The following is a 1,116,158-nucleotide window of genomic DNA, read 5'->3' as shown; positions in this document are numbered from 1 at the left end:
ATACCAGTGGAGCAACACACGCTATTCCTGCTTACATGGCATGAAATTCAACAATACTGTCCAGATACTTCCTGAGCACACAGCATTTTCCACTACGCTACGAGGAAGCTAAGTGAAAAGCAGTAATTCTCACATTTCATACCATACCGTTTCTGATGCCACACCTCCTTTTCCATTGCAAACCGCCCTGCCCTGCTCCCCCCACACCAAGCTTTCCCCAGCAAACAAGGCGGATGGGGCAGGCTGAACCAGCATGGCTGGAAGCCACGTCTGTCAGCAGCAGGCGTGGAAGGCATTAATTAGCAATTCTTGCATGCTCTCCACAAAATATTAATTAAATATAAATGTTAAAAAAGAATCATAAAAATAAATTCATACATAAACCTATGAATGAACACCCACTGAAAAGAACTGAAAAAAATTGAAGCAAAGACATTTTCCCTTGAAATAAATATGACTGTGTGCGTAATAGCTGACATCCAACAGCAAGTATGAGCTATGCTCATAATAATAGTGCAAGCAAGAAACACTAAAAATTAATGAAATTACTGTACTTTGTAATTATCTAACTGTATAATCTATGTAGAAGGCATCTGACTGCATGTGCACCATCCCTGTGAACAGTGGCATGAAGCCTCATCTTTATGAAACGTTAGTCCCTCCCACACCTGTATGATGCTGAAATAATCTTGAATCCCGACTGCCACATCCTTTTCACAGAGCGCTAACTGGCTCCATTTATTTTGGATATTGCCAGAAGAGAAGGGTGAATGTTAAAGCGAGCACTGGCAGAAAGGCAGGCCTTGTTAACCAGCACAAAGTAAATGCCTGGCCGGCACTTCTCAACTGAGGAAGCCTCACCCACCCTCCTCTGGAGCACTTTCTCAATGCCCTGCTGCCAGCACTGCCTTGGAAGGGGATTCACTGACAGGAGGCACTCAGGCACCTCGTGCAGCACATTCCAGGAGCCCGACCCAGAATCTGTCAGTTCCAGCAGTGCTCAGAGTAGACAGTGATGCAAGGCTAAGGGGAAATTGTTCAAAGTGAATGTTTATTCCCAGCTTTCCACACTAATAGGCTTTGAAATGCCAGCCATTTTTGTTTTATCCTGTTACGGAGAAACATAAACGCTAACTCCTAACACATATTAGGAAATTAGTATGGCTGAGAAAAAGGGTATAACACACACAACAATTTTCTTTTACAAAGTAAATTGCCCTGGTTTCCAAGTGCGAATTAAGCAGCTGCAGACCTCTGAAAGCAGCAGTGCCACGTGCACACCCTGCTCTGCACAGCCTGGCTGCATGCACCAACACAGGTGCTCGGCCAGAACTCACACCACAGCTCAGAGCAGGAACCAAAGCCTGCTCTTATCTCTCCAGACACCGCGCAGTTGCCTCAGGCTGCACAGCTCCCATCCCCTCCGCTAGGTTTGTGTTTTGTGAAGTACCAGGTGAGATGAGCGCATGGGGGAGTGGAAGGAGATGCTGGCTCCACACTTCCTGCACCGCAGCCTCACTGGAACTTGCTCAGAGCATGGCTGTCCTTCTCTTTACAGTTCTCATAGAGAACCACTGACTGGCAGCAGCTCCTGCCACTGTCAATTTATAAAGCTGAACAAGGAGCACTGCGGTATCAAGGAAGGCGTGCACACATCCTCTGAGGACCTGATGCAAACGCAGATCTGGGAGGTGCCACAAGATACCCCTTCTGGAGATCAGCTCCCACAGAGAAACAAAATCCAAGCATGGAACCAGAGCACCATTGCTGCTCCAGGGCATCTCCTAGAAAGTCACCCAGTCCTGAAGGCCTCATGCAATGGAGATTCCTCCCACACACGTGCACACTGCTTATGTGTTTACCTACCTGCACCACTTCGGAAGGAGGAAGAGCCATCAGATCCCTGCTGAGCTCCAACCGCAGGGCTTCTGCGTGGGGTTGCATGCCATGCAGCCATGACCAGGCTGAAGGACCACACTGCTCTGCAGCCCTTCTTCCAAGCTGGCAGGAAAGGCACCAGGTAACCAGGTCACCTCCAGCCCCCCCCAACCTCAGCCCACAGGGGGCTCTGCTGACCACCAACAGCTGCTGGACCACACAGCCCTCAGGACTCGAGGCGACCCACAGACAGGCCGCACAAGTTGAGGTACTTTCAGGCAGACAGGAGCTGATCAGTTGTACGACGCCAGCCGTGCGGCCTGGCAGCACAGCACAGCCCCTCGCAGGCCGCCCAGCACCACAGCAGCCCACTGCTCCTCACCCGCCGTCCTGCCTGCTTGCAGGGATGGGCGCTGTCACCTGGAAGAGAGGAATAAGGAAGCAGCACAACTGCAGAAGTAACTGCTGCTCTATTTCTGCCAGCAGCAAGCTGGGTTTGCTCCTCACGTGCGGCCCGGCAGGGCTGTGCAGCAGGATGGACGCCCTGCAGGGCTGCCCTCGGCCCCACACACCACGCTGGGCAGAGCAAGGCCGAGGCTGCCAACAAGGGACCGGTGTGCTGCCTTCCAGCCACAGCCCTCAGAGATCAAACTGAGCACGCTGCGATCCAAACGCCGCTGTTTACGTTAAAGCTTCCACAGGATGGTGAAGCACGGAGATACGCATCCCCTATTCTGCAGTGGTAATTGAAAGAAATTATTGTGCCCCATCCAGAGCCCTGCAGTCACCACTTTTCTGACTGAACCTTTCTCAAGAGTGGTAAATAACTCTTTCCTCTTCCTTGAGGGTAATTATTAAATTTAAAAATTAACATTCACCCTTGACAGAAAGCTACGACCGCTGCCGAGATTGACCTTGCTACCTGCTGCAACCCTCCCAAATGTAGGAAAACACTCCCTTTTTCAACACACCACGGGATCAACTCTTTCTGTTAATTCAATGCACAGCATAAGGGGTCATCGCAAAAGCCCTTAGAAACAAGCATGCTTTATCCTTCAAAAGGATTGATCAGAAATTGACCCAATTTCAAGCAAACAAAAACTGTAACATTTACAAACAAATTCCATTTGCACACCCTCACACCCAGCCCCTGGATTTCAGACAAACATTTCCAGCTTTCTCCAAAGAGCCCAGGGTGATGGAGACAATCTAAGGAACAACTCATTCTCTTCCCAAAGGTTCTGCAGCACAGCATAGTACTTACACCAAAGCAGCACAGAAGTCTTGCTTCCTGAAGTGCAGAACAGCAAGGCTTTTTATTATAGCATATATGTGTTTCCATACACGCGGACCACACGCCTCTGCAGTGACCCATGGACTCCAACACTGAGAGTTCATCTTTTTCTGAACGCAGAAAAGGCAAAAGGGTAGGAGGAAGAGGAAAGTTGAGGGCACCTTTGTTCTCCCTCCAATGCTGACATAGTTCAGGGGTTTATGTTGCTCCTGGCATCGGCCTTTAAAGGAAAAAGAAAAGCAACAGCTTTGCTTAACTTTACTCTTTGGCTAGAGCACAGAGCAGCTGCAGAGGAGTGTGCTTGGGGCACAGCCCAGCAGTCACAGCACAGCAGGCTCAGGGCTTTGGAGCCATCAGGCGTTGCTGCTCTCTTGGCTGCCGGCCGCTGCAACTTCAGCAGCCATCACAGACCACGCTGCTGGGACATTGATTAGTTAATGCATCGGTTCAGAACCGCTGCAGATTTCAGTCTGATGAACTACCACACAGAACTCACCTGGCAGGTCATTATCCTTTATGTAGGCAATGCATGGTGCTGAGCAACAAGTGTGCTTGAAGCTCGACGCACAGCCAGCACGCAATGCCTGCACCTGACCCAGGCATGCTCTGAGCAGCACTGCAAGCATCAGGGACAGGAGCAACCTGCAGGGAGTCTGAACAAGTCCTGGAAAACCACACAGACAATGCAGAAACAGCACGGTGGGAGGCTGCTGTTTGCTCTGGAGAGCATACCCCCAGCAGGACCCCTATCTGCAAAGGCCCAAGTACTTCTGACTGCTAGTACAAGCTTTCCCTCTTATCTCTGCCTCTTTTTTTCTCTTTTTTAAATAAGTTTTCAATAAAAGCAATTTTTACTGCTATAGTTGATGCATGCCATCAGCTGTGGACTCTGAAAATAAACCTTTGTGCTTATAAGCCTACCTCAACATCCTTTGGGCCATACAGGGTAAAGGGTTCTTCCATCATTTTTTCCCACAAGAAAAATGCTGTCAAACATACTAAAAAGAAGCTGGATTTGGCAGTCGGTATCCTATTCAGAACTGATGCCTTGAAGCTTTGCAACGAACAACCAGGATTGAGGAGAGGCCTCACCCTGTATACAGCTCAGCCCCCAGCCTGCCAGTGTGCAGCACCCCTGCACAGCACATTGGATGAGATAACACTGCAAGGACAAAAGGTTGCCTAACGGATGTGAATAACAGGCACAAACAAACCTCACTGGAGAATGTATTATAAATCCCAATAGAACAGAAAGAAACAACTGCACAAAATTTACTTTCTATCAACCTTTTGCCATTTTAAGTTGGCATTTCACAATTTATACTACTCTAGTATGACTTCAATTTGAGAAAAACCCACCAAGGTTTATAAAAAGCTGCATTTCAGACATCTGAAAATCCAGCTAAAGTCACAGGGGAAGGCATTCAATTAAGCCTCCTCAATAATGCATTTAATGCTCGTAGTAATGCTTACTATGAGCTCCCTGCGCCCCACACAAGGCTCTTTTCACTCCCTTCTTCCTTCCCAAGAGTAAAGGGGAGCAATAAAGAAATCCTCTTTGAAGCAGAGATCCAGGAGCAGCGAGACAAAAAAGAAACAGGCTCATTTGTGTGGGGGCAGTGCAAGCAGGAGGAGGCACAGCCACGTCCTCCCCATGGTGCGGCTGAAGGCGCTGCTGATGTCCTCACCGAGCAGGTGAGCACCGCTCCTTGTGGACAAAGAGCCTCAGTCAGATCTAAGAACCACAGAATAGTTACAATTGGAAAAGACCTGTAAGATCCCCAGGCCAGCATGCTTTCGCCCACGTCCCTCAGCACCCATCCCTGCCTTCCTGAGCGCATCCAAGTGCGGGGAGCCCAGCACTGCGGGCAGCCTATGCTCCTGCACCACTGCTCTGCCAGGGATCTCCTGCATCTTCTGAAATCTGCATGTTGAAAACATTTAGCTCATTTACTGGCAGAGGGACTTTATGTGCAATAAGAACCCAAAACTTTTTTAAAGGGTTACTGCTTAGGTTGTGGATGCCCCATCCCTGGAGGCATCCAAGGCCAGGCTGGATGCTCTAGGTGGTCCGTTCTGGTGATTGGCATTGATTAGCAACCCTGCACACAGCAGGGGGTTGAAACTAAATGATCGTTGTGGTCCTTTTCAATCCAGGCCATTCTGTGATTAGAGAACAGTGTTATTTTAACAACATATGTCAGGTTTTTTTTTTTTTTTTTTTTACAGTCTCTTTCTCAAACTGACCACACAATTTAGAACAAATTGGGCTTCAAAACCCTACAGAATTAGTTTGGATTCCTAACAGTGTCCATCAACAACACATCATTGAACTTCGTGACTGAAGTTACATTAGAAGTTCCACTGTAGACAGCTAGGGCACTGAACACATCGGTTTGGTCTGTTTACATCCTGGAATATTACAGTTTATGTCTTGGTATCAGTATGCACAAACATGCTTGCCAAATGAACTCCGGTTACCCATCAATTAATTTCTGTTAAATAAGTGCTGAAAACCCCTGAGTGACTGATACAGGAAGTCAGCATCTCACCAACACCTGAAACAAGCTATGACCAGTTGCACATTGAGCAATTCCAATTAATCATAAAGTCCCCAGGGAATTCAAGAATGCCCATCCTCGAACTCTTAGTGTTTCTGTCAAGGGAGGTTTGGTTTCAATTTACTTATCACGAGCAATAAGAAGTGAGACACGAGCTAGAAGGTTCATCCACAGACAGCACTGACCACAAACACTTCCAACTAGTTTAACTGGTTGCCACCCCTGCAGCTGCTGCAAGGCTGCACACACCGAACAACCACTGTGATTTTCTGGTTTTGGAATGCTGAAAATTAATTTGTGCCGGGCCAAAAATGCTAAAAAGGAACAAGACGACTCTGTTTTGTTGCTCCTAATTGGCTGTATAAATACATGCCTATATTTCTATGCTACTAGTCTAATATTCAGTGCTTGTAGGCATCTTATTCCTGGTTTTCTACACCCAGAGTAGAAAAATTTGGACATTTCCCAAACTGTGGATACCAGATACAACTTTGTATACATGCATAAATATTTATGCTTAGAAATCTGTGACTTTTGCTCAAGGGTTTTAGTAGAGTAGTTCTGTAAGTAAATAAATACCAAAGCACCTATGAGCACTCTAGTTCACTCCACCAGACTGACCTAGTTCTTTGGTAGATCAATTTTTTCAAGCTGTTTCTCTGCTGAAAGTCCCAGCCTTGGAAATACCTTAATATACAGTATTCTCTTTGTTGTTATGGCAAAAACATGTAAAGTGTAGGGCACGTATTGCTGGAATCTAGGCAGCTCATGCTGTACAGTAATTCCAATGCGAATCTCCTCTCTATTTTTTCCTTTGGTTTAAGGAAAAGGCAAAAGATCCAACAGCTAAAGAAAAAACAAAACCCATACTAAAGGAAACAATATTTGAAACGAGGAACCCAGCAGAAGAACAGCCAGTCTGGAATGCAGGTGAGTATTCAAGAGAGACTGGAAATCAAGATCTCAAGTATTGGAAACTTAATTACTCAAGTACTTCATTAGCATGCTTTCATCTTAATTCTGTTAATCATCAAGTAAACTTGGCAGGAAACTCCCAATACTGAATTGAGGTATGTAGTATCACCATAGTTCATTCACAGAATAAAACTATCACTAATATAATACTTAAATACACATGGCTCCCAACTGAGTCGCGCTGTAACCATCGTCAAGTCCTACACAGGTTAGCAGAGATTTTGGTGAGCTATAGAATACAGAAGCTAGGAAGACCTAATGTCACCTCATCCCTGGTGCATAACACCGACTGCACAAGCTTTCTTTGCAGTTTTGAATCCACTCAGCACCAATAAAATCCACAGCAGATGTTCACAAGACCTTATGAATTGCACGACATATATATCAGCTCTTAAAACAGCCCAATAGTCCCTCAGCACCTTTTTGAGATTTGGGCTAGGAAGAAGTATGATTTAGAAAAATAACTATTTGGCACATCACCAATTTGACATCTACTCACTTAAAATTGATGCTTTCACAAACTTGTGTAGTACAACAGACATGAGTACTGCTTGGTAACAATACACAGGGACATCAAATTGCCTTCCAAAGATCGTGCATATATAATCCAGAATTTCAGCCTTTACAAATGCATGTTTTGTGCCTAATAAGTTACAAGACATGAAATCAGAGGTCAGTCCAAGCTGCGCTGGTACAGCTGCATGCAGCCCAGAACAGGGAAGTACAGACTCACCCAGGAGGCAGGGAGGAAGAAGTAAATCCAAACGTTATGAGCTCCTCTGCCCATGACATACACAAACAGAAGGCTATTACTTTATGTATGAAACAGAAAATCTCAACCAGTTCTCTCCCAGAGCACCCCTGTGCCTCCTGCCCCCAGTCTCACACCACAAACCCAAGATCCCTGTCCTCCCCAGGCAGTGTGCTACGGGCCCAACATTGCTAGCCCTTGGTCACGTACACCTGCCTCACAGAAACGCACAGGAGGAGATTGTTCAGTGCACAGGATGTCATGGACACACACACAATAACCCTCAAACTTACTTTTGTTACGGGTCTGAAAGAAGCATACGTGCTCTTTCTGCTCACCCCCACGATTTCTGAAGAAACAGACCTCCCCAGCACACCAGCCATGACGTGCAGGGGCAGGAACCACAACCCAGTTGAGGAATTTAAACTGAAGTCACGTAAGTTTCTTAAAAACAATACACAAGAAGAAAAACCCAGAAAGATTCTGCTTTCACCCCCAGAATCCATCCATAGAATGCAGATACAGAAAGCACTTTCTGGACATCTACGCAAGACCTCTCTTGCATGCCAGCTCTCTGGACATGCAAAAGCAAACACAAAGCACGTGTACCAGGTGAAAATGGCAAAGATAATTCTCTGAAATCATCCAAGTGCTCTGCCTCCAACTCAAAGTGCTCTTAAGTGTCTCTTCTGAATTAAGCATAAGGCTTAATTAAACTAAGATTTCTGCTAGACGTTCACTGAAAAATTGGCTTCCAATGTTTACCTCTGTCTTAAAGGAAAAAGGTTACATCCTCTTGCAAGAAATGTTTCTGCAGCATCCTCACACTCTCTCCATCTTCTTTCTTTATTTCATTTGGTACTGCAATTCCAGACTGAAAATCTCAGGAGAAATCAGTGCACCTGCACCAAAAGTGATACTTTGACAAAACATGCAGTGCAAAAACGGAGGTGTGGAAAGCAGAACAGGTGTGCTACAAGTATACAGGAGTTCCACACCGAAGCGGGGAGCCAGAAGCAGTGCACAGCATACTACAAGGCTAGGGGGCACCTGACACAGCCAGCAGGTCAGGCCTCGCCCCTCCTCGTCACTGCTAACGGCACAGGTGCTGTAAGCTACCTGGAGACAGCAAGAAGGCTGAAGAACTGAAATGCTGGCTGTGAGCAGGGACGCGCCATCCCCCCATCCCAGCACACGCACCTCCTCCTGCCGCCTGCTCTCGCTCTGCAGAGCACAAGTGGGCGCACAGCTCACCGACAGCCGTTCCTCAGGAACACCTGCAGCACAGAACTTCTAATGGCAAAATTGAGACTTCTTTCCAAACACCCACGCTGGGGTCCATGCCTGCTAATCCTGCCTATTGATAACAGCAGGCCAAATGTAGGCATACACCTGCAGTGCTTACAGGTCTTACCTGTAACTAGCAAAATAATATGAATCTGTAGGTATTCACGCTAATTATTTAATTGGTTCAACAGTAGCACGGTAGAAACGAAGTATTACACTGATAAACCAGCGAGAATCTGGCAAAGGAATACCGATACAAATGCTGGCCTGCACCTTTTTCAATTCCCAATTCAAAGGAATAACACTTCTTTTGTGGGTCATTTTTCCCCTCAAAGCTGATTAACAACCATCCTCACAAATAACCTCAATCATCCCATTGCATCCTAGTGTCACAACACAAGAAGGCAACAACCCACCTGTATAATCAATGAATATACAGATGTTATAATTAAGAAATATACCCTTGTCCTGGGCTCACTGAGAAGCCTCCAAGAGGAGCAATCTCCAAAAGAGACCCTTCCCCAGTGGCAGTCAGCTCTTAAATGGGGTGTAGGAGAGGTGCAGCCAGGCACAGGAGAATTGCCTTCACCTGTGCTCCCAGGGCTGACTCATTGCTTACCTCAGGCAGTCAATCAGAGGTTCAGGCTGTGATTCAGCAGTTCAGGGGTTCCCATACACCACCAAAATCACAGTGTCACTGATCAGACTGTTTGCCACGGGATTTCTTGCAACAGAAACATCTGGCATTCGTTACCTGGACTTTAGATCTATTAATTAGGCACTTCTTATAATGCTCCCTTAAAACCAAAGAATTTTGTAGAAATAAAATGTTTTCTTAAATCACTAAAGCTAAAGTTACACATCTGACACTACCTCTCTAAAAACCTCCTTCTGCCCAGATTATCAAAACAAAGCTTTGGACTCCGGACCACTTAGCCTTGTCTGAGCCCAAACTTCCCAAACACCCAGATGCTGTGGAGATATTAAAGTTACTGCATAACAGCTGCTTCCAATCTTTTAAGACTTACTTGAACAGCTTACAAGTTCTTGTTAATTCACTTCTAATTTTACAGTGTTTTAGATAGGATCTAAGACATGTTAGATTTTGCAGATTAAGTATTTATCTATAGCGTTTGGTTTTTGCACAGTATGTCATCTACTTGAATCACCACTTGGCATCAACAATATTAAATCTGCACCCAATGTGCATTAGAGCACTCACACCCCCCAAAAAATAAGACTGCTACAGAGAAATTTTAATGTCAGTATCTCGACCAGTTCAGGTTTCACTGCGTGTTTCCTCCATGCAACAGTGACTGCATGCAGCACGGAGACCACAGAGGCTGAGGGCACTGGTGCTAAGGATGAGAGCTTTGACTCCAGCCACGTCAGAAGAAACACACACGCACACACAACCACTCTTCCCTGCGAAACACAGAGAGCTTCTCCATTACAGACTGGCACAGTGTGAGGTGTAGTTAAAGCCAAACCAAGTCGGCCCAGTGCCGCACGCCAGGTGGCTGTGCTCAGCTCATCGGGCACCTTTACCCATTCGAACCATCCTGCTATCCTGCTATTTCATCACTCTCATACGTATGCATATGTTTGTCAGAGTCCCTCACTTCCAAATAAAAGACTTTAGGAGTCAGGCAGATGCTGAATTCCTAAAAAATGAGATTTCAGACCATGATGTTACAGCAATATGGCAGAAGAACCTTTTTGACGTACACGTTTTGTACAAAGCTGTAAATGCTGCAGGAGGAGGCTCTGGGCTGTGAAGGCCATTACTGAGACTATCCCACCTTTGACAGAGCTCACACACACACTTGCTTCCAGAGCAGTCTCTCTTCAGCCCATGAATGGGCACTCATGGCAGCAGTCCTCCAGGGTACAGCAAAGATCTGCCACGAAGGCTCCCGGGCTGCCTGCTCTACTCATCTGTGAGTCACAGAGCTCCTAAAGGGACGCTGCTCCGAACGCTTCCCACGGCCGCCCAGGGGAGCTGCCCATTGCTCTGAATGGCAGAGGGTTCAAGGACACAAACACCGCTCCTTTTCACACAAAGCTCTTGGAGAAAATGGAAGTTCTTGCATTTTGTCACTCCTTGAGGAAACGCAATACTTAGCAACACCTGCGCACAAGGAAGATCCAGATGAAGAAGTCACAAAGAGCCAGCTGCCCTTTATTGAAAATAAATGCTCTTTGAGAAAGGCCCGCCACACATTCTTTTGAGAGCAGCAGAACCTCCAGGAATCCCACAGCCAGAGCACTGAGCATCGCCCTCAGAACTGCACACATCAACAGAGCCTGAGCACAGGGTTGGGAAGAACCACACTTGTATTTGCAACGAGGTCTGGAATATTACAATCACAGAGACTGGGATTTCAAAGGCATGCTTTCTGGCGATAGAACAAGCTTGGATTTTTAAAAATACCATCATTATGTACAGCAAAATATGTGGTCATAAGACCAGCCTTAAACCAAGGCCTTGTTTATACAATTTCTGCACTGTCAGGACGTATTCTGGCTGGGAATGTAATTTTTCTTCCAAATCAATTACACTTTTGCAATTCTCACTGTGAAAAGAACTATATACCACCTTTGTATTGACACTGGTATAACATATTCCCACAGGGAAAAGGAATAAAAGAGTACCTTTATATTGATACAACATTTTTTTTCTAGTGTAGAAGCAAATATAGCTTTCATTATTCAGTCAAGTTAAAGCAGTGTGATTTTGTTTCTACTTGATAGACAAGGCCTATGTTTAACAAGCACCAGAACACTTCAGAGGATTTGGAAGATCAAACACCGAGTTCTACTTTTGTGCTGTCCTCACCAAGTCACAGAGAACACTGCACACCTCGATACATTCACAACTCCGATCAGAGCCACGCCACGGTTTCTTTAATCCTTCGCCGTTTGACGAACACACCTTTTTGGCAAGAATTAAGAGTATAGCTACAAAGAAAACCCAGCACAGTCCAGAATTTCCTTAGTTGCCTTCAGCTGCTCTGCTGGGCTAAGGAACACGGGACGCTGTGTCCCACTGTATGCTACTTACACCCATTTGTACATCATTCCTCAATCACAACACAGGCAATAGGAAAACAGGAGGCACTACGAAACATGACAAATCTGCAGTCTGCTGCAGAGAACTGCTTTCACCAAGCTGAACGACTTGCTTTCGATACATGGATCTGGCACGAGGCTGGTTAGGTGCTGAACACTACACAGTCTCACTGAATTTAAGGCAAACGTTGACCATCGCAGTAGCTGAGATGTGAATTTATGGCAAATTTTCTTCCGTAAACTTCAGTGCAAGATATGCCTGCAGTCAAGCTTTCTTTCCAACGCATCATTTTTGTTAAAAGAAGCCCCTAATGCTCAGCATCCAATTGTTCAGTAGGTATTGGATGTTGCTAAAATCAATTGTAATTTTAATGTCATTCATCGGGGTGAATTTAACAAAAGCCACTTCTACCAGCGCTGAAGCAGAAAGCTTTCCTACTTAAAAGGAGAAACAATCAGATCTATGTTGGGCATCGAGGCAGTCAGATTGCACTGGCCTAACTAAAAGCCCTTCACGCAGCATTGCTCAATTTCTGCTTTCACGCAGTACGACAATTTCAAGTTTTCTTGGCACAGGGAAAAAGCTGCACTTCTTGTGTGCTAGCCTTTGAAAAGGAGCTAAGAGAGAAAGGTAAGGGAGATCAGCAAAGCCCAGGTGCCCCAGCTCACTGAAGGTACAGTCTCCTCCCACCCCGCTCCCTCTTCAAATCAGGAAACCACAATTTCAAGGCATTAAAATGCAAAGAGATGGAAAGCTGAGATGTCACAAATAACTTTCAGACTTTTGCTCTACCAAACCAGGCTGCCCATAGCGAAGAACAGGGTGCCAACCTTATGAGACATTGCTGTTACAACACGGGACCTTCCTACAGCTGCCGACTGAGCGCAGCGCTCGGCAGGGCTGCCTTCACACGGGATCAGGACCCAAACACAAATGAAAACCTGTGTTACTGTTCCACTGGCTGTTCAGTCATCTTGGGCTTCGGCATTTGGTCTTTTTGTTTAAACACCACCCTCAGCTAAATGAAGCCCCTCACGCCCTTCTTACTGTGACTACACTATGAACCAGGATTAACAGCCTACGTAATTAACGTTGAACGGTTAGCGTTTGTTCCACGTAATACATAAAAGCGCACAAAGTTGTTTTCTAAAAAACAGCATTTGTATTAAAATTCTTAAAATGGATAGACATCTCTTAACTGCAGGTCTGGAATCAAAAGACAGGTGTTAGAGTTTTCTTGGTACGTCGCAATGTTGAGATTTCTTCCGCTGCTGGCTGGAGGTTCACCCCACACAACAATCATCATAAAACACAAAGAAGGAGGCGGAAAAAAAACCCACCGCTCCAAGTCCCAAAAGGCTGAATTCTCACAAATTTGAAGTAAATGAAGGCCAAACTTGCAAGACGTGGAAATTACAGCTAAAAGGCTCGGGTGGAAATAAGAAATAAATCCCACCAACAATGGGCCCTTTTGTCCTGGCCTGTTCGGCACGATTACTGAGAGGGAACTGCGCGCGGGTTCGGAGTGGCAGAGAAGGGGATTCTGCGGCGCTCACAGGTTGGCACCGGCCGGCACGGGGTGCGGGGAAGGCACTGCGGGCACGGGGTGCGGGGGAGGAGGGGGGGCTGTGCCGCTCGGAGCGGGGCACTGCGGGGCAGCGCCGACCCAGACAGAGCCCGGGAAGGAAGGAACGCCCCTCTCACCCGCCGGAGGGGGGGGGATAAAATAACGAAATCACACACGCACGCACACCTAAACATTGTGCAGACTTGTAACGTTTTCACAGCTGATCGCAAAAAAAAAAAAAGAACCATTAAAAAATAACGCCCTGCCACTCTCCTGCAGACCCCCTGTGATACAGCAGGTAAACAAAATAGAGAATCCTTTCACAGGCGGTCGCGCCGCCCCGCGCTCCGTCCGGTCCCGGTCCGGGTGGACGCGCCGCTCCCCGCGCCGCGCTCCACCTTGCATAGCGTGTCGGGGCGCCCGGGCCGGCCCCGCTTCGCCGCGGCCCGGAGCGGGGCAGCGCGGCGTGGCGGGCGGGAGGCGGCGCCCCGTGCCCGGCCCGGGCGGTGCGGGGCCGGTCCGTCCCCGCGGGCGCTCAGAGGATGGCGCAGGCGGCGCAGCAGGGCTCGTCCCCGCCGGGCTGCGCGGCGTAGTTCATCTGGCGGACGATCTCGGCGAACAGCTCGTCCACCGAGGCTTTGTGCTTGGCCGAGGTCTCCATGAAGGGGCAGCTCCACTCCTCGGCCAGCGCCTTGCCCTCCCCGAAGGACACCTCCCGCTCGCCCTCCAGGTCCACCTTGTTGCCCACCAGGATCATGGGCACCCGCTCGTACCGCTTGACGCGGATGATCTGGTCCCGCATGGGCTTTATGTCCTGGAAGCTCTGCTGGTTCACCAGGCTGTACACCAGGATGAAGCCCTGCCCGTTCTTGATGTAGAGGTCCCGCATGGAGGCGAACTGCTCGGTGCCCGCCGTGTCCAGGATCTCCAGCACGGACGGCGAGGAGTCCACCTCGATCTCCTTGCGGTAGAAGTCCTCGATGGTGGGGTCGTACTTCTCGATGAACGAGCCGGTGACGAACTGCACGGTGAGGGCGGACTTGCCCACGCCGCCCGAGCCCAGCACCACCACCTTGTACTCCCGCATGGCTCCGGAGCGCCTCCCGCGCGGCGCCGCCGCTCTCCGCCCGCCCTCGCGGAGGGAAGGAGGGCCGCTCCCGCCGGCCGCTCTCCGGCGCCGGGGCGGAGAAGGGGCGGCCGCGCCTCGCGGAGCCGCGCCGGGCGAGCCCCGCCGGGCAGCGCCGCGCCCCGGGGAGGGGCGGGCAGCGGGGCCTGCGCGGAGAGGAGGGGAAGGGGCGGGGAGCGCCCCGCGGAGCGGCCCTCCGCCTGCGGCCGTCCTTCATTGGCGGCTTCGGAGCGCGGCTCCGCCCCGCCGCCGCGCTGCTCGGAGTGCGGGAATGGCGGCTCCTGCTGCCCGCCCCTTGTGGGCGGCACCGCCCGGCTACCGCCCCGCCAGCCCGCCGCCGCTATCGGCCCTGCGCGGGGCCGCGTGCTCCCGTTGCTCGTAGCGGGGGCCGCTCCTCGGGCACCGGCGCTCCTCAGGGCGGGTTGCGGTGCCCCGAGCCCCGTCAGATCCGCCCGGGCCCCGAGCGGCGCTGGGCTGCGGGCAGTCGCTCCCCGATGCCGGAGCGTCGTGCCGCGCTGTGCCGCGTCCCGAGGGCTGAACGCCGCTCACGGCGAGCCTTGTGTGTGCCTCCCCGTGTGCCTCCCCCGTGTGCCTCCCCGTGTGCCTCCCCGTGTGCCTCCCCGTGTGCCTCCCCCGTGTGCCTCCCCCGTGTGCCTCCCCCGTGTGCCTCCCCGTGTGCCTCCCCGTGTGCCTCCCCGTGTGCCTCCCCGCCGTGCCGCCCTGCAGCCCCGCACGCCCCCTCCGGCAGCGCCGCCCCGGCTGGGCGCGTTGAGTGGCGGGCGCTGCCTGTTCGTACCGGGCTTCCTTGCGCTTTCTGTCCAGAGGACGTTCCTTTCAAGGAAATACCGACGGTTATTTTGGCACCGCAAGGTTTTGTATTTACATCCCACCCGGTTCCTTACTGTTCTCAGCCTTTATCCAAGTGTTTGCAACGTGTGGCTCCTTCTGACCGCAGCCTGATAGCCGATGTCACTGGAGCACACCGGTGGGTGACACGGGCTATGGGAGGCAAAGTACCCAAAATAAACCATCATCACTGTCACTGAACAGTGCTGCGTCCATCTGTGGGTCAGTGCCACACCTCTAGCCAGAAGCTCACACCAACCCCCTCTGCTGTTGTTCATGTGGGTGTTTGTCAACCGCGAGCACAGAGCTGCATTCCCCCAGCCCTGCTGTGCCATCGGTGGCTGCTCAAACTGCTCCTGCTGCCAGCACCGCCCAGTGCTGTGCTGCGGCTGGAGATAAGGGATGTCGCATTCACCCAGGATAGAAGCAAAGTGTTGGGCTGCGGCCTTCTTCAGGAGGTTACACACCTGAAACCCAGCACTCTCCTCTCAATCTGTAGGAGAGGTCATGTCCCATGTCTGTCTACTGGGATCCCCCAGCACTGCCAGGCTGCTGCCTGGTTCCACAGGTGCGTGCTCACCTGCAAGCATGGGCTGCAGGTTGGTCCTAGGCTACACCTGCAGAGCTGTACAGAGCAAGCTGGAGATGGATGGAATATTTTAGAGTCATAGAATCACAGAATGGTTTGAGTTGGAAGGGACCTCTGAGGGCCGTCAGTCCAATGCAATATGGGGACACCCTCAGCTCTGTCAGGTTTCACAACCCGTCCAGTCTGCAGGGTGTCTGCAGGCTGCAACACAGAGACAAAATCATGTTCTGCTGACTCATTTTGCTGGCAGTGCTATGAAGTTTGGGGGACAAATGTGTTTGTTGACTTCCATCTTCTCTATAACAAACCCACACATAAGTTACTATACTTAATTTTCTAACATGGCAGGAACAGCTTTTATAAAGACCGGATAGTGATGATGTTGTATTGAATCAGCCCATTAAATCCCAATTTGCTGTTGAGGTGGGTTTTTTTTGTTTTTTTTTTTTTTTTGGTTGTTATTTTCCTTTTGTTTGTTTGTTTTTAGTGACAATAAAATTTCAGTATCTGTTTTTTTCATTCTACACAACACTATTGATTGTTGTTACTTCTGAAGAAGAAAATGCACTGTGTTCAGAGCAAAACCTGCTCCTTATGTGTCGACATCTCAGAAATGTCACATATAAATCAGCATAAAAACGCACAAACGTGGTTGGTTGGCAGTTTACCATACGATATTTACATGTACAGCCAGCTCTTGCAGTGTGGAATAACCCTGCTCGCTCGGTGAACCAGCAGACAGGTAATGCTTATTTCTCTGCATAACGTAGAAGATCCAGCCGTTCGCTTTTCTGTTTGTCCATACAAGTATCAGCGTCACACAGCTCCAAAGCAGTGCTGGTTGCTCTTTTTCAATTTCCCCCAAATCTATTTAATTATAGGTAAAGACTAAATCAGCAACTCATATGAAACTGTAAATTCCAGTACCACGAAGGTTCATCAGTCTCTGATGCCTTCAAGATGTGACACCCTGAGCACAGGTGCAGCTGTTCTGCTACAACCATCCGGCCAGCTCCCCTGAAAATATGCTCAGAATTCGGTGTGTGTAAATGTGGTTGTATCTGAAACTCCTTAAAGCTCACGTGGCAAGAGATGAGAGCCTTCGTTTAGGCTTTCTCTGGCTTCTGACAGTGCTGCTCACTTAAATCGTTTTTATTAATACACAGGAAATGCTTCTGACTGAATGAGTCCATCTGAGATCGGAGTGCTCTGCCACTGACTGGGTAGGTTTGGTGGCAATTGAACTGTAAAGCTACAAACAATACTAAGTATATTTTGATATTCAAGCTTAATGAGATAGTAGTGATTTTAGTAACAATTTTGTAACGTGTTTTCAGGTAATGGAAGAGGCAGCTCCGTACATATTTTTCTTCCTTTCCTCCGTGGCAATGTGACAAAATGACTTCATGCCCTTTTTTTGCCCTCAGTTACGCAGTAATAGCTTTTAGATCCATGGTGTAAACAGGCCCTACAACAACCATCAGTGATCTGTGGCAGGAATAAATCCTTCTGGTGTGGGTTTTGCTTAAATGCTTATGGGCCACTGGGGCCGAATACAAAGAACTGAAGAGGGAATTGGTACATTTTTAGCAGCGCCAGTGGGACTGAGGAATTAATTCAGCACTGCTGTTGATAAAACCTGATGGCAGTCCTGGTTGAGGAGCACTGCGCACAGAGCCGTCTCACTGCCTGGCACTGAACTGCTCCCTGGATATATCAGAGATCTGCTTCTTTTCACTTAGGTTGTGACTTAGAAGGCTCATAATCCAATATAGAACAGTTAAACTGAGAGGATTTGGAATCATTTGGGAAGAGCTGCTCTTCTCCCACTCCCATACAGCCAATATGTAAGACGAGTATTAGCAGCGTACCATAAGTAAAGGGAGAATACTGATTGAGGGAAGCTAAGAAGATGAAATAATCTCCAAGAGTTCAAAGTACAGAATTACACTAAGTGTTTTCTGGCATTGGACAAATCTGGAGAAAATGTTCAATGTTTATTCATTTTGAATACATGAATGTGAATGATCTGTGGGCCTGAACTAGTTTTCAATTCAGTGGCATACAGAAGTCTTCACTGGGATTCGCCGGCTGTTTGATTGTGCACTGCTTAGGGAGCTGAGGAAGGAGAAGATGACCTTCTGAGCACAAATATGTAAGTATTCATTTTAAAGTATTTGCCATTTTTCGTAATGATTTGGAAAATGCTACAATTTTTAAGATTTTGTCTGCTCACATGCTCAGTAATACCTCCCCTCAGCCCTTTATTAGCTGTGCGTGGCTTTGGTTGGTATTCAGTTACATCCGTCACAATAATGTCTAACACTATTAGTACTGACATTCAGTGTGTCTCCTTTGCTCTGGAACAACGTCTTCATTTCTCCTTATCGAAACTGGTTTGCTCCACTTGAACAGTGGTACTGCACTCAGCATTGTGCAACAGAGATGCTCAGCCCTTAAAACCTGCTGCCAAACTTTGACCAGAAGTCAGCAAGAAAGATTTACGCGGCTGGTATGAATTTGTTTTAGGAATAGCAGTGGAAGCTGCTGACTGCTTCTGAACGTGTGACCACATCCTGGCAATGGGTGATTGAAGATCTCTTTCATCCTATCTCTACTTCTCCAGCTTCATCCTTCCTCTTTCCAATAACAGGAAGTCAGAGTGCTGATCAGAAGGCAGTGCAACAGATTGCTGTAATAAAGCATGCTGCTCTCATGCTCTCCCCCCAGAAATGTGCAAAAAGTGGACATTTTGGTGTCCTAATTATGTGATTGTCAATAACATTGCACTTGTTTTCCCACAGAAGGTTCATATTTAAGAAAGAAAAGAACAGAAAAGAACTTTCAAATTCTTCACAAAAAAAAAAAATGAACTGGCATTTCAAGAGAATTTAAATTAGCAGTAGTTGACTTGTCTACACCTTGAGTTACTCCCAATAATTCTGAGTGTGAATAGGTATCTAAAACAAGGCTGCCTAATTTCTGTTTATCTTTATCCTGTGCTACAAACTATTCTTATTCTAAAGCGAGATGCCCGCATATGGAGCTAAATGAAGTAGTCAATTAGGGTAATTCCACGGGTAGAGTCATTTTATTGTAAGTGAAACCGTCCCATCTGTTCCACCCGGGTAATCAGAAAGAAACCGATAAGACGAATCGCACGGTGACTCTGGGCAAAGGTACTGCCTAATGCTGCAGCGTGAGCAGTGCAGCAGTGTCAGCTGCTTTCTCCCCTGACTCACCCAGCAGAACAGTTCCCCCCTGCCTGCTCCTCGCTGAGCAGGAAGGGCTTTGTGCCCTCATCCTGCTGCCTGCCTGCGTGAGCAGGGCCAGCACGCAGCTCTGGGAAACGTGGCCTGGCTGGGACTGCATGCTGCAAAAAGAGCTCTTACAAATGGGATACCCACGTCTCATTTTCACGAGACAGTAACAGCTATTAGTGAACGTGAAGAAATAGTAAATAAAGGGTGGTTAATTTGTAGAAAATAAAGGTTGTTTTCTCCAACAGAAGTCCTGCCAGAGATCACTGCTGTAAGTACAGCCCGTGCTGCCACAGCTCACGGCACGGGGTCTCATTAGAACTGATGTAATGATGCCAGCTTAGTTTGCTGTGTTCCGTTTCTTGTTTGTATCCCACTCATAGATACGATGTTTCTAGTAAAAGCATGCACGATACATCAAAGTTCAGGTCTATTTCTACAGATCTTCATCCCATATCAATTCTCTTTTGGGGCATTTACCTCCGAAGCATCTTAAATACGAGGTGGTGAGGATAGGGGTTTTAATGTGAAATCAAGAGGAGGCTGATCTGTCAGTGCGTGCAGCAGGCAGGCTGCAAGTAGGTGTGCTGAAACAGCTTGTGGAACCATGAGTGTAATCTTGATAGCACTTGTATGGAAACGGGGCTATTGTATGTTAATGGAAATGGTATCATCAGCATGAACCGAAACTGATGACTAATTTCAAAAATAAACTTCCTGTCTGCAGCAACTGCCCTTCTTGTTGAAAGATGCGTTTTCCTCGACCTCTGGCCTGGTACCACGCTGCAGTACGAACTCTGCTGCCAGTACACAGCAGCAAGTTAAAATGTGGAGTTTTCCCTCTTTAATCAATTGAATTTGTTTCTTCTTCCATCACCTGACCAGGAAGAAGGAGCTTCTCCCAACAGACACTTCTGGTCACATGGCAGTGAGGCACCAGCCCTGTTTCGTAAGAGAGGTGGGAATTTCCAGAAGTCCCGAGGAAGCAGGAGGCAGGCTGTGCAGCCGTGGTGTTCTGCCGAGAACTGCCGTCACAGCTTATCTTCTGCCTCACAATGGTGGTGTGAAATTATGGCTGTAATGATTGGGAGCTACTAAAGTCTGTGGATTTCTCACCACGGTAGCAGTGAGAAGAGCACACACTCGTTTGAAAAAATGAGCGTGTCTGTGGATGGAGGTGCAGCAAAAGCACATAAAAAGGTTTTCTTTTTGAGGGTTTTTATTGTTTATTGTTGGTTACAAAAGGAAAATGCCAAGTTAGGGACACTGATTGTGACAAACTGGATGGAGCTGTGGAAGAATTTCACGTATTCTACCTGCAGGAACATTGACATAAATTCACATCTGACCCAGTAGATCGATGCAGATCTGCCAACTGACTCATTGTTCTCTGTCCTGTGTTAGCATACCCCATCCTTTAGGCTCCTGAGCCAAATCAGATAGTACTGAAAATGCCTTAAAATAGCATTTCTCTGATGGCTGCTGAAGACAAGCTGCAGTTTGTCTCTCCAGGTTTAACAAGGATCATACAATAGTCAGCGAGCTGTCAAAGCTTTAAATCCATATAACTGTGCAGAGTACGCTTGCCTGCTTTTTAAAAAAATATATTTTTATTTTTTATTCATGGTCGGGAGAATCAGTGGTAAGAGCTGTGCAGGACGGAACGCTGACACAGAGCATGTTTTTCTCTCTGAATCTGTCTGCACACAATTTTATCAAGAGCAATATTACTAGACTTGCAGAAGCTCACAAAAAATGGCACCCATTTTTAGGCACTCGGTACAAACACGTCGAATATTTACAGCTTTACAGTACAGCCCTTTGGAAGCTGAGCGTCTCGAGCTCTCATGAAGACAGGGAAACCTTGGATCCCTCAGCCTTGCTCTGACTGAGTCCTGAAGACTGCAAGAGGAAAGAAACTAAGCTAAACAAGGGGACCTGCCTGCTCCATTGAGCTTTATTTTGCAGTGCACAGGCAGTCTGCAAGCTCAGCGAATCTCTGCAAGCTATGTGGCCATATGGGCAATGGCAGTTTATGAAACAACTGTGCCAAATTTGGCAGCCTTTCTAACGGCCACATGGCAGGTCAGTGAGAACCATTTCAGTGCCAGTTGCATAATTTCACTCTTCAGTCACCCGAGAGGAATACATAAGGCAAAATCTTAGAAAGGATGGCATTTGTTTCAGCACGGAAACCAGCACTGTTCTTTACAAAGCACACATACTTCCTTTGTAACCAGCAAAGTTCTTTGCTGCATCTTAGGTGATTGATAACATTTAAGTGTAGGTGTTGGTTACTACTTTTTACAAGTGTATAGCCTTGTACTTGAGTATTTCTAAGTAAACTTGGGTAAACATATCAACAATGGAGCATTTTTTTAGGAAAACCAAGGTACGTGACAGGTTCAGACTATCTATTTCAGCCTCAACAAACTTCAAATCTCTCAAAGTCCTCCTCAGCAACAAAACATTACTTTTCCTGCACGTTGTAAGAGGCTCGCTGCTTACAGCTGGGGCTGTTTCTGTGCGGTCAGGGTTGGAGGGCTGCTGACTGTGCCATCAGTGCACTCACCAAACACTCTTTCATCTTCCCAGGCTGTGGCTGCTGGGCCAGATTACCACAAATGTGGGAGCAAACCCAGTCTTGCGACACCTGGCCTCTGCAGATAACCCCACCCAGCCTGACTCCAGGCCGAGTCGCAGCGCATCAGCAGCCTCTGCTCTACTGACAGATGACCTCATGAGAAGGAACAGATAAGATGAAGTGATGTTGATTCTGCTTGATCTGTAAGCTGTGCTCGATGCTGTCTGTCCAGGCAGCCAGGAATGCTGATGTGAACACACACTTTAGGGAATGCATGTGAAAGCGGTGATGGTCACGCACTGCCAGCACCCCCTGAGCCCCCAGCTCTGTGTTCCTGGTGCCGCAGGACATCCTGCGTGCTACTGACTGCAACGGCAGCAATCAGTACAAAGTACCATCACACCCTGAATCGGGACATATCTATGTTTATGTGCACTTTGTCATCAGCAGGTTCAGCATGAAGGTACTGCTCTTCAGTGTTGCCAGTAAAACACACCGGGCCAGACCGGTGTCACGGAATTAACTAGATCAATTTACACCTGTGACAGGGGGCAGTTGGCCCCTGCCCCCCCACCTCCCCTGGCCCCACAAAATGGGAAGGAAGGAAGGGAGGAAAAAAGTACAGCGGCAACAATCTATGGAGGAAAACTTATTTCACTAACTATGATATCGGAACGCAAGATAACACAATATAATACAATCTAATTGAAGTTGAGACTAATAAATAAGATAGGAGAGAGAGTTCCCGAGACCGAGTCAAACCTGAAAAGCTTGGAACGGCTGGGAAAGCACCTCCAGCACCCACTGCCAGGCAGTAAGAGCCCGCCCCACCGGAAGGGTCAGATCCATGACTTCCGTAATGTATAGGGATGGGTACCTGGAATTGGAGCATTAACACTTTAATTCCAGTACATGATGTTTTGATGTGGAATACTGAAAGCCAAAAACATAAAACCATGACAACCGGTCACATGGGGAAGAGCACAGGGCTTGCCTAAGAAATGTGTGCGGATAAAAGTACAGTAACGTATCAGGAGCTGACCCATAGTAAACAGGAAATGTACATGAGTTACTTTATTTACAGGATGTGTATTCCCCAGGATAGAGCTGAATTCTGCTTGTTTATCCCACTCATAAACAGCAAACACAATATCTGGTCCCAGGATCTACCCCAAGCAGGTTTACTCATGCTTCTGCTCATTTGGGCTGGTTCTGGCTGTTCAGGAAGAGGTGAACTCTGAGGATCTCTCAGGATGAATGGAGCAGACGAGATGTTATCCCTCAAGCATAACAAAATGTAAAGATGGTCAGAGAGGCTCAGTTTTCAACCGCCCTCCACTTTTTGCTTCGGCATCACCCTACTAGTGAAGCCAGAAGGCTGCTGCACCCTGTGAGAAGATCCTCTTTGTGTAAGGGCAAATTAAAACTTACAACTAAATGCATCATTAAGTTTGACATGCCAGGCACAAAGGTTGGACAGCTATCCAATTTATCAAAGCCACTTAAAATTCTGATTCTCTTCTCTAGAGTGCTCATAATCATCGTGATAGCAGCAGCAAATTTTGCATTTGGACTTTTAGTGTTAAAACTATATTACAAAATTTTTTACATTTATATATATATTTATATATTTTTTTATATTTATATATATATTCATATTTTCCAGTTTTATGGCAGACAATTGATAACTACTCTGAATGCAATAAAAGAACGTCGCCATGGTTTTCTTACTAGAAGCAGAGGATGTGGGAAAAGCTTTTCTACAGTCCAGAACACATCACAGCCACTGGTTTCCATTTCTTCTAACAAAAGGAAGACTGAGTACACCGTGGTGTGGTTTGTTCATACCTAGATCAGGATTCATGTCCATTTCTTATCAGGTTATTATCTTCCTGATTCTTTCACAGACTGTTTAATGAAGCACTGTGTGCTGATGCTGGGGTGACTGACTAATGCAAACATATGCACAAGAGTCAGTTTTGGTTTCATTGTGGACTAATCTCTCAGTATCTGTCTTTGTACAGCAAACAACAAACATCACAGTTTAGATGGGATTGATTCCTTCTGCAAACAGATATAAGTAACTGCTCTTGTGAGAACAGGAGAGTAAACTCTGTGGAACCTTCGTGGCTGCACTGACAAATCAATTAGAAGCCTTTCAGTGTTTCATTTTTTCTGACAGGAGCACTCAGCACTGCAGGGCTTAGCACCTGAAGCAGGAGGACCGTGGGGCTGCATGGGCTGCAGCAGCACTGGGGGCAGGGCTTTGGGTCCACCACAGCAGGGACTGAGCAGCAGGGCCCGGTGACAGTGCTGGGGCACCTGGGGAGCGTGGTCCCTGGCATTTAAGAAGTGTGTGTCAAGTTTGCTTGCTCTCTGCCAGATCCACGGCTGGTGGGAAAGGTGCTGAGCTGACCCAGCCTGGCTGCAGCCGAGTCTTACAGTTTTCTGAACAAACTGGTAACACTGAGATAGAATCACAGAGTCACTCTTGTGTGAGGTCTCCAGCCTGCACTGGGCACTGCTGGGCACGGCAGGGCTCAGTCCTGCACCGCCCTGCCAGGAGTGTGGATGTGGAGGGGCAGCTCGGCGCTGGTCCTGGCCATGCCCAGCCCACAGGTCCCAACTGTTCAGCACACGGAGCCTCTTTAAGTGCATTGTCTCAGATTTAGGACATCTATTGCTTAATTAAAGTTTTGTGGCTGTTGGAATATACGAAGTGCTATATAAATGCTGAGTACGATTCAGCTGTCAGTAGCTGAACGTAACTTATACTTCACATGGACTCTGGGATAAGAAATTCCATAACATTTTGCAAAATGGCTTATGCATTCCCAGTAATTTTACATAAGCTCTATTCATGGTGTCCACTGACTGGAAACAATATATGTGATTCTTCTACTCAGACTACTTAATTCAGCAGATAACCGCTGCTGCTCTGTAGCTCGTGGATTAGAATTTAAGGGAGCAGCTGAGGCATATATTAGAATTCGATTAATGACAAAGGAACCGTTTCAGAAAACAGAGGGCGTGCTGTCCGCTCGGCTCAGCGCAGAGCACAAAGTCACAGTGACCACTTCCAGCCCAGTGGCAAAGAGGGAGCCGAGCACAGCTCTGGCACGGTGGCACGAGGATGGCTGGAGCAGCAGCAGAGCACAGGGCCTGGAGAAACGTGTCAGTGGTGCCTGCGAGGGGAGGAGGTGACACTGCTGCGCAGGGTGGCTGCGGAGTGCAGCTTAGCGCAGTGATTGCCGACATTTTCAAAGAAAATAAACCTGAATTCCGATAAAAGAATTGTCTAATATTGTCTGAAACCGACCCATCCAGACATGGAGTAACAGAACGGGTGCTCCTTGTTCATCGTTTTGGCCAAAATCCACAGACTACACTCAGAGCTGTGAAACCAGAGCCCGCGATTGATGGCACCGGTTACATCCTGATGTGCTTGCTCTCTTGCTTTCCTGTTTTTTGCTTGCTTGAGGTGGATCCAGTGCAGGCCTTTAAAGGCTACAGAGAAGCTGTGTTGGGTAGCCCTGCTGCTTCAGGGACTTGAACAGATACAGGGAACTCAGCAGGGATCTGCCAGGGGACAGCTCGGTCAGGGCTCAGTCTGCTGGAGGACCAGGTTGGAGCTGCTTGTGCTCCTCTGATGTCCTGGCTGTGAGCAAGAGCTGCCTGGGGCTGTGAGAGCACTTTGTGCCCCAGCACAGCAGCAGCATGGCGAGGGCATTCCAACACGCTGGGTCTTTCCAGCGAGTTTCATGAAACACAAACTACTTCACCAGCTCCTAGTGGACATGAATGACTCACAGGGTTGGGAACAGGATTAGGTCATTGGTTCAGAACCAGTTCAGGGCCCATATCCTGTAACCTGATACACGGCACTAAACTCTGTTTGCTTCAGGGCTTTGGGAGGCATGCTGGTTTGCTCCAGCAGATCTCCGTGCAGGAGGCAGAAGGACACAGACTGATAAGCACTGCCAGACTGATAAGCACTGCCACAAAATCGTTGGTTCTTGCTCATGTTCTCATTTCTGTTCTCAGCTCATGTTCTCATTGCTGGGTTGCATAACATCACTGAAACCCCCGCACAGAGGAGGAGCGCCCTGCTCTGCAGAGCCCCCAGCCCACAGTGGGTCTGAGAGCCCCACAGGGTCCCGCTGCAGTCAGCACCATCTGGAGCTGCCAAGGGCTGGTGGAAATGGAGAACCCCCGGGGTGGGGAGACACCTCAGTCAGATGACACCAAAGCTGTGTAATGGTTCAGGGTGAGGGGAGTGCCTGCATCACATGGAACCACAGCTAGTCTGAGCTGGGCAGAACGTGCCCAACCAAATACAATTTTAATGTTATTTTTAACATGCAGATAGTAGAGGAACCATATTAAATTGGAAACACGCATGACATGGATGTCTCCCAAGACGACTACAGGGACAATGACTGGATCCAAACAGAAGAGACAAACATAAAGCATTTAACTTGCATGTTAAAAATAATTTGTAATAAGCTTCAGCTGTCTGCTCTGTAAATCTCCAGCAGCAGTGCAGGGCTGGGGCTAACTACCATGTCAGCCACCGCTGGCTTTGGATGATTTGGAATTATGCACTCAACTATTCAGCCAACAAATAACTAACGTAGGGTAGTGATGCCAGCACTTTCCTCAGAGAGCAAGGAGAGCTCTTGCAAGCCCACGTCTTGATTCATGGACACTCTGCCACGGGGCAGCAGCACTTGGTCTTGCCTCTGTGAATGCAGATGCATACATTTCATCCATCCACAGTCTAAGTACAAAACCTCTTTCCCCACCTCTGGGGTTTTGTAGAGCTTGTCCGCGGTGTTCCTTAATTCTGACCTAGGAATGTCTGCGACAAGAGGAGTCCTTTCTGTATTTCCTGTCTCTGAATGGTTGGTGCAGCCATTCTGTCCCATTATCTAGCAGGACTTTATTACTTCTGAAACAGAAGGATAGTGTCTTCCCCTGCAGTGCAAGGAAGTCCTGCTGTGGATAAGAGGCCAAGCTTCCAAGTAGCCTGAGCTCAGACATTTCAGAAGATCGAGGTTCACATCTGCACAGGCTGGGATAAAAAGCATTCTAATTGTGTTTTGTGAGAGCATCGTTGTTTCACCATGTCTCTCTTTCAAAGAGCACATGGAAGGACAATACAAGATGTCACAGTTTGTCACCATGTTCATGTCACTGCCTCCTGCCTCCCCGTCCTGCTGACAGCACTGTTTCCGCCCAGCATGGGCAGCCGTCTCCTCCCAGAAGCCCTTTTCTCCCTTTCTTAGGCTTCACGTATCTGATAAAATTGCTATTCCAGCTTCCAGGTCTTCCTAAACTACTTGCAGAAATCAGTGACAGGTTGCAATTTCAAACCACGAAGCCCTTTTTATGGTGGATCCTGTTGGATGGGCTGCTCCTCCTCAAGTTGCTGTGGTTCCAGCTGAGTGAAGGGCATACTGATGGTGAGGACACAGCGAGGGGAGGGCTGCAGACACATCACCTCAACAGGAACAACAGCACTGGTGGCCAGGAGCTGGCCGTGAGGCAGTCTCACTGGTTTCATACCATGAACACATTTTGAAAAGCTGATGTGGTTTTACAAGTCATAATGGCCACAACTACTGCCATTGTGTTTAAGGACTATTTACCCCCACATCATCCAAATAATTGACACACACAGCACACGCTCCCTGACAATTATTATTTCAGAGGAGAAAGGAAATAATAAAATAACCTCCTCTTGCCTTGTAGCTGTTAACTTCCCATTTAATACAGCAAATGACAACCTGCTGATGCAGGCCAGATAAATGGGGGGTGGGCTCTGCACTCTATTAAGAAAATAACAGTTTGATTCATTATTAAAGAAGCAAATTGAAAAAGCATATCAGGAAAATAAAGTAGAGGTGATATTATTTCTCGAGCAGATAATAAATGCAGATGGTTTCCTCCTGATGCACGAAGCCGCAGAGGGGCTCATGATGCACAAGCTGCAGCTGAGCGGGGGGCTCTGAGGTTGTGTCTGAAGCTGGGGCAATGAGGAGATAAGGGCTCCAGAGAGCTTTGCCTCTCCCAGCATTGCCAAACTCCTCCTGCATGGACGTTCACTCATCACTTGCCCTTCGTATTTCATCTCTATGCAGACAGAGGGTCTGAAAAGCCTTCGTTCGTCCGAGGGATGGAGGAAGGAGTCTGCTGGGGGGTTGCTCACAGAGCCCAGTCGCTGCAGGCTGCACACGGGGCTGCAATACCCTCAGCCCGCAGCTGGGGGCGGCCATAAGCACCAGCTGAGTTGGGCATGGCAATGGGCTGGGAGTGCAGGTCGAGTCACAGACTGTACTTACTTTCAGATTTCTGGCTTTAGCACCACAGCCCACACGCTAGCAATCATCTGCCCTTGAAAAGCCTTTCCTTTTGTGTTGTCTTCTCTTTGCACTTCTGGCATTGCTCAATCATCTGGAGCTAAACTTTATTTTAGTGGAAGAGCCTCATTAGCTTCAGCAAATCGCTGTATAATCAGTGAATACACAGAACAAATATATCGACATTGCATATGGAATGCATACAATGAATATACAGTTATAATTAAGAAGTAACAGGAAAGTTAGGCTAAACAGCTTATCACACCAAGAAGAATGGATGGAAAGCTTACCTGTGTCCTGGGCTCACTGAGAAGACTCCAAGAAGTGTAATTTCCAGAAGAAATCCTTCCCCCCTGTAGTCAGCTCTTAAATGGGGTCTAGGAGAGGCGGAACCAGGCTCCACCCCTTCTGGTAGCACAGGAGAATTGCCTTCACCTGTGCTCCCAGGGCTGACTCATTGCTCACCTCAGGTGGTCAATCAGAGGTTCAGGCTGTGATTCAGCAGTTACCATACACCGCTCTACAAATCCAGTCCTTATTGCTGTTTGCTTGCACTGGGGCATTCTGTGCTGGGTGTGTGAGCGGCCACACGCAAAGGAGACGTTTGATGTTCAAATGGAGAACTTCTAGGAGCACGGGAACTTGGTGGGCATGGTGGGGAAATTTGGGGTTGGATGCGGTGATCCTAGAGCTCCGTGCCAACCTTCACCATTCTATGATTCTATGATAACCATCTGCCCAAGCAGGCTGTATATTTAGAGTAGCTACATGGAACTGTACAGCCAGTGTGCTGCAGTGCAGGACATGCAGCTCCATCGCACTGTGAGTGCCTTGGGCTGTGCTGTGGGAGCCGATGGGGTCAGCAGGAGCCACCTGTTTGGCCAGGCCAGGAACAGCCCAATGATGAGAGAGCACAAAGAATTCACGGATCTAAAGAGCAGCCTGGGAAGGCTGCTGCACTTCCACTGGCTTCCACTGAGCTGCCCCAGTGTATAAATGCTGAGTCCTGGGGAGTTTATGAGGACTGCAGCCTGGTGCCACCTCACTGCTACCTCTCGTGCTGGTTTGCAGGAGGTAGGCAGCACCAGGTAGACAGCAGTCCCAGACCAAGGCTCCGTGCTCAGCTCTGTTCCTGCTGCCCAGAGTCCCTCTGGCAGCTCTGGCTATTGGCCACAGCCACTGTGCAACATGCTCCTGCCCCGGGCTGTGAGCTGCAGGGTTTGTGTGCACACAGAGAGCTGGTATGAGAGCAGAGAGCACAGGACAGACCTCAGCTGGAGGCAGTGCAGCCACACCAGGCAGCCCGTGGCCAGCTGGTGTTCACCCATGGGCAACACCTGCCTCCTGTTGTGCCCGCAAGGGCCAGGTGTGCAGCTGCACTTTTCCTTCAGGGCACAGAGGGAGCAGCCGCCGCCTGTTCTGTGGCAGCCCCCAGCACCCCGACCCAGCACTGTGCCAAGGAGCTGTGGGATCGGATCCTTGCACGTGCTGCATGACAAATGTCTCCAAGGCAACACAGCACAGCCTGCAATGCTCAGCTGGCAGCGAGCCCCGAGCCCACGGGGTGCCCTCAGCATCATGAGCACACCTGGGGCTGAGTTATACCTTTCTGCCTTCCTCTCAGTGCGGTTTGGTCACTCCAATTTAAGAATGAAGACAACAGAATCCCCCCAAAACAGCCTCTGCCCCTCGCTCAGATATGGATTGAAGCCAAAGTTCGGATTCCAAGCAGAGCCCAGCACTAAGAGCTCTCTGGTCCAACAGAGGATTACTGTGGTTTGGTTACGGCCTCTGAATGCTGCGAGGAGGGATAAAGCACTGACCACCTCACAGATGGCTCCAAGCAGCACTGCTTTATCCAAACACAATAAATCATGTTCCTATCCAGGAACAGCTCTGCTCTGCCTGGGGAGAAGCAGCATGCCTGGGGAGGGGCAGCGGCTGGGACATCCTGCAGGTGGGCTGAGGGCTCCCCCAGGCAGGGAGCACGGGGTGCTGACATCGGATCAGCCATGAGCGTCCACCTGCTTGCTCCCTTTTCCCTTTTCCCCTTCTCCTCCTCCTCCTTGACCTTCTCCTTGTCTTTTCCCTCCCCCGGCCGTACCGCAGCCCCACGCCCGCCCCCTGGTGCATCGGACGCGCAGCGCAGCGGGTCGCGCACGGTAGCGGGACAGCTCTGCGTTCGGACGTTGCGGGTGTTCCGCAGCGCGGGGCGGCCCCGACCGGGCGGTAGCGGTGGATCTCCCAGTTACAGCAGTTACCGCAAAGCTGCGGTCCTTTAACTCCTTCAAGCTGCAGGTCGCAGAGCCGCAGAACATCCCGGGGTGCAAGGGACACAGGGATCACTCACAGCCAATCCCCGCCTCTGAGAGCGGTGTCCCAGTGCTCCCCGAGCCCTGGCACTCTGGGGCCATGACCGCTGCCCTGGGCTGCAGCTCCGTCCGGGTGCTGCAGAAGCACGCTGTGATCCTCACACTGCTGCTCGGTGCCGCTCGGCCCGACGTGTGCTCTGTCCCCCCAGGGGCTGTGGGCAGAGCAGCAGAACCTGCTGTGTGTGGAACGAAGGGAAGCAGACGGCCCTCCGCCTCCGCTCTTTCCACTGCGCTCCGAGTTGCAGTGGTGCCATACACCAGCTCATCCCCATTCTGTTGTTTTAGCTCTGGCTAAATTTGAGAGAGCACGTTCTCAGCTACAAAACATTATTTTTCAACACAGTCACCACCATTAGCTGTGCATTTTCACCAGCGATGATTAAGAGCTGCATGCCACACTCATCAAAATCCATGCCAGCAGAGATGACCGCTGTTGCTGTCACCTCAGCTGAACATTCTACAGTGCCTGGCTGTGGCTCTTCACCCCACGGCTTGCAGGGCAGCAGAAAGGCCGCTCACTGGGGGAAGCACATCAGTTTGTTCTGCCCCCTCTTCATGCTTTCCATGCAGCAGCAAACTCCACGTGCTGCAGCCGGGAGCTTTGGAGAGGGAGCCTTGTCGTGCACATGGCTGAAGGTGGGTGGAGTGTGGCAGAGAGAGTGGCTCTCTTGGCCAGCTGAGGGTGTTGTTGGGGCTGGCCCTGCCTGCACTGCCCCCATCTGAAGGCAGATCCTGAAGCTTTGCAATATGGAAAGAGGCCCATTAGAAAGCACCAAACCCAGCCCGTGCCAGGCAGCGCATGTGTGATGGGAAGAACCTCTGAGACACTGAGATATTGGGATCCAACGAGTGCATTACCATACCTAAAGGGAATAGAGAACTTCAGTGCTCAACAGTCTGGCACACTTCTAAATTGACCCACAATACATTATTTAGGAGCTCACATTAGAACCTCATCTCTCTTTTAGTGGGGTTGGGACACTATGGAGCTCAAGAGCAATATATCATCTCTCCAGAAATAAAACCCTTCCTGGTTTTAATGCGACTTCTTGCTACTGACCCATTTGAACGGACCTCAGTGCCTGAGCACTCTGTAAGCTGCCAGGGTGAGCAGACATCCTTTGCCTTGGTTCCACTCTACCACACCTCCATACTCAGGTCGCTGTTTTCCAAACATGCTGCCATAAAATTTGCATTTCACCAAAACACCATTGCTCTGCTCTGGGCCCCTTCCTGCCTTCCTCACTGCTGTGGCACCACATGCTGTGCTCAGTGCCATGCTGGCAGGGCTGGGGCTGCCTGCTGCAGGACCTGGGCACACAGAGATGCACCTGGCTCCTTGGCACAGGGTGCTGAAAGGAAGGGCAGGCTTCTGCTGGAAGGGTGATGGGCAGCAAACAGCTGCTTGCTGGTTCCAAGCACAAAATGACTTTCTAAATCAGCAGCAGTTTTCCCCCTCATTTACATTTCGAAGCCTTCTGAATTGCTCAGCCTGCTGTAAACAACATATGAAATGGAACCGCTCCCCCTGCCCGCATTGTGGTCACAGCCGGTGGAGCATGGGTGACATCGGGCCTCGTGCTGCCAGCATTGCCCCCACACTGCTGGAGCCAGAGGGGCCATCCTGCAGCCCCTGGGCCTGGGGCTGTGCACAGCGCTGTGTGCAGTGGGCAGCTGGGCTTCTGCAGCATCTCCCTGCAGCCGAGGGGAACGCACACAGCTGCAGCTTTGTTCTCCCCACAAAAGCAGTTTAAGGTTTGTTCCCCTCCCCGACAGCAGTTTAGATTTTGTTCCCCCCGGCTTCTTCTGCAGGCACTGGTGGGGGGACGGAGCTGAAGCTGCAGCAGTGCGTGGGCTGGTGGAGCCCAAAATGCTGTGCTATTGCAGGAAAAAGCAAACGTGGGTGCGCGGTATCCCTTGTATAACATTTCTGTTCCTGTCTGCTTTGCAATACTAAATGTTATCTGAAGTGCAGGCTGAGCCTGGAGTGTGGGCGCTGTGCTCAGAGGACACGCAAAGCACCGGCTGGGCCGGAGCAGAGCAAGGGCTTGGTGTGGTGTGCAGGATCCGGCCGGGGTGGGAACGCTGGGCAGCGGGAGCTGCTCCTGACCTGGGTGCCAGTGATCCTCACTCTCCTGCAGTGGCTCCTTTTGTTGTTTCCAGCTTTGGAAGATCTGGGCTGAAAGCACAGCTCACACAATCGCACGCGTAGGATGGGTGCTCCGGAGCGGGGCTTTGCTCCCTGTGGTGTCACAGCTCACGGGCAGTGGGTGTGGGGCTGCTGGTGTGCTCTGGGCATTGTCCACCCTGCTCAGGGATGGCACAGCTGCCCTCAGGCACTGCTGCAGGAAGCAGGGCCAGCTGCAGTGGAGTGCTGCGGTGCAGAGCCATGCACAGAGATGGACTCAGGAGCTCCAGGTGACACTGCGCTGCGCTCACAGAGGTGACACACAGTGTCTGTCTGTGACATGCTCTAACTTCAGCCCAGTGCTGCTGAGACATATTTTCCTGTGCATTTAACAAATGGAGTCTGAATGAAGCCCAGCACACTGGGAGACCGTATGGAGCAGTCAGAGAGTAGACTCCCGCAGCAAATCTCTCCTAATGATTCTGGGCTGCTGAGAAGAAGCATTTTACTCCTGAATGCATTTGGTAGAGAAGATTTGCTACAGTATAGAACTAAACCTCTTTCAGTTTTAATGGCACTAATCAGCTTAGCACAATGACAGGCACAGAGAGGCGTGGTGTGATGCAGGGAACCCCATCCCTGTGCTGTGCCCATGGTGGGCTGGGTACCCACACCACCCGCACTGTGCCCAGCACACGGCCAGCTCCCTGGCTCAGTTCAGTCCCGGTGCCATCAGTTCTCTGGTGACTTCAGCACAGGGCAGACCTGCAGGCTGCATGAGCACCAACAGGGGACACCGCAGCCCACGGCAGCCAGCTCGCTTCCGGAGGTGTGGAATCACATTTCCAGCAAGCAGCCAACATGCTCGGAGTGCCAGGAGAGCACAGCAGCAGGCAGTGCCCAGTGCTCTGTCCATGCTGAGGTTCACAGCACAGCAGTGTGTGCCCACACCGGCAGCGATGTGGGTGGGAGTGGTGGAGAGAGAGAGAAAATAACACAAAGCTTTCTGCTTCCCGAGGGGGTGTGCAACGTGGTGTTTAGGGGACGAAGATGCTGATTAACTTGAACAGGCAGACAAAGACCCTGACATCAATTAAATGCTGCTGATGAGGTGAGGTCAGTGGTAATTACAACCTGCTCCTACCTTTGTGCGCTGCAGCGTTGTTTAATCTTTGTGTTGAAAAGCTTTTTGTTGAAATGATGTGGTATGATAATTTCCTACTGTGTCCCGCTTCTAATTAAGAGGTTGGAAATGTGGTGGGCTGCACTTCATCACCTCAGCTTCACGTAAGGCCTTGCTAAAGAAATACCCTCAGTTTTAGCTCCGATTACTGCTAAACCATGGCTGTTTGGGCAGCGCAGGGCGCAGGGCTCACACTGCCCAGGGGTGCCACGGGGCCTGGGGGGAATGCTTTGTGTGGGGTGGAGCAGCGGGGCCGTGCTCATGCTGGAAGTGCTCCGGGTGCTGCTCAGCAATCAGTTGACCCAGGTGTGGCCGGTGGTGTTGGTCTGCCTGTACCATTGCTGTGCAGTGGTGCCACCGGCTGCTGCTCTCCACGTGTGCTGTGCTCACTGTGCATGTGGAGGGTGCTGCACGATGCAGGTGCCGCACAGTGTGGGCGCAGTGCTCGGGCTGTGCATGCAGCCGAGGTGGACGGACGCTCTCCAGCCACGTGCTGGGGCTCCCTGTGACCATGGGCCACCCCACAGCTCCCTGCATGACCGGGGTGCAGCAGGGCTGAAGGCTCTGCCTGCAGCTCACTCCACCTCCTGCCTCCAGCAGTGGGACACCAGGCTGAATGCCACAGCTGTACCACTGATGTCACTGCAGCAGCACGGACCCCACGGCTGGATCAGGAGGACAGAACCACAGCCAGTGCCAAGAGAGGCGTGAAAGGGAAAGAGCTGCATCCCACGCACTGCTCCCCTTGGAACAGGGTGGCTTTTTGCTCTGGGGGCATGGATAAATCCTGCAAGCACTGCCACTCCCAGGGCCACGGCCCTGCACAGAGCCTGCTGCTGTGCTGCTTGCCAGCCCCAGCCTGGTGGCCTCTCCCAGAGCTCAGCTTTACTTTGCTGGGAGTGCCCCTCTGCTCCGTGTGAGCACGTGGTGCAAGGCGGGCAGCTCTCAGCCATGCCCTGTCCTGCAGCTGCCTGTCTGCTGCTGCAGCCCTGACCCTTCTCGCACCAGAGCTGCCTATCACAAGGTTGCATCTACTTCTTTTTGCTTTAACATTTGCAAATGGCAAATTGCAGCCTGTGAGGAGAGCAGCAGGCTGGAGATCAGCTGACAGTTTGCAATCTGATGATGAAGGCATGCATGTATGAGGGAAGTAAGTGATGGCAGCCCCGAGGTGTGGTTGCTGTGCAGCAGGGAACAGGGGTGCATGGAACCTTTCTGTTTTTCTTTTGCTGCAGCTGACATTTCCTTAAATCCCAGCAGTGACATCAGTGCCAGCACAGGCATTCCAGTCTTTTTCTTTGCCACACTTGTTGGAGGGATGAGGCACAGTAACAGCTTCCTGGGTTTGGAGCCTATGAACACAGCGTCACATGCAAACCACTTCCAAAGCAGAGTCTGTGAAAACCCCCAGCAGCCCAACACCCTTCCCCATATGCTCTATAGAGCAGCTCTGTTTACAACATGAGCTGGCAAATATCATGTAATATAGCTAATAATTAGATGACACTGAGGGGTGACTCACTTGGAGTGGTCTCGTGCATATTTCTGCCCCAGGAAGCTCACAGGTTGGGGCGGGCAGAGGTGCACCAGCTCTGTGCCTGCCCCTGGGTGAGGGCTCTGGGCACAGCGCTGTGATGTGGTGCTGTGATGTGGTGCTGTGACACAGCGTGGACATTCCTGCAGCCGCAGCATCAGGTCCATGATTACAGGGAGCGGTGATGCCGCATGGGCTATCATGCAGGAATGGACCCTGGTCTGCTGCCGTTGGGCATAAGGAGGTCATGGGAGAAAGGCACAGACAGGCACACCTCACATTGTGCCCCGGAGCTTCCCTGCACCAACAGGCTGCAGAGTGACTTCTGGCATTTGCTGCAGACTGTGTCCGGATGTAATTGTTTTATTCTGAGGGGCAGAATATGACCTGGTGTCCTCAACAATTCATACTGGGCAAGCATGGCTGCTGGAGCACAGTGGTGCAAGGATGGATGTGGCTCCTGGACCTGGTGCTGCACCTGGGGCACAGCAGGATCCCATCTGCGCTGCACTCAGCCCCGTGCCATCTGCCTACCCCCACACTGAGCCACAGCGAGGCAGCAGAGAAACCCTGAAGCACCCATAGCAGTGGCTGCAGGGCCATGTAAGAACAGAGGGCTGCCTGGAACAGCACTGTGGCACTCTGGGTTCGGTGCTCATGGCCACAGAGTGCTGTTGACATTGTCTCTTTGACCATTTCCAAGCAGTGGTGATGGGAACTGAGACCAAAAGTGCACAGCATTTCTCCCTGTGTCACAGTGAGCAATGACCAATGGGGCACTGAAAGTGGAAAAGGAGCATAAATCATCACTGTTTCTTGGCGTTCTGTATATGTGCACATGCAGAGATTTATACACATGGATATATGTGTCCGTGTGCGTGTAGCTCATGGTATATTTTTAGGTACAGTGCAAACTGATCCTGTCCATAAGCACACTGCTTAGATTGAGAAAAATGACAGCTGAAGTCTTCTGTCCCTGTAACACCACAAAGAGCTGTGCTGGTCCAGAAGAGCAGCAGGAGTTGGCACAGCAGGACTGGTTGCAGCAGGATGCACGTGGCAGGACTTGTTGCAGCAGGCACACTCCTGCAGCCTGGACCAGCAGCGGGTTTTTGGAGCCAACTGCCACCACCTTCCCCTGCACACCTCAGCTTGCTGCTGGTGCCACACACAGCCCAGCACGCCCTGTGCTCTATTTTGGGTGCAGGGCACTATACTTAGGGGTGAGTCATCCCTCCCAGCATCGGCTGTAGGAGAGCTCCAAGCAGCAAAGCTCCGGGCAGCCTGGCCCTGGTGTAGGGCTGTGGGCTGGGGCAGTGTGGCCAGAATTGCAGCTGGGACACCGCCGACCAGCCCTTCAGGTGTGCCTCCCTGTGTGTGCTCTAAGGCAGCTGCTGACACAGCACCGCCTGGGCGCGGTGGCTGAGTGGCACTTTGCATCCTTCAGCTCTGGGCAGTGGCTGAGGAGCCCACAGCAGCCGTAGGAACCCGCCCGGGTGCTCATTTAGGAACACGCACGCTGCTGGCCGAGCAATGCAGATATCAGCAGGACGATACCGGCCCAACCGCACCGAGAAGCGTTCTTCTTTGCAGATTCATTCCCTGTGCAGAATGGAAGGCTGCAGAACATGTTCATTGAACGCCGTCCAAGCGCTCCGTCAGCCTCTCCCATCTGCTCACAGTGAGGGCTGTGCTGCGCTGCTCCCCGCTCTGTGTATCAGCATCGTGCTGCTCCGGGCAGCCCCGGTCCCTTCCTCTGATCCTCGCTGGGCTCAGTGCTGCTGGCTGTAGCTTTCTGCCCAGCAAAAGAGGGCTCAAGAACAGTAGGTCGTTTCGGTGATTCTCTGCCTGCAGGAGGAGCAGGCTCACAGAACAGGAGCTTCTGCTCTGAATTGAGTCCCCTAAGTAATATATGAATATTGGCATCGTTTTCTGAAAGCGTTTAACACCGGCAGCTTTATTTTTAGTGTGTAAATGTCAGCAGCAGCGTTGGATCACTCTCGTTCCCACTGCTGAGTCCCAGCTCACGCTGAGCTCTGATGGGGGCTGACACCCCCAGCTCCCACTGTGCCATGGAGGGGTCCTGGTGCAGGCCCCGGGGGCAGCCCCCTAGCTCTCACCTCCCCAAAGTGATTTTGTTTTAAGCAAGCAGCCTCCAGAAATGTAGGACAGGAGTAGCTCCTGCCAAAATTAGTCCTTGTGCGAGAGCGTGAGCAGGATGCTAATGGGCAGCCGGCCGTGTGCAGGGGGGAACAGGGCTGCTTTCCCTGCCCAGCACTGGTGTCAGCAAGGCCTGGAACAGCACACACACTCGTGAGCATTTTCTGCAGGAAGCATCGATGCCACAGCCCTGGGACATGCAGAATATCAAACAGCGTGCTTCTCCCTGTGCCCGACGTGCCCCAGCACATCTGGGGCGGAGGGGAGCAGCAGCTGGGAGGGAGTGCAGGCAGAGCTGTGCCGTGCTGCTGTCTGCCCGGTGGCTGCTGCTCACAGGGGTTGGTACAGGAGCCTCCCAGGCCTTTGTTCGGGTATTTGCACAAATGCAGAGCTTCCTCCCCTGAGAACAGTGCCTGTGCCGGGTGTGCCAGGGAGCGGTGAAGCCCATCCTGCACCTGGCAGAGCTGTGTCCTTCTTGGAGCAGCAGTGAGCACGGGCTAGGGTTTAAATGGGGATGGTCCCTGCCTTGTGCTGCCACCCTGAGCAGCTCCATGGAGGTAAGCACTCTGGCGATGGAATTAGTATAATAGAGAACAAGAAGTGTTGGTGGCAGGGAAGTACCTACCTGTGTGCACACACAGCCCCACTGTGCCCCTTCCTGCCATGGCTCAGGACCTCTCAGTGGGCTCCTGCTGCCCCCAGCACCTGCAGGGCTCACACACACTGAAGGGAATCTGACATTTCTTTTTAACTCTATCAGATGAACTGCATCAGGGCAGTCTCCTCCTACTAGCAAAGTGGTTGATTATTTCTGCTGGGATGTTTCAATCTCTGCCAGTGCTGGCTTCCTGCAGCACACTGCGGGTGCCTGGCAGCACAAAGGCAGGGTCACTAACTTAGAGCAGGAACAAAACCACAGCATTTCCTGCTGCCACTGGTGCTGTTGGGTGTCCTGGGCTGTCCCCGGGCTGCGACAAAATCTGTATTGCTTCGCTTTGAATTAATTCACAGTTTTGAGGGCCATGCTGTTCCAGAAGGGGCCTCTGCACTGGTGAGGCTTTTCTCAGTGCTCAAGAGTATTTCTCTGTGTGTGACCATGGCTATCTGCAGCACCACCAGCACTGCCTGCACGGGGCCACACTGTGCCGTGTGGCACGCGGTGTGGGGCAGAAAGAAGCTCTAGGTTCCCTTCAGCAGGAATGAGCCCTGGGCTCCCTGAGCCCACACTGCACAGCACGGCTGGGACATTCGTGTCAGAGCAGCAACAGCAGAGTGGCCCTGCACACGGCATTTGTGGCCACCACAGCACCAGCTTCAGGTGCCCACAGGATGGCTGTCAGGAGGCTTAGAAGGAGCAAAACCACATCTCATGAGGCCACTGCCATTCAGTGAGTGCGTCCCATAGCAAAGGGCCAGCGATATGGGACAAATGAATGCCTCCTTTACAGCACAGGGGGAACCTGCTTCCTGACACCACTCATCTGTGACCAACCACTGTGCACAAAAGGGAGCAGTGTGGTTCAGCACACACCCTGGGGAAGCAGGCACAGCCATGATGCTTCTCCACAACTGAGGTGCATGGAAGCGGCCCGGCTGACAGCCAGCAGCATGCTGGGAGCTGCCATCCATGCTCTAGAACAGGGCTGCTGCCTATGCTCCTCGGTGAGCTCAGTGCCAGTAGCACACTTACGCCAAGGGAGTTCAAAGTAAAGCAGGTACAAGTGAAATATGGATGCACTATATGCCGCAGGATCACAGTCAGAGCTCCACATCAGCACCAGCAGCTTCAGGGTCAAACGTCTCCAAAACCAGAAGCTGTCCCCCCAAAGCAGGGTCTGGGCCCCCAGGCACCACCCTACACAGCAGCAGCTCGCAGCTGTGCAGGGCTGGGGGAGGGCTGTGCTCACCTTGTCCTCATTAGGTGAATTAGCACTAAGAGGGAGCAGCTGGGAGGGTGCAGGCAGGGAGCTGGGGCTGCCTGGGCTGTGTGCTGGAGTCGGGAGAAGTCTGTCAGTCTCCTCAGAGCATCTCACAGCACACATCTTTTGCAAGCCTTCTATTATCTATTTTTAAGCACGTATTGCTGTCTGAGGATCTGCCCAGGAGTGTGAGCTAATGGCAGGAGCACAAAGGCAGGAGGAGCGCTGCTGCTGAGCCCTTCCCATGCAGGTTGCTAGGTGCAGAGCTGCGCGCTGCAGTGCTGGGCCACTAAAAATAGTCCCGGCTGCAGAGCCGTACCTGGCACTGAGCACGGCTGGGCTGGGCTAAAAGAACAGCTCCTGGTCACTATAATTATGCAAATCAGGATTTTTTCACTACTATTTAATGAAAGTAGTTGAGGAAGCCAAGGAGCTTCAAAGCTCAAGTACTGAGAGGTAATGCATCTCTGTGGGTGCTGCAAAGCCAGACCTCACTGGAGCCCCACAGAAATGGAACTCACAACATTAAATCATGGAGCAGTAGAAAACAAACACTTTCACAAACACCCTTGAACTCTGATGGCGTGGGGCTCTGATAGGGGACTTAGACCAATGCCGCAGTATGGGGTGGGAGAGCACCTGAGGTGCCCGGCGCTACCTGCTCACAGTCCTTGGCCAGCATCTCTGGGAACGACTGCATTCATTAAAAGATTCCCAAATAGAGGAAAAAAAAGTTAGAGGCATGTAACAATCAGAAGGACCAACACGATGGAATGGTGATACAGAATGGGTAATGACTAAGGGACAAGCGTGATAGAAAGCTGTTACAATGAAAAAAAGGAAAGTACTCACCCATCTCTGAAGATCTAGGCTTGCAGGGAAAACTCCATAGGAGAGGAATCTCCAACCAGAGACCCTTCCCCAGTGGCAGTCAGCCCTTCAGTGGGGTCCAAGAGAGGTGCAGCCAGGCTCCACCCTTCTGGTCCCACAGCTGAATTGCGTTCACCTGAGCTCCCAGGGCTGACCTGATCCTTTCCCCAGGTGCTTCATCAGTGGTTCAGGCCAGGACTCAGCAGTTCCCATACAGAGGTGTGACCTGGAATCCTGATGCACGGAACCCCATTTGTAGCTGGAGATGGATACAGAGCAGTGAGGGGAGATGGGCTCTCAGCCGGCACTGCAGTGAGAGGAGGGGTGAAGGCAGCACTGCCCGCTGCCATCAGTGCTTGCTAATTACTGGCTCCATGACCTGTCTGCTCTGGGTCGTTGCCCTGCAGGTGACAGCAGGGGCCGTGTCCTCGGGGGTCACAGCGGGGCAGGACGTGTGCTGAGAGCATTGTGTTGTGGACTGTGGGAGCTAAAAGGAGGAAAACGAGCTGTGTGAAATGCCCGAGGTCCTGCTGGAGCCAGGTGTGCCCTCGCTGCCCATTGGGAGCAGTGGTCTCAGCTCAGCAGAGTACCAGCATGGGCACGAGGCTCTGTGTGCTGCCCTGCCCGTCCACTCAGGATCTACTCACAGATGTGACTTAGAGGAACGTCGTGTTTCCAACTGACAGAAAAGAGAGAAACAGCCCCGGGAACTCAGGGCCGCAGACCCGGTTCTCACCCAGGGCAGCGGTTCGGAGCGCATCAGCCCAGCCGCACACTGCAGCACTCGCTCCTTGTGAACCACGGTCGTTCCCTGTTGGTGTGAACAGGCCGTGCTGTTTGGCAGTGTTTGTCAGCAGGGATCAATTAGCAATTGACCCCTGGTTGAGGTTCTTTTCCTCTGTGTGTTCTTCACCTTACGGTGCTAAATGAGATCGCAACATCACTTCAAGAAGCTGTGCTTCCTGAGCAGTGTTTAATTTATCAATGGGCAATCCATGAGCTTAATTTATCTCTGGGTTACATATAAGAGTGAAAATCAGGGTGGAATTGAGTTTATTATAAAGATGTTCTGTCAGAAGACATGGTATTACAGTGACTTAAACATGCTGCCAAATTTCCCACTAATGCCCAATTCTGGTATGAACACAGGACCACACTTTACAAACTCGACATTTAGTCTTCTAATAAATAAGTTCAATAAATAGGGATTCTGCAGGCTGAGCTGTGTGTCCGAGCAGAAGCTGCTGTGCACGGCTGTGACCAGGGCTGCTCCTGCTCCTTACTGACCGCTCGAGTCCATGAGCAACATAGAGCCGTCTCACTCACCATGAAGACCAGAGGAACGAAGATCTGCTGAAGTCCCCCCCAGCATCACACAGAACCCAACTCTGCACACCGAATCTATAACGTAAAGCATGCTTTCATACTGTTTTAGCACAATATTTTCAAACACGTTTCTTAAAAATATGAGAATGCATTCAGACCGCCCATGGAGGAGTTCAGCCGCGCTCCGACCGCTCTCGCGTTACACAACACTTGACTAATTTTAGATGACCTATTCCATGTTGGGAGAAGATACACACTGAGCAGTGGGTTTAGTCTGTGGTATATCGCAACGTCCTGTTAACGCAGTGATTTGTCACAAAACCGAGAAATCAGTTCCCTCTCAACCACTTAAATGCAGAACACAGTCCGTGTATACGTTTTCATTTTGATGACTGTTTTTTTGGGAAGCGACAGGCGCTGCCGAAGGGCTGCAGCACAGCGTTGTTCCCGCACCCAGCAGGACGCAGGCAGCTCAAGTACCGCAGCCCCGCTCGTCTGGGAGTTGTTTCCAGCACGCGCTCCTGGCGCTGCACCGTACGAACCGCAGGAAGAGCCCAGCAGCGCGGCCCGGCCCAGCACGGCACCGACGGCCGCACAGCACTGCGTGTGCCGGGCGCTGCCGCCCCGCCTGCAGAGCGACCCGTGCCCGCTGCCCCTCTGCCGCGCCCGCCCCCCCGGACCGTCCGACGTGCGCGGCGGTGGGCACCGCTCTGCAGCGCCGGCGTTCGGTGCCAGTGCTGCCAAAACGCCGGGCGATCACCGAGGCCGGGAAGGAGCGGCAGCGCTCAGCACGCAGAGCCGGCAGCCGCGCCGGGGCCGTGGGCTGCCACCAAAGGGGCAGCTGCGGGTGCCGTGCTGAGCTCCTCGTCTGCATTTCCTGTTTGCAAGGGAGGCCGGCGAAGATCCTTTTGGAGTGTGGGAGTCTGAGCCATTAAAACAGAAGCACTTTGATTGCTCTCTTCCTTTAGGGGATTTGATTCATTTTACTTCATCTGACACAAGCCAGAAAGAAATGAGAACACTGCAAGGAGAGCTGAATTCTGACATGTTATTCTCCACTAAGATTAAAATTCTTCCACTTACTGTGTTAAGCTTTTTCTAATCTTAGAAAAAGAGCCTTTATCTAAAATGAATGGGGATGGCAGATCATCCTGACACACGCGTGTGCAGCGCTGTCCGGCGGTGTCAGGATGCAGCGTTACTGCAAACCGTTCGCACACCTTTCACATCCGTTCACAAACTGGTGTCCCCGTTCTGCTTGTACTCTGTCAAAATATTGAGCGTCATCTCCTCACTCTTGGACTGCACATTGGGCTCGCTCCTCCGGGATGACTTGCGGGTGGCCCTGGAGAGCCGCCGGCGGAAGGTGTCCCCGGCCAGGAAGTAGAGGATGGGGTCGACGCAGCTGTTGAGGCTGGCCAGCCCCCGCGTCACCTGGTAGGTGGCATACACCTTGTCGTTGAAGGCACACATCTGCGGCGTCTGGAAATCCAGCCTGGCCCTCAGGTTCAGGGTCTTCATCACGTGGAAGGGGAGGTAGGAGACGGCGAAGACCGTCAACACGATGATGACCAGGTAGATGGACTTTCTCCGCAGAGGAGAGTTGTCCAGGTCCTTGTAGATCAGAGCTTTCACGATCAGCCCGTAGCAGCCGAGGATGACGATGAAGGGGATGCAGAACATGAACACCGTGGTGCACATGCTGTACACGAAGTAGCTCCGCAGGTACTCGTCGGCCGTGGTGTCGTAGCACGTGATGGTTTTGTTCCTCCTCACCCCCGTCCCCGAGTAGAAGAGGATGGGCGCGATGACGGCCACCACCAGGGCCCACACCAGTGAGCTGACGTACACAGCGTTCTTCTTCTTCAGCCTCCCCAGCGACTTCAGCGGGTGCACGACGCCCGTGTACCTGTGCACGCTTATGCACGTGAGGAACAGAATGCTGCCGTAGAGGTTCACATGGAAAATGAACCTCTGCAGTTTGCACATGACATCCCCGAAGATCCAGTCGGTTTTGTTGAAGTAGTAAAAGATGAGGGCGGGCAGCGTGAGGACATACAGGAAGTCAGCCAGCGCCAGGTTGAACATGTACACCGAGATGCCGCTCCATGGGCGCATGTGGAAGACGAACATCCAGATGGCCACGCTGTTGCCCAAGAACCCGGTGATGAAGACGAGGATGTAGACGGTGGGCAGGTAGTAGAACTGGAAGCCCGTTTTGGTCAGGGAGCACTTGGTGGTGGCGTTCCCCGTGGCCCAGCCGCCGGCCAGCAGCTCGGGCTGCGTCCCGTTCAGAGCAGCAGAGATGAGGGCTTCGGTCATGATCCTCCCGGCGCGCTCACGACGGCCTGGGGCGAAGCGGCGAAGGCTCTACGGGAACAGCAACGCATCTGGAAAAGGAGAACGAAGCAGGGGAGCAAAGCGCGCCGGGCGGGAAGGTGAGCGGAGCCGCGCAGCCCGACACACCGCGCCGCGGCCGGTCGTCCTCCGCGGAGCGCAGCGCGGGGTGGGAGCGGTGCGGGGCACCCGGCGGCGGATGGCCGCTCCGCCCGCGCCGCGCTCTTCTCCCCCCCCCGGCCCCGCGCCGCCCCACCTGCCTCCCTCGCCGCGCTCCGCTCCGCTCTCTCTCCTCCGCTCCCCGGCGGCGCGAAGCGGCGTCCAGCCCGCAGCTGTGCCCATGGCGCGGCCGCGGCTCCATCCACCGCCTCACGGCCCCGCGCCGCGGGAGGGAGGCAGCGCCCGAACCGGGCGGGGAGCGGAGCTGGGGGCGGCCCCGGGCAGCGCTCGGCCCAGGGGCGCGCCGCCCCGCACCGCCCCGCACCGCCCCGTCGGGAGGTGCTCCCGGCCCCGCGCCGCCCCGCCCGCGGCCCCCGGCCCCGCCGCGTGCCCGCCCCGCGGGATCGCTTCCCCCCGATGGGTCCGGCCGCCCCGAGCTCCCCCACGCGCCCCGCGGTGCGCGCCCGGCTCCGCGCGTCGGTGCTCCTCGTCGTGGCGACGCTCGTTCCGCCGCTCCGTGCCGCCTCTCCTCGTTCGCGTTGGAGTCAGAGGCGAGCCGGTCGGAGCGGCTCTGGGCTGAAAGCCGCGTCTCAGACGGAGCGTTATTAGTGCCTCATGCATATGGATTCATCCCTCAAACTTCGGAGTCTGGCTCAATTACAGGAGCGCTCCGTCGAGCCGAACCGGGCCACCCCCTGCGCCCGGCGCTGTGCGGGGGGATGGTCGTCCGCCCGGCGCTGCCACTTTGAAGCAACGTCTGGAATTCTGTCCTAATGAGAGCTTTCCATCTCGTCTACCCATTTTTCTGTAACCGCACGTTTGCTGCTTTGAAGATTCTTCTAAACTTTAATACGAAAGGAAGAGAAAGACCAGGCGCGGCGCGGCGCGGCGCGGGGCGGTGCGGGGCGGTGCCCTCAGCCGCAGCTTCAGATCGGGAGCCCCGGCCCCGCACTGTGCGAGCCGCGTTCTGCCGCGGGCAGTCGGGGTCTCTGCTGGAGACGAACGGGGGACTCGTGAAAGGACACTGAAACGCGAAGCACCGCTGCCGACACACAAGCCGCGCTCCGGGCACCTCCCGCTCCCCACGGCGTCACGGCAGCGTGGAGAGGTGGCCCTCGGTGTGACGCTCCGGTGGGGCCCACCTGCACAGTCGGGGATGGACGTGTAGACGTAAATAAGAGGAGTGCGGGAGCGCGGCCGGACCAATCGGGCGAGGTGCCGCTGGGCCGCCGCCGACGGCTCCGAGGGCTCTGAGGACCTCCGTCGCTGCGTGCTGGGCGGGGTTCTCGAGGTGTCCGTCTGCCCCCCGTGCCTCCAGTGCTCCCGTCTCGCTATTGCTTTTTGTAGAGCGGACGCGGCGCTGCGATGCTGCTGCCTGCACAGCGCCCTCGGGTGCTCCGCGCCCACCTCGCCCCGCTGCCCCGGGAGAAACGCAAAGCACTGCCAGACAACAGCTGCCACTGAGACGTTCCCTTTCACGCAGCGTTTAAGTCCCTTACACGCAGTGTTTATGTCCCCTTCGTGTAGAGTTTAGGTCCCTTTCATGCAGTGTTTAAGTCCCCAGTTCTTGACCCGTTCCTCCAGTGATCCCACGCTTTGCTTTAAAGTTTGCACGTTCCAGCTGCAGTACTGCAGCAGTTAAAGGCCCGGCGCTTCCACCAGAGAAGAATGAGGCATATTTTTTAGCAGCCATGCTGTTACATGACTTCATCTGCAGGCAGCGAATTAGCGTCTTCCTGCTTGTGCCACTGATCTGTTCTTATTTTGGAGCGCAACCATCCAACATGTTCCATTTGCACCTTTCCTCCGTGCTCTGCCATGTCCGCTGGGAGCTGCTTCCCACCACTGCGGTGAGGCTGAGCCCCTGCAGCTCTGCCTCCCAGCTCCCCTCCTGCACACGCTGGGCTTTATGACGCCGACTTCCATTAAAACGAACGTTTTGTTCTTTTAACAGCTGATTTAACTCCAAGGGATGATACATCCCTAATGAGAAATGAGTGCCCACTGGAGAGCACATGGAAATTCCCAGCCAGGCCAATGAGTGCTGCACTGCAGCGGTGTGCTGGTGTGTGGGGATGGCCTGGGATCGCTGCAGGGCTGCAGCCTGCGGGGGGAATGGTGCAGAGCCCTGTGTGTTGGGGTGCCAGGGTGACGAGTGGGCCTGAGCTCGTGCCTGGGATCTGGGTGTGAGCACAGCAACAGCTGCTGGTGGTGAAGGTGTGGGCACATCTCTGTGTATAGGAGTGTGTGTGTGCAGATATGTGCAGGCTCAGGAAAGTCTGGCTTAACGGATGTGCAAGAGAAGCAAGGCTCATTCGTATCTGTTCAAAAATGCTCCACAACAGGCTGTTAGCAATGGCTGTTCATTGCAGTTCTCATTATCTGCCAGCTTTGGTTTGCCTGCTGAGAATACCCAAGCTTGGCCCTGACTTGGGAGTGATGCATTTGGGAAGCATGAGTGCGAGCAGATAGGTGTGCAAAGGACGTGCAGTGAGCGAGTTCTGCCTGCTGGGTGCAGCCTGTGGGATGGGGATGAGCAGTGCCCCCCTGGGCAGGAAGCCAGGGATATTAGCGTGGGGCTGATAAGGGCTGTGGGATGTCTGCAGCAGATAGGGTCTGCACTGCTGCCAGGAAGCTGCCTGCCCACACACCGCAGCAGAGCGGAGCCCAGCAGTGTCCCCAGGGTTGGCTGCTGTGTCTGGCTGCATTTGGTGGGCTGGTGCCCCCAGGCTGGGGCACACCCTGTGCACTGCCATGCCTCATCCCATCTAGTGGGAGCAATGCTGCTGTGTGTGTGTTGTACCTGAGCTGACGTTTGGCTGTCAACAACACAAGCCATTGGTGGGCTGGGGCTGGTAGTGGCAGTTAGGGTATATAATACGATCCCATAATCTATAGATTACAATTTTATGGTCAGCAATGGGTAACAAGAGAACTCGGAGTGCATAGTTCATACTGCACAACACCCAGCACTCATTCCCATACAGACAAACTGTCTTTTCCTCTCCCTCTCTGATGAAAACTTCCTCATACCATAAACCAAAGGGTATCTGAGCTGCAGTTTGGAGTGCCTTCTGAATTTCAGAGCACATGAGTGGCTCCCGCTCTGTGCTGCTGCTGTGCTGCACAGTGGAAGTGGCTTCATGGTCCCAGCCGAGCAGCCGCACTTTGGGTTCTAAAGATAACAGTGAGTACTGGAGAACTGCTCTCATTTCAGCATGGGGCTCTCTGCCTCCTTCCCACACTACCATTTTAAATGGAATTACTGTTCTCCATAGATAAGGTATTTGGTTCAGTTTCTGGCAGAGCAAGACAATCCACCCAGGTTTCAGAGGATGTTCACATTTCCCAAACAGCCAGGAAGGCAGAAGAGCGGCACTGCGTAGTGAGGGAGCCAAGCCTTGGGAGCAGCTGCCTCGCACACCCTAAGTGGCCTGCAGAGCCAAGAGTGGGGGTGAGGGCCGTGCCAGGCAGAGCCTGAGCTGCTTGGACTGGGGGGCTCTTGGAGACCAACCTTTGCTTCCAGGGCTGGAGCCCCAGCAGTCTGGTGCAGAGTCTACTCTGAAAATATAGTGGAAAACACAATTGCAATTATCAAATCCTTTTGTAATCTCTAGAATTTATCTACAAGAAGTTAAAGAAGGAAAATTACCTCTGTTAATGTTCAGACATGAGCGGGTATGTTTGCTGTTACACAAACCTCTTAAAGTTATTAATGATTGATTTTAATGCCTTGTACTTAATGGGGGCAGATCTGGCTCAGCGCACAGCGGCTGGTGGGAGGGACACGCTGCCTCGGCCATGGGTTCCCCATCCAGTAATGTGGGGTGTGCAGAGGGGCTCCCCTGGCCCCAGAGCCCCCACCCCAATACTGGGACCCCCAGCAGTTGTGTCACTGCGTAATGCCACCCATCTTCACCGACTCCAGGTCAGCTAAACACAGGAACGCAAGAGGCCGGTTCCCCGTGGCCATATGGTTTACAGGAAGTGATTGGGATGTGGCAGAGCAGTAAATACAAATTGCTTTCATCTCGTGCCATGCTCTTAGTGCAATCCCATCCCAGTGCACAGCTCAGGAGAGCGGCTGTGATGCGCTGGTGGTGCTGGGGGGGAGTGCAGCTGTGCTGTGAGTGCAGCCCCAGGTAGCCGTAGTGCCACCCCTCGCCCGTCCCCTTGTGAGCCCTTTGCGGCGTCCCCACACCGTGTCCCCATGTCTGCAGCCCGTGCTGCATGGGCACTGCTAGGAGAGCTGTGCAGGCACTGAGCAGGATCAGGTTCAGAACAAACACAGCACGGTCAGTTCCATGGGTCTGGGGCTGGGTGCAGCATCCGAGGGGTGGGCAGTGAAGACAAAGACAACCGCTGATCCTCGGGGCTGCATGCTCCCCTCGCAGCGAACGCGTGAACCGTGGTGAGCTCACTGTCAGTTACTCTGTGTTTGAAACTGATGTTTGGCAACTACTGTGCTCCTCAGAACACCAAGCCTGGAATTAATAGAATGCACAAGAGACGAATGCTCAGTTCCCTGTGTGGGGGTTTCCATGCGGCCGGCGTGGGAGGGCAGGAGGACGTTCCTCACACAGCTCTGCAGCTGCTGCGGCTCACAGGGGTCACAGGGGGACATGCAGCGAGGGGCAGAGCGGTCAGGGCCCTGAGCGGTGCTGGTGGGACAGCAGCTGGGCAGTGGGACAGGAGAAGGGCTCTGCTCCCTCCACTGAGTGCGCGGTGCCTTTCCCCAGTGCCCCCCTGGACACGCCGTGGGCTGCGTTGCACTCACAGAGGTGCTGGCCCAGCATCAGCCCGCCCCCCTTCCCCCCACTTCAGGTTCCATTGCAGTACGTGCTCTCTGTGCAGTGCCTCTGTGTTTTCAGACCTTCCCCAAGTGCTGTTTCCCTCTGCACAGCTTCTGCTTCATTATTCTGATTGAATCAAGCTGTAGCTGAGGCAGAGGGCAGACTTTCTGGCTAATGGCAGACCGTGACTTGTTTGTACTTCTTGTTATAGATTTTTCCTAATTACCCGCACTTCTCGGAGCCAGCTGAAAAAGAAAACAGCAAGCAGGCAATGGGATGTGAACCCCACTGCATCTCCTGCAGCTGCAGAAAAAGCGCTACACTCACAGGGCTGCACACAGTGGAGGCAGAGGGGCCGGCTGCTCTCCAGCAGGCACCCATCACAACCCCTCCTGATCCCATCGCTGCCTGGGAAAGATGGGCTCTTCCACCCCACGGTCCCACTGGTTTGGGGTGAGCAGTGGGCTGTGTGGGACCAGGGCTGTGCTGGGTGCTCCTGTTTTTGCAGAGCAGCACAGGATGCGGAGCGCAGTGATGGGGCAGCACTGGTGGCATTCCCTGCAGCACACAGGTGCAGTGGGTGGCTGAGCGTTCTCGTCCATGACTCACTGCACAGCAAATGTAGAGTGTGACATGGGGGAAGGAGTGCAATGGCCCTCCAAGCACTGAGGGCATGCTGCTGGCTGTGGCTATTAGCCTGCTGCTCAGGCATGTTGGCATGTGCTGTTCTGTGCTGTGAGCCGTGCAGCCACACGCTTTGGTTTCCTCCCTGCAAACCACACTGGGGCCTCTGCTGCCAGCTCCTTCCTGCAGCAGTGTGGGCAGGATGGGCCCCATCCTGACCACAGCCTGTGGGAACCAGCACCACTGAGCAGAGCAGACAGCAGTGCACGTTATGCTGGGTGCTGCCACCCCACTGCAGTGCTGCTCACCTCCTCCTCTCCCAGATGAAGGAGTGCTGCAGAAGAAGGTCCTTCCAGGCAGCCCTGCGTCCCCATGGAGCCCCTGGGTGTGCACAGCTCTGTCTGCACATGGCTGCAGCCAGGGGGACTGAGCTCAGGTGGGCCTGCAGGGAAGGAAAGCAATTCTTCCTCTTGAGAAGTCCCAGTTAGTTCCCAAGGGATGACGAAAGGAGTCCATGATGGTCCCAACTTTTGAACCTTCAGCTGTTCCTGTACAGCCTTTGTTTACATTTAATAACTTTTAGTTTATTGATGTTCTTCCCATGCAGTTTTCTGCTCAGCAGATGCAGCTGTTGTGCACGAAGAGCCCTGCAAACAGCACAGTGGCCGCTGGGTGAGCTGAGCTTCTGATCCGGGCACACACACTGCAGTGTGAATGGTGCTTTCCTGCTGGGATCCCCTGCTGTGGGCAGGGATGGGGCAAAGGAGCAGCACCACCTGGGGCCCCACACAGCCCTGTGCCAGCACTGCTGTGCTGTGGGGAACGGCGACATTCTGAAATGAGTGGCAGATGTCTGGCGCTCACATTTGTCATTCTGTAGTTGGAGTCAAAATGTTCATGTTTTCACACTGAGTGGTGTTAAAACTGAGATGCCGGAATGCGGCAGCTCCTCAGGATGCTGACAGCATTTCTCTGTAAAACGCTCATGTGCATAGGGAAGAAAGCATGGATATACTACATGGATGTGACCCGAAGCTGTGACCCGAAGCCAGCAGGACCTGGCAGCCCCAGCACCCAGAGCTGAGTGCTGCATCGTGTGCCTCAGAACTGTCTCCAGAACTGTCCTGACTTAACAAGAGAGCAGTGTTAGCAGCGGCGGTGCTGCGGGGATGGGGCTGAGGAACAGAGCAGAGCTGCTCAGTGCAGGGCTGTGGCTTCTGTGCTTTGGCCGTGGGGCTGCAGTGGGGACCTGGCCCCCCAGTGAGGGCCCCCCAACCTGGTCCTCTTGGTGCTGAGCAGCTCACTGGGTCAGCAGCTCATTTTGCCATCAGCCCCACTCCTGCAGCCTCTGTATCCCAGCACGCACCTTATGAGGCAACACGCAATTAACACAAAGCCCCACGTGGTTTGCACACAGTCTGTCTTTAGTCACAGCCCCACAGCGTTGGGGCACACTGTCATTTTCACAAAGCCCACACAGAGGGTCAGAGCACGGCCTGCCCTGCTGGGACACAGCAGTGCCTGCACACAGCAGTGCTGAGGGGCCCCTAAAGCGCTGTGGGGCTTGGGCTCACAGCCCTGCACGGCGGAGCACAGCCCTGCACACAGCCCTGGTGCTGCCCGTGACACGTGTGCCCGCAGCACACAGCCCTGGCCCGGCACGCTGCTCCGACATGCAGAGACATGAAAGTGTTGACACATTTCTTTCTGTTCCCATCTCAAACCGAAGTGCGAGTGGTGCTGCTGGAAAATCATGCGCCTCATTTCACAGATTTCTTTGCAGAGCGAGTGCTCGCCTCAGAAGGGCAATGCATTGGGGATTGAAATTAGTAAATACTCTGATTGGTGAGAGGCTGTCACAGCACGCCTGAACCAGCTGCCAAATTCTTCATCGAGTCCTGCCCGTCAGCGCGGTCAGTCGGTGCCCCTCGGAAAGCAGGAGAGCTCAGCGCGGCTTACACAGCCACGGATGTCCGTGCTGCAGGGGGAGGACTGACAAAGAAACCGCAGCGCGGGGCCATTCACCCGGAGGGACCTCAGGCTGCAGCGCTGCGGAGCTCTGCTGGGACAGAGAGCAGAGAGCCGCGCCGTGCCCCGGGCCGGCGGGAGCCGCGGGCAGCGCTCTGCCTTCAAATCTGTGCCCAGGGCGCTGCCGTGCCCGTGTCTGCGGGCAGGAGAAGCGTGCGTGCACGGAGCGGCAGCGGGGCTGGGTTTGGCCCCGCTGAAGGCAGAGCGAGGGCCGGATTCCTGCAAAGGAAAACAGATTGGGAAACACAAGATTGCCCAACGCGCCCACCGGTGACTCACGGGGCTCAAAGCCTCACGCTCGCTCCCAGCGGCGCGCTGCTCCAGGCGCACTGCTGCCCATGTCCGGCTGCCGGGCCCGCGGCTCGCCCTGCACACACGGCCCTGCGCAGCGCCCGGCTCCGGGCGGGCCGGGGGGGAGCAGAGCTCAGGGTACGGGCAACGGGAGCGGGACAAAGCGGTGCAGCCACCGTGCCGAGCACCCGCCCTAAGACACCAAGACCGCCGCTGTGTTTATTGCCAAGCACTGGAGGCCAATGTCCTGTTTGCCAACCGCCCGCCTCCGTCTGCCGCGGCCCCTCCAAAGGACAACAACCGGGTCCTGAGTGCTGGGTGCGAAGGTCAGCCGCCGGCAGAGCATCACTGACCCGAGGGGGGGGCGGAGGGGAGGGATGGAAGCCTAGAAAATAACTTCAGGGCGATTGTGAAAGGGTTTTATTTACAGCTCAGAGTGCATTGTGCTTCTTCCGTGGAAATGAGGCCGCTGAGGCGTGGGAGGCTGGGGCTGGGGAGCGGGGAGCCAGGGCGGGGGGCAGGGGCCAAAAATCTTAAAGCCAAAAAGTGGAAGGCAGAAAAAAAAACAGGGGTCAAAAAAAGATGGAGAGGCTGAAAAGGATTGGGAAACTGGAACAAAAGTGGGGACTGAGAAAAGAAGTGAAGACCAAAAAATCAAAGGGTTGGCCAAGAGACCGCGAGCAGCAGCCAAGAGGGGCGGCCCGGTGCCACCTACAGAGAAATGGCAGAGCTGGGACCTGGAAAGCCTGAGCCCGTCTCTGAACCCACATCAGAGCTTGGAGTGCAATTAAAACCCCCTCCCACATAGCTGTGCCCAGAGCCCCAGGAGCCATGCACTGCAGCAAGCAGGCAATGGTACCGACAAGAAGCGTTTCTTTGGTTGGTGTTGCCACTGTCCCTAATGCACGGCCTCGCTGCCAAAGCAGTGCAGCACCACACTGTGGCCTCCTTCCAAGCAGGGTAAGTCAGTGTTAAAGCCAAGATCCAGAATTTCCTTGAGAAACAGACAGGATCAGGGCCGCTCCCCTCCAAACACCCAGTGCTCAGTGCACCCAGCAGGGGTCTGCATGGAATGGTGGGGGCTCTGGGACAGCAGCATCTCCCACCCGGCATTTGTGGGATGGGCATACAAAGGTGGCACTTTGAGTTTGGCATTTATGGACCAATTGCACTCCAAAAACAAAAACTCCCTGTTTACTGAGCCAGAGCTGCTCAATACATAATGTACCAATGCTCCTGGGGTTGGCAGCGCTCGGTACCCAGCCCAGCTCTCGGCTCTGGGGCTGCACCCAGAGAGCACCCCGAGGAGGAGCACTCTATGCAGGGCAGTGCACGCACCCACTGTGGGGACAGCACTGTGAGTGCAGGCACTGCACGGCTCCCGGCTGCTCTGCTGTAGGATGTGCTGCAACCGGGGGCAGTAAGGGCGGCAGGAATGCAGCAATTGAGCCACACGGGGATCTGCAAAGGAGTCCCATCTGCAGACACACAGCACTGCCCTTGCAGCACAGCCTCCTGAGGCCAGGCCCGCAGCTCCCCGCAGTGAGCACAGCAGCAGTGCCTGCTCAGCGCGATGCAGCGCGTGCAGCTCACATCTTGGGGATGCAGCGGCTCTCAGTGGCTGATGCTGGTTTTTATCCAGCACTGAGAGCTCAGTGTCTGAGAGCTCCGTTCTGAGCCAGGCCCTTCTAAATGCACAGCACAGCTCACCGCCACAGCAGCACTCAGCAGCAGTGCATATCAGGAGTGGGAGGCAGCCTGCAGGGCCTGGGGCTGGCACAGCTCTGCACTCCTCCACAGAGCTGCTGTGCAGGGGCACTGCAGCATTGGGACCCCATTGCACAGGACACAGCACCCATAATACCCAGGCTGCAGCACCGTGCCCCTGTGGACTGTCCCTGATGGAGCAGGGACAAGCAGAGCCCTGTGGGGGTGCCTGCGCTCTGCAGCACTGCACTGCAGAAAACAGGACCCCTTGGGCAGCTCCAGTGAGACTGTGGGATTCCAGGAGGGACTCCTCATCAGGTGAGCAAACAGATTTTCCTCTGCACAGATGGAAGCAAATGGTTCCTGATGCACGCTGAGCATGCCGCCGCAGGGCACAAAGCCCGGTGCTGACCTGAGCAAGGCACTCCCCTGGCACAGGTCGGCTCGCTGCAGCGTTCTGCCCTGGCACCGCACACTATTAACGCAATGAGGCACACAGCTCATTTTGCTTGAAGCCCTAAAGACAGCAGTGTTGGAAGGGAAGGTAGGAAGAGGTAACGCCCACTGCTGAGCCGCTCCTGGAGCAGAGAGGTGTGCTTTTAGAGGAGAAAACGGAGCTGTGAGTGGATGGGGCTGTCAGCAGCTGTGCTCACAGGGGGCTTTGGGGCGTGCAGCTCCCGTGGGACTCCAGGTTGGGAACCCCAGTTGTGTCCCAGCCCAGTGCCCGTGGCAGTGCAGCCTGTGGCTTGTGGGGCGCAGCCTATGTGTCCAAAGCTGCCATCTCTGCCCCACTGCTGCCACAGGAGCTCAGCCCTGCAGAGCCCACGGCTGCTGAGTGCTGGGAAGGAAACCGAAGCTCAGGGGCACCTCAGGCTTCTTCCCCTGCAGGTAAAGGATGTTCCCTCAGATGCACAACTACACGGACAAAGCTGCGTGTGAAAGAGAATGGTGCAATTTTTAACCTGGTATCAAAAAACATAATTAAGAAAGAGAACTTTTATTAGGGCAATTTCACTTTATTTTTCCATACAGCAAGGTCAACTATAGCAGTAAGAATAAAATAAGCATAAAAACAAATTGCAGCCCAGGACAGAGTACATAATTTGGAGCAACTACAAGCAAAAGTAAGTCTGTGATTACATAATAGTAAAACCAAGCACATCTGTCCTTTCAGCAGATGAAATTGCGGGGTTGCAAATAAGTGCAGCTTACCCCTCGTTGCGTCTGAGCACCGGAGGGAGGTAAGGAACGGCCCCACCGCCTTTTCTTTCCAGCTTTGGCATTGACAACCACGAGGTTTATTGAGTGCTTCCCATTAAAACTGTAAAATTTTGTATGTTTTTTTTTCTTTTTTTTTTTTTCACCTGCTAAAAGAACAGGACCACTACAGCAATAAAAAATAATCACGTAACAACTACAGCTACGGTGTGCTGTTTGGTTTGCCTGTTCATGATTCAACTCTTTTGTGAAAGTCAGTATCGGTTCTGAAGAATCTTTTTTTGTGAACAATAAACCACTGAAATGGTCAGAAACTGGTCTGAGTAGTATATACCTTTAATATAGCTTTGATACTTTAAACATGCAGTAGTTTCTGAGTAATGTACGGAATACTGGATCCATGGGTTCACCTTGATGGTTTGAAGTACCTGCTTTTTTTTTTTTTGCTTTTTTTTTTTTTTTTTTTGCTTTTTTTTTTTCCTTTTTTCATAATGGTTTTCAGGCAGATTTGAACCAGTGGAGCTTTTGTCAGTCATGAGATCTTGGAAGGATGGCATATCTTTCCAGCTGAAAAAATCCTGGCAAACTACAAGCTGTCCACATAAAGCAAAGCAACTTTTTCAAAGGGGTATGGAGTGCTAACTCTGTGCCACTTTTGCAAGCAATTTTGTTCAGCCTGTCATTTTATTAGCCTTAACAAAACTCCTTGTAATTATAGACATTTTTATTCAAAATAAGATCTTACTATTATACAGGTTTCTCTCTTTTTTGACTATATACAGAAGTGCAAAAAGTCAACCTTCTCCCGGTACGTTCCCACATGCTCAACTGCAGCATAATCAACCCTCACGAGTTTGCACACACACGCTATAATTCTCATTACGTAAACTTTGAGTATTTGGATTATCAACAAAAAGTCCCTTGATCTATCGATTATGCAGCTTATTTATAACAAGGCCTGATATTCAGGGATCTCAAAAAATATTTAAACAATATTTTAACATTTGAAATGGATACAGTAGAAAATAAATTTTATTCTAATATCTAGGAACTAGATTTTCTCATAATAACTAATTACAAACAAAATAAATCATCAAAATATTACTCAATTGTCTGCCAGGATCGTTGCCATAGCAACAACTTAACTCCTTACTTAGCAATGATTATATAATTATAAGATATCCATATAAAAGATCTTTGTTCTTTTAATGAGAACTAGACAAGAACTAACGATGACTGACATTCTTACATTGTCATATTAAATTGGCAAAATAGAAATCATTTTGTCAACAAGAATACGAATATTCGGATGACGCTACACGGAGATCCAAAACTGAGTTACGTGATGAAGAAAACTGCTCTCTATTTCAGAAAACTCATCGCTCAGCTCTAACAAAACACGACCCCAGGAGCTGAAACGGTACTCAGCTGGTAATAGAAAACGAAAACGACCTAATAAATGTAAGAAATAAAAACTACACTTTTAACGAGAAGAAAATAAGTAATATTCTATAATGTCGAGTAACTACGATAACATGTGAAGTCACCTATACTTTCTTAACACGATTGAAATTACATTGGTATGGGTTGTAACCCGTAATGTAATAATCTAAGGCTTTAATAGATGTACAGTACAATCAGTAAAATCAACACGTCATTCTTAGACTATAAAGCATCTCTCTCGAGCATAAAAACTCGCCGTAAACTCGGAAGTATGGAGGGTTCTAGAACCGAACCCGCGCTTCTTCCACCCGCTGTGCTGCCAGTGCCCTGGCCCCCACGTCAGCACTTTGCTGAACAGAGCAAAAATACCCTTTACGAGCTGCAACATCCAAACCACAAAGAGGAATTCCTTTGGATGAATCCGTTCTTAAAACTTGAATGCACATCTATCTTTTTTTTTTTTTATTATTATTATTTTGTAAAGGCTTTCTAAGGCTATAAGCAGTTAATCTGAACAAAAAAAATCACATATAAAACTCACCCGAGTATTTACCCCACCCGATTCCTACGCTAATTAACATCTCCGTTTTGCCACGTTTTGGTTTGTCGTGCATCTGACCCAGTGCTTCTGTCGCCTTAGTTTAGAGTCACCAGTTAAGGCGTGACTGTGCGAAGGGAAGGCGCAGCCCGTCTGCAGAGCGTTTAGAGTCCTTTGACTTCTGACAGAGGCTATACAGAGAAGCAGAAGAAGTTCCTCACACATTTGTCACCGCGTCTCAGAAATGGCTTTTCCCTTTCCGGCGCGCGGCAGCACAGCGAGCGCCATTTCTGAGACGGCTTTGGTTTGGAAACAGAACGGTGCCCTTTGACTGATCGGTACGAGCAAGGAAAGCGAAAACGTGGTTCTGAAAATAACACTGCAAAATAACACTCTGGTCTGATGTACAGTCTATGGCACTTCATGAGAATCCTTAACAACGTGGTACTTAAAGCCATCGACGTGCTTTAAAATAGACACGGTTGTGGTTTTGCTTGGCACATTCATCTCTGTCAGATACCTCTCTTACCGCTTCTTACAATCTATTACATTAAAAATATTACTCTTAAACAAAAATTACTGTGCATGCACGCTCTCATCTATAATGGCAATTTTAAATACAAGGTGCACCTTTGTTATTTGTAAACCTGGAAAGAAATAAACTTACTTTAAAAAATTATATCTTGGTCTACAGACGTACCAATACATAATAGATTTATGGTTACATCATAGTCTGTCTTTTCAAGGTGACGCACACGATTACGTAGGGAACAGACCGCATACGCCAATCCGAGCGCGTACGCACACTCCTGTGCTAGAAAAGATAGACAATGTTGTAGTTCTTAGACAAGAAGATCACCTCAGCACAAATATCAATTAAATGTACAAAGTATATAGGCAACAGTGTGCAGTGGATTTCCAAGTTCTCGTACGTCTCCTTAACATGCAATGTGTGGATGTCTTACTGCTGAGGGGGTTCTGAGTGTGGCTTGACGGTATATACATTATGGCTAATGAACTTGTCCTTCCTCAACCCAAACACACTGTCCTTTTCTCCTCAGTGATGATCTGGAAAGGAAAGAAGAGTGCTGTTATCCCCGCGGCCAGACAAGGGAGCAGCCAGAGAGCACATAGCACAGCAGGGCTGTCTGCTGGGTGCTCTGCCTGCTGCACTCATGGCCACAAGCACAGCACTGCAAGGCACCCCTGCTGCACTCATGGCCACAAACACAGCACTGCAAAGCACCCCTGCTGCACTCATGGCCATAAGCACAGTGTGGCACCGGCCAGCCGCCACCCAAAGCACTGCTCCGTTAGGACCATGCCCTTCAGTGGCAAACACTGCAGAAACAGAACATGGGAGGGAGAAGTATAACACAAACAGCAGGGTACCCAGAGGTGATGTGCTGCTGACAGTCTGAATTCACAGCATGCAAATTAACAACAGTTTGAAAACTACAATTGGCTCAGAGGAAGACACAGGAGGGGAGAACCTCACCGACTCAGGCACACTGACCTCAGGCCGTGCAGGAGGAAAAACAGTGCTGCCACACATTGCCTGTGGGCACAGCTCCAGCCACACAAGGTGAGCAGCACCAGGAGTGACATCCCTGCTGCACTGCCTGGCCAGAGCAGCACTGTGCAGCACACTGCTGCAACAAGCCCTGCCTGACAGCAATCAGGCTGCAGCTCGGTGACTAACCCTGCACTTGGTGACAAACCCTGCCTTTCCAAATGTGGAGATTTAAAATTGCTTCTTTCTAGCAAGAGCTTGGCATGACTCCTTCACCTAGAGCTGGCGTCATCATCCTTTATACATAGGAAGCAAACCTCTAATGACAGAGACTCTGATTTTGCTATTCAAAAGTATATCCGCACGCACAGAGTGCTCTCCCATGCACACTTGTCCTGATGCCAGGCCAGCACATGGGCTGGTGGGGCACTGCTAACTATAGGCTCTCCCTTCACAGAATGGCAGCAGTGGGAGCTCAGCCTCCTCCCTCATACCTCAGTAGTTTTCTTTGAAAGGAAATAAAAACATTGTCCCCCTGCAAATGACAAATTAAGCGCATGTAAGAAAACTGCAAGCAGCAACACACTGGAAACTTACTGTTTGATGACAAAATGTCTACATCTGTGTAACATACTTGTGGCTAGTCAGATGTTCGGCAGATATTATGGGTATCTATAGGTAAAAAAATGTAAACAATGAGTAACGCGTGCCATGAGCCAACCCGGAGACGCAGTATTTTGCTATAGAACACAACAGACTGGAAAAGTAAGCATCAGCTGTGAGTTGGTGGATTTTACATTGTAACTACAAGTTAAAGTCAACTGAAGTGCTACAATAGCAACTTAAAATGGGAAAACATTGTGTTAAGACTACTGACAAATACAAATAAGTATTATTGGTCATTGAGGAAATAACAGAAGTTAAAATCTACAAAAGTCATGCAGTGCGGTAATTGAAAATAGCCCTTTTTGTTGGCCTACACAAAATTCGGTGCTTTCAGTGCATCATTTAAAATGGCAAATCCCACCCTGGCCTTGTTTCAGCCCGATTTTGTGAAGTGCTCCTGCTTTCTGTGTCCCTGGGCCCAGCCCTGCAGCACCCCGGGCTGGGAAGAGCACAGCACAGGGCTCAGCTGGGAGTCCCCGGCAGCTGCTGGGCACCGCGGGCCTGGCTCCTGAGCTGGGACTGCCCCAAGCAGCAGAACGCTTCTCAAAATCTCCATTTGCACAGACAGAATTCACCACGTGGCTTCTTAAGTGTCCCACCAACTCATTTTCCTCTCTTCTTCAAAACAAAGTGAAGATGCCAGCAGGCTACAAGCAGTACGGCTGTGAGAACATATTGCCCCCAGCCGCGCTGCACAGCGCAGGGCCCCAGCACAGCTCCAGCCTCCGTGAGGAGCCCACTAATGCACACAGGACCAGAGGAACTGTGGCTGCACAGAGGAAAAGGAGGTCCTGCGGGATGGAGCAAATAGATTTGTTCAGGTGCAGGAGGGCGTGCTGGGGCACAGCGCACAGAACAGCTCCGTACAGCCACAAACAGCTGCTGCGCTTGAAGAGGCTCTTTCCTAATGGGCACGAACGTTGGTCTGTTAATGCAAGCACGGAAGGCAATGAAGGGGACTTCTCTTAACCAAACCAGCACTAGGTCTCGGTGCTGTTTTCTCCACCCTCTTCCCTCTCCTCCCCTACCAGCGTCACACAGCTCCACCGCACTGCTAACTTGCAGAGAAATGCCTCGAGGGTAAGGAATTGTCTCGTACCATTTTCCTACTGCTGCAGGCAGGCTGGCGCACCCAGCTGCGGAGAGCATCAGGGCGGTGCTGGCGGGACATGGCAGGGACCTCCAACACCAGTCAGTGAAGATGAAGGGCCAGATCTGAAGACTTTGGCATGCATGCACATTGCATTGTGTGGCAGTAAATAACTTCAGCATTGCTCACACGGTATATACATATATCCATAATATATGTATATATTGAGGTTTGGCTGCGGTACTTTACTAAGTGTGTTATGAGGCTCCAGGGAGGAGATGCATGAAATGATCCATTTCTACAACGGAAAGCTTCCCTCTGATCTGTCTGGGAAAACGCATGGCAATTTGGACAAAGAAAATTTGAAAACTGATGATGACTCTCTGCGGCTTCTTGACTTGTTCCCTTTGCTCTAACGGAGAACCCAAGGACAAATCCTTAAATTAACTGTGCAGCGCAGTCCATTGTGGCACTGAGATGCTTCGGTGACATGTAAGCAGAGGCAGCTGTAGCTCTAGGCTGGCCCTGCCAAACACCCAGCAGTTCTCGTGCTGGTTGGCACCCGGGACATTGGGCAAACATCTCCCCTCGCAAGGCAGAGTCACAGGAGCTCTGTTTGGGATGTACAACGCTAAGGCCTGGGCTGCCAGCCCTGTGCATCCTGCAGTAGAATCACCTCTGGAACGGCACCTCTGAGCCCTCGCTAAGTGGCCCCAGCACCACGGCACAGGCAGGGGCACTGCAGGGGGTAAGGGAGCCTACCTTACAAACTGCCTCCACCATCAGGATCAACACCCATACAGAGCCACACCTGCAAGACGTTACGGGCAGTGTTTCCTCTCCTCTTCTAAAAGGCACGTGTGTGATCCCTCACTCAGAGCAGAACTGAGGCTTAAGGACATATGGCAATTCTCATTTTCTAGTACAACTCACAAAATCTTTTGTTTTTCTAAGAGAAACAAGACTGTCATTTAAAAGCTTTTGCCGGTGCACCTTCAGCCACATACCTCATGGGACTGCCCTCCTACAGCCCAGCCATGCAGGTGCAGCCCTTGGGGCCACTCTGCTCCCCAGCCCTGGTGCTTGTCCCCACTGCAGGCTCTCTCCAAGGCTCTCCTGGCAGGATTTCCGATTGCTCATTCATTAAAACACTATTCTTTTTTCCAAAATGTATCCAACATGGGAACAACTGGGGTAACTATCTGGAAATAAAGTCAGGTCTTACTGGGCATTTTATTAACAAAAGTTTGTCTCGTGCAGAAAGTAATCAGCCTTTGCCTACCAGAATCCTAAGTGGAAAAAAAGGCTTAAATCCTACTTCTGCATGGCCCAGCCCCAAATGTCTTTGTTTTGCTTTTGGAAGAGCTGAAAAGAATCAGAAGACGGTCAGGCTGCTAAGCTCAGAGTTACAGTCCTGATCCTGCCATCTCTATGCACAAAAGTTGTACTGATCTTAGTGGAGTTCTGCACAAAGAGGAACTGTAGGCTTCACAGAAATAGAAATAAGTAATGGGTTCCTTGTATTATCCCTTTCTCTTTGCATCTCTGAGAGCAGAAATAAGCAGCACGGCCCATAAATGTTGAGACTGAGTCAGAAACTCCATTATCGATTATTTTTAGCATCAGAAATGGAACTGCAGCACCTTTGGAGCATGGATAAAGGCTTATTAAGCTGTGCCGCAGATCTTACAGAGAATGTGTAGGCCAACAAGAGGCATAATCAAAACCCCCATGCTCATTAAAGCACTGATTTCAAGATGTCTGTAAGGAACAAAGCTGTAAATTAGCAAACCTGGTTGGCTGTGGCTGTTGCAGCGAAGGGAACACTTGTGGCAGATGTTGTTGCTGCAGACACAGTGGCTGGCGTAGCACCGTGCACCATGGGAACTTTCGGAAGGAAAATCATATAAGCAAACATACAGAAGAGTGTAGCAGTATGGGAACCAGAGCGACATGTGGTAGGATCATTGAGCATGGTATTTATCACAGCAAAAAGCCCGAGACGTCATTGGCAGCGCGTGACATGCAACCACAGTGCAAAGCAGGACAACATGCCGGGGAGAGAGAGGGGAGGGAAATGAAAGAGAAAAAAAGGGGAAATGCTTGTTACCATCAAATTGAGAAATCGACACAAACAAGCTTCATCATTTCAGTACAAAAATCAACAGAAGAATTTTAAAATGCCCTTACACTTACATGTTTTTGTCTTTTAAAATTTCAACCCAAATATGTACTAAAAACAGAAATTAATCTTGTTGAAGGACAGTATACTTGTACGTCGCTATAGCAAGACACAGTCTTTATTAAAAACGAGATAGTTTCTAAACACTGGAACTCATAGTCCAATCAAAATCCACCAAGGAACAATGTGCAATTCAAACAAGTGCTATACGGGACTGACAACATCTACGTGTCTGTGTCAATTAAATAAAATGACTGCATTTAATTGACAGGTGTTAGTGCGGGAGGCTGAGGGGATGGATTGGCACAGGAGCTACGAGTTACAATCTAGCAGTGGATTTTGAGGGTCCGTGAGCTGCACCACAGGTTTAAGATAATCAAGAAACAAAGCTGGCACCTACCAACACTTGTAGCGGGTGTCATGCACAATATTGAGCCTGCCCATCATGCATTGCAACAGGAAGGTGGATTTGGAAAGGGAAAAGAATTAAAACAACCCATCACACGTGTCATTAGAAAATTCCATTGAACAAAGAAGAAAAATTGTTATTATGGGAACAGTGGCACGTAACCGTCAGCACAATCAAACCACACACAGCACAGTGATCCATCAGAACTGGCCTTCAGAAAGGGAGAAGAGGGCTGAGCCAGGGGTGGGGATGAACTGGGGGCTGAGGCTAAGCTGGGAAATGGGGCTGAGCTAGGTGTGGGGCTGAGCTGGCTGTGGGGCTGTGTTCGCCCCTGCGACTGGAGCACCAGCACTGCTACGTGGGCATCCTGCAGCTGAACCTCACTGCTGTCCTACATCTCTCTGCCTGTCGACACAAGTGTTGCAGTGTTCACTAACTGGATTTCCTCAGATACAACAAAGACTCAACTGCACCTGCCCGCAGTAGCCCAGGTCCATGCTGCGTGCAGCACTCCTGTGGCCCTGCTTTCCTTGGGCTGTGCAGAAATGCTAGGTGACAGCACCTGCTGGATCCTTCCCTTCAGCTACAGAGCCACAAGGAACTTCATGAACACAAAGTATCAGTTATAAAATGACAATATGCTGCTAACTGCTTATGTTACACAGCAAAACACCTTCCATCACTCAACTCAGGCTTCTCCATTTTTGATTCTATTTTGATCTGAATACTGATGTTTCAGAATAGCCATTAATCTATTAATAAATATTTAATTAAGCTTGATGCAGCAGAAACTAATCCCTGAAGTCCAGGAATTGCAATGGAGATGGAGCTGTTGGTGGTACAGTGCTGCTCTGGCAGAGCTGTGGGCACAGGGCACTGCTCTGCAGGGGACCTGGTGCTGTGCTGGGGCACACACGGCTTCAGAAGCATTTAAGCAAGCAGGAAAAGAGTCAGTCATCAACACTACTGCCAAGGACAAGGTGATTCCCTGTCAACACTGTGTCTGTAGGGCTACAAAGAAAAGGAAATAATTCTGTTTCCTCATTACTGATCTATTTCTGTGTAATGGAGAAGATGAAAAATATTCACACAGAAAGGTTAGAAGAAGGGTATATTTCCCGATTTCCCCCTGTGTGAATCATTGCTGATGTCAGTGGGACTGCTTATGAGATTAAGGAATGGAACAACATTTGGCCATGAAGTACAAACATGAGTAGAACTGTTTTCTCAGTCATGTTTCTGACAATCAGGTGTTAATGGGGATTTACAGAAGAACCTTTGGGTCCTGCCCCTCCAAAGAAGAGCCCTATTTATAAGGTAGTGCAGGCTTCATTATATCTGGAGCATTAGATCTTTCCATGCATAATTAGGCCTACATGCTAAAAACAGGTTAGATTTTTGTAATGACTCTCTGCAATGTCCCTGTGAAGCTTTTCAGCTCAAAATTGCAGTCTGAGTTATCATCATTAGTGTTCTAACCAGTGCACAAAGCTCTGGATGAATCGCAGCAGATGAACTTAAGGCAGAGACGAAAATCCTAACTAGAGTGCAGTGATGTGCAAATATGAAGACACAATGCTGTATGGCCCTCTTACCAGCAATAAAAACCATTTTTGCTGTGACCTTAATATTCATCTTGACTTCAGAAGCTCTGACTAATGAGAACACATGAATAATAGATGCCCAGTCGCAGACATTCCCGAGCTGCTCAGCACAAGGCAGAGAGTTAATGCAAGGATGTGCCAGTAACTAACAGTCGCCTCACTTCCCGACCATTTCAGCAGAGGAATCGAGCTAACTTGAATATTCTACGTTCACCTGTGGCTTAAGCAGTTTCTTCTCTTCTCCCTTCTTTCAGCCTATTATATTCAGTTCAGTCTAGAAAATCCCAATGGGACGTGTCACCTCACAGCACCAGCACTCCTGTCCGGGTGAGCGACTGCAGACACCCGGCACCTTCCTTCATCACACATGGAACTCTGTGCTTCCACAGCCCCTGGGATCCCCACAGGGCAGTGCTCAGCAGCTCCCATAGGGCAGCAGCAGTGCAGCCAGGATCAGCCGTACAGCCAGCTCAGCTCAGCTCACCTCGGAGAGCCAGCGCCATCAGCGCTCCCCTCCGTGCTGCAACACCTCCAGCCACTGGCCAGGATGGCGAGCTCCAGCAGCCCAGAGAGCAGGCCCTGTGACACCAGGCCCCCAGAGAGCAGGCCCTGTGACATCGGCTTCCTTGGGGCTGCACTGGCTCTGCCGATCCCTCACTGCCCTGACCTTACTCCTCTTGCTGGGCATCCCCTACACTTGAGTGGCCAAGACAGTTCAAGAGAAGCACCAAACTCCTACAGGTTCCAGAGTAGGTTAGCTAAGTAAGAAGGCAGGCTGTGCTGATAAGGTCTGGTGTACACAAACTATAACCTGAGTTTCTAAGTTTAAAGGTCATAATTCAGAGCAGTTTGAGTACTTCCAGAAACCAGCCAACCCCCCTTGACTTAATGGAAGTGGGAAACCTGTGCAGATAACTACATCAGCCACTCTTTACAAAGCAAACTTGTGAAATTGTTTAACATCAGCAGGATGGGCAGTGATTGCTTCTGCATTTGGTCTGTATTTTAGAACATGGTCTAGAGACCTGGCCTAATGTCTGCTCAGTCAAAGCCTTTCCATTGACCCCACGAAGCTTCTGCTAATACACACTAGTGGTTGCAATTAAATTTTGGAATCCAAGTAAGTTACTACAATTCACTACATCAAACAAATAATTTTTGTGCCATTTAAATCACTGTATGCCAAAATTCTACCAGTAAGAAAGAATGGTAAAAGGCATTGCACCAAATTCCCAGGAATGCACATGCTGAAAATGTTTGGGTAAAGACTCAACAGCTGCATTCTTCTTTCTCCCCTCCCTCAGCTAGCCTGAGTTACAAAGGGCTGTCCTCAGCCTCCTTTCAGTTTTGAGTATGTATCTGTCAGATGTCCCCAGCTTTCCATCACTTACCTCCTAGACTGACAGTGCTGCCCTACCATGGGGCTCATGTGGAAAAACCTGACTCGCCTGCATTAATACAGGCAGAAGCTCACAGAGTGGGCTAAAATATGCTTCTGCGTGAAGTGCTGTTTGCAGAACCACAGCTATATTCAAGCTTTACGTCTTGTTTACTTCAAAGGGATTTCTGCTTATGTGTGTAGCACAGACATCAATGCTTCAGCAGCTGCACTAGGACAAGTGTAACTGTGGTTGTGCTGGATTAAAACCAAGTACACCTCGCTTCTGCTTAGCTGAACTCAGCCCCGAGGCTCTGGCAGCAGAGGCGTGGATCCTGTTTGCTTGTGCTCACGGTCAGCTACCTGCAAAACTGCCTGGCCGGGCCTTATGACCGCTGCACCGAAACTGAAACAAAACCCTCCAGTTTTGACTCACATCTGCCTCTAAGCACAGCAAGGCTAAGGGGTCTCACAGCAAACAGAAACAAACACAGGAGCTGAAGAGATGTGTCATAAAGAAAAGTTAATTGAGGGAAAGAGGAACGAGAGAAAAGATTTCCAGTTCTGATTTGGGAGGACAGAGCACAGTGCTGATTTTTATGTTAGAGAGGAAAACACCCACCCAGCCTCCGAAAAGCACCGGGAGGGAAGCAGCCTCCTCGCCAGCATCCTCCGCTCAGCACGGCCGCACCGCACTGCACCGCACGGCGGCTGGTGCTGCCCCACAGCTCCCACCTTCCCACCCCGCCAGGCACGCGCTGGCACTTACCTGGTGGGAGAAAGGCTGTGTGCTGCTGCAGCTGCATGTTGGCAAGAGCTTGCTGGTATTGGAAAATACCAGTATTGAACACTGCGGTGGCACCATTGGTTTTTTCAAGCGCAGGCCTCTTTGGTAATGGGGGAAGTACAGCTTGAGGAATTCCCTGAATGGTGGATGGGCATAAAAATAAAGTCCAGTAAAAAAAAAAAAAACAGGGTGAGGGTGTGGGGTGTGGAAGATGGGAGGGAGACAAAAAGAGAAGAGAGAAAGGAGAAAAGAAAAATCAGTAGAAGGCAAAAAAAACAGGCAGCACCATGTTTATCCATGAGCAAGCAAGCAGCGTAGCAGACTTTTAACTACCAAATAAAAGGCGAGGTCAAAGCTTCACAAGGGAGCACTACTTCGGCCTACCATGGCAGCAGTACAGGGAGACGTGTCGGAGCCGCGCGTTGTAAGAACTGGAGTAACTATTACACTACGGTAAAGCTTCAGGGCTTGGGCGAGGAGCAAGGCTATCGGGCGGGGGGAAGCAGCGCTGAGAGCTCCATGAGGATCAACACGTAGAAGCGATGTTAATCGGCACGGCGCGGCGCTGCCGGCACTACCCCACTCCCGGCCCCAGCACCTGCCTGGCATGCAGAGCTCGCCGCATGCCGGCACCCCCGGCCGCCTCCACGCCGCAGCGCCGCCAAGCCATGCCAACGCACCCTGCACCGGGCCCGGCCCTCGCGGCTCCCAGGGATGGGACGGGGATGGGACTGGGATGGGACAGCAACAGGAAGGACAGGATGGGGATGGGAGGGGATGGGATGGGGACTGGAGGGAAGGGAAGGGGATGGGATGAGAGGGATGGGATGGGATAGAAATGGGGATGGGAGGGCAGGGCAGGGGGTGGCAGGGCCTGCACAGGCTAAGGTTGCCATGGGGCCTGGTTCCACTGCCCCCACGCCCATCAGGCAGGGAGGGAGGGATCCGGGAGCTTTTGGATTCTGCACATTAACCCCCAACTCGACTCTACAATACAGCTACATGCCAAGCTAAAAGGTGAAAGGTCATAGTACCAGGTCAAAGGTTGCCTCGAGGGGTCGCTTCAGTGATTTGACAGCCGACTGAGTCTTAATTAGCAGGCAGCGAGCACATGATGGCAATGGCCAGTGGGGTCAAGCGCATTAACATAAACAGCAAGCAGAGGTGCATCATGGGGGCAGCAGTGCATTTGGGTAGGTGAGAAAAAACAAATAAAAACAAATCACCGGATGCCGTGTACAACGGTAACAAGACTAGGCATGCACATCGGGCCCGGGGCAGTGGGGGGCGGTGGGACAGGGGGCTCTCAGAGCCAGGCCCCATGTGCCCCGCACCACACCCTGGCTCCCTGCACCCTCCCTGCACTCACACATATGGATGGCATGGCCAGGGCCTGGGTGGCCAGGGCCTCAGTACTGTCACGGCCTGTATGGCCATGGCTGGGGCCTGCATGTGGCCAGGGCCCCAGGGCCACCAGGGTCTGCTTGTGGCTGCGGACCCCACACCGCACTGGCCACTTGCCAGAGCCAGGCCCTGCACTGTGCCGGCTCCAGCAGCCCGCCCGTGCTGCCTGCCGCGGGTGCAGGGTGGCTGTGGCCTCAAGCTACTCTGCCATGCACACAGCCTGGTGGCAGCTCACCACCATGGGTCTGTCTGTGCCTCGACACAGGTATGCATCTACCCGCACACTGACATACAACAGACTCTATATACACGTATGCACACACACACACACATATGCACATGTATATGTACATGTACTCCATACACCAGCAGGCAGAATTAGTGACATACTGTAACGGTCTGAAACTCCGCAAGAGCCGCTCTGGCACCACGTGCTGGGGCAGCTCGCTGTGCCCCGTACCAGCCGGGACCCAAGCACATCCCAGTGACAGTAGCTAACACTGCTCGCTCCCTCTTGGCGCACTCATACCATCGGATGCGGCTTCCCAACTCACCATGGCAGCCGCCGTCGCTGCTGCCTGGGCAGCTGCAGCCTGGTTAACCTGGTACTGGGCAGCCTTGATCTTGGCTTGCAGATGTGCTGGAGGGTGGAAGTATTTGCACTTTTCCCGTGAGCATCTCCCTTTGATGTAATCCATGCAGACCGTAACGGTGTTATCGTTGGTGTCGATCATGGCGCTGTCGGCGGGGTGAGCGAACCGGCAGTCGTTCTCGCCCCGGTTGCAGTTCCCGCGCTGGTACTCCCGACACACCTGCAACACCGGGAGGAGAGCTCAGCCCGGCGGCCATCCCACCTGCCAGCACAGCACTGGGCACCAACAGGAGCGCTTGTGGTGCCAGGAAACGCCGGGAGCGGCGGTGCCAAGAGCCACACACACGGCAGGCCTTACTTCGGCCCCACCGAGCCCCACGCAGGGCGGTGCCCAGCAGCGCGGCTCTCTGCCGCACCCGGCCATGCACCAGTCAGCAGGGCCATGCTGGCAGGCCCCTGTGCTGTGCTGAGCATGCACGGCACTGCTGGCTCCCCATGCCTGTCATCAGAGAGCAACCTGGAGCGGCACCGCCACGTGGGGCTGTGGGGCTCAGCCCATGGAAGGGAGCAGCAGAGCAGCCACAGCCTGGCACAGCCACACCATGAGCAGAGCAGCAGAACCGTGCCGGGGGACCAGTGAGGCTGCAGACTGCAGCCGTGTCACTGCCACCACCACATGGTACCAGCTGGCACCACCACTGGCTGCATCCCAGTGCCAACAGTTCTGGCTCCACCTCAGACACCTTGGAAACATTCTCCTTAAGAAGACGGCACTGGTTCTATGGCCAGCTCTTCAGAAACCACAAACAAAACACATCTGTCATTTTAGGTTTCAAAAGTTGTGGGAAACAGAAAGATACAAAAGCAAGCAAGTTCATAAAAAATAAAACTGCTTTAGTAGGTGGGATTTCCTTTTAAAAGTGGGTGCCATGAGCCTGGATCAGCAGCACTTCCTCGAGACCCTTGGCTCCGATCCACACAACAAACCAGACTGGGCTGATTACTGCCTCTCCATCCCTGCCAGCACACTGGCTGCTTCCTAGCCGCTGTGCTGCTTCAGGCCCAGCTGCCCATCATCCACAGCTCGGGAACAACACCCCAAGGACAGGCACCCTGCCACGCATGGACCTGCTTGCAGGGAGCACCCTTTCTCCACGGTCATCCCTATTTATAGTCTTTTTTCCATACAGTGACAAAGGCTGTGGATGTATGTTTGGCAGCAAACACACTGACCCAAGTAAGCCAGCCAGGGCACCTCCCTTCCTCTTCCATCCCCACCGCCCCGCTGCTCGCAGCTCGATGCTCGCAGGGCTGTTGTTGAAGCACACATGGAACAGGCTGGGCACATTCCTCAGCTAGCAAACAACCACTTGCTTGCCGGATGACTTTTGGGCTGATTGGTTCCTGACCAGGCCCCAGTTCCCCTCCATTGCCTGTGAATGCCTTCTGGGCTGTAAATCAGTATCTTTTACCCAAACACAGGCCTCCTAAGTAGACAGGAGTGGATAATTTCGTTTGATTATTTGCTGGAAGTCTAGAAGTCTAGGAAAGCCTTTTGCTCTGAAGATAAAAGATGCAACAAACAAGAGCTGGCTGCCTCTGCTCATCTTCTGCACTGGTAATGCACAGAACCAAGGTCTCAGAACAACTCTGCATGTAAGCAGGAACTGCTCAATAAATAACCGAAGGATGACACACAGAATACACAGAAAAAGAGAGAGAAAGTAAACGAACATAAGGAAACTTAGCCCAGTTAAAAGCCAAAGGAAAATGACCAGAAGCCTGGAATAGCTGGGCAAGAGCCTTGGCATGCACAGCGCCAGCTTTCACAGAGCTGTTTCATGGTGGCCAACAGGACCATGCCCAGCTCACAGTGCTGCCTGCCCATCTTTGAGCTCAACTCACAGCACCAGACACAAGCCATGAAGCCACTGTGCCTTCTAACCAGGATGACCTGCATTGGCTTTTAAGCCACTACGATGCCAGCCAAGTGTTTCCAATTCTTGTTTACTTACAAGCAAACAATGAAAATGGTGTTACTTCTTGCCATAGGCACACAGTAATATATCACTCGTCTGCTAGAGCTCGGAGAAGCATGGAAGCACGAGATGCAGTCTAGCCTTTCAGATCTGGAGAGTGTTTATCTGTTTGTTTATTAGTAGCTCCGTAATTAGCATCATCATTTTCCACTTGGTAAGCTAAGAAGCACAAACAGAACCTAAGACGCTGGCAGGGAGCCGCAGGACTCCAGCTGCCAGCCAAGGGAACCGCATCTCACTTGGACGGCCGGTGCGAGCCCACCCCCTGGCAGCCTGTGCTTTCACCTCCTGCCCTGCACCCAACTTATCAGGAGGGCTGCACTGTCATCCAGCATGTCGTGAGTATGTGCAAGTCTCTGAGAACTTGTAAGCTGCTTTTATCCAGAAAAAAATGACATCTGTGAAGCATGCAGGAAACAGCAGCTTGACTGTGGCTGTTCTGATTCTCGAACACTTTGAACAGAAAATGATAGCAAAGGGAAACGTGTTTGTGAACAAACAGGGCGGTGAGCGGCTCCTTCCTCCCCCACCTCCCCTCCTTTGAGGACTCTCTTCTTGTTTACCAGAAGAGCCAACTTCTGTTCAGGATCTCTATGGCTGGGCAGGAACATGAGGGGAGCTGAAGGAAATTCTGAACCCAGGAAATTTCCACCCTGAGCCCAATGCCTTCAGTGAGTGGCTGATGACCACCTGCACAGCTGCTCACCGTCAGCATGGGCAGTGTGCCCCAAAAGCTTTGGAAGGAGACATGCTGCAGGAGCAGGCACCAGCCCAGCCCCACCAGCACCCACAGCTGCCCAGGACGACACTGAGCCCTGCTGCCTTCCTGAGCCCCGGGCATGTGTGCAAAGAGCTCTCTGCTGTGGGACAGTGTGATTCAGTAGCCCGGAGCACGTGTGCCAGCTGAATTAACAACCGAGTACATCAGTCTTGAAAATAAGTATTTAAAATTCTAACCAGAACAAATCATATTCCAAGATTAGATGCTAACATCACATGGTTATTTTTTCATGGGACAGCTCATTCCGAGAGAGAGCCAACCATATAAAGCTCTGCAGTCAGGAAGAACAAATGGCAGCATGGTGGCAGTGCAGGGAGCAGAAGCCACGCACTGCTTGCACTGTGCCAGATGCTAGGAGGTAAAAATCTTCCCAATCTGCTCTGCATTTTTCTAATCAATAAAATACATAACAATGATTTACTGTTCATAAAAGATATGTGTTAATTCGTCATTCGTACACTCATCTAGATAGCTCAGATTAAACAGCCACTACACTGGACGGCAATGCAACATTCCCTACATATTAAACTACTGAAACTGCATTTGCCAAGGGGAAAAAAAAGGAGGAGGAGGAGCAGCCCCAGCCCACAGCAGGCACTGCACGTGTGTAGGAGAGGCATGGAGCTGCAGAGTGGCTGCACTGAAGCTTCTTGTCACAGCAGAACCACACAGCTTGAGGAGAGCAGGAGGCTCAGGGAGCTGCATGGTGAGGCCATGGGAAGGCCTGCTAGGGAGGCAGGGGCTGGGGGAAGAAGGGGAGGGATGGCTCTCCCTCAGGGACAAAGGCAGCGCTGAGATGCACAGCCAGCTGAGGTAAATGCAATCACAGCAGAGAAGCTGCCAGGTGCTGGCAGGCTGGGATATCAGGAAATGAGAGGGAACTTGTCTGATTTCAGGTATTTTTGCAGATCTTTTTCTAATTGTGAGAGTAACACTCTCACAGCTCCCTGTTGCACGGAGAAGTATGGCCCAGCAGCTCAGAATGTGCTGCCAGTGGAGAGCTGGGCCTGCAGGCAGTGGCTCACCTGCTGCAGTCCCTTCCCCTGCACCCTTGGCTGCAGGCAGGGTGCTTGGAAATGCCCATCTTCAAGTTTTATTTCTGATCCCAATGTGGTTTATTTAGGAGTTTATCTGACAGCATTTTATTTTAATCCCTTTCCGATAAGTCTCCTCTGTGAAATAAAGAGCTGGCTGAGGAGAAATCTCTTACAGTGCTGGACATGCCTGCCCAGTGAAGCTGCCCCTCCTGCAACCTGAATGCGCTCCAAGGAGCTCTTTCCTTTGACACACCAACCCCATCGGGAAGTGCTGTGACCCTGCACGAGGGCGCCTGTGTGGATGTGACACCCGGGAACAGCAGTGCTGGGCAGCTTGCTGCCTCCTGTGCTCACAGCACGCACTCACAGCACGCTGCTTCTGAGGTGGCACCACTGAGCAAAAGGCGCTCATGGCCCCCATCAGCAGACACATGCCCCGTCACCGCAGATGCCTAGGCAGGTAGAAAGGCACTACCATTACAGCTGGCTGCACTCTAAAACAGATCACTGCCACTGCTCCCACCACACGCAGGGACGACCTCCACAACATCAGCTCACCCTGTGCCCCTGGACACCTGCGGCGCAAGGAGCCGGTGGGTGCTGCTTCACATCTGTGCTGGCCCCAAGGGCACCACACACTGCAGCACATAGCATCACACCGCCTGCTGGGATGTCACCCACCCGCACCACCCAGCACCACGACTGCATGGCACGGTGCTGCCTCCGAGCACGACGCCAATATGGTACCGAGGACACGGCCAAGACTTCCAGATCAGAGAGATTCAGGGCAAGGGGGAGCGAGAGCCAGCGAGGACCAGCGCTTGCCAGGGCCGCAGCGAAGGAGCACACAGAGGCGCCGGGCAATGCCAGCAGCACGTGCCCAGAGCAAGAACACGGCAGAGCTGGAAGCGGCTCCCAGCCGGCAGCTGCAGCAGGCCCTGTGCCCGTGCCCATTAGCAGCTGCTGCGCACACATTAATGCGGCCTCAGGACAGGCTCAGTGCTCCGCTTCCCTCTGGGCTGCAGGGCCAGGAGCAGAGCCACAAGCACGGCATGGGGCTGCGCGCTCTCCCTGCCCTCAGCCAAGGCAGGACACCATCAGCTGAAGTGACGCTTGCAGTTTGCTTTTGCCAGAGAACTACATTCTCCCTGGCACACACAGTGACTGGCACTGCAGGAGCAGCTACCGTTGGGCTCCTACCTCCAGCCTGTCCGTCCTCATCAGCTTCTGTGCAGCAGCAGCAGCGGCAGCAGGCACCGGGACACCAGGGTTGCCCGTCACCAGCATGGGCGCGGTGGGCAGGATCTCCGCCGGCACCAGCCCTGGGGACACAGGCCCCAGGTAGGGGTTGAAGGCAGCCGAGGCATTGGTGGCTAGGCTGGGCGCGACGGAGAACATGGGCTGCAAGCAGAACAGAGACACACGCGTAAGTACGGGCACCCGCCACGCTGCCACCCGGCGCTCGTGGGCACAGGACTGGTCTGCGGGTCTTGGAGGAACGCAGCCAAAGCACGTGCAGGTGTCTGGTGCTAGTGAGAAAGGACCTGCATGAGGGCTGCGGCACGCGGCAGCAAGCTGCAGGATCAAGCGCTGCAGCGAGGATCAGGACCCGCTGCCCAGTGAGTGCAGGGCACGGTGCTGGCACGGCCGGTCGGACTCTGCCCAGCTCTTTGTCTCCAGATCCAAATAAAGCAGTTGCTCAAGGCGTTTCCATTTTTCTTCCACATAAATTTTTAGAAGGAAAAACAATGGAGTTAATGCAACTTTTTTCCTCTGTTTCCTATCTATGTAGGCCAGCCAGCACAGAGCACCACATGGCTTTGAGTTCCTGAGGAAATGACCCAATTGTTTGCAAGCAAGGAGCAAGTCTGTCTGAAACACTGCACAAAAATATATGCAAAGGTTATTGGAGAAAGGAAGCCTGATATTTGCATAAACCAGAGGGCTCTCTTCGATGTATCTGCTTTTTCATACACAACAAGAAAGAAATACGTAAATTTCATAAGAAACAAAATAATATTAAATTTGCTATTAATTAACCATACTTTTCATTACTGTTATCGTCTATGCAATACTGAACCTATTAGTAGGACGATAGAGAAGAATCTTTTAAGCAATGGTTTTCACCACGCTGACTGTTCAGCTTCTTCATAGCCTCCTTCATAGTAAGAACATGTTGGCACCAGTGTGGCATCACTGTACTCCAGTGAGGAAAGAAAAACAAAGCTGTGGCATACTTCGCAGTTGAAAACTTATAGGGAGGCAGCTTTGGAGTTAACGCCCGTGCAGCAGCACAGTGTGGCCTCACTGGTGCTTGCACAGCAGCATGGACTCAGCTCACTCCCTCACTTTGGTGATGCGTACAGTTGTGTTGAAGGATGCTCAAAAGAGCATGGAGAATGCCCTGTCTTCCCACGCTGTGGTAACTGCAACCAAAGACAATTCACTGTGAAGATCCCTCCACAGAGTTTTCTGATCTTCCCAGCCACTTTTTCTTGAAATAGGTGAGGCATAAAGCTCTATGGGAGAATAGCAGTTGTATTAAATAAACCAAACAGACCACAGAGTCCGGGAAGGCTATTCTTTGCATCTGTCCCCCTGCTGCCAGCCCCATGGCTGCAGGCTGAGCTCCATGCAGGACTCGCACTTTGAGCTCTGCCCCGCAGCACGTGGCCAAACCAAAGCCCAGCACAGAGCACCCAGAGGGCTCCCCCACATGGGTGGAATACAGCCAGCAGGAATCTTCCCCAAAATTTCCCACAGCATATGAAATTGCAAAGGAAATAGCTGTCTACTAAAATCACACACACATCACTCGCATTCTTAAAATTAAGAAATATATTATAAAAAAGAGAATTAAATTAACAAGTGAAACAATGTAGTCTCAGGCAAGAAGGAATTGAGTAGCACAAAGACATGCAGCCCAGCACTGGATTTCCCCATTGGTTCCTGACGTCTCTAGGCTCCTACAGGCTCCCACCCCCCAGCACTCACTGCCCTGGCCCCAAGCACATACCACGGGCTGCAGCGGGGCTCCGGGCATCATGGCATTGGCAAGCTGCATCTGCTGGGCCAGCATGGCCATGTTCTTCTGCTGGATCAGGTTATTGCGGCCATTGATCTCCAGCTGCGTTTTTAAGTGCGGAGGCGGGTGAAGGTACTTGCAGTTCTCCCTCGAACATCGCCCCTGAGGAAGAGAAGGAGCACAAGAGACTTAGGCAGGCAGAAGCACATCTCCTGGGGAGCCCCCGTCAGCCCAACCCAGCCAACCCTGCAGCCCTAGCTCCTTCCAGGTCAGCCAGGTGTGGACAGAAGCGACCTCACAGCTCTGCTACCAGCTGCCTGCTTCACCTTTCTAAACCATGCATTTCTGCAGAGCAGTGCTAATAAAATGCTGCTGCTGCTGGAAACCAGGCAAGCAGCAATGGTTGTAAAGTAAAGCACATCCCTTACAGGGATGCATTTTCCCCCATGACAGCAGCAGACAGGGGCTGGAAGAGGCTCACCCAGTGCTGGCCCCACACTGAGCAGCTCTGAGCCTCTATACAGCACTGGGGTCACCGGGTGGCACTGAGGCCACTGCAGCCATCTCAGAGCCAGGACAGCGGGGTCACCTGCACCCGCTGAGCAGATACATTTCATGCACTTGCATGAAATACATTTCTTACAGGATGACAGAGCAGCCTCAGCTTTCACTGATGAGGAGATAATGCAGTAATAAAAAAAAAAAAGTCAAAAAGGAGAAGAGAATTGAATCCTCTTCTGGAAAAACAGATCCTTCAAATTACAGTTCTTTTCCTTTACTCATTCCTCTTTGAAACAAATCCAAGCAGGAACAGTGACAAGGCAAAAGACAGCCTTACATTCAGTAAAAAAGACATTTTCATCAGGAAACAGATCAATTCAATGCAGTTTGACCTTATCCTGCAATTCGGCTCAGAACTCTGTGCTCTTGTTGCAGCAGCTGCCAGCAGCCTGCACTGCTCTCTGCCCTGCAGCCTGGGCACCCAGCTCAGCCCCAGGCTCCTACAACACAATCTCATGGCTTGCCCACTGGCTCTGCCCGAGCCCTGCGCAGAAGATGCAGCTCATGCACAGGGCAGCAGCCCTGATGCTGACTCCCAGCAGTGAGGACACACACTGTGTTTCTGGGAAGGCAGATTCGGGACAGCACAGTGCTGAATGTCACATCTCCCCTTCCCACAGCGAGGCCTACATGAGCGCTTACTGACACTCAGCAGTCACTATGGTGGTATAATCAAACCACTCACCTCTGCACATTCAAGCCACCCTGAAACTGAGCGCAACAGCAGCAAATGAGGATGTGCACTGAGACACTGCAGACTGCCTCTGGCCCAGCCCCCAGCTCCCCCCCGGGGGATGGACAATGCCACTCTGCCCCCTGTGACCCACAGCCACCCCACTGTGGTGCTGGTTCCACCGCCTGGGCACAGGAGGAGCAGGAACAGCCCCGTTTTCCAGTGGTACCAGCCAGGTCTGCTGCTGGATGCTTGCGGGCAGTGCCTCAGGAGCTGTCCCTGTGACCCCATGGTCCTCACTCAGGCACATAACGCCCAACATTCTGAGAGTAAAAGGGACGTCCTTGTGTCTGGATAGAGAGAAGCAGATGCAAGGTGTCATGGATTTACAGTTATTTAGCACTCCAGACCCACACACTGCACCCGGCTGCCTGCTGCAGGCATGGAGCACAGCTCAGCACAGTGTGGTAACAAGTTGCTCTCCCTCCTGCTTAGTTCCCCTATTCTAGTGGCCACCAGCTGCAGGTCTGCTGGGTTCTGCTGAAGCTGCCCAACAGCTGCACTGCAGCAGCATTAACATCGAGTGTGATGTTCAGGGTCCCAACCTCCTGGTGCCACAGGACTGAACGCAGGCAGGTTGGCACACCTTGCACCCAATAACATGGTCCTTGCTCCGCAGAGCCTGGAAACAGTTCTGTGTTACCTAACTCCAAGTTAATGGAAAGGGACCACCACAAGAGAGATGGCATAACGGATAGCATCATACACTTGTTAAATAGCCAACAGATCTAAAAACTGCTCTCTGTCCTGGGAGGAGGGAGAGCAGCCCCTGCAGGCCATGAGCCTGCTGCTGTGTGTGGGACCCTGCAGCCCCAGCAGGATGGCCTCCTGCCTCCCCTTGGGCCTGCACTGCTTTCTTTCTCCACTTTGAAGCAGGCTGCATGCACTTATAGGTCTGAAAAAAGAGATGCAACTGCTTGCATATGTTTTAGTAGAGTGCTGGCATGGTGTGCGGCTGTGCTACCTGCGGGAGGCAGAGGGCAGGCAGGGCAGTAATTGGTGTTCCCACCATGGGTAAACACACTGGCACTCACCATTACAGACACTATATTTAAAACTGAATTGCTATTATACAAAAATAAAACCTTGCTTTTGTGATTTAGGAGCAGGCAGAGACAGTGCACAGCAGGACCCGGCGCATGGCTCTGCAGCACTTGTGCCGTGAGCAACACTGCACGGTTGCAGCTGCAAAGCACTGCGCTTCCCTCTGCACAGGAGCATCCGAAAGCAGCCCCATATACCCACTGCTCAACCAAGTCATCCTTTGCAAATATACAATGTATTTTCAGGGTGCTTCTCTAATTAGACAAGCGACCAACGGCCCTCCTCAAGCGTTGCATCTCATCCCAGCATGCCGAGCTGCACCCACCTGCTTTACCCACAGCCACCTGAGGGCAGTCCTTCAGGAAACACCACGCAGCTGCCCACATTCTCATTTCCCAGCACTGCAAAATGCCGAGGCCACTCCTTGCTGCAGTGCAGCTCTGCTGCAGGTCAGGTCATAGAATGGCCAGGGTTGAAAAGGCCCCCCCCTGTGCACAGGATCACCAACCTGGCTGCCCTGTTGATGTTCCTACAGATGTCCCTTCCCAGCCCTGGCAGCCCCAGCTCCGCATTGCCCCAGCTCCTCCTGCCCTCCGAGCAGCACCCAGCTTTGGTGCTCTTTGCAGTGGGGGAAAAACAGCAGTTACAAGTCGTGCTACTAAATGCAAAACCTTAGAGCACTCAAGGAGTTAAACACATAAGAGCATTTTTTACATGCAGAAATAATGCAGGAAACTGAGCAGAAGCCACTCAATTCTTAGCAATAAAACAGTACCTGGAGCTACCATGCGTTATGCCTCACCAAAACTGCTGAAACGTGTGCTTGTTTCTTAAGGCACAGAACTGCAGTGCACTGTAGAGCAAAGGGACTAATTCAAAACCCAAAGATAGACCCACAGGCTGGCAGCACCCAGCGGTGCAACGTGCCATACAGTTGGGATGCAGAATGTGAGCACAGCTGCTTACAGTGCAGCCACCAAGATGCTGCAAAGCGCCAGCAGGGGCCATGTCATTGCCTGGGGTATGGGGCAAAGAAGTGCCCCTCAGCAGAAGGGCTGAGGGCTGCTGGTTGTGGTGTGAAGCAGGGATAGCAGCAGTTCCTGCAGCACTCCAATACAAGCAGGCAGGAGTGCAGCTGTGCTGGCAGAGCCGTGATCTGAACAGCAGGCACAGAGGAGCGCTTTGCTTTACAGTCATAGCTCATCACCACAAGAACTATGGAACTTAATTGGGGATGTGTTCTTTACGGTGTAATTTATGAACAGGCAGAATTCAGCAGGCAAAAATTAAAACAATTGCAATTAGTACTTTTTACAGTGCTATGGTGCAGTCAAAAAAAAAAAAAAAAAAAAAAAAAAAAAAGCACAAACTCCTGCCCATGCCCAGCCAGGCCTGTATGCTGCAGATCACCAGGGCTTGCAATTTTGTGTGAGAAATTGCTTTACATTCCATATCATTCCAGACCAGCTGGGCACTACTGTTATCTACCAGCCTTATGTCTCTTAACTTTTAGAAAAAAGTTCTCTGAAGGAAAGCCAAGCTGTAGTCCTGCCCGCAGAGCACACCCTTCTGAGCACCCTGCAGCAGCCATGCAGCACCCGCTCCGCTTTCCAGCTCTGCAGGCCAGCAGTACCAACACTGCCACTTACAGAACCAGGGATCAGTGTCACATCAGCTAACTCAGGCCGACCTCCAGCAGCACGGAGTGCTTCAGACACCGCAGCACCCAGCAATGCACCGCACCTGGCCCAGCATCAGGAGGAGTGCCCCATGCTGTCACCAAGTCCAGGTGACACAGTGAGCCCAACGGGCAGAGCCAAGCAGGGCCGGCAGTCACTCACCATTGCCTCCAGTGCTCCTTTATGGCTCCTGCTGCCGTTTTTACACATGTGCTCACAGTGGCTCGCTGCCCTCCTGAGTGCAGGTGCAGAGCAGTGTGGCAGCACCCTCACACTGCATACAGCTGCCCCAAAGAGCGTCACCCTGAGCATGCTCAGCACCCAGGCCTTCATGCAGATCCCCAGGTGATCACCTGTTACTCAGAGGCTGCCTCTGAACTGCATCACTGCTCTAAGTGCTTTTCTACCAAAATCAGCGCTAGTGCCATCTGAAGCTCACACACAGCCCGCTGCTCCTGCACAGAGGCCAGGTGCACAGAACACCCAGAGAGAACCACCAGCCACGCTGGGCACTCATGGCAGAAGCAGTTCCGTGGGGCAATGTGTGCTGCAGGAGCACCCCCACAACAGCACCCCTGGCACTCCCTGCACCCCCGCAGCAGCCCCGGCAGTGCAAGGCATGCAGCCCACACGCAGCCTCAGAGCAGCTCAGGGCAGCAGCCTGAGCCCACACAACCCACGGGACACCACCCAGCCCGCAGAGCATCCTGCAGCCGTATGGAGCAGTGCTGGAGGCTCCAGAGCTACGTGCGTCCCATGCTGCAATGACATTTTGCGGAAGCTTCAGAAGTGGGGGGAAAGTTGAAACGAGGATCATATTGCCCCAGTGATGATCTTCTGCACTGAAAACACTGCTACCACATCGCAGCACTCACCAGTGAAGGAACAGCAGCATTAGATGTTGGTAAAGGGGTAATGCCAGAAAACCAGTTCAGTATTTGACTGCATAGCCTGCGGGGCATGCATACACAGCAGGAAGGAAAGGCAAGTTTAAATAATAATAGATTGAGAGGGAAAGCAATCACAGCAAGCCAAAACAAAGACAAGATAGGTTAATCGTTTTTTATGGCATAGGCAAACAAAGGAAGAAAAGGACATAATGAGCAAATGCTTAAACAGAAAGAAGTGAAAGGACTTGACCATAAACTTTATGATTTAAAAGCTACTGCAGTGAACGTCTCTGTGTAGTTTGGATTTCGGTGGCAAGCAGAGAACCAGTAACCTTGGTAGGTTTGATAATGCCAGGGAAAGGGGAGTCAGAAGCCTTTAAAAGAAGGAAGAGTTTAAGCAAATGAGAAGGAAGGTGAGGAACGAAGGCACACATATAGCAGGACTGCTTGGACCAGCAGGGCAGTGCTACGGCACAGCACAGAAACACAGAACCAGCCCTGGACAGCACTGGCTGTGCACAGCACTCTGCAGAGGAACCCACGGGGGAACCACAGTGTGTGTGGATGGGCCCAGCAACGAGCACTCGGTGCAGCCTGCAAACACTGAGCCCAGAGCAGAGAACGTGGGCACCAGGAGCCCAAAAAAGCTTGGGAAATGAATGGGCAGGAAGGAAACAAATAGCAGAAAGCACTGCTCGGCAGCTGGAAGGTCTTAGAGCACTTTGGGGCTTTGATGGAGTAAGGATGCGAGGATGGAGCTGTCCTCGCTGTTCTGCTCGAGCTGCTGAATGGAGCTCATGAATCAGTGGCAAACACAGCCGGCACGATTTATTTTTCTAAAGTCAAACCATCCCAAGATCTGCCAGAACAGCGCTCTGCAGCCAGAGCTCCCTCCGACTGTTTACTTTGACACCGGCACTGGCAGGCAGAGCAGGGCCTTCCCGGGAGGCAGTAGGGCTGCACCAAGCCCGGAATGATGGGCAGGGGCTGGCTGAGGGCACAGGGCTGCTGGGGAATGCCAGCACATGTTTTTTCTGGCAATATTTTAAGCTATCACGCAAGCCTGCACTGATATTACCTTGATAATGCCAGCAGGAAGGGGCAGATACAGTTGCCTTCAACGCACTGAAGAGTTGAGCTCACTCCAGAGCCTGGAGGCTCTGTTAAGCTGTGCCCGTAACCACTTCAGAACAGCCAAACACTTACCCAGGTGCACCTGTTCCGCAAAGCCCCTTTTTCCTTCCTGTTCAGTGCTGTCACAAAGGAAGGCTCAGGTGCTTGGTTCTGCCCTGCACAGCCCTGCCCAACACCAGCTGGATTTCCAAGAGCGACATGGGATGCTGCTGGGCTCACAGCACCACACAGTCCCAGCGAATACACCACCACCAGATGCGATCCTTCGGTCCTGGATGTGATTTATTTGTTGCTTCCAGCAAACTTAGGAGTGAACCCTGGCAACAGGGCTTCTGCATTCGGGAGAACTGAGAAACTCTGACTTGGGGTCAGCCTCAAAGGACAGAGGCCTGGCAGGCTGCTGCCGATCACAGGATGGCTCAGATTGGAGGGGACCTCGAAGATCCTCCAGTTCCAAGCCCTGCTGTGGGCAGGCTGCCAACCACTCCATCAGCGCCCAGGGCCCCGTCCAACCTGGCCCTGAATGCCTCCAGGCATGGGGCACCCACAGCTCTCCGGGCAGCTGTGCAGCGCCTCAGCGCCCTCTGAGTAAAACATTTCCTCCCAACATCTCACCTAACTTCTCCTCTTGCAGTGCAAAGCCATTCCCCTCGTCCTGTCACCATCAGACTGTGTAAAAAGCCGGTCCCCTCCTGCCTGCCAGCTGCCTTAAAGAACTGGAAGGCTGCGATGAGGTCTCCCTGCAGCCTTCTCTTCCCCACACTGAACGAGCCCAGCTCCCTCAGGCTTTCTGAAGGCTCATTTGCAGACTCAGGACAAATGACAGAGTCACTTTCACATGAGGTATTCTGCTTGTAGGCCTCCTTACGTTTTTCCCACAAATTACTTCAGAAATTTCCTCCTTATTTTGGCTGTGCATAGCAGAGCTCCTCGCCAAACACCTCAGAAGCCCGCCCAGCCGAGCAGCAGTGCTGGTGCCGTGCAGCCCACCACCCTTCCTTTGCCCCCTGAGCTGGAGCTGTCCTGCTGGCAGGCACACAGGCTGAAGAGGAGACAAATGTGCCCAGCTATGGTCGGTACGGCAAAGCGGAGCTGGCTGAGGAATCTGAGCACCATTCATACATTCAGACTTTTTTCCAAGGTTACTCTGTGAGCTGCATGCCCCTGAGCCCGGGCACACAGCTGGGTGCCATCTGTGCCATACCCGCCAGCACAGCCTCGCAGACACACAGGCACTGAGGCCTGCTGCCATGCTCTCCAACCAGGTGTCTGCATCTTTTTCCTGCCCTAATGAAAGACAAAATGATCCGCCATTCTCACATCATTGGTGAAATCAATTTACTGTAATTTTCTTTTCTTTCTATGTAAATAAGTAGGGTCCTGACCCCGCACTCTTCTGCACTCTAATGCAATAGGCAAGGAGAAGTCAAAAATGTACTGTTGCTTTCTGAAGCAGTGCCAAAGGAGGGAGATGCTAACAACATCTGTGAGGTGGCAGCAGTAGGGCGGTCACGGTGTCATCTGTGATAACAATATTGTTAAGTATTTCTAAGGCCTCTCTACAAAAAGTGAAATGTCACTATTAAAGAGTTCAGGAGTTTGGCTTCTGAGACGTGAGCCATTCCCCGACCAAACACTGACACCTGGCACAGCAGCAGCCAGACACAGGGCAAGGGAGCTGCCCGCTGCCACGACAGGACAGCCTGGAACTGTTCTGACAACTTTGAAAAGGCAGAGAAATGAGAATGTTTGAGACTTGTCCTCTGCCGCAGGAAGAGCACGGCCGAGCTCTCACATTGCACTGGGACATCCAACAAACACAAAGCAGCAGCCCTAGTGGCAGAAAGGTTAGGAGAACTGAAAGCAGCCGTGCCCGCAGTGTGCACCAGCTGTAAAACAGTGAATGAATCACACCAAATCCTTACACCAATGGGGCTCACATTAGCGAGAACCAAAGTGGTTTGGATGGAGGCGGCTCATACTCCATGGAATGGCCATCAGGAGTGGAGAAGCACCTGTTGACAGCAGTGCTGAACACAGCGGCCACAGCAAACACACTCTGAATCCAGGTCACTCCTTGTCCCATTGCCTTCCTCTGTGCTTTTAAATTTCCGAACTGCCTGGCTAGGAAAGGCAGCACAGCAGCACAGGAGGTGGCACACGGCTGCAGGCAGGTCCTGTGGCACGCAGCCGTCCCTCTGCACAGCATCCCCAGTGCTGCTCTCGGGGCGTCCAGAACTTCAGCAGTGAATCCTACTTGGGCAGATTTTTCCAGGAAAATATGAAAAAAAAATGTTGTAATATGATGCTTAAAAATCAGACTTCTGTTGCAAACCAGTTTCCTGACTTGGGACCTCAAGAGCATATTTTTGTTGTGGATAGTTCAACAGGCTTTGAGGCATCCAAATTTAGGAAGAAAATCTGATGGAATTTGAACAATGCAGAGCTAGAGCTGGAGCTGAGTCAGCCACTCCAGCACCCAACCGGAACGCTCGGCCTCAACCTTTTTGTCTTAAAGTGACCCCAAAGCCACCCAAGGGCTGGCAGCCCCCCACACACCCCTTGCCCGGGCTGCCATCTCATGTGCAGGTTTTATATTTTTCTTGCCCTCTTTTTTTATGTTTTATTAAAAAACTTAAGTAAATAGAAGAAGTTTTGTTACTCACATACACGATCTATATAATATACTTCATACATGGCCTGAGACAATTCCCCTTCCCCTGATGTGGCCCAGAGCAAGTCCAAAGGTTGGACACCCATGATCCACATTGAATGACTGAGGCAGTAGAAGTTACAATGTCCCAAACGAAAAACCTCTTTTTTGTAACCTACTCACTGAGCTCCCAGAGCCAAACAAACTTGGCAAAACACTTTCCTGAGTTGTTTTTGCATAACATCTTATGTTTGTGATACTGCAGCAAACATAACACAGTGACCAGAGCTTGTTTAGCTTAGCGCGTGCAGAAATCTGCAAAAATCTGAAACACAAACACAAGGAGTAACTGCTGGGACTGGACAGGGAGTTCAGTGCTGAGATATATTCTGTTTTCTCTTTGATAAAGACACTCTCCCACATTAGACAAGCTACTTAACTAAATAAAAAGAATGAAACAATACAGAGCCATTACTGCGGCCCAGCCCCAAGCCAGCAGCACGCCTTTACCATGAGCACGAGTAAGCACTCCTGTGAATCAGTGTATTTCTTACATATCTGGCTGGGAATCCTCCCTGGCTTACAACTCAATTAACCACACTGACTTCATGTAGGCAACAGAGCAGCCTTCTTAGACAGAACACCCTGAAGCAACACAACACCGTAACATCACCTACAGCCATTATCCAGGGCTTGCAGCTCCTGACAGAGCTGATAATTATCTCCTTCATTAAGGCACACACAGAGGAACTCTGCCGAGGGGCAGAGCAGCAGCAGTGCAGTGCCACTCAGAGCACCCAGCTGGGCGCATGGGCTGCACCACACACAACAGCACCCGGCACGGGCTTCTGCCATCAGTGACAAAGCGAGGACACCATGTGCAATAATTTATGTTGTTTTACAATTAAAGAAGCAACACAAACACGTTTCAGTTCCCATACACAGAGCAAGCTGGCGCAGTGAGGCTGGGCATTTTGGACTGAGGGACATTCTGAAGGCTCACCACATTTCCCCACCTGAGCCAGGTTTGAAGTTCAGATCCATCACTTTGCACAAGCCCACTACAGACCCTGCTGCTGCAGCTGCCCACTGCTCCTGGGGCTGGGGCTGAAGGGGAGAAAATTATGCAGACGGAAGAGACCAATATTTCCGCTTTCCAACTTTTGATTTTTATGTTTACGTTGAATTAAAATACCCATCCTGCAAACAGCGCTTTAAGTGCTAAGATAATTGAAGTTACCAAAAAAACAAGAGATGGAGCTGCAAATACATGTTCTCAGCACCTACTGCTGAAGCCACAGCCACAGCCAAGACACACAGAGCCCAGCTCAGGCCCAGCCCCAACACCAGCACCACACCGTCACCTCCCTGCACCCAGGGGCACCACGCACTGCTGGGCATCAGCCCTCCCCCACACCTGGATCTTGGTGGGAAACAGAAACTGACCGTGTGTCCCGAGCGTCAGCATAAGCACAGCATTCAGGGCACCCAAGGAACATGCTGGGGACAGCCCCAGCCTGCCTGCAGCCATGGTGGGAACCAATCACCATATTGCTTACGCGTCTGTGCTATTAAGAACAGCGAGTCCCTGCAGTGACTTAGCTGTTTCTGAACGAAATGCCCTCTACTCCATCTACACACAGAGCAATCTGGGGCCAGAGGACTCCTGGCTGCAGCCATGCCAGCTGACCCCAGCCCTGCGGGGTCCATTCTGTGCCGGTCCCTCTTTCCCTGGGCCCGGAGAAGGGCAGCAGCCCTCAATGCCAACAGCAGCACATCCCGTGCTGGTGGGCAGCCGCACTCCCTCGGGCTCCGGGTTCTCCACCACTGTAACAGCTTCTCCTTACCGCACACCCTTGGAAACAACGTAACGCTTACTCACTTTCAATGAATCGAAGCAGGCGATGACACGTCCGTTTTCCACCTGGCAGCTTTTCGACGGGTGTGCAAATTTACATTCCGTGTCCGGCCGTGAGCACGTCCCTCTCTGGAACTCCCGGCACACCTCCAGCGTGAGCCACTTGGTGTCGCGGATGGGCGTGACGCTGACGGCCATCGTTAGGTCCTACGGGGTCAATGTCCAACACAGCAGCGGGGCCGGGCAGAGCGGCTCCAGGCGGTTCCCGCTCCGCTAGGGGCACATGGGGCCGGGGCGCCGAGCGGCCACCGCACGGGGGAGGAGGGGAGGCGGCCGGGCTCAGCACCCCATGGCGGGGCCGGGGCCGTTCGGAGCGGCCGCTGGGGGGCACGGGCGGCTCGGAGCGGGCGGGGGCGGCTGGCTGCGCTCTGCCGGAAGGCTCCGGCTTTCCCGGCAAACTTTTACTGGGACGCGGAGGCGGCCCGGCTGCGTCTCTCGGTTACAGGTGGCGGCAGCTCCGGGCGCCGCTGCGGGCGGCACGAGCGGGGCGAAGCGGCGCGGCGTCGGGCGGGCCCTCAGGGCCGACCTGCGGAGAGAGAGGACAGCGGTGAGTGCGCCCGCCGCGCCACGTGACCCGCCGCGCGACGGAGAGGCGGCCAATCGCGCGCGGCGTTGCAGCGGCGCTCCGGGCGGCGAGCCAATGGCGTGGGCCGTCTTATGAAAGGTCGCGCCTGTCAGACGCTCGCCGCCGCCGCCGCGCCGGGCACAGCAGCGCGGGACGCGCCGGGCGCCGCCGCCTTCGCCCCCTCCCGCCGGGGCTCCGGGCCGGGTTGGTTCCCCCGTCCGTACCGCCGGGCCCGCAGCCGGCGCTTAAGCGGCACCCGTCCGGGGCGGCAGCGCGCGGCCCTCAGGCGCCGCCGTGCAGCGCCCTCCGCACGGCGCGCTCCGACGGGAGAGCGAACCCGCGAGGAGCCCCGAGCCGGGGCGCGGCGCAGCACGGCGGACCCGCACGGCGCCACAGCAACGGCGGGAAGCGACGCGGGACGTTGAGCCGCCCGAGCCGCGCCAAGCGCTCGGCTGCAGGGGGAGAAGCGCTGCGCGTCCTCTGCGCGCCAAAGCCGGAGCCGCTCAAAGCCGCGCCGAGCCGAGTTCACCGGCCAGGACAGAAGGATGCGCACGAAGGCAAGGCACGAAGGCAAGGCGACAGATCAGACGAGAACAGATGAGAGCCCCGCTCTGTGGCAGCAGCAAATCCGGTGACGCTCAGGAAGCGGCGCGATTCGCCCCCAGAGCTGCGGCTCGCGTTCTCGTTGCGGTGCCGCCTGCAGGGAATGCTGCCTTCCCGGGCCGGGACGCACCTGGGGCTGAGCTTCGCCCTGCGCTCCGCCGGCTCCAGGCAGGGCGGTTCGAGGAGCTGCGCCGCCCCGGAGGGAAGTCGTCTGAATGAGAAGAAATCTTGTCTTGAAGAAAAGACGATTTGTTGGAATTTGTTATCTACCCGAAAACAGCCAGAAATGACAGCCTTTAAAGCAGTCCTCCGGCAGGAAAAAAACCGCTCCGGGCCGGAGGCGTGTGCTCAGTTCTCCACTAAACAAACTGGAGGAAACCCTCGGCACACAACTACAACTTTTGATTTGCATACACTGTGCTCCTATTGCTTTGAAATTCTCCTGTGATATTCCAAGCCGACAAAGCAGTCACCCGGTGAGCCTCAAATCCTGAAGGATACCATCATCTCTGAGAAACCAGCAGGCGCGTAAGATGTCGCTTTGGAGATGCCTGCACTCAGCTGGGAAATGCTGCAACAAACCCAGAGGGCAGAACTGGCTGTGAGGGCAGACTGGATGCACATCTTTGTGATTTACCTACAGGCTGTCCTTACTGCAGGAGTACTTCACACACACGTGCTGTGTGAAACTGCCTCTTTTTTTTTTTTCCCCCAGATGTTTTGCCACTTGTCCTGGGACTGCCGAAGTATAACTTTGTATTCACTGGTTGTTGAGAATGCAAAGGAAACAAAAATAAATACAAGTGGGGAAAACAAAGTTTGAAACATCGAAAGCAAATAAAGAGGCTATTCTCAGGGCAGAAGCAGAAGTAGACTAAGTAACACTGAATAGTAATTTCTTAAGGGGGTAATGGAGATGATTCAGTTGTCTGCTGAGCTGGGTCGATGAAAATTATTAAGAACCAGCTTCAAAAATCAATGAAATTGTAATCTGAAAGTGCCCAAGAAAGTGAAACTAACAGAAAAAGGACCACATGGTTACAGTGTCTAAGTTCTGCTTAAATGGGTCCGATTTTTATTACTTCCCGTTGTTTCTATAAGGGCATGTTGTGCAGCGAGGTTAATGATACTCTCTTCCTCCTCGTTACAGTCCTTGACACAGCAGCAAGGCACTGGAAGTGGCTCTGCAGGAGCCATTGTTTTCACTCTTCCTGTAAGGGGATGGCTGGACATTCCTGTCTTCTCTATCACAGATCACACACATCTCTTAAAGAAAGAGGTACGAGGCTGGACAATCAAAAAGAGCAATGATAACACCACGGCAGTGACGGCTGCTATTTTTATGCTCACAGAAAGTGGAAGCTGCAAAAGGAGTCTCAATGACACGGGAACTGTCAGTGAGAGCAGATAATTACACAACACGGATCCATCCTCATGACAATGACTCTAATGAGATAGGAAATGGAATAAAATCAATATCCTATTTACACTGTCGGTACAATCTCAAAGCTTGGAATTCCCAAATAGCTGTCTTTTAAATAAAGAAATATACAAATTACCGACTGCCTTAGAGTATTTTCAAAACTCCTGTGCCAAATGCAAAGTTTACCAATAACATATCTCAGCATAAAATTTGGAAAAGATGCAGCAATTACTTCATGGCACAACTGAGGAATGTAATTATAGCACCATCATAAAATTAAGCCGAAACAATGAGCTAATTAACATCTTGGCCACCTAACAGTGAAGGATCGGTTAAAGAGAAACATTCTCTAGTCAACTCTGCTGCTGAACAAGCGACATGTGTATTGCACCCAGATCCACAAAACCACTCTTCCTACTGTCAGGGCAGCAGGCACAGCAAAAGGGATGCTGCTCCCTGGTGCTTCTGTGTTCACCCATTACAGCTGCAGAGCGGGAACCCAGCAGCCACGTGTCACTACTCGAGATGCATCTCAGAGCCCCTCGCCCGGCAGTGACTTACAGCCCTGTCAACTGCAGGCACATCAGCACTAAACTGCACAGCAAGTCCCACACCGAGATTGTGAGATACCAGCCAACATTACTGTAACATGACTGACAACCCAGATATTTTGCATAAGATACATATTTTGCTGGTTGTAGTGTTGGGAGCGGTGTTTTAAAGGCTACTTCCATGAGGGTCTAGCTCTGGCAGTAGCTTGGGAAGGCAGCACAACCCCAGAGCTCAGGGGGCCTCCAGGCAACCCTGCCTCTGATGCCTTTGTCCCATGTACAGTTTCAGCGCAACCACCTAAAAGCAGAATCACACCTGAACTTAATGCATCCAGCTTGGTTCAAGAAGCCTGGATAAATAATGAAGAGGTAACATCATAAAGTGCCCCCAGGAGTGCATCCATTACTGCCTCGTGCAGAAATAAGGTATTTTTCTGAAGCCAGTTCTCCAAGATGTATATCCCTCATCAAACTGCGACCTGATTCCTACCAGCACTCAGGGCCATTCCTGTATCAATGTACAAAGCCCATAGCCCAGCCTTGTCTTACTTTACAGTAATGCCATTTTCCAGCCAGAGAGTTGTACTGCAAAGTCCACAAATTTTGAAAAAAACTTTAAAAAGTCCCTTTTCCTCAAGGAGCAAATACATCAAGATAAAGAAATATGACTGTTGAAATTTTTTTTTTTTTTTGTATTCAGTTGTTTTGTATCAATCTCCTTTACAAAACTGGTAATAGTTCACATTATCTGAAAGCATTAGGTGGATGCATATTCATAAATGAAAACAGGAAAAGGTCAGGCTGCCTCTTGTCCAGCAGGAAGGACTGCTGTGTGTTCAATCCATTGCTATCGATTGATGTATTACAAAGCACTCACATGTCCAACATTAAAATTGCAAAAGTTGTTCCTGGTAGTAAAAGCTTACCCACGTGATTATTCCCTCACCATAGCATTTACACAGTGTATGTTACAAATAGGAAGTCCTGCACTTTCCTAGGATTTATGGGGGAATTTAAGCCATGCAATAAGCATGACGCTTCCCAAACAAGTCTAAAAACAAGCTTTGTATTAAAAAAATAACCTAGCGATCTACTTAAAATGCTGAGAACTATACCACCAATTGAAAAAAGCAGGAACCGTAATCACCAAAAGCTCTACTCCAAAACCAAAAATGATCAACAATTCTACGCGCTTCCAAAAGGCAAAACGTTACTTACAACCAGGCTCTTGCACATTCAGACATTCTATCTGACCGACTACAGATGTGCACAGGCCGACTGCACTGGGGAAGCAGGGATGGGCATGTTGGCCACCAAGGGTCTGGAGCACAATTCTGATGAGGAGCGGCTGAGGGAACGGCGATGGTTCTGTCTGGAGGAAGCGTGCGGCCCGGCTGCCCCAGTGCCCGCGGCTGTGGGACGCAGGGGCTGTGGGTGCAGGTGGTGAGGAAAGAGCTGTGGGTACTTCTGCTTTCAGCACAACTTCACCCGGACAGCCCAGAGACTTGTGCACGGCTGTGGGGAGCAGCGGTGACACTGCGGCCATCACACGCCTCTGCCAAAGCACGAGAAAGCACTGTGAACTGCTCCCATGTCTGCTGCCAGGCCCAGAAAGCCAACCAGTTCTCTTTCCCAAAGGATCTCACGTCCAAAATAGAGTGGTTTCTATTTTTTAATACATTGTGACCTTCCATTTGATTTATGTCAGGCATATCCTTCTGGTGTAGTAAAAACCTGTACATCAGTTAATACACTGAACCTAAAACGACATACTTGCATTACATACGTAAAAATAAAGGTTCCTTCCAACTCAAATAATTCTGTGACAAAAATCCAAACCCTATGGTTTGCCCCCACCCGAGGTGCCTGTGGCAGCTCTCGTGAGCCACACAAGAGCGGAGCGGTGTGGGTACAAGGCAGAGCCAGGCATAAAGGAGCCTTCCTTGACTTCACAGAGATGCCTACAGACGGTGCTCGGGGCACACACCCTGATGTAGTTCCCTCTGAACACCAGCCTCACACCAGCTCACAGCCTTGCCTCTGGATAGCAGGCAGAAGCTCTGATCAGTCAACAACATTAAGAAATGGCTATGCTTTATTCTGGGAAAGAAGTGAAACATCTTTAAGACCTTTTTAAAATCAATTTGCTAGAATTATCGTTACGTTTGCTCACCCTGAAGGATGACATTCCTGCACTGGCATCACCAACACCACCAGCTCACTAACAGCTCCGCACAGCGCGCCGCAGCACTGCCTTTACACCAACACAGGGTACCTGCAAACCTTCTGCACAGCTTGAAGGAAAACAAAGTAGTTTTGACACTTACCATGACAAAAGACAATGCTTACAAGTCATAGAGAACAAGAACACAAAAAGCCCACAGCAATAATTCTGTCACTCAGGCAAAAAATGAGTGAAAAAAGTTCAAGTCACTGTATGTGAGCTGCCACCATTGAAAGAAGGAACAGAGCTGCAGGCGCTTTCACAAAAAGCAGACTCGCAAAGAGTCCTTTAGGGAACACATCTGCAGATAACAAAGCACTGGTGGGTAGCCAGTGACTTCCCAGGGACCTCCTCCACACAGAGCCAGGCAGCAGAGCCCCACACCTGGAGAACACCGCACACGAAGAAGCACAGGGCCACGGTCCCACTCTGCCTGCACTGCTGCCTTCTGTTGTCACTGCTTGGGAAAGGAATCCCAAAGTCAACTTAGGTTCTGCCTCCGTACTGGGCACTGAAGGGCTCCCATACAGAACCCTACAGACAGGATTACCCTACAGACAGGCAATTATCCACAGACAGGAACGCTGTCTAGGCATTAATAAAGCTTCCAAACATGGGAAGAAGCTATTTTTTTTTTCTTTTTTTTCTTTTTTTTTTTTTCCCCCCCAGCTTCCGAGAGTCGCTGAAAAAAATACTATGGTTTATTTGTGCGAAGGAAGCTGCACTGTGTTTATCAGCCTGCGTGGCTGGCAGGAGCTCTGCCATGGAAACCAGCTGGCACGCTGTGCTGCAGCCGCAGGGCCGGGGCTGCCGGGCTCAGCAGGCAGGAGCTGGGCACATCGGAGTGTGTGCAGATAAGGGTCTGTATGGGGATGGGGGTTTGCCCTTTCTTTTCCTGCGGCGAATCCAGGCCTAATACTTCAGCCTCTCAACCTGTTTGGAAAACCTGACAGATCTGTCTGTGTCACTGAGCTCTCAAAGCCCGAAACCTCCACGGGAAGGGGATGTAGGAGCTTGCGGCCTGGGGGTTTGCCCAGACCCACAAATGCACTGAGCTCACTTCCCCTACAGCAGCCAGGTACTGAGAGAGGAGTGCTCCTCCGCAGCAAGGCATGCAGCAACAGTGAGCCCGTGCCACCGGGCACACACAGCCCACGCAGCCCCAGGACACGAGCACAGGAGCCTGTGGCCGTGCAGTGTGCTGTGGCCGTGCTGGCGTGCTGTGCCTGCGCTGCCTTTTTTAGCAGAGTGAATTCCCACTAAGTTCTCTGGAAGCAGGCTGGGCCTGGAGCCCAGACACGGCCTGGCTTCCTGAGCCCTTACTCACCCAGCACAGCCCCGTGCCCTCCCCCGGTGCAGCACGTGGGCAGCGGTGCCGTGCCCTGCGCCCAACTGTGGGCATGCTGCTTGGGGCCGCCTGCCCCGTGGCCACCACTGGGCTCCTCTGGCAAACACGAACTCCCAAAAGGCCACCCTAACTAACTAGCAGCTGGGGACTGTTAGTTATGTTTGCAGCATTTCACCTTTCCTTCCAAGAAATACCTGCTCTAAGTTCAGCCCAAGGCGCGCTGTGCTTTGCCTGATGCTCCATGACTGTCTCATGACTTATGACAGTGTTATCATCACTGAGCTTAACAAACAGGGAGGCTAAGTCTATTAATCTTCTGAAACACAACCGGTCCTCAACCGTAGAAACAAAACATCTTACTATGAGATACACAAAATGTGGCACAGTGAGATAAGGGGAAACGCAGTGTGCACTCCTCCGTTTTCTCCACGTGACTGCAAGCAAGGCTCTCTGTACAAACCAGCTCTAAACCTAACACTGATGACAAGTATGTAAGTGAAAAAAAGTTTCTTTTATAACAAGTATATATGTGAGAAATTTCCCCTTCCAACAAAAGCCCCCAGCCAGGCAGGCAGTGAGTTGTACCTCCAGCAGAAACACTCTGCACATACGAAGATTCCAGCCACCACCTGAAAGCTCAGAGAAAACTGACAGGCGAGGCACATGCAGCTGGGCTGGCAACCCAGTGCTATCTGAAACCTCACTTTCCCAAATGTCAAATGACATAAAATTCTGATTTTAGGCTGTCTGTGGCTGCAGAAAGCACACACAGCTCAGGGTTACCCTATCCCAGCTTCCCGTTTTCTGTGCAATCTGCAGATTCCAATGCAAATTCACTCTGAGTGCACTCAGCATCCCAGGGCCATCAGTATGGTTTTATCTTATAAGCTGCTCCTGCTTCTAATTGGTAACAAACAGCAATTCAAGCTGCATTAGTGGATGCTTAGACCCAGTGAGAAGAAATAGATAAGATCCACGGCAGACGTTTTGCTTTTACAGTACATTAAGAAGAGTTTCCAGTGCTATATAAATAAGGATATTTCGGATGAAGATACTCTTTTGTAACAATGCAACACGCACACATAACTCAAACCATGAGCAATTTCAGCACACGGCAGCTGACAGCACGCAGACATGCAAAAACCAATAGCACCCGAAGGGATGGCAGCTCTGCCCTGGGGCTGGGCTCACCTGGAGCCGGCCCACACCAAACCTCATGGAGTGCAGCCGGAGTTGCTGGGTGCCCAACTGAGCCCTGCCAGGATGCTCCCAGCTTCAGGCACCAGAAGCACACTGCACTATCTCATGAGCTGCTCAGGTCTCACAACTGTGGTGAGCTTCTGAGTGCCCTTCTCCTGCCCTGCTAAGTGCTCTCACTGACACCGATGGGAATTACAGCAGTGCACGCTCACTGCAGAGCGGGTAGCAATAAAAAAGCACTCAGATGTTTTTCTTTTGGTAAATAATTATGGGCCAGTAGGAAGGAAATGTTGTTTACTTTGCTGCATTAGTTGGGAAACTACGTTTACAATAGATAATTATTAATAAAAGGACGCCGCTCCCCAGGGGGTGGTGGGGACCACCACATGCAGCATGGAGCACTTCCTGCCCCTGCTATGCGTGTAGCACTGCAGCAGGAGGTGCCAGGGCTCATCGTCCTTACAGGCATCCCTGCATGGTTGCTACCTCTGCATTAAACCTGAGCAAGCAGAATAAAGTGAGTCCTTGAGGGAAACAAAAATAGAGAGGATGCCGTGATGCAAAGCAGCGCAGCTTGGACACTGTACAGAGGGCACAGAACAAGAGGTTTATCAGCTCTCTACAAATCTCTTGCAAGATGGACTGCAGTGCTTTGCATTGCATTACTGACCTCAGTAGCATCTTCTCTGCTTCAAAAGCACAGGGCAGCACATCTGCAGTGCTCCCTGGGCAGCACACCGAGTAAGCAGTACAGCCCTCCAGACAGGGCAGGCTTTAAAGGAAGTCAACAAAATCATTCACTGCCCTCAAACGGTTGCCAGGGTGTGATATTTGTCACCAGGGTGTCAGCTAATTCAACCCTTGGCCACTCCATAGGAAGTGGAATGAAGATGAACTCCTTAATTATTGCTGAGCATCACCGCAAATGACGAACAGTATCTTAGTCTTAACGAGGTGTTAGAGTGCCAGAATTTGAGAGATGGAAGGACAGAAAACAGAGCTAACCTTTCCCCAAAACTGAAAATGAAACTCCGAACTTCGGCTGGAGCAGCTCAGTTCACACCCACTTATTTTTACCTATCTTGCTTGGTTTTCCCAAAGCACAGTGAACCAGCTGCCTGACATTCCCAGCCTGACGAACATCAGCAGCAAACCCCGAGCCTTTCCCATGCAATCCCAGGGCCAGAGGAGGCTGTTGGCTGCCTCGTGTCCCACCGCACACCCACCCACTCACACCTTCTGCTCAGTACTGTGTCTCCCTGGCCCGGCCAACACGCGCTCACAGCACCGCACGCCGACTGCCGCCACACGGGAAGGAAACGTCCTCTGGCTGCATTTACCCATACAGCCTTTGCACGCAGCCTGTTCTGAGTGACTGCTAAGACTCCTTCAGCAGTTAGAGAATCGTATGGCAGAGAAATTTAACACTAAAACTCTCTGCTTCCACTAGCTAAAGGGATCTGTTAGTGCTCCTTAAGAGGGATCCTATCCGTGGCCCCGCGGCTCACAGGACCCAAAGCCCTGTGCTGCTGTGAGGGTGAGGAGCGCAGCCGCCCGCCAGGAGGTCCGGCCCCACTGTGCCTGCAGGAGGCTTCCAGGGCACCACGCTGAGCACACAGCCCAGCACACAGCCTGGTGCACCTCACAGCGCTGCGCAGGGAGCAAACTCAAAGGGGGATCTGCTGGGAAAAGAGGAAATGACAGCACTGCTGCACAGCAGCGAAACGCCAGCGCTGTGGGGTGGCATACGGACACGACCCCACCCGTGGCAGCTGATGGCGGCTCTCAGCCATTCCGTGCTGCTCTGTGGCTCAGGTGAGCGACAGACTGCCCGCACACCACCCTGCTTTGCCCATCCATCCACTGCCTCACTCCAAACCAGCACCTTTGGGCTCAGACCCTACCCTGCCCCTCAAAATACACTTAATCCAACGATGGCTTTAAGCAAATAACACAATAAATAATCCCCGTGACATTCTCTCTGATATCCCAGGCCAAAAAACACGTTGCCTGCACATCCTCCCTCAACAAGGAAACAGGGGTTGCACAGCCCTGTATTTTAGTTGGCATGTAAGCCAGGTAGATGTCACAGTTACCATAAATCTACACACACGACACACAAGGTGGCATGTTTTCAAAATGTTCTCAAGTCTAGAGACGACTTGGTTATAACGCTACAAATTGCCGCTTTTTGTCTTCATTAAGCCTAGCGAAGCAGCCCTGAGGCCCGGCAGCCCGGCCCTGGCACACGGGGAGCCCAGCATCACCTGGCAGCACACGGCCTTGCACCCCGTGCAGGGACCCGGGGCGCCTGGTGCCGCTGCTCTGCCAGCGCTGTGTGCCCCCAGCCTGCAGGATCAGCCCAGCACCGCCGTCGGTGCAGCGTTACACAGAGCGCTTCCTCCTCAGCGCCATGGGATGCAGCGCGATGGCAGAGACCCTGCTTAAATGTTGTACCCAATAAGCAGTCCGGCCGCTTAATGCATTATTAATTTTTACATCGCTCCTTCCCATCGCAGCTCCTCGTTAAAGCTGCTCTCACAGTTCCATTTCGTCTCCTTCTCTATTCGACACCTGCGTCCCGCTGCTGCCAAACGCTCCCTCGAAGCCGCAGCCCCACGTCTCCCTGAGCCGCTCACCCCTGAGCTGCCCACCCCGGCGCTTTCCTCTCCCGGCACACCGGTCCTTCAGCTCCCGGCCAGCCCCCAGCTGCAAAGCGGAGCTCCGAGTTCAGCCGCCCCCACCCCACCCCACCCCACCCCAAACACACAGAGAAAGAAAAAAAGGAAAAAAAAAAAAAAAAGGAACAGCCGAGAGGCTCCGTCCGGCCCAGCTGACACCGAACGCCCCGAAGCGCGGAGCGGCGCACCGAGCGCCACGTGCCCGGCGCCGACAGCCGCGCAGCCACCCGAGGCCGCTCGGAGCCCCGCAGCGCCCCGCGGCTCCGCGCCCGGGCAGGGCTCGGCCCGGCGGCCCCCGGCGCTGCGCGGCCCCCCGTTCCGGCCCTCCGCCGCCTCCCGCCGCCCTCCTCTCGCGGCCCCCCGTCCCCGCCCCGCACTAGGCCGCGGGCGAGGCGCCGTGCCGCGCCGTGCCGTTCCGTTCCGCACGGCGCTCACCTCTCGCCCGTCCCCGCGGCGGCCCGGCGCGGCCGAGCGCCCGCTGCATGGCGGCGGCGGCACGGGCTCCCCGCGCGGCCCCGGCCCCAGCGCCCGGCTTCCGCCGCCGCCCCCGCCCGCCCGGAAGCGCGGCCCGAGGGGGGCCCGGGCCCCGCCGTCTCCCCGCTCCGCTCCCCGGCCCGCCCCGCTCACCTCGGGCCTCGGGCGGCCCCCGGGCGCCGTGCGGGAGGCGGCGGCGCTGCTGGCGGCGGAGCGGCGCGGAGCGGCCTGCCTCATCCCCGGCGGGCCCGCGCGCCCCGGTGCCTCATGAGTCACGGTGCCGGAGCCGCCGAGCACACGTGCGCGGCCCCGCGCGGCCGCCTCCGGCTTCGGGAGGGGAAGGAGGAGGCGGGGGGGGGAGGGGGGCGGCGGTGGAAGCGGCTCCGCGCAGCGCCCGCCTCGGGCCGGGCCGGGCCCCGCGCTGCCGACCGGGCGGCGAACCGGGAGCGGCTCCGCGCCGTGCGCCGCTCGCGGGAACGAAGCGCCGCGCGCCCCTCGCTCTGCCCTCCATCCCGGCCGGGGCTCCTCTGCTCCTCTCGGGGCGGCACCGCGGGGTTCCGCTCCGCTCCGCGGGGAGCGCTGCTCGGCCCTGCCGGGAGCGGAACGGGGCCCCTCTGGAGACATCTGCTCCGGTAGCACGGAACCCAAACGGTGTTCGAGAGCCGAGGCGAGGTGGCTCTGTTGGACACGGCTTAGTGGGCACGGTGGGATGGGTTGGGGTTCACCTGGTGGTCTCTTTTCCAACCTTATCGCTCTGCTATAACATTCCTCAGAACGAGTCGCAGAACCACACGGTCAGGCACAACGTGAACGTGTCCCTTCACACGAGGCTCGTCTTCACACCCCAGTATCCATCACCATGAGCTGCCAAACAGCGCAGGGAACTGGAGGGCAGAGGCATCCCACGAGCACAGAGCAGCCCGCAGCACTGCAGCATGCGGCCCGATGCCACCAGCATGGCCCCCAGAGGAGCAGTGCGCAGGGAGAGCTGGAGTGGTTCTGCAAAGCCAGGGCTGGAAGGGCAGCAGCAATCTTGCAAGGTTTAAAGGAAGCACGAAGAGCAAGAGCCTTGTCTCTGTGGTGCAGAAAACAAGACATAAAAAAAAGCCTTAAACTGCTCTGAGAGAGAATCAGGCTGGACTTGGAGACAAAAGAGCCAAGGATACCAGGCCCAGGGTGAGGAGCAGCTCGGTATACTGGGTCCTGCTCTGGGCCAGGGGAGCCGAGTGACCCCTGTGGCCCCTCTAGCAGGTTCGCCCCTGACTCCACCAGGATTTGTGCTTTTGGAGCTGTCCTCATACACTGAGCAGCCTGCTCCAGTGCTGGGGCTTACAGCGTACCTCTGATGGCTTTCATTCACTGAGTTTTTTGTCCTTTTCCATAAAAGATTCACATCTCCGAAAATTGTGTTTTTTGGTTGCCTACTTTAGATTTTGCTATTTTAATAAAATCAGTGGCAGAATTCTCTTTGTCTTTTGATTTTCAAAACTTCACAACTATCTGTACCAATTCCAGCTGTTTACTTTAAGGTTTTGTATTCTATGGAACACTGATACACTGATAATACGAACTGCAGTTGGATGGATACATGCATACACTTTCCAAAACCTCACTTTCAGTTACGCGTTTGTCCTCAAGCCTCATCCTTCTGTTTTCTCCCAGAGGGAGCCACCAGCTCCCAGTAGTGCAGCTGTGGGGCAGCCAGCCCTGTCTGTGACCCCCCAGGCTGTGCTGTGCCGTGCTGCTGGCCATGCCGTGCTGCAGCCATGCTGGGCCATCCTCATTCTGCTCAGTGTTGGGCGCAGGCGCAGCTCGCCCAGCTGCCAGCATGGCCCCAGCCCCAGCAGGAACCAAGGTTTTGGCAGGAAGTTTCCACAGAAGCTGCAACTGCTTTTAGAAACAGAGAGCATTACAGGCGGCCACAGCTCCACCTCCACAGAGCTTCTCTTTTCAAAATTAGTTTGTCAAATAAGTGAATGTTTGCTGTAAGAGTCCTGTTCTGTGACAGCGTATTTCACACTATGCCAAAAACCCGGTGATGCCTGTGGAAAGGTGTATTTTTGAGGTCCCCTCCCCATTACACACCAGTCTGTGGCCCATGGGGTCTGCAGCACAGCAGCATACCGCAGCGTACCACGCACTGCAGAAACCAGCACCCCAAAGCTATGGAGGGCTCTGGCTTCCTCACCACTAGGTTTCTCTCAGGCACCAGGAGTGGGGCTTCTTCCTGCCCAGCCTCTCCAGCAGCAGACACCTTCTTCCAATCTTTTTCTTCCTACTGAACATACTGAGGTTTATGTGGCTGACAGAACTGCCTGTTCTCCCCTTCTCATGCTTATCTTTTCCCCCCAGGTCATGTAATGTGTATTTCTAATTTTGAACATCACTTGCTATCTAAACCTAATTGTTCCACAATGTTTATTTTTACTTTATGAATGGGAAAAAAAAAAAAAAAAAGAAAGAAAAAGAAAAAAAAAAGAGTACTGCAACTGAATTCTGTTTTATTCATTTATAGGTACTGAGCTCCTGTCAAGTTCTGAAGTTTCAAGTGATTCCTCAGAATTACATCCTTTAATCTGTAACAGAATTAGACAAACCACTTTGCTATTTGCTTTGACATTTGTTAGGCTTGGCGACTACAAGAAGGTAAATTTGCCTTTTCCCCCATCTGCACTGGAGCTGAACAAGCAAAGTCAGGTTTGTGAAAGGTGATAACATGCTTTGCAGCTTTCACACACAATTCCTTCACTCGGGGGGACAAATGATACCTCCTCAGAGATCTGAACTCCAGCTGTTTCCTTCTTAAGGTTTTTTGTTCAATTGTACAGCCTGGCATTAAGATAATTAACTTTGCTCTTCGCGCTCCAATCACAGCACACAGCAGACTGCAGCACTGCAGCCCCTCGGGGAAGGACGGCCGCCCTGAGCAGGGCAGGTTGGAAGCTGCCCACATATGGCACCCAAGGAAGCGGAGGCACTTTGCTGACGGGGCCTTCTGGCATTTCTCTTTGCCTGTTTGAGTTTTTCTCGTAAAAACTGAATGCTGAAAGGACGTAAAGGAACAATGATTTTCCTTTGAGGAAATTTGCATTTGTGTTTCAAAGAAGCTCAATGTGGATCGGTACGGATTCGGTGACAATTGGTCTCCCATGATATTTGTACCTTTCCCCGACTCACATCCCTCTGCCTGTCACCATATAAAGCGAGGGCACAGATGCAGCACGCAGATAACTTCAGCACTGATTGCACATGCCTTGGTAGTCCCTGGGAATGAGCACAGTAATGGGTCGTTTGTCCCTCTTCCTGTTTCTGTTCTATCACAAAGGAGTACGTGAGCCTGTTTCCGCTCTATGTGCTTACATCAGTACGCTGGGCATTTGCAGAGCCCTTGTTCCAGTCACAGAGTTTTCTGCATGAACTCTTTGTTGCCCAGATTTCTCTTCATTAACTGCAGTAGGTCAGTGCCTGTAAAAACTGTATTTTCCGCACACAGAGCTGGCTTTAACAAACAACCTGTGTGTAAGATGTGCGCCCTTGCATGGCCCCAGCACGAGGCAGTGCATGGCCAGTGAGGAGCTCGCAGCCAGCAGCTGGCATGGCCACCACAAAGCCCTGCTGTCCCCGTGCAGCCTCCTCCACTCCATCATTTCAAGGGCCTTGTCCCAAAGCCGTCACTTGGTTGCACTAACACTTCAGATTTACTTCAACTCCTGTCATTTTCCCATTTTCATGTAAGATGCACTGACCTGGCTGCTGGGTCAGCTCTGGGCTGCCTGGGACCTGCAGCCACCTCAGCTGGCCCGCCCCAGCCACCACTGGGACTGGAACCTGTCACCACCAGAATCCATCATCGCTGGAACCTGCCCAAAGCAACCTGCCGCTGCTGGCACCTCCCTGTGCTAGAGACTGAGCTCAGAGACACTCCTCCTTGATAAGGTACAACTCCAGTTTGCTTTATCATTAGTTTCATGCCTAATTTCTAAGCAATGTGCTCTCTCATCTTACAATGCATTCATGCTATTTACTATGGGTTTTATAGGTTGTAGCAGAGCAAACTCTCAAGTCCCAGCCCGAAGTATGAAGTACAAGCTCTGCAGTAACATGATGCCCAGGCAGGGCACTGGAAAGAGGAGATTGTAAGGAATTCTCAGGTTCAGATTATCATCTGGGATACCAAACAGAGTGGTGGGCTAATTACCTTCCAGGCAAACGTGGATAAAGAAATATTTCATCGTACACTCCAGCTTCACACGTCATTAGAAGAAAAAGCTATAAATTAGATGATTAGAAAAAGAGAAGCATATTGTGTAAACAGAAAAGACATTTCATGCTGTAGAGTCACCGTGCTTTGTTACAGCAGGAGCACAAAGGAGGAACCCCTCGGCACCAGGTCCGGCAGTGACTCTGGCAGTGAAGCAGGGCTCTGACACCTCGGGACTAAAGGAGCTCCCCAACGCCAGCAGCGCTGGTGGATGAGAAGGAGCCCAGAAAGCCATGCTCAGGCCCACAGACACTCTGTGCTGCACATCTGGAAGCAGGGCTGTGCCTGGCATAGCAGCGTTCTGCTGCACCCGAGGTACAGTGCACAGGGTATGGCTGCAGCACACGGCTGCTCAGCACCAAGCCCTCACCTCTCCTGCTGTAAACCAGAACACTGTGCCATGCTGCACACTCAAGGTATACCTGGTGCCTCCGCTTACACCATCACAAAACAAACCTCCTGCTCTAATTTTCCATCTTTTTGCTGGCCTTCATAAAAGGCAGATCACACATAGCTTCAATTGTAGACCCAACACGATAACAGCCGTGAGGAAGCTCTTCAGCTCCTTATGCTGTTTTTGTTCAGCACTGATAAGGCACACGTTCTCCAAAAGGGTCTGACATTAGGTTTCAGCCTTGGCAGTAAAGAAAGTGATTCTTACATCCCTTTTGTCACAGCGTAAGTTCTTCAGTGAAGAACTTCCGCCTCTGCTCTGCAGCAACATGGAGGCACGCAACTCGTGCTGCTGTGTTAGAAGGGGTTTTGTCTGCTGAGGCGATACACCGCCATGTGTACTTCAGTAAAGGCAGCAGGCACATTGCACATCCGCCATTTCTGCTGCACGGTACTTCCAACCAGAGCCTTGCGTGAATACTAAGCAATGCTACTTTTATGAAAAGTAGTGAAACATTTAGAAAAAACTTCTACAAGTCTTCAAGTGCACAAATGAGCAAATTCTGTGCTAATGATTTCACATCAAATAATTGCAACATACGGCGCGTGTTCTGCATAACGGTGACTTTACGGCCGTTTAACCAACAGCAGGGGCCCATTTCCACTCACCACAACCCCCACAGCGAGAGGCACTGCCGCCCGGCGCCTGTGGGCTCAGGGAGCCATAGGCACACAGTCTCAGCTTTCCTAGAGGAGCAGAACCCAACCCGGCAGAACACCGCTCCACAGAACCCAGGAAAAGCTGGAGAGGCTCTGAGGGCCCCATGTCTGCCTTTGGGGACATCATGTGTGCCACGTCCCACGGAGCCCATGGGGAAAGGTCTGCATGGCTGTGTCTTGGGGTCTAACCCCAAGAGACAGCTGTTGCCTTCACTGTGCCCAGTGAGCACAGAGAGCTTTATATAAAGTTCACCAAGCAAAATTTCCAAGTTTCTTTACCACGTTCCTTAAATTTATCTCACAAAATACATTCAGTAAGATGCAGCATAATAAAACAGCATTCCAGCTTACCACAACCTCCCAGAGCACTGCACATCCTTCTGCCGTGAGCGTGCAAAGGCGCAGCCAGGACAGCATGCAGCTCCAGCCGCCTGAGCGCCCGCCTGGCTTCCGCCTGCACACAGCTTCAGTGCCACTGCCGGCCCACAGTGCAGTACAGCTCACTGCGCACTGCTCACCGCACGCTGCTCACCGCGCACTGCTCACCGCACGCTGCTCACCGCACGCTGCTCACTGCGCGCTGCTCTGCAGCAGCAGGATGCTCCTGGCCTGGGAGGTGAATGCAGCGATTGCACCTTCTGAACTCTATGGGTCTGAGAACGTGGAATTAGCTATTCTGGGTAGCATAGAGCAGTTACCACGGCAACAGGCTGCGGTTGCATATATATTTTCTTACAGAAGCAAAATTACTGACAGCTAATAAAAAAAAGCCACGCTACGGGAAGTGCTTTGCATTGCCCGCTGGGCACAGCCGCGTGCTTCAAACTCCCCAATGGCGAGCGCCGGGCCCAGCCGCTAATCGGGTACTGCACCCGGTGTGACGAGGCCAGGCCCGGGGCTGAGGGCTGTGGGTGGTGCCTGGCCCCACGCTCCCTTCCTGCACCGGGCCTGCATGACACAGATAAGGGCTGCACGGCCCACAGCTGCAGCCCTGCACGAGGAGAATGGCTGGCGCTCCTGCCACAGCCACCACAGTGTTGGGGCCGCTCATAGAGGTGACCGCCAGCACCGTGGCTGCTGTGGCTGAGGCTGTGGAAACCTCTGGAAACACCCGGTGCTCAGCCTGGGGTGGAGACCATAGGAGGGATGCTTGCCAGCACTGGGCTGGGCACCAGGCAGTGCATGGGGAGGAGGAAATGTTGTGTGGGTCCCTCTGTGCTGTGTGGGGCCCTTTTGTTGTGTGATGGGTGAGCGGCTGCAGGCTGTGCTGTCTGTGCCAGCCTGCATCCCGCCAGGGTGTGCTCCTGGGCTGATGGGGGGCAGCTGCAGCCCGGGCAGGCAGCGTGCAGCCTGCAGGGAGCTGTGCTGCACTGCGGGGCTCCTGCCATGCAGCTATCAGGAGAAACGTGGTTACCTTCTCCAGCAAGAAGTACTGCTCTCCCCTCAGATGTAAGCCGCCTTTCCCAGGTGGGGCACTCAGAATTAAAGGCGGATCCAGAATGTGGCAAATGTTCCAAACCTTGTGCCCCAAATTCAGCTGCTGATCAATAATAAATTCTGCACAAACTGCAAAGTTTGAACGATAGGGTAATTGGTTGGCTATTGTCTGGGTTTACTACAGAGTTATCTTTATTTTACATTCTCTTAACACTCTCCTCCCATTTGTTCTTGTGCCAACACCACACTGCACAGGACTGCACTGCAAGCACTGGGAATTTTCAAAATAATTCTGTTTCTAAGCAAAAGTGTTTATATGAATGTTCATCAGTTTCTGAGAATTTCAGACCTGCGAGATCCATAGTATAAAATTAAGATCTATTTCATGAAATCTTGATTCAATTATTTCATGACTGTTTTTTTTTTTTTCAAAAGACTGCAAAGCCATTTAGGAATAGTCATCCTTCACTAGGCAGGTATGCTGCCTAAGGACACTCCAGAGAAAGCATTGCTTTCCTTTGTAGGAGGACTGGGAAAGCCCTGCAGTCCCGGGCAGGGAGCACGACACAGGGCTGGAGCTGAGCAGAGCATCGCCCCGACTGAGAGCTCCCATGGCTGCAGGGCTGCACCCATCGGGTCATGGAGGGATCTCCAGGGCTGTTTGGTGATGGGATCACAGGGAGACCATGCTGAAAGGCTGAGAAGTACTGTTTAGATACACAGCTGGGAAACATTCATGCTCTGATGAACGAGCAAAACACTAATTAACCACTAATTAAAGATGAACTTGTTGGCACCTTGTGCTTGGATCATGGTTTGCTTTTCTTTCATTTTCTACCCAGCTGAAGTGCCACCAGCGGCAGACTGCCTGGGTAGACTGATGGCCATGGGCCATGCTTTCAATCTTGTTTCTTTCCTTGCTGTTATTATTGCTTCCAAAGTGTTGTCCAAAGCCTGAAGACCTCCACGGGCCTTATTCATCTGTTACTGAAATACCAAGTTCCTGGGGAGGGGCTTTCTTCTCTCAGAGCCCAAATTATCTTCAGAGGGAATTCACCGGAAGGAGGGCAGACAAAAACCCAGGAAAAATGTCACTATCTGGCTTCTGCATCCACCCTGAAACCAAATCTTCATTGCTTGGCAGCTCATCAATGCTTGCTGCATGTTCCTCAGCTGAAGTCATAGTCCTCTGTTTGTGAGTTGTTGCTGTGGAGATGGAGGTGGCTGCACCACAACACGGAAATATTATTCCAGATAGCAAAACAGTATGCAAAAGCAGAAGAACTGAACAAAATGCCATTTTTTTTTTTTTTTTTTCCTGAACAAATGTCATTAGCAACTAATAACCCTCTTTAGAGAGAGCTCTGAGCGTTGTGTGCTGAGGGCTGTGCCTGCAGCCATGAGCACAGCTGTGTGGCAGACAGGTGCCTGTGCACGCACAGCACAGCCGTGCACAGCACAGCAGCACACTGCTCAGCCATGCACAGCACAGCACAGCACAGCAGCACATGCTCAGCCATGCACAACACGGCACACCAGCACACTGCTCAGCCATGCACAGCACAGCACAGCACAGCAGCACACTGCTCAGCCATGCACAACACGGCACACCAGCACACTGCTCAGCCATGCACAGCACAGCACAGCACAGCAGCACACTGCTCAGCCATGCACAGCACAGCACAGCAGCACACTGCTCAGCCATGCACAGCACAGCAGCACACTGCTCAGCCATGCACAGCACAGTAGCACACTGCTCAGCCATGCACAGCACAGCACAGCACAGCAGCACACGCTCAGCCATGCACAACACGGCACAGCAGCACACTGCTCAGCCATGCACAGCACAGCACAGCAGCACACTGCTCAGCCATGCACAACACGGCACACCAGCACACTGCTCAGCCATGCACAGCACAGCCATGCACAGCACAGCACAGCAGCACACTGCTCAGCACAGCCATGCACAGCACAGCACAGCAGCACACTGCTCAGCACAGCCATGCACTGCATGGGCAGCACCATGCAGCAAGCTCTGCATTGCGTGCTCGGCCCTCTGCACCCCACGCTCTGGCAGTTGGCTATGACTTGGTTTTTCCAGTCATTTTCCAAAATGCAAACACATTGAGATGTTCTACTCATAGTTCATTTGAAGAAGCCCTGAGGAGCATCTGAGATGGCACAGCGGCCCATCGGGACTAAAGGAGCACATGATGACATCACTTTGTAGAGTGGAGCAAATTGAGCAACCCAGAGTCGCCATGGGCAAACTGCAGTTTTCCTGTTAAAGACAGAGAATGCCTGTGGGTAGCAGCAGGCTTTGGGTGAAAGCCCTGACTTTGTGGAAGTAGACATTCAGCAGGTGCCCATGGAACAGCTGAGTGGTGACTGATGGCAAAAGCAGGGCATTCAATTGCTCCTGGTGTGCAAACAACCCTACATCACTTCATTTTTGAATCAATAATAGCATCAACACAACTGATCTCACTTGTGTACATGCTTCTGTAAACTGGGGGAAAAGGGTATTTTCCTGTGCTATTTTCTCTATCTGTGTGGAAGGTTTTGTGTTCTCAATCCATCAGTAGTTGCAATGCTTTCTTATTAGAGCTGACATTTCTTATTTCCATTATTTTTCTGAGCTTTGCTTAAGGCTTCAGCTCTGTGCAGAAAAGCGCTGATTCTACCAGGGGCCAAGAGCATTTTGTTTGAAATGAATAAGGACACTTTGATTAATTTGGAAGCAGTTATCTGATTCGGAGGAAATGTGGGAAACATATGGACAATCTCTGCTCCCCCCAGCTGGGAGATAAGTCTCCTCTCTGTCCGTTCTATCGCAGTGCTTGCAGATAACAGCTCTGCCTTCCTGCCATATATCTTGTCTAACAGATCCAGACTTGGGAACACCGTTCTCTTTCCTGATATGGGAGCTGGTAGCAGGAGCCCTTGTCTGTTTGTAAGAAGTAGCAGTCATTAATAATAATAAATTGGAGCTGCAGAAATCTCCCTCGTCCCTTCTTTAATTGCTTAGGAAAGTTTTCAGTTTTCCATTAGGAGCTGTATAGCTGAAATGCACATCTTCATGCACTGAATTGAGCATGAACCCCTGGACTCGTTTCCCATCTCTCCCATCTGCCTTTCGGATGAGGCTCCCAGGCAGCATGCAGTGCTGCAGTGCCAGCAGCTCCCAGTGCTGCCCATACCCACCCCACTGCCTTGGCCGCCACGCTGCAGCCCAGTTAATATCTGACCTGCTGCTGGACCAACGTTCCTCTCTCCAGATATCTCTGTTCCACACACAGCTTGCATTAACAGAGAGCTGCTAGGAGGCCCAGGTGATACATTTAACCCAGTGGATATACAGCTTACTGTCTGGTCATTCACTCCTTGCTGCACAAGACAGCAGCAGCGATGGGCCGTATGTAGAAGAGCATCGCTTGCTCTCCTGATCCCTTGTGGCTACAGTTATTTCACTTTTTTTTTTTTTTCTTTTTTTTCTTCCAGGAAAAATCCTCTTTTTGCCAGAATATGATAACAGTGCAACAACTTCCAGTTCTCACTTGTCTGGAGTGTTATGCTTCAAGTGTAGCAGTGCAGAGTGTGTATTTGGAACGAGGGAGGCTGGGTCCAGCAGAACCCTGGCAGCAGCTCTAATATGGTAAATTGCCCCAAAACCGGTGGGTGTTGGGTGGGAGATGGGTGGGCCATGGCCAGGTAATTGGTGGGCATTGTTCTGGGCCGGAGCTCTGAGCAAACGGTGCATCCCCTCTGCCAGCCACCAGGTGCTGCCCGGGCAGCTGCTGCAGCCAACTGCTGAGCGGTTGTTTAATGCTGAACGCAAAGCATGAGCTGCTGTGCTGACAGAAGCTGTGAGCGCCGGCCTGTTTGCAAACTCTGGCATTTTGGCACTCAATCAAAGTATTTGCTTCCTGAGAGCATTTGATACAGCTGTGATCCAAAGGATCACATTTTAAAAGTATTTTGTTGCAAAACTGTCAAGTTGCTCAAGTGGAAGTACATGGCAACTGCTCCTCCTCAAAGGACGTAGCGATTTCAGGAATGGGACAGTTTAAGAGATCCCAGCTGTCGAGCCAAAGCACAGCCATCACTTTTCCCCAGACCTGCCGCAGACACAGCATCTGATTAAGGGAGCTCGCCGGAGTGATACTGTCTGGCTTTGCGGCTGAAATACAGATAGCTGCTGAAAGCACCGGGTCACTGCAGCACCATCAGCAGCTGAGCAGCCACGGGAGAACTCACAGTGACGGCACATAGCTGTGCTGCAGTGCTGACACGACGGATGGCAGCGCGAGGTGGGGCACAGTGCCTGTCCTGCCGTGGGGAGAGGAACAGCCCTGCAGGGTCCGACTGCACACAGATGTGAGCATGGAGTCACAGCAGCCAGCTGTGCTGCAATAATCACTTATAACGAGCACAGCATGCGGGAACTGGTGCCCCACAATGCCTCACGCAGACAGGCAGAGTGCTGCTTTCTCCTTTCTTGCAGCTCGTCCAGCTGCATGCTGCCCTGCACACCGCTCTGCGTCGGTGGTTTGTTTCACACCCTCCTGTCAGCTCTGGTGAAAACAAATGTTGGTTCATTCCCAGCATTTCGGCACTGGGAGCCAACAAGGAAATGATATTCCTCTCCTTTTATGGCTTTCTGCTCTGGCCTGGCTGGAATGGGAGCATTTTGGTGATGGTGATGGATCTCTGTTGGACCATCTTGGGATAGCTGCAGGCAGAGCAGCCGGGGCTGCACACAGCACCTGCACAAACAGCAGCATACACACACACAGTGCATGCATGCACAGAGCAGAACTCCTCATGTACACCATGGGCTCCCAGGGCCCTCCTGGGTTCTGACTGCCCTGGAGCTGTGTTTAATGAATCTGGGAACAAACAGCCAGCCTGGCTGCCTCTGCCTGCACTCAGCAGGGCCGTGGGGTTCCCACAGCAGCACAGGGAGACAGGAGCACAGCTGCATGGAGCCAGCCAGGGGCATGGTGTGGCCGAGCATAGCCTCGTGCAGGGCACTGTGCTCCTTTTCTGTCTGCACTTGTTTAAAAAGCAAATTGCAATCCGTGCTATACAAAATGCTATGGTTTGGGAAGCTCTGGTGTCAGAGCATAGCCATAAATAGGCCAACAGAAGTGGATGTTAGTTGGTGCTCTGGGTTTGGTGCTTTTCAGGGGAAACACATGAGGGAAGAACAGTGCAGTGTAAGGTCCATAAAGGGTATTTGTCTTATATGTGCATTTGACCAGTGACATCATTTATTACAAGGAAAGGAAAAATGTGGCCAGTTTCCACTTCTGCACACTCCCTCTCAGGGGCTGAGGGGCAGCCCAGCACCTCCAGAAACATGCTTGAGTTCCACTGGTCCCATATCCCTGTACTGGTGCTGCTGAGGGGGTTGCTGCCAAAAACACCCCTGTGCAGGCTGCAGCAGGCAGCATAGAATCACAGAATCACCGAGGTTGGAAAAGACCTTCAAGATCATCCAGTCCAACCATCCACCTACCACCAATAGTACTCACTAAACCATGTCCCTCAACACAAAATCCAAATCCACGTTCCCACCCTGCGTATAAGGAGCAGAACTCACCCAGCAAAGCTCACACTCACAAGCTTGGAACATAATGAGGCATAGGGCGATAACTCCACGGCCCCGGGTTAATGATTATCTGACTCCTTAAATGCAAGCTAGAACTTCCAACTCCATGTTTACAGTTACGTTCCTTATAGCAGTGCTACTAGGATTAGTAGCTTCTGTAAGTGCTGAGCACAGAAGAGCGTTATAGGAACCTGACTTTGGGTAAATTATCACTAGTTATTTTGTGGGTTTTTTGTTTGTTTTATTTTCTTAGCGAAGGGAGCACTCTGCACTGGGGCACAGTGCTGGGGAGGCAGTGAGGAAAGAAGAAGAGAGAAAGGAGAAGCAAAAAAAGGAAGGTCAGGATCAACCGCTTTCACTGTAACTGAAAGCAGCATGTGGGGAAGGACACGTCTGGGGTCAGTGAGAAGGGTGCTGAGGAGCAGGAGAGAGCAGAGGTAATGGCAGTGGGAGGGCTGCGGGATGACAGAACGGCTCTGTGCTGCACAACAACGCGTTTCCTTCACTGTTCCACACTGCTTGCTTTTGTCCGAGCTACCTCTGCTCCCTGTAGGTCAGAAGCACCTGCAGAGCGCGTTGCAGGAGGTACCAGAGCACACATACGCTTCTGTTTCAGGAGAGAAAAAGATCCAGTGACAGAAAGATAAGGCGTACACCCAGACAGCAGGGCCGTCAAAGCGGATGCACAGATAGCTGCTGAAACCAAAAACCTGCCTTAAAACACAAGCGAGGCGTGAGCCCAGCACGGGGAATCAAGCACAATTATTGCATGCTATGAAGTATTGCTCAGAAAATGGTTATTTTCCCTTATAACAGCATATGGTATTACGCATCGAGTCATTACAATGAGATGCAGCAGTGCACAACCAAAGAAAGCTTTCCCTGAGCATTCCTAAAGGAAGCACACACCAGGCTGCTCCTGCTGCACAGACAGAGCCAGCGACACAGAACTCCTCAGGACACCACATTTCACAGGGAGCAGAGAAACTGCTGTAACAGCAGGGTAATTACAACCAAATGCATTCTCCTCCGTTTATTTCAGCACTGAAGGCAGCTCTGGTGCTGTCTCTTCCCTCAGCATGCTGTGACAGCACTGTGCCCAGGGCTATCACCCTCCATCCCGAGGAACACAGAGGAGATGCTGGACATTACAGTCCTGCAGAGCTCATTTCTGGCTCCTGAGGAACCCACAGGCCCACACTGGGAAATGATGAAGCAAAATAGAGGCACACAGAGCACCCGCACACATTGGGACTGCTGGGGCTGCTCTCGGCTGGGAGCCCAGACACACACAGCATTCATCCCCTCTGCACAGCTCAGCACAGCCCAGACATTTCCACCAAAGCCTTTCATGCACCACAGAGAGGTGCCACACACCCGCACAGCTCCGCACCAAGAGGTCCTGGGCACACACTAACCCCACACTGTTATTCAGCGTTGGGTTTAAGTTTCACCATTCCCAAACTTAGCTCATCAGAGGTCATGAAAAAAGTTCCCACTTCTGACCTCAGTGTCAACCAAGCCACCTGACACAGATCATGGGGTGGGACTGCAAGCACAGCGAACTGACCAAAAGAGTGTGCAGACCACACGTCCCCATGGACACCCGCTGACGCTGCACGGCAGCACTGCTGGCAGCCAGCAGAGTGGTGGCTCAGGGGCTCCGTCCAGTTGGGCCTCTGCCCACGGAGCTGAGCAGTGCAGGGCTGGGCTGAGAATCGCCCACACCGAGTGCTCCGAGTACCCTTGTGCTTCGTAGGACATATTATTTTTTAAAGAAATTACTCAGAATGAAAGAAAACCCATGGAAACCAAGGCCCCATCCCCTTCTGCCTCCATTCATCACAGCGTCCTCCCACGGAGCCGTGACACCATGACTGCCAGCGCTCCAGGGCAGTTCCTCACCATTTCCCAACACCTTTCCACAAGCCCACATGCCCACTCAACACAATGTGACTTTCAGCCTCACCGCCTGCAAAGAAGCTCCTCGTGGCTGCACATCCCCATGTGATGGCATCACAGCGTGAGTACTGAGACGAACGCCCTGCCATGTGCTGCAGTAAGCAGAACCAGCATCCTATGGACAAATCAGTGTGGCACGACTGAAAAAGGAAAAACAATAAACAAAGTGTTCTCATCCAACTTCAGACAAATCAAGAGAGGCACTGCACTGATGGCTCGGTGCTTAGTACTGATTTGTGTGTTTCGATCCCATGTTTGCATTTACAGCCGAAATCCTTCTGAGCTCAGATTTCCTCACTCCCGGATGCATTCCCTTGCACAGAACCACACACGGGTACGGCACTGCCGGCCCTCCCAGCACCTCCCACCATGGCCCGTGTTGTCCCAGCAGGAGTGGGGCTGCTGGTGGGGCTGCAGGAGTCGGAGTGCTGGCTCCATCAGGGGGGCACAGACAGCCCTTCTGACACCTTCCACAAGGAAGAAGCCTCTAAAATCTTACCTCTGTTAAACACTGCGTTAAACGTCAGAGGAAGAAGCAGCAGCATTCAGCACTGTGTTCTGCATAGGAAAAAAAGCTCCAGCTCTTCAAGTAGTATTCAAGTAATGCGTTCTTTTCTTCCCAAAAGGATACACTGAGGGCGACTTGAAACAAAAGCAGAGAAACCCAGCTCCATTCCCATGGGCAGAACCAGGACCAGCACGGAGAGGTGACGGAGCGGAGCCAGGCAGTTCTGTGCTCACAGCCCATGGCTGCCCCTGGGAAGCGCTCGTGGGTGGGCACAGCCCTGAACAGATGCATTCAGTGTGTAAGCCCGTGTGTGCTTTACAGCACGCTTCACACACTGTCTCTGGGCCTTGGGGTACCACGGAGGTGATAAAACACAAAGAGCGCTGGGCTGGTGGTGTACAGGCTTGCAAGGAGCAGAGCTCCTCCTGGGCCACAGGAACAGCGCTCAGATGAACCGGTGTTAGAAAGCAGGAACCAAACGGAGAGCAGCGGTGGTTAGGTGAGGGAACATCCCCACCTCCAACATCAAGGCTGAGCAGCAGAAAGCTGCCAGCAGTACAGCCCTGTTCCATTCTGTGTGTTATGGGATGTGAGGCAACAGCCCACAGACGTCCCTTCCAAAGCCTGTGCCCAGGTACACACAGGGAATGCATTTGGCTGCCACGACAAGACTGACTTTTTGTTTTGGGGCTGGTTTGGTTTTTTTTGTTTTTTGTGTTGTTTTTTTTTTTCCAGATTGTACCAGTAAGAACAGGTGAGATGTCCCTACAGGAGCACATCTCCATGCAGCTGCAATGTCCCCATCACTGCTCAGCCACCCCCCGCACATCTCCTCCCAGCGCAGGAGCAGCCGGGGAGCAGAGCTCTGTTTGTGAATGATCACTTTGCACCTGCACAGCTCTCAGGAGCAGCCCTGGTGGTGCCTCGGGAGCTGTGCACAAAGTTGGGGTCCCTCACTCAGACCCAACACTTCCCACACTCACTGCCCCGACCCCGCTGTGCCTGACAGATGGGCATAGAGCAGAGTGCTTCTTCCAACCCAATGCCGAGCACTGCGCTGCACTGGGCTCCTTGCTGGCACCCACTCTGCTCTCTGCAAGGAACATTTATTTTTAGGCTACTGACCGCCATTGAGACGTGCTTGGACTGCTTTCAGCCTGACTCACCGCGGAGCTGCTGTGCTCCTGTGGCCAACTTCTGTCCCCACCCAAACTGGAGGAAAACGGAACAAAATAAAACGCAAAGACATGGGCTGGGTCCAAGGCCTCGAGAGTGCCCCCTGCCCTGCTGCTCTGCTGTGCGGGGCACTGGGATCTGGCAGCATGGCTCTCACTGCTGGGACAGCAGCTTAGGGCAGGCAACAGCTGCAAGTGGGCACAGCTCTGAGTTATCTGGAAAGAGAGCAACAGTGGAACAGAATTTAAGTACTCAAACACTTGGAAGCTAAAGCTGCCTATCGGCCTCAGACCCATCAGAGCAGCAGGGCCACACCGCTGCCAAAGGGACTGCCTGGCTCTGGGCTGGTGCAGGGAGTCAGGATTTGGTGCTTTGCTTTCCCTGAGCAGCTCCCCTCACCAAGAGGCACAGGACTGTTCATCCTGCAGTACAGCAGCAGCACAGCACCCAGCTCCTCTCCATGGTCTTTAGCTCTGAGCCTACCGTGGTCTCCATGCTCCTGGCCAGCACCTCCCTGGCTCCATGGCCCCGTTCCTGTGGCTCTGCGGGAGCTGCAGAGCAGAGCTGCTGCCTTATGCCTCCCCTCTGTGGTGGTTTGCAGGGGGTGATCAGGCAGAGCCAGCTCCTTGTTGCTCTTCTCTTCCAGTGCTGTGAGCACAAGGGCCAGAAGGCCCATAACTGCATGTTCTGCTCTCAGAAATAATCACCTGAAGTTAAGCAAATCTTTACTTGCATCTTAAAGCTAGATTTGGCAAGAAGCAGCAAGAATAAGGAAATGCATCATTTTTGTATTTACTTGAAAATTTCCTCAGTGCATCACCGGTGTTCTGCAGCCAGGTCTGACGGCATAAGGAAAGCTGCCTGCACACAGTGCAGCTCATGGAAGGCCTGCCTGGCCCACTGCCCAGCCCTGCTCCCCGCTCCTCAGCCCAGCCCTGCTCCCTCCTCCTGGCCTCGGTCACAGCGGGAAGCAGCCACCCTCCCAGCCTTGCTGCCAGCTAAGTCTGTCCACCTCTTTGCATACCTCCTTTGGTGCACATCCTTGCTGCCAGCCCAAACAGGCGGGAGATGGAAATGGGCGCAGCTATTCATGCCAAAACGTAAACCCCCAGGAGCTGTAGTTCAGGCAAGGAAGTCACGTATGCAAAGGCGGCTCTGCATGGAGCCTGCAGCACCCAGCTCCAGCATGTTTCCCTCGGGCTCAGGTCTGGCCTGGCACCGACTGGCAGATCACTGATCACAGAAAATGTATGACAACAAAATTTCCTGCTGAGAAATGTCACAGCGATATTTTATTTGCAATCTCAACAGAGCACAGCATGCCCTATGCTGGGTGTGGTGTCAGGTTGCCCGCTGACCCTACCTCTGTCCTGCTGGAGACAAATCGGCAACAGGCACTTTCAGTGACACACGCAGCTCCTGTGTGTTCTGTTGCCTGAACAAAGCTATCTAAAGAGTAAAGCATTGCATGCTGCTAATGTTCTCCCACACAGCTTTCCCCCAGTTCCATTGCCAGAGCTCTCTCCAGCAGTTCATTTGTCCGCGCTTTTCAGCCTGCCCAAAACCTGCACTACTTTTGCCATCAGCATCTCTCGGAAGTTGTCCCCCATGAGGAAGTAGAACACAGGGTTGATGGCACTGTTGAGGAAGGCGATGGGCCGGGTGATGATGTAGGCAGTGTTGATGGCGCTCTGGGTGCACACGGGCACGTTGAGGGCTGGGATACGGGAGGCGAGGCGGACATTGCGCATCACATGGTATGGGGTGAAGAGCAGCGAGAAGGTGGTGACAGCCAGCACCACCAGGGTGAGTGGCCTCTCAAGAGCCAGGACAGAGCTGCTCATCTCCTTCCAGGTCTTCAGAAAAAGCAGCATCTTCACGTAGAAGAAGCACATTATGGCAAGGGGGATGAGGAACCCAAAGAGTGTCAGGAGCAGACTGTAGATGAGGCTTTTCTCCGGGTCCCCAGAACTCGCATAGTCGAGGCACGTGAAGTTATTGGCTGGTGACACCGTCTCCAGGAAGAAGGTCAGTGGCAACAGCTCCAGTATCACCAGGACCCAAACAGCAATGCACACAATGAAGGCTGTCTTCCTCTTCTGCAGTGCGTGATCTCTGAAAGGGTATCTCATGAGCATGTACCGGTCGATGCTGATAACAGTAAGGAAGAGGATGCTGGTGTAGAGGTTGACGTGCAGCAGGAACCTGTTGCTGTGGCACAGGATGCTCGAACTTATCCATCGGCCTTGGGAGTAGCTGCTCACCAGGACCGGTAAAGTGCACAGGAACAGCAAATCTGACAGTGACAAGTTAAACAGGTAAATATTGCCACTTTTCCACTCCTTCAGGCAGAAGATATAACCAAGCACAACAATGCTGTTCCCAATGGCACCCAAAGCGAACTCCAAGCTATACATGGTGGAGAGGTAGCCCTTCTCCAGGGCTCTTCCCACCTCCTGGCAGACGTCTGTCCCATTCACAGCCTGCAAAGGCAGAATGAAAAAGCAAAAGTCAGCATAATCTATCAATGCTATTGTAGTATTGTTGCTGTAATAGATCAACATGGCATGCTGCCTCCTTCCAACCCAGATAGCAAGTAGGTGCATGAAGATCACACCTTGTTTGCACAAGGTTTCTGCTCTCAGCTGCTGGCAGGGTCAGCGAGGAGCAAACAGCCAGGAGAGCACGCAGCCAGGAGCGCCCTGCATGTGGCCGGGCGCTGACACCCCGCAGGCAGCGGCCGCTCGCAGCCCTCAGCTGCCTTACACAACTTCCGCCGCGCTGCCCTCTCAGCACAGCATCAGTCCCTTTCCAGGAGGATGAGCTCAGCAGCATGGCTGCACTGACGCCATTTCTCAGAACTCTTTAAGAACTTACCAGACTGTGCTCACTGAATGGACGGAGCCAGTCGTGGCGCGTTCAAGTTTCCGCCGGCACGCCAGCAGCAGGATGGCACAGAAGTGGTGCAGGTGGAGCACATCCCCCCGCTCCTGCACATTCTGAGGTAGCAGTGCTGAGCATCCCTACAGGGGCAGAGGGCTGCCCCAGGGCTCTGCAGCGCGGAGGTGAGGAGCGAGCACTCCTGGGGAGCTACACCTCACAGGAGGTTGCCTGGGGATAAACCTTGCTTTTGTCCTGGGGGTTTGGATAAGTAAACGCTTTTGTTTCAACGAAATCAAGCAGAGGCACAGGTGCTCAGCCCTCTTCCTCAGGGAAACATCCACCTGCTGCTGAGCATTCCGGGGGGCACTGAGCGCCAGTGAGAGTGAAGTGGTCAGAGCACAGGGGAAGATTGAGTGTTAGAAAAGTAGAACGTGGGTTACAAATGACATCAGGTTAAGGTTCAGCTCTGAAAGGACATCAATGTGACTGCCACAAAGTCTGCAACAGGCTGGGTAAGGACACGATTTGCAGACACCACAACTTCTCAGAGCTGCTCTGGTGCCTGAAGCATGTTACTCTGAAAATGGGGACCTAGGAGCAAAGTGACACGCTATGCTCTGCAGTCAGCTCATGAAACAGAACAGGCACAGCACACACAGCTCCCCACAGCCACACACAGCAGTACCCACTCTTCCCTGCGTGCCCCAGAGTTCCTTAGAGCCCTCAGCACCTGGAAGTGTTGGGGCCGGAGCAGCACCAGGCACACCTGGGCCCTGGCTGCTGGGGACCTGCAGAGCAGCTGCAGAAGTGACCACACTGCTTCCAGCACTTCAAGTACAAATAACAACTAGCAAGCTTCTGCATTGGCAGACACGCTGATACAAGCAGCAGAAGCAGAGGGGCTGCTGGCTTGCAATGGATGAGGCCATGCAGGAGCTCCCCGAGGAGCAGGAAGGGGCACCACACACAGCTCCGCACACAGCTCCCCATGCAGGGGCACAGCGTGCAGCTTACCATGCTGGGGCTGCTCCCTCGATGAGTTCACACCAACCATCCCTCAGTGGAACTCCTCCGATTGCCAGAGCTCAGCGCACCGCAGATGCTTTATCCTCGTTTGCATGTGATGCAGACGTTGATGAGTCACGCAGAGGAGCGATCTGTGTGGCTGCACAGCACCAGGAAGGTGCCCCAAGTTTGTACAGGACCAGCAAGAGGCAGAGAAGAAGTCCGTCCCCCATGCTGTGGGCTGTCCTGGCAACCCAGCCAGAATAGCTCCAGCACAAGCGGAATTCACAGTGCTGCTGTGCAGCCAGCACCACCACCAAGTGATAGGGTGGGATGGATGGAGCCAGCTGCAAAGTGCATAGGGGTTCTATTTCACTCAGAATTTCTCTTCCAGGCCTGCTTATTTGCTGCACCAGCTAGTGGGGAGCTCAGGGGCAGTAACAGCCCTGAGCTGTTCGGCAATGCCTGCTCACACAGCCAGCAGCAATGCTCCATATCCACTCCATACCCAGAGTTGCCGGCTCCAGCTGTTGGGAGACAGCTGCCAACACCAGAGTAACATCTTTCCCTTTGCATCACTATCATGATATGGGCCATAAAAAATTCAAAACAGAATAGAAGGGGCAGCAAAGAAACCTATCACATGATGGGTCAACCTATCAGTGATGACTCACCAGTCATTGCTCATGGCCAATGGAGGCAGCCTGCAGCAGATGAGGTGCTGTGGGATGAGAGGAGGTATTACCACAGAAGCTGACCTTAAGGGAGCAGCCAACGTGAGACCCCTGCAGTAGTAATCCAGCAGGCAGATGTGCCCACCCAGCCGCTCTCTAGAACGAATCTCATAGATTTTGACGACAGTAGAAGGCCATTGCTTTTTCAGCCTATAGTAAATATGAATACATAAAGAATATTGACAGCTCAGAGGAAAGGGGGAAGCGGGGAGCGATGCACTTCCTTGACAGAGCTTTTCCCTTAGAATCATAGATTTGCTCAGGTTGTTAAAGCCCTTAAAGATCAAGTCCAGCTGCAACCTTACCATACTACCTTCTGGATCTGCCGATATATTGGCCACAAGAGGTTTAGAGCTCTTCAGAACATCGAGGACAACTTCCGCCAAAAAAAAAAAGCATCAGAAAAAATGAATACATCTGGAACGCACAGAATGCAGTGCCACTGCAGCCCCTGAAGGCACTGCTGAACGCCTCCCCCTGTGCTGGGCCAGCACCTGAAGAGAGCTGCAGTCTCTAAACACACCGGGAAATGATAGGCCAAAAGTGCTCTTTTTTCCCCAAAGTACTACACACATCCACCATCTGTGCGAGGTCACAGATGATTTGTATGGGAAGGGATCTTAGAGATCATCCAGTTCAGGGACACCTCCCAGTAGAGCAGGTTGCTCACAGCCCTGCCCAGCCTGATCTTGAATGCCTCCAGGGAGGGGGCACCACAGTGACTAAGTCTTGGATGGTTCGTTTATTTAGAATGTCACAAGTCTCTGATGCTCTTTTTCATCATACTAGGCCTTACGAAACACAGCCACTGGCCTCTTCATTCTGTGCTCTGCTGTAAGTTGAGGGATATTCTTATTTTATTAAGAAAAAATTGCATGAGACAACCAAGAAAGCATCCAAGGAAAACATCACCAGCATCTCTAGCACCTGGAAACAGCACCAGAGGGGCAAAGTGCCAGGTGTGCAGGGACATGCTTCCACTGCACTCAGACCCACATTTCTCTGACAGAGCTTCTAACATGGGCACTGAGGAAATTCAGTGACACAGCACTGCCACAAGGCTCGTTATCATGGGGTATCTGGGTAACTGGTAAGCTTTTCCTTTCCTCTGCTGAAAGGCAGGAGATTTATTTCTCCAAAGCCCTGTGCTCGGGAAAAATGCACTGAACTGAGCAGGCTGATACATGGCAGAGGTCAGACTTTTTTTTAGGCCAGCTGGTCACCCAGTCGGCAGCCTCCATACAAACCTTGTCATAGAGAAGCAACCCAGTGCCACCCCAGCAATTCAAACAGCAACCTGCCCCAATGAGCGCGGCACTGCGCTGTGTGGATGGATGTGTGCGGATGCATGCTGTCCTGCAGGCAAGCTGCTGGAGCGTTGCTTCCAAAAGCTTCACCATACTGCTCCCCATCAATTCAAAGCAAGTCTTCAAAGTCTGACGTGCCTTTGGCTGGAGCAGGCTCAGCCATCAGCCAGAGCTGCATTTTAAATTCCTGGGGTTCTTTAGCGTCCCGTTGGCTTTGAGGAAGACAGTCAGGCACATCTGTTGTCATTAAGGACCCTTTAGTTGGTGTATATTATATTGAGGCCTATCAAATGAGTCATGCATATTGGAGGGCTCGTTATGGATGCATTTGGCTCAGACACTGGGGTTAGCTGTGAGCAGAGCCCCCAGAGCAGGGGCGTTGGCCCGCACCAGATGCGCCCCAGTGAGCAACATGGAGCAGGGCTGAGGCCCTCAGGTAACAAATACCAGGAGAATGATCAGTGGGCACAGGGCTCATAGGAGAGAGCAGAGGGATGGCAGAGAGCAGCTGCACAGCAGCACATCCACAGAGCGCCTGTTGCTGTAAGGCACAGCAGCCCCACCTGCTCCTGCCTTTGCTGCAAAGAAAGCATTGGACAACACACATTTACCTTTCCTTTTTCAGCACCAGGTTTGCCTGTGTCCCAGGATAAGTGTGACTCATTCCTTCTCTGCCCTGATCCCCAGGCTGAGCTGAACAGAAGTGCAGATAAAACCCAAATCCCTCCACTCCCACTTTTCCCTATGTGCAATTCTGCTTTTATGAGAGGAGCACATGAACAAGCTTGAAGTGTTATGACTGCATGTGGAATGCTGTTTGCATAACGGGTTTCGATAATGCACATCCGGTACAACAGCCCCCGACTACTTTGCCATCTGTTATTTGGAATTGCACCAATTATGTCCAGGGTGCGAAAAAAAAGGGAAGTCGTGAAATTGTTTCAGCCATTCAACTTGACTTTGTTCCCTGCAGGAACAGATCTTAACAACGCACGCTTCAAGAACTCCGACACAGCCATCCTCCACGTCCCGCGCTGCACAACCCCTCTTTCCCACCTGCCCATCCAGGAAGGTTGGATCTATGTGCAAAAGCTATTTCCCCGGAGAGACGAGCACTCCTCCCACTGAGCAGCACCCAGCTGCAGGAGCGGGGCGGGAGCCACTGCCTTCTGCCATCAGCAAGGCTGGGGATGGATGCTCACTGCCAGCTGATGGCTCCGTAGGCACGAAGCACCTCAAAAACCATTCATTTTACCTTCCTTCATTCCTCAGTTCAGTGAGCACAGAGGAAGTGCAGGAAAGCACAAACATCTCAAAGAAATAGACATTTTAAAATTGTTAAGCAATTAAGATATTCACAATATAAGCTTAATGTTTTCAAACGTTTATCTCAGTTTAACGTGCCAGGAGTACTGCACAGACTCATCCCTTCTCAGCACATTTCTCATGACCCTGAATTTAGTCCTGGTTCTCTGTGGCAGTTACTGCGTGTAATGAAGTTCACCTTTCCATCACCCACAGATTCTGTTTATTGGAAAAGAATAACATTGCATTAGAATCAGAGAACTTTTCTGTATTCAACATAAGACAAAAATACAGCAACCCTGACATGATTCCATCTAAATGCCTGCATACACACATGGAAAAAAACAGCATTTGTGCAGTAGCTTTTGTGCAAAAGAAACAGGATGCTGCAAGTTTGTTGGTAGTGTTTTGCAACCTTCAGACCAACAGCCCACCAACGTGCACGCTCACCACTCAAGATTAGGGATTCGTATTTAATATAGAGAGCACTTCTACGTAGGATATTCATTCAAAACAATGCTGAACTCTTTCTTCTTCAAACCTATGATGTTGCCTAGTTTTATTCTTAAAAACTGTTTACCAGTGATAGCAATAACAAGAACATGACACTTATTTAGTAAGAACAACGTAATTGCAGAGCAGCGTTGTTCTAAAAGCAGGACCTTTGCACCCTTCCCTTATCTGATGGGCACCCAGTGCCGTTCAGTTACACTACTTCCTTCTATTACAGAGAATAATGGAGGTAATTACTGAGTAAGATGGGTGCACATTTTTAGTGTTTGCACCATCTCGCAGCCATCCCCTTCAGTCTTGTGGTGCTTACCTGGAGCTGTGCTGCAGGGCTGGCAGCAGGGATGCAGTGGGCAGGTTCCACTGCTGCCACTCACGCTGGGTCTGCCCACTGCTCCTCTGCTGCTTGCAGTGCACCCGGCACAAGGGGTAGGGAGTGAGCAGCCACCAAGCAGCAGTTGTGTGAAACGGTGATGGCCATGCTGACACAAGACCATCGCTGTGACACAGCACCGGGAAGGGATGAAAAGCTGCCCAGCTGAGCCCTACGCTCTGCCAGGCAGGCTGCAATGGGAGCACTGCCCACCAAGCCCAGGCAGCTGCACAGTGGGGACCAGGCACAGCCTGATGGGGGTCGGCCAGGAAAGGGGTTCCCAGGCAGTGCCCGGGTCCTAAGCTCAGAATGCAGCACCAGAAAAGCACACGTTGGATCAAGCTGGTTTTCCTGATGGAGTTGACAAGAAGTGCTGTATGCAGACACCTCAAGGCAGCACAGAATACAGCAATCACACCCAAAGCACGCAGACCCCATTCTCCTGCACACAGCTCAGCTGCACCCAGCTATGAGCCAGATGTGTTGCAGCACCCCTCTCTGGCTACAGGTGCTCCTCCAGCCACTGCAAGTAGCCACTCAGCAGCCTGTGCCCCACGGCCAAGTCACCCGGGCTGGTGACAAATATCAGCGCCCCGTGGAAGCCGTCCTCAGCGTGCTCGTGTGTGACAGGAACGCCCAGCGCCCTGAGGCGCGTGGCATACAAGAATCCATCATCCCGCAGCACATCGTGCTGGCAGGTGAGGATGTAGGTGGGGGGCAGCCCCTGCAGCTGTGCCTCTGTTGCCAGCAGTGGGGCTGCCCGCTGGTCCAGGAACCCAGGGTACTTCTCTGCCAGCGCGGGGCTCCCGAACACTGGGCCGGTGTAAACGTGGTCCTTCTTCAGCCTGTCGGGCAGCAAGGTGCTCCAGTTCACAAACTGAAACAAGTGTCCCCATTGGGCCGGGACGTGGCGGTTGGAGGTCATCGCTTCCCTGAGAGATGGATCGGAAGTAAAATATTCGCTCCAGAACCTGATCATGAGTGACTTGGACAGAATGGGCATGTTTGCATTTTGTTGGTAAGATGGCAGATTCAGATCAAGAGTTTGAAGCGCAGGATAAATCAAAGCTTGGGCCTTCAGCTTGTTTGTGACTTCAGAGTCCTCCAGCAGCTGTAGATAAAGGAAATAAGTGCAAAGACAGTGAAAAAGTGTTGGTTCTGTCATACCAACAGAAAACCTTAAATGTAAAGAATTAACTACTTCTCCTCATACTTCTTCCTCACGCTCCTTAGTGCGTGTGGTGGATTCATGACCTTCCCAGCCAAGCACAACCTGACCAGCTTCCCAGAGATAACAACTTCCTACTGCCTTAATTAACTCTCAGTAAGCACGAGAGGCACTTCAAGATTGATCAAAGGGCACTAACAATTAGTCTTGTTGCTTTTATTTTGCTGTCACTGAGAACGATGGGAATCAAATGGATGAAATTCCCTTTTCAAACACCTTCCCTGAAACAGTTAAATTTGCTTCAGGATGCTTCGATGCCTTTTGATGAAAAGGCTGAAGCAAACTTGCCTAACCAGAACACGAAGGACCTCCTGCAGGACAGCCTGCTCGCACCAACCACACAGGCAGAGGTGCGTTGTGCTCCTTGCAGCCTTTTCTAAAGGCAACAGCCCCATGTTGGAAAGCCATCCACGTACCTTCTGTGCCACAGCCGCTGCCAGGTTGCCGCCAGCGCTGTCTCCTGCGACGCAGACCCGCGTCGGGTCAACAGCGTACTGCGAGAGCACCCTGCTCTGCAGGAAGAACTTGGATGCTGAATACGCATCTTCAAACTGAACTGGAAAGTGGTACTTGGGTGCCAGCCTGTAACTGTCAGGGAGGAGCAGAGGGTGTTATTCAGTACTGCAGAGCTGAGGAGTGCCTTTCATCCCATCCTCATTCTTTTCCATGAAAATACACGCATGGATATGCAGAGTTGTGTTTTCTCTTCCTAGAATGTCCAAGATGTTCTTATCCCACAGTTCACTCCTTAAAACACTATATCTAATAAAAACAACAGCAATCTGCCTTTCTGCTTCTACACACTCTCTGTGCCTGCAGCAGTGGCAGGACTGTCCATCCAGGAGGCTCAGACATGGTGTCACCCACCCAGCACCACAAAGCAGAGCCTGAAATAAGCACCACTCAGCACCCACCACTGCTCCTTGACAGCTTTTGCTTATGAATACTTCAAACCAGAAAGAAAGTACATGACCCAAATAAAATACATTGCAAAATTAAACTGAAATCCACTCATTTATTTCAAATGCTCATTAATCTAGCAGGAAAATCTCTTACTTGACTGATACCACAACAGCATTTAATTGGCTTGAAGTCCTTCTTGCCAGAAAGTCATAGGCTTTCATGCCTGAAATGAAAGGAATCACTGAAAATCCATTTCAATACACATTTGAGAACAAATTCATCTACAGCTGCATGCTCCTCATGGCAGAAGCTTTCAGGTGACTGCAGCAGCACCATCAGGCTGTGTGCCCATGGGGTTATCTCAAAGCACAACTTGGGCAAGAGATCCAGCAGCCACCTGAATGCTATCAAAAAATTAAATACGATAAAAAATTACAGTGCTTTCCAAGCACTACAAAATGCAACATCCAGGAGGCTCAGCTGTCATAGCAGAGAGAAATGGAAACAAGCAGCACAGCAAGGTCAGCTCAAGCTCTCAGCATCACACATGCATTCACACTGAAATGAAAGAGTTTGCCTGAGAAAGAGAGCTTGGCTCGCCCTCCCCAGAAACAAGCAGCCAACCAGCGAGCTGAGCTATGGATTGGTTAGGGAGAACTTCAGCCACATCTACAGGACTTCGATGCCAGTCTGGGTGATGGCCAACAATGATTGTTTGCAACCTTTTATGTAAAGCACTGAAACTGAGCAAAGCGAAGCAAAGGACTTGCTGTAGGGGAGAGCGTGACTGGGCTTGAGAGGAAAATACGAACAGTTCCCACAGAATAATAATAGCAGAAGCATAGCAGCAATTAAACCATTTTAGAAAACCCTGCTGAGATCAACAAGGAAGAATACCAAGTGAGATGAACACTGACAGCACAGTAGTAACCAAAAATCAAAGAAACATGCTTACCTTCCTAGAAAGGCATCCACAAGAACGAAGGATGCAGTAATAAATGACTTCTGATACTGCAAAACTCCATAAAATCAACTCCAGGGATTAATAACTATGCCATGCTCTCCCTGGAGCAAGAGGTATGAGGAGCTTCCCCAAACCTCCACTCACCACATCCCCACTTGGTTTCTGTTTGTGGAATTTTTTCCCCCCCTCACTGAGCCACTCCTCAGTTCTGCTTCCTTCTGCAAGACCCCCCAACCCGCAGTGCAGATAGCGCCCCGTGACACAGCGCTGGCCACTGCAGCAGCCCTTCGTGCCGCTCCTCACGAAGTCCTGCTGAAATGCAGACCCTGATCCCCTGCTGTGACTCCTGATGGGACACTGAGACCTCCAACGCAAATGCTGGCACTGACAGGAGAGCTCACCTGCATCTCCAACACAAAATCCTCCGCCATGGAAGTAGAGCACCGCCCTCCGCAGCCCCTCTGTTGGCTTTTTGGGCAGGAAGAGGCGGACGGCAACGCCGCTGAACTCCGTGTCTGTCACAGTCACGTTCTCATCTGAGGTCGGTGCCATGTACTCAGCGGCCGAGAGGAGCATCAGGACATCCATGTAGTTCGCCAGCCCCAGCCGCTCAGCAGCCTCAGCCTAGAGCCCAGGAGCAGAAGTGATGTTTTACACACAGCTGTAGTGGCTCCCTGAGCTCACACTTCCACAATGCTGCACAGGGCTCCAAAGCTGCTGCTGAACTCAGTGGGCAGAACACTGCTGGCTCAGAGGGGTCCCCATCACCAACACATTTCATTACCAACAGAACTGATGTGTTAAATGTATTAAGTGTGGATTTTTCCCTGTTTCTTCGGCTTGACAGAAAAAAAAAACACAGATTGTCCCTATATGAGCAGCCTTACAGCAACCAATAGCTTCATATTTGAAAATGATATTGAAAGGGTACAAAATCATACACAAGAGGTAGTAGCTTTCAGGCATTCTATATACAAATACCTACTTAATCCAGCCCACACTTTGAGGAGTAATGAAGAATTCCTGCAATAGTAGCAGGAAATGGGGTAAGTGCAGAAACTCACGTGATGGAAGAAGCAGCAGCAGAACAGGACAGAACTCTCCAGTCCAGCTTTGGGATTACCACCACACTGCCAAGCCCAGCCCAGCACCCGTGCCAGTAGCGTGCAGGCTGCTCACAAACACTGGCCAAGCAAAACTGGAAGCCTGTCCTACAGCTCCTCAAAGACTCCCCCTCCTATTTATTTCTACAGCAGCTGTAGCCAAGCAGAAAGATGCCCTCAACACGCAGCTCCCCTCCTCCCCAGGCCTTTCATCTCAGACCTTGCTTTCAAACCCAGCCTACCTGTCTGCAGCCCTGCTGGGTGCTGAGCACAGCCAGGACTAGACCAGCACCAAGTGGTACATGCATTACAGGTGGGAACTGCAGCACCTACGTGTGCTGCATGGGCTCGAGAGTTACTCAGATGAAGTAGCTGCACTACGTGACCGAAACAAGGCAGAAGCTGAGAGCATAGCATGTTAAAACTAGCATGGAACAACACACTGACTGACAGCACAGTCCTTCTTGCTGAAGAACCATGGACAGGCTGCAATGCCACTTCCTCCCCAGACTGCAGCTTACAGCTCTGTGCTGCTCGGCTAGGTAGCACTTTTTGGTAGGCAAGATTGCAGGTAGTTCAGTATGAAAAAATGGTTTGAGTTCTTCATGCCATGCCATTGTCATCCCAACAGCCAGCACAGTTTGTTTTAGGCCTATGCTGTCAACAGATTTCCACAAAACCACAGAGGTAACAGCACTTCAGCAGTGCAGTTTTCCTCTCGCTGGCATACTCTGTAATGCTGCTTAGTACAGGGGCTCTGTGAGCCAGGAAAAGTTCGAGGAGCAGAGCACCTTCAGTGCTTGCACCTTCAGCTGCAAAGCATCAAAGAGCAAAACAAACGTGTTTGCACTTATCCATGTTCACACTACATATCACACTTCACATTAACCTCATGTTTTTCCATGACAGCACAATTAAACCTTTTCTACCAGTTTCTTTATGGTTACGGTTGCACTGAGTTCAGCACTCAATTCCAGATACTACTGCCCTTCACTAAGTGTATTGCCATATATTACCTGTAAGCATCGCACACAAATATTGCCATGTATCACCACAGAACACCACTACTCCCCCCCCCCCCCCCCCCCCACACACACCACACGCACCCAGGCCCAACACCATCACAGCACCAAACTCACCACATGCCCAAGTGTCCTGAACACCGCTGACATCAGCATCAGCTTCCAGGGCTGCTCAGTGTTCTCTGGGATGGGACTGTAGATGTAATACGCCACGAGGGTGAAGGCGACGCAGAAGCAGAGCAGTTTTGCTCCCATGTTTGCCACCAGCGTTTTGCTCAGGACCGATCACATAAGTGCTCTCACTGACTTTCAGCAGCTAGCAAAACAGATAGGGCAAAGTTAATCCCATGTTGTGTTTGGATCCCGCCCAAGGGGTGAGCTCTCCTCTGATCACTCTGCGCAGAGGTTACCCTGCCATGTCCCTGCTCTGAGCATTCAGGCACTTGGAGCATGCAGAGTCAGCACTTCAGCTCCTGACTGCACATCGTACACTGCAGTTGCCCACTTTTTGGCATTTGCAACGAGAACCAGCAGGAGGGCTGAAGGGGAGAGAGGCAGTTGAAATACAAGGAATGGGATGTGGCCTGGGAACCAGTGGCTGCTGCTAAGTGACAAACAAAAAAGCAGAGGAGCTCTGAACATTCAGGAACTATCAGTTTCCTCACTGTACATGTCCAAACAAATCCCAGCTTGCAGCAGAACCAAACATCAGACAAAAGCTGCACACGTGCACTGTCATTTTCAAACTCCACTCCCTGCACCAACACCCACTATTGTGGGATAACACACCAAATCCATTGTGCAATAACAGCTGTGCCAGCAAGCAGTTAGGCTTCTGGTTAATATTTGAAAGCCTGGATTTAATTGCTGCTCTTCTCAGTGTGAGGAGATTTCTGTCTATCTCCAGAGACAGCCACTTCTGCACAGAATGAACCAAGAAATAAAACAGGTCATAATTCAGGCAGTTGAGGAAGACGACTCATCCTGTGGGGCAGAAAGCAGGGGGAGAAAGCCCTGTCCCCATCATATGCCTCACCAGGAGCAGTATGAGCCCTCAGGACAGGGGGTCACTGCCCTAGAATTGGCAAATAACGTGGAGAAAGATACGGCCAGACTTGGCACCACAGAACTGCTCTTAGTGCTCTGTCACATTTCAGGAACACGCCTCCCATGCAGATTCCCACAGCTCAGCAGGATGTATGCTCAGGGCACAGAGGCACCATGTGCTGTCCTTACCCCGAGTTCACCTCTGGCTTACACCAGCACTCCCAACACTGAGCCTTTAGATGCCCTCATCTCCTACAAGCAGCTCTCCAGCAAACTGTAGCAGCTATCAGCCCCACCTTACAGCACTAAAGGGAACAGCATTGAATTCACTGTTTACCTAAGGCAATCTTGAAGCATCAATGTCAGCACTGAATCACCTATATCGCACCCATGTCAGCAGAGCCCTTGTAATGCAACAGAGCAGCTGAGGCAGCACAGGGCCCTCCATGTAGGGACACAGTGCAGGAGGAACACATGTGAACGCTGGGAGTGCAGCATCCCTGCTGACAAAGCCTGTGAGAAAGTCACCCAGGTGGGGATTTCTGGTCCAAAGCAGCCCGTTTTAGGAATAGACACAGCAGAACAGAACTCTCCAAAGCAGAACAGTGTTCACAAGGCAGTGTAACATCAGAGGGAAATACCTAGATGTGACTTGAGCCTCAGCAGTAATGTAGTCCAGGGTACACTGCTAAACAAACAATCAAAGCTCCGGCGTAATCCTCTCATGCACATGCTGCTGTCAGCACAGTCTGTATCAATGGGAGAGGAAGGAAAAAAAAAGGTAAGTTTGGTGAAGCTATGAAGGCATCCCTCTGTTACCTCGTTCGCTCCCGCAGACCCCGCGGCGGTGCGCAGCCCGGGGCCCGGCAGAGCTGCCCGCTGCAGGATGCGGCCACAGCGCGCACCGAAGCGCCGCTTCGCCCCGAGGCAGCACTGTAAGAAACTTCAAGGCCGCCGGGAGGCAGCGTGGCACTGCAAAAAGATTTCTTCCCGCTGCAGCCCGAGCGCTCGAGAGCTCCGAAGCGTGGCGAGAAACACCCGTGTGAGCCCCGAGCATCCCGAGATACAGAGAATGAACGGCACGGGCCTCGTACGGACTGCCCGTGCTGCCTTGGGCAGGACGAGTCACAGAATCGCTGTAAAAATGCAAAGCTTTCTTCCTCTGTCTTTCCCTCATCTGGCTGAGCTCCACTCAGCAGTGAACGTCATGAGACACAGCGAATACAAAGGTACCTTTTGGAAGGCAGCAGCTCCGCACTAAGTGAGCCCTTGTCCAACACACAGACAGCTACTTACGAACCTGCTCCAGGATGCAAATGTAAAAGCAACCCAAACCACCCCACGCCACAGGCAGACGTGCAGTTGCTCAAGCAGGAGATGTCCATGACTTGTCCAGCCATCCCACCTGGCTGCCGACTTTTCAGTCCTCAAGAAGCTCCACCACACAGTGGGCTTTTGGGCAGCTGGAAGCACGTGGCTGCTCCTCCCACCGAGCGCAAGAGCTTCCCGCTACCACGGTACTTCACACAGCACAAATCCCCTTCTAATCTTCTCTCGGTAAATAAAACAGCCTCTTTATTTACAGGCTGCTGTCCTCCACTGCAGGTGATTAAGACTTACTAGCAGCAGAAGTCAAATAGGATTTCATTGCCCACAGGTGAGAACAAATCCCCTGCATGCCAGAGCTCAGCATCTGTGGCATAGCAGTGAGCAGGGGCAGCAGCACGGGCTGCAAATCAGTGCTTCAGGACAAGCGACCCTGCAGGAGAAAGAAAAAAATAGAAAAAAAAAATCAAGAGAAGCAAGAACAAACTGGCTTACTCATTCCTAATGCATTTTTCCTGTCCAAACAAGGCCCATGTGTGCCTCCACACACCTCTTACAGAACAGCCTTGAAAAGGGCAGCAGCACTTTTCTCTTCTCTTCATTGTCATTGTCTCTACTTTTTAGTGCTGCTTATAGAAAGGATTTGGGCCTGTTTTGATAGAAGGAGATGGCACTCATGTGATGTTTAATACAAGGCAATTTGGACATTGTTCTTTTGGGTATTGTCCTCCCATCTGTTGTTTATTACTGAATTGTAAGTTGTATAAATGGAAACAAATGTTAGTATTGAGCACACATTCACACTCCAAACTAAAAAAAAAAACACAAGACCAAATCCACAGAAAGTAAAGCCAACCTTTAACACATGCAGTACTCCTGAATGCACAGCAAAGCAGCAACTCCAGGAACACAGCAGGGTCCTAACACTATTAAGGTATTGGGATCATTCTCCAAAGCATTCCAAAGAGCTCATTATCATCAGAATTTGAAAGCAGGGCATTTCAAGCAAATCAGTATTTTGTTCTGATGTTTTCAAAATGAAAGGTTGGACTCAAACATCACTTCTTACGAATGTGAGGATACACATGCACGGGCACACGAACATTTTGAAGGGCAATTTCTGACACAAATAAGCCACGGGTGCTGGAGAGCCTATGGGCACACTGGGATGATGAATGGGAGAGACAAGGCTCAGGGCAGAGGTCTGTACGTGTTCCTGTTGAGCTGCTGTGGAACATGAGGGGAATTAAAGTAACTGAAATCGGAGCCATTCCGAACAGTAATTCCAATAGCAGATGAGGCAGAGGCATAATGAAAACCAGAATTTCCTTAGTTTTGCTGTTTGTCTTCCAATTGAAGACTTGGAGAAATTTTTAAGCAAACAGCACGGAGTTCCTACAGCCACAATATAAGGGGAAATCTGATGTTCTGTGCAGCACAGCAGCAGCTCTTCATCACACCATGTCACCAAAGGCACGCGGGGAGGGGACTCAGAGCAGAGGCACATTGTTAGGCAGCTGCTCTCTGAACCACACAGCGCCTGGTGCTGCTCTGCAGCTAGTTTGTGTCAGATCTAGTACTCCTTGGAACAAATATGCAGATGAGCAGTAAGTGCACTGACAAGAAAACAAGCAATGGCATGAAACCTGGTGCACTTTGCCTGTACCTGCACAGTCCCATCAATCAGTGGCCCTCAAGGATATCACAGAGCAGAAACCATTCCGCTTGCTTCTCCAGTGGATTTTCTGCATGCTCACCCCTCCCAGGAACTGGTCAGCCCTTACAAGGCAGGTTGTCAGACTGCAAGAGATGGACGGCCTCAAATAACTAACTGCTAAAATATGTTCAACAAACAAAGATGCAAGTCTGCGGTTTTGACTCTGCAAATTGAAAGATGAAGAGCCATGGCTGCACAAGCAGTGGTCACAGCTTTAACTCACAGCTCCACAAACATCTTACAGTTCAAGCAGAGCTGAGAATATCCTCCACCTGCAGGACAGCACAGCAGCACTGTGGGGGCCCTGCGTTGTGTCTCCTTCAGACCAGGGAGATGGATAGAAACCAAATTCTGCACTGACACTCCCGCTAACAGAGTGCTGTCCGAAGTCAGCTCTGCTCTTTATGAGCTGTTCTGAAGGAATCCATACTCAAGCAGAGAAAACAAATCTTTTTTCTACTGCTCCAAATTCCTGAAAGCTCTGCTTTGGGTAACAGCTCCCAGAAGGAAAGCAGGGAAGGAGGACATGTTGATGTCAGAGCATATCCATGTATATACACCACTGCAGTTTGTCATCCTAAATTCCCCACAGCACCACCTGAGCAAGTTATTGTCCTTGTGGTTTCAGTATTCTCCCCGCTACGTAAACGCAGCCTCACTACCTGATGCCAGGACATCCCTCTGCACAGCTGTGCTCAAGTCTGACAGCTAAGATTAATCAAGGGAGCTGAACCACACTTGCAGTGGGTGGAAAAAAATAGGGCATCCAAACACAGGTACTTTCCAAAGCAAACAGCCTTGCTGTGATAGAGCTAAGACTGTCAACACAGATTAAACTAAAGGTACTATTACTTTCCTGGAACTTGTGAAAATACGGACAGCATACAGCCAAAAGAATAAAGTTTTCAGCTCCTAGACTCGCCTCTCTGCGTTGCAGGAAGCATCTGCAGAAATACAGATACTTTAAAATGCAGTACAACTTCCCTAAGTTAACAACTTCCATAACTGGCAGTATTTTGTTTATTATGCACAAACCCAGAGTGAACATCTCCTTTGGGCTGCTCATGCATTTCACCACGGCTGTAGGACACTCCGTGTCCTTCGGTCCCACTGACAAATCCCACCTCAGGAAGCTGTAGCGTGGCAGAGGCAGACAGCCTAGACTTCATTTTCCCCAAAGTAATACCTCATTTTGGTTTCCCACTTTATCCTTTCAGGAGTGTTTGCAGGCAGCCTCATGTTGTGCCTCAAACCTCACTGCAGCCTTTGTAGGCTCCATCAGAGCTCTGTCCATGCCCTGATTGTACCCAGCTGCTTTTGGAGTAAGTGCCACAAGACAATGAACTTAAATTGAAAATGATAATGAATGAACCGCTTTTAGGATACCTTCCAAAAGATGCTTTGCCAGACAGGATTTTTCAGTCTAAAATTCACTGTATTACTCACTCTGAATGAGTGCAGGGCCTTCGCAACAGTGCTGACCTCACAGGGAATAATTACTCTCAGTGCTGACACCAAGCTAAGCAGCTTATTCTGCACACAGGCTTTGGGTTATCTCCTCTCAACTTCCAGTTCCCTAACACCTGACTATCTGACCTGTGTGGGGTACCAGGCCATTCACTACTCACAGTGCTTCTGTTGTTCTGGCTGCAGATCAACAGTACCACACAGACCACCAGAGCTGTTTGAACTTAGCATTGCTTTAACAATGCAGCCAACATTTTGCTGAAACAAAACCTACTCTAACACATTCTCCAAGGACACGTACAAAAACCCTGATCACCACACACAAAAATTCTGAAGGTTATGAGCACTTTCTCCAATTGCCTTGGATGCATTAATGCATCTCACAATCAGTGCATATCTCACCACATATCTCTAGCTCCATCCCTACAGCATTTACCAACAGACAATCAAAGGACAAAAACAAAATTCCTGTTAACATCTGGGAAGGAAGCAGGCAAAGCCTGCACCAGCACTTTGTGCCCCACGTGCTGACAGGAACAGCCTCAGCATCCCACCAGCACAGCACCTGAGAAGGCAAAGTGCAGAGCAGGGTCTGCTGACAGCAGCTCCAACACTGCAACCATCCAAGCAATGTGAAGAGCTGGACATGGTAACAGTGCAGGAAGCACCAAGAGGCCTCAGGAACACACCTGTTTTCAATGGGAAACATATCAGATATTTCTGGTAATAATTAGGGGCATGAACTTACAATATCTGTGTTTATTAATTGAAAGCTCATTAACAGAAATTTATGTCTCTAAGCACCTCCACATCCAGCGGGTGCCAGTGCTGCAGCAGAACTTCTGGGAGGTCTTCTGTAAGAGCCTCCAGGCTCTCCAGCCCAGATTGGAGTGACCTCAGTGTGTTTGCAATTGCAGTCATGGCACTGAGTCTGCGAGCCCCATCACCTCTGTGGCTTCGGTTTCTCAGCAGCAGCAAAGCCAGCTCCAACACTTCTCACTGAACATTAGGAAGTGGAAATTCTCTATAACCATAATTCACTAAGACTTTTATAAAAGCACTTCTGACTAGTAACAGTGCAAGCTAAGCAAATAATTCTCCAACCGCTTCTGTAAATGCTAAGTAGGTTCCAGGAGTCTGCACTTTGCCATGGGAAAATGAAGAGCAGAGTAGAGATCTGCCTTCCTGCTCAGCCCAAACACTGCCAGGCAGCTCACATCCCACTGCCTCAGGCTGCTTTCAGCTCAGTCCATTGTAAGAACTTTGCAGAGTGCACCCTACATTTGTTTCCTATGTAAAAATGAACCAGCTGCAAGAGAACCCACAGCCACTGCCAGCAACTAAATACAGTTGTTCAGATACACCTAAATTTAAAAGACCTGTCCACAGCTTTGCTAACTCTAGTAAAACCCTATTTTACGAGAAAACAGTATTCTTCAAATTGTAAAATGAGTTACAGTTTGCTTCTGCAAAACAAGAGAAGAGAAGTCAGCCTCAGAAAGTGTCTCTCTTCAAATCACAAAGAGGTACATATAAAATTATCACAGTTTGCATAAGTGGAAACTCTGAGTTCCTGTGAAATTTCATCCCTTCTATAACCCTACCATAAGCAGGATCTTTTACTGTCATCCCTGCTGTAATCCTGCCTTAACCAGAAACTTTTACTGTTTTTCCATAGACTGCATTCTTTCTGGCTAGAAACATCAATTCTGGCTTCAGCTTCCCAAGCGGATTTATTCTGGAGGCAATCACAGAGCCAACTGTAGAGCAGAGAGCACAGCAGAGTACTTCGCCAGCAGCCACTTCCAGAAACAGCCCAGCCATTAGTTCCAGCTGCCTACAGCATGCCACAGCTCTGACTTCTCACACTGCACCTGGGAGGTGGCAAAAGCCCTAAGCAGGGCCGAGCTGGACTGCAGGGACAAAGGCTGTCCCCTTCCTCATTTCTGATGGCTGCTCTGAAACTGCAGCATCACCTCAAGCAGATCCCAAGGGCGAGCAGGTCGGATAAGACATTGTCCATTTCTTCTGCTGCTCAGCAGACAGGTCCTCAGCATCTCACCTGACCCACAGATGGCACAGCACCCTTCCTGCCCAGACTGCTGGCTGCAGCTCCACGGAAACCCTGAACCCTGTCAAGATCTGCTGCACAGCACTGTGCAGAACCAATAACCTACCTTAGGGGAAATTTACTACCCCTAACATTTTCTTTGTGCTGGTTTCCTGTAGATTAGGTGTTTTCTACATGTATTTTCTTCCCTACTTCAAAACCAAGCAGGAAGGCCTGCCAGTCAGCATTATACCAGGTTGGGATGTGCCCAGAGTGCTTCCTCAACCCCATGCCTTCCAGCCTCCTGGCAGTGCTCCCCACACACCTGCCCACTGCGGTGTTCAGCAAGAGCAGCACTTCCCTTGGTCAGGCTGTCAGGAGAAGTCACAGTAAGAACTAGATCCCGGTCAACCATTGAGGCCAAGAAAGCTACTATCTCTGAGAATGAGCTAACATGTGAGAAATGTCATTCAGCCTCCTTTGGCTTGTCTTGGTCTTGAAATAGTTAGAAAAGCTACGTCTGGAAACACAGCCTCCTGCTGATTCCTCACCAGGCCAGGCTCCTACCGACAACTCAAATGCAGTTCGGTTGTGCGAGTGGAGAACACCCTCTCCTTTTAGCACATTCTCATAAACTCCAGAGGAAAATTTCCATAGGAAGTTGTGGCAGCAGTGTCTGCCTGTGAAGGAAGAAGAGGAAGGCATGTGGGGAAGAACCCATGGGAGCCCCGGCTGGAGAACCCACTGTGCTGCTGCTGTCCCAGCTCAGTGCATGGCTGTTGCTCACTTGGACACATCAGTGCTGAGTTCCCCATCATTTTGTAGTCACAGATGAGGGATTTCATATTTTACCTCCACATCACATCCTCTGTCATTTCAGATTTATTTTAAGAGTTTTGAAGTCATCCAAAGAGTCAACATTTAGACACAGAGGGACCTTTCCACCCCTTGTGGGCCAGAGACTGCTCAATTCCATAAGTGCTATTTGAAGCCAAGAAGAACTCCAGGACTGTGTTCCAGGTAAAGTGCTCCCAGCTCCGAGCTCTGCTACTCCAGTGGCTCAACCACCTCAGTTCCTTCATATTAACAGAGAAGTTCCCCTGGGTCATATTTTCTCTCTAAAGGCACAGTATCTAGGCAACTTCTTGTAAACTGACAATGAAAAGCTTTTCAGTCCAGACAACTTGCTAAAACTCATGTTTTTGAAGTGGCTAATAAGGAGCAGAGAGAAGCTGTTTTCCAATATAAGCCATTCATCAGCCCCTAGATCTTACCAATGATTCAAGCTCTGCACAGAGCAGATGACTGAGTACCCTTGGCAGCAGCACAGAGCAGACTCCATCAGCCTCGCTCAGCCTACAAGAGCAAGGCAGCAGGAGAGGAGGGCACAGCCAGGAGGAACGTTGTCTTTGGTACTCAAAGTTGTCCTGATTTCAAAGCTCTGCTGTGAATAGCTCCAGTCTGTTCTACTGGATGTACTGCAGAAATGTTTTCCTCGACGAAGTAGAACACTGCTGGCATAGTGCCTTGGATTACAGATCATGTCTTTTCTTCCATTAGAGACAAATCTCTATTCCCTTAAAAATCACCAGCTATGTTTGCTATAGGGACAGCTTTTCTCAAATAGTGTACGTTCACAGCCAGAGCACACGAACACCAAAGCTTTTGTAATTTCAGCTCTGTAAAAATTCTGATGGACCCAAAAATGCTCTGCTGGAAAGTGAACTGAACTGCTGTTACTGAGAAGCAGTCGGGATGAGCCCAGCCAGCAGGGATCTGTGGATCTAAAGCATCTGTGGTCAAGACAGCACACTGGGAAGAGCATGAAGAACAGCACTACTGCCTACTATCCTACCTGACACCTCCATGGACTAATGAAAACACAGAGCATTGCACAGGCTGTCAGCTGCAGCCCGGCTGACCGAGATGTGCGTCTGGGAGCCGGGCTGCTGCCTGGAGCTGGCAGCTGCACCCCAGCACTGCTGTGCCTGCTGAGGGCAGCAGCTGCTGCAGGCGCCTGGCTGCCCCTTCCAGCCCTTAGGAACCTTTTGTCCTTCGTGAGATATTTGCAGCTCCTGCAAGGGGTCTGTGCTAAGAACAGAAAGCCACGGGCCTGGCAAGATCCCGATGTCTGTTTTCTTATTAACTTAAGAAGAGAAAATGCCAGCCAAGTCCACAGCCAAAGCAAACATTTTTCTGGATTACTGCTACATTTAGCATCCGAAAGACTGAGACATGAAAGAATGTACAGTGGTGGATAGAAGAGGAGAAAACAAGAGATAGTACATAAAGCACATTCTAAATTAGCTTCTTTGAAGTTTGACAGAGCTCTGTGACATTTGCAGCTTAAAAGGGTTATTTCTTCCACTTCCCCCTCCCCACATTAAAAAAAAAAAGAAACCAATAATCCAATCCAAACAAAAACCTGCAGAAGCAAGCAGAAGTACTGCTCCCAAGGAGGAGGGAAAGGGCCCTCACAGCCAAACCACACAACCCCACAGCTGTTTATTTCCAGAAAAAACACCTTCCTATGAAGACCAAAACCATCCTATCTGCTGAAGCTCAGTCCGTGTGCCAGGAACTTTCAGGAGGTCAGCACACATGAGGGCTCAGCAAGATTGAACAGCATGCATTCAGCAGAAGAAACACCATTTCAACAGGCAAAGGTTTCCTTGAGCTTAGATATTCATATCAAAAGTGTGATGAGAGCTGGTACTTATTAAAGACATATGCAGCATATTTTGTGGCATAAAGTGTTATGAAATCAGTATATTAATAGCCAAGCTTTCCAGAAATAGGAAATGTGCACAGTAGCTTCTAAGGTATATACTGCTGTAATGATTCCAGTGCAGAAACTGGAAAGTTGTCAGATTTCATAGAAATGTTTCCTCACACAGAGCTGTCAGAGGTCGTGCTGACTGACAGCACAAAGGAAGAAGCAGCAGGAAGGGAATTTATCCACATGACCAAATTCACTAAAGCAACAAGGAAAAGAGGCTGGTCCAAGCTGTAGGAGCTATGAAAGAGGGTAGAACGCTAGTTAGCCATTCTGCTCTCCTAGCACTCAGTCTGGCACAAAGTGTTGCTTCTGTCAGAAACAACTGGGGAAATTCACCCATTGTTATGAGCATCATTAGCCCTGGGTGCATGCTTAGTGCATTTTTCCTGCATTCATCCAAAGAGCTGTTTTACACAAGACACCAACAGTCATCCAGTAAGCACCTGGGAGGGGGGTTGGTCCTCAGCCAATAGAAATCACCAAAACAGTGAAAAATGTGAGGTATAGAAAAGTACTGTGCATACAAAATCAAACAGCCTGAGTGCCACAGAGCTGATGATGAAATCAGGATCTGGTACACGAAGAAAAGTGTTGTTTCTTAGGTACAACTGCTGTTTTATCCAACAACAAGGCTCAGCTGCCATGTGAGCTTTGATTAAAACAGCTGAATCCTGAGGCACCCCGACCTGAACAGCTGCAGGAATTCTGATACCTGCTGGTCATTCTCATTGCATTGCTCCTCCCCTCAGAGCACCACCCAGACCACCACAGCTACTTTCAGAGATCAAGACATTCAGGAGTCCAGAACTCAGCACACGGCCGTGACATGGACAATTTGAGCTGCATGCAGGCAGTGCAAGTTTCAACACAGCATGAGAGGATGTGATTTACACAACAGCTCCTGCACACGAAGTGTGAGCACTGACTGCCACGTGTGTGAGAGAAAGCACAGGAACGGTGGTGAAGGCACTGGAACTGGGGAAGACAGCACAGCAGAGCACTGTGTGTGGGGGAAGCAGAGTGGGGTAGCCACAAGAGAAGAGCCAGACTTAGTTAGAGCTACAGCCCAAGCTGTAGTAAAGTGTAAAAGGGTGGGAAGTTCAGCATTCTGAATCCCTGCTGGCTGTTGCTTTGCATAGCGTTTCAGGCTTAATACAAAATTGCAGCTCATAATACGGGTGAATACAAAAGTAACACAGAACAGCACATACGTGCAGAAAGATGGAAATTTCCACGTTCAGTAGTCAAGTCAGCTCAGAACAGAAGCAAAGGTGAAACATTCGCTCTGTACTGACGTCCCACAGCAGCGTTCAGGACTATGGAGCACACAGTGTGAGGAACTGAACTGCAAACATCCTGTGCAGAGCCCACTGTGCTTGTTGATCTGACCTGGGATTCCATGGGGGAGTGCACATGAAATGCAGCATTTACACATTCACACAGCTCCTCCCCAGCCAGCCCTCAGCTCGCTGTGTGAGCTGTGCTTTCCTCCCTGAGCAGCACTTAGTGTTGGATAATATACTTTTAGAAGTAGAATCTGATTCTACCTTATAAACCCACATTTTTGAGTAAACTGTCACATGTCCCACAGTCCCAGAGTGCTGGCTGGATGTCACAAATCTAACGGCAAGAAGGTCAAGTTTAATTGGGATAGAAGCCAACGACATTTTGCATTACCAAGTTGGATCTATCCTGCAGTCCAGGAATTTTAAGCATGAAAAAGAGTTGTTCCTCTTAGGAACCCAAGGAGATCTCCCACTGCTCTTCTTACAGAGAGTAAAATTGTAAGAAGTGTTGCAGCAAAGAATCCTGCCCACCACCCACACTGCAGGACCCCCAGGGCAGTGCTGCATCCCTGCAGCTACATGCTGCCTGTTACAGACACCTTCCACCAAGATTAGGTGCTTTTCCTCCTGCTACAAAAGTCATTTGCTCATATTAAATAACACCGGCAGAACATTTCTATTCACCATGAACTTAAATGCCTTGAAAAAGAATATCTAGATGCTATTCTGGATTCACCCGTGACACCACTTGCACCAAGTTCAATGGCACTGAGCCCTTCCCCACAGATGGAAAAGATAAGGAGACCTCAGCATGAAAGAAGGTGGCTTTGGGAACTGGCACAGCCTGCCTGCGTCTGCATGGGGAGCCAGGAGAGCAGAGCTGGCCACGTCAAGGCCAGGAGGCATTGCAAGGCTCCTCCAGCTGACTGGCTGATGGCAGTTCCCAGATGCAGTTACATTTGAATATGCCCTCACGTACGTCCAGATATTTTCACTCTCTCAACACGGAGAGCACTTATATAAACATCTTATCTTGGAGGACAAGATTGAGTGCTGGCAGACAGAGCCAGACGTGCTTGTGAGAGATGCTGGGATGTGCAGAATTACAGTCCTGGAGGCCAATTCAGAATGCTTGGAAACCAGTGGGAGTTCACCTACTGTCATCACCGGATCAGAATTCAGTGCTTTGCCCTGATGATAGAAATGCAATCCAGCCACAAACAACCAACAGGCATTTTCAGTACACACTGCCAAGGGGAAACCCTACAAGACCAGTGGAGGAGGCAGTGAGGCATTCTTACTCTGTTTTAGAAAACTTGAACAAAAATTATGGGGGGAAAGGGAAAAGCCAGCATTAGCAAAGCCCATCCATAAAGAACGGATCACAGAGCAGGGCTGAGGGGAAACACAATACAGTTCAATCACACAGAAAACTAAGCTCCATATTTTTTCATTATTTCCCAAAGCATCTGAATTTAAAAGATCTGGTCCATCTGGCCTCTCTGCCAGATGTTTCTTGTTCTTTTTGTAGCAGAAGTGGGTGAGAACAAGTAGAGCCCATCTCTGAGGTCAGAGCAGCCCACATAGGGATGATGGTATTCCCCTGCCTGCCTCCAAGGCAGACTGAGCTTTGCAGAGCTCAATGCAGAACAGAGCCAAAGCACTGACTGGTGCAGTTCTGCACAGCTTTCAATCTGTAAGTAAAAGAGTTCTGTGTCACACTGAATAACTAATTGTGCTCAGCTCCAAAGATTTGTTTTAAACAAAGCAAATTTCTAACCATGGTTCAGTGAAGAGCTCAGGAAAAGACTGCTCCAATTTTAGAAGCATTTGCCACAAAATCCAAGTAATCCACAAAATGAAAGTTTTGATAACAACTGTGCTGGGCAGTAGAGTCCTCATGTCTAAGACCAAACAGAAATCCTGTCTGCAATGCAAGATCATGCTACAAGGAAAGCCAGGCAGATCTACAGCAGGGTGCCTTGTGATGGAATGGAACCCTTCGTACGTCACTGAGATTTGAAACCACCAGGCGAGGTAATCCTGTGAGCTTTGAGACTATCAAAGTAAGCAAAACTCAGCCATGAGCTCCAGAAATAGTTTGTGGCTGCATGTAGTTGTGCATCCGTGCAATTGTGGAGACAAAGAGTGCTCCATCCTGTAGTGAACTCTGCCCAAACCCTTTCCACCTGCTACTCCCCAGCCACTCAGCACCCTGTGAAATATTTCCATGCATTTAACTGATTACCAGCTTCTCTGAGCATTCATTCTTCTCAGCTTTCCATCAGAAGCTGCCACCACCACCCCAGCTCTATCACAACTAACAGTTACACATAACTCAGTGCTGCAGAAAACCACACAGCCCTGGGGACAGCTGCCGCTGCTGTTGCTCAACTTGCATTCCCCAGGAGGCATTTTCCTCCTTAAAAAGCAGCACCAAAACTGCAATATTTCCCCAGCATCTGGCTGGATACCGAAACATCAGGCTGCCACAAATGAGCACAGCCACATGAGAGCAGAAGGAAGTTTAGAAGGAAATGGCCGCTGCCTCAGGACTGCTGCTCCGAGGGGAAGCTCATCTGTGTTCCTGGGGCAATTTGTCTCTGTGGATGAACCCTCACAAGAGTGAGATGCCCAGCAGCCCCACCACGCCATTGCCAGGTGGCCCACAGCACACAGCAACTGTGCTTTCCATGCTGGCACCCAAACCACAGCCCTCAGTGCTGCTGCTCTGGGTGAAGTCGGAGGTTTGACACCGCTCTGGAGCCAACACAGGAGCCAAATGAGAGCAACGTTCTTTTTTTTTTTGACTGTTCTTAATGCTCGCACTGGATGAGCACAGTACAGAAGTCTCCGGTTCAGTCTAACATGCACAACTTTGCTCACACAGCTGTCTAATATTGTTTCCATGAAGTCACTTTGGATTTCACATCACAAAAAAAACAGAGCAAAGCCAGAGGTTATCTGCTAAATACACAGCACATAAAGCATGCTAGAAGCCAAAAACATGTGAATTTACATCTAAGTACTTCCAGACCATGATTCCGGTCTTGCCTAATCTCTATGCTAGAAAATGAACCACTTTCTGACAAGTTCTATTTTGCAGGATTCAGAAGCACACTGGGTCTTTTTAAAAGCTGCCCAAAGTTATCGATGACTTCTTTTGCTGAAAAAAAAGTCTGAAAAAGTATTTTTGAGAAAAGGAAGGAGATGTGCCCTTGCCACAAGAAGGCTGATGGTGTCTCAGGCTGTGCTAAGAGCGCTGCCAGCAGCTCAAGGCGATCCTGTCCCTTTTGAAGCCACCCCTGGGGTGCTGAGCCCCCCAGTGTCCAAGGGATGTGGGCACTCTGGGGAGAGCCCAGCAAGGGGCCACTGAGGTGCTGCAGGGCCCGGAGCATCGCTGCGGTGAGGAGAGGCTGAGAGCAGGGGCTGCTCGGCCAGGGGGGATCCTAAGGATCCTAACATCCATAGGCACCCAGTGGGCACTGCTGGACCACAGGGACACAGAGATGCCTCCCATCCCAGCCAGCCTGGGCTTTTGTGGCAGTGAAAGATCACTGCAGTTCAAATGCAGGACAGCTGGTGGTTCTGGCAGGGCGCAGTCTGGTTATTCCGCCCGTTCTCAGCTTTCAGCCTTAAATGAGTAACTGATGCTTTCCATGGCAGCACTAAGGGACGTGGCCTCTGCTTGAGGAAGAAAAGGTAAGAAGTATCCCAAGGGTGCTGTAACTACACTGTCCTGGGTCACAGGAGGCAAAGTGCAGAAAAAAGAACAAAGTCCACATACTTGCTGTTTCTAATGAGTAACCAGGACCTCTGCCCAGTTAAAGTAACAAAAACTGTATAAAGCACTCCTGCATTAAGATGAAAGTCTTCTGTGACTAGATGTAGTATTTACTAAAAGTAAAGATGGAATATGCAGTTTCTTTTCTTCCCCCAAGTGCTTTGAACAGAAACAAGACTTTATAAATATACTGGGAAGTGTTTAAACTTCAGCCAGGGATAAATGCCTCATTTCATAAATTAACATTGGGTCGACAGGGGAATAGTTCAGCATGACAAAGGAGCATCATATGGGCCTTTTGATGAAGACCAGTTTACTGCAGTGAGCTTCCAGTTGATAATCTCCGTACAAGACCATGTTGTACATATCATGTTACAGAGAGCTAAGCTTGCTTTGGAAATAATTTGTTCAATTACATTATCCAAGTAACATCAGAAGTAGGACAGCACTGGGGGAAGGGGGGAAAAAAAAGACGTTTTCCCTTTGTATGAAAAATGTTGGAAAGCATGAAAATTAGAGGCAAATGTTGTTGTAGAAATAAGAGAAACGGTGCTCAGATTTCCGAGCAGAGCTGTCGAGTATGGGGGGTAGGAACTGCTGAAAGAATTAAGGGCACATTCCTTTCCACTTGAGTCAACAATTCTCTTCATACGAAAAATCACAGCTTACTGTTGTGGAAAATGAACATATTTACTAGCTTCTAATGGAGAGTTACTAGCTTTTAAGAGAAAACTGTCAGCCAGCACTCACTGTCCAGTGAAGTTCTACTAAAAAAAATACATTTGAATCATCACTGGCCCAACTATTTACAGTCACTTGTTCCAATTATCCAAGAAGAGCTATTGCTGACCTAAGCAAAAGGTTAATCCTGAGTGGCAAAGTATTTTACCATGTCTGAAAAGGAAGCTTGTGCTTCTGTAACACTTGCCCCATGTTGGCCCAGCAGTACCAGAAGATGACCCTGCAGGATGCTCACAATTCACAACAGCCCACAGCTCAGCAGCCTAAGGCAGACCGAGGTTCCCACCACGCTGTGTAGTGAGGAACAGAGCTTCCTGCAGAGGGAATGCTGCCAAAGCAGACCATTGCTACATGTCCATGTTAACAAACATCCCAGCCTGCAGGAAGGCCTTGGAACGCACCCAGCCTTGGGCAGAGCAGCCCTGAGCACAGCCGTGGGGAGCTGAGATCGGGAACATCCACTTCAGCATTTCTGGGAAAGCGGAATCAGCAGCTGAGCAAGCTGCTATTGCACTTCATTAATTGTTCTTCTTCCAACTCCCATTCCTGAAGACACAAGTTTGTCTGCTTCTTCCCTTACCCTGTCACCTTCAGAGCTCTTTAATCCGAAATTCAGCAATTCCTCCCCATGTCAGAAAAGCTTCTACACCCCACTGGAAGATGCAGATAGGATGGAGGCTCCCCCCCACTTCCCAGCCCTGCCCATGGCCTGCTGGTTCCCAAGGCTGTGCCCACCCCCTGCCCCCCTCACCCCTCCAACAAGCCAGGCACAGAGCTGCATGTTGGTATGTACATGACAAAAATCTGAAAGCATATCTGCTCAGCCAGCCACTGGTTTCCAGGCTATGTGGTGAGTGAAGACATGCTACATTACTTATCTGGAGTTTCAGCTTAGTAAATAAAGTTTAGCTACATTCTGAATGACAGATGTGTTAATTTTTCTCAGCAAAAAACATTTATGCTGTTCAGATTCACGTGCAATGTGAAGTACAGCCAGCTTTCCAGTCATTATTTCTTTTTAGTGTGATAATGAAGCTCTTCCTTTGTTTTTGAAGTATATTTACTTAAAGACTCAATAAGAGCTTTAGATCTTCATGCATCGCCATTTGATTTCTGAATGCCGGCCAAGGAACAAATAGAAAAGCACTTAAGTGGCTGCCAAGCTGCCTCCACACGCTCTCTGTTCCACATCTCCAACGGAGAACTAGTAAATAACAGCAGATTGTGCCGGGCTGAGCGCAGGGGGTGCTGAGACCTGCTGATCTCTGCCTGCCCCGGCCGCGCTGCAGCACAGCGCTGCCCACAGCTGCGCACCCACCGCCCCGCACCAGCACAGTCTGTCGCTGCTCCTTCCCCCTTCCAACAGGACGGGGCAGCAGGAGGCGCTGTGCAGCGGGGGGACGGAAGGGGCAGCGGGCAAATGAGCCACCTTGTGCTCTGACCTGTACGTTCATGTGCCTCCAACTTTAGCACAGCTGTGATGTTCTATAAGCAGCTTCTAATGGAAGAAAACTGCTTTGGAATAATTTGCAATGTTCATCCTTGGAGATCATTTTGCATTCAGTAACAGAAAGGTCAGCTGAACTGACTTATGGTTCTGACACAAACCAACAGAAACATACAGCTAAGTCAGAAATGTGCAGCATGTTTCCAAAACAAACGAAACATAATTGCAGTCACTTGGAAACAGTAAGAAAACTCCATCTTCCACCAGCCTGCTTTTGCCCTTCATACGCACAAATACGGAAATCTTCTGTTCCAACTCGCACTGCTCCACGGCTCCCCAGCTCCTTCATTTCTGCATTAAGCGAAGGATCAGCAAGACAACCAGGACAGCCTGAGTACCAACAGCATGTCCTCCTCTGCTTCCCTCATAGACACCCACAGACGTTAGCACTGGAGCCAGCGTGCATAGGAAGTGCCTCCAGCCAGCTGATGGAACAAAGCCCAACTCCAAATGTGTTTTAGAGAAAGCACTGCTTCAAACTACACCAAAAAATGGTTTTCCACAGTAAATATTCACTATTACAAATTGAAGTCCCCAAACATTTTTGGATGTACCAGATCAGACTTTCAATTCAAGAACTTGAACAAATGTTCTTCGGGTAAAAGCAATTTGTGATGGATTTCTGTGCCCCAGAAACCTACAGCTATGGACTTCCCTATAAATTCACAGCTCAGAGCTGAAATAAAGATCAAAGCAAAATGCCTTTAGTCATATAATCACCTTTAAAATCCACCTTCCCCCTTAGGCAATAAAGCAAAGGTGTTGTAATATGTAGTAAAGGCATTTGTCTGCTACTTGTACTGAAGGGACTGGGAATTACAGCAGTGACTCCATCAGCAGCTGTCCTCAAAGTCTCGTTTCACAGCCCAGTGTTGCACTGGCCTCATTTCTACACCTGAGCACACCTCAGACATCTGTACCAATACAGCTTAAAGAGTTGTTTTTAATTAGAGTTGCACCTAGTTTATGTAACAGTCTGTACATCTCTCTGTACTGGATTAGGCACAAGACAAGCAACTCTTTGTCTTACAGTATTATCAGTGCTACCACCCAAGTACAAAACACAGCCTCAAGAAGCCTCCTACTCAGATGTTTGCACAGCAAACTCTGGAAGAAGCCTTGGCTTTTCTCCCTGGGATGATCATTTTAAAACAGAACACAAACTTCTAAAACCTAATAATGAAAGTTGTGGTGGTTGTTTATTATTATATGTTGGTCTGCAACATTGAAAGCAAAGTTCACAACGGGCCATAGAAGACAGCTCTTGCAAGGACCTCAGAGCTCACACAGCCTTCTGCCCAGGACAGCGTTATGGAGATGGAGTCATAGAACGGAAGCTGCACACGGGACAGCAGCAATCACTGTTTAGCTACAGCTTCATAAACCTGATACGAAAATGGAAACTGAATGTTATTATGTGGGCTCTGAACTGAGATAAAGGCGAAAGTGACAGCTTCATTTTCCATTTCTTTAATCCATATTAATTTCACTGCCATCACTTTCCCAAATGAAATTTGGATGCCATTCATTCAACACAACTCAATTATGTCAGGCTGAAAGCTTCAAGAACTCGCACCAGATGTGTGTACATTTCAATTGGCTCAATGAGGTGAGCTCTCCATAAAACCAACATCAACATTTGTTTAACATACTTGGCCCCACAGTCTATGCTCACCAATCATTTGCTGGTACAGCTACAGCAGAAAAGCTTTATCATGCACGTTTAAAAGTGTACTTTCATGTGTTGGTCTATTTGATACAATCCACTACACAAATTCTGTGAGCAGAATAAGGAGTGCAAACTAAAGACATTCTTACTGTCTGTGATGAAACAAGAATATTCCAGTGGTGCTATCTCAGGTTTGTTCCTGTAGAACAGCCCTCTTCCCTCCTCCTCAGATTTCAACACAGAACCCCCCTGACTGCCTGCTGTTGTTCCTGTTTTACAGAGATCTGAGTAAGAACTCCATTTACCAGACACCTTACGCCCTGCTACAGCTCACCTTTACTTCTAAGTCCCAAAACAATATGATAGAACAGAGCACAGAATAACACGGGGCCCTGACCAAGCAAAGGGTCTCAGCCTGTGCTTATCTGAAAGTAGTCCTGGGAGGTTTCTGTGCTCAGGATGTCTAAATCATCTGATTCTAACATCTGAAAATAATGAATTCCTCTGGCTAATTAGAAACGCTGGCAAATAGCAGAATCTACCAGCTCTGCAGAAGAGAGGTCACAGTTGAGGACTGAAAACAAAGCATGACCTCAAATCATCCCACTTGTGAAGTTTTAATTTACTTTTAACCATGAAATAACACAGTTCAGAAATGCTCATCTGCAACTTTGAAACAAGCATGTCTCATTTCTTTGAGCTGAGAGGCACACGATGCCTGGGGAGATGGGGGGGGTGAGTGGGTTCTTTATTTTAGAGCCATTTAAAAGACAGGATGAGGACAGCCAGCAGGGCCATCCTCACAAGGAGATTACCAATTCCTACCACATAACAAGCAAAGACAACCCATGGCTTGCATCAGTACTCCAGGATTTTGGTTTGCATGTACATTTAAGAGCCTCATTAATCAACTGCCAGAAGTCTCCCATTAACCATCACTTTATGGCATCAGGTTATGTAGGCCTACAGACTTGTAAGTAATAACATACTGCTCTTTGGACTCGCTTTGTTTTGACTTAAGACAACAGCTAACCATACCTAGCAACTGTCACGTTCTTAAAGACAGTATTGCATTTCAGGAACTGTGATTGCATTTCATAAGTCAGTCTGTAGTGCCACTCTTACACCACGATGAGGTACAGCCTTGCCCAAAACATTATGACAAATAAAACAAGTACTAAAAATATTAAAGGAAGCTGATTAATTACTTTGCTATCTCCGGGAATGAGCATCTACTGCCCAGTAGGTGCTGAATGCCTCCTGGTGGTGAAGCACTCTCAGTTCAGTACCACATTTACAGGTAATGCTTCCAAACCACCACACGTGGCAGAGGAAGTCGGGCACTTTCAGCTCCGACCCAAAGCGCACCTTCAGGTCCGCAGGAGGCAGCAGACACAGCAAAGTGTCTTGGCAGCACTTCAGGGTAGGAAGCTATTCAGGCACAGAACTGGAGTGAGAAGGCTCATCTCTGAAAAGGCAGGACTGAATTGTGTCACGCCCAGCACGCTGTGCTCCCACGGAGCTGCAGAGCCCAGCACTTCTCAGACACGTTTGATGTGTTCTTTCTGCAAACGCTTTGGCCTCGGTGAGCCAAAAGACACGGGAGATGTGTGTGCTGGGAGAACAGAGCTTTGGCAACAGAAAGTCACCGTGCTCCAGGAGCCTGCAGAGGGATGGGGATGGTCCTGCAAGCTCACAGGACTCTCAGTCTGCAAACACACACTATGAACCACATAGCTCACATTCAGCAACAAAGAAAACCGAGACAAAGCTGCACGTGAGCTGGCATGCTTAAGGGAAAGCAGGTGAACTTCTCCAAATTCAAAGCTCAGTCACACTTCCTGTAAACTACAAAATACTTCTTTGCACCCAATAGATTAATCAAATGGTAAACATGGCAAAGTTGCTGGTAAAGCACAATAAGAAATACAAGCCTAACTGTAAACACGAATGGCAAATACCAGAACAAGGGGAGTGAAATCCCTTACTTAAAGGCACCTACTTATGGGCTTTGTGGCACAAAAGCTCCTGTGTACTCTTAGCATCACTGTTGTTTCTTTTCTCCTCAATTGCACAGTCGGGAGAGTATCAGCACATCTGATTTCATTCTCAGCCTGGTGAGTTGTTGATGCCGAAATCCTCCTTCCCAGAGCAAGTGGCCAAAACATCACAAGTGCTTTACTAAGTTAAAAAAATAAATGTTTCTATCGCTCCAACACTTTTAATAAAAATAAATGAACTGAAAAGGAAAGAAATCCTGTCTAATCACATGCACGTAAATGGATTAGGTATCCTCACAGCAGAGAATTACACATACAGGCCCCTCAGAAACTGGTTTCAATATTGTTTTTTAAATTAAAATAGTTAAAAACCACTCCCGGCTGATATTTGAGATTAGCACCCAGTCGGCACCTGCAGTATTACTTTAGCAGGAGTATCTGCATTTCAGTTCATCTTCTGTTTGAATGCATTTGCAGGTTAACATCTCTGCACTCAAGGTGGTCTAAAAGGAGATTGAAGATCTCATCACAGGTCACATTTAATTACACAGTTAGAGGATATGTTCCAGTAATGAGGATACCAGATTTTCTTAAGGCATGGGGAGTTCTAAACAAGCCTTTCCTGCTTAAAAGAAAAGTGATAGATGGTCTCTCTTTTTTATGTCCATCTCTAATAACCGTGCATGGGAAAGGTGCTACAGCTTCTCACGAGGCAAGAGACAGACCTCCCTCAGCACGGCCACACACAATTCCATGTGCCTGTACCAGAGGCACCAAGCAGCAGCTTTTGATGTGCCTCCAGCACCGTGGAGGATTGATTGGACTCTGTGTCAGCTGAGATAGCGGGAGTTCAAAAGCTGCAGTCAGTGGGTGCCCCTGGCTGCCCAGACCCAGCACAGATATCAGTAACAGCTCGTCCCAACCAGAAAGATTCATCACCTCTTGACTTCACGTGTGATGCTCTCAACAGGCAGAGGGGCACACAACAAGAAAGAAGAAAGCCCCTGTTTGTGCCAAGCAGATCACAGGCACAAAGCAATGCTCTGCTGCAACCTTCCTGGGCCAAAGTCGCTCGGAAGCTCAAGGCTGAGGCACAGAGCTGGGAGCTCCAGGCAGCTCCTCACACCACCACAGGGGGAGATCATCATGTAATTCATTAAGTCACATCTGAATCAACTGAAGTATTTCTGAAGGTTTAAGAATTATTCATCACTAATGAAATTTATTTACAACTCTTTTACATTGTGCATAATCAATGAAAATTGTATAAAGGAATATTATATAATTTAATAATATTAAGATGTTATGATAATGAAACAAGCAAGAGAGTTAGGCACAGCGAGACAAAGAGAATCAATAGGATACTTACCCATGTCGTGGGCTTGCTCAGGAAAGACCAGTGGAATGGATCTTCCAAAGAGAGAGAGATCCTTCCCCACTGGCAGTCAGCTCTTAAATGGGTCTAGGAGAGGTGCAGCCAGGCTCCACCCCTTCCTGCAGCACAGGTGAATTGCTTTCACCTGTGCTCCCAGGGCTGCCTCATTGCTCGCCTCAGGTGATTAATCAGAGGTTCAGGCCGTGACTCAGCACTTCCCATACACATTGAAAAAAGCAAACTTAACCCCAAATAGGGTCACCCTTCACAGAATCATAGAATAGCCAGGGTTGGAAGGGACCTCAAGGATGATGAATCTCCAACCCCCTGCCACATGCAGGGCCACCAACCTCCACATTTAATGCTAGACCAGGCTGCCCAGGGCCCCATCCAACCTGGCTTTGAACACCTCCAGGGATGGAGCATCTACAGCCTCTCTGGGCAGCTGTTCCAGCACCTCACCACTCTCTCTGTAAAGAATTTCCCCCTGACATGCAACCTAAATCTCCCCTCCCTCAACTTCAAACCATTTCCCCTCATCCTGCAGTTCTCAACCCTTTCAAAGAGTTGATTCCCCTCCCCTCTGTAGGCTCCCTTCTTTACATAACAAAGAAAACAATAACAGTAATAATCATCATCCAAAAAAGAACAAATAGCACCTTACCCTGAGAAGAACAACCACCATCTACAGAAGCCCTAAAGATTTCAAAACTCATCTTTTGAGGTGCTGGAGAGCCCTTCCTCCCTGCAAGACGCTCTGATCTCCAGAGCCTTTCCTCTCCAGGTCCAGCACACTGTGCTGCTCCTCTCTCCCTGCTTCTCCCTACTCACATGGGGCAGTGCTGGGCAAGCAGGACAGTGAGATTCAGCCACATCTCCAGCTCTCTGTGCACTCAGCCCTCCCCACCTCTCTGGGAACCTGTTTGCACTGCCTGCTCCATCACCTGTATTGACCAACTGCCTTTAGTTCTGATCAGTCCAAGGTCAGAATGAAATACTCTGAGGGCCGTTAAGCCCTGATTGGCAGTTCCATCTTAATTCTCAAATGCACACCATGTGCACTCATAAGTTTTTACTTTTTGATTTTATCATTAAAAAGGAAAAAAAAAAAAGATATCTATGCAACAAAAAAGCAAAACCATCTGATAGTTACGCTACTTCTCACACTGTAGATTCCACGGACGCTGCTCAGCTGTTGTCACACAGAGCTCCAGCAGCCACATCCAAGATTAGAGAGGGCCAAGCCTGCCTGGCTGCTGCTAAAATGTTGGTTTGTTGGTTAGTTGGTTTGTCAGCACCCAGCTGCACCCTGGAGCAGGGCAGCAAGCATGGAGTGGCCCTTCTGCTGCAGTTGCATGGGGAAAGGAATGTGAATATAACATTTTATGTTGATTAAGTTTTAGTTTTATGGTCATTTTACAGCCAGCACTGTTGGAACAGAAATGGGAATTAAAACAGCTAGATCTGATAGCATCCCCTGAGCCACTGAGATGTCAGTGCTGTTATGCCACAGAGAAGAAGCAGGAGTGGAAAGGGGACCGGTCAACCCGAGGTGCACTGTGAAGTCAGCCTGTGCTCCTGAGAGTTAACAAGGCTGTTAACTTCAATAGGAGTAAAAGTGAACTGTGACAGGATTATTGTCACAGGATTTTGCTCCTGGGAAATGGGAGTGGGATTTTTTTTCCCATGACCAGCTGCTTGCTCTCTCCACATTAATATAAACATTTATTTAAGCTTTAGCAGCATTCAGCATTCAGACAGCATACCTGAACGTGTTTACTCCATGAATGAGAAAAACCCAATCCTTGATACATGAATTCCTCGGACATCCTGCCTGGTTTCTCGCAGCCTGTATGAAGCTCAGCACTGCACAAAGCAGGCGTGACTTACAGTTCCCGTATTATTTGCACAAATACACCAGCAGTTTAAAAACACGGACTGTGTTTGCAGAATCAATGGATGCTTTGCTGGGAGCTAGTCCAGTTCATCACAATAAAACTGAAGTGCCTGAACATGGCCCCGAGCCACAGAGAATTGTACCTCTGTGTTATTTTGCAGACTCCCACCATGGCACTTTCGGAGCCACGCGATTCGTTTCAAGGCTGTCCAACAACCCACTGAGCCAGCCCTCACCAAAGCCTTGTGATGCTTCTGTTAGCTGCTCTGCTTGTAACCTCTGTTTCAGTCTAGAGAAAAAGCTTTAAAGCTTGCTTAAATAAACTGATTTAGAGCATAAGCTTCCATTGGATGCCAGAGTTCTCTGTGGTTCTGATCCTGGAGGTATTGTGGTCACGTCTCAAATCTGCAGTATTTGCTTTGGAAAATATGGTAGGGCGACCTAAAGTCTTGTGGAGAGTATATGCCCTTTGAGCCTAGCTGACCTTTCCCTTCATGTGTAAGAACTTGAATTCACCAAACATTCCATCCAAATTCTCTTCACGACCTTTCAAGCACACCTTACTCTGCTTCTTCAGCACTCAAGGAAGCGGAGATCTGCACTTATCTGCACAGCACAGCCAGCGTGCTGCACTGTGCAGAAGAGATGCTGATCCCAGAGATCTGATCCAGAGCACGTATGGTTAGGCTGAGGTAAGCTGAGAAACTAAAAACACCTTACAGAAAGCGCTGCACAATGTGGTGCTTACAGCCCTGCCCTGGGATGGGGACCCAGCTGGTTTCCTTACAGATGGAGTGTGTGCACACTCCTCAGAGCGGGCTGGGCAGGGACTCTCAGGCACAGCAGTGCGTACTGCTGCTGTTCTCTTATCACGGTGTTGTTGTTTCAGCCTTCAAAATCTCTGGCAGATGTGACAGGCCTTTCCACACACAAATTACAGCAGAAGCCATAACCTTTTCAGGGGAAAATCATTTCTGGTACAAGCAGAGGGCTCTGGGAGCGGCGGCTCAGCCCATTGCTGGCCATGTGTCAGCTGATGCTCTGGGCAGGTTCCCATTCCTCCTGCCTGACTGCCGTGGAAGAATGAGACAGTGGGCAGCCTTGTGCCCTGGGAAGACATTGCTCTGCAGCAGACTCAATTCTTGGGTAGATTTGGACACCATACCTTTCTGTAGGCTTTCCAACATGAGTTTAGAACAACGTATTCCTAAAGCAGCTGACATGCTGCTTTACCTTTTCTTTTGTTTTGCTTGGGATTACTTCCATATTTAAGTAAACGGTAAGACAGTCCAATTCTGGACAACAAGACACATGATCCGGAACCACACAGTGAACTGGCACAGAAGATAGTGGAAGAATTTGGCCAGCAACAGGCTGTGAAAAAAAAACAGAATGTGAAAACATTTTGCAAACAGCCTTCAAGGAGACCTGCACAACATGGAGAGATGGGACAGCAAAAGGAGTTGAGGCAATGTGGGAATGTTGTGGGATGGGAACATGTGGGGCAGTGGTCTTCACAACAGCTGATCAGTGAAGGGAAGATTCATTCATTCCATACATCATTTCCTTTTTGTGACATTGTTCCCCAAAACCTCAGTCATACTGGATTGGCTCATTCACTCTAACAAAGATGATAATGAACGTAAAAAAGTCAGAAGAAAAATTGAGAAGCAAAATAAGAGCATCAGGTGATGCACACTGTTGGAGGGTGGGTTCATGTGAGTGTTTGAAAAGTCTGTGCGCGTTTGACTCCATAGGACTGGCTTTCCCAAGGATGCAGAGCTGTCAGTAACGCTGACACGTAATAAACTGAGTAGTGTTTGGTTCCAGGGCCTTCTACTCGGCTTGAATCGTATCTCTCCTTGAAGAAGGTCTCCGAACCAAAATTCGGAGCAGAGATTTGAGACTAATGCATTGAACTACTGGTCAGGAGAGCTGGCTCATGCCCCGCACTATGGCAGATGTCCACATACCCTGCAGTGCTCACCCATCCCTGCAGCCTGCAGGCTCAGCTGTGCCTCCCACCGCCCCGCTGCATCAGTCTGCATCCCCAGCACTGCGAAGCACAGCTCCTCGTGGGCACGGCGGGGAGCACGGGGCACGAGGACAGAGCAGACATCACACCGATGGATGTGGCCTGACTGCCGTGTGTTACCTGTGCTTCAAGGAGGAGAAAACCCGTACAAACTGGAGTTGTAGAGTGCTGCCTTTCCTCCTTCCTCGTGCAAATTAAGTCATGTCATGTATAGTAGGATATGAACTGGGAGAGAGAAAAAAACAGCAACAACAACTGAAGTTGTATTCTACGTTTGGTTCGTGTAACTTGCTTTGAAAGCCCATCTCCAAAGCACTTTCTTCTTTCCTCTCCCCAGCGCTACTGTGTTTACACTCAACCACAATTTCTTGCCAAAATAGAGTTTCAGTTAACAAAAAGCTCCCTTGATTCTCCCCAGTAATGAATTCCATTTAAAGAAATGGATTTGCCAGCAAAACAGAAAGAGCAGCATGGGTTTGTAGAACCATTGTACTTTCTGCAAGGCAGCCCTGTTAAATCACAGCCACGTTACAATGGAAACTATTCCACATGTACTTCTGCAACTTTATGGAAGGAGAACTTTGTGGTTGTTGTAATCTAATACTGTGTTCCTCAGAAGCAGAGTAAGAGTTGGGCTCTAATTACAATGCACATAGTGTGTCCATCAATGAATACCCTTTTCTTGAAGTTTTTTAAAGTATGTCCTGTATTTTACATACGTGCATTCAATTTTAATGCAGTTTTTCAAATATGTGTTTTTGGATAACGCTCTCAGAAAAGACCTCAGTCCCTCTTCTGCCACAAACGATGGAGACATACCAATCATTCGTACATGTCTTCACATCATGTTTACACAAAGAACAGCATCAGAACGTGCTGCTCTGGAAGTCCTGATCTCAGTAATCCAGAAGAACAAAACAGCTCATGAAAGGAATTCAGCATTGCCCTTCAGAGTGGAATTAAGGTGTAGTGGGATGTTAATTGTAACCCTGCAACCCTTTCCTTATCAGTCAGAGATGCAGCATTCGGTGGATGGGGCAGTGTGGTCCCATGTTCCTCCTGGCCATGAAGGTAGCACCTAACAGTGTCAGCAGAGAACATAACAGCGGTGCTCAGCGGAGCTGTGCTGCCATTCTGGAGGTGCCGGGCAGCACGTGTAGCTCAGTGCATCCTGACCAGTGTTCCCATGCTGAATCACATGAGACCACCTGTGTGTTCCATGAGGGCCACGACTGCCATGATAACACAGGCTGCCATCACAGCACGGGGGGCTCTAAAGAGGTTCATGCCGACTTCACAGACAGGCTTTATTCACAGAATGTTGATGCATTTGGCAAAATTAGTATTTACCTGACACAAATACTAATTCCATGGAAAGAGCAGAAAGCTCTGTGGCAAACATTCTGGTCACCAGGGGCAGTCTGTTGGAGGGCCTTTTGGAAGCCAGGCGCCCACCCTCGGCTGCTCCTCACAGCCTGGCTGGCAGTGAGCAGCACCCAGCATCGCTCCATCACCGGGAGGCACTGCTTCCTTGTGCAGCCTCTCCGTGCCTCGAGAGCAGCCCTTGTCTGATCTGCTGAACTGACTGCAGAAAATCCGCACAGCACTGGTGAGACGTGATTAGGAGTCGCTTAGGCAGATCTATTCATGAACTTACATGGAGGACTGAACATTGATCTGCAAGGAGGCGGCAGCTGCCTGTAGTCAGTGGGAACCCATCTAGAGCGTTACTCTGTGACTTCTGGTGCAGGTAGCACAGATGTTACTTGGACAAATATTTTGGTAGAAGTTTAGCAACTGTATCAAACACAACTAGCAATAATCCTTTTTCAGGCAGATAACAGCAATGGTTCTGCAGGAGGTCTATGTGACATTGTTAAGGTACTTGTTTTCTGATTCTTCACTAATTTGGACAGAGTAACAAACGCATGATGCAGTGTCTGAGAGGTGGCTGAACCATCCACGTCTCACCCGGAGCACCAAAACTCAGCAGCTGTTTGCTCTGCAAAGGCAGAAATGATGTCGTGGCGGAGCAGATGAGACACCAGCTGCACTGACAGCCAGCAGTGTGATGCACGTCCCACCCACTGACCTCAGTGTAAAGGGACTGTAAAGCTGAACAGAGCCAAGGCGCCAAGGGGCTTTAGGCTGTAGTGGGGCAAACTGAGTGCTGGAAGAGAACCTCTGACCTGGTGGGTCTTGCTGGTAGAAGGGATGGTGTTGGCAGACACCAGCATTGACTAAGCTGAGAAGGGAGAAAGAGGCGACGGGCCCTGCAGTGCCACCCTGAGATGGGTTTCCTCAAAGGTCCCAGCTCTTAACTCTGTGCCAGAAACTTTCTTTGGATCAGAGGGCCCACATTTAACTTCACGTAACACTGACTGCATAAAGACATAATCATTTAGCAATAATTAAGGCACCTTTCAAAATGCAACTGTAAGGTCTCACAGCTCTTGAGCCATGCAGCGATGCCCTGACCTCCCCTAACAGCCTTTGCACAGAGCATGCCGCCGATTAAGTTCACCGGGGCTACAAACGCCATTCAGCAAAACATGAGGAGCTGAAGCAGCGGCGGAGGAACATCACTCCTCGAGGCAGCTGGGAGTTTGTAGTGTCACCGGCGGCTGCCGGGGGGAAAAGCACGAGAGAGCGTTCGCTCCCCGATGCCAAATCTCGGCGGTGCCGTTCCTTCCTCGCGTAGGTGGCTCCTCAGGGGAACGCTCCAGCCGAGCCGCGAGGGTCCGCGGGCCCCGGAGCGCCCAGCGCTGCGCAGAGCCGAGCCCGGAGCCACGACCCCCTCCTGCCAGCAGGAGGAGGAGGCAGCGGGCCGGGTCGGGCTGGGCTGTGCTGACGGCTGCCGGCCCGGCCCCGAGGCAGCGCCCGCCGGGGCTCCGCTGGCGCAGGTAGGGGCACAGGACAGGTGTGCCGGCTCCGCTCCCGGGCACGGCCGGGCGGGGGGAGGCGGGGGGCGGAGGGAAGGTGCGGCGGTGCCGCGAGGGGCTTTGAAATTAGTGACAGTCGTTTGGAGTAATTACTGGCACGAAAGGAGCTGACGTGTTCCCTCCCGAGGACAAATCGCTAGCAGATTTATAAGCGGCCGTGGGTTACCGGCGGCCACATGCACGGCTCCGACTTTTTCTCCGTCGCGACGTTACAAGTTACCTGCAAGCGACGGCGCGGGGTGCGCGTCTCCCTCAGACAAAGGGCGTGCGGCCGCTTCTTCAGAACGACGCGTTTTATTTCAGCGATCCGAAACCCGAGCGCAGAACCGAGAGCTTCGGCTCAGCCCGGCGGGCCGGCGTTCCTTTGAAGCTGCGAAGCTTCGTCACCGGGAGCGGCCCGGCACGTCCGGCGCTCCGAACGCGCGGCTTTGCTTCCCGTGCAGGAGGATCCCGTCCGCTGCCCGCGCCGTGACGGCCGCCCCGCAGCGGTTCCCGCACGATGGGCGCCCCGCGCCGCTGTTGGCTGCGGCCGCTGCTCGCCGCCTGCCTGGCCGCCCGCCTGGCCGCCCTGCCCGCCGCCTGCCCCCGCCTCTGCGCCTGCTACGGCCCCGCCGAGGTGCACTGCACCTTCCGCTACTTCACCGCCGTCCCTCCGCGCATCGCTCCGGACGTGGAGCGCATCAACCTGGGGTACGTTCGGGTCAGCGCCGCACTTCCGAGCGGGTATCTTTCAGCTCTTTGTTCTGCCATGTAATAACTGAGAGTTCCCAGCTGTGGGGCTAGAAACTAACCCGGGCGGGGAGTGAAACTTCGGTGAATGGTTTGCATTATTCAGAGGCGGCTGCAATGACACAATGAGAGCTAGAGAAGTGTAAGACCCTCAACACTGTGCGGAAGTTTGGCGGATGCGAGAACCTTAAAAAGTTTTGGATTTAAATGAGTTCTTTTATGTTATCTGAATATCTTGCATCTGTAACATTGAACTCTGAAGGGGTCTGAAACACGGACAATTCATTCTGGGAAAAGACAGCTCAGAGCTCCAGTGGAGCCAGAAACACAACACAAGCATTCAAATCTTCCAAGACTTCTGATGTGACTTCAGAATGTCATGTAATACTGTTTTCTACACTGTTATTTATCCAGCTTATGGGAAATAGCATTTATCTGAATATTTCAGCCACCATCCAGTTTAGGTGATCAGAAGGAGCAGGGAATAGATTACACACAGGCTTGACAGGTCAGTCAAAGGGCTTTCCTGCAAGTACCTTCTGCCCTGCAGCCCAAAGGCCATGCAGCAGCCAAGTCTGGCTGGCCCTGGTAGCACTCTGGATACACGTGGCCTTAAATTGTCCAGAGGTGTATGTGAAAAAGACAAAAGGAGGTTTCCATGGGAGCTTTCTCCTGCCCTGTTGCCGGGCAGCTCCCCTGGTCACAGCTCCCTTTTCCTTCTTTGGTTTGGCAGCATTTCCCAGGAGCGCGGTGTATGAAGGCCTACAGCTCAGCACCAGCACTTCTGGAGGGCTGTGGTTGCCCAGGGATGTGTTTGCAGCACTCATTGCTATGACAGACAGGCCAGCTATCTAACTGGGGAATTAATCTCTGCTCGTTACCACTGGGCACGGGAGTTGTGATGGCTGTGTGAGAAGCAGATCAGGCCGTGTCAGCAAGGTAGGATGTAGAGGAAGTGAAGGTCCAGAAGCACACCTGAAAAGAGCGGAGGTGACAGGAAGGCCAGCAGAGGGCAGTGAGACCCTGCAGGGCTGCAGCTCCGCGGTCAGGGGCAGCACTCAGTGTGGGTTGTTCTCACACTGCAAAGGAAGCCTTTCCAGGTCTTCTCCATGACAGTACAACGTAAAAAGGCAGTGCTGTATTGCAGCCCTCTGCCCTTACACGAACCCTTGCCCTGGTACCCTGCAGCCCCAAACTGGCATTCTTGTCTGCATGTTTTTGCAGTTATTTCCCATATCCACTTTGAATACAGCCTTCAGGAAGCTGCCCTGGACGAGTTAACAAACTCTGTGCTAAGAAGAACATATGACATACATAAAACTTCATCTTAGCTATCAGAAGCGCTGTCTCCCTTCACACATTTCAGAGACTTTTCTTTCAGTTTTGGTTAGTTTGCTTTAAAACAAGACGTGTGCTGTCTGACACAGCCAGGCCTGGGGTGCTGTTTGTTCCAGGTACAACAGCTTGCTCACACTGACTGACACGGACTTTGCCGGCCTGGAGAAACTGGAGTTACTGATGCTGCACAGCAATGAGATAAATGCAATCCCTGAGAAGGTGTTCAGGGATTTACGTTCACTACAGGTAAGGACGAAGTGTCGGGGATAACCCAGCCTTAGCTTCCATTATGACCTTTAAGCAAACAGACAGCAATACCAGCCTGGGGGAGCAGCACAGCCGCCTTCAGCCCCTGGGTTTCCTGTTCCTAATTGTATCCTTGTGAAAGGTAGAGACATCCAACAGCCACCACCCTCATGGGAAATAAATGCCTTTCCTTCCCAGGCGGGCATTCAGGTGTAGTGTAAGAGAATGATGAACACACTGGCAGATATCTGACATAATATCTTAACTGGCAGCTGCAATTGAGACTTTCTTCTACACAAGGAAGGCTGCAGAGCTCCAAGCACTGCATCTGCAGTCTTTAATTAATTTGTCACAGCCAGTACAACATCTATCTAGTATCTGTATTTGCCATCTAGGTAATCATACATGCAGAAGTAACTGAACAATTATTTATGACCAACCATTCCCAACCAATTCCATGTCAAGTTAACAGTTACTCTCCAGTTAAATTTCAATCCAGAGCTGTTGTTAATAATTACAGAGAAGTAAAACCATTGTAGCTGTGACCATCTGTGACCGTGGAAGGCCTGAAGTGCTCAGGAAACACACAGCAGTGACTCTATTGCTTTAGAGTATGAGAGGTGAGGAGGGAGAGACAGAAAGCAGCTAATGGGTGAGTGTGCACATCTCCAGGTTCCATTCACTCTCGTGAAAGCCATTCCTGTGCCTGAGAGCTCAGCTGTTACCTCCTCACAACCACAAATAATTCCTCCTATGCTTTTTTCCCTTCCATTTGCCCTGCTGGTCTGTTGCAATACTTCACAGAGTAACCACCAATCAGAATGGCCTGGGAACCTTACAGCAATATAATGTCGCTTTTTCGTCAACAGGTCTTAAAAATGAGCTACAACAAGGTCAGTGTTCTTCAGCAAGATGCTTTCTATGGTCTGAAGAGCTTGGTCCGGTTGCACATGGACCACAATGAAATTGAATTTGTAAATCCCAATGTGTTCTATGGCCTCACATCACTGAGGCTGGTCCACTTGGAAGGAAATCTCCTGAAGCAGCTCCATCCAGACACTTTTGTCACCTTGAGCTACCTCCAAGTATTTAAAGTATCCTCCATAAAGCACGTACACCTGTCTGACAACGCGCTGACCTCGCTACCACGAGAAATGTTTTCCTACATGTCCGAGCTGGAGAGCATTTACCTTCATGGGAACCCATGGTCCTGCGACTGCAATCTACAGTGGTTTGCAGAATGGGCAAAACAGAGGCCAGGTGAGCTGAAGGCTTTGCTTGTTCTTTTTAATCACCTTACGGCATCTTCTTCTTCCTGATAGCACCGTCCTTTATTTATTGACATACACTCCTAGGGAAGACTGGAAATGCAATGGCATCTGATATGTCTCTAATTGTTTGAATGCTGATGATCGACCTGCTCACACCACCTACATATCAGTCTTTCAGAGGTGTACTGGAGGTGTTATTATTTGTGCCACACCCCTAGAATATCTCAGCAAATTAATTGATGTAAAGCAGAAGCAGCTACATGAAACTCGTCACTCTTTTACAGTCTGCCAAAGACCCATTTGTGAACAGCAGGCCATTACAGCACGCCTGTGTCAATCCTTTTGCACTTCTATTATTTCTTATTTTTGTCCCCTCTACTTAAAACGTTACTCCCCAGCATCTGTTTTGGTTTTGTTTGTTTGTTTGTTTAACTCCTAAGAGTCCTGGTCCTAGTACTAAAAATTGTATCACAAATGCTAACTGTGTTTTTCTTTCCTTCAGATGTCGTAAAGTGCAAAAAAGACCGAAGTTCTGGTGCTCAGCAGTGCCCAGTCTGTGCCAGCCCCAGGAACTGCAAAGGGAAGAACTTTGTGGGTATTCCTCCTGCAGCTCTAACCTGCATGAAGCCAGTCATACATCACACCCTGAAACTCAAAAACCTCACAGTGCCAGAGGATGGGGATTTCAGCTCTGTATCTCCCGAAGACTTCCTAGCTCCCATAGGATCCGTGGTTTTGAACATGACTGACCAAGGAGGAAATCGAGGTAACTTGGTTTGCAACGTTCAGAAACCAAAAGAAGCGTCTCCCATCTCATTTGACAAAGAGGACAACGTCACAATCCTCAGAACATCATTCTCATCATTTCTCGTGTGCGACATCGCCTACGGACACATTCAGCAGCTGTGGAGCATACTGGCCCTGTACAGTAATTCTCCCCTCAGACTCGAAAGGAGTGCCCTCGCAACTGAAACACCTCTTATCACTTACCAGTATAAGCAAATCTACTCTGAAAAAGATGAACTGTTTACCAAAGTAGAGGCTGAACTCAGAGCCGAACCATCGTGGTTAATGCAAAACAAAGTGGCACTGCAGCTTGACAGGACAGCAACCACACTTAGCACACTGCACATCCGCTACTCTACTGATGCTGAGATAGTTTTGCCCACTGGTGACCAAAAGAAAGTGGGGAATAACTGGACAGTGATCTCCAGGGACAACAAAACGCAAACAGAGCACACTGTTCCAGTTGGGGGGACTGTACAACTGGACTGCCAAGCAATCGGGGAGCCAGCTCCTGCGATAGAGTGGATATTGGCTGACGGGAGCAAAGTCAGAGCGCCTTATGTCAGTGAGGATGGCAGGATTGTAGTAGTAAAATCTGGGACATTCGCGTTACGAACAGCTGATACGTTTGACACTGGGCTCTATCACTGCATAGGCACAAATTATAACGATGCAGATGTCCTCACGTTTAGAATCACTGTGGTTGATCCTTATGTGGAACACAGCAGTGTAAATGGGGCCCAATTTTTCACCACGGTTGGCAGCGTTCTGGACCTTCCCTGTACCTCTGCCGCTGTTCCGGATGCTGCCATTAGTTGGGTGTTACCTGAGCGAGTGGTTCTTCACCACTCTGTAAGAAACAAACATATTTTTGACAACGGTACCTTAAGAATACAGGGGGTAACAGAGCGAGACAGCGGCTACTTTAGATGTGTTGCAGCCAACCAGTACGGCGTTGATCTTTTGATTTTCCACGTGCTGGTTAGAGAGGACAAAAGCACCCCACGGAAAGCACCTGCGGCTGCAGGAGAGTGGGAAGAGAGCGATGGCTCTGGCGATGCAATGCTGCCCTCAGTTAGAGGAAAGCAGAATTCCTCAGCTGCCCTGCTGAGCTGGACGGGTCAGGAGCCCAGTGCCCCAGCACACAGACAGCAGGGCACACACAGCGCCCGCACAGGCAGCAGCCACAGGAGGACGACGACCCGGCAGCACAGGGACAAAGCTGGCAGGAGGCTCAGGGGGCACCGAAGGCGCTTTGGCTCCTCAGCCAAGAGAGTCAACCCCCAGCGCTGGGCGGCCTTTCTGGAAAAAGCAAAGAGGAACCCACCTGGGATAGAAAAACAAGAAGTGGAGACAAACCCGCCTGTTCAGGTCCGTGAGTTCTCAACGGTGCCTGCGGATGAAGAGGAAACGTCCGGTGCTGCCATCTCTCCAGAACAAGAGTTCATGATAGTGGTAACAGAGGGGACCACCACGTCTTCCCTGGGGAGCACAGCCGGAAGCACAACCCCTGCGGGGGCCGGGACCCCCCCACCCGCTCCCTTCCCACAGCCCAGCCCATCTGTCAGCCCCACACCAGCAGATCTAAACCCTACAACCACAACCTCAGACTTGTGGGAAAGACCCAACTTAAGCCAAGCATCGGCAAACGGTGGGAAGCAATCGATGGCAAGAGAGGGAGCGAGCAGAACATCCACACTCATCAGTGCTCAGCAAAGATCAGCATCTCCTGGAGAACGTAACAGTGGGCATTTAAAGGCTGTATCTGCGACAACCACGGGGAATGTTGCAGACAGCAGCACACCTGCAACTTCCCAAAATGCAGTGGGTGAGATGCATGGTTTTACAGAGTTTACTGATAAGATTTCCACCAAAACAGGTGGTCAGGCAATTGCAGCAACAATCAGCAAGCCAGACTCTGAGTTTGGTCACATTCACTTCCACAGTGCTCAGAAACCCGTAACTCCTGCACTACCACTGGGCCCAAATGTTATTAGTCATCAGCGCGTTCAAATCATTCAGGATGTGACAACTCACACACCTCGGGCCCAGCAACAATATGGGAGAAGGAGGAAGATGTCTGGTAGGAGAAAAATGGTCAGGCCAGGACGTCTTCTGAGTATGAGAGAGCACAGGCGCAATTCAGGGAAGCGAGGCTCTGCCGGAGGGAGAACAGCTACTGCTCCAGCTGTCCTGCTGAGTTCAACACACAGCCCTAACGTGCCTGCCTTGAACAACTCACACAGCAGCATCAACCCGCTCAGCCCAGAAGCGCCTCTGTCCTCCCCCTCTACTACAAATATGTCCTCAGAGCACCCAGCAGGCACAGCTCAGAGCACAGCATTCCTCATGGAAGAGAACAGTGCACCCACTGCAAGGCAAGGAGCCGCTTCCACAGCAGTGCCTGTCGTTACTCAAAGCACCAGAGATGCTGCCCAGCAGGAAGCAGAGAGCAGAGCTCCGTGTCACGGCAGCACTTACAGAGCCCTGCCAACATCTGCAACCCGCACAGCTCACACTGCACAAATCACACACATGATGAGCATGAGGACTGCTTCTGCTCCCCCATCGGTCTTCTCCAGATGCTCATCCAAAAACTCCCAGGGAGGAAAAATTACAAGAGCACTTCTCTTTGGAAATGACACACAAAAGGAAGTGCTGAGGACAGATGCGTTTCCAGCAACAGAGTTATCAGTCTCGCTTCCTAAAACTACAGCAGTGGCATCAAGACCCCATGTCTCTCCTTTGCCCTTCACGCCCATCTCAGCGGGCGTCGATCCCATCCCATCTCTAGGCAAACCCACTGACAGCAGCAGTACGTCAGAGAAGCCCCCTGACTGCAGCCCTGCAATGAGCACAGCTGGAGGAATGGGCAGAGAGAGTCCAAAGCCAACAGCTACAGCTTCTACGGCTCCTCAAAAAGTGTTCAGAACAGGAAGGAGGAGAGGCCAGAGGAGGAGGCGGCCCCCTAAAACAGCTCCTTCCCAAAGCCCAACCATGGGCGCCCGCACTACAGCAGACACAGCCTCAGCCTCTGCACTCGCAGTCAGCCCGCCGGCTGTGCCCACGAGGCACGCACCTGCAGCTGCAGGGTCTGACAGCGCACCTGCAGGCTGGGTCACAGCTCTATGGGCTCTCACCCCACCAGGCACAGCACGGCACGGGCCCACCACAGCCCCGCAGACAGCAGCGGCCCCCAGCGTGGGGGTGAGCACCCCGCCTGTGTCACTGCTGCCCCGCAGCCGTCGGCCACAAACCCCCACTGCAACCACCCCAACCCCACTGCTGCCCTCGGAGCCTCTCGGTGCCAAGCGAGCCCATCCTGCTGCAGCCAGTGCCGCGGCGCGCTCAGAATCTGCTCAGCACCTCAAAGCTTTCACCCCAGCGGCCGAGCGGCCACACCTGTGGACAGACAAGGAGGCCACACGAGGCAGCCCCGTGGCACAGCCCATGGACCGGGGCAGCACCGAGCTGAGCAGCAGAGCTCCAGGCACCACAGCTCCCCAAGCACAGCGTCCCACCCTGGCACTGCCCACGGGGGGGATCGGTGCTGGGCTGCCATCTGCAGAACGGGGAGGCAAAACCCTAACGGCTAACGCGCCGACCGTGCCGACGCCATGGCAGGAGGTCGTTCCACATGCACACCTGTGGGGCAGCTCTGCCAATGGCTGGTCTGACCAGAGACAGCATCACAAAACCACCACCAGCATCCCTCTGTCCTTGTTCTCTTTAAGCAGAAACTATTTCACAAAGCCCAGAATAATTGGAGGAAAACTAGCTGCCTTCACCGTGCTGGCCAACTCAGATGCTTTCATTCCGTGTGAAGCTACAGGCAACCCCCAGCCAACCATAAAATGGACCAAGATCTCCCCAGGTAAGCTCAGCAGCAGCTCCGGGTGCCGCGGTCTGGCAGGTGGTTGGCAGGCTGCAGTCAGTAGTGCTTGCCTAGAAGTACTGTGAAGGACCAGTTATGGCACAAACTAAGAAATAGTGAGAAAAATGACATCCCAGAATGTTTGCTGGAGTGCCTTAATACTGACTACGAAACAGTCACTAATGGAAATGTTAAATATGTGCATATGTAAACCATAACTCCGTGCTTACTGTGAGAAGATTAAAGCTCTTCTCACACGTTACCTGCTGCTTCAGAACAGACAAATGAACATCTGTCATAATGAACCATGACATCAAGTGATTGCAAGGGCAAAACATTTATGAATTTGCAACACCTGCACACAACTGAACCAAAGTACTTCTGGCTACACAAAGCCTTACCTGCTCTATCCAAGCCTTGTCTGTACCGAGGAACTTAGTTTTGGTTTTCTCTTGAAGCTTTTCCACTGCATATGCAGGATTTATTATTTCGCCCTTTCTTACCACCACTGTCTTGGGTATTTGGGCAGCCTAGACCAGGATAAGGAAAGCGTAGATGGGTACAGAGCAAAACAAGGCGGGATGGAGAGGTCTGATGCCGTGCTGTTGTCCCTCCCTCCCGCAGAGACCGATGCCCCAGCGAGTGGCAGCAGGTGGACGGTGCTGCCCAACGGCACACTCGCCATCACACGGGCAGCCCTGCAGGACAGCGGGCAGTACTGCTGCACCGCCACCAACGCTCTGGGCACAGCACGGCTCCTGGCCACGCTGGCCGTGGTGGCCTACCCACCCCGCATCGCCGGTGGCACGCGGCTCCTCACTGCCCATGCCGGGACGCCCGTGGCCGTGAGGTGTCCAGCTGAGGGCAGACCTCCTCCCTCCATCTCGTGGATTCTGGCCAATGAAACGCACATTTCCAGCTCTTCCCAGGGAAATCGGAAAGTTCTCGTGCGGCCGGATGGCACCCTAGTGATCAAGGACGTCACGGTTTATGACAGGGGCCTCTACACATGCACAGCCACAAACCCAGCAGGCACCGACACGCTGACTGTGAAGCTGCAGGTCATCGCAGCACCTCCCGTCATCCTGGAGGAAAAGAGACAGCAGATCACAGCTACAGCGGGGCAAGACCTGAACCTTCCTTGCACCGCAGAAGGAAATCCTCAGCCCCGCGTCCACTGGGTCCTCTCCGAAGGGACGGTGGTGAAGCCCCTGCAGTTTGTGAACACCAGGGTGCTGCTGCTTCCCAACGGCACCCTGCGGCTCAGCGGCATCGTGCCCACTGACAGCGGGATCTACGAGTGCATCGCCACGAGCTCGACGGGCTCGGAGCGCCGGGTGGTGACCCTCACTGTGCGGCACCGGGACACACTGCCAAGGATAGCTGCCGCCTCCCAGGGCATGACCCGGCTCAGTTTTGGGGATAAACTGCTGCTGAACTGCTCGGCCACAGGGGAGCCCCAGCCCAGGATAATTTGGAGGCTGCCATCCAAGGCGGTTGTAGACCAGTGGCACAGGTAGGAGCCTGTTTTCTTCCCCAGCTCTTGGAAAATTCACACACTAGCATCTCCAGTGCTGGTGTGAGGGAGTGGAACATCACTGGAACGATTCATTAAGAGCTAAATTCACTTCTGAACACAGCTCTGTAGTACCAACAGCAGCAATCTCATGGCTGAAACCATGGCAGAGCGATCGGCAGCACATTCCGGCACCAGTGATGTTCTCAGCCCCTGCTGCCTGCGGGCTCAAGCTGAATGCAGGCACAGGGGGAAAAGAGGTGCTTAAAGCAGAGGTGCATTAGCAAGGATGTAAAGAAATACCGTGCAAATCAGCTCTGACTCGCTGTAGGCATTTAGCGACACCTGAAGGACCCAACCCCATTATCTGTTTCTTTCACCCACTGCAGGCACCCAGATTTGATTTACCACCATTTACATCCCAACGTTGTGGGAAAAGAGCCTTGGTATTTTCAGTAAAGGAAAGAAGTCTAGGAAAACAGAAGGGCTGGAACATGAGCATAGTGCCTTTAAAAATGTGCTTAAATTGGTCAGGTATCTGATACAGAATATATATCATGAGGAATTTTTCATTTATGAAATATAACTTTGAATTAGGAAAACAACGAGAAAAGTTCACTCCATACTTAATGAGTTAATAGTGCAAGCCACTTCCAGCACTCAGTATTCACCTTCAGAACTTTGTTCCATAATTCTTTTCCTCTTTCTCCCCCCAACAACAGAATGGGAAGTCGAATCCATGTGTACCCCAATGGATCCCTGGTTATCGAGGCAGTTACTGAAAAGGATGCGGGGGACTATTTGTGTGTTGCAAGAAACAAAATTGGAGATGATCTGATACTGATGAAAGTCAGCATCACAATGAAACCAGCCAAGATTGACCAGAAACAGTATTTCAAGAAACTGGTGCCCTATGGAAAAGATTTCCAGGTGGACTGCAAGGCCTCTGGGTCACCTGCACCAGAAATATCCTGGAGTTTGCCGGACGGGACAGTGATCAACAACGCGATGCTGGCAGATGACAGCGGACACAGGTCTCGCAGATACATCCTCTTTGACAACGGAACGCTGTATCTCAACAGAGCTGGAGTAACAGAGGAGGGAGATTACACCTGCTATGCTCAGAACACTCTGGGGAGAGATGAAATGAAAATACACATCACAGTCGTCACGGCAGCCCCTCAGATAAAGCACAGTTACAAGATGTACATTAAAGTGAAAGCCGGGGATACGGCGCTGTTGGACTGTGAAGCTGCTGGGGAGCCTCCACCAAAAATATTCTGGTTGCTGCCTTCCAGTGACATGATCTCCTCTTCCACAGACAGGCACCTCCTGCACGCTAACGGCTCCCTGTCAGTCCGCCGTGCCAAGCTGCTGGATGCAGGGGAGTACATGTGTGTTGCTCGTAATGCTGGAGGGGATGATACAAAATTGTATAAACTGGATGTTGATGCGAAACCACCTATCATAAATGGTTTATACACGAACAAAACAATCATTAAAGTGACTGCAGTGAGGCACTCGAAGAAACAAATTGACTGCAGGGCAGAAGGGACGCCTCCCCCCCAGGTCATGTGGATCATGCCTGATAACATTTTCCTGACAGCTCCGTACTACGGCAGCAGGATTGTCGTACACAAAAATGGCACACTCGAAATCCGGAACCTAAGGCCTTCCGACACAGCAGATTTTATCTGCGTGGCACGGAACGACTGGGGAGAGAGCATGCTGGTGGTGCGGCTGGAGGTACTGGAAATGCTAAGGCGACCTATGTTTAAAAATCCATTCAATGAAAAAATAATAGCAAAACCCGGAAAAACAACCACACTGAACTGCTCTGTGGATGGAAACCCTCCACCTGAAGTAAGCTGGATGCTGCCCAACGGCACGTGGTTCTCCAAGGGGACCAGGATGTCCGAGTTCCTCCCAGGAAGCAATGGAACCCTTACCATCCGCAACCCCAGCAGGGACAAAGCCGGGAAGTATCGCTGCGCAGCCAAGAACCAGGTCGGCTACATCGAAAAGCTGATCGTCCTAGAAGTTGCTCAGAAGCCCACCATCCTCATTTACCCCCAGGGGCCAACGAGGGGCATCAGCGGAGAATCGTTATCGCTTCACTGCCTGTCCGACGGCAGCCCCAAACCCAGCACGGCGTGGACTCTGCCGGGCGGCCACGTGCTGGACCGACCTCAGATCAACAGCAGACACATTCTGCTGGAAAATGGCACGCTGGTGATACGAGCAGCTACTATTCATGACAGAGGGAATTACGTGTGTAAGGCCCATAACCCCGCCGGAGATTCGTCTGTAACCGTTCCTGTCACCATTGTAGCCTATCCTCCAAGGATTACAAACAGACCCCCGCGGACCATAAGTACCATGCCTGGTGCAGCAGTTCAGCTCAGCTGCACGGCGCTGGGAATACCAAAGCCAGAAATTACATGGGAATTACCAGACCACTCCATACTTTCTACAGGTAACCACGGTCGGGCGTCTGGCAGTGAACTGCTGCATCCCCAGGGGACGCTGCTCATCCAGAACCCCCGGCCCTCGGATTCTGGAATGTACAAGTGCACAGCAAAGAACCATCTTGGCAGTGATTTCACAGTAACATACATTCATGTCATTTGAAATAAGAAGTACAGAATGAATGATTGGTAGCAAAGTGTACAGCTGGACTGAGTTTATTCTTGGAATAGGTTTAATCAAAGGCAGCCAAAGGCACATAAGTGCTTAAATACATTTACAGGATTCAGTCTGCAATGATCACACCAAAAAGAAAAAGGAAATTAGATCTAGCATTACCATCCAGCATTGATTCAGTGATCGAAGGGACCTAAATAAAACTGAACTTGAGGCACTTTTGCCCTGCCAGCAAACTTGGAATATTAAATGAAATAACTTTCTAGAAATGTACCTAGAGAATTTCCGTACAGGATTGATGCTTTCAAACTAGATTAATAATGTTCACCTTGTGTGGCTATCAGAAGCATGGATCAGAAAGCAAGAATGTCCGAGGACCAAAAAGCAGATTTTATTGTGATGCAGATTACCTTCTTAACATGTTAGATTATTTGGTACTTTTTTTTTTTTTAATAAACATTCCCTGGTGAAACAAGCAGTGAAGACTGATTCACTGTCTTTTGTGCAGAACGCTGGGACGATGCATTCAGAACAATCTGGGCTTTAGTCCAGGTTGGCATCATTTTCCAATTGTCACAAAATTTCTTCTAGAGATTTCTCACTTAGAAAACAATTACATCAGTCTGCATGTCAACTGAGAATTTTGCTTTCTCAATGCACTGGGTAGGTCTAAGGAGAGATCTCTTGCCTTCAGAACAGAGGGAAACGGCTACACATGCATTCTGCACAACCGAATGGTGAACTGGACTGGTCAAGTAACTATCAATATCAGTAACCACAGCTCTGAGTGTCTCACTCACATTCTTCCTAAGAGCGTTAACACCAGGACAGAGGGGCCAGAAGAGCCTTTCCCCCTAAACACACCAACTGGGGACAAACATGTGTCATGGAGGGGACCACACTGCCCTTCAGCAGCTGTAGAGCAGGGACTGCTGTTGGTGAAAGCACTCCCTTATCACTACAGGAAGCCTGATAGACATGTGGGGAGCTCAGGGTCACCATCTCCCACCTCACCAAGTCTAGCTCTTCACATCCTTTAAAATAACAACAGAGAAGTTCAAGAACTGTAACGTACCTCTTCTGGGATAAAACATCCATCGCTCATAGGACAGTCTGCAATGAAACTCCTCAGTGCTACGCAGCATCCGAACCTCCCGCAGCAACATCCCTCGGAGCGGCTGGTTAGCACACACAGTTCTCATGAGTGAGAAAGTGCTCAAGTGCCAAGAGCTACATGCAGATTCTGTCATCTCATTTGACCACGTTATGATCGAGCTGGAGATTTATTTTACTTATTTGTTCATTTAAGAGTTCATACTCAGCTGGAGCAGCCTTTGTGCTGGCGTGACCATTTCTGAACATCAGCTGCACATGGTTTGCTGTGTGCTTCCTTCCACGGGTGGAGTGGCCACACAGGCTGGGTTACACCAGTCTCACCTGTCAGCATCTGTGACAACTTTATCTACTATGAAGAACAGTACACTTCCACGGGGGATAAGAAAATCCATGTAAAAAACAAACAAACAAACAAAAAACCTGAAATAATTTTTATGTAAGTTAGACTTATCACTTTAAAAGACAATTAGAATCCACAGAACGTTTAACTGCTTTACATGATTAAATCTTATAAATGAGGTAACGTAAGGCAAATATAACAGCTTACAGCTTGAACAACTCCTGCTGTTGCAGACAATACAGAACTTATGATTAGCACAAAGTTCTTAACTTCCTGGCCAACCTAGAAACATAAAGGAGAACATCACAGTGTTATTTATAGAGCTTCTGTGCAGAGCTCATTTCTGCAGTTAATCTTGATTCACACAGAACCAACATTACACCACTGAAGCTTGGCCAGAAATGAAGCATCCAACCCAGAATTTTGAACAGTTAACAAACAAAGTCAGCAAAGGACGCACAGATAAGAGGAACAGCCCGTGCAGGGGCAGCGCAGTGCGCGCGGGAGGCAGCTCCAGAAGTGGCAGAAAGGACTTTTTCACCCCCTCTTTGTGAAACCCACTGTGGGATTTCCTCCTGAACCACCCAGAGCCAAACAGACCCACCTTCCTGCCTGCCCCACAGCATCTGCCCAGCCCTCCTCTGCACCCGCTGCACTCCTCCAAGGATCAGCACCGGGCGGGATGTTACAAAGACCACATATGAAGAAATGCTGCTACTTTCAGTTGGTTTATTAACATTACATTGTGGCTTTTAATATAAACTTTAAGAAGTTCTAATACAAGCAATAAACCCACTTCAGCACCTTCTTACCACAATGAGAGCGAGAGAGAATTGGTACTTTAAACAAAGAACTCTATAAAGTGCGTATGAAAATTACAGTCAAATAAACACAATTCAAATCAATGCTCGTTCTACCATCAAACAAAGAGGCGAACATCTTTATGAACAAATCAACTGTTATGCCAGGGTCAGGAGTGCCTTTGAATTCAGCAGTTTGGTCCAGCAGTTCTTAAAAAAATAATAATAATAACAAAAGAATGTTTCCCACAAATAAATAAACAAACCCAGCATTCTTTGTCCTCTTTAAAAGGAACGGGACCTAAAAAGCACCAAACTCATAAAATCTGCAATAACATTCTTCAGATAGGTCCACAAGTCCTTACCTTTAAATCTAATTAAAAGCAAAGAAACTCAACCCCCCCCGAGAACCACCTCGTTACATACTCACATCAACTGCAGCACGAAAAATAATTATGAAAATAATAAGAGAAGGAAATGAAGGTTTCCTTTCTAGCAATAAGTAGTGCATTGGATTTCGAATGTTCTGTTCTTCAGTGCAAACGGAACGTTCTGCCTCCCTCCCACCTTTGGATTCAGAAGTGTGAAGGATGCCCATACTGGTTCACTCCCTGCGGTTGGTTACCTGGTGACAAAGCAAAGGGAACGTGCTGGACAGAATGCAGCACACCACGTTTAGGCAGCAAAGCACCGTCAGCTCCCACACAGCAGTGGGGCAGCAGTGCGGGGCAGCCAGCCCTCCTGCCACGGCCCTCTGTGACCCACAGAGCCCCAGTGTGTGCCGGCTGCAGCACCGTGCTGTGACACGGCTGCTGGGTGCAGGGCCTGCTAACAGCTCCCACGTTAGTGGGACACTACCTGCACATCCCCCCACAGACAGACAGACAGACACACAGAGCTGCACTCACTGGAGAGCTGCTTCTGCAGCTGCCGGACCAGCGCCGCCGTCTGCTGCTGCTGCTGCGTCTGCTGCAGGCCCTGCCTCGGGAACTGCTGCGGAAAGGACAGGTGGCAGAAATCACAGCATGAATGCACGCTGGGTAACACAGAAAGCAATGCTCCCATCCCAGCTGAGCCCACCGCTGGCTGCTGCAGCACGGATCTCCCAGGGACGGCTCCAGGCCCTGAGCTCAGCAGAAAGTGTGACCAGAGAGCAGCCGGCAGAGCAGGGAAGGATGGTGAGAGGCAGAGCTGCCCAGCAGCGGGTCCTGAGCACATGTTAACAGCAGAGTGAGGACACATGAAACATGCTCAGAACTCCCAGGACATGTTTTCTTCATGCCCTGACATTTCACATGTCTCCAATGCTACTACAGGTGTCACAGTGTGTGCTGTTGGTCTCCCCATCCTTTCCACCTCTGCAGAGCCCAGTGTTATCCTGCACATCACTTTCAGCAACTTTGCTCTCTGTCTTGCTCAAAGCCACGGATAACCAGAACTGCTCATCAAAACTAATGTCTTTTTGGCAGTTGTAAACACCCTTGTGTAGCTGAAGAAACTTCTAGAAAGGCGTTCCTCTCAGGACAACACCACTTCAAATGACACAAAGGATAAGCACAAAGAAGAGCAGTTCACGTGCTGCAGGGTCGTGGCTGCTGGTTCCACCACAGAGAGTGCTCAGCACGTGCCATTAGCAAACCTCACTCTGATCCGAGTGCAGTCCATGGGAGGAAGACAACCCTCCCAGAACACACTGTTATGTGTGATAGAATCAAACACTGAGAGCTTCCAAAGAAATCTGCTGCTAATGAACTAAAGCCTTCAATCATTTCGAAAGCACCCTTTGGTGTAAATTCACTTCCACAAATTTGCACGCTATCTATACTGCATCAAAGCAGAATTCAGCCTCTAACTGGTACACTTGACAGTATGTGTTATTCCCTAGCTGAACAGCCCATGCAACATATTTCTCTGTGACACCAGGCAGGAGAACAAGCACTGTTCTATTTTCAGTGCTTCTACCCATCAGCCAGAAGAAAATCACTATTAATAACTTAATAGGTCAGCTACCTGCAGGTCAGACTCACAGAATCATTAAGGTTCGAAGACCTCCAAGACCTTCACCAACCCATCACTGAAGTACATATCTGTCCAGTCAAGCTGCTAAATCACAATAGATAAATCTGGATGGTCAGACCATCTGAAGCTATGGTGCTGTTAGGATGGATCCCTTTGGAGTCAGAAGTGGTGCACAGCAGAGGTGTTTCCTCCCCCTGGAAGCACAGATGTCCCCTGCATGAAGTGAAACCTGAGTGCCAGATGCTTGGGGCTGCCGAGCACAGAAAGCTGATGGCACAGCTCTGACACCTCCCTGCTCCTGAGGGTCTGTGATGCATGAGGGGCTGCTATGCCGGCTGCTGAAGTCAAAACTGTCACCACTTACTGAACTACCTATTTACTGCAGGGCCTCTGAGTTCTCTTGGTCAGTTTTCAAAATCCCATTGCTTTCCTTCTCGTTAGATCTGATGAAAGAACACGTGCTTCTACTTGCGTGCTCTTTTTTCTTTTAAAAAAACATCTTTTAATTATTAAATTATTATTAATAATAATAATTTTTAACTTTTAATAATTAAATTATTATTAATAATAATTTAATGATTAAAAAAGCATTTCTTTTAAGCATCCACAGACTCTGCTTAACAACACACCCACCCAGGCCGACAGCCTGAAGTGCAGCACAGTGACACTTGGTGGCAGCACACACTGTGCAGAGTCCGCCCGTGTTTGTTTCAGTGAAACCTCAGCTAACCAAAGGGACTTTCAGGGCTTTAGTAAGACTTCAGCTTTTTTTTTTTCTCTTTCTGAAAACCAATCCTTTACTTAAAATACATTGTGTAATCCTCTGACTAGCAGCCTCTAGTAACTGCTGAGGTTAGTGAAACGTATTAACCACACACCAGGGCTTCCTGGGGATGTGAAACCCACATGGAGTGCTCTGCTGCTGGAAGAGAGGGTGCCTGGCAGAGCTCTGCCTCTGTGGCAACCCATCAGAGTCAGTCTGCTCAAGACAAGAATACTGAGAAAAGCTTAGAAATGGATGGAAATGATCTTTCAGTAGTGATCAGATAAAGACCCCTTGTTTATCACTCCTCCCACACCTGTATGCTGCCTTTTGGTTTCTCTTTGAATTGCATTAATGCCTTTGGACTTGGCAGCAGGCAAATTCAGTGTCGCTTGTATTTCCTCCATTTTTCCAGACCGAACTTGTTCTAATTATCTTCAACCAATTAAATACGTCCGGAAAAAATGGCCATGTCCAGGAAACACGGCATTGCGAATTCAATACAAGCTTCACCCACTCTGCCCCTGCCCGAAGCTAACCATCCATCCCACTTACCAGGGGCTGCTGCGGCTGCACGGGCTGGAGATCAAGAGTCTGCTGCTGCTGTCCCTGCTGCATCTGAAAGAAGATAGGCCCTGAGACAGCAGACAACTGCACACACACCGCCTTGGGGAGCGTCCCTAAGACAGCACCACAGGTGCTCATGGCCAGTGTATGGGCTGGGACCTGGGCTGGCACACAGGAGGTCCCAGGAAGTGTGGAGCCTGCTGGTGTTCCAGCTCTGCATCATCAGCTGCACTGAGCTGAGAACATTTGTAATAACCAAAATACATTCCAAAGCTGGTATGTTTAATTTATTACATCAAAACATCCAGATGAAATGCACAACGATTTGTCAGGAATGGGCACAGATATCCACTGCATTACAATGAAAACATGGAAATAATTCCAAAGGGCCAAGGAAGGATGCATGCATTCCCTGCAGAGAAGCACCTCCTGCCTTCAGGACAGTTGGGTTCCTCACCTGGAAGAGTCTCTGCTGTCGGATCTGCTGCTGCCTCTGTCGCATTTGCTCCTGGGGCAGCTGTGCTGAGCTCAGGCTTGCATGGGTACGTGTGGCTGATGCGCTGTCCAGGCCCGTCCCTATCAATGAGTTTGGCTGCAGAGGCTGATGGGTCAACCTGGTAGAAAAATAATACAATAAAAAGGCATTCTACTTCATTTAAAGACAGAGCAGAGATAGTCTAGGAGCACAACTAAAAGCTGTAACATCAGACTTCAACAGATTCAAAAGACTGCAAGTTTTACAGAATGACTATTGTTCCAAATAGGAATGCTTCTAGAAGTACCCAAACCAGAAGCTGCACCATCCTACCACCCTGCAGGTGATGCAGGCAGGACACCGTTTCACTCTTACTCTGATAGAAGGAGCAATGAGACTACATTTCAAGCAAGCACTCTAAATGAGCATTAAAATGTTCTCTGAGAAAAACATCCATGGTTAATTACATTTCCAGAGATTCTAAACCGATTATAAAGACTTCTTACTTCCGGAAATAATGGAAAAAACTACCAAGCATGAAACACTTTGGATCTCTAGATCAAAGTCATGGTTAAACCTTGCAAGGTTACAGCTCCGAGAAGGGCAGAAGCTCACCGCTGAGCGCCCGCCAGGGGCTGCATGTAGGCAGCTGCCTGCTGCTGAGCCACGCCGCCTGGCTGCCCCGGCCGCAGCCGCTCCATCAGCACGGGGCTGGAGTGGGCTGTGTATGCCCGGGGGGTGTAGCCAGGAGAGAGCACCACGCTGCTGGGCTGCTGCTGCTGCAAAGGCATCGGGGTGCTGTACATCGTGTACCCGTGGGGCATGCTCTGCATGGAAAGCAGACAGAGAGGAGCTTCACGTTAGAGTTACATAAATCAGCGTCATTGTAAAAGTGGTCACATTACAGATTTGGCACCGAAGTATGCTCGCCTTCTACCAGAACATCACTAGGGAAAAATGGGAAAGTTACAGCCATTTACAGCTGAGCATGCAGAGAGCAGCGAGCTCCCATGGCCGAGCATCACACCACCCTAGGGCACAGGCACGATCCCAGGCAGCCTCCAGCACGGCCGGCCAGCCTGGAGGGGAAGGGGCTCAGTTTCACCTGTTGCTGTGCACTCACTCTGCAGAGCATGCAGTACCTGTGCTTGCTGAAGCCCTGGGTACTGCGGTAGCTGCGGCGTGGGTCGGACTTGCGGAGTGAAAAGAGCAGCGGGGTCCATCGGCTGACCCTGCAAGACACACGTGGTCAGGCTGGCCCTGCTCCTGACATGACATCACCACTGTGCACAGCAAGAGCAGGGAGAGGATCCCCAGCTCCTCCAGAAGTGCCCGGCCCTGAGCTGCCTGTGGAGCAGGGGCAGGGCTGGCCCTGACCTCTGGCAGAGGCACTTCTCCACCACTGCAGCACTGCAGCCGTCTGCCAACAAGGCTGCTGCTGTTTAAAGGGCAGGCGCCCTTTAAAATGGAGTTTTGCAAAGAATTTCTCCTGTCTTAGGAGGATGAAAGTACACGTCGCAGAGACTGACATCATCTCTTTTCCCCAGGAATGACTGAGTCTTGTGAAACATTAGCACTGATCTCTAAGCAGCAGAGGGCCCAAAGCAGGGCTGCTCCCACTGCATGCCCTGCCCAGCACAGGGCTGCAACACCGGGCAAAATGGGAGAGCACAAGCCATGCTTGGATGGACGTGGTGTCAGGGAGTACTGAGACTACTGTGACCTCTCACAATGAGAAACACAACACCCTCTGAAGAGGAAAAGTACAGTGATGATGCAGTTATTGGGAATGTTTGTAACAAAAATATTTTGTGTGTGCAAGTATATTTACAGCCTTCTCCATGCAGCCACTGCACTGCTGAGCCATGAGGAGTGCCCAAAGCATATCATTCCCATTGAAAGCAGAGTGCAGCCTGGGTGCTGGAAGGAATGACTGTTTGTGCAAAAGAGAAAAGAAAGTTCACAATCCCCGAGCAGTTACCATTATGTTGTCAAAGCCATCCTGAAGGGGTACGGCAGAGCTACTGACATCCTGAAGAAAAAGGACAGGCAAGAAAATAGCAAACAATACACAGAATACACATTCCTAGGCTCAGAGTGCTGGTGGAGCAGCACAGCACCCTCACAGTGCCCACCTCACCTGCCTGCACCCACAGCACGTGGTGCTGGAAATGATGGCAGAGTCCTTCTGGGTGTTCCATGACACTAATAAGCCTCAGTATTTTTATAACATGAAACACAAAACATGGAAAGGACTCCCTGCCATCCGCAAGAGCCTATTAATGCTACACATAATATGCAACATTTTTTGGATAAAGCACGGTCTTTGCAAAACCTGCACACAGCCCTTCCTGTAAAAGAGCTTAGCACTGCAGATCGGGTTGGTACAAACTGGTGTCACAGAACCACCCTCTCCGTGGGCTCAGGCTGAGCAGGGAGTTCCATTCTCCAGCTGTAGAGATACAAAATACAAAGAAGCCTTTCCTACTGAAGCTCAGCCAAACAACCTATGTCACATAGTAGCAGTGGTCACAAGTTGTCTTGTTTCTCTATTTCCAAACACTCCGTACAGGCATACCTGCACACCTGCATAGCATTCCCTGCCCTGTCACCAGGCACTGCACCCCAGGATCCAGCTGTGCCTGGTGCAGGGCAGTGAGGCTGGACCTGGTGCATCTCCAGGTTGGATCTGGGCTTTGTGTGCATCACAGGAGAGAAACTGAAGAAGGGATGATAGTGATGATGAGGGAGCTCTAACGAAATGCACAGCTTGAGAGCAAAGATTGAAGGCAAGAACTTAGCATAAGGACAACACAATACAGATGACCGCAGAGATAGTAGGATTGGGTACAGAAGGACTTTAAAAGTGAGAAGTTACTGGTTGTACCACCAACTACTGTACACACACTGTTGTTTGTCTGCAATAGGAAAAGCAATTTTCGTCTCCTGACGCCATCAATTTAGCAGCAGCCTGGCTGTAACCATGTTCTAAAAACTAGCTCAGGCTCCGAAGGGAGCTGCACAGCAGGCATGTGTGGTTTGGCACATGGCAACATTACCCTGCAAAGCATTAGGAGAAAATATCAGCTGCTTCTGAGAACATGCACGCCCGTGTGCATGTGTATGGAAACAGCATCTGATGGAATTTTGGAATTCCAAGAATTTTCCCTGGAATTTTTGTACGTAAGGAGTACTTGCTGCCGACTGGCAGTGTGGTGGTACACAGCACCGCGCCATTCCATCAGGAAAGCCACTGTGAAACAACAGGAAACTGCTATAACATCAAATACCAGAAGCAAAATCTGATTTTAGGAAACAGAGTGAAAACAGAAGGGGCTATGAGACCCAAGGGCAGGAAGTATGAGCCCCCCTTAAGCAACACTTAAGAAGTTACTGTGACTGTAAATGTCAGCTGGCTCCCCACTCGGTAAGCCTAGGTAGGGCAAGCAGCCTTAGCAGAAGGTAAAAGCACTGTGCTGCTCATCAGCCCTGGGGCTTTGGACAAACCTGCTGGAGAGACCGTGCCTGTGCTTGGTGCCTGAGGAGCCGCTGCTGCTGCTCTTGCTGCAGGAGTTTCATCTGGAGCAACTGCTGCTGAGGTGTGACCGCGTGGAGGGAGGGGGGCTGCAGCACGGAGCGCCGCTGCAGCATGTTGGACAGGGCCTGCTTCGTGTTGGCTGGGACGAAGGAGCTCGTTGGATCCAGCCTGGAACCACCTGAAAGCCACCCAGAGCACAAACATACGGCTGTATTCTGTGCAAAAGCTGTCAGTACAGATCGCTGCTAATTCACCGGCTTCCACTTGGTTGGCTCTACCATAACGATGGTAAGCTCATCTCCGTAAAGGAAGGCAAGGAACTGGACTCAACCAGATTTCTGGATGGAAAAATTAAAAGGGCAAAAGAGCTTTGAAAGCTACCACTTGCAAATGAGAATGGAAAGTAAAAAGGCTATGGGCTGCATCCACTACATCACACGGAATGTTTGACTGCTACTGAAAAGCAAAATTTGCATGCCAGATCAAAAGCTCATCATGTCAAGCCATGTTATCATGAGATGGCAATGATTAATGCATTCTGTGCTACCTGATAGAAAAATATGGACCTGTGGGTCAACAGATTTACAAGGGTACATCTTATCCACTTTTTTCTTTCTGCTTTTTTAATGATCTTCTCTTAATTTCCTAGACACTGACTGGTATTTTCTGAAGACTTTTATGCATCTTAAATACAGGTCTAGATATATTTGGAGCTTTAGAAAAAAATATTCGACATTTATAACTGGAAGCAAACGTCTGCACTTCTGTGCATAATACCTGAGTAGAGCAGAACATCTATTTTTCAAAACATCTGCTACACACACCTCTAAAATACGTCGCTTAAATTGTCTACACCCTGCCTGGAAGAAACAAATGTACAAAAAAAAAAAAAAATCAGCTCAACACAAATGCTGGAAAAATAAAAAAAAGTCAACCTGCTGATTATTTATTCCATCTAGTAGATGTTAAATTAGCCACCGTGGTTCTCGGTCTGGATCAAATTAGAAATGAAATAGCCCCAAGGTCATTTGTTTCTTCTAATCATCTCTCCCTTATTTAACTCCTCACTGAACTTATACAGTTTTCTTAGAAGAAAAATCCATCAGTGTCACAAAAAAGCACCACAAACCCATCAGCAAGTCACTCCTGCTTCTCTACCAAATTAGTTCAACAGCTTAACATAGACAGACCTACTAATGGAGAGCTCTTCTGAAAAATGGCTAACTGCAGGAATAAAGCAAATGGCACTGGTATCACAGCCTGCCTCAGAGTCAGGAACAAAACCCGGCTGCACTAAGTCAAATTTACCACCCAGCAACAAGAAGAGAGGTGAACTCAAAGCTCAGACATACCTGGAGGGAGGGGCTGGTTCTGTGCGAAGAAGCCAGGCTGCTGCGGCTGCCCCATGATGGTGTAGCCCCACAAGGCAGACTGAGGATGCTGCATCATTTGTGAGGGAACGGGCGAGTAATTGGGAGGCACTCTGTATAAGCTGTTCGGTGGATATTCCTTAAAATATACAGTAAAAGCAAATGTTACTGACATTCATACCTTACTAACTCATAAATAATGCCAATTTTCCTACTAAATTATTAAAGGATAGAGACAGTTCCCATTGTCACTTGCAATGATGTAAAAAACAGATTAAGTCTCAGGCTGCCCACAGGTAATTAACACTAACAACTTCACAGAGACACCATCCATTTCTATCTTATTAGCAAGCACCTTCGGCAGCTACCATTAGGCACAGCACAAGCACGGTGCATCTGTACTGTATTTGAAAGGAAATAACAGGAGGATCTTAACTGAAATATCAAAAAGGCCAGAAAACGATGTCCAAGTTACACTTATTTAAGACGCCACACAATGACAAACGTATGCAGTTATGCAGGTGCTGCTGGACATGTCTTCCAAACCCTTACTCTATTGAGATTTTCACCCACACCTCAAAAAACATGAAAACCAACAGGGCCAACACAGCAAGCGGCTCAGAACAAACTATACAGTAAAAAGGTGTAGCTGTGTGGAAGAGCCTCCTTCTAATCATTCTCTGTTTGAACGGGACCCAGGTTTGAGCCAACATGTTTGCTCTCAGGACATAATTTGAGCAGGAGGAATTTCAGAAAGTGAGAAAGAATGTATCTGCTATAATTTTACACCAAATGCGGAAGCATGCATAGAACCTGAGCAATACTCAGTGAGCTAAGATCCAGCCTAGCACCGTTTACATAGCATGGAAGGTCCTTTGCACGGTACTCTCTTCTACATTGATTGTATTTGATAGAAACCCACCCTCCTGCTGACCATTTCCATTCACTCCCTTTAATGGAACCCCTCCAGGTAGGGCACAACTTATGAATGCAGCAAAGACAGCAAGGCGACGGGATGTTCCCAGCTCTGCACGGGGGCACCAACCGCTTACATCAGCCTTAGAGCTTGACTTTGACTTCCTCTTCCTGCCCTTTGTCTTCTTCTCGTCATCCGCGGCGTGTTTTCCCTGATCAGAAAGCTCTCCTGACTTCCTTTCTGGTTCCTGAGACACAGGGGTGGTGGGCTCTTCCTCCTCCTCCTCGGGAGGCAGAGGCAAGGGCTCGAGGTAGTAGCTCCGCGGCTTGGGTTTGGGGTGCGCGTGATACAGGAGCAGATGCTGCTGCTCCTCGTATTTGATCACCTTCCTGTCCACACGAACTGTACCAAACCATGCCCAGGAGAGAGGAGCGGGATTTTTATGACCTTCAAATAAGTCCCAAGGGGACACCTTTTGTTTTGCTGAAACCTGAAGACCCTGTATTAAAATAAAAGTGAAGGCAGCACTTTAGGGAAGCCGAACACCACAGCAAACTACTTGCTTTTGTACATCATGATTTGAGTCACAAAATCCAGTGAGGGTCCTTTCCCCCAACAGAACATACCAAGTGCACGCTGATGGGACTTCAGCCTCCACCCAAAGCTGCTGCTGGATAAAAGCTGTTATATTTTTATAGTAGCATTTGTTTGTAGCCATGCGAAAAATCTCAAGTTCCATCAATCATGTTTAGGAGGAAAAGAGATACTGTAGAATTACAATGTCTAGCTTTCTTCCTTACATAAATTCACCATAAAAAAATGCTGGCAAAAAGCCCTATCAGCACACTTTGTATTTTCCCTTTCTTTTCTCCGTGTTTTGTAAGCAGGAGCACCCCCTGCATTGTCCTCCCAGCATGTAACAGGACAAAAGGTTTCCAGGTCAATCAAGCTCTCACATGTAGGATTCTGATGAAAAAGCAAATACTGTTGTAAGAGTTTCTGCTCTTCAGCTACAAGAAGATATAATTTTCCTTTTCGGTCAGTCAAGATGCTGGACTGCAAAATCAACAAGCTTCTGTCAGCACTCATTACATGAGGAGTCACAAAATGGCCGTGTTCTGTGCATCACCCAGCTCTTGTTTGTACAGGCTTTGGTGACAGACTTATGGACAAATCAGAAGGTGATTTCTGTCTCACAAACCCCTGAGCTTGTATGGGTGGCATAAAGCTGTATCCATTCCAGGGGCACACAGATGAAGAGCTCTGACCTATCTATCTGTCAGCTTGGGCGAGTTGTCATCCTGCTGAAGCAGGATGGTGGCACTGCCACACGTCGCACCACAATGCTGGAATCTGAAAGGCCCTCTCCAAACCCACTCCTGGCTTCACACACTGCCCAAGAACCTTCATATGGATCATGCAAACAAACACCCTGCATGTGTATTGAAAACAGAATTACATTTGGTACCAAAACCCAGTCAGTCATTTACAACTGATCTGAACAGCGGGGTCCTGCAGACCTGGCACTGCACACTTCTGCATCATTGCTCGATTACAGGGACTGCACTGCTGAGGCTGAAGTTTAGTAATGACTGAATGCATTAGCAAGTTGTACTACAGCAGAAGTACAATACTTTTTGGACACTGGACATAAATGTGTGTATTATACAAGCTGTACATGTTTGCTTGAATTTCCCATGCATCAAAACATTACGAAAAAACAGAGATGAAGGTATACATTTACTCTTGCCTGTTTCTTATCAATGGAGTCAAACCCTGCAATTTTGTTGCCCTTGGTGTCGATCAAGGATCCCATTGGCTCACAAGTAATAATATCACATGTCTGCTTTGGCAAAGGGAGCAGCTGGCGAACCTTGTCAATGCTGTCCGACCGCTTGTCTCCCAGCTCCTTCTAAGGGATAAACAAAGTGCTCAGTCAAACAGGAAGGTGGAAAAAAAGGAAGAGAAACACTGCACGGCTTTCACTATTAGAAAATGTCCAGTTTGGGGATGAATCATTCTCCTGTGCTTTTACTAAATTTAAACAAGTCTCTTTGCAGGCCTGTTTAGCTTGGTTTTAAGAAAACAAGTTACCTTGTTGGAGTAGATCATACGACATATGTAACACAAAGTAAATGCAAGCTTAGTGCCTCAAACATGAACAAAGAGAAACAATTAAGTCTCTTTCAGGGTTCTGAATGCAATGTAACGATAAGAAGTATCTTAGTAGTTTGTCTCCCTCACATTCCTAATTTTTTATTTCCTCCTTTTCTTCCTTATTACTAATGCCACTTCATTCCCCCTTCTCTTTCCAAGGCACCAGAAATGACAAGATTCAAAAGAAATGCTGGAAATGATGAGACACAACACTTACTTTTAACTTTTTCACTAAATTCATGTAAGCCCTTTTGTTTTCCTCGGGTCCTCCTTGGGAAGCACTGGACAAGTCGGAGGCGAGCGTCCCGTTGATGAGGACGCCCAGCATATCCAGCACGGTTGTGAACAATTCGCTGAGAGCGAAATGACAAATGTCACTTTGAGGAACTGCCGCCTGGCGAGAGACCCAGGGACAGACATTCACAGCAAAGGCCACGCACGCAGCTCTTCACAAAAGCTGAACTCTGCGGTGCTTTCTGCAGGCACACATCTCAGCATGCACACATAGCCCCGTGTGTGGTGCTGGTGGATCTCCCAGGGTACACATAAATCTTAGCGTGCACCGCAGCACAGAGCTGCTATCAGATGGCCACCAGGAACCAGAGCTCTGCTATGGGAAAGCACCCAGGTAAGTGCTCATTAAGAAGCAATGTAAACAGTTGTTCCGGTGCTTTCCAGAACAGAAGTGCTCCCTAGCTGAGCCCAGCTCTGAGCATGTAAGTTGCACCCAAGCAATAACAGAATAATAAGAAGAAAAATACAGCGATAGCATACATGCAATCTAGACTGAACAACACATTAATTAGCTTGTTTGAGCAGCACATACTTGTTGGTCTGCATATCAACTGTTCCTGAAGTGATTATCTGGAGGAGCAGAAGTGCCCAGTCTGTGGTCCACTGGGTACTCCTCTGCACAGTATCGAACATGCCACCCACCTGCAAAATAACGCAGCAGATAGCAAAGCTCTGCATTTGTCTCACGGACGCACACTTCCATGACCACGTCTATTACTTATGAATAAAACTGCCAGTCAGCCCCACGTCTTCCTGTGTGCTGACTGCCATCCTGATGTGCTGACCTTAAGTAACTTTTCTCCCCACCCCACGCTCTCAGCAATGTTTCACTTAAGAAGGAACTGTGGAAAAGCATTACAGTGCTCTGTCAAGCTTCACATCTTCACCTGCATGGTTGATGCAACAAATTTTGAAGTGTGTGAACAGATTCTCAAAACTGAAAAGGTGCTGAAATAAAACTTCATAGTTACTGCCTTCCCTCTGTATGAAAAAAAACAAAAACAAACCGGTGCACAGAAAAGGATGCGAAGAACAAGACAGCACTGAATGAAAACTGCTAAATGATATGCTTTACCCCATGAACATTTTTTCCTAATTTTTACCAATACTGTATGTTAATGCAAAATACGCCTTTCCATCAGAACTAGTCTGAAACAAGAGAGGTGAGAAGGGCACAGACCTCCTTGCTTTGCTGTGTCAGGGCATGGGGGCACTGAGTCCCTGCTGCCACAGCCAGCTCCACTTGGGGCCACCACACCCGTCCCCATGTCCCCAGCCAAGGGCCTCAGCCCACCCTGCAGGGCTGTGTCTGAGCATCCCTTCACCTCCAGCTCTGACCCTGACCCCCCTCCTGTGCACTGACATCCCATCTCCATCCTGAGGGAGATGACAGATGCCCCTCAGATCCCAATGCTCAGGGAGTGCCAGCCCCCGCAGTGCCACAAGCAGCACTTCAGAGCAGCTGCTACAACACTTCATACCAACAGAAGATTTTCTTACCAAATTTAGACGAAGCTGTAAGGCTTCATGCATCATCTGTCTAGCTTTAACATCGCCCTGGTACCGTTCTTCCCTCCAGTTACTAAGGATCTAAGAGAAACCATTTGATTAAGGTTGTTTTCCACTTGCACAGGAATTTTCTCCCTATAAAATTTATGGTTTTGTGACTATTATCTTTAAGGAAAAAGGAAGCAGTATTAATCCTCATATACTCATACCCCTTCAAAGCTTAGAGCAGATTAAACAAACTAAAGAAATGTAAATATTTATAAAGAGCTGATGTTCTGCTATCAATTATATGACTAGATCTTCCTGATGCAACAAAAGGAAAATGAGCAGCTTGGTTGTGTTTAAGAACACAGTCTCAAACATTCCATTAAACTGGGTATGTAAATGGATCTCTTGCACGGGACGCAGCTTCCCAGCAAAAAATGTTGGGTGCACAGGACAAGAAATGAGCAGAATCTCAGGGAAACTGCACCTGCTGTGTTACAGGGGGAAGCCACACAGCAGAAGAAGAGTCCACATGGCAGTACTACCAGGAAAAAAAAAAAACATCAAAAGAAATACCAAGGGAAAAAAAAAGGTCAAAGGAATGAATTTAACCAGGATGTGGAAGTCAGGGCCTGGAGTTGCACTGAGAGGCAATATGAGCAAATAATGGCCCTACAAGTACTAATTTTCATTGTCACAGTAAGTTAGAGAAACTAGAGACAGAAAAAAAGAGACATCATTGCACCACACCATGCACTGCGTATGTTCACTTAAAGGACAGTCTGGAGGAGTTAATGAAGTTCATGCAGGTACAGCAGGAACCGGGTGGGAACAAGGAGGCAGAGCAGAATCAGCAGGGGGTGTGAACGAGCACTGGGGATTCAAACAAAGAGCAGTAGGGATGGTTTCTGTAGGCAATTTGCCAGTTAGAGACTAGCAGTATTTAAAAACACACACACACATATATATATGTTTTATAGTTTCAAGTTTCAAACCTATAAAAGTTTCAAACCTATAAAGTTTCAAACCTATAAAAACTTCTTAAGACCAAATGAGAGACTGAGAAGCTTCCTCTCAGGACAAGAACTGAGCCAGGAAAGAACTGAACCAGACTCACATTCATTAAATTTTGCTGTAACCATTTTAGAAAAAAAAAAAAAGATGATGATTTCTCTCTAACAAATGGATACAACTTTTCCCCATTTTTTTTTCACTGCTCCTTCCAGCAGACCACATGTCACAATTCTCCTGGTTTGAACCCCTCCTGTACACGTCGAACTGGTGACACAAACGTCCACTGAAGGTGCTCATGATTACATGCTCGTTTTACCTGATTGACTTGATTCTGCAGTGATGTTAGGAGCCCTTCCCGCTGCTCATCCTGTCCCTTAAGGCAAGTAAGTACCAAAGAAAGGAAAGGTTGCTGACTCAAGAGAGACATGCTTTAGGAGAGACAAACACAGAAGTCAATTAGTAATGTTATTTTGATAGTTCCCATCTCCACTCCCATCTTTGTTTTGTCTATTTTTTTTTTTTTTCTGGAAGTAGCATTGCCTACATTTATGTCTGTTTCTGTTTTTGTAAATGAAAGCCTCACCAGATGAATTAAAAGAACGTGCACCTAGAAGTAGGAAGATTAGCAGCCAGTTATTATACGTGTGAGTGCTGAGAACCCACCTAGCTCAGGGCACTGCATGGCCAAGAATTACATGGACACTTGCAGGTCTGACTCAGAACACGTTATTTTAATACTGCTTTCATTAACTAGGGATATAATTGTGGTGGAGACCAGACAGCTAAACCTTCTAATCCATTTAGTGGCCCGAAGTGAATCCCAAGTTTCCCCTCTGAGCACTGACTAAAATGAAAGCCAACTGAATCCCACTAAAATTTTACCATGGGTTTAGCATATGTAAATCCAGAGGTAGCTTTAGCTGGTTGCAGGAAGCATGCCATAACAGTGTAAGGGCATTCAGAATCCATATATATGTTCTTTAGAGTACTGTGTATCTGTTATGAACATAAATTCAGGCAAACTGAGAGAAACGTGCAGAGATAAATCTGGGAGTACAATAAGTGAAGGAGAAGAGACACTAAAAATGTGAGCAAAGGGCTGAGTAACAGTTCATGCAATGATTTTTACAGTTTTAGCTATGTAAACTCCTAGGAAATGACACACATCTTGAACACAATAAAACATACATCCATGCATACACATTTATTTCATATAGGCATTCATTTCAACACCTGCTTTCATTTGGCATTTAACTTGACTTTAGCAATTTCAGTGACAACCAGACTAAAGGGACAGCAAAATCTTTAGGCCCTGTAAGACAAACCAATTAGAAGGCCTACATTTTCAAAAATCATGTTAAATGGGGATTTTTCAGAGCTAAGCAACAACGTGGTAGGAGTACCTGTTAGCTTTTGCATTAATTGCCATAAGAAAAAAATGACAATTTGCAAGACAACCATTATTGCAATTGCAATCCTTGCTACACAAAGTGGTTTTAATTCTGTGCATAAAAGCCAAGACAGAGGAAGGGCTCAACAGTTTCTACAGCCATTTTATTTGAAAGAAGCTTGTTTTAGGTCTTCTACACAGGAGCTTTCCCATGGGAAAAGAAACAAAAGGCAGAGAGAGGTTCTATACTCCCCTCTACTGATGGATGCAGGACAGTCTCTGGATGATGTGTTACAGGGCTTTCACATTTTGTCTTCTGAGACCAATGGTATTTTTCAGACTAAATTAAACCTGAGCCCTGGGTGGAGTTGTAACTTACATGCTCCAAAGAAGTGAACCAAGGAGGTCTTGTGATTCAACAACACAGTGCCCAGTACAGCCCTCCTTCAAAAATACCTGTCAGCTCTGTTTACAGAGATCTCCCAAGGTCATACCTCTTTTGCTTCTGTCTATCTCTTTCCTTCTTAGAAGATGACCCCAAATGCTGACCTTTCTCCAGCTCCTCTCCTGCAGCTTTCAAGACCCTACCTTGAACTGAGGTAGGTAGTTTTGCAATCAAGGGAGCCACCAGCCACACTCCTCGCCACTCAGAGGAACTAGAAATAGAACAAGCTTATTTCAGCCAAAGTATCTGTGCAGTTTTGCAACCACTGCTAGCTGCTACAATACCAAACTGCTTTAACAAGGACACAACACATCTGCAGTAACTAGCGTGGGCAGAGCAATCATAATTTCTGGTTTCCGAAAATTCAAGAATAATTATCAAGAATAATTTATTGTTAAACTAAGGTACACAGCAGTAATCTTCAGGTAAGTCATTCCTGTTTCAAGAGCAAAAAGTCTAGGCAATCTATGCATAATTAAGCATCACGTTGGCTAAAATAATTAAAAAGGTACTACAGAAAATACCTTAGGAATGTCTTTTTACCATTCTGTCTTGTATTACTTGTGTCAGCATTTCCAACAGAGTTTGGATTGAAGAGGCCTATACCAGAGTTAGAAGAGTTATTGTTTAGATCAGCGGATTGCTGAAACACCTCTATTGTCGCCTTTGCAATATTATCCAACAAGCTGTTCATTTCAGCCACAGACCCAGAACCCTACAGTAAAACATAAGTAAACTAGCACATTCATGGTATGTTTGCTCATGGACTACGTTAAAATTTAACATACTTTTTTGCATTAAATATTTAGATAAGAAAGGCTGAAGGCAAATACTCACAGGCTCCTTCATGCACTGCTTGATCATTAGTTGCAGCTCCAACCAAGACTGCCGGAGAGTCCACTGGTCTAAGTTCTGGGTAGGAATCAGCATTACAAATACACGTGTCAACTTCAAAGGTTTGAGGGGGAAACAGTCTCATACTATGTGCAAAAACCTGAGCTTACAAGCAGACCATCACCATCAGCACTCTTTGAAAATCTGATGACATCTCGAGATACCAGACCTATCTGAGAACGTATGCTAACTGTCTACACTCATTACTCAACACCTTAAAGGTGTAACTTTTCTGAATAAAAACCATGCTCTCTGCAAAATCCGAGTCTAGTTAAATACAAGTACAGAAAACATAATTTGCCCTTTCATTAGCAATTACATTTAACCATGGTATTGCCATGCAAATAGATGTGGTATATTTGGTACAAGGTCATCCAGACACCACTAAATTAAATCCGGCAGCTGAAGTGATTTTTTTGCAGCACACCGATCCCTTTTACTTTTGTTCTGGACACCAGTGATTTGAACCTTCAAAGTTCTACTCAAAGAAACACAGTTCTGTTGTTTGAGAAATGAAATGCTCCTGAGCTAGCTGAATTTGAACAGATGATCGGAAGAGGATCATGCAAACACACCTGAGCCTTTTCCACGGAGCACAAATGTCTTTTAGCCCATTGCCATCACAGAGCTCTCCTGCAGAATGCCTCCCACCTCAGCCCCCAGAGCTGCTCCCTTCCAGCAGCTGCCCAGTGACTGACATGCAGCAGTAATGGTGCACACTTTGCACACTTGTTTTCTCCACAGTAGTGGAATCAGAAGCAATGGAACACCAGAAGTCACACTGCAAGATGGCTGTAGCAAAGACTGGGGATGATGAGCACACAGAACTTCTACAGAATTATGGCCTACTGTTAGATTGCACCAGGAACTGCTAAGCAGTTCTGCTGAGTGACAGCCTAAGAGTTACTACATCAGTGGTAATTTTTCCCCTTCCTTTTGTCCACTGCTTTACCTGAAGTATGCGTTTGATGTGCTGCCTCTGAGGGTTGTCCCCCTCGGAGCATTCTTTCACACCATGAGGATAACAGATAAGCTGAAGAAGTTTCTGCGCTTGCTTGTTTGAAAGAACGGGATCCAAAATTAGATCTTTATCCGTGCACAGCCTCTCAGGTTCTTTTAAACAGTGCTCTCCAACCCATTCCTGTAAGTAATCAGATAACAGATTCACAAAATAGCTTCAGTGTAATACTAACGTCTGGTAAACTAAACAGAAAAGGGATTTTCAGCATGCAAAACTTAAAAGGGAAATATTGTTCTTCCATCATTCATACCTGAAAGTGTTAGACCTAACTGGTTCCAAAAGTTTCTTTTATGCTTTGAAAGCAACTTTGCAATAGAACAAATATTACTGCAAAAGCACTTGGAACAGACAGCTGATAGACTGTTCTGCTCAAGAGCCAGGTAGGAAAAAGAAATCTGAGAGCACAGGTGGATGCTAGAAACTAACATATGCTTTTGTATATTTCTTTTTAGCCTTGATAACATCCTACTCAGTGTATTAAACAAGTGCAGGAAAACCAGTGAGAACTCATATACTGAAATATTGCAGCATTAATTCTGCACCAAAATACACATTATCCTTTTCAAATGAAATACCATTCTTTCTCTATGTGAAGAGTGCGGTTTTACACATTACCTGCTGGCAAATGCTTCTTAGCACATATCTAGCATACTCGCTTAAACTGGCAGTTTCTATGGAAACAGCTTTTCCACGTGATTTCAGAGCGTGAGAGGAAGCCCACATTTCATCCTCAGGGATCTCATCCAGCAAGCCTCTCACAGGCAGCTCCTCGTTCTTTACGGGGGTCACACTGCTGCTGCCGATCTCAGCATCACCTGCAGAGCAGGAGCACAGGGTGAGCACTACCCAAAGCCCAGTGCCTCCAGGCAGGGGCATCTCCCGAGGCACGGGAGCAAGGAAGGAGTGAAGCAGCTGCTTCCAAATAAAGGCAGCGCTGGGAGTCTGTCTGAAAAGCACTATGCTCAACGTATCGTCCACTTCCTTCCTTCTGTGTAACATCTTTCTGATGGATATTTCAGAATTTCAAAAAGTTTTATATGAACTCAACACAACTTAAAGCGCGGTGTGCTCTACAGGAAACAGCCCACTAGTGCATGGAATTGCTTTGGCAGATAAGGAAGAGTTGGGTTACTTGTTCTTCTCAGATGACTCTTTTTTTTTCCAAGTCTTCTCTCTACTCTGATTTATAAACACTTCACACATCAAGAGACAAGTTTGGGCTGATGGTTCCCTCAGCCTGTTTCACCACGGGCTTCCCCAGAGAAATGGACCTTTGTGGGAATGGAGAAAGGCAGCACATGCTGAGGGAGCTCTGCAGAGCACAGGAGCCCCTTCTCTCTGCAAGGCATCAGCTCAGCATGGCCACACCATCTGCCTAAAACAAGCAGGGCTGAGCAGATAGGACAAGATGCAAAAAATCAAACCTGTAGAAGTTTTAACATAACTGATGTTTAAGGCTTTAAAACCCTGGACAAGGAAGAAGATGCAGATACAGGTTGGAAGAGTGGAGAAATGAGCCCAAACAGCTGCACACAGTAACACCCTGTGAGGCCATACAGAAGTGTGCATGATGACAGCCTGCACGTGAAGCAGGCTAACACAGCCAAACATCTCAAGTCAGCAGAAATTTCTGTGGATCATACCTGTGGATTCACCATTATGACTGTCATCCTCTAGAAAACCCCTCATTTGCTATTAGCATCAACAACCAACATGGCACAACAAGTCTCATCATTAAGGACCACGGGGTTTTGAGACAGTTCTGAGATAGTGGCCAACAGAGAGCAAAACACCAGTACTCCATCTGGAGGTACATCTCTGTGGGCATGTGCACCTCTGGAACACCCTGCTTCTTTAACTGGACATTTACCTAGCTCCAAAAATACACATCATCATAACTCATAAAAGCTCAAACTGAACAGAAGCCAAAACAAAAATCTGAGGCAGTTATTTGTTTGGATAAATAATACCTCCTTGCTCATGGAGCATTGCATAGCAGTGATTCTTCTTCAAGTTCTTCAAGGACTGACATACACAAATTGGGGTGAAGAAAAGAAAAAGATGGGAAAAGAGATCTGAGAACTTATTTCCTCTGTGTACTTGATTGACTTGCCAGAGTTAGAAATGCACTGGAATTTGGTATGGGGAGGTCAAAGCACAAAAAGTCACATCTGCGTGGAGCCATCAGCTGGCACTGACTCACCAGAGAAACTCTGCCTCTTGACCTGAGAGGGAAATGCTGCTCACATGCTTCAGGAGCACAGACAGCATCTACATTTCAATTCTGTCACCAGGGCTTTCCTTTCCCACAAGCATTCCCAGGGATGTGAACTAGCACTACCAGGTTTTGACCCGAGCTCTAGAACAGAAGTGTTACATGTTACTCTGCATAATCTTACCAAGCATCAGAATTGCTTTTAAGACTGCAAACACAGCTCCCACTTCTATACTGTTGTGAGCAGCAGCCAAGAGGTGACGATCACAAGAAGAACGAATTCCAGGAAATAGCTTTCCTACGGAAAGAAGGATAAATCTTGTAGAAAATGATTACGCTTTACAACTTACAATAACTACAGAAGTACAGTAACTGAATGAAGAACTGAACATCCTAACTGAAGCTGAAGACCAATTAAGTCATGGATACATGGTGCTTTGGTTCTGAATGGCAGCTGAGCAGTGCTCACACAGCCACAGTGATTTTGCTTGTCACTGCCACGCCACGAGGATGCTGACGATGCACAGCCAGGGCAGACAACCCCAGCTGACCAAAGGGATTCTCCGTACCATGTGGCATCATGCTCAGCAACACAGGCTGGCAGAAAAGAAAAGGGGAAGCAGGGGATGTTCAGAGTGATGCTATTTGTCTTCCCAAGAAACCATTATGAGTAGTGGACACTCGCTTATTTTGCTTGAGTATGTAAGAGCAGCTCATTCATTTCTGTTCATAAAAGAAACTACTAATTTTAGACAGAAGAACTTGACATCATTTAATAGTTTAACATAATAACTGCTTTCAGTTTATTCCTCCCTTAGAAACAGCCTTGTCATCAAGTTTGCTGAAATATTTAGAAGTCAAAACACAGGTGATTTCAGTGGTTACTTCCTTTTAGCTGCCACCTACTTGTTCCTTGCCCCTTTCCTTCCTCTTTTGGTCTGTGGCAAAACACACAGGTCAGACCACAGAGCATTCCAATTAAGAAGGACAGACATGCTAATATAGTCTGAGGTCCAATTTCCTCACGTTTCTGCTGTTGGACTATAGGTGTTTTACTGTGCCCTATTTTAAAAGCTCATTTAATTTCTAATTACACACAAAGCTATCAAACTGCATTACGTTTATCCCTACTCACTTTATCTCCCTGCAGAAGGACCCCACTGACAGCCACCACTGCCCCAGCAAAGTCAGCACAACAGAGAGCGTGGCCGTGGTACTGCCAGCACACAGGGACATGGCTGCTGCAATGAAACTCACGGACAGCATGAGAGCTGTCAGAACAGAACTTCTAAAGCTCGTTCTCTGCTGAAGTCTACGTGGGTGCTGCTTTAAAACGTGATTCTTTTTCTTAAGATATGGAGTTAATATGGTGGAGCTTGCCAACAGTAAATACCTGAATGGCCAGCTCTTGCCAATGAACAAGTTTCAGTAAACGTACAGAGTTTCATAAACATACAGAACTCTATTTTACAAATAAAGAAGAATACTACACATTAACTTTTCACTTGTGACGAATTTTTTACTTTAAGCAAGCTGTCATTTCTAATTGTACCATGGATATTTTCACACATGCTATCTGAAGCCACTGCTCTGAAACAAAAGGACCACTCAGCAGGCAGCTTACCTGCTCCCTGGGGAAAGAGGCAGACCTGCGGTGTCCTGAAGAGGTGCAGGAGAAGCCGACAAGTCATCCTGGCCCCAGGCTCAGCATCTGGGTCCCCACAGGCTATGGAACATGGGACATGGACGTAGGGCATCTACCCAAGACCTCACAAGTCATGCTGTCAGGCCTGGAAAGGTTCTACTTCACAGCCCCATTTTAAATGCAAGTACAATAATTTCATCAACAGGAATCAGCATTTCTGGCCTTGAGCCATTCAAATGCAGGAAAGAACAGCATGATTTTTGTTAAGCCAGAGTCCTAACTAATGGCAGAAATGAATACATGATTAAACTGGCTTTTGAAAGTCAAAATAGAAATAAGAAACACAAATCTAGGCAGAAAGTGAAAAGGAACATGCAATGTGGCCAACAAAGAGGAACACAAGTTGCAGGCTGGATGCAAGGATGATATGTCAGAGAGAAAATGCCAACATCGGGCACTGATAGCAGAAGGAAATGAGAGACAAATGCTTGCTGTGGGCTGCAGAAGATAAAGGTGAGCTTCCAAGATGTGTCTAAGCACAACTTAAGTAGATCTGGTAGACATTCAAGCGTGTAGTGTAGAGCACAAAAGTCCTGAGCAGAAAGTGATGCTGCGTAACACAAGAAGACAGAGCACTGCCAGCAGCTCTGCCATCACTTGTCAGCCATTGGGAGCTCTGACATAACCCAGCATCACTCCTCTTGGGAACTACAGTGACATACATGCTGTATGTACAACAGGTGGCTTTTCCTACAGGAGAGCACTTCTCACTTCTTACTCAATCAAAGGAAACTCCCTAAAACATCTTAAGCTTTTCATTCTAAGTTTTTCTCTCAATGTTCTTACCAGCTGCAAGAAGGGAAGGCAGTGCTACGTGCTGAACGACATCTTCCAGAGAAAAGCACTGCCGGGCAATCAATATGGCAATGAAAGTGGCCAGGGAATCGTGGAATGACAGATCACTCACCTGGGAGGGAAAACATGGCAATGCTTCACATGACAGCGTGCACACTGCTGCCACGATTATTAAGGAACTAACTATGAGAACAAACAGTAAAATGTGTACATGTAAGCAACCATCTACGCATTTTAGTGTGTCCACAAACTTTTTGCGACAATATGATAGCTCTTAATTTTAAAATATATCTATTTCAGATAACACAAATTAATTCCAAACTAACAACCACTAGTCTCATACAAATCTGGGAAAATGTTATCACTCAATAAAAACTGGTAACACCAATAATCATTGCTTCTCTTCAGGACAAGAATATATCCCCAGCATTCACAGCTTCCTGAACTGAGGATCAATATATTGGATCAGATATTGAATACAGTTACTCATTATAATCTTGTTGACTTTAACAGGACTATGGCAACTTGTATCAGGGAGAAAAGAACAGAAAACACCTCTTCAATCTAAAAGCCAGTCATTAAAATAGAGATGGTTATTTACATATCCACCAGCATTTTAGAGAAAGTACATCTGTTCCTTTCCATAAGCACCTCCAAATCTTACATACTGTTCCATAACAAACAGAAAACTCTAAGCACTGCCCTCATTTAGCACTCAAACTGAAGATGTAGGAAAGAATAAAAATCAGAAATCTCAGTCCAAAGTCCAATGAAAAGCCTTGAAAACTTCAGCAGACAAATGACTGAACTGTGCAAAATTCAGCATTATATACTGAATGAAGACCCTACTGCAACAATACATGTTTCCCAGGTAAATAGGTTCAAGAGGTACTTCAGAAGGTAGTGTGAACTTACATCCACACTGCAGAGCAGATCATTGAAACCCCACACGTGATTGGAAGAGCAGCAAAGAGCTTTGACAACCCCCAGCCACTCTGAGCTCAGCACGGTGCAGCACGCCGTCAGCTCTGCACAAAGGTTTGCTATGTCATTAATCCTAGGAGAGAAGAACAAAACAAACAAATATTCAGGTCAAAGCAAATTCCTGCTTGGTAAAAGAAAGGGCGTTTCCCTACTCAAGGTGTTGGTAATGGCCAAATATGATTATGCTGCACATAATCTTATGCTATCCAGCTGTGGACAACCGCAGCACCCAGAAGAAACAATACGTGACTCGCAGCCCATGGCATGCATATATCTACCATGGGGCCTTTATTTTGTGCAAACCCTGCTGTATACCCCCATCAATACTGGCTTTCCTGCCCACTGGACACACTGCCTTTCCTCAGCACTGCTCTGCAAACAGCAGCAATGATCTCTTTCACACAAACATGCCACAAGAAAGCAGGACGTGCAGTGCTCCTCACCCCACCCCCTGGTCAGCTCGCCCTGTGCCAGGCAGCACTACTGCTTGGGAGCAGGGAGAGAGAAAATTAAACGGCATGAATGAGTTCTTCTGAGAGCCTGATGGAGCTGTAGATGTGCCAGTTCACTTCAGGGGAGCTGGACCACACGGCCCTTAAAGGCCGCTTCCAACTCAGGTGATTCTTGAATTTCTGATTCTATGAATTTCATTCCATGCAGTTTCAAAGTTGCATATTCAGCAATGTGTGATTCAGTGTATGACTCAGTTAAATGACATTTTTAAAAACAGAGCAGAACTGACTCAGCTCAGCACAAGTTATTTTTCCCCCGTTCCACAGTAAAACTTTTTTTGGACACATTTCCTCTTTGCTGGTGTACAGAATTGCTTTGTCTCAGCTGCTCCTCTCTGCCAAGGATGCCCCAAGTTCCCCAGGTGCCTTTAGAACATGAAAGGGGAGGAAGGCACTGGTATAGCACACACCCTGGGCAGGAGCCGATCCAAAGGAAAAATATTCCCCATTTCCTCAGGTTTTGTGATTTGCCAGCAGCCTTTACATTGATGGCTGGCTTCTGCTGCAACGAGGCCTAACTATCAGGACTATCTTCATACATATTGGAACACTACTGGAACAGCAAAGTCTGGTAATTTTCATTGTTTAATAGGAATGAAGGTGCTGGGGACAGGGATAAAGACTAGATCCCAAACTAGCACTCCTTTCATCCTATACCAGGGACTGCACAACTGGAAAACAGAGCAAGGCAGCTTTAGTGCCACAGTGCTGCTTTTGCACGAGAAGACAGAGGTGATGCACAGAGGAAGGAGTGATGTAAAATTCTACACCACCGTTAGTAATTTTACTGCAGCGGTTCTTCACTACACTTCTTCCATGTAGTGAGACCACCTAGAAAGCTCTAAGAGCTGTAAGGTCCAGCAGTGACACACAGGATCAGACCAAACTCCACTGTACTGCAACAAGAGCTGGATCCTGCTGGTGCTACAGGCAGACAGAGCTGGGCAACCTGCTGGGGTGCTGATGCCACCCTACACTCCGATGGCTGGAGCCCTGCTGGAGCCATGCTCTGTGAAGTCTAAGCTACTCTGAACATCCAACTGACAGTTGTTATAAATCTAGTTGCTTCTATCCAAGAAAAATTTTAAATACTTCTTACAAAATAGTTTTTGAAAAGTTACATATTAGCTACAAAGATGAATTTCATAAAGAATAAATTAACTTGCACACTTAATGAATTAAGCACAGATTGCATAATAAGGAAATGATCTAATGCAGAATCTTCCCTCATTTGCAGGCATCTAATGGGCGAAGGCTGCACTGAGCTGTCCTACCCAGAACAGCACATCTGCTGACATTACAGCTTCCAGCATACCCTACAGTGAGCAGCTCCTACTGGCTACTCCTTTCTGTTAAATTATGCAGGTTGATTTAATTAATGTCACTTCAAGGAAACTCACTAAATACATTTTCAGCAATCAGAAAGAGTAATGAATGAAAACTATTGCAACAGAGACACAAACCAAACAGGTGAAAAGAAATCTCATGTGTGCCATGTAAAGATGCATACAGTTCCAACTCCAGAAGGTTTCCCTTACCTTCCTGCATCTTGGTGCCCCATACACACATTCATTAGAGCATTGCAGACGAAGCTGTAGCGGTTGGCTGCGTTGTCACTCAGGATCTTGCCCAGCATTGAGTAGTTAATGCTGTGAGCAGAAGGGTTCTCAATAAAATCTAGCATGAACTCCGGGTCCCACAGCAGATTGGAATTTGAAGGCTGAACATTGCTGTATATTGTTTGCTTCACCTTAGAACAGGCACTACTGAGGACCAAAACAGAGAGAGTTGCCAAAAATAGAGGTACTCTGCACAAACGTTACTGGACACGGTGGGATCATCAAGTCCTAGCTTGATTACCACAAGCTTCAAAAGCCCTCTTTGGTAAGTAGCTTCTGTGCCATCCACTGAGACTGTGAGTGGCCAGGAAAGGAGCACACACGTATTCCTTATGGCAATGACTTACCAAACACCACAGGCTTTCCTTGTAAGTTGTCAAAAAGTGAATGAATCGTTTATTAAGGAAAGTTTAGTGAATGTGATTAAACACACTAACAATACCAAACTAAAACATGCAGATCACCAAGTAAAACCCAGCTGAGAAATACTGCAGAGGGAATCATAAGTCATCACCAGAGCACTGCAATGTCAGGAAGGTAAGTCTCAAAATTCGTACATTTATGAACCGTATTTTAATGCCCCTTCAAGCTGATGTAGAGAGAGAGAAACACAGGACTTACAGCATGCTAAAAAGCTGCTAAAGCAGTTACTGGTGCAGGTTAGTGGGTTTGGTTTTGTTTTAATAGCAGTAAGGAAACCAAGAAGAAAAGCAGTGATGCAACACCATCCGATATACAGCTGCTTAAGAAACATATGCATAAATTTTACTGCCAGTTTTCACAGAATTTCCGCTTACCTGAAAAGGGGGCTTTAAACTACATTACTGGGTGATCTTATATCCCAAATCTCTCTGGATTATTAGATGACATTTTGAATTTCTGTTGCAGGGTAGGATGTTTCTTGCATTAGCAAACTTCAGATTTTAGGTAGAAGAATGACCACACATCCAATACATTTCTGTAGTTCTTTAGTTTCATTTTCCTATTGTTTCTCAAACTAAATACTACTATTACCACATGTTCATAAACTCATTGAAAAGTTATTACTGAGAACTCTTTTCTTGCTCACCATGAAACAAAAACCACAAATCTGAAACACACAGCCCAAATCCAGGTGTATAACTTAGGAGGGGAAACAGTAACTCAGATGGTTTGTAACAAGACATACAGTTGCATATGAAAGGTTTTCCATCCCCCTTTAAAAAGTAAGAGCCAAAAACGCAGCATACAGCTATCTAAAATATTATTTTAATTAAAAAATCAAGGAACTGAACAATGGAGCACAAAACTTCACAAACTCAAACATGTTTGTGTCTCTCACCACATCAAAGAAATATTTAATAGAATGACAGAGCTGTGCCAACTGAGATTTTGTTATTTTCTGTCCAGCACTGTAAGTACTACAGCCAATCACTAAAGCATTACAGATTAGCATTACGCTGCAGCAAATCAGCTCCACTGAACCCTGAGAAGTGGAGGCATGGGAAGGCTCAAAGCTGTGCAGCACACTGCCCCCCGCCTTGCCCCACGCCTTCGCTGTGCTGCCGAGCAGAGCATGAGCAGGTCCCTGCCACTGCTCCTCCAGGGCAGCTGCAGCACCTACACCAGCACTGCTCGGGTCCCTGCACTGCACTGAGCGTGGGCAGCAGGACTGTAGCCATAAAGGTAAAGCTGCAAAGACGGCAGTGCATTTTCCATGGAAAGCAAACTGGAACGAAAGCCCAGGAGTCTGCAGCAGGCGAGGAACAATCCCAGTAGAACTCACCTGAAGAGGTCTCCAAACTTGCTTCGCAGGTGGCTGCAGGACACATACAGGTCATAGAGGTAGGCCAAAATACATCTTTCTGGGGAGGAACACTCCGAGGGATTAACAACATGCTTCACCACTCCACACAACCTGCAAAGATGAAACCGTTCTGAGTTCATTCCAACACATCTCATATCACTACATGTCACAAAACCTTTGCTGGCAGGGTGATGGCAAACCTTGCATGCACAGACTGATGGGGCCCATGTGAAGTCTGGTGTCACCTGTGAGCTCACATGGGTGCCAGAGGAGGGGACACAGAGAAACTGGGGAGCCCAGGGCACAACTGAGCAAGAGGGCAGCAAATCAAGACACAGCTCCCACCATCTGCCGTGCTGCCAAGGGTGAGGTCCCACTGGCTGGAGCAGGCTGCAGAGGTGAGCCACCTCACACCAGGCTGAGCATGGCTCTGAGCTGGCTTGCAGCCTTCCAGCAAGGGCTGCTGCTGCAGCTCGCAGCACCGTGCACTGCTCAGTCTCTCCACCTGAACCTAAACACATATTTTATTTAAAAATAACAACAGAAATACTTTCAGGAAAACGAGCTGCCACAAACCCTTCAAAGACTTGTGCAGTTTGCTCTGAGTTGAGAATGAGGCAGGCGTGGTAACGCCGCAGGACGGCAACGATGCACACACACAGCCCCGTGGTGTAGCTCCCTGCCAGGCTGGACGACTTCAGCAGCAGCTCTGCCTCCACCACACTCAGCTCATTCAGCAGCTGACAACATAGAGCAGAACAATCAACTGAGAACAACTTCCGACATGTAAAATAGGGACTAGAAAACACCAATTAAGGGAAAACTAAACAGCAAACCAAAATGGAATTCCTTGCTTGCCACAGAATGAGGGAAAGAGGCAGCCAAATAAACTGTGAAGTACAGAACGTGCTCCTCAGAACTGTTTTTCAGAAGCAAACAGCATTTCCGCCACGCAAATGCTTTGCTGTGTAACAAGATGCTTGAGCCTAAAACTGTGAAGCCCGTATGAAAATATTTTATGCTAAAATAATCCAGAGTTTTATTAATTACCAAAAAAAAATACAGCTAGCCTTTGCCTGTAACAGTCAAAGACAGGCAGGAGGGGAAGTATTTGGCACGCTGTTTCAGAGGTTAGGAAACTGAAATAGAGAAAAGCACACAGCAGCAAATCAGGAGAATGTGCTGTACAGCACTTTCTTCCTTCTGGTTTCACACTATGTGTTTCACAGCTGTGTCCCAATGTGTCCGTTCATAAAACAAACTCTTTGTACCTGTATTGCAAAGTCTATCAGTCCGTTGATATTCAGTGCTGGTTCCATGAGATCAAAGATCAGCTGTATGTGGTGAGCCAAGGGGAGGTGATAGGATGTTCCTGAGGCAAAACTAGTTATTTGTTCGAGAACATTGCTGGAGATCTGTGAAAATAAATGTTGAAAGGCTGTATGACATCCAAGGGCCTCTCAAACACACTAGTGCTCCAAAAATCCTGCTTTGTAACTGCTAATAGCAAGTGACAGCACTTTGTAGATAACAGCACTAACAAATAATGTCATCTGCACAACCACAGAGTCTATATGTTACTCTACTATTCTGCAAGTCAGTTATAATACTGCTATATTTTCTACAACGATCGTGCAGAAAATGCTGGCCTGCTGCTTTACAGCTGAGGGTCAAACTCCTCTTGACAAATACCTACTTTTAAAATGCAATTTTTGTTTCAAAGAGAGGACAAATCTTTTTTTTTCAACCTATGGAACTGTGATTTTTGTACAGTGATAACAACTCACACTTCACCCTGTGAACATAACGTGTAATAAATCCATTTAGAAGAAAAGCACTGAAGATGTGTTATAAATTAAATACCAGTCATTCACTGTTAGTCTTTTCCTAGGCTGGCCTTGGGATATCAGAAACACTTTGAAACAATACCAACGGGAAGTGAGGAAAGCCTGTGCCCAGATATTGGCACGTGAGTCCTGCCAGATGCCAGGAGCACCAAGCATGCCATCCCAGGGAACTTATTTCTGATCTCCATTCAGCTGCTAAGACAGCTTGTTAATAGCAAAGGCTGAGTACCAGTTTTAACAGCAAGGGACGAACAAACTGTATTATCCAGCTGTTTTCCACAGAAGTACTCAACACGTTGCACAAACATGCAGATGAGCTCAGCATCCTTCACACAAATGCAGGAACAGACCTTACACATATGCAAGAGATTGGCTGATAAGACCTAATTTACCAATGAGCCCTGACAAAGCTGTTAACTGAAACATAAAATTGACTTCCAAATTTTCAATTAAAAAAATCAGATCTATAAAAACCCCGAAAGCTTCTTGCAAACAAACAAACAAACACAGTAAAAGCAAACAAAAGCATCCCAACAAAACAAAGAAATACCCACAGAAGCAGTATTTTAAAATACCAACACAGCACTTTTTTCTCTTACCTTAAAAGAAGCAGTGGTACTCCTAGCATATATAAAACACTTCTTAAAAACCCAGATTTGTCCCCTAATTGATAACTCTACAGCAGAACACAACAAGCTACAATTTTATACAAGGCAAGTACCTGAGACGTCACCTGATGTTGGTCAAAATATGACAGCTGCTGTAGTTTTGTGAACACAGTCTCTAGAGTTGGAAATGCTTCTTGTTTGTTCTTCCTGGCTTTTTGCCCTTCATCCCCAACTTAACAAATAAAAGATTATTTTGGTCATTTTATATTTAATGGAGCCCTAGTAGCTATGCATTACTATCGCTTTATAAGACATTTAACAGAAAAAACATCACTTATGACTACATAAAATCCTTCTTCCCTCAGTTTTCCACATAACAATGTGAAAGCTACTTTAAGGTCATTAGTGCAAAAAATGTGATATTCAATAACAACTGAAAAACGGTCACACTGCTTTGCTAGGAAGGCAAGCAATGCGTATTACTGCCTGGCCAGAGCACCAAACTCCAGGCTTTATCCCCACTCTGGTGCAGACAGCCTGGCTGCCATAATGCTAAGCAGGGCAGGGCAGCAGGCTGCACCTCATGCTGGGGCTGCACAGCTCCCATCATCTCTGCTACGGGCAACCAGACAGCAGTGTGAAAGCATTTACCACCCGTTTCAGTAGTACTCTTCTTATTCAGAATCTTCAGGATGTCTTTGGTAATTTTCCTCAGCTGATGTCTTGCCTCATCACGCTCCTTGCCAACACCATAGAGGAGAATCATGCGCTGGTTACACTCATGACTTGAAGATTCATCCTGAAAAGAGCAGGAGTGAAGTCTCTTATCACTGTTCTGTCATCACTTGCAGAACCCAGACTGCAACAAGCAATAATGAACATTTCACTGCAAAAAGCATTTCCTGTGACCATCACAGGGGAGGAAACAGCACCAAGTGCAATCGCTGAACAGCCAGGTTCAGAACACAGAGGGAATACATGTCATCTGGTACTACACATCCCGTAGGGACCTACAAAGGCAGGGCCAGGAGATGCACACCATGTCCATCCCAGCCCCACGACAGGCAGCACTGAGCGCGCAGAGCACATGTCCAGCAGCTGCTCCTCACTTCTCTTTCTATGTACAACTCCACTAAAAAGCCATCCAACTCTTAAGACTGTATTTTGTAAATCCAAAAGAAAATGACGTGCGTGCAGTTTACTGAAACTCTAGTTACATTTAGTCTTCTACTACCATGTACCACACAGAGTTGATGCTTTAACTTTAAAACTGGAAGAACTGCTCAGCAAATTATAGAAGGTGTAAATATTTTAAAATTATAACATAAAATCACCTTCTCCAATCACTACTTCTCTTTACACAATGAGACCACTCAGTTTTCAAACAAGGAGGGCTGCGCACAAAAGTAATAACAAATACCTGCACACAAATCACAAGACACAGAGATGGGAGCACAACTCCACGCTCAGGAAAGTGGTGCCGGCTTATGAAATACACGATACAATCTCCCTTAAAAATAGCAGCTCTATTCGTAGGTCAAAAGCAGGAAGTAACCCTCTAATTATATAGAAAGTTCTATTTCTTTCTCCGTTCTGGAGGAAACAAAAGCAGAAGCACTGATGGCGTCACCTGGGATCAGCAGCTGTCCTCCCGGCTAAGGAGCCAGACCCTGCACGCCAGCAGCCCCGGCACAGCAGCAGCCCTGGGACCGCAGCAGCTGAGGCCCCCCAGCTCCAGGCACTCACAGAGAGCCGCTGCAGCACCAGGAACCGCAGCAACCCAGCGCAGCAGCGCTGCTCCGCAGCACACTACGGTAACCCCCTCTCTGATTTCTGCTTGTTTTCTGATCTTGCATGCCTGGCGATTCCTTGCTTTGTTAGGACTGGACGTGGCAGCCGGATCTGCCATGCACTTCAGGGCAAAAGCAGATTCTAATACTCCTCTCAAACCCTTATCGATAGAAAAGAAACTTGGCAGCTCAGTGAGGGCCGTGTCGGGATGCTCAGGTGCTGGCTGACCTTGCTTTCAAAGACAGAGCTCACCCCACTCAACTGCACTCACTACAATGGCATCACTGTGCACCCGAAAGCGGCCCCTTTGAGGACACACAGACCCACCCGCCTCTCACAGCAGGCAAAGCACGGCTGCCAGCTCCACGTGCTGATGGCACCTGCAATGCCACACAGCTCCACACCGTGGGTCGTCAGTGCTTTTTGCAGTACCACGTTGAATAGAACAGCTGGTTTAGAAAAGTGACAGGAAAAACCAGTTGTGGTGCTGTAAATTAATTCCTATACAAGTAAAGCTACAAAAGCCTTCACAGACCATGCTGGCAAACGTGCATCCGCCGCAGTAACACCCCGATGTCTGAGTGCTGACATCTCAGCTGCAGGGCACCCACCAGCCCCCTCTCTCAGACAGCCTGCAATGCCCGGCTGCCACAGCTGTCTCCTGACTCCAAACCCACACTGGGAACCTGCAAGCCATCCCTGCATCTGGGGGGTGTGTGGGGGAATGGTAGAGAGGGCCTTGAAGGTGTCCGACAGTAGGGCTGGGGCACAGACAGTCAGGGCAAGAGAAACAAGGGAATTACTTTTACATTGGCCTCTCTCTACCAAACGTGCACCCAAAAGGAGCTCTGCTGCCACCTCTTTCCCACATTAAGAAGGACGTGGAAAGCGATGTTTGCCCTTTCTCCTTGGGCTCAGAGGACACCATTCAGGTAGTCCCTGCCGCAGGCCCCACATGGCAGAGCAGGCGCAGCCAGGTGGAGCTGGCAGTCCCACAGCCCATCACAGCAGCAGACCTCTGCCCATCCTATCCCACACCTCCTCACAGCCCCTGCCAGGCAGGGACCCAACAGACCAGGACAGCAGCTCCCCTCAGCCCGGCCAGACCAGCCCCTGGCACGGCCATGCCCAGCACTGCCTGCTCCAACCTAGCATCCTCAGAGGAAAGCAGCACAGGTGGCAAAGTCCAACAGAAATACTCCCTGTATAAAAATGAAAAATAGACTAAGAAGACTGAAATCATAAAAGGCAAAATCTCCAGCTTCGCTATTTTTTACTTTTCTTCTTCTTTTGTTGTTTCTGTTTTTAGAAGGAGGGTGGAAAAGACGAAATGCAAACAAAAGCCACAAGCAACTTCAGCTACTCTATCAATGGCAGCAACTGCACCAGTGATAACAGAATCAGACAGGTCATCTTCCCTCTGCTTTATACTCTTCTCTTCCTGGTGGGTCTCACTATGAATGGCCTAGCAACGTGGATCTTCTTCAAAATATCAAGTAAATCCAATTTCATCATCTTCCTCAAGAATACTGTCATTTCTGACATCCTCATGATTCTGACTTTTCCATTTAAAATCCTCAGCGACGCACAGTTGGTACCGTGGGTGCTGAGAGGATTTGTGTGCCAGGTCAGCCAAGTCGTATTTTACTTCACCATGTACATCAGCATCTTGTTTCTCGGGCTGATAACCATCGATCGCTATCAGAAAGCCACCTCGCCATTCAGAACATCAACCACAAGGAGCCTTCTAGGTGCCAAGATCCTCTCCATGGCTATTTGGATATTGATGTTTACTCTTTCATTACCCAACATGATTCTAACAAACAAGAAAAAAACACCTAAGAACGTAAAAAAGTGTGCTCTCTTGAAATCTGAGTTTGGCTTAGTCTGGCATGAAACCGTAAACTACATCTGCCAGCTTATCTTCTGGATTAATTTACTAGTCATAGTTGTATGCTACATACTTATAAGCAAAGAATTGTATAAGTCCTATCAGAGGACAAGATGCACGGGAAGACCATCCAGAAAATCTGTAAATCTGAAGGTTTTTATCATAATCGCAGTGTTCTTTATTTGTTTTGTGCCATTCCACTTTACCAGAATTCCCTACACTTTGAGCCAAACAAGAAATGTTTTTGACTGTTCTGCAATGAACACCCTGTTTTACTTAAAGGAGAGCACGCTGTGGCTGACATCGCTAAATGCTTGCCTAGATCCATTCATTTACTTCTTCCTTTGCAAGTCGTTTCGAAAGTCCTTGCTAGGCATGCTGTGCAAGCACACCGCATCGCCAGAACTCGGAGCACAGATAGCGGGGCAGAATGAAAGAGATGACACTGACGATACCCCACTTTAGCACAAAGGACCACCCACGCCCCCTGCCTGGCCATGTACATTTCCCTGGGGGCAGGGGGAGCAGAAGAATCCTGCTAGGGCTAACTACAATTTCACCTGCACCTTCACAAACTGCCCTACAGATGAAACACAGATCCATGGAACCAACATCACCAGTTGCAGAAAGGACAAAAATTAGAACAACTGAATACAACAAGAGCACCATCTGCTCACAGGCTCCACGTATGACAGAGTTGCTGGGAAAAAGTTTGAATTTATAGTTGGAGCTGTAAGAAAATATTAAACCAGAGTCACAGAACACTACCGAACAGAAGACGAACTACAGAGATTTTGCAGAAACAGCTTAATTTGAGCCAGAGGAAAGTCTGTGACAACAAAGGAATGGATGTAAATAAACCCCATAACAAATGTAGCTTTTCAGTATGGGAAGTTGCCACTTAGCATGCAATCATCAGACAAACAGAAATGCAGCACATCTGTAAGTAAGCTATTTGCCTGTGCAGATGTCTGATAACAGCGTAACGTTTTGCTTATCTCAGTATATGCTTGCAATTCTTAATCCACTGACCAAAAATCAGTAGTTGTACATCACGGAAAATAACTACATAGTCAGGCTTATCTTAATGCAACTTCAATCTTCAAATATTTCACCTTCGTAGATAAAAAATAACTTTTATAGAGAAAGATACATTACATTTAAAAATGCACAAAGGCTTGATTTACAGAATATTTAGATCTCAGGGAAAAAAAGACTCAGTAAAATCTTTACTAATCATTAAGGACTGCTTTCTTGCACTAAACAACAATTTGAACCACTTCTCTTCATTTGGAAAAGCGAGAATAAGCAGGCTGGAATTGTCAGGAACAATCACCATACAAACCCAAGGCTGATGCAATGTATTAGGGCTCATTTATCATCACTGCAAAACAGCTCCCATTCAGAAACATGTGCCACCACCATGTAAGTGTGCAGACCAGCCACCCAATGTCCTGTCTACCCTTCTCTGACAGTTTCTGCCCCTTGGTGGGGCACAGGGAGTCTTCAGGACTGATATCCAACTTCCTAAAACATTAAAACACAGTTCACACATGTCAGCGCTCAGTCTTGGAGCTAATGCATCTCCTATAACCTGTCAGCACAAATCAAGGACTTCACAAAGCCTCCTGTGCACAGATTTCGCTGTTGTACACTCCAGCATCAAAAACACGGTGCTGTTATTTCCCTAGAACCAGCATGCAGCCACTTCACTGCATGCTTTCAGCACCTGCTTGGGGGCCAGGAGGGACATGCAAGATTCCCAACACACTGCCCACATTTCTTGCACCCACATGTGGAGAGAAAGTGGCAATTATCTGGCAGATGCCTCTCCTGATGAGCTGGAGTGTTCAAACAGTACTGCAGCTCTCTGTGTACCACACGGATGTCACTGACGCTGCACACAGGCACACAGTACCTGCCTCTTCAGTTGGGAGCAGCATCAAGATATAGGAGAAAACATGATGACTCTGCCTTGGAAATCAGCACCATGCAATGAACCACCTCAGCTTTATGTAGTCCTGGTGCATGACCAGAAGTCAGGGCAGGCAGCTAGGGACACATCAGGATGATGACAGTGAGAAAGGCCACCTTCACCTCTGCCATTCCGGGGGCTCTGCCCTCTCTGCCCAACATTACTGTTGACATCTGCACGCACATCTACAGCACAGTGTAGCCACTCCACACAAACAAAAATCCAGAAGGCATGCCTGTCTTCACAGATGTGGTAATTTTTCCTTTGTCAGTAGAGAAAGTAGTTCTTCCTGACAGAGAACAAAAGGAAGACAGAAAGGCAACAAAAAACATAATTAAGTAACTCAGGTGATACATGAAAATCGGGAAGGAAACGACACACCACTGCCAGCAGAAAAAGTCTCTTCTTTTTACACATTTCCTCGCTGTTAGAACTTTGCTCCAGGCTCCTGTCTACAAAGGAACCAGATAATCATAATCAGAGACCCTCCTGCTGCCAGCTGTGTCAGGTATCTGCACTCTCACAGTGTTCCCGTGGCGTGGTGGAACACTCAGGTGTCTTGTTTGCAGATGTGAGGCTGACAGCCAGCAGGTGCATCTTATTCTCAAAAATGTTAAAATCTGTGCTGATAAAGGAAGAATTGTGTGTGCTGGGTAAGAAATGCCAGAACTCGCTTTCCCAGAGGCACCTGGGGGGCTTTTTAACCACAACCACAAAATCTCTACTCCGTGTTAGAATACATTTCCGTGTAAAGACAAATGGTTCTCTGGACATTCTACTGTTATAACCTTTCAACTCTTCACTACTCTGCAAACAACCCTTGACAAAGTTTTACATTTAATGTTGGTCAGTTTGTTTAATGCACATTTGAGAGATTTTTTGTGCATTTGTATAAACCTGCTAATAATAATAATGAGGAATGTGTCATCCTGAATACAAACTGTCATACTTTACATCGTCTCTCCCCTTTTTATCCAAGTCTATTTTGAAAAATGGGGGACTTTGCAAACTGGAGTACCAGCAGTGACTCCAGCAGAGTCAGCACTGTGCCACCGCGACACCGCAGTCACCCACCTGGTCTTCCCAGTGCTCTACATGCTTGTCTGCTTGTCTTCCTGCTGGGACTCACACTGAACAGCCTGGCTATTTGGGCTTTCTTCCATATTCCAAGTACATCAACTTTCATTGTCTACCTGAAAAATAACTTAGTATCTGACCTTATAATGACTCTGATGCTTCCCCTGAAAATCCTGACACTGGCCTGGGACCATGGCAGCTGAAGGCCTTTGTCTGTTGCTTTTCTGCCATAATATTTTATGACACCATGTATATTAGCATAGTGCTCCACAGTCTCGTTGCTTCTGATAGGTTTCTCAAGATCACAAGAGCTTTCGGGAAGTTCTGGGTGCAACAAGTAAGTTCAGCAAAGATCCTCATAGGTCTGGTCTGGCTCTTCTTCCTGGTTCTCTCTGTGCCAAACATGATCCTACTGAACAAGAAAGCAACACCACAGCTGGTGAAGAAGCGTGCTTCACTGAAGAGCTACCTTGGACTCAAGCTGTTGATTACATCTGCCAGTTTGTCTTCTGGGCCGTCCTCATTCTTATGCTTCTATTTTATGTAATTATTGCCAAAAAGGTGTACAAGTCTTACTTGAAAACATGAAAGAAAGAAAGCAAAAAGAAACAAAGGGTCAAGGGGAAAGTATTCATCATTTTCACTGTGTTCTTCTGCTTTGCCCCCTTCCATTCCCTACATGCTGAGTCAAACGACAACCCAGATGGACTGCTGCCTGCAGAATCAGCTTTTTGTTGCTAAGGAGAGCACTCTTTGGCTAGCTGCCACAAACAGCTGCATGGAGCCTTTGATACACGTGTTCTTGTGCAAACCATTCCTAGCAAAAACGCTATGTGGGAAAGTAAACACACTTCAGAGAACAGTTCATACAAACCCAAGTACTGAACTGGACGCAGGAACCTTGGCCATTGAATCTTGATTCTGTAGCTTTGCACTCTGGAGTCTTTGTACATCCACGGAGAAATTAAGAAATTTGTTTCACTGCTGCTGTAGAAAACTGAAGGATGGTGGTGCTGTAATGCTTAATAAAAGGGCAGGCTGGATTTCCATATTTATGCTCACTCCTTACCACGACAGGTGGAAAGCTACCCCCCCAAACTGCCAGCTGATCTGACACAGGTCTTTCCCCAAGCTGTTCCCTTTCTCATTGACACCCCATCAGTAACCAAAGCTGGGGAAGCCCAGCAGTGTTTGAGATGTGCCCGCCTGGCCACAGTGCCACTGCACTCATATCACAGAGATGTGTATCGCTTCAGATCACTAACGACTTCACAGCTGTAACCACATCATTCTGAACTGCCCGCATCAGTGATGCATAACACTGATCAGCTTGTAGCCCCGCACCGCTGGTGCTGTGCAGGTAACAAGAGCAGAAGCTTTTCTGATTTGGTCGATAAATCACATCCACTCCACGTAGTACAAATGGTTGTCTATGAATTAGAGTACCTTCATATCACTTAAGAACAAGCTATGGCATAATTTTATTTGCTTCACACAAAACAAGCAAAAAACCAACATTTCTTATTAACACTTCACAGCTCAGTGGCTACAGCTGCTTCTAACAATTAAACTTTATTTGGAGTAAAACCCAGAAGATCTCACCCCGGCGCCAGGCTGGCTGGCAGGGCACGGAGTGGGGAGGAGAAACCACACTTGGCAGAGGGAAGGAGGCCAGGCTCCCTGTCCCTACCCACCTCTGACACAACTACCTTCCTGCCGCCTACCCATTTCCTCACCCTTCCTCTCCCCCCCCTAAGAGAAGTTAGCAGAGGGCACTGTGGCTCTGCAGCACCTCAGTCCCTGAGCAGCCGCCAAGGCTGGGCCAGCAGAGGCCCCAGGACTGCAAAGGGCAACTGCTCAGGCGACGTGGTGCTGCAGAAGCAGACACAGCAAAACACCACCACTTGTTCCCTTCCATCGGCCTTGCTGCTCGCTGTAACTCCCCTGACACCCCTACACCCCTACTGTTCAGTGTATCCCTGCCACCCCCCTACTGCTTCCTGTGCCCCCACCACCCTTCCTGCCCCATCACATCACAGTGCGGGCTCAAGGCACTCCCACCTGGTTACACCACAGGGAGCCCAGCACCATGCCCAGATGTCCCGGAGAGCCCAGTGCCGTGCTGAGACACACCAGCCCTATTGCAAACTACCCTTCTCAGGCTCTTTCCAGTCTGGTGCTCACCTCATATGCCAGATGCTATGATTACCACTCAATTGCTGGTTTTAGACTGCCTATTTACAGCAGCATAATGCACTCGCACAGGTTGCTCCATAGAGCTTGATTTTTTCAAAGTTGTCTTTAGATTATTGCATATAATTACGTGTGTCTGTAGGACTCCCTGTCTCTACCACACAGCTGGATGCATCACTCAGCAATTTCAGCTCATTGTATCTCCTCCACTAGGCACAGTGGTGCTTTCTTTAATGCAATACTCATTTACAACTGGAAACTGAACTAATCCCCAGCCAGCTTCCAATTGGTTCTGCACTGCTCTACAGATCAGTGTTTTCTCAAATAGTGCCTTCTCAGGATTAAATACTATTCAGGAATTAATTTCTCTCTCCCCCCCACCCACAGTGTTTAAGAGGATTAATTTGGCTACTTTAATTAAAGTGAATATACCAAATTCTCAGCTGTTAAAACACTCCCTGCTTTAGCAACTGCCTAAAGAAATGCATGTTTTACTGCTCGGAACACAGCACAGCACTCCTATTAATGCGTGCACACCGGCAGCCTGTGCCTATGGGTGGGCATAGCCACAAAATGGGCAGGGGTGCTCCTCGAGCAAGGGCTGTGCTGGAGGTTCCCGAGGAGCCTGAGTCATCTGCTCTGCTGCAGCCTCTCAGGATGGCAGTAAGCAGCCCGTTCCCAAGGTCTGCCGCAGGGAAATGCTCGCTGACTGGGAGGACAGGACATCGCGTTGATCTCATTGATCCGCTTCCAGGAGAAGCCCCCTGAATTCTAATAGTCTGACAGTTTTGACAGTTTTTAGATCCCTGCCGCCAGACAGAACTAAGAATACCTCAGCATTTCAATCTCTCCTTTTTTGAGGCTCAAAAAACCAGCGCAGTGCTGTTTTATCTCTCCCACAAGCAGAGGTGAGCCCTGAGCTCAGACCTGCCCCACGGCGAGCGGCCGGCAGCAGCACAGCAGCAGGGCCGCTGGTGGGGCTCTGCACGGCTCCTCAGTGCCATCTGGGAATCTGTCTCATTCCCACAGTGCTTACGGCATGCTCAGAACAACAGCTGCTATTTTTCCAAATCTGAATTTCCCCCAGCTTAACCCAGAAAGGAGCTACCGAGGTATGACAGCAGTTACACAGCACAGAGCAAAGCTGCACCATCCTGACCTGGCACACACAGCCCATCATCATCGTGATGCAGCACCGAGGCTTTTTCTTTTCACAGCCAAGTTTGCATTTGCTTGGCTCATCTACAGTCCAGATGAGAAGCCCCCACAGCCCAGAAGTGGGAAGGCTGGCAGCAGGCCTTGGACTTGTTTGGACAAATGAGCCTCCCAGGCTCTGGTTTCCCATGAAAACTACTGACACTCGTTCTAAAGGTTTCACAGGTTGCTGGGTTCCAGAAGGGGAACCACAGGGCACCAGGAAGACAAGTTTTGTAGGAAATGCATCTTCTTTGGGTGCACAAAGGCTAGTGGATGTTTCTTTTTATTTATTAGTTTACTTGCTTCTATGAAAAAGAGAAAGCCATTGCCAAAGACACCTACAATTTAGCCTTCCAGATTTTGAATCAGAGGGACAGTAAGCTCATTCCTGAACATCTCAGGACAAATTTTGCACTTCACACATGTCCTGACATGTAGTGGTGCCCAGCACCAATACAAACCCCTCCACCAGCACTTCTGTGACTCAGTTTTGAGAAAGCTCTCGTGATACATGGCATACTTCAGTTCACTTGGAATACAGAAAGAAAATTTGCATTGTGAATAAGAGCTGGGAAGCCAAGCCCAGCAGCCAGGATACTCCCCGTATGACTGTTCATGAGCAAGCAGGGCCAGCAGGTTGCATGTGAAGACTGCAGGCTCTCAAACTGACTTCTGGCCCCAGAAGGGATCATCAGCCAGAGTGTGCAGCTGGAGAGACCTACAGCACAGCACAAGGATGGAGAAAGAAACGAGCTTTCTGGAAGTGAGTTCTTAGCTCCTTTCTTAGCTCCCTGCCTTTCAGTGGCAGCCACCAAGCAGGGGCTGCATCAGACCTCCATAGGAAAGGAGGTGCTGGAGGCTCCCAAGACATTTCCAGAACTCAGCACCTCCTGCACACAGGAGCACGGCACACCAGGCGTCACACCAGTGCTGCAAGCTCTCAGAATTCCACCATTTTCTCTTTCTCAAAAAAGAAAAAGTGATTCTCATTATCCGGGTGGCTAATCTGCTTAAAAAGTAAGCCCACAGCTTGTACTGCCAATGCGATAGTAAAGGAATTTTACAGTAAAGCAACACAATAATTACTGTAATAAAGTTGTTCAGACTCTCATGTCATCCGAGAATTGCTCAGTAACCATTAGAACACAAGAAGGGACATCCAGCCTTTGAGCTATGACAGAGTTACAGGTCAGCCCTCGGCATCTCAGTGTACCACAGCCCCACATCTCGTTGGCGCTGCTTTTACGTAAGCTCCATCCACAGCATCTCCCTTCTGTGTGCAGACCTGCCTAGACCTGCTCCCACCTGAGAACCACCACGCAGCTTCTTCAATTTAACAGCCTCCTGGGGATGCTGCAGCAGAGCTTATTAATTCATTTGGCTTTACTAATATATCAAAACACAGAGATTTTAAAGAAAAGTTGATGTGCAATCACACCACACTCAAGAAACAAGAATATAGGACACCAAGTACTGAACACTTGGATCTCCTTAAAAAATTGCTTTTCTTTTCCCTTTTTTTCTCCTCCCTCTTCCCCACAGTACTTCCCACAGCGCTGTTTAAGGTCCCAAAGACATTCCCAGTACCGGAGATGCCTGAGGTCCCAAAGCAGACGCAGCAGCACGTGGCTGCCCACTGCTGTGGGCACAGGCACAGCAATGCTGGGAGCACGACCAACGCATCTGGTCAGTGCTGAGCTCAGCGGTCCTTAGAGCAGCACAGACTCCAGATACTGGAATTCAGGGTTTTCAAACATTCCAGAGAGTATCTGTTGTGAAAAAAAATGAATGGAAGAGGTAGATTTCTCTTGCCATATTGTTGCGTGCAAGCAACAAGGACCACCAGTTAATGTCGAAATACCCAGCTCCTGAGATCAGATCACATACTGCAGAAGTATAACTTGTGTTCCTGCTGGCTTCTTTTGCATTATCTGTTTTGCCTTGCAAAAGCTGGTCTTCAAAGATGAACCTTGTCAAAAGTCTCCTGTGATCAGGGACTGTATCTGATTAAGGTCCTGAGGCAAGTAGGAACCTTACAGATTGCCCAGGAGTGAGCAGAGAGCAGAAACGTGAAAACGATTGCAGGATTCCCCTGCACACGCAGCCAGAGGAAGCAGTGCACCACGGGTATGGCAGCTGGTGGGCCTGGCAATGGCTCAGCAAGGCTCCAGGCAGCTGCCAAAGGAACCTGTGCAGAAGGCTCTGATGTCAGAAAAGTAGGGCTGGGGGTTCCACCACCCACAGCTTGGGGGAAAAGAAAACAAAGTGTGCACGGAGAAGTCCAGGCGGAACAGACACAAAAATCAAGGAAATGTGATGTGGCAGCCCCTGCTCTGGAAGTGCAGTTTGGAAGATGAATTTTTCTCCTGAAGATTTAATGGAGGGAGGGTGCTGTCTGTATTTGTTTTCTATTTACGAAGGCTACAGAAATGGGAAATCAATCACTTCATCCTTGACTGACACACAGCAAAACTGTCCCTTCTGTAACTGTGTCAGGGCTCATTTCAGTGCTCCCAGGCACCACGTTCCCCTGCTCGGGACGCACACCAGGACTGGCAGCACCGCTCCGCAGGAGGCAGCGGGCCCAGGGTCCGCCTCAGAGAGCACGGTGACAGCAGGAAGCACGGAGCTGACAGGCAGTCCGGTCATTTTAGCTGAAATACTTAGTTACAGGCTTCACATTTCACTTTCATCCTACTTTTGGATGAGAGAATCTGTTCAAAGCACAACATTAAAGACGTTTAAATGCAGTCAAATTAATAACTGACATGATAATCTTGATTAGCAGGTATTTGCATCTACCCAGCACCAGAGTTTTCAGCCTCGCGTTCAGCTTGCGCTCACTGCACAGACAAACAGTCCTGGGAGGCACAGGCACGGCTGCACAGGTGGCAGCGCACAGCGCGCTGCCCGGGGCAGACAGCAGCCCACCCCTGGGTGAATCACAGCTGCGTCCCAGGCCTGGGCTGCTCCGGAGCCGGGCGCGAGCGCGCTGCCTACCCGGCATGTGAGTCATTCCTGGGAATGAGAGAGCCAGTTGCTCCAGTTGCTCCTGGCCAGGTGAATTCTGCCTCTCTGATCAGGTACCACAAAAAAAGGCGATTGGAAGCACAGAAGCTTACTTCCAGATATGGTTTATTTAACCACCTTAGCACAAGAAATACTCTCGTGACTGTTTTTAGTCTCAAGATGCATTTTGGAGGAGTCTGAGGCACTTCCGCGATGCAGCTCGGAGACAAACGGAGGGCGACAGCGGGGACAGGTAAGTGATTTCTGACCATCTGAAAAGCTTTGATAGGTTGCTCTGTACGTTTTCCCTTTCTTAGACACCCTTAACCGAAAAGAAAGTGGGAATTAAGACAAAGTTGCTGAAAAAAAATCAGACAGAGAAGCATAAACTGAGGATCAGTTAAATTAAAAGCAGGAGGAAGTCTCAAGTAGTGAAAACTTCCAATCTTGTATTAATTCAGTGGTGAATGTTACTCGTTATTTTTCTCCCAAGAGAAAAATACAGATTTCTACTAACTATTCCTCCTGAGATACTATTCAAAGCACAAGAGCGCTTGTGGTTTTAATGCCGTCCTTCCTGACACAGGTTAAGTCATATCGAGTAAGATCCAGTAACCAGAACATCTGAATCTCTGTCCGAGGTTTGCATTCGATCCTTTTGTCCTCGTTCAGTACAGGAAAGCGTACTTGAATTCTTTTAATTACTTTGTACAGAATAAAGGTTCTCTTCCTTCATGCTTCACTCCGATCATGTTAAAACTTGTCAGGTTCACTGGAAAAACCACATAGCTCTGAGCAGGCAATTCACACCGAGTGTCGGATCTGTCTCAACGCTCAGGATAGGCACTTTCACAGACCTCTCTCGTGTAACAAGTATTTCAGATTGAAGTGGTTATGCTCAGCGACAAATAACTGAGAACAGCAACGCAACTAAAGGTTTTATATTTTACAGAAATGGTTGCCATAGGCAAGCTATAGGGACGCAGAAAACTGTTTTCTCACTGGGCACGCTCGGTGTTACTCTCATAGGGTTTCACATATTGTCCGATCATCTAGAGAAGATTTTGCAATCTTCCTTCACAAACAGGGACGCATGGAGCATTGGCACTGGAGCCAGCAGCCACTCGGGCCCATCTGAGGGCCGCCGTGCAGCGAGCAGTGGAGGCAGAGCAGCCAAAGGGTGGGAGAGGTTTCAGGCAGAAAGCATCTGTTTGCACTCGGGGTGCGTGGGAAGCAAGCAGCCGCTCTCACAGCACTGCGCCGGTTCCTGCCTGCCGCCCGCGGCTTTCCCTCCCATCACGGCCCGCTGCCGTCTCACCCTCGTGCCCTCCCAGGCTGCCGGGGCATCCCCAGGGCAGGGCGGCAGCGGCAGGCAGACCAGCTCACCCGGTGCCCGCGGCCCAGCCTGTGCCGGCACGCAGCCCCGCAGCACGCAGCCTGCTGGGCAGGGCCGGGCTCTCCCAGCCCAGACGGCCGAGGCGGCCCTTTGCTCCTGCGCATGGCAGTGGGGGGACGCCCAGGCCGGCCATGAAGAACTCCAGGTGTGCTGCGTTTGTGAGAGTTCTGGGGCTAGGCGAAGATGCGCCCAACAGGAATTGAGGTCCGCAGCTACCTTGCTGCCATCACACCACGTCCCTGCCAGGGGACCAGGCCAGAGCTGCTCACCCAGAGCTGCCAAAGCAGCACAGCAGGATTTCAGCACTTCATTCCCACATCTCAGCTGTCTCAGCCCTTCCTGCCATTACACATCCCTGTATCTTCTTAAAAAATAAAACCACAGGACATGCGCTATGAGGAGCAGGCTTAAAGGTCTGATCAACCCTGAACCTGAAAGGACACCATCACAGCAGCACACTGCTTCTTGCTTTTCCTCGGGAAATGCTGCCGGCACACCCAGGTGAGAGCAGTGAGCGCAGCCCAGCCTGGCCCGCATCACCCTCACACAGCACCGCCGCCATGCGCACAGGGCCGGCAGCTCCTACAGGACACAGTGCTGCCATTCCCCACACGTACCTTTTTTTGGCTTTGTTGCGAAACGTGGTGAGCCCATGTTAGCAATGTGCATTGAAGCACAGAAAAACCCAGCTGACTGCAGCAGATGTGGGTTTCATCCTTTTGTAACGGGAACTAGCACTGCATATAAAAGAAATAGAAATTTTGATGCAAAGTAAAAAACAAAAAAAAAAGCCTGAAAGTGAGTCTAGAATGACTTCGAACGCCAGTTGGCATTGCCTACGTGTATGCATCAGCATTTTATTCAGACCTTCTTGCAGCATCCCCTGCAGCACCTGGGAGACATGGCCAGCACGCAGTGGCCAGAACTGTGCCACACAATCGCAAACCTTCATCTTTTTTTGACCTAGACAACATCTTGATTGTATTTAAAGTTCCGTTGCAAGTTTTTCAATCCTGTTTCCCATCACACAGAACCGACATCCACACTCACAACGCAGTACTATTCAGCAGAGGCTCCCATGCCCACTCGAGCAGACATCCCCCAACAAAGGGCCACCAGCCTTCGCTCTCTGCCAGATCAGTGTGTTTCTAACAGCTTCTTAACATGCAGAAGACTGACTCTGGGATAACAGCACACAGGAGGAACAGCTTATGGAACGACAGGAACCCTCTGACAGTCAGACAGCTGCTGCTACTCTGGGCAGGGAGCTGGATCAGACCATCTCCAGATATTTGTGCCTTCCGACCTCACCTAGCCTATGATTCTGGGAATGGGGCCCTCCTCTTGAAGGAGAGGGGGAAAGAAGAATATATATTTCTACAGTTATCAGCACAACAGCGGTGGGCACCCAGGAGGGGCAGCTGAAAGGCAAAGCAGACATACAAGCTTCCGGCAAGAAGGGAAAGGCATGGAACTGATCTCCAGCATCACCCACATCACTGCCATCCATCCTGCTGACATCACGTGGGAGATCAGAAACAATGTGTGGAGAGAGGAAGGAGCCAAGGCCAATAGCACAAGGATGAAGATGGTGAAGACTCAGGAAGGAGGGTGCTCTTCTAATTGCCATATGAGTGAGAGAAAGCAGTGGCAGGTGCAGGAGGAACAAGGGAGAGGGGAAACAGTGCATGCTGTGCCATGGCGAGGCCGGCAGCAGCCTGACTGCACCTCACATGGCAGCCCCTAACAGGGGCTCAGGGACAGCTACTTCAATGGGCTACAGCATGGCTTCTGCTATCAGCAGGTTCTGCACAAGCGAAACAACCCAGCAGCATCTTCTAGACAGAGACAAAAGAAACACTTCAGAGCTAATCCCTTCCCCCTGCTTAATTAGAGGCTGCCATTCCAAGAAACATTCATTATCCCAACTGTGTCAACCACTGCATTGTCCTCCCTTCGTTTTCAGGGAAAAAAAAAAATCAGAATTGCAACACCTCACTCCTCTGCCACCAACAGCCCTTTACCTGCAGCCCAGTGTGGGGCCTTTCTGCTGCCAATTCTCTCCTAAACCCTCATGTAAAAGCAACTGCAGCCTATAAGAGAGATGCCTGAGCACAACAATTCATACCACACTGCTTTAGAACTGGCAAAATGCTGGCCACCAAAGAACCAATGCCGAGGATCCTGTTGCTCTCCCTCCCATTTTCTGAGTTCAGCAGGCTGAAAATCTCAACAGAAAAGTTACTGATCTGGGTGCCCACAGTCCTTGAGGCACACGGCAGCCCACATTCAGCAGAGCTAAAAGTATCTGCTTCAGAAAGTTACCATTGAGCAAAACCAAAGAAAACAGCAATCAGTATTTGAGATGAGGATCTGCAAGGCTTAGAACTACTGAACTTCAGTTCTGCTTTGCCAGTCCATCCTGTGCTACAGACAATACACAGCCAACCACTATAGCCAGTCTGCCAGCTGCAAAGCACAGCACAACAGAGCAGGACCCATCCTCAACATGGCAGCTGTGACCCTGATTCCAGATCACAAAAGATGCATATTCTTCTTATTAATGCAACTGAAGATCTGAAAGCATTTCTTCAGCATCTCTTAGGAACCCTTATACATATTTAAGAGGAAAGAGAACTCAAGCATCTTTAGGTGCAGCAAATGAGTTGCCAAAATAGACAGCCTTACACCAAAGACTAACAACCTCTGCTAGGATTCGTAACCTGTGCATGGAAAATCTGACTCAAAGTAAGCAATGTTAATCCATGAACTTTTAATGATCTCAAAAGACAGAAAAATTAAGGACAAACTTGATAATTTGGGCAGCAACCCGAACAGGCTTCACATCAGACCCATCCCACATACTGGAAAATTAGGGTTCATAATCATTCACTTGAAATTAATATTAAAAAATCATTTGGACAAAATATTCCAAAATTGATGTTTAGAAAATAAGATATACATAGATACATATGTATTTTTAAACTAAAGAAATCACATTATGCTATAGGTATGGCCCTACCCCCTGCTGAACTTAATATTTGGTGGCAAGAGTGGCAAACGGAGAATTTCGCATATAAGCAGCATTACTTACTCCCACTGCAGCATCCTGCTGCACTGCTGCACCCACTGCAGGCCCCCCAGAAACCGTACAGCAGAACAGAGTTACAAGCACAAGCTGAATGTGACGTTAAGGAGTATCTGCAATAAAGCAATGCCAAAGGCTGCTGCAGAAAGCAGAAACGAGCAATGGAGCTGGATACTCAGATGCATATGCACTGTACTTTTACCTTTATGGCAAAGGATTAAGGAGGACTAACACAAGCTTGAGCAACTGACATGAGAAACTCTAATTTTCCCAGGAATAGCTTATGGAGGGTTTTTCCCACAGCCAGCTCCTGGGCCGAGTGCTGTGAGGACAGAAGGCCCTGTTAGCAATGGCAGGGACCACTCGCCCACAGCAGGTACGGCTCGCTGTGTGGTGCAGCCTTCACCAGGGCTGGCAGCAGGCTTCACTGAGGACAAGCGGATAGCAGAGGATAGGCTCTCAGCCAGGAGCTCTCCCGCTGGCAGCAATCTGTACCGCAGCTAGCCCAGAGACAGGGCTGCTGCTCACAGCTGCTGAAAGAAGCCTGGGATGGAGGGGAACTTCCAGGAGGAACCTAGAAACCAAGAAGTGGGTTTTGTATTAGACACTGAGGCAGACGTGAAGCTCTCTGAGCCGAGGCACTGGTTCCTGTTTCTGGGTATGACTAAGCTGCCAGGCACTGGAGCCCACAGCTGCAATCGTACCTTGCTCCTGTTTCTTAGCCTCTTGAAGTTCAGTCAGGGTGGCAATGTGTCTGCTTTACGCAGAGCTGCCTGCACGCCTCCTGGGAAGGCAGGAATGGGGAGCAGCAAGTGCAGAGCCCAGGGAGGGTGCTTTCAGTCTCCTCCCTGCCAGCACACATGGGAGCAGTTCCAGTCAGAGGCAGCCAACATGTACAGCTGGCTCGGCCTGAAATACAAGCAGTTGCATGACCTCACCAGCACTCAGCCCACAGCAGTGGGCACCCAATGCCAGGTGTGCTGAAATGATGCAGGGAGGGAATGGATGGAGGTAAAGAAGAGGGCGGGGATGCAGGCCCTGTACTACTGCTTGCCAGCTGGCTGCAGCAGTATGCACAAATGCTCTGCGGCCTGCGCTAATGCTTTTTCTTCTCCCTCACAAATCTTTACAATTAAACAAGTCAGTGATTTTGCTCTGATGGGAACAGAAAAGAACTTAAGTACAGTCAGTCAAGAGCAAATTTACCAAACTGCTTCGCGTTTTTTCTGCTTACATTAGTTTTGCCACTTACCAGACCTTATGCTGACATGCAGTGAGTGGCATACTGAGCAGCTGTGCTCAGGTAACCAAGCATCACTTAAAGCCCTGCAGCTCTATAAACCAAAATCTCTGCTCAACCTCACAAAGAAAGTTTTCTAACTTTTAAGGAGTTGTAAATAAGAGATGCAAGAAGATTAATTAGATGTGACGGTATTGAATTTCTTCAAATAGTGAGGCAACCCAAAGCCTTACTCATTAGAAAAACCATACAGTCATTCTCTACCCATCTGGCAGTGAAATCTACCGTGCAGACTACTACTACTTCACTTCTCATCTGAGGCCATCGCAGTCAGGCACGTAAACCAGTCTGTCAACAGTGGCAGCAGAACATTACCTCATCAGTGAAACAGCGTGTGCTTAACCTACATTTGCTGCAACTGACAGCCTTTAGGGGAAAGAAAGAAAAAAACAGCCAGCCAAGTGCACGAGCTACAGAGAAGAAGGTATGTACTTGGTTTAAAAATGTACATGAAATAAAGGAATAGCTTCCACTGCATCTTCAGAAGAACCCAGACAGAACGTGTTTCTATGGAAGCATCAGGCTGGAGGTTGGAGAAACACAGGATGAAATTGGTCAGAAGAGTATGAAGAACAGGACAAAGAGTTAAAAACCAACCTTGTCCAGCACAGAAATACCACATCCAATACCACAAGTAAAAAAGTCACTACCAGAGCACATTGCCAGAGTACAATCACAAAATGTCTTAAAATATTCTTTAACCTTCTTTGTACTCCTCAAGTCTGAAATGCAGTGGTATTTTCTGGAAAAGCCACAGCTTGCAGAGCCAAGGGATACAAGGAACGTGCTCTGTCTATCCCAGTACTTCTTAGTTTCCTGCTAAAGTCTATTAAGCTAGCTAAGCACCTTCAGATTTCTGAATCTAAGCAGGATCATTTTTGTGTATCCCAAAATTTGTCAGACAACCAATTCCATGCAGTGGGGACTACTGTGACTGCATCTGCTGCCCTCACCAACCTGTTTGTGATGTTAAAGTTACAGAATTACAACAGCATAAGGGAAAGCCTGCAACACATCACTGGGGCAGCCTTCGGCAGGTGTCATCTCCATCCTCCACCCCTTGCACGCATAGAGGCTGCTGCTGAGCTCAGCTGCGCCAGCAAGGCAGGACACAAAGCACTGCCAATGTGGGTCAGCAGTCACCGCTCTGTGACAGTATTTGTGAAGAGTTTCCTGCTTTCTTCTGCCAACCAACACTTTGCTGGGATTTTATTTTATTTCGGAACATGTTTTAGTATTAACAGCATTAGCAATAAGATAACAGAGAGAAATCCGTTCAGGTGCTCGATCTAATTGGCCTGCAGGAAGACAGAGCAGGGTCTGTCTTCCAGGGCGATTTTTATTTCCCTGGGCAGTTTGACTGCAGTCACACCTTCGGAGGCAAGGAAGATACATGTTGCAGGGTTCCCCCACAGCCAGTGCTGTGGGCAAGGATGAGCCAGACCCCATGGGTTCTGCTGGAAGAAGCGCTGACTTGAAAAGTGTGAAAGAAGGGATGCTTCTGCTCCCCTGCCCTGCTACACCTGGAAGGGACAGCAGAGCACAGTGAGCAATCAGCTGGACTTCTCCTGCACACATGGCTTTGCAGGCACTGGGACAATGAGCACCCAAGCACATGCATCACAGAGCAAGCATAGGAGCTGCTGACAGCATTGCACGCAACAGGCACAGCTAAGCTGGAGCTGCAGTCCGCTCCCCAGGGCAGTCAGGTATGTGCCTGTGCAGGGAGAGCCCTCTGTGACGGTGATTTCAACGTTTCTGGTCCAAGCAGCTGCAGTCCATCCTCTGCAGCAGTTTTCACCTACAAGGTAACAGCCTAAATCCCAGCACTCAGACCAGCAGCCCTGTGGCTCCAAATAACAGCGCCCACCAAAACAAACACCATCTACAGTGAGGAAAGGAACTGCACCCTGATGCACTCTGAGCAGGAGCCTGAAAGTCTCAGCTTGCCCCATCTCTGCTGACAGCAAGCCCCATGATGACAATGGGAACTGACTGGCACAAGCTGGGAGGAGAGGCCGGTGGCTGAGACCACCATGCAGCCAGGAACCCTTCTCATGTGTGTCAAAAAACATCGGTTCATTCTCTGCTGTGAGTCAAGAGATGGAACTTTCGGAGAGTGCAGGTGCTGCTCCTGCACAAAGATGCACTCACAGTCACTACATGTTGTCAGATCCATACAGCCCCTTTGTGACAATACTCGCTTGAAGGATGGAGGCAGAGGTGGAAAAGTTCATGAGCTTTTTGTAACAGGATTTACAGCAATTCCTTTCAGGACCTGGAGTAAGTGACAGCACACAAGAAGCACAGACCTGACCCAGTGCCATTGAACCCCACAGCATTCCCCAGTCACTGAATGGGCACGTGGCACCCACCAGTCCCTGCCTCACCCAGTGGGCGCTGGGACAGCAGGGAGCCTTCTGGGGACCGGGCAACAGGCAGGAAAGGAGCCCTGAGAAACAGGGAAAGAAGCGTCTTATTTGCCTAAGACAGAGATATGCATCTTTTTATAAAATCACTTGTCCTTTTGATCTCTGTGCCTCCTGGGCAAAAAAGAATAGCTGTGGATTATAAACAACAGTAACAGAGCAATAGGGACTTTTCTTACTCCCTAGGAAGACGACTACTGCTTCTCAGCAGAAGACAAAACAAAATACCTAAATTACTTTCGATGGTCTCATTAGGAGCCAGAATTTGTAAACAATGTCAGACAAAAAGCAGCTAAACTGAGAAAAAAGCTTAAAAATAGCAGAATTACATTTTTTTTTTTTTTAACCAGAGCTTTAAAACATAATGATTTGCTTTACTGCCACCTAGTGACAATTTGAAACTTACAGAGTCACAGAGAATCCTTAGAGTTGGAAGGGACCTTGAAAGAAAGAACTTGTTCCCTTCCTGTGTCAAGCTCAGATCTGCAAAAGGGCTCAGTAGTTTTGTCCATTGCTCATCCCCGTAGGAGAGGTAGTCAGGGCCAGTGGAACAGCTGAGACCTGAGCCATTTAGCTGCAGTCTTCTTATCAAAACTAACAAACAGAAAAGGAAGCATGGAAAAAAATACTGCACTTGCATGATACAAGAATCAATAATCTGCAGTGTTGCCTTACAAATTGGTATCACCAGATTTCTTTGAGCAATGCCAAACCATTATCATGCCTTCACAGCACACACTGGGTTCCACATTTTCAGCCTCACAGTACCTGGTGCCCGTGATTCCCTGGCACTGAAGGGCTGCCCCGGGGCTCCCTCTAACTTCTATTTTTCCCCCAGAATGTAACATTGGTGCTGCCCACACCAAGGCCTGGACCTGTGGCTGCCAGAGGGACTCCTGAGGCACCTCGGCCGACAACACACCACAAATAATGGGGTACAACCTGTCCTATGGACCGCCACCAGGTACAGTCAGGAACAGCAGCTCAGTGTCACCAACACTGCCTCCAACGTTCAGATGAGTCCTTTTGAAAGAGGCCTTCAGTATTCTGCCACATGCAGCCCCATGGGCTTCAGTCCTGGCTTACCAGCCAAGACAAGGTGCAAACATTTTGGGTAAAAAAAATATGTGAGATAATGTAGAAGAGCCTGCAGTTTGTTCACAAACACTTGTACACAAAATCTTAAAACCCCCAGAGAATGTGGTTTTTAATTACATTAAAAAGTAAATTAAAGTAAAGTAAGTTTCAAATTAGCATTTGAATAGGCTCAAAGATACCCTCCAGAGCCCTGTTTCTGGGTAACTGGATGGACAGAGCTCTGCTGCCCCTTTCCAGCAGGAAGCAGCACTGCTGTGCTCACACCATGTGCTGTAATGCACCGAGTTCAGCAGTGCTGATTTGACTCCTGCTTTTAGTGGCTGAGCAGCAGCCCGTGGGGCTGCCCAGGGAGGTGACATTCTAGAGTTCTTCATCCACCGGACACCACGAACACTCTAACGCTGCTCTCGCCCCACAGAGGAGCACCTGAGCACAGTTGCCAGCGCCGCCCCCAACCGCTCTGTGGGCCCCCCTGGGAACGCCACGCAGGATGAGTTCACCACCATCGTCCTTCCTGTGCTCTACCTGGTCATCTTCCTGGCAAGCATCCTGCTGAACGGCCTGGCGGTGTGGATTTTCTTCCACATCAGAAACAAAACGAGCTTTATATTTTACCTCAAGAACATTGTGGTCGCAGACCTTCTCATGACGCTGACGTTCCCATTCAAGATAATCCAGGACTCCCAGCTGGGACCGTGGCACTTCAACTCTTTCCTGTGCCGATACACAACAGTTCTGTTCTACGCCAACATGTACACCACCATTGTCTTCCTCGGGCTCATCAGCATCGACCGCTACCTGAAGGTTGTGAAGCCCTTTGGGGACTCCAGGATGTACAGCATCACCTTCACTAAGGTGCTCTCCGCCTGTGTCTGGGTGGTGATGGCCTTCCTCGCCCTGCCCAACCTCATCCTCACCAACGGCTACCCCACGAGGAGGAACATCGACGACTGCATCAAGCTGAAGTCTCCCTTGGGAGTCAAGTGGCACACAGCCGTTATTTACATCAACACCTGCACCTTCATGGTGGTGCTTATAGTGCTCATAGGGTGCTACATTGCCATATCCAGGTACATTTATAAATCGAGCAAACAGTTCATTAGCTCATCGAGCAGAAAGAGAAAGCATAACCAAAGCATCAGGGTTGTAGTAGCTGTGTTCTTCACCTGTTTCCTGCCGTACCACTTGTGCAGGATACCCTTCACATTCAGCCATCTGGATAAACTGCTGGATGACTCTGCACATAAAATCTTGTATTACTGTAAGGAAATGACACTGTTCCTGTCTGCATGTAATGTTTGTCTGGATCCAATCATTTACTTTTTCATGTGTAGATCGTTCTCACGAAGGCTGTTCAGGAAATCAAATATGAGAACCAGGAGTGAGAGCATCAGGTCTCTGCAGAGTGTCAGGAGGTCCGAAGTGCGCATCTACCACGAATACACTGACGTCTGAGCTCCCCGCGCACGGACTGGTGCTGATTGCTGAGGGTATTTGTACAGCATGTAAATAAAACCTGTCTTTGGGTATTGGACCACAGAAGTGCATTGAAAGTGTACAGACATGTACAGCTCTGCCACTGCAGCTCACTAACATCTATCTTAACTCAAAATTATAAATACACACACAGACTGGGTTCACTTCAGAGGCATTTGGGTACATTTGCTTTGTTGTTTTGTTTCTTAAGACCAGCAGAAGCCAAAGAAATCCCATATAAGTATCCTGTAACGTAAAGAATGTTCCCATTAACCAAGAGGAGTTGCTCTCCCCCAGCTCAAGGCCCAGTGACAACTCCAGCTCAGTAACCTTCCTTTGCGTTTCATTTCATTTTTAATTCATTTTTTACTCCTACTGATCTTCGATCAGTTCTTCCTTCCCACCTTCTTGCAGAGTTTAGACAGTAATGTTGATATTTTCACCCGGACTATTTACTGTGAGCACAAGCAACATTGCTTAACAACCAAAAAATGGATTGTACTGGTGGCAGCAGACAGAAGCCAGGTTAAAGGCAGCACCAGGAGGAGGAGGTGGCGGCAGCAGCGGCAGAGCAGAGCAGGTGCCTGAGGGCAGTGCCATGGCACCCAGAGCCATCGGCGGGTCTCCTGGTGAGCGCAGCGAGGTCAGGCAGCAGGAAGCCATGAACACCCACCTGGTGGCACTGCCAGCCGAGCTGCAGGCTGGGAGGGCTGCAGGACAATCCCTAATGCACGTCAGCCCAGCCACAGCACATCCCCACCAGACATCAGCACAAACCAAACGCCCTCCTGGTCCGTCTCTTCTCAAAGAAGAGCCCCAAATACCCCCATATTTCTTCACCCTTTGCTTCCCTCAGTGAGGGTACCAAAACACAGCTCTCAGCAGCCCTGCACAGGGCAGGGCCCAGCACTACCACCATGCCGACGGCGCACTTTCACAGCACTACGCCTGCTTAACACAGCATGAACAAGACAAGGGCTTTATTCTTTAAGTTATTTTAGCTTTATGTAGTATTTTATATATAGCTTAAAACTTCAGTGCGTTGTACATAATACAGATAGCACATACCATATATAATCATACATAGCATTTGGATTAAATCAATGGATTAATGCAAACACTACAAAACTGACACTGCTTGGGGGAAGGGGTCACTTCTGGAAAGGAAGGAAGAACACTCCCAATATTTACCCCATTTAAAACACAAATAGTACAGTTAGCCAAAATAACACAGAACAAACCCTACTTTAGCCCTATAGAAAAAACTACACTCACATACATAACACCAAAGGCAAGTTCTGGGGCTGCATTTGCCATTCTGTGCTCTTAAAGTCTGCACGTACATGAAGCACGTAAAGCCATATTAAGAGAACCATTTCTGTGACTGAGCTGCATGGTTTAAATTCTCTTCAGCTCCACATTAGATGGAACAGCACGCTGCTGGCTTGGCTCTGCGGAACAGCAAGGTCAGTGTGCACACCAACATTAGTAACCAAACACCTTCTTATCGTGTCCTATATGGTTAAAGTGACGCCCAACGCTTCTGGTCTCCTCTTTATGACACAAGTAACAGGGAAGCACGGCAGGCTGATGGCTCCTCAGACGCACCATTAATGCGCTACATTCTCCGCCCCTCCTGCTCTTCTCTCTCCACCTGTGCTTCCTTCCAGCACACTGCTCCTGCCCTCTGCATGCACACCGGCTGCTGTTTCTCACTACCTCACCTGTTTTTACCTTATGCATTCACATTAGCTTTCCTCCTAGAAGATGCAGAACTGCCATTCCCCAAGTAATGATTTCATACCAAAATGATCTGTTACCCAAAGCACTGCCACCAGGGGATGCCCTCTGATGAAAGCTTCACGACGCCCTTTCCAGAAGGCCAAACAGATGAAGCAGCAGTGCCTGGGGAAGGCAGAGGCCCAAGTCGCACTGCGGAGCGGTGTGCCCACCCTGCATTTGGAGGATGCATGGATAAGCAATGCGGGCACAGGGCGGCCAGGATGGCTCTGCTCCAGAGCCCAGCAACAGCAACACGGTCAGCACTGTTCCATAAAACTGCCTGTTTACTTTATCTTGACAGGGCGTATCTGTGATAAACATTTCTCACTAAAACTTACACTCGTGCTTATACAACAGTTCTACAGTTCTTGGAAGATGCTGCTTGGAAAATCTTTTCCCAGGACTAAAAATGAGTTATAAAAGAAAATCCTACTTTTAAAGTATCAGATAACTAACTATAATGTCTGCATTTTACAGGGAATTTGGTACTTAAGAGCCTTATCTTCCTGAGAAGAAATAGGCCTGATCACAGCACTGCTTCACCAATGCCCACTGCTGCAACAAGCTTTTTCTGGACTGTTGGTAGGAAGCTGCATCAGTCACCATTTGGTTTGCATGGCCTGAGGACTCACTTTCAGACATATCCTTCTTTTTCACTTCCCTGTTCTGAGCTACCATTCCTCTTTAGGCCTGTTATCTGCTTAGGTTATTTAAATTGCTGCATTTTTAACTAAGCCTCTGCTTCTGACCAAAACAAATTTCATAAGCAGTAAAGAGGTTAGTAGGATCAAACAATAACAATTTAGAAACTGTTTTTGTTGTTTTTCACCCAAATTGGTCTATTTTTGACACATGGATGTACTTCAGCACACACTACTCCTTATCCTGTGATGTAACTTCCAATGGCACAGCACTATTTCCCCTCGCAGCCCACACAGTGCTACACATGACTCATTCCCCACTCTTTCAGCCATAGCTCTGGTGTTCCTTATTCTCTGTACTGTGCCCAAGTTCTTCCTGAAACGAGCAGTTATAGGAACAGCATCAGATGCTGACCTAAGCTGTGCCCTTGGGAAGCAGGACAGGACAGGCACACACCTGAGTTTGGATCACGCAGATTGGGACTGCTGTGTTCTGCAGGACACCCCACAGAGAAGGTCTTCCAGGTGGAAGTATGACAGCAAACCAGACCCAAGAAAGCAAGGAGGACACTGTTAGTGAACACCAGTGAAAGTTTTCACTGAAGAAGTCCAGCATTGTGCTGTAATTGATAGTGCTGCCTGAACTGCTGTGGAAGGAATGTTTCTGGGGATGTACTTCAAGACAGCTCCAGAACACCATCTGTGCAAGACTCGTGGCACTGCATGCATTGTGTGCTTTGCTTTTGAGATTACTCTGGCAACCACCTTTACCATGACTTCCTACCACTGCAGCTTCCTGGGCTCCTTAAAAAAGCAAAGTGAAATTCCCAAATGTTCTGAAGATGTCTGTACTGACACACACCAGAGCCTTCTCAAGCAAGCCTAATGGTGCAACCACCGCAGCCCCTGGGCTTACTGAGATTCACAGCAGTCCCAGCACCCACCCCCCTGTGCCACGAGCACCAGGATGCTTCACCCCAAGCTACAGCCATCAGAGCACGGCCATAACCTGGCTGAATTGGAGACACATCCTTGTAAGGCCTCCCAAGGCTATTCTACAGTGATGCTGAGGCATTGAGCAGCCAGCATGGCAATGCTGGGCAGAAAATATTTGCTGGCACACTTTGATAGCTTAAAACATGCATTCATAAGTCCTGCAGTGCCTTCGTAATCAGCATGAGTTCTAGGGGGATTATTCTAGAAAAATATTTATCTTGTTCGTTCCACTTCAGTCTGTTCACAGCAACTGGATGTAAATACACACTGTCTATGCGGTTTCATGTTTGGTTGGATTCGAAGGGTTTGACAATGAGGCACAGACCTCTAATAAGATTAGGGTATATTGTGTATGTGTGGCAACGGTTTGGTGCAGTAAAGTACATTTAGAAAAGATCAGATCTCAGCCTGAGAGCCCCACTCCTGTTCCCAAGGGCAGCAGAGCTACCAGCCCAGCTTTAACTTCTGCCAGCAGCCACCAGCCCGAGGACCGCCTGGCCACCACCACAGCCAGCCCCTCTGTAACCAGCTGAGCTCCAACATCATGTCAGTTTTCTCCTGTTTCTGGCTATGAAAACACATTCTCTGGTTCTGATGTAGAAGCTGATCAGTAGGACTATAAATGCAGTTTCCTTTCATAGGCACTGAGCTCACAAACCTCCAAATTATTTTCTTAATAAAAGAAAATGACTAGACCAGGAGTTTTGGAGTTCAGGGGAAGAAAAAGACTTATATGGCTAAGGGTGAAATATATTATCTGTTGTTCTTAAGCCACCAAAAGCACGTGATATACAGAAGGAATCTTTCTGGCGATCATGCTTATCACCTTCTGACCCTTTGGAAATAACAGCTGTGTCTGCAGATCCTTATATATTAAAATTGGCTGGCATTTTGGAAAAATATCCATGTTTGCATAATGAAGTGACCCTTCAGTCTGCCCTGATGTCTGGAATCATTCCGATGGGGTGAAACTGCACACAGAGCTGAGGCTTCCCGCCCGCCCTAAGCTCTTAATCCTCTCCCCCTGAACAAATGATTGCTTCTCTCTGAAGCACGCAAAAAAATTATGTGTGCCGTAACATTTAATCCATCAGAGTGGCAGCCTGCACTTGAAAACACAGCATCCCTCCTTCCTCCGGGACCTCACATACTCATGCAGAGCTGCACACTTCAGTCTTTTACTGAAGGCAGAACTTCTTTGGTAGCTTTAATGTAAACATTCTGGCAAGCTTTAACCACAACAACATTGCAAACCAAGAAGTACAGCCATGCCATTAAGTAATCCTACAATGACATACTTCATAATACAGCATACAACACAAAGAAGTCATCTCCAAAGCTGTTCACCCTTGGTTTCTGTTACTTGTCAGCATATGATCATGTTTTAAAAGAACTTCATACAAATGGCTGCGAAGCTTGAACTGCCCTCTCTGCATCACGAGCCCTGCACAGCTTCAGAGAAACCAACCAGAATCCACACATTCCATTTGCCAACCGGTGTCTCTGAGTGCACTCAGCCTACTTAGCACTGCCTTCCTTTTCCAGTATTTGCTGCCTACTTGTGATCTTCAGAGAGGAAGGCCAACAATATTTCACTTCTGCTTCCCTGGCAAGTAGTTCTCTGCTTCTACTGTTCTACTTCTAACAATAAACAACGTGAAAAAATAATAAAGTAAAGCTGAAGTAAGAGGGAGAATCACTAATAGGCTGAAAACAGGATGGCTCTTTAAAGCCGCTGGAACAGCTCTGAACATTTAGCATGAAAAGGTCCTTTTCAAGGGTTGTTTTTAAGCATTTCCTCCTTTATCTCGGTACATTTAACTCACGCACAAGATTGTGTTCTTTACTCACTATGAAAGGCAAGCACTGTCACCAAACATTTCCTTTTGGGTAATAAAATCATGCTGCCCATTCAAAGAGTCTCCCTCAGCTTACTTCAAAATACGTAGGGTTCAACTGCCCAGAGATATTTGGCAAAGCACAGGAAAGAACCCGTGGCTTTGCAAGAACTAAGTGACAACACAGGATTTCAATCTAAAAAAATACAGATCTGTGTCCTTCTATGAAGAACGAAATTGAGATTCCATTCAAAGGCAGACTGCATTTAACACCATTTTCATAGTCTCCTTCTGAGGATTCAAACCAATGTATGTAAGCAGAGCCAAACAAGAACTGCTACAAATGCATGTTGTTGAGTTTGGGTGGGCAGTGCTGGGGAAGCGGTAGGACCAGCCCTCAGGGCTCACCTCTAAGTGTGCCTGCGTGCAGAACAAGCACATGGTATTCCTTGGAGTTCTGCTCTGCTCTTCACTAAGTCACAAATAAGCAAATGAGCTTTTCAAAAGCAAACCTGGATCTCCAATATTTCAACTGGTGAAAATCAACTGCAGTATCAGATTGCTCACATTGTTATTTTGAAATCTTTTGTCTAAATCAGCTGTTTAAGATAAATATGGTGCTTGCATTGTTTTCTTCAGAGAAATAGTCCCAACAAAACCACAATTTGTTAAACATTCACTCTCGCAACATCAATGCTGAAAGCACTCATTTCCAGATCTCTACTGTACGCAAAGTTGAGAAGTCAGTTCTGGCAGCGCTGCTCTGCTGCACACGTGTTGGTCAGCCCACCTTCTCAGCTAGGAAGCAGCAGCCATGCCTGCCACATCGCACATCAGAGCTTCCCTTTACTGTTAGTAAAGGCTGACAAGAACAAGAGGCTTCACGTTCTGTTTCAAAGCATTCTTTTTCTTTTCCTTTCAGAGGGTGGGACAGCAGCGGGAAAAGAGATAGGAAGACACCCAAACCACCATTTCACAGCATCAAAGCCCCACTTCTAGTCTGCAGGAGGGAAACCGGTGTGTCAAGTGAGATGCAAAGAAAGGAACCAAGTCCTAGAAAGTGCTGAGAACCCCTCTGCACACTTAGGATTTTTTCAAGTCAGACATCCCAATTCAAATTGAGCTCTTTGAGTGGAGAATAACCTGCAATCAAAACCCAAGTATACAGAACACTGCTATCAAAACTGTCCTAGAATTCACCTCACACTGGAGATCAGTGCCAGTTGATGCCAGATCAGCATCAATGCCACAGAGGCCTGCGCCCTCACATCTTTGCGTACTGTAGAACATTTCACCCACATGCTTTCATGAAAAGGCACAAGTCCTGTCCCACTGACAAATGAACCTCCTGACAGGTAACTCCATTCATAATTAGAGATGGCAACTGTGTTATCCTAATGTCCCTACTGCTTCAGCATGTGCAGGACTGGCATATCATTCAAGCAATTCCTGCATACAGCTTCGTAGTCCCAGAGCCTGTCCTTGATACCACTGCAGTGATTTCATGTATACCTATGCTCCTACCTGCACAAAGCCAGGAGTTAACCCACCACAGAAATCAGAAGGTTTCTCCATTAAGGATTCTTCCTTGGAAGAGTAGGACTCACCCCCACTGCCGTGGTTTTCCACTTCTGTGCATACTTAGAGGCTTAGGGCATCGGTTATCAGCATGTTAGGGCAGCTGGCAGGGAAGACAGCACTGCACTGCTGAGATGATTGCCAGATGTGATGTTTCCAGGAAACCTCTGGTTGATAAAGAGAATCACAGAATATCAGGAATGGGAAAGGACCCTGAAAAATCTTTGAGTCCAATCCCCCTGCCAGAGCAGGAACACCTCAATCAGGTCACACAGGAACACGTCCAGAATGTCTCCAGAGGAGACCCCACAACCTGATTAAATTAAACTTTAAGCATAGCAGACCAACCCCCTGCAGCAAGATATTTGATGGACAACAATTTTGAGAGATAGGGAATAACTTCATGGACTGATTAAGACATTGTAGAGCACAGAATCTGAGTTTGTGGATTTTATGACTCTATAAAGGGAATTCTTCAGGCAAAGCAGGCGAAAGTTTACTGTTCTGAATTTATAATAAAAGGACAACAGATTCCCACGATTTAAGGCTTCCAGAGCTCCTTTCATTGAAAGAGAAAAGACAGTATGCAGCTATGTACAGAACTCAACCGTGACTATTTCCTGATGTTCACTTGGTTATTACCTAAAGGAGTGCATCCCAGAGAAAACTAAGATTTTCTCCCTTTATATATCAAATTAAAGAGAAAGCATGAGGCATTTCTCCCTGTGACCAAAGCAGTGACACTGCTCAGATGAGCAGCTCAGGCTGAGGAAAAGGGCCCTGCAGACACTGCTGTCTGACACTGGTAACGTGTACGTGGAAGAAGAGACTTCTGTTCTTGCAGACATAAGAGTAACACCAATGAGTCTGTGGACGTTCTGCAATGGAAGAGCCATTCACAAGAAACCAGGTTCTCTGGCAGAGGGAATCCCAATTCCGTGCCACATAACAAAGCTTCTACCCAACACAGTGCACAGTTGCCTGTGCTACACGTGGAAAACACAGAGGTAGCTTGAGGCCTTTTGTGACTGCCTTTCAAAATCCCTTCTCTTGGCAGACCATGCTTTTCTACCCCCTCTGCAAGGATTTCATCTAGACAGAAATAGAAGAAGATCGCTTACTTCAGTTTTAGGTTTAGATGAGGAAGCTATCGGAAAAAGCTTGCTGTGAGTCACAATGTGAAAGTTGTCCCTGGTCCCAAAAGGGATATTGAGGCTACTGCTACTGGGAAAGAAGAAAATAAAATTTAAAAACAAGAAAGAAGAAAAACAAATAAAAGTCTCTATAGAATTAACTACAAAGCCTGCCTCAGAGGGCCACAGGCTTGTAAAGCCCTTCTATCCCACTTCTCACTTCCCAGCCCCAAAAATACACGACAATAGGGTAGAGGGAAAGAGATGAAAAACTGATTGCATGCCTCCTTGGAAGCATCTAAGAAGCCTGCTGTGCTTGGTCCTTAACTGGTGCAGAATATCCACCAGAGGAGGACAATTAGGGCAGCACACACCCCACCGCCCCGCAGCAAGGCTCCCTGCCCCAGCAGTGCAACTGAGGCATGGCTCAGGGCTGCCCAGACCCTGCAGCTCAGAGCAGCCCCACAGCTCAGGCAGTCCTGGCTTCTGGCAGCAGGGCCCTACAGCCCAGCATGCACCAGAGCATGGGCTGGGAGCTGCAGAGCTTCCCAATACTGCACCTGTGTTGGCCTTCACAAAACTGACAGCCTGGTCTACCACCAAGCCTGCACAACACACAGGATCTGCGTCACAGGACCGCAAACACAGGTGTAAAGATGGAAGAGTCTGTACTGCCACTAAGCTGCCCTGCTTACCACAGGAAGCCAGGCTCCAACCCAGGACACATGCAATGCCCCTCAAGTTCTATTTCTGCTTTCTGACCAATTAAAGATAATCTGAACTTTCCTGAAACACTCATTGGTTAAAGCAAGGAAACATCCCACAACTGCCAAAAGGAATTGCTTTCTCCTGGGCCCCACCTGGAAGCCTGGCACTCTAACGGCACGGCTTCGCCAAAGCAGCCGAGCCCCAGGGCTTCCACCCGCTGCTCACAGCCCGCCTGTGAGCTCCTTCCAGCCTAAGCAGAGGGGAGCAGCTGGCCCTGGGGACACATGTTAGCAATGTGGAAAAATATTGCTGTTTATATTCAAGTAAAATTTGTAAATGGTGTACAGCAGTGTTAACAAACGTTCAACAGAGCCACATCCATCACACAGGCAGCAGGAATAGAGCAAAGGGCCACGCTGAAGCTCTTCTACATGGCAGAGTGTCACTCAGCAGCCATGCAGACAGAAAGCCCTGCTGCAGGGCTGTCACCCAGACTGCATGAATCAGAGCAGGGCTAAAGCCTGCAACCCCTGGCACTCACCACTTCCTCCTCAGCTGCAGGCTGGAGCAAAAACGCAAAGCAATTTTGTTAAGGTCTCTGAAGATGTCACCGTACTTCACTGAGAAAGACTCAGTGACCTTCAGGGACTGTTAAGTCAGGTCAGCACGCCCTGGCTGTGTGCAGGATGGGTGCAGCTAAGCAGCAGAACCGCACAACTTCTGCAAGCATAGAAAAGAAAGTGTGCCAGGGCAACGTGTATTCGAGGGGGCTCTGGGTAGTGCACTGTAAGACAGAGATTAAGTCATCTGCTGAACGTTTGTTGACACTGCTGTACACCATTTACAAATTTTACTTGAATATAAACAGCAATATTTTTCCACATTCCTAATAAGAGATTATACTAGCTTCTTGTTTATCAAACATTTCAATGGATTTTGTGCTTGGTTTCAAATGCCTCTCAGTAAACATATGAGAAGAATAGGAAGAGAGGACAGCAAACAGGCAGACAGGTGATTAAGGTTAAAAAAAAAAAAAAAAAAAAGCAAAATAAGATAAAACTGCAGAAAGTAAAAAGAAAATGGCCACAAAGCAGAGATTTATCACCTGTCCCAAGAATAAATCTCTGGGTCTCAGAGCATGCCCAGAGCAAACGTGACACAACCCTGTGAACTCCAGCGCAGAACACTCCCATTAACAAAAACAGAAGCCATCGGGGCAGCCAGCCTTACAGAAGAGGTCACAGCCAGGCCTGGGAACTGCTTAAGAAAAGAAAACTTCAGCTCGCTGCTTTGCTAAATGCACAAATGTGTCTCTTTTGAACCCAGCTCAAAGCCGATCTCTGTGGAAGGACGACTGAGTGCACTAAAATAGCACTGCCCAGCTGCAGCACTGACATTTGGAGCACAGCAGGCAGAGCAGCAAGGCACGGTCAGCAGCTCCTCAGCTCTGCATGCTGAAGCACACACTGACAGCCACGGAGGACATCACCGCAGGAAGGAACACACCAATGAGCCCGGCAGGGCAGCGCAGGAGGCTTCGCTGTGAGCAGTAAGTAACGACCTGCTGTCATTAATGCAGTACTTATGGAGCTTTATGTTACAAGGAGATTGCAAAGGCTGTGTTCTGTACTTCCATTTAACTGCTGAAAAGCTGAAAAATATTCCCAGGTGGAAAATGCTTTTGTGACAGATTTCTGTACTTGATCAACACTCCTCAACTTTTTTGTTAAACTTCTAAACAAATATTACTTTTTTAATTGACAATGGAGAATCATCCAGGTGTAATACAAACCAGAAATAAATCAATCCCTTAAAACACAAAGGAACTGTAAATAAATACAAGAGATGAAGGCAGTCCCTGTCAGTGCAGGGCACTGCACCAAGTGGAGCTGCTGTGTGGGGAGGGACTGCGGGGCACCACTGGAGGAAGCAGCCACGTATCTCCTCAGCAACTGCTTCTATTTTTATTGAGCTGGTGTCTTTGGCCATAATAATAAAGCAATACATGTGAAATCTGAGGAAAACATCCCTGCACCTGATGAAATCCAAAGACATCAGCAGCCTGTGGCAGGGGGGTTGAAACTAAATGATCATTATGGTCCTTTTCAACCCAGGCCATTCTATGATTCTGTTGTGATCCCACAGCTTCTTGTGGAACAGAATCATTGAGGCAAACCAGGCTGCTCACACACCAAGCAAAGCTGGAATGGGAAGTTTTAGAACCAGCACTCACTGATTCCTTTGCTAAACTACTCTATTGGTCCTTAAACTAACATACTGATCCCTGCTGCTAAGCACACCAGCCTGTATCACCAGGCAGTAATGCAGGTGCTGATCTCTCAGTGCTAAAAGGTTGAATAGACAAAAGCAGAATGAAAATTTCAGCTTCTTCTTAGGAAAATGAGGCTGTCAGATTTCACACGGCACACCATAGCACAGGGTCCCTCAGACAAGAAGAAATGAAGCAGTTCCTGGTTCCACCCTTGAGGTGCCCTTGCCCTGGAACCAAAGGAGCTCACACAGCCCTCCAGAGAGCTTGCTATTTTAACGGCAAAGCAAACGAGCTTATCTACAACTGCTCCTCACACCCACTAGCTCTCCTCACAGGCTTTGTCCTTCAGAACACCAGAAATTAATCACAAACGCCAAGAAAGCATCGCACACAATCCAACTGCCTGCACCAATTTTGGTCAGGAGAATCTGGTGCACTGCGTGCACCAACCCACAGGGCACACCACCTCCCATGCACAGCAAAGGGCTGCAGGCAGACACAGCACATCCAGGCAGCACTGCCCACGGCAGGGCAGATCCCTGTGGTGCCTGCACTGCTGTTAGTGATGCTGAGCACGACAGCGGCAGGCTGCGCAGGGCCTGGTGTAAGATGCTCACGGGAGGGAATGGCGGGCAGCACCCAGGGCAGACAGGTCCAGGCCTTGGAACATCATCTTAAAAGAACCCCAAAGGGCTTTCTGAGCTGGAGGTGGTCCAGGTCCAACATTTGGTTTCATTCATCCTACGTTCAGGAAGTAAAGAGTTTGTGAGGAAAATTGAACAGCATGACAAAACACCTCCACCAATGACTGACTCTTACCTCCTCTCTAGAATATTCCAAGTCTTGCTTTTTTGGACCAAAAGAGAGAAGCACAGCTACAGTGGACAGAGTTGGATGCCTGCTCTTCCCATGCTGAGCTCAGCTGCTGGACAGACCCACTCTGTCTCGCACCAGCCTGCAGAGGTCCCAGAAGTGAGGAACGCACTGAGACCCTCTGAAAGCCACTGCCATGCTCAGGAGAGCACCTTTCTTTGAGCCAGATCCGAGAATACCACACAGGCTGTTATCTCTACTAGTTGCTTACTACCTTTTGCTACAGGAGCACCACTGAAGTTTCTGTCCCACTCCGTGCCAAGCGTTGCACTGAACACACGGCCAGGTTCTGCCCCCAGGGCCGCACACAGACCCTGTTGCAGAGCACACCTCCATCAGGGCTCTTCTATCAGCCCTGTCTCAAAACATCAGAGATAAGCTTGGCATGTTCTTTCTCACTGATAAATGCCATTTAGCAGTTCAGAAAAGAGTTCTGGAGAAAATGACCACCATCAATCATTTCTGACCCAGCAGCTGCATTACATATCTATCAAACAGCAGCATTAATCTCCATAAATAGCTGAAAATGTCCACTTAATACTGCAGAATACACTCAAAACAACAAAAACCTACTGCAGTATGAGTGAGGGCCTGTCAGAGAGAACTGGGTGCCCGACCAGGTGAGAAAAAGCACAGGTAACTTTTATCAGGAACGCCAACAGCATGATGTGAGCAGCAGAGCCTCAAGCCTCAAGTTGTATGCATACAGTGATGGTCCAGGACAAACACAGCTGCTCCCACCATGGTTCTGTTCCTGAGCAATGCTGAGGGCCTGCTGACAGATTAGAGGAGGTGCGCTGCCCTCTGCACAGAGCAGCACTGTGATGACAGCTCTAACAGCCGTGCTTTCCTGCCTAGCAGATCGCTCCACTGGAGGACAGGCCCTGTGCCATCGATGGAAGGCTCTCAAGACCCTTAGCACCTCACTAAACGCACCTCAGCAGTCTAATCCAGAAAGGTAAGGGCATGCCACAGGTATGGAAAGGTTTAGTGTCTGTCTCGGACTTTGGCCTCCTTCTCAGGCACAGACAGCTGATAAATCTGCTGCCATCAGAAGTGATATCTTCCATGTCTAGAGTTTCCTCCATGCTGCTAGAGACAGTACACAAAGTTATAACGGCCACATCTCTGAGCACTGACCACACACTCCTGAAATAATCCTTTGTAGCATGATATGTTAGCACGAGAACTACTTTGCAGACTTCCCAAGCCATTTAATACCTGCTGCTGCAGGTCCAAGCACCAAACCTCCCACATCTGTTATTTAACAAACCCAGCAGGTGAGGAACAACTTTCAAGCACACAGCATAGGGAGAGAAGGTCCTGCTCAGACAGCCTTGCAGGACGGACAGGACACACTCATAGCAGACAGCAGTGGGAAGAGAACAGCTTTCAGACAGTAGGTTACCACTCTAAATAAGAATGCCATTTGTTGGTGGTGCTCCCCCCCCAACTGAGGACACATGGAAGAAGCAGAGATCCTCCTCCTTCCAGCAGTATCACCCCAAGCCTGAAGATAGAAGAGCAGGCCTGCTTGTGGGAAGACAACAGGCAGAGATGAACTGCAGCTCAGGGTACATTGCAGACTTACCAAAGCAAGTTCCAAAACAGCCACAAAGTCTGTCAGCCTTTATAATGTCCTCCAGAGACACAAAGAAAACAATATACCAAGGGAAACTTTTACCTATGTGAAATAAAGTTTCCATTTCCAGTTACTTCTAGGTTGAATTAGGGTTCTATCTGCTACACAGAGGCACCAGCTATTGGCTCTGAATTGCAGCAGTAAGGAAATTATTCATCTTCCAGCAAACAGGATGTTTCTCTCCCCCTACTCTACAGCACACGATTTCCAGTTGCCCAGGTTTCCATCTGTCCACAGAGCAGCAATATATACCCCCTATCTGTTCAGGCTTCCCTACAGAGGGTAATTTACCCTGACAAACCTGCCAAGGAAAAGCAGACAGCAGATGTGATTTCGTGGAGCCCCTCTGGGGATCCTCTAAAATTTAAGCCTGAATGACTTGAGAGGGCGCTCTCACTTCTAATTCGTGCTAATATAGACACTCTCCTGTATGTTGTGTTACTAAAAGCTTAAAGCAAACTGCTAGCTGCACAGAAGGCTCTCTCTCAAGAGAGAATCAGAAAATACTGGCATCTATTAGTTATTCCCAGGCTTGACTAATAGAATTGCGTTTACAATGACCGTATACAAAACACTTTTACAAGGAACTTTTATGTCTCATCTGTTTCTAGGTAAATCAGTGCTAAAATACACACGAGTTGTTCAGGGTTAATGAGGTGCACTTACAGTCACTGAACACAGTGGCTTCCCAGGATGTAGGCTCACACACACTGAAAACCACAGGACAGGATTTGAGCAAAATAGATGGACCCAAATCTAGAAGAAATGACAGAAGCCCAAAACAGCAGCATGCCCCTAAATACCATCAACACTGAGATGGCACCACCTGGAAAGCATTTACTGTGCTGGAATTTACTGTGCTGGAAGCAATAACATGGTTTCTGAGAAGTACACCACGTTTACTTTGAAATAAGATTAGAAATCCTACACTAATAAATAGAAAGCACAGTACTGTTTTATCTTAGTGAGATAATATTTCTTCTGCTTCTAGGAACAAAGACATCGTAAGATGTTCAACTCCAGCACAAACTCCTCGGGAAGCAGCTGCAGTAACAGCACAGTAATAACAAAGACAGTCATTCCCCTGATCTACTGCTTGATTTTCGTGGTAGGATTGCTGCTGAATGGCGTGGCAGCATGGATCTTCCTGTGCATCTCCAGCGAGAAGAGTTTCATCGTCTATCTCAAAAACATCGTTGTTGCAGATCTTCTAATGAGTTTGACATTTCCTTTCAAAATTCTCGCTGATTCGGAAATTGCACCTCCACAGCTCAACATATTTGTGTGCAGATACTCTGCTGTTGTTTTTTATGCAAACATGTATATCGGAATAACATTTTTTGGCCTCATAGGTTTTGACAGGTACTACAAAATCGTGAAGCCTTTATTCACCTCCTTTGTTCACACGGTTCGCTACAGTAAGGTTATCTCTGTCATCATATGGCTATTGATTATGTTTATAACGCTTCCAAATATGATTTTAACTAACGAAATCCCTAAAGCAAATTATTCCAGAAAATGCATCGGTCTTAAAAGCGAGCTTGGCAAACAGTGGCACAAGGTGTCAAGTTATATTTGTACAGGGATTTTCTGGATTGTTTTCCTCCTACTCATCATTTTTTACACTTCAATCTCAAAAAAAATATACAGCTCCTACAAAAAGTTCAGACGGAACTCAGACTTCACTAAGAGAAAAACCAGCCGTAATATATTCACCATCATGTTCGTGTTTGTCCTCTGCTTTGTGCCGTACCACTTCTGCCGAATCCCGTACACCCTGAGCCAGACGAGCTCCCGGTTTGACTGCCGCTCACAGAGAGCTCTGTTCCACGCCAAGGAGTTCACTCTGCTATTGTCTGCTGCCAACGTGTGCCTCGATCCCATTATTTATTTTTTCCTCTGCCAACCTTTTAGAGAAAGGCTGTATCAAAAACTGCACCTCAAGCTGAAAACGTCAGGCAAGGCTGAAATTACCAAATCGAGGAGATCAAACACGCTTCAAGAAAGTGTGAACATTCTGTAAGTTCAGGTCTGTAGAATAACAGAGTCTTGAAAGTTACCCCAGAATGCAAATATTGACACTGCAGAAAGAAACTGAACAGATGATGACCAGCAATAAACCAAAAAATGTTTCAAGCACAAAATACCAAGCAATGTTTCTCTATATAGAAAGTCTATTGCATGCTGTCAGTGTATTTACTACGTGGTATTTCAGCTGATGCTACGATTGCACTGAGGTGCAATGTGACCTATCTGGATCTCAGAAAAGAGAAGAGTAACTGGAACAAAACATTCTGGAGTGCCAGGCCACAGTTCTGAATGAATTATCCAATATCCCAGCCACGAACTGCCCTCGTTTTTCATGAAGCCAGGCAGGACACCTCTGAGGAGCAGCAGGGCAGCCCAAAGGGCCTGGGAACAACGATCATCCCAGCTCAACCAGAGCAGACCCTGTAAAGCAACACAATAAGCTCAGCTGGGCTTCCCTGGCTCAGCCTCTACCACTGAGAGCACTCTGTGCATTCACCAACTCAGACAGTAAAGCCTTTAATGAAGTGCTCAAATGCTTTAATGAACTGCCAAAGAAAAGGCAGCCCTGTGTGTGTCTGTATATACATATACATATAAATAAATAAATAAATAAATAAATAAAGTGGTTTTGTATGTATATATATGTATATATGAGGTAGTGATCAAATCCTCAAAGATTTGCACAAAGCCTGAAAAAAAAAAAAAAAAAGTGAAACTTATAAAAATATTTTGACTTTCTTAAGCAAAGCGTTCTACAAGTTTAGGGAATTAACCAATGTGACTATTCGTCATCCTAAGGCATCAAGAAGCCAGAGAACTTCTAAGATGCAATGTTCAATATAAGGAAATGTTTGAAGAGGGATCCTTCCACAAGCTGGTAAGCGCTGTGCCGTATTGGTCAGGGCTTTCTGACAAAACACGGCGTACACCAAACTCACGCACACCCTCTCTGTTGCTGCAGGAGGTAAGAACAGTTCAGGAGCCGTGTAGGAACTGGGAGGTCATACACTGAAATCCAGAAGGAATGGTCTGATAGTTTTCCAATGCTTTTGGCACTATGGTAAAGCACCTAACTATGTACAGAAGTAACAGCTGAAACACCAACCTTCCACATGCAACTGTAATCTTCTTTTAGTGATATTGAAAAATATCAATGAAAATTGCAGCCTTTTTTTTTTTTTTCCCAATCATCATAAAGGGAAACTGTACCAGTGCATTAAGTATCCACAAAAGCTTTCTAGAAATGACTATGGAAGCTCTCATTTTGCATAACAAAGAAGTTACAGGAACAGAAATAACATCTATTACCTTTCTGCCACTGTATGTTACTTTAATCCAAACAGGTAATGTCTCAGGGTCAATACTTTGTTTAAATACACTGTCTTTGTAAGCGTTCCAAGGCTGTGGGCAACTTCTCTTGGTTATCCAATATCCCAGCCATGAACCGCCCTCATTTCTCATTAAGCCAGGCAGGTCACTGACATCACTGATCTGCAGTAACAGTACTCTACCAGCAGCCTCGACCATGAGCTCCCTGACTCATGTCAAAGCTTTGCGGGCTCTTCCTTTCAAGCAAGAGAAATAATGTGCAAGGGAAAGGTATCTTTTGATTTGTAGGTGACTTCTTGTAATTGATGGCGAAAACATTTGTTTCCTTATACGAGATGGATTTTATTTGCCTACATAAACCTAAGTAGTTGCGTATGTCAAAATACAGAGGCACAAAGTGATAAAATCTATGTCTGTGATTTGCATTTGTATAACTTTATTTTATTACTTTGCAAGCTTTGGGGAAAAAAAAGAAACAAAAACAACAACAACACTAGGCTACTGAAGAATTCTCTCTGTATCCTGACAGTTTACTGACACTACAATGACAAAAATCTACATATAGCACCTCAGGTGAAAGCATGCTGATGCCATACATTGTTTCCAGAGCAACACTGAATTCCAAGCTTCTGATGAGTTTCAATTAAAAAAAACCAAAGAACAAAACAACTCCCTCCAGTAACTTCGCTACTCAGAAAACATTTTGAGACCCTACAGCAATCCGGTACTCAGGGAGCCACAGCTCTCAAGTAACTCCATTATCCAGCCAAGCTTCTGCTCCACGTTCCCACGGTTGCTCTGCTGTATAAACCAGGACGGAAAGGTACGAGGCCGATCTCTTTCCTACACTGATAAGTTAATTGTGACACTCTTCCCAGCACACCACGTCTCAGATAACCCTGGCAAGCAATTCAGACACTCGCCAAGTCCTGTAGTTCCACTAGGAACCAGCTCGTGCCTTGCCCATCTACTTCCTTAAAGTTGTTGCAGTGAAATTTATGGGTAACCAAGGCTAAATCAGGTTCCCATTTGAGGGGTTATGCTTAGCAAACGGAAATCCTTCCTCCAAGCACTATTTTAGGAGAAAAAGTTCATTACGCAACCTTCTCGACATACAAAAATCCTGTTTGTGCTGAAACCAGCAACATGGCTTGTCGAGGTTAGTTGTGCAAGAAGCCATCTCCAAAAGTGATCGATCTCTATTGCAAACAAACTAGAACATCTCACCAAAGAGGAGTCTGATGCCACTTGTTGGTACATAGCAGATTTGTAGTCACAGCCAGCAGATGTAGCAAGGGCTACATGTTGTAGTTGCCAGCTGCAAGCCATGGCACAGCAGGGCAGGCCTAGTGTTCTGACAGAAGGCTCCGAGGGGCACAGGGAGCTGCTGGCTGTTTCACTGCCTGCACGGTGTGCCTGCGGTCTGCCAGCTGAGCTCTCCCACCATGCCCAGGCCCCGCTGGAGCTCAGACCACATCACAGCCAACAGCATGGGACCCCTCAGAAGGGGCCAGGGACGCACACGCTGCTGGGCACATCTCCTCTCCCTGTGTGTGTAAATAGAAATGCCAGCAACTCTTTTCCTCATCACAAATAGCTATTTCTGCACAGAACTCATAACAACCCCTGTGCCAAGTACACATACATTTTTCACTTACAATGCAGACCTATCCTAGTGGGATAAAACTTTTTAATCTGTTAATGAAAGCCACAAAAATCTTTAGCAGCACACGGTGGATTCGCTTGTTTGTACGTGTTTGGGCACAGGGCACATGAGTGGGGTACAGGATGCGCCAGACACAGCGCAGATCAGTCCCCAAGGATGTGCCCCAGCGCTCACCTCGCGGCCGTGCACAGGAAGAGAGGGAAAATCCCTCAGGACTGATTTGCATCATCTGCTCACCACTGTGCCTCAGAACGGCTCCAATTGCTTCTCTGAGTTGAAAAGCTGAAAGAAAACTGACTGTTTGCAAGTGACTGTTTGAGAGGGTTTTCTGCCTATCATCACATAAATGGCAGAAAATAACAAAACCAGGGTTTCCCCTGTATTGTGCCTGGCCATAAGTTCTGCAGCCAGCACACATCTGTCTGACTTATAGATCTGCAGGCACACAAAGCTCGCTGAAGACATCAGCAGAGAGGTGAACCCAAACCCTCAGCAGCACAGAGCGAGGCCTGGCCCAGCCTCACAAGCAACACAGGTCCGGCTGGACCCTCCCCCTGAGGAGCACACTGTAAACGAGCCCTGAGGCAGCCCGCGGAGAGGCAGAAAGCACAGGCAGCACTTCCCCAGGAGCCAACCCACAGATGGGCCAAAGGCATCACTCAGTGCAGTGCCCACAGACCCTCAGACCCAGGAACGGGCCGAGGGCCGTCACAGGGCGCAGTGTGTCAGACCTCAGCCATGCCTCACCACACAGCACTGCCCTCACACTGTGCCACCACCAGAGCCCCACAGCTCCAGAGCACACCAGCCCACTCCCACCCATGTCAGCCCACAGCCCTTCCCTCCCTCCAGCCTCTCTTCATCTCAGTCTGCACAATGGAGCTGGTCTGTGTGGGAGATGCACAGAAAAACTGACCGAATTCTGTATTTCAAGTTAAAAAGCAAGTGGAACCGTGCAGCTTAGCCTTGCACGATGAGCACAACAGCATAACATCAGCCCACATCTGCTCGATGCTGACCAAAGGAGCACTCCAGATCAAGAAGCTTTGCAAACATCTCAACAAATATGGTCTGAACTTTCAGCCTATGACTAAATCTAAAACCAGACATTCTTAACTTGGTTTTTCACATGGCACAATATGTAAATTCCTGAGGATTCTCAACTACCAGGGCACTAACAAGACAGATTTCAGTGCCAGTATTTTAGTAGTGCCTGGCAAACCTCTAAAAGTTTTAACTTCTATTAGAAGTACCCCCAGCAGGTCACATGGTGCTCCCCCAGTTTTCCCCCCTGGGCTCCCCATCCCTGTGCGTGCTCAGCATCTGTGCATGGTGCATCCCCTGCTTGCACTGTAGGACGGGAACAACCACAGCACCAGTGGGCAGCTCCACAGGAGCTCACATCCTGCTGTCACCTCCCTAGGTAACTTTCATGTGCCTTGGCTGCTTGAATGCTGGTTTTAATTGCGTCAGCCAGAGCATTTAAAAACCACAGACATGTTTAAAAAAAAAAAAAAAAAAAAAAGCAGCAAGGGGAAAACATTAACCTGCTCTTACACTATGAGAAAACATGCTGAGAGACACCGAATGCTAACAGACTGCTGCTCAGGACTCCTCCCAGGGCCCTAGGACAGGTATGTGCTTGTCACTCTTTGTCTGCTTCCCTCTGCCTACACCTAGGTAAACCCAGGGCTTGAAGTCCAGCCGTGCAGAGTGCAGGCACAGCAGGCCCAGGAGCCCAGCAGGGCAGCTGTCAGCAGCACCCAGCACAGCACAGCACGCACATGTCGGAGCCGGGCAGCACTGCCTGTGCACGGGGACACCAGCCCTGAGCCTGGGCTGGCAGCACTGCCTGTGCCCAAACCCACTGTGAAAGGGTACATCTTCAAGGTAGCAGAGGCCAACTAGAAAGGCAATGCCTTTCTAGGCATTTTAAACCACTCTATGAGTATCTGCAGTCAATTGTATTTACTGAAACACAAATTATGTTCATCTGGATATCTGATTTACAGCAGAAAGCAAACGTGAAAATGCAGCACTTCACTTGTGCATTAGCCAATTAGAATAATATAGTGCTATAAAAACTCATGCAGATTTAGGCTATTTAAGAAATCAAGGTGTATTTCATCCCAAGGAACTCTAGTGTACCTCCTTTGTGGCTGATACTGTGCTGCAGTCCGTCAGCATAGAAAACAAAGAAGTGTGGTTGTTGAATAGCAGATTTAGTTAAAATAGCACAATTTCTAATTTCTTCCCTCTAATTTCTAGTGAAGCCTAAAAACAAGGCAAACAAAATTATTTGATAGCTGCTTTTTCCAAAACATGCCTTTTTAAAAAAAAAAGCTTGATTTAAATCTGCAATTCATTTATCCTCTGTTCAGGTAGAAAGAGACAGCAAAAACGTAGAACTGAGAACTGCCTGGCCATCCAGCCAACACATCGCATATTGGCTTGACTGGGCATTAACCTCAAAACTTCCAATATACTTTCCTAAAGCAAGATTACTACAAAAATTACCCTTTATTTTTAAATGCAGCTTCACCTGTCCAAAAACTGCAAAGTTTTAGCATGACTGTCATTAACCAAATGCTTAACCTGAAGCAGTTTCATAGCTTTTCTGTTTTGTTTTTTTTTTCCTGAGCCTCACACGCAACCTGAAAGACTGCTCTTGTGGAAACACTTCTGAGAAGAAGTCTATATGCTTCCAAGAACAAATCCTATGCATTTAAAAAGCTCTCTCAAACATTTGTGAAGCAGCATGAGAAAAATGCATATTCTGTCCTGATTGCATCTCTTCGTGAAATCACACAAACAAAACTCTCAGAGAACAATGAATATTGCTCAGAAAAGTTGATGTCTTCTCGGCTATCTCTCGTAGGTTCTTGATCTCTCCAGCCAGCAAAGCAAAGTGCACAAGAAGTTCACAATGCCAAACAACGCTTCACAATGCTACATCAAAACAGAACTGGAACCTTTCACCTATTTTTACTACTTGATCTTTCTTACGGGTTTTCTGGGGAGCTGTTTTGCGCTGTGGGCATTCACACAAAAAGGTCAAAAGCAGAAATGTATGAGCATCTACTTAACCAACCTCCTAACTGCAGACTTCTTGCTGACTTTGGCGTTGCCAGTAAAGATCATAGTTGACCTAGGTGTCGCGCCCTGGAAACTGCAGATATTCCACTGCCAAGTGACAGCCTGTCTCATCTACCTGAACATGTATTTATCAATTATATTCCTGGGATTTGTAAGCATGGATCGTTACCTTCAGCTAATGCACAGCTCTAAGATCTATCGCATTCAAGAGCCTGGATTTGCCAAGGTTTTGTCTGCAGTTGTATGGGCAATGGTTCTCCTTATAACAGTGCCTAACATGGCTATTCCAATAAAAACCATTGAAGAAAGACCTAATGCAAGGTGCATCGATCTCAAAACAAAATTTGGGAGAGACTGGCACGTGTTTACTAACTTCGTGTGCACAGCAATATTCCTGAATTTTTCAGCTGTGATACTCATTTCCAATTTCCTTGTTGTCAGACAGCTCTACCAAAACAAATACAGTGAGAGTTACACAAACGTGAAGAAAGCCCTGGTGAGCATACTGCTGCTATCAGCAGCCTACCTGCTGTGCTTCCTTCCCTACCACGTCGTTCGTATCCCTTACACTCTGAGCCAGAGTGATACCATAACCAGCTGCTCTCTGAAGCAAACTCTCTTTCAAGCAAAAGAATCTACCTTGCTCTTTGCAGTATCAAACCTCTGTTTTGACCCAATTCTGTATTATCATCTTTCCAGTGTGTTCAGACTGAAAGTTAATGAGGCTTTCATGGCATCCAAACAGGCAAAGGTGTCCACAGATGAAGAGGTACAGCACCAAAGCGAGCAGTGGGTGCAAATGTACTGATTCTAAACTACGTGGAAAGGATGTGCAAATACATAACCTAAACAGTCGCTGTGCAACTGGAAACACAGCTACTACCATCGTATTACCACTGGATGGATGAGAAGACTCACACCTCCATACCAAACAAGCAAAGCACTTGGTGTTGCTTTTTGGAAATACTGCAGCGTATCAGTGACAGCCATGAACAATCAGCAATAATGTAAAATAAAGCTTGTTGAGACACACCCAAATATACATTCTTATTATTTATGGTAAATACTTTGGGCTCTCCCTAAGTAAAATATTGTATTCTTACTAGATTGAAGAGCTTGGTGGAATTAAGTAAAGATTTGTTTTCAAATGGCAGCTCACCTGCAAAGCTTCTCACAGACACAATTAATCCAAAAGCATTTTAAAGGGCACTACTTAATCTAGAATGCAATGTTAAGCTGCACTGATTAACAAACTATTGCATCTGCTTACATCTCACCCATAATTCCTATAAATAAACCTTCTGTTCTTGTCAAGTTCCACTGCCCTCCCATGATGCTACTGCACTGAACTTAAAAACCAGCAATATGTGAGTGCAGGAAATTCAAGTCAACTGTAAAATGAAAATAAAGAGTAAGCAGAAATACTCACTGTGTGGTCTTTGCTTGTATTTATTAAAATGTATAAAGCAGTAACTAAGAGCATTTTATACATATATTTTTTTTTATTTTATTTATTTTTTTTTTTACAAACACTTCCACAAATAATGCATTTATAGAATAGATGATAATCAGAGTGAAAAATCAATTTGCTTAGGCAAAGTCAAACTGCCTGGATTAACTCCATCTGACCAAAACTACTGCAGAAACAAAAACCAGCTAACTGACATGGTTCAAAATATAAATCAGACTTCAAGCAAGCATTCAAAACCAGCCTGAAAAGAAACAGCTCATTCAATATTCTCATAAAAACAAATCACCTGTAGCAACTCAAAATTAAAGCACGGAAGATGGGAGGTATCGCATCGCACACTCAGCTGACACCTCCTGTACTGGTAGGATTCAACACTGCTTAACAATTATCACTGTTGTTTCAAAACAAAACCAAAACAATTTGAGTAGACACACTCCACTTCCTGAGCACTCAGCGCTGGGGCCTCTGCCCAGCACTGCAGCAAACATGTAGTATCATTAAATAAATAAATACCTAAAAATCAACCAAATGAGGGTTTGGATCTGGAATGCTGCTCACGGAGTTCTCTGCAGTTCCCAAGAGGTCCCAGACCAACAGAATAACAGAAGCAGCCCAAAATCCATACTACAAACAAGAGGAAGTGGGAGGAAGGAAATAGCACCATTCCATCCATCACACTTCAGAACTATTTCTTTCAGATATTTCAGTATTCATCCATTTGTCCAACTACTAGATCAGGTTTTCTATTTAGCAAACTTTCACTGAACCTTGGAATATAGCATTTGCAATGTAGTACCATCTCCCTTCTCTGCTAAGCTAGCATAAATCATTACTGCTCAGGCACTTTCCCAGCCAGCACATTTTCCTTTGATAAGATGAAGCTGCCTGCACGTTGCACATCCTGCAGCACACAGCGGGCACCCACAGCAGGAGCAGCCTCATGAGAGCTGACTGGGAGCCCTCGAATAAAGCTGGCTCTGTTCCCTGCACACAGTGAACACTTGTCCTTTAAGTGCTTTTATTTGCCATCACAACAGCCAACACTGCTCCATGCCCAACCAGAATTCACTCACCAGAGGTATTGGGAAATGCGTCGCATACTGCAGATGACGAAGGAGGTCATAGTTGGATGGAAAAATCACTTCTCTGAGTCTTTCCCTCTTGACTGACTTCTCACTGGCAACTGAAATTCTTCTGTCTAAAGAAGAGTTCATGTTCTCACAGGATTCCCCGGCCATCGGAGAAAAAATCTAAGTCATGTAAAACAAATGTTTGAGATAAGTAACCTCTAACTTTTTAAATTCAACAATTCCAAAGACAAGATTACTTTATAAACATCTGAGTTTTTTTCAGAAATAGACAAAACAAGGGCACTGGTCATCTGTGCTGAAATGTAAGCAACTACATATACATGTTACGTTTCTATGTGAATCTCATTGTTATTACACAGGTTTTAAACTAGAAGTGTTCTGTGAGGGAAGAAAACAACCAAAACATTACAGTTCAGAGCAATTTCCACACATAAACAGTTGGGACACAGAAATTGCAATGAGATAATACAGAGGGAATACAATGAAAAGGGTGAAGTGGGAGGGGATGGAGGACAAAAGACACTGCAGCAGGCATGGCACGCATGAAACCGCCACTATGGCAGATGCCAAGCACACACAGAGTGTGTCCAGTATCCAGCAAGTGGGCAGAGGGAAGGGAAGGAACGTTAGTGTGCATCTGCATGTACATGCACAGCAAGGGGCTGCACAGAAAAGCCATGTGTTGTCACACAGTGCAGGTGCGCAGAACAGAGGCGACGCACTGGCAGAACACAGCAGGCACTGGGCCAACAGACACTGGCTCCTGGTGGAAGCAGCCAGGCAGCACGAGGGGCACAGAGATATTCCTGGTGACAAGAGCAGGCAGCAAACACAGGCACCAAAGGCATGCAGAAAGCCAAAAGTTAAACCTACTGGAAATTCCGAACCAAAATCTGCTTTAAAGTCACCCTTGTCTACATCATCAAAGATACTAGTGGGTCCTGAGTCAGTGCCCATGTGCTCCATAATACTATGATCCTAAGAATTGTCAGAGAGAAGAAAAAAAAAGCATCAGTCATGCTGTATTGATGACGTATTTAACTGGTCCCAGGTAAACCCAAGCATTTAACCTACTTAAGAAATAAGAAAACAGTAGCAATGGTTGGAAGCTTTCACATACTGACTTTTAATTCACAGAAGTGAATTAAATCTTCTCACTTCTCAAGCCTTAATCTATAAAACAGTAGAAGAGAGAAGGGGTTGAAGGAGAAACAAAGGGTTTACAGCACATCCCCACAAGTAGTTCTGCTCCCAGGGACACCTACAGAACAGGACTCCTGCACTTGCCGCAGGTTTACTTGGACAGCCCCAACACCCTAGGGCAAGTTTGGCCCCGAGCCCTATGTAAGAGATGTACAAAAGGAATGAAAAGTAAATGAGAGAAGCGTTAGCTGGCCACCAGCTCCACAGGCACTGAGAGCAGCACAGAGAGCTGAGTTTCATCATAAAAGTCCAAACGTAGCCCACAGTCTGGAGCTTAAATGTGCCTTCTTTTTTTACTTGTTTTAGTAAAGATAGAGAAATGCTCATCTGATGGAAGACTGAGGATTGCACATGAACTGTGCACGTTGGAGTCACGAGGACTTGCTTTATGACCTAAGTTTGTATGGACATCTGGGCTGTTCAGCACACAGTGAGCTCCTGACCCCTGCGAGCAGCTGAGCAGAGCGCTGCGGCTTCCTCCAGATTCCTCCTGTGAGAAACTCTCCTTCCTCCTCATTAGAGTTTACCTGCACATAAGTTTCTTCACCGCTAAATTCAGAAGCCAACATTATGCCTTTTTGTTTGTTCAGAGTTGTTTAGCTCAGTAGAGAACTGGCAGCTCAGTGTATTTGCACCAAAGCAGCAATACTTAAGTTACACACAAAAACACAGCCAAAGGATCACTTCCAGTCTTCTCAGAGATAGAAGGCCAGACAAAGAGAGATTAAAAATAAGTCAAAAAGAAAACTCATATCTGAAATACTATTACCTTGGTGAAAACCCACATTTTATGAAATCAAGTACTGAACATGGGAGAAACAACATGCAGCATTACCTCTATTTTAACGTCATTATCCTTAGAATAGTGTTCATCCACAGTTTCCCCATTAGGTGAACGTGGTCTTGTAGCTGCAGTAATTGACAAGTCTCCACGTGATATTAACGTGCACATGTAAGCATCATGAGAGAAAACATCGTGTCGAGTGAATTCAGAAAACAGCAGCACCAAATTCACAAACTCTGTCTTCTCATGGTCACTATTTGGGTCAGCTATCCAAAAACAAACAAACGGGACTGTAACTCCAACATAGAAATACCTGGTTCTTAGCCACCAACATGCAAATCCCAACAAGTTCGTGCGTTAAAGGTTGAGAGGCCTGATAAAAGTGGCTTGGGTGTCCTGGATGGATTTATCTTTGTCTCCACAGAACAAACCATTCCCCACCTACTGACACACAAGCAGCATCGTTTTGCTTTGCAGTCAGCTGGAGGCATGTGCCAGAGCTCCAACAGCAGCAGATGCCAGAGCATCCCACCCCATCCATGCCCACTGCAGCTGGCCATTTGTCAGCAGCTAAGAGCAAGGTGCCAACAGTTCGAAGACAAATTGAATGAATAAATAGATAAAAAGAGGGGGGGAAAAGAGGGTAAGGACATTCCTTGTGTGCAGAAAAATAAAGTTTGTTGTGAAGCTCTGGATTAGAACAGGCAACTCTCCTTTTACTCCAAAATTCTATTACAAAGGTAAATTTCACTGTCTTTTGACAATGCTTTTATATTTTTAAATAGAAAAGCTTTTAAAGTATTTTCAGGGAATTCATTCTGTGTACTTCAATTTATCCAGTAAGTGTTATCACAAACATCAGGAAAGAGCATATTAGAAACCGCCTGTTATTTTGCCCATTAAAAGCAAAATGCTATGTATTTTTTTTATTAAGTTCTCATTTGTCCTAGCTATATTTAATTTGACTTGTTCTGTAACAAAGGAAGGTTTGCAGCAATGCAGTTTAACAGAAAACAGCTGTATACCACAACTTTACCTGGCAACAAAACCTCCAGCTATTGAGCCACCAAATTCAAATCATCAGAAGACACTTAAAAGTCAGTTACACAGTACATGTTCAAACTAATTCAATATATAACACATTTTCTATTTAGAATCTTCATTCATTGTCTAGAAGGCAATTTACAGATAAGCAGTTAGAACTACTTTAATGTTTCCCCCACAGAAAACAGAGATGTTCTTTCAATTTTCACCCTAATGTGCTTTGTGCCCCTATTTTTGAAACTCCTGTTCCCCTGCAGTACAGAAGTTGTAATGCTTAGCCCACAAATATAGCAGTTCTAACCCAAACCTCCCCTGCCCTGAGCTGCACAGCAAGCTGCTGTGTGAACAGGCACAAAGACATCACAAAACCACATCTGCGCACTACGTGGTGAGCCCTCAGCCAAAATACAGCAGTCATGCTTTTCAGGCTTAGAGACACAGGTGCTCAAGCTCCGTAAAAACAGTATCCCTCAACAAAATTCGTTCTGTCATCAAAAATCCCAAGGAACATTTCAAGCAGATAAACCATTCCTCAGCGCTTCTCCCCGCCCTATCTCACAGAGATGCCCAAGTGGAGAAGGATAATACCACATTTGAAACGAGGAAACCAGAAACTCAAGTCTAAATAACACAAATAGTTTGCATGGTTCAGTAAGACTTAGGTCAGCACTGACATTGAAATAGAGCAACACTAATCTCCAAAGTTTGCAACAACTTCTTCAGGTGTTTCTCCTTTCTCAGATGTTGACAGTTCTCATCATCATGTTTCAAATCACTTAAAATCCACTTCAATGTAAGGGCACCAGAAAAAAAAAAAAAAAGCATTCATTTGTAGTATTAAAGATATGAGAAACGCAGGCTATAACAATATACAGTTTTATTAGACCAGTGCATTTCTTAGAGCAACCTACAACGGACAAAGACCCTTTATTCAGCCCACCTATCAGTCAGCCACCAGCTTATGACTTTGCTGCTTGTGCGCAACGCTCACTATGAATGTGCAGTAGTGTAACGCTATAACGGGAAGATAATAGCAAGTTGGCAAGGTCTTTGTCTACAGCAAATGAGAAAGAGTCCAAAGACAGCGGCCACAGATGCAGAAATAAAGGAAAATGAAAGCTCCTTACTTTTGGAAGTCCTCAGGTAGGCAGAGATCTCCAGTAAGAGATAGCCTGGCCTCCACTGCCAACACTTAAATGAGGTCTGGGAAGGGGTGGATCCTGGCTCCAGCCCTTCCAGTCACTCAGGTGTACTGCATGCACCTGAGCTCTCCTGGGCTGACCCTGCCTTCCCACCAGGTGCTCCATCACTGCTTCGGGCTGTGACTCAGCCTGACTTGTCAAAAATGTGAGCATTTGATGTTAGCTATGCATATAGGGCCAGTAATTTCCCCAGATCTTGTAAGGTCTAAACAGAAATAAGTATTGCTTCTTCCAATTTTCATTTTGTGAAAGAAAAAAGGGAAAGAAAAAAAAGATCATGAAAAGCTTACATCAAGGCAGGAAATTTTAAAAAGTAAGTGCATGAGAGAATGGAGCAGGTCATCACAGAAACCAAAACACCTGCCACAACCAAACGGTAACTCCAGCAGTCAGGAACACACCAGCTGTTTCTGACCTTCTTGGGATGAGTTAATACTCACACAGCGAGGGAGCCTGTGTGTCCAAAAACCTCAGCAGGACATTCTGGAAAACAGGAAGACTGGAGCTTGTCAAGGAGGCTGAAGACAGAGATTCCTTTTCATCTAGGACTTCAGATTCACCACATCTCTGCAGAGTTAAATAAATAAAAAAGCATGCATCTATGCGCAGACATGCAGAGTTCCAAAACTTACATGTGAAGCAACTATAGTGTGATTGTTTCCCATCTTTTCATAAAGCCCAGTCTTGATCTAGAATGATTTTTTTTTCCCATACTCAGTTTAGTTACTTCTGAAGTGTGTTGTTTTTTTTTTTTTATCACTTTGGATGGCTTACTGAGGCGCGCCTCTTACACGCACCTTCTGCAGTGATGTGCTCTCACATAAAAGCAAAAAAAATAAGATCCAGAACTTCCAGGACCAAAGCAAAGGCAAAAAGTATCTCCCCAAAATTGTGTACGTGACAGCACAGTACCAACCAGGTACAACCTCCTCCCGAAGCCCCTCCGGGGCGGCAGCAGCACAGTCATTGCTCTGCACACAGCATGGAGCTGAGTGCCATGGGGATGTGGCAGGGGAGGCGTTGGCTTCTGCAGGATGGAACGTGGTCATTTACCACAACAGACAGACAGAAGTTTTCATAACGATAGTGTTTTGCTCTCCAGTGCAACATTTTCACTTCTCCTAAAAAAGAAGGCAGTTCTACAGAATGTGAGATATAAGTCACACTGCAGTTAGGCCTCAAAATAAACCCTGAGTCTGGAGCCATCCCAGAGCTCCCCAAGTGGGAGCACGGATCCACCCTGCACCCCACAGAGCTCCCTCATGGCAGCATCCCAGCGTCTGGGCAAGCAGCTCATGGACACAAGGGGCTCACAAAGGGCTCACAGATGCCATCCAAACAAACAGGTACTAAGACTGCTCTCAGCTGGACTGTAAGTAGAAGACTTTTTCATTTTAAGTTTATGTAGGATATAAAAACTGTAAATCGATGAGAAAATCTCCAGTGTTCCAGGTATAATCAAATTTACTTTGTTTTGCAAAGGACAGAGATTAAGGCAATCTTTCCTTAGAAATATCCTTGCTTTTTTAGACATACTGTTTGTGCTATTCCAGATAGAGACAGGACTTACTTCTGCTTCAATTTCTGCTTGCCTTTTCTCCAGGAGTTTGGCCACCACCATGGCCCGGTGCTTCCCAGACCGTTTGCAGCTCACAGCCCACTCACACAGCAGCATCACCACGGCCTCATCGCTGGGGGCTGCCTGTGCAGAACAGAGACAGAATGGTATCTCACATATACGGCCAGCAGGCTTAATTCTGAGCAAGGGCTTTCTGATGGATGGAGAAAGAAAACAGGTTTTTTCCTTTACTACTAGTAGATGCACAGGGGTGTTTAATTCATAGTATTTTCTAATATGATCTAGAAGTAAAAGAGGAAAATCACTATTTACTCACTGCTGAGAATCAAATCTAAACTGTCTTGTAACATAATGTCACTTCACAAGAAAAGGGCAAAATAGGAAACCTATATCCACAGTCTCCCAACCACAGCTATCACACCGAGTTCATGGCTTCCTTACACTAATTATTTCAGGCCTCTCCTCCATTGGCTTCCAGATCATTACTTGTACCCCCACCTACACATACAAACACAAAAACAAACCCCAAAACACCACAACCACTGAAGGTGTGAGGATCAAACAAGCAAAGTCAGAAAGCTCCCAACCAAACTGCTCATCTTACCTTCCACCTGCACTTTCCTAACAGACGTTTTTAAGAACAGTATATATACACATTTAGACAATCCATATTTTGCAAGAGCTATGCTATACACCAGCTGTGCTTTGCCATGTTATCATGCTTTTGCATTTTTGAGGGGGAAGACTGGGACAGCTTCAGAGCAGTAACTTTCACACTTGAGAGGTCTGCAATGCCTGCTGGCTCTGGCAGAAGCACTTGTTTCCAGGGGAACCCATTGCTGTCAGATGGCTGTAAGTGGTCATTCACCTTCAGAATTACAGTGCGGATTCCCAAGTTCCATATGTACACAGAAAACATCGGAGTATTCGTCCAGCCAAGAGTTGCACCCACACAACTCATACACACTTAAAATTGGTGGGTTCGGTCCTTGGGAACTGGCACACACAGCAGTAAAGCCAGTTCTCAGCATACAGGTGATCACTGAAACCCTCTCATACAGACCTGTGTTGGGCAAGGCATCATCACCAGAACTCCACATACACCAAGCTCATGAAACAAGGGGCATGAGCAGCAGCTGAGAGGTTGAGGAAAGCGCAGCTGAAGCACCTAACCACACAGCACGGCTCTGCGCAGCGCTGGAAGCTCCAGTGCTGGCTGCATGCTGAGCACAGGCAGCGGTGTGCTGCTCTCAGGGCCGGGGAAGCAGCCACAGCAATGCTCAGAGCAGCATGGGAAGGCTGGGGCTGCCGCCCTGCTGCACCACTTCCTCCTCCCCAGGAAGCTCCCATGGCAGCACCTCATGATTTCCCCCTCTGATGCTGATAGCATTTATTTAATTAAGCATACCAAGAACACAAGTCAGCAGCGCCGCTTAAAATAATCAGGTTCTGGATTAATCTAACATGGGATTCTGCAGCTGCAGATGTTCCAGCACCTAGAGCAGACCACGTTTCAGAGGGCTCAAACTGCTGCCTGGAAGACCTGCACTAAGATCGTGTTTTCAGAGCATTTCAGGAGGATGTGGGATGGGTCCAAGCACTGCCCAGTGTCCACATTCTGCAGGGCAGATGCCAGGCAGAGCTTGAGCAGAGCTGGTCAGGGGAACACAGCTCCTTCTTTGCCTCCAAACCTCATATCCTGGTGAGAGGAAATGCTGCATCAGACGGGAGCTCAACACAGCTGGTGGCACCTCGTCCTACGAGGTTTCACCATTTCTGGGTACCTCACGCACAACCCACTGCCCAGGAGAGCTCTGCATGAAGGGGTTTGAAAATGACTCGTGCTCAACCCTCAGTGGCCTTAAACATCACTGCCTGGGAACCAAACCCACTGCTTTCAGGCACAGAAGCTGTGTGGTTGAAATCATCCCACTCAAACCCGTTGCTCATCCAATCTAGCTACGACAGAAAGTAGCTGTCACTTTCTGAAAGCCATCAGCCTTTCAGAGAAAACCAGAGGTGTCACATCACTGCCTGTAAGCAGAGCAGGTCCGTGAAGAAGAAAAGAGTTCTTGGGGTTTTTTCAGTCAAAAAAAAAGAAAGAAGCAGCAGCAGCAGAAGTAGTAATGCTCAATACTTTCCTTTCAGTACTCTCCTGTGTTACCATTCTGATATACTTGGAGATAGGAAGCCAAAAGTATTATTAAAACTGCTTTTTATAACTCAGAGCGCTTTTCCCACTGGTCCTCACTTTTATGATTAACTCAATGCTGCTACCAAGGAACAAGTCCAACTTCTACTCCAGCTAATGCCACTGCTGAACAGCAGGCTGCAAAACCTCTTTTTGGGACAGAGCAGGGAATGCCGGGCACAGTGCCCACTGACCAGCACAAACCTCTGCCCCAGGAGGTTCCCCCGCCTGCCCTCACTGCTTTCACACCTCTCAGGCACTGACATGCGCACGGCTCCCTGCCACAGGGCACACAGACGCTGTCCCAGCAGCAGCATTAGCCACTGCTCTGAAGCTGTCTAATGCAAAAGGAAAAAACAGCTCTGCCAGTTGTTTAAGTCACTGAATTTATGTTTCTGTCCAGAGAAATTTTGCACTGACTCCCTTAGGAGCCGAGGTGAGCAGGAAGGAAGATGCTGAATCTTCTGAAACCACAAAGGGTGACAATACCTGCCCAGCCGTGCTTCAGAACATAGAACCATTGAATCACAAAATTGGAAAGGACCTACAAGATCATCAAGTCCAACCATCCTCCCATTACCATTGCTACCACAAGCTACTAAACCAAATCTCATAGCTAACAGAGCAGTTCAAGCAGCTGAACTAATGCTACCCACATTATTTAAAATATTACAAGAATGCTCCAAATATTCTCTATTTTCTCAGCGTTTATGGAAATAGACTTTGTTTCCTCAGATAATTCACTGTACATCTCATTTCTCCTCCCGTCCTGAGTCCCAGCACACTCAGATTGGGGCCCTCAGGCAGCAACAGTCTGACTGCTGAATTCCTGCTGTCCCGAACCCAGCAGCACCACCAGCCCTCTGTTCCCACAGACACAGGGGGTGGATTTTTTGTTTCATTTCCAGCAAAGTGATCTCAGAAAGACAAATATTAACTCCCGGCATCTGTTACAAGCCCTGTCGTGAGAACCAAGTTTAAAAACATAATTTCACTCTAAAATAAAAAACAACTCTCAACATTCTAAGAATTCAGCTGGACTGCAAATATAACATGGGACATAAGCTCTGAACACATGTTGAGAGACCTGAACTTAGAAAATAATCCAAGTGCACAAATTTCCAGGGAGGTTCGAGATTTTCCATAGTGACGTCAAGAAATTCAACATCATTTCTTAAAAATCAAGTGCTTTCTCTATTCATCCAACAACAGCTAGAATATTCCACTATGGAATATCATTCACCAGTACCCCTCCCACTGCTTACGCGTGCTTAGGCTGTCCCTGCATTTTCCTGCACAAGCTGCTCACACAGCCCAGACAACCACTGCTGGCCAAGGATGCCCTGAGTGCAGTCGTGGTGGGGCTTCACCATCACGGCTTCTCACAGGACCTCTGTCACACACAGCACAACGCTCAGCCTGAGCTCTGCTCAGTGCCTGCAGTCTGCTATTCACTCACTGTCCAGCCACAGCTCAGCCCCTCGCTGCACTCTTTTCTCCATTTTGCTCTCCTGTCATCAGTGCCTCCAGGTCCTGTCCTCCCCATAACACCTCTGCACTGCCCACGGGAACAAAGCAGCCACGGCCTCGCAGCCAGCTTGCCCCCATCACCCTGCTGCCTCCCCCAGGCCTGCTCTTGCTGTGACACACAGAAGTCAGCAGGAGTCCAGAGAGGACATCTCATCCACAGAACAGCACTGTTTGCATGGGTCGCCATCTGATGGCAGCGCATCTGTGACCTCTGAAATTGTGACATTTTCTTCCTAGGAAAAACAGCCTAAATTCATGAAGTGGGAGGGAAGTAGGTTTAAGAAAAGAAAGGAAGCACAGCATTTCATGTGGGAATGTGCTCATTTCCAGCCTGCAGCACAGCCTGGCAGGAGGCCTTGCTCTGCCACCGGGAGCTCACCGCGCCGTGGGTAAGGGAACGGCTGCAGCAGGGAACCTGAACACAGCGTCCCAAGTGCAGGCACTGAAGTACAGCCTCTGTTCTGTAGGTCAGGTGCTCAGCAACACCAGGCAGCCTCTGGCAGCCAGATGTTAACCTCAGGACAGGCAACTCGAGCATTCCAGAGGGCATCCGAAGCTACAGGCAGTGTGGGTGCTTAATCTCATACCTGGGCCCAAACCAGTGAAGTACTACTGAAACATTCACAGTTTTCTTCTCTCAGAAAAAAAAAAAATATATATATATATATATGTATATGTATATATATATATATGTATATGTATGTATGTATTTCAAAAAACTTATCCGCTTTCCCTACAATCTCCTACAGCTCTTCTGCAAACACAGGGACATTACCAATTCTGTATGATCATGTTTTATTACAGCTCAGCATTCTCCACCTCAAAGTAAATGATTACGTCATTAGAAGACTGGCAGTAAATTAACCAGACAGATCTCATAAAGGTGTTTGGTACCAGAGCTTCAAGAGTGCTGCTCAGGAGCCACAGCAGGCGTGCTTTCAAGGCAACCCAACTTCAGGTCATAAAGTACCAGAAAAAAGGGGTAAAAATAGCCAACAACTGACAGCAAGAACAGAACAATCGCTGTACTTTCAGAACACACACTACCAATACTGTGCTTTGGAACATGAAGAAACATTCTGGAAATACAATTGCAGTTGAAGTTAGAAAAGCCTTCTGAAAAGCAGAAAGTGAGAAGGAACAAGACAAAAAGACAGAACAGATCTGACCATGGCATGAAATGACAAAGGGATTTAAAACTCGATACAGAAACCATACAAGTTATCCTTTCTTCCATGGACGTGTGAAAAAAAAACAGAATGGACCAGGATTTTCTTTCAGCGACACAATAAAAATTGCGATGATGAAATGTGTATTATAAAATCTATCAGAGAAGCTAACATTGCAACATAGACATACATGGTAATTTCAAAACTACATGACATGCAAAATGCTGCTGTGTACCATGTAATTCAGGGATTGTTATGGCTTTGAGTTAGACCGCAGGGGATTAAACTTGAAAAAATGTGGAACCTTCATGTCCAAGAAAGGCCTGGCCCAGAACAGATGACTCAAATTACTAACATTGCTGCTGCCATGAGATGGCTGTATTTTCTCTCTCACAATCTAACAGTGTGCCTGAAATACAAACACAGTCCTGCCTTGTCTTTCACTCCTACCTGCCAGTTCTGCTTCACAGGTGGATCTGTCCAGAACTATTTCCAAAGAGATCCTATCTCCCTGTCACCAACATACTTTGTTTATCTCAGCAGTCATTACAACACTGATTAATAATTATTACACAACGTTTCCGAGCAACACAGTCTCAAATTATGAATACCAATCACTAAGAACATACCATCACAAGCAAGAAAATGGGTATATTAAATAAAACACTTTGCCAAAAAGCTTTTGCAACATTAACATAAGCAGCTCTGACAGATCCACTAGTATTTTCCACCTTGAAATTTTACTTCATTAATGTGTTGTTAAAGCTGCTTCTTTTTCCCCAAACAATTTCCAAGTTAACTCAGAAATCCAATGTTACACGTAGACCCAGTGACACTGCCAGCTGCACTGTGCAGAGGGCAGTTAAAAATATTAAAGACTTCTGATAAGGATTTTTATGATCTGTGAACACAGTCCTGGAAGCACAGGGAAAAATAAAAGTACACAACTTTAAATAGATATTATCAATCACTAAAATATTCTGAAAGCTACTGATATACAACTTTCTGCAACAGATGTAAAAGGTGTGGATATTTTACCTAATTCAGGACAGTGTTCCAGAAACAATCCACTTAAGAATTACATTATAATAGCAAAGAGCTGCTTACTTCTAATAAATGAAATTTTGAATTGTAAATGAGAAAAACACGCTGTGAAAACACACAGTTGTATCAGTTTCACACACGTGCACATGCAGTTTTCACAAGTAAGAATAAAATCCACTGTCTACAGATTAGGCGGTGAGAAGAGAATATAGCCATTACCTCTTGGTTATCTTTATTCTGGTTTGCCCAGAAAATCTTATGATAAAGTGTCTCCATTGAATTGCTGGAATCTGATCTGTCAAAACAATGTCGATCCAACACTTCTAAGGTGTGCAGAACTCGGCTGATGGTCACCCCTAGATACAGGAGTCAGAGGGCAAAGAAAAAGTTTAAATAAGATGACACTGTGGGATTTGGGGCATTACTGGACACTACAGTTATCAGCATTGGGGGAGCAGAAGATCACATTTGATGTTTATTTCATTGTGAGGCAGCTACTCAGACCCTCAGTAGCCGGACTGCTACCTACTTATTTTTGTCATGGAAAAGAAAGTTCCAGTACTCACTCCAAAAAGTAACCGCATATTTTCTAACTTGTATGCTCTATATGCAAATTTCCAGCCAGTCTCTCTCCTACTTAGCCCTATCTAAGCTGAAAACAAACTATTTCTCATGCATTTCTCACCTAGGTAGCTAGCTATTCCAGGAGCCAGAGGTAACCAAGTCCAAACCTGAATTCTTAGCTTCTACCCAACATTTTCATGTTAATGTTATTTCACTAGTCCAAGAACTGAGGTGCAGGTGGAGAAATGCTCTATTACTACAATGAATCACGGTGCAACAGGTTTATACTCAAAGAAAAAGAACAGATGCTAACCCTAAGACTCCCAACACTTAATTCACTACGTCTTGCCTTACCTGCAGCTGATTCTTGGCACTTGTCAAAAGACCACCGCACCTCCACAGCACGACCTCTTTGTTTTATCTGCTGTTCTACTTCATAGATCTTTGCCCGAACCTGTAAATGAGGTAGTTACTAATTAGCTAGCAGTAAGAAGTCTCAATTTTCAGTTCAAGCTTGTAACAGGTTCCTCAGTAGAAGCAAGGTATCTTATGATGTTCTACAACATTCCCTGTACTTGGTGACAACAAACTAAAGCATGTTTGGTTCAAATGCTTTTATCTGTTAAGTATCTTCTGGTACAATAAAACTTCTTTTACTTAAGTTCAACCCAGCAGAAGTTTATTTCCAATCTGAGTTTAACTTCCAATGTGAAAAGTCACAGCTCACGATATGGTACAATGCACCTCCTCTTATTTGCCGCTCTACATCTTAAAGTAATTTCTGTTTAATAACTGAAAACATCTGAACATAAGTAAAGCTACTGATATCTTCTCAAAAATCAGTATCTGACTGACATACAAATAAGGTCATCAAAAACTTGCACAATGCTAATCTCAGAAGTTGAACTACATTAATAACTACACCTCCTGCTGTAATCATGAATGCGATCACTTCTTGGGATATAGAACAGATCTTATTTATCTGAGCGTTAAAAAAGCTTACCTGCTGATTAAATGTTGAATTTCCACCTGGCATAGGTAAACTAGATGGAGCAACTTGAAGTAAATCCAGGGGTGAGCCAGGATTAATGTTCTTATTTTCATTTGTGGAATAATTCCACACCAAGGCACTTGGGCAACAAATAGTTATAGTCTGCAAGCAATAGTACAAAACACAAGTAGTGTGTGATAGACAAGACCAACAATACCAATAATAAGAGAGCTAGAATCATTTTGGTCAATCACAGAGAAAGAAACAAAAGACAAGTCCACACACACATTGAAGAGATTAAATTGTTATGTTACTTTCCTCCCTCATTATTAAAAATTGTATTTGAATATATGCACTCTCAATTCCCATTTGCCTTTGTAATGCCACCAAAGAAATTCACCAAAAGTTAAGCCCAGACAGATCCTCTCCATGAAATGTGAATGAGTCTTAGAAAAAAGTAAGTCATTTTGGAATTCAGCTTTCAGAAAGAAGCTACATATGCAAAATTAAGAGACTGGAATGAATACTTCTGCCAAGTTCTAAAACACGAGAAATACACCAGAAACTTAACATTTACTTCAAAAGAGAGACATTGCATTGACAGACTTCAGGAGGGTCCTTCTGCAGTGGCTTACCACTGGATACCTATTAATCTGCAGTATCTAGAGCTGTGCAGAGCAAAAGCAGAAAGCTTTGGTGCTTTTGGGTCAGACCTTAAATAGACCTTCCATCTAAAGGGATGGAAGTTGATTCTTATAATTGACTTTTTATCTTTGAAGCTACTGCAAAATTTGTTTGGAAGTTCTGCCGGTCCAAATTTGGCCTTCAAAGCAGTAGCTTAGCAAAAAGATTGCCTAGAAAAACACTTTGTTAAAAAGCAGGAGAGCTTGTCTGCATCAGGGCCATCCTATGGATCTGCTTGGTAGTGCAAAAAAAAAAAGGGGTGGGAAGAAACACAAAGATCACACACACACAAGGAGGAAAAAAAATAAACAGTACAGGATGAACAGAAAGATTATCCTCTGTGCTGTTATCAGAGGAAAGCTGTAAAGCTGCTAAAGCTGTAAAGCTGTGTGAGACAGAAGCAGCCCACCATTGCAGGAAGGTGCCCAGAGATGTGGAGGAGATACTCAAAACCCAACTGGAGGTGGTCCTGGACAGTCTGCCCTGGCTGCCCCTGCCTAAGCAAGGGGAACAGCTACCTGATCTCAAAAGGTTCCACTGCACTGCCCACCCTGTGACTCTGTAGTCCCATGATCATCAGCACACTCCTGGCGTGCTCTTTACAAACCTGCCACCACCAATCAATAAGTGCCAGTAAATAGTTTCTTCTGATCCACAGTTCTGAAAACTGAGCAGGCTGTGAAGGCAATAAAACTTTCGTAACCCTGACGTAACCCTGAAAGTGTCCATAGTGGCACCAGGCACCCAGGACAACCTGGAGGAAGCAAGGAAACCGCCGAAGCCCAAGGTCTGCAGGAATCATTGAGGCGTTGTCTTCAGCCCAGCTGCTCCCAGCAAGGACAGATGGGGTCTGCCAGGAATGAGCAAGTTCACTGGTGATGAAAACACTGCACAGAGCATTACTGCAGCCAATAAGACTCCTTCAGAGGGATAGTTTGGCTGCTCCTGTGGCAGAGCTGCTCCCTCGTGTGGCAGTGCTGCAGACATACATATGAAGCAGCAGCACCCTCAGATGCTTCACAAGCACACCTCAGGCAATGGCTGAGATTCCTCCTCCTGCTACCTCCACGTCCACAGTCCTCTCATTTACCTGACGCAGCCGCATTTCAAACCACAACCAGTGCACCTTGTCAGACCCAGACATACAGTTTTCCAATACACTCAACAGTTGTGGCCGCAAAAACAAAGAGCAACAAACATCGGCCTACCTGCAGCATACAGCTCAGCCCATACACCAGCGGGCGGTGCTGTGGGCAGGAGAGGAAATCTGAGCAGGTGAGCTGCACGGGGCTCAGCACAGGACCGGGTGCAGTCGGACTCGGTGCTGCCAGAGGAGGGTTACTTGGTGCAATAATCACATGGGGAGAATGCGCAGCTGCAAGGCTGGGGCCGTCGCTCAGCAGTAACGACAGGCGCCTGGCACAGAAATAAGCGAGGCGGCGGGACAGGTAAGCTGACTGAACAAACTCTTCTGAATACTGAAATTAAAACAAAAAACAAAAACCACATTATTTACCAGACTGCCTCCTTCACATCTTCATTTTAATTAACAATCTAACATTCAATATGCACAAAGTAGAAGGGATCACAAAAGAGTATCTAAAATGCCAATCTATACTCTTGTCCCTTAAATATTCCATCTGTTTTGCAGGATCAGTGGCAGAACAGGAGTCTTCCTACCAATTTCAGTTAAGAAGGCATGAAATCTGTAATGACACCTATGCTTTTCAAACATAAATCGTGCAATATATTTCCCTAAATGTTCTGAATAAAAACGCTCACATTGATTTTAACACTACAACTATTAGAATCATTTAACATATATGAGTCATGCTTCCACTGATTGTGTCAATCACACAGCTTTAAAGCACACACATACCTGCAACACGAGCGGCAGCACCAGCTTAAGAATGTCATCATCAGCAGGTCTGATTTTTTCCAAAACATCCAAAATCCATGTCAAGTACTCATGTCTCTCAAGCATTCCTTCCTTAAAGGATTTTAAATAACACATCACTTGTTAGCTGGGAGCTCTAAGAAAAGCGTGTAACTACAACTTTTATTTCATTTCTGGTCTAACTCTCATTGCTCACAGCAGCTACCAGGACCCTCACACACCGCCCTACCGAACACCGTTACGGCAGCCCCATGGACAGACAGCTGTGACCAGGACTCAGCATTATTTCTATTCAAGGAGCAAAGCAGCACTCTTCCCTGGAGGCCTCAACCACCAGCACCACTGCTCGAGCTCAGACAACACTGAGTCAACAGTGTCCACCGGGACTTCTGCTTACACAAAGGCACAGTCTCTTCAGCTGAAGGCTGTGAGGCTGAGGATCCCAGGTGCAGTCCTGGCAGACTGCAAAGGTGAGTATGGGCTAAAACGTGGAGCTCAACAGCCAGATCATCACTCTAGCACCCAAGGCTTCGTGCTCCATTGTGACCAGGACCCGGCTCACAGGATGATACCGGAAGAAAGAGAATAATTGAGAACAGTATTGCAGTAACACTCAAGCACACTAAGCAAATCAAAGTTTTTTTCAGCTGGCAAATCCCTAAAATGAATTAGCACTTAAAATTTATTCTAGTTTTACAACACAAATTACCAGTAATATCTAAAATGCAACTTTCTAAAAATGGTGACATAAAAAAAAAATCCATTCATTTCCTGAAGTATTACCTGAAACATATAAAAGGACAATTTTTCATTATATTCCCACTGCTTCAAGGCCTGTTCCATCTCTTGAGGCATCACTACAGAGCTGTTGCCTTGGCTGGAAGTCACGTGATAAAACTCTGCAACCTTTGCCAGCTGCTCTCGAAGATATCTGGTTATAATTTGAGTCCATTCTGCAAAATGAGTTTACAATTAGAACATTCGGATGATAAAATGTTTCTGTCTCAGTGAGAATCATAACAAATTTATGTTGAAAAGTACTTATCCAAAATATTAACACACAGTCGCATAATGCATCACCCACTATGAATTAACAGGAGTTTTATGTGCCTCCCCTGGGCACTGCTCTCAAAGCACACATACTGTCAAGTGTGTAAGCAGCCTGCTAGCTCAGCGTGATGTACGAGCACGGAGACAAGCCATGCCTTTAGGGAATCACCTGTCTCTTTCATCAGAGTTCAGCCTTCAGCCTCTGAATAGCTTTGAAACAGATAAATATACTTCAGTACTTCCTTCTGGAATTTATTCCCCTCTTCCCTCTTCCTTCAAAACCAGCCAACAAAAAAAATGAGCAGGACTTAGCACAAGCACTGGGATATAACACTGCCCTCTCTACAGTCACTCTGAAACTGACAACTCCTCTGGATTTTGATTCTGATGAGAATGCACAAATTCAGAGGCAGCCTTTCAGGTCATCCTGATCAAGATAGTGCAGAGGTCTGCAAGTGCCACTCATTAGCTCTGCTTTGTGACAGATAAGTCAGTGGGTGCTGTTCATAAAACACACAAACCCACCAAAAGCTATCAGCTTTTCTCTACGCTTCAGAAGTGCTTTTGTACTTAGGATAACTGAGAGAAATTAGTGAGAAAAGCAAACTTGCTTGATGATATACATAAAGCTTTGGGAAAAAACAAAATGGTAAGGAAGACATTCTCTGAACAGTGCAACTGGAACAGACAGATATTTCTGCTAATATCTCCCAAACATCTGATGGAGTTGTATGTAGCTTGCATGCAGCATATTTTAGATGAGCTCTTTTATGAATGAATAATGCAATTACTTTGACAACCTGAACCTGCTCACTGTCAAAGTTATGGGAACTCTGACACAACTCAGACACAGCTCTGTTCACCAATTCATCCAGCTCAGATCTCAGCTACTGCCCTCCTTCTTCTATTCCCCTTTGAATTTGTAATTGGCAGTTCTGTCAATATATACAGAATACATATTAAATGCTTTTCTATCCAAATCTGAAATTGCTGTATGAAGTCAGTGGGTTTTAGTGTTTTCATACAGCTATTTAGCTACATTACTTCAAACATTCACTCATTTTTGGAGAAACAATTCTGAATCCACCACATCACACTTGTTTTCATGTCAAAGTATGAAAGAAAAATTCTCACAAAGCAATTACCACTATCTCTGTGCTGCTGAGTTAGAAACATCACAACACAACCACCTTTCTGCTCCCTAGAGCACAGATCTAAAGCTTTAGGGGGAATGTCAAAGAATACACAATAACACACATCGAATTACATCTCCAAGGACCCCAAATGACCTAAGCTGGCTCACAGGCCATGGTACAGGCTTACGCACAGAACCCCCAGGCCAAGTCCTTTACAAAGAGAAGCAGCACCTGCAGCTACTACCTGCCTGCCCCGCCACGCAGTCCTGCTCAGCTGCAGGCACACAGCCAGCAGGACCACGGAGGCTCACTGGCTCCCACTGACTCCTTCCTGTCCTACAACAGGGCACGGCCTAAGGCAAGTGCAGGACCAGGGAAGCCGTGCGGATGGATGTGCACAAGAAAGCCAGTCGGTGCTGCAGCCACCCCATACAACTGAGGAAGGGACGAACACGTTGTATTCAGCAGAAAACCACACCACAAGGACTCCACCTCTCCCATTTTTAAAGAAAGGAAGGGGAAGGAAAAGTCTGTTTCAGGATCTCTTGTTACAAAGCCCTGTGTGAAGGACAGAAGGCGAAGCTGAGAGTAGGAAAGATGGAGTCATGCTTTCCTGCTAGGTAGTTCCAAAATCACTGAGATACAATTCACCCCGTGTCAGCAGGAGCAGCAGCACAAGGGAGCTATGCTAATCCCCCACCAAACCTCACTGACCTCACTGCAGCACAGCAGCCTGCCATACCCATGGAGACCCAATCTGACATGACATCCTGGGCAGCTGTTCTGGTGCTGCGTGAGGCAACCACAGACTGCCTCCCCTCTTGCTCTCTGTCATCAGACTTTTTTTTTTACTATTATTATTATTAATTAAAACTATAACAAAGAATAAGCTGAAAATGCTTGCTAGAAGATGTTTTGGGGGCTTTATTTAGAAACTCAAAGTGAAAATGAGTGTTACAAGCCTAAAACCAAATTACAAAGCAAAGTGATAGAAACAACAGAATGAGTTGGTAGAAAGATTCAGACATCTCTCACAACAGTATGGAGATGCTGCAAAACAGCATCTGATCACAGATGCTTTAAGAACAAAAGAGGAAAAAGTTCATTCCAAGCAGTGGAAAAGCTGTAGGTAGTGTATAAGAACTATGTGAGCAGTTTGGTAATATTAGGGTATCTTCTGTCCCTTAGAGGTGTTCATTGTTGGGCCTGCTGTCCTGGTGTCAGACAGCACCATTTACCATCAGTACTTAAAATACATGCATTGTCACTTATGAAATTAGCATCTTGTTTCAGGCTTTCTAAATCAGCAGTTCAGATCACTCCTGGGTACCACTTAGCACAGCCTTTGCCACACATGCCCCCCCACCAGAGGCTGGGATCGGTGGTTAAGACACAGCACAGCCAACTCCTCAGACACCGTGCTTGCAGACTGAGGGAGAAATCAGCCAGGAGGAGAACAAGCCAGCAGGGCAGTAGTTGTGCTGCACGGCTCTTTGTACTCTTTGACACACAATTCTAAGCAAAACCGATTAAAAAGCATTTCTAACTGCACAGGCATTAAGTAGCACTGATGCAACGAACAAGAGTAGCAGGTCCTTTCAGCTATCACTACACATTTAGATATCAGAGCTGTTTATTTACCAGTATTTGGATCAGTGGCCTGGCGTTTCTTGATTTTAGCTTCAGAAATGGCAGCATAGTAGGCACATGTCATTTTGATCAGCCATGCTGCTCGCAGCAGTGGTACAGAGTATTTTGCTAAGTAAGCAAAAACATCTTCTTTTTTACTGAGAATTGGAACCTGAAATGAAACGGGAAGCAAGTTATAGCACAGTGCAAACAGCAGTAGCATCTGTAGGTTAGCCTTAGCCTCCCCTGCTAACTGCCAGGACAGCAGCAGACCTTTTCATCAACCAGGGAAGCCTCTAGACAAAACCCGCTGTCTAGACACACACAGACAGACTTGACAATACAAAAGAACCACCCCACGCTTTCCCAGGGTTACAACTAGTAACATCCTTTCCCAGCTTTGAAATGACTACAGGGCCACTAGCAAACCTCTCAATTCTGCTAAGGATATCCAAAGTGCAGAAAGAGTTCTGCAAGCTGATCCTCAGAACTTCTGGAAAATAAAGATAGATCAAGATTTTGGTTAAGAGTTCAGTTACACAGATGCTGTCTGTATCTTCAGAGCCTCTGGTTCAGAGCCTGTAACGATGGAGTGTGCCAGGGAAGCAAGCTGGCCAGCTGTGACACCTGCCCACATGCAGAACAGGGTTGGTCCCAAAGACTTCAGGATGAAAAGTCCCCCTGTGCTGTCACAGCAATCCTCAAGCCCTTCTGCACAAAGGTAGCATCATTTCCAAAGGCATTGTTAAAGCAGCACATATGAGAAAAAGACATTTCATAACCAGTGGAGACAGAAGGGAATGGAGGCACAAATGCTGCACTACCAAAATGCCTGGAGAAAAAAGGTGCATCAGTGCAGCAAACAAAGCACAGATCTTTTTCAGTAAGACTCCTCTGTGGTCAGCCTAGGGACTCTACCCAGTTAGTTTCACAGGGCTTTTAACATGTTTATACACCGTTGTTAAGATGCCCATAACTCCATTTTTGTTTTCGTTTTTGTTTTTTTAAAGCATAAACAATGAAAGAAATCTGTGTAGTGCTTCTATTCATAAAGTTAACATCTAACAAGGTTAAAGGAAAACTCTGGATTAGCAGTATGCTTGCCACAGAAAAGTGTGTTCTGCTGGAGATCCTACTAGTGGCAAAGCAGCTCATGTTCTTCATCAGCCAGTTACTTACACTCCACTGGTGGGATGAACACGTGCTCGGGACCTCTAGATTGAAACTAAATTGCTCAGTTTATTCTCCTCTTTGTTAAGGAACTGCAGAATAGTAAGACAAGGAATGAGATTTAAGAGCTCAGTGTTATCTTTGCTGGCAAAATCTCATTAGTTGCACATCACTCTTACCTCAGTAAAAAAAGGCACAAAGGGTACAAAATTATAAACTTACTTTTTTTTGAAAGCAGATATATCTTAAACTCTAAACCTTTTAACATATTTTATGAATACTGCCTTATCCTTATAGACCAGTTCAGTACAATTCAACATCCAAGAAATAGGAGCAGTACTCTTATACCTTTTTTGCTAAAATAGTCAGTGGTTTACTTCCTGCTAAATCTGTGAACCAGTTGTGAATTGCACTCTGAGAGCGAGCAGTAACCAGCCAGTAGTTGTCTTTGGCATTTACTTGTGGTTTCTTCTTTCCTGTGTCCTGGAACGTATTAAGTTTTAGCTTTTCTGCTAATATGCTGCTGAAGTAAGCGCCAATCTGGTGGGTAAAAAGAAAAATAAACAGACATATGACAAGGCAGTTAGCAAGCTTCTACTGTACATTAATGCACAGGGGACTTCCATCTCAGTGGATGCAGTCATCGCGCTAGTCCAGGCTATCAATCTAATCAGATTACATTTTAATTCCTTGCTGGCAGAAGACAGTGATTCCTGGCACTAAGTACCCCTGCAACACTTCTGCAATATCAGCAAAGAAGCTGAAGAACACCAAAACCAAAGCAAAGAAGACCAGGCCTCAAAGATACCGGAGACGCAGCTGCCCCTTACGACTGGGCTGCAAGTCCCCTGACATCACACCAGGAGCTGCACAGCTCAGATTGAGGACCTGGCTCAGTAGATCCTACGAGTGCCTCAGAGCATTCCTCTTTTCAGCATTCTAACACACCATAGGCTATATACCTGGTTTTCACTTCTAATAAGAACAAGTCTTACTGTCACAAGAACTGCATTCATTGTCTTTCCATCACCCGCTACAGCAGGCAAAAATGCCACGATTTGGATAAGCTGCTGAGTCCTGACTCCTACAACTCCGCCTCCACTACCACTTCATAGCTTCCAAATGAAAAATACCGTAAGATTGCCCTCCCCAGCAGTTTCAATCCCAAAGCAGCATGCAAAAAAAAAGAAAAGAAAAAAGAAAGGTTTAAATTGCTGTGCAAGATCATTTGCATATCAAGGTTACTGCAATAGACATTAATTTTCAGGCTTGCCAGTAAGAATAAGACATCCGATTTTCTAATAAGTATACTTGCAGATTCTGAACTTATTTTGATAATTCTTCCAAACAACTATAAGCAATTCCTTGTGAATTTTTATTTGACTTCTCAGCTACGCTCAATAGTCAAAACAAGATTAATTAAAATAGCAGACAGAAAGTACTTGCAGGTGGCAACTCCAGACAAACAAAACCAGAAGAATGTAACAGGAAACTCTTTATCATCCCAACAGTAACAATAACAACCTTGTAATTTACTAGTATCACTTCCCATTTCAGATTTACTCTCTGCTAAAATAAAAGAGCATCACTGTAGAAGTAAATTTGCATTTTTCAATAAGCCATGAAATGTTACATATTTTAAGAGTCAAATAGCAGAAAATTACTTTGTCAGAAAACATTTTTAGACGATTTTTGATAACTTGTGTGGCAGCTTTCCTCTGCAGACTGATAACAGCAGGTAGCAGAAACGCCACACAGTGTTCCTATATTCTTAATTAACTTTAACACGAAGACTTCCAACTAGAAAGCAAAGCAGTCAAGAACCAAGTCTTACCATCGTCAGCTAGGGAGCAAGTTAAGTGAACACATTCAGACTGAAAAGCCCTGTCCTACCTTAGAGGCGTTGATGACAACGTTTCTAGCAGAACCATGCTCATCTCCAGAGAAGGCGGGCTGATTACTGAAGCCTTGCTTTACGTTCACCGCAGTAAGTTCATCCTGCAAAGTGTCGCAAGGGTGAAAAATGAAATGACAGTTTAGGATGTCACATCATCCTGAGAAGCATGTTTTTAGAAGGAAGTTTTAAGTAATTGCCAGGCCCTCGCACCTGAACAATTCTTGAAACGTAGTGTTCACATGAATTTAGTGAGGAGAAACACCACGTTCTCCTGTTCCCATTTAGTGTTCTCCTAACTGCAGACTTCAAGGCCATAACACAATAAGGACGCAAGCTGTGTGGCTGGAAGAAAACAGCTGCCCTGGGGAAGGCAGCAGAAACCAAGGCCTGTTCTCCTCACTTGGGCTGTCTGCAGCTCATCCTCAGGCCCCGCTGTCAGGCAGCAAGGTCAGAGAGCAGGGGCTGCGGGGAGCTGGGGCAGCTGGGGAGCCTCCGGGCAGCACAGCCTGAGCACACACGGGGGAGCTCACGCTGGGCCCTTCTGAGGAGAAGGCAGAACCCCCCATCAGCACACCGACCAACCACCTGCCCCAAAGGTGCTTCACCAGCTCCGCAAGGTCAGGATAAAAGCAATCCCCGAGATGGGGTAACCTATGGAAACAAAGAGCATCTGCCATGCCACCAAGCAAACAAAACAGGACAAAATAAAATAAGAAGACAGCAACTTTATTGGATTTCATTACTTAGTTTTGGAAACATGCATCCCCCCCCCAAAAAAAAAAAAACAGAAGCTTCCATTCGTTTTACTTTCTTGTGCTTTGCAACACGCTTTGCTTTTCGGTACTTTCACAGAGTTTGGGAGCAACATAGAAGACAGCACTGTATTTAGAAGAAATTTCAGCTCTCTAGGGTTTAGGAAGTTAGCGAGCCTCATCTAAATTGTAAATGAAATCAACAAGAAGCGCTGGAACACTCCTCCACCCACACTATCCCCAAGACAGCCTTGAAAACAGATGAATGCAGAGATGAAAACCATCAAAAAGATGATAAGCAAATAAATAAAAGGTAAATGGCAAACAGATGGAGATCTGTGTTACTATTAGAGCCATATCCATAGATGACCCCAGTTCTGCTATCTTTAAACTCTTCCTTTTCTGAAAAAAGCTGTCTAGATATCACCATACTGGAAATAACCAAGAGCCGTATGTCCTACCGCTGTAACTACCGTTGCTGTGGGAGCAAGCTGGGATGGGCTGACAGCACAAACACAGCAACGTTTTGGTTTTTTTTCTTTTTACATTTGGCTCTGATTATTAGTACAACTTCTCCTGGCTTCAGCAGGGCTCAGAAATTTTAAAGATGGAACACAGGACAGTTGCAAATGCAAACACCAGCCAGCAAATAAACAGATAACGCCACCTGGGAACACAGCGCACGGAGTTCAGCTGAATGCTCACAGGAGCTCTCCTGATGTCTCACACTCACCCCATTAATGGCTCAGGGTCATTATTTTCCAGCGCAGCTGTCCCAATGGAAGGCAAAACTCCCTACACAGAGCAGCAGCACAGCTAGGTAAGGATCCTTCCCTTGGCTGGATCTGCAGGTCCCTTCACAAGGACGAGCACAGGAATGCCGCACGGCGCGGCCACTCGCTCTGCTGTGTGCACCACACAGCGTGCCAGAGCCCCCTGGCTCCCGCAGGGACAGCGAGCTTCTTCACAAACATCAAGAAGGGTCCAACCAAGACCAATCAAGGCTTAAAATGCTTCTGAAATTTAAATAGCCAAATAAACACGCAGACAGATGGTAAAAACCCAACAGCAACGTACAGAGCTCTATTATCAGTGTGGGACAGTCAAACTGAAGAACTTTTCCAATAGATGGTTGTCCCCCCAACCCCAAAACTTTCCTTCAGAGAGAAGCCTAAAAGTTCACATTAGACTCGTGAAAGGAGCGCAGCGGATCCGAACGCAGCCGTTCCCTTTAGATCCACTCACTGACCCCATCTCTGCCTCACGCCTTTCCCACACGCAGGCCCCGCTTCCAGCAGAGCCGCAGCCACTGCCGAGACCTCTGCCCCGCGAGGAGGGGCCGGGACCGCGCCCTGCGCCGCGGCCGCCGCCACGAAGCCCACCTGGGACGCTGGGTTTGCTCTGAGCAGTGACCCCCAGAAGGTATCCCACCAGTTAGACTGACGAGCAACCCGTGCTTACGAAGCACGGAGAAGAAATTATCACACCCAGAGGAGCGGTGCCACCCGGATCCCAGCCGGCGCCGCTGGAAGCAGCACGCAGCCCCGCGCCGAGGCTCCGTCCCAGCAGGCACGGCTCGGCCCGGAGCAGCCCGGTGCGCCTGGCCGGCATCACAGCAGAGACACGTCCTGCCAAAGTACTTCTAACCGCTCTAATCGCCAACTTTATTTCAGCACGGCAGGCGCGGCGGCGTAAGGATGAAAAGAGAAAGATGCCGGAGGGCAGAACGGGCAGAGATGCCCCGAGGGTTGGCAGAGAGCTGGAACGCGCACGTTTCACTGCGTTAGCCCAGGCCGCTGCCAACGCAGCCGGAGTGACGCCCGTCAGCCGCCAGCCTCCACCGCCCGCTTTCCGGAGGTCTCAAAGGCAGACAGGCCAAGAGGGCGGCGACGAACCCGCCCGGCCGGAGCGCAGCCCGCGGCGGGGAGCGGGTCGCGCGCAGCGGCCACGAAGGCTCCGAGATCCGCGCCGCCGCGCTCACGCGGCCCGACCCGAGGCCTCTCCCGCCCACCCGGAGGAACGGCGGACGGGAAGCGCCGAGCCGGGCGCTCTGCGGAGCGGAACGGCCGTCCGCCCCCGCTGCCCCCGGGTCCCCGCGGCCGGGCTGCGTCACCCAGCCGCCCTCGCGCCGGGCCGGGCCCCGCGGGCGCCGCGCCGCGTTTGGGAGCGCGGGCGAAGCTCCGCTCGGGGCCGCGGCCGCCTTCCCGCCGCGCTCACAGCCGCGGCCCGGCCCGGCCCCGCTCCGTCCCACCCCCGGCTCGCCGCAGAAAATGCAAGTCAGCGGCGGCTCCGCAGCGCCCGACGCCGCTCAAAAGTTTCGGGGGAGGCGCCGGGCCGGGAGCCGAGGGCGGCGGCCGGGAGCGGGGCGGGCCGGGCCGGGTGCAGCCGGCACGGCACGGTACTGCATGGCACGGCACTGCACGGCACGGCACGGCACGGCACGGCACGGCACTGCATGGCACGGCACGGCACGGCGCGACTCACCTCCTTCTGGCGCGGGTCCTGCGGATAGACGTCGGGCGGCCCCAGGCGCGGCCGCTTGAGCGGTCTCTGCTCATAGCTGAGGAGCCCGAAGGCGGCCATGATCGCTCATGTTCGCCGCGCAGCGGGCGGGCGCTGGAGCGGGCTCCGAGCGGCAGGGAGCAGCACTCGGCGCTCGCCCCCCGCCTCAGCCCCCGCCGCGCCGGGGGTTGGGCTGCGCGCCGCCGCCGAGGCCGGGCACGCCGCCCTGCGGAGCCGGCCGTGACGCCGCCCCGGCCTCCCGCGGCCCCGGCTGAGCGCTCCCGTGTACCGCGCGGAACCGCGTTCCCATTCGCAACACCGTTAATCTCAGAGAGCGAATGATTCGCCGAGGACGATCGATCGATCGATCGCGGCCCCGGCCGGCTCCCGGGCCGGCTGCGCCCGGCCCTGCGGCTCCCCGCGCTGCCCCGCGGACCCCGAAGGCGCGCGCGGCCCCGTCGCCTCCCCGTGAGGGGTTCGGGCCCCGCCCCCGGCCGGGCACCGCGGCGGCACCCGGCTGCAGCCCCGCCACGCGCTGCCCCGACCCGGCGCTGTGCTCCTGCGGGCGGAGCGGCTCGGCACCGTCCAGGGCTCGCGCAGCCCCGCTGGACGGTGAGAAGGATGCCGGCAGAGCCGCCGGTGCTGGTCAACGTGTCCAGAATAAAAGCAGCCGCAGCTTCAGCCTTGGGCTCCCTCCATACCCAGAGACGCTTACCTCCTCCCTGAAGCGGGACTGCGGCCTCTATCCCAGCTTGCAGCGTGTCCTGCAGCACAGGGGCATCCTCCTCTCCCAGCTCCGGGCCCATCTTCCAATCCGCTGCGCTGACAGCTGCTTTACTGCATCAGCATTATAAAAGTAAGCACGGAAACTATTTTTCCCCTTTCTATCCACTGCTTTTACCAGATCCTCTTCTCGTGCTGCATCCCCAGCACAGCATGCACACACACACACACAGACACACACACACACACACAATGTATTTTAGAAACACAGGGTCAAACAGTGAGTTGCAAACAGTTCTGAATGCACTTAATAACAGTACTCTACAAGTTAACTATGAGATTACTATTGCCAAAAGCAGGAAATAGAGGCAAACTACATTTCTTTGTCTCTAAGCAACTCTCTAATCAAACTCAAGATAAATTAAGAGATGAAGCTTAATTAGGCAGTAAATACCTTCAGACTTCCAGCTCTGGTTTGGAACACTTTCCCAACAGCTTTTCTGACCACACTTGGCCCAAAGTCACATCCCACAGTCCAGCAGCTCCTCAGTCCCACCAGCGGATAAATCCAGAACATCTCCTCAATGATGCTGGCATGCAGAATAGCAATACCAGTGCTGCGACCCCTAGCTTTGGCAAGGTTCACATCGTGCATATTTTAAGATTAGGTGTTTGACAAAGTCTCAGGAATAGAACATCTGGATGTATTTAAACACACGTCTCCATCTTCCAAAGGTTTAGGTGAAGCAGAATGTCCGACAGCTTCTTACTAGCACTCTTTGTTCTGTATCGATTCCCCTGTGCTTTACATGCTGTGAACTCTTGTCTTTTGAGCCTACAAACATCCTGGTCTGGAGCTTTTGTTTCTTCCTCCTCAAGAAGCACAGCTGGTGGACCCAGGTTTGGTGCGGCTGCCCTTTCAGAGAACTGGCTTCTTGCTCACGGGAGGCCTCCTCAGAGTAATGACCCTTGGGAAAGACCCCTGCAGTTATTGCTTTGGGGATTTTCTAGCATGTTCTGTGCCCTGTAACGCTCCTGCTGCAGAATACCTCCATTCATAAGAGCATGGAATTTTCAAAGGCATAAATTACTGCTGCGTTTGAAAACGCCGCCAGAAGGCCGAATCATGACACAAATTCATCAGCAACACGACTGCAGTGAGATTATACATTTCCCCCCATTAAATTCTTCCTACAAACCTGTTAGATATATACATATAGGCTCACGTCTTTGCTTTCACTGCTATTTTGTGGCTGATAATTGTGCCTAAATGTTACGGCCCCTCTTCAGGCAACAGTCACCGCGTTCTGACCATGTGTTCCCCATCAGCGTTCCCAGCCTCCTGCTCAGCACCGAGCACAGTGCCATCTCCCGGTTACTCGCAATGATCACAGCAAAAGGCGCAGCTTTGAGCTTAGCTTAAATAACCATTTACCCGCACACCGCCTTGCTCCATTTTAATTCTACGGAGTGCTCCTGCTGCAGTCAGGCATCCAGGTAACAAACCACTCCTGAATTGATCTCATCAGAGAACTGAAAGGGGGGAAAAAACCCAAAGCCCTGTGTTGGCTCCAAACCTGGGGCTGACCAGCTCCTGGAGGGGCAGCAGGGACAGGACAGGTGAGCACACACGCAGGTGCCGCTGGGTGCAGGTAGGGTCACCCGGCGCTGCCCTCCCTGCACTGGGGCAGCTGTCACAACGAGCAGAGCAGCTCGGCACTGCTGGCTCTGAGGGATTCCCAGCACACAGAGCCCTCTGAAAGCTTCCTTTCTGCACGGCCAATAACTCAGCGGGCAGCCAAGCCTGGCCCTGTCACAGCCTGCCCAATCAGACAGCCGGGAAGCGGAGCGCTCATTGAATTACACGTTCCCTTGTTACCTTACTCCTCCACTATCAAGTGACACCGAGGACGGACCGCATCGCTCTGCAGACCGTTCTATTTGCGACTGATAGAGGAGCTGCGGGAGGATGGGGAGGAGCGCGCCCTCCCGGCACCTCCCGGCGATGGGCACCACGGCAGCCCCCCGCTGAGAGCGCAGCCCCCCCGCACCGCCATGCCCGCCCCACAGAAGAAAATCCTCTTCTGCCTGGCTGGGGTGTTCAGCTTCGTGTGCGCCCTGGGGACCGCAGCAGCCATCGGCACCCAGCTGTGGGTGAAGGGAACCATCCTGTGCAAGACGGGCGCGCTGCTGGTCAACGCCAGCGGGCCGGAGCTGGAGAAGTTCATCGGGGAGATCCGGTACGGGCTCTTCCACGGCGAGCGAGTGAGGCAGTGCGGGCTCGGGGAGAGGCCCTTCCAGTTCTCGTGTGAGTAACAGAGGCACCGAAATGATTGAATGCTGCTCGGGGGCTGGGAGGTACCGACCCTGCACCTCACAGGGTGCAACAGGAGAAAAGTGCTCTAAAGCCAAATGCTGCTCTTCATCTTTTAGCTTTCAGCTTTAAATTACTTTTTTTCCCTGACACTAGCAAAGCTTGCTAACATTTTCTGCAATCTATGTTTCGATTACAGTCATTCACATTTGAAAAATATATATGCTATTACTTGAAATATTTTTGTTTTCCAATTAATCTTTGTCATCCTCCTGTGTGTTCTAATGCCACAGCCTCTTTTCTGTTATGAAAGACAAACTAAGCTAGAAGGAATTCCACAAAGGAGCTGAGGCATAGGTGCACATTGCTGCTGAAACAAAGCAGCCAGAAGTTTGCAGTCTGCAGTACGGATTGAAAACTGCTCACCTGTTACTGGCTGACATTCAGTCAACTGATGTGCAAATTGAGCTTGGTACCCAACATACCAAATTTTACCAAAGGCTGTTAGAAATGGCTTTACTTTACATGTGATACTCATAACCTCTCATCCCTAAGGATAAGATCCATGGAATGATGCAGGGAAGACAGTTTGCCTGTAGCAACACAGTCGCCTCCTACAACATACCTGCATGCCACCCACAGTTATTACAGAACACATTTTGGGAGCAATCTGCTAAAACAGCTTCAAGAAGTATTCCAGTGAAGTTCACCCTCACTGTAGCCGTGCACTTTTCATCTCTGCTCAGAAGTGTCATCTAACCAAAGTTTGCACCAAGCAGAATACACAAGAGGAGCACGCTGAAGTTGGTGCTGCACAGCGACGGCGCATTCTCACATGGCTGGTGCCTGCAGTGTGCTTCGTCTGCAGGCTGAGCTGCAGGAGCCCAGCAGGGCAGGCTGTGAGCTCTCACCAACTGGCCATGAAAATGTTGGCATTTTCATTCCCATTTGTTCTCTGATCATCTTTTGTTTAGATTAAAGAGCAAATACAACACTGCTACTCCAGTAGGGCTCAGAGCTCCATGTGCATCCCAGATGCAGCAGTGCCATGCATGGTGATGCTCATCAGTGTGTCTAAGAGAAATGGCGTATAAAATAGGCCAAGTGATTTAGTTCAGTGTTTATTCCACTAAACGCTCCCCCCTGACTACTACATCTCTTTTAATTGTGAAATGAATTTGCTCTGCCAGCAAGCTCTGCTCAGCCAGGGAAGGCCTTCTGCCTCATTTACTCCTGCTGCTTCTCATCAGTTTCTAGGTCAGCAGTTCATTTTCTAAAGGTCGCAGGCTTGCACACTAACACAGTATTTCATTCATTACTGGGCATGCTTTTCTTGCAAGATTGCATTGCTGCTGAAATTAATTTTTCCCTATGTCACAAAATTGTAGTGACAAAAACGATAAATGCAGGTACCAAGGGAAAGATCCAGCACAGTGCAGTAACTTCTCCTTAAAGAACAAAATCCCGCATCAATAAATCAAGTTGTTGTTCTCCATCTCCTTTCAGTTCATTACCTTGCTTTTTGGGCCTTCTGCTTCAGATATGATGCATTCCTTGAGCTTTTTAGTCACACAGGACAGGAACCCCATCTTCAGGGTGTCCACATCTCCCCTTGGCAGCAGCTCCTGATGGAGACTGCACAAAGCAGGGAGTTGAAACTAGATGGTCACTGTGGTCCTTTGCAACCCAGGCCATTCTATGATTCTATGACTCACCTTCAGGATGACTTTGGGAGCACAAAGCGAACTTTGGGGCTTCCTGTGCGCCCCTCCAGGAAGATCAGTACTGGGGGTGGAGGACAGATGCACTTGGGAAAGCATAGTTTGAAGCAATAAGCACAGATTAGCAGGAAAGCCTGGGCATGACTTCCAAATTAACTTTGTTTAATGTTCATAATATTTTCTAACTTCACTTTTAGTTTTTCCAGACTTGCTCAAGATTATCCCTGCGAGCATCCACGTCAGTGTCATTCTCTTCTGCACAGTGCTGATCATCTTCACGCTGGTGGGAATGGGCTTTTTCCTGTACAATGCCTTCGGCAGCCCCTACGAAACACTGCATGGCCCCATGGGGCTGTACCTGTGGAGCTTCATCGCCTGTGAGTACCCTCTGCAGGCTGCACATCCACTGCAGCGTGCAGCCAGGGCACGGGGACCAAACAGCATGAGGGGCAGGCAGGAGGGGCTGGTTTTGCTGCACGACTATGTGCACAGCAGAGCAGAGCACAGGGGACGGATGCTGCCCATGGTGTGTTGGCAGCAGGGTGGGTGGGAGCCAACCCCCAGCAGTGGGGCAGTTCCGGCAGCCCAAAGGCCCCGGGACACCGCGCTGTTCCTGCAGGAACCGCACTGATGGGCATCTTGCGCTCCTTCCAGGTTCCTGCGGCTGCCTCATCATGATCCTCTTCTCCTCCGAGGTGAAGATCCACCACCTCTCAGAGAAAATTGCTAACTTTAAGGAGAAAAGTTTCACATTTAAGACCCACAGTGAACAGTTTGCAGACTCCTTCTGGATCATCCTGGCCTGCTCCCTGGTGCAATTCCTCAACATGCTGCTGATACGCCTGGCCGGGTTCGAGTTCCCTTTCTCTAAACCCAAGGACTCAGAGGCAGCCACTGGTGCCGCAGACCTGATGTATTAGAGTGACACAGCATGAGGACTGAGGTGTTCATCACTGCTACCTTCAGCAGCCACCACCTGCACCAGCTTTTAAAGAAGTTAAAAACAAGAGAAGGTTTCAGATAACTGTTGGTGTGACACACGCAGTAAATAAAAGATAACGTGCTAGTTGATAAACCCAGATCAGAATACCCTTTCTCTCTTGGATTAAAGCCTTACTGAGACATCTGCTTCTCTTTCCTCCAGAGCTGATTTGAAAAGCGGCTGCTGTGAACAGAACTGAGAACTCAACAGCACAGAGCTGGAGCAGAGGCACAGCAAGGGGATTGCCATACAGCCACCTCCCATCACCAGCACATCTGCAGCCCACCTGCAGCTCTCAGGGAGCCACAGCACAACCCCTACAGCACTGGGCAGCAGGGAATGGGGCAGGGAGAAGAATGCCCGCTCTGCTTTTGGCACCAACCCTGCCACAGACTTGCAAGGGAAGACAACATGAGGGCAGGGGATGGCCCAGCCCCTGATTGCCCTGCTGACACCTCACACAGAGGCATCATTTCTATCCATAAAGAGTTCTGAGCTTTAAAAACCCAATCTTTAACTCCCCAGAGCTCCATTTTGTAGAGCAATCCACACAGCAAGAGCTTTGTGCCTCAGGATAAGGTGTTTTATGCAGAAATATAACACGCACTCACACTGCTGCACCCCAAGGTGAGGGGTGAACCCAGGGGCAGAGCAACGTGAGCTGAAACCCAGCAGCACCCACCAGGGCTATGAGGATCTCTGCCTAGCCAGCAGGCAGCAAGTTGTCAGCAAGAAGCGCAAATAAACATGGACAAAATGGGCTGAAATGCCATAGCCAGCACATGCATGCTGCAGCAGACCAGGCACTGACAAGGGAAGGCCTGAGAGTCTCCAACACAAGGGGTGATGAAACTCAGAGCAAATGGATATATTTGCCTCTGTGCCCTTACCTCCCAGTCAGGCAAGGTGCTCCAGCCTCTCACCAGGTGCACTGTACTCACCCCCCAACCACAGGTGCATGGAAGGGCTTCATCCTACCAACACTGCTGCACAGGGACACCACACAGAGCGCTCAGCCAAGGAGGATCCTGGGCGACCTGCCCAGCTCCCATTTGTCTGCAGAGGTCAGCTCCTGCACAGCTGTGTGCCATGAGCAATCCCCTCGCAGCACCATGCAGCAGCCCCAGCATGCAGGGCCTGGTTCAGGGAGCCCCAAGCTGCAGTGGTGTGCAGGCTGACCTTGCTAATACAGATACCCATTTTTATATTTCTACAATGAATGGCAAAGCATTCGGTGCTGGCTGCTGGCTCTGTCTGTGTGACATTTGGCACCCACAGCCCCGCTCCTCTGAGCCTCTTACAGAGCAGCTTCATCCTGGGCTGTGCGATACATGCCTTGTTCCTAACCATGTGCAACGGTGTCTGCAAGGTGCCATGACCACCTACAATTCATTTATAATTCTCTTCCTAAATAATATGCGTGCCTTTATTAATTAATGACAATGTGTCTTCTTGACACATAATTTCTACCATGTTTCACTGTATTATTTACTAAACCACAAGTAATGAGGAGTAATGTTCCACCCTCCCTGGTGTTCCACGGATTGTCCTCCTCTGCAGTACTGCTGCCCATTGGTGGGGGGATTGGGCTGCTCTCAGTTCTGTGTCCACCTCAGGTGCCCCTGCCTGCTCTGAAGGAGCGACATTTGTAAAATAAAGAACTGCACAGACCTGCCTCAGTGCTGAAGGGCAACGCAATCCTGTCACGTTTGTTGTGTGGTGGAGAAGGGCCCAGCTGCTGGGGAGCCCTTCACAAAGAGCACTCCCATCCCACCCCGTCTTATCCCCATCCTGACCCATCCCACCCTACCCACAACCATGAGACCAGCTGTTACTGCCATCCTTGCCCAGTTCCCAAGGCAAACAGAGCAGCTGATCAGCAAACCTGGGGCACTGTGTGTGTCTGAGCACCCAATGCAGCAGCGGCAGCACGTGTGGTGCTCCTGGATGAACGCCAGCAAACAGCAGCATTGCTGTGAATCCACGAGCATCAGCTACAGGTTTTCCCTGTGTCGTTTCTAGAATGGTAGTTTTCATGCTTAAAAAAAACAAACAGTGGGGGGAAATATCTAAATATATTTTGAATGTTTTCCTGAAAATTCAGATCTTTTATTAGCACAATAAAAAATAGTACACAGGTGTGTCTGTACATCTAAAGAGCATTATAAGTACGCACAGACTGGCTGGGGTGGGAGTCAGCCTCCTCCAGGGGTCGGGTTCTGAGCAGGGAGCACAGAGCGTGTCCGACGCTAATTAAAGTTTAATCACGATGTGACAGCAGCAGGCAGATGAGAGGACGAGGGCTGTGCAGTGGGCAACTGGCTCTGCTCCCCTCTGCTGCACACACGGAGGGTGGCAATGGGGGAGCGAGGGGCTGAGCACACCGAGCGTGCAGTGCACACTGCTCACACCTGAGCAGATGATGCACGCTGCACACACTGAGCACACGGTGCCCCAAGCTGCTCTGGATGAGATCTCCAGCAGAATTTCAAATCTAGACAAATGGAGAAAAATTTTCAGTTTCTGTGGGTAAGTTTTTTAGTCCGCTTCATTATTATCACATTCCAAATTCCAGAGTTCTAAGATGTTAATTTTAATATGATTGTGATGTGTTGATATTATTACTAATATTACGTTGTATATTATTATTAAAAGCAGCAGCTTTTACTCGCTTTCTCTCCTGCAGTTCTCTTCTGGCTGCCTCCCATTTCCAAATGCGTGAGCAACACCTCTATTTTCTTTTAATGTGCTTTTCCTTTCCCTTTGCAGCCGGGAAGGCAGTGAGACCAGCCCCCAGGTGGGTGTTTCTCTCTCGGGTTGTGCTGTGCTCTCATCCCCAGGCATTGCCCACACAGACATGCTCACACTCCTCTGGACCTGTGTGTGTACTTCATGTTTTCTAAAGGGCCGTTTTCCCAATCTGAACCAAAGCAGCAGGGCAGAACATAAATCAACCTTTCTGACCCTGCTTAACAGTTTTTGTGGCCAATTTAAGACAATGGGGGAAAAAAGCTATGAAATGAAGAACCACTCAATGTGTTCGGATCCTGCCCTGTGTTCAGGCTGACAAGCGCAGACATTCACATCCTGAAGTCCAAACATTCTTCCACACTGTAATCACTCACTTCTGGGGAGTTGTTTTTAACAGTGGGAACCAGTTGGAAGTGAGATGCACAAACATGTATTTACCCGACACAGATGTGCCTGAGCTGCACGCCCTCGTGGTTCATACGCAGTGCAATGTCTCAGGACTGTAACAGATATTTGGAAGTGAACGCCTCACACTTCTTAGAGCAACCATTTGTAAACAAAACCTGATCGAATTTGCCCTGTTAGAAGCAGGAATATCTGCAGTCGCGTTGGTTTGTTAGCACTCCAAAACACCCTGCAGGAGAGTTCAGCTGCTCAGCTTCATGCCCACAGGTGGCAGCGGCTGGTGAAGGGCAGTGAGGGCTGAGCACAGCACAGGGAGGGCAGGGAGTGAGCAGGAGCTGGGAGGAGAGAGCCTGGAGCAGAGAACCCCCAGCACCGGCTCTGTATCCCTGCAGGGACCTGCGGGCTGTGGGCATGGAGCACTGAGCACCAGCGGAGCCCTGGAGCCGCGTGTGACACCTGCAGAGCCACAGCATGCAGGGCAGCCCATTCCCATGGATATGGCAATGGTGAGCAGCACGGGCAGCATGGAACCTGACCCGGAGCTGGCAGTGCGTGAGGGCTGCGGGCTGCTGCTGTTGCTTACAGAGTTACCATCATTACTTGTGCATGAGGCTCCCAAAGAGCGTGGCTGTAACATATTCTCATAATTCTGGTTGCTGCCCTCCCAGGGCTTTCCTAGGTACCAGCTGTGAGAGGCAGGAGGCCCAGCAGCAGGAGAGCAGCACTTCTCTGCTCCCAAATACCAAACGGTTCTGAGACTGTCAGTGCTTGGTGCCTGGGCCCCAGAACCTGACCAATGTTCTATGGGCAATGGGTCCCAGCACCAGCCTTATGTCTGTGACCTCTGACACAACCCCACCACTGTGGTATAAATATAATAAAAAGCTCAGGGTGTGAAACTGGAGGTGAAACCTGTCAGGAAAGGTGGTGCAGACTACAGACAGGGAAGTCCCAGCCCGTAGAGAGGCAAACAGCCCTCGCTCATGGTCAGAGCCACAACTCCCCCAGCCCATAGCCAAGCACAGCCCCACAGCTCCCCATCCCCACAGCTCCCCCAGCCCCAGCCTATGGCCGAGCACAGCCCGCAGGATGCAACGCAGGCAGCGTGCAGGCAGGACCATGACATGCACTCTGCAGCACAGTGAGGTGCAGGCGCCCATCAGGGGCTGTAGCTGCTGTTTATCTGCAGGCACTGCGGACGCTGCTGCTCGGGAACGCATCGTGCACCTTCAGCCAGGACTGGACCCGGGCACACTTCAGGTTCCATGAGCCACACTCTGACCTGGCCTACGCTCTGGAGGCTGAGAAGGTAATGCTGCCATGTGACCCACAGCCGTGCTCCTGCAGCGCTCAGCAGGATGGATAGGCTTCGGTGCAGATGTTGGAGCAGCTCTGGGCGGAATGGCTGCTCTGTCACAGCAGCAGTGCAGATGTGAGCTGTAAACACCGTGGCATTGCACGCTTGCTCAGCCAGCTGCCAAGTGGCACAGACCTGCACTGCCCACCTCTCTTTGTGCAGCTCCTGCCTCTTGCTGCCCCACCTGGAACCCAAATGGTTGCAGCCACCACTCTGGGTATTATGGCCGCCCCTCAGAGACCCAGCCCACACAGCACAGCATTGGGGCCACACAGAGATTTCTTATTTTTAGGCACATCAGCTCTTTTTCAATTTACTTTCCCATTTACCTCAGGAGAAGTCATTGTCCCTCCTGAATTACTGGTGGAAAGCAGAACATCTCCCTGGGGCGCAGCCAACAGCATGGCTTGGAGCTGCGCTTTGTAGGGCTGCACCACGTGCCAGGTGAGCTCATGGCACTGCCAGCTGCTTTCTTTGTGTTTCCAGGGAGGAACGAGAGCCATTGTGATGGCTGTACAGGCAAACATCATTAAATACCTGCTCTTCATGAGGAACACAGAACACACTCACCTGGAGAGGTAAGCAAAACTATATCCTTGCATTGTTTGAACTAACAAAACCAGCACCAGCCTCTAAGTTGTACCAGATAGAATATAACCAGATTTGCAGCTGCAGATGGAGATCTGCACCTGCAGCAATGACATGCCTGGCTCCCAGGCAAGGTTTTACCTTCTTTGTTGATGCGGGAGTGAGGCTTGCTGCCTCAGTGCAATCTCTGGTGCCACGGTTGCAGCCCAGTGCCAGCCCCCACCTGGGGACTCTCAGCATCCTCAAGGATGTAGCCACAGCTGGTGGCTGTATGGGGCTGGGTGGGTGACGGGGACATGGGCACAGGGACACAGGGACACAGACCCCTGCTGCCCCTGCCCACACCTGTCTGGTGTGCTCTGCTCTGCTCTGCCCCGCACTGCAGACTGCGCAAAATCAGCCAGAAGGAGCAAGGAGAGGCCTTGGCCGCAGCGCTGGCGGACAGCCTGTGGGCAGCGGGGGACGGCCAGAGAGCCACTGTCTGCATCCTCACTGCAGCCGCCCACTGCTCCCCTCCTGCAGGCTACAAAGCCGACAGCTTCACTGAGCGGGTGGGTATGGAAATGCTTCCTGTAAATACGGCTCTTAAAAGACATTTGGTCTGAACTGTCTACAGACCGAAACAGCTCATTAGGAACTCGTAACCTCCTAACTTACAGTGCATAACCTAAGAACATTGGAGCCATGTCCAGGCGGAGCTTGGCAGGTGTTCCTGCTTCCTTGTGAAGGCATGACTTCCTTGTAGAGCTGATTTGTTAAACTCTGGTCTTCATTCTTTTGTTAGAAGAAGGAACAAGTTGACTTAAAGCCTTTCCTTAACTTCTATCCATTTTGTGTTGGCATAAAACTGAACTCTGCTGTTCAGGAAGGGTCAGCGTGGGTTCCTGTGTTTGCCTTTTGTTTGTCCAAAGGAAACACCGAACTGAAATTTCCATTTCTGGATGTACCGTCTCCTTTGTGGTTCCTCACCTCACACTCCTGTCCTACAGATCCACCTGTTCGAGTTCCCTGAGAAAGCAGCAACTCAGGAGTTCATCTTTGACCATATTGGCTGTGTATGTATGGAGTATCATCTCCATTCTGAGTTATTTTTTTGCTTGGCAAACAGGCAACTCTTTGTACTTGGTTTAAACAGGTTTCTTGTACCTTTAGCCCAAACCTGGAAAAACATACAAAAATAGGTCGGTCAAGAACTGGAAGTTTCTTTTATTTCATCTGATTTTAATCAGGAAAACTGTAGCAAAGCCTTCCCAGAGTAACACCCCGTTCACTCAGCTCAGTGTATTTACCCAGCATTGCAGTTAAGCAGAGGAATTGCTTTAATTAAGCATCACACAGCTACTGTAATTTCTTCTCTGATTACTTCTTTCTTTTTTCCAGTTCAGAGATGAAGGAAGTCATGGACTGATCCTGTTTTTATACAGTTTACTTTTCTCTAGGACATTGAAAAGGTATATTTCTTTCTAAAATTACTTTTGCCATTTTCCTCTGGTTACATCTGATGAAATGGTCCTTTCCTTCTGTTACTTAAATGCTCCGTCTTGGGCTAATGAGGAGCAGCTGGCTGTGTGTTGAGGAGAAAGGTGCTGCTGTCATACAGCATTACTGTGTGCGCTTGTGCTGATACCACTGGGAGCAGCAGGGAGGGAGCGGCAGAGAGAGGCGGGTGTGCAGCTCTGTGTGCAGCTCTGTGTGCTGTCCGATGTGGGACAGCAGTGCTCCGTTTGGCTGCGCAGGGTCCGGGAGGAGCTGGGTGGCACAACGCCGCAGCTGCTGGAACGCAGCTCTGGAAATGTCACCTGCACGCAGGTAGGATCAGCCCGATTTGCCAACATACCTATTATTGCTACTACCTCCGTTTGATTTAGGAAAGCACCCGCGCTTGTTCGTCAGATAAAGAGGGTGGGCTTTGCACGAGGGCCGCGGGGGCGGTGGGAAGCAGCGCAGCCCCGCGCTGACAGCGGCTCCTCCCGCAGGCAGCGCTCCTGCTCGTCCTGGCGGGCCGCACGCAGCCCGGGCGGCGCAGCGAGGTGGGCTTCCTGCGCTGGGGCGGTGAGGACGCCGAGCGCCGCCTGGCCCCGGTGAGCCCCGCCGACCCGGCCCCGCGTCCCATTCCCGGCCCCGCGTCCCACGGCAGGTGACGCAGTGGCGATTTCCCGCCTCGTGGCGCGCCTCCCCTCGCATCCGGAGCTGTGCCTCGGCTCCCAGCACCAACGCAGCCCTCGCACCCCTTTAGGCGAGGCTTTCCGCCGGCCCACGCCGTGCAGCTTTGCCTCCAGGCGGGCGGTGAGGCGGAGCTCCCTCCTCCATCCACCCGCCTGCCCTGACCCCATCTTGGCAGAGGCACCCGGGGCCGGGCACGGATCCCCCCAGGGCCACGGCACCCTCGGGGCTGCTGGCCCAGGACCCCCGGCCAGGGCTGCTGTGGCTCACTGTCTGCCACGCGTGACCACCACACAGATACAATAAGGGCAAATGGCCACGACGCACACCTGGCACAGCAGAGCCGACGCTCCTGGTAAGCACTGGCAGTGCTGAATGCTCACCGAGCGTTCTGCCCCTAGGTTGGCAGCATGCTGAAAACTCCCAAGTTCCCTATCTGGCTGTGCAGCATCAACGGGACTCACAGTGTCCTCTTCAGCACCAACCGGCTGCTCCTGTCCAACTGGAAGATGGAGCACATCTTTCACCTCTATTTCTACAATGGGCAGTGCAGGCAGATGAGAACAGCCCACCTGACCATAGGTGTGTGTCCCAGCTCACCCCCCCATGGGTGCTGCGCTGTGGGTGTCATGCACAGATGTGTGCAGGACTGCATGTGTGCACAGCTCTGCGTGTCCAGCCCCACACACAGCCCATGCTGCAGGGCACCCACACGCTGATGCATAATACGGCACACATTTGTATTTTTCCATCCAGGAGCAAAGAGCTCCCAGGCACCCACACTTCCCCAGAGCCCCACACACCTTCAGAACCATGTTTCACTTCCAGATACCCACTCACACCACTGGGAAGAGGGCCGCAGTGAGGCCACGAGCAGCCCAGGGAGGAGGGTTCCATCGCTGGAGATGGCCATCAGGACCAAGTGGCCGGAGGCGGAGGTCAGATGGAATGGCACACAGCCCTTCTTCTGAGCTGCCCCCCACCCCACCGCCACCACCAGCACCAGGAGCAGGGCCATTGCTGGCACCGCCACAGCCCTCAGCCGGAGCTGGCAGGGAAAAGGAAACAGCATGGCAACGTGGTCATTTCCCCCCAGGCAGAGATGTTCAAGAAATAAAAGTGTGTCGTGAAAGTGCTGACCACAGTGTAAGGTTAAATAATATTAAGCACTGACAAATGACTGTGGGCATCACAATCATTTGGCCTGCTGCCCACAGCAGGCACAGCCCCGACCCGCAGCATCCCACGGGCAGCCCCGTGCTGCTCCCACCATGCAGGCTGTGCACACCACCACGTTACAAACTGTTCTCTGCTTCCTTTTTTAGATCTCACCTGAAAAAGCTGTTAGTCATACCAAAAACGTGTGCTGTAATGACAGCTGTCTTGAGAATAAACTTTCCTGCGAGCAACCCACAGATTCAGACCCCTGGATGAAAAAAAGGTAAAAAAAGAGTGTGGTCAGAACCAGCCTGCCATGGTGCCGGATTGGGCCATGAGCAGGCGGGGCTCTGCACTGCTCCCTGCTCCCCTCCTGCAGTTTCTGCTCAGGTCGAAGCTCTGCCACCGCCCCAAGTGTGCCACATTTCTGCAGCAGAGCAGAGGGCACTGCAGCCCCTGGTGCCCGCAGTCCCCAGGGCCACCACCACCAGAGTGCAGCCTGCCCGGCACAGAGCTGCGGGGCCGGGACCCCAGGGCATCATGCAGAGGCATAAGGCAGGGCAAGCTGCAGCCTGGCGCCCACCAGCAGCCAGTGCCCACCAGCAGGTCACAGCCCGGTGCCCACCAGCAGGCTGTTCCTGCCAGGGCTGTGCAATGCTGGCTGTACCAGGACAGGCAGAGCTGGGGCAGGGCAGGCAGGGCTCCGGTGAGTCACGTCTGGTGTGCAGTGCTGCCATGCGTGGGGAGGAACCATACCACAGCCCAGGCAGCCCAGGGTGGTGTTTAAGGCAGGTCAGCTTATTCATACTTAAGAACACCTTGACAAGGTAAGGAAGTCAGTGTTCATGCTAAACAGAGCATACTTATTCTACCTGAGGAATACTGGCATGTGCTCACATAGTGGATTAATGAAGCACAAACAGAGCCATGAAATAAATGCCAATCAGACTTGACTAACCAGCACCGAGGGGCGCACTGCACGGCCAGGCATGCTGTGTGGTAGTGCCAACTAAATGGGTTCCCATGAAGGTTCAAAGGTGCTAAAGCACAGAGTTCAGAGCTGTGTTCCTGGTCAGTGCAGCAGCTGCCCGCTGGCACACCAGCAGTGGTCAGAGCACAGCTGGCAGCACTGGGCCCCAGTGCCACGTCCTGCACACACAGCTGCAATGAATGCACGCATGGTTTCTAAAGAAAGAATCAGGAACAGAAATGCGCTGCACCAAACTGCGGAAGCAGCCCCACTGCCTCCCCTGGGGCTTCACCCTTCCTCCCTCTGCCCCTCTGTCTGTTATAACCTCTGTGCAGTGCAAGGCTAAATTTAAGATTCAAGTTCCCCTCAGTGAGAAGGAAGCCTTTTCTGCAAGCTAACAGCACACTTACAGATGCTTTAAAAATAAGAAGCAATAACAGCAGTCTGGCTGTTGGTTAAACTTAGATGGAAAAAGCAAACAAACAAAACACAGAAGAGAGAGAGGAGAGCTCAGCAGCTCCTTGCAGAGCCTTGCATTCACAACAAAGCTCAGCTGCAGATTTTCCTTTCTAGCCCAGAAATCTCTTTGCAGAAGATGCACAGACCCGGCACAGCCCACACACAGGGGTGCTTGAGACACACAGGCATAGGTGGGGTGGGGGCTGCCTGAGAAACTGCCCTGAGCCTCAGTGAGGCACGTGGGAAACAAACCCAGACATGTGGGTGAAACTCATAGCACAGCATTGCACCTCATCTGAGTCAGCCCCAGAGACAGCGAGTATCGGAGCCTCACGGCAAGCTGCAGCACCACACCTGGGAGGAAGAGGGGCACCAAGAAAAGTGATTCCCTGACAGAAATGGCTTCCGAGCGCCCTGCAAGGCCTCCGGAGAGCTTTGCCCATACCTCCTGCAGGCAGCAAAAGTATGCCAGCACTGCTGCCGCTCCCCTTATAGCCCACCCTCCTCTCCCCACCCCCAGGAGCTTTGGAGAGTGGTGGGAGCACTGCCCAGCTTCAGGGTCCTGCCCACCCTCGGGGCCGTGCCCATACGTAGCACCTGTAAAGGTGCTATGTTTGTGGGACTCGGAGATCAGAATACAGCAGACTGTTATCAGATATTTATTGCTGCCCCTTGTAGTCTCAAAATGGCTTTACAAACTGCAAGGATCACTCTCCCTGATCCTCAGAGTACAAAACCAAATGTATCAGACAACAGCTGTATGTTTTTCTCCCTTTTTTAGTATGCTCTGAGCCTGACTGTATATGGAAGGCAGATTTTTTGAACCAAAATTAAAAAGCCAATGTCTGTACACAAAATGAGAACTGCACCATGTGTGCAGCAATGCCCCCACAGCAGTCCCAGCCCCTCCGAGGCTCTTTGCTCCACACTCCAGCTCTGCAGAGCACCTCTTTGCTGGAAGCACAAGTGCTGGGCAGGGTGCACGTAACCCAGGCATGCACCCGACAGCTTTGTGTGTGTTACTGCTGTACATTTAACTGCAGGCTCCGGAGTGCTAAAAAGAGTGGAATAGCCACATTCTAGCACACACACACACACACACATATATATATATAACAAAGTATTTTAAAATTATTCTGTGGAAAGTGCAGGAAAAGAAGAAACACCCTTTTCTGTGTGTGCAAACATCCACCCCGTTCCAGTCCGTTTGTGAAAAGGCCGCAGTGTTTGCTCTTTCCCATACTGCAGAATGCACAGCAATCACGAAACAAGCAGGATGATTTTTCCGTGGATAAAAACGAGAAACTTTCAGAAAGTCAGGGACTGGGGGAAGCTTAATGAACAGTGATCAGAACATCATGGCTGAAACACCAGTGTGTGCGCATGAGATCTTCTGCTTTGAAGCAAAAGGACACACACACACAGCCGTGCTGGGGACCCCACAGCCCCACACGGGTTCCTCCCAGGCCGGACAGGACAAGCACACATCACCACGTTCAGAAACTGCTGATTTCTGTCTGCCCCACTCCGCTGTTACGCTCCGTTTGTTTGGGGTGGGAGTCAGAAAAGGCCTCGGTACTCTGGGATGAAGAGGGAACCTTGGGGCTCCTTCATTCTCGAAGCTCCAAAGAGGCACTTCCATACCTACGGCAAAGACTCATGAGAGAGAACGACACACGGAAAGCTTCTGAAGTCTGAATGGCTCTGCAGCCCTTGTCAGCCATGTAACTCTAGAGGATGGAGCACGGCTGGAGCCGCCCCTTGCGCAGCTCACCCCACACTGCACATTTTGGCCTCATCACAGACACGACCTTCACTGTGTCTGAATGCACTGCGCATTGCTGAGTGGTTTATCGAAATACCAAAGGAAAAATAAAAACAGGACCGCAGACAAAGGACTGTTCTCTGGTACCTTGGGCTGCGTCATCTTGCAAGGCTCAGTGGTGTTTCACAAGCAAGAAAAAAAGGGGAATTCCGTTAACATTGCACCTTCTTTTAACGAGAGCACGGGCAGTGCCTTAGTGGAACTTCTCACAGGGCCCACAGCCACCAGTGAGTCAAACACAGCGCGCGTCGGAGGAGCGATAACAGCACCATTCTGGGAAGTGCTGCCACACCTCGGAGGAAAGCATTGCTCATTTAAGGACATGAAGAGTCAAGCCACAAGCAGAACTCTTAGGAAAATGCTGTATGTCATCTGCCCAGTTCGCTGACGGGAAATAACCTCGAACTACAGCCCTGCTCGTGGCCGCCCCGTCCCTGAGCTGCTCAGCGGCACCGCACAGCGCTTTTTGCGCCCGGAACCGCGTCCAACCCGCGCAAGAACAGCGTGCAAGCACAGCAGTCGGCGCGGCAGCACGCAGCCACGGCGCCGGCTCTGCCTTCTTCAGCCCTGCTGTCAAATGAAAGGGACGCGGGGACATTCCCATCCTCGGGCTGTCCTCACTTCACCGTTGCCAAAACAGAATTAAAGCGGTATTGTCAACGGTTTTTTTACGCGGGGGATGAAAACGGCCCCACTTCTTTTACCCGACCTCCACACCAAAGCGGCGCCGCAGCGCCGGGCGTTTCTCCCTCGCGTTCTCGCACAGACCCATCGCTCATCGCTCCGTCCCGGTTCGGGCTCCCCGCATCGCTCTCACGCACGCGTACGTCTGCGCGGGGAACCGCGCCGCTCCGCCGCTGCTCGCGCTCGGCACGGCGGCTCAGCGCTCCGCACGAGGGCCGGCGCGGGCGGGCCGGGTTCAGGCCCGCGGCCAGGAGGATAACGGCGCCCGTGGGCTTCCTCGGCCCCGCGGGGCGCCAGCGCCACCGGCGGCCCGCTCCTCCCGGCGCGTTCGGCTACCGCAGCCCCCCGGACGGTGCCCCCGCGCCGCGTTCCCGCCCGGCGGCGCGGGGTAACGGGAAGGGGGCGCGGCGCGGAGCCCCGGCACGGGCCGCCGCCGACCGCACCCGGGGCGCGCCCGCTCCGTCCCGGCACCGCGGCCGTGGGCGCGGCGCTCCGCAGCCCCCGCCGCCCCGCACCGCTCCCCGCCCGCGGAGCCGCCCCGCCCGCCGCCCGGAGCATGCTCGCTGCGGCGGGGCCGGGGCGGAGGCTGCGCGCGGCCGCCTCTTGCGTCAGCGGCGCGTTCCGGGCGGGCGCGTCGGGTCCCGAGGGCCGCGGCCCGATGGTGGCGGCCGCGCGGCGCCATGAGCCGCCCGTCCTCCGCCGGGCCCGGCGCTAGCAAACCCTGCGGCAAGCAGCCGCCGCCGCACGCCCCCGCCCCGGCCGCCGCCGCGCCCGCTCCCGCCGCCGCCACCATCGCCGCGTCCGGCGCCGGTTCCTCCGCGGTGCCCGCCGCCGCCGCCGTCCTCTCGGGGCCGGGCGGGCCGGTGTCCCCGCAGCACCACGAGCTGACCTCGCTGTTCGAGTGCCCCGTGTGCTTCGACTATGTGCTGCCGCCCATCCTGCAGTGCCAGGCCGGGCACCTGGTCTGCAAGCAATGCCGGCAGAAGCTGAGCCTCTGCCCCACCTGCCGGGGCTCGCTGACCCCCAGCATCAGGAACCTGGCCATGGAGAAGGTGGCCTCGGCTGTGCTCTTCCCCTGCAAGGTGAGCGCATGGGGTGTCGGGCCGGGGGGACCTCCTTTCTCCCTGCTCACAGCCCCGCTCCTGATTAAGACGTATCAAAAACAGCTCGTTGTTTTCTCTCGTCTTTTAAATAAGTGCAAGTGGTAAATGTGCTCTGCAGTTATGACGCTGACTTAATGCGGACGTAGGGTGGGAGGACGTGGGGCTTCATCTCTGGGGAAAAAACCTCGCTCTTTCCAGCTTCTGTGGGAGCAGCGATGCTCTGCGTCTCTAGAGCTGGGACAGGGTTAGGGATACCTCCCCTAAGGAGGGTCCTTCTTCTGAGATCCTTTAACGTAGTCACCTCTGCCTGGAGGTATTGCCTTGTTTCTGAATCTTCATGTGATTCTGATCCTTCTGAAGAAAAGGAAATCCAGTGAGAATTCATTTCATCGTACTCTATGTTTTGCTCTGAGGGCAAAATGTGAAAGTCTTCTGGCACCCCACAGCCAGTGGTAACATTTTGCTTTTCTAAACCGGTAGGCATAGTGAGACTGTGTATCCATTGAAAAGTCTCCAGTAGCATCAGACGGAGCGCTGCCCCCTTCAGACATGCGGCAGGGTGTAGGGAGAGGCACTCAGGCCTTGGACCACTGCTGCTGCTCGGTGATGCTGGGAGGGGAGAGCCTGCTGCCCACAGCAGGGCAGGGATTTGGACTCGGCGCTCCATTCCCAGTTCTGCTGTCGATTTCCCTTGCAGCTTCAGACGAGATGCTTTAATCCTACACACACCCTGTCTTCATTCACTGATTGAATGCCTTCAAGCCTAGCCAATGTTTTCAGAATGCTTTCGGGCACTCAGATAACCTGTAAAGGGAAGTCCAGGGTAACGTGAGTGAAGTGACATACATAGCAACAACACGGAATGCTAAGTCATTATGTGGTGATGGCTTCAGGGCTGCCTGCTTCCTCTTAGAACGGTGAATGTGGTGCAAAATAGTACTGTGAAAAAAAAATACTTTTAAAAGTGGAACGCCAGGAGTGGGAGAAAGGCAGTAAAAAAGCACAAGGCAGTCACCTCAACTCAGGCATTAGTAATGAACCAGCACTGCCTGTACCAGCCCTGCTCCCCTGCCTCAGGAAGGACACAGTAGGAGTGGAAAAGGTAGAGCTGTCAATGAGATGGGCAGTATCATATAACCTGCATGCAGGGAAAGACCGACAGACTCTTCGGTTTGAATGAGGGTATGGTAAATAGCAGTGACATGTGCCACACAGCATGAAGGCAGCAAGTTTCTCTGTTCCCAGAAGATCTGTAAGAGCCCCTTACAAACCCAAAGCACTCAGTGAATCTGTTCGCAATCTCCTGCTTCGGTGGGGCTCACCAAACAAAACTAGCTGCCATGTGTTCAGGAACAAACAAAAGGAGGTAGGTCACAGCGAAGGAAAAACCACAGCTATTTCCTCAGCACTCTTCCTTGTGTGCTCACCGGTCACCTTCTGATGTGGGCTGACACTCTATGCCGACATTTGGTTTTGCCCATCCGGTAGCTTACGTGTTCTTACTGCTTTTCTAACAAGGTTAGACTGAGAGCTGTTCTTCAGCACAGTGCAAAGTGACTGAAGTGCCAGCAGGGGTATGAAAGTGGGGCGAAAACAGCAGAACAGTGAGAGTGGAAGCGCTGAATCCAGTGGCAGGGAGCCATGCTGTGCATGGTGTATTTCTGCCTGCAGCAGGAGGAGCCCTCGTTGCACCGCAGCACACCTCAGCACTCCTGCTCACATGTGGATAAATCCTGTAGCAGAAGATTAAGCAGCACAGCACACGTTATGGCTTATAAAGCAAGCTCCTGTAGAAGCACAAGGTCTCATTTCTGTCCCAGCGGTTGTAGCGCTCTGTTGCAGTGTGGGTGATTTGCCTGCAGTAAAGAGGACTGTGGTGTTCTGCATCTTAGGCATTTCACTCTTTGAGCTGAAACTTCCTGTGCTTGCATTTAACTCCAAAATATGCTTTAAACTTTGGTGAATTTGGACTTTGTTTAGTTGAACTTTCAAAAAAAAAGTCTATCCATTGCATTTTGTTTTTTCCCAAAATATTTTTTTGTTACTTCAGACATTCTCTTTAGGGCAGCAAGCACATAGACCTCACCTTCAGTCCAGAGCAGAATGCCTGACCCAAAGAGGTGTCCTGCCTCCTGTAGGCAGCCACGCTCGGGCTGTGACAGTGAGACTGCATTAGCAGAGTTGCAGAAATCTCTACAGCTCTGCAGACGGGGGGAGCTGTGCTCTTGGCAAGAGCAAAAGACGTGTTTCTCCTTAGAGGTAGTGAGGAAGCAGTGTGTTCAGTGCAGGCAGCAACTCAGTGTAGAAAAGGAAAAGCATCCCTGTTTGTTTAAAGCAGATTAACCTTCAGAGGTGCCTGATGACATTAAGGCAGTCACATGGTGCTCACTTGTGATTAGCTCTGTGCTCAGTGAAAAATCACCATCTCTCTTTCTGCTCTTCACAACCACGGGGCTAAAACTTGGGATCGAGGGTTTGAGTTTAATGGAAATACGTCTGCTCTGTGATGATAATTACACGTATTTATTAAAAGCATGCTGCTGTAGCAGCTGTTTGCTGAAACTGGCATCCCGTGTTCTTTTTAAAGAAAAGAAATCCATACCAGGACCACTTCAGCTGATGTGGACTGACCAGGTCTAACTACAACAGCAGATGATCTACAACTCAGCCTTGTGGTCCATTTCACATAAGTGCTCGCATTTAAAAAGCAAACAAAAACCAACAGCTGCAAAGTACAGGAAGAACTTGTTTTTAAGAGGAAACAAAACTAAGCACAGCTCTGAATCCAGCACTAAATAGAGGCGTCTCACGTAAGATTTGGAGCGAAATGAGAGTTCTGGTTGGTTGCAGGTGGGAGCAGCGAGCACTTATGCTGGGTGCTTCCTGACGGATTGTGTTTGCTCTTTTCCCAGTATGCCACGACAGGCTGCTCGCTGACGCTCCACCACACAGAAAAGCCAGAACACGAAGACATCTGTGAGTATCGGCCCTACTCCTGCCCGTGCCCTGGTGCCTCCTGCAAGTGGCAGGGATCCCTGGAAGCCGTCATGTCCCACCTCATGCACGCCCACAAAAGCATCACCACCCTTCAGGGAGAAGACATCGTTTTTCTCGCCACGGACATTAACCTGCCGGGTGCTGTTGACTGGGTGATGATGCAGTCGTGCTTTGGTCACCACTTCATGCTGGTGCTGGAGAAACAAGAGAAGTACGAAGGTCACCAGCAGTTTTTTGCTATCGTGTTGCTCATCGGCACCCGTAAGCAAGCAGAGAACTTTGCATACAGACTGGAGCTGAACGGCAACCGGCGCAGACTGACCTGGGAGGCCACCCCACGCTCCATCCACGACGGGGTGAATGCTGCCATAGTCAACAGTGACTGCCTCGTTTTTGATACCGCTATAGCACACCTTTTTGCTGACAATGGGAACCTTGGAATTAACGTGACCATTTCCACGTGTTGTCCGTGATAGATTTGTGTAGTTAGCGAAACGTCGTCTGTCTGGGCACAGTGCTTTATGTTACTGAGCATTTTCTTTCTGTTCTGGGTTTTTTAGATGCTATTCTGCTATGTCTTTGTGTAAGTTAAGGTTCCTAACTAGCCAACGTTTATAAGTTTGGAGAGAAGAGGAACAAGTGTGTCCTGTAAGTAATATAAGCAAGGAGAGGTTTTTTAAATTCTTGGGTGCCTTAGGAAGATTTTCCCCACACACAGACACCTTTTTAAATGTAATTAATTTTTAAAAAAAGAGTGCTTCCATTGGACACGTGGCTTGAGAGGTGTGAAGGACTGCATTCCTGTTTAGAGCGCACCTAGAAACCCTTTCAAGCAGGAAAACAGACTTGTTCTCACCAGTGAACTTCGGGAGTCTTTAGTAGGTGGGAAAAGAAGAAAATCCAAGCAGCTTATCACAAGAGAAAAGGCTCAAAGCATATCAAGAGGTACTTCAGCATTGCTATTCCACTTCCTGCTGCCTTATTTAAAAGGATGGGCACTGGGTCATTTGCTGCCTTTTTAAAAGAAGAGGGAGAAGGGAGGACTGGAGGACTGGGGTGAAGCCCAGCAGGTCTCAGAGCATGGGAATTGCCGGCTGTGGTCTGGGTGAGGGAGCCCTGCACACAGCACAGCTGCTCCCAGCCAGGTCCTGGTGATGGCAGAGGGCACACAGCATAATATTCCCAGATAGCTAGAGCCAGTAATGCAGAAATATATTCAGGCTGTCCACATACAGCTTCCCTTGGAGACATACTTGGTCATTATAAAAGATTAGAATAATACAGCAAGAGCTTTATGGCCAGTGTCATGTCATTTGCTATTTAACTTTTGTTGCCATATTTACTTTTATTTTGTAATAAATATTTTGCAAAAATGACACCGTGCTGCATGCTGTCCTGCTGCGCGTGGCTGCTGCTGCCAGGCCCCACTGCCAGCCCTACTGCTGTGGAGCACATGGGGCTGCTGCTGGGAGACCCACACTGAAACCAGTGTGCCACGAGAGCTGGCGCTGCCTGCATGTCATGCGCTGCTAACAGGAGGCTTCTCTCAGAGTCACTCACAAGAACCACGAGCTCTGGATGTCTTGGCCGAGCAGTGAGGTGCCATTTAGAGCCACTGTGCTGTGAGGTGACACACAGCCGAGGCAGTAAGCCTCGCAGTGGTGGAAAACTACGTGTAAAAGGGCAGATGGAGCTTGGCGTGAATAAACGTAAAGAAATACCCAGGGAGGAACACTGCTCGCAGCCAGGTGTGTTCAGGGAAGAGGAGATGTCTGGAGTTACAAGACAAAGCCCCACGGTGCTGGGCAGCCGTCCACAGAAAAGCACAAGAGAAATACAAGGATAGCATGAGAGAAGGGAGGCTTGCTCTGTCCTTGAGAATTTGGAAGTAGTTGTGGAAAAAACCTCCCAAGGAATTACTCTAATCTTTTTGTATCCAGTTCCTATAAGATGCTACGTTGGATCTCATTTGCACTGTGCTGGCAGAACTCCAGCATCGGCTGGGTGAACTCATTTACTCCTGCTTAAGCAGGATCAAAGTCAGGCCCTGGCTCTGAGGGGAGCTAACACCTGTGCTTTTAGCGGGATGCATTAAGCACAAATTCCCAAGAGTTTAATTCATTTTCCCATATCTCAGCAGCATTTACAGTAGAAAACAATTTTTCTTACCAAAAATTTGTGTTGGGTCTTAACAGCTTTTTGTGTAAAAAAACACTCTGAAGCAAATCATTATTATAGCAGGATTCATGACATGGAATTAATTACCCCAACGCTGCCTGTAACCCACATCAGATAATTCATCATTATTTCACTGTGGTTTCCTCTACTGTTCAGTTCCTCTGATGAAACAGAAACTTGTATTATGTTTTACAAAAAACAAAACCAAGCAAGCAAAAACAAAACAAACATCAAACCAAACCAAAACAACAACAAAAAAACCCAAACCCCGCAACATGCAGTATCTTTCCTATAGCTGATAAAACTGAATTTAGGAGAAGGCGTACCTCAGTGGTACAGCCAAGAAGTGATGTGTTGCCCCATTAGCTCAGCAGATGTGCCAGAAGCATTGGTTCTGACACCCAGTCCAGGTGCTCCAGGCTCCCCTGCTGGCACCATCCAAGGCCCCGGGAGGCAGGCAGGTGCTGGCACCGGGCAGCCACACAGCTGTGGGGTTATGGAACTTTCTCACCATACACAAAAACATCACTGAGGCTGCCTCCAGTTTGTTTACAAAACTCCTGATGACAAACAAAGCCTTCTGACTTTGGAACAGACTGAAACACACCCAGGTAAAAATCTCCCCGTGGTGACCAGCAACACCAGAGCTGGTGGAGCTGCCCCAGGGCCGGCCGTGCCAGCAGGGAGACAGCTCTTGCATCACCAGCCATCCCCACGTCACGGCAGCACCAACATCGCCACGTCACGGCAGCACCAGTAGGCCTGGCACGCACCGTGGCAGCACCAGCGTCCATCCCAGCAGGGCCCCGGGCGGTACCCGCAGCAGGAGCGGTGCCCGGGAAGGGTTTTTCCGTTGACGCGACGTACCGTTGGCAGTTCTTCCCAAGAGCATCCTCCGCTCTGAACACAAACGCAGAAGCCGCGGGCGCCTCCGCTCCGCGCAGGAGCGCAGCACCGCCCCGTGCGTCCCCGCGGCCTCCCCGCACCACGCGCTGCGCCACCGCCCCGCGTCGCCACGGAGACCGCACGCGGCGCCGCAACGGCCGAGATCGAGCGGGACCGGGAGGACGGAGCGGCAGCTGCTCGGACGGCGGCAGGGCGGAGGAGGCGGGGAGCGGCGCGGGGCCGGGCAGCCGGCCACCCGGAGAGCTCCCCGCGCATCCACCCGCTCGGCAGCGAGCCGGGGCTGAGCCGCACCTCCGTGTGCACGCTGCCCGCGTTTCTGATCGCGTACGTCGGGAAAAGTTTGGCGTAATGCGATGCTCTTCTAAGGCGACTGCTTTGAAGTCGTCGCACGGGACTAACACGCGGGTTTCTGTCTCAGAGAACGGACATGGAAGTGCCAGATGGTGTCGGTGCCAGTGCCACACAAAAGCCACCGGGAAGGTCGCCGCCGCCGCAGCCAGAAGCGAGCCGGCTCCTGGACCGCGCCTGCAGAGAAGCACGTAAGAACAGCCGGCGGGCTGTGCCGGTGCTCCGCCCGCAGCTCCCTCCCGCACACCGGCAGCCCCGCTACGGCTGCGGGACAGCGCGCGGGGTGGGGGAACGCCCTGCCGGCCCGCGGCACAGCGCGACGGACCCCTGGGGGAGGCACAGCTCGAAATACAGCAGCCCTTCTCCTCCTCCTGCCCAGCTGAGGTGCGCAGCCTGGGATCAGCAGCCGGCCCCACTCGCTGGCCAAGGCAGCAGGAACACAGCAGTGCCAACTTCTGTCTGGTCCCTGATCCTCTGGGCATTCCCTTCAGTGCCAGGCCTCTGTGGGGACGGGCAGCTCCTCGGGGGCTCTGTGAGCGGTCATGCTCCATGGCACAGCATGCCTGCAGAGGATGGTAATTGCATCTCCCTGAAGTGCAGTTTCACCAGGTTCGCACAAGCCAGCAGCCAAGTCCATCAACCCTCTGACTGCCTACACAGCTCCACAGCACTGCATTCCACTCCCTGCCCTGGCTCGTTCCCCACAGCCCCAACAGCTCAGGCAGGCAGGAACATCACCCCATCCCATTCAAATACACATCCTAATTTGGTGCTATTTTCTGAAAAGAATGATTTAGAAGGGCAGTGGCAGATGCCCGACCACAAGACATTCCCTGCTGCCTCAGAGGCTGAAGCCCCTCCTTGCACACATGCAGCACGGGCCGCACCTAGAGATGCAGAAACCAGTGCCCTGCCTGCTCCTTCCCCTTGGTACCACGGGGCCAGGGAACGTTCCCCCAGGTGTAGTGATGCCAGACAGGCACTGCATCTCTGGCCTCAAGCAGCAGGCCTCCCCTGAGCTGCTGGGACCCAGCACAGTCCCCAGGCAGCCCCAGAGGGCCACAGAAGGCCTCAAGGAACACGGCTGTGCTGTGCAGCTGCTCTCAGCACTGCTCTTGCCTGCAGCTTCACCAGGAGAGCCCAGCAGACTGGACATCATGTGTGCCATGGAGGTAAAGACTATTCAGTTCCTACAGCAATGCATTTATGCCTAATGGTTTTTCCTTAAACAAAGCTATGACTCCACACTCTTTCCCTCTCCCAGTTCCTAGAGGACTTTGTGGAGCTGCTGGCACAGCCACTGCGCACACTGCCCTCCGTTGGCCCACCAGCTGTGCTGGCCTACAGACCTGAGGTGCTGCGGGGCCACCTGCATGCCGAGGTGGGTCCCTGCTGGGTGCTCTTTGGTTAATTCCTGGGAACAAATATCGTCCCAAGATATAACAGACACACGTCTAAGCACTGTTACACACTTCACAACATTGTGTTTTGAGCAGTGTTACTTCCCCAGGATAAAACAAGGATTTGTGTGCTGATACATTCTTTCTGTCATCCTGCCTCTACTTTAGGCAGAGGAGGACTGTGCTCCCAAGTGTGAGTACTGCGGAAGCCTGCTGAGGCCGTTCCCTTCCTTCGAGGACATTTGCCCTCCACCACAGGTTATGGAGCAGTGAGCAGGAGGAAGATGAGGGCTGGCCCTGGGGAGCCCTGCTGCAGTGACACTGTTCTCTGCCTTCCAGAAGTTCTGCTGCAAACGCAATCAAGACCTCTGCGAGTTCATTGTAAAGGAGAGGAAGAAACACGAAAGTGCTTGGAATGGCCCTATTTCTATAGACTCTCACGAGCCCCATGGCAGTGAAGCTGAAAGACATCTGGCAAAGGAGAGAGCATACCAGAGGTACCACGCCGGCTGTGGGGATAGCTGGGGATAGTTTGGATAGGGAACAGGCTACTCTGGAGGGAAAAGAAGTGCTAAGAAAATGAGACTACAGCAAGAGGTAATAAAGGAACTTTTTAAAAGCTAGGCAATACATGCTCATATTTCAATTGGGCCCCCTCAGCTTTTCTCTTACCAACCTAGACCCAGGTAGGGCCCAAAATGTAATTGCAGCTATGGCAGGGACAATATTTAGGTCTTGTTTTTGCCCCATTTGCCAAAGCAATACATGAATTTGTATTCCTCTATTTTGCTGCTCAAACTGTGGCACATTTGAATTCAAATCCACAGAAGTCAAACACTCAGTTCCCAAGACTTGCGCTGAGCTCTCTAGCAGGAGGCACAAAGTTCATACAGGCATTGTATCCTATGGCATAATGATACAGCACACCTGGAAGTAAACTGTTAGCTTCTCTGTAGGCAGTCCGATGGTGTGAGTACCTCACGTTACACGCAGAGCATCAACCAAAGCCGTTGTTGGACGTTGTCATGTTTATAAGGCAGGAAGAACAGTGAAAATACCCCTGGATGGTACCTCTCATTCAGCTAGTGGGCAGCACTGCTTTCACATAAGATCTCCATGTAAAGTCCATCACATTGTTCAGTGTAAGTGATACCATTGCAGTCACAGGGTGTTTTCACTGAAATCTCTGTGTGGGAGCAATTCATTTCTCCTGAGATAGTATTATACTGGTGATATGCCTTTGCTTCTAACAGTTATTTGCAATTATTGGAGTAGAGAGAAAAACAAGTTCAGAAACTTGGGTTTCTATTGCAAGTCTACCCAGTACCCAGTACCCACCAGTTTCTGAAGAGGAATATGAAATGCCTCTCATGAACACTTCTATTTCCAGGCAGCAGGAAAGACAAATGGCCAGACAGTTAGCCTTCCTGGCAGCTGAGCCAACAACTGTAGCTGAATGTGAGTTTGCGTTTCTTTTCAGTTTTTGTCTGTTACAACAGTGAATTTTATGCAATTGCTTGCCTCTAACACTCTCTAATTGAATGGGAGGAAGTACGCAGCAATGTGTTAGTTCACTGTCCAGTGTCCAATCCCATTAAATTAGATGCTACTATATTAAATAATCTCACACATGAAAAAACACGTATCAGTGCTCCTGGTTAACTGGAGAGGTCCCAGAGGATTGGAGACTCACTGATGTGACTCCCATCTTCAAGAAGGGCTGCAAGGAGGATCAGGGGAACTATAGGCCTGTTAGCCTGACCTCGGTACCAGGGAAAGTAATGGAGCAAATCATCTTGGGTGAAATCGCACGGCATGTGCATGGTGTCCAGGGGATCAGCCCAGCCACCACGGGTTCATGAAAGGCAGGTCGTGCTTGACCAACCTCATCTGCTTCTATGATTGGATGACCAGACTGGTAGATGAGGGAAAGGCTGTTGATGCAGCCTACCTAGACTTCAGCAAAGCCTTTGACACGGTCTCTCACAGGCTTCTTCTGGGGAAAGTGGCTTTCCGTGGCCTGGACAGGTACACATTGCTTTGGGTAAGGAACTGGCTGGAGGGCCGTGCTCAACGGGTGGTGGTTAATGGAGCAAAGTCCAGCTGGCGACCTGTTTCAAGTGGTGTCCCCCAGGGGTCGGTACTGGGGCCTATCTTGTTTAATATCTTTATTGATGACCTAGACAAGGGGATTGAGTGTACCCTCAGTAAGTTTGCAGATGACACCAAGCTGGGAGGTGGTGTGGATCTGCCTGAGGGTAGGGAGGCCCTTCAGAGGGATCTAGATAAGGTGGATCGCTGGGCTGAGGTGAATGATGAGGTTCAACAAGACCAAGTGCCGGGTCCTGCACTTTGGCCACAACAACCCCATGCAGCGCTATGGGTTTGGGGCTGAGTGGCTGGATGATTGTGAAGAGGAAAGGGACCTGGGGGTGTTGGTTGATGCTGGGCTGAACATGAGCCAGCAGTGTGCCCAGGAAGCCAAAAGGGCCAATGGCATCCTGGCCTGCGTTAGAAATAGTGTGGCCAGCAGGAGCAGGGAGGTGATCGTCCCCTGTACTCAGCACTGGTGAGGCCGCACCTCGAGTACTGTGTTCAGTTTTGGGCCCCTCACTACAGGAAAGACATTGAGGCCCTGGAGCGTGTCCAGAGAAGGGCAGCGAAACTGGTGAGGGGTCTGGAGCACAAGTCCTGTGAGGAGCGGCTGAGGGAGCTGGGATTGTTTAGTCTGGAGAAGAGGAGGCTCAGGGGAGACCTCATTGCACTCTACAACTTCCTGAAGGGAGGTTGTGGTGAGGAGGGGTTTGGCCTCTTCTCCCCAGCAACGAGCAGGACCTGGGGAAATGGCCGCAAGTTGTACCAGAGGAAGTTTAGGTTGGACATGAGAAAGAACTTTTTCTCTCAGAAAGTGGTCAGGCACTGGAACAGCTGCACAGGGTGGTGGTGGAGTTGCCATCCCTAGCAGTGTTCAAGAGGCATCTGGACGAGGAGCTGCGAGATCTGTTTTAGTGCTTGTGGTAGTAGTGGTAGTGTGAAGAAGGTTGGACTAGATGGTCTTATAGGTCGTTTCCAACCTTGTGATTCTATGATTCTATGAAAACCAAAAGCAGTTCCAGTGATTTTCATTACTTACACTCAAGCATTTCAGCTACACATAGAAACTGAACTTACAGAGTAATAAGTTGCTAAAGCCAAGGCTTGGGAGGTAGAAGCTGCCAGAATAGGGGTGATCTATGTTTTAACCAACAAAGTGAACATTCTGCAAATTCCCATCTCAGGCTGTGAGTGACTGAGCAGTTTTTCAGATCTACTGAATAAAACCAAATCATTTCGATCAAGAACAGACAAACTGGATTTCAATTATAGGTATTTGTTCACTAAGGATGTCAAGGCAATAAGACCGCAGAGCTGCCAGCCCTATTCAAACACACAAAGCCTCCCTTTGCTCCGCAGGTCCAGCACAGCTTGGCACCATTTCATACCTGCTTTCTCAGGAGCCACCATCTCTGACGGGCTGGACACTGATGCCTGAAGAGAGAGCAGCAGAGCTCGAGGAGGAGCCCATCTCCTACAGCATCACCTGCTGCGACTTCACTGTTATGGGTGGAAGGGCAAGTGGCTGCTGCCAGAGGAGACGGGCTGCACCTGGCTCATGTCATGCTGCAGGGCCCTTTGCTGCTGCCTTTAAAGGGAGGCTGGGTGCAGGGCTGCAGCTACTCATTTCATCATTTCTTTTCCAATCTTAGGTAGCGAAGAATGAATTGCTGGAGAAATACTACAATCACGGAGGAAAATTTCTTACCATGCTCCCAGATGGAACAGCACAGTTATTGTATCCTTTATGGGGCTCATTTGCCCACAACAGTCCAGAGCTGTAAACACAACAGTACACAACAGTAGCTTTCAGTACATTCTATAATGCTGCCTATAATGGGGTAGCTTGGCTTACCACTTCTAGAATCCAAAAAAAGCATCAGGAAAAGAGCTTACAGAGCCCTTGGAATCACATTCCTTCAGATCAGCCTGTAACTTCGAGGCAGAAAGGGCATCTGTGTGCTCAGTGCTCAGCTGAAGGAACACACCAGCCTGGCTGGAGACAGCTCTGCTCTGCCCTCCAGCTGCCTACATCCCAGGGCTGCTGCCATTTGTGGCTGTGGCAAATGACAAAGTGCCTCAAATGCATGCACTCCCAGCAGTGAGCCATGTTGGAGATGCAAGCTGTGAGGTGGAAAAGAACCACTGTTTCGATATGTTCATGTTAGTTCCAGGGGCCAAAGCCATTTTCTCCCTCTGGTTGTTCCTTCTTTTTTTCCTTTGCGAGAATGGGACCTGCCCCTGTTTTCTCAATAATCACTCATATTAAGCTCAATTCTTCCCTTTGCCAGGCTTGTGCTTTCAATCCTAAGATTCCATAAATGTGTCTTTAAGGCTTCTAAGCAATTTTGCTTGGAATGTTGCTTAAAAAACTGACAAAGTGCATTTTTTGTCAGTGTAGAGACAGAACAGAGAACATTTATGTAGGAAAGGACTTTGGTCCTTCCCCAGGCAGGACTGCAGCACACCACCGTTCTGCCTGCAGCACCATAACCCAGGCAATGCGTCAGTCTGTGCACTCCAAAGTAGCACTATGAGATACATGGTATGCAATTACCAATGAACCAGGCACACAAAGGAGTTGTGAACACCTTATCTGATGGTAGCTATCCATCTGGAAACCTGGCAGTCATCGTTGTACGAGAGAAAAAGCAGTTTGTTTGCATAGTGCAGGAAGACAAGGAAAGTAACACTGAGATACAGGCAGTATTTGCATCCAACGGCAGGAGCACCTGCTACCACCCGCACGGCACTGTGTGGTACGTTGGTGTCAGACAGCAGCTTTGTTCCCACTGCGCATTTTCAAAGATCATAAAAGGTATTTTTATCAGCACTCCAAAATTAAAAGGCAAACACACGACTGGGGAGATGTGATCTATAGGAAGAGGATGTGTGTTTTATAGACTCACCAATGCCATTGGGAAAAAGCAGAGACACAGCAGCACTGAGCTGATGCAGCATGCCCTTGTTGGTGGAAATTCTGTGAAGGCAGGACACGTTGGCTGGGAGTTGTTCACGACAAAATGAAGATTAATATTTTCTCTTTCCCTATTTCCTCTTCCCACAGTCAAAGGGCTGTGCCCCACTGTGTGCTGGGGTGTCAGGCTGAAACGTGTGCCAAAGCTTGGTGAACACTATGTGAGGTCCTGTCCCTGCTGGGCGCTGGCACCATGTCCTGTCCCCTGGGGTGTTGGGGACAGCAGAGACGCAAGGTGCACCCCTCGCTGTGGAATGTTGGTTTTTCTCTCTTTTAGGATAACGATGAACACTAAAGGAGGGCAGTGCCTGGACCGGGCAGGCAACAGGGTGAGGAGGTGGATGTGGCCAAGCAGTACAGCGTCATCAGGACCCTGTGCCCCACTGAGCCCCATCTTCCTCTCCCTGAACCTGCACGTGGGGATCAGGATCATGGGCCAGGATAAGATCACAGTTTCCTTCCTTGCCATGGGACAACAAGCAAAATTCAACGTGGGAACAAAAGTGCAGGTATTTCTTACATGCACAGCCAGCTGCAAGCAGGGCAGCCAGGGAATCTCCCTTACCCATGGAGGTGCCTCTGCATTGCCCCAGTCTTGGTCCTGCTTCCAAAGCAGCTCTGATGCCCTCTACTCCCTCAGGGCAGCCAGGCTGGCCAGCTGCATGCCCTCCCCACGCTGAATGAGGATGAGCTCCTGCTGCTAGCCTTGCGGGTGAGGATCCTGCGGCTCATCGATAAGCTGCGTAGCTGCCTGAACTTCCCTTCCAATGAGCAATGGGACAAAATGAAGCCACCAGTGTACCTTGTCACACAGACTTTAAAGATCTTGCACCTTTGCACGACTTCTGACATAAGCGAAGAGCTGTGCAGCTCAGTCAGGGCAATAGTAAATGCTCCAGTCTGAGCAGCATGTGTGGTGTGAAGGCAAAGTGAGTTGAGCTGGCCTAGACAGAGAATTCCGATGCCACAGTGCTGGCAGGCACTGATCCCGGTGCCCCACAGCCCTGCCTGCTGCGGGCCAAGGGCACTGCAGTTGTGGGGCCATCCTGCTGATGGAACAGCTCAGGGTGGGGTGCGGCCAGCAACAGGTCACGTTGTGTCAGCTTGTGGTGAGGAGCACCTTGGCTGGGAGGTTTTGTGCAGGGCACATTGACTGTGTGCGTGGTGTCAGAGCACTGCTTGTCAGCGTGCTCCCTTCTGTCTCCCAGCAGCAGCCAGCCTGGGCTGAGCACTCATTTCAGTCCATAAATTTGGCACAAAGATAAAAAGCAAACAGCTGAGGCACAGCCTGTGACAAGAGTAGGGGGAAGAAGTGTTTTGAGGCCACAGCATGGCACTGCTGCACTCAGCAGCACTCATAAAGGGTATCCATGTTCCCCTGCTGGGAGCACTGCAGTGTGTCTGGCCAGTTGCAGGCACAGCACAGCACACAGCAGTTCAGTTCAGCCCGCTGCAGGCACAGCACAGCACAGCATGCAGTAGTTCTCCCATTCACAGGGGATAAGAGGCCACAGTTTAACCAAAGCAACCAACAGCCTCAGCAGCATTTGCTCAGGTGCAGGGGCAGCGGGCAGCCCCTGGCATAACATGAGTGGCTGCTGTGGGGGGATCTGCTTGCAGTCACATCAAGCACTACTGTCCCACTGCAGACCCTGCAGTCATGAGGGTGATGGGATGCAGACCCCTCACAGCCCAGATGTCCTGGGCCAGCTCCCACCACTCACGGTGTGGATGCTGGAGGCCACGGGCTGCACTCGGCCCCTCTGCCTGCAGCCGAGCAGTTTGGCGAGGTGGCTGCGGATGTCTCTGCTGTGCAGGGCATAGATGAGAGGGTTGAGGAGGGAGTTGGTCTCGCCCAGGATGAACAGCGCGTCCTTGAGTGTGTCAGACAGGTCACAGGAGCGGCAGGCAGCCTGCACGGTGCCCCCCACCAGGTACGGGCCCCAGGAGAGCCCGAAGCCGACGAGGACAAAGAGCACCGTGCGCAGTGCCTTGAAGTGGCGCAGGCGGGCACGGAGGGGCCTGGGCTGGGCGCAGGAATGAGGCGATCGTGTGTGCTGAGCATAGGCAATGCTGCACACTGAGACGTGTAGGCACAGCAGCACTAGCAGGGATGGAGCAAAGACACCGAAGCAGAGGGTGTAGAGATACTCACTCGTGGCCACAGAGAGCAGCCCACAGTAGCCTGTGTAGTTGCTTTGCTGAAGGGAGGGAAAAATAAGAGGCAAGTGCCCAAGGAGGAATGCGAACATCCAGAGGAACATGAGGGAGAGGGCCACGGGTGCTTTCTTCAGAAGCGTGCGGTAGGAGAGTGGCAGCCTCACTGCCAAGTACCTGTCCAGGGAGATGAGCAGCAGGGTCAGGATGGAGCCAATGCACGGCGTCATGGTCAGTGAGATGCGCAGGAGGCAGAAGGACTTGCTGCGGTCAAAGTCCCCATCTAGAACATCATCCAAGGCCTCGGTGATGCACATTACACCCACCAGCAGGTCGGCAGTGGCTAGGTTGAGCACGTAGATGTAGCCAGAGCCTGGATGCTTCCTCAGCAGCTGGCAGACAGCCACAATCACCAGCAGGTTGGCAGGAGGGATGAGGCAGCTGAGCAGCGCATGCAGCACAGCGCACAGCACGCTGACCATGCTCCCTGCTGCAGCCCCAGCAGAGGAGCCCTGCAGCAAGATGTGTGGCTGTGCTGGTGAGAGGGGACAGAAGTGCCAGCCCCCCACAGTCGCACACTGGCCACAAACACCTACGTCAGTCCTCTAAAAGGCACTCTATCCATTCCAAAAGATCTCTGCAACCATCCCAGATTCTGCCTGTTGCCGGTGGCATTTTCAGCACTCCCAGCCTCACTACTTCCCATCAGATTTCACTCCACGCCCAGGGGGATGCACCCAGGGTGCCAGATGGCTGATGCTCCCACCCATGCTGGGCAGGGAGGAGCACTGTGGGCCGGGCTCCCGGCACTATGACACAGGGTGAGGAGTGGCTTCACCAAACAAAGCTGAGGCAGGCAGATGGCTGCTGTACAGGCACCTGTGGTCAGCATGGTCAGGAGCGTGGCGCAAGGCAGGCAGAGCCAGGGCAACAGAAACACTGTTCTTGTAGGCTGCACAAGCATTGCATGGCCACCAGCTGCATACAGCTTCTGGCATGGGAACAATGCACAGCCTCCACACCGCAGCCATGGGTGGGAGCACGTGGGAATGGGGCAATGGCAAAGGAAGCCAAGGACCTCTGGTGCCTCATCCATCACAATTGCTTCCTGATGGCCCTAAACCAAGCCTGCCATTTTGCAGAGTAGGACGTTAGACCCTAAGTATATGCTTCTGCTGAGGCATTTGCAAAAGAGAGAACAACAGAAGAGGCAGCCTTCTCGGGCTGCGGTGCTGCAGCAGTTCCTGTGCCTGTGCTGCAATCTTTCCTGCACCATGATTGAGCAGCAGCCATGGCCCCAGGGCAGCTCTGAGGCCATGGTAATCACGGGAACACCACAGACATTGAGAGCACGGCAATACACAGACGGTCCTTCACTGTCCCACAGTTCATCAGGTTCTCCTGGCTATGGGTCAGAAAACATGTTGTATCAAATCAATTCTTACTATACACAGCTGTAAATGGAGCACATTTATAAGTTGCACAGTAGATGAGTTAAAAAAAATAAATAAATCCAATCTATGTCAAATTAGGCTCTGGATGAAGATACTATACTCATTAAATTAGTGCTTATAACAGGTTTGGAAATCACAGAATCACAGAATCATAGAATCGTAGGGGTTGGAAGGGACCTCCAGAGATCATCGAGTCCAACCCCCCTGCCAAAGCAGGATCCCTACACCAGGTCGCACAGGTAGGCGTCCAGGCGGGTCTTGAATATCTCCAGAGAAGGAGACTCCACCACCTCCCTGGGCAGCCTGTTCCAGTGCTCCATCACCCTCACCGTAAAGAAGTTCTTGTGCACATTGGTGCGGAACTTCCTATGCTCCAATTTCTGGCCATTTCCCCTTGTCCTGTCTCCACACACTGCTGAAAACAGTCTGGCCTCGCCACTTTGCCCCCCACACCTCAGATATTTATAGACCTGGATCAGGTCCCCTCTCAGTCTTCTCTTCTCAAGGCTAAACAGACCCAGATCACTCAGCCTTTCCTCATAGGGGAGATGCTCCAGGCCCTTCACCATCTTTGTGGCTCTCCGCTGGACTCTTTCCAAGAGATCCCTGTCTTTTTTGTACTGGGGAGCCCAGAACTGGACACAGTACTCCAGATGAGGCCTTACCAGGGCAGAGTAGAGGGGGAGGATCACCTCCCTCGACCTGCTGGCCACGCTCCTTTTAATGCACCCCAGAATGCCACTGGCCTTTTTGGCCACAAGGGCACACTGCTGGCTCATGGCCAACCTGTCGTCCACCAGGACACCCAGGTCCCTCTCCGCAGAGCTCCTCTCCAGCAGGTCATCCCCCAACCTGTACCGGTGCATGCAATTATTCCTCCCTAGGTGCAAGACTCTACACTTGCTTTTGTTAAACCTCATCTGGTTTCTTACTGCCCAGCTCTCCAGCCTGTCCAGGTCTCGCTGAATGGCAGCACAGCCTTCGGGTGTGTCAGCCAATCCTCCCAACTTCGTATCATCAGCAAACTTGCTGAGGATGGCCACTACCCCCTCATCAAGGTCATTGATGAAGATGTTGAACAGGACCGGTCCCAGCACCGACCCCTGGGGAACACCGCTGGTTACAGGTCTCCAACCAGACTCTGCACCGCCAACGACAACCCTCTGTGCTCTGCCAGTCAGCCAGTTCTCAACCCACCTCACTGTCCACTCATCTATCCCGCACTTCCTCAGCTTCGTTATAAGGATGTCGTGAGAGACAGTATCAAATGCCTTGCTGAAATCAAGGTAGACTACATCCACTGCTCTCCCCCCATCCACCCAGCCAGTGACAACATCATAGAAGGCCACCAGGTTGGTCAAGCACGACCTCCCCCTGGTGAACCCGTGCTGACTACTCCTGATAACCTCCTTTTCTTCCAGTTGTCTGGAGATGGCATCCAGCACAATCTGTTCCATCACCTTTCCAGGGACAGAGGTGAGGCTGACTGGCCTGTAATTACCTGGATCTTCCTTCTTGCCCTTTTTGAAGACCGGAGTGACATTGGCTATCCTCCAGTCTTCAGGCACCTCCCCCATTCTCCAAGACCTCTCAAAGATGATAGAGAGCGGTTCAGCAATCACCTCTGCCAGCTCCCTCAGCACCCGTGGATGCACCCCATCGGGTCCCATGGATTTATGAACATTGGTGTTGCCTAGGCGCTCTCGGACCGCCTCTTCCCTGACTAAAGGGAAGTCTTCCATTCCCCAGACCTTCTCACTAACCACCAGGGCCTGGGATTCCTGAGGGGGAGCTTTTTCTCTGAAGACAGAAGCAAAGAAGGCGTTCAGTATCTCCGCCTTCTCAGCATACCCCGTTACCAGAACACCCCCCTCACTTAGTAGGGGACCTACATTCTCCCTAGTCTTCCTTTTACTGTTAACATACTTAAAAAAGCCTTTTTTATTATCCTTTACCACCTTTGCTAGATTCAATTCCAGGTGGGCTTTAGCCTTCCTCGTCGCATCCCTGCAGGCCCTGACAACATTTCTATATTCTTCCCGAGTGGTCAGACCCTTTTTCCACATTTCATGGACCTTCTTTTTCCCTTTGAGTTTGCGCATGAGCTCCTTGCTCATCCACACAGGTCTCCTGCCACCCTTTCCTGATTTCTTGCTCACAGGGACGCACCGATCCTGGGCTTGGAAGAAGAGCTGTTTAAATGCCAACCAGCTCTCACAGGCCCCCTTACCTTCTAACACCCTAGCCCACGGGATAGCTCCAAGTAGGTCCCGGAAGAGATCAAAGTTGGCTCTCCTAAAGTCCAGGGTAGCAATCCTACTTTTTGCTTTGCTCCTTCCACTCAAGATCATGAACTCCATGATGAATGAAGTTACCAGTCTAAGCCAGACATTGCCTGCAAGCTCCTCCTAATGAGCAGCATGATGGTTCTGCTAACAGCTCTGCAAACACTCAGCGGCCGCCGCCAGGCAGCCACACACCACACCCTGAGCCTCATCCCAGGGCAATGTAAGCTGCTCCTATTCTCTGTGTTTCCTAACTGTATTCAGCAGTGCAAAGGGTACTTCTGTCTTCCCCGACCCACACACAGGTCACAGCAGCTCCACCACCTGTATGCCACTTTCCTTTGTGTTTAACAAGCCAAGCTCAACAAGCTTGAATCAGCCTATCAGAATCATTATTTCATATCAATTTTGGACACGGTGAAATTGATCTCAAGGGCTCGAATATGGCTTATTTACATAAATGGGTCTTTACACCTTCATTTTAAAATCAATAAATAGCACTATCCAGGAGAGAAGAGCTTAAAGCTGTGAATTTAACACCAGGACATCCTGTTACCAGCCCACAGTGCTGCTCATGGGACCTTTCCCACACCACAAAGACACACTTGGCATGGTGATCCAAGGAAGAGAAATCTTTTCAGGATTACTGAGCACACAGAAAAGAATACAGAAAGCCCTGTGCTGGGTGTTTTTCGGAGTCTGGGAGGCTGGAAGGGGTGCATGTTGCTTGCTCACACTCAGTATGGATGCACACACTCCTTGGATGCTGTGGGAGGCTGTTAGCAGGCTTGGGATGCCTGCTGCCAGAAGCCAAGCACAAGGAAGCACTGAGTTCAGACTGAACCAGCCCTCCTGGTTAAACCACCCCAATATTACACTGTCAGCTGGTGTCTGGGCCCCAGAATGTATTGCTCCCTTTAGTGACTATCAAGGCTCTTTTCTTCCATTTCACTGTTCAGTTTTTCAGGAAGCAGTGACCAATGAATAGCATTCACGGACTGGTCTCTCCATTAAACCAAATCTACTCAGTGGACCCTGCAGCCCAGAGCAACTGCAGCAGAACTGGAACACAGATCAGCCTGTGTCCTCCACTGAGAAGCCAAGGCTGAGCTTCTGGCACATTTAACAAACATCAGCAAAGGTTCTCACATTCCTAACCCCAACACTTCATTATGTGATTTTGCTCAGATGAAAGGAAGAATACTGTGGGCAGCGAACAGATCGTGGGCATCACCACGGTGACAGGCAAACAGCTCATGGAAAATCACAGCCTAGCAACACATCTGTGCACGTATTTGCTTTGTGTGATCTGTCTTAGGTCTATAACCAATGAGAAACTAAAAACTCTATCCACACTAGAAATTTCAGCTTATCTATTTCAGAAGAGTTAAAAAAACAATTTCATCATAGAATCAGACAGGTTCTGAGGCCACTGCATGTTTAATGATTTAATGGTTGTGATTAGCAACACCTTTATTGCAACTGACATAGCGTATTCTTTCAGTTGGATGGACAGAGTGTTGGGGTTACTCAAAACCTTACTTAAATGCCTCCGTAAGTCCCGAAGTGGGTCAGACAGTACTTAAAAACAGTGACTGCTGTCCTCATTGGAGCTCATCTGATTTACTGCCCCAGCACACAGAAGCTCTCCCCCCTCCCCATCAAAAGGCAGTGTACAATAAGGAGGATCCAGGAAGCACAGAAGTAGCTTTACAAGGGGTGTGAAACTCTGTAGTTTGGAGCAAGGACAAAAAGCAGGAGGATGAGACATCTGTACCTCTGCAAGGTGAGACTGAGCATCCTGGGAGCTCAAAGTTTGACTGCCAGCAGCTCTGCAGTTTTCATAGAACCTCTAAGATCCCCAAGCCCAACCCAGTCCACCATGCCACCAACCATATCCCTCAGTGCCACATCTCCACAGTTCCTGAACAACTCCACCCCCTGTGCAGCAATGCCAGTTCCTGGCAGCTCTCACGGGGTAAGATGGCCATAAAAGGGGTGACAGGAACAGCCAGAAGCAGGACCTGCAGTTCCAGCAGCTCAGCCCTGGCAGAGAACCAAGTGCACCATGCCCAGGAGAGGCCTCAGCTCCATCCTGGGGAGTCTGGGCTAGAGTTGCAGCGACTACAGTTTAGTGGACATGGTGGCAGTGGGTTGATGATTGCACCAGATGATCTTAGTGGCCTTTCTCAACCTTAATGATTCTATGACTACAGCCCCAGAATGGCACCTGACACCGAGGGGCTTGCCTTGGAAACCACCCCACTCCACACACAGTGCAGCTCCTCACACTGAGCAGCGCTGTGCTGTGCCTGGCCATCAGGCTTTGGGTCTGCAGTCTCAGGCTGCACACAGCCCCTGTGGCCACACAGGCACCTGCTGCAGCCCAGCAGGAAAAGGCAGCACCCGGTGCTTCTGCAAACACTGCTGCATTTCCATGGAAAAACAGCTGGGCACCAAATCCTAACAGAGCAAGGCTGCAGAAAGGGGCTGATACGAAACAACCAACACACCACACCATTAACGGCTTTGGGAAGGGGACTTTTTATGCATTTTTCAGTTACAGTTCTAAGAATATCATCACCATCAGTGACTCACAAGGTACTTCACACAGTCAATGAGAACTCTTTATTTCAATTCCATTTCCTATTTCTGTTTTGGACAGTAGAAAGTCCCAGCTTTTAAACTCTTCAGAATGGCCATGGGAAAACCTCTCAAGCTGGCCAACACCACTTGAAAAGCAGCTGACTAATTTTTACTGAATTCACAAAACGATGCAATTACTCTGAATATAATTTCGTTCACATAATTTAGTATACAAAGCACTGTTCAACTCTGCCATATATTTTGAAAAATATACAAACCTGCTTTTACCACATCAGAGATATTTGACAGGCGGCTGTCGATTACTTAACAGTTTAGGACAACATCAGACCTTCCTGTAACTTCATTTTAAACTACAAAAAGAACATAAATCCATATAAAATACAACAGATTAAACAAACTTTTTCCAAGGGAAAATCAGGTATCAACTCAATCTGCCACCGCGTGAAACATGAATATAAAATAAGTTACAATTAGTAATGCCTGCATTGTTGAGCTATGAACTGGTCGAATGAAATCTTAAAAAAACTATACAGTATTATTGCACTCCATGAATGTGCAGTATCTGGAAACACGCCAGCACTGAAAGAGCTCTTTCATTAAGGTTTTTTCAGGAGGCACAACGTGACTGCAAGAGAAGCATCCAGTCTGTACCAACAGCAAGCTGTCTTCAGTACAGGCCTTCATTGGTCCGAGACACGCGGCCCTGGAAATCACCGCTTAATGCCTGGAAACAGAGACACAGCAGCACCATCAGCAACAACGCCGGGGTTTGGTCAGCCAGACCTAACAAAAAGGGTACATCTGCAGAAGTCAGAAATCAGTGATTGCTCTTATTTCCTGCACCAGCACTGCCAAAGTAACAATCTCTCTGAACCCCCTCCCCATTCCACAGAGCTGCACGAGTATCAGTGGAGGGAGAGATCAATCAGGCAGGAATGTGGGCTTAGTGATCAGCAATCTGAGCTCTGAGCAAAGAGGAACAGCACAGCAAGCCCTGGTTGCAGAGCATGGTTTCCTGCAAAGAGTGAGGCTGCCTGAAGATCCTGGGCAGTGCTCAGACTTCTCCAAAGCATACCTCCACGTGCCAAGGTAACCGCCAGTCTGCAGAAGGTGAATCGTTAAACAGAGCTCCAAAGAAAGCCTGTGAAGGTGTCTGAACACAGCCGGGTCATTCACTACCACAGGTGGGACCAACTGAAAATTCCTAGCACTTTTTTTCCTTTTAACACTTTTAAATGAACAAATATCAAAACCAATTCACATCTGAGTCAAGGGCCACCGGTGACCAGCGCAAGACTTACAAGAAGTTTCAGTGCTGATAGATGAGGCTATGATCGATGGTGAGGCATTGACTCCATGTGCACATTGAGCTTCATTTCATTATCAAGAATTTGTACAAGCTGCTGCATGGAAGGAAGGTGGCCAGACTCTAGCTTAGACCACACTGGAACATCTATCACAAAACACAGGAAGGGAGAAAGCACAATTACACTGAGAAAGTCAGAAACATGTCAGGCTACATTAAACACAACATTTACAAGACCGAGGAAGCTACGCAGGCTAGTACTACTTCATGTTAGAATATCTGCCTCAACAGTGCTTCAGGTCTTTGGATCTACTACAATACAAACCAAGAGTCTAGCGCTTCCATTTAGAAGTCTATCGTATGAATTTAGTGATTGAAAATATCCATTCCTGTGAACAGAATGTCTAAAAACGTAACAGTGAGTGGCAGGATAGCATACCAAGTCTCTAAACCACAGCCCCAGGAAGGCTCTGCTACCAATTCAAACCTGAGATTTAGAACCAAGTTCATCTACTCTGACATAGCGTGGTCAGTCTTTACAAAGGTTCTGCAGTATATAGCTTGACTTAGAAACGACGACACCGAAATGCAGCCTGCATCATTATAAACTGAGAAACAAAATACTGAGCTAGACAGACTCATACCTACAGCCTGAAAAATTCTGTATTCCAGCAAGCTTACTGTCATGGTTTTGGTTTTTGCTTATTTGATTTTCAATATTCCACATCAAAACATCATGTACTGGAAGTGTTAATGCTCTAACTCTACGTACCTATCCCTATACATTGCGGAAGTCACGGGATCTGACCCTTCCGGGGGGGGCGGGCTCTTACTGCCTGGCAGTGGGTGCTGGAGGTGCTTTCCCAGCCGTTCCAAGCTTTTTTCAGGTTTGACTCGGTCTCGGGAACTCTCTCTCATATCTTATTTGATTTATTAGTCTCAATTTCAATTAGATTGTATTATATTGTTTTATTTTGCATTCCGATATCATAGTTAGTAAAATAAGTTTACCTCCATAGATTGTTGCCGCTGTTTTTTCCTTTTCCCCCTTCCTTCCCATTTTGTGGGCCCAGGTGCGGGGTGGGGAGGGCAGGGGCCTACTGCCCCCTGTCACGGGCATAAACTGATCTAGTTAATTCCGTGACACTTACATAATCCCTAAAGCCACAGAATTACTCAAAGGAGAAGATCCACAGACTCTCAACCTGAGAAATCATACTGCTGTCCCCTGGTAATGGAAATTCTGGGGATACCGGTAGCTTCACTGTGACTGAAAGTCTAAGCCTTATTATAAAACAGGATAGGGAAAGCATCTAATGAATTGTTTCCCCAGTTGCTGACTTCTCCTTTAATGCACATTACAAGCAAAGAAAACATAAGATAGTTACTCCATGTGACCAAATATTCCCTTAAATACATTTTTTTCATTTTTAAATAGATGTAATTAACATTAATATAAACTGCATTATTGGACATACATGATTTTCATCAGTCATTATAACATCTGAAGCTTCAAAATGGAAGGCACTGCCACACACATCACATTTCACAGCACCACCCTCCCCCCTCCTCCTGACAGCAGCTCTCACAGATCTGAGTGTACACATGCAGCACAATGACCCCAGAGCAGGAACTTCTCATCTCACCATTCAAAGTTATTTCAAATGCACCCGTTGACATACACTGGTTCTCAATCATGTTGCTCAGGAAGAAAACCATCATACAAGCATAAACCTGGAAGAGAACAGAGAGAATCCCAGACACTTTGGCCATGTAAGTCACAGCTTATTTTCTTCACTTGTAACAAGTGCTGCAAATGTACATGCACCCCTGAACTTCCCTTTGCCATTTTATCAGGTAGCCTTAGGGTGGCACAGCAATCTTCCTTTCATCTTTTTTTGCAAAGATTCTGCACACAATCTTCCCAAGGCAGACATCAAAATAGCTCTGAAGTCACCCAGCTCATAATCTAAAGTTCCACCCTCCTGCCTCCTTCCTCCTCAAATCTTTGCCCACCTTAGCAGCCAGTCTGCAGAAGCACACAGCTAAGGCAGCACTTGCAGCACTACAAGGGAACACAGTAGTTGTTGTCCCTACAAGTTGCCTGTCATTTTCAGAGTAACACTCAGATTTAACACTGATTGTAGGGACTGGACAAGGCTAAATTTCTTCTGTTTGTGCCAACTGTCAACACTGTAGCATTTCTTTAAAGTGACCATTTAGAATTGTCTCTGTTGTAGTGTCTCAGGATGAAATGATGCAACCCTCAGAAACACATCACCTCTAATCCCCTTTCCACGCACATTCACGCTGCTTGCTGCAATGCCAATGGGGTTAGCATGGGGGACATTCATTGCTCAGACCATCACAGTACTGCAACCAGCCCAGCTCAGCCCTGCTCTTAGTTCCTGTAATCAAGCAGGATACATTACAACTTCTGTACCTTCCAATTGGCTCAAGACCCACCACACTGGGTAGCTGCTTCAGTGTCTGCACCAGCAGAATATGTAAAGGTTATCAAACTTAATATTGCTGCTTTTGCTTAGTAAAAAAAAATCTGGAATAAGGTTATTCTAAATCAGAGCACGATGACATGAATCCGTTAGCATCATCAGCACTGACTCACAGGGGTATTCATCCCACAAGGAACAGTCTGTCATGCCCAAGTATGTTCTGCAAAAAAACCCATAGAATTTCAGTTTGACTTTTCTAACCATGAAATTGCTAATTCGTTAAAAAAATCTGATTAAAGCAACAACTGCAAAACAGTCATAAGACAACAGAGAAAGGAAGTGGCAGTTTTCGCAATACCAGCATGACACTCTACCTGAGCCATTAATAAATAAATTAATTAATAAATAAAACCACAGTGCTCTTTGTAACTGCAGCCTTCCTTCAGCAACCCATGTTGCATCTTTACCAGCAATGCTGACAGCAGATACCCCTGTACAGCATCACCAGCTTGAAAAAATGCTAGGAATCAAACAAAAAGCCACAGAAGCCCAAGGGCTCTGTTGAGATCAGCGTATGAAAGTTAGGTCAGTGACAGCACTCAGTTCTCCACAGCATTCTCACAAATCCATTCTGACATTGCTTTTCAAAAACAGAAGACAGTCTGCAGTTTACCTTGTTTTCTTGGCCCCACTGCCAGATGCTTGGAGCTTGCATGCCAAAGAAAGCAAATGGATCCTTGCCGACAATTATTAAGCCTATTAATACTAGCTTGAAGACAGACAGGAAGGATGCTATGTGCCTATTAAAAGACAACAAACAAAAGCAACTTAGAAGGTTCCCAGTTATGCTTCACCACACACTGCTACCTTTGCCTCATCGGAACGGTTTTCATAACGTGCCACTGTGCTTCAGAGGAAATATAAAACTTTTCAAGTAGATTGACATGACCATAAAGAGTTTATGTAGCCCAAAAAAGCAGCATGCATTCCAGGCACACACATCCCAGGAACCACCAGCGTGCACCCAGAGGCAGGCGTGCCCTTCTTTTCTAACCAGACCTCACACAGAAGCCTGCTTTCAGCCCACACGCATCTAAAGCGAATGATCCGGTTTGTATCTAGAAGAAGCTGTTCCACGTGACAGACACACGGCTGAAATGCAACACTTAGGACAGCGTTACGGTTTCCAGAACTCTGCAGTTCTGCGCAGGAGTGAGGTCTACAGCCAGAAAGCAAATTAACATTGCGGTTTTCAACCCGGTACCCTTCCAAGCGTCGTCACCATCACGGCAATGAGGCCAGGAACCGTTCACGAGCCGCCGCACGAACTGCAGCAGGTCTCCAGCCCGCACAGCCGCGGCAGCAGCGGCACACGCGCAGTTTTCGCGCCGCGCCTCAGAGCCCGGCGCCGCAGGAGCCGCACGGCCGCAGGCCGCACCGCCTCAGCCGCGACGGCAGCGACGGGAATTTGCGCGCAGACCCACCGCGACGAAGAGCCGCGAAACGCCGCACGGATGCGGCACGACGGGCCGCACCGCCGCCCGGCCGCCGGAAGGCGCGCAGCCGCACGCTTCCAGCCGGAGAACCGCGAACGAACGCCGGCAGCCGGCGAGACGGGCGCGCGCAGCGGGAAGGCGGGCAGGACCGGCGGCGCTTACCTATAGATGGGCTGGGGCAGGTAGTTCTCCCCCTCGATGCGGATGTCGGGGTACCGCTGGCTGATGACCCGCATGTACTCCTCAAACACCCGCCGGTATCCTCAGGACACGCTGCGTGCGGAGAGGCGCCGTCACGGGGCGGCCCGCAGCGCTCCGTCCCGCCGCCCGCCCGCCCCCCGCCCCGCAGCCGCGCCAGAGCCGCCGCCCGCCCCCGCGGCCCAGGGCCCGGCCGAGCGGCTGCCGAGCCCGCCCGGCGCCGCCATCTTGCGGCGCGCTCACCAGATCTGGAACTTGAGCAGCGGCCCGGTGGCGTAGGCCATGCGCAGCTTCTTGGCCGGCAGGCCGCCCTGCTCCGCCGAGCCGCCCGGCCCCGCCAGCGCCGCCAGCAGCAGCAGCAGCAGCCCGAGCCCCGGCCCAGCCGCCCGCATCGCGCCCGCCGCACACCAAGGTCACGCGAGCGCCGCGCACTCCGCGCATGCGCCGCCCGGCCCCGCCCCGCCCGCGAAGCGCGGCCCTCACACGGCGGGGGGAGACGGGGGGAGGGAGGCAAGGGAGAGAAGGCTGGCAAGGCTGGCGAACCCGCTCCGCTCCTCAGACCGAGCGCTCGTTTCTTTTCGCACCGAATTCGGCATTTAAACCCTTCCCCGTCGCGGAAGCACGCGGCCACCGTGAGCCGTTACCGGGCGTGACTGCGAGCTGCGCCATGAAGTAACGCTGAGGAGAAGGCGGCAGCGGGATCGCTGCGTTACTGCTGACGGCTATTTTGCGAATTCTGCCCCGGCACAGAAGAACAGAACCGCTTTTTCTATTAAATGCTCTTTATTTTTGTCTACATCCAACGACAAACAACGCCTCTCTTTAAACAGAACGCAGCTGTGTGCGGTTGAGGCTCTGCTCCTGGGGCAGAGCAGGGCAGCAGCACTGCTGGGTGCAGCACACCTCACACAGCGCCTTCGGAAAGCTTTCGAAAGGCAAACGTGCAGCAGATCTGTCAACATCGGCATCTTCAGTCATCGCTGAAACTTTTCATGGTGTTCAAATTAATACGCGTTGCATTGGGGGTGAATTTGTGCTAACAGCACACATGAAGTTTCACAGACCCAGCTCCAAGTCCTCCAATTCCTGCAGCAGAGCACTTTCCTTCTGAATCTTCTCCAGCTAGAACAACAAGCGCAATGCCAACAGCTGAAGCTCATACTGGAAAGCAAAACAGCAGTAGCTGCAGAAGTCCTGCACTCCTCCCCGCCCAGCAGCATCGCTACACGGCCACAGCTCAGGTGCCTGCTTTGAAAGCTCCCCATGAAACAGACACTGCATCACTGCCTAACTGCTGTGAAAAGCCTGATACAGATTTTTCATGATTATTTGATAGTAGGCAGAACAGTATGTAAAGAGGAATCTTCAAGTCCTGCAGGCCCTGGCAGAGTGTGCCCTGATTTAGCTGACTTGGTTATCACAGCAAGTCATAGCAGAGTGCGCCTACTGGCTCTCTTTGTAGCTGAAGTCAAGTTGGGAACCCAAAACTGAGTTTCTAATGCATTGCACTGCCATCGCATTGTCCAACGCAGTTGTACAGATTAACTCGCAAAGAATGGGAGGAAACATGGCAAACGAGACTTACAATATACCCAGGAGCAAACAGCCCTGCCACAAACAGAGCAGTGTGTGCTCTACACACAAAAATGTATGTATTTTCTTTCTGAATATGCAGGATTTCACTTCACACGTTCTTCCTGTGGACCAACTCCCTTTCCAATTGTTTAAAGGGCCAGAAGTCAGATACCACAAGCTCAAGCAACCCCCATGGTTTTTCCAGACAAGGTCACTGTAAGGCCAAGGTACAGCCTAGCAATGAAACACTTGTTTTGCCATTCCATTAGCACTCTTTGTCAGTGTTTGCATTGTATTTTACATAACACACAGAAGTTGTGGTTACAGCACAGGTGGCCACATGATGAATGCAGGGGATCACCTCACTGCAGGGCAGGGGGGTGGTCAGAAACAGAGGTAGGGATCCCAACTGAATGAACAGCAGGTATGCTCTGTGCATTCTTTTGAATGCTCACTGCTAAGAACTCCTTGTCTCTGAGTTTGAATTTGAAAGGACGCAACAGGTCAAAATCTTTCAAAATTTAAGCAGTACCAACACAAAGAACTATGTAGGAAATGCAGGGGCAAAAAAAACAAAACAAGTGAACTAGTGAACTGTACAAATCTCAACAGTACCTGATTTTTCTCGAGCTGTTTGCCAGCAGCTGCCTGCTCTTTCAGCTGCTCAATTGCCTTTAGTTTCTGTTAAAAAAAAAAGAAAGGAAAAAAAAAAGTATATAGGTAAGCCAAAACCAGAAAAAGAAAAAGAGTCACACACATTTCTGCACTTGCAATTGCTAGATTTACCAGGAGGCTTATCTCAGTATGGAAGTCACTTTTCCTTTAAGCATCTCCAGATGCTCATTCCAGAATACCCCCACCAATAAGTGATTTTTTTTCCCCAAGAACAAGACATCTTAAAGAACAGGAATACTTGTTTCTGAAAAACACCACGCACCATCTGACTGAAGGGCCAAATGCATTTTCAGAAACAACTCCTCCATCACTATTCCTCTTTACTACACATTCTCTTTGGAAGGCCTGAAAAATCCATCAGAATATGAAATGCAGGAGGCAGCCAAGAGGAAAAAAACCTCTCATGGATTTCACAGGAACAGAGAAGATTCTCTAGCCTGAACAGAGCAACTTCCAAGCTGAAATTATTTAAATTTGAGAATTTCCAAGACCGGCAGTAAACTTTGCATTCATACCACTCAGAAGTTAGGGAAGAAACTCAAAACCATATAGCAGTTTCTTTCTCAGATTCAAGATCCAACAACACTTAGAATATGCTCTCTTTTTCTCAAGGACAAAACAAAAAACTCTTAAGTGATTAGAGGAAGAAGAGGATCTGTCTTGCTTAGAATCAAAGCAGGTTCCATTTGGGGTTGGTGAAAGCAGACCAAGAACAGGAACTTCATACAGGTGCTTTTTAAGAATAAACACAGTCAAGTTCTTTCATTTGTGAGTATTCTGTTGCACATGCAGTAATATTTGTAACAGCATAATGGAATACTCTTTCATGCACTTTTGAGCGGCTTCTTTACTGTCTAGGCTGACAAGAGCTTTAGGAGACATAGTAAATTATGACTTCTACTATTTTACAAGATGGAAAAGCAGAGAAAGTTGGTTGACAAATTCAGTAAATTGCCATCTATGTAAATGCTGTCCTACTGAGCTCAAGTCACATTACAATCAGACTAGATCTTAGAGACCATCTCTTACAGAAATACGTTGTTCCTAAAATAAAATAAAATCCCCTTACCTTTTTTAAATTCTTTATTTTCTTGTCAATTTCAGGATCTCCTGATGTCACAACAGGCACAGCACTTCGTGGTGTATTCTGTGATGCTGAAGACTGTGTGGAGTCCTGACTGCAATCAGTTTTGGCCTCCTGTGAGTAAGTTTAAATATATAAAACACTATCTACCGATTACAATGGACCTGACAAATCTTTTCTATCATCTGAATTAATCTATTTAATATTTCTTCCTTCTCTGATTTGTTAGTGTTTTCCAAAATTTGTAAATGACTTGCCGTGATGTTTTGTGCTACATATTATAGAGGTAATGGCTCTTTTCTTGGAATGTCATCCACATTGTTTCCTGTCCAAATTCTACTTCCTGTAGACAACAACCATACATAGTGTGGGAAAACATCAGTAAGGGTGATGTGACAAACACAGTTTATAGTCTGATGGGTCATTAACTCTGAAGATAAAGAAACAGGTCTAAAGTGGTGTAAGAAACATAAAAACCCAACCTTTTATGTTAATTCAGAACTTTGTATAAAAATTGCAGGTGATTTTTATCTGCTTAGCTGAAGAACAGCAAGCAAAGGGGTGAAACAGAAGAACAGAGCTCTCTGGTCTGCCCTGGTAATCCACCACAGCCCTGACCTGCAGAGAAAGGCCTTTCTCACCTTCCCAGTCTGGACAGACCTTGTGTATTGCCAGAAGGTGAAAAGGCACAACTATGTAATCTTAACATTTGTTTCAGCTAACGTTTACAGCAACTAACCACAGCTGTCATTAAGTCATCCTTTTACATCTGCCTTAGTCTAATTGAAACAGACCACCCACCCAGGAAGAACACCCATGCCAAATCAGCAGATGGTTTTCAGGGCAATTAATATCACTACTCTGAGGCTGATCAGTGTCATTGTGAAAACTGATTTAACATTATCCTTGAAAGAATAGCTTTTGCTGTACCTGTTTAGCAGCTTTCTTTGCTTCATGTTTCTTTTGATTTTTCAGAGCTGTTTTAGACAGTGGCTTTTCACTGCTTCCTGACTGTGGTTTCATATTCTGAGGTGGCTCGTCCTCATGCTGCACAGAAAATCACATGGTAAGAAAAGAAAACTGGGTTGCTGGGTTAGTTTTGTTGTTGTTGCTATTTAGGTAGGTTTTTCTGGGGGGTGAGGGAAGGGTGACTGTTTCGTCTTTTGTTTTTTCTTTTCCCTCTCCCAAGAAATTTATTTTTCTAGAATAAATTCTTTCAAACAGGGAGCAAAGTATCAGTCAAACAGGATTATCAAGAAAACCTCTAAAAAAGCCCAATAGCATTCCTCACCTAGTTACCCTTCTAATGTCTCTCATTAAAAATAAATACGTATTTGAGGCCAGGCTTCCAAAGACAGGGCAAAACAATGAACACAACAATTTAGAGCATACATGAAACAATCTACTTACAAGCTTGGAACTTGTTACAGGTTTGTTTCTCAAAGCTGGAGGTCTATACGCTTGAGCAGGTTTGGGCTCAGCACTCGGCAATTCACTCGGGACTGCCTGGTATTTCACTGCTTTCACTGGGAACACTCCATCCAAAAATGGCTGCCAGGAAACTTGCCACATTTCCTCATTTGATGGAACTTCATAGTTGTGTAAAACAGAGCCAGTGTAGTGCCATATCTTATACCCATTACTGACTCGCAGCCGGGGAGCGCATGTAGCTGTTACAATATGCTCCCCATCAGGGCACCAGGCAAAATAGGTGGAATCGGAGGCTACCGGCTTGGAAATGAGTTTGTAGTTTTTAACATCCCATACTTCCATCTGTCCTCTGAGATTTCCAAATCCTGCTAGTACCAGGATGTGTCCGTGGGGGCTGTAGTAGGCAGCATTGCGAGGGCCAGTTCCAAAATCAAACACAGGGTCACATTTCAGATTAAAAACTGTTGCTTTGGCAGGCATAAAACCATACACAGCACAAAACTCGACAGAATTGGGGTTCCAAACAACATCATAAATAGGACCATTTTTTGCTAAAGGAAAAGGAAAACATGCAGCCATTGTTATGAGATTATATTATTTTCACTTGTACTGAAAAGCTATCAATGATTCTCATCTTCATGCTCTGCTAAAATCCTATAATTTAATTACTGACTGAAAATGAGTTACACTAACAGTAGTGGCGGAAACAAACAACATTACATTCTCATAATTTTCGTTAAGGTCTGCAACAATAACTGCAACCATTCCAAATTACCTCTGTAGGGTCAGCACTTTAACACTAAGCATACTTTTTCAAGTAAAAAAAAATTCTTTTATTTTTCCTTGTTACTCAAGTATGTTATCTCAGGACTTTCTCAAACTCTCCTACTGGAAACCTGCAAAAACAGGAGTTTTATACCAGCTGGATACTAGTTTTTCTTCTTTTACTTCAAGAAATATTGTACAGCTCAGCTTTTAGAGCGTGAAGTATTGATTTAGGTCATCTTTGTATCATGGTCACGTGCAGTATTTCATAAGACAGATTTTAAAGTGGGAGAGGACAAAAAAAAAACCCATGGTTTGACACGTATTCATGAAAACATGATACTGCTGGAAGCTATTCTGGGAGTTAGAACACTAGGAGATATAAAAAACAATGGATTAATGATTGCGATTCATATAAGGTGTGCAGGGTCCACCATAATAACATTTTGTAATCTGGATACATTTACCTACATTTCAGGTAAGTACCAGGTGCACCAAAGGTAATTCTTAACTCGGAACATTGACTCAAAATATCAAACTGGTTCATTCTTGTTATTCTGAAGCCTCATTATCTTTTCATTTTTTCAAAAACTGAAAAACCCTCTGACAATGATAGCATGGAGAAAACTTCCAAATTGGACCTCAGAAGCAGCTAGATGATGAAAAATACCACACAGGTGATTAACGAACGTACTTTCAGTTCAAATTAAACACTGAAATTAACAATGTCTTCTTGCTCCTCCCACTGTATCATTTTTATATCACAAAACTACCTCGGTTTTACTACACAGAGATGCAGAGCCTCCATTTTCCAATATACTTTAAAAAACTGCTCTCACTCTGTCCTAATTTTTGAGTAACAATCGATTGCATGTCTAAAACCCTATCTAGAACTATTCAATTTTGTAACATTTCAGATTCTCAAACATTAAGCTGGCTCCATTGTCCAGATCTCTCCTTGACAAACAAAAACAGTTCTGCTCCTGTGCAGCCTCACAAATAAATTACTCGCATATTTTAATTAGTAAAAGCTGGTGAAACAGCAATTCCCACTATTGAGAGCTACAGTACAATGAGAAACGCCCGAGAGCTACTCACGCAGTTGTACGATGGCACTTTCCCCATTTGTTGCAATGTAGTGCAGAGTTTGCTCTCCATAGTATGAAGCACCTGTTTTGTCCACATCAGTGCTAGCTATGACCAGCACAGCAGTGGCTGGCAGAACACACACACAGTTATTTCAGTACAATTGCTGAATATTACATAAGCTTTTTCACAAGCTACCGTGCACAAAGAGAAATTAGTTTGACATTGAGTTTTACAATTAGTTGCCTGCATGTCAGTGCTGTTATCATTCTCTCCTCAAACTCTTCCTGGACATTAACCCAAATCAAACTAATATCCTTCCCATCTGAGGAGAGTGGAAGCTGAATCACTGCCAAATTATGAGAAAATGAACGTGCTTTCACAGACATTAAAAAAAAAAGACGTTCAACAGCAGCAACAGTGTCTTAGGCTTTTCATCTAAGACAGAAACAAGGCTGATCATTAAAATGAAATGCTTCATCAACAGCTTTTGTATGCTACCTTACGCAGACAGACCGCACAGAGGCCACGTGATACCTTCCCTGTATCCCAAACAACACGGGCTGAAGTAAAGCAGGTGCATGAGGTGGGGGACGGTGAGGGGGGGGGGCAGTATTACTCTGCATCAGCTCATCGCTCACAAACAGCAGAGCATGCAGAGGACTATGCTACTCATCCCAGTCGTGGTATGTCTGTGTATCCATGATTTTACAAAGTAAAAATATTATATCAACACATAAACTTACGTTTACAGCTTAAATGCATTACTACAGAATACAAAATTCAATTTGAATTTGCAATTCAATTCCTGAACTTTCTAGAGCATAGAATACCCTGAATTATGATACAGTAAGGGGGGGAAAAAAAAAAATCACGTGTCAGAAGTCAATGTGGAAAAGTTCTGAGCACTGCATGGTACTCAGAATTGCAACCTTAACATTGCATTGGCAGCAATGACTACCTTCAGTATTTATCTACACAAGAAAATTAAACGTAAAATTCACAAAGTGATTAAATACCTTTTTTGTTCCATAGCATTGTCACCTTGTCAGCTTTAAAGAAACTCTTATTGGCCAGTGCAGATTGAGGTCCACCAAAATTGGGATACTGATAGAGCCTAACAAATGATGGTGCACCTTTACTGCCTGGAACATACACAGCAACCTAAAACAAAGCAATGAGATTTTATTGCAGATTAAATTCTTGGTAGCACGACGTCTATTCACTACCAGTACACCATACCAAAATAACAGTCATGTTTGAAGAAAACCATGAAAAAATTGGAAACAAACTGCAGCAGTACCTTGGTTGGCTGTGCTCCTGGCGATAACACAAAATCATTAACCTTTTGCAAATGAAGCTTATTTGCAATAGTATCTGCAAAAAAAAAAAGAAGTTACAGATGTGATGACATCAAAGAGCAGCCCGGAATACTCAGTAATACTTTCTCACAAGTCTCTATCGTGGATAATAAAGGTTTGATATAAAGACAAACAACCATTACCTTCCCATTCCTTCAAACTGAAGGTCTGACTAGTTTTATTTACAAAAACAACTCAAACCAAGCCTAGCTTTGAAATCTAGTATTTGGAAGTTCAAACAGCAAGAAAGCTTCTGAACACTACTTGCACACAGCCTGTGTTTTAAGCAAACAGTATCCTTCATCTTATCTGTGCTGCCTTTATAGGAGGCAGCATCACATCCAGAAAACACACACCATTACACAGTCAGAGATTCTCCACTCTTAAGTTTACTGGCTGACTTCTCCTGATAAGATGCTTTCACAAAGGCTGTTCTGCACTGAACGCTGCTCCTTTACATAACAACTCACAGGAATTACACCTTGCCAACTCTTAAAAAGTAAAGCAGCAACACCAATTCACAACTGATTGTAGCAAGGAAGCTGGGGCTGAACAGCAGGGCTTATGCTACAGCAGACAACGCACACTTCCCTGGTGCAGAGTGAGAAGGGAGCTGAGGGAACGTGGGTGTCTTCAGACACCAGAGGAAAAAAAAAAAATCACTGTTTTAATGCGGGATGAGAGGAGAGAGAACAACACTGCTCCTGCATTGGAGACAACTAAAGAAGAATACAGCGTTTGTCAGAATGGCAAACACATCAGTGCTACGGGGTATGTCTTGCAAGGTGCTGGAGGGAGATTAATACCTAGCACCACTTCTAAATCCCACAGTGGGGGCACAGAAATGGGAGTTTAATACCGATTTTGTAACTAAATTACAAAGAAAGAATTGCAAAGCTGGAATAATAATTTATTGTAAACAGACTGCACTGGGAAAATAGCATTCTTAACAGTCTCATTTCTGCGTACAAAGGCCAGAAGTGAGGACAGGAGGGGAAAAAAGAATTAGCGTGCAAGTTCAGCATATGAAATACTCTAGGAGTATGAAAGTAGTTCATTGTGTATAAAGACTGCCAGGCTCTGTGGTATTTTTTCCTGTTGAGAAAAAAATGGAAAGAATCTTTGTACAGGAATGGTTATGCTGCATAAACCAGTCGTGGTAAAGAAACAAAGCACTTGCGACTGCTTTCTGAAATCCCTCTCCTCTGGCAAATCACAACAGAAACCTCAGTGTCATTAACAACACTAGGACTAATGCTCAAAAAACTCTTACAAGGTTATACACACACACTTTCTTTTTTAAACAGTAACTCTGTTTTAAAAAAAACAACCAATTACAGAGGCCCCACAGCCCATCCTGCTCCTAGCCTGATTCACAGGAATGAAGGGAAACTGCTTTCTTATTTGAAAATGCATCTGAAGTAGATAAATTAATGAAAAGGAAAACAAACAATAAAGAAAATATACTTAATTAAAATACAGTGATTTTGAATTTCCAGAACTAAAATGAAATACAGGCAGTGTTTCAAATAAAAAGCAAGCTATGTAAGAAATGAGAAAAAAGTAGGGGAGAAAAAAAAAGAGAGGCCTATATAGAACACAATGACACTCATAGAAATACTTGCTTACTGAAGTTGTTGTTTTCAAAGAAGTGCACTTCATTGTTCACATTCCGGGCACAAATACTTTCATCATCTGCCCAGCAGGGACACCTACATTTAAATAATAATAATAATAAAAAAAATAAAAACAAAAAAAGTGAACAATACTCATCTTTAGCAATCTCAGATATTTTTCTCTTCCATTTTTAAAGCCAAACAAATTCAAGCACAGTACACAATATACTTCAGACACATAAACAACACTGTCTTGTCGCCCTTCTCTCTGGTGCAAAAAGATAGTGGATTTACACTAAAGAATGAACAACAGGAACTGAGCAAGAAGTACTTATTAGCAGTTACCTGCTTTCAGCTAGCAGCAGACAACATTCTGAAAGCCAACACAACACTGGAAGTTGTATTTATTTTTGCCTGTATCAGATTTTGTAAGCAGTTAACACCTAGAAATGTTACTTACCAGTTCTGCATCTTTTTCTGGATGAAGGACTTCAAACACTTTCCAGTTTTCACATCATGAAGTTGTAGGTTAGGTGCCCCTGCTGTGCCATCTTTGGCAGCTGCAACAAAAACACTGCACTGAAGCAGTGGTCTCCTGGGAATAAACCTGCTTAAATCATGATGTTCCAACTCGTGACTCTACAAGCAACCAAACTTCTTACAAGAAACATTCCTCTTCCTGTCATGCTAAGCTCTAGGATGTTAATTACTTTACTCGATAGTATCTTCCAGACTTTCAGCCTGCAGAAGGAACTAGCATTCAGAGGTGCAGGGATTCCATCACAAGTCTATTACCACTGACCCCAGGACATCTTTTTAAACACCTCCTAACATATCTCCATGAGCCCACAGCCAGCATCTGTCCTGCACCAATACCAGCCAGCATCACACCAAGCATCCTACGCCACAGCACGCCCCACGCCCTTACCTTACGGCCAACCCTTTCACTTAAAGAAAGCATTTACACCATGCACATCAGGCATGCAGCTTCGATAAGTCTGTGGCTTATCTGAACAAACTCCACACAGAGGTAGAGGAGAGAATAAATGTTTGTTATCTGTGTCCAGAGGGGGATGTAACTACTCTGAGACAACTTCTGATTTGTCTACACATCATAAACTGCTCGAACAGCATATTATTGAAATGTACCATTCGTACAAAATCAGGCGGCATCTGCTGGAAACATTCCACTTACTTAGCAGAGCGACAGTTAGTACACACACACTGGTTTGTGAGAATGGTCAATACCACCTGCTTTCAGAAGCTCTTACCCCTTCCCTCCTTTCCTATACATTTCAATAACTAAGTCATTTTCTGATTTTCTATGTTGCTCCTTCAACCAGTGAAAGTGCCACGATGGCAAATCAAGTAATAGAATTAAATGAAATTATAATATGCATTTACCCCATGTACCTTTGTAGTAGGTAAATCCTCACCTGAATAGGCCTGCCACGTTGCCAGAATGTTATTCTTTGGTGAGAATTCAAGACAAACTGCCTTCGGAAGATCAAAGGAACGCAGTAATCCTGCACTGGTGACGTTAACAACATTTACTCTGGAACCAAAAGATGGTATTTCAATGAAACATGCTTAGATGAGATAATTGCCAAGGTAGCTTTTCATGTATTTGGTTCTGTTCCAGATGTGCCCAATGGTACAAAACTAGAAGACCTGTTTTCTCCTCCCACTTCTACTAAATTTTTGAAGGAACATATTTTAAAACCAGACACCCAAGCATAACAGAAACTGACAACATGAAAGCACTGGTGAAAGTGTATCCTGTACTTCAGTATTTAACATTTTGACTCTGAGTCAGAGGCAAAGTATGCTCCATCCATAGAGATTCCACCCGTGCTTCCACAGAAGAGGCTAAAGATCTTCTAAGTGAATAAAAATATGAGGGATGAATGTCTATGACCTTCATTAACAGTTCAGGTGCAATATAGCAGACTTTCAAATTTCTTCATAACACGTTGAAAAATATTCCACCTCCACAGCTAAACAGCAGCCCAGTGCTCACTACATCTCAGAACATACCATCATGGAGGAAAAAAGAACAACCAGCAGCAAGGTCGTGCACCTTGAACTAATTGCAGAAAACCAAATACTGCTGCACTGGGAAATAGGAAAAAAAAATCCACAAAGCAAAACAACTAACACATATCCAGGTTACAGGGGAATGTGTGCATTATAAATATGAAAAGAACAGCAAGTATTTCATTTAATAGTTAGAAAATAAAGCCACTACTTCAACAGTCTTCACATAAACAAGGTAAACATGGCAAAAATTGACACAGTTTACTTTATATAAATTGGCTAGCATCATAAAATGCACCAACTTTTCTCCATTGCACCAGGCAAAGAGGGAACCGTCCTTGCTAAAAGCAACAGCTTTGCAATTTTTTCCAGAGTCCCTAAAGAAATAAGAAATGCACATTAGTATTCAAATGCGTTGCATAAGTTAAAGTATTTTTAAAAATTAAAACACCACAACAATTTTTGTCTTTCAGAATCATGCTTTGTAACAGAAGGAGTGCAGCTGGACTGTAACACGATTGATGGTCCCTTCCAACTGAGCTATTCTATTCTAATTGCTCAGTCACTTTCACATTCGGAGCCAGGCCAAGGTAGAGCCCTCAGAAGCAGCTTTCTGAACAACTGTCAGTACGGAAAAGTTCGCTTATTTACACATTTTTCAATTCTGGAGTCTACATTTACTTTTCAGCAAAAAATGTGAAAGCCAGAGACCAATCCAGGAGTGGGACGTGATGGCCTTTGGGGCTCCTTCCACCGCACGACGCCCAGTGACGCCTGCCCAGGGGAGCAGAAGGCCACAAGCTGTGACAGCACCGTACCTTTGGAACACCGCACTCTCTGTGAAGCTGGGCGGCCCATTCACCATGAAGAGCCCTTCGGAGCCCCTCACTGAAAGAGGAAACAAACACACCCACTGCAGATTCACAAAACTGCCCCGAGCCAAACTTTAACCTAATTTACAAACGCTGAAACGTCTCCCTTTTTTCGCATTTTAGAGTTAATAAAACAACTAAGGCTTATAAGGGACGTTCCGGCCTCCCGCAGGCTAACCGCCTGACTAAAGCAGGGCAGATGTGACACGAAGCGCAGTGCCGGCCCGCAGCCCATCCGCGCGCTACTTCCGCGCAGCGCATCTGAGCTCCGCACGGGGGTTCCGCGGGCAGCGGCGACCGCTTCGGCGGGCAGAGCGCGGCGGAACGCTGCCGACGGCCCTCGGCCGCCGCCGGGAGAACGGCGTGACCCCGGGCCCGTGGCCGAACCCCCGGCCGGGTCCCGCCGGGATCCGGACCGCTCCGCCGCAGCCGCCTCCGCAGTGGGACGGGAGGAGCGGGACGGAGCGGCGGCGTCGCCGGCGGGACTCGAGCTCGGCGGGAGGGAAGGCGGAGCCCGGCGCCGTCCTCGGAACCCCCACCCGCCCGGCGCGGCTCGGCGCCCACCTGCCAGCAGCGGCGCGGGCGGCGCCATCTTGGCGGCGCTTCTACTTCCGGGTGAGCGGCGGCGCGGCCGCCCCTGGGAGCTCCACGTCGCGCGGCGCGAGAGGCGCCGCCTGTCACGTGACGCGGAGAGGCCGCTTCCGCCCGCCGCCCCGGAAGCGCTGCCGGCGGGCGGCACGGGTTGGCGGCGGGCGGCTCCCGGCGTGACGGCTTCCGGCGGGCGGCGCCGCGCGGTGCTGACGCGGCGCAGAGAGCGGAGCGGAGCGGACCGGTCCCGGCCCGGCCCGGCGCGGCCGCACCATGGTGGCCAAGCAGCGCATCCGCATGGCCAACGAGAAGCACAGCAAGAACATCACGCAGCGCGGGAACGTCGCCAAGACCTCGGTGCGTGGGGCCGGGGCCGGGGCCTGGGCTGGGGCCGGGGGCGGCGCGGGGCGGCGCGTGACGCGATGCTGTGCCCGCAGAGGACGGCCCCGGAGGAGAAGGCGTCGGTCGGGCCCTGGCTGCTGGCGCTGTTCATTTTCGTGGTCTGCGGATCAGGTGAGCCCCGCGCCCCGCGCCCCGCCCCGCCCCGCGGCCCCGCTGAGCGCCCCCTCTCTTGCAGCCATCTTCCAGATCATCCAGAGCATCCGCATGGGCATGTGAGCCCCCGCCGCGCATTCCAGGCCCTTCGCCGCCATTCCGAGCGTCCCAGTCCGTGCCACAGTGCCTTGAGCAGCACCACATGTACACAGCAATAAAGTTCTGTTGTTGAGCCCCAATCGTGGACCTGCTTATTCAGCAACGTATCCTCCGTGCTCACGTAACGTGTCAGACTGCGCAGTGCGGGTTCCCGGGGACTGACGCCTGCTGTAAGCACCGCTCCCGCATCCGTACGAGCCGCCAGAAACGGCTCTGTTTGAAGCCGGCAGCCGGGATTTCTGTGGCAGTCAGAGCACCGAGGCAGAGCACGCTGCTGGCGAGCAACCGGCGCCGTGCAGCTCAGCGCGGTGTGCGGGGCAGAGCTGCAGCGTGCGGCGCTGCGTTGGCCCTCGGGCTCATACTGTGTTAGATAACCTTACCCTGTGCTTCTCGTCCTGTCCGTATGAATGCCTGTTTGTATTGAGCTGGGGCGCATTCCCTGCCCGCGAGCCAGCATGGCCGGGCAGCAGCCCTTCCCGACATCGCCCGATGCGGGGCTTCCACAAACTGCTCGTCCCCGAGGACACGCGCTCCAAGGCTGCTCCTGGCATTGGGCTGCAGCGGCGCTGCACGCACGTCTTGGAAACCTCCCACCAAGTCGTGGGCTTCGGTTCTAAAATGCCGTGTGGGATAGGGATGCCTCGTGCAGGTACCGGGGACCCTGCCCCTCCAACCCGCAGTTCTGCTTTTGTGTGCAGCATCGGCACAGTATAGTATGTCTCGCAATATATATTCTAATTGTATTTAAGGTAAATCCTGCTTTCACCTTGATGTGTCATCCAACGATGGTTCCAGTGCTAAGCTGCTCCCTCTGGATGATTGCAGTTCCTTATTAGTAGTGCTGAAAAACAGAAACCAAACCCTCCTTACCTGTATAGAAGAATGTAACTTAAATCACAATGGAAAGTGCTGCTATTGATCATTCCTTATTGCTGATGGTCTCAGCTCTGTGAGGCTCTCCTACTGTCTGTTGTGGTAAACAAAGCAGTCTGAAATAGGTCTGCTGTTGCATGCAGTTGCTAAAGCAAGATCTCTTTTTTTCAGGTTTCTTAGAAGACATTTAAAGTCCAGTTACATTAGTAGTAATAGATACAACTTTCTATAGAGTTGAATTTCATGTCTTTTAGCTGTGAAGGAGCAGACTTTTTGCTGGTTGTCATATTTCCATCTGGAATCATTGGAAGTGGTGTAAACTGGCATGGCCCAGGCCATGCCCCAGAACCAGGCTGTGCAACGCAACGACATTCCTTATCCCTGGAAGCTCATATTTTGTAATCGATGGGGGAGGGGAAGTCTGTATAATCTCTGATTTTAAATAAAGTTCTTCTCAAATGTGAGTTAATTTTGAGGATGGCAAAGTGTTGTCTTCTGGGTGTTACGTGGGCCACTTCACCCCGAGTGTTATGGGGGGACCCTCAGTGGTGAAGGGATCTCTGGGGGCTGCCCTCAGCACTGGGGGTGCCCATTCCTGCCCAGCATTCCTCATATGCTGCAGTTGGGTCAGAACAGCGGGGGGTCAGAATGGGCTGTGCTGACCTCTGACCTCCATGGGCCCAGTTTCGCTGAACGCCATCTTTGTAGAAGACTCACTTGGGTACAAATATACAGAATACATCAGCAGTTCTGCGGCTTTGCTTGTGCAAGAGGTCAGTGTGCTCTCACACCCGCCAGTATCGCTGGGTTTGGAAAAACAGAACCATGTTGTTAAATCATGTATGAAAGAGAAAGACATGCGGTAGCTGCTTTGTTGCAATTACAGCACAAGCAGCAATCCCTGTCTGAAAGAGACAGTGCCAATGCTGCCTCCGTCAGCAATGGCAGTTTGTATTTTGCCCCTTGAGGAGGGCTGTTGGATTGAAATGGAAGTGTGCTGGGGGTGCTAAAAATGATAGCACCGAGAATAGGGCTGGTGTGCGCTAAGGGTGGGAAAGCTGTGTAGCTGACGGTTCCTTCAGCGATCAGCTGTGAGAGGTCACTTTGCAGTGATGTGGTGTTAAATACCGGCAAGATACAGCCGAAGAGGGCAGGAGGAGCTGCGATGTGAAGACAGCTCCGTGATGCCCTGCAGCCAACGCCCCGAGCAATGCCTGCTGCACAGCGTCCCCCCGGCTGCTGCAGCGCACGGTACGGCTCGGGAGTGGCAGCCGCTGATTGGGGCGGCCTCGGATGGGGCCCCGAGGTTGGAGCGGTTCATCTTTAGGAACATTCGGTGCTGGCAGCTTCTGAACCGGGTACAGAATCCAATGCTGCTACTGCGCACAGCGAACGACTTCACAACAAATTTGTATTGCAATGAGAAAGCGACGCGATTCCAGCTTACGAAGCGGCAATAAAATCTCCTCGAGCGGGGGATGACATACGTGGGAACAGCCGGCAGCGTGCGACAACCGTTTGCGCAGCACAGCCCCCGCTCCGGCCTGCAGCTCCGTGCGAGGCCGCGGTCAGCGGGGCGCAAATCAAGGGGAGCCGACGGCTGGAATCCCCGGGCCTCGGAGCGACCGCGCGGCATCGCGCCCGCCAGAAGCGCGACGCGAAGTGCGGGGCCGCCTCCGTCCCGCGTGCTCAGAGCCGGGCGGCAGCTGTGCGGCTGCAGCTCCGCGCGGCACCGCGGCCGTCGGGTGCGGCAGTACGGGTGCGGCACGGCTGAAAACGCGCTCCGTCGCTGACACAGAAAGAAACGCATAACGGCGACTCCGACGCGACCGGCAGCTATTGGCACACGGGGCGTACGGGGCTGTAGGACGCTGCCTTTCGCGCGGGAATCGCTGCGCGGAGGGGAACGCCGCCGCCGCCGCCTTCCGCAAGGATCCCGGCCGCGCGGCGCAGCGCCGCGCCCGTCACCGGGGCGGCCCACGCGGGCGGCCGCGACCTCCCCGCCGCAGGGTGGCGCCACAGCGCCGCGCCCGACGGAGACCCCGCCCCGCGTCCGCGGCTCCGCTCCGCCGTGCGGCGCCGCCCCGCGGTCGGCGGAGCCGACAGCCGACGGCGCCGCCCGGCGGGGAACGCGGAGGCGGCCCGAGGTTCCTTCTCCCGCGTGGAACGGCCGCACGCCGAGCGCGCGCTGCCCACCCCTCACAGCCGCCGCCCGGCCGAGCCCCGCTGGCGGCCCCGTCCGCTCCCGCAGCGCCCCGCGCTCCCCGTCCGTCTTACCGAGGGCGGAGCCGCCGGCATCCCGGCGCGGACCCCGCGGACGGCCGCCGCCCTCCGGCCCGGGGAGCCGAGCCCAGCGCGGAGCGAAACGGTTCCCGGAGGGCGCCGGGGGCCGTGACGGCTGCAGCCGCACCGCTCGGCTGTCCCTCGTCCCCGTTCCAAACATCCGATTCCGGAACTCCGCTGAAACAGCGGCTCGTTCGTCCGCTCGGCACGCTGCGCCGGCTGACACAAATGATGGCCTCTCTTGAAACCGTATTTATGAAATGTACATTTTAATTTAAATACTCATATACACTGCACGTAATCTGCATGTTGCATTTATTAAATACATTAAAATCTGCAATGTAACAAAACATTTCCTGCATACGAAATTCAAAACACCATTTTAAATGAACAAAAGATGGCTCACTTCACCGCCACCACCCGAGCGCAGCGCACGCGGCCCCACGCGGCTCTTCTCTCTTTATTTGACGTTGTTCACAGACTGATACACGTTACAATAAGAGTGCTGGATAAAAACATGAGGTACGAAAGTGGTTCGAAGATTATAGGTCATGCAGATCATGCTAGACAGCAAAGAAAGGTGTGAATGAGGAAACACTAAATAAAAATACATAAAGAATGTGCATTATAAAATAAAAAAAAACAATTACACAGCTTTGCTTCTTTGGTTACAAAGGAGGTTGAACAATTTCACAGCTTTTTATTCCCACCCAAAAAAAAAAAAATTATACGAAATGTCAAAAAGCGGAGGAATCGTGGCAATTTCTCTCTATCAGAAAGTAGAAACAGAAATGAGCAAAGTTTTCTTCATCAAAATAGCCCATCCATTATTTATTATATCACAAGGACTGGTGACTACCTGTACAGATGCACTATGCTCTTCATACTTACACTCTATACAAAATTTACATTCCAGCTGGATCTTCACTACCGTAAATAAATACCCAAGGTGAACTGCCATTAGTGTTAGAAATATGCCAGGATCCTTTTGTTCAATTATTGCCTAAACATTTTACCTATTAAACGCAATCCCATCTATCGTTTTACCGATACATACATTTATCAAAAAATTAAAAAAAGTTCTGTGACATTGTTCATGAACATTATGAAAATAGCAGCCCTGTAATAAATAAAACAACATAAATGAAACTAATGTAGGCAAATGTTACTTATATGGAAAGGACAGTGGCTCTCGGGGCGAATCGATGCTTCTCACGACGGCGTTGGAACCCTGCGGAGCCGCCGGGACGCCACAGCACCCCGGCCGTGCAGAGCAGCTCCGCCATCACCTCCCTGCGCCCGACGGCAGAACGGAGCCCAACCGCACTTTGCCACGCATCGGGCAGGGAAAGCTCTTGTGGGATGATTGTCTAATACTGAGAAGGCCAAACACGCGACAGAAGCATGGCTACTCGCTTTCATATAAAGTGGAAAGAACATCAGTGGCACACGAGGACAGACTGCTCTCAGGTTTTCTGCTTTGAAACGAGGCAGGAAAGCTTTACGCTGAGGAGACATTCGGCTGCTGCGGAGGCTGTGCTGGCTGTGCAGGCTGCGCTGTCACCGCCTGCGCCTGCAAAGTGCTACTGGGATTGGCCTGTTGGGCTGAAAGTTGGGATAACTGATCATTGTTTGAAAGGGATTTCAACAGTGCGTTCTCTCGTTCAAGTAAAGAGTTTCTTTCAACTAATTCTTTTATTTGTTCCTTCAGAACTTCCACTTCTTCTCTTACTGCGTACATCAGATGGCTTTTCACCAAATCCTGCGGAGAACAAATCAACAGTTACACTGCCTGGAAGAGCACTTCCATCCCACCCCACGCCCAGAATTCTCCCACTGCAGCAAGCGGTAAGGCTGGAAAGCTGAAGCACTTCTCCATGAAAATACAGAAAAACTTGAGCTCTGAGGACGATTAGCCCAGCTCCTCAATTCAGTATAAAGCAGCCCTTACACCAAAATCTTTGCTTCCGGCACTCAGCAGTGAGCTGTGGCACGCAGCAACTCCACACCTACAGTCACTGCAACCCGATCCTCCGCCCAAGCACAGAGAACGCCCACAGTGCGTGAGCAGCACGAGCAGATGCAGAACTTCTGGAAAGGCTTTTTTGTTACATTACACATATTTACCATCCAAACTGTCATGGTTTTATGTTTTTCTGATTTTCAGTATTCCACATCAAAACATCATGTACTGGAATTAAAGTGTTAATGCTCCCATTCCAGGTACCCATCCCTACACATTACGGAAGTCATGGATCTGACCCTTCCGGTGGGGCGGGCTCTTACTGCCTGGCAGTGGGTGCTGGAGGTGCTTTCCCAGCCGTTCCAAGCTTTTCAGGTTTGACTCGGTCTCGGGAACTCTCTCTCCTATCTTATTTATTAGTCTCAACTTCAATTAGATTGTACTATATTGTGTTATCTTGCGTTCCGATATCATAGTTAGTAAAATAAGTTTTCCTCCATAGATTGTTGCCGCTGTTCTTTTTTCTCCCTTCCTTCCTTCCCATTTTGTGGGGCCAGGCGAGGGGTGGGGAGGGCAGGGGCCAACTGCCCCCTGTCACAGGCATAAATTGATCTAGTTAATTCCATGACACAAACTAATAACACAGCAGTGACCTTCAGGCACTATCCTTTCTGAGGGCCTCATACATCAGCCCATATTACATGCTCACACCGATCTTTCTGCGGTGAGCGCCGCAGGTGTGCGGCACTGCAGCACGTGCAGATCACTGCTGCACTGTGGGGTTCTGTCTGCAGCCTAACAGAGGTGACAAAGCCCACAGCTTGAGCTGGCCAGCCTGAAGGAAAAGATCAGCTCCATTCCGAGCAGATGAGGTGGGAGCCTGGTGTCACACAATGCCACCCACGGAGGGGTACAAGAACCAAGAAATAATAATAAATAAAATATAATCAAACTAGATATAACTGACACTGAATGGAATGCAAAGCATGGCACAGAGAAGTAACAAGATAAACTATTAATGAACCTCACTAAGAGGTGTGCTATTTTCAGCACCCTCTGAAGTTCAATCAGCTTGTTTGTAGAAATTTACACAAAAATTAATTTTAAATTGCTTTAGGGCAAACAATGTAGGTGAGAAGCTCTTAACACTAGAAGTTCGTGGTTGTCCCATACTTCATACTGAGAATTCTTCTTTTTTTTTTTTTCCCAAGCAAAGCTCTCTGTCTGACCCAACTGAAGGGATATTACAGACACATGGAAAGACAGCACAGCTGGGAGCGTGCATTCAGCCATGAGCCTGGGGCTTTACTTACCATTGCCTGTTCTATTTTGTTGTCAATGGCAACAACGCTTGCACCAGACGCGCTGTAAATATAAGCAGAAAACTTTGTTAGAGCATTACTGCATCGTTTGTTTCAAACTATGCACCTGTTGGCACCCACAGGATTCCCGGAGCATTATTTCCAAGGCCAAAGCTGCAGTGTCTCACATCCACACAGAGTTGTGTGCCATCCCCCTCCCCGCACAGCACAGTTGGAGCTCCTAAGAGACATTGCACCTTCAGTTTATCATTCCTCAGAAGAGACGTATGACACCCACAAGCAGAACAGCGCACTGGAACAAACAATAAATTAGCTGCTTTCATTCCCTGCCTCATTTTCCAGCTACCTTTGCTGGGGAGAAAACAGATTCATCGCTACTCATGGGGTCCTCACCTCTAGTTTAATTTCCACTAAATTGTTTTTTAAAAGCTCTGAAGAAAAAAAAGTTTCATAGTGTTTGTCCTCCAGCTCCATTTAAAATTACTTCCTATAAAAAATATTCCCATCAGCACTGCCTTTACAGCTCTGCAACCGAGCAGCAACAGCTGATAGCAGAGAGTTGCCCGTGTGCGGGGCTCCACGAGAGCACTGCCCAGACAGATTTCAGTGCATTCTCAGCAGAATGCCTCTAACCATCTGAACGCAGTGCGGGCAGTGTGAGCAGCCTCACTGCACAGCCGCAGTACTGCAGAGCAGTCTGACAGAACAGCTCCATCACTGGGACAGGAGAGAGGTATTCACTGCAGACACATGGCGTTGAAGTGAACCTTTCAATCCCACATTAGGGCAATTCAAGCCTTCCTATGTTTAGGCTGTTTTCAAGCCACCCTACTGAAACACAAAATAATCACTTTTAACTCTCCAGAGTCAGACTTGTGGGGCCAGAGAGGCACTGCCCACTCTGCAGGCTGAGCTCCCCATTCGGAACAGAGCTGCAGTCCATCCCAGGGCACATTGCAGGGCATCGGCTCCCCCAGCAGCATGCTGCCCTCCCACCTCACCTCCCAGCGATCCCACTGCAGCCCACAGCCCCATGCCTGGCACAGGGCTGCAGCTACACGCTGCATGCGATAGCTGCCAACACGCTGCCCACAGAGCGAGCTGCTATCAGCACGGTGCAGCCATGGCACAAAAAGCTGGCGTGCAGGAAAAGGCAAGGTTTGCAGCCAGGCTCAGAAACTTACCTCTTTACAAATACGTAACACACACTGAAATCACACTATAAGGAAAACTTGCTTATTGCTTTCTACAGTGAGTAGCAGCAGCATGCTCAGAAATATTAGTTACACACAGGAAACCAAACCCAGCTGCTGGAAGAATACACTGCTCTTTGGACAAGTCCATTTTACCCAGGCTCACAGGAACACCAACACCGATCACTATACAAAGAGGGAATCAGCTTTTGAGACTGAGAAAGTAACAGCCTTCATGGCTAAACCAACAAAGCCTGCATTCCATAAGTAAAACGCTGAGTGTTTAACAAGAAAATTGCTCCAGGTGACACAGGCCCGACTTCAACACCCCTACACAAATGCATGTAGTATGGGAAACAGGCAGGGACAAATGAACTGCTGGCCTCATCTCAGCACCCTGGTACGACAGGCTCAGCAAGACGTGGGGTGTTGGGATGGACGGCTCAGGTACTCAGCACAGCTGGGCAGGAAAGGAGAGGAGGTGAGGCAGCCCTCTACATCAGGGAAGGTCCGGACTGCATGGAGCTTGATCATGGTGATGAAAGGGTTGAGTGCCTCCAGGTAAGAAGCAGGGGAAAGATGCCACAGTAGGAGTTTGTTATGGACAATCCAACCAGAACAAAGAAAACGACAAGTATTCTATAAGCAGCTAGCAGAAGTGTCACAATCAGTATGGCAGAAGGAGGGAACTCAACACCAGAGAAGGTCAGGCAGCAGGTCAACCTGAGTGCCATCACACTGCAAACATTGGACAAGCAGGTAATCAGAGCCTGTCAGCATGGATTTGTGAAAGGCAAGTCCCACCTGACTAACTCCATCTCCTTCTGTGACAACATGACCCACTTCAGGGATGAGGAATGGCTGCTGAAGATGTTTTCTCAGACTTCAGCACAGCACTGATACTGTTTCCCACAGAACTTCTCCAGGAGAAACTGCCTTACAGACGGACTGCTGTTCACCAGGTAGAAACCCGGCTGCATGGCTGGGCCCAGGTCGCTGTGAATGGAGTTAAACCCAGGGAGCTGTACAGGCTGGGGGCACTGCAGCTAGAGGTGCTGCCAGCAGCTGCCTGAACACAAAGCCAGCGCATGCCTGCGTGGCCAGGAACATCCAGGCCTGTGCCAGAAATAGTATGGCCAGCAGGACCAGGGAAACGACATCCCTGTTCTCAGCCCTGGTGGGACCGCATCTCAAATACTACACCCAGTTGGAGTCCCTCACTGCAGGAAGGATGCTGGGCTGCTGAAGCACATACAGAGAAGAGCAGCACAGCTGTAAGGGAACTGGAAAACAGCTCATGGGCAGAGGCTTGGGTTGGAGGTGGCTTCAGGGCCCTCCCCCATGTTCAACACATAAGGCTGTACCCATGTGGGTACCCACCTCTTTTCTCAGTGAGGAGGTACAGGATGCGAGGGAATGGCCTCAAGATCCACCAGGGCAGTTCTGGTTGGATGTGGGCAGGCACTGGGATGAACTGCCCAGGGCATCCCTGGGGGGCTGGGGCTGCTTGGCCTGAATTCCCTGCCCCAGGGGTACATCGGGTGCCTGCCTTCTGCTGCAGCTCTATTGAAGCCACACTATCACTGGCTATCAAACAAGTACCTGTTTCCCCAGGACAAGCAAACTTTCTACAGTTTTACATGAAGCTCTGAAGATCAATTATTCAATACAACATAAGAATTGATCTCAGAGGCAATGCATGAGTTTTTATGAAATATCTGAACTCGTTAGGGGAAAAACAAGACCTGGGTTAGTTGAATTGGTTTGAGATTTGGACAGGGATGTACAACGTGGCTCCTTCATAGTCTTGATGAGATCAAGCTATGCTAACAAAATAAACAATTTTTCCCCCCCCGTGTATGAGGGTAGTCACATTGCCCATGCCTACCGTGAGAAGCAAATGTCAGAAAGAAATGGAGTCCTGATATTTTTGTTATCTTTTAAAAATTTCAGATGGAGATTTAAGACTTTTAATTTCAAATCAGGAAAGCTCCACCTGAAAATAACTACCAATAAGGCTGCAATCAAAGCACGAGATGTTACACTGGCCATCCCCCTCAAAGAGGAGCACCTCATCTGACAGACAGGTGCAGCATGGGGAAAAGAAGTTCAACACAGCCTGCCATGGGGAGACCTCATCCAACTCACTGCTTTCACATGAGAAGGATGTTTAGCAGCAACATGCAAAGTACACATCTCACACATGATGAGAAAAATCCACATCCTGTGAACTTACACTGTGAAAGTTTAATCTTTCATACAAATACACAGTGGAAGCTTAGTCATACTGCCTGGAATTCAAGTTTACCAAAAATAACAGCTATGTTTTAGGAAAACCCACCTGAAGATCCTATGCTACCAGTGCTGCCCTGGGAAAATTCACAGAAGAGTCATCATCCAGATTCATGAGAAAATGCCAAGAAAGCCTCAATTCTCTTGTCAGCCTTCTCTGTACAGGCACCAGAGATGGGCATTATGCTGAGCTCTGAGCAACACCATGTCAGAATTCAGCAGGGAAAGCACCTGCACACTTCTCATGAGCATCTCAGTAACAACGAGTATTTCACTGACATTCAATGGCTGAATGCCCTCAGCCCCCTTCCCTGCCCCAGTGTGTCCATGAAAAATACCTATCTCTGTTTCAACTGATATTTAGCAATATTTTACTGTCTATTCTGACAGCGTGTGGTTAGCTTTGCTGGGCTCAAACAGCCCCAGGAGATGGCTGCTCACACAAGGAGAACCTCCATTTGTGCAGAACAGAACAACTTACCATTAGTAGGAAGATCATCTCCTACCAAATTCCTGAGGTTCACAAACTAGCTTTGAAGGAGCTGCAGAATGCAATTAAAAAGCCTGCTTGGGCTTATGTTGTGCAGCATGGGAACCCCTACATTTTAGAATGGGGAAACAAAGGCATTCCAAGGAATTCAGAAGAATGCTTACTTTTATCAGGAAGTGTTCAACTGCAAAGACAGGAGGATACCTCCACAAGAAAGCACTTACATTGCTGTACTTCCTTTTTGTAAACACCCCTGTATTCCACATTTCCAGTACTTGTTTTGGACATTATACACAAACCTAGGATTTGCAAAGCCTGCATCTTAATTGCAAACAATTTTTATCGGTTTTGTTTCTTTTTTGTTTGTTTTTCAATCTGCTTCCACATCTTAAGAATCAACGGTTTCAAGTAAAGAGACACCAAAACAGAGAAACAAGCAAAGGATAAACCTCTAAGTGTATTTCTGGCTGCAGTGCCAAAACCTTATGCAAATCCCTACACTTTGTTTCACTGCTATAAGGGCCGCCCTGAACCCCAGCGCCGACACAGCCCCACACACACACAGGGCAGCAGCAGCAGCTCATGCTTAACACACAGCATTGCTCTGTACAGCTCCATCCAACAAGGCAGAAGTGCTTTTTCAAACCCTGCCCAATGCCAGAACGTCAACAAAACCCAGCAGGATGCATTAGTACTGCATTCAGCCAGAACTGTACCATACACAAATTACTGCCAAGCAAACTTGGAAGGATTCAGTTAAGTTTTGGTGAGGTGAAGAGCCTTCTCAAGTCAAACACAGTTGTTACAATGATGACACCGTTATCAGTGCTCAAATAACTGAACAAAATCCACACTCCTTAGAGCTTGCTAAGCAGAAGTGTTGTGACAGGCCAGAGCATCACAAGACATGGAGCCACAATCACTAAGACTTAACACTAACAAAAAATAAACCTTAAAAATCATTAAAGCGTGGGGAAGAACCAGCTCGCAGCTACTGATGAATTAGTAATGCATCTCTGACAAGCCATATCCATAGCAAATATGACTTTGTCGTACCTCATTGCAGTTTCTCACCATGAGTTCAATGCCAACACAGCAGCTTTAATTCCTCCTCATCTCTTGTGATGGGTCACATTTGTTACCCACCTAGCTTAACTGAAGCACAATACATGCAAGCCACAAAGCTTCCTTCCCTTGCCCCGAGCCCAAAAGATTTCAGCTTCATTAAAATTGTGTTTAAATACACCATTTTCACACCTTGTTTTCTGAGACAGCACTTAAGAGCCACAGTGACAGTTTCCTTTCTCTGGGGAAAAAGAAGCTGCAAACATTTTAGCGAATGCCAGCTAACAGCTGACTAGCATTAAACTCTTTCAGTTACACATTGTTTGATGCATGCATAATAGAAGGAGGAAAAAAAGTCAGAGCATTTCAGACTTGTTCAGTTTCAAGCTTATGTACAAATATTTCAATTCCATGACTGCTCTCAGACTTCTAAGCTGCAGAAGTCTGATATGAAGCTCTGAAAACAAGCAACACTTCTGCACAAATGAAACGATGAGAATCTTGCATAGAGCAAAGCTGTTCATGCATACCTCAGCATGTATGCACCCCATACTGAAGCATTCATACCTATCCCAGAAGGTCTTTGATTCACGTAACTTGTTGAAATGGAACGCTTGGTAGAATGCAGTTGACGGATTCCTACGAGATCCAAGAATCAAACAGAGATATTGAAAATGGATACATAATAAAAATGCCAGCTCTTATTCTACCTGCATTAAAGGAAGTTACCTATCCAGACAAATTACACTGATGTCTGAAAGTTACAAGAGCTCAGTGACTAAAACCCTTACAGTTTCTATGGGTTTCTATTAGAGACACTGATTAAAAAAGTCATCCCCAAGCCCTATGGGTATTCACACTATTTCAAGTTGCTTCTGTAAAGCAAGGTCTGCACTGTAAAAGCTATTACTGAAACACCTCCTAGCATGCTGACTGCCTCCTGCAGGTAATCTGTGTAACTAGTGCTACAGTTCCTACATACATATACAAATTCAAGGATATCTTCCATGTTTTCCGTAGCATTTCACAGAATGTCTCTGCAAACAGCACCCAGTATTTCTGTTCCACTTCACAGTTCTCTTTATATTGGAAACACAAGAGCTCTCATACTGGGCCTCTGAATCAGAGAGTATGTCACATCCAAACTACGGAAGATTCAGTTACTTACAATTGCAAAACAGATTAAGTTCAAAGTGGAAGAGAAGTTAAGGTAGCACTATGTCTGTGAGCACTTCCCCATGCCTTGCAGCCTGCTCACTGCTCCCCAGCACAGCTGGGGCACTGCCAGCCCTCACAGCACAGTCAGGAGCTGCTCTGAGAACCAAACACTGCAGCACAGACTCTGCCACTCAATTCTTCTGCCAGCCTGACCCTCCTTGCTCAGAAATATTTGCCCCACAGATAGCAATAGTACCAAAAGTGCAATCTGAAGATCGCAGCTACCAGAGGACTCATCTGCAGGCTTGTTGCTTACAGTATATGAAATGAAGCACAAAGTCAGAATCCTTCACTGCTAGCAGCTGTGTCAGAGCATTACACTTAAGCTTAAGAACTCTTCTTCCAGCACTGCAGTTTATCCTCACACTGATACAGCTACAGCACAACTGCAGAACATGACTCAGCAATCTGTAGAAATGACAGTAGTTCATGCTTTTTTATCACGGGTTTTAAAACAGAAGATTACACCAACATTCGAAGGTACACAACAAGAGCACCTCTTAAATAACTTGAGAAGAGCTGTTTTAAGTCTTTCCATTTAAGAACATCAAAGCAGCAGCACCATAACAGAACTCTGTCTGAAGCTATTTGCTTCCCAGCAACCTTCCAAGGTCAGTAACGCCACGTATCAGCGACAATCGCAGGGTTTGTCACTCCATCTCCTCCCTTCGCCCCTCCACGCACATCCGAATTCAGCCTGAAGGCTGCTACAGAAGTGGCCTGGTCAAGCTGACAAATACCATGCTCTCCAGTTAGAAATTCTTAGGTTTTCAGAAGACACACGACATGTGACAGTCAACTAATGACAGGAGAGCAGTATGCAGTAACACAAAAGATAAAGGGTATCTGAGTGATACACGGACAGCATGAGAAAGCAATTGGCATCTGCAAATAAAACAGCCTTCCTGTGCTTACAGGCAAGATGGGGCCCAAGCTCTTCTAATTCACTCGCCTGAGGCATGTGAAAATTCTCTTCCTCAGAGAGCAGCTGTAAACAAAAAGTCATTTATCTTCCAACATACATTTACTTGCAGCATACAGAACCATGTTGCTATTGCTAGGTATGAAAATCTGTGACTTCCAACCACAGGGCCTGTCTTTCATCCGAGCTATTTTTACACCGACACCCAATGCGCAGCGTGCTTCTACTACACTTAAGAAAGCATCCAGAAAGGTATGAAGGTTTCTCATTAAGCTCTCACTTGTATATCTTGCTATTGAGATTTTTTGGTGTTGCCCAGATAATTAAGAGAACTGTTTCCACTCCATAGCTAGATCTTAAAGTAAACCCGCAGCGGTAACATGACTGATGGCTGACATGCAGGCCTGAGCTGACATGGCTGAGTTTCACCTATTTTTAACCACACTAAAAGTAAAGGGCTAGAGAATTACTAAAAGCTCTCCAGTTTGATGACTTAATTGAGCAAACTGCGTACAGAAGTAGTGTAATCTACAGCCACATAACAGCCAAAATGTCAGAAGCCGTTTTGACACCCTGTGTCTGGCCCAGGACCCAAAGGCAGACCCCTCGGCCCCAAAGCACACCGCAGTTGTGCGCACCTCCCAGCAGAGCTCTGCAGCCCGAGGGCCGCGCCAGCACCGCACAGAGGGAGCACGCCTCAGCCACAGCAGTGCACCTCTAGTTCTTTCCCCAGCCTGCAGAGGACAGCAGGTGCCGAGGGCACACGGTCCCAGTCCCAGAGACTGCCACAGGCAACCAGCATAGGAAGATTAAACATTCAGACCGTATCCTACTTTGTAAAAAAGTCTCAGCTCCTCCATGAAGTCCTACAGATACCGCACTGGTTTCCTTTGCACACTCCACTGTTACTGTTCCTAACCAGTTCTAAGGTGACAAACGTGACCTAAAATTAAAGGACAACAATTTTATCAGTTATGACAACTCTCAGCAGCAAGCCTCCCTTTAAAGGGAAATCTAAACCATACCCAAACTCTCCCCTCACATTTGGGAGCACGTCCTCCTATTGCTGCTAATCAGGACAAGCATACACTGAATTCAGACTCTGCTCCATAGAACTCTGCCTGGAAAGCTGGCAGAACTTCAAGCACCCAGACAGATGCCTTCCACTGAAATAAGGGCACTGAGGCACAGCCCCCACTGACACCAGGCCTTTCAGCTGCTGCACCTTTGGAGGAAGGCCGAGAGCATCAGAGCTCCCACACAACCAAAGGGACGTTTGGGTGACCAGCCAAGGGCAGCAGCTGAGAGCCACAACCAGAGGAACTCCTGAGCAGTACCACATCTCCTTTGAGGTGGCAAAGTACAGAGTTCCCACTTTGCCACTTCATGCAGTTCTGTCTCAATATCACTGACTGTAACGTGAACAGGGATGATGGAGAAGACAAAAAAGGCTAAAATACCACCTTTGAGCATGAAGAACACAAGGCTAACAGGTCAGACAACCATGTTCAATACCTCTGACAAAAAAACAAAGCAAAGTAGGATCATTCATTATTGAGCAAAGCAGCATGGGGCACCTTTTCAGAAATTTACATCAAATTCCTTATGAGAAAAAAAACAGGCCTCATATAGACAGAATACAAGATATAAGCATAGTATTATAAAATTAGCAGAGCTTTTAATGCCACCTTGCATGACACTTCTGTGATTAAGATGCTGGTTTACACAAAGAAGGTCCAACTGATCAACTACTCTCCAGGGCCTCCTCTGAGTCTGTTTTGGGATACTTTAATCCACAACTTGGACAGTGGAGTACAGACTATCTTTACAATTGCAGATGATCTGCAAGCACTCAGGACAGAAGGAATAGAATTCAGGAAAGTCTTGCCCGACTGGAGCAATGATCTGAAATAAAAAGGATGCAATTCAATACGGATAAGCATGAAGTAACAACAATCAGCTGCACAAGCATAAACCACGGAACGAGTAGCTGAATGCAATTTCACAGAAGAGAATCTAAGTCAAAAAAATAAAAATCTTGCAGAATATTAAACTTGCAATACTTCTGTCCTACATGGAGGTATACACATGCTAGCTGAAATCCTGTTTTATTTGGCCCTCCTGAGTACTTACCTTAGATTTCATGGACAGTTTTGGATACAAACTGTATCCAAAGGACACAAGCTCCCAAAGACCACAAAAAGATGTATTACATTCTTTTACTTCCATTAATCAGAATTGTGAGAAATTTAAACGCTGAAGATGGATGGAAGACAACTACAGTCTCAATGTAGTTTAAAGTAGCAGACATGAGAAATTTTTCTCCTTGTCAGATAAGTATAATCAGAGTACAGACATTACGGATTTTAACTGCAGAAGTAGTTTAAAACTATTTGGAAACCAAATCTGATCTTTAAACAGTAAAGAACAAAGACAACCTCTTACAAGAATGCTAGAACTCCCCACTGATTCTAGAAGAGATCAAGCAGCATTTGCTCCAAAAGGTTTCTGGCCTTTGAACCCACACACCCATCTCACAGTTTCTTGAGGCACACAGTATCACTGGTAAGAGCTTTAAGTTTCTTCCTTTGAATTAGGTCAACTCCTGCAGGAACCAAATTTAACCATGGAATAGAACAGAAAGCAGTAAAGAGCTTAGTTTATACTCTGAAATCAAGATGCCTTTCAGTTCCATTGTTTTGTTTTGGTAAGGTTTTTTTTGGCGTTAATCAAAGGGTAAGCATTCTAAAGCAAAGTTCTTATTTACACAGAGTTCAGACAGCAGCATTAAGCTTAAGAATAGAACATATTAGTAAAACATCCTTTACTCTTGTGCTCCTACTCTTAGAAGTAAGGCCATTAATCATACAGTGATGCTCTTGCATCAGAAGGATGGAAAATTCAGCAAGAGGGCTAGGCCTCTTTATTCTTTGCACAAAAGCTTATAGGAACCTGTAATTATGCCTGTAAATACAGGTGTTCAGCCATATTTATCAAAGCACAGAAAAGATGCTAGTATATTTTGTACATCAACATTGTTTACACAGCAGCAAAAACCACTTTGAGAAAAAAGCAACTTGGAGAGCTCAAAGATCAAGTCAGCAAGTAAACACATTCAGTCCCTATGCAATGGCAGGTAGTAAGGTAGTATTTAACAGCCAAGAGACATTACCTCGATTGTGCATAAGAAAACAACCATCTTATATGAACGTGACTTTACTGTGGCCATCAGTAAGGAATTCATGTAACAAGGAAAATTAAGGTACAGCCACCAACTGCCCAAGCTGATGCATGCTGCTGGACAGTAAGTGATTGCCTCCTTGGTTTCTGAAGGTTACACAGATGAGATACAGTGGTGCCCAGCAGTATTTGGAACACAAGTTGGTTTACAGCTCTGACCACCAGAAGGCTGTCTTTAACTCAGTTACCAGCTACAACTTGTGATACAGACTGATCATCACTGCTTTTCAGATGAAAACACATAGGGGGTTTATTCAGGAGCCCAACCTAGGGGGCACAGAGGTGTTGCCATTCCTTAACAGTAGCTTATCAGGGAACTCTGTGTGAAGTTTATGGTATTTCAAGATTATGTTTAACTTAACAACAGAATTCCTTCTCCACTCCTCTTTTAACAGACGTTTCATTTATACTCCTCCTGCAACCTTGGTCCAATGGTATTTCCTACAAAATACAATAACCAGAGTACAAAGCTCACACGAGAGACTTTGCAAAGAAGTGTGGTAAAGTCAATGTGGAATTAAAAAAAGAAAGGAAAAAAAAAGATTAAAACTCTGTTCTTTTGTGCATAGTCACACAGCTCAATCTACATACTTCTTTAAAGCCACTGTATTCAAAATACATATCCTGAAAAAGCACCAGAGAAGGCAGCACCAGAGAGGTGCACATAGTTTCAGGAGCACTGCGACTAGAGATGCTCACTCAGCCAGCAGCCTGCACAGCCATCGCTGGTACTCGTGGCTGCCAATGCTGCAGCTGGAGGGAGAGCAATCTGCACAGGTCTGACCTCTGGCAGAGGCAACATTAGGAAATCAGTCTTAATTCCTTAACTGCTTACAGTAATATATTTAATACAAAAAACTCTGTTGTTAATACAAAGTTCCTAACTGTAAAAAAAGGACAGATTCCTTATTATATAGTCCAGCTAGTACAAGTTGTTCTTTAGCTCAGGCATTCTATAAATACTTGCTTTACAGAAGCTAACCAGACCAGATGCCTCAGGTGCAACTATACCTAGCTATTCACTTACATCTACCAATTCCTGCTTGTAATTCCAGACTTTCTCTGATGAGCACCGCCATCTAATTCCTGTCTGACACATCTCTGGGAGGTATAAAAATCAGCACAGCACAACAGTATGAGAAATGGGACACTTCCCTTGAAGTTATTACAACCATTGAAAGCATGGGTGAAAACATCTATGAAGGAAGAGTTAGTTTAATTATACTGGCAAAAATTAATGGGGACAGTGGGACACCACACTTTCCAGACCCTGGGCCTTGGGTCATAGCAGGGAGGCACCTTGCCATAGGACATGAGTAATGGCATTCTGTAACTGTGCGAGGTTAACAATCATTACTTGAGCCAGCTTTTCTGAAGAGTTCAAATAGTATATTCTAATGTGAGTACTTGATATTTATCATGAAAAAGAAGCACATGCTCATTTCTTAAATTTCCATTTAAGATAAAAGTAGTTTGAAATTCAATGAAATTCCACTATTCCTTTTACACTAATTCAGTTCTCAATATGTAAGATAATTATACTGGTTTCTACTAACAGTTACCCTAACAAGCAGATAGAGTCTCTGTCTGTGATGACATTTATTAGCAATACTCAAGGAAGTTCAACAAGAAGTCTGTCTCTTCTCACCCCAAAAGATGAAAGACGACTGCTGGGCAGCTTGAGGTCTCCTGCAGTTATCCAGAACTAAGTGAAGTAGGTGGGTGTGAAGTTGGTGGAAGGTGGATGGCTGGACTAGATGACATTAGAGGTCTATTCCAACCTTAATGATTCTACGATAAATGCAGGAGTGTCTTCTTCTGCAACAAAACATTTACTGATCACCTGCATTAGATGACTTAGCTGAAGAAATCAGCTATTAGTTGCTGTAAGTGTCATATATATGTACATAAACACTATGTCATTCTGTGTGCAATGACATCCCTAGGCAGGGACCAAAGGCAATCTGAAGCACACGGTGCCCACTGCCACCACTAGGCCCACCCTGACCACTCTCCTGGCCCAGCCAGCATCCATGCAGCACACTGCTCCTACCACAAGGCTATTTTGTGAGGGCTGCTGCAGTTATCAGCCAGAGTGAATTTTCATTATGTAAACTCACAGCTGCATAACGAGTAACTGGACTAAGCCTGTTTTTAAGCTTAAACACATAACAAGTGCAAGATTTCTCAAACTAATCACTTGCCTTCTCACTAACTAAAGCTAATCTTAATTGTTGTAGGGAGGGTACAGCACAATGTAGTTCCGGAATCTTTGAAACAGCTTTGCAGGCAGCATCACGAAACAACAGAGCAGAAAACATCTTCCCGAAGAGACAAATAGAGATTAGAAGTTGCCAGAGTCAATGGCAACACCAAACATCTTCCTGTGCCCCAGCAAGGAGCTCCTGCCGTGATCAGGAACAGCCACAGAACAGGCTGATATGCCCCTGCTTGGGCAGACCACAACAAGCTCAACATAAAGAACACCTGGGAACACTTACACGCTGTGAACAAACACCTCAAACTTCACCTCACAAGGGATGCAGCATCTACTATCTGCTGGTAATTATCTATCATCTGCAGCATCTATTATAGCTTGCTGGTTAACATCACTGAGACATACCACTCTTTGCAAAATATCTCATCTAACGCAGCAAGCTTGGAGCACATTTAAAAAGTAGATGTCAACACCTCAGATGAAAGCAAGATGTAATAAAAGCAAAGCCAATCATTCTGAATTAAAAAGATCTACGTTCACTACTATTGCATTAAGTAAAAGACTAGAACAAAAGCTTTTAAAAGAATTTTGACACCAACTCTTTCTTCTCCTCAGCTCGGTCAGTAAAGAAGACTGCATTTATTAATACGTGTGAACTTATTGTAGAGGATTAGGCTCCTACTGCCTCCACTGCCCAGAAAGCAAAATTTCACTGAACCCACAGGGAAAAGGGAAAACCTCCTGTGATTATTGACAAGAGTGGTATTGCAGCAACTAAGTTACACACAAGTTACTGCACAGCAGTTTCAGAAGTTTTCCTGACTAATAAATATTTATCTCAAGATCTGTGAGAAAAAAGCAAGTAAAAGAAAACAGACCTAGACTCAGCAACATCCTCCCTGCCCATACTCACATGACATCAATGGGTAAAGCATCTTCTAGCAGAGGTTTTTTTTAAAAAAGTACTTTGCTTTTTAAAAAGAGATCAGAACCCAGACTGCGCGTGGCATACTTCAGTAAGCAGAATACTACAAATTTACTTCTTTGCCTTTTACATCATTTACAAATTCTTTACACCTTGTTTCATGCAAATCTGCACTCAGATTAAGTCATAACTGAAGCACTTTCAGTATGAAAGCCACCCCCTGGCTCACACAGACATCTTGGGGAAAGCACTCGTAAGGACAGACAAAGTGTTTGTGGGCCTTGCACCCTCCCAGCTGGAGCCAAGAGAAATGCCTCAGGCCCAGCCTGGAGCCCAGCACGGCTCTGCCCTCAGTGAGCTCTGCTGGGCCAGAGAAGGCACCAGTGGGAGCCCAGCAGCTCTGGGGCTGGGCCTTTAAACTTCATAACTTTCAAGAAGAAAGAAGAGAACCTCACACTGCATGTCTGGAGAACCAGTTCAGAAGACCGCAGCTCCAGCAGTCACTGCAGATAATTCTGTATTTACACAGCACGTACAGGAATAGAAGTGAACACGAGGCCAACAGCCTTCCAGAACTAAAAGAGACTTCAGCAGAAGGCTCCTATAGAATCCTAAGGAATCTTTATCAGTTCTGCATGTTAGCAAAGTTGGCATTTTTCAAGAGCAACAGATGCTACCTATCACCAGCTTCATAAACAAAGAAACACAGCTGCCTCAAAATGCAACATGCCAACATTCAAACACCCCATACCATAACAGGGAGCAACTGCTTTTTGCTGCAGGATCACATAGGGCCAAAAGAGGTTAACAGCAGCAAGAAACCCAGCCCCAGTAGTTCAGTAGCCATCCTGCTAAATATTGAAAAGCTCAACTTTTAACAAGAACTTTCAATATGCTCCTATGAAGCTATGACATTATTCCTGCCATACAAAACAGCATTCAGAGAAAAGCTATGAACACTTGCACAGCCTGAAGGAGAACCTACAGCAGTGGAGCTGCTTGAACTTGGGTGTGCAAGGTACAGAGAACCATTTATCTCTGAGCTGGTATACTACAACACACCAAAAACCAACTGCTTCCATCTGCGAGTTTCTTTCAAGTATTTCTCCCTTCTTCTTCCTTCTAATAACTATCTCATCTGAAACAATTATACCTCACTAGTCCTAAGGCTACACTGACTCGCTATTAACAAAGGCATTGAAATATTTAAACTGGGCAACGTCATTGCCAGGTGAGCAACCATGTTCTTCTGTTCAGCTGTCTTCTAACAGCCACAGCCCAGAAAGCAGCATGCTGTCAGACTGATCTTACAGAAGGTTTCTTACATGTATTACAGCAAGAATCAAATACAACCAACAGCAATGTTGTTGCATGGTCATTTGGTACCACCAACTCAAACATTCACCTCTGAAGTCCCATCCTCGCCATCTCTCAATTCCTGATTCCAGCACAGATCTGTCCATGTTACACCATCACCCACTGTACCAACGCTCAAACAGAAGCCCCTAGGACAGCAGAAAACTATTCACCTCCACAGCTGCCGGACAGTGCAAAGCTCTGATAAGCTTATGAACAAAGTGAAGACAGGGAAAGCCAATAATCAACAGCAATGCAACTCAAGTACTGCTTACTGGTATGCATTTTCAGAACACTCCCATTTTTCTTCACAAATACAAACCCGGGGCAACACAAAACAAGTTGGTAGCAAAGCTGCATTAGTGCCTGTTCCTCAGTTGCCTTTGTATTACAAACAAGGTCTTGGGAGCTCAGTTCCCCCAGTTATGTTTATCAGCAACAATTAGTACACTACACAAATAAGAGACTTAACTGAGCAGAGAAGTGTGTTGTGCGGGTCTGCATAACCAGCAGCTCAGCTGCTGCAGCGGATATTCACAATTGCAGCCATTCATTAGCATTCCTGGAATACAGCCTGCCCAGCTCGAGCTGGTCAGATATCTCTGGAAAGCGATCGACACCCCGCTCCTTTTCCAGCGCTCCCATAATATCTTACCCCCAAGTCTACCAAGCACGTAGGAGGTTTGCACAAGCTTTCTCAGTAACATTCTTTCATCACACACGACATATTTCTTTTCCCACAAGGGCAAAAAAAACAAAAAACAAAAAAAAACACAAAGCCAACTGAAACATGACACTTGTCAACTATGAATTTGGGCATATGGACATGAAGGTGAAAGAAGAACTGACATACACTGACCCTGAAACACAGCTACTACAGGCCTGCCTAACTTGGAGTCCCACTTCTGCCTGCTTTCACAGTATTTGGCAGATAACAAACTCAAAGTGCACTGCAAGGCTCACAGTTGCCTCACAGATTCTTGAATACTGCTATTTACTCTGCTAATAGCCACATTTAGAGAGGAAAATCAAGTTAAGTCACTCTGTAGATCTTTCATATTTAGTACAAGATGTATTTCTTCTTAATATCTTAGCAAATTAGTTGCATAAACTAAATAGTACAGCTTTGCTTCTTAAAAGAAGACTGAGATGTGCCAAAGGTACTTGTTTTTTCCCCTTCAGACCCCACCTCCCTTCCACCCACCTTGATAAGATTTCACAATTACCCAATTCTGCATCACTCAGTGGGTAATGGACTACTCAAAGCAGGAAATCAAAGGATTTTAGGCAAAATGCCTTGGAAAAAAATTCAGTTCTACATCTTCAGATCAAGAAGACAAAAATTTATCAGTCATACTATACACACCTCCTAACACCTCCATTTCTACCCTAGACACAGAGCAATTTTTAAAACAGTAGGTGATCAGGCAGGAACAACACAAAGAACTTTTCTCAGATGAGAAGCTGCTTCTCCTAACAGACCTCTGCCCCTCACTGCAATTCTCAGTTTGCTTCAAATGAAGCCCCTTCTCGAACTAGTTTTCCTTTAATGGAGTTCCTCTTCATGTTCCAAATGGTGAGCAATTTACTAGATGAAGTCAAGATACTTAGAGCTATATAGCATTTCTTTGTGAATTTTAGAAGATGACCATAAGATTAATCCATGCAAATTCATTTCCAAGTATGTAATGAATGCCTGAATACAGGAGAAGGTGTGAGAAGAACTGCAGACACCTGCCTACACACCAGTCCACCCTCCTGGCATGTACACATTAGGGCTGAAAGGAAAAACACTTTCCACAAGATTTCTAGCTCTCACAACCACAAAGTAAATCCTCTAAACAAAGCCAAGTGCTCACTTCCTGAACCTGCAGGCAGAGCAGTGACTCACAGTGAGCAAACTCCCATTGTGCCTTATTAGTGTTATCAGTGTCAACCCTCAGCCTATTAATGACACTTGAAGGTCTTCATTAACTATTTCACCACTGATTTCAGTCCATAAAGCAACTGGGAACGTGCCCAGTGATTTAAACATCTGGAAAGAAAAAAGACAAAAAGAGCAGACAAGCAATGGTTTTGCAATAAAGCCTTTTCAGCAAGTAAAGCAAATAAAGACAAAGTAGTAAAGCAGCACCCAAAAAGCAGCCGGGTTTTCCTTTTCTCCTTGGTTTGAAACCAGTGGAAGTCGAGCTGCTTCCTGAGGGGAGTGAGAAATAAGCTTGGGACTACATCTGCTACCTTATGTGATGTGCAGGCATGTTTAGAGTGAGCTCTCCTTGCCTACCAGCATCCCTAAAGAAAACTATTCCAGGCCAGCAGAGCCTCCCTGCCATTCAGCTCCACTCTGTACCACTCCAGCAAATGGCAAGCCTTTATCTCCTGGCACAGAAGCACGGAACAGAGAAGTCCACATTTCTCCAAAGATAACCACAAGTTGATTTCTCTACTGCACATCAGAACATGGCATGTATAGCAAACACAGCACACAGCAGCTGTTCCTGTTCCTCACTGCTGGCTCTCGTGGCCACGCTTCCAGAAGCGCTTCCTTAGAAACTTAACACTGTGTGAAATAATTCTGCAATTCTTCAAAACAAAAATACAAAAATAATTTTAAAAACACCACTGCTCAGGATATGCTGCCTAAGGCCTGTTTCACCAGTGCCCACCAAAGGTGTCCCCCCTGCTGCTAAGTTCTCCTTATCATGACATGAAGTGATCCATTTGGCACAGTCACATCTGTTACTATGAATTATATGAACATTTGGGATTACAGGCTATGCAAAATGAACATAAGCCATTAAAGTGACTAAAATTATTTCTCTTCATATATTAGGACATTAGAAAGCGACCAGTTTGAAGTCAAACCTTCTCAGCACAAAGAAAAGACTGTCAGCAATCTCCCAAAGGTAGGCACATTCAACTGCAGTCCTAGTGGCTAACTAAAGCTGTACTGCTTTAACTGGAGCACAGCTGCCCACAGCACTGCTTCTGCTTGTATGAGTGCCTTAGCAGAGCTACTGCCCCAAAGGTGCTGCCAGAGCAGCAGAGAGCACAAGGCCTGCATCACCACAGATATAATTCTTAAGAAGACTGATTTGCTTGAGGTGCCTTCTCCATCCTATGCCCCACCCCCACACACGCAGCAGCTTTACTAAAAGCACTCCAAGAAACACTGACAACATTATCTTACAGTCCGACATTCTTCCCAGGTGAGGGAAAGCCTATAGGACAATTTAGCACATCAGAACTTCCCATAATGCTGTCATTCCCATCTCTAAAAATAGAAACAGGAAAACCCCCACTCATATTTTATTCCTCCAAATTGCAGTAAATCCAGCAATAAACAGTAATGATATTAATTCAATGCTCAAATCCTGCTTTCCCTGGAAGTTCTTCCTGAAAGGAGCAGTCAGTTCAGAGCACTTTCAGCCACTGTGCCACACTCAAGAGCAGTCTGCAAGGCCTGTGAGAACCAAAGAACTGGGTGCACCCTCTCTCAGGCCCTTGGCAAGTTTGCTCATATTATGTATTATATCGTAAAAATCCGTTCCTATTTTCCAACTAAGAAAGCATTTGTCTGACGCTGTACTTCTCCACTGTGTCTACATCCTCACCCAGACAAGCAGAGTTAAGTGGTAGTCATTTAATTCAGAGAACTATTATCTCTAGACCTTACACTATGTTAGCACATCACATATATCCAGATGCAAGTACTCTCCTTACTGACATGATACAAAATGAAAGTTTACCAGCAGGGTAAGAAAACAGGACAGTGCTAGCAGCATGCCATGTTCTCCACGCACACCTCACCTGACAGCCCTAGGACAGCAACATGCTCATCTTTAACAACAGGGCAATGCAGCAGTGGAACACTACTTTAACTTTGCTGTCATTTGCCTGTTTCACAGTAAGCTCAGAGGAAAGGAGTGAACAGACCTCCTCACACTGTGGGGAAGGAGATGTAGGAGGGGTGACTATTCTCAGTCCGTCTTTGATTCAGAGATTACATTACTTGTGCACTAAGCAGCTTTACGGCCACTTTCTGCCAGCTTTGAGAACAAGAAGTACAAAACAGTTTTTAGGCAAGCAGTAAATTGTACACTTCAAAGAAAACTCTACAATTTCAGTTAAGACTTCTTGAAAATAAGAACTCTAAAAGCACCTTAAGAAAAGGTATTTTTATAATGTTTTAAAATAATTCGTACCTGTCTTCATCACCATCAACAGGAATAGATATGCCAAACACAGAGCTGGCAAGACTGTTCATAGGAGTACTTGCGGATAACTGAAGAGGATTTGCTAGAGTGTCTGGAATGGGAGGCTTCACGAGAGGTTTAATTTCAGCTGTAAGAGAAAGTGGTGGCTGAGGTAGGGGTTCCGATTTTCTTCTAGTATCATCAATCTGGCCTACTACAGATTGAGCAGGAGCCTGAAACTGTCCGAGGTTCGACTGTGACAGATTTGTAGGTACATTAGGTGCACCTTGTATCAAGGAGTGCCCGACGTGCTGTTGCTGCTGGACAACACCGGTACTTCTGCTGACAGAAGTGTGGCTAGGCAGCTGTGACTGAACCAGAGTAACAGGGACATTTGGCATAGTAACAGAAGTGGTAGACACACTAGGCACACTTGTACCGGGCACAACTGCAGGCACGTTCTGAACTCCAGAAACCACGGCATGGGGAGCACCAGGCACGCCAGACACTTGACTGCTTCCACTCATTTGATGCTGAGTCACGGATTTCTGTTGCACAACCCCTGCATGCCCAATTCCTTGCTGCACCACACCTCCTGGCTGCTGGACAGCAGTCTGACCAGCTTGTGTCTGGCCACTTTGCATAATTCCTGATCCCTGTGCAACTGCTTCAGCTGGCTGCGCTGGCACCCCCATCACCGGTGCTCCCCCAGGTGAAGGGCTCAGGCCAGTCACCTGTCCCACAGGCAGGTTGGAGGCTGCAGTACTTGGAACAGAGCCTGCAGGAGCCTGCTGAATAGCTCCTTGTGGCTGCATAATTGTCATGTGTTGCATGTATTCAGACTGACCAGAAGGTTGTGTTGGCAGTAGGTGCACCGGTGGAATCTGGGACTGAGAATAAGTAAATTGTTGAGGCTGAGTCACTGGTACGCTTGCTTGCTGCACCTGCTGCTGTGCCACAGGAATGCTTGGCTGGCCCATCGTTACATTTGGAGGTGCTATGCCTTTTCCATTGGGTCCAGTCTGTGCAACGCTCTGCGCATTTACCTGTGGCTGTGATTGCTGTGGCACCATTATCTGCTGATTTGCTACTGAAGCTCCAGAAAACATAGACTGAGCAGTACTTTGAGGCATGGCCCCACCTATGGGTTGTTGCGACTGCTGTTGTTGCCCAATGACAAAATTAGGTTGCTGTAGAGAGGCCTGGTTCATCTTCTCTGTCTGGAGCAGCTGTGACACAGCAGGAAGGGAACTGTCAGCAATGGAATCAGGGCCATGTGCCGATGCTGGCACAGCTGAGACGACGACAGAACCTCCTGTGGCACCAAGCCCACTGTCCCTCTCTTGAGCAGCCTGCTCAAAGGTGCTGCTGTGCCTAATGCAATCTCCAGTCCTGCCCAGGACAGCACTGCCATCAGAGTCCCGGTCATAATACTCCATACAAGTCCATCGTCCTCGCCTGTAGGGTTCCCCAGTACCGTGATCCAGCTTGATCACTCTGAAACGTGAGCTGCATGCGGCAGCCACTGTCTGAGCCATTGTCCCAGGTGCAGAGGGCCCCGAGGAGGGCAAGGCAGGTTGAGAACCACTGCCTCCAGCGCCGGCAGCTGGCAGGGGCACGGCAGAGCTCTTGGGCACAGCCCCCCCATTGGGGACCACTGCTGGTGGCACAGCAGCTCCCCCACCAGCAGCTGCAGCCAGCTGCCCGTCCAGGAGAAGGTTGGGAGAGACGCTGCTGGGAGTTTCAGCCTCACCCACGTTGTTGAGAGTTTCTTCAGAGGAGCTCCGCTCACAGACATCCTCAGGGCCATAGTCGGTGGCTCGGGAAACATCGAAGATTTCAGAAGACACATCCTCGGTGCGGGACTCATCCGGGTCATCCAGGCTCTCCGTGTCCTCGGTAATGCTGCTGGCCACCTGCGCCGTGGTCACGCTGGTGATCTGGAAGCAGCTCTTCTTCTTGGCCGGCATCTTGGACATGCTTACTCCTCTCGGAGGGGCCGGGCCGGCCAGGTCGGGGGAGCGCGGCCCACCGCGGGCTGTCAGGGCGTGCGGGCCGACTCCCGGCCGCTACCGTACATCCTCCGGCGGCTTCCTGCGGCGGGCGGCGGGCCGCTGCGCTCCTCCTCTTCCTCCCGGCCCGCAGCCCTCCTCCCGCCGCCGGGACGCGGCTCTCCTCCCCGCCGCGGCCCCGCTCCGAGCGCGCCGCGTGGCTTCCTGCCGGCCGAAGTGGGGGGGGGTGGGGGGAGGGGGCGGCCGCAGACGCGGAGCCGCGGCCCGCCCCGCGCGAGGGGCCCCGCGGCGGCCGGGCGAGGCCCAGGCGGCCCCGCGTCCCCCCGCCCTGCTCCGCGCTCTACCTGGAGACCAGCGCCAGACGCATCTCGCTCGGAACCGGCCCGCAGGCGAGCCCCGGGCGGAGAGCCGGCTCGGCGGAGACGAAGGAGGAAGGACGAGTGAGATCGGCCCCTCCGCGACGGGCGGACGCCGGCCGCCCCGTCGCTCCGCAGCAGCACCGGCAGCGCGGGCTCCGTCTGCGCCCCGCTCGCCCAAGATGGGGCTCAAGTTCTGCCGCGCTGCATGCCGGGAGGGCACCCCGCCCCCCCACGCTCGCCGCGATGACGTCACGCGCAGCCCGGGCATTCGTTCGGGAGGGAGAGAGGAGGGATGAGGGCCGCGGGCGGGGCGGGCGGCGCCCCCTAACGGCGTGGAGGTCCATCTGTCCCTTCCGTGCTATTTTCCAGCGTGATGCTGCATCGAATGCTTCTCCGGCTTGAGAGAGATTACTGCCGCTGCACCAGCAGTCTAAAAACTCATTGGTGTTAGAAGAGCTCGCACGTGCCTGGCTGAGCCCGGTGCGTTTGTTGGGCTCAGGTGTGCAGATGGCCTCAGCCCGGGGCAGACCTGTTCCTTTTGTTCATTTTGAGGTCCTCACCAGCTGTGAGCTCCAGCTCAGGAAACACAGGGAAGGGTGTTCACACTGCTGTCCACGTGCGCTGCTGGCGTGCTCTGATCACTCACAGCATCACAGGACTTTGTGAAGGGACCTCTGCAACCTCCCAGCAGTTTCCTACAGCAGCCGCGCAGCAACGTGTCCGGGTGGGTTTGGACATCTCCACAGAGCGAGACTCCCTGCCTCCCTGATCAGCTTGTGCCAGGGCTATGCCACCCAACGGCCCTGTATTTCAGGCCCTCACAACCTCCGCCCAGGAACGTTCTGTTGGCCATTTTCATCCCATCGCACCTCCTCGCTCCTCTGGGAGGAGTTCTGCCCATGACCACCCAGGTCTCCGTTTCTTTGCACGTTGCCATCGCTTTCACCACCTGGTGAGGCGGCCCTGGTAGCACTCTGCAGGCAGCTGGCAGCGTCACTTGACCAAATGTAGGAGATGGCCAGAGGTTTTTCTCCATTAGCCTCAGACCCACATTTCACAGTCTGTGTCCTTGCAGATAATGAACCCCACATTTTCAGCATCCTCTGTGCAGAGGACCATCCCTGCACCACAGACTCTTACAACCCTCAGGGTCTGCCCTTCTGCAAAGCACTCTGTGTGGCACTGCCTCACAACTTCTGTGCAGCACCCCAGCTCTCCCTGTCTGTGTGCATACAATGTGCCAGGACTGTTTTCTTCTCTGCTTAGCACTCTGTCTCCTTCCTAGCTTTCTTTGTGTTATTATGAACCTCATTCAGCATTCTGTTTCTCCTTGTACTTGATCATCCCTCATTATTTCTTGCCTTCATATCCTTCCAAACCCACCTTCTAGAATTCCTTTGTTCTGCATATGTTAGAAGATGATGGGCTGACAGTGCTGTATCCTTTTTCCTCCTTGCTGATTTTGAATTCCTATCTGGGCTCCATTTCTAATTCTTGGCTCTCCTTCTGATAGAAAGGAGCCTCCACTCCTGGTGATGTGTTTTGCCAGGCAACACCTTCTGGAACAGCTTCCACCAGGTACCCACTGGAGAATAAAGCGTATTCTTTATCTTCTGCTTGCTGCCATCTGTTTCACTTCCTCTTGCCCTCCGATTGACTCTGCATTCTTAGGATTCATCTTTCCTATTAAACCCTGGCTTTGAAGAGGAAAAAGACAATTCCCCAAACTTCCCCAAACAATGCCTCCCAACTAAGTTCCCTCCAACGTTCATTCCTTTGTTTTCTGCACCTTCTTCACAGTATGATTTCATATACACCAACATTAGAAAGGAAAGGTAATGTACAGAGTACAATATATTTAAAAATTTGGAATATCATCTCAACACCAAATCACAATGTTTAAATGTTAATTTTCAGCATAAGAAACGTGTTATGTCCGTGAGAGTGTATTTTTGACATGGGATGTAAGGTGTCAGACCTTATCCCTGCCATTAGTGCAGGAACTGTTACTCCTTGCTCTGCAAGCCAACCAGGTATCATTTGACACAGGAAAGGAACTCTGTATTGGAGGAGTCCACTCTGTGAACTGTGTATATATGAATGTTCTAATGTAACCTGAAGTGTAATGAAGAATGGCCAATTTGGATGACATTTTGCGTGGTCTGGCAAAGGAAAAAGAGAGATTAATTAGGGGTAAAATAGGCAAGGGATGAGGAACAAAATGAGCAAGATAAACTGATTGACTAACAAAACAGAGAGGTTTCTGAAAAGTCATACATAAAAATTGCTACAGCCCACGACCAGGTTGGCCAAGATACACACAACGGCCTTGGCAGCATTACACTGATAATATTTTTGCAAGGTGGAATTATTGCTGAACAGTATTTTAGTACATTGGGCACAAACATACTGATATTTTTGTTAAGTGTCAAGCATGTATTTGTTCCTCTTTTGCCTGCAAGAAAAACATCTGCTGCTGTTCATTAAAAGAAATTCCCACATGATTTCTATTTGCGTTTATGTGAGTGTCCACTGTACACAACTGTAATATTTTCTGCATGTATGTGTGATGTTCCTGCTGTGCTGAGATCTGCCAGGGGTGGGTTTAGCAGGCGATGGGGAGGGCAGCACAGGTCAGTGTCCCTGTGCTGGATTACAGGTTTGTGTAGTTCTTCACAGTCTGCATCCACTTCTACCATGAAACGTCTCAGTGAGAGCATCACTTCAGCACCAATGAGAAGGCTAATGGTATATAATATAATATAATATAATATAATATAATATAATGTAATGCAATGTAATGTAATGTAATGTAATCTAACATAATCTAACATAACACAACATAATATAATATAATATAATATAATATAATATAATATAATATAATATAATATAATATAATATAATATACTTGGGGGGCTGCAGGTGAATTTACATATGTTGCCATTTAAGGATCATGTACCTGTCATGCAAAAGGCACACATCTTTCCCACAACTCAGCAGTGCTATCGTAGATAACAGAAGACCAAAAATCAAGTTCCTCTGCCACAGAGTCAGAAACTGACCACCGGAATGCACTCAACAAAAATTGCACTAAAATGTTCTGTTTGTTCACATGACTCTAAATGGGAACAAGGCAGTCCATCTCCCTGATCACAGGGGGAGGCTGTGTATCATCCAGACAGTTACACAAGTTGTACGTTCAGGGGGCCCATTTTTGAACCTCAGCCTTACACCTGGGTTGGTGTTTTCCTGCAGTATGACTTTTCCTATTTTAAGGGTGCAATCCATTTCACACAGTTCCTTTTCCAGATCCTAAGTTAGCATTGTAAACTTAAAAACATCAGAAAATCCTTTATTTCACTGTAAACTGTGTGTTTTACATTTCATTAAGGCAGTAGCGTTAGACTGTAAGACATACTTCCAAATTCTTGCTTTTAAAACTCACCTTGATTAGCACAATCTCAAACTGTGCTGAGATGCAATCGTAATTTGGATTTCAACTCCTTTTGAATTTCATCTGCAATCCATTGACTGCAAGGCCTGGAAGACAAATTCCAGGTTACAGTCTGCCGGAGGGAAGAAGGGCGTAGGAAAGGGCAAACGAATTACTTGAATGTCTAAGTAGTATTTTTGCATTTATAAAGGCCACTAACTATCAAGAGAACCAGTGAACAGTAGTTGCAGTATTTAGCTTCGGGCTCCTTTTAAAGTCTCATGTGACAAAAATCATGGAAATTTCCTTTTTCCTGACCCTTACAAAATTCTTCTTCTTTTTTTTTTTTTTTTTTTGTCCTTGCAGTGTTAATTGAAAATAGTAGGCACTAAATACAACGACCAATAAAGCAAAAAAGAGTCTGACCAACTACAGAGAGCAGATGGAAGCCTTTACACACATGGAAACACATTTCAATTGCAAATGGAAACGAATAAATGTTATGAAATCTCATCAGTTGTTAGCACAATCCCGACTCCTTTCAAGTCAATCACAAAACTAGTGAATGTCAATGAGAGCTGTGTTTTACTTAAATGAATTGTGTCAAAAACTGACAGGAATATTTGCACAGATTAGCAGCCAGGTTACATTTACTTTTTCCATCCTGCCTGGTGCTGCACGTGATGTGCTGGCTGGCTGGGAGCAGTCTGGAGAAGGACTTTTCCTCTGTTCAGTTCACTGTGCCAAAGAGCACTGCACACACCTAGAGCATTGTGTAAATAATTTAGGCAAATTACAGCATAATCTGTAACAGTTGCCCAAAAAGTGCTGTTTCATGGGAGAGTCTGGGGTTTTTTGTTAATAGGGAGCTATTTTCAATTACTCCTGGGCTGTGAAAGCCCCTGTGAGGTTTTCCTCTATTTGATTTGGCTGCTCTCATTTACATTGTTGTTCTCAACCTTGCTTTTTGCTGGGTTTTGAATCATTTGTGGTTTTGAGGTAGAAAGCCGAAGTCAAATCCGATCAGTAAACCGAGTTTGGAACTGCAGTGTGCCGTTGATGCTAAAAAACATCTATTTTGAAGTGATCAGGAGGCAATTCCTATGCGCTGCAACACTTTCAGGGAAGGCAACATCTGTTTCTCGGTTGTTTCTGCTGTATTCCTGGTTTTACTGACTCCTAAGACAGAACTTCCCTCAGGATCTTTGGTAATAAGCAACTATAAACATACGGCCAAGCAACCACGTATTTCAGAACATCTCTGTCATACACAACATGCTCAAAATCCACAATTAAAATAAAATTGCTCTCTATTCCACAGTTTCATGGGAAGGGGATTATGGTACTACACCCGCTCAGCGTGGAGAGGTGAACATCCCACATCTCCTGTTGTAACTTACAAAATCTGTGGAGGTATTCTTATGCAGCTGAGACTGCAATCATCTTCTCCTTTCGTCTTTATTATCTGACCTGATAGTGGAAGAAACTTTCTTCACAAGTTTTCAGGACCGATGTTGATGGTTGTATGTAGAGCAGATCTGGTTTTGGTATTTAGTTTAAGAGACAGTAACTAAATCCTGGCTTTGTGATAAATAAATTGGGTTGGCATGTCTTCTCTTTCTCCGTCAGTTTATAAACCATGGTTATTTACTTAACACACTGCAATGCAATGAAATTGAAAGAAACAGAAAACTTCTTCAATATGATGTATAAGTAGATTACAGCATTTTCAGCATTCCAGTCTATCGACCAAGTGGAATCTGGATCAGGTTTTATTTAGCCTGATTAAAAGCACAGTGTGAATGGCTTTCCGGAGCTCAGCAGCATATTCCCTCATACATTTCAAGTTCATTCTGAGTAAAGACTAGTGTCAGTAGAGGTGAAAATGGACATCTCTTTGAAAAACTTTGTATGCCTTTTTAATCTTTCTGTCTGGTAAAAATGTATCTATTATCCTTCACTAAAAGCACAAATAATGGCTGGGCATTGTTTTTTTCATTAACACTGGGTGTTATCTACGAAAAAAAAAATATACAGAGGTTCCAAACAGCCAGTCAGAGGCTTTAAATAACACATGGCATGACTTGATCAATAGTCATAGATCAGTTGGCAGTACTGAGTTCCTACAGTGCATGTCTTCATGCACTGCTTGTAGCACAGGAGTAAGGAATTGTGGAGTAGGAAGTTTGTCTCTCTAAGATGAGAGAGATGTTACAGAGTGGACATGAAAGCAGTTGCAACTCTACAATAAATGCAGACAGCCGATGTAAATGAACTCCCAGGAAATCCTGGTTGCTTGGTGTGCTGGTATCTGTGCTCTGGATCTCAAGCTGAGACAACACTCGTGGCTGAAATACGAGAGATTCGCAGGTTCAAAGGTGGATCTGTATGTGTGCCCCTCACATTTCGCTTAAACACACACAATGCCTTTTCTTCCCCTTTTTCTTTGGTAAGCACACATTCAAGAGCAAAGATTACAGCTAGATAAATAAAGGTGTGTGGGAACTTCCACATATTTAGGTTCTGAGTAATTTTTGACAGATGTATTGCTGCCATGTCATATGGGACACTGATTAGCCACAATTGGTTCCCTGGCCCTTTTTTTTTTTTTTTTTTTTTTTTTTTGCATAAACATGCTGCACAAAACTTACATTCTGCACCAACTTAAACTTTTTATGAAAGTCAGAATACCTTTTTTGTACTGTAGTGGATTGATGCATTATCTGACTCTGACTCTGGATAGAAGCTGTATCCAAAACACAAGGTTTCTGTAATCATAGAATGGCTTGAGTAGGAAGAGACACTTAAAGATCGTCTAGTTCAACTGCCATGCAGTGAAAGGGGACACTCACAGCTCCATCAGGTGCTCAGAGCCCTGTCCAGACTGCCTTGGCTGTCTGCAGGGATGCTCCCCTTGAGCAACCGGTGCCAGTGCCCCACCACCCATATTGTAAAAAACTTCTTCCTAATATCCAACCTAAATCTGCCCTTCTTCAGTTTGAAATCATCTCCCCTCATCCTGCCACAACAGATCCTGTTAATGAGTCTGTCTCCTTTGTCTTACAGCTCCTTTGGGTACTCAGGTCTCCCCAGAGCCTTCTCTCCATCTGCACAGCCCCAGCTCTCAGCCTGTACCCAGGGTAGGAGAGGTGTTCCATTCCTCAGGTCATTTTTGTGGCCCTCCTCCAGACCAGCTCTGTCTCTCTCCTGTGCTGAGGACTCCACATCTGGATGAAATGCTCCAAGTGGGGCCTCACAGCACCGAGCAGAGGGCAGGATCACCTCCTTGACCTGCTGGCCACGCTTCCTGTGATGCAGTCCAATACTTCTGCGCCTAGCTCCCGCTTTTCTCATCAAACAGTAGAGATGCCACAGAAGCCTATGCGTTCACACTTTCTGCAAGCTAATCTAAGCACACTTTTTGAAAGCTAATGCTATCAGATACTAAAATGATGTGATGTGTTCTAATGACTTCATCCTGTAGAACGTGTAAGGTGTATTGCATCTTTCCATGATTCATGTAGTTTCACGTAAGTAGGAACCCTGTAACCCTGTCTGTGATCTATAAACTGTTAGACAACACCTTTCAAAATCATCTTGCAGAAATACAAGAATGAAAAACCACACCCTCGCTGCCCCCACTGACTCCCAGTCCAACTCAGGGGAGCTCCACCTGGCAGCAGTTACAAGCACTTGCCCACTTGGCCCTAAAAGAAAAAGCTTTATAACAGAGTGCTGGTGGTAGGAGCATGCCTGCAAGATAATCCTTCATCTACTTTTGAAGTCAGGTTTACATGGAATATCACGTAATAACTGAAGTCTGTCAGAGATTTACCAGTGCAGAGCAGGAGGTGGGAGCACATGGCATAGTAACGTTCTGTTCTGCAGTGAATCTCTCCAGACAGTGTGCTGATTCAAATAATAATGAAAAGTTGTAATGATTAAAGAGATCAGAATCTGATACCACATCTGGGTGTGTGCAAGGAGTAGAGATGAGCATTCTATGGTTTTTCCCACAGATGACACAGAACCTGAATTACAAGCTCACATCACATCTCTTACAATCTGTAAACTTGCAACCACTTATCCTCAGCCTTTTCCATGCTGTGTTGCAAAGAGAAAGTTCCAGAACATCTTGGAAGGCATGGACATTAATGATGTGTTAGAACTGTAAGCTTATTTTCAAAAGTTCTAAAACAAGAAGAATAGAATAATCTAGCAGTATTTGCCTTCATATCTTATAAGAGCTTTTTAAAAATTTAAAATAGTGCTTTGTATGGATGCTTAAAAAAACCCACCAGAAGCAAAGAAATTTGATGTCACTGGTACTTCCAAATTCACTGCATATAGCTAAAATCATTTTTTGCTCTTAATTGAATGGATAACCATCTGGAACAACTGCATTATCACACAGTCATAGAGACTGTGTACATTCTGACTGCAAAACCTGACTTCTGGTAACACAAAGGACCTGAGAAGTCCCCAGTGGATAACTATGAAAATTACAGAATTTGCATAATCAGTCACTTCAATTTCCTACCTTTACATTTTCCTCATGAGTTTACTTACCCATATGCCAAGTACCCACCAAACATTTGATAACCCCCAAAAAGGCCAAAGAAAGGAAACATCATAAAATATCATGGCTGCATATTTGTATTTTATTCCCTTCAGTGACTTCCTGAAGCTCACAATGTCTACCAAAACACACGCTTCTATATGCAGAACATCAGCCCTCCATAAATACAATTCTCCTTCTTTTGAATTTGTTTGAGCTTTTGCAGACTGAGTTTCAGTCCCTGAAGTGCCATGATAGTGCCAGCATTCTCTCTTCTTTGAAGCATCTGAAGTCCTCTTTTTAGTCATATAAAAGTTTCTTAAAAATCCCTGAAGAGTGAATTAATGCCTCCTTCAGTGCACCAATTTGCTGAAACAGCAAATGGCAGTAAGAAGTGGTTTGGGCGTTCATGTCCAGTGGGTTACAAGCAGTGCCACAAATAGGGAAATGTTTTCTAGTCTTTGTATGGATGCGAATGCGTTTAATGGCATCAAGCAAATTTCTTCATCTCATTACATCATAGTTACTCCATTTTCGAAATAAGGTTGATGAATATCCAGCATTGTTCATCATCTTGAGATCTGCAGCTATAGAATAACAATGTAGGCAGACTGGGGATGACAGATGATCCAAATGGAGTTCTGAGATCCTGGCCTACGGCAAAAATGTATGTTGCCAGGATAGCATACTCAATACGAAGCAGTTGCTAAGTAAGCAATGTAGATTATGAAATAACTAATACTTAATTAAAAAAGGTGTTAAGATTTATGAACTCCACCAAAAGACCTCTCCAGAGATTTCCTCAGCTTCTGGTCTGGAAAGCATTTTAAATTTATCATTATCATCACCATAATTATTTTCACGATTCCAATTTCCAGAGCCCTATTCAGGATTTCTGTACTGAAAACAATAAATATGTTATCTAGATAGGTCTTCAGAAATCAGCTTCTTCATGTTGTTTACTCAACATGTGTGGTTATTTTGGGGGTGCTAGGGCCCGACGATACATGTAGAAGCGTTGCTTATCGTGCATTCATCCCTGTCTTAGCTGGGTACTGATTGGACTGGCTTTTCATTGTGCTCACAGAACATCATTTTATTAAAGCTTTTTGTCATGACACGAGACTCACTGTATTCATGGATAAGGCTTATTCATGGGAGTGCGACTTACGGGGCTGGGCCCAAAGCTAGCCAGGACATCAGGTTATGTAGCTCTGGAAAGAAGCAGGACACTATCAGTGAGCATGGAAAATAGTCCTAAACATAGAACCAGCGGCAGCCTATTTGAAGACAATCCTTCTGCAATTAAACGTGATCCAGATTGATGTCAGGGGGAGTATTTGCTATTCACTGACATTAACATCAAGTCACAGCTGGTATTCTTGAGGAGGATCAGGAGTTCCTGTATTAAACTGGAGGAGAACGGGTGCATTCCTGTTTCCAGGCCTTCAAACACTGTGGCTGGGGCCCGTGTTGCATGCTCTCTTGTCTGCTGCCACCCCCCAGCAGACTCATACGGTGCAGTGGTGGCTTTGCAGGTGCTTCCTTCAGAGCAGCGTCTCCAATATCTACTGCACTGCGGCTGCCCGTGCGGCTCACCATGCAGATGAGCTCCGCCAGCAGCACTATGCCAGGTTGCTGCCGGCAGAGCTGGGTGCTCCTGGCCAGGCCTGGGGCATCTGCAGGGCTCTTTCTGCCTGGACAAACCTTTGTAAGGTTTGCAAGATGAAGCGTGGACTTTCACATATGCCTATTGTGAATTAAACACAGAGGTACACTTTGCCCACATCAACTTCAAGTAATTCCTCTCTTTAATGTAAGCCTCTGTATGATACGTTTGTGTCTTTAACCTGACACGTGCCTTTGTAAACACACCTTTTTTTTTTTTTTTGCATGGAGATTTATTGTCAAAATTGTCAAGTTTCATCTAAGAAAATACAAAACTCATTAGAATGATACTCATTTTATGCACACATACTTACACCTTTAACCATATCAAATGTATTAGCCTTAGGGCTACATAGTGAACTTTTCATCCAAAGCTCAATTATTTTCAATTCAACTGATGAATTGAGTGTACTGACTTCAAGGTCTCAGGGCATGTTGGTTGGATGGCTAAAATTCTTCAGAAAGGGGTTTGTGTGTTTATAAGGATAACAGCAATATTCAGCGTGACATCAGAAGGGTAATAAAAACAATCAGAAGAGCTTAGTGAAGGAATTAATACATTACCACATAGAATAACAAACGAGGAGTAGGAAAATGCGATTCTTCTGTGGGGCTTTATAGCCCCCTTCCACTGTGCTGCTCCCATCTCCCTTTGTGGTCCTCAGGGCTGCACACTCTGAAGTGGTATACCTCTGTTCCAGCTGGACAGCAGGCACCAAAGAAATGTGGTCTGCGAGCTCTGATAAATAAGGCATGGTTTTACTAAGGAGCACGAATGATTGTGGTCAAAGTGTAGTGAAGAGCAGGGATTTAAGGATTTTTGGGTGGTGCGTGCTATGAACTCGGCTGTTTCACGCTGTGGAAAAACCAGAGTGACTGTTCTGCATTCTTACCTGCAGGTTGCCTGTGCGTGCCCATTCCTGGCTGCTTGTTTCCCAGCAGTGCAGACAAGCCCACAGTCCCGTCCTGCCTGGCCCAGCAGCAGCGTGTCGTCAGGCCTTGTGGTAACTCTGCAATGTGGAGAAACTGGCACGAGGGTGAGATCACGCTGGTTCTGTTTTCTGACCTGAAGGAATGTAACCTCAATGACCTCATACATACGCAGAGGTTGGCAGATGCTCTCATTTGTTCCACTTGGAAATGGAGCATTGCGCTTTGCCCTTACACTGCCTCACGCGGTGCAGGCGTTGGCAGTGAGTGGTCATACAAGATACCACCATTGCACCAAGAGTAAAAGCTCTTCTGCTCAGCTGACCTTGGCCCAAGGGATGGCCCACGGGTCGCCAAAAGCCCTCATTCCCTGCTCAGGGCCATGAGAACGTGTGCATCTATGTATGAGCAGTATGTGGCTGAATGAGCTGTCCATAGACAGTAATTGCTATCGCAGCCTAGAACAGTGAGACGCTGGCATTAACTTCTAATCATATATCCTTTCTGCCACAAAATTGGGTGTTTGGGAAGCATCAGTCAGCCTTGAAAGGCAGAAGTGGCTCAGCTTGTGTAAGTGCAGTAGTTTGCAGTGCAGTAGTGTGGAGCAGGGTGCTGGGGTTCCTGCATGCTCAAAGAATACCTTCAGCAGAACGTAGGGTAGGAGCATCCAGGTGCAGAATCTTTGACGGTAAACACCTATCCTATGTAAGAAGATTATGTCTCCCTAGTCATTCTATTAATTAACATAATTAATTATATTAATTCTAATACCTAATGTCCCACCAAGAATGTGACAGAGAGAGCTCCCTTCTGCTGGTGCGCAGAGGGTGCTGCTGATGGCACGGAGCCAGGAGCTGCGTGGGAAGGTCACTTCTGCTGCACCGCTTCTGCATGAGCGAGCCATGGTGGCACACTGCCTGAGCCATGGTGGCACACTGCCCGGGCTGCTGTGCAGGAGGGCTGTGCACCCCTGGCAGCCGAGCAGCACCCTGCTCCACTCGGGCTCTGACTCAGCGCAAGCAGCGGTGCGCTGACAGTGTGCCCCCGCTCCATGTCTGAACTTATTCCAGTTTAAACAATACCTTGCTCTGGATTTTCTTTAAATCAGTTTCCTCCCTCCGGTGAGGCTGGGTAAAAAGCTCTCTCAGCAAACAAGCAAACAGAAAGTGTAAACACATCGTGTTTAAATAGAAATCTTTCACTGGCATTACTTAAGCCACAGTAAATAAAATAACCTGTTACAAAAAAACAGAATTTATAAAAATATTTGGGTGCAGCTCCAGGGAAGCAAAAATTGTTTCTGCTCCAGTGGCTCTTGTGTGTTTCCATAAGAACCGCTTCACCAAGCCAGTTCTGTCTGCAGTGACTGAGAAAGTATGGGGAGCAGAGCAGAGGTAATTCAGTGTTTAAGGAGAAACTCCAATGAGGAGAATTCAGAAAGTGCACAGCATGGTGAGGCTCATCCATTACAACTGTGGATTATTATCTCACTCTGAATCATCCTCTTAAACCAAACCATTTTATTTTCCAATGCCTTTAAAACACAAGGAACTACATACTGAAAATACAGGGAGAAAACACTGTGAGGTCAATTTGCTTGTGTGCTGTGGATTCATGAGGGATACTTGTGTATCTCTACAGAATATGCTTGTGCTGTGCTGTGAACTATTTGAGCTGACTTTGACTTCAGCAGCCGAATAAAAAGTCTGGTGGTGCAGATCTGTACCAGGCTGTAGTACTGAGAAAAAGCTCTTCTCTGTTCCCATGTTTGACATTTTCAGTGCCTTCCAGCAACGTGGAATATCCTGACAAACGAAGGTTACTTTGAAAGGTACTGTGGAAAGCAGTGAAAATATGGCCAGAGAAGATTGAACCATGTAAAACAAACAAAACATGAGCATCTTTGAACTATTCTTGTAAGACCCAACCATTTCCCCTTCATCACATATATTTCAAAGAATTCATAGATTCATTATACACAGTAAATTTGTATATACAGCAAAATTCAGAAATAGGTGACTTGCAAAAATAACCTTTCTCCTTTAAGAATGAATAGCTGAGGGTTCTTACACCACATCATATGTTCACATGAGCAGAGTTATTGACTCCAGTAAGGACAGCTCTGGGACCGGAGGGATGCAAAATCAGGTCCAATTTTTGTTTGCTTATTAAAGCACAGATCCTTCTTAGAAGAGGAAGAAAAAGGCTCTGTATTCCTGCAAAACCTGTGGCATTGCGCCCGTGACGAGGGCAGGGCTGTAGCAGCCGCCCGCCTTCTCAGGGCTGCTCCCACCTCAGCCCCCGGGCGGCCCTGCAGGGCTCAGAGCCCTCAGCACCCAGCCAGCACAGCACAAAGGCCGATCGGTTTGGGAAGGTGGGAATGAGCCCTCCTGCTTAGAAAGAGAGGCAAAGAATCTGGGGGCAAACAAAAAGGTTTGGTCAGGTTCCCACTGCAGCTACTTGAGATGCATAACATTGAATTAGCTAGGGAAATATGGCAGAAGCCTGACAAAAATGACAGTTTTAATGTATGGGCACTTCTCAGATGTCAGAATTCGGCAGACTCAGCGACAGGGCAGAGAAATGGTGTGTGCTCTGCTAAAGTCCTGCATGTATGCCTTGCAGGTAATAAAATGGTTTAAAAACATACACTTAGTCATCTGCACAAATCTGGCAGTCTTTCACATAGGTCCTGACGCGGAGATCTGTATTTCAATTACAGATTTCCCTGAAAGAGACAATTTAATTCTCTAAAGCAAATCGAGTCTGACAAAAATGATCCATTTTTGCACAAAAAGTTGTCACAACAACTCTGTGAATTAAAAGAAGGTCAACGTCCCCCGGGTGGAAATACAAAACGCACAACTGTAAGCTCTGGTGAGTTGTGGTGGTGCTGTTCTGAAGTAGCCAGATCAATAATTTAGTTTGTAATTGCTAGAAATGACTGCTTAACCCGTTTTTTTTTTTTTTTTTGGCAGTGACAGAGATTTCCATAGGTAAAAAAAAAATAAATGTGTTTCACATCTTGAAATCTCATACTGGAAATCTCACAGTGCAGAGGCCACGTCCTCAGTCTCCCATTATGGCCAACCACCAGGGAGCAACATCACAATGATGGCAGCCACCAGCGAAAGCTCCTCAGTCCTTTCACCGACTGCAGGTCTGACAACAGAGATTTCTCTGAGGCCTTCTCCTTCGGTGAGCACTCCGCCGCTCAGCAGAGCTCCCTTTAACCAGAAGCTGTGCCATTCCTATGACATACATGCAGTGCCCTGTACCAGACAGTGCTTACGTCTGACCACACCAGCACTCCTGGTGTTACTGCCAGCTCACAGTAAGCCACTGCATTACCAGGGCATGTTCCCATGTTCCTGTTTTGTAATGGAGAGCAGCTGCAGGTCAGGACCCCCCAGGCACCTTTGCTGCTGCCACACTGTGCTGGAGGAGGTTCTGTTCCAGAGAAGGTTATCCCGAAATGGAAACCTTGAAAGATCCTTGCTTCTCGGAAGAGATGTCTCTGAAAACCCCTATGGCATAGCCTGGGGATCCCTTGTTTCAGGAAGAAGCTGCAGGGCTCTGGGGAACAGCCTGTGCCTGCCTTCTAAGCATTACTGAGGGGTGTGCACAGGTGTTGTGGGTAAACGCAGCAGAGAGCAGTTCCAGCTCCAAGGAGGTCGGAGGGGCAGGCAGGGAGCAGAGCTCAGTTCTAGCTCAGCTGGAAGCGACTCGTCTCTGCTGCTCACATGCAAGGACAGTGAGCATGCACTACCTGCAGCAGAGCTGAGTGTTCAGCCAGAGGTAAGCACATTCTTTGCAGCAAAGAGAAAGCAAGAGAGTGAAAAGGGCCAGAACTGGTCAGTATTTTATTGTTTTTTTGGTCTCCACGTTATGTTTTCATCTATCCAGCTTCTTTACCAGTGAATCCATACACGCTCAGCTGATCAGTTCTCTTCTGCCTGCATAGTTACGTTCAGATCCACAGGATTTGATACAGCTCACGTCGGGTCTCCCTGTGCACACACCTTGCTGAGTGGGCTCCTCCCGTGTAGCTCCCGGGAGATTTTTGGGGCTGTGAGCCTATAGAAAAAAAATAGGTGTGTCTGGTTTCCCTAGTCATCATGCTTAGCGTTACACATGCCACGATGATGAAGCATTGCAAATCATGAGTCTGCTTGCATTCACTGATAAACCGGTCATGCAAAAGGCTCTTTGGAGTAGGAATTCAGCAGAAGGCATTTTACATGTCAGAAGTAATTCCAGGGTGTGGAGTGACTCGTTGGGAACTGCATGAATAATCACAGCTTCATTTTCAATAAGACAAAGCCATGAACTTGTGGTTGGCACATCAGTGAGGAACATGTTCCCAGTGTTAGGGACTGCATTCTGGGGATTGCTGCTAGCAAAAATACCTGAAGGATGGATTATTTTTTAATGAAAACAGCCTGGTCACTTTTGAAGTTCAGTTTTGTGTATGTTGATACAGTATGGACTTAAGACTGCAAAACTCAATGTAGGAAATAAAAAGTGAGAAAACCTTGCACTGGTGTGCAGACAGAAGAGTTTCTGCTGCAATCAGAGATCTGTCAAAGGTGTGTGAGTCTCCTAAGTCAAAACAGTATTACAGTGAATTAGCAAGAGAAGCCCACAGCCTCAAAGCAGGCACAGATTGCGATCTGTCCCAGAGAAAAAACATTTCCCACCACTAGATCATTCCCCAAACCCTTCTCTTCCTTCTGAAAAGTTTGCAGAGTACCTGCCATGCACATTTACCAGTGCTCCTTCAGTGTCACCATATCTTTGGTCAGACACAGGAGAGGGCTGTGCAGGGAGCGCTGCAGTCACCATCCCTGGAGGTGTTGAAGGAACACTGAGCTGTGGCGCTGAGGGACACGGTTCAGTGGGGAAACATTGATGGTAGGGGATGGCTGGCTGGATGATCCTGGAGATCTTTTCCAACCTTGGTGATTCTATGGGTCTATGATCTTAACCTGTCTGATTCTTTACTCAATTTTGTCACTTTATTGATTTTTATTTTTTTATTATAATCAGGTTCCCAAAATATATGCCTTATCTGCCACGATTCTCCTCTCTACTGACCTGCAGGACCCACGTGTCAGGAAGGTGACCAGAAGGAAGCGAGGATGACCAATGGGCTCCCTTGTCCCACCAGACATCCCTGCCATACAAATATAACAAACCCTTTTTGAGGTATCACTTCTTAGAATTTTTCCAGAAAAGAATACTGTTTTAATTACAAGGTAAATGCTTTGTCGTCGGTTAATTATTCTATTTAATGAACAGAATAAACTGTTTTGAAAAGCAATTAATGCCAGGTAAACCTTAAAAATAAAGGACTAAACTAAGAATTGAGGCACTAAATCTGAGACTAGAAAAGGAGAAATGAAATCATCCTGAGCTGTACGTTTCACTATTAGTCAAGCACTTGGATCTTTCCCTTGCTCCAGTGAGAAGCAAACAGATTTGTGTTTCAAAGTAGTGATAGATTAACAATTTCCTTTGCCCTTGGCCAAGGCCAGGCAGTTGCCAGCCAGTACTGGTTCCCGCTTGTATGAAAATAAGAAGCTTGAGGTTTTTTTCTCTAGACTACAAATTAAGTGCTGGTGGGAGTCTCTGAGGAGTTGCCCTGCTGCACAAGGAGAGTGAGAACTGGGAAAGGGGAAATCACTTTTTGGACGGCCTGTGCCCAGGTCCAGCCTCAAAGCAAGGTGAGGTGCCACAGCCTCAGGCATTCTTCCATCCGATCAGCTGAGGACTGTCTTGCCCGGAAGACAGAGCTGTCTGCAGAGAAACTTTGGGAGTGAAACATGAACACCATTTGGGAACTGGAGGCAGTTAACCAAAAAGGAGATGGTAGAAAAATATTTATAAACAGAGAAAAGAGTGGGAGAAAGCTGTGGTCACAGATCTGAGATAAAAACGCATTAAGTGGAAAACATTAGCTTGTGTTATATGTGTAGTAAGGTCCGGAGGTTTTACAGATGGGACATTTCCAGCATATTATTTTCTTTAAACGAGTTGTAAGATACTTAAATTACTATGTAGGGGACAGGATAATGTACCCTCAAGCTGTTCTTGCAAGGCCAGGATCACCTGGCTTTCAAGACTGTGGTCTAAATCCATCATTTCTGTAACCCAGAAGCACTCTGTAGGACTGCTTGGTGCCGCAGGAGCAAGAAAGACCGCAAACGTGAGCTCCAAGAGTGCAACTACATGGACAGGGCATGTCTTGGAGCTGAGCAAGGAATGCAGATGAGTGTGCTGGAAAGGTGTGGCAGGAATGTGTGAGCTGTTAACAATCGTGCTGAAGAAATTCTGGTGATACTGAGGTGAAGGAGTCCAAGAACTGGAGAGAAACCCTTGCTTTTTTTTTTTTTTTAATAAAGGACTCCAGCTAGTGCAGGATATTTGGATGAAAATGCTGCTCACCAGCAATTCTGAATCTCACATGGTAACAACAAATACGGACCCACCTTGTTATTTCAATTTTCAAAGGCTTTACAGTGCTCTGCACAGTGATGTTTTCTTTCATTTGAAACTTTGCTAGACAAAGCGCTTCACTGCTGTTTCCAACATCATCACAACACCTGTCAGAAGCTGACCTTGTCACCCACTTACAAGAGAGGAAAGGCAGAAAAATCAGACATTTGATTTTCCCTAATGGAAATTGAATAAAACTGAGAAATATGATAGAGGAAATATGATGGGCAAAATGGGATAGATCAAGACCACTGACCAGTAATCATAAAGACAGAGCATGAAAAGCTGAAGCTCTGCAACTTGTAAAGTATGGAATCTGATAGATTGCAAGTCAGAGCTGTGCCAGGATCTGAGCCCTCCCCCTGCTTTCTGCCCTGTAACCTTCTTGTGAGTCTCTGTTTCCCCATTTGATGTGTGCCTCAGCTGTGGAATGCCAAAGGGACATACACAATACATACACTACCTCAACTACCTGCCCACGCTGCCTAGCTGCAAAGAATGACTTCCCCCAAAAAAGTTCAGCAACATTCACCTTATGTGCATCACTGATTTTTTGAGTTCCTATTGGTTGTCCCACATTGCACGAAGTGCCACCGCACACTTCTGAGAAGACAGTCACAGTGCCACAGGAAACACCAGCTGCAATCAGTGCCTTCCACCTCGGAACAGAACAATCCCTGGCCATGAAAAGAAGCACTCAGTGAAGTGGTCTGCCCTCCTGCCTGGCAGCTGTCCCACCAAGACATCCATGCTTCTCCCATGACCAGAAGGAGCGACAGCCCACACAGCTGGCATATGCCATACCTGGTGTGCCAGGAGAAAGTCATGCTGCCTCCACCCCACTGACCCTTTCAGACGTTCCATCTGAAAGCATTAGCTAGGGAATTGTTGGCTTGTTTGTTTTTTTTTCTGCAAAGTAACTTGTTTACCACACAGCCAGGATCTTTGGTTCCTTAAAAAAACAGCCAGACCGAGCTACTGAAAGTAGACATCTTCAGTGGTTGCACTCGGGGCCTGCAGACTTACAGCCTTATTAATTTATCTGTGCTGTCACTAACCCAACGTGCTGGTGTGGAAGGATTGAATATACGATGCCAACATCCGCCTGGGGAGGCATCAGTCTAAGCAGGACCCAAAGTCACCGTCAGCAACTGCCCTGCCCTGCCAAGCACAGTGAGAAATGGGCACATCGGGAGAAGGGGAAGAACAAGGTGTACTCTGGTGTAAAGTAGCAAGGGCTTTTTGCTGGAAACATAATGTATGTGCCAAATATTACCGTTGACTGGTTGTTGTGAAAGCTAAAAATGCCATCTTGTCCGCAAGAGGCCATCTCTGAATCATATCCTTCAGTGAATACATCAGGAAGCAATGCAACAGGGGTCATCGTCTGTGTGTATGTTAGCAATTAAGTTTCCTGGGAAGAAATGAGAGGTCCAGAGACGTGTTAGAGGCATGCTATTCACCCCGTGAGTTCTCTTCTTCATATGGTTGATCCTCAGAAAGCAGCTCTAACACGCCAGAAGCAGAATGCCCGTCATCACAGGAGCTTTGTATTCCCTCTCTAAGAGGAAAGAAAACAAAACTCATCCCAGTGATTGCCTGCTGAGTTCCCAGCTTTTCTGAGATGAACAGATCTGTGCCAGCTGAGAAGAATGAAGCTGATCTTGTATGTATATATATATACATAGCTGATATATATGTATATACAGAACAGCACTGTACTACTGCAATGAACCTGTAATTCTGCACACATACACACTGGGTACTCGTTCAGTAACAGCTTGTGCATCCTGTGTTACTGAATTCTTCCAGGCTGACTCATATTTAAATCTAATTGTTGCAAGAAAGGAAGAACAAACCTACTCAGCTAAAATGATTACAAGAGGAAGAGAGAAATCAGTTTAGGAAATATGAATCACTTGAATTTCACAGAATTCCTGAACGAGGAAGCTGGGGCTCAAAAATCATACAAAAGATCTGTTCACTGCTGGAAGCAAGCCGAGTCCTGCGGCTCCTAAGTGGGTGTCTAACCACAAAACTTCCTGTCTTCATCTAAGTCAAGATGCTTGCTCATCATTTTTTAAAAAGATGCTATCCTAATCTTTTTTCTTCACTTTGTATTTCATGTGTCAATGCAGCTTATGGGGTGAGAAGGAAATGAACCAACAACCCAATCACGTATACTAGCAGAGCCCAAAGAAAGTTTTCTATTGCAGCTGAAGTTACAGGAGAACAGTTTCATGGTGGGACCTAACCTATGCAGCAAAGTTACAAAGGTTACCAAGTCAGTTACATTGCTTTGGTGCAAAAGTGACTAGTGTAAAATTGGCTGCATGGTCTGACCCAACAGCTCTATCCAGTACAGAGATCAAGGAGGTTTTTTTAGTGTATGGGAATAAAGTGCTGATTTACATCTGACTTGTAAATTAAACTGAGATGAGTGATGCTGTAACCATTCTGCCTGACTCTCTTGGATGTTGCTTACCCTTGAGGGAAAATGCTAAGCAGGACCTCTGGCAGCTCCTGGCTCAGAACAGCCACAGCCCAGTGCTTTAATGGCAATTAGCACTTACTGCAATATACTGCAGTAGTAAGAGTTGACTTTGAAGAAATGCAAAAGAACCAAGAAAAAGTGAGTAACAGAGCAATACAACAGCTCCTGTGTGGGGAGACAGTGCTGGCTGGGACTCCCCAGCCTGGGCAGCGAGGGGTGGAGTGGGGAGAGGATTACCAAAGCCTGCAAAGGGTAAATGGACAAAGAGTGTGGGGAAGGGCGCCTAGAGAGAATCGAGGATCCTAAAAGCCAGTTTGAGAGCAAATCAGAGGAGCTCATTCCTCATACAGCAGTCCCAGCCCTGCTGAATGATTTGCCAAGGATATTTACAAAAACATGCAGAAGTTTCACAGGGGCTCAAGGGGAGAATGAACAAGGACGTGAAGGGCCAGTGAGAATCACCAAACAGACTACAGCTAGCTCATCAAAATACCTGGAACTGAAAATTCTAAAGGCAGAGAGATTACTGGGGGAGAATGGAAGATACATTTGCCCTTATGTTACTGTTCTGTAGATATCTGCCTGCAGCCAGGTTAGGAAAATGAACTCTGGACTCACGGGAGCTCAGTCTGATACAGCATGGTCTGTGTTACATCAGACCATCAAGCATGGCTTTTAAGAAGCTGCTGAGTGTGTCCTAGTTACCTGCCCTTGCTTTAGGTCCAGCGGCATCCGGCACACTAATATGGAAGGCAGTTTGTGGTCATAAGAGCTTTGGGCACACAGTTCAGCCCAGCACTCAGGTCACGTCCAGCTGCACCATGACCTGAGTCACTAAGAAACTGCCCTGCAAGAGTTGGTACGTGCAGCCCTGCCACTGCCTGCACATCTCCAGCACAGGGAATTGGAGCAGCAACCTTGTATCCCAATTACCAGCTTCATGCTCTGCAATTACAGAGAACCAGGAAAGAAAAACAAGGCTGATCTCTAGAAGGAAATTGGTGAGGATCAGGCAGCACAATGTGTCTCTGGGCAGGATTCAAAGAAGTGAGAAGCAGCATATTACAGTGATCCAGGCCGTCACCATACAGGCCTGTTGCTGCTGAGATAGCTACAATTGCATCCCCAAGACTAAGCTTACAAGAAATATACGGGCAATAAATGTGACCAGAGTCCTATCCTTTTGCCCGTGGAAATCTCACTTAGAACCCGTTAAGGGCTAAGGACAAGACAAATCTCTAACATGCAGATGAAGATTTTGCTAGTTTACTCTTTCCACTGTGAGTTGTTCTTTTCTAATTTTGTGTTGCCATTTCCCTTCTGATAATTATGGCCCCTTGCAGAAAGGTCTGGACAAGTGTTTCAAAAACACTCCACAAAGAGGGATGTGGTGTTGGTTGTGGATATTTAGAGCCACTGCTCTGAGAGATCACGAACACTCACGGATGTGAGAGCCTCTGTCAACAAGAAGAGAGACAGATCTGCTTTCATTCTCTGACTGCAATGGCACGGGCCTCTGCCCTCCAGAATAGCAGTGAAAAAGATGTTCTGCTAAATGGTATAGTGAGGTAATGACTGTGTTAGCACATCAGGCTCGCTGCTACATGTTCACTGAATGTCACTCTGTTCTGGTATTTGACTTGTTTTTCGTTATAATTTCATAAAGTTATAATTAGAGATTCAGCTGCCCTCTAATGGCACTGATTTCAGCAGATGACAGCCACACAGCTCTCCTGCATGGTGCAACGTTACACAAAGCTCTGTTGAAAGCTTCTGCAGTGTATGAAGAAAGCAATGATATTTTAGATATTAATAATTGTTTCTTTACACATCATCTTGGAAATCCACCGATTGCTATGCAAGCATAAAATTGATTGTTTGGAAGTTATCAGGAAAACTCTTACACTTCAGGTGGGGGTTATCTTGCTGGATTTTGTCAAGCAGAGAGGCAATTTTAGTTAATGCACATTTTCTCCCTGTAGCCAGAGTGACACTGACCTCCCTTAAGACACAGGCAGTAGGACAGCAGGGCTGCAAAAGCCTTGGAGCTGCAAGCACAGCTTTGTTTGGCTCTGCACTGGTCTGAATCCGTCCCAGACCACTCACAGTACTGCAGTCCATCTGTACACAAGGGCTGCGCCGATTGAAGGCCCTGATAAATTCTCATCATTCAGACAACACATCCCCATCTTTTGTCTCCCCTAGTATTCCTCGCTGTGCTAAAAACTCACTTTTATTTCCATAGTTTTGCCTTGCATTGTAAGATTTTACTATTTTTATGTTTGTAATGTTTTCTTTCATTTCCATTTCTATTTCTTTCCTAAGCCACTTCAACTGTAATTGCTCTTAAAATCTTTCCTACCAGAAAGTTTTTTTTTTTCTACAGTATATTTTAAATTATAATTCTAAGAACTTGATGCAAAGCAATAAATATAGCCTAGATTATGGGCAAGTTCAGACCCCAGACCGAATAACACAGCAAGTCCCCATCCCTGCAAGGGTTATACTTTTTGTTTCAGTCTGTGAGCACACAGCCAGGGGTACCCAACAGCAGAGCCCCAGCAGTCCTTCCCTGAGCAGGAAGAATCCTCAGCAAGATATCCTGTAGTGAAGGGTCTCTCTTTGCCCTGCTTTTCAGAGATGCCAGGTAACTGTAACCACAACCCAGAATACCTGAAACTGCAGGTGTCTGACTTATCTATTCCCCAAAAACAGAGCTGGGAGTTCCTACAGCTTTTATACGCATTTATGAGCACTGCTGTGTTACAGGTACCCACAAACAGGCTCAGATCCCGAGGTGGCCAGGACACATCACTCACTGGTATCCAACATGTCTCTCCGTTCCTCTCCCATGCTCACATCTTAGCTGCTTGCTCCTCCTGCGGGGATCCATGAAACACCTACAGTGTTCCCTATCCCACAGACTGGCAAAATCCAGCCTGCCTTGCCCCGTGCATCACTGGACGTTAGCTAATAGGGGCCTTCAGCTGAGCCTTTGACTTCTGGCTCTCCCTAAGTTACTTGCAAAACAGCTTTAAGTTCACTATGCTATGCCAGAATCTACAAGTGACCCAGGTACAATCCCCAGCCCTCTGCTTCTCTCCAGTCATTGCTATCAATGGACAGCTGGAGCTATCTGCTATCGAGGCTGAAGTTAGAGATAACTGGAATGATAACAGAGCAGAAGCACTGAGAGGAGGGGATTTGAGGAGGAAGCAGCTCTGTGCAGCGGGTGAGGAGGAGGGTCATGGCACTGGCATGACCCATTGGGAGGAGGAAGCAGCAGAGCCCGTGTGCTGCCACGGGGTGGGCAGGCAGCGTTTGCACATTTCTCTGGATGCTCAAAAAGCCATGGGGTTAATTCAAGGTTAATTCAGAAAAGCACAAGCTTATTTCTGGACCTACTCTACTTTCCTGTCCTAACAAGCAATAATTACACACCAACGTTATACATAGCTGTGAATTTTAAGTCAGAGGCTTGGCGGAGGGGTGAGGCCGCGGGGCTGCGCAGGGCTGGGTGCTGTGGGGCAGGGCGTGGAGCAGTGCTGCCTTTATCTCAGCTGTCACCATGAACTTTTCAACTCTCACAGATGCTGAACAGTATCAGCACCATCCCCTCTATCACCTGCTGTTTCAAACATTTGGGCAGCCTAGTGCAAAAGGAACAGTAGGCAAGCCAAGCATGCGGGCCAAGCCTGCTCCATGCCCACAGGGAGGATTTAGGCATAGGGTCCTGCTGTGCCCCTGATTTGGCCACTGCGCTGGCCCTCAGGATCTTGCTAGAGCTCAGGAAGGGAAGCACAAGCAGCTGAGCCATGTTGTGATTCCCAGCCCATGTTTCCAGTGAGAAGAAGCTCCAGCTGGACACAGAAAGCACGCTTGGGCTGCACGGCCTCGTGCAACTATGCGGCCCTGCTGCACGTGTGTATTCCCCAGGGCCTGGGCTGAGCTGGCAGCCTGGAGCAGCACAGGGCTGTCCCCACAAGCCCCTGGGGTTCACCCGGTGCACAGAGTGGGGCCATCACACTGCAAGCACAGGTTGCCAAGCAGACATTCACTGTATTTGCAAAAAACATTAAATAAAATAAGCCATTGGGTTTCTCCATCCCTCCCTTCGTGGGCCTCACCACTTCTTCATCGTTCTGTCAGTGTGGTATTTAATGCCTATATTTAAAGCCCCGCAGTCTCCTCAGCAGTGCCCTACAGACTGACTGAGCGTTATGTGGTCGCCCTGCAACACCACAGGAGCCCCAGCCATGCACTCCACCACTACAAAGCCCTTGTACAATGCTGCTTTTTATATCTTGCACTAAGCTAAGTGCTGGAGCAGGCACAGCTATTGGCGTCTGGTGTCTGCTCAGCTTTATTTTGAGGTGTTTAAACTTAACAAACCAGCTTTTTTTAGGCCCGTATGCACAGATCAGGCGGTCACCTGCGGCAAGATGTTTATTCTCAGATTTTAGCCAGTGTCAGGGAACAGCCTTCTCCAAACATCGCTGGAGCTATTTAAGTAGCTCCTCACAGTTACCCCTCGGTTCGCACCAAACACCGCAAACTTGTTCATTGAGCAACAGCTCCTGGAGACAAAGGTGAAAGCCATAGGCAGCTCACTCTCAGCTTACCCATGGGATTTTACGGTTCTGCTGTAAATGAGTGTTTACTTTTGAAGAGCTGCACGCCCAGTATAGTTTACCACTGCATTAATCTTGAAACTAGCAGATTGACCTGTCAGTTTAGCAGCTGCTAATATCCCTTAGTATCCTTTGCTTCCTGACTGCATTGCAGGCTGCAGAAAGGCAGAGAAATGCCTGGTTCTTGGATGGATGAGCATCCAGCTGTGGCACAGCAGACTCTCAAGACTGGTGAATGTGCTCAGGACCAGTGACAGCTTCCTTGAAGAGGATGGATGCAAAAGCATTAGTACAGACGAGTGGTGAAGCCTGAAAGTTAGGATGGCATCAATGGAGAGGAAAATTTTCATATGTCTGATGGCCACGTTCCTTGGCACTTCTCCTCACCTCAGCTCTACAGCATCCTTCTTCCTTTTTTCCATGCCCCCCACTCTGCCTTCCTCCCCCACTGTGCTGCTCCTCACCTCCCTCCCTCACCCCCCTTACACAGCTCCTGCCTGTGGCTGCTGCTCTGACTCACCCAGCCCATGCTCCTGCAGGCTGCCATCACCTGCCTCAGCCTCTAGCCCCACAAGCATGAAGCTGGGTGTGGGCCAGGCTCTTTGCATTGCTCAGTCAGTCACCCTGGGCATCTTGGAGCAGCAGGAGGGGCAGCCCTGTGCTGTGGGTTCGCCATCACTGTTGCTGCTGTATTGAAGAGTACACAGATACATCACACAGGTAAAGCTCAAAGCACAAAAGACAAGGGAGGCTTAACTGTGACAGCTTCCTCAGCGTTCTGCTGCAGGCTGTACTTCCTGCCTCATCTGCAAGTTGCCTGAACGGGGTTTAGATGAGGAGGCTCTTTGGCTTTTGTACTTCCTTCCCCTGAATAATTTCATCTCAGGTATTCCAACAGGTCCATTGTACTGAATGGATCATGAACATTATTTATCTGCTGGGCTCAGCAGGAACAGCTTTGTATCTAAGGTCCCACACTGGCTTGAGTGACATCGTCCTAGGTTTATGCAAGTGTCAGGTGAACAGGACTGCCCCAAGCTCGGCCCCAGGGGTGCGGAGTGATGATCAGGTTACCTGCAGTACGAGCCTCACTTGGGAGCAGGGCAGTTCTTTCTGCAGTGATGTTATCTTTGTTCCTGGCAGAAGAACAGCTCATACATGCTATTAGCAGAAGGGGGTGAGATGCACACCGAGTTTGCACCCGGAACATTTCTCCCATTCTTCCTTCCAGAACAAAGAAGTGAAAATTCAAGCTAAAAGCATGCACTGACTGCAGCCCTGCAGCCCAGGCTCGAGTACAAACCTCTCAAACATTTCAGTCTCTGCCACAGTTAACTACTCAGCACATACCCTTTCACTCAGAAATGCAGGCAGTGCATTTCTGTAAAACCGTGCTCCTTGATGCCCTTATGTCAGCTCCTTTGGGGATCAGCTGTGAACAAGCAGCACACATTACAGGACACGTCTCCCCAGCGAGCTGAGGCATCCATCTGTGGCCCAGAAGTAATTGCTGCAGGCTTGACAGAGCACGGCAAACTTTGAATTCACAAAGAGGAATGCATAGGTTTAAGTTTCAGGCAAATAAATGGCCGGGATGGCATGATCCAGGAGTCTGGGCTTCTGCTCAGCTCCAGGAAGAGGCACTGCCTGATGAATCCCACCGCACCCCTATCTGTGTTGCTGCGAGCTGAGACTGAACGGGTCTGCTCCATTGCTGTAGTCATACACTTGAGTGCTTTCCTGAATAACCCTTCACTTTTCATCTGAACATCTCACCTAGGTAAACAAATGGCTTTATGAAAACCTCCCTACGTGCAGTTCTTTTACTTCAAACATATTATGGTTTTCTTCATCTCCACGCAGGGAGGTGAGTCTCGTCCAGCGCTGCTCCTGAGCCGGAAGGAAAACAGACGCTCACACAAGAGCACTTTCAGATCAGCTCAGCATTCCGTTCACGCGAGCACGTTCCTCATCTGCTGCGCGCTGTCCCGAAGGACGATCTTACTCCAACTCCACGAACCCGTGCAGAAAAGCAGCAGATCCAAAACTAGGAGGAAACGCGAGTCAAGCACTCACGATCCAAATCTGAAGCGCTCCGGCTGTGCCCACGTGCCGGCAGGCGCACGGCGCCGCGAGCTCACGGAGCAGCGCCCGCCCGCAGCGCGATCACCGCTGCCGCCTACAGGACGGGCGGCCGCCCGCACGCACAGCCCGCAACGCGCTGCGGGGCACGAAGAAAGGTCGAAATCCGGCTCCCAGTTCTAAGCAGCTTCGGTCTCTCCTGACCTCATGCAGCAGAAGGGCCCGTCCCTGCTTTCACCTGTAGTGTTGCCGCAGCTCAGGGCAGAGGGGTGGCAGAGAAAAGGCACTTTGTGCCTCTGCCAGTACTGAGCTATTGAAGTCATGTTTTCACGTGTGCTTGGTTATGCCTTCCACGAAAAAAAAGAAGAGTTCATCACAGAGGCACTTTTGTGCCTACTATGGAATTTATTTCCTTAAAAATTATTTTCCCCGAAGCCTCGTAGAGATTACAGCCCCAGATAACTCACATTGTTCTGGTGCCATGCAGCGGAAAGAGCTGAAATGGCAGCAGAAGGGGCACAGCCAGGCCCTGCAGCAAGCTCTGGTAATGGAACAACCAAACAACCTCCTGCACACAGTGACAGCAAGAGCAGAAGGAAAGTAAAGTTGAAAGGGGAATGCAGGAACGTAGCATTTCTGTTATGTTTCATGTGGCTAAAAAAAGCTAAATGCAATGTATTTTGTAATTCCTATCTAATTTTGTGAAACAGATTGTGACAAAAGCTACTGGTACCTCAGCTCTCTGCTCTGTAACTTTCTTCTGAAGGTCAAAGCCAACGGCACAAACTACTTCAGGTTGGTACATTTGTATGCCCTTTCCTTCCTTTGATGCAAATATAACATGTAAAATTCCCTGGTGCTTTTCTCACTCCTTCCTAAAGTTTATCTTCTCAGTTGCCCTCCTCAGTACAATCAGACCCATTTTCACGCTCGGGTAAACCACGAAAACCATTCAGAGTGGGAATCACATGAACCAGTTCAGCAAACAGTAGGCAGCTGTGCCTCAGAGGCCTTTCCGAAGGTCAAACATTTCTAGGTAATTTGTCCAGCTACTTTAGTTGTTAAACAGAAGCCCACAGACGCTGAGGAAAAAAAATGCCATGGCTTTCTAGAGGTGTCTGATTAGCTTGCCCCATATTCCTGCATGATTTCCCTCAGTTTGGCTGTCCTTTGGACTGCCAGGACTCCAGTCAACTTCATCTTTGTTTTCATGTTATGTTCTTGTTGGCAAGTTTTCCTGTGCTGTATGTAATCTTTCAGATAAAGATTCACATCTTCCCTATTAAATTGAATACATCCACGTGCCAGCAGCTGGGCTGCTGCCTCTTGAGAGAGCCCAGGCTGAGGGCGAGAACACCTGGCCCCATGGCGGTGCTCTGGGGCTGAGTCACAGGCTGCCACCTCTAGAAGTCACCTGTTTCTACAAAATTCACGTAGCTCACCGCTGCCCAGAGAATGGAAGAGATGTTCAAATACACATTCAAGTAGGTTCTTATACTTCTCAGTCCAAAAGCCCTTCCCCACAGGAATTAGTGGATGTGGCTGCAGGTTGCGTTCCAGTTACTTTTCCTTTCTTCATGTGTAGTACAGGTTCCAATCAGAGAACAGCAGACTTGGAATGGAAAGCCTATAATAAATAAAACAGCAGCACAAAAAACAAACAAGGCTAACATTTGTAGCAGTTTTGCCTAGAGGTTCAGTGCTGGTTTATTTAAGATTATGAAGGTACATCTGAAAAAGCAAGCAGAGGCCTTGTGGACATCAGATACAAATCCTAATAGCAGTGCTGGCCAGGCTGAGAGCAGAGAGCTGATTGCTTCTGCCCTCCATTCCCATCACCCCAGCCTTGCCTTGCCAGTCAGTGGAACTGTGTCCTGCCAGGAGAACATCTCAGTGCAGGAAAGGCTGCGCAGCTCTTTGCTGTGCCCAGCTCCATGCCCAACTATAAGCCCAGCTCTGTGCTGTGCCTGGCTATAAACCCAGCTCTTTGCCCAGTACTGTGCTGTGGCTGGACGTGAGGAGAGCTACGCATTCACAGTGAAAAAGGGAAACGGAACATGGCCCAGCTGGAGTGTTTCAGCATTTAGATGCTTCCCCTTTCTTTTTCCTAGAACGTTTTTGGCTGACACTTTGTCCTGCTAAGGCTAATGCGTTAGGGCTCATCATCCTCAGGGCATTTCTCCTAATGAGAGCAAGGCAGAATCAATACAGAAAGCTCACCATATTCTTTGTCGTTTGTGCTGAGCTCATCTATTTCTCCAACACACCCTCCCATCTTCTTGGGCTGACATGAGGCCAGGAGGAGGCTGCTGTCCCGAGGCCCCGGTGGCCCAGAGAAACAATGAGAGCTCAGCAGCTCACTGCTGCAGTGTGTCTCCTGGCCCCATCTCAACCCTCCTGCAGGACTCCTGCTGTGCCTGCATGGCTTCCAGCAGCCAGACTGTATGAGTGCACACAGCAGAAGCCGTGGCCTGATGCAACGCAACAAAAGTGTTCTGCTTGCTCACAGCCCATGCTCAAAGCATCATCTGGGACACAGAGACATTTGCTTCCCTTCCCCTCACTCATGGAAAGCTGGACACTGGCCCCACTCTGGCAGCTTCCTGAGGAGCAGAGGAATAAGGGCTGAGCAGTGAAACATTTGATTATATAATATTCCTTTATTTTCCAATTTTCATTGATTATACAATCTGCTTCTGCACTTTGTTCAGGCAACTGCAATTCCAGCATCCCCTCAGGATACGATGATCCCCAGAGAAAGCCCTGGGACAAAGAGCATCTTTTGAAGGCTCTCATTACTCCTGTGTCATATTTATCATATCTGATAAGCTTATAAGTGAAATTCCAAAAGAGATGTTTATCTCCTCTTAGAGAAATAACTTTGACTGAAGTTACTTCGATACAAACCTGCTATGATTCCCTTCTGTAAGTGGAGAACTACTTAAGTGCTACGCTTCAGGAAAAACTGGTGTAATGTTTCCCATCTGTCTGATTTTTGTCTCTATGAAGACCACTTTGTGTACCAGCTCTGCCCTGATATTGTTACTGAGGGTTTGCTTTCAGTACGCAGTCATAGTTCTATTTTCCACAGGTACAGTTTCACAAGCATTTCTCTTTGGAATCAGCAAAACATTTTTATTTTTTTTCCCTCCCAAAAAGGTAAAAAGGCATTTGTCGGGTTCCATTTGGGTTTGCCATTCGCATGTGGAAGGGCAAAAGAGAGAAACTCCATGGCATTGCAGGTAAGTTTCTATACTTTCCTACAGACGTGCATGAGATCATCAGGCCAAGCTTCTGTGTCTTAGATCTCCACATGCTGCTCATTCCAACACAGGATCTCAGGCTGACTACAGTACAGAGGAAAACAGCTGTGGACAACAGGAAGGACTTATAAGCATTAACCACTACAATACAGTATATGTTAAAAATGCAGTCAGTGTTTCCCACTGAAGACAACAGCACCACCAGGTTGAGGCTTTGTTCTGTATTTCACACTGAGTTAAGTTTGCTGGGATGGACCCATGGGCAGGGTGCAAGGACTGCAAAGAGTATAAGGGTGGGCCACCAGCATGTGTAATATTTTACATTATTCAAAGTGAACAGTGAAATAAAACAGATTTATTTCAATGGGGAATATCTGTATTTCAAGCATTCAGTACCTATATCCTGAGCCGGGAGAGCTGCTATCTCCTCCAGAACAGACTGCTTCTGGAAAGCAAAGCCACTCGCTGCTGTGAACACCTGAGGCAGCAAACAGCAGCTAACCTGCACACTGCCTTTGTTCTAATGACCAAGCCATGATAACCACATCCCTAGCAAACTTTCCATTTAGTTCAATTAACTCCAAGCTGATCACAGCAGTCAGAGTGAGCCAGAGCCCCACATTCTGACATCAAGGAGAGGACATTCAGCACAGCTGCAGCATTCTGCTCAGCTGCACCTCCCAGCAGGCTCAGACATCTACACCTGAAACCCCTTGATAGGCCCCACAATGCTCCCCCTGCCACGGCGGCCACAAAACCTTCCTGTGTTGGAGTTCAGCCCTCCTGCATACCCAGATGCAGCCCCTGCCCACCACCGCCCCCCGCTATGGCTCCATCCTGCCATGGCCTGGGTGCAAGTCTTCTCTTGGAGAGTTTTAGGGCAGACAGTTGGTTTCCACACAATGTAGAAAATGTTTATCTGCTTGCTGAGATAATGAAAGTGACTTATTTCATAATATTATTATTAGTCTGAAATGCTGTTAAGCATTGGTTTGAGCAAACGCTGCACCACACCCCCTCACTAGAGTGCAGTGTTGGAGCTGCAGAGCTTCCAGGGGGGTTGTGTCTCCCCTAATGCAATGCAGATGTGTTGGTCACCACGCTGGGAGCTGCTGCCCTCTCCCTGAGAATGCTGACACTTACAGATTCATGTTCTGAAGCTGCACCAGAAGTGCAGCTCCCAGGGAAAAGGCTTAAACTGAAAACTGATTGTGAAGGCAGTTCAAGGAACAAACTGACTGCCATTGATTCCAGAAATACTGAAACATTTCAACTAAATAATAGAGACATTCCTGAGTCCTATTTGGACTTTTCATCCCACAAGAACAACAACAAAAACACAAGGTGGTTTTTGAGATAAAACAAATATGAACTATATAAATTCCTCATTAGGCAACTACTCTGTTTCACTCAGCTCTGATTTCATTTTAAAGTAATCTCTTCAGAGCACAACTAACAGAATTTAATCAGTGTCTGTTCAGTGGCTAGAGAACAGAGGGTCACAGTGCAGCCTCTGCTCCCCAGGCTCACAGAACATCTGATTCCATTAACACTATCAGCTGCTTTTTCAAGCAACTGTGAAGAAGGGAAGGAAACCCAACACCACCCTGCTGGCATTTGAGCAGATGTGGCTCCTCAGTGTGATCACTTTGCATAGGAGAACTGGAAGAAATTTAGGCCCAGTCTAAGGAAATACACAAATACAGGGACACCAATGCAGACCTTTGCAAACCTTTGCAAATCCTCCAATAAAGCTCTTAGGGCCACTAAGCCAGTGGGTTGGCTGCTGGGGCATTAGTGGCTGCAGCCATTTGAGCAGAGGATGCCATGAGTTGTGTAAGGACATCTGCTATGAACATTTATACTGAAGAAAGGAACTTAGCAGCCCTGTGGATCTCTATAATACATGAAAATTCATTGGCATTCCTGCAGAGAGAAAGGTAACTTCTTAGCACCCTTCTGGCATGAAATCATAGATGCAGAAATGAAGGAAAAGAGCTGCTTACTTTTAGATAGCCTCACGTAGACAGGGATCTCCAGCAAGAAATGCCCTTGCCAACACTGCCAAATGAGGTCTGGGAAGGGGTGATCCTTGCTCCACCCCTTCCAGTCTCTCATGTGCATTGCATGCAGCTGAGCTCCCCTGGGCTGACCCTGTCTTCCCACCAGGTGCTCAATCACTGTTTCAGGCCGTGTCTTAGCATTGCCACTACAAGTAGTATTAGCAAAAAGGTCCCACTGGTGCTGGTGAGGCCTAGCTCTGCAGCACGTTCCCTCTTGCAATGTGCCCAGCAAGCCAGATGCTGCCATGTGCTGCCATGCACTGCTGGGCTCTGCCATACACTGCCACATGCTGCTGTGCGCTGCTGCCACCACCTGCCGAGCTCAGGCCCCACTTTGCAGCTCCTTGCTGGTACTGAGAGGGCCACATGGAACAAGGGGCAGTGATTACCAGTATGTTGAATCACACAGAATCGTAGGGGTTGGAAGGGACCTCCAGAGATCATCGAGTCCAACCCCCCTGCCAAAGCAGGCTCCCTACACCAGGTCGCACAGGTAGGCGTCCAGGCGGGTCTTGACTGTTGGCTGGCAACTAAGCCATCGCACCAAGCTTACAGAAATGTTAGAATGGGTTCTGGTGTGGTATCTGCAAAGCGTGTTTGACAGGAAAAAGAAATTAACTGAGGAAAACTAAGCTGAAAGAACAATTGGTATAACCCCTCAATTCAAAAATGATAGAACCACAGAATTATCTGGGCTGGAAAGGGTCTGTAAGATCACCGAGTCCAGCCACCAAGCTGCATCCCACCACCAGACCACATCCCTCATCTCCATGTCCACACACCTCCTGAACACCACCAGGGATGGGGCTGCCCCAAGGAACCCCTCCCAATGCCTGACAGCCCTTCCATGAAGGAATTCTTCTGCTGGCTCCTCCAGTACCATTGGGCAGATCCTGTCTGGCCCAAGTTTGAAAAATGAAGAAGGTTGCTCAATTTCCCTTTGGACTGCAGGGGCTTAATCTCACTGCCTGCTGTGAGCTGATACAGTTTCCAGGTCTGTGTAATAGAAAAAATACTCTCTGAATATTTTCCTTTTGAACATTTTTCTATATTAAGTTTCCACAGGCTGCAACATATTTACCCACTCATGTTATTTAATTTAGAAGTTTTGAAATAGAACAAAATTTGCATAGATGTTTCCTCAGCGGCACTTTGAAGTGCTGTGTCTGGGATCACTGGTGAAATCCTTGGGAGTCTGTACACTGCCAACACAAATAGCAGCTATATTTAAGAACGGAGGATTATCCATTCCTTGACAGGGCCATGCCACATACCAGACTCTGCTGTCAGTTCCTAGCAGCCATTCTGTTTGAAGCTCAGACCAGCACGAATAATACGGATGGACTTTTCTCCTGGAGAACAAAGCTTCAAAAGGACCTTCAAAAGGACCTGTAACAACTGGTATGTGACCACCACCTTGGACTTATCTCAGGAACAGCAAAAGCCAGCTTCAAGGAGTTTTCTTTTCAGGGGAAAACCAGCGATGGCATTTTGTCATCCTTCAGCCTATGTGAGCATCCCTCTGGGCAGCTGTGTGCAATGCAAAGCCAGGAGGATGCTGCGTTCCCACCTGCAATTCCCTGGAGAGTAATGCTTCTCTGTAGGAAAGCTCAGCTGCTCTGAGTCAGCAGAACTTCAGTGGGATCCATTTTAGAAGACAGAAGACCGGTGCTGTGGCTCCAGCCACAAAGATTGCATTCATATAAACCTCTACTTTCTGTGGCAGTTTCTCCAATGGATGCAGTGCTGAGCATGCAGAGGGTGAGCATACGACTTGTGAGTAAATCACAAAATCTTTTACAATGCACAAAACGGACTCTGAAGCATGGAAGTTTCTCATTGACCTCAGAAGGATATGGCACACACATAAGGCTGAGGCAAACACTCCTCGTTTAATTATGTGCGTGTTGTGATCCAGGTTAAGATCAAGAACAAGAAATGTAAGTGCCAACATACTGCCATTACAGCTGCAAAACTGTAGCAATGAAGAAGCAAGCAATCCCTCTGCCTCCATCTTAGAGAAGCATGCTGATGTCCTGCTGTGAAGCCTATGGCAATGGGCAGACCCTCTCAGGCTTTCAGTGCCAGAGCTGTGCGCGCTCTCCTGCCTGCAGTGCGCTCGCTGCAATGTGTGAGATTGCCACAGCTCTATTTTTAGCTCAGTGCTCTGTATGACACCTTCCCCTCCTGTCTCCCGGCACTCAGTGCGGGCACAGAATGTGTCTGTGCTCCTGCACTGCTCCCTGAGGTGCACCAAGTCCATGTGCATATCAGAAGAGCCCAAACATTCACTCATTGGTGAAGCACTCCTGTGTGCCCGGGCCATACAGGGGGATGGAGGAACTCAGCCAAGATGGCTGGAAAACACTGTCAGCTGAGAAGACTTGACTGGGTGTTCGGAGATACCGAGTGCATTTCTGGGGGGAAAAGTAACATTTCCAACTCCATTGGCATAGTGGCAAACATAACCCTTCTGACAGTAAAACCTTTTAAATACTTCTTTGCTTTAGGGTTCACACATTGCCAGGAACAGAAACATTCTTTGACATGATACCGCAGACATTGGTTCATCTCACCATTTTGATCCATATTTGGGGCTGTGATCATGGGACTCTGCATTCTGAAACAGTCTGTGTGCATTAGGAGAGATGGGGAACCTCTCTACTCAAAGTCCACAGCCTGGGGCTGTCCTCAGCATTCCCCAACACCTCTCTCTGCTGGAGATGCCCGCTGTCTCAGCCAGTGGCACTCTGTGCCATGCTGGCAGGCTGTGCAGCTGCCATCCCTGCACCGGCCCCTCTGCAGCTCAGTGGGTCTGTCCATCTCTGTGCCTCCCTCCACAAGTGGCTGTTGGTCAGGAGAGCACTTTGAAATGAAATGAGGCTTTGTTTAAAGCTGGTTGCAAAATACAGATTGCTCTGATCAACTCTGTTTTTAAAATGCCACATACCTCTAGAGTAAAGCTCCCGTTGGAAGTAGGTTTGTACTGTAAGGTAAAAGCACTTTGAGCAATGTCACAAATGACCACTGCTCAAAACATTATCAAAATAACACTTCATTTAGCATCCTCTACATGAAGTTATCCTCAAGGAAATTGAGGCGTAATCAGCACAGAGAACTGCCATACAAAGCTCAGACTCAGGGCTTGAAAAGTCTCTTCCCAAACAGCAGTGACTGCAGCTCACAGCACAATATTCCCAACAACAATTGAAGATCTGCATTTCAGAAGTGGGCTGAGACTGAGCATCACAACACACAGCTCAGCAGCCACATCCAGGGCTGTGACAGCCTCTCTGGTCTCATCTCCCTTCCTGTCTCTTTTCATATGTGAATTAACCTCCCACAGATCTTCTTTTGTACCAACAACACACACAACCTCTTTCCAAAGGCAAAGTGGAAATCCCTGCAAGTATTTCTGGTGCTGCTTCCAGCCAGAAATAACAGTAATCTGATCCACGAGCAAATTCCATTTCTGTTACTGAATTCCTTTGTACAAATATATTTGCTTTGAAAAGGTTTGCAGCAGTTAGGCACAGGCCGATTTTACTTATAAGGTGTGAATGAAGAAAGCTTTGCAAGGTTCTGCATCACAGACAGAAGTGTCTGCAGCCTCTCTTACCATGACTGTGCTCCGGCCCAGAGGTGAATGATGCTGCATTTCCTTCTTTCTCCAAAGAGGCCCTTAGAGGAGGTCTAAAGGGTTCACAGATGACAGGCATGGCACAGAAATTAAGTGGCAGTGTTGCAGGAGGGAAGGGCCCTCCATCTGCCAGCTGCAAGGGATCTGGCCATGGGCTGTAAGGACAGATCTGCCCATAAATATCAGTACCAGGCACGCTTAATCTTGCTTGATTATTTCTGGTTGGTTCCTCTTCTGCACAGCTCCAGAGTAGATCACAGCCATTTCTCAAACCAAATCATTGCAGCCCGGGAGACATCAGTTTGCCATCTGCAATCTATTTTTTGGTTTCTGGCAAATATTTTCAGTGCTTGTTTTCAAAAGCTGTTTCAGATTTCCGTGGGCTTCTTTGTAACCTCCACCAGCAAAGCCTCACACAGTTTAATTGTTGGCAGCTGTGTGAGAGAAGCATTTCTGCTGTTCCTGGTGTTGCTGCACCAGGGATGGAGTGGCCATGTGATGCCCCAGGACATGGGAGCACATGATGGCTTTGGAGAGGATGGTGTTGAGAGCTCCGATCTACGATTACATGCTATGATGCTATGATTTTACAGAGGTGTTTGCAGCTATACATATTCAAAAGACACTGCAGAAAATTTACATGAAACTCTGAATTACTGAATAATTACCGATGCACACGTACAGAGCTAACTATTATAACAACTGCACATGGCACGCTCAGGTAGCACATTGTTGTTCAAAGGAAAATCCAATGCTAGGAATGCATTTGTCAGTTGGAGAACTTGCAAAGCTGTGCTCAGGCTCCAAAGAGTAGAGGGCCCATCCCGGCTGTGGCAGACACGACTGCCTGGTGCAGGCTGGCACCTACTTGAGCTTGCAGAGAGAGAAAGGCAGCAGCTATGTGCCCACCTCAGAAGCAGAAGAGCCTAGCGCAGACTCTGAGCTAAAGCCCGACTGTGCCATGACTTGTATTGTCCTCTGTGCATCCCATGTCCCTCAAAATCTCACTCCAAAGACACATACACAGATACACTAAGCATGTGCATAGCATATGTATAACAAAGGCCAGCCCTGTCCTCTGTGGCTCTTGGTACACTCAACACCCTCGACCCAATCATCTTTCTTAGTACAGAGCCACATTTTTACTTCTGAGGAGTAAGCATTTCAATTTTGTGGTAAAGAAGTACTCAGTCAAAAAAATAAAAATAAAAATAAATCACTATTGAATACATTTTTTAAGGCAGACCAGGGAGTGCAGATGTGGTGTCAGCGGGCCTACGTGGGAGGTGTGGGGATGTGCCACTAAGAAAGATGGAAAGCACTGGGGACAGAACTGTTCTCTGCTGTGCCAGGCTGAACTCCAGTCTGAATCACCCATTCCCATGACTTCAGATGAGCTCTCACTGTTAAGCAGTGTGAACACAAACTCTTCCTGACACCAGAACTGAATGATCACCAATTAAGTCCTTGTGGGAATCTAAGAATCTAGAACCTCCTGATGCTCCCTGTAAGCACAGAGTAATGATGTTTTACAGCCAGATAATCACTTGCAATGAAAACCAGTGCTCTTTATTTGTGAAATACATGGTCACGTTATAAATCCTGAATTTTTCTGATTTTTTTTTTTTCTAGAACTGAACTCCTTTGTTCTTTTAGGAGCAACTCCAACTGGCCAGCAGTGGCTATATATAATGTGTGTCTCAGGCCAGCACAACTGAAATGTGAACAGCAGCCTTGGTTTGCCACTTGCAATAGTAAAGGTCAGTGGAAAATACTCAGCTTTGGGTCTGCATTACCACTATTAAAAGCACAATCCAAAGGGCAGAGTGGAGTGTTAGTTCAAAGTACTGAAGGGAAAACTTCCTCGCAGAATTCACACCCAGACACATTCCCACACATCCTTGCAGCCCTGGGTTACGTAGAAGAGGGATCCGGTTCTGTGTAGGGCTCAGTTCTGACATAAGTGCCTACACATATTTGCACAAGGAGTTCTTCCCTGATTGCATAAAATACAGCAATTTCAGAAATAACACCACAGCAAACAAAGCAGGGAGCCACGGCACTGTGCACGCTCAGGACTTCACTTCTGCGTCTCTAGAGCCAGCACTGTCTGCTGCCCTCCCAAATTCCTCTGCAGCCTTTGCACTGATTCCACTCCTCCCAGGGACAGGGCCCAGAAATCACGGTCAGTTCCTGCTTCCATATTCCTGATTCCATACACGCGTGGAAAAATCACTTTGTTCCCATGCCTCTTTTCTCCATCCTTTGTCTGCCTCCTGTTTAATGACAGTGGTCGATGACAGCTGAGTGCGGACTGCGAACCAACGCAGTCCCCTGGGCGGCGGACGGCTTTTGGAGAGGAAGATTCTAAACGGCAAAGTAAAAAGGGAGGCGAGAAGAAGCCACAGCATCGGGCAGCTTTTCACTGCGAGGAGAGGAAAAGAAAAAGCCACTGCAGCTGCCTTTGCATTCTCTCTGCGCAGCAGTAGATGGAGCCCTCTGCCAGCAGCTCCAGCGGCTCCAGCAGCGCTGCCCCCCCGCCGCCGCCGCCGCGGGCGCGGGCTGTGCGTGTGCCTGCCTGGCATCGGGCAGCAGTGTGACTCCTCCGGAACTCCGAAATGCAAAGATGTGCCGTGCACCGCCGCATCGCCTTTCCTGCCAGCTCCTTTGTACGTCGCCACCTGGCCCTCGTGGAATTCAGCACCATTCGGAAAATGAGACGAAAGCTGTTTTATTTCTCTTGCACAATAAGGAATGAGAAATTCTCTTGCCCCGGTTGGAGTTTCTGTGTAAACTGCATCGACGCTGGAGCCTCCGTTATCCAGATGATTTTACAGAAACGAATGGCCTCTGCAGCCCCTTTGTCATCCACCGCAGATCTACCGCCTTCAATGGGGTCATAACAACAGAGCAAAGGGAGAGGAATGAGGACAAACTCTGGCACTAATATGCATTGCTGCAGAATACAAAAAATGACAGATGCACATATGGACTTTTCCTCTTGCCCCCAGACTCCGTGTGCTGTGTCAGGTGTCTGCAGTGAGGCTCTGCGTGGACACAGAAGGTTTTCCTTGTGTTGTGCGCTGCAGGACCAGAACTGCAGGTTGCAGTTGCCTCAGGAAACATCAGCCAGAGCTTGTGCAAAAAGTAGCCAGTTTTACTGACCACCTAAATAATCTAATATCAGGTCCTTCAAAACAAACCACTCTTGTGGAGCAAAGTGAACGACAGCAAAGGAAGCACACTCCTCACAAACTCAAACAGGTGATCTCCAAAAAACAAGAAGATCCGCGCCAGATAACAAAGATCATTCATTCTCTGTAGCTGGGGAATGGGAATACAGACAGCAGCATCCCCTGCTGAAACACAAACAGGTGAAGGAGTGCTGTCCACCTCCAGCTGCCAGAATAGCACCAGGATCACACAGCAGGGCAGCACCAGGCAGTGCCGGGCTCCAGGGCCCACCAGCTTTCAGCTGAAGGATGCTGCGTGATCAGAAGCACTCACAAACATTCAGAGGAGCTGGCATGAAGCTTTCCACATCCCCTGGATGGAGCAGAGCAGGACACCCACTACCGCTCACGTTTTCCTTCTTGGGAAGGGAAAGAGTGGCACAAGATTTTTCAAAGCAGTGAGAAATCGAATAGGTTTTTCTACACGTAAGAGAAAATAATATAGGAATGCTCATTATTTAAGACCGTTTAACATCCAAAAGCTACATTATATTGTAACTCAATTTTGTATATATTTTGACAGTCATATTATTCATCAACCCTACAATCATTCTGACAAAGTGTGCTGCTTAAAATTATGCATGAGCAGAAAATGGCAATGTGGATATATATCACAGCTCACAAAAGGATTTCATTGCCTACCCCCAACTGCTGTGGAGCATTGACATCTTTTCTCAGTGGTCTTCTCTCAGAGGGGTCCTTAAGGCACCAGAATTTCCACTCTCTACTACCCCAGCTGAAACCAAGCTGATGTACTATCACACCAGTCCAACTTCTGTAAGTGAGAACAACATTGGGCTGCTGTTTTGGGGTGTGTTTGTCCACTTGCTTGATAAAGCACTGTGCACATTCTGCTTCCTTCCACTGCACATCCAAGTACAGGCCTGGCTTTCAACAAAAGTCATCACATGGTACCGAATGCCAGGAAGGCCATCTTCTAAGTCAGCATATAATTCTCTGGAAACATACACTGCTATATAAGCAACATATAAAAATACATTTAGACATTTTTAGATTCTCTGAAGATTTAATGCTTTGCATGTTGGAAAACTGAGAATATTATAGAGTTACATGAGATGCTGGAAATGATATTTACCAGCGAGGTAATTCAATATCCCTCTATTGTGACATTCAATAATTAAAGAGAGGCCCCCAGCAGTGAATTGGTGGGTGATGAACTCATGGCAGCACCATCCTCAGAGAAGCAGCAGCGCCTGCAGAGGGGCACTGGCAGCTCTGTGTGCCACATCCCCAGCTGGGCGCTGAAGAACAATCAGGGAGTGCTTTTGGCAGAACCAATTTCTCATTTCTCAGCATAAAAATTAACAGAAGAATGGAGGCTGGGCAGCCATTTCTAGAGACAGGTTTTTCTCCTGGTAGTAGCCTTAGGCTGACTTTCTGAATTTAAGACATCATCCTGCACCTGATTCTGCATAGGTACGATGGTCTGTTCAGATAGGATCTGTGATTCAGCTCCAGCAGAAAAAAATAAAGGAATTTGAAGTTTGGTCTTTAATGAACAGAAGCCAACAGCTGACAAATTAACTACTTTAGAGAAGTGAAAATTAAACAGTCCTGCAGACACAAGTGTTGGCATATGGAAAGCTGCCACTGAGCTAATAATAGATGTGTCTACTGCAGCAGAGAGGGAGGTCCCATTGTCCTGGAGCACACCATACATCTGGGCACTGGGAAAACAGCCACGAGGCAGTGTCTGTTTGTTGCTTGTTACCTTCCTGTCAGCTATTCATCTGCTGCAACCGCTGGCTGAGGGCAGCCATCCACAGGTGGTGACACTGCACTGCAATGGCACCAGGATCAGATCTGCCCACCAGCCCCCAATTTAGCAGATGAGTTTCCTGAAGCCACAGAAGCACAGGAGAGTCTTCCACTAGCACACTGCCTGATGCAGTGCAACTGCTCTACATAATTCCCCTAAACCCAGCCAACAGAATGCAGAAATGCAAGTGTGTGACAACAGCCATTTCCTCACATTACTTCAGGTAACTGCAAAAGCACAAAACTACCTGTGAACTGGGTCTTCCTTACTTATACCAGCCCAACCCCTCCATCATCTCCTTGTGTGCAGTAGAGTCATGCTGCTGAAAAACAGGAGGAGAACCAGAGTCACTACATGGAAGATGGAAAAAATCATAGAAAAATTACAAATCAGAGAAGGAAAGTGATTTCAGACAGGTGATTATGAAACTCATCAATTGTATTTTCATAAGTATTCTCTTATTCATTAAAGGGAGAATGCAAATGAACAGGGTGGTGGAACTGCAGGCAGACAGCAGCCAGGTAACTTAGTTCCAGTTATTCCCAAAAACACTCCGAGCAGAGAAGAGACCAAAGTACGTGACGTGCTCCAGCAGCCAGCAGTAAGGTTGTGTGTACACTGTACTGCAGCAGGAGAAGGAGTACACTCATGTGAAACATGCCTCGCCCTACACACGCTCTCCTGGAGATGACAGATGAGGCTGATTCACGCACTCCTCCCAAAAAGTGTCCCTACACCCTGTAATACAGAAAGCCAACAAGAGATAATGGGCACTAAAGAGCAGAAGTGAGATAAAGCACTAAAGAGAGAGATAAAGTGTCAAAGAGGAGATACGCATGAGTGTGCGCACACACAGAGGAACAAGCTCTAATAAGAAGCAAGGGCAGACTCTTGCCAGTTTTAGCACTGAATCACTGCTTCTCTTCATAGAGTATATAGCCCATGAGCTTTTGGAGACTTCTGGAAGTAACAAGCCACAGGGCAATTTTGGTTGCATCACTGCTGAGTAAGCTGGATTATGAGATGAGTGGAGATGGGCGACTGCTGACGTTAAGAACCCATCGGTCTAGGAAAGGGAAGCTCCTGCACACACAAGCTGCTGTTCAGCCAAGCCTGATGCTGTTGTCATTATGATGACAAATACACAAAGGGCTTTTACTGTAGGTACATGCTCCTGAAAAACCTGGGTCTCTGCCTGAGACTGTAGAAAGAAGTAACCTTAAAAAGAGCCTGTAAGTTCTGTTAATGTTTCAGTGCTTCCAAGCCAGATCAGAAACCAAAAGGCTCTCTGAGAGTTCTGCATCTTCTCGCTGCTTCCAGCAAGTAGTTGCTGTCATCCACACATGCAAGTCCTCCATTGGCAGAATTCAGCTGGCAGTTTTATCCTTACAGAAACCACCTACTGGCTCTGCATCGTCCATCAGTAGAATATCACATCAGGTTGGGTACCATGAACTTCACAGAGCTGACAGCTGCAGCAGGTGAGCTTGCTCATGTGTCCCTGTGAGCTTGCCAGAGCAGAAAGTCAGACTCCAGCAGTGCTGGCTGCTGGGAACATGACTGGGATGGATTTCTCCAGAACCAGCCAGGTTTTTCCAGGTCTGATGAGGAAGGGGTGGCTCTCCGGCCTTATACAATGTACCACTGCAGTACGTTGTGTAAGGCCACACTTGTCACCATCCAGAAGAACAGTTCCAGAAGCTCTTTCCTCAGCACAGGGTGCTAGGCACAACCACAGAAAGGTTTTGGCATCATGAATGTGCCCTGCCCCCCCCCCCGGCTGCCGCTCACATGGCTACTCAGACTTGTGCTTCCCCTCCCTTTGCTTACTTTATGTTCTTCTCCACTGCTGAGCCCTTTGGTTCCTTTGTGCCATCCTGCCCTTTGCCTTGAAAAGGGCATGATATGGGCACAGCATGGGGAACCCGAGACAGGCAGAGGAGTTCAAGAGGTTCCATGTGCTGCACCCCTGGGAAGGTGACATTTCTCCACACAGAGCAATGGCACTGACACCACACAGAGCAGCAGTCCTTAAGTTAAAATAGCATCAACACTGACAGTACTCACAGGTCCCAGAAAAGAAAGGTGATGCAGAATTGGCTCGTTCACCTTTTCCATACTGGGAACCAGCACAAGTATTGTCTGCTTCAGTCATCCTCTGCAATATGTGGTACTCTGCCTCAAGATCACACAAATTAAAAAAAACAAACCCACAGTACTCCATTTGTTTTCTACAGGAAGAGCTCAAAACGCAACAAAATCCAGCCTCTCTGTATTGTTCTTCACAAGCTCCAAAGTGTTCAGCTGCTCAGGATATATCACATTACAGCCCAGGGATGTACCCATCCTCTAAGTAAGGAGAGCCATCACCCTGCAGCCAGCTGCTGCAGAACACGTGCTCTATGCATCTCAGGGCCAGCAGAGCTCCCAGTCAGCCCTGGCTTCTCTTATATTCACATCAAACTACAGCTCAGATCAGAGACAACCTGGCAAGCACAGAGAAAAATAGGTTTTTTGTTTGTCCTCCACCCTCTCTCTTTCTCCAAAATGACCCATGTCCTGTAATAATGAGCAAAGGACACCAATTGCAATTCTTTGTGAGAAGCAGCCTCGAGAAATCTTACAGTGTTTTAGACATTCAAAATAAGAACTGATGGTTTCACAGTGTTAGTCAGCAATAACTTCAGGAAGGCTTACTGGAAGTCACAAACAAATCCTAAAGGTGCTGGTCTGATTTGGAATCTGGCAGTTCCACATCTTGCAGCAGAAAGCTGAAAACAACAGAAGGGCACGGTGACAAAGCATGCACAAGAATAAGATCCAGTGGAAAAAAAATCTGACTTAGTAAAAACAAAACAGGATACGGCATCGGCCTTGTCCTAAAGAGGGATTTCTTTGGCTCTTCCCAGTTTCTGAGGTCAAAAAGTGTGTTTTTCTTCCTTTCCAAGGGGCTGGATTGAGACTGTGCTGCTGCTGGGAAGAGCAGGTGGGGCAGATGGCCGTGAGATCCCCACACTGGGATCTCCTCTCCTGCTACAGCGTGGTTTGAAGATGGCTTCAGAGCTGTGGAGAACTGAAACACCCAGAGCCCTCCTGGGCCCATGATGTGCAGCTGTCCCAGGCATGAGCTCCGTGATGCAGAGGAGACAACAGCAAATGCTCTTTCCCTCTCTCCATGAACAGCCCAGCAAAGAACAAGATAACTTTCTTCTTGCATTATTACTTTTGGTTCACTTGGCTGCATTTTAGAACAGGCAGAATTAGGCAGATTTTTAAATGAACAGATTGTTTACATTCTCATTAAAGATGGCTCAACAAGATTGTTTCAGTGACTGAAAAGCCAGCACTGGGGATCTTACAGACCCACACTGGGCTGAACTGCAGCAGTTTGCCTGCTGGCTGCATGCAAGGCTCTTCTGGGGAAAGCAGCACCCGCAGTAACAAGCCCTTAGGCCCTGAGAGCACAAATTGCAGCTTTCTGTAATGTACCAGCTGCTCTGGATTTCTTCCTAATCTGCACTGCACACAGCACAAGGGTTTCAGTAGCCATGATCTTACTTCAGTGCAGTACACAGTTTCCTTTCACACACACACGAGGTCCCTGGAGCCAACCTGCACAGTGTCCAGAGGCCCCAGCATGGGCTCCTGGCTGCAGAAGTCTGCTCCTGCCTTCCATGTCCTCCATGTATGCCTGCAGTGCAGTGCACAGCTGCTCCTGACAGGTACATGCACTGGCAGCTTGGAAACAAAACAAAGGGTGAGTTCTGATGAAATCCTGGCCATTATAACCCAAGGGTAGAAAGATGTGTGGGTAGAAACTGAATTTCAAATTACAACAAATGTGTGTTAGTATTATGAGTATTAGTTATCTGTGTGGGGCTTGAAAAGCAGCTGTATGAAACAGAGCAGCTAAATGCTCTATGATTTTCTTTACCATCCAAAAATATGAAGTGAGGGTAACGAAACAACCTTGGCAGTTTACTTTCCTGAGCTTTTTAGGTGATTACCTGAAGTAGACGAGGTACAGCTATCACATCCCCCCGTCTCCCCTCTGCCCTGCCTCTCCAGCTGAGCACTTCCTTTTACTCCCCAGCATGACTTCAAGACACTGACGGTTCTGCTTTTCCCCCAGATGGGGAACATTCCTGTCTTGGCTCCATCCATTATATGGCTCCATCATTACAAAAATCATCAAGCTTTCTGCCCTGCTCCACACACAGCGTTAAAGCAAATGCAATGAGCCTAAACTTGTCACTAACCATAAATGCACCTAATCTATCAAAAAATCGGGAGCTGAGCCTTCAGGACAAGATGCTCTCAGAAATCCCAAGTCTGGAGACAGGAAAACGCAGAGCACCACTTCTAAAATATTTTATGTGGTAGGAGCCCATGTAATCGGTGTACCAGAGTTAGATGAATACAGAATCAGAAGCTGAATCATTTCCAGGATAGGTGCGATTTATCCTATTGAGGTCTTACACAGTGTGCTACCTACTCAATAAACCCAAGAAATTAAATGACTCTGGCACAAATGAACAGATCATAAAGAAGATCCAATAGAAAGACTTGGGAGATAAAAACCTCTTTGTATCTCCATCGTGGGAGCTGGACCAAGGATGAGGTTGGGCTCTGCTCTGCACAGCATGCACTTTCCAGCACTGCCGCAGCCTCGAGGCTTTCTTGCCTGGGTACACCACACTCCTCGGGGTGAATCAGGGCTCCTTCACAGCAGGCAAGAGCCAGCAAAGAGCATACGAGCCTGAAGCCACAAGTCTAAAGCTACTGAAGACACGAGATTATAAAGCAAGTCTGAAGCTTAAAGTGTTGGTTTTAAGAGCTGAATAGTTGTGCCCAGTACTGTGATCTGTCGTTACTCTTCTGTTGTTAGTCCACCAGAGCTTAAAATAGGCTGAGCAACAAGGTAAACAACTGTAAAAATCCCAGGCTGCTGCCAGCAGACATTCGGGAGGCCGCAGCATCACACTGTTTCGCTTCACCTCCAGTGACTGTGTTATTTGTAGAAGTCTCCGTTATAATTCAGGAACCGAGTGTTGATGCAGCCAGAGAAAAACTTCATGCTGCAGAAGAATCCAGACACCGCATGCAATGTTGCATAAACCCAGCTCCAGTGCTGCAGGCAGAGCATGCATGGAGTGCCCTTTACTGCAAATACACAGACAACGGTCCCTTTATTTCTCTTCCTCACTCACAGGACAAAATCTAGGCACGAGATCATGGTCTACAGTCCTCCCAAATTCTCCGAATTCACCCTGTCGAGTGCAGGTAGTTCTCATGCTTCAGCTACTGCCGTCACAGGCTTTGTTAGTGCTGGAGGCTGAGGCTTTGTGAGGAGCCATGGGAGTTCAGGACGTTCTGTTCAGAACGCCAAAGGCACTGAATAACCACTTCTATTTGCATGTGCCTAAACATAGCCTAAACATACTGCAAATAGCAGGAATAGGGTTAGCACTGAGAAGCACAACTAAAAGAAACAAACACCCATTAATAATTTGGTACTTTTCCAGAAAGGCTAGAACACAACCTATCAAAAAGAATAAGTGAAGTGGTATTTTTGTATAGACAATGGAGGAAACAACAAACAAAAAGCCCACGATCACAAAGGGCGAAGATTTGAGATGTTTGCTGCAAACTTCAAAGCCTACTTTTAACCAGTCAGTACGCTTTATGAGATTATCCCGAGATAAGATCATCTGTTAAGTACTGTTTCTGGAGTTCTGACTATTTGCTAGACATGCACAATCTATTTGCTGCCTGAGCTCAAATGCTTTTCTCTTGCTGCAGCAGCGACAGCTCACAAAGAGGCAGCCAGCTTACAGCAGAGCTGCTGCATTATGAATCACACCATGTGCAGCAGAAGGGAGGCTGCAGTGCTCAGGGTGGGCTACAGAGAGCCAGCAGACCCGGGGTGCTCCTCCTGGTGCTGCCCACGGTTTGGCAGACGATCGTCAGAGCCGCTTCATCGCATACATCCGTTTCTCGGCTTCCGTATGCTGAGCATCAGCAGTACAGCAGAACACCCCAGGGACTGCTCACCTTAGGAAGCCAAGGAAGGGAAGAATAAGACCATCCGAAAAGGAAATAATTTGGAGCACTGTGAGGCATTTACATTTCTGATTTCAGAGGCAGTTCGGATTGCATTTTAGAAGACAAGCTCTGACCCATATAACAGAAGACAAGGGAAACGTTAAAAACGTAACAGCGCTCCTTACAATTATTTCATTCCCCCTCCTCCCCCCCGAGTGTCTGGTGAGGCAGGCTGTAGTTACTGCAGTGAAGCTCATGAAGTGTCTGGATGCTGTGAGCATTGCTGCCTCTGCTATACCTGACCAGATTCACCCTCGCAGCATCCTTGTGCAAGGGAAGTAGGGCACTGAGTGCGGTTCATTGCAGAGATGGCTGCAGAAGAATATTCCTGTAGTTAAAGATAGTCCGTGTCACTGGATCCGGTGATGCACGCAGTGATTTTTAAAGAAGCCCCGCCCGGTAACAGCGCAGGATGCAGCCTACCGGCGGCACGGAGGAATTCCCACTCGGAGCCGATTCCGGCAGCCCGGGCAGCGCTGCAGAGCAGCACTGTGCCGGCCGGGATGCGTCACCCAGAGGAGTTCCCGACAGTCTCCAGCTGCCAGACAGCGTGTCATGCAGGCCCGGCCACCCAGCCTCCCAGTCAGCCTGTAATCAGCTGTGCTATACATGTGCAGGGGCCTCCAGAGCATAGCAACAGGTGTACTTTGAAACCTGAAAGGTCCTTAGTTCGTTTAAACCCTTGGCAGGAAGCCACAGCAGACGGTCCATTAGCACAGCTGTCAGAGCAGAGGGACTTACAATGGCCACACCTGTTCCATCACCACTGAGCACCCACGATGATCCTCACTCCCACTTTCTGCCCAGTAGCACAGCATGACAGACCCCTGCGCTGCACAAAATCCAAGTACAGCTCCAAATGACCTCAGAAGCATTAGCTCCACATTGCGGCAGGATTTCTTCCTGCTGTGACAGAAGGCTCTGCTGTGCACAGCTTACACCGGAACACCCACATGCCAATGTCAGAACACACCACGAGACCGTAACCGCTGTAGATTTCAGTAGGGAGCGTTCACTGTCCACAGGACCCAACATGTGCCCTGCAACCACCATCCAGCCATGTACCGAGGCCAGAACTCATCCAGAAGAGCAGAGAAGGCGGGGGAAGGGACAGCCAGAAAATGCAGAATTGGAACATGGAAGAATGTGGGAAAAGGAAGGGAACAAACACACAATCCCTCTAGAACTCAGGGTTGTACCAAACTGTCTACTGGATGGTTTGTGGAGGAAGCAGAACATTCGTCAGCCCACTGTCATCAGATACACATCTCTGCCAAAGCCCTTTTCCAAAATACTGGCAGCCATGACAGCAGAAAACACAAGCGCTGCCCAATTACCATACGTGTTTTTTAAAGCCCAAACAAATCCTCGATCACATCCTGCAGCCCTGACTCACAGCCCCACCTCAGCATGCCCACATCCCATGGCTCACAGGGTGAGCCATCTCCTCTTGCTGCTCACCACAATCTCACACATCGGCTGCCCTCACTGCCTCACTTCTAGGTCGGCTATAACTTCATTGAGAGCAGAAGTGCTGTGGTTCCTAAGAAAGGAACTGGGGCCAATCATTTCTGTGACTGCTGCCACACAGATCCTCCCCTTTTTCAGACTTCTATGTTAAGTAATTACTCTCTGCAGTGAGGCTCCTGGATAGGAAGAGACATTCCCATTTTACAGACAGGAAAAGAAGCCCCTCATGACGGCAAAGCTTTAAAAGAGTCAGTCTAAAGATCAGCTTTTTTTTTTTTTTTTTTTTTAAGCTAAGGATTGCTTGTGTTTTCTCTGTAAGAAAGTGAGATGAGGACTTGAACCTTTCTGAGTGGAACTATTCAGTCCTGACCACCACATGCCACATTTCATTCAATCCACTGGTAACCTCAGTCTGTTGTGAGAGGCATGAGTTCTGTCTTTTAGGTGGATCTAATGGATTGCAACCTCTCCACTGCAGTCAGAAGCAGGAATTTTTCCTAGGAAAAATCCATTGCCACTGAGCTAGATTCTTCGTCCTCTGAAATCTCTAATTCTATTTTTTTAAAAGTTCAGATTCATGAACAGAGATTGAAATGACCAAACTGTTTGCATCGAGAAGAGAGAAAACCCTTATTTCTCATTCTTCGGCAGCAGTTCTTGACATATCATTTCACAGACATCAGATGAAAAAGCTTTTTATGTAGAACTTGATACAGAGACTGAAATGACTTGCAGAGCATTCCATTAAAAGGAAAACATCCCACAGAACAGCAGTTACACATTACACTTGCTGTGGAACAAAACAGCAGTTTTTACTGCTATGAACTCAAGATCCAACAATATCAGGTATTTTATCAATGTACAAATAGTGATGGGGGTGGAGCGAAGAGAACAGAGCTCTTCTCAGTGGTGTCCAGTGACAGGGCAACATGCCATGGGCACATACTGAAACACAACATGTTGAAGTATAGGAGGAAAACCTTTTTGCTGTGGGTCTGGTCAAACACCAGGACAGGTTACCCAGGGATGCCATGTAGTCTTCATGCTCAGGAGATATTCAACAGTGACCAACAGTGTCCTGCATAAGCTGCTCACATTGCCCCGCTTTGAAGAATTAACTGGGTGACCTGCAGAGGTCCCTTCCAACCTCAACTATCCTTTAATCGTGAGTAATGAGAAGAACATGATTTGTTTAGTCTAGAAAGAGAAAGCTGGAGGTAGGCATAATGGATCCCTTTGAAGCAGACAGATCTCTATGTGTACTTACCAAGACAGATAAAGCAGCGACAGGTTAGCTTTAGGGAAAGAATGGCACATATTTATGTTCCACAGGTAGGAGTATTTAAGTGCTGGAATAGCCCGTGGAATCTTAGCAGCAAACTTACAAAGGAAAACATGCAAACAGTCATTAGGAATAGCCTAGGTGTTACCAGTTTTGTTTCAGAGTATCTGAATATTCTACTGCTTGGATCAGCGCTTTCCAAGCAGAAAATAGGTGGCTTCAGCATTTGTGCCTTCAGTGAATCCTTGCTCAGGTGGTCACCACCGCAGCAAGGAGGACGCAGCAGGCAGGAAGAAGGATCTTTGGACAGAGGTTCTCAAAGAAGGAAGGTGCACAAAGACAGATGGAGAGCTGCAGGAGCCAGAGGGCGAAATCATTGTGTCTTATCATCATCAGACCAGAAACCATGACAGCGCTCCTTAGAACAACAGGAAAGAAAAGTCTCCATTAAATTGGGTGACTAGGGAGAAGAAAGCCTCCAAGTTTATTCCTGCCAGCAAACTAGCTTCTCTGTGTCTTGTAGCACACACAAAGTACACCAGTCCTAGACAGGAGAAAATGCCAACATTTTTTTCTGTGATCCCATAAGAAAAGACTTTACTCTGTAGGAAGACTTTGTAATTGCAAAGAAAGCTCAATGGAAGAGACAGGGAAACAAAGAAATCTGATGTCAAGACTCTGATGAATTTAACTTGCTGGTATAAATGTACATACTGCACATTTAAGCAGAAATCAAATATCCTAAAAATATCCCCAATACAGCCTGAGAACAGAAGATTGTTGCCTTGTTAAATGCTAGCTTCACTCCAGCTGATTTTTGCATTTTCACAATATTGCAAATTATGAACTCCTTCAAACTCTGGAATATGCTAGCAGGAAAAAAAAAAAAAAAAAAAAAAACAAAATCGAGAATAGTTTAATTACCTGAAAGTCAAATCTGCAAAGGAACAGCCTACCTGAAACCCAACACTGACACACCGTTCACTGGATTCACCATTGCTCACTTGGGTGTCTTCCTAAAACGTTCATTTATTTTAGTCTACATTTATGTTAATAAATGGATATTCAATACATGAATTGATGTTTCTGAAAACACTTTTTTCTTTTGTCACTGTAAAACAATTGAGAAATTCAGACAAGCATCTTCTCGTGAGTATCTTACAAACATTCAGCCTCACCTTGTTCTTTAGAAGGCATCTGACAAACGACATTAGTCAGCACTGCTATGTGGGCTGTCACCTCTTATTCTGTAAGAGCACTGGAAAGCTCTGTGCACAGTGCAGGGTACAGTAGGGCAGCAGTTGCTAGGGGAAGAAATAATTTAGCATGCAAGCTTGTGTCTGTCTAGTTGGTTGGAGATCCATTTGTGAAAGGTTTTTAAAAAGCACCACATATACCTGTGACTACAAATAGAAAGTTAGCTTTTGTAGGAGGCAGTTTTTAGGGGGCTGGGAATGAGACACAGTCCTGACGCCTGCTTAGAAATGACGAAGTCCAGATGATGATTATTGCATGGGGAAACAGATCATCTCAGCCTAGTTCTCAGTCAGCAAGCAAGCAGATGGTGCACAAACATCATCTCCCACACCTGCCTGCATTTGTCTCCTACCTCCTGCTTTTCATTTACCCAGCGTCTGGTACAAGTCCAGCCTCTAGCTAGAGATCCTGCAGTAACACAAATAGCCACTGAAGACTGTCACTCAGTCTTGCTTGCAGGTTGAACATTAGGGCAAACAGCCAACTGAAAGCTCGTGGAAAGTCAGGGGAAGTTTTAAGCACAACCTAAGTTGCAAAAAAGAGACTGAGATGGATGAATAGCCTCCATGCAGGCTTACTGGAGAGCTCACAGTCCCAATGGAGCTGCAGCTCCCACTGGGTCAGTGCAGCACAGTGGGAGCTTCTCAGCAGCAGCAAGGCAGTGCAGTAAAAGCTAACCAGCCTAAAAGAAAGCAGCAGTCAGCGCTGATGTGTCACAGGCACAAGATAAGGCTCCTCCTGTTGTGAATACCTGAAGTATGCTTTCTATTTATACCAAGGTTCTGGGCAACAGCGCATAAGAAGCTGCAAAGAGAGGATATGATTTCCCTTTATACTACAGCTTGCCTCCTGGTATAACTTCCTGTAGGAAGCAACAAAAAGTCTGTTACCGTTGTCTTTGTTGTGGCTGCTGCTTTTATGCTATCATAAGTATGAAATACACAGATTTATACATAATATTACCAGCATTTTTTCCAACCAAACCAGCTTGTTAGCAAATAACAGATTGGATTTCTCTGCCACTGTAAGACACTGTCATGGTTTTATAATTTTTTCCTCCCCTGGCGTGTGGTTCCCTTCACCTGTTTGTCACAGAATCAGGCCGGACCATGAGAGATTCTTTACCTTCATCTAGCAGACCAGGAAAAAGGGTTTGAAACTGTCGGAGACTGAAAACACACAGGTGAAGCAAACTAAAACCAAGTTATCTTTTTGCAATTAAAGGAAAATTCTTTCCACTAATTTCCACTAACAATTAGGAGCCTGTCCTTACGTGCAAAGACTACCCCAGAACCTCACCAAGATCAGCTTAATGAATTCAAAGTTGCATAGTTGTGCAAACCAATGTGTGCTTGAAAGTCAGCTTCAGTGCTTGTGCGATAATACAGCTAAAGGAAATTCTCATCGTGTTTCACTTCACGATACAGGCCAAAATGCATGCTGAGCTTGTGCCAGCCTCGAAGGGTCATTGCAGACACACAGCTGCATCCGGGGCCACGTTTCACTGCCTCCCAGCACAACACCACCAGCAAAGCAGAAGGAGCACCCGCTGTGCTTGGAGGTGGACAACCAGCACTTGTGTCTTTATGCAAAGAGTGGCGAAGCAGTTCTGTGTAGTTCGGTGAGATGAGTATATTCTTTGCAGTCACAACCCAGGCTGTCACTAAGATATGGGTTCAAGTGAATTCAAAGCAAAAATAAGAATCACTCACTGGTTTGCATTTCATTTATGTGAAAAGAAGTCACCCTGTGAATGCAAAATAACATCAACCCAGATTCACAAACAGGTTTTATATACCAGCAGATCAAGGTTGTTTAGCTGTGCAGCCCTGGATTTGTTCTATCTTCAGTATATTTCTAATTTTGCTACATTAATCCTGAAGCAAGGAAGTAGAAGTGCAGTATTTTATACACTTTATGCATATACTACAGATTCCCCATGTATTCTCCCCTGTCTCCCTCTGTATGTGCTTACAGTCACAGCATTTAGAACAACTCTACTTGTTGTCAAAGCTTCTCACTATGACGGTCTCCAGCAGTTTGACAGTGATAATACAGTGCTCCACCTGTATTTTCCATGTGAGGAGTCTGTCCCACATGGAAGCTGTTTGGAAAGCTTCTGCAAAAATATAGCAGCTATTTAAAAAAAAAAAAAAAAAAAGGAAATGGGTAATAATTCATTAATAATTCATACACAAACACGATAATAACTGCAACCTCATGGTGGGGCTCAACAAGTCAGTAGGAAAGGAGATGGTAGAGTACAGATAAACAAAACAGAGAACGTAAATACTCTATCATATACAGTACAGTAGTTATGCAAATTGCTCCCCAAGGAACCAAGCCAAAAATAGGTTGAATATTTCACTGACACTAATATTTTCACTTCTCTTTTTATAATTCTATTTGTTATAAATCAGTCTGCACAGGGTAAGCTAACATCCCTCATTTTTCAAATTTTACTTACCGTAATAACACTAACTGCAAATCACCCTGGCTAGGCGTTATTTTTATATCCAAGAGCATGAAGTGACAGCGGATCAGCAGGACAGATCTGACTAAGAGACAGAAAGAAATTGTTCCGCTTCCCAGACATACAAGAACAAGACCGTGCTCCATAGCCCAAGAAGGCTGATTTTAAAGCCGTAGGATGAAAATGACTCAGCCTGCGTTAAAATTAGAGGTATGACAGGATTAAAACTGCAGGATAAGTAACAAATGTATTTTAACTTGACTTAAAGTAATCTTGTTGGTAATGTCTGTTAAGGAAATGTTGGAGATCCAGCAACTTTAGAAGCCCATGAAATAATCAGACCTACAAAGAGTTCTCTAAAGCGTCGCACTGTCACTGCTGAAGGAAGGCCAGCCCTGGAGCACAGGGCTTGTACCTTGTACAGGGCAGCCATTGCCTGGCTTTGCTCCTTGTGACAGAACAGCAGCCCCAGCACCATGGCCACATGGGTACGTGGCACAGACACAGGGCAATGCGGAGAGAAATGGACATAGCAAGGAAGCAACTGTCCCAATGATCCTACACAACACAACTCACCGCCTCACTCCCACCAGCAGCAACTGCCAGCAGCAACAACTCCCACCAAGAGCCTCCCCAACTGCCTGCATCCAGCATTCCATCCTACACTCTCTCCAGGGAGAACTCTACAGCCATTCTCTGCTGTGTCAGCTTCTGCCCACTCTCAAGAGGGAAGAACAACTCTCAGCCCCAGAGATAATGCTGCAGGGAGGGAAGCACTCTGGAAAAGACCTGGAGTGCATGGTGCAACTGCTCACAGACAAAAGCTGTTCTCTAATCAAACACAGACACAGCTGTAAGTCATTTAGCTCAAAATGACCCTGGTAAGCTTTTCTGTATCTTTTATCACTTCTCTTTGTGCTCAAAGACAGAAACACAGCATTTCTGGTGACTTTAGTAATAAAGAGCTACTAAAAAAAAATAATAATAATAATGTATTTTAAAATCTACCCAACATTTTGGATGCTGGATAAAAAACGTGTAAATTAGAAGAGTATAATGGGCAAGAGCCCATCATGAGAGATTCCCTCCTTCTGGATACACTGCTTACAGCCAGGAACAGCACTCCCCATCTCAGCATTTCCCATTGGCCATTATAAATTCAGCTTTGCATCAGCTGACATCAGGTGTGTGCAGCATTCGCTAGCGTTCTGTGGGCAGGCATTGCTCTTGGTGGGGTTTCCCTGCCTTCCTGATTGCCCAGCTTTCTTTCCCAATTAGTGCCTAGATGATCAATAGGAGTAAAAGGGAAGAACGTCATCTCCTGAGCAAACCTCTCAGTGTTTTTCAGTCTTTCTGCAGTGTGTTTGTGTATATATATATACCCTCTAAAAAGAAAGGTGAAAACAACTGCCACTAAAGGATTCTGCATCTCCCAGCACGGGCTGACAAAGTCCTGCTAAAATTTGTGTACAACGATTTGCATATATAACTATTGCGATGTTTTCTCCTGCTAAGAGGACAGACGGGGCCACACTATGGTAAATTAACATTCCACTCACACTGCCAGTGCTGGCTGCCTCACCAGGTCCCTTGTACCAGCACAGAGGCACTGAGCTCTGCACTGCAGAGTGAAAGGCAGCACAACACTGTGCTCCAAAGAGCTACAGTGACCAGGCTCTTGTGCACAGGTGGTTTTACAAACACAAGCCAAGTGTGATTTCCTAGCAGTGTTGCACCTCGGCCTCTCAGAATGAGGCTGTATTCTGCCAAACTGCTCCTGTGTGTGTGTACTCCTGCATGGTAGCGTCCTTTTCTGTGACACAAGGCAGTAGCTGGTGCCTCACAGACTGACAGCAGCTGATAAAAGCAGTTGATGAGCTTCTGCTCCACATGGCCAGGCCGCCCACCTGCACCCAACACAGCACCCAGCACCACACCTAGCACAGCACCCAACACAGCACCCAACAGCACCGAGTGGCAGACAGCCAGCAGGGCAAGCACCACTGCCTCCAGAAAAGCCTCAAGGAGAGCAAACGTCAGCTCAGTTACTCGATCTGAACTATTCACATATGCTTAATGCAGAAGCCCATAGGTCCTATTCATCCTGTTGGTCACTGCTTTCACCAGACCTTGCAAGGACCGCAGGCAAGCACTGATCATACATTTCTCATAGCAAAACAGTGTAAGAAAGAGGGTGAATAGGCTGAAAAACCAGACCCTAGGAAGCAGGCTGCTTGTATAGCCAGCGGGGGATGAATCATTCTTGTTTCAGAAGCAGTATCATTAGCCTGAAGCTAAAAAAAGCAAAACAGGGAGTAAAGTAAGGCACTTGTAAGGAAGAATGTTTTCTTATGGGTGTTTGCTTTGTTTTGTTCTATTTTAATGATTAACAGCTACCAGCTCGATGTAGCAGAACTTGTCACAATACAGAGAGTAAAAAGTTTTTGCTCGCAGAATGTGGAGCAGCATTTTCACCAAACAAGAACGGACGTGTGGTTACTTTAATTCCTGGCATAGCTAGGCACATCTTATCACTAGCTCATGAAAAAAAAAAAGGAAATACATAATGAAGACAGACAGTTTTCTTCTTAGGTAATGAGATACAATTCTCACCACAGGATGGGGATTGTTGGCAAGATGCAGTATCAGTGCAGAGGAGCTCAGTACTGCCAGCTGAATAGATCTGTCGTATTTCTTTCTGCAAATGTTATGTCTACTACTGCTACAAATAGCACTGCTGAGTGATAAAACTTTAAAAATGTGAAAAAAATATTTTCTTTATTTCCATGTCTGTTTGCTGTGAGAATCTGACAGCATTTTGTTTTGTCAAAGTCATATTTCAGGCTCAGAATACCAACATTTCTTGGACCTTTACACTTTCACCCATCATTAACAGCAGCAACTCACACAGGACACAGAAGGCAGTCTTGCTAAGCATCTTTCAACTAGAAAGAAATAAGATAATTTTCATAAGAATATATGCTTTAAAGCATTGAAACATGCTCTTTAATCTCTACTGGTTAAGGCCAGGGCCTACAGAAACTAAAAGATGTCCACGTTGCCAGAGCTTTCCTTTCATAAACACTCACATTGGGTTCATGTGCTTCTTTAGGATCCTAGATGACTATTTTTAACTACACCAGTAGAAAACGACTCTCAGACACCATAACCTCCCAGATGAGTCTACACATGTTCCAATGCCATTCTCATCTGCACATAACTAATGTGTGCATTACTCAGGAAAGAGTAACAGCAGGGCTGTGGTCTCACGCCACTGATTTCATTACTGTACAGAAATATGTTGCTGTAAATTAACCAGTACATAATGATTTGTCATAAATAATTACAACTAAAAGTGCAACTGACAGAATGAATGAAGCAAGAACATGATGTAATCCTGTATTCTTCTTATCCTACCTGATAACAACCTGATTTAGCTCAAACACTAAATCTGAGTCTGCTTAAACACAGGAAAGAATTCATAAGTATCGTATATTAATTTGAAAAGCACTTTGGACACACACACACACGTATTCTGAAGTACCCATAATCTGTTCAAGGATTAAACTGCAATCCGTACTCCACACAGACCTCAGCCATCTTTCATCAGCCTCAGAGGTGAAGTTTAGCAGAGCTTAACTAAGAGAGAGGTGGTGATGCGGCAGCAGGAAGCGCTGCAGCTGCCTGAGGGACATCAGGGCCCACACACCTGCTAACGGAGGGCAGGGGATGGGATGCACTGCCCCGCCATCCCAGTCAGGAGAACAGAAGCCATACGTCTCATCAGCAGACTTTTCCACAGCAATACCTGCTGTGCTTTGCGCTGCAGGCGAGACTGAGAGTTGAGTGTGGGACAAAGAGTTGGGAAAAATAAGTTCTGCAATGGTGTGTGAATTTAGAGCAGTTCAGCTTCTGAGGCCTGGAGACGCACAGAAACAGAGAGGCGAGCAGGACGAGTAACGCTATTGTATCTTTTACACAGATTTTTAAAGCAGACGAAAGATGCTTCCAAGCAACTTCTGGGACACAGCTTGCCCATTGCTTCCATCAGTAAAAAGCGTCAGATTATTTTAAATGGGCTTCTTATATTTTTATTCATTAATTACAGTGGAACAGCAAGCTCTCTTTTCTAGATAGACATAGGACTGTCTGACAAGACCTGCTGCTTCATTCTCTCCGGGTACCCTCTATATCCTGCTCCATCACTTCTTGCAGCTCCCTGCAAGGTCTTCTCTGAAGTACTACAGAGCTTCCACACACTTGGATTTGTTTATCTTTTCTATTATTTATTTAAAAACAAAAAGGTTTATCTGCTCACCACTATTGATGTGTTTAGAGAGCCAGCCCTAGCCTTCATCTGAACAGAGCAATCCCTGCTGTGCAGTTAGGGCAGATCCTGCTCCACTTCCTTGCACGTAGCACCCCTGCACTCCCCACCTCCCACACCCCAGTGGGATCACAAGGGATGAAGCTCCCAAGGGCACCACTGGGGACAATAACTCATGGGGAGAGGGCTCTGACCTGTTTCTGTGCTGTCCATCTCCAGAGTGCACCATGGCACACAAACACCTTGCTGCTGCCACAAATATCAGTGGGCTGCAGGGGGCACCGGCAGGGAGCAGCAGGTGTTCCAGAAAAACTTTGGATACACACAAGGCATCATCTTCTGTTGTTGTACAGGAACAGATGAAAATTATAAGGAACAGGAATGCTCTCCTTTACTGTGTTAGGCAGATTTCCATTATGGAATGGGGCATGAACAGCAAATGAGATCAGCCCAGGAGAAAAGAACACTTGGAGCTGCCCTGTGACAGTGGGAAAAGGATCTTCTTCCCATCTGTTACTGCCTACATTCATCACAACCCTGCTTGGAGGCTGAGCGAAGGGCCTGCCAGCCTGCTCTGCTGCACAGAAACCCTGTAGAGAAGCCAGGGCTTTCTGAAGGAAAGCCTTCAGGTGCTTCGTGATGCTAGGGAAAAGAGGATGTATGTTTGGCTCCAGCAGGACTGCACTCCCCCGGATCTTGACTTCTGGTTAAAACATTGTAGCTGAGAGCAGGAACCCACGGAACCACACCATGGATGGGGACACTGCTAGGTTTGCACTGAATACAGACCAGCAGAGCTTATAATTCCCTCTTCTCTGTAATACTGATAGATTGATCTTGTCTTCGCTGATCTCCCAGGACAGAGCAGCTGACACCTGCCTCCTCCATGCTGCACTGGGTACTCACAGCTGCACGAGCCACAGAGTGTTAAGCACACAAGAAAACTCCCACAGACTAACTTCATTTCTCTTTTTTCTACAATCATTTCTTTAGGCAAGTCTCTCTTGGTATTTTAAAAATTCATTTTAATCAATTTAAAATTAATAAAGAAACAGTGAAATCCTCAGGGCCCGCACGCTCCAATCTGTGCCGCTCTGGAAGTGATGATTCAGCGTCAGCGCGGTACTGCTGCAGGAAGCTCCAAGGAGCTGTGCTGAGCTGAACTAGGTCACTCGGCTTGCTATTTACAGAGAGGCAACCATTTCCATCATCGGATGTTTCTTTGTTTCTTATCTGAAAGAGAACCGCTGTGTTCCAAGGGCACAACCTCCAGCCGTGTCTAGCTATGGCCATGTGCCCTGGTTCTGCCTGCGCCCATCTGGAGGACCAAGGGGACACCGAGGGGCTGCCAGCTGCGAGGCACTGCTGAGCCCTGTCCTGGAACAACAGCCCTTGCAAAGCATGGGGCTCCCAGATCCCTGCTCTGATGAGCACCCCCACTATTCCAGGCCAAGAATAGAAACCAGCAATCCTAGAAGCCATCCCCCTGTGCCAGCCTCTGGTTCGTGACTCCTCCCAACAGGGTTCAGCCCAAGCCCAGCTCCGCTCTCTTCACAGACTGCTTGGGTGCTGGGAGCAAAACCAGGACTGCTGTGGTTGGCTTGAGGATGAGTGTTGTCATGCTGGCTCCAGGGCATGGCAGAGCCCTTGCTGCAAGCACTTGAGCAGCACTGAGAAACACACTTCCTGCCCAGTCTGTGTGGGATGTGAGCCAGGCAGGTCAGCCACTCTGCAGCACTGCTGTGGCCCCGGGAAGCTACGTGCCAGTCCCATCAGGACTAGCCAGGCTCCACAGAAAGCAGAAAGGCTGCCTGTCATTAGCTGGCAGCTGTGCTGAAAAGCAGATCTGAGATGATGCCAGCTCACAGTACTCACCTAAAAACATTGGTGACCCACTTTGCAGGAGACAAGAGCTGCATCCCATGGACGCAGGCACCTCTTCAGCCACATCCAGCTGTGCACCAAGGAGAAGGCCTGGCCATGCACAACACCAGAAGCACAGCCCAGCTTCTCTCCAAGGCTGCTCTGCCACGGGACCCACCTCACTCCTCACACCAGAGCCCCAAAGTACTCAGTGAGGGCTTCCCTACAATGAGAGCCACAAGAAGCGCTCAGCTGGGCCTTAAAAGGAGAAACAAAAACACAAGAAATTGCTTGCACTTTCTCAAAATTAGTTATGCTTCCTTCACAAGCAGTAGCTCCACGTAACAAGAAGCCTGGAGTAATTAACTGAACATTCTTTGCATACTAACCAAGAAGAAAATATCTAGAATCTATAGCTCATTCCTTTACTAACCAGGCAAAAGGTTTGGGCTGAATCTGTTTTAGACCACAATTTACAGAGACCTTACACTGAAATTATTCAGTGGAAAGAACTGAACAGAGTCCAGGACATTTGTGAGGGGTTTACCACAAAACCCTAGGTTTATGGTTGGTTATTTTGGTTTTCTTTTTAAGGAAATAAATACTTTTTTTTTTTTTTTATTACCGTGGCAAAGTGGTAAAGGTTTAGCAGTACACTGCATTGGCGTCCAAGAAACAAATAAAACAACTGTTCCCTTAGCTAGAGTAGCTGCCACAGCAAGTGTTAAAGTGCTGTTATCAGAGCTGAAAGCTCCAAATTAATACACAGAGGACAAAGGATCTTCTCTGTAAGAAGGGTCAGTGTAGCGCTGGTATTAAAGTATCTCAACACCCCGAAACACCTTTCACAACACAGCCTGTACTGTTCCATTAGGATAAACACCATTGTGGTAGTAAAGCTGCACAATTCTCCTCCATGAATTACTATTTTTTCAACAAGAACCAAGAGCCAACGTCCTACAGTTAAGATAAGGTAATCATAGCAACACACAGCTCTTCCAGATGGAAACACAACTATGCAGCATCAGTATTACTATACAAGACTCAGATGCTCAGTTGTATTAGGAATTGATTGCACTATCAGGCAGATGAATCTATTTTGTGGTCTGTGAAAAAAAAAAAAAAAGCATGTAACAAATATGAAGAAAATGCTATGAGTATTTAAATGGGTTTTGATACCATTGGGAAAACAAAAAACAAAAAACCATGCTAAGGCAAGTTAAAGCTTGCTGGGTAGGCTAGTATCAAGCCCTTTATCTTTACAAACAGCCTTTAAAGGATAAAAGAGCTGCTGCCCTGCTATGCCTTTGCCCCGAATCTGTTATATTTAAGTGGGAGAAGGCAAAGACAGTCACATTGTGTAGCAGCAAGTGGCAACAGGGAAGCCCTGGGGAGCCAGCAGAGCAAACTCACCAACTGCCCTCCTCCAAATGACCCAACTCACAAAATCTCAAAGAGAAAAATACAACGTGAAGACAGCTGAAATCCCACCAGTCCTATAATTCACTGTGCTGACCGAACACACCTCCTTTGGCCAGGAAGCTGTTAAAGGCAGCTGCATTCTTCTATTAATCCAAGAAAGCTTTGATGATGCGACTTTTCCTAGCTCTTCATAACTGGCTTGGAACTAAAGGTCAGGTTGGGAGTTATCCACAACACCAGGCTTCCCATATTCCTGGCAGACTGTCTCATGCCAGCTATTCTGGAAAGTAACTCAAGCACAAATGGCAAAGACACAGAGACAAATCAGCTGCCACAGAGGGAAGAGCACTGGGCTCGATTCTGAGTTCAATCCCTGTTCTTGCAAATGCCTTCTTTCTCACAGCAGCATTCAAAAGGGTCCAGCTGCCTCGGGGGCCTAAAGCTCCAGCATTTCTTCTTACCAGCTGCCTAAACTCAGGCATGAGTTTCTCAGTTACAGTCTCAAGATACCTAAAAAAAGATGTTCTAATCATACTGGGAAGCACGAGCCTTAACGTTGCAGAGCAACCTACCATCTATTTCATACCTAAGCATCTCATACTCAAGAAGTGTTTTGGTTTCTTCCACAGGCAAGCAATGTGACAAAAATACTGCCAGCTCACCTCTTCATATTCAGCTGTGACAGAGACAAAAGATTTCAACTCATGCCCTCATTTTCTCATTAATAAAGAAGAAACAAAATGGTCAAACTTTAAGTTTGCTGTTGTTTTTACACTAGAAAACAAATTTCTGCTTCACTGGAAGGCTGAAGGGTGACTGAGCGCCAGTACAGTGGTGAATAATAGAAATAAAGCTGTAAAGTTTGTGGGTGACACTCCAAAACCTTATCTCAAATGTCACAGCCTCAGCATTGCAAGATTCTTGAGATAAATAATTCTATTATTTAAAGAACCAAGTTTTAAGCTTTCATTACAAGTCAAAATGAGGGTTTTATTGGTATTACTGGGGTGAAAAATGCAATGTTTTCACTGAATCGAGACTGGATTATTTTCTGAAAGGTCAACTCCTGTTTGACTAATATTACTATTTAATACAGGGATAAAAGGGTGAAACATCATCACCAGTAATTTTTCAGATCACATTAAATCACCAAACAATATCTCCTCTAATGTTTCATACATCTATTAACTCCAGTGAGATTCCAGGTATGATAAAAACTACCCTTGTTTCACTGATAAGAAAAAAAAGGCATGGCAAAGCAGCTTCAGACAAGGCAAAAGCTGCTGCAGCTCTAACACTATTTCCTTTACTCACATTAGACAGGAGACTGACTCAGAAATTTTATACCCAATCCAGGTTTCAGCGAAGTCAACTAGATTTTATTACGCAGTCTTCAAAACTGCTGCACAGTTTGGATCTTGGCATGTTCCAAGTCTCTGGGCGCAATGAGGTCCAGCAGTGCAGCAGATGCTAAGACAGAGCATTACCTACCTTACTGTTACCCCGATGCAAGACTGAGGTAGATCTAATTTACAGGCTATAATCACAAATCCAAACTTTTAGTAAGAAGTAACTTTCCTAGCAATATGTAAAAGGAAGAGAAAACAAAGAAATAATTGCAGGTTCATAGTATACTAGAAATCTCCCAACATGAACAAAAGCATATTTCTGGCAATACTACATTTCTGCAGCATTTTCTACAAAGATTTTTCATCCTGTGGTATACACGGAACCCTTCAGTCCTGCTGAAAAAAGGTGACAGATACTGAAGGATGAGATCTGGAGAAGGAGATGGCAGCAAGACTCTGCAATATATATGCAATTTTCTTTATCTGAATTCAGCGTGCCCTGAGGTTTCTTCAAGTATTCATCTCCTGGTTTACTTTATTAAACCACTTAACAAAATAGCAGAAGGGCAGTGAATGGGAACTGATCACATGCTTTGGTATTTCAGTCTGGACAATGGCTTTGACCAAACTCATCTTCTGGTGATAAGAACACAAACACCCAAGAACAAGCCTTCATCTACTGCTGCTTACTTCTGTGGAAAGCTGAGACGGTGACAAATTTGTGATACAGGCTGTCCAGCCTGTGAGATGTCATGCTCACTAAGTGAAAACTATTGAATGTTACAGTTAAAAGCTATTTTTGTTTTTATTTGTTCAGTATTTCCAAAGATAACACATGGAGAGAAAACCCTGCAGTGACTGATAACAGATGATTCTGAATAGTTGGCCTTGGGAGCACGAAGTAAAAATGCAAATGCATTTTTGAATAAGCATAGGAAACGGAAGGCTTGGTCACCCCATCCTGTCCTGACACACAAACAGATTTCAATCAGAAAACAGCATTATTTTTATTTTTATTTTATTTTATTTTAAGCACAGCCTAATGATTTGCTTAAATACGCAGCACATTTTCAGTACATCTAATTCATAGCGACTTCTCCCAGGAGCTTGAGATTACATTATAGTGCCTTACTATGTGTGACTATAAACCACCTACTGGATCAAAGAGATTCTGCTGCAACATTTTATCATTTACACCACTCTGCAAACAAACAAGGAAGAGGGTACTGTAGATGTACAGCCGGCATAGATATCTTCATTTATTCTTCCATTTTTAACTTGTGGTTAAATATAATAGAAGTGCAAGTAGATTAAAGCTCCATCTAGTGCCAGGGTCTTGAAAGTTACCAACAGACATGCAGTCAAAAGCCAGCAAAAACGCCCACAGAACAACCAGAAAGCAGCAGAGTTAACACTCAGAGCTGTAAGGCAGGAAGGGAAGTCAGTTGGAATTACTCTGACATGGTACAAGAGCTAATTTTAAAGCTGCTGTGTCTTGAACCAGACAGCACACAAGATAGTGGTTGGGTATGGATTAAGTTCTCGACATGCAGTGCAGTGCGGACACGAGAGCCGGCCTGCAGAACTAAGCTCATCCAGCACTTCTCGCCTTGCAGTGATGTCAGACTGCTACAGGATATTCTGCACTGCTCCCCTCCTGAGCCAGTGACGGGCAGGTAGGGGCAACGCAGAGCCTCCCGAGGCAGCTGCACACTGCACCTCACCAAGCCTGGGGCCAGGATGACACACTCACACCACGTGCCCTCAAGGGCTTTAATCACCCACAGATTAGCCAGAAGCAAAGCTGGCTTCAGCACTGGAACTTTGGATTAAGAACCAAATTCAATTCTTATTTTTACATTTATCCCCCGGTTACATTCTCTCTTCTTTCAGTGGAAAATACTTTCAGACACCAGCTGCCATCCTTGAAGCAGTTGGTAAATCACATCTTTGTTTTAATTTTGGGGAACACATCAGAGTGCTATTCAACAGTAGTCATATAGCAACAGCAACAACAACAAAGTGCTCCCAATTAACTCAAGAAATACCTGAAGAACGGATAACCATATTTTAATTATATTTTGAAAACTACCTGCACTTTTCCCACACACTTCAGAAGACGTTTCCACACACAAGTCTGCTACTCTGAAAGATAAAGCAGGAGTGTTGTATCCACGCAGATCATCATTTTTGAAAGACTTAGGCCCTTACTGTTTCACAGGTGGCCTGACTGCCTGCTCAAATTGACCATTATGTTCTCAGACATCCACTGATGTCATGAGAAAATGGGTGTGTATTAAACCGATTTAGCTGGTGTTAATTTTGCCTTCCTCTGTTTTTCTATGTTTTTTTTTTTTTTTTTTTTTGTAATGCCAAGTGCTAGAAGTATACCTGTTAATAGCTCTGAACAAAAAACATGCTCTATTTTACAACTGTGTTACACACACCATTCTAATCTAATACTGAGAAGGGTTTGTACAGCAAAGGAAGGCAATTCTGGCTGTTAACAGTCAAAGCAGCAACATACTGGACTGCTGGTATTGTATGTATTTTTGGTATGCCAATGTCATCTATTTTGGTTTAAGAAAAGTGGTCCTTGTGCTGCATTTTACATCTCAGTTTCAAAGAAAACTGCAATAGGAAGAACCCTCCCACTCTTCTAGAGAAATGAAACACACCCAAGTTATAGATCCTTAAAAACTGCACTCTGCCACTTGGTGTTTAAGATCAGAGCCCAGGCAAGCAGCATTAGATGCATCTTCCCTATATGTAGCTCTGCACAGAACTTCAGCATGCACAGGGAGGCGGTGTCAGAAAGGCGTGTGACCCGAGCAGTGCTCCACAACTGCTCATACCTAAATGCGGTTTGATGACTTCGTACAAGCTGAATTTCTGGATGAGGACCCGAGGAAGGCAGACAAGAGGGAACAAGAGCCACACAGCAGGTGACTGGATTCCTCTTACCCACAATGACACTGTCAGAAGGGCACTGTCCCAGTTGCTTCAATACTGAAAATAAGAACCGAGTCTACTTCAAAACAGCAGTAACCCGAGATTCACACTCTTACCTCACTTTACATTATGTAGAAAATGTATGCTGGTTTAAAGCCAGTAATACCAAGGGAACCAGCAAGTGGGTGAGAAGAACAGTCCATAAAAATAAATGGCATAAAACCACAAACCTGACATTCTGAAGCCATTAACTTGGTGTACACCATTGCTGGCTTAGAGAGACTGAAACAGGGCTGCCCTCAGCTGCCCATTGGAACAGTTTCATTACTCTGTAAAGTTTCTTCACCTTCACATTTCCAGCACACTTACCTCATGCAAGGTGCAGTGTTATTTCCTTAGCTTCAGTGAGAAATTAAAAAAATAATTTTAAAAAATCTAAATAGAAAGGGAGAATGTTGACATTTTTTAGGTTATTTTCACCTTCATTTTACTTTTCCCTGCTTCTTCCATTTTCATATTCTTCGTGCTTCCTTTCACCCATACCAGAATGGCCGTCCTACAGTATTAGGCTTGCGTAACAAGTGCACCTTTCCTAAGCACATACATCATGTATCTGAAAGCCTCTCTCTGATCTTCTTTTGTGACTATGTAAACCAATTTGAACAGTATTATTGAGTATTATTGTCACATACTTTGTTTCTCAAAAACACAGTACTTACTTGAACAGATGTAATTGCATGAAAACCACAACAGCTATGGCAGAAATATTTCTCAGGGTACTGAAACAAAGTATTACTTCAGCAAATGAAGAATTAACTCAAAATTATCTTCTCTGAGGAAGAGACAGCAGGCAGTTGGACTGCTGTTCATAGCTGGAATTAAGTACTTCCAGGACAGAGAGAAATTTGGTACTAAATTAAAAAAATAATTGGAGAGAAATGAAAGTTTATTTCTGCTTCATTCAAAAAATAACATATACTTGTCATTTTACAGAACAGTGCATAGTTGGAGCTATAAAATTTATCTGGACAATATTGCTTTCCGTACTTTGGAATTATTATTAAATGCTTTTGCAGGCAGTGAATGTTTTGGGTAGAAAATGTGTGACAAACAAATTTACTTATCCATGATGCAGAAATTCCTTACACTTTTAACAAATTACAGGTTATCAACAGCAAAGTTACTTGCACCAGGGATGGAAATATCACCCAGATAGGCAGATTTACAGACGTTTTCACTGACAGAAACCGCAAGGAAGGAAATAATGCACTGAACAAACCTTCAGAGCTGCCTGGCTGGCCATGCAGTAGACTGAATAACCATCAGCAGCAGTGCAAAAACAATCACACAGAGGAACTGTGAGCTAGAGAAACAAAGTTCTGTCAGTTCAATAACTGGAACATGACCATGCATAGACAGCCAAAAACCAGAGCCAGACTGACAAATACATGGTTTGCCAGGAAGATGCTGCTGACGTTTTAATCATGTTAAGCAGGAAAGAGTCCTGGTGTTACTGCAGTGCGCCCTCCATGTAAAGCTGCATCAAATAAAGTCTTTCCCCCCCCCTCCCCCCCCTTAAAGGGTAGGGTGGTAGCACAGCACAGAAACGCAGACCAGTTGTTAAAAAGATAAAATCATATATCACTCAACTTTGTCAGGGAAAAAACAGCAACAACCACACGAGGCCTGGGAAGAGTTAAAGGTTATTCTGTTTCATCTGACATGCAGTCTGTGTTTTGCACAGAGATCTAGTGTATGGCCTTCACTCAGCAACAGAAGCTAACTGCTCAGCCTTTGACTGGACCAAACCCGTGAAAAAAACCCACGCTCACTCCATTCCATTTTCTACTCTTCAGTTTTCTCTCCCCTCTTTGTGCTTCGCTATTTCCCACTGCATTTCTTAGACTCAGCTTTTGCTCTTCAGATCGCTTCTATACAACCTTCCGCTCACCAAAATGATCATTTAACAAAGGCATGAAACGAGTCGCCAACAAAGTTGGATAGAATAAAATAAATAGAACTTGTACTCAAGCTGCTCCCACCTTCCCTCAGCTGTGTCACACCATCTGTAAAGTTACTGTATTTCACAATGCTTACCTGCCTCATAATTGGAAAGCTAGCAGTCAAGAGGACTATACTGAGGTTCTGTTTGTTTCATTTCAGCAAAACAACACACCACAGGGTCTAAGTATACCAAATGCCTGACTGATACATTTCAGTGCTCAGCTGGATGCTCTAAGCCTAATTCTGCACACCTCATCACATATGGACTCTCACTGAAGACACTTACGCACCTGAGACTGCTGCCCAAGTAAGAATTTACATATAAAATACACTGATTTAGAATATTAAGGATTGTTTATTGGCCACTGGCAAGATCACAAACTTATCTTAAAAATTCAAAAACTGAGCAAATTTCCACAATTTCAAACACATTTTTTAGTTCCTTGGCTAAACAGTCAGCCCACGAAGAACTGTCTTTCCCCAGACTTAAAGCCACCGTTTCTGCATGCAACTTAAATAGAAGCAATCTCATACCCTCATCATCTGACACAGCAGGCACCCCAAAGCTTGCATTTGGTTTTAGAAGTCACGGTTTAGGTTCATTATGTTTTATTTTGATGGTTGAGTAAAAGATAAAGACAAAAAATCCTCAACTTCTTACCTAAGAAAATATTCTTTAATAAGACAAAGGTTTTGCCAACTTCGGAGGCAGAGCCATACCGAACAAACCTTGTCTGCAGAGAGGAACCCAACACCCACTCGATGTTGGTGGAAGAAACACCAGGAAAGCATCTCTTTTTTTGCAGAACTTTCTGGGTGGTTTCAAGTGCTGTTACACAGGGTTCTTTTTCTCTTCAGCGCCAGAGCTATGCTAGCACTTGTGATTTTTTTTTTCTAAACACAACTATAGCTTTGCAATATAACTTTGCATTGCAGTCAGTCTAATCCTCGTTGCAATTTGTATCACTGTTTTGTAAAGCTGGTTTCAAGCTTTCAGCTCATTAATATTAAATATCTACCACTTATTTCCTGTTAGCACTCACCTCACCCTTTGTTGGCTTCCTTGTTTTTCAGCCAGGTTTCTTAATTAGCTGGGGAAGCACCCTGCAGTACTGCTCTCTGCTTATCAACACAAGGTCACAAGGCAGAACTGCTCACGCTGCTTAGCTTTTAATCAGCAGAACTGAATCTGCTAACTCATAACGCTTCTAAATCACTTTTACCCTCAGTACTTCCAAAAGCACTTGCGGCGAAGAGAAAGACCACCATAGGAAACACTCGTGGCCTGGAGAGGAAATAACAAGAACAGAACCTCCAACCAAAGTGAGAGCTGCAGTACTGGAGACAGCCAGGCAGCGTGCAGAGCGGGCCGTGCTCACAGGCACTGTGTGAAACACCGCTGCCAGGCCACTGCAGGCTCACCATGGGGATTTTCTTTTCTCCGTGATTTCATAACTGCGATTCTCCCCCAGAATGCAGTTCTCAACTCACTTCAAAAATAATATTAATATGTTCATAAAATACAAGTGTGATATTGCTTCCCAACACCACAGAGCTGCTGGATCCAATTAATCAACAGATAATAACACCAGCAAACCAAGAATCCCCACGGCCTGCCCCTGGGTTCAGAATGATGCCTACCTGGATCTGTTAAATACACTTATTAAAGTGAAGCAATCTGGAATCCTGACCAGGGCATGCAAAAACAATGTAAAATCCAAACCACATACACAAAAAAACCCAAACACATTTGGGTACAACTCCAAAACAAACAAACCCAACAGCCCCTTACTCATTTAAGGATGATGCATTCCATCTGTGCAAATAAGCACTATACTGGGATCTCCCACAGGAGAGCACCAAGAAAGAGAAGCAGCCTCAGCAGCAACTTCAGACAGAGAAAAACTTTTCTTTTTTTTCCCCTCACAAAACCAGTCTGGGAAAAGAGGATGATAAAGGCAATCCAAACCTCACGGAAACATTTAGCTATTGGAAAAGCTGAAAGCAAATTTACTGCCTCTGACCTGTTAATACATACAGTGATGAGAGCACAGTCTTGGTACCCGCAGATAGCAAAATTCTGAGGCAGTTCAAATGCAGAATGGCAAAAGCACTGTGAAAACAAAACTGAGGAACACTCACGGAATTAAGCTAAGAGATGGACAATAATGCCTTCGTAAAGCATCTAGCAATCTAAGCAAGCTCTATGCATACCTACATCAGAAAGATCAGCACAATAGAACAGCAATACAAGAGATGTAATGACAAAGGGACTAATGCAACAGAACAGCATTAGAAGGAAGAAAGGACTGAAGAAAGGACTGCTCACCGGTCTCTGAAGATCTACGCTCACAGGGAAACCACCTCAGGAGAGGAACCTCCAAGCAGAGACCATTCCCCTGTGGCAGTCAGCCCTTCAATGGGGTCCAAGAGAGGTGCAGCCAGGCTCCACCCCTTCTGGTCCCACACCTGAATTGCCTTCACCTGAGCTCCCAGGGCTGACCTGGTCCTTTCCCCAGGTGCTCCATCAGTGGTTCAGCCTAAGACTCAACAGTTACCATACAGTATCTAAACAACAGGCAATCCCACAACAATCGATTTAGGTTTTAAAGGATTGAGAACACTCTCAAGTACATTATAGGTATATCAGTGAATATTCTTGTTGGGGGATACAACCACAGGAAAAGACATCCAATTGCTGCATTCTACTCCTTGGAAAATTCAGATATAAACTCCAACTTAGAAACATGGAATCATTAAGATTTGTAAGACCCATAAGGCCATTGAGTCCAACTCCAAGACATCCCCACCGTGCCTGCTGAGCCACGGCCCTCAGCCTACATCTCCACAGTCCCTGAACACCTGCAGGACGGTGACCCCACCACTTCTCTGGGCAGCCCACGCCAGCGCCTGACCACTCTTTCTAAGAAGGAATATTTCCTAATCTCCAACCCGAACCTGCCTCGGCGCAACGTGAGGTCATCACCTCTTATCCTATTGCTGCCACCTGGAGCAGATGCTAATACCTTAGATGGGGAGCGTACCACCTTAATAACAAGATCAACGATTTGACACAGAAACCCTCTGACCGCTTCAGTGGGACACGTGCAGGGCAGCGCACCGCGGCCGGCTGCTAGCGCCGGCAGCGCGTTCCTGAAGGATTCCGGCAGCCGGCGAAGTACGCAACGGCAAACGTGAGATGTACAGAAAGGAGACGCGGCCCGCAGAGCGGAGCCAACGCCGCGCCCCGCGGTAACGCCGACCGAAGGGAGCTCCGCGTGCGGCACGGCGCTGCCGCGCTGCCGGGAGGGGCTCCGCTCTGCAGACCGCAACCGCGGCTCTGCGCGTGAGAGGCTCTGCAGAAACAAAGGGGATGCACCCAAGCGGCGCTCGCTTCCAGGAGCGGAGAACAATGCGATTTCTGGGACGCCAGCGCAATCTTCAACCGTCTCCCGGCTTAGAAAGGCTGGGAAAAGGCGGCGCCCCGCAGCACCGCGCCCGCGCAGCCCCGGGGAGCCGAGCGGAGCGGCGGCCGCTGCGGAACTGCAGGCGCGGAACGCCCCGCGCCCGAGCAGCGCCGCCGAGAGCCTCCGCCGGCCGCGCGGTGCGGGAAGGGGGCGGCGCCGGGCCGCGCCCCTCCTCCCCCCGCCCCCCGGCGCCGGCAGCGCGGAGGGCTGGGCTGGGCTGGGCCGCGCCGCTCGCCGCAGCGCTCGGTCCGCTCGAGAGGAGGGAGAGGCGCCTCGCCTCGCCTCTGCCGCCGCCCGGCCCGCGCCGCGCCGCTCGCTGCCGCCGCTCGCTGCCGCCGCCCGCGCCCCGCCGAAGATGGCCGGCTGGCAGAGCTACGTGGACAACCTGATGTGCGATGGCTGCTGCCAGGAGGCCGCCATTGTGGGCTACTGCGACGCCAAGTACGTCTGGGCGGCCACGGCCGGCGGCATCTTCCAGAGCATCACGGTGAGCGCGGGGCGGCGGGCCGGGCGGGGGCGGCGGGGCCGCGCGGAGCGGCGCCTCTGAGGGCCGCGCCGCCGCCTTTTTGTCTCGGGCTGCGGAGGGCTCGGCCGCGCGCGGTGCGGGGGCGGCGGCGGCGGCGCGGGGGAAGGAGGGCGCGCGGCGCCGGCGGAGGGCGGCCCGGCTCGGCCCGGCCCGGCGCTGCGGCGGCGCTTACGTGCGCGGCGTAGGCGGCGTTGGTGAATGCCCGCCGCGCCGCGCCGCCGGCTCCATGTTTTCCATCGCCAAGATGGCGCTCCGCCATCGATGCTCCCCTCCCCCCGCCCTGCCCGTCCTTCCCCCGCCGCCGCCGCCGCCGCCCCGCGCTGCCCCCGCGGGAGCCCCGTGCGGGGAGGCCGGGCTCGGCGTCGCCGCGGACCCTGCCCTGCCCGCGGTGAACCCGCCGCGTCCGGGCCGGGCCGGAGCGGAGCCGGGCCTGGCGGGGCAGAGCGGGGCCTGCCGTGACTCGGCACTTTGGGCGGCCGGGCCCCGATCCCCGCTTCGCGCCCCGCCGGGCCGCGCGGTGCCCGCGGAAGGGCGCGGGGCGGCCGGGCCGCGGTGACTCATTGAGGCGCCGCAGCGCGTCACGTGGCTCGCTAATTTCGGTCGCGCGGTGCGCGCGTTAATGAGCCCCGCTGTCCCGGCGATGCGGGGATTGCCGGGGGCGGCGGTGCGCTGCTTCGGGCGGCGACAAAGCGCCGCTGCGTGAGCCGCTGACAACAAAGCGCCGTGCCCGGTGGGGGGGGGGGGAATGCGCCATCCGTCCCCTCGGCCGGAGGGGGGGAGCGGTCGTAACGGAACGGAGCCGCAGAACGACGCGGTGCTGACTCCTGGCTTTTTCCTTTGGCAGCCGGTAGAAATAGATATGATTGTAGGGAAGGACCGGGAGGGTTTCTTCACCAATGGCCTGACCCTCGGGGCAAAGAAGTGCTCTGTGATCAGAGACAGCCTCTACGTGGACGGGGACTGCACGATGGACATCCGGACGAAGAGCCAAGGTGGGGAGCCGACGTACAACGTGGCCGTGGGCAGAGCTGGTCGAGGTAAGGGAGCTTTCGTCACTCCGGTGGCTCAGTTGAGAACGTGATCCTAAACGTAGGCCCTGGCTATTAAGGAGCCCAAACTCTTGTGTTTAATGGCTAACCGGGCGGGGGGGTGGCAGCAGGCTGGCTGATGAACAGCATTTTTGCCTGAGAATAAACGCTTGCTTTAGCGTTGCCCATACACGATCCCAGCTGGGCAGCGGCTGAAATGTCTTCTGACGAGCAGAACCAGGCTGTCACTCAGGTGCACTTGGGAAGTGTTTCCCTGTGCGGTATCCAAAGCTTGTAGTGGGTTACCACAGGGGTATATTAATGACATGTAGTCAGACGAGCATAGTCGTTGTAAATGTCTCACCAGAAAGTTTGTTCTGCAGAGATGTGGGTCTCTTGTGTGAGCTCCTTCTGCTCACTGTTGTAAGAAGTGCTGCGCTGACTCGCGCTTCCTATTGAGCTCTCTGGAGCCTGTCTTCAGGCAGAAAAGCTTGTCCGGGGTTGTATCATGGAGAAACCTGCCTTATGCTAGTTTGCCTGCTCCTTGTGGTCCTCCTCTAACATCCAGTAACACGTGTTCTTGGAAAGGCACCAGGCTCAAATATGAAAAATGTGCCTCGAAGTATTGGCTACAAGTAGTGTGTATTGTGTTCAAAACACCCAGCATGGTGGTTTTGGCTGTAGAACAGATTGGTGACATACAGTCAAATTTTGCTCAAGTTTTGTATTTAGAAGCTAAAGTTGGAAGATAATAATGCAGAAACTGTGTTTGCAGCACTTAATAGAACAAGCAAAGTTCTGACTCCTTGCTGCAAATAGTGAAAACAAATAGTTTTAGGCCTTTTGTGAGAAGATTGCTATGGGGATATACAGTCACCTGTAGGTAGGCTGACTGCAGCACTTCCAACTGCACACGATCTAACTTGGGAAACAATTACCGTGCTTGTGAAAGCACAGTGCTGGCTGTGTCCGTGTGCCTGCCAGTGACCTCTGCTGGCAAGTGGTGTATCCTGCTGGAGAGCCTTACCACGTTCTTCTTTGCAAGACAATTGGGACACTTCATCACCACAGTGCAGTGATGGGGGAGGGGGGGCGGTCAGCTTTAAAGTCCTCCCTGCACTTTGTCTTATGAGAAACGTTAAGCACACGTTACTGTTTCTGCCTAACAAGTCTTTGTCCAAGTCTGACCATGGGCCTATTCTGCTGGCGTCAGGATGGTTCTAGCTCTGAGGCTGACCAGCAGCAGCCACTGCAGATAACTGTGTTCCCTCTTCTGCTCTCAGAGTCACAGCTCTCCTACCCACACCGCTGCTTTTATTCCTGACAGGGCTTTTTTTCCCCTCTTGCTCTTTAAGATGTCACCAGGGTTTCCTGGCTGGGTGAGGATGGATGGTGCTGATGGTGGAAAAGCACTGCAGTGCTTTATTGAGATAGTGGATGGCACTTCTTTCTTAAGCAGTGAATTTCTGGGATGTACCTGGAAAGCTGTGCATGCTTTCTCCTAGTCTCGCCTACACCTGTGTTTTTACCAGACTGCTAGCTTAATACCCAAATACTAAATCTTGAATTTGAGTGTGTTTTTTGCACTGCCTAAAACTTGCGTTATTTCCTTGTCTAACACACTCTTTTTAAAACTTTTTTTTCTTTTCTCTTTCAGTCTTGGTCTTTGTAATGGGCAAAGAAGGGGTCCATGGAGGCGGATTGAATAAGAAGGCATACTCAATGGCAAAATACTTGAGAGACTCTGGGTTCTAGTTGCTAGGCAGACTGTTAAGTATTAGGGGAAGATTGCTATTAAACTTTCCTGGCGGTGAGCTTTAAACCTTACATTCTGGAAACTTTATTAGCAATGCAGGGTGATGGGGTATGAACCTGTGTCTCCTTTGTATCCCTTTGTTGGTGGGGAAAGGTGTTTTTTTTTTTTTTTTTTTTTCTTTAATTCTGTTCATTTCTGTTTTGTTTCCTTGTGTACTCCAGCATTGGTTATAGTCATGGGAAAGGAAGGTGTCCATGGAGGGACACTCAACAAGAAAGCATATGAACTGGCTTTATACCTGAGGAGGTCTGACGTCTAAGCAGCCTCTCCCCATCCACCTAGCAACTGTCTTCATCACCACCCAATTGTGCTCAGTGCTACCAGACTGTAGATGGTAGTTTGTGTTTTTTATTTACCCATTTTCTAATGTTGTAATTCTGGCTACCCTTTGTTCATTTGTATGTTAACCGCTGTGTGTAACTGAGTCCCATATCTGGCACCACTGCTGCACCACAAAGATGATATGCATGATACCTGAAAAACTCTTGGGAGGGGAATACGCCAAGCATAGGCTTTGCTTTGTCTCAGCAATTGGTGTGTATTGAGAACTAAAACAACTTCGTAAACACTAAACAAGGTGCCGACTGTACAATCTAATTTGATCAATGCCTCTTCAGCACTTTGAGCAATTACACAGCTCACAAGTCTTCCTTTCACAGAGCATGTTTGGGAGGAAAAAGTGCATGCATATCTTCTGTTCTTCTCGTGGTGTTTCTTTGTTTTGTTTTTTAATCCACGTTTGCTTACACCTATTTTATAGTGCCTGGTTTGTTTAACCAATTTGCCACTCAGAAGCTATTAATGTTAAATTAGTTTTGTTGTTGCACTTTGCTGTAGGCTTGTCTTTCATTTTTTCTTCACGTCTGAAGCTTGTACTGCTCGTTAAGTGCAATCACAAAGCTATCAAAGGGTACAGATGCACTTCCTCCCATGACCTTACAGCCACCATCCCGAGTGACTCCCCGGGGACATTCCATCATTGCAATAGCTCAGGCACTTTTTTTTTTTTTTTTTTTTTGCCAGCTCCTGTTCTGTAGTTGAACTATAAAAGGCTGCCATTATGGACATTAGATATCCCAACATAACCATCTGGAGCGTGTCTGGTTTCAGTTTTTCATAGGACCAATTTTAATTTGCAGCTTGGGGTTGTGGGTTGGGTGGTTCTGTTTTTATATAAAACTGCAGTGTCATTGTGGAGAACTGCTGCCTTCGGCTGCTGTGGGAGCGCTGACCGACTCCGGTCTTTCTGCCAGATCACTTGCTGGTTACAGAGTCTCGCTGCTCCAAAGCCGCTGTTTGGATGAAGGCTGGTAGTTTGAAAGCTAACCTGTCAAAATGATGCCATTTCAAATTTAAAGCTCTCATTTGGCCTGTCACACCCTTGCTGCAGAAATCACGGAGTGAACTGCCTTGTGCGCCCATCTGACGTGTGTAACCAAATGATCCCTTCAGGCACAGTACTAACTTGTATGTCCATTTAAAAAGAACTACAGAACTCTGTATACAAAAGAATAAATGGGAGATGGTATTGGTTGGAATAACTGACTTGGCTGTCTTGTGATGAATTTTTTTAATATGTATTCTGTGCCATACTTATTGTTTAAAAAAAAATTGAACTGTTGCTATTGTGAGATGGATTTTAACTGAGTACGAGGGTTTCTTTTGAATGGCACTACTTTAGGGACATTCTAGTATTTGCTTCTGTTGTTGGGCCTTGTGGATAATGTACAGATTTAAACAAATTCTTGTTGCTGATTTGTCCATTTCTTTCCCTGCACTTTGTTACATCTGGGATACAGTCTAACTCATCTGAATTAATATGCATTTCAAAAAATGCCATAACTATTAAAAACACCTTGTTTACAGACAGATGAAATAAATTTATTCCAACCAAACAAAATTAGGCTATTGGTAATTTTTTCCACTCCCCACACCCCCTTCTGCCCTTCTTCCTTCTATAGCTGAGTACTCCAGTGCTAAATCTAAGTTCAGTTGTCAGTGTCACGACTGACAGTGTAACAGCCGAAATACGAAATGCCAAGCCTTTATAGGAGGCCATGCAGGTGTTAGGCAGGTATGTCTGAATTAGGGAAATGATTTGTCAGACTTGAGCAGGAGGGGATCCCCACCTGTGCTGCAGTGGTTCCTCTGCCATACACATGCATAATTCCTAACACTAAAATTCAAAATTGCATTCATATTCAGACTGCAGGATTTTTGTGTTTACGTTTTTTCTGTGATGAGGCTGCAGCTGAAATTCACAGTGATGGCACCTCAGTAGCAGCAGTGTCGTCAGCAGTGTGCTCTGACCCCCAGTCCAGCACTGTTTCTTCCTGCCCTGTTCTCAGCAGCACCTCCACGTGGCTTCGTGTTCCTGTTCCTATTTCCCAGTGGGATGTTGCTCAAATGACATTTTCAAATGCAGCTGTTCATTTTCCACAGAATGGTACTGCGCACATAACTTGGGAAGATCTACCTGAAATACATTTCTCAAGTAGCCTGCATGAGCAAACATTACTCCTTCATATTTAACTATTTCCAGATTAACACACAATTTTAAAAGAGCTTAAATTTTTTGGTGCTGAAGGTTGGAATGCTGAATCGTGATCCAGGTGAGAAACTGTATTTCTATTTTTCCTTGCAGAAAGTTACTGAGATGCATAGAACACTTGCCTTAGACATTACAAAGTTCCATGTGAGTAACTGGTTCTCTCTCTCATTCTGTTGGCACAATGAAATCACATGCACTGCTGTGTACCTCTTGCCCTTCTCATGGTGATTAGCAGCATGACACTGCTCAGGGTGCAGCCTGCCAGCTCCTGTGCTGTAACTCAATGCCAGTTCAGAGCTAACCGTCTGATGTGTACAACCACTCACTCTCACAATTCACCATTCTGGATTTAGTTAAAGGATTCAGAAATGGTGACAATTTTTTGCGCTCGTGAACTGTTCCTTTTAGCTCTTGCTAGGCACTGTTTTTTAGAAACTCAAGTCACAGACTTGAAGTACTGCATCTTTCCTTATGTCAGCAGTTCCTGGCCATAGGGCAGCTAAACACAACCTCCTTTTTTTTTTTTCCTTCAATAGCTTTGATGCGTTGTTATTCAAGGCTTGAATAAGAGCACAGAATTTATGTTAGAATTATGTTTTCAAAAACAGATTAGTATGCACAATTTTTTATACTTAAATCCATACAGAGAAGAGACAGAATTGCTTTAAAGGTTTTGGGGCTTGTTTTTTTTTTAAAGGGTAGTTCTGAAGTGATTCAGTCCCTTCAGACTCAGGAAGGTAATTCCTACTGCCTCAACTCCTCACAGCTTCTCCCTCTTTCCCCACTTCCTTGTGCCTCTGCCAGCACACCCCACACAGGTAACAGAGAGCTGAATTTATGTGCAGAATATCAGGGCTTTACAAAGCTTGACTAGAACAGCCTGGAATTTCAGTCTCTTACTTTATCTGAAATACACTTAGGAAGATAAATGTCAGTGTGCTCACTTTCTGTGCCCTAATCATTCACAGACAGGTTTTAATTACACCACCCACTCAGACTTAGCCAATGGCTGTTGTAATTTTAAGATTAATAGATTCAAGAATAGATTCATCTTTCTTTATTTCAAATTCTGCTAGAATTTAGAATAGAAACATCCAACTATTGTGAACAGCAGAAGGAATTGCTTTTCTTTTTTAGTATTTTGGTCTATTTACATGTGGCTGATCCATCATTACTGTTCATTCAGAGGTTGCCCAGGCACTCTTCCACCATTCCACGCTGTCGTTTACTGGTAGTGCAGGGATAGGGTTGTTCTGCTATCTCCATCGTTTCTCCATTCCTTGAGACCTGTTGAAGACACTTGTGACTTTCCCCTAGCCATTTTTTAACCATACTTTTCCCACCTCCAACAGGAAGCACTTCTCTTTCCATTCAGGGAAAAGCCTTAATTCCTATCCTCCCTCTTTGGCTCCTTTTCAGAAGTTTGTTCATGTTACATAGTGCAAAGTTAGGTGCAAAGTTAAAGGAAGATATTTATAATGATCACAGTATAACTATCTTGTGATAACTGTTGATACTGCGCTGTTTCATACAAATTAAATGCTTCCTGAGGCCCACTAAATATTTTAGCTTCAGGCATCAGTTATAAACTACTTGCTAGAATTTTTTTTTTTTAAACCAGGTGACCAAGAATGAACTTCTTTAAAGCACCACATTGCTATGCAGAGGACAGCTAGAGGCTGAACTTGATGGATGGGCTTCACGAAAGGAAAACATCTCCAACAACTGGGGGTCAGCTGTTGGTGGCATATGGTGAGGAAACACTGCTGCTTCATGTTGATAATGGGTAGGTCATAGTCTGAAGACAGATCTGTGCTTATCTTTTCCATTAGGTTTGGACAGGCCCCAGCTTTTGAGACAGATTTATCCAACAAGTTTTAGTGAAATACATAGATTCTACTTAGAAATGCAGAGATCGTCAAACTTCCAAAGTATCTGTAGTGAAGTGCTATTCTTTTCATTTACTTTCTCACTGCCAACAGACAGACTATCTGTGGTGCAAGGTAGGGGCTGAAGGGTATCATTAGAACATTCACTACCAAGGCCTGCTGAAATTAAATTTCATGAATACCCTTAGGAAATGGGACCATTTAGGAACATCACTGCCTGCTGCACACATTTTCTCTGTATAGGAGGGAGAGCAGCAGGTAAAAAATGATTTTAAAAAGTCTTCTTTCACTCTTTGTCATCACAGCAAATACTATAACCAGGGTTACCTACGGCACACATTACCAAGTTTACTTCTGTTGACGGTTCTCCATCTCTTCAGGTTTTGAGGTACATGAAATGCAGTTCTGAGTAAACACACGTATTCATTACACAGCAACAGCAGGAACTTACTTTAAGAGACATCTTTCAGCTCAGAAAATTTTCAGAAGTCAGCTTTGATATTTGATCAGAGACACATGCAAGACAAAGCAGTATTTTACACTGCAACACCGTCTGTCTTTATCCCATGGATGAGCTGCTAGTGGCAGTGGTCTGAAGATCAATCTTTTTTTTCATTATTATGCTTTTGCTGTGCATCATTCTGAAAAATAAACTTTCCCTGCTCTTTACCAGTCCTTGTGAATTGATTTCCATTGCTAGGCTTAAGAAAGGAAGGCACATAGCCATGCTGTCTATTAGATCAGTAACAATAAAGGGAAGCATCTCACCTGTCATCTCCTCAGCCTAGGATTTGGTGCTTTCTGACCTCCAGAACACACTTCAGCTGTAAAGGTGTCAGCATGATGGGCAGGAGAAAATATCAGCAGTATTCTGGTCTTCCTTCCTCCCCCTCCCCCCAGGTTACGCATACAGACCTGGACTTCAAGCTTCTCCTCAAACTAAATGAGCAAGCATTAAGGTTTTCATTGCAGCTTAGTCCCACTGCATGGTGTGTTATCAGCACACAGCTCTGCACTGTGATACACGGTACAATGCAGGTTAATGTTACTAAGGGATGTCCACAATTGCACATTATGGATCTTCAATTGTACACGCCAGTAAAGACAGACAAATACAAAATGAATTTAAGTAATGTGAGAGTTAAATAAATTCCTTTTGATACTTAAAGTGGAAAACATGTTTATTAACATTCTTTCAAGCTTTCCTTATTCAAGGCCATATAAAAAAAACTCTGCATTTGGATTATACATGTTTTGTTACTCTCTACATAGTTACAGAGGCATTATATATAATTTACTTTTCTCATGATACACTGGTAAGTACTGAGCTTTGTTAATCAGGTATTTGAAAAGAACAATTTGTCTATATACACAGTTTATCAGACTAACGTAGCATAAAATGCTCTTCAGTAAGAGGTATATGAGTTGAAGATCAATAGAATACTTACCTAAAATTCTATGTGGAACAAAACCTCCTCTGTTTTAGTCACCCCCTCCCCCAGCTCCCACATCATCACTGAACAAACAGACCATTCGTCGCAGCAGCAAACAAAGCTAAATTAACATGTTAACAATGGATCTTATTTTGTGAACTACTTTAAACTAAACATATATTCTACGTTCTTTATCCTAAGAACTGCTCAACAGGACAGCTTACACTCAGCTATTGTGGCAATCTTCAAAGAATTATTTGGAATCACTAGTTTATGATGAAAGCAGAATCTCTTCTGCTTTCTTTTGATAGACCAGCATATAGAACCTGTTCTACATTTTGTTTTTGATAGTGGTGACAATTTTTAGGAAAACTCTACACAAACATGCAAATAGACTTTTTTGTTGGGCTTAAGGGGTAACACATACCATACACATAATAAATACTGCTATCAGTATGACCCAGCTGTAGCTACAGAATTATTTCCATCTAAATCCCATTTCAGCAGATACCAACGTTCAAAGTAGCCTGTGTGAGATTTTTATCGACATATGCTATTAACATTATTCATTAGCATTGTGGAGTCCAGTTAAACTGTCTTGAGAAGACAAAGCGTGACTGAATACCTGAATCAAAAATAAATCTACCTGTAATGATTAAACAAACCATAGAACTACATAAACCGCTCCTACTGAAAAAACCAGGTGGATTAAAATATATTACCTACATAAATGTTTGTGTTGTATAGCCTCAAGAACTCTTTTATTCATTCACTTTTCATCATGAGTAGTCTCAAACAGTATTTGTCACTCTGTAATCCCTTTCATCATTGGGCTGGAGCTGAACTACTACACTTTCTTCATTCACTCCATTTTCTGCATCGCTGCTATCAATATTGTCATTGTCATCTTCCTCGTACTCGGAGGACTCTGTCATATTCTGATGGGAATGTGATTCTGACAGAGCCCCAAATGACTGAGTGCTAACTGAGGCTAATGGTCTAAGCAAGGGGGTATTTTCAGATACTTCATTTTCTTCTTGACTGCTGTCTGTCTCAGAGTCAGAGTCGCCCTGAGAAGGGACCACTTTCTGCTTACAAACAGGACACGTTTTTTTTGTTTTTGTCAGCCATGGGTCCACACACTTGCAGTGATATGCTGTTAGAAAACAAAACACGTGTAATCATTACCTAATTAAGAAGGACAATTTAACAGAAACAGAAATCTAGCAGATTAAGTAAAATAGGAATATTATAGAATTTAACTCAAAATTGAGAATTTTACTTAGAAATTCTCTGACAGTTGGACTGCCCATCCTTATGTACAACACACCTAACAGTTGAAGATCTAGGACCTAAGCAGTAAGGTAAAGACTCATTTTCACTAATGCGTAGACCTGACAGCAGTCCTGCAATGGGCCATGTTTGACAAAATCACCACCACCGAGTTCTGAGCGCAACCAAGGCAGTGCTCTACATGGCTTCAGGACAGGCTATATCTGATCATTCAGGCTCTCTGTCACTAGTCATGAAGTTTTATGGTTTGATTGTCCTGGAGAAAGTGAAAGCCTACTTTTATGTATGTAAATAGGAACTCCAGAATCTGCTTCCCTATTCAACACAGACATTTAGGGGACAGTGTCAAGCTCAGCATTTTTTTCATATACACATCCAGAGAAAAATGCAGAGTGGTAGTGTTAGCCCTTTTTCCTCTTAAAAACAAAAAAAGAGTTTGCTCTTTTCCCAATTTGCATATGTGCTCAGGTAAAATAAGTAAGTAAATAAATAAAATTATAAATCTAAATCTCCCGACATGGCATTTTAGACAGCTATTTTAATGCAAACACCAGACCTGAGGTGCAGCTGCTTACCATGAGAGCACGGAAGGATTCTGAGCTTGTCTCCATCCTCATATTCATCCAGACAAATGGCACACACATCATATTCATCTCCTACAGCACACATGAGAATCCTTTTAACTTCAGAAGATTTGCAATAGGACTTTCCCAACATGCGCATATAGGTTCTCTTCCTGTTTCATTTATCTTCCTGTCCTTGCAAGGGGCAGGTTTAGATGCTATGTTGTTAATTTACTATCTGTATTCCCTTATTAGGACTATAGCTCATTCACTTTCCCATCACATAAATAAAAATAAAAAATGTTTTCAACTGGGAGAAGTGTTCTCTCTGCAACAGTCAATCATTCTTATTAAAAGAAAGATTAAATTATTTAAATTTAGGATTCATGTTACCACACAGGTACTAACTAATAACTTATTCAGAACATTTTAACGAAAAATAACAAAGAGAAAAAATAAAACAAAATAAATAAAAGCAGTTTAGTTACATGAGAGAGTTTACATCATTCTGCAACTTAGATACACTACTGCCAGTACTGACATTATGTAGTGCTGTGGCGTATGATATGACCAAACCGTAAACAATTTTTAGCATTTTTTTCCCCCCTTAAAGGATTTTACAATATGGTCTTTCATCAGTCTAAATTCTTTCAATTTTCCTGGAAGATGCATGCCTTCCAAAGCTTCCATTTACAGCAGCAGTTAATGTCTCTTTCACACATAAGTTAATTGCAAACAAAGCTGTAAAACACACCAAGCATCAGCATTCTCTTCCAAATGTGTGTGTCCTTGAATATTCAAATGCAGTATTTAGACATAATACTTGTCCTGTCCTGGGCACCACTGAAAAGAGCTGTTTCTCTCTTTCTGCACCCTCCCTTCATGTATTCACCCTGGAGGTATTCTTGTGAGCTATTCTGCAGGCTGAGCAGTCCCAGTCTCAGCCTTTCTTACGGGAGAGACGCTCCAGTCCCTTCTTCACCTTCAAGGCCATTTGATCAACATAGCCTTCCAGATGTGGACTCTCTCTCCTTAGCTTTGAAATGAAATCCCACAACTTCACTGTTACTTGGCAGAGGTACCGTGGTACAAAAGAAACTTCAGCGTAACTTATTCCACCTGTGTGTATGGATAGCTGTTACGACGCCATAAGCACTTTAGACAGATGATCTTCACTAACACAGTCCACAACTGCAGCAGTGTGCCAAGGCTGCGCTCCCCTGACAATGGCCCACATGGAGGTGCCCAAATCACGGGGTGCCAGAAAGAAGTTAGGCTGGCTCAGCCCATCATCCCACTGCGTCCTCCCTGTCACACGACCAGAAGCATGTGCCAACAAACAGATCTGCAAGCTTTCTTATTACTTGACTAACACACATTTGGTTGAGAGACAGGCTAGTTCCAGGATCAGGTGATCCAATGCATGTTTGTACATCCTGTCACAAGTGCAGTCATCTGCTCCACATGTGGTGCTGGCATGCCTGCATCCACGTTATCTGGTGCACACTTTGTAGCAAAGGGAAGCACCAGTGATATATGACCCACTCTGCTGAAACGATGGACACCCCAGATACTGCTCAAGAGATCCTGGGGCATGCCCCAGAGATTTGTTCACTGGCAAATGCAACCTACTGTAGAGGACCTGCTTTAGCAGCGGGGTTGGACTTTGCGATCCCCAGAGGTCCCCTCCAACCCTTACAGTTACTGTGCAACAACACACACTCAGAAAAAATGACAGAAAAAAAGCAATTGTTTTTTCAACAAGGCCTATGCTTGAGTTCTCAAGCACAGAGTCCAGAAATCTGACAGCATTTTGGCCAACTGCAACAAAGACATTTCCCTTGTTCTCATCGAGGCTTTGTATCCAGCCAGGCCTACCTCATCCCAATTTCACAAGGCTTCTTTTACTGCACAGTAGGTTTGAACAGGCTCTGAGCCCAACGGCTTCGCCTGCACTGGCCAAACTCATCAGCTGAAGTCCATCTGCTGAATTTCTCTAGGTTATTAAATAAATTAATTAGCACCATTACCTGATCCTGGCTTAGGGTAGGAAGGCAAAGCCTACGCAGCAGTGAGCCTCCTCAGCACTCTGAGGCCTGTACACTTCCTCTATGTGTCTCACTGCCTCCATCACTACTTTCCAAATTAACTTCCAAGTTCCACCTCCATAACTACTCTGACAGCAACAGCAGTCACCTCTGCTGCTGCAGATTTTCACAAGCAGGCATGTTAATCACTGGTGAATTTGCACTGCCAATGGTGGGCAAGCTGCATTTTGTAGCTGAGAATTTGCTCTATCAAATATCATTATTGTGTTCTTTGTGTCTATTGCAGTTTCCATGGAAATAAATAGGAAGCATTACTTCTGGAGCAACCTATGTATCATGCTTAAATAAACTGCAAATGAAACAAAAGTCTCTTTTACTTGATACATAAATACAGTGTTTTCAGAAATACAATATCCATCACATATATTACACAGTTGTGTGCTGATGAGCACCAAAACACAATCTGCCAAGATTTTGGCAGTTTTCTTTATTAAGCCTATGCTGTACTGTGCAGTCAGGCAAATGGGTCAGTAATGAACAGTAATTAGACCAGTCATAATCCCATTTGCAGGAAAAAAAAAAAGTCAGTTTAGGAATACTACAGAACTGTAATTACTCTGGAACAGATTTTTAAAATCCATTCAGATACTACTATTGACCATTATTTCCTCAATTTCTGCATGTATGAATCTACATACAAAGATACGTACATGAAAACTCATCAGCCATGATACTCAAATATGTTTTTGCCTAAAAACATTATTTATTTTTACAACCTACTACTTGTCACAAACAGGGCTATTTTTCTCCCTAGTGTACACAAAGGCTGACTACCCAAAAATAAGCTCTTATTTAAGACTTAAAACACTTAACAGCTCCACTGAGTCTTGGGGGTATAGCAGCTCCAAAATTCCATACAAAGAGCTTTATAGAAACCACAGGGTATAACATCTATTAGCTTTCAATGAAAGTGCCTAGAATCTTCTGTGACAACAGTATTGAGGATAAAACTCAGCTGCACATACAGTTCTTAATTCACTTGCCACAATAATTTATAAAATCATTATTCAGAAGTTCAGTTCCCTGCTCATCACAGTAGAGCAGATCAGTAGGAAGAGCAAATGTCTTTCTTTCTAAAGAGATGCAAACATTTACCATTTTTTGATTCAGTGCAGTCCTCTTTTCTTTTTGGCAAATATCCGTTTCTTTCCAGCACACTGTCAAACTAAATATATTCTCACAAAGTATGGATGTTTAGGATATTTATCTGGTACCTAATGGGTGTCTATTGTACTCCACTGCACACAGAATACACGAGTTTGTCCATATGCCAAAGCATGTTTTTCCGAGTAGGGTATATCCATGATCATGTTACATGGACTATAAGTAATTTAAGTATCACATGAAATTAACAACACACACTGAAGTCTGGAGAGTTTTCATAAGCAGTTAACTTAAGCTTAACTTGCAAGTGCTCATTAGTGTAATTGTGCTTTGGAACCAATTGGGGAAATAGTCACTTAATGATTTTACATGACGCTTTTTTAGCTTCTACTCTGGATAGAAGCAGCGTATCAGAAATAACTTCTTTACTGTAAGGGTGATGAAGCACTGGAGCAGGTTGCCCAGAGAGGCTGTGGAGTCTACTTCTATGGAGATACTTAAGACCCATCTGGGCACCTCCCTATTGTAGGGTACCTACTTTAGCAGAGGGGTTGGGCTTGAAGGTTCCTTCTAACCCCTGCAATCCTGTGATTCTGTGAACTTTCAAACACTAAATTATTTAACACTAAATAATTTACAGTAGATGAATAACGATCATTTGAGAGAATAACAGTGCTACCAATACTTTCTAAACACTTTTTTTAGGCTGAATTAGGACCCAACTTAATTACTTCCATCGGTATTAACACAGAATCACAGAACATCCTGAGCTGTAAGGGACCCACGTGGACCACAGAGCCCAGCTCAACTCCACACAGCACCAAAATATCTACATCTGAACAGTGTGCAAATGCTTCTTGAGCTCAGGGCTGTGACTGCCCACTGCCCTCAGCTGAGGCACAGGAGGGAGCTGCAGGCCACCATGAAGCCTCTCTGGGCTGAACAAACCCAGGGACCAGTCCAGTCCTCACACGCCTTGCCCTTCACACCCTTCCCACTTTTGTAGCCCTCCCTTGGACTCTAGTAGCTTTGTGTCCTTCCGATATTGTGGTGCATGAAACTGCCCACAGTATTATGCAAACTGTGCTGACACCATTCTGTGCAAAACTGCTCATACTATCATAGGCCAGGTGCAGAAACTCTTGAAGTAATAAAGTACAAAAGCTTTCTGTTCTGTTTTGTGTAAATCACTGAATGCAATCATTACCTGGATAAGCCAGGTTTGCTTTACGACCAACTGAGCTCTGAACAATTCATACTGTGAAAGATTCAGCAAAAAAGAGGAAGAAAAAGGAAAACTCCAAGTAAGTTATTTTCATGCACTTGCTACTTAGTCATATAATCCTGAGATAGTTATTACACTGCACACATGCACATGATTATCTGACAAACACATTAAATGACATTTTGTGAAGCCACACACTGATGGATTTCTTGTTCTTGTTTTTTTCTTTTCTATAGTTCTTTTTTTTTTTTTTTTTGTATTTTTGTTACAATAAATTTTAAGAGGGAATCACTAAAAGGAAGCAAAATTAATATTCACTGGCTCATGGTAATCTTTTTCAGAGTTAATTTTAAATCCATAGCAACAGATCATTATAGCATTATCGCTTTTTTTTTTTTAAGGGTTTTTTGGGGTTTGGTTGGCTTTTGCTTTTTTTCCCCTCAAATGAGGCTGACTAACATTGTACAGAAACCTGTATCCACTCAAACTGAACTCCTGCTTTGCACAAACTGACAGCAGCGTTATTAATAATGCAAGGTGGCTTTATCAAGGGCAAAGAATGGTAAGCAGTTCTATCCTTGAATCCAAGCATATCCTCTAATGTGGTATTGATGCCTGAGCAAATCCCTGTTGACACATGTTACGTAGAAATCAATTAAGTACTCTTTCCAGCTTTTCTTCTCATAGGTTGTAATAGATCGTTCATAAAAGCAACTAGATGGTAAGATTTAAAAACAATATAATTTTTTTCTACTTTTAAAAGCCAACAGATTGCTACAGAGGATGACTGAGGACATTTTTAAAATGTAATTAATAAAATAAACTTGCTACAGATTTATTTCTTATCTCACTGTTTTATCTTGAATACAAATAATTTTTAGAAAGAATCGCAATAACAAACACTTTGGCACTCAGTTTGAATCACTCTCGCCCTCACAAAAGTACTGTTATTGAATGAAAGGAACACTTCTTTGGAAAAGCAGTTAACTTAAACCCACGAGACAGCTTTGCCTTCACAGTGTCTATAGCATCAGGCATCTTACATACCATTAGTTTTTATCCAATTCCAGATAAATTACAGGTATAATCTACCACAGTGACTGACTGCTGTTGTCATTGTTAGTGAGAGAGCAGCAAGGAAGATTTGAGGAATTTCTGTATGGACTTTGTGAAATATTTTCACCCACAGCACACGTGTGGTGTCCGCTCTATGTCTGCTGAAGAAATGTCAGAACTCTATTCCAGTGAGAGCAAGGTCAAGGTACCTTTTTGTGCATGCTTTCAGCCAAACTCCATTATCATTTTTCACATACTGAAAATTATCTCCGAAATCCCCCAATTAGGGATTTTTTGTATTAAAACAATACATTCTAATTAGACAAAAAAAAAACCAATCCACTTGCCTTTCTTAAATTTGTGTATGGGAAGTTTCTTCAGCTGATCCTTCCTCAGCCGATTCCTTCTTGCCCTGTGTCTGTCTTGCACAAATTTTGTGATCTGGAAACATGAGACACAAGGAAGACAGTGTGAATGGCAAGTTAGAACAACAAAAGAACAGTAAAGATTTTTGACAAAGGCTCTCAAATCAAAAAGGAAGTGACGCTCAAGCTGAATCACCTCTTCTCTCATCTCAAGGATGAAGACAAACAAAGCCTAAAGGACATCCCTGATTACCACAGCATTTGAAAGGGAATATACAGAAGTTTCTTTGGAAAAGAAGAAAGTAAGAATAATATTCTCTCTATAAAATAGTGGCTATTACTGCAATCTCCTACTGAGGTATAGTGGCATAGAGGCGTAATTCAGAGCTAAATAAAATTTATAAAACTCAACTAGTTTTGCTAACAGCTGTTTTAAATTATGATGAGTTCTCTCAAAGGATTATTCCCATGTTCATCAGTCCTGTTTTTACACTTTAGTCTGGGGAACAGGATAGAGATTTTACTTCAAGCCATGGACTCTCGCTGTCTTCAGCCATACTAAAGATTGTTTCCATTTTCTTAGTAGTCCTTAATCCCATTTCCATTCAGTTTCTAATCCTGACACGTTACATAACTTTGTTTTTCAAATATGACAAAAAAGTGGCCTTAACCAAGGCAAACACACTGACAAGTGGCTAAACCCTGGCTGACAGAAGCATGGAGTGAACGTTAGTATTACAGAAATGTTTATTTCACATTGCACAAGTAGTCTTTCCTATATACTTACTCAGAATTTGTATCAATAGGATACCACAACTTTCAAAATCACATATCAAATAAAAGATTGTTTTAATTCAGAGTAAGAAAAAAAAAGTCCAGCACTTAAAAGCTAAATTTAAGAAAAAACTGCATCTATGGCTTCTGCTCAGAGAAATCGCTTGCGCCCTGAATGCTAACACTCATCTCATCCCTGTAACATTTTTAATATTGCATCTTGTTAGAATCAGAAAGATCAACACAATGGAACAGTAATATAAGAGATGTAATAACAAAGGGACTAATGCAACAGAAAGGTGCTAGAAGGAAAAAAGGACTGCTCACCCATCTCAAAAGGTCTAGACTCACGGGGTAAAACTCCACAAAGGAGGGATCTCCAGAAAGAGATCCTTCCACAGTGGCAGTCAGCCCTCAAATGGGATCTAAGAGAGGTGCAACCAGGCTGCACCCCTTCCACTCACACCACTGAACTGCCTTCACCCTGTGCTTCCAGGGCTGACTGGGTCCTCCCCCCAGTGATCCATCAGTGGTTGAGGTGGGGACTCAGCAGTTACCATACACATCTGCTGTGGCAAACTGCTATCTTCATAGTGAGTGGAGCACCTGCAGTTCTAAAGATCAGTCTTGTGGGATAATGAGTAATGATTGAAATCAGAAGGTCAGTGAAAACACTGATGGATTTTACATTTTCTCTAATTGATCACTTCTCCATGGTTTTTTGAGAGCTGCCACGATTTTGACTCCAAATGTGCTCATGAATTTCAACTAAATACACAACTGATAGTGTAAACAACACTAACACAGAAAGAAATATTTCAAAAAAATTTTATGGAGCAACTGATAGATTATTTTTTATCAAAGGAAAAAAAAAATCTTGCAATTTGGTCAGAGTTCAATAGAGATCATAAAACCATGGAATCACATAGGTTGGAAAGGACCTCCAAGGTCACCCAGTCCAACCATCCACCGATCATCAATATTTCCCCACTAAACTGTGTCCCTCAGTACCACACCTAAATGTATATTGAACACTTCCAGGGACACTGACTCCACCACATCCTGTAAGCCCGATCCAGCGCCTGACCACTCCTTCAGAGAAGAAATTTTTTCCTAATATCTAACCTGGACCTCCTAAGCACAACTTGAAGCCATTCCCTCTCATCCTATTACCAGTTATGTGGGAGATGAGGCAAACCCCCACGTTGCCACAACCTCCTTTCAGGGAGCTGCAGAGAGCCGTAAGGTCTACCCTGAGCTTCCTCTTCTCCAGACCAAACAATCCCAGTTCCCTCAGACACTCCTCTTAAGACTTGTGCTCCAGACCCCTCACAGCTTCATTGCTCATCTCTGGATACACTGAAGGCCTCAATGTCTTTCTTGTAGCAAGGGACTTAATGCTAAACATGGTACTTAAGGTACTCCAGTGCCCAGTACAGGGGGATGATCACCTCCCTGCTCCTGCTGGCAGCATGCCCAATTGAGAACCTCTGTAGGTAGCATATATGTTGTAAGATATACACTATATACTGTAATAGGCTCTGAGCTTGCTGGCTATTACTATACCTGTGTGAAAAACCAGTGCAAGACCTGTGTTGTGGAACAGTGAGACTAATATTAATTAAGCAATACCAGGTTGGTGAAGTGGGATATTCTCAGTGTATGAGAATGCACGCTGTTCTTTGTGGAGTGAAAAGGGAAAAGCTTATGCAGTGATAAGAGTGCCAGTGAGGACAGTTCTCTGTAAGCAGTTACACAGTAGGTAGAACTTCCTAATGTCTCCTCACTTTCCTTTTCCAAAAGTCTCTGTTTATCATACTAAGAACAATAAAGAATTATAGGTAACAACAGTATAGTTATATACAGCACACAAAGCTTTCACTGTTCCTTTACTGTATCACTTAATTTAACTTCAGTAAGTGACAATTTTGTGACAATCCGTTTGTGAGAAAGGTTGTTACTGAATAGAGGAACTTACCATAAATATGACAATGAGAATAAGGCAGATTCCTACTATTATTAGAAAAGGAATTAAGTAGTACTCCAAAGGAAGACTGAACTCTGGGATCAACACAACGTGGCCACTGTAGAGAGAAAGATAACATTTTCTAGAAATGTTAGAAAATAATAAACTGTAAATTAAAGAATAAATACAATGGAAAAAAACCAACAACCACCAGGATTAGTACATGTTTCATTGCAATCAATAGCAAATCGAGTCACGAAATAACTTACCCCTTTTCATACGTAAATTCTTCTTTAAGAGAATTAGCTGATGCTTCCCCAATGAAGACGGAAGGAATGTCTATCTTCTTTAAAATTTCAACTGTATAAAAAGGAGAATAATAAAACCGCTATTATAGATACTGTATGGGCACTCTTAACATGTTAAGACTCAAACATTATGACACTCTCACAACATGAGGATATATTTTAATAACACAGACTGATGCACATGTATGCTAAATTTGTATGTCATATAAGCATATTTTACCTACTGAATAATTTACAGGCATTACTGCAGGTATATAAATCAAAATTATTAACTGCATTTAAAGGAAGCATAAAAAAAAAGTATTCTGACAAAAACAGACATCAGAGCATGTTTAACTAGAGCATTAGTTCTTACTGAGTCATGTTACATATCATCCAAAATTTCAGGCAACTTATATTTTATGATCTGGTATGTACATTTTAGTCACTTTTTGTTCGTTTCACCCTAACCATTAACACATACATCGGAAAGGTCAAAAAGCAGAACAAATTCCACATCTTTACTTCAGTTTTAAGAAACCAAATGGAAGTGTCTCTCCCTTTTCCAGTTACTTATGAAGATTCATAGTAAGCTCAGAGGATGAAACTCAAATGAAAAATTATCAAAAGATAACGTCCCTGTTCTAGAAAATTTATTTCCTAGGCTTCAATTTATGTTTATCTGCACTCTAAGTCAACATCAAAGTATTCAGGTTCCACAAGCAAAAGCACACATTGCTCTATGTCTCTTCACACTGCTCAAGTGCCTATTTGTTGTATCTTGTTCTACAGTTGATTTCAGAGTGAAACCCGAAAGTAAGTTTCACATGAGTTGAGAACTCATTAAAACCATATTCACATAGCTTTCTAGACTACTCAGCTTCCACTTAGTTTGCTGAATGTTAATTTCCTAGTTTGCTCAGAGGTGTTTCTACTTTGAAAGAGCTTTGATTCTTCCCATTTATGTTCTTGCTGCACAGTTGATAATCTTCAAAAATCAGATAAAATAAAGAAACTCCTTAGAAAAATCAGAACAGTGTTTTAGACAAAAAACATATACCATAAAACCAAAACATCATTTTGACTACCGAGTACAACAATGTTCTGAGTAGAACCAGTCCAAGAAAGGTCAAGTCAGAACAGCTAGTAACAGAACAAGCTTTCCAATTTAATCAGGAGGACTTTAAACTACAGTTGTCAGGCAGGGCTTCTCAAATCATCCCACTTTGAGGCTGATGATGGTCATGGATGCCCTGGGATGGAGTTGGATCACAGGCCAGTAAGACAGCACCAAAGGTGCAGGATAAGGTAACTCCAATAGGTAAATCAGCCTCAACGGGAGACCATCTCAAATGCCTGTACATCAGTGCATGGAGGATGGGAAACATGCAGGAAGAGTTGCAGGCATGCATGTGCTTACAGGGTTGTGATGTCATTGGCATCATTGAGATGTGGTGGGATGGCTCTCATGACTGGAATGTAGGAATGGACAGGTATAAACTGTTTTTCACAGGCAGGGGAAAAAGGGGAGGGGGTATTGCCCTCTACATCAACAATCAGCTGGAGTCCATGGAGCTCCACCTAGGGATAGATGAGGAGCTTATGGCTTAGGGTTAAAGGGAAGGCAGAGGAAGGAAACATTATGGTGGGAGTCTGTTATAGGCCCCCTGACCAGGAAGACTGAGTGGATGAGGCCCTCTATAAACATATCGGAGCAGCTTCATGTTCACAAAACACAGTCTTCATGGGGGATTTCAGCCACCCGAGTATCTGTTGAAGGGACAACACAGCAGGGGACCAGAAATTTTAGAGGTTCCTGGAACATGTTAATTTTCTCTTCCAAGTGGTACAGAAACCCCATATGAAAAGCTGCTATGCTGAACTCTGTCTTCACCAATGAGGAGGGGATGTTGAGTAATGTGAAGCTAAACGACAGTCTCAGTTGCAAAATGGGGAAAATCAAGATCCTTTGGGCATCAAAGAAGATGCATAGCAAGCTTGTTACTCTGGACTTCAGGAGAGCAGACTTTGAACTCTGCAGGGGTTCAGGTGGCAGGGTGACACAGAACAAAGCCCTGGAGGGAAAATTAGTCAGTATTTAAGGACAATCTCCTCCACGTCCAGAATCAGTGCATCCTGAGAAAAAGGAAGGCAGGCAAGAACGTCAGGAGGCCTCCATGGATCAACAAGGAGCTCTCGGACTTACTGACACACTAAAAGAAAATCTATAGGGAACAGAAGCAGGAATGGGTTATCTGGGAGGATTACAAAGAAGCTGTCCGCAGTCAGGGATCAGGTTTGGAAAGTTAAAACACAGATAGAATTAAATCTAGCCAGGTGCATAAAGGGGAACAAGAAGAAATTCTACAGGTACATCAGTGATAAATGGAAGGCTAGGGAAGATGTGGGCCCTCTCTGGAAGGAAACTGGAAACCTAGTTACAAGGGATGCAGAGAAAGGTGAGACGCTCAGTGACTTCTCTGCTTCAGTCCTCACCAGCAAGGGTGATGTGGGAAGAGCCCAAGCAGCAGAAAGCAAAGGTAAGAACTTAGAGAAGGAAGATCTGCCAGCTTTAAGTGAAGATCAGGTTCAAGACCATTTAAAGAATCTGAAGGTGCACAAGTCCATGAGACCCAATGAAATCCATCCACAGGTTCTGAGGGACCTGGCAGATGCAGCTGCCAAGCTACTATCAATCATATTTGAAAGATCATGGCAGTCTGGTCAGGTTCTTAATGATTAGAAAAGGAGAAACATAACGCCCATTTTCAAGAATTAAAAAAAAAAAGATCCACGGAACTACAGGCCAGTCAGTCTCACCTCTCTGCCTGGAAAGATCTTGGAGAGGATCCTCCTGAAGGCCCTGCTAGTGGGATATGTCCCTGCCTATAGTGGGGGATTGGAACTAATGATCTTAAAACAGCCCTTCCAACCCATCCTATGATTCTATGATAAAACTGAAAAATTGAAAAATATATACATGCAATATGTATTTCATATAAAATAAGAATCCATTTGCTCAAGGAACAGAAAAATACATGCTGCAGTGCAAGAGCAAAAAGAAACAACAAAATAGTCATATTTTGAAATATAAGTTCTTTCTTGAAATATTTTGAAATATGAGTTCTTTCTTGGGGTTGCTGCTTTTGCTATTATCCACATCAATCATGTAAACCTATCTCATAAATCAAACCATTTAACTCGGAACAGTTGAACTGTAAATTAAAGAAAAACAAAAGATGCACTCAAGAGAACATACAAACTTAACATCACAAATAACACATAAGTACATACATGTTCTTACCCCGACAGTTCTTATTTTAAAGCATTCAATGCAGGAACATTTTTTGTTTCGGTGGTTGTTATTTTTAATGTATGTTTTTGCCTATTTGTTGGGGTTCGTTTGTTGTTGTTTTTTAAATCATGGTTCATCATAATATACTTTGAACAGTAATACTCATGTAATACTGTACACTCTGGTAGGTGAAATGATTTTCAAACAGGAGAGAAGAAGTGATACCTGTACTTACTGTCGTTGGATCCCATGCTTATGAGGTCATCAGAATCAACATTGTGAACTATAGCTGCCTTGTATCCAGCTCTCTGTGCATTTAAAACCTGTAAGTCATACAAAGTTTTGTTAGAAAGAACAGTACTTCAAAATACACCAGGTATATTTGCAGGAAGCTATAATTTTTTTGTTTGTTTGTTTTCGCTTACAAAACAAGCATCACCTTGAAAATAAAATCATCCTCGTTACCCAGGGCCCCAAAGAAACAAATACTAATTGTGCACTAGAACTAAAGAATTAACTCATTTTTAGAATACATATTAATATGATGATACAGATTCGGGAAATGGTTTTTTATTGCATGGTAACTTTCCACTACAAGAAAACAGCAATCAACTCTACCCAACAGTTACATTCTTCAGAGTGCCATCTGTATAGTAATATTACCAGCAAATGCAGACACCTTGAGGAATTACAATGTTTTTATATACACACATATATATCAGTTTTAGGTGTAACCATAAATGCATGGCTGGATATCGGCCAATACAACCACGCAATGTTTAACAAAGTATTTGCTGGACTTTGTGCCTAAAGAAGAATAGTTTTAATATACTGATATATCATTTATTTAAATGACATAAAAACCAAGACCATTCTAAGAAAGTATGCAGCACAACTTTCAGCTTATACTGCTAAATGTTTTATATGCATGTAGAAAATATGCAGTGATCCCTATAAGAAGTCAACAACACATTTCAAGATCCTGAGTCCAGACAGTAAGCACAGGCTCGGGAAAACTTTTTGAGAAAAAAACTGTGCTCGAGTTCAAAGCACAGTACTCCCCCTATTGATGAGCTCATTCCAGTTAATCACCAACACAAACAGCTGTAAATATCAGGTATACAGCTGAGAAGACAAATTCCCAGAAATTTTTAATTGCTTCTACTTGCTTCCAAACTACTGTTCTCCTACTGATACATGATTTTTCCTGTAAGAAATCACTAGATGTGAAGAGAACTAGGAGATCATTTCTGACCCAGTAAAGATTCATACACAACAAAATCAAAGAAATAGTCACACCTCTTTATTTGTAACTTTAAATAAATAAGCAGAGATGGAGCTTGGAAATAAACTCACATTTTTATTAAGATCTGCATCATGTCAGTCTAAGAGCCGGCATGTGATGTAGAGCTCCCATCTCAGCACGTGCACTATTTCCTGCCACAAATATCAGAGCTAAATGCTGTAATATGTATGAAATTATATAATGCAATACTGCAATGGCATTAACAACAGAATCTCTCAAGATTCTGTGCAATAGAGATGTGATTCTCTCCTTTGTTTAACATCAGAGAGAAAAAGCTGAGGGTAGAGTCAAAATGCTATCTTGCAATCAATTAAGGAACTTGTTTCTAACACACTTGCTTTTCTGATTAAAAGTGTAATTCACTACAAAATTTCTGACCTGTTCCATTAACATATTCAGCATTAATACTGTCTCATCAATTTAGGGGCAGCTATCAGATTGGCAAAGACAACATGTAAAAGGCACATAATCATTAGCTATACCTGTTGCCAGTAAGCCATGCAGATGTATCACGACAAGATTAGAAGTACAAAATACATGATATTCCAGAGCTTGATGTAAAGCTAGATAACAGGAGCAGTGAGACTGTACTGTGGAAGCTACCGTCTGGGGAGAACTTTAAACACAATGTCACATAACTAAATATATTACAAAGCAGCGAGTATGTTTGGATCTCCTTTTCATTTACGAAAGTCAAAAACAAACTGAATCGTCCTGCCTTTCTTAATGCATAGTTTTTTGCCCCATATTGGATTAATTTTCAAGAAAACGTTATACTCTACGCAAACATAAATCATTCTAATTTTGTATTTTTAAAATAACATACAGAATACTCTCCTTCAGAAGCAGGTTGATCTTTTAATATTATAAATAGTTTACAATATCAAGGTGTTCTACCAACTGAAATAATTCCCATCCTGCCACTCATGAACAAGTGCCTGTTGTTGCCTGGCAATGTTTCCTACTCCCATCAACTGTGACCCTATCATTGTTCACGGGGTCTAACTGTGAGCTGCAAGAAGGTCCAGCTATAAAAGCAAAAACAAAACATTAAGACTGCTTACATATTTTAGGTCACATCAGTTTTCTAACCTCCCCTGTGATCCCTGGCTACTGGCACAAGAAAAGGCAGCAAAGAAGGAAGACTGACTTTTTACACTGACAGCGATAGAACGAGGCGGAATGGTTTTAAATCAAGCAACAAGATTCAGGTCAGATGTCAGGAGGAAATTTTTCACTCAGAGGGCAGTGAGGCCCTGGCACTGCTGCCCATGAAAGCTATGAGTGCCCCATCCCTGGAGGTGCTCATCAGGCTGGATGAGGCACTGGGCAGCCCAAGCTGGTGGGGTCTGCCAGGCCATGGAAGAGGTGGGGCCAGGAAAGACTGTAAGGTCCCTTCCAATCCAGCCATTCTGTGGTTCTATGATTTCCCTTTAAGAAAAGTAAATACTGCTAACGGATGTTTTATATTACAGAACTGCAGCACCACTCACCATTATTTGCCACACATGCTGGCTCATGAACAAGTAATCTTAAACTAAATCATAATGTAAGGCTTTATTTGCCTTAGATCTTTTGTTTGCACAAGAATAAAATTCTCCCTCCCATCCACACCAGTATCGACCCTGCTATTAACTATACTTATTTTTCTAAGCACCATCAAATTCTTAGAAAAGTAAATACAAAACATACATATGTATACTACCTTGATATCGAAGTTGCACTCAAGCCTTCGAATTAAGACAATAAAAGCAGTGGACGAGTTGTCTCTCAGTGGAGGGGGGGCTATAGGCTCACACGCATTCTCTGGTTTTGAATTTATTAGGAATCCCTGAAAAACAGTAACAGAATAATGTCAGCTTTGTGTCTCTTTAGCTGAACGAAACAGTTTTCAGACAAATATAAGGAAAGAAAACAGTATTTTCAAACAATAGCCAAGCAAATTCTATCAACTCAGTTCTACCACTGTGAGATTTCTGCTATATCCCTATTAATTTTTATTTATCAGAATCCTTGTATCTATAAAAATATTGAAATCTGTAAAATCTGAAAGTTAAGAAAACAAAGTTTTTTCACTTATTTCACCTGAAGTTCATAACTTGGAGTTTGCAGTACAATCCTGTACAAAAAGGACCGTAGCACTACATCAACACTGTGGAACTACTGTCCTAGGACATACTCAGAATAATAATAAAACTGAAATGTAGAAGAATTAACACTGGTTGTGTATACAGAGAAAATCCATTGTAACAAAATGAGCACTGCATGAAAATGTTATCTGTACACAGCAAGTCTGATCAAATCTGGTCATGCAAACCACTACTCCCCATATCAATTACACTTTAAGTGCCACATGTGTAGAACTCCCCTCTGAATAAAGCTCACTCATCACCTTCTATTTGAGAGAAAAAAAGGAAAGACAGTCCAGTCTCAAGCACAGTTATGTCACAGGATATGCATCTGTAGAAAGCTGTGAACCAAACTTCCAAAAAAAAAAAAATCTGAGGGATGTAGACACAAACTCAAATTGCCACAGGTCAACTCTGCAAGGGAATTATCCATGGATGTCATCACAGACCAAGGCCCATGCAAGATAGTTTAATTTAGTCTGTAATAATAATCAAAACACATAGGAACGAGTTACACTTAAACTCATTTTTACTTCTACACAGGTGACCACATCTATCTTAGTTAAGGTCTAATAGTTAAAAAGGTTAGAGTCCAAGCTCCTTACAGCTATTTTTGATGTATTAAATTGGCTCACTCCTAGGGCAAATCACTTAATCGCTCTGCTGCTCAATTTACTCAGTAAACAATACTAGCTTTACCTACATTCCTCCCCATAACAAATCTCGCTAGGCATGAAAAGAAAGTCCTGTTGAAGCTTCATTTGCAGACAAATTCTTATTGGTAGACAAATTCTTACATTAGTTTATTCTTCACTGTGATGAGGACACTATGCAGTCAAAAAGCAATCCAGACTTGCACGACCACATCAGCTTCATTTGTGCCTATTTTTTAACTCACAAGCATCGCAACACCAACAATGTCTCGGCCAAATTTTAAGGCCTTCCATGTCACAGACAGAAGGAAATGGAAGACAGCCCTCTGCCCTCATCTGCTATTCACCATCTCCACAGGCACACTAACTATAGCAATTCTCCTTCATTGGAACTGGGAAGATTGTGTGCACAAATGTTTATGGCTTAGAACTCTTACACAAAATAAATGCAAATACATCTCAATCAGAAATATTTACTCATACACTGTTAAAAGCAACAGACAAACAAGGTACTGCACTGAGCCTGACTCTCTGCAGTCACTTCTGTAATAATAATAATAAATAAAAATAATGAAGGGTAAACTTTGTGTAAGAATTAAACTGTTTGGATGGCTACGCTAAACTGCCTTTCAAGAAGATGATAATTTCAAGTACAGAAGAACCGAAAAGAAGGTTTATTTGAAATGAACAACCTTACCAACGCTGACTGTCAGAATGTGATCCTACAAAGGTAAATGGTTCGCATCACTGCAAAGATACTTTTATCAGGCAAGCAGAAAACATGCAGCATAAGCATTTTCCCGGAATCGACAGTATTTGGAGAAAACTTCAGCTACAAAATCTCAACCATAAACTTATCTCAGAGGATAATTTGCTTACTACCTCCTCTATTTTATTTTACACAGTGATTTTGGATTTTTTTCATCAGTTACTTACTACTGCCATCAGAATGTATGGATGTCTACTACCTTAGCCATCCTGAAAAAGCAGAACTTGTCTTTTTATCACTGCCTATGAAAGCTACATTTGTTCACCCTTCCTCATAAACAGTCCCATTTCATCTTCAGCAAGATCTCCTTACTGTGAATTTCATTCATCTACACACCTTACATTTGAAATGTGTTAACTACAGTACACATGCAGAAAAGGACGTGGATTTGTGGCTTTATTTGTTTATAAAATACCTTCAGGCCTTCTGCTGGCAGTCTGTAGCCAAATCTGGCAGGTAGATCATCAAAGGTCTGGGTTCCATTTTCGAAGTTATACTACAAGAAACAAATTTTAAAGAAAATTCAGGTTTGCAATAGGATGGAGCCCTGGGCAGCCTGGTCTAGTATTAGGTCTAGAGGTTGGTGGCCCTGCCTGCAACAGGGGGTTAGAACTTGATCCTTGGGGTACCTTCCAACCCAAGTCATTCCATGATTCTATGAACAAGAGTAAATACAAATAAACAAAAGTAATTTTTTTTGTTTTGGGGTTTTTTTGTTTGTTTGTTTTTTAAGATTAAAATATTTATCAGAGATAGGACCTTTTGAAAGCACATCAATGAAGCCACAAAGTTACTTTTCCACTGGTCTTTCACTCACATAGCAACTTCATTCTTTTTCTTATCCAGTTGTCAAAACAAGGAATTATTTAGTAAGTAATAACCCTGGGCATTAAATCTCTATCTACAACTCAAATATGACCATATTTGCAAAACAGAAATCTCAACAGCTCTACAGTATTCTTTTACACAATGAGCTTTCACTTCCAAACAGAGGAATACTGTATAGACCTTAAATCAGTGGAAGCTTTGTTTCCTCCTTCCTCGTGACATCTTTCATAGCTGTATGAGTTGGTTAGCAATGGAGAATCCATACAATAAAAAGTGAAGAACATACATATGCTGAAATCTCTTCTCAATATAAGTAAAAATAAATAAATGAACAAAATTAGTTTCCTGAAAAAGCTGTAAATTCTACAGTAACTGTTTATTGTATCATAAAACTGTTACACAATAGTCAAGAAAGAATCACGATTACCTCAGAAGGCATTTCATAATTGCCAGATTTAGACATGGGAACTCTAATTAAAATAAAAAAAACACACTATCGTGATCTATCTTAATTCTTTCAAAGGGAAAAGATTTCAAAGAATCAGACTTTAATAAAGTGGAAGGGGAAAAGATAGCAATGGAGCTTAGCTCAAAGGAAAGGCACTTGTTTTGTGTAATCAATCTGCTTCATACAACCTTTCCCCCTGATCTTCCATCCTGAAATCAGGCAGCATAGCTCTGTGCCAATGAGCTGTCCTCATCATTCACTCACTACCTTCAAAGTGTTCTTCCTGAGCTCATGTCATGCATGCTATTCCCTAAATTAATCACAAGTTTCAATTTAAGCTAAGAGTCAGATAAAAACATACTTATTTTTATCCCTCGTGAGAACAAAGAAGCATAAACACGAACCTAAACCAGTAAAGAAAGAATTTCTTCGCTTGGCAGACCAGAAGATTTGCCTGGAACTTTACCCTCCAGACAATCATTAACCCAAGAAGTCTTTCAGAATCATAACCTATCTATATGCCTTCAATTCTCCTAAGCATTCTACTGTCTCCTTTTCAAACAGCACAGTTTTAACAGGTATCTCTTCAATCCCTCAAATCCTGCTTAACGGACATTCTCAAAATAGACCAGTCATTACCCAAATATCCCAGAATAAAAACCACTTTATTTTTTGATTGAGTTATTTTAGAATAGTGCATGCTGAAGCTTAAACAGAGAAATTAAAGTAAGCTTCAAAATATTTTTTTTTAAGATAGGAAGTAGTAAGCATAAAAATAAATTTTATTATGAACAGAGGAAATGTGTGCTAAGTTACAAAGAGGAAAAAAACAGATCAAGTCTGCAGTAGAGATCAAGTTTAACATTTCACTACAGAATGTCAGTGTCACAACAGCAGTCATCTATCTGCACTGCTTAAATTTTTTCCTCTACAAAACGTAACACAGAGTAGTAGCAATTTCAAGACCCAAATAACACAACTGAGTATTCATGAACCCCACATTACCGTGATCTTATGTACTTTTATTTCAACACTTGCTTCAAGGATTTTCACTCCATTCTCCTAAATTAACTGACATGATATTAACACATATTTTGGATGTCACTGTGATTAGCAGAGAATACAGATATTATAGCATATAGACAGAATTATTTCAGTGGAATAGACTGAATTATTTCTATCCTACAAATGCATAGCTTCCTTCATAAAAGTACAAGATACATAACATTGGCCAGTGCCAATGGAGTGCCCATTGTAGCACAGGTGCATCCTTAGCCTTAACACTGAGTGTTAAGTTCATTAATCAGCCTTACATCACAAACAACACAAAGACTATTTAAAACCTGAAAAATATTATCCTCATTATTTAAAATATGTATATAGGTAGGTGCAGCATACACAAAAGCTTTACTGACAAAGCTCCAGCACAGACATAAATAATACTAGCAATGGGCAGAATATTTTATTTACTTTATTTGGATACCTATCCTACAAAATGGCACCCACCATCAAAACTTAAATTGCTATCTAAACCAAATAATCTAAACCAAAGAGATTTATAATATGCGATAGAATACATGGTCAGATTGGAAGTTCTTAAACGACTTTAAAGGAATGAAGTGTTTTCACTGTGGGGTATCTGAGCACACATCTGACAGATCATCTGAAAATGGACGGTTTATTTTGGTATTGAACTGAAGCCTTGAGGCAACCCTCTCCCAAACAACCCATTACAAAACTTACTGTACTCACTCATTAACTGATTAATTTAGAAGAAGATTCAATTCTACAAATTTCACCTGTGGAGAAAAATATTCTCACACTTACCGCTAAAATATCTGCCTCCACCGGTAAGAGATTCAGGAAAGCAAATAGCTGAACAGTCACAATAGTGTATATCTGAGTGGCAGACAACATCAGCATTCCTATTGACAACAGCATATTTCAATATCTGTAAAACAGGGCAGGGGGAAAGAAAAAAAAAATAAAAATCAAGCCTTGTAGCAATACTTTCCTCTGTCATTTGACTGAGTTCTATCGGTCAGCTAAAATCCATCCTCTAAAAGAGCAAGAAGATATTCTGTCTTGACTTTTGAGAGATAATTTTTAATTTATACTATTAGAGATAGAAAAGAATCCCATTTACCAAGAGCATGTAACCTTGACAAGACTGCTGTGCAAAGCAAAAGTTACAATAGCACTTCAAAAAGCTTCAGGAAACCAGAGGCAACGTAAGTGGTACAAAGAAATGAGCACTCACATGTTGTTAATTACCCTTAGACATTCTTAATTTTAATATTCAATTCTTCTAACACAAATATAAGCCATCAAAATTTCTTAAGTGTCTGAAGTAATTCTACTAAAAACCATTTACTCTGAACATACACTTGCAAAGCTAATTTCAGTAGGCATCAACTAACAGCAAATTTTATTAATTCCAGGGAAACGCACAAGTGCATAACGCAATGCGTGAGCGGGATGGCAACCCAGAATTCAGATGGTTCAGTCTCCTGAAGCGTGAGCATTTTTTGAGACCTTTAAAAAACAAAGACAAATACTCTTTAAAGTATTCTTGTATGCTTATCAACAACTCACGGCATTAAAAGGAAATTAATTCTGCTTTGTTAATAAATTTTCAGCAAAACTGGCAGCAAAAGGAACAACTTATATCTTTAAAAGCAGGAGCACGTTTGCAAATAGAAACAGTTCTTTTAAAGTGCTGATTCATCATCAGTCAAAGAGGAAAAGAAAAAAAAAAGCAAGAAGCGGTAAGAGGCAATAAAACCATCATTTTGGCACTGTGCCTTGCCATACGAATGTGGCTTACCCATAAAAGTATTAAAAATACAAAATAAGGGCTTGAAAGCCTTTTCTGTACCAGCAAGGATACTTGCTTCCCTGCTGAAGTCACTGACTTCATCCTATTAGCCCCACAAAAACACAGACATGTAACGTGGACCAAAGCTGCAGTATTTGATAAATCCCTTCACACACAGTGAGAAATGGTACCTCTGCAAAGTTTTCATCCAAAGCGCTCAATGCTGTGGGCCAGCGATCCACTGCCACTTTTTCGGTCAATATCATCAAAAGGTGACTGTATGAGATTCATTCACAGTAAGCTGAAAATTCTGCTAGCTAAATTGGAAAATGAAGCATCCAAAATCTTGCCAGGAGGGCAAGAGAGAGAAGGAGGTTTCAGTCCTCCATAAGTGACTTCAGCACTTCAGTGTACACTGTCCCTGTGCTGAACAAAACAGAGTTATGTGGGGAAAAAGAGACTGTAATCAAACAATACAGTTACTTACATACAAAGGGCAAACGGAAGGCACACGACTGGCCACAAATACAGTACCTCCTCACATCTCAGATGCACCTTTTAATATTAAATATTAAAAATTTAAATATTAGAAGATGCACCTTTTAATACTTTTTACTTCAAAGATTCCTACTGTTTTATGTTTTTCCCACTGCATGCAGTTACATGGGGTTTGACACAGCTTTAATGTACGCTGTTGAGAAATGCAAGCTGAACTTCAGGATTGGCCGCTGAGAGGAGTACTGATACTTCCAGGGAGCAGAAAGCAAAGCCTGCATAAGGGCACTGCCAGCTGTCCAAGCTCCTTCCCCATCCCTATGAGTTGCACGTGAGAGGCTTCCTTCCTGTGTGGTGCTCCCAAAACAAAGGCTGGCTTACTGCCATGCCAATATACAAAAATTATACATATACATATATAATTAAATCAATGTTTGGTTTCTCTGCCTCCTCACTTATTTTATGACTTTGCTAAACATTGTACTTTCTCAACTTTCATTTAGCAAAATAGAACTCATCATCAGTGGACAATTTCACCGAAGTGCTGGTGATACACGATCTGCTTCAAAGAAAGCTAATCTATACGAGCATTTCATAATGCGTTAGGAGTATTTTGACTTGAGAGATGTTTTCTAGATTTAGATTATAAAATAACTTATTATAGCTGTACTATAACTTACAACATTATAACTCATAACAACACTGCCGTCTGCAGAACATCTCATAGATCACAACTGCTGTCATTCCTGCACCTCACCCTTTTACAACCCAACCACCCCAACCAGGTGCAGCAGAACTGCCGATTCCACACTGCAATCCAAGCAGACCACCGACATCATCTGCCAGATACAGTCTTCAAAAAGAATGACAGAACTCCCTCAAGAAGTTTATTCCAAACAAAGCTACTAGAAGAAGGGGCCAACATATTTTAAGCTTAATTTTTTTCCCAATTTTTTTCAAAGAAGACCATCCTAAAACAAACCTCTTTAGCATAAGGAAGAGCAATAGGGAATGACCCCCCACTCAGCTTCCCCCACCACCCTGTACTACAGTCAGACAGGAGGGCACCACCACCTGATCATCACTGCCTCCCGGAAAACGTGTCCTCAGCCACAGCCCCACGACTGCACGCACAGCCAATGGTGGTTAGAAGCAGGAGGGAAGAACCAGCCTCTCTTCTAGATGCCCTTCCCTGCAAAAGCAGAACTTGACGCCAAGGATCACAACCCCTGCTCCCCCCCCAGACAAGTTTCAGCTGACAGTTTCTTCTTGCTACAGCCATAATCCAGTCTTTAAAGAGACAGTGATTAGCTGCCATTCAGACATATGACGCATTGTGAAACTTCCAACTGGTTAGAAGAACAGAAGTTACAATCAAAGGAACTCGTAATGAATTACAAAATTTGTGACTTTTTATTTCTAAACTATGATTTTCCAGCTTCTCAAATCTGTCAGCCCCAGCAACAAGAACATCTGTGAAACTGGGAAAGTAAAAGGCTAACCATCCAAAAAACAGTGACTTTCTTAATGACAGAAGTAACCAGACACTTGAAACTATCACAGTATCATATATACAGAAAGCACTAAAACAGCAGTAAGTATCGTTACAAAATACCAGAAATAAAGTTGTTCACGCTAACAACAAGCATGAATAGTCTTCTTCACCAAACAGTTACACACATACTCTTCTGGGCCCAAGAATTACCACCTCAAACACACTCCAAAAAGGTCTATGCTTCAGGAAACTTCACAGCTCATTTGTAGACCACAGTCTTCATTCCAGTAAAACAACTTACAGCACACAGAAATAGAGGCATATGCAATTAAACACTAAGCTGCAGACTACACAAACGAAGTTTAACTTCTCCTGCATTAATTCTGAGTGCCTACATGTGTTTTTCTAGACAGGGTTCTCATTATGTAACTGTGGGAGTTTCAGACTGCTTCCCACTTTGCATTCCAGAACTTGCAAAACACACTGAGCCTGGGGAGCTGCACACCTCCACCTGATGGAACAGGACCATCAGGTCAGGAATGGGGAGGAAAATGTGCTGAGGGCACCACAGCAGCCATGAAGCACCTACATGAACTTCAACTACATCAGTCAAGGCAATTCCCATAGACATAAGGCAGAAGCAGTATTTTTGACTTCACAATAGATAATATATTTCTAATTAAACTTTTTATGGAAGCGGAGAGCGCAATATTGCTTCTCATTTTAACGAGAATCTCACTGTGTTACAAACACTGTCTTTAAACACCAACAAGCCAATTCCCAGATCAGAACGTGTAACCTGAGGGGAAAACGCTCTTATAGCTGCATCCCTGCACTCTGTCAAAAGCACCACATCATACCTGCCAGCATGGACAAGCCTCGGAAGCATCAAGGAATGATTTGGTGCTGGACGCTGAGCTGACAGAGCACTCGGAGCTCTTGCTAACTATTCTCAAACAGAGATGCTCTAAGCACGTGTAAATCAAACGTTCAGAAACGCATTTTTCAGTCCACTCAGTTTCTTTTGCAGTAAAAGGCAGCAAAGCACAATTCCCTGCCCATACATTTATGCTCACTCCTCAGTTCTTAAGAAAATACTTGTTTTAACCATTTAGCAGGAAAAAACAAAACAAAACAAATCTACATTTAATAGCCTGAAATTCTATCTCAGTGCTGCACAGGATTACAATGCCCAGAGAGAACGCATCAGAGCCCGCCCTGCCACAAACACAGCGACAACGTTTTCTGCGCTTTAAGCACACCACTCCATCCGAATCCGTCCGTGTGGGGCTTCCAAAACCCCGCAGCGCAGCACAGCACAGCACACAGTTACGCAAACGCCATCGCAGCTCTCACGTATCTCGGACACCCCCGCGCCACGGCTTTTTACATCCCGACGGCAGCCCATCACCGACCTCCATCTCCCCCAGCCCCGCCCGAGGCTGACAGGACCCAAACCCGGCTCCGCGCTCGGCTCCGGCCGCCGCAGCACCGCTCCTCCCCGCCGCCGCTCTCCTGCGGCCAGCGCCCCGCCCCGCCGCCTCACCTCAGCGCTGGGCCGCGAGGCGTTGCGGTACGGCCCCGCGCCCGGCCCGGCAGCAACCCGCGGAGCGCTCGCGGCCCCGTCCGGCCTCCCTCCGCCGGCCGACCGCGAGGCGCTGCCCGGAGCCGCAACGACGCCGCGAGGCGGCGCGGCCGGGGCGGAAGCGAATAGGCGCTGCGCAACGAGCGGCGGGCCCGGCGCCGCACGAGCGGCCGCGAAGCCGGAGCGCCGCGCAGCGGGTAGGCGGCGGGTAGGCGGCGGGAGACGCAGCGGCCGCCCTTAGGGCCCGCAGCCCCCTCACCTGCGGGACCGGCACGAGGCCCGGCGCCAACAGCCGAGGGCCGCACTTAGGCCGCCTCCATGGCGCGCTCACCTCCGCCCAGCGGCCGCGTCGGAAGTCCCGCCCCCAAGGGCCGCGTCGGGCTCCGGCACCCTATTGCTCCGGCCGGACGTCACTCAGGCACGGGCGCGTGACGCAGCTGGGCGGGGCGGGCGGGCCCTGAGCCGTGGGCGGGACGCCGCGCCCTTCCGGCCCGCCCGCCTCCCCGCCCCGCCCCTTCCTGTCCCCGGGAGCGGCGATGCTGCTGGTGTTGTCGGAGGAGCAGAAGGCGCACCTGGGCTGCCTGCCCCGGGTGGGCGGCGCAGGTCTGGCGGTGGGGCTTCTGCTGACCTTCGCCGGCTCCCGTCCGGGGGCCGCGCGGCGGCGGCGGGTGGGACGGGAGCGGCAGCGGCAGTTGGTGGCTGGGCCGACCCGACCTTACAGCGTGAATCGCTTCCTCTCGTTTCAGCCGTCGCAGAGCTGGGGCACCTGGCGGTGGAGCTGCTGCGGCGCGGCGCGGCACCCAAAGCCTGCGAAACGGCTGCCAGTAAGGGGCGGGGTGGGGCACTGCCGCGCCGTTAGCACGTCCGCGGGGCTGCGGGACGCGCGGAGGGCGATGGGGAGCGTCGGAGCAGGGAGCCGTGGTCGGGCTGTGCTCGCAGACCGCGCTGCGCAGCGTGCTGTGACCCGGGCGCCTTACTGTAACCGTCTGGGTCTGCGTTGATTTATTTCTTGGGCCCTTCAGCTCGCCTTTGGGTCGCTCTCATTGCTGTTTGCAAGGCGTTCGATCTTCTACGCGTATTTTTCTATGCGTGTTTTTCTCTCTTCTATACTTTTTTTCTATGCGTACTCTTCCAGCTTTGAGTAAATACACAGCTGTGTGTTACGGTTGGCAGCTTTGCAAGGGCCTAAAAGGAGCTTTGCTTTCTTTAAAGGAAAACTCAACGCTGGCGTTGACACCGTGCAGCACGGGGTGGAGGGACTGATGTACCTTCTTACAGAAAGCTCCAAGCTCATGGTGAGAACACCTTACATGGTGAATTCAGAGATGTCTGCTGAGCAATAGGAGTTATGAAAACACTGATGACAAAGGAAAGATAAGATGGATTTTTATTTATTAAAATGAAAGAGGTGTATCTTGCTGTATTCTTATTAAAACACCGCTTCAGCGTGGATAAGCTTAGGATTTGTATGCAGCATCCCTGATACCAAAGCATAACACTGATAGCACATCACAAAAACACCCAACACTTCAGCCTGTATAAGGAAGAGTGCTTCAGGATTAAGCTCTGTCCAAATAACATGACTTCAGCAGAGCTGCTTTTTCTGCATGTTGTGCTAACCCAGAGTAAGTATTCCCCCTGTGTTGCTAGAGAGATTTTTCAAATGCTGACATCGGAAATTCAGGGTGAGCACGAGCAGATGGTAAGGGAATTATAGCCAGATAATAACTCCGTTAGATAGACTTCTTATTGATAGGCAGACTGTTTGTACACCAGAGATAGAGAAAAGGGATCTGTAGACAAGTAGTTCTAAGTTAAGCAGATGTTGTTCTAAAGAGCAGGTAGAGAGGAAAATGAATTAGTGTAGTATGTTGCCTTGAACTAAGGTGCCTTGACCGACAGATAAATTGCAGTGCTGTTATGGTAAAGCATAGTTAATCACAGAATTCTTACTGTATGTATGCACTGTAATGCATGACTCTGTAGAATAAACTGCTGCTTCAGCAGTGATGAACTGAGCTCCTCCAGCTTAGCACAGTCATTGACCTGAGAGGATTGACTTTGAACAGCTATTTTGTGTTGATATGGGGCTTTAAAGTTGCACCTGGTGCCTTCTTATAGGTAGAAGATATTCAGTCCATTTCAGAGTATCTGTAACTTCAGTATCAATACTACATACTGTTGCTAAGTTAATTTTCTAGAAATGTACTTAATTATTGCAAACCTCAGATGCGTTTTTTCTGTTGCGTTTTGTTCTCAAATACATAAAAATGTGCTATTTATTTGTCTTCTTCAAGCTGTAGACTCATCTCTGTATTCCTGCATTAAAGTAACTGCACTGCACAATATGTATGGTGCTTACTTACAGTTCTATTGTTGAGAAAGAAATAATGATTATTGCATAGCTCTGTAGTAAGGCCTACTTGTTAATTTCCAGATTTCTGAAATGGACTTCCAAGATTCCATTCATGTTTTGGGATTCTCAGATGAATTGAACAAATTATTGCTTCAGCTTTACCTTGATAACAGGAAGGAGATCAGAAGCATTCTTGGTGAGCTGGCACCAAAGCTTCCCAGCTATCATAGCCTTGAGTGGAGACTAGATGTGCAGGTAACCTCTGTTTTTTTTATCGGTACTCTGTATTTTGCATTATATTTTTTAATAACACAAGCAACTATAAAGATATGAGTTTATATTATTTTAGAGTAATACAAATAGCAGCATTTTCATTTTGTTATTGTACTGAACTAGTTGTAAGATGAACATGATATGTAATGGTGCAAAGTATTTGTTGCTTTATGACAAATGAATTCATAGCTCTATCAGTGCTTTACAAAGTTAGCATATACTAAATATATTCAGGTCTTTATTTTCAGCTAATTTTCATAAATGTTTTGAATGCATTAATTAAAATGGATGTGTATTGTCTAATGATAAAAATAATTAATAGACTGTGTTTAATGTCAATGAAAATGATTTGTTTATTTCTTTAAACAGGCCTGCACGCAGGTCCTGCGAACCTTTTGTGAACTGTTGATGTAAAAGTTCCCAACTATCTTCCCTTTTTTGTTGTTGCTTGTTTCTCTATTTTAATTTCCTTTAAACCCTCATGCAGCTTGCAAGCAGAAGTCTGAGGCAGCAAATTAAGCCTGCGGTGACTATAAAGCTACATCTTAACGAGAACGAAGATCTAACTACCCAAGTGTTACAAACTGACCCTTCTACCCTCCTCCACCTAATTCAGCAATTGGAACAAGCCCTGGGGGAAATGAAGACAAACCATTGTAGGAGAATAGCACGAAACATGAAATAGTATTCACTCTTCAAGACTTGTAGTAGGCACTCAATGTTCACTAATACATGTCAAGAAAAATAAACATCTGGATCAGATGTAATGCTTTCCTGGGCCAGGATCCTGAGTCAGTAATTACAGGCTGAACACTTTCTGGTGCTAACTTTACACACCTGCCTGATACAAAATGGGTAATTGCTTTTACTTTACTTACATATGTAGAAAATCAGTATGCTATACTGAGACTTCCTTTAGCTCTAAATTAGTATGGTTTTACTTTAGGAGCTTTTCTACATTCTACATAAGTAAAGCTGTCTCAATATTTACAGGAGATTGTGCATGTTTTTATGTTTATTAAGCAGATTTTTCTGTTTTTGCCTCTGTTTTGAAATAAAAATACCTATTCAATACCTACACTTGTGAGAATGATACTTTACAGGAATGTTTCTTCCATTTAGACTCCTGTATGTGTAGAAGTGCAAGTGTACCTGTGGGACTACTGCCTGTCCAGCCAACTCAGAGGTTAGGTGCTACAGAGCTTCTGCTGTTCACTTCTCACAACACTTGCTTATTGTTAATTGTATTGGAAATGTTTTCACGAAGCAGCAATGTAGCATGTTATGAAAACTTAGTTCCCAGCTTTGTGGTGAGACCTGCACATGAGAGGAACTTATATTCTTATATAACAGAAGACTTCAATTTTAAAAAAGCTATCTGTAAGCTCTACTAAGCAGGCATTTCTACACTTAGCAGTTCCTATAGAAGGTCTCGTGGCCTAAGCGTAATTAGCGTGCTGATTATTTTTACAGGTAAAGGTGATCTGAAAAGTTGAAAACTATGGGCTAGTAGGCCAGTTAAGAAAACAGTTAACTTCTGGTAAATCAGATCTTTGTGTTGTGATACAGCAGCTTGGGTTGGAAGGGAAGGGAAGCTAAGTACTGCAGAGTAAATAAAGCCTTCCTGTATTTAAGAAAGTTCTTCTCTAAAGGTTATGCTAAAAGACACTTTTCAGTTGTATTTATGTGCAATATTTCATAGCTCTTGTGACAAAGGTAGGTAGTTTTACTAGTTAGTGTTTCACTGTCACCAGTGAGAGTACATAATAAATCCTTTAAGTTCTACTGGAGAGAATAAATAGATGAGAACCTTCACATTCATATTCGAGCAGTGACTTTTGTAGTGACGCCATACATTTCTGTACTAATTCACAAATGCATTATTTTCTCTCTGTTTAGAACTTAGGAAAAATACTACTTGCATGGCAAAAGTGCTTCAATCAATAAGTAACTACCACTTAACAAAAAAAAAGTCTGTTTTCTCAAATTTGGAGTTGCTTATTCTCTAAGTGTTTAATTGTTTTATGTAGCATGTCTACAAGGTGATTTTCTTCCCCATAGCAAAGTGTTTCAATTGCCATCTACGTTGATTTTTTTCCCTCTCATATAGCATGTGGTAATTAAATATGCTCAAAAGTTATAACTTCTGATTCTGATTTTTTGGGCTTTGTTTATTTTGATGTAACTGGCCTGTATTTTCAGGAGAAATATAAAACCAATCTATATGTAGATTGGTATTTTCTCTTTATTTCATGTCTCCTCAGTATAGCCATAGCCTTTGTTCATGGTAGTAAATATACAAGTTTTAGATACGCATCCTGGAAGATTTTTATGTCTCCTTTCACTGTTACTTTTACTACTTTTAACCCATCTTATTTTATAGGTTTTTGTCCCCTTTTATTTCTACATTATCTAAGAAAAAAGTTAAATTTGAAGCCTTTTTTTAAAAGCCTTTTTTAAAAAGCCTTTTGTAAATCTGGAATAGGTGTTTTATTTATAACAAAAAAATAATAATTGCAGATTATCTCTCAAGAAGTTACATCCCTTTGAAGAAAGTGACTGACTAGATTTGTTTTGTAGATGGTGGTGTGTTTTAACATTGAAGGAATTCACAAATATTAAATTCTGAGTATGCTGTGAGGAAGTTGAGCACATTATTTCATTTTAGAAGCCTATTAAGTACAGAAGATACTGCCTATTAACCTTACTACAGAACATTTTGAATGTTTTTTCTTAAAAAACAATAATTTTGTCCCAAATAACTGCCTTTCCTTTGTACCTCTAGTAACTTTTTGTTTTGTGATGTAAGCAGTTGGCAAGTGGATCCTTGGCTTTTTTTTTTTTATATACTACTAAATTCAGGTGAATATCGTGTTGATGCAGACTTCTAAGTGCATAACAGAACTAAAAGTCCAAGTATTGGAAGCATAAGATAGACAGTTTCCTGAAAAGCAGAGTTAGACTCAGCCCTCAATAACGTGTTCCCATGCAGGTTTGTATGTGGGGAGAATGATGCTTTGCAGGAACGTTGCTTCCATCTCTACTTCTGTGACTGTAGAAGTGCAGAAATACCTGGTTTAAACAGCAGGGGGCAGAAAGTTTAATTGTTTTTAATTCACTATGGAGGAGGTGCACTGTACAATCATTTTCAGTATTTGTCTTTCATTAAGAATTGTTCACAGTCTCAAGACTCTGCTTGAACTGTATTTCGCTTTGCATTTTCCAAATTCATGATCAATTTTAAACTAAAACGATAAAACTTTCAGTATTTCAAAGCAATGCAAACCACTGGTTGGCATTTTGTTTCCTTTGAACTTGCTAATCAATTTGTTAAAACATTTAGCAAAGAGCATTAAGTTATTTAAACTCGGGATGACTTGGTTTGTTCAGGGTTGTAAACCTTTATATTCCTTTAAGTGCTGAGTAAACTCACAAAGCCGTGCTTTTCTTCTTCCTGTTGTTTATATCTTTTTGAATGAGCTGTGTATGACTGCAGTCCATTCTGTAAAATATACTGACCCGAGTTTTAATTGATTTCCCGTCTCTAAAACACATTTACACTCCCCTACAAGCTTAACTTCTTGTACTTCTGCTTGTCCCTGTCACACGTTCCTGCAAGCTTTTAATGTACTGAATATTCTTTCACCCTTCATCTGGCTTTCTGATTAATTTGATTTGTTTCTTGAATTCTATGGGGAAAGCTGTTTTAATTGAAACACGTATGAAGTTAGTTCAGATTTACACACACATCTATCAGTATCCAAATTTTGGATTAGATCTAGGATTCTCATTTAACAGAAAATCCTTTGAACTCCTAAGAGTTCACCTTAAAATTGTCTTTTGAATGTAATATTTAAACATATTAGACCTAAGTAGATTGCCATTAATAAACACGTATATGTATGAGCTCAAAGATATGAATGTGATTCTGTTTTGGTTCTAGTTTATATAAGAACACCTATTTCCTATACTGTGACTTTGTAATGTAACAATGGATAGAGTATAAGAAAGGAAGTACAAGATTAGGAACAGACTGGTGAAACTCTATGAGTAAAACCATGTTCTTTCTTAGTTATCTAAATAAGGGGAAGGAAGTCTGCTGTCACTCCGTGTTTGCTTTGTGGTCAGGGTCTGGTATATTGCAGCACAATTGGTTTCAATATTGTTTTCAATACTGCTACTGATTTTTTTTTTTCCAAGATAAATGTAAAAATGTAAATTACCACAACTCCCACATATTTTTTTTCTTATTTAATTTAAGCACAAAGTGAGTTGTGCTAGCAAAGCTCAATTTCATTACCATTTTAAGCCACCTGAGACAAACTGATGGTATGCCTGTGTACTTTATTCCACTATCTTCTTGGGAACCAAGCAGCAGAGCTGAAACATGCAGCTCTCTCTCCAGTGTGCTAACATCTGATAGGGCTTTAGCTGCTTGCAAGCTAGACATTACAGCTTTTTCCAGATCACTGCTGCAAACTGTTCAGGTGTTTGACTGACTCTGAACTGGTGTTAATGAGCAGTGTTTGTGTGTCCCGTTGCCTAGGCTTTGCTGTAAGGAGGGCAACCTCTGAGACACAAACATCGATGCAGTTTTTTGCTTAGTGCAGCTGTTCCTGAAATGAGTGTCTGTGCAGTCATCTGTAGATGATCACAAAGCCTTCTTGCTCCTGACATTACATTAATTTACAAAACGACAAACTGAGCTGACGTAAGTTCTTTTTTAGTAGCAGACTGTGTCTACATTTGAGGTTTTACTGGCCTGGAGATGTTGGCTGGGGGGGAGACATGCTGGCAAAGCTGTTCTGGTGAAACTTGGTAATGTATAGCAGGTCTGTGTATTAAATAAACCACATCAAAGTTGGCTGCACAGGATATGCTTTGCATACATTCTGAGGAGCCAGCCAAAGTTAAAAGCTGTTAACTACATTAGAAATAAATAGCTGTGAAATGTACGTGAATGAAAATAGAATTTTAAGCACTAATCCCTTTGTTAAAAAACAAAATACATTTACATAAGCCTACCTTAGTTGCAGAGTTCCATTGAAAATTAGACTAATTTAAAACTACTACCAGGAATGTAACATAAAAATATGGGTATTAAACAATAAGCAATTCTCACAAAAGCAAATATTAATTAGCATGGCAAATAGCACATTTTGAAAGTGTAAATAGGTGCATTAAAACACGTGTACCTTTGTACAGTGCCACATGTACAGTGTTTACTATTACATTTTATTCCTTGTTCCTTCATTTTACATATGGCTGTGCTTTGTTAAATTATATGTGAGTAAATTCAAGTCAGTGACCGCTGAAAGTCTTTTGTGCAGGACATACCAAGGCAGAAGGCAGAAAGTGTGAACGCCTTCCCTGGTTAGCAGTGTATAATTGTTACTCAGTTACACAGGAACCACAAGATTTTTCAAGGGAATCCTGAAATCTTTCTAACAGACATCATCTGTGCATATTCATCAGTAGCTTTCTTGGGAAGAAAAAAAAAAAGAAGAAATCTAGATTAAAAATGACAAGATGGCATTTTTTCTTTAAACCAGTAGGTGCTCATCTAATTGTACATTTGAAAGTGCACCTACTTCTTCTGATCTGTTTGCTTGGTTTTGCACTTAAATATAGACAGAATTTGCCACCAGAAGATGTAGTACAACTAGGGTATACCAAAAGTACTGGACTGCTATAAATCCTCCAGTTGTATAAGAAAATGTCCGTACAATTCAAGAACAGTCAAACAGCACGTGTAATTGAGATAAAGTAATGTTATGCTCTTATTTTTTACAGTGCATAACACAATAATTAGAAGAAAGAAGTAATGATAAGGAAGCTTTCTACATCATTTTTGTTCCTTTATCACTTAATCCCACACCCAGCAAAATGCCATTGTCTCCCAAGGACCTGAGTGTATTGAATCATTTCCTTTAAGTGCTGGTGGTCATATCCTATCTGTGCCAAAAGAAGGAAGTTGCTTGTTTCTAAAATAAGAATAACAACAACAATGCTAAGATAATTTGTACTTACATTTTTAATCACTTTCAGACTAGTGGATGAAAATGCTTTAGTCCATACCAAGTCGTACAGTAGCAGCTAATCTTAATGTTGAGTTTACACTAGTAAACACTATCTTGCTAAAGAAGAAAGTTCTAGTGGTAATAAATACTGCTTAAGCTTAAAACAGATGATATATACTTACTCACTAGGTGCAATCCTGTCTTCTGGAAGTGGTCTAATTAACGTAGATGAGATGTCACCATGAAGGAGGTTGTCAGAGCCTTGCCTTGAATAGACATGTCATCTGGAAAGGAATGTAATGGCAGATAGATGGGTGTGTCTCTACTCAAGGATACAGAGGCCTGGAGGAAGTGTAAAAGCGCTTGCAAAGGCTGTATGAAAAAGCACTCACGTTCAGATCATTATCTGTACAATAGACTGTACGCATACAAAGATAATCATCTAATATGCAAAGGTTTTAAACATGGAAATTGCAGGGGAAAAATCATATGGTATATCTGCATAACTCTGGAGCAGGTGTTGCAATTAGCACTGCTGTCTGAGCTAGTAAAAACACCACCAAGTGACCAGTAAGGAAGCACCAAAAGAATGGTACAGAAGATAGCCGGGAAAATTGTCAGGAAAGGGAAGTGTGAACAAATCTTGGGAGTACAGGATTTCCTGACCAGAAATACAGCACATGTGGCAAAAAGTATGAGGAGAAGGTCTGCTTGTCGATGAGATGTGAACAGGAAATCTAAGGAAAAATAAATAAGTGAGAGAGGACATTTACCGGAGCAAGGAAATCTGGAAATGAAGAGCAATTTGTGTTGTGAGTTGATCTTAGCCCAGATTTCATGTACAGGCTTCAACCATGAATCTCAGAATCTGCACTGATCAAAGGACAAAGATTGATCAGGAGTAGTGCCAGGAGAAGCCACGTGAAGTTCAGAATAGTGAATGCTTCTTAAGTCAAGAAACCAGAAATTCATTAAAAACAGACAAACAAACAAACACACAAAACCACAACCATACCTGAAAGCTTTCTCTCTGATTACTGAGGAGGGGGATTCTTCTGAAATCAGAACAGCTTGGAGACTGTCCAAGCTGCAGAAATAAAATAAATAATAATAAAAAAACCACATTACTAAAATAAAGTTTCATGTCAGTATAGTCAACATGTGATATCTTTGTGTGTGTAGTTGTACAGGCACTGTATGCTTCCTATTATGAAAAGCAACACTGACGTTGGAACATTACTGCCATTATTCCTTATGGATGCAGCTATTGAGTTGAAGCAAATCTTTTTGTCTCATTATTATTCAAAAGTTATTCCACACACACAAAAAAATAGTTTTGTGGGTTTTTTTTTTAGAATTATGAGAATAAAATGACAATAGAAGGCAAAATTCACCAAAAAAAACCTGCATGACCAACAATTACATTGCAAAAAGTCTCAGGAATGCATTCTGATCACAGCTTTGGCTTCTGGTATGTACACTACTGGGCTGCAAAGAGGCAGTTGGAATGGAAGCAGCCTCACGGCTGTATCTGCAGTATCACCAGAGGGTGAGCTGGGAAGATTTGTGTTACAGCTCTGTATTGAATCCATACCTGCCAGCACAGGGATGAATCTTTTCTCAGGTATTCAATAAGGCAGCTGTACGAAACGTCCTCATTAACTCTTCTTTTTTTCCCCCCGTTCTAAAGCATCACTAAATTACACTGTGAAGCTACTACACTCTTTTAAGCATATTTTTGCTTCCAGAATATTGCCGTGAGTTTCCTGAACGACGGCTTAAAAACAAAGCTGACGAGGTAGCCAGAAGTCCTCTCCGCGTGTCACAAGGAGAAGAAACGCACCGAGTTCCCCGAGCTACGGGCAGCGTTCCGCCGTGACGGGCGGGCACACAGCCGGGCACGCGGGCGGGCACACAGCGGGGCCCGGGGGGAGGTCCGTGCCCGGGCCCCGTCCCACGCTCGGCCGTCACGCCCCGCCCGGCGCCCTGAGGGCCTCCGCAAACTTCGTGCGGGACGGAAGCGAGGGCCGGGCGGGCGGTCGTGCTGACGGGGCTCGGGTGGCTACGAGGGGTTCCCGGCGAGCACAGCCCACCCCAGCACCGCGCCCCGGAGCCGGACTAAAGCCGCGGCGGTTCGGAGGATCCGAAGTTTCCGCGGCCGTTGCATAACCGCGGGCGGGGCGGGGCGGGGCGGGGGCCGGGCCGCCGAGGTGGGCGGTGCAGTCGTCGGCGCGGCGCGACCCGGGGCGGCTCGGCCCGGCCCGGCCCGGCCCGGGGGAGGGCGCCGCGCTGCCCGTGGGCTGACCCGCCCGCCCCTCCGCCGGGCCGCGGTCGGCGCCGTCGCTGTGAGGGGGCGCAGAGGCAGTGCCGCACCGCCGCCGCCCGCTCCGGCACGGCGGCGCGCCCCCGGGACCGCCCGGCGCTCCCTCCGCGCAGCGGGGCCGGCCCCGGCCATCGCCCGCCCGCCCGCCCCGCCGTCGGGACCGACGGGGGGGAAAATGAATCCCGCGCCCGCGGCCCCGCCGCCGGGGCAGCAGGTGATCCACGTCACGCAGGACCTGGACACGGAGCTCGAGGCGCTCTTCAACGCGGTCATGAACCCCCGGCCTAGCTCCTGGCGGAAGAAAATCCTGCCCGAGTCTTTCTTCAAGGAGCCCGACTCGGGCTCGCACTCGCGCCAGTCCAGCACAGACTCGGGCGGCCCCCCGCCGCGGCCCGCCGCCGCGCAACACGTCCGCTCGCACTCCTCGCCCGCCTCGCTCGTGGGCTCGGCCGCCGCGCCTCAGCACGGGCACCTCCGGCAGCGCTCCTACGACGTGACGGACGAACTGCCGCTGCCGCCCGGCTGGGAGATGGCGCTCACGCACACGGGACAGCGTTACTTCCTCAAGTGAGCGAACGCCGCGCCGGACGGGGGCCGCTCGCGGGGCGGGCGCGGGCGGCGGGGGCTGAGGTGCGACAGGGAGGGACGCAGAGAGACCCGGGACGGCGGTGGGAAGGAGCAAAGCGGGCCGCGGGCGGAGGAGTCCCTGCCTCCCGTGCGGCTCCGGCTTCCCGTGCCGTTCCCCCGCGCTGCCGCTTCCCGCCCGGGATCCGAACGCGAACGTTCGCGATCTGAGCTCGGTGTGGCGTTGTGAGGCGGTGCGCGGTCCGTGGACGCGGGGCTCCGCCGCGTTGGAGACGCGTTTGGACAGATGTGACAGCCGAGCCGCCTGTCCGCTGTGACTGAAGCGTCTTAGTCGCGAAGTTTGGAGTTTGGTTCAAAGTAGCTTATTAGGGCTGGAAATAGGCAGCAGTTGTAATATGTGCTAAGGCAACAGCACGTTATTTCAGTGGGTTCTGTATCTCTGCTCCGGGTTTGCTGTGGATGACCGTGATAACCTGGCAAAGGCACAGCTGCAGAATGGTTGGAATCATAGAATGGTTTGAGCTGGAAGGGAACTTTAAAAGCCATCTGGTCACACTCTTCTGCAATACGGGGACACCTGCAGCTCCATCAGGTGCTCAGAGCCCCATCCAGGCTGACCTGGAGCTTCTGCAGGGATGGGGCATCCACCGCCTCTCCAGGCAACCTGTGCCGGTGCCTTACCACTCTTATTGTAAAAACTTCTTTCTTATATCCAGTCAAAATCTTTCAGTCTGAAACCCTTCTGCATCGTCTTGACACAACGGGTCCTGCTAATGAGTCTGTCCCCTTCTTTCTTACAGCCCGTTTGGGTACTGACAGGCTGCTCTCAGGTCTCCCTGGAGCCTTCTCCAGGCTGAACAGCCCCAGCTCTCAGCCTGTCCTGGTAGAGAAAGTGTTCCACCCTTAGACATCCCCTTGCCCTCTGGGCACACTCCAGCAGGTCCATCTCTCCCCTGTGCTGAGGACTCTACATCTGGATGCAGTACTCCAGGTGTTTACTAAGAGAATAAATAGTGGAGTTGAGCTATGGGGTTGCTCACTTGTTGTCAGTCAGAATAGGCACGTCTTGAGCTTGTATGAGACTGCATGTCTGCCTGTATTCGGCCATACCAAGCACGTGATAGGACTCAGGGGGAAGGCAGGGAATGTTTTTTTCTTGTAAAAGTAACTAAGTACATCATTTACATGATTCTGTAATGATTTCTTTTCTTTGTGGCTTTGGAATCTCCAGAGAGCCCAGTCATTGAATTCCTTTGTACGATCTGGGTTGTGCTTCTTGTCACCTTCAGACCAGAGTGGAAATACATTTCTTTCTGCCATTCTGTATTTCAGTGTGTGGGAGTGCTCACAAGGGCCCAGTTTTATGAGTCTGTTGTTAATCTGGTTTATCACCTAACTGAGATATTATTGCTGCACTTGGCATGCATTTTTCTCAGTAGAGCAGTACAGAGGAAGGGAAGATTATGGATAGGAGCACTGTAGCAGATTGTTCCTGAATAAATATTTTATATAAATTCTTGCTAGGGCTTGGCAAGCAAGTGTTCACACTCTGGCTATAGATCACATAACATAATTCTTGTCTGCCATTTGGCTTTGACTGATACCAAAATGCGCTCACATGGTTTCACCTTCACCTGTCCCACATTTCTGACATAGATATAGAGTGTTCCAAGATGCTGAATTCTTGTTGGGTCTAAAAAATTGTGGGTCCTGTATTTAAAGAAAGCTGTGGATAAAACCCTGCAGCGTCTTTTGTATTTTTCCCAAATTGTATCAGCAGTAATGCTCTAATTAACAGCATCCTTTTAATATAAATTTTTCATTGTGCCTGTAATTTGTTACCTAAATTGGTAATATGTTACCCATATAGTTCTATATGTTGTTTCCATAGTTTTATTTCTCCAGTGAGCACTTTTCTCATTTCCATGGAAATTAATTGGAAAAACTTTTTTTTTTTTTTTTTGAACTTAATGCTTCTGGGTGTAATACCTAACTATAAGTTGATCCTTTCTGAACCACAATATTTTGCAAGTTAAGTATATATTTTTTAGGTGAAATAGCATTTTCTGCAGAAATTTAAAATTGTTTATGGAAAGTCACATCTAAAGCTATGCAGTATTATGTAGGATTCAAGTTAGGTGATGCCTGTAAAAAGTCCTGTTGGTCAAACCGAGCGTATTAGGTTGCATTTACCTTGGATAGTAAATTCAGGCCATGTCTGTCAAAAAACTGCCATTTCTTTCCAGTCTGATGATAAAAATTTGGTAATATTCATTAGCAAAAGAAAACTGAGGAGAAAACGAAGAGCGCATAGCCAGACTGTGTCTTGTTAAAGCCCCTGTGGTCTGTAAAGCATGCTGTTTCCTTTATTTAATCGTATTTTCAAGAACTGTTGGGTGAAAGTTGCAGTGGCCTCTCCGTTAGTAATGATCTTGGTTAGCACTGCTGACCAGGAACCAGCTACGGCTCGCAGCACGCACACTCGTGCATGTCAGTTCCTGCAGAAGTTTTCTGGCTGGGGCTTGAAGAAACATAAGTAGCCTGGGGACCACTCCACCCTGTAATTAAATACCAAACCGCAGAAGTGGGGGATGGAAGACAGAGTAATAAACACGCACTCACAGCAATGTTATCTAAAGCATTTTTCCCTGTGTGCATGTCTGATTTATTTCTGATAAAAAGATTTCTGGAAAGACAGGCCAGCTGCCTTGTGTAGCTCTTGTGTTGGTAAGTGGGAATGTCTGTTGCCTATCGATCCACATGCAGAGCTGTGTACACATATTCAGTGAAAAGAATTTTTCAAGTATTATTTCCAGCAGTTTGTTTTTAGGCAGTTCAGCCTCATATTTGGAACAAAGACGAAGCTTTTAATGTTTTCTTAGTGTGTGTGGAGTGCTCTGTGATCAGTGTGATTTCATTCCAGGAGGTAAATAGAGTACAGTGCTTACACTGAACAGATTTGTGAAAGTCGTTGCCACTTTTAACTTTTATGTGCTTGGGTTTTTGTTTTGTTTTATTTTTTAATGGCACAGTGAACATTTGCCATACTGGAATATATTTGCCAATAAAAACCTGGTCAAGGACAGAGAGGGCTGATTGCTTTCAGTTTGTGATCTGCTTGAGATGTTTGAACTTTTCCTCCTGGTTTCTGTTGGTTGAAAAGCTTTACTTAACACACGGATGGTTCTATGTTGCTGAGCAGGTCCAGCAGAACTTTGAGACAAAAAAATAATACGGATGCCACGAGAATACTTTTTTTTCTTTTTTCTGCAAACAACAAAACTAGTAATATTAAAGCAGTTAAAGTGCTCGAGTGGTTTCCAAATACAAGCTTTCCATGAGGGCAGTTTGAGTTAGTTCTGCAGGGGCTGTGATGTTGACTGCTAGCACTGCTGAGTGCTGCGCAGCACTCCGGGCAGAGGCGCCTTTCTGCCTCGGGAATGCAGTCGTACAGCTGTAAGTGGGAGAGGAGAAGGGCAGCGCACAAGGAGGCTCTGTAGGGTTCTGGTAAACATGTGGAAAAACTTTACACCTTCATCTATTCATACAGATGACGCTTTTATAGTATGGGTCCTCATTTGCAACTAGACAATGGTGGGCATGATGCATGTTCAGAAGGTGGGACTCGCACCAATGTGTCTTCTTTTAGTCCTTGTAGAAAGACAGTGCCAAGAGAGAGGCCATACATTCTTACTGCTTTTGGTGTGGTGTGTTAGAGGGAGGCACTTAGGGAAGAACAGAGCTGTTGGAGTGTTTCACACACACTGTAGGGGTTTGTGTTTTCCCCCTGTACCCATTGGTTGATCAGGTGTGACTTAGTGGTCCCTCTGTGCTTGCGTTGCTGCCTTTCCTTTGTTCAAAAGAAATTATGCTGTGCAAGACTGTTCTGAGGTGCAGCATTGCAAGTGATGTCTGTCTGAAATTGATGCACCTACCAGCTTATTTTAGAGAGTTCCAATCAGGTAGGAAAGCTGTGATACAATATTGCTCAATGGAAATTCAGATATAGCTGACTTTGGTGCTTCATATTAGAGATGGTTTGGGAGGTGCACAAAACTAAATTTGCAAGCTGTGTTTGGCAGTGTTAGAGTGCTATCTGTCTGCTCTGTTAACTGGTCAAATTTCTGTTTTACTGATGTTTTTACAAAGCCAGAGAACTTCCTTAACTTCTGCGTGGCTGAGAATTGCATTTTATCTCCCTGTGTATACGGAGCCAACATGATGTGCAGAGTAATTTTGACCTCTCAGTTGAGGCTAGGCCAGACCTCACTCTTGGCAAAGACTGAGTAGTTGGGCTTTGTCTACGGGGCAGTAATACCATCAAATAAGTGATCAAAAAATCTCCTAAGGATCTGTAAGCCACGTTTTTCTTCTGAATTTGGTAGTAAGAATGGCTGCAGAGTTTCCAAAGAAAGTTAATAATTACACATTTTCTAATCCAGGATAGTGTCTTCTCATGATCAATGACTTATTTTCTCAAAATCTAAAACAGTGTAAGCTGTGGTGCTCAGTAAAATTCAGAGGTTAATATGATGGTTAAAGTGTGGTGTTTAATAAAAGGATAGTGGAAGTGGATCTGGAATAAAATTGCTTTGAGGACCTGTTCAGTTTACAGGAAGTGATACAGTTCCTGGATTTTCTGTGTTAGGATATGAACTGCATTTTCATTGAGTTGTAAAGGGTCAGTGAAGAAAACTCAGCGCAGGACTATGTTGACACTGGAAGTGCTGCCAAGAAGAGTTTCCTCTGAAGAAATACATAAGAGGCTTGTTGTGAAGGTTTGTCTAAATGCAGAAGTTGTATTAAATTTAGATATGTACATTCCTAAGTGATTTAGGAAATCTCTAAACAATATTTTGTTGATATAAAATTGGATATATTGAATTGATGTACATCTTTAAGCTAGTAATTGAATAATTACTGTCCGTGCAGAGAAGTATACTGGTTTAGTGAAATTTGCCTTAAGCCCACTCTTCAGTTTTTTTTTTTAATCCTGAAGAATTTAAGATTGTTCAGGAGTATTTGTTCATTGGTGGATGATAATCACACATCCATTTCATAATATGATCTTAAAGTACACACTTGCTGTGTGCATAAAAAAACCAGAAAAGAATATCAACATATTTTAGAAAGAAATGTATGGAATAGACAGAGGTTCTAATACGATCATGAAAATGTTTTTCTGGAAACATTTCAAGGAGAATTGGCTTTATGAGTGGTTTGGATGGCTCTAAGTAGGAATGGCCAGTTGTTTTTACAATTTTTGTGTGCTACAGATGATCTTCCCTGGTTATCATAGAGTGGCTTGGGTTGGAATAGACCCCAAGGATCATGAAGCTCCAACCCCTGTGCTACCGGCAGGGCCACCCACCTCCAGATCTGCTACTAGACCACGTTGCCCAGGGCCCCTTGAACACCTCCAGGTACGGAGCACCCACAGCCTCGCTGGGCAGCCTGTTCCAGCACCTCACACACTCTGTGAAGAACTTCTCTGACACCTAATCTAAACCTTCCCTCCTTGAGCTTAAAACCATTCCCTCTTGTCCTATCACTGTCTACCTGAGTAAAAAGTTAGTTCCCCTCCTGTGTTTAAATACTGGAAGGCTGCAGTGAGGTCTCCATGCAGCCATCTCTTCTCCAGGCTGAACAACTACTCCATTTGTAAGTAGGGGATAGGACCTGTTGGACCACATCCACACCAAGAGGCTTTGCTGTGCAGAGCCTGCCCAGTCCCTTCAGCCTTCCGTGCTCTCTCTCAAAGCTTGATGGAGCTGGTGGTGAAGCTTTGGCTTGCTTTCTGTTTGGATGCTCTGGGTGAAGGTGACAGCCTGTTTGTTTCACTTGTTCCACTTGGTTTTACCCATACCTCCTTCTCTTTATATGTGGAGATTCTCACAGGACAAGAGCTCCTCTGTGACAGAGCACGTTTCATGCCCTGGGGCCTAGCGTGACTAGCAGATGCAGATTGTATGGAAGCAATTAAATCTGAAGGAAATGTAACGTGGGCTGAATTTCAACACACAGACTTATGGCATTTCCCCCCTCGTATTCAGAAGGAGGGAGGGAGAGAAGTGGGTGCAGTATGAGGGTGGGGGTGGATCATGTTGCATTTGTCAGAGTCAGAATCCGGGCACGGTGTTAATGCTAGTGCCTGTGACTGCTGCATGAACTCTGGTAACATAAAGCTCAGGGACATCGCACTGTACTGCAGCATCTTCTATTCCCTACCTGTGAGCAGCCTCTGGGCAGATGTGACTGAAGCTACTGCGAGGAGACAGAGTTGTGCTTTTTCAAGAGCTGGACAGAATGTGTTGTGTTAGAACTGCAATAATTGTGTGGTGTTACTTTGAGGTGCTGCAGGAGAAGCGGAGCTGTGGAAGGGGAGTTGGCTGCCTACATTTCCCGGGCCTGCACTGGCCATCACTGTGCAGCGCGGTGGCAGAGCCACGGTCTGGGAGCAGCTCTCCCTGCAGTGCTGCTCTGTCCAGAGCTATGCACTGCCTGTGGCACACTCTGCTTGTGAGCCAGAATGCTCGCTCTTTTCACTGGGTTTCAGTCTGTTCCGGATCTGCTTGGGTGCAGTGTTCTGACAGCCCTTCAGGTCTGTGAGTAGAAGGACACTTCCATGGAACAACTCAGTTTTTCCCCACACCACAAGTAATCCTTTTTCCACCTGTGATCCACTTTCCCAGTCTTTCCACAGTAGGTGTTTTTATGAAAAGCTCTATATTCGTATTTTTCAGTGCTTGACTGGTGAGCGACGGTGTAAGCATCACACAGTGCAGTAAGTCTCCTGTCAATAAACTCTTCAGTCTCTTTAAGGTTGTATTAACATTTACTGTGTTTCTGAAATTGGAAATTGTATTTGAGCCATGAGATTGCTGTTTATATGAGGTTTTTAAAGGCCGTGGTTCGGCTTCAATTTAGTCTGTGTGTTTTGTTTAAAGGAAGCTCTCAGAACCTGACTGCTTTCCTCACGCCTGGCCCAGCAGCCCAGTCCTGTGCTGTGGGGCTCCGTGCTCTCACCTGCAGTGCTGCTGCTGGAGAAGTGTATCCATCTGCTTTCTGGTGGGGTGTGTGAGGCAGTGGATTAGCAATTGAGGCCCTGACACATGGCTCAGAAGTACCTATAGGGATTGATAATGCCAGGCATGAGTGTTAAGAACTGATCAGCTTCTGTTCTTATCGATGAAAAATGTCTTTGTGTACAAACTGAGAGCATACAGGAGTAAATACTGAATTTTGCTCCGTGGAAGTTGTTTCTTACAGTGTAAGCTTGTTGCCATGCCATGCACGTACAAAGCTGTGTCCTGGTGAGGGCGGCTCAGCCCTGGCCCACCATCAGCAATAGGATCACAGACAGGACCACAGCTGTTCCTCGGTACCTTTGCAGGATGGCTCTCAGGAACTGGTGACCATTTGTGCAAACCGCGTTCTACACCAAACATGTTTGGAAGTAGAACAAAGTTTTTCACAGAAGAGACTGTACAGTTGTAAGAGAAAGGCAGTGTGCCTGAGTGCAGTTTTTATTAGGTTTCCAGACCATGTTTTTAAAGATCTTTTTTTGCCTGAAAAGTAATTTGATGGCTATGGTTTTGGTGCCTCCGTTTTTGAAAGGAGAAAGACTTTTAGAAAGACTTTGGGTTGTCTGCTTGGCTGAACAGCCGGGACCAAAGCAGCCCCTCAGCTCAGCGTCTGCCCCTTGTGAATGCTGCTCCAGCCTGCAGCTGGCACACGGGGCAGGGCTGCCCCGCAGACTCCTCAGCACAGGCTTTCCATCTGTACATGAGTGCAGCCTGTGCTGCGTGGCCATCGCTGCGCAGTTTCATGGGGAATGCAGTGAAAGGTCAATGTATCTGAGTGTACCAGAGCAGAATTTAGTGTGGGAGTTCTTCACAAAAGGTTTTTATGTCACATTTAGTTTTGTCACTGTATTTTCCTAATCACTTTTGACATTCTACTCGTTCTACTGTATATATTCAAACAGCAGTGTAACTTCTTTTGCCTGAGGTGAGGTATTTTTTGCAAATGTGCATGGCTGAATTTCACAGGCACATATCAAAAGTGAGGATCTGATGTGACGTGATGTTACCGTGAGAGCTGTGGATCAAAGGCTGATGCATTGGTTGATGTATTTGGGTGCAGCGTTTGAGTCCTGTGAGCCCCATGTGTGGAGCTGTGGCTGCCAGTGCCCTCGTGCTGCTCTGGGGGCAGCCCCCAGCTGTGGGGTGGCTTCTCACAGGGAGCTGTTTCTCAGCCCTGATGTCACCCAGATGTTAGATCATAACTGTAGAGAAAATACCTTTTGCCTGAGAGGTCTCAGAGGGTTCTGCTTCTTCATTCCTGTTTCATATAGACATTTTGTTTTAATCTGCTGCTGAAAGGCATTATGATAGTGGAGAATCAATGAAATTATGCCACTACTCTGGTCACCGTAATGCTGGATGATGGAAGAGATTTTCTGGTGAGATTATTTACATCTTACTGAAAGTGGAATGATAAAAGATTGGTGTTTAGGAGAAATTAAGGCATTTCTGAAGATTCAGCACTGAGGATAGTCAGCATGTTGCAAAAGGTATTTAAAAGATATCTTAGCAAAGATAGGAAAGATTCTGGTTTTAGATGTTCTCAGGATTGAAAAAAGAACGAACACCTTTTCCAGTTGTCCCAAAGGTGAAAGCAGAAAATCCTCAATGAGTCCTCATATTCATAGAGATGAAGGGGGGGGAGGGGCAGACCGTTTAAAAAAAAAAAATTAAAAAATATGTCAAAAATCACCTATTTATGAAAATTTCTGGAGCTGCTGATTTTGCACTGCTCTTGCTTCAATTATGTTCTGCTCACATTTTTCATTTATTTATTTACTCAAAGTCCACCCACTCTGCTACCCTCCACAAAATAGATAAGAATGTGAAAAGGTTAGTTTCAAAGTTACTCTGATGGCCTTGTGAAGGCCTCTGCAAGCAGTTCTTGGTACAAGGATTGTGGATGTGATCAGTGGGTGGTGGAGCTTCAATTAAAGGTCACCCAGCCAAAATTCTAAACTTTTTGATAGCCTTGGGAACACTGGTTATTTTTCCTTTCCTCTTGATTTTTATTTACATATGTACAGGGAAAAATAAGTTTTCTGGGAAGTTTGAGGCATAAAGAAACAGATCTTTTTTTTTGGTGTCGCATTTAGCTGTGCGTAGTTCCACAAATATTTAATCTTTGAATTCACTGTTCACTTTGGGTTTAGGGTTTTGTTTTTCATTTTTTCCTAAAGGCAATTCCAGCAGGTTTTCTTGCCGCATGAAAGGTCTTTTATGGTTGTTTTATAATTCAGTGGAAATAAAACAAGCTGATGCAATGATAAGGCAGGGGCTGAGCTACTCTGATAGTTTAAAATGTTTTTATCACCTCTATAATTCAAAATTACGAGAGAACAGGAAAATCTGAGTTTCAGTGTTCTGAATTCTGCACATGAATGACATACTCTGTGGGAAGCTCACCTTGACTGCAATTAAGGAGTACTTGCAACATGGAAAACCATCAGAAATTAATCTGACGGAGTTAGCTGAAGTCTCTGAAATCTGCCTTTGAGGTAATGCAGGGGTTTAGGTCCAGCTGAGGATCAGTGCCACCTGTTCTACAGTCTTTGCAGATTCATTGCACAGAGTAATTCAGATATGTCTGATAGTTTGTAACTGCTGACAGCTGCTGGACCGGTGCCAGCTCAACAGCCTCAAGCATCTTCATCCCGAGCTCTTAAATTGTTCTGGTCTTTTGATTAAGAATACAAATTTTCTCCTAATAAATAAATATGGCTTGTTGGAGGTGATTTTTATTTTTCTTCTTAATGAATGTACTAGGAACAGTGGGGAAAAAATATCTCAACTGAAGTTCTTCTTGGGGCCACAGGGAAGAGCATATCACTGCAAAAATTCCACCTGACACAGACGTGATGTTTGTCCTGACTTTGTTACGCATGTGAATGTTGCAGCTAGTCTTTTAAGACAGTGTTTTAGATACTGATAGAAGGAAAATGTTCTCTTTGAGTCAAAGCTCTGCCAGCCTTTAAAATTGTAATCAGTAAGTGAATTTTTACATAAATCACATTTAAAAACAAACGAACAAACAAAAACAACAAAAAATGGGTGTTAATTGCTGAAGGATCAGCAGTTTACAAATGATTTACTCTATCCCAGTATTCCTCTGACAGTGTAATTCCAGTGGGATGTCCAGAGTCTTGACTTGCCGGACATGAGTAAATCCTGCAAACTCTTCCTTTACACTGAATTCTCAAGAAAAAAAAAAAGGCTTCAGAAACTGATGTGTTAGGAATGGCAATGCTGGCACCCCGACTTCATTGGTGTTGTAAGCCATGGCTTTAAGGGCACGTATCTGCTGTATGTCCCACATCACAATTCAGTTATACCTAAAGAAAAATGCTTTCTAATCCTAACCGTGTTTCAGCTGGTAGTAGCTGAAGTGAAAAGCACATGCAGGATGATCATGCTTACCTCTCACTCAGGTAAGGATCTGAATACTTTCATTATTGCAAACCATGAAAGTACCAACAAATTATTACATTTTACCAGTTAAATTTTAAAATAGGACTGTTTTATTCCTCTCTTGGAGTGCCAGTAAAGCATCACAAATCCTCATTAAGATGACAGAGCTCCTTGCAAGTCCTGCCTTTACTTGCATCCTCACAAAGTGTCTTTTGACTCTTAGTAGTGAGCTTGTAGTTTTTAACTGAACAGTGCACTCCACTGTGAATCAGTGGGATGTGGCTATCCTGGTAGGTGGTATTTCTGTACGTTAATATCAGCTTAAGGGAATGGACCAATGCTTGTCCATACATATACTTAAACTTTGGAAATGTAGGTTTACTTTTGAGTAGGTACATTTAATCAGAATATTACCACAGTGTCAGAATTGACAGCAGCTCCCTTCCTTCAGCAAAATCTTATTTAAAATCCTGACTTCATTTTAAAATGCTCAAATTATGTACGCTGAGCAGAACTGTCACCTTTCCTCAGCTGAGGTCAACTGTCAGCTAGCAGACATTGTGTCTTTATTTTGGAATGGTTTTGTCTGGGCAAAGATTTGGTCTCTTAACCAGATCCTGTTTTTCATCTGTTTTTGATGGCAAATGGTTGCATTTCCCATCCATTTGCAAACAGTGACTGTCTGGCAGGATTTCCTGGATACACGGTGGTTTCAGATTATAAAAAGCAAACTTTCTGAACTCTAGTGATTAATGTGGTTATCTGTATGGACTTCTCTTCCATGGGAGCCAATGAGTTCATCCTATGGAAGGTGAAAATAAGACTCCAGAACAATCCATCTGCTAGCTAATGACCTCTATCTTGAATCACAAAGAAAAAAATAATTGAAGTGGGACAGCTTTGTGTATTGAAATTTTCTGAAGAGCAGGAACCAATATTCTGGAAATCCACATTTTGTAAGAAACTCCCCCAAAAGCTATTTATACCCTGATCCGTTTTTATTTAGCAGAATGAGGTACTGAGGACCCGTGGATCAGGACTTATGTGAGCTGACCACAATGGATGATGGGAACTGACTGTGAGAGGTACCGTTTATATATTAAACCTTCTTTTATATTCCAAACTGTCCTTGAAAATTAAAAGCAAGGATGTAATAAAAACATGTAAGTCTGCAGACGCTACAGGAAGCATTCAGTTTTTCATTTGTTTCTTGTGAGTCCATTCACTGGAAGCAGTGTGATTTTTCCTCAGTGTATATGTCAGGTAGGAGATGAACCCTTTGAAATTTTCCCATGTTCTGAGGGAATCTTCTAAATAGCTAAGCATGGAATCGTAGAGAAGGTGTTGATGTCAATGACAGCCAGGCAAAGGCCAGCAAGACTGCAGGTGCCTGCTTTGAAGTTTGGAGTAGGAAATACTTTATTTCTGCAGCTAAAGATCTTTTATAAAAGCGTACTCAAATGTATCGCAGTGTGCTTGACAATTCTTCAAATTGCAAAGAAAAAGGGGTCCACCATGGCTAGTTAAAAAGCAAAATATCAGAGATTATAGATATGACAATGGCTTCAACCCCATAAATTCTTTGATCGCAATTACACTGGTGTTGGAAAAAAATCCATTTTTTAATGCTTATGTGAAGTGTACATTGCTTGGGAGACATTAATGGTGATTTTCTAACAGACTCAGAAAGCAGAACTTGAAGTAATAGTTTAGACTGCTGGGAGCCCTCAGACCAAATTCTGCAAAGTCATCCACTTCTCTGTCTCTGGATGATGCAGTGGGATGCAGCCTTACAGGAGAATTTTTCTTATGTCCAGTTTTGGTTTTGGATGTTTGTATTAATAATCTGTTCTTGCATGAAGAAATTTTTGATCCTTTATGAAAAGGGGTGTTCTTTGTTGTTGGTTAGCTTTATTTTGGTTTTTACTGAAATGTAGAATATGTTAAAATATTATTGATTTTCCTAGAAATGCCTGCTTGGTAGTAAAAGAATATTTATGAAGTGAGCTGATTCTCCTTGCTTGTTAATAGGAGTATTATGTTTTGTTTATGTACACCCTGATTGCTCACAAATATGCTAGCTTCTGACAGGGATTTTTTGCTGGTGAATAAAGAGTTGGAATCACAGAAGATGGATACAGCCTCTAGATCAAGTGGAGGACAATTAACTATTTTTCATTCTGCAGCCTATTTAACACCTTCAGTAACTTCATGATTTTGAAAATGTCACATGTATCTCTCAAGGGAGTATTTTGTTTCAGATGACTATTTATTTCCCCAAATAAAATAAGTTTGCTTTTTAATAGGATCAGTAATATGTATCTTTAAATAGAAATGATACAGACATCTATCAAACAAATGCGTTGACAACATTATATATTTCATACATTAAACAATTCCATTACAGTGTTGTATATAATAGTTTCATTCAGTGCCCTTTTTCCTTTTTCTCAATAATTAGGATTTCATCCAAACCCTAAAGGTTAAGTTGTCAATAGAACTCAAAGGGTGTTTTGTTTCCACTTGTGTAGCTAGTTTAACGTTTTTTAAGTCTGTGGCATATGCTAACAATAGGATCAGTTTGTTATGAGAAAGCCTAGTAGGATATTCTTAAGGTTCTCTTCAAGGTAGCGAGTAATGTTGAAACTAATTCAGGAAAAGAGAACTATTTTCACTAAAGAAGTTATTTTAATTAGTGCTTAGCATAGGACAGTAAGTATTCAAATACTTATGTGATGTTCCAGCTTCAAGATTAGAAATTACGATGAACATGCAATAGGAACACAAAGTCTTCAGTGCCATCAGTTTAGTAACTACATTGTGTCTGCTTGATAAAGCTTCATGAACATTTATCGCTGTCTGCAAAAGCAAGCGGTGTGAATGCAATTAGATAAATCTGCAAGTTGAAGTAGTGTGGGCATTTCTTGGGCCTACTACGAGGATGAGTTGTTGGACAGCTGAATGTTAGTTATTAATTTCTGCACTTCCAGTGATGAAGTGATTGAGAGATACTGTTTTCATATGCATTTGTGTCTTTCTGTTGATATCGTGAAAGATAAAATCTTTTTCCTACCAGGTGCTGAAATGAAGTGAGCAGTATAAATGAAATCACTAACACACAACTTTAAGCTCTTCAGTCTAATAGGTGCTTTGTCGTCACGTGCATATGCTTGTTGATTGTCTTTCATAAACTATAATTATTATTTTAGTTATGAATAGGGGAAACTTTTTTCTGCTTTGCTGATAACTGGTGAACAATACCAGCATACAATTAAATGCTGAAGTTAGGAAACAATGCTCAGCAGTCATTCTGGCTGCTGCGGTGCCCACCGCCAGCTTCTTGAGGGCTGTCAGCAGGGCCCACCAGGGCTGCTGCGATGCAGCCAGAGCATGGGCTGCCACCACTAGCTCGCTCTGACATGTAATAGGCACAAGCAGGATCTCTTAAATTCAAGGGAGAGGAGTTGTAAAGGTTCTTTGTAGTAGAAAGCTAATATAACATGTGATTGTTGATTCTATTTGTTTGTTTGTTTTATAAAATAAAAGTATTAAAGTATCATGGTTGATTTTCGTTTATCTTTCTAGCTGCCCTCATCTTCCAGAAATCACTAGACCACAGCTGAATTTGAAATAGACTGAACATAACCCATCCATTTCCCAGTTCAAGCTGTTCTGGCTGCAGGGTGATGCTAAAAGCGGAAGTCTGGCCCTGCTTCGTATTCCCTGCTGCATATTTCCCAGCCTTTTTCTCTATTTTATTTTGACTTACAGTCATGGGACTCCAGTGTCCATCGGATCAACCTTTGCATCTGGCAGAAAGATAATTAGCAGGATTTGTTTCCAGGCTCAGCACACTGACAGAAGAGTTCTTTGGCTTGACCTTGCCAGATGTGGTCATTAGGCCTCGCACAAAGGGAATGGTAAGAGGTGTCCTGGAGCCGAGGAGTGGCTACCCGTTAGGCTGCTCGTTAGTAGTACACGATCAGAGTCTATCTTCTGCTGCTAGATCCTTTGTGCTTCTCTTGGCTGAAACATTGTGTGGTTTGGACCTGCTGGTGGTTTTAGCAGATATTGCACTATAGCACCATGGGCAGGCTCACTTAATAGACCAGAATGTTGAACGAGGCCGTTTTTTTTTAAATCTCAGAACCTATCAATTTGTTTAAAAGTATGTCTGCTACATCATGCAGTGCCAAAGCACTTCTGGTGGAATCTTATTGGAGACCAAGCTTCCTTATTGACCCCCTCCTTTTTTTTTTTTTCTTTTTTTGCATACAAAGGACAGAGGGACAGAGGGAAGTTGGGCAATGATTTGGCTCTGCATACAGAGATGTAAACAGATTTCCCAATGTTTGATAATGATGGTGCAGCCGGAAGTGGATGGCTGGATGGTCTCCAATGCAATCTGAGCTGTCATCCTGCTGGGAGCAGTTAATGAGTCAGAACATATGGGTTGTTCATGTTGATGAGTCATCAGCTTCCCACTTGCCCTGAAGCAGCTTTACTTTGATGTGGCTCAGTCGCAAAATCCACTCTTAGTCCCTCTGACAAAGGCCCAATAAAAGACTCCATACAAGTTCTACAGAGTTAGCCTAACTCTGAGCTTGTGTTGTTTCAGTTCAGAGCACGCTTGCAGGATAAAATATTTTGAATCAGTTCTTTCTCCTTAATTACCCTTAAACTTCTTTTCAGAGAAGTAGATCTGAGTTTCCTAACACTGGAAAAAAAAGATGATCCTAAAATAGAAACCATAGAAACACATTTGTTGTTGGAATTAGTACAAGCAGAAAAAGAATGAATGTACTTCATGCTGCTGCTTGCTAATTTGAACTGAGCTGTTTTGGCAAGGTTGCAGTGGAAGCTGGTGATCAGAGCCTAGCAGTGAAAAAAAGCAGTACAGTGCAGTAGCTCAAGTTGTGTTAAATACTGAAGTTTCAAAGCAGGAAGTAGACACCCAAACAGGAAGCGTTGATCAATACTTTAGATATGACAAGTGGAAGAGGATCTGTAAGTCCTAATAAAATACTGAGTTACTGAAATCTGGAGCATTGCATTAAATATTTTTCTGATGAGGGGCCACCGTTGGGATACAATTTACTGCACACTGAGCTTGTGTGTCATAGGAAATGCACTGAGATGTTATTGTAGAATTTATTAACTTACACATATTTAGTTTCTCTTTCTGTATAGGTGCTGTTACACCAGGATTAAACACGTAAAGCAGTTAATAACAACATTATTCTGTATGTAAAACTGGGAGAACTAGCGTACAGTCAAGGCCTTAGGGGACACTGTGGCCAAGGGTTTAACACACCTATAACTGATTCTCTCAGTGACACTGGAAGTTAAACGCTCAAATGGGTAAAGCTCAGATTTTAGGGGAAGTAAAACTGTTGCTGCTTCCAGGCCTATCATTCCTGTAGTGCATTTTAAGATTTCTAGTGCATATTATTATTCCTTGTCTATAGCTTTGTTTTCTGGCTTGTTTTTATAGGCTATGTGATATATGCCAAGAAAAAAATCCTTCTGAGATGAACACTTCTAGAAATAATAAGTAGATGGATTGATACAATCCCAGTTAGCACTACTGAGATGTTTTCTCCTCAGTATTTTTCGTGTATATGTACATATTACAGACCTGAATCACTTCGATGATCTTCATTAGAATGAAGCCTCACATAGCATGTGCAGTGTATTGAAAGTGCAAGACCAAAAAAGTCATAGTTATGGTAACAAACTGCCAGCTGCAACCAGGCACTCCCAACGCTCTTTCCTACACATCTGCTATGCTGTGAAGCTGTGCAAAATTAAGTGTGACTCACCTTCCATTGATATTTGAGGCAAAACTTACGGTGACATGGGTTTTTCAGGATCAAGGCCTAAATAAGGATTTCCATCTTTTGATCAGTCTAATTTACTACTTGGTGAACTGTTTTACAGAGAACAGAAAATTACTTTATGTTGGGTTTTGTATGCAGTAACAATAGCATTGAGTTATTTACATATAAAGTATTTTGATTTAAGAATAAGGTCTTTCAGTTCTTACATGTATCTAAATATGAAGTGCAGTAAAGAAGGTAACAAAAAAAGAAACACTGAAAAAAGCAGTGTGTGCTCCAGTGTTCCACAGGCTTCAGTTGCATGGATTTCCTGGTCATCTGAGCACGTTGGAGATGTTTCTTAACTTTATTTTTGTCCAGGAGATAAAGGCCCTTTCTCTTGGATGCATCCCTGGATGTGGTATTTCTGAGCCTCCAGAAAGCTCATGGAGGCTGGAGAAGTGTAGATTCCAGGGTGCAGTTCTACATTCAGCAGGAGGGAGAACAGGAGCACAACATGGATATGTTTAAGTCATCATTAGTCATCTTTGGGATACCGAGTAGGCTTGATCTCTTTCCCTCCATACATCAAATGGAAGGGTACAAACTTGCATACGTGACTCTGTGTGTGTTGATAGCTCTTCCCTGAACCAGAAAATGAGTGATTGTGTTGTCTTAATGTCAAAGAAGAGTGAGAATGTTACTGAAGAAAGGAACTCCGGTAACAGAAGAGAATTTTAAAATTGACCATTTCAGTATTCTGTTGTGGCTTTAAGAGCACTTCCTGCCACTGCTTGTTGTATGTGGTTAGTGGGTCTAGTTAAAGGCTGCAGGTTTGCAGTTAGGCTGAGGAATACGTTCAGGCAAGTTAGAGATGGCTTAATACAGCTGAGTTCATAAATCCTTTAACTTGTGCTTCAGGTTTTGCTAACAAGAGTTGATGCTTTCAGTTTCTCGTGATGAAACTAACAGGAAAAGAGAAGAGAAAAAAAGTCTTCAATTAATTTGAACATTTTACAGTGTTTACATATAAAAGATGTTGGAAAGAGGAAAATCTGTTTTGATACAAACTACAAAGGGGTAGTAATTATTTAATTGCTAGCACTCATGTTTAAAAATGTTTTTCACAGTTTGGGGAATGATCTTTTCTATTATACGTGGGTATTCCAAAATCCATCGCTTTGATTAAGTGTAGCTTCCTTATTTGAATTAAAATGCCAGAGAAACAGAACAATGGAACTTTAAATAAAAATGCTTTTCAGTTCAGTTTGATATAATTATGGAAAACAATGCCCAATTTATTGCTATACCAGCATCTTTTGTTCAGAATGCCACTTCTTTTGGAAGAAAGATCATTTAACTGAGCTGCATACGAGAATTCTTGTACTTGAAAACTAATACAAAAATAAAAAGAAGAAAAGCCTCCAATGTGCTTAAGTTTTACAGTGAGAGAAGAATAAAATCATTCAGTGCTAGCAAGAAAAAATGGTGGATGATTTCCTTGTAATTAGCAATGATTCAATACAATAAATATGCTCATAGCTTTGATAAAATGAAGTGATTCAGCTGTTTAGAGACTGAGTTGTAGACAAGTTGTAGTATTGGAACTGTGCGTTAAATGTAAAATATGTGGGGGATACGGTCACAGACTGATTACAGGCAGTGCAGGTTTTTTCTGTGCTTCAAAAATTTGTTCTGATTGGGTTTTTTGGTTTTGTTTTGTTTTTTCTTTAATGTGGATATGTTTTGTTTGTTTTTGCTCCTTGTAATTCACATTATTTTGGTAACATCAGAGATAGACAGTAAAGAGTTTGGACATGGTAACGTGGCAGTGGATGTAAACTCACTTGTTAAATAGTGATGGCTGTCAGCAAAGTCTGAAGTTGTGGTCACAGCCTTAATGACAATGCAGCCATAGCTTAAAGTAGCAAGGAGAAGTTTTGAGACTGAGGTCAGTAAAGGGGAAGTTAGGCATTGCTTTTATGAAAGGTGGATCAGAATGGTTTTCCAGACATGAAGCTTTTAGAAGTTTTATTCTTCTTTATATGTTCCACTTAAAGGCATTCCTCTTTAAAATAGCAGAGGAAAACTTCTCTGCATCCAGCCAGTGATTGGTGTCCTGGCTGGCTGATGGGGCAGAAAGCAGGGCATGCCAAGATGGAGTCACGTTCAGCAGTCATGGGGTGGGTACCAGACGGTCCGTTGTTTTCAGGTAGCTCTTTTTTTTTGTCTTTTGCTTGTTTCAAATGGAATTACATGCTCAGCCTTGAAGTCCTTGTTCTGATAAGTGTCTAAATTGATGCATTTCAGTGAAAACCTTCCATTGCAACAAAAACACAGTCCCTTCATCTCTTTAATCTGATAAAAGATGTGTTCCAGTAATCTCGGGTATTAGTTGTTTCCGTGTGGTTTTCAGTGTTATGTATGTACATGAGACTTTACCTAAGGAGAGTGGTGGATACACTGTTGACCTACATCGACCACCTTGATTAAAAGCTGCTGGTAACTTTGCAGAGACACTGGTCCTACTGATGTCATCTGCCTCTCTTGGCAACAAGAATATATTCTGATATTTTTGGAGATATAGACAAGTTTTCATGGAGTGGTAAGGAGCAAAGCAGTGTTTTCTGGCAGAACACCCGTATTTTCAAAACTTGGCAAAATGACCATCCTTTGGTGCATGGAAAATGACCCCATGTTTGAATGTGTAGAAAGAACTGCTAAGAAAAGGGTAAACAGTTTTTTAACGGTTTTTTAACGGTTAAGTGGTCAACAAGATGAGTATCTGTTACGGATTTTCACTATCATAATGGGATTCATCTTTTGTTTGAGTGAAAGTAATTCAATCAGGAGTAGCACGTGAAGTGTCAGGATGGTGGGGGGAAGAAAATAGGTAAGGGCTAAAGAAATAGCAAGATGATAGGTAATTTCAGATGGGCTAATGTGAGATAAAGAGGAGAAATAAATGTGAGATTAGAAGCACAAATAGGATGTTCATGGCCTTATGCCTAACCATGTATTATAACATATGTGGGAATTGTCTGTTAAACTTTTGCTTTATCTTCACTTTCTCAGTCACATAGAAAAAATAACAACATGGCAAGATCCTCGAAAAACTATGAATCAACCACTGAATCACATGAGCCACCATCCTGCAGCTACTTCCACGCCAGTACCACAGAGGTCTATGGCAATGTCTCAGCCAAATCTCGGTGAGTACTGGATCTCATTTCTGTGGTGGAAATATGAATAAGAGGGTAGGGCCATCTTTTAATGCTATGTTTCCCAAAGTAATTTTTGCTACAAAAAGGGTAGTTCTGATTCCGTCATCAAGCCAAACAGTATGTTTTCTACTTCCTTTTCTTATTTTTTCCTTCTGTAGAATTGGGAGCAAGTGAAGTTGCACTGTTTGAAGTTCTAACATGTCATGCATTTTATTTTTGATCTTCTATGAAAAGTTTTTGATGATGAACAGAGAAGACTGAACCCTTCCTATGCTTTTTCATTCAGAGGTGGTGTAAAGCCTCTACAATTCCACCAGATAATTTTCAAAGCTTACTGCACAACATGCTACAATAGATAATCTGTCTGCAGGCTTTCCTGTGTTTCTTCAGATCAGAGCTTGTAGCTGTTGGTAGTGGTGGTTGTTTTTTTCCCCTCTTTTCTTTCTTTTTCTTTTTTCCCCCTCCTTTTATTTATTTATTTATCTATTTGTTTTGAATTGATATGCTCTGTGATAGGAAGTACTTTCTAATAGAAATTACTTTTGGCAAAAAAAAGTAAAAAGTCTGTAAACGTGCAGGTTTTTTGGTGTTCATTTCTAGCACTTCAGGATTAACTTTAAGCATCAACTTATGTTCCTCTGATTTTGCCAGAACCTTAGGAAAAAAAACCCTTGAAATTCTGAAAATATTAAAGATATAAATGGAAGAAATCATTTTTAATAAATAATTAAGGCTGATGATTTTTCTTTAATTTTTTGCATCTGCAGTTCAGATCCCAGTAGTTTTAACTGCTCTGGCTTTCAATTAAATAAGGAACAGATCAGCATACGGGCTCAAGGTCACAAAACTGGGTCAAATAAGTAGTCATAAAAACACGAACTAGATTGGTGTTCAAGTTCATTTTTGTAAATTGGTCTCATAATTTCATGTTTATTCATGCGCAGTTGGTTCATCAGTTTTGTCTCCTACGTTCCAAGAAAACTATATTAATCATTTGGCTGACAGTTGTCACCAACAACAATTATACAGAATCAGTTTTTACTTCTGTATTGAATTAGTAATAAATGCTTATGCTGTCCCTTGAAGTAAATAATTTTAGTTCATGGAGTCATAGAATGACTTGGGTGGGACAGTGTCATGACAGAACAAAATTCTTACGTTCTCTCAACAACTGTCCTACTTGTATATGTTCAGTACGAAGGCGTTGTTGGTATTGTTATGTGAATCAGCAGACAGCAACAGATTGTATCCTTAGCAGACATCAGAAGAACCACAAGGAAAATCCTTCAGGCAAGAGCTTATTGCAGTGTGTCACTCTACATGGTAAAATTAACAGCTGGGCTGCTTGTGTTATTTCAAACCACTGATGAGACCAAGTTTGAAATGAGCAATCGGTAAGAATAGTACAGAGGTGGGTTTTTTTTTTTTATTTTTTTCATACCAGCTCCTCAGCTTACATTGACATCTGTTGAATTCTCCATCATTAAAAATCAGAGGATGTACCATGATTCAGGATAGTGTCCAATAGGCTTTCTTCTCTGTTTGTCAACAGAAGTGAAGTAAGATTAATCAGAGGCATATCATGTGCTGAAATACTTGCACACTGAAGGAGGATCTTAGGATACAAAAGAAAAATTAGAAATAAAAGCTAACATACAATTAAAAGTATGTTCTTGAAGGGACTTGGGACGCCCAATAGGTCCTTAGATTTCAAAATCTGTCACATCACATACAGACTGTGTTTCATTCAGTACTCTTCACATTTATTGACAAAGTATTTAAACAGTTGGGTATTCAGAAAGTGCTTAGCACAATGGTTCTGGTCTGTGACAGAATTTCCTAAACATTAGTTCCCTACAGATGTGTAGAATTTACCACAGTGTCCATATTTAATTAGTCAAGAAATTTTTTTTGTCGGCCTGTTTTGATGAATTTTTCCACATGCTGGTGGTTTTCTAAAGGCATTCTGTGATGCACCTTTGGGAGCATAAGTCTGGTTGCGGAGTAGAGTTGCACTTTCTGCATTCTGTTATTAAATTCGGAATCAGATAGAATCATAGAATGGTGAATCATAGAATGGTTTGTGTTGGAAGGGATGTTCAGATCATCTAGTTCCAACCCCCTGCTGTAGGCAGGGACACCCCTCACTAGACCAGATTGCTCACAGCCCAATCCAGCCTGGCCTTGAATGCTTCCATGGAGGGGGCATCCACAGCCTCGGTGGGCAACCTGTTCCAGTGTCTCACCAACCTTACAGTAAAGAATTTCTTCCTACTATCTAGTCTAAATCTACCCTCTTCCAGTTTAAAGCCATTTCCTTTCATCCTGTCACTCCATGTCCTTAGATTACATCTAATTAGATATACATTAGCACAATCTTCTAATTTCTAATGTGTTTATATTATGTATTTATGTATCTAAACAGAATGCAGTAGCTTCTGAATACTTTATGTGTTTGTTTAAAATAGATGTGAATATAGTTTCCAGTGCTTAAGGTGAATGTATCTCTTTTGAAATCATCCTGGTCAAATGGAAGGGAAATACCATCCCACTCTTTTGTGGAACAACAGCGTTACTTCTAATGTTGCCTTCTTGGGTCTGCGCAGACACTGAATGGAGAAATTCTTTGGTCTAGAGAGGTGGTGAGACCTCTAGCCAGAAGTGATCGTGCCAGTATCCTACAAGCATCAGAGAAGAAATGGAAACTGGATAATAAGCAAAATCACTCTTCTGGCCGTCATTTTATAACTTTTTAGCAATTGAAGTCTATGCGTCTCTTTTGCTTTCATATTTTTTGGTACTGTAGGAATTAAAAAAGTTTTTCTTTTGAAGATGTGCCACCTACAAGAAATAGATTTAAGTATTCCAGGTCTGCATACTGGTCTGCTTTTCCAGTTAGTAACACATGTGTATTCCTTCCTGTGCTTCTGATGAGGAGATGGAAAATACTCTGTGTTCTGTACAGCTTGTTGCTTTGGTTTATAAACTTCTGTGAGCAAACTTTGCTAGTGAGTGTATAAAGGCACATACATTCTATCAAAAGCACAGGATGATTAAGAGATACCACGTCCTGATATGTTTAGACTTGAGAGATGTGTGTAGTCAAAGTTAAACTGATAGATGTACCTTAAAAAATCCACTGTACTTTTTTACCTTCTCTTCTTACTGTGCATTTATGTTGTCTGTATATACCGGTTTCCTTATAGCATTTATATTTAGATTTATGTTGTCTATATATACTGATTTCCTTATAGCATTAGAAGTATTGGTTTTCTCACCAACATTTAAAGCACTGCTTATTACATGTTATATAACGAAGGCATCTGAAGGCATTTCTTTCTTTGATGCATCTTGATAAATTTGCATAAAACTAATACATGCTGGTGGGTTTTTGTGTTAGCTTACAGAAGACCACTAAATTAAATGAAGTTTCATGAACGGAAGGGGAAATCTGTCTCATACTGAAAGCTCACTGTTGGAAGCATTCATTAGCAAATATTCAGGCTTGCTTGGTCTGATTTTTCTAAATATTTTGCCTTTTTTTTGTTTTTCTAAAGCAGTTTGAAGATAGATATACTATACTTAGATATACTAAGGAAAGGACTGAATTAACAGTTCTTTAAACTGTTTCGTTGTTGGAATGCCACATGGTAAATAATCAGCCTCTAAATGAAGACAATCAGAAGCGCTGTATTTTTCACCTCTTCATAAATGCTTCACAGATGCCATTTACTTTGGTGCTGTCTACAGATGGATCTCTGGTCTGCCCTGTTTGAAAAGAATTTCTGATTGATTGATAAAGTTCTGCTTGCATGCTACCAGTCAGCTAAATTAGTGCAGTAGAACTAAAGAGCCTGCATGGAAAGAGAGGTATCTGTGCACTCTTATTTTAGGCATCAGATATAGATTCCTGAATTAGGAAGACCAAGCTCTGTGGACTTCCTGTGAGTGAAAGGAAGCAGAGAGCAGTTGCAATGCAGCCAAACTAATGGCCAAACTGCTGGCTGACTTAAGTGGCAGAACTGTTGTCTGGAAATGCCCAAGTCCAAGTTAAGGAAACTGGTCTTCCTTAACAGCAGTCACCAGTGTAAGGAGATCATGTTGGTGTTTTGGTGACAGTGTTTTTTTATTCGCTTTTTTGCCTCTTAACACTGATAACCATTTCTGTCATAGAGATTTGTTCATGAATTTAAAAATGCAGCATTTATCTGCATTGTTCAAGGTAATTTAACTGAGTCTAAAGACAGATGGGAGTTATGGCACTTTGCATCTGCTTTCTTTTTGAAATCAGACAGGAAATTCAGCCAATAAAACAATGCAGTATTCCTGTTTAAATCAATAAACACATGAACCAAGGTTTCCATATCCTGCCAGGATAAAAGAGGTGTAGTTACTATTGTTTGAAAGTATAAAACAGTTTTGGTTACTGTGTCAAAGTGATCTGGAGATAAGAAACTCCCAAGGTGTTTGAAAACAGGCAGTATGTATTGTAGTGATAACAGGCGTACATTAAATGGTCTGCATTTTGCAAGGCTTGGTTTGCATTGCCTGGAGATTTGGCTACAAATATGTAGCATAGGGAGGAACACATTTTTCCTCCTACGTAGCCCATACCCACTCACCACCTGTGAAGTGGAAAGGCTTCGTGTTTCAGGTCATTTTTAATTATTGGATATCCTGAATTTGGGTATGGTCAACGTGAATAATTTTGGCAACTGCTTCTGGTTAATAAAACAGTATTTATAGAAGAGCTGAAACAGTTTTAGAGGACTTGCGTGTTCTGTCAGAATGATGGTTTTACAATACAGCTCTGGAAAATAGTATTTTTTTTGTTATTTGTATTTAAAATCTCCAACAAGTCATTTATTGTGCACATTGCAAATTGAGCGTTTACTTGTGTTTGGAAGACAGGCTAGCAGCTGTAGAAATGAATGGGAATTAAATTCAATATGAGATAAAATAAATGCAGATGTCTCAAAGGATACACATCCTTATACCAGCAACCAGCCATTTAGTAAATGTGAAATGTTAAAGGGTGGTGTGTTTTAAAGAGTTTTTGGTGCTTTTTCAAGATCTGTCATTTTTTAAAATTTCAATACAAAGCAGTTTCTGTTGTTGTAAGCATTTCCTTTCGAGGTTAATAATCCAAACACGTGCCAAAAATGTAAGACTGGAGGCGGAATGCAAAAGCTGAAGATTACACAAAACAATTGAAAGCAGAAGTAATGTAATGATATTTTAAACAGTAATGGCCATTAGCAATTAGTCATTAATATTAACGGTGTCTCCCCCGTAAAGCAGCCTCCTCTGTTATTCGTTCTTGTTAAAATATTGTTTAAAAAGAAGTGCTTAAGTTCCTACAGAGTAAATTTGCAGTCTTCTAAATAATTTCCTGCTAAATCCTAGATTTAGTGGAGCACCTGCATTTTTTTTAAGCTTGAAGTTTAAAAAATTAGTTACATGGTGCGTATCACAAAACATAACAGTTGGAACCGTTGAGAAATTTCTGCATAGCTATTTTCAGCCCAGAAATCTGAATAAAAGACTCTCTGTACTGGGATAGTACAACTTTTTGGTTTAATACTTTACAGATTTTTGGAACAAAATGCACCAGAAATGAAAAGCAGCATTTTTTGCTGACCTTGTTGGAAGGCTAACACTGTTTCTGGGAAATAAGCAAAACAAGCAGTTCTTTGTTGGCAGAAGGAGAGAGAGAAAAGGAGGGTAGCTCAGTCCTTTTTTCCTCACAATGTCGTGACTAAGTCAAAACTGTAATATAGCTGTGTTCTTCCTTTCTTTTTTTTTCTCCTTTTTTTTAGCCTTTATAGACATGTGTTTTTCATCAAATTGTGTTGCGTGACACCTGGCGCTGGCAGCTGATGTGAGTTAGGCTCTGGACTGCCCATAAACAAAGTAGGGAAAAAGGTCCAGAACTGCATCCAGACACTTTTGACACTAAAATAATAAAACTTGGTACAATCAGTTCAACACGTATGTCAGAAACAATTTACATTTGCATGTTTTGGCTTCTGCAACTTGCAGATTGCCTTGCCCTCAAAATAATCCTTGTTTAGTATGTACCCAGAACTTAGTGTATAACAGGAAAGTCTGACACAATGTCAGAGAAAGTAGTTCCCTAGAATATCTTCAGTAATTTACATAAAAACAAGCAAAGAATTGTCTCATTTTTCATCTAATTGGAAAAAGACAATTATGTAGGATTAACTGAGATGTGAACTAAACTGTTGCAATTCCATGGACTGCAATGAAACTGTGGCCACACACTTCATGTTTGGAACTTATTTCTACATTTTTATTCGCTTTCATATGAGCTGGAAAATTGTGCAACAGCTGTTTATTGAAGAGACTCAGTTCATTTTGCAAAACAAATTTGTTTCTCCCAAGGGAACTGAATTCAAGGGCACCTTGAATCAGTCTGCTAGAATAGTGACTACTTTTCATCTGCAATGTTAAAACCAATCTTGTTTGTAGTGATGGAGTTGAGCTTTTTAGATTTTTCCTTTGTTTGCAGAACTCAGATATGTTCCTCTGGGAGTGCCAAACCCTGTCTAGGGAATTCAAGCTTTCTGAAGACCCTAGTTAGCCTCTTAGATACAGGGCAGAGTTTCTAAGTCTGAACACAGGCTGAACAGAGCTGCTAAAGCATTGCTGACTTATTAGATGATTGGAGTCGGTATTCAGTCTGGTTGGAACCACAACTGTGAGTTTTTCTTTTTTGACTCAGACTCTGTTATGTTCCTAATGGCATTCAAATATAAATTCAGAATTCAAATATAAAGTAACAGATATTAACAAAGCCAATTAGGTAGCAAATAATGTGGCATAAGATTACATAAGATGAAACAGAGATATGTAGAATGTTGTGCCGTTAAGGTTGATCACAACTGTTGACACAAGATCTTCCTTTGACTTGTCCGGGCTCATTCAAACCTTCAGTGACAAAGAGTTAGCAGGTACACACAAGAAAATGTTACAGAACTTTTCAGTACAGGATTTCAGCTCTGATTCAGTTAAGAATATGAAAGAGAGTAAGTAACAGTTTGGACTAATTTCAGGAAAAGCAGTGAAGTAAAAGACTTTTCTCAAAATGAACTTGCATGTGTACCACAATGGATAGTCTTTCCATTGCTGGGATTCTTTCCATTCCAACTAGTGTACTTAAAGATTCCCTATTAATTTGAAATCTAGCCACTATCATTCATACCAAACCCACTTAAAGATATTCCAGGTACTGTAATTTATTGTTTTCCCCATGCATACCATTGTAACTTACCTTCCAGAAAAGCAACCTACTGTCATCTCCAAGAATATTTTTCTTTCTCATGCAGTATAAAGTTAAAAGCAGTGAAAACTCTTGATCATGTAATAACTATAACTATGCGATCATTCTTTTCTGCACATTTTCTGAGTCTGGAATTCTGCCTGGTCATGTTTTTTGCCCAAATAGAGAGCTTTGCAGGGTAAGACCTACCCAGTGCTACATGTAATGTGCACAAAAAATAGGAGGCCAGGGAGGTGGGGGAGCTTTAGAGAGGAAAGGAGGAAGTGGTTTTAGTGGCACAACTACTTGGGAAATAAATGTGACCACATATTTGAATGGTATTGATTCTGTAAAGAATCAAAAGGATGTCCCTTTTGCACTTTCTTTATCTGTCAAAACTTCAGTGGCAAATGCTCCTATTTGCAGCTTAAATATGGAGCTCTATTACATTAGGTTTTCTGATGCATCGTTTGGTGACCTTGACTTCTGCAGTTCTGATGAACTCAGAACTTCTGGGCTATTAGTACATTTAGGAAGACTGAGAGTGCTGGAGTATTGGTGTTCATATTGCCCATACGTCTTTGTAATGCCTCTGGCTTTGTGACATCACCGCGTTTCTTTGCTGTGCATCTTTTATTTCAGTTATTCCAGATACAACTCGGTGTGCAGAGAACCCGGGAACATCATTTATCATTGGTAGACTTCTATGTTCTTTGACCTAGATGTTTCTTTATACCCTTCGGTTTTGTCATGTCAGAGCTTCTCACAGATAAGAGCTGTTGATGTAGGAAGCTGCAGTTTTTAGTGTAAGCAGCCTGCATTCACACGGTATAGCTGTCTTTTTTTATCTTAGGAGCATCATGCAGAGTGCCCCACATCTGAAATTCTACAGATCTAGCTCAGGGCTGGTTTGGTCCTCTCAAAGCTAGTGATAATGCACTTCCACAGAATGAAGTGAGTGGCTCTGTACTGTAGTCTCTGGGTTCCAGAAGGCTTTTCTTGGGGATCAAATGGCATTTAAGTGCCTCTGGAGAAGCTGCATTAAATGACACATTGGTGTATCTGTCCTATACTCTCCAGGACTTCAGAATCTGGAAGCGTGTTGCAAAGATGCTTTAGATACATTTGCATCCTTTCCACACAGCCTGGAAGGATTTACTAGTGTGGACTTTGCACCACCTACAGGTAATGAAGTTGCTTCTAGACCCAAAGTGTCCTCAGTATAGCACAGCAGTGATCCAAACCTACTAGGAATGGCTAGTACTCGTCTGGAGAAGGAACAAAATTAATCTACACCCCAAAAAAACCCATACAGTTGGCATGTTGAAAATTCACTATATTTCACTCCTGACCTCTATGGAGGATATCGGTGCTGAATGCTATTCTTAGCACCATGAACGGGAAGAATGTTTTTGTCTTAGATAAGTCAGGAGGACATAGAATGTCTTTGAGTTGCTTAATCTGTAAATGTGCTTGCTTGTGCAATAGCAAACCACTGAAAATGACTAATACCAACCATCACTACATTTATACAACACAATAAAATGCCCAAGGTTATTTCTGGCACCAAAAAATACAAAGTGGTTCTGTTTCTCACAGTCTTTTATCCACTGTGTACAATCTGCAAATTTTACAGTTTACAATTGTAAACCTTTCAGTTGTATCTTACAGTCTTACAATTTGCAATCTTTCTTTCTTTTGACTATAGGACAACGTTCTCAGACCGCCTGTCTCATAATGAGCAGTTTCTTTGGCTGGAGCCAGTATATTTGTTCTGTGCTGCAGGTGTTTACTGTTTTGATCATTTTCCTGAATGGCTCAGTTACATTTTTCATTGGTATTTGAAGACATTTTGCTCTCAGTTGTTTCATTTTCTGTAAGTAGTCTTTCCTGAGAGCCATGATCGTGTTTTATGTGAATGCTTTCTATCTTGAATTGGGGACTCTTAATGTAGGTAAGATTATCCGTAAGCTATTGTCTGTATAGTTTATCCAGTACATTTTTTATTTCTGGAGATTATACCCAGTATTATTCCAGTCGTTTTAGTACTCTTTTCTCAGTGTCATCATAACATCTTTCCTGCTTACTCATCTTTATCTTTTGTGTTGGGCTCTGTACACATAGAGAAATCTGTGTATATATATATATATGTATGTGCATATATATGTGATCTGGTTTTGCAAAGCATTGTCTAGCCCAGCTGCAGCAACAATGCCCTTCTGCAGGAAACAGCTCATTGAACATTTTTCTCATACCCTGTCTCCTCAGGAGTACATTCTGCAGAACTTTGTTTCTGGAAAACATGCATTCTGGAGAACATGTTGGTATCTGTCACACCTCGATCATGCAACAGCATGCTTGTGCCTGGTCACACTCAGCCACAAGCTCTATTGGTGTGAGACAATGAGAAGGATAGCAGGGAGAGCGCTTAGGCAACACCAATGTTCATAAATCCATGCGACCCGATGGGATGCATCCACGGGTGCTAAGGGAGCTGGCAGAGGTGATTGCTGAACTGCTCTCCATCATCTTTGAGAGGTTTTGGAGAACAGGGGAGGTGCCTGAAGTCTGGAGGTTAGCCAGTGTCACTCCGGTCTTCAAAAAGGGCCAGAAGGAAGATCCAGGTAATTATAGGCTTGTCAGCCTCACCTCTGTCCCTGGAAAGGTGATGGAGCAGCTTGTGCTGGATGCCATCTCCAGACAACTGGAAGAAAAGGAGGTTATCAGGAGTAGTCAGCACGGGTTCACCAGAGGGAGGTCACGCTTGACCAACCTGGTGGCCTTCTATGATGTTGTCACTGGCTGGGTGGATGGGGGGAGAGCAGTGGATGTAGTTTACCTTGATTTCAGCAAGGCATTTGATACTGTCTCTCACGACATCCTTATAACGAAGCTGAGGAAGTGTGAGATAGATGAGTGGACAGTGAGGTGGCTGACTGGCAGAGCACAGAGGGTCATTGTTGGTGGTGCGGAGTCCAGTTGGAGACCTGTAACTCAGGGGTCGGTGCTGTCTTGTTCAACATCTTCATCAGTGACCTTGATGAGGGGATAGTGGCCACCCTCAGCAAGTGTGCTGATAATACGAAGTTGGGAGGATTGGCTGACGCACCTGAAGGCTGTGCTGCCATTCAGCGAGACCTGGACAGGCTGGAGAGCTGGGCAGAAAGAAACCAGATGAGGTTTAACAAAAGCAAGTGTAGAGTCTTGCATCTAGGGAGGAATAATTGCATGCACCGGTACAGGCTGGGGGATGAGCTGCTGGAGAGGAGCTCTGCAGAGAGGGACCTGGGTGTCCTGGTGGATGACAGGTTGGCCATGAGCCAGCAGTGTGCCCTTGTGGCCAAAAAGGCCAGTGGCATCCTGGGGTGCATTAAAAAGAGCATGGCCAGCAGGTTGAGGGAGGTGATCCTCCCCCTCTGTCCTGGTAAGGCCTCATCTGGAGTACTGTGTCCAGTTCTGGGCTCCCCAGTACAAAAAAGACAGGAATCTCTTGGAAAGAGTCCAGCGGAGAGCCACAAAGATGGTGAAGGGCCTGGAGTGTCTCCCCTATGAAGAAAGGCTGAGTGAACTGGGTCTGTTTAGCCTTGAGAAGAGAAGACTGAGAGGGTACCTGATCCAGGTCTATAAATATCTGAGGTGTGGGGGGCAGAGAGGTGAGGCCAGACTGTTTTCAGCAGTGTGTGGAGACAGGACAAGGGGAAACGGCCAGAAACTGCAGCATAGGAAGTTCCACACAAACTTCTTTACGGTGAGGGTGATGGAGCACTGGAACAGGCTGCCCAGGGAGGTGGTGGAGTCTCCTTCTCTGGAGATATTCAAGACCCACCTGAACACGTACTTGTGTGACCTGGTGTAGGGAAGCTGCTTTGGCAGGGGGGTTGGACTCGATGATCTCTGGAGGTCCCTTCCAACACCTATGATTCTGTGATTCTGTGAATTGCGTGGGTTGGGAAACATGACATGCTGCTAGTGCAGAGAGCGGCTGGAGTTTGTGAGTACCCAGTGCATCTAAGATGGGCAAGAACCGTACTTAGGAAAGTCACATTGGCTGTAAGGTGCCTACATACGATGAGGGACAGGAGCGAGAACCTCAGCTTCCAAGCACAGCATGGCTTTGCCCTCCTGATTTATGCTGTGCAATTGCTTCAAACTGGAGATGCTATGTTCCATCTGAGATGGCCAAGAGTATCCCCCAGGAAGGGGTTGAGCAGTGCTTTCCTCAGTGCAGAAGTTTGGAAGACCATTGGGACAGGCTGTTTTGCTGAGGACACATTCCACATTCCACAGTGCGTAAACTGCTGATTTATTCAGAAAAACCCTAAAAAATTAACACACAACAGTGTGCAGTGCCTTTTGGTGGAACTGAGGCCTAAGAGTACTTGCTGTAACGGCAGCTGTCTGATATTGAAGCTGAATAAATGAATCTCTCTCTCTCTCTGTTTCTCTCTCTCCCTCTCTCTCTCTCTCTCTCTTTCTGTTTCTCTCTGGACCTGTGTCTAGAGGTTTTGGACCTACATACCTCTGAGGAGAAAGGTACTGATAGAAGGAGGAGCAGAACCAAGTAATCCAGGTGGACTTGGCTGAGGATGGCTCTTACTTACACTTTTGCCTTCTGTGTATCTTCTGCACTGAAAAATCCAGGTGACATAAGTCACTTTTCTTGGAAGTAGAGTGGGATTTTTGTTGTTTCTTGGAAATATGATCACACATGGCACGCTTGACTTATAGGTAATTTGGTATAATTTAATTTCTACACTCCTGATGTCTGGTGAAGGAATGCTTTACTCACTGTATTGAGCTTCCTGTAATTTCTTGATTGTTTGTAATAGTGGATAGCATTGCTTGAAAGGAAAGGAAGTTACTGTAAGAGTTAGGGTTGACAGATGAAAATGTTCTGTCTGTCCCCATGAGAAGAAATGACTTTGAGAGTTATTGGGGACCATAGCTCTGGGAGAAATATTTCTCAGTGTATACTTATCATCTTGTTCTTTGCCTTCTTGTATCTATAGTTTCAGCTGTTACCCACAGGAGTGCAGATCCAGTGATAAAGGGAGAGTTTTATAAAGCAAAGGCAGTAGGTAGCCATGACAAGTGCTATTACAACTCAGGCTCTAACCCTGACCATACAGGCTATTCATCTTCACATAACTTTGCCTGGTTCTATCATTCGTATGTGCTGCTTAGATGAAAACAGTTTTTGTATGTAAGATGACTATATTGTGGTACTCCCTCAGCCAGCCTGGATTCTGAGTGTGGCTGTCCTGTCAGTCAACCAACCATTGACATGCCAAAAATCTAAAATGTTTATGCTTGTGAGAAGAGTTAAATTCCTGCCTAAGTGTTTATGGTACTGTAAGTTTAACACCAGATTTGCACTGATATAGTTCATATAATTGTACTTAAAAATTTCTTAATTATTTTAATAATAAGTGGGTCTAGAATAAGATTAGAGCCACTGCAATTCAAAGCTTTCCATTACAAAAGTAGCTTGATTCCTGCACCTAGCTCTCATTCCTGCCTTTCCCTCTTGGCACTGCAGTTTGCTGTCCTTCAGAGAATTGCCACTGGAAAGTCACTAATCAGTTCTGGCTTTGTCAGTCATTCCTGTTCCTGCAACTGGTTTATTTCTCCCATCTGCTCTCCAGTTTTCACCGAGCATAAACATTTTCACGGCTACCCAATGACTTTTGTTAGGAACTTGTCTAACTAGAAAATACCTTTCTAGCCCCAGGCAATTTTTAGTTTGTTATGCAGCTACGGAAGTGCGTTGGCCAGCCCAGTAAAAGGATAACATGTGGGCAGGAGCAGGCAGCTGAGCATGGAAGAGGTGGTAACAGTCAATACCCTGGTTTCATGAGGAAGCATGATGTCATTTGTGTGGATACAGCTGTCTGTGGACCACACATACTCTAAGTCAGTGAAAAGGTTACGTTACTGCAGGGCTTCTTTTAGCTTGGATTATTTCTTGAGCTGAATTTGCAACTGAAGCTAAAATATATGACTGCACTCTCAGATGACTTCGTAGTGCTTGGACCTATGTGATAATGGGTCATCCAGAAGAAAAGATGGAGTAGGTTCAGAGGAGGGCCATGAAGATGATCAGAGAGCTGGAGCACCTCCCCTTTGAGGACAGGCTGAGGGAGCTGAGGCTCTTCAGCCTGAAGGAGAGAAGGTTCCAAGGAGACCTTATAGCAGCCTTCCAGGATCTGAAGGGGTCCCACAGGAAAGATGGAGAGGGATTTCTTATAAGGGCAAGTAGCAACAGGAGACAGGAGAAAATGGCTTTAAACTGGAAGAGAGCAGTTTTAGACTAGATATTAGGAACGAATTCTTTACTATGAGAATGGTGAGACACTGGAACAGGTTACCCACAGAGGCTGTGGATGCCCCCTCCATGGAAGCATTCAAGGCCAGGCTGGATGAGGCTGTTAGCAACCTGGTCTAGTGAGGGTGTCCCTGCCTACAGCAGGGGAGTTGGAACTAGATGATCTTGAAGGTCCCTTCCAACCCAAACCATTTCTATGATTCATTCTATGATTCTATGAAAGATTCAGCTCAGATCCGATGTAAGAACATGAGTATTTCTGCCTAATGAAGCATGGTGAAATTTATCCTGGCCCAATGTCTGCGTACCTGCCTTGTTCCAATTGCAAAGTGACAGACAATACGTGATTTGGCAGAAATCTTGGAGAACTTTTCAGACTCTGAAATTATCAAGCCATTTCTTTCAGTGCACACTTCCAAGAGTGCTTGCTGAACTATATTCTACAATGTCAGATGTGAACACAGCATAAAGATTGAGTTCTGAGAAGCAGAGAACTGTGTTGAGATTTCAGTTTTCATATGGTAAGAGCAATGAATGAGAGACAAAAAGGAAGAAACAAATCTTAGTTCTTTGGGAAGAAAGATAATGTAGCTCTTCTGAGAAGTATTTTATTATCTAGGGCGTTGTTAAAAAAGAGAAGTTTTCTAGTTATGCTATCACCTCATTAGTGAAAGAATTCTTGCAAAAATGTCAATGAATTTTTAAAGCACTATGTGACTACCACTTATTATTCAAACTGATTTCAGACACCTTATTTGTTTTTTCCTGGAAATGCGAAGGTAGGGGAGGAAATGAAGAACTATTCACCCTGTGGTTCACAAAGGATATTGTATTTCTGAGAACAGATATGTTTTATTTAAAAGTAAAGTGGAGGTAACGTCAAAACTGTGCATGCAAGCAAAGCAAAAGGAAGAATTCCTTCACTGCTTCCCATCAGCAGGCAGATGTGCAGCTGTTTCCAGGAAAACAGGATTTCAGCATAGGTAATGGTTACTTGGAAAGACAAATGCCATCACGCTGAATGTCCTCCTTTCCTCCTTCTTTCACCTCAGATTTTCTTGCAGAGCACATCCTCATCTGGTATGGGATATCTCTTTGATCACCTGTGTTCCACTGTGCTACCCCCTCAGACTTATGTGCCCCCCATGCCCCTCGCTGGGAGGCAGTGTGAGAAGGAGAAACACCTTGACTGTGTGAGCACTGCTCAGCAGCGGCTAGACATCAGTGTGTTATCAACACTGTTTTCACCAGCAATCCAAAATACAGCGCCATGCAAGCTATTGTGAAGAAAACTAATTGTGTCACAGCCTAAACCAAAACAGGAAGACTGCAGCCTGCCAAAGAGCAGAACATCCTAGGTTTGCTTCTTACTTCGCACTGAAAGATCTCTCATCTCCATGTCATCAAAAGTGTGCATCTCCTTCATAGTGGTGGAAAACACACACAGATGTCATTATCTGTACCAACAAATATTTTTACAATAATTAATTTAGATCTGACAGTAAAGAAAATGTTAAGAAATCACTTAGCTACTCCACTGCATAATACAGGCACACATTTGTAGAGTTCTCAATTAGAAAGTTTGCGTATCATTTGCTGCATATCAGTGGGATGCTGGAATTGTAGAATGATAGAATTATTTGAGTTAGAAGGGACTTTATAGACCACCTAGTTCCAACCCCCTGCCATGGGCAAGGCTACTTTCCACTAGATCAGGTTGCTCAAAAGATAATTATAAGTACCTGTTTTATTATAAGTATTCAAGTTTTACACACCTATAAAATATTACAGGATATTTATTAAGCAATTACTAGCAGCAATCTTGTCAAGTAGAGGAGTTATCTCAGTCATCAGAAGTAAAGTAATTCAAATAATGCCTTATTCACCGTGGATGAGCAACATGCGTCCTGGGCTCTCTGTTCTCTTAAAGCACAATTATATGTAATCAGCCATGATTTCTTTTCTTTCCCTCAGTTATGAATCACCAGCACCAAATAACAGGCAGCACATCCATCTCACAGCAAAGCTGTCCTTCCCAGGCTCCGCAGCCAGGTCTGCTGAGCATGCCCAGTGCACTGACTGCGCAGCAGCAGCAGCAGCAGAAGTTGAGGCTCCAGCGAATCCAAATGGAGAGGGAACGAATTAGGATGCGCCAGGAGGAGCTAATGCGACAGGTAACGTTGAGGATACGCTTCTATCTTGCTCAAGAACTTTTCTTTTACCAGGTACAAATAGTAGCATTGTTGTTTTATGTCACGATTAACTATTGCTTTAGGTGGGGATAACAAAAAATGAATATAAATGGAGTTTTCGTGAAAAGACAGAGAACATTTCATTTTTTCACTGTAATGAGAATATTTGTATAAACAATTTATAATGATGTATTTGCATCATATTTGCATTTTTCACTTTTGCCTCCTTCCTCTAAGTGTACAAGAATTTAAAGAAATGATGTTTTACAAAATTAAGAAAAAATATTTACAATTCTTGCCGCTGTACAAAAAAAGCAAACAAACCATTAAAATGATGTCCTTTTACAAATTCTGAAGAAGCACTTACCTGTCTTTACATATGATTATTCCCATCATCTTTGGTGTAGGGGAACATTTTCATAGTTTAACATACGCCCTTGCTGAACTGTGGTGAAAGGCAGATACAGGTCTGCTAATGTCTCTGACATTTGTTACTGACTCTTATCATGAATTTGACTTTTATGGTTCAAGTTTGAGTGTGAAAACTGCAGATGCTGTCTTGTGTCCATGCTCAATTTCCATTACCTTTAATTTATGGGAATTACATTGTGCTACATCATCTGTGCATGTAGAATGACTGTGTTCAGTGTGGTGTTCTTTGGCTTGACTCATAATCTTAAGCCTTGCATGTACCTTCACCTTTACTGTCCAGAACTGAGGACATAATAGAGAACATAATAGAGATGGAAGAGAGTGGGCATATCTGGTGTGAGTTTCGTCATATTGTTATCATGCTAATAACATGTTCCTTTATTTTTACTTTCTTTGGCCCTGGTCTTGCTTCAGGACAACAGCAGATTAAGCATTGAAACAGTCGAGCCATTAAAACAGGGGCTGGTATCCCCGCATGCTTACCGTGTGTTTTTCATTGAAACTGATAGATGCTCAGCAGTGCAGCCATGTGGTGCTTATTCAAGCCTTCAACTTTACAATGCTATGGTCTTTCTTTCAACTACACATTATATAAAGCAGCACAGTATCACTTCGTATTACTAAAATTTTCAGAACTGATTTAGCTTTTAATGACATACTCACCACTTACAGAAAGCAAGATGTAAAATCTATCGTTTTCAACAGAATTTTGTGCCCATCCTGCAATCAGCCTGAGCAGGAGCTCAGAAGGATGTGGCAAATCCCTCCGGGGTCAGACTCTTCACTGTTGCTTTTGCTTTTTAAGTATAACCTACCTAAGGGAAAAACTGCATAAAGTATGCATGCTGCTGGTAGGTGGCTGCAAGGAGGTGCAGAGAGCTTGAACAAGACGGGAGGAATTCTTTCAGCAGATCACAAACCTGCTTTCCACCAGGCAGCAGCTGCTGGCTTCCCCGCAGCCATTCCTGGCTGCAGCTGCTGGGGTGGAGCAGCACTCCCAGTCTGGAGGAGCATGCAGTGCTGGAGGCATTCTGCTCAGGGAATCTGTTTACCGCGTTGGTTGGTACTGCCACCAGCACAGCAAATTGAGTCCTTGCAGGAAGTGCTGTGCATTTCAGAACACCAGTATGGCTCAGCTCCCATTTGTTTTCTTATTCAGTTTTGTCATTCCAAAAAGAGCTTTCTTTCTCACTGATCTTTTTTTTTTTTTTTTTTTTTCCCCAGCTTTTTAGAGGAAAAGGGAGAATGTGCGTACTGTTCAGGAGGCTTCCTGGAAGTGGAAGTCATTAGAGCAGTGTCAGTTAGGAAGCTTGAAAGGGTCATAGAATCATGGAATGGCGTGGGTTGAAAAGGACCCCAATGATTATCTAGTTTCAACCCCCCTGCTATGTGCAGGGTCACCAACCAGCAGACCAGGCTGCTCAGAGCCACATCCAGCCTGGCCTTCAATGCTTGCAGGGATGGGGCATCCACAACCTCCTTGGGCAACCTGTCCCAGTGCATCACCACCCTCTGCGTGAAAAACTTCCTCCTAATATCTAACCTAAGCCTCTCCCGTCTCAGTTAAGCCATACTGGAAAGACATCCTAGCACACTTCTGTGTGTGTGCCTCTTTGCCTTGTTTGGAAGGGACAGTCACAGAAAGGCAGTGCATGTCAGATGTTGCCTTCTGATCCCCGATCCTCTTCCATAAGTGTGGGTGTGGAAGGGTACAGGGGCTCGAAAACAGCTGTAGAGGGAATGATACGTGGGGATGCAGATGAGGATTTGTCGGTGTTTTGTTCTTGAAGAGTAAAGCTCACTGACATGCTACATCCTGAACAGGAAAATTTCCTGCTGCATTCTTTCCATTGCACCGATTGGTGCGCAGTCTGACCCATTGATGGCACAGGCAATGTCTAGCTATTGCACCGTCTGCCCTGAGAATGAGGGCTGGCAGAAAAGGAGCTGAAGTGGCTAGCAGTGTAAACTCCCTTCAGACACCATCACATCCCAGCTTGAAATGACTGTCTGGCAACTGATCATGGAGCTCAGTTCAGTTCTGCCAAGAAGGATTCCAGGAAATGTGACAATGAATTTATAGACTCAGTTGGCACACAGCTTAAAAGGAGATTACATCCGAGCTGTTTTCAGAGACACTGAATAATTCAATGTACTGCAATCCTGTGAAGCTTTTAAAGATTTTGCAAATAGTCACTTGCAGAGCCCTCTGACATGCCTTAATGTTGTCAGAACACTGAGGGGTGGGGTTTGCTTGTTTTTGTTGGTATTACTTATTTTGAAAATCACATTTAGGTTTTTAAACCTATGCTTTAGTGCCCTAGCACTTGGTCCTGTGTGAACTAAGTGCCAAGGATGGTCTCTGCTGACCAACAGGAGGCACTCCTGCATTTGGGAGTTAGGAGGTGATAAGAACGGCTGAGAGTACATTGTCACAGCCTGTGACTGCAATATTGCCATTCTTAGTGCCACAAGAGGTACATTTTGCAATGTACCTGGATTGTATGTGAAAGTGCATTTTGTCAGGAGCTGAAGCTTCAGAAATCCTTACTGTACTTTGCTGTTTTGTTGGTTGTGTTGCTTTCCTCTGGGCAACCTGTGGCAGTGCTTCACTCCTCTTAGCATAAAGAACTTTTTCCTTATATCCAGACTAAATCTTCTCTCTTTTAATTAAGACATAGTTAGAGTATTCTGAAAGAGACAGATACTTGCATCTAGATCTTCCTTGTTACTTTATTTTTTAGAAATAGCATTTGATTTTCAGAAGTGGCAGAAAAGTAGTAACCAACATGTATTCTACATGTTGACAAACCAAGAGGAAAGCCTTTTTTTTTTTTTCCCTTCCCTTTGTTCTGATATTACCTTTATTAGTGGGAGCTATGTCCTGTGAGATGTGAATTTGCACTGCCCAAGGATCAGAAACATGAACTTTGTTTCTGGATTGATCTTCAGCAAAATAAATCTTAGCTAAGTCTAATCTGCTTCATTTTGACTGTTTCACTTCCTTTATCTTTTGGTATTTTCTTCTTTCTGTCTATCTTTTTCTTTCTCTCAGTCTTGCTAGTATTAGCCTTGCTTGTATTGTTGCATTTGCTATTTACTTATTACTTCTTAAAAAATATTTTCAATATCTTCATATAGACAGTTAAAAAAAAAGCAGGTCTGCCCATTTTCTCCAATGTTACGTTTTCACAGACTCCAGACAGTTTAATTATATATAGAACATCACCCAAGGTATTGTCCTTTGAGAAACAAACTGATATACATAAGCTACCATACATAAGCTATTAAAAATCTTCACTCTTTTTATTCTTAGCATTTACTAAATAATTGCATGATCTAATGTAGATTATTAATCAATGACTATACTGATGATTAGATTATAAATAAAGCATTATGATAATGGGCACCAGTATATGTTGGTTTCCAATGAATCGTGGTTGCATTATTCACAAAGAGACCAAATTAATCCTCCTCACTAACCGAATCAATTGCAAAGTAGAACGTCCCACTCTAACCTCAAAAAATTGTTTGTCTTTTTTTACTGTATTTGAGAGAACAAATGAGTTACAGATTCAGCGGAAAATGGTTTTCTACTAAATGAAATATTTCCTTTTCTTACTTCCCAAAAATCTGTAATAATAATTAGGCTGAGTCAGCTAGGTTTACTGATACAGCTTTATTATTTTTAAGGAGCTAGGATGTTCATTTGGGACATCTGTGTGGAGCAAAACAGTATTTGTATTAGAGTTCTGTACCACTAGATGTCATGGTTGTCTCACAGAGATAAAATGAGATTTAACCATCACAAAGAGTTGAAACAAGTTTCTTCAGCCTCATTTGTAATCTTTAAGACAGTATGCAAGACATAGATCAGGAGGACACTTATTATTAAGCAAAGAATTTATTATAAAAATTATTGAATCAAATTCTTTGCTGCAGTGCTCTTTCTAACTTGTTAAATGCTTTTGGATTGCAAGTTAGATTCTTCTGCTTTGGTGTCTAGCAAAAATGAGGACGCAAAATTATGGAAGTTATCCAACATTTTCTGGGTGAACTCAGTGAATGAATCTACTGATGACACAGCAGCATTTGCCACAGGAGTCTGCTGTGCCAGATTCTCCAGCAGCTCCACCAAGATGCTGATCTGGGCCACCATTGGTGTCTGTGGGAGGTTCATGGCACCAAAGGGGTGCTGGCTTCCCTTCCCAGATTTTAAACCAGAAATTTTAAAGATTGCACTTTAGATTGCACTAGTAGCAACTAGATGACAAAGTAGAGTAGAGTAGAGCAGAGTAGAATAGTTCTGTTGGAACATACAAAGACCATCAAACGTACGTACTTGACCTCTTCAGGGCTAACCAAAAGTTCAAGCCTGTTACTGTGGGTGTTAGCCAGATACCTCTTGAACACTGACAGGCTTTCGGCATCAACCATCTTTCCTGGAAGCCTCTCTCACTGGGGGAGGCCTCCAGTAGACTCTGTAGCACAGGTGGGTATGAAGGACAGTTGCTGTCTACAACATCATAATTTTCTTCACACCAGTGTAAACAAATACTCATCACTTTTATAGTTTAGAATTACTTTCCTGAATAAAAATGTGGACAGATATAACATGTTTTCTTGTTATGAGACTGCAGTGGTGCTGAACTTTCGGAATAACCCTCCTTCCCTTATATTTTTTTGCCTTCTCAGGAAGCTGCATTGTGCAGGCAGCTTCCCATGGACTCTGAAAACATGACTGCAGTTCAGACAGCCATGAGCACAGCTGCCATGACCCAAGATATGAGATCTATTACAAACAATGGATCTGATCCTTTCTTGAACAGGCAAGTTCATGTCCTCTTCATTAGACAATTCATGCTTTTAAAGCTGTTTCTTTAAAGTAGTTTCCTAAATCATCTTTTGTGCGTACTCTGGAGTACAGCATAGTGGATGACCTGAAATCTTTCAGTTTACACTTCCTGAAGGTACTGTAGAAAAATCAAACAAATGGTAGCAGGTGGTTTGAAGTGCACTGTATGTATGTGCACCTGGAATACTCTAGGTACATAATGTAAGTATAAATAAATTGACTTCTTTTAGGTTATCAGAACTGTTTTTGTCTAGAGAGGTGTATATACATGTGTATGTTTCAAAATTAACATGACCACACTTCAGTCACTTTGAATTTGCAATCATGCACTGGAAACCAGCAAAAGAGTGAGGCTTTATGACTCAGTATTTAATATCTAACCTGTTGCACTGTCTTTTCAAATGATATGATCAGGGACAATGTCTAACAGAACACCATTACTGAGCCTTTTTCATGTTTCAATTTACAGTGGGCCATACCATTCCAGGGAACAGAGTACAGACAGTGGCTTGGGATTAGGATGCTACAGTATACCAACGACACCTGAAGATTTCCTCAGCAACGTAGATGAGATGGATACAGGTAGAATATCCTGAGTTAGCTTAAAGTGTAATGATATTAATAACATCTTGCCCTCGCTAGTGCTGTTTTATAATTGCATAGTGGGGTTTCTTTTAGGTAACATTGTAGAGGATAGAAGTGCTTACAGGAAATGGGGACGCTAATTTTTATATCAGTCGTGTTGTTGTAGATTACCCATAAGGTTTGGAATTTCAAATATTCTTCTTTAATTTTTCTAGGAGAGACTGTAGCACAAACAACAATGAACATAAATGCACAACAAGCGCGCTTCCCTGATTTCCTCGACTGTCTTCCAGGAACAAATGTTGATCTTGGGACTTTGGAGTCAGAAGACTTAATCCCTATTCTCAATGATGTGGAGTCTGTACTCAGCAAAAATGAGCCCTTCCTTACATGGCTGTAGTCACCCATTCTCTAATGCTGATTCAGTGTGAAATGCAATTCAGCATTTATTTTTCCTCTTTAGATAGAGGCAAAATATCTGAAAATTCTGAGAGATCACTGCCTTAGTGACTTTTGTTACGTCATCTTTATGGTTGGTTTAATCTCTGCCTGGATTTGACTGACACTAACTTAAATATGAAATACATATAGAGATATACATATATAAATATATATTTCTTCCTCTTTTAGAAAATATACACTACGCATTTTCCTTTTCAGATCAGGCAGAAATGTTTCACTCTAAGGACAGAAACTGAATGATGTTTGTGTATGCCTGTGACTGGTCTTCTAGGTATTGATTAACATCACAAACTCTTAATGAATCACAGAGGCTGACTCCTAGGTCACTTGGTTCACAGACTCTGCACAGCATCAGACCATGCAAGCAGTTTTATTACTGCGTTTATGACAATAGTATCAGAGGCTTTTTTTATCAACTTACTTAAGCTTTAAAAATCTTTTTTTAATTATTATTAGGAAAACTGTACTGTATGGAATATAGATTAAATCTGATCTATATCAGCCATAATAATTTTCATATATTTGTAAAGGCACAAGAAGTACTATTGCCATTTCTTTTTTCTTTTTTTTTTCCCCAGTATATTACTGTATAGTTTCCAGATAATAACTATGCTTAATTTTTGAAAGTACCAGTATTGTTTAGCAACAGTTTCATACTGCTACAGTGTTGTAAAACAATCCAACTGGTACTAACTGCTGCCTTTTTAAAATAAAACAGTGTATTACAGACCAGCAATTTTTTAGTAGATCTTAGATTTTGATGTTTATTATATTAAGCATTACAATTTTGTAATGTAACAGATGAACAAACAGTTTGTCCTATATAATAATACATGGTAATTAAATGCAAAAATGTGCTGTTGAGGTCAGGACAGAAAAACGTGTCACAACCTGGTAATATCATATGTAGTGTGAAAAAAACGCTTGTAGTACTGTTTTTAGTAATGTTTTTAACTGACAATGTCAAACTGTACATGTAGTTCTATACATGAAAAAAAAGATGTTATCTTTATCAGGGCAAAACTAAGCAGTGTTATTACTGTTCTGGTAAGGCTGCACCGTTCTTAAGTCTGTCACTTACTGTAATCAGTGTACAGAACACACAGCATAATGTTTTTGCACTCCTACATATTGTATTCCCTACAAATGCTTCTTTTTCAGAGGTTTGGGACTGAATAGGCATCAAGGATGTTAAGCATACACTTCCCCTGAAATGCAAATGAAGTCCTAAAATTCTTAAATATTTTGAAATTATATTATTTATGATCTATGAATTTATGCCTTAAATATTGAAAAATATGTATTTTTATGAAAGGCACTAAAACTTTTCTCTGAGCTTAATCCAGGCTATGCAGAGAGAGGAAGAGGTATGGCACTCAGTGTAAATGGCTCTTGTTCAATTTAATGATACTTAGTAAGATCTTACCAATGCGCTGTAATATTGATCACTGAAGACTTTTTCCATCTGGTCGCATGAATGTAGGTGTAAAGGTCAGAGATTAAGTTACGGGAACATGAGAAGGTTTGGAAGTCAAATGATTATGTGACAAAATTTGATCCTTAGTGGGAAGGGTCACTGCAGACTGGGATATACAGAAGGTGAGTCACTGGTGTTCAGCAGAAGACGTGGTGGAAGAACTGATGCAGTAAACTGCCCTGTGAATGACACACAGCTGGTGTGCACTATATGAAAGGTGGAAACTGAAATGCACACACCAAAAGTTGGAACAGGAGAGGGAAGGCAAAGACCTACAGTCATGAAGTTGTACTACAGAGGGAAAAGCAGCTCTTCTTGTATTTTCTCTTTTTAATATAAAGCGAGATGTGACAGCAGAATTGTGTCTGCACAGAGTATAATTACTGAATTGTCACTACTTTTCTTTTTCTTTTTTTTTTTGGAAGGGAGGGGAGGGATATTTTCTGTTTATTTGTTTCTTTTTGGTTTTGCTTTGTTTTTAATGTTAGCTGGCATGTCCAGGGAAGAGAAATTCCTTTCCAACAAACAAGGGACCGGGCTGGGCCAAGCAGCATTACTGTAATTATGAATAGCCTCTCTCTTTTAAGGATCTCTTCAGGGTGTCAGCCTCAAGACAAATGGATGTCCTCAGGCTTCGTTCTGTATTGACACACCTGATGGCATGGTAAAGGGAGATTTTTGGCACCTGACTTGTAGGCCACTCTCCAGTGCTGCATTGTGGCCTGACAGACTGCAGGCCGTCAGGGCTGGAATAATTCACAGTGTCTGCAGAGCTGTGTTCTCATGGGATTCCCTTGCTATGGCACATCATTGGGTCATGTTTAGAAAATACAGTTTGTCCATCTGCCAGTACCAGTGTCAATTTGGGTCATAGTGCATCACATTCCAAGCAGGTCCAGTGTTCGGCTGATGCAGAGTAGGCAGCCAGTGCTGTTTGGCTGCACTGGTTTTCAGCAGCTGGAGATGGCAGCTCTTGCAATGAGAACTGATACCATTTTCTGGTGCAGTCTGATGTTATGCAGAATTAGAGAGCTTAAGAGCAGCTTGCTTTGTCAGCCGTGTTTTGGGTGGTTGTGTGTCAGGGTTCAAAGGAGTTAAAAAGGCAAAAAATCTGAAATACGTTTCCATATTACTTCCTATTGATAAAATTACAGTTGGAAAAGGGAGGTGCTATTACCTGAAAAACTGCTGTCAGTGTAAAGCAGTGACCAAAATCTTAGGTCAGATCTTTACTCAGTTGTGAATCAAATCATAGTTAAGGTAGAAGTGACGGTTTACACTGTCAGCTTTTCTTCCTAGTAATGGAGATTACAGCTCATGGGAGTACTGCCAGGATGTCATGGGGAGCGAGGGGGAAGGGGGGGCGGTTTTGCCTATTTGAAAATGAATGTTTTGGAGTGGAAAGAGAGGATTAAAATGTCTGTTTTAAGCAGAAAAACAGGGATGTTCAGGTAAACTTGTTTTCTGTTATACTGCATCCCTGTACGTGCTAACACTTTAACTTTTTTATTTACCTATTCATTTTGTTAAATGATGTGAGCATTTGGTTTTAATTTAGAGTACGTTGCAGCAGACCATATGTATCAGAAGCACACAGATCAACCTGTTGTATCAGGGCTTTGATTCTGTGCTTTTTAAGATGTTTTTCTCTGATCTCGTACATGAAAAAATACATACATGAATTGAAACGTTTTGGATGCATATCCGTGCTTCTTTTGTTTATTTATTTATTTTTTTCCCCTTTGGAGGGTTTTGCTCTGTGCTTTCCAGAGATCCATGCTTGGAATAAAGGTAAAGATCTGTTCTGTGAAAAAGGCATACACTTTTAATTCAGTGATTGGCTCCATACAAAATAAAAGCATTTTACGTTTACATCTCAGTTCATTATGAGCTGTTTGGGACATAAGCGATGATTACAGTTTGACTTCTAACGCTTCCAGTGCTCCCAGGGCCGCTCTGCTGCTCGCTGTGGCTCAGCGGCACAAACTCCTGCAGCGCGGCTCACACAGCTGCCCTTCAGCAGCAGCACTGCGTGCACTGCTGAGCTCTGCGTTGTTCTTGCTCTGATGCGGACGAAGGAGTCTCTCATATTATGCACCAACGAGGCAGGAAACCAAAACGTGCCGGGTTTGTCTTTGCTGTCGTCGCACACGGAGAATAATTCTGAAGACGTTCTGAGCTCGTGTGCGATGTTGAATGTTCAGAAATGTGGAAAATGAAAACCAATAAACTGCACTTGGCTTTTTCAATCTTAAAAGGCTGTTGCAGAAACTCTGCCGCCACGAGTGCAGGACATTACCCGCGGATCGGCGGTTGCTGTGTGGTACTGGCACGGGGGGAGCGCGGCTGCTGCAGCGATCTGCCAAAAGGTGAACGGCGTAAAGTTTACGCTGCAAACACAGCGGGGCTTTGTGTTAGCACGGAGACTCCGTCAATTCCGCTGCAGCGAGCGGCGTGGCATCGCAATTCTCCTTACGCTTAGCAATTAGCTGCAGTCATGCGCGTGGGGAAGCGTCCAAATGTACCGCATCACCGGGCAGCGCTGCCGCGTTATGACCCCGTTTTGAGAAGCGCGTTCACGGGGACGGTAGCCGCGGCCCTTTGGCAGAGGCGCTGAACGCGTTCGCTTTGGGCGGCCGGGTCGGTTCCGCCGCACGTCGGTTCCGCCGGCACGCGGCGCTCTGTGAGCTCTGCGCGGCGCAGCGCTGCTCGCGGACGGCTGAAACCGCTTTGAGAAGAACCTCTGGCACTGCGGCGCGCCGAGGAGCCGCGCGGCTCAGCAGGAAGCGCGCCGGCGGTCCGCCCTTCTCGGCCAACGCCGTAAAGCAGCGGTGCCACCGTCGGGCCCCCATTTCCCCTGCCGCGCTCAGAAGCGCCGCTCGGGCCGTGCGGCGTTGCGGCTCGCGCCCACGCGGCGCGCGGGGCTGTGCGGGGTGGGCGCTCCCACGGCGCCGTTATCAGCGCAGCGCTTCCGCTCAAGTCTTCCTCGTGCTTTGTTTCTACTGTTCGTCCAAGCTTACAGTTTCCACCGTCACCAATTCGCTATCGGCGATGCGTCCCTTCCTCCCCCAGCTATCTCTGAACTCTTTGAAATGCGATCATTAAAAATGAACGCGATAGCCCGGAAAATCCGAGACCGCCTTCTCTACTTCTGCAAACCGCGGAGAGGCGCGGGGATTCCGCCACGCAACCGCGCGTCGGAGCGGCGCCGCGCGCCCGCAGGAAAGCCGACTTTGCAGCTGCGCGCCGAACGCTGCCCGCCCGAGCGCCGGGACGCCCCGAGAGCTCCGAGCTCCTCGCGGGGGTCGGGCGGGAAGCGCTCCGGCACCGCGGCTGCCGCGTCTCCGCAGCTCGCGCTGCCAAGGGAGAAGGGAGGAAGAGGATAAACGAGGCGCGAGGAGCCGTTCGCGGCGGACAGACCGACAGGACGCTCGGCGCGGCGCAGAGCACGCGGCCTCCACCCCCGTCAGGCACGGGGCGGCCCGGAGGCGGCAGGTAGGGGGCGGTCGTGGGACAGAGGGGAGGGGCGCGGCCGCGGTGAGAGGGCGCTCCGCCGCTCCCGTCGTTCTGGCGTTTCCCGCGTGTGCGGACGCGCGGGGCCGGAGCGGCGCTGCTCCGTCATCGCTCGGCCCTGTGCCGGGGTTCCGATCCGCTCCGCTCTGCGGGGTGTCCGCGCCGCAGCCCCGGGCGCGGATTCCGCCTTCGTCGCCTCGTCGTGCTCTGTCGGTCTGTCGTCCGGCGGGACTGAGGGCGGGTGGTGAACGCTCCCGATTAAAACCATGTTAGAGATCGTCCTTCGCACTCTGCTGATGCGAACGCTTTAGAAGTAGCACAAGTGGCCTCAACCTTACGTGTGTTATTTCCCAGTTTTAGAAGCAAACTTTCCGCAGAGCTGCACTGAGGCGCCGTGTCCTCCTGCTGCAGGCAGCAGGACTGAGGTGAGCGCGCCCTTCTGCAGCGCCCCGGGGTTGTCCGGCGTGCATCGAAGCGCGCTCTCAAAGCACGCAGTCAGCGCGTTGTGATCTGAGTCGTTAAATAACCTTTGCGCTTCTTTTTCTGTGAACTCTCAGCTGAGGAAGCGCCTCCCGCTGTCAGGGCGGCTGTGCTCGTGGCATTCTGGCCAGCAGTCACTGAGCACGTAATGAGGTTTTAAACAACGCGTTCACATTGAGATGTTATAAACAATCCCGATGTTTTCCTGTAAGCTCCCAGAATTTCTTTGCAGCTGAGTCAGCTGAAACTGAGCATGCTGTTTAAGTTGGTTAGGACTGCTGAGCTCTGTTTTACCTGCAGTTGTCTTTAGTTTTGGTTTCTGTCTTGCCTCAAATGCTAACGTAACGGAAGAGGTTTAGGAGCAGTGCTGCTGGCACATCAGAGGAAATCCCGTTCCTTTGGAATTGGTCGGTACACCCCAGGGCTGTGTCACAACATAAGATGTGTGTGCCTTATCTCAGTATTGACTTAGCAGCTCTCGTTAGGAAACCGCTGTTGGGCATCTTAGAATCATTGGCTCATGAAGCACCCGGTATTTTTGTTCAGGTGTTGTAGCTTCCTGATTTCTTATCCCAACTCCCCCACAGATTTACGCATTCAGTTTATTAATAAATCTGAGTCGTGCACCATGTAGCTGTGCATCCATTTGTTGAATGCTGATGAGAAACATTCCGTATTCCCAAAGACTTCATATAAATAAAACAAGACAAATGCAAGATGAGGTGCAGGACAGCTGCTAACCACAGATGAAAGAATAGATGTAAAATGGTTGTGTCGGTGGGTGGAGATATAAAGGGTACTCTCAAACTCTGGAGCAATGCAGGGTAACAGGTGGGAGAGACAGCTGTTCCTGAAGATCTCTTTCATCATTTATCATCTTGCACAATGTATCATTACACCCCTTTGCTTGTATTAATTTAACTCTTTGTGTATGTGTGTATGCGTGGCTATTCAGCGTTTTTTGCATAATGCTTACCAGCTTTTCCTGCTTTTAAATCCTCAAAGTTCTTTATATATTTTAGACACAGAATGCATGAGATACACTTCTGAGAAAACAGGGCACTGAATCACTGTCTCAGGGGGAAATTTTGAGGAAAAAGATGTGGCCAATTCTTTGGGGAAGTAGAAACCCCCAGAGAGCCACTCTGGCAAGCAGGATTGTGAAGATTTGCTGTAGGACCTTTTGTAAGAAGTGTGAAGGTGGTCAGCCTTCTCTTTCAATCTCTCTATTTCCTCCTTGATTTCTCTGGGAAATGGTTTTATCTCTTTGAAAGATTTTTATTTTTTTTTCATAAAAAGAAGAAAATAAATTGCAAGGACAGTGTGACTGTGCCAGGAGCTCCGTGCTGCTCTGCCCCTCCCATCCCAGAGTGTAGTGGGGGAAGCTGCAAAAAATGTCAAGTGGGGGGGAAACAATTCTGCGCGATGAATGGCTGCAAAAGTGAGTGCTCTTCAGGCTGGTAAAGAGAAAACTGAGAGGGGATGTGAGAGAACCTGTGAAAGCAGTTGCCACAGGGAGGACATACACTCTTTCTTACAGTTAAGAAAGAGGAGGCATCAAATGAAAGGAGCACATGTCAGGGTGGGTCAGAACAAAGGAGGCTCTTTCCACAGCTTGGAGTTAGGCTGCAGAGGGAATATTGTGATTCAAGAAAGTGAGCAACTTTGTGGAGAATAAATCTGTCAAGAACAGTTAAGTACAAAGATGGAACTTCTGTCTCAGGATGTTGTTGCACAGTGGAGTTGCATTCCATGGAAATACTCTGGGAAGGTCCCTTATACTTGCAGTTCTCAGTTTCATCTGCTGTGGTCCTACTGTGCTATTACACTTCCTCCAGTAGAATGACTGGATGAAAGTACTGGACGAAGCCAGCGCCCTGCCATGCTAAAAGCTGTGCATTGGCCTTTCTCACTGAGTTCCTAAAGCTGGCTGTGGTGGAGTCCAGGCTGACTCATAATGCTGCAGACTGTTGGCAGCAGTCTGTTCTTCAGCCCATTGCTTCGACTGTGTGCTTCCTTGCATAGCAGTGCTGCTAAATATGCCTATTTCTCCATTAAGAAAAGAGACATTGAGATCCACGAATCTTTTCTGTTACAGTCTCTTTATAAATAGCAGATCTGGGCGAAAGAAGTCCTTGCTTTTCTGCACATATAAACATATCCTCAAAAGAAGTTCCATTGTTTATGATATTCCCATTTGCTAAACTTCAAAAGAGATTAGATAAAATTTCATAACAACTGAACTTGCATCAGCGCTGTTTGGTGATCTACAGTTAGAAAGCTATTAATGTTAAAAAGAGAATGCTCAGGCAAAATTCTATATGGAATCTGTTTTACAAAAATAAATATGATTATGATACTTGACTTTTGCTAATTTTATTCCATGAGGAGAGGTTTCAGGCACATGGGTGCCTGAAAAGAGAAGTCAGGGCTTCACCCCTTTGGTGTAGGGAAGTGCCTTTCATTCCGATCTTCCCAGCAGTGGCGGTGCTGCTGAAACCTTTCCCGAATGGTTTCAGAAGGTGAGAAGGGTTCTTTGCACCGCTGACGTTTTTTAGACGGGCCCATCTCCCTGGAAGAAGGAAATCATAGAGGTTATTCAGTGGCTCCTATTCGTGTGACTTTCATGGGATTTTACAATGTCCAGTGGCTATAGGGAGCTGTCAGATAAACCCCACAAAGAAGGGCTGAGGTGATTGTTTGGGCACCTGATGTTTTAGGAATATGATCGTAGTGCTGAACAAAGGCTGCTTCGGCTTTTCAGACTGCTGGCCCATTGAGTGCATCTGCAGCAATTGACAGTACAGAAAATCACAAGAGAAATTAATCGGTGCTCACCCCACAGCATCCGCAGCATCTGCAATCCCCACAGATCGTTCCAAAGAGTCCGTTCACAACCTGAATGCCGCAGAGCACTGCCTGGATCCCACTCATCACCAACAGCAAAGCAAAAAGGGTCAGGTGCCAGGGCACAATGTTTGCAGGTGACAGACACGTGTCCCACAGTTTTCGGTCACCTAGGTAATCCCTGGATAGTTAAAGAGGGAAACAAAGTGATTGGGAGATGATACTGGCTGGCAAAGAGGAGATCCATTGTGGCTGAAAGGGCCACAATAATTGTAATGTGTGACCAAAATTCTGTGAGCTTCAACAATGTAAAAAATAATTCCCATTACAACATTAGTACTGCTTGTCTAGAACATTCTTTTGTGTGGCTTTTCAATCAGTTGAAGTAATTAATTTAGAAAGATAAGGCACAATCAGAGATGAGATTGTTTTAGAAACAACTGGACCACTCCTGCTGTTCTGGGAAGAGCAAATTATCAAATAACAGCCAAGCATGTGCCGAAATGACTCTCCTGCCTGCTCATGCCTCATTGTGAAGTCGCTTTTCCTGCTGGTGGTGTCAGCTCTGCTGTTGCACGAAGCAGTCCTGACATCTCGTGGTGCATGAATTAAATACAGCTCCCAGGCACCCAGGAGCCGTGGGGCTCCCTTGGGGGTACAGCACCATCTCTAACTCTCCCTCGGTAGAAACCCTGGGCTTCTTCCTCTTACAGCATTATAGCATTGCATTTTGTCCTCTCTGGAAGTGGAGAATGCAAAGGAGAAGCCCACACGTTCTGTTTGTGGTGGGACAAGTTACAGAACTAAGATAAAATGACAGAAGTGCTAATTATTTGGAAAACCTCATGTTTCAAGAAGAAAATTCTCTGCTGTAAATGTAGATGTAACTTATCCCTGATATTGCTTATAATCCCAAGAAGAAACTGAAGGGCTGTGCATTCATTTCTCTTTGTTGGCTCCCCTTGAAACTCAGTAGTTTTGATTGGTTCTGTTATTCTTTACATACTGCTCCTGCTTCTTAATTAATTAAGTGTTGTGCGTTTGCTCAGACTTTGAAGAACACCTTTGTTTTAGACAAGTAGTATAATCCCAACTGCTAAGCAAGAGATTTGGAAATGTAACCATATCGTGAATTCAAAACATATATCTTGTTCTGTTTTTTCATTTCTTTGTTCTGACTGTCTTGACTTACCCATCCTTGAAGGGATAGAGCCACTGTGTTCCATTGTTACATATCGGGCCTTTGTTTATGGCTACTGCTGACACAACAAAGCAGTATCCAGCTCCCACAACTCCAACTGCAGCAAATATTATAGAGGAAAACATCTGACGGAGAGAAATGACATTATTTTAGTTTTCATTCAGACATTGAAATGTACCCTATTAATGTGAATGTACATTCCCTAAGTTCAGCTCTTAACAGTCAAAAATATCAGCTGCAGAACTGCTAAAATCTATCAGGTTGCACTTGCATGGTCGATATCTATTGCATAGCTGCACTCCTTTGTAGAAGGTTTAAAAGAATTTGCCTGAGGTCTGAAGAATCTGATACAGTCACAGCAGATGGCACTCTTCCCACTTGGGCAGTATGTATCCAATAAATGGCTGTTCAAGGCACAGTGTTTCACCAGGGTGGATCTTTCACAAAAGATTATGAAGTCTTGGACCCCTTGTGGCATTAATAAAATCTACAGTGCCCTGTACAAGTTAACTTTGGTATTTTGGTCATATTTGGACCAAGTAATTGTATTCTTCCTTCCTGAGCCTCCCCTTCACGTTTCATGTTATGGATATCTTCTCCCACGTACTTGTCATCATTAGCTCTAGCAGTGCAGGTGGAATTGATAGAAGGACGTTGTTATTTTCCTAGCTTTCCATTACAAGCTTTTCACGTAATATGTAAGTAAATCTTTCAAAAACCAATGCTGTGTTGGAACTTTAAGAACGTCTAATCTTATTTCTTTGTAGACAGAGGTAATCATAATAGTTTGCAGGTAGAGGGAGTATCTTTTTTTGGATTGAAGTGATAGGATCACAGAATCACAGAACTATAGAGGTCAGAAGGGGCCTCTGGGGCTCCGCCAGTCCCGCTCCCCACAGCAGTTCCCTGCAGCAGTTGCTCAGGAATGCGTCCCAGTGGGTTTGGATAACTCCAGAGAAGGAGATTCCTTCCTCACCTCTCTGGGAAGCCTGTGCCAGGGCTCCGATATAGGTGGAGGGTGAAAAAAAAGAGAAAGCATTTTCAGGTCTGTGAGTGTTATATATAGAGCTCATCACAGTGCTCTTGTGTGAGTGCTGTGATAGGACAGAATAGCTCTGCTGGAAGGGACCTTCAAAAATGATCTGATCCAACTGCTCGGCCCTTTCGGGGCTAACTGAAAGTCCAAGTTGTTGTCCAAATGCCTCCTGGACACTGACAGACATACATTTTTGTGTTTATGTATCTGATGGGGCTAACTTAAAAATTACATTAATGTAGCAGACATCATGGTAATGATGCTTCTGTTAAAATATGAGAGCAGATTCAGTTCTCAGTCACTCTGTGGTAAGCCTGCTGGGACTCTCTTAATACAGCACTGTGACTGCAGTAACAGTCCCAGTCTTTTGTTCAGGCATTACGCTGACATGACTTGGGAAGGGCAGCACCGCAGGATGGACATTGCTGTATGGAAAGCACCATCCTCACATATACCTTAGCTTGGGTGCACCTGCCTGAGCATGGGCAGAGAGCACTCACAGCTGCTCACCTCTCCTCATATAGACATGCTCTGAATTCAGCTGAATTGTGGAGGTGTGAGTGGAAGCCTGGCAGCAGAATATTTTATACTTTGGTAGATCCTGTGTTCTTTGTAGTCTCGAAAGCTAAGCTAAGCCATGTTCACTGCTGGCAGTGAGGCTCCATTTTTTCCTTGCGCTACCGGGACTGCAGGAAGACTCCCTCAAGGGAGTCAGGGAAGGCTCCTTGTGGAGCGAACAGCCATTGCTCTATTTCTCTCTCACTCTCTCTCTTTTTTTTTTTTCCTAATTGAAAATCTGTTTTGTTGTAAAGCAGTATAATTATCTCCTTGTGCCAACAATTTGTCTCAGAAGGATACACTTTCCTAATAGAAATATTGCTATTTTTTATCTAGTCTGACTTTTAAACTAAAGCGCTTGAGAAGTCTACTGGCATCTGAAGGTATCTGTTTGAGACTTTTCAGCAGTGCCTTAGAGAAGGCTGTAAGTTCAGACTGGAGCCTGGTTTCGAGCTGACTGCTCTAAGCAGGAGGTTGGGTTGGGTGACTTCCCGGGGTCTTTTCCAACCTGAAGTTTTCTGTGAACCCAGTCAGATATTCACGCTCCCTTGAATGGGTCTGCAATGAGCTGGGAACACAACGCACAACTGTCAAGATAATTTTTGAAACTCCCAGCAAAAAATGGAAGAGAACTGCCACACTGTGCCAAATGAAATGCAGAACTGTCCAAAATTCACTTTACTTGTGATCGCAGCAGTGCTGTTATTGCTATAAGAGGCAGTACAGGTGTGTATCCGTAGCACATCAGAGGTGCAGCACGGCGCTGACAACCTGCGGTCTGTGCCTGCTTTGTGTCTCACAGTCTGGACAGCGTCCGTCTGTCTCTCCATGATTATGAACAGAAGAAACATGTATTTTGTTGATCACAATATAGCTCTTACATTTTTGCTGCATTTCCTCTCACTTACCGCAAACCTCTTTCCACAGCTCTCATTACCACAGCATCCACAGCAATCATTGTTCTTAAGGCCCAAAAACACCAAGGCAGGAAAGATCATCTACCGATAACAGAAATTCAGTTTGAATTGGAATAAATTCAAGTTACATTTGCTTTTAAATTCAGTAATTCCACATCTTTGTTTTCTCACCCCTGAATTAGATTTCTTTTCCCCAAACTGTTTCACGACTTTTAGCTTATTTGACAAAGAAGAATTTGCAGTGTCAGAGACTGCATTTGTGCTACTGAGAAAATTCAACAATGCGAAGTCTTGGTTGAGGTGGGGGAAGAAAGGTGGGAATGTCCGAGTTGATGTACTCACCAATGCGCCAGATCCCAATATCCCTCCAAAGTACCAAACCTCGTCTGTAATGTGGTCCTTGTTTTCAGCCACTTTTCCTCCAGGGAAAAACAGCAAAATGTTAGTGACTGTACACAGCACAGCCAAAGGGATAAGTGTGGTTCCCAGGCACTTAGCACAGCTTCCAGTGCACATGTTTTTTAAAAGAAATTGCCAACACAATGAAAGACAGAGGAAAAATCTCTCAGATGTTCTCAGAAATGTTTTCTGAAGAGGAGCTTCTCAGTCTGTCTCACAAAATCTGGTTTCTGCAGTGCCTCTAGAGGAACTCAGCCCGTAGAATACTCCCTTCAGAGACGTTGCTGCAGCTGATCTGAAAAACAGCGTGTGCATTATTTATATGTTCTCACAGCCATGATGTCAATTTTCTGAACCTCCATAAATGAAATTACGTTCAGTGCAACCTCTCATTTTACTATGACAACCAGTAACCTCTGTTAATATTTTACTAATGTGAATGATGGTTAAGCCCTTGGTTATCTGGGCTCAGGTTATGGATAGAAATTCTATTTAGTCCAAGATCATCACTCTTGGAATACACAGTCCTTCACTCTGTACAGTGTTTTTTTGTAGGTGAAAATAAACATGTAATGAATCAGCTTACATTAACAATAGCTGTGTGCAATAGAAAAGTTCCCTGAATTTGCTTTTCTTTGAGAAGGTTGAGCTATGCATTTGATATTTTGAAATGCTCACACAGATTGCAGAGTTGCTGTATGTATGTACCGAATTAATATGAAAACAGAGCTTTGCAGCCAATATCGATGAATAAAAGATAAGGGTCAGAAGAAGTTTCAGTGGACTCACATCATATGTCCTGCCATTTTATGTTCCCTCAAAGCCTGACATTTCTTCTGTGCTCAGGCAAAATTTGCATTTAAAATTGCGTTGCATGTGGCAAGCAGACTCTGAGCTCAAGCCGAGCCTCTGCTGACTTAGCATGCAGCATTTTATTCAAGCAGACAGCTCTGTTAAAGCAGGCCCTGCCACTCTTTAAGAGATACTGGGTGCTTAAGCTTGGCATATCGTCCCGCACAGCTTGTGCTGTGATGAAGAACATCATCTTGAACCGTCCAAAGCCATCTCGAGCTGAAGCTGTAGCTTCAGGTTAAGTAGCAGTGCTGAATAAGCTGGTTTAATCTGTTGCTATCATTAGAGAAATGGTCCAGCTGAAAAAAATCCATCTCCCTGTTCACGTAGAGCAGTGCCCTGAGCAGGTTCCTCACCAGGCGCATGGTCTCTGCCAGTACAAGGAAGTGGTGGAGCAGGGGCAGGGACAGCTCGAGCCGTCACTAATGCTGAAGAAATGTACTTGGAACTGGAGGCTGGCTTGTCAGCTTCATGTTTCTTTGCCAAAAAAGACAAAAAGAGGAAAAAGAAAAAAAAAAAAAGACACAAAACAGTTTACCAGAGAGATGGATCTCATGTTTTTAGAGAAATGTTTTTTTGAATCAGACTTCACTGTGTGTGCAGTTCTTGGAATTATGATCTGCAATTAGAAGGTAATTAAATTGTGAAAGAGCTACTTGTCATTTTTTTTCAAAGTGCCACTATGATTGATGGCAGATAGAAAGTTTGGATTTTTGCTGTAAAATAAGTATCAAATTTACAGAAGATAAATTATTACTAATTTAGATGTGACACTAGGTATATTCCTGTTGTTTTCATTAGCCTAGTTCTGTCTAATTTCAGGCAGAAAGAATCAAAGTTTGTTGACTGAAATATGAAACCATGAAACCCATTTTCATATCAGACAATGCTTGACTTTGGAGCTTCATGTTTAATTCATGGCGACAGATCTCAGACTAAGAAAAACATCACACTATGATTTAGTCTTTGTAGGTGAACTAACAGCTCATTTATTTACTGTGCACCAACTTGGACTTGAGTAATTTTACAGAAAAATCTTATTTTTCTGAAGTGCCCCTTCTAGATATTGGGAATCAACCAGGCAAATACTGAAGGCTGTCTTTGAGTGGTTAAGTGGTAATCAGATATTCCTGATTTTATTTTTATTGCTTAAATTAAAAATAATCTCAGTGCCTTGAAAAAATTGTGGAAATTATCCTTGATGCTCTTTAAGGGCAGCTGTGGCAGCCAACTGCTTTCTGGACTGAGATAAAGTATGAGGCCTTTCACAAATCACACAGGGGAAGGAGAGGTGAACTTTTTATCAAACATTTAGCTATGTGCATTCAACTACAGCACATGGAATTCTGTTAACAATTCTGTATTGGACAACAGTGTTGTTAACGGGTGTATGAAATCTGACATGCAGCTCAGTTCTCATTTGGCATTCTGCCTTTAACACAAACCTGAGTCAATAGCCTCAAAGGAGCCAAATTTCTGTTAAATGCATGCATATTAGAGAATAAGGAGTGGTGGGGTTTTGTTGATGTTTTGGTTTGGTTTTTTTTTGTTGTTGTTGTTTTGTTATTGTTGTTGTTAATTAGCTGATGGTCCAAAGACCTTTTACATATCTTGGTTCTGTAACTGAAATAATAGGTAAAGTAGCTTACATATTAAGTTAAAATACTCATTTATAATACAAAACAGTCCTTGAATTGCAGTGGAATGAGAGAGACACCAGGCTCTATATGGTAGGCCTGTAGAAAAAAAGATGGAATGAACTAGCTTGTTTAATGTTAGTATGGATGTTTTATACTTCAGCATGCAAGGAACTGTAGACTGTGCTGTACAGGTACAGCAGAGGCAGAGACATAGCAAGATAACTTGCATGTTACTTACATGGACAGCAGAGTTATCACAGAGCCCATCTTCTATTTTACTAGTTAAGAAATTTTCCATTGAAGTCCATTTTGAAAGGTTTATGATCATTATTGTAAAATTTTCTTTTTAAAAAAAGGCAGCTATTGTACAGTAGAATAGCAGACAGAGGAACAAATGAAAAATTCCTGAATAACAGACATGTGGTGGTCAGCAGGATGTCTGAACTAGGCCAGTATGGCAGTTTTCATGTCTTTCTGCAGCTTCCTAGTGCCTCTACAAAAAAGATATTCAGAATCTGAACATTCCATTTTTCACCCAGTAGGTTAAACAGACTTTTATGATGTTCCTAATGGGTAGAGAGCTTCTGCAATTCAGCTTCCAGCTATGATGTAGTACAGTGGACTCAGTAACAGACATAAGGAAAATATTTACTGTAGCTGGAACATAAATCTCACTCTTCTGTTGATTTTCTTATCACAATCACACTAGAATGGCTTTTTTTCTTTCTTTTTTTTTTCTTTTTTCTTCCAGTTGTGAATTCTGGCTTAAAGGGGAAGAGGAAAAGGCTTAAACTGTATTGTCTGCAGCACCTTGCCATCCCAACACACAGCAAGTGGCTTCTACCAGATCCTTACCAGGCTTCCAAGCTGTGACCTGGGCAACTATCCTGCTCTTTTTCTCTCTTACTCCACTCATCAGCTGGCCAGATTTCTCTGTTCAATTATATTTTTATTTTTATTCATTTTAATTTTTAGTTTTATATGGCTTTTTTAAACTACTACCAACCTTCATGTGAGAATTTAAGCTTGGCACTTGGGATGGTTTAAGGGAACTGGAAAACAACGCTCACATTGACCTTTTTCCATTGAAAACCAGAATGACTTGCGCACTCCATTCCTCAAAGGGGTTCTTCCCTTCCGTCCTAGTTTATGTTCTTTCTAATCTCAGCCTCCTATCTGAGATTAGGTCCAGTGAACTCATTGTCACACATTAGCAACAATATTGTGGAGACTATGAGGAACAGTAACTGGGGTGGAGTCAGTCTTTGAATTTTTAGCTGTCGTGTTCAACATTTTCCTAGCAATTGTGAAGTCAAAGGCACTCCTTTCTAACATCCTGTGAGAGAGTGTCTCCTCCTTTCATCATCTTCCAAGTCATATAGACTCCATGGGGTGTCCTATGGAAAAATAATAGAAATGAAAACTTACTTGGAAAGTTTTGGTAGTTTCAGGAGGATGTGACCAGTAGCTTATCTATTCTTTGCCTGGCTTCTTAAAGCACTGACAGACAACGATTCACCACCTACATGGAGACTGAGAAAGTACTGGAACAGAGAACTTGACAAATGTGAAGGATAAGTGTAAATATGGCTATTTACCGTGTTTCCCTGTATAAAAACGTGCAGTGCATGGTAGCTGTAAATGCAAAAGTATAAGACTTGGAAACAGTGATCCTGAAACAGAAACAAATGTATTTTTTTATGTTAACCCAAAAAGTAGACTAGATTGTCCCATATACATCATACATTAGTTAACCATCCTTGTCTCCATATGTAGGCTGGCCACCTGAGATACCATCAGTGCTATTCTTGCAAGAAGTTCCTTTTTTGTTGTTATTGCCATGAATTTCTTGCTAATCTTTGTAATTATATTTTATTTTGATCAGATAGCTGGATACCATCTAGTAAGTATTTTTGATTTATCTATTAATTTTTAACTGTAGATAACGTGTCTTGATCAGTTCTTCTTGCGTCAATGACCCATGGTAATGAGATCTTGCTCTTGTGATTTGTGTAGCTGCTTTCTTATCTTAAATATAGTTCAGCTACCTGGTGTTTCATAAGCTTCTTTTAGAAATTCTAGTCCTGCTTGCAGTTAAACCAGGCAGGATTTTGCTATGTATTTACAGCTAGTATTACATTTACGCTAGCATAACTGAAAAAGGCCTGTTTGAGCCTCAGCTGCTGCATGTAAATTTGTATTTTTGTGTTTTTCTATATATGTGTAAACCTGTATAATTTAGAATCATAGAATCCTTAGAGGTCCTTCAGGACCTCTGAAGGCCATCTAGTCCAACTACTCTACAGTGCACAGGGATACAACAGCTAGATCAGGCTGCCCAGAGCCTGATCCAGCCTTGCCTTGAAAGTCTCCAGGGATGGGGCATCAAGCATGTCACTGGGCAACATGGTCCTGTGCCTCATCATCCTCACTGTAAAAGATTTTTTCCTTATATCCAAACTAAACCTACCCTCTTTAACTTGAAACCATTTCCCCCTGTTCTGTCACCACAGACCCTGCTAAAGAGTCTACCCTCCTTCTTTCCTGTCGCTCCCTTTTAGATACAGGTCGCTACCAGGTCACCTCGGAGCCTTCTCTTCTCCAGGCTGCACAGCCCCAGCTCTCAGCCTGTCCTAGTGGGAGAGGTGTTCCATCCCTTGGTTTGTTTCTGTGACACTTCTCTGGACACACTCCAACAGGTCTGTGTCTCTCCTGTACTGAGGACTTCACATCTGGGTACAGTACTCCAGGTGAGTGACTCACTATGTGTGTCACCAATATGGGGACACAGTAATTGCAAGCAAGAGATACTGGAGGAATGTCTTGCATAAAATCACCCCAAAGAGTCATTTGACACAAATACTTAACACAGTGTTCTGTTTCCTTTTCTAATGTGCCATTCCACTGAGGACTGGAGAGACACTGGTGGACCAAGTAAGTCCCTTTTCTTTGGAGAGAGAGCAATGAAAAACGAGTTAAGAGATCTCCTTTTGTATTGCTCCAAACTACACTGCCATGAGGGATCACATTATCACAGTCTCCTTTGGAGAACACAGGAGGCCTTCCAGCTCTGAAGTAAAGAACTGAGGTAGACATACAGAAGAAACAGACCCCATTCCTTTTCACTGATGATTCAAACCAGTAAGCTCTTCTCTGCACAGGAGCAGGGCACACTGGGGCTGTGTGGGCACAAAGTAAAGGCTGTTGTTACACCACTGTCCACAGCTTCAACACAGAATAAATTAATTTGGTTTTCTTTTCACTGACTTCTTTTGGTTCTGGTGGCTTAGCTGTGTGACGAGCCATGTGAAAGTAGACAAGAGGTACCGTAGGCTTCTCTTTCACAGTGTTTTCCTATCCCAGTCCCAGCTACTTCCATCCCTGCTCTCAGGACAGATAACATACAGTTTCCCTCATATCTTATTTGACCTTTGTTTTCTTCCTGGTGTTTCTGTTCAGGTAAGAGCTTGTGACAGATGTAGCTTGGCACAGGTGGCATTTTAAGTCACACACTGATATCACTGTGAATACAGAACGGCAAAATATGCTAATGAGGAATAAGAGAAGTGGGCTGGAAGGCATATTAGAACCAAATAACCCTGGATTCATGTCCTGTATGGTTTTGAATTTATTCAAATTTAAGAATTGCCATGGATCATATCTCTCGATTTATAAGTATCCTTCAAGGTGATTCTGTACAGCTTTTGACTGACAATAAGAATGTCGATATGTAGCACATTCATTTTAGTACATTTGCTGTGAAACTGAGATGTTTAATGCTTTATGCTTATCATACTTGTAACTACAACCATGCTTCCAGCTGGCTAGTCCCTCTCCTGTGCTAGTTTCACTGAGGACATGTTTGTAAAGGGGTCATAGTCCATATTTACACTTCATTTCCTCTTCGTTTAACTTCCTTTTATTTGACTCTGTTCAAAAGGGAGATTTTCATGACTGAAGATAATTTTCTTCTACAATAAGCTCCTTTGATAGCTAGAGTCAAGAAATGCTAAAAGAAACATCAGTTTGGGATGTCTAGAACTCACAATTTGGAGATTTTTGTTTGTTTGTTTTTCAGAATAAGTAAAATGTTTAATTTTTAGTTGTATGTTAAAGATCTAGTTACATACCCCCCATGTGCATCAGTTCCCACTGAGTTCTGTGGAAGCCTTATTGGAGAAGAAAGACAGAATTGAGCTAACTGAAATCTTTCTTCATGCAACTAAGTGCACGCTTTTGCCCACCACTTCTCACATTGCTGGTGGCTTGACCCTGTAGTGCCTGTGTCAACATTTGGCTCCATAGAGTCCTGGGGTGCTCATCCTTATTCCAGTTTCCAGAGAGGTTGTGGAGTCTCCTTCTGTGGAGATATTCAAGACCCATCTGGACACCAACCTGTGTGACCTGGTGTAGGGAACTGCTGCAGTGGGGGGTTAGGTTTGATGGTCTCTTGAGGTCCCTTCCAACCCCTACAATTCTGTGATTCTATGAAAAGCAGAATTGGAACACATTCTCTGTTTCACAAGTTTGTGTCCTGTTATATCCTATACGCTAAGGTTTCCTTTATTGCTGAGATTTTACATGGACCATTTCATTGAATCAATACAGTTATAGAAAACATTCAATACAAGCATTTCTGAAAGAATTTCACGATCTAGATTTCAGAACTGAAAATGGATTCTAAATTTATATTCTGAATTAGATTTTTTTTTGTTTTAGACAAACAAGACAAATCTGTATTGCTTTTTCAGGATCAAGTTACACCCTGTATTATAGATGGACCATCACTTGCATGCTCAAACTTAGCACAAATTGTGAAATCCTTTTAATCACTTTAATTTTAAATTCTATCATGAAACATGAAGAAAAAAAGAGGCAAGATTCTGAGCTGGTGAATTTCTTGCTGAAGCAAGGCATATACAAGAAGTGGAGATAATTTTTTTCTATTGCATAATAAGAATGATAGAGATTGCATTTAATGAGAGGAGAAATGTTTTTACTGTAAATAGATTAATTAGTGGAGGTTTTGCAGCAGCCTCCATTAAATTGGTTTTATATCCATGGCAACTCTTTCTGCTTCCTGGGTAACTTCATTTCAACAAATGTAAGTCTGAAGTGAGTGGAGGTTAGTCCTTTCTGTGGAGTAATAAGTAGGCAACTACAGTAAATTTCCATATCGTGAACAGATAAATATAGGCACTTAACTTCATTGTGTAGGGAATATAATGTTACAGGTTGCTGAGAACCAAATATCATCAAAAATAAGTAGGTAATTAAGAATGAGAGCCTGTTGATTGATTGTGCCAGTTTATTCATACTGAAAGCTCATACAGGATCGCAGCTGTAGAAAACATGATGCGTCGCTTTTTTGTTTTCTTTATTAGAAATGCTGTGTTTACTAGTTTATCTTGAGCCAGGTAACACCTAATCTGTTCTTCACATAATCTCTTGCTCCTGTTTCTACTTCAAATTTGAAGTCAGCTTCAAATTATCAGAATGTACAGAAAGAAACTATTTGTATCAAGTATATTGTATGTGGGCTGAGGGTTGGTTTTTTTATTATTATTATTGATTGCTTTTTTTTGAACGCATGAAAGTGATCCAGTTCAAATTCAAATGACTGAATTGTTCCAAAGAACTGTAAGTGTGGCAAGCTTAGGTTTGGATACAAAAACAGTGTATTTCAAACAGTAAAATAAAATCTGAATTATTATTTTTTTTAACATATGCCTTTCCTCTAAAAATGATAATGTATCAGGTCTTACAATATTTTACAGCTTTAGACTTGAGTTGACTCACTTGTGTTAATATTTAATGGTATGGTGCCAGGCTGTACTCTGTTACTTTCATAATACTGCCACGTTGTTTTGAGAGATGATGCATCTCCTGCCTTAATTCCAGTTATCTGGAGTAGATTGTGTTGTGTGGCCTTTAAAGGTGTGGTGCTTCTGCTGCATTCATCTTTGCATTAAAGCTGTGGTGGATCCTATCAACGAGAACATAAAGAGCCCAATTCTGGTCTTTGCAGTACTGATTAGGAAATAAGTTAGAAATAATGTAGATTAGAAAAAAAAAAATCAGAAATAATTCTGGTTTATTATCTCTTATCCCATTGCTAAAAATATCCTGACCTTTTTGAAGCTGTCCGAGGGACCAAGGAACTGTAGCAGTCCCTGTCCTTGATATCTGGATGTAGGAGGACCTGGATTCTGTACAAAGTAAGGGAGGTCAGTGCACTGTCTTTGAGCAAGAGGCATGGATGAGAAAAATACTTTGGAAGGCACCTTCACACTACAGAAACAGGAATTTCAGAAAAAACACCTAAGTAATTTATGTATTCCCCATGAAGAGAAGGACAATTGCTTGCCTTCTTCAGCTGTGCCTGGGCACCAGCCTGCAGTGGCAGAGCTCAGCCTCCTTGCAGTGACTGTGAGTGCAGTTTGGCAGCTAGTCTGTATCTGCCTCAACTTCCACTACCATCAAAAGGAGGAGGCATGACACCGGATTATTGGCAGAAATGCTTTTTCATCTGTGCAGTGGATCAAGGAACTGTTACTTATTTATTGTTGCTTAATGTACGTGAGCACTAGATTAGTTTTCATTCAGGTTGGTTCTCTGATCCAGTCCAAGCGAGGCAACAGGAATGGAAGGTCCAGAGTGAGGGAAGAAGCAGGATTATTTGGACTCAGGTAGAGAACAGGACTGAACCTCCAGCAACATTTTGTACTTTGATCAATTAAGTCAGCTGTTAAATTACACTTTGAGACCGTGAAGCTAGTTGTTGTAGTATGGGGCTGTAATATTGGTTACTAATCAGTAGTACTGAATGATGGTGGTGTTCATTAATACAAGTTTTTCTGATCATATTCACTTAGTCTCTGTGAGACAATGTTGGATGCAGTTTGTTCTGCACAGAAGATGGTCTGAATTTGGTCTAATTAACAAGATACATAATCAGGAGGGTATTGTTGATTTTGTTTTTTTGGAACAAAGTTTCTTTAAAGTCAAGGAATAATAGACTGGTTTGGGTCAGTAGGGTCCTTAAAGATTATAATCTAGTTCAACCACCCCCCTGAGATGGGTAGGACACCTCCCAGTACATCAGGGTGCTCAAAGCTCCATCCAGGCTTGCGTTGAGCACTTGAGAACCAACTAGATGTGGGGAGTTTACTGTTGACTTGTGCAGTGTTACAGAACTTAGCAATATGCTGAGGTGCTTCCAGCTCTTGCTTATAAAAGGAATGCCTGGGTATGTTCAGGTGCAAATTGTTCTCACTTTTTCTAGAAGGTGGGAATAAAATCCAACATGTTTACTGATGGTGGAAAATTGTGATGTTCTTGAGACACTTTTTTTATTTCTCTAGTGTTCTGAATGTCCTTGAATCACAAAGCAAGAGTGATTAGATAATCCTTTTCCTCCTTGTTCTTGCCAAAGGAACAGTGGTAAGTGTGCAGCATAGTGGCTTGCTGCCCAGGAAATGTGTCTCCCCAAAACGCTGTCAGGTGGTCACTGCCCTGGGCAGGTACAGCCTCAAGTCATGCCTATGTGGGTAGAACCTTAGCTTGGGTTCCATGGTCAAATTTGCTGAAGGTTAAAGTATGCACCAGCATTGGGTTCAGAAGAATTTGAGTGAGGTATGGTTTAGCAGCAGGATGCTACTTTAGAAACTGACAAGGTCTTTACTGAAGCAGGGTCTCTTGCATTGGTTTGCCTAATGTAGAGGAGGTATTTTTTGGTTCTGATTCTTTTTGCAGTAGATCTGCTTCTGTTTTCCCTATTGGACCATGAGCAGTCTGAGGAGATTTTGGAACACAGGAAGGACTTATATACATGGTACAAAGGATTTCTTTGGGTAATTTTAAGTTCTATGTGTGTAAATTAGTTATTTCATTGCTGCCTTTTTGTTAACTTGTTGGTAGTTCATCGTTGCATCATTTAGAGCAGTTGAGAATAACTGCTTTCAGATTTAATACAGGTGCTTAATTTTATATCCACTGAGGGGGGCAAATTAAAATGCTTTTTAAATTGTTAATATATTTCAAAGCCTGAGTTGAGGCAATGGACGTTCTTTCAGATTGTCACCAGTATGTGTCATAACAGCATGTCACATTGGGTTTCTTTTTAGCAGGGGTTCGGCACCTCTGACTCATCACTGGCTGACCTTGTGCGTCTGTTGCTGTTACACCCACGACTTTCTGAACAAAAGTATTTTGTATTCTAAGAGTATAATTAGAGTAACTAAACGACCTCACCTGTTACATGAAGTCTCATCTTAATGCAGTGAGGTCTTAGAACACAGCTTCATCTTTGTGTCTTGGTGTTTTCATCTGCTTAGAAGTTTCTTTTAATTTGAGCATAGAGCTTATTCTATAAGTATGACAATCGCATTGAAATGTGTTATGAATGTGCATACATTCATACATAGATGTGTCGAAGTTACCGTTTCTCCAGAACTCAAGCCAGAATGATTTTTTTGAGATCAAGTTGCATGGCTGTTTTATCTTGTGCTCACGGCCACATAACTGGTCATAAGTAGAACTGGGTGCTTCCGGACACAATAGATCTGCACTTTGACTTTGTTAAAATTTGGATGTTTTTTATTCGTGTGCTTTTCTTATCTTTTGTCTTTAGTCACTAATTTGATTTAGTATTTTAAGAAATCGTTTCACTTCATAGAAAACCATTTGTGAAAGCATCACAAACTGCTGTAAACATTAAATCTCCCATCTTTTCTGTAATATAGGCTGCATTCCTTCTTGAAGTGGAATTTAAGTGCAATATTGTCAAAGTTGGATTCCTAGAATTAATCATCTGTAATTTCTGTTTAGTCAGCAGTGTAAGTGACCTAAATTTCAAGGTGCTGAATATTCCAATTCTGTTTGAAATCTGTGGGGTTTGGTTAAGTGAATTGCAACCAACTTTCAGAGTGAGCTGCAGTTGGAGTATTTGCACAGCCTGCCCAGAGAGATTGTGGTCTCATCTTTGGAGATATTCAGAAGCCACCTGGACATGGCCTTGGGCACCCTACTCAAGCAGAAGTTGGACCAGATGGCCTTCAAAGGTCCCTTCCAAGGGGCCACAGCCACACCACTAATGCTGTCAAACCAAGGGGTTCTTCTCATGTTTTACTGACAGCAATCACTTGGAATTCACTGGATTTTGGCTTATAGATTCGAATGCTGAATAGTCTGCTTCCAGTCACACACCACGGTTTGGAGGTATCTGTAACTATGTGGAAACAGATGTTTTCAGAGCTGTTATTAGTCTTTAAAAAGTAAAAAATATGGAAAATTTGAGACAAACACTTTCTTCTAGTGATCTCTATTTTCTTGAGTGTCCCAGTAATTACCCCAACAACATTCCTCTGTCTTATATGCAGCAATTTTTAGAACATATAGTAATTAAAAACAAAACAAAATCCCACCACAGCACAGTAGTTTGTTTAGTTCTGCATAGTGTTCTAGTGTATGTGATACAAAGGGTTTGTTTCTACATTATTTTTGAGCTGGAGTGTTTCTACCTAAAAGACATAGATAACATCATGCGTATAGTTATTTCTTAAAAGAATTATGCATGGGAAAGAAAGTTTAATTTCTTGCTAACTAGATGTTCAAGCCTTGTCTGGTTATACTTTCTGATATTATTTGGACTTTCTAGAACTTATGGAGTTCTGTTTTATACCTAATAAAATGGTAGTTGGTTGCAAAATGTATGGGGAGAAGAGAGAAGAGTTGTGTTCTTACCGTAGTGGAAGTTACTGCTCGCAGTATTTCAGCAGGTAGGTCAGCACACTTCTGCACGCCCACATATTTGACATGATGTATTATAGTTTCATAATGCTTCTCCCTGCCAAGAACAAGCATTCCTTCTAATCCAAGGCTTGCTGGAAAAAGTTTTTAGTCATTTAATAGCACACCCACTATTGAGAAATGTTTTTAGAAGGGAGCAATGTCTGCAGCATGGCTCACGAAGGCTGTTTTGAAATACTTGGCTGAGTGCACACCCATGCCTGTAAACCTCACTTGAGGAAACTTTTTAATGAATCAATGGGATCATCCAGAACAAAGGAGTTAGGACAGACTCTTAAGACTAATCAACAACCTGTTAGACTAGTGAATTTTCTATTTTCAAAGCGGAAAATCTATGTACTGAGTAATACTGAAACCAAAACATACAGATGTGTAGCAGTTTTGGAAGCAGACATAAAACTTTACAAGATATTTGTAGGTTTAGCAAGGTCATCTCAGTGTTAGGCAGGTGTTTCCTTTAATGCTCAGCAAGTGTATGTGTCTGGCATTTGAAGTGCTACGTATATTTGCACAAGTGCTCTGCTAAGCCAGCTGATGAATACTGGAAGAGCTGTGGATCTGCCTTTATGTGGCTCATGACTAGATCTGCAAAGGGGCCTCTGAACTAACATGATTTCCCAGTGGGTTTTGCAACATCTGTGCTGTGGAAACTGTGGCTGCCCTGTGTTGAGAATTCTTCTCTTCAGTATGTTGTGGCAAGCCAGTGTTCAGAGGCCCGTTTTTAACATGAAGCAAATATTGCTACTTTTGGAGTGCAGCTATAGAATTTGAGGTGTCCGGGCCTTCCTGAGCCTGGAGACATTTTAAACCACACCTCTTTCTCCTTACCAAGCTCATCAGTAGATAGGGGACTAATCTTCTTGTGTTGCACGTAGCCTCAAAGACCAAAGGGCTGAAGGCACCATAAGCTGCAGAGGAGGAACAGGAAGCTATATCCTGTTGTTCAGGACTCTGCTGACAGTTGTCCAGGAAAGCAAAAATTTTAGTGCATACATGTTTGCATACAGAGTGGAGCAGAAAGAGGATCACCATCCAAGAGCTGGTGAACACTGCAGAAAGCCCTCCAATATGCTCGGTGTGGTTCTTCTTCCCTATTACTCAGCTTCCAAAACAATTCTTTACATCTAATGTTTCTGTTTCATTAATGTGTTCGAAGGGCAGAAATGAAATCTTCCAGGCCAATGGGGTTTGTAGTCTGGACAAACTCAGCACAACTCGTGCTTAGCAAGACTTCGTAGTTAAAAGTCATCTTAATGTTTTGTGCAACGCCAGGTTTACTGAAAGAAAATGAAGAAAGTCCTACAAGCACAGTGATTACTCATGCACACTGAGGAATTCCCATGCGATTAAGTACCATCCTGTGTTAGTCTGCTTTTATGTACTCTAGATAGATGTGTTTACTTTAATTTATTGGCAGGACTGTGGTTGAACTTAACTAAATATTAGTTATAAAGTTGAAATGCCCTGTTGATAAAGGCATTACGTGGCTATAGTAGGACTTTGGATCCATCCAGTACTTTATCTTTCATATGATAACATCTGTCATTTCAAAGTATCCATCTGAAACTAGTTGCATCATGTTTGTTTCAGATTATGCTTTGTATTACCACTCTAGAGTTACTTTCTTTAAGTTTTCCCCAGTTTTGTGCTACTTTAAGGAATCTAGGCTAATTCAGCCCTTTGCTTTAATTAAAGCAAATATGGGTTAGGATGGTATTCTTGTCACTTGCCTGCATTAGTATTAGGATGGTATTCATGTTATTTGCTTGTATGAGTATCTCCTCTGGTTCCGGTAGGAATGATCACAACCAGGGGTGAGTCATGTCATGTAGGTGTGCAATGGTTTATTTTTAACTGACATGGAATTTTGGTGTTTGCTAATCTTCATTTTTCTTCTTTTTACAGCAGTAACAAATCTAGTTCTGAACATCTCTTACCTTTGGAAGTGACGCAGTCTTCTTCACTGTGTTGGATCATCAAGGCATTGCCTGCTCTTTCATCAGTAGCCGCTGTATGGGCTTTGACACAGGAGTGGTTTCAGGTAGATGTGGATTCACTCTAAAAGTGAGAAAATATTTCCAGTGTAACATGTGTGAAGTCTATTAGGGAAGATGGTCAGAGTACATTTTCAGATACTTAACTACATGCTTCCTGTTCTTGTGAAGTTGTTTGATTGAACAATTTTGGTTTTGTTTCACACAAAGCTTGCTTTCTGCAGCAGCAGAACAGAGGTGGAGTTCAGCCTCTTCTGCCACTGTTCTCACTCTGCAGATCAGACATGAGGTTCTGGGGTGGGGTGAGCACTGGCTGACGGCATGCGTTGACTGAGTCCAATAAGAAGAGTAGTTACACCCCTTTGCCAGCCTCAGGAGGTCTGCCTGGAGTCTATGCAGAACCCAGCAAATGCAATGGTGGTGAAGTTACCCTTGAGGCATTACGGCCAAAGCTGAGCTTTTATTCTTGAAGGCGAGTAAAAATAGAAACGTTTTCCCTGGCTTTCAAGATCCTTAAAAATAATTTGTTTAGACATCCAAAGCTATAATGCCATGAAAACTGTGGAACCTAAGTGTACACAGTGTACACTAAGTGGAACCTATCATGTACACTTAGAGCTCTTGTGTGTGTTGCCAGTAGTGATTACTTTTCTTTTTGCTCTTCTTAAACATAATTTACAACGTTAAGGAAGTTCTTCACAAGGTGTGTTTGTAAATTCTAGATCTTAATCTTATTTTGAGGGAGAAAAATTGAAGTATCTTATGGTTCTTGGTTTACTGTTTTATAACCTTTGCATCAGTTAAGCACTCGTATGGCAAGAGAATTTTCCATTTGTTGTTTTTCAGAGTGGATATTCTGTGGCTATGTATGTATATTTCCCTTCCTTTTCTTTCCTTGTTCGCCACCGTTCTACGCAGCTAGAAGGGTTGCTTGAAAACATTAAACATAGCAAGTTATATGGTTCTCTTATCATTAAATGTAATTAAAAGTATAATTTATTTTTAAATCTGAAATGCAGCAGAAATTGCATTCAACCACCAGAGATCAGCAGTGATGTGTAGGTTTGGTATAGACAATGAGCTCTGATACTCGAAGAGAAAAAATTATTGAAATTCTTAGGCAACATTAATTCAGAATCTTGAACTATCAAAACAAGTAATATAAACTTTTATAGTACTTTATTGTGTGTGATACTGTGCATTGTACTATTTAGGCATTTTTGTTTGCATCTAAGAAAAAACGTTGACAGCATCAATGTAATTTGAAATTCTGCTCATAGAGTTAAATAGTACTGATTTTTTTTCACAATTTAAAAAAAAAACCCACAAAAAACCTGAAATCACATTCACCAATCAATAACTCAATTGGTAATATAGTTGATGTTATTTTATAAGAGAGAGTATATCAGAAAACAATCCAGAAAGATGTTCTATCTAGCGGCAGGGTATTTCATTACAGCATCATGTTGACTGTAATATTTATCTTCTGTATCTTTGAGAAGGAATGGAGTGTCAGCTTTTAACTCCCTGTGAAAAATTTATCTGGTGACTTAGCCAGTGGAACCAGAGGTGTTACACATCTGAAAGCTATGATTTATTATGTAATGAAGAGAATGGATGCAGTTTAAATTTCATGTAGCAGCTTGCAGTTTTTATGGAGGTGTTTATGGTGATAGCCTATGGCATGTAAAAAAGATGGCAGCTCCTGTCTCGTAGTCTGGGGATCCCCACAGTGGTCTCATCCCATCAGGACCCGTCCCACAGCCTGGGGGTCCCACATGGATGGAATCCCCCAGGCTGCAGCACTCCAAGGGAGTTTAGTGTAGTATGCCTATTGATAATCCTTGATAATGGAAGATGAGAGGTTGCAAAGCTGATATGGTAAAGAGTTGGATTAAGCTTATGCTGCTTTTTGCACATCTGCTTTATTCACTGCAGTAATCCAGTTCCTGTTTCCTTTCCTTTGCAATGTCTGAGGGGCTGCAGGAAACCCTTTTTCTTCTGCAGCTCTTGTTGTGTCAGACATGAGCAAATGGCTTTCCTGTGGGCTCTAATGATGTGTTTCATCAGAGCATTGTGAGTCAAGAATGATAATATAGGACACAAGCAAAGTTCTGCTTCTTTAGCTTCTGTTTCCAGCTGCTCTTGACTTTGCTAACATCCAGATTTCTTCCTTGAATTTCCATGAGGAAAAATAACCAGACTTCTAAAGATGAACTTACAATAATTTCCGCAAAGGTAGCTTACGTGTGAATTAACAGTCTTCCTGTAGAGTATCAGAAAATGTTTCATGAATTTTGTTGCATTACATATTCTCTACCTCACTGCAGATCTGTGCTTATTCTTTTTGAAGCTGCTACTAACTATGGAATTAGTGATGGATTCTTAACAGGCCTTAGTCACAGCCTGGATTTGCTTGAACCCATCAAAGAAATGTGTTCTTAATTTTATATTTTACAAGTAGGTGGTTAGGCCAGGAGTTTCTCATCATAGCACAAGTACAGTAGCAGATGTGACTGTGATCACTGTGTAAGCAGCATTTCTCAGTGTACATGTGGACAGCAGGAATCCAGGGATACAGTGCTGTAGCACTTCCATACTGGGAGGTGGCATGAAATCTCGTTCCATTACAGTAATCTTCTTACACTCATTGACCATTAATCAGATTCTGGATCAGTCAGAAACCCACATACAAATTCTGCATGTGAAGAACTGTGTGCTGATGTTGTAATTGGAATGGTTCCAAAAACACATTCTAATTTTCTTCAGCTTTTAGTACCCCTGAATAGCTCTCAGTTAGGACAATAGTAAGTCTTACAAGTTCAATTCAGGATGAATGTAATTGGTTAAAATCTTGGGAGTTAATGGAATTAATGGAGAGTCTTTATGAATATCTCTTATTGGATGTCTGTTTTATGTGCATTGCTACACTTGGGGAACGGAGGGGGAGGGTAAAAAATTGTCCTGTTTCAAGCTTGAAAATAATCTGTTCCTCATGTTGTGTTACGCAGAGGTCTGTGTTACTGATCTAAACCCGGTTTTCTGATTTGTACAGCTGTTGCATACATGTAGGATAGAACAGTATGCTAGTAGTACAGTGGTGGCAATTCTTCATGCTCGCACTATTGTCACAATTTTAAGGATAGAATAGGAATACACACAGTAAGCCTGTGTAAATGCTATAGTCCAAGGGAAGCAAACTTCTGTCAGGCATTTTGCTTAGCTAGGGTTTCACTCTCAAGCTGTGACATAGAAATAGTAATAGAACTTGCTTGTTTACTGTTCTACTTTTATCATAATAACACTGTTGTGAGGGGTAATGAATGCAGGCTATTTGTATGCCAACAAAAAAACAGTTTTTTGAAGTGGTTTATTTGGTTGTGGAGTGAGGTTACAGTAGCATTGGTTTGGGTTAATAGTAGTTGTCCTTAAATAAGGATTATGGGCTCTTCTTCAGACAGAAAAGCTTTCATAGACTCATTTAGTGGTAGTTGCACCACGTTTTTAAGGTTTCAGTTCTCTGAGCTGGTTGATTAACCATCAAAACCTTTTTTGTTGCATCACTGCTGACTGCATCTTAGGTCAGCATTATTACTAATAAATCTTGTCCATATATTTCAATGTGGTAGTTCTGTGTGTTGCTGCAATAAATTGTGTGAGTGCTTTCTTCAAGTTTTCATCCTTAGTTCAGAGCAGCTTTCAGTCTCAAATTAATGGCAGAGAGAGCAAGAATATGCATGCGTTAAAGCTATATAAGCTGTAGAGCTATATAAGGATTCATTTTATGTTCAGTGATCTGTTTGAGGGTAGCAGGTGGTCTACTCCTCCTCAAAAATAGTTCATTAGTTCATCCAAGTAGTTGTCATGTAACTAATAAAGATAATATGGATATTTTCTCCTGGATGCGGCCAGGAGACTACAGGCACCAAAGACTATTTCTGAGCAGAGGTTATTTCTAAACAGAGGCAGTTTCCTCCTGTGGGTGTCTAGGTGGAGTTTGCTGATTGACTGACATATACCTCTGAGTTGGCATGCCTGAGGGCAATTACAGCTATAGCATAGTGGTTTTAGTGGATGATGGCTGGAAAACATGAGCCAAGCATCATTTGGACATTAGGAAATATATGGTAGCATGGATGGGTGTTTCTCCATTTGATTAAAGAGAAGCTGTGAGTGTTTTTAAGTCACTGGGAGCATTGTCAGAACAATGAAAGAAGTTTCCTTTAGCTTAGCTTAGTTAACGTATGACTGCATACTCATCCTATGTACCCAGTAGTCTGAACTGGTATTTGCCACTGTGAGCAGTAACCTGCAAAGCAGTAGGAGAAGGACAAATGAAAATAGTTTACAACGAAATGCAAGTGTGAACCTGCATTGGCACAAGTGCATTGCATTGCAGAGTCTTTCCAAATGCATGTGTGCAGCCCATGATGTTGTTCCCCAAGCTGTGTCTTATCTACCATTGTCACACAGTTACAAGCCTCAGCCTTCATAAGGGTTACTGTGCTGCCTGATGAAGGGTGGGACCAGAATGTGTGCAAGAAAAGTTGTTATGAGAAACTTTCTGATAAAAGTTGAGGAATAGTGTCCAAATGTAAGGGTTTTTAATTTGCTTCAAGGCTTTTTGTTTTATTCTTTGAATTGTTTTCATATTAATTGCAAGTCATTTGTCATGGGTCTTTTTCAGTTGTGTCTCTTGATCACTGTTGTGTCTTTTAGTAAATCCAGCCTAGGAGTGGCTGTAAGGCGGTGTAAGGCAGTAATGCTGGCCGTTTGGAGCTGAGAAGGAGCAAACCATGTTTTTCAGTATAAACTCACAACTGTTTTCCGTCTGTCTGGGATCTCTAATTTAAACCAGGAGATTGTTTGTATTTGTTCAAAAAACACTGATGCCAGAAACAATTACTGCAAATGTTTTAACTGTTTTCTGGGTGTAAGAAGCAAGAACCTTTTTTGAAGTGGTGGTGATAAAATAGTTTAAAAAAAAAAAAAAGAGCAACATGCAGTTTAAGAAGGACTAACAGAATTAATGCTAGATAACTGGGCCATAAAAGTCTCCTTTCTGTGGAGGGAATCACAGGCAGACTGTGTCTTAGCCACATGTCAGAGAGCTGAGGGAAAAAGTTCTCATGGCATCCTCACTGCTTAAGTGAGTTATGGCATGCAGGGGCAGCAAGTTCAGATATGACAGCATACCCTTTGATTTGCTTTCTAGTAGGGAATCTGGCTTAGGACAGGGATGTGAGATGTGATTGCAGTTGAATACAATTTGGGGAGGGGGGCTGTTCATTTGTTTGTTTTCTTTCTCAGCAAGTATTTGTGTAGTGACTTTGAGAGTCCTCAGTAGACTTTTCCTCTTTGCATGAGGTAGACTTAGGACTTGATAGTATACAGAATAAGAGAATGTTTCTATGTACCACATCCACTAACAAAATTAATGTAAGGAATGCTTGCTGTCCTTCTGATCAAATACTTGATTTTTCCTTCAAAGACAGAGTAGGGTGCTTTTGATATGACCAGCCTTTAAGTGGCTGGAGAGCATAACATTTAAACACTTGAACTCTTCATTTCATTTGGGTTTTTCAGGCCAGAATATCTAGTCTTAATTACTTTGTGTGGAAAAAAAAATCAATTAAAAAATCTGTTTTAAATATAGGAACTTCTTGATTATGTGAAATTTTATGTCAAATCAAGGGTGATGGCTGGGGGAGGTTGTGTGGGGTTTTTTTTGAGGGGTGTGTGTTGTTTTTAGCATAACACAATGAAGGGAGTTTTTGGCAGAGGAGTCATCTTCTGCAGAGGAAGCATGCAGGATGATGTTTGTGCTCATTTTAGTCATCAAAGGTGAAGTGCACAATAATGGTAAGCCTATGTTTCTACAATCGGAGGATATTTCTCATAATGAAGGAAGTCTCCAAGGTCAGCAGCTACAATACCCGGAGTGGTTACATCACTACATCTGTGTAAGACTGCTCTCTCTTTTAACCATTACTTTTTCTTCCTTTCTCTCTCTTTAAGCTTCAGTGTTGATCACAAAAGTTGCCAGAACACTGTGGATTTAAGTTGGACTTCTGTTTACAGTGATGAGTATTCTCCTCTCAGTTAACTGAAAGTCTCACTACAGTCTCCTAATATCTAATTTCAACAAATCAACGTTCTTAAACTCAGTTTGTCTAACCACCTTTTTTTTGTGATGGGATTTGTATTGTATTATGATGACACCATTGGCAACATCTCCTGAAACTTGTCTTATCCTGTGCATTTTTTAGTTATCATGGAATCACAGATTCATAACATAATTTGGGTTGGAAGGGACCTCAGAGTCCATCCAGTTCCAACCCCTGCTGTGGGCAGGGGCACCTCCCATAGACAAGGTGCCCAAACCCATTCAGCCTGGCCCTGAGTACCCCCAGGGATCGGGCACCTACAGCTGCTCTGGGCAGCAGTGCCAGGCCCTCGCTGCCCTCTGAGTGAAGAATTTCTTTCTTACATCTAATGTAACTCTGCTCTCTCTTGGTTTAAAGCCATTACACCCTGTCATGCCTCTACATGTGCGTGTAAAAAGTCTCTTCACCTTCTTTGTAAGCCCTGTTTAGGTATTGGAAGGCCATGATAATTTTTCCCCGGAGCCTTCTGCAGCAACCCTGGCTGTCATCCTGTCCCTGCAGCAGAGGTGCTGCAGCCCCTGGGCATCCCTGTGGGCTCCTGTGTCCCCACTCCTGCAGGTCTGTGCTCCTGTGTTGGGGCCCAGAGCTGAACATAGCTCTGTGAGGGACTGGGGGGGGTCTCACAAGGGCAGAGCAGAGGGCGAGAACCACCTCCTTTGCCCTGCTGGCTTCATTTCTGAGGCAGCCCAGGATACAGTTGGCTTTCTGGGCTGCAAGAACATTTTGTTGGCTTGTGTTTGTTTTTTTCATTCACTGATACTCCCAACATCTGTAACATCTTCATGAGGAAAAAGAGAACAGGATAGATCTTAGTTTTTCCAGGTCACTTTGTTTGTCCATTTACTAAGCAAGCTAATATTACCAGTCAATCTACAATGATTTGGAGACCCATGATTAAATATATTTCTCTCTTTCTGGGGACTGTTTTTTTTTGTGTGTGTGTGTGGCATTTTTGTTTGTTTGTTTGTTTTTTGTCTGTTTGTTTTGTTTGGTTGATTTTTATTTGTTTGTTTCTTTGGTTGGTTTTGTTTTTTTGTTCCTGGACTTGAATTTGCATTGCAAGAAGGTTATTTTATGATTTGTTTATATATTATATATATATATTTTATGATATTTGTATATTTTTCACCAGTGTTTGTTGATGTAGCTTTAATTAATGGTTGCTAATCTAAGTTCAGTTTACAACGGCAAGAACAAGTGCATTTTTTAAAAGCCCAACTGCCCATTTCATTTTTTTTCCCAACATCCTGATAATGTTTGCTCTTGTTCTATTAACCAGATAGCAAAACAGGAGGCACCCCTACATACTCCTCTTTGCTGTAGACTTTATTCTGTTTATACCCAAATCTCTGATTTAGCATGGTTGAATTCAGCCGTGTGTTTCCCTAGCTTCAGCATGTTCTGAATCAGTCTATAAACCTAAGTGTTAAAGCTGCTTCAAAGAAAAAAAACAAAACCTTTTTCTTTCAGTTCTTTAAAGAACTTCTGTTGTTGTTTGAGGCCACTGTTCATGTCTAATTATGTTCACCGGTGATCATGTCATGCATCATGTATTAAAGTGAAGTTACCTAGCATTCAGTATTTCCTTGATTGCGTTTGGTTTGTCAACAATTATTTCATTTAAAGTGGGTGATGACATTCTGCTGTCCTTGTTCCCTGACTTGACAATGAGGGAATGATAGTCATTACGACATTTTAAACGTCATCCAGGTAGCTAGGTAACCTTGAGTATTTAAGGAGGTGAGAATAAAGACTGATCTTCTTTTAGGTGTGGATAAATATGAGACAGGTTGGATTGAACTAGTGAAGAAGTATTTGAGAAGCTGTGGAGATGTGTTTTGGAAGGTGTGCCAGGTGTATTGGTTGTAAGTTGCTCATCCTTGCCCTGCTCAGCATTGTTGCCAACATTTTACTTTATTTTCCCAATGGAGAAACAAGATTTGCTTCTGAGCATCATCTCAGCAAATATGTGGAATGCCTTCATGGCATTCTAGGTGGAGGCCTTTTGGTAAGTAACAAGCTAGTACATTCTTGCAAGTTTATTTTGAAGTTACTTGGTATTACTGTTTCTTTACCACTGCATTAATTTATTTGTTGAATGTCTTGTCAGTGGGAATCTCTGGAGTTGTATTAAAAAAAAATCAGCTACATTGCACCATAGTATTATTAGTTACTATTAATTGTCATACCTATAAATCTCTATGACTTTTGAGCTGAGAATTAGGATATAGTTGTAGACCCCAAATGCAGTACCAGACCTTTCAGAGGGATGTTTTTATTTAAAGGATTAAATCTTACATTTTTATTCTATTAGTCAGCTATTCTCCTTTTTAATGTCCATAGATAACTAGTATTTAATTACATTTCCTAACTGTGTGATCTGTAATATGTGGTAAGACAACAGTTGTTTTTCTGTTTTAGTCTTTATTCAGAGGAATCAAATAGCAGTTAGCAGAGCTTTACATTAGAGCATTAGCCAAGGATGAAGAACTAAGTGTGTTCACTGTAAGAGCCTGTTTAATCTTAAGCAATTGTTTTCTACCTTTTCAATTTTGCAGAGTGGAATTTAGCATGTTTAAGTTCTCTAAATCTAGGCTTCCTTCTTCATTCACTTTTAGCAGTCCTCTTAGTCCCAAGGCATCAGCAAATCACAGGTTGAAAACCACTGCATGATAAAACTGCCTTGTGAGAAGTGCTTACAAGCTGTGTTACAGCCCTATCAGAAGCTAGATTGAAATTTAAAAAGACTGATTTTCCACACAAGCTAATCCCAGTGAAATTAATTGATGGAGCTACTTCTCAAACACACTCTTGCCCTTGCTCTTCTGCACCTGAAGCAGTGGGGCTTAGAAAATGGTTTTAGTAAAGGCTGTGACTAGTATGTGACTCTGCTCTGTCTTGTTAAGTAATTCTGTGGTGTTTGCTCACTTTACTCTTTCTTTATGGTTTTCTGAGGTATTTCTGGGTGTGATGGTGATGCCTTTGTATAAGTGTAAAGTATTATTAAATCCTATCTTTGCTGGTGGGGAGTATACTTTGTTTAATCAGCTCTGTGTTTGTTTCTCCTTCTTGATTTTATGCCAAAATTTCTGGATGGTGTCTGCTTTGTTGCTTTGCTCTTCTGTCTCTGAAAATTTTGTGAATGTAAAGTCCTAGAAAAAGCTAGATGTCTGTAGTGAGATGTTTGCCTGAGTTGGTTAGGATATTTGTCACGCAGACAATGGTAACTACACTTCAGTAAGTGGTCTCTGGAAACTTCACTGGTGTTTTAAGGAAAATTATTTCAGAGACTTATCATGTAGTTCTCTTTTGGCAGAAAGTAAATGAAGGGTTTCTGGTTTTTCTTTTTTTTTAAAGCTTTTTGTTTGCTGTATACAGCCTTTAGGGAGAGCAACAACATTTTAAAGTTAAAGCATCTCAAGCTACATTAATTCCACAACATGATCTTAATCAACTGGCTCTTTGTGCACTTAAGTGCTATTTATGCACAAAGTATAAGTAGAACTATACCTATCCTGTTGTTGGTACTACTAAGATGAGTAGTGAGACTCCTACTGTGTTAAATAAATGTAAACTGGATAACCTATACAGGCACCCCAGCGCTGCCAACAAGCAATGCAAGTGAATGCAGCGTGAATACTGTGTTTTGTCTACCTTGTCTGTGTAATAAAACAGAATAGAGAGCAGTGTGCTTTGTTTGCCCCATACCCAGGTGCTCATTCCAGCTGCAGTATTCATCGGACTTCACGATGATGACTGCTGCGGGTGCTTTGGCCATAAGAACTGCGGGAAAAGCTGTGCGGTAAGTAAGCCTTCACACTGCAGTCCCAGACAGCCCTCAGGACACTGAGAAAGCTGTGCTCAACTCTCATGTCTGTGTTTGCCCTGCAGATGCTGTCCTCAGTTCTGGCAGCCTGCATTGGGATTCTTGGCTCTGGGTACTGCATAATCATTTCAGCACTGGGCTTGTCTCAGGGACCATATTGTTTTACTCGTGTAGAAAGAAACTGGATTTATCCTTTCACTGAATCCTCTGGAGGGTAAGTTGTCTGTTTGTCAGTGCATTACATCTTGCTGCATGTACACAAGGTGTTTGTTTTAGTCCTGAGCCTTCCAGCAATATTCAGTAACGACATACCAAGATCCATCCATAAGTTTATGCTCCTTATTTGCTAGCTAAACAGATGGGATCACAGTTGCTCACACTGCTGTAGTTTAAAACAAAATAAATTTAAATCTTCAGTTTTACATATCTGAATATGCTGATAAGTTGTGACATTAAGTATCTGAAGGACGTGCAAAACGGTGCTCTTAATACAAGCTGATCAAGGATACTTGGAAGTAATTGAATTATGCTGTTAATAAAATACTACCTTGTATAGGTCTCTTTCTCTCAATATATGCAGGCAAATATATCTGTGTACCACATACAGTTCATGTGAGCCTAAGATGCTCTCTTTTAGGACTTTGAGGGAACCTTGAGCCACATCAGGATCCTTTGCAGCAGAGATTTGGAATTTTACATTTCAGTAGCATCCCTTCTGAGAAGAGGCATTCCTTCTCCCCTATCCCTCTCAAATTATGGATGAATATAGAAGAGCTGAATTAATTCCTTGCTCATGGCTCATCAGTGCTTGAGCCATCAGAGGAGGAGCTGCTGGAATCTACTCCAGTACTCCTCTGAATTTATTCTGTGTGTGACTAGTGCAGATTAGGCATGTGAAGGCCCAGAGGCAGCAGCGCAAAAAATGAAGTGACCCACTGGCCTCAAATCAGTAGCTGCTGCCTTAAAGGCCTATCCTGGAAAATTCTGTGTTTGTTTCAAGAAGTTGTTCTGCTCTTTCAACTATCTTGGCATTGTATCTTACTTTGATCAATAGTAGAAGATTTTGCCTTTCTAAATCAGATGTTTTAATGGAAATTAAGACTTAACCAAAATGTGTGATTCATAGTTCAACACATACTTAAACAGAGCAGGATTTGCATGGAACGAACCCTTACGTTTTGTATTCCCTCTTAGAGTGATTATCCTTAATGCAATTGCATACCAGATGAAGTTTATTTCTATTGTATTGTCAGCATCCTAATCTGACACAATTTTACTATACTTTCATTTGATGTGTACAGGTACTTGTTGGATTATAATGAGTGGTCTAAATGTCAAGAACCTCAAAACATCGTGCAGTGGAATGTCACTCTCTTTTCCATTCTTTTGGTGTTGGGAGGAATAGAGTTCATCCTGTGCTCCATACAGATAATCAATGGTATTCTTGGAGGAGTGTGTAGACTGTGCTGCGGCAGTGATGAGGTAAGCCATTTTTTCAGTTAGTAGAGAGTTAAAGAATATTGTTACTGATAGAACTGCAGAGGCTTAGCAGCTGTTTTTCTGGCATTCTTAAGCAGCAACAAGTATATAATTTATATATTTTTTTAATGTGACCCTGTTGTGTTCAGCATTTTCATGTAGTATTTGACTACATGCATTTAGCTATTTGCTCAGCTGTCTGCAGGGAAGTTAGTCTTCACGTGAACTGGAAGGACCACATGTACACTATGGTATATATGGTCATCAGCACTGTGTAGGTGATACAACAAAAATATGTATCTGAGACTGGCAGGGATCTTTGTTGTAGCCTAAGCCATTATTGCAGTGTGAGAGTTTTGTGGCAGGTTGCTTCCTCTAGCTGTATTACTTTAGCCTCATAGTTTGCTCACAGCAGCAGATAGACTACTGAGTATATGCGTGTGTCATATGTAATAAAAACTGCAGCAAAAACCTTGCTTAGTAGATGTGGGGTAAGAGAAGGAATTAAACTGCACATACACAGTAAAGCTGACAGACAGATCTGAAGGACTTTTTGAAGGTTTGCTTTTGTATGTTTTTGTTTTTTATGAGTGAGGAAGGGGAAATTTATAGCTAGTTTCAAGATGCTAGTTTCTTTAGCGTCTTGTTAGACACTATGAGACTTTTGTTAAAATCAGTCTGTAGTGGAAATACTGAGTCACAGCTTGAAGCAGTGATGGAGCACCTGGTGGCCAGCCCAGAGGATCTCAGGTGCATGCAGTGTACTGAGTGATTGGAAGGGCTGGAGCCAGGATCCATCCCTTCCCAGACTTCATTTAAGGGCTGGCAGTAGAGGGGAGGGTATCTCTTGCTGGGGATGCCTGCATACCTGAGGCCTTCCAAGGGTAAGCAATTTTTTTTTTCATTTGTTTCTGTGCCCACAGCTGCTGCATTTGGGCTCTTGCTCAGTTGCTGCAGCATAGGACTTTGCTACCCCACTATTGTTGCTGTGCTTTCCATCATACTGTAGCATTGCAGTCTCATAGATGTAGCGTTGGAATTGCCTTATGGTATGAAAGTGATATGATTTCTAACATGTGCATGTTATGGCCAAGAGCATCTTATGTTTTGATTTGACATGGTTGAATGTTGTGGCACCTTGAAAGCATTACTGTCTTCTGCTTCCTGTCTTCTGTGCTGTTACTGGAGTTTACAATGCTGTGCTGTGGCTCTCTAGATCTGCTTGGGTTAATTGTGGCTCTTACAGTCAGATACAATATTAGTATTCTTCCACTTAATATGTGTTTGTTTCTTTTTGTTTCCCTCACAGACGCTTTCTTGCTAGAAAACAAGAAAATGGGTTGAAGTTGGCGCATATGCGTGGTGCATTAAGTGTCCTGTGTTGTGTTGTGTTTTTGGTTTCTTAAGTATTGTATGTATACTGAAATGCACACTTTGTTGTCAAACTGTGTTGTGACCACCAATTTAACTGACCTAGGGCTCTGTTGTTGAATTCATATGCATATTTTTCACTGACCTGCCTGCATCTGAAGATAAAATAAGCTGCTTTGGTTCATTTCATAGAAGTATAGACAATTGGGATCGATAAAGATTTTTTTTTTTTTTTTTTTCCTTTTTGTACTCACACAACAGCTCTGTGCTTCAGGCTGCTTTCCCAATAAAGTTGCATTTTTCATTCTGATGTTGAAACAAACAAACTATTGTCTGCTCTGGAAATAAATGAATTCTCAACTGGAGTAACAAATAAAACAACAGTAAAATATGGATGTCCAGGGGCAACAATGAACTTCTGCTTTTAAAGAACTGGAAAAGTATTAGGATATTAAAAAAATGTGGATCTCTCTAAGCTGCTCCTGTTTCAAGTATGGGTTTGTATTAAAATTACCCAGCAACTGTCAGTGTTTCTGCCTGTGCTGTAGCTGTTTTCTTGATCTATATCTTGAGGAAGATATAATGGTGGCATAGAGCATAAATACGAAACTCAGGAGGAACTTCTTTACTTCAGGGGTAACAGAACACTGGAACAAGTTGTCTGAAGAAGTGGTGGAGTCTCCTTCTCTGGAGGTGTTCAGAACTCCCCTGAGGGCTTTCCTGTGAAACCTACTGTAGGGAGCCTGCTTTGGAAGGGGGGGTTAGTCTGAATAACCTGCAGAAGTCCTTGGCAACCCTGTGATCCTGTGAAGTTACAACCTCCTTTTTCCATTCAGCAGATACTGTCAGAGTAAGAGATGTGAGTAAAGGAGTTTAAAGACTGAACGAGCAGTGCTTACCTCTTGACTACCTACCTAGTCTTGAAACAAAAAAGCATGGGTCTGAGTTCTTGTTTCCAGCCTGCCCCCAGGCATGGCACTATAGTTCAAATTCAGACCAGCAGCACTAGACTAATTTGAAATATTACACTTGACCAATGAGGGACCTGGACCCTGTATCCAAAGACCCAGTGCAAGAGTCTGAAGTTTATTTTGCAGGAAATTGCAGCAAATGTTTTACCCCATAGTAAAGTAAACCTGAATGATATGCTGCCAACAGCATTACTGGGAAGGTCAGTGTACTGCTGGGAGTGGCATTTTTCAAGAAAGAACAAAACATGATGTTGGTTTAAAAAAAAAATGAGACTGGCTACCATTACTTCTCCACTTTGGAATCTAGCAGATAATGTCTTATATGAAAATGGACAAGTTAATTTATGTTTGTGGGGGAAAAAGAATTTCCTATAGGTGTCAGTGCATATTTAGTCCTACTTTTGACTAGGAGAGTGATCTTTAAAAGTAGCCAGAAACTTGAGGTTTTTCCTCACTCTCTCCTCCTGTCCAAGTCTGTCACCTACTGATCTTTCTCTGTTAAAGGAAGTTAACTGAAAATGGGAAATTGCACGCACAGGTCTGTGGCAGCAAAAAGAAATCAAAAAACAACCCCTCAATAGGAGGAATGCTGAGTTTCTAAACACAAACAAGTAGTTCTTGCAATACCACTCACTCATACATGAAGTATGCAGAATTAGGTGAGGGCACGCTTTTGTATAGCTTCTGCTCTCTGTATTTATCCCTGTCTTGCACTACTGTGGGAAAGAAGAGGTGCATGTATGCACACTCAGTGCCTTGTTGCTGTACAGTATGATGTCTTTGTATATGAAAAAGCATTTGAAAGAAGATCTGCAAGGTTAAACTGGGTATGAAATGAAGGATAGGAGGACGAGGACAAAATATGATGGAATATGGTATAATTCCCAGAAAATTTAAAGATTTTACCTGTGCACTTGCATAGTTATTACTTGTGTTTCTGGTACACGTAACTAATTAAGGAACTGAAGCTAGGTTAGGCATGCCAATGAACAGAATGATTAGGGGAGAATTTAGAACTAAAGCTGTAGCTCAGATCTGGTAGCACCACTAATGTCACCACTCAGTGTTTATGTTGCTATTGTTAAAATAAGCTGCTTGAATTCCTTCAATGCCTAATAGCTGAGCTTGGGGAATTTTATTAGTTACATTGTAGAAAAGCAGTTGTTTGGGGTTAGATTCATTTAGGTTAGCAGTACAGTCCTTCATCCAAAGTCAACAAAGGGTTTTCAGTAATGAGCTCTGCATGGACTCATGGATATTGGCAAGCAACAGGAATCCAGCTCTTGCAGCACTTAAGATATTTGAGAGACTAATTGCCAGGCTTGCTTAATACTTGGTGTAAAATGGTGGTGTCCTGTTCTGGCAGTGCAGTGTGGCAGCAAAACACTCTTTGATGTGACATTTGCAGAGCTCAGTTTAAATATGAAGTAAGTCATGCGGTGTGTTGGTACACTAGAATGGATGCAATTTCAGGTGTCATTTTCTTAGTGAGTTTCTTCTAAACAGAGCACATTGCTATGGGAAGTTGCCCACTCAGTAGTAATTCAGGCCTTTGCTTTTAGGAAGAAAAAAAAACAAGAAAAGATTTTGACCTACTAAATGAACTATGAGTCTAGTGGTAAAAGTCAATCCTGGGTTCTGATGTGCCTGCTTTTAATTCAGCTGTTTTCCATTAGCAGTAAGGCACAGTACTGATACCATATCTGTGAGTGTGCTGGGGAAGGTTTGTCACTGGTTCCAGTTAGAGGGGGGCCTGAAAATGTGCCCATAGTGATCAGGGAATAAAGAGAAAATATGGGAAGAACTTCAGGGTAACATCTGAGGGCTTTAAAGTGAATCTCTTGGGGGAAAGAAAGTGAGAAAGGGAGAGTCACAAAAATAGATAGGAAAAAAAAAATGGTGCAGTTGTGTGAGTACCACCATGCCTGTTTCCTTGGGAAATATATAAAAAATGACATCGTTGATTCTAAAAGATTTCCCCCCCCCCCCTTTTTTTTTCTCTAATGTTGAACTTCCTGTTAAGTAAACATTAAGCTTGATCTTTAATTACTTTTCTGATAACTTACCAGGGCAAGAGAAGAAGGTGTGTGTTGTGCTTTGACATTCAAACAGCTCTGGTTCTGCTGTACTGGAATGGATGCTTAGTTGCATAAGGCTGTCAGAACAATGACAAATGAAAATGAGGAAAGTGCCTGGCTCCTGCTTCTCACAGTGCAGAGCCACAAATGCATTTCAAAAAGCAGCCAGACCTTTTGTCGTGTACTTAGGTCAGATCTGTAACCATACATGCTCAAGTGTAAGTACAGAATAAAACACTGCAAAATAGCAGGATTTATCTCATCAGACAGTTCATCATTCTGCTGAAAATAATAACAAAATGTGATTATATCTGCCTGGCAGTTTCAAGCTGGTGTTGCTCGGGCTTGTGTGTGCCCTGTGTTGTGCCCGAGACTCAAGTTAGTGTTTCTGAAGGGATACCTGCGTCAGGAGCCAGTGCTGGGCTCCATGGGAGCCCGTGTGTGCAGTTGAGTATTGAAGGGACCTCCGTTTCCTTTAGATTTGTGTTGCTACAATTTTCTAATAGTAATAGCTATTGCTCTTAGGCCAATATTTGCATGAACTTTGAGGCAATGTGGACTTTTGTGCAGATGCTTGACATCCATCAAACAGCCCATGTAAGGTCAGAAAAAATTATTGCTATAGTAATGATGAACCGTTTGCATTATGCTGCAGAATAGCTGCACAGGAATCCATTTCAACAGGACGAGTGTGTTTCTAAGCGGTCACTAGGAAGTGAGATTTTTTTTTATGTTCCTTCCTGAGTGTAACTTGTAGACGTATTTTATTAGGAGGATCATTAAGGAGGATCTTTGAGAAGGGAAACTGCTACTTAAAGACATATGTTCAGAAAGGACGGGTAGTTTAGGCAAATAGACAAATAGAATTTGTCTGTTCTACCAACAATTAAACACTTCTGTAGCAGTGGAGTTGTATGAAGTGACTGAATCAAACAGGAGGTCAGAACACTTTTTGTATTTGAAACCTTGTAATCTTCTTTAGCTTAGAAGAGCAAAACTTCTAATATTCTTGAGAGATGGCTTTAGAAACATGTGGAAGCTGTTTGAGCTGTCTGCTGGTCCCTCTCGCGCTTTGGAGCATTGTTGTTAATATCCTTTTATACTTCCCTAATGGGAATGCTTCATATGTTGCTAGTTACCAGCATCCCAACTACGTGTGGTATTTTGAAGGCATCTGTTTCTCAGGTGTGATGGTAAGTGTTGCTTTATGGATCTTTAATTATTTGCAGTAGAACTGTATGTCATATTCAGTTACTGTGCAGTGAGATGATTTACACTTCTAAAGGAAGTATGGATTTCTTTCTTGCAATACTACAGGAAAAACTTGATCAAGCTGAAGAAATTGTGAATATATTGAATGACATGCTGTGTTTGCTACTTTATTTCATACGTGTGATTTTGCAAGGCTGATTTATTTTTCCTGTTACTTTTTGTTTATGTTTAACTTACACTCGTGTTACTGAGTCATGCACAATTTTGATTTGTTCTTTTATGGACGTAGAATTAAAGCTCTTTAGCAAGGCAAAGCAAAGGTCTGTAAAAGCCTATCATAACTGTCTGTAGGTTTTTAAGCTCTGTATACAGAGGAGTGGATGCAGTTGACAGTGTCACTGTTGTTAGGCTAAATACAGAGAATTGTCTCACTGTGACTGGTGTAGGTGTGTTTTCCCCATTACATTTGTAATATGCTCATCTGCAGTAATAATATGGTGTTGGCTACTGCTCATGCTGTTCGCCAGGTTCATAAAGATCAGGAAAAGAAAACAGTAAAGTAATAAAAGTGTGTAAACAAAAATCAGTATTTGAAAAGGGCAAATGTGCATGATTTATGTGTTTTTATGATGTTGCTGAACCGGGAGAGATACAAAAACTTTATTTTTGTAATTGAGTATTCTTCCTAAAACAGAAGAAATCCTAACTTTTTGAGCATAGGGAAGAGGGTATCACACAAAGAATTTTAATAGAGAAACATAGTTGGAAAGTTCAGCAGAAAAAAGTTAACTGCAAAAGCTACATCCATACTTTGAAACATTTTTGGCCTGTGGATCTTTAACAAGCTATTACTAGCATGTATGTTTTCCTGTTACAAACAGGCAGTATGTTAAAGCAGTTTGTTTGGAGGGGTGTCCAGTACACCTGGAATCAACTGCCCCAGGTGTAGAAATGTAGTTCTAGCATTTGGCATGGGCTGATTCAGGCTGCATTGGAGCAGGGAGAAGCTCTTGAGCACCTGCAATGCATTAATTTAAATGTACTGGAAGAGAAATCATTTCACATGGGTCTCTGAGCAACAACAAGCTTTTGAACAAATAACACAGGAGGTAATGATATAGCCTAGGGCCAGTCTGGACAGGACAAGATGTAAAAAAAAAAAAAAAAAAAAAAAAGAAAAAAAAAAAAGCTCTACACTGCAGCAGGGGAGAGTGGTCCCACTTGGAGCCTCTGACAGAAAGCCCCAGGGGAGACTCAAGGTCAATCCGAAGGGTTTTAGAGTTGAGGATACAGAGGATCCAAGGCCCACTATACTCCAACTGAAAGAGAGAGATTGGTAGAGTATGAAGGGGTTCCAGCTGCTTCAGAAGTGATTGGTACTCAAACACATCTCTTGGCTGTGAGAGAACAGTGCTAGACTTTAGCCAGCGTGTTTTGCTAGATCTCATCCCAGCAGTAAAAGTGCGAATATCAGCAAAGCTTCAGGTGGCTCATCTTATGTATTTCCAAACAATGATTTACCTAAAATGCTGCTTATATATATATATATTCCAAAATATAACCATTATATTTTGGAATTAGCTCTTAGCTCTTTTTTCTTACAGTTTTTTTACTAACAGCCCTTTCAAGTGACAAATCCAGGGCCGCCTTTGTTTTTCCGAACTGTTTCAGGAACACTGCTCATTTTTCCTTATTCAAAGGAGTGCCTTTCTGAGTGGCAGCTTGTGATTCTGGAGCTCAGATCTTCTTTATTGAACTTCTAGCATCAGGTCTAAATAATCCAATAAGCAAATGGACGTTCACCGTACTACTGACTTTTTTTTTTTTTAGCACATGTGTTAGTAAGGAAGAGAATTTGTCTCACTACAGCTGCAGTCATCTCACTCACTGTGTTCTCTTACAGATTCTTCTGTTGGCAGTAATTCTCATAGCACTGGAGTGTAATGCATTCTATCGGTGCTGCCGAAGTGAGAGCTGTAACAAAACTTACAGAGTGAGTCTGTCTTTTATTTTTGCTTGTCTCTGGCATTTGTTCCACATGGCTTCCTGCTCCTGTGTCTCTAGTACCTCCCCCTCCTCTGCTCTGGTTCTGCTGCTTTTCATAGAGAAGGATTCTGAGTCAGGATGAGAGGTCACGGAAAGGGCAGCTCTTTCCTGTTGATGCATATTCAGGATGGAAAAAAATCTTTGTAGAATGAAACAAGATGAAATAAGAAGGCTGGAGTGTTCTAACAGAGTTCTCCGACTAAATAGTTCCATCTCTTTGTGTTTTGTTGTTGTTGTTTTTTTTTTTTCCATTACCAACTCAATATGCAATATCTGGGATGCAAACATATTAAATATGTGCTTGTATTCCTCTTGCATTCTGGGATATGGTTTTGTAGGAACGTGAGTTTAAAAAACATGAGTACTTAACTGATATTATGAAACTGCCTTACACAGACAGAGTAAAGATAGAGTTTATGCTTACTGATCATTGCCTAGTATTTTTCACTCAGTAGTGAAGACTGGGACATGTGAAATTCAACCCCAAAGAAGTAGGTTGGCAGGGAGAGTGAATACATATGATGTAGAGACTGCTCTCATACAGAAATATTTTTCCCTCTTCAGAGTTTTATTTCAATTGTGCTAGCCATGCTTGGAGTTGCTTTCTCTGGATACAGTTGCATCATTTTTACCTTGGGATTGATCCAAGGCCCTTTCTGCAATTCATCCAGTGGATGGGATTACATCTTCAAAGATACTGTTGGAGGGTAAGAAACATCAGTTTTAACTACTTTATTCTACTGTTCATCAGAACAATGGTCAGACAAATTCTCTCAGGATTTTACACAAAATGGCACAGTCTCTTGGACACAAAACCTATACTGTAAGACTTTTTAAGTTGTTCAGTGAGCAGCAAAATCTTCAAAGAAAGGTATTTGCCTCCTAATGATAAAAACCTAAAGGTAAGAATCTTTTTACTGATCAGACCTGGAGGTCTGTAGAGACAAGCGACCTTTATCTGTGATGATCACAACTTTGATGTAGTAAAGAATAAAAGATTAGATGTGCTGTAGATGTATACTTCCACAATATTCTCTCAAATTCCTCTAGTTCTTCATTCAAAGATTATGAATGTCATTTTAATATTTAATAACTGAAGAAGTTTCACTTTAACACCTAAACTCAATGAAGTCTGCAGTTTGATCATTGGAGGGTTATGTGTACAGCTGCAATATCTTTTAAAACACTTGAGCAAAGTGCTGTTAGTGTTTCAGACTACAGAAGCTTGAAACATTTCATAAGATCAGTAATGTGGGGGTGCTTCCACAGGATTTTACGTTCTCCCTTTAAAAAAAAGTCAAAGTTTTACAAGACTTGAATTTTTCAAGGCTTGATGATACCAGGCTCTTCTGCTTGCATGTGCATGTGCTGAGGATTAAATTACTCAGTGAATCATAGGCACATTTCTTCAGCATTAAACAGGAGTGGTTCCTATAACATAGGTATAACCATCTCTGACTGAAATCAGCTCTCTTTTTACATCCTGAAATGCATCCTGCAGTCTCTGATATGTATTGCAAGCCTTACCATCCCATTTGAAAATACATGTGCATAAAATGGAAGCTTGATTTTAACTTAAAGGGCCATGTGCTGAGCAACGTCTTCAAAATGATGAATGTTTAGAAAATAACCATCACTGAGCAAGTCCTTCTAACAGAGCTTCTTGCAGTGTACTGCCAGGCTGTAGCATGTCTCAATTAAAAGGGCACAGCTGGCACATACCATTCCTCAAGAATGCCGAATGTGGCTCTGGAAGTTGCATATGGTGACACACCTCAGCTCTGCCACCCAGGCTGCATCCACTGGTCAGAATGATGACATTTGGGTGTTCTTACTCTCTGCACAGTATTTATGTCATCTAGACATAATCAAAAGCTGAAATTAAATCAGGGAAGGCGGTCCCTTCTTTAGACTTGGCTTCTTCCTTTGGGGAGGAAAAAAAAAAAAACATCTCTCTAACATTTGGGTGTCATACTGGGAAGTTAATGGAGCAGTTGAGGAACACAACTTTATTGTGTTTTTTGTTTTTTGTAACAAGTCTTTATTCAGCTGAGTTTGGCAAACTTATCTAGGACTTACTCTACTGTAATGAAGGAACAGCCCTAAACTTTAAGCGTATAAGGCATAGTATGTGTTTTCTAAATAGTAAAGGTAAAATAATGTGTATTTAAATTTAATTGGAAAAGTCACATTTAATTTGCCTCATGTTGCTTTTTTTCTGATAGATACCTCACAGATTACTCTGCTTGGTCTCAATGTACTGAACCTGCTAATGCTGTGGAATGGAGCATCATTTTACTCTCTATTCTGATTACTCTTAGTGGACTGCAGTTGATCATCTGTTTTCTTAAAGTGGCTGCTGAGCTGAAACGTACACTTTGTGGGACCTATTCTGTTTTTATTCAGGTAACAAAAGACCTGAGGTCATTTCTTCAGCATCTTAAAGGTCAGTTTAGCTTCAGCAGTTTCTGTCAGTAGATGACCTTCCCTCTTGGTTTATGCATTCTCTTTGCTACTGCGTATTTATTAGCAGAAAATATGTGCTGATAGTATATCTGCTGCATCCTAGTCATCTGCCATTCAAGGATGGCTGACTGCTCACTCTAGCCTTTAGTGCTATAATTAATGAAAAAATGAGGCTGAGAATTCTACTCCCATGTCAGCAAAAGCTTCTGTGCAACTTTCTCCTATCATTCATTTGTGTGCATGAAGAGTTTAGATTAGGAGATGAATGTTTAAGTCAGACAAGATATATATTAGCTTGAGCTGAAAGAAAAAGAAAATAACCCGCAGGCCTTACACTTCCTTCCTTTTCATTTGCAGGCTGGGATTCTCTGAAAATGACAAAATGCTGAACCACTGTTTTCCTAAAGAAAAACTGTTTTCTTACCTGTCTAGTGGTCTCTGGCAGTGACTTTTTTTTTTTTTTTTTTTAACCCTCCAGCTTATTCTGACAGTAGGGAGGTTTGAATACTGTGGAACTCCTTTTGTAGTAAAACCATCTTTTTTGAATAAACTGCTGTATTTATAGTACCCTCTTTTTGTTTAGAAAATGAGAGTATTTGTTCTGAAGTGACCTGATTCAAACCTTAGCATGTCAAGAGAAATTCTCCCTTGAGAATTAGTGTGCTGGACAAAGCCATGGTTTCTACATGACTGAATTTTAGTTACAGACAGACCATGATGGTTATGACAGGCAGAAGCTCATGCTACATTTTCTGTCCTAGGAGCTTATTAGCTGTACAAAGCAGTTTCTGAAAGAAAAGGTTAGCAAGTCTAATCAAGGTAAGGCATCTAGGCCTATGAGAACTTAGGAAATATATGAGGAAACCCTGTGAATACCAAGTGCTAGCTTGTTATTACTTGTAAATATCCTGACTTTGCTGCAGGAGAAGGCTGACTTTCTTGCCAATAACATTCAGAATTTCAGTAATTTAATTCTGTTTCAAGACAATTCTGAGATTTTGTATTGATAATCCTCTGGCAGATATTTTGAAAAATTGGTTTCTTTCTGCAGAAATTGAGTAATGTATATTAAATTTTAATTTGGTTTATACAAAGTTGAAAGAAGTAATAAAAAGTTACTGATGTTTATGAATGGGTCTACTCTTTTGGATGACAACTCAAGATGGCATGGATGTTCAGAGACGTGCTAAAAAGGCATGATGACAAAATGGGGATTCTGCAACAGCACTCTTGTTTTTTTTCCCTAGGCAGAAATGTCATTATAACTACTTAAATGATAATCTCACATTCTTACAGGTTTATGAATATTGTTTGAGAAGAAGTGCAACCAGCTGTTGCTCCTTCTCAGTATCCTGGAAAATCTTGTTGACTTTGTGCCTGTAAACAATGGAGTTACTCATTTTGAAAAAGTTTGAAAAAAGGTTTTGGTTCTTTGGGTGAAAACTAGTACATGTGGAGCACACATGCAGAGTAGAAAGCCTCTAAAATTGCAAAATAGGTGAAGGCTCTAATTCATCCAGGAAATCAAACGGCGTTCTTCTCAGATTCCAGCTCAGTCGTAGGGAAAATACAAGCTTATTTTTAGACATACAGGGTTTATTGAGGTAGATTTTCTTATGCCAGGTAAGAGCAATGTAATAGCTGGAAGTTACTGTTGAAAACACTTAACCTTTTTCTTACTGTTGTATCTATCCTCTCCACTTTCCAGTAACATCTGTCACTTATAATGAGAAATCTTGAGAGTATGTGACAGAAGACATAAAGGTTTCAAAGTGTTTTCTGTAGTAATATTATCAGCAGTAGTGACAACCTAACCACTGGCAAAGCTTGGCTGTCCTTACGTCATGTTTTTATTGTGATTATGCCCTGTGAATATACATTTCTGCTCTGCCATAGGCTTGTGTCTCCTATTTTAGTGGCATAAAACAAAAGATGTGTGATGTAGTTCTTGTTGAGTGTATCAATTCTGCAACGCTCTTTATCCATAATCCATATACTGGTGTTTTCATTGCCCTGGTCAAAACTAGACTGCGGCTTGACTTCTGAACTTTTAAATAGGCAGTTTATTCATTTGAAATTGATGGTGTGAGTACTAAAAGCTAAAAGTGGGTTTTGACACAGATTTTCTAAAGTTAAGGCAGAGTTAAATTTGATCTAATCACTCAAAGACTCTATTCAATCCTAAATATACAGTCTCTCATAAACAGTGCCCAGAAGCAAAACAAACCCAAAACAACAGCATAGCAAGATGATTTCTGTAAGGAATATTAACTGACTTGAAATCCATATGTACCTGATGGTGATGTCTGGAATGTGACTGGCACTCCAGCTGCAGAATACAGGCTTCATCCCAACAATAGAAGGAAAATGTGACCTGCCATGCTGGCAGACAAGAAGCCCTTTTTTGAAAGTTTCCTGAACCTGGAATGCACGTGCTATCTGCTCAGATTTACACATTAAATATCCCATGGTACTTCTGGAAGAAAGCTGCAGATTGGAGTTCATAACTGTCTGTTAGTGAGGAGTTGATGCTGAAACCTGGAGGTAAGATTGTCAGCAGTTCTTTGCAGTTCTCAAATCAAGGCAGAGAATTGAGGAGCATCAAAGCCCTAGGACAAAGAAATGCTCATATTTTTACCCTTAAATAAATAACAGGGTCTCTAGGACGCTGGTTGTGTGCATTTTCTTCTCAGTCCAGTGACCTTTGAACACATTTAAACCAAATAGCTCACCTATATGTGCACATATGTACACTAGCTGTGTATTGAGGAATAACTTTAAATTTCAGTAGTATAAGAGGGGGTTAACTTTTTTTTTTTTTTAACCTCAGTTAGTTACAAAGAGGAATATGCAGCCTCAACAAACTGGCCTTTCCACTAATAACTGCATAAAAGAAAAATAAAAAATCTATGTGGAAGTTGTTCTGAGCACTGATGCCAACTTGGGAAACTCCAGAATTTCATGATCTAGTCAAATTTCAAAGCTTGGCTTTGGTTACGGTCTTTTAAACAGAAGCAGGACTTTTCCATTTAATTCAGCCATTCAGAAGGTTCCAAAAGGTGATACTGTGGTGGTGATTGATGTGTTCTGCATGGATTGCGGTTACTATTGGTAATTTGTCTGTATAGCTTGGTCCAGGTACACAAAGTTTAGATTTCTTTGCTGTTAAAGGAAATCTATTGCACTTTAGTTATGGTCTGAATTTTAGTCTTCCATCAAAAATTATCATAATTAGGAAAATAGCTTCAAAGATGCTGTCATACAGGGAGAAGTCTCATTTTTTAATGTGTGATCAGTGCTCAGAGTGCAAAAGAGATTTTAAGAGAGCCCAAGTGACTATGAATAATTTTTTTTTTTTTTAAGAAGCGTTTACAATTTGCAAGCTTTCAGTTGGCCTGATATGTTTACAGCTTCAGATGAACCACGACAGCATGGAAAATCCAGGTCTGGTTAGGTGCTTTTTAAAAGTCCTGGGTATAAGGTTCAATTCTGTTGTTGTTTTTCAATGAAACTAGTCAATAGAGAATATTTGCCAAATTTGAATAAAACAAAAGTATAACTTTCAAGAATGAATAGTAAATTTAGATAACAGTAGCTGTTAAAGTAATCTTGAGCTTCATACATCTATTATGCTTTTAATCATTGAGGAATGTGGCTTATCCTGTCTGGTAGCAGGCCTGAAGGAGGATAACATAAGAAGTTAATTCTGTGGAATTTCTGAGTCTATTTTCCATTTGAGCAGTACTGAAATTGCTTGGAAATGGATGCAGTGCATTCCCCTGCCTTGGCCTCAATCCTTGAATATATCCATTTCTTCTTTAGCTATATTTTCCATACTTCGTTCTAAAATTATATTTACATGGAACTGTGGTAAGTTAGCAGAGCTTATCCAAGTATTCATCAGTGTCTAAATGCTGCTCTGACAGCAGTAACCTCAGTCCTCCTTCATCCATCTCTGTCTTGCCAGTTCAATAATTGCTGTACAGAGAGGAAGCAGAAGAGATCTGTAGGCTCAGAAAGCACAAGGTAAATACGCAGCAGAAGTCTGCACGTGCAGGAGGACCTGCCTTGCTTTCAGTTTTGTCCACACAGAACAGACACAGTGAGATAAACTGATGTCATTTATTGCTTTTCATAGTGCACTTAAAACATTGTGTTCTTCAGCCAGTCTTCACAGAAATTTTCTCAATAGTATACAGGCTACAGAGACAGAGATAAAGACGATGAAGAATGTAGTTAAACTTATTTACCTTCAATTAAACTACAAGATTTACAATCTGATAACAGTCTAAGTAGTAATTTGCATTCTAGTAGTTGGCAGAAATAGAAAAAATTCCTTTGAAGATTACGAGAACTAACAAGGTTACCAGAATCTCTTGTTTACACTTCACGCACAGAGACATTGTGCAACGTTTTATTATATTCGCCAAAGCAAATCAGGAGAGAAAGGGTGGGGGTGGGAAAGAAAGACCATATAAAGGGAAATTGCATGTACCCATTCTCTGTCTCTATTTCACACTTTCCACGAGGTTCGTGAATGCAGAATGAAGCTATACTTGCTAAACATTGTTCTGTTTTTTTGCTGTTGCCGAACTGGAGCAGTGACCAGGGAGTACTACATCGGGATTGTAGAGACAGCATGGGACTATGCTCCTGGTAGTACTGATATCATATCTGGACAACGTTTTGCAGAAGAAGAGTAAGTAATGTAGTTCATACTGATGGAGTTTTATTTAATAGCATTGTCTGCTTTAGATGCTAGGACTGGATTAAGATCTGGTGAAGTCGGTGAAATGGATTGTGCTAGTGTCAGTGAACTTGGTGGCTGACATATAAGGGAGTATTTACTTTTTCCTGACTTGCTTAAGAACTAAATTGCAACTCTGCTGATTAAAAATGTTGTACAATGTAACGTTCTTTTTGTGACTTTATTGTAATGAAATGTTTATTAACTAGAGGCAGGGAAATGATCATGTGAATGCCTAGTGTTATTTTGAATTAGCCAAGTGGCAGTGATGAAGGGAAGGCTTCTGCTTTTACTTTTTTAAACTCAGAAGTTTAACACATTAAAATTGTTCTGTTGGGCACAATTTTCCCTTTTTAAATATTCGTTGTTGGCAGTGGTTGCTTTTTTGTGGAGGTGCAGCAGCTGGAATGTTTCATGCTAGAAAGGCTCTTTGCAGTACGAGAAACAGAGGATAAGTGTGGTGAGAAGAAAGGAGATACCCTGAAAACATAAATAATAAAGAAAACTCGGATATCAGAGGCACTAAAGAAAGTATTGGACGGGGAAAAAAAAAGAAGTCATCCTTTCTATTTTTTCAGTGCTTTTAAAATGAAGTAGAACTAAATGAAGAGTGAAGAAGTATATCACAAATAAGAAGAGTCTTCTCCTTGCTGACTGTGAAGTCAACATAACATGATACTTGTTAGTTTTAACTGGCTTTGGAAAGTTATGCAGAACTTGAAGCGCATACAAAAATGTGCAGGAAGCAGGAAGACCTGTTGTTTGATTTATAAGCAGCAGAAAATTGTATCAAATACCCTTATCTTCAGTCTACAAAATAGGTAGAAAAAATTCCTAGTTGTTGTGTAGCATTTAGTCTCTGAGTGCCTGTACTCTTCAGGAATATGAATGTATTGTGCACAGTGCTACAGAGGCCTGGTCTTTGAGATCTGCTAATTAGCACTGTTCAAGTATAAAGTGAATATCTGCCATTATAGATGTTTGTGTATTTTCTTTACAGGCAAGCTGAAGTCTTCCTTAAAAGAGGACCACAAAGGATAGGAAGCATTTATAAGAAGGCTGTCTACACTCAGTACACCAATATTTTATATGATGTGATAGTTGAGAAACCTTCCTGGCTGGGTTTTTTAGGCCCTATCATTAAGGGAGAAGTTGGCGATTCCATTGTTGTTCACTTGAAGAACTTTGCTTCCAGAAACTACACACTGCATCCACATGGTGTAAAATATACAAAGGAAAATGAAGGTAAGCTCGAGTCCATTCTGTGTCAGAATTTAACAAAAGCTTTGTCATCAAACATACAACTGCCTAAGCAAATTATCTTCTAAAATAAGATGCATGCTGTTTAAAATAGGAGCTGATTAAGAACATTTGGTGTTTGTCCAAGAGTGAAATACTGAGCCAAAAGTGGGGTTCATATAGGAGGCAGTTTTAGATGAACATTCCACCTGAAATAAGGGTAATATAGGGATGTCTGAAGGAAAAAAAAATGCTGTTGTAAAGAAAATACTGTTTGTATAAGTTATAACTCTTAACAGTATTAAGAATTCTGAATTATATACAAGATATAAGATACACAAGTTCCTTAAAACAGGGAAATGCCTTCAGCTTAGGTTAATAAATTCGTGAAATAGAAAGGTGTCATGCTTTCAGATGTACTGTAGCAATGCTACTGGTATTAGTGAAGACAGTAGTTATTGGCAATAGTGAGAGATTTTCAGGCTGTGAAACACTGCTGCAGTTTCACTGAAATTAGTGGATTCCTTGCATATTGATAGGCAGAAAAGTCACCTTCTCTTCTGGACAATTCTAACATCTATAGAGTGTTTTTGTAGCATCTTTTATGCATACAGCAACCCACAAAGGGGTCATCTGTCAGAAAGAGCAGCATGTCCCTCCTGAGAAAATACTGTGATTCCTGCTTCCTCCTTGAAAACTACTGAACGTAATATGATGACATCTAAATCTGAGGCTGTAGCCTGACAATTCACCCTGCCAGATGCACCTCACTGTGTAGTTTTCCATACTATTAACTGCAAAAAAGACAGCACTGGAGTATAGCCACTGGAAGTTTTATTAAGATGCCTTAAAAACCGTGTGAATTATTGAGTAGATACTGTCAAAAGTAGTCTTTGAAAATTTTTCAGTGGGGAAAAAAAATTATGAAATATTAGTTTAACATCTACTATTTTTAAAAGGTTTTCATTACATCAAATATGTGACTTGGTATTGACACACTATGGGAGAACAGCATGTTGTATGGTAATATATAGAATAATGTTTACCATATTACCGCTGTTGCTCAGCCGCACCTGTGTTCTTTGGAGAGGAATGCAATGTTTTAGAATAGATTCCAAGATCAATATTTAACAAATGTTTTACAAATATTTTAGCTGTTGTCTCTTTAGCAGAAGTGCATTGTGCCCTCTTAATAAAGAACTCAATTTAAAGTTACTTGTCAAAGCGCACCTGCAGAACTCAAAGTCAAGTGAAGGAACTCTAGCAGAAGGGAAAGGTCTATCCATCTGAATTAAAATTTGTTTTACCTCTATTTGAGTATTCAATCCCTGTTACTGCAGCATGTAATCAACTTCAAAGCACTATTCTGACACTGTATTGTGAAATGTGTTATCTTAATGTTGGCTGTGTGCCATTCCTCAGGTGCTTTTTATCCAGACAATACCAAAGGTTTTGATAAAAGAGATGATGCTGTGAAGCCTGGAGGCCAGTACACTTATACGTGGGATGTGACAGAAGATCAAGGTCCTGCTGAAGGAGATGCAGACTGCATAACCAGAGTTTACCACTCTCACATAGATGCTCCAAGAGATGTTGCCTCAGGGCTTGTTGGGCCTTTAATAATTTGCAAGAAAGGTAAAACATGAATTAACTACTACATATACAAGGTGATTGATAACGGCACTTGATAAATGTAACTGAACTAATTTTCTGGAAGAGGAAATCACAGTTCATTTTGAAATAGTGGATTTTGTCTTGTCAATTAGCTGCCTTCTAATGATAGGATGGGATTTAATTTGATTTTGTGTGCTAGGCAAATGAGTGAAATGTGTGCTAGTTATGCAAAAGTGTAATCTCTGTAGAACATATGTAGAAAAATGTTTTACATAATTATCACATACAATATTTATTTTTAGCAAAGTTCTTTTATTGCGTCTCTTAAAACCAACCTTTGTTTTCCCAATATGGCTGTAAGTTTATACGTACAGTCACACTCAAGATAAACAACAAAATGTCAAGTAAACAGCCATCATCCTTATTGATACTGTGCTTAAAACTGAACAGATATTGCCAGTTGCTAGAGAATATGCTACTTTCTTTTTCAGGTGCAATGAATAAGGACAACAATAAATATGTCGATGCTGAATTTATCCTTATGTTCTCTGTGATGGATGAAAATCTCAGTTGGTATCTAGAGGACAATATCAGGACTTACTGTTCTGAGCCTTCCGAAGTTAACAAAGATGATGAGGACTTTCAGGAAAGCAATAAAATGCACTGTGAGAGAACTTAATATTAATGTTACTTGCCATTGATGTAAAGAGGTATTGGTTTTTTTATGGGTTGTCTCTTTTAAAGATTTTTCTTTAAAAAACAGAACTTTTTCTTGGAGAATTAAACTCCTTTTAAAATTAAAAAAAAAAAAAAAGGAAAAAAAAAGTTACAACCAGTATTGTACAATCAACCCTTTGGAATTGTGAAAGAGGATTCCTAGGGACCAAAACTTTTTTTTGGCACTAAAATTTCCTCAACACCATAGACAGTTTTGTAATGTATTTTGCTTCCTAGTCATAAACTATACTATATAATATTGCAGTTTAGAAAAAGAGATTTTACTGTTAGTGTCAACAAAAGGTACTTTTGGCTTATTCTTGGTTTCCAGAATCACAGCAGGAGCTGCAAGTAGATGTGAAGATAAAGTTTGTGTCTGATGTTGGTTAATTTTCAAAGGTCCAGTATTCTGTTCTGAAATTCTCTTTATTCTGAAAAATAGAGTAATGGTTGTATGTCCCTCACCTTTGAAATAAAGATCCTGAGCTCTATGAATGTAACAGTAATAATTAATATGGTTGTTTGTGGATTTTTTTTTTTTTTTTAGCAATCAATGGGTACATGTATGGATACCTCCCAAATCTCACAATGTGTGTGGAAGATAAGGTAAAATGGCATCTTTTTGGCATGGGTAATGAAGCTGACATCCATTCAGCCTACTTTCATGGTCAGACCTTAATAGAAAGACACCATCGAGTTGACACCATTAACCTCTTCCCAGCCACATTTATTGATGCTCTCATGATACCAAGGAATCCTGGGGAATGGCTGCTGAGCTGCCAAGTGAATGACCATATAGAAGGTACAGAATAAATCACAGACATCAGGATTTTTTTTCAGCTTGAGCTACTAATTTAATGAGTCTCTTTCACATACTCCTGATGTGGTTATTTGCCAGACAATGTTCTCCTCAAGGTAAAAACCAACCAACCAACCAAAAAAAAAACAACAACCAAACAACTTTTCATAGCAAATGAAGTGCTATGAAGTGTATTGATTGATTCTGTGGGTACATTCCTAAACCTAAAATATTGTTATTGTTAATGGAAATTGTTATCAATTGACAGCAATTGGCATCACTGCATTTTTGTATACTTGGACTTTAGATAAACAATATCTTGATGTTTACCTCTTACTGATGGTAACTGATCACAACATTCTGTTTGCCAACAAAAAAGGTTAGTGCTAGTTTCATGTTTGGGCAAGGACACAGGACAGACAGGTTAATTTGCCTCTTGGTGACACATTCTGGAAAGAACACTGGCTAATAATCAGAGATTATCTGTATTTGTCTTCCTTGTATCTTAGTGTATTTCCCATGGTCTTTTAACCATATGAAATATGTAGAAGCTAATGCCACACTTTCACTTAGGGGGATACCGATCATGTAAGTTACAGAAGTCATCTGTCATAAAAGTCAAAGAACACAGAACTCAAATCAGGCTCTAGGATCTGAAAACAGGGAGGAACGTGTTTGTCCTCCAAATTCAGCTGCACAGGATAGAAGTTTTTAGATAACTAGAGCATCCTGCAGTATCTTGATGTGGATGATGCTTCATGAGCAACATGAAAATCCTACAAATTGGCCCAATTTAGCTGCAAAAGGGCACTTTCTCTCTCTCTCTCTTTTTTTTTTTTTTTTTTCTTTTGGAACTGTTTGTACCTTCAGCAAGGAGATTCACTATTGGATCTGTCTCCTAGGGTACAAAGACCTAAGTTTCACAAGTGAGCCACTGATTAGATTTAGAGGAAAATCTGGTCTGTCTTTTAGTACTTGGTTTAGCAGTACTCTAGGAATTCTCCAGGTAAGAGGAGTTATTAGAATCACAGGGGAAAAAAAAATGAATTGCAGCTTCTTTAATTTTCTTACCTCATTTTTTCCAGGTGGTATGCAGGCCCTTTTTAAAGTAGAAAGTTGTAGAAAATCCCCAATAAATCACAATGAGACTCCAAAGATAAGGCAATACTTCATTGCTGCTGAAGAGATTATCTGGAATTATGGCCCATCTGCCCTTAACCATTTTACAGGACAAGAATTAATTGCTGACAGGTAAATGCCTCCAAGAAGTTTCACTTTCAAGCAGATTTGATATGAGCATGCTGAATAGGAGTAAGCCTTATGGTAGAATTTGCCTTTCAGTAGAATTTCTCATTGTCCTCAGCTGTGATTAAATATTAATATTAAATATTAATGCTAAGATAAGAACAAATTAGTTCATTTTTTTCCTTTGTGATCTTAAGATAAATTTTGCTGAAGTGTTAGTAATGTCACTGGGTTGAAGAGGAATTGCAGTGTCGTGACTTGAATTTTTTTGCATCTATTCCAATTTCTTTCACACAGTGAATCTTCTGTATTTTTTGAACGAAGTGAGACAAGAATTGGTGGCTCTTATAAAAAAGCCATTTATAAGGAATATACAGATGGTACTTTCACGGCACATAAAAAAAGGCTCCCAGACGAAGAACATCTTGGTCTCTTAGGTAAGATATTCAGAAAGATTTTATAATAAAGATTTATCAGAGGAAAGTATAACTTCTACTGCCTGGCCAATAGTGCCCTTTCACCTCCTCCCTCCTTAGTGCTCCCTTCCTCCTTCAGACACTGATGCCTGCAGCTTGCTCCAAAAGCCACCTCAGGGTGTATGCAAAGTTCCTAAAGGGAATGCTGTCATCATCCCCAATTTGCCTGAGGGAGTATGCCATGGTCTTCAAAGGGCAAGCCTGAATTACAAAGCCAGAGTAGGCAATTCTAACCCTGTCTATAAGTTGGCTGCTTCTGACACGGTTTTGGAGTAAGTTTGAGATTGGTACTAATGTCTGCAGGTCCCTTTCCAAAGGAAGGAACTGTCCTGTTTACACAGGGACTTCATGGGAGGCGAACAGTCCAGTTGAAGGCAGGATGCCATGAGACTTGGGCCATGTAGCAGGGACCTTGTCTGTGGCCAGACAAGCTCAGGGGCAGTTAATACACAATGGGAAAAGCAGGCGGCCATTGCTATGAGCTTGTGGTGATTGCTTCATCGCTTGACACAAAATCAGATTTTGTGATCTCTTCTAGGACCTGTTATCAAGGCGGAAGTGGGCGAGAGCATCAAGGTGACTTTCCGAAATAACGCCAGCCGCCCATTTAGCATCCAGCCCCATGGTGTGAGTTACCACAAGAGCAACGAGGGAGCATTGTATAGAACTGCCTCCAGAGGTGCGCCTGTGGAGATGGACCTTGCAAGCAGCAGAGAACAAGCTGTTGCATATATTAATGCGTTAAAGGTGAAAAAATAAACAGGTTTCATTAGGCTTAATTCCTAATTTTGATTTCTATAACAGATACTGAATCTCCAGCTTCCCATGTCAGTCCTGGTGCTACGTTTACGTATGAGTGGAATGTGCCAAAAGATGTGGGCCCCACAGACCAAGATCCAGACTGCTTAACTTGGTTTTATTACTCAGCTGTGGATTCAGTCAGAGACACCAGTTCGGGCCTTGTAGGTCCTCTTTTGGTGTGCAGGAAAGGAGCTCTACTTCCTTCTGCAAAACAGGTCAGTCAAAGAGGAAAAACATGGAAGCATTTGCCTCGCTGTAACTGAATCTGCTTTCTTTTCCTGAACTGGGCTCTGCACATCACCATCTAGCCCATGCACTGAGAGACATACAAAAAATGGGGGGAAAAAAAATTGTGTTGTTTTTTTTTTTTTTTTAAAAAAATCAGCCTGGTTCCACGTAGGCAGACACTGTGTTATGAAATTAATGTCACAGTCATTAGCCTTCAAGTCTTACGTAGGATGAGAATGACTAGAAAATTGTAGAAACTTTAAAGATCAGTATCTGAATCTGGAGGTGGTTCCTGCTGGTGGAAGGCCATCAGCAGCAGGTATCTACCCACCTGAGACAGCAGGTAGATAGCTTTAGGGTCGTCTGAATGAAGTTTCAATGCATGCATCTACGCTGGTTTGTGAATTATACTCAAATTAATAAACACATTCAATGATTTTATTGTGTTTTTTTTTTCTTTTTCCTGGCATGATCTCTTCACCAAATTTTATTTTCCTTTGTGATATTTTTCTCTCAACAGAGAAGTGTGACCAGGGAGTTTTTCCTACTTGCCACAGTATTTGATGAGAATCTGAGCTGGTACTTGGATGACAATATTTTGATGTTTACATTAAATCCTAATGAAATTGACAAAGATAATGAGGACTTCCAAGAATCTAACAAAATGCACTGTAAGAAAATTGGTTTTTATATTTTGCTAGTCAAATGCTTCCTTTCTACTGTAAGTTTTTTTATTTTTGGAGACTGGGAGACTGTATGATAAGAGAGATGCTAATTCCCTTTCAATTGGAACAGACCATATTTGAAAGCAATTCAATTTCAAGTCAGCGTGGTTATCAGTTCAAAATGTACTGACCACAGTTCAGTGTCAGCAGTGGACTGTTTGGCACTGTTACATACCTCTTTCAGAAGACATGAAGGAACGGGGTCTGCAGCCGATGTGCAACCCCTATGAATGCAGCCAGGTAGCAAGAGGAACTGACCTCTGCCCTATAGAAGATGTTGCTGAAAGGAGTACTTTTTTGTCCATAGCTGGATTTCTTTACCAGCACTGTGAACACCTTACAGTGAAAGCGGCATTTCTACTATTTACAGAGCTACAATAGTAAGCATTCCAGTGGCATCTGGCAAAGGCTCAGCCTTTGGAAGGTCTACACAGGAGTAAGAATTATTAACTTGAACTAGCAACATTTGGAATCATCTCTGCTGTGTGAGTATAGAACCCTTGCAGTATAAAGCAGTGAAGATTGCAGGTGGTCAGGTTCCTGTGCTTTAGACACTGGAAGTGAGAACAGTTTGAAATTGTTTTTAAGTACCGGGTTTAAAAAGTTGTTTTTGCTTGAACTGATCCTCTACTTTTGCTGCTGTGATATTTTAGTATAATATCTTTGTCACTATAAGACACCACAATGAAGTTATATTTATTTTTAAATATTATATGTAAATGTAATTTAATTTGTGTTAATCAAAGTTGACTTTACTTCTTCAAATCTTCTACAGCCATTAATGGTTACATGTATGGAAATCAGCCTGGTCTCGAGATGTGTAAAGGCGATGTGATTTCCTGGCATTTGATGGGCTTGGGGTCAGAAGTCGATGTTCATGGGATATACTTTTCACAAAACACATTCATAACAAAAGGAACAAGAAAGGATACGGCAAATCTATTCCCACACACATTTGTTACAGCTATTATGAAGCCTGATTCTGAAGGTAAGTGTCCCGTGTGGTGGTGGTGGTGGTTTGGTTATTTTTTTGTTTGTTTTCAGCTTATGTCCCAGACAGAGCAGTATTACACAGCTATAGAAATTCATTGTAGCACTTCCTCTGACTGGCATAAAAACTGCTATTGGCCTTTGCCTGGCAAAGGCTCTCCTACCACAGCTGAAGCACTTTGATGTTCTTGTATAGCTCTGCCACTAAATGGGCAGGATCCTGCTTTCCTTCTGAACCTCACTAGGTTTTGGGAGTAATCACTCTACCAGTTCCAGTGTGCTACGTTGTCTTCATGTGCCAAACGCTATAGAATTGTACCCATAAAACAATGAAGAGCAGGCTTTTATTTCATCTTTTTTTGTGTGTGACAGCAGCTAAAAAACACAGTGAGTACATTGAAGTAATTTCTGAAAGAAATGGTGTGGGGATATTTTTAATTTTGAACAAAATAACTGAAAGGAGTTAAAAATGTAGACTTTTCTTTCTTCCTTTCTGGTTCAGCAGGACTGATATACAAGATATCTGAAGGCTTGAAATATACTGTTTCTTGTTTAGAAACTGCTTACCTGTGTGCATGTTATGCTTAGATAGCAACTGTAAATAGCAGATATGTTGATCTGTGGGGACGCTAAAACTGTGTACAGCTGTGTGCAAAGAGTAGCAAACCGTGTGCGAGCTCTTCATGCTAAAGCTTTGATTTTCTTAGCCTCTACATCTGTGCTGAATTGTAGTAATACAAGTAGTCATGTTACACAAAGAATTCCAGTCTTATATGAACAATGGCTTGTGTTTTGATCTCTAAACTCTAGTTCAAAAGAGATAATACAGTTTTAAGAGCAACAAAAAGATTTTTGTCTTGAAGCGTTAACTTCCAGTACAACCTCTAGGAATTTTTGAAGTATCGTGCCTGACAACGGATCACTACAGAGGGGGCATGAAACAGAAATACAAAGTGAAACCATGTTATCAGTGGAATGTGGATCCATCCCTGTATTTGCATGAGAAGACACATTATATTGCTGCCGTGGAAGTTGAATGGGACTATTCCCCGAACAGGACATGGGAATTTGAGCGGCATCAATATCACAAGGAAAGGTATGTTAAAAATGTATACAAGGGAGGGAAAGAATGTGCAGAATGCAAAGGAACAATCTCCTTTATACCATTTCCTCTTTGCAATCCTGGCGTTTTCTTTTCAAGTGAGCCCTAAAAATATATATGCATTTATGGTCCTTCTCTGATAATGTTGCCATGTGTCCTAGTTTTAGTTGCAATAGAGTTAGTTTTCTTCATAGTGTCCGATATGATGTATTTTGGATTTATAACAAAAATCAACACTGATATTTTAGTTGTTGCTGAGCAATGCTGTATGCACACAAGGATAGTTCAGGTTTTCAGCCTCATGTCCTGCCAGAGACACAAGTAACTGGGAGGGGACGCGTCAATTCAGGACTGCTGACCTCAACTGGCCGAAGAGATATCCCATACCGTATGGCGTCATGTGAAAAAAATGTAAAACTGAGGGGAGCTGGCCAGGGTGGGGGCAGTCACTGCTCAAGAACTGCCTGGGCACTGTTGATGAAATGGTCCAGCTGCAGATTCTATTGGATCCTGGGTATTGCACGTGCTTTTATTATTTGCTGCTGGTATTGTCCTTGATGTGGAATGCTTAAGGTGTCCAACAAGTTGTAGATAGGACTATTTTGTCCTGATATTTGATTACTTACAAAATTTAACATTTGTGTGTGAGTAAGGTTCCTTTTTACTCCTCTCATGTGTTTGGTTTACACAAGATATTAAGTTTGTGATTGAATCCATTCATTGTGAAGCTCATCACCTCGTTTTGTTCCCAGTATTTGAATCTCATTGAATGAACTGATGGTATAAAATAATTCAAGCCAGTTACCAGTAGAGAATAAATAATGAACTGATGAATTTGTGTGTGCCTCTTCAGCCTATAAGCTTAATTTGAGTAGTAGGTAGTAATTGCCTACAGTGATTGCTTTTATTTTAATGTTTTATATACTTCTTTCAGTCTGAAAGCAGATACCCTTGCCCTGTACACCACAGCAAATTCCCTCAAAGTTCTAAGCACAAGTAATATGAACTATGCTGTTAAGAAGCTTGTTTTTGTGTTTTTTCTTTCTTTTTTTTTTTTTCTCCGTCTCCAGCCCCAGTGATATCAGCAGGGAAGCAGTGCCTCATTTTTCAACTCAGCGAGTCATGTAAACTTTACAAGATTTAAGCTACATTCCAAAACTGTAGAAGTTACTAAGGGCTTTTATTTTTTGGCATGCAAATTGTTGGATGACTGCTTGCCATTTGAATTCTCTCTCAGCTAAAGCACTCAGCATTCTCTTAAATTCTATAAAGTCAGTCTGTTCATATTGTTTTGGTTTTTTTCCTCTTACGGCTTATGGGACTTGCCAGCTTAACAAAAATGTTTTCATGAAGATACAGCACATGAGATCACCATTTCACTGAGTTAGATTTTTCTTTGACGGCGAATTTAATACCTGCAAAAGATGGTATAAAATACATGAAGAAATGTCAGCTATATTCTCATATCTATTTACTGGGGTTCGTTTGTTTTTCAGCCCTGGCAATCCATTTTTAAATAAAGATGACACATTCATTGGCTCAAAATACAAAAAGGTAGTGTATCGTGAGTACACAGATCAGACATTCAGTACTCCAAAAAGCAGAGCAGAGGAAGAGGAGCACCTTCAAATTCAAGGTAATTCAATTTGAACAATACTGAGTATAGTTCTAGCCACACAGCCCCACACCTACGGGGAATTGCTTCTTACAGTGCTTTCTTTACCAGATTTTATTGCTTGCTTTACAAGGGGGGGATGAATGAGCAACCTACAGGTTTGCTGCCTGATTACAGTATTTGCAAAGGTGCTGAAATTTACATCCTTGTTTAGCTGCTTAACTTCAACTGCTCAAGTTGGCTTATCATTGTGAATGCATGTTATCCATGTCTAGTTTTTGGCTGAAATATGATTTATATCCTAATGTTGTTGTGTGTTTCAGCACAGTAAGCTCTGTCTCTCTGCTCTGATTATTTACAAAATCACCTTAATCTATCTTTTCAATTGAACAGGGCCACTGATTATGTCAAGTGTTGGAGATAAAATTAACATAGTTTTTAAGAACCTGGCATCAAGACCTTATTCTATACATGCCCATGGAGTGAAAACAGACAGTTCTGTTGTTGCGATAACCAACCCAGGTATCAAAGCATCCTTATGTTACTTCTACATCAAGCTTTCTAGTAAGGTTTAGCAAAGCTTTACTTTTAGCAGCAAAGACTTGATGTTTGTTAGTTTGTTACTTTTAACCTCAGGTTCTTACAATTTTGATGCTGATTATGGCAGAGTTATTTCTACAATTAAAATGCCCCTCATAACTATTGCTATGTGTCTAGTTCTTGACATATCAGTAATTTTTTTTTAAACAACTTGGCCATGTCTTTTATGAAAGAAAGTAGACTTAGTGACATAAGGAAAACATAGCTTATACTACCTATTATTTTAAAACTTATTCTGTACAAAGGATACAGTTGTTTCTATGAAATATGGTAAAACATGCCATTGCTAATGGTATCCCGGTCTCCATCAGACGAGCCAAGGGAGTAGTAGGGGAGCTCCATCAGTAGGCCAGCAGGGACAGGGAGGTGACTGTCCCTCTTTACTCTACCTTCATGAGCCCCCATCTGGCCTACTGTATCCAGGTCTGGGGCCCCCAACACAGGAAAGATGTGGAGTTGTTGGAGAGGATCCAGAGAAGAGCCACAAAAATGCTCAGAGAGCTGGAGCAATTCCTCTGTGAAGACAGACTGAGGGAGCTGGGCTTATTCAGCCGGGAGAAAAGGAGGCTGCAGGGTGACCTCACTGCAGTCTTCCAGTATTTAAAAGAGGATTATAAAAAGCAGGGGAATCAACTTATTGCTTGGGTAGACAGCGATCGGACAAGGGGGAATGGTTTTAAGCTCAAGGAGGGAAGGTTTAGATTGGATGTCAGAGGGCAGTTCTTCACAGAGTGGTGAAGTGCTGGAACAGGCTGCCTAGAGATGTGGATGCCCTGTCCCTGGAGGTGTTCAAGACTAGGTTGGAGGGAGCCCTGGGCAACTTGGGTTAGTACCAGATCTGGAGGTTGGTTGCCATGCCTGTAGCACAGGGGTTGGAACGTGATCCTTGGGGTTCCTTCCAACCCAAGCCATTCTGTGATTCTAAATAGGGCAGCTACATAGAACATTGGCAAGAAGTATCGGGATTATGCAGAAGGGAAATAACAAGAAGAAACTAGCCAGTGCACTGTTTGGGAAGAGGAAGATCAAGACCAGTATAAGCTGTAAATGGAGATAACACTTTGTTTCAGGACTTCTTTCCGTGCGCTTATCTGCAGGCTTCTAACATTCATCAATGTTTATTTAATTTAGGTGAAACTAAAATTTATGTCTGGAAAATATCAGCAAGATCTAGTTCTGAGAGAGGTGATCCACACTGTACTGCATGGGCATACCATTCAACAGTAGACATCATTAAGGTATACTACTAGCATTGGTCTGAAGGGTTTTGTTTATTACTTCAGCACAGATAAACTTAAAGCAGGAGTTTCAAACCTCTCTCCTTTTTGCTGTATCAGTCAGGTCGTTGCTCCACTACCATGCCTTTGAATTTAAAGGTCTCTTGAATAATGCAGTAAAGTCAGAGCAGAATTTGAAAGTCACACTCTCTGCTGTTCTTGTTCCCTGGTTCTCCTGCCATTTGTATACGCTTCTAGCATTAGTCACCACTAATAATTATTTTTTATTTGTGATTTCAGGACACTTACAGTGGATTAATAGGCACACTTGTTGTGTGTCCTAGACATTATTTACCATCGTCTCATACTAGAAAGAAAGTTCATTTTGCTCTTCTTTTTATGGTTTTTGATGAAAATGAGTCATGGTATTTGGATGAAAACATCGAAACCTATTCTGCCAACCCCCACCTTGTTGACAAAGAAAATGAGGAATTCCTTGAAAGTAACAAAATGCATGGTATGTTTCCTAACTTAATTAATGCAACTCTAGAGACATTATAAAAGCATGTGTTAGAAATTACTACATATAAATTGGACTTTTTCATCCTCCCTGATTTTCCAGTTATAGGGTAAAAAGCCAGAAAAATTTCACTCACTGCTTTACATTGTTGTACAGCTGAATTACATATTTTAATGTATGAAAATAAATAGTTCCATGTTGACATTTTTTGAGGGTGAAAAGATTAAAATGTAAATTGGAAATTTTGATGTTAGCAAGTAACTAATTTGAATAGGTTAGTAATGTAATGTATATCCTGAAAGCGTGTCCTCATAAAGCTTATCCTTTACAATGCACCACAGGAAATGCAGACTTAGAAACTTCAGTAGTGGTGCAACAGTAGTACACTTCCATTTTAACTGCTTCTTGCTTTCCAGTTAAATATGGAAGGCATAATCAGACTCATTTCATAATATGCTGTCCTTTCTTTTTGATAACAATGCATTAATACCTTTTAAAATTATTTTTATATACCACTCAAAGTGGTTCCTTTTTACCTAACTGTAGCTTTTAACTCTCATAAAGCCTTGAGAACAACAAGAAACAAAATCTTATTTTCTCTTTCCCTCTTTTTAGCCATTAATGGAAAGGTATTTGGAAATTTACATGGTCTGACTATGCATGTTGGAGATGAAGTAAGCTGGTATTTGATGGCAATGGGCAATGAAATAGATATTCACACAGCACACTTCCATGGCCACAGCTTTGACTATAAGGTAACAGTTCCTTTCCATTCATTTTTGCTAAGAATGTGAGGTAGAGCAAATAAAAAGTCAGATGAAATGGCATACAGTCATTTCAGACAGGGTATGATTAAAAGACTTGGTGGGAACATGACTAAAAGGCAGTTCATGGGGCTGCTGTCTGGTTATGCCACACTGTTCAATGATGGTTTCTTCTCATCTTGAAGCAAACAGGAGTTTACCGGGCAGATGTCTTCGATTTGTTCCCAGGAACATTTCAAACAGTGCAAATGATCCCACAGAACCCTGGAACTTGGTTATTGCACTGTCATGTTACTGACCATATCCATGCAGGCATGGAAGCAACTTATACAGTCCTCCCAAAGGAAGGTAAGAGCTTATCTACCCCAATAACATTTGTTATTCTTAAAGATGCAGTACAGAGCTCAAGGACATGTTCTGATCAGATTCTTTCCTTATTCCGATCAGGAGGAGTGGATGTTAACTATTTCCTCAGCTCCCCATCAATGAAATTAAAATGGCAGCTTTTTATTTAAGAAAGAACTCATCATGAGACGTAGTACTTCTGTGCCCAAGAAGTGCTAATGAAATCAGACTCCCTCTCACTTTTCATTTAAAACAAAAAGAACCATTTGGTGAAAAAAGCTGAAGTTGCCATTCAAAATACTGAAAAGTTAGTTTCTTTTTAAAAGGCATGTTTTAGCCTTACAAACACTACTTAACTACTGCCATTACTTTAGCAATCTTGCCTGTGAAAGGAACCTGAATCTTGAAGGATTTTGAAACTTCTTTCTTCTACAAAGCTAATACAACTTTAAAAGCAACTTTCATATACTAGAAAGACAAAGCATCATAGGTATGTATTACCTTAACTGACAGAGCAGTAGTCCAAAATGTGTATGTCCATGTGTGTATATATACACAACTGTATGATTTACGTAAGTACACTAACAAATGCAGATTAGATTGTTAAACACTATCTTGTTATAGAGCTGATTCACAGAATACACTGTGACAAATTTCTGCATATAATAAACTAATGGAGTACATGCAGAAAAAAAGATAGGTACCTGAAAATGCAGCATGTAGCATTTTTCATAATCAGCTCTTATAGTCCAGTCCATTTTATACCCTTAAGTGTATTTTGTTTTTAAATCAAATTCATAATGTGTAAAAGGTACTGAGATCCATTGCCCTCATCTTAGACTATACCTATACTCTTCTTTTGCCAAGACTGGAAAAAAAGTGTTTTTTTCTTCACAGACAAATGGTCTTTGTTTCCAAGATTATTCAATCAATCCAAGTGCAAAGGCACACCAGATATGCGAGAATGAAGAAAACCATTTACTACAGTGATTCTCCAAGATCTACTTTCAGTGAAGAACTGCTTGAGAAATACTATCTCCTTTCCATGTGTTTAAGAAGATTTCAGGCGATAGGCCACAGCTACAGAGACCACAGACTGAGGCAGCTGGATGAGTATAGTAGCTTGTAGTTTTTCTTAAATAAATAACATTGCAAGTTGTGATTTTTAACTGCTGGAAAAGCCAAATGAAATGTACTTTGTGAGGATTTTTGTTCTCAGTTTGTAACTAATTCTGTGTTTTAAAAAATAAGTAAATTGTTTTAGACTAGCATCTTAGTAACCACTGCATGGACAAGTGGAATTTTGGAATTTGGTTATCATGTTAATTATCGGTTATTGAATTATAGTTTTATCCAGTAGTGTTGTTCAAGAAAGTGAATTTAAAAGATGTAATGGGTAACTCATTAAATAAGACATTTGTGTTTTTATGTTGTGAAAATAATTACGAGAGAAAAGTTAGGTGAACACAAGCCTGACCCCGTGAAGGTAAAATACAGTGAATGTACCTAAGAGCTTTGCCCTTATGTATTCTAAATAGCTACTGCAGGGGACTCATTTTGCTGCAACAGCAGCCAGCTCTTGCTTTGGCTCATTTCATCCCTCATCTCACCTCAGACAACTGCAATAATGGATCAGACAGACAGGTAAAGCAAAACATCCAGGCTTTACAGCTACTAGAATAAAGGAAGTTTGTTCTCTGTATCTTTTAGCTTTTTTTCTTTTGAAAAGTAGAAAGCATCTACTACAACCAGAGGGCTTCCTACTACTAAATGACCTCTAGTAAGGCCTTCAGCTGTTTATGGGATAGTAAAGTTCCAAAGCACACTAACTATGCGTAAGGTCAAAGTTTATTATGACTAAATTCCAGCTGGAAAAACACAGGGATGTATTCTGTCCAAAAGACAAATATCAATACATACACACAGACACAAGGCACTCACCAGCAGACCTGGAAGAAACAGTTTTCATCTAGGTTTGTGACCTAGTGATACTTGAAATACTTCTCAGTACTAGCTGACCACAGCAGAAAAAAGAGAACATTAAAGAGTAAGAAAGTAGTACTCTGTATCACCTACCCCACTTAAGAACATTTCCATCTCTTTAATTTATGGCCTTTTCCCACTAACTGCTAAATGAAAGTGCTTTACAATAGAACACTTAAACAAGCGTCAAAGATGGTAGAACTGCTGTCCAGTTTTTCCAGCTGGAATTCAAAGGAATTCAAACTTAAGTAGCCCAGTTCTACTTTGAAGTGTTAGGCACTCACTTATACAATTAAAGATGCAGCTAAGCTTCAGTTCCTCCCTAGGCCAGTGACCTAACTAGTTAGCATGCAATTAAGACCTAGTTGACTTTCAGCAAAGAGTTTGTCCAGTTGCCTTTTAGAGTATGAGTTGCCTCTGCCTACTAACTGAATAGATTATTTTTAAACTGGCCAACATTTATTAAGTTCTACCTGGCAGGATCTTTTCTAGTTTGCTAACCTTTGTCAAAGTATAATACTACTAGCTTCAAAAGCAACGCTCTTCCTCAAATAACAGCTGTTATTCAATAATTGCCATAAGGTTTTAACTCAAAAATAAGGTGATTTATGCGTAGGTGGATGCGCAGAGCTGCTTCTTACATACTCCTCCTCCATGTTCTTTCTTATTCCAGCATATTCTTGGTATCTGAATGCATAGGCTTGCTTTCGTTGCGTCTACATCAGTTGTTTCCTTTGGCTACAGTGAAGAAGATGGGGCAGGAAAAATGCTGCAGTTCCATCTTCTGGTAGAAGACTAAGGAAATCCCATAGTTCTAGTTCCATCGCAACCACTGATAAAGTTTCTGCCAAAAGCAGAAGAGAAAATCTTTTTTAGTGTACTGTGGATAGTATACAGGAACAAAAAGAACATGAATAATGTCACCATTAACTGAAGTCATGAAGTGATCTGAATATTTTAACTGAAATAAAATCTGAGACATGTCCATTTGGGAACTTACACTGTTAGGGGAAATCTCAGAGGTAAACTGAAATTATGTCTTAGATTAAAACCACACCTTAACTCATCAAGTTTACATGTGACACTAATGCTTATAGAATAGTAGTCTAATACTTCACATGCATCATAGCAAATGGAGAAGCAGCCCTGGCAATCTTCTCCACTAGTATCCTAACTCAGAATTATTTGTGAAATCAGATGTTTTGCAAGCAGCTTCTGAGATGAAGCTGTTAAATAAGATCTTAAATGCTTGTAGCCCAGTTGTCACCTGAAAACAAAACAATCTGTCAGTATGGCAACTTGTGCTGCACAGTCCAGCCAGGGAATCTGTTCTCCTCTGAGGAAGCACGCACTCCTGTTTTATTTTAACACACATATTTTTCTTAATCTATCTCCTTATCCTGTCAAAATTCAATGCACTTGCCCTTCAATGGTGCAGTGTTATTGACTTCTTACAAATATGCAACAGGACATCAGTGCCAGATGAAACCAGAGTTGGTTTCATCACTTCTTTATTTCTGCTAACTGAAGAGCAGTAATCCTACCACCACCCTCCCAAATGAACTCAGATGTTTCATTCTGCTTAATATGACCAACCATCATTAACACTCTGCCTCTTTTACAGTCTGTAACCTAATCATGAATATACGCTTAACTGCCCACTGCTAGCCTGTTAGCTGTCACTGCTTACAACCATAAAGTCACTTATCCTAGAAAGAAAGTACAACAATCCATACCCATTACTTTAATGATAAAGTTCCTTAAATTGTGTCTATTCTTGATCAGTATTGAAGTAATGATTCCCAAAATGCAATTGTTTTCAGTATAAACTGAATGACATCATTTTCATGAGGATGTTGCAGAACGCTGTTCTGATTATGAGACGGCCTGCTGAGCTTTATAAGCTTTAACGATAGAAAACTAGTCCCTTTTTTCCAAACCACCACATCAGTATTCCTTAGAACAATATTTAGGATGCTGGATGCTATAGAAAGGCTTCTGGAGTTGAGCTCTGATCAACTGATTTACCTTTTAATGATGAAATAAGAACAGGACAGTCACTTCCAGTAAGTCTGGCTCTCTCACAAAGTTCTGGTAGGAGCTTGTTCCACCATACAGCCTAGTTCATAAAAACCCACAGCAAAACCGTAAATTAACAACAACTGCAGTTAAGAGTGTGAAAGACCTGCTAAAAATACACCAAGAATCAGGCGCATGCAGATACAAATAGGCTGACTTATACGTGCTTTGAAATGCAGTAGTTTTGCACACATACATCCAGTTTTCAGTACTGTCTTTTCATATTCAACAAATATCTTACAGTGCCCCCCAGAGGTATTTTTTTTTTTGTTTATTCCAACCAACTCCATGCAAAGCAATGAGTGATATTACTAGAACATTGCTGCGTCCTGAGCTAATCCTCTTCCAACAGCTTAAGTACCACAGTATTTTCCATTCATCATTTTGTCAATAAGATTGAAGAAGGAAAAATAGATTTCTTTTATAAACACAGTAGCTTTTTTATTCCAGCTATATTCTGATTTAGTTGTGCCTCCAACTCTGTTTTCATACTTGTTACAACCAAAGAAAATATCTTCAGATTTAAAAATAAAGCACAACTTTGGTCTTGAGCACTGCAGTAGTAGGGCTGGGCTATCTGATCCATCTGCAATAAACTTTTAACTAGGGAAAATAAACAACCCCAAATCCAAAAAACTTTAACCCGAATAGCTCACCCGACTGTCACCTTTCAGCTCATGCTGAGCGTATAACACAGCTGCAGCAGGACACTGTGTGAGGAGCTGGTCAATGGACTCCTCGTACTTGCCCAGATGGGTACTACAGAGAACACGAACGGTGAGGCCAACATTGCCAGCCGCTGCCAGAGGCTCCAGGATAGGCAGAGCTGCAGTTATATCTATTGATTGACCACATAAAATAGACTAAAGAACAACAACAAAAAAGATTGTTTGGATTTAACACAAGTTTTGCAAAACACTGCTAACCATAAACTTAGAACAACCTTACTTACAATATTTATTTTAATAGACATTTTTAAAAACTGAGAAAGCTGAGTACACAGTTAATAGCAAAGGTAAGTATTACTGTTATTGATGTGTGACATCAACATTTTTTTCTTACATGATTTTAAGGGGTCTTTCATTTCAACTTGGATAAATTGAGGGGGGCAGGCCGCTAGAAAAAATTGTTAACATGCATGAACATCTGCAGAACAGATTCAAGCTGTAAATACCAAGGTTTAGGGATTTCATACCTGTAGCTTTGAAATATCTTCAGGGAAATCTTTGTCAAGTGGAGATTCCATTGACATTATGAAAGTAACCCATGGGAAAATGGACCCAAAATGATCACAGGAGTTTATCTACAAAAGCAATACAGAAGTTGTAATAAAAAAGTATTGCTGTTAGTGACAGTCCCACATCAAACATCCTGCTCCCCGCAAGCAAAGAAAATTTTGTTGTCAAATAGCAGCTATTATTTCCTCTAATTCATAGAATTAGAAATAAATCAGCTTGAAACTTCTATTTATTTCTGTAATTCAGATTTTTCATTCAAAATATCTTACAATTCATCACCCCTGTATTTCTTCATCTTGTCAGTTTTGTAAAATTTTTGTTATAGAAAAAAAAACAAAACACTTGGAAAATTCTCAGTTTCATCCTAGCCTTGATTTGAAATATCCAGAATGTGACACTCCTGTTGAGTGTATTTTAAAACACCCCTAAAGAACTCCCCAAAACCAGCAAAACCTGTCTGGTAGGCAGACACTACATTATTTACTCTCAGGCATATTTCTTTTAAGAGGCTGTGACGCTACAACACCTCGGAAAGTACAGTCATATTAGTAGGATGGCAAAACCTTCAGCTGCAGCAAATGAAGACAAGCCCCAGTGCAGCAGCTGTGGGCACAGAAACAAAGGAAAAAAGCTTCTTACCTTTGGAAGATCTCTGCAAGATACCCTCACCTCCACTACCAACCCTTAAATGAGGTCTGGGAAGGGATGGATCCTGGCTCCACCCCTTCCATCAATCAATACCAACCCCTTCCACACTACATTCACTTGAGCTCCCCTGGGCTGGCCCTGCCTCCCACCAGGTGCCCCATCACTGGTTCAGGCCATGACTCAGCATTTTCACTATAAATTGTCCAGCATCAAAATTCTAAGTAATTGGATAGCTTTAGATGGACAGTACAGTCATAAAACTTCTGAGTTACCAGATCCTCTGTTGTTTTCAACGGCTTCGTCTCAGGGAGTTGCTTCTTGGATATCCTCCAAACATACTGATAAGTAACCCTCAATAAGAGCTCCTGAAGTACTTCTTCCTGAGAACATGCTACAAGAAGAGCTTCCCAGAAATCTACCAAAAGTTGAGGAACCATGTCTTCACCATTATTACATAACACCTAGGAACAAAAACATTAGAAAATGACAAGTTAGTGCAAAACATGGCAATTGTTAGTAGCAGAAATCAAAAGAAACAAAAAGAACAGATTTTCACTGTTACCAGAAGCAGGATTTTAGCACCTTTTTGACTCGGTATTTCTCAAGGATGCAATGCTACATAATACAATGCTAGAAAAAATTAAAAGTTCATGGAATTAATTTAACACAGATTTCATTTCTTCCACTGCCAGAATGGTCAGCTGACTGTCAGCAAATATTTACTGACTGCTAATTTGGAGGCTTTTTTATATGCCAATAGCCTAACAGGTGTCTTCTGAAGAGGAATCTTAACGCAAGCAAAGGCCATGATAAGGAAATGCTGTGCATCTCAGCTGAGGATCCACAAGGGAGATGATCCTGGGCTTAAGGTCTGGTTTCTTGGTGAAAAGGACATTTACTTGGTTTACAGCTGGCTTTGAAAAAGAGTATTTGTTCTAATTTGAGCTTCACGACTCAGTCTTTTTGTCATATGTCTTTCACAGTAACAGACATTAGTCCACAGTATACTTATATTTAAGCCTACATGATTTTAATCCAAACAACGTTACACTGTAGAATAAAGGAAAAAATATTTTGTCTACTTCGAAACACAGAGAACTTCAGTGACCAGAAAAGGTCAGAAAAGCTCTGAGATGAAATTATGCATTCAAGTGACAGGATCACAACAAAGAACTTAATAACTTAATTGTTGGGGTTTTTTTTGCTCCATTCTTCTTTTCAAAAAGTCCAATTTCTGATTTCATAGGCATCTCTCTGCACTGGAATATAGCAATCCTCATCTGCCTCTTTCAAAAGAAATGCTAAAATGTGAGTGAAGGAGCAACCAAGCCCACTTTGCTGACCCATAAAATCAGTTATGTGAAGAAAAGAAGGAAAAAAATGATCATAGGCCAACCTTGAAAAACATATCTGCTTCTTCCAGTTCGATTTTACTGTTCTCATGTAAAGCCACAGTGGCAGCCACCAGTAATCCAGGTTGCAACACCTTCAGGTGAACAGCAAATTCAGTTGGAATTACAATTCCTTCTTTACACTCTCTCAGGAGTTTTGGTTGCCCAATGAAGCCACAGGCCAGCATTGTCTGTAAACAGTCAGATATAAGTTAGATAAATAACTCAATCCATGCACAGTTCAATTCAGTGAAGTCAGTATTTTTCAGGCAGTCAAGTTTATACAGGCAAATGAAATGAAGTCAAGAGAAATAAATGTTTTCTACAAAAATATTCTAAAATATTTTCTTTAAAAACTAATTCTCCAAAGATCCAGGTCCAAACTGTGTGGTGGGTCAGTGACTTCAGAACACTATGCCATTTATCTGAACAGTGAGAGAAACATTCTGATGAAACCTGGAGTTACTGTACACGTAACATAGATTTTACTATGCAATCAGCCAGTAAACAATAAGTTTTGTGAAAACTCACTGACTGGAATTTCAGTGAAATACTCTGCTGAACACCCTTGAAACAATGATCATCAAAACATGCTGCACAATATCCAACTCAAAGCACTTTTGAAGGTAAATGACAACATACTATTTCCATTTTAACAACAGTGGAGAAATGATGTCTGTACAGACTAAACAATTTACGTAAGAATTATAATGAAGACCCAGGAAGAAAATTCAGATTTCAAGACCTCTACCTGTAGAAATTATCCTTCCTTCATCTTTCTGGAAGCACTGTTTTTAATACTGCACAATAAAATGATTTTTAAAGTTGAGTTGTTTTTTTAATAGGTCAAATTAAAACCAAGCAAAACTCCACAACTAAAACACCAAACACTTGATTCTCATTTAAATAACATCCATGCAATGGAAGAGAGGGTGAGCTGGACTGTTTGAACCAGATGATATCCAGAGGTCCTTTCCAACCTCAACCATTCTGTGAATGTGTATTTTTCCAGCTTGTCTGTAACATGGCAATTTCATCTTGCCTTGCTGCAAATGGTTCAAAAGCAGGTGAAAGATCCTACACAACACTGTTGAAACAGCATTCCACAGTTCCCACCTGGCATTTCAAAAGCTGCTAACTCAAAGCTACCCAAAGCTTTTGATTCTGAAGCTTGACACCTAATTCTGGGATATCAGCTCTCTCTCAGAAAAAGCCCACACTACGAGCTCTGTAACCTTTGACTATTCAAAGGCTCCTGATCAGCCTTAAGAAGAAGCAATTTACAGACTGGTCTCAGTCTAAATCCACATACGAAAATCTACGACTGATTTACTAACATTTTTTCCCCCGTTAACATGGAATTCTTATTTTGATAGCAATGAAGGAGGTTCTGATCCTAGACTTAGCAACAATTAAGCGCTTTAATTTAAGAGAAGATGAGAAATCGTATAGGGAGATTGTATACAGAAACTTTGGCTTGTATGCACCGTGCAAGGCAATTTTATAAGGGTTGTTTGCATACAGAAGGTGCATTTTCATGGTCACACTGCATGTATTGATTATAGATGGAGAGGCGGAAAAATGCTACCATACAACCCTGCCATAATGGTGAAGAGCATTGACTCTGCAGAGCCTGTTACACTCCAGTATACTGTATTTCATTTATAAGAATTAATATCTTCAAATACTTTGTTTACTGATAAGGCTTTGCAAAGACAGCACCATCCCACTGTATATCAGCCCTGGATCCTACTGTTAATGCAGATGTTCAAATGGAGCCTACACAGCAAATGAGGAGAAAGAGAAGTAACTGAAAGGTTGTTTTATTGTAAAATACAACCACAAGACAACCCATTGACCTGGGATTTACAAAAAGTGGATAATTCATGCTTTTGGTATAACTTACCTCCTTGTGGGAGTTCATCTCACATTCATACATCGTAAGGTCTCCCATTTTCAGTGCCATGAAAGCCTTAGTAAGCGTAAGGACCACTGATGGCATAATGTCTTCTACTTTACGAAGATACTTCACAGCTGTCAGAGGACATACATTCTTCATGCAGGGACTGCAGATGATATGAGGCAGCTGCATAGGGTCAGCAAGATAGAATATTTGGAGAACTTTATCTGCCAATTCCTATTGAAATAAAAACCATTTTATAGTTTCAGTATTTCACAGAATCGCACAGAATCACAGAATGGCCAGGGTTGGAAGGGACCTCAAGGATCATGAATCTCCAACCTCCCTGCCACATGCACGGCTACCAACCTCCCCATTCAATACCAGACCAGACTGCCCAGGACCCCATCCAACCTGGCCATTTCCAAACACACAGACTCTTATGGCCTAAGATAGAAGCTTTTAAAAAAACAAGAACAGCAAGAAACAGACAAATACAGCTTAGCCATGAAATTACAGTGCTTTTCCTGCCTTTCCTCCCTGTCAGTGAAATTAAACGAACCAAGAGTGAAACTCTGGAGAGCTAGAACCATCCACCACACTGAGTCAGCTTTACCAGTCTGTCCACATCAAAAAACAGTTTGCACTGTTGCAGAAATGAGGAATGAAAGAAATCTGAGACAGAACTTTCCTAGCATGAAAGTATTTGTGTGTGTACTTTACTAACATGCATCATGACAGCCAGATCCTTACATTGCATGACAGCAGTTCAAAGCATTGCAGCTGCTGCTTGCTATTTTGTTAAAATGAGAAAATAAAAACCATGTGAAAAAGAATAATTGTAAAACTCAGAAAGCAGTGCAGTAGATCAATAGAAATTGTAATTAAAATTTGTTATATTGTTCTTAAAATCAGAACCAGATAGATTAAAAAAAAAAAAAACACTTGTTTTTACCTTGCTTAATTCTTCATATAACTCTTCATTAAGAGAGTGAGTTAAATAAAATATTAATCCTTTTTCATACATCTGTATTTCACCACTTTCTGAAGCTAGTCGCTCCAAAACTTCAGCCACAGATAAACCTGACATTCGGTAGTATGGCAAAGCAAGGTGGTAATCCTTTGTGTCAAACCTGAAAGCAACAGACGGGAAGTAAAAAAGAGGAACTAAAGGCACACTTTTGATGCTGTTGGTAAGAACTAAAATAACACATAACAGTTGTAGACACACCAGTATCTGCAAGCACATGCTATTACTCAAGGTGACATTGTATTCTGTGTCAGATTGACAATAAAAACAATCAGATACAGCACAGAGGACCAGATTAAACTGTAAAGAAACATGAAATATACACACAATACCAACGTTCAGTAGCAAAGAACGATTGGATTTTTATTTTTAGGTTAGATTACTGGAAACAAGAGCTCACCTGTATCTTTCTGACATCTAAAACATACCTGCTGTAGCAATCTCCTAAGAAGGCACAACTTTCTTTGAATGCTCTCAGAAGTTCTTCTTTATCATCTGATTTAAAGAAGCTAGGATCCATTACTGCTGCTCTGACTAGTAAGTGAGCCTCACTTAGGAGATGGATGCAACTCTCAGTTCTTACATTTTCATAAGTTCTACTATAATCTACCTAGAACAGACACAGGATATACTTAGGGTGCTGGTAAAAATTATATACAGGAAGAATTCTAGAGAGGGCAGTAGCCATTTGAAATACGATTATGGGCTATTCACAAAAAATACATAACTGTATATTCAGCACAGAAATTAATAGTACTTATTTTCAGTCAATCAAAAACAAAAGCAGGAGGTAGCAATACCATTTCTCTGTAAAGTTGGATGGTTGAAACAGTGTTTATAATATACAAATTCCAGCCAGGTTCTGACTCAGAATTGGTTCTGGATTTGTTGCTATCAGCCTTTCTGGAGCTGGAGAAAAGGAAAAGATTTGAGTTGTCAGTGTTTAAATAAACACTATGCAGCCAAAAGAAAGTAATCATCTGATAAATCCATAAACAGATATTTTTGCAGGCTAGTAAACACTTGGCAGTTAAATTATAAATTCAAACCATAATTAATGGCTAAGGATAAATAGGCACATTCATACAGAATGGTTAGAAACCAACTCTAGGGTTTAAAAACAAACATAAGAAGCTTACAAGCTGAGTAACTGAAATTAATTAAGTGCTCACTCTTTTTTTAAAGATTTACCACACTTCTGCCCCTGCACCTAAATACAAGTATCCGCTAAGGTACAATGTAAGAAAGTACCTGAACACTTTTACTCCAGCACATTGGCTGGGTCTTCAACTGCCTAACATTAAAATACCACAGAGAAATAGTGAAGAAACAGAACAGTAAGCATTTGATCTAGGATATCTCTCTCTTTTTTGGTGATGAAGTACACTAGCACTTGTCCAACAAATACTCTTTGCGGAAAGCAAAACGTGTTTCCTTTGTTTCCTTCTCAAATGTCAACTATGAACTTTTAAAAATTGTTTCAGAGAGAGAAAACTACAGTATTTTGATTTACTACTTCTCTTTTATCAGCTTAGCACCGTCTTCTCTTGAATAAGGTTAGTTCTATGCTTTAAGAAAGACTAGTTCTAATAATTACAACCAACTACAGCTGTTCAACTCCTGTTAATGGGCTTTAGCAAATGCGATTCCTCAACTGAACTCTTCTAAACAATGAACAACTCTCAAAGAATGGGAAAGGTAGATCTCACAGAATTAGTCATAAATGCACCAGGCTACATCCATACAACAAGAGTATATCTGACTGAAGTCTGGTCCTTCTTTTGTCATTACTATGATGACGTTCACAACTTTCTAAGATCCTTTAGCTGAATGTAAGTTATTTTCATTTTATGCTACACCACAGTTTGTTAGACCATAGGTTCACTATTCCTATATATTTTTGTTTCTCAAGATAAGTATTTATTTCTTCTCAGTAGCAGATATTCTTCGTAATACTGGTTCAACATTACTTATGAAAGTTGTTTCTGACAATTTTGATTTCAACCATTTAATACCATCTTCTTTTCTTCTATGTCAGTTAATACTGAAGTCAAAAATTGGTGCTTGATTTATGCTTTTGTTTACTAGCTTGGGAATTATGCTCAGAAAGCACCTTTTGCAAAGGACTCTCTCTTCAATTCCAACACTTGAAAATTCAGCACTGTACATAAAGTTATAAATCCCATCTCCCCAGAAGACACAAATTCTTACAGCATCCTTCTTGAAGGCTTTCGTCTTTCAGTAATATCTTCAGTATCAGCCTTAGTCAGAAGAATTATATGGTTTTTGTAATGACAGATAGCTCTTGGCCCTATAAAAAGCTGCATTCGTAACGTGCAGACATCCAGTGTGACAGGTGGACAAGCCTACAAAATAAAGTGAGCACTTTGTAATTTTGGTCTTTAATTGAAAAAAATATGTGAAAAGATATAATCTTTGTCTAAAATACGACACTAAAAATATTCACTGGCTTTCCTAGCTTTGAGTGCTTCATCAAAGCAAGAATAAAAATACTCAAAAATCAAATCCTTGTAACAATAGGTACAAGAAATCGCTTTACTCTTTGACGCAGTTGCACATTTTTAGCTGAGTCTCAAAATAACTGAACCTTGGCTAGGTTACCCAACATGGAAAAGTTAATACCAAGTAGTTTGATTTTGGCCAAGATGTAAGACTGTCTGATAGAGTTATGAAAGTCCTGATTGTAGTTGCTTATGTTATAAAAATGTATTACACATAGAAATACTATATTTGCTTGCCTACTGTTACATTTCATGCCCAGTATTACATCCTGATTCATTCAGTGTGCACCTTTCAGCCAGAAATTACCATATCCTCTACACTGGACTAAAAACTGAAAAGAAGCAACTTCATTTTCCCCAGAAATATTTTGAATTGATAGCATTAAGATAAATCCTCTATTTACAAATTAACATGCACAGTGCAGCAAGGCGAGACAACATCATGTTTTACATGTACCCTGCTTTTTGAAGAAATTCACACCAGGACAGGGATGCCCCTAAGGGACTGCAGCCCCTGGAAGACCATTGCCAGGGTGGGTCTGTGACCCACGGAGGGCAAGCTGTGGTGTGGACAACCACAAGGACTGTAGGTTTCCATTACGTGCACGTTTTCTCAGCCTCCTGAGCCACCTGTTGCCAGGCTGAAGGAATTGTGAGGGACTGAACATAATCTTTGGAAACACACGCAAACCTGAGTCTGAGAAAGGGATAGGTTCTTTCATGTGTTTGAAAATGGAGGTCAGAAAATGTTTGGCTCTTGAAATTTTTGCAGTTTTTGTAATACAACTGCTCTGTGGTTTCCTTATGCCTGCTGTCTACATGCTCAAATAAAATCCATAAAGGTCAGCTTAAAATACTCTTTATTCTCAACTGTTCTGGTATTATTTTTATTAACATTTGTTCCAATTTTTGTAACTGAGCAGATTTTTACAGCAAAGCAAACTGAGAAAGGGGCAAAATCTGGAACTTCAGCGATTAAAAGCCCTCTTCTCCAAAAAAAAAAAAAAAAAGAACCAACACAAAAACCAACACAGATTATCAGGTAGGCAGACACGTTCAAATGTCTACACTCCTCTTAGGAAAACTGCCAGTTCAAAGACACCTGAGAAAGGGAAGAAAAATAAAAAAGAAGAAAGAGAGAAAAGACCAAAATTTAAGTTTCAAGACAGGCAGGTTCTGCAAGCATCATCAGCCACAACATCAGTCTGCTCCCTCCATTCAGATTTATATGGGAAAGTATGATTTTTGTTCTAAGTGTACATGGTTTTACAGTTTTTTTAAATATTTAAAAAAATATATTCTATTAATCATCTAGAATCTTAAACAGCAATAATAGATTGCAGTGATACACCTGCAGACCGTTAAATTACAATATGCCACAGGCTGATGTAAAATATTAATTTTGGATGTTGTTTGTTATAGTGAATAGAAACAAACAGGGTTTCAGTATGAAACACAACTGCCATATTGCTGCTCCTATTCTTTTAGAAAAAAATTTGAGATATGCACCTTTACAGTTGTATCAATGTATGGATCTTCATCGCGAGCTGCTGCTGCACTGCACCGCACTGTGTAACACTGAAGGCTCTCACTAGAAGGAAAGAAGAAACACTGATGAAGAAAAAAAAAAAGAAAACTTGAATTAATCCAGGACGAAAACTAGACAGAATCAGGTCTGTGATGTAGACAGAAAGGCATTCTGCACTAAAACATGAATCTACTGAGAATGACCCACGAGGCTGCAAAGGACTCATAAATGAGCCAAAGAGGAAAGAAAAAAAAAAAAAAAAGAGAGAGAAAGTTACCTTGTAATGACATGCAGGAACTGTGGAGTAAGAACTGCCTGCTCTGACCTCTCTGAGTACTGGTAAGTAGAAATCAGTTGTACTAACTTCCCAACAGAGTAGAGATATCCAACATGAGGCAAAGAAAAAAAGCAGAAGAGACTCAGTAGTTCTTTCTTGTTCTCAGTTTCCTCATTTGCTGTCACAGAACTCCCTAGACATAACAATAAGAAAGGCATCTCATATACTTCATAAATTAAAACCATGCTGTTTCTTTGTGAATTGATGCCTAAACCACGCTATCAGACGTGCCCAAGTTCCAGATCAGTTTTATTAGTAGCTATTGAAAAGAACATGAACAACAGCATACCAGCAGGTAACACAATCAATTTGTTATCTCATCTGAAGTAATTTACAACAGAAGTGTGGATGTACTAACAAGTGAAGAATTTCCATAGATCAAACAGCACATGGAAACTGGGAAAAAAGAAACTGGGAAAAAGAGGGGAGATATAGATTAGATATAAAGAAGTTTTTACAGTAAGGGTGGTGAGGTACTGACACAGGCTGCCCAGAGAGGTGCCCTGTCCCTTACAGACGTGCAAAACAAGGCTGGATGGGGCTGTAAGCACCTGATCGACCTGCGGGCATCTCCATTCACTGCAGTGGAGTCGGACCAGATGACTTTTAAGTGTCCCTTCCAACTCAAGCAATTCTATGATTCTATAATTCCAGGCAGATCCATTAGAACTAAATATCCATGAATGGAACAAGCAGCCTGATCATTCTTGGGTAGGCAAAGCCTGTGTTCAGATTCTACAGACTTTCTTGTTAAAGTCTATAAATCCCAAGGGAAAAGTTAGCTGGAGTTGAATGACAAGTATCAACTCTTTGACAGGGTAGATAACTGCAGGACAAGGGGAAATAGTTTGAAGTTGAGGGAGGGTAGATTTAGGTTGGATGTCAGGGGGAAGTTCTTTACTGTAAGAGTGATGAGGTGCTGGAACAGCTGCCCAGAGAGGCTGTGGATGCCCCGTCCCTGGAGGTGTTCAAGGCCAGATTGGATGGGGCCCTGGGCAGCCTGGTCTAGTATTAAATGGGAAGGTTGGTGGTCCTGCATGTGGCAGGGGGGTTAGAGATTCATGATCCTTGAGGTCCCTTCCAACCCTGGCCATTCTGTGATTCTGTGAAGTAGCTTCTTCACTTAAGTCAGCTGCAGCTTATATAAGGCTTTGTTACCAGAAAACCAGGACAGAAAACTAGAAACTAGGTGAGCAGGAAAGACAATCTAATATAAAGCATTTTTCCATGGTTATGTTGAGGCTTGAGTGAGCGCATCTTAGTGAACCCCTAAAATTAGTTTTCACTCCCTCCTATTTTAAAGCCTGAAATAAAGATAACCTGTACCTTAATATAAAGGTTTACTTCTCTGATGTCTGCTATTGACTCTGAGAGACATCCTAATGTAACACTGAGGATAACTTTATTTATGCAACATAAAAAGTGTCTGTTTTGTTATATAAAATTAGTCACTGAGAACCACTGAGAGTAGTCTTTGAATAGATTTCCTCTTTCAGTGTTGCTAACTGGTATTTTAGCTCATACTGCACCCACATATGTGCACTTACCTGTCTGGTAAACAGGGAGGAACTGAACAGAGTGCAGCTTTGTCTCTTCACAAAAGCCAAAAGGGGACTGGTCTGGTGTAAAATGCCTGGAGGGAAAAAACACAACACGTGAAGTCAGTCAGAAGCTATCATCTACTCCAAGCAAGTAAACAGCAACAGCTGTAATATCCAGAGCTGATGTTTTTATACTCAACTATCCTTCATTCCTATTGCTAATAGAGTTATCTTAGTGAGGCCAAGAAACACGTAGCACAGCTAGAGGCAACTACCTCAAGTTTTTGCAACCAAAAATCCTTTCTTTGCTCCTCCACGAGTCATGTGTTCAATACTGGGATCTGATGAATGTCACGGAGTTATCTCTAGATCTGTGTCCATGACAGGGGGAGAGCAGGCCCACAGGCCCAGAAAAGAGGAGAGGAGTTTCAGCGGTTTGTGGGCCGGTCCAGCCCAGTTCTGTGACTAATGGGGCAGGGAACCCACAGACCCACACCTTAAGAAAGGGAAAATGGGGAAGGGTAGGGAGATGGGCCTACAAATGAACAGCGGCAACGATCTGAGGAGGAAAGTTAATTTACTACATATGATACTGGAATGCAAGATAACACAATATAATACAATGTATAATTAGAACTGAGGCTAATGAATCAAAACCAAAGGCCTTATTATGAATTGAAAGCGAAATGGCTGGGGAGCACACCCACACATGCCACCAGGCAGCGAAAAAAGAGACCAGTCCCATGACTTGCAAGGAGTTTTATCTCCCCCTGTGAATGCAGAGTCCTCTGCGGTATGCAGTTGTTCTCTTCTGAGAATCAGGTACCTGGAAAATTGGCAGTCCACAGAAGTGGGACATTAACTCCTTAACTTCCAGTGCTTTTCATGATGTTATGATGTGGAATACCAATAACAAAAATTGTAAACCATGACAGTGCTGTACACACACTAAAATGGATCTGAACCATTATTTAACTTTTTTTTCCCCCCTATCCCTTCTTCAACTGAACACAATGTAACATGGCGTAGTCGTCAGTCCTACTTTTCTTTCCCATTGCATCTCATCCTTTTCCTTGCTTTGCTTTGGAATTCACAACTGGACTGTGATACTAATGCTTCAACAGTTTTAGATAAAAGTTTAAAGGATTTGATTACTAATAAAACCAAGGGTGTTGTTGTTTTTTAGTACTGAAGATACTTAGTAAACTCCCCATTCCCAGCTGCACAAAGGGAGAACTTTTTTTTTTGGTAAATGTACTTAAGTAACCATCACTTCAGCTGGAGTTGAACTCCACAGAACAAACAAGCAGAAGGTAGTGCCTTGATCACTGTCAGGACTGCTGATTATTTCTGCCTGTTACACTTTGTAGTAGTTTTGTTTTAAATATTAAGAAAATTTCACATAAGTTACTCCAGAATAAGTGCGTAAAACTGCTCTGCCAGTTTGGCATGAAAGTATAAGAACTGTGGGTGGCCAAATGCTGGAAAAGCCTGCCCAGTAAGGAGCTACTTGAACTCAGCTAGATCGAGTCCTGGAAAGCCTAGTCCAGCTGATCCTGCCCAAGCAAGGAGATGTTGAGGAGATGGACTCAGTAAGTCCCTTCCAATCTAACTGATTTTGTCATCCAGAATGCTGAGAAAATACCATCCCTCCTGATACATCGCAAGAGATGCTGTCATGTGTGCTCTTCACAGAATTCAAGGATGTACAATGAAAACTGATATTAAACATCACCAGTACTGCAAAACCACCAAAGTTAAATTGCATTTAACTGTGCTAACTAGCCACTTTCACAAAATTAAATAAAGCTTAGGATTTGTAAGGCCAAGTAAGGGTCTTCATTTGCATCACAGTTATCTCCTCAGCAGACAAAAAAAAAAAAAAAAAAAAAAAGCAACAACATAAAAAATACACAGCACGCAAAAATCCCAGAAGCCAAAATACCAGGATTTTTCTTTCGGCAAGATGTGAGCTCATTTTGGTTACTTGAAATTATTAACATAGCAGTTAACCCTTGCAGGGGAAAATGCATTTGTAATACCTGAAAAGGAGATACTGCAGTTGAAAGTGCTTTTTGCCTTCTGTAGACAACTCTGTGGACTCAAGTGTGATGGGTATCTTACAAAGCTTACTTTCTTCCCCAAGCAGTTCCACTGGCTTCTGACATATGACAAACTCATCTAATTCAAGCTGCAAACTATGCGCTGCAAGGTCTTCATCTTTTATACCTAAACAATGGAAACGTATTAAAGTGTTCAATCAATTCCATTTAGCAGTAGGAAAATACTGACACAGTATCAACTAAAAACACCAACTACAGGAAATTAATCAGCATTGGCTTCCTCAAACTATGACATGTTGAGATGAGCTACGCTAGAAAACAAGAACAATCGATTTTTCACATAAATCATATCCTGGGCTGCCTCAGAAATGAAGCCAGCAGGGCAAAGGAGGTGGTTCTCGCCCTCTGCTCTGCCCCTGTGAGACCCCCCCAGGCCCTCACAGAGCTATGTTCAGCTCTGGGCCCCAACACAGGAGCACAGACCTGCAGGAGTGGGGACACAGGAGCCCACAGGGATGCCCAGGGGCTGCAGCACCTCTGCTGCAGGGACAGGATGACAGCCAGGGTTGCTGCAGAAGGCTCCGGGGAAAAATTATCATGGCCTTCCAATACCTAAACAGGGCTTACAAAGAAGGTGAAGAGACTTTTTACACGCACATGTAGAGGCATGACAGGGTGTAATGGCTTTAAACCAAGAGAGAGCAGAGTTACATTAGATGTAAGAAAGAAATTCTTCACTCAGAGGGCAGCGAGGGCCTGGCACTGCTGCCCAGAGCAGCTGTAGGTGCCCGATCCCTGGGGGTACTGAGGGCCAGGCTGGATGGGTTTGGGCACCTTGTCTATGGGAGGTGCCCCTGCCCACAGCAGGGGTTGGAACTGGATGGACTCTGAGGTCCCTTCCAACCCAACCATTCTGTGATTCTATTAACAGGCAAGCTGCCCAGTATGAGGCAAATCCAAAGCAACCTGTGCTGTAAACAGCCAATAACAAATTAAAAAACGTTGTCATTTGGTTGTAAAGATTTTCAGAAGGAAAAAGGTAGCTACGATACAATGTTGTGTGATCTTCAACACACCTAAGTTCCAGAAAACAAATCCTAATTGCACCCAAAAATGTTTTGAACTTTTCTATTCTGTTTTAAGCATTGAAAACAACCTGGTGCGAGATGCCAATGTCTGAGCTAAAATCCATTGTCCACCAATGAAGAAAATTCCATTTGATATCTTTCCCATCTGAAATTTTATTGACTTTTTTTTTTTTTTTTAAAGGTATAGTCTCCATTTCAAAAAGCACATACCTTTTAAAATTTCTTAAATTATAAATGAAAGACTTTCTAAAAGCTTGCTGCTGTTCATCTGATTTTTAGGTGGGAGCTAATCAGGTTGATTCCCACACATTGCAAGCAGTCAGTATGTAACCACATCATGTTTGAGCCTTCTTTATGAATAACAGTAATCACTTAGCAGAATCTCAGTCTGAAAAAGTTAAATATCTGTACTTACCTCCATCCACCAGCTTTTCTGTTGTACTAACTCGACATGCACATTGCTCTCCTCTGTCTGCACTTTGCTGGCTCAGGTCCAGTTTCAGGATTAGAACATCTAATTCTGTTGTTATCGCTATGTGTCTAGCATAAAATGCAACCTCGGCAGGAATGAAGTTATCAATGTGTAAAATTAAGGAGCGCTCAAAGTCTAATACTGTCAAATTCTGGTTTATGACCAGGTATTTCAAACAGAACATGACTAGCTTATTCCTGCAGCCTACAAGAAGATCTCCATTTACCGGACAACATGAAATACACAGCGGAGGATCTGAAAGTGCCATTTCCACTATCGACATCTGCTCTTTCAAGGTTTCAGTGTATGACTCTTCCATCTTGTGACCCACCATCCGGACACAAACGCGAGAACTCCCTGCAGACATGCATCGCCAGTTCACATAAGCTCTTAGGAAAGTTGCTTTGCTTTTCTCTTCAATCGTCACCAAATAGTCTCCGTAAGGTAAAGCAGAAGTACTGATAAGTCGTTAAAGAACACATGACAGCATTTGAGCTGTTTACCTGCTAACCCAATAAAATACATTACAAAAAGTATCTTAAATTCTCAGCTCTCACGTAACATTCCACAGTACAGCTTTTACCGGCTTTTCTTTAATGAGATCTCGAGTGCAAATTACTTTGCACTTCACGTACTGTTAAAGGAAAACACACACGGCCCCAGAGCTCAGACGCTACTTTGACGTGGGCCCACTGTAAGAGCAGCCCTCGCATGAAATCATCTTCTCCGAGGAGTCGCCCCGGCCGGGCAGCAGCTCCGGGCACCGCGCTCGCAGAGGCCGCTCGCAGAGGCCACCCGCACCCGCCCTGTGGAGCTTCGGCCCCGCGCGCCCAGCGACGGCCGGCACTGACCTGCACGGCTGTGCGCCATGCGCAGCACGGGGCCCAGGGTGGCGAAGGAGCCCAAGGGCTCGCAGCGGCCCTCGCGGCGCACGGCGAACACCTCCACCCCGCAGCTGGCCGCCGCGCTGGCCACGAACAGCACGTCGTGGCCGCAGCAGAACTGCGCCGGCTCCTGCTTGCAGGGCACTACTCTCTGCGACCCGAACGGGTGCAAGTTGTAAAGCTGCACCATGGCCCCCAAACACAGGCACCGCTCGGAGGTTTCTCGCGGGGGCGCTCCGCCTTCCGCCCCACGCGGCCTTCCGCAGCGCGCGGCGCTCCTCGGCGGGGCGGGGCGGAGCGGGGCGGGGCGCGGTGCAGAACGCCGAGCGCAGTTCCGTGCCCCGCCGAGGCGCCGCCCGCCCCTCTGGGTACGGCTCTGCGCTGTCACGCGCCGCTTTGTAGGCGTTGCGGCGTACTTTCAGGCGTTCTCTTGCATCGCGGCGTTTTGTACTGTAAGCGGCAGCAGCTCCTCGCGCCGCGGATTTCACGAGCGGGAGGCAAACCCGGAACGGAGCGCTGAAGGGAGTCAGGCGACGCGAGGAGCGGCGCCGTGGGAGCGGGAAGTCCCGCTGTGCGGTGAGGACCGCGAGTTCTGTTTCGAGCTGCCCATCTGCCAAGCTGTCCGGCATTACTCCGATCCAGATCCAGAACCCAGCGTTTACCTTTGTTGAACTGCATGCTGCTGATGATCGTCCGGTGGCCCCCATATATCCAGGACCTCCCCTCCTCCCCTCCCCCTCAAGGCTGTCATCCCTAGCGTGAACAGCACCTTCCTCCTGTCATCAGCACGCTTCCAAGGATGGATTCAGTTGATGCAAAGATGAAGTAATGCTGTCAGTGATGCTGATTCTTCACCCATCCTGAGGCTTCAGCAATGTAGCTAAGGAGCCTGTTCAAGATAGAATTTGATTTAGTGTGTGATTTTTGAAAGCCACGAGAGTGCTCAAATGACAGGATGCTACTTACAAGCCCCTCTTTGCATACGAGTGCTCAACTGTTAAACTTAAGATGGACCTAGACTGCACTGGTTTATCACTAGAATCCTCAAATCCTCCTGTACCTGTATGAGAGATGACAGCAGCAGAAGACATTCGGTTACAGTTAGTTCTGCATACTCAGTTCGTAGTTAATAACAGGACTAGTGCTTGGGCTGGCACTACCTGAATTCAAGGAATGAGTAGCTCTGAATACTGTGGTTTCCTGCTCTGAAGATTGTTTTGAAGCTGCTTCTGATGTTGTGATTATGTGCATCCCTTTCAACAGCGAGTATAATTTAGAATTCAATTACAGGCTTTCAGTAATACTTTTTCGAGTATTCAAAGTCATCAATTTCTTTCTTTTTTCCTGCTAGCATACAAAGAAATTCCAGGTTAAGAAAGTAAAATGTAAAAGCTTAGAAATTGTTACAGGCATTTGACAGAAGTTCATCCTTTGGTAAAGTAAAAATAGCACGTACATCACTATATGCTTTTTTGGTATTTTTTAAATTACAAAAGTAGAATACCCAGCAAATAAATCAGATCTGGTGTGTTAGCTTTAATTTAGATTTTAAAATGTCTGCTGCAGAATACTATTCTAGTTAATAGAGTTAACTGTTACATTAAAAGCACGTATATATATTCTCCCTCTCTTTAATTTTAACCAGAAATAGTAGCTAAAACAGTTTAGCTAGATTAGACTAAAACTGAAGGTTTTTTGGATGTGTATTGTTATCATCAGATTGTGTAAAATTACAGCATTACAAAGCAGGTTTTGTAGAGGTAGCCTCAAATGACATTCCACCTAGAAAAGAAACATACTACACAGTCTGTGAAGAGAAGCATCTGCTAATTAACACCAGGCAATTGCATCCAGTCCTTTTCACGGAAAACCATATGGCTTTTCTAAAAAACAAAACCAAACCCACCCGACCAACCAGAAAAAAAAACACCACAAAATAACTGTCCACAAATAGAAGTTGTATTTTCTGCTAACAGTAAGAACAGGTAAAAAATAAGACAAAGAAATTTTTATTAATTCATCAAAGCTTCAAGTGTCCACAGAGTTGTGCATTAAAGGACACATTAGTATTTAATAGATCAGTGCAGGAATTCCAAACATGACTATTTTAAAGCAGGTAACCTGACATTTTATTTTCTTTCTATCTAAAGTGGAACTGAGTATAAGGGGGCATGCTGGTTGGAAAATTTTACCTTTTGTCTGCCGAGTCTCCCCCCCTTTTTTTTTTCTCATATTCTAGCTCAGACCAAAAGTGTAATGGCACTTACCCTTACTACAGTTAGATAAATTGAGTACAGTGTTACTGACACGTACACAATTTTGTAATTTAATCTTTAAGTTGTGCAAGACTAGATGCTACCAAAAACTGTCATTTCAAACAGTCCTTACACAGCAACTGAATGTGTAAACAGTAACAAAGAAAAAAAATGAACAGTACAACATTTAAAACTGCATCTGAAAACAAGCAAGCAAGCGAACAGGATTCTGCAATTCGTTTGTTGCTGTTACGGAACACACTTTTCATTACTTCAGTATTTTCAGTATTCATCCTCTTCTTCAGCCTCTGCTTCTACAGAGTCTATCCCAACTTCTTCATAATCTTTCTCAAGGGCAGCCAGATCTTCCCGGGCTTCAGAAAATTCTCCTTCCTCCATTCCTTCTCCAACATACCAATGTACAAAGGCACGTTTGGCATACATCAAATCGAATTTATGGTCGAGACGAGCCCATGCTTCAGCAATGGCAGTTGTATTACTCAGCATACATACAGCTCTCTGCACCTTTGCAAGGTCACCACCTGGCACCACAGTTGGAGGCTGGTAGTTAATGCCCACCTTCAAGAAAACAAATGAGAACTTCTTTAATTATTGGGAAGCACTGAAGACTTATTTCTGTTAACAACAACAGTAGCCACAACTGTGAACAATTAAACAAAATTATTTTGCGCTTCATCAAAATATTTAACTAAATCCTAAATTCAGAATCTGGTCAAACTGGTCCAGCGTTAGCTACATTGGCCTACAGATTATTTTTCCAACAGATCATAAGAGCTTACTGGACTCTAGACAGAACATAAGAATCTGGGTCTTTTCAAGTCGTGAATGCATGGACAGTAGCTATAAGGATGGACCTCTTGTCTGGAAGGTGACACTGCCAGTCAACTGAGAACACACATAGGCAGCTGAACAATCTGATATTGATCTAGTAAAAAGTCTACTTAAGGAGCCTATGTTTAAATAAATTAAAACGAAAAAAATAGGTTTGCTCTAGTGATAGCAGCCAGGCTCCACATGTCCAGAAACTGATAGCATCTACCACTTCAAGGTATCTTAAAAACATTGTTGGGAAGTTACTGCGCTGAATTCAATTGCTTAATGTAGTGTTTCTACATTTGTTTGGGGCTTGTCTATATTCCTTCTGTACAAAACTCCCTAGATTTTTGAAGACCTGCAGTAAAACCCGGCATTGCTTTTTCGGTACCTACCTGTTTGTAAATTATTTTCAGACCCTCAGTACTGCCTGTTCCTATAGAAACTGTGATCACTATTCTGTAACTTGTTTTAGAATTTTCATCTGTGTTAGAATATCATAGAATTATACTTAAGAATATAATCTGAAACGTAAGCAGTTCAGCAACAGGAACATTACAGTACTGTACAATGATCGTTACCTCCAAATATTATGCAATTCCTAGTATTTCCAAAATCAAGCACTTCGGAAGTTATCAAAGTACCTTGAATCCAGTTGGGCACCAATCCACAAACTGAATGGTACGCTTAGTCTTGATAGTAGCGATAGCTGCATTAACATCTTTAGGGACAACATCACCTCTGTATAACATACAGCAGGCCATATATTTACCGTGACGCGGGTCACATTTTACCATCTGGTTGGCTGGTTCAAAGCAAGCATTGGTAATTTCAGCCACAGATAACTGCTCATGGTAGGCTTTTTCAGCAGAGATGACAGGGGCATATGTTACCAGGGGGAAATGGATTCGTGGGTACGGAACAAGGTTAGTTTGAAATTCTGTCAGATCTACATTAAGGGCTCCATCAAAACGTAGCGAAGCTGTGATGGATGAAACAATTTGCCCAATTAGTCGATTTAAATTGGTGTAAGTGGGACGTTCTATGTCCAGGTTGCGACGACATATATCATAAATGGCTTCATTATCTACCATGAATGCGCAGTCTGAATGCTCCAGTGTTGTATGTGTAGTTAAAATTGAATTGTAAGGTTCCACTACAGCAGTAGAAACCTGTGGTGCTGGATAAATTGCAAATTCTAGTTTAGATTTTTTGCCGTAGTCAACAGAGAGCCTTTCCATGAGCAGAGATGCAAACCCTGAACCAGTGCCTCCTCCAAAACTGTGAAAGATAAGGAAACCTTGCAGCCCAGTGCACAGATCAGCCTATAATAGGGTGGAGAGAAGGAGAGAAAAAACATATGTTTATTATTACCCTTTCCAAAATCATCAATATTAAAATAAGCACTCAAAAGCAATTACTTCCTAATCATTTCTTTTAAAAGATAACTTTTTTCCTGTGTATCTTTTACTTAAAACCGCCATGGCGCACCTTGTTCTGAATATGAGTATTTTCACATTTGAACGTAGCATTTTCCTTCATGCATTTTTTATCCTACTTAAAGCAAGAGCAGCTGTGCACAACAGTGAAAGGTTATTAGAAATTACAGCAGGCTTGCTGCTTTTAAACTACTACTGTACTCTACGTGGCAGCAAGTATCAATTTGGTTTGGAAAAAAAAGTATTTTTACAATTTCATATAGGCAATCACTACTTCACTTTGATTCATGTCATGCTATGTGAGTTTCTTACATTACACCAGGTTATGAAAAGCTAGAAAGATATGTGAAATTACTGAAGTTTCAACCAAAATCTGAGTTTCAGGGTACTGGGAATATTTTGAATGACACATAATGGTGTGATTCAAGTTAAAAATAACAAACAAGTGATTACAGTTGTCTAAAGATTTTATAATGCACTTCTGAGGTATCCTTAAAATATCTTCAAATAATGATGTTCCATATCGCAAGAACTTTCAAGTTTTACTGACTGAAATTTTATTTAACTCAAGAGGGGGGAGGCATGAGACCAACTTCCTGTTTTTGTTTTTAATTAATCTATGCATAAAATCCTTAAACAAGTCCCTCCCCCCCAGAAAACACAAGCATCATAACAAATCGTAACTACAGGTAGCTCTAGAGCTGTATCTTACTTATTTTAAATAATGATCTGCAGCATAAATTCTTACCAGTTTGCGAATGCGATCTAACACTAGATCAACAATCTCTTTTCCAATCGTGTAATGGCCTCTAGCATAATTATTAGCTGCATCTTCTTTCCCAGTAATGAGCTGCTCAGGGTGGAATAACTGCCTATATGTGCCTGTACGTACTTCATCTACAAATGAAAAAATACATATTCCAACATAAAATGTATCTGTTGAGTTCTGTGTGTGGTGCCTAATGATGACATACTAAGTAAAAGGAAATGTCAAAAACCCATAGACAGCTTCAATGAACAAACGCAGCAAAAAGTTGATACAACTTCAGCGTCTTTCTTTAGGAGGAAACATCGGATGCTCACAAAGCAGTATTTGCATTCTGGAACATGGAGACAACTCAAAAGAATTATACTGCAGGCACAGGCTTATTCTGGATAGCAATCAAATGAAGCTCTGGATGTAGTGCAGTGGCTTGGAAAGATTATCCAATCTGCAAAGTTTAATGTTTTCCAAACATTACCCATAGACCATCATTTCATCTCTTTCAAATAACACTAACCAAACATGTCAAAACATCATCCAGCTATACACCTTTTAGAACCCCCAGTGTTTTGAAAATCAAAAAAGTCTGAAAGGAAAGGAGTAGTTTTACATTGAAGATGTGCATCTTGGATACGTACCAACTACAGTTGGCTCTAGGTCCACAAACACTGCTCTGGGAACATGTTTACCAGCTCCCGTCTCACTGAAGAAAGTGTTAAATGAATCATCTCCGCCTCCAATAGTTTTATCACTGGGCATCTGACCATCAGGCTGGATCCCATGTTCAAGACAATACAATTCCCAGCATGCGTTGCCAATCTGAACACCAGCCTGACCAACGTGGATAGATATGCATTCACGCTGCAAACGAAAAAAGGATAATGATAACGTGAGATCTGGGCTACCCGTCACTTAGATTTCACTCTCACAATAACTTGCTATCTGTGGGTTATACTGTAGTGATCTTTCCCTGCTGCATTATTACCTCGGTTGCTTGAGTGACAATTAAAATGATCTAAGTCTGCTGCTAGAATGACTCTACTCACTGCTGTTGATCTACACTGTCAGGAAAGGAAAGCAAGAGACAGGTGTGGCTGAACCAGGACCTGCTGGTCAAATGGAAGAACAAGAAAAAAATGTACAGGCAATGCAAACAGGGACAGGTATCATGGGAAGACTATAAAAAAGCTGCAAGTCTGTGTAGGGATGGGTTCAGGAAAGCCATGGCCCAGCTTGACCTAACTTTGGCAAGGGATGCCAAGAAGAACAAGAAAGGCTTCTACAGGTACCTCAACCTGTAGAAAAGGAAAGTCCAGGAGTGCATACCGTGCCTAGTGAGTGACACAGGCAATCTGGTAACAACAGACAAGGAGAAGGCTGAGGTACTTAACAACTTATTTGCTTCAATCTTCTCTGATAACTGCTCGCCATACAGCCCTCAAATGTTTGGTTTAGTAGGAGGGAATGGGGAAGCAACATCCCTCCCACTGTAATCAAAGATCATGTTGGTGACCACCTGAGGAACTTGAACATCTGCAAGTCTATGAGTCCCAATGAAATGCATCCCAGAGTCCTAGGGAATTAGCTGATGTAGTCACTAAGCCAATCTCTTTGACATTTGGAAAGAGCTGGCAATCAGTCTCTGGTAACTGGAAAAAGTCAACATCACACCCACTACTAAGAAGAATAAAATGATGACCCTCAAAATCTACCAACCCATCAATCTCACCTCTGTGAGCTAAGGCACATGGAATGCAGGGAGAACCAGCATGGCTTCACCAACGCCAAATCCTGCCTGACCAACCTAGCAGCCTTTTATGACGGTGTCACTGCATCAATGGACAACAGAAGAGACACTGATGTTGTCTATCTGGACTTCAGTAAGGACTCTGACACAATACCCTACAACATCCTTCTCTCCAAATTGGAAATATACGGATTTGATGAGTGGACTGTTCAATGGATGAAGAACTGGCTGCAGAATCAAGTCCAGAGAGCAGGGGCCAATGGCTCAGTGTCTGGATGAAGATCAGTGATGAGCAGTGTCCCCCAGGTGTCAATGCTGGGACTGGTACCCTTTAATACCTTCATCAGCAACATCAACAGTGGGGTCAAGTGCACCCTCAGCAAGTTTGCTAATGACACCAAGCTGTGGGGTGGGGTTGACACACCAGAGGAACAGGATGCCATCCAGAGGGACCTAAACAGGCTTGAGCAGTGGGCACAGGCGAACTTCATGAAGTAAAACAAATCCAAATGCAAAATATTGCACCTGGATCAAGGCAAGCCACACTACCAGTACAAGATGGGGGATGAAAGGATTGAGTGCAGCCCTGACGAAAAAGACCTGGGAGTATTGGTGGATGGCAAGTTGGATATGAGCCAGCAATGCGTCCTTGCAGCCCAGAAAGTCAACCGTATCCTGGGCTGCATCAAAAGAAGTATGGCCAGCTGGTGGAGGGAGGTGATCCTGCCCCTCTACATTGCACTAATGAGGCCTCACCTGGAGTACTGTGTCCAGATATGGAGTTCTGAGTGCAGGAGAGACACAGAGATGTTGGAGCACGTCCAGAGGAGGGACACAAAAATGATTCAAGGGATTAAACACCTCTCCTAAGAGGACAGGTCAGGAGAGCTGGGGCTGTTCAGTCTGGAGAAAAGAAGGCTCGGAGGTGACCTGATAGCAGCCTTTCAATATCTAAAGGGGAGCTACAGAAAAGAAAGGGACAGACTCTTTAGCAAGCTCTTATTGAGGGGAAAATCTACCTCAAGAAGGTAGATTTAGCTTGGATAGAAGGAAAAAGTTTTTTACAGTGAGGGTGGTGAAGCACTGGAACAGGCTTCCTAGAGTTGTGGTTGATGCCTTGTTCCTAGAGACTTACAAGGCAAGGTGGGATCAAGCCCTGGGCAATCTAATCTAGCTGTGCTTTTCCCTGATCATTGCAGGAGAGTTTGACTAGATGACCAACTGTGAAGATTCTAGGATTCTAGGATTTGATGTTGAGAACGTTGGAGGATCTTAGATACAATGTGGTCACACAGGATGAATGCAGTATCATCATTCCTTACCATGGAGCACATATATCCTGTGTATAATATTCTGTTTAGTCTCTTTTTCACCCTCCTTTGGTTTTAGAAGCCTTCTTTATGTAATAACCCTTTATTTCCTTGCTCTGTTGCCAATAATGTACTGAGTAACGTTGCAAGAATCTTTTCTACACAAGACCTCTATATTTGCCTTTACAATAAGCAGATACCTAGTGCCAGGCAATCCATTCATATTTGGGTTCCTCTACTAAATCATCTGAGTGAGGAAGCATGGCACTTATCTTTAATCACTCAAAACCCCAATTTTGTTTTACATCTGAGAGTGAAACTCTTATTCTAGGTTAGTATTACTGTGTATTTAGCTTATCTAAGAAAATACAGAGGTAGAAAACTCTAGGGTGTCTGCACTCCTCTTTAAAGCTTCATCAAAACTCTCATCTTCGACTACATGCTTTAATTATCACCCTCGTGGTTCTGTCACTAGCCTTTTGTCAGTGAGGATCACTCTGCATTTATCTGCACTCCTATTGGGTTTGCACTGAGTTTCCAACGCTTTCGTACCACCCCGGGCTCTCGTTTCCCAGCACGCAGCCCCGATCAGTCTGAAGCGGGAGCAGAGCAGACACCGCCACACAGCCACGCCCCTTCACAGCACGGTGGCACACCATTGGCCGCCGGACACAGACTTCAGATTGGCAGCGTGCGAGCCCCAAATCGTTTTAGGCACCACAAGAAATAGCGGCGCGAAGCGCTGCCGATGCTCTAGGCATTCTTACCGTCCCTTAACCGTCGTCCTTCGCACTGCAAAGCTGGTGGCATTTCGTTGCTTTTCCACCTGTTTTGTCTCATTTGCCAACAGCGAACTTCTACGTATCACCTCCCCTGAACTCTCAGCAGTTCTCATGTGAAATTAACACACACGGCCTTACACTGCCGCAGGGCCGCAAGCGGCAGCATTTCGCGAGCTCCGCTGAAGCACAGGTAACTCTCAACTCCCCAAACCCGCCGCGGCAAAAGCCATCCCAGGTTCCCTTCCTCTCCCCAACCCGAGGTCCCGCTCCCACCATGGCGCCTCGTTAGGCTCAGGAGCTTCGACCACACAGCACCGCACCGGAACACGTCCACCGCCGAACAGACCAACTGCCGTCAGGTAACGGTCGGGACACCCCTTGCGCGCTGCTTTCCCATTGGCTGTCACCTGGGCCAGAGTCGAACGGCGGCCACTGATTCGCCAGTGCGCTCTTCTCCTCACGTGGGGTGGTAACTGCCGCATGCTCGGTTGGTGGCGTGACTGAAGTGCTGGGGGAGTTCCCGCGCTCTTTGGTCTGTGGAGAAAGCGGCTGAGGGCCGGGCGGGCTGACGTTGTGTTTCTCTGCAAAATACGAGCGGTGGTTCTAGTCGAAAGTAAGTTTTACAAAGGTATTACAGAACTCAGTATTTCGTTTCTTTCTTTTTTTTTTTCTTCTCTATGAGATTTCAGTTGTTCCAATGCAACTTCTGTGTAATTTTTACACGAGATTTTTCGTAATTTGCAATTAATTGCATTTAAAGCTACATCTGAGGGAGTAGATGAGGTTAATGCCTGGCTCCTGCCATTGTTTCCTTCAGAAAAGCAGTTTGTACCTGTGTGTGGAAGCTGTTATTTTCTGTCCAAACGGTCTTTTCTCTGCTGTACTCAAGAGCCCAGCAATAGGATCTTTACAGTTTTACATTTCTGTTAGTTTTATAGAATGGAATCTATGGTATTACAGAAGATTTAGTCAAGGGAGATCTTGGCAAAATTTGCCTCATTTGCACATGATAATTTAAATGCACGCATTCCAAACAGTTCAGCTTGAAGGGAACCACAATGGCCACAGAGCTCTACTGCCCAAAACCCACCCAAACAAACAAATAAACGAACAAAAACACAAACAGAATTGTATTTCCTGCTAACAATAAGAGCTGGTAAAAAATAAGACGTAGAAATTTCTATTATTTCATTGAAGCTAGTGGAGTGATGCTAATTAATGTTAAGTGTTGGCCTACCCGAATCTGATGTACTTCTAATTGCCAACATTATAATCTCATTAAATTAAATTGTTAACCTGTTCACTTTTAATTTTCTCTTGAGGTGTTGCTTTCTTTTCCTTTAGGTGGGGATGAACGACTATTTCAGAGGCGAATTATTGAAGACTTTTACTATCTTGTCTTTACATTCCTGCCTAACATTACCACAATAATTAAATCATTATAATTTATATTATAAAGTTAGCCATATATCACTGACAGATTTGAATGTGTTCAGCTCTTCCTGTTACTCTCTTTATGCATGTCAAACTCCTTTACATAATTTTAGATACAGAATTTGTGGGCATTTTAACCTTTCTAGCCTGATCAGGTCATGTGAGCTCTGGATGTTTTTCCACCTTTGCCTTCTTCATGGACATAAATCTTTATTAATTATCATAGACATATGACAATGACTGAGGTTGAGAAAACAAATGAACAAAAAAGCCTCTGGGGTAGCACCATTGTTTGGTAATGGTGGAATAATGTTCAGCACCAACAAAGGGAGAAATGAGAGCAAGCATCATTGTCTACTACTTTCACTTTAGGAAATGAGTTTAAGGGAAAGAAGTTCTGAAAGTACCAGTTGTAGTATAGAGCCTTTAAGAGGGACCAGGTATTCAGCCTCTTGCGTATGTTCTTCAAGAGAAATTACAATAAAATTTGCATGAAAAATTGGAAAGGACTTGCAGTTGAGTATATTGTCAGTAGATACTGAACCACTGTAGATAATGCAGAAAACATAGGCTGGAGAAGAGCTGCTGCACCTAGCTTTCATGGGTAACAGTATTAAAAAAAAAAAAAAAAAGCCAACCCAAAACATCTGTTTAAATTTCAAAATTTACCAGAGCTTTTAACTAAGTGTAACTTTAGTAATTTTTTCCCCAATTTGCTGTACTCTTTTTCACAGGAAGTGAAATCTAAATCTTGCAGTCTTGTAATCTGAAGCTTGTCATCTTATTTTCATAATAGAACCAGGGTAGTGGATTTCAAATCTGGTTATTTGGTACCTCTGGTTACTTTCATAAAACAAAGTTACTGAAAGGGTAAGTCCAAAGATTGTGCTTTTTGTTCTATGAATAGAAAGTAATGGATTTTTTGTTTGTTTTTTTTGTACACAAGCATATTGTGAAAACAAATTGTAAGTATTCTTCCTTTATAAGTATCCAGCTCCTCGTGAACACAAGCACTTTTGCTAGACATAAAGCTTATTATATTAAAAAAAAAAAAAACCCAAAACTTAATGAGGACCATAGTGTTGTGGTGGGTTTTTTTGTTTGTTTGTTTTTGATTGTTGTTGCTGTTTTTGTCTTTTTTCCCATTGGTTGTAGTTGTTAAGAGCTTGATTCTTGTTATGGTCTTGGCCTTTGTAAAATTATTTTTTTAATTTAGTTAGGGAATAATGCAGAATCCACAGCTATTAATTTTAAACTTCTTAGGAGCTATACTTCATGTGCGTGCGTGTGCGTGCGTGTGTGTATATATATATATATATATATATACACACACGTATCTTGTGTCAGCAAACAGAGGCATTTTGGCAACTTGAGAAATACACTAAATTCCATTACCTCCTTAGAAATCCATAATGATTCCTTGCATTTCTTCCTGTATTTTAAGAAATAGTGAGTTAACTGAAGGAATCCAAAATATGTGGCTTAACAAGCTAATGCGCTTTTATGGAGCTAGTTTCTTAGCCTCGGGAAAAATGTGTTATGATGCTTTGAGTTTGTTAGACAAAGAATTAACAAGACATGAGCAGTGGAATAATGTGCCCTGGTAGCTGGTTACAGTCCTGGAAGTCTGACAAAAAAGCAGGAAAGCAGAGGTACAACCAAATGAACTGTCAGGTTTTTGCATAGTTTATGTAAGATAAACTTTCAGGTTTAGATGTAAGCTGGAGAAACAATTCCTGACTGTGAATGAGAGATTTAACTTTGTTTCCTTCTTCCAAGTTCAAAAATTCCATTGGCAAGGGACCCATTTCAATGGCTAGCCAAGCTACATCACTGCTTGTTTTAAAAAATACTGATATTTTGCAGAGTGACTGAGTTAAAAAATGATTATGAAACTAACTACCAATATTGTTTTCTCTTAACTAGATGATGGTTGTATTCCAAAGCCAAATAAAAAACTTGAGTTAGTGGTGAGTTGTACAGTGACTTGAGTTCCTGAGTTTCTCAGCGGTGCTTTTTTATTTTTTGCTTTTCACAAGGTATGAGCAGGCTGTGGCTGTTGTTCTTGGAGTGTAGCATGGTCTACAAGCGAGGTTTTGCAATCATGAACTTTAGCATCTTTAATTCCAAAGACAAAGCTAGTAACAATCTTTGTTTGTCCCCTGCATTAAATGTTTCAGAATGTTCGTTTTGAGTATAGCAGTGATTCAGTTACTACACTGACTACAAAGTTCACAAAAAGGTCTTTGTATCAAATGATACTGATGGGGTGATTTGAAAAGGTCTGTACACTTCTGCTAATGCTGCCTGTGTTAATTATGGAAAAAATAATGGCAGAAAATGACAATGTTAATTTATTGAACACTATAACATGAGTCAAAGGCTAGTATAAATTTTTTTTCCCAGGTTTTATTTACTAACTATACTTGTTAGTCTGAAACATATAGGTTTTATCTTATTCAGTATCTTATCTTCTTGAATGTAATAAAATTTACATGTTAAACCAAATTTTCAGGTTGGTGTAGTCTCATGCTTTTTACACTTATAGTTGTCTCCAACTGCTGATTCTCTAATAAGCGTACAGAAAAGGGGAGCAAAACTAAGACTGTTCAGCTGACCTCAAGAGAACTTTTAATTTATCCAGAGAATATTTGTGAGCATGCAAAACTTCAGTATTTGTACTTGTTAGGTAAAGTGTATTCTGTAACTGTAGATTGTAATTACTAACCCTTCCTCCTTTCAAACAACTTCAAATAAAAAAGTAGTTAGTTGTAGCATTTGGCCTCTCAGTCATAATGTTATTAACTTTTAAATAGCTGTAAGTTACTTTGACCTGGACCTCCTCTTCAGTATATTTGCTGAACAACACCAGGACCTCAATTAACTCTCACATGCAGATCATATCTTCTTTACCAGCAAATAGTAGCAGCTTGTTAATTGTTTATCTCCAGGATTAAAGCTGAACAACCCTTACTAGCTTCCTGCCAAAATCCTCCTTTATAAAGATATAAAAACTGGACGAATTCAGATTATAGGTACCAAACTGAATGCTAAGTAATTCAGTTCTGTTTATACTTCTAGCTAAAGGATGGATCTGAACTAATGGTAAACAACAGCAACCCTCTCTTCAGAACACTGTTACTGTGAGTTTTGTCTTGTACTTTTACTACCTTTCTCTGTCTCAAAATATAACACGCAGCATGATGGTGGCAATGCACACAGGGAAGAAGGGAAGAGATAGTTTCCCTAATCTGTGTAGGTACAGCTACTTCATCTTTACTTGCCAAGACAGTATCACCATTGTGTTTGTTTTAAAAACAGTATCACATTACAGATTGTTCTTTAGTAACCAAAACACAGATTCTCTTTTTCTTAGCTCCATTCTGCAGGTACTTCTCCCAGCAGCAACCTGGCAAGTGATTACATACTCCGTTAAAAATGACAGAACTAGAAGCTGGACATTTGTTAATGATAGCTAGAATGGAATGAGCAAAGTTTAGTTATTTTAGATTGCTCCAAAGCTCTCTTTTTTATTTTCTCAAGAGTTTACAAAAAAAAAACCAGAAAAGCATGACAAGTTTTTATTTTTGCATGAAGATTTCAAGTAACAGAAAAACTCTGTTTACTAAGCCTGAAGAATACAGAACTGAACAAATGCATTCTGCCATGCTGTAGGCACTATGTGTAAAAACCTGGTCAAAACTTCAGTGCAATTGTGACTAGAAGATCAAAGCAGTGCTATTACTGTTATCTCTCACTAATGGTAAAACAGAATGGCAATCATTTAGTGTATGAGCAATCTCATCACATTTTAGATCTAAAATAGCAAGCAAAGGAGTCAATGCTAATCACCTTAATGAGTTAAGGTGTAAACCCAGTTTCAATTAATACACTGAGCCAGCTGACCACAACATAAGATAAATGTAGTTGAAAATGCTTTTTTTTTTTTTTTAGATCTAGTAAGGAAAACTAGTTACTGGGCAGTTACAATTGGCCCAAGGAATTCTGCTTCCTAGCTCTTGCTCAGTCTTTATCTGTAGCACTGCAGTGGCCTTCAGCCAAGAATTTTTTCCATCAAGCTACTAGCAAGCATAATTGTCCATCCTCTACAACCTTTCTAGCTGTTAGTTCTGGAACAAGTCCTTTAGTGCCAGTGTTTGAAAATGGCACTTCTACTGAAGGTAGGAGTCCAGTTTCTTCTTGATGTTATCAAAAGAATCCACTCCCATATAGTCAGCTTGGCCTTGTTCCCACCGAGCCTTGCGTTCTTCTGAAGATATGCTTGGTAATTCTGGTGGTGATGGTGCTGATACCGACATATGGGACACTGCCTCTGTAACCTCTGCCTAAAATAAAAGGCAGAGTAAAAAATACAGACAGATTTTGCATACTTTAAGCAAGCACCAGGCCACATAAGAGGGCAACCAAGTAGACGTTCTCATGCATAGCACCAAGCATCACCAACAAGCAGGGACTGTGCAGCTTTCCTAGCAAAATAAAGCAGAGTAACAAATCATTCAAGGAAAGAGGTGGGGGGGAGGTAGGGTCAGGGGTTAAGTTCTTCATACCTCTCTACAAAAGCCACAAGAGAAAGCCAGAGTATAGATCAAGCCTGACAGCTGCAAACAGTTCATTAGAAAAAGTTTAAAAAGATAGAGCACATCTCCAGAGATCAGTAACTTTAGGCTTAGAAGGATTAAAAACTTAAAACAGCCACTGTACTAATCTGAGACTAAAGTTTGCAGACATACTACTGAATTCTGTTTAAGAACTGGAATTAGAAGCATTATTTTGGCTTTGCAAGTATCAAGATTTATCACTGCGAGGCTATTTAAGTAACCTATTTTCTAATTATTGCAGGCCTACCTAGGTAGGTTGTACCATGCAAGACTGCAAGTGTATACTACATGCTCAACTGGGGTTCTTGTGGTTGAGAACTTTAATAGCTGCAGCACATTAAGGGTGAGTTTACTGAAGTTACTACACTATCATTTCTGGTGCATCATTCTGCACTTAATTTTAAGCAAACAATCAACTATGCTCAAGACCACTATAATATTCTTCTAATCTGTATTATTCTTTATTCCAGAAATGAAGGAAGAAAAACAAGAATCTCTATCTTACTAACTAAACCACACCCATGCTTTGAGTTGCACAGAAGGGGAAACAAGTGAGATAGCACAAAATCTATTCTGTTTGCGTAGATAATTTCCACAAGAATATTAAGATACATACCATGTTTACACCTGTGGTATTTTCTTCTTCAACTTCTTTCTGTTCTAGTAAGGGTAAAATATTAACTGTATAGGTATCCCACCACATGTTGAGGAATTCTGGGTGAACAATTTTAGGGTCATTGATATTGCCTTCTACACTTTTTGTTCTGGAGTCATATGTATAGTTCCATGGCTTTGTGCTTCCCAGAAAATGCACCACTTTAGTACTTGAACCAAATCTGTTGGAAAGAGAAAGTCAGAACCCATAATTTGCAAGTGTCTAGAAAACAAACGCTTTGACTATCAGACAAAAAAAATTATCCTGTGTTTTTGTAAGTATCCAGAAAATAGAAACATGAATATATTTAGGAGACTAAACACTAAAGGTAAGATTGTCAATGCCTACTGGGGCTGAAAGCATCACTACTGAAAATGCAAACAATTCTACATTACACTAGTCAGAATACAGCTTAAACCTAATGAACTATTTAAGTACTTACAGCCAACTCTTTAGGTAGTGATGATCACAACTCAGGAGACAGCAGTCTCAAGCAGCCACTGCAATCAGAACTAGTTTTAAAAGTGAAAAAAAATTCTACTGCAAAGTCAGTGATCCAGCTAGCTAAGCATTACAAGCATTATATAGTCGATGTATTAGAGAAACCCTAAATCTTTCCCTAGAAGGGAACACCAGAAGGCCCTTCACACAAGATGGCTGCCTCTGCAAAATAAAGCCTTTTATAATCGAGGCATTTCAGAACTTTTGATCTCACTGCAAAGTCTTGCTAGAAAGCCAACCATCAATTATTAAATCCTACTTTCTGTTATTAAATTTTCTTGAGCTATCTTAACTCCCATTTCAATATAGGCATCAAGCTTTGTTCCAACTGTTACCACTATGTTCTTTTTGCATTATGAATATAAATGAGATCCATCTTCTGCAGTAAAGAACTTAAAAGATACAGCATTTATTCCATTATTCTACATAGGTTGCTCTGAAAGTAATGTCTCCTATTTATTTCTGTGGAAACTACATTAGCTATGAAGAACACAATAACAGTATTGCACAGAACTAATTATCAGCTACAAAACACTTTTTCAACACTGTCACCACCACTCGCTATGCATTTTCGCCAGCAATAAGAGCCTGCATGCCATGCCTGCAAAAATCTGCACAGCTGTCCAGAACTCAGCTAGTTTTTCACAAATCTGTTGCCACTGCTGAAATGCACCACCCACTGCCTCAGTGTTTGGTAATCCACTGTTTGGTTTCCATAAATGTTCAGCGAGCGCTAATGAATGTCAATGGATACCATTATTTCCCCATATGGAGCAATTCAATTCCACACCTTTGCTTCATCCGCACTTCCACGTCAGACACCATTCTGTCAGACTGCCCCTCTGCTACCATGTCACAAGGCAACAAAATAACAGAACACTGGTTCAGCCTCTACTGCCGTACCACCAACATCCACCTCTGATGTCATGGGCCAAAATAAAATTGCAGGCATTACTTGCAGGGGAGCCCTCATATAATTCCAGAAATAGAGTTTAGCTTGAGTCAGTTTTGAGAATTCTCTATAACAGTGACTGTCTCATCCAGCTGTTTGTGTCAAGTCAGGATTTCCTCCAAGAAGGATAATACTAAACAGCTTTGTCTAATAACTTTTTAATTAAGCATATTCTGGTCATCTTGACTAGGATTTGGATATTTGAGTTCTTCTACACAGAGGTTGCACAGGTATGTTTCAAATACTTGAAAATATACAAAACAAGGCAATATACATTGCTACTGTGAAATACTTGACTGTTCCCAATGTTTCAGACACAGCTGATTCTGAATGAAAACCCATGCACATGTGAAACACTGTCTAGAATTGCAATAATTGCAAGCAAAAAACATGCCTGGAGGAGGTCATTTCCCAGGCTCTAACTTTAAAACCCACATGTCAAGATTTAGCTTAGTAGGGCTACCTCAGTTATTAGTTGTGACACCACTATCTAGTTTTCTTCATCTTAGGCTACTGTCACTCTGAAGAAACTTGTCATTGTTTAAAATCAAGGCTACTTAAGCTAGAGAATGCCTAAGAAGTTTCGTGTTACACTGTTTTTGCAAATGAAGTGTGTTCTTAGTATTCCATCCACTGAAGACCTGTACAACAAATGACAGATGCCAGACTTCTAGGATATCCTCAGGATCTGCTTTCTAGATGCAGTACTTCCTTCTGACATTTAAGCTGAACTGTTAGAAAGCTTTGTGTCTCACTTGACAGAGCAACTAATCTTTCCTCATCTCTCATGAAAGACAATGTTTTGAAGTTAGACACCATTTGTCCTACCTTGGCATTTTCCACTGGAGAAAGGATTACTGATACCTGCTGTGAAATTTAGTCTTGCTGTACAATGCTACAAAAGACTTTGCTATTGATGTCAGTACATTTAAATTTCAGTGCATGTCAGCTGATGATTACTGAGTAACTGCTGATCTAACCAAGAGAAGTTGTTCCACCTGCTGAAAAGAACGTTCTACTTAAAAGGGCTGTGCTTCCAGCGTGATAGTTTCTGAAGGTCTCCTGAGTTCAGCTAGGCAACTGATTGAATCAGTTATACAGAATCTTTGTCAGGAACACCCAGTTCAGTAAGTCCATTCTGGTGACAAGATCATTTGTAAATTTAAGGTTATGTGACTACAAAGCAAGCAGCCATGAAAAGAACACATACTTTACAATAGATGTTAGCTTATCAAATGTTATTGAACTACTTAGTCATTCTCAGGCTTGCATGTATTTCTTTAAATAAGTACTCCACTTTTAGCATGACAGTATTTCAGATGCTGTTCTGATCACAAGACATAGTTTGATCTTGAGCCAGCACAGTCCTGCTTATGCTAGCTGCTGCTTTAGACACTAATAGCTTCATATCATTCAAAGATCAGATTGTTTTCATGCAATTGGTACTTCGCCCCCCTCCCCCACCATTCACAGCTCTTAATGAATATGGGTTTAGGTGTAACATTACAGCTTGCTTTTCCTGCTGTCCCCTTTCCTTCTGTTTTAGCAGAGTGACCTTGCCACCACTAGAGTGTTTACTCACAAGCCTAATTTAATACTGTTAAGGAAGAGTCCGCTTTTTCCTTATGCTGGAAGCATACAATAATATAATGTCTTTGTTCCCTTTTACTATTACTTGGGGAACTCAGATCTAGAAGGACGGTTGGGTGAGAATTCTAGCTCTACGCAAGTCTTTTTTCACTATGTTTATGTGCGTTTGATAAGAGAATTTAACAACTGGTAGTTAATCTATGTAATTTGAGTGATTAAGGCAAATTATCTAGACAGGAACAATATCAACAATGACATGCTGATGTTCAGCTTAAGATGACTCAAGAACTATTGTCTTTGGCTAGAGCTCTAACAAGCAATATCCAGTAAGCAGTATCCAGTACTGGAGCTGTGATTCTCCCTTCTGCAAGTGAGCTGTTAAATGTGCTTACTCTGAATCAATGTTAACATTACCCTAGGAGTCAGTGATTTAAGTTACTAGTACAGTTTACAATGCTCATCTTTCATCATAAGATGATTCATCTAATTACTAGAAATTCAGCTTATTTTTTTAAAGGGTAGAAACATACCCAGTATATTAAATCACAACAATGGTCTCCATTTAGAAAAACCTTTCAAGTTCACACTGTTCATTACATTACAAGACATTAGTTTATATATGCTCTCAAGATCTTTTTAGAATTTTAAACTTACGCTTTAAATGCTGGAAGATAAGAGTATACAGAAGTGCTGCTCAAATTATAAATAAATGGTAGATGTTTGTTCATGTCTGTTGTTGCCCAGCTGCTGAAGAAGGTATTTAATAAGCCCTGGTCTGCACCTGAAAGAGAATGCATTAGTAGGCGACAAGCATTATATAAGTGCTTTAGAATCTTCTCAATCTACTCCACCAATCCTTCCTAATTAAGGACCTGGTAATGTAGTTTGTCAGGTACAGTAGGAGTTTGGCAGTGAGCTCTACAGTTTGTTTGTAAACAACCCTGTAAGCCTTGCAGTCTTTGAAAATTTGAAAAAAATGCAAACAATGAAAAAGGTATATGTGAGGTTACTCTTCTTACCTAAAAGACCATGAGTTACTCACAAACCCTGCATTCAGTCTTTTACAGTGCAGCTTCAAGCAATGTGAGGCAGCAGAAAAAAGAATTTGACAATTGGGTCCTGAAGATCTTCAGGAAAGCTGTAGCTTAGATGATCAAGTGACTACCATTAGTTTTATTACTTATGCTTACAGATACGTGACCAAGGCCTTGGGACTGGACTCAAGGTATCAGTGGTTTTAGACCTGCAGCTTCAGATGCACCTACCTACACTGTAATCTGGCAAGGAAAGCGCATTCTGTCTCAGTGACAGCACTAATAAAACTTAAATCCATGCAATAGAAGTTCCTAGTTCTGTCCTATAAAGCCACCAATTAACACTTAAGTGAGGATAGCCATATACATTATGACCAGAGGTACAGTGTTGGGATGGCTCACCTATCAGTTTGCAAGCAGAAGTTGTAACGAAGTCAATGAGTTTGAAGTTGTTTGGTATGCCAGTAGTAGGGTAGTTAAAAGAAAAAAAAAAGGCTCCTGCCCCAAAGTAGGCCAGTTGAAAAGGAGCTACTGAGAAGTAAAAACTACATATTTATTGCAGGGAATATACTTAGATTAAGTATATTCAATAATTTCAGCTATACTTTCTTTCACAAATTAAAGTTGTGAGGGATTCTTCAATCTCATTTGCTGTTTTCACCTATAACTGCATTCACAAGTAGCACTGCTGAACAGCAGAGAAACATAGCATAGTTAAAATAAAACATATACCATCCCTTAATCTTTTGTTTTCTGAAGCACTCAGTTTCTGCTGACTCAGGAAAAGAAAGGATGGTTTTGTAATTTTTTTTTTTTTAATTGCCTACAATTAAGTACAGGGTAGTACTAAAGTTTACATCCTCAGTGTGATTTGAGAAAAATCTGCTTTTTGTGATTAAAATCTCTATATTGATCATGCACTTAGACTTACAGGAGATACACTGACAAACATAAGTTTTAAGTATCCTGTTATAGCAGTCAACATATGTGAAGACTGCAGAGCAAGACACTGCCTACAGACTCAGATCAGTAATTTCAAACCTTTAACTTTCCTCTCAACCCCTAAAGATACAAAGCACTTTTGAACAAGTTCCTATTGCAAGAGAGCAAAGTCAAAGGAACTGGACAAGTTCCCTGGTCTTTACTCAATTATATAACATTTAAACTTCTGATTTAGCATATGCATTCATAACACTAAGTTCTAAACCAAAACTAAGTCTTGGAGGCCCTCTCAGAAAAGGTAGCTTATAACTAAAGGGGTAGCAACAGTGTATTTGACTTACTCTACATGACTTTATCACTCAGACTTGCTCCACATACTCAGCTTTTTTTTTTTTTTTTTTCAGTTTGCATGCATTTGTGCCAAAGCAGTCACTGAAATCAAAGTTTAGCTGTCCTAGTTCAGACTTCAGCAGTAGTCTTCTACAAATCGGCCCTTAAACATAAGGTGAGAGAGTCAGGCAGTAGTTATATTCTCCACATATCTACAGGTAGTTCTGCTGCATGTCTTTTTACGAAAAAACAACTGTTTTAGATCCCAGAGTAAAAAGTCATACTATTATGCAAATAATATCAGTTGTTAAAGTATTGATACTATCAGAACCCTTTTAAAACCAGACTTTTTTCCTCCACTAGTTCCTTATTATCCATTTGAGTTTCACTTTTCTAGATAAAGCAGTTATTCTATGTAAGTAACTGTCATTCTACTATTCTTAGTCTAAAGTATTATACGTAAGAGCCGTCTGTCTACTGTAGTTCATAACCACAAAATACATTAGAAGGTTTTGTATTTCCTAGTTCATACTCCTGCAGATAGAGTGTTTAAAGCTTGATTTCAATAACTGGTAGATTATGAAGTTTGCATTTCTGTGCCCTGTTAAGGGCAGCGACTTCTCAGATTTTCACTTATAAGAAGTTTCCTAGAAACTTTTACTAATGTCTAAGTCAATTGAAATTTAAATACACTTTCTCCCCAAGTCCATAAGCTCAACAGCATCTTACACAAGTAATAATATCTCCACTGTCTCATTACTCAGGTTGCTTCTACAATGAGTAAAACCTGAGTAAGTTCATAGCCAAAGAACAAATTACACTTCTAAAAAAATGGCAAATGATTAACCCACCATTTTTCCACTAAGAGCTATAAAAACTGTTGCACACAGACAACATCAAGGATGTTTCATCATTATGTGGCTTTAGCTCTGAAGCAAGAACATTGTAGAAGCAGTTGTACTCTCTTAAATGACAAGAGCCTTACACCTAGAAGATGGTAGTTACTAGGAGTCAAACAAGGCTCAAGAGAAGACAAATCTCAGATGTACCTGGAACTCTTCAACAGTCAGCTTCCTCTTTTTTTAAATGCAACAATTCAGTACCATCTTACAGCTTTTGGCACATAGAATCATAGAATGGCTTGGATTGGAAGGGACCCCAGGGATCATCAAGTTCTAACCCCCCTGCCACAAAAGCAGGGCCAATAACCTCCAGATCTGGTACTAGACCATGCTGCCCAGGGCCCCATCCAGCCTGGTCTTGAACACCTCCAAGGACAGAGCACCCACAGCCTCTCTGGGCAGCCTGATCCAGCACCTTATCACTCTCTGTGAAGAACTTCCCCTGGACATCCAATCTAAAACTTCCCTCATTGAGCTTAAAACCATTCCCCCTTGTCCTAGCACTATCTACTCAAGTAAAAGGTTGATTCCCCACATCCAGAAGACCAATTTACCTCCAATATGAGAAAGCACTCCTATAGCTATCAACTACTGCCTTGTTAGTCATGAGGTACAGACAGATCTAGATATTACAATATTCATTTTCACTCGGTTATTCATACTAAGCATCCAGCTGAGACCTATGCTCTATAGGAGGCCATACATAGGAACCCATGAATTAACAGAGATAATTCTGTGAAGTAGGAGTGACATCTAGAATTTTTATCTCTTACAAGTAAAAGTACAATTTAATGGTCTTATTACACAGTTTTCTGCAGCACTTCTTGTAAAACTTTATTTCACACCACAGTAGGTAGATAATTAAATTTAGTGACTGAGACGAGTCTGTTTTTTTAGAAGCCTTTAACTGCAACAGACTTCAAGGAATATGTGCATTTACTGCAATGGTTATAGATTGCCAAGACTAACAGGACATCAGAAGTTGGCTTTTCAAGCTTAGATTTGGTACAGTGACTAATCGTTAATGATCTACACCTATAGTGGATAACAGCCGATGCTATGCACACCATACTGGGGAAAAATCTTGTCACCATCCTATAAAGATAAGAAGCTATCACATGCATATCAAGAGACTGTTACACCTTCAAGTATTTTAAGATTCTCTGAATCTATACTTGTTGTTCAGTACTACATTTTTTCATACCACATCAACTTCAGTTCGCACAGCCTTGAATACCAGAGACCACAGAAGAGCTGAATTTAAAGTATAGTACTGCTGTTCAATTTGTTCATGCATTTACTGTACTTGTTAATGTCAAAGCTTAGTGTTCTGCGATTCTGCACTGCTAATGCTTATAGAAGCTGACTCTCATTTGTCATTCCAGTTAATCTGAAGAAATTCTTTTATATACTGGAATATTATCTTTCACTGTGATAATGTGATTTTGTGTAGTTACATTGGAGTACAGAATTCCATCATACATAGCCTCTATGAAACATATCTAGTTCCTGTGCCATCCCAACCACCATTACTATTTGTCTAACTTATATTGGAATACAAATTAATACATACCATCAAAGCTGCCTTTCTCTGTGGCAAACTGTAACAGCTGATTGTATGTTTCAATGGAAGGTCGGTAAACAAAAACTCCAGAATTAAAACAATCAGGCCAGCCTGGATCTGGTGCTGCAGACAACTCTTCTCTCTCAAAAAGCTCATCGATATTTGACAAAACCTAGTTGTAGGGGGGGCAAAAAATTGCTTTCTGGTTTCTAGGGTAGAAATTGGGGGTATCTTTTCTTAATGGATTTTTGACATGAAAGAAAATTCTCATATTGATGCTCTTGTCTTATGGAAGATGATACTTTATGGAGATAGTGCCCACAGACTACATGTTAAAGGGAATTATTTAGGAATAAGTGTATGTACATTTTTAGATAGTTATTAATCTAAATGGCAAAAATAGCTCCATTATCCCTCCTTCCCCTCAAAAGGAATAAAACATCACCAAAAAACTAATAATCCAACCAACCAACAACCCTCATATCAGGTCTCCTGGTACCTCTTTGTAACATGACCACTTACCATTGTGTCTGCATCCATGAAAACACATTTTGAAAACTGTGTCAGTTCCCAGCAGTGAAGCTTCGTTAACGTGATACCCAGCTCAGGTCTTTTCAGTAATGCTAAATGTGCTGAGTCCCCACTATCCAGGATGTCTACCAAAATGACTTCATCAAATACTTTCTCTAGTGTGCTCCTGCAGAGAGATAAGTTGCCAAGATTTATGTTGTTCCAGTATTAGACTACTTAGCAGATTCCATGAACAGAAGTAAAGCAACAGGGAACCTGTCAGTATTCCTTATGCCATCAGAAAGTTGACTACCCATATGGGAATTCATAACCTTGCATATCAGTCTCAAGGTTTCTAGTTTGTAACAAAGAACTAGCTGAACTCTAGTCAGTTGAAAAGGAAGTTATGCAATAACACCATTCTGAATTTGTGACCATTAGAGTCACGTTATTAGAGCCAGTTGCAAGAAATTTCTTTATCCAAAAAGCTTCAGGGGCTCACTTAACTGTGGCTCTGCATACAGCAGCATTTTTACCTAGTATCATGTTTGCCTTGAGGTTGATTCTTAAGTATTCAGGAAGCATATTATTTTTTTCCCCTTGACAGATATCCAGCCTTTGCTTTGCCATCACTGCTTAATTCAATAGAAGTTTACACAGCTTAAAAATTTGAAGCATCTCTAAAGCAACTACCTATTCTATATAGCATCTTGAATGCTACGCAATTATCAGTACAATCTGAACCACAGAGCTTGTAAATGAGTTTTAGAACTCTGCTTTGCAAGATGTCTTTACATTGACAGTTTAGTACAGACAGCTACATCTGAATTTAAGGTGTAAGTCATAGATACAGATATGAAACTCAAGTTCCACTTACATCACCAAAAAGACAGGTATCTACTGGTTGCTATATATCATACTGCTATTTATCATACTTGATGCTACTCTCGTTCTACTCATTTTATTCTCTCATGATAGAATTTCATCTGAAGCATCTGCTAGATTTCAATAATGTTGCAATGGTGCAATCTAGAATGCTTCTGTGAGATAAGTAGATACTAATTCCCCACTACCACGCATGTGCATACTGCTGCTGAAGACCTGGGCAATGTTGTGTTGTCAGACAATCCTAAGAAGGACTACAAAAGAGCAAAGATCCAGTTAGAATAGCAAGTCAAATTATAGTGCTCTAACTATTGAGTATTTTTTAAGCCATCATACAAGAAAAGCCACAAAACTTTCAAGTCTGAATCCCTCACAGAATTCCAGATAGTTTAGATTAACTCTCCTAAGCTTAGTTAAATTTTCAGAGTTTTGGAAAGTTACTATCAAGAAATTTAACTTTCTTCAACCTTCATATCGGCAGGAGCTGTGGCAGTTTGACATAATTAAGCGACCTTACCTCATTGGATCAGAAACCTGAGGAGTTATGAGTGCAGTCAGCTTCCTCGTTGTTCCAGACTGTTGCAAGGATGAACCAAGTACAAGTGCTCCTTTCACATAGGAATCATTTGTGGCTAGAGTCACAAAAGACTGGTCTAGAAGAAATTAACTTAGTCAAAGTTGCACAATCCACTACTTTATTCTGAGTTAAATATATTAGAAATCTAGTATTACTAGACACCATGTTGAAATATCTTTAAGACACACCCTTTAAATCTGTGTCCTGGGCCTACTCTTAAGGTAAAAAGAAGAATGTTACTATTACATAGCTATACTTGCCATTAGTAACTTAACACGTGGCAAAAATAGAGTAAAAAATTAAACAAAGACTACTGAAAGATAAAGCCAGTTTTGACTTTCCTACAGGTTATGAATGACATCCCAATGTTAGATAGGATCTAAAAGGTTCTGGAGAGATTTATTATCTAATTATATGATATTTTTAAGCTAACAGTATTGGAGCCAGTATGCTTGCATTTTTTTCTAAAGTTACTAATGGTACAGTTTCATAAACCTACACTGGGTTCAAATGTGAGCCTGAAGGTAGTGTAGAATTTTATTTTTTTCATTTTCAAATGAAAGTAAACTTTGATTTAGATCCTGGACAACAGTTTTATTGAAGATGAGTTGTTCAGCAAGAAATGGTTGCAGCTGTTTAACAAGAAAGCAAGATTTAAATGGGAAACATCTAGTAATACGATTAACAATCATTTTTGCTCTTCAGCTAACTCTCACAAGAGAAGTAGAGCTAGATTGCTACTATCAAGCATATGATCTGTTACTTCAACAGTATTTTAAAAATACACATCATGTTGTTGTATGTTCACTGAAGCCATATAATGCAAACTTTTGCCAAGATAGGTCTGACACAGTCAAACACACAGTTCTAAACCTCTTCAGTTCACTGCCAGCTATTATTATATAGTAGCCCTTTATAAGCTACAACTCTTTATCAAGAAGCATACTTTTCTCCTAAAAAAATCATTTTTGACATTACGAGCAAAATATTTTCTTGCAAAGAATTTCAAAAACTGGTTTTTACATTAAAAGTTCTTTTGGAAAATAACTCTTCTTTACAAATGTTGATTAGATGAAGATGGAGAGTGAAGGCTCTGGGCACTCTGTAGCCTAAAATCAAGTGTAGTAGTAAGACTAAAATACTGACTGCTCTGTTTTCAGAAAGATTGCTTTTAGGGACGACTGCTCACATCATGAGATAAGTCACATTTTCATTAGTATCTTTTAAAATTACTGCCATCTGAACTACTGGCAACAAACTCACATGTGATAATTGCCTATAAGCACAACAAACTTGGCTTACAAACTCTAGAGGGTTTTGTTGCTGGCATAGACTTCTCTTAGCAGCAAAACCAACTAGTCCCGAGAAGCAGATTATGGTAGTCAATTACAAAATTTAAGAAAGCTTCTATAAATACCAGAAATCAATACTCTTTTTTTCCATTTCACTTAGTCTATAGGAGTTCATATAATTCAGCAATTCCAAAGAACAATCTCCAGCCTCTTGAGAGCTTTGAAGCTTTACAAACAGCAAGTGTGTAAAATCTTAACTGGTATAAACACCCTTCTAGTAGGGATCCATGTTTATTACTGAATTTGCGCACTGCTTCTCAGCTACTCAATAAATATACATCTGCCATTATATACTGATAGAGAAGTCACTACAAATCCAGCACAGCCAAAGTATAATTATATGCCAGCAACATTTAGCTGAATTGTTTCTCCCTTCCAGAGTAAGAGATTCTTGCTACTGACAAACTAGACTTCTTTTATTTAACTTTTAGCTTTCATACACCTAAAAAAAAATAATCTACTGGTTAGGCAGTTTGCATGACACACACAAAGGTTTTAGTGAAAATAAAGTCAATTTAAGGGAGTAAGGGTTAAAAGTTCCCCATTATATCTCAACTGCAGTAGGATGAACTACAGCTGCCTGACAGAAGAATATTCACAAGTTTTAGAGCACTGAAAATCAGTAAAGATATACTTTATTAAAGATTTTGGAAACTATTTCATACGTTCTCTAAAACACAGCCATAGTACTGAAGTACGTTCATGCATTACACACAAAACCATAGCATAATCTAGGCAAGACCAGTTACTGTTTAAAATGAAAGTTAAATCTGCAAGAGATTAGCCCACTTCTCCTAACAGAAAAGTTTCTCGTGTGTATAGGTTACGCTCACACTGGAGTCATCATTATCAGTAAAATACAGTTAGTTCTTAGCATAGCTGCAACACAGAGAACGTGAGTTATATGCATGCCTTCTTAATTATGTAGTTATAACGGCGCCCAGGGACAAGCTTGTACAGAAGAATCTTGGCAATGCTCCCCTCCCCACACATATAAGAGAGCATTCTGGAAGCCCAAGCCACGATCAACCCTTCATGGGACAGCATGCAGCAGTGGACTGGTGTCTGCCCCACATGTTCTGTACCTAACCTGTGAGGTTTTAACTTGTTTTGGATATGCACTCCGGCACACCCAGTGTTCTCACCGCTACTTGTCTATTCTCCTGCTCTCTGTTAGTAACCTCTCAGTCCTGAGTACAGGATTCTCAAAGGCACGCGCAACTGAACGAGATGCGCATGGGGAAGTGAGGAACAGTCCCCCGCAGCCTTCCAGATGCGAGAGGGAAATCGACGCTGCTGACAGCTCCACCAGAAAAATCAGAGAGAAATCCGATAGAAAGAAAGGCCAGCACCCTGGAAGCGGCGGCGACGCGCTCAGCGCGCTGTGGTGCCGTTCAGAAGTTACGCCCCGCCTGCAGCGTTTCAGGAAAGGGGCTGCGTGTTCTCCACGAGCTGCCGCAGTCCGGCTGGGAGCTCCTCACGCCCCCTCACTTCTCAGGCCGCATCCCTCCAGCCGGCAGCGAAGCCTCGGAGCCGAAGGGGCGGCGCGGAGCGGGGCAGCAGCAGGAGCGTCCTCCCGGCCCACGAGACCCCCATCCCCACTTCTCGTGCAGCCCCAGACCGCAGCAGCTGCAGCATCGGCCTGCCGCGCCTCTGCATCCTAGCGCGGATCGGACCGAGGTCAGCAGCCCGCAGCTGGCAGGGACGGCTACCTAAAAATAGGAGCCGGCGCGGCCCGCCCCAACCCTGCGACGGGGCCGGGACGCGGCTGAGAAGCGCGCCGACCCCACAGCCCCGGTCCGCGCCGCCAGCGGCCCTCGCGAGTCGCAGCGCGAGTGCCGCGCGCCCGCGGGAGGTGTGGCCGCGCTCACTGACCTGCCATGGCACCGGCTCCGCGAAGCAGCTCAAACAAACGCAACAACCCCACTCCGAGACCTACGCTGCGGCCACCCCTAATATAGGGGCGGGGCCGCGCGGGACGCCTGCGGCCGGTAGGCGGAGCCCCCGGGCGTCTCCAGTGCTGCAGGGCGGGGTGTCCGCCATGATCGGCTGCGGAGGCCGCACGTCGCTCGTGCTCTGGTGTCGGCGCGCACGTGCGGGGTCGGCGGTGACCGCCTTCAGGACGGCGTGCGGGGGATCCTCGTGCCTTCCCGTGTGTTTTGTTGGCCGAGCTGTCCTTGAGAGCACTCCGCTGTGCGGGCAGAGGCTGGGACCGACGGCTTGGGCAGCGCTGCAGGCTGCCTCTGAACGTTACTGGTGCTGCTCTCCCTCCCTCGGGGCGGTGTGTGTCAGCGGGAAGAGTGTGTATTTATTTCATACCTAAAACTCAGTCCTTGCAGAAATGTAAGCTGTGCCTCTTTGGTAGGTAATAGAGACTACACCCTCCTATATCTGCTAAATTTTCACCTTCAGGAAGAAGGGGCTGTCTACAATAGTTCTGTGTCTCCTGAGGAGATCAGAACTTTGTGTTCATGCGCATGGCCTCGCCAGTGCCATCGCCTCTTACCAGCTGGCAGCACTTCGCCTAACGCAGACCTCAATAACTCACATCTTTCCTCACACAAGGGTATGGTGCAAACTGCACATCAGCAGATCCCAAAGTCCTCTCCTGTAATCTGTTGTCTCGTGGCAGGGATGTATCTCAGCTCTGTCACTCAATACTCTGAGGGAAACCTGTCAGGAACGGGATTCCTTTCTAATCTGAAGTGGCTGACAGTTTGTCGTGGGTGGATTTTAAAACTAAACAAATCCTCAAGTGCAAGCTGATGAAGAGTCCCACCGCTTGCAAATTTCCCAGATTTGGGTGATTATGTTTGAGGTGAAACAGTTTTTGTAGACCTTTCCTCAAAAGCAAATTGCTTGCTTTAATAGACGCTAAAATCAGGGAACACTCCTTGACCACTGTAGCGGAAATGCTGAGTCATGGCCTGAACCACTGAGCACCTGGTGGAAGGTAGGGCCAACCCAGTGCACCTGAGTGACTGGAAGGTGTAGAGCCAGGATCCACCCCCTCCCGTACCTCATTTAAGGGCTGGCAGTGGAGATGAGGGTATTTTACTTGAGATCTTTGCTCATTTATTTTAAATGGCAAGAGAATTTGTAGGGTAGCTAACAAAAAGCAACAGTGATGTTGCTTGGAAGTTTGTTTCGTTCATTCAAGCTCTGGTCGTTTGTACGTGACAGGACTGTACAAAACATCAGCAATACAGGTCTTTGAACTGCTTTCTCACCTATCTTACTGACAACTATTTTTTGATCATCTAACTGCAGAATGTGCGTGTTCTTGGATTCTTGATGTAAGTAGACTTGAGGAGTGGAGTTTTGTCTTAGGGTGCTCTGGGTTGCACAAGAAAAGGGCTACTAGTCAATGCTACAAGAGTTTGATCAGATGTCTATGTTATCAGCTTCATTGCAGTGCAAAGCAGTGGTCTCTAGGTGTTAAATCCCACCTCCTAAAATCAATGTTATGTATGCTTCAGGATGGAGGTTTTGTCACTGTGGAAAAATATGTAGGTTGGACACAAAAAAGAGAAATATCTGGTGAACAGTTAAAGGAGTAATAGATAACTGAGTCAGCCTTGCCATACTCATGTTCTATAGTACTGTAGATTCCACTTAAGGGATGGATAATCATGTTTTCTTTTGGAAAACTGCAGAAAACAACTTTTTTCTGTGCAACATTTACAGCATCCATATGAGATACACTGGGCACATTTGCCATCTCAGATGTATCATTCCGAGTAAATGTCATTGTTCTAAAAGCTTGATCCTTATGTCCATTCTTCATTGTAATTAGCGGCTGTCAAGTGTAGCTATCTTGCAACGTATGCCTTATGAAACAGGTCTCTTAAAACCTTTGGGTTTTTGTTAGGAAGCTGGGCATAATACATGTGACAACATCATCTTTTGTGAATTGAGCTCCATGTATCAGTCAAGGCTCAGTGTTGATTTTCTAGCTGCATAGTTTATTCAAACAGTAGCATTATTTGCACCGTGCAGACATTGAAACAACATTGCATGCTCTTTGCACTGTATAGCCTGGTTATTTTCTCATTGTCTCTTATCAGGATATTCATCAATGTTTCCCCACAGTTTCCAGTATGTTCACAGTCCTGGTGGAGCAGTTCTGTTCCCCGGGCTGGATAAAGCAATCATGTTACGTAGGCCCCTGTATGGGAACTGTTGATCGTGGCCTGAACCTCTGATTGACCACCTGAGGCAAGCAATAAGTCATCCATGGGAGCACAGGTGAAGGCAATTCTCCTGTGCCACCAGAAGGGGTGGAGCCTGGCTGAACCTCTCCTAGATCTCATTTAAATGCTGACTGCCCCTGAGGAAGGATCTCTGTCTGGAGGTTGCTCCTTGTGGAGTTTTACTGTGAGTCTATAACGCCAGTGGGCATTTCCATTTATTCTGATTATTTTTCCACTGTTACAATCTTGCTAAGCCTAACCTCCCTATGCCTGTTGATTGTACAATTGTACACCCATTGGTTGTACAGGTGCCTCTTTGCTTATATTAGTTGCTCATAGAAAGGCAAATTTAATTATAGGTAGTAGTAGTTAGGGGGATAGGATGGCATGGGTGCTTTGTTATTTTTTTTAAAAACCACAGTTGGTGTGATAAGAAGGCCTGGGTTATACTTGCTAACGACTTCATGTTTTGATACTGTCTGCTGCTTATGGAGCTCACTTTATTACAGGAGTTAATGCTAACACAACTGTAGGGGCTGGTGCTTGGGGTCTGAAGCTGGTGAGTTTCAGTAGGCTTTGAATCTTCAGAGTTTCTCAGTATTATTATTATGGCTGTATTTTTACTCACTATAAATACATAAAATACTTGAAAGCCCTGTAGTGCTTCTAACTTTATAATACCTTATGAAGTGAACATCACTGGATAATTTTAACACTTTGTCAATGCCAGATATAGACTACATACAGAACTGTTCTGTGTTCCCAGTTATCTTTTGGATAAACCCTACTTATAGTGACACTTCTCAAGTTTGGGGAAAGTTTAAGGCTTTTTTGTTGTTGCTGTTTGAGGTATACTGCATTTCTTTGCAGTAATTGTAATTTAAAAGGGATGTTCTGAGTATTTTCAATAATAGAAATCACTACTCTGATGTTTCTAGGTTTTATTGTTGTGTTCTCTGCTACAAGAGACATAAAAATTTCATAGGTAGGAATCACAGCCGTTATTTTTCATCTAAATGTGTATTTGATAGCTTTTACAAAAGGGATAGTACACAAGTGATTCTAACCAAAACAAAAACCTACCCTGCTTGTATATAAATTGGATTTTGTTTTATTTATATGTTTAATGGGTATAATGGTCCATCTGAGAGATCACAGATTTTAGCCTGTAGGTTATTATTTGCTTAACTCTGATATGGCTTACATTCAGGAAGACCATTTGGATAAAGTACAGTATGACTTACATAAATATTTTGTATTGAGAAAATGTTTAATTCAGGAAGCAGTTTACTCAGGAGAGTAAACATCTATGTATGAATCAATTGTAGTGTGCAAAAAATATAGTAGAAAATACTTTGTTTCCAGAGTCTCCTTTCCTAAGCACTATCACATTTAATGTCCATAATTTCACTTAAATTAATGTACTTTTTCGTTATGGCATTTTAGGTATATGCAGAGCTACTAATAGGCTTCAAACATAATGTGGAAATCTTTAATGAGACCCTCTTGTCATGTATTAAAGGGGACATCATTTTTCTACTGGAGTAATAGAACTGAGGCAGCATGTTCTGTGTTTCCTAATGACTTCTATTTATACGCTTGTTTTCTCTTCAGTTCTATATTGCTTCTTACCTGAATTTGAAAACTTAAGATAGATCAAATCTCTGCGTTGTTCCATGTAGGAAGTGAAAAGTACTGAAGAGCTGAGACAGCAGAAAGAGTAGCAATTAGGAGTAACTGTAACAGGATGAAGGATTGGTGGATGTTAGCTTAACAGCAGGAGGACTCTTAGAATTGCCAGGGTTGGAAGGGACCTCAAGGATCATGAATCTCCAACCCCCCTGCCACATGCAGGGCCACCAACCATTCCACCTAATGCTAGACCAGACTGCCCAGGGCCCCATCCAATCTGGCCTTGAACACCTCCAGGGACGGGGCATCCACAACCTCCCTGGGCAGCTGTTCCAGTACCTCACCACTCTCTCTGTAAAGAATTTCCCCCTGACGTCCAACCTAAATCTCCCTTCCCTCAGCTTAAAACCATTTCCCCTTGTCCTGCTGTCACTCACCCTTTCAAAGAGGGGATTTCCCTCCTGTCTGTAGGCTCCCTTTAGGTACTGAAAGGCTGCAATGAGGTCACCCCGCAGCCTTCTTTTCTCCAGGCTGAACAAGCCCAGCTCCTTCAGCCCCTCTTCACAGAGGAGGTGCTCCAGTCCCCTGATCATCTTTGTGGCTCCTCTGGACCCTCTCCAACAGCTCCCTGTCTTTCTTGTACTGGGGGCTCCAGACCTGGACGCAGTATTCCAGATGGGGCCTCACAAGAGCAGAGTAGAGGGGAACAATCGCCTCTCTGTCCCTGCTGGCCACCCCTCTTCTGATGGAGCCCAGAAGACGTGAAGCCGTGCTGGCTGTCACGGATCACACACCCTTTCTTCATGTGATCAAGCCTGTCATCCAGGATGATCTGTTCCATGATCTTCCCAGGCACAGAGGTGAGACTCACCAGCCTGTAGTTCCTGGGGTCCTCCTTGCTCCCTTTCTTGTAAATGGGAGTGACGTGACCCTTCCTCCAGTCATCTGGGACCACACCAGACAGCCACGACTTCTCACATATGACGGAGAGCGGCTCAGCAACCACCTCAGCCAGCTCCTTCAGAGCCCTGGGATGCACGCCATCCGGCCCCATAGACTTGTACACATTCAGTCTCATGAGGCGGTCTCGGACCTGCTCTGTCCTCACCTCTTAGGAACTGCAGAGTCACAATGGGGAATGTGATTATTAAACTATGAAGTTAACACGGAGGGAGGCAGGAGCAGAAGCTATAGACTGTTGCAGGCTTTTCACATTTTTTTTTTCAAAAGCAGTTCACACTAAGCAACTTTGATAGGAAAACCTGTATAATGCTTGTCTCATAAATGCTCGTCACAGATCAGAAAGAGCTCAGTGTCCAAATAGATAGCAGTGGGTATAATTGTGGTTGGTACAAAGAAGGGTTAGTACTGTTTGCAGTGTTACAGGGATTGAAAGCTAATTTCCAGGTACTTCAGCATGGCATCTGTGAAAGTGAAACGTGACTAAGGGTAATAAGGCGCATATCTTGGTATCTTTGATATTTTAAACGTAATTGAAGTGCATGACATCTTCTGCATATGTAGTAGATTATCACTGCCATGATAGTCTTGAGACATAAGAAAACAGGAATTTGTAGGTAATCTTTTATTGTATAAGCTTAGAGTAGATGAGCTTTTGCAGGCAAGTCCTGCTTTAGTCTGAAATAGAACCACAGACTCAGTAGCCTAACCAGTTTTGTGGCATATCATAATATTCTTCTCTATTCAATAGTCAATAAAGTGCCTGTTTATCTTCCTCAACACTGTATCCTCATTCATTCCCTTACCAACTTTTCTTTTATTTTGAAGAAAGTCAGCATCTCCTCTCTCAGAGGTGACCTAACTGATGTGCCCCCAGCTAAACTCTGAACAATTGATTTCTAGTTCTGTATAACTCTGCTAGTTTTATTTAGGTCTGCTGCTTCTGTTTTGGATTTGACAGGGGCCTCTAAGTGATCAAAACTTTGTCTGCTTTTGCCAGTTACATTGTTGACTTAATGCAGCGTAGTACCTCTGTCTGCAGATCTAGTTATTAGTTCTTCAGGGATAACAAAATTAATGAAGAAGATCTTGAGTAGGTACTACGCTCTCAACATTTCCCTCTAAAGGGAAAACTTGGGTATGTATTTATTAATTAAATGATTGAAATGTTTGGCATTATTTTATTTTCAGAATTAGGGAAACTGGGTGCTGTTGGCCAATTATGTAAAATTAATGTAAAGACATTCTAAGGATAAAGTTTTCTGATTTGAAATTGTTCTGAAATGCAGTATTTGTTAATATGTATTTTTTGGGGGGGAGGTAGGGGGAGTGGTGAACTTGACAGTCTTTAACTGGGGGCACAAAACCAAAGCAGACTGAAAACAACAGTGCCAGCAGCTCCAGTCATTCAAAAGCCATTACATTTTACTCCCATTTCCAAACCCTGTTGTTGTACTGGCTACTGTATAATGTCCCGTTTTTTTTACTGGATCCAGAAATACTGATCTTTGTAATTCCTAATGTGGCTGTGTCTTACTTTGTATACTGTGAAAGCAAAAACTTTTCCAAGGCCATGTAACATTTATGACAGATCTTGATATCATTTTCTGGTTTTGCTGCATTTCTCTTTTCTTGTCTCCCTAGGCATACTAATTGTTAGTTAGACCTTTGACTGTACTCTTTGTTACTTTCCAGTCTATTCTGAAACGTTCTGCGATACAAAAATAATTAGCATAACTTCTATAGCTTTGCTTTCTCTCCTTTGCAAACACAAGCTTCTCTCATGTTTCTAAAGCTAAGGACTGTTTATTCAGTTGCACCATTTATGGGAGTAATCCTCCTGTAAATAACAAACTGTCTGCTAATCTCTCTGACCAGGCATGCTCTCAGGATTTGCATAGGTCTGGTACCACCTCCTGGCACCATCAGGTAGACCTACTTCAGCTCTCAAGAAGACTGTGAAGAAACCTGGTCAGGCTCATGTGAGGGTCACCACTGAGGTTGCTCCCAGCCCTTTTGTTGCTAGATCTTTGGTATCAGGTTAAACAAGTGAAATGACAACCTTCCTCAACCTTCAAATGAATCTTTGAAAGGCATGAATCATGAGCATGTCCACACAGCTGAGGTAGCTGTGAATACATTCAGCAACAAATACATAATGCAAGACAGAAGTAATCGGGTACTTTGGGCATCCTCAGCATCTGTTTTGTTGCTATACTGTGTTATCTGAAAGACTCAGGATGTTAGGTCTTTGGAACAGGAGCATGTTTATTCTTGGTTACAGTGTTACCCTTGACAGACATAAAACTCAACCTTTTGTCCTCACAGGAGCATCCAAAACTCAGTGAAGAGAGATAACTGAAAGTGCTCGTAAGTAACAATTTCTGTAGGTTGTGGCCTAGCTCATTAACTTCTGTAGTGGAATGGAAGAGAGTAGGTAGTCTGGTGAAACAGTGGTGGAGCTCAGCTGGTCTAAATGGGCATAAAACTATCAATAGAAAACAAGGAAACAAGTGGATTGTGAGATGTAAGAGTGAGAAACAGTCAGCAATTTCACTGGTATTGGTGTGCAGATAATAATGCTGCAGGAAACTATGCTCCCATTTTGGCTTAGAACATTGCTGCTCCATCTTTCCTGATCAGAGCTATGACTCTATCCACTTGCCAATGAAGGAATGGAATTAGCTGGAACAGTTCTTGATGGTTATACATACACATCATACATTTCATCGTCTTACATCGTACTTGCATTTAGTATCATGATTAAAAAAAAAAACAACCTATCCTTAATTAGACATTATCTTTCTGTTAATAATGCCTGATAGCAAGAACAATGCCTAATAGCATGAATCTTCTTACCTGGCTGTAAATAAAATTTAAAACCCCAGAATTTAATTCCGAAAATTCAGGTTAAATTTTCCTAAGTGTTTGTTCTCCCATCTGAGTCATGGGTCTGAAAAACTGATATGCAGATACATAGTCACTTCTGAGGCTGCACTTCTACAGGACTGAGTTTTCCCTTTGTGCTTTTGGAGAATAATCCATCCTGTATCAAAACAAGTGCTACTTTGAGAACTTTAGGAAATAAGTGCTTTTAAATCACCCCACATTCACAGGTGCTGAATAAAATGTATCTTTGAGAGAAGGGAATTCCTGTCATTGTGTGCAGGAGGCAAAGATTTAGATCATCTAACTAGTCCAGATCTCCATCAGTTACTGCTCCTCATAAGAACAGAAACTTTTAGTTTTAGAGATGTAGGATTTGATGCTTTCCTTCCACTCTAATCCATGCATCTTAGTTTGGGCATACTGCATTAAGAGATTTCATCAGCCGGGCTTAGAGAATATTGTCAAAACTCCATTCAAATTGAAGACCATCTATGATTTTGGTGTTGGGCCTTACTGCCAGTCTCTCTGCAAAAGTTGTTCTTAGCTTGCCACAGAGGGCAGGTGATACCCAGACACTACAGCAAACTTGCTACGTGAGTTGTATGTCTCATAGCACATGCATGGTGTTTTCTTGTTTTTTTGGTTTTTTTTGTCTTTTTTTTTTTTTTTAATTTTGGGGACTTTATTTGGGCTTTTAAGTACCAACTTACTGTTTAGCTACTACCCCTGAAAGGAGGACTAAATATTCTGAGCCAATGTGTGATGTCTTTTATACTAAAAGTCCAGTATTCAGATTCTACGGATGAAAACCTCCTATTTCTGGTCTCCTGCCAACCCACCTCATCTTTACCTGTTGGCTTCTTGGGCCACTCAGTTATCTTGAAAAGTCCCCACCAGCTACTGCCTTCATTAGCAGTACCCAGGTTGCCAACCCAGCAGGTTGGATGAAATATCAGAAAAAAGCTTGAACAAGTAAGGATGTGTCATAGGTATTTATAATATGCTGCTCCTCTTTAGAGTAGCTATGGAGTATGGAAAATGTCATATTTCCTCTATGAGTTAAAATAGCTAGTGAATTCTTTTATTGAATTCCTCTATCTTGCAGCCTTCTTTGTTCCAGTAACCTGTGTGGCTGTGCCAAGCTCATTTTCTATCAGATGACAGCAGGAACAGGTGATTTACATCACCCATTTAATCAGCAGTTTATCAAAGATGAAGAAGCAGTGATCTAATTTTGGTGCTGTGATTGGAGGATTGAGCTCTTGTTGGGCTATACCCTAAAAGTGATGATAATCTATTCACCAGAATTCAGATGTTTTGCTTAACTTTTTTAAAAAATTTCTGTCAATTGTCTGTGGAAGAGGATTTGGGCAAAGTACTTTAGGATGCAAAAAATAAACTGTTAATAACAGTGGGGCTCCGTGATGAAGGGTGTAGAGTGGCTTGGGGCAAGACATGGAAGGAGAACTTGATAAGAAACAGCAGCTCTTGAAGCTGGAAATGCTTACCCCTGCTGAGTTGCTGCCCTACTCTCCCTCCACCCCCAAGTGTGTAGTTCAGACTCCTCTCTGAGTTCTTTGCTGTATTTTATGATGCTGCAAGGCTTTCAAATCTGCGTGGCATCTCTTGCATCTCTCCTTTCCTGAAACTCTCATCTTGTTGCATTTTCTCTATGCCCGGTACAAAGCTGCTACTCATTCCCTGCTCCCATCCCCCTAAAGATGGATGGGCAAAAAAGCAGATGCACACGCACCCAAAATGGGGAGCTCTCAGCCCCCTGTTGCTGTGGGGTGGGACAGGGATCGTTTTACTGGAATTTTAATGACAGTTTATTCCAGTTCTTTTTCTGTACCATCACCACTGCATCTGCTGCCCAAGCCTCCTCTCTGGAGAATGAGTGTGGAGCAGCCCATTTGGGGCCAAGGGATGATCGCTCCATGCAATGGGATGTGATGGCTTCCCTGCATTGATGCTGCCACCTCTTCTGTGCCCTGTTGCTGTTGGCTGTGTGCAAAGTCACTCTGCATCTGCATGTATGTGCTGGTACACTTCCTGATGCGTGCTTCTTGTACTACAAGGAAACATTTAAATACATAGAGTCCATTTCTCTACCTCTTGATCATTTCTCTATCTACCTTTAATATTATGTAATGATGTGTATATAATGGACGTGTCGCTCATGTCATTTGTCAGTGTTACTGACATAAATTAGTTACCTTATATTCAATGATATGTCATCCATTATGTGAACTGAAAAAAAAAATTCATACTTGTATAAATATTCTAAGAGATTAACACCAGTCTATATTTTATTATACAAATATATTTGAAAGCTTTGAGCAAAGAGGGGGGTGGGGCAAGCTGGAAGCCTGTTGGCATCTGTTCTGCTTCCTTCAGGTATGCAGCTTTTCATTCTGCTCCTAGAGCACACTTCAGTCTTCGCGATGCGCTGCAGTGTTGGGGCATCATAGTTCTTTGTGGCACTGGTCTTTATGGACACATGCACGCAGCAGTTTTTCTTGTAGAGTAGCCCAGTGTAGTTGCACAAACTGATTGTTCAGATGCCTCACAGCAAATGCGCAGAGTTTGTGGATTCAGTCATCTTCAAGCTGTGTGATTGTGTCCAAAGAGAGGAATATCTGTTGCATTGGCTTTCCCTAACAGTGCTGCAGGAAGAGATCAGGTATGCTGTAGCATGAGCTGCATCCTTGCTGTTGCCTCAGTTTGGACAGTTTCTAGAATTGAAGCCATTCATGTGTGATGTCCCGTGTTAATTTGCAGATAACGCTAAGCTGTCCCTCCTCTCTGCTCCTCTGGTCTAATGTCAGTCGTTTCTATAACCTGGAAAGGAGGAATTAACTTTCTTATTTAGGAATTAAACTGTTTGTCCTTAGCCCATACTTCCTTGCTCAGGCACTATTTTTGATCTAATGTAATGCCTTCCTAAAATTCAGTCCAAACAACTTCTCTGCTGTCTAGTAACAAGGACTGCCAACAGACTGCAAGCTTGAGCTTTTACAGGCCAGTGGTGGAGCTAACAGGGAGGCCTCTAGGTTTTCAAAAAGGAAGGAGAAGGCTGAGAATCAGGTGCTTTGTTTGATGTTTTCACTGGCTGTCCTACCTAAGGATTCTGTTGGTCTGCAGGTACGTTGGACTGATTTGTCTGAAGCTTGGTGCCTATGACTTCAGTTCTTCATGATACAGAGCTGCGCCACTTGCTGCCTGGCTTTTGTCTTGATTGCTTACTTTCTTATTTTAAATACTGAAGGAAATAGAACATTCTTTTTCTTCTGCTTATGTAAAACTCCGTTTGTTTCCTTTGTAGATTTGAGTTGTGCTCCGGAACAAAACGAACAGTTGCCAAAGAGGAGTCCGCAGGCAAATGGTGCTGGATTTCCCAGACGGAGGTCATAAAGTTCCTTGCCTCCTCACAAAATATTCTCGTATTACTCTTACATAGCGTTGCATGTTACTTCTGTACTGAGACTTTTATGACAAATCCATTACCTGTTTCCCAAAGGTGATGCTGAGAAGCATGCCTCATGATGACTTATGCATACCTCACATTTCATATTAATTCTTCCTTTGGGTCAAATTAGATTGAATTCTTGAAACTGTACCAGGGAATTCCACTGTTATTAAAACGGTTCAGCCTGTGGTCAGAACGCCAGATCCTGGCATTTGTTGTGAATGAAAGAACTGATGACAAATTGCATGTTATCAAGAAAGATACAGTGGATATTTACAAGCCTTGGGTGACCCAGACAGGTTCTCAGAGTGGTGAGGCCAGGTACGGAAGCTGTTACGGATACGTTTCTTCTAAGAGTTGCTTGGCTGTTTTTGTTTCTCTTGTAAGACGTTGGGTGTGGAAGCTTTTAGTATTTTCTGTACGTAGTATAGGCCTTTACTGAACTTACAACCCTCATGTGAAATAGTTGCTTTTCTTCCACTAAGTACAGAGTAAAAGGTTAAAGATTTGGGACATTCTGACTAGGGTAGAATTGAGCCATGTGCAAAATAAGGCAAATCAGCAGGGTGGGGAGAAAGCCCAGCGTGGAACAGAAGAAATGTGCTCACTTGGGGAAATACTGCCCTCCTATCTTCATGGAAGAGTACAAAATAAGGCCCCTTGTAAACCCAGGAAACAACAGGTTGGTATGGAAATGTATCATAGCAGCAGTGGCAGGGAGATGGTGAGCCGCAGGCAATCAACCAATGAGGGAGTGCCAGGAGAGCATTACCTGCGTTGGGTTTAGAGTATAGAACGGAATGAATTTCTCTGACAGGTGAGCAATTTCTACCTTGCTAACAGGAGGTGTGCGCCCGTTATTGCAAGAATGAATAAATGTGGCTGCTATCACTAAGATCCTTCCCTAACCTGAAATATTTGTCTGTGAGTGTTTCTCACAAATTTGGGGACGAAACGAAGTTTAGTTAACAGTTCCAAGCCATTTTTTTGCACATTTTTTGCCATTTGCTGCACAAATCTGATTGACAGCAGGTTTTTCATCAACTCAGGTGCTGGCTGAAAAAAATAAAATAATAAAAAGCAGGACAACATCAGATATTCGTAAGCACTAAGAGCAGGTTTGGGGGGTTTGTTGAAGTTTTCCTTGGTTTTCGTCGTCGTCTCCTCTTCCCCCCATTTCTCTTCTGTGTTTTTCCTCTGCCACGGATGGCAGATCCACATCCACCTCTCGGTGAAGTTGTTTCCGCGGTCTCTGGTGCCCCTCGTTGCCATTTGGGGAAACGGCGAGGAAATTGTTTCCACGGTCTCTAATGCCCCCTGGCGGCCACAGAGGCTAACTGCGGATAATTTATTTCCGCTATCTACGGTGACGCCTAGTGGCGAATGGGGGAAGGGCGTGGAAGTTGTTTCCGCAGTCTCTAATGCCCCCCTCGTGGCCACAAGGGGAACTGCAGAGAGTTTGTTTCAGTCGTCGCTGGCGCCCTCTAGAGGCCACGTGGGGGAACTGCGTTCCGCCGTCTTGCGTGCCCCGTACTGGCAAATCGGTGCAATTACGGCACCGTTTGTTAGTGGCTGCAGGAGGCAGGACGCATGTGCGCGGCCATTTGCGCAGCTAATTCACTGCTTTGTTGTGCTTAGTCCACCTGGCAGTAGTGCGCATACGTCAGCAAGTTAAATAGCATGCATTTCTACGAAGCCCTGAAATGCGGGCGAGCAGTCAATTCTTGCACTGCGGGCTCCACGATACTTTTCTCTCTTCCAATCCAGAATGCTCGATGTCTATTTTTTCGGGCGGTTTCACGCCTGAGCCTGCTTCCAGAACGGACTATTTAGGCTCCCAGCGGACCATGCCCCGATCGCATGCGTGATGAGGTGTCGGAAACACCGAATCCGTAGTAGTGAAGCCGAAAATGAGCAAGCAAAATCAGCAGCGCAAATTCCGGAACGCACACTGCCAAGGATGGCGCGTACACAATGCACAGCCGCGGGCGACTCACGCGCAGTCGGGTGGCGGGATGGACGAAGGCGGAGTCTGGTACTTAAAAAGACGCATGCGCAATACGGTGCGAACGATGTCGCATGCGCAATGCAGTGTAGAAAAACGCGCGTGCGCAGACCGGAACCGCCCATGACGCATGCGCAGTGCGGTAAACAGGCTGGCGTAAACGCAGTGCAGTGCCGGAGGGCGCGCATGCCCATTGCGGGATAAGAAGTTGTACATACGCAGTGCGCGCCAATGATGGCAGTACAAAGCTGAAAAGAGGAATGCGCACTGCGGTGCCGGGGGTGGCGCATGCGCGTTACGGTACGAGGCGAGCGCATGTGAAATTCTGTGCCACCGTCGGTGCACGCGCATTGCGCTAATGTTGCCAGCACACGCGCAGGTTTCTGCCGCGGTAGGCGCACGCGCAGAATTTTCTCGGTAACAGCGCGTGCTCCGGTGATGGCCGAGACTCTATGCGCAGTACGGCCGAGGATCTGGCACAGGCGCAGTACGGGCCATAGCTTGGCGCAGGCACAGTACGAGCCATTCCTTGGCGCAGGCGCAGTACGGGCCAGGTTCTGGCGCAGGTGCAGTTCTGTCCATTGCTTGGCGCAGGCGCAGTACGAGCCATTCCTTGACGCAGGCGCAATACGCACCAGTGCTTGGCGCAGGCGCAGTACGGGCCAGGGTCTGGCGCAGGTGCCGTACGGGCCATTGCTTGGCGCAGAGAAAGAGCCCAGCGCAGGACAGTACGCATGTGCTCACTCTTGGAAATATGGCCCTCGTATCTCCATGGAGAAGTACAAAACATACGAAAGAACAACGGGTCGGTAATGGACGTTATATGGAAATGTATCATAGCAACAGCATCGGGGAGAGTGTAAGCCTGAGACGCTCAACCAATGAGTGCCAGGAGAGCGTTACCTGCGTTGGGTTCGGAGTATAGAACGGAATGAATTTCGCTGACTGCTGCACAGTCCCTCCCTCGCTAATAGGGGACGTGAGCCTGTTATTGCAATGACGAATAAACTTTGCTGCTATCACTGAGATCCTGGCCTAACGTGAAACTTTTGGCTTTGAGTGTTTCTCACAAACGTGGTGCCAAAACCAAATGTGGTTAATCGTTCCAAGCCATGGCTTGGCTGCACGCATCTGCCCGCTTCATATGAGGTTTTTCATTACCTCGGACGCTGGCTGAAAAAAATAGAGTAATAAAAATCTTGACAACATCAATTTGCTGGTTATTTATTTATTGACAAGTACTCCTAAGCACTGAGCGCAGGTTTGGCGGGTTTGTCGAAGATTTCCTTCGTTGTCTTTGTCGTCTTCCCTTCCCCCCTCTCCCTTCTGTGTTTTTCCTCTGCCATCAAAAGAGAGAACGGGCTGGCGACGGCTTGGTGCAGACCCACGGCAGTCCTAGCGGCGAAGTGATTTCCGCGATCTCTCGCGCCCCCTCGTGGCCAATCGGGGGAACTGCATCGAGGTTGTTTCAGCCGTCTCTGGTGCCCCCACGCGGTCAATCGGCAGAATTGCGGCAGCGTTGCTATGTCGCCGCAGGCAGCAGGGCGCATGCGCGCAGGCACGCGGAAGTGGTGCTCGGTCCCACCCGGGAAGTAGTGCGCATGCGCCACAAAGCTTTCCAATCGCACACATTTCTTCGAAGCCCTGAGATGCAGGTGAGCAGTCAATACTTGGACCGCCGGCTCCGCGACACTTTTCTCTCTTCCGATCCAGAATGCTCCTCGTCTGTTTCCTCGGGCGGTTTTATGCCCCGGTCTGCTTCGAGAACGTACTGAACGCACTGCAAACGACGGCGCGTGCGTTTTGCGGCCGTGAGGAAAGCGTGCGTATTGCGGCGCCGAGGCTGGCGCGCGCGCAGAGCACGTGACAGACGCGCATTGCGGGGCACAGCCAGGCGCATGCGCCGTGGCGGGCAGAGTCCGGCGCATGCCCCGTTCGGAGCAGAATCCAGTGCGTGCGTAGCGCTTTTTTTTTCCTTCTTTTTTTTTTTTTTTTAAACCACTGGCGCATGCGTCGTGCTTTCTCGCGCGTCCGTACTCCGTGCTGTTGTCTCGAGAACCGCGCCTGCGTAGTGCGGTGCGGAGACTGCCGCGTGCGCGGTGCCTAGCTTGGCCCGTGCGCGTTGCTCTCGCGAGACCTGCTTTTCCAGGAACGCTGCGGTGCAGGGCTGGGGCTGGAGCCCCAAACGTCTGCTCCTCCACCGCGGCGGCAAGCACGTTGGGTGCCACGAGGCGCTGAGGGGCAGCCGTGAGCCGACCCGGTCCGTTCCCGGGTGGGCTCGGGCATAAATCGGCGGAAATAGACGAGGGGCATCCTGGATTAGAAGGGGAAATTATCGCTGAGCCGGCGCTCCGAGAATCGGCTGCTTGCTCGTCCCCGCAGTGGTCTGTCGAAACAATTGCTATCTTTCAGTTGACGGGCGCGTGTTCGCTATTATCTGGAGGACCGATCACCATAGAGAGGGGCGGATTAGCGGTGCAGAGCGGTTAAAACGCCACTTCCGCGTTTCTACGCGCATGCGTTGTACAGCTTGCCGGCCTGAGCAGCGGGCAGCGGCAGTTCCGCGCATTGGCCACGAGGTGGCAGCAGAGACCGCGGGAAGAACTCCGGCGGCATTGCCGGGGACCCGCGGCGCAGGCCGTGGCAATCCGTTCTGCGTTGTGATGACGGGGGAAGAGCGCGAAGTTAGAAGCGGGGGGAAAAGACGAAGAAAACAAAGGGAAACTACTCCAGACCCCGGAAAGCTGTGCTAAGTGCTTATGAATATCTGTTCAAAAAGAAAACAGACTCGTTTTTGCCAGCATCCATTGCACTGTTTCTAAATATTCACATACCGAAATGTAACTGCCCGGCAAATTTAACGATAACGAAATGAAGCACTTTGGCAGAAAGCACAGGGCTATATTAACGTTTGCTCAGCCTCTGTCTTGTTCACATTTTAATGTGTTTTTTTCCAAGGTCTTTCTTCAACTCCAGGTTTCATTTTTGGCTTTTTATTCTTTTTAATGCCATAAAACGGGTAGTTTTAGGCCCTAGCAGGTCTACGCAGGCAGAGACAAAGTTGCAGTTCTGAGATTCTTGGGGACCGTTACATCATTTCCACAAAGATTAACAAAACCTGCAGTTCTCCACCTAAGTTTACAGATGGAAAACATGAATTCAGCTGCATGGAAAGGATCGATGTGTCACAGCTGCCATCGGCAGGACGGCCAGAGAGTTGTGCAGGTCCACCCGGCTCAGCTGCATTTTTCTATCTGCCCTTCTCTGGTCCTCCTGCAGCTGGGCAGGTAGCCCACAAGGGCACGGGGGACGCAGACCCCCCCGGCCAGCTGCAGCAGTCGCTCCTGCCAGCGCTCCCTTTCCTCCCGACTATTCCCATTTTGCAGGCTGGTGCCCTGTGTGGCAGAGGAGGAGAGAGCTGCAGGCAGAAGGAAAACAGGGTGCTGGGATTCCTCCAGCCCGCTGCCAGATGTCTTCTCTGGCATGTTGGGGGTGGGCAGAGGACTGTGGGAGCAGCTTCGAGGCTCTGGGCAGGAGGGAAGGCAGCAAAGATGCAGCTTCAGGCAGAAGGTGGTACAATGCAGCTGTGGGACCAGGTGGGGCTGAGCCTGGCTCCACCCCTCCCTCACCTCATTTAAGGGCTGGCAGCCCCCAAGGCAGTGTCTTTCCCTGGAGACTGCCTGCTGTGGACTGTTGGGTGAGTGCTCTTTCCTGGAAAGAGGCAACTGATTTTTTGTTCTATGCTGTAGGGCTTTGATCTTTGCCCTCTGATCTGAGGGGATCCGAAGCTGGACTGGAGCAGCTATGTCTGCTATGCTTGTTCTTATTTTTCTTTTCAGTTCTTTTCTTAAGGGAGTGAAGGGGTTATCTCCCTTCCTCCAAACTGGTAATGGAGGGGCTGATGTACATTCCTTTCTTTTGCTCTTGTCTCATCCCTGGAATGCTTCAGTCAGTCCCAAGGTAATGCTGGTTGGCTGACTGAGCATTGCAACTGTGGAAATGCCTGGAGCTAATGCGCTTTTCTGTAAAGGGATCCTGTGTTCTCCAGGTTTCCTCTGCAACTCTTCTTAAGTTCAGTACCTTCTTGTGAAGTCTCTGTTCCCTCTTTCATGATTCTCATTGCCTAATCTCCAACCTGAGACTCCAAACTCGGTTTGTCTGCTACCACGTTGTCCCAATCCATTTCATGATGCGTACCATCTGCATCCCCCTCCACGTTCCCTCTGTGACCTCATGTCCTGCCTGTGTCTGTGTCCTCCCTGTGTCCTCTGCCCACCTCCCCTCTGTGTCTCCTGTGCCATGTATTAATTCCGCCCATGCTGAGTATTGTTTAAGGGCACGTATTTAAACTATGTTCCGTGTCTCTTTGGATCCCATTCTGTTTTGCAGCTCGATGGCGTTTAAGAGTTCCCGGGGCTCCTCTAGTTAGTGGTTCAAGCACTGTGAAATCTGTGGAGCAGATAATGGAACGCCGCGCATCCCTTGTTCGTGCATCGCTTGTATGCAGGTGGGTTTTGCGATGGCGGTGGGATGCTCACTTCAAGATGGAATGGGGGTCACAAGGGGCTCGCCTTGCTCCCTGGGCCCAATAAGCTTCCGGCCCAATAAGCTTTGTGGCTAGTAGTAGGGTGAGGTGCATGTATTGGGCTGGGACCTGAGCTTAAGAAAACCCCTGGCCCCAGTGGCCGTTTTCTTCATCCTCACGTAGTGTAATACAGTCTCCACTACTTGAGCATACTGAACACGAGTATTCTGTTGCTGTTTTGTCTGGTTCTCTCCTAGACCTCCCTTACAAATTTGTCAGTAGTAACAGATGTCAGGGCACAGTTCTCAGAGCACGCTGTGGCCGACCACCCCAGGGTCCTAGGGTTCTTTCTGTTTTTATGGCAGACCTGGCTTTGTATTCATAGGAAACAAAGGATTGTCTTCTACTGGACCACTTCATCTGGATCGCCCCAGGTATCTCCATCCCAATTATATATGTATACATATATATATTTTTTAGGAAGAGAATGTAGAAAATTGAGGGGAAGAGGTGTTTCACATGAATAAACAGTTGACTCCAGCTGGGACTGAACAAAACTGGCTAATCATGGCTACCTCAGGAGGGCCAGCAGAATTGGGGAAGACACCATAGCTCATACCAGGAGAGTAACTCCTTCTATAGCTCCATTACCCTCCAGAAACACTTAAACAAAATGAGAAATACTCTCCTGCCTGTTCCCCAGCCTCAGGAGCAACCCTTCCCAGTCATCACTCTGCCTATGGAGGTCCTTGCTGGCTGTTATGTGTGTTTTGATTTTTTTTTATTTTATTTTTTTATCCCATAATTTAAATTATGAGGCTGTGCTTGCTATCTCTAGTGGCTGTTGTTCCCTGGGGTTTTTAGCTGCTTGGCTTTTAAATCACTCTGCAAATGCAAACCAGTTAGCTCTTTCTTTTTCTTTTGTTTTATTGTTAGTATTTTCTTTTTCCTCCTCCATTTTTTTCCTTGATCACAATAGTCCAGTGGATGTTTCTACTTAAACCACTCCACTTACCTGTTGCAATGTATTCATGCTATCTGTGAGACACTGATCTTATGGACAATGTTCCAGGCATCCAAAATTGCTTTTAGAAAGGTTATTGTGCAACTTGGCAAACACCGGCTTTGTAACTCTAGAATATTCATCCGTAATGTACCACATATTAAGTTGTTCAAATTAAATCAGTAGAGTTGTGCTTTATTTCAGATTTGCCCATTCATATTGTAAGCATCAGTGTATGTGGTGCACACCGGTGTTTTTAAAATGATATGAATGAGGTTAGGAGTTCTTTGAGTTTCTAACATTTACAGCTGCCTTCATCTCTGAAGTGAAATGTGTCTTGAAGTTCCCAGGGAATACTTAGGGAAAGGCTGCATAAGCCTCGGTCTGCTAACTTCCCCAAAGAGTTCGTAGCTGCTGGATTGCAAACCTGCTGTTAAGGAGCAGATTTGCATTTGACTAATTGCCCTGTAAATGCACCATTAATTCTATGTACCCAGTTACAGCGAGAGGAGAGAAAACGCTTTTGGTGGTGTTGGCATAAATAGGAGCCAGTGTTGAGTTCTGAGCCTGGAGCTCCCTTTAGCGGACTGAGGTGTGCAATGCACCGCATCGCGTGGCCTGGCTTCTGCCGCCTTCAAATCGCAGCAGCCCAGACACGCAGCATGAAATGCAGTTATCTGAGTCATTTCCCTACCAATATAGAGCTGTTGGTATAAATCCTCTTTCTCAGCAGCGTTGACAAGGATCTTAAATGAACTCTCTTTAAAGGTGGGAGCAGGTGCCTGTTCTCCCAACTTCCATCTGGTAACCAAAAGTCCAAACTTTCCTTCATTTGCAATAGTCAGTTCAGCAAAAAGCTGGATTCCTTTGCTGGCTGCGAGTCCAGACTTGAGCCCCCCAGCAGAGCTGGTTCTCCTGCCTGGTTTGGAAAGCAAGTGCCTTTTTCATGCTAAGATCGTAGAGCTGGGACTGCAGTTACTTGAGAAAGCTCTTTCCTGCCTTGGTCAAGTGGATTACAAAAACAGATGTGCTCTGTTACTGTGTGCCTCTAGCCCAGGATAATGGAAGTCTTCAAGATCCAAGTGTTTATCTGCAAGGAGTAAAGGGGGCTGCCTGAGGAGGTGATGGGTAGAAGGGAAGGAATTGTCTCTGCTTTCCGCTGGGTGTGAATTGCCATGTCACCATGAGGACGTGCTGTAGGCCTCTTACATCTCAAGTGCTGAGCATGTGGCTTGGCTTGCTTCACCTTCCCTCTCCCCACTTGCTGCATCTTGTGTATCTGAAGCATTGTGTCCTGTGGTCCCTCTCCCCCTAAGAGCTGACTTCTCTGGAGAAGAAGGACAGGATGTAGGACAGTAGTGTCAATTACAACCCCTTGGAAATAGATTGGCCTTCTCTGGCATGTGACCTCTGCTTATGTAAGTCATGCTTTGGGAGTGCATGCTAACTTCAGCCTCTCCTGCATGCCATGGATGTCTGCGTGGTGAGCTGAGGCAGGCAGCAACTTTGTACTTGAGCCTACTCCCAGCAACTTGTGTACCTGAGAAAGTTCTTGAGTTGATGACATAGTCTTTACTGTTTCTTCATCTGAATATTGGTGAAAATACTGTTACAAGCTTGATCCTTTCTAATTTACCTTGCCTGCAGATGATACTTGAAAGCACTCAAGGAATTGCCTGTGGATGCTAAGTCTTGACATGCAACTTAAAATGCATGGTACTATCCTGGAGTTCAAGAACTGTTTAATAAGATAAGTGACTGAACAGAGCCACTGTAAGGGCAAACTTGATAAGGAAAATCTGATTGAGTTACGCTTCTGCAGATGAGATGCTTGCAGTTCAAAATATTCTATTGACTTTTTCAGGTTGACATCTTTGGTAGTATAGGCATGAACAAAACTCATGCTGATGCCACTGATCTCTCTTTGCTTTTATTATCCTTGCAAAGTAGAGATGAAGGAGCTGTTTCAGTATATAAAGACTATCCCACCATTTGCAGAATGAGCTGATCTCTAAGAGGACTAGCTTCCATAATGACTTGTCTTTGGCAGCAGAGTCCCACTAAAAATTCTCCTCCAGTGTACAACCTTCTGCTGCTTTTTTCCCCTGTGCTGCATTTTGTACCCCAGCCTCTTGTGCTGGCCTGGGTCTGGAAGACATTTCCTAAGCATGGCTGCTGAAGCCAACACATCCAGCACACTTTAAGTTTTATGCTCCTTCAATGCATGTCTTATCATCCACCTACTGAAGAACATGCACAAATTTAAAGATTAGCAATAACACAGCAAAGTATATTATGAGATAGGATATAGAATTTTATGGAGAAAAAGGATTAGTAGATATTGCTAAAAGCTGCTGCAGTAAAAGAAGTGCTGAGATTTTAATAACCTAAGGTATTAAGTTTTTATCACCATTTTTCTAAAGCTCTGCATCAAGGTTTTTTGGAGCCCTAGAGAGGATTTATACACACACATCATCTATGAATGAAATCTGGAAGCCAAGCAGAAATTCTGGGCGTCTTGAGACTAACAAGGTCCAAACTTGGTGCTTCATCTCATCATGCATGTCTTGGCTGTGGCTAGGCCATGGCCCCATTAGGATTCACTGTTCTGTTTTGGTTCCTTACAATGTTCGAGTAGACCCAACCAATGCATATCAACCTTTGATCCATCCTCAGCAGAGAATGACTGCTGGATTCACACTGTTCCTGCTGGGACAACCCAGGCAATAACATGGCATGTTCCAAAAGCCAGTGGGACTCTGTGCAGTTGGACACTGTTCTCACACCCTGTGTGTGCCTGGACAGTGTGGCCCACGGAGACAGCTCCAGTACAAGTGAAAGGGTGGGTTAAAACTGCTGGTATGATGGTATGGAGTCAAAAGGTTGTCTTTAACCTCCCTTGGTCCTACTGACATGGTCTGCCTATGCCAGGCTGCAAATGCCTTTGGATGCAGGAGAACTGTAAGCAGCAATGAGAACACTTGAGATGCTCAAGGTGGATACAGTGAGCAAACAAAAGTAAAATATAAGTGCAAGGAACTAATGCCATTAGGGAGTCACCTTCTTCGTTTTTTTTCTAACCACTACTGTTCTGTTTTGATTACACCATGACTCCCTCCCACAGAGAACAACTTTTTACTCCCAGGGAACTGTTCTCCTACCTGGTCTTGTTTTTCTTTCCAAAATGCCTATTTCACTGCCGGTCTGTATTGCCTGATCTTACACAGACTTTTTTTCCCACTAGATGGTGCTTGAATATCTTCTGGCTGCAGAGCCCTGCTGCAGTGGCTCTGTGGGAGCAGTGATGATTTGTTGTCAGAAGGGCTCAGCTCAGGGCTCTGGAAACAGAAGCACCCAGTGCAGGTCTGTCTGTTGCTCTGCTTGCTATACCATATCACTAGTAATACATTTATTTTCCTCTGCTGAAAGCGCCAGCACAGAAGCTTGGGTGTGGTATGGTTCATGTCATTGCTAAAATTCACTGCAAATGGCACTACAGAAACCTGCTCTCGAAGGTGTTCTGTGAAGACCAAGCATAGGCATCAATACTTTGCTGAAGGTTGGCGGGAATAAGATGTTAACTGTGTTTCCTAGAGGAAAAAAAAAAAAAAAAAGAAAAGAAAAAAAAGTGATTTTTACTGTCCACAAAGGTGAAAAGAAAAAAAAAATCAGCAGTAAGCCTTCTGGGCATTTTTCTGAGCTTTCAAGACTGCGTATGGACTTTTCACAGCCTTAGCATATGTTAATTTCAGCTGCTTTTATATTGCACTTGTATTTCTGTGACTGAAATCATAAAGCTATCTGAAAAGGGAAAAGAGTTTCTGTTCACAAGGGAGGAGGGAACTAGCAGCTGCAGAAAGAATTCAGTGCCCAGGGAAGTGAAGCTCAAAGTAAAGCTGCTGGTTTTCCCATACCTGGGCCTCTCTGCGCCTCTGAGGGAATAATAAATCAATCTACTCAAGCAAGCTCACACAAGTGAAAAATGTGTCGGCTTCCTTCCCATAGAGGCGAAATCTGAGAATGCATTTATTTAAATGAAATGGTCATCTCCTAAGAATTACTGCTCTTGCACAATTGGGAAAAACTGCTATTTATTTATAATTATATTAAATCTGTGATTTATTACTAAGCGAAAGTGATGCCTCTGCAATTTTGTACAATTCTGACTTTTGAATAATTGAAGCTTTAGCTGCTAGGCAATTTATTAGCCTTAAAATTCAGTGCTCCTTCAGCTGAATTCCACTGCTCATCATTAAACTCAGTGGAAGGGTGCTTTCCCCTTCTTCTGAGCAGGAGAGCAGCCAAGGGAAGATTCCTGCCAAAACTGCATTGGACATCCTTGAAAGCCCAGACACGTCTGCTGCTTTGAGGAGCTGCTCACCTCCGTGCCTCCTCTACACACCAGCATTGCTCAATGCAGGTGTCAGCTTTCTGACTGCTTGCAACACACTTAATTGTGATTGAGCCCCAAATAATCAGCCCATCGCGCACCATCCGAACAGCGAAGGGTGTGCTCAGGAATGGCTCCTATTACGTTGTCTCCCCATCTGTACTGATCGCAGGGATAAATAATATATGCTGGGAACTACACAAAGCGATGGATGAGCTTTTGAGAGCCTCTGTCACAGACCTGGGTCACAAAAGGCACTGCCTTTCTTCTCTTTTTGTTCTCTTGCTATTTTGAAAATGTGTTTAGTTTCAAAAGCTGATGGTTTTGTTGTTTGCTGCTCAGGCAGCTGATTGGCCATTGTTGGTTTAAATCCAGTGGATTTAAGCTAATTCTCTTTAACTATTCTGGAAAAAAATACAACTTTGCAACTGGACTGGCGCGGATAAGCTGTGAGAAATGGGACCCAGTATTGGGTGAGGGCTGCTTTTAAAATCATCTGTGGCTGCTTTGGGAAGGGAGGTAGACTGGTAATGTAATGGACCACCTGATGTTCTGATTACACTGTTATAGCTGGTTTGTCAATGGCACCTGAAGAGTCAGCTATTGCACCAGAAAAGTGAGGGGAAAATTATCTCCTGACTCAGAAACAAACATATCACCATTTCAGGGTCATCCTCCCAGTGCTGCTTCACATTTCCAGGACTCAGTTCTGAAGGGAAAAGTACTTGGATGGTATTACTTGACTTCAGAGTTTTCAAAGGCATCTCAGTGGGTTAGCTGTCAGATCAACAAGCCTGAGGCTGGCTATGTATGAGCTACGCATCTGAAAGTCCTGCCGGAAAGCCAGGGAAGCAAGCACATTTAGGAATGCAGTCAAAAAAAACCCAGACTTTGTCCAAAGGGACATGAGAAGTCTATCACGTAGCCAGAACACATCCCCACAGAGCACAGGAGCTGTCAGACTGACATCTCTAATCTGACTATTTCAAGCATTCTCACGCTCCTGTTTTTTCCTATTTGTATGCATGGAGTGGGGCAGAGAACAGTGTTTCTGTTTTCCAATGAGGTTGGAGCAAGAGCCTGCTTAGTGTTCCCAAGCCATTATCTTCTTCCATCTTTCTGCCTGCCTGTTTGCACCAGTGATCATATCCCCAGAGATGTGCACCTCTGTGCTGGAGCTGGGGAAGTCTTCCAAGCACAAGGCTGGAGGGGTACATGGTTTTACTGAACGCCAAAAATATAACTGCTAAGCTCTGGGGAGTGCAGATTGAAGACATGGATTTGAAGAGTGAGAAGGTGGGGAGTAATTCTGCCTTGAGGTAAGGATCCAGCTCCAGGGCAAAAGCAGTGCTAAAGATGAACGTGGCAGTTAGAGAGTGCCGGAGTAAAACCTGCAGCCAAAGCAATTTAGCATTTTCTTGTGAGCTGGGGTGTGTTTCTGCAGTGACTCCAGCTCCTCAGAGAGGAGCCCTGCATCTCACAGTCGCGCATCACTTTGTCAGCCGCCTTCGCACACTGCCCTCCCACGCTGCGCACTGACTTTCTGTACCTCTAATGCTCCTGTTTTCAAATGTATTTCCTTTTTATTTTCCCCAGAGACAAATCTCTCTTGTCACTTCACTGCAGGCTATGCCGTAAGTTTTTTGTTGTTGTTTTTTTTCCTTTGTCCTGTTATTCTCTGTAAGTGCTGGTGTGTAGCTGAGCTGTCACGAGAACAAATCGGCAAAATAATTGTCTCTGACAGGGTATTCACATCAAGTAACTTCCAGTGTCTGGCACAGATATTTGAACTAGGCAGAAAAACTGCTCTGAATCACATAAAGCCTTTGATTTTTGAATGTGGTGTAGGTCTGAGCGTTACCTCTCCATCTGATCTCACCTTCAAGGTCCCACTCCTACCCCCAGTTTGGAGGCAGCCCTTGTGCTTTTCCACTGCCATCATGTCCAGCCTGGAATACTAAGGGAATCTGTGGGAGATGGAGAAGAAATCATATAGCTATCTCAAAACAAGCTCCACCTGCTCGCTGCCCACAGCCCTGCATAGTGGCTCCAATTCACACACAGGGATGGAGTTAGGGGTATGGTGGGATTAAGCGCTGCGGACTCTCCATACCCCCATGCTGTTTGAATGTTGGAATAGCTTATGGGTGAGCTCTGGCCCAGCTTCAGCACTGCAAAATAAAGGCAGACTTTGTAATACTGGGGAAGATGTGAGAAACTGCGCTGCACCCATGGACATCTTATTTAGGCACACAAAATTAGGCTAGCTGATTACATGCCGCCTTGCAATTTGTCCTCTTCTCCCCTTGCTTTGATCTTAGAGGGAATAAAGACTAAATTTTATGAAGTATGTTCAAGTATTTAACTATGCAATTAGGAAAAGAAACTTGAAAATCCCACTAATTGCCTGTCTGCACCATTAGTCATTTAAATAGTTCAAAAATCTATCCCCTCAGCACTTCAGCCTGTTTCACAGAGCAACTTGCATCCACTTAGGCACCCAGCAAGGCACTCTGGGTGTGAAATCAAACTGGTAACACAGCATAGGGCATTCAGATTTTTTTTTAAATGGAGTTTCCCCTGCAGCTACAGCAGCCTCGCTCTTCCTGTTGCAGACAATCACAGTATCCAAATATACTGCCTAAAAATGCCACCAGATTGTAAGGAGGGCTCCCTTGCTAGGTGCTTCCCAGCAGGTTCCGTAATCATCAATCTCAGACAAGGTTTATCAAAGACAAAGTTAGCAATTTTGTTTAGGTAATATAATTAGTACATTAATAGTATATATTGATGATGCAATTGTACACGATATATTGATATATAATTTCAAAGTAACTCAAAATTTCTGCAGTTAATATTGTATATATAGATAAGTAAAGATATGTGATGTTCTTAAGTAGACTTTAGTACTAGAAAACTGCATGCTATTAGCTAATCATCACTCTTATTAAAAGTCTGTCTTAGTGCAGAACACAGCTTATGAGCTTTAAAGCTTACACTAATCAAGATGCAAGATCAACCACTGATGTAGGTCACCTATGGCTCAACTGATATGTAGCTGCTCCCCGTCGATTTTACCACTTAGACATTAATATTGATGAAATAAAATGGTAGAATTCTCCCATCTGAAATAATTACATTTTGCTTATTAGAAAATCAGTCACCAGTCCCATTTGCACAAATACTTAAGCACATAAAAGGACAGAAAACTAAATGGATTCCATGATCAATCATCTGAATTGTATCATTCTTAAAAAGCATTAGAGCTTCCATACAAAGGTCTTATCTACTGAGAAATTGTTATTTTAACTACAATTACTCATTTACACTGCAGAAGTACTAGGAAGGAGACAGTCACTGGGCTGTGGACTACTAAGAGGGGAATCTCTCAGTCTCTCACTTGTTTATGCAATGCCAAGATGGTTCAAAACCTTATGGCACAAGGACCTGCACCCATATCTCAAGAGTGTTCTGACTGCTGTGTGATGTCAGCCAAACTATCTTTCTGTCCCAATGATTATTTCATTCATTTACTGCAAAACTGCACCGGCAGGCAGGCTGCATCCCACAAGATGCTGCTGCTCAACAGCCAGAGCTTTCTTCTAGAACAGAAGCCGTGCAAATTCAAGTCTGGATTTCACTCCTGGCTCAGGTTCCTTTCTTCAGTCAGTTTCTAAGGATAACTCCTTCTAAGTGCTTAACATGCTTGGAAGAGAGACCTGAGATTGAGACGTGCAAATGAGTAAGAAAGAAATTAGAGTATCTGAAGCAACTCCAGCGTAATTATGCATCCTTCTGTGAGTTGCTGGGCTATTAATGATCACTTGTGTTGGTTCCTGGGGAATGCAGCTGCACTGTCCTTCTGGTTTCTTCATACTATGAAAACCTTTGCCTTAGAAGTTTATAAACTTTCCTGAGTTAATAGTCTACATTAGCCACTGATCTTTATTTCCTGGCTCTTGTTTGACTTGCACTGGCACAAACAGGGAGCGATTCTGACAGAGCAGATCCGGAGTGGATATAAATCAGCACAGCACTACTGGTTTTTAGCAGTGACTTCATTGTAACCATGGCTCTGCCCTGGTAGAGCTACGCTAAAGTAAAGCATTGTGATTAAGTTCTTGAATTCAGCAATTTTATTGACATGTTAAAGATTAAAAATGGAGGAAAGTATCCCATAGCTACATAGCACAAGAGTGGAAGAATACTGCAGGAAGAATATAAAAGGATTGACAGTTTGTTAAAGCTTGGGAAGTAATTCACACCCTCTCCTTGGATTACTTGGGCATGTATTTTAATACTCTCTCCTTTCTAGTTTAAATAACACTGAGGTCATGAACCAAAGTATCAAAAGCAAGAAAGTTCACAGTTAATGGTGACATTGTCCTTAACTTGCCCTGAGCTGGAAAGGTGCCTTCATGACACAGCAGAGTATTCTAAGGACACAACAGCCAACTAAACTCAAGTTTCGCCTCTAGCAGTATTGAGCACAAGCGTACATGTACAATAACTTAAATACCTTGGTTTGGGTTGAGAAGCTGGAGCAGTGAACAAACAGCTGAAATGGGCTCTTAGGTCCAGTTTTTGCACTTCATTTTTTCACTTAGCATTGCTAGTCTACATTTGCGTTTATGTCATGAATGTTACCAGGGCTCAAGGATCATTGAAGACTTGATCTGCCATTCCTTGTGCTTACCAGCAGTGGTTTTCCATGGAGCTCAGTGAATAATGAATTAGATCCAAAACTAATTAATTTTTCAATAGCTTGTTCTAGAAGTTATTTTTAGTAGTTTATCCTGACCTAGCTGAATTGTCATTTTGTTAAGAGCTCTTTGATAAAGTAATTCAATCAGATGTACTACACAGCCGAAAAAGCAACATGAGAGATGTAATGAGAGTTACCAGTTAGGAGCTATTGTTTTCATCAGCTCACTATGAGATTCTGGGTAACATGAAACAAGATGTTTCAGGAATTGAAATAATCCATCAATGAGAAACTAAGAACTCACTGGGGATGATAAATCTTAATTCCTGATTTTAAATTCCTCTAGAGTAAGGACACATCTCCATCTTTGCAAACCCCCTGCCATTTCCATGCGCTGCGCCAGGAGGCTTGTGAAGCTGTGACTGCCTGAAGTTCTTCACCTGTGAAAAACAGCTTTTTCTTTTTTTCCCCCCATCTTTGTTACTGAATCTGGCTGCAGTTCTTTAGAACAGCATTCTTTTTTTTTTTTTTTTCCATGAAACTTGGCCTGTTGCCGATCCCAGTACAGAAGGTCACAACCCAAATTTCAAGGTTGAAATTTTGGCATTAATCCTTCTAACAATTTGCTAACAGTTTTTAGATCAGACTGCCTAAACATAAGTAAGTCACTAACAGTTGTCCTTTGAGTCCTTTTGCAAGGATTTAAGAAAAAAGTGCACCTGTGTTGACATGGTCTATCTCCCGGGAAATAATATATATCTCAAAGAGGGCATGAGTCCTGAACTCAGGCTCCAGTTCATACTGTGGTACCAATATTAGCAATCTCAATTGATTATTTCTGTTTGATCAGCTTTAGAAGTTAAGCATCTCCTTGAAGTTATCTATTATACCAAACTGGCACCTTAAGTCTGCACTGAGGCGTCTTAACATAAAACCAAAAGTCTTGACAAGCTTATGTCCACAATAATAATAAATCTGGGTGACACAACCCCTTTAAGAAGAGCAGTAACAGCTGAAGCCTCCTTAGAGGAGTCAGTCTGCTTTGGTTTCTGTCAGTGCAGTCAGAATACTTGGAAAATCTTTCAATTTCATCTTCTCACTCTCATTATCAGAGTTCCTAAATAAAAGTATATGATTCAGTCAATATTCTTTTAACTAACTTGTCATTGTATCTGATTAGTCATTTAAGAGCTGTCCACTTGCCTAGGGAGGTCTGGATTTTGATTTTATTTCCAATGACTGCAGTCATTATCTGGCTGCTTATGTGAATAATTAAAGTCTTCAAAAGCTCTGATGGGATTTTTTTACTCTTCCTCTCTTTCCTACTGCATTCCAAATTTGTGCAAATTTGGACAAATATATGTCAATTGGTTAAAACGAATGCAGTTATTAGACAGTAAATAAAATAACCTCAACCAGACTTCTATAACAATGACAGACAAATGAGCCAAGTAGTTTGAGTGCTATAAATAAGGAACAGCAAGCAAGTGAGGGAGGATGTAATAGGGCCCAAAGCAATAACAGAATGAGTTTACTGAGTCCTTTCATCAGAGTGATTATTTTATAAACATCATAACCAAGGATTTGAGTTGGCTTTTATTTTCATGTTGCTGATAACATAACATTGTCAGTCTTATTGGAAGCTGGTTCTCTTGAATCTCACAAGAACAGAAGGGAAATCCAGCTCATAGGTGGTGCCTTTCAATCTGAACTATAACATTGGGCTAGATTTTATGTGAAAGAACTACAGTAGTTAGCTGACTCACATGTGCTCCTTATAGCATGGGAAAGGGCCCTCCAGCCTGAGGCTATGTGGTATGATAAAAAACACCACTTGGATGCAAGAGGGCAATAGGCATTGCAGTTTTCCGTCTGTACACTAATGACATAAGGGGAGAAATTCATCGCCTCAGTCCCAAGGTGTCTTTGAGCCTGTTGATGCCGTTAAGATTCCCATTAGGTTTTCTGTGTGCTTCAACATCTCTTTGGGTTTTGCTTTCCCAAAGAGCAGAATATATGTCACTGTTTTGTATTCAGATACTGAATGCAGTCATGTAGCGCTCACTGGTCTGGCTGCCCACAGCATTTTCTTAGTTCTCAGAAATGATCAGAAAGCCTCTTGGACCTTGCTGAGGCAAGCAATTAGACATCAGTGCTTTGTCAAAAATACCTATGACTGGCACTTTTTTTGCCTGATTCTTCACTGTGCTGTAAACTAAAAAAAAACACCTCGCTTTATAACAAGTATCTGAAAATGTAGCTTGAGAAATGCTGATAATGCTGATTTGTCCAGCTTTTTACACAAATGTATGCTTTACAAGTAGTGCCCACTCTTCACTAGAATGGTTCGGCTTGCCTTTGCTTATATTCTCCTGGCACATTGAATTCTTCCCTGTAGCAGGTGCAGATCAGCACAAGAACCAGAACAGTGAGCAGTAATGTACTTCTTGGGGAAAAAGCAAGTGACTGTGTAATTTACTCAGTAGTGTACTTCTACTTATAATTATTGCTAATTAAAAAAACCAAAAACCAAAAAACAACACCTCAGTGCAAATTGCACGACAGTACTGTGTAAGATGGATGCAGAGATAAAACACAAGTACAACCCATGCCTTGCAGGCTGACAAATGAAGTGGAAAATGCTATTGTTTGTTTATTGACTGCCTGAGCATGTGATGAATGATATCTTTGCCTCATGAGGTAGCCCATGGTTCCCAGCGGTAACAGCCTTCCTGTCTGTGATTCGCCTGTGCAAACAGTGGAAAGCTGAGCACATAACTATGAAGGCAATTACCTGATTACTTCTCTGCCCTTCAATAACAATGCAGTTTCCCCATCCCCTTTCAGATCTTGGGGCTGCACCAGGTGAGCTGAGAGAGGGATGGGCACAAAGTGTTTGCTCCCTGCTCCTTGCCTCTCGAAAACATGCAGTAATATTCTTCTAATGAGCTCACAGGGAGTGGGAGGAGAAGCTGGCTTCACTGCTGTGCATCCAGGGCTGCCAGGTGTGGGAGCAACCTGTCCTCCTGGCAGAGCAGTACATGCACAGGAGGCTGTGAGGTGTTGTTTATAGGGTGTGACATCCTTTTTCGGCTTCCTGCACAGAGGCGTGCGGAAGTCGCAGGGGTGAGGCCCCACATCAGAGAGCTCACACCACAGCTGAGCAGCAGCCTGAGGACTTCAGAATGGTGAAGTCCTGGGCCTCTCCTGAACAGCCCCACTAATGGCACGCCGATTTGGTTCCGTGGCATTTTATTTGTTACAGTCCTGGCTATTTGATACTCTACCGAGCATGGCCTGCCTGCAAAGCAAGCTGGAAGAGATCTGGAAGGAAAACAGAGCTCGCAGAATCGTGGAAAAGTTAATCCGTTTAGTGGATTAGTGTGAAGGCAAAGCGGTGACTAGCCAGTAGATTGTAAATATTTACATAAGACATCTGATAGTACAGGACCCTTTAGTAAACGGGAGTCCTAAACCGTGAGGTTACCTTACATCAAATTCAGGTTAAGGTTTGACCTCAATATTCAACAAAGAGTTGATAAGCCATTGGAACAGCTCTGGAAAGGAAGGATGGACTCCTCATTTTAAGTCATTAAGTAGTATTTAGGGATTTTTTTTTTTTTCCTGTCAATAAAATATTTAGTTTCACTGTAAAGCAAGGCCTGCAAGTGCAGAGTGCAGAGTGGCACTGCCTGGCCTGCAGCAGGAAGGTTAGGCCAGTCCAATGGGCGTGTGAGCCTGCAGGATTGTCTGCTACCAAAAAAAGGCTTTAAATGAATCTAGCAAGTCCCCAGCAGCTCTTGTGGAGAACATTAAGAAGTGAACTGTAGAAACACCATGAAAACAACATTATGACAAGACATAAAGCACTAATCACCAAACTCAGCAGGCCATGGAGGATCCTAATGACAAACAATACTTTGCAGCCAGGCTGTGACTTTTGTAGGAACATCTTGCCTTTCCTTTAATTGCAGCATTAGAAGGATGGGGACCAGTTGTCCATAAAATACTGTTGGTGCAGCCAGCTTACAGCCCTAAGGACTAAATATGAACAAAAATACAAACAGCTATTTGACTAGCTTTCTTCTGGAGCTCAGTTTAGGCACTAAAATAATTGCACCCTTCACTTAGGGTCTGAGTGCTCCTGATTTGCTCAGTCCCTGCTTGTATAGCTGAGTGTCTGCAGTAGCAACAGTGGAGCTTGAGAATAACAGAGATTGATTTTCATGGATCTATTTGATTTAGTCTCCCATGAGACTGCCTCTCTAACCACACAACATTTCTTTCCCTTTTTCTTTTTAATTCAAGCATCATTATTCAGCCTTTATTAAAAATGATATATATATATATATATTCTTCAGTAAATATGGATTTCTTGCAGGATTTTCTTTTTCTTTTTTTCCTATTTTTATGTTGCTCATAATCTAGTAGCATCATTTAATTACTACCAGGATGGAAACATATACACTACAGCTGCAGCCTCAGCTACCTGATCTTATATAGCATGGTGTATCCGTGTACCAATTTGTAACGTGTCCTAGTCTTGTGGAAGTATCCCCACGTGTAGAATTACATTTGTGTCATATTTATTTAATGATAGATCTGCTAATGCAGCACTTTCCAAATAGAATTGCAGACTAAACTGCAGTCAATCACTATACACAAACTTCTAGCAAATGGGATCGGATCTCTGCCCAGATTATTTCTAGACAGACAGCTGGGAGTAGTTTTAACTATGCACATCTGTAGACATCTTTTTAAAATGTACCTAATAATCTCAATTATGAGACTTTCTGGACACAAATTAAATGTTTTTGTCTCCAATGTGTACTGATAAATGAAAACTGGTGTCTTCTATAGACTTGGAACAAAACTGCTGGAAAGTTGGTGGGTTCTCAGAAGTTTAGGCCTCTACTTAGTTAGGTCCAAAATTCACTTTCCAGATAAAGCTGAATTTCTTCTGAGCCTTTCCATACACGTCCATGGAGAAGTTTCAGCTTAAAAAGGCCGTGCTGGAGTTACCAGCTTGTGGCTGCGATGAAGTATCAGAGACTCTGTCCTGCTGTCAGACTGGAGTGTGTTCTGCCCACCCTCCACATCTGATATGCCTTGGGTCACATTTCTGAGACAGGAAAATCCCTTGCCTCTATGGTATGTTCAGTTAAAACAGCCCCTGGGGAAGGAAGTGTGTTTGGAAACCCAAAGGTCTGATTTTATGCCCCTATAACTGTATTGACTTACCAGAACTTTTTGGATGACACCATTCTTAAATATATCCTAAATACATGGGTATGCATTTGTCTCCATGAATTTTAACAGAATTTCCTTTCTTTGGAAAGCCATTTTTATTTATTTTGTTTTTAATACTTATTTGGAATCTGAGAGTACTTTGGTTATTAAAGGAGCTTTTTGCATTTGATGCAGCTGTTCTTCCAGCATGAAACATATTTTAATCCATTGCAGAATTATTTCGTGGATGTTTCTGATTTAAGAGACTCCAGAAACGTGTTCTAAAAGTTGAGGTAACCAAAAGAAATCTGGTATATCTTAAGGCACTGATATGAATTCTAATATGGCCAAATAAATTAATGATTCAGTATTCCATTAGTGACAGACATGGGATCAATTCTGTCCATCACCGGAGTCATCCTACACTGTAACTAATGTTACTGTCTTTTCTTCACAGTTTTGGATGAAAAATAAAATGAGTATAAAAACTGTCAGTTTCTTCAGCTTTAGAGGTAACTTTCATATTGGCATTACATCTCTCAGTGTCATAAATCAAACAAGATATGCATCAGTTCCTTTCTGTATATACTTCTTGACTTTCAGTTAGAAGACTTTATTCTTCAGAACTGCCAGGACAGAGAGCTTTAGCTGCTCAAATATTGGAGAGCTTTTCTGTAATAGGAGACACCAACAGAGAAACTGTTGCTCAGCTGTATGCCATCATTGTCACTATAAAGGGCACCGGCAACTGAAAAATATCTGACAAATTGACAACTTGACAGGGACATGAGATGGTGAATTAATCTACCTTGGCAGAAGGCTGTTGCTGAATATTTAAATAGGTTAACAGTCAACATTAAAGCCCTGAAACTAAATATGGGCTGGCAGCAGAAGAGAACAGGTAAATCTGATATCTAAATTATGCTCTTAATAGTGTTCTTCAATCTCAGAGTGGAAATCAGATTCTCAGATCTGAAGTAAAAGAGTTACTAATCCGACCTTACTTATTTTTTCCTGAGCAGTAAATTTTTCTAGCAAAAGAAGGAATTTTTCCTTCAATTTATGTGTACCTTCATATAGGCAAATCCCAACTTCCTTTTTCAGCTAAGATACATGGGTTCAAATAGAAAGACAGATAAGTTCAAGAACGAAAAATCCATTTAAACTAAGAATAAATAAACCATATTTGGTTTTGTTAAAAATTTGAACATGCCCTTAGGTCCCTCAATTTCTCCAATCTTCTCCCGAAATGTCATGAGAAATGCATGCTGTCTGAAAACATATGACTCAGAGGCAGGAACATCTCTATGAAATGACTTCCATGGTGGATTTACAGCCCGTATTTGTATTCCTGAGGATCTCATCAATCCAACACTCGAGCTGAATACAATGCAATGAGAAAAAGGGAACAGGGAACATAAGGAATCTTAACAACTGTGTGGATGATCTAACCTCGGCTGTTAACTGCTGTACTTTCTGGGTCACCAGCACTATTTTTTTTTTTTTGGCCAATAAGCAGAAGGGCTAACTCAGCTGGCACCACTTACTTTTACCTTGCAGAATATCATTGAAAAAGCACAAGTTGGACAATGCACTTTGTCCGTATCAGTTTCAGGTACTTTCATGTGGCATTTCTCCAAAGGGATGACACCGTTCAATAACAACTGCTTTAGCCATCTGTGTGCTCTGTAATAAATTTTTGACTAATCCAGAATCTCAAGAAAAGCTCCAGGGCAAGTTGGGTGTATTAAAAACTATTTCCTAAGTATAACTGAAATCCAAGTTAATAATTAGAATTGGTGCTATTCAAATCAATTCTCATTGTGCAAATGGAAGAGAGGATCTTGTGGGAATGTCTTCTGGGTCCAATACTAATCAGGATTTTCTTTAAGCATTTTGATTAGGGAATACTGTGCTACTGTGTTTGCAGATGTTATCAAGGTGGAAGGTATTTTCATGTCAGAACTCAAAACATCGATAGACATCTCAGTAAACAAGGTAGTCTAAATGGTGCCAAAAATGTGATCAACAAAAAAGATATGAATTAATTTAGAATAAGAAAATGCATGAATATTAGATATAAAGTGACTGTTTTGGCCTGCAGGAAAAAAAAAAAGTCAAAAAATGTCATAGCGGGGCATGCATTGAGCAGTGGTTCACTGGGAAAGGAAAAAAAATACGCCATTAAATCTTGTTAAGGGTTATACAAACGTATGCAAGATAAGTGAAATCATTTTTCTATTCTGTGCAGCACAGGTAAGGCCTCAGTTAAACTACTGGCACTGTTCGGTACTTGGCCATTTGCAAAGGAGGCAGCCAGCTAGTAAAAGTCCAGTTGAGAGCAGGTAGAAATGTGGGGCTGAAAGAGCATTTTATTTTGTTGAACACATTTACTTAACTCAAAACTGATTTTAGTGACATTGAAGTATCTGGTTATTTTTTTGTTGAATGATCACAAAGTGAACAAAGTAAGTGAAACTTGCTGTTGCTCCTCACCTAATACTTTACACCTGAGTATTGTTTGCTGGGCTGTTACCTTGCATTTCAGCACAGGGCTGTAGTTCCAACCATGAAGTCCATAAAGTATCAAGTAGCCAGTAAATTCATTATTCAGAAATCTGTACTGCTGGCTGTAATCTCAGATTTGAAGTCTCAATATAATTAATACAAGTAATCTTGCCACCTGATCCATCGTTAGATGTGATGCTATAGTTCTAGCTGTGAAATGAAGAAGCATGTTTTGTGTGGAAAGTGCAATAGCAGGAATTAAATGAGTCAGTACAACTGGAAAAGAAGACAGACACCTGAGCTCTTACTCATGTTGTCAGGCACTACGTCTCTGACTGTGTTCTTTTAGCCTCTGATCAGATATTAGACACCACGTGACTAAGGGTTAGTTATTCAAGGCAAAAGAACACTTAGTTAATCTGTTGGATTCTACAGAAAGAGTTACTATAAATATAGAATTCAAGCTGTAATACATTTACAGTGATTCGTGGGTAGGCATGATAGCCAAAAGAAAACCAGAAAATATTTGCAGGACTCTAACATTTTTATAAGTGTGTATATGAATGATTTCTGTTTTAGCTGCAAGTTGAAGGAATAATATGTCAAATGTGAAACAGTTTTTTCATTCAGTACTTCCAAAGAATAACTTGGGGAGACCTACAGAGTAGAGATAAACCTCCAATGGCCAACCACTGTTGCCTCTCAAGTCAATGCAAACCCTGCTATTAATTTCAGCCAGACAATCTCACAGCTATTTTAGCAATTAGGTTCACATAATGAATTAACTGCATAAAATTAAAAGTGATATCTAGACAAAAACAAAGAAATCAAATTAACTGGATCAATTATATGCTGTGAACCGAACCACTTATCTGAAATACTTAGATTTCGCTAGTGTGTACCCTTAGAAATATTCCAAATAAAAGATACAGTTCAATAAAAGGAACTTTTTTTCATAGAAATTAAGAATAATAATTGTCATTAGATTATTTAACTGATATGTGAGATATTTGAAAGCTTTTTATGAAGCTGGTAAATTCCAAAACATCTCGTAGAAACACATCACCAAACAGACATTTACTGGGGCTCTCTCCCTTCTCAGCCTAGTGTTTAAACAATCGGTACTAAACTAAGGACAGGCTAAAAAATGTTTAAGGACCTTCAGATTTGTTCCAGTCGTTCATCTTAAGGGGTGATGCTTAACAAACTCATGGGATCAGGCACCAGCATAGCAATAGAATCAGTAAAGTTCCTTTGCTGTGAGCAAACACAGTAACATAAGGAAGCTGACAGAAGCTAACATATGATCCAAAGCTAGACCTCTCATTTCATGACAACCATTATCAACTAAAAACTTATGCTCTCACAAAAAGACAGGAGATTAGGAAAGGAAAATAAAAATATGCAGGGAAATTACCAAATATGGGAGACTTATAGAATTACAGCTGCAGCAGACCTAGATGGGGAAAGTGAGATAGCTGAAAAAGGATTAGGATTAGGATTGCTTATGCACTTATATAACGTTTGTTCTAAATTTGATTACAGTACTCAGTAAAATGAGAACTCAGTATTCAACATGTGCAGCAAAAAGCTACACATGTCAGGATCATCATTTACATTTGCAAAAATCATTAGGAATAGCCTTTACAATGTTCTAATTATATTAATCAGCCAATGTTTTGCTGTACTTTGAAGACATTAAGCATTGTAAGAACTTCAGATGAGGCAGCCATATGTTTCTTTTGTCTCATATGGCTCCTGGAACATCATCTGTCACGTTCACAGCTATTTCTTTGTTTGTTTGCAGAGACTGCAAATATCCCTGCATGGTTGGTTCATTACTGTGCCATACTTTGAAACTAAAATATCAGAAATGAATTTATGAAAGTAAACTCAAACTTTGAGTATCCGGTTTCAAATTTTCAAAGCTTGAATTTAAGAAGGTCAGAATGCTTCCTGTGATTTTATTCACTGCTGTGGTTAGTTCTGATGTTTGACTCTGAAATTTTAGACAGGTTTTTGAAAGTTTGCCTATGTAACTTTCTTGTTGCTCAGCCAGAAGTGAAATGTGGTATCTGTAGTATCATGATCTGTCTCTAGGCTATATATATATGCTAAAAGCAGCTTGTTATATGAAACATAACTTGTGTTAAAAATTGTCTTTTAATTGCAGCACAAAACAAACAACCAAAAAAAAAATGTTTCCACAGTTGCTATTCAGTTTACATTGGTGCTAACCTAAAGAAAACTACAGTGGCCTGGAAGTGAAGAAAGTATGACTGATGTGCACAAACCAACAAAGAATTCAGCATGGGCTGGGGACTCCCAGGATCAGTGGAGAATACTCAGACCTATAGGGTAGGGCTGTATTGGCTAGGTCCACCCCACTGCCCTACAAGGGAGCAGGGCCAGCCTGGAAATGGTGGCCGCATTTATCCAGATCATCCATTTATGGTGTCAAGGATGGGATAAGGTCAGGGTCCAGTCCCATAGGTCCATGGCTGAGCAAGGCTGGTGACTGATATCCTGTGGTGTCATTGGGGAACGATGTACAGCCCCACGCTGAGCTGAAATGGAGCCCCCAGGCTCATGGGCAGGATGGGGAGAGGCTCTGGGAGTGCTGCTGAGGTCCATGTGAGCATTCTCAGGGTCCAAACAGGGTGAGGGAGGTGGTGGGTGCACCTACACATCCTGGGAGATCTGCCTGGAGATACATGGTGTTATAAGCACACATTAGCACTTTAAGCACAGTGCGCTTAAGGAACTGCAGATATTCATTCTGAGATGCAAATAGGTCCCACAGCAAATACCAGTGAGTGGTGTGATTCATTTACAGTTTCTGAGGTGCCAAAAACTTTACTGTAAACACTGCAATGGAAGGAAGAAGCATTTTTGCCAGTTATTTTGTCTGGCAAATGCTGCTGATAAATCCTTTTGCTGTATCTCTTTTAGAAAAATCTGTTTTTACTGTTACAATACCAAACAGCCTCTAGTATTGAATAAGTGCAAGCTGGTGATTCTGTCTGATCTGTGAGGCCTTCTCACATCCACTGATACATCTGAAACTTGTGTTCACAGCCAACATTGGCAAAGATCTTTGATTTTGTCCTTTGAAACCCAAGGTGACTGTATCAGTTTTAGATGAGGCACTGAAATTTTCCTTACTGCACCAAGCTGTCTGTGCCTTGTTTGCTGAGGCATTTGCTTAACTCCAGACCTACTGGAGCCCTGTCATGGATGTGCCTGAGGAAGACAGTAACTATTTTTTTTAAGGTTTTAAGGCTTAAGCAGGTAAAGAGTTAGTCATCGTCTAGAGTTAGTCATCTGTCACACTCTTGAGAAACAGATAAACTCACCTACTTTGGGTGTATCCTTATCTCCTCATTTGCTGAAATAGTGAGGAGTTGAGGGAGAAAGCTGAATTAAGGCACTCCCAAATGGTTTTGCTTTTATCCTGGATGAGGTGAGAGAAGAGCCTGAAGAGTTGGCTAGGACCCAGCTAGCAGCATGGCAAGGAACAACTTGACCAGTATCTACTGAGTAATTTGAGTGAATATAATATAGAAACATCCGAGCTAGCTTTGTATGAGCTCAAATAGTAAAAAAGTTGAATTCTGGAAACAGAAAATCATAGCGTAGATATACCCTTCGTTGTAACAAACATTCTTTGTATCTAAATCCCACTGAGATTTAGAAACCAAGCTTTTTTTCCACATGACCTGTATGCTTTGAACCAGAAGGTGCTCTTAAAAAAAACTCTGTCAAATTCAGTAGTTTGAACAGTCCTCCAGGATATAGGAAACAAAGGTGTTCAACCTCTACTTGAAGGGTTTGAAATCCCATCTCCTACTACCCAGGCAATATCCTAATTAGTAGAAGTTACACTATTTTACTGTTAAACCAAGAGAGAATGTGTACGGCCATAAACAATTTCTTTGATCCTTTCCCATAAAGATTTCTTTATGCTTACTGCTTTCCAAATTAACAAACCTGGGTGTGCCAGTGTTTGCGTTGCAGTAGTCAAGGCAGTGCCCTAGGAGAGCAGTGTCAAGAGACCAACATACTTGTAACTGCGTTTATGTGTTTTTATTCTAGGAATTCAATCTTTTATTTCACACCCAGTGGCATTAATTTAAATCCTATAAAGCAGGAAAAAAAAAAAAGTATGCAAAAAAAAAAAAAAAAAGGAAAGGAAAAAAAAAAGTGTGTTGTATGAACAACTCACCAGAGTTTTATCCTTCAAAAATAGAAAGCTGAGGTTGTATGTTAGATCCAGTTAGTAACTGAGTGTACAGGTAGCAAAAAGAAATAAAATAATGTGCTGATGTTTAGATCTACTAACAGTCCTGGAAACATCCCCTTTTAGGATGTGCATTCTGTAATTCAATCTGATCTTATCTCTTGCAGGGAACAAAAAAGGAATAACAAATTACACACAAGGTTTTCCTTTAAAAAGCTCAGTTCATTTTCTAAGACTCTTACATTTTCCCTGAAGACTGGTTGCTCTAGGCTAGAATCCACATGTGTGTTTAGATGAAGGGCCTTGTGACTGAAAATAAGCCCCTGCTTATCTCTATATAATTGGTGCTTCAGCCAGTAATTGAATGCCTGTGGAATAGAGATGCCTTGAAGAAACTCCATGTCTCTCAGGCAGCTCTTTTTCACTATGGATTAGAAACAAAATGGGCATTTTTATAGTTAGCATATATTGTTAATTAGCAGCATAGTTACCAAAGTAAATGACGCGTAGACTAAATTACTTATTTAAAGAAATGACAAAATAATTAAAAACAAGTAACGACTGATAGGAATTCTCCACCAGGGAAACAGTGAACTGTAAGGAGCTGATACTTGCTTTTTGCTACACTAACTGACATCCCTGCTCCTAATCTTTACTTTTTTTTCACCCCCTGGCATCAGCGCTGTGCATCACTGCAGACTCGGGGCCATTCAGCATGCCAGCACCTCACTCACTGAAGAACAGCCCCAACACACCTCTCAAAAATAGTCAAAATACATGAGAGCCTTGTGCAAAAGTATGCTGAGGGAAAAGGATCCATGGCTGCATGTTCAGGCAATGATTTTGTGGTTACCAATATTTAATTTTAAAAACCTAAATGTAGTACCACCGATTACATAAGAATTACTCATGCACATATAATTAAAAGCTTGCAGGACCTAATATTTGTGTGTGGTTTTATATTTGCATACATATTTTGTATCAGGCAACACTTGTGTCCTCATCTTGCTAAACAAACATCTGAAATCATTGCTCTTATAGATACTTAACAGGAAAGCTTGGAGTCTGATCAAGAAAGCTTAGGAAATGAGCTTAGCCTAATTTTCAAATCAGAAGGTTAAGTTTTTCTTCTGCGGTTGCTTTTTCTGTGTGTAATTCAGCTGTGTTAATTCAAGTGAGATGTCAGGACAATATGTTAAAGTGGAATCTCAGATGTGGGAACCGTTATTCTCAGGACAGTTTGAAAAGCACTGGAGCATTATTGGTGAGTCAATATCTAAGCTGGCTGTTCTGCTTCAGGTTTTTTTCTCCTCAAAATGATTTTTGTTCTCAAGAGTGACAGAAAAATTCATAAACATCCAGCATGAGCTTTGGAGCAATTTAAAAGATGCAGAATTTTACTAGCAAGAACTCCATGCTATTCTAATAGAATTTTGCCATATATTGGAAAAGTAATGGGGTCAGAGCCTTCTGTGGCACACAGAAAAAGAGTTACATCCCATCCATACAGTTTCATCCTCTAAAATATGTATTTTTGAAGGGAATATATAAACCACAAAGATCAAATCATTTGTAAATTGCTCTTGGGCTTTGTCTAGTGCAATAGTACCACGGCAGCAATGTGGGGCAGGCAGCGCCAAGTAGCTTTATGTAACAAATGCAAGCAATGGAAATACAGCCTTGCAGAAGGTGCACTTTGCATCTGAAATAGGCAACAAATATACTTCCACTTCAGAGAAATGGCATGTGATTTTTGGTGTTTGGTGGCTGGGATGCTGCTTACATCTTATTGGGAAGGAGGAGCAGAACGAATGTATCAGCCAGGCTTTGGCTCAAGGCCGCTCTCCAGGCAGCGTGCCACAGCTATGAAATCACTCTGTTATTTTAGACTCACATTAGATGAATAGGGTAATGCAAGCTGTTTGAAACTCAGCTTTGATGTATTTAAATGTTTTGAAATAATGGCTAGCATTTAATATGCAGTTTTGCTAACATTAGCTTTCAGAGCCACCCAATGAAAACAGCCTTATTTCCTACTGTTTTAAAGGTATTTGTCTAATTAAACACAGATGCTTAAACCATCCGCCTTCACCACAAGACTCCATTGTTCAGACATTCTATCATCCATCTTAAAGGCTGAATTATGTCCTAAATTTCTAACTGATCGCTAAGTTCCACAGAAGCAGATATGGCTGTGATTTCTTGCTGCCTGCCACAAGTGCCAGGAAGCAAAGGAGGGTGGCAGGAGCGGCACTCCGCTCCTCACACTGTGCGAGATGCCTCTTTGAGTCAGTGTCAGATTTGTTTCCAACTTAGTGGCAACAATTTGGTCGCAAATGCCCATGTATCTTCTGCTTACAGCGATCTCTGTTAATCCCTAACACACTGGCCTAGAGGCTGCAGGCCTGCACTGGTGTTCAGTGATGTTCAAAGCCAAGTTAAGTTCTTTACTATGAGAGTGGTGAGGTGCTGGAACAGCTGCCCAGAGAGGCTGTGGATGCCCCCCGTCCCTGGAGGTGTTCAAGGCCAGGTTGGATGGGGCCCTGGGCAGCCTGGTCTGGTGTTAAATGGGGAGGCTGGTGGCCCTGCATGTGGCGGGGGGTTTGGTGATTCATGATCTTTGAGGTCCTTTCCAACCAAGGCCATTCTGTGATCTGTGATGGTGAGCACAGTTCTGTTCTTGCAAGTGGTTGCTGTTCCCAGTGCAAAATGGAAACCATGGAAGAGGTCACGCATTTCGACAGCCAACTTCAACCAAAGAGCAGTTCAGCATAATGCTGCCAGAAGCAGAGACAAGTGCCAGACCCTCCTGGCACAGGTGCGTACAGCACACGGTGCTCAGCTGGTATGTTTAAACCAGCCGTCATTGGGCAGATTGCATAAACACACCGACCCTTTTCAAACTCTTTATTTCACTGCTGCAGCACGTGCGATTTTTTACAAGAACACAAAGAGGAAAAAAGATAAAAGCAAGCTTCGCGCTCTACTACAGAAAGAACGACCGGCTCCCCGAGCCCGGCCAACCGCCAGCCGCCTCTTCCTCCCGCACCGCAGCGCCGCCCCGCGCTCCCGCCGCACACGTCACTTCCCGGGGGCGGCCGCAGCGCCGCGAGCCGCGGGTGTCGGGGCGGCGCTGTGATGGCGGCCGCGGGGCGCCGGGGGGGCTGCGCCGCTCCTGCCTCGGCCTCGGGCCCCCGTGCCGTGGGGGGCAGCCGCGGCGGGCGGTCGGCCTGAGGCGGCGGCAGTGACGGCGGAGGGCGCGGCGCTGCCCGGGGAGCCCCGCCGCGGGGGGTCGCGACCCGCGGCGCCGGGGATGTTGCGGTGGGTCCGGCAGCAGCTGGTAGGTGCCTCCTCGCGTGTAGCCGGCGCCCGGCCCCGTGCGCGGCTCGGGCCTCCGCGCGGGGCCGTCCGGGAGGCGCGGGGCCGGGCTGGGGGCGGTAGGGCTGCGGGGGAGGGGAAGGAGCGCTTCTCCCGTCGGGGCGATCCAGGACCCGGCGCTCGGGGTTTTTTAATCGTTATTTAATTATTTAATCTAACACGTATCCGGGGCTTGGAGCAGTTTTGCTCTGGCATTTTGAGATTTATTCTTTCCTTTAAACCCGTTGACAGCGGGGAAGGCGCATTTCCTTGGCCGTGGTCTCCTTGAGCTCCCCCAAACTTCAGGGAGGACGGCAGGCCCGTCGCTGTGGGCTGACACACCTGGGGTTGCAGGCCTCGCCTCCTCCTTCGGAGGCTTTGCACCTGCTGCGGGGTGCGGCGCTGCCCCGTGCCTGAGAGCTGCTGCTGCGCTTAGGGCTTGGAAAGCGAAACCTAAGTGAGTGGCGGTGCTTTGGGGGAGGCTGCTCGGGAAAAGCTGCCGCGGGGTCTCTGCTCTCCAGCCCGTGCTGTAAGGGCACGGTGCAGCCGCCTGCGTAATTTCTCTTTCATTTTCTGAAGCAGTAAAATCAGTCTACTTCAGACTTTTTCTGTTGCTTGCAATTACTTTACATCCCAGATGTTGCACACGTTTGTACGGAAGTAATACATTAGTTTGCATTTTTGTATTTACGGCTTAAAGGTTTGTCTCATGAGTGATTTCTTTTGTTTGTTTTATCACTTTTTGCAAAAAGAGAGTTCTGTGTTTGTTTATTTTTTTTATTCTCCTACCTCTCTCCTGTGGACCAAAGCAAAGCCACAAGCTTTAATTGAGTACATTCAGTGAGAGGTTAAAAATCACGTTATAGTCCCTTAACAGCTCTGTGTTTTCTGTGATGGTTTCCGTGGCAGCTTGACAGCGCTGACTGGTTTGGTTTAGCACCAAGATCTATTGACCTGGAAATTAATTACTCTTTTAGAGCTCTGATTGCACTTCTCTGTTCTGTAACAGGAATGCACGTATTTTTTCAGAATAAAGCTTGCTTGGTATAACAGCTATCTTTTTTTTTTCCCTGTGAAGGTGGCTTGAGGTTGTTGAATGTGATTTTTAAAGTTGGCTGCTGTAGAGCAGTGATTAGGAGACACTGCATCAGTGCTAGGAATCCATATATCAACCATGCCTGCTTTTCTTTCTGTCTGTACGCTGGCCAGCTTTCCAGAAACGTGTCTGGCCTTAAGAGAAAGTAAAAAATTTAGTGCAAGAGGATGAGCAATACTCTTGGCAGTAAGAGGGTTTTCTTCTAAAGTAAAATGTTGGTGGGAAAATAATTGCTTGAAACTTGCACTAGCTTTCACGGACAGTATTAGAATTGTAGAAGAAAGGGATAATAAAATGCTTCAACAGGGAAGAAATGACTGCAAACATACAGGTTTGGTGGTTTTCTTTCTATAAACCTCACTGCTTGATGTTGATTTTTGTTTCACAGCTCATTAAGTTGAAACATAGCCTAAGATAGGTATCACACTGCATATTTCTTCAGAGGGACACTCGGACAGCTCATCCCTGTGTATGATCATTCGTTTAACATACATCCCACACACTTGCTTCATATGGCTGTGATGTGTAGTTTGTATTAAGAAAGAATGTCAGAAAGCTGAGAACCCTGGGAAAGATGTTGAAAAGATAATTGGTGCAAGTGGGAAGAGCGGGATGACAGAACCAGGGTTGTTTGTAGATGGCTCTGCCATCTAAGGAATACTCAGACTATTTGAATTAAAAAATAAAAGGCAAAGTCTGTCTGAGATATTTCTGATGAAGGGAGAAGAATGTGTGGGATTGGATTCCTTCAGAGCATGCATTTTTACCTGTGTTCGATGTGGCAAGAGATTCTGAGAAAACTGTTCTTGTCTGTATGTGAGGATTGGAACCAAGCACGTATGTGGGAGTCATCAAAGTTGGCTGTTGTAGTAATACAAAAGAAAAACGTTGGTGTGAGGAAGTATTGGACTGAGGAGAAAGAGGAGGGACTGGTACTTTGCTGAAGATAGTTGTTAAGTACTCTGTATGAAACCAGTGAATGTTTTGCAACTTCTTGTTTAAGAGAACTGTGTTTTGTTTGCTCGTTAGTGAGATGGTCCTGAATAGATATGTGCTGGAAAACCTGTGTTCTCACGTGAGTTGTGAAAGGGGGCAGGGAAGATGAAACAGGTGTTCTTAGAAGCAAATCATGAGGGGACCTAATATGCAATTCAGATGGTTTCAGCTGTGTTCTTGAAGTGGTAACTTTGCTGTGCTTTGTTCGGTGGACATATGAAAGTGACTTCCAGTATAAAAAAAAAACAAAACGGATGACAGTAAAACTACTGCTTGATCTTCATTGCCTATGTGGGAATTTGTTAGAAATTGTCAGGAGTTTTTGGTAACTTGGCTGTTTGCTTTGTTTCATCAGTAGCAGCCAATAGCTCCTCATCACTCCCAGTCTGATGCTGTCTAATAGTGAATGTACTGCTCAATAAGTCAATAGCAGTGTGCAGCGTTCTAGCCAATATTATAATATTATGTTGCAACAGGTTTTAGTTATTAAAAAATGTGAAGGTAAATGGAGTATAATTACTTGTGTTAAAAAATGACTAAAATGCCCTGATGCATGTGAAAGAGGAGTACTGAGCAGAAGGATGCCCGAGTTGAGGCTGTGTTACCTGGAGGTTGCAGGTGGTTAGTGGGCATGTGGATTTGCTGCAGGTTGCATAACAGCACAGGCACAGCCAGCTCTGCTTGAGAAAAGCAGCTGAGTAAACAAAAGTTGATTGGAAGTATTGTTAATATCGAGGAATGGTACACGTGATTTACATTTCCAAATGCGATACGTTAAACTACGTTGCTGTTCAGTGTATGGCTTATGGTAGCTCTCTGGGTGAGGTTTGTGCAGTACTAGTGCAAAGCGTAAGCACAAAGCAGTGTTTGTAACGCTCAGTAACTTCCAGTACCACTTGGTGTGATGCATTTGTGACAGGTCTGGGCTGCGTTTGTGTCCTAATGGTGTATATGCAGCATAAGAGCTATTGCAGTGGTATCAACAAAGTAACGGTGATTGAGTAGTCTGGCAGGGAGGTCTCCAAAGCTGTGGTAGAACAGCTGTGTGCAGGAACCCAGCTGTGGAATTTTGCAATTAGTCCTGCTGAGTAAGCACAGGGCCACGGATTGCCCTCCGTGCTGCTGTTTTGTGGGGTCTGAGCCCACTGATCTGTTATGCAGCATCATGGTGCTGTGTGAGCAATAAGGCAGAGGCATGAACTACCTGCACAGCCCTCTTCTTGGTGCAAGTAGGAAGAATGGGATGTGAAGGACAGCCCAAGAGAAGCAGAGTTGGGTTGTACTTGGCAGACTGTTTTCTTCCTACAGCAGGATCACAGGGAATGCTTTTGCTTGTTTTGTGTTCGGTTGTGGTTTTTGTTTTCCTCCCAAGGACAGTATCAGTAGGAGATTTGGTCATCTTTTGTATGAGCTCAAATGAAAACTTTTGCTCTTCAGGGAAATATCCTTGCATAGAGTAGCACTACAGGCCTGTATGTCAAGATTTTTTCCCTTCAGGTATTATGATCTGTTGAGATGTCCTGAGAGGAACAGATGGCATTCTGTAATAGCTCGCTACACTCTGAATAAGGACAGCATTCCTTGTTTACTTGTGTGTGCTTTTCTAACTTAATCATTTCAAATAATCAGTCTTGTGCAGGTCCTTGGGTGTGGGGTGTGTGGTGTTGTGTATTTGTTTGGGGGTCTGTTTTGGTTTAGGAGTTGCCGGGTTTTTGCATACTGAAAATACTTTGAACTATTCCAATGACTGAGAATCCCAGCTTCTGGAATTACTTTGATTTCTGGATGTGATTTTTTTTTTTTCCCCCTCCCCCCCCTCTTTTCTTACCTGCTAATGACTGTGCACTCTTTTAATAAAAAATGAATGGCTGTTAGTCATTGTATACTTAGAAAGGAAATATATATTTGCTCAACGAGAGTTCCCCTGGTTCAGACTGCCCAGCTAAAAAGCCTTCTGTGCTGTCACCGATGGATCGCAGTGAGAAGAGTGTTGGAACAGCCCAGGGGCTGCTTCAGTTTGAAAATCAGAATCATTAATCTTGGATAAGACCAAACTAGGGGGAGGACTGTGAGGTTGTGATCCACTTGCTCTTAACACAGGAGAATGTATGACCATAGGTTTTAGGCTGTGACCTGTTAGACTAGTCCTCCAATTGCATTGGGGTCTTTTAACCTTATTTTATTTCAATATTTTGCAACTGCTGAATGCTGATGCAGTTGCAGCACAGTGCGTTCCAAAGCGTGCGGAGCCTGGCCCTGCCTGCTGCCAGCTGGCTGTGTACTGTGTAGAAGTTTTACATCTTGTCTCATAAAAATAAAAATTAAAAAAAAAAACCCTATCTGATTAAACCAATCTTAATACTGTTATTTTTTTAAATTGTTTTTAAAAAATAGTGAATTTGAGTGATTGGATGTGTTGTGCTGCTGTGAGACTGGAGATTTAACCTGTATCTGATCGTGTTGGTTTTTTTTAGTTGCTTTTTTTCCTAGCCACGAGCCTTTTTAGCAGCAGGTTTTTATTATGTTGGATTTCCAGTTGTCCACAACAGTTTCGAGGACTGTTACCTCTTTACTGTGGAGGTCCTGCTCCATTAATAGCTGCCTTAATGTCTAGTTACGGGTTTGGGGGGTAACCTCTAAACTTTCCTCAGAAGATAAAACGTACAGTCTGAGACAAGTAAATCTGTGCTGAATGAAATCATTTACCATCTGTGTTATTCAGTTGGTATTCGATTTTCCTAGTTTTGGATGGATTGGCAGCTGTTGTTTTCTCTTACTGTGATGTCCTCTGTTGTCATGACTGCATTTACCACTGCCTCTCTGAGGACAAGGCATCTACAACGTATCTTCTAAAAAAGTCCTTTAACTTCTAGCATCTGTCTCTTTTAAGTCAAGAGATTAAAGCTGCAGAAAGATAGATCTGACAAAACAGCTCTGTTAAAGCACAGTGATCTGTTCAGCAAAACACAGTTGACATTTGCTGCTAGACTTTTTTTTTAGTATACGAACCCCTTTTCAGCTGTGTACTGTTTGAAGAAAAAGAGAAATAACAACAACAGAACTAAAATGAAATTGCTTAGCGATAGCACGCAGTGGTGGAAAAGACAGACAGTAAGAACAACAGCCACGCCATCATTTAGAAGACCTTGCCATTCCTTGGCTTCCCACGTCCTGTGCCTTAAGAAGTCTTTTTTCTTGTTTGCTTGGAGAGTAAAAGTAACTGTGGGAGCGGGGAGATAATGATGCAGGCACAAGGAAGCCATTTGTTTCCATCCTGAATGTTGTACAAGGAAAAGCTTTATATGTCATACACCAAAAAGTGTATTTTGCTATGTGTTGTTGCATTTACTTACTCCTTTATTCCCATGCATCTCTCTGTGCTAGTTCTGCGTGTGGCTGTATTGACCTCTGCAGATATTTAAATATCTGGAAAAAGAATTATGACAAAACAGAAAGGGAGCTTATGATTTAGTGAGCATTAGGGATGAAGATGTATGTAGACATGTCTGAAAGCAGCACATTAAATTAATGCTTAGTTCCTAAATCATGTTTGAAAAGGAATTAAAACCCAGAGTGGTATTTGATAAAAGGAGTAGCCTCAAATCTGTGATGTTTATGGAGCAGACTTTATCAAACCTGTTAGAAGGAGGAACCAGGCAGTTCTAGCTGTGAACTGAGTTCTCCTTCCCTGAAATTTGCTAAGCAACAACTGTCAGAGCGATCGCCAGTGCAACTTTGACACACGTTTTTGAAAAAGCCATTAGGTTTATTATCCAGGGCCTGGGGTGTTTTTGGAAGAACTTTCAAGTTCTTTTTCATATTGAAGGGAAATATGTATTGGACTTGCAGTGCAGGAGCTGATCGACGCCAGTAACTATTGCGTGTTGGAAATCATCTGAGTACTGAATACAAAGCTGGTCAGTATTCACATGGGACAACAGCTGTGTGGGTAGCACAGGGCAGGAACCTGCTTGTATGAAACAGGTTCATTAATGGCTCTTCAAAACAGTGGGCAAACAGCATTTCATTCTGCATTAATAGTACCTGTAGTTTCCAAGCAAGTGAAGAGATGCGTGATTCTTTTGTATTTGTCCAGTCACAGAACTGACAAATGTAGTTTCTATGTGTGGTGAAATGGCTAGCTGCAAGTTTGACACTGCTTTGTAATTTTTAGTGAAAAACAAAGTTTATGATGTGACACAGATTTGAATGCCTTATTTCACAGCAGAATTTTTTTTCTTTGCCTCTAGCATTAAGTGAATGAATCCAGTAACCATGAATAGAGTATGATTAGACATTTATTTATTTATTTAGAGGCTGTGATGATTATTCAAGGCATGTGAAGGAATTCTGTGTTGAATGTTTCATGTACTGTACTGGGTCTGTACCTCTTGGAGTGATTTGGTTGGCTTGGCTGCTGCTATTTCTGTGTGATGGAGCATTGCAGAACTGTAGCACTTCATGTGATCAAAGTGCTTCATATATTTTCAGTGAAAATAAACTTAATGTACTTTGTAAGCAAAAGAACAAAGAGTTTGGACTACAGATACTGTTAAGCTTCAACTTCTGATAGACCTCTTTGACCATCATAATTCAATTTTTATTTTTATTTAAGGTAAAAAAAAAAAAACCTCTGAATGGCCTTGCACAGTAGGTAGGAGACCACCAGCCATTTCCATGAGCTTGTGACTTTCTGCTTAAAATCTGAATGGTCACTACATTCCTTCTAGAGTTAAATGCACTTTCACTGAAAAGTCTCATTTTTCTGTCATCTCTGAAGCAGATTGCTTTGCCATGCGTGTGTTTGATTTTTGCCAGAAGTCTCTGCTGCCATTTTCCTCTTGTTTAGTGATTTCCTCATTCACTTCTTATTACTAGCACATTTGTCCCTCTGCAGCAATACAACAGTCTTTTTTTTAAACTTGTTGTTCTATCTGGATAGTGCAGGGTGTGTGGTTAGAGGTCACTGGTAGGGGTGGATGTGTGTCATCCCACAAGTGCATGTTTTTTGGGGAGGCTGTTAATGACAGAGGAGGAATATCTTACAGGCACTAGGGTAATCAAATAATTTGAATGCAGGAGCATAAGAATTCTAATAATATTGTGGAAAAAATGCAAATTTGGAATTCTGTTGAAGACAGACATTTGTTTCTTATGATGTCTGCAGTGGATTATGCTGCATAAATGCTGTGATTTGGATTGTAGAGGCGTAGGAGGAGGCCTGTTCCTTAGCTGATGTAAACTTGGATTATTTTAAAATTAAGCTGTGTCCCTCAATCTCTGTTACAATTTTTCACTGCTGCCAGAGCTGAACATCTCATAGGTCTTTGAAAGAGCTCAGGTAGAAAGGCCAACTTGCATTGTCAGCTGGCTTTTCCCATTGGGTTTATTGGTGTTACAGGATCAGTGTGTTTGGCGTCGGTCAGCTGGGGAGCTGGCACAGGTAGAGGAGGCTGCTTGGGCTCACTCCTTTCTTGTGCAGGGAAACAAGGAGTGGATGGTCATTTTGTTTTTAAGCAGGGATTTTTCCAAATTCTTTTTGTGGGCATCTGATGGGCATTCTGACAAAATAAATGAAACTAAGAATGGCTTGAGCTGCATGTGACCAGGCCTTTGTTCCAAGCACCAGTATGACCTCTCTGAACACAGTACTAACTATTTATGTATTGACTTTGTGAGGGGAACCTTTCTTGCTTTCATGATCTCGTTTCCTCCAGTGTTTGCCCAAATAGTGTATTCTGACAATAGGTGTTTTGGGAAGTTACAAAATGGGTTGTTAAACAACTGCAGCCCTGTGAGCAGGAAGAGGACACAGCCTGAGCGGTGCACAACTTGCAATGCACTTTTGTGTCTTTACTGCAGTAATATTTAAAAGGGCAAGGAACAAATTGCACAGTGCTATGTAAACCTCGGGGTACTTCAGCTGATTCACTACTTGTTTAAAATTGTTATGAGAGGCTGTTTCTTCCTTCACGCTAACCTTTGATATGACAAATTCAGTTTGATTACTGCCCAGCTAGATGACTGGAAGAATTATTGCTAGCTGTTTTGAGTATAAATGTACACAAGCTTCTGAAAATGTGCATGGAGTGTGAATAGATCATCTTATCTGACTAAAGGAAAGTTATTCCATGTATATTAAAAAAAAAATCCAAAGCAAGAAAGTTAATTTCCTCAGAACAGCTTTAATCAAACCATGTATTGGCTGCAGGTAATAGCAGTAATAGCAGACTTTGGGGATATCTGCTGGGAAATGCCATGGTGTTTCTGTAGCTGTGCTTGGTCACCTTCCCGGGTAAGTTCCTGGGACAGACTTCAGTTATATTTATTAGTATTGTAAACTAATTGTTCAGTACGTATTGTTCAGCACATGATGTCTGGAGGGCGTTGTGGAGGGCTGCTGCTTTCCTGAGCTGTGCTCAGTGTGGTTTCTGAAATGAGGAGGAGCCTCTGCTCGGGCCTTCCTTCTTTCAGCCCTGTCACTGAATACTGGTTCTGTAGCAGGAGTTCTCCTCACAAACAGGATTTTCCTTTTTTTTTTTTTTTTTTGAACTTTCCTGTACAAAATGAGAATGATCAAGAAACACGGGGAGATTGTTAATATACTGTTTGTAGGCAGATCTTGTCAGAAAGCTTGTAGCTATTGATGCATGTGTTACAAAGCTGGAAACAGCAACTGATTTGTTGTGTTCTGGTCTCATGTGTCACTAATCCTAGTCCTAGTTGAGAGATCTGCAGATTTCTGCTGTCTCACTTAACAATGCTTCACAGTGCTTGCGGAGGGTGTGAAGGCACGCTGTCCTAGGGTAAGCTTTTGTAGTAGTGATATTAGTGAAGTACATGTTTGCAGTAGATGAAGGAGGGTTTTCTTTTCTTTTTTTCTTTATGTTTGCAGTGATGGGATGGCCATCTCTTCCTTTGCACAGTTCTTTTTTGTGGTGCTTCTTCTCATTTGCTTACTCTGCTTATTTCCTCAGTTACCCAATTCCTTATTCGTGCTCCTGCTGCTTGAGCAGCAGCAATGCAGAACTTCTCCTGTGCTGTGTGTTTACTTTGTGCTGGCCAAGCAGTTGTGTTGGCCACGTAATTGATTGTTTTAGGGATCTGATCCATTAAAAAAAACTCAACAGCACGCAACTGGAGCATGGTGGCTTTCCAGCCAGGTCAGCTTCCCACTCTGCTTTACCATAGGGCCGTGCAGGCAGTTCCCAGCACGGCGGTGTGCTGGGGGCATGATGTGGGAAGCAGAGGAGAGGTGGCTGTTGGAATCAGTTTCTTCCATCAAAGAAATAGCACAGAATCACAGTCAGAAGTTTCCCCTTGGTTCCCAAGGATGTTTTCTATGCTGGTTAAGAGGAGCTGAATTTATTACGCGGAGGATGTCTTTGTCTAACTCAGAACACTGAGGAAATCACTACTGAAGTGTTCACTAAAAATGCCTCTGAGTTTGGTTAGAGTCAGTACCGATTTATATTCTAAAAAAACCAAACATGAATCACCTTACATTTTTTTTTCTCTTTTCCAAAAAATTAGCCTGCCTTTCTGCTGTAAATCAGCTTGACTCAGACATTGCTGTGTTGTATATAAGTCATGTTCATTTCAGCTGTTTCAAAAAACAAATATGTCACGTTTATCTGGGTGCAGATTTTCTATTAGGCTGTTGTGTAGTGAAGATGAAATAGTGTATTCCAGTGGTAGATGAGGCCTGGTTTGTGCTTTAAAAAAAAAAAAAAGAGAAAGCAAAGCTGATTGGCTAAGCTCCAGCCAATAAATCTATATTTAATTTGCAGCATGAAAGGATGAAAACAAGTCAATCTTATGGTCAAAATTGATGTTTATTTACAGTGGATTCATGTAATACACCAGATTAAGAAGTCTTTAACATCAGGTTTTGCAATAAACTCTGCTTTATTTGTTATGAAGTCAATGGGCTGTGACTTAGGTAGGAATCACTTCACTTGGCAGCAGTAGGAAAAGAAACTTCTATTGAAAAGTATCAGTGACAACTATGTTTTTTTTTTTCTCAAGACCCAAAACTTGGTGTAGGGATTCTCTACTCACGCTACTTCACTGCAGAAACCCTTTGAGAATGGCCCGTTACTCTAATTCTGCAGCTCAGTTCCATAATGACTGTAGAAATAGAGAAAGAAGCTGCTTCCAAGCAAAATTAGGAAGCAGTGTGCTTCCTGCAGCTCTGCTGGATTTTGTGCAGCTACTGCCCTGTTCCCCTTGGGCAGAGGTTTGGACTACAGGCTGCTGCTGCAGCAGGAGCAGCATCTGTGGCAATTGTCCTATAGTAATAGGAGAGTTACAGCAGTTTCTCCTCCTGAACAATTAAATTCTGCATAGAAGTTAAACCTTCTTGGAAGGGAAGCATAATTAAAATTTCTCTGGAGAAGAATTCTCATTAGATAATTATCTAATGACAGAGTTGCTGGGCAGTTTTGAAACATCTCTCATGGTGACAGAAATAAAGATTAGGAGATGTGGGTTCCTGTCCCAGCTCTGCTGCTCACTCCCTGCTGTGGCTGTGGTCGGCTCACTGGGGCTGTCAGGAGTGCATCCTCTGCCAGCCAGAGCTCTGCAGCTCCAGAGGTTTGTGTCTTCAGCCTGTCTGCCTCCTGCACTGTCACCATGGGTCTGCTGTGTGAGCAGCGTTGGCACTTTGCTGTGGTAGATCTGAACAAAACAGAGTTAGACCTGTGTGAGCTGCAGTTTTAATCTGTTTTAGTCACGCATCTGCAGCTGTAACTTCTTGAGGTTCTGATTTAGAAAATACATCTCTTGCTTGTAACCTGTTTGGTCTGTTTGAGCAGAGCTGTTCCCTGCTAAAAGTGGTCCTTGAGCAGGAGCTCAGATAGTGACCTAAAAGGAAAATAAAAGTACTGCAGTAAAAAATATCTGTGATTTTGGAGTGACTGACATTTTTCATTTATTTCAGTAACTTTGAGTGAGAAGCACAGAGATTGCCATTTACCACCACTGCAAGGCTACCCGTTGCTTTCTTTGCTTTTTCACTTTTCCCCCTGCTTTACATTCAGTCATTTTGAAATGGAGAATGTGACTTTCCAAAGTGAGAGAATCTGGCATTTTGTGAGCGCCAGACATGTTCTGAGATACATCTGTGTGCCTGCTCTTACTAATTTAGCACAGTGTTTCTCTAATTTGTAGAACAACTATATTGTGGCATCTTCTGTAGTGATTTACAAATAGTATGCCACAAATGCCATCTCCAAACTGCTTCTGCTGCAACATTTCTTTTTTTTTTTTTAATTTTATGTCAGCATTCAGCAGATATCTTGCTTTCATGTTGATATTCCTTTTCTCAGAGTTGTGAACAGCTCTTTCCTTGTATTTTTGGCATCCTGTATGTACACTTCTCCAGTCCTTTCCAATTTCTGCTCTTTCACCTCTCTCTTATCATTGCACGGCCTTCCACACCACGGTGTGACTGCTGTGGCTGTGCTGCTCATCGGAGGAGCTTTGTTTTCCTTCAGGTCTCTCAGAACTCTCCTGTTCTTACCCCCTTCTTTCTTCTGCACCTCTTTCTTTCTGAAGTTGAAATGTTTCTCTATTAATGATGACTAATGCAGTAACTTGCAGGTTTGAAAGGATTTTTTAATTACGTCTTTAAATGACGCTGTCCTAGATGTGAACATAGGTCATGTCTTGCATTAGAGAATTTTATGGGTGAGTGAAGATTCTTGCTTGCATCTATCATTTCTTGTTGTGCTCGCTGTTCGTCACCCCCATGGTTGTTGGTATGGAAGTCTCTTCTGTTGGAGCTCTCTGAAATACCAGTTCTTATTAGAGATCAACCAAGCTCTGAGCCTGGTTTCACGAGTAGAACAATGCAACTGCAGAGGTAAATTCCTCACTGCCAGTGCTGGAACTGGTAATGCCCTTTCTGCCTCTTTTATCAGTTGTCCTTTCTCTTGGCGTCAGAAAACGAGGCCGTATACGACACAAATCATGTTTGTCAGTTCAAAGATAAACGTCTGACTCTCGTGCTGAGATTCATGACTTACCACACAGTCACTGGCGGGAACAACTTGACAGTTCCAAGTTTAATTGCTGGTTTGCACCCTATGGTAGAGGTTTTTAGTTTGTATATTAGTCATTATCTTGGACTGTTATCTGAACTATGTGTCTCTCTTGTTGTCTCTTGCTATCACCTGCTTCTCCAGGCCAGAATACAGGAGCTGGCAAAGGCTCTGTGAGTCATGTAGCCCCAGGAAAGGCTCTAGTGAAGATAGGCGAGAGTGACCTAGATATAAGCCCTTGTGTTACGGACACATCACCGCCTTCCCGCATGACTTGGTTTGGGTTCTGTTTATTCCTTGCCAGCACCAAAACTAAGTTTCCACCGCTGCAGCTGAAGCCTGCTTCTATTCTTCCTTACCCTTCAGATTACTTCTCATTGGAAACATTCTTTATACTGGAAGATGTGCTAGCATTTCCTGAGTTTCCTCTGCCTTAGGCTGTCACCTCACTTTGTTTGCTCTTTGCTGGTTATTGTTCAGCCTTGTACTATAACTCATGTTTTCTGTTATACATCATGTTACTTTATACGTCACGTTTCAGTTTAATACCTGCATTCCATGTTTCAGTTTAATATCTGCATTCCTCTCTGCTTGCAGAGGCAACTGATGAAAATCCTGAGTGTTAGACATGAAGCAAGGCTTTGCTTCCAAAGGGCAACACTCAGATTTGCTGTTTTGACTGAAAACTATTGCAAAGTGTTTCTGAGTAAAATTTGTGTGTTTGCTTTCACTGTTGCTGTCATTAATGTGTGAATCAGTGGTAGAGTCAATTTTGAGATTAGCCTACCTGTATTTGGAGATTGAATTTGCTGGTGAAAAACTCTGAGGTCTAGTCAGGCGTGTATGGTTTCATTTTTAAGCTGATGAGAACTCGTACAAAAGACAGTTATCACAGCATAGTAGTATGACCTGTTTGTTTTGTCTTTTCTTTTGATCTATTGGAGCTACTGTGGGCACAGCCGTGATTTTTTTTTTTCCATAGTTCACATATTTTCATCTCCATTTCTGCTGCTTTTCTCCTTCAGTTTTCGTGAGACTTTCTTGAGCCTTAAAATTTATTTTTCTTTCATTTTCCAGAATGAGTGCACAACTGCAAAAATTGGATTTTTTTAAATTCAGCTTCTGTAAATTCTCTTGACGCGGCAGACTTGAGTTTCCAGGTTAATTTTATTTCTGATTCAAAAGTCAGCGTTCTAAATCTGTTCCTTCATAGCTAAGTATCAGTTTTGAGCACAATGCTGGCAGATGTATGTATTTTTTTAAACAACAGATAATAAAAGTAGTCTTTCCTGACCATCTTTTTTTTTTTCATTTTGTGTTCTAGGGTTTTGACCCACCGCATCAAAGCGATACACGAACTATTTATATAGCAAATCGTTTTCCCCAGCATGGCCATTATATTCCTCAGAAGTTTGCAGACAACAGAATCATATCATCCAAGGTAAGGGAAAATACTTGGTATGTTCCATCACTCTCTTCCCAGAGCCTATGTCTAGAATGATGTTGGTCAGGCAGGCCTTTTAAAGTGGCTTTTAAGCTAGTTTAGCCCATGTCTGGATGTGGTTTAATAGGAAGGGTGAAGGGTTTTTTATGTGAGGATTTATAAAATTGCTATATCATAAGCAAGGAGCTGCAATTGCAGGTTCCCTCCTGGTGTGGCCTTGGATAGGAATCAACAGAACTGATAGGATGGGGGGGGTGTTTTGTCATTGAAGTGTAGGAGAGAAAGGGTATAGCTGCAAGAATAAATCTGTTCTCCGGTAGCCTGGCTACAAGAAGCTAGATAAGTCTTGTTGCTCCTATCCAAATTGGCATGAGAACAGTTAAAACGTTGTCTGTAAAGGCAACGCAGTTGCTACTCCTGCTTTCCTTCTAGATGCCCTTCATGGGCCCATGAGATTGGATACAGCTGTTCTTTTTGGGAGTAGGGCACTGCCAAGACGCAGTTTGGGGAGGGCAGATGGAAAATTGGGAGTTAAGGGAGTTTGAAGGGAGAGAAAATGAATTCCACTGTTCAGCATGTTGTAACTGTTCTTTTTTTTTTTTGCCTTCAGTATACAGTGTGGAATTTTGTTCCAAAAAACTTATTTGAACAGTTCAGAAGAATAGCCAACTTTTATTTTCTGATAATATTTTTGGTTCAGGTAAGTGAATAATACTCAGTTTAGCCATAGAAATAAAGATGGTAATTGCCGTTTGTGTTGTGGATTCTGCCGCTCACTTTCCATTCTATGAATTTAACTTCTCAGTTTACTGTAAAAACAATACATTTCCAGCTTTGCTGGTAAAGTTTGAAGTTTGCTTTCTTCAAATTGGACAGTGTTGCACATTCTTGTTCTGTATGGAATCTTACTTTTGTATATCAATACAAGGTTGTCATGCAGTTCTAAATTCCTCAAATTCACATAAAAGGAGCACACAGAATTTACAGCTAAGGCTGACAGTTTATCAGATTTGAAGGTATCAGAGCTGCCAGTAAAGTATAGGTCAAAAATATCACTGTGGCTTTTGTAGCCAGATATATTTCTTTTAATTAAGAACATCTACGAGTGTATTGAAGGGATTAGTCTGTAAATTTACTGTGATATTTGTACCTCCTGCTCTGTAATTGTATTTAAATTCTCTAGAGCTATTGCAGACTTAGATGAAGGATAAGTGAGAGATGGTAGGGAGAGAGATTACCATTTGAAAGACTCGGTTCATATCTAAGAGACAGGATTTTGGGTTACATAAACTTTTCTTTCAGTGTGAAGTAAAATACTTGACATGTGTACAACCCTCCATGGTGATTGACCATAATTACACTACATATGTACATATTACATTACATTATGCACCTGTAAAAGGTGGTGCCTCATGACAAAAACAGGAGTACTGAAGTGCTCATAAGATTTGGCTGTGTCATGTATAAGTAGCACAGATAGTTGTGCATTTGTTAATCCATTGCCTCTTGTGTCCCATGATCTTTTTCTTTCACATTTAAAAAGAATGAACTTTGTAATAGGCTGAAAATTCTTGTGTTAGGAATTGCTAAAATCATACTGTTGTGGCTTCCTGTTCTGTTGTCATAGTTAGGACTATTGACTTTGTCCTTCCTGTTGTGTTGTTCCATACTGATTAGTGGATCATAGCACAAGAAAGATGGGAGCATGCCAGAGAGAGAATGTAAATGCTACTTACGGTTACCACAAAGTGTTGCTTTTTTCAAGCTTTTGTTTCTTCCTAATGCAAATTTACTTACGTAATTCAATTTCAATCACTTTTCTTTCAAACTATTAGTTTAGACTTAAGTAATGTCTAAACACAATGTCCATGAACCGATGTGAACCTAAAGGCAGAACTTCTATTCAGAGCGTTATCTTATTCTTCTCTTAATTCATGACTTGAATGAAGACCCTAATTTGTATGTCTTGTGTTATGTGTCTTTGTTCTTGGAAACATAATAGGAATAAAGCTGCAGTCATTTTTGTTCTTTGTTGCTGTTTTTCTATTGAACAGAATTTTGTTTTTATTCAAATCTCATCTAGAATTTCAATTAATGCATTATACTTTTCTTTTTACAAGGCAAAGATGCCTTTAACATTTGATCACCATGGTATCTTTTCTGTAGTATGAATCTTGTGTCACCACAATGCAGTGTCTGTCAATGCCACTTTATTCCACTGGGGATGACAGGGCTGGGGCAAGTTCTTATTTATAAATGTGAAGTACAATCCGATCCACACTGTCCACCTCACATATGCATGCCAGAAACATAGTGGCAGACTGCATTTTGGTTGCGTGATGCTCTGACCAGTTGTATAATGGATGTGTGTCCACCTTGTAGCAGGCACTGGTCTGTGGCATTCTGGTGAAATAAGAAAAGGAGCAATATGCCATGGTGATTCCACCAGTAGAAAACTTGCCCCCCTTTAACATGTGAGCCCATCTTGAGAAAGAAGAAGAGATTGCAAATGGCAGAAATGTCATAGTTACGCTTATCCAGCCATAACTAGAGGCTCCTGGCAGGGGCTGTCTGGGACAGGGTGCTGCTGGGCTGAAATTGTAATGCTGCAGTTGAAGAACACGCGATACTGCAAGCTAGCTCTGATTTTGTTGTGTTTTCAAAGTTGTCTGCATCTCAAATAAATAAATAGTGCACGTGTTGCAATGTCATAAGCTGTTTTCTCTGTGGCTCTTGGCTCTTAATAGAGTAAACTTCACATGTGATTTTCTTTTTCTTCTTTAATGGTTCCCAAAGCAATGCCATAAGTCTCAGGTAAAGTGAATCAAATCAATGTCTGTGGTTTTGAATAGCCCTCTTGTGTATATTTTCTTTGCAGCACTTGACCATGATGTTTTTTCCTGCAGCAGAGAAGAGCCACCAGCATACCACTTCCCCCCCACGCACACATTTTAGTGTATACACTGCACTTTGGCATGAAAGCAATGATAGCACAAATTGTGAAATGCGCATGTTGGAGGAACCAAAAAGGAGCAGTCTAAGAAAAGGGCTTCTTTAATATCTGAACTGCTGGCAACTGCTGTTTTTAACTTCATTTTCACTTCTGAAGTGTTTGTTATGTTCTGTGCTGTTGTAAAGCAGTTGATTGTATAGAATGGTGAAACTGCGTAGCAAAATGTAGATTTGACTTCATCAGGTGAAAATATATATTTTAGCAATGAGTCATAAGATTGGCACGTGCATTACAGATGTGATTAAGTCTGTTCTGTGGCCTAGCACCTTTGTACCAATCTTGACATCTGTTTAGATGTCAGGAATTGACTTTTGTTCAAGACTAAAGGATGTGCAGTAAAATCCCTATAGAACTTGAAAAAACACTTGTCATGGGTTTGGGTTTTTTTTTTTAATACAATTGTAAAATCAAATTGGGGCTAATTTTTACATTTTCTTCTCTTTTAGCTCATGATAGATACCCCTACCAGTCCTATTACAAGTGGATTGCCATTGTTCTTTGTCATAACTGTGACAGCCATAAAGCAGGTAAAGGGGAAAAAATCCTGTAGCATGGATCTTGTATTTTTAAGGTGAAGTTAATTAACAAAGTGTGACCAAGATAATGTTTAGAAACAACAACAATTAAAAAGTGATGTCTTCAGAAATATTTTGTGTATTTTATGTTTCTTGTTAGACACTTTGTCATTTTGCTTAGTTGTCAAGCTCTCACTGACTCACCGTAGTACCCTTAAATGGACAGTGAATGACTGTCAGACAGCATTTTTGTCTCAGCATTACATGTCACTTGTTATAAGGCCTTTTTGGAAAGCCCTTTGCTTATTCCTTTGGCACACCTCGCTACATATTAAAATGAATCCTTCTCTATAACTGTGAGAAAGGAGCTTGGGTATGTGGTGCAACCCATGTATGTCAGTAGTTAAAAGGCAAATTTTGCTCCAAGGGATATGTTTCATGGCATGAAATATACATTAACTATAATCCTATACCAGGTAAAAGATACCATTTGGGAAGCTTCTGCTTTTTTTTTTTTTTCAGTTGCATAAAACATTTTGGAATACTTTATAGCACTTGAAATAAGAAAAATCTTCTGAGTTGGGTAGGAATCTTCTTTAAGCTGGACTGGATCCTGGTAATACCTACAAACCCTTTAAGGCTAACGTAGAAAAAGAATCTTCTGCTTTCTTCTAACCCTTAAGGTGAGAGAGAAAGAAACAAGCATTGAAATAAAGTGGTGTTGTGGCTAGAAACTATAGTTGTTTTTGCAGACAGATAGTTATCAGGAGCTAGCCCCTTCTGAGGGTTAGACAGTGCTGACTTGAGAAGACATTCAGTCATAGCAACTGAAAATTAAGCAGGAGAATTTTTTGGAGTTGAAGTTGGAATGTCCGTTTGCCTCTTGTGACAGCAAGACCCAAAACCACCCTGAAGTAGGCTAAAATAAAAATAGCTCTGGTTTTCAGTCAGATTGGTGTTTGGGGCAGAGGGGAACTTGCTGCTGTAGAAATCTCTGAATTGCCATTTGGTTTGTTGCTGTGCAGTTAATATATGCAGAACCCTAACCCAATTCAGCTGCTGTGCTAATGCCAAAAAATGTATTCAGGAGCTATCATTGTAGAAAATGTTTTTCAAAGCTGTACAAGATGAAGCAGACGTTGAAAGTTGGTTACAAATATTAGGGTGGTTTGTATTTTTTTGGAAAAACTTTTTAAAAGTCCAGTATAGTCCAAGATGATCTATTGCCTTCTTGTTTCCCAATGTCCAGTCTTACATTGGGAAGTTTAAGTATTTTACCATCACCTGAAAAGAACAGAGATTCTGAAATTCATTCTGGAAAATTCAAATCATATGAGAGTTGGTGAGCATTATGAGTTTTTTCTGACCATTTCAGATTTATTTTCAAGGGCTATTGGAACCACTGAATCTGATCTGATGGACTCTTGTGTTTATTCTACCTGCTGCAAAGTGGGCAAACAATATTCACAAGCTCTTATCTTGGAAAGACAATTCAGTGTACTCTTTCCAACAGACTGCCCTTGAACAGAAGGAAATATAAATCTTCTTTTGGAATGCAGAGGAAAACACCCTGTGTGGTCTCCAAACCAGTTCCCATTTTCTCTCCACCAGAAGTGGAATAGGAAGAAGTTTCTAGCAGAACTTCAGGGTACAAATTACATGGGATAAATGTTTAACTGTAATTCAGTGGTCTTTCCAAAGATAAAAAGGAAATGAGAGGCGTTATCTGTATTTGTGTTTGAGAAGTTCAGCAGCAGATGGAAAAGCTCTACCATGTTTTCATAAGGCCTGTTAACTTGGTATCCCTATCAAACCTCAGAACTTCACTGTATTTTAATCTCAGCCAAGGAGATGGAACCTTTTCTTATCAGAAGTGCAATTGCACCTAGGTCAGAAGAAGGACGTAAAGACTGCAAAATGATGCAACTCATGCTGTGTCATTTTGTCAAACTTGTTAGTTTGGAACACTTTCCTCCTCCTGCCTCTGAAGATTCTTACGCAGTCCACAGAGGAATCAAAAATAACAAAGTCAAGAAAAACAGAACAACAGATTTTTTATTTTTTTATTTTGTGAAGATAACATTTTCTAAAGAACTTTAGGGAACTTGATGCGTTTCAGTAAGTTCTTAAGTATTTAGCAAAGAAGTTTATTGGACACATGGATGTTTACATGATTGCCATATGAATGAGAAGTAAATGCTTTGCAGAATTTGGTTAAATATGCAAGTAAACTGAGAATGAAAACCATGCAATGCGGTTTGCAGGCTGCTTTAAATTTGTTCTTGCCTAAAGTACACAGATGCTCTTCTATTAGGAGGAATTAAAGATATAATCAGAGTGATTTTTATCTGTTTTCTGTTCATGCAATTAAGAACTTTAACAGTGCTCCTGCATCTTTCTTTTGATAGTATTTTTTGCACCATTTTCAAGTGAGGATAAGGTACTCAAAAATGCTGCAGTGGGTAAACTTTGGGGGCACTTACGCTGGCCGTAGGAAGTTGGCTCTTAAGAATTCCCTGGTGTGAGGTATCACCATTGTGTTGCAGGCAGTAGGTGTCAGATGGGGAAAGCGCTGAAATCTGTATTTTCTAAAGAAGGTAAATTTCTGTTCTCTGCCAAATGCCCATATTGCTCAGCTGTTCAGATTTATGAGACAAACATCCCAAGGTTACTTGTTTTTCCTTGAGTTCTTGTTTTCTTCTGTCAGTCACCTTTAACAAGGATCTGTAGGTACTGACTTTTGAAGTTTTTCATCCTAACTAGAAAAGAGCCTTGGAGAGTTACAGGATTCTAATTTCCCAATATCACTGTGTGGCTTCTGTTGTGACATTTTAATAATTTTTAAGCATTTAGCGTGTAAAATAAGTAAAATTTTCCCCTTTTTTGGTAGTAACCTAGGTAGTTTTGTACTTGCTGCTTTCATTTATGCTAGTGACAGTGTGGTTGCATGAAGGTAAAACTGCAGAACTATGCTTGAGCATGTGGAATTCATCAAATAATTTCCTTTCAAATGCAAGTCAAGTCTCAGAGTTCTCAGCTGCGTCTGGTTAATAGCCTTTGTGTTATGACATTTATACAACTTCTGTAGCATAATAGGAGGAGTTGGGATTATGAATGTTGTTTCAGGGGATCCTCTTTTTCTGTTTGCAAGTTTCCGTGGAAGTGGTTTTCACTCTTTTTCATGTTATTTTACACATAGAAGCATTCTAGGAAATGTCTCTGCTATTGCAAATCAGTCATGGAAGTCTTGCCAGCATGTATGAGGTGGTGGAGAATTTTTTGATCCTCTGTGGTTTTACCAGAAGCTCATGAATTCTGAGGATTCTTAAGAATCATCATTTGTTCCTTAATGCATAATATTTTATGGTAGCTGAGTCACTTCATTCTATGTATTAATGTAAGTTTATGAATCAGCTGCCAGAAAATGTCTTTTCTATACTGAATAAGCTTTTTTCTAATTCCTAATTGACATCTTACGTACTCTTCCTGTGAGCCTGCTTTTATTATTGGAGTTGAATGCATGCATGCATTCATCTCTTGCTTATTTGACTAGGTTTAGTGAGCAAGAGGCAGAACTTAAAGCTATTCAGTAATACTTGCTTACCTTTTTATATATGGGCACTGTTTTTGTTTTTTGTTTTTTTTTTTTTTAGAAAGATATATTACAGCTGAACTGCTTGCATAGACAGGTTGATTTCTTGTACTCACTTGTAGCACTTACCAGGCAGTACTAAGACTTGCAGGTCAGAGATCATGCTATTGGTCATCATGATTTTAGGTTGAGTAAGCAATGTATTAATTTCTTATGAAAGCAGGACAGGAAAAGTGCACCTGGATTCACTCTCATGAATGTTTGCACACGTGCACAGGATAAAGGATGCTTAAAGAGACGCCAAGTGTCTTGTAAAGAAATACTGCTTAATTTATGTATTAAAAATTCATCAGCATATAATACAAAATAGAGAAACTAGGAGTGACTGTTCCCTGTTTTGAGGTATATTAATCCATACAGATCTCAGACTAAATGAGTGCTTGTTGATCCCATCCATACAAAATGCCAGTTTGTTTTATTGAAACACAGGACAGTTATGTTTCCTCAGCACTTTTGCTACTTGAGTAAAGTAAATGGTTTCTCAGGTTCTTGAGTAATAGCCGTGGTTGATACTGTAGAGAAATAAGTAACTCCACGTAAGGCTGTGCAAGTTTGTTTGAAGCATGTTTACTTAAAAGAGGTGATGCTTCACAAGCTTATTCCTTGGAAAATAAATGTGTGTTTTCACAGGGTTATGAAGACTGGCTACGACATAAAGCAGACAATGAAGTAAACGGTGCTCCGGTTTATGTTGTTCGAAGTGGTGGCCTTGTAAAAACTAGATCTAAAAACATTCGGGTATGTGCCTAAAGACAGAGTGAAACTGTTCAAAAAAACACCAAAAACCAACAACTGAAGATCTTGTTTCATTATTAATCATTGTTTCATGGTGATTCATGATGTTCATGATGATTCAAGAACAGTTCTAAATTTCCATCTTCTTTTCTAAAACTTTTTTTGTATACTTCTCATTTATCTTCATTTCATTAGGTGGGAGACATTGTCAGAGTAGCCAAAGATGAGACTTTTCCTGTTGATCTGGTGCTTTTATCTTCTGATCGAGTGGACGGTTCATGCCATGTTACTACCGCAAGTTTGGATGGCGAGACTAATCTTAAGGTCTGGATTACTGTTATGAAGTAGAATGTAGCTAGTATGTAATGCCATTTCTTATTTTAGCCCAGGAATACCCTCTCTGATTTCTTTATCTGAAAGTTAATGGATGGTGTTTTCCAGACACATGTTGCGGTCCCAGAAACAGCAGTGTTGCAGTCTGTTGCCAACCTGGACAAACTTGTAGCTGTCATAGAATGCCAGCAGCCAGAGGCAGATCTATACAGGTATAATTAATTTTGACTTTGTTTCAAAATACTTAATGACATGTTCACTGTTAGGAAAGAGGTGGATTTTGCTGGGTTTAAAGTAGTTTCAAACATCTGCTTGTATCTCAGGATTTAATAATGAGCGTAAGCGTTTATATATGTGATGAGTTGAATTGGAGTATTTCAATACTAATTGAGAAACTATAGCGTATTTTGAGTTTTAATTACAGCACTTATTTATGTACCTTTCTGTTCTAAACAGTAAACTTCTTCCCAAATTATTAAAAATTAAGTGGACAGCTAGTCCAGGCAAGTTGAAGAAATAAACTTGGATATAATTCTTCCAGGAGAATTTCAGTTCAGTACAGGGCTCCTTGCAAAAATTATTGCCAGTGTTGCCTTTGCCCTATTGTTCTCGTTTATTTGCACTGTTAAGACTGATTATTTTGTATTTGAGAAATGTTAATGATCTTTTTGTAGATGTGGAATGGCTGGGTGTTTATCTTATTTCATTTTGCACTTTTGAGATTTTATGTAGATGTATCTGACTCATGACCCTGTTTACCCTGTTTTGTAGATTTGTTGGAAGAATAACTATAAGCCAACAAATGGAGGAAATAGTACGGTAAGTAAAATGTTGTCAGATTAACGTTAAGAACATAGTGGTAATTAAACTGACCATCACAAAAAAAAAGTTACGGTTGAATAAACAACAGGGAAGGGTATTTTAAATTGAATATTTGGCACACAGATTATTTTCTACTGAGGGTAGTTTAGCGTGGCTGAGTCTGAAAAACAAGCTAAGGAAAAAGAGCAGTCAGCCAAACAACAAAAACATGAGTCAGACACTTCTCTTTTAAAGTGTGATCTTGTGTCATGATGCTAAGTGTGTCACAGAAATAAGCTAGTGCTACGATTCTTTCACTCTTTAATGTTTATAAATATTATACTTTTCTTGTAAAACTTCTACATGAATCAAATATGAAAGCAGTATTGATTTCCATTTAAGTTAATGCAGCCATTGGAATAAAGCATACAAAACTAACTTTGTATGAACTTTGCCTGTAACTGTGCCTTTATTTTCAAAGCACATTTTGCAGTTAGCTGATCAGATGAACGAATTATATTGACGAATTATATTAATAGATGTGAAGGGAAAAAGCACATGTAAAATTTTGTCTTTTTGCCTTAGGAACCAGAATTTGCATGGTTATATTGTCCATCCATCTTTATTTTACTGATATGAATAATCTCTTTTGAACCTGGCAGAGAATTTCAGTTTGACAGATGGGTAGAAGTAAGGTAAAACAGATAAAGCTAAAATAACATTCCAGTAGCACTGTGGACTTGACAGGATTTTGGCATGTTGGCTCTTCACTTAACTTGCCTCTCTGTCTGAACCAGACATTTGGCACATTTAGCTCAGCTGCTAGTTGTGGGACTCTGGTGGGAGGATATTGGGGTGACTAAAGGAAGAAACTGAGAGCTCTGGAGATGAGAGGGGATTTACAGAACACATTTGACCTCTTTGCATAGGAAACTGGATGTCATTAGCCCCACAGAGTATGGAACAACTCATTTTTAAATGCTCATATGTCTATTTCTTTTTAGACCTCTGGGGCCTGAAAGTCTCTTACTTCGTGGAGCAAGATTAAAAAACACTAAAGAAATATTTGGTTTGTAGACTCTTCTTAAAGCATGTTGATGATCTGTGGTTTAATACTACTTGCAGTGAAGAGATTGTGATAATCTTCCTGGTGGTTACCTGAGGGGATATGATAATAGATGAAAGTAATGATATTACACTAAAGAATCTCAAAAGGATACAGAGTTTCAACATCACTTTATGAAAATACTTCAAGTGTTTTGATAAAGGAGTAACTTTAATGGTTAAATGACTGATGTTACTGTTACGTTGTTCAAGACTTTCTCTTGAGATTCTGATTTCCGTAAAATACGTTTTGAAGAGCAGTAAGTAATAACGAACAGTATTTTAGTAAGTATTAAAATTATTTCAATATTACTGTTTTACTATAGTGAAGTATTGCAAATAATTACAAAATACTGTCTCACTGTTGTACTGAAGTAAATACAAAAATAGTAATCACATCTTGATTTTTAGTCTGTCTCTCTTAAACAAAATGCCACAAATTGCATACGTGCAGAAAGCAATATCCTTTCTCCTCTTAATTCCCAGGTGTTGCAGTGTATACAGGTATGGAGACAAAGATGGCATTAAATTACAAGAGTAAATCTCAGAAACGGTCAGCAGTAGAAAAGTATGTTTATTTTCTAATATCTTTCTTGCTTTTAGAATTGTTGTTTAGTCTTATTAACTTTAGTACCCTTGTGATCCCACTGTTAGGATGTAGGCAAAGGAAGAGGGGACAATTGGTTTACCTTACTTCTGTGTTATTCTATCCTTTATTATTTCTTTAAGTAACACACAGACTTGTAATACCTGAGGTTAAAAAGGACAAAGGCAGGAAAAGTTATTGTAGGAGCAGAGAACACTTAGTGGTAAGTGAAATGCAGTCTTGAACAAGGTGCTTACAGAAGTATTCTTCATAGCAGTTGTAGCCTCTGCTGTCTCATTATTGTAAGGCTGCATCATGTCTTTAAATAGGATGAACTAAAATCTTAATTGCTTGCAGATCTTTGTCCTAAATGCTGGTATCTGATACAACAGGAATATGGTTTTGTTTTGGGTACCTGGATAGGCTATGTCCTTAAAGATATCTTCTGCATTGAATCTTGTTTTTAACTCAAGTTGTAGGCTCAGTTTTAAAAAAACTTTGTGTTTTAAATAGGTGATAAATGTTCCTGTAATAGAGATTTAATACATTGAACTCACTGAATTATTTTAAAAGAAAAAGGAGTTTTTGTGTGTTGCCTTTCTTGTTACGAAAAAAAAATACCAGAGAATGCATCATCACATTTTTTTGGAAATGTGAGATTGATTATTCTTCTGTAGTCAGGTAGAAACCTGTTTGCTGCACAAGAAAAAATTCTGTCATGAAAGGGGTAGAAAAATATAACAGAATGTTATGTCTTTGTATAGCATACCTTGAGTTAAATAACTAGATGGACAAGGAAGTGCTCTTCTAATTGAGGAGGAAGGTTCATCTTCGAATTTCCAGGGTAATTGTTTCTGCTGCCATCGCAGCCTCACTAGATATTTGGGAAAGAAAGGAATGTCTGGAAGAAGGCTGTCAGCCCTCAGAATTCTGGACAACAGGTGTAACACAAGTCAACTGAGAATGTATTCTTGCACCTTAATTAGTCCTCCAGTTGGCTGTATGTAGAGTGCACATTAGCCAGATGTTGGATTTCTTTTCTTTCCTATTGTTTTTTTTGTCACATAGAAACTTTGGGTCCATGTGAAACACAGGTTAAAAAACATCCGCTAACTTTTCTGATCAGGTCATATGTACATAGTGTATCAACAGATTCAGTGAAATAAACTGAAATTGAATCTTTTTTGGCCTTGTTCTAGGTCTATGAATTCCTTTTTGATAATTTATCTAATAATCCTCCTCTTTGAAGCCATTTTGAGTACTATTTTAAAGTATGCCTGGCAAGCCGAAGAAAAATGGGATGAACCTTGGTACAATGAAAAAACAGAACATGAAAGGAACAGCAGTAAGGTAATGTAGTTCTACCCAGTAGTTTATCTGAGAAACCTTCATCTACTAGGTGTTGAGTGCAATATTTATTGTCTCTTTCTTCTTGGAAGTACAGGTAGCTACCACATGATCCATGTGCAAGTATGTGTGCTCTTGTCTTGGTATTTTTGAAAGAGCTTTAGTCCTCTGTAGTGTGGCCCTTGCATAGAAAAATTTAATCTCTGAGATTGAAGGGATTCTTTGAAGTGTTCCTTAAATCGACAGTTCAGACTTGTAAAGTTTATTTTGTTTGTTTTTGAGTTTTGTTTTGTAATCATTCTGTATTTTCCTGTTTGATTTCTGATTTCTGTGTGAGTCAGACATATTCCAAAGCAGTTTAGAAGCTGGCTGGAGCTGATTCTAAGAAGTAGAGGGCATTTTTATATCACAGAAGTGTTAGAAATCCAGTTTCCACATATGACATGGTGTTAGGCATTTAACACTCCTTTTATTTCCCATGGAGTTGAGAATTGAATCTGCTCACCAGTTGCCTTTTGTGTTTAAAGGTTCAAGTCCCAAATTAGAAAGCTTTGTTCTGTTTCATAAGCAGAGCATAACTTAAAGTTAGTACATAATTGTTTGGAGAGCAGAATAGAAGGATTTGGAGAATTTATTTGATTCTTCCAGGGTAGTTAAAAATGTACCACCATCTATTAGAACAGACAGCTTCCTCAAACATGTAATGTGAACTATCTTTGTAGTTCAAATGGAAGAATATCTCAATACCATAAGCAGTTAGTTCTGGTTTTCAATACAGCTATCACAAACTTTTCAGTATTCTAAAATAGCCTTATCTACAGGTGTCACTGTTAAGGAGTACTAAAGAAATTCACAAATTTTCAAATTGTTTATTGACTTTTCTTTTTAGTACCTGCAACCACTTAGGGCACTTTCAATTGTTGAAGTGGTCAGTTGAGTAAATTTTTTTATTTTTTTTTTTACCTCTTCTTAATCTGAAGTATCTGCTGTATAAATGACAGTAACCTCTGGAATGTTTTTAGATCAGAAGAAAATGGGCTATATATTTATTCTATTTCATTTAAGCGAGGAATTTGGTCTCTTCTTGCTCTTGTAACATACATTTTTTTTCATACATACTTGGAAAAAAAAAACCCAAACTAGTCAACCATGTTTGACCTGTTCACTGCATTAATCTTTATATTTTTTTCTTTTCTCTCATAGATTCTCAGATTTATTTCAGATTTCCTTGCTTTTCTGGTACTTTACAATTTTATTATACCCATTTCACTTTATGTAACTGTTGAGATGCAGAAGTTTCTTGGATCTTTTTTTATTGGCTGGGATCTTGACCTCTATCATGAAGAGACAAATCAGAGAGCCCAAGTAAATACTTCAGACCTCAATGAGGAACTGGGACAGGTAGAACTTCTTCTGTTTAACTTCATTTCTACATCTTTTTTAATAGTAAAGTTTACTATTACAGACTTTTTATTGACAGTGCTTTGATATCTGATTAGTTGAAAATAAGACTCAAACGTGATTTTATGGCCAAAATTGGAATTACTTCATGATCAAAAAAGATGGGTAATGAAGCGGGAGAACTAAGTTGAGGGCTTTTATTCATTGTGTTGCTTTTTTTCCTGGTTTAAAAAAAAAAAAAGTGTTACTCCACATCTGATTTTTTTTTGTTGTTTTTTATTTTACAAAAGGTAGAGTATGTGTTTACAGACAAAACCGGTACATTGACTGAAAATGAGATGCAGTTTCGGGAGTGCTCCATTAATGGCATAAAGTACCAGGAGGTCAATGGTAAACTGACTCCAGAGGGGTTTTCTGAAGATTCTCCAGATGGAAATAGGCATACTTTGGTAAGACTCCTATTTTTTTCCTTCACCATTAGGCATCTTAGTGTTTATGTTGGAGACAGAAAATTCTTCTGGTATTAGCATTAAATTAAAAAATCTGGATTTCAGAGTAGTTTGAAGCTATTAAGTGTTACTGAACAAAAAATATTTATTAAATAGTTGAGATCATTTTACATGAAGTATTTGACTTTATAGTATGTACAAAAGTGGGTTGATATGTAAATGTTACAAATCATGGTTCTTTTTTACAGATGAAAGAGGAAGAACTCTTCTTGAAAGCAGTTTGTCTTTGTCATACAGTACAGATCAGTGCAGATCAAACAGATGGTGCTGATGGACCCTGGCATGCCAATGGAATAGCATCCCCATTGGAGTATTATGCTTCTTCACCAGATGAGAAAGCTTTAGTTGAAGCTGCAAGCCGGTGAGGTTTAAGCCAAATTTACATGCTGCAGAAGTTGCCTTTTAGGGCTAGCAATTTGTATCAAGAACGATCTTAAAATATTTCTCTGAGAAATTTTAAAGCCTGAGGCCTGTCGCTACCAATTTATTATGAAAACATTCAAAAACATAGAATCATAGAATCACAAGGTTGGAAACAACCCATAAGATCATCTAGTCCAACCGTCTTCACACTGCCACTGCTACCACAAGGTATTAAACCATATCTCGCAGCTCCTCGTTCAGACGCCTCTTGAACACTGCCAGAGATGGCAACTCCACCACCTCCCTTGGCAGGCCATTCCAGTGCCTGACCACTCTCTGAGAGAAAAAGTTCTTCCTTAAGTCTAACCTAAACCTCTTCTGGTACAACTTGTGGCCATTTCCCCGGGTCCTGTTCGATGCCTGGGAGAAGAGGCCAAACCCCTCTTCACCACAACCTCCCTTCAGGAAGTTGTAGAGTGCAATGAGGTCTTCCCTGAGCCTCCTCTTCTCCAGACTAAATAATTCCAGCTCCCTCAGCTGCTCCTCATAAGAACATAATGCGTAGAAGCTAGGGATGTTGTGATATAGAATTAGAAATGTTTAGGGAAATGCTTTTGAAATTACAGTGAATGCAATATGTTGTTTTTGAAGAACTGTATGAAGTGGACACAAAGGCATATATTGTTTTGTTTTTTTCCATTTAGCATCCAGTAGGCATTATATGTACAGTTCCACAGCATCAAATAAATACCTATTTTCTTCTACTTTTAGGGTTGGAGTAGTATTTATGGGAACTAGTGGGGACAGTATGGAAGTAAAAAGTCTTGGAAAACCAGAAAGGTATTTTCATTTAAAAAAAAAAAAAAAGAAAACTCTGTATTCTTGTAAGAATGGCTTAATGTATTCAAGACAGCTTGCATCATAGTCCTTAAGAGTTCAAATTGAGATGCAGGAACTTTGTGTGAGAGTTACTCTGTGTAATTGTATATTTTAATGGTTTGCATATTTTGACCGTTCTTCAAAATTGAGGCTCTACTAGAGTTACAAATAGATAAAGGAATTGGGACGCTTATTCAGTTTCCATGATTTGTGCTTTCAGCTCTAGAATCAGCTGTGCTGGCAAGTCTCACACACACATAATCCAGTTATATCTTTAAACATTCCCAAAATTACTGTGTATCTGCAGCATGTCATAACACCTTTCATGTACATAGATATGTACAAAGTAATGAAAAACAACTAATTGCAGAAATGCAGATAATAGTGATTGTTGCTCAACTAAATATTGTGAAGTTTCAATATAAAAATGATACTTTGGGATTAGCTCTGGGAGTAAGTGTGCATTTGCAGTTGTAAGCAATTGCGTTTGGAAATTTATTTCTAAAACTGTGTTCTCTTTTGTTAAAACACAAAATAAAGGTACAAGTTGCTTCATGTTTTGGAGTTTGATCCAAATCGCAGACGAATGAGCGTCATTGTAGAGAGTCCCTCAGGTAAGTGATCAGAAGTTACAATTGAGAACTTCTGAAGTAATAAATATATTCTTAATTTCTATCCTGTTTTCCTTTTTAGGGGAAAAGCTTTTATTCACAAAGGGAGCAGAATCTTCCATTCTTCCTCGTAGTAAAAGTGGAGAAATAGACAAAACAAGGATACATGTTGATGAATTTGCTTTGGTAAGTGTAATCATCCTGCCCAGCTGATTTTTCTGGTTTTTCTGGTACAGACTCCGTGACTTGAAGAAATTGCAAGTCACACCTCGTTAGACCAGAATCTAGTCTAGTCTGAATGTAGTCTTTTATATTCTCTCATAGAAAGGACTAAGAACTTTGTGCGTGGCGTACAGAAGGTTCACACCGGAGGAATACCAAGAAATTGGCAAACGCCTTCATGAGGCCAGGACTGCCTTACAACAACGGGAAGAAAAATTAGCAGATGTATTCAACTTCATAGAAAGGGATCTGGAACTGCTTGGGGCTACTGGAGTAGAAGACAAGTATGTAATTGACTTTCTGCAAGCTGTGTTCAGAAACACAGCAAGTTTAGGATCTGTAACTGTATTATGATGCGTGCCACGAGAAGCTGTCCTGCCATTGCCAGAAGTTCTGTGCTATTTTTATTTACTGAGTTAAGGAACATTGAAAACATATGTTGTACAAACTGATTTTAGCAATATAACAATGACATAGTAAGCTTTATTAGGAGACATTTAATGCACGTGAAACAAAATTGGAATAGAATCACAGAAGTACAGAAACACCAAGGTTGGAAAAGACCTAAAAGATCATCCAGTCCAACCATCCACCTATCACCAATAGTTCTCACTAAACCATATCCCTCACATAATAATATTAGTAAGTGTTAAACTTGATAACTAATTCCTTGTGAAAACTTAAATATGTAGCTAATATACAGAGCATGCAATATGCAAGCAGAATGTTTGTAAGTTAAAGTGTATATTATCTGTTGGAATGTACAGATGGAGCACTTAAAATCTTTTCATGCGCCACGTTAGTTAGTGTTTGTGACAAACTGTTTGAAAGCTTCTCAAATGCAGTGATAGTGCTTAATTTAAGTTGAGATGTGCTTATTAGGAATTTTTAATTGCCATAATTAGTATTATTGAAATTCAGCTTTAACTTCATGAAATCTTTTGCTCATAACAGAATGTCATTACTAGACTTTAGTTCTTGAAAATACGTACTTGAAATTGGAAATGCAGTCTTAAATCATCATGATGTTACAGTACGTGTTCTTTTTTTCTCTGAAGTGTTTGATTGGTTAGCTAAGATTTTCTTGTTTCTAGACTGCAGGAGAAAGTCCAAGAAACTATAGAAGCACTCAGATTGGCTGGTATCAAAGTGTGGGTTTTGACTGGAGATAAGCATGAAACGGCTGTTAGTGTCAGTTTATCATGTGGACACTTTCATAGAACCATGAACATCCTTGAACTTGTACAGCACAAATCAGACAGTACATGCGCAGAGCAACTGAGGCAGCTAGCCAAGAGGTAAAATGTCCATGATGTCATTAACTGAGTGATGTCCTTGATTTTCTTTCTTTTAAAATTTTATGGTTATCATTTTATGTGCCTAATAAATGTTGTTTGTTTTTTTTTTTAATTTTCTTTCCATTTCCCTCTCTCCCTCCCCTTTAACTTGAAAAAGAAGTCTAACAGGTCAGCTTCTTTATGTATTGTATGCGCACCTGCATAGTTTGTAACAAAATACAAAGTTTTCCTTCACATCAATACAAAATCAACATTTTTGTCCCTAAATAGAATAAAAGAAGACCATGTTATCCAGCATGGCCTGGTGGTGGATGGGACCAGCCTCTCTCTTGCACTCAGGGAACATGAAAAATTGTTCATGGAAGTTTGTAAAAACTGTTCTGCAGTGTTGTGTTGTCGTATGGCACCGCTTCAAAAAGCAAAGGTAAGTATGGTTATAGTCAGCATTGTCTTGTAAGTCCTTTTATCTTGCTGTCTTAAAGACGGGCATTTCTGGAGATTGTTTCTGGTTGTCTCACCTTTTACGTGACTTTTGACTCTTTGCAATTCAGTTGGAATAATTTGTTCAGAAGTTTGTACGCGTATTTGTGAAACTTCAGAATTAGGTGGGGAAGGGAGTCAAAGTACTGCCAGAGTGGGATGGAATAAAAAAGCTAATCTTTAGTCAGCCTCTCTTGTGTTTTATGAGGCGGTAGTTATCTTCGTAGCATGCATAGTTTTGTGTTGCCTATTTCATTGTACCGTTCAAATTAAGAAGGCCAAGTGAGGAAGGAAGGTTGAGACAGTTTGTTCTAGTCTTGTATTTGGTCTTCTACCTTAGAATAAGTTTCACAAAATATGTCTAAGATTAAACTTATTCTAAGATAAGATGAAATGCAGATTTGTATTTCCTTAATCTTTAATTTTACTGCTTGTCAACATATGGCCTTTAGTTTCACTACTCTCATTTATACTTTTGTATTTTTTTATGGCTCTGATGCCCTTTGGAACATAAAATCATAAAAGCATAGAATGTCTGGGGTTGTAAGGGACTTCAAATCACCTAGTTCCAACCCTCTGCCATGGGCAGGGTTGCTGACCGCTAGATCAAGTACTAGATCTTGTTTCCTAGGGCCCATACAGCATGGCCTTCAACACCTCCAGGGACAGGGCATCCACAACCTCACTGGGCAGCCTGTTCCAGCACTTCACCACCCTTTCTGTGAGACACTTCCCCTGACATCTAATCTAAATCTCTCTTTTCTGGGAGGAAAGTATAGTATTTTTAATAGATAAGTATGTTTCAAAGATGTTCTAGCATCATCTCATGAGTTTACCAGGTGTTCTGTTGCTTTAATAGAATCTTCGAATTCTGACCTCTTGCAATTGAATACATGGAGTTGCATCTCTTTATGTGTAAGAAATTTTCAACTTGAATGAATGTGGTTTGGTTAAACCCTCTCCATCCTTGCACCAAGATTCTTCCTTCTGCTGGTTAATGTATTGTTTGGGTCCTCTTTCTTACTCCTCTCTTACCTGTTTCTTCTTCAGCATTGAATAATGGGGAGCAGAATTATAACCTTCAATTGGTAGTTCATCTGCTCAGGAAAGTAAAACAAAGATAATTAAACTTTTAAATCTATCAGGTCAGAGTTTCCTTTGTGGCCTTTACTGCTTATGACATTGAAAATTAGAAGAATCTCGCCAGGTCTGATGAAGGGGTTTAAATAAGTTTTCCATTCTAACTTCTAGCTTGATTTGAAAGTTAAAGCAGGGTCCAGAGAGACATGATAGTGGCCTTTTGGTATTTAAAGGGAGACTATAAGAAGGAAGGGGCAGACTCCTTAGCAGGGTCTGTTGTGATAGGACAAGGGGAGATGGTTTTAAAACAAAAAGAGGAGAGATTCAGATTGGGTGTAAGGAAGAGGATTTTTACAGTAAGGGTGGTGGGGCATTGGAATAGGTTGCCCAGATTGGTGATAGAAGCCCCATCCTTGGAGACGTTCAGTGTCATGGTGGACCGTGCTCTGAGCAGCCTGCTATAGCTGCTTAGGTGTCCCTGTTCATTGCAGGAGGGTTGGACTAGGTGACCTTCAAAGGTCCCTTCCAGCTCAATTCTATGAGGAAGCTGGGAAAGAACAGCTAAATGTGGGGGGAGTGCATTATGCATAATAAGCCAAAGGCAGGTGTAATACTTAAGTAAGACTTGTAGCCAAAAGCAAGCAGCTTTTCTAAAGGAGGAATGAATTAGCCAGAGATGTTTCTTACCCATGTGTGTCCATTTGTAAAATGAAGTAATTGCACATACAGGTAGGTAACTATCAAAGGTGTGCAGTGGTTAGCAGCACAGTTTGTAGAAAGACTGTATGGTTCTAAAAGTTACTGCCTTTTTTTTTTCTTCAGGTAGTGAGACTGTTAAAAACATCTCCAGAAAAACCTATAACATTAGCAATTGGTGATGGTGCTAACGATGTGAGCATGATACAAGAAGCACATGTTGGCATAGGTAAATTACTTCTGTTTAAAGAGATAAAGGCAAACAAGGTGAAAATTTTAGTAGAACATTTGGTGGTGAATACTGTTTATGAACAGATAAACTTCTAACACTTCTGCATCTGTGAAGAATCGAACGTGAACTTGAGTCACCTGTTGTAGCAGAAGTTTGGTGAAATTTGAAATTCCAGGTTGTTTGCTTTTTGAAGTCTTAGGTTTATTCTGAAGTCATTCAGAATATTCAGAGGCCATGTTAAATACTGTCGTAAGAACAGAGATTCTCTTTAACGTGAGTCTCAGAAGTTCTCTGCTTTGGTTACTGGAATGGATGTCTCTTATTACGGTCATTGCCAATTCCTAAGTTCCTGTGTAAACTTTACATTCAGACCATTCTTTGCTCAATGCTTCCGCTGTTTTCACCATGTCTTTATCATTGCATTAATACTATTTGTGTCTGGGTTGTCTTTGAGGTAAAGGCTTTCATTGCATCTCTGGGGAGGTTGTTATTGATTTTTCAGCTGAATTCTCCATTAACATTGCTTCCTATAATCTGCTTTGGGCCTTCTTTAAACTTTTCTGCTGTGTTGTGTAACTCAATATGAAGAAACATGAATAACTGAATTAATACCTATCACAAATTCTGTCTTGGTTTTGTTTGTGTGTTATTTCGATGTCGTCTCATAAATATTTTCTTAACTATAGCTTATGTAAATAGTCTTTTTTCTTCCTTCTCTTTTTATTGGTTCAGCATTAAGCAAGCATTTTCCATCAGATGTGTCATGAATAATGCTTTTGTTTTTATGCTTGTTGAAATCTTTATGTTCTTTTACATTTCAACATTACGATGGCTTTAGATATATGTTAGGTGTTGATTAGGTGTATGTAGACGTATGGTGTTGATGTTTTAAATATGTATATCATTTTGATAATGTTTAACCTGTTTTTTGTTTCACAAATATTACAGGAATCATGGGCAAGGAAGGAAGGCAAGCTGTAAGAAATAGTGACTATGCAATAGCACGATTTAAATTTCTCTCCAAGTTGCTTTTTGTTCATGGGCACTTTTACTATATTAGAATAGCAACCCTAGTACAGTACTTTTTTTATAAGGTAAGTTTTCTGAGTGTGTGCCTGTGAAGTTCATAGAAAAATGTGTATCTGTTTCCCAGCAATAAATTTGTTTCAGATGTAACATTTTTGGGTACAGCTGCAATACCTCTGTTCATACATGTTTTCAGTCACTTATATTTCTTAACCAAATATGAGTTTTTAACTTAATTGCTTAATACTTCCTCTAGAAATAGGTTTTAAGTACTTTGATGAGTTCACCTGGTCTCAGGAACTGATATTGTTTGTCTAGGATTCTTGTGTTGGCCACAAAGGCACGTATTTGTTTTCCAGCCATATTTTTACTAGCTGGCAAGAGTTAGCAATTTCTTTTTTGAGATTATAAGGTCCATATTGGAGGATTAATTGCTTCCCTTGCTTCTTGTTTTTCAGAATGTGTGCTTTATTACACCACAATTTTTATATCAGTTCTTCTGTTTGTTTTCACAACAGGTAAGTATTGGATGCTATTGGATGTTGTATAGCTAGTTAAAGGTGTACAATAATTAAAGAAATGGGAAGGAAAACAGTGAAATAGTCTTTCCCTCTTCGGGAAGAAATATATTTACTGTTTGATTGTTTTTAATATCTGTTTTATTATGGCTAATGCTTGGGAACTCATATGGAACTTATACATTTTTTTTTAAATGTGACTCTCTGTAGGAGCTTTTTGTCCAGTTTGGTTGCTAATATTACTGTCAAAACACAGTAAATGCCTGTTGTTTCTTTTCCTCCAGAAAAATTACATATCAGTAATGAAGTTTGTGTTATTTCTGCCTGTATCTTTCAAGTCTGATTGACCAACGGCTGGGCTTCTGTTTCTGTACTGAAACATAATTATATGGATGATTATATATAACTATTTCTGATGCATATAACTCTTTTATTCACCTGTTTTCTGAAGGAGTAGGGAAGAGTTCTTTGCTTCACTGTAAAAATTAATGTTTGGTGCTGTTAATTCTAAAAATCTCCCATATGCCATATTGCAACTTCCTTGTAGCCATTCTGCTTACTTTGAGAGTACTTTAAGAAGGTTTTAAAGTTTTAAGTCCTTCTGTATGGTTTTCTCCTGCTGTTGACAAATTTAATTTCTGCGTGGAAAAGACTGATTACAAGGAGCTTCGCAGATTTGCAGGTCTAATACTCAACAAATATCCAGCTTATTTCTTACTGTTTGAGAACTTGATGTTACTAGATTATTATGTAAATATAGCTTGTTTTCCTACTCAGTAAATCCACGTGAATTAATGATATGTTGTGGCTCTTGACTTTTAGTAAATGTGAGCTTTTTTTCTACAAATCTCAAAATAATCTTTATTTCCATTTTCAGACCCTCTATGACAGTGTATACCTGACTTTGTATAATATTTGTTTCACTTCCTTGCCTGTCCTCATCTACAGTCTTTTTGAGCAGCATGTGCACCCGCATGTATTGCAGAGTAAACCTGTGCTCTATCGGTACGTATATCCTACATGCACTGCAGCAGCAGCACATCATTCCACAGCAGTGGCATCTGCAGAAGTCTGAACTTGCTACTGTGCATTCCTACAGTATTTTTATCTGTAGTTTATGCAATTTTTGCTAACTATCCTCAAGGAAGGATAGTTACATAGCTCATGGCTTTCATTCCAAATGTTAATTAAATCTAGTGTTTTAAGAGAAGCGTATATTTATGTCAGTTACGTTAAGACTGGGAGGGACTTGGGTGCATGATTGGTAGCCTTCTTCTCCGCAGTGGTTAAGGAATCACTGCAAAATGCCTTTTTAAGGCATTTTAAGAGGGGGAGCTATTTCCTGTAGAATTAGGTATCCTCCCAGTGGTAGCATGTTGTACTGCATATTGCTTGTTGGAGAAGTACATTATTTTTGTGAAAAAGATGTCTCTTAATTTACCTCTTTTCCTGAATTTGTTCTAAACAGAACAGGGGGGGCAATTATCAGGAGATCTGAATATGTCTTGTAGCAATTCTGTCTCTATGGAGGAGGATTCTAGCGTGTGTTAATTCTGATTTGATTCATAAAACACAATTGCCATTGGTGATCCCTGCATAAGCAAAGGCAGCTCTGAGTTCTTTTTTACCTATGATTTACTTTTTTTGTAACGCTGCATTCATTAAACATATCTTGTTGCAGTTGTACGTTACATTTATTCTAGGCAATAATAGTCATGTAGTATAAATAGCTGATGGATTATATATGGACAGTCTAACATCCAGAACTTACTCATTTTTGCAGAGACATCAGTAAAAATGCTCATCTTGGGTATAAACCATTTCTTTATTGGACCATCTTGGGCTTCTTGCATGCATTTGTTTTCTTTTATGGTTCGTATCTTCTAATGGGAGAAGACACTTCATTGCTGGGAAATGGCCAGGTAAATTGTTGTTAGATTTTTCCATCATTGTATCTTTTGGTGATATTTGGTTTTCTGTTATAAAACTTGTCCTCTTGCAGATTTCAGCCTGTGTTAAATCTCCTGAAAATGCGTTGTTTAAATGGATTTAAAATATATATACATGTATATGGTATAAATTGCTATTAAATTATATTTCTTAGTTGAATAAATAGTTAAAGACAAGAACTGACTTAATGAAACCAAATTCTAAAATTGATCCCTTTTTTTTCTTTAATGATGTGAACGTTAAGAGGAAAAGTCACGTTAAAAAACTAAACAACTAACCAAAAGCAAACAAAACGAAACCCACTACACTTTTAAATGAAACCATCGTAAATCTGCTGCTTCATTTCTCCAGTTCATTAGCCCAGGCCAGAAAAATCAGATTCTGGCTTCTTCAAAATACTGTTAGGAGTAGCAATCCAAAAAGACATTTACTTCCCTCCTTATGCTATTCTTACTACTGAAATGAGTTGTGTGTTCATTCGTATGTAGTTCATCGGTAGAACTGCAAGTCATGGCACTTAGTTTGAAAAGATTATTTTGCTGTCTTTGCTTTGGTCATAGGGCTGAGCCTAGAAAGTTTAGCAGGAAAAATAATTTCCATCTGATGATGATCAGACAATGGTCAGAAACTGAGTGACTAAAATCAGAGGCAGTTAAGGATGAGAGAATCCTGCATGCTGCTGAAGTGCTTTCTTCAAGAAATCATCACACATGTGATAAACTACGGAGTCAGTGCAAGGCAATAAGCCAGCAGTAGCCTCATTTTTTTTCATTCTGAATTCCCAATTTGGAGCCAAGCACAATGGGAGAGATTGTACATAATTTGCTAATGGTGGTCGTTTGTTAAGACTTTCATCAGCACATTTTGCAACAATTTGATCTTTTAGTTCTTTTTTTCTCCCCCCTTTTCCATGCTGTGCATGTCGTCAGATATTGAAACCTAACAGGCAAATGGTAAGAGTTCAGAAGAGGAGGAGATACAAAATATTGTATCTGTTACTTCACAGGTTTAAAGGATGCAGCATCCGCAGTGTAAAAGTGTTCAAAAATAAAATGGTGGCAAGAATCTGTTTGCAGTTTGCATTCTAACTCTGTGACCTTTTTAGAGTAGTGTCAGCAAAGACACTTTCTTTCACAGGTCATTCAGAAGAAGTAGTCTAATTTTATTTCAACATTATCGTTGCAACAGTTAGTAGCAAGCATGCTGCTAAATGCTTCATATTTATTTTTCACACCACGGTCTGACTTAACTTTTTCCTATGTATAAAGTTGGCAAAAGCAGTTGTAAGATCTGTGATTAGATTGCTGGGATATATATAGATATGTATTTGTCAGAGCTCTGTAACAAGGACTACAACCGTGCCCATCCTTGTTTCATGACCCTGTGCTGTACTGACCAATCAAATCTGGGATGATTTTGATTGCCTGTCTGCATGTGGTCCCTGTGTCCTTGCTTGCTTAGGTTGCTGCTGGTACTTACCAATACTGAGATTGAGAGTTTGTCCATTTCCAGTATATCAATGAGAAAAGTAACTATGAAAAAGCAGACTGTGGATTCAGCACCAAGACTGCTTGCACAGTAGCTGGACCTGTGTAGAATGGCAGTGTGCATCTGAGCAGCATGTGGGTAGATGGATGACAAACTCCACATCCCCTGCTTGGTGTCAGAGCTGAGATTTTGTTGTTGTAGAACTTGTTCAGAGTTTTGCTGGTTTAATGTACGTGCGCAGCAGAATACAAAAGTGACAGTGTCTTAGAATTGAGACTGAATTTTGTGTTCATTAGCCTTGAAACAAAGTGTCTTTATGATTTTCTTCGTAAAAAATAGAATGGCACCATTATTTTTGAATTGTACAAATGTGCTTGGGAAAAATGTGGACTTTCAGGTGATGCTGCATGTTGAAAACTGTCTGAAAATGTTTAAATTCAAAGTGTTTTGCACTTACGTTTAAGCGAATACCTTCTACCCGGTGTTTGTTTCTGTTCAGATGCTTACATTAAATCAATCAATTTGGTATCTTTATCCTACCATTTTATGTAACTGTTCTGGTTTTTCTTCATCATTCATGTAGGCTTTGTGGTGATCTGTTTTGAACCAGGAAGGAAGATGATGTGGATTGTTAATTTTGCTCTTATCATAAGCTAATTTTTTGTAGTAGTCTGTGTTGCATCCTTCTTAGTTTTTCATAATTAGTAAAATCACAAGCTTTTTTCCATGGTTTTGTTACATAAGTATAGCTGATTTGAGAAAAATCTAACTTACCATTGATGCTATTAGCTCATCTTTTTTCCTTAACTTTCTACCTTGCTGTTTTCTTAGATGTTTGGAAACTGGACATTTGGTACTTTGGTCTTCACCGTTATGGTTATAACCGTTACGATGAAGGTATGTTGCTGTACTCCCTTCTCTTTATGTGTTAGAGAAATACTTAGTCATAACACTGGTACGGTTCGTAGCACATTCAAATGAGTTCAGACCAGCATTTGTCATTTTCTGTAAGGTGGAGGGGAATAAATAAATTAATTGAAGTTCTCATTCTTTCAGATGGCGCTAGAAACTCACTTCTGGACATGGATAAACCATTTTGTTACTTGGGGTTCCATTGTGTTTTATTTCATATTCTCCTTATTTTATGGGGGAATTATCTGGTGAGTGATTTTCTTTTTCCCCTCTAAACTATAGTACACGTGATAAGTGAAGTCATGAAAGAACATCAAAGTATTATGTTCTGTTTTGTTGCTCTGACTTTTGTGGTAGGTGTTGAAAAACAAATTTCTAAACCTACAGAGGCCAATTACTTTTGGTGATTCTTTTAGAAATGGCAGCCATGCTGCTTAAGCTACCGTGCCTAGGGATGGGAATTGTCTCTGACAGCCTATGATTATTAAGGCATTTTTATTTGTAAAAAGCATGTAGAATTCCTAAAGGTTCTGTGTAACAGGTGAATGCTTGCAACAAAAATGAGGGTGCTGATGTTTGAATCGGTGAAGTAATATATTTTTATTATACTTGAATTTTGGGGTCTTAGAGGTCACTTTCCTCCAAAGTTCTGTTCCCTCCTTTGCCAGTGTTCTTTTGCAGATCAAGAAATTGCTAGTCTCCTTGGGCAGTGTACAGTTTAACTTGTATCCTAAGAGACCTACTGCTTGTCTGTCTGTACTGTACTTTGGTTTCTGGAAGTTCCTTTTAGTAATATCTACTTCTTTTAACTTCTCAGGCCATTTTTACATACCCAGGATATGTACTTTGTATTTGTTCAACTGTTGTCAAGTGGTTCTGCTTGGTTTGCCATAATACTCATAGTAGTTGCTTGTCTGTTTCTTGATGTTGTGAAGAAAGTGCTGTACAGGCATCTACAACCAACAAGTACTGAAAAAGCTCAGGTAACATTATGCTTTTATATCCAACTTGATCAGTATGTTAAAGAACACATGTTAAAACCTGTCTTGTACATTCGTTACCTTCCTGTGATATTTTAGTATCCCCTTATATTGCTGTCATCTTTAACTTACAGGTGAGTGTTTCCATTTCAGAAGATAAATTTTAATTTAGAATTACTGAAGTAAGGACGCAGTTTTACGGGAATGAGTTACAGCTTAAGTAATCAATACATTAACAACAGTAAACACTTAGGGGTCACTTAGCCTTTTACATGTTGATTTGCAACTGTGTAGGAGGATTAGGAACTTTCTTGCTCAGCTTTAAAGATAACTGAACTTATTTTTGTATACGTGTTAGAAGTTCTCTTCAAATGTAGTTGATATTGAATAGTTTTTAAGATGTTGATGGAAAGATTAATTTTAAATATTACTTTAGTAGAACGTGTTTTAATTAGTATTTCTCATCATATCATACCATGCACAACATGTATTTGATTGCTGATTATGTAATTAGAGATAATTACCAATGTGGCATTTTCATAAATTCATCGATGAGGCCTAAAGAGAGTCTGTGATCACAGAATCTTCTTCTTGCCAACACAGGCCCTAAAAGCTCCCCAGAATCATTCCTGTTAAAGTTAGGCTCTCGTTGAGGTAGAATTCTCATCCATATTTCAGCGTTTCCTTCTTTTTAGTGGCAGTACAGCTAAGAAGTCATCTTAACCCATAGTTGTTCTCATGGTTAATCTCTCTGTTTTTATTTTTCAGCACATTCTTTTTGTATACATTTTCTATAACCTGAAAATTCTTCAATTAATTTTGTTTGTTTGTTTTATTCACACTTCTGTTTGTGATCAAGGTAGCTTGCTCTCTGGTATAGATTGAACTTGAATCTTTTTGAGGGGGGAAAAAAAAATGATTTACTTTCCATCATATATCAGTGCCAAGTATGGAAATGATAAGTATTCATCATTTAGCTGTATTCAGCTTACTAAATTATATATGATAACCTGCTATCTTTGGCATCTTTTTTACTCTTTTCTTCCACGTCATCACTGAAAGGTCAGATAGCATAGGAATCTTACAAAAAATCATCCTGTTCTGTTCTGGAATCTGTTTTTAGGTTTTAGGCTGTTTAATGTGTGCCATATTGATCTTTGTGGCATCCTATTTGCTTTAATATAAGTTACATTGAGCTGTGTATCATGGAGAACTTATCGCTGCGTTACAACAGTGCTGTTAACTTGAGCATCAAACCTTTAAATTACTTTGATGTAAGTGTATGTTGATTTTCTTAAATTACATTGCCCTGCTAATTTGTTTTTAGAAACATCCACCTGAGACATTCTCATGTTGACCCTGTAGCTAGCCAAATATTCCATTAGTCCTTTTTCAGAACTGGAATACTAGTTGCTTTTTCTACTCAGGGAATTTAATAGCTCAAATCTGAGATAAATAACCAGATAAATAACCACTATTTTTATTTTTTTGAGAACTGCTCAGGTAGACCTGGTAAGACTCTTCACTGCATGTTTGATTTAGGAGAACGTGGGTAATTACGTATCTTACCCCTGTGTCATCTCCTTCCCTTCTCCCCCAAACAAACAGGCAGAATTTATAGCAACTTACTGAACACTTGCTGTTTCCTTCCTGTGCATCAGCTGTTTCCATTTGGCAGTGTATCGTTACGGTTATTGAAGTTTCTCATGTCCCTAAAGTCATTCCATTAAAAAAACCAAACTTCCTTGATTTTTTTCCCCCCCTAACCTTATCCATGTACTTATTACTGCATTCTCTAATCTTCCGGGTCTATTCTAAAAAAAAATGCAGGTTCAGTTTGTTTCCACTACAGTTATTTTGACCATGACATAAAGAAATTTAAGTAGACTAAGGCATAAACATTTGATAAATCTAGTTAAATTTAGTTATTGTTCTGTGTCACAGTGATTTTAAGAAAAAAATATGTATCTTTTCATAGGTTTAGTGTGAGTTGACTTCTATAGCAGGATGGGATTCATGAGTTCTGCCTTTCCCAGGGTGCTCAGTTTGATTGTGTGGTTTGTGGGTTTTTGTTCTTTGTTTTGATTTTTACTGGGGATGTGTGGGTGGGTTTTCTTTTACTGTTGGTTTGTTTGTTTGCTTTAAATGTGTTCCTTTTTTTTTTTTTCTTCTTTTAAATAATCTTAAACATAATCCATCATATTATGTTTGACTTTGATCTGTTGCCCTTTGGTCTGTTACCCCATTCTGGGTAGCTTCTGACTACAGTTCTGTTCTTTTCTGACTATAGCAAGTAGGAGGAAGTGGACAGTAAGGACAGTCTGAATCAAAATGTAAATCTTGGGGTAAATGTAAATCACAGCACTATTAAGGAGAGAAGGTAATACTGAATAAGGATTCCAGGTAAAGTATAGTCATGTAAGTTTATAGGCTTAGAATGAAAGCTAAGGTGCACTGAAGTATGATCTTCCCCAAAATATCTGGCTGTGATGATCCCGGGAATTGTCCTAAAGGTACCAGGTGTGTGTTTCTGTATATAACGTGTATTCCACTTAAATAACAATGTCTTGTCCTGTGTCTTTTTCTTAGAAAATTACTACTGCTACTGACTGACATGTATGTTCCATCCCTTCTCTGTCCAATTGTAGATGTACTCCAACAGAGTTGCTTTAAGTGACGAGTTCATCGCACTGCAGCCATTGTCCAGGGCAAGGAGTCAGCTGAGCAAAATTAGGTAGAGTAGGAGGGACAGTTCCTCATCAACTCTTATGCATGCTGAAGGTGAACTAACAGTGCTGAGAGAGATGGAAAGAGGCATGAATGTTAGTGGGTTGAGAGGGCAGTATCTATATAGCGCAGATACATTGAGTTTGGTATATTTTTTGGCTTCGCTCTGTGTTTTTTGAGCCAAATGCTTCTCTTAAGTAGCATGTTGGACGTGCTTTGTTCTTAGGAAAAAACATCCCTAGCATGATGCTCAACTTTCAGAATACAGACCTAGCCCTTCTTGCATCCATTTTTAAATAATTATAGTGTCTAGCATGTTTACAATGCTTTTAATTTCTTCATGATCAAAATTAACAGTGCTTTTTGCATGTCAGAATAATTTCAGCTTCATAAGCCTGCAACAGAAAGGCCCATATATTGCAAGCAGCAGTTTAGTGCAAGTTGTTTGCCCATTTTAATTTGCTTTCACTTGTATTGAAAGCGCAGAAAACGTTCTTGGTTTGGGTGCCTATATACACTTGTGCTGCTAAGGCTTTTTGTGTTCTGTGACTCTATAAAGTGAGTGTTGTTTGTTTTCTATGTGTTACGGGTACGTATTCTCAGACCTTTGTATGCAAAATGCTAGGAAATTATTTGAGCAAAGATTAAAGCATATGTGTGTTGCAGAAGTCATATAAAAAATGATTCTAAGTCTGAAACATTCTGACACACCAGTAACGTCTGTTTTTTGAGCCTGTTTCTATTACTGACACTTACCTACGTCTCTGTTCTATGCTAAGAAATAATGCAGAGAACTGATTTCTTCTACGTAGCTTTTAGCTGACTGTTGTCTAAAAACATGACAATGGATGCTAGGAGAATCGGGCATGGGTGTTTCAGGGCATTCATTCCCATTTGCTTAAATAAGGAAAAGCTGAAGAAATGACATTTGTGTTGGTAAGAGTATTTTTAACAGTTAAATGAAACAATGAAAGTCCTTTAAAAGGAGGAGAGGGATAAAAAAGGAAAAAGCTTTCTATTTCCTCAGCATACTACGCCTTTGCTGGGAGAAGTGTGAAGTGGTGATTCTGTTCAAATGGTTTATTAACAGGTTTTAGCTGTTATGTCACACTATGAAACACAGCAGGAATTCTGCCATTTAGATTGCTGAACGCCCCAGGGAGGCAGTGTTTTTAAATCTAGCACTTACTAGCTTTAAAGGAGAAGCAAAAACTGCAGTATAAGTACCTCTGCAACATTAGTAAACTCAGTAGTATATTCTGGAGATTTCTCTGCAAAAGCCTTTTTTACAGGTCAGCTTCTTAAGTTCCTGGTTTATCAGTGTAATATAAATAACCTATATTTTAAAACTTTGGATCAAATATATTTCCAGTAAGCTTGTTTTCTTTCTGGGTTATTTAAGTAAATGATGTCTGCATCAAAGGTTTTGCACAAAGGATTCTGTTAAACTTCTTGAAACTAAGTACATTTTAAGAGTAAAGCAGTTAAATGGTGAAGGAAGAGTCAAGCTGTCTAGGGATGCAGCACTGTAGTTACCATTTAACAATACATGAAGTCTTGCTAATTTGAGGGCATCTTCTTTGTATTGCCTTCGGGAAGAGTTGGAAAAAAATATATATATTGCTTCATCCATCAGTACATAAATCCAGTTCTCTTGTACATAAGATCTTTTAAAGTGAGTATGTAATATAGGTACCTAAAATACAAGCACAGTCTTATAATGCCAGGTGAAGTTAGAATGTGCAAAAAGAAAAAAAACAAGGACTTGGGTTTCTCTAGTTCTTCTTGAAAGTTCAGAAGCTACTCTGTGAATCCTTGCCTAATGGGAAAAGCAATTAATAGATAAAAACCACTCACTTCAGTATACTAAGTAAAAACTAATTTGGGATGGAGTCCATGGTTTAGTTTCTGTGGCGTCCCAGGCAGCTCATTTCCAATAGCAGCGGAGCAGAGAAAGCAAGGGAAGCTGTAGGAATGGGAAACCAAACAGCTGATTGTCACAGCTCAGTTGTGTGCCCACTCAGTAATTGCAGGCTTTCTAGCTTCAGATTGCACATGGATTGATAAACAGATTCTGGTAGTTGTGTTGCTTGTTTAAAACCTCAGTATAGTGCCAGGTTTAACTGACTTACGCCTCGTTTTGCATATGTATTTACTGTTCTGGTGATTTACCAACATTACAGTGAAGGTTTACCGATGAAAATTAAAATGTGTGATGCTATCATTAATTTTTATGTGGATAGGAAATTTGGAAAAAAAGTTAGGAGCTTATAAGAACACTTGTGGTGTAAACACAAAGTTAAGAGCTTTAAGCGGGATCTGCTGAGCGTCCGTGTGATTTCTGTAAGTCAGAAATGCAGTCTTGTGCATCCCTCTGAACACCTCTGAGCTGTGCTGTTGCTGCTATAGTGTGGGAGGAAAAGGAGATGAGGCAGCACACTCAGGTGCAGGCTTTGTGCTTTAGCAGAGGTTGATGGCCGAGTGCTTCAGCAAACTCCTTTCTCTTTCCTCTGTAGCCATCTCTGTTGAAGTTCTTGGAGCATGTGAAATATTGTTTTGGGCTATTAAGTAGGCCCCATTATGTCTCATATCGTTTTTCTCTTTGTAAACAAAGTTGGTGTGTGAGATTGTGAATGTGTACGTGCAGTGTCTCTGTGCTTTATAAGAACTGCCAGAAATCTTATGCTACGTGTGAGACGTGTTGCTCAGATGCATGTTCTGATTCTAATCACTGATGGAATTAACTGCCTTTATACAGTTTTTACATTTTACATTTCAACAGTAAATGCCAGGAAATAAAAATCACAGGCAAGATTTTTATTTTTAGGGAAGACCACTGGTGCATAACATTTTATCCAGGGCTCTCGAATACCAGCACTTATGTAGCACAGCCAAGACTGTTTTCCCCCATCTGCCCTGCTGTGACTCTATTGTTGCCATGTTTTTCATTCATTTCTGTATAGATCTGCTTGCTCTAGTTGTCTGTGATGTAACTCCTTGCCCTAGCTTCAGGGCCTTCATTTCTTGTCTGTTGTGTTTTTTTTTCCCTAGTTGCTATTGTGTATTATTTCTCTCCAAATAGCTGTCATATCTGATCCGGACCAGCTGTGTAGAAATCAGAGCAGGAAGTTTTCTGTTTCTTTATATGTTCCTTACAGAAAACACTCATTTTAATTTCCTATGCAAGTGCATATAAGAAACCTATGCAAGTGCACACTAGTGAAATATCTCAGAACACCTTCATTTGCTGTACTTTGAACAGTCTGTGAGTTCTTCCTTTACAGGTTTGTTAATTGTTAGTATGGAGTGGTGCTGGTCTGTGAGCTAATCCACGGAACTTTTCATAGGTAGAAGGAATAAAAAAGAGTAGATTATTTCTTAATTATCTTCAGTCACATGTGTACTTCACATGAAGATACTTTTTTCTAATTCTTTGGATCAAGCAGACTTCCAAATATCAATTTATTGACTTATTTCAAAAAAGGTGAATAGTAGAAAATCTAGAAAAATGTTGAAACTGGAAGTGCCAGTGCAGTTGTTAGATATCATTACTCATATTTTCTCTTAAAATTCTAAAGCTTTCTAATTGTTTGATATTTTGGTACGTAATTTGTTATAGGTTGAAAACAAATAAGAGTGAGCTTTACAATAAAGATTCAGCTTAATTGTGGAATAGCAATAGCCATACCATGTATCTTCTGTAACATCTGTATGGCATCAAACATTGGTAGCAAGTAGCAGGAAGATAACCTGCAGTGTTCTTACCTTGATGTAGAGGGCTAAGTTTATTTCCTGTTAATTAAGTCCCAACTGCATATTTCAGAGTGATGAAATGTTTAGTTGAAATGGTCTGTTGTGTGGCAAACAGAACAATAAGATGAACAAACTGCAGTGATCCTTTTTGTTGGAAAGGGAAAACATCTGAATCTGAAACCAGAATTTGAAAATTTGAAATGGATTTCAGATTTGTTGTGTTTCCCCTTCTGTAGTCTGTGGTGCACAAAAGTACCAAACTTTATAATACTTGTGCACTGATAAACTGTGTTTGAGTTACCAGTTAACTCAAGACCATTTACCTTTTCTGTGTAAATGTGCTCTGTTCTCTCAGGAACAGACCTGTAAAATCCAAGTTCCTATATAAATATGGTGACTGTTGTAAAACAATGCAAGCATGGTTCTTTATAAGATTTGTTGCTTTTCTATCCTTCTAGATGGAAGAAGATAAGGGTTCAGTCAGCTCAGCATGTGACTTTGCTGAAAGCAAACACAGAGGGGAGGACAATAGGCAACTGCTAGATCCATCTAGCCTACAGGACAGTTCTTACATTCACTAGGTAGTACTCCCACTCTACCCTACTGTGTGTGTATATTTATTTTTATATATCATTCTGTGGACAGTCACAGAGCCATCTCCAAAATACCCATATTTTTTATATCTACAAGAAAATTTACATCACAATATGTGCGTTTGATTTTCTTTTTCAAATGAAATCTTTCTTTAATTCAGCATTTCAGCTTTTTGATTTATTACATGAAACAGTCCATTATCATATAAAGCATTATGTTATTGTGATCCCAAATCTTAATGTATGAAAACACTTTTTTTCCAGCCCAATGTGAAAAATATCAGGTATTTTTCCACGTTCTAATTTGGTAAGCTTTGACTCTCCTGCCTTTCATTTCCTCTGGGTGCATTTCAGGTCTTCGGAGATTTATTATGCTCTACTGCCTTATCATGCCAGGTTTTACTTGGATATAGACCTATGATTGTAACTGTCTGCCATAGAGAGGAAAGTGAGAAAAGGGAGTCTTTACCATAATATCTTCCTTCCGTAGAGTGGGCATAAATATAAAAATCCATGCTCGCTAGACAGTGATACGCAACATATCTACACATAAAATAGAATGTACTTTCATGTGTCCTTAATGCTTGCCCTGTATTATTTTAGACTTAGCTGTGAATTTGATAAAAGATAAATGTGTGAAGGCTATATAAGATCATGTTGTTGTTTTTTTTTTTTGAAAGGATAACAACAGCTTTTCCATAAATCATGGTTCAAGTATGACCCCAGCTTTTAGTTGGTAACTCAGAATTATAGAATGGTTTGGGTTGGAAGGGACCTTTAGGGTCCTTTCTTCCCAACCCCTCTGCTGTAGGCAGGGACACCTCCTACTAGACCGGGTTGTTCAAAGCCCAGTGCTCAAAACTTGAGAAGAGCAATGAGATTCTACCGAGGAGATGTGAGCATTTCTCTGAAATCCAGAGCTGAAGGCTCACTCCTTGAGAACGAGTTTGCGTGACTCGTCGCAATTCGTTCCCATCTTTTAATGACATCTTGGACTGCTCTGTGTCAGGACTTCTGAAATCTTAGGGGAAGGAATATTGAGAATTTGTTTTGCATTGCAGCATACACAAAGTGAAGATGGCTGTATATTCAGCAGGAAGCTTGCTTTCTTAGCTTCTGCTCAGAATTCCTTCTGCTTTGTGTAATTTATTGTCTGATGCTCTGTGAGTATGAAAGTGCTGTGAAGGTTGTTTTTGCTTTCACTGCACTGCTGTAAATTATGCTGTTCCTTATCACGGTATCTTCTCTGACAGTATAGTTGTGAATAGATGTGATGGTTGTCAAATAAGGGAATTCAGGGATGTGAGCCCTTCGTTTTATTTTTGTTCTAACCAAAACCCCCTTCAGAACTGTCAGTTGCAATGCTCCTGTCTCTCAGGTGCTTACTGAAGTTCATTGTCTTAGTAAATGTTAACGTGTCCAGAAGACCTACAGAATGAGTGGGAGTTCTGACTGCACTTCTTGTCCATGGCATCCGATACACAGCAACTGCATCAAAGGTTTCAGTCTGTAATCCTTGTTGCTTTCTGTAAGTTGATGTAACTGCTGACCTTCCTTCAAGCATGATGTTGAGCAGTGTGCCAGGAAGGGGCCTGGAAGGATGTGGGGAATGTTGAGCAGAGCTGAGAAAGGGACAGGTATAGGAAACAATGCATGTGGCCCCATTGCTGCTTGTGTGCCCCCCCAGCATACCTCATTCTAACTGTTTTTTTTCTCTTGGATTTCCAAAAGCCTTCTCTTTCTTTTGGCTGCTGCTGCTTTCTAGAATAGAAACTGTTACGAAACACTAATCTATCAGTTGCCTGTTTTGTAGGGGGTTAGGAAGGAAGGTGTATGCCCTTAGCAAAAACTATTCTCTGATGTCAAACTGAGGTGCTTTGCTTTCCTCCAATATTAAGCAAGTGCAGGTGGTGTGAAAGAAATTGAGGCTTTGGTTTCCAAAGTCAGACATAACAGTCAGTGATGTTCTGTCACACAGTGAAATGTTGGGGAATGTTCTTAAAAGTGAGCTGTGCTCTGCCATCAATTGACATGCCTTCTCCCCAGGTCTCCTCATTCACAGGTTTGTGAGAGTGAGGTGACAATAGCGGATGCTTAAGTGTAGCCAACATGTTTGGCATTTGATTGTCAGGATGCTCTCATGGGGAGCTTTAAATTAAGTTAGAAAGAATCTCCACATGCTGCTTTTTTATTTCTTTTTGAAAAGAATAATGAAGTCAGTTTGGGATATTCTCTGCCCAACAGTGCTAAATTTTAGTTGAATTTTAGTTCTGCTGCAGTTGACTGGTGCTCAAGAACAATGGAGTGCACTCAAAGATGTGCTCCTCTGTAAACTCCTCTGTGTCTGTGTAATTTCTTTCATTTTGTTTGAGTCATTTTCTCGTGCACTAAGAATAAAAAATAGCGTTCTATGCTGATGTTGACTTGTTCCTCATAGTAGCGTGAGCCCGACTAAGCCTTTTTAACATCAGACTGACTTGTATTTATGTAGGGTATTCACCAAATCGGGAATTTGCTTTTCTAACCAAGCCAAGAGGGTACCCGTGGTACTGCTAGGATATAAATTTTTACTGAAAGCTGCATTCTGCACTTCTTGAGGAATAGTTAACACTTACCATCACACTGCTGCACTGTTTGCAGCTTTGATCTGAAGCTTTCTCATGATAGATGTTTAAAAAGGAGTAGACCTGAAGCTTGTATAAGTTTTACCTCTACTGAGGTTAATCAAGGCTGGACAGCTCAAACTCCAGAGATTCATTACAGCTATACTACAGAGAATTGGTAACCAGTTTCTCTTCATTTTAAGCTGAGATGATGCTAAAGAATTTCCATGTGCTCAGCAAGACTGTGTTTGAACGTTGGAAAGATCAAATGGGAATTAGGAGGGGAAATGATGAACGTGGTTGTAGTACTTCTGTAAGACTGAAAAATATTCAACACTAACTTAATGAAAACCTCCCTTTTCTAAGTGATATCTGATGACATCTTTATTGATAGTATCTGCAAATACTGATTTTTTTAAATTTTTTTTTATCTTTCCAGCTTACTGAGACAGGTTCAAGTATCAACTGCATGGACTCCATGTGCTGCTTCTCAAATGGGGAAACAGCATGCACATCTGTTAGAAGAATGCTGGAACGACTAGTGGGAAGATGTAGTCCAACCCGGGTCAACAGGTGTGGAATTTCTCTCAATAGCCTTTGCTGCAGACGATTCTCCTATAAACTGGAACCTGATGAGCCTGCAGCTATAGATGCGTAGCAAACCAGCTGCAGGTTCTCTTTAAGTAGGAAGTGCAACATTTTATTGTACTTTATTCATCCTAAAAGATAAGTTTCTTGCTTCTCTTTGAGTGTTTTCTTTTGGGATCGGGAGGGAGAAAAACGGTTCTCAAAGACTTCTGTTAAACTGTTTAGTTTGACTTTAGTAGCAGTTCTTGAGTTGTATCTGTCTTAATTTCTCTTGATTTTTGTACGTTCTTCTCCTTAGATAATCAAGCCTTGCTGCTGCTTTCTTCTCCTGTTTTATGATTTTTTTTTGCCTTCACAAATCAGGAGTTGTTTGTAAAGTCAAAAGACTTTTCCCCATGGTTCTTGATGTACAACCTCCAAATATTTACCTTGGAGCTTGCATTACTCCTGAAGAGATACTAAAGGCTCACACTCCCCTCCTTAAGTATAACTTCGTTGTTATAAGGAAAGTCTTTAAATCTTTCAGCCATTGATTGATATGGAGATTAAATATTTTTGTAGTATAACTTTTATATTCTATTTCTAAAATCAGTAATTGATGGAACAGAACGTCAGGTTCTAAGAATTTTAAATGCTTTTTTTTCAGTTCTAGAAGGTGTCAAAGTCATACGTGCCATTCCAAAGTATGTGCTAAACAAATCTTTTCCTTCACAAGCCACGTGTGAAACAAACCTCAGTGAGATGGAAGCATTTTAGAGTAATCAAATATTTTTGAGGAACGGTACTGCTCTTGCAGTGAGCAAAACTGTGGGGAAAGAAGCTCTCAGTAAACCTGCTTATGTGCCATCTCCCCACTTCAAAATAGAGAGAGCTGTCTAATAAATACGGAAATATTTGGGGGTAGAAATAATTATAGTCTCTTGTACATCATAATCTCTCAATGCCTGAATGATGTCATGGTCCTTCATTGGTCAAAAGGTAAACCTGAAAGAGCTGCGCTTCATGTGTTTTCAGGGAAAATTATTTTGTGTTTGACTTTGTCACTTTTGCTTAAAGGTCGTGATATCATTCATTCAGTATGAAATCTCGTGTGGGCAGTTTTCACTGACAAGCTTTGTCAGTTCTGATTTTGGTACTGTTACACAGCACGTCCCTGTCTTGAACTCTTGCGTTGAGCGCTGTCTGCGATTTCAGTTGGTTTCTCATCTGACTTGCTCATGAGATTTATTCAACATTTCTACGTGTCGAGGGAATAATTATGCAACGTTTCATTCTGTATGGAAAATGAACTGTTATGATTAAGTACGCTTTTAATTAAAATTTGCTGTATAGAAGGCGAGCATGATGTGTAAAATAAACAATTTAGTAGAATTTTTAATCTACAAGATGAGCATTGAATTGATCTGGAAATCAACATTTTAATGGTAATTGCTCTAAGCTCTTGGTTTGTTTGGGTTTTTCTTTTTTCCATTTCTTTGTAAAACTGCTTTCCAAATGAGGAACTTCTCATGCTGCTTTTTCAAATTCATTGTTATCTAATCAGAAGCAATTTTTTGGTTAACATTTCCCTTTAAAGAACTTGTGTAGTAATACAAGGTAGGTATTCTGTTTTATTTTCTGCAGTGCGTTTACATCTTTACAATTTTTCTCTTTTTCCACTCAGTATATACTGACTTGAAGAACTTGCTGAAAACTATTTATTGAATATGATTTATATTTGACAGAATATTGGTCAGTTTTTGAAGTTAGCTTTTTCTCAGGTTTCTTGTCTGCTTACCTCGTCATTTTCAAATGAAGTTCCAGTTAGCTCAGTAATTTTAGAATGTTTAACGTTCATGCAGAACTGTCCTGGTGCTGCATTGAGGGCCTGAAGCTCTGTAGCTTTTGCTTCTGCCTACGGTTGAAATTATTCAGAGCTACTTTCTAGTTTCCCTTAATTTTCTGAACAGGAGAACTAAAAAGAACGCTCCTTAAAATTTAGTTCTCACTTGCTTTCTTTGGTGACTTCAGTTCCATCCGTACTACATTATAACTTAAAAGCTGCTCTAACAGTCCAGGTACTGTTAAAAGTCAAGGCTATTTACGTTCTTCCCTTACACTTGCCATATAATGAATAATAGTCTTTGTTTAATTCTGCTGTAATCACATTCAACAGTTACATATTGAAAAGTGCTGAAGGTGTGCTTAGCAAAGCTGTTTGGCAATTCAGAAGTGTTTGTAAAACTTAGTTCTAGGCCGCTTTCGTTGAACTTAGGAGCTGATGTTTTCAGAGGATCCTGTGATCCTAAAGAGGACAGTCTTCTGCGTACGTGTGCTTCATAAAACAGCTCTGTATTCAGCCAGGAGGTAGCTGCAGATTGGCTGTAAGCGTGCTGTGAAATAAAGAGCAGTGTTTAAAATAGTGTTGATGTAATAGGTTGTGTTGTACCTTATGCTCATTATAATCTGTGAAGTATGATATTCTGTCAGGTATGAGAACTTGAAATCAAATACGGTATCAAGTTTTCCTAGAAACTTTGGATCAAAGTTGTACAAATGCTTGGAGTAGAGGGCTACGGGAATATAGTACTTTCATGCTTGTGAAATGTATTCAAGAAGTATTTGCAGTAGTTTCATTCACCGGTTAGAATGTGAAACGTGTGCCATGGTATGATAAAATGCATTTTTGTCTGTCTGTCCCATTAAATTGTCTGTCAGTTTGTCAATCACTAAAACATTAGGAATTCTGGATCACTTCACGTTCTTGTACGGTAGGATTCATTGTGAGTTGTTGGCTCTCCCACGAGTGGTACTTGTGTCAAAGCACTGCATGTAAAAGTTCTGAAGAAACAGCAGATTTCTGACAGAGAAGACACATTTGGAGGATAAAGTTGTTATGTATAGATTCCCTGCCTTCCAATTTCTTATTTTTCAGCTTTTCATGTACAGTCCTATAATGCCCTTCAGTGAAAAACCGTGGTTGCTGTGCACTAGAAGCAGTAATCTGTCCTTGAGAGAAAGATGTTGGGAGATCATATCTGAATGAGAAGTCATGTTAGCTTTCCAATGCCTTAAAATTTAACTTAAATTTAACAGTGAGAGTTGAAATAACCTCATGTCTGTAGATAAGGTTTTGCCCACCTGTGACTTTAGGCAGCGTTTCACATCAGAACACCCATGAACTGGCATACTGTGGCTGGCTGCGCGTACTGCAAGGCTGTACTTGAATGTCCTCGGGCAGTTGAACTGCACTGTTCTCAGTGCCTCAGCTTACGTGTGCAACATTTGTTTTCTGTGGTTGAGGTGCAGCACTAAAAATGTAGCCGTAAAGCGACTTAGAGGCCTCTTTTAGCAATGAAAGTATCTGATTAATTTTACATTTCTAGCAAATGTGGAATTGTTAATTACATAGTTGGATTTACTAATTGCAGTATACTTTCAAAGGTTAAAATGAATTGCGGGTGTTTACATGAAATAATAGATAAGACTTTTAAAGGGTAACATGAGCCTAATCTCATAACGTTCTTATCTTTGCTTTCATAGACTTTTCTCCTCGCCTCTAGCTTGTAAGTTCCCAGTCAGCCAAACTTCTCTTTTATTGTTACTTTAGATCATGGAGTTCATCGGATCCCTTCTATGCCAACGACAGAAGCATCTTGACTCTCTCCACAATGGACTCACCCACTTGTTAACAGGGACACTTGTAAATACCTTGTGGAAGCCAAGAGGTGCTCACGTACCTATAGTAGGTTCTGAAGCGAGTTCAGTGCTACATCCCTGCCCAAGACAGGGCTAGTGTGTCTTAAAGGCAGACTGGTTGTCCTGTAGCCAAGCATAGCGGTCATCTGGACTGCATTTGCTTCCAATATTTTTTCTAATGATATCCCAAAGTATTGCTAAGTAAATTTTTTTTGTAAGAAATGCTTTTATCTCTCACCGTTTAAATCTTTTTTGTCACCATATGAGCAGATTGGAACTTTGTATTTGATATTTGAGATGCTGGTATGGCACAGTGCAAAGTCTTTCTCCTCCCAAATCCAAGCCATCAGATAGAATTTGCACAATGATACGTAAGTGGAACATAATGAAATTAGATTGCCCTTTACTGCACACTCGGTTTGAACTGTCTTTTACAGCCGCGATCTTAGGGGTTTGCAGGTCAGTCTTATTGTTTCCGTGGACGGTTTATAAATTGTTTAAATACTCAGTAATTTTTTAGAGATAAATATTATTCAAATATTTATGCTGGTGTATGAATGGCAATTTTGTTAGTCAACAGCGTACATCGGTCATTTGGAGTCAGGAGGATTTAACAGGTCACTGTTTTCTTGAAGTGTGATTCAAAGCCAGGCATTTTCTCTAACAACTGTTTCGTTAACCATTCACAAACTTGACGTGGAAAAATGGGTAAGAAATGGTGGCTCGTGCAGGTACCTCACTAGCATAAATTTGTGAACGAGGAATCCTTTTAACGTTGGTGAATCTTTGCATGTTTTATTCTTTCTCATGTATTTACATTTGGCCGTGCTGTACGCTGAAGATGCGATTAATGCTTAATTATCTTCATATATCTGAAGGATCTGAGACATTGGTGGCAGTGTTTTGATACCTAAGTATGTCAATAAAAACAAATTGCACCGATGCAGCTTTGAATGGTACATGATACATCTTGCAGGTACTATTTTTTTTTTCTCCACTCATCAGTTTAAATAAATTTCTCATTTGGGGAAGGGTGACAACATTTGCCTCTTTGTTCTGCTGTGTTGGCCAGAGCTATTAGGGGTCAGTCTTTAGATGTGAGAGCTAAATGGAGGTTAGAGCTTTGTCTTAGGTAGTCCTCAGGTGCAGGCCAGGAAAAATGCTGCTGTGTTTGACAGCTGTTTGGGAATCCAGTTTGAAGTCAGTCTCTAAAGAAGTCCCATCACTATTGAAAGAATCTTCCTGCCAGCCAGCAGAAGGTAAAAAGCCATGTATTAAAATTCTCAGTGAAAGAAACTAAATCAAACAGACTGTAAATAGCTCCTGTAAATAGAACCTGTAAGAACTTCTTAACTGAAGACACAATTAAGCCTGAGATTTGTACAGAACCAGCATTAGCTGCTTTCAGCACACCTCAGGGGTTTCCCCTATTGGCCCAAGTAAGTTCCTGTTCTTAGCAGTTTCTCATTCTGAGACAAGTCTTCTAACTGCCATCAATATCTAAGATGTTTTTAAAAACTCTAACAGATATCTGCTGTTTTGCCATCTTTTGTGTGTAAGCCACCGTGTTTCACTGTTCAGAAGTGTGTGTTTGTCTGTGTCCCCGCAGCACCCAGGCAGAGTGTGTGACTGTTGGGCCTCATCAAGTAGCTCATCTGTGTGTCTGGCTGGTGCACCATGTGTGGAAATAGACACTGTGCTTAACTGTAGGAACGTCAGAGTGTTTGATAACCCCGCTCCAAGCATTTAGATTGGGTCAGGCTCTGTACAGAAATGTTTGTTGGCTTTTACCATACAAATATGTTGATTATATGCACAGAAGATGCAGTCCTGTACTTGAAGAATAATTTACATTCATTATATATGTTTCTTTAAAACCTTCCATCTCCTCTTGTTCCTCTTCCCCTGCTTTCCCTTTTCCCAGTGTTTGTAAGGTTACCGAAGAAACACGCATTTAAACAGTTCAGGAAGAACTTAAGAATCCATCTGTCTGCCAAGGTATATTTTTCTATTTGCAGTACAAGTTAAGTTAAACCTGTAATTTATCATTTAATGAGTGTAGAATCGGTTTGCACACGACCAGATTTTTGGTCTGGCAAACAGTTAGGACCGTATGTTTTTGTAAATGTGTCACAGATCATTGAGAATTGCTTTTGCTCAAGGAAGAAAGCTTTTGTGTGTTTCTCTGACAGTTAAAAAGTGTATGAAGCATTCATTGTGCACTGAGTTTACTGTAGAAGTTAGTCAGTCTTCACAAAGACGACTGCACAAAATACAGCTTACTCCATTTAATGAAGAATTCAGCTCTGATTTAATGGTGAGGGAGACTTTGCCATAGGAAGGAAATAAATGAGATAGAGCTGTCTCAGCCTTGAAACCCATAACATGTGGCAGGAAAGCAGGCAGTTTTTTAAAGCAAGTTACCAGACTTAGGCTTTTTAACCATGCAGTAGAAAAAATGGAGTGGGAATATGTTCCTATTATTTGTTCACAAACTAGAATGTGTATATGTTCTGCTTAAAATATTCCGTGTATTTTTTAAGGCTATGGAGGAGGGAATTAAAAAAAAAAATAAATAAAGCAAAGGAAGGGATGCTGAGAGCTCAGAATGAGTTCTTGTTCTCTATTACAAAAGATTATGCAACTCAGAATGCATATATATTAGGCAACCATAATTTCTTACCGGGAACCTTTAGTAATACTTTCCAAACCTCCTTTTTTATGACTGTAGCTTCTATATTGAGGGGGGAAAAGTCTCATTTTCTAGTGTTTGGAGTGTCTCAAAGCTGTTGAATCAGTAGTCTATATTATTTTTAATAGTTTTAATTGTTTTCTTTGACACTTCCATACTTACTACTGATACTGGTGAAATTTAGTGTCCAAAAATGCATAATCATAATATGTTTTTGAGCCATTTAAGATGTCCTTCTTCTTTTGCTCTGAAAAATAATAATAGCTATAATCACCAGCACTGCACCTGCTGCTGCTTTGTTCTACTTTTTTTTTTTAATGGAGATGCATTCCTAGAGCTGGGTGAACCAGCCATCCTGAAATACAGATTAATTTCAGCCTTCTCTTGTTTCTAAGTTATCTCCTAGTTAGACTTTTGTTGCAGGCTGTTTCTTTTTTTTTTCTGTGACTCTTTATTGTTGGCTGGTTTGTATGTTCTTTGCTTTTGTTTGCTTCCAGTGGTATGACTTCTCTGCTTTCTGCTTCCTATTTGATTGACTCAATTTAAAAACAGGAGGAAAGATGGGATGCTCATGGCTGTACCACCTAACTCTTGCCCTCGATCAGCTTAAACATGCATTCGCATCGATATTTACAAGGCTTCTGCTTCCCCTAGATTGTTCAGCTGCTCATAGAGATGCCAGCACTGGCTCTGCTGCCTACGCTTCCGTGGCTTTTGTTAAAAGGGATGTTCTCATCACTTTGATATGTTCGCCCGGCTCTAGGTGTTGCCACGTTACCTCGCTGTTTTACAATAAGTATATAAAACTGTCACTGTAGATACGACTTCTTTGTTGTTGTTTCTGGTTTGTATAAATGCATGGACGTGAATAAAACTGATGGGCTGTGAGCCAAAGAGCTCTATATGTAACATGAAGTGAGAAGAGATGAAAAATATTGTAGATTACAGCAGTGTGAGTAGCCTAAACAAAGCCCTGCGCTTCACCAGAATGGGATGCAGTGTGTATTTTCCTCAGCATTTTTACTTGGAGTAGCAGCAGAGTTCAGTTATTCTCATCTTTTCTGCATTGTGGCAATGAGTTTAAAAAAATATATACATCTATGACTATTTTCCCCTCTTGCTGGTATGGGTTATAATGGAGTTCACTTTCAGATACAAAGAGGATGCCATAGCTGTGGCAAGGAAGTGATTTTTTCGATTTCCAGTTATGTTTCCTATTGTAGATTTCAGTTCTTATGTGCACTTACCCTCACTCCTTCCTCCTGGGAGGGGCATCCAGTTTTCCTTGCTCCTTTTTATTTTTTGAGAAAAAAACCAACATGAATAGGAAAAGCATGTGAGGGTACCATTTTAATGAAGTTGATCCTTAATTTTAGGCAATTAAGGATCACTGCCAACTGGAAACTGTAGCAATAATTAGTACTAAGAATTCTGGACCTGTGACACTGTGGCTGCCTCGTGTTCCTTCTGACGCTGACAGCACGTCTGTGTGCTTGCGCATCGTGCAGCTCGGGCAGTAGAAGTTGCTTTATGGTTTATGGAAATGAATTAATTATATTTATTAAATAAAACTTTCACTTACAGCTGAGTCATTGTTTTACTTGCGGGTCAGAGGAAAGGATGCCTGAGGGCAGTGAGGCTGCTGCCCCTCCATCCCCACCTTCAGTCACAGAGGAGGAGACAGGTACAGTCCAACAAGGTACACAGCTGGACAGGCACTGAGACACAGCTACACAAAGACATGGAACATGAGGGACTGACTGACAGACAGACGGCTGTGTGGACAGATGGAAACAAATGGACAACTGGACAGACAGATGGACAGACTTTACCTTGCCAACTACCTTTCACATTCCTTTCTTCAGCTTTGGTTTCTTTAACAGTCCTCCTGTTCGGTATTTTGCCTTCTGCCCTTGAATGCTTTGGGAGAAAGGCTGACATGTCATGTTCCAAAGACATAGAATTAAGCTTAAAAGGGAAACAAGAAGTACCAGTTTTTTTGCTACCTATGATGAGAACTAAAAAAACTGTAGTATAAGGTTATTAGAGGAAAAAATACTTGGCAGAACATCAGAAACACCCATTTACAAGTACCTGTTTAACTGTCCACCCTTCAGCCATTCTAACTGCAGAGTCCAGCTCCTTAGCTGCTCTCACTTGTTGGTTCTCAATCACCCAGCTCTAAGATAGCAATTTCATCAACTACTTACTGGGCTGTCTGCTCTTACTGTCTGCTCTTAGAGGACTTAAATCATATACAGGCAGCATTACCACACACACATAAAATCTACAGAGACATCTGGCACTGTTATTTAAAACCAAGTGTGAATGACAAAAGTTTATTAAATGCATTCTTAAAAAATTATATTTTTCTTAAATAAGGTCCCCTGCAAGGAGTTCACTGTAAAACAGTTTTGAAGCAATTCATAAGTTATGCATTAACAGGTTGTTCAATAAAAAAAAGTCACTTTATGGTACTGTAGTCTTTAACCCAACTTAGACAAATGCACTGTGTGTGGTGTCTTCCACTGCATGCTAGGTTATGTTAATGCAGCACAGCTGGGTAAGGAAAGCTCCATTCTGTACCTGTAAACATTCAGCATAAGCAGTAGGCAAGACATTGCATCAGTTCATAGATATTTTCCCCCAAAAAAGACTCACCTGCAATCAAGTGTGTGTTTTATGTAAGGGACAAATATTCCACTCTCGTGTGTTTGTGGTTAAAAAACAGTCTAGAAATGTCTTACAAATAATACACTGAAACAATGCATGAGAAGACTTAGTCATGGCAATTTCATTGGAGCTTTATTGCCTCTGTTGGTAATGCGAGGGATTGTAAGAAGTTACATTTGAACTTACAGAGATATGTAAATGATGGGTTTTTTTACTAAATATAATCTTGACATTGAGTGTTTTATATCAGGGCACTTCAATTTTTGTACATATTTAATGTATAAAAACAGATTATAAACAAGATGTTTACTTTTTTTTTCTCCTCACATTTGGCAAAATTAAATTGATCCATTAAGGGGAGATGGTCAGATTGAGGACGTAAGCACTTACGAATTAAAGCAATTCAAGGAAGCAACTGTCTGCATTCTTAAAAAAAACAAAACTAAAGGAAAAAAAACCCACATGGCCATATCTGAGACTTTTCAGTACAAAATATTCTCTCACCAGGCATTTTGTCCTTAGAACAACACCCTGTTAAGTCAGTGCTTTTTGAAAAACTCTTAAGATGCCATCATAGCACAAATAACCTTTTTCTGCAACATAATTAGTCAAAGTTTATGTATTTCTTTATAATTACACAGTAATTATAAGCACGTAGTACCAAACTGATGACAACACTATTTTGTTGAAAAGATTTTGCATTCAAAAGGAATATTCTTTAAAACAGCACGGCATTATGCCACTACCCCACCTCAGACTTCTTTTGAGGGAAAAGTCTGTCCTGGGACAAAAACAGTTGGTTCTCATCCCAGACACAGTGTACGAACAAATCAATCTGAAACTGTACCAGAACCCTCAAGACAGAAAACAGCACGCATAGATACCTTGTAGAGCTTTTTGCACACACACCCCCGCCCCTAATCTCAAGTCCCCATTTATATTTACACAAAATTTAAAAAGGAAATACTGAAAGCAGCAAAACACACATTTTTTGGCATAGCCAATTCCAGTAGCTGGAGAAAGTTTGCAGTGTTTCTGTGGAACCGTATTTTGGAAATAAATGCACAGATGGGGTTTCAGAGGGCACTGCTACGAGAGGAGCTAGCCTTGTGGTCAAACCTCACAGAATAGCAACAAACATTTTTAGCAATTTTATAGTCTTTTTTTTCCTTTTTTTTTTCCCCTAAAATACTTTTAGCATCCACATAGAAGTGTTCTGCTGCTTACTGCTGTTAGTACCAGTTTCTGTTTCAGAAGTCACTCAGACCTTACCGTGGGACTGTTCAGCACATGGACTCTCACCTCTAACCTTAATGGTAATTACAGGCTTCTGCTTTTCCAGAGCTTCGTATTTTCCACCTTGCTTTTACAGAGCAGAACTGATCTCAAGAGAACATCTCTTCCCCAGTAACAACACAGCAGTAGATCACATTTAGCACAACAGCAGCTCACGAGCTCTCTTGTAATGTTTAAAATAAAGGATTGCATCTGATAACACCTGTTCTGAACAAAAGGAACTTGGTTTAATTAAATGCAGTAAGACAACGAGAAGTAGTGATGAACCAACAAAATAACTTAATGAAACAAAGCCAGTGTAGTAGTTTATATCTGATCCGTATCTGTCTGGAAATGCTTTATACTTCATTTCTTTATTTGGCAACCACAGTGAAATGTCCATTTAAGGAAAGCTCAACAAAATAATTAAAAATGGGTGTCATCCATAGCTGCAGTACCTCTACATTATGAAGATTTAACTTACTTCTCAGAATAATGGATTCAAACCAGGTTTCATATCAAACTCACCATCTTCTCATTGTAACAGGACTGTTTGCTTCTTCACGCCTCAAGCATGAAAGTTCCATGCCTGAATTTGAAATGCTGTGTTGTGCAGCAAACGTTAAGACAAATTCAGCATATTCAAGTTTTAGATTTCCACAGCAATGAGAAAGCTTGTGTGTGACAGAAGCATTTCAAAACTGCAACAAAATCCATTTCCTTAGGTGACAACCTAAAGAATATCAGAATCTCCCCTTACACACACAGCTCATCTCTCGCAGGCCGACTGTAACACCAACACTGCTGCTGTAAGCGCACAGGAGCCGTGCCACACTTCTGTTCTCAGGGGCAGCTGATGCACAATCAAGCCATGCAGACAGGCACCCAGATACCCCAGTATCAACAACCTGAAGCTTTCCTGGTTCTTTCTGTAACTGTTATTACCGGACGCTCACACTCACTCAGACGATACCTGCAGTTTTCCAGAAAAGGGAAAAAAATTTAATTAAAAAAGCAAAATCGGACCCAGTTACACTTAAATATATCACTCTTTAAGGAAGTGCTATCAAGACTGTCTTTGCAACTAGCCCCAAGTGTATATTTAAGGATTCTTTTAGAAACTCTTCTGATGTTGAGCTGTATAATTCAGATGCCATACAACAGTTGTCTGATGATGACCAGCATTGTGCTTTATGTGAAACCAGAAACCTCAAAATCATTATAAAGCTGCTCGGACTTATGGGAGCTGAAACTTGGGCAGTCCAGAAAAAAAAAAAAAAAATCATCCATGATGAAATCCACAACGTTGGAATTTTAACAGGCAGCAGTGGTCCAGACTAGAAGAAAAGCCCAAACCACCAGTAGAAGGATGAATTATGATATGGTCCATGATGTATCCTTAAAGGTTTGTCTCAACCCTCAGCACATTGTGAGGATTGATCTTCAGTTCAGTCCAGCCAGCAGAAATTGACTGTGCAATTTTCCATTTCAGGTATTTGTACAGACTATGTACACTCTATAAGGGTCTTTTAGTGCTACACTGTTGTACTTTTTGTCCCAGCAATTTGAGGGCGTGCAAATTCCACAAAGTCATCAATAAGAACTGGCCATGCCCCTAAAAGAAAAAAAAAAGAAAAAAAGGAGGACCAAAGCATAAGAAATCAGTTTAACACAGGTTTTCTTTCTTTTAAAGCTTTGGATCTGAAGAATTTATTTGCTTTCCAGTCTTAGATAATTTGAAGCAAAAAAATATCATTTGGCTTCCTTACTTGAAATGTAAATGCTGGTTAAAGATTTCTGCCTTCCTTAGACCCTGCTGATAGAAACCCCCTTCAGGAGTGATAACTGCCTTAACTTTCCTGACCCAAATAAAAATTCTAGCATAAAACTGTTCTGTTTTTGGAACCAACTCCAACATGATAATCCAGGGTGGCAGGAGCCACTACATTTCCATATTCCTTATCATGAGGTAGTTAAAATGCATATCAACATCTAACGTGTTACAGGCAGTGATATCTAAAGAGCTGCCACCACTCCTGTGCACCACAGTCCCATAAAGGTTAAAGTAAAGGTGGGTGCTTGAGCTCCTGCCCTGAAAATATTTTTATTCCAAATAACCAGAACATGTTTGTCTCCTTTTAGCTTTCCAAAACCACACTGACTTATGGCTGGCAGCAGCCAGTTTGCTTAATGAAAAGGGAATGAGAACTGTTCAAAATTATTCAAGTTGTAGAAGTTTTCTACCCTCTGCTCTAGAAGTACAAGTTCAGTTTCCTCCACTCAATGACTAATCTGCCACCAAGGACTGATTATTAAATTAAATTAGCAGTTTTTGGCTGCAGATGGATTGAAAGAGGAAAGATCAATACAAAAGCTTACAAGAAACACGTGGTGCAGGAATAACTTCTGTTCAGTAACTGCTGTGTTGCAGCCAGCTTCACATTATTATGTCTGATCTTCACACAAACCAAAATAATCAAACTTTGAATGTATTCTAGGCTAAGAAATGCATTATCTACAAGGAAATGCACAGGCCACCCAATCCGTTACTTGGTCGAAGGTGCCAAAAACTGCACTGGCAGAGAACCCATGTTTTAAAATGGACATATGAAGGGCTTTCCTCGAGAACAAATTAATATCTAAGCTAAGAAGGAAAAAATAAACCAAGTTTAAGAAAACATCAGCATTTCTTTTTCAAAGCTGCAGTAAACAGATGATAACAACATGCATTAGGGTAGCTCTAACTGGACTTTAGATCACCAGTGATCTTTTAATTCTGCTGCTGTTAGACAGCTGTGTCAAAGCAGACACATAGAAATAAGTGTAATGTAAGACAAAAGTTAATGAAAGAAAATGGAAATTTTTACCTTCCTCATCATAGTTTGACATATCATCTGCTATCATTGTACTAAAGTCTAGAAGGAGGTTCCAGGTATCCTTAGGTATTGATCTTTTATGATGCTCCTGTTTGTAGGGATGGAAAATTTACACACAAAAAAACATTACAAATCTATACACAGAACCTTTTTTACACTCCCAGAACATAACTCCCTTGCATGCACTATGAAGCGCAGTACCTGGGATTGTGTCAAAACAGCCCATTGCATCAACAACAGAAACACATTTATCTTGCAGGTTTGAAAATTACTGCAGTCCAGTTTTTGTAAAGGTTTAAACTTACCAACAAAAATTTGTTCCACAAGTCTAGAAATTTAAATCTTCCATTAAGTACTAAATTCCAGTAGGCAATGGCCATTTCTAAATCTGTAATATTAAAATACATTACTCTTAGAGATATGCATTTCAATACGTCACCTCAACAGGCATCTCACACTAAGATGAACTGCACAGTCATTATGGTTCAAAGATGAATCTAATGCAAACATACGCATGGATCTTCTATGAAAGAGAGCCATAAATGAAACTGTTATACAAATGTGTTACAGATTTCAATACTGCCACTCCAACATAGGACTGAAAACTGCCCACATTCGTATTGAAGACATCCAAAACAAGGCTATTTCAAATGCTTTTTGCTGTCTGGCTGTACCTTAGGGACAATTCAGTGAAATATCTGTCCTAGAAATTAAATAAATGCAGTATTCCAGAGTATGAATGGTTTGTTTTACTTACTATAAATACAATCTATGTTCAATTGCCTCCTCATGATTTCATTTTCAGAGCGGTGCCGGCTCTGTAACACAGCCTTACTGAGCGCTCATTTCTGCAGCTGGATTTCTCTTTGAAAAACTGTTTGAGTATCAAAGTCTCAATGTGCATTTCAGCGTCCTCTGAAGTTCTCTGGTTTCGAATCTGTTTCTCAGAGCGACCGAGAAAGCCGATAAGCGTTCACGAACAGCAGCAACGCGCTGCCTATCGGGCAACTGCACGCTGCTGCCAGCAGTGGGCGCTGTTAGAGCACCGCTAGAGCACAGCGCGGAGACGCACGCACTGCTTCACCTGGCCTGGCTGGGGCAGCCTCGCTGGGATTTGCGAAGGCCGAACTGCCACACTTTACTGTTACAGACACACAGTAATGAGTTAGTTGCTTAAATAAGAAGCTCGAGAGCTCTGAAATGCTACCTAGCACGATCTCCATTACCAGGAATTAACGAGGATCTCTGCAGTAACACAACACTGATCTTAACTGAATTCAGTATCCATCATCAAGTTATTAAAATAACTACAAAATGCTGCCTAAGAGACCCCGCCTGTCACAGGAGCTCTTAGAGCTTTTTGCAGCACATCTTATCTCTTCTGACATAAACAGTCCTCTTGTGGGAGAGGAGAGGCACATGAGCAGCTGCACCTCAGGACAAAGAAATAAACACAGCACAATCCAGAAGCGAAACAAAAACCACCCCCTTCTCTCCAAGCTCCCCAACTACTTCACAAACAAACACACAAACAGGGAGGCGGACCTCAGAGCTAAAAGCAATAGCAAGCAAAACTGAGAATGAACTCTGCATTGCTGGAGGGCAAACAGGAGGTGGCTCAGAGAGCACCTGAACTGCTAACACCTTTGATATTAAGAATTTATGCATTAAAAGTTAATGCATAACCACATTGTAAAGCTTCCGACCAAAGTAATGAATAAGATCTGCAGAGATTTTCCATCAGCTGCACAGGGTATGATCCCACACTAAAGGCTTCAGCCATGGGGCTCCAGGAGCAGATAGAAATTAAGCAGAAGTCCAAGCAGTTACTGAATACATTCTATCTGAGAATGACAGCACACGAGGGCGAGGAATGTCTCCCTTTAGCAGAAGATGCAAGTACAAAACCAAACAATTTAGCTTTCAGCTAAAGCAAGCTGGTCAGGAACATCTTTCATTACAGACAAAACACATTTACTGCTAAGGAAGAACCTGCTGGGCTCTCAGAACTGTATTTCCTCTCAACAGTATACAACACTTAAGGTAAGAAGTTGATGGCCACAGAGCCCAGAAATACTGGTTATAGCCAACACCTCAGATATACTGCACGGACACAAACGTGCATTCCAGTTGGTTAACACTATGCTGGAAAGATAATTTTGTCCCTTTCTTTTTGCAGTATGGAAGAGACAGATTTGCAGTCTGTTCATTTACTCAGGTCTATGTTGGGTTTTTTCCCCCAAAATGACTTTTAATAAGCAATCTTTCTACTTCACCTCTTACGTAATGAAAAGCACAGTGAGCAGAAGAGCTCTGCTGCCTGGCCAGTTCATTCACTGAATGGAGGAAAGCTGGTAGGGAAGCACCACGCACCAAGGGCACAGCAGCACCAAGCCCAGGATGCAGAGATCTACTTGCACTATGCAAATCCTACTTTGCAAAGACATTTGCATGCATTTTAGCATGGCAAGAGACTCCGTGCATTTATATGGAAATCAGTTTTACAGGTTAAGTTTACCCCATATGTGAAAACTGAATTACTTTGTTTAGTGCTGCAAATTCTAAGTGATGTAATTGCAACTTTAATGTGAGATCACACTCCTTTGTGCTTACTGAGAATTTCACATACTCCAGGAGAGAATAAACCCTCTCATATAATTTTGTAGTCTATATTAATTATGCAGGTATTTCTATCAGCTCAGAGATCTGACACTGACATCCATCTTTCACATAATGAGCTGCACTTCATCATCCCAAAGGTGGTTAGCATTCAGCCTTACTGAATCACAGTTTCTTTCTGCTTTCATCAGTCATCCCACATTCCATGCACAAACATTTATGATTAAGAATACATACCTAAACCTTTCTGTCCTGGATTCTTTGCAAAGTTGAAAGTAAACTGATAAAAGTCCTTAAATCTTCCCGGCTCTTTTAACTCTTGTTCCATTTTAGGAATCTGAGCCTTTAGTTTTTCTATGCTGTCACATCTGCATTTTAAAAAGCACATTTATTTGTGTATTATTCATTTTGCTATAACATAAGAGATACAACGTTAAGAGTCTTTATAACATCACTGTGGAATACAATTATCAAAATAAAAATCAGAAAGCCTATAACTGGCCTGTGATTAGATAACTATTTCATTCCTTTGTTGTTACTTCTTCACACTGCCCACTGCATGTACTAACCCACAAGATGTGATAAAGATTATTACATTCACATTATGCAGAGAAAACTCAGGTATGCTGCACTGCTGGCCAACACCCTTGCCTTACCTATGTAAATAACTCTGGCAGCCACATCATGCAACCAAGGCAAGGAGCACTCAATGCCCCCTTCCTTTCGGTGGTCAGTAAGCTGCTAGTGCTCAGACACCATTTCTACAGAGGCAGACAAGTGATGCCAGACTCTGAAAACCCCTGAAGTCAAAGAGAACAACTCTATTCTGAATGCTTCAGAAGAGGACTGTTCCATCCAGTGTTGGCCCCGGGTCACACTCAGTACCCAACACTGCACACTTACCCTAGCTCAGTCATTCCATCCATGAATTCCAGCTTTGAAAATTCACACTGCGTTGCAGCTCGGAACTTCCATGCAATGATGAGTACAGTAATGCTGGCTGGGTCAAGAGCTAGATCATCACAAAACTGCTGTATACCATCTATACCAATTTTATTTTCATCTTGAGGATCTTCAGGATATAGAAATAAGCATCAGAAAATACACTTTTGAAATAGTTCATTTACTCAACAAAGGTCTAAGAAAAACATTTTCAAGGTTGCCAGGATATGCTTTTAGAAGAGAACATTTTAAGAACAAAGTTAGTTTCTTATTTTCAACGCTTAAGCCTTAACGTTTGAGGAAGTTTCAACAATAGAGCTTCCCATACAACAAAGCTTATTTGATTTTATTGAGAGACAAAAGCATCACATACATTTGGTTTCTGCCTAATGCAGATGACACTGACTCATCCCAGAGAGAGAACAGCAGTCCTTCCCCACCAGTGCCTCAATCATTGGTGTCTTTGGGAACCATCATAACCAATTCTGCAGTGTCCATTCCTAAGTTGTTCTGAAACAATTACCAAACTTCCCCATGCTGTACGAAGCATTATGCATCCTCTGGCATCACCTGCATGCATGAGATTGGCCATGGTAACCTCCAAGAGAAGAGTCACACTGCCCCGTTACCGACTGCAGGTCAGCCACGCACACTGCTCTGTCCACGAAGGACTCAACATCTGGTCTGGAAGTGAGATGCTCACGTTTCAAGTGCACTAACAAAAATCTACTGATGCAAGCTGACAAAGACTCGAGGGAAATGATGTTTGGATTACGCACACACATGAAAACTGACAGAAAATGTAGCAGCAGTCAGTTACAGCTCTCCTAAGTGTTCCACTGTTTTGAATTCACCTTAATATTTTTGGTAGAATACTATCAGTTGAACACTGCCTGTATAACATCAAAAAAAGACTGCTCTGTTTGTACACTGATAAAAGTCAAAAGCTGACTAAAATTTAAGGAGAATCTGTCATTGGTATGCAGCCTTCCTCTTTGCCAGGAGTGAGACCCAAGCAATGTGTGTCCCCAGAAGAAATAAATCCACGTTAACCATTGCAGGTACTCACTGAATACACAGTTCCAGATGCTATCCTTGTACACACAGATATACATTTAGGGTACACTGTCATCTTTGCAAAGCAGGAGCCTACGTATACTTCCCTTCCAACTTACACATCACGATTAACAATACACAGCGAGGAAATGAGGTACTCACCTTTGTATCTGTTATATAGTTGTTCTAACTTCTTTCTGTCCAATGATCCTTTAACACTCTCTCGTATATAAAGTTCAGGATTTTGGAAGAAGTTGTCTGTTGCAACATCCAGCTTCCAGTCATTCTGGGACAGACAACTCACTGCTGTCTTTTCACTAGACTGTGTGAAGACCATGAACTGACGCACTTTATCCTTCTGCGATGATTTCAACTTGTTCTAGCAGAAACAGACAATACAGAAACTAGAAATGTTTTTACAGAAGAAGAAAACATCAGTGCCATTCATTCACTGCCCATTAGAATTTTGCCCAGCAGTGAGACTGACTGACTTAGATAGAGATTTCATTTCATATGTGACCAGTTTGCTAAGCACCCCGGTACAGTCAGACTGAAGGATGTGCTGGATCAGTAGCAGGGCAGCGTTCCTACTGCTGTGTGTACAGTGCACCAAAGCATATTTTTAGCAGCATATATTCAAACTTACCTTTCTTCTAGGTAATTTACATTAGAACACAACTGAGTTTAAGCATTACAGGAACCATACTGGCAGAGAAATGAAAGAAGTTAAACATGGGTGTCCTTCTGCACACCAGGGCACAGCAAACTCCCATCCAGCTGTAAGCAGGGACATGTTTCTGTTTAAACTAATTCATATAAATACACACAGTATTTCCAAGAGGGGAGTTGCACAAAGCCAAGGGCTGATGACGAGAAAGCAACCTTGCAGCTCTTGCACTAAATCCAATTTCAGTCCTGAAGTTCACACAACACATTCAAAGAAGACCGACCCCTAATGAGCAAGGTTTGACTTCTCAAGCCAGGACTGCACATCCTACACTGCACACACACTCCACACATCACCTTATGCTCTGTGCAGATTTGTATCTTCCTTTCATTATTGTAATTCCCCAGTGCAAGACTCCTTCTCAGAGGCAAAGGTAAAAAAAAAAAAAAAAAAAAAGAGGAAAAAACAGCACCCCAGAAGCTATGAACTCTCCACAGCAGGAATGCTTCAGCAGGGAGAGCTGGAGCTCAGGGAGCCATCAGCACCCAATCACATCACCACTGAAAGAAATGAACTCCAGCTTAAGAGCATAGACGATAAACTCAGAATCAAATGTTCTCTGCCTGATGACAGCAAACAGGAGTGCTGCTATTCATTAGAGTAGTTAAGGCATCAGCTTTAGAGTAAAACTACTGCCAGAAACACCTTTTCTAATAAATAAATGCCCACACAATATGCTAAAAAGACTAATAGGATCTCCTAAAAAGAAACAAACCAAAAAAAAAAAGGACAAGAAATCCATCCCCAAACCAAAGCACCCCTGTGCCTACAACGCTCGGCTGAAGCTCCAGCTCCAGCACATGCTCTGCACCCTGCAACACACCATCAGACTGCACTCCTTGTGACACTGCACCACTTCTTTCCATCAGTTTCCCACACGGACCTTTGGGCACAGCCTCTGGCTGAAGCTCAGATCCTCAGGCACAGCACTGACCTCACAGCTCCTCCTGATCGCAGCTCAAACTGCACAAGCAACACAATGCTGCTGATGAAGCCCCACACGATGATTTTTGGGCACGATGAATGGATCCTTAGTTGCAGTATTTTAAAATGTACTGTAAATTCAGGCAGACAAAAACAAACCTCTGAATGCAATCCCAAATGAAGACAAAACCATCTCAGGGCCGCTACCAATTAGCAGCTTCCCCACATGAGCTCCACACAGCCAGACTGCTGCAGTCCTGCACTACGGGCTTCTTTTCTTTTGAGAAAGCTGATGCCTTTAATCATTAGCTTTCTTCCTTCTTTTTTTTTTTTCCTTTGGATATGCAGACATAACTACAGACAGCACCGCTATTCTGTACCACGTGCAGAAAGAGGCTTTGTTCTGCCCCGCTCCTGCAGGGATAAACCACAGCAAGAAGGTTGGAGTGGCTCTGCCAGAGCTCAGCACAGACACCACTCCACGAAGGCCAACATGTGAAGGGAGATTGGATCAAGCCCATTCTGCAATACTGACCGAAGCGTATTTATACACAAAATCTTCCCGTGCCCGGGGTTCCCTAAGTGACAGTAGCACCACAGAGCTGTTCTAAAAAGAGCATGGAATGAACCAAGCAGCTAACAACACAACAGCACACAGCATCTCCTAATATTTTAAGATGCAATAAATCACACTTTGCAGACATGCTCTTTTTCTGGAATAGCTATTTTTACAGGCCAAACAGGCATTGATTTTTGGTGAAGCCCCCGATCTCCTGCCATGTGCCGAGTGCTTCCCCAGCAGCTCACCAGCACGGGTGAGATGCTCACATCCCAGAGACAGGAGAGGCTCTTGGAAGCCTTCTGCAGGGCACCAAGAGATGGAATTACTGCTGAGTTTTTACTACCCCATTACAGCTCTTCTTTCATCACCAAAACCCCACACTTTGGGTGGGAACATGTCTCCAGACCCCTGCATCTCTCAGGGCTAATTCCAGAAGCTGAGTTCTGACAGTATGACTGCATTAAATGTGCAGGACAAAAGCCACAAGCATCTATAACCCTTGGGCTGGCAGTCATCAGACAACAAATACCTCACACAGCAGTTGTTCATATGCAACACCATGCACTCAGGATATCTCAACTTTAATGCCAGTTAAAAGAAAAGACATTTTCACTTGAACAGATATGTTTCTTGCTAAAACAGGCAAGCAAAAGCCAACAGAAAACAAAACAATATATTTCCTATTAAGTCTCACCCCTTAGGGTAGAGGTAGGGGAAGGATTCAGGTTAGCCAGCCTGCCAACACCTTTGTGGTACCATGCTGCTTTGCACAACGAGGATGTCACTGTGACACAAGCTCCCTCCATCCCAGACAGCCCGTTTGCCCATTCCAGGCAAAAACAAATGCTAGCCCTGATCTGCCAGCCCTGATTACATGGTTCCTTTCTTCATCTCCAGCACTGTCTGCAGTCACCTCAGCCAGAGCACACAGCGCTCACCGACATCTCCTGGATGAACAGCACCACATGAGGGTTCCTGGGAAACAACACCAGCCCATCCCACAGCACTGGGCCTGCAGAGCCCTGGGATTCCCGTAAATCGCTCTTCTTGGACTTTGCTCCAAGGCTTTACGTGGCTGCCAGACAAGCAGTGTGCAGCCAGGCTGTGGAGTCCCTGCCCCACACCCTGGAAAGGCATTCAGCCCCCATAAGTAACAAGGCCTGCCTCGTGCCCCCCGCCCCCAGCCGCTGCTGGCAGTGCCTGCCCCTCACTGCTTCTCCCGAGCTGCAGGAATGTGAGTGATGTGACATCTGTGCTTTTGTTTCAGCCCAGACTCAAAGAAAAGCCTGTTAGGTTCTCATGCATGTGACAGGTAAAAGCCTTGTCTAAAATAGCATCAATCTCCACGAAGCCCAGGCTTCTCCCCTGACTGCATTTTGACCCCAGCACTGTGCTGGGCTGTGGGAAGCACCTGAGCACTTTTAGAGGACACCAACGATGTTGGCTCAAGCAGCAAACAACTTCAGTCTCACAGAGAAGAACGTGTTGGTGCACACAAAGCCTTGCAGCCCAGGGCTGTCACTTCTGTCGTGTCTCCGTGCACTAATGACATTAATGGTCAAGGGAACATTCCTCCCTCCTGTGTCTGAATCACAGAATCACTCCACACTGCGCTAAATCCATCAAATGGACACCTGGGATGCCTGCAAATAACCTGTTTACTGCCTGCAAATCCATGGCTAAAGATTACAAGGCAAAACCGTGAGTATTTTACCTTGTCTGATAAGGAAACAAAGGTTAATTACAACTTATTTCTGCCACAAGTCTATGAACACAGACTGAATTACACTTTAATCCACCAACTGCAATGACATACGTATAATACAAAAACCAAAAAATCCAAGTTAACAACATGAACAATTAAAGCAAATAATAACTTTGTTTAACACGCACAAACATGGCCATCCATTACATTTTACTTTCTATGGCAGCATCTTCCCACAGAAAGGCCATGGAAAGGAGGCCAGCAGGAATCTTTAAGCCGCTATCTCCACACTGGCATGGAATCCACTTGCCTGCAGTGGAACAAAAGCAACCAACATGTGTAAGGCCTGTCGGCATACCAAACACAAGGGGAAAATCACAAGCAGCACAACAGAGTTGCATTTTACACCCTCTGAATTTCTTTCAGGGGATAAAATAATTGTAGAAGAGCAACACAGAGCTATCCAGGAGCATACAACACTTATAGTAGTGCTTTAAGGTAATTCATGATCACAGAAGGATTGGAAGGGTCCTCAGAAGATCCCCTCATCCAATTGCCCTGCCAGAGCACAAACACCTGCATGAGGTCACACAGGAACACATCCAGGCAGGTTTTGAATGCCTCCAGAGAAAACCTCGCAAGCAGCCTGTCCCAGGGCTCTGTTACCCTCAGATAACCTGAAAGGAAAAGGAAACACCCCAAATCAGGGCTCTTCCAATGCAATTCTGAAGAAAAGAAAAAAAAAGGCACAAAATACAGCTGCCAGCTGTTCAGCATTCTTAACCCCTGACCAGGTTAGAAGCTCTGTTCAGCCACTAGAAGCTATTTTCATACCTTCTATTTGCACTGGTACCACAAAACATGAGTTAAATATCAAGAGCTACGTAATGAATTTCACACCTTGCTCTCAGAGCAGTCTGTATTCCTCTGTAATATTTCCATGGCTCTTGTTAGAGGTGAACCTACACCTAAGTTCAAAGGGTTCTCCGTGAGCTGGGAGAGGAAACGAGCTCATGCACCATCTTGTCTGCTGCTCCGACTGCTCAGTCCTACACACGGTGCCAAGAATCCACGAGTTTCACTACAGGAGAACCAAAAGGCAACGTTTCATACCAACAAACTGCTACAGACGTGAATACACACCATAAAAAAGAGCCCAGCTGAACAGTTCATGAGTTAGACACCGCATAACAATGTGATGAAGTACAACAACATTACAGGAGACAACGTCAGATGTTTAAAATTCGGTATTACAAGAGCTTTGACTTCCTGTCACCTGAAGCTCATAATGAAAAAAAAGTATTTAACAATTATGTATTCATCAGCACAGAACTATTCCTCAGAGCGCGCAAACTGGACAATATAAAAGTTAGGGTTAGTGTCTGCCTCCAGATAGAGATACAGACACTGATGTGCTCACCTTGTGCATCATACACAGCTCTAAGCCCATTCAAACATTCAGAGTAGCAATGTTAGCAGCTCTCCTTAAGGAAGATGGAGAGCACAACAGATCCACTTGCTGCGAGCATCCCTGTCCTGATCTGCAGCTCTTTGCTTGGGACCCATGAGCTGAAGCAGTAATAAAAGGAGACCACTGCCACCACAGGTGGTGCCCAGCTCAAACCAAATGGAGGCAGATTGCTCACAGCCACAGCTGGGGCAGCACACCTGATTGCCATCACAGCTGAACACCACTTGTGAAGTTAACTACCAGGCTGCCATGAGGGTTCTCTTCCACCTAGTGGACAAAGTCACCACGATGCCACAAAACTTCTGCCCTGAAAGCAGTGGCTGCAGCACACCAACAAGAGGCTCAGAGCCAGGAGCACCCGAGAGCAGTGCTGCCAGGTGAGCAGAAGCCACAGGGAGCTGTGCTTCAGAGGGGGCTGTGTCGGATGAGCAGCCCAGCCCCAGAAACCACACCGAGCCACTGGACAGACAAGCTGGAGCAGCAGTGCACAGTGGTGGTAAACTGGGATGTTACGCCTTGTGCTTTTGGGTTTTAGATGTCTGGGAAGAAGTCTCCCTGCTTTTCCTGTAGCTACCAAGGGTAGGTGCAGAGTCCCACAGCTGGGCGCTAGACTCAATCTGTACCTCTTTTTGCAACTTACGAAAGCTGCTGCCTGTCATTTAGCCCCCCTGCAGCGTGCAGGTCACCCTTTCACCTGGCTGGAGTCAGCAAGCTGAGCACAGAGAACACCTGTTTGCAATGCCTAACAGCTGTGCTTGGGGCCACAGCTATAGTGCTCAGCTACATGCTGTGGAACAGCACCATACAGACAGAGGGTGTCTGATGGAAGGAGTACCTGCTGCTGCTTCAGCTAGGAGCTTCCAAGACTATGCAGACAGAACTTCTCACTGTTTCTCATGAAAATATGTTCTTCAGCAGAACAGGCCTGTTATTATATTGCCATAATGTTTCTGTAATGTTGCCACTTACAACAGCATTGTTCAATTTCTAACCACATAGCCAACCAAAAATAAACGAATAACGCAGCTGGAATCCTGTGCATACATTCTGCATGCCTACACTGGGTATGCCGCCAGCTCCAGGAGATTTTTGGGGGGAAAAAAGTCTTTGTGAACAGTAGTGTAACATCACCAGATAAGTGTTAATTGAGACAGTCCCAGGAACGGCAGAATTACCACAGGGCACCCCTACAGACTGAACTCTAACCAAACTTCAGTTCCCAGTTCCCATTAAAAAAAAAAATCTAGATAAAACTTCCAATTGGAAGCTATGCTGGTAACGCAGCGACAAGTTTATCAGAGGTCTATGTACCACAGCACTAATTCAAATCCTGGCCAACCAAGTTTTTACGCCAAGAGAAATCCAACAGCTAGAGGTGTCCTTTTTCTTTTATTTTTTTTCTAATTTGCTTCTAACACCGCTAGTCAAGAAAATACAGACTGCAGCATCAGGTGCCCTTGTACCAGTAAGTACCAACGTGTTCCCAGAGCTTCTCCCCTCCCTTCCCTAAGACAACGCAGCTCCGATATCTGCAAGGAGATAAGTTGCAGCGCTCCAGCCGTACAGATGCAGCTAAAGCTGTACGACCTCTGTACACAGAAATGGCCTTAAAGCACGGCCATAATGTCTTCTCCTGGGTGCACTGTTCCGCACGCGAGAACCAATACGGACCCCCAGACCTTCTTTCTTCGGGATAGGGAACATCATCATCCCTACTTCAGGGAAACAAAACGAACGATTTCTGTTCCGATCGCCGCGGTTTCCCTCCAGAGCGGAAGGGACGAAGTCGGTCCGCGCGTGAGCCCGCAGCAAACCCCGAGCGATCAGGAGAAAAACAATGCGGAGAAAACGCGGGGTGGGTCGGCGCTCGGTGCGCTCGCAGGAGCTGCACAAAGCAGGCACCCCGAACTCCGCAAGGCGCCCCGGCTCGGCCGGGCTGGGCGCAGCCGCGCTCCCCCCGCGCTGCCGGCGCCGCGCGCCCCTCGCCGCCCCGCTCCCCTCGCCGCCCCGCTCCCGGCGGAGCCCCGCTCGCCCCGTCCCCGCCGCTCCGCTCCGCTCCCCGCGCCCGGCCCGAGCCGCCGCCCGCCGTTCCCGCGGCCCTCCGCCCGCACAAAGGCGCCGGACCCGGCCCGAAAGGCGCGGGCGCGCCGCCCCGGGCCGAGCCGAGGCCCGACGGACCCCGCGGGCCGCCCCCCGGTTCCGGCCTCCCGCCTCCCCTCCGCGGCTCCGCCGAGGGCGGCCCGGCCCCGCGCGGCTCCCGGCCGGCCGGCCCGCCGCGACCAGGCCCCGGCGGCCCCCACCCCTGCGGCGCGGCCGCGCTCCGCCGGCGCCAGGGCGAGAGCGGGCTCGGAGGACGCTCACCATGGTGGGGGCTGCGCGGGGCTCCTTCCCTCGCCGTGCGGGCGGGCGCTGAGGGCGGCGGTCAACGTCTTCCTCCGGCGGCGGCGGCTCCGGCTCCTCACGGGCCCTTCCGCCGCCTCGCGCTCATGCGCAGTGCGCCGCATCCCCCCGTGCCCGGGGCCGGCGCTGCGGCGGGCGGGAGCGGCCGGGCCGCTTCGGGGGAGGCCGGGACGGGGCGGAGAGCCGAGACGGCCCGGGGAGAGGGAGAGGGAAAGGGGGAGGGGGGGGCGCTCCGCGGGCGGCCGAGAGGCGGGAGCCGCCCCGGGGGTGGCGGAAAAGGGAGCGGAGAGCCCCGGGGCCGCGGCGGGCCGGGCTTCCCACGCGGCGCTGCCCGCTCCGCACCGCCGTTCTCCCGAAGGGAAGCTCCGGCTTTGCTTAACGGCGGAATGAAGGCGCGCCGCGATGCCTCCCGGTGTCGGCGCCTCTGCGTTCCGCTCGAGGCCGAGCCCCGCGGTAGCCCTCAGCGGGAACGCTCTAAACGTAAGAAGAGCTGAGATGGGAAACTCAGCGGCCCAATACGAGCGGCATCTTCCACGAGCTCTCGTCGGTAGAAGCGCGGCGATATCAGCTGCACGTGGGGAAGGCGGCGTCTCGGGGCAGCGGTGTCACAGGTGTTGGGAACGGCCGGAATCCAGCGCTTCTCCACGTGCGAGAGCCCTCTGCGAGAAGCGGGGGCTGCTGCGTGCTGCTGGCTGGGAGGGCTGCGGCCGCTTCTGCTGCAGCACGGGTGTAGGAGCAAAAGCAGGTGCAAGGCTTAGATCAGCTTGTTTCAGTATCCCATAGATTGTAGGGAGTGTTGGTTTTTCGTTGTTTTTTTTTCCCCTAGGAAATCTTGTTCTATTCTTTATAGGTTTCACGTCCAGCAAATCAGTTTTTGTCTATTTCATTCATTAATGGGGAGCGAAAGCAGTATTTGGAGAACCAGGCCTGGCCTGGGACATCCTATCATGCTGATGGTCTGAAACGGTAAAACTAAGGATTGTAACGATATTAGAGATACGAACTGCGTGAATTCAGCTAACCGCAGAGACAATAGTTGCCTGGGTACCTTAAATCCTTCTGAAAAGCTAATTTTTAAAAGCAAAGATGGCTACAAAGTGGCCAGTACAAACAAGTCACCACACCCAGCCAAGAGCACATCAACTGCAGCTGGAGAAACAAAGGTATTTCAGGAGTTAGCTAATTGCCATCACGGTAACATGCTGTGACAGCCCTCCTGCAACCCGAAGACAAGTTAGATCTTCTGGAGAGTTACTGCAGTGTGTAACAGGAATCTGAGAGCTGAGCTGTGATGGTGGTGGGTTCCTCCACACAGAGATGAGATTTCTAACTGCCTTGTTTTTCTTGAGCATCTATTATTACTCTTGCTGGCCTTCAGTGTTGCAGGATCTCCTGGTGTCTGACTTGGGTTTTGTGTTGTTTTTTTTTTTCTTTTGGGGAGATGATACATCTATTTTTCCTCTGAAACTTCAATGCTTTGTAAAGGAAGAGGCACCACAAGGAGTATTTGTATGTATTCAGGATATGTTGTCTAAACCCAGGTCATTACATTCCCTACTTTCATACAGCTCCATCCAACATGGCACAGGAAGTTAGGGCAGGGATAAACAACTCTGCTGGCTGTAATCATGACATAAGCATTCAGTGATACAGAATAATAATAATAATAGTGTAATCTGCAGGCAGCTCAATCACAGTGACCACACTAACACAGTGACTTGTCTAATTCATGGCAAGGTAAAGCTGACTATTTCGTAGCAATTCAATGATGTTTTATCTCATATGAACACCAAAGACTACTGGTTGACAATTGGTTGGTTGTTTTTTTTTTTTTAATCTCACTGTGCATGGCAAATGCACAGTTCTGAATGTAACACTGTTCTGTTTTACACTGACTGATGTGAGCTGTCTTCTTGAGCAGACAGAGAAGTAATTCTCATGTTAAGTCAAAGCAGAACCATTTAGCGTAATCCCTTTGCTGAGAACTTCCACTTACAGCACTCTCTAAAGAATAAGCCCAAAGGTTCATGAAGGATAAAAAAGCACTGGAACAGCTTGGCCTAGAAATGTCCTTCTAACCCCCACACTTCTCAGCTACTTTATTCTCTAGAAAGTGAAACCACCAACTCTTACACTGGTGGAATAGCCTTCAAGTGCTTATGACTATGGCCCTTCTCCTGCAAATACCAACCATGTGTTTAACTAAGAGAACAAAGTCCTACAAACTACCTTGCACAAGGAGATTCACTGCTATTCCAAGAATATCCAAAGGTACAGACCCAGCAGACTGTTCAACAGATACACTTTGGATTGATATACCAGCCTATATGCAGATATATATATATATATAAGAAAACAAAACAACACAAAGAAAATAAAGCCTGAATCCTCCCATAGGTGTCTAAGCAATTTAACCTGGAAACTGGCATAGAGCCAGTATCTGAAGATTGTTGTTAATAGGTCACAGGGAAGGGTGTTCACCTTCTATTAAGTTTTTCATCCTTCCTGCATTATTATGTAAGAGGTTAACAAGTTATTACACATAGTCCAAGGCACTGTTAGGAGCTGGGTTCCACTCGACTGTCTCTGGAAGGAAGCAGGACAGGTTTATGTGGCAAAGGAAGACAAGTCACGTAGTGAGCCTAGGACTTCAGACTGTCTGAACATTTCTCATGTGTGCTGCATCAACTACAACTTCACAGCACACCTAACATGCAACAGACTGCAAGATCTCTGTATTTTGTGCAACACCATAGTAATACTGAGATAAAATGCCTTGATTTTAGAATATGTAAGTATCTAAGAAATGAGAAAGCAGTAAGAGGTACAGACATTTTCTTGTTTCAGAAGTTCTGAAACAAGATATGATCTTGAAACAGAATGAGCTGAAGTTTTCCAAGCTCTAAAGCAGACAGCACCATGACAGCTATGATTTTAATGATTAAAATGTGCACCTTTCAACTGTCAATAGCCTGCCATCCTTGCTACATGTGGGGGATTTTAAGTCCAGGAAAATAAGATACATTATTGGTTTCTCTATCACAGGGATTTTCTGTAAGTATCACCTTTAATTGTTCACCTTAATTAAAAAAAATCATTCTAATTCAGGGCACACATTGTGCTCTTCATATAAGAAACAGTAATTAAGGTTTATATATGGCAGACTGAGCCTTTTGCCTTGAAGTAAGCTGTCTGCAAGAGTAACACAGACATACAAAGCAAGCGTAGAAGATGGCTCTTACCTCCTGTCACACACATTTAGCCTTTTCCACTGTTCACCCTGTCATCATGGCACACTGGTTTTGGGGAAGACGTCTATACAATCCAGCCAAAACTAATTTTCTGGTATCTAAGTAGCAAACTGTGACCTACTTTCCTGTCACTAGCTACCAATGTCAGTACAGCAGTGCAAACTTCAAGGAAAACATACATTGACACATCTGTATATGAAGGTTCAACTTATAAATTGTTCTCTTTCTAGTTCACGTTGTACCTCATCTTAGATTTCTGTTGTCTGACCTATGTCTTAGGCTCCCAGGGTGCTTAGCACAAGACACCAAACGTGCACAGGGTCTCCAGCGATAGCTGGATAGCGTTAACTGGATAGGTTGTCTTCCCTTTTCCAAGGGCACAAGAGAGATGCAGTTCTCAGCTGCAGCCTTTTTTTTCCAGACCATAAACATTAACATCTCCCACTTTCCCAGCTTTTCAAAAGAGAGAAGCTGCCATTCAGAGACCAATTATCATTTCAAGAACAACATTTTGGCACCAGAACTGTTTATATGGAAAACAGATTAAAACTAAAATCCAGCTATCACTATCATTTCAAAGGCTCACTAGGACACCAGACACGTGTTTTACTTACTTCCTACTTCTGTAATAAAAAATAGGGGGTATTCAACCAGAACATCCGTGCTAATTTTAAAGTGGATTCATTGTATAATCAACAGTTTTTAAGTTAACATCAAACATCTCATAGAAGATATGCATTCGTTTTAGAACCCAAATTCTATTTCATGAAATATGGTCAGTCCACATAATAAATGTTTGTTTTGTGGGTTTTTGTTTGTTTTGCATTATGGCTTTGCACTAATGTTAACAAGTTTTTACAATATTGGGTTTGTTTGTTTTAAGGGGCAGCAATGCACACCATAATTAATTCAACTTCTTCCATTTTCTCTAGGACAACACTCGGTGTCTGTTACTTTCCAAAAAAGAATTCTGACACAGGAGGCTCTCCCCTGGTATCATAAAACATTAAGTGATATTTACTTGTGAATCCTTCAGGTGTAAAAATTTGGAATATAACTCTACAAGTACCTGTTGAAAACATACCTTGTGTAAAAGCTCTGTGTTCAGGGTTTATTCCATTGCCACTGACCATTCCAGTAAACGCAGTACATTCAGCATTGCTGAGCTTTTTACAAACAGAACAGATAGAATACAGTCAATAATTCCTGATCTGAATGAACAAAATAACAACTGACAGAAGTGAATATACCTGTGATAACCATTAGTTGAAGTGCCCTTTAAAAGGGGAATAAGTTGTTTCAATACAAGATTACACTGCTGAGATCAACTTTCTTCCTTCCTGCTGACTGAGTGTTAAAGGTCCTGCCAAACACTTGAGTATTCATTTTCTACTCATCTTGAAAACAGAACCTAGGGTTTCCTGGTCACTAGAAGTTAAAACCATACAATAAAGAAGTTAGTGCATGCTGGAAACTATTTTTAAAATTTACTGGCGAAAAATAACTAATCTATAAAACATATTATTACTTGCAAGGTTATAATCTTAAAGTCTAAATCTTACTTTACAACTTTACAAGCAAGTGTGGAAAATTATTTAAAAGTCTTTGTGTCCACAAATTTTACAGCGTTTTAATTACTGTCATCCTCATTACACAGGAGGAAACAAAGGCAAATATGTGCACTAAGTGATTTGCCTGCAGTCACGGTGAGTCAGTGGCTGAAATAAGAACACAGACCTGCTTTCCTGCTTTGCTAATCACTAATTCAGCATGAGCTGAGGCCTCACAGTTCAGACCTATGCTGGCTTTAAGCTATCAGAGCAGCAGTGGTTGACAGCAGCTGAGTGTGAGAGCAAAGCTGACTGAGAGATCCGTGCTGGTGCCAACTACAGCTTAGGAGGGCTGTAACTTTGGTATGGTTAACATTCACATTATGAAGGAGGAGGTTACGTGCTGAATAAAACCAAGAAGCTTGCTGACCAATAAGAATAATTTTCTTTCTTTCTCAACCATCACACGTTCCACAGACAACAGCGCAGTTACATCGATGTTACTATCATACAGCTCTTACTCGTTCACATTAAAAACACAAGAAAATGTTCCAGAGTTCACATTCGTAAAGAATACTTTAACTTAAGATTCTAGATTGCAGGAATAATAATAATAATCTACTTTTAATAATTCTCTAAGATAAATTAGATCACATTGTAGCAGTTATTTCAAGTGTACAAATTCTGACAGTGAATTCTGCAAGAGATTTTCTAAGGGTGTAAATCCCAAAATAAACAAAACCATCACTATTTGAAAAACCAAAATTCAGTGAAACCCATATTGTGGAAAACTTAATAGCTAATTTTCAGAAGCAAGGGAAAATTGAAACAGGTAAAAGGATAAATGATTTTCTCCTTTCATTCCCAACGAATAACATCTCATCAGGTTCCTAAGAACACGCTGCTGTCCATTGGCTGGGAAAAGCAAGCAGTGCAGGCTATGTGGACACAGAACATCATGCTGTGAGGTTTGCTCTAGATTCAGCATAGTAAAACAGATTCAGCATAGTAAAACAGATCTAGAAATGGAGTAATGTCAAGCAGGAAAAAAAAAAGCAAATCTGTAGCATCCCTTCAGGTCAAAGTTCCCATTTCTGTATGTAGATTCAATTTTTAAATAAAAACAAGTCACTCAACTTATCTGCAGTGGAGCCCATTATGACCATTCAGATTACTGCTTCCTAAATGTAATCTGCGGGTTGCAGTGTCTCAGATATCAGGTGATACACATACAGCTGATTAAAACCCTTTAATACATAAACATTTGTACATAAACAATCAAAGAAAGAACAAAATGGGGAAAAAATAAAACAAACAATCCAAGTTAAGCTTAATTTTTATTTAGTGGTAAATAAAAATCACTGTGGCAATATCTACAAGATGATCACTGAATTTTGTTTTTTGTTAGGTGTCAATGGATTAGCAGGGATACTGAAAAGCAGTACTCAATGTTTTTAATATACAGACCACCTAGACCCATTTCATTTCTACAATTTTTGCCTGCATCGCAGGTAAGGCTGCCAGGTATGGGATCTGAGCAGAAAATTCCCCCCAGACACTGTATCTTGACTATGAAATATACATAAGGATCCACTTGCAAAGATCTAACTACAGATTTGGGATCACTGCAGCATTTGTATTTGTTCCTTTGTGCAGCATCAACTCCACTATCATCCAAAAGCAATGTATCAAAAGTCCATATGACCAGCACAATTTCACCTTAACCAAAATGTGAGAACATTTTCTAATTCTGTCACAATTAAAACACTTTCTTCTTTCCCTGTTCCTGTATCTTTGAGCTGTTATTTAAACAAGTAAATATTTGGTAAATTATTTGCATGCTGTCTGAGAAATGTTTGCTTTACAAATAAAAAAAACCTACAAATTTTCCCTTCTACAACACAACAAATGCAAAAAAGAATATTTTTCTTAGTCATATTTTATGTTGTTATAGAGACCTTGGTACTTCACACTCCAGCTAATAAATACCACTTTGGAACATAAACAATGTGAGAAAAGGAATGAGGATTTTGAAGCTGGTATTTTATTTTGGCACACTTTCCAAGTATTGAATAAGCTTATCACCTCTCAGTGCTACTACTTCATGTTTAGAGATCAAATGCTATTTCTGGAAAGCAGTCACATTCCAACTTTGATTAGTGTAGCAAATCCCCACCATGTATTCTTAAAATGTTTTTTATCAGGTATCTCAAAGTATATTAAAATAATATTTGAAATGCAAGCTACCACTATGCCTTGAGGTAAACAGGAAAAGAGGTGCACCTAAAAAGACAGAGGGATCCTGGGCTATGAGCAGTCCTGAATTCCCTACTGAGGCAAAAAGATAAGGCCACAAGCAGGAATTCTGCATGAGAAATTAATTCATGAAATTATTACAACCTTTCAGATTTCCTTCATGTCAGTGCTCTCACATCTCAGGGAAAAAAGGCATATTAGAATGAAAAAATAGGTAGTAGACCCCTTGCTGTCAGTGGAGCCCTTACTCACCTCTCCTTCCTTTAAGGGAACCCTGTCTTATCCCACTATGATGCCTTTCCACAGGCAAACACAGTCACTGAACAACAACCACGTAGGTCCACAAGTTATATACACAATTACAGTATAGTGATGTTCAGTCAGAATAACTGGCAGCCAAAGCAGTGTGTGCAGAGGAAACCAATTCCACAATCCGTTATACAAAACACTTAGACAAAAAGGTGAAGAAACCTCCTCCTGAGAGAGTATCAGCAAAGTAGAAAAAATAAAATGCACCTTCCTTGAGTTTTATTTCGATTCAGCTGCTTCATCCATGAATTCCACTAGTGGAGCATGTCTGTTGGCCTGGGCACCTTCTTGAAAATTCACCTTTTTTATCACTCCTGCCTTTGGAGCCCTTATGGTATGCTGCATAGAAACAGATCAACAGTGAATCAGCACAAGGGTTGGCTGTTTTTCCTCCTCTCTCTCCAGCAAACACTTATAATACTCTTATACTCTTCAGTGCAATTAGCACACAATGCACTTATTTCCTCAACACTTCTATATTCATTTTAAGCCTTATTCTAAAATGTTACCTTAGCCTTTTTTCAAGTTTTATTTCCTCATCAGCATTTATTTTGATAAGTATACCAGGGACAGAAATGCTATAATAATGTATTTTGCAGTACGAACAGCTGAAAGTTATTTTGCTTCATAATATTTTCTCTGTTACATTAGATAGCTGGCAGAAATAATACAGCTTTTGTCTACAATATTAATCGTATAACAGATTTGTTCCTCTAAGAGGAATCTGCAGATTTACTACAGACAGAGAAATGTGAACCCAGCTATTAGTGACAGAAACAGTGTGTTCAATCCTGATCCTCACACTGGCCTACTTGTTAGTTGGCCTTTCAAGCTCTGATTCTTAATAGTTTTCTACATTGGATGAGCCTAATATTCAAAAGCACATTAAGCAAGGATTCATTTAAATAACATTTTTGCAATTTCACACTCTGCAAAGAGAACAGCCCAGCCAGTGGTCTGAGATGTCAGCTGGAGAGACACAAACATTTGGCATTCAACTGTAAATGGGGTTATTTTCTTAGTGTGCAGAGATGTTGTATTCCATGTTATTTTAGTGTAATTTTTAAAAAGTGCTGTAAGGAAAAAGGGAGCTTTCTCAACAATATTAATTCTGCTACCTCAAACTAAAGTGTAAAATAAACTAATAAACCCAAACCTGAACAGCTCAGGCTACAAGGACCACAGTTCAAGCAACTTGAGCCATGGCCAAGCAATGTGATAACATACAATGGCCATCTGGACAACTAAATTTTTAGTGTGCTGTTGGTAAAGCTTTTGTGTAAATTATTATAAAATTGTCCAACAAAATCCTCGTCACATTTGCAATCACCATGAGCTGAATTTATGCACAAAGTAACTACAGACTTTAGAATCATGGAGAGCAAGAAATATTCCTAGACAGGTCTGTACTAGAAAAATGAAAGGATCACTGCTTCTCGGGGAGGGGAATGAAGGATTGACAGGGGAACCAGATGAATGTTAACACATCTGCAGAGTGCCAGGGATTACATCATCATCATTTGTTAATAATAACAAATGTAATCCCCTAAAAGCTCAACAGACACAACGCTTGTTTTACAGCATATAAAGCAATAACAACATCTGCAAGCAACAATCTGCACCACTCTTCATTAATGCAATCAAAACTGATACAAGCATGACCATATCTTTTATTTTCTCAGCAACTAGAACTTTATATATATAAAGTCACTCACCTCCATTTTCATAGCTATCATAACCATTAGAGGGTCTCCAATCTCAACCTTATCCCCTGCTTTCACAAACACCTACAATTCAAATGTTGGAAAAAAAAAGTCATCCATGTCTGTGTCATTAAAATACATGAGATAGATCTTGGCTAGGACAATCCACTTAGTAGTGGATTTATAAAACAGCCTCATAATATCTTTATCGTTGCCAAATTGGGTATTTGAGTTCCTTACACAATACTCAAGGGGAGTCAAAGGTTTTACAAAGAGGTTTGATAACAGTCAACAGGTTGACTGGGAAGCCATTTATGTGTCAAAGAGGAAACACTTGAAGAGAAAATGTATTCTGCCCCATCTGGGTTTTAAAAGCTTCTATTTTGAGATATGAAGTCCAGAACCTCTTCCTGGAGCAAGCCACTAAGTTTCTTCTAAAAATAAATTCCAGAGAGATTTCAGCAGCCACCAATTTTTCCACAGCCCTGATTCTCCCTGAAGGAGAACACTTCTTGAACTTCAGGCAATTCTCACAGCACCAGGCCTGCTGGGGTTCAGGAAGTAAGTGAACAATGTCCATAGACATATGGTTTAATGTTCAGGTAGTCCTGCGTGAAGCCAAGAGTTGGACTCCACAACCCATGTGGGTCCCCTCATAATCCAGGATATTCTAGGATTCTAGAGTATCACTCAAGAATGTAAGAGATCCACAGTCAGTGTACTCCATCCTCTGAAACAGCTCACACCCTTTCAGGGTTCATTCCTCTAACTACTAAAATTAACTATCTTGAAGATCTCTGTTATGATGAAACTTCTCCATCGCACAAAAATACACACAATTTGCTGAGCTAAAGGAAAAAACCAACAGAAAAACAGAAGCAGCAAAAAACAGAGCTAAACAAAAGAGACATTACTGAATGTTCTTTTTTTTTTTTTTTTCCAAGGATGTCTCATCACATTCTTTGCTCAGATGAAATGGGTCGAACAGCCTGTAACACTTCAAGGAACTTCGGCTTAGAAAGCAATAGAGGTGATGGAAAAAATATTGAAACAGTAAGATTAGTTATGTATTCATACCTTCCTGACCTCTTGAAAAAGCCCAGAAGTCTGAAAACAATCTTGGGCTGCTACTGGAAAGTCAAACTAAACAGGACTTTTAGAAAATTGAAAACGGGGAGGAGATGTACAGCAATGACATTTTTGGCCCTAATTCTTTCCTGGTAGTACAGAACCAAACACTGTCTGGAAGACTGAACTTCGATGCAATTCTGTAGAATTCATTTTCCCACTCATATTTTTATAATCACCTTTTCAACAGTGCCTGTCATGGGAGCTACGGCACCACCCTGCGTCCCCGCTGAACTCACTGCAGATAAGTACCTGGGTACAGGAAGGCCAATCTGAGCACTGCCTTCCTACAGAAAATAAAACCAAGAGTTAACAACAATAAAATAATACCACTAGTACACGTGCTGACATGGGCCAGGACAGACCTAGCTGTATGAAAAGGTAAATGCACTGTTTCAGCTTGTAGACTACTGGGGCTAGAGCAAAAGGACTGCAGGCACACCGGCTGCTTTGCAGTGCTGAAGTCTTTAAGAGCTGTGTCTGCTGCTGCTGAGTGACCAGAGAGGAAGGAACTATGCCTGTGAAAATGAGGCTCCATGCAGCCCTTTGCCCCAAATCCACACCTTCCCCATTCACACTGCAACAGCATAGCAAGTGCTAGAATATTAGTAAAGGCTGTTTGCAGAAGGAGGAGATAAGCTGCTAAGACACTGCCATCTTCATTGGCAAGCACTGTCAATATGGTGTTTCACAGACCAAAATAATGCCATTACTCACAGAGTGTATATAATGTCCTGGTAACTCTTCATAACATTTTTATTTTTATTTTTTTAAGTATTGGCTGAAATTATCTTTCCTCAGATCAATACTGATCTGTTATCATTTTATTTTAAAATGAAAATACAAAATTATCAGAGTTACAAGTGCCTTCAAAGTAAGTAACAGTTTGAAGCAACTGTTACTGTTCTGTGCAAGACAAGATACTGAACCACTTTAATATTTCAGGTGCCTCCCCTCCCCAAACCATCATTTATAACTCCCCTGATTCCCCTAATCGCATTTTGTCTTTCTACAAGTACTTGATCTGCCCATTCAGAACCAACCTCCAATTGCAGTTCTAAATCCAACAAGTATCAAAACACTAGGGACAAAATAAAAATTTAAATTATGATTCTGTTCCACGTTCTGTTGCAACTTATGTTGTTTATCCACATGAACAAAACGTTAAACTTTTGATGATAACCAAAAGAACTTTACCAGGGAGAAGAGATGAATGGTGTTGTCCAAAATGACCAGTTTGGACTTGCACATTGTTCCATTAACTGAAGACCTCAAGTAAACCGAATCGCCCTCAGTAGAGATTTCTCCAGAAACCAGGAACATTTTGTCTTGAATCTGAAAGTTAAATGCTTCTGTAAGGACAAAGCCCAACCCTTCAGGAACACTAAAATAATAAAGCAGAAGTTAGTATTTCTAGTATACAGTCATAACCTGTGATTCTTCACAGATAAATTCTGGATATTTTTTTAAAGTCATTTCCATAAATCTGATATGTATCCTGTATTTTTCAATTAATAGAAGGTATTATGTATCCAATGCAGACAGCTCAGATTAACTGTTACACTCTTGCTAGGACAGCTTTTATCATAAACCATGCAATAGCACTCAGTAAAATTATAAAGTGAGCAGAACAGAAAAAAAAACAGAAGACTATTCTGTTTAGTGATGTGATCTGTGCCACAACTTCAGAATGTTTAGATACGAATGTGAACATAAGCGTGCTACGTTCAATTTGTAGCACTCCCACAGCACTGTCCTCTTCATCATCGGCTCCTGAGGCACACAGCTCTGCTTCTAACCCCATAACTCCAGATTCTCTCCATTTCCACCTCAATCCCCATTCTTCCTTTCATCTCAGCAGCCTACATTCTCCCCAGCTGCACTTCACCTCCCCAGCACTCAACATTCCTTCCAGTCTCTTTTTATATTTTGCTGACATTACTTATATGGGTAGACTTAAATTCTAAAAGCTCTCTTACATGACTTAGGTAATCAATACACTCAAAATACTCTAAGAATTGTTTGAGCAATTGTTTGAGGGTTATCTAAATAGTCCTATCCTCAAAAAAAAAAAAAAAAAAAGATATGAGTTACTGACACGTGGATATACATACAATAGTACAATTATTTTCTCACTACTTCAGAGACAACCACTTAAGAAACAAGTTCATGTATCTGGAGTTGTATTCTGTAGGAGCTATGTACTTTAAAATGGTATGAATAGAAGCCTATGAGAAATTCATTCTTTGTTTATTTAATGAAATATCTGAACAAAGTCTACTTGTACCTGCATGCTGTATGATCCTTCTCGATTGTAAGTTACAGCAACATCCACAACTGCTCAATAAAACAAAACACACGTGTAGGTAGATTTAATAATAAGACCCAAAGAATAATAACAAATAAACAAGGATGTAGTCTACCATTTTGATTTTAAGAGACCTAAAACAGACCTAAAAAAAAAAAGTAGTATTTTCAGATTAGCTTAGCAGAACTGAATTCTTCACACTGCATTTTAGGCAATTTACTTTTCAAAGCTGAAGTCATGCTCTGGGAATCTGGATTTCAAGTTACCTGGGCAGAGCACAGATTTTATTATGGGAAACAAGTGCTGAATGCTATCACACCAACATGAGGCCAAACGAAAGCCAAAAGCTCTTCCAAAATGTCAACCTTCATTTAAATGACAAATATTACTACTGTCATTTGAATTTAGTTTATATCTCTTCCAGATCTAAGAGCATGCATTTAATAATTAAACCTGCAACCTTGTGAATTTCCTTTCCAGCATCAATTGCTTAGAACTGATACTGCTACTATTTGCTATTTCTTAACTTGAGCATTCAAGTACCAGTTGATGGATCAAGTTATTTCAATTATCTCCTCTTCCTTCATTCATGCTTTTTTATTCACTTACTGTTTTCTCCATCCAGTAGAGACAGTTTCCTAGTATATAATATATTTATTCTTCTTCCAGTGCTGGATGCAAATGGTGAGAATTTATCTAAAATACAAAATATACAGAGATGTTGCTTTAGTTAGTTTGGCAAAACACACAACAGTTAAAACTTAAACCATTAAAAAAAAAAAGACTGTCCTAGTATCACTACCATTACACTTACATATTTATTTTGCACATAAAAGGTTGGAGACAATCCCAAACTCAAACTTCAAGAAGAAATAACTGAGGCTGTGTAACCTACAGAAAACAAGACACCAACAGCACTTGCTAAGAGGAAGAATATTGACTGTTCTCCATGACCACATCCTTGAAGAGGACAAGAAAGCATCAGAATTCTAAGGCAACACGGCACATTCGGATTAAACTTTAGCCAAAGGTTTTACTGTAAGAGTTTGAACTCACAATAGAGGATTGCCTGGAAAGTTTGAGGAACTTTCTGTTATTTGGTGTTTTTAAGAATTGATTGGATACATCACTATTAAATACTGCCTGATAAGTTCCTCCTCTCCTAAAGCAAGAATCCCAATCTTCCATGCTTCCAAGATATTCCAAGTGGGGAAGGAAAGTAAATGAACAAGGTTGTTTGCAGCATACATTAGATTTATATCAAGTTTTTGTTAACAGTAATCACATGTGCCAGTGGTAAAGGCATTAACAGCATCAGAATTCATGAATTTTTGGCTCCCAGAGTCCTGTTCATTCCATTAAACTCTACTGCCCCTCCCAGTCCCAGCCAGTCAGTCCACCTCTGAAGACCTTGAACCAACTGTAGAACTAACAATGAGATACTCAGAGCTTGTGTGCTTAAAGAACAAAAAGGACACACAGTGACACAGATTGAGAACCCCAAGGTCTTTCAGACAGGCGCTATCTGGAGTGCCTAGGAAAGTAGTCTGTACATTACAGTGGTGATATATTCGATATCTCTCTCTTATCAAAAGCCACAGTCTGCTGTGTGCGTAAGTAACTGACAAATGCTATCATGCAGAACTCTGAGCAGCCATTAAATAAGATAAAAAGAGACTACACAAAATAATCACACGTGCTCACAGCACTGTCTCATCCAGTCACAAGTAAAATAAAGCAAAAGAAGAATGATCCTTACCACTTGACTGATTTCTAAAGGCATCTGATAGCATTTTCTCTTTCAGTATTAGTCCTAGAGCTGCCTGACACACAACTTCAAGTGGAGTTGCCTTTTTGGCTGGAAACAGATCATCATGGTATTGAGGAATGAAATTAGTGTGCACGTTTCCAGCCTCAAACTGTGGGTGTCCTGACAGGCTCAGTAGGAAATCAATATTAGTGCTTAATCCTACAATCTGTCAAAAAAAAAAAAAAAAAAAAAAGAAAAAGAAGCATATTGCCAAAGTGAAATGAAGTCATGAATGAATACACAGCTTTCTGCTCAACTTATGCATTGAAACTTTGTTTACACAGCACCAACAAAACACAAAGTTCATGAATAAAACGAATTAATTCAACTAATATGTTGTATGTTGTATTACCTAAGAAATCAATGCTTTTAAAAAAAAAAAAAAACAAAAAACAAGTGTAGATTTCTCAAAAGCACTCTGCTTCTAAAACACTACCTTTGTCCAGGGCAAAGTCAAAGAAAGCTTTTCAGAAATAGTAAGGAGAGGTGATTGTATCTGTTTGTTGTTAGCTCAAGGTGTTCAAGAGCCTTTTTCAAGCATGGGAACCACACTGGGTTCCTCTTACTTACATTATACTGATGCAAGCTGTACCGCAACTTTCTCAGGGCTGCCTCACGATCCTCAGCCCACACAACTAACTTTGCAATCATTGGATCATAATGAACAGAAACTTCATCACCTAAAATACATGAAGAAAGTTCTGTAACACTCAAGAATGTACCTTCTGAAAGCACAACACATGGCAGTGAACATGGCCATGTTTCTGTATGCTCTTAAAGAATATTTATCTTTAATGATCTGATCTGGCTTTTCAGTTCCAAGGAAAATCTCAGCACACAGCTTTTGCAGAAGTAAAATTACAAAAATTACTTTTTTTTCGTTGCAGTCTGCAGGACTGGTAAATTATGGTAAGAATATAATCAGCACAGTCCAAGAGACAATAGCTTGAATAGAGATGAATAAAGAAGTAAATAGAATATCAAATATTTCCCATTTCACCGCTGCCTTCAGCTGTACCTTGTCTGACCCCAGTTTCTATGCGGGTGTCTCTATCAGGAGGTGGGGTGGATAAGTGCACCAAGGGCCCAGCCCCTGGCAGGAAGTTATTGGTAGGGTCTTCAGCATATATTCTGGCTTCAAATGCATGGCCTCGGAGCAGAATCTCTTCCTGCGTTAGTGGAATCTTCTCTCCTGCCGCAACCTGAAAAAGTTTTTCTTCTTTAATGCAGGATCAATACTCTGTTGATGTGTGAAAGGTTAAATATATCTCTTCCAAACACAAACAACTAGAAAGCGTGTAAAAAAAAAAAAAAAAAAAAAACACAAAAAGTGTTAAATTACAAGTAGCAAACTCTGAAATTACTCCTTCCTTTTTTCTGAGATTCACCAGTCAAAGAGTTTTAAATTATTACTGTAAATTGACCTCACACAGCTAAAATATGATGGAAACATTATCATTTTATTTTCCCCTATTGGCATGCCAAAAAAATACACATTTAAGTTAAAGGTTGATCAGCTAAGACAAGACTTTATTAGAGAGAAAAATGGCTCTAACAGCAGATGCTGAAAGGGATCATTAGCAGCCAGCGCTGCTGACACACACTGCTGATTCTCTCTCATACTGAGGGATTTGTATATGTAAGTGATTCTTTCTCTATTCCTAGTAACTTAAGAATCTCCAATAGGCAAGAAAAGTCCATTTTATTCCTCAAAGACATTTTTATTACAAATACAGGAATGCCAACAAACACAAAAACCACAAAAGTTTGAGACTTAAAAAACTCTTTCAGGGATAGAATAATAAGCAGCATGATGCAGCTGAGCAGATAGGAGACCTTTTACCAGGAAGCTCCAGTCTCCATCTACATGGGAAATACCAGTTCTTACTAACAACTCTGAGCAGTATTTAATCTCTAACTGTTCGGGGTTTTCTATATTCTGGCTTCTGTCACCAAGCCAGAGCTTTCAGCAGGGACAGCAAAATACTTCTCAGCTCTTGATGCTCAGCTTCCACTCCTAGACCTACAAGCCAAAAGCTCCTCCTTTTTGCAGCAGCGTTTGGTATTTTGGTTTAATTTTTGCTTACGTTAAACATTTCACCACCCTACCTACTTAGATTTAATGTATGCTGCTGTGCTGACTTTTGGATTTACCTAAATAGAATTGGTTTCTAATTTCCAGTTCCATAAGGTCCAAAACTTCCTGTCCAAACATGCAAGTAATCTCTCTGTGAGATGTGTGAAGAAATAGCTTGTTTCGAGTCCACACAACCACACATCTATTTTAGGAGGACCATACTGGCAAAAATCAGATATTTTTGTAAAGAGTTTTCCTTCTGCAATCTGATCAAAGAATGATTTTTAAGCCAGAAATACATTTAAATTAGAGTTTAAGAAGTTGGTTAGAATGCTAGGAGAAAGATCAGGACCCCTCTCCTCCTACTTTTCACATTCTCTATAATTTTGTTAAATACATGAGAAAATGACTTTTCTCTCCACAACTAAAAGAAGAAGAAAATTCCACCCAGTTGGCTGCATATGACACAAGCACCTGAAAATACAGCTGGTCTCCCACAGGCATTATCAAAGAGCACTACTCACCAGACAAAAAGGAGTTCTGCATGTAAAATCAATTATCACTTACCCTAAGCTGCCATTCCACCAAGTCTGTCCCAGTGATCATCTCTGTAACAGGGTGCTCCACCTGCAGCCTGGTATTCATCTCCATGAAGTAAAAGTTATGCTGGGAGTCCATAATAAACTCCACAGTTCCTGAAGTATTAAAGAAAAGGACATTTTACAAGACAATCCCAGGATGGACTCCTAAGAAAATTGATTTATTTAGACTCACCTGCTCCCACATAATTCACTGCCTTGGCTGCTTTCACAGCAGCTTCTCCAAGTCTCTTTCGAACTTCAGGATTAATTCCTGGCTGTAAATAATAATAAAATACATAAGATTACAAATTTCAGTGGTATTAAACTCCTATGCATGAAGATTTAGAAACCACAGCATAACCCTTAGATTTCACTTACAGCATTGATTAGTATTTTTTTCTTGAAATCATTTTCCTAAAGACATCATTTTTTTTTCCAGTTAGAACACTTTCTACAGCAAAATTAAAACAAGAACATAGAATTAGAAATTAATTTCTACCCATTAAGTAGATCAGATGGGATTAGCAATGACTTTTAAAAGTTTTATTAAAAAAAGAAATATAAGAAAAAAGGAAAATGTAAGAGCATTCTGCTCACCCCCGGTGCTTCTTCAATGATCTTCTGATGCCTTCTTTGCACACTGCAGTCTCTTTCAAACAAATACACCGCATTGCCATGCTGGTCACCAAACACTTGGACTTCAACATGCCTGTTCCATAACAACAAATGTCACAGTGCATTAAACTGAAGCACTAGTCCTGCTTCTAATACCAGACTTCAGCAATCCTGACTCAAGAACCTTATTTACTTTAACACACAATTTCAGAGACAGCTATCAAGAGGCAGAGCTTTGTTCTATGGACAAAATTAACAAATAATTGTCACCATCCAGACAGTCCTCCAATGCTAGGCAAACTCCCCAAGAATCTAATGAGATCTTCTCATGCCCAGTGGACAGCACAAGCAAGGCACTGCCTTCTTTCTAATGAACTCTTTCTTTACAATGATGGTTCAAGAAAGAAGATTACTAAAATACTTCTGTCAAAAGCTTGTAGTAAGTAAAAATAAGCTCAGTTTCACAGGCCAGGTAGGAGCTAAAGACTACAGCTTCTATTATTAAAACACCTATGTTTATTTTATAGTAAAAATAAACATTACCCTATTTATATTAAGACATCTTTCTCACCTTGGATTATCTACAAATTTTTCAATCAGCATTGCATCATCATTGAAAGACTTCTTTGCTTCTCTCCTTGCTGATTCTAGTTGGTCCAGAAACTCCTTTTCTGAATGAGCAATTCTCATGCCCTTAGTAAACACAAAAATAAAAATTAAAAACAAACAAACAAACAAACAAAAACACATATCTAAATAGCTAAGAATACAGGAAAAATCCTGTATGCACGCCAACAGGTTCACAACTAAACAGCAACTTCACAATAATACCTAAACATGAACACTAACATGCAATAAGTCAGCCCTATGGAGTCCTGCTGAAAGCACAGTTGAAAATGCAGTATATAGACATGATCATTCCATTGATAGCGATGAGTGCCAATTCAATTTGATTCTTAAATATCACAGGAATGTTTCAATACTGGCAGAGAAAAAAAAAACAACTGATTTTTAGTTACTTTGGAAATAACTCCAATTCTCTATCATTCTATTTTCATAGAAAAGTTTTTGAAGTAAAATTCAGATTTAGGCTGGGAATTCATTCTACATTAAAAAGTGTCCAGATATAAAAAAAACCCTAAATGTATCTCTAATCATTTTTATGTAACACTTAAAACTGTTAATCAAATAAGTTGATTCAGACACTAAGTAACAACTACTTTCACTCAGATAAACCTATACAGCAGACCACCTGCTTATGTGATTTTCCAGAAATCCACTGAAACAAATAAAAATAAAACTTGTCCACTCTGCACTCTCTACTTACTTTTTTGCCTGACTCAACAATGAATGGCAGCCAGGTTTCACTGTGCTGTACTGGACATTACTAATACATTCTAACCAAAAATAGCCTTCCAGTTTGTTTTCATACAATCAACCACTAGAAACTGATGCAAGATAACACTGCATATCACACAGCAGTGATAAACAGATGTGTTAACTTCCTTACCTTTCCTCCACCGCCGCGAACAGCTTTAATCATTACTGGATATCCTATTCTCATGGCATGCTCTTTTAGACACTGGTCTGACTGATCTTCTCCATGATAACCTTCAACAACAGGAACGCCAGCAGCAGACATTATAGCTTTGGAAGTGCTTTGACAGAACAGTTTTATGTTTAGAATGACAAAGACATTTTTCTCTTAAGTTCCAAACCTGTACATGTTACCCTTGTTAATTCTCCTCATAAAAGCAGTTCCACTAATCTCAATGGGACTACTTACATAGATGCGTTACACCAAATTTTACTGTAATTAATTAATCAAATGATTCAAGTGGGGATTTTTTTTCTCCAAGATCTCCAGATAAAAGTAGCAGTCAGTTTTCAGGCTTACTGTTCTATTCTACCCTTTGGCCTACTTCATGGTGGCCAAAACCATACATTTCCAAATCACCATATTGCACCTTGCAAAAACCACATTTAAAGTTGTACAAAGATAAAGCTTTTTTCATACAGGATGGCATGGAACACTCAAGCATAACAATAACTTCCAACAAGCATGCCAAACTAGATAAATTACAGAGGTAATTCACCCTCATATTAGCAAGTGAAAACAGATTAGCTCTCTGAAATTATTACACATTTCATGTATTAGTAATAACCTTATTTCCTTATCCCTGACTTAAACTTCACAAACCAAAGAAATGTTGCCAGCACAAGTAACTAAGAAGAAGGTCCTCTGATGAATAAAACTTACCATCCCATTTTATACCAGCCACAAGAACTTCTGATGATATGGTACCAATATGCAAGAGAGCCAACCTGACTGCTAAATCTGTATCTGTATAACACTGCAAGGTCCCAGTCATGGAAGACTAGATTCAACTGGGTACTTAATTATTAAAATCCTAATGACTGAACAATCCTATGTCAACAGGAGCTTTGAACTTATTCTTTCAAAAATAGAATAAAAAAAAAGAACATTAAAATTGGTGGAATAAAATAATTAACAAAATTAGCCTTAGCAAGCTATAAATTGCATAACCAAGTAACAAATTAGAAAGAGATACCTTTTAATACCCATATCTCTGATAGCAGATGAAGGTGGACCTATGAAGATGATTCCCTCTTGCTTGCACAGCTCTGCAAACTCTGTGTTTTCTGAGAGGAAACCATAACCTGGATGAATAGCCTAAAATAGAATAAAGTTACCAGCCTATTTCTCTATTAGTCTAGCTTAGAAAACCCTGAAACTCCAACATATTGCCAGGCAAGCAAAAGATGGAACTATCATGTGTAAACATGAAAAACTAAACACCAGCCACGTATCCAAAGATTAAATTGTGACCAACATACCTGTGCTGCTGAGGTCTTGGCCACCTGTATTATTTTCTCAACGGCCAAATAACTCTGCTGTGAGGGTGCTGGACCAATGCAATATGCTTCATCTGCCTGATACAGCAAAAATAGATATTGCATAGACTATTTATTACAGACAATGAAAAGCAGTATACTTTTCATTTTAAAATGACTGCTGGCATGCAACAGTTAAAATCTCTTAAATCTCAGATTAAATCTCTCACTTCAGAGAGCAGCTCAACTAGGAGAAACAAATTCTGACCTTCTCAACATCAAAGACAATTCTCTAATTCCCAATGGGCACCAAACTTTTCTGCACTTTCTGTAACACTGACAGGTGTTAATACTGAGATCAAGCAAACCACTCAATGATTCAAGGGAAACTTGGGAACAACTTTACAGAAGTGAAAAATCAACTGCACACACCAACTTTCACATTTAGCTTACTCATTAGAACTACCATTGTAAATGAATGTTAGTCCCACGCTTCATTGTTTCCAGAACCAATCATAAACATAATGAATATACTTCACCATTGCTACATGCATGGAATTTCTGTCTGCTTCACTATAAACTGCTACAGACTTCACACCCATCTTCCTTGCTGTGCGCATCACTCTGCACGCAATTTCTCCTCTGTTTGCAATCAGAATCTTCCCTATGCTGTGACCTTCTGTTTAAAAGACCAAAGCACAGTAAGCAATTTTAAAATGAAATATACCTTAAAAACACTCCTCAAAATAAAACAATTTACAGTGTTTATGTATTTCTTTAGTTAAACTAGCACCAGTTAAAATTAACCAATAAAGTGATAATACATCTCAGAATTCTAAAATGTATGCTTTTAGGAAATTTGACAAGAGGGTCAATTTAGATCACCCTGTTAAATTTTACTAAATCATTTCTAATGTTGCTTAAGTACTGTCATGCTTGGCTTTGCAGTCTCTGTATCATAAAGGATCACACAGGAAACCATCACGAAAATTAGTAATTTTCACGTGAGTTGAGTACCACTGTGACAGATAAAACTACTCAAAATGTTGCTCAAATTAAAAGTGAGTTCTGTTAAGTCAGGTGCAAACTACTGTTTTCCAAGACTATACAAATATAGAATGCTCATTAAAAAAAACTAATACAAAACATACAGATAAAACAGTCTAAAACCGTTGTAAAATCACCCCTGCAACTGAGGGGGGTAAAATCACGAGCAATTGAGGCCGGCAGCCCAAGGAAGCACAACATACCTGCTGTGGAGGCACACTTTGCCAACAGCAGCGCGGGGCTCCATGGCCTGCAATTACAAACGGGGCTGTTACAGAAGCAAGCAAAGAAGTTGCAGCTGAACGACTTCTATTTTCAGGTGAAAGCACAGCGCCAGCTCAACTCTGATACTGCTATTTAAACACAGCATAACCAAGCACAGCACGGTAAGGGTGTACAGACTTCGCTGTTTCCTTGTAAGGCTGTTTTCCTTGAGACACAACAAGAACAACGGATTTCCCTCCTGCTTTCTGAGCAGCGTTCAGATGGGAACAGCGAACGTGAGCGACTTCTCGTCTTTTGGTGGGCAAATCGGACACTGGGATTTACCGCAGAGAGGGCAAGCGTGAGGGAAAGGCACGAGCAGCACAGGAGCGAGCTGCTGGCACAGAGGGGGGGCGGGGAGGGGCACCGAGCCCCAAAGCAGCCCGCAGGGAAGTGCTGGAAACGCCGCGTTAGAAGCGCCGGGCCCGGGGGTGCTTCCGGCTCGCTGTTCTCCACAGAAGCGGGCTCGCGTCCCGCCCCGAGCAGCGGCCCAGCGCCCGCCGCCCCCTCAGCGCACAGCGCTCCGCCCGTCGGCGCGGCTCCTCCGGTCCTCCGCCCGCACACGGCCCCCCCCGCACCCCGGCTCCCTCCCCCCGCGGGCGCCGCCGACGCCGGTTCCCTCCCGGCCCGCACTCACTGACGCCGCAACGCCCGCAGGCAGCGCCGGCCCCGCTCGGCCGCCAGCGCCAGCGCCATGTTGGCGGGGCGGGGGTGTGCGCGGCGGGCCGGCCGTCAGTGGCTGAGGCGGGAGGGCCGGGCCGGGCGGGCGGCTGCGTGGTGGGGCCGGCGAGGGGGGGTGGGAAGTGGGTGAGAGTGCGGGCGATTAAATGGCAGGCCAAATAAAAGCGAGAAAACCCGGTGCAGCGAAACTGGTGACGGAGCTGAAGGCGTGTCGTGGGGCCGAACGCCCCGGGCTGTCCCGTGTCAGGTCGGGAAGTCGGCCCGAGCCACGAGCGCGGGCTGCGCTGCGCTCCGCGCTCCCCGGTGCGGATGGCGGGGCGTGAGGAGATGGCACAGAGCCGGACCCGGGCTTCCGCCGGGCGTTAGCGTTAATCTGTGAGTTGTGAGGTTGGCCAGACGCTGGAACAGCTTCCTGGGAGGCGGTCCGTGCCCCTGGCCTGGCAGCGGTCAGGAGCCGTTCGGATAATGCCTGCTGTAACGTGCCTGAGTGAGCCCCGGAGTTCGGGCACTTCAGCCTGATGACCTCTGCAGGTTCCTTCGGACTGAACGAGTCTACAACGCCCTATTTAAATAGCTTTTCCTCAGAAACACGCAAACTATCCGCTGCCGTTGTGGCACTATGCAGCACATCGTACGTGTTTTCCATACTCGGAGGCAGGCAGTTCCTTACACAACGAGCACACGTGCTGTGCAGGCGGCTTCTGCTTATTGCCTTTTCTAAAATGCAGCGTGAGTAGAACCTGTCCCAACTCCCTGCGCTGAGCAGGGACGCCTATGGCTCCATCAGAGCCCCATCCAGCCTGACCTTGGCTGTCTCCTGGGTTGGGGCACCCAGCACATCTCACAGCTCCGCAGTGCCTGTACGGCTGGACGGGATGGTCAGAATAGTTCGATCTGACCCTGGAGCAGCTCTGGAAAATAGCACAGTCACTTGACTTTGGCTCCAAGAGCTTGTAGGCACGTGCTCTGGAGATGGGATTTTTAAAAGCAGATTATTAAGCAAAGCTATGTCTTTTCCATTATTCATTCCCTTCATTCTACAGCATAAAATCTCTATACCACAGATTCTATTTATCAAAATGTTCAGCATGTTTACCTTGTCTTTAAACGCAAGATGGCAGCATTTTGTGTAGTTTGCCATTAAATGCACAGTAGAACTAAAGATATTTTGCAGTATATCACTCAGAGGTGGAATATTTTATGCTTTGAAAACTGAAACTAACAGAAGCAGCAAGCTCATTTGTATTGCAAATCTGCCCTTGGTGAAGTTATCTGTCAGTGTGGCTTTCAGGGCGTGCAAGGTCAAGAGGGATCACTGAGCTGTACACATAGATGTCTGAAAGGGCAATGTAATAAAACCCAAATCCAAAAAAACATTTTCTCACTGACACTAGTAATGTGCTTAATGTGCACATACCTACTAAATGAAGGCTCTGTCATGAACTTAGAGCTGTACTAGATAGTTTGAGCTGGTAACATTTTAAATTTTACTGTAGAATCTTGCATGCTTTCCATTTCTCTACAATTTATGATATTTCTGCATATGGAAAATGCAACTTAACTCTTTCTTCAAATCTTTAAAAGGAAGTAAGAACCTGAGCCAATGAAACAATAATTTCATAAAATACTTATGATCTAGCAACGTCCTAGGGAATAGGATTTGCAGAAAAGAGAACTGTAGCTTATCTGATGTTTTGTGGCTGGCAGGGAAAGCCCAGATACTCAGAGCTTCAGCTGTGCCCACAATTCCCAGCCCCGCCTGCCCTGGTCTCCCTGTGGAGGACATTGCAGATAAAAGCTTGATTCAGATCTTTCTTATCATGAGCAACAGAGAGGTGAGCTCAGTTTGTCCTTTGCCCACCTTTGTACTCTTTAAGCATCTGGTCATGTTACTAGTGGTGTAACTTCACAGAAATCTTTCTCTACTCACCCCTGTTATTTTCTTTGAATTGATGTCTTTTAAAAGTACTTCCTTTCTCTCCTAGACACTGTGATGCAAAAAACACTTCTTCAGTGAATTCTAAAGCTGTGTGCTTCTAGGACAGTCCATGGTGTAACTTTCAGATTTATTTTTTGCCTTAAAAAGAAAAATTATTGATTATTCCTCTACATGCCATAAATCCTTGTCAAGAAAGAAAAAAATTCTGGGACATCCAGCAGTCATTATTATGGCACCTTATCACTAAGAGAAGTTACTTTCTTTCTGGTGCCCTTATTGGCACTTCTCTAGCAGGTTCCTGAATCTGCTGCTAGTCGCAGATAGGTTTTTCTCTTCCTATCTTTACCACATCTGCTTCCTGCAGTTCTCTTATCTTAGCTTCTTTAGTCATGAAGAATATGACACTCAAACAGCCCCTTCTGAGCCTTATCCCCACAGGGAAGGTGGGATCCCATTTCCCCATCTCTCTGCCCATCCCTCTGAGCCAGCCCAGCCACATCATGCAGCCTCCCAGCAGTGAAGTGCTGCAGGAACCTGCACCCCAGATGGGGTCTGGCTGCACAAATTTGCCAAACTTGGTTTCATGTTTCACTGGAAAATCTTTGAAGATAAATCTGAAGAACTTTTGTGTGTCCCCTTCTATTGGACAGTTTGCCACACACAGTTGCCTTATGGTTATTATATTTTAAGCTGGCTTTTGTGTGTTGATGTGAGAAACAGCAAAGTCACAGCAAAGTCAAGTTCCTTCAGAAATTCCTTTGAGTGACATAGAAACTGTTGAATTCTGGAGTTTACATCTGGAGTTTTCCAAGCTATTATTTCCTGTATTTTCCATAACTGCACAATAAAGGATGCATTCTCCTCCAAAGAATCTCATCATAATTCCTGAAATTATCATCTGTGAAAGCAGTTTAAGTACAAAGTAACAAACATCCATCACATCTGCTGTGAGTTATGGTCTGCGTTTATTGGACAAATAGGAAACAGAAGTAGACATAAAGAAGAAACTTGAGGAAGTTGTGGGGAGATGAACAGAAAACCTCATACTATTTTCAATACTCCTTTTTATCTTTTTTTTTTTTTTTTTTTTCCTAAATGCTGATGAAACAAAGATGGAAATGTCAGAGGAAATGCCCAGGCTGGAAAAAAACCATCACTGTCAGTTACAGCAAGGACATAAGTATATCTGTGATTGTGGCTTGCGTCACAAGCCCATACAATCCTATCTGATTGTTACAGATTGTGTTTGTATTTTAAAATGTTTAGGTGAAACAGCACTCAAGAGAAAACAATTGCACAGCAATGCACACTTTAATGACTAAATACAATCTTTATTATAGAAACATCAATAATAGAAAAATAAAGGGCATATATTCCTTTTCATAACAAAGTAATTTTTAGCAACCATCTATTAGAGCAAGCTAAAAGTGATCAACCAAACCAATTCCATACATTTAAGAAGCTAGTCTACATCTCCCTGCTTCTGTTCAACCAGAACTAACAGCTGTTTTTTAATTTGGACTTTTTTTTTTGTCTGTCAGAGAACAGCAAAGGACTAAAAAAAAAAAAAATTAATCTTACTTTATAAACTCGTTGGGTATCTGGCTAAGTATGACATCATATATTCATGGGATACCCTGGTGTCTAACTTGGTCTGGTGCAGCAGAGCACCGGGGAGCTACAGGGATGTGCTCACCTCCTAACTTCTGCTTCACTGTGTCCTTCACTCTTCTTGCAAGTAAATAGCAGCATGTCATGATTGTTTCCAATGGTTTTGCCTTTGCCACTTAGCGCAAGCCCAGAGAAGACTACATACAGCTTCCAAAAAACAGCAAACAAATAGTAATATATAGCATAAGAATTAATCAGTTAATCTAAACGTTGTTCAGTATGAATAGTTTGATTCATTCTAGTGATAAAATGAGGTGAGAGAAAAGCATTAACTTTGCATCATTGGTAAAGCTGCCGGAGGTGTGACAAGATTAAACACAGAATTATCAATCATCATTAAAAACAACTTTCAAGCTTCATTTTGATAGCAAATGTTAAAAGACTGAATATTAATATAAAGAGCTTTTCCAGTATAGAACATAACAAGAAAATCCTACATTTAATAAAGTAATAAACCATACAGATCAAATAACCCAAAAATTCAAAGAAAAAATCCAAATAGGATTTAGTTTTGAATGGGAAAGATGTCTGTTGACCACCACTTGGATCAGCTTAGGGTCAGATCATGTGTGGAGCTGAGCTTTTTAGGTGACAGTTGTTATTAAAATGTCCACATATAACAGCTTGGGATAGCAGCATCAGAACTGCAGGCATGGGCTCATTTTAAATTGGAAGCACTTCCACATATTTACTGTTTCCTGCTGCTTAAACATTACACCAGTTAAAAAAAAAAAAAAAAAAAAAAAAAAAAAGTGAGTGCTTTAATATAGTATTAAAAAAAAATCCTGCTTTCTAAACAAAAACAAATAACTCAGCAATAACCCACAGCTTCACTCCCTGACCAGATGGGCAACGGCAGACATTTTACTTTGTACCAATGGTTTTCCTGAAAAGAAACACAAGTAGCAGGCTCACAACTCCCCAGACCTTTCCACGCCTGCTTGTTCTCACAGACAAGGACTTGTTTCCACCACCCAGGTCTCTCATTAACCATCAGATTTTCATGTGAGATGAACCATGAACAGCAAGAACACCCTGAGAGCTAAGGCCTGAACAAGGGCAGTGGGCAGCATGTCCACTAACAGCAGGAAATGGTGAGAGGGGGAAAATGAGCTTAATAAAGTTTGCTAAGTAATATTATCACTGCTGCAGCTTTTTATGAAACAAACTTTGAAATAATGGAGCATTCAAGTGATTGCACCTGCATGCTGCTTTACCTCATAATTATATTCAGCTGCTTCTCTTGTTCACAGCTGGTTTTAAGTTCTGTCTTTGGCTTCTCCAAGTGCAAAAGTGATTCCAAATCGTCTTTATCTTTCTTGGTTATGAGTTCATTCAAACTAAACTGGAACATTTCTGGAAATGAGAATTACTTCCAGAGCCACATGTTATGGTGCTATTGAATGGTGTCATGTTTCCTGCTTGGCTTGGACAGAATCTTCTAAACATTCATAGAATGAAAGGATTTAAGTAACTGATCTCTGGTAAAATATCAAAACTATTTTTAAAAAATACTGTAGGCAAATCAGACTCACAAGGTACTGATATCAGTTTTACCCAGTGAAAATCCACTGCCGTTCATAATTGCTCACGATTTGGGCCATTTCTTAATGGAAATCAAATTATCTTCCAGCATTTATATTATGTTTATTTCCCAATAAAGCTAACAGCAAGAAATTTTTGCAGATAACTTCAGTCTTTCTTTTGTTTAATTGATGCCATTCCTAAGTCCTATCCAGGCAAAATATTTATTGGTAACATTAAGCTACTGCCCTTAACCCCAAGGGGAAAATGAGCTCTTACATAATATTGTTTTCTCTTCAGTAAATGTTTTTACATATAATTCTTATCAATTTCATGTAGTTTCCTGCAGTGAGCAGATTTGATTGTGGTGTACTTGCACATTTGTGCATATGTTTATCTTTGTAAACCTTTTGTGACAAGGAGATTTTTCTTGTTTCAACAAAGAAAATTAGCTGAACTTAATTACTCTCAAAAGCATTTACTGCTTACATGCCTTCACACTTGCTTAACAGGAAGCAGACTACAAAGTGTTGCAAATACTGTGCTTTAAAGCAACTCTAGACTATTTCCATATGAAAATCCAGCTGCTCAGCTGCAAGTGTGGTGGATAGCATTCACTTTTGGGCAGAGTTTACCCAAGGTCTGTGCAAGCTTTCAGACATCTTAAGCAGACAGCTTCAGTGGATTTCCATTTACTCAAGGACCTTGTGCAGGTCTGCTACAGTGCTGGCTACTTCAATTGCTGTAGTATCTTCCCGCATTAAGAAAGAGATCACAATATTGTCATCCCAGTGAGGTGACAGTTACCACGTTCAGTGCTGAACACTATAACAGGTCTATGTCTGTAAAGGAAGCAGGTGATGCATAAGCTCTTATAAGACTATGAAATAATAGGCTCCATGAATCTATCAAGCAATTTCACCCCAGTCCCTGTCTATCACAGCAGCATCCTTAGCACCGGCCCATTTATCACAGTGCTTTCAGAGCCTCACATCAGCTTTCTCCACCTCATGCTGCGAACACATGGCAAAGGGATGCTGCATCTTGAGCACCAATTGGTAAATAGGATGTCTTGGCCTCGTGTAGATGAGTGGAGTTAGTTACTCCGAATGCCCGCCCAGTTCTGCACAGACATCTCATCTGCCTGTCATCAGCTGCTGATGGTGCAGCTAACAGAGTAATAGTGCAGATAAACTCAGCAACGTCAGATTGCTCTCATATGCCATGTCTTGTGAGGCTACAGTTCAAGAATTATTGGCAAGAAGACATCATTGCAGAGAGGCTGAGACAGGCAATGATGAGTGGAAATTTTTGCATGCATTGCTCAGGCAGACCCTATCTGGCCCTGCTGAGTCATCTTATCTGCATACAGAGTCACTAGAGGCTAGAAAATTAATAAAAATACTGCCTTTAGAGTGAGCGTAGCGCATTACCCTGTGTCCCTCCAAAAGACTTAGTAGGAAACAATAAGTTACTAAATGTTAGCCTGGTGTTTAAAAGGACTGAAGGGAACTTGCTTATCAATCAAAGTCATTTTTATACTTGCCCCAAATCTTTAGCAAGAAAAACCCAACAACAATGCTCCTGTAGGACTTGCTCTGATTTAATAGGGTTACCTGTTGCTGTGGACCTCTGCTCTACTCACTTGAAGGTAGTATTACTGGACTCAACTCTCCTAATAAATATGAATGCCATCTTAAAGAAATTGATTTTTCTTAATGTTTTTTTTAGAAAAATCTGATGGTTTTTATGGGGGACAATGATGCTGCCTGCCTTAAGCTATTTTTAAGCATCTAACTTAGGTGGTCTGAATTGCCTCTTTTTTGATGATATAAAGAATTTGGGCTTCTAACTTTGATCCTCTGGGCCCCATCTAAATAAGTTGCTAAGAATAGCCTAAAAATATAAATCATTTCCTTCCCACCTTAAAGAAATTGCTTCCAGAAACATGCATTAGCTTTAAACACATGGTGTCATTTCACTTAAAAATACGGCTCCAGAGCAGCAAGGCTGCCAGATAAAAGCAAAAACTCGTGTGATTTCTCTTCTTTGGAAGTACAAGAGCACCTCAGATACGTTCGTATCCTCTATAGGGCTTTTTTCTGGAAATCAGAAACGTGACAAACATAATGACCAACAGTCCCAGGATGCTCAGGCCCACGACGATGGGAACTGCTTTTGTGGTTTTATCAAGGAAACATTCTTCTTCTGAAAATAAAAAAGGATCAGACAATGCATTAGAGTAGAGGACCGTATTTCTAGACTATGCATCCATATTCTAGAAAGTCAGCAAATACAAGCCAGAGATTCTCAAGACCTTTCTTCTTATTCTAAGCTATGCTTAACATGATTTTATCTCTGATGAATCTTATCCCAATAAAACAATATTTGGCCTGTAAATAGCTACATGCTTCTCTGGAGAGTGACTTTTTCATACCCACAGTAATTGTTTTACTGCCAAGATGGGTACATACACAGTAGGCTTTTTTGCTCATAGCGGATGTGGAGCATGATGCTACAATGTGCAAGTCTGAAAATAATGAGCAAGACACATATTGGATGGATAAAAACTACTGCTTTGTGGCTTCTAATTGTTTCTGCCCAGTAAAAAGGAAATAGAGTTCAGAAGACATTTTTACAGCTTTTCAGAGTCAAACAGGCCAAGCTGTTGATGTAATGCTGCTGTAACCTATACAAAATTATAAGTATCTTGAAATCAATGATGCTTTCTTTTTCTTTCCCTTATAAGCAAATCTGGATAAACAGAAATGAAAACAGCAGTCTCAAGAAACCAACAGGGAGGAAGCTGGTGATGTGCTTACTTTATGGAACTATTCTTTTACTGGGAATCTAATCTTTCAAAATCTTGATACACAGCAGATGTAGGTAACAGCTTTATAACTATTTCACGGCCACTGGAGAATTATTTCAAGGATGGTATCTGCATTCTCAGCCCTTTGATTAAGAGCAAAACTAGTTTAATTTTGTACCAAATGGTATTGGCTAGCAGAGGTTAGCCTGTCCCTGGAAAGACAGAGTATTTCTAAACTGTCTCTGCTAGAGGTGAGGCCACCAGAAGCTATATCTGAACTAATTAATTGTGCACATTCAAATGGGAATGTAGGACCAGATGGGGTCCTACGAGTTGTTCCAGCTCAGCTTTGTTCTGTTAAAAAGTCTTCAGAAGCCTGAGAGCACAGACTGGATTCTCAGTGGGGCTTTTAAGAACCTAAAGAAAGTTTATAAAAAAAACTTCTGTGTCTTAAAACAGTTCCAGATGTAGTTTCTCATTATATTCCTTCTAGAATAAGAAACCAAAATTTTAAACTAACAATAGAAGAGCCAAACTAAGTCAAAAGACAGATCTAAACTAAGAAGAAAGCAGACGCTATATTTTGTAAGCATTCAGAAAGTCAGTTTTATTAGTGCATGTAGAGGGCTGGATTGCTGATAAAAATCATCTGCCCACATGAGTTCCTGTATGGAAATACCCTGAGTGGAAGTCCCAGAAACGTGTACTATTTGAAGGAGAACTCAGGGTACCACTGAGACTCTCTTCTGTGTAGGATTTTTCATGAACCTCCTAAAAGTAAGGCAATGAACAGAGTACCCATACTGTGAGACATGGGGATTTCCAAGGTCACCCGCAGTCCTGGACCCCACACCCCATCCAGTTCCCGTCTGCATCCTGACAAGAACATGGATGGCAATGCCTCATTTCCCTGCAGAAGAAAACTCAAGGGTGGGCATAGGGAAGAAGCTGTGAGGAGCTCCAGTACATTCTCCCAGCACGAGCAATTCAGGGACCACGAGTGTCAGTACTGGTCTGTCTCTGTCTTTGCACCAGGTAGTACTAAACTACATGGATGTGTATACTCAAAACCCAGACAAATAACCATCATATTTTAATTCTGAAACTAGTAAGTGTGACAGTTGTGCTCCTCCTCAGAGGCACATTTCATCATTTCTAGATACAGCTGCTCTGCAAGTATCATCCTGCATTGACAAATATCCCTTACTAATTGGCAGTTTCACTGCTGCAGCTGTGGGATGTCATGGGCTGTCAAAAGCTTTTCAAAATAGCTAAACATATTGAGGGCAGTGACCTTGAACTGATCTGTATTATGTATGAGGGGCTGGAAAAAGCCAATGAAATGGTGGTGAGCACAGCTCACCTGAGAAAAAAAGAGTAGAGAGAAATAAAATGGTGGCTGTCCAGCTGAACATTTTTAATGCAAATGGGAAATGGAAGTTATTAAATTCAGAAGGGAAAGATGCTTTGCCATGGGTATTAGCACAGTGTTGAAAATGATTGGAAAGAGAGTGAAACTACAGCAGCAGGCAGGATACAGTATCTGGGAAGAAGTCTGTATGTTTAAAATCTAGCAGAAGGAGATACCTCGGTCTACTGGATTGCTGATAATTTGATCTCAGAAGGGTGGAAAATAGTTCCACATTACTTACCTTTTCCAAACTGGTTGCCAATAATATCAAAGGCCTGCAGTTGCATGTTAACAATGTATAGCTGGTAGGTTCTCTCCAAGCCAAAGGTTTGCTTGCTGGCACACTTAAAGGAATTCCCCAGCTTTGCTGTAAAATGCTGCTGGCGTATGGCTATGTAATAACGTATACCTGGAGGTCATAAAGACAGAGACAGTGATAAATGGGCATCCAAAATAATGCTGCACAACCAGAAGCTTCCTGAGATAAAATGGAGGTTCAGTAGCAGTGTCAGAGTTGTTACAAAAGCACAGATGTTTTCCCTGTAGCATATAAGTTAATTTTGTCTGTGTTTAAATGAGTGCTTTAATTACCAATGGATGACTCAGCCAAGCTTGGGTCTGAAAAAGATGCAGGGCTGTTCACTGCAACAGTGCTGCTTGTGGACAACAGCAACATCTAGCAGAGAGGCAGTAACAACAGGGTGGAAACATAATATCTCTCACCAGCACCACAGTGGAGGACTGACAGTCCATATGAAAACTTCAACTGATGATTAGGCTGATGATCTTGTGTTTGCTGCAATCTGCATTAAGCAACGCCCAGGAAAATTGATATTTTGGCATTTTGGATCCTAAATTTTATTCTGAAAAAGTGGTGAAAGTGAAGGGAGATTTTTTGAAGGTAAAAGGGAAATTAAAAGAAAATAATGAAACTACAGCTTGGTCACCTCTTTTCCATTTTCATGCCATGACATTTAGGTGAATGACATGTTGAAAGCCTAATGAATACATAATTTGCAGCATTCAGAGTTTTAAAATGTGAAAGTCTATCCCACACCCAGAATTGTTTGATAGGAATTTAACACAGTGAACATTAAACATAAAAGCACTGACCTTCAGAAGGTAACTGTAATTCAGCCTCAATTGTACTGACATAGTATGTTGGATCTTTCTGCAAAAGATGATGTATCTTTATTCCTACTACATCCCTATATTTGTAGAAAAAAATAAAGTTCACCACAGCAAAATGCTTGCAAAAAAGGTTCTCAAATAAAGACTTTTCAAAGCATCACCTTGAAGACTTGTGAACCAGCTTGCCTGGATGTATTGTATTTTCTTTTCCAAATCATTAGTAGACAAGTAGCCAGCATAACGCTGTGATCTCGGATACATCACCAGTTTTGCTCAGTGTAGTGAAACCAGACATGCAGATGTGCTTTTGCACACATTGCTCAAGCTAGACATTTGTGTGTCTTGTTGTAGCCAAAAGTAGGAGGGGGTTAAGCAAGTGTTATATATTGCATAACGCATGTGGTAAGAGAGTTTTATTTTTATCCACCTGTTTTGCTTTCATTGAGGGTCCCAGCAATGCTTGCATTGTTAATCCTGCAGTTAATTGATCCCTGCTGACCTAAAGGTGATTGCTTGCAGAACCTATGGTAATATATTTTAAAGTACCCAGGACTCCAGCACTGCTGTGCAGTTTATGCATCGATGGCCTTTATGTGAGCAAACGGCAGAAAGCAGCCATGCTTCTGTGTTTATCATTGCTTTGAACCAGAAGAGGGCAGCAACCAGCAGAGACAGGAGCCCTTCACAGAGATACTGCTCGTTTTCTACTTTGTCTATGAATAGAAGTCACTACAAATGAGGAAACAGCCTTGATTGTCTATATAGGGAAGAAATAACTGTTATATTCTACCCTGTTGGTGCTGGCTGGCTTTATTCCATATGCCTACAGTCTGCCAACATGGAAAGCACCTGGTACTACAGCACAAAACAAAATTTCCAGCTGGACTTTGCCTGTCCATGTTCCAAAACCCTGGTGCAAACTGAACACTCTCCTGCCTTGGGCAGCCAAAGCATGACAGAAAGCCCCAGGGGATTTTCACTCCTAGCAGTGCTGGAGCATGCTGTGAGTCTCTATGTAGCTTCCCTGCTATTGGTTTTAATTCCAGCTCTGAGCACATAGAGATTGGTGACTGCAGCTGGTGGCTAAGTAGTAGCAAACATGAATCTCTTCTGTGCACTCACATTTAATGTCCTGCAGTTTTAATGCTGGTAGGATAGACTGTGAAAGAAGTTTAAGAAATAAAGTGGTTCTCAGCATTACTCTACTTAAAGACATAAATAGGTCAAATAACACATTTTTTTGGCAGCAGCATTACCTTCTGTTTGGACAGAGTTATTGACTTTGCTCAGGATAAATGCCTGTTCCTACTTCATGTATTGTGGGTTGGTTATGAAACTTCCCTTTGTCAAGTTCTTTACCAAAGGCACCTGGCAGCAGTGAGTACAGAGCTTCTCACCTCCCTATGGCCACACCACAGCCCCTGGCCCAGCTCCACCTTTACTCCTGCAAATCAGAAGTGCCACCTCTATAGCACTCCTGGTTCAAAGTCAGCACTGCAGCAGCTGGAGAGGCCAAACACATAAGAAACGGCAGCAAAACAATTTCTTAATAACTTGCATTTCAAAGAAAGCTAAGCCGTGCCCTGCTGCTCTCTTGAGACTTATCTTGGGTGGATTGCATAATGCTGTGCCAATAACCATCTTTTTCAGGACAAGAGAGGTCAAAAGGTTCACATCACTCTCCTTAGCTCTGCTGTGAGCTGGTACTTTTATGGGTACTTGAATCACTGGACTTTTTCTAAGAATCTAACACAGAGAACACTACCCTTGTTGCAGAAAGCATACTTTTAAACCAAACACTCATGGTCTGAACTGATTCTTTGTTCTAAAACAGCACTTTCCTTTGTAACTTTTAAATGTCTTTCAGTCATCAACAAAAATCAAGACAATTATTGATTGAAAGCTTTCCCAAGTATTAATGACCAATATTCAGCTGTGATAAAATTTACAGTTGCCTCTTGGAGCATGACTGACCTCTGGCAGTTTTCTCCTGTAGTTTTAATATCAGCAATACTCATAGTAGGTTATGTTGAAGACCTGTCTGCATGCAATGCAGCTTGAGCTGGAAATGTGGTATCAATACACATCACATCAAAATAAACACTAATTTTCATACTAGGAAAGCATAGGCCTATCTCTTGCTCAAGTTTCTGTGTATATTTGTAAGTTTCCCTGGACTGGTGCATTTTAAGGGCACTTATTTGTTGCAGTTCAGTTCTTTGAAATCTTCTAATCAGAAAGGAGAAGAAATTAGGCCCTCTGGACTCTGGACAGGCTGTGGCTTCTGGGTACATACACCTTCATAGGCTGCCCTTTGGATTTAACAACCACATTCAACTTTTGCCTGGGCAGCATTTATGGGAAGCAAATGACTAATTCCATATACATCCAGGTTGTCTCAGAGATACCATTTCATAAGGACAACTTGACAGCATGACTCAGAGCTTCCAGCACACACACCTTGCTTCTGCACAGTAGCTCCAATCCCACTCCCACTCTGTCCCACTCCAATGCAAGCATCAGACATGGCCTTCCCCTCCCCCAATTAGATTTTACCACTGTAAATATGAGTTGCAGATTTTGCTTAGGGCTAATCTATATTTTGTATTGCTAGTTTGGCAGAACATTTAGCCTTATTCTTTATCCTTTATTACACATATGAACCCTTCAAAATTCAGAGTTCCAATAAACAAGATGGGATGAAACACTGAAAGTAGCTCTGCTCTGAGCTGGGGACTGGGCCAGGTGGCCTACAATCTCTCCTGGACTGAATTAATCACGGTTCTATAAATCCAGGCTCTTGGGAATGACAGGACAACTAGCACTAAGATGGATGAAATGCCCTTTTCTACAGCACACTGCACATCACTGTTCTGGCTGGAAGTGGATCAGGGGCAGCCTGGGTTCCCATTCCCCAGACCTAAACCCTTGTTCCCACTAAATACAATTACCTTTACAAAGACAAAGCTTATAAATCCTCCAATGAAAGTGATGTTCAGCACAGACTGCACCATCCCACAGCTTCCAGATATCTGGGTGGTGTTGGGGTCGACAGTCAGGTACTCCATCTGCTTCTGTGGAGAAATGAGGACATTGTGGGGCTATTTATGAAGTGGAGGGGAAAAACTTAACATGAAACATGCAGGTTAATATGTTTGGGGTTTTAATTATGTGGTTGGATTAACAGACCAATGCCCAATGGCTATATTAATGGAGGTTACAAAACTGTTATTGGGAAGGCCATCATCACAATTTCAGGGTTTTTTACATCTTTTGCTGAATCATTCACCATGGATCAATGCCAAGAGAGGGTAGCAGTTTCCCAGAACCCCTGTACTGATCCAGCTGGCTGACCTCATGGTCCCAAAACCTCCATTTTTCAGCACTGAGACGAATCATCTCTGAATCCAAACAAGTCTGTGAGCTGACAATTTATCTCTCTCATTGAAACTTGCTATTTTAAACTCTTCACTGATGTCACTTCAGATTTTAACTAATCTCCCATTCTGGGAAAAAGGAATCATGCTGGAGTCAATCTCCCTCCCAAATATTGCTACCATGGATATACTGCTGAAATAAGAAAGTACCTATATACTCTCTGACATCATTATGCAAACCAAAGTACAGCAGTTGAGATGCTGTGTCACAAAAAAGTCTTCAGACTAGCAACAAACCAGCTATTTTTATCATATAACTTAATTTCTGTAAATGGCTTTTAAAGGAATAGAATATATTCCAGCAAATGAAGTAGTCTTTATAAGGCTTAGCCTCACAATGCTTTCACCTCACCTTCTGTGTACTTAGAGCCATCAGTTGCAAACCCATCACTGCTTTGATGCAGGTCTTGTTGCTGCTGGAAATGGTGTATATGCCAGTTGGGATGGGAGAAGGCTGTGGTGCTAGAGTGGGTCTCACCATCATTGTAGTAGATTGGATGGTTGTATGAATCCCCTGATGAGTGGTGGTTGTGTTGGTCATGGCTGTGGCTGTTGGACTTCCAGAAGTTGTGTGATTAGCTGAGCTTGTGGTGGGATTTGCAGTACTGTTAGTAGTGGCTGTAGTATTTATGGCTGTAGTTGTTGTTTGTATCTTTGATGTTGTATTCTCTATGGTTGTGTTTGTAACTGTGTCCACATGTGTTGTGATTTGGTTGTCTGGGGACACAGTTGTGTTTTTCACAGCTGGTGTAACTGTTTCCATTGCCTGGGTTGTAGCCTGGCCAGATGCAGCTGTGTTTGCTGCAGTTGAGGTTACTGCTGTGGAAGATGTCTGGCCATATGCTTTGCTGGTATTTGCTCCTGCCTGGGCTGTCATATGAGAGGCTGGTGCTGTTGTTACCCAGCGTTGGTCTGCTGTCTGCAGAATAGTTGTATGGTTTATGGAGCCTGTGCTGTTAGGTTGAACTGTGGTGCTTTGATGGGGTGGGGAATGATAAACAGAAAGTGGCAGAGCAGAAGTAATGGTATGGTGGAAGGACGTGGTTTGTGGAGACAGCCTGACACCCAAGGCCACTTCAGCACAGCAGGAAGAATATGCTGCAAAGAAATGTAAAGTCAGTAGTCTAAAACCATTGCATTTAACATTCTTGCTGATATTTGCAACATAACTGCTCCCATTTTGTTATCATGACTTTATTCTTCCTTTGGCTTAATGTCATGATAGGAGAGTACAAGCAGACATAATTTTGCACTGCTTCCCCAATCTTCACACCTCTGAATATATCCACTGCAGAGGCAGCACACTGGCTCCTTACTCCCCACATGCTGCACTGACTGCTGAAGAAGACAGCGGGTGCTACAGAGGTGTGAACAGATCTTGCACAATCCCCACACTGTACATGAATTCCTTTGTACACAACAATACAGCAAGATCTGCTGGGAGTAAATTATCAAGGTGTAAGAGACAACTTGTTCCACTATGGTTGCTGTTCAAATGAAATCCAAGTATAACAAGTGAAGAGGTGGTTGGTTAGTCACAAACAAAGCATGGGGAAAGGGAACATTTTTTGTATGTGAAAGAAGTGAGGAAACATAGTGATCTTATGATGATTCAGAATAGACTGGAAGGCAGAAATTCCAGGAATTTGTTTATGGTGCTGATGCAGATACGGCAGCCTGACCCCTCAAGTTCTTCCTCATGGGAGATACCCAGGGAAAGATGAGCCCTCTTAGTAATGCTTTTTCGGCAATGAGAAACAAATTTGAGGGTACAGCTTTCAGGGGTTTTTTGAACCGCATCTGAAAATAGTCACAGCACGAAAATCACACTGGCATTTTATAACATTTACAGAAATGCATTCCTTGCAAAATGGAAAAGATCTAGTTCCTATATGTAACTAACAAAGGGAGGACAAGGCGGATAATGTACACTGTAAAAAGAGATGAAGTTCACAATTGTTCAACTTAAATCTTTGATTCTGAGTATGCAACAAGGCACTATAAAGACAAGATCAAGCTAAAAGCCACAAGTCATGGACATAAATGTGTTCTTTGATGTGCATGAGGCTTTACATGTAGTTAAATGCTTTACTGATTAAATTTGCTGGAGGACAGAGATGAATTCTCCAGTCTGAAGACAGAAAGAATCCAAAAGTCTAATTTTCCCTTATAAATGGCTATAATAGAGAAGAAGTGGAGAGGGATGCTCCATATTCCCAAACTTGCCTAAACTTGCCTGGTTTCACCTCCGTAATGAACTGCATACACTTGACTGCAAATGTAGCTGTTATCATCAGAGAAAAACAAGTTTGTACAATTGAAAAGTCACAAAAATGAGGACAGATCCCTCTGATATTACATTTTATCAGAAGGAACTGAAAGTGCTGTAATTAATATAATATTTTAGTTCATTTTCTCTCTTTTTCCTTGCCTTTACCACACCTGCTGTCAAAGCTGAGAAGTAACTTCTTCTCTGTATGCTCATCTCGATCAGACCAGTGGAAAACCAGAGCAGTTGCTGTGTACCAGCTACATGTAATTTAATCTAAGTAACACAATAGAAACAGAAAGAAGAAGCTGCAATTTTCACTCTTTTTTTTTTTTTTAACCATGTATGTTTGTGAAACAACTCATACTTGAATTTATGTAAGCCTTAAGTAGTCAGTATTTCTCAGTTTTTAATTAACAGATTGAATTTGGTTACTGACTATGTAACACGAAAATTTATGGGCATGGAAGGAAAGAAACATCATTTCCCTAACACCTGGATGTTGTCCATAGCTTTTAAATGGAACTTCATTTTCCCTGGAAAGTCATTTCATCAGAAAAATATTCAGCGCAATGGGGTCACTGAGGAGTAAAACCAGAAACACCTCTAGGATGGCCTGTTGCTCGTACTCTCCAGGTGACTTGTCAGTATCCTCCAGCTTAGCTCTACCCAGCATTTTGAGCTCTCTGTTGGGCCGTGCCCATGCTACCAAACCTGTTGGTTTGGGTCATCACAAAACACATTTGGCCACTGATCTCAGAAAGTCTTCCCAGGGATGAGTAAAGATTGCTCTCTGCCAACCCAATGATCTTGGCCATCAAAAGTGGCCACAAAGCAACAACAAATTGCACCTCTGCATCCTCCAGTTAGCTTCCATTTCTTCTCTGAGAAATTTGCCATCCCTAATCTGGGTCTGGAGTCGAAGTCCAATGCATTGTGACAGAGGAAGTTTCAGGTTTTCCCTCCATCCACTAGCATCCAAAGGAGGACTACAAGGATGATGAAGGGTCTAGAGGGAAAGTTATATGAGGTCACTTGGTTCTTTCAGCCCAGAGAAGGGGCCGAGGGGAGGCCTTGTGATATCCTACAGCTCCTCACAAGGGAGCAGAGGAGCAGTGCTGAGCTCTGCTGACTCTCCAGTGAGAATCAACACTGGCAGAGGCACACAGCTAATCTGTTCAAAGGAACCAAGGTGGAAGTGGCTTGATCTGGCTGTAAAATGTCTCAGCCTGCCAGCCCATAATGCAGAGGGTGGAAGAACCTCTTGCTGGGGATTTTTGACCCTTCTTGCCTAACCACACACCCACAGTTTGTTCTGCTTTATGCTGCCCAGAAGAAATGCCTGTGTTTGGGTGACAGATTTTGTGCTAGTTACAGACACAAAAACCTGACCCAGCTCCTACAGAAAAGACTCTTGCTGGTTCTGGCTGCTTTGATTTGAGCTCTTGAGGAACAGGAAAAGCACCAAGATATTCTGAGAGGCTTTGGTTCTCTCTAATATAATTTACTTCAAACACAGGAGCAGTTTCTTAAACCTCCAACCCTGTAGACTCTCCTCCCCTAAACTCTGATTCTTTTTAATTCCCTACCTGCATAGAAAGAGTTCGTGGCATTAATGAAAGATCACAACAAATTACTAAAGGAACTATCAAAAATGAATGAATAGCAACTGAGCAAGAATGTTCATCCTGGCCAAAGATATCCCTGCTGACCACTGAGTTACTTCTCCAAGTTTGCATACATTTTGGAGTCACTTCAGCAGACTGTGGCTGTGAGGCAGGTGTCAGAAAGTAGAGCAGATGCGGCTGGAGCTCTGTGTGTGGTGAAGTCCTGCACTGCTCCCCTGCTCACTGCGCTGCCATTGCAGAGCTGGGAGAGGAGCAGGGGTTGTTGCTGGTGTGAGCTGTGCATGCAGGTAGCAAAGCACACCACAGAAACCCAGCACTCCACCAGCAAACAAAAACCCTTAGCCAGTACACTGATTAAATTTCTCTCTGTCTTCCTGTGCCAAGTAGATTTTGTACAGCTGCAGGTGCATGTGACTTTACATGCTAAGACACATCCTTGAACAGGCTCACTCCTCAGATTTTCAGGGACAAGCACTAAGGATCAAATGGTCACTTTGATGTAGTTTGTAGTTGGGTAAGTCCCAGCTTGTCCCAGACTTCCCAGAGCCCCCTGCCTTGCTCTTGCTTTCCTCACGCCCTGCATCTTGCACTACAGACAAACAAACAAGCAACGTTTCTTTATGTGTTTTTTTTTGTCTTTTTTTTTGCTTATCTCACTCAAGATGTTCAGTCAATTCTGCTGGACATCATACTTAATTAGGGAAAGCAAATATAAATAAGCCTGCTTCTAATACTATTTTGAGCTGACTCAATCACACAGAGTTCTTGTCACCACAGAGTGCAAAATACAAGAGAAAACATTAGATTAAGTTTACATCAGCTATAATTAAATGCAGTTATAGTTATTTCTTTCTGGTGGGACTTCATTAAAATCACCTTATTGCTAGCTGCAAGACTGTTTCCAGTTTTCAGTCTATTAGCTCCTCTCATAAGTGCAAAGAAAGAAAATAATCTGTCTCTTTTTTATAGAGAAATGATGGAAGATGTGACTCACCGCAGGCAAAGGCTAGCAAGACCAAGTGTGATTTACTCCTTCCCATGGTCAGTACAGCTGTGAGACCAAGAGATGCCGCTTCTCGCTGTGGTGCAGCAGAAAGGAAATAAAGGTTTACTGGGGACTGCAAAGTTTCACTTGATTCAGGGAGTGCTCAGTCACATGGGTGGAAAGGAGGTGGGGAGGGAGGGGGGAATCCAATGCTGCTCATCTATAAACTAATGCAAAAAGAAATAGCTGCTGATTAAGAAGGAGAGTGGAAACAGAAAGGACTGCTGGGTTAGTGCAGCAGAGGACAGGCTCTTACCTACAGCCAAGGCCTGGTGCTCTGTAAGGCCATGTAGAACTTCATGTTCTTTTCTCCAGTTCTGGTTACTGAGAGCAGACTGCAGCTGCACCCCACTGGAGGGCTGAGACCTGTAAATCAATACTTTCTCCCATGCTCTTTTAAAAGAAAAAAAGTTTCTTTGGGGTAAATTCCTCCTTTGAAATTAAGGCACAGAAGGGAAAGGCGTGTTCTCTGGCTTTCTCCTCAGAACCTGTTAAAAGTGAGGCAGGACTAAGCAAAGTCTCAAAGGGGCTCTGGTTCTACCTGGGGCTGCTGACAGCCTTTGCTGGCTGGTGCAGCCAAGGTGGCTCACCGTTGGCATTGTGTCCAAACATATTCCCCAGCAAACAGCAATGATCTACTGTGTTCCATGAAATATCCTCTGTGAACTGTGCCAAGCCAGAACAAGAGTTGCACAGGCAGGTCCCAGTGTGTGTGGCCACGTGCCAGTGATCTGCAGCAGAACATTTTACCTGCACATTTGTGTGGATGGATTTCCAGCCCCGCGTCCTCGCCATGAGGCCTGATAAAGCTAGAAGCTTAATGGAAGTAGAAAAGAGATGATAAACTCATAGAATAAGAGGAAAGAATGCAGGGACTCTTGTAGTCCTGATTCTTCTTTCTCTCATACCAGAATTAAAGTGCAGTAACACTGAGGCCAATGACCTGTAAACTCAGATGAAGTGAAGTTTGCTCCTAGAAACCTGGATGCTGCCTGAAATTAGCTCAAATTTATTTTGCTCTCTGTATTTCCATTGTGTTTCTACATTCTCATTTGTACTTCCCTGCCCTCCTATATGATCCACAACACATATTTGTGCCAATTAGCCCCCCTCAATAAGCCACTGGTAGCCAAAGGTATGAAGATATTGTGAGGATATCTGCATTAAAATCATCCCATTCCTTGCCTCATGACCCTGAACATCAGCACGCACAACTCTGACATGTCTTGGTAAACTTTTGCACTCTCCTAACAGTCCCAAAAATTCAGGAACATGAATAAGAGAGAGAGGCTAAGAAAATTTAAAACAACAGTTTTTTTATGATTCACACATAAAGTTCAGTCGGATAAATGCATGGTTGTTTGTTTTTTTTTTGTCAGGTGTGTTGATGGGACTTTACCGAAACTCATTTCTTCTGAATAGAAAGAAATCTCATTTGAATTGTTGCTTCATACAGAGACATCAACCATAATGTTTTGTACTAGTTATAGTTTTTATAAATTTCAAACAAAGTGTGGTTTTACACAGGTCAGAATTACAGAAAGCTCATTTGCACACTTGTTTTCTTGTAATAATTTCATACATTCATCTTGACTGGAAAAAAGAACAGGTAATTCTGTGCTCTTTCCCTGTCTGATTATCTCTCATCAGCCACAATATACAAATACATCATTATCAACACAATGGAAAATATGTAAGAAACAAACTGTACCAATTCTTAGCTGGGGAGAGGAAATCTTGGCAGCTATTTCAGCTCTAGCTGCAAGAAGAAACACTGAATTTGGCTCTCTTTTTCTTCTCCTTAAATATTTCTAATAATACATATATTAGAAATCAGGCTTTGAGTATTTTTGGAAAGGAAAAACAAGGCCTTTTTCATACTCAATCCTGCTTGTAATCTCAGAGACTTAAGAAAACAATGGATAAAAGAATGGCTTTTCATTACGTACACAAACAGAATATAAGACCACGCACACAGCTTTGTTGTGACTGGCAACATAAGCCAATGTCCAGACAAGATTGGGCTGCAGCCACTTATGGCCCAGACAACAAGCATTGGTCTGATACTCCATTCAGTGGTGTTAGGCAGTGAAAGAAGGAGAGGATCAAGCCTGGTTACTTTCTGGCCTTGATTGACATCATGGTGATTGCCCGTATACCAATTTGTCACTACCTCCAGTAATGAAGGAGTCCATTGCCCAACTATAACCAAACCAGCAGACGGAATACTTTCAAGGATGTGAGGTTGCTGAAAATCTCATGTACTGCTTACAGCCATGGGGCAGGGAGTGACTAGCCATCCTCAGGACATTCATAGTGCAGGAGTGACTTAACCTTTGGTCAAACAGGAAAAATGTGAAATTTTGGAAAAAAATAATAATTCAAAAGCAAAGTAGGAATGAGAATTGTAATAACCCAGCCCATACCTTTGCAGTGAGTCAGTGTGCTGGGAGACACGAGACACATTTGTAGCAGTCTACTTCCCTGCTTCAGCTCCAGACTACTCCATACTCCATGCCACCACTGACACTGTTGTAGGGCACAGTGGGACATAGGGATGAATGCTTTGCTTTCACCTGAAGGGTCTTTAGTTTTTGAATCCATACTAGAGTTCCGCATCAGAATTGGATATGAGGGAAATTCAGTGTCTCCCATTTTACTCAAAGATACTGAGACACCAGGGCTATAGGAATATCTCACTGTCAGTCTGCACACAGCAGAGGTAGGATGAGGATTCACAATACCTGATTTTCCATCTCCAGTTCAAACAAAGAATTCCCACTGTTATTTCACCATTAGAATGAGATTCCTTCACTTGAAACTCCGAAGTGCAAGTTGGGGTCTTTCCATGAGTGTGTAATGTCACAAATACTAGTTTTGGCAGTTTCACATACACAGGGTAGCCCTTCCCCATCTCTCTCTCTCGCTCACACACAAATCTTACTATACTTACTTAATGTGCAATCAAAGCTCCCTTCCCCTTTCCTCTCCTGTGCTTAGGGCAAGGGTAGACAGGAGCACTGTTAGCAGGCCGTGCAAAAAATACTGAAAGTAATATAGAAACAAAAATGAAGTCATTTTATGGAGAGGATTAAATGATTGCACTACAAAAAAAATAAAATTATATATATATATATGTATCACTGCACATTTCCTTGGGGGGGACTGAAAGGAATCAGTTCTTCCCTCATGGTGCTAATAACTTCAGCAGATTTTAACAGGAGTCATGTTCCTGGGAGCCTACAGGTCATTTTTAAGGTGACCAGCACAAAATGTACAAGCTCTTATCTCTGTAGGACAAAATTAGCTTTGAAAAAGGTACAGAACTCTCAAATCCTTTTGTCATGAATAAAAACCATTAGAAACCACAGAGTTTAGATACTGAGGGTTGGAAGAACATTATTCATGGGAATTCACTACCACAGTGCAACTAATAATTAACTAGTAATCCTTCACAGGTAAATAATAATAATAATAATAATCTGAATAAACCTTCATCTACTTACTTCGAGGCTTTTTCTTGAATGGGACTATTTACTTGCTTCACAGCTATCCTGACTCACACACTAAGATATTTGCAATACCAGCCTTCACTGAAACACAAAGAAAAATGTTCAGGTCCCTGCAAAGAGGATAACAGAAATGTTGCAGACTCTTATTATTTTGTCAAGGAGTGATTTTTGGTTTTGCTTCATCTCCATTTTTAGTGCTTTTGTCCCTTTTATTATTTACATAGAGCATCACTATTCTTAGGGTTAAACAGAAAATCTCTAACAGTAAAAGCCAATCACCAATTCTTGATCTCCTAGGGTCACTTATTCCTGTCTGATCTTTACCAGTTTGTAACCCTTTGTCAATACTAATCTTAACTAAAGTACTAGCAGCTTTTGTGGGACCTAAGATCCAATTACCATCAAAATGCTTTCATGCCTTAACAGCTGCTCTAAATGAGCTAATGGCTTGTAAAGGAATATTAAAATCTGTAATCACTTCATATAGTACATTACATCCTTATGTGGCAGAGATTTGGTACAGTCCTATAACCAAATGTCCTGGAAATAAGTATTTAACAACTACACTTTACCCACTCATTGGAGCATCTAATGCTCACTGTCTATTTGTGATGCTTAAATATATTCCATATGGGGAATGAAATGTATCTACTCCATAGCCTAGCACAAAAAGAAAGCATGCAGTCTACTCAAACATATGACATTAAATGGCATTCATTTGAATTCTCGGCACCAAACGCAAAGGATTGTGAACCAGCAACCACAGACTGCAGAGGGCGCAGAGGAATGACATATGTTGTAAAAAGACTTAAAGATGTTCTGTGTCACAGTAGCTGTCACAATGTCTTTGCCTCTTGGCTAAGAACTGCATCTTCACCTTATATCACGTTGCCATCTGCATCATCTCAAACTAATGCTGAATGCAACAGGTTGTTCACTGTGCCATTCCCGCATGAAGCCTCTCTGATGGTCCAAGTCAGAAGTTTTCTTTCTACATCCAATCTAAAGTGTGACAGTTTTGGTGATGACCATCAGCATAAAGGGCACATTTGTGATCTATTAGCTGTAATTAAGGAGGGTGGGGAAGGCACAGCTACTGAGGCAAGCAAATGGAAAAACCTCCAAGTGACCCACGGTAGAGCAAGAACTCAAAACCATGGATGTGTCCCTCTGCAGTAACTTGGTGTTCAAGGAAAGTTGCCAAAAGGTGCGTGCATAGTAACTCTTCAGCTCTGCTGTCGACCTAATTTAGGCCACATCTTCTGAAACAGTTTGATAAACAATGCAAGAAGCATTTTTCTCCTTTAATACTGAAGATGGTTCTTGATGCTGTCTGGATGTTTAATGTTCCTCTTTTTCCTCTCATCTGTCCATGTTAATGAAGTTTCAGAGAATTATGAAGCTCAGAGCTTGTGAGAAAGGCAACTTTGATCCAGTGTCAACCCAAAATAAACAAAGAGATGGAGAGGGTCCTGAGGAAGGCTTGTCCTGCCATTCAGCTGCCAGCCCTCTGTTCTGCTGGGAAGGTTTTAGCCACCTCACTCTCCTTGGTGTCCGACTCAACCGAAGCTGTGCTGCAGGAATCATTGTATATTTCTGAAAAGGAGGACATGGGCATGGTCACTACAAAACATCTAAAGGAATTCCCATCACAGTCTTGAGACTGATTGTTAAAAGCCTGAAATAAAATAAATAAATACAGTAAAAGAATGAATTCTACTGTTCTCCTATTTCCTTCACTGAAGGCAAAGGAGGCTCCTTTGGCAAGTAATTAACTGTTATTTGTGTGGGCTTGGTTTTCTTGTAAAGCATCAGATGTGTGAAAGAAATCAGAGCCACAGTTAAGGCACTGAGGCTGCAGACAGAACTGATCCACTGTTGAAGTGGAGGTCAGAGGGACCTCGAGAGGCTAGAAAGGTGGGCCCGGGTGAACCTGATGAGGTTCAACACAGCAAAGTGCAGAGTTTTGCACTTGGGCCGGAGGAATCCCAAGCATCCCTACAGACTGGAAGGAGAGGTCCTTGAGAGCAGCCCTGTGGAGAAGGACCTGGGGGTCTTGGTAGACGAAAAACTTAACATGAGCCAGCAGTGTGCCCTTGCGGCTCGGAAGGCAAATGGGATCCTGGGCTCCATCAGAAGAGGGGTGGCCAGCAGGGACAGAGAGGTGACTGTTCCCCTCTACTCTGCTCTTGTGAGGCCCCATCTGGAATACTGCGTCTAGGTCTGGAGCCCCCAGTACAAGAAAGACAGGGAGCTGTTGGAGAGGGTCCAGAGGAGGGCCACACCAAAGATGATCAGCGGACTGGAGCACCTCCCCTGTGAGGACAGGCTGAGGGAGCTGGGCTTGTTCAGCCTGGAGAAAAGAAGGCTGCGGGGTGACCTCATTGCAGCCTTTCAGTACCTAAAGGGAGCCTACAAAGAGGAGGGGAATCAACTCTTTGAAAGGGTGAGTGACAGCAGGACAAGGGGAAATGGTTTTAAGCTGAGGGAAGGGAGATTTAGGTTGGACGTCAGGGGGAAATTCTTTACGGAGAGAGTGGTGAGGTACTGGAACAGCTGCCCAGGGAGGTTGTGGATGCCCCGTCCCTGGAGGTGTTCAAAGCCAGATTGGATGGGGCCCTGGGCAGTCTGCTCTAGCATTAGGTGGAATGGTTGGTGGCCCTGCGTGTGGCAGGGGGGTTGGAGATTCATGATCCTTGAGGTCCCTTCCAACCCTGCCAATTCTGTGATTCTGTGATTCTGTGAACACCAACTCCCTTTAAACCACAGAAACTAAAATAAAAAAAAAAAGTTTCATCCATTTTAACAAACTGACCAAAAAAAACCCCCAACCAACCGAACAAGCAGAACAAAAAGGAAACCAGTACTTTGAAGTAAAATTCTAGTAGCTCTCTCTCACAGATACCCAGGGAATGGCTGTGCCAGATTTTGATTTGTTCTGTTACCAGCAGAAAACTAGAGCAAGTTTTGATAAATTCTGTTTATGAATGGGCAATAGTTTATCTAAAATTTTAAATCTTTGATCTGCAGAATTGCTGATATTCAGCTTTTCAAGAGCAACAGATTTATGATAGATCAGAACTAAAGCTGAAGAAAGAGTGACTTTTAGTGCTGGTTTGGGTGAGATCTCACCAGAGCAGCCCTTCCTCCAGCATTTGGAGGCAGCAGTGAACTTCCACAAAAGAATGAATGGTTTGTGAGATTCTAACATTTTCAAACCTATATCAGAACAACAGCCCTGATGCTGATCTAAATCCAGACACTAATGGTGTTAAGGCACCAAATTTCAAGCCAGCTCAGTGTTGTCACCAGAGCTTACCCTCAGACCAAGCACTTATTACAGAAAGTCCACTGTTTATCACATCATTTTTGAGACAACAACAACAAAAAAAACTCACCCCCAAACAACCGAGTTTTTAAACACTAGTTAAACATTTACTCTCTTACCTGCATTGCTGTTCTTAATTATGTTGCTAGTGTCCCCCTCTGCTGGCTGCAATATACTGGAAGGAACCCACTCACTTTTCTCCGAGACCAATTTCTTCACTAACCTGGAATTCAGAGAACAGTCAGTGCATTTTCCTACATTCTCTTTCCTGAGCTGTGTTTCCTAGAAAGGTATGTTGGACAGCTATTTCCCAGCTGCAGGCCGCTTGTGAGTTGGAGGTCTGAATGCAATGTCACTTCAAGGAGATCAGATCTTCTTCCTCCAAATTTCTCATGGAAAGAGAATTTAAGCATCCTGCCAGGTCTGCTCCAAACACTTACTTATCAAACAGAGAGAATAATAACTTTTAAATATGAATTTTATAAAAAGTATGTAAGCTCAAGGTTGCCAGATTAATTCTACTTTATCAATCATCTCTGAGTATAGTCTTATATCTAAATTTTTGTGTCTAAAATACACACTCTAGTCCACTGCTGTAGCTTGGTGAAAGGCACAGAGATTTTACTGATGTATCCTATGGGAGGGTGCTATCTTTGACAGCTGTCCTTCTGGGCTAGGTGTCAAAATCCTTCTGTTTTCCTTCATGCAAACTCCTGTCCTCTCAAATATCATGTCATAAAGACTTAGGAGGAAAGCTAATGAGGCAAAATTAAACAAAGCTGCATCTATGTTCCTGCTCCCGCTGCTTCTTGCACATTATGGTCAATGGCTTGAGTGCATTCAAATAGATTTTGAAGATGCTTTGACGTTCTTCTGAATGTTTCTGTCTTTTCCAGGAGGTTGTACATGTCCTACCTGCTAAATTGCATCTCCCTGTTGTACTCACCATTGCCCATTTTCTCCTTCCTGCACAAACTGCACTAGATCTCCATCCTCAAGTGTAAGAGAATCTGGGAAACAGCTGTCAAAACTGCCTTCTACTCGAAAAAGATTGGTTCCCTAAAATGAATGAAATCAGAAATACAGTCATTATGGAGAAAAGAACACTGCAAGAGAGTTTGGTTAAATACTGAATCAGGCATTTCAAGATGACACAGATTTCTCCTCCAGGTAATTGTGTCTCTTTTTATTATGCTTATCATGCTAAGGATAACCATTATTGAAACTCAGAATTGTGATGAGCATTTAGGCTTTAGAATTAATCAACAAGACATTATTTTGATATAGCAACTGGATTCATCGCATCAACTTATATTACCTGAAAAAGTCCGAAATTGTACTTTTAAAAGGCTCAGTGTTTTTTAATGTTTTCTCTCACTTTTCTAACAGCTATAAAGATAAAGCTATATCTTATAAGTAAGAGTGGCTGTTAATGGTCCTGATACCAATCAATAAATAGTCTTGAGATAATCCCCAAACACTCCAGATCAAACTCATATCTCCTGTCTTCCCATGGATTTAAGGCAGATATGAACCAAAGCTTTGCAGGATGAATCGCAATCTTTAGAGAGGAGAAAGCTGCACTGGGAAAGGGCATTTTGAAAAAGGAATTACATTGTTAGGATTGGTTTCTTCCTCCATGTCTGAAGAGTTGGAGAGTTCATCCATGCTGGAAGGAATGGCGTCGAAATCTTCAAATGTGTCTAGAGATGGCATTTGCCTACTGGGCCAACCTTTAAAAAAGAGAACACAAAGAGTTAGCTATTGGCCACTGCCATCTTTCAGATTCAGTCTTACAAAAAATAAATGTTGCAGGTCTGCTTTCCACTATTTCATTTAGTGAATTGCTCACACCATTTTACAGCTTGTTCCCTAATTTTGTCATACAACACTTTTTGCAGTATTATTCTCTCTAAAAAAACCGTACTGCTTGCTTTCATTTGTAGGAGGGCAGACTGTATATGTGTATGTGCATCAATACCTTGTCTGTTCAGCATCTCTAAATCTCTTCAGTTCATGAGGTACAAAAAACAAGGGTCAGGAATATTTCTGCAGAGCAAGTGCTGTAGCAAATCATGACTTTGCCAGTACAATTTTCAGAAAGCTACGTTCATTCAGCTTCTAGCTCATCTCCATATGTTTATGTACAAACTGATGTCCAAAGCCACTCAATTTTGGTTGACTTCTTATCTCCAACACACCTCAAGGTAATGTCACCACCTGAACAACCTCTGACCCTGACCATGCTCTGGAGCAGACTGGAAATGCAGGGAAGGGACACAATAAAAACAAGGTTCAAAGACAACCAGGCCTTTAGTGGTAGCTTATTAATAATTATTTACATTTAAGAGACATTTACTTAAAAATAAAATTATTTATTGTTTATCTAAGAATAAAAAAGAAAGGTAATGATTTAATTCCTCTCCATGCACATCCTCCCTGCTACAGGCATTGCCTGCCTGTGCAACATGTGGTCATGCAGCTCCACAGCCCTTTCTCCTTCCTCATGTTCCTATGGACTGCAGCTGTCCTGACTACTGCAATTCTGTTATAAGTGACAGCGACCTCTTCACCCAACCAAACCCAGAGTTTTAACCCTACAGGTATGGTGGTGTCATCCAGATGATGCTTTTCAAGCTGTAAACTAACCTCTGAAGTGGCTCTCATGTCCTGGGTTGTGATGAAAGAGACAGTTACAGACCATGCAGAATTTACAATTGGACCCTGAATCAGTAGAACCATATCACCAAAGTACACAAAATGTGCAAGAATGTGTTTAAATTGCTATAGTGATTTGACTTTGAACTCACAGGTTGGGCTACAAACAGCAAAATAAAAAAGTCATCCCTCTTCTCACTTAGATAAAGTTTCAGTGATCTTTTGACATTGTCATTCACAGGAAGCATCTGAGGCAGGAACATAAGCAGCAAGGACTCCTTACAAGTACCTGTGTCACTTTTCCATAAAAATTGCTACTTACATTACAGAGACTGAGGAATAGCCTACATAACTTTTATGTACTTCATTCAAGCTATAAAATAATACAGATCAAATTCTGAGCATAATGATATAAATTCAAATAATTATTGTCAACTATGCTTGAGCAACAGGAAATGGGATGTTTCTATAACTGCTAGTGATCCAAGCTTGTTCTTTCACTGCTTTCAAGGGAAATGATACTCATCATAAGAGAGAAATCCCTTACATAAAGAGACAATAAAGAGAATAAGTATTGTCATAAGGTGATATTACACTCTGAAGCTGAGATGATGATAAATGTTTTAATGATGTTTACCTGTCTGTGAAGCAGATCTAGGTACGGGTCTTGTGGTAGAACCAGTGCTACATTTAGTCTGGGCCAATATGGTGTTCTCAAAAGCATCTGTGGCAGGAAGTACAGTTTTTTGTCTTAAAGGTGAAATAATGACCAAGCAACCAGTACAAAGTTTGTGTATCACAGTTGCAACTGGTTGTCTCTTATAACAGGTGGATGGGGATCCAACAGTTATAAAGAGAAGAGACATTTAATGAGCACAAATGAGGGAAAACACAGCAGTATCTCACAGGAAAACTATTATGTCTGAGAATGACAGAAAGCAGCCAAATGAATCAAATACTGACTTTAATTAATGAAAACAGTTGCTAGGTGAACAGTGCAGTGCTCTATTTCACTACAGCTTCCTCATTTTTAACATACTTTGCTTGCAGGTTTTCTGATGGCGATGGGGTATGGTTTTGACACCCATCCACGCAGCAATAGAAACAGACCAGGGAAGTTCTTCTCAGTGAGAAATGAATGATATCACTCTTGATTAATGCAATTTTGTGGGGGAAGTTTTTATCCAAGTAAACAATATCTATCTTTAACATCATTAACTCTGTCAGAGCTCTAAGAACAGCAGTGATTTCTTCTGATGAAGGGACAACAATGTTCATTGTCTCCCACTTAAATCAACTCAGTTTGGCAAGGGATGTTGTGCAGTAGGACCGTATTCTTCACCCAAGGAAGGTCAATTCAGCTCTGAAGTTGCACCCTGAAATACCTCCAGCCTCTGCAGCCACATGGTATGCTGAGATGAGAAGTATCTATGTCTCTAATGAGGATCTTATATCTATTAGAAAGCTATAAATATAGGAGATAGTTTTGATATGTTGCCAATCCCATAACTAACCTGGCTACTTGCCAGGGTTTTGTGCAGAGCAACACAATCATAAGGATTCCTCAGCTTATGTCTCTCTTCTCCCTCTTTTGCAATAGGGGTACCTGACTGCTTGTGCCTCACATGGCAATGCACTCTGGCAAAAGGGAAACACTGGCAGTGGAAGCTGGTAATCTTTCAGTGGTTGTGAAATCACTTCCCAGTTCAACGTTTTGGTATTGCTTATAAAACAGCAATTGATGAACCTGCTGCAACAAAATTCTGCTTGACTGAAATGAAACACTGCACCTTAAATGGTTATCAATGCAGCCTAGCCTCTTTTGTGACCTTCATGCATGTGGCTCCTGCTCCTCTTATTAGGGGTAGACCCTAACAAGGGAAGAGGAATGCAAGTGGCCAGACTGCAGGTGAAGGTGAAGAGTAATGCCTTGGCTCCCTGCTGCTGCCTGAGCTCTCCTCCCTTCCATGAGGTGAGGTAGAAGCCAGGCAGAAAATCTAGATCCAGATCATGGTCTATTTACCAAAACAGGCAGAGCATCAGGGTTTTAATTTAAGTCCAACCCTAAGTGAAAGTTGATAAACATAGCATTAGTGCAGGAGACAAGAAAAGAGATGAAAAATTTGATTTATCACAATTCAACAGATAAACTGACACCAAACCCCTATTGCCTGCATGGGCTCCAGTGTCATCCACTGACAGTGATGAGATGTGAATTCAGTGAGTGATATAAAAAAACTGCTGAATAGGTTTTCATGCAGGATGGAAATACTCATACCTTCAAACCCCAGGGGAGTTGGGTCACTCTTTATTTCATGTCTCTTGACTTTAACTGCAGGAACAAGGGGACCTGTGTGAAGTTTGCAGAGTCACAAGGCTGTAAATATTGTCAAAGTAGAAACTTGCTTTCCCATTACCTGGAACTACGACCTGCGTGACACTTTCCACATCACCCAAAAAATGACTATCCCCAAAGTTCTAAGTGATGAAGACAAATACTTCTGCGATGTGAATAGGAAACAGACCTATTTTTGCAAAAGACATAATAAATGTGTCTGCTTCCAGATTCACAGATGGTTTCTCTCCCACGTGTCCAGGAGATGGCACTAATGCAGGCAGATTCACAGTCAGCTTCCTACACACGAGGATGGCAGGGAAGAACTGACAAAAGCCAGCACTGCTGTTCCACAGAACAGGACATTCTTCACAGCTCCACATGCAGTGCTTCTCTTGTATCCTGATGCTTATGCAGAGGACTTGTGATGTGAGAGAGCTGAGCCACTGCAGTGAGGATCAGCACACAACAATATGCAGTAGCCTTGAATGAGTTGACCCAAATACCCTAGCTAGACCTGCATTTGGCTAATGCTTAAACAAGACTTAGGCTCCAGTTCCTTCAACACCTAAAATATTTACTTAAAGCAGATGTTGTAAATACAAAACTTAATTGAAGAGCACTGATTTTGTTTTCTAGCTTTTGAAATCAGTACAAAAGTAGTTTTCTCAGCATTCCAAGAAAATTCCAACAGTCTCATGGTGGACAGAACCAAACAAGTTTGAATTTCATTAACCTCTTCTCCTGAGCCATGCCTGTCATTTCCATATGGAAATGCTGAAGTATTATCACCTAAAGAAGTTGGCTAAGAAATATTTGTATGTAGAGGTGATATTACATCCTTCCTCTGATTATACACTCCATGGTGACACTCTGAAAGCAGATCATTTCAGATACCTGTCACTTCATTCTACAGTCAAGGATATGGTTCAGACCCTTCACAAATATTTGGAATGCTCTACATCAGGCACTGTGCCACCTTCCTCCTGACAAATAAATAGTGAAGACTTTTACACAAATGAGTTCAGCCATCTTTCCTTCTATTTTGGCTTGTGAAACACCCTGAAAATCTGAAACTTGCAAATCAATTCCTTCATTTCATTCCAGACAGTGTTAAACCCCATCATAACCAGAATTTGACCATATGTTCTGTTTTCAAAAGCAATTCCAACATGTAGGCATAAGTGCCTAAAACCCTGCTGATTTTCAGCACAACCAGCTTGCCCAGATGTATGGGTTGCTCCTGAAATTAAATATAGGCACTAGTGCAAAGACTTGAAATAAATTTGGTAAACGTGCTTTTTCTCAGTAGAATTACAGCTCAAAAATAAAATTTTCTTAAGTCCCCACAGGAACTGCATGGAGGTCAGTGCATTCTGGGCACCTACCTTGCTTATGCGCTTCTGAAATTTTCCTTGCAAGCATTTTTTCTAATGATAACTGCAATTATGCTAAATATGTTTAAACTGGCACTGATTGCTACTCACTTGTTGTCTTAATTTCAAGCTTTCTTATCTGACTGCTGCTCAAAGAGATCATCTTGTCTTTCTTGTTGAAAGCAACAACCCTAAGCAGTTTTAAGGAAATGGGAGAAAATTCTGTTGAATTTCAGTTAACCCAAATCCAGGGAGAAGCTGGAAAACAAACCTTACAATAGCCAAGAATTAATTTGGCTTCCATGAAAACTAGCATCAGTTTTTGAAGCTGAGAAACCTTGATACACATTCAACTACCTTGGCCCGCATTTCTGCAGGTGTTATACTTGTTCTAACTCTTCTGCTGAAACCTCATGCATTTATAAAAACTGAGCTTGATGAAATCACTCTGAGAATAGCATTTGGCAGTAAATTTGTTAGTCAGCAGGAAGGGAGAAGGGTAGCTAAGCAAGCAGCATGACGGTACCTTTGGTCACAGCAGATGCATTAACTGTGGTGCTGATGGAGGAGGCTAGGGAAAAGCGACGGGCAACTTCTCTTTCCTTACATTCTTGATCTGGGAGAATAGACAGATGCAATGCAGGGCAGGATTAATAAGGTTAATAAGCACTGAGGGTAAAAGATGTGCAAAGCAAAGCAGCAGCTGGGAAAGGGTAAATAAAAGGTAGCTTGCTCCCTAGAGCAGCCAGGAAGGACACTCTCTACAAAGTGAAAAGCATAGAAAATAATTTACAGAAATATATTTTCAAAGCAATTCCAATTGCACCAATCTTAATACTGCAGAAAGGAGACTTATGCCAACTAATATTTTAGCTAGTCTAAGTATAGGTACAAAACACAGAGAGATGAGCATGATAGTTAGAATGGTGCGTGTGTCTACAAATGAGGTTGGGATTATTTAGAGACATTGAACTGCTTGTTCTGTGATGACTGACCTGAAATACACTGAAAAACAAACACAAATTGTTTAGAGATCACATTATGGAGCACAGGCCCTATGAGGAGCAGCTGATGGAACTGGAATTCTTCAGTCTGGAGAAGAGAAGGCTCCTGAGAAGAGACCTTATTACTCTATATAACTGACTGAAGGGAGGTTGTAGTGAGCCTCTTCTCTCATGTAACTAGTGACAGAACAAGAGGGAATAGTCTCAAGTTGCAGCAGGGGAGATTCAGGCTGGATGTCAGAAAATACTGCTTTTCTGAAAGAGTGGTCAGTGCTGGAATGGGCTGTCCAGGTGGAGTACCGACCCTGGAAGTGTTCAAGGAATGTTTAGATGTGCTGAGGGACATGGTTTAGTGAGAGCTACTGTGATAGGTGGATAGGTGGATGGTTGGTCTGGAAGATCTTGCAGGTCTTCTCCAACCTGCACGATTCTTTGATTCAGTGATTCATAATTTCTGGAAGTTGAAAGTGTGAATGGTCTTTCCTTACTAGAGCAAATCAGCATGGAAAAATAAAGGCACCAGAGTTTGTTTGTATACTCCAAATAATGCCTGTTTCCCAAATTCCATTTAGGAATGAAGACACATCTTTCTAAGATTTCACTGTGGGATGTGAGTAGTGTTTTTAAGTCAAAATAGGTACTAAACAGATCAAAGGTGTAAATGGACTAACTGCTAGCCTCAGAGTGCACATGATGTTACAAGATGCATTGAAGTCATTAAGGAGCTCTTAGGAGGTTGCATGTACAAGCATAGCAATATGCTTCTTGCATGTACCAACTTGCAGCACCATTCAGGAGAAAAAGTTGCATGCTTACATAAGTTTCAGGATTAACAATTTAGTTTTTTCTGCTTGCCATGTGCTGCCTTACTCAAGTGACTATTTTCACTGAGACATGAATAAAGCTATTCATATCCTTTACATCTTGGTCTCAGTAAGATATTTGAACACTTAACTAACCAGAACACAAGTTCAGCTGAAAATGGCATTTGAAAAGGCTTTAAATATTCTGTTGAAGCTTTACAGATTTGTCAAAAATTATTTGTGATTTTCATATTTTGATTTTTTTTTTAATATCAAATAAATGCTTAGGTAAAAAATTAAATGATTCTATTATAATTGAAGATTTTCCTGGGATAGATGAAGAGTTGTATCAAACAATGTTCTTTATAGAACATGATTATACACTTTGCTGAATCCTAAGCCAAATGCTCCCAGCCAGTGACAGTGATTCAGAGATTTTTCTATTCCAGTTGCCTCATTTCTCTTAGTGTACCTTTTTCTCTCCCTCTCGCTCATTGTTTTAATGTGTCAAACCGCACTGGAGGAAAATAAATTTTATGTGATTTTAAACTTCAGGTTTAAATATCCTCTGCAAAACTATATTACTGTGAGGATTTGTTTTTCAGGAATCTTAAAATTCTCTTTCCCATTTATCATCTTTAAATTTGCCTGTTTTAGTGCTTAGTCTCAAAACTTTTGTTCCTGCATTTTTCTTGTAGCTCTGCCTAGTAAATAACAGACTCACTGTTACCTTCTCACAGCTCTGCTGTAACAGCCAGTCAATATAACACTAACATGGTTTTGTGTTATCGTTGCCTACAGAAATGACCACAGTCTATGAATTAACCAGGCTATCTTCTGTCTCTTGGCCAGGACCAGATTAGTAACTGAACAGCACAACAAAGTGAAATCAGCAAACACTGGACATTGTACAGTGGAATTAGGATTCTCAAGTAACCAGATCCAACAAGTCTTCGAGCCAAAAGTGCCTACAGCTTAGGGATATATAATCTTCTAAGATAAGATCTTCTAAGGTATACTTTGCTCTCTGGAACATGGAATGACTGAACAAAACACAAGACATCTCAGATGACAAGACAACTTTAGATAAAAAGGAGAAAGAGACCTAAACCAAAACTGCAGCATTATTCTGCATTCATCAGATCTGAATCTTATCATTGATTTCCCCAGGATACAGGTCCAGAAAACCACTCATTTTTTTTGTTTTCAGAAAGTTATTATCATCCACTCAATAACATTGTACCATAATACTTCTGTATTTCTATTCTTTCATCTTTTTATTCTTCCATCTCACTTTTTCCTCCTTTGCTGCTCACCTTCTCCATCATTGCATACTAGACCTTTGTCTCACAGAAGAAAAATCATTTATCAGAACAAGAGAAAAGCAATATCATAACAATTAAAAGAGTAATTACATTACATTTTCAAGTAGTAATTGTGAATATAGTCATCCAGTTTCATTTCTATTTATGTTTCTTTATTTCCTCTAAAATCTCTTCTTAGTACAGCCATCACAAGAAGATGCAATGCTCTACTCATGGATACTAAGTGTCTTCTAAATGCTTATGCACAAAGACTCACAACACACCATTTTTATATATAATGTAATTATATGAATAAATATAATGAAAAGGCAATAAACTCCAGATCTTCTGAATCCCAATTCCCCATTCTAACCAGTATGTCATGGCTAAGCAACATTTGATAAACCAAAGAGATTCAACCAATGAACATTTTAACACATGAAAGCTTAGTGCACTGCAACACAGAGATGATATTCTTCCCTTCAAGCCAGTAAACTGCTGAAAGAAGTCAGGTTGGTAGCCACTGAGAAAAATGGTAAACAAACATTATTTGCACTATGCACTATGAAAAGATCCAACCACTCAACTCAAAGGTTGCCTTGCCCACATTGTCATGGGAGCCATTTCTGGTAACAGGATATTTGAGAAGAGGAGCCGTGTGTGTGTATCAGACAGGTGCATTTTTGTGGGATGTGGCAGCATTTTAGGAAATAGTGATGGATGACACTATGGGATGGAGAAAGCATTGTGCAGGAGACAGATGGCCAGAGACCAAATGCTGCATGTGGTGATTTTACCTTTGGGTGGAGCTCTGCGGTTGGAAAGACCTTGCAATGTGAATCGCTTTCTAGCAAGCGCTGTGCGCTCAAGGTTAAGGCTGGTGGAAGCATCAACTAGGAGAGAGAGGGAGAGGGAAGAGAAATAAGGAAGGAAGGGTCAGCCATTCAGCTTATGGGAAAGGAAAGGTTAGCACTGGATGACAACGAAAAATAAAGAATTGGTTTTGATTCAGTTCAAGCCTGAGCAAGAGCTAATCAATTAGAAAGGTGACATGAAGTTAGTGATTAAATCAGCTGAGCTAACAGAGCCGCTGGGCTGAGTTTGGCTCACTGAATTTCAATGGAGAAAAACAAATGAACAAGCAAAGACAAACAGAAAAAACAACACAAGAAAAACAGGTGAAGGGATGTAGCTCTCATCAAAGGAAAATACAGTTTAGCAGCAAGCTCATTGAAAAGGATCTAGTGCATTTTGCTATGAAAACACATCACTGTGGTTGGAATAGCAAGGCTGTAGGGAGAAATAAGAGAAGGAGCCTTGCAGTGCAGGATACACACAGACAGCAAGCACTGTGAGCAGTAACACTTCTGCTGTCCAGTACCAGCTCAGCAGTCTGCCATGATCAGCCCTGTGGCTGGTGTGCTCTCAGCCTTACCTGCTGAAGTCTTTCTAACAGCCTCCAAAGCTGGCACCTAGTAATGCACTTCACCTGGGACTTGCTGGGATATAAGTACAGCTATGCCATCAAAGCATACATGTCAGTCTCCTGTGTGGATAAGCCCACCATGCCACCTGATGATTGCATTTCTAAAGATAAGTCATAGATGGATCTAAATCCTAAGACTCTGGATTTCAAAGATACACAGTTAATCACACTGCAGGAAAGAGGTGGACCAGGATCCAATTTCCTGATCCATGCATTCATGCCAAATTATTCATACCTTTTTCTTTGTGTGGACAGGTAACACAAAGAAGGATTAAGGCAAATGATCAGGAAAAAAACTATGTGCTAGCTGCTTGGTTCCCTACCTTGGGATTTAACCACTAACTTTCTTCTCCCTTTTATTTCATACACTGACAAGTTATAATCATTAGGGGCACAAATGAAGACCAGGAATACAAAGGAAACATGGAGAGACAGTGAATCCAGACTGACAGATAAACATCAGACACACAAGCTCAGCTTCCAAAGGAAAGTGCATCCCATCACTTCCTGATTTGCAGCCAAGATAACCCAGGATCCAAGGTGCCTGCATGCATAAGCAGGTGTGAAATGAACAGGTTTTAACAGCACAGAGTGTTGTGTCAGCATGGTCAGCTCCTTCCATCCTGGGGCCTGATGCCAGTCTTGTGCCTGGCAGGTAAGGAAAGACTACCAAGGACAGTGTCAGCTGTGGAGCTGCACACTGGTGCACTGGAATGCATATGGCTTTCAGACCACCTGTTCTGGCCTTCACTCCTTGCTGTGTCTGCTCCCACTACTAAGCAATGCCTGTAAAGATACTGTGGGCCTGGGACAAGGCCTATCCTGCAGGCTGAATTTTGGATCACACTGGATTAGCTTATAAAGAAACCAGAAACTTGTATATGAAGTATATATTTCCTTCCCATTTATGAAGAGCAAGCAAATCCACAGTACTCAATAACAACAGTATCACAAGGAAAGTATAGCAGTGCATGTGTGCAGGGGGAAGGTTTTTATGCTCGTTCTGCTAGTTCTTCAGCCATCAAATTGTATCACTTCACAGAGGGACCTTTTAGTATTTCACAAGTCCCCACAGCTGCACAGCATGTGCCAATCACTACAGACTGGTCGCCAGTGACATGCTGTCTGCACCTGAGTTCTTTCAAACCTTTCCCTTCATTCTGCAGGTATGACAAATAATCCTGAATCCCATTTCCAGGCATCATAAGTTCTAAATCTAGATGTGCAACAGGTTGATCATGAGCCAGTAATGCACACTTGTGGCAATGAGGGCCAAGAGCATCCAGGGCTGCATGAGGAAAAGCCTTATCAGCAGGTCTAAGGAGGTAATGCTTCACCCCACTCAGCACTGGTGAGACCCATAGGTCCTGTGCTGGGTTTCCAGAACTGGAGAGACATCAGTGTACATGAGTGAATCCAGTGGGGAGCAATGGGTATGAGTAAGGGATTGCAGTTGCTGAATTATGAAGAGAGAGAAAGAGATGGAACTGTTCAGACTGTACAGAAAAGGCTGAGAGGGGTCTCATCAGTATATACAAATTCCTGATGAGAGCGAGTAAACATGGAACCAAATGTTTCTTGGTGGAGCCCAGCAACAGAATGAGAGACAATTGGCATCAACTGAAATACAGAAAATTCCACTTAAAAACATGAAAAAATCTTTTTCACTGGTAAGAGTAAAGACTGAGACTGTGTGTACTGGGAAGCTGTGGAGTCTTCATCCTTGAACACATGCAGCACTTAACTGAACACAGTCCAGAGCAACTTGCTCCAGCTGACCTTGCTGTGAGCAGTTTGGTGGGACTAACTGTACTTCAGTGGTCCTTGTAGGACTTGGCTTCCATATAACTTCAAGTCATTGAATTTACCAATCAGGTCCACACACACAAAAAAACCTGTGTTATATGTAGACAACACATAATCACATGCACTTACCAATAACAGTGATAAAGCTGATATACCTTGCCAACAGTTGTCCCCTCCCTCTCCCCACTCCCCAATCCCTTCCCCCCTCCCCCCCCCCACACACACTGTACTACAGAAAGAAAACAGTATTTGGAAATAATCTGCTTTCATGCTTACTGCAAAGATGTTGGTAGTAATACAGTCAGTAGGTGGCACAAAAGAGACAATTTTAGCAGAGCACCAGAATCCACCAGAATACACTGCAAACGAGCACAACCCCAGAGAGCCACAGTGTGATTCCTATGCGCCTTCAAAATTAGGTCCTAACTGTGCACCCTAAAGGGACTGAATTCAGCCCTGCAGAGTCCCAACTAGAGACTCTAATGCTTCACAAGGATACAAATTAAAACTGCAGATAAAAGTGGGACGTAGAAACTCGATAGCTCTTCCACTGGTTCTGTGCACAGCAGAGCAGGATGTGCACACACACCCTGAATCCCACAGAGAAATGAGTCGCTGCTTAGCCCCGATGGAGCAGCCACATACCAGAGCATGAGGTGGCTCTCAGCTGAGCTAGCAGTGAGTAGCAGAGGAATTACAGTGAGAGTCCAGAGGAACTAGTCATGGGAAAGCAGAAGAAGGAAAATCAGCAAATTGTGATCCCACCTCACCACACTCACATGCAAGTTGGACCAGTTAAAAATCACCAAATGTTTTCCTGGACATTTTTAAAAAATAGAGTTTATGAATTTAAAATTAAATACTGCTTTTCAACTTTTTTTTTTTCTTTTTTTCTTTTTTCTTTTTCATTTTAAAATATTTCACATTTAAACTATATCTATTTTTACATAAACATGCTTTTAAGTAATAAATTCCATTTTTTCTTGAAGAATCCATGACTTTCTCCCAATAATGAAAACTTATTATGATGAAAAAATGTTAATGAATCACCCACTTTTTAAATCAAAAACTACTCAATGTGTTTGACCGTATTAAAAGTTTTTAATCTCTTCTTTTAAGACCTTATGATTTTTGTTCTTTTTCTATTATTAGAAGTCTTTGTTTAAAATAGTACCTGAAAGAGAAATGGTTGATGAAATATTTTCTGTTCCTGCTACCACCAGATGAGTTTCAGTTTCCTTTTAGTGTTCATTTTAATCTAGCCTGTATAGAATTTATCAGTTGTCTTTATGCACTTAAATAATGGAGAGACTTTCTGTGGCCACACATGCATTTATTTACTATGAGCTATGAGCATATACGTAGAGGAGGTAAAAAGAAATCTGGGACAGAAAGGACGTTTATTAGCAAAATTCATAGGCAACCTTAACATTAATTGTGGTTAGAAACTAAGTTATCCAGGATATAGAGGATTGAATATGCGTACTATACCTCCAAAATTCTATTCTTAAGAAGCAGAAGTTATATAAAGAGCACTGTAATGCATCAGAACTTGAACCTGAAAATTCTTAAACTGATAATGCTCCTTGGTAATCGAAAAGTTTCACAGTGCAGTCACACAGGTTTGTGGCATTGTTTTTTGATGTTAAACTTAGAAAACACACATTCTAACTATTCTGATAAGCTTTACAAATGATTTTGCAAAAAAAAAACCCAAAAAACTATTACCCTTTGGAATCAAAAAGCTCTGTCTCATAAGTCCTACCTCTCTTTTGTCTGGCACTGGGACTAGAATTCCTGTTTTTATTGTTAGATGCTTCCACGTTCGATGTCTCAGATTTGTTTTCATATATGCTTGATGACTTTCTGCTATACCTTTGGACAAAAGAAATACAAAAATAGTTATATTCCTGTTTAAGAGCTAATGGAGCACTGAGCCATGAATCAGATACCAGCACTAAGCATTCTTTGTTACCATCAGACACAGAAGTTTAAAGGAGAAAAAGGCAGGTTTTAAAACCAGGTGTGCTATAATAGTCTGCACACATGCATGGTGGAAGAAGCCATTCTGCATCCTTCCTCTTTTTGAAAGTGCAACAGATTTGGAAGAAAGAGGTGAGAAACTGGATTACAAAAGAGGATTGGATCTCAGTTCTCTATTCTTTCAAGCATGAGTGTACTTGATTCCAGGAAAGTGAGTGCTGAATGGTCACACAGAGGTCATAGCACATGTAGATGAGCATATGGATTCCACTGGCTCCAAGACTCCCCAGCTTGTGTTCCTTCTGCTTCCATGAATCCAAGTGGAACATAAATTTATACAACTGAATCACAGACCAGAGGATCCATCTTGTCAGATCTGCACAGGTACAGACACTGCCATTTGTAATGGGGATAACCCCACTGCCCCAGGTTTGTATAGCATTCAAGCTGCAAAGTTTTTGTGTAGCTGTTGCCCTCCTCATTCTGCCTGGCAGCTTAGTTTGGGTGTTTGACTATTATCTTTGGCAGATTGATTTTTCTACCCATTTCATTATATCTACACACTTGATATACTCTTTCAAAATGCTCACTATTATCAAGTGTCAGCAATTATATTGCTGTTTATAATTAACATGTGAACTTTTATACTTAACATACATGTCTTGCTGTAAGGGAAAGCCCAAATTATCATTAAAATCTTAAAAACACTTGGACTGCTAGAGATCTGTGAATATTTCTAATAAGTACAAGGCAGCATGGGACATCTTTGTATTTGAATCCCCGGCTGAGATAACTGTGAAACATGCAGCTGACAGAGTTAAAGATTTACAGCTGTGAGAAAGACTCCAAGAAAACACACCAGCTTCTCCGAAACAGCATCTGCGTAGAATTACAAGAATTTGTGTATATCTTTGTGCACAGGATGTTTTTACATGGATGTATCAGTTATTTCCAAAAAGGCAGACAATTAAACAGTTAGAAAAATAGTCTTTTTAAACTGCATATGTTTAAAATATCCAAGTCTGGAGCCCCCAGTACAAGAAAGACAGGGAGCTGTTGGAGAGGGTCCAGAGGAGGGCCACACCAAAGATGATCAGCGGACTGGAGCACCTCCCCTGTGAGGACAGGCTGAAGGAGCTGGGCTTGTTCAGCCTGGAGAAAAGAAGGCTGCGGGGTGACCTCATTGCAGCCTTTCAGTACATAAAGGGAGCCTACAAACAGGAGGGGAATCAACTCTTTGAAAGGGCGAGTGACAGCAGGACAAGGGGAAATGGTTTTAAGCTGAGGGAAGGGAGATTTAGGTTGGACGTCAGGGGGAAATTCTTTACAGAGAGAGTGGTGAGGTACTGGAACAGCTGCCCAGAGAGGTTGTGGATGCCCCATCCCTGGAGGTGTTCAAAGCCAGATTGGATGGGGCCCTGGGCAGTCTGCTCTAGCATTAGGTGGAATGGTTGGTGGCCCTGCGTGTGGCAGGGGGGTTGGAGATTCATGATCCTTGAGGTCCCTTCCAAACCCGGCAATTCTGTGATTCTGTGATTCAGTAGATTACGAAACAATGCAAAGGGGTCAGTTCATTATCAGTGAAATGCAGCAACCACCCTTTCAGAGAGATATCAGCAGCAGTAGATACCACAGAACATCTCATTTTAGGATTAAACAATGAAACTTTCGGGAAGAATCAACAGGGAGAGAATTTACGTAGATTGAACAGGATTTAGGGACATTCAACCATCACCTGTATTGAGTGCATCAACTCTGAGTGTTTATGTTGCAGAGATCTCAGCTCCAATCCTTAGCTCACAGAATTGCAGCCCTAAGTACTGTGATGGCATGCAAACAAGTAAAGGGAACTGTGAATGGATATGGCTTGGGGAGGCGGAGGTTTTCTGCAAACAGATTTCCTCAGTCACAGTACAGGTTTGGCAATTCCCAGTAAGCAATAATCGTTTTACAAAAGGGCAACCCAGGAGAGGGCATTGCAACAGTTAGAAAAATCTCAGTAATTAACTTCCAACTGCTGGGTGCTCTTTGGCTAATGCTGTCTATTCCTGGCTTAATAACAGCATCTTTCACAACTGGGGCTGCTTAGTCATGTCACTCATAAACATACTGTGCACATGTCACAAAGTCTAACTTCCTCCTCTCACTTCTTGCTGCTGCCCAGCATTCTAAACCTGGCTGCAGGCAGGGCTCCACAGTCTGAGGAATTCTGGATCCACTATTTCTCATTGGTCACTGCAGAGGTGTCTCATGCTGCAATTCCTCTGTCCTTGCTCCTCTCTGAGACATATTATAGAGGATCAAAGTGGCCTTGGTTTACAAGAGCCACTAAGAGTCTGTATTTTGTTCCATTTATGAAAGCCCAGTGTCTTGTTCTGTCATGAAGACATACCATATTTTCTTGCCCCCTATAATAGCCCAGCATTTGGAGCGGAGGCATGTAAGCTCTCTTCTCTGTGGTAGTCAGTAGAGAGTGGTCAAGCACTAAATTTTTCTTTTGATTTAATCCTTTCTAGGATAAATATATATTCTTTCTTCCTGGAGTTGATTAATTTCCTGCTGTCATATTTTGCCTATAATTTCTGCTTTGAAAATTCTCACTTTAAAAGCTTTGTGAGAAGAATTTATTTGAAATATTTTTGTTGGTGCAGTTCATCTTTTATTTGAACAATTATCTCCTATCTCCAGAGTGGTTTTGCTGAAAGATTTTCACCTTAAACCTCTTCAGCTTAGGCTTTAAACCTGAAATATAACCAATCCACGAGAAAATACAATGCAGGATTAGCAGCACTACATGTGTTTAATTTTTCTTGCACTGAGCTGCATAGCTCTCAAAGGCTGGCTATGTTTACCTGGGATATCTTGGTTTAGTTAGTCCTGCAAACACAAAGAAACTTCTACAGTGGTATGTCATGCCAACTCACTTAACAAATTTGTCAGCAATTGTGGCATTACAAAGATGTGCTGACAGCTCCATTTAACATCCAGGAAATGTTCCAGGGAGCACATGGTTCTTTGGAAAATTCAAATGATGATCTTTTAAATGAATTCTGCATTGTGATTTTGAGTTTCCCCATGAGCAAAACTTTTATCTGCATTTACATGATTTTATACAATATGGAGGCAATTTAAGAAGTTCATACTCCAGAAGCTACACGTAGAACACTAAGAATTTATGTACTGAAAAGGCTTACCTGGTTATATTGGAGGAATTCATTGGTGCATGGTACACACTTTCAGTGATTCTTTGGTGTAGTTGACTTGCTTCTGTTATAGAAAAAGTAAAAAGAAATTGATCCAGAGTATATAAACTGCTTCCTAGCTTGTGTAAAATATGAGAAAGAAAAAAAGGGGAGGAAGAGATGAGGGGAGGTGAGGGGAGGGGAGACAGATGCTAACAAGCTGTTTTCCATGGCCAGGAAAGCCAGACACTGACAAGTGAAGAGTGAATGCAAAGAACTGCCCTCAAACTCTCAGTTTGCTGAGTTCCTGAGGCTACTTCACTCTAGAAGAAGAAAAAGCTTCTGTCGATGAGATTAAAATGGAGAAAGGGGAAGGGGCAGCACTGAAAGATTAATCTTCACAAAATCTTTTGTGGGTGGGAATGCTGGGAGAAAGGAGAACTCAGGGCGGGGAGTCAGAAGTAGCTATATTCCTGGTTTTGGCAACTGATTCACAGCCTCACAGCCTCTTGAGCTGCATCCTTAATTCCTTTGCCTGCAGAAGAGACAATTATATTCATGGGGATCCAAGCAGCAAGGTGTTGCCCAAAGCCTTGCTAGCACTCTCTCTCACTGCAGAACTCTGTAGAGGACACGTACTAAATGTTTGGACACTAATTACCTATATGTTAAACTGTTTATCACATACCTTCGTACACCTCCTTTGCCCTTTGCTCGCTTAAACATCTCAGCTGGTTCCTTCCAACATTCCAACCCTCTGTGCAACTCTTAACAACAGTCATTAAAAATTACAGCTCAGACAAACGTTTCCTTCTTCATTCTTGTTACAGTGCACAGTTGGAAAAGTACCCAGTCTTGGATTGAGCAAGGAACTACAGCCTCTTCTTTCATAAGTCATTGGAAATAGAAGCAATTGCTTAATACCACTGGCAAAGGCATTTTCTTCCTGCTCTCAATATTGCAGTAAGGGCTTTCATCATGTGATCATTTCAGAAAAGGCAATGGGAAGAGCTGCAGCAGTGATTGCTGATCTCTTGGATTCACAATGAAGGAAATTTTGACCTTACCTGAAGTAAACTTGGAGGTTCCCAAGACCAGACTAGATGTAGTCTTGGGCAACCTGGTTTGACAAATAACTGACTCTGCTTTGGGAAGGATAGTGGAATGTGATCTTCTGAGATATCTTGAAACCTGAATTATTTTAAGATTCTGTGATCTTAAGACAAAACAGTATAGAATATCAAAATATTTTCTCCATAAAGTATTTTTCTGTTCTGTAGAAGCCCAGGTCAAGTCACCCTTTATACTTCAAAAGTAAATATGAGAAATAACAGTAGACATCAAGAGATCAAGTCCTGAAATAAGGCTGATAAGAATCTTGATTTCTTTCCTCAGCAGTTCTGCTGAACTGACTGCAGTTAAATTCAGAATGAAAAAGAGAAAGGATGTCTATAAGAAGAGAAACAAAAGATCTGAGTACAAAGCATTTATTTATGTGTACATATGTTGTTATGGCTTCCATTACGTTGCTGAAGCTCACGTGCATAGTGTTTCCTTCCGCTTAAGGAGACTGCAAGAACTTGTCTTTGTGAAACAGACAATTAAGATAAAGGTGACCTCTAAAGTTAAAACACATGCACAGGTTTCCATCTAGGACAAAATCTGCTTAGGAATCTTAAGGATGTGGGAGGAGAGGCTTTGCTGGCATTGCTTTAAAGACTGTATGACAGAAGCAGAAAATGACAGGTCAAAGCAAGAAACAATGCTAGGACACAAGAAAAGTCTGTAATGAACACAGCCATGCTTTTTTGTCCTAAAAGAACATGTAAAATGGATTTTAGGACAAAGTACATTATTGTTCATAAAAACAGTAGTATCACAGGTGTTTTTCATGACTGTGTTCTCTTACTATCTGGAATAACCAAACTGAATTTTGGCAGTCTTAGGCTTAATAGAATGTATGTCATTGTTTTAGGTACTTACAAGTCCTCAACCATTCACGTGTTGAGCATGTCACCAAACAGCTTTACAGTGACATCTCAGTGAGAGAGGGAAATATCATTAATCACATTTTAGAGGAAGGGCACTATGATGAGAAGATGGAAGAGATGACCGACAATCACATCTACAAATGTCAAAACATAAGGAACGTGACCAGATTTAAAATGGCCTACCCACCAAAACAAAACAAAACAAACAAACAAAAAAACCCAACAATCAACCCCAAACCATGAAATAAAATAAAGAATGAGACAGAGAAAAGCAGTTGCTGTGTGCACTCATCTGTGTGGAAAGATCTTTCGTGTCAGTCTTGTAAGAAGGCACAGAGTGAAGACGGGGTCCCCATCTCGTGTGCTGATAAAAATGAATGTCTCTAGCATTATGCTTGAGAGGGAGAACAGAGGAAAATCGCGTTCCTCAGACTAATTGTGAATGGAATAATTATTCATGCAATCCAACTTGTCCTCTTGCATAGAAGCTCAGTTCTTGCTGGTTTCATTGCTAGTAATAAATGACGTTATAAGTCATCCCAGTTCCATGTTGTCATACACAGCTACAGGAAGAAGGCAACATCATCAGATCACACCGTGTCTTACCTCTACATGCTTCCAGTTGTCCTGTTAGAACTTTGCGTATCTCAGAAATCCAGGTGTTTTTCAGCTCAACAGAAGATGCCTGAAGACACAAGAAGAAAAGGCAAAGCAGATCAAAGCATGCTACCAACCCCTTGGATATCCTAACATACATTTGCTCTCAGTTTCACATAAGAATGAAATTCCATGGCTAGATTTTCAGATCAAAAGAAAGGTCATGAATCTAAGGTCTGGTCCTTGCCTTTCTGTCCAGTCTTCCAAGTAATTTTCCACTACTTTGCTTTCTTTTCTGCCCAAGTTCACATGATATATTGGTATATACAAAATATACAATGATATATTGGTAATTTTAGTACCAACACAACAATGAAGATTTCAATTGTTATTTCATGACTGTACAGGACAGTGAAATTCATGAAACTGAAAACTTTGTTAAAAATAATTCAATTCAAAGGAAGTATAGTCCTCAGAAATAAAGGATTGTTGTTACCTGAATGATATAGACTTCTTCTCTGCCATTATACCAGATCTCAAACTTCTTGTTATCTCCTTTTACATTTTCTGTGATGCCCACTGTGCTCATCTGTTTCAAAATAGAAAATTAGAAGCTGGACTTGGAAAAATGTAAGTGGTCTTTAAATTCAGTCTCCCCCAAGATGCATTTTTAAAAGGCTGTACTGAGTTGCAAAACTAAGGTTCACATCTGGAGTCACAGCACATATGACTGAGTCTGTCTCCAAATAAAAAATAAAACAGAAGCTTCTATTTACTCAGTTTTGCAAGATAACTCCAGGTCTCCTGTATTGTTAGAACAAAAAAATTGTTTCTTCCTCCTTTGCCATTACCACATTTTTTTACCTTTAATGAATTTTTAAAGCTGTATGAAGCTGTCTTCTCATGACCATCTGTGTTCTCCTCTCGTTTCTTGCAAAAAAGCAGCATCTTTGTGTAGAGAAAGAGGTGTCGCTGCATTGGTTTGAATCTTGCCAAGTCCTTCACCTTGTTGTGACCCTTCTTGTGGTCAGTCCACACATTGAAGGAACCTTGCATCAACAGCTTACCAAGCTCACTTACGTCCCCCTAGCAAGCAAGGAAAAGAGAGAACATACATTATGTCCAAACTTGGTTAATCACAGGCACAGAGCCCTCATCTAGGCAGAGGTGGAGCCCAGGCATCCCTTCTACCAGAGGGCAGACATGTTACATCTGCAAGTCCACCTATTCATATCTTGCTAAACCTGTGTGGTTTCTTCCTACTGTGTTTAACACACTGCTTTCCATGTCCATGATTCCCACTTTGCCTCCCAATTAATAGTTAGAGTCAGTACCATATTTACATCATATACATTAGCTGTCGCCTCCGATGACCACACAGGCAGCAAGCTTTTCTGACAAGAACTGGGTTTCAGTGCTCCTGACTCCAAGGCATTATGAAAAGCTAGTGAAGGCATGCAAGCAAATGCCTTGGCTCTAAAAGATTCTCTGTTCAGTTTCTTCTATGCTATGATCTTCTTATGTATTCATCCCTGAGCAAGAGTGATCTTGAAAGACACTTAGATGTCTGAAGACACAGACTGGTGCCTAGAGTTATGGAGGTATGTAATTCTCTCCCATTGCAAAGCAGCATTTTGTCAGTAGCTTCTCAGCTCACCATCTGAAGACTACGCAGTGCTGTACAGCCTTGGGCAAAGAGAGAGCAAATGCACCAGAGCTGCATAAAAGTATCTGAGGGAGAATGAAATTAAACAGGAAACAGACCTTTCTGAGTTAAAGACCTTACGTGAGGATCACTGATGGGGAAATACTTCAATGGATATAAATGACATTTGGCTCAGATTCCACCAACAAAACATTTACAGCTCAGTTCAGTACTAAAGAGTGTAATAATATGTGGATATGGTACATATCCAGAGCCAAACTGGCTGGCACTGTGAGTGCAGCTCACAGTATTACAGTGCTACAAAGTGTAGTAACATGTGCATATGGAGGACATGGCTACATCCACGTAGTAATGTGCTTCAAAGAGTAATGATGAGCATAATGATGCTAGTGGCAAGTTTAACTAGCAGTACTTTACATAATAATTTAGGGAATAAGTTCAGTTCATTATCAAAATACGTATTTTCAACATTGCTATGTTCTATTGATTATGAGGGCAGATGATGGTTCTGATTGGGAATGATTTCTTAAAGCACAGATTACAAATTGGTCTCCTTCTCACTCACTACTCTACCTTAGATCTAACTGCAAAATAAGGGTATGTTTAGGTACTGTTCTACTCCATATAGGCATGTTATTATGACTCTCATCCATTAGATGAATGGAGATGGCAGTTTGCAGCAAGACTTTGCAGAAGACTTTGAATATCAGCCTAAAACCTCTGGGCTGTGTCTTCAGTGTGGAGAGAACTATTTCTGATAACTTGTGCTAGTAGACTGTGATATTTTGTCCTACAGGAAGTTTGTTTAAGGTGAATGATTTTAACCTTATCTCAGATACAATTATTTGCTGTTAGAACAATACACTGGATGTCATGCTTATGGAAGATGGGAGATATGTATGAATGGCTAATGTACTGCCAATGGACAAACTATCCAGGCCACACTGTATATAAAAGTTAGACTGTTTGTAGGGAACATCTCAGAATGTTCCACTTTCCAAATCCTTTACTCTGCTTTTGTGTGGCTTGGCTGAAAACAAACAAAAAAACAAAACACCAACGTTAAACACGAGTCAACTCCTCAAGCCTGTATGTACACAGCTCCATGAAACAGAATTGCCTATGCAATTAGGAACATTCATCAGCTGCCACAAAACCTGCCTTTCCACTGGCACAGTATATGTCTCTGAAGGTGCTTTTGGCAAGTATTTCTACCATGTCTGCATGAGAAAGTCCACAAAAAGGGGTGTGGCTTTGTGAGCAATGGGAGGTGCTCATTTGGCCATCGCAGCTGAGCACCAGGGACAGGTGGAATGAGGAGAAGAATTTGTGTGTCTGTGATACATAGCTAAACACGCATTTAAATTTGTTTATAAAGTAATGCTGTCACAACAGGCATAGTTTCCTCAGCTATCAGATGGAGATGCATTTGAAAAAAAAGAGATAAATATAGAAATCAAAACTTCTAAAGCCTTTCTATCCTGCAAAATAAAGTTACCTCTTTCCACTCAGACACAGTACAGACCCCAGCACTTTTTCTGGAAGTCACATTCTGCACAGAATACTGTTTTCCTGGTGCTCAGGTTGTTACTCTGATATAATAATTCTTTGAACCATACATTTTTTCCTTTACTTTTTCATCCTATAGCTATTTCAAAATGGGCAATCACATCACCCTCAGGCCTCATTTCATCAGACATGCTTCTCCTTTATACGTCAGTCATTTCCACTTCTCACTGAAGGGTTCATGTTCTGTACTAGATCTTGTAAGTCATATGACTTCAGAGGAGCTACAGTAGATATATATATATATACATTCGTGGCCTTATTTGTACTGTAGCTGTTATTTCACATCTCAGATAATAAGTTTGCCAGTCACTGGGGTGGGTTTTATTACCCATTTTAAAGTGAATCCAAAGATTCTTCCCTAAGAGCAAAAGATTTGGAAATGCTTGAGTTGCACTGGGGTCACAGACAGTTTCAGCAGATTTCTTACGTTACATCACTCATTTTTGCTGCCCCTCACTTACAAATGAGTTTTGTCTGTGATTACTCATAAGGATTGCATTTGTCCCATTTCCTTCCTATATTCACCACCCACCCCCATGTATATTGGCAAGTCTTGATAACTACAACATGCCACTGAAGAGCATCCTTCAGGGTGACTTAGGCTCCTGCAAAGTATACCAGCCATGGGCACAGCATGATCCATGATGATAAAGAACACTGTATGAGTCAAGACAACAGTAAGGGCAACAACAAATAATACCTCGTATCCTGTGATTGCTATCTGGTGCATGGAGTCATTTACAGATTTGATGATATCAAGCACTGTGGCCAAGGCCTCTTCCAGTTCAGCAGTACCCTCTGAATTCTTGCTACATTTCAGCATTTCCTGATGATGATGAAACAATGATGAGAAAATTACTTGAAAATTTCTTATATCAGAAGCTAACATAACACAGTCCTCTCTGGAATTTGTACTGCATAGACAAAGTGGCATAAATATAGGATCAAATAAAAACAGGACATTCACCAGGATCGTCACTTAGGATGAATACTTTGAAATCTTCACATGTTCAAGTAATGTGGGTTTATTTAAGATGAGATAGGATCATTTTTACACAATTACAATCATCTTTCATATATCACAAAACTACTTCCATTTTATTTTATTTTTTTAACTTCATTCCTGCTAGAAAAGAAACTCAATCTTAGTATAATGATTTCTGGTATTACAGAATTCACAATTTTCCTGGAGAATTTGTTCCGATTTGTATCCCCACTACTGAACATATTGATTAATTTCTAGTCTGATCTTGTAAGGCTTGAGGTTCCAATCAAGAGGTCTTAGTAAGCTCTTACTACAAATCCTTCCCATCTCTTATTTTCTACACTTCTCCACTACAGATCTGCATTTGCTAATGTGAAAACCTTTTTTAAGGGATAGTCATTTTGAAGAATGATGTTGATACCTAGCAAAAAAAAAAAAATCATTAAACATTAAATTCTGCTTGAAATAAGGTCATTCCATCTTCCCATCTCCACATTAAAAACAAGACACAAAACCCTTGACAAGAACAGAAGTACGTGCCCAAAGCAAAGAAACTAAAAAAATCAAACCTCTTAAAGGATCAATTTCTGTGATTACTTCACACAGAGAGATCTTATTTACAGCCCCAAATATTTAAGCCAACACCTTACTTAGCCCAGTAGAGCTCCTTAAAGGGTTCTCTTATTTCTATATGTGTTATTTGCTTGAAAAGTTCTAGTTCTAATTATTTCCCTTGAACCAACAGTTACAACCTATGCAATTTATGAAAGATACAAAAATCTTCTGTTTTTAAATGGTATAAGCTGCCTTGCCTCTTGCATTTCTGCCTGTAGAGAAGGCTAGAATTTCACTCAGATGCGCAGATATATGTTGTTGTGTTTTCATTTTCTTTTTTACTTTATTTTGTACAAAGTAGTTCTTGGCAATGAGTATCCACTTAAGATCAGAATCAGACTCTATGTCCTTGCTAAAAGCATCTAGGGGAAAAATGTTTAATAGATACAAATCCACATATAGTTCATACAGTTGTGAGTAGACATGAATCTCAAAGCAGTTGGAAGATCCCAAACGGCAGGATTCTGTCCTCAAATACTGAGCTAACCAGGTCTTAGAGGCTAGAAACAGGATGCATTCTTATGTTACCTGTTGCACAGTTTCCAGTATGGATCCCTGCTCTCTGTATAGTGGGACTAGTGCTTTTTAACATTAGCTATACTGATTTGCAGCCCTCTGGTTTCTTAACTGTGACCCAGAGCCTCAAGGCACACCACTAAGGCACTTCTTTGTGACCAATTCTTCAGACTCCTGTTTTCCTACGCCTGTAAAAGCTCCTGCTACCAAAGATTTAGTGCACCATCTTCATAGATCTCATAATCCCTGACAAAATAAATGTTCTTGCCAATGTTTTGCTAAGTATAAAACTGGTCTGACCAGCCTCAACCCCAATAGCTGCAACCAGTTTTGCTTGAGAATTTTGCTCCTTGATCTTGTTATATTTACAGGCATTTTTCAAATTAAAAATATAATCTGGTTTACTCTTGCTCTTCTGAACACTTTGACATTTTCCTCTTCTCTCCCAGAACATTATCAAGAAATTGAACCAATTTTATTTCTGGATTAAGTTGATACATTTGTACTGGATTCAGTGAAGCTGCGTGCTTTTTAACAACCTCCTTCAATTTTTGGATTCTATAGTTATCCAGTAAGAGGTCACAAAACTACTGCAGAGGCGAATGACCATCCAGATCCTCACATAGCTTAAACTGGCCCAATTTGACCAGAATTTCAAGCACAGACCACTCATAGCTCCAACCAATCAAAAGGGAAGCTCCTATATTCATTCTGTAGAAAAACTGCAGACAATTTATTCTTAGTTGGGGCTTTAAATGTAGGAGTGGCTCCTTCTGAAAGGTTTGCGTCACAACTACGGTAAGTAGGTTCAGAGAGCTGAAAGAGTTCTTTTAACTGAGGATGGATGCCAGAGACAGGATAAAGAATATCAATTCCAGTTTTTAAACTGTAAAGCCACACTGAGCAAATAAAAACAATTTCAATTTCTGATTAAAGATAAATAAAACAATAAAATATTTGCTACATAAAATACTCTATTTTGTTTTCCCCCAGCAGTACTTATCCTGAAATAGTAGTCCTTTTTTGACTCTGTTGCTATTTTGCATTAAAAAGTATTTGCTGATGAAGTAAGAGATGATTTCCAGTCAGTCCTCCAGAAAATAATACTGATAAGCAATTTTATAAGTTAAACAAGCTATGCATTGGAATCCTTTGCATCATCATGAAAAAGTTACCTTTAATAGCAGCTGATACTTGGTGATTCTCTGGACTGGCTTTAAAAGATATGCATCTAGGGAGAGCTTATGATCCAATTTACGCTGACATTCCTGCAAGAGACAACAAAGAGGAAAAATATTGTTTCTTGAAACACAGGCAAGACACCAAGATCATTTTCATTTGGTAATCTAAAGGTTGGTATGTCTGTGAATTGTGAGAGAAATTTGCTCTGTCTGCATAGGATTTTCCAGGTTACTTATGTCACAATGAAAATATATCAAAACAGAGCTAATCAAAGGTTCAACTTAGTGTTGAAATCTGCATGCCCTACTCATGAGAATGTAATCATCTGGGGTTTGCAGAGAAGCCAGAAATTGTCTGGCTTGGCTGTAGCCTGCAGTTCCTCCTGTCCAGGAACTATTCTATCTATCTAATCTCCTATAGAGAGCACACTGACACATACTGAGCACCTGCCATCAGTATAAGAAGTACAAGAAAAATCTGCATTTTTCTGTAAATTTTCTAAAGCAGAGGAAGAAGGAAAACACGTTTTGATGGTCTCCCGTTGCTAGTCTGCAGTGTAATTCCACCTGAAAAAAGATGCTGTCTCCACACTGTCTCCACAGAGCTTCAGACCTTGGCTTGTTCTGACAGTATTTTTCATATATTTGGAGGTCCTCTTTCTGCAAGAAAAGGAGAGCTTAAAGTAATAAATAATCAATAGAGCATCTGCTATGAGTCACTTTTTCTTATCTTCCATCCCAACACATAGAAGTAATGAATTCATGGTCGTAAGTCTGTATGGAAAAATATACTGAAGCTACCAAACCTGCACTTTAATGTTGTGAAGTTACATAAACCAGAAAATGATGTTTTCTCACTTTTTGCACAAATCAAGCAGACACTAGACTAAAAGACACACAACCTAATTGCAAAACTCTTATCTTGCAGAGAGGGAAGAAGATTATTTGAAATCAATCAATCAATCAATCAATAAATAAGATTTTTATTAATGCTACTGGCACAGGCCAGTAAGTGATAATTTTGATGCTACAGCCCAGACAGGAAGAACCACCTAAACTCTGTCCTATCCAGCTTAGAAGCAGTAGATCCACCTGACCGGTCCTTTGACTAATCTCCAGGTGCTCCCACTTAAGTCCCTAACAAAATCTCATTGACCTCAGTGAAAACAAAGAGAATCTCAGTAAAAACCTGAAGAGATTTCAAGGTGTCTAGGCTATGTGGGTGGATACAGGCAGATGTTCCTCTGCCACTTTCTTAGCTCACTAACCACAAAGTTGCTCAGAAGCTCTACAGCCATGCCACTGCAGAGCAGTACCATACAGATTTCTGAGCAAGACTGCTTGTGTGTGAACAGTTTGGAGCCTTTCTGTCTGCACTTACCCAGGTGGACATGACTTTGGTGAATCAAAGACAGTGCCAAAAACATAGGAAGGGTATTTCTGGTTCACTCCTCTGTGCTTTCAGCACTGAACAGTGCCTGCCTACTCTTGGTACAGGGAAAACATTTTCTTTTGGATAGAGCTACTAGAAGAAACTGGTATCTGTCTTCCTCTATAGTCTCATGTTGGCATCACCTTGATGAATCAGATGAAAGCAGGGCTGTGCAACACCTCACTGTGTCAAGGATTATGCAATAAAAAAAGCTCCATCACTCTCTGTAGAACAGTAATGGTGCTGTTTCAAAAGAAGCATAGAGTTTTATTAATCTAAATAGGATTGTCTGCACATGTTGCCTTGGAGGGAAATTAGCAGGGAGTAAAATTCAGAAAAGTCAAATAATCAGAAAGTGTAATCAAGCATTAAAATTTGTTCCTGGCCCACAGAAATATAATTGGACTGGGCAAGAACAGAAACAGTGATGCTCAGAAGGGGAGGCAAAAGATGAGTATCTGTTTAATGTAAAGAAAAGATAAAATGATAAACAATTCATGAGAAACTTGCCACAGTGGAACTGTCCTACATCAACACAATTCACCACTGCACGTATCAGTGACACCAGCTCAGGCAGATCCAGCTTTAATTTTTATAATAGTGTAAGGAATAGAACGTTCCTGATAACATGATTACGCTCAGACTTTAAAACTGCAAGACATAATTAATTATCTAATTATTCAAATCCCAGTCTTAAACATTTAACACATTTCAGTTTCAATATTCAGAGTTTCCGACTTCCTGTTGGTACTTTCACACCATGCTCATCTTTCCTTCCCACAGTGATTTGCATGCTGAGAGCTTTGCAGGCTTTCACTCACAGTGTGGCACACATGCACGGTTTCAATTATCTTTTTTAGCTGCTGCTTTTATATATTTTTCCTTAAGATCAGAATATAGCTCTGCAAATCCAACTCTGAGATTTCTGGTCAGCTGCCTAAATGACCAATGTTAGTTCCTGACAAATCATTTTGTTTTTCTAATGTTTCAATATGAACAGGTAACTGGTAATTCACAGCAGATCACTTCTTCCAGGCATCTTATTTGGCATTTGTTTTATAAGCAGCGTGACTGACGCAGCTTTTGTTTCTTCTTGAGAATTCCTGCTTTGATTTGGTAAGCTTTCCTTCTTCCCAGACCCATATTTGGAAGATCAACCTAAAGTGTTCCTCTTGTTGCTGATATGGTGCTAAAGGTATAGCACTATACCAGCTTAAATAGGCATTTCTGTTCACATCTGATCTTTGAGCATCTGTTGCATCCTCTTCACAAAGAGCTTTAAGTAAGGTCAGGTGTCTTGGTGATAGTGAAGCCACCGTGTGCACAAAGTTGATCTAGTTTACATGCAGTTTGATTCACTTCATGATCATATCCTAACAAGGATGGGCAAAATGTAAGGGGGGATAAGGGTGTAGTTTCTGGCTCATCTTGCACCTGATTTTGCTGCTGTGTTCCAGAAGAGAAGCCTGAGAGGAGAAGTATACAGAAACTTCATGCGCTGCTGCTCCCATCCGGAGAGGATGGGGGGACCTGAGAAATAAACCTGAGAATAAGTGTTCATTTCTGTGGGATGGCTCCACTGGTGGAGGTGGGAGGGTGTGGGTGGACATGGCAGGGGAATGGCAGGCAGGGGATGGAGACTCAGCCAGGCACAAGGGCATCCCACTGCAGCTCTTGGAACACTTTCAAGCAGTTCTGGAAGGTGAAGTGTGATCAGACATGGTAATATTCTTCAGAAAGTATGAATCTAAAAATCAGTCTTTTTCAAATCATAGGCCCACCACGGTGTTGTGGCAGGAAGGTTACAGCAGTACAAGGGAAACACAGAAATGAATGTGCAACAAAGTGAGTTTCCTCCCAGAACTAAACATCTCCTTGAAGAGCATCTGTTTCAGTTTCCCCCGTGCTACAGTAAACACAGTCATAATTCACAGGGCAAGCCAGAAGCCTCTGCTCAGTGGGAAGATGCAAAAAGCTGCCAAATCATGGGGAACACAAACACACAACCGGGCTTTTGTTTGTGTCTCCTAAGGCAGTCCAACAGAAACAACAACTTTCTGGAGTTTATGTGGCTTCATCTAAAAACAGTACATGAGGGAAATTCCTGGAATCAAAGGTGCTACTGTGTGAGCAGAGACATTTCCAGAGACAGGTTTTTGCTTTGTTAGCGCGAAATTTGAAATAGTGAAAAAGCTAATACATGATTTAACTAATACATAGTTCAATTTCTTATTAGATATATTTGGTACTGTTTGACTAGTCCATGGAAGCTGTTAAGCAGAGGTGACGTAAGAACTGCTTTTCTTTCACTTGACACGTGACCCAAAGCTTTATTGCAGCTTATTTTATATTGGTGGAACAATGAGAACTGGCTCAGCAGCTGTTCTGACAGAGAGAGTCATAAGCTGCAAAACTGGAACACGGAATTTGATCTTTCTGCAGAATAATAGTATCAGTTTTGTATTATGAATTTCTCACTACCTTCCAAGTCCAGGGATATTTACAATATACAGACTATTCAGCGCTTCCTGGATTTCAATGGCCGGCATTCTTCAATGACCGTTTATCCTATTTTGCATAATGATTTCACCACAATATTTTCCTGCTCAGCATCTGAATCTTAGGTTAACAACATATTCCTTAGTAATGCCATTTACTCAGGCGCTAAGTATTGGCAGCTAAACAGAGAAGAGTTCAGCTGACTATAATCACATATGCACTGGTATGATGCCCTTCAGCATGACTTGTTGGTAAACCCTGTTTGTAAAGCCTGTTCTTTGGAAAAATTCATATTTCTCATTGAAATCTTAAAGTTGTGGCAGTGCTCAACACCTCTGAGAACTGGGGCATTTAGGTTTCATCCAAATACATCTGTATTCATACAGTTCCTTGTCAATAAAAATTAATCAGGAAAGCAGCAGCAACTCACAAATCAGGTTTTTCTGATTAGTGGGACCTCTGAATGAGTGCCAGACAAACAAGCACCTTTTGTTGGGTCACAGGAAACAGAGCTAACAGCCACACTAATGGGAGCATGGATAAGAGCTCTCAGAGGATGGAGCTGCAGAAATTAGGTACTGAAATCCACAGGAAGCAAAGATGCATGTGTCTGACCAAAGCCACCACTCTAAGGATTTGGGTTGTCTCATGTATTGATCTCACACTACTTTAAATAAACATCTAACCCCCACCACTTCATCCAAGTGGGGAGAATCTCTCTTGGTTTTTGAATAACATGAACAAGTAAAAGAATTGGTCTTGGAGTTACGGAGCTGGTAGAGATTCACCACACAAGGAAGGTGGTAGACTCTACTGAATCAGTTCTGGGGAAGTAAGTCTCCTGAATAGTGTAGAGAAAAGAGACAGAAGACAGAGATACGACATGCTATTTGCACTCAGAGCAATGTGCTGTTATATCATTTCTTGCTTATTTACAGCAGTGTGATGCCAGGTGTACATCAGATTCTGGGCATCATATCTTAATCTGATATGAAAGGTGACACTTTGATCTTTTTTTTTTTTTTTTTTTTTTTTCCGATCAGAGCTTAAAATACATTTGTAAAACACTGCTAACAGATCACTTCCTGCCAGTAAGCAGGCTCAGATTTCAAAATACACACTGGGAATATCTGCTTATATGAGTTTCCCTCATTCACATAAGCAATCAGAGTGAAAGGATAAAAGTTAATCTGTAAGTACTGTAGGATAAGAACATGGACATTCACACAAACTTAGATAAGGATTTGCTTACCCTTTTCAAAAAACATCGGGCAAGGAGCTCAGGATTTTCAATGCAATTTTCTAACTCTTTAAGGAAAATCCTGTGAAAAAGAAAGGAAAGCAAACAATAATGGAACATTCTGTTCACACATGCTAGCTTCCATGTAAATCTAGATTAAAGTCTGTGTTCCTATAGTGAAAGGATTCAATGTGGAACGTAACAATTCTGATACACAAAGAAATATATTATATATATTTAAGAAAACTGGAATGTGGTTCACAGCTAATTGCCTGAAACACCAATATTATCATGTCTTCATCTGCTCACAAGCATCTGATACATCTGGTTCTTCTGGCTGTTGAGATTTATTTTCAATATGTGGTCCAAACACCCACTTCCCATTTGGTTATGAGCATGTTTCAGAACAGCTAGAAAAGACAGAAAAGCTCTGTCAAATGCAGTTGTTTAATCAACAAGCAGTGAAAATATGGGTTGTATTCCATTTTTGCAGACACTGGAAGTCAATGCACTAGGCTTTTAGGAAAAGAAATACCAGGTTTGTGAAGTGACATTTATCAGACTACCAAGGAAGGACAAAAAAAATTTACCACTAGAGACATTCAAAATTAATAATGCCAAAGGAAGTCACTAGTGAATGCACAAAAGGGTATAATCTTTCACAAATATGATGAAATTGATGATCTCTGAGGAATTCTCCACACATGGGTTTTATAGGACACATACAGAGGCAAAGTAAGGATGACTTTTCCTGCCTGTGTACACATGGGTGTAACAAAGCACCCTGTAAAAAGGCAGTAGAAGCGTCAGCAACAGCAAGGGCTCAGGACAACCAGCAATTCACACATGCCTGTTGTGGAATTCATAGATTTCTGGGAGGTTCCCAAATAGAATATCCTTCTTGTTCTGGAGCACTGATGGAATCAGATGTAATAAACTTGGATTGTCCATTTCTGAAGCATAGCCCTGCAGAGGAGAGTGAAAAATAAAACCAGGTTATTTTTACCAGGGAAAAAATAGTGTATCTGAGTCACTAAAAAGCCCCAAAGTATGTGTGCTTTTTTTCTCAGCAGAGCATACAACAGCTTCTCCCTGTGCCAGTTTCTTTGTTGCTTAATGACTTTCTGATGCTTTTAATTTTCTCCAGAGCTATTACACCTGATAGCTGTGCAAACACATTCTTAACCGCAAGTGGACAGATTATGGGATCAACAGAAAAGATTAAATCATGTTCCTACTAGTCAAAAGGGATGGAAACTGCTAAGTTTGATAGACACTTGACTCTCTGCTACACTGCTTCATTGCAAAAAGGTTAATTTGGATTTATTTGCTGGACTGTGGTATTTTACATGATTATTTGGTTGTTTCTCATAGAAGCTCAGTTGTATTTCTTGCATGCACATTTTTGAGAGAAGAACATTCTGAGTGTAGATTTTAAAGTCAGAATAATACATCAGTCATCAGAGCTGTCAGCTCCCACATCAAATTGGATGAAGAAGCAACGACATAGTTGCAAAAAGATACCAGTCAGTCCTTCAGATCCCACACAAATACACACAAGACTGAGCCAGTGTTGCGATACTGCATGGCCTACCTTCATCTCAATCATGTTCCAAACATACATTCAGAGAAACTTAGATCCTGACCCCCTGGAAAACAAGGATGCTGTTTCTAAAGCTTACTGATGATGTGAAAAGGGCCATTACTAACTATTTCTCCGACCATAACTTTGAAAACGATGCTACTTTCATCATTCTGTGGGCTGGAGTAAGAGAAGGTGCCTCAGGCCCTGAGGTAAGATGTTCAAAACATCCCTTTATTTTCCATCTCTGAGGCTGAGCAATCTTGTTGACAGAGAACCCGTGTTCTCTGAACACAAAGTGGGAGGTGAGAGTGCTCAGCCCACGAAGGATGTGCAACACCAGTGATGACTTAGAGGTTAAGCATCAGAAGAATTTATAGATTTTCTTACCTCTATTATGCTTTGAAGTTCTTCCACATAAACGCGTTCGGTTTCTATCAGCTCATTGATTATGTGGCTAAAAGAGAAGAAATATGGAGTGCTGTAATATTGTATCTTGTTGATAAGCTTAGACAGCCTAAATATCTTTTGGTCTATTACTTTTTCAGTTCTTTTTAAACTTCACCTTGGTTGTTATTGCCATTTTTATATCTGTACACCTGAATTAAGCTTAAAAATGCTCCACAAAGCAAAAAGGATTTCTTCTCCTAACAATCAATAATAAGAGCCAATAAAAAAGAATTATGTTTCCCAAGAGTCTGTTACATTTCCCAAGGCTATGTTCCGTGTATGTTTTGCTTTCCTTTATAAAACAAAATTGCAGATTGGTCCTGCAAAAGCGAGCAACCAGTGTCAGAAATCTGACACACAACATTTTTAGAGCAAAAATGTTACTATAATCAGGACTTCATAGCAATCTTGCCATAATGCTTTAAGTCAAGACAAAACCATAGAGTGCCTAGCAGAGGGTAGAGAAATGTGTCAGGGCTGTATGCTGCCCACATTGCTCTCATTTGTTTAACCCCCACATTGATCGTAAATTGAGATATTTATAAACAGTAAAGTCACATCTAGCAATAGAGGCAAAAAGATACCACTTAGTGGCTACGTAATATTATTGCACTCCGTGACACCAGTGCAAGGGGATGTCTGTTGGTCTCTAACTCATATAAAAGCTCTGTAGATATTTCCCTGAATTTGCATATGTTTTGGGGCTTCAAAATGTATTTGGGGTATGCTTGAAGTACCACATTACTCTTCACGAGATAGATAATTTGTTGCTCTAATGCATCTTTTGGAGAAGTGCATAGTTAGTGGTCTAAGGGCCATTTGTTCATAAAATAATTTTACAAACATTAGCACTTGCTTTTATAACTGACCCAAAACAAATAAAACTGTTCTGGGTAAATGTGCCTTTCCTTTTAACAGCTACTGCAGTTGACCGCATCGTCCAGATGCAAAGGGGCAAGCAGGTTGCTGCTGTTCCAGCATCACTTGCAGGCCTGAGAAGAAATCCTAAGCACAATTCATAATATGTTTCTAGAGCCACAGAGTGAAAGGATGGCTGTCAATCAGAACTAACATGGGGTTTATTTAGCATTCCAAACGTGCATTTCCAGAGAGCTACTTTTGCTTTGTCTTTTTCTTTCTTTCTTTCTTTATTCTTTATTCATTCTTACTTTCTTTCTTTCTTTCTTCTTTATTCTTTCTTTCTTTCTTTCTTTCTTTCTTTCTTTCTTTCTTTCTTTCTTTCTTTCTTTCTTTCTTTCTCTCTTTCTTTCTCTCTTTCTTTCTCTCTCTCTTTCTCTCTTTCTTTCCCTCTTTCTTTCTCTCTTTCTTTCTTTCTTTCTTTCTTTCTTTCTTTCTTTCTTTCTTTCTTTCTTTCTTTCTTTCTTTCTTTCTTTTTTAAGGAACAGAGCAGGTGTAACAAAACCATCAGATAAACTTTCTGTTTCTAAGCCTTAAACTAATCTTCAAGTTATTCTTACTGTAGGAAGACGCATATTTACCTGCAAACAAAGCAGATTTCTGTATGCTCTCTGTTCTGTTATCGAACAGATTGCACAAGGACTGACTCCAAACCCAACCCAGCATTTAGCTAATAATTATACCTGAAAAATAAATTATTGACCCATAGGCTTCCTGGTGACCGTGTCATAAACAAACAATCGCATGCTTCCTCTCAGCAGTAACCCAGTAAACAAAACAAAGGCCTTTAGACTTTTATTACCCACCTTTCTGTGAATCTTTTCTGATTCCTATTTCAACGTACAGTTGCATTTTTCACTCCCAACTGTTAGCAGTCTGTTTTGTTTTTGTTTTTGTTTTAATTAGTTTTTACTAATCCTAGTAATATGGGGAAAGAAGTCTCCGCTCAGGACATCATAAAAGCTCACATCTTAAGAATATTTGATTAGAGGTAGTTCTGTGGAACTCCTACAATATTGCCATAGTAGTTATGGTGTTCTCCTAAAAGTTAACATCATTTTTTAAGATTTGATTTTATTAACTTAATTCTATAAGTAGATTTATACTAAGTGAATGTTTAAGCTTTTTAAGTGTCATAAAAACTCATTTAACTTATCCTTTCCCTCCTTCTTGAGGTGTTCTCAGCCATTTTATATCCCAGTTTCAGTGACACTGAGGCAGAGAAAATCGTGATGTATTCTTTAGCAGCTCCTGCTTGGAGCCCATATCTCCAAACTACAAGTCTTCTGTACATAAAAGATAATTATTTTTTCAATATTTCCATCCAAATAGCTGGATCTGCTCTGACAGTGGCTCTCGTTGCTGTTTTATTTTTTCTTCCTCTACAACTGTACTCTTACCCGACCATAGTTTTATCCATGTTAAAAAAAGTGAATATTGATTGTTGGTCTGGCATTCTAGTTATCTATAACATCGTGTCATCCTACTATTATTCTGAAAGCCTTATTCTGGATTTCTCCAGCAGCACTGTCACCAGTCAAACAAGCAATGACAAACTCAGTTTGTGTAGCGTAGAGGACAGGACCCAGAAATGGGTCCCAGTGCAGTGATTGGCAATGGGAGAAGCTAAAAACCTAGGAAGGGAGGGTGTAGAGTGGTACAGGGACAGGGTTGGTGCAACAGCAGGCTTCAGGAGCACTCAGCACCCATCTGAAAGCAGCCTTGTGTAGCTCCAGTTCTCACAGCCAAATAATACCCACAGCAGCACAGTCTCAAACATTAAATGTTGTTGCACTTAGCTACAGGAATTGCTCTGACACCAAACTGTTATCAGTGTACAGCTGTGCATTGAGGTAAGGGACTTCCACAGACCCTGGAATTGCTCTAACACTGTGTACAATCAGGAAATTAAAGAGCGACACAAGTGAGCTTTGCTGCTGTGGGGGAAATAATTCATGGGCTATGAATGTGATACTTTGGCCTGCGTGAGCATGCTGACTTGCTAAATGATGAAGTAGAGTATGTGCCATGTGGCACAAGGGGCTTAATGGTGCTTGGGATAATTTAGCAGTCTAAAAAACTGGTAGTGACATCCCCTGGCCTGCATCAAGCCACGAGGAGTGATTTGTGAAATGTTCACTGTCTCTTCAAGGCCATCATGGGACAGCAAGGGTAACTCAGCAAGCACCTGCTGTAGGGGTATCATGTGTAAGGAAAATATGATGCAGCAGCTGACAGCACTATTGTCACACACAGTTCCTTCAGCTCCGTTTTTTCATTGTATGGTCTCAACAAATATGATCAGGTTAGAATTAATTCCTAACCAGCTGCACTGTAAATCCTGTATTACATTGTTCAATATTTGAACAAAGCAAATGTAAACACGCGCTGTTTCTAGACACACAGGAACAGGCTGCCCAGAGAGGTTGTGGAGTGTCCTTCCATGGAGATATTCAAGCCTTGTCTGGACACCGACCTGTGCAACCTATCGTAGAGTACCTGCTTTAGCATGGGGGTTGGACTTGATGATCTCTTGAAGTCCCTTCCAACCCCAGCAATTTTATGATTCTGTGATTCTGTAATGCAGGACACTGAACTATTGATAAGAATTTAAAGACAAATGCAGCTATTGTATTGTCTTTCTCACTGATGAGAAAGTGCATGCACAAGCATTTACCTCAGTCTCTCTGTCAATAATCAGAAATTAAATGAAAATTAAACTGCTGAAGGAATGAGATAGAGTACCAAAAAAATGAAGAATATAAGCTAATCAGTGGCAGATCAGAGATACAGGCCCATGCTTTTAAACGTAGCTCTTTCCAAAATCAATGAAAAGCAAAAAGTTTGCCAAAATTTCATTCAGTTTCCTTCCTTTTTTTTTCCCCCTACATTTCAGTACAAATTTTCACGCAGACTTCTACCAGTTTCCAAGGGCTTTTTTCCAACCTGCAGTGCTGCCACACACAGAGTTCACATGCTTCAGTCAACAGACCCTTGGAGGTAGCAGCAGATGCAGTATGATACATCCCATCTGCTTTTGCATTTGCCTTCTGCATCAGAGAGAAACAGAAAAGCAGGAGATAGAGCAAGAACAGAACACTTGAAATCGCGTTCTTTGTTCTAAGGGACTCTTCATGGTGTGGTCAGTACGAGAACTTGCATGTGACACACAGGTTTGCTGCAGCTGGCTGCCTCAAAGGTAATCTCAGAAAGCAGCTAGCAGCCTCAGGACTCAGCTTTGCCATTACAGGTAAGACCTAAAAACTCCCCTCAGTGACCCAAAGCGGAGAAAAAACAGGAGCAACTTGGGCACGTGGGGCGAGGGGTTAGACCTTCCACATCCACTGTTCCTTCATTTCAAAGACAGTCACAAACATGAGGTGCATCAGCCCAAACCCAACAAAACTCTGAGCTGGCCGAAGCTCCTGGGCAGCTCTCAGATGAATTGCTCCTCACCAGAATGCTTTCCAAGTGAACAAGTCGTTTGAGCACAGATGGTGAAGGCATTTAATCTGAAGGTCTGAGGTTTGCATGGCCTCAACTGATTTTAGCCAAGGTCATAACCGAACCCCTGAAACTGAGGTAAATGCTGGTATTAATTAGCAGCCCTCAATTCCAGTGGGGCATTTCTGTATCAGTTCCTGTCTGTGCTGACATTTAGACCAAATGCAGCTATTTATATTGCTCTGGCCTGTGCAAATAGCAACTAGCAACATTGCTAACCAAGTATAAACTAATCCTAACAGGCTTCTCCTGCACTGCGCTGCCTTGTTGGAATAGAACTGTGGCAATAGGTGTTGAGCTGGCTCATGGAAACTAAGAACATATTACTAAGAAGGTCCTTATCACACAGAAGACACACATCAGCCCATGGTATATTTGCAACTCCCTTCATTCTTCATTAACATGAAAAGCAAAAGGGAAAGTAATTGACGAGCTCGTCCGGCTCCCTGGGTCTGTCATGTCATTGGGCAGCTCTGTCTCAGTCATTCTGGTAAGAGCAGTGTCAGGTGGTTGCTCTGCTATGTGCTACATTTAAAAAAAAACACTCTAATACGATGAAGCCCTAAGCAGAAATAGCATCTGGAGCCTACCACAATCTATTAATATCTGCTCTGGCAAAACCTCAATTACTTTTTGCTCATACAGTTACTGTTTGTGCATCCTGCTCAGATGGCAGCATAAAACTGGTTCAGGATTTCTGTTTCCATAACCATGTTTCTTTACTAACAAAATCATTGGCTCACTTTCATTCATAAAACTTACTTCTATGCAAAGATTCGCTATCACAAGGAGTCTTTTCCCAGAAGTGGAGTTGGTGCCATCAAACAGAATTACAGCAGCGAGTTTGTTGGTGGAAAAATATATAAATCCTCAGTGTCTCTCCACAATTATTATGCAACAGAAAATCAGACTGCGTGGCTGATGTAGAGCCAACAGAACTGGCACTCGTGCACAGGTGTTCCATATCTGTCTGCAATATCTCCATATCTTCCATGCAAAAATGCATGGAAAGAGGATGAAAAGCTAATGCATGTCTGAGATGGACATCATCAGCTCAAAGTTTTGTATATTACAGCAGAATACTAGAATCTATGTATGTAAGAGCAAAGCGTCCAGCACAATCCAGTAGAATCTGGACAAATTAATGTATCAAATTAATGAAAATAAAATAAACATATTATAAATCTATCTGGTTTATAGAGATCTAGTTAAATTGAAAATAGTAGCTTTTTAAATGTCTGGGGGCTCAAAAGTATCAGAAGGGACCAAATGGAAATGCATGCAGTGCCACGGGTACATACTCTGAGACCAAATGTCAGCACAGGACAGAGCTAGACAGAAGAGAAGTGAGACCAAAAAATGTCCTGGCTTGCAAAAATAGGCAGAGTAGTAAGGAACATTTTGGCCCAGTACCCTGGCCAGTCTTAATTGTTGTTGGATTTCTATATTTGAATTTGAATGAAATATAACAAAATCATAATTTTTGCAAATATATCTATTTGGATGTAATATATGGGAAAGGTGTTGTTACAGTGGAAAGAGAATCAGCAATAATTAGCATTATTAGTTTTCAACTAGAAATTGCTATTAGAAATTCTGACTGATCTAATCTGAAAATATCAAAATGATGTCTGCATGATGGAATCAAAAGAAATCATAGCATGTAAAGTAATCCATGGAGGAAATTTCCAGTCTACTTACATAATTGCTCTCAAGAGGATTTTTTTTCTTTTTTTTTCTTTTTCTTTTTTTTTTTTTAATTTCTCATAGTGCTAAGTGTACCTTTTCCAGTTGAAAAGTACTTTCAGATGAGATTATGCAATAGTTCAAGTGAAACTTGACTGCTGGTCAGTTGCAGCACTCTACCCCCTAAAGTGAAGCAAAAGATTGTTCTGGACGTAAGAACATTTGTTTGAATTGAAACCCGTATTTGTTATTTGATAGAGAAACCCTTTCTGATTTCTTTGACACACACGCTCTCATCTGAAAATGAGTGACCTTTACTGAAGATCTTGTATTTGCCTGCGTCAGTGATTCTATTCCACCGCAAGAGGAAGTCAAATGCTTAAGCTGTTAAAGAAGTTGCTCAGAGTAGGAGGACTGCATTTTTGTTAGAAATATACTTTACCTCTGAGGTCACCATATATATATATATATATACTTTGTTTCTTCTGAAATACTCTGATCTCTTTGCACATAAGACAGTGTCCCACATTCGTTGTTCCCAAAACAAATGACCTCGGGGAAATATTTTTATATATCTTAATTAGTTGACCTACATTATAGGAACCAGAACACTGTTGTTAACAGAAAGGCAAATTAATTAAATAACCTACAGAAATGAATAGTATGAACAGAGGACTGAAAGTCACGCAAGAGCTGTCTCTCATTGCAGCTGTGCATCTACACTGAATGATGCAGCTCTGCACAGAAATGTGAGCTAGCTTTAGGAAATGTGGGTGCTGCAGACTGGTCATTGCTATGGGCCAAAATAACAACCAGCTAATCAGGACAAGCACATACAGTCACAGATAGTATTTACAAGACAAGACTTCTAACATACAGCACTGCAGATCTGGTGAGCCCTTCTGCTGTGGGAGATGCGCACAGTCCTGTTTCTTGGAAGCCACTTCTTTCACAGTTGTTTTTCCTTACATGTTTGAAACAGAGCAGGCAAGAGAGAGCTGGAAATTGAATGGTTTCTGACTTCTGCAAAAACTATTCAACAGGCTGTGTTTATAGTCAACCTGATGTCTAAAATGGAAACTGTCTACATGCAACATATTTTTTCCATTCCTTTGCAGACAAGATATAGCGATATCCAAATACCAATCGACCTCTTTAGGTGAGAAATCTGATAAAACTGACAGCGGTGTGAACTTTCCCTCACAGAGTGGTAAACTGTGACACTTGGAAAAGGACTGTCTTAACAAAAGCAAAACTTAAGACAGTCACGAACCACAAAACATTCAAATAGATACGACCAAAAAATAAAATACAGAAGTAGGTTCAAGAAAGCTTCATGGGAACCATTTATACTGAGAATTCATGTTCACCACTGTATCCTGAAGGGCCTGCTGCTACAGGAAGAGAGCCTCGGTGACTGTGATTCCTCAGCAGAACTGCCCAACAGCTTTGTTCTGCAACACTTTGGAGTGCCATTTAGGTAAAGGAGGAATTAGCATTGTTATTAAAATGAATGTGGTTGATTTTACAGACAGTCCTGAATTTATGTTGGAGAAGGGCAGACCAGAGCAGTGCATGTTGCACTTGGAATGGAGGTGATGGATTTGATGAAGATTACTGGTTCTTATATGCATTTATATTTCAGTCTGAGATGCAACCCTACGCAAACGCCATCCCACAGAATCTGCTTCTCTCTGGAACAGGACACAGCACTGTGCCAGACTTAAATTCCATGCCCAAAGACCTCTTGAATAGAGAGATATCTTAAAAGATCTTGGTAAATGTCTTGAATACTCCCTGATTTTTAATGTCTCCAAGAATCTGTATTCTGAGGGATTTGGGAGAAATAAACTATGCCTTTGTTACCTGAAAATTAAGAATGAAAGACAGAAGATCCTGAACAGCTAAAATGGAGTTTATGGGAGAGCTGGAACGTGTATTCTAGTTTAGTTAATGTTTTTGGCACATGTACATCAGTACGTAAATTGTGAACTGCTATAGCTGAGAAGCAAGCACATCCTTTTTCTGTCATGTTTTCTCTATGGCAGTAAGTTGGGGCAGAGGCAGGAATCAGAGCAGCTGCAGCTACCTCACTCCAACCAGCAGCGATAGGGAATCAGCTCTTGGCAACTGCCAAGTACAAATCTGGTCTACCACACCTCTTAAACTTTTTTGGAGAACTGTGGGTTGGATTCCTCATGGAGAAGGTGGTTGAAAGGGCCACTTTACAGTCTCACAATTGTAGACTGCATGAAATGGAAGGATGCTACCCAGTGTTTATCCTGTTTGTTCATTTTTCCTAAACAGCTGTTAATGACCAATATCCAAGATAAAACAATGAGAAAGACAGGTAAACAGGTTCATCCAGGACTGCCATTCTGCGTTTTTCCTGTGGAAGAATGGGAGGCTTGGTTTATCAGAGGTCCTAGGTCTTGCATATGTGAGAAATCTCGAAGTACTCCACCACTTCAGTGTTTGTGGTAAGAATTGGGGCTGAGTACAATTGCAATGGTGATAAGAGCATGCCACACCAGGAAGGGCTGCTAGAGAGTTATGAGCTCTCAGTGTCTTCTACCCACACAGTAATTCTGGCCTGTAGTGGGAATCAGCATGGACCAACAGAACCAATGCATTTTAACCAACAAAAGCATTTTTACTGACACATTATTCAGCTTTAACTCGAGTCACTGCCATGCAGGAAAGATTGCCCATACCAGTTGGTCTAACATGTCTATTGGCCAGGGAACAGAATATGAAGACAGGTTTGCAATAACTAGAAATGCAAATGAAACATCAGTGCCTTCAAACTAGAGGTGATGGAGATAGACCAGCAAGAGTGTATCAAATGATCTGGATACACAGGAACGTTAGAGAGTTTGCAGAGGATCTGCTTGGCAGACAGGTGATACTATATAAAACAGTTCCTGTGTAGGCCCATATGAGGAAAGAAGAAGCCTGTTGTATGAAAAATACATGTGAATTTTCAAAAATAAATGTGTCACAAATCTTTGAAACTCGGTTTTTATATTCTCAGTTAATGAGCAGTTCCTTAAGTGCAGGAAGTAAAGTCAGCAGTGATTTACTGAACAGTGCACCCAATAAATCTCTGCTTCTTTGCATCACCAGCTACACAGTGATACTCTGCTGCTGTTCTGCAAACCAGGCAATTATTTAGATCAGTGTAGTGTGTGTGCAAGTCATCATCACCATGATTAGGCAACATGACATATGCTTTGTGCTACCATAAATGACAATGTGAAGTGCTCAGCATGAATGCTCCTTTATGAGCTTACTGATATACAGGAGCTGTGTACTGTTAACTTCAGATCGGTTTAAAAGCAATTTCATTAGAACTGATGTGAACACGCAGGGATAGATTGGTGTGCTTTGGCAGATTTGTCTGGAGAATTTAAAAACAACTCTGCCTCCAGCTAATTGTTGTTCCCCCGAGAGGTGTGCAACTGAGTTCAGAAACCTCCTCTCCCAGGAAGAGTGAACCTTGCCAGCCTTGAACCTCAAAGTAAGTCGCTGCTAACTCCACTGAATCACTGTGTTAAACAGCCAATGATAAGTGCTGATGAAGAGCTGCTAAAAATCATATAATCTAACATTGTAATCTACTGTAAAAGTTTTAATAAACCCATATTGCTGCTAGAAGTAGAGTTGCGTAAAAATCAATCCATGGCACTTCTTCAGACAAGACCCGTGCAGCCTTAGGCCACCACAAAGCAGCAGTTATGTGCACACACTCTACAAGCCCTGAGATGGATCTGGGATGGAGGACAGTATCTTCAATTCTCCCAGAGTCCTGGATAGACATAGCAAGCAGCCAGCCAACAGATGATGCAGACTGCCTGTGACATGGGGCAAGGCAGAAGCTACCTGTGATTCCAGTCTTCCCATGTGCCTGAAACAAACCCAGCATCAGTACGTGCATGTGGCCAGCTTCATTCCAGGAGCTTGCTGGCAGCAGAGCAACTGCACAGAAAACAAGTTGAGGAATTCTAGGAATTTCTGAAGAGTATTAAAATAACCTTAGTATCTAATAGCAAGCAGGTATGGGAGGTAATAGCAGAAGTAATTGCTTATCTTTCTTTGATAATTGTTTAAGTGCAAATTTTGTAAGAAAGCATGTGAATGTTGAGACTGATTATTCCAGCTTTTCTCTGCCTTCCAGATTCAAGAGCAAGGATGCAAGGACTTCGGAATGCCTCCAGAACATTTAGTAAGCCCCTGTATTGTAACAACAAGATATTTTTTTCCTTCTGTTCATAATAATTTTCCCAGTTCTCAGAAATATTTGGATCTGTACTAGGAATGTGTCTCCTCTTGCTATTCTACAGACATTTCTATCAGCAGCAAGATCTCCCTACATGGCAGCACACACTTCACTTCAAAGATCTTCCCAACCCGTTAGGCAGTAATTAGAGTTGTAAGTGTTGGAGCCAATCTGCCTGACAGGGAAACTTCTCTGAAAACAAAGATTCTGTGAAAGTTGAAAGAGATGATGGTGGACAAGCAATGGCTAGCGGCTTCTTGAAATTTCTCCCGCTGACTCCTCTTTCATTAAGTCTGGTTATAGAAAACAGTTCTCTGTTTCTAACAAGAAAGTAAAAAACACCATTTCTCTTAAGTTCCAAGCTCATCTCCTCTACCAGTTGGAAGCTTTCATGAGTCTGGAAATTAGACTGAGGAGAAATGCTGTTGGGATTCTACGGTTAATGTGTCACAGTCACTTACCAAGATCTCCTTAGTTAGAATATATGATACTGTGAAATGTGTTACATCATGCACTTAGACACTATAGGGAAGCCTTTGCAATGGATCTTACTCATTCCATATGAAAGAGGAAACACATTCATCTCTGACTCCTGTGGAGGCTCCACATCAATAAAATCTTACTTCCTCTTTCCTGCCATATGCAGCTCTGAAGACTACAGCAAGCACTTGAACACCAAAGCTTTTAGCAGCATTCCCCGAGCTATTGCTATCTTTTACATCAGTCCACTCCTAAATCTAGCAATTCCCAGACCTAACGGCCATCCAACTTCACTATTGCTGATTTAGAATAGGACTCTGGCACAGTATCCTCATTCTGAAAAAAGCTTCTAATTCTTTACTCAGGGCAGAAGCACTGTCTTGTTCTACCAACGCAATCCAACAATTCCATGACACACTTAGCCATTTCCATGTACAGAGTCATGCGCACTGATTAATGAAGCTCCCCAGTCCTTGTTAGATCAATAACATTACGAGTGTGCCTGACCCAGGTTTTACAATGCATGAAATTTAAAGAAATCTTAAATTTAAATCATGTTCAAATCTGCAGTTGGAAACTGTCATTTGAGGTACAAACACTAAGGCAGAGGCCCACAGGTTGCATCCTGCAGGATCTGGGTTTGCAAAGGTGCTTGGACAGCTGGCTGCTGGCATGCTCCACAGATGCATATAAAGCACTATTTATATGTATGGTCAGAAGATGAACGATGAGTTTGGACTTTGTATGTACTTGGATATCATTTTGCATATATAGAGAGCAGAGCTGATTGCAGAGCTCTCCCAGGTTGTTGAAGTTGATTCTTTTTCATTTAAGTCCTATAAACGCTACCTCAAATTGCAAACCCCACAGCTGGTCATTCACCAAGTTAATTCATATGTCATGCTATTCCTGCTTACAGCCTAAGCTCAGAGTCACACAAACATGAAATCCTAGGTCCAGACTGTACGCTGGGCTTCACTAGATAACACAGTGGGACACACAGCTGCACTTTGGACATTCTAGTCCATCCCATGGAATGGGTCTACATGACGAAGGTGGCAGCAGCTGGACCTGAGGCATGTATCACAATGACTATGCACAGAACCATTGAGTGACAGCCTCCAATCCCAACCTCCTGCTAAAACTTTTTTAACACTTAAGCAGGCTCCTGTGTTCATTTGTATTTTCTAGACAAGAATGGTCGAAGGGAATTCTTCCCATCTTCCTCGCTCACTGGGAAAGAGCTAAAAGTATATTGTTCAAACCAACAGCAGGAAACAGTAACAGCAGAGCAACACAACACAGATCTGCAGAAATCTCCCTTCTACAAGCCCACTAATATCTGTGAATATCTGTATTCCTTTAAGCCTTATCAACTCACTATATATGTGAAATGGGGGCTGCAGTCTCAACTAGAACTGATAAACATATAAGGAAATGTTCAGTCTAAAATTCTGTTCCTGTAAAGCAGTAAAGCCCTTTGTACTCTAAACACTTATGAAGACTGGAGCTGGTAGCAGTGCACGAGTGTGATTAACAAACACGGTAGGTACTTTCTGGAAAAAAATATCTGTGAAGTGGTTTTTAGACTAACGTTTGATAGCTCTGTTCCCTACCTCAGCAGTTTAAATACACATCCTGTTATGCATCTCTTTAAGGGATGAGGCCAATATGAACAAGATACGGTAAGGGTGGGATGTTAAAGATTTAATATGTCATTAAGGGTGATGTTCTAAAAAAACCAAACTCCCTTAATAACATTATAGGAGAAAGGGAGAGGTCAAGCTGCCTGTCAGTGGGTAACATGGCAAAACAGGAAAAAGCAGGAGAGAATGCAAGTACATTTTTGTTATTATTACTAGAAAATGAAACATGAAGTGACTCACACCCCCACTGTAATTTCAGGCCAGAAGCAGGCTGAAATCTGCTCATTTCACTGACAGAAAGATCTCTTCTGAATTGTTGAAAATTCAGAAAAAAACAGGTTGGGAAATTAGTGGGCAGAAATAAAAGGGTGTTAATCCTTTGAGCGGATGTCACTTTCCAAGAGAAAAGTGGACATAATTTTAAGACAAACTCAGTAATGGCAAACAGAGTCCATATATGGCACTTACTGGAAATATTCTCTTTTGTTCTTTACTTTAAATACCTGACTTTGCTTGCTATAGACCTCATTTTACCAAGCTTGCACTATGTCTGAATCATACTCCCCTATGCACACAACTTAAACTTAAAAGGTATATCACTACTTTCCCAATTGTGAAAATGTGATTCCTTGAAGCTGCGTTTTCTGAAAACTGTGCTACTGAGACACTGACAATGCAGAAATGTTTGGGCTTTGATTTTAAATGTCTTTGGAACATTTGACTTTGGAAAAATCTGAGCTGAGTTAGTTTGGCAACCTGACCTCATGCATATCAAAAACATTAAGTTTAAATGGAGTGTTTGTAGTAATATTTGTTGAAGAACAAATAAGTCATGCTTGTTTTTAATTATTATTATTAATTGTGGAAGAAAGAATCCAGCTGCTTTTTTATTTTTCCCTCTGGTTTACCAAATTCAGCCGAAAATGAAAACAGGAAAAACTGGTAATACCAAACAAAGAATCGTTAACTTAGAGGTTCTTAAACTTCTCTCGTTGAGAATATTTCATTTGGAAAGGGACCGTTTCATCGCTGAATGTGTGAGAAGGATGACATATAAAGAGAATAATAAGGGATAAACCTATGAAGTAACGTTTATGAACTAGAGAAAAATTAGTAACTATCGTTCTGGTAAGAAAAATGGATGATGTTTTGTTTTTAAGGCTATCTACACTGTTATTCAAACACTGCTTAGACAGCACGCCAAATTCATACAACCATCTACAAACCCTCCCTGCTAGGGCAAACCATCAATTGCAACGAAGTTCATTTTGTCTTAGGGCAGAATTCAAGAGATGAAGAGAAATCTGCTAAGGCCTATGAAGCGTTTGGTCACACTGAGACATAGCGCAGGAGAAATGAAAGGTCAAGTGGGAAGCTCCTCAGGCCTGAAGCTTCCCCAAACAAAACTTGTATTAAAAAGCAACACATCCTTCATAGGACTGGAAAAAAGGCTCTGTTTTTTACCCTTTCTGCTTTTGTTGGGTGCCCTTGACAACAGTATTCCCATCTCCTATTGTCTCTCCCGTGTGTAAAAAGAAAACAGTTCCTCATCTCACAAAGACATTGTCAGATTTATGGTTGTATACTGACAAACACATGCTAATGCTCATGATATGCAGTAGTTAAATTTCTGGGAACTCAGTGATGAGGTCAAGTATTAAATCAGTCACAGTCAAATCAGAGAACAGAAGCTACGCAATGAGCTTGCGTGCAGTATTTACGCTCATTGAGAATCATCTCCTAAAACATAGAGCACTTTCTCAATTTACACTGAATAAGCTTTTTTTAAACGTAGTTTCTCCTCCTTACAAAGGGTTTGCAAAGGACTTTACAGAAGGCACGCTCCTCCCACGCAGCTTCCTTGAGGTAAGCACTCACACCTCAGCTGAAGCACTTCAGTGAAAAGGAACTTCTCGGCCTCTTAAAACCCGAGAAGAGTTTAGAGCAGGGCATTTTCCTTAAGACGATGCAAATAAATCACCAGCGGTCGTGGTAAAGGTGGGGGGGGGGGACTAAAGCCCGTCCTGCTCTGAAGGTTTCCAGCAAAAGCGAGGAATAGCGCTTGCTCTGTGCCCTACGAAATAACTGGCTAATAGCGAGCAGTTACACAGTGCCTCGCGGTCTCGCAGCAGCAGGCTAAACTTTGCATCGTGACTCCCAATGGAACCCGTAAGACAGAAGGAACTTTTTAGCACTTAGAATACCTTTGCCAGACCCCGCGTAGCAGACACACCCTGTCCGGGAAAAAGGAAGAGGAACCGAACCTCGCATCCCTCAGCCCCCGGCACGCGGTGTTTATCAGCGGCGGGAGGCGCCGGGCGGGAGCTGCGGGGCTCGGCGCGGGGGGAGGAGAGGAGGAGCCCATTGGCTCCCGGGCCGTGGGATCCCATATCCTGCGAGTGAATGAGGCAGCCCCGAGAGCGGGCCGGGCGATTCCTCTTCCCCAAGGAAAGAAAGAAAGAAAGAAGAGAAGGCAGCTACACTTGGTGGTGAGACAACAAAATTCGGGCGTGGCTCCTTTCCCTCCTCGTTTCTGGGCTTATTGGTTGGTTCGGGTTTTTTTTTTTGTTTTTTTTTTTTTTTTTCCGTTTCGTCTGTCTATAAGGTGACAAGTCGGGTAATTAAAACTCGTGACGAAGTGCTGTTTTCCTACCGCTTTTCTCGTTTTCTGCCTTCTGCGGGGGGCTGCGGGAGCCGAGCCGCTCGGGGGGGCTGTGTCGCTTCCGCGGCTCTGGAATTGTGGTTCCATACTCCAGGCAAACAAGTTTTCCAGCTGCTTTGTTTAAAAGGTTTCGGCCGTGCCCCGTTGCCTTACTTACCCCGTAAAGAAGGGCTGTGTCTACATCATACTGAAATCCCATATTTCAGCGAATTTCTAATATCTTCTTCGTGTAGCGTTGTAGCATTTTTCCCCTCGATCTCTGATCACTGCGTGGCTGTCGGCTCTACATTGAAACAAAGCAGAAAACTCGGAAGGCGGCAGTGGTCCTCGCAGGGCTTTCTTCTCCCCCTGTGCCGCGGGGGGACGCCCACAGCCTCCCGAGCGGTGCGGCAGCGCGGCCCATTCAAAGCGGAGCAGCTCCTCTCGTCCCAGGAGCCCCTCTCGCTTTCTGTTTTTTCTCCAATTCATTATTACTTCTGAAAAAGTTGTTGGGTTGTTGTTTTTTTTTTTTCCCCTTTTTCCCTCCCAACCGCTCCCACCCAAGAAACTCGTAGATCCGGCTGGGAGTTCCTCCGCTCTGCTTCGCGTTGCAACACGGAGCCGCGGGCGCTGGGGCAGCCCTGCCCGCCCGGCCTCGGCAACGCCCCAAGTGTGTGCCAGAGCTACGCGGCCGTAGCATTCCTCACGCATCTGGGGGGCAATCTGCAGAAGAAATCGCCTTGAGAAGATGCTTTAACCGTAAGCGAGAGATGGTGAACGCGTTCAGAAAGCGCATTTCACTCAGCCAGGCTAAGCTCAAAAAGCCTCTTCTGGCTGCGCTCCCGGCCGGGCGGCGGGCTCGGGCGGAGGCAGGGCTCCTTTGTTCGCCGGCCGCGTGGCCGGGAGCGGCCCCGCTGTCCCCGGAGCTCCGAGCACCGCGGCGGCTCCGGGCGGGGCTGGGTGCTCGGGCTGGAGCGGGGAGCACGGCCGGAGAGCCGGGAGGCGGGCTGGACGAAACGGGTGGGTCGCGGCGGCTCGCCCTCACTGCGGGGGTCATAGGAAACGCCGGAGCGTATTGGGGAAAAATCTGCTTTGTTAGCGTCTTCTGAGAATGTGGAGTCTCTCTGGAGACAGGAGGCTGGCTAGAGTCCAACGCAATCAACCACAAGCATAGCAATGATAGAAGCTTAGATCCTATTTTGGCCATGCGAAGCCGTGAGAAGTTGGAATGTGTTGCTGTTCTATGCTGGAGCATCCTCAACTAGTGTCTGCTGAGATGTATGCTGAGGGTCTCTTAGCAGTAGTGTGAGTAGCAGTTGGAAAGGGAGAAGGTTAGAAAACAGATAAATGAACTGCAAGGTGGAAAAGAGAAAATGATTGTTTGTCTTCCTAGCTTGCTTTCTTTGTTGAACAGAGCAGGAGACATTAAATTGCAGTTGGTAACAGCTGTGGAATATTCCAACAGTGTATCCAGAAGGTGGATCACAGAGCAGGGTGGTGTTCTGAGGGTTACAGGTTGGTTGTTCTGCACGGAACTAGACTCCTGGAAGCCCACTGTCTGATGTACACAGAACACAATTTCAATGCAAATGCCAGCTCTTTCACTGGTGAGGTTTTTTGTGCTTCTTTTTTTTTCTGCTGTGAAACTTGACAGCAGTATCTGCTCACTATTCTCTTCCATTAAGTGAATCACAACTGTGTCACTTGCTGCTTTCTTTGGGATTATAAATTGAGAAGCAAGGCAAGAGCTGGGACAGTCCCTGACATCTGGCCAAACTGGAGTAGCAAGTACTGAGACTAGAGATGGTAGTTCTCCTACAGACTGGGGAGCAGCACGTGGGAAATCCTGCAAGTCATCACTTATCTGAAATGCTGGTGGCTTATGTATTCTCTGATTCAGTGCTTACACCTTCACCTACAGTGTTGTAAAGTCTAGGATATACTAAGCATTGCCTTGTCTGCCCAGGTTATCAGTTTATGCCTGAAGAATTGTTTGGGTAATTCTTTAATTTGAAGATGTTACTTACTAACAGTGCCTGTGTGGACACAAGTTCTGAGGGGTTTTTATTGGGAAAGGTGGTTCTGTTGCAGCTGCAGTAGTTCTGTTGGGCCTTGGAAGTGGCAGTGATGGATTGGTGTTGCACTAGCTTGTTCTTCCATACGGCTTGCAGAGTACCTTAAGGTACCTTCCTAAAACACTGGCTGTCTGGAATGAGGCTCTGTGGTTATTCAGCAGACCGCAATAGTAGTTAACCTTTAAAACCTGCTGTCAAGCAGTTTGATCCACCTCTGTCAGACTGGCCAGAGGTAACAGTAGGATTTACCATTAGTACAGGACACACTGTGTATTTGGAATCTTAGCAGTCCTTCAGGAAAGCCTGGTTCAGATCCGGATCAAAGGTTTGCTTAAGTAGCCCCAGTCTGTGCATTCTGAAGTCTTCATGTCTAAAATAATACTCATGGACATTTGGGAGACTTCTCTTCTTTCCTAAGTTTCAAGTACCTCTCTTGATGGTGAAGTGGGTATGCTGTAGAAGGATCTTTGAAAGGTTACTCTTGATCTAATTTGTACAGTCAATGGGGAAATGATCACAACACACAGAAAAAGGATAAAGCAACCCTTCAGCTTTCAAACCTTTTTAGAATGAATTAGCAGCTTTTTAGAATGAACCTGTACCAATCCTGAAGTTTAACTGCTGATTGAGTGGTTGTGTAGTATGACCCTCAACATAAATAAAGCTGTGGGTTGGAGATGCTGCTGCTAGGTACTCAGGCTTCTTAAGCAGACAGAGGACAGATGGTCTTGAAAGAAAAGAAAGTGGTAAGGGAAAGCAACAAAGTTTGAAGGACTGTTGAAGAAACTGGTCTACATTTTGCTAATGCAGACTGTCAGTTTTTAGTTTACAGTGCAGAACAAGTTTTGCTTGCTTTGAATCAACTTCATGAGTTTTAGCTTGACTGTCATTTACATAGCACTGGATGTAGTTTTAAACTTGAACAAAAACTGTTAGGTCACTCAAAACTACCAGGAGTGCTGCCATGTCCTTAAGGTGCACTCTCCACTTTCAGGTGCAGTAAGTCAGTTTGTTCAGATTCCCAAACAACTTCTGGAACAACTTTTGTCAACACAGATTGTTTTTGTTGCTGGGAGGTGTTTGGGGCATACCAGCCGAGGAAGGTATTTTAGCTAGTTCTCTCCGATAGAGAACAGTTTAAATACAACTTTATTTGCTGTGATCAGTCTCTGTTCATTTTTACTGTTGTATCCTTCAACTTTAAAGTTCTTCCATTTGGTTTTCAGGTAAGACCAAAAGTAGTTTGTGCTAAATGAAGTCAGCCTTTTGTCTCAGAGCAGGAAATTTATGGCTTTTCTTGTCTTGCCTTTTTTTTTTTTTTTTTAAACAGTTACTCATATATTTGGGGTTCCCCTTGCTGTGGTTAGTTCTTTCGTGACCTACTAATGGATGGATGGATTTTTCTTATACTTGAATTGATTAACTAAAGAAAGTCTAGACTTTCACTTTGCACTTGCCACTTAAGCTGGGCTATGTAACACTGCATGTCTTACTGTTAAGATGAGACAAAGTGCTTCTGCAACTCTCTCTTAGAACTTTCTTGAATTCCCAATAAAATATTTGTTCTGCACACTTCTAATACAAAACCTTCATAGCATGTTAGCCGTAGGGGTAGCAAAAGTGTCAAAGTTGTGACTAAGTTTTTCTGAGTGTGTCAGCTTTGCCTGTCTCTAAGCTCTGAGTGAAGTGCTGTGGTAACTGCAGGTACTGACTTTCTATTACATTGTTCTCAAAATTCAACTTCTTGGAGTGATCAGACTTCTTCAAGGGATGACCGTTTTTTGTTTTTTTTTTTTCCTTTTCATTAAGTTCACCCTCGTCTTGTGTGCTTATGCTCATGTTTTTTTGTTCCTGTGTTGTGGTCTCTTTCTGAAACTTTCATTTCAGTTTCTACTTCACTATGTTAAGAGAGACTGCTTTCACATGGCAATTCTTAACCTGGTGCTGTGCATATTCCAGTATTTTGTGTAGTTCAGTTACATTCCTGTTCTTACATTAGTTTTGTATGAGGCATATAAATTATTCTCCCTGTCTCTAGATGTTATTAAATATCATGACCTACTCTATGTCTTGATCAGAGATGAGTACTTCTGTGTGTGAATGGGGAACTTACCTACATCATAACTTAGACTGTAGTCTTGGGGAAGTCTCACTGCTTATTAAACTTGTTGGGAGTGTTTTGCAGATCGTTTGATTTCTCTTATCTGATTCAAATCATGAAGATAGACCTGAAGGAAGAATTCTCTGTAGCCCTTTGTTTTGGGATTTGTTATGGCCAGTGATTTTCGTAGCTCTCAGAGGATACTTCAACTGCCGTAAGCTAAAAACGGCTGGATGCTGCTCTTAGGTTTCAGTTGCTACAGCTTACTGTGCTTTCATGTTTCTTGTTTCTTGCACGTGTGTGTGGAGGGACTGGGCATTGGTTCTTTTCTTTTTTCTTCCCCCCCTATCCCCTCCCTTTTTTTTAACAGTGGGCTTATGGTGTTCCTGCTCCCTGTATAGTCTCTGGCCTTATTACATTGCAGAAAGCATTGCCTGTAAGATCGAAATTCTCTTTGGTTATTACAAAAGTGGGAGAGGATCATGGAATTCATCCCACCCATCTCTCAGGCAGGCTTAAATAAAGTTTTGAACCACTATTATTCCAGCTGATGTGCAGCTCCTTTGTATTGAGATGGTTCTCTATCTGTTTTATCATTAAATCTGAAATGTTTGTTCCTCTCTGGCCTGCTTGAAGCAAGCATGGAGACTCCCAACATGTATGTAGGAGTCTTCTGTACTGGATCTGTTTGTTTGATGTGTATTATTTGGTCTAACCAAAAGGAAAAATAAAACAAACAAAACCCAATATTTTTGTCTGACTCTAATCTATGAATTTGATGTCTCACTTGTTTTAATGCTCCTGCCTCAGTGCCTGAGTGTTAACATGAGTATTCTTTGCGTTTTGACCCTGAAAATGAAGATGTATTCAGAGTATGAAGCTGAATTGGAGCACAGAGTAGAGTGTTGCTTGAGAAAGAACAGATAGACTGGAAAGCAGATGAAAGAATACTTGTTCTGAAGTGACATTTAAAACCTGGAATTATTACTGCAAATTCTAGTGTGGTTTAGAAATGGCCGTGATAGGAAATAATTAACCTTCTGCTTCAATGAGCCCTTCATAATTCTTCAAATTCCCTTTATTTTTAAATATTTTGCCTGGCAATGATGCTTAAAGTGAGGCCCCACAGAAAGATAGCCAGTTATCTCACTCTTATTAAAATTGAAGGTTAAATTTGGCAGTTGGAAGAGCAAGCTTGCCTCATGTAGTTAAGCTTAACCTCTGAGTATGGCCTATAGACTGGAATGGATATTATGAAGAAAACAAGCAGGAAATAACATTCCCAGATCCAACTACAAGTAAGAAGATACCATCCTTTCTGCCGCCTGTTTTAAATATTTTTTTTAGGTAGGGCTGTGTTGTGGCTCTTAGACTTTCTAATCTACTGCAAAACAGCTATGGGGGGGTGGTGTTTCTTCTGCAAACTAACAACAGTTCTGTCCTTTCTAAAACTAATTTTTTATTTTTAAATAAACACTTATTCCTTCCCTGTACCTGTGTTTGTCTGTGACTCTTCTGGAGCTGTGTAGCTGTCTCACTATTCTTGTTCAGAAGCTTAGTGGAAGATGGGCCCTTGAAAATTAACAAGGGATCTAAACTTGACCAGCATCTGCTTTGGATTTAGTTGTGAGGACTGCCAGCACAGACAAGTGAGAAAATCCTGCAGCTTGGGAGAATTTCAGATCAGTGCAGGCATTGCTAATTAAATATTCTTCCTTAAACTGAGGCTACATGAGGGTAGACAGTTGAGCAGTACAGCTCTCCATACGGTGTTTCCATCATACTTTCTTTAGATATTTAAACTGACAGAGAAGTTCTGTGAGCAAAAGGAAACCGCTTGATGTACAGTGGACAGTAATGGATGCCTATAGCAGAAGCAATGGAAATACAGTATTTACGTAGACTCTGTGATATTGCTTATCTTTGTGTAGCATTTAAAATCTCTGTTGATGTGCTACCTATGCAGCAATTATGAGACGTTTAAAACACAGTAATAAAAACTTGTTCTGAAAGCTGGGTTCTCCACAGACAATTCCTGAGTAATTGGGCACAGGCATTTAGACCAAAACAAGAAAACAAGCTGTGGAAGTGTGACTTTTAACTCTTAGTAAAGAAACGCTAGGTGTGCTTAATGAGCTGTAATTGCAGTCAGTGAATCATGTAAATAGGGGCTTATAAGCAAAGCAGTATCTTGTTGAACATCATTGCAAAGATCTGAGTTCCTTGCTCTCTGAGCATAAAAACAATGCGCTTGTTTTCACATACGCAGTCATCACATAACTGTTACAGTCAGCCTGATGGCAAGCCTGCTTGCAGCATGGCTTGGACTTCAACTTTAGGCTAAGGTACCTTTTCTTGAAATGTGCACAATACTCACAGCTATTAAGCATGTGAAGTGGCAATTCATGTATTTCCTGTATTTTTTGATCATCTTTCCTTTCTGCTATTTATCGATTTTTTTTCTTGGTGAAGAAAACAACAGCATGTATGCATGTGCTTTTGTGCTCCTTGTGGAATGAAAAGGTGTTTCTTCATTAATCACAGGAAGTAGCAGCTCCGATCCTCAGTGTATTGGTGCTTATCAAAAGCCCTTGCTCTTGTACAGTGAGCTGAGAATCCAACTGAATCTGGTTTGTTTTTTTGTTTACTGTGCAGATCAAGGATACATAAATGCAGTTCTGCACAAGTTCTTTTGATGTTTAAGCTGTGCCATCTACATCCATGGGGAGGTAACACTATTAACAGCTGCAGCTAATGTGGTCTGCCTGTTCTCTGCTTAGTACTGCCTTAGTATCTAGGAGTTGAAAGGAATGTGCACCACTCTGCCACAGCTTTAAATACCAGTGCTGAAGCGAGTTTACATAAATGTAGACTACTGCTTAGTGTAGCATTAAAGCTCATCACTGCCATCTTCCAAAACACATGTGATGGGTTGTAGATTGTAGGGTACCATTACAGACTTTGTAGGTATACAGCCCATGTCTCAGAAATGTGATTTGTCTTCATAGAAATTAAGTATGTACTTCATCAACCTTCTCAGAAAATGAAGGCACATGGCCTCCATTTTGTCACTGCCAGACTCTGAAGCTTTAATCACCAGTGATGCAAAGAACCATCTCTTTTCACCCAGTTTGCTGCACAAAAGCATAGAACTTCATGTTGGTACTTGCATCTGTTATGCAAAATCCCTTGGACCAAACCATTTGTATTTTGTAGGCTTTTATTCTGGAAGATAGAAGTCCTGTCTAGCTCGTCTGGGGAACTCTGTGTTGGCTCTAGCAGGTTAAAGCAACTGAAAACATACAGTTTAGTCTGATGCTTGAAAGGAGTGGTCCTATGCTTTTCCTGCTGTCTGTGTAAGTAGCTGTTCTAGGAAACTTCTGCTGAAAACCACTTGAGAAGAGGGGCAAACCTCTAAAACTTCTACCTCGCTTCTGGCAGATGCCTCCACCTAGGTTTGTCTGTAGCAGCTGGGAAGCTTGCTGCTCCATTTTTAAGGAAACAAATAATTCTTATCTTTTCTACCCAGTTGGTGTGGCAAGTGCAAAATGTCTGAAGGAACTAAACCTTTGCTGTATCCTAGCAGTCCTTGGCATTTACAGCCTGTTCTGCTTTCAACTGTGAAGAAGCTGAAATGTGTTAATCAGCTGCCATCTAATATTTTGCCGTCCTATGAATTTCTCTGCCAAAGAACACACAAAAACATTACATACCAAGTGAGAAGCACCAAGTGGTTGCAGCTGTCTACGTGCTGCCATAGGCTTTTCATGATAAGAAGTTGCCCAAGAGATACTGCTGTAATTCAGTGCCTTTTTTCTAATAGAGGGATCCTTCTTGACTGAGCAACCACAGAATCATTTGAGAAGTTCAAGCTTAGGAAGATGTTGATGCCCACCTTCTGAAAATCAGGTCTGTGTTTGACCTGAGAGGGTCACAGTGCACATATCAGCATTTAAGAATGCTGATTCTACTGTGCCAGGAAATTGAAACCCTCACTGCAAATTGCAGGTAAACTGTGAAATGCGCAGCCAAAGCTTGCATGTGGAATTGCAGGTGATGGGTTAAATGGTTTTGAAACCAAGCTTCAGTCATTCCTTCACTTATGTTTCTTACTTACACAAAATTCACCACTTGTCTTTCTATCCTTTTCATACATCTTTCTTGCACTAGACTGATTCTTCTTAATTGTTGCCTTGTTAACTTTTTCCTTAAATGTCTGACTTCCATATCTCATGAGTTTTGTATAGAACAAGGTGTAACTAATTGTTTTGTTGCTACTTGAAATTTTCATTGCAGAATGTGTGCATGTACTTTCTTTCAGTGTAGGAGGTTATGAGCTACGTAGGAAGGAAGGATCAGCAAGTACCTTCCTGCATTTTTTTTTTTCCTTAAAACAAACATCTGTCACTATGGTAGGAAATCCTAAGAGTATCAGGGGTGTGACTTGTTTCTGTTTTGTTATCTTACTTAGTATAGCCCGTATGAGGATCTTGACAGTCTATTTCAACTGAACTTCTTGTTGTGTGAGCTCTTCAAATGCTAGGGAATGAAGGAGGTCATAGGCCAGGGTTGTGATGACAGTCTACCTGACTTGTGAAGACATGCCAGTGACAGGAAAAAATGATGAGAGGAAATGGAGTTGTATGATATTGTAGCTAAAGCTGTGAGAAGCAAAGTTGGTTTAGGCCTTGCCTCCGTTAATTTAGGCACGTACCTTCTTACCACCTTAGTTAATAGGAAGGGGGGGAAAAATTTATAAGCCATCAGAACAGAAAGTTACATACTTATTTGATGTGCTAACTTAAGGCCAGATTTTCTTTGGTCTTCTGGTGCAAGCCGTGTATAACTAAGTGCTGCTGGAGATAAGGAGTTCAATTTCATACAGATTATAACAATTTAAATCACTGAAAAACAAAATGCTTCAAAGGTTTTAAATTCTGCCTAACAATCAGAATGCTCAAATGTGCCGAACATTGTGTTCCTTGAACCTCACTGCTGCTCCCTAAACAGATTCTGAAAGCATGCTCTTCTCAGCATCATCTCATTGATAAACTAGGCTTGACAAGTCTGTTGGAACTGAACTGTGGGCAGTGCTAATCTTAACTGCAGCACTCTGGCTTTTGCCAGTTTATGCTGAACACTTCCTAAATTGCTGGGGAAGTGGTGCTGCAGCTGAGATCCCAGTGACTGAAGTATTCCAGCAGGATGAAGCATCTTTGCAATGATAAGCTAAGATTATCTGAAGCTGATCTGAAGTAATTTACATGACAGGGCTGTCCTGCTCAGTCCAAAAGCCTGTCCTAGAGGCTTCTTGTTCTCCATAGTAACAGTAAAGCCTGGAAGTAGCCCTAGGTAAAACTGAAAGCTGTAGAAACAATGGATGCGGTACTTAGTTCTGCAAAACAAGTCCCTGAGCTCTGTTGTAAACTGAAGTTAGCTCCTAGATGCAGCCTGACCTAAATCAACCGCCTATAGTCGCTTTGCACGCTCTTGCAATCAGCGTTCCCTCTGGGTCCTTCCTGTGAATGTCTGTGTTTCATGTCTGAGATGTCTGTATCTTTACTTTCTTGTCTCCTCACCGGGCTTTCAAAAACTTGGTTTATTTCTATCCTGAAATTAACTTCATACTAACTTTCTCAAATATTTCTGTGGACACTTAAGGTAACTGTCTACAGACCTGCTGTCCACAGTGGTCACAATGGTTCACAGTGGTCCACAAATTATCATGAAGACTTCCTATTGCATAACACTTTCCTGGATGAAAGCAAAACTAGCATATTAATTGAATGCGAGGTACAGAACTGCAAACAGTTGCTACATTCAAATGACACACTTTTATTTATGATAATGCCATACGTTAAATATGCAAATCCCTCTGAGAAGAGTAGGATTGCTGAAGGGTGGAAAAGTCTTTTAGTGCCTGCAACTGGGGGAAGACCACACAGAGCTCTGACTTTTTTTTGTTGTTACAACTATCTGAAGGGAAGGCAGCCACAGGAACTATGTGGGAGCTTGGTTCTCCCAGTCTCTCTTCAATCTAAAAGTACATCTAAAAGCTTCCAAGCCACAAGTAAGAAAATACACACCAAGAGGCAAAAACATCTTAATTATAGTCAGAAAAAAAATTATGACTGCCAAACATAATTTTATCTGTTCTACTGTTTCCTCTTGCTAGGAAGAAAATTGCTTTTTTTATTGTTGGTTTGTTTTTCTCCCTTCAGAATTAAGAGAATCTATTGGCAGTAAATAGCTTCTGTGGGGTACAGGTTGAGTCACTTGTTAAGAGGAGGAGGGCATGACTAAATCCAAGGGATTGGTATTGCAAACAGCTATGAAATTCATGCACTGAAGGAGATTCTTTGGCATTATTACTTCTACAAGTCTCTGGGCTTTTTTTGTTTTTGAGGATGACAGGGTGTCAGAGGAGGGAAGCCTCTTAAAACGTTACCAGCACTACTTAACTATAATTGCATTTGCAGGTAATCTGAAGAGGTCTCTGAAGAAATTCTCTACTAAATGCTGATTTAATTCCCTTGAACTAGATCAAATGAGATTAGGCTTAAAACCTTTTAGTCAGTTTTGTTTGTTTGTTTGTTTGTTTGTTTGTTTTTAAGCCTTGTTTTTTTTTTCTTCTCAAGGAAAAACTAATTTTCTGTCCAGCTCCTCTGACTGAGGATACTAGAGAGCAGGAAATGTGGTCCATGCTCACCTTGTCTCCTCACATCTGCTCCATAATAAAAGCTATTTGCACAGGGATTTCTGTGGGGATTTTATTGCTGTTGGGTATAGCAGTACCTGTCACAGGTCAGTCTCAAGTTAACCCCACTGTTCTGTGGTGTTGACTGTTGTCTCATTGTGTCCTTTTACCAGGGGACACAAGCAATTGTAGACTCCTGCTAAAATGTTATCAAAGTATACTCCATAAAAGCTGTACTTTGTGATTAGCATTATGATAAGTTTCCAGGAACTTGCCAAGTAAGTACAGGTACGTGGCCTTGTGCTGACTAATTGAGAAGTCAGACAGCTGCTATTAAGCTATTCTGATGGCACTAAGCAACCTGACCAGTCAGACTGTCAATTTTTTTTTTTTTCCCTCCTGTCTGTGCCTATGATGGCATTGCCCAAAGCTTTATGGTGCAACCATCATTCTTCCATTTCTGTGACATCTGCTGTATAGAAGTCAACAACCTGATGCACCTTTTGTAAACTTAACTGGGTGAGGCAGTGCTGCAGCATTTGTGTTAGCTGGCCAATTTCATGCAGTGTGCAGATTTGTGAAGAGGAGCTCAAACAAGCATGCAGGATAAAGAGGAAAACTAAAACTATCTTCAGATTTTTCTGATTTTCAGAAAGTAGTGTATATTTTTAGACCTGGTCCTCCCAAGGGTGCTGTCAAATGCTCGGATTTCTGTAGCTTCTTGTCTACATCCCCATGCTTCATCTGAAACAACAACAATCTTTGCAGTAATGTTCTATTACAAAGTTGCTGAGTTTATAACTCTGGGGTGCATTGTTTAAGATAATGTTTCCAAAAATACAATGGATTTAAAACAATACTATAAAAAGTGCTGACCGACTGATTGCTCAGCAGACTGCCCATACAGCTTTTCTGTTATGCTCTACAATCTGCAACCCTCAATGTACCAATCCATGGCTCCGTTTTTAGCCATCAGCTCTCTACCCTGTGTTGATTACTACAGCACAGAAGTGTACCAATTTCTGCTATTGTCATCTAGTTCCTTGCTTTCTCCTAAAGCTGTCTAGTTGCAAGACCTCAAGTAGGTAAAATAATCTTTCCAAGTGCTTGTGTTGCATTTAACTTATAATATAACAGCAGGAGCTCCCGTTCGTTGCTTTGGAGGCTGTCTGCCTGCAGTAAGTGCTTAATGAGTGGGGTACCGTTCCTTGGTGTGTGCATCTGGCTCTGCTGAGAGCTCACGTGGTGTTCTTACAGGGTGGGCAGGTAGCTGCTTCTTTGGGCTGTTGTGTAGAGAGATGAAGCTCTGGGTACAGGAACAGAATGTTGGGTTTTGCACGGCATGAAGGCTTTGGTGGCTTTGTTTTTGATTCCTCCCCAAAACCTGAGCTGGTGGCAGAGAGGAAGCCCTGCGGGAGCCCTGCCTGTGCTGCAAGTGCAGCTGCCAAGAGCCTAGCTGAGGGGCTTGCGGCTCCGGCTGGTGCAGCAGGCAATCCAAGACGGGTGCAGATAGCTTCTGTCAGCACGGTCGGCCAAAAATCACAGGTCCCAAGCTAACCGCTGGGCATCTGTCGGGGATCAGCGGGGCGCGCCTCTTCGTGGCTGTTTTTAGTCCTTTTGTGGAAATGAGAGGGCTGCTTACCCTCCCAGGAGCCCGTCCCAGGGCTCAAGCTGGTTGCAAGGCACCCTGTGCCCTGCCCGGGGCCGGCGCTGCGCCTGGCACCTTCCTGCCCTGCCCTCAGGGCGGCCGCGCGGGGTCGGAGGTGCGGCCCTGCCCTTCTGGGAGGCCGCGAGGGGCGCGGCGGGACTGCGCTGAGGCTCTCACCGGAGGAAGGAAGGCAGCTCCGATCGGCTCCGGGAGCCCGGTCGAAAGGGAAGGTGTGAGGGAGAGGGGCTGCCTGGGGGACCCGCGGTGAGGGGGTGAGGGCTGCCTCGTGGCTCTGGCCGTTGGTGGCACGGCCACCCGCGCCTGGGAGCCGTTACTGGGTCTGGGCGGGCTTTGCGCTGTGAGAGGCTGCGGGAGACACCGAGAGCGTGGACGGTGTGCAGCTTGCCTTCCGGCTTGAAGGGTTTGAACGAAATGTTGTCATCTGTCGGTTAGCAGCAGAGGTTTTCCTGCCCCAGGCTCTCCTTCACTAATGTCCCCCAGGCTTCTGGCTAACTTCCCTCAGGTTCCTACTTTCCTCCCTGACAAAACACCAGATGAGGTAACAGCACCTCGCTAACACTTCTCTCCTTCCCCTTCTTAGGACTTGTCGTGAATGAAATCAGCACGTGAGAAGATCTAATTGGAACTGTAGAGTTCACTTGAAGATGCCACAAAGGGAAGAACTCATCTGTGAGTCTTGTCTTTCAGAGCTGTCTGCTCTCTTCCAGTACAAGAAGAGTGTTTTTGAGAAAGATGACTTGTGAAAACCATGCAGGAAGCTGAGTTTATGATACTGAGTGAAAGACATCATGACTTACAGCGGACACTTATCCTGAAGGACTGACACTGTGCTCTCAAAGTAAACTACAAGCACTCTTTATAAACAAAGCAAAGAAGACAAAAATAATTCTGATCCTGAACAGGAATAAGAATTACAAGAACTGCATCAGAATGTTTGTTAGTCCTAGAAGAGTCAGAAAATGCCAGTTCTTGCAGATATTTGCCACTTGCTTCATACTGTGTGTCATGATTTTTTGGGGACCATTTGATAATCGCTTTGTAAGCCATATGAAGTCCTATTCATACAGATACCTCATAAACAGCTACAATTTTGTGAATGAAAGCCTGTCCATCAGTAGGGATAACATGGACAGAGTAGCAAGCTACCAATACTTGATGAACCACAGAGAGAAATGTCAACAGCAGAATGTCCTTCTCTTGTTGTTTGTGAAGTCTTCTCCTGAAAACCGTCATCGGAGGGATGCAATTCGACAGACTTGGGGTAATGAGAAATATGTTCGTTCTAAACTTAATGCCAACATTAAAACCCTTTTTGCTTTGGGACAACCAATGGATCATTTGCAGCAGAGAGACCTTTATCTGGAAGACCAGAAATACAGCGATTTGATTCAGCAAGACTTTTTGGATACTTTTCACAACCTTACTACTAAATTACTTCTACAGTTCAGCTGGGTAAATGCCTACTGTCCTCATGCCAGGTTTATTATGTCTGCAGATGATGATATATTTATCCATATGCCAAATCTTGTTGCTTATCTCCAAAGTCTAGCACAAATGGGTGTTCAGGATCTCTGGATTGGCCGTGTTCATCGTGGATCTCCTCCCGTAAGAGATAAGACTAGCAAATACTATGTTCCATATGAAATGTACCAGTGGCCCTCTTATCCTGACTACACAGCAGGAGCTGCATATGTAATATCAAGTGATGTAGCAGCTAAAGTATATGAGGCTTCACTGACTCTCAATACCAGTCTTTATATAGATGATGTCTTCATGGGCCTCTGTGCCAACAAAATGGGAATTGTACCACAGTATCATGCCTTTTTTTCTGGGGAAGGAAAGGCTCCATATCATCCCTGCATTTACAACAGAATGATGACATCTCATGGACACGTGGATGACCTTCACTATCTCTGGAAGCAGGCTACTGATCCCAAAGTTAAAAAGCTTTCCTCGGGGCTCTGGAGTAGAATATACTGCAGAATAGTTAATATTATGCTTCTCTGTAAGCTGTATTATGAGAACACATATCCTTGTTCAGCTGCATTTTCCTAATACTTGAATATCTGTGTTGAAGATCCACTGAGCCAAAACAGAGCAACAACTTTTTTTTGCTGTTCATTCAGAATATACGTCAATGTGAATAGCTGGGGAGGGTTTGGGAGGGGTGGGATAGGAAATGAAGCAGGGTAGTGGGAGGATGGTGCCAAGTTCTGTTCAGAAACTGTTACTGGAATAGCTCTCGTATTGTACCACAACTTTCTACATTGTAGCCTGCTTTTTTTTTTTTTTTTTTTTTTTTTTTTTTTTTTTTACACTTCACAAGATGAGAGTCTGAATTATATGATCGTTAAATGAACTATAATGGACTTCTAGACTTTGAAATGGTTGGTAAAAATATCACAAGTCCTAAGGTTTTTTTTCTTTTTAAAAAGCTAAGGCATGTGATTTTTTTAAAAAAGTCTACTGCATGAGAACGAAGCAGACCTTTCAAAACGAGAGGAAGGAGAACTTGTGACTCAATTTAGTAGTTCAAGGCAATGTAAATTGGTTACATATATTCAGTATTTTTGAATGCAATGCTTCATGGAAAATATGCCTGGACCTGCACAACTGAGAAAGTACAGGAAATATAGACCTGCTACAGTCTTTTTCTCAAAGCCCCCTCTATCTCTGAAGTAAAGAAACAGTTCCAAGTGCCCTTTAACTTGCTTCTTCTAAGTAGCGAATGAGCTCCCTTTAGATCAGAAGTGAACTGGAAAGGATGAAAATCTAGTGTTTATGTCAAAGCTCTGTCTTCTGAAAACTTAAGCTGTATATTTAAGCAATCCAGGCTTTAATAAGATAATAGACTAAGTGCATTTAAGACTGGTTTTCTTCTAACAGTGGTTCTGTTTTCTTTTGTTCATGGTCCTGAAGGTGAAAAGCAAGTGAAACTCATAGTTGTGTTCCTTGAGAGTGTTATCTATAGCTATTTGAAGCAGTTAGTAATTTTTTTAAAGAGCAAAGTTTCATGTTTAGCATTTGTTAAATAAGGAGAATGTTTTCTGCACAAAGGTTTGATGTCATGGTGAAAGCTTAGAGAGATGGTGATCCACAGAAACTCAATACACAAAATCACAATCACTAAAACATTTCTCAAGTCTTTTCCTGAAGAGAAAAGATTCTTTACAATGTCAGGGTAGTCTTTGTCCCCAAAACCTTGTCTCTTCAATAGAGCTAACTGTTAATATCACATGCAGGAAGAACTAAATTCCTGTGCTGAAACTCTGCGTGTTGAGTTGTATTGTGCCATCAAAATGTTGTTTAAAAAAAAAAAATGGTTCTAAGATGTCTGCAGTCTTTTCTTGTATAACTTGTATAACTTATTAGTAAATGTCTTTACAGTTTCACAGGACAGGTAACTCGGTTGTAGCTCTTCCTGGAGCAGGCACAGGCTATGCAAAGGGCGGTCAGATACTCTTTGTGAACTGATTCAATACTGGAACAAGTTAGTGTTGGTAATGTCACTAAAAACTACTTCTGAAAGATTGAATGAGTCAAGTCAATCAGCAAGTAGGAACATGCAACCCAAGAACTTGCAGGGTACCAACGATCAGTCACAGTCTTGGGATCTGCTGATAATGTACTGCCTATAGAAGCAATGCTCCTTGCTTTCTGAGAAGTCTAAAGCTGGCCTTTTATCCTCTGCCTGAAGTTTGTTGCTGCTGTGTGGAGCAGTGAAGCATTTAATGTCTTCTAACTTCACTTTAGAAGAGTTGTATGTGGCATGGCAGTTTTAATCTGTACATAGTAAATTGCTTAAATCATTGCTGCTGTTCTATGAGCTGTGCTGCGGTTTTAATGATTTGAATGCTAATGGTATAGGCTAGCACTGATTAAAAAAAAAAAAAAAAAAGCAGCAGTGAGCTTGCTGACTGTTCCTGACACTGCCATTTCAGATGGATGTTAAGTAGCTACTAGATTTAAGTGAATACGTAACTTCACAACTGGTTTTCCAAGAGGAAAATAATAATTCTAACTGGACAAAATGTTAGGTATATATAGATCACAAAGACATTTATCAGTATTAAAATAATTGGACTGCAACAGCTATACTCTAGAAAAACAAATGTAGTTCATGTTCTTCCCTAAACAAACTGAGGATTTATTATTATTATTTTTTTAAGAAAACAAGACGACAAACCTAGATCTGTAACATGCTGGCTTGTGTAGGTGCAGGTGGGGGGAATGCACACAGAACGTGTTCAGTAATTGAAGGAAAAATTCTTCATCAGATCCAGGACCTATTGCAGGCCATTTAATTCAACAAGATGCACAGTAAAATGGCACAACTGGAAATGCCTCCCCATTCACTTAAGGGGGAAAAGGGTCTTGAAATTTATATACAACCAAAGTCTTCTATTAAGACTACAATTTTTCTGGCCTAAGTGTGCGTTAGAATTTGTTTTCACTCATATAAGCAAAGTTCAAGTTGTAAGTATCTTAAACTTCTATAGTGACCTAAGTAACATCTAAAACACTACTTAAATAGAGCTTGCTGTTATTTGAAACTCACTTTTGACCATTGAAATATGCTGTTTTGTGGTAATTTAAATTTTGTTTGGGTTGTTTCTTAAAAGGGCCTTGGTGTTTGTAGTTTGCGTTTTTGTTTGCTGCAGTGAAAAAAGAAGCTGCTTATGAATAAAAAGAAAACTATGAATGCACTTCTTTCAAAAAAAAAAAAAACAAAACCACAATGAAAACCAACTTTCTGGTTCTAAACACCAACTTAACCTTCGTACACCTTTAACTAGAACCTCTTTTAATAGTCATCTTGGTGCTCCAATGCAGGGCTGTCAGGTTTTACATCTACAAGTAAAACTGTATCAGCTTGAATGGTCATGCCTCATTAAGAGTTTGACATTGTTGCACAGCGTGTTTAATGCTAAAATTGTTTTTACCTGTTTGTTTGATTTGCATCAATTTCCCTTTGATATTACTAATTTTTATACAAAGTATTCAATATTTATTCTTAAACTTTGCTCTGTACCACAGAAAGACAATTGTTTTGTAAAATTTGATTTGAATAAACAGACTTGTTTCTTTTCTTTTCTTTTCTTTTTTTTTTAACAAATATTAGAAATTTCTTCTTGCTTTCTTTGTAACTGATGAGCTTGGCTCTGATGCTTAGATGTTATTTTGAGGACAATGAGGGAGTGTCCTTTCAGAGGTACCGTGTGGGGTTTTTTGTGTTTTGTTTTTGTTGTTTGACCTTACACTAAACCTCCAAAACTTTTACGGAACAAAAGGTAAAATGGATGTTCCCAAGAAAGGAGACAATTAAAGAATTTGTTTAGTGGGTTTATGAATGTGAAATTCTACGAAATATCAGAAGCTTAACCTATTCTTAACATGAACTTACACATTCTCCTTAGACAGTCATTACCTTACAGACGTGATTTGAAATGGAACTTATTTTGGTAGGTAACACATTTTGTACCTTCTGAGAACTAGCTGATAGTTTGGTGACCAGTGGTAGTCATAATTTTTATGCCCTACGAAAATACATTGAGTCTGCTGTAAGTTCAGATAGCAGTAAGTTTCATTTTTGTATGCCTCAGATTTGCATATTGTTACAACCTCTTGCTCTCGTATCAAACAACTTAAGTTTATACCTGTGTGAAACAGAGGCGTAACGTAAGAAAAAATTATCTCAGTTACCCTGAAGAAAACAAAGGAAATTGAATCAGTAGGGGTTTGGTTGGTAGCCTTGCTGCAGGGTTTTTTTTTGTTTGTTTCAAATTCTATTTCTTTGGCCTAGAGACAGTGCAGATCAACTGAAATTGTGTTTGCTTGACACTACTTGTAAAACTAAATAACTAAAGTATTGGTATTTTAGATGGCATAATTAATCTTTCCCAAGAGTTACTAGGAAGTGAGACTAGAAGACGATCAGTTAAATTAAAAAAAAAAAAAAAAAAGCTTCTCAGAGGGATACAGTCAAGTATGAGTTTTTTGAACACAGTGAGATGATCTTAGTAATTGGATAATGGTATCTTTGTCTACTGACTTACGACTAACGCAGTGACTGACGTGTGCTGCCTTACCTCCTCCTCGTCGACAGGTTCTCATCGCTTTCACTCATAACCAAGACTCTGCTAGATCCCCCTTGACTCGCTTCATGCATCACTTCAATCTGAACAAAAAGCATATACAATGCAAAAATACTTAGTTGCTCATACTTTTATTGAGAGAATTTTAATTCTTTACAAGCCAATGTAATACAGAACCAGTGTAGTGAGTCACTTGATAAGTTAATTTGCTTAGATGTGCAAGTTATATATAAAAAGTATCTTTTGTCTCTAGTTTTCCAATTCTATTGGTGTTAGGGGTATTCTTAACTCTGTGCAAAGTTATTCTTGGGTTCTTTCACAATAAGAAGTGAATTCATCTCCTTAGGTAGATAATCGTAGGCATAAAGGTCTGTTCCTTAGGCTCTGAAATACTGTGTTTTTGGGTTTTTTTCTGCCTGAAGCCAATGATGAAGACATTATTTTTAAAGTCTTTTGAATAGTGCCAACCAGAGAAGTCTGGGAAATCTATCTTGTGCCTCTGAGAAATCTTAAAAATAAATACAAATATGTAAATACATGTTTACATTGTTATGAATTCTCTTGGAGTACGGCATGTCCCGAGAACTTGGGGACTCCTACCTTAATTCCACCTTTAGTCTTCTTAATGCTTTTCTTTTTTGATAACTCTGCCTCAGAGATGGACTTTGGAGGACAAGTAATTTCTGCAGACCTCCTGTTGGTAGCTGAAAGAGTCAAAAAGAAAATAATGTTAGAAGACTTGTGCTAAATGTTGAAATCGTTCTTCCAAATAAAAGCAGTGAGCAGTGTTCCTTTTACTTCATTGATAATTGGTATCTGGCTTAGAGAATGGAATTGTAGTTGTAGTGGTGAAGGAGCAGCTGGCATCAGGGAATGCACTGTGGTGTTTGGTGCTCCCCTGTGTCTCAGATTGGCTGTAATGTTCAATGCCGTAATGACTGCTGCAGCTTGGCTTCCTCCTGGGCAACCATCCTTAAAGTAGCACAAATAAATTTTAGCCAACTACATCAGTGGTTGGATAATTTTCACTGATAGTTTTCAAGTTCATGGTTTGCTACTTGTTAGATTTTGCAAAGGAAGCACATTTTTGTTTTGGTAATAGTTCGATAAAGTCAAATTATAAAAGACTGTTTCTCATACAGTTTCATAACATGAGTGATCCTGAAAAGAGTAAATATGCAAGTATTCAGCAAGTAACTCTAATCATGTATGCACTGACAGTGAATCTGAGGAAATGATTTCAGGCTATGCTCTGTCATGTCAGGTTTGTTTGGCCTCGTAGGCTCTGAAAATTTGTTCACAGCAAGTTGTCTAAAGCTACTAGAAAATCATCCTTAACAAATTAACCTCTCATCCTGAGACTGCTATCCAAGGAAAAGTGTTAGAATGAACTAGGAGATGGAGAATTGTATATTCAATTTAGAATAGAAAATAATTTCTCAGTTGCAGGTTGTATCTTTAGTTGTACTAAATTGATAGTAAGTACACAATGTGTGTTATGTAAGTACAAGGCAAATGTGGCTCCTTCCTCTTAGTTGCTGAACTGATACAGACAAGCATGCACATAATGGTAAAAACAAATACATATACCAGGTGAAATGATGAAAGTAACTAGGTCAGGCAGCAAAGAACAAAAACACTGCAATTGTGAGATGAAGTCTCTTTGGTTTTATTCTCAGAAAACTTTCTAACTCAATAAGAACTTTTCCAGAATTAAAAGCTGGTGTTTTCAAATGCATCTATTAATATTTTGTTCATGAAACTGGGCTATAATTACTTTCTCTCTTTGGGAGAAATTGTGGATTGCTATTAAAAAGATGCTCCTTGATCCAGCAAATTACTCAGGACAGTCTTCTAGCTTAGTCATGGCTTCATCAGTATGATACATTTCAGAAGGAAGAATGCAGAAAAAAATCAAATGTAGCCATTTGTATTTTAGGGGAGGCAATTTGATTCAAGTTGCCACAGTAAAAAAGTACCCTCTTTTAATTTGACCCAAAATGAAAACAGGAAGCAATATGGTTTTGGTTATGCATCAGAGTATTTTTACGTTGTTGTCTGGTCTACATCCAGACTGTGCTTCATGTTATTATGTTTAAGTAGTTTTTGGAATAATTTAGAAAGAAAGAGCCCAAATAGCAGCCTATTACTATTGCCCTAATTGCTGCAAAACTAGAAATATTTCATAAGGGAAATTCCCTTCTAAAATTCAGTACAGTTAGCTGTTTCAAAGTCAGAGAAACATAAAAGAGCACAGCGACCTACAGGAAGAACAAAGGCACAGGAACAAGTGCACAACTAAGGTCTGCATGTTGGCAAGATGTTTTCATTTTATTGCTTTATTGTACTCCCCTGGATATTGGGTTAAAAATTCCAATTTTGAACTGGGTAATATTTTAAATTGTTTGCTGCTTTAAAAGAAAATATTGTTAAGGAGTATTGTGCATAGAATTAAATTTTTGTTGCAAGGCTATTTACAATAATACAGGGTTTAGGTCTATTGCTTTCGTTCACCTGGTGAATCACTTTGCTTCTCCTGTGGGGCCTTTGATAGTGCTTGTTTTTTATGAACAAGTTACATGATAAATACGGAGTTGCTGTTCCTGTTAGAACAAATGCAACTCATCAGGTAGCAAGAGACAAATCATGCAGTCAAGGCTTATGATGTGTAGACAACACTTCTAATATCATACTGTTCAAAGTATGTAAGTACTGTGCTTTAAATTCAGGTTGTGTGAATTTCCCAGTTACATGCTTCCCCATCTTTTTCTTCAGTGGAAGAGTTTGTGCATTCTCACTGATCACCCACAGCAGAATCAAAATCTTTCAGTAAGAACAGTCATGGAAATGACTAGTCTGCCAAACTGCTCATAGGGGCTTGCAGCATATGCTGTTCCATAGAAATGATTTACTGGTGGTTTTCTATGCTGGTGATGACAGAACAGAATGCTAAGGCAACTAAAGAAATGCCAGAGCATCTAAGATTTGTCATCAAATGGCTTGATACAGAAACTATTTTCCATTCTTAGGCAATATAATCACTGCTTCTCTGCTCCAGCAACATTGTTGTTGAGCCTCTTGAGAATCTGCCCATCTAGGAAGCATAGAGTGAGGCTCCCTGCAAGTGGAATGTTATTCTATAAGGAAACAGGCTGCTCAGTTTTCTCAGACTTGGCCCAATGTGATAGCAGCCCTACAGCCACAAAATGGAAAGCATCTTTTCGCCTCTTTTATAGAGATATCTTAAACTGAATAGTTTCCTAAGAACCATTAATGAAAGTCACATTCATCATCTTTTCTGAGTCAGCTAATCTCTCTGCTGCTTCATTTCCCCTGTACCCATCCCCAGACTCTTGAAAGATATTCTCCTTTAATCCTCTATCCAGATGTTATTAGTTAGTGAATGTTACGCATTAGTGACTGTGAGGAATGCTGGAAGGGATCCAATGAGCAGTCACACACATTTAAATAGGGTGGAACCAGTTTAGTTTTTATTATTTAAAAGACTAAAAAGCCTCCAGCTGTGTTCCCTCCATATGAATTTCATGTTCCAATTTGGCCTTCTAATATGCCTGTAAGGGTGAGTCATGGATTTTGCATGTGTGATGTGCTGCTGCAAATGATATTCTTTGCTTAATGAGCTAACAGAAATTTTGACTTCTCTGCTCCTGTACTTAACATTTATGCTGCACACAAGAAATCCCTAAGTGAATATTTTATAGCATTTAGAAAAGGTGCCAGAAGTAAAGCAACACATGCAATCCTAATTTTGCCCTTTTTCTGCTAAGGTATCTTGGTCCAACCACTGATGAGTATTTTGCACATGTATTATTTTCTCTCTCCCTCCCTAAGGATCCTTGCCACATTCAGTGTATAGAACACTGAATTAATGAGCCTCAGTATTCCAGTTTATCTGTATTTCTCAGTGGGGGCCCAGAGCCTTACTGTCCATGCAATATATCAGTCTCTGCTCTGAAAATATATATGCATATTTTTTAGAATAGTCCTTTTTACAATTCATGTGCTTCACAAATATCCAGTAAGTTTTTTTCACAGCACTTCTCAGAGTTGTTATCATCTACTCTAAGGTCTGAGTGCTACAGCTAAAGATCAAAGGAGATAAGACTAATCTGGAAGACCAATGTGACATTTTTAAAATGTAACTTTCACATTATTACAGATTATATGCCATTTAACATGTTCAAGCAGATACCCTGCCCAGCAATTCTGATTTCCGTCTTTCACTGTCCTTTCAACGTAGACCTTTTCATGTAGTGGCATAAGTAAAATCTGGTGGTTTTGTTTTCACTAGGCTAACACCCACATTAGTTTTTAACAGGATTGGAACCTTTACATTTACTGCATCAGCTTCTCTCTCTCTCATGTCAGAGAGAATAAAAGCAACAGAAAATAGTCACAAATGAAAAAAAAATCCAACCTACAGTAACAGTTTTTGGTTCTCTGCTTTGCTCCCACTAGGTATGTGAGTGTAAGTCAGATGGAAAGCAGTCAGAAACACACTGCTGTGTTACACAAAGAGAGAAAGAGAGACAGTGACAGCCCTGCATAGACCTTAAGTTGCAATAAGATGGTACTTTAAGGAAACAAGCACTGCAGAAGGAAAAGAAACATATTTTATCTTTGAGTGCCATACATTTTGGCTGACAACAAAGGAAATGAGCTGAACTGTAGCAAGTTCACCCATAATGAACATGTATGAGCTGAGAAGTTTTTTTTTCCAAGTGCATAAAACTCTGCCAAATCCAAAAGAAGGAACAAAATCAACTGACACTGCAATGTTTCAGCTTTGGCCAAAAAGGTAACTGAAATAAAGGAGGTTTTAGCCTTCTTCACTGAGATAGCTGAACCATTTCTATTGCATTTTTCCAAGAAAATGTCAGACTGAATAAAGAGAGCCTTTAGGAAAATTTCATTCCAAAGAATTGAAAATTGGAAGAATTAAAAATGAATGAAAAGAGAGAAGTGCTAACTACAGCCAACCCTAATAATTTATATTATAGTTGACCTTAAAGGTTCCTTCCAACCCAAACCATTCTATGATTCTGTGATACTATCTTTGAGGCTTTGTTGCATATCCCGCTGTGCCTGACAACCTACTGGCAACACTAGTCTGGATGGCGTGACTGTGTGAATCTATTCCAATTCACTCCCCTGAGGAACTTTGTACAGAAACTCAGTGCACAAACAGGTAGCCAAAACAATGCTGTCAGAAGTAAACTTGAGCAAAGGCATTTCTCTGAAGTGCCGCATCTTTCCTTCCAACACAGAAAGGGACAAGGTTAGCCATTAGCAGTATTCATGCAGGCTTCCATTGGTAACATTTTCTTGAAGTTACATACTACTAAAAAATTTGAAGGCATTTCTTATAAAAGTGTCAGAAGAATTTTCTGTCTTTTCTAGGTTGATCTATGAATAATATTTAAGCATATTCTCATAGATAATTGAATTGGTACAGACTTTTTAAAGTTGTTGAGCACCTTCATTCCGATATCAGTTTTCCATACTGGACAGGTCTGTCGCTATAAAATTCACAAGTTCATTTGCAAAATCAAAATGAGAAGAATTTAAAGTTTTGCCTCAGAATTTCCAGACCCATAGAAAAGCACTGGGGGCAATCTGGCTTGGGGGAGAGTTTAGAGTGCAGGTCTGAGCTGCCTTTCTGTGGATCTTCATTAAGCTAAGACTCTACCAATAGTCACCAGAGAACAGAAAGCCATCATTATAAGAAACTGTCACAGTCGTCTCCCTGATAGAAGTCTGCCCTTTTTCTCACATCAGCTCTCCCTGTGTCACCTACACATATGCACAGGTAAAATGAAATGTGCCACAGTTATATTATCAGAGTATTTCATGCTTAAGCATTCATATCTTTTAAGATTTTTTTCCATCAGCACACTGAACTGGGTTGAATTTTCCCTACCATTCCTTGTTAGGGAAATAGAGAGTCAGCAAGTAAAAACAAAACTAAACTAAACAAAATGTATTCTGGAATGAATACAACTTCTTTCCTTTCACAGACAACTATTGCAGTTCTGCTGTGGCATTGTTATATCTGCTGCTTAGGGACAAAAGCCTCTCTCTCATGCTTTCTATTTCTGTTGACTACATTTTATTGTCTTTGCCTGCCTTTCTATTTACTGAGCCTAGGAATATGGTTGTTTCCTGTTAGCATATTCTATTTTGCAAATTTTTAGAGATGTTCAGGCGCGTTCCAGGTAACAAATAACAACGAGTTACAATAACTGACTCAATAAGTTGCTCTTAGCCTCTCATGATGATTCTCTATATATTCCACCCATATAGAAATGCTGACTCTGTTGCTCCCATGTGCAGAATGTGAAGAAGGGGCACAGAGGAAATCCCAACAGAGGGTAGCTTCAAGAAGAACAGAATATCACAGCCTCGTTTTCAAGGCTTGGAGTAGGACTCAGTGTCCTCATTTCTATTCTCAGCCACATCTCAGACTCAGGCTGTGAAGCCCCTTGGTGAATCAGCTGCTTTATTTAAGCTTCAGTTTTCTTTCTGCAAAAGAGAGGTGAAAATACTTACCAGCCACAGAGTATTTGCAATGTGCTTTGGCATTCTGAGAGAAGGAGCAAATTCAAAGAATGATGCTTTGTAATGGACCCAAAGGATGCCATTAAACACTGTATGTATATTACTCATGGCACTTAAACTGTCAAAATGGTTATTTTACCATGGAGCTTAAAAAGTTAGAGACTCTGTGAAGTTATTCTAATCAATCAGTACTCTAGCAGAAGATTCCCTGTTAAAAAGCCCTTGGTTAAAGGCACATACTAACCTCAAAACAGAAAACTTTCTGTAAGTTCCAAGAAGAAGCAATGTTCAACTCATAATTGCTAAAGAACTATATTAGAAAGTGAATAAATGGTTATGCAGAGGAGAAAACAACGTTACTGTATGTTCACTGTAAAAGATATCTTCATGCTTACTTCACATACTTGCAGTTAGTTACCTGGTTTGCATTTTCAGTGAAGGATTAGCAATATATGACAATAAGAAAGTGTACAGAAAAGTATTCTATAGATGAGACCTAAGAAGAAGAGCCTGATTTTTTTATTTTTATTTTTTAAATCATCCTTGTTTGTGTGCTTGCAGTGATAAATTACTTCACATTCATTTTTAAATTCTGGGCCTACAAAGCTGACACTGAACATCAGGTGGAAGTTTTCATTCTGATGAAAAAAAATAAGCATGACCATGCATAAAAAGAGCCCTAACACTGCTGAGTATCTGAATGCAGATATTAATGGCCCACCTACTCCTGCTGGTCTGGTAGTTTTTGGTGATGCTCGTTTCGGGGAAGATTCAGGATGTGGGGCAACAGGTTGTACTGGACGGGTCTGTTTGGCTGCTAGCTTCTTCAGACTCACTTGCCTCTTGTCAAACATTTCTTGTACATCTTCTAGTTTTTGTAAAATCCTTTGGGCATTGGCCTAGGCAAAGAAAAGGCAAACAGTAGATGATTGTGAGTGCTGGACTAAGCAAAATAAGATGGGACTTGGGTTAGTCAGACTAGGTGTATTAGAGCTAAAGATAATGCAACCCAGCCCACGTACTTTGCATAGATCTGTTTCACCAAGCAGGGCATCGTGAGTCATGCAATTTTCTGGCACTACCCTGAAGAAATATGTGTAGAACTGCTCATATGAGTAAAACCTCTTGCCCCAAGTGCTTACCTCTGTGCCCTTTTGCTGTGGGGAAGGAGGCATATTTGTGCAGACTCATATACAGCCCAATAGTCTCTCATGTGCAAGACAATCACTGTTTTGTGAGTGCATACATGTTTGAGGTGTTTTACCTTTATTTCAGGTGTGAGAATTGTGTCAAACTGATTGTAGAACTCCTTTGGGTTAGAGAGTTGATGCTCCTTTGCTGTTGCCAAGAACTTCTCTATTTCAACGAGTGCAGTTTCAGCTCCCTCTTGTGACTGGCATTTGTCTACAGCTTGGGAAGCTAAGAGGTAGATTCCAGCTTCACACCATTGGCTTGCCTTTAAAGAAAAATGGGACAGTAAAGACTCCATTGTCACTGGAAGTCCATGTTGAGAAGTGCCATTTCTATCACCCATGAAATACAGATTTGCACTAATGTGTCACTAAAGGGAATTAATGTTACTTCCTCACATGCAGCAGGTCCTGTCCACAACACATCCCACCTAAGGGACATAGAACATTAGCAAATTAAATTCACCTCTCATGGGATAGATTTTTCAGTAACAGAAAAAAATATTCTGAGCAATAAGAATGCTACTGTAATTGCTGCAAATCAAATCTTTCTGCTGTACAACCTTATTTCAGTGTTTAATTATACAGTTATCCAAACCCAAAAATAAATATTAAACTATATGAGAATTCTCTAAAACTTCTTAGGCTCATTAAACTCCAAAGCAGATTTTCAGAATAATTTCTGGTAATTCTTTTAAGGAATTAGCATGCAGACATTCTCAGAGCATTTAGCTTTCTATTCCAGATGGATTCTATAAGCTGAAAAACAAAAGAACAGGCAGTAAGTTGTTTATTTTTCAGCATCAGAATGTGCTTGTTTCTCATTTCAAATTTAGCTCTATCTCAATTCTTTTTTAGTTTCATACTTTCATGATCTTAAGACAATAATTACAGGAAGTGTCTGCTATGGTTTTTAGAGCAATGGTTTCTGAATGAAATGGAGAAAAAAAGAGTAAATCTTTGTCCTCTTCATCTAAGTTGCCTATGCTTTTAAAAAGATTTATTTTCAGTAGAGTCTTCAGTAGGGCTGTACTCCAAAAAGACTCACTCACCTTATCTAATTGCTTATGCAGTTCAAGAGACTTCCCCAGAATATCATACTTTTTCTTGGTCTCATTAGTAAAGTCATCGCAAATACGCCTGAGTTCAACACACTTTGGTCTAATGGAGTCAACTGCATAATGGTTGTTTTGGATGAGCTGTTCTCCATGGAGAGCTAGAGTCTGGGCTTTCTCCAAAGGTTCCTGTTAAATTAATGAGAATCAATTCAAAGTTACATCTGGAAAGGAGATGTGTAGGTAAAGGCAGTGCACCTCTGTAACCCATGCTGTATCCTGTAGCTAACAGTTTGGGATATTCAACTAGCTGATGTGTTTTTAAATTTGTATTGAAGACCAATTTAATTGTTAGCATTATTTCTTTCTACTGTTCATTCTGCCTCCACTGACTACATTCAGAGATGAGTACCTCAACAGCCTTAAAATCATATAGAGCATGCATCTACACAAAAATGTCCCATCGCATGCTTAATCCAACTTGAGAGTTAGTAAAGCAGCACAGTAGAGAGGAGGAACCAGAGTAAAGTCCTACGATGAATCACAGTATGTCAGGCTGTGTGGGCTGAGCTCGTATCTGAAGAGCTTTGGATTATAAATTCTCTGAGGAGTGGGCATCTTCACAGAGGAGCAGAACATAACAGGCATGTGTTGCAATGTGTTTTAAACCACAGCTCATAAATATGAAGTTTCCTAGCCTTTTCCAGGGCAAAGTCAATCAGAATGAGTTTAAACAATTTGTGGTACTGAAATATTTTCTCTCCTCAGCTATTAGTTATCAGCTCTTTGCTGAATACTTTTAAATACAGATGGACTTCTTCCATTTCATAGAAAAAAATCCAACTACATCAGCTGTTGTTGGTTATTTGCTTCATCTGAGTACAAACATTGTTTATTAATATCATGAATGTCAAAGAGAAAAACATTCAGTGCTTTAATAGATATGCTTCAGACAGATCCTCACTACTAACTGCAGTAGTTTCTTGCCTAAACTGGAAAGTGTTATGTCTTTCTTTTCACATATTGAGGACACTGATATATATGTGTGGTGGTGTTTTTCTCCACTAAGTTTCCAATAATCCAAAAAACTATTTTTTTACATTTGCTGATTGACAGATATGTAATGCTTTTGTTTATCTTTGATTTGAATATAGATTTTGGAAAATTCTTCAGATCCAAGTAAAATTCTTATGTTTAGTCACCATATGATGAAATTAGAGGTGGCTAGCAGGGCAAAAAGTTATGTGATGTGGAGAATGGAAAGGAAATGTATGTTATTGTAACTTAAATTTCTTTAGACTTCTACAGAAGAGATGGGCAAAGATCACAATATTCCTAAATTTTAATCCTATGCTTATAAATATCATAATCAGCTTTTGCATATGTTCATGTGCATCCTATTCTAATTTGGCTTATTCATTCTATCCTTTCTAATAATACTGAAAGTAATGCATATCATAGGTGATGGATTTGCAAAGTCCAAATGTCTAGAAAAGAAAGCTATATATCAGAAGGTATAAGTGTTCCTGAAATTGCTATGAGCTTGAATGAAATAGTCTTAAAAGGTATCTTGCCAAGGGAACCTGTTAAGTCTTATGAGCTTTTCAGACTCCAGAGATGGCCCTAACTTTTTGTGATTTTAAACTCAGATATTTCTAGTTTTCCAGGTAGCAAACCAGAACTACTGAATTTGGACAACCTCAGATTCTGGAAATTAGGATCTGAATTTTGCAATTAGAAATAGTGACCCATGAAAAGAGTGTAAGTGTGATATAAGGATAGTGACAGAGAAACATCTAGATAATCATGTCTGGATGCTAGAATACTATATTGAATACAAACCTGTCCTTTTTCTTCCAGTTGTTTCTGTTCCCTTAGGAGGTGTTCTACTCGAGTCACACTGTCTCCAATATCAGAAAAACCTGCTTGTGCTTCCATGAGATTATCCAACGTTAATTTTACCTAAAACAAACAAAAGTAAAAAAAAAGAAAAACAACAAAACATATACATCACAAGACACTCAAAATTACAACAAATCTAAGACTTCTAAACATTCACTTCATCTTTTACAGGAGTCCGCATCTCAAATTTAATATTTCAATTCCTTTCAAAATGGTAAAACAGAAGAATGAGGAGCCAACTAAATAATTCTGTAAAGAGCTGCCCCCATTTTTTAGATTTATTTAGGCCTAAACAGTTCTGAAAATCTATGACTCTGCAATCTATCTTATTGTATTACTCCATTCTTTGCACTCATGGTTGGGCTTTCCATTTTTGTTTTCCACTGATTCAGTAGGATTGTGTGCTTAGCATCACAGAAGAAATGATACTTGGTAACATCACACATAAACACACAATGATTTATCATGAAGTTTGTGTTTCACATTTTGGCCTAAATAGCTGGCACTTTCTCCACTCAGCTTTACTGAAATGTTGTAAAAGATTAGATTATTACCAAGAATTTCACTTTTGAGTATGCATTTTATTTTATAATGAATGGCTTCTCTCCCCACCTCTTTTGTAGAATGCCATTTTTCTTTAAGTATGGGCAAGGTTTGACCATATTTACCAAATACTAGATATGACCAGCCAATGACTTACTTCTCTAAAATCATGTTCAAAGTGTCGAAGCTGCAAGCATTGTTCTAGTTTCAGGTGATGCTTGGTCCAAAACTGATCAAAAGCCTTTTCTGTTTCATCCAACTGAGCCAACAACCTATTAAGAAATTAGAATGAAAGAGTTATTTTCTATGGTTAATTTCTTTTAACTTACATCAATTGATGGCAAAAAGCACAATTTGGAGATGGTGGTAAGCCTATACCTATAGAAGATGCAGAACAATGTTCGATGTCAATTTTCCCTTGAGAAAAAGGGAACAAAAACTGAAGTAGGATAGAAGTGTGATGATGATAGATAACTATATGGATCTACTGTGGCACCTGTAGTCCCTTCTCCTGACCTGCAACAGTAATACAGACCTGCTCCATGTGCTGGGAGCCAGAAACAGCTGTCTCTCCCCAGCTTCCACCTGAATGTTCAAAGATAATTAGCTCCAGGCTAATACAGATTGAATACAATACAATTGTTAATTTACGGAACGCTTAAAGCAGAACTCTACAAGTTGCTTATTTTCTTCACCCATCAAAACTAGGCAACAACTGAATTACTTTTCCTTGTCCATCTCTCCTAAACACAATGAATTAGAAGCTCATAATGCCTCCCATTGACAGTGTTTTACTTCATGTAAATAATGAAACATTCACAAAGAAATCAGTATCAAGTGATCTGTCCAACAGCACACTAGTGAGTCATTCTCACAGTCTCTCAATGATCTATTATGTATATTACAAAGTAGAACAGTTTAAATAAGAAGAGAAGAGGGAAAAAATGAAAAAATGAAAAAATATTCTTCTCTGAATATCCTTTTTTTTTTAATATCTGGCCATCCTTCAGGCAGGCAGGGGACCAGGCAAACGCAGTGAATGCTAGAACCAAGTGACAGACCAAAAGCTCTTTCACACTGCGGTCAGAAACAAGTTCTGTTTTCAATCTATCAATGAAAAATCTCTTTATAATCAAAGCTACTTTTTGAATTCAAGACGAATTTACAAATTCCTTCATTAATTAAAGGAAGACTGATTAAAGGATTTCAAAGCAGCCAGTAAAAAATATCAGGTTGACATTTGGCAGCTTTGTTCTCACTGAATGCAGACACATTGAAACTAGCATGACATTTCTCTATCTACTGTGTTACATGGAACAACAGAAACTTCTAAGCAGTGACTAAAATCTTTGTAATAACCAGCATTGTAGGAAGGAACAGTAATTACTCTCTTTATAAATCTGCAAAGGTGCATATTTCAGAGTATCATCTACATTTGATCCTTCTCCAGTGTTTCCACAGACATGCACAAGCACATTCTCTTTCAGATCACATGGATTCAGATGTCACATTTTAACTAGGCACAGAAACACGGAAGATGTTATGGGGAAAATAAGTCCCACATCAAACCTTCCATTGGGTAGGTAGTGGTCCAACCAAAAATTACCATGAAATTCAGGACTTGTTTGAACATACTTTTCCAGTTTAATCCAGTAACTTCCTCGAAGTCCTACTTACTTCTGTATCCAATAAATCCTGAGTAACTAAACAGTGGGAATTTATAGTATCTATATTTTAATAATATAAGTAAGGACATAAACGACATTTGCATTTCTTAGGAGTAAACTAGCAAGTTGTGCAAGGTAGTCAATCTTCACTAACCTTTCCACTGTTGCCACATTTTCCAGTTCATCAGGGCTGAGTTTGCTGTTGGCACTTCGGGTGACTGGCTCCCTAATGCACGTCAGTAATGTGGCCCCCTGCTTCACAGCTAGTTTCAGCTCATCCTGAGGAACAAAGAACAAGCCAAACAAATTGTATGTACATATTTTAAGAACACTCCCATTTCTTAGGTGGACAACAGTAATGCTAAAGGAAGATACTTCTAGGTAGGTAGTAAATACTAGGAACAAAAAAACACCAATGCTTACCAATAATGATATGTCTTTCTATGAATGCAGAGACTAAACCTGTTCATTTTGAACAGTAGATATATTTCTGAGAAAAAGAATATTGCATAATTTCTGAGCATATTGCATTTCTGACCAGAAAACTTTCAGAATAACATTCTAACACAAATTACATGTGTGCTGTCAATTGTTCAGTCAGCCATGACAACACACTTCTTAATGGAATTTCTTTAAACAACATTATGACATGATAAGCCACAGCCTGCCAGCTGCCAAGGAGTCAACCACAGGAGAAGGTACTTTCTTAGCTTTCTTAGATGAGCAACAAAAAGAACAATAAGGCTTAAAATTAACATCAGCTAAGGAGTCGCCACTTCACTGCATACTTGAATAAAACTCTTCAGAAATCCAACTGTAAGTCACAAATGGATTCTTGTGAAACACTAACATTACTGTTTTCTCATAAGCTAGGGATTCCTGGCCCTCTCCTGTTTCCAGCATTGAAGGAGGCCATACAAAGGAACACCACAATCTTTGGAGATTACTTAATGGGAGTTAATGTCAACTGGAATAGGGCAGGATAGAAAATGTCCATGTGCTACCAATTGAAAGGAGACCATGAGAGGAGAAAAAGACAGTGAAGAGCAGATTCGTAGATTCTGCAAGTCAGCAAAAAACTCATTTTCTCACAACTGAATCCTTCACACAGATTTTCTATTAACATATTTGCTTCCTCCACACTGTTTTGAGTGGTAAAGCCCCCAAGACATCAGTATAGAAACACTTATTAAAAGCTTTCTTCAGGAACCCTTCCTGCTGCTACACAAAGCTGCACAGCTCTCCCACTGAGGTAAGATTAACAAAGGTGCCCTTTACCATTGTATTACCTGCACTGTTCTGCCAGATTTTATGGAAAAGAGTAGCAAAGACATAGCCAAAGAGCTAGGGGATGCTTTAGAGCTGCAGAAGCAGCTTTGGAGTGTGAGGAAAACTACAATAAAAATGTAATCAAAGAGGAAATTAGCATTAAGAGCCAGGCTCCAACATGTGGAAGAAACCATTATCTTTTGACCAAAAGCAATTGAGGCAAGGCAGTTTCTTACAGCCTGAAGAATTCTGAGTATTCTTTCTAACCAGTCTTTGGTACCCAGCAAAAGTGCTGTAAAAGATTTTCACAAGTCATGGCAATTCCTTAGGTTCTGAAGGCAATTATTAGAAAGAATCGGAATGGCTAACAAGTCCTGCTGTTTAACACAACAGTAACACATGGCTGGGACAGAACTGCTACTAAAGGCAACTTCATCGATCATTAAAAAAAAACCAACATTTAAATGCCACCCCAAAATAATAGAAGTTGTTTACTACCCTTCTTCTCTGGGAGGAAAGCTCCAGGATCTTACTGTTTTTTATGGGTAGAACTCTGTTCTTCATTCCCAACTGAAGCTAATGGTTATTTCTGTACTCGTGCTAAAATAATAAATTTCCTTTTGTGTTTAGCCTAAGGTGCTTATTGACAGCAATAACATTTTCTTTTGAGTCTTACTCTGCCAGGCTAAAAAGGCACTAGTCTGTTTTTAATGCTTTTAATCCATTCTGTAATATTTTAGTCATCAACTAAATAGATCACTATCTATTCCTGAATTATTCTTACAGATGTTCTCTACATCTGCTCCAATATGAGTTCATCCTTTCTGAAGAAAACATCATCAGGAGCCCATGCTGTTCTAGTTGTGATCTCATTATACCCTCCTATATAGCGGCAGTGACACCTCCCTGTTCTATCATTCCTGAACCTGTGGAGTCCTTTTCCATAGCTGCATTGAATCAATTTCCTGAATCCAATTTTCTTCTCCTAGTCAGTAGTTTTCAGATGATAGAATCCCAAAAGATGGCAGAAAAATTTGTTGAATTAAAAACCATATATTACACAGATTGAGTTGTCACAAGACACCATTCACCTTCAGCTTGCTATGGTGGTCAGTGTGTGCAGATAGGAGCTCCTCCGTACATTGCACATCATTGGGAAGTTCAGTCTCTGCTAAGTCCGTTCCAAAGGTCTGTAGCATCTGTGCTGTTGTTTTCACTGTCATTGCGAAGTTTTCAATAGCCTGGAATGGTGGAAGCACAGAGTCACAGACTACTTACTTACCACTAGCATGTTAGCTGTGCTCAGTTCTTCAAACATATTATTGCTGCAGTGCCTGGCAGTTGGCTATATTGCCTTTTTTCAGCAGATGTGACAGAAGTTACAGGTTGAATCCTGTGCCACAAAGGATCTTTTCACAGAACTACAAGTTTTACCATATCCATGAACCAGATGGGGAACTTCCAGAGCTTAAGAGACATAATGAAACGACAGAGGACATCAGCTTCAAAGCCCAGATGGAAGCTTCTGATCCATTGCCCATGCTTGCTGGAAGTCTTTGTTGTGTTTAAAGATTTTAATTAAGGCTTTATTTAAGTTAAGGAGATGCCACAAGCATATACGCCTTTTTCTTTTATATTTATACAGCCACTGTTCACTCAGCAGCAATCCATTTCCCTGTAGGCTTCTCAAACTGTGCATCTCTGTTCTGCCTACCTGTATGTGATGTATTCTAGTCACTTCATCCCATCTGGCCCTATTACCACAGCAATACAAGAACTCGCTCACAAATATAATTAAAATGCTTAAATTCATTGGAGCATCACTTCTTTACAGAATCACAGAATGGTCAGGGTTGGAAGGGACCTCAAGGATCATGAATCTCCAACCCCCCTGCCACAGGCAGGGCCACCAACTTCCCCATTTAATACTAGACCAGGCTGCCCAGGCCCCATCCAATCTGGCCTCGAACACCTTCAACTTGGGTGCACCAACTTGAACTTTGACAAAATGTAGATTTATTGCAGAAAGTGAAAATGAGGAAGGCTTAATAAGAATCTTGCCTTTTCAGAGTAGAATATACTGGTCAGACTTATGAGATGCAATTGAAACCTTTGTATCTTGTAGCAAGAGCTGCACAGGGTATTTTTTCATGATTGTGCCCTGGTTTCTTTAGGATAATCAAAGACTGTATTGTTCCACATAGGTCTTTATTCATTACATTTTTTTATCAGAACAATACAATGTTCTGAGGCACAAAATAGCACTAAAGATGCTCTTATTCCCAATCAAATGTTACACAGCTGTTGCAAGCTGTATTCCCTTTTCTAGCAATGATGGGAATTCCTAATTTGCAACTATTTCAGTTGAAAATTTGCAGTGTGCTCTGTGAAAAACAAACTGAAGGTAGGTTATTATTCAAAAGGTGCAGTGATAAATTACATTTCACTTTATGTGATCATAAAGCATGCCCTGATGAGGCAATGCTAGACGAGTTCATAGCCTTCATCATTCTTTGCCCCTTGTAAATTCATGCCTGTTTTCAGCAGAAGCAGTATAGACTGATGTATGATCTGGCTCAGTTCTTAGCAGCTGTGACATGTTCTCTCCAGTGAAACTACTGAATTAAAGTTGGCTTAGATGCTGCACTTCTGACTGCAACACAGACAAAGCCATCCATAATCAAGGGCTGTTTACTAAGAGACTACTGTACTCTGTGAGCAAGAAAGCTCACAGGCTCCTACCTACTTAAGATAAGAAAGCAGAATCAAAGACAAATGTGGTGAGATTGTTGAGTCAATACCATTTAGGAACACTTTAAAGATGTTTCAGAATAAGATTACAAAATAAAAATAAAAGAAGAAAACAGAAAAAAAAAATCCACAACCCTGGTAGGCAAGATTTGGCAGGACAAGACCTGAGAACACTAAGATAAGCAGACAGTGTGATGAAGACACTGCACCTGCAAGACTGAAGGTCAGGCTTTCTTAAGCTGCCATATAGGCCAACACTTCCTTGCTGGCAATCTCTTACCCAGCAGAGATTCCCTGGCTAACTGATTCCAAAAGCACCATGAGCACATCAGTGTTTCATTTAGTTGCACACATGGCTCCACTCATTCTTGTGTGTTTGAGTAATAAATTGTTTCATATTCCCAAGTTCTGACTGTGGTTTTGTCTTCAAGTCTCTAAGCTTGGTGAAAGTTATTTTGATTACTTCCAAGCTACCACAGAAAAGCCTTTTCTGAATGTTAGACCTAGCTGCAGGTCAGCAACAACACTTACACCCAAGGCTTTTCCAAACACAGCAAAACATTGGGCCTCCTTAGATATGAGCTCTAAACATAACAGTTTTGCAAGTAGACCCACAAAGGCAGATGGAAACATTGCACACAGCCTCAGGAAAATTTCTTCATCTTCTAGGACACAGCTTTGCACCCTTCCACTTAGATAGGAATAGACGACATTTCAGCAGTTTACATGCCAAAGTCTGGGGTCTGCTTTTTTTTTTTTAAATATCCATAATGAAATGTTTACACTGTTTTGAAGCAGTCACTGAAATATATTAACCAACCCCAAAAGGGAACAAATAATCAAACCTGTAACAAGTTTCTTAAAAGGCAACAGAAGAGAAAGTTTTCCAGCCTTCCTACAATTATTAATTGTTCTTGAGTTATTCAAAATATGATTCATCTGGAGTGTATTTTTACATAGCTCAGAAATGAAAACAAAGGGAAATAAAATACAGTGTTATGAGTATTTTTCTTCTCTTAAAAACATGGATATAATTGCTCATTAACATAACAGTCTTGACCTTTCATTCCGAACAGTGCTAAAGCATATGTTCAACTGCAGCCATGAGCTGAAGGCCTATGAATCTCATCAATTATTCAAAAGTTAAGGATGAGGCTAAAGTTCAGCTGAGTAATAATAATACAACATTGTAGGACCAAGTCCAGGTCGATAGTGAGATATAAATTACTACTTCTACTTCTACTACAGATTTTGGGGGAATTTTCTCTGTTTGAGTAATGGATCTCCTCTTTCCATGAGCCTCTAGTAAAATCTGTAGGCTGCGGAATTTCTACTTAATTGTTGCTTTCCATTCATCATCTGGACACTTGTAGATATAGCCATGTGTAAGAACAACACCAGCACTCACAGTTCGGTGATGTATCCACTGACTGTGGCCGTACTCCAGGGTTCCTCCCAGCTCCCGGGTCAGCTGACATTTATCAATATAGCCATGAAGATCAGAGACAGAATTTAGCATGATGATCTGAAACAGATCCAAATACAATGGACAGAGAGAAATAATGAGTCCTTCAATCACTGTTCCTAGGATCTGGGTTTGCCTTAAACATACATAACCATGGTGCAGTTCCACCACTGACAGTAATTTCTCATTATATATCTGTTCATGTAATTGCCACAGCTTTTTTTCCTTTAGATTTTGGCTTCTATAAGCCTATGACCATTCTTGCCCTACCCATGATTTGATATCATGTTGCCCTTGCTAGGCCAAGGAGGCAGCCATTTTCCATATGCCTCAAAAGCAAAAGTACGGATGTATAATGCTCACATGAACTTCCATCAAAATAACTCCTCGTTTTTGTAAGACTGCTCTCTAGGACATAAGTGGACACACCCAAGTTAGCTCAAAATTCTGAATGTCCAAAAAGACTCCAACCAAAATACGTATCTTGATCTGCATGTAGGAAAGGTAAGTTAATATTTAACACTTAATGCAGTGCCTAATCCCTGCCTACCATTAACCTCTGTTCCAACTCCGACAGCTTTAAATAGGATTTGAAATGCAACACTGTCATCAAATAGATTGCTAGAAGTACAATCTCTGGTATAACAGTTGCTAAGGTAACACACTGTGGCCTATTTAGTACAGGAACATACATTTTCTAAAGTGCTATAAAATTAGAAAATTTCGTTTTGTAACCAAGCATAATTTTTACATGAAACTTGCTTTTTTAATAACCAGAAAGCAGTAGAAGCAGGAAGCACAGGAACTTTAAACCTAGGTACTGATAAACATAGCAATGGTTGGAACAGAACCATGGGTCTTTTGTAAAATGATTTAAAACCACAATTAAAATCCAAAACAATCATATGAAATCACTCCAGTAAAGTCATTGTGGAGTATGAGTAAGTTCCAGGATGAAATATCATTAACAATCATCATTCAATTTTATTTACAAAACACCTTGAAACCACAGGCAAACACACAGCTAGGAACAACTCCAAAAAGAGCTCTCATAGAACAATGTCAAACTTAAACTCTTTCAGGATTTATAGCCTGCTTTAAATCACATCCTCATCAACCTGCAGTATATTAAAAGTAATAAATATCATACTCTTAATCTTGAAGAGATCATAAAAGCACTAAAAATAAGCAATGCCAGCAAGCACTTAACAGGGCACTATTACGTTGTCAACAGTCCATAGTGCAGAATTTGCCCTTGGCTTACACTGCTCTGAGTGCTAACCTATGTTTGCCATTGGCGTGAGCAGATCTACCTTTGTCTGAATCAGAGGAGCACTCTACTGAGCTAAAATGTCACTGTGTAAACTGGGGTCACATTTTATAGCTAGAATGATGTTTCATATGGGAACACATTATAAACCTGTGAAGCATCCACTGGTAATTTACTCTTCGGCATTCCTGCAACTGATAGTAGATAATTCCACAAACACAATTTAAAGAAACTATTAGTATACATACAAACAGGTTCTGCCCTTTCCCAGTATGTTTCAACCACTGAAATGAAACAAGAAACAACTTATCTGATCCAGGTAATGGAGCTAGCTGTAAATGTGTCTACATCCTCTCAAAGCTTGTTGATCTTGCTCAGGTTTCAGTTTAGGCTTTATTGACCTTGAATATACCACACAGACCTAAGATCACAGTCCCCAGTTGCCACTTGCAATCAAATTATAATTATTCGGTTATGAGAAATTGCTGATGTCTAAGAACTGCAGATGTGGAGATAAGGCAAACACATGGACCAAAAAAATCCATGCTTACCGGTACCTTCATTTTAAAGTCATCTCGATAGAGTTTAATGCCAATGTCAGCGATTGCCCTTTGGATGAAGCGTGAGGGACGCAGGACAAACACCAGCTGTAGGTTTCCTGGAAATGCTCCCTGCAAGAAACATAAAATTATTAGAAAGCAAATCTCTGCCTTGAAGAAAGGCCAAGGGAATTTTCAGGCAAGTGTTTCCTAAGGGAGTAAAGTGAGGAGGACATACTGAACTTTGGCCAGTCCAGCTGCTAATGACATCAACTGGTCCATTCAGCACATGTCCAATGTCAGTCTCCAAAGCCAAGAGAAACACTGGTCTGGGGATTTTACTGCCCAGTCATATATAGATTTCCGGCAGGGATTTAGCACAGAGCTCTGAAGTTTCTTCACTTGTGCACCCATCTCTGAAGCGCACCAAGCTCCCTTTGCACTACCACACCATGGGTTGCTTTTTTTATTTTTTGATTCAGCCTTTAGAGGGTAAAATTGACTACTTACAAAAAAATGACTGCCCACATTGGACTTGGTGAAAGAAACAGGTGGCATAAATGAATTCTTCAGACTGATCTATCTACTCACCCCAAAGAGGATTTTTAATCTTTCTAATCTCACATGTTTCTCCTACACACAGGCATTCAACACATTCATCAGTCATGGCCCTGCCTTCAACACCTAGCCTATATCTCCCACACACTCCTCCTCTGAGTTCATCAAGAATAAAAAAAGAACAAGAAGAGGGCAGCTAAAAAAGAACGGTCATCTCTTGATCCTTAGCCTCTGTGTCTAAGCACCTGCACCTCACACAGTCTATGTTCCAGATAATAGATGTTTTAGAACAGATGCTTTTATAACTACTGAAAAACAGTGTCTTAACTCACTTTCATAAATGAGATATAATAAGCTATTGATAGTTTCTAACAGATCACTTACTACCACATGAACACAAATTTACTGGGATCTGCTTCCTTCACAAGCAGGCCGCATAGTCACTCCTCACAATGCACAGAAGGGCTCCTCTGTTAGACTCTTCTGGAAACAACTACAAATTACTAGAATTCATACTGCAGTTCATCCAGCACATAGGGAATTTGTACTAATTCAGCAGTAAACAAGGCCAAGTTTTCTGTTACTGCAGCTTCCTCCCTCTCCTATTTAAAACTTTGAAGATTTGGGGCTGGAGAGAATCTGCATCCACAGCCAAAAAAAAAGGAACTAAAAATGAGCACATGGGACTTTATCTTGTCCTGAAGGTTCAGCAGATAATTTGAATTTCTAGAAGATAAATAACAAAGACAGGCACTTACTGCTATCCGTGTCAGGGATGCCTTGACTGCACTCCATTTGTCTCGTCGTCTGTCTATGATGATGATGAATCCAATGCTGGCAGCCTCCAGACTGCACAACAGAAGAAATAAATATGCTAGGTTACATGAAGATACTCCCATTCCAATGAAATGTACTGCAGTAAGATTCAGCGTCTGTTGGATCGCCCTCCAAGTCCATTATAAAAATGCAGTGTACAGTGGAGAGAATATTCGGCAGAAATCCACATGAACACAGAAGCCAGCAAATTTCCAACGTCAGGCTAGCAGCTTACACAAAACATGAATATTTTATTCGCTAAATCTCTCAGCTGCTATCCACTTTGCTGCCAAGTCTAAATGATAAGAATAGTTCAGGATCACAAATTACACTGTGCTACACTGAAGGCAAAAATCTCAGATCTTGCTTTCTCTCCAAATTAGACATCCCACTAGAGCCTTCATTCCCCAAGTATGCTGACATCTGACAGAGGCACCCAGCTCCATGGTGTCAGTATATCCCCACAGTCACCACCTTGCCTTGGCACACGACCCAGGTGTTTTGGTGGACAAAGCAGGATTTAAAGTTTTATATCTCACCCACCTACAGACTGGTTCTAGGGTTGCAAGTATCACTTCAGTGCATTGGCTAAAATAAGCTACTGCTCCTTCTCAGGACTTTTCAAGGAGGCTCCGTGAGGCACTGATTTCATGCTCCATCCCATGTGTGTAAACCTCAAAAATATCCCCTTCCCCCTCTCTCAGAAATCCCACTCTGGTGTGCTGGACTCAAGGGTGCTGTTCTCTGCTTTCCCAGTCCTCAGAGTTAGAGATAAATCCTGGGAACATACAAAAACACTAAGAAAAATGTCCAGGAACTTCCTTATAACCATCATCTCTATACATACAAGAGAGAGGCAGGCAAAGAGTGTAAATGTTGCCATCATCAGAAGACACACTACAATTAAACATCTAATTATGGATAAGATCTAGATCAGTTATACAAAGCATTTCCTTTATCCCTTTTCCATCATACATACAAGCTACATACCAGGAACAGCATTTTATTGGGTTATTTTGCGCAAACTCATGTTAATAATCCACCAGAGAGCATCAACAATATCAACAGAGCTTCTGCTGCAGATCTGCAGGATCAAAATCAGCAGCCGAGAAGCAAAAGTTCTGTGCAAATCTGGGATGCCATGCAAGTGCTCCCAGTGGTTCTTAACGGCACTACAAACATTTGCTGAAGTTCACACTGATATTTTTTTTACAGAAGTCCTCTGGGAACTATAAAATTCAAAGACAATAGATGACCTTTCCTCTTACGCAGTGCAATACGCAGCTCTTCACACAGAGGACAGAAAATGTAGCTGCAGAAGTGCTTCTAAGACAGAGATGATAATTCACCAGTTTATTCCTTTTTATATATACAAATATTTTTCAGTAGACAAATTGGTGCTCTAAAGTTAAAAAAAAAAAAAAAAAAAAAGATTCAGAAGGTGGCAGGTGGCACCAAAGAAATGTTGTGTATTGCAGATTGTTACAGAAAAGGTGTGAGAAAGTAGTCACAGCCTGGGAGTTTCCCATGCTACTTAAAAAATTGCATTATTTTTTAACAAATGCAGATTGAGACAAAAAAATGCTTTGGATGTCTGGAGGGTATGGAAGGCCCAAGCAAATCACCCTCAGTCCCCAGCCCACCAGGCAGCACCTCTGGACAGGTTTCCCATCTCCCAGTGGAGACTTGGAGAAGCTCCGGTGTTTTCCCTCTGCCTTGACCACTGATGTTGTTGTCTCATAGACAATGTTTCAGGAATTTTGGTTATATCTCAAAAAATGAGCAAATTCTTTAAGAAGTTGAAAATCAAAAGCCTCAGGTAGAAACAAAGAGGGATGGGATAAACTTCACCCTTCACTAATCTTTTTGTATTTTTGATAGCCATGCCAATCTTTGAGGATTGTGTCAGAGTGAGAAAAACAGAAATGCAAGAGGACAATTTCAAATGAATAAAGGGATCACCAAAATATGACCTCTACTTTAAAGTAAAAGAGAATGTATTATTAATCAGCATCTGCTTATGTCTTCACTGCTCAGACACACAGAATTGATTTGCAACTGCTGAATATCTCTCAGACAATAATTGGATGTATGAGCCAGGCTCAAACCTGAGGCAATTCCATTAAAGTCAGTGATTTACAGCCAAATGACAAACAAAACAGGCATATTTAGCTGAAGATAACAAAAAACTGATGTTGGTCTAAAGAAAAATATTATTCAGCTAATAGCATATTAATAAATAGAAGAAAAAGCTGTTTGTAAAATTCATGACGTAACTAAGCCACAAGTAACTGTGTCCATAAGCACCAATTCACACAAGCCGCCTGCACATAGAAATTCCCCTGTTTTGCCCATCTGCCTGATTTGAGAGACTGGCTAAGGGCTTTCTAAAAGGAATGTTTGCACACAGATGGTTGCAGGCCTAGAAGAATTCAGAATCAGACCCTTACAATCACACCTTGGTAAGCAAACTGCAAAGGAAGTAACTGACAAGACTGCATCTGCCAAAGGCAACAACTGTGATTTAAACAAACATAGAAGTATTTGTGCCAAGTAAAACTTGCCTCTGTGTCTCAGAACTAACTCTTAAGTTTCATTTTTAACAGTCCCTCAAACACGTAGAGAATAAATCACTTAGAAGAGAGACGTTTGTCTTTTCTCAAGTACCTTCCCATGATCTAGCAGTTCATTTTTTCAAATGTTCTTCTGCCACAGGGATTTGTAACAGCACAAAAGCATCCAGGCATCAGTTACAATAACAAAAATTAATTTCATAGATAACGGCAATAAGAGCTAATGAAATATAGATACAGACAAGAAAATACAAGAGAAGCAGGAAAGGAATTTTCTCATGAAACGAGGGTTGGCAAGAACAGTCGTAGGGGAGGGCTGGGAATAACGAACATATGGGAATAGAAGCACTGCTCACCAGTTGCCACTGCGAATCACACAGCACTGCAGGTCAGTTAAAGAGACAGGCTGGGGAAATAGAAGCTGAAGTAGCTACTGATATACTGGATTTATTCTTGGATTTAAATACAAGGAAATATCAAAGGAAAGCAGAACTATAATTTGTGTGCATACTATAAAGAGCACATGATCTAAAGGAGAGCAGAAGAAACGTGAGGGGTTGTCTACATCACCCAGGATCATTCTGGCAGACTGTATGTTGTAAATCCCAATGGCTACAGGTGGCTGATGCAACATGAAGAAGGTCCTGACAGGAGATGTACCTCTGAACACACAAAAAAACTGAAAATGGGCTTGTAAAGCTGGTACACAGCTAGACCTCAGCCTTCTGCAGTGCTTTTTTTTTTTTTTTTTTTTTTTTGGACTAGACAGGGCTGATTTAAGACCTAAGTTTAGCCAGGGAAACAGAGAGTGTCAGCAAATGATCTTGTTTCAGTCAGCACACCAAAAAGAAAGGCCATGCCAAGGTCTGAATATCACTTAGCACTAAGGGATGCACACAAGCAAGCAGCTGTGGGATGGAACCTTGCCAAAATGGCAGCATCAGAGCAAGCTGATGTATAGCTGAGATCCCATTCACATACATATCCAGAGAAAGGCAGTTTGCCTAAAAATGCAGACACTGTCAATGATTTCTCAGTGTCAGTACTGTAATACATGGCTAGCAAGTAAGGTCCCTTTCCCTGAATGGAATGTTTGTAATCAAGTAAGCTGCTCCATCCCCAGCTTTGAATTCAGGTTAGCCCTTTACACTGATTTGAGAAGGCCCAAAGGTGCTGAATTTCCTGACCTCTTCGGGAATGAGAGGAGGATACCTGTTTATCAAAGCAGTCTGCTTCAGTTGCAAGAGAATGGAGTTTTGGCTGTGGAGGAAAGTGAGCAAAAAAGGGCCTTTTTTACAGATATCTACTGTAAGCATCCACGTATAGAGACATGTATACCATACTATCCAATGTTTATGCATGTGTGTGCATAGGCCCCTTTTGTGGGACACTCTCATGCCAGCTCTTGAAGTAGAGGGAAAATCAATGAGATTACAAAAGTCTCACTGGGCTGATCTGCCATCCTTGAAAGTAGTTCATATTTTAAAGCCTAGAAATGCAATGTTTGCTTACAGCCCACCCAAAATACTGCATTATGCCACGATTGAAAAAGCAAATTTACTCAGCAGCTTCAAAGACAAGACAGTGCCTGTGCATCCAAATAAATAACAACACTTGTTATCCACCTTTATCTTGTTAATGTTTTGCTATATGAGCCAGCCATTCCAGAGGGACTCAGGAAGTTAGTAATTCACTAAATGATGTCATTTGTGACCATAGACCTTATCTGAACAATAAATCTTATTCTGCAGGATACAGACACTACGAAAGACAGATGTCTTCACTACAGTTGTCTGAAAAACTGCACTAATTTCTCTGGCTCATTGAGCTATGAACATGGAACTATTTTCTACCCTAAACTAGGGGAACTGCTCTTCAAATGATACTTCATCCTACCTGATTCATGACTATACCCTCCGTAACTCTTCTAGAGTTTGACACTATTCTCTAACCTTTATCCTGTTATTTGATACTTAAACATCCTCCCGAAGAATAAAACAAAATGTGAACTACTAGCAGCAAGATAACATGTACCAGAAAGCTGTCATAGTACACATCACACAGTAGCACTGAATAAAGTAACAAATGTAGTCCCTTTGCAGCCTGCTAAGATGAAGGAAGGACTCACTCTCTGTGCATGTATCAACCAACTGCAGACTAACAAAGCTCTGCTGCACCCAAACAGGTTCACTATTTACGCACATGAAGATTTTACTTCTTATAACTATGCCATAAGTCACCGACAAAAGCTTGCCACTCAGGTTCTTCCTCTTCTAAATTAATACCTTCATCCCTCAATTCTACACAAAAGGTGACAAGTTTCAAATAAAAAATCAAGAAATGTACAGTCAATCTTTCTAAATGCACTACAACAAAAACTAGAAAACTCCTTGGATAACTGGTATCCTGATTGTGTGATCTCAGATTGAATCTAAGAGTCAGATCAATGCGCTGTTATGCAGAAAAGGTAGGTTCACATTCCAGCCTGTCACTGACTTTGAACAGGTAATTCAAATCAAACTGATAGTCACTTACTCAACACAAATTCTGGTGAGCTTGTCTGTAGTCTAAGATACTACCTGCGCATACCTTATCATCTCTAAAAATAATGTCTTCCAGTTCTTGTGACCTATTAAGTCTTAAGAATTCATTCACTGCTCATTGCTCTGGTGTTCACCAGGTGATGCGGCTGAGGAAGCATGAAATATTTCTGTCCATCAGGCTGACAATGTAATGTGTTACTTCTCCAAAATATGACACCAATGGAAATCACCCTAGCATATCAAATACAAAGAATCAGCAAACTAGCTACTATTGCTGCTTTATTAACCGCTGAAGATAGTGATCCAATTAAAAAGCTAGTAAAGAAATAAAAGAGTTTCTCCTGATAACAAAGGACCTACAGAGTTCAGTGAAACAATGAAGCTGTTAAACTCACAGTGTGTGGTTTCTCTCAGCTTGCTTTGGCAACTCCATAGGAGAAACACATGTAGGTGGAGCTGGAAAACTTCTTACCTAAACTTGAAGGAGACACGTTTTCCCCTCATCATCCTCTAAGCACCTTTATATATGAGACCACAGGAAATAATAAATCCCTGCTGTGCTTCTAACTAGCACAAACAGCCATGGTCCAGAGACAGGATCAGGGGACTGAAAAAATATTAAGTTCTCTTTTTGGATAAACAAAAAGTAATTCAGCAGCCATGCCTTAGCCTGTTTCCTCAGAGTAGTAGAAGTGAGTTTGTTTTACATCACTTGCACAGCTGCAGGCAAACAGCAAAGAAAACAGAGCAGAGCAGACTCCCAGTAAACAAAGCACCAGAAAGTACAAGGTGCTGCCAGAATCCTGTCAACAAGGCACCCACCTCTCATTCCCACCTTGCTTCAGTGACTCGCTGGTTTGTTGTTCCATGAGAGCAGTATCTCTGCTATTTTTCATTCTTTCAGTATGATAAGGCATTCAATGTGTCTGCTCCTGAGAACACAACCCACACACAGCCCTCAGCTTGTTTGACATGTCCCTAAGCAGCCAACCACAAGGTCACAGATTCTCATTCCTAACAAGATTTCCCAGCTTCTGCAGCCCAGCCTGTATGACATTTGGTAAGCTTAGAGCATGGTATCAGTGCTATTAACTTTGCTCATCTGCCTATATATCCTATTCAATTCCAAGCCCTGGCTTGTAGGCTGTCATGAAATAAACTGTATGTTTACACAAAGAGAAACAAAAACAAAAACAAAAAACTTTGCACTTCCTTTTGTTGGGGCAGAGGGAGAGCGGTTCTCATCAAATGCATTTTCACCAACATTTGGTATTAATAACTGTTCAAGCAAAGCTAGCCTGCCCAGTCAGAGCTTGGTGTATTCCTTGGACAATGTCAAGAAATCTCTTTGAAGGACAGAGACATGAGATAGGTTAACATTATATGCCTTTCTATAGTGCCTGTTGCTTGAACAAAGACTTTCCACTCTCCTCACACAGATACACACAGAACAAACTGTAACAGAGCCTATGTAAGCTTTGCTCTTTCCAGATGCAACCCTTCACTTGTTAAATTTTGTGTCCCCAAGTGTTATCACAAATAGCCCCCTTTTGATCTGCTACTTTTAAGGCCACCTTTCAGATCCTTGCATCCTCTCATCCAATTAAAGCCCTGAACAGAAAACCTGTTTTTTGTGTAGATTTCTTTCCAATGCAAATGATGTAAGTGGCTCCTGGGGCTTCTTGCACACAATACTTTTGTAACATACTGGCTGCCTGGATACAGAATTGCTGGCACATACTGGTAGCACCACTAAGAGAAGTGAGCCATTGAAGAAGCAAAGCTTTCTTGGAAATAAACAGGCATTTATGCTTAGCCTTACCTGGGAATGCTGGTTAGGTACGTGACCACATTCAGAAAATCCTCATCGGGTATTTCACTGAATCCTGCAAACTCTGGGAAGGTAATAATTGGTGCTCCATCCTTCCCTCTTCCTCCTGTGAAAGTAAGATTGTAAATAGATTAGAGAGCAATTTTATACCATTGGACGGACTGGTCAGTAAACACTGGCACATCTCTCACTAAAAAACATCCAGATTCTGTATATATGAGATAAAGGAGCTCTAACAATTATCTGGAAGTGTTTAAGGCTGGGCCAGATGAGGCTTTGAGCAACCCGATCTGATGGAAGGTGTCCCTGCCCATGGCAGAGGGGTTGGAACTAGATCATCTTTAAGGTCCCCTCCAACTCAAACCATTCTATAATTCTATGACCTTCCTATTTGGTACTACAACTCACCATAGCTTTGTTACTCTAATTTTACTCCAGCTGAGATTCTAACCTCAAATCCAGCTTTTCCATGCATAATTTGATTAAGTATTTTCTTCTATTATTTGTTTTCTATTTCCAAGTAATTTCTTGTGATAACATTACAACATTTCCCTATATATTTGTATAACATTTGACACCTTCTAGATACTGAAGGAAACAAAGCGAGAGAGCAAACAAACACTGAATACACTTGTGTAACTCATGACACAGGCTAAAAATCAATCTAGTCTTATGTGTTCTTTGATAAAAACATGCTCAAGGTACTGAGAATATTTAATGAGGACTACTTTCTTTCCTTGTTTCTTTACATCAATCTTCTTTATGTATGACATGAAGATCATAGGCAGCAAAGTCAAGAAGAGCTCCTACCTGTAAGACTTCCTGATCCAAACATCTGTGTTCAAACATCATTAGACCTATGTAACCATGGAGTTAAATGCTCAGGGTAGTTCTCCTGACCCAATGCTCAGCAATAGGAGATGCTGTAGTACACAGCATAAATCCTGTTTACTCACAGGACCAATCCTAATTTGATTCTGATATCAAACCTGGGCATCATTGTTCCACAGCAGAGTTAGCAGAACTTTTCTCACCAGCTTGGACTCAAAGCATAGCATAGGCAAATAAGGGAGTAGCACATAAGGGAGTACAAATAAACATATATATAGAGAGAGAGCAAGCTTTCCTAGTCATTTATCACTCACAGTAGTTTTGCCCAAAGAAAGGCCATGCTTTGGGTTTCCTTTTAGCAAAGGACAAGCTGTGAAACTGACACAGAAATAAGTGACCTTTCTCAAGGAAGATATTCAATACATTATCCCATAAGGAGCGTGAGGAGGAAGCAGAACCTCATGAAAAAAAATTGTTTTAAAGTACCCTCCAAATCTCCCAAGTCTGCTTCCACAGACCACTGCTTTTCCCTTTTGTTAACCACAGCTGATGCCACAAACCAGCTCTTCCTGCTCCTGTCTGGTGGCCACTGCAAAGATACACTCCACTGTTTCCCAGCTCTTTCCAAGATGAGTTCCTTACTAGTCCTGATCCTGCCTCTGCCCAACCCTCCCACTCGACTGGATTCTTTGTCATCCACCCATAGAGAGCTGGGATGCTGAGGAACATAGTGTTTGGATGAAATATGTGCAAAAACTCTGTTTTATTAAATAGCTGGTATGAACACTCTCCATCCTCCCCCACTACACTGCCTACAACAAGCCTCTACCTTTAACTCCTAATCCATACTTTTTTTCCCACAGAACCTGGGAAAGTGAAAGTGGATCCTCCACAATGCTCCACAGCTTTATATTAGTTATGGATCTTGCTGCTGTTCATTTAATAGAACTAGCTCAATTCTGCCACTGTTGGACAGCCAAACCAGCTTCTTCCTTTATTATTAAAACAGCTTTTCTCATTCAGTCTGAGAAAATCTCCTTAAAATTCTGAACAAGGAAACTCTTTTCTTTCTTGACATCTTGTGAAGTGTTACGTTGTCAGAACACTGCTTTTTGACACCCTTTTTCTTTCTGGAAGTCAAATATGACTCAGTTATGTTAAATCACCCAACAAACTCACCCTACTAGGGAGAAAACAGGCCTACAGCAGTTCAAATGGCATTCAGCCAAAATACTGGGAAAAAAAACATTACCATTCACACTGCACTGAATTGCTGTACAAATTCCATACAGAGCCACAGTCTCCACATTGATCTGGGATGGGGTAAATGCTGATGCCTGACTCATGCCGCATGATCTGCAGTCAGTGTTGATGCAGAATACACTGTCAGTGAAAAATTAGTCAAGAGTTTCCCATAAGTCAGACCGTTTGCAGATCAGGACCTCCAGCCAGCGCCCAGTCAGGTTTGTTACAGATACTTACTGACATCTTCTGGGCACAAACAGTAACCGCCAGAAATATTAAGCAGGATGCTTGGCTGCTCTGACTCTTCTTGCAGAGTTTGGTGCACTCCATAGTATTTAATGCATGGTTCCTGGGCACCATGTTTTGCTATTCATGTATTTCAGAAACGTGAATATTCTCTCAAAATGTGGGAAATGTAATAACCTGAAATATGAGGGCTAAAGCAGAAATACTTGCATCTGGTGTACAAAATAAAGGTTCCCCTACATTATCTCCTTCAAGCACCTGATAGTTTTGTTTACCTGCAGTCACACTCACAATCTGTATAAACTACAAGTTTCTCCTGGCACTTATGACACTGCCCATAGAGGTGGTGATGCTCTGTCCCTGGAGACACTTGAGGTCAGGCTGAATGGGGCTCTGAGTACCTGATGGAGCTGTAGGTGTCCCTGTTCATTGCAGAGGAGCTGAACTGTATGGCCTTTAAAGGTTCCTTCCAACTTGAACGATTCTATGATTCAAATGTCCTTTATGTCCCTTTTATCTTCTTGTTCTTTTACACCCACATTCACTTCTGAGTTCCTCTAGCCTCCTTTTGCTGAATTAGATAAGAGAGGGTGATGAGGCATACTAACTATGTGGGCATGTATTTTTGTCACAGGGTTTTCTCGTATACTAAGCCATCTGCAGAATGGGTGTAAGTAGACTGAAGGCTGCATGAGCATTTGACTAAAAGGCTGCAGCATCTCACCTCTGACAGGTCAGCACAACCTTAACAGCTCTTGGGCCCCCATCTCATTCTCTGAAGTTAAGGTATCGCCTACTGCTACAACTAAAAAGAAGAATGCTCAAAAAGTTCTTTAATATAGCTGTATTTCAAATAAAGATAGGAAGCTCTCAGTTCCTGTCATACTACCATACTACTGAATCAGAGTGAAGTTTGAGGGAGATTTGTAATGGAAAATTCTTAAATACTATCATAGGGAAAAAGCAGGAATGCCCAAAGTGTTGGGTGACAAGTCATAACGCGAATATTAGGAACAGGTCGCTCTCACATCTAAATCTGGAGCATTAGTAGGGAAAACAATCCATATCCAGTTATATATATCAAGTAGGAGCTACTTACACATCAAGGGTATCTAAAATGCTCTCTTTTCAATGAGAAGAGTTCTGTGCCATTTTTTTCCCCTGACATCAAACCAAGATTGCTGCAGTATGCAAAATTTTGCAGAATGTGAACTGGCAAGATGCAGCCCCTTCTTTTTCCCTGAACCATCATTACTCCTGTGTTCTGGGCAGTTGTCAAGAGATTTCTTCCCATCCTTGAAATACTGCTGCTGGCACTTCAGTGCTTTGGCAAGCGACACAAAATAAAAACCAGCAGGGACAGTCTTCAGTGAGTTCCATAGCCATTAGGATTGAGCACATGGAATTTGGTCGAAAGACTGTATAGAGTCATTGTTCCTGCCAGGATCATGTCTAAAACCCATGCTTCTATGCATCGCTAGTAGGGGAAAAAACCCTAACTGACCAGAAAATTTTATAATTCATTACTAAGGCAGCCAAGGATAGAACAGGCTCCAACAGGTCCACGGAAGGGCAAAAGAAAAACTCCTCTCAAAACAAGAAAAAGGCATTTGAAGTAGAAAGTAAAGGCAGAAGGAGGAAGACTGAAAAGAAGCACTGAGCAGAATGAGACATGAACGAAGCACAAAGCTGAGCAGAGTTACACTATGGCTAGCCCCAAAGTAAGGGGGCCAAGGACTGCCAGAAGCAATGGAGATTGACAAAAAGCCAAAGCAGTGTGAGGCATGAGCTGAGCTTATGTGCTGCATGGGAGGAGCAGGCTATAATAGCTTGAGTTTGGTGCAGTTAGAGGAGAAACAAGATACACTGAAAAAAGAGATAGCAGCACAGCTGGGACTTGCATCTGTCTGCAGGCAATGCACAGCCCTCTGCCTTGCCAACCTGCAGCAACTCCAGGCACCATTAGATGCCACCCTGTAACTCTCTTGGAGCATTCAGCCTCCTCCAACACCTGGCAGCCCCAGACACTGGCTGCAAGCCAAGGACAGAGGAGCTGGTGACAGTGAAGGACGCCTCTGAAAACAGCAGCAACCAGAGCTGGAGGTTCAGCTGGCAGGTGGGGAGGGGAAATGGGAGGGGAGGGGAGGCTCAGGGCCATCCTCTGGCTGAACTCATGCCAGGCTCACTCCTGACCCCGCCCTGAGGACACTAGGCCACCTACTGGCAGCTTCCCATCGGGTGCTGCTGCTCACAGTCACATCCAGGCTGCTGTCAGAGCTGGTCCCATAGTCTTGTCAGTAAAGACTCACCTATCCCCTGAGCACAATACATGCTGCCACTCATCAATTCATCAATTTCCCTCAAGATGTTCAGCTTCTTTTTGCACTCTACCTCTGCAGGTAGCCAGAATCCTGCCACACAGGATTCTCTCCTCTCCTCTTCCTGAGTACTTTCCTTATTTTCTTCCCCATCTTGCTTAGTATTTTTCATCTTCTCTTGTGACTTAGGGGCAAAGGGACAGGAAGAACCTGGGTAAAAGGATGGAAGTACACAGCAAATGTGGAAGGGATAAAAAAGTAGGAGGGATGGCATGTAAATTGAATAAAGGGAGTGTAAGGCATGGAGTGCAGGGCCCAGGTACACAGCACAGAGTCCCAGTTGCTCCTATTAGATATTTTTCAAGTTCATAAGACAAATTCATAAATCACAGGACACAGTAACAGACCTAAGTGCCAGTGCATCCTGGTTAGCTATTACAGTGAAGGTGAGGCCAGAATTCAGCTGCAGCAATAAAATAGCTGAAGCATTTTAGAGGAAGAATATGCATGAGGGATAATAGGACGTGGCAGCAAAGTTTAATTTTTTCTTAGCAGTATGAAGGGTGTCACTGACAAATGAGGTGTGAGTGCTGCATTCTGAGAGTTCACACAGCTGGAGTTGCATGTTGGGATGAGAGATGTGATAGCAACAAGTAGTTATAATTACAGGCTAAATTCCTGGACACAGTTGGGGTCCTAGGAAGTCAAGCACCCCCCCATTTCTGTCTCACCTATGATTTCCAAACAGGCACCAAGCAAAGGAATGGTTTAGATGCTTATGGGATACATTCAAGTCCCATTCCACAGCAAGAAGCTCTTTTTGTAATAGTAGCAGCTAGAGTCGTGATTTCTAACCATGTATTACCAAGTATTCTGAATCCCTTGGGAAAATAAAACAAAATGAAAAAAAAAAAAAAAGTACAGGCTATTAGCAGGAAGAGTTTCAAAAGTCTGGCTGTAGTGCACACCTCCCCAGCCTGCCACAGACACCAACTCATCAGTTAATATTGCAAAGTTTTCTTTCAAATTTTGCTGACATGCAGCCAAACTACTTTTGTTCGCCCACATGCAGAAAGCTCCCTTAGTCATAGCAGAGCTGAGTACAATTCATCTTGTGGTCAGATAGATGAAGGGTTCAGTCATGTCTTGGCTGAATTTTCTCTGCCTAGGTCAGGCTTGCTTTTTCCATGCTCTGGAATAGCTTTTGTTTTGTTTCTCAGCATCCATTAAGGGTTGTGAATGCTGAATTTCTCACTGAAGTTGAACCATACTTCCTGGGTTTAGATTTTCAGACAAGCCCCGACTGGTCCTTTTAGCAAGGTCCAGGTTTTCCAAAAAGCTCAGTTTGAGCAGGAAGCAGATGGCCAAATGCCCTCCAGGCTTTGGAAATAAACTGGCTTCAGAGTCAGTTACCAATCTGCTGGAGTGCATTGATTTAGGAGGAGCAGAACAGAAAGAAAATGAGTATCTGCTAACACATTTCTTGATAGCTTGTCTAATAAATTCGTGATTTAGCAACATGATCCATTATTGCTGCAACTGGCAAATTAGGCTCTTAGAGTGATTAGAGATAAGAACAGACTGTGAAGCTGCAGATAAAAAGGAGGTTGATATTAGTTCAGAAGAGCAGGTTAGTAGAGTGGATTAGTCTATCAGCAGGACAGGAAGAGTATTTTACTGGAGGGCCTCCATTCTTCAGTAAAAACTGGTTTAGGTCAGGAAAAGAATGACTTCTTAGCACTACCAGCCCTGTGGTATAGTACCCTTAACAGATACAGTAACACAAACATTGCTATTTATGTGTGCAGAGCACTCCTATGTTGTCACAGCTGTAATCCCATAATTGAGAGATCGGTTTTCAGGGAAAGGAAAGAGGCAGCAGTGGTTTCAAAACTGAAATTTAACCACAAGAGCCAGCACTCTCACTAGATCTCAGAAACTAAGCAAGGTTAGATCAGCAGATGGAAGAGGTGACCGAAGTAGAGCTATGTGATTAAGGACTTTTTCACATTGCACTACAGCCTTTACCATGACCATGGCAGCCCTACGGAGAACGCCTGGGAGTGTTTCCTTTTTCTTGGCAAGGACAGAACAGTACTAACCAAGATGTTAGTCTGGTAGCTAAAGGATCAGGACACGCAGAATGCTGTCAGTGTCCAATAAATTCATTGTTTTCCATAATCAAACATCAGATTTATTAGCTAGCTGCATAGTTCTCATCTATGGGAACTGCTTGATGATAAGACAGCCAGATCCTCTTCTGAGAAGTTTTTACACAGCAGTAGTTGAGGAAAGTATTTCTAATGAGTCATGTCCACAGGAAAAAAGGAGCCTTTGGTTTAAATTGTTCTATTCTCTTCTCTGCTTTTCTGCACAGGAATATCATGATTTCATTAACCCTGACCTCATCTGCTAGCTGTTAAGAAAAAGCTGATATTAACCAAAAACATTAGCTAGAAAAAACTCTGTAAAAGTCAACTAGTGATTCTCGTTAAGATTGGACAGATGGGTCTGAGGGCTACAGGACTGGACAGGAGAGCTCAACAGTGCCAGAGGCTGTGCTGTTGCACAAACTAGACTGGCACTGCTAACATCACTGAGCTCTACATGTGCATGCCTGGCAGAGGTATCTAGATGCTCTCTGGTGGTTGCAGCCTACTAAATCAAATAAATATCCCCACGTATTGTAAAACATAATAGACCATTTTTATAAAACTATTCAGTAAAGTTCATGATCCAGCAGCCCAAAACAGTCCACAATCAGGGAGTGTCTTCCTGCCTACTATGATGAGAGTAAAGAGCAGAGAGTTTTTATCAGAGAGTGGCTACTGAGCTGCAGTGTGACAGCATGGAAGACCAGGAAATAAGCAACATATCAGGAGATTTTCAGTCTCCATGTAAGCAAGCACTGAAGCATCAAAATATTTGTGGTTGCTCATGCCTAATGAAAAGCAGCATGCTGTGAAGAAAAAGACAGTCACACAAAAGAAAAAAAATAAAAGAAAATGAGGTAATTATGTGTGAATTAATTTAGTAAGTGAGGCAGGAGAGCACCCAGATTTGTTTTCATTCAATGAAAAAAAACAAGCAAACAAATCAAAAACACCACAATCCCATTTTGCTACAGGCAATAACATGTAACCCTTAGAGAAATGCGTTTTTAGAAGTATGTCTATTTCTGGCTTTGGCTAAATCTCAGTTTGCAGCAAAGGGACAAAAAGGAATATTTCTGTTCTTATTTTTCTCAGCTCACCAGTGGTCAGCAGCCATACGTTACTGGGCTAAAGAAACTTCTGAGCAGGTTATGTCCTTTAATGGGCTGCCACAGGCATTTCAGAGACTTCAGCAGGGGTACCTGGGTTTCCAAATTTAGCTTAAATTTCTTAATTTCTAAAAAGACTTCAGTCTTAACTGTACTGCCCTGCTTCTTATCAGGGTATTATTTCTGGACTGTACAGATAAGAATTTAGGTTAACCTAAGAAATCTGCAAATAGGATTATTTATGTAGGTGGAATGTGAGAGACCACTCACTTTTGGTCTCTGTTACACATGTTTGCATGCTGATGAACTAATTTTTTACAAATTCCTCTCAGCCCCTGCCATCCCTGAAAAATTATCAAGAGTGCTTAAGTACCTTAGGATTAAGCAGTTTTATTTAAACCTCTTTCTAATCACTTCTGAGAATAAAAGAAGCAGATCAAATGGGAAGAGTTGGATTTGCTAAAATAGCAGGTGAGAATACAGGCACTGCTGAAATGATATGTCCATAAGGCTTTTTTCTTTCTTTAATACATATTTATTCCTAGCATTTCTGTGGCATGTTTAATGTTACTAGCTGGAAATGGATTTTTCTTCCTCTTGAGTTAGGCACTTTCCACCAGTTGCTCATTCCATGCCAGATACAGTTTTTATTAATGTTCTCAAATGTTACAAGCTAATGGAAATTAAGAAAAGTGGTCCTCTGTACATTTACCAGATAGATATTGCACACGAGGCACTGAATTCCTAACCGATATAAACCGATATAAACATTTTCAGACACTTGAGTCTCAGTTAAATCAAATGCCTTGAAAACAATATTGGTTTGAACAGCTTTGTGTGTTTGGTGAGTGGAAAAAGCAAGCAGAGCATTCTAGAGAGACCTGTTGATAAGTGTTTTCTTGCTTACAAAGAGCAGAAAAATAGCCCAGTTGTGATCCAGCTGAAGCCAATACTGAGCCCAAAAAGGAGCTGAACAATGATTAGATCTCCCTGCTTCCTTCCTTGTATTTAGAATACTTTACAGTCAGTTTAGCACTAATAAAAGGAATTTGAACAGCATTCCTGATGAAGTTCTTTGTGATAACTGGTTTCAAATTTGACAACAGACCCCACATTAGGAAATTCTCATCTCCCACTCAGTCATTTTTGCAGTTAAGCATAAAGCATAGCATACAGTGGAAGGCGCTCCCAGCTTTTCCTGAGCACCTACTGCTTCTACGACCTTGCTGTGGGATCTGTGCACTTCACAATAATACCAACTTACTCGCTATCCTCTACAGCAGAGATGTCCAACCCATGCCTGGCACAGCTGGCAATGCAGCTGCTCCCAGCTCCATGCTATAAACTATAAATGTGGTGGCTCTTCCGTAGTGGCCCCAGCACGCATTCATTGCTCAGCCACAACCAAACCATCAGTGTGCTACTAATGCTGTGTTGACTTAAACCAGAGCATGGGGAGGGCAGTGCTGTGCTGTGCTGAGTCAGGTGATGGCATATAATTGCCTTTTGCAAAATTTTTGCAAAATTGCATTTTGATATACTGGCTCTGAACACTATGCTCTGAGCAGCGAAGAATACTCAGTCATGCTTTCTGTTTGATAAAGGAGTTTGAGAATAAGTATCAAGACTGAAAAAAAAAATAATCAATTTGTGTTTATGACACCATTTTCAATTGACATGAATACATTACCTGCAAACTTTCAAGTGGAACGTATAGAATTGCAATTAGATATTCAACTTAAAAATCTGTTCATGTAACATAAGGCCTGGATTTCAGTCGGCAGCTTGCAGTGTACTTAACAATGCAAGATGCAGCAAGAATTGGGCCTGCTGAGCTGATCATCTGCAGAGCCATGTCTGTGTACTCTGTACTGTGTACCCAGTGTTCCTCTCCACTAGAGAGGAACAGGCTGTCCAAGAATACCTTATGATCATCTGAGTCAGTTTTGTGGAAATTGATGATAATTTACTGTGTGTCTATGGGGAAGAAGAAAGGCAAATTCTCAGTTTCCTTATTTGCAGAACAGGCAGAAAGAGACAAAAAGAGTTGCCAGAGACCCTGAAGTCAGCATTTAAAAGAGTATAAAGAAGCCATTTTAGGACCCAGTTAAGGATTTCTCCTCTGCAGTAGCCAAAGTAATTGTGTTAAATAATTTGGCAAATATTTCAATATCAACTAATTCTCTGGGGCAGAAACTGCGTCACTTTGTGTGATTGCAAACTTCAAGCAAACAAAGGAATATGGAATAATCAAATCTTTAAGAGATTAGAACCTTACACTATAGAAATGAATCATTTCTAAAACAAAGGCAAATGAGGAAGAGGGGGAAGGACATGAATAACTCCCTGATAAACCAAAACTTTTCCCACAAACAGCACACTTGGACATTGTGCAAATTCATATACAAAACGGTTTATTTATTTTCTTACCATTGTGGAAAGCACAGAAAATTAACTTGTCTCAAAAAAACAGACACAGTAGGCTAGCATTTATCAATTCCGTGCACTGTAAGAGTCTGATTATGACAGGCCTTTTCACTGGCAATATAAAAATGCTATTGTGACTGCTGTGCAGAACTGAATAGTAACAGTCAGTATGACAGATTCCAGCATATTTCAAAGAGAATCCCAGAATGTAATTATGAGAAACTTCTTACCTGACAAGATAGCAAATTGTCTGTGTAGCTGTTCTATTATATCCACTGCAACCAGCGGCCGTATCTCCTGCTGCATGATTTCATCTGTGCAAGTGAAAACAGAAATCTTCAATGAGTTAATGACAATTTTTACATCCTCCAAGAATTCGGCAAAACAAAGATAATACTCAAATGAAAAGAGCCTGGCTCAACTATTCATGCAGATGTGATATGACCAACATGGAGAAGTTTATGATACTTACGGTCTCATCCTCAGCCTACTTACTTCTATCTATTGCCTAGAAATTTCTGAGAGCTCTTCATAAACCAGATGTGCCAGAACTTGTCACAGATTTGTTCAAGGTGACAGCTTGCCCCTCTCTAATTCATGTTCCATGTTTATCTACTGAATCTGGGCATCCATATTAAAGCAGCTTTTCAGTCTTTCAGACATTAAAGTTTATTTCAGATACAGGACCACATTTCTTTCCAGATTCCCTGGCTTCTTCTTACGGACTTTGTGTGAGCAGCCAATCCAGAACAGTTTCCTTTGTGATGCTTTTTCCGCTACAAGCAAGTACATAGTGAAAGGAGGAAATAGGGGCTGTGAGGCTTTCTTGTCATGAAAACAAAGTCTGTTCTTTTAAAGTACACTCTGAGAAGTTAAAAATATCTTGATAAGCAGCTGGGGAAAAACCATCACAATATTTATGCATGTGTAGATTGTGTGATCTATATAGTGACCAGCAACTATAATCTCACACTGAGTTAATGTGATATCTTTCTGCAACAGGCACTAACTAGAACTGGTAATTCCTGCTCTTCACTGCAGTTTGAACAAGCAACATCTCTTTACTGGGCATTATCTGCTAGCTTAACTGGCAGGATCCAGGTTTATATTACATAGTACCTATTATAACTGGGCCTTTAGCCATCATGCTGACAGAAGCAACAACAAGTCCTGGCTTTGAAGATCTTGTCTCTTTATTAAACTCAGTCTGAACAGCTTAACTAGCAGGTGGAAGGAAGAAGGATCCAGACAGATAGTTCATTAACTGTATGGTGGAAGCACAGAGATATCAGCTAATAGTCACAAGCACAATACTCCACATTTTAAGGAAACTGAAACTGGCAAAGCAAATGAATTAACAGTAATCTATTATATTTTCTGTTTTACTTTAGTATACAGTTTCTCTCACAGATCCCATTCTGGACTTGCTTGCAGCTAAGCAAAGGCAAAACTAAACTGTTTAAAATATACAAGGTTACTTATTAGGAAGCCAAGTACACAATAAGCCCCATTTCTCCACTAGCCACTTTAAAGGAGTATAATGACAGCCCTGTTTAGAGACAGATAAATACTACATCCAAGGACCCCATAATCAAAGGGCCCTGTGATATATAAATGCAATTTTCAACAGGTACTGACAAGCATTTCCATACCTTTGGAGAAAGACTCCTAGCATCCTTTAGACAGTCTACTTGAAATATTCCTGAATCACTTCAGTAGTAATAAATGTGTCTTTGTCAAACCACAGGTTGGCAGTAAGACAGAGGTGGACAAGAGAAAACAGGTGTTTAAACCAAATATCAAAAATGTAGAAGTAGGAAAAAAAGTAATTAAAATATGTAAACAGAGCATGAAGTCTCAGAACTGAGATAACCTGGAGCATCCAATTAAGAAAGCACTGCTGATTTCAGTGTCTGAAAGATGCAATAATATTGCAACAACTGTGTAGTCCAGCAGGTAGACAAGTGTGCTCAGGTCAAGGTGACCATGGCTGAGCTCATACCATTCACATAAATGGAGCAAAGGTTTCTGCAGTGGTAGAAACTGCCACAAGGAGGCTCAACAGAAAGGGAAAATGAACTAGAGAACATGCTGCCATTCTAGCCTCTCACAGACCTGCTTATTGCTTCAGCATGAGTCAGGCTGTCAGTGCAAGGATTTGCTCTTAATGTTTGCCAATACGAAGGCATCATTGATACCAAAAAGCCGTGAGTAGAACAGAATTCCACCCCTCCACCCCACTTCATATTGTTGCTTTAGCAGCTTGTTTTAAAAGTAGCTCATTTCTGGTTTCTAAAGATGCTTTTCTACCACAAGAATGTTGTGGTGTAAGGATAAAATGGAGTAATGGAAAGAAGAACTCTAGAGTGCCAGGCAGGTCTCTTCTAATTCCCTGTCTGGGCAAGACATTCTCCAGTGGGCCACATGGGACTGATTTTCTGTAAACCCCAAACTCTGCAGGAGCCATTCAGATGATGAGAAAGGAGGTATAAAATACGTTTGCCAACTGAGAATCACACATTCAAGTAACATAGCATAGCTCACTCACTGACATGAGTGGAGAAGAAGATGTAGCAGAAGAAAAAACTAACAGGATGTTAATGAAGTCTGAAACAATAAAGGAAGGTGTCTTGTGGGCCACAAAGGCAAATCACATCACATGGTAAGAAATGCCTGTAGCAACAACACAAAGAAATACCTGCCCTCTTGCATCTTCATCTAGACCAGTGATTCAGGTATATACTGTCCAAAACTGATGATTTTGTACCATCACTGCGGCACAGATTTTGCAGTAGAAGTTCCAGTCATTGGAAACATATAATAGAACCACAGAATGGCTTAGTTGAAAGGAACCTTAAAGACCACCTAGTTCCAACCCCCTTTCCATGGGCAGGGTTGCTTCCCACTAGATCAGGCTGTCCAGGGCATGATTACCTGGGGCTGATAAAGGAAGTTTTTAATCTCTGACTAGAAAAAAAGCCTGGAAAAAATTCTTAAAATCCAACCAAAACCAATCCTATAAGTCTGAGTTTGTTTTAAAGCAAAGACATTTTGCCTAATGTTGAGCACTACACACTAGATGCCCTGTGGGCTTCCTGGCCTGTGTACTGCAAGCCACATACATACAAGATGTGGAGTTCAGACTCTTGAGCTAAAGCAACACACTCTTTTCCTGTGGGATATATACCACAGCTGAAAAAACGCTGCTTTACCAGCATGACATCAGCATGTCAGCCTAGCAGCTGCAGGCTCATAACTACAGAAAAGCTTATGAGCATGTTTTTATTCACTACACAGGGCACAAAAGTCAATGAGAAAGTTTAAGAAAGCTGACAAGTCATGGGATTTGGCAACCCCTAAGTCACTCCAGAGCAGTCCCGTCTTCCAGCAAAGGTACGTGTAGCTGTGCAACTGGAGATCAGACCAAAACACACACCAGCCAAGTGGCTGGGACACAGTTATCTTGGTCATCTTCATTCAAGCATTTCCTAATTTCTGTGTGGCATTAACATTATTTGAAGAGGCTGGAATGCTTAGCTTCTCAAATTTAAAAAAGAATAGTTTAATTGGTCAAACAGAACTATGCAAAACAATGCTAGTACCATACACAGCTCACTGAAGTTTAATCTTCACACATACAATGTAGATCTTCTCTACTTGAGCTAATTAAACTTGCCAGGACAATTAAAATGTAAGTAAAGATGTGATACTACAGGAAAAAAATGAAACAAGTCTGTTCATGTACTCCTTGTTCTATTAAACTGCTCTATGTTCAGTTCGTAGCAGAGATTATTCAAGTTTTTGCATGTATAATGCAGTTTCACTGCAGAAGCATTAGGCCTTGCACAGTCTCCCAAGCTATTCTGCCATTTGGAAGGAGAGAAAGAAAAGCAGTCACTACAGCCATCTGCCCAGCACTGCTACTCCTCCCTCCCACATCTCTAGGGAAGACAGCTCGCATTGCACTGCCCAAATTTTAAGAGGAAAAGCACTCAGTTACACTTCACAATTCCTCACTCAGAAGTGAAATATGCCTGGGTTATCCTCCACACACTTGCCTATTTTATTCCTCATCACAGCTGTGTTCATTCCTGCAGCAGGTCTGGAGCACAGCACACAGACTGCTGCCTTCAGAGCTATGCCAACAGCAGCTGATTAAAGCTACAATGAATAAAATCTTGTTCCCTCCTCTCTTAGCAGAGAGAATCCAGTTTATATGCTAATGGCAACTAATGGTTTCCAGCAGTGTTTGAAAGATGATCTGCTGGAGTGAAAGATTGGATTGTGCCAAGCAGATTGACCCAGCAGTGCCTTTTGCTCCATGAAGCACAACCAACGGCAAAGAGCCATAACAGGGCACTGGGGCTTCTTTGTTATTCAGTGACTGAACACTACAACTGCTCGGCCTTCTCTTGACAAGGAGGGAGGGGCTTGCTTCAATTCCCCCATCTGAAGTTACTAATTTTGCATTAATGCGTTACAAATTTCCAGAGCAAAGTTAATGTCTTCGTAATAACAGTCTAATACATATTCACATTTATATTATATTGTGGGAGAAGTAGGGAAGAAAGACAGCTGGGAGAGAAATAAAATATTTGCTAAATGGTGGAGTACGTCAGCCCACTTTTACGCTGCACAAGTTCAGTCAAGAATGGCCCTTGGAAGCATTGGAAGCAAAACTGTGGATCTGAGGAAAAAAATCAGACTGCTGATGTTGTGGACAAGAGCCAGACAGGGTTAAGCAAATGGTCAAAGATTTCATTTGAAGAGCATGAAAGGACACTGAATGTTAGGCTTTCTCATTCTTCTTTAAAATTACCAAAAGGCATCAAAAATCCAGAGCGCAGAAGTTAGTTGTTTACTATCTAACCTACAGGTCAAATAATATCAACTCCTGTGTCTTCTGGCCATCAATAACAACCCACACAGTTTGCAAAGTGTAGAGCAGAGCTAGGTTAGATTTTAAGAATTAAACACACAAAGGAGAGAGGCAAGCTTGCATGTCACCACTGAAGAAGGTTCAGGTAGTCTGAAACACTCTGTCCAACCAGAATTTTCCATGCAAATCCTTAAATAAAACATCTAAGTAAAACCAAAAAGCAATTCTAAGTTATTACACTAGAGAAAGAAGCTTTGTGTTTGAATTTCTTTTTTTAAAAATTCTATTAATTTCCCTTCCTCAACATTTGTGCCCTTTGTTTACTTTTTGAAAAAGTCTGCTTATTTTTCTAGCCCAGATAGAAAAGCTGTAAGATTAGTTACTGATATGAATTGGCCACAAGTGCTACAGATATTTTGCTGTACTTGGAAGAACTGAAAATCCAGCTAGCAACACAAAGGAAATCCCATCCGTTCTCTTATCCTTCTGCAGTATTGCAGGCAGGCAGGCAGACACTGTGAAGAATCAGAATTCCCACTCATGTGCAGGTCAACATTGCCATTATGTAACACAAAAATTTCTAGTTTATCCTCAGATCACATCAGCTGTTAGCAAACTGCAAGGACTTTTTGAGGACTTGCTTGCAGTGCTTTTCAAGTCACAAGGAGTCCAGCGTGTTCCTTCCTTACACTGGAAATGCATGTGAACCAAGTTATTTTGGACCCCAACATGAACTTCCCTCCAAATCAGAGGTATCAGGCTTCCTGGTGGCTGCCAGTTCGTCTCACCCTGCAGGCACATGCTTAGGGCAAGGTTAAGTCTGTGTGCAGCTGCACTGACACAAGGAAATGTTTAATGAAACAGCACTCCAAGAACACGTACATTTAAATGTCTTTTTCTAAGATGGCAGAACAGCCAGAAAGTTCAGACACAGAATTAAAACCTGAGCTGAGGGGATCCCGAGACTCAGAAGTAGTGAAGTTGATAGCTCTCAGTCAGGCTTACCTGTACTTTAAATATCAGTTATTCAGTTGAGTCAAACAGGTGGGCAGGCTGCCACCAACCCAAGCAGGATGGGTCCCTGCTGCTATCATATGCAGTGCTGTTGCTGTTACCATTCATTCTCTAAGGTTTATTTCAGCTTTCTGAGCCAACTTTAAAACATTTTGGTATAGATTTCCCTGACAGAAGAAACTGATTTTGCTGCATTTTCCAGGTAATCACTTATTGAAAAAACATCTTTTTGTTCTTGTTTGGCTCTTTGGTGTATACAAATAATTAATGATTGCCACAAAAGTTAAACTTTAAAAACTTATACAGAATTACAAAAGCATACACTCTCACTGTTTAGTTTAGGTGGCTTTATATCCTATCCTATTATGAAGACCCTCGATACAGTATTGTTGTAAAATCCTATACCATCCATAAACAGCAAAGAACAAAAGAAACACCATTTGACATCATCTACACAGCAAAATAATTGTTTTGAGACAGATGTTACTTGACGTCACATAGCACAAAGGTGGGTATATCACATAGGAAACGTTATATTCAGCACCCTTACAAAACAATCTTTCCTGATTAAAAGACAGTCAAGGCCAAGGTCCAATCTCAGCAACACCTTCAAGGACTGAATCTAGATTTACAGCAGCATAACCCAGCACCTTCTCTAGCCTCTCAGCAGTGAACATTTCTTGATAGTTTCTAATTTTTGCCAGAGAAAATTTACCTTCCCAAAAATCCATGCTTCACAGCTACACTGGATTGCTGGAACATGAATTCCAACAACAGAATCCAATAGCAGATAGTTTCATATTTTCACACAGTTAAAAGCCATCATGAATAACAAAAACCACATGTGGCAATCTGTAAAGCTAAAATACATTCACTATAATACTTTAATGCTAATACAATCAAGAGATGTGGCAGACAGGCTAGCAGACTTCATTCCTTCCTCCCCAGAGCTTGCCAGCAAACAGTTTCACAGCTGAAATGTTATCTAAGAAAATCTTAGTAACTGGCTCAGTTCTGAACTATTGTATTCAGTAAAATCATTTTAGTGACTGCCCACATAATTACATTACAAGGTACCACTCAGATCAGGAGCTGAAGGACTGTTTTCTTGCTCACTCTTGAACAGAGACCAGTTAACCCAAAAATATTTCCCTGGTTACTGCCATCAGAGACAAACAGTGAGCCATAGCAGCCTTTGCTGCCAGCAGCAGTCTGAATTCATGGCTCAGTAATGGGACAAACAGTGCTCACAGCCACCCTGTCTGCCTACAGAGACCCAGCCACCCTTCCAGCAGTTTTCTCCAAGCTGTCACCACCAGCTCAGTTCAGATGCTCATTAGAAAAAGCAATAGAAACACTTCAAAGAGCAGCGTCTCCCCCTCAGAGCCACAAACGCACTCACAGGCACACACCCTCCCTTGCGTTGCAGGCTGGCTTCTCTGGAGTCCTGCTGTGGTAATGAGTTGATACGAGGCTGAGGCGAAGGATGGTGGGAGGCAGCCTTCTGAGGAAGCAGTCCTGGATCTAACCAGCGGTGCACCAAAGAGCTGACGCTTTCCTGGAGCAGCCTGCACAAATTGCTTAGTAACTGCTTCAACGCAACCCACAGCAGAGACCTCTGACACACACCATACCCAAGCTTTAACCCTCCCCAAGGTGCAGCTGGCTTCTTCCCTCCCAGGCAGCCCTCCTCTCAGATCCTTGGACTCTTTGGAGGCATTTGAAGTTTAGCATGGACAAATAAAAGTACATCCCTACAGAGACAAAACAAATTTGCTTGCCTAGACTAAGGCATAGAAAGCGCTCTCATTAAAATAACGTTAAATAGCAGGGTGTTCAGGGCCAAGGGAAACCAACAGCACTGCTGTGGATAGCTATCTTGGAGGACTACCCCAAAGGCACACCCACAAGCCAAAGCATAGTACTGTTATTTAAAGGCAAAGTAAAAGACATGAATTCTGTATGTAACTACAGACATATGCCCAATCAAAGAAGAGCATCACCATACGAGAGCACCAGACATAAAGGACAGCTGCAGACTTGGTGGATGAAGGTAAACTAGGAGAGCAGCAAGATGCAGAGCATGTTTTTACATTGTGCTTTCCTTCTGCAGCCTCTCCTGAACTGCATGCAAAAGCAAATAAATTTACCAACTGCAGCACATGCTTAATGTTACTCTGCTCCCCACTCTTACACAAAGGTTCACATGTAGACGATTTACAATCAAGCTGTCTCCTATTCCAGCTACATTTTGCCCTCAGGAAGGTTGGAGCTTCAGCACAGTGAACACACAACAGCCCAGCTGCAGTCTCAGAGCCAGCTCTGCTCCGATGTCGGCCCCTGGAAAGGCAGAGCTGGGTACAGCCAAGGTCTAATGTAGTGCAGTGCCCTCTCCTGGGCAGCACCCACAGCCTTCCTGCAAAAGCTCATCTCCTCTGGGAGCAGAGGAGGCTAAAGCCCTACAAGGGGTCAAGTAATAAATCTTTGCTGGCAAGCATGTCACATCATTAGATCCTAAAAGAACATTTAAGTCCTGTCTGTAGAAGTGTTGCAGACAAAGGAGCAGATCCAGCTGTGGAGGCAGAGGGCTAAATGTTACTTTGCAAGGGAATACAAATGGCTAACCTCCCCCAGGGCTCCTGGACGTGGAGAGGAATGAACTTGACTGAAAAGGGGCACAAAGAAATTCACCCCTCAATCCACAGGCATGCTCAAAGTAAAGTTCATCAAGAAATAAGAACTTTCTTAAGTTCATAGATAAATGTTAAAGCATCAGGTATGTTTCATTTGCATAATCAGTAAATGTAATTTCAGTGTACCTCTGCAAGATGTTATTGCCAGGTATAGAAGGCTTGCTCCTGCCTCTATCAGTTGAACAATATTTTGTCCCACCCATATATTGTCCCACCAGATTTGGAATAGAGTATTGATGCTTCAATTTTGAGTTACTGGTGACATCTGCAATACCAACAAAAGCTTACTTTAAAAAAAGTATATACATTCAAGGACCTGATTCTCAGTTCCAGTGTACCACTTGAGCATCTGACTGCATATATCATCCATGTGTTCACAGTACAAGTATGGCATTCCAAAAGCATGTCAGGGAACGGCTCATATCCTACTGCCGCTAACACACAGATTCTTTCGCTGCAGAACCAGAAGGGACCACCCTGTTCATTGTGTTTGACTTGTTGAACACACAGGAAGTTCACAGAAATTGGATTAAACCAGTGTTTTAGAAAGCTCTTTAATCTTATGTTAAAGGCTATAGTCAAATGCAAATCCACTGTTTCCCCTGCAGTTGGCCTAATGTACAGAAATCAGCTTGTGTTCAAAGCTCTCACTTTAATTTCCAGCCCAATGATTTTTCTGGTTTTGACTAAAATAAAAATAAAAATTCATAATTTCCCTCACATCTTTTTACTGGTAGATGATCTTTCCTGAGTCTAGCTGTAAAGTCAACCTGCACAGGTTCAAGGGAGGATGTGGTAAGAATCCCATTTCTTTACCTTTTCCCATCTCACCTTAGCTCCTCCTAATGCTAGCAGAGAATGATCTTATTAATTAACAGGATCTCAGTTTAATAATCAGATCTTTAGTAATTCAGACTAGTTCCTTAGAGCATGCTGCTGTGGAGTCCTCTATCAAGGCAGTAACCGAAGTTTAGACAAATAAGTGGAACTCTACAATCCTGAGTTTAATGACTGAGACAGGAGCAAGATCTTAATAGGAAAGGTGTGCAGTCTCTATGCAGAACAGACTTGCTGAGAAACCTGGCTTGGAAAATGGTAAAATAAGAAATGTTTGATCAATACTTTCTGTCTGCTGCAGAAGGCTGGAGGATTCTGTACCCTTGAGAAATGGAATGATGCAAGAGGGACAAAAATCTGTGAAAGAAGACACCTGGCACAGTCTAAATATTCATAGATAGGAAACCAGGCTGCTACAGCAAAACATTCTTTTCTACTTGAGCACCAGTAGTTCTATTAGATAACATCACATAGGTGAAGAAGAAGAATTCATGACAAAGAAACCTTATGGAGCAAGCTAAACCATAGAAGATCCAGATGATAAAAGAAGCAACAGAATTCATACCAACATGTCACAACAAAAGTTGGTCTTTAAGTGGCACTTGAAGAGGCAGATGCGGGTGAAACTGGAGAAAAAGCTCCACTGGCAGAACAGAGGTGAGAGCTCTGCACAGACTCTGACCTCCCTGTACATTCAGTTTTTCCCTGAAGTCTTCCAAACAAACTGAGCTATCATCTTGCAGTAATAAATTCTGCAAGTTAACAAAACATTACAAATTACAGCAATCTGTCTATACTTGTTTAATGCTTTTCCATTTTTTTCTGAGTTGTTTCTTGTTCTGGTATCCCAGAAGGAATGAAGAAACAAACACCCAGAAGGTCTCTAGTATAACTTGCCCTTTGAGAATTTGTTCTCTTGATCTTCTCCACAGCATTTATTTCTCAGAACTTTTAAAGTGGAAATCAGACTGCGCCCTCTCCGTTTTCATTACCATTTTCTGGACTCTTTTTGATTAGGTAAGCAGCATTCAGTACTGCTCAGTAGCAGCAAAGCAGCTTGCCTATCAGTGGGAAGAGGTGAAGAGAGACAAAAGCATATAAGATAAGGATCTTCATTACAGAAATCCCTGTGGAAATCAGAATATTTCAGTTATTTCCTTCACAATGTGAGCTGACTGAAAAAAAAAAAAAAAAAAAAAAAAAAAGGAAATATCCCAGTTTCCCTAGGTAGCATTTTATATCAGAGAATAATAGATATAGAATACAAATAAAGAAAAAAAAAAATTCTGCCCAATGCATGAGGAGGCACTGCAACTGGATCTGAATGAGTTTTGAAATACCTTCCATTTACACTGCAGATTTCAGTCTTCATGCGATACAATCTCAGTATCAGATGGGATTTCATACTGCAGGCAAAGCCAAAGAAGCCATTTTCTGTCTAAATCCTCATCTGCCCTTCATCCATTTCCAATATGTCAATCCCTTTTCCTTCCTGAACAGACAGATCTGAAGAATTGCTTTTCAATTCCTGCAGTAAACACAGAAACAGCAATGGGACAGAGCAAATGCCCATGATTGCTGGACAGTCATAACTGCAGCATTCTTCTGTCCTAGGGAAGGACAAATAAGAAATGTTATGTCAGCACAAGAGATAGGTCTCCAAATTACTGAAAAAGAGGATCCTGCCTGTTTTTTGCAACATCTGCAAAATCCTGAATAGTCTCAGTAATGAACTGCGTATTCCTCAGCATCTGCAGATTCATTGCCCTGTTTTATGAAGCCACCAGCCTCGAGCACAGTTTAAAATCACACATTTATTAAGCTGAAAATATATAGTCCATGTGGAACCTCAGGCTTGAGAGCACGTAGAAACATGGTCCAATCAACCAAAGCTCAACATCAAGCCCATTTAGCTTTGTGGTCCCTTGTGAGCTATTGGAGAATTCAAGAATCACAATACAAGACATATGAAGGGCATCTGGGGACAGAGGGGACAATTTTGGCAAGAGATGTCCTAATGCATAAAAGATGTTAATCAGCAGCTGGATGACATGAATAGTCATGTAACTGTTGACAAGACAGGAGCCTCTGTCCATGAATGATATATTTCATGATGAGAGGCTATCCCTTGCTTTCAGTTTCAAGATCTCATATGGAGTTAAGAGCACTACAAGGAGGGTCACCTCTGGATTGGAGTCCCTGCCACAGTACTTGTCTGTCTTTCTGAGGGCTCCTTCTTCCTGGTTTTCAGGTATCACACTTGCACACTGCAGACCCACAGAGTCTCAGGGTTATGTACTGATGCTCACAATAGTGCTTGTTGTTTGCATACCAAATGTGCAAAGGGGACTTAAGAACCTGTAAGCCAGCTCTTACAGGAATATCCTACCCTGGCAGGGCTCCTTTTCCCTTTTTCTTATCTTCTATGGCAAGCTAGGGAGGACTGAGCATTTATCCCTTAACTTCAGCTGATTTGTCTGTTTTTAACAAGCATTCCCTATTTTCATCTCTATATGAACAGGTGACAACAACCAACCTTTCAATCACTCATCAAAACAAATCACACTGATTCAAAGGAAGCCTTGAATTCTCATGATCCAGACACTGGGTTAGCCCAGCCCAGCACTGCCCACCACTGGCATTGCTGATCAACTGTAGGTTACCTGCAACTGCATCTGCCACAGATATTAAACCCAGAGAACAGCATACATGTAGAGAGCTAAGTACACAGAAGGGATTTAATTCTGGATCCACTAGATGAATATGGTCTGAAATAAGACATGGCCACAGGAGATTGATCTATTAGTAGTTAATAGATTGGACAGAAAAATAAAATCCACTTCCTCTTCAGCAAATGCCGTGGCATCAGAAACTCACAATTATCATTCCAGAGAAATGGTATTACATGCTTCTCACGTGCTCTAGCTGTGGCCAGAAAAAATGTTCAGACTTTGTAAGGCTCAAGCCAGCAGAACTGAGGCACTCAGCTGTGTCCTCCACAGGAAAGGACTCTGCTATTGCAGGCCTGACTGCACCCATGTGGCCTCAGTTTCTGTTGTAGTTACCTGCGTCTTCCACCTCCTCTCACTGTGATATTTAGTATAATAGATGCAATTACCTGACAGTATTTACAGGACTTCACAGATGTGGTTTGTATGTGAAAAATGCTTTGTATTTCGGAATGCCAGAAGTAGTACTGAGTAAGCACCAGCCAATTAGTGCTAGATAACAGCCTAGCTGGATCTTTACATTTAGAAAGGGTATTTCCAAGTGAGAGTTAAGTTAGAACACACCCTGGAGATCCATTACACTGCACTGTCACTGTGTTCAAACAGAGCCATCCTCAGAAAAAGGCACATATGCAACCCCAGAGCTTGCTAACAAGGCAAGGCTGCCTTGCTAGCAGCAAAAGACTAGCAAGATGGGGCAGACATGGTCACTACATGCAATTGGTTGTCACCAATTTATTTTCACAGCTCATGCAGCTCTAATAGATGCAGCTGAAGGCACTCAGTTACTAAAAATAACATAACTTCATCCCTTTGTATGGCCCTTGTGGTAGAATTTAAAATGGAAGCAGAAAATACTTTTTCTGCCTCACAAAATGGAAACATGCTCAGACTGAGTTGACTCATAACCCGTTCCCTAGCAGAAAATAATTTTCCAAAGAATTTCTACCCATGACACTATGCCAGGTCATCTCTCAACATACTAGGCAGGGAAGGTGTTTCCCTGGGAACAGTAACCATGGCAAAACCAGTGTCTTTCCCTTTCTACTACCTACAGCAGGAGAAAGAACAGCAGATGCCTGCATTCTGCCTCCAGTAGGTGCACGCTCCCAGAACCATAAGCAACCTGGAAGGACCTGGTCAAAGACTCAAGAGAAAGGGAGAGGAATTCTGTTCATTTGCTTAAATACCAGGCATTTTTGTCATTTTACACTGTGAACTCAGAATGCCTTGTTACAAATAGTGCAACTGGAAACATCAGTGTTAGTGAAAAGTCAGCCAAATACAACAATGTGTAGGTAGGCATCAAGCCCAAAAATCAGCACGGATAAATGGCCAACAGAAACAGAGGTACAATGGGATGGCTTTGCAGTTTTCAAACCCTGGCATTGTGCATTAGAGCCCTATTAAAGAAAGCATTTGCAAACCCCAATTTGCTGTAAGCAGTAGTTACCAGCAGATCACCTGCTTCTGGCCCATCTATTTTTCTGCAGAATGGTCTCGATTTCCCAGATTGAACACAACTCTCAGATACACGGATTTCCAAACAGTAATGATCAAGGAAGAACCAAAACATGCTGCTGCTTCAGCCCATGACCATTTTGAAATCAAAATTATAGTAATGCAGCAATAACTGAAAGCACAAACACACTGCATGCTTTTGGGGATCTTTTGTCACATACTAGTGAACATGTTATAGACTTCTGGATTCAGGTTTGGAAAGTAGCTACCCAAGCAAATAGAGCAAATGATAGCAAAGGGCTCTTTAATGACAACAAACAGAAAAAAATGCTCAATGATTCAGCAGTCTTAAAAGATGATGAAACAGCCAACAGCATAGATTTAAACTAACGTTATTCCACTGCAGAGTTAACGTGCAGTTAACATACATTGCCAGGACACAGCACCTTGTACTAGGAACTCACTCAGCACAGAATACTACCCTGTACCCAGTGTGAATCGTACAGAGCACAAGCTGACAGTCTGGGTTCCTGCAATGGTACAGACTCACAGTGAGAAAGATACTGACCTTCTACACAGTAATTTAGAAGCAGTGTGACAGGGTCAGCTGGGTCATGAGACCCACTGCCACATCTCCTTACACGAATTTCAAAGGGGTATTTTACATGCACAACAAATACCTGCTCCAAACACACATACAGAATACTCAGTGCCTAACACCCAAGTGTTAAATAAACATTTATTCAGAATGAGTTGAGCATTCCTTTTAACCTTCTCTGGGCCAAATCACTGCAAATATCCCAGACATATCCAGCCAAGCCAAATGATACAGTCATTCCAGAGTTAATATCCAGCTCAGCCATTTGTGTTTGAATTATTCACAACTGGCTTCTCAGAAAATAAAAAAAAACATTAGAAAAACAAGCTCCTTTTGTAAATCTCCTAGGAATGCAGTGCAGCTACCACTAAGAGAAGATGCTATTACTTTTAAAGATGCTGCACATACCTTTCTTTGCCATAGACTCCAGTCTAATGCATCCTCCTATGAAATCATGATAAGATTTCATTTCTCCCTCTGTTATCCGAACAGCAGTGAAAGGTAGATTCCTGGGCACCTGTTGTCCACATTTCCGACACCGAGAAGCCATTGCCAGAGCTCAGGAGACTCTTGTCAGGAATCTGCTCTCTGTTCGCTGGAATCCAGCCTGGTTCTTCAGCTGCCAGTCCAGGCTGGTGACTTTATCCCACTTAGTTCATTCAAGGTCACCCTCGCCAGCAGGATGTTCGCCATTACAATTGGCTAAGACTTTTATAGGCTTACTGACTGTGTTTGTTTCTCCCTCCTTGCTTTCAATATCAGTTTACTTTATTCTCTCATTCAGAATGAAAGCTGTGAACCTCAACACAGCCAGTGCCCTGAATGGCTTCCTTATCATTAATTTAAAGCTATCCTACAAGCTACGATGAGAAGAAAGGATCTCAGAAGCACGTTGCAGGATCACAGGATGCCCCTTAAAAACACACCAAATTTGTCCACAAAATTTTTCTTTAAGAAAATATTTTTCTTCATCACTTTCGCTCTCTTTCAAGGCTTTTGATTCTATGATTCCTCATGATTAACACTGGGATTTTTTGACTTCTGTGTTTCAGCTTGGACACAGCAAGGAGACTGCTCTGCAGAGCTGCTCAGCCAATTACTCATATGTCTGGTGGTGGTGCTGGGAAGCTGCAACTGTACAGAAAAGCCCTCTGCTGCTGTGCACAGTCCCTGCTCATAAGATCTGATAATCTAAATGAAAAGAGTAGAAAATAGAGAACAGAAGGGAAGTATTGCTAGCAGGTATATGCTGTTAACTGGGCAACCCCCACCCAAACTTTTGCTCCTTTAACAGAAGTTTGACTCATATTTGGATATTGGAATACATATTTTAAAATCTCTTTGAAGCTGCTGGATATTTGAGATTTTTTCTTCCACTCTTAACTATTCCCATAATGAAAATTTACTGATCAGATAACCTGGTGAAGAAACTAGTACTTGGGAAACTGAGTGCAGAGAATGTTCAATCCTGATGTAGGAAAATAAAAAGGAACCTTTGCTGAAGGGGAGGAACTGCATAGGAAATGCACAGATGGGCACAAGACCAGTATTGGTGACAGTGCAAAGAATACTGCAAGAACCTAATAATTCAGGGCCAAGCTGCAACCAGAGCTCAAATGCAGGGACCCGAGCACAGAACAAGCTTGCTGCAAGGATCTTATATGTGAAGAGGAGAGGCTTTGCTTTTCTCTGCCTCAGTCACCTGCTGGCACTTTTCATAGCTACAGGCAGTGTTGTTCAGCTTGTGGCCATCTCAGATCACAGCTGAACCTTAGAAACAGGGAAAAGGGGAAAACAAACATAAATCGGAGAATGAATGAGAGGGGACAAAGATGGACAGGAGGAAAAAACCAAAAGCCTTACACGATGCTGCTACTAACATGACAACTACATGGACAAGCAAGAATGCCTGGTGGCTAAAGCACAGAAGTGTTAACTCAGCCCTACTTCTTCCCTACCAGTTCCAGTGCTTCCCTGCCACAGTGAGCCATTTGAGCTTCCTAACCCTTTCCTTGTGGTGATAGAAAGCTATAAAAGAGATCCCTACTGTTAAAGACTTGTGCTCCCCTCCCTTAGGTTCACTGCATACCATAAAGTCGGTCACCCTTCAATCTGCCAAACCCCTGCCTGCCAAGTATTCAGCTACAGGGCACAAAGTCTACCTCAGGGACAAAGAACAGAAGTGTAAGGGGTAGGATGGATGGACAGAAATATGTTTAGTCTCATCTAAGTTTATTTCAGGTAAATTTCACAAGCAGCTGGACTAGCTTTCCACAACATCAGAAACCTCTGACTGGAGACTTGAGAGCTGCACTGTTTCCTACCACACAAACAATTACCTTCTGCACCAGATGTGTCTGCCCAGGAGCTGCTGTGGTGACCAGTTTACAGTAATGCTTTTATGCAGCATGTTACCAAATATGTACTCAGCATTCATAATTGATGTTTTCAACATTTTCAGCCTGGCTGAAAGGAAGTTATTGCTCTGTAAACACAGAAGAGCACAGTGGAGGGTACAGATACAGAAGAGAGGCAGGAATGTTTCCAGAGATTGTCACAGAATGGAGGGGAGTTACTTCCCTGCTGCTCCAGACAGCCACAGCAATGTGATTGAAAACAATAAGAAAGAGGACATTTTCTGCTTGTGAACTGACAGTATTGCTTAGCAACAGTGTCTGGGTTGGGCTAGCAATGAAAAAGCAAGTAAATAGTGTAAGAGTTTCATCAAAAATAAGAAGGAATCCCAGATATATTCAGCTGACATTAGCAAAAAGTCTGAGGAATTGCACTGCTTTCTAGTTTTGTTAGAAATACCCATTCATCTTGGAATTTGAGCCTTTTTTTTTAATAGAGATACAGTAATGACAGCAAGCACCTTCACCTTCTTGTGTGTACAAAGGACAGCCAGAAATTTAAAGTAAAATCAGTTAAATGGGTTCAAATCCGTTGTCTTTTCTAATGAAATAATATGATTCTGCACCAAGAGGCAGAGCTCCAATGGTTGGTACCACTATAATCATGAAACAAGAAACAAATGCAATGAATCTCAATACTGGTGGGTCCCAAAGGACCTCAATTCTTGTCTCTTCATGCAAAGTGAGTTTGAGGACTATATTTATGGGCCAGGGAAAGGAAGGATGGAAGTCTGTCTCTGCTATGTGAGGCTCTGAGGCAGCCACAGCACACCCTACAAAGTATTAGAACAACTGAGGGGAAATGGATGACTCTTTTCAACAGAGCCTTGTAAGAATCATCAATAAAGTTTAGTAGATAAGACTCAAACTCTATCCACCAGTGATGTCAGAAACAAAAAAATTCAATCAGCATTGTGATACTTAACTTATTCGTGGAGACCAGCAGCTTGCATACTGCATGGCTGAGAAAGAAATAATCTAAATCCATTGCTGCCATTTAGATTGATATGCATGGAAGATAAGAAAAAAGTCCATATTTCGTTGCCAAAAATCCCTGCTTCAAACTTTCCTGTGATGTTTTATTTGAAGTTTGAACTGTGCTGTTTGTTAGCTATGCTGAAACACTGTTTCTTTCATATATACATCAGCGACCTTCTTTCTGCCTTCCTCACCGTCCAGATTGTGAATCTGATGAAACCAAAAGCCATTTCAGCAGCCTAAAAACTTATTTTCAGAGTACAAACTCAGTGCAGTTACAGGCAACATTTATCTGTTCAGCTAGGAACGTGGTATTTTCTATTAGTTTCCATTTATTTTATTCCAAATGATAAAAAGCCAGAAATCCTTCCTTTTTTTTTTTTTTTTTTTTTTTTTTTTTTTTTTTTAAAGCATTGTTTCAAATCCCAAGGAGTTAACAGAACAAGTGAAAGAAGGATCTCTGCTGGTAGAATTACTTTTAGCATAGAGCACTATTGCAATGGCAGCATGCAGTCACTGCACTAGGAGGGACTAATTCCAGTGCCATATGGCTTCAGAATCTCATTACACTGATCTGCTTACAGTGACTTCCTAACTGATGAGGAAAACATTTCTGGTCACCTCTGTCACTGCTGGAGCAAATCTATTCCCATAGAATCATAGAACCATTTGAACTGGAAAGGACCATTAAAGGTCATCTTGCCCAACTTCCTGCAGTGAACAGGAACACCTACACCTCATCAAGTACCCAGTGCCTGGTCCAGCCTCACCTTGAGTGTCTCCAGGAATGGGACATCCACCACATCTCTGGGCAACCTGTGCCAGTGCTTCCCTATCCTTGTCTTAATTTAAACAAACAAATAAACAAACAAAAAACACAAGCAACTTTTTTCCAATCAAATATCCCCTCTTTTAGTTCAAAACCATTTCCCCTTGTCCTGTCACAACAGAACTTGCTCAAGTGTCTATCTCCTACTTTCTTATAGCCCCCCCCAAATCAAATATTGAAAGGCTGCTCTCAGGTCTCCCCAGAGCCGCCTCTTCTCCAGGCTGAACAGCCCAAGCTTTCTCAGGCTGTCCCCGTAGGAAAGGTGTTCCATTCCATGGATTATGTTTATGGCCCTCCTCTGGATGCACTTCAACAGATCCACATCTCTCCTATATTGAGGATTCCACATCTGGGCACGCTACTCCAGGTGAGACCTCACCAGCACAGAGCAAAGGATCAGGATCACCTCCCTCAGCCTGCTGGCCACACTGCTTTGGGTGCAGACCAGGATATGGCTGTCTTTCTGGGCTGCAAGGGCACACTGCTAGCTCATAACCAACTTGCCATCTGCTAGTACCCCTGTAATGCAATGGAAAACACAGCAATGATGGCAGAGTAGCAAAGTCCTAGGCCACAGCAAATGAGGACTTGCTCAAATGCAACAGCTATAGGCACAGAAACAAAGGAAAAGAATCTGCTTCCCTTCCGAAGGCCTCAGGTACATAGGAATCCTTAAATGAGGTCTGGGAAAGGTGCACTGCATGCACGTGAGCTCCCTTGGGTTGGCCCTGCTTTCCTACCAGGTGCTCAATTATAGCTTCAAGCCATGACTTAGCATTTCTGCTACAACCCCTAAGTCCTTTTTGGCAGGGCTGTGCTCAATTGTTTTGCCCCTCAACTTATTTTTATAGTGGCAGTTGCCATGACCCAGGTACAAGACCTTCCACTTGGATCTACTGAACCTCATGAATCTAGGCCCTCTGTTCAGCCTGTCTAGGTCCTCTCTGAATGATATCCCACCCCCTGGGCATGTTGACCACACACTTAGATTGGTGTCACCTGCAAACTTGCTGAGGGTGTACTCAAACCCACTGTCAGTGCCATTGATGAAGATATGAAAGAGCAATGGTACTTACCCCTGAAGGACACCTTTCACCACTGATCTCCATGTAGACAGTGCATACCCTCCCTGCACAAACTGCTTGGCTACTGCACCAAGCCCTATTTTTGTGCCCTACTGCTGTGCCCTACTGCTGTGCCATGCTTTAGTGCCCTACTCTCCCTCCTTGCCCTTCTGACTTCACAGTTTTTGCTATGGTTCTGCCTCTCTGGGAAAGGTCCTCCAGCACGAGCCTCTGATCCAGAGCCAATCCCCTCAAAGTCTTCAATGTGCACTGTCAAACCTGGAGTGGACACAGCTAAGATCATAAGACAGCCTTGCAAAAAAACTTGGTTGCCATCTTAAAGCTAGACTCACACAGATATCCAGGGTCAGTCAAATTCCCTTTACCATCATATAAAAAACCCAAATCCACAAATAATGCCAAAGCTGTACCCACTGGGTTAACATCCTGGTTTTCAGACCCCGAACATAATGGTCACCTTGCCATCAGTACAGCATGCACCATCACAGTAAATGCACAGGCACAGCCTTTGTGCCATTGCCTTCCAGCAGTAGCGAGGATGCTGGAAGAGAAATTCTCTGAACATTGAGAAAGGAACAAGCTTTTATCCTCCCTGTACTCTGCCACAGGCACACTGACTCAGCTCCATTGTGACAGCAACCCTGATTATTGCCAGCATCCAGAGCACTGCACTGCTCCCCTTTCTCTCCCTCTTCATCTTTTTCCTTCCAACAGTCAATCAGTGTAGAACAGCTGCTGGATCCATTCAGCTACGGCCACCAGGATGATTTCCTTGCCTGAGGAATAACTGTGCACATTCCCTGATTGAAGCAGCACTTTATTTTTTGCTGTTGTAAATCATAACTTAAAGCAGATAAATTGAAACCAGAAAGACACAGATATAAAAATAGGATCTTTAAGAATCACAAGAGCTGTTGATACTGAAGGCTTTTGGACACATGCCAAGCATTAGCTGAAATGAAAGAAACAGCTTCTCACATTACGAAGTACAGTGAAAGAGTGTCCAACGTTTTATTGCTGTCTCTCAAACACTCAACATCAGTAACTACATAGGGTGAGATATTGGACACGAGGGACGATTGACCTTCTCCTGTCTGCATGTGTGTGCACTGAGGTTCACTCAGTTACCTGAGCAGTCCACGGGGAGAAAGGAACTCCTATCTATATCCTTCTGAACACCACAGCTTTGACTGATTGGGTTCTCCCTGCTGGCAGATACACATCAAACACACTCCTTCCACATTCCCTAGGGCAATGCTTGCATCCTTCAAGGAAACTGAAGATAAATAGATACGAACTGTGTCAGTCAAAACAGTTACTCCCCCTAACTAAGCAACAGCAAGAATGGATAACATGTCAGCATGTGCATTGGTAGCAAGAACACTCCATTTACCTGCAACACCCAGAATGCCACACAAAGCACAGAGCACAGCACGAAAGAGATCCTGCTCCATCACATACAACCACGCTTCCAGATCTTTTCCCCTGTCTTCTAACCAGCACAGACACTGGTTTTCAATGCCTTACTTTATCTTGATTCTGTAATGTCTCATAGTAGTGTAAAATAATGAGCTGCCCTCTCACAAGATTTTCACAACATTTACAAGAACCCAAGAGTATCAATCCTTTGTCAAAACCAGGCAAGGTCTGGGGACCTTATCTGCTAACAGGCAGGTAGGTCTGCCCAGTGCAAAAGAGGTCTAATAGTTTCAGAAGCAGAGCAGCATACAGCTGCATGAGATAACTTCTCTTATAAGAGACAGTGGACAAAGGCCTTTCCCACCAACCCAACACCCTAGTCCTGATAGCAGGACACCACCATTCATACTCTGGGACATGTTGAAGCCTGTCTGCTCAAGGTTAGACCTTTGCTTAATGTAAATTAAACACAGTGCTTTTGACTTCAACAGCACTATGGACTTAAATTGCCTAAAGCTGAGCAGTGCTGTGTTCTGATGAGATAAGAAATTACTGTTTAGTCTGCCAGGAAGCCCCACTGCAAATACTTTCTGCTGACCAGCCCAGATTAACATAATAAAATGTATCTAAATCACACATCTGCTTGTAGACCCAAATCCCAGTAGGCATAAGCCTACTTCATGGGATATAACTTTAAGTAATGCTCTGTACTTCTCAAGTGATTCTCAACTGAGCACTTTGATACCACAGAGATGTTGCTACTCACATGAAATGGAACACCTCCCACTTAATTGCCAATAAAGTGAGATACCATAAGAATATATGTGTTTTATCAGTTTTATTTAATAATGCACCTGAGAACCATTTGAAGAAGGCCCGAGGGCAGCAAAAGCAGCAGGAATCATTTTGCCTAAATTTTCACAGTACAAAAGTAAAAATTGAGAGAAGAATGTGCTAAAAGCAGATAGGCACACTTCTCCCACTGGCTTGAGATCCCTTTGAGTTAGTTTATGCTAACAGGGAATCTTTAAATTAAAGAAGTTCTGCTTAAAGAAACAAGAACAAAATGGTATGGAAGCAGCTCAAAGCAGTAAGTCCAATATTCATAGTATTCCGATGACAGTGAAATCGCCTTTCCTGCTCTTTTGTAGCATAAATTCACATAATTCTGCACAATATTTCCTTGTCTATCTTTTGTTTTAAATATACTTGGTTCAATAACAGCAATTATCAGAAGTACAAAAAATAAAGCAATATTTTTTTAACTTGTAGCAGAAGCATTATAAAAACCCATCAGTGAGCTCCAAAATCCCAATACAAATAACAAGGCACAAAGAAAAAAAAAGTTCAGCTGGAAGCTGAAGCCCAAGGTATTCCTACAGTTTGTCTAAGTTCAATTGCAATTACTGCAGAAAAGCTGGAAGATAAATGAGGACAGGAAATATTTATCTCTTGGTTGCAACACTAGAGTGTTTTCTGACTTAATTTGATATTATTTGTAGATATCCTCATCTTTTCAACACTATATTATAAAATAACATCTTGCTCATTAAGGCTTTGCAGTTGTTGCTTGTGTCAGGCTGATTATTATTACATACTGTTTCAGAGGCAGCAGGTCTAATAGTGAAGGAAGCTAAACAAACTGATAAGAATGAGCTAATCCATTGAAATAAAAACAAAACACAAAAATACTTTAAAATTCAGGCACAATTACTGATCCCACATTGAGCACCTATAGCAGATATGGCAACTATTTTAGAGCTTGTAGGCCATTTTGAGAAAGAATTTTCTAACTGGAAGCAGCATGTAGTCAGAGTACTGACTGCACTAACCAGCCTTCATTGATGGAGCATCCTCACTTGAGGATGTTTGTTGATGTTTGTCATATTTGTTTATGTTATTCTTGTTATGTTTATATTTGTTTATGCTAGGATCGCTTAAGTTTGTATGTAGGTTCTTTTATAAGCATCATAACAATCATAACACAAATATAAAATAATGTAAATACAAACATAAACAATCCTAATATAAACTCTATCAATCCCAATATAAACATTATCAATCCCAGCACAAATGTAAACAATCCCAATGTAAACATAAATAAATCTAAATCGAAACATAATGTTTACATTCTGGTTTCCAATAATGGTTACATTATATTTATGTTTATGTTGGCATTGTTTATGTTAGGATTCGTTATGGTTATGTTAGGATTATTTGTATTTATGGTATCTTACTATAACAACAAACTAGTACCTTTGCTAAAGAAAAGCAGCCATGAGATTAGTTTCTTATTTATATTTTTTAGAAATTAAAATAAAGTGATGTGTTCACTGTTGAGTTAGAAAATAAGAAATAACTTATATGTAAAATTTAAACTTTGATTGTTAGAAATAATAATACACATGTTACACGTGGGTAACTTTTAAAAAGAAGTTATAAGCTTCTCCAGTCTACTCTAGGTCAGATGAAAAGTTTAAATAAAGAACCTGTGTACCCAGACTTTCCACGTATCTGCGCCAATATCAGCTTTTTCTTTTCTTTGAAGATGCTTCTTCTTTAAATTTGTGCCATGCAGGTAGTTTGGATCTTGATGCTACTGCACCGTGAATAGTGAGATGGCCTTGCTCCTACAGGGCTTGTGTACGGTGGGATGGTTATGAATGGTTACACTGTGCTGTGCCCTCTAGTGGTCCCTGCACAAGAGGCAGCGATGGGGTTCAGCCCATGAATCTCGCAGGATGGGTCTCTACCAACAGAAAGGAATTCCTGGGTACCAAACCAGCAGTGCCAGTAAATCTCCTGGAGATGGCTGAGTTGGGCAGAGGTGTTCCAGCCTGACTCCTCTGTCCAACTCAGTAACACTCTGCCTTTGAGCTGCTCTAAGAAAGGAAGACAAAAGTTTGACCATTTTCCTGAGCGACTTCTGACAGTAGAAGTTGTAGCACAAACTGGCACTGACATACCCTCCCTGCAGCCCTCTTCACTGGGTGTGGATAAGGCTATGCCAGCACAGCTGTCTGTCTGAGACCAACAGACACTCCCTACCACACCTCAGGTAGCAGCCCTGCTGTGGCTCCTCTGGGCAGAGGAGGTGGCAGGGGACCACCCTTCCTATGGCTGACCTGGAGACCTTGCATGATGGCAGCACGCCAGCTCTGAAGAGGGGAGTAGGACCAGCAGAGCACGGCCTGTTACAGAACTGGTATTGCAGATGCTATGGCAGAGTGGGCACTGAATAACTCTGACAGTTTCCTCATAACTCCAGTCAAAACAACAATGTTCCTCAAAGTGCACTTGCCTGCTCACTTTTTCTCAATCAAGATGCAACTATGCACATGGCTCTGCTGTATAACCAGAGCATAATTCAACGTGATCCAGGGTGATGATAGCACACTGCTGAAACTGCATTCTCCTCTATCTGAAAACAAAGCCAGAAAGCAGGATATTTCTGAACTAGAAGAATAAGGACCAAAAACTTTACCTCCAACCCAACTGTGAGTCCACTATTGACCCAGTGTGGAAGGGGACAGGATGCTACACTCTGATAATGGTGTAAATATCTAATACTTCTGAAATGGCAGCTTTGAATCTTAAAAAAATAAATCACACCAGTGCTGAGTGAGCTAATATAATAAGGATGAACCAGTTTTTTTCTGGTAACCTTCCTACACCAATTACTGGCATGTAATTGCTGTGAGCTTTCTGATTAGTTATTCACTGATTTGAGCTCAGGGTCATACTAAGACTCGTAGCTATTTCTGTTTGAAATAATCTGTTATCTGAATACTGCAAGATCAATAGGATTATTTCTATGTATGTCATTAGCTTTGGCTTTTATGCTGCAAACACCAATACTGATCAGCTCAACAATGAAATGAAGCCTTGGCTTTAGAGATCTCTAAACCAAAACATAATGGGTGACAGTGAACTTCTAACTCAAAAGAGGGAAATATTTATAGCATCTCCTTTGTTACATGAAGGATTATTGACTGACAACAAGAAGCAAACTCTCCTGACACTAATTCTAGTCACAGCAATCCTTTTAGCACATGAAATCCATACCAGAAGATGGTACTGGAGATGCCAGTGCCAGCATGCCAGTAGCAGTGGGATAATCTGCTACATACAAAAATTATACAAGGGCCGCTCTGAAAGTAGTGCCTCCTATGTTATTGTGTGGTCCCACAATATCAGAGGTTGGTGTTGGTGCTATGGCAGTAGAGGCTGAACCTTTCCACCAGTATCCCATTACATGTTGTTGCCGTGTGACAGATGACAGCAGGGGGGCAGTCTGACAAAATGGTGTCTGACATGGAAGTGTGTATGAAGCAAAGGTGTGTCGCTGAATTACTCCACATGGAAAAAATGGCACCCATTGACATTCATCGACACAAGCAGAATGTTTATGAGACCAAACAGTGGATGTGAGTTCAGTGAGGCAGTAGGTGGTGCATTTTCAGCAGTAGTGACAGCAATGTGAAAGACAAGCCATGTACCAGATGGCCATACAGATTTTTATGAGCAGAGTGTGCAGGCTCATGGCTGGCAAAAAATACATAGCTAATGGTGGTGACTATGTTGAAAAATAGCTGAGAATGTGCTCTGTCAAATAGTATTATCTTTGTATCTGTTAGAGCTTCCATGGAAATGAATGGGAGGCATTACTTTTAGAGCGACCTACACAATATGACTGGTACCTCAAAGGTCCCACAATCTAAAGGCAATGATCACTCCCCTGAAGCACTGAAAGACACCACCTCTCATTTCAGATTTTCCTCACCTCTCCATGTTCCGGGTATCTTGAATTGGTTCTCCAGTGTTTTACTCCTGTAAAATCTCTGGAGATTGAATCACATACTGAACAAGGAGAGTCACATCCTGTTAGCAGCTATTGCTAGCAGACCAAAATGCTGTACATTAGCATTCTTTGGCTTATATATATGGATTAGAACTGCAGATAACTGTGTTTGTGTCCAGGGCCGGCTATAGAGAATTCATTGCTTCAGGGAAATTTGAAATCATACAGCTCCCAGTCATGTACAGAAAGCAATAGCAAAATGGTTTGCAGCCCCTTCATATCTCGTTGCCCTAGGCAACAGCCTGCACTGCAGAAGTGGCAGATCCAGTCTTTCTTGTATGAAGCCTGCAGCATATGGTGTTAATATATGAATTGATACTATGAAAGCCCTCCTGTAGTACTATTGGGGTGCCCACATTATAGATAGAATGGGTGGGTGCGTAGACAGACTCAGAATAAGAGCTGCTGGTCTGCATCCAAGATCTTTATGACACAGATGGAGGTAAGTGGAAGGACAGAGATTATCACCTGCACTCAGGGATGTGGGGCACTCAAGACTTTTCCTTGAGATCTTACAGAAATTGATCCAAGATCCCCAGATTAATTCAGGGCAATTCTGACCGTAGGTCATAAGTCTCAGCTACCAAAGCAGTGCCTGCGCTGTGCTGCCTCTCAGACCTGTTTGCTGCATGGACTATAGCTGGGTCAGCCACAGCTGAGTACACTCAGACAAAAATATTTGGTGATCTAGGATGCTGAGTGCCAACAGTTCCTCATTCATTCATACAAGAATAAAAAAGCTCTTTGCACCTTTTTGGATCAGACATCCTCTGCTGTAATATTGCTGAAAGAACAGTTCCCATCAGTTCCTTTCAATGTTTCAAAGGATTTTTTTTACTTCTGCAGCAATTTAACTGTTATTCTTATGCTTGAGTAATCCAGGTCACAGGAATCAGTGACCTTCAAAATTAAAAGCTGAACTAACATCCCCAAAATGATCTGTGATTCTCTTTTTAAGCTTTCGGAGAGTCAGCTTGGCATTCTCCATTACAGTCCTGCATTTACTGTAATGGAGTCCTTGGAGAGCTCCACCTCTGTTTCATTCATGTAGCTTGAAAATCAGGGAAGCTCTGCTAGAATGAGGGAGGGCTGGGCTGGCTCCCTTGAGAAACTAGACAAGAAAAGTCCCAGTGTTCTCATACCAGAGGAGCACTAGATAGTAGTCCTCATATACTAAATCCAAAACAAAGATGCAATCCCTTTTTGAGGCAAGCAGGGTAACAAAATCAATATGAATGGCAGTGCTTCTCCATGAGGAAATGGATAATAAGTGCTTTGGATGGCCTTGTTCAGCCCCTACCTGCCCAGAGGACTCAGAACTTCATGAGAGCAGTGATTTAAGAGCAGTGCATTTTCAAGAGTATTCTAGATACAATGCACAGCAAGTGCAAAGCTGTTTTGAGCTACTGTGTGCATGTTCTGGTGAACACACCAGTTAATTGTTTCATGGCAGCATGGATTTTTGATCCAGGCAGCCTGTCTTTATTTTGGCCACATTAACTGGGAAATTGTTCTGTGCTGTCAGACCACTCCAATTCCTTGAAAAGAAGACAGAACACATCAGCTTTGCAAACCAAACCCTAGAGTCCACTGCAGTTTGAGACCGTCTGCTTCAGTTCAATGCCTTATTCTTTATTGCACACAATAGAAAACAGGAGAAAGTACTATTCCTTAAGGCTGAATTATTTGTGGGTCTTTTTCCTGAAAAGGCATCAGACTTCTGTAATGATGCTCTGCAAATGACAAACATGATGTATTTCACTCCTGAGCAAATGCTGTTGCATCAGATTTATACCAGACTGAGTTCACATGCTGGACATGGCTCTCTTCCAGTATGTGAACTCAATCATTCCTCAGAAGCAGCTGAGTCTTTTCATTCTCTTGTTATCTATGTTGTGTTTATATGACAGAGAGACTTGAAGGTAGTGTGCAGGGGACCATTGGAATGAGCTCATGTCTGTCCACCTGCCAAAGAGGACCTCGCCATCCCTTCCTCCCCTAAACCCACAAGCTTTTCTTCAGATTATTTCTGAACTCAGAGCAGTATCTCCCTCTCTGCCATGATTTACACATCACTTAAGGTATTTACTAGTGTTGTTTTTCCATCTATGCATGGAAGAGCTGGCAGTTTCTTTACTCTGTCTCCCTCATATTCCTTCGTTTCAATTCCGGCCATGTCTGCTGCACTGGATACTCTGAGTCACCAAAGCTGAATGACTAATAGTGAGCCATGTGCCATGTTATCCCTTTCACATCACTTTCCAGCATTTTTAAAGTGAGTAGGAGCAGACAGCTCTGTAGAGAACTCAGATTTCCCTCAGTCTCTGACCCACTTACCACCTGGGGAATCAAGATATTATTCTGAACTCTAAAGTGAAGTAGAAGAAGTTCAATCAGTGAGCTACATCACATTAGTATTAACAAAAACATTTGTGGTTTATCATAACACAATCCCAGCATTGAAAAACATTTGTGGTTTATCTTAATACGCACCAGCACTGAATAACAGGAAAAGATAAACAAAAGGGGATAGTATGAGGTATCAAACATTGCACTCTCAAAATGAAGTCATCCAAACTTCATCCAGAAAGGTTCATCCTAGCTTGAATGCTGAGTCATTCCTCAGGGGCTAAGAAAGGCTTTCCACATGGTGCAGAAAATAGGAGAGGGAAGTAACAGCAATGAAACTGCTTAGCATAACCTTTCTCACTGAGATGGAGTGATGATACAAATACCTTCACGAGTGCTGAACCTGTTCACTCCAGGGAGATGTCCTTTCAGGGGATCTCTTGGATACAGGCACCATATGGAAGGCGAGAAAAGAAATTAAATAAAAGATGAGGCAAGAGATGGAAAAAGACCTTTGTATTTAATAAGCTGCCAGGAATTGTAATTGATGTCACAGCAGTTTAATTTCCACTGAGGCCATCTGAGCTTCCCTGTGACACAGAAATGGGATCAGGGGCTCTTCTCTCACTCCTTTTGGCTCCATTTGCTTTTAATCTTGAGACTAAGCAGTGCAAGATGGTCACAACTGCCTACCCTCCTGGCAAGTGGTAACTTCTGTCAGCACCAGCTGCTTTCATTGTGCCTGACCTTCTCACACAGGAGAAAACCTCTTATACTTACTTTCCCCTGGGATGTCTCCCATGCCATCTCCTTCCAGACAGCCCTGATGCTGCAATATGTCATTTTTCCTCTGTTTGTGACCTAAACTAGATAATTCTTTATTAGTATTACTACTATTTTAATTACAGGAAACCACCACACAGAATTTGCTAAGACCTGGTCTGGAAGCGGATAGTTCATGTTTTCTGCTGTATTAGACTTGCCATAGACAGCTAACGCTGTCCAAAACACTATCCTGAGACAGATGTGGGTTTAGGGAAGCCATGAGAAGAGCTCACCTCAACAGCAAACATACAGTTTCATTTAACAACTTGTTTGAACCCCAACCACTTTGCAGGCACCAACAGCCAAGTTATAGAGCTCAGGAGAGCTTTCTAAGGATGCCACAAACCAAGAGCCTGGCATGCGTAGCTGTGGAAAGGGTGATGGGTATCACTTCTATTAACAGCAAAATCCAGATTCAGCCATCTGGCTTTCCTTCAAATATTTATTTATATCAAACATTCCTCAATGCATTCACTCCAAGAATACATACAAATCACTGCTGAGGTAGGCTGGAAAAAAAAGAGCAGAAGCAGACTGCTGTAACATTAGGTTTAACATCACTAATATGGAGGCATTTGAAATAGACAGTGACCTATAGACTGACAGACTGGATCACACCTCAGTTCCACCCAGCTTACTACCCAACTGTCTCCAACAGTTGCCATCAAAAAATGTATATGAAGGTGTGAAAATACTGCAGCAAGCAGATGGTGGATCGCTGCTACTCATATTTCCTTTTCTCCCCAGCATCCTAATCTCTTGTTGGTTTGAGAATAAAAGCTCAGGCTTAAACAGCCAGTGTTGGTGAGAATATTGTTGTGGTTTAACCCAGCAGGTGGCTGAGCACCACACAGCATTCACTCACTCCCCTGCTTCCCAGTGGGATGGGGGAAAAGAATTGATAAAAACAAAGACAAACTTGTGGGTTGAGATGAAACTATTTACTAAGATAGAGAAAAGGAAAAGGATAATAATATAATATTAATGTATATAACAAGTGATGCACAAGCAATTGCTCACCACCCCACAGCTGATGCCCAGCTAGACCCTGAGCAGCAGAAGAGAGTGAGATGAACTCCCACCACTTCAGAACTCCTTTCACTTGGTGGCATATGGTACAGAATTTCCCTTTGTCCAGTTAAAGTCAGCTGTCCTAACTCTGTTCCCTCTCAGCTCCTTAGGCCTTTCACTGCAAATGGCCTTGGCTCTGTACAACACTGCTTGGCAGGCAACTGTAAACATTGGTGTATTACCAACATCATTTTTCTCCTAGAACCAAAACAAAGCATCATACCAGACACTGAAGAAAACAATTCTGTTCTAGCTGAAACCAAGGCAGATATCAATAAATGAGAAAATAGTTAGGCCTGTAAGCAGCCTTTCAGTTCTGTGGGTCTCTTGGTCCATGGCTCTGCTTTCTGCATGCCATGATAAGAGAAGTAGTGGTAACAAGTCTGGATTACAGGATTTTTCTAACATCCTTTTGAATTTTGTACTAATGTAGGAGACAGAATGCAGAAAGATTCACTTCTGAGCTGCCCTGTTCTGAAGAGGAGGAAGTCTTAGTGCAGACTTATGTTTCTATTGGTTCTGGGGAGACCTTTAATCACTTCTTTCTCCATAGACATGAGGCAAAGCTACCACACATATTTTGGCTTGAGACAAAGACTACCAAACCAGTGTCCTGGATCCCCAACTTATGACAACTTATCATGGTCTTCATTTCTGATTGTGCCCTGACAGATGAGATTTGAAAATGATTTTTAAATGAATACTGTAATATTCTACATTTTTGAGAGTGCACCAGACAAATCTGCACATTTTTCACAGGTTTCAGTGAATGCTTGATTTCCACTTTTAGGCACAATCTCTGCACTATTAACAAATCTCTTCTAAACAGTTCCTTACTAAACAGTTCAGCTATACAAAATGAAACAAAACCAATAACCACAATCTGGGAACAAAAATGTAAACATGTAGCTTTTTTTTTTTAAGCCAGAAAACTAACAAAGATAATTTGATACCAGTTTTCACTTCCTTCTTTTCATTTTCATTTTTTACCAACTAAATATTTTATGGCCTTCTTCACTTCAACATATTATGAAGTGGTCAAAATTTACCAATAGCTCAAAAGCTTCCTTGGGGTGTAGAGAGAAAGGTGCAGATAATATGATAACCAAAGGTCAATTTTTTAATAGAAGTAGGTTAATGGGAAAAGGAACTACAAATTATTGCTTTTCATTAGCATGAAATCCAAAGCAAATCTAGCAAATATATTTCTTCAAGTTTTCTATTGTATTGCTTCACTGTTATGCAGGGAGATACATATCCCCAGCCTCTCTCTTATGTTTGGGTGAAGAAACCCAGTGTGCTGTGGTCAATAGAGGAGACCAGTCACCTGTGCTCACCAGATCATTACAAGTAGGACAGAGCTGTAGAACCAGTGATTCAGAAACAGTTATTTAAACGCATGAATGCTCTGAGACAAAGGGAAGAATTTTCTGTCTTGGGCAGAGGAATTTCCATGGCTTTGATTTAAACAACTTTGAACAGGAGAAACTGAAGGCCTGCTTGATATGGTACCTCAAAAGGTAATTTCTTAAGAAATCTCTTTTGAATGCCCTTCCAGTACACAGACACAGATCAGAAATGATGCAGTGGTCTATTCAGCTGTGACATATTAGATTATATGTGGCTTTGTAACATAAAACAGATTCTGTGACTTGTGATGCTAAGCCATCAGCCCTGGACAAGTGCCAGCTCGGGTTATTCCATTCTGCTGACCTAAATTCCTCCCGTGCAGTCAAGTGGATGCAGTGTCATCCTTCACTTCTTGTTCCAAATTGTAGCAGAGCTTCCCTGCACACACAGAGATTTTACATTGCTCCCCGGAGCTGGTGGTAAAGCCAAAATTGGTAGCAATTGATCTACTGTAGATAAAAGTCTTCTAAGTTGCTGTACAAGTCCTGAGATGTCTATCTTAAAACCAGTTTTGCCACTGACTTCCCTTTTAGTCTCTATAAAATTGCTTAAATTCATTTTTCTGTTCATAAAATGGGAGACTGGGGGAATGAGATCATGTAAAACCAGATGTAAAACCAGATGAAAGCTAACATGAACGTATGTTCTTTTTACTATAATGTAATGTAATAATGTAATTTGCACCATGTACTGCTTTCTGCAAGCTCACATCAGTGCCCCCTCTTGCAGAGATGCTGACAAACAGCTTATCTGGATATATGTGCAGATGTGAGGGGCTCTCAAAATTTACTTGGAAGTTACAAAGAGCCTCTGAGAAAATGCTGCCCATGTTGCACTGCAATATTCTCTCTGGTAACAGTGAGGAGCTCTGTTGTTTCATTTTCAGTCAGCTGGGGAAAAATCTGTGGAAAATGGGGCACTGACTGGAAGCCTTGTGTCGTAACTGTGCCCAGAACATTGCCCACATGCTGCAAAGGCAGCATCAGACTTATGGGAAACAGCTGCCAAGTGTGGATGAGTAGTCAGTGCCTATATATTCTGGTGGGCTTCACAAGCAGGAAAAGTGGTACAATTCCTATGAGCAAACACTCCTGCTGTCAGCACCAAGTACTTCACTCAGCAAAGCTTCTTCCCTCCCCGTTACAGGAGAGCTGCCACCTACCTGAATGGCAGTTTTTTCAAAAGCGATTAGCATTTCCCCAACACCTCCTACCAATCAAATTTCATAGAAGTAGGTTAAACTGAAAAAAAAAGAATCCTGACGCAGTTTTGATAACAAGATTGGGTGACATTTTGTGCCACATCTTGGATAACAAGCAGAAAGCCTGCTAGAATTCACAAATCACTCCTGACCTAGACACATGCTGGCCTCATTACCTTACCCGCACCAGGGCAATCTGAAGTAATCCCAGACAGGCTGAGGGAGCTCAGGGCTATAAAAGAGATTTTGTTTGGTCCTCTGTTGTTTGACACTGTAAAGATGTGCTGCAAGGTGCATGGCACCAGAAAAGTGTGAAGTTAATCTAGCTACTGTAGATAGATAACTTTAAAGTAGGTAACTATAATGCTTTGATTTTAAATTGGGTTAAGCAGGTACCTGTATTTATGGACTCTCTAGCAGGAGAAGAGGCTCTTTAACAAGCACGTGGACTACCTAGCACAACATGAGTCAACTAAGGAGGGATCAAAGCTTCTGCTCAGGACATAAAAGTTGAGCCCCAACAATTAGCTTGTGACAATCTTATTGACACATTAAAAATAAACTGTTGTGTCAAAAAATGATCCCACAAAGTTTGCATTTAAAATATAAGTATGTATCTAGTTTCCATTTTTAATGGTCCCACAAAGATCTTGTTTGTTTGTTTTCTAAATTTTGTGAATAAGTTTTCTCCTTCCTGCCACCAGGTGAGCTGAGAGCTGTGCTCTCATACAAATGTTTGCTACATTCTAGAGAGATTGAATGCCATCAGTCCAAGAGATAATAAGAGAATACATACATAATAGACCCTGTAAAAATAGGAAACGCTGTAAAATATTCACAGTAAGGCATCCCCCTGGTTTGCTAAGGAGGAGACTCCTCACTTTTCTGAGCTTTAAAAATTCCTACTGAACTTCCAAGATACTCCAGCTGCTGCTGTTACAATGTATGATTTATAAACATGATGTATCATCAGTGTGCTTGGAAGATTTTTTTTTCCTTCAGTCAATAGCAATTTTTCCATCACTACTTGCTTCCATTTTTGTACAACTGTATTTTTCTTTTTACATGATTTGATTAGGAATGAGCACTGTCTACAGAAAGGCAGGCAGGATTCCACAAGCAGGATGGTCCTCACAGATTTCTAGGTTCTGAATGGCTAAGAAGATTGTGAGGTTTATCCTTCCCTGTTTGAAGATGGGAAAGTAGGTTCTTGTCTCAGTGTGAAATGAAAAAAAATTAAAAACTGTTGAAGATCTGTGGTCTTTGTTCCCCTCCCTAGAAGTGATCTGCTTGTTGACCACTAGAAAACCAGATGATATTCTCTAGCCTCAGACACATGACCCAGAAACATCTTCATTTGTCAAGGAACAACTCACAATTTAATTAAGATGTTTCTAATAGCCAGAATGATTTCCTGCATTGCTAAATATTAAAATAATGCTACATTATCTCTAACAAATCCCTTCTGACATGAAGGAGAGTCCTCAATATGGATGATGGAGATCTGCATTGAGTCTAACAGGAAAAACAGAAGATTTATAAATCTCTGGTTCCACTGAAATACTTTTGTCTAAAAAATAAAAAAATAAAACAAATTACATGTGCCTCCCCTGAATCCCAAGTCTTCATAATAAAAACATGAATTCATGTGACTTTGTGTCTATTTGAATTTGTACAATTGCAAAGCAATTCAGGTTGACACCACTGGGTCAAAGAGACTGACACTGAGTTTTCCTGAAAATCACATTGTAATCTCTCCCAGAATCACAGAATGGCCAGGGTTGGAAGGGACCTCAAGGATCATGAATCTCCAAGCCCCCTGCCACGTGCAAGGCCACCAACCTCCACATTTAATACTAGATCAGTACTCCCACACCAAGCACCTGCACAGGTTGTCAGGACCACTAAGACTGATTCCTGTAGTAGAGATTGGAGAAATGGGACCTGGTCTTAAGTATTTTATTCAGTACAGATCTGTTCTTGTGCTTTTTCTTCAAGCAAGCTACCATTTGCTTTCTTAAACTTAGTTCAGCTGCTACAGGTAACATCAAGCTCAGGATGAATTTTGGTCTAAAATCTGAACTGTATATTCTCTGAAAGCTGCATTTTAGTCACACTCATACATTTCATGTAAAGATTATGCAAAGTCAAAGACAAAGACACTTAGGAACTTGTATAACAGATTTGGTATTCATAACACACAATCCATTACAAAAACTGACAGCTATAAAATGTGCTCCCATGCAATTCAATTAAAAATGTTGTCTTTACATGATGCAGTGCAGCCATAATCTGATTTAACTCAATTGTGTATAACAAAGAAAGGTTCCAAAAGCTTTCATCAGTTGACATATTAATCTCCAGCATTTTCTACTGTCTTACTAGCTTCAGGTTATGTGGTTCCTTGTAGTTTGACCACCATTGCTAAGTAGACAGCTTAGAGGCATAAGGACACCAGTATTGGGCCTTACTTGTGTTTGCTAGCATTTGAAGGTTATCAAACAGTAAAATTAAGCCCAGCAGGAGGAAAAGCTTTTGAAACCCTGTCCCAACACCTTCCCTGAAATAGCAATAGCAATAAAAAAGGTTCTCTGTACACAGAAAAAGAATGGTTTGCCATTCCAACACCACAAGCAAATGCTAAGCACGTTAGCACTGTTATTGATTTAGCATCCTTTCACTTTTTTCTGTAACACCTCCCTGCAAGGACTGTGCTTGTGAATTTTACACAGATCAGCTTACTGATAGAACTGTCTGCTCTTACTATTTCTGCATTTCAGAAAGCTGCATTCTTGAATACAAAACAAAGTCATCAGCAAAATATAATTGCCCAAATCTATGGGTTTTGCAGTCTGCTCCTATTTCACTCACAGGTGTGATATTGTCACACAAAGGCTTCCTGCCTGTGCAGAGCATCAGCACCTCCTCGGGGGAAAGAGCCCCCAAATCTACACAAATGTAGTGAGTAGAAAGATAAAGATGCTTACCCACATGGGTGATAACTGTAGTCAGTCGCTGGGTGAGCTCCTGATGAGACATCTCTTCTTCTTTTAACCAAAAAAGCATTTCACACAGGGAACCGCACAGCATCCAAAAAAAGATGCGCCCAGTGTGGGAGGCTGCACACTCACTGCCTCGCTTGCACACAAAGCAGGGACCACTCCCACAGCATGGCCCTTCTAGCTCTCACATCTTCTGCCAGCTGCTCACCTCTTCCAATTCACTGCCCTCCATTCACGTACCTAGAAAAGCTCCTTCCAAAAGGAGATTTTAACCCTCTTAACAGCAAGAAGAGAACGGAGGTAGGGGAAATAAAGCAGGAAAAAGAAACAGGCAAGCTGATTGCTTATGGCTTTTTTTTCTCCGTTCTCCCGCGGATGAAGCAAATGATAAAAAGACAAACCAGTAGGCAGATACCTTCCCCCAGGGGGACTTTTGGATGGTGATGCTGTGAGTCAGGGAAAAATCCTGGAGGTAGGAATGGCATCAGGAGGAGTGGAGCTGGCAGCAGAGCTATAACAGCAGCAGCTGCTCTTCCGCGCTCTCCTCACCAGCATGCCTGGCGGCTGAGAACCACTCACTCTCAGCCTCTGGTGCTGCCTCTCAGCCCCTCCGGGGGTGAAAGCTGTTCACTGGGCTCTTTAGGGGCGTGGTGGTCAGAGGCTTCACTGCCTTGCTGTGTGGACGGGATCCCCTGGGATCTCCATGTGACTGAGCCCGAAGGACCCTCTCCAGCTGTCACAGAAAGGGCAAATTACCCCTGGGTATCAGACAAGTCTCACCTGTTGACATGGCCACGGATCTTTGCCGTGCCCCAGCACAGGCATGAGTGGACATCAGTGGAACAAAACACGTCTGCAAGGAGCAGTTGCCTCTGTGTGACAGGAACACAGCTGAGCCTTGTGCTGATGCACAGCTGCCATAGGACAAAAGGATGCTGAGCTCCTGAAAACCTTTGTTGACCCTCCTGACTATAGTGCAAAGCTGCGAAGAGGGAAAGTGAGGCATGCAAGAAAGCGAGAAAGGCCGGGATACCAAAGACACCAGAGACTTGCACAACTCCATTTCTTTGCACTTCTTCCTTTGAAGCCTGCCTGAAGCTCCACACAAGATATTTCTGGGAATGGGAACAGCTATACACATAAAATGAAGAAATAGAACAGAGAAGTATGCAGCTGCCCACACAATCTGCTCTATTCATGCAGAATAGATTCAGCTCTAATTCCAGATTTCCCTACCTACCTATAGGATTTTGCTTTGGTCCACCTCTCCACGCATGCCAAAGAACATGACATCATTTATGTACAAAGTTGGAGCTGTAAAATACCCCTGTGGGCACATCAGATCCTATAGCACAATTGCTGAGTCAGTCCTGGTGTTGCAGAAAGTTTTATCTACCTCTGTGATGGGAAAATTCAATAAGCAGGTAGCTTACCTACAAGGCAGCCTGAGTATTTTTGCTGTCATGGTTGTTTTGGGTTGATTGACCAACTGTGCTGAAAGGTATATTCCATATTTCTATTGAGTTAGTTTAACAGTAAATCTGCTTGAAAACAAGTGAAGAGGAGGATGACTTGAGTTAGCCACCCACTTGCCAACATTTTAATATTAAAGCAAGAGCCACTTGTTCTGAGATCCTCTTTCTAGCAAAGCCCATCTGAGGAGTAACATTCATACTGTAAAGACACTGACTTACATTAAAAAGATTTCGTCAACAGAGGAAAAGATGCTCTTTCATCAGGAAATAAGGGAAGCAGACTGCCACCCAGCCATGAACTCTGGAGGAGTATGAAAGACCTGGGATGCTTTCACAGGATCATAGATTGCAGGTAGGAACACAGCAATAGAGAAGTCATGTTTCCAGACTCTTGACATACTTCTGTTGTTTCTTTTCCGCAGGCAGAGACACAATGTATAATCCCATTCATAAATGTATTAAATGAATTAAACTCCACTGAAACGTGGTGTAGATGGTTTGCTCTCATTACTCCTACAGGAAGATTGTTTGAGAACATCAAGGATAGCTAGGAACCTTTGTTTCATTTCTAGCTAAATTTATTCTCAGCTATTTTAAGACCATATGCTCCTATACCAACATTGTTACTCATTATCAGTAACTGCAGACACTTGTACACTTGTTATTTCAAGATCATTTTTTCTCTTATTATTTGTTCTTCTATATTTGCTTGTTTTCCAGTTGTCTGCTATGCTTTCAATAATTTTTGAACCTGCTGGTCAATTTCAATCTAACTCAGGAGACAGAAATAAGTTCTTGCAGGTTCACTGAAAATGAGCTGGGCATACAAAGCCCAGAAGGGGAAAAGGACTGAATAATTCCATTTTGTGGCTATCTTACAGACTAGCTAGCAACATGTACATACTAGACAGACAGCCATTACATAGCAGCCTACAATCAGCCATTGCTCCTTCCCCAGCTTATGCTGTGTGGTGGGTTATGTACGATTTAATCAGAGTTGAGGGTGCTATGGTATTACATGAATCATAATGAACAAAAGGGGGAAACTGGAATTATTTAGTGGGAAGGTCTGGGCTGCAAGACACAGCCACAGGGTAGCACACTCCACTGGATTTATAGACCACAGAATGATTTCTTTACACTGGCAAGATCAGTGATACCTGCATTAAAGAAGGCTGCTGTTCATACTGTGTATATTGCCATTGAAATTCCTAAATGGCAGATCCAGAGGGACTCAACCAATTCAGAAATGCTGCAAAAACACTGGTAATTCACAGCTCAGAGCTCAAGTTGAGTAAGGGAGAAACAGAAGCCCAAAATATAGGAATCTCAGAGAGAGAGACAGAAATGAAAGCTCTGTGTCTTTCACTCAAGGAATGGTTCAAAGATGCTGAAGCAACTCAGTCCACCACTGTAATGGTAATCATTTCCAGAGCTCAGTGTACCTGTGAAATTGGGCCACTACTGAAAATACAGCCTTCCACTCTGTAGCATAAAGTCCTCCCTGATATGTATGAGCTGGAGCTACAGAAGATGACAATTTACATTTCAGGCACCAGACAGCCTCACAAGAAAGCAGCACTGTACAGCAGGCTGTACAAACACAACAGTTCCACTAAAACGATGGCCAATAGGAAAGAGCTTGATTTCTTCACAGAGCGATAGCCTGAGAAATCAATAGCCGTTTATTAGATCCTGAATTGAACAGCTGAGGAAAAAAGCACTGTAAGCAATTTTAATAAACAGAAAATGACATACTGCAAACAAAAAGTCTTTACAAGATCCTATGGCTTCCACAGATGGAAGGGGAAATTCTCGCTGCAAAAAATCTGATCTTTCCTTTTCATCTTAAACAACTATACATGCCTTTCACGTATCACTAAAAACCATGTCGCCCTCTGAAACTGAAGGGCTATTAAAAATGAAATCTTAACCATCTTAGCTCTACTTTCCAAGCCACACATAGGCCTTACAGGTTCACCCATCTCTTAAGTTTTTCAGCCAAATCCCCTTCCAGAACCACATCACTAATTTCCAATATTCAGAGCACCCTTGAGGACTTGCTCATACTAGAAATAAAGGTAAGCAGATAGAATAACAGAAAAGCTTAGAATTCCTTTCCCAACTTTTATTTTTGTAAGCAAGCTACTCTTATATTATGACATTTTCTCCTTTAAATTTGGTCTATCTGATCCCCATATTGAAGGCCAGGGTTCTATTACTGGCTAAGAAGAACTGGAACACTGCTGGCACAATCAGGTAAGGTAATTATGCTGTCACCACTTCTAACTGCTTATGGCAATGCTTCAGATGTGCAGTACAGTTCTATTAGCAGAAGAAACTGGTAAATGAGTCAGATACTTCTTTGATGCATACCTACAAAGAAGGCATGCGTTGTTTCTTTTCTGCAACAAATCATGCAGTAAAGGACAACATCACCCAAGTTTTCTTACTTTTGTTCTTCTTGGAACACTTCAGTGTTCTTGCTTAACTTCTAAGATGGTCACATTGCTTATGCTTCACTGACTTTTCTTGGCTTTTCACTGTCTTTTCAGTCAGCTCCCACGACCAATCTGCAGTTCTCTGCTAAAACTTTCATGCACGCTTGTTCTCCCACACAGAGTTCACCCAGTAATGCCTGGGTCTCTGCCTTCATTCTTAGGCTCTTGATGATACTCCTGCAAAGCCTGACCTGCTTTGTATCAGATGCTGTTTCATATTCAGTGCTCTATTTCTTCACAAATCTATCTGGTTATTCTTTCAATCTATCTATAATTTTTGTAGGAACAAGATTTGCAATTTAAAAATGTATTACATTGTAAAAAAACCCAACAAACCTCTTTGGTTTTTAAGTCTGAAGACTTATACTCAATTTCAGGCATCTGGTTCCTGCATCTTGAGAAGGAATTAATAATTTCCTATTCACAGACTTCAACTTAGCCATGACTTTGTACATTGTGATCATATCCTTCAGTCACTCTTTTCTGAACTGATCCAAATGTTGTCCTGGTTACTGTATCTTTATTAAAAAAAAATCAAAAAGCCAATTCAGACCTCTTGTTGTTATTGCCATTGCTTTGAACTTGTTTGTTTATGCAAGCCAGTCTGCCTGCTCTGTACTGCTTACATAATTTTGTCAGAAGTCTTTGAATGTTGAAAGTCATCAGATACATGCTGTTAAAACTTTAAGAAAATCAATATATTTATATCTTTAATTACTTACTCTGCCTTGGTTTCTTTAAACACTTTCTAACATCTTTCCTTGTTCAAAACAAAACCTGAATTTTGGACAAAGCTGTTGGACAATGATCCTGATTTTTAGGATCAGATTAATTGCTGAATTCTGTCTTATTATGTAATTCATTTCAAGGAACCAGTTCTCTACTTTCAGTGTCATTAAAAAAAAAAAAAACAAAAAACCAACACGGGGTGAGTGTACACCTGCAAATGCCAGCAAAAGTGGACTAAGAAGGAAAGGGAACAGGCTTCCCGTTGAGATCAGTCCAAGGTGCCAAAAACCGCCCTGCAACCCAAATGCACATTCTTCACCTCCCCACCCACCCCACCACGAGTTCCTACTCCTACCTCCTGTTTGCTGACACAGTAGTGTGGTGTATTGGATCATCGCACTGAGCTGATGGATCTGCTTCAGCTGGAGGTGAAATGAGATGAAGTATTTGGAAGATAGCAGTGTTCAAGTGTGGTTGGATGACCTGGTTAGAATAAGAACAGAGAAGGTTGCTCATGAACATTATTAGTAATGAGACATCTGCCACTGGGGCATTACAGTTTTAAAATACTAACACACTGCTAACACACTGGGTGTTTTATGCCTTTATAAATTAAAATAGTCTTAAGTACTTCTATTTATGAAGTAAATATGTGATAAATATTCTTAAAAAGGAAAAGTGTCAAGGCCACCTCAAATCAACCTCCACCAACCTCATAACTGATCAGTTCTCCCTCTGGATTTCTGATAAAAAAAGTTAAGTCAAATTCCTCAAATGTTTCTGTCACAACCCAAGAGGAAAAAAAACACAAATATTTGTAATGTTTTTTAATAACTGTCTGGCACTTTTATGGACACACAGCCAATTATGTTATCGTGCTTTGGAAAACAAATCCATCATGCTCCAAATGATCAGAATTTGAAGATAAACTAGTTCTTCTGTGCATTAGACTGTAGACAGTTACCACGGACCACAGTTGAGAGACACTAATAGAAAAACTGTCTTTGCCATGATGAGGTCTGGAGACAAGCATATGAGAGAACACTGTAAACATAAGTTTGGTCTGTTGGACCTTAGGATGGTAAATGAATGCAGAACTGAGCAAGCATAATATTCAGTCTTTGTATTTATTCACTGGAGGGAGAGAAAAAACTGTGAGAGACAGAGAAAGAAACTGGAGCTTGAGTTCACTTATTTCTTTCTGGAATGTATTACTTTTGCTAAGATAATGAAATGAAATGTTCTGTCATGAAGAACATTCATGTTCTTCATGTTAATATATTTAATCTAGCAGACGGGAGGTTCCTTTCATGAGCTGAACATGAGGCTCAGACAGAGGTGATAAAATGCTCAAATGCTAGGAATATTTGAAGTGGCCCTTAAAGGAGAGGACAGAAGGGAGACCACAAAATAGAAGGAAGCCTTATACAGTTTCAGGATGAATACTGATCAGTTCTATCTGCTTATGCATCCTTACCATTTCCAAGTCACCATTACTTGGAAGTGTCAAGTGTAATCACAATGAGGAAAAAAGCAGCATTGCATTTTCATCAGGAACAGGGCAACTTCAGAAATTATGTGTATGGGCATCTCTTGCTGCCTAGGCATTTTCATGTTTCAATAATAGAATGCCAGATGAAAGGAAACAGCGTATTTAAAATTGCCCAAACACAGATTACAGGCTTGTCTTGCCAACAGAACGATGTATTTCCAGCCTCAGTTCTTTCCTGCACCTCCTTTTCCAAAGACTGCTCATCTGTTGCCATAGAAACCCTTTCTGCTCACTCTTCCCTTTAGCACAGGTTCAGTTCGGGACGATCCCCTCTGCAGCTGCCTGGGCTGCTCTGGCCTTGCATTTGCTCGGGGGCAGCCAAAGGGAAAGAGTAAAGCAGAACAGCTGCAAGTACCCAAAATGCAACTGCAGGCAGCAGATTTGCTTTACTTTTTATGCAGGAAACTGCCACACAGTGGGCGGATACGATGTAGCTACCTGCGCATGAAAACATGGGCGGGCATCGCGACTGCTGGATCTGCTGGGATGTTTAGTAATCCTTTAAAGGGGCCCGTCCCATCAACCACATCCTTCATTTTAAATCCTTTTTCTTATTATTTCGCTTTCATGGGAAGTAATGGAAAACGCTAAATAAATAAATAAATAAATAAATAAATAAATAAATAAATAAATAAATAAATGAATGAATGAATGAATGAATGAATGAATGAATGAATAAAATCCCCTTTACTTAACCGGTAACTTTGGCACATATAAGCCCCGCTTTGTACACCTGGGGGAGCTGCTCTCATAGCAGCGACGGACGGCACAGGTCCGAGCAGTGGCTGCCCTACGGCGCGATGCCAGCCGGGGCAGGACAGGCACTGGGGCTTTCGGTGTTCCTCTTCAGACCACTTCCCTCAGGGCGCAGCTCAGCCGCCCCAGCTCCCGCATCCTGACAGGAAACGCCTCTCCACCGCTTGCTTTCGGCGCTGCACGGTTTTTCTTTTCTTTTCTTTCCTTTTTTTTTTTTTTTTTTTTGTTGGAGAAACGGCATTTAGTAAGGCCAACGAGAAGGAGGAGCCGCCGGCCGCCCATCTGGTCCCTGGTACCGCCCCGAAGGGAGGTGCCAACATGGCGCTCCTCGCCCTCACCTCACGAGCTTCAGACAGCCGCGCATGCGCAGCACTGCCGGAGGGCCCGCCCACTCCGCCGAGTGAGGTGCTGCGATTGGCTCCTATCAGGCGGAAGTGGCTCCGCTTCGCCTTGAGTGGCGGCGGCTTGGCGGGAAGTTGCTGCGGGGCGCGGGGCGTTGGGGTTGTGTGCGTCGCGATGCGCTGAGCTTAACGGCCGCGCCGAGCTGAGGGGGCGGCGAGAAGCCGGGGCGGCCGCAGTCGTAGCCATGCAGGCCTTTCTCAAAGGCCCGTCCTCCATCAGCACCAAGCCTCCAGCCGCCAAGGAGAGGAGCGCGGCGGGGAGCAGCGGGGAAGGCAAGAGGCTCAAACCCGTCCCCTGGGTGGAGAAATAGTAAGGGCCTGCCGGGCTGGGGGTGGCTCGCACCTGTGGGGTGGCTCGCAGCTGTAGGTGTCTCGGCTGGGAGACAGCTGTGTTCCAGAAATGAGCGCGGGGCGGTGTTTATGTTCAGCACAGACGGCTGAACGTAAGCTGAGCTGTTGGGTCACCGCGGGGAGGCGGACCGGAGGCGTCTGGCTGAGTTCCTGTTGGGATTCTGGCCTCGGCTGCAGGATTTACTGTAGCTCTTTGATATCGATGTCATCAGGAAGGGAAGCGTTGTCTTTCTCAATTCCCATTCCCGCTGAAACTGTTTAGTGATAAACCGCATTTGATGTCTTTCTCTTTAGTCGCCCCAAAAATGTGGATGAAGTCGCCTTCCAGGATGAAGTTGTTGCTGTGCTGAAAAAGTCCTTGGAAGGCGCTGATGTGAGTGCTGCTGTAACGTCTGCTTGAGCACAGAACGTGTAGGCAGTGGTGGGGAGAGCTTCCCTTTTCCAGCGTGGCTATGGCCGTTTCTCTAGGCTAACCAATGACTTCCAATGGCACGTGGTGAGCAGTGCAGTGTCTCTGCTGTTTGCAGCTCTCAGAGCACTGTGAAGCTCTCAGCTCTGTGACACATTGGAATTTTTCTGGGAAATCTGAACTGGTAAACTTCCTGTTAATAATTTCAGTGCTGGAGAAGCTTGTGTTTTCTAGATGTTATTCAGCTGATGCTTCTGGTATTTATGACAAAGAGCAGAGGGGAAACTTTTCATAGAACAACTTAGTTTGCCAGTTATTGCTAATCAGTTTGAGTGATTTACTATGGAAAAAGCTAAACATGTTTTTTGGTGGTTTTTTTTTTTTTTCATTCCTCCCCCCAAGTGTGGAAAACCCCTTCCTTACATACACGTTGACACTTCTTTAGCTCCATATTTCACTTAGAAGGGGCATTCTTGTGCTCCAAAAATGTTTCTGTGGACAGCCAATGCTAGCTGAGCTGGTTGGTAAGGACGTTCCAAAAAGAGCAGTTGTGATGTGGATATCTGTCCACTGAGAGCTATAAAAACCATGTCAGGCTTCTCAGAGAGTTATGGAAGAAGTCTTTCACTTATTGTGTATTCTGATGTGCAATGTGTATCCATAGTCTTTGGTGTTTGAAACTCTTAATTGAAACAATTTATTCTCATTATGATTAGCTTGAGACTATTTATATCTGAAAATATTCATTTAATCAGAACATGCAAAAGCTGAAGTATTATATTTGAGTAGGGGGGTTAAAATGGTGCCGGAATGACCCAACTGGGAAAGACTCATGTAACTTATTTAGTCCATGTCTTCAGATTCAGTTTATTTTAAGAACACAGTTATGACCTTACTGTGTAACGTTGCATCCTCGGAAATCTAGGTCTCAACAGCAATGCTGGTGTATCTTAGTATTTGTATAGTTCTAGAAGTTAGTAAGGAACTGTTAATGGCTGAAGAGAACTGAGTTCTTTCATCTATTCTATCTGGACACATCAGTCTTGCAGTGTCACTTAGGTGATGGGTTGTCAAGTTCTATTTTGAGCAGCAGCTATTTAAAACCCTTTGCTTCTGGATCAGCCATGTATCTCAGATCATGAGCCTTGTGCACTTGTGCTGACTTCTTGCCTCCTGAGTTGAAAAAAGGCAAATTATAACTCCTTTCTATGGGGGTTACAGGCCTTATATTTTACTATAGCTACCCAAGCTCAGCAAGCCATTTGAGAACAAAATTGTGAGTTGTTCAAATATTTGATGCTTTCAAAATTTAGATGTTTTTCTTAATTCTTGAAAGAACTCATTCTGTCAAAAAGGCAAAAGTGTAATTTAAACTCTGAATGGCTGACTCTTGTTTCAGGAGTTCTTACTGAATTTGGAGATCTGATAGGATCAAAGAAACATCTGTGACAATGTGCTAAGCTTGTGTCATGTGCTTTATTTAAACCTTACTGTTGCAAATGGAAAGTTGGTCTTCTGTTGAATTGCTTTTAAGTATTTCTGGGCCTTGGTTTTGGAGTTGCTAAGTAGGGCAGGATTTCTAAAACCACAGTATATGTCAGTCTAAAATAGCAAGCATCTCTCTTGTTATAAACTGAAAAGATCAGAGTCCAGGTGGTTTTGAGCTGGAGACATTGATTTCTGCCTGCTAGGACTGTTTTTGTTGCTGCTTTTTTTTTCAGAGAAACTGACATGTTATTCTTTAATTTTCAATTACTAGATTATATTTCTCTGATAGAGAACCTAGAAAATTAAGAGTAGGACTTTAAGTTTGGTTTACATCCTCACTTGTGGTGAAACTTGTAGGCAGGTACTTAAGGCTTCTCCTGCTTGTGGTAACTCCTGTGAGCAGGTGGTGCCTGCAGGTATCCTGCCTTCCCCAGTGAGCCTGAAGCAATGGTTAACCAGCTCAGGTTACAGTCTGTTAAAATTAGTGCCACAGAGTTGTATGAAGGAGGGATGAGGCTGTGCTGGTTGACAAAGCAGTGTAAATACTGGTGATAACATCAGTGAGAAATGAGCATAAAAAGGGTTGAGCCCAAAGCAGTAGTTACAGCATGGATTTAACAAACTCATAAACACTGATTCCTGTTCAAGCATTAGCAGCTTAAAAGCTTTCTTTGAGAACTAGTGTGAATTAGCACAGAGCCATGAATTTATGAATCTTGAAAACACAACTCCACAAAATGTCTGCTTGTGCAGTGTGCTGACTAACATGGCTGGTGGTGAATTTTCTGTTGTCATTTAGGAAGCATTTACTCTTCATGGAGATTTCTTAAAACTATATAGGGAGACAGTAATGCTGTGGGGTTTAATTAAACTTGAAAAACCTTGTTTGTATTGAGTACTGTTTACTTTTCATTAGCCGGGGAACCAAGCAACAAATGATTGGCAGAAAGAGCAGGAAAAACTCAATGTGCTTTTTGTAATAAAATAATTTTGCCATCTATACTTTTCCAGCACATACACAGTTATGTTTGTTCTGTCTTACCTTAGTTTTTAAAATGAAATACTTCTTGCATAAGAGGTCTGTTTCATTTTCTGACTGTGGATCATACATCCCTGCATTTCACTCTGCTCTTTAGATGTCTTTGGCTTTGCTGCTCTGATTCTGTCTGCATTGCTTGCTATATTCAGCATAAAATTCTTTAACTTCTGTTGAATCTTTAGAAATAGAACATGAGCCAAAAATAAGTCAGACAGAGAGGTTTATATTATTGCTGTTCTAAGAATTTGGAACTGGAACATCTTCTACTGTCAAAAGCAGTTGTTTTAAAACACAACCTGATAATTTATTTGAAGGGCTACTTGAAATAGTAGTGCAGAGATGTATAGCTCCAATGCTGCTTGATTTCATCCAAAATTAAATCAAGGCTAAGTTATAGAAATTTGGTTTTTGACAGCTTTGTTCTCTTCCTGTTGATGTTGCTCTGATACATCTATGGGAGTCAGTGGATACTTGCTCTCCTGTTTTCCTGGACAACTCTGAAAAATAAATAAAGGAATTTCTCATAGAATAAATCCTCCATTCCTTTAATAACATTTTCCAGTTAGAATTCATCATTGTCTGTGGTTTCCCAGATAATGTCTTGTTAGCCTTGTGTTAGTTTTACTAATTGTCCATTTGTATGAAAGTGTGCATCCTAAGAGCTCTGTGTTACAGCGGTGAGGAATACAGGAACAGTCCTGTGACAGACAAACAAGGTCAGCTTTTATTTTATTTCCAGCTTGTGAATTCCAGACATCCAGCAGACATTTAGTGATAAGGAAGTTTTATGTGTTGTGCTCCTAAATATTATCCTATAAATATTACTGTGGTCTTCCCTGTGCTTCTTTCATCTTCCCATGTCAGTGTGCTTCTTTCCTGCATTCCCATTTCTCATACTAATGTCATTAGTGAAAATATTGGAAAGATCTGTTAACTAAATCTCTTTGAGAAATGACACGGGTTTCTTCCTTTGAAAAATCTTTGGATTATTTGGATATTTGCCAACACTACGCATTGCAGACAGTTTTTGCAAGCATTTGTGTGATGTTGCCACCAAACAGCTTGTCTGTGCATTCTTAAAAAGAGCAACTGTTTATCCTCCTTCAGAGCACTACATGCAGAGACCTAGAAGTGAGACTTCTTGTATTGTTTAGTAGGAGAAGTAGATAGCTTCTGTCAGGTGCTCAGATTCCCAGTAGATTTTCCTGTTTTGTTTGCTTGTTTCTGTTTGTTTGGTTTTTTTTAATATGCCTTACTGTTCCAGCTTCCCAATCTGCTGTTCTATGGCCCTCCTGGAACTGGAAAGACCTCCACTATTTTAGCAGCTGCCCAAGAACTCTTTGGGTAAGCTAGAATTGTGTTGCATTGGTATAAGCAACAATCACGTCTTCTAATTGTGTGTCTCAAATAAGAAGAGGTTGTTGCCTCTTCTTATGTCACTTTTGGAAACTTTCTCATATATTTTTACTCAAGAATGTCTTCATGTTCTACTTCAGCTCTAACGTCAGCTGTCTTTCTTGCTTGACCCTGATAACTCATGGTTACCAACATGGACCAGCAATACTTACTTGAGTTTAACAGCCATAGTAACTGTTGTAATTTTATGCTTCATTGATTCCCAGACTGCCAAAAACAATTTTAAGAATACCTAATTGAAATTCATACAAGACATTAATGATTTCATCTTAATTGTGCTTTACTGAAGTAGGTTATAAAGTAATACTTGCAGAAATAATATCTGATTCAAAAGGGCTGAAAGGTTGTTGGTATACTTTGTCACATACTGTTACAAGCAATAACAGCTAACATGCTGCAATAAAAATGTTACAGGCCTGAATTATTCCGACAAAGAGTCCTTGAGTTAAATGCCTCTGATGAGCGTGGGATACAAGTGATCCGTGAAAAAGTGAAGGCTTTTGCTCAGCTCACAGCATCTGGAAGCCGAGCAGAGTAAGTGCTGAACCTGAGCTGGCTTTGATGGACTTTCCTGCTTACAACAAATTTCATGATTGTTTTTATTCAGGTTTTCATAATTCTCACCCTGCTCTGAAATGAGCACTGCAGTCAAGCTTGCAATGTGTGCAGTACTTTGGCTAAGCTTTGTCTTGATGTAATTTCACATAAAATATGACTTACTGATATTTTAACTTGACTGTGTGTCTCCTGGATAACAGATTTCTTATCTTTCAGTGGTGAAGTTTGTCCTCCTTTTAAGATTGTGATCCTGGATGAAGCAGACTCTATGACCTCAGCAGCCCAGGCAGCCTTAAGACGCACAATGGAAAAAGAATCTAAAACAACACGTTTTTGCCTTATTTGTAATTACATCAGCAGGTATGAAGGGATTTGTTGCTTATTTGAACTTGTTATTCTTCTTCCTATTCAGTACCTCTTTTTTTTTTTTTTACTTTGCTTAGATTTCAACTTACATATTTTATAGTGTTACGACTTGTTTCTGTTGTTTGCCTCCATAGCTTCATGCACATGAATGTGACCATGTAATTATGTGGCAAGCATTTTTCTTTTTCAGAATAATCGAACCTTTAACATCTCGATGCTCCAAATTCCGTTTCAAACCTTTGTCAGACAAAATCCAGCAACAGAGGCTATTGGATGTTTCTGAGAAGGAAAATGTGAAAATCACTAGTGAGGTGATTACTGAGTAATTTTATTGTTTAATCCAGTGCATAACTGCATTGCGGCGCAAGGACCTGAGCCAGCATAGCTTTCCAGACTTCTCAATTGTACTAAATATCACATTGAAAATAATTTGGATGTCATTCTTCTCACACAGATTTGGATGGAATTTTCAAGGTCGTCTTAAAATCAAAGAAATGTCTACCAGAGTAGATTAGGGGAAAAACTCTTGGCTTTTTGCTCTATACTGAGTATAACTTAATTAACTTACAACCATACTTCATTCTGAAATTGCCAGCATGTGCTTGCAGTGCTTACAACTGTATAATTTGTGGTGTACCCAGTGCTTCCACTTTCTGGATTACACTTGCAGCTACTCAAGATTTGTTAATCACAATGAAACTTTAAGGCTGTCAAACATGAGTAGTGACAAAATAGATGTTCTGCTAGGTTATGTTTTGTTCGTTTGTGTTGTTCAAATCTGTTTCAGTTCTATCTCAACCTCTTTGTATGTGCTGAAGTGCTAGGTGTAATTCACTCCACTGTATATCACTTTGCCCCTTCTAAATATGTTGCTTCACAAAAGCTATGTGTGTAATACAAGTTGCCACAGTTAAAATACAAATACAAGTGTGGGTAAAGCAGTGGATCATTGCATTATTGTGCACTGCTGTCCTGAGTTTCGTTTCAGTTATGAGACAAGTAACTTGGGGAAGGCTTGGTGACATATTTGTGGAGTAAATTCATGGTTGTTAGATCTTCTCTCCGCATTAGGTCTGTAGTAGCATTTATGTTATCAGATAGGTTGCACTGTAAATTGTGTATTAAGGCTGTCTGTGTCCATCTGCTTCAGGCATTGCCTGATGTTCTAAAGTCAATATGCTGAGAAAGTCTACTGTGTCTTAATTAACAGTGAAAATATAACTTGGCATTTTATCACGTGATCTTTCAGGCAGTATCTTACCTTGTTAAAGTGTCAGATGGGGACTTAAGAAAAGCAATTACTTACCTTCAAAGTGCCACTCGCTTAATGGGTGGGAAAGAGATCACAGAGAAGACTGTCACTGAAATTGCTGGGGTAAGCTTTGTTTTACAGCTTCTCCTGTAGTAAGTCTGATATTGTTTGTGTACGAAGTATACTTGCTCTCTGTGCCTTTGGTCGAAGTTTCATTAAGACAATGGCTTTATGCATATTAGCTTTGTTAGTAGGGTTCTGATAGTCCCTCAGGATTTAAAGGACTGCCTGGTTCTACACACTTACTACAATGCAAGTTAATACCAGCTTCTGTCCATAAAGGGAAAGTGTAAAACATACTTAATTTGAACTTCAGTTGAAGTATTCTCTCTGTTTTAGTGAAACAGCAGTGACTTCATCCAGAATGATATAGATAATATTGACAGAGAGAGCAGAATTCTGGGAGAAAATAAGTATTAAAAAGCTGATGTGAAGGTGTTTCTATGGCAACAAAACACCCCTAGAGCAAGAAATTGTAAGATTAGGACTTGAAAAACTGAAAAAGTAAATTGGCTTTAATGATGGACACCATTCCTTTGAAGGTGTCACTGTAATGACTGATTGTGAAGGCTGAGAGGAATGGAATGGAAACAGGCAGTGGCTACTGTGTGTGCTTCATAGAACAGTTGTGGCTTTCCTTTTTTCAGTGAACTGTTCAGTTCACACACAGCATCTAGCTGTATGAAAAGAGCTGGAGTTCACTTACAGGTAAACGTCATCATTTCTAAGAAGCCTTTTTAGCCTTCTAAGAGTTATTAGGCTGCTTAGGAAGAAAACATAATAGGAAGGAGAAGCATAAAATTCCATTTGACAGCCTATTGAATAGTACTTGCTTAAGCAAAAGGATCACAACTCACATCTCCATAAAGACTTTCAAGTTTTTGGTCATACAGATCTTTCACATGGAGGGGTAATCTTAGGACAGAAGACAAATAAAGAAGCTTTGAAAGCAGACATTCAGCTGACAGGAATGATGATGTGTAGAGGGGAGAATGTCATCAGTACTCCCTGCTCTGAGATAAATAATGGCATCTGTCAACTTTCCTCTTCCAATTTATTGACTGATATTGTTCACTGGGCTTTTTTTTTTTTTTAAATATTGTTCCTGTTGCATCACTGGAGAGAAAATTAATTTGCTGTGTTCCTTTGGTGCAGTATGGTATAGAAAGCATTGCCTGTTAAACGAGGTCTTACATTCAGTGTCCCAAATAAATGATTGTGTTTTGATTTGAAAAATGGCTTTGACAATTCACTATCATTATATAGCTCTTATCTTAATATCTCCAATATAGAACAAATAGTAAAGCTGAGCTCTCAGTTCTTTTTTTAAAAAAAGAAAAAAAATTATCTAGTCTGTCTGAGAAACTTGAGAGTGGTTTGGTGAGTAGAAGAATGGAATGGTCTCTTTTATGAACAGTTCATATTTGCTGCTGCTGCAAACATCAGCTTCAGTCCTGGCTGAATTCTGAGTGCACCCAGTTGAAAGTAAGAAATGTAACTTCTTGTTGCAGGTCATCCCAAGAGAAACAATAGATGGACTGCTGTCTGCCTGTTGGAGTGGTTCATTTGAGAAACTGGAAACAGTGGCAAAGGTAGAGTCCCTTAGTGCTCTAGCCTAAATATTTTTCTAGGCCGCTGCCCCGTGAATCCATTGTTATGGCACTGCAGCTGAGAACTGTGTGGCGTCACATCAGTCAGGAGGTGCATTTCAAGAAGCACGTCTTTCACCTGATAGTATGCTGAGCTCTCCCTTCTGAGGAAATTGTGAAAGCTGCAAAACAAGACTTCCTACCAATGTAACTGTCTTTCTCCTGGACTAAACTGATGGCATGTAGAGCTGTTAGGCAAGATTTGGCACAGTAGGAATTCATAGTGAGATGCTTAGTTCAGAGCTTTAGAATTGCATCTTCAGTGGACAGGACTAGTCTCTGAACTAGTCACCTACATAGCAACACAGAAGCATGTTAGATGAGAAGTATCTGAATAAAGCTGTAGTAAGCCTTAGGTCTTAAAATAATTCATGTTAATCTTACAGTACAGTAAGTTTGTCTTACCAACTGCAGTGACTTAAAATAGATCTTGCTGGAGAAGGCACAAGCTGCTGGTTTATGGAGGTAGATTTATTTTCTTTAATACAAACAAAAGTTCTACTCTGAAGAATGTGAAGTTCCTAATATCATGAGTTCAAGTTTAGGTGTGTTGAACTGGATCTTGAATCTAGGGGGAATCTCTGATGTAGCTGAGCTTCCTGTACCATTCCCTGCTACAGTGGGGGTTTTGCTTCAATATTGGCAGTTGGTGTACAATTGACAGAACTTGACTGCATGCTTTTATAAAGCACAGTACTCTATATTTTGTACCAGATTGCACTTCTCTATTTTCCTAAACTTCTGTCTGCTTAAATGGCTTAATGGATATTCTTCTCAATGTTTACTGCCATGTGGCACTACTTGTTTAACAAAAAAAGAAAAAAAAATGGTATATTCAGTAGCCATAGTTTTTAATTTATTTTAAAAACTTCTGGCCTTACAGTTCACTATATGTTTGAGATTACTCACTACCAGATGAAGAAAATAAATCAAAATTGGCTACACTTCAAAATGTGAAGGCTATGAAACTCTGTCATGTGGTGCTATGGATGCTGAGCTTTCCTAATTTTAGAGTGAGTTTGGACAGGTTCATCAGAGGTTGCTCAGAGTGGCTCCAGCTAACAGAATCCTTGAGATGTGAGTTGTCTGAAGCTGGAACAACATTTAGGCAAACACTGCACTACGCCTGCTGTGCTCTTTGGTGCTCATTTTGGGTCACTGTGAGGCAGGATCCTGGACTGTGTGTAAACTGATTTGTCCTGTACAATATGAAGTTCCACAATAGGTTCCAGTAGAGTCTTCTAGTTCAGGCAGTTTTTCAGATTGGTCTTCCCTTTTCCTGTGTTCTACTGGTTAATTATTTCCATTTTCTACCCTTACACAGAATCTTATAAATGAGGGGTATGCTGTTGCTCAGCTCATAAGCCAGCTTCATGATCTTGTTGTTGAGAGCGAAGACTTCAGTGACAAGCAGAAATCAATCATTGTTGAGAAGCTTGCAGTAAGTTGGTAGTTTATCTTTTTAGAGGTGAGAAGTTATTAGTCTAGTGGTTAATTTCTCCTTTTTTATCTCAAGTAATTAGCTCTGATTTAGTTTCCAGTATTTCTTGGTATAACCCAGGTAGAACATATTAACCACTCTGTCATTTGCAGTGCAAGTGGTGCATCTCCCCCTCTATTTATGAACTGTGAAGTCTTGGCTTCCTTGAGAAAGCTTGTTTTTCCCAGTGTGGTCTGAGAGGGACATGATGTATGAGCACTGGAGAAGTTGGAGCCAGACAATTAACCAGTTGCTAACTTAGCCAAGTTGCTCTCCCTTGTAATATGAGACAGCTGTCTCAACAACAGTTTGTAAAGAGTTTTAACTTCTCATTTCTGTTTGCAGGAAGTGGACAAATGCTTGGCAGATGGTGCTGATGAATACTTGCAGTTGATAAGTCTGTGTGCCCTTGTGATGCAGCAGCTAACGCGAAGCACCTAACTCCTCCAGCATGGTTACCCTGGTGGTTGTGGGATCTGCCTACTCTTGTATTGTTTTTACAATAAAGTAACTGCTCAGTGAATGGTTGTGGTTTCATTAAAAGAAGCATGAGCGTGACCTATTAGCTTATTGGAGCCTGGGGCCTTTGAAAAGAGGACAAAGAAGGAACCACACTTCAGACACTGGAAGCCAAGGGAGCATCTTTTACCGTGGCCTGTGACATGAAATATAGCAGGAAACACTTTACTGTAAATGGATTGTGGCTTTTCAATCACCCCCTCAAGAAGTACACTGCAGAAGGTGATGAATAGCCAGGTCTCACTTTAGTTACAAGTGAATTTTAAAGGCTGTTAGCATTTGCTGTAGCATTAAATCCATGAAATCCATGCTTTCATTCACAATGTAACAGGTAAGCAAACAGCAGCTACTACATACAGTAAGGCCCAACCAACTGAAAAGGCTTACACTGTAAGTGAATATAGAAGTATTTTATTGAACATTCAAACTTCATTAAGACATGTGCAATATGGCAAATTTTACTGGGTTTAACCCTAACTAAGACAATAGTATGATTGCTTGCTTGCTGGGGCTTAGCAACAGGGTCCAGATCACACTTACCACTAATTAAATACTTTATTGAATAAATACATATCAAACAAAAATGCATTTTAATGCTCTTATAAAAGTTTTGAGATTTTGAAAGGCCTTTCCAATTCAATCTGAAGGGTAAGTACATACAATAAAGGAAGGTAGGCTAGTTTAACATAATTGGCTGATTTTATACAGCACTTATATCTTTTAGTCCATAAGTAAATTATTAAATGATAAAGAACATCTAATACAACCACTTCTATGGAACTAGGAAATAAATTTCTAATAAAGAAAAAATTTACAGACCCCATGACTTTCCACCCAACCCCAACAGTCTAACCCTAAAGTGGATAAAGCCAATGGCTTTCCCCACAAGAGCTCACGACAAAAAGTCGTTTCGCTTATCAAAAATCTGTATTTCTGATCCGTTATGAGCATTGAGACAAGATTCAATATATCCCCAAAGAAAGAAGCACAATGCAAGTGAATCGCCTATTCAGCAACAGCGAGCACTGCATTCAAACCATCTCCTCTCCAGGGATTAAATGAGATCAGCCACATTCATTGGCATCTCCTCCACTGTAGTATTGTAGAATGTCTCAATATCACGCAGAATCCTCTTGTCCTCTTCAGTGACAAAGTTTATAGCCACACCCTTCCTGCCAAAACGACCTCCTCGGCCAATTCTGCACAGAACAGAGAACACATTTATGCACAAGTTAACTACTCCATTCACTTAAAATACTTTAAAAATGAAGAGATCCATTCATTAACTCCTGTTTTTATCTGCCAGGGGCCAGTTTATGCTGTGTTTACTGGACTAGCTGCTGACCGTCACCTCTGGTTAAGAAAAACTAGCAGTTAGTGCCAACAGTATAGAAGTGTCCATCCTATGGAGAGTAGCAGAGCAGAAAAGGTTAAGTTTTGGCTGCAAAGTAAGATCTTCACATAATGGCTGGTACTGCAGTACAATGTGCTGACTTGCTTTTCCCTCCTCCCCTCTTTGAGGAACTAGAAGCCCATACCACATGCATCCAATCTCAAGCACATGGTGTACAGAGATTGCTCATCTTTCAGAAATCAGAACTTGTTAGGTTCATCCAATAACATGGAACAGCACACTCAGTTTTGATTTGACATTAATGGTTTCCAGTGGGAAAACTTAGGGTTTTTGTAAAGACAAAAATGTCAGCTTGCTGTTCTAGGAGTCTATGTTACACAATCAATTTAGTTACACCCACCATCAGTTCTACCTTCCTGTGGACTGCCCAATACAGCACCTTGTCAACAAGGGCTACACACAGCAATGGCTCACAGAACTTAGTGAATAATCATGACAAAAGAAATATAAATACCGACTCGCTCTTTATTCAAACTGTGCCGCTTACGAATCCACGTCCTAAATTACGTCAACGCCGTTTCTGAGCACCATCTTGTGTCATCAACTGCTGCTATCGACTCCTGTATTTTTTTACATCAAGTAACAAAGCACAGTTTACTTAATTTAGGGACAGTCACTGAAGCAGTTAAACTAAACCTAGGGAAACAAAACTCAAATTGCTACCAGAAGACACACACCACAGAGGAAAGAATACCACTGCAGAAGGAGCCACCAAGAGCAAACAAGGCACACAAAACATGAACACAATCCTCCAGGATTGAAGGCAGATTTAAACCACAAGGCTTGCTAACATTAATGTCTGGTGACTGAGCAGCAGCAGCAAGTGAGGCTTAGCTAGGACCTAGGATCCAGCTAACAACCTTGCTGGCCAGATGCTATGCCAATAATGGCATTGTCATTGTCTGCTACAACCTGGAACACAAAGAGGCAGTTCACACACACCTCAACAACAAATGGATCAGCCACTGCTGAACTCAGCATATTTCTAAGTTTTCCCACTGCTTTTTAAGAATTGACTTAAGAGCTCTGCTCCTCCCTCATCTCAGGACTGTGTGCAAATCAGGGATTTTGTTATGCTTGAAAAAGCCAATGCATTTACTTCCTGCTAGTTTTTTTTTTTTTTTTTGCTTTGTTTGCAGTTATTGTATGCATGGATGGGTAACACTCAGTGACAAAAGACTAACAGGAAGAGCAGGTGAGGATCTGTGCCAAGTTCTGTACAGAACATGGCATTTGGTGTAACGTACGAACTAGAGGACAGAGCAAACTAACCTGTGAATGTAATTTTCACGATTGGTCGGCAGGTCATAATTTATAACCAAAGAAACTTGCTGCACATCAATGCCACGAGCCTGGAAAACAATTTAGGACCTTTAATGCAAGTCACAATCTAAAGATTACATTACTTATCACTTGCTTTTGTTGACTACATTGTTAGTGACGAACTACAACTGTGTAGTCCATAGTGGAGCATAGTCTTTTCTCTTCCAAGAAGCTCCAGTAGTTCAGGCTACAAGAACCTTCACTGTATTATGAAGCTTTTGGCACCACACTGAAACAAAAACATGTTCATTGTGAGGTAATACTCACCAGCAAGTCAGTAGTGATCAAGACACGGCTTGATCCCGATCTAAACTCTCTCATGATAACATCCCGCTCCTTCTGGTCCATGTCACCATGCTGCAGTTAAGAACACGAGAATTACTATGGGGATTCCAGTACTCCAGACCAGAATACTTTCAGAAGTAAGAGGATGTATGAAACCCAGCGTCCCTACCTGCTGTGGGAACTAAGCAGGTAGGGATAGAAGGAAACATTTTTCTTTAAGCAGGGGGAACGATAATACAGCACTGCACAGCTATATCATAACTTATCCTGCTTTTATTAGCGTTGCTTTTCAGTATGTACCTGATGTTTCAGAAGTTGAGTGGGAAGAACAATTCTTACCAGAGCTGAGACTGTGAAGTCCCTGGCATGCATTTTTTCTGTAAGCCAGTCCACTTTTCTCCTTGTATTCAGAAAGATAACAGCCTGAGTAATGGTCAGTGTCTCATACAAATCGCAGAGAGTATCCAGCTTCCACTCCTGAACACAGCAGAAACAAGAGAAATAAAAAATTCTAAAGCCATGATCAATAAACCATGTCCTACTGTGCACCTATAATTAACATGACCTGGAAAATTAGAACAATACACAAAGTTTCTGCAGCAACTGTTGCACTAGATCTTCAGACACAGGACAACGGACATTAAGAAAGAGGTCCACCCCAGTCATTTTCGATCCAGTGCATCATTTTTCTTCTTCTTGCGTGTACTCTACTAGCATTATTACAGAAACCAAAGCTCAGCCTCAGTTTCTGTAATTTTAGCACAGTGCTTTAACAAGAAGGTACCATTTCTGAACTTTCCCAACCAGAAGCGTAACTGGTACCAACCTCTCTTTCAACATTAATGTAGAATTGCTTGATACCCTCCAGAGTCAGTTCTTCTTTCTTCACTAGAATACGTATGGGCTCTCTCATGAACTTTTTGGTCACTTCCAACACATCCATTGGCATTGTAGCTGATAGCAGCACAACCTAGAAAGCATTGCTCTGTGTTAGCACACACCAAAGGCATGACATTAATTTCTGCTCCATCACTCTGTTCAGGAAAACTGGAACCATTAACAAAATCAGTGACTGCATTGAGGCATTTAAGTCACAGCACAAACCTGACCTTCTGTGAGGTGAAGGCAGACAGGAAAGCAACCGAGCAGTTATCAGCTACACCTGCAACCAAACGTGCAACCATCAATTCGATCTCGTAAGATTCTTACCTGAATGTTAGTGCTTAATTTTTGAAAGATCTCATAGATTTGATCCTTAAATCCTCGGCTCAACATTTCATCAGCTTCATCCAAAACAAACATTTTGATCCATTTAGGTGCTATCAAAAAAAAAAGAGAATACTTTGTGAAGTTTCAGGAACATACAATACAATACTTCATTACTGGGTTCTCAGAGACAAAAATCCAATCCATACTTACAAAGGTAGCGTCTGTTTAACATATCAAACACACGGCCCGGAGTTCCAACCACAATGTGTGGAGCTTCAGCCTGAAGTTTCTGCATTTCATTGCGAACATTTGTGCCACCAATGCAAGCATGGCATGTTGCTCCCATGTAATCTCCAAGGGCCAGAATTACCTTTTGAATCTAAAAATAAAACCCTTCTGTGAGTAGCAGCTACTGGCACATGCAGTGCTACATCATTGCTGCTTATGGACTGAGAAGGATTATGTGACTTTACAGACTATGGGGAAGACCTGCCTCTCATTTTGCCCTACTGCTCATTATTTAGGTGTTCATTAGAAACTGCAAGTCAGAGGGACAGTTGTGAAGTTAATTTTCACCCTTACTAGTTTTAACTACCTAAAGGCGATTACCAACTACTGGTTAAGTAGAAAAGCAAGGCCTCAAAAACAGAGCTGTTAACATCTGCACATAAAGCATTTCCAGAAAGCTTAGGAAAGTGCTCTGCCATCTGTGCCAGGCTTTAAAAGAAGCCTCATCTCAGCAGCACCTTCAGACTAAGTAACACAAGACTGAACCTTCAGTCAGAGGCTCTTCCTCCACTAATCTTTTTCTCAAGAGTTCTTCTGTCCTATCTCATATGTTTAGTTTCAAGAATCTTTACCATAGCACTGGCATCTTGGTATATACTAGTTTTAAAAGCAGAGCAAATTGTACACAATTGATTTTCTACTCTATTTTGAGATCTGGTCATTTTAACCTTAAAAAGCCAGCTTTACTGGGTTACACTAATGATAAAAGTTACAGATCCTTTAAGCTCCATTCAAGTACTCCCACTTCCTAAAACAGAACATCAAGCCCTGAAGGTGACGTGGACATGCAATGTAACATTAAGAAAACATCATAGTATTACAAAAACAATGAAGTGACCACGTGTGCACTGCAGTTTTCATGTTGCACAACTGCACGCAAGTTTCAATAGTTTCAGAAAAGTCTATTTTGTTTCCACTCAGAACACCATACTTGAATAACACTTTTTTTTTTTTTTGCTAAAGATGCTTCCTCAGAACTGCATATAGCAGAGCAGCTGCTTCCTGTAGCCCTGTCCCAGCACACCCTCCACATGCAGCACAACTCTTCAAGCAGGCAAAGAACTCATGGAACAGAAGCCAGTTCGTTCCCCCTTACTCAACACAAAAAGGTTCTGAATGGATGTGAGTTACAGCCCCTTAAGTCTGTTTATTGTCTCACAGTTGTGAAACCTGAAACCTATGCAACACACAAGCAGCCTTTTTTTTTTTAAAACTACACTATCAATACCTGTTGAGCCAGTTCTCTGGTAGGGGCCAATACTAGTGCTTGGGTCTCCTTGAGATCAATCTCCAACTGCTGCAGGATGGAAATAGCAAATGTGGCTGTCTTGCCAGTACCTGACTGAGCTTGAGCAATCACATCATACCCTAAAAAAAGTAGGATACACATTTACTGTTCCCACACTGGTCATTCACGTTTAGTTTCATTTCATTCTCTTTGAAATAAGTGATCAGCATTACAAGTTCTCTCCATTTCAGGTCAGCCCCGAAAGATGGTGTACCATCACATCACTTGTTCCATAGAGATTAAAAACACGTATAAATGCAGAGATAAAATGAGCGTTATATTCACTTTTTTTTTTTTTACATTTTCCTCACCAATGCGTTATTATTGATGGCAAAGGAATCTCTCGCCTACCTTTGATGCATGGAATAATAGCTCTCTGCTGAATAGCTGAAGGCTTTTCAAAACCATAAGCATAAATGCCCCTTAGAAGGGATTCCTTTAAATTCATATCATCAAAATTGTCAACGATCTCATTCCAATTGCTCTGCAACGAAGAAAACAAACAAGCAAACAACCCGAGTTACTCCATCCGCGGCCCAGCTCCCTCCGTCGGGGCGGTTCAGGAGCCGCGCTCACCTCAATGACACCATCGGGCTCCATTCCCTCGGGGCCGCCATGGTCTCTGCGGGAGAACAACACCGGCGTTAGCGACGGGCCCGTGACAGATCGGCCCAGCAGGTGCTCTGGTTCCGTGCCAGCCGGCCGCCCCGACGCCCTGCCCAAACCCTGGGCACATCGGACGAACGCCTCGCAGCCCCCGGCCTCCTCCCCCTCCCCCCCCCCGGGGCACCTGCTGGAGGCGGCGGGGAAATGGCGGCCGCTGCGCAGTGCGAGATCCGCCGCAGCGCCGGGCGTCAGCGCGGGGGGAGGGGGGAGGAAGGGGGGGGGGGCGGGGGGAGCGGGAGCCGCCGGCCGCGCTGCGTTTCCCCCACCCGTCCGCGTCAGCAAGTCTCGCGAGAGCTCCACCCCTGGGATTGCGCAAATCGGGCACCGCGGGCGGCGAGCGAGGAAGGCGCCGGCACAGCGCCCCGAACATGGCCGCGTCTTCCGCCGGGCCCTCAGAGCCGGGGCGACCGTAGGGGAGGGGAGAAACCGGTAGAGAAAAATAAGAGGGGAAATAAAAGCCCGCAACAAAAACGCTGCTCTGTTTTACCGCGCAGCGCCGGATCAGAACTAAAAACAGCCCTTTTTCAGAGGCGGGGGGTCGTAAAAATCAGCAGCAAGAACGAGAGCCCCGAGGGAAGGGGCTGAAGGGCTGAGCGCCGCGGGGACGCGGGATGGAAGCGTCTGGAAGCGGGAGGGGCCGGGGGCGAGGGCCGGGCAGCGCGTCCTGCCGCATCCCGCCCGCACCGCACGGACAAGGGGCCCGGGGCCTCCGCGCCGCGCCGTACCTGCTATAATCCGCGGAGCCGCCTGACATGTTCCGATGAGCAGCGCTGTCCTCAACTGAAAAGGCAAAGCTTCCGCGGCGGCCGCCTTATATACCCGCCCGCTGCCGGACTCGTTTCGCTCCGCTCTGCGCATGGATATACGCCTCACACCGCGGCGAAAAAACGCGAATTCACGCGGACTGAGGCCCCTCCGCCAGCCATCCCCTCCTGCCCGCTCCGCGAGGCGCTCTCGGCGGGTGTTTCTCGGCCCCCGGGGGCCGCGAGGGCGGCGGTGCCTCGGACTACTTTTTCCTCCCCTCGGAGCGCGGAAGGATATTGCAGCAGTGGCGCAGTGACGGCACCGCGCTCCTTCCTCTCGCCCCCCCTCCCGCTCCGCACGGGGTTTCCCACCCCGGCCCTGCTGCGGCGCGGGGGAGGGGAGCGCGGGGCGCCGCGCGGAGGGGTCGGTGCCCGGCGTGGCCGTGTCGTGCGAGCAACCCGCGCCGGTTGCTTTTAAAGCTCTCCCCGTGCAGTCCGAGGATGGCAGGGCAGAGCGGCTCCCTCGGGTATCGCGGGTTCGCCTCCCGCTCCCCACGCACAGAAGCGCCGGCGCTGTGCAGGACGGCTTCCCCGTGTCACCTCGCGCCGAGGGGCCGGCAGAGGGGAGAGGGAAGAGCGGCAGCGGGTGCTGCCCGGCCTGCTTTATGCGGGGGAAAACGGCACCCTGAGGTGGTTCCGCAGAGCCGCCGGGGATCCTGCCCCTTGCTTTCACGTTTTGGAAAAACGTGTTGGTGGTTTTAATGCGTCCCTTGGGTTCTACGGTAGGGTGTTCATGGATGTTTCTGATGTAGGCAAATAATGCAAGTTGTAAGCCATCGTTGGTGCCCTCTTTAATCGGCGCGCGTGAGTCACCTCCGAAACTTGTTTCCATGGTGATTCTATAGGAACAAGAGCAGCGCTTGGAAAACGCGACCCTTTACTTGTCAGGAATGCTGTGCAGAATTGTCTAGAACATCTGCGAAGAGAGGCAGAACGTACCCGTGCTATGTAGCGTCTGCTGGGGGAACACCTCACAAGTAACAGCACGTGCCAGAATCCGAGCTGAATGGTACAACCGCGGGCCCTGCTGAGCTGCCCTGCGGCTCCCCTGCCTGCCCGTGTGGGCTGGGAGGGCTGCGCTGCTGCCGGGCTGCCGTTCACACAGCAGTGCCTCAGCGCCCTCCTGAACCACGGCCCTGCACCTCTACAGTTTTGTATTCCGCGTTGGTTTATTTGCAAGAACGCATGGAAAAGCTTTCTTTTTTAGGACGTTTAGGAACGTCAGCCATCGTTTTTCAGTCTTCGAAAGCCCCTTTAAAAAACCTGTAGGCTGCCATCTCAGAAGCAGGTGTAGCGTTGAAAGGTCAGACTTTGCCACTGACAGCACCTGGGACTGATGCTGGGATTTGCTGCATCCTCCGGCTTTGAAGCTTTCTAAGCTTCGTGCTGCCATCTCCATTGAAAGTTTGCTCAAGGCCCGTGTTTGTGTTATCATCGGGCTGAAGTGATACCAGAAAGATATTAAATAATAGCTTTGTCTGTGCTGCTGTCATTAGGATCCACAGCCGCATCTATATGTGCACGCTGTGCACTTGGGTAGATGTCTCCCCAAAAGACAATCTTGGTGAATCATGAGATCTTTGGTGGGAATGAACAGAACGACGCATTTATTAATGCGGGGTAACAGATGGACCAGCTAGTTTAGCAGCTGGGTTTCCAGTCATTACTCATACAGATCAAAGTGAAGAATGATATATCTAAAGAAAGCAGTAGGAGTTGACGCCTCCTGAAGCTGAGCTCTAGTTGAGCAATCCCTTGGAAATTTCAGAAAGCTCCTTTTAGAAATCTCCTACCATGACTTGAACGTACCATGAAGCTGTCACGTACTTCTTGGAAATCCTGGAAGACCCTGAAGTCTCTTCCTGCACTTGTGCACAAGCACTTCCAGTCTTGTGCTGCAGCTGGTATCGTGCATTCAATAATTCCCACAGCTAGCAGGGCAGAGAAACATCGTACACAGTTTATTCAAGGTAGGTCATGCTCAGGATCAAAATGACTTATTAGGGTGTTGTTAGCAAGAGGTAATGTTTTTCAATTCGTCGTTCCCAAAGGATCCTGCCTAAACAAAAGCATGCTGCCTTGGATGTAGGAGTGGATAGCAAAGATTCTGGAAGGTCTCCAGGGGAGAGAAAAGGTCTGAGTTGCAGGAGCCCTGTGCTTGTTATTTAACTAGTCCCAGCGTTTCGTTAGTGCCGACTTATTTTGTCATTCCACTGAAACTGCAATCTAAACATATTAGAGTAGTTTATAAGGTGCAGTATTCTTAATGCACTGAGGCTTGTTTTGTGTTCTCTAGTATTTTGGTGTAATTGGACATCCACAGTATGATGATTTTAGTACATCAGGCTGCTAGGCTTGATTTGTCATCCTTTTTAGAAGTTATTTCACAACTTTGGGGTTTTTTTGTTCAGACATATTTGTGCTCCCTGTAGCTGCAATCAGACTTTAGTTATGAAGTCTCCACGATGGCCCTGTTGAGTGAAATGAAAGCGCTTCCAGATGTGGCATTTTCTCTCTTAGTTGAAGATCCTTCTCACTGAGTCGTCGTGCTTTAGGCCAGTAAGGAACACTGCCCAAAATGCTTAAATGAATTAGGAGCCGAGCAAAGCCAATGGGATTTGGGCCGCTTTATTTCATTTCTTGGTCCCCTGTGCTCAGTGTGTTCTGGACGTTCGCACTTCGTGCCAAGGCCGTAGGGTGCCCTTTTGCTGGGCAGCTGACTCACTTGTCTGCAATGTAGGCATCGTGGTTTGTGGCTGTGCTCCCTCACTGCTTCGAGAGCAGGTCTGCGAGCAGCGCTCCTGCTTCACCTCTGCACGGCTGGGTCGCTGAGCTGAGTCCTCTCATTGCCCCCAGTATAACGGATGTTCCCAAGGCAAATGCTCGAAGCAGAAGAATATTTTTATTCTGCCATTTTTCTAATCATTAATTTCTCCGTGTGCTGTGGAGCTCCATGGTCATACTTTCAGGTCTTGAATGCTCTCCTTGCTGAATGATTGCATTATTTCTGACAGTTGTAGAGGTTTGGAACCGCGCCCTGGACACGCCTGCAGCTGAGCTCTGTTCTCTGGTATCTGAAGGACTTTCGGTGTGACCAGTTAAATCGAATAGGTGATACAAATTACAAGCTTTCCATTGACTTCTGTTGGAATGAGAAGTTTGCACTTCAGCATTTTTCCTCTGTAAAGCGGGGAAACAGTACTTTCCTCGGGTTATGTGTGGGTTGGTGTTTGAAAAATGTGGAGATATGTAATGGGAAGAGGCTTAGAAAGCATTTGATAGGGGTTGCCTGCATGCTTTCAGGATAGAGTTTGTTCTTTCTGTTGCAAAAGCAAAGAAAGGGCGATTAAGCAGGTGGCGGCTGCTGATAACATCCGGGCAGTCCTGGGGTTACATTTGTTTTTTAAGTTAATTAGAAGGCTTCTGCACTGCCCTGGAATAGTGTGTCGTGTATTTCCCTGAGAAAGTCTTCAAATAACATTTTTTCCATTGTTGAGAAAAAGGCAAATTTAATTGTATATAGAAAGCACTTTTCCCTTTGATATTGGCAAACCATCTAAGTTTGTTCTCGTGGTTGTTCAATTTGGAATCCCCTGAAGATGCCTGAGATTTTTAATCACTGAGCTGATTTCACTTCAGTTTTGAAAGAGCCATACTGGCTGAGCTGCAGCTGTATTGAATTTTAAGTACCTTTCCTCAGTGATTAAACAAACCTCCAAGAAATAGAATGGTCCTTTCAAGGAGGACCCAAAGCCTATGAGCTGCGCCAAGACAGGAGCCCCATAGTGCCTCAGCAGCTCTTGGATTGTACAGGGCTATATGCACAGCATCACAGTATGTAAAGCCTCAAGAGATCCAGCCCTGTGTGTGTGCTGAAGTCTCCATCTCCTCCAGCAGAGTGTCTTAACCTGTAAAACGGAGTATTTCGCGTTTAAAGAGCTTGTTCCAACATGTAAATGTTAGCAGTAAAGATGGTCGTTAATAAAATGAGCTGTGTCGGTAGAGGTGTTGCCTCGAGGTAAACCTTGGCTTCTAGAAACTGAAAGTTTTCCACAGAGCTTTAATTTTTGTAAGAAATTGGCATCTGTTTGTGTCTGGAGGTAAGCACCGCTCAGATTTCCCGAGTTCTGGTTCAGCAGTGCTGGCTTAATAGGAGAATACAGATGAGTACTTTCAGCCGTGTGCCCTCATTTCATCTGCCTGGAAAATGAGAATTATAATCTCCTATTTTAAAGTGTCCCCTAGGTTGTAAACTGTTTAGGGACTGATTGCTTTCTGTGCTCTGCTTCCATCTGCTTTTGGTCATTCCGGGAGGGGAGCTGAGGTTTCACCTGGGTAAAAGGTTTTAAAAAAAAAAAAAATTAGTGGAGGTAAACACTGAGGTGTGTTTAATCACTTTTGTTTTGTTAATCCTTGTGAGATTTTTGTTTTGTATGAAAAAAATGTAAATATTAGGAGGCTTTCCTCTCTCACAGCATTCCAGATGCTGTTATCAGGACTGGGTCTGAAATGTGTGCCTAAAGCTGCTGAGGAGCTCACTTGCTACCTTTTCTCCTCTTTTTTTTGTGGTTTCTTTTTAGGGTTGCAGAGCACCTGTAGGGCAGCCCTCAGCTCCCATGGTTTGTGCTGTAGCCCACCTCAGAATGCTGTTCTATTTTGTTTTGTATGCTGAGTGAATGCTACTGGCAGAAATGAATGTGTAAGGTGCAAGACAGTGAAAAACTTGTTCTTTTATTTTCAGGTGGTGCCCCAGAACAGCTGCCCAGGTTCTCGCAGGATGCAGTGATGCAAGCACAGCCAGCACACAGGTAATCTCATTATTTTGGCTTGGAACTGCTACAGCACTGCTTCTGCTAACCCAGGGCTTCACGACACTGCTGTCAGCAGTGACCAGAAACCTTTGTTGTTTACACAGCAGGAAACAGAAATGACAGTTCATGTTGAATTACAGAAATATATTGATTTATTTCATGCAGATCTGGGAAGTGGTTAGATGACAATTTACTGGCTTTTTTTTTCAATAAATGAAGCAAATGTATGTGCTGCTGTTGAAAGTCATTTTGTTTTGTGCTAGGTACTGCAATAGCTATAGCTTTTGGGAAATCTTCTGAGTCTGATACAGTTTTTTTTTTTTTTTTTTTTTTTTTGCTATATTCAACCTTTATTTGTAGCTCATTCTGCTGATTAAAAGTGGAAAAAGTAGGAAAATTCAAATATGTAAGTGAGCAGATGTTACAGATACTCAATAACCACCCATTACTAGTTTTCTTTTTTTGCTCATTTGTCTTCTGTAGCTTGTGTTACCATTTCCAAATATTTCCTGATATACGTTGCCATGCATTGCAAGACTATGAGCTCTTGTATAACATGATTCCTTTTGTTTAAGCAGGAATTTAACAAAGCACTGATTTACTTTATTTGTCAGTAATAAATAAAGTCTGAATTACAAACTATTTATAGCTTTCTGGATTTATGTGGATGTGCTATTTTGTGCATCTTAAGCTCAGAGTTTTTCTATTCTCACGTTTCTGTATGAAAAAGCAGAGTATCAGGGATTTTACATAGCTTCAATTCATTACACAAAGGAGCTCTCTAGTTTCTTTTACTATTATTCATTTGCATTGCTAACGTTCATCTTCTGGATATAGAAGTTTCCACCTTTGGGAGCACATTTTTTTCTGAAATCACATCAGAACTGCATTTGTTAATTCTCACTGCATTGGAATTGTCTTTGCTAATTTACTGGGCTAACAAACTGCATGTCTTTCTGCAGAAGGAAAGAGAAAGAAGCGCGAACCGTAAAGAACTGCTGCCTCAGAGCTGCTGTTGCCATAGAGCTTCTAATGAGGAAAAAAACTGCAGCAAGGATTTCTGCTGCTGCTGAAGGTAAGATGAGGGCACGCAAAGGCTGTAAGAGGGGGTGGGGAGGCAGAGGGAGGGAGAAGAGGAAGAAAGTCTGCGTCCTTGCTGTCTAAAAAAGGAAATTCAGTTTCAGTGTACACGAGCAGAATTGCTGGTGCAGAAGAACAAAGCTATCTCGGTTGTTTAGGGTAGCAGGAGTGATGAGCAAGCAAGCGCATTCCTATGCTTTCAGGAGGAAATGCTGCAAAGAAGGGAGGAGAAGCAGAGCTATCGTTTAGAAAATACTGCTGCTTCCAGATACCTGCTTCTTGGCACTGTGCTGGCGTTAGGATTGTTCCCCAGGGTAAAGACAACTGTGAAAAAATCAGAGAGATAAGCAGGAAGTAAAATTAGTGCTGAAAATGTTCAGCATACGCTTACAAATTCTGTGGCTCTGTATTAAAATGTGTTACGTTCAGCAGTACAGTACTGTGAAGCCTTTCAAAATGCAACTGCAATTGTGGTTGTTTTTTTACAGTGAAGTTGTTACGATAAATTAATCCTTTATCAGTCTTTAATGCTGAATACAAAACTGAGATCAGACCTGCTTTCCGTGGAACTTCTTGAACATGGAAAGCTCTGTGGAATAAGACTCTCCATGATCTCTGCAGAATTACCCACAAAATTCTCATCCCAAAAGCTGTTGTCACTGTTTCTGCGTCTGTTGTGTCACATATTGCAGCTTTTTGCTTTTGCTTCCCTGTTCATTCTCAGTTTCTTGTCATTTTCTGACATGACTTAAGCCATGTGCCCTGCTCAGCAAACCCAGCACACCTGCCATGTTTTCACAGCAGGACCCTGAAGAGAATAAAACAGCTTTTAGAGGGTGTACTAAAAGCAATGATAACACTGAGTTTCTTAGCTACGCTGATAGAAGTGTGTTTATATTGCTCAACCACCTGCTCAATGTATTGAGTATGCTTGGAGAGAACAGAATTGTCAGTTTCCTTTGCAATTTCTTAATTTGCACTTTATCACCACTTATCAAATGTTTGACTGTTTCTCCTGGAATTCTGTCTGAAGATTGGCACAGAGTGAGTTTTTCCAGTAGCAGCCTGATAGATTGATCGAGAATCATCAGTACAGGTTATAAATAAAAGTGTATTTGAGATTCTGATTGCTGTCAGCCTTACAGTCTCTCACTGACATGGTTATTCTGTGAGATTATAGCAGTTGTATAAGCCATTTCTGAGTTGAGAATTGCACTGCAAAAGATCTATTGATTATGAACACATCAGTTGCTGTTTCAGAGGTACGTCATGAGGAACAAATGTGTAAGTGTACTACTTAGGAGTTTGACTCATTTTGTGAGTCACACTCATTTTGTCAGTCTCACGCACAGCAGATAGGCTATCTGCAGACTTTGGAACCATTCTTACCTACAGCAGTCCTCAGTGAAGCCAGTGGTTGATGACATCCTATTAAGATTTGCATGGATTCCTTGAGCTAACACATGAAGATGAAGTCTTAATCCATGATTGAGGTAACCCTTGATGATACAAGCATTTAGTTTGATGTCAGTAGGAGGCTTAGTGATTTTCTGCTCCAAAGGGTTACTAGTATCTTGTTGGAGTGAATAATTATGTATCTGAGTTCCACACACCATTAGACTGTGCATTTCAGAGAAGTTCAGTCAGCTTGTGGATCACATTACTTGGAGTTCTTCAGAGATCCCAAACAATACCTTAGTCAAGTATGATTCTATATAATAAACACCCCATATGACAAGAGAAGGTGATGGGAGCTCCTTCAAGCAGGATACAGGCACTGCAGAGCAGTAACAGGTAATTAAGAAAGAAAATTGGCTTTCTACTTCTGCCACCAGAAACAGCTCAAGAGGAATGCAATCTTTATTCAGCTGCTAACCCTTGAATGAGGGTGAGGAGGAGTGGATTCCAGCTCCACCCCTTCCAGTCACTTACGTGCACTGCTTGCATCTGAGCTCCCTGGTGAGCCATGACTTCTCATCTGGCAATTCCACTGCACCCCTTGTAGGGAGTGACTGTCCAGGGAGGAATGAGTGATCCTTAAGTAGACTAAAACTTAGTTGGCTTAGATAAGCACTTGGTGGGAAGTTACTGTTGCACAGTCCTAGATCAACTTAATGTAATTCTACATCTACAAAAAACAGACAGCTAGAAGCACTCATGTTGCTAATTGACAGATTATTCTCAGATAGGGGTAAGTATCTTTTGCATAAAGTACATATATTTATTTTGTTGCAACTGATGGTGTCCAAGTACATATTTATTCTGAAAAAGTGAAAACCTACTGTAGTGCTAATGCAGCAATGTCTTGGTGTGTGAAGTGGAATGCAGATACTTTATGACCTTCAGATCAAAACTACTCTGTCTTAGGCTGTGTAAGCTATAACTATCGTGTCTATAAGCTTTTGTGGAAGTTTCAGAGGTGTTTTGATTGTATTATGGTGGAAAAGGGAGTTGATCTAAATCTAGCCTAAACAAAGGAGTTATTTATAAATCTGTTAATCTGTCCATGTGTTTGTATGGAGCTTCGAAGACAGAGGAGATCTTGTACTTCATGCTTATTTTCCTTCTTCTTCAATCTGGGTTATAATGTGAAAGTGTTTAAGAAAAGAATGAAGTATGGCAAAACTTTGCCCAGAACACTCTGCATTTGGGCCAGGAGAAAAGAAAAGAAAAGAAAAGAAAAGAAAAGAAAAGAAAAGAAAAGAAAAGAAAAGAAAAGAAAAGAAAAGAAAAGAAAAGAAAAGAAAAGAAAAAGCAATGAAGCCACTGATGTTGCTGTGATTAATGCCAGGACCTGCACCAGTTCCCAAAACTTACAAATGTGAGAGTTATTTTAAGGGTTAATGTTGCCCATAATCACATTTTTTTTTCTGTTTGCTAAGAGGTGCTGCACTGCTCTGTGTCCAGTTCTGTCTCTTTCAAGTAATACAACTCTTGTACAGCACGGGCACTGACAGTGCTCTAAGGCTTGACTTGTAGAAATGCTGAGTAGCTGCCCTACCGTTTACAGCCAGTAGCAGCACTTCTCAGCACAGTTTTAGAATCAGGCCTCTGTGCTCAAATGCGATTTTTCAGTTTAGCTGTCATAAGGCTGTTTAAATGATCACTCTGAATTCACCTAAACACCTGGAGCTGATTTATTTTTTTTTTCTTTAGGAAGTATTTTGTCAATGATGGATTGATTTCAGGGAAGCCCGAATCAGTATCCCTTGATTAGTATTATTATTATTCTCTGTCACTCAGTTTGAACTGAAAGAGCAAGTTTACAATGTGAAAGCAGTAGTTCAGTGTTTCATATTCAAATTGCAAATCAGCAATATTGGAATTCATGGCAGAAGGGGTCAGAAGATTGGGTTTTTGTGATCTTTGTTATCATGTTCTGAGAAGGGTTACTCCTTTAGAGCTTATTTTCAGGTTTTTGCTGAGCTGCAGATAAACCAGTTCAGTAGCACCAGAAATTATAGTACTTGTTGCAAGATGCCTTACCCAATTAGGAAAACTTTCACTCTTTCCTTCTTGAAACAGCCTTCCTCCTGCTTTGGAATGCAGTAGAAACATGATTAATAGCTACACTGTACCAAATCAAATTCGTTTGGTGCTTAAATTAAACGGTGGAAACTGAATTGCAAAAATGGAGTTTGTGAACACAGTGAAATCCAGAGTTGTGTGTGAGTAGCTGGTTGTGAAATCGAAAATGTCTGTTTCAGTTGTTTTTAGGAATATTTGAGAAATCTGGATATTGTATTTTGTCTGTCTGTCTGTCTGAGTATTGGAGGCCACGCAGTGCTGCCATTTCTAGTTCTGTAGCCACTTAAGCCCATTTTATCCTCAGAGCTGTGATTCCTGAATTGAGAGCAATTATCTTGATGACTAATAGACTTCAGAAAACAAGGAAATAAATGAGTTCTTACATCTCATAAAATTCCAATGTCTGCTGTTCATGCTCCCCACTTTCTGTTGTCAGGTGCCTGCAGAGCTCTCTCCATGGCTGGTTATACTTTGGGAACATAGCATTAAATGAGGACTGGAATTACAGAGTATAACTAAAAGTTGTGTCTGAATTACAACAAGCATCCAGCAGGCTGCCCATAGCAAAGCTGAGGAGGTTTTTGCATGTCATTTAAATACGTATTTTGTCTCCTTGCCACAGATGGAACAAACGAGTGAAAAGAGTGCTTTAAATCCAGACAGTTCCAAAATGGCCATCAGGTGGCTCTGGTTATCAGCAGTATGAGGAACAGAGGTTTAATTCAGATGTATTTTCATACCCTGGACTACCAGTTCCAATTGCCTCTATGAGCCAGAATGCCATTTCTTTTTTCTTCTGAGGCAGGATTTACTGTTATTTTTTTACATTCACGTTCAGCTTTATTTATACATCTCCCAAATAGTGAGTAACTGGCAAACTTCTTAAGCTCTGTTGATGGAGCTTAGCATTTAATACAGGTTGCACAAGTGTGGTGTTACTGATACAAAAGGCACGCTAATTGTTAAGCCTGCTAAACCTTTCGTGGCAATCACGAAACCCTAATTCGGAGATGGTATTTGGAGATCAGCGATTTAGCTTCAGCAGAAAATCTGCCATCTGCTGGCCGAGGAGGAAAATTACTGGTTGGGACGCACTGGGTGGAGCGATCCAGTGGCTCCGACGGGAGGAGAAACTGGCGGCTCTGAAGAGCTTTTCAGCAGCCAGGTGTTTCAGAGCAGGTCAGTAGTTTTCTGACAGCATGTTTTTCCATCAGAAAGCGCCGTTCTGTTATTACTAAAACTTTCTGTGGAGCACATCAGTGGGAAATAGAAATGTTCCATTCTAAAAGTGTCAGAACGTGCTGTTTGCAAATTCTTACACTGCAACACCGTTTTTTAATAAATAATGTTTTTTTTTTTTTTTAAAGTAATCATTTTTGTACACTATAAAACCAATAAGTCAAAATTGAAATGGTCTTCTTTGCACGAAGCACTGCTGAGGCCTCACATAATCACTGTAATACATGAGAAGTTCAAGGCAGTGAGAAGCGTAGGAGTGCTGGCTCTCACTGTGCTGCTCTGACCGCTCACTGCCTGTGGCTGTGCAGCAGTGCTCTGCAGGGGCAATATGGCAAGGCTCTGCCTGTCTTTTCATTCAGCTGAATCAGAGATGGAAGGATGCTTAGCTTTTCTTGTCTTTGTGTCTTTATTTCTCTTGCTGCAGTTTTTCATGATTTACTTAGATTGCTATATAATTTAAAGAAAAACTGCCCTGAACTTGGAGTTATACGCAAAGAACTCCCAGTTATGCCCAGAATCATCCTAGTCAGTGTTCAGGGGGGAAAAGAAAATTAATCAAACAACTAAACATAACTCTTAGGACTTTCCTTTATATGGCTTGGTACGATCAGTGCTTGTCACGTGCTAAAAAGAAAATGTAGACTTTGCATTTTATCCTGCAAGGAAAACAGTGAATGAGAAAATCCCAGGATCTGATTAGCAGGAGATCCAAAAGTTCTTATTTTTATGTGTGTCCTTAAAGCAGGGCCGTAGCTAAATTTGATTTCTTAAAGACTGCTAATTTTGTTTTCAGAAAGGACAATGTTTCTGATTATGTAACACCAGTCATGACAAATAAGGAATATACATCTGTGGGATGGCCACTGAAACTGTGTTAAAGAAATGTTTAGATTTATGTAACCAGGCTGAATTTATATTCAGAGATATTTTTCTAATAATAGATTTCATGGCTTCTTAGATACCAGGCAGAGCTCTTTTGGCACTGTGTGGCTGTGTGCTGTGTGATCCAGGGGAGTGCCAGAGCATGGCTGCATCTGTAGAACCCAGCTACAGGAGAAGAAAAGCGTAATGGGGAATGTTTAGGTTCAGAAAGTCTGAGTTCAGTTCAGTTCTGTGATTTGTAGGGCTCTGCTCTCTCATGACTACTGCAGAGGTCTTTTTTTTTTCCCTTCCTCCCCATCTCCCATTTCCATCTCCCATCCTCTCGTTCATTGGCAGTGCTATCATCATCAGTCACTTGACCCTTCCCTTCTCTGTTTTCATCCTTTCTGTTAAGTTGCTGCCTGCTTTTCTTTTCTTTACCCCTGTCCACTTTATTGCATCAAAGCTTTACCACTTGTAGCACCTTTTCAGTAACTCCATGTGTGACCAGGCAGTGGTTCTAGCAGGTGAACCAATTTAGCATTAAATCATTTATTTGTGTATTTATTGTAGAGTGTTTTTCCAGCTGAATGAATGAACAAATCCACATGTGGTGAAACTGTGTTTTCATTTGCTGGAACTACTGGCTTTTTTAGTCAATGTATTCCACCATAAACTCAGGTTTTGGTAGGTACATGGAATAGAAAACTCAACCCATTCTCTGAATTAAACGTATTCGTAGAATGGAAGAGAGTAGATAAACACTGGGTAGCTTAAGTGTTTGCTGTCTGTAATGTCTGAGCACCTCTGCCCCTGCAGATCTCTGTCATCAGAACTCTGCTGTGCAATTAGCATACTGTGCTAAGAGAATAACAGAGCTGCTTTATTGAGCGTTTTCTGAGCTCTCCTTGTTATCTGGTTCAACAGAATAGGCTACTAATGATAGACTGGTGGCAATGTTATTTGGAATCAAGAAATTGACAAGTAAAATAAGTTCCTTTATTTTATTTTCTTCTTTGAAAGATTCGCTCCTGGAAATTAGAGAAATGTAATTTCAGATATCTAAGAGAGGCATCCTTGCTCTGTAGTGGTTTAATTTTGTGTTGTGCATATTTGGTTGAAATTCTTCATGTAATCTACAAAATTCTTTGTTTTTTAAACATAATACAGTGAAGTTGGATGCAATGGTTTGCTGTATGCTCGTAGCAACACGGGGCAGATGTGATGGTTGTGACTGGAACTTTGGAAGCAGAAAGCTGTTGATTTGCCCAGTCCCATCACTGGACAACTTCTGAATCATTGGTGCCATGCCTGATGTACGTTTTTGCCAAATGTGCAACAGTTAAGCAGGCGCGGAGCACTGATGACCAACTTGAGTATTTCAGCTGACTGAATAGGAGCTTTTGCCTCTTAGATCTCATATATTTCAAAAGGCAGATATTCTCTGGTTTTCTCTGTGGGGCTTTTGGAGAGGATCCTGTGATGCTTGAATTATTGTAATGCATCTGCAAGATCAAGGGGATCTGGTGGGTTTTCCGTTGTAAGATCGACGTTCTCTGCAACAGAAGGCAAGAGATCCTCATTTATGAATTCTCTGGGAAAGCTGGAAGGAATGGGCAGGTCCAGAATTGGTTTCCAGGGTTTTCCAGGACACTTGGGGAGAGAAGGTTCTGTGTGATCTGGCATCCCATTAAGTGAAGAGGTATCAGGAGAATGTAGTGGTTCTGTAGGAGTACCGATTTCTGTCCTTACAAGCTCTGCATTAAGGAGCTCTAATGCTGTTTCAGCAGTGGATGATGGGAGGGTTTCTTTTTGACTAAAAACCCTTTCACCGGACTCCTCAGAAGAGTCAGATTTGTGATGTCCGTGTTTACCATTTTTACCGTGTTTTCCATGTCCACACCTATGGCCCTTCCTGTGCCTGCAGTCAGTTTCCTGCCTGTGCCTTTTGGCAAATTCATGATCCTTTTTCAGTCCGTGCCTATGTTGATGTCTGTGTTTGTGCCCAGGTTCACCTTCGTCATCAGGTCCCTGTCTGTCATCTTCTCTTATTTCTTCATCAGTTCTTTGACTTTCTCCTTCATTTGTATTGGAGGGTGGAGTTCCATCTACCTCTGGTAGTGCAACAAAGTTCCGTAAAGGAGTGAATCCTGGAGGCATTCTCAACATTGTGGTCTGAAAAACAATGCAGTAATAGCTGTATTTGTTATGTATACGAGAGCAATGGCTTCAGATTTGGCAAGGTCAAAACCTCATTACAATATATGGGTCAAAATTGGATTTTTCAAAGCGATCTTAATAATCTTTTTTGTCTGTAATAAGCATGAAAACAAACATCCTCTTTATGGAGTATTTTAGCAGCTGTATATTAAAAGAGCAATATATCACTGAAATTCTGCCAGTTAACTTGGGAGAGGAATATATGCATTTGTTTTAATTTATGAACAATACGGTTCATTTCTACGACTAATTATCCCTGCTCTTGTTAAAGTATAGCGTTCTGATATACTGAAGTTTGACACATCTCTGGATAGTCTCAGTGCAGAAATACACCCTAGATCTGGATTGGTTTGTCACATGAAATGTAGCTATTCAATTTTTTATTTCTTCATTTGACATATATATTTCATAGGACTGTTGGAAATAATACACAGAGGTTAACGCTGACACTATAAAATATTTGATTGTTTTTTGAGTAATCTCTATTCCCCCATCAGTGTTCCACTGGAAAATAAAGATTGAGTGCCTGATACACAGTCCTGTGAAAAAAATGGGTCATTTCTGTCAACTGTAGAGCCTGATCCTTATCTAACTGCAAATCGGGGTTGTTCAGGTTGGAGCTAATTTTGGAAGTTGTGGATACAATATTTTAAGGGCGACAAAAAGGAGAGCCATGTATTAGTTGTACATAAAGAATGAATAGATAATTACGAAAGTGCTGAGCGTAGTAAAGTTGCTTAATGTGAATGCAGGTTAATCAATCTCACTTTATTCACTCAATCTTCTTTTCCTGATTGGGGAGCACAGGAACTTCTGGATTTATTAAAAACAGCAACAAAAACAACCCAAACTAACAACCTGCAATCATCAGAATTACAATCAGAACTAAAGCTGTTCTGATAATAAGAAAAATATATGTTGCGTTCTGAAGCTCTCAAACTGTCCATGTTCATGGCTAGCTAGTAATGGGATCTTCTGGAATGGATAAAGAAATTAATGTATGCCTTCACTTATGATCATAGAATGGCTTGGGTTGGAAGGAACCTATAAGATCCTCTAGTTCCAAACCTGCTGCTTCAGCCAGGGTTCCCAGCCACTAGATCAGGCTGCCCAGGGCCCCATCCAGCCTGGCCTTGAACACCTCCAGTGAGGGGCAGCCACTGCTTTTCTGGGCAGCCTGTGCCAGTGCCATAGCACCCTCTGAGTGGAAAATTTCCCCCTAACATTTATCTAGGTCTCCTCTCTTTTATCATAGAATCATAGCATTGTTTGAGTTGGAAGGGACCTTTAAAAGCCATCTGGCCCAACTCCCTGCACTGAACAGGGACACCCACAGCTCCATCAGGTGCTCAGAGCCCCATCCAGACTGACCTTGGATGTCTCCAGGGATGGGGCATCCACCACCTCTCTGGGTTACCTGTGCCAGTGCCTCTCCACTCTTATTGTAAACATGTTTTTTTTTTCTTGTATCCAGTCTGAACCTCCCCTAATGATGATGGGTAGTGAAGAAAAGCTGTCATACCATTATCTGGTATTGAGAGCAGTTAACTTCGTGGATGATTTTTTTCTCCAATGGGACCACATAAATTTGTGCTTCACAGCGCAGTGGTTGCTGTTGAGAAAAAGTAAAAAACAGCATGTTAAGGCAAAAAAACATCAAACAACAAATGAATAAGTTGTGCACAAAAAGTTTTACATTTTAATAATACTTTTAAATACTTGGAGTTTTACTTGAGTATATATGGAATCAGTTTTAATGATGGAGAAGTCTATGCTGGGACAGATCACTGCTTAGCTTTTTGACCTCTTAGGATGCCTCTGTGAACACTATACTGCAGTTTTGAATTGGATGTTGGATTTGTGCCCAATGTTTTTGGAGCGCTGTTTTATCTTCATTCCTAACAAACATTGCTTGTTAATCATACTACCCCTACTAAAGATTGGGAAATGGAGAGAATGAGAGGTATTTCTTATTTTTCTGGGTAATGCCAGCTGCACTAACAGTTTTTAGCTCTTAGAGATAAGCACTGTTCATATGGTAGGAAAAAGGAATGAAAATGAAGAACCTTCTCTTTCCCAACAGCTCCCTCATCAATGGTTTCTGGCTCTATCAACATTACTTTCCAGTGTCTGAAATAGATTTTCCCAGTATCAGCAGCACGTACTCCAGAAGCACAATTTCTTTGCACACTGAGAACGCTAAAATCTCTCACTTTTCTTTACTGAAAGTGCAACAGATGCAGGAGCATTGACATCATTTCATATCACAGCCACCTCCTTTCTTTGATTCTTCATTATCAGAGAAAAGTCTCTTTTGCTTTGCATTGAGCACCAAGATACCACAGTTGAAGTAACTCAGTTTAAGCTTCTTGTTTTAATGCTGTTGTCACTGGTTTGGGGTTGCAAACACTGGAAGTTGTTGTTGTTGAAGCGAAGGTAACAGAAATCAGGATCAAATGTGAGTTTACTTTGTGTGTGTTTCAGATTGCAAAGGAATTGCCCATTAGAAACACTACCATTGGCAACGTCATCATTACTTACACTGTCTGTTGTGATTTCACAGTCCTCATTAAGCTTTTCAAACTCCTTTTTTGAGCAGTTTGTCTTCTTGACAAAAAATACTAGATTGTAGTTTTGTCCTGCTACCACCTAAAAAATTAGCAAGAAGACTTTTTGTGATAAAGGCATTTTTATTGAAAAGAACTCAGAGGCAGAGATGGTTTTCTACAAGCTAATACTAGAGGCTCATATGACTTATAGTCTACAAGTCCTGACCCCCTGGGGCAATGTATGTTAAGAACAGTATTAAAATGTTTGACAGAAAACCTATCTGCTTCTAATCAACTTACTTATTTATTCCTGTTCCCTTTCTCAGAAATTCCAACATAGAAACTGAAGGAGACAGAAAGGTCAGAAAAACAGGTCCACAGTTTTGGCTTTGTTTTATTGGATGCCTGTCATAATTTAATTAATAACAAATGAAATTGTTAGAGACACCATTGTAAGGAGCCAAATATGATGTAAGAAGAGTTGAATGTGAGTAAAATGAAGTGTGTGGTGAGCAGACTCAGTTGAAAATGAGCATATTTGCCAAATATATTAAGGAGGGAAACTGTTTTGATTGAAGAATGTGCCTGGTACAAGTTCTCTTAGTATTTTTACAGAGCCCAAGATAATGTATCTTGCTTTAGAGACAGGAAAATACATGAAATTCTTTAAGTCTAATTTTGAAAAGTGTGTATGTTAATATTAATCATTAAGTGAAGACTGATAAAAATATTTGAAAGATGGAAAAGCATGCTTACTGTTAGTGAGATAACATGAGCTGATCAGAAAAATTTTTGTGCACTTCATATTATCCAGTGGTGCCCATTATGCTCATGAGAAGTTCCCAACACGGTATTTTCTGAGCTACTCCCTTGCTTTATATTCAGTTCTTTCCATTTCTTAGAGCTTACAGCTGCTGTAGAGTAGATAACATCTAAAATAATGCACAGAGTATTGGTGTGGTAGATCAAGTGGGTAGTTCTGTCTAATAAATCTTCTCTACTTTCAGAAGTCTATGGAATATTACAAAGGCTGATTAAAAAGTGGGGTAGAGATACAGAAATCAGATAGACAGTGCTAGCCTTCTTGCCATGCTTCTACAATCGCCTTTCAAGAAAAGAAAAAAAAAATCAAGAGGCCAGAGATTTTTAAATCCAAGCCAAGGTGGATAAAATTTCACAAGAAAAAGTGCATAGATATGTCAGTTACCATGTGTACTAATGCTTAGAGAAAAATATTATTTGAAATCTAAATGTTCAGTTTAGCTAATGTTTAGACCATTAATGATGCCATGTCTGCTCCCCATTTTTGTATTATACTGAGAATCAGTTTTAAAAGGAAAAGTAACTCTCAACCTGAACTGTCGCTGATTCTATGTCTGTAGCTTGATAGTAGACGTCGTCATTGGTCTCTAAATTAAACTTTTCCACAGAAGTCTTCAGTAGTTCCTTCAGTTCTGCACTATCAATTGGGATCGTCCTTGGACAATCAGGACAAACGTGAGTGGGAGGATTTACCACTTCTTCAGCTGAAAGAAACCGACAGATTTCAGATGTAAGGAACAAAGGTTTCAGTCTAGATATAGGCAGGGGAAACCAGTTATTTGTAAACCCCTGCCTTCTGGCACACTTCCGATTTGAGTCTACCAAATTAAACCAAAATATCTTTGCATTTCATATGATCAGCGTTATTGTACCCTGGTTATCTGAAAGAGCACTGCATCAGCACCTAGTGTTGCATTGGAGATGTAAGTACAGCTCTCTCACACAAACAAGAATTGTATTTACTGAATGTGGATAGCTAGCAAATAAAGGCAGAGAAGACGTTTGTTGAAGAAAAACAAGCAAATGAGTAACAAGTGAGAATGCAGCACTTACTACATACATGGAGTAATACTGTACTCCCTGTTACAAAGCCCTAAAACTGTTAGAATCTGTCTCCAAACAGATAGGTGCAGGAAACATTAATAAGAAATCAATTTGTGGATTAGATTGTAATGAACTTAGAAATTCTAAGTTGCTTACTTAACAGGAAAAAAATAAGCTTCTAATATATCAAAATGAACTGTAACTATGCAGTATGAAATAAACAATAGTATTGATAGCTGAATTACCAATTTTGGCCTTTGTCTCCATTGCCTTTCAAAAGAATAAAATAGAGCATATGAAAAATTTATAAGAAGAGAAAGAAAACTCTACAGTAAGACTTCATTAAGAGGCAGTGCAGCTTTCATCTTAAAATAATTGCTTTATCTTGTTGTTATCAGTTCTCATCTCTTGGATTTTTATCTTACCTATTATTTTATGACTGTAATAGAAACATCAACGTTGCAGAACTTTCAGAACTGTTAGTGCCAATTACATACCTGGAATCTTGCACTCGCTTGCAATATCTACAATCTCTGCCCGAAGATTTTCATATGCTTTGGCATCACATTTACCTATACGCTGCAGTAACAACAAAAGAAACAAATAAAACCAGCTTCTTAGTATGTAGAAACAATGAAAAAGCTCACACTGTTCTTACTAACAAATGACTCAACCACACTACTGATAATTTCTTCCCTCAATATGTGAGGAGCAAGAAGCCTCACAGACAGTTTGCAGAGCCAACAAATGATTAGAGTTTTAAAGAGTCACTTAGAGAAAATAAAACTGTGAAAGAGAGGCTAAGTGACTTATTTCTATGTATTCATTACAGAAGGAAAGAGAGACGTTTACAAACCAGAATCCAATTTTATGGAGAACTCTGGCATTTGTCTTAAACTCCAAAGATCAGAAGGAAGATTACACATCTAACAAATCAAACATTTCTGAGTTTCTGGGCCTGCTTGTATTCACCCAAGTGTTCCAGGGGAATTGCGGTAGATGATGTGCTTAAGATTGCCTTGCTATTTTAGGTTGAAATAATAACAAAAATGTGATCCTGTTCTTTTTTAAATGTCATAGATCTGTAAGATTCACGTCTGTACTATTCAAATTATTAGAATGTAAAGAAAGAACTAATTGGCACAACTATATCAGAATTGGTTGTAAACAAAAGTTGTATTTTGCAGATTGCTTCAAAAGCACCACAAAAATTGGTAGAGACCTGATGTTGATAAAGTATGCTTAGCTTTTCAGAAAGATTTCAATGAAGTCTCTTATTGAAGTCTCTAAAGGAAACAAACTAACTGGAGAATAAGAGGAAAGGCTCCTGTGTGGATAAATACCCAGTAAAAATACCTGAAATAGCAAAGGATTAATGGTTAGTCTCATAGAGAAAGGACTGCAAGAGCTGGATGTTAGATGTTGATCTGGGAGAAGGAAATTAATATAGAGAAATGTAAAGTAATGCACAAGAGAGAAGCCAGTTCTGACTTCACATTAGGCACTGAGCTGATAGATTCATGATGTTAGGGCTATGATGTACTTGAAAGTGTCATCTATGAAAACATCTGCCTAGCAGTGGTTTAGAAAAATGGGGGAAAAATAACATCAAGGTTTATTATCTAGTCTAGAGAGAAAGAATGGCATTATGGCCCAGTACAGCTCTGTGGTTCACACACATGTTGAGTGCAGGGTGCAGTTCTGGCTCTTCTGTTTCAGAATGAATAGTATGCATGGTGTAGAGTACAAGCAGCTTTCGTGGAATTTGGTTATTCTAAGGAGTGGAATATTTTGTAACATATTCTAATAGTATCTCCAGATGATCGGTTGCTGATCTTAGTTGCTGTCTTAGTTTTGGCTGCTAATTATTCCATCGATAAAGATCCAGTCTCGCAGACACTGTGTGATCAAATCAGAATGGAAAGGTGGTAACTCACCTGGATTATGCAAGATGGACAGAAGCCATTATCTCCCAGTGCCAGGTTGGAAAACTCAGGCTCAAGAAGATAAGTAACTTGCTTAATATTTAAGGGCAAGCATTGCTAACAGAGAATTTTGTTTCATCTAGCCAGATTCTCAGTCTCCTATTATTTACTACTGTGTTGTGATTCTTTCCTTTTTTGTTCAATGCTTCAGAAATGCAGTAATGTTTTTGAGACCTCTAAGGAGTCATTTACAAACAGTAATGTAATGTCCAACCACACACTTCCACGACAGCTGAAACAGATGGGAGTCAGGGCTCCTGTGGCTCCTTCCCTCACTTTACCACCACTGTTCACCATGACTGTACGTTCCTGCTTTGGATTTGGCACAAGCACTTGTCCCACTCCTTGGTGAGATGGTCCAGGAGGTTGGTTGAGAGAGCAGCTCTCTTTTTGCTACAGTTAATTCTGTTCCACGTCAGAGCAACAAAGGAAGTACTTGGTTTTGTGGCACTATTGATCCAGATTATGTGTATTTGTAAGTCTCCTTTGAAGCTCTCTTATTTGGGCTTTAGTAGAGATAGGTAGCAATTCAGCTACTTGCTTAGGAAATGTTTTATGCTGGGAAAACAGCTAATTGTAATAACTTTTTGCTTTGTGTCTGAACAGCTCTCTGAATAGGAATTTCTTAAGGCTTTTATTATTAGGATGAGACTTCAGATTCCATAGAGTAATCTGCAAACATTTCAGTCTTAGTCACTAATTCAAGAGAGAACTGCATAAATAGATGGTTATCTGTAAGCCAGAATTTTAACATCATTAGCTAAGTTAAGCAAGGCTGTAAAATACATATTTGAGTCAGATCTCAGCCGTTATTTGTTAATATGATATTTTTGTGATAAATAAGTTGTGAAGATTACTTACACCTTCAGAAGTGGTTTTGCATTCATGAGTTAAATCTTGAAATTGGTCTTTGGAGCAATTTGTTTCCTTGATTTCATATTTAATTATGTAATTCCATCCAGCTACCACCTGGAACAGATATTTAGGAGATATTTACATTATGTAAACTAATACAAACTTTGAAGTTCCACTACTGAATGCAAAACGAAGAAAGCAAAACCACCCTTCTAAGCGCCTTCCATCCATCAAATCTCATTGCAGTCATTGAGCCATACAGTATTTATGAGCTAACCAAAAAACGTTGTCCTTGCAGTACAGAAAGTAAACTAAGTCAAGTAGTTATTAGAAATGCAGTTTATATTCAGATTCTGCTTCTGGCAAGCCTGTAGCCTTGTAATGCATGGTTTCATGCACTTTCCTCTGAAATATCTGTTACTTATTACTGCCAGTGACAGGAAGCTGGTCTGGATGGATGACTACCCTAATACAGCTTGGCAGTTCCTGTGTTCCTAAGTATGTGACATAGTAAACTAGTATCTGAATAATGTAACTTTACACTGCTGGCATCATTTGTTATTGAGTGTCCTGTGTTTGTCATCTGCTTGTAATTGTGTCTGCGTTGGGCCTTTTCCCCCTCCCCTGCTTTGTCCAGATCTTTGACCTCCCTTCATTTTCTCTGCAGGAAGTAGTTCTGTTTTCCTCACTGCAGCTATTGATTTCACCCCTAAAATCTCTCCATGTCACAGTGTTGGATTAGGTAGTATTAGATTAAAAAAAGAGAAAGAAAGAATCAAAGATAAACTTTCCATCCCAGATCAGTTAAAGCAGAAGGCTGTGACGAGTCTCTATTAGCCAGAGAAGTGTCATGATAGTTTTCTTTTGAGTTTTCTTTTGAGCTGCTGAATTGCAGTCTCTGTGACATTTGCATGTAAGACTTAATTGTTGTGTAAGCTTGTCTTTCAGCTAAGAGAATTATTGCCATCAGTAAATAAAGGACTGTCAATTTAATCATGGGTCAAATTGCTGTGAGACTAGACGCTTTTTGGCAAAGTAAAAACATACACAAATAAAAGGGTTTGTAGTTGGTATTGAGTTATATACTGTTTAAAAAGCAAATTAGAAACTTGGCTTTCTAGCAGCATCATGCCAATCCATAGGCGAACCTTTCATGGGGAAATAAGCACTGCCTGCAGTACCAGAAATTTCTGCAGCCTGAGCATTCACTTGCAAAGCAGATATTCTTCTGTGCAGAAATCTTTCAGCCAGCAATAAGCTTGCTTTTTTTCTTATCCATGTTTTCTTCCACTGGTTCACCTACCCTGTGGTGTATATCAGCTACTGACATACAGGTCCTATTGCACTGCAAAATGTAGGTGCCTTCTGCTGTTTGAGAGGCTGTAGAGTACGAGAGACATCTGCACAAGCTGGCACAAAACCTAGAAGAGATCTGTTCCTGCTGGAGCTTCATGGACAAGCCAAGTGGAACACTCTAGAGCATCTGAGATGACACAAGGTGCTTGTGTCAGCATTGAATAAAAATAAACTGGTGCTCAACACCGGTTAGTTGTAGCTGCAGATAAAGAAAAAAAGCCTTTAAAACCAGTTCATAAAATTGATAGCTCTGAAAATCCAGCAACAGTTTTTGATTCTGTGTAAGCAAAGAGAGTTATTTACATGGTCTGTGCTCTATATGAATTCTGTATGCTTTTATCATGAAATATACCTTAAAATCAAAAACATATATATAACTAAAATATCTTTTTAAAAAATGTAGAGAAAAAAAATCATATACAGACCTGTCTTTGAGCTTTTTTTATTTCCACAAGTTTGAAAAGGACAGTTTCTTCACTGTGTTTGTTGAACTTTTTAATGGCTTTTTTCAGAATTTCTGACACTTGTAAATCGTCACTTGGTAAAGTATGAAAGCATCCAAGACAGATACCCTGAGTAGATGGTATCATTGGTTGAACTGGAAAGGAACAAACCAAAAAAACACAGGTTTTCATGTTAAGAAACCTCAGGTTTTAATTTTTCATATTAAGTAAAAAAAAAAAAAAAAAAAAAAGGGTTCAATGTGCCAGAATCTTTTCTGCTTTTAAGCAGAATCCAGATCCAGAATTTGATCAGCAAAATCCAGATTTTAGTTTCAGGGCCTACAAAGACCCTCATTGTACTTAGACACAGGCTTCTGTGTGTGCTGGTAGAGGCCATCCATGAAACCTTTATCCAGCAGCAAATTTAATTCAGAGGAATAAATGAGTTCAGGAGTCATTGAATCTATTAAAAACCTTACAGGTAGTTGTGACACCACTAAGGAAGGGCCTTCCCCCATGCCGTTAGGGAAAAAGCAGTGAAGGTCACAGCTAAAGAGATGTTCTTCAGATTCTTCAAAGCTCACCTGCTGGGTGCAGCTGCTCACTGTCCTCACCGTGTTCCAGGAGGGGACTTTGGCAGGGGCTTTTTGGCTCACCCACATGAACAGCCCTGACTTAGAGCTCCTTAGGGACAATAGTTGAGCTATTATTCTACTGTTCTGTTGTGTGAGCTCTCCCTGCTGCTCACTTCAGCTGCCACTTGCCACTTCGTGTTACTCTCAGGCATAGCTAACTGGATTGGTTGTCGATAGGCAAGTTTGATGGGATGCTCAAACTTCTGTTTCCTACTACTAATCCTATTAACTCTCTTTCCTTTCTAGTAATCATGGATTAGATTTTCATAAATTAATTTTATAGTTCAGTACATAAATTAATTTCATGATTCACTGAGCTTGGGACAATATGTGGTCTCTAGGGAATTGAAATAAAATTTGTGTGCCTGATCTTCAGCTGACATAAATTGACTTTAATGGCGTAATGCCTGCTTGCATCAGCCAGGGAATCAGTCCAGGGTCAGCATGATCAAACAGTTCCACCAAGAAGGCTGGACTTTGTGTCCCCTGAACATGAAGGGGAAATTCCTCACCAGTTAGAGTCTGTTGCTTAACTCTTTGTGTTTGAATCCTTTGCATTTGATTTGGCTTCTCTGTACATGTGGAATATCTCAATGTAAACAATACTACTTAGTCTTAGATCTCCAAGAGACACTTGAAAAAAATTTAGCCAGTGATGTTTCTAGCATCACTTATTGCTGCTGGCTATTGACTCAGCAATGAATGCCATATATGCATTACACAAAAATTATTACTCCCTGAAAATGGGGTGATATAGGACAACAGAACACCCAGTTCCAGAAAGATTTTGGTCTTAACATTCTTCTAAGTTCTGAACAAAGATGCATGCTTTTTTCAGAGTTGCTATGTTGTGTAACAAGCTGAACTTCTTAGGCTGAATATGTAGTTCTTCTAATTTGTGGCAGTTGTTTTTTAGCTTTCTAAATAAAGATTTAGATGCAGATTCCCCATGCTCGCTCTGTGAGATTCACACACATTCTGTTGGCAACTAGATGTCACCATTGCCCTACTAATTGTAGGCCTCTGCAGTAGCAGAGCATGGAATTTGTGTGAGTTCCTGGAAAGACACTGGCTGTAGGTACAGACATTACAGCCTTAATCAAGAGAGCTAGGGAACAAATTAAAACAAGCCCACAAATATAAGCTAACAATTTGAAAGTTGTGGTAAATACTTCTGTAGTTAATGTGCACTTGGCTCCGTGCTACCAGTTAGATGGATTTTTAAAACTAGCTCAGATTTGTCTTACATGAATGCTAGCCATAGATACAGAAATATCACAAGCAAAGCTTTCAAGCAATGTGACCCATTTCTGATGAAGAGAATTACAATGCAAACGTAAGTCTTATATGAATATTTTATAGGCAAGCAAGGTAAAACTCTAATAATCTCCATTGTTAGGATCTAAGTGATGTTGTAGTTTGTCATACATAATTCTATCACTACTGATTTATTTTTTTTTTAACTTAAATCTGCTCCTACCCCCCGCTTCCCCCCCCAATTTGTGAGTAAATTCTTGTTTTGATAAGCTTTAACAGAAATAACACAGTCATTCTTAGCTTGGAGAAAGTTAACTTCTGGTGCAATTTCATACTTGGTTAAGTAAGGAAAGAAACTTCAAGTGTGGAAAGGGGTATCTAGTCTCCATGTTACTGATGTGCTTTTGGTCTTAAGCAAATTCATTTCATTTCCCATGTGTAAGGAAACTTACTACACACCCACTAGACACCTAGCTTGGGTGTGCATACCAGTGGAGTGAAACTTTTACCTTTAACATGCAGTTACTTTTGAAAGATGATTTGTGAAGTCTGAATAGAATGATGAGGAACTCCTACTGTTAAAATTTTTGGAAAGTCCCAGCATGATGTTTTTCCCATTCTTATTTTTCTATGTACTTTATGAATGCTGCCCCAAATAATTACTTACCTGGAACAATTTTGCAATCTTGTGAAATATTACTTGTTTTTTCAGCATTATTCATGTGAACTTGAGCTGTGCATTCTCCTGTTTTCTGCAAATACATACAGCAACATTTGACGTAAGATTGGTTGATGAAAACAAATACTGTGCTGTAAATTTCTTCAGCTGTTGAACAAAGTTGACAGTTGCAAGTGGAATCTGGGGAACAAGTTTGTATGTTCTTTTGTAGTGATGTCAAATTTGCTGTTTTGTTACTGGAAAAGGAACTGTCTTGTTTGCTAGGAGAGCAGAGAATGAACTGAGCAATTTATTTAGAAGATTGCTTTGTATCATGGTTGATAAGTGTTAATTAACTAAAGATTTTGCTGTCAGAATAAAGGAAATGAACACATTCTCATAAATGAAGTCTAAAGAATTGTGTTCCTCTCTGCTGATACAAGATGTGCACCAGCAATCATGACATTTCATATTGGTTCAAATAATATGATCCCTCTTCAATACTTTTTTTTTTAATGCTTTCTGTACAGTATGAAATGACAATGATTTCTGCTGGGGATTTGCAGTGTTCCTGTATGCTATGTGGGCCTGATTGCACCTCCTCTTTTAAGTGCTTTCTAATAGCACAAGCCAGATGGGCTTTGCACTGCTAAGCACCCTCTGGTAAATGTTCTGCCACAGTGGCTTCCTTGTCATTGTTTCCATTGGTGCCAATCTGGTTGGTTTGGTTGTGCAACTTTCCATTATACACAAGCAATAGGACGTTTGATATCCCTCACATTCTCGTTGTTAGTGTACCTTCTGTTGGATTTATTGTGAACCATCATACCGAAGATTTTAAACGATCCCTTCTGCTGAAATTCAGGTCTATAGTGGTAAATTCATAAATACGGTGGTTAACTTCAGGGTTGTAAACTCTTCTGTTCTATACTTTATTTCTATAAACTATCAAAACCAGCATAGCCGAAAAAGTTAATTCTCTTCCATGTTTTTTTTTTTTTTTTTTTTTTTTTTTTCCCCCCCCCAGGAGAGCAAAGTCCTGGTTGTTATACTGATATTTCTGTTCTGGGAAGTTTTAAAGAGGAGAAATACTTACAGCTTCTGCAGATGCTTTGTAATCACAGTCCTTCCAGAGTTTGTTTTCCTCAGTGGCACAAGTGGTCTCTCGTATCTGATATTTCACATGGAATTGCTTGTCAGGACCTACCTGGATAAAAACAATACGCAAGCGTATGGGAACAGTTGAGTCACAGCCTGAACCTCTGATTGATCACCTGAGGCGAGCACTGAGTCAGCCCCAGGAGCACAGGTGAAGGCAATTCAGCTGTGTGATCAAAAGGGGTGGAGCCTGGCTGCATCTCTCTTAGACCCACTTAAGGGCTGACTGCCCCTTAGGGAGGATCTCTCTCTGGAGATCATCCCTTGTGGAGTTTCTTGCAAGCCTACAACACTGGTGAGTGCTTTTCATTTATTTCTGATCATCTTTTCTTGCGTGATAATCTTACTAGCCTAACTTCTTTGTATACTTATTGATCATGCAATACTTTACAACATCTGTGTACTTATTTATCTTAAAGCAAGTCATCATTTGTATAGTGATAAATCAAGACATCAGTGAAAAGAACTGTAAAGAGCAAGTACTATCTGTTGGTTACCTTATGTTTTATACTATGGTTTCAGATTAGCTGCTGGTCTCCGTGAAAGGTCTCCCATATCTCATCAGAAATTATCTAAGTATATTACTGAGTCTTTACCTGTAAGTGCAAATATGGTATGTCCTACTACCTATGCTTTAACATACTGCATCTAGGATTTTAACAACAGAAATAAGTGATTAGGTTTTCTACTTGCATTCAAGCATATTCCAAATAAGCAAATTGGTGTCGCTGCGTGGATAATTAGCATAATACTAGTTTGGACTGTGCTCCTGTTCAATTCCCTCACACTTGTTCTCCTCCCAAATCTGTCCATTCTCCTTATGTACAGCCCTACAGGCATCCCAGAGGTAGCAATAGCCAGTTATTCTGGAGCAGCCTGGTGGTGCCCAAACTGCCTGTACTCCGTGGTGTGAGGGTAAATAAGTTGCCCTGCATACTTAGGGGAAAAGGGCCGAGGGCTTCTGAGGCAGCCTTTGGCTGCTCCTGCAGTATCCTTATGGGTGTTAAAGGCTGCGCTGCTCTTGGGATGGCCTCACAAATCCCCTGAGATTTTCAAACCATTGAAGTTTGACGTGACCAGTGCAAGCGCTTCTGATGTTGTTAAGTAAGGGGGCATTTTCTCCTTGCAATAAACTGAGTAGTAAGCCTGTACCAACAGGTAACATTAACTGCAAGGTCTTAGCTCATCCTTCAGAGATTATATAATGACAAGTTCTGGTTTACTGTCACTAAAAATGCTCTGTCAGTGGACTTTTTCAAATACAAACACACACAGTTGCTGTAGTTCAACATTAATTCTCAATTGTATCACCTGAGGATAACCAGATGATAATTCTTGTCTTACTGGTATCAAGAAAGAGAAGCTGAGTTAGCATGGGTGGAGCGTACTGAATTTACACTTGTGTAGGTGAAGACAGAATTATCTTTTGTTCTTTCAATTCCTGTTATACATTGCTACATCTCTACAGAAAGTTGAAGTATGTGATGTGATGACTGCAGGCTGTAAGACAGGATGAAAAGGTCTCTAAAAATATAATGGACTTAATCCTCAGCAGGTGTAAATTGACATTTATGGAACTGCATCAGGTTATACTGTCTGGGATGTGGATTTAAAGACCAAACCCTGTTATCTGTTAACGATTTTCTAAACCTGGAATAAATCAGTTCAGTGAACAAATGAAGCTCGTCAGAAAATACATTGTTTCTGTATGTCATTTGTTGTTGTTTCATTTCATTATTTTTTATGAACAGTTGTGCCTTTAACTGGGGCAGGTTCAGTCTTCCGCCAGTCAGCTTTTATGTTTTATTACCTCATCAATAATGAATGTACATGAATATATAATAACCAGCTATTTAATTAATGCATTCAGCGTTGTGAGACTAGCAATGAGTAAAATCTGTGCTCTTTCTGGAAAAAGTCTATAGAATATGAACAATTCTCTCTTGCAGATTCCTTCTCTGTTTCTTTTTTTCTTTAGCATCAGTCAGATCAACGATTCAAGTAATAATTGATTTTCACCTCAGATCTTTCAAGAAAGGGCAGTATATTGAGAGGAAGATGAACAGGAGTTGCATTAAATATGTGTTCTTAAAAATAGAACATAAGACAAAATACTGAAAATAATATCTGTCCTTTGGACAAGGAGGTTGTGTGATAGCTCTAATATAAGGCAGCAGAAAGGAAGGTGGTGTTACAGCTATGGTATTAAGAGGTTTGCATTTAGCTATTGTTAACAATGCATGTAGTTCAATAAAGGCTATGGGAGTATTAATTTCTTTAATTATATAAAGGCTTTGACAAATTTCAGTCTTTGTCTGCTAAGATCTCCCCAGTCTGATAACAGGAAAGCCAGAGGGAAGGTGCCAGGAGATGTGGGTGGTTTACTGTAAAGCATTTAGCAATCTGTGTCCCCTTTCCATCTGGGTCAAAGCTTCTTGTGATTTTGGAGTGCAAAATATTCTGACACTGGGATTCCAATCCAATAGAAAAAAATTGCTAATGTTTTCAAGTAAAGCAATGCTTGTCATCATTACGGTAATGTTGTCTTGGTGTGTGTCTCAGAGGTAAATAATCTTTGTTAGATTTGCTCTATGCAGAAGGACTGCAGGCAAGAGATCACATTTCATTCTTTATTTCTTCTCTAATTTTAACTGTCACTCTTTGACTAAAATATCACCTAGTGCTTTTGTATACATCTGTGACTCAGGACTAGTGTCAATCAAGTAATATTCAGGAACATTTTTTTTCACAGCATTGGTGAATTTTATCAAGTCTGTCTTTTTTTTTTTTAGCGTGTGATACTAGCTCTTCTAGTCAAGACATATCCACTTCATAATGTGTTTTTGCCATCCATCTGAAAAATCTTAATGATGGCAGAAAGTGGTAAAATTTCCAACAGAAAGGAGAAAACTGGATGGACAAGTAAGACAAATTGTATTAGTGGTATAAGTTTTCTATTATTTGCTTTTTAATCCTTGCATTAGTAAGCAATTCATCAGCACACAGTTCCACTGATAAGAACATAGTATACATCCCTGCTTGTCATAGTGACAACTATCTTACTATGCAAGCCATTTCTTTGATTATTTTTTTTTGGTAAATATTTCTGCAAGATACTTTGCTGCCACACTTTCTATCCCTTGTAAATCAGATGGAGCAAATCTGATTCAGAGTGCATAAACAATTCCAACATGTTTTTTTGCAAAGTCTACTTACTGTTCTCTTGGCTTCCGTCACCATGTACAGAGCAAATTGATTACCAGTAGTGCTGTCTCCGTTGTATTTCTGCAGTGCTGTGTCAACAGCTTCCAAGACATCTGGGTCATCACAGTCCAAAAATTCAAATGGGAGAGGGGTGGCTCTGGCAGAAAAAAAGCTACAACAGAGTGCTATAACAGCAAAAAGTTTCATAACTGGACAAAAATAAAAATCCCCTGCATTAGAAGGCTCTTCAAAAAGCAAAGGGAAAAGGAATGCCTGACAAGGATTTAATCACCTCTTATATTTTACAGGACCAATAGCAAAGTAAACAGAATGAGCGGGTTGCTGGGGTTGGTTAGTTCTTGTCATATCCTGTTTATACAGCAAATAAACTTCTGAATTCCTCTAAACAGACTTTGTGTGGTCACCAGAATGACACTAAGGTTATTCACCTGTTACCAAGATAACAGGCTAACTGGCTGCAGCTGGAGATCAGCTTACACTGGACAGGATGGCTCCTGAGCAAAACAGCAAGCAAAATGTTTGCAGATCTCTGGCTTCTTTTTAACATCAAGACTGTTGCTCAGAAAGAATTAAAGTATCCAAGATGGTCACAGTAGTAATGAAGTTCTAGTTCTGGACAAAGGCACTGTAAACTTTATACATCTGTTTAGACACAGTAGTTCTGAGAAGTCAGAAAATGTCTGAAAGAAAAGTCTTTGGTCAGCTTCATATCATTGAATGCCACAAAACTCTTCAATAGCAGTTGATAACCCTTGTGCTTCATTCTGCAATTGGAGGTGACTATCTTTGCTGCCATGTGAAGGCTACCTTTGGACCATGGTTTAGTTGGTCTTCATGATGTATTCTTATTACAGATAGGGAAAATGACACCTAAGAAGAGGTTGATGTTGCCTTTATCCAGCAGAGGCCGTACCAGAGCTGGCAGGGAACACCTGGGACTGTTGACAGCGATGAGCACCAAACAGATTTGCTTGGAATCTGTGAACATGGTGGGATTTACTCAGATCCAGTATTTTACCTCTGTTTTGCTAGTTTTGGTTAAAGAAATTGTACTTCAGAGTCTTTGTGGATAAGCTAAGCCATAAACAAGGTTGCTTGAACATTATGATGCATTTAAAAAAAAAAAAGCCAACCTTTACTTGGGTATGCAAAATGCCATCCTCATTTTGTTTCTTCATTGTATCCCTCATGCTTTGTTTTACTTCATGCTCTTTAAAAGCTACTTTGAAGACCAAAGTAGCTCTTTTTTTTTTTTACATTAACCCCATGTTCTTGCTTATAACTGACCTGAACTAACTCTCTGCAGTCCCAGACTGTCTAAGTGGACTTATCTTGAGGGGGGCTCCAGTACAAAGAGATTTTTAGAGCCCTTTCTTCCTGCTCCTCCCAACTAAATTGCCAGCAGAAAGAAAGATTCTTAGAGTCATAGTATCACAGAATGACTTCGGTTGAAAGAGACCTGAACGGTCATCAAATTCCAACCTCCTGCTGTGAGCAGAGTTGACCCCACCAGATCAGGCTGTCCAGGGCTCCATGCAATCTGGATTTAGGCACCTCCAGGCATTGGGCATCCATGGCTCCTCTGGGCAGCCTGTGCCTCACCACCCTCTCAGTAATATTTTTTTCCTAACATCTCACCTATATCTCCCTTCTGTTAGTTGAAAGCCATTCTGCCTTGTCCTATCACTATCAGAGCACATAAGCTCCCTTCAAGTACTGGAGGGCCACAGTGAGCTCTCCCTGGAGCCTTCTCTTCTGCACAAAACAAGCTCAACCCCCTCAACCTTTCTTTGTAGTAGAGGTGTTCCAGCCCTTTCGTTGTCCTTGTGGCTTTCCTCTAGACACCCTCCAATAGCTCCACATCCTTCTTGTGCTGGGGGGGCCTAGGCTTGGACACGGTACTCCAGATGAGGCCTTATGAGGGCAGAGTAGAGGGGGACAGTTATCTTCCTTGCCCTATTGGTCCCCTTCTTTCGATGCGGCTTACAGTACAGCTGGCAAGTGGTTCATTGATTTAAAAACAACAACAACAACAAAAACATTTACCTGGAAGAGTTATTACATGTCTTTGCTTTTTCCCTCCCCTGGGAGCAGTTATGAACTATTTGAAAAGGGCTGTACTTGAATGCAGTATTTTTTATATATTTCCACCAGTATCTGTAGCAATGGAAGCACCTGTACAGACCAGCTGTTGTGCTACACCACAACTCATTAACTATACTCAGACCTCTTCTAGATGACCTGGTAACACCATTAATCAGTTTATGTTGGAGTATGCCTCGTGGGTATTGAATGTGCTGCTAAACATCTGTAGTAAAAAAAGACAAAACTTTAGCAACTGTGTCAAGAAAGAAATGATTACATGATTTTATTTTCTTTGGATTTTTATGAAGTGTAATGTAGTGCCATGGATTTTTTTTTTTATGGAAGATGATCATACTTCCTCAGAAAAGAACATACAGTTGAACTGATTGAGATTTCTACCCAGTCACATTACTTGAAAGACTCAAACTTTTGAATCTTTCTTTCAGTTATAGTGGGAGTCTGAGATAGCTGGGATCAAGAAACAAGTTGGAATACTTGTCTTAATCAGTGATGTCAGTGCTTCTCCTCCCTGGAAATTGTATGCTTTTCCCTCTTTACCATATGCTTTTATCATTCACTGTGCATTGGTCATAGGCCTGCAACCCTCGAGTCAGGAATATCTTTCTCTGGGGTCATTCAAGACTTTCTGCCATGGACTTAAGTGGAAGTAAAGGCAAAATTTTTGGAAGATCAAGTTTAGGTTTTCCTGGGCATGACTTTGATTGTGAAGGGTGATCTGGAAAATGTGGAGCTTCTGGAATCTCCCTTAGACTTGAGTCAGTGAAGGGAGTACCTTCATCAGTGCTATGAGGGCCAAGAGGTGATAACTCAGGAAATTTTGCACTGGGAGGTGTGAGAGAATCTTGCATATTTAGAACTGGAATGCGATAGACAGATCCAGTTACTTGGAATGGAAAGTACTTTCCAGATGTGTGTGTCTTGTTGCAATGATGCCTGTGATAGTGATGATAGAGGTAAGGATGGTGTCCTGGAGGGGGAGGGGGAGGAGGGCAGTGTGGTCCATGATGGGGAGGGTGGTGTGGGTGATGATGTCCATGAGGAGGAGGGTGATGTGGTCCATGATGGGGAGGATGGTGTGGGTGATGATGTCCATGAGGAGGTGGGCAGTGTGGTCCATGATGGGGAGGATGGTGTGGGTGATGATGTCCGTGACGAGGAGGATAGTGTGGTCCATGATGGGGAGGAGGAGGAGGGCTATATTGCTCATCATAGGGAGGAGGAGTGGAATTGGGAAAATCAGATTTCTCTTGAATAAGAGGAGGACTCTGTTGTTTGTCATAGAGAGGAGTGGAAGAGGGGTGCTCTGGTTCCTCCTGAGGAGGAGGAGGTGGGTGGTGATGTCCATGAGGAGGGCAGTGTGGCCCCTGATGGGGAGGATGGTGTGGATGGTGATGTCCATGAGGAGGAGGGCAGCGTGGTCCATGATGGGGAGGATGATGTGGGTGATGATGTCCGTGAGGAGGAGGGCAGTGTGGTCCATGATGGGGAGGATGGTGTGGGTGATGATGTCCGTGACGAGGAGGGTAGTGTGGTCCATGATGGGGAGGAGGAGGAGGGCTATGTTGCTCATCATAAGGAGGAGGAGTGGAATTGGGAAAATCAGATTTCTCTTGAATAAGAGGAGGACTCTGTTGTTTGTCATAGAGAGGAGTGGAAGAGGGGTTCTCTGGTTCCCCCTGGGAAGGAGCCAGACCACGGTGTGGAGGGTGAGGGTGGTGGTGATGTCTACCGTGGCAGGGAGGAGGAGGTTCTTCGTGGCTGTCTTGATGATCTTTGTTGAAACCATGGTTATGCTCAGGGTCTTCAGGTTTGAACTGAAAGGTAGCTGGACCTCTATGCCTGTGACGATGTCTGTGATGATGGGGATGCTTCTGTGACCAACCTGGACCTGGAGATTTGCATCTTTGTCCATAGTAACGTTGCTGTTTATTTAAAAAACAAACAAACAAACAAAAAAAACACCAGGGCAAGACATGTTAAGTTATACGTTAATAGAACAAACAGAAGAAAATGGTGACAGAGAAAGGTGGGAATTAATGGGCTTGCTTTTATGGCTCCAGTGGTTTGTAAAGCAAAAACAACTATTTTTTCAAGACAGAAGGGATGGAGTAGGTGATAAAACGTCAAATTACCAAAAAGCATCCGAAAGTACTGCACTGTGATAAAGTGAAATGATATAACCAACTGAGCACGATTTGTAATGGGCCAAAGCAAAATGAAAACCACACTGGAATCGTTGTAATATAAAATGGAATTCAAATATGATACAGATCATCTTCCCTCTCCTTGCTTTCTAAAATTACCTTTGAATTTGTTTGCCAGTCTCTACTCACTTTAACTGAGCAGTGTGATTAAGCAGAGTGGAGACACCTTTGGAGGAGGCAGTAGGGATCACACAATTCCAATCAATCCTCTGACTATCATAGTAGTCAAAAGCCAGTCTGTTCTCACATACAGGATCACACCCAGGGAGTACTAAATAACCTCTGCAACATTTCTTCTGTAAGAGTGGATTGAAACTGCAGTAACTGCATTGGGATATAGCCAAAGACATTGCAATAATTGAGTACCTACCCAGGGATGATAGAGTTCACAGTTTATTTCTATTCCATTGGGTTCATCTGGATCACTAACAGTTCTTGCCTTGCAGAATCCTGTGCGCTAAGCAAAACAAAACAAAACCCAAAAACTCAACAATGTAATCTGGGCTCTTGTGATGGAGATAAATAGAAGCCACTGAAAAGTCAGCATTTAAAAGTTAGGACACTTCCTTGGATACCTAACTATGTTTATATAACTTAGAACCTGAGCTTTCTGGCCAATCATACTTGCCCTCTAAATAATGAATAAAATCTATTTCATTTTTGGGTATTCTTGACTATGAAAACCATTCCCTCCTACACATCGAGAGCGCTATCGCTCTCCATCTCACTTCAGTTTTGATGTCTGTAAAAACTGGTAATCTATCAATGCCTATATTGACTGATTTTTACACATTTTTCTGACTTTGCTTGCCAAATGGCTGTTCAGTTTAGGCTATTCTAAAATTTTGCTTGAAGTCCTCAGAAGTAGACCTTGTTGTGAGACTGCTTTTGAGATGAATCTCAAATCAGAGATTTTTTCCATTTATATTTTCGAGAAATAATTTGTTGTAATCTTCAACACTACTTCCCTTAGTGTCCTGTTTGCAGTGACTTTTGTCTGCTGTCTAGTACTGTGATTAGTCTCTGTAGATAAGCCTGAATTATTCAACCCTCTGTTCTTCTGTAGCAGAGAACAAAAAATAATCCCTGGCTCACTGATGTGACTCAGTGCATATATTTCACTCAAAATCCATGATTCGTGTTACTGTAATTGTTTTTATGAAAATAGCATGGAAAATTTACCAGGGAATGGCCACGATTTGAATGAGAAAGCCAGATCCAAACAAAAGAGTTAAGCTCTAGGTCTGAAGTATGCCAGACTTCAGTTATGTTTACGTTTGATAGTTTAGACTGGCTCCTTATAGAGGAAACATAGTAGGATCTAAACTTTGACATGCTGGATTCTGAATTTTGGGTTTGGGTGCATGCTTCTAAGAAACACTTGGAATCACTGTGAAAGATCATTCTGGTGCCATCACTTTTTAGTCCTTATTTACTTACAGCATGCCAGTCATCCAGAAATTCACATTCCAGTGGCTCATCTGCTTGTTGCTGTTCTCCTTCTCCTCTGGAACAGTTGGTCTCTTTTATAGAGAATCCTAAAATGTGAGCTTCACGGGAGGCAGTCTGAAAAAGAGAGGTCAACTGAGCGGTGCTGACTGGTGTATTTAAATAAACAAAAAGCAAACAACAACAAAAAAGCTGTAATTTTAAAAGCAGCCGTGCTTCGGGCTGTTATCAACATCTCAGCATTCATACGTTATCTGCGCTCTTCAGAAGTTTGTATTCAGCAAGAAAAGTGGATTAGTTAATTTCTGCCTTTGTTCCTCTCTCCTTTATGAGTTTCATAAATAGTTGCTTTAATTTTCGACTGTAATAGTAGTTTATTTCATGTCTGTTGAAGGTGTCCATAGCACATGTGCCCATAAGTTTCACCGGTTTAACTGAACTTTTTGAAGCAGTTGCACACACTGTGTGCAAATGTGTCTTAATGAAACTTAATAGTTTTATGCAGTCTGTCGAAATCCAGTGGTGCAATCTGAATTCTCACTGTAGCTAAAGATGGAGAAGTGTGAAGATAAAGAAAAAAAAAGAAAAGCATTTTAAGGAGAAATCCTTGAATCCAGGTAATTTGAAAACAGCCATGGGCTGAAAGGGCAGAAGTGCTACATGGAGCTACAATATAAAGCACTGCTAAATTTTCTGAGAGGTGGGGTTGGCATGCTATAATTTAGATGGGTTTCAGGAGCAAAATGTGTTGTGGAAGAGGTCTTTGCAGAGGTGTCCTGAACTGGAATGTGTATTGGCAGAGTGATCCTGTGCTTTTTAAGTGAAAATCTCCAGATCTAACAACGAGAAATTGTGGTGATGCAAGAGTTACGTTTCTAGTCACCTCAGCGATAAGTCTTCATGTTGACATCACTTAGAGATGCAGAAATTATTTTGCAAAGACAGTAGTTCCTCAAGAGATGCAACAAATTTACAATACAAATTTACCTCCTGTTCTTCAGAACTCTCAGAGTGCTGCTTTGTTCCACAGCAGCCAAAATGATGCTGAGTCTGCTCACAGACTCGTGCTAAATATTCTAAGAGTAAAAAGTTATCTGGCTTAATTTGACAGGATGTACGACTGTGATAAGACGTGGCTGTATGTCTCAACAAACTATGGCTGGTAGGGAATAAAGTCTTATATTGTATAATATGGTAGGAAAATAGGCATACAAAATAAAAATATCCACACAAAGAAGGCTGACATCCTGAATGCCATAGCAGATAAGAAATCCTTTTGCTTTCATGTGCCTGAAATTGATAAGGCTTTGTGGAAGTAGAACCTCCAATTTTAAGCAGGTGATTTATATTGAGAGGTTACACATAGTATTTCTGATCCTAGAAGGATTTGATTTCAGGGCCCATGGTTTTGGATCTGCTCCCAGAATGCTGTCATTTATTAGTAGTAGTTCTAGGACAAAATGCCACTTACTGCCTTTAGAATCTTCTCAACTTTGTTGACTTTGAAGTAGTTTGTGTGGTTACCCTCACGGTTGAATTTTTCCAGGAGCTTTGCAGCAAGATCTTTATGTTCCTCAGTGACTTCTAAGACTTCAACTTTTACAGGACAATCTTTGCACTCTATTAAATCGGGAGGAACTGTGAAAGCAGAGAAGTTACTAATATTGCAATGGATATTAATACTCTTCATAATAATATCTATGTATGCATCTTTAATGTGAACTCATTAAGAAGCTGAAATACCAAACGCTTCCGTGAAGTGAAATGCCTGCCTGTCTCTCTGCAAATACAGGTCTGTACTGTCGTGTGAAAATGAATATTCTTAAAAAACTTCTAGCTTAACTTTGGAATCTAACTGGCTCAAATGGGCATTCTTTCAGAGTTTATTTTTTTTTCTGATACTCATTATCTTGTTTTAGTGGACTGGAGAAGTGATATTTGATATCAATAAAGTCTATCTTAGAGGAATAGGGTATTCTTAATTTTATTAGTCATTCTTAACATACCATTTGAATTATCTAAAATAGGAATTGTAAGCAGATGAGTTAATCTGTTATGGTTACCATCCAGTAGCACTGCACAGACTTGTACTTCACTGCTAGGACTGGTTTGAAGCATGTGTTAGCTTACAACAGTGGTTGTTTTACCTGGACTTAATGTACAATTATATCCATATAATTTAGGTTTCTTCAGCAGCTGGCTTGTATATGTGATAATCTTACATTGCCCAAAGTCCTGGAGGAAAAAAAGAGAATATGACTATCAGGTTATTTTCACTGGATTTAATCAGATGTAGTTGATTGTAGACATTGTGCCTCCTTTTAATGTTCAGTATTTCTAAGAATAACAGATGTGATCATTAACAGAATGTTTGTTCTAGTACCACTCAAAATTTGTGTTCAGATAAGATGGCTCTCCTCCTACAAGAGCCTTTGTTTAATTTTCAGTTTGTCTGACTGAGGAGACAATGGAAAACTAACACAGTGTTCTCAGTCATTCTAGTACTTATTTACAGTGAGATACTGCTAACTAGCAGGGGAAGCTAGGATGCAGGAGGTACTCAAAGGTTATATCAATCTTTATCAAAGTGTGGATGGACCTTTTCTCACATTCATTTTATCCATCTTAACCTTTTCTTTCTCTCTGCCCGTGGCCTTCCTGCTTTGTCCTGTGTGGCAGTATCACAGCTCTCCTATTTAAATAAAGTTTTGCACAGGTAGTTCTCATTCCACACTGCATCATTGTACTGCAACAAATAAGGACAAATACTGCAACGTATCATTTGTGTACTGATGCTACCAGTGTTTTACATTATCATACCACAAACTCAGCCATGCTCTAAAACTGATAGACTATAACACTGGCCTTTCTGGCTGATATGCTAGGAAGTTAGTATATTATACGAGTATATAGTTACTAGGAGTGAAAAGAAATCATCACAGAATCACACAGAATCACAGAATTGCCAGGGTTGGAAGGGACCTCAAGGATCATGAATCTCCAACCCCCCTGCCACACGCAGGGCCACCAACCATTCCACCTAATGCTAGACCAGACTGCCCAGGGCCCCATCCAATCTGGCTTTGAACACCTCCAGGGACGGGGCATCCACAACCTCCCTGGGCAGCCTGTTCCAGTACCTCACCACTCTCTCCGTAGAGAGAGTTTCTAGTGCCCTTTAATTGTTAGCAATTTATTCACAAAACATCAATTCTGTTAAAAGCAGTGGAAAAGTGGAAAATGTCTTTTTGAGACTAGCTTAATGAAATTGTGCTTATTTCACAACCCTTTCCTAAACCTTTAGCTGATGCTTAACAACTCTAGAAACCAATCAATGTTATTTTTATAGCGAGCCATATTACAACCTAGCCTTTGCTTAGAGTGCACAGGAATTCCTAGACAATCAAATTATGTATTTATTGATTCTGCCTGGATGCTATTACTTACCATGGAATAGAGATCACCATATTCACAAGTCTCCCAGGGTCTTCCAGACAACACGGAGCATTCAGTTTCCAGCACATCCAAAGTTAAGTAAAGGACTGATGAATTTTCCTGGAAGAGAAGTATGGGTTTAAAAAAAAAAGAAAAAGAAAAAAATATATATTTGTTTTAGAGAAACTTGGTCTGAATTTTATTTTTTTTTTTTGAAATAGATATGTTTAATCTTTACTGTAGCTTCTCCAGTTCCCTAGTAAGGCTTTTCTGAGCTGACAAGCATAGTATCATGGAATGGCTTAGGCTGGAAGGGAGCTTTCAACATCATCTTGTGCAGCCAGTTGTTCAAGGCAAAGCCAAGTTTTAAGTTAGATGAAAATTAGATCGGCCTTGTCCAGCTGAGTTGTATATACAACCAAGATACTCTGCAACCTCTTTGAGCAGTTCCAGTACTTAGTCACTCGCTGTAACATTTGTGGCCTTACACCTAGACAGAATTTCCTTTCCTGCAGCATATGGCTGTTGCCTCTCAACTTCTGTTGAGAATCTGTGAGAAGAGTCTGTTGTTAACCCAGCATCTGTCACATAAAGAAAATGGTAATGTTGAAGAGTTGTCATTCCTTCCTGATTTTTCACATTGAACACCCTGGTCTATTAGCAAACCCGCTGACAGATTTTTCCAAATTCATCCATTTCAAATGACCTTAGTGACCAGATGCTGTTTCAGAACTTTGCTTCCTATCCTGTTTATTTGGGGAGTGGTGCAATAAAACTGTTATAATCCCAATAAATTTAGGAGCCTTAGCTCTGAAATTCTTCTAGTATGTTCTGTTTCCAGAGCAAATGGGATGGGGAGTCATAATTTGAATGTGACTGCCATTGTAATGGAAAGTGGTGTTAAGAATTATCTGTGGTTCACAGAAACAGTATTTTATTTTTCTGCAGGGAAATGAATCTCAATTCACATTTGGAATGCATTACTTAAACTTCATGCAACCCCTGTATGGACATTAGGAATGAAAACATTTCATTTTAGCATTTGGATAAATTGATGCAAAGCCCTTCGCTGTGATTGAATGCGTCCTCAGGTTTTAGGAAACTTCATCCATTCAGATTCCTTTGTCAGAGCGTTTCCAAACAGGCAAGACCTCAGGAAAGAATTACTACAGTCTACTGTAATGTTTTATTAGTGAGTGTCCAGCAGTGCAGTGTTGCACACTAGTTTTGCAGTGTCCGTGTCTCAGCATTGTCTCTCTTGTAAAACAATAGTCTAGGTGACACGTATTATTCTGTGTCAGAATCAGGAAAAGAATATAGCCATCCTGACACCCATTCTGCCTATTATCCACACGATTATTCTCTGCTTGGAGATGGTTAGCATTTTTATTGTACTTTATAATTTTTTTTTTATAAATTCAAGCTGCTAGTCATCGTATTAGTAAAATGCAGACAGAGAAGGGAACAAATACAGCGACAAAGACTATTTTTCTCTCATTTGTGTTCATGGAATTGCACTGAATGGGGTGGTAAGATGGTCTTTTGTAAAATGTACCATTCACTAGGAGTGAAGTGATTCAATACATTTACTATGTCATCAAAACTTGTGAAATGCTAAAGAAGCCAATTTATCCCTGGCAAATATTTATTTTCTTCAGTGGGGCGCATTTGGATTCTATAAATCCTAAAGCAGAGTTTGAGTGTAATTAGGTGTCTACATCCAAATATGCAGAAGAAAATTCCTCTGTTCAGCAGCTCTGTACAAGCCCAGAACTGTTATGGTGAGAATACACAAAGTATATTATGCTTCCACAACTCCCATGTAAACTTAGTAGAGATACAACTGCTAAGAATTTGTCTGGTTAAGTTTCTTCAGGGGGTTGATGTCATAATTTTGATGCACACTATTGCATGGAAAAATAGATTATCCACAGAATAACATTCTGGTTTTTTGTTTGTTTTTTAATGTTGCCTTGTCAGGTTTGCCACCATTACTTTTTGCTCAGTAAAGTACATATTCAGCATGGAAGAAATCACCCACTAGTTTTTGTTCTAAAAAGGCACAGAACCCTCGTGGGATTAATGTTTTAGCAGTAGGTTAGATCAGTTCTTACAGACTCTGTGTGACTGTCGATGCTGTGAGGTGCAAAGACAGCAAAATTTATTTACAGCCATTTATTAATGATGAATTTATTAAAATTTACAAAGCAAAACAGGAACGTTCTTCAAGGGCAGGAGACTTAAGGGCTTAAGCCTCTATGCTGAAGACTGCTTGCTTCCTAGATGACCTTTTCAATCACTTGGCTATTACATCAAAATCCAATAATATCACTCCCTACATCCTTTTCTTTGAAAAATAAGATGCTCTCTCTTGATATTCTGGAAGCCTACCTGGAGACCTGCAACAGTCTGGACTTTGGGTTTCTTTTTGAGTTTTTTTCTTGCCTTAAGGAAGGGGCAGTTTTAAGAATCTCCATCAAAAAACAGTTTGCTTTTTTTTTTTTTTAGTGGCAATACAGATGTGTAATACATCTCCTCAGCAATGCAGATGTGCAGATTTTCGTTTACTAAGCGAGCAGCTGAAAGGTAGCCAAGTTCATAGGTAATACTGAGTGTCCTTGGTCTCTGTAATCTAAAAGTTAAAGTAAATGAATCTTGTATTCTGTTGGTTACAGCTGTTAATTTGTTTTGGCCTTTAGGAAGGCATTCATTGAGAAAAGCTCATGAATATAGTCTCTAGGAAAAAGAGATAGAAATATGGAGGAACCTATGAAATGGGAAATGGTCCTCCTATGTACCTATGAAATAGTTCAACATTGAGCCCTTTCCCTTTTTTGCAGGCTGGTATTTTCATCTCTAGCTTCCTCAACCTTTCTTCTTTCTCTCCAGTTACACAGATATTTTCAAAATTAAGATAATAATGAAACACCTATCTTGAACTATACCTTGATCTAATTAATGCTAGACTTCAGCATATTAAAGAAACCCTCTGAGTATAAATTATGAATGTTATTTGAGACCTGACAACAGATCAGGCAGATTAATTTCTAGTATTTCATAAAGCTATTCAGAGCATCTCCCATGCTACCATCCAGTCAGCCAAGAAAATAGAAGGCATTCAGCATCCCTGGAACATACAGTAAATCAGGCAGAACTGAATGCTGTGATAACGTAAATCAGATCTGATTCATTGAATCTTATCAGCGTTGCTCTGTTAAAAACAATCATCATCGACTTTTAATGAGGGGGCTCATTATTTTATCATCGTGGTCTTGTATAAATCACCTTTTAAATCAGCGCTTACCGTGTGTAGTTTGTGTGCATCAGCAACACGGAACAGGCCGAACACGAAGCCGTCCTGGCGATGTCTGTTCACCAGATCCAGCGCCATTCCTGCATCCGTCTCAATGGTCTCACAGTCTGTAGGTGCAGCGGCCTGGCTGGTTTTGGTTTGGGCATTGCAACAGTGCAGTAGTGCTAGAAAAAAGGCTGAAGTTATACGCAGCATTTTGTTTGTGGTGTTAGGTCACTTCTGCTCGTGCTCTGATAAAGCCAGTATTCTGCTTTTGAATCAGAGCGGCCCACCGAAGCTTTAAGTGAGTGCTAAAAAGTCACGGTTTTATATAAATTTAGGTGTTGTGTCACAAGACCATTACCTTGGCCCTGGATTAATGTTTGCAAACTGAAAGTAAATGATTACACTGTGATTTGAACAGATTTTGAAGAAAGTGAGACTTTAAATAGTCTTTGGACCACCATCAAAGGGGCTGTGTTTGTAATTCTTTACGCAGGCATTGTGCAATACTGTTTTACTATGGAAAACATTTAGCTTCCAACACCATGCTGGTGAGCCTGGCATTAAGTTGTTCCAGTTTGTTTGCAGGTATTATGCAATCCTGGTTTCCTGTTTGTGATAAAAATAGTTGAAATGAAAATATTCTGGAATCTTTGTGGTTGTATTATGGCTATGTCTGTGTGATCACAGCTCCTTAATGATGAGAGCACCAGTGAACAAGGATGTCACTCGGATCAGTAGAAGAGTTGTAGCTCATGGTGCCCTTGCAAGCTGGTGGTCCATGGCTTCCATGCAAGTACCTGCCACTCTTGCAGATGGGAGAATTTAGAGCAGGCTTCTATCAGCTGCACGTGTTTTCAGAATGGTGCACAGAATGGGATTGATTGGCTTAATACCAGCATAATCTAGTCATGGCATGAAAGGACATAAACCTACCTTTGTGCTCTAGTCTGAGTAGTTCTATGTGCTATTTGGCTGTAATAGTTTTGAAAAGACTTTTTAAAAAAAAAAAAAACCTGATAGTATTTTAGTATTTATTAAAATAATGCAGTGCATACTAATGTCCATAGCATTCGCAGCTGCCAATGTTTGACTTTGAGGTTTTTACTTTATTTATTTTTGAGAGAAACATTAAGAAATATTATGGGTAATCACTCTTAACCCTCGTTAAATTAATCTTTATTGAATAAAAAAACAACTTTCAGCTTGTCTGTCATCTGAGAAATCAATCATTCAAAAATGCCCAGAGCCAAAGCAGTGGCTTTCTTTTAAAGTCTGGTGCCATGTGAGCCCATTGTGTGATCTTACAGTATGAGAGTGAGGGGCACTTGGCACTGGTCTGAATTGATTTAACATGGAAAAAAGTGGTATGTCTGTATGTAAAGTAGTATACTTGTTGCCACAGAAAGACGTGGAGGTGAGCAGTATCAGTAAGGTCAGAAATGGTTTAGAAAAGTTTGTGGGCAACACGTCTTAAAGTGGATACTAGGACTCCTATACTATACTCTCTATACTCTTTAATATCCCCAGTACAACAATTCTGGACACTAGAAAAGCACGAGGAATGGATTGCAAAAAGGAAGCAGGCCCACATGCTTCTCCTAACCACTATTGTTCTGCCATAGGGAGACATGAATACTGGGCTGGAAGAAACAGTCTTGTGATGCAGTCGGACATTTCTGTTGTTGAAGTTTTTATGATGTTTCATTGTAATAATTCCAAATTTCTTCTGGAAAAAAAGGTAAAATAAATGCTGTGTAAATAATCAAAGGCTTCTGAAACACCTCTCCCCAGTTAGAAATAATATTCACATCAATGCTGTGTTTCAGATCCCACTCCCATTCGTTACTTACAGTACTGTTTAATTTTTCAAGTGGGCAGTTGTACTGAAGAAAGGCATCAAATTAGGTAATTCATAACATAATTCCCTTAGTCATCTATTGTTTGCATATTGTTTGTTCTTTATTTTTCTTTTTGTTCTGTCCTTGTTCTGTGCTGTGCTCTTGTTCTGTTGTGACACTGATCATTTTCCTGACAGAGGCCTATGCATTTTTTATGGGTGAAACAGAAACACTGTGAATAAAGAGTATAAAATGTACAGTTCCTGCAAAATTAACCGCAGAAGTAAAAGTAAGGTTCTGTTCCCACTATAGAGAGTTTTGTCCTCGATTTTTGAGGGAAATGACAAATTGGTTTAATTATAAGGTTATATTATATAAGTATAGTGTAATATAATATTAAATAACATTTGTATAGGTGTCATATTATTTAGGTTAATTATAAGAGGTTAACCCATAAAGTAATAAGAAAACCCACTAGCTTTTAATTCTAAACAGTGTTGACATCCTCTTCTCCATTTATGCTCCATGACACAGAGCGTGGCTTAGTAAAGGCCCTGGGAGCATCCCCTCTCCCAGCAGTTTGGCTGCCAAGGCTCAGGGCTGGCTCAGCAGCACAGCTGGGGCTGCACCCCTTTCACCTCGATGAGTTTGGGGTAAGAGTCCCACACAGCACTGCAGAGCAGCCACAGCCAGGGCCGTCTCAGCCCTGTGAGGGCTTTTGCTCTCTATAGTTACCTTTATTCCACGTTCTGATGGGAAGAATTTAAGAATTAAGAGCCAAAGTACCCCCACTTACATTTCTTAGTAATCTATTCTTGTGTTTTTGTGAAACAGAGAACTCAAAAGACGAATACTTTAATAAGCAGTTTATTTGTTTAAAGATGTTGCACAAATGGGAAGACCGCCTTGTCAGTGTGGCTATTATTTTGTTGCAGGTAGTTAAGGTGACTGGGTGCCGACTAGACTCTGGCAAGCTTTCCAGTAAGCAAAGGATGTAGGATGAAATCTATCTGCTTAGCTTCTCCTGGACATGAGTCTGAAAGAGAAAGTTCTGCAGGGAAAGGGAGGATAACTGGTCCAGTGACTGGTTTGGTCAAGCCTGGTTTGTCTACGTGAGTCGTTTCTCCATCAGGGGCTGGTGGAGTAGACATACATTCTATAGCCTTAGGTAGAACTGGTTTTCTATCTTCCTGCTTGTTTTGACTTTCTCTTAGTTTATAAAATGAGATGTCCTCTGTTGAAGGGGGGAGAATTTTGACACAGCCCGTTGTTTTTCCTAGATGTAGGGAGAAAGGACTGGTTTCTGCAGGGAAAGCTTGTTGATGATTCTGACTGGATTCTTCAGGTCCCTGATTAGTTTGTAGTTTTCCTTCTTCAGTGACAGGATCCTAAATAAATAAAAAAAAAAAAAAAAAAAGGCAACAAATATCACATTTATTGAAGCTGTTACAATTTTTTTCCGATGTGAAGAAGCTCACCCTTTATCTACAATCCTGATTTGCAAAGACCAGCTGCAGAACAGAACCATGAGGGTCACACACATGGCACTTCCTCTTAAGCCAGTGTACAGTCTGGGTAACTATAGTTGGCCTTTTTTTTTGTTATTTAGTATTATTTCTTTGTAGATCATTCTGAGCACTGTCTCTGTGATAGATGCTGTACTCTCTTGCCTTTTTATCCACCTTGCAACAGTCTGCTTTATCACAAGAGAGATTTCTACCTGATTTGGCCTTATCACTTTCTTGAAGTCCCTATCTTTGTGCATTAGAAAATTTGAAATTGGTTGGGCTTTCAGGAGTTCAATTCTTTTTTTTGTAATGGAGAAAGGAGTGTTACTCTTGCATTATTAAGATTAGATTAAGAAATACCTGTCGGCTGTAGATTTCACAGGATATTGTGACGGTCTCCTTGTGTTCCATGTTACTGTTTACTACAGAGCCTTTGCAGAAACCCATTTGCTGGAAGAAGAAAATGCAAGTATTATTTTCATACTGTCGTGCAGATACTTAGCTCTTATCTTGTAAAATTGGTATTTATGAAAGGCTGAGTTGTTACAGCTTCTACATGTATTTGTAGGGATAAGCAGCTTGGGCAAACTTTTATTTTGGGATTGGCAAGCTTATAAAGGAAGGCAGCATTTTGAAAAAGGCTTTATGTTTACAAAGGAGGGTTAGGTAGCACAATAGTAAAAATAAGCTGTCTACTTAAGGTCTGTCTACAACAGCACACACAAGTTCTGCAGCAGAGTATCCCCATGGAAGCGAGGTGTGTAATAGAGCACAGTGTTGTTTCTCAGGCAGAAACAAATTCACATCATACTAATGAAAGAAGCCATGACAAGATGTTGCTTCTAACAACTGTGTGTTTACTGGACTGCAGATATGTATGACTTGGATCTCAGTTAAGACGAGACTTGAAATGGAACATCTCAGCAGCATGCTCATTTAATCTTTAGGTTTCCTTTGATATTTTTTTCCTTGGATGTTTTCCCCAACTGATTTAATTGTAGGGTGAATATATTCTTTGTGCTCCGTTTGCAATTTGTTGTCTGTATCTGCTTATTTGGAAAAAGTCCTTAAAAATGTTTCACTTTTGTAAAGCAGTGGCTACCCATTTTTTCTGGACTTACTTTTGTTTGTTTTGGTTTCCTTTATTCATAGACTAATAGGAAATAGTTTGGAACTTTTACTGATTTTTTTCCTGTACTTTAAAGTAGTTTGAATACATGCAAGCCAGGGCTGCAACCCATAAGAAAACTTCCATGGGTTTTGCTTCTTGTCTGCAGAGAACCAAAGGGTTAGGCCAAATATTCACTGAGGAATCACAGTATCTGTACTTACAGCTAATTCAGGTGAAAGAGGCTTGCAATTGGAGATGTCAGCAACTGGTTCCCCTTTGAGGCAGGATGTCTCCTGAATTACGAACTCCACAAAATGCGCCGGACCAATGACCCACTGTTAGTGACAGACCAGTGAGAATCCATTGAGAATCAGCCTGTATGTGTCTGTCAAGGGGCAGAAAAAGTCCTACAGACCTCGAAATTGATGTAGAACTCCTTTTAAGTGTGGGAAGAGCAGGCAGTGTTTGGATATTGCTACTGAAAATGATTTTTACCTGCGCTACTTTATTGCCTGATTATTTTTTTACTTCTTACAGATGCACAGTGCTATTAACTCATGGATTAGCCATAGTTCAAACAATTTTTTTTTTCCTGATAGGTTAGCATCCACACAGAACTGTAAATCCAAAGTCTGCTCAGTGTCTCACTGATCAATTCAGACTGCTTTAATGAAGAGGATCACTTTTTCCATTTTTTTTGAAAATGCAGGTACCTCTGGGTTGGAAACTTGATTAAATATTGCATTGTAGTACTATTTAACAAAGAGCAATATCCCCCCTGCTCTCTATATGTAATGAATTTAAGGAGGCTGGATATTACTCTCATAAACAGTATTTTGCCAGGAGATCTCTAATTCTCTATTATTCTAATATTCGTTTTAAACCAGGCTTAATGTAATTTAGTGTATGACAAATCTGTGTAAGAAGGGATGACTGTGCTTTATTAAATATGTTCTAGTAGGGAGCCGTTAATATACGGTGATGATGGAAGGAAGAGCCCACAGTGAAGCATTCCTAGATTTTTGGAATGTCAATCTTCAGTTTTACAAAAAGTTCCTTTTGTAACTGATGGAGTCAAAATCTTGGATCAGTGCAGATCCTTATTTCCCAGGAGAATTCTCCATGGAAGGTAATCTCAGTGCTATACATATACAGCTTCTAAACAAACTGTAAGATGTAACAAATCATATTTCTTGACAGCTAAAGCAAGTCATATGAGCCTTGGCTTACCTGCATTGAAGCTCTTGTGACATTGAGGACAGAAAAATAATGAGTTTGTTCACTCTCTTCATTGAACTTGGCAAGGCTTTTAACAGCAGTCTCCAAATATTTGGGCTCAGTTGGACAGCCATCAAGTGGGCAGTCAGGACATACTTCCCAAATATATCCGGGTGGAACTTTTTTATTCAAACAAAAAATGCCATTAGAGAGGAATTCTCAGAACCGTAGGAACACGCTGGCAGTGTAGGCCACTCCAAATGCATCTGTGCCCCCCCACCCATCTTAACTACAGAGCAGCAATACGTTCATGGTTTCACTCTGCGTTTTTGAAAATGCCATTGGATTCAGAGACACTTCAGAAAAAAGCTCAGGCTGCTGAGAGTGGGCTTGCTGTTCTTACTTGCCCTTCACAAACCCATGAAAATACTCTTTGGGACAGAGGATAAAAGCCCAAATAGAAGCCATGGGTTTCCCAAATGTGAAAACAGCAATTCTCTGCATTGCTTTGTGCTGCAGGACTGCTCTGGCCTTAAGATCACCGACCTGAGAAAAATAGGTCAGGTGAAAGCTAATGGAGACACTGCGTTGCCATAATTACAACTAAAATGCAAATACTAGATGGCTAGCTACTTTTCCAGTCCTTTTTAAAAGTGGGTGTAATAAATAAAGACATACCTGGCTGCAAATTGCACTCGTAAGTATTCAGATGAGCAATTTTTCTTGGCTGATTAATGTAGATAATTGCTTTGCATTGACCATAAACCTAAAACAATGTAAACATGCAGAAACAATTAACCTTTAGCAGCCTTCGCAGTGATAGAGAGTGAGCTGTTAGTTTTCTTCTCACAGTCATGAAATACTTTTCAAGAAGAAAACTGTGTTGATATTCAAATGGGGCCAAAACACGTTTCTCTTCTGAATATACCTTTAGAAATAAAAACTCAGATCTTCCCCTGGTGTCAGTTCTGATTCACACTTGTGCAGTATTTGTCTGCAGGATGCAGGGCTGCTCTTCTGCAGGCTGAGAACTGCCCACGTGTGAGAGAGCACCTTGCCCAGCCTGTACCCTGCCATCCAGTCCCTTGTATCCCTGCTTTCTTCTCCCTGCTCTGCTCATAGCAAGAAAGTAGAGCGATCTGAACAACCCTAAATAAGTTTTGTGGTACAGGAATGCCACCCTTGCACACCAAGAAACACTGACTTTGCCAGAATATAAATGCTGACCTATTAATATCGTTTTACCTTTATGTTTGAAAGTCAAATTTATGTTCTCAGTGTGTTTCTTAAATAAAATCAGGACCTCTAGGACAAATTTTTGTCACTTGTAGTAACAGTCATAAATCACTTTGTCTTTGCAGCTTATCTTGCTGGGCTTTCTGTTTTCTCCCCTTTCCAACATAATTTTTTGCAAAGTTGTTGAAATAAAAGTAGAATTAAAGCAAACTAAAAATCCCATGTTATATAAAAGCAAATTTCTTTTATTCTCTTCTTGACAGTCTGTCTTTAGCCCTCTTACAGGGCTAAATAGTGCCCCAGCATAGCTGTTTAGCTCTATCTGCTTATTAGTTATGATCAAAAATTTTCTTTCAATTTTCATTTTATAAAATCTTACCTCTCTACAAACCGACTAGAAAGTGCAGAGGAAAACTGTGAACCTTAAAAATGAGATTTGATTTTATCTTACCAAAACTCTGCTGTCTACTGATAATGCACGCGTAGGGATTTTGCTGCCTTTAGCAGCACCTGGGTAACACTCGTACCTGAGATTAAATATGAAAATAAAATCCTTACACTTGTATGAGCCGGTCTGACCGTGCACTTCTTCCACAACTGTTTGCTGAGCACGTGGCATTCGGTATCCACTACATCCAGAATGAGATAGAAAACAGAACCAGTGATCTCCTGAGCACAAGAAAAGAACGGGTCTTATCGCAGTTGTGTACTGAACACAAATAAAGAACTTACATGTGTGCCAGCTGCACTTTTAGACTGAGATTATGTCCTAATTGAAGAGGGAGATAAAACTAAATGAATTGATTTTACTGGTTTATGGAGAAAAGAAACCACTTTATGGCGCAAGAGTCTTGTAGAAGTCTGGGGCCAATGTCTGTACCATTGTGACACGGTATTTCCTGTTTCCTGTTTCTCTCTTGTATAATACCAGCTCTACTACTCTGGTTATTATGAGGTGATTATAAAATCTACACATCTTTTTGTCTACCTGCTTTGGTATGCATCATTCTCCTCTGGGGAAAGGATAATTTGGGGTTTATTCAGAGCTCAGCAGATCTCTGAAGGTTTCATTATCCTTCTTTTAATTTTCATAAAAAGACTGCTATGCAAGGGCCTTTTGATATCTGCTTGCTTCTGAATAAAGGCTCGTATCTTTTCTGCTCCCACAAAAAGATCCCCTCCTCAATGCTGCTGATGCACTGATACACGCAGTACTGCTGTGCCACGTGTGCTGGGAAGCTTGGGAGCCAGAAGAGATTTGGCAGCAGCACAGAATTGATTGCCTCTGTGGCAGGATGTTCTGGTGCAAGGGGAAGGAATGAAGTATTTTGGCATGATTTGTAATTTTGGTTAAGTGGCTGTTATTGAAGTTAATCATGAGTATCGTGTATGAAAGAAGGCTCTGTCCTACTTACATGTAAGTTAATAGCAGATGGCTTATTAGTTTCAATTAGAGCCACAAGTTGCTTAAGGGCAGATTAGAATTCGAAGTCATTTTGAAAATGTATTTATCCTAAGTACTGGCTAAAAAAGTGGGAGGAAGGAACTTGGACTGATTAAATATACATATATATTTCTTGAAAATTTTGAGGTGCATTGAAGGTTGCATAATGTTGTTACTGCTGATGATTATCCCTGACATAGCCAACTGCTTATTATGTACTCTGTTCCAGCAGGAGCAAGATTGTGACAAAGGGCTTAGATTGCCTAGTGTGTTATTACAGTGTCTCAAAACACCTTATTTGTAGGATAAGCTTATTAGATGCTTGCACAAAATAATAGAAGTAAATTAAACTCCCGAATTAAAAAAGAACAAACTGTGCCCTAATTAAATAAGTTAAGATTCTAGGGAATTAAGTGACAGACCAAATCCCAAGCAAGGCCCAGAATCCCCTTGTGCTGATCTGGACTTGGCATGGATGAAGGGAGAAGCAAGGAGACAAACAGTGGTTTAGAGCATGTCTGCACCCAGCTTTGGTGGCAGGACTGGGGGGCACCAACTCCATGAGCGGCAGTGTGGGCTCTGGGCCAACCCACAGGTGTCTTATGTGGAAACAGGGCTCAGAAGAGCTGACCCAGTGCTTTATGCACTTGGGCCTGGTGCAGTCATTTAAGGTTATCCCTTGCTAGTGCCAGTAGCTTCATCTGTCATTACACAAAATAGTATTAAACTAAGCATGCACAGGGAAATGAAACATTTGAGGATACGTATTCCCTGTTGTTCCCTGTAATTCTTGCAGTTGAACTGTTTTTGGGTTTCTTCTGCAGAATGAGTCATCATTTAGAGATGTGCAAAGGAATTCCCTGGTCCCAAGCTGGTTGTATTTCCACCCGTTAGTACTCACATCTTTTGTGCAAAATGTGTGGTGACTTATTAGCTCTTGCACTCCAACTGCTCAAGGCAGTGGGGAGAAGGTGTAATATGAAATTAAATCCAAGTAGTGGTGTTTCATATCAAATCGGAACTGATGCCTGGAGCTATTCCAGGGGCAGGCGGTGGAGAATCATGCCTGAGCTTTGCTTTCTAATTGCCCACAGTGGTGATGAAACTGTTTCTATTCATCTGTGCATAAAGGTGACATGGCCCCTGCAGTCCTGTGAACGTAGATTTACATTTGTCTCAGGATATTTTGCGGTTCAAATAACTATTGCTGGGGAATAACGACAGACACAGGGCTCTTCGTGAGAGAGACAGATGTAGAACAAGCAGTAAACTTACCTGAGGGTGTTCTCTGACACTGAGAATGCGATAGAGGCTGAGGATGTAGCCCTCTGTTCGGTCGGCATTGATCTGGCGAAGGGCCAGGTCTGCAGCCTCCTCCACTGCAGCATCATGGCAGGTGGGGGAGAGCAGCACGCCTGGCAGCTCTCTGGCAGGAGGAGTGGCAGCCCAGGAGCAAAGCGCCTGCGTGCCAAAGAGCACCGACATAAGTAAAAGCATTCTGCTTAGAAAAAGCAGTGCAGCAGATCAGAATGGCGAGTTGGTACAGAAGAGCTGAGAGCTGTGTGAGATAGCCGGCTTTGTAATGGAACTGTGTCTTTATAAACTTGTGTCCTCTCTTTATTACGTACTGCACATCACCTTTAAACCTATAGCTACGATTGCAAACACTAAGTCAATGATTACAAGGTTTTATGTAAGCGCTGTGGCTCTCTCTGAGAGCAGAGAGCACTTTTTCCTTCTGCCTTTACAACTCCAGTTCAGACATTGATGGGCAGATCGCATAACTTTGACCTCATCACAAGGCACAAGAACATACAGAGAAAGCTGCTTTCTTAAGGAACCAGCTGTCCTTAAATAAAAACCTGCATACAGCACAGCTCTGGCTCCAGCTCTGTTCTGTCAGTGGTCAGGTTTTCTTCCAAGTAAAACAATGACAGAGGTCTCATTGGTTTGAGTGGAAGTGGGGTAAGAGTCAAGAGGTTGACGGATTTCATACCTGGCATTTCTATTTGTTAACTTCTAATTGTAAACAAATATACCAACTCTTTAAGTTATATATTGTCAACTTGGAACTTTGCAGGAAAAGAAAGGTCAGTCTGGATTCATTCTCTGAGTATTTCTACTCACTTGGATACCTGCAAATTATTGTTAAACCTTAGCCACGGCCAAGCAAGCAAAATGCAATCCATGTCCATGCAAGAGGCGTGTGGATGAGTGGCCTGCTCAAGCCATTACATACATACAACATGACAGCAAGGTAATGTAAAAAGACTTAACAGTTTCATCATGGTGTCTGCTTTTAACCAGGAATTTCCCTTGTCTTTGTCTGGGACTTAGCAACCACTGTAATTGCAAATAGTAGCAGAGATGTGGTAAGCTGAGATTTGTTCTTGCCCCAAAGGCTTCGCTTCTTTTGGTGGAGTGCTCCAAAATAAGCCACACTGAGAGGCTGGAGGAAACAGTAAATGAAGCAGGATTGCCAAAACATTGCTGGGTGAACACTCCATTTGTTCCCTCGCAATGTCTTGACTCCTCTTTTGTTGCTGGAACTCTCAATTTATAGACACTTACCAGGTATTTGATTCCCTGAGCCTTTCCTGTTTCATTCCATCTTCTCCCGCCATCTGACTTTGTTCTTACTGCCCCATTGAGCAGAACACTTCCTGAACTTGTCATCCTTCCACATTACTTCTGATACCAAATAGCAGGTGCTGTTCTCTTTTTTTTACCTCCTCTAACCTTAACTTCCAGCTGCTGCTTCCAGCTCCTGCCTGGCAGGGGCTAGTTTTGTAATCCTGTGGGTTTAGAGGCAGGTACATTTGCACATGGTCTCCCTCCTCCTACTGTATCTGTCTGCATTTCTATATCCTACTAGTTACTACTGCATTTCTGTATCCTACTGCATTTCTATTGTCTGAGAACAAGCTTAGAGGTGAGTGAAGAGCTGTCTGAAGTTATATGCTGAGAGGGGAGTTAAAAAAAAAAAAAAAAAAAGTTACAGACCTGGGGCTGGTTGTGCTTATCTCAAAGGAGAAAATCTAACAGAATAAAAATGCAAAACTTTTTAGAGGAAGTGTATAATGTAAACTAGAGGAAGAATTTCATTTGATTTCATGTAACCAGTTCTTTCCTCCTCTCTCACTCTTTTTTTTCATCTGTCTTTAAATTATTCTTTTTGAGTCAAGAAAAATGTATATCCAGTTGGTTGCCAGTGCACATCATAGCTGCACAGCCCTGCCAGAATTAGTCCAGAGAATTCTCTGTGAACTGCAGCTGTTCATCCTGTAACTGTGCCTTAGCCAGATGATTTAAGACCTCACTTTTATGTCTTGTTCAGTGTTACTCTCTTCCTTATACTGTATGGTGAAAATTGGCTCAAGAGTCCTTGCTACTTAATATTTAGTTCCCTGGCTTCTTTCCTCTGACCACTGCTACAGCCTGCTCCAGTTTAAACTGAAGGAAGCCACTGGAGTATCATAAGCCTGTGGCTAGAGGCCTGAACAACAAAGGAAATTGGTCAGCGGTGTCACCATTTTAATTATTTTAGCACTACTCAGTGCTCTGCTTTTATTCCTTTTCAGCAACATTAAATAATACAGTCCTGATGTGACTGAGGGCTGTGACTCGGGGGGAACCCATTCACTGACTTGGTGGCTGCCCCCTTATATTGCACAGCACATGCTCAGCTGTGCAGGCTTATCATTTCCTTTGACTTATCCCCTCACTGCTGAATTTGGAGGTTAATTTGCCAGCTAAGAGGCTGCTCTGTGGTCACTATTGATTCTCAAGTGATTTGCTGAGTACAGATGAAAAAGGGTCGTGGAAAATTCAGCCTGGAAAGAATTTAGTTTGAAATGACAGTGGTGTGCTATGTGGCTAACCTGCCAGGAGCTCCATGCTTGACAGGGCTGTGAGCAGCCATACACAGCTCACCTGTTGGCCTGAGGGCCTGGAGAAGTGACAACTACCATTATATGGGGAGTGCCCCAGGACGAGTTAATAGCACTCCAGCGAGAGGCAGTCCTGCATTATTTCACCTTGAAAGAATATCAGAAGCAGGGTAACCATTTTCCTGGTCCTTATCTTCAGTCATGGGAGGCTCTATGATCACAGCTATCTGTTGTAAGATACTATTTACCTTTAGTCTTGCATCTATATCGAGTGAGGAAGTAAGAATGCTAGGGATGCACAAAATTGTCTCTATTTAACACTTGTTGTAAAGATATTTTGTTTTAAATTTATAGATTGTTGGTAGTATAAAGAATCTCCGGTCATTAGCCCAGCGGCATTCCAAATATTTTCCTCAGCAAGATCTCTCAGCAGGATCTATCACAGGGAATGTCCACAGGAAGGTGAGTGGGATTATACATACATCCAGGAAGACCTGCAAGAACACTGGGGCTGGAACGCTTCTAAGAATACTTTGGTTGGTGGCAGAGATGGAAAACTCCGCAGGACCAAAGAGGCTGCTAGACTGAGCCACCTCAAATGTCACCATTTGCTTTTCAAACTCAGGGTGAGGGCTAATGTACAGACTGTATCCTGGGGGAAAGGGATACAAGGGATGAGTGTTGAGAAACACTGCTGTAGCCATAGTACAGGAACAGCAGAAGCAGCAATGCGGACGCGCTCACATTGTTCCTTGTGCCTGGGAATGCTTCCCCTGCGGCTAAAGCATAATAACTCATTTTCTTTATCCTTAGAGTGCATGGCATTTCTATGGAGATGGGTGCCAGTTAGTACTGGCTGTGTTGGTGCCTCTTATAATGAGGAATTGTTATATCCCTGACTCTGTTCTTTGTACTCTTCCTCCCACTGGAAAGGAAAAAATTTCTCTGTTCAAGTAGCTGACCTCAAAACATGGACACAGCTGGGAAATCTGTGCATGTCCAGGCAAAGCAGCACATGAAGTACATATGCTTTAGCAAAACAGAGTTTGAAAACGCTGAAAAGCATTGTCAGTCAGTGAAGCAGACCTGACAAAACTATTCAGCCTGCGTTTCAGGAAGGCGAGCATTTGTATTTTATATATTGCCATTTAATAGTGCTCATTGCCCAGAGAATCTATTAGTGAATGCTGGATCTGTTACTAAGATCCAAGGGCATGAATACAGGACTATACTGAAGGGAAACGAAGTCACTGCTTCAAAAATGTTATGGAAAATGTGTCCTTAGGAGGACCAGTGTTAAGGGGAGAAATGGTGTGCAGTTACGGGCTGGAATCACAGGAGAGTGCAGAGTGATTCTGCTATTCTTTTTTATTAATTTTAGGGAAGAAATTAGTGGTTAAACCAGGTGTAAGAGAACATCCATCAAGCATGGAGGCTGTGGATGCTCTGCTACGTACCCTTGCTTTGTGTGGTTGTAAAATGCAAAAGAAAATGAAGCATTTCTTGATTCCAAAGATCCTTGTTGGTAGGGAACTCTTTTATAAACTTGCTGTTTCTGCCAATGAAGAATTTTCTGAGTCTGGAAAACACTGTCTCATATAACTTAGTGCTGACTCCATTATATACAAGACAATTTGTTTGGTTTGCTTAAGGCAATTCCTAGTTTTAAAAAGCCAAAAGCTATGAAATCTATTTGTTCAGACTAGTTAGAAACCAGGTCTTCTGCATCTGAAGTCATAGTAGTGAGGATCTGAAGTATACTAATGCAGACTGAAATAGTAGCCATTTCATTAGTCCTCTTCTGTATGCTGTGCAGTGGAGATGGGCAGACAGATCACCTTACCACCTCAGAAATTGTGTGCAGCTCAGTACTAGCAATTTTTAAATAGATGCCTGCATGCTGAACATGGGGGAATCTTGCAACACCCTGCTTGCAAGAACCCGTTTCTGAAAGGTGGGAGCTGCTGCCTCAGAGAGAAGAGCTTGTTGGTGTTATGCTGCCATCAAGTAATCCTATGGCATACAGAATCTGGGTTGATTTTCCCTTTTTTTTCTTTTTTTTTCCCTCCACATTCCCAGTGTGAGTGTGTAAGTCTTTACCTTTCCCCATTGACACAGTGGAGCAGAAGCTGTATAGCAACCTGTTGCACTGTCACCAAGAACAAATGTTAGTTATCTTGCTTACTAAATACAGGAAGGTTGTAACTAGGAGAATAGACTAGATTATTTGAAACAGTTCAAAAATGACATGTGTACTTCAGGTTTTGCTGCCTGCATGGTAATTATTTTGTAGCAAGTGCTGTTCCTGGTTAAAGATTCATGACTGTCTTTGAGGCTGCTCCCCTGGGCCTGCAGAATTCCAGTGTAGCTGACAGTGAAGATCCTTCTGGCCTCTGTGTCTCATTACTTCTCCACCTAGAATAGATTTTGGCTGTAATAAGTGAGAAATGCTGGAGAGATTTGGCTGCAAGGACAATGGTAAATTGCCATCGCTTCTGGGTCCTCTCGCATGAGACACTCTATAGTATATTTTTATTCCCTGAACTGCTATTCCTCATATACATGTGGCATACATTACACCATGATCATATTGCACCTGTGCATCTGCTGGAAGGCAGGAAAGATGCATGTGCTTGGATGGAAGTATTGATGCTTTCTGCCTGTGCAGCAGTGAGTGTATCCTAATTCTTTGTTCTTTTCACAGGCATCAGTGCTCTTATTATTCCTCATGTCATATCCAGAGTATTTGAGGTTTTTCAGTTGGATGCTGTAAGTAGGTACATGCTAGGAAACACTACAGGTGGAATGGAAAAAAAGTTTTTTCCTGCCGTTTCTTTAGTGCTATTGGTATATGATCAAAAGGAAGGACTGACCTGATTTTCTGCAGTGCTCAGCACCCACACATCCCAGGGAAGCTGATGAGAAATGCAGAAGCTTACTGTTTTTGAAATCAAGCCCAGAATATGACTCATAATGCCATGAAGGAGATACTTGACAACTAAATGAAAAAATATACAGACAGGAGGTACCAAAGCATTTCTGTTGAACATTTTATTGTGAAGTAGCCTTTTAGGTGGTGTTTCTATCACAAAGCTACAACTGTTGTATACCTTTTACAACAGCTTCATTGAAACAATTTTTGCTGTGTTTTAACTAGAGCATCCCTGTACTTAGAGAAAACAACTGCTGTACGTTGCAATCTCTTATATCTTGAAGCAGCCCTTTGCAAGATCCTGGGCTCAGCTGTGTTCTCTGGAGGGTGAAAGTCAGTTGGACTAAGAGTCAGGTGTTCTCAGCTATTTGCACTTGGTGCTGTACTGTGTGTGTTGAATGCTGCTGCTGCATGCTGATCTTCAGTTAGCTGTCTTGCATGTCTGTGACACAGCCTAGATCTTGAAATGGCGAATCTTACCAGGGCATGGTGGAGGAGTCACAAAGCCAACTGGAGAAGGTGCTTTATCATGTTGAGCAACCTTTGCAGCTGCTCTCTTTGCTACAGGTTTTGCTGGTAGTAGGGAAGGAAATTCTGAAGAGCTAGATTCGGATGCAATAGGGTTATTGTGGGAAATTTTGAGATTATGGTTAATGAAGCCTTGTCCAGCACTGGGTACCAGTCCTGCTGATGTATCTTGACCTGAGTGAGGGTAGGTAACTCCAGGCTGGAAAAGAAAAATGTTTTTTGTTTGTGTATTCACTTGAGATTTATAGTATGCACGTAATTTATGTCTTAGTATGGACCCTACTGCTAACTAGATATTGTCATCTAACCCAGATACAAAGTGCTTAAGACCATTAGGAAAAGCTTTGATTTGGATTTCAACACACACTCAGGAGCCCAGAAGCACATTTTTAATATCCAGTTAATCATTAGGACTAAATCATTAGGTGCAGTATGAACATTCAGTGCAGCCTATGCAGCTAGTGAAACACTGAATCTGCATTCTTTCTTTCATATCCCCTCCAGGCAGCTAATTACTACTATGCCTCCAAGAGCTCTGCTCTGCAGGAAGCACTAAGTGCCCAGCCAGCCCTTCTTGAACCAGTTGGAATCTGTGCTACCTGAGCCCTGTGCACGTAAATTTCCGTTCTCTTGCAATAGCAGTGCAGGTTTGGAGCCCTGAATTTGGTCAGGTCTGAGGACTATTCGTAGCAAAAGCTTCCAGTTGGTGAGACCTACCATAGTAGCTCTTTTATATTTTACGTCTAGATGCCTTTCCCCTAGCTGAGCAAAATTTAGTTCCCTTTGCTCTACTAGATGTATGAAACTCCCATATGGTTAGGAAAACAAACTATGTCAAGCATAGGTGACAGAGGTGACAATTCTGGGCACAGAAATCCATAGGATAACCTTATCTTGTTGGCTTTTTTAGGATACGAATTTAAACACCTAGGTTATCACAGATAGATAATGCAATTTACAGTGAAAAAGGTAAACTCAGGGCACTTGCTTCGAAAAGTGCTGGTAGGATATTCTGGGAAGGAAGGGAGTGCCCCGAGAGCTGGTACCTGATGTCCGTACAGCTGGCATTGTGCTCTTAGGTCCTGTGAGGGTTCTGTTACCATTGTTGCTGTGCAGAAACCAAAATTCTGGCAAAGCAGAATATAATGAAGAGAAAATAGTGAGAAAATAGGGAAGACTTGCATTGCATTTTTTTCAATTTCAGTGTGTTTAGAAATAGCTACATCTGATGATTTATCTGAGCAATAAAGCGCTTGCTTTTAGTCTGTTGGACTCAAAAGCCAGTGTTTAAATGTGTAACCAGCAAGTAAAGGAAATTCCTGTATTATTCTGGAGTAAGACTGTTTGTCTGGATATGAGGAAGGGAAGAATATATAGGGACCCATGCACAAGGTTCCCCACTCATTAAATCTGCCTACGACACTTTTGGTTTTGTTTCATCAGAAAAGAACTTCGGTATGATGAAGAACAGAGCACGGTTCTCAAGAACCTATGCATGAAATTAGAGCTCACTGGTTTTGTGTTTGTGTACTGCCCATTCCAAAGGAGCTTGATTTTTCTCAGGTGCACATATTAAGAAAAGTAAATGATAGTATATAGGCTGTTTATTAAAAATATTTTGTGTTAAGGATGTTTTTGTCCTTAATCCTTTTTGAAATATATTTAAATGCATCGAGATTCAACCCAGATACATCAGAGAGAAGATAAAGGGGTAATATAGCTTTAGAAAGTATGCATTGAAAAGCATATCATAGTAGTATCCAACTCTTGCACTTTCATTCTCACAAAGATCTATTCCTGTACAAGTGCAAGTGCATCACAGCATGCCTCTGTTCTACCTCTGAGCTGGAGAGATGTGGACTGATGTGCTGGCATACTTACAGACTGATCCTCAGGAAGCAGTTGACAAGCCTCCAGATTATCTTTAGCCTGTTGTAATGTGCAGTTTGTGGCAGCCACAGCAAACTCGACATTGACCATCCGCACTGGGTGATACTGATAAAACAGAAAAGATGTTTAACTGACTTCGCACTGTTTGAAATTGTGGAGCTGCTGAGAAAAGATAAAAGGCAAATGTTGTGGCTTCTAGCTCTGCATCTCCCACAGAAGTCAAAGAGAACCCTGTGGCTAAGATGACACAAAACACTCGGGAAATCGGGGTCAATTCAGTAGGGCAGTTTAAAGCGAGCTCAGTCTGATTGTAAACATAACTAGCTAGCACTGCTCAAGTACTACAGAGGAAATATTCTGTTTACGTGGAAGGGTAGACATTGTTCGAGCAGTTACCTGTTTTATGGCTCTTCCAATCTCCAGGAGCCTGAGGTAGGCATCAGGAGTTTTGCTGTTGTAGTCATTGAGGGCACTGGAAACAGCTGCTAACACATCAGTGTCATTTAGACTTTCCAGGAGCGGACAGTCCGGGCAGAGCTCACGAATATCTTCAGCTGAGTCTGCAGGAGGAACAGATTGTTTTGCTCTGATCATAACTGAAATACATTATAGACATAGTCAGTGATGTAAAACCCTGTGTTTCTCTGTCTGTCCCAAATTATACTGCAAAGATTTTTTTGCAGTGCAAGCTATAGATGGCAGTATTTCATGCAACTTTTGCTATGTGAGTCTTCATGCAAGCAAAAATGCTGTGGATTTCAATAGCATATTTTGCATATTCTTACTCAGGGTTTAATCAGTTTTCTTTCTGGCAAAATATCCATGACACCAGTGAAAAGATGTCTCAGCTCACATGCGAAATGGTGGAAAATTTTAAGATATTTTAGTTTTTTGGAACTGTGTTTGCAGTAGTACGTTTCATTCACCCACCAGTTTTAAAGGCAGTACTGAAAACATCACATACAGAGCTAAGAGATCTCATGCACACAGTGCAGAACAGACTGCTTTCCCATGGCAGTATTGAAAATGTTGGGCTCAGTAAATAAGTTGCATCTTGCATTGGGGTTCATTCTGAAGATCAGTGAGTTCCTTGCTGGGGGGCTCAGACCAACAAGGAATCAAATTCTTGAGGGAAAACCTCAGTGCCAGCCATCTCTAGGTCAAATCTGGGAAGTGTTCCTGAAGCAGTCTCACCACATCTTAACTATTATAGTAAAGAGGTGCAAAGAGACGGTGCCAGGTCTCGAGGAGAATGAGATCACAAAAGGACAGCTGGATTTAGAAAAAAAACAAAACACAGTACTTCCCAGTGTTTTAGAATTAGAAGTGGTAGGGAACTGTAAGCACTGCTAGATTAATGCTCCACCTTGAGATTCAAATGCAAAGAACAACATCTTTACCTGCATGTGAGTGACATTTACTAGCAAGTACTGAAAACTGTCCATTCAGTTTCTGCAGTTTAACATCACAGTCACCCTCAACTGCCTAGAGAGAGACAGAAATCAAAGAGTTATATTGTACAGACAAATAGGAATTTCTGAAAAGAGCAACTATTACTAAATTTGAAAGAACAGATCCTGGATTAAATGTTGCTGAAAAATCAGCCTGATTGCAAAGGCCTTGGTAGGCTTGTCCTGGTGTTTGTGGTTCTGTAAAGGACTGACCTAGGTGGCAAAGCTTGGATCCAAATCTGGATCTCAAAAGTATCAGAACTGCCATGGTATCCTTAGTATAGATATTTAGTTTCAGGTTCCTCTCGTAAAGAATAAAGAATGTGAATTCTTATAGATTAAGACCTTCTGCAGAGCTGTTTGATAACATTCTCCCTATAATCCCAGCTGGTCAGTGGCCATGGTAACAGCAGAGTGCTGCCTTGTGTGAGCTGGTTTGCAGGCAAGAGCCAACGGGGGAGGAAATGTCAGAGGCAAAGGTGGGAAGGGGGAACGGTTAGAATCACCTCCCCGAGTATGGAAAATGGGATCTGAGCCCTGATGAATACAGGGGTGGATTTAGTCACGAGCGCTGTGAATTGGGCCCCATTCTAGAAACAGCAGGCTTAAATTGTCAATTGCTTGTTCTGCTTTTTGCTTAGGAAGCAAAGCTGCCTGTACTCAGACAACACTTCCAATGCTTTGGTTAGGGAAAGCTTTTCACAGTTGGATCACGCTTGCATAAGAGCAAAATATTTGAGGCCAGTAAATTCCAGTGGAGCATTACTTTGAGGCCAGAGCCCTGTCCAAAGGGAATAGCTCTCTTGCAGTCACTGGTGGCTAGACTTGACGTAATTTCACTACTTCACACGCCACATGCAGCCAAGGGAACACTGTGTTTGTCCAGGTTCACAGCCTCCTGTCTGCCATATGCAGCAGCGCAGTGTTACCTGGGCTGAGCATGGAGACCTGCACCTGGACAGCCTGAGCGAGGCCCACGGCATTCATGACACATACGTGGGAAGTTGTGCTGAGAGTGACCTGTCCTCCTCGTGTAACAGGATGTGAAATCCATCCTGACACGAAGGCAACTAAATCAGCAAGGCAGATACAAGCGACTGGTGCTTATGGGCTGTTACAGTGATGTAACCTTTGCAGGCAGAGCTTAGAATTCTAACTGGTCATAAACTGGCCTCTAACATCAGCATACTGAACTTGCAGTCTTGTACCAAGCAAGTCATGTTTCAGATACTCACATGTTCTTGAAATGTCCTTACTGAGCAATTTGCAAGAGGTGTAGGATTAAGAATGTGACATGTGGTCTCTAATAAGTCAAGTTCAAGGAACATAATCTCATTATTTGGCGCCTGGAAGAAAAAAAAAAAAAACAAAACACAGTAGTACTTCACAAAACATTTTGCTGGGTAGCTTTAAATAATCAACAGCTGGTTTTATTGATGAAAAAACTTGATGTTTCTGTAGCAAAATACCAAATAAACTCTGCTTGCTCATGCTCATTGGCCCACCCCATTTACCTCATTGGAATTACAGTGAATTGCACCAGCTAAGTTCCAGTATTCCTGTATTTATGGACTACAGGATCTTTTCTGGCTGTTCCTGAGCCTTTTCAATTCTAGCATTAGACACATGAATGGGGGGGGCAGAAGTGAAGGTCCCTAGCTCTGAAGCTGACTCTGAGTTTTGAGTCATGAATGATTCTTTTTAAACCAATTAAATCATTTTAGTGTAAAAATATTAAATAAGAGGAAAACAGAATCACCAGTGTTTTTGTGCAACTGTAGGAGCACTTCTAATCTTATCAATGACTGCTTTATTCTCTTGTAAATGATATTGGTATCCTCTCTCTATGTCAAGTAGTAAACAGCCCTGGAGTTTCATTTCAATGTCGTGAGAAAATCAAAGGGTCTGAATGTGTGCATATGCTGCATTCATGTCTATTTCTACAGCCTTTCTAGAGGACTATAATGATGTGAATAGATCTCAGTGGAAATGAGACTATAAGCCACAGTTACTTCCATTCAGCTTCCTTGTCAGCTCAATGGGATGTTAGGTAAAATTCATAGCTACTACAAAATCACTAACAGCGTGGAGTTATGATAGGTATGCATTTGGCCAATAAATAGTTACCCACATCACGAAAATTATCCTTGCAGTTTTTCTCCAGATTAGCTACTGGGCTCATGAATCAGCACTTTGAATGATCTCCCCTAGCAGGCATGCAGCATTTGTAGACTAAGCCCTTTCTAGCTTTGTACAAAAATAACATTTCTCTCTCCCCCTCAGTTCTGCTCTTTGAGAGCTACATTCCAGTGACCTGGATTCTCATCTGCTATGTGGTGGCATTGCACCATTTCAATCAATAGAGCCATGCTGATTTACCCCAGGTGAGGATACAGCCCTTAGCAGGACTTGTCAGTCGTAGCCAAGCCTTTCCAGCTTAACAGAGTGCTCTGCCTGCAAGCTCCTCACTTACCTGAGGCAGCACGCGGACTTGCTCAATTCTGTTTAAGGCAAACTTGTATCCGTGATGACTGTGGCCATTAATATAATTCACAGCAAATTCAGCTGCTGCTTCAGATTCTGGGTCATCGCAGCCCAAGGGAGGCGGGGGAGCTGCGGGTGCAGCTCTGTGAATTGGGAGCTGCATAAGCAGTATGAAAGCTACTAGTGCCTTCATGGCACCCAGAGAAAGTCTATTCCTTTCCGAGGTGAGGATCTAAGAATACTGTTCTGGTGGTAGCTAGGCAGCTGGAACCAGGGTCTCATTTATATAGTACATACCACAGACTTTGCATGAGCGCATGTCTGATATTTGTCCCAGTTCCAAGAAGGCATTGCAAACAACAAAAGTGAAAAGTAAATGTTAGGACATCAAGCCGACTGATTAATATTGGCCAAAGTAAATTTTATCAGGTAGGACATTGCGAAGTCTGCTAAAAAGAAGAAAACATCAGCAAAAATTTAAGATAATTTTTAGCAACTCCTCTGCCAGCTAGTTATAGTACAGGCTAGAGAAAGATGATCCCTACTGTTAAACGTGTAGAGATGCTACTGCTAATAAAGCTCACACGTAAACAGGACACATTCTATCTGGGCTCTAATCTCACCAGACACCAATGCAAACTGGGAGATCAGAACTGTGATAAATCAGAAACTGGAATTTGAACAAGTTCTAAGGACCACATCCAACAGTGAATTTAATTATATAGCAAATTTTATTACTGAACTCATTGGAATAGCAAATAAGATAGAGCTTCTAAATCTTTTGATCAGCTCTTTGTTCCTCTGATCAGTCTGGATACTTCCAGCAATTCCTGTTTAGTGATTCTGATTTTATTCTGCAAAGCAGGTGTCTTGTAGACATTTTTCTGGAATGTGCTGTAAATATTTGAGGATTTGATATAAGATCAAAAAAGGCACAAATTTGTTTTAAGAAGAAGACCTAGAAGAGGAGGCCAAAACCATCCCCATCCACTTAGGCACCTATTATTATGGTTTTGCGTTGCACAGCTGACCTGAACAAAACAAAGGGTGTTTTCCATCTAAGGTTATTTGAGTTCCATGACTGGGTGCTGAAGTGCCTAAATCACCACGTTGTGGTGTGCTGGGTGAGCTCACCCCTCCAGAACTGTTAAAACAGTCTCCTAGCAAGCAGGAAACGAGATCCAAACCTCCCACGTCCTGCGTTGTGCCTGGACTTGAAGAAGGCAGATTATCTTTATGTTGGAACAGCTATCTCTGCTGACTTTCAAATATGGCAATGAAAATGAAAGAATTGTTTGTAAAAAGAGGGACTGAAAGGCAGAAGCGTGAGGCTGCTTTTTAGAGATATTTTGATTCAGTGAGAGAGCATCTAAGGAGGGTGTATGTTTAGTGTCACAGTGTTTGTGCGTGTGAAACAATGACTGGATAACAACCATGTTCTGTGTAGCAGAATGTAACTCTTAGGATGTGTTCAGCATCTGAGGTCTTTAATTTAAGCAGAGTCTTTTCTGTAGATAGATGCTAGCCAGAAAGGCTGTAGCTCAATCAGGACGTTTGTTTTGTTGGTTTTTTTTTCCTCTGAGGATTTCAGTATAGGTTTCTGGCAGTGGTCAGACTGGAGAATTGTGAAGTTGCCCTCTGGCTCTAAAATGTGTGAACCTCTCTTGTCATTTCCTAGAGGTTCTGGAATTAGTTGCAGATTCACGAGGAATAGCAGAACTTCAACATATTTCAAAGTTTTCACTTTAGATAAATATTTCTCAGCTTGCATGATGGTGTGAGTGGGACTAGAAGGTGGAAGGTGAGTAAAGTTGAGTCATGCCTTTTTCTGCTAGAATCCTGAAATGTGGAATATACAATGAATAGAAACGGTCTGTTGAACGAATTAAGTGATGAAGAAGGAGATCTGAGAAAGGCTTAAAAAGATGGAATGATTTCCTTCAGCTCTGTGTAGGATGAGGTGAGCTTCGGATACAAGGATTTGCATATTGAAAAGATTGCTGGGGAAAGGAAAGATTTTCTTTCTTTTGAAGGACAAATTACTCTGAGAATGATTCATTTCTTCCCCTTGCTTAATGTCGTGTTGTTTGGCATTTGTTCTGTTGTGTGGATGATCGTTTGTGTTCCTGATTTTGGTCTGAAACGTTTAAAAAATGAAGGTCTGATGTCCCCGAAACACCCTTTGAGTATTGATTGTGGGTACTTTTTAAATCATAGTAAATTTATCTAAGAAATAGTGTTTTCCTCAGTGTTTTTAAGCCATAGTTCAATTTCTAACCCATGAATCTTTTAATTCTCTTTTTCCTTTTCTCAAATGAAACATTGGGGTAAACCTCCAAATGGTGCAGACTGAAATTGGTTTTCACCCAAGTGATACATAACTACAGCTGTGAAGGACATGAACCAGTATTTATGAATTAATTGTCATTACTCAGTTTCTTAGGTTACATTTGCTCCATTTCAGAGTTGCAAATGCTGCAGGATGTATGACATTTCTGTAATCAAGCTCTAGGTAGTCCTAAATGTATTATGTAAACCAGCTCAGTCAACTTCAAGTTCTGTTTTCAAAGGGCAGTGTTAAAACCTCAAATAACAAATGGAATTCAGTATCTTGTTTCTTCCCTTTCCCTTGTCACTTGGATTCAGCATTCCATTCACTCAAGCAGGATAAGAAGGAAAACTTTGGAGTCCACTGTACCTCTTTTCAGTTTCTCTGTAGGCTTACCCATGGCCTTCCCCTTCTTGGCACCTCTGAACTTTCTTTGCTGCCATGCAAAGATGAGAAAGGTGCCCACATCAGTGGAATGCAGTGTTTGCAGCTGGCATATCTTGGTCAGCTCTTGATGGTGGAGGAAGTGGGTATGTATTTTCTGTTTGTAAATAAAGATAGTTTGGCTACAAGTTAGTACAACAGAGGGACATTTTGCTGCTTGCATGCAGACTGACACAGATCTGCCTAGTTATTCCTTCTGGAAGTGAGGAGGCTGACATCAGCTCTCCTGCAGACCTGTGTCCCATCACAGCTGGCCCTTTTTTAGCACCCTCCCTCCAGAGGTAATCATTGCAGAAATAACTTCTGTTCAAATTCAGTGCAGATCTATTCTCTCTCTTTCATGTCTGGAACATAGTAAAAAGTTGGCCTTTAGTAGTGGCTACGAATAGTTCTTACAGCACAAGAAAGTGAGCTGAATTCTGCAGGCTCCTGGACAGAAGGTCACGTCTCGACCCCGCTGAAGTGAGCAACTCTTCCACGTCAGTAGTGTTAGACTTTGGCCCTAGTGAAATTAGGTTGCTTGAGAGACTTGACAAGGCTTTGCTGTGATGGAAATAGAACAAGCTGGGATTACTGCCCTTGTTACATAAAATACAGTATTGATTCAATGCTCAAGAATTGAGGCTCCACTGAAACTCAGCTCTTAATAATTCATATAAACCACAGTGGAAAGGTGAGGGTTTTTTTTTTTTTCTTTTTTTGGTTGGATGCTTAGAAGTAGTGGTGGCTGGAGGCTTGCTGCCCCTGCTCAGTCTCATCTGGAAAAAAGACAAATTGCTTCCACAAAATGTCAGATTGACACCTTTCTGGGCTTTACATTCAAACAAATTAAACAAGCAAACAGATGAATATCACCTTTTTAAAGCTTCAGATCAAAGTTAAACACTTGTGGGGATTTTTGAGGCTCTTTTTTTAAATTACTGAAACGTCAGTTTTTTGGTAAAGCAGACAGAATTGGTCCAGTTCTCTGCACCACATCAAAAGACACGTTCTGAGCAGTCAGGCATTGTACAGTACTCCAAAACTTAATCACCTCTTGCTTTACACTTGATTAAGTACATTACTTTTGGATCATGGAGTTCACAAGATATTGGAACATCAGGGCTGTCTTCTACATAGCCATCACCTGCACAGAAGCCTGCACACCAAGGCAAGAAAATGTCTGCTGGGGAGATGCTGTGCAGTTAAAGTCACCAGTCTTGTCAAGGCAGCTTATTGCCTTTTTAAATGATGGTGTATTCAGGATTTAAAAACAAAACACATGAAAACCTACAGAGATGCAGGAAGGGTGGGGGGGAGGGAAGGACAAATCAGACTAACTGACCTGTTTAATCTTATTGGCCCCTTTCCATCACCTGGACAAATCTTCAGCAGATGTAAATTGTCTTAGGTTCATTACAGTTCAGGTCCCCCCAGTGTCCCCATACCAAAAAAAGCTGCAAATTCTGAAGAGTTTTTTCACAGTGCCAGAACAGAACATCGTATGTTAATTCTAGAAGTATTTTAAATTTTTCTTCTCTCTCTCATTTTTTGAAATATAAGAAAATCTTTAAGGGAATGAGGGCTGATAATATACCATAGTATGCTGTTATATTTGCTGTTGAGAAATTTCTCACTGTGAAAAATAAAGTGTGCAGAAATAGTATCTAGTTTTTGAATGCCAAGGTTTGGGTATCCAGCTTAGAGATTCCTCTTCACTGAACTTTGATGATTTTAATCTGTTTATCTCTATCTTCTTTTCACTGTAAATGGAAATAATAGCTATTTACCATATTACTCCTGTGTTCTGAAATAACTTACTGACTTTAGTAAAGTGCTTCAATATTGCCAAGTAGAAGGATCTGTTCAAAACATGAGAGGAATTTACAAGTCAGGCAATCCAGATGGCACTCAGTAAAAGTTTTGGGATTCCTGGACTTGCTGTGGGTTATTTCAAAGCAACTTTTTTTGAAAGTATGAAAAGTTGCCTAGAATCCTCAAATTTTTACTGGAATGGAAATTCTAATTTTTGACCAACTATCCCAGACAAAGCCAACCAAACCTATTTCTGTTCTGTTCTGGCTTGCTCTGTTTTGCTCTTCTATTGTCTGTGCCATTGAAATCCTTGAGTGCCTTCCAGAAGTACATCAAGTGACATATCTAGTGTTTGTTACATGAGCGCTTATTCTCCTTTTCTTCCCAGTGGAAAGCTTATATAAGATGTTTTGTCTTAGCAAAGTTTTCGATTGGTTTAAATTTTCCTCTCCATTTCCACATTTTTTCCTGCCATGCATTTTGATGTTGTAGCCAGTAACAGCAGTTTTCTGAGCTGAGGGTTTTAAGTCCCTTGGTATGGCTTTTACCCTGTGTTACGCTGTCCTGATATTTAAGCTCCCCCACCCCCCTTAATTTTTTTATATATTTTTTTACCCTTTTATCAAAGCAAAAGCTATTTATGTTGCCACGCAACTCTTAACAACGGGATATTTTGGCTTCAGTAGGGATGTCATGATTCTCTCAGTTCCATGCCTTGCAGTTTGATGGGTGTGGGAAAGCTTTGTTGAAGATGGATAGGAGGCAACTGTGAAATCAGAGATTAGCAGTTAGTGAAGTTTTTTGTTTAGCTTTATGTCCTTACGCTAAAGTTTGAGTTTGCAGCTTCTGTGGGCGCTCACCTTGATCACTGCCTCATATCAGAACCCAGAGCAAATAAAGCAAGGTACCTGGGAAGAGACTGCAGAGCTGAGCAGCGTGAGCCAAGCATGGATCATACAGCAGAAACAGAATATTTCTCACTGATTAAACAGACACCCTGTGGTCAAAATGACCTTTTCTTGTCTCGGTGATAAGCATGTCGACCTAAGTGAATTTAAACTCCACTTACTAGGCAAATTGAAACATGCCACATTAATTCCTTCCACTTAGAGGAACATTAGAAGATGTAAATTCACAATTGGTCTGGAGACTGTCGTGTCCTATGATGCCGTTAGTCTCTTTGATGGAGAACTCCACATGATAACTCCACATGTTACCTTCTCTTGCTGAGTTAAATCCTGAAATTTAGTTGCAAGTGTTAGGGAAACCTGCTGTGCTCTTGGATTCCCACATGCTCAGCTGCAATGACATATTTTTGATATGAGAAACCAAGTTGACTCATGGCATTGTAAGGAAGTGCTTTTTGCACTGAGGTTAGTAGAAAAAGCTGTACATTCATTCTTATGCTGTGGCAATCTTTAGCTTGTTATTTGTTGAATAAAATAGGTCTCCTCTAAGAACATGAAATTGTTGCCTCCCCATAGTGGGCTACCTTTTTGAAAGCAGTGCATGTATCTCCACATGGAGACTCGCTGGCATAAATGACAGGAGAGTCCATGCTGTGACAGACAAGAGTAGGAAATGGCTAGGTGGGAGGATGGCAGACCAATATGCTTTCTCACCTTGGAACATTCCTTCAGGGGCATGACAAACACAATCAAGATCCCAGTTAGATTTACATAATTCTGACAAGCAAGGGAGTTTTTTAAAAATTAAAGTTATTTATTTTTAGTGAGGCAGATGATCAGGAAGGCTGCTTTCTTGTTTTTGGTTGTTTTTTTTTTTAACACTGCTACATGTCCCTAAATCATTAATTTATTTACTCTATCTGCAGCCTCCCAGCCACATGGCTAAAAAACTGTAGCTGTGTGGACATTTTAATTTAGTAGCATGGAGGCAATACGTTATAATATATTTGCAATGGGGGAAGCGGATCTTTCCAAGTTAGCACAGTTTGAAATAAATTATATAGACATTTTTGCTTAAGGTTTTGAAATGTTACATGTTAGACATAAATTGCAGAAAACTTTGTGACAACAAAGTAGTTAAACTTCCAGCTTTCCTTGCTGAATTTATACATCAGTATCACAGCAGACCTGGACTCCAAGCTGTCAAGAGCAATAAGCTTGAGGCACTCAGAACAGACACAGGTGCCCAAGTGACCTTCCCTTTAGTGTCTAAAAGAAAGGGAAATGTGAATGCAAGCACTGTGGGCTGATTAAAAACAATATCCCATGTCATGTTTGTATAAAGAGGTGAACATTGACACCTTTTTCTTGATAACACTTGTGAATTTGCTAAGTCTTGTAATGTCAAAGGAGAGCTGTATCCTTTACATTCAGCCCAGAAATTCTAAACCTATAAATGGTCTGAAATTCTACCAACTATAAAGTGTACAAGTAACAGGCTAAGTAGAGTGCTCCACTTGTTCTCACCAGCTTATGAGTAAAACAGATGGAAACAGCTCACACTGCCACACAGGTGGGGCTGCGGTGTTTTTGGTGGACACCTCAGCCTTTGCCTGTGGTATATCACCACAGTTGTTCTGCTGACATCTTTGCTCCCACCTGGTTTCTAATTTTCCATTCATTATTTCCACTCTTCATTGCTGGTGGCAATGCTCTTTCTCTGACACCCAGGTGTGTTTCTTGACCTTGGACCTTTTCAGTTCCTCTCGTGTAACTCAATCAATATGAGTCTACATCATAACCTTCCTGCCAAATATGTCTGAAACCTGTGTTTTACCTGTCATTGTAATTCAGAATGTTCCTACATGCTGATTTCCATATGACAACCTCCTCAACAGTGCAGACGCTTATCCTGCTCCCAGTTTGGTCTGCCAAGTCTGTCATCATGGCTCTCCATTCAGGAGACCATCAAGCTCAATTTTCTCATCTTGTCTGCAGTGCCTTGACCAAGACCTCCTCGTTCAGCCATTTACCAAGATCTTGCCTCATCCCATCTGCCATCACTATTTCTTTGAGCCATTCAGTCACGTCTCTGACAAATATGTCGTTTTTATTCTCTTCAGAAAGACTCTTGATTCTGAGCTTGTCCTTGAGGCTGTCACCTGTCTGAGATCTCACAGGGACTGAAGAACTTCCCCTTGTCACAACAGCTAAACGTGACCTTTAAACTTCTATTTATTATACAGAGGCCTGCACTAACACTGGAAAGTTTTAGGATCTCACAAGTCAAAGTATCTGGTAACTACCTGAAGCCGTGTCTGCTTCACTTCCATTTTGACAGGTATTTATCTCATCTGCCTTAAAGAGCATTAATAGCAATGTCGCCCTAGGGAAGGCCTTCCTTCTTTGCTTACTAAGAGAGGTTTGGTCTAAAACCACTTTGCTAGTCCTATCCTATCTCTTGCCTGCATCTTGGGTTTGTTTAAAGAGGGAGGAAACTGTCCTACAGCCAATGCACAAGTCTGGAAATTGAGATTGTCTTTCCATGGCTGGAGGAAGGTCTTTTACCTCTCAGTCATTTCACCAACAAATAACATTTCCTTGTTACAGAAAGGGAAGGAAGGTCTAGTTTATACATTTGGAAACCTGTGAGTTCCTAACAAAGTTGTTGTTAATACTGGTGTCAAACATTATATTTACCTTCCTATCAAATTCACCTGGAACTCAGCTGCAGGACTAAGGGTGTTATCATTGGAGTATAAGACTTGACTAGATTATGATGTGGCAATTCACAGATGCTTTCTAGACGGGAAAAAGATTTTTTGTTAGCTTTGCACAGGTAAAAATGTAGAAGAAGCCATTTGTCTCAAGTTTTGTGACAAAACAATTTGCTTCATTGTATGAAGCTTTTCTTATGATACCAAGTAATTATCCAAGCAAAGGATTGAGTTTGTGAGAGAATTGCTGGGTGTTGGTTAGAAATCTTCCAATCTGAAATCTCGCTCAATAGCTATTTACAACGGAAATCATTTACTGAATGCACCAGAAATACTCTTATCCAGTATTGTGCAATATTAATTATGTGTGTATCATAGGAACAGGTAGAGAAAAAGCAACAAAAGGGGATTTTTTTTTTGCTTGAAATTCTCCACCATTGTCAGTGTTCATCTCTTATCTTGTGATATAGCCCTGCTAGTTCTTGAGAGTGATGTACTCTGGACAGGCCCAGGGAAATGCCAGTATGGATGGACAGATGCATTAGATGTACTTCAGAGAGCTAAAGCACCGCTTCAAGGAACTGCTAGAAACTCTCTGTACACATAGCACCAAATAATTTGTATTCCCTGTTCTACAATCCAAAGCCATTCTTGGCTGGGGGAGATCTCTACAACAACATTCTTGCCTCCCCCTGAGAGAATGAAGCCAATGATTATTCTGTTACCCCTCATTATCATTCAGTGTGGTATAAACTGGCCAGGACTTGAACTCTCAAGTGCCCAGGAGGGCCAGTATATGAATATACCTTGTGTCAGCAGAGGCCATTTCAAATAATACAGATGATGACAGATTGATGTTGGTAGCTCATTAGGCAAAGCAGACCAAGACATCAAATTCCTTTCAGCAAGAGTATGGCTGGACTGTTTGCTGTTGTGCAGTAATGGAGAGACACATTTTTCTTCTTTGATTTCTTTTGCTTCCTTCTTCCCACGTTTGTATCAGACAGTGCTGGCTATCGTATCTGTCATCATGCTTGACTTTCTTAATGCAAACAGCTGTGCCAGAAGAATCTAGGTGTAAAGCTAAACCAAATCTGTAGCTATAGTATATACAGTGCATTTCAACAAAAGACCTGTGTTCACAAGCCTCCTGTGGCATCCAGATTTTAATATAATGCTTGGCTTCTAACTCATCCAGATTCAATGGTACAGTCTTCCTACTGAAGTCTGAAGACATAGAAAACAGATTTTGGATACAGCATTAGATGTATTTAGGTTGCCGCCTCCTTGATGTGTTGATTTCTGCACTTGTGGACTGTACTTTCCCACTTTCGGAGCATGCGTTATCCCATCTTGTTAAGCTGGTAGCCCGTGGGCCACAGCTGGCCTTTTGCCCCTCCCCAAAGAAGATGAGCAGTTTTCCAAGCAGTAAACACTGTCACAGTCCTCTGCTTACAAGTCACCAGTAGAGCAAGACATGATTTCTGCCAGCACCTTCCTCCACAGCGATCTGTCTGCGCACCCAGCAGAGAGGGAGGTCCAAAATTTAGTGCAGGCAGGAAACCCCAGACCGTACTTGGTCTTTGTGCCCAGTCAGGCTGAAATACTGTGCTGTCTGGGCAAGCATGTCTGAGGCTTGCTGGCCATGTGGCTACCACTGAAGGGCTGGCGGTGGTGCCAGAAGACAGGAGTCCACAGCTGCTGAAAGTGACCAGAGAGATGAGATGGACATCTGAAGGTAGAAATCAATGCAGGGAAAGGAGTAGGGGAACAAGCAGCAATCACAAAGATCCCAGGGTGAGAAGAATTGTTAAAATATCTGGGACTCTGATGGCTGTCTGCTGCAAAGAGCTTACTAGCCCACGTGCACGCCAGACTCTTGATCCAGCCTCATTGTACAGCATCATCTCTGGAGGTTCTTTGCAGCCTTGCAGTTCTGTAGCTTTGCAATTTGATAAATAATCTTACAATACACTGAATACTTTATCCTCACAGCTGGTATTATACTTAGTGCTTTTCATATCCAAAACGGTTTTACAAAGAGTATCTGAGTAGTCATCCCTTGGAGTCAGGAAGAGACAAACGTTTCATTTTAAACAAAGTGTAATCTTTGAATAAACAGCATTACCATTTTGTATGGTAAATGCCATAAATGGACCTGATTGCCACAGTATAAATATCATCTCTTAATGTGAATATGCATTTTTCCCTATTTGCTGTAATTTGCTTTGCAGTTATGGCCTTGTATTTCAGGTTTGGTGTCGGGTATGCCCGTAGAGTAAATTGCAAGATGGGTGATGAACTGCTTTTAACAGAGCTAGCTTTAAGTAATGTCAATGAGAAATGGTGCTGTGGCACAGCAGTCAGGCATTCCCCACGATTGAGTGTTGTGCAAGGCATCTTAAATGAAGAGATTATTGTTAACATTTTGTCTGATGTTGCTAATCTGATAGTTCACATACCTTTTATTGATTTTGCTTGAATTGAGTTTGTAAGCGTTGATTTGGTCTTAATTTATATAACCAGTGGCTAAATGCACTGTTTTCTCAGTAATTCTTGCATTACAGAGAGCTCGATGCAGTGACAGTAACTGGGTCTGGCAGTCTACCATCTGGGTACATGCTAATAAAATAATCATCTGCATAATTTTGGAAGTCATTGCAGATACTGGGGGGAAAATGTATGGGATTTGATCTCAAATTGCAGGCAGCTCAGTAGAATAATAATGATACAAATAATTTCCCCTAAAATCCTGGAATGGTCTCTTGTGGGATTTGTTTTACATGCATCAGAAAGCTGCCTGTGCTAACTTTGCTTTGATATCAAAGGTAAATAGAGGGTGAATGATTAAATAATTTCTATTCAGTTTTGCTGAAAGTAAAATTCCATTCAGTATAAAATGAATAGTTTTGGAGCTTTATAATATAACGGTGAGGGGGAAGGGAAATCTTTTTTCTTGCATCACTAAATAATAAACTAAATTAAGATCTACAGATCTCAGTCACAATTGGATCCCATTGTTGGAGCTGTTTTCTCACCAAGCAATATGTGCTCCTCAGCCTTTTCTGTGTTCTGAAATCAACTGTAACTCACTCTAAAACTGCACCCAGATAAATCCAGAACAAGTGATAATTCCTTAGGAAGTACATTTCTGTAAGAAGATATGTTTGGCCCCAAAGTAGTAGCACTGAATGTTATTCAGGAGTGACTTCCCCTATTCAAGTCCAAGGGATCTTTCTACAGCTGGAGCTGAACATGGAACTGCTTATTCTGAGGCAGGAGTGCTCACACATTAGGTTATTTCCTAAGCAGCTGTGTCCATACTCAGTTTCCACTCTGACCCCATCCAGTTTGTCTTTATGGAAAACACTGGAGAGGGTGCAACAGTGTTTGTAGAAAAGGCATTGGAGCAGTGAGCCAGAGTGCTTGGCATGTGTGGTAGAGCAAGGCAGGGCCTGGAGATCTTTGCATTTTGATCTCAAACACCACAAATTGAAACTTCCCTTCAACTTAAGTCTGCAAAAAGAATTGTGGGAGAGGAAATTAATTGAACAGAAGAATCCCAGGACTTTGGTAAATATTAAAAAAATCACTTTTCTCACTTACTGTCTGGCTTACCAATCCTGTTCCCTTAGACCAGGGACAGTGTTGGATTGTTAACCCTAAAGATTGTACTCAGGCTGTTTGGATGTATGAAGGAGAGGACTTGAGTTGGGAAACAGTCTGACCAAGTTTGAAGGAACTACATAATGGAAAATTACCAAATATAAAACAGAAATCAAGACAGTGTTACAAAGACTTGCAGAGTACTATGAGAAGCTTATGGTTGGAAGATGGAAGAGCAAACCGGCTGAAACGAAGACCAAAGAAATCTGACCTGAAATGAAAGGAGAAAGGTGTCCATGATTTCAAAGAGAGGTTACTAGGGTAAAAGAACCTGAGCCTACAAACAAAAAATGATTTAGGGCCATTAGGAATTAGAGGAGACACTGTGCATGGGGTTAAGCATGTCGTACCTGCAGCCAAGGTCTCTCACGCTTAATTTTTAGTGGTTAGTAAGCTATGCGAAACCCCTACATGTGGTGTGCCCCAGAGAGGTCTGTTCTGAATTCAGGGGGCTGTATCATCGGTGAGATGGGGAACGTGCTGGAGGAGAATTAAGGAGATGGTGCTAGTAGCAGGTATTTAGCAATGGGCTCAGTGGCTGCCACTGCTGAGTATTTGGCAGCCCCTGCTCCGTGGCTGCGGACTGAATGCCAAGAACCATGCCTAACGCTTCCCATCCGCAGCAAGCTCAGGGCAGCCTGGCAGATGTCCATTGGAAGTGTTCAACCATGTCTGTGACGCTGTGACAGGTCGGGGCAGGCGTGGAGCATGGAGCAGGCCCAATTCCCACGTCTGCTCGAAGGCACGGGTTGACGTTGCCAGTCGGCTGATGTAGCTGCTCGCTGCCGCTGAAAGGGGAGGCTCCAACCCCTGCTCCAGCTGTAGCCTCTCACCCTTCCCTGGCATTCCTCTGTCATTTATCTCACCAAGCGGCGAAGTGATGCAGGGAGCTATGCCAGCAGCAAATGAATCATTCATTATGGTAAGGTTAGTTCTTTGGCAGACTGACCCCATGAGTTAGGCTAACAGAGATCCAATGAGCGGCTGTGCTGGCACTAGGGAAATGACAGCAGCCAACGGGGAACCTGGATAATCTAACCATTGAGTCACTGAGTCATAAAAATTTGTTTGGAAGGGATCTCTGGAGATCATCTGGGCAAAACGCCGACTTAAAGCAAGAATATCACCAGCGTTGCAATGGTGAATGGAAGCACCAGCTGTCTCAACTTCAGTTTATTTATGTGTGAAATAAGGGAAGCTGAGTAACTGCTCAGGGATGTATCTCGAGATCTGTAGGTGAAAAGTATTGCCTTAGCGTGAAGGACTTCCCAGACCATGCGATACTGCTGAGTGCCAAGGGTAGGGTTTTTCCTGGCCTTTGTGTAGGTTTTGTGATATATGGACTAACGTTTTAGGTACAGGACTGAACTTGTTTGAATATTAAGGTTTCATAAGCAAGGCTTATGAAAAAAATACATCAGTATGTCATTGAAGAAGGGATGATGCACAGACCCATCTGTTTCTCAGGAGGCTTAAAGATAGTGGGTTGCCTGGAAGCTGCTCCTGATGTGATCATGGCTGTCATGTTTGTCTACCTAAACACAGTGATGTCAGAACAGAGGCACCTTCATTGCTCCTTTACAGTAGCTGCTTCAGACTGGATCAGTTATAACCAGTTCCTTTAAAAAATATTTGCTTTTCAACAGAGGTTTATGTAACATGTTCTCCGTGTTTTGGCATAGTTTAAAACATGAGAGATGGAAAAGAAGTTAATGAACAACATTTCAGTCAACATCAAAGTGCTTTCTTTCTTTAGCAAATACCCATCATGTTATGATGCAATAATAAGAAGTTCATGGTCAACCACTTTCAGTTCACTCTTCAGTATTTTTGAGACCATATACAAAAATCCTGCACTGCCCATGAAAGAGTTAACTGCAGACAGGGAGCATTGATACATATATATACTTTAGGAGGACCTTGATCTTATTATAGAGGTCTGGGAAGGAATTACATCAGGATATGAAAAATAAGTGAAAATGAGAGGGGAGAGCCCTTGAATCCTCTCTGGAGGAAGGAAGAGCCTGGTGACAGTGAGATTCTTGTGATTCTTGTGAAAAAGGACTCCTGCTTCTGAAAGCAGAAAGGGGTGGATAAGTAAGAAACCCTTGAAGGCTGAAGATGCAGAGTCCAAACTGGAGGCTGCTGGCTGGTTTGAGGACATCTCAATTGGCTGAGCAGCTGAGTATGAGTTAACAAGGGGACAGAGTTCTGAAAAGAGCTAGGTTTTCATAGACGTGCACGAGGAGTTTGTGGTCCCTGCAAGGGACAGTGTGTGTCAGCCTGCTTTCAGTGACGCATCTTTTCGCTACCAGAATCTGTAGCCTTACTTTGACTGCAACAGGAATTAACAGCAAACAGCCTACATTCCCCTTCCCTGAAGAATATAAAAGCTGTTGGCAGAGGTGGAAAAGAGAAATTATCACAGCAAAATCTGGAGAGCTCTGTGCACTTTCATGGGGGGAGCTGGGATTTAGGGGTGAGGTACTTTTGACCCTGAACTCTAAGAGACTGAACATGTGAAGTTCTTTATTGCAGGCATATCTAACTAATGAGCAAATGGGATACCATACTGTGACTGGAGAACAGCAAATAAAAATGAGCTACGTTTAAGAGTAGTAACTATAGGGCTGCTCAACTTGTACCAGTAGCAGTAAGGCTTATGAATAAACTTAAGAGGAAAGAATAGTATGAAAGTGGGAGGGAAGGAGAGAGAAGTGAAATGCAACAAATTTTTATCAGTGCTGGGTCTTTTCACACTGTTATTTTTAAGACTCACCACTTTCCTAGCCAAGGTGGCTAGGAAAAGTGGCACATCTCCTAGGTTTTATTAATGTATCTGATATCTGCTACATGGGGAACTACTAAAAACGTTACTCACAAGTTACAGTTCTGCTGGCTCAATGAGAGACAAAACTGTGTACCATAGAAAGGAAGAATATCAGCTTGCAGGAAAGCTAATAGTGAAGTTTCTCCTATATCCTAGGTTATTCTTAAAACAGATCCTGCCCTAATATAATCATTAATGTCCTCAGCAGACAAGTGGGGATTTCAGCAAGTCACTGGTAACTTTTAGAGGGCACAATAGTAGGAGAGGATTGGAATATTCTACGTAAGGGGCCAGGTGACCTTGAGAATGAGAGTAACAGAATAAAAACAAAGAAATAAAAAAGCTGAGCCATGTGGCTGGGGAGTTGGTGCAGTAAGCTCATGGGAAGCATAAATGACTGGACAGGAAAATCTGAGCATTTGGTCTGGTTTCAGGATGATTGGATTGTCAGCAGAAGGCATCTGAAAAAGAAATTCAGTGTCTGATCATGTCTTGAGGAGCAGCAGACAGGGAAGTGTCTGTTGGTAGTGAGCTGCAGTTGAGGTGGGTATAGGGAAAGGCTTCTGAGATGAGCAGAGCTCCTTACACACAGACAGACCAGGGAAATATTTGCTTCTTGCAAACAAGGAAGGCTTTAAAAAAAAAAAAATATATATATATATATATATATGTAGGCTTTCAGACATTATTAGTCACTGAAAGCTGGACAGGTTGAACAGACTAAAATTGTCTATTGTCTAAAATGAAGTGGTTCACCTCTACTTCCTCAGCCCATGTTTGCATTGTGCAGTGATGGGGAAGCTGGAGGTGCAGGCCAGTCCCTGCAGGCCCAGCAGCAGCCATGGTTGGAGCAAAGGCAGTCCTGATCTGACCTATCTTTTAAAAAAAAAGAAAAATGAAACAGCAACGATGGGGAGCAGCAGTGTGGTGATAATCCCATCTCCCCTGTGTGGAAGGCCAGCACACAGTGACTGCAGAGCTATTTCAGATTTGTCTACGTATCCTTTAAAAAGGAGACTTGGAGGATGCTGATAAAATAGCTTAAACTTGAGATCTACTGCAAAGGCTTGTTCAAGATCTGCCATCACAGATGGAAAAAACCAATGGATGTAAAGTGATATGAATGTATGCTCTACGCAGACCCTATGGCAAGGCAGTTTTACACAGCCATGCCTGTTAAGTTATGTACCTAAGTCAGATGGAATTGCAGGAGGAAGGCTGGGTTGCAGTCTCCATTTTGCAAACGTGAATCTGGAGTGGCTGCCGGTGTCAGCGAGGTTATACCAGCTGGCTTCCAGCCCAGCACTTTGGTTTGCTTGACCAACTGTCTTTTCACCTTTGCTCACAAACAGCAGCAGATAAAAGTTGGCCTTCTATGTGCTCTCATTGGTGACTTAATCCCCAGCACGGGCTCACTTATCAGCCCTCTGTACACAAGGCAGAGTTAATTGGCTCAGATCCACCCGAGCGGAGGTCCCTGGAGCTATGCTGATTTTTACCAGAGAAATGTTTTGACCTCGCCACTCCACTTCTGTATGTAAAAAAAGCTCATCAGATTTTTCAGTGAACTTAAGTTAGTGATAAAAGATCTCTCCTCTATTCACCAGTGGGGAACGTATCTGTTGTTGTGAGTACTTGCTGGGGAGGGGAGAAGTTGTTCCCCAAACAGCCCAACACGTTTGTTTCACCTCCCCTGCTCTCAGCCAGGCTCACACGGTGTGTTCACGTGCAAATTCCTGCGTGTTGATGTCACAGCCTCTGCTTAAGTGGCCTCTATTTGTGTTAATCTTGCCTTACAAGGTAAATAAATAATCTGGAAAAATAAATAAGCAGCAGCCTCAAAAGCACGAAAAATTGCTGAAGGTGCAATACTGACTTGCCAACGGTAGATGGTACTAATACATCTCGGTAACACTTTCCTGGTGGATTTGAAAGGGCAAAAGAGGCTCAGATCTGAATCCGCTAAAAATCATAGAAGCCAAAGGCTGTAGAATATCATCTCCTCAACATCAGAGGGTGTTTAGCAGCCCAGTCACGGCCATATGTCAGTCTGTTGAGCTTTGCTGAGTTCTCAGCTGAAAAACGACCATTCCGGAGAGTGGCAGGAAGCAGACCGGTTGTTATGAGACTTTGTGAATTTTAAATCTATTTTCAGGAGTTCATAAAAAATTCTCTCTGGCCTGCACTGGGAAGCACTCTGAAAAATTATTGCAAAGATCTGAAAGGCCAGAGTGGAAGGCTTCAGAGATGCAGCAGTGTAGGTTTTTACTCCTTATTTTAACCTCTTCTTATCCTAATGATGTTCCTGTTCTATATCTTAATTATCACTGAAGGAAATCCTAATCTTTCCTTCCTATGCTTATAGGATCCTGCAAATGTCATTATGTCACAATCTTTCGCTGCACTAGGGAGCCCAGGGAGTATTTCTGCCATCCTTATGCATGTGATTAACACAGATTTTTGCAATGGGTAGCAGCTCACCTGGGCTGGTTTCCATGGTGCCGTTAAGCTGCAAGTGTGGGATCTGGCACTCATTTGCTAAGAGCTGATGAGGAGTTGGAAGGGATTTTTCCCTTTGACCTCTTCGTTCAATGTCAGTAGTGCTAATCAGTTTCCTTATTGGGTTTCAAGATTCAGGTACTCTTCTTCAGTACACCCTCTGCAATTTGCAGTGAGGACTGATTCAAAGGATATGATCAGTTTTGCAATATAATGATTTCTTCCAGCAGCTGCTGATACTTGCTAACCAGTATGAACCACTGCTTTCTTACTGATAAGGTGAGCTGTGTTGTATTCCTACCAGCTAATGATGCTCTTGGACAGTGTAAATACAAAAGGGTTGAAGATACTAAAGTGCAGCTTTGGTTTTGGCCAAGAATGGATTCGGTACAGCTGTTCCAGCCTTTGGGCAGGGAGCTTATTTCAGATTCTCTCTTATAGCCTATTTTATAAGTTTTATAATAACCTTCAACTGTTCATTAAAACATGAGACATGCGAAATCTGCTCATACTTACCGTGGCAGTGATAGGAACAAAAGGCATATTTTGTTAGTCTATCACTGCAGGCTAATAAAGTTCTGCACCGTGAAAAGGTGCACTGCTCACGTGCACAATAATTGTCAGAGATATGGTAAAGTCAGTTTGCCAGTGCCTGCTGACTGCTGTTCTGAGCACATTTTTGTATTGCTCTTGAAGCTGAGATGATGGAGCACTTACAGCATGGGTTCCTAGCCATTACACGTGTCCAGGTATGAGTGGCTAAAAGTGTTAGTGCTCTAAATCAAAGCTAGCCATCAATCCAGATCCCAGTGAAACCAATGAATGGTTTCTGTAGATTGTATGAGAGAACAGGTTTGACTTGCACAATCTGAGCAAATACCATTGAAATCAATGCAAGGATGCTTATGCACTTCAGTGGATGAACACAGTCAGGCTCTGTGTTTTCTCTGTGCATACACACCCTCACCTCTGCACCCACATGTATGTGCATGCACACACAGAACTAAGAAGACAGATCCCTGAAATCTATTCAAAAAGATTTTTGAGGTTAAGTCTCGTCTTCAAGGAGTTTTGTTTCCTCCTAGAACAGCCAAAATTAATAAACTTTTTGTCTAAGAACATATACCAGATTTCAGTTTAGCAATATCTGTCAGAAACAAATGCATTTCATTAGGAATTTGGGTTCTTTTTTTTTTTTTTTCCGGATCACTGTGAAATAAATAATGTAAATATCCTCACTTCCAGACAAGCAAAACATATTTAAGAAATGGTTAAATATACCCGTGAGAGAGCTACCAATCAACACTTTTTTTACTAGTTTTGTTTTGCATTCTTTTCTGACTAGTGTATTCATGACCAGCTGTTTTTAGAGCTAGTAAAAATTCTCAAGCTCACATTAGGAAGGGTTTCAGTTACATGATCTGTAGCTACAGTTGTTAGAACACTTGGCATGGCATTTAAAAATGGAAAAATTGTTTTTGTTGAGTAAAGCACCAAAGCTCTGAAACAATATTTCAGTGGACTTACAGCAAATGTTTTTGAACTTTGCCACTAATGACCAAGTGACAGGCAATTCGGTAGGCAGGGAGTTTCCAAATGTGACTTGAAGTAATGTCCACTTAATTTTTGTGAGTATTAGAAATTTCAGTGCACTTTCATGGGAAGGACTTGCAACAAATTGCCCTTGACCAGTATTGCCTTATCCACATTAACGTGCTGGCTCTTTTCTCCCGAGAGTTACCTTCATATCGGTGGTCATGCAGCAACAGTCTCCTTTGTGTTTGAGGGTCACTTTAAATGGAGAAACTAGAAAAGTTCAGTCAAATTCTAGCAATTTTTGCTCTTAAATGTGCACTGGCTAATAATATTTCTTTTTTTCTGGGCAGAAAGTACCTATCTTGTGTACCATCAGTCTCTGGCTGGCAGCTTGCACAAACCCCCGTCTCCATTACAGAAGCGAGCACAATAAGAAGCAGGTTTGGACTGCGCTGATAGAGGAACTGGGGCTTATAATGGGGCAGCAGCTTGGTGCTCTCTCAGATTACTTCAGACTCCAGAGGGAAAATAAATACTGAGAGTTAAAAGAATGTATGAAATTCAGAAAGGCTACAGGAAAAACCAGCCTGCCATTCTCAGAGCAGCAAAACTAATGAAATAAGGATGGATGATTGTATCTACCACTGAAATTCATTAAGCAGGATCATGTCAGGACTCCTGATACAGGATGGAGGACACAACTGCCAGTGTTGTGTGCCACTGTTTCCCTGGGGAGGGGCTGGAAAAGGAGGAAAGGAGGAGGCAGGAGTGACCTTTCCCATTTGAGGGTGAGGATGTGTGGGAAGGGCCCCTTGCTCTGTGCACACAGCCAAAGCACTCTCCTTGTCTTCTGTGCTGCCTGCAGCCACTCTAGCACTAGGTCATTCCTACCATTCAGTCCCAGAATTTGCTTCCCAGCCTGCTATCTGAACTGCTGGCTGCTTGCAGACTTCAAGCCCTTCTTGCTGGTGTTCCAATCCCCATCTTCCCATCCTTAGACCCAGCAATCCACAAGCACTAGCAATTTTTGGAGTGATGCTTGCCCCTGGGTGGGCTGGCAAAGCTCCAGCTGCAGTGCAGCCAAGGGGCTGGGAGACACCGACAGCATGGAGAAGGGCAGCTCTGCAGAGCTGCTTTTTGCTGGCGTGCTGGCCCTGGGATTAAATCTAAGCTCCCATATTTGCTCCTTTAAATGATTCCTGGTTTTATTCTGCAGTCACTGCCTCCATATCAAAATTTGGAAAATAAAGCTATAGAGCCAAAGCAGATCAGCTTGAGTAGTGTCAAAGAATCTGAATGGAGGTTTTATTTTTAGGGTAGAAGTGGTCATTGCTTTGCACATGAGTGAACAGAGGATGAAAATCCATAAGGAAACCAAACATTTGGCTTCACATTCAGACATCACACTGTGTCTCTTAACCAGTATTGCAACTAAAGGCATTGAGGAAGTTAAATACTGGTGGGGCTGGGCGAGATTTTTTTGTGGTTGTGTAATGAGAATTATGGCATATTTCTGCTTTTTTGTAGGGAGATTGAGCTGGAGTGTAACTAACATTTGTCATGGTACCACCAGTCAAGTTCAATATGCTGGAGTGGAACGGGGGGTGGGGGTGGGTGGGGAAGCAGGAGGAATAATTCAGTCCTACAGCCATTACTTATGGGCTGGAAGCAGGACAGCATGGGGACGTGACAGTTCCCTGACAGTTACTTTTGTCCTACCCCAGACAGTTGTAACAATTACACTTACACTTAATTACTGCACTTAGATTGTGGTAGGCTAAAGCATTCAGTAGCATAAGAGGTGTAAAGAAGCAGAATGCATTTTTAAATTTAGAAAATCCCCTTGAGAAATATCCTTATTTCACACTTATTATTAGTAAAGCCAGCTTTAGAGAGAAAATTTTTGCTTCCATGACTGGAACCAGTGTCTTCAGCAAGAAGCAGGTGTACAGAAATCTCTCGTATGGGGACAGCGATGCTCCATCTGTTCTGAAAATCTAGTAGCTGCTGAGTCATCTCCCATGCTGTGTGTATTTGACATATTTTTTAAAGGTTATTAATACTGGGGCACTGAATGCTTAACTGATATGTATGTTTTTTACATTTATTTCATTTTCCTGTGAGCCTGAATGTAGATATTTGTCTGATCCTGCCACTGTTAAACTCAATGACTGAACTCCTTGTTTGTTCCAATGGTGGAGACTTAATGTTGCAGGCTTCTATAATTGAAACAAGTGACCCACAGTGATAGAAGGCTCAGGTCCAACAGACAGGGCATCTTCTTCTTAAGCTGTTTATAGGTGTGAATTAAGATGCCTATGAAAAACGCTTTACCGTTTCTTCCAGATTCATCCTTGTAGCAAAATACATGCAGAGCAAGCAGAGTTTGTAGGGGGAGGACTGGAGCAAAAAATTACAGCCAACATGTCATGCTGCTCACAGCCTTGGTGGGGGCTGTCAGCACCCAGCAATGTCTGTGCTGCTGCTTATGGCTGAGTTTGTCAGTTTCCTGTGCTCGTGGTGCACCTTGTGTGTTGGGCGTCTTTGGAAATGTGGGTACTTGTTTTGCTGCCTAATTGGAAGCAGAACTCATTTGAAAATGTATTTGCTTTCCCTCCAGGGATGGTACTATACCAAAATACAGAGTATGCTTTGGCTTAATTTAATAAGTCATAATCTCTTCTCATATTTTATTACATTTTAGTGAGAGGTGATTTTTTCCAGAGATGACTCAAAATAATACAAAAGAAACAACCTTGTCCTGTGAACAAAGCATGAATTATGGCTGATAAAATCAAGATAGTTTGAAGGCTTGCCAGCACAAAGAATGAACTCCCTTGGATTCCTAACGTACAGAGTAATGTCAGCAAGCCCAGATTTCCCGAGTAATTTTGAAGTTTAAAGGAACCTTAAGGACACTCGAAGGAAATCAGTAGAAAGAAAAAGTTTCATATTAACGCGGAAAGGAATTACTATGAAATGAAGAAAGGAACGAGCTGATTTCTGCTGTTCTGATGAAGAGCCACAGCCTGCAAATGCTCTATGACACACTTAGCTGGTGCCTTTTGGATGTGGATGTTGTGCTCATTGCGAACTGCCATCTCGAGGAGGTATGTAATGCTGTGTGTGAAAGTGGCAGCATCAGCAGAACGAGGAGTTCACTTGGTTTGTGAGTCTGTTCCACACGGGATATTGGACTGAAGCTCCATTGCCTGTATTATCTCACAGCTCCTTGCCAGGTGCCGTTCAAGAGATGAGCTTTGGCTTTTAATGCCATTTATGGGTGGAATACAGCATATTGTACTGGCTCAGACGGGAGGTGTAAATCCAGCAGGTAGCTATAACTGAACCTTCAGAGATTTGCGTTGTGAATCTCATATATTTGGTAACCTGGTGGAGCTGCTGTTTATTTTTATGTTGGAGAGCATCTTTCTGTCAGGCTTTCCTACAAAAGGAAGCAGAACTGATTCAAAGAATGAATATATGGGCTTTTACGATATACTGAGCTCATATTTAAGGTTCCCAATAAATTCATAAAAATTCATCCTATAAAGATCCATAAAAGAGTCTCCCATCAGCTTCTCTGTAGCCGAATGCAAGAAATAAACTGGCTTCAGTGCAGAGTGTATCTTGTATGCTAAAATCAGCTTCAGCTCAGCAAAGAACAAAATAACGTATGTGAACACTTTTACAAACCTGGACGTGCTTCCAGGTTTTGGATGCGAGTAGATGTGTGCCTGCATTTTTCTCAATGAGTGTAGCTATGAAAGAGCTGATGGCACAAAGCATGAGAGACTGTCTCGCACTTCGGTGTGGTCTGAGGAACTTTGTCTCACACTGGATGAGCACACATGATGTATGGTCTTAGCGTTTCCGGAATGACAAATAATGCAAAAGGCTGCTCTTACAGCATGGCAAATCATTCATTTTCCTACACAAGAGTTTTCAGAAGGCATCCACCAACTGTGAGCCTCAGTGCTGTGTGCATGGTTTGAGATTTGTAATCACTGCGCTTCTCTGCTTTGTGCTTAGGAGTTGTGTTCCTAAATGTTCCCCCGCGATCTGATCTCAGTGGTTTTTGGTGCTTTCTAGAGAAGGACCTCTTCAAAACTGTAATTCTCAGAAATTAGACATGTTATGCCAACAGCACTATTTAAAAACAATGCCTGAAGATCACATCCCGGGTTTTTCCAGTCTTTTTTCAGTCCTGGTAAAAAATCTCATTCTTTGCACTTGTGCACTGAGCTCATCTGAATTGGTATCAGTGTTAGGAAGACACAGCAAAGATTTCTAAAATCTTTACATGGGTTATAATTTGTTTTGCTTTCTAAGTCATTACCAATGGATCGATACTTCTTCTATGGCACAGTGAGAACCAAAGCTAGACCTGTGTCTGGGTGTGCTTATCAGTGCTGCTTTTGTGATGGAAGTCAGTATCATTTGTTACAGAATACATGGTGTGTACAGGGTAAGTAAAGCTTTGTCTATGTGGGAGTTAAACTGATGCACATCTTTAAAGACAGCTGAAAATTAGTTTGAACATACTTGTTCTGGTGTTTGAGAGGAGTTTAGGTTAAAGTGGGATTCAAAGAGACATCATCCAGGTGTTCTTCCACCCTGCAAAATTACTGAGTTAACTGTGTGTTCTCTGCTTGATGTTCCAAAACTATCGACCTGGTGTGAGGTCCACAAGAGGTGTGCACTTACCTAAGGACAGTAAGTGCTCTTTTCCTGTCTGAGACTTTGCTTGCCCAAGTGACTCCGGCCATCTGCTGTGATCAGCCATGATCAGACACCTGATTCTGAATGCAGTTGTGCTGAAAAAACCCAAGGGTTGTTGTCTCCCAGTCCTTCCTCCCCTCACTGACCCCTCCCGGTGGTTTCTCACTGTCTCCTGCCAGATGTTATCACATCCTCAGGTTGTTTGCAGAGATGTTCAGAAGAGTGCCTTTAAGATGCTTCTGCCCAAATCCTCTGGGTTAGTGAAGAGCTATTACTTAAGCCATTTTAAGTAAACCTGTCTTGTTTTGATTGATAGGGATTGGGACTGCTTAAGTGATCAGCTTAAGAGGGGCCGTCTGTCCTTTCTGCCTGCTGCTCTGGTGACAGGGCCGTGACAGGTAACAGGAGACAGCGAGCACTCCCGTGTTTGCAGACCACAGCTGCCCAGCATCCCAGAGGAACCCCTCAGCCTCAGTGACACCCACTGTTGTGGGCTCGCACTCCTGACTGCTGGCACTTTGCAGCCCAACACACGGACTGTCCGTGCCTCTGCTTCTGCATGCATTCACAGCCATCTTCACGTGAGAGTTAACTGCAGAGCGATTTGATCTTCTTGGTGCTGGGTTACAGGCGACTCGTGCTACTTCTGCACTTTGTTCAAATTACTTTTTTTTCTTTCTTGTGTCTCAAGTAAATGAGAAGGGAAATTTGTATTCACAATGGGAAGCTATACTTCACTTTGAAGGATGTTGTTTATGCCAATGACTCACTATTGGGATTGTTGCTCTGTTAAGTGGCCCAGCAAGGAATCCTCCTTCTCCGCCCTCCTCAGAACAAGCACACAATTCCCCCAAACAATGTGTCAAACTAGTTTCTGTCCATACAGAGGGCTAAAATCTGTTGTCTAGGTGTTCTAAGCCTGTAATGTGGTCTAAGTAACTCTTCCAGAGGAACAGTGAGACGTAGAATACTGCTTCTCTGGCTGGAAGGATCCAGAATTGAGCCCAAAAAATGAAAATTAACAACAGTTCCTTAGCAATGTGGCAGAGGTCAGTGTGCAAAGTGAGTGATTTGGTAATACTGTTAGAGCCCAGGAATTAAAAATCTATTTTAAACCAAGTAGCCTTCCAGAAAATTCTCACTCTTCAAATTATTTTAAGATGCTTTCGGTTCTCCCAAGATGACATGATGGATGGTGAGAAAAGCAAATTAAACATACTGAGTTTAAGCTGGTTTACTGCTTTACTGTGTCCTTCACTGGGTTTACTGTTTTTTATTTTAAGCTGCAAAAGAGTTATTACCATCTTAAAGCTGGGAGCTGCAGACTCCAAATCCGTATAACATCATGCAAAAGTAAATGGGACAGTTAACTGACAGCCGCTGACATGACTTACTGCTGGAAGCTCACACAAGCTTCTGACATGAAAATCCTGCCTGTGAAGGCACAGAACCAAATCTTGTCACCACCTGAAGCAAGCACAGCTCCAGCACAACAGCTTCGGGTGCAGCTGTGCCCACACCACATCCATGAGGATGCAGAGGTACGGGGCCTGCCCTTCTCTGCATCCTCATGGAGCTCTCCATGGCCTACCATCACCTGGGATGCCGTGGGCCCAGGGCTGCTCCTGCCCCAGCAGGGTGGAGCCAGGGATGGGAGCTGGGGCAGGGAGGGCAGCACGAGAGGCCTTTCCCTGCTACTCTTGTTTTTCTGACACATTTCTCCTTGTTCCCTACAAAGGCTCATTTTCTCAGGCTGATTTCAGAAGCAGTGGGAGATGCCGATGTGAAGCCAGTGCTGTAAAAGCGTGCAGAAACCTAGCTTAGACTTGGAGCCTGGCCTAGCCAGATCAGCAGTAAAATTTTCAAAAGAAAAGAGGAAAAAAGCTATTTCCCATCACAGGAGCAGTGGGGTGTTTTCCATGGGAACAATGATGTTCTGGTTAAGTTCTAAGAACTTTTCTAATTATTAGGCCAAACCAATGTGAAAGCTGATGTCAGCAGGAAGAGCTGATGGGAGGAATTATAATTCTGTCTGGGGCCATATGAAAGCATTATACCATGTCTTGCTCCAGACTTTGCATGACTCATTTTCCTCCTGGTCAGGATCTTGTATTGAAGTGCAGACTGGCAGTTCTCTGGATCTTTCCTTGTGCCAAAACTGCTGTGAAGCTGAATTTGTTTTGTTGTTTTCTTTTCCAGTGCCACTGTGAGAAGTACCATCAATAGAATTTCTTTGCTGTGGAGGGAGCATCAAGCAAAGCATCACACTGCGTGGGGCAGTAATTGCAACACTCGCTGCTGATTTATTGTCAGCACATTCTCTTGTGGAAGGAGTCCTTCCTCTGTTCCATCTGTAAAACTCCACTGATTTCAGGAGCAATTATGGCTGTGTGCCACTTCTCAGTATCTGCCTCTGAGCGTTTAGATCTTTATTGTGTGTAGATTTTCTCTAGGAATCTATTTGCTGCTGAGACTCACGTTAGACACCACACTGCACAACTCTTTGAAATTAAACTGTAATCTTCCACCTGTAAAACTGAGAGTTTGCCCCTTGATTAGGAAGCATTTTTTAGAAGCAGGTCACTGAGTGACTGATCTCTTTCCTCCCCTTTTAGCTCATCCCAGCGCTCACTGGTTCACTGCAGAAGTACCAGCAGGTACAGCTAGACTGGATTCCAAGATACTCTGAAGAGACAGAGAGACAGTCACCTTTTTAATGATGCTGTCAGTAGGTGAAGCAGGTTATAGGGCTGTAAACTATATTTTGCAGAAAGCAACAAAGCAAGGAATTGCATCATAGGAAATGGGCGAAACCTGAAAATGATCAAGTCTTCAAATCAGAGAGAAAACCTTCTCAGCTGCCTTGAGATCTGTGCCACTTGTGTCCACCTGGTGAGTGAAGGCACCGCGCCAGCAGCAGCCACATTCATTCACAGGTGTATGGCACTTACCGAATCCTTGGGCAGTCTTTCTGGAAGGCTTTGTTATATGTCAAGCCTGCGTAAATGTTCACGTGGTTAAAACATTCAAATGCATCTGTCACACCCAAGGAGCACTGTCAGAGCTTCCCTTCCCTGACCCTCTCTGAGGTGGCTGTGTCAGAGGTGTGACTTCTCAGCCAAGGTGGGCATTCAGTGCCTGCCCTGCCCATCCGTGCTCAGCTCTGCTATGAGGTCTCCATTCACACTTGAGAACAGATTTTCCCAGATTCAGACACGTGGATACTCAGAACTTCTCAGTTTATGCATTGAGAATACATAATTGCACACAATCCACTGGCTTTGCACAGGATTTGAAATACAATTGCTTTTTATTCAGTAGGACAAAAATATGGAGCTACAAACAAAAAAACCCCATCCCTACTGTATACCTATGATTCCTACTTCTATTTCTTTACTGCCATGGGTGTTATCTGGAGTCCTGTAAGTTGATCAGGTTTTCTTTGCAATTCATCTTTTGACTTTTGAATCTGCAATCTCCTTCAGCTCTGCTGTTTGGTTTCTACCTCAGCTAGTCAGAATGTGTACGGTGCAAAAGCATTTCTTTCTTCTTCCTCGTCTTCTTCTCCAAATCTTGTGTGTGCTGCTGCAAGTCTGTTTCTATTTCCCAGAGACTGGTATATCTTGATTTATGTGTTTGGTTTTGATAATTTTTTGTGCTGCAAACAGCAGTCCTCTGCACAAGAGCTGGAAGAAATGACTTCTCCTGCTCCGTCTTATCTTCTCCTGACGATGCCTCCTCAAACAGATAAGCCTCTTTCCGTCACTCCTTCCCTGTTTTCTGATGCAAATTCATAAAACTGGAATTAAAATTCATCCTGCTGCTGCATGTGGTGGTTTCCCTCTCGACAGTTTTCTGAGTGAGAGCAGCAAGTGTGAAGGTGTTGAAAAGCAGCCTGCAGTGCGCCGTGTCAGCTGTAGCTCTCTAGCAGGAAACACTGCCGTAGTGAGATCAAAACCTGATATTAGCATGGTGTCCCGGGTAATGCTGCTGTTCTTTTTGTTCTCTTAGAGAACACGCTATTTTCTTGCTTCATTGCATCTGTAGCACGCTGGTCGTGGCAACTGTCATTATTCAGGGATGGTCTATCATGCTTTTCAGTGGAAAATTGGATTCTTGACAAAATCATTTTACTTAAAGTTTTGTCTTTGGTAGTAGGAAATCTTCACTTTTTTATCAACAGCCTTTCAAAAAGGATTTTATTTTTTTTACCTGAAACTTTTAGAATTTTTTGTCCTTAATTTATTGTTGTTTAATTTTTGTAGAACATAGGGACAGATGTGTTTATATTTTCTATCTGTTTTTTATGGCTTACAATAGCACTGACTCTTGTGGTTCTTCAGAATTCTGCTTAAGTGCCAAGGAAGGAACAGAGGGCCAGTATCTATTTCACACTTTTATCAGGATAAATCCACGCTAGCGCCACTGGAGCCGAGGGAGTTTCTCTGTATATGTGTCAGTCTGTCCACGGGGCTTCTCGACTGATGGTGCAGCGGGTCAGAGCTCCCTGGTGGAGACACGGCTTATATTGGCAGGAGAACAGTAATCTTTCGCCAATATACTTCAAACTAGTTTCTTGTACTGCATAAACTATGTCTGGATGAAAACTAGTTTCTGCTGACGCTGCTTTTCTTAGAAGTATAATTTCCATCCTCTGATGGGGACAGACAGACCGAGGAACAGACGTGAGCTCAGATGCGGTTGCTGGTCCTGCATGTCTCTGGATGACCCTGCAAAGAGGTTTTTGCTCTTGTTGCTCAGCTGTGGCAAAAGCAGGTGATCCCTTTCCTCCCATTGCTCACCCCAGGGGTACTGGGATGAAAACTGTAGAGGAGCAAGAAGATTTGGAAGGGAAAGCATTTCCCCCTGCTAGCCTAGTGGACGCCTGTGTTCATCGCTGTGACCCATCAACAGTCTGTCCTCTGGGCAATGAGCCACGGGCCCTGAGGTGCTCCTGGCACCTCCCGAAGTGCAATCTAAGGTGCATGTCAGCACTGATTAAATGGAAGCTTTATAGCAGGCGGTTTGGGCCTTGATTATTTCAGAAGCACCAGTAGTCAGGGAGCTGGATGGCTTGAGCTGTCAGCTGCGTGATTTAGTGCGATTCCTATAGGGAGTAATGAAGGTTGTGATAAACTGCAGTGTAAGAAGCCGGTAAATAACTTTTATGGTAAGAATGTGTTTGGAAACACTGAATAATGGTGACCGGTGTCACAGATCTTATTGAGAGGTGCTTTCCAGAGTTATGTATTTAAATGGATACAGTGGGCCTAAGCCATCTCCTGGAGCTCAGCTGAAATCGATAGAATGACTCCAGGGTTGATTTAAAAAAAGAAAATGCCATCTGTAACGGTACGTTTTTATTGATAGCACAAAGCAATTAACTCCATTGGAGAAGTGGAGTACACGTGTTTATATTAATACTGATTTATTACTTTATTACTTCTGTAACACAAAACAAAACTTCCAAACCCTGGCATACACTTGTTTCTCTATCTTGGCCTGTTTATCATTTCTTTTTTATCATGAAGCCCACACAAATGAAGAGAGACATTTATTATGTTCCTTTATTTTGCAGTGCATAATTCAAATCTGGAAATACTCCTTTCCAGAAGAAATACACATTTATTTTTAATGCTTTTCTACAATTTTATTTTCGATGGGTTATTTTAAGAAATGGACACATCTGGGTTTTTATTTTTATTGTTTTTAAATTCAGCAAACTCTGTAAAGCACAGTGAAAAACTGAATCTCAGGTTCTTGTGTTAGGTATAACTAGATCAATGGATTCTTCCTAAAAATTATACATGAGTCCTTTTATGATTTCAAGTGGCTTCCAGCCAACATTCTTTGCTTTTCTAGCAATATTTTCAGGGTAAATAACTGAAGTCACTCTGCAGTGCTGTTTGCTTTTGGCACGTTGTACCATGGATGCCATACATAGGACATGCGCTCGTACTGACTGCAATTAGAGTTTGGTTTGGTGACACTCAGAGCGTCTGCCCATGCGGAGCTGATGTTCTCAGAACTTCTTTGCAAAGGTCACAGTGCTCTTTTCTCTGCTTCCTGTGCTTCAGGCGCTTATGGAGCACAGCAAGCTGACTTTCTGGTTGGTTGGTACCTGTACTGACTGTGATGTGTGACTGGGGCACACTGACAGATGAAAAATTAGGAAAAATCCTCATCTGTCAAAATTGAAATGATTCATAAAGTGGGATTCTTTTCCACCACTCTCCTAATTCCGCCAGAGCACACAGCTGCTTTTTCGGAATGCACATGACAGGATGTTTTGACATCTTTGAAACAGAAATCTTCATATTTTCACTTCAATTGAAGCTGCTTTCTACTGCGAGGTTTTAGAAAATGGAAACCAGAAGTTTTAAATGAAAGAAATAAAATAAAATAGGAACAAAAAGTTAAACAAAACAAACCAACAAAACACCCTGAGTGGCCCAACCTGAATGCTTCTTTCAGCTTGCAGTTTGCTGGATTTCTACGTCTTCCTTTCTTCACTGCAACACAGGATGCAAAGGATTGACAAAGCAGGGTCCTTCGATTAACGCAGAGGCTCCTCTTGCTCTACAGCACACTTGTGAAGTTGTGATGAAGCAAATCACTAGGGCTCAGATTGGTGTCTGGGCTGTGTTCTGACATTTCCAACTGTTCTGTGAAATTGGAAGTTTTTCCTTTCTGTCCCTGCCTCCCTTGCGATACTGCAAATTATATCTTTCAATCAAATTAGCAGAAGGCTTTTTATACGTGCACAAAGGGGTTCAGATAGTGGTAGTATATTTATAATGCATATGAAAATATAAGAGTTTAAGAGCAGATTAGAAAATTGGCAATCGCAGTCCTAATGCTCTTCATCTGTTCCCTTCCTAGGAACTGGCTGAGGACTCCCTTGCCATGTCTGTCAGAAGTGCTGGTGTTGCCCATGCGCCCAGCCCCATGCCTGACCAGCTGCAAGTTTCTGAGTTCCTACATGGCTGAGCTGCAATGTGGAGGGCTGATGTCCCGGCACAAGGACGTGCTGCTCTTCCTGGGGTGGATGCAGTTGCCAGCCCTAGAAAACCTGCACACAGGTAAAGTAATGCAGCTATCCACTACCATGGGTTATGCTGTCAGTCTGTATTAAGACAAATTAGTGTACTCGGAAGCAATCAGAAGTAATTACTCTTTAAGAAACAATAGGCATCACTCTGTGGCTTCTGTCTGACAGCTAGAGAACTTGGCTTCCTGTGAAAAACCCATACAGCTTAATCTTCATGTGTCAGATCATATTTCTCTGTCTTCTCTTGGTAAATGTTTACATTGCTGCAGCAAAAGGGGCACTGTGTGATCTTGACTAACAGGGGACTTGTGTGCTTAGAGATGGTAATGGGATCCAGTATCTGCCTGCTATCTCTCCCAAGATGAACACAAAGAGGGTTTGTAGGTACAGAATAGTACCACTGCAGGGACTTGAGTGGTCCCACTCAGGACTAAATCCTGGATCCATGAAACCACCTCCTGCTTCTACATGAGCTGATACTGCAGTAAAACAATGATAGGAAATGAAACAACAACGAATGAGCACAGACACCTGACTGTTCTTTTGTTCTTCGGGTAAGAACATGAATGATGTTTCAGCTGGTTCACTTGAGGAGTGTAAATATTTGCACTGAATCCTGCTTCTGCCACCCACCCCCACTACTGCATTTTCATGCCCATCACCTGCCTGTCATTTTTAGATGTTCTCTCAAAGATCAAACCCTTTCTGAAGGCTCCAGTGGAATCTTTGAAATGTTACAGAAATCTGAAGTCAATGTGTGTGAGTAGAGCCTGTTTTATATTCTCTGGGAGGAAGTATGGGATTCATCTCAATGAAGATTGTGCAGAATAGCGGCAGACTGAGATCCAGGTGAGCTCCATACTTGTAGTGCTTATCAAGCATGTCTCTTTAGCAGGTTGTAGAGAAAATCTAAATTTCAGATCCTGGAAAATTTGTTACCTCTATACTTCCTTTTAATTTTGTTTTCATCACTGGTGCTGCCCACAGAGGGTTGTTCCAGCCTTTTACAACTTACATTTGTGCTAGGCTGCGGAAATGGAAGACTAAGTACCAACAAAGTGATCTTGTGTTTAACACAGTTAAGCAGCGTATAAGAAATCTGCATTCAGTTCCTGGCTTTGTTTTGGATGTCTTGTGTAACTGAATATGCAGTTTCTGTTCACCTCAGTTGTCCTTCCATCATATATTACCATCAAAGGGTGATTGTGATGATGTATTCACTGGTGAGAGATTGAAGCATTCCACGTTACTGAGTATTTGGAGGCAAAATAGCAATAGGACAGTTAAATACTGTTCTGTAATTCAGTTTTGCTGTATCTGTGAAAGCTTGACAGTGACTGTCAAGACGGGTCTCTTTCATCAGACTAAACTTTGGTTGACCTTAATTAGTCTTCAGGAGATTGTACAACTCTCATTAACCGTTTTTCTTGATTTCTTCGTGATGAGAGTGGTGTAGCACTGGAAAACCCAAGAAGTCTGTGAAATCTCCATCCGTGGACATTTTAAAGATGTGCCAAGCCATGGTTGACCCAACCTGGTGCTGGCAGTAGTTCTTCTCTGAAGGGGAGGGCTGGGAATCTCTGGAAGACTCCTCCAAGCAGTGGTTCTGTGATTCCGTGGTTTCCATTAGATTTGCCTTACATGGAAACATCAAGGTTATTGTTGGAAATATCTGTAGATGTGAGCAGTGAAAGCAAACAAAATTGGAGTTTATTGTCATTTAGCACTTGTATTAAATAAGTATTCTAAAAAAAACAAACAATCAAATAGCCTTGAGTTCTATTTCTCACAAAGTAATACTAACAATAGGTGTTAGGAAGTAATATCCTCTTTTTATGTTAGATCTATTGGTTATGTGTATTACTTAATACTTAATTTGGTAGGTCCATACTTTTGTCACTTCTGTATAATAATACTGAAACAAAAAATGGTCAAGCATTAACTTTACAATCATGCTGCAAAATGCAGCTCAAGTAAGCCTCTTATGAGGATACTTGAGGCTGAAATATCTTCCTTATCTATGGAAATTCCAAAATAACACATAAATGCTGTTATTATTCCACTAATAGGAAATATTTGCTCTTTCTTACGTTAAAGTTAAATCATTATTCCTTATTTCTGTCTTAAGCTCAAGGTCCAAATAGTCCTCTCTCAGTAACAGAAACCAGCAGAACTTAATTAGTCCTCTCAAAACTCCGAGTGCTTTGTGCATAATGCCCTGCAGCTATTAGCACTGAAAGCCCCCATAAAGAACAAAACCTGTACTGTAGTAATGACACCAGGTTCTCATTTTATATTTTTGTGTTTACTACTTGTTACTATTTCATGTACACGAAATGATATAAAAAGATAATGTTCATGCATATTTACAAGAATGCGCAATATCTTGGATTCGGAATGTTCTATTAATGAGATTTTAAATCCTGGTTTTGACTGTGAAGGGAAATCACTGCATTTTCATCCATTATGTCGTCCTCATCCATATGTGAAAAGAAAATGAATGACAAGTGCCAGGAATTAGGGAAATGAAAGACACAGAAACTCAAAACACCAAGTGGACATTTGTTTGTCAGAGCTTATTCCTCCTGTTATCTTACAAATGCTGTCTAATACCCATAGCAACTACCTGAATTTCCCATTACTAAGGTTTTTGTCCTGAGAGAGAAAAATAACTGTATTATAGTCTAATTATTTTCCTTGGATGCTAGTATGTTAATTTCATGTTCCTTTTAAGCTGGCTTGTTACTCTGCATGTGTGTATGATGGGAGGAGGTGGAAGGAGCATCTTCAGTTCCTGCTGGGTACCGACAGGGGATGTCAGGGCTGGCAGACAAAAGCAGCAGTGACAACAGCATTTTGGCTGATATTCTGGGAGCTCCAGAGCTGACTGTAGGACCTGTCATAGCATGAGCTCCAGCCCAACACTCTCAAGTGGAACTGGAGGAGATTTGTTTTATCTGTGTTCTGGATTGGTAACGCACAGTGCCCATGGGACCCCATTATCAGCTCTTCCCTCAGCCTCCAGAAGTTTTGAAATGCAAGGAGGTACTCACTGCTGTCCTGTGAGGTACCCAAATTCAGTAGACTGATCCCAGCTTCAAGAGGCAGCAGCAGGGGAAGGTGCTGTGCCTGCCAGAGCTGCTTGGGCTGACGCTGGAGTGACACCTGAACATAGAAACCCGTGTTGCTCTGCTTGGTAGAGGTCCTTGCACTGTGCTTTTTGCCACAGCATCCAAAGGCGGTGGTTTCAGCAGCATAGCTAACAGCTGTCTTCTGTCATTTGCTGTCTTGTTCTCTGCCCAGGCAGGGAGTAGAGCAGCTTGTTTCAGCAGGAATTGTCTGTCTAACTGTGTACTCTGCTTGTGTTTATGTTGGAAAAAGAAAGATCAAAGTGCGCTTTGAGTTAAAAGTGGAAGCTGTGTGACTTCATCGTATCCCAGTCACATGTGTGTGCACATGTGTGTACATGGATGGATGAACCCAATGCTCCCCATCACCACTGGAACCTGGGTTTGGAGAATGTTCCCTTAGATGGCCATCAGAGGTCAGGGCTGCCACTGACGGGAAGTGGACTTAGCCTTATCTGTGACTAATTAGTTTTCTGTTTGCAATGAAGAGAGACTCAAGATCAGGTGATGATAGTGATGCTGTTGAGTCAGAACAAAGCCCTGCCCAGCCTGGTGTCCTGCCGATGAGTGCCACGCTGGGAGGATAAGAAAAGAGCATAAAAGAGAACACAAAGACAGGAATTCTTGTTCTGGTGTATATTTCCACCTTCTGGTGCTCTGCATGGAGGCAATTCCTGAGCTCCAGACTGCATCTGGACTGCTGTATTTAATGGCTGTCAGTGGATTCCCACGAATTTATCTAAATTTTTGAACCCATCTGTTCCTTTGGACTTTGTCCACTTGCACATCAGTGGCCTCCACATTCAGCTACCCATTGGGTAAAAAGCCTTTCCTTTTCTAGGCACTCTGATAATTTCATTGACTGTTACAAAGATCAGAGAGTAATTATTCTGTTTCCTTTCTCCATTCTCTTCCTTGTTAAATATCTCAATTACACCCAAGTTTAGCTGCCTGCTTGATAAATGTTTGAATCCTTGCCGATGACATCTCTTCAGTTAGAGAAGTCAGTTGGTACCTCTGACATTCTTGCTGCCTCTTTTAACTCTACTCACCTCTCCGAGATGGCGTGACCAGCATTGCATGCAGCACTCAAGACACGGGGACACCAGGGATTGATAAAATTGCAGACTGATGTTTTCCATTTTGTCATCTCTTCCTTTCCCATTTGTCCTTAGCATTGTGCGAGCGTTAACAAGCAGCTCTATTGTTAGCAGAGCCTATAGGGAGAGCCTCACAGGCTCCTCCTGGAGGAAGGATGCGGGTAACAGGACATGATTTATCTGTTTAATTTATGTTGAACTGTTTGATTTTGCAAAATTAACTTCCTCCCTGAAGAAAGATGTCAGATGAGATTTTCAGTTGAAAGGTGCAAGGGGAGGGTGAGAGATTAGAGTTCAGAGCAGTGCAAAGCTGTGTGCTTTGATCCTTCTTCATACTTGCTGCTCTGCTTCACTGTGTCTCTTGCCTACAGGAGAAAATGTAGGGGCAGGACTGTGGAGACCACCTTATCCAGAAACTGCCAGCCAGATTGTTTCCCTTGGATCAGGCCCTATCGCAGTAGTTATGTCCTTGGCTTTTCACATACAAAAGAAGCACTTTATTAAAATAAACAGGATACTTCCCAGAGTCTGACAGCTTGCATTTTGAACTATCACCCCTAACAAGGGGCCTTAAAACTGACCCCAAGACGTTAATTTAACCATTACAATTCCATTAGTCTAATTTGTCATGAAACATCTTTAACTAATTACCTGCATTTGTAAGTTAGTCCACATGTCATGAGATAAGAAGTCAAGCATAGTCATAGGTCACTGCTCTCAGCTGCCATCACATAACACAGACCCTACATGAAAGGGAATTCAGAGTTGATAGGAGGAATCTAAGTGACAGCTGCTCAGTCAGTACAAGGCACTCAAGGCTGTAATGCAAAAATTGGACCACTGTTTTAAGAAATAGTGTTTTGGAAAGGAGGGGCATGCCCTCATTAGCTGAATAAAGTCTAGGCATCCCTATAAGTATTTGTCTTGAAGGTGGCAATTTGATAAATATGGGTCCCCACTAAAGCCATTTGCTAAATTTGGCAGACAATAGTATCAAATGTTTATGACTGTATTTAAAACTGTCCCTTTTCAAAGAGACCTGATTATGTCCTAAACGTTGCTTTGGAAAGCTCATTTGGGAACTGCTGTAGGTTTTCTTGTATGACAAATGCTGAAAAAGAGGGAAAGACCAATTAGGAGTCTGATTAAAGGGTGTTCCAGCCTTTCACTGAGTAGTATGTTTGGATTCAGCTCTCTGTTACTGTTGGAAATCTGCCCGTGAATTTATAGCAGGAGCTGCAACATGCTGCGTGCCACAAACACTTTTCTCTCTTAGATTTAGGCAGCTGTAAACTTCCCTTCATTCCTCAGTTCCGTGGCTGTAACACTCCCCTGGAGATGAGGCGAGGAGAAGGATGTGGTATGTGACTAAAGCAAGACAAAGCATTCCGAAGATTTCCTCTTTCTTGTTTCTGTTTCCTTTTTCACTCAGAGCGGAGGTGCAGAGGGAGGTGGCTGACAGGGATTCTTCCCACCAGGGAACTGAGTGTCATCACCACATTTCTGTCTTCGTGTGCTGGGTGTGTGGGGTAATTAAATCCCTGCCTCCTCCCACCCCTGCCCCTTAGCCCATCCTTACAGGCGGCAAATGCAATTGAATTCTTTGCTTCCATCACTCATTTGATCAATACAAAGGGCTAGCAATGACACAGCCCTACTGGTCGAGCCAGCCCTACCTTTGTAGTCCCTAAGTACAGGCTCTGTCCAAGCTATAAATCACAGCTTCTCCAAATTACAGAGGCTGCCAACACATCAGAGGGGTGGAGCGGGAGCTCCCAGTGATCACAGCAGGGAGGAGAGGATAAGAAAGGCTCTGACCATGCTGTCTTTGCTGTAGTCGGGAGCTTTATTCAGACAGCAGGGAACAGAGTGGGCCTAGGAGTCCCCGTGCTTCTCTTGCAGGCATAAACCTGCTGCAGTAGCTTAGCAGTCTTTGGGTATTACCTACTGTCCTCAGGAAAAACTAAAATCCTCTTTCTACAGGCTCTTTGCAGTCACTGAGATTAACAGGAAACTTCTCCTGCTGGTTTATTACCACCAACTTCACACCTTCCTACAGATATCCTTTCCTGGCATCCCTGTGGGGTGTGGGGGCTGGCTGGTTTGTGTCTGCTCGCACTGCATGTGCTCAGCCCACAGCGAGGAGCAGCTGCATCCTCAGCCCCTGCCCATGGCAGCAGCAGCATGCTGGTACAAACACTGTGACTCTTCTTTCTTTCCCATGTGGAAGTTCACCCATTGTTTTCCTACCAGTATTCCTCCAAATCTTAAAACATAAATGAACCTTCAGGCCTTCAAATATGCCTGTGATGGGCATAAAGTATCTACCAGTCTGCAGTGAAAAATCACAGACAGTCCATCCTTTCGATCTCTTGCTTTTATCCCAAGCTGATAAGGGAGGCCCTCCTGTGCTTGTCAGCTTTGCATTCTTGGTGTGTGCTGCATAGCTGCGTATTGCAGATTAAAGGTGAAGAGTTGAACATGGAAAAAAAACAGGAGTGAAGCAACTGCTTAATGAGATAGAGGGGCTTTCCTCTTGAAAACCGCTTATCCATATCCTGTCTGTTGGTAATTGCAGAGAGTATTTTATTTATGAAGCAAGTTAGGGCTGTTTGCACAATTTAATATATTTTACCCTTTTGCAGGATCATCTTTTCACATTGGTAGCATTAAATCATGCTTTACAAAGATTTAAGCTACCCACTACGTATTTTTTCAAGCTACTTAGTTCTGCCCTGTGCCTCTTTTGTCTTAGATTTACAACAAGGTTCGTGTGCACTGAGGAGTCAAAACCTGGATGGTCTCAGCCTGCTCCTGAGTGTGAGCCCGTGCAGCTCCAGGCTTGGGAACTCCTTTTCACCCAGGCCTGTCTCGGGCTGTAACATAACATCTAAAGTTACAAATCCAGATATCATGAATCTGACTTATAATACTAGGATGTGCTGTGCTGACACAACCAAACCTTGGAAAGATTAGCTTTTTGGCAGCTGTTTTAGCTTTGTCATCTTGCTGTCTTTCTGCTGGAGTTATTTTCATTTTTGCAAACTTCTCCCTGTGCCCTGCTCTGCTTTTAGGTAGATCCTTCTCTTCCCTCAAGTGGGACAACTTCGCCACTGTATCCCACAGCTCCATCCATGTCACCATTTGCTGGAATTCACCTCCAGAAAGAATCTTAAAAGTCCAGCATTTAAAAATGTGCAGAACTGTATGGGAGCCAGAACGTTTAAGTAAGACGACTGGAAAATTGTTAATGTATGTATGCTGCTGCTGTCCATGCTGCTCTCTGTGTTGGTCTCTAGAGAGGCTGGGAGAGTAACTGTTGCTGACAGTGAAAAGCAAGAGAAAAGAAAGGATGCATCTGTCAGGAAGAGATGTAGTCATGGCTCTGGCTTAGCATGATAAACAGCATGTGCTGCTCAGAGATCTGACTGCAGACAGGCCAAATTCCCCTGATCTCTCCCCAGCTTCCTTTTGGATTCCTCTGTGATTGATATGAACGAGTGGACATGGTTCTGTGTGTCACCTCGACACAACTGGGATCTGCCTGATTGCAGACGAGCTTTGAAGCAGGGACAGGATTGGGAAGAGACTGGTAAAGATGCTGGGTTTGAGATCTGGAACAGAAGAGAGAGAGAATCTGTCTCACAAGGATTGAAGGAACTTATGAGGGGGATATTGGTGCAGATGTCCCTCTCTCACCCTGTGCATGAGAGATGAAACTGCATGTGACAATCTCAGTTCTGCTGAGGGAAATATGGCAGCTTTGTTTTCTGTCTCACCTTCACCTCCCTGCCTTTTCACTCGTCCGTACAGTATTGCATACCCTCTGGCATCATATAATTAAAATAGATGATTATGCAGATGTGAATGGATCCCTAAAGACACCTAGCACACGGACAAAACACCACAGGCAAGACCTAACTATTATGTAGCTATCAAAAAGTTTCTTCTTTTTAAAATTAAGTGGTTTATTTTTTTGTTTGTTTGTTTTGTTTTTTAATGGTAAAAACGGAACATTTTCCTCTCCAAGTAAAATCTGAAATGGGAGAAAGGGAGCTCAGACTGAACATAGAGCACCTCATGGAAGTGCAGGCTGCAGCTTTCTGGGCTCCACAGAGCACGAAATCTTTCTCCCTGTTTGCAACACCCCTCTCCAGCACAGGCAGGCTCTGTATGTTTGGCTTCCATATCTGTGACACCCATTCTCCTTTTTAACACAGTGAATTTTCTCCCTTTCAAACACAGATTCCATCTCTCCTAACCTCCAAAAACATTTTGGCACTGCAAGTGCCCAGGATTTTTTTATTAATGTGGAAGCTCCTTCTTTCATTCTGTTTCTGCACTGCTACCCTCAGTTCATGATTTCTGTTCCCTTGCTCTCCCTGCTAACACACACTGTGCATTGAATGGGGCTGTTTTCTCTGCAGTTTCAGTGGAGCACAGCTGTGTGCTACTGACACAGATAAGGATGTTGGAGGGACTTCAGCCTTCCTGCAATAGTTTACTGTTATGTAGTGAAGAGGTACCAATTCTTCCCTCTCCATCATCAACCTGATTTAATTTAACCTGATTAATTTGACCTGATTAATTTGCTATTACCAGTGAGTGATCCAGTACTACCAATGTTACCTTGTCCCAAGGCTTGATGGATACATTCACAGAATCACACAGAATCACTAAGGTTGGAAAAGACCTATAAGATCATCCAGTCCAACCACCCACCTATCACCAATGGTTCTCGCTAAACCATATCCCTCAACACAACATCCAAACGTTCCTTGAACACCTCCAGGGAAGGGGACTCCACCACCTCCCTGGGCAGCCCATTCCAGTGCCTACATTAACTTTTCTCCATTCTCTGTGGAACCTCTATGATAATATTGCCTTTCCAAGCCACAGCTGATCTTAGGAGACTTCACACCTTTCAGTTCAGCCTCTTTTAGCTTCTTTCCCAAAGATGTAACATTCTAAAAGGGGAAAACTTACTGAATTGATATTTTCCATTTATATCAGTGGATTCAGAATTTTTTCCTTCCTTATTTACAGGGCTGCCCATTCCTTCTCCATTGCTTTCAGCAAAGAGGGCCAAACTCTGCTTGCAGAATATAACCATCATTTTTAATGCAAGTAAGATAGAAATTAAAGAATCTGAAGCAAAGCTATTGACATATTCTATCTCAGAGTACAAATCAGGTGGTGCTGCCCTAACACTTGTGCTGCCAGTTAAAGGGCAGTGTGTTATGTAAAGAGAAATACATAGACTTCTCTAAGATCATCTTGCACTGTAGCACCATCATTGTGTGTGGAAGGACCAAGGATCAACTGATGCCTGAAGCAGAGACTGTGCATACAGCATCTTTGACAGCCTTCCTCAGGGCAGCATCAAGAAATCTGGCAGACCATAGCAGAACTTTTCTGCCTCATTATGTGCTGAAAAGCAACTGGTTTCTACTCATTAGACAGTAATCAAGGTCACCCCTTTGTTGCTGAATGCTCTGCATTCACTACAATGTTGGCAAGAGGGCTTGCTCTGCTTCTGTGTGTTCAGCAAAAAAAAACCCAAAGCAAAACAAAAAACACACAACACAAAACTAAATAAAACAAAAGGACACAAAATCCTTTGGCCAACCATCTGTTGGAGCACAGGCCGTGGGTACAGTGCAGATCCCAACGCCTGGCTGCATTCTGCAGGTGTGCCCTGTGACCCATCTTTCCATGGAGGAATTCAGTGGGAAAACAGATTGCACGAGGCTGCTTCTGCAACTGCAGTTAATCGCCTCATTTCTCTATTACTGCTACAGGATTAACACAACCATTGCTCCTTATTTTCAGGCTTATCAAAGGCAGCAGCACATCTCTCTAATCTCCTGTTTCCCTGCTCTCTTTAAAGTATTTAAATGAATGGAGTGCTGATGAGCAGGGATGTGGTGCCAGCCAGCAGGGATGGTGCCATTTAATGCCTCACTATTTATGCCATTTAATGCCTGTGTGGCTTTATGTGTCCTGAGTGCCTTGCTAAACATCTGGCACCCTCCACCCTTTCCCAGGACAGACGGAGGTGTACACAGCATCTCTTTGTCTCCAATCCAGAGAATAACCAGCAGCAATAAACCAGTGCAGTTCTGATACGCCTGTTCCAGCACAGCCTGCATTTGCTGTCACTGAAGGATGGAGCTTGGAGGCCGAGGCTTGGCGACCCCTGATACCAGGCAGTTGGGATATGAGTGAACTATGGGCACACAGCTATATTGAATTGCTTGGCATATGCAACGTGGAGTTTTCTTCCAGCTGTCAGAGGCCTGACAGTATCTGATCTGCAGCAGCACCGTTTGTGCACAGTTCACTTGTCAAAAGGTTTTAGAGAAGCTGGAATCAGCAGAACTGTGTGCATCGCATCAGCTCGTCCTAAGAGCCCTACAGCTGGATTTGCTGGATTTATCACTGAATCGCAGTCTGAATCTCTAGCTTTATGACTTCACTAATCACAAATAGTTGGGTTGTGTTCTCCAGTCTGCTAGGAAGTGGGCCGAGGTCCACCCCTACTGCTTTCACACCACTGTCAGCTGGCATTGACTTTCAGTCATTTTCTCCTTTGATGCCAGATTGAAATCAGTGACCTAGAAGTAGAAACCCTGCATTTTGTTAGCAAGCAGTCCCTGGAGTTGGGCAGGCTAAGTTGGCATGTTCTCCCAGCTAGCTCTTTTGTATATCTCGCTGCGGTGATTGTACTGTAATTAGCAACAAGCCTCTTTGGTGGCACAGTTTATTAATTCCTTTCCACTTTCTCCTATGCACTTCTCCTTGAATCACAGTGAATTAAGGACTTCCTTCAGTTTTTGAGGGATCACGATCTCCTGCTGTAAAGCATTCATTTCCTAAAATGACATTCTCAGAGATTATATTACAGCTTCATGATATTTTGCAAGGAGGGCGCACTGGAATCAGCGCGTTTGGCACTTGCTGCACTGTCTGTCAGCAGTACAGCTGTGGGACCTGACCCTGAAAGTGCTGAAGCCTGTGAGAGTATTCGCAGAAGTAAGGACTAGTCATGTGCAGAGCATTTTCACAATCAGCCTTCGTGCCTATGGGATCACTTGTGGACAGTGCTGACAGTCTGCTGGGAGGTGCTGGCTGCCCTTTTCGGTGATATTGCTGAAGGTTCGTTTTATTCAGCATTTTATGGAAGTGCCCAGTTCACACTGTGACTTTAATGGAGGCTGTTAATATGAATATCACCGTGGGTTGATTTTTTTGTGCATTGAGATTCAAGGTCAGATCCAGCTCGCCACTTTATGGCAGTATCTAATGAATTGCCAGCATCCCAGGAAGTATACAATTTGAGATTAGAAGCAGCACCACCTTATTACCGTGACAGTCAATTGCAAGTGAAAGTACAGTGGAAATAAGGGCAAGGTAATGTAACATGTGAGTGGAACTGCACTCAATCTGTGTATTATGAAATTGTCATTCTCTGCCACTCTTCAGCGTAAATGGACTAATCTGCAGTTTGAAAATGAGGAGAGCTTGACTGTTAAAGAATAGGTCATTTGGCTTCTGGCAACAGTAGAAGATGCTGTAATATTAGCTCTAAGAACTTGTGCATTCTTGGTAAGGAGATAAAAATGATTAAATTGCACTACTTGCTTCTCTATCTTCTGAAGTAATTCATATTGGTGCTGGATTCATCTAAGCATTTGCATAATTCCTAAGGCCGTTCAGATATGCATTTCAACTTGTGCTTAAACTTAAGCAAGTGCTGAAGTTTTGTTCAGTTTCTGGGGTTTAAGTTTTGCTGAACAAGGTCTTGGCCGATACCTTAAAATGTTTCAGTAACTTCTGAGCTTGCTGTGCTGTAGCATATGGAAGTTTGCTGTATTTGTTGTATTACGGGCTGGATATTCTTTCATGACTCAGTAAGGTTAACGGTGAACATCCTGGGGCCCTGGGGAGGATCATTTTCAATAGAGTCCTCTGTTAGAAATCCAAGAGCGAGAGAACTGGGGTCATGACTCCCAAGAGTTTCATGGATTCTGCAAAACTGGCAGTCACACTGGCTGCCTTCCTTCCGCTGGGTTCTTCCTCAAAAGGAATGAGCAGAGCCAAGGAGAAGGTTTTTGGGGCTCTTTGGGACATGGAGATCTTCAGGCCAAATTCTGTTCCGAATTATGTTTTATTATTTCAGAGTAACTTAACTTTGGTAGGGCCAAGCCAGGTGGTAGCCATTGTCGACACAAATTGCAGTACTGTTAAATTTTTGTTTGAAAAATTCCAATATTTTCAAAGAATCATAAAATATCCTGAGTTGGAAGGGACTCATAAGGGCCATTGAGTCCAACTCCTGGCTCCATACAGGACTACCCAAAAAGCAGACCATATGTCTGAAAGCATCAGCCAAACACTTCTTGAACTCTGGCAACCTCAGTGCTCTGGAACTTCTCTGGGGAGCTATTCCAGTGCCCGAAACTGGGGAGAGGATGAAGAGAAGAACATTGATATGCTGTGTTTTTTTCTTGTGTGGGTATGGAAAGTTCAATACATACTGCCCAGCATTATCAAGCTAGTATGTGTCAGTTGAGTTTAGCATCAGAACATGTCAGGGATACAGCTCAATTGCTTCACGAGGACGTGTGGGAACTGAAAATTTTAAGCTAGGGTTGACCCCAATTGAAAATGAAATGTTTGGTTACAGCTTAGAAAAAATAATAATAATACAATGAAACAATTGACTTTTTACTTTTCTGTTGGAAAAAGTCATTTTCTAACATTTGGTAGAAAACCCTCTACAGAATAGACTTATGGCCTGAAGTCTCATTCACAATGAAACTGGTGGGAATTTTGCTGTTAACTTTCACAGAGCCAGGATTTCACTGAGGTTTCTGCTGTAGCAGGAGGGGTTGTGTGCCCCTTCATTTGGAGGTATTAATCTAGCTTCAAAGCCTCTCGGCTCACTTAAGAAATAAAAAGAGTTCTTATATATCTCATTGATTTGTCAGTTCTTGCTCCATTGAACGTAACAAGGTTTTGTCTATGTTACAGAGCCACAAGGAGCTTTATGTGTATTTGCTAAAAAGGAGACCAGTAACGTGTTCTTCTAACACACCAGCAGCAGAAGAGAGGGCAGATGTCCAGGCTAGTGCTTCGCTGGGCTGTGTTCAGAACATTGCTGTAAAATGTTTGTTCTCTGAAGAGGAATCACTGCAGGTTCCAGATGTAGGTGTTTTCAGTGGGACCATATTTCTGTTTTAATGTAGTGCTGTGCATCATGCTGTCTCTGTTTGCTTGGTCCCTGTGTGCAAGATGATTCACCTGCTGCAGAGTTTTTCTGTCTGTATAGCTGATTTTATTAACCCACAGAGAGGCCTATTTGGAAGCTGATTTTTCATGCCAGACTGGGATCCCACTATTAATAATGTTTGTGAGTCAGGAGCAGTTCATGCCATTGCTTTGTTACTTCTTAACCTGAGACAAAGTCTCAGCAGTAGTGAGAGAGGGAAGAGAAAGTACTGGAAAAATCAGAGAAACGGAGGAAACAAATGTTTCTAAGCAAAAAGGAGTTTATTTTTGTAAGCAGTTCTCATTTGGAAATTTGCTAAAATGTGTTTGCAGTGCTTTTTGTAAGCAACATTAAATGAAAGTGCAGTTAATTGTTCACTTAATCTGCCCCACTTGTCCTTGGATGTAGGGCTCACTCCGAGTAATTTCCCAGTTTTGCAGTTCAAACCCATCTCTACCTGTTTTGCCAACAGGTTTCGCTGCACTGAGGACAGAACCAGCAGACACAAAAAGCAGTGCTTTTCATGGAAGACATGGTTCCATGGTTTCAAAAGCACCGAGTTCCTAAAGAAGGGCCTAGTTTTTCCAAAGGGCTGAACACCAGGCACTCCTGCTGAGACAGATGGCTGAGAATTTCAAAAGATTGTGCCATAAAAGCTGGCTGGAAATTGTCTATTCTCTTGTTTTTGACAGGAACTTGGGTCTTCTATGAAAAATAATAATAGAGCAGAATGGGCAGATTTCTTTTCAGCCTTCTATTTTTATATGGTCTTTTGGTCAGAGAAACTCTCACTCCTGTGATACATTACTTTGCAACTTACTGTGCAGTGATAGCAGCCCTGTGGAGAAGGGCTTGGGGGTCCCATCCCTGCACATCTTCAAGGCCAGGTTGGATGGGGCCGTGTACAGTCTGACCTGGTGGGTGCTGTCCCTGTCTACCCTCATGGCTGGTACCATTCAGGGTTGGGAGCGCTCAGCCCTCTGGATGCCAAACTGTGTTTGTATGTAGCTGGGTACACGGAAATGGGTCAAGGAACTTGAGGCTGTTCCACAAAAATATGTGCATTAAAGTTTCCGTGGTTTAACTCTCCCATCTGTAAAGTGGAAGCAATTCTTCATCTGCAGCAAAGGACTTATAAATCTCAGTGTTTATGCATGCAGTTTTAGAGAAGCAGAAATTAAAAAAAAAAAATCCTTCTTTTCCATCTGAATGTCTCAGAGCTCTTTTAAACTGTTAATTAATTGAGCAATCATAATGATGTGCCTGTGGGGATGAAGGGGGAGGAATAATTTACAGGTGGGAGAAATGAGGCATGAATGACTTCCAGCCTTACCTGTGCCATGCTGTTAGTCTGTGTCAGATCCAGACAAATACCTTCTGTCCTGTCTCCTTTTGCATCTGTGATAAGTGGCTGGGAACATCAGCTTCCGCCCCCCTTCCTCCTCTTCTGCAGAGAACTTGTTTCCTTATTAGCAATCTGCTGCTTCATTGTATGTGCAAGGAGTCCATGTGGCCCACATCTTCTGGGGAGCAGGTTTGAGAGCTGGGACATTTCTCCAACTCCCAAGTGCCAACCTCTGGGTGGGACAGGGCCAAAAAGTCATTTCGACTGCACAGGAGAAAGGGAGTCAAGAAATGGAGCTCCTGAGTGCTCTTACAACAACCTCCCCTTCTGCTCTGCCTCCCTTCTCCTGACCCTATGTGCAGCTGGATTATAATGTATCATCCTCCCACAGTAATTTGGGTTTTATATTTGCTGCCCTTTCTATCTTTGCTGAGTTTGTGGGAAGGGTGCGGTAAAATACTGCTTAGGAAAAGATCCACCACAGTTTCACCGTCAGTTTGGCTGGGAATCCTGTTTAAATGTAGTTCTTAAACACAGCTGTGAAACTCATGAAGATGTCACATTGGTTGCTCACACAGCAACCTTTATGTCCCCCTGGGAAGGCAATAAAAACAGCAATAGTGAGCAGTAACAGGCTGCTTTGCCTCATTCTTCTGGCTGCTCCTTGTCATGCTCCTGCAACTCAAGACATGAAGTTCTTCTAGCCAACCTGGTTCCAGACTGTATCTCCCTGTCAGTTATTCTTATGTGTAGAGGGAAAGAAACATACAGATATAATTTGCTGCTCCTTGGAATACCAGGCTTTTTATCTAAATGACAAGGCTTACAGTTACCTTCAGCCGTAGCTTTTTGAAGCATTTTTGCTGGACAGCAGTGATAAACCCTCCGGGAAAAAACAGTGGTAAGTGTTGGCTCATGATATACATTTTGTACTCTTCTTTATAGTAGTGTTTGCTATTCCTTTTTATTTTATGTATCTTTTGAAAAATGGCTTGTAAAGCTCCTACCCCATATGTGGTGAATTTAAGTTTATTGATTTCTAGCTTTCCTAATTGCATTTTACAGACCCCTACCGCATCTGGGACCAGCGCTTGAAAAGCCCTTTTTAGTGAAATGGATTGTCTTCCACAGGTCACTGACACGCTATATTCTGCTTCATCTAAATTAGCCAACCTCCGGTATTCTCTGATCTAATCCCAAAAGTAAAGGCTGTGTTATCTGCACATGTAATGCTTACACATAAATTTCCCATTGAGCAGTTCCTGGAAAAGGAGATGAAAGCAGGTAGAGCTTGACCCTGCAGTTCAGCGCACATGCTGTCAGGGACTCAGTGCCTGCTAACAGCTGGCTTTTCTGCACCTCGGCAGGTGATGGAGTTCCCACCAGTTCAGGAGCCCACTGCCCACGGTTATCGCATGCTGTTGTGAGAATTCCCATCAGTCAAAAGTGTCTCATAAATAATTTAGAGGAAAGCAATTAGCACACACAGCTGTAGCTGTTTGCAAAGTCACAGTCGTACCTGCCAGGGCAATCTGGAAATGGAAATTTCAAAATCATTTTTTTAAGTAGCCGGAATAGGCGAGCTAAGAGCGAGGGTTGGTGGGTAGTTGTTGATGAGTAAGGGATAATTGCACTTTCATGTCTTTTTATGAGTAACAAAATCCAGGATAGAGAATTTTAGATTGTTCTGCATATTGGGAAAGGAATCAAAGTGATGCATAGTTTGAAAAACTCCATCAGTCAAGGCCTTATCCTTCCAGAGGCTCTGCAACTGACTCAGCTTCAGAGTAAAGAGGATAAGTTGTACTAGATACTTGCACATGCATTTTAAAGGCATCATCTGGTTACTGCTAGTTTAGATGTATCGGCTGTCCAGAAGGATAGGCAGGAGGAACAGGAAGAAGGTATAACGTGATATCTCTCATCTGAATATGCTTGCCTTGACAAATTGATGGGAGTGAATTGTTTGAGAACTTCTGAGTCAGGATAAAAGGGTTACTCTCTAAGAATTCCAAGCAACTACAAAGAAAGTGTGACTACAAGGTTTGTTTGAGCAGGTGAGCTGCAGGAAGAGGATATCCACATTAAATCTAGAGATAGCAACAGAGTGAGGAGGGAACATGTAAATTTGTGTTTGGATGGGGTTAGAAGTCAAAATCAACATGACAAACTGATCTTTGTAATTCAAAAGGGGCTAGTTGGTAGTAGTCAGAGGAAAACAATAAAAAGCTTTAGAAAACGGGAGTTCTAAAATAAGGTTAGGTTGTTTAGTCTGAATAGAAAAGGCCAAAGAATGGTAGAGGTCTTCCACTAGGTAAAAGGTGGCGTCAGGGAGGGTGGGAATAAGTTGTTCTCCAATCTGACTGAACTACACTAAAGTTAAAGCAGGGGAGATTTATACATTGGTAAAATCTTTCCAATAGAAAGGATAAGTAACTCCTGAAGTAGTCTGCCAATGCAGTCTGGGGAATCTCCACTGTTAGGTGGTCAGGAATCTTGTAGGTGTTACTGATCCCACTTTGAGACAAGGAGATGAACCAAACAACATTGCAAGCTCTGCTGATAGCTGTATATTGTCATGTCTTTTCTAGTTGAGGGCCCAGAACATTTTTATTTTTACAAGATCCTGACCTTGGGTAGGGAATTATTATTCCTATTTTACAAAATGGGAACTAAGTCACAGGATGTTGCCAAATGAGGATGTTCCAATCCAGACTCTGAGGTTCCTTCCTCTTCCTAATAGGAAGTTTGGCATTGAGATTCCTTCCTCTTCCTAGGAGGAAGTTTGGCACTGTGTTGTTAAAAATGCATTCAAATGCTTTTTGTTCATTTCATGAATGCTGCAGAACAGTTCAACCCATGCTTAAAGACCAGCTGATTTACAAAAGTTGGGGGTTAGAATTTCTAGCAGTGGCACTTAGAGAACATTATTTTTCTCTGTGCTTCTCCTGTGCAAAGGTCTGCCATATTTCCTGCTGTTCCCTGCACCACCTGACGTCCTCAATCAGGTGCCAAGAAACTGGTATAGAAGCTTAAGGAACTGATTGCTGCTTCCCAGTGATCATGGCCGCCAGTGAAGACTTTCACTGGTGAGGCTCAGACAGTCACCAGAAGCTATTCACTGGACAAAGAGCCCTGCAGTCAATCCAAAGGCTGCTCCTACAGCTTTTCTCCTTGGTGTTTCAGAAGGAAATAAAGCCTCCTACAAGTGATATTAATTGCAATCTACCTGAAAATCCCATACAGCAGATTTTGTTAGACTGCAGTGAGAACTTTCTCCAGCGTATTATTGAGAACACTATGGCTGTGCACATATCTGAACTACACAATGAATGGCCATCTCGTCTTTTGTTAAGATACTTAAGTGTTTCATTTTTTTATTTATTTAGTTTACTTATACTAAGTTTTCTGGAACAGCAGATGGAACTGCCAGAACTACAGTAAGTTCAAAAATCTTTACCAAGCAGATATTCAGTCCCCAGGTCACTGGGGTATTTGGATTTTGTCTTTTTATTTGTTAATCCAACGTTATTCCAATTTAACAGCAACTAGCTGTGATCAGTGTTTGCCTCTTCTTAAGCCAATCTTGACCAAGTTGACACATTTTAAAAGATTCTGGATTGCATTATGTGATGGATCATAACAAAGTGTCCAAGAAATGTGAGTCACTTTTAAATAAATAACTAGTTTTAGGTAACTGTTAAATGAACATCTTTCTAACCTGTCCAGAGAAGAGCAGTGAGTGCTAAAGTTAGATCACTATCAATGAAAGTCCCCATGAATGTTGATAGTTACCTTTTTGAGCCCTGATCTTTGTAATGTTATTCCAGATATGGACTGGCAGTACTGCAGTGCAGAAGTGTCAAAAACAACTCAAAATCCCAACTAGGTCAAATAAGAATGAGTCAAGATTTTGTCTGGAACAATACGCACAGTGTTTTCTTAAGGCAAGAAAATATTTATTGTGCAGGAGAGAAATGAAGCTGTGCTCTTGGAAGGGGCTTGTCTGGCTACAAGGCCCAGCTGGACTCGGCCAGCAGCTGTGCTCAATGTGAGGGTTAAACATCATCCTTCTGGATCCAGAGGTTACCAGCTGCAGTCTCTTATCACATCCCCCTCTGGGAGCTGTATATTAGGGTGTCTCTCCATTGTCTTTTCTGATACATTAGTCGAGGAAAAAACTGTTCTTCACTACAGGTACAATTAATTTCTCTCAACTTTTTGGAGCTGCCTGGGTTCATCCAGCGAATGGAGAAATAATGGCTTCACCAGCTAGAGATTCTTTTTTAAACTAGACAGGATGGCTTGCCACTGGAGGGGTAAGTACTTAACAGTTCACTTCAGAAGTCTAGGCAGCAAGCTTGTACTGGATGTCTCCTTCCTACATCGCCAGTTTTGGTCAGTCCCACAACAAATGTCAGCACAGTAGGATCTCTGATGTTTCTTGATGTTAGTGTAACTCCAGAAATATTGCACAGGTTTTGTTTTGGTTAAGTTTTTGTGTTTCTGTGTATATTCAAAGATACAATGGAGTCCTTTAAAGAACGCAGTTTTCCATTTCAATGCTCAGCCATTAGCAACAATCTACACACTTAAACTTTTAACATTTATCAGTTTGAAGTTCAAGTGTTTACAGTCATTAATAATGGGCCAGCCACAACGGATACCCTTCAAATGCCAGCAGCTGATGCTTCAAGCTAATAAGGTTGGTTTCTCACCTGGGGCTCAGCCCTGCACAGGAATTTCTTATTTGACATTAGCAGTGTGTGAGAATTTACGTTTGTTTTGAAGGTACTCATTATACAGAAGGCTTTTCCATTAAGAGATTTAGCTCCTTTGCAGTGAGATGTGGCTTTTTCTGTAACTTCTCCAGGGACTGGAAGGAATAAGAGGTTGTTCCTGAACACTTTTACGTCACTCCATGTGCTCAGGATGCTGTCTGCCTGGGTTTGAAAACAGTTCAAGGATACATATGAACTGATGTCTCTGAAGTAGAGGGGATACCAAGTACTGGTTTTCTGTATCTCTTGAAATTCTCAGATCAAACCATGCCTTCCTCTGTGACACGAAGTTTCCCAAACTGGAGTGGCCCCTACTTTGGGCTGAAGTATTTCCCCTTTCACTTGTGACTCCAACTCAGAAAACAGAGATGTCTCAATAACAAATTTGTCATCTCAAATACTTTCTGTAAGCACCAAGTCTCCTACTAAATTGCCTGCATTTTCTTTCCTTGGAGTAATTTCTGAGTAGAGATAAGTCAGCTATTTTGTTTGTCAGTACTAATTTGAAATGGCAAAGTTCATTATGTTTCAAAAGCCTCCGTTGTAACAGACTGGCTCCAGATGACACTGCGTCAGTGTCTTGCTGGTACACTGGGAAAGACTGATATCCTCGCAGATTTCCATTTGAACTCCTCATTTCATCTTCTTCTCTCCTAGTTGTTTAAAATTCTTTCAGGCTAAGAAAAATGTATAAACACAATTCCCTTCCGCTGACCTGAAAATATGTAGAAATGCCCCTACAGCATTTTCCTTTCTCTTTGAAGATGATCTCAGTTTCTCCAGCCTCTCCCGATAATGAAGATTTTCACTGATGGAAACATCCTTATTTCTTTTCTACGCTACATGTTCTTCATGGACAATTCCAGCGCTGCAATGACTGTAGCTATATGCTGCTGTACAAAGAGTTTGGCAATTACAATAACAGTATCATTTGGGAAGGTGATTATCAAGTCTCTGCTGCAGGAGGTTTTTGCCTCTTTTTCTTTCAGCTCTTAACAAAGGCAGTGACAGCTTTGTCTCGCTTCTTGTTTATTCCTTATTCCATTTCACTCTTTTGTTCCCGATGAAACAACCCCTCACAATCCAATGTAAGTGAAAGGCAACACGGCATCAAAAGGAAGTCCCACGTTTGGCTGCCAAGCAAAAGACAGAATGTACTAGTAGTAGGATGCTGTGCATCAGCACTGCTTCCAGATCCTGCCCTCCATGTGTCACTGTTAGAGAGAACACAACCAACATGTTTCAATGAAGAATATTGACAGTTGGCTGGAAGAGACCACATTTTTCTTTCTGTAAAACAATTTGCAGTGACATGATTTCTGCATTTTAAAGGGTGGTTGGATTCCTTGCCTTGCCCCTCCAGTCTTGACCATTTCTACCCCCTCCTGCCCCAGTGGCCCCTGTGCAGCTCAGAAGAAAACTTTTGGGTATTGCTGCTTTTTTCCCCCCCTTTCTTTCTTTCGTAATTTCTTTCTTTCTTTTTTTTTCTTTTTCCTTTCCGTGTAGATCAAGCATTCATTTGCTAGTGAGCTTCACAGTCAGTAGTACTGGCATACCCTGAGGGAAGGCAGAGGAGAGCAGAGAAACAGCAGTGAAAAACAGTGACTGGAGGCAAGAAACTTCCCCAGCTGGTTCCCTTGCCTAACTAAACATGTGGAAGTGTACCTGGAACCAGCTTTTAATTAGCTGGCTAAGCAGCAGCCCTGGTGAGCTGCAGAACAGTGTAGACACCTGCCTATTTTCTGTTTCACAAGTGGGCTTTGCCTGGTACCATGACAACACTGCCCATGGTACCTGGAATAGCAAGGTGATATAGTTTAAATATAGTTTGCACATGGACACAGTGAGCTCTGGTCTGTGCAGTGCAGACATACAGCAAGATACAATTACAGAAGCATTCACATCCAAAGCTGAACACTGTTAAGGGCACCTTCCTCTCACTGCAGTCCCTTTACAATTCGGCATGGGGCCTGTTGACTTCAATCCGCTTGCTTTCAAAACATACCTGCAGGGCAGGAGAGCAGCCCTGTCTGTGTCCTGCAGAGTGAGATCTGAGAAGCACCAGGTGTGGGAACTCATTCCCACTGTGAGCAGCAAGAAATGTTTGCATCTCGGCTGCTCCCACCTGTTCGAGGGCAGCCATCAGTGGCACAGCTGAGCTCCTAGGCTGTGGCCTGACATCTTCACTTCAGCCACTGGCAGAAGAGGCTCGGGCTATTCTGACTTGCATCCCAAGTGAACTGGGAAGAGAAATCTTTTCTGCTCTGCAATCTGGAAAAGGATTTTGGAGGGAAGTACAGTTGGTGAAATCCCTGTCAGTGTTACAACTATGAAAGTATGGATATTTACAATTTAATCGAGTAAATGTGCAAGTAGGAGTGGTTTTGTACATTAAAAGTTGACCATATTTGTATAATTGGGTTATGATCATAGAGAAGGAACTGGAAAACTCAATCTGCAGTGATGGAAATAGAGATCCCCACCCAGACCTACACCTCTGCCTGAAGTTCCCTAGAATGAATTGCGCAGGACACAGAGAACACTCTGAGATCTATGCCAGCTATGAGTAGCCTGCTCTGAAAAGTGTTTGTTTTGTTTTCACTGTTTGTTTTTAAACCAGGTCACTGGAGATCCAATGCACAGTTTGCTGCATGTGTTTGTTACGTGGCCGGCTAACCAGAACTAACCAGAATGCAGTGAGATGAGCAGCTGGAAATTTCACAACTTCTTCAGTGAGGTTTGCAGCTATTAAAGAGTATCACAGTAGTATCACAGCTGAAGCCCTCTTGCTGTTTCAGAACTGCTGTGTAATACAGTAAGCCAATGCAGTACATGACTGTAGTGATATAAAGCTTAATCTGTATCAAGTCTGTTGAATTGAAAGCGTAAACACTGCTTTTGTTAACTGAAGATACAAGTCAGCACTTAAATTTTAGGAGATTCACCTCTGAGATATGCAGGAGTGATCTTTTTTTATCAAGAGCTGCTGTGCACTCATCCTTGGCACAGAGGGCAGCTGAGCAGGGCAGCACAGGACAGAACTGCTCTGATCACTCCAGGTTCTCTGCCTCAGCTGGGCAGGGCTGGAGGCACAGGGACTGGCTTGTGCTGGGGGAATGCTTCCTCACAAAGCACTGGGGGGGTATTTCTGTTGCAGTATTACTTCCTTCACACCCCTTATGTTGCCCTGTTCTCAGATCAACCTTGTGAAACATCAGGCTTGCTGGAGTGTGGCCCAATGAGTAGCCAACGCTCCACTGTCCACAGCTGCATTCAGCTTAGAGTTCACATGCTGTATCTTTTTTAAAGCTTTTTTGCTTCATTGCAATTTAAAGCAATCCCTCCAATGTCTTTAGTGGCAAGTATGTGCTGAGATGTACAGATGTTTCTGCCAGTGCAGGCTTTCCATCATAACTCGAAGCTATGGAATGTGCTTTGGAGTAGTCCTTAATTTTATTTCTATTCAGACACAGAAAAGTAGGCAGCGTCAACAAAGAAAAAAAAATTCCTTCTTAAGCCCCACCAGTTTAATAATCTTTAGCTGAGTTTCCTGATGTGGCTGTTTGCATTCTTTGGTGAATTCAGACTGACTGTGAGCAGCCTCCAAATAAAACATGGTCATACAAAGATTTACCTTGGCTGTACCGGTGCTTGGCTGCACGGGACATGGAGCAGCCAACTGGTTCAGCTCAAGCTGCATGTCCTCTTCCAGCAACTGCTTCCCATCCAGCTCACCGCTGCCCGAATTAGCAGGGCTGTTGCTTCAGCTCACAGAGGCAATTTAGTTCTGGTGTTTGTGTCGATGATCAATGAAGGCAGGAAGCTGCATTTACAGAGTGTTCAAAGGCCCTTTTATTCTGCAAGAATCAAATCCAGGCTTCCGTTAAATGCAGTAAAGTCTCCCATCATTAAAACACTGAGGCTGCAAGTTTGGCCACAAAAATGTTACAGCCATGCAGTTGGTATTCAGTCCTTTCTGCCCGCATTGCCAAGTCTGGCTTTTACTTATTTATTAAATTTTACACGTCTCATGTTTTTCGTGCATTCCATAAAGCCTCCGTGTTTACAGGCATCTTATTCACCCGCAAACCTCAGCTTGCAGTTGTTAAGGCCCTGCTACCAGCCCTCAGGACAGGGGAAGCATAAACGTGCAATAAGGCTGATCCTCACAGGCAAAGCCAGAAGGCTCGTAAAAACCCACATTTCAAAAGTCAAATCGTGGTTTTTTAAGAGGATCTCATGAACTCGGGCTCCCATTTATGTGTCCCAAGTGCCTGGAGCAGACAGCGCCGACGACCGCCTGGGCCAGGCTGTGCTAAGAGCACAGAGCGCTGCAGCGGACAGGGAGGAGCCCTCCTTCCAGTTACCGTGCTCCAGCTTCGCTGTCGCAGCCCGAGCCCTGCACCGCGCGGCGCATTTACTGCGCGCAGGACTCGTCCTGCTGCCCTGGAAGCACTCGGCCCCTCTTGGCCGGATTTAGCGTGCAGAAGAGCACGGGGCTGCTTAGGAAAGCACGCGTTTCATGAGCGCTGGCCTGGACGTTTCTCAAACAAACAAATAAAAGCCAGCAGCTCTGTCTGGCACTGACAGCTCTGCGTTTCTGCATTGTCTTCTAAACGCCTTTTGTTATTTCTTTGTCACGGCATTTCACGACGGGCGCGGTGCGATCACCGGGCGCTTCCCCTCGTGCGAAGCTACAGCACAGCCGACACGTCGCGGCCGTTTCCCAACCTTCCTGCTTCGCCGCCTTTTTTCTGTTTGGAGGAATTCCCCGCCGCGAAGGGACGCGTGACCCCCAGCCCCCCCCGCTCCCAAGGGCTCGGCCGCGGCCCGTTCCCGTCCCTCAGCAGAGGGCGTGCAGGACGCGGCGGCAGGCCGGCCCGCACGGCGCAGCCCGAGCCCCGTGGCGGCCCCGCTCGGCCCGGCGCAGGCGCGCTGCCGGTTCCGCACGCGCCCCCCGCCCCGTCGCAGTTCTGACGCGGCAGCGCCGGCGCGGCGCGCCCGGGCCCAGCGTGTGGCGGCGGCGGCGGAGAAGGAGGCCGGGAGCGGCCGAGGTGAGGCGGGGGGCGGCCGTCCGGGCGCTGCCCCTCGCGTTCCGCCCGCTGCGGGCTGGGGGCGGCGGGGCGGCGCGGTTTACTCGATCGCCGCGCGTTTGTTCGTTCCGCCCCGCGGCTCTCGGCCCTCCTGCCGCCCCCGGGGCCGCGCTCTCCGCTCGGCCCCGTCCCGGCCGGCCCTCCCTGCCCGTGCTGCCGTGCGGGGGCAGCTGCATTTGTGCCCTGGCCGGCGGGCCTCGAGCCGCCTCTGCTTGCGGGGCGCTGGAAGGCCGGGCGCAGCCTGAGGGCAGCTTCGCGCAGTCGGTCTGAGGGCTGGAAGCTGCCTGCGTGCCCGCGGTACCACAGCAGCTCGGGCTTTTGGATCTCGGTTTGTTCGTCGCTTCCGTCACTCTGAGTTTTGGTAGCATTTCTCATCCGCGCTGTTTAATCTGATGCGCTAACCTAGTTTTGCCTAAAGGAGGATGTTGCCTTAGGCAAGTCGATAAAAAAGTGCCAGCGATGAATTGAACGGACGTGCGGCCCGTGGGTGAGATCGGGGCTGGTTCCTGACAGCCGTGGAGCAGGGAAGAGGCCCAGCCGAGAGCCTGAAGTTCCCTGTGTGTGCCGTGATAACCCGCGTCAGCGTGGACTTTGGCAGTTTCTGCACGGCCTGGTGTTAATGTGTTGTCAGAATGCATTTCCCCCAGTTTGTTTCACCTCCGGCACGGAGCTGAGTGTTTGTTTGGTGAACGGCTCCCAGAAATGTGCTGAGTGGGTCAGAAAAGAGAGAGGAGGCAGTTCCCAGCGCTTGGGCCTTCTGTGTTACTTCTCCATATGGCAGCTGAGTTGTTTCAGACCTCCTGACCTTATCAGGTTAGTTATGGCTGTGCCGTGGTTTCGAGAGAGACACCAGCCCAGCTTCCTCTTCCCTTTCTGATTTTGGACTCTGGTGTCAATGTGCAGGCCTTATCCAGCCCCGTGCCCAGCCTGCTGGCTGAGGTCTGATGGGAACGGCTGGGCTCACTGCCTGTGCGCAAGAGCTGCTGCCTCCCACGGGAGTAGGTGATGTGTGTATTGCTGTGTCCATGGAAGGCAACACACCCGAGGCTGTTTGCATTGGTTACCATACCGATGCTCTTCACTACAAGTGTCATCTACATTTTGAATAACAACACCAAAACCTGTGCAGTCTGGGAACAACGCTAGGAGTTAGCAAGCAGCTATAACTGTCTGCCTGGAGGTGCTGACTGCCCAGCTGGGCCCGGCACAGCAGTGGTGGGGTGGGAGGTAGCTGTGCTGCTGTGGGGTCCTGGCTGCACTGGGTGTGCTCAGGGAGTGGGATAGAAGGTGCCCATGCTCAGGTGCTTTGGGTATCAGAAGCCTTTGGGTATCAGAAGCAGCATTGCATTTCCTGTTTGTGTGTTTTAGATCTCTAAAGCTGCCAAAAATATGTAGAACTGCCAAAGGTGAAGTGGGAGTAGATCCATAGCAGGTTTAAAACTGGTGAAAGAAATGAGTACATTATATCTGTTCCAGTATATGATTTCACTTGAAGCTGCAACCATGTAAGCTTTCAGGTAAGCTGCAACTACAGGAATTGCAAGCAGAGAGTGCTGTCAATTGCTCTTATGAAAGTGCAGCGTGTACCTGCACTGTGTTCATTACTGACTGCAGGGTCAGGGGCCTTCCATTCCCATTTGTGCAGGTGCTCAGTTTTAGGTTGGTTTTATGTCATGTTGATGTGTTGGTGAGTTACAAGAGCTCTTGGGATAATTCTCTGTTCTGGAAACAGAAGTGGTGAGCAGCTCCCAGAAAATACTTCAGTCCAAAGCAAATTGGTAACCAGAGTTCACTGTTGGTACAGAGCTGAAATGTTCAGGGCTGTCTTTGTCCAGTGCAAAAGAGATTGTGCCTTTTAATATTGGATCGTTGGCAGGTGATATGTCAAACACAGCTGGAATGGTGAGGACTAATGATGGTAAATTTCTTTCACCTGTGATCCGTGGAAGGTATTCATTTGGGGCTTTTCTTAAGATCTTGCTGACATGACTTCTGGCAGCATTCATGTGTAGAAAGTGTATGGCTTGTACAAGTCCAGTGATTCCTAGTGTTGAAAGTGTCCCAACTTCCACTGTGTTCCATCTGCACTGATGTATTAGGCTGAGAAGTGAGTTTTTCTTCGGGTCCTTAAACTTTGGCTTGCTTTGTTTCTGCATTGTTCATTTCAGTTCCTTTCCTAGCAGCACATGCCTAAGCCACACCTTCGCCTTGCTGATTTATGTTGCCATTTAAAACCAGTAATACTCCAGTAGCACTGAGGGAAAGTAAGTTCTTCAAGCAGCATCTTCTAATGAAATATTTGCATATGGATTATCTTTTGTCACTTTAAGTAATGCAGCTATTAGAAAAGGGAACTGTTTCAGCTCCTAGGCCTGGGATTAGCTGCTTTCTTGGAGGCCTTTGCTCAAAAGGGATCCAGACTTAAAACTGATTGTGTTTGGAAATGGAGAAGGGAGGGCAGGAAAGGTTTGCTTGGATTAAATGTCTTTGTGAGACCTTTTTTCTTCTTTTTAAGCAGAACCTTTTTCACACAGAAAAACTTTTAGTGTGGAAAAATTGGTGTATGCGCCACAGACAAACGTGAAGTATTTTTAGTCATCCAAGTGGTAATGTCTTAATGATCTAATTTATAATGTAAAGCAGAAGAACAACTGGGCAGAGCAGCTTTACTAATGTCTCCCCTTGCTGCAGCTTAGGCAGCTGGATTTTGTGACACTTGTGTACAAGTGAGCTCCGTCGATTGCTTTTGCAATCGATTGCACTGAAACTGTGGCTCCTCTCTTGCCTCTCAATTCCAGTTTGCCGCAGGTTCTTTTTGTTGTCAGGATTTACCTTTGCTAGCATCTAGCTTGGTATTTTTCCCACCGTGACCATTAGTGGGTATGGCTGTGGCAGCTGTGGATATTCCAGCTCCTGTGCAACTTCCAGCTGTTCAGAACAGCGGCGGCTGCTCTGCCTGCTCGGTGTCTGAGGCAGTGCCTGTGCAGGGGGTGCGTCATGTTGGGCTCTGCAATGAGAGAGGATAGAAACGAGGACTCCAGGCTGGTCGGGGGCTTGTGGTCTGTGGCCCTGTTATTGGGTGAATACGTGTGTTACTGAGAAGTGGTGACACTGACACTTGATGTGCTGTGCTCTTCCTGCAGTGCTGGAGACCAGCAGAAGCCCTGTGTGCACGTGGCTCTGCTGAGAACACGGCAGTTTGCTGGGTTGTTTGTTTTGCTGGATGGAAGCATGGCTGGAAGACACTGTCCTAGCAGCAGTGTTTTGGCTGCTGCTCACTGGAGACACTCAAGGAATGTTTTGGAGGTAGCATACATCAACAGATAGACGAGTAGAGTCTGTAGTGTAAGAGCAAGCATAAGCTGGAGATAATGCTGTGTAATATGTAAACGTTAGAGGAGCGGGTATGAGCAAATTGGCTTGAAGAGATGCTGGGACCGCATTTCTTATAACTGAGTTGTGCCATGATCAGCAGAGGGTTACAAAAGATCCAGGCCCCACTCAGCATTTATACTGTAAAGCTGTATGGTTTTGTGCATCTCTGTTGGTGGAAGTAGCCCAGTTCCATTCTGTGTTGGCTGGTTTTGTGTGGTGGGAATACCTTACCCAAATGCTCAGTGATGTTCTTTATCCTCTCAGCATTTCTGTTCGTGTCACCTCCAAAAGACAAAGTCAAAAATTGCCTCCTCTTGTTTGCACATAAGATTAGCAGAGTCAAAAATATAGAAGAGCCAGTTTGACTTTAAATACCTGGTTCTGTAGGTGCCTAGCATTTTTGTTTAAAGTCCAGTTGATAATGCTTTTTCAGCTAGACGATGCATGCTTGTCGTTCTTGAGTTGGATGTGGCTATGAAAAAACTTGTGTTGTTAGTCTGTAAGAATCAGCTGGTTAGGAGAGAGGGGGACAGAGTCCGTCCATTCTGAACTTGAGACAAATACAAAGCATTCAGAAATACAGTGTGTGCTTGGTTAGGCTAGAACAATTTGCACGAACCATCCCATGTCGTGCCTGGCTGATGCCTTCCCCTTGTGCTCTGGGTGCTTCTGCCTTTGAGATAACGACTCCAGAACTGTGAGCTGTGCCACGAGGATGGATGGATATTGCCATGCAGGCTTGTGTAGTCTGAGTTATATCCTTAGTGCTCGCTTTGAGGTGCAGGTTTTAGAGGGGAAAGGTAGTTTAGGGTGATTAACTGGTGTTCTGCTTTGTCTTTGCTTTGTTAATGCAAAGATAAACACTGATTATAGCAGCTGATGTCTTCGCTTCATGGAGTGAGCTGTTAATGTAAATACAGAGGAACCACTTCACAGAGTAAGTAAGCTGTGTCATGCTTTATAGAGTCAGAACATCAGAATTTCTTCTGTGGCAGTACATTGCTGGTCCCTTAAGGGAAAGATTTGTGTGAGCGTGTGAAGCGCCTTCAGAGTGCTGCTAACATTTGTTGCCCAGGAATAAGTGTTCCCTTGTACAGCCGTGATGGAATCAGGTCTGTGCGCTCACTAGTTGGCTAACTTGGGTTTCAAAGTCCTGTTCTGAAGAAGCCTTTAGAAGCAAGTTAGTTAACCATGCTTGCTCTGCAGCATGGATATTGAACAAGATTTAACCTAAGGCCAGAGAGTCAGAAGTTAGTATAGGGAGCGTGGGCTGCATGGGGATTGCCTGTTTGTGGTCGTGCCTCAGGGGGAAGGTAAATGAGATGAGCCTGTTTACACACCAAGCCATTGCAACCGTTGCTTCCTCCCCCTCCCCCCCCCTTTTTTTTTTTCTTCTTTTGGTGTTTGAGAACGTGTCCTGGGGAATGTGGGATTGTGTTTGGAGGGTAGGTGGAATTTTACATACATTGCTTGGGAAGTGTGTGTCTGGGTGTTCTGCTGTTACATCACAGTACAGATAACTCTGAAATAATTTCCTTTATTCTTTCAGCTGGTTTGCGAGATCATGATGAAGCAGAAATATGAAAAAACATAGAAGAAATTTGCGTTTGAAAAGAAGTCAGTTGCTGGCCCTGTCTGGAAGATGGACTGCTGGATTTGGGTAGCTTGGGAAATGCTGCTTCCAAAAGCAATTCTTCCTAGCTAAGAGGAAAAGACAGAGCGCTCAGCTAATTGTGAGCTTAAGTCACAACAAACTGTTCAGAAGTCTGCAGTGCAGAAGGAGGGCACTTGAGCTCCAGAGCAGGTGGGCTCCTGATGTGCAGCTAAATGCAGAAACTTATCAAAAACCTACTGTTGAACCGTAGAGCTTTCCTTACAAAAATACTGAGGGCAAAAAGTTCCTGTCCCAGTCTCAAAGCTGAAAGCCCATCTGGAGAAGCAGTAAGAAAACTCAACAATGAATCCTTTCAGAGTGAAGATCCCTTGGACAAAGAATTAGAAACTGGCGCTCCTCTTAATAGCATCTCTGGCAACGTTCATTGTGTCTCATGTGGTACACAGCATGGTGCTGTGTTACCTGTAAAGAAAGGTGGTTTTGTATATGGTGGGGAGGAGAGCAATAATGGTGTGGGCAACACAGTCCTGGTAGTTTTAAACAACTATAAAAGGAAATGCTGTTGCAAAAGGAGTGGAATGGAACTTGTGGCCCCTTGACAACTGTAAAGAGGTCCAAATTTAGCCATAATAATGTAAAAAAGAGATTTTTATTTATGATGCATAAGAAACTTTCTATGGTTAAGTTTCGATATAGAATTATAAAATCCCCAGAACTTCGAGCAAGAGGCAAAACCTGCAAATTGAGAAAAATCAAGCCAAGGTGGGTGCAGAAAGTGACGAGGGACCATCGAGAGACGCTCCGGCGGGATTTGGAAAGTGGATTGTGTAATTGGTTTTCCTACTGGAAATCTAAAAGGAACTGTCTTTGGAATCAGTACAGCTTATCAGATATGAACAATAACACACCCAAATCTTCGGGTGAGGAGAACGAAGTGCCCGCATCTGAGAGCGACCACGTGCAGGATGCGGTGCTGCGTGCTGAGCTGCTTCCCGAGGAGCCGGGAGCTGGGCGGCAGGAAGGCAGTGCTGGCACCATCCCACCAGAACTGAGAGCTGGAGCTTCTCTGCAGGCAGAGGCTGGGCATGAGGTGGAGATCGGCGAGGCTTCGGCAGAGGATTGCAGCTCTGATGTTCTGATCTGTGTGATAGCAAAAGATACTGCGGTTTCGGGTCAAGATGATGCAGAACCGTGTGAGGTTATGGGTGTAGATGGAATGATACTGTTACAATCCTCCTTGCAGGGTTCTGATGTCAGTGACGATTTTGCAAATGGACCTTTATCCATGGAGCTGGCACAAAATGAGGACAGCTCTAACCAAATGGAGGTGGAGGGCTCCTTGAACCTGGACATTTTTAGTGCAAAGCTACTCGATCACCCTTACTGTAAGAGTCCTCTTGAGGAGCCTTCACCAGAAAGCACAGAACTGAAATCAGGAACTCGGAAGGGAGGCAAAAAGAATGGTCAGAAAGCTTCCCGGGTGGCTGATGAGCAGTTGGCAGCGTGGCTTTGTGGTATATCTTTTACACATCTTAGGGCTTCTGAGAGTTCCTGAAAACTGCTGGATGTATCATGGAGTTTAATGTTGTTTTAATTCCTTTGTTAAAATGGATTCTTATTTTGAATTGTAAGAGGTGCTGAGCGTAACACTTAATAGAATGAGGCTTTAGAGAGGAGAGCTGTGTGAATGAAGGCCAAACTAATGCTTAGCTGGCAAGCTGTTTTGAGGGATGGTTGAATAGTGCCTCTGATTTTAGAGAATGCAGTGTAATTTGATTGGAATCTTTGTGAAAAAATGTTGGTAGACATTCTAAAAGTCTTTTATCATGCGGTTCTTAAACCCAATGGCATGAGGTTAAAATTTCCAATTTTTTAGTGGTTGTAAATTATTACTCCTAACTTGGACTAGCTCAGTATTCTGATACTTCTTTTCAGTCTTATTCACTCATCTTTTGCTCTGTCATGTACTGAAACTAAATCACATAATTTCATTATCACAGGTTTTAATCTCATGGAGGTTTTCTCCATGCTTGTTTGTGAAGTAGGTTTAATGAATCTTCTTCAATCATCTTCTTCTACAATGTTATTTTATAAAGGCAGAAGTAGTCTTTCAGGAGTGCAGGTTTAGCAAAAAGGTTTAGGGATTCTTTTTAGTCAATGCTGAGTGTGCAGTATCTGATAGCATCTAGTGTGGACCATACTAAGAATAGTAATCAGTGTCTTATTTATATATACCAGCATACTATACCCATAATAAGAGTACTGAGTTAGTATGTTATGCTACCTGGTGCCACTAATATAATGTCCAGTCCTGGTAACTGGTTTTCCTTTGGAGGAATTGGCCTCATAAATCCCTATAATACGGAAGCTGGTGTCAGATAGTGTTAGAGGGATAGTTTGATGTGCTGTCTTTTCTGTCCTGCTTTTTAGTCTCACCTAGATTCTCTCTTGCCTCCTGGAAACTTGCAATTGAATCCCTAAAGCAAAATGTGTAGGACAAGTTGGACCTCAAAAGATGACTTAGCTTTTCATATCTGCAAGTTAATGTGGGATGTGTTTCTCTGTGACTGGCTTGATGTAATCCAGCAGGAACCAGGCACTGAAACTGAGAGAAACTACTGTACCACAATGAGCAGTGCACTTCTGCAATGGAGTTTTAAAGTTTGTCCAGCATAAAGAAAGGGATGTAGTCCTTCTCTAACAGCCAAGAACCAAGACTGGGGCAGTAGTTAAAGTTTTGGAGTCTGATAGGCCATCATGTTCCTGTCCTGAACAGCTTCAGAAAAAGAAAAACCAGTAAATGGACTCAAGTTTTTCACACTTGACAGTTTTAAGGAAGCTCTTACCTGGCTTCTTAATAAAAATAGGTGGGACTGCTTTGAGTTTTCCACGTGGCTCAGGGTTCTTGTCTGAGGGCTGATGCCAGGTCTGCTTTACATATACATTCACACTGAGTTCTTGCTTCTTTAGGAGCTTCGTTAACAATTTCCTGCACCCTTGAAAGATACTGCTGACCTGGCAAGAGTTCTAGGATAGATGCATGAAAGAGATGTTAGGATGCTCTTGAGTTTTGAATGTCTCTGTAACAGCTGGCTGTGGATGCTAATGAGCAACGTTATTCAGTGTTTTCTGATGTGAGCAGGGCTCTAACTCTTGTCTGTTGTGGTTGTGTGATCTTAGATCTAAGATACAAGGGATAGAAGTTGTAGGTGAGCATGTGGCAGAGTTGCTAGGAAGGACATCTCCTCTGGAAGGATGCATCCTTGCTGTGGGATTTCCCACCACAAGCCTCCCTTCCTTCTGTTGCACAGCTAGGTGTATTTCTTACTGCATCTTCACTGCTCCTCTTGTCTCTAGGTTTTGTTCTTGTTCTCCCTCCTTTCCTTCTTGTTCTTTGCTTAGTTGTCTTCTCCGTGGACTTCGTTCTGTCGGATGTTTCTCATCTTGCTTTTTCCCATCCTGATCTTTGAAAGTTTCCAAAAAATGTCATTAGCTGTTAGATGCCTCACTAAGCAGAGAACTGGGTGTATGTTGTAATCCAATGATGCCCTCTCCCATCACTCCCAGGCCTGAGACAAGCACTGCAGTCTGGGTTAGTGCAGTTGCCCTGGACTGTGTTTGTTCTCAGATCCAGCTTTCCTTCGGTACATAGAAACATGTTTTCTGCTGCAGTTGTAAATTCGTCTGCAGAAAGCTGGAGAATTTGGTCTTTTTTTTTCCTGCTAAGTGTTGAAATTGTGTTTTCTATTTTCTTTCACTCTCAGATTAGTTTTGGATGCTTGGGTGAGATTTGTGCCTCCACTATTCTGGTCTGGGGTGTGAGGAAAAAAATATACTTATTTCCTAGTTTTGGGATTTTTTTTTAGTTGATTTTTTTTTAATTCCTCCACTATTCACCCCTCCATTAATTTCCAGTTAATATCTTTTGCTTCTACTGCTGTCTTTGGTGCTTTCCCAGGCAAGGACAAGCTGACATGGCTGTCCATGGCCTTAAATGCCATCCCTAGGATACAGGGTAAATGACTTAACCTTGCTGAGAGGCTGGCATTCTTTCCAATGGCAGTGGGGCAGTGGAGGAGCTGAACAGACTGCAGACACTGCTGATCAGGGCATGTTCTGCATACCATAAGGAGAAGATATTGGCTTTTCAGTGAAAATTGTTGCAAATAAATGATAGCCTTTCATGTTATGGTAAAATTACTTAGGATGCTAATCAAAACAGACAGTGGGCTGGATTTTCCTCATGGTACTGATATAATTAGTTTGATGTAGATATGCATGTATGTGGTGAGAATGGGGTCTGATCTTTTCCTGTAAAGCTGAACGATCAGATTTCTGCCTCTTTATTTTTGTCCTCCTCCCCTCACCCCCTCTTTTATTTAATGTTGCCAATTCAAGATTAGTTTTCTTTTTTAGTATATAAATGCCATGTGTGGTGCTGTGTGTCTGTTGGGTGCAGAATGACTGCTGCTCATGCTTGGAAGAAATGACTGCTTTGTTGGGCTCCTGAACTCGGAGGGTTTCTTACATGTTTGTACTTACATTTTTCTGGTATGTTTAAAGGATTCCTAGATGAAGTTATGAAGAAATACGGCAGTTTAGTTCCACTCTGTGAAAAAGATGTCATGGGAAGATTAAAAGAAGTCTTTAATGAAGATTTCTCCCATAGGTGTGTAGCAGTATCACATTCTGGACTTTATAAAGGACACACTGCTCGCATTGCTACCGTGTGCTCCATGTCTAACACGTAAAGCATTAGAATTTCTTTTGATCTGACCTTGACATTGACTGACTTTTTTCTGCTTCTTCGATCTTGTTTTAGAAAACCTTTTATCACCAGGGAAATCATGAAGTATCGGGAAAAACATCCAAAAACCTCCACTTGCAATTTCCGGGTCTTCTATAATAAGCACATGCTAGATATGGACGATTTAGCTACACTGGAAGGCCAGAACTGGCTGAATGACCAGGTCAGAGACGCTTGGTGTGTGTGTGGTTCCTTCCCATTTTTAGCTCTCTTTATGTCAGGGTATCTAACAGCTGCTCACTTTCTGCTATTATAGATAGCCTGCCCGTAGTTGAGATGTACGTACGCTGAGTGGCTTTTACAAAGGCAGGTGGAATAGTAGTGGAAGAAAGGAGAAGTCCCAGCTGAGCTGCTTCCTTTTGAAGAAGTGATGTTTTACTGTTTTGAGAAAATAGCAGCTACCCATGTATGTTTGAGTGTCTCCTCACGAGCTCAGTGCCTGAAAAGCAGAATACAAGAGCAGCAGAGTGAAGCAGCAGGCTGTGGCCCCCAGCCAAAAACCAAGAAGGCTGCAGAGCCAAGGGCATGCACTGGTACACTTAAATTGAATTAAACTGCATTTCAGATTGGAGCAGGCTTCAAGCAGCCAGTTACACAGCTTCTCTCAGGGCAGGCTGCTATTAGTTCCAGAATGCTTGTCCTTCAGACTACAGCAAAATGTTTCTGTAATTGCTCAGCTCTTTGTTGCTGCTGTAAGTGTGAAAGGTCTTGGTTTCGGGGGAACTTGTGGATTTGGGCCTTATAAAATTATTCTGTACTTACTCATTAAAATATTTGCTAACTCTTACAGATAATTAACATGTATGGTGAACTCATCATGGATGCAGTCCCTGAAAAGGTGGGAGTCTCTGTTTTTATATGAGCGTACGTAATGAGAGATTGATACAGAAGGGTGTAGCACTGAATATTTCAGATTCAGCTTTAAGGTTTTGCTCAGTGATCTTCTGCGTGCTTCGATTGCAATTTATTGCTGTCTGTTGCTCAAATTTTCCTCCTTTCCTGCACTAAAATACAGTCCTTGGTACTGTTATTTGTTTCAAGAATCTGTTGCATTAGCTCTGCAGGTGGTTTCCGTACTAGCCTGATTTACTGACCTACCTGTGGAAGTTGGCTGCCCTATTTTCTCCTATCCCACAATCCTTTCTCTCCCAGAGGTTTCTGTCCCCATCCTGTCTGCTTCTGAAGTGCTTTATCCATGCCCTTGCTCACCAGTCCAGTATTTTAGCTGAAGTTTCTACTGGAGGTGGATTCCTGCTGAGATGGCAGACCATGAATGGCAGCATCTGAACCATGCTCACGTGCTGCTTGTGCTCATTCACCCCGCAGCTGCTCAGAGAGCTTCAGCTGTGTGCCTGCTGAGTGGGAATGGACGCAGCAGTGACTGCAGCACTCTGCTTTGTGCATCCTCAGCAGAGTGTTTGCCTCTTTCCAATTGCAGCGTGGCACTTAGAAAACTAAAAAAAAAAAAATCAAGAAAACAACCCGTGACAAAATTTATAGCAGTGGCAATTATAAAAAGCCATCTGTTTACTGGTAGAGCTGAACAATTTCAGGTGAGACCACAAAGGAAGAACCAAACAAAGCCATTTTTAGATGAGCTCTGCAGAACCTCACTCTTAAAATCTTCACGCCCAGAAGAAAGAGCGTTGTTGCTTTGATTGGTGGTGATGGTGATTCTTCATTAGTATTCTCTGTACTTCCTGAGCATGTGCTAGGGTTGTGGTGTTGGAGATTGTATCTGTTTGCTTGTGTCTGCTTTTTCTTCATAGTGCATAATTGAAATCCTCATGGGAGATTTTGTGCTGGTACCTCAGAATGTGGTTTTGAAGTCTGCTGGCATAGCTAATGGCTGTTAGCCTGCGTTTTCAGATGCTGAATTTTCTAACTTTAAGTAATAACTCGAGCCATCTACCACCTCTACACTAGCAGAATTATTAAAAACAGATGTTGCAGGTTTGCACTGGTATTATTCTGTTCCTGTAATTGCAAGAAGCTAAGCACAGGGGATAATAGTGTTAACCTGGAGCTAAATAATTGTTTTTAACATAAGTCTGCATTTTTTCCCCCATAAATGCAGGTTTTCAGTTACTCAGAAAACAGATGTGGTATAACTTAGAAATGCTTTTAAATAACAGAATATTGTTTCTGTCTGAAGTCCGGAGCTGGTCATAGTAGTTGAATACAAATGACTCTTGTTGGATTGCATCTTGTAACTGTTTTGATGAAATTTATTTTGATTCGTTTTTTGTGTCTCTGAGCTTCCATCAACCAGAAGCCAAAGTTACTCCCTCTTGCCCCATCCCTGCTTTGCTAATCCAATGATCTCTTCCTTAATCCCTTTAAAGAATAGCGAAAACCTTATCCTGGTGTTTTTCTCCCAGACCCATCCCCTCCAAAAATCTAAACATGATATGCCTGGAGATACCAGAGTGTAAATACAAATGCAGCAATGACTCGCATCATGTATTATGTGGAAAGAAGGCTTGCTTTTTGTTGTTTGCTAAAGAACAGCAATAGTTCAGGCTTGGCAAAGTCTCTGTCCCTTCTGGGGTTCTGTTACAAAAACCTGCATTAAATAATGCCTCATTATGAGTTGTTCTGTATAAATTATCCTGGAGGCAGAGGAATGACTGTGCATGAGGATTTCTGTGCTCACTTCTCTCTCTCTCTTTTAGGTTCATTTCTTTAACAGCTTTTTTCATAGACAGCTTGTAACCAAAGGATATAATGGGGTAAAGCGGTGGACTAAAAAGGTACTTTTTAATCTGTGTTGTCGATGCTGTGGTTCTTTGGGGCTGAGTCGAGTCACTAACTTGAAACTGGGTGCAGCGGGTTATCTGCAGAGGCCAGGTTTGCAAAGGAGCTGTACAAAGCAAGCTGTGGTTAGCAAGAGCAGTAGGGTGATGTTATTCAGGTTACCTCGCTTATGTTGCAAAACTGTGCTTTGAGTGGCTTCGTCAGTGGCAGTAGGTTATCTCTGGGTATGTTCATGCAAGCTCTTAATTTAGCTGCAAGAAATGTCTCTTACTGCTCATGGCTGTGCCAGGTACACTAATCTGTGGGAGAGCAGACTGAATGCTGCTGCTTCCTTTTATCTCAAACTGGGATTGTTTGATGAAATCAAACTGCTGCTCCTGAGGAACATGTGCCAGTGCTAGCGAGCAGAAATTAAGAGTCCAGCAGTTAATAAGCTACACAGTTGTTTTCATGACAAGGACAGAATTCACCTTGCTTTCCAGAACCCGTGTTGCATCGTGGGCTGTGATATTTCCTGGGGTAGCAAGTGCAAAGAACAGCTCTCTGTTTTCAGTGAACATTTGTCCTTTCTAATGTGGTAGATGAGGCAAGACTAATCAAGGGCCACGCTTGGATGTATGATCGTTCTGCAGGAACTCTTAAATAGCACACATCTGTGAAATGCAAGAGATGAGCTCATTATCTGAATATAAAATCTATTCATATAATTTATTAAAATCTCCTTAAAGAGTCTCAGAATATTGGTGCTTGATATTACAGGATTTTAAAAAAGTTTTCTCAGTCCAAGTTTTGCAAAAACTCAGAAAGGGAAAGTAGGTTCTGAAAGTGCAACCTGTGTTCATGTTGCAGCTGAGGAGGAAACAGATTTTCACTTCAATTTCTGAAGAATCTCTAAAGCAAGGATGAGAGCTAAAGAGTTTCCATTTGGAGGATTCATGTAGACTGCTTCATTCTGCAATAGGCAATTAAGGGCAGCTCGTTTCTACTTTTTAAACACACCGTAGCATTGTGCTTAGTGTTACAAATGTGCTGTTCAGAATACACATGGCTGAAGCCCAGAGGGTGTGCTGCTCAGCCCTGTCCTGCTCATGTCAGCCCCATGGCTCTGTGCTGTCGTGCTGCCATGAATCCAGATTCCCACCGTCTTTGCTGTACACCAGCTCTTAATTACAGACTCTTCCAGCTTGTGGCTGCCTTCTCCTACTCTTCTCCTCCAGGTCTGCACACCTGTAGCAATCCCACAGCGAGGGCCACACGAGGGCCCTTAGGTTCGCCAGGCTCTGCTGCTGTGCTGTACATTGCAGGAGGGGCAGTTCATTTATCTTACTCCAGCTCTCCTTTGCGGGCTGGCCTTGCTGCTGGCTGACATCTTCTTGCTTCTCTGTGAGGATGATGGATCACCGCGTGCCGATTGTGCTGTAATCCACTCGGGGAGCGGTTTCTGCAGGAGGGAGGAGGGATTGGAGATGCTCGTGACAGTCAAAATGGTGTTGTGAGCGAGGCGAGGCTGATAGCTGCTGTGAGTGCTCAGACCTTTCTGTGCCTTCAGCTTCCTGCTGATATTCAAAAAACACTTTTCCTTCCGACAAACGACCTGCCTTGTACCAGCAGTGCAGCAATTATGGACTGTTCAAATTGCACAGTGCTTTTTTTTTTTTAAGAAAAAAACAGTATAGAAATCTTCCCACAGGATGAGTTCATTTTGTTCAGCATTCTATTTCTTCTCGTTTTCTGGACTGTACCACCAAAACCCCAGCAATGAGACAACCCTTTGGAGAGGAGTGAAGATCATGAAAGGCCTGGCTTGACTCTCTGCCAAAAGTGTAAGGCTCATCTGCCACACAGGCACCGGCCTGTTGCATCTCATCGACTTCTTCTGTACTTGGAGACTTTCTCCCTCGTCTGCCTGCCTGTAGCCACAGTGCATCTGCTGCAGCACGAAGCTCAAGGAAGGAAGCGTGCATCTGCATTGCATTCCCCCTTCCCTGCTGGCTGGAGTACCGTGCAGCCCGGCTGCCTTCCCGTCTTACAGCAGGGGGAGTCGGGCTCCACTGCCTGCTGGCTCTGGGGGCTTTGCCACGGCTGCTCCGTGCATCACCTGCCTGTGACATGGCTCGGGTGGAAGTTAGCAGTGGTCATACTGCAGGAATAGCATTCCTGAAGAGTCATAGTTAACTCGCATTGAGTCTCAGTTGTATTCCCATCGCTACTCAGAAGAAGACCCACTTGGGTGCAGGTGCTGAAGCACAGCGTGGGCAGGCTTTTGCCACAAAGGCTGTGGTGACTAGCTGCAGTGCTGTGTGATGCTCCTTAGCTGCTGTCAGTGCTGTAGATGTACTTTTGTGCCTGCTTGTAAGCTGTGTGTGAGAGGCACGTGAGGAATGTGTTGGAAGAGTGGGGGGTGGAAAAGATCGCTTTAATGAGAGGTTGTTAGAGGGGGCACTGGGATATGATTTAGTCTTATGGTTTTCTGTATATTGTTCCTCTAATCCTCTAATGATTATTGTTCTTGCCAGGTGGACTTGTTCAGAAAGACTCTCTTGTTGATCCCTATTCACCTGGAAGTCCACTGGTCCCTCATTACTGTGAACATCCCCAACCGAATCATTTCGTTTTATGATTCCCAAGGCATTCATTTTAAGTTTTGTGTAGAGGTAAGAGTGACAGCTTTTTTGCAAAGTTTGAACTGATTCTTTAAAGAAATAACACCTCGTCCTGTTCGTCCTTAAACTTTAAAAAGCAGCATGTCTGCTGTTGACCTGGAGGGTCCCAGAGTGAACCCATACCAGGAAGCTGAGGTCAGATTGCATGTTCCCTAAATAGTCTGGGTGTGCCTCAGCGCACCTCTTCTTGCTCTGCCTTGTCACTTCCTCAAAGAGCAGGGGCTCAGAGCACAGCTGTAGTTAAGATGGTAGTCTGAGAGAGAGAGCAGATCTTTAAACTGCTACAGGACGTGGCTTTAGGAGCTGGCAAATTGAAGTGCTTTGTGGGGAGGTTGCCTAGGTGAGAGAACAGGGCTGAAGATGCTGTAGTGCTGCCCAGTGGGGTTTATTTGTTAATGTGCTATTAGTAGCATGTTGCTTTTTTCCTCTGCACAAGTATGGAGTGAGCACCTCCGATTGTAAACCAGCTACCTTCTGAAATTGTTACCTGAACACTGGAGTGAAAATATCAGTCCTTCTTGTGAAGAACAGTCAGGAAGTTTTTGCTGGAACTAGCAAATTGCAGTGACCTCTTACAAAAGCTAATTTTGTCAACTTAATTGCTTGTTTGATGTAGAAGTCCTCTACTTTAAACTGTGTGTAGCTGTTGGCTTACAGCACAGCAGTAATTACTGTACCCGGGAGGGTTCCCGGCCAGCACTTCTGAATGAAGATAGTGGCTTCCTTCTGGCATTTGCTGAAGGTGAAGCCAGTGTTTGTTCTGGGAGTAAGAGACCTCATGCTCTCTGGCTTCTGAACCTGCTGCATAAACTAGCGGTCCCTCTGCAGCCCCACAGTCTCTCCTGCAGCTTCCCGTGCCTCTTAATTGTCTCATGAACGTAAGGTATTTCTATTTTTGCCCTTTCTTGGGGGTAGGAGGCCAATACTCAAAAATCTCCTGTGGTCTACCCATTAAGTTGTATGTTAGTGTGCTGAAGTGTGTTTAAATTGTGCTATAAACCACCAGCCTGTTTACAGAAAAGTAGGATTTACTTAACCCAAGACCAGAGGCTCATTTATCTTGCTTCCTTCTCTTGTGTTGGACTATTTTTTCCTGTATGTCACTAAAATGCTCCCTCGAGCTTTGTTGATTAGCTGCAGTACTCAAAGTGTTATTTCATTGGAATTCAGGCAGGAAAAGGCTATCATCCTGAATGCCATGGTGTCAGCTGAGTGAGAGCCCAGGTGCTGAAGCTGTGGGGTGTGTCCATATGGCTGAGAGCACTGTGACATTGTGTTCAAGGGCCACAGCGTGCAGTGGGGCTGAGGGGCTTTAGAGCCTCCCTTGATGGACCAAAACAAGCCTGGGTGGTGTGGAAGGTGTTGGTCTCTACCTCTAGATCTGAGCTCAGCTCCTAATATTTAATGCTTACCTGAAACTTGTGCTCACTGTCAAAGAGATATCAACGAAGATGTCAGTGTCTCTCTTGTTCCTTTGCTGGTGAATAATATTGTTGTTTTCTCACCTTTCCTTTTAAAGAACATTCGAAAGTATTTGCTGACTGAAGCAAAAGAGAAGAATCGCCCCGAGTTCCTTCAGGGTTGGCAAACTGCTGTGACAAAGGTAAATGGCAGCCTCCTGTGTCCTGCAGGATGTCTTTCTGGCAGATTTTAGGAGATTGCTTCTAAACCTATATATTTTTTATAAGCAGTGAAGCGTTTCATGCTGACTGTGAGGAAAGTGGTAGGAGCTACAGGTGGTTATGCGTGGGAATTAAAGCTCTGTCATTCACTCACCCCCCTCCAGGTCTTTAATACTTTCTGCATGTAACTTGGTGACCTGAGCCTGATCTCTGGTCAATTAAATATCCAAGCAGCAAAAGCTGTATCTGATGCCCAAGTTGGCACAAGGTCATGGACAGGGTGAGCTGGGGACTCCACTTTCTAACTTCTCCCAAAAAGACTCTTCAGAACTATGCTGGGAGGAAACAGATGAGTGCTGCTGCTGCCCGTGTTTTGTATTTGGAATGGAATGGATAGGCAGCTTGAGTCTCCGGGGCTGTTTGTAGCACGTTACATTTGATCACAGGTGAACAAAGTCTGGCAGCAATAAAAGGCAATAACTTGTCTGTAGTGTAAATGAAGGAATAGGAGATTTGCGTAGCCATCTCAAAATGGCTCCAGAGATATTAAAAAAAACAAAAAACAAAAAACCAGGTCATTGCACTCTAGACACTCCCAACAACTCCCTCATTGCACAGGATAATTTTAGATGGCACTACAATGGTAGAATGATTCCCTTCCATGCTTATACACACTGTGCAGTCAGAGTTCATCTTCCTATATTCTGTTAGGTAGGGGATTTGGGAGATGAGAAATAATAATTTTCCCCCTTCAAGTGCAACAAACGTAGCAGCACTAGCAAGTGGGACTTTTTAGTTCTGTGTATCAAAGTTCATGTATAGAGAAGTAAAAAAGGATGAAAGTGACCATTTGAGGATGCTTCATTCAGTGCTGCTGCCTGACCACTTGTCATTTTTCGTGCTCCTTCAGTATCTTTGGTGTGGCTGGGGGAGAAAAGCCACTGCTTGTCTCATGGGTGCTGAGAATAATCTTCCTCTAGACCTGAGTGACTTTGCTTATACCGTTTGGTGCTGTGTAAAGCTGATAGTGCTGCACAAACATTTATTTTAACTAATTGAGGAGCTGTACTGCGTAGGTCGTTAAAAGAAAATAAACTTGAAAGAAAGATTTGTGATTTGTTTTCAGGCCAATAGTATATATTTTTCTGAATGTAAGGTGCTATTCCAGCTAGGTGTTGAGTGTCACCTTGCGAAAGTTGGGATGGGAATACATTATTGCAACTGCAGTTACTGTTGCTGCCGAATAGTTGTCTCTGGGAACAAGATACCTAATAGTTGTGCAGAATCTGCTTTAGATTTGAAGCAAGACTTACAGAAAGAAAGAATGGTTAAAGTTCTAATGTGTCTCTTCTTGTTTGTTTTCCTTCTAGTGCATTCCACAACAGAAAAATGACAGTGACTGTGGGGTTTTTGTGCTCCAGGTAAGAGCTTTTTACAAGCAATCAGTGGCTTATATTGTCTGTCTTGTAAATGTCCTGTTTCAATTGAGCCTTTTCCTTTTCTTCAGTACTGCAAGTGCCTCGCCTTAGACCAGCCTTTTCAGTTCTCCCAGGAAGATATGCCCCGAGTGAGAAAAAGGATTTACAAGGAGCTGTGTGAACGCCAGCTAATAGACTAATAAAATGCAGCCAACCTAATTTCTCTGGCATTTCTGACAAGTTGCAGCTGGTGTTTGTTTACTTGAATTTCTGAAAACTTCCCGTGAATTTTGAGCAATTCTCAGCTGAGTGGTGTGGCCACTGTTGTTACCTCAATTTTCTGACAAGCTCTGTAACTGGCAGAATATAACAGAGTTGCCGTAAAATATTCCTAATGTCAGTTTGGTTCTCTTTTGTTCTTTCCTGTATTTAATATTTATTATCTCAGCATGCATATAGGCAAAGCATGCAACTAAAATCATAAAGCTGTAGATTTGGTGCACCTTTGAGATGTAGCTAGAAATGACAAATACAGGTGAATTTGTCTGGAAACAAAAAGATGCATGATATGTTTTCTAATGCAATAATGCTTTGAATGTATCAAAAAAACCCCACACAACTCAATGCCATAAAGAGAACAGCTAGAATCTGTTTGATTATTCTGTTGTCCCTGGTGTGGCTGAACAGTACAGAATTGCCACTTTTTAGGGTGGATAAATTCATCCACAGAGTTCATTTGCGGAGTCCCCTTTTTTAAATAGCTGAAGTTGCTAACCAAGTTTGTTCTGCTAACACTTACCTGGCTGTCATTGGTCAGTCTGTCCCTGTAGATAAAAAGCAGCCTTTGCACAGAAAGGAGGTTTCACCATTTGTCTGTGTAATAAAAAGCTCGAAGATGTGCAGTCAGTCAGATTGATGGTGTGTTCCTCCACTCTGCAGAAGTCTCCGTGGTGTGCGTATTGAGGAGGAGAATTGTAAACCTGGCTCTGAAGAGTCGTGGTTCAGATACTAAGATAAAATCCTTGGCTGTAACTGTTTAAATCTCAGATGGCTTTGAGTCATTTTTCCACAATATGAAATGAAATGAAATGTACCATTTCTGCATCTCTCCCTTCAGCTCTGTCTTTAAATGAATTCCCTTCTAGCTTGTTGTCTTTAACCTCCCATTGGCTTTTGCCTTCATTCAAATATAAATTAATTTGTTTCTGCTGCATCTGCTATTTGATTGTCTCCAAGCATCCCTAGTTTCGTTTGTGTTCAGCAGCACTGATGGGACTGGTTGGGAATAATAGCACTTGTGGTGGGTGCTGTACAAACACACAAAAAAATCATGGTTCTGCTCCAGAGGGGCAGGAGGCTGTAAATCCAGCACTAAACTTTGCAATATTGTTGTACTAAGCAGGAATAAGTGAGAGTGGTAGATCTTGAGACTTCAGTTTTTCTGCCTTGATCTCTAAACTGTGATGTGTTTTTTGATCAAGGAAGCCAGTCCTGTTTGAAGAGGCTGTTGTATGGGACTGCCACACCAGCAGAAGTCTTTGCTGTGTTTTTCTGCTGGTTAAGGGAGTGAGCCCAGAGGAAAACTGTTCTCAATACTACACATCATCTGTTGCACAGCTTTGCTTTGACTCTGTGTCTGTCCATGGCCCCTGACTTGTGACAGAAGAAAACCACTCTGACTTTGCTGTCTTGCAAATTAACTCAGGCTTGAGCCGAGCCAGGTGCAAATCCCTTCTGGATTATCAGAGGGAGCTGGGAGAAAAGAGGGAGTGCCAAGTGCAGTCAGGCTAGGAGATGGAAGCGTGCGCATGCTGAACTGTGCTAGAGGAGGAGGTTCTGCAGTAGCCTGGTGTGTTCCCACTTCGCCTTGTTGGCAGCTGGCAAGGGCTGGCTTAATTGAGCAAGATAAGGAAGGCCTGAAGCACTTGGCTAGATAATTTAAATAGGGAACTTAGTGAATCGAAAAGAACCTTAAGACCCAGAGTGGCCAAGTGTAGATTTACTGGTCGTATGGTGCAGAGGACCCCAGAGCACGTGGTTCCTTTGTCTTTCCCGAAAGTATTGCTAACACAAACAGCAGCACCTTGGGGTGAGCGGCTGTGAGCAATGGAGGGTAACTTCCATGGCAACGGAAGCTTGGGGATGCAGTTTCTCATGTGCTAGGCCAGAGCATTTTAGCTAGTGCCACCATTATCATCTCTGCACACTGCTATTGTGACAGTGGCATGAATGCTGATCCTGCCATGTGGTGAGACCAGTTCAGCTGATCCGGGTTAGAACTAACCCAGCCAGATTGCTGCTCTTGACTCGGAGGGCAGAGGAGTTCTCACGAAAGCAGTGCCAGCTTTGGATACATGCAAGTGAAGCCATGTCCTCAGGCAAGACTCCCTGCGAAGGGAATGAAATACAGAAAGGGAACTGTAGAAGCAAGTTGAATTTATATTCAGAACTTAAGATGTTTCTAAGGAAGCTTGAAAGATGTGCTGTGGTGGTGTACCAGCATAGGAGATACTGACCTTTTAAGGAAGATGCTCTGTCTGTGGACATTTGTCTTTGTGCAGGAACTGAAGCGCAGCTTCCTTTTTCAACCCTTTGGTGCCCACAAGCGATGGGGAGGAATCTTTCTTTTCTGTATGAGAGGCCGGCAGGAGTCTTGAATCCTGATCTCTTTATCAGTGGCAATAAAAGGGCAGTATTTGTGTGAACTTTGTGTATAACAGCAACATCGATGCTTTGAGGCAAGTGCATATGTACACCAGATCGTGGGAGGGGAGGGGGCTCACGTCTGAGTCGCTGCCTGGTGAGCTGGAGAACAGGGTGGGGAAAGATGCATGTTGGAAAGTACTTCTTGTGTGCTTCCTTGTCATCTAGAGGTTTGCTGACAAGTGTTCCAGTTGGTTATGGGGCAGTACAGAGAAGCTGAACTCAAGTCTCCAACTGTGAGTACAGCAGTGAGAGGCCTCTGAAAAAAAGAAGGGGAAATTGAAAACAGAGCTAATGTAAGCAAAGTCTGTTGGTGCAGGGTGGAAATTAATCACAGGCCGTCAGAATCTCAGTCTCTGTAATGTTGTATCTTGTGAAACTGGACTAATTAACTCCTCCTTGGGAATGTCTTTGATGCCTTAAAGGAGATGGACTCCATAATCTGCAGTCGTTTTACCATTTCTTAAATATTCGGGACTACGTAGAGTGTTTTTATTATGAGAGGCACATTTATGTGGCTGTAGTTATGGCTGTTAGCAATTCCATTAATGTGATATTCAGAATTTCATAAATCACTCTGAACAGGTTTGGCTGATGCTTAAATTTCATGACTTGTTCTGAAGAGATTGTCTCGCCATGCTGAATTATACAAATAGGGCCAGGACTGGTAAAGCCTCTGTCTCACGCGTGACAAATTCAAGCTAGCTGAGTTGTGATAAACCTTCAGCACAATTGGAAATAAATGATTAGTTTCCATTTTGTTTGCTTTAATCCATAGTTCAGAATGACTGTGCAGCTGATATTAAAAAAAAAAACCCAAAAAAAACCTGAAAGTGGTTCTGCAGGGCATAGGAATACCCACTGCATCCCCTGAGGAGATGGGAATGGACCTTAGTGTGGTTCCTTGGTGCCATGGGGCTGTTCTGAGCTGGGTGTGCAGGTGATACCTGCGAGTTTCGCTTGCACCGATTGCTGAGCCAGGCAGGCTTGTGAGGAGCTGAT

The 1,116,158-nt window shown here is 43.8% G+C and overlaps 45 protein-coding genes, 5 long non-coding RNA genes, 3 other non-coding genes and 2 pseudogenes across 128 annotated transcripts; 26 read left to right on the top strand and 29 right to left on the bottom strand.

Moving 5' to 3' along the window:
• Positions 1 to 13,666: 13,666 nt before the first annotated feature.
• On the bottom strand, positions 13,667 to 14,606 carry RAP2B (RAP2B, member of RAS oncogene family). Its single transcript, XM_031603653.2, has one exon. The coding sequence runs from the start codon at positions 14,471 to 14,473 to the stop codon at positions 13,922 to 13,924; it is 552 nt and encodes a 183-aa protein (XP_031459513.1). The 5' UTR covers positions 14,474 to 14,606; the 3' UTR covers positions 13,667 to 13,921.
• Positions 14,607 to 41,335: 26,729 nt separating this feature from the next.
• P2RY1 (purinergic receptor P2Y1) lies at positions 41,336 to 44,416 on the bottom strand. The gene is made up of 2 exons (XM_031603652.2): positions 44,239 to 44,416; positions 41,336 to 44,035 (listed from the first exon to the last, which is right to left on the bottom strand). Exon 2 carries the CDS (start codon positions 43,965 to 43,967, stop codon positions 42,879 to 42,881), a length of 1,089 nt encoding a protein of 362 aa, XP_031459512.1. The 5' UTR covers positions 43,968 to 44,035; positions 44,239 to 44,416; the 3' UTR covers positions 41,336 to 42,878.
• A 10,163-nt stretch (positions 44,417 to 54,579) lies between these two features.
• MBNL1 (muscleblind like splicing regulator 1) lies at positions 54,580 to 102,851 on the bottom strand. 15 transcript variants are annotated; one of them, XM_031603641.2, is made up of 11 exons: positions 102,697 to 102,849; positions 85,867 to 86,428; positions 75,282 to 75,452; positions 73,466 to 73,666; positions 68,371 to 68,628; positions 67,447 to 67,500; positions 66,395 to 66,548; positions 62,635 to 62,670; positions 61,845 to 61,939; positions 58,894 to 58,968; positions 54,580 to 57,851 (listed from the first exon to the last, which is right to left on the bottom strand). In XM_031603641.2, the coding sequence occupies exons 2-10, from the start codon at positions 86,038 to 86,040 to the stop codon at positions 58,912 to 58,914; spliced, it is 1,200 nt and encodes a 399-aa protein (XP_031459501.1). In that variant the 5' UTR covers positions 86,041 to 86,428; positions 102,697 to 102,849; the 3' UTR covers positions 54,580 to 57,851; positions 58,894 to 58,911. The 15 variants fall into 15 exon arrangements, with proteins under 15 accessions (XP_031459501.1, XP_090003695.1, XP_090003697.1 ...); XM_090147569.1 differs by lacking the exon at positions 102,697 to 102,849 and adding an exon at positions 97,125 to 97,257; XM_090147571.1 differs by lacking the exon at positions 102,697 to 102,849 and adding an exon at positions 96,933 to 96,947.
• Positions 102,852 to 114,319: 11,468 nt separating this feature from the next.
• On the bottom strand, positions 114,320 to 119,633 carry SUCNR1 (succinate receptor 1). 2 transcript variants are annotated; one of them, XM_031603748.2, is made up of 4 exons: positions 119,583 to 119,633; positions 117,605 to 117,651; positions 116,940 to 117,090; positions 114,320 to 115,525 (listed from the first exon to the last, which is right to left on the bottom strand). In XM_031603748.2, the coding sequence occupies exons 3-4, from the start codon at positions 116,940 to 116,942 to the stop codon at positions 114,575 to 114,577; spliced, it is 954 nt and encodes a 317-aa protein (XP_031459608.2). In that variant the 5' UTR covers positions 116,943 to 117,090; positions 117,605 to 117,651; positions 119,583 to 119,633; the 3' UTR covers positions 114,320 to 114,574. The 2 variants fall into 2 exon arrangements, with proteins under 2 accessions (XP_031459608.2, XP_090003058.1); XM_090146932.1 differs by lacking the exons at positions 116,940 to 117,090; positions 117,605 to 117,651; positions 119,583 to 119,633 and adding an exon at positions 115,660 to 115,774.
• A 565-nt stretch (positions 119,634 to 120,198) lies between these two features.
• On the bottom strand, positions 120,199 to 149,167 carry AADAC (arylacetamide deacetylase). 3 transcript variants are annotated; one of them, XM_031603640.2, is made up of 8 exons: positions 149,122 to 149,167; positions 129,047 to 129,185; positions 128,068 to 128,175; positions 126,497 to 126,695; positions 124,656 to 124,878; positions 123,444 to 123,513; positions 122,804 to 122,975; positions 120,199 to 122,270 (listed from the first exon to the last, which is right to left on the bottom strand). In XM_031603640.2, exons 4-8 carry the CDS (start codon positions 126,632 to 126,634, stop codon positions 121,662 to 121,664), a joined length of 1,212 nt encoding a protein of 403 aa, XP_031459500.2. In that variant the 5' UTR covers positions 126,635 to 126,695; positions 128,068 to 128,175; positions 129,047 to 129,185; positions 149,122 to 149,167; the 3' UTR covers positions 120,199 to 121,661. The 3 variants fall into 3 exon arrangements, with proteins under 3 accessions (XP_031459500.2, XP_090003688.1, XP_090003690.1); XM_090147562.1 differs by lacking the exon at positions 149,122 to 149,167 and adding an exon at positions 130,419 to 130,552; XM_090147564.1 differs by lacking the exons at positions 128,068 to 128,175; positions 129,047 to 129,185; positions 149,122 to 149,167 and adding an exon at positions 126,790 to 126,809.
• Positions 149,168 to 155,777: 6,610 nt separating this feature from the next.
• Positions 155,778 to 170,486, top strand: IGSF10 (immunoglobulin superfamily member 10). Of its 3 annotated transcripts, none has more exons than XM_031603638.2 (6): positions 155,778 to 156,691; positions 158,185 to 158,314; positions 159,184 to 159,574; positions 160,088 to 164,245; positions 164,870 to 165,761; positions 166,484 to 170,486. In XM_031603638.2, the coding sequence occupies exons 1-6, from the start codon at positions 156,501 to 156,503 to the stop codon at positions 168,390 to 168,392; spliced, it is 7,671 nt and encodes a 2,556-aa protein (XP_031459498.2). In that variant the 5' UTR covers positions 155,778 to 156,500; the 3' UTR covers positions 168,393 to 170,486. The 3 variants fall into 3 exon arrangements, with proteins under 3 accessions (XP_031459498.2, XP_090003677.1, XP_090003676.1); XM_090147551.1 differs by having other exon boundaries at positions 160,088 to 164,272; positions 164,885 to 165,761; XM_090147550.1 differs by lacking the exons at positions 155,778 to 156,691; positions 158,185 to 158,314 and adding an exon at positions 158,800 to 158,966.
• An 89-nt stretch (positions 170,487 to 170,575) lies between these two features.
• Positions 170,576 to 275,353, bottom strand: MED12L (mediator complex subunit 12L). 9 transcript variants are annotated; one of them, XM_090147554.1, is made up of 45 exons: positions 275,156 to 275,353; positions 271,916 to 272,020; positions 270,371 to 270,562; positions 268,865 to 269,024; positions 265,821 to 265,990; positions 265,020 to 265,130; positions 264,349 to 264,618; positions 262,469 to 262,618; positions 261,820 to 261,919; positions 261,121 to 261,257; positions 254,959 to 255,090; positions 253,829 to 253,955; positions 251,194 to 251,408; positions 250,029 to 250,133; positions 249,138 to 249,314; positions 201,740 to 201,887; positions 201,202 to 201,320; positions 199,905 to 200,048; positions 199,210 to 199,373; positions 198,613 to 198,744; positions 196,767 to 196,994; positions 194,648 to 194,789; positions 193,724 to 193,844; positions 192,857 to 192,958; positions 191,417 to 191,530; positions 189,633 to 189,832; positions 188,949 to 189,137; positions 187,940 to 188,014; positions 187,627 to 187,817; positions 187,152 to 187,313; positions 185,584 to 185,695; positions 184,260 to 184,349; positions 183,292 to 183,401; positions 182,683 to 182,818; positions 182,059 to 182,220; positions 180,445 to 180,807; positions 179,375 to 179,531; positions 177,992 to 178,200; positions 176,466 to 176,516; positions 175,627 to 175,716; positions 175,100 to 175,311; positions 174,467 to 174,623; positions 173,998 to 174,060; positions 171,569 to 171,650; positions 170,576 to 171,285 (listed from the first exon to the last, which is right to left on the bottom strand). In XM_090147554.1, exons 1-45 carry the CDS (start codon positions 275,252 to 275,254, stop codon positions 171,236 to 171,238), a joined length of 6,525 nt encoding a protein of 2,174 aa, XP_090003680.1. In that variant the 5' UTR covers positions 275,255 to 275,353; the 3' UTR covers positions 170,576 to 171,235. The 9 variants fall into 9 exon arrangements, with proteins under 9 accessions (XP_090003680.1, XP_090003681.1, XP_090003678.1 ...); XM_090147555.1 differs by having other exon boundaries at positions 171,569 to 171,653; positions 173,998 to 174,054; XM_090147552.1 differs by having other exon boundaries at positions 171,569 to 171,653; positions 275,156 to 275,352.
• Positions 202,697 to 205,235, top strand: P2RY12 (purinergic receptor P2Y12). Its single transcript, XM_090147568.1, has 2 exons — positions 202,697 to 202,902; positions 204,189 to 205,235. The coding sequence occupies exon 2, from the start codon at positions 204,210 to 204,212 to the stop codon at positions 205,233 to 205,235; it is 1,026 nt and encodes a 341-aa protein (XP_090003694.1). The 5' UTR covers positions 202,697 to 202,902; positions 204,189 to 204,209.
• On the top strand, positions 207,738 to 209,048 carry LOC116235448 (P2Y purinoceptor 13-like; annotated as a pseudogene).
• On the top strand, positions 221,914 to 225,664 carry LOC116235540 (G protein-coupled receptor 87). The gene is made up of 3 exons (XM_090147565.1): positions 221,914 to 222,288; positions 223,273 to 223,398; positions 223,951 to 225,664. Exons 2-3 carry the CDS (start codon positions 223,365 to 223,367, stop codon positions 224,985 to 224,987), a joined length of 1,071 nt encoding a protein of 356 aa, XP_090003691.1. The 5' UTR covers positions 221,914 to 222,288; positions 223,273 to 223,364; the 3' UTR covers positions 224,988 to 225,664.
• Positions 234,321 to 241,112, top strand: P2RY14 (purinergic receptor P2Y14). 2 transcript variants are annotated; one of them, XM_031603631.2, is made up of 3 exons: positions 234,321 to 235,233; positions 237,691 to 237,787; positions 239,463 to 241,112. In XM_031603631.2, the coding sequence occupies exon 3, from the start codon at positions 239,481 to 239,483 to the stop codon at positions 240,492 to 240,494; it is 1,014 nt and encodes a 337-aa protein (XP_031459491.2). In that variant the 5' UTR covers positions 234,321 to 235,233; positions 237,691 to 237,787; positions 239,463 to 239,480; the 3' UTR covers positions 240,495 to 241,112. The 2 variants fall into 2 exon arrangements, with proteins under 2 accessions (XP_031459491.2, XP_090003692.1); XM_090147566.1 differs by having other exon boundaries at positions 237,688 to 237,787.
• GPR171 (G protein-coupled receptor 171) lies at positions 244,214 to 248,318 on the top strand. Of its 2 annotated transcripts, none has more exons than XM_031603635.2 (2): positions 244,214 to 245,131; positions 246,376 to 248,318. In XM_031603635.2, the coding sequence occupies exon 2, from the start codon at positions 246,424 to 246,426 to the stop codon at positions 247,399 to 247,401; it is 978 nt and encodes a 325-aa protein (XP_031459495.2). In that variant the 5' UTR covers positions 244,214 to 245,131; positions 246,376 to 246,423; the 3' UTR covers positions 247,402 to 248,318. The 2 variants fall into 2 exon arrangements, with proteins under 2 accessions (XP_031459495.2, XP_031459494.2); XM_031603634.2 differs by having other exon boundaries at positions 246,139 to 248,318.
• A 414-nt stretch (positions 275,354 to 275,767) lies between the features above and the next one.
• On the top strand, positions 275,768 to 280,853 carry CLRN1 (clarin 1). Its single transcript, XM_090147567.1, has 4 exons — positions 275,768 to 277,393; positions 277,796 to 278,204; positions 280,129 to 280,308; positions 280,586 to 280,853. The coding sequence occupies exons 2-4, from the start codon at positions 277,952 to 277,954 to the stop codon at positions 280,849 to 280,851; spliced, it is 699 nt and encodes a 232-aa protein (XP_090003693.1). The 5' UTR covers positions 275,768 to 277,393; positions 277,796 to 277,951; the 3' UTR covers positions 280,852 to 280,853.
• Positions 280,854 to 283,318: 2,465 nt separating this feature from the next.
• On the top strand, positions 283,319 to 289,309 carry MINDY4B (MINDY family member 4B). Its single transcript, XM_090147787.1, has 12 exons — positions 283,319 to 283,442; positions 283,683 to 283,710; positions 284,462 to 284,617; positions 285,259 to 285,378; positions 285,913 to 286,004; positions 286,400 to 286,565; positions 287,004 to 287,069; positions 287,395 to 287,465; positions 287,751 to 287,823; positions 287,991 to 288,095; positions 288,579 to 288,759; positions 289,006 to 289,309. The coding sequence occupies exons 1-12, from the start codon at positions 283,333 to 283,335 to the stop codon at positions 289,146 to 289,148; spliced, it is 1,311 nt and encodes a 436-aa protein (XP_090003913.1). The 5' UTR covers positions 283,319 to 283,332; the 3' UTR covers positions 289,149 to 289,309.
• A 4,629-nt stretch (positions 289,310 to 293,938) lies between these two features.
• Positions 293,939 to 298,749, top strand: SIAH2 (siah E3 ubiquitin protein ligase 2). Its single transcript, XM_031603624.2, has 2 exons — positions 293,939 to 294,355; positions 297,289 to 298,749. Exons 1-2 carry the CDS (start codon positions 293,954 to 293,956, stop codon positions 297,844 to 297,846), a joined length of 960 nt encoding a protein of 319 aa, XP_031459484.1. The 5' UTR covers positions 293,939 to 293,953; the 3' UTR covers positions 297,847 to 298,749.
• A 1,812-nt stretch (positions 298,750 to 300,561) lies between these two features.
• ERICH6 (glutamate rich 6) lies at positions 300,562 to 308,319 on the top strand. 2 transcript variants are annotated; one of them, XM_031603622.2, is made up of 12 exons: positions 300,562 to 300,781; positions 300,876 to 300,996; positions 301,931 to 301,977; positions 302,070 to 302,186; positions 302,374 to 302,463; positions 302,545 to 302,702; positions 303,596 to 303,663; positions 305,659 to 305,816; positions 305,952 to 306,037; positions 306,906 to 307,058; positions 307,554 to 307,785; positions 307,917 to 308,319. In XM_031603622.2, exons 2-12 carry the CDS (start codon positions 300,885 to 300,887, stop codon positions 308,178 to 308,180), a joined length of 1,485 nt encoding a protein of 494 aa, XP_031459482.2. In that variant the 5' UTR covers positions 300,562 to 300,781; positions 300,876 to 300,884; the 3' UTR covers positions 308,181 to 308,319. The 2 variants fall into 2 exon arrangements, with proteins under 2 accessions (XP_031459482.2, XP_031459483.2); XM_031603623.2 differs by lacking the exons at positions 301,931 to 301,977; positions 302,070 to 302,186; positions 302,374 to 302,463.
• Positions 308,320 to 308,950: 631 nt separating this feature from the next.
• LOC116235443 (glucose-dependent insulinotropic receptor-like) lies at positions 308,951 to 310,947 on the bottom strand. The gene has a single exon (XM_031603625.2). It carries the CDS (start codon positions 309,913 to 309,915, stop codon positions 308,962 to 308,964), a length of 954 nt encoding a protein of 317 aa, XP_031459485.2. The 5' UTR covers positions 309,916 to 310,947; the 3' UTR covers positions 308,951 to 308,961.
• Positions 310,948 to 315,781: 4,834 nt separating this feature from the next.
• SELENOT (selenoprotein T) lies at positions 315,782 to 321,658 on the bottom strand. Its single transcript, XM_031603626.2, has 6 exons — positions 321,476 to 321,658; positions 321,197 to 321,307; positions 320,212 to 320,338; positions 318,732 to 318,819; positions 317,081 to 317,232; positions 315,782 to 316,503 (listed from the first exon to the last, which is right to left on the bottom strand). Exons 1-5 carry the CDS (start codon positions 321,622 to 321,624, stop codon positions 317,108 to 317,110), a joined length of 600 nt encoding a protein of 199 aa, XP_031459486.1. The 5' UTR covers positions 321,625 to 321,658; the 3' UTR covers positions 315,782 to 316,503; positions 317,081 to 317,107.
• Positions 321,659 to 321,996: 338 nt separating this feature from the next.
• Positions 321,997 to 334,440, bottom strand: EIF2A (eukaryotic translation initiation factor 2A). Its single transcript, XM_031603621.2, has 14 exons — positions 334,299 to 334,440; positions 333,681 to 333,750; positions 333,165 to 333,239; positions 332,262 to 332,380; positions 331,286 to 331,385; positions 330,839 to 330,921; positions 329,152 to 329,225; positions 328,868 to 329,012; positions 327,861 to 327,977; positions 325,977 to 326,548; positions 325,497 to 325,613; positions 324,552 to 324,680; positions 323,423 to 323,488; positions 321,997 to 322,354 (listed from the first exon to the last, which is right to left on the bottom strand). The coding sequence occupies exons 1-14, from the start codon at positions 334,324 to 334,326 to the stop codon at positions 322,289 to 322,291; spliced, it is 1,761 nt and encodes a 586-aa protein (XP_031459481.2). The 5' UTR covers positions 334,327 to 334,440; the 3' UTR covers positions 321,997 to 322,288.
• On the top strand, positions 322,350 to 333,489 carry LOC116235440 (uncharacterized). Of its 4 annotated transcripts, XR_016469713.1 has the most exons (5): positions 322,350 to 322,473; positions 322,908 to 323,034; positions 324,587 to 324,682; positions 325,542 to 325,632; positions 333,336 to 333,489. It is a non-coding gene; the product is annotated as an uncharacterized LOC116235440 (long non-coding RNA). The 4 variants fall into 4 exon arrangements; XR_016469712.1 differs by lacking the exons at positions 322,350 to 322,473; positions 322,908 to 323,034 and adding an exon at positions 322,572 to 322,880; XR_016469714.1 differs by lacking the exons at positions 322,350 to 322,473; positions 322,908 to 323,034; positions 333,336 to 333,489 and adding exons at positions 322,572 to 322,880; positions 327,379 to 327,645.
• A 51-nt stretch (positions 334,441 to 334,491) lies between the features above and the next one.
• Positions 334,492 to 336,313, top strand: SERP1 (stress associated endoplasmic reticulum protein 1). The gene is made up of 3 exons (XM_031603746.2): positions 334,492 to 334,679; positions 334,760 to 334,835; positions 334,900 to 336,313. Exons 1-3 carry the CDS (start codon positions 334,596 to 334,598, stop codon positions 334,938 to 334,940), a joined length of 201 nt encoding a protein of 66 aa, XP_031459606.1. The 5' UTR covers positions 334,492 to 334,595; the 3' UTR covers positions 334,941 to 336,313.
• Positions 336,314 to 338,430: 2,117 nt separating this feature from the next.
• Positions 338,431 to 362,774, bottom strand: TSC22D2 (TSC22 domain family member 2). Of its 2 annotated transcripts, XM_090147548.1 has the most exons (4): positions 360,542 to 362,774; positions 347,025 to 347,096; positions 341,409 to 341,460; positions 338,431 to 339,894 (listed from the first exon to the last, which is right to left on the bottom strand). In XM_090147548.1, the coding sequence occupies exons 1-4, from the start codon at positions 362,509 to 362,511 to the stop codon at positions 339,634 to 339,636; spliced, it is 2,355 nt and encodes a 784-aa protein (XP_090003674.1). In that variant the 5' UTR covers positions 362,512 to 362,774; the 3' UTR covers positions 338,431 to 339,633. The 2 variants fall into 2 exon arrangements, with proteins under 2 accessions (XP_090003674.1, XP_031459479.2); XM_031603619.2 differs by lacking the exon at positions 347,025 to 347,096 and having other exon boundaries at positions 360,542 to 362,773.
• An 8,480-nt stretch (positions 362,775 to 371,254) lies between these two features.
• LOC149916639 (uncharacterized) lies at positions 371,255 to 374,115 on the bottom strand. Its single transcript, XR_016469471.1, has 3 exons — positions 373,459 to 374,115; positions 373,130 to 373,304; positions 371,255 to 371,551 (listed from the first exon to the last, which is right to left on the bottom strand). It is a non-coding gene; the product is annotated as an uncharacterized LOC149916639 (long non-coding RNA).
• A 59,307-nt stretch (positions 374,116 to 433,422) lies between these two features.
• PFN2 (profilin 2) lies at positions 433,423 to 438,065 on the top strand. 2 transcript variants are annotated; one of them, XM_031603618.2, is made up of 3 exons: positions 433,423 to 433,637; positions 434,521 to 434,713; positions 436,682 to 438,065. In XM_031603618.2, exons 1-3 carry the CDS (start codon positions 433,506 to 433,508, stop codon positions 436,777 to 436,779), a joined length of 423 nt encoding a protein of 140 aa, XP_031459478.1. In that variant the 5' UTR covers positions 433,423 to 433,505; the 3' UTR covers positions 436,780 to 438,065. The 2 variants fall into 2 exon arrangements, with proteins under 2 accessions (XP_031459478.1, XP_031459477.1); XM_031603617.2 differs by having other exon boundaries at positions 433,435 to 433,637; positions 436,362 to 438,065.
• A 4,058-nt stretch (positions 438,066 to 442,123) lies between these two features.
• On the bottom strand, positions 442,124 to 469,353 carry RNF13 (ring finger protein 13). Of its 4 annotated transcripts, none has more exons than XM_031603609.2 (10): positions 469,215 to 469,353; positions 464,390 to 464,513; positions 461,702 to 461,782; positions 459,441 to 459,566; positions 456,665 to 456,752; positions 453,117 to 453,207; positions 452,860 to 452,965; positions 450,090 to 450,183; positions 444,262 to 444,342; positions 442,124 to 443,549 (listed from the first exon to the last, which is right to left on the bottom strand). In XM_031603609.2, exons 2-10 carry the CDS (start codon positions 464,501 to 464,503, stop codon positions 443,185 to 443,187), a joined length of 1,146 nt encoding a protein of 381 aa, XP_031459469.2. In that variant the 5' UTR covers positions 464,504 to 464,513; positions 469,215 to 469,353; the 3' UTR covers positions 442,124 to 443,184. The 4 variants fall into 4 exon arrangements, with proteins under 4 accessions (XP_031459469.2, XP_031459470.2, XP_031459472.2 ...); XM_031603610.2 differs by having other exon boundaries at positions 469,287 to 469,342; XM_031603612.2 differs by lacking the exon at positions 469,215 to 469,353 and adding an exon at positions 465,572 to 465,815.
• A 75-nt stretch (positions 469,354 to 469,428) lies between these two features.
• COMMD2 (COMM domain containing 2) lies at positions 469,429 to 472,662 on the top strand. The gene is made up of 5 exons (XM_031603615.2): positions 469,429 to 469,558; positions 469,702 to 469,779; positions 470,168 to 470,250; positions 471,393 to 471,566; positions 472,072 to 472,662. Exons 1-5 carry the CDS (start codon positions 469,492 to 469,494, stop codon positions 472,267 to 472,269), a joined length of 600 nt encoding a protein of 199 aa, XP_031459475.2. The 5' UTR covers positions 469,429 to 469,491; the 3' UTR covers positions 472,270 to 472,662.
• Positions 472,663 to 473,345: 683 nt separating this feature from the next.
• Positions 473,346 to 480,248, bottom strand: LOC116235437 (uncharacterized). 4 transcript variants are annotated; one of them, XR_016469710.1, is made up of 5 exons: positions 479,199 to 479,765; positions 478,620 to 478,691; positions 478,378 to 478,477; positions 477,787 to 477,888; positions 473,346 to 477,066 (listed from the first exon to the last, which is right to left on the bottom strand). It is a non-coding gene; the product is annotated as an uncharacterized LOC116235437 (long non-coding RNA). The 4 variants fall into 4 exon arrangements; XR_016469711.1 differs by lacking the exons at positions 473,346 to 477,066; positions 479,199 to 479,765 and adding an exon at positions 480,163 to 480,248 and having other exon boundaries at positions 477,576 to 477,888; XR_016469709.1 differs by lacking the exon at positions 473,346 to 477,066 and having other exon boundaries at positions 477,576 to 477,888.
• WWTR1 (WW domain containing transcription regulator 1) lies at positions 480,015 to 525,532 on the top strand. Its single transcript, XM_031603605.2, has 6 exons — positions 480,015 to 480,494; positions 499,900 to 500,036; positions 515,630 to 515,829; positions 520,975 to 521,108; positions 521,604 to 521,716; positions 521,935 to 525,532. The coding sequence occupies exons 1-6, from the start codon at positions 480,103 to 480,105 to the stop codon at positions 522,117 to 522,119; spliced, it is 1,161 nt and encodes a 386-aa protein (XP_031459465.1). The 5' UTR covers positions 480,015 to 480,102; the 3' UTR covers positions 522,120 to 525,532.
• A 1,217-nt stretch (positions 525,533 to 526,749) lies between these two features.
• Positions 526,750 to 564,678, top strand: LOC149916638 (uncharacterized; the record flags this gene model as incomplete). Its single annotated transcript, XM_090147786.1, has 6 exons — positions 526,750 to 527,153; positions 548,817 to 548,952; positions 558,785 to 558,874; positions 558,964 to 559,112; positions 560,200 to 560,380; positions 561,687 to 564,678. Coding segments are annotated over 6 exons (975 nt in total), but the record flags the coding sequence as incomplete, so codon positions are not given.
• On the bottom strand, positions 530,012 to 534,741 carry TM4SF4 (transmembrane 4 L six family member 4). The gene is made up of 5 exons (XM_031603608.2): positions 534,553 to 534,741; positions 534,202 to 534,291; positions 531,691 to 531,824; positions 530,490 to 530,679; positions 530,012 to 530,223 (listed from the first exon to the last, which is right to left on the bottom strand). The coding sequence occupies exons 1-5, from the start codon at positions 534,724 to 534,726 to the stop codon at positions 530,206 to 530,208; spliced, it is 606 nt and encodes a 201-aa protein (XP_031459468.2). The 5' UTR covers positions 534,727 to 534,741; the 3' UTR covers positions 530,012 to 530,205.
• A 694-nt stretch (positions 564,679 to 565,372) lies between the features above and the next one.
• TM4SF18 (transmembrane 4 L six family member 18) lies at positions 565,373 to 571,583 on the top strand. Of its 2 annotated transcripts, none has more exons than XM_090147547.1 (5): positions 565,373 to 565,990; positions 567,913 to 568,002; positions 568,620 to 568,762; positions 570,281 to 570,501; positions 570,879 to 571,583. In XM_090147547.1, exons 1-5 carry the CDS (start codon positions 565,814 to 565,816, stop codon positions 570,908 to 570,910), a joined length of 663 nt encoding a protein of 220 aa, XP_090003673.1. In that variant the 5' UTR covers positions 565,373 to 565,813; the 3' UTR covers positions 570,911 to 571,583. The 2 variants fall into 2 exon arrangements, with proteins under 2 accessions (XP_090003673.1, XP_031459466.2); XM_031603606.2 differs by having other exon boundaries at positions 565,406 to 565,990; positions 570,281 to 570,461; positions 570,879 to 571,576.
• A 3,363-nt stretch (positions 571,584 to 574,946) lies between these two features.
• On the top strand, positions 574,947 to 591,693 carry CP (ceruloplasmin). Of its 2 annotated transcripts, XM_031603600.2 has the most exons (19): positions 574,954 to 575,220; positions 576,269 to 576,513; positions 577,930 to 578,142; positions 578,613 to 578,786; positions 579,386 to 579,640; positions 580,723 to 580,888; positions 581,180 to 581,319; positions 581,897 to 582,037; positions 582,163 to 582,374; positions 582,908 to 583,058; positions 583,888 to 584,100; positions 584,991 to 585,198; positions 586,701 to 586,840; positions 587,213 to 587,341; positions 588,551 to 588,657; positions 588,937 to 589,153; positions 589,772 to 589,911; positions 590,106 to 590,268; positions 591,163 to 591,693. In XM_031603600.2, exons 1-19 carry the CDS (start codon positions 575,066 to 575,068, stop codon positions 591,231 to 591,233), a joined length of 3,240 nt encoding a protein of 1,079 aa, XP_031459460.2. In that variant the 5' UTR covers positions 574,954 to 575,065; the 3' UTR covers positions 591,234 to 591,693. The 2 variants fall into 2 exon arrangements, with proteins under 2 accessions (XP_090003668.1, XP_031459460.2); XM_090147542.1 differs by lacking the exon at positions 591,163 to 591,693 and having other exon boundaries at positions 574,947 to 575,220; positions 590,106 to 591,155.
• Positions 591,694 to 591,884: 191 nt separating this feature from the next.
• Positions 591,885 to 611,374, bottom strand: HPS3 (HPS3 biogenesis of lysosomal organelles complex 2 subunit 1). 2 transcript variants are annotated; one of them, XM_090147544.1, is made up of 17 exons: positions 610,937 to 611,374; positions 610,029 to 610,520; positions 608,505 to 608,691; positions 606,469 to 606,554; positions 604,862 to 605,054; positions 604,566 to 604,647; positions 602,746 to 602,900; positions 601,335 to 601,443; positions 600,963 to 601,144; positions 600,460 to 600,637; positions 599,511 to 599,741; positions 597,610 to 597,795; positions 596,486 to 596,674; positions 595,523 to 595,630; positions 594,984 to 595,190; positions 594,277 to 594,367; positions 591,885 to 593,092 (listed from the first exon to the last, which is right to left on the bottom strand). In XM_090147544.1, the coding sequence occupies exons 1-17, from the start codon at positions 611,157 to 611,159 to the stop codon at positions 592,965 to 592,967; spliced, it is 3,027 nt and encodes a 1,008-aa protein (XP_090003670.1). In that variant the 5' UTR covers positions 611,160 to 611,374; the 3' UTR covers positions 591,885 to 592,964. The 2 variants fall into 2 exon arrangements, with proteins under 2 accessions (XP_090003670.1, XP_090003669.1); XM_090147543.1 differs by lacking the exon at positions 610,937 to 611,374 and having other exon boundaries at positions 599,511 to 599,690; positions 610,029 to 610,789.
• Positions 611,375 to 612,906: 1,532 nt separating this feature from the next.
• LOC116235428 (tubulin alpha-3 chain) lies at positions 612,907 to 620,500 on the bottom strand. The gene is made up of 5 exons (XM_031603601.2): positions 620,373 to 620,500; positions 616,899 to 617,121; positions 616,246 to 616,394; positions 614,703 to 615,383; positions 612,907 to 613,803 (listed from the first exon to the last, which is right to left on the bottom strand). The coding sequence occupies exons 1-5, from the start codon at positions 620,373 to 620,375 to the stop codon at positions 613,507 to 613,509; spliced, it is 1,353 nt and encodes a 450-aa protein (XP_031459461.1). The 5' UTR covers positions 620,376 to 620,500; the 3' UTR covers positions 612,907 to 613,506.
• On the top strand, positions 618,009 to 620,047 carry LOC149916637 (uncharacterized; annotated as a pseudogene).
• Positions 620,501 to 620,600: 100 nt separating the features above from the next.
• Positions 620,601 to 636,586, top strand: LOC116235430 (uncharacterized). Of its 5 annotated transcripts, XR_016469707.1 has the most exons (9): positions 620,601 to 620,712; positions 622,268 to 622,403; positions 624,615 to 624,676; positions 626,394 to 626,495; positions 626,623 to 626,703; positions 629,200 to 629,387; positions 631,043 to 631,075; positions 632,231 to 632,331; positions 636,499 to 636,586. It is a non-coding gene; the product is annotated as an uncharacterized LOC116235430 (long non-coding RNA). The 5 variants fall into 5 exon arrangements; XR_004168340.2 differs by lacking the exon at positions 631,043 to 631,075; XR_004168342.2 differs by lacking the exons at positions 622,268 to 622,403; positions 631,043 to 631,075.
• GYG1 (glycogenin 1) lies at positions 625,099 to 640,187 on the bottom strand. Of its 3 annotated transcripts, none has more exons than XM_090147546.1 (7): positions 639,822 to 640,187; positions 636,535 to 636,665; positions 635,145 to 635,319; positions 634,632 to 634,794; positions 630,505 to 630,631; positions 626,769 to 626,988; positions 625,099 to 625,879 (listed from the first exon to the last, which is right to left on the bottom strand). In XM_090147546.1, the coding sequence occupies exons 2-7, from the start codon at positions 636,537 to 636,539 to the stop codon at positions 625,706 to 625,708; spliced, it is 864 nt and encodes a 287-aa protein (XP_090003672.1). In that variant the 5' UTR covers positions 636,540 to 636,665; positions 639,822 to 640,187; the 3' UTR covers positions 625,099 to 625,705. The 3 variants fall into 3 exon arrangements, with proteins under 3 accessions (XP_090003672.1, XP_031459462.2, XP_031459463.2); XM_031603602.2 differs by having other exon boundaries at positions 636,535 to 636,670; positions 639,822 to 640,172; XM_031603603.2 differs by lacking the exon at positions 625,099 to 625,879 and adding an exon at positions 625,886 to 626,020 and having other exon boundaries at positions 636,535 to 636,670; positions 639,822 to 640,185.
• Positions 640,188 to 654,725: 14,538 nt separating this feature from the next.
• ATP11B (ATPase phospholipid transporting 11B (putative)) lies at positions 654,726 to 741,864 on the top strand. 10 transcript variants are annotated; one of them, XM_090147538.1, is made up of 33 exons: positions 655,756 to 656,791; positions 657,484 to 657,601; positions 657,877 to 658,053; positions 696,511 to 696,627; positions 697,241 to 697,330; positions 700,090 to 700,170; positions 704,441 to 704,548; positions 704,741 to 704,869; positions 704,987 to 705,090; positions 705,650 to 705,697; positions 706,684 to 706,748; positions 707,270 to 707,351; positions 708,569 to 708,719; positions 709,920 to 710,117; positions 710,408 to 710,566; positions 710,815 to 710,987; positions 711,761 to 711,829; positions 712,409 to 712,482; positions 712,562 to 712,665; positions 712,804 to 712,985; positions 713,796 to 713,999; positions 714,270 to 714,423; positions 716,382 to 716,484; positions 717,436 to 717,581; positions 717,972 to 718,031; positions 718,909 to 719,036; positions 719,815 to 719,953; positions 722,301 to 722,366; positions 722,526 to 722,629; positions 723,199 to 723,364; positions 726,010 to 726,095; positions 730,300 to 730,422; positions 733,477 to 733,603. In XM_090147538.1, exons 2-32 carry the CDS (start codon positions 657,596 to 657,598, stop codon positions 730,382 to 730,384), a joined length of 3,558 nt encoding a protein of 1,185 aa, XP_090003664.1. In that variant the 5' UTR covers positions 655,756 to 656,791; positions 657,484 to 657,595; the 3' UTR covers positions 730,385 to 730,422; positions 733,477 to 733,603. The 10 variants fall into 10 exon arrangements, 9 of the variants coding, with proteins under 9 accessions (XP_090003661.1, XP_090003664.1, XP_090003665.1 ...); XM_090147537.1 differs by lacking the exon at positions 730,300 to 730,422 and adding an exon at positions 737,215 to 739,879 and having other exon boundaries at positions 655,758 to 656,791; positions 733,477 to 733,610; XR_016469704.1 differs by lacking the exons at positions 726,010 to 726,095; positions 730,300 to 730,422 and adding exons at positions 737,215 to 739,301; positions 741,580 to 741,864 and having other exon boundaries at positions 655,762 to 656,791; positions 733,477 to 733,610.
• Positions 741,865 to 742,774: 910 nt separating this feature from the next.
• DCUN1D1 (defective in cullin neddylation 1 domain containing 1) lies at positions 742,775 to 759,366 on the bottom strand. Of its 2 annotated transcripts, none has more exons than XM_031603599.2 (7): positions 759,187 to 759,366; positions 751,599 to 751,815; positions 750,342 to 750,510; positions 749,676 to 749,806; positions 747,125 to 747,207; positions 746,811 to 746,907; positions 742,775 to 745,558 (listed from the first exon to the last, which is right to left on the bottom strand). In XM_031603599.2, exons 1-7 carry the CDS (start codon positions 759,187 to 759,189, stop codon positions 745,479 to 745,481), a joined length of 780 nt encoding a protein of 259 aa, XP_031459459.1. In that variant the 5' UTR covers positions 759,190 to 759,366; the 3' UTR covers positions 742,775 to 745,478. The 2 variants fall into 2 exon arrangements, with proteins under 2 accessions (XP_031459459.1, XP_031459458.1); XM_031603598.2 differs by lacking the exon at positions 759,187 to 759,366 and adding an exon at positions 756,775 to 758,723.
• Positions 759,367 to 764,071: 4,705 nt separating this feature from the next.
• Positions 764,072 to 781,736, bottom strand: MCCC1 (methylcrotonyl-CoA carboxylase subunit 1). Its single transcript, XM_031603589.2, has 19 exons — positions 781,618 to 781,736; positions 780,920 to 780,966; positions 780,209 to 780,348; positions 779,673 to 779,768; positions 779,387 to 779,508; positions 778,324 to 778,471; positions 777,385 to 777,506; positions 776,796 to 776,907; positions 776,392 to 776,473; positions 776,185 to 776,312; positions 774,559 to 774,742; positions 774,111 to 774,220; positions 773,490 to 773,706; positions 772,340 to 772,426; positions 771,710 to 771,759; positions 770,620 to 770,757; positions 769,602 to 769,709; positions 768,307 to 768,378; positions 764,072 to 766,930 (listed from the first exon to the last, which is right to left on the bottom strand). The coding sequence occupies exons 1-19, from the start codon at positions 781,674 to 781,676 to the stop codon at positions 766,811 to 766,813; spliced, it is 2,142 nt and encodes a 713-aa protein (XP_031459449.1). The 5' UTR covers positions 781,677 to 781,736; the 3' UTR covers positions 764,072 to 766,810.
• A 3,559-nt stretch (positions 781,737 to 785,295) lies between these two features.
• LAMP3 (lysosome associated membrane protein 3) lies at positions 785,296 to 801,728 on the bottom strand. The gene is made up of 7 exons (XM_031603578.2): positions 800,785 to 801,728; positions 800,478 to 800,562; positions 795,939 to 796,684; positions 795,101 to 795,223; positions 792,132 to 792,189; positions 791,260 to 791,427; positions 785,296 to 789,003 (listed from the first exon to the last, which is right to left on the bottom strand). The coding sequence occupies exons 2-7, from the start codon at positions 800,521 to 800,523 to the stop codon at positions 788,864 to 788,866; spliced, it is 1,281 nt and encodes a 426-aa protein (XP_031459438.1). The 5' UTR covers positions 800,524 to 800,562; positions 800,785 to 801,728; the 3' UTR covers positions 785,296 to 788,863.
• Positions 801,729 to 801,827: 99 nt separating this feature from the next.
• On the bottom strand, positions 801,828 to 929,433 carry MCF2L2 (MCF.2 cell line derived transforming sequence-like 2). Of its 3 annotated transcripts, XM_090147519.1 has the most exons (36): positions 928,919 to 929,433; positions 914,530 to 914,613; positions 903,962 to 904,076; positions 896,966 to 897,056; positions 895,662 to 895,781; positions 893,784 to 893,900; positions 890,716 to 890,865; positions 888,510 to 888,634; positions 886,846 to 886,960; positions 886,086 to 886,205; positions 884,241 to 884,432; positions 883,263 to 883,454; positions 882,720 to 882,897; positions 876,020 to 876,123; positions 875,414 to 875,502; positions 841,569 to 841,635; positions 840,447 to 840,562; positions 839,609 to 839,678; positions 834,993 to 835,085; positions 834,420 to 834,512; positions 831,829 to 831,954; positions 828,758 to 828,979; positions 828,390 to 828,482; positions 827,903 to 827,981; positions 825,318 to 825,390; positions 821,906 to 822,015; positions 817,646 to 817,741; positions 814,264 to 814,353; positions 812,305 to 812,376; positions 810,664 to 810,750; positions 808,983 to 809,101; positions 808,315 to 808,427; positions 807,488 to 807,591; positions 804,918 to 805,636; positions 804,035 to 804,121; positions 801,828 to 803,573 (listed from the first exon to the last, which is right to left on the bottom strand). In XM_090147519.1, the coding sequence occupies exons 1-34, from the start codon at positions 929,058 to 929,060 to the stop codon at positions 805,536 to 805,538; spliced, it is 3,858 nt and encodes a 1,285-aa protein (XP_090003645.1). In that variant the 5' UTR covers positions 929,061 to 929,433; the 3' UTR covers positions 801,828 to 803,573; positions 804,035 to 804,121; positions 804,918 to 805,535. The 3 variants fall into 3 exon arrangements, with proteins under 3 accessions (XP_090003645.1, XP_090003646.1, XP_090003647.1); XM_090147520.1 differs by lacking the exons at positions 814,264 to 814,353; positions 817,646 to 817,741 and having other exon boundaries at positions 804,035 to 805,636; positions 928,919 to 929,429; XM_090147521.1 differs by lacking the exons at positions 810,664 to 810,750; positions 812,305 to 812,376; positions 814,264 to 814,353; positions 817,646 to 817,741 and having other exon boundaries at positions 804,035 to 805,636; positions 928,919 to 929,424.
• B3GNT5 (UDP-GlcNAc:betaGal beta-1,3-N-acetylglucosaminyltransferase 5) lies at positions 855,978 to 874,057 on the top strand. Of its 8 annotated transcripts, none has more exons than XM_031603582.2 (2): positions 855,978 to 856,630; positions 869,905 to 874,057. In XM_031603582.2, exon 2 carries the CDS (start codon positions 870,255 to 870,257, stop codon positions 871,377 to 871,379), a length of 1,125 nt encoding a protein of 374 aa, XP_031459442.2. In that variant the 5' UTR covers positions 855,978 to 856,630; positions 869,905 to 870,254; the 3' UTR covers positions 871,380 to 874,057. The 8 variants fall into 8 exon arrangements, with proteins under 8 accessions (XP_031459442.2, XP_090003653.1, XP_031459446.2 ...); XM_090147527.1 differs by lacking the exon at positions 855,978 to 856,630 and adding an exon at positions 856,668 to 856,686; XM_031603586.2 differs by lacking the exon at positions 855,978 to 856,630 and adding an exon at positions 857,332 to 857,541.
• Positions 929,434 to 957,397: 27,964 nt separating the features above from the next.
• On the top strand, positions 957,398 to 967,959 carry RFC4 (replication factor C subunit 4). The gene is made up of 10 exons (XM_031603587.2): positions 957,398 to 957,678; positions 958,014 to 958,092; positions 961,920 to 961,999; positions 962,486 to 962,605; positions 962,846 to 962,989; positions 963,186 to 963,306; positions 964,245 to 964,370; positions 965,819 to 965,899; positions 967,281 to 967,397; positions 967,782 to 967,959. The coding sequence occupies exons 1-10, from the start codon at positions 957,554 to 957,556 to the stop codon at positions 967,875 to 967,877; spliced, it is 1,089 nt and encodes a 362-aa protein (XP_031459447.1). The 5' UTR covers positions 957,398 to 957,553; the 3' UTR covers positions 967,878 to 967,959.
• Positions 967,960 to 968,350: 391 nt separating this feature from the next.
• EIF4A2 (eukaryotic translation initiation factor 4A2) lies at positions 968,351 to 975,309 on the bottom strand. Its single transcript, XM_031603579.2, has 11 exons — positions 975,154 to 975,309; positions 974,339 to 974,384; positions 974,114 to 974,246; positions 973,703 to 973,842; positions 972,397 to 972,565; positions 972,187 to 972,296; positions 971,804 to 971,947; positions 971,317 to 971,454; positions 970,960 to 971,049; positions 970,642 to 970,721; positions 968,351 to 969,154 (listed from the first exon to the last, which is right to left on the bottom strand). The coding sequence occupies exons 1-11, from the start codon at positions 975,180 to 975,182 to the stop codon at positions 969,010 to 969,012; spliced, it is 1,224 nt and encodes a 407-aa protein (XP_031459439.1). The 5' UTR covers positions 975,183 to 975,309; the 3' UTR covers positions 968,351 to 969,009.
• LOC116235552 (small nucleolar RNA SNORA63) lies at positions 971,123 to 971,250 on the bottom strand. Its single transcript, XR_004168389.1, has one exon. It is a non-coding gene; the product is annotated as a small nucleolar RNA SNORA63 (small nucleolar RNA).
• Positions 971,579 to 971,759, bottom strand: LOC116235549 (small nucleolar RNA SNORA81). The gene has a single exon (XR_004168386.1). It is a non-coding gene; the product is annotated as a small nucleolar RNA SNORA81 (small nucleolar RNA).
• LOC116235551 (small nucleolar RNA SNORD2) lies at positions 973,920 to 973,989 on the bottom strand. The gene has a single exon (XR_004168388.1). It is a non-coding gene; the product is annotated as a small nucleolar RNA SNORD2 (small nucleolar RNA).
• Positions 975,310 to 975,408: 99 nt separating the features above from the next.
• Positions 975,409 to 1,069,345, top strand: LOC116235421 (uncharacterized). Of its 3 annotated transcripts, none has more exons than XM_090147532.1 (4): positions 975,409 to 977,201; positions 979,973 to 980,039; positions 981,005 to 981,117; positions 1,069,307 to 1,069,345. In XM_090147532.1, the coding sequence occupies exons 1-4, from the start codon at positions 977,042 to 977,044 to the stop codon at positions 1,069,315 to 1,069,317; spliced, it is 351 nt and encodes a 116-aa protein (XP_090003658.1). In that variant the 5' UTR covers positions 975,409 to 977,041; the 3' UTR covers positions 1,069,318 to 1,069,345. The 3 variants fall into 3 exon arrangements, with proteins under 3 accessions (XP_090003658.1, XP_090003657.1, XP_090003656.1); XM_090147531.1 differs by lacking the exon at positions 1,069,307 to 1,069,345 and adding an exon at positions 981,326 to 982,615 and having other exon boundaries at positions 981,008 to 981,117; XM_090147530.1 differs by lacking the exon at positions 1,069,307 to 1,069,345 and adding an exon at positions 981,326 to 982,615.
• Positions 987,731 to 1,005,193, bottom strand: KNG1 (kininogen 1). Its single transcript, XM_031603577.2, has 10 exons — positions 1,004,949 to 1,005,193; positions 1,001,671 to 1,001,781; positions 1,000,584 to 1,000,668; positions 998,007 to 998,179; positions 996,232 to 996,339; positions 993,883 to 993,964; positions 992,873 to 993,045; positions 991,512 to 991,619; positions 990,493 to 990,582; positions 987,731 to 988,925 (listed from the first exon to the last, which is right to left on the bottom strand). The coding sequence occupies exons 1-10, from the start codon at positions 1,005,141 to 1,005,143 to the stop codon at positions 988,242 to 988,244; spliced, it is 1,809 nt and encodes a 602-aa protein (XP_031459437.2). The 5' UTR covers positions 1,005,144 to 1,005,193; the 3' UTR covers positions 987,731 to 988,241.
• Positions 1,001,811 to 1,007,273, top strand: LOC149916636 (uncharacterized). The gene is made up of 3 exons (XR_016469702.1): positions 1,001,811 to 1,002,027; positions 1,004,525 to 1,004,654; positions 1,005,812 to 1,007,273. It is a non-coding gene; the product is annotated as an uncharacterized LOC149916636 (long non-coding RNA).
• HRG (histidine rich glycoprotein) lies at positions 1,007,660 to 1,017,730 on the bottom strand. 2 transcript variants are annotated; one of them, XM_031603576.2, is made up of 7 exons: positions 1,017,456 to 1,017,730; positions 1,014,164 to 1,014,271; positions 1,012,864 to 1,012,951; positions 1,012,188 to 1,012,354; positions 1,010,708 to 1,010,833; positions 1,009,638 to 1,009,724; positions 1,007,660 to 1,008,985 (listed from the first exon to the last, which is right to left on the bottom strand). In XM_031603576.2, exons 1-7 carry the CDS (start codon positions 1,017,657 to 1,017,659, stop codon positions 1,007,675 to 1,007,677), a joined length of 2,091 nt encoding a protein of 696 aa, XP_031459436.2. In that variant the 5' UTR covers positions 1,017,660 to 1,017,730; the 3' UTR covers positions 1,007,660 to 1,007,674. The 2 variants fall into 2 exon arrangements, with proteins under 2 accessions (XP_031459436.2, XP_090003648.1); XM_090147522.1 differs by lacking the exon at positions 1,009,638 to 1,009,724.
• Positions 1,020,077 to 1,027,557, bottom strand: FETUB (fetuin B). Its single transcript, XM_031603745.2, has 7 exons — positions 1,027,080 to 1,027,557; positions 1,024,919 to 1,025,029; positions 1,023,803 to 1,023,890; positions 1,023,137 to 1,023,303; positions 1,022,128 to 1,022,241; positions 1,021,156 to 1,021,245; positions 1,020,077 to 1,020,675 (listed from the first exon to the last, which is right to left on the bottom strand). Exons 1-7 carry the CDS (start codon positions 1,027,299 to 1,027,301, stop codon positions 1,020,247 to 1,020,249), a joined length of 1,221 nt encoding a protein of 406 aa, XP_031459605.1. The 5' UTR covers positions 1,027,302 to 1,027,557; the 3' UTR covers positions 1,020,077 to 1,020,246.
• On the bottom strand, positions 1,032,775 to 1,039,253 carry AHSG (alpha 2-HS glycoprotein). The gene is made up of 7 exons (XM_031603744.2): positions 1,038,969 to 1,039,253; positions 1,037,731 to 1,037,841; positions 1,036,445 to 1,036,529; positions 1,035,441 to 1,035,604; positions 1,035,036 to 1,035,149; positions 1,034,201 to 1,034,281; positions 1,032,775 to 1,033,353 (listed from the first exon to the last, which is right to left on the bottom strand). Exons 1-7 carry the CDS (start codon positions 1,039,170 to 1,039,172, stop codon positions 1,033,081 to 1,033,083), a joined length of 1,032 nt encoding a protein of 343 aa, XP_031459604.1. The 5' UTR covers positions 1,039,173 to 1,039,253; the 3' UTR covers positions 1,032,775 to 1,033,080.
• Positions 1,069,346 to 1,069,368: 23 nt separating the features above from the next.
• Positions 1,069,369 to 1,113,666, top strand: SENP5 (SUMO specific peptidase 5). 4 transcript variants are annotated; one of them, XM_090147525.1, is made up of 11 exons: positions 1,069,371 to 1,069,506; positions 1,070,155 to 1,070,324; positions 1,099,121 to 1,100,700; positions 1,103,750 to 1,103,855; positions 1,104,009 to 1,104,156; positions 1,104,784 to 1,104,831; positions 1,106,669 to 1,106,746; positions 1,109,267 to 1,109,404; positions 1,110,933 to 1,111,016; positions 1,112,406 to 1,112,456; positions 1,112,543 to 1,113,666. In XM_090147525.1, the coding sequence occupies exons 3-11, from the start codon at positions 1,099,743 to 1,099,745 to the stop codon at positions 1,112,651 to 1,112,653; spliced, it is 1,722 nt and encodes a 573-aa protein (XP_090003651.1). In that variant the 5' UTR covers positions 1,069,371 to 1,069,506; positions 1,070,155 to 1,070,324; positions 1,099,121 to 1,099,742; the 3' UTR covers positions 1,112,654 to 1,113,666. The 4 variants fall into 4 exon arrangements, with proteins under 4 accessions (XP_090003650.1, XP_090003651.1, XP_031459434.1 ...); XM_090147524.1 differs by lacking the exon at positions 1,070,155 to 1,070,324 and having other exon boundaries at positions 1,069,369 to 1,069,506; XM_031603574.2 differs by lacking the exons at positions 1,069,371 to 1,069,506; positions 1,070,155 to 1,070,324 and adding an exon at positions 1,094,050 to 1,094,157.
• Positions 1,113,667 to 1,116,158: the final 2,492 nt, after the last annotated feature.

The sequence above is a fragment of the Phasianus colchicus genome, chromosome 10, assembly GCF_987193195.1.
Source record: "Phasianus colchicus chromosome 10, bPhaCol1.hap1.1, whole genome shotgun sequence".
Classification (NCBI taxonomy): Eukaryota; Metazoa; Chordata; class Aves; order Galliformes; family Phasianidae; genus Phasianus; species Phasianus colchicus.
Note: the sequence above shows the minus strand (reverse complement) of the source record. Positions and strands in the feature narration are given on the sequence as shown.

Coding starts and splice junctions, on each gene's coding strand:
- P2RY12 (XM_090147568.1), top strand. CDS start 204,210: ATGCAAACAAAAGCCACAAGCAACTTCAGCTACTCTATCAATGGCAGC.
- GYG1 (XM_031603602.2), bottom strand. Junction 626,989..630,504: donor TATCTTCCAGCATTTAAAGC/GTAAGTTTAAAA, acceptor TCTTTCCAACAG/ATTTGGTTCAAGTACTAAAG. Junction 625,880..626,768: donor ATACCACAGGTGTAAACATG/GTATGTATCTTA, acceptor CTTTTATTTTAG/GCAGAGGTTACAGAGGCAGT.
- RNF13 (XM_031603609.2), bottom strand. CDS start 464,503: ATGCTGTTGTCAATAGGAATGCTGATGTTGTCTGCCACTCAGATATAC. Junction 456,753..459,440: donor AGTGCAACTTCGATATCAAG/GTAGTATACATA, acceptor TATGACTTACAG/GTTTTAAATGCACAGAGAGC. Junction 453,208..456,664: donor AAGCATGGGATCCAACGACA/GTAAGTACAGGT, acceptor CTTTTTATACAG/TTGAAATTTTAAAGAAGATA.
- HPS3 (XM_090147544.1), bottom strand. CDS start 611,159: ATGGTGCAGCTTTACAACTTGCACCCGTTCGGGTCGCAGAGAGTAGTG. Junction 610,521..610,936: donor CATGGCGCACAGCCGTGCAG/GTCAGTGCCGGC, acceptor TACCTTACGGAG/ACTATTTGGTGACGATTGAA. Junction 601,444..602,745: donor AAGCCTTCAAGAAGGATGCT/GTAAGAATTTGT, acceptor CCTTTTCTCCAG/CTCCAGAAAGGCTGATAGCA.
- TM4SF18 (XM_090147547.1), top strand. CDS start 565,814: ATGGCTTTAGAAACATGTGGAAGCTGTTTGAGCTGTCTGCTGGTCCCT. Junction 565,991..567,912: donor TCTGTTTCTCAGGTGTGATG/GTAAGTGTTGCT, acceptor GTTCTCTTACAG/ATTCTTCTGTTGGCAGTAAT. Junction 568,003..568,619: donor GCTGTAACAAAACTTACAGA/GTGAGTCTGTCT, acceptor TTCCCTCTTCAG/AGTTTTATTTCAATTGTGCT.
- EIF2A (XM_031603621.2), bottom strand. CDS start 334,326: ATGGCGCCGCCCGCGCCGCTGCTGGCAG. Junction 330,922..331,285: donor CAGAAAAAGATGCAGAACTG/GTAAGTAACATT, acceptor ATTTAAATGTAG/GTGTCCCTGCTGGGCAGATG. Junction 329,013..329,151: donor CAGGAGCACAGCCAACCAAG/GTACTGCTGCAG, acceptor GCTTTGTTTTAG/GTTGCTGTGTATGTTCCAGG.
- LOC116235540 (XM_090147565.1), top strand. CDS start 223,365: ATGGGGTACAACCTGTCCTATGGACCGCCACCAG. Junction 223,399..223,950: donor GTCCTATGGACCGCCACCAG/GTACAGTCAGGA, acceptor CTCGCCCCACAG/AGGAGCACCTGAGCACAGTT.
- TM4SF4 (XM_031603608.2), bottom strand. CDS start 534,726: ATGTGCACTGGAAGCTGTGCTAAGTGCCTGGGAACCACACTTATCCCT. Junction 534,292..534,552: donor TATTGGGATCTGGCGCATTG/GTGAGTACATCA, acceptor TGTTATCGGTAG/ATGATCTTTCCTGCCTTGGT. Junction 530,680..531,690: donor CTCTATCCCTTCAAGGATGG/GTAAGTCAAGAC, acceptor TTAACTATCCAG/GGATTACCTAGGTGACCGAA.
- PFN2 (XM_031603618.2), top strand. CDS start 433,506: ATGGCCGGCTGGCAGAGCTACGTGGACAACCTGATGTGCGATGGCTGC. Junction 433,638..434,520: donor GCATCTTCCAGAGCATCACG/GTGAGCGCGGGG, acceptor TTCCTTTGGCAG/CCGGTAGAAATAGATATGAT. Junction 434,714..436,681: donor CGTGGGCAGAGCTGGTCGAG/GTAAGGGAGCTT, acceptor TGTGTACTCCAG/CATTGGTTATAGTCATGGGA.
- MCF2L2 (XM_090147519.1), bottom strand. CDS start 929,060: ATGGCTTCTCGGTGTCGGAAATGTGGACAACAGGTGCCCAGGAATCTA. Junction 828,980..831,828: donor TAGCAATCACAGGATACGAG/GTATTATTTGTT, acceptor CTTGCTTGCTAG/GGGGACGTAAGTGAGCTTGG. Junction 809,102..810,663: donor TAGATCTGCTTCACAGACAG/GTAAACATCATT, acceptor TCTTTTTTAAAG/GTTGGCCCAGTAGGCAAATG.
- AADAC (XM_031603640.2), bottom strand. CDS start 126,634: ATGGGAGCAAAACTGCTCTGCTTCTGCGTCGCCTTCACCCTCGTGGCG. Junction 123,514..124,655: donor ATTTTGTGTTGGAGATGCAG/GTGAGCTCTCCT, acceptor CTTTCATTTCAG/GCATGAAAGCCTATGACTTT. Junction 122,271..122,803: donor CAGCGGCTGTGGCACAGAAG/GTACGTGGATGG, acceptor CTTTATCTACAG/CTGCTGGAGGACTCTGAAGT.
- COMMD2 (XM_031603615.2), top strand. CDS start 469,492: ATGCTGCTGGTGTTGTCGGAGGAGCAGAAGGCGCACCTGGGCTGCCTG. Junction 469,559..469,701: donor GCCCCGGGTGGGCGGCGCAG/GTCTGGCGGTGG, acceptor CTCTCGTTTCAG/CCGTCGCAGAGCTGGGGCAC. Junction 470,251..471,392: donor CAGAAAGCTCCAAGCTCATG/GTGAGAACACCT, acceptor GTTAATTTCCAG/ATTTCTGAAATGGACTTCCA.
- CP (XM_090147542.1), top strand. CDS start 575,066: ATGAAGCTATACTTGCTAAACATTGTTCTGTTTTTTTGCTGTTGCCGA. Junction 582,375..582,907: donor TACTTCCTTCTGCAAAACAG/GTCAGTCAAAGA, acceptor TTCTCTCAACAG/AGAAGTGTGACCAGGGAGTT. Junction 588,658..588,936: donor CAACAGTAGACATCATTAAG/GTATACTACTAG, acceptor TTGTGATTTCAG/GACACTTACAGTGGATTAAT.
- LOC116235421 (XM_090147530.1), top strand. CDS start 977,042: ATGAAGCTGTCACGTACTTCTTGGAAATCCTGGAAGACCCTGAAGTCT. Junction 977,202..979,972: donor TCGTACACAGTTTATTCAAG/GTAGGTCATGCT, acceptor TTTTATTTTCAG/GTGGTGCCCCAGAACAGCTG. Junction 980,040..981,004: donor CAAGCACAGCCAGCACACAG/GTAATCTCATTA, acceptor GTCTTTCTGCAG/AAGGAAAGAGAAAGAAGCGC.
- MBNL1 (XM_031603641.2), bottom strand. CDS start 86,040: ATGGCCGTCAGCGTCACGCCCATCCGCGACACCAAGTGGCTCACGCTG. Junction 61,940..62,634: donor GACACCCGCTACAAGTGTTG/GTAGGTGCCAGC, acceptor TCCTTCCGAAAG/TTCCCATGGTGCACGGTGCT. Junction 58,969..61,844: donor CAACAGCCACAGCCAACCAG/GTTTGCTAATTT, acceptor TTTTACCTATAG/ATACCCATAATATCTGCCGA.
- CLRN1 (XM_090147567.1), top strand. CDS start 277,952: ATGCCCGCCCCACAGAAGAAAATCCTCTTCTGCCTGGCTGGGGTGTTC. Junction 278,205..280,128: donor GAGGCCCTTCCAGTTCTCGT/GTGAGTAACAGA, acceptor CTTCACTTTTAG/TTTTTCCAGACTTGCTCAAG. Junction 280,309..280,585: donor CCTGTGGAGCTTCATCGCCT/GTGAGTACCCTC, acceptor CGCTCCTTCCAG/GTTCCTGCGGCTGCCTCATC.
- P2RY14 (XM_031603631.2), top strand. CDS start 239,481: ATGTTCAACTCCAGCACAAACTCCTCGGGAAGCAGCTGCAGTAACAGC.
- RFC4 (XM_031603587.2), top strand. CDS start 957,554: ATGCAGGCCTTTCTCAAAGGCCCGTCCTCCATCAGCACCAAGCCTCCA. Junction 962,000..962,485: donor GCTGCCCAAGAACTCTTTGG/GTAAGCTAGAAT, acceptor AAAATGTTACAG/GCCTGAATTATTCCGACAAA. Junction 962,990..963,185: donor ATTTGTAATTACATCAGCAG/GTATGAAGGGAT, acceptor TTTCTTTTTCAG/AATAATCGAACCTTTAACAT.
- EIF4A2 (XM_031603579.2), bottom strand. CDS start 975,182: ATGTCAGGCGGCTCCGCGGATTATAGCAG. Junction 974,247..974,338: donor AGCCCGATGGTGTCATTGAG/GTGAGCGCGGCT, acceptor TCTTCGTTGCAG/AGCAATTGGAATGAGATCGT. Junction 970,722..970,959: donor TGATCACTACTGACTTGCTG/GTGAGTATTACC, acceptor ATTGTTTTCCAG/GCTCGTGGCATTGATGTGCA.
- GPR171 (XM_031603635.2), top strand. CDS start 246,424: ATGCCAAACAACGCTTCACAATGCTACATCAAAACAGAACTGGAACCT.
- IGSF10 (XM_090147551.1), top strand. CDS start 156,501: ATGGGCGCCCCGCGCCGCTGTTGGCTGCGGCCGCTGCTCGCCGCCTGC. Junction 164,273..164,884: donor CAGCAGCAGCTCCGGGTGCC/GCGGTCTGGCAG, acceptor CCGATGCCCCAG/CGAGTGGCAGCAGGTGGACG. Junction 165,762..166,483: donor GTTGTAGACCAGTGGCACAG/GTAGGAGCCTGT, acceptor CCCCAACAACAG/AATGGGAAGTCGAATCCATG.
- SENP5 (XM_090147524.1), top strand. CDS start 1,099,743: ATGCTGTTGCAAAAGGAGTGGAATGGAACTTGTGGCCCCTTGACAACT. Junction 1,104,157..1,104,783: donor AGAACTGGCTGAATGACCAG/GTCAGAGACGCT, acceptor TAACTCTTACAG/ATAATTAACATGTATGGTGA. Junction 1,109,405..1,110,932: donor ATTTTAAGTTTTGTGTAGAG/GTAAGAGTGACA, acceptor TTCCTTTTAAAG/AACATTCGAAAGTATTTGCT.
- MED12L (XM_090147552.1), bottom strand. CDS start 275,254: ATGGCCGCCTTCGGGCTCCTCAGCTATGAGCAGAGACCGCTCAAGCGG. Junction 265,131..265,820: donor TGTCCTTTTATATGTTTCAG/GTAATACTTCAG, acceptor AAATCCTTTAAG/GAAGGAATGCTTGAGAGACA. Junction 183,402..184,259: donor TACAGCTTCGTCTAAATTTG/GTAAGAAAATCT, acceptor GTTATTTTGCAG/GTGGGTGGCATGTTCGATAC.
- ATP11B (XM_090147535.1), top strand. Junction 704,549..704,740: donor CTAGATCTAAAAACATTCGG/GTATGTGCCTAA, acceptor TCATTTCATTAG/GTGGGAGACATTGTCAGAGT. Junction 705,091..705,649: donor CCAGAGGCAGATCTATACAG/GTATAATTAATT, acceptor CCTGTTTTGTAG/ATTTGTTGGAAGAATAACTA.
- LAMP3 (XM_031603578.2), bottom strand. CDS start 800,523: ATGGGAAGGAGTAAATCACACTTGGTCTTGCTAGCCTTTGCCTGCG. Junction 795,224..795,938: donor TGGCTCTAAGTACACAGAAG/GTGAGGTGAAAG, acceptor ATTTCTCCACAG/AAGCAGATGGAGTACCTGAC. Junction 789,004..791,259: donor TGGCAACCAGTTTGGAAAAG/GTAAGTAATGTG, acceptor TTTTATTTTCAG/AAGAAGAATGTTTCCTTGAT.
- AHSG (XM_031603744.2), bottom strand. CDS start 1,039,172: ATGAAGGCACTAGTAGCTTTCATACTGCTTATGCAGCTCCCAATTCAC. Junction 1,037,842..1,038,968: donor AAGTCCGCGTGCTGCCTCAG/GTAAGTGAGGAG, acceptor TTTTTCTTCCAG/GCGCCAAATAATGAGATTAT. Junction 1,034,282..1,035,035: donor TGCTTCCTGAGGATCAGTCT/GTAAGTATGCCA, acceptor CTGCTTTGCCAG/AATTTTGGTTTCTGCACAGC.
- MCCC1 (XM_031603589.2), bottom strand. CDS start 781,676: ATGGCGCTGGCGCTGGCGGCCGAGCGGGGCCGGCGCTGCCTGCGGGCG. Junction 776,908..777,384: donor AAATTTGTAGATAATCCAAG/GTGAGAAAGATG, acceptor GTTATGGAACAG/GCATGTTGAAGTCCAAGTGT. Junction 776,313..776,391: donor AGTGAATTATGTGGGAGCAG/GTGAGTCTAAAT, acceptor TTAATACTTCAG/GAACTGTGGAGTTTATTATG.
- SIAH2 (XM_031603624.2), top strand. CDS start 293,954: ATGAGCCGCCCGTCCTCCGCCGGGCCCGGCGCTAGCAAACCCTGCGGC. Junction 294,356..297,288: donor CTGTGCTCTTCCCCTGCAAG/GTGAGCGCATGG, acceptor CTCTTTTCCCAG/TATGCCACGACAGGCTGCTC.
- LOC116235443 (XM_031603625.2), bottom strand. CDS start 309,915: ATGGTCAGCGTGCTGTGCGCTGTGCTGCATGCGCTGCTCAGCTGCCTC.
- MINDY4B (XM_090147787.1), top strand. CDS start 283,333: ATGATGCACGCTGCACACACTGAGCACACGGTGCCCCAAGCTGCTCTG. Junction 286,005..286,399: donor GAACACACTCACCTGGAGAG/GTAAGCAAAACT, acceptor CCCGCACTGCAG/ACTGCGCAAAATCAGCCAGA. Junction 288,096..288,578: donor CCGAGCGCCGCCTGGCCCCG/GTGAGCCCCGCC, acceptor TTCTGCCCCTAG/GTTGGCAGCATGCTGAAAAC.
- SERP1 (XM_031603746.2), top strand. CDS start 334,596: ATGGTGGCCAAGCAGCGCATCCGCATGGCCAACGAGAAGCACAGCAAG. Junction 334,680..334,759: donor GGAACGTCGCCAAGACCTCG/GTGCGTGGGGCC, acceptor CTGTGCCCGCAG/AGGACGGCCCCGGAGGAGAA. Junction 334,836..334,899: donor TTTCGTGGTCTGCGGATCAG/GTGAGCCCCGCG, acceptor CCTCTCTTGCAG/CCATCTTCCAGATCATCCAG.
- WWTR1 (XM_031603605.2), top strand. CDS start 480,103: ATGAATCCCGCGCCCGCGGCCCCGCCGCCGGGGCAGCAGGTGATCCAC. Junction 480,495..499,899: donor GGACAGCGTTACTTCCTCAA/GTGAGCGAACGC, acceptor TCACTTTCTCAG/TCACATAGAAAAAATAACAA. Junction 521,717..521,934: donor CGTAGATGAGATGGATACAG/GTAGAATATCCT, acceptor TAATTTTTCTAG/GAGAGACTGTAGCACAAACA.
- LOC116235428 (XM_031603601.2), bottom strand. Junction 615,384..616,245: donor TAGATCGCATTCGCAAACTG/GTAAGAATTTAT, acceptor ACCCTATTATAG/GCTGATCTGTGCACTGGGCT. Junction 613,804..614,702: donor GGTGCCCAACTGGATTCAAG/GTACTTTGATAA, acceptor GTTTTCTTGAAG/GTGGGCATTAACTACCAGCC.
- ERICH6 (XM_031603622.2), top strand. CDS start 300,885: ATGGAAGTGCCAGATGGTGTCGGTGCCAGTGCCACACAAAAGCCACCG. Junction 300,997..301,930: donor CCGCGCCTGCAGAGAAGCAC/GTAAGAACAGCC, acceptor TCTTGCCTGCAG/CTTCACCAGGAGAGCCCAGC. Junction 302,187..302,373: donor GGGGCCACCTGCATGCCGAG/GTGGGTCCCTGC, acceptor CCTCTACTTTAG/GCAGAGGAGGACTGTGCTCC.
- HRG (XM_031603576.2), bottom strand. CDS start 1,017,659: ATGCTGCGTATAACTTCAGCCTTTTTTCTAGCACTACTGCACTGTTGC. Junction 1,014,272..1,017,455: donor ATGCACACAAACTACACACG/GTAAGCGCTGAT, acceptor CTTCTCTTCCAG/GAAAATTCATCAGTCCTTTA. Junction 1,012,355..1,012,863: donor TAATTGTACATTAAGTCCAG/GTAAAACAACCA, acceptor CTGCTTTCACAG/TTCCTCCCGATTTAATAGAG.
- KNG1 (XM_031603577.2), bottom strand. CDS start 1,005,143: ATGAAACTTTTTGCTGTTATAGCACTCTGTTGTAGCTTTTTTTCTGCC. Junction 990,583..991,511: donor GTGAAATCACAACAGACAGT/GTAAGTAATGAT, acceptor TTTTCTCAACAG/CAACCACTGCGCTGTGAAGC. Junction 988,926..990,492: donor GCTCTCAATACCAGATAATG/GTATGACAGCTT, acceptor ATTGTTTTTCAG/ACCACAATGTTGAGAATGCC.
- DCUN1D1 (XM_031603598.2), bottom strand. CDS start 756,804: ATGGGCTTAGAGCTGTGTATGATGCACAAG. Junction 750,511..751,598: donor ACTATATAACAGATACAAAG/GTGAGTACCTCA, acceptor TATATCCTGAAG/ATCCTCAAGATGAAAATAAA. Junction 745,559..746,810: donor GTCAAACTATGATGAGGAAG/GTAAAAATTTCC, acceptor TTTTTCTTTTAG/GGGCATGGCCAGTTCTTATT.
- B3GNT5 (XM_031603582.2), top strand. CDS start 870,255: ATGTTTGTTAGTCCTAGAAGAGTCAGAAAATGCCAGTTCTTGCAGATA.
- TSC22D2 (XM_090147548.1), bottom strand. CDS start 362,511: ATGTCCAAGATGCCGGCCAAGAAGAAGAGCTGCTTCCAGATCACCAGC. Junction 347,097..360,541: donor GTTGATGGTGATGAAGACAG/GTACGAATTATT, acceptor TGGATCTCGTAG/GAATCCGTCAACTGCATTCT. Junction 339,895..341,408: donor ACAAAATAGAACAGGCAATG/GTAAGTAAAGCC, acceptor TGTTCTCCGCAG/GATTTGGTGAAAAGCCATCT.
- RAP2B (XM_031603653.2), bottom strand. CDS start 14,473: ATGCGGGAGTACAAGGTGGTGGTGCTGGGCTCGGGCGGCGTGGGCAAG.
- FETUB (XM_031603745.2), bottom strand. CDS start 1,027,301: ATGCTTTTACTTATGTCGGTGCTCTTTGGCACGCAGGCGCTTTGCTCC. Junction 1,025,030..1,027,079: donor GTGTCAGAGAACACCCTCAG/GTAAGTTTACTG, acceptor TCTTGTGCTCAG/GAGATCACTGGTTCTGTTTT. Junction 1,021,246..1,022,127: donor CTCTTTCACCTGAATTAGCT/GTAAGTACAGAT, acceptor TTCTTCTTCCAG/CAAATGGGTTTCTGCAAAGG.
- P2RY1 (XM_031603652.2), bottom strand. CDS start 43,967: ATGACCGAAGCCCTCATCTCTGCTGCTCTGAACGGGACGCAGCCCGAG.